This window comes from Lissotriton helveticus, chromosome 2_1, assembly GCF_964261635.1.
Source record: "Lissotriton helveticus chromosome 2_1, aLisHel1.1, whole genome shotgun sequence".
NCBI classification, from domain to species: Eukaryota; Metazoa; Chordata; class Amphibia; order Caudata; family Salamandridae; genus Lissotriton; species Lissotriton helveticus.
This window is the reverse complement of record NC_136059.1, coordinates 1,028,109,565-1,029,262,997: the sequence shown is the minus strand read 5'-3', so window position 1 is coordinate 1,029,262,997 and position 1,153,433 is coordinate 1,028,109,565. Positions and strand designations below refer to the sequence as shown.

The 1,153,433-nt window shown below is 44.4% G+C and overlaps 1 protein-coding gene across 5 annotated transcripts; it reads left to right on the top strand.

Annotated features, from left to right (window-relative positions):
- The first annotated feature begins 394,865 nt into the window (after positions 1-394,865).
- Positions 394,866-985,040, top strand: NTRK2 (neurotrophic receptor tyrosine kinase 2). Of its 5 annotated transcripts, XM_078675804.1 has the most exons (19): positions 394,866-395,147; positions 396,628-397,115; positions 424,714-424,788; positions 424,979-425,050; positions 467,778-467,846; positions 537,100-537,257; positions 577,139-577,207; positions 586,383-586,519; positions 588,790-588,922; positions 614,163-614,465; positions 633,044-633,076; positions 643,694-643,785; positions 645,068-645,167; positions 772,412-772,600; positions 834,641-834,771; positions 845,677-845,849; positions 879,113-879,347; positions 978,812-978,970; positions 982,386-985,040. In XM_078675804.1, the coding sequence occupies exons 2-19, from the start codon at positions 396,901-396,903 to the stop codon at positions 982,569-982,571; spliced, it is 2,529 nt and encodes an 842-aa protein (XP_078531930.1). In that variant the 5' UTR covers positions 394,866-395,147; positions 396,628-396,900; the 3' UTR covers positions 982,572-985,040. The 5 variants fall into 5 exon arrangements, with proteins under 5 accessions (XP_078531930.1, XP_078531929.1, XP_078531932.1 ...); XM_078675803.1 differs by lacking the exon at positions 394,866-395,147 and having other exon boundaries at positions 396,540-397,115; XM_078675806.1 differs by lacking the exons at positions 394,866-395,147; positions 577,139-577,207 and having other exon boundaries at positions 396,540-397,115.
- The last annotated feature ends 168,393 nt before the right edge of the window (positions 985,041-1,153,433 follow it).

Genomic DNA, 1,153,433 nt, shown 5'->3' with positions numbered 1-1,153,433 from the left:
ACCCCCCCCCCACCTAGCGCCTTGAGACCCTACGGGTGAGTAGTGCGCTCTATAAATGACCTGATTGATTGATTGATTGATAGAGGTGGAAGATAGCATGGGTAAAATGGAACAGGAGGCTGTAACAAACGATGACCAAAAGGGCCCACTGCAGGAAGCGAGAATAAAATATGCAGCACTTCTAGAGTCTCTGCGGGTCATAGATTATCAAACATATACGAGGAAAGCACATGCTGAAGCAGATAGATCTGGGGCTCTACTTGCCAAATTAATCTGAGATGCCCCCCCCACGGTGGTTATACATGAAATAGAAACAGTGGATGGGACAAAAGTTACCACACAGGCAGATATCAACACAGCATTATACAGTGCAACAGACTGCAACACGGAATCCCAAACAGAAGCCTTCCTTTCTCATCTGACATACCCAAGCCTCACAGCCGCAGCCCAGAAAGATCTAACAGGACCCATTACCCAATCCAAGATTAGAATAGCCCTGCAGTGACTCCCGCGGAATAAAACCCCTGGTATAGACGGGCTCCCCATAGAATTCTATAGTACGTACACAGAATCCCTAGTACTTCAATTGGAGGTGAAATATAACACAGCATGGGAGAAGGGCTCTTTACCAAGTACAATGGCACAAGCGTTGGTAATATCCCTTCCGAAGGCTGGGCGAGATCCCACAGATATGGCCAACTACCGACTGTTGTCCCTACTAAGCACAGAATATAAAATCCTAAGCAAGGTGCTGGCGAATAGGTTATTGCCCTCCCTGTCCAAATTAATCCACATTGACCAAACCAGGTTCTTGCCGTCACGTAGCACATTGTTAAATATTAGGCAGTTACACCACTTAATGACGGAAGCCCCGAGCCGATACCCACACGCAGGCTGTCTTTCCTTACATTTAAGACAAGCCTTTGATTCCATTAATTGGGAATATGTTTCAGGCACTGGCGAGATTTGAGATCCCAGAGGGGTATATCGCTTGGTTGCGTCTGCTATATAAGGCCCCTACGGCACGAGCCCGCACTGGTAGCCACATCTCAGAGGAATACTCCATACATAAAGGGACTAGGCAGGGTTGTCCCCTATCACCTCTTATTTTCATACTATCACTGGAACCATTACCCATAACGCTGCGAAAAGAATTCGCAGATCAGGGCATATCGTTGTGAAATACCTTATACTTGTTTTCGGCATATGCAGACAACATCATTTTGTATCTACAGGACCTCAATATGCCACTGGCCTCAATATACGACACGTTCTCTCGCTTTGAAACTATGCCTGGATTGGCTATCAATGTGGGGAAGTCACATGCTTTCTTCTTCGCAGAGCATGCAGAAACAGAAAGTATAGAATTTGGAGACGCTCAACTAGCGGTGGCTCGACTGCTTTTAAATACCTAGGCATAGAAATTTATAGGGCGCATGAAGATATGCTAGATGGTAACCTGCACAAAGCAATCCAGGCTCTGCGGTCCAGTATAGTTTTTTGGACGGCATTGCCACTATCTGTTATGAGGAGGGTGGCCCTTGCAAAAATGGTGGTGCTGCCGAGGCTCTTGTACTATTTCACTAATTTACCTTTAATTGTGCCGAAGGCCACGTTCAAACTGCTGAACACTATGCTTACTGACCTTATTTGGGGGAACGGTAGAAGATGGATAAGCTTGAAGAAGCTGCAAATAGGCACACGAATGGGAGGTCTGGGTGTCCTGGACATGCGAGCGTGCTACTATGCAAGCAAATTACAGTGGCTGTCATATTGGACGGCGGGACGCATATTTCAGGAATTAGGGTTCACAGAGACAGACATTGACAACGGTGCATTACACATGCTATTAATGCCTGGTAGCAGATCCCTGAGAGACCTTCCCCCACTGTTGGCCACGGCGCTCCGATGCTGGAAGGCGGCATTACAATACACACAAGCCTCCCCGGCATATGCAGGTAACATTCCTCTGTTGGGGATCCCACTACCGGGAGGCAAAATCACAAAAAGCAAGCTGAGGCCCTGGTTGGAAGCAGAGGTTAGCATGGTGTCAGATCTGTTTGGGGATGAATATTGCTAGACCATGATACCTTTGCCAATGAAACTAGAGTCCCGGCACACTTGTACATACTACACGCTGCACTGCTGAGATACATAAAAACGCACTGGGCCCTGCAAAGGCAAGAACCCCCTACCAATGACCTGGTCAAGATGGTATATTATATGGGAAGGGGTACCTTATAAGATGGCTCTATACAGGCATTAATTTGCATACGAAAACCGCTCTAGACACAACAAGGACTGCATGGGAGGTAGACATAGATAGGGACATAACGGATAAAGAATGGGCAAGGATACTGGAACACCCAAGGAAGACATCGAGGAACACGAAATTCAAATACATACATACAATGGTATTGCACCAAGCTTATCTTACTCCCCATAAATTAGATAGAATGTTCTCCTAAACTCAACATTACTGTCCAAAGGTTAGGGAATACTGGGACATTGTCAGGCAAAGAAAAAGGGGAAGCGGCAAACCGGGAAATACAGAACACAATAGAGGAATGCATTTTAGGACTCCACAAGCAAGTATCCAAACATAAAGTGCAATACCGCTTTATAGACCTAGCACTCATCTTAGCTATACGTAATATAACTATAAGATAGAAATCGCGGAAACCCGAAGAGGTATTGACCTGGCACAAGGAATTACTGCGGTGGGGCACTGCTGAGAGTGCGGCACTGCGTAGAGAAGAATTAAAGGGCCTGCGAAAAAAAACAATAGCACTGGAGTGGGATCTGATGCTGGAAGTCATCAAATCGGCAGATGAAGTTTACATAGTAAAGGAGATTGATCATTACAGTGCAGTCCGCAGCATTGTTGACAACAAATTTGATATTTGATATTTGAAGGGGTATTTATATAGCGCAACGTTCGCTCCGGAGGGAGCATCATGGCGCTGAAATTCCTGAAGCCCAGTGTAAGAGGTAGTCGGAGGCTAGATGGCAGCTTTAGTCCAGTCATCAGGTAGGGTAAAGATCCATGTTTTTAGGAGATGTCTGAAGGGTTTCTCCAGGGTTTGTTGTCTCAGGAGTTTGAGCATGTTGTTCCAGGCTTTGATGGCCAGGAAGCTTAACGTTTTTCCACCTTTCGTCTTCAAGTTGTACCTTGCAGGGGACATGAGGTTGTCATGTGCAGAACGGAGGAGACGAGTCGGAATGTAGTGGTGGAAACGTCTGATCAGATATTTCGGGCCAGAGGTGTTAAATGACCGGAAGGCGATAATAAGCATTTTAAAAAGTATTCTTTTATGCAGGGGGAGCCAATGCAGGGATCTGAGGGCTGCAGAGGCAGAAGATTTACGGGGTAATTTTAAAACCAGTCGGGCAGCAGTATGAAGGACGCTCTGAAGTTTGATCAGAGTGGATTTTTTCGTTCCTGCCAGGAGGCCGTTACAGTAGTCCAGGCGCGAGAGTATGAGGGCACTGTAACTGTTTTCCTGGCGGCCAGAGGTAAAAAGTCGAAAAACTTTTTTAGGGATTTTATTATCCCAAAGCATCTGCCGGCGACATTCCTGGCGTGCTGGTCAAATGAGAGATCCGAGTCAAACAGTACGCCAAGGTTTCTGGCTGTTGTTACGGTCTGGGGAGGGGCAACAGAGTTATCTGGCCACCACAGGGCTGGACAGAAGGAGGTGTTCTTTCCAATGGGGAGGATCTCTGTTTTGTCAGAGTTACATCTATGATGATTAGAGTCCATCCAGTGGAAGACAGCTGTTAAACAGTTTTTAAGATTGAGCTCAGCTGAGGTTGAGTTGTCCTGTAGGGGTACAATCAGCTGTGTATCATCGACATGCGAGGTTACCGGTATGCCGAATGATTCTATCAGGGATAGAAGAGGGATGAGGTAGACATTAAAAAGAAGGGGACTAAGGATGGAGCCCTGGGGTACTCCTGAGGAGACCTTTTTCTCTTTGGATTGAAAGGGGCCAAGAGCAACGGTTTGGCATCTGTCAGTAAGGAATGATTTAATCCATGCTAGGGCAGTGTCTGAGATCCCTATGTCCTTCAATCTGTTGATCAGGATGGAGTGGGATATGGTGTCGAAAGCTGCTGTGAGGTCAAGAAGAATGAGAATAGCCTTCTTCCTCTGATCCTGCAGCAGCTTAATTGTGTCTGATAATTCGATCAGAGCTGTTTCGGTCGAGTGTTTAGGACGAAAACCCGATTGTTGCGGGTGGAGTATATTGTGAGCGTCCAGATAGGTTTTAAGTTCTCTATGGACCAACTGTTCTGTTATTTTTCCCAAAGCCGGGAGAAGAGTGATCGGGCGGAGATTGGTCAGGTCCATCGGCGATTTATTAGCCTTCTTCATGAGGGGTTTCACTATTCCCATTTTCCAAATGCGGGGGACAGATCCGGTACTGAGAGATGAGTTGACTATGTCGTTAATGATGGGATTCACCACATCTATGAGCTGGTGGAGAATCTTGGGGGGGCAGGGGTCAGCGGGGGAACCGGATTTACAAGATAGAATTGCTTCTCTGGTTTGCACGAGGGTGACAGGGGTGAAGTTTTTGAGTCCGTCAACTGAGGAATCAAGTTGAACAGAACTAGAAGGCCCTGGAGACGTAAATGGGGGGGGGAAGTCATTTTGGATGGAGGCAATTTTTTTTCTCGAAAAAGTCTGATATCTTGTCACAGAAATCTTGGGAAGGGGGGATTTCAGGTTGAAGTACTTTTGGCTGGGTGAATGATTTGACTATTGAAAACAAGGTTTTTTGTTTATGACTAGCTTGGTAATGGCATTAACGTAAAAGATTTTTTTTGCTGATTTGATATCGGAAAAGTAGTTTTTTCTTTGTTGAATAAAAGAAAGGCGGTCGTCGGTGTCGTAAGTTCTGCGCCATTTACGCTCGGCTTTCCTGCAAAGTAGATGGGCGGTGGCTAAAGCAGGGGTAAACCAAGGGGCGTTGATTTTGGTTATTTTATGGCTTCTACAGGGGTGGTTGGTGGGGTCCCGAGTTTTGACTTCTTGTGAAATCCATTTATTAAAGAGTTTTGCGTCTAGTTCGGTGTTACCAGATAAGACGGGGGATTGGGTTTGAGTGATGGGATTAAGAGTAAGGTTTTTCTGTACTGTTTTCCAGTTGACGGAATTGACGCGAAGTGGCTTAATTCTGTTGGTGGTTTGGGGGTGTACCTTAGTGATATGGAAGGGGATTAAACTGTGGTCTGTCCATATCATGGGGAGAGGGGGTGAGGTGATGAGTGAAGGGAGATTGGAGCATACACCATCAAGGGTGTGTCCTAGTGAATGGGTTGGCAAGGTGACACTTTGTTGAAGATTGAAGACTTCAAGGGTCTGCAAGGGTCACGCACATAGTGGTTGTCGTGCAAAATGGTTACATATAACATTGTGAGTAGAAGATGCAATACGATTAAATGTCAAGGGTATACAGCCAGGAAGTGCAACATAAAGGTTCTGCAATATGGAGAGACAATAATCACAACAGTAATCGAACGTCATCGATAGGAACACATCGACGTCAGCAATATGCAAAGCAGCAGAACATTGGCCCAACACCCCTCCTTGAACTGATACCTAGCCAATACCTTCAGGAATAATGCCACTCGACGCTGGCGAGTCTCGCTCAGACCGCTTTTTGGCTATGTAGGCTCTGTATGGTCCCCAAATATCTACAGGGCGGGAGGCACTGGGAATCAGGGTGGAATATTCTTCGCTAATAACATTAAAAAAAGCTAAACTATTGAGCCATGCCTGCAGAGAAGGAGTTCTTTTGCTGCCCCATCATTGAGCAATTTCACGCTTGGCCAGCAGAAAGCCCAGAGCTGCCAGCTTCCTGATCTTCTTGGGGAAGTTTGCAACATAGCCCAACAGCGCGATCTCAGGGGTAGGCAGTATTTGCATGGACAGTATGTCTCCCAGTGTGGAGTGCACTAGGAACCAATACTGGTGTATCTTGGGGCAGGTCCAAGCGAGGTGTGCAAAATCGGCAAATGGAGCCAAGCATTTCGGACAATGATGAGGTCTATTGTGATCAATTCTATGAGAACGGGCGGGTGTGTGATACATCCTACGTAGGAATTTGAAATGAAGTAACTTGTGCCTACTGTTTAACGAGATCTCCTTGGTAGCGCTACATTGGTCATCAGTAATGGGCCCGCCCAAGTCCGCTTCCCAGGCCGCATGCACCTTAGCATCAGACACAGGTCTGGACGCCCCACATTGTTTATATAGTTTGGAGACCAAGTGTGCGCCAATAGGGCTCTGTATTAATAATGTCAGTGGACGAGTAAGTTCAGGGGCCGCAGGAAATGAAGGGAAAGTGGCACGAAGCATTGAGTGCATACGCTTCATGACAAAGGTGTCCATAAAGAAATGATCCCCGAATTGGGCCTCCTCAGACAGAGAGAAAATGTGACCATCAGGGAACAGATCGCCCACTGTACGAATGTCAAACTGATGGTCCCGGCGACTAAGGGCTGAAACATGTTGACCTACACCATTTTATTAGTGTGAAAGAGTCATAATAACTCCAAGTCACCTACATCAATTTTATTGCCTCTCGAAACCAGAATGAATAAATAACAGGGTCTGGAACCTAGAGACTTTTAATATACCTTCACTATTTCACGAGCACCATTACTGGTCACTACTGTTTTAACAAAGGGTATTTCCTCCTGGTGGAGGTTGCATAACCACTAAACCCGATGATTGTGCAAACACGTGTGAGGGAAAGCGGAGAAAAAGATATACCGCTTAACTTTACCAACATCCAACACGTGAATGAGGGTTTTTTATTGGGACTTGAAAGAACCGTTTCCTCATACCCAGAGTTATGCAGGACAAGTGATCCTTCTCTTTTGATTAGACAATACCTGAATATGGGGAATTGAATGGATCACGGATTCCTTCCCTCCCCCCCGATTAGGAGCAACATCAATGTACGCAATTGCGTAAAAAAAGTTTTAGTAAGGGGTATGGGGATGTTATTAAAAAGGTACAAAAACCAAGGGAGAACGACCATTTTAATTATGGCAACTCTACCAGCCATTGATAAAGGCAGACGCAGCCATTTCGTGATTTGTGATTCCAGGGATCCAACAGCCCTGCCGTAGTTCAGTCTGATCATGGTGTCAGTATCAAGATGAACATAGACCCCAAGATACTTAATTGCGTCATTACACCATTCAAGTGGAAACTCACAAGGCCAGGCGGTCGTGCCAGCCGTTAGCGGTGAGATGACCAACTTATGCCAGTTAATGCTGAGTACGGAAAATTTACCGAACCGTACAATTTCCAATATCAAGGGTTCCAAATTCAAGTGCGGCATTCTAACATATAAAATAGTATTGTCCGCATAAAGCGAAACCAGAAGGGGGCCTGTACGAAACTGGAGACCGTGATGTAAATGTTTTTCCTGGAAATGACGAACTAAAGGATCCATTCCTAGAATAAATAGCAATGGAGACAAAGGGCACCCCTGTCTAGTGCCGCGGGATAGGGTGAAGGGCTCGGAGAGGGCACAGTTGAGGCACAGCATGGCGGTGGGTTCAGTATATAAAAGCGCCGCCCTAGAGACAAAGCATTCTGGCATACCCATGCGCCGCATTACAGACAAAAACAAGCATTTACAATGCAATGGTCTCTGCAATATTATAGTTAGAGTTATTGGCATTGCTCTTTCTTAAAAAAAATTTTTTTATCCCTAAATAAATGGCATTGTCATTTCTATTGGCAATAGCTTAATTGTTTGCATATGTGAGACTTATTGCATTAGCAGAGAGAGAGTGAGGTATTGAAATAGAGAGAGAGTGAGGTAGTGAGAGAGAGAGTGAGGTTGTGAGATAGAGAGAGTTAGGTAGTGAAAGAGTGAGGTAGTGAGGGAGAGGGATGTTGTGAGGTAGTGAGATATAAGCAGAGAGTGATGTTGTGAGGTATTGAGATAGAGGAAGAGGTAGTGAAAGAGAGAGTGAAAGTGAGTTAGTGAGATAGAAAGAGAGAGAGTGAGGTAGTGAGATAAAGAGTGAGTGAGGTAGTGAGTTAGAGAGAGAGAGAGAGTGAAGTTGTTATGTAGTGAGATAGAGAGTGAGGTAGTGAGAGAGTGAGGTAGTGATGTTTTGGAGAGAGAAGTCGTGATATTATGAGGTAGTGAGATAGATAGTGTGGAGTAGTGAGGTAGAGAGAGTGATGTAGTGAGAGAGAGTGAGGTAGATAGAGAGTGAGGTAGTGAGAGACAGGTAGAGCTATTGGCATTGCTCATGACATTTTTTTTTTTTATTATAAATAAATGGCATTGTTATTTACATTGCCAACAGCTCTCACAGCCCACACAGCCCTCACAGCTCTCACAGCCCACACAGCTCACACAGCCCACACAGCCCACACAGCCCACACAGCTCTCACAGCTCTCACAGCCCACGCAGCTCTCACAGCCCACACAGCTCTCACAGCCCACACAGCTCTCACAGCTCTCACAGCCCACACAGCTCTCACAGCCCACACAGCTCTCACAGCCCTCACAGCCCACACAGCTCTCACAGCCCACACAGCTCTCACAGCCCACACAGCTCTCACAGCCCTCACAGTCCACACAGCTCTCACAGCCCACACAGCTCTCACAGCCCACACAGCCCACACAGCTCTCACAGCCAACACAGCTTCCACAGCCCACACAGCTTTCACAGCCCACACAGCTCTCACAGGCCACATAGCTCTGGCAAAGATAATACCAGCAGCCAACAAGCACTGACAAAGACAATAATGGCAGCAAACAAACACTGGCAAAGACAATAACGGCAGCAAAGAAGCAAAGGCAATACCAGCAGCAAAGATATTCAATTCAATTAACTTTATTTCGATAAAAGGTATCATAAAAGTTAATAAAAGGTACAGTAGATACAGTCATAAAATATGTATAATACCATTATATGCATAAGTACTACACTAAACACAGGTATTACATATGTCTTAGTTAATCGAATTTTCACAATATAGAATATAAACTGTGTTTGTTATTTAAAAGGATTTTTTTTTTAAATGTAAAAGTTCTTTTAAAAACACTGTGTAAACTTTTACAATAAACATAATCAAAGCCAGCTATAATCAGTGATCTTGGTACAATTCATATTTTTTCTCCCGCTTTTTTCCTTATATAATACACTGCAAGCAGATACCTGCTAATGCCAAATACAAGAACCTGATGCGTATCTGTTAATAAGATTCTTTCTGCATCTCTACACCTCCGTCCTCCCAAATTTATACAAAGAGGTTTAATCCACTTTATCCTTTGAGCCTTGTAGGCAGGACAGAAGAACAAAGCATGCGTGATGTCCTCCCTCCCACCTCCATTGCACATAGTGCAGTTATCATCACTGTTTTTGTTCCACCTTGCAGCACAACTTTTTAACAAGAGTATTCTATACCTAAATTTGAGGTATAGGGTTTTGGCTAGTGGAGGGTTCACTTCATTCAGGAAGGATTCATAATGAGGGTCTACTTTGAACAACAAAAATTCTTTGGTTAGAGAACCATTTGATATATCGTTAGTTCTGTGTTCGTTCATATAGGCCCAAAAAATGGCTTTAAATGTCCTTCTCGAGTTAGTGGTTAATGCATTAGGGCTATTCCAAAAATGTGACAGTCCTACCCTCTCAAACCATACTCTTATGTGTGAAAACCATGTGATACGGTTTGAGATATCCAGATCTTTTAACTCCTCTAACTCTTTTCTATAATGGAGGAGTGCCGGTGTAGTCCATAACCGTACCCAGAACATTAGTGGTCTAATTATTGCGTGATGATCAGTACGCCTCATCTTGAGGTCCAGCATCATCGGGATTGTGGGAGTACGCACAGGCATCTTTAGGAGAGATCTATAGAATATGTTTTCTTTCACCTCAAATGATTTTTTACATGCAGGGCCCCACAGTTCTGCCCCATATAGGGCCGCCGCTTGAGCTTTAGCACGGTACACCTCACGTGCATGAAGCACAGCTTTATTCTGGCTTTCCCCATGCCTTTTTAATATGAGGCGACTGTTCTGAATCAGGAGTAACTTGCTTTTATCAATTTGGGTTTTCCACTGCATTTTAGAATCAAGTGAGACTCCCAAATAGTTAAAATGTTGGACATATTCCATTTTTTCACTGCCTAGAACCAAATTCGCTCTAAAAGAGCTGTTGGGGTTTATGGCCATGTATTTGGTTTTACTAGCATTCATCTCTAATCCTATGTCACTACAATAAGAGGGAAAGGAGTTGAGAAGACACTATAAACCATTTGCAGTTTGGGATATTAGGATGGTGTCGTCTGCTAACAATAGGGACGACACCACCTCTCCCCCAGTTTAGGTGAATCATTTCTGCATTTGTTTAAATAAATGGGAACATCATTAACAAACAGAGAGAAGAGGGTAGGCGCCAGGACGCAGCCCTGGCGCGCTCCTCTTTTTATGGGGATGGGACTAGCTAATTCACCCCCGGGGCCCCACCTTACCCTAGCAAAGTTATCACGATGTAATCTTATCAACTGCTCTATAATGTTGACGGGTAATCCCTGTTTCTCAAGTACTTTCCACAGCAGATGCCTAGGTATGAGGTCGAAAGCAGCTCTTAAGTCAATAAAAGCCACATACAAATGGCACTTCTTTAGACTAATGTATTTCCAGGTCAAACAGCAAAACGTGAACACTTGATCTATTGTGCTGATTTTGGATCTAAATCCCGCTTGGAATTTGGAAAGTACATTCCCTTCTTCAATCCATAAATTGATTCTATTTAAAAGATGTCTGGCATATATTTTTTGGAGTATATCTATCAAACTGATAGGGCGGTAATTAGCTGGGTCTCTCCTATCCCCCTTTTTGTAGATGCAGATAATTACAGCCCCCCTCCATGAAACAGGTATTTCAGCTCCTGCAGCTATAAAATTAAACAAGTGGTTAAGATACGGCCCCCAGATACTCAGGTCATGTTTATATAAGTCTCCTGGAATGGATTCTAGACCGGGGGCTTTACTTTTTTTCACCATATTTATTGCTAAAATTGTTTCCTCTAGATTAAACTCCAGGATACTCTCTTCCTGGTTAGACACTGAGAGGCAAACCCACTCGACCTCAGAATCCGGGGCTGCGTATAAGGAAGTGAAGTGATCACTCCACGTCTTTTCCTCCAGATATACTTCTCCAGTACTCCTTTCTTTATGGTTTTTGTTTGCCACTAATTTCTAAAATAAACAGGAATCTTTGTTCCTAGCTGCCGTTAGCATGTCTGACCAGATTAGATCATCCCATGCTGATTTGGTATTCGCGAGAACTTTCTTGTAACTTTGTCTCGCTTCCCTTACCTTTGAGCTATTATCCTTAATTTTAATTGAGTTTATTAGTTCAGATTTAGCCCTTCGGCAAGCTTTATTGTACCATGGTTTCCCCATGGGCTTCCTACTTTCAGTTGCTGAATCTACTTTAGCTGGCTTAGTTAACATACGTGCTGTTGTACTGAAAAATCCCTTGTGTAATTCCAGGAACAAATCCCCATCTATTGGAGCTTCAGTATGTATAAGGGGGGAAAAAGTCGAAGCAAATAAATTGTAAATGTTTGCTAAATTATTTCCATTGTCCAATATCTGTGCCCATTTGACTGCTCGACGGTTATTGGAAACAATTACATTTTCGGTTGATGCAAGGTGAGGACTGGAATAATCTACAGTACTAGATATTATCGTACCTTTTAATATTACTTCGATTGGCCGATGGTCACTCTCCAGTTTTGGTTCTACCCTGCAATCAATCGCATATTTCCAAAGGTGGAGGGACAAAACTATATAGTCTAGCTTACTATGGGAATTGTTCCTGTAAAAAGTAGGAGCCATCATTTTATCAGAAGGAAGACGACCACTACATGATCTTAACCCATTGGTCATCATTAAACTCATTATTTGGAGTGAAAGAGATGTACATGGGACCATTTTTAAGCCTGATATTTTGGGTATCTCGTTTACCATGTCTTCTTCCTCGTAAATATGTTCCAATCCCTTTATTGGCTCATATTCACAATTAAAATCACCTCCTAGGATTACACCTGTGCCTGTCCTATTCCTACTAATAACCTGTTCCAATTTCATAAATACTAACGATTCTTTTGATGCCGAACAGGGTCGGCTATAGCTATTATATACATGCAGGGCCCTGCCATCGTTGGTCATTATTTTAATACCAAGAATGTCAGGAGAGTGCGTCTCTAACTGCTGCACTGTTCCATTGATGGTAATTTTGGTCCAGATAACTAAACCTCCAGATGGCCTGCCTCTAGGTGAAGGAGTGGCTGCAATAAAAAAACTTTTATAGCCCACACGATGTATGTCTTTAATGGCCCAGGTCTCTTGCAATAAACATATATCAAATTCCTCAATATATTTATTCCACCCCGGGTCTATCGTGTTCTTCCTCAGACCAGCTATATTCCATGACAGGATTTTTAAGTAAGTGTCAATTGGGTCAATAGATACTATAGGGCTGTTAATAGTACATGGGCTCATATCAATTGGAGTGGCTGCATCTTTGTCAAAGGTATTGTCCCGTTCACTTCTTCCATTATTTACACATATGGTGAATGTATTACCTACGTCTATTTTAGGTTCTACCCTTGCCTGGTTCCCCAGGATGTATGATGGATGCAGTCAATCCACTCCTTCCAACTGGGATAGCTCTTGGAACCTATTAGATAGAGCAATCAAACCTATGTTATTGGGAAAGGCTGCTGTTTTGGTGTGGTGAGTTTTATAGAAATAACCTAGTGGAAGAGCGTGAATGTTTGTTTGACTTAGGGAAGTCTCTTCATTGGATCTTAACAGAGATCGGACCAGATGTGGGTACCTAAAGTTGATGACTATACAGTCCCCAGAGATGTCTTTCGGTGAGACTCCCACCCACCCCACCCTTCGTACCATTAAAATATCATTAGCTCCTCTCTGATTGAAATTTTTATGATTGACTGGCCAATCGATAGTTTTATTTTTTAAATTACCCCATGATTCCAGTTGGTTTCTTTTTAGTACCGGCACACCTGTCAATACTATGACATAGGGGCATGAGGCGGGAGGGAGATCCAATACGTCCGTATGGGGGACCAGATCTGTCCCTTTAGGGCTGTATTGAATATCGTTACCTAATTTATGCGGGGCACCCTGTATATCCTTGCCTATAACTGGAGTTGGTGGTATCTTCCTCTTAGGCGGAGAAGGACCAACCGACTCCTTGGTAACATTAGGGCATGATCTATCTAAATTAGTCCCACCTGTATCCTTTATGATACCCACTGGTGCTTGTACATCAATGTGCCCCCCAATATTTATTAGTGGAGCTTTTAATGTAGCAATCAGCTCCTGACCTTTTGCTACTAATGTTTTCCCTTCATCTATACTCTTCCCCAAGTGAGTAACAGCGGTATTCAGTTGTACGCTTTCAGCATTCAACTCCCGAAGTTTACTGTTCAGAGTCTCATCTATTTGTTTGTGAATTGAAGATAAGGCTGTTTTTAAGAAGACTGTCATTGACTGTTCAAGACCTTCCAATACTCCTATGTCCCTCGGAAAATCATTAACATAAGTGCCTTCGGTTTGTGTACCCATGGACCTAAGTATGGGCCCTGGAGTTACAGTTTCCTTGCGTGTGACCCCCCCTTTCATAACAGGTTTTTTTTTCTGGGTGGTCTTCTTTTCCCTGATTGGATTGTCGCTCTTCTCGCTGTTAATTTTACCCCCAGCCCCTTGAGCCCTAGCAGTCCGTAATCTGCTTGAAATGCCCGGACTTGACGCTAAGTTGTCTGTAACCTGATTTATGCTCGAAGAGGAATCGGCAGAAGGACTCTCTTTATTTGAATTTTGCATGACTTGGACCGTTTGTGATAACGGGAATTCCAATGTTGACGTGTCCATATGAGTTACATCGGTCGGTAATTTAGAAGGGTCCAATGAAAATCTTGTCTGTACTAGGTCAATCTCACGTTTTACGATTGCCTCCGCTCTTGAAATAAAATTGTCCAAAGTACCGTTTCGTTTTGTCACAGATCTTTTACTCAGTGTTGGTCTAGACATAGTTGGTAGTTAATATCCACTTTGCGGAATATTAAGGAAAGAATGGGCAGGGCTTTGGTCAGCACACCAACACGATGACTATAAATGGGGAAACAGTACCTTAGTTCCGCTTAAATGGACCTCAAAGGGAATATGTCCAGCCCGGCCTCCTTCAGCCTGTGACGGCCTAGGACGGCCCGCCCTCTGCCCGGGCTCAGCCCGGCGACCGCCCATCCCGCGACGCAGGAGGGCAACGTTCTTTTCAAGCGCTTTCCGGGCGCGTCAGTGGGCGGAATCGTGCCCTGGATGTTCCTGGGGGATGTGGTCCCCCCCGCTCAGCGGCCGCGGTGTTCCTAGCGGCGGTGGGGGGGACCGTCAAAGATGTGACCGGCAAGGCTTCGGTCCTACACCAGGGCCCCAAACAGTCTCAGCGGCAACAACATATATCCAACAGCAGGTAGGATTTTCAAGGAGGCACCTCTCTGATGTGGATTTTCGGCTGGTTTTTATGGTTTATAAATGGTTTTTACGTTGCAATGTTCTTATGTCAGTCCTAAGCTGGAGTATGGTTCTGACTGGCAATATGGGGCGATATCACTGAGGTATCACTGAGGCTAATGCAGAGGCCGGGGCGGTAGATTGCTTAAGGGGGCTACTCAGCCTCTATTGCCTCCTTCCTGCGCTGCCTGCAATGCCTGTACCTGTGCAGCCGTGATTTTCTGCCTCCCGCTCCTGCTTGCACCAACTCCACACCAGCTCCACGTCGTGGTCTCTGACGCCTCTGACGTTTCTTGCGCCTTCCACAGCAGCTCCTTCCACGGCAGCAGTGCTGCACTCGTGAACCCCCGCTGCCACTGCTGAAATTTTGCAGTCGGCGGCGGCCAGCGACCCCCAGCACCCGTCACTCGAAGCCCGGCAATTCCAGGTAAGTCCGGTAACTCCGGTAACGCGGTCGCGGCTCCGCAGCGGCTCCTCTGGTCGCGTCTCACGTGATAGGGCGATTCATAATGGCCGCCGCAGTAAGTTAGGCGAGCCCGAGGGAGTCTGACACGAGAGGCAGATAGTACGTGGATAGAGACAGCTTAAATGATATTAATAGTGTGCACGTTTCGTTTACGATGCAGCACGTGACACTTCAAGCCAGGGATTGGAACGGCCCGAATTGGGTCCTTGGAATACACGGGGAAAACGAGCAGCCTGCTCAAGCACAGAACAGGTACCAGCAGCAAAGATATTACAATCAGGGGGGCAGGGGCACGAAAAACGGCACAATCAGGGGACAGAAGGCACGACAAACGGCACAATCAGAGGGCAGAAGGCCAGAAAAAATTGCACAATCAGTGGGCAGAAGGCAATAAAAACGAGTGCACAGCTCGCAAAGCTCACACAGCTTTCACAGCCCTCACAGCTCTCACAGTCACAGCCCACACAGCTCTCACAGCCCACACAGCCCACACATTTTTGGGTTTATAAAGATTTTTTTGTGATTGTTATATTTTTGGGGAAAGGAAAAATAGCCCTTGTTTCTGAAAAAAATTGGCAAGAAAGTACAAAATGGAAAGTAAGAACTAGGATTAAAAAAATATATATTTTTAAAGTTTCTGTGGATTTGCTCTATACCTTTAAATGTAAATATTTCATGGTCAATTATTTCTAGTTGCCTTCAACTACGCTTCATTCACAAGTGTGCTGCGGCAAAGAACATCAGACTGGGCTTACTTGCTGGACTCGAACTCCCCAGTACTCCAACTGTACTCTGTCTTGAGCGAGGCTCCAGCAGCGCCTTGGAAAGCTCCGTGAAAAATAAACAATAGAGGCAATGCAAGGCGAACAAAAGAAAAGAGCAGGAAAGGGTGAGCAGACTGAGCAAAGGAGGGAGAGTAAAAGCGAGAGAGAGTAAGTCAGAGAGGTAGGACCAGGGTAATTATTAGCTGAGGGAGAGAATAGAGATAAGAGGAGGGTATGGAAGGACGACGAAAGTAAGGGAGGGACACGTCTAGGGAAATAATAGACTGGCTGTGGGAGGGACAGGAAGCAGAGACTGCGAGGGGAGTAAACACAAGAGGCAGCCAGGGAGGGCGGTCGGTGAAGGCTCTGGCTGCTGCCATCCAGGCGAGGAGCTGTACCTGTGCCAGGTGTGTATGCATCAGGCTTGACAGCGGGCAGCGGGTGACTGCACAGGCTGACTCAGTGCCAAATGTCTGATATTAGAAGAAAACACGAGACATGCAGTGGGACTGGAAGGGGTGGGGCCATGATCCGGGTCACACGCTTTCCCAGGATGTGCACATTTCAAACGCAGTTTCTATGACACAACTTTAGAAGCTATGAAGAGGAGGGTGGAGGGTGTGAATTCTGAAATGGGTCAATTTTACAAAATGAAACCCCAAAAAAGATGCTTGCGCTCAGTAGCTGGCAATGTGTCTTCATTGGAGAGCAACAGCGTAGTGCAGTGATAGCGATCAGTGTCTCAGCTCGTGAGGTCTGGTAGTGCCATGCTCAATCAGCAGTGCGTGTTGGTGCGTCACTATCTGCACGTGCCCGTGAAAATGTATGCCAGTCTCTGTTGGTCTGTGGTTAGTGAGTATTGGAGTATGTATGTGTGCGTCTGTTTGTTCTGGTTGTCACACACAATCATTACATTCTTCAAAGATGGAAAGAAAAGGTCAGTGCAGAAGCGCAGGGTCTTCTTATAAACCACCCACGTAGAAGGGAACTTCTTTATTTCTTGTTAGGCCGTTAGGTTACAGCACAGCAGTAACCAGTAGCCAGTCAGGGCTCTATCCTCCCTCCAACTGTATCTCTTCTCTCCCCTACATACTCTGGTTCCAGTGCATGATTCATGTTAGCATGCCAGATACCGGCTCGGACATACATGGGATAGGGACAATCAGGATTCTACAGTCAGTTACATGTTACACGAAAACAGAGAACAGTACCGGCGGTGCTGGTCATAACGTCATCTCACCGAAGGCAGTGGGGATAGAGAGGAGCTGAACAGCAGAGGGATGGAAATATCAATGGGAGACAAGGCAGGGGGCAGAGATAGAGCGACGGGGAGTGAAAACAGAGAACAGTAACGGCAGTGCTGGTCATAACGTCATCTCACCGAAGGCAGTGGGGATATGGCACAATCCTCGCATTCGTCCTGCAGCTCTCCTGAGGGTGGTGATAGCACAGACCGAGCCGCGGATGATGTAATGCGCGCTATCCTTTGCCCCCCACCGGGTTTGTTTGCATTTCTTTGAAGTCAACCGTGGTGATCAGTGCGTGTTACAAACCTGCAGTGACCCGATAATACGTATTCCGCAATCCTACTTTTCATTAATCCAGACATATAATGCGATAGAATTCTAATCCGATGTTGAAGCAGACCTGGCGGGTGTTTAAGTTGCGGTGAGTGGCGGCCCGACCTGTCTCTGGCCCGCGGCTGCAGGCCTGGGCGGGGGGGTCGGTTCGCGGCCTGCAGCTCCGGCGATCGTGCGCTGGGGGGCAGCGGCCCTGGAGTGGTGAGACCCTCCCTACATACCAGTGGCTCTTGGTGCTGGCATGGGAGTGACGGTGCTGAATATCGCCTGAGTCACAGCTGTGGGCGATTCATCGCAGCTGAGGCCCCCGCTGCGTCTCTGCAACATGGCAGCCGCCACTGTATAGCAGCTGGTGCTGCCTGCTCTACTCCCGGGTCGCGAGCCTGGTCTGCCCACGGCATCTACCGTGCGCTGGACCACTTCTACTGGGGCCCGGAGGCTGCCCGTGCCTACATCGGACACCTGGCATCAGCAGAGGGCTGAGGTGGAGACTCAGCAGCCTGTATTATCGGCGGGCTCCTGTGGCGGAGTGCGAAGATGTGCTGGCGTACTGAGACTGCCTGGAGGGGCTCCGTACAGCACCTACGTTAACTGCCCCCGAAAAGAAGACACTGTGCTGCAACCGAGTTGCGGTGAGTGGCGGCACGACCTGTCTCTGGCTCGTGGCTGCAGGCCAGGGCGGGGAGGGGGTTCGCGGCCTGCAGCTCCGGCGATCGCGCGCTGGGGGGCAGCGGCCCTGGAGTGGTGAGACTCTCCCTACATATCGGTGGCTCTTGGTGCTGGTGCTGCGCCCCACAATAGGGTGCTGAGACCTGCGTGCTTCATCTGGCCATTCGAGAAGTGGATTGCGGGGCCCGGAGTGCCCGCGCCATTTTCACTCACAGCGAGCACGTGTGGGGAGCAGCGAGTCGGAGAGCAGCCATTGTAGCCCCTTTTCTATCTAAGCCTGTGGCCCTGCATGGGATTCAAAACAATCAGGGGGAAGAAGGCAAGAGGACAGCGAGGAACGGCTCACCTTCACTGCGAAGGAAACAAAATGGCGGCCCAAAGCTCCAAAAATGTTCGGAATCGGGGGCGTGGTTTTCGGCTCTCTCCTCCAATGGCTGGCCTCCGTTTAGGAAGCCAGCCAATGGAGGAGAGACGAAAAGAGAGGCGGGATAAAGCAGCCACTCTAAGAAACAATAATTCTCCGGACTTCCGGCTTGGCCTACGGCCAAGCCTACGGTCCCTCGACCTAAAAAGGGCCACTAAAGGGAGTCAAATGCTTTTTCAGCATCCAACAGGATAGCGGCAGCTGGCGTGGCAGAGTCAATCTTATGTAGTACCGTGAACAAGGTACGAAGATTTAGGGAGGTGGGCCTATGAGGGACAAAGCCAGATTGTGCCGGTGCAATAATGGATGCCATCAGTAATGACAATCGTATTGCAATGACCTTAGCCAATATTTTAAAATCGGAGTTTAACAATGATAACGGCCTGTAGGAGCTACACAGTGTGGGGTCTTTTCCGGGTTTGGGAAGGAGAATAATGACCGCTTCTCTAAACGTCGGGGGAAGTGTGCCTGCCTCAAGCGACTCAGCATATACTTCAACCAGTCTCGGGACTAAAATGTCCTTGTATGCCTTATAGAAATCGGCTGAAAAGCCATCTAGTCCAGGTGCAGAGGAGCCCCGAAGTGCATCGATGGCTTCAATTATGCTGTCCTGTGAAATGGGGACAGATAAAAAGTCCTGCATATATCTTTCTAGATATACCAGTGCAATTTTGGATAAATATTCCCCCTGTTCATGCAGATCTCCAGTGATCTTGGAAGAATATAACATTTTGTAGTAGGAAAGGAAATGATCGCTGATTTCTGGGGTAGAGTGTAGTAGGTCGTCCTGCGGCCCGGCAATTTCCGTGATGTAGGCAGAGTCACGTGGGGACGCAAGGTGTGAGTCAGTATCCTTGCAGGCCTCTCACCCTCACCATAGCGTCGCGTGGAGTATTGCATATTAAGGAATAGTAGCTCACGTTCAGCCGCTTCTCTAAATTCAAGCAGCAGGGCCAGGGGCTTTGCATCACCCGAATCGGAGGCCGAGATAAATAGTTCTCGGTCCAAGGCGGCAATGTCCCTCTCAATACGACTCAGCGTCGAGCGGAGATCCCGCAGAACCCCGGCATGCTTGGCAATGCATACTCCTCTGATATAGGACTTAAATCCCTCCCAGATTACCACCCAAGTGTCGACCGTCCCGGTGTTAAGTTCAAAATATTCTTCAATTGCAAACCGAACCTCCTCGCAAAAAACTTGATCTAGTAATGCGCTTCCAGGGAAGCGCCAATGTCGCTCGTAACCACCCGGTCTAGGGACGTTCAATCGAAGTACGACAGGAGAATGATCTGAGAGTGTACGGGGAAGGGTGAGTATACTGTCCAGCCAGCCCACCACCCCCGGGGATACCAACTAATAGTCTATCCTGGTCCACGTGTTGTGAAACCCTGAGTAGTGTGTGAAATTTGGAAGGGGAGAGTGGAGTCAACGCTCGACATCTATCAAAGAAAAGTGGGTGCATATGTCTCTGAGGGCCTGCCTGGCACGGGGCTTGGTGTCGGGAGAAAGGGAAGTACTGTCTCTGAATGGGTCTAATAAATTGAAATCCCCCCCGAGTATCAAGAGCCCGGGGTCAAGTGACAGGAGCCGGACCTGGAGGTCGTGAAAGGATGGGGAATCTGTGTTAGGGCCGTAAACCCCTACAAACAAAATCTTGTGCCCCATCAGTGAACCACTGACGATCAATGTACGTCCATCGGTATCAATCATAGTTTTGTGCAGTGAAAAAGGGACTCGCTTGTGTATTAAAATTGCCACCCCCCTGGCGTTACGACTAAAATTAGAAAAGTATCTATGGGATCCCCAGCTCAACGCCACAGGAGTGCTGTCTGGACCAGACCGGTGTGTTTCCTGAAGAAACACTATATCGATGCGTTGCCTGGCGACATAGTTGGGGACCTGTCTACGTTTCCTAGTGTTATTTAATCCCCTGACATTCCATGACATCAAAGAAAGCCCGGAAGGACCGGGCTGCTGTCCTAGCTTAACCATGGAGGAGTTGATACCTTAATTGCATCGTGATGCATGTCTATCACACGCTGCCAACTAGCACCTCGATCAACAATACAGCAAAAACCATGAAAACTAAATGAAAAATCCCCTCTCCACCCACCACCCAGCCTCCTATTAACACATAAGAGGCGGACCCTGTCCTTGTGAACTAAATGCTTGTGCAGCGAACATAATACACTCATTTTAGAAAACAAAGCAGCACATAGCAGAAAAAACATATTAGAAAAAAACGTTGTGGTATACACCATAGGGCGTGACAACGCTACGCCGGTCGGGCAATATAAAGAACCATAAATGCATGTAGGAGAGATAAAAAAAGGAACAAATTAACATGAATAGAGTGCAGCAGAATAAAGCAAACCACATATAGGATCAATTAACCAGTTCCGAGTTGGGAGGAAAGCTCAACACTGTCCTGTGAGCCACCCTGCGATGGAGAGGCCGGGCGCGGCACGACAGGAGACCCAGAGTGGTTTCTCTTATAGTTCCGGCAAAACTCCTGAGCTTCCGTCGGTGTGTCAATTATGCGAGGCCTTCCGTCCACGTCCACCCTCAATCTCGCCGGATATAGCATGCCGTACCTAAGTCCCAAATTCTTCAGGGTAGCCTTGACTCCCTGATATTTACGCCTCGCATCCCGGACCATGACGGTGAAATCAGGGAAGAAAGCCAACTTACTGCCCTGCCACTGGACGTCTCCAATGTCGTAGGCCGATCGCAGAGCAGCATCCCTGTCCCTAAAGTTCATAAGTCTTGCAATGATGGGTCACGGAGCGAGGCCCGGTCGAGGTCGGGGACCCAGCGACCTGTGAGCGCGTTCAACCATGAAGCTCTGCGTGAAGGTCTCCCTGCCAAACAGATCCGCATGCAGCTTTTCCACAAAGTTGTCCATACGCCCAGTGGCCGTCGTCTCCGGTACGCCGATAATACGGATGTTATTCCAGAGGCTACGAGCTTCCAAATCTTCGTTTTTGATAGCTAGTTCTTTGAGGATCTATTCCACTCTATCTAGTCTTTTCATGGAGGTTGATGCGCCGTCCTCAACGTCCGAGACCCTCGCCTCCACGACATCAAGCCGTCGGTCATGTGCTTGAATTTTGGTGCCCATGTCAGACAGTTTCTTATCCAGGTCATCAAAACGGCCATCCAATGCTTTAAATCCGGCCCTCATCTCAGCTAACATGGCTGTCGCAAGGGAGGCAGGGTCCACCAGGCAAGTCAGGAGGGACATCTGAAACATGACCGGCAGCCTTATCAAACTGTAGCTTACTCTGCTTAGGGTCCTTCTTCCCCATTGCAGGAGGAGCGGAAAGGGACGTGATTATGGACCAGCAAACCAATAGGCACAACAACTCCAGAAGGCAAGGAGGTGAAAGGCGAGTGCGTGGGTGGTGCACAGTGAAGGCGCTGGGTAGCAGACTCCATAAATGTCAGCCAGATCGAAACAGCGTCAGATCCAACACCAGACAGCAACCGGAGACCAGGCAAGCATCCACAGTAGAATGGGAAAAACAAGGGCTCACTGGGCCTATATCATGGGCCGGGTGGAGCACTAATGAGATCAAAGACCGTTGCCCCCTCAGAACGTCAGGCTGGGACACAGCTCAATGCAGGGAGTGCAGGGCGCATTATGACTGCATGTATTGTTATAGAAATGGTGCGCAAGTATCATGAACTCCTCTGCTGGATCCAAAGTCACCAATGAAAGCCAGGCAGCGGCGGTGCATCAAGGGCCCAGATCCCACCGCGCCATCGATACAGCACGTCAGTGATCGAGGAGGGCAAGGCAGGGCGATCACGCGCGTGTTTTTCCATCCCAGGGTGGGCCGCCTTCCATTCTGGCAGTTATGTATTCAGGAGGGGGCCGGGGGGGAGCCGGAGTGCCCGACGGGAACCAGCGCCACCGCAGCTCCAGGGTGTTAAGCAGGGGCCCTCCCACTAGCCCGCCACTCACCCCGCCGAGACCAAAAATCCAGGCCCCAGCACGGACATGCCCACAAGGCCCATCGAGGCCCGAGAGTTCTGCGCCAATAACGGGACCCAGACCAAGCTGCAGCAGGGGGGGCGGGGGAGAAGGACCTGCAGCAAGGAGCGTGAGGGGGAGTGCAGGGCAGCACCGGGAGCCCGCCGCGGCAAGTACTCACCGCACCCGCCAATGCCGTTTCTCCCACCAGGGAAGGCCGCCAGGCCGCGCCAGGTATATGCGCAGGTCCGTCAAGCGCAGGCCCCGGGATTCTCAGTCGACCGCGACCAGCATACGGATGGCCCCATGATCTCCGGGGGCTTTAGGTGGATGTCTGCTGACACGGTGCTGCTCCTACATAGAGCAAATGGAGGACTGACGCGCCCGGTCGGCGGAGCTTCAGTCAGATGCGGCCATCTTGGTCGTCTCCGTGGCCACGCCCCCAATCGGCAGTTGAAGTTTAAGACCCTAAGCAGAGTATACAACTTGAGGTTATGGGTAACTAGGTCTTGTTAACAGCGCATAGACAGGGAGATGTATTATACACACACAGAGATTTGATATGAGCATATACCGGAAGATGCAAAAGACACAAGATTCAGATGTACGCGTGAGACTGTGGAGGAGTGGGAGGGGGGAGTTGGGGATTGTTTATTGTCTTAACGTGATAATGCACTTTGCTATCCCAAAAGAAATGTGACTTGCTGCAATTATTATGTAGACAGATTATGTATAGTTGCGCTGCAGCAGGAATATGTCGTAAATATGTGCAATTGATATAAAGAAAAGACTACTGATGCTACAAATATGTAATGTGATGGTATGAGATATAAAAAGTTAAAAAAAACAATAAAGTATGTTTAAAAATAAAAAGTCCCCAATTACACCTAAGAATGTTTCAAAAAATTCTGCTGGCAGACAATCTGGCCCACAGGCTTTACAATTTGGAAGATTTTTAATAAAGGGTTCATCATATGCCCTTTATCCTCCTCAGATAGCCCTGGTACTTCTTATTCCTGCATAAATGCTGGCCACAGATCTTCCTCTAATGCTGGACCATTATCTCTCCTATTTCTTCCGAATCCTCCGTACGGGAGCCAGAGGTGGGCCAATATTTGATTACTTGTAGCCCGTTCCCTAGCCTGCCAAGCTAAAAATCTCCCAGTGTAGTTACTTTCTTCATAGGTCTTTTGCCTAGCCTGCTGGAAAAGGATGTCGCTTTTAGCATTATATACTTCAGTCAGGTCCCGCTTAGCCTAATTCCACTGACGTTTATTCAAGGCCGAGGGATTAGAGAGAAACCTTTCAAAAGATTCTTGCACATTTTGCTCTAATAGCTGTTTTTCTCCCTTCCTTTTTCTTGAATTCTCTGCATCTTTATCTATAACTAGGCCTCGTAAAAAGGCTTTAAATGAATCCCATAACACGTGGGATGGAGCACAGCCAAGATTTTTGCTAAAAAACCTCTAAAATGTGTGTTTTACTAGAAGACACCCAATCCTCTTCTACCAAATATTGTCGGTTTAAAGCCCACTTTTTACTAAATAAATTACCTTTGCCCAATGCTAACTCCAGAACCACCAGTGCATGGTCAGAAAATCCATTTTGAAGAATTTTCTGCTGTAAAAAGACCAATTTCCTGGAGATAAGCAAAAAATCGATGCGTGAAAAAGTGTGAAATCTCCCTGAGAAACAGGTGTAAGCAATTTCATTAGGAAATGCTGTTGGCCAGGGGTCAATAATATCAAGCATTGAACTATAGCTATGTATTATTTTAAGAGTTTTTCGTTTTGACTGACTTTTTAATTTAGATGAGGAATCGATCCTGGGATTCATTAGCAAATTAAAATCGCCTCCCACGATCAACTCTCCCGGGACTTGGATTAATGATTGAAAGAGTTCCTCATATGGGAGGGGATTATCCTCAACTGGGGCATATATACTAGCAAACATCAGAGGTTGATGGTCTACATTACAAGTGACCGAGCAACATCTACCACTTTGATCGCTTGCAGAATTAACCACCTCAGCCTGAAATTGTTCGTTAAGAAACATCGCCGTCCCCCTGTGTGCTACTGAGGATGAAGAGAAACCCCTATAAGCTGCCCAGGCTCTGAACATTGCAAACTCTGAGCTTTTCCCCGCTGGTATATGGGTTTCTTGTATTAAAATGACCAAGAGATTCTCTGTTTTAATCCAAGCCTCAATGGCCCGCATTTTCCTTTTATTATTAAGGCTGTTCACATTAAACGACACTACTTTCACTATTTCCTTATTACTCATTATGGAAAAAGAGTAGGGGCCAGATGTAGGTAATTCTAATTTACCGATTCATAAATACCGAATTTTACCGATTCGGTATTTATGAATCGGTAAATTAGAAGGAGGGAGATGTAGGTGAATTAATTTTTTTAAATACCGAATCTGAAAAACTCTGCATTTACCGAATCAGTAAATACCGATTCGGTATTGCCCATTGATTCCTATGGGCCTTGAAGCCCATAGGAATCAATGGGAAATACCGAATCGGTATTCACCGATTCGGTTAATACCGAATCCTGCAAGGGTGCAGGGGGTGTCACTTTGACACCCTCTAGCACCCCGAATACAGGCAGGTGTAACATGTGGCACACATACATGCCCTAAGGGCATGTCTGTGTGTCACATTGCACAGGTGTGCATGCACAGATGTGCATGCACACCTGTATTCGGTATTTTACCACCCAATAGGATTGGGTGGTAAAATACCGACTCTTAAGGGCCTGTGGCACTCTTTGAAGTGCCACCTACATCTCATTTACAGAATCGGTAAATTTACAGATTCGGTATTTTACCGATTCTGTATATTTACTGAATCGGTAAATTTACCGATTCTGTAAATGACATGCCCCCTACATGCTGAATCCAATATACCGGTCGGTAACGGCCGAATTCGGCCGTTACCACCCGGTATTTGCTCTCCTACATCTGGCCCTAGATTTCTGAGTGTCCTAATGTTCCAAGAATATTCCTTTTACTAACTCTGAAAGAAGCCTCCAACCCAGATCGAATGGAGGTGACAGGTTCTCCTTTCTTGCTCTCACATAACAATCAGCAAATGAGTATGAACTTAAAATATGGATTTCATTTTTCCCCCATGCTCCCAACCCAACCCTTGACCCATTGTCGCCCGAGCAGATGGCCGCCCCTGTTCAGTTACCGACAACATGACCCACCCACCCACCCTACTACAGGCACGCTGACTTGGTACCTAGTGCAGCTGAATGACGCCCTTCCTCTACCCTCACTTCCCCTTCCTACACTGCAAAACCTAAAATTAAACTGCCTTATACTGTCATTAACCTTCTATGCCTTATGCTAACACCTTTTCACCCGCTTTTCTAATTCGACGAAGACAACAAAAAAAAATACAGTGATACAGTCCTCAAGGGATGAATAGCCCATACCCAACCTAAAGATACATATCCCCCAGCAGGTCAACCAAATACTGGCTTCAGGCCACTGGGGTTTAGCCACTGAAATCTCTTGTAGTAAACCTTGTGCCTCTGCGACATCACAAAAGGTATGAAACTTGCCCTTAATTAAAACTTTGAGCTCACTCTGCTGAGCTATCATGAAGCATTTTTACGAATTCTTTCCGCCTTTTTGCAGCGGAGGCTGACATGTCTGAAAAAATACGACACACTGGCACTTCTGCCGAAGAAAACTGTCTTTGCCTGATTGCTGTAGACACAATCTGCTCCTTGACCCTAAAGTCTCAAAAGTTTACCAGAATCGTCCGGGGAAACTTTGCATTAGAAGGGAGATGCTCGGGGACCCGATGAGCTCTCATTATTGTCAGATCCCCCTTGAATTCTGGAAGGACATATTTCTTTATGAAAGAGTCAATCCATTGTAGCATCTGCTGGCCCTCCAAACCCTCTGGAATGCCCAGGATTTGAAGATTTGAACGTCTGGAATGGTTCTCCAACTCCTCCAGCTTCATTTCTAGTGAGGCTCTCTGGGACTGGAAGGTAATCACTTTACAGTTCAGAGATGACATTAGATCCTCCAATTGGGAGATCCGAGTTTTGGCCTCCAAGAGCCTTGCCGGGACCTGAGCCATGGATTCCTCGATCTTCGTCAAGCGAGTATTTATTTCAGCGATCTTAGTAGATTGGGAGGTTTTTAGGCCCCGAATTTCTTCCAGAATTAAATTAGGAGGCTTTTAGAGTCCCATTGCATAGAAAAGGACCCGCCGGCTTGCAGGGGATCAATCTGAATAACGGTCGACCTATCCTCCGCCAGGGAGCCCTCTGGACCCGTCAAATCAGGGACCACTGGTGAGGTTGCCATAGACACTTCTGTGACCCCCTGCATTAAAAGATGCATGGGCTCTCCTCCAACTGGGATGGCAACTAGTAAGTTATCTGCTACTGAAAGGTCGTCCCCTTCCATCTCCTGAATTGCATCTGCTTCAATCAAAGGCCCATCCTGTTTAGCTTTGATAAAAATAGTGTGCTTTTGGTTCTCGAGAGTTTCGCCCGCTGCCTTTCCGGAGGTCAAAGTCTCTTTAGTGGAAGCGACAGAAATCGGTAAATCCGCCCGGGAGGAAACCATCTCACTGGGGCTAATGGGGCAATCCAAGACCACCATCTCAGCCTCAAGCTGATCCTGCCGGATCAGCACTTGCCATCCCCACAAGCTCCGCTGAAAGAGGAAGGTCTTGTTGAAATGCGGCTGCATAGTTCAACCTCGCTGTGGCCTGAGCTGCACGCTTTTTAACCTTTTGACCTGGAGTCGGCGATGCGACCGGAGTTGTTCCTTTTGCCCCCTTGACAAGCTTTCGCATAATGTCTTCCTTACAGTGCCCCTCTGCCGGTAGTTGGTAAAAATGCTGCCCAGAACTTTGCCAGAGTCAATTAAATGGGATCTTCCCAGCGACCCTCAAACAAGACAGGTGAGTAAGAGAAATACCACTTACTCGCTCTTGGTGAGAAACCTGGGGCCCCTAATGATGCTCCCCACGCCACACCATGGCAGTCCTCCAGTGCCTCTAGCAAAACTTCTCCCTTTTTGTTTGAAGTCTTTCGCTCATTAGGCTCGCCGATGGAAAAGAGATTTGCTGCCTTTCCAGATTGCAACAGTTGCAAGAGCAGCTTACCTACTTTAGAGGAGTTATTAGAAGTGTTCATTTTCTATACTGTGGGCCCCTCCTCCAAAGTATCCATTTCAGCTTCCAGAGCTCCCACAGCGTTTGCAAGAACTTGACCAGCCCGTGTACTTCTCGGGCCGTTTTCGGTGGCGCCATGTCTCCCCTCAGAGCAAACACTGAAGCAGGAACTATGAGAAGTCTTGACCAGTAGACTGCTGAGCCGCAACCAAATTTCCAGTGTGCTAGCCGAGACGTAAACAGCAAGCGTCTGATAGCACCCGCATCCGCAAGCTTCCCTTAATGTATCTGAGCCTCTCTGAAGGTACGTTAGTATCGTAATAATTTCAAATCTTCCTCGTCCTCGCAGCAGTTTCCCTGAGTCAGAATCGCCGGATAAGCAGGTGTCGAGGAGCCTCTCCGCAAGGCTGTGCTCCGCGGCGGCGTCAATCTGCCATCTTGCTCCTCCAGGTCTTTGGTAACATTGATTGGTAACATTAATTGTAACATAAACAATAAAACAATGATGGCAATCTCCGTTCAGGTCTGATCCTCATAAGGGAGCCGATCTAAACTGTAAAGAGTCTATGGGACAATCAGTATATAGTCCTCAAGTGTGTTATAAGTACAATCATGTAGTCGAGTAGAGTGAAGGCCAAAATAGGTATATCTGGAAAAGAGAGCAAGCATGAAATCGGATAGTCGTGGTGGTGAGGGTCTATTAGGGATGAGTAGTGTCTGGCGAGGTGGTATGATGTGGGGGCTAGGAGGATCGGGGGGGACACCCATAACATTGGTATTTAGGGACTGCAACGTTTATGAGTTGGGGGGTCTCTCAATGGAAATTGGCACATTTGCCCGTAGCGATCTTGCATTTTTAGTTCCACATGAATATTCCCTCACCAAGCCCTGTGACTGGGAGCTGTTGGGGGCTATTATTGCCTGGTCGGGTTTCACGTGTGTGTGGTGGGGTGCGTCCAAAAGGAGGGGGAAGTGAAGGGGCAAGAAGGAAAAGGGCCATTTTGATCGATTGATTGGATGGTGGGAGTAATTCCAAAAGTGACTACTTCAGTCACCACCTGGGCCCTTTGTGAATATTAATGGAGCCCCTTGACAGTAGTTGCTGCAGAAAGTATTCATTGAGAGTGATGATACAAGAAGGTCAATAAACCCATAGACATACAAACATTTAGACATTTTGGCTTTTTATAACCTATGACGTTTGTGCTGGGATGTTGATGAAAGATGACAGATATGTGTAAAGGTTTCTGTGCTATCTTGCCATTTATAAATAAGTCCTTCAAAGGAGGCTGCTTTATACATTTCCAACAGTAGTCATCATGAGTAAGTTTCCTGAGCTGTCATAGAAGTGTCTAGTAGGTGTCTAATGTGTCAGGTTAGTGTTGGGAGATCAGCTATGTCATGCAGTAGGATTTATTTGGGAGAAAACGTTAGTGCAACTGGGGTCGGCGGTATTCTTCTTGCAGTCTGTCAAAGGATTTAAGTTCACCATGCAAGAGCAGGTGATTGAGTGTGAGGATTCCTGCTTTTTCCATGTCCCCCAGTGTGTGGGTCATCCCCCCACAAAAATGGTAGTGTTGCTCCAGATATGTTCCCAGGTATACATATGGGCATCAGTCTTATAATATTTATGTGAGTGGGTTCAAGTCTGTACCATAGATTGTATGGTGGAGTTCGAGGGCTGCAATGCTGAGGTATCGTGGCTATATAGTATTTGAAGGCCCAGGCCGCTGTGGGTAGCCTTCCATTCAATGTGGAAACAAAGGGGGAGGTAATTTTGCCTCGGCCAGTGATGGTGGCACCCATTACTGCTGCCTGCATTGCCATTCATCCCCTTTGTTGATGATGTCTGGTTGCGATGTGAAATAATTTGTGACATTATGCACTGGATAACCCCTTTAAAACAAGCTGTTAGTGTCCATGAATATTTGGTATTTGTGCTAAAGATTTGGGGTCAGCTGTACAACCATTTTTAGCAGTCGCAAACGGGGATTCTGGCAGTTTGCGACTGCTAAAATGGCTTTTGTAATATACTACCCTATTTTGCGAGTCACTAACCTATTAGTTGCTATTAGGAAGGGGCATGACAAGGGTGTCCATTCCTCATAGCAAGTCGCAGGGGGGTGTACAATTGTTTGGGACCGGACTGCGGTTGCAAAGAATTACGGTTTACCACCTACTTCAAGTAGGTGGTAAGCCAGTCACAAAAGTGGAGGGGTCCACAAGGGATCCTTCCCATCTGTGAATGGTAGAGAAAACATTTTTTAAGAGCAGGCAGTGGTCCAACAGACCCTTGTCTACCCATAGAAAATAAAACAGAAATGTTTCATATTTCTTTTTGAAATGCATCCCATTTTCCTTTCAGAAAAACAGGCTTCATTTAAAAAACAAAAGTTGGTTTATTTAAAAGCAAACACAGACATGGTTTTCTGCTGTTCCCAGCAGGCCACTGTCCCTTGTGTTATTGCCCATTCCCAATTGGCCGTAAATTGCGACCAGTCTCATGTATATTGATGAGGCAGGCCAATTGCTACCCCATTGGGAATTGCTAATATGTCTGAGACACATAAGTACATTTCATTTTGCCAGTCTCTAATTGCGAGTCACAAAAAAATCACAATTAGAGACTCGCGAAATGAAATGTTTGTACATTTGGCCCATAGTGCTGTTACAGTTGTGCACGTGTTACAACGTTTTATCAAGTTATTTAGTTAAGCTCTGAGGGCCTGATTCTCGATCTGCACTTTGTTGTGTGCCTTGTAGTGCTACAAAATGTACTAAAAAAGCAATGGGTGTTAGGGTGGATTGGCCACGGCAACACCCACTGCACGTCCTTTTGCCGCAGAGGACTGCTGCTGAAAGAGGCATATTTACAAGGTGGCATCAAGCCCTGCAAAGTGGCTTAACGCCAGCTTGTGAATATGGAAAATGGCGCTGCCCCACCGGAGCTTCAACAAATGTGATGCTGCAGTACAGTAAGGGCTTGTAAATATGCCACCTACATGTTTTCTTTATCAAGCAAATTCCCAGTGGAAGGAGTTCATTCAGGGTATACTGAAGGCCTGTAATTTTTAAGTTGTTTATTTTAATATTCTTCATAAATTTGGTAGAGGAATCTGAGCATTTTAGTTCCATGATTCAGTGTAAGCTTTGCACGAGGAAAAATGATCATTCTAATATTACAATATATTTAAAATATGTTTTCCATTCAAAAATAAAATGTACTAGGCTTTGATGTAATCCTGACCATAAATTTTGCAGCGCCGGGCTTGAAGGCTTCAATCCTGGATGATGTGTAATAAATGATGATTCTGCCCAACACATTTCTCAAAATGTAAGTGTTTTGCCCTACCCCAAAGGGAGTCACATCACTTCAATTTCATAATAGCAAACGCTAAGCTTAAAGCAGAGTTTCCATTAGTAAACTTCAGAGTTGTACTAAATGATATATTGAATCTTTTTCTAGTTCAAAATAAAGAAAATGTGATCTTTAAATGACATTCACTTTAATAAGTTAGACTATATTACTGGGTCCATGCTTTCAGAACCAAATATTTATTTAACAGAACACAGAAACATATACTGCTTCCAAAGGGAAGAAGAGTCTACATCCCATTTACAATTATTTAAAACAGAACTGTTTAGTGTAAAACGCAGCTTTGTAAGTGTAAGGCAGGTGGGTTATTATTAATTTCAGAGTGCTGTTTTATCTGGGGTAGAGAGAAATTAAATGCAAGTAAGGAAAGTGAGCTGAAGTTCCCCATGCCTTGTTGTAATTATTTTTTTTCACTTGTTTTTATTACGGGACACATATAGCAGCAATATACAGTACGATCACATACAGAATACATACTGTACATAGATCAAATTGCAGACGTGTGGCAAACACTTGCCGTAAAATGAGATGCAACCGAGATGCTAAAGGTGCTTAACATCCCTATTTAAGGTGAACAATAAACAGTGACACAATTATAAATGAAACATAACCATTAGAAACTGGGCAGCAGTTGGCAGAGCAGTACTTCTCATATATCCTCTACCAACAGGGACCGGTGTAGTATTACGGCTATGTCCATCCCATCTCCCCCTCTGAATGGATCCATAATGTACTCAGGAATCAGGTAACAAGCCTTGCCACCTTCTCTAGTCTGTAGCTAGGTGGTGTCCAGGGCGGCAGAGGCGACTAGCGCACCGTCAAAGTGCAACCATAAACCTCGTCCCTCATCTGTGCCTAGTCAGGCGCCCCCGCTGCCCAAAAACCCAACCACCCAAATCAGTCAGCGGCTTCCGGGCTGCCGGGGCGCCTACCATCAACCCCCGACCGCGTGTCAGAGGTCCCAGTCTGTAAGAGAGAGTTGGCCCTCTCATCAGCCCGCCTGAGAGTCTGCAGTTTCTCCAGCACCAAATCTCGGTCGCCATTCTCGTCTGTGTGAGCTATGTATAGACGTTGCTCCTCGCCTACTCCCAACTCTCTCATATCTGCTGTCCATCTGGGTAGTCCAGGGGGTGCGAGATGTGTCCAATGTATTTCTAGGCAGTGCCTAGCAAGCACCAGTCCCAAGTTCTCATATTTTTACTGCATTCTGGTCTTCGCCTTGGGGATCGATAGAACTCCAAGATGACAGTGCTTAATTGTTGCATCGACCAGAAGGCCCGTACTCTCCTGAAGTGTCTCCAGAACTCCCGACCAGTAGGGCCGAAGCCGAGGACAGTCCCATCATATGGATAAACATCGCCGGTTCGGCTCCACAACTCGGACATCGCGGGTCACCTTGTGTTGAAACGTGCTAATCTGAGGGTGGTCAAGTATGCGCTGTGTAGGTAATGAAATTGAATGAGTTTGAAGCGAGCATTGCTGGACACTTCCTGGACTAGTGCAAATGTTCGCTTCCATTCACCGTTTGTGAGAGGTATCGGTAGGTCTGTCGACCACCTTTCCCGAACGTGGGAAACATCAACACTACAATCGGCCTTAAGTGCTCCCTGAAGGTGCCTGGGTCGAAAATCACCAACAAGGTGTGAGACTCCATAGGCTCCTCAGGGAAGGAGGTCCAAAGCTCCCGTGTGCAAAAAGTGTCCCACATCGGGAAACATCCCGCACATCTGTTATGTTATGTTATGTTAATTTTATTTTTATAGCGCACTGCTGCCCCAGCAAAGGGGCGTCCAGGTGCTCAGACAGGTACTATAACATAACATGCACAGAAAATAGGAGGGAGCGGCTCTGCAAATGAGAGAAAGGTTTTATTGAGGTGCGGGTCATCCACCATGAGGCACCCTCCTCTAACCACCCCATCAAGTCCATCACAGATCGTATATGACACAAGTTGCGCGAGCATTGCAATGGCAGTGTTAATGCATATGGCACCTTATGCAGCACCAACAAAACTACCCGTTCCAAGGCCCCAGCGACCTGACGAATCACAGATGGATACTCCAGAGGGGTCCGAGATCCCATCATGAGAGATCCCGGTAGACTGGTCTCCGTCCCCAATCTGCCAGGAGGTCCTTCTCTTCATTAGGGCCCTCCGCACACAATAACGCCCATATTGAAAAAGAGCAACAAAATATTAAAGATGCAGGTCCGGAAGGCCCAACCCCCCCACGTTCCATATTTAGCTTCAGAATCTCCAATTTTACTCTGCTGCGCTTTTCAGCTGGAGACTATTAAGGGTTTCGAAGACAGATCTGCGGATAATGTAGAAGGAATTCTGAAGAACATACAGGCATCGCTGTAGGAGAACCATTCGGGCCAAGGCCACACGACCCATGATAGATTGAGGGTTGGCGATTTCAAAACCTAATAGATAACTGCAAACCTGTAATGACTGCTCCCATATTCAATGCATATCGTGTATTGACTGAATGTGTCACCTAAATTCCTAGGTAGTGAACATGAACGCATTCTCATCGAAACTCCATTGTTTGAGGCCAGCCACCCCCGCACCGACTAGTGCAGCGAATGGGAATAAAACTGACTTGTGATTATTGATCTTCAGTCCCGATACTGCACCAAGTTCCAATAAGATTTCCAGAAGAATCGGCATGGCCTCCTCTGGGCGAGCGAGATAAAGCAAGGCATCCTCCGCATATAATGACGCAATATGAACTCGGCCAACCACTGTGATGCCCCAACGAGTCATGTTCCATTGCAGTTGGATTGCCAAAGGTTGCGTTGAAAGGGTGACTAGGATTGGGGACAACAGGCAGTCTTACCTCGTGCTCCATTCAATGAAGAGAATTTCAGAAGTCACACTGCCATTATGTACCATTGCAGTTGGTAGATTATACTGGAGGTGCACTAAGGAGATGAATTCCTGCCGGAGGCCCATTCTTGTCAGTACCACCCAGAGGTATTCTCCCGCAAAGTATCAATGGCCTTTTCAATGTCTACAGCTAGAGCGACAGCACAGATGTCCATATTTTCCATGGCTTGGGATACGTTTGATAACCGCCGTAAGTTTGTATGTGTACCGCGGCCCGGCATGAAAGCACATTGATCGTGTGGAGCAGATGTGTTATAACCCATACTCGGACGCATTGCCAATGCTTTAGCCAGTATTTTAGTATCTACACCTTGCATTAATAAAGGGCGATATGAGCCCTGCATGCATGGATCTTCACCAGGTTTAGGGAACATTATGACTTGGGCCTCTATCATCGTCTGGTAGGAGTCACACCTTCCTGGCCTCCCACGGGGTATTCAGAAGGCTAGGAAGCAGGAGGTCTGTGTAGGTCTGTAAGTACTCCACAGGCAGACCATCAGGTCCCGGGGACCTACAGTGGGCCATGCCGAATCTCCACATTAAGACCCTCATGTTGGCAGTCAGTGAAACTGGGAAGTGGGAGGTCATCCAAAAAAAGCACTCCAGGGCCTCTCGGGCCACCTCACCTCTTCTTTGTATACGATAATAGGTGATCATGTAGGAGGGCAGTAATAGCATGCTGTGTGGACACATGGCTACCATCCGCCTGACAGAGCATGAGAATGATTGAGGGGGTGCTCACTCTTAAGCAGCCAAGCCAATATGCTGCCTGATTTGTCCGCCCCCAGTGAAGCAATTGGTGGTATTCAAATCGTACTATGCCATTTAGCCTGTGCGACATTTCTCCCACCCTACGTTGGGCATGTAGCAGTGTCTCTCCTTGCGCATCCCCATCAGGCTCCGCTTCATGTAATCTAGCCAGGGTGTTTTCTGCCTTGGACAGGTCCCTCTCCAATTTTCTTCTCAACCCACCCACTCTGGAACCACATGTGTCACAACCTTTAAGGCTTCCCATTCTGTCCCCCTTCTACTAGTGGATCTCCAGGTGTCATCAAAGTAGGTCCTCATCGCCTCCCTTATCTAACCTCTGAATACGTCTTCTCTTAGTGTAGTCGCCACAGAGAGACCTGGGGGCAGCGACACTGTGGCCCTCACTCCAGAAGCATGGGCACATGTTCTGAGAGGTATTGTCCCAGGACCGGTGTATGCAATGCCATCACTGCGACCTCACCCGAGAGGAGGAAGCGGTTCAATCTACTAAAAACCATATGTGTGGAGGTGTAACAGGTATATCCCCTGGGTGCATCGTGCGCAACACGTCCGTGTCTCCCAGTCGGTCCATGACCCCTCCGAGTATAGCCGTCATGTTTGGTTTAGATGGGACCCTAGCGGGATGTCTATCCAAGGAGCTATTCAAAACGCAATTGAAATCCCCAGCCCACACCACACATAGGGCAGGAGAAGGGCCTCAGAATGTAAAAAAAGTCACTGTCGTCAACATTGGGAGCATAAATATTCAACAGGCAGATTTCCTTACCATCTACCTCCACATGTATCAGAACATATCTCCCCTCTACATCAGTATCGCTACTAAAGACTGTGAAGGGTTCCTGCTGGTCCACCCAAATAACTACTCCTTTTGCATAGGTAATGTAGACCACGGAGAACATCTGGCCTGTCCATTTTTTATGGAGCTTAGAAAACAATTAATCTGATCAATATATTTCCTGCAGCATTGCCATACGTATGCTGTGTCAACAAAGGTAAGTGTGCACTCTGTATCTCTTAATGAAGGAGTTGAGGCCCTGCATGTTCCATGTCACAATTTTAAACTGCGCCATCAGTCAACCTGCAATGTTGTAAAGTTCCGTCGCCTATGCTCCAGCAAAAACATCCATAATAATAACCCATTCCTTCCACCCCCCGGGTAAACACTACCGGAACAAATCGTGCCTTCCCAAACATGTGTCCAACCCCGAACTCCTACCTAGAAGTCAAATTACGTATCCGCCAATCACACTACAGTCATCCAAAAATCAGTGTTGTGCCGGGTAGAGAAGGATGCCTAGTGCGTCACCAGGTGGCACCCCGCTCGAGCCCTTCTCCCCTTGCCACGCAATCACGCAAGCACTCACTTTAGGTACACAGTGAAGGAAAAATTAACAAGCATTTGCAATGCAATAGGTCTCGCAGTTACACAAGTTTGAGCTATTGACATTGTAAACGACAATGTCTTTTATTTATGTTTTTGAAAAAAAAATATAAGGCATTGTTATTTACAATGCCAATAGCTTAAACTCGCGTGCAATAATTTGCTAGAGTTTAAGCTATTGGTATTGTAAATGATACTGCCTTTTATTTATGATTTAAAACAAACATTTAAATAAAACGCATTGTCATTTACAATGCCAATAGCTGAAACTCTCAGAAATGCGAGACCTATTGCATTGCAAAGAACCCACTTGTCCCCAGTTATAAGTATTTACATTTGGCAAAAATAGTAACAGCAGATTTCAGTTAAGGCCCAGTGGTGAAATAAGCTGGTGATGCTTGCACACCTTACCCGATTCACAGGCTCCCTTCTGCGTCTAGAGGATGGCGGGCAGTCCTTGTTGCAGCACCTTGCGGGTCTCCACCTTCATTTGCCACACATTGTCATAGGTCCTTCCATTGCTGCCACACACCTTGGAAGTCAGCTTGCACTGGCACACGCCCATGGCCATGCGCTTCCCTGCTGGGTGCTTGCACTCAAGACTGTCCCCACACAGCGGGTCCTCTTTACGGCGCAGACGAGACAGCAGTTGGGCACGTAACTGCTGGGGCAGTTGGGACTTGGGCATCTGGAGACATCACATCACGAGGAGCACATGCTGAGGCCTAAAGGGTCCACCGCACACTGCCCTGTGATCGCGGCCACAAGTAGGCACACTAACATGTTGGCATGTGCTAATTTCTGCATCGACATTTTTTTAAACTAAATAAATAAACATAACATTTACAAAAATGATGACAAATGTGCAGTTCGGCTCAACTAATAACCCTCTATTGTGAGGTTTAGTCAAAATAGTAAAAAGTGTGCAGACAAGCTTACATGCACTCTGAGGCCTGCCACTCTCCCCTGCCAAGAAATACAACTGACTAAAAAACACAAGCCGGCATTGAGGAAGAGTCGGAGCAGAAGAGCGGCACCACAGTGAGCATGTTTTACAAAACAGGAAGGAACAAACGTGTGCCCTGCTGCAAAAGCAGCTGCCCGAATTACAGGGTATACACTTGTTAGGAGAAGAGGAAGTCTGTGGAAGATGAAACGAGGGGAGGGATTCAAGTGCAGGGCCACCGATGCATAGGAACGTAGAGCCTTTAAAGGGATAAAGATTGTGTGGGGGTCAGATCGGCGTGCAGAGCAGCCTGTGGGTGATAAGGAAGGAGCTGGTATCAGATCTACATCCACCGCTGCAGAGGAACCTGAGGCCTATAAGGGGGAGGAATTGGGGGGTATCTGGTTTATACCCAGCCCAGTGCAAAGGATCAAACTGATAAATGTGGGCGGTTTGGGTACAGATCAATCGATACAAAGGAACGTCTAGCCTTGAAAGGGAGAAAATGGAGGGGGGCAGTGGGGGTCGGAACCAGAAACTTACGGTCATTAAATGAAGAAAGGGGCGGGTTCTGACAACGCAATGTAAAGAAACCAGTGATTCATCACAGGAGGCTGTACCGGATTCACAGCCACCCATGCACCCATGTGATGGGAGGGGGCGAGTTTCGGGTTCAAAATCGAATGCAGAGGAGGGGTTTCGGGTCCACACACAGAAGCACCAGAACCCGCAGCTGGTGGTGCAAACTTTACTCTCCGGATGTTTGGCGGGAAGGTGTGGTTGAAGTATGTTCTATGTCTGAGGCGTTGCGTGAGATTCTGTCACACGGTATTGTTAAACCTTTTGCTGTGCTAATGAGCCAGAGCCGCGCGAGATGTGACAGAGTAGTAGGCATGTTGTTCCGTTCAATCGTCTCGGTGTGGAGAATCAGGTAGCTCAGAGGTCTCCTGGAAGAATCCTCTGCGAGTCCTTGCTGCTATAAGGCAATGGTGGCTGTTTGGTGCGGCTTGTGGACTGCATTCAGTAGATCTATCTACATGCTGACGGATTTGTCAGTGGTGTTTTTTTTAGAGAGTCCAGGATCATGTTAGAGTCTGCAGGTTGCTGAGCTATGTTTTATCGTCTTCCTGAATGAAGGCCAGGTGGGTTGGTATTCCTTACGCGAATCGGTCGGAGCTTCGAAAGTTTTCTTGCTTTGCCTCGGGAACGAACCGAGAAGGAACTATGTGTGCATTGCTAAGGAGGCGCCATTTCTGCTGGTGGAACAAATGCCGATCATTCTGCACCTACAATGAAGCGGAGTACGGTAACGTGATCCAAGGGTTTAAAATGGAGGAAAGGAGTACGATCTAGTGATTAGAAGGTCGGCTTCAGCAAAAAGTCTATCTCCGCCCCCCACCTCCAAAATAAGGTTTGCGTCTTAGACGTTAGGTGTGAGAGGGACAGGAGCTGCGAGAGGTAAGTTGGGAGAGAAAGACGGAGAGCTAAAATGGGATACAGAGTGTCAAGGGGAGAGATGTGCCCAGTGAAGGCAGATGGAACGTGAGATGGAGATGGGGTTAGTAACAAGTGGAGAAGAGGAGAAATAGAGATAACAAGACGGAGGGAAGAGAGGGGAGGGGGGAGGAGAAATGCGACACGGCGGGAAGGGGCAGGCAGGATGACTCAGGGGAGGGGGCGGAGCGGGGCAGAGCGGCATGTGGGTGTGAAGAAGCCGGGCCTTTGAAGTGAAGCTAAGCTTCACTTCAAAGGTGTCGGAGGAATGCGGGCGGCTGTGCACGCGCTTTTAAGCTCAATGCACATGCGCATTGAGCTTAAAAGTCACGGGCACTGCAAGGAATCGCCACGATTCCTTGCAGTGTGGATAAAGAGTGGATAACTCGCAATACTCTCGCCTTGCTCGATGCGCATGCGCATCGACAGGCGAGACCTAAAAATGGGGAAGGGATAGGAGGGTGGGCAGCCCGTCTGTGCAGGCGCTTTGTGCCACTCCTGCATCAGTACAGAAACAGCTAATCGCTCGCAATACAGATACTCCATACATGCCATCAGTCAGCCAACAGCACACACACCATCCAAACCACGAGCCTGCTACACCGCCGTCTGTGTCCGGCTGTCCGCACAAATGCACAGGATGAGACCACACCAGGTCAGGGAATCGCTGCCTGTTACGACGTCTCCGGTACTGGTGTCCGAATTTGAGGCAGTCAACACCTCCACCAGAGCCCTGGTTTCCTGTCGCTCAATTTGCAAATGTGTCGGATCGACCGTTGTGAGGCAACCGTCCATCCTCTCCGTATGAGGTAGCCGCCCCAGTTCCATGGAGCCATCCTGCCATACCACTACTCTCTGAGAGGAACAGGAGGACTGGTTATTGTATTGTCGACGCCTGCTAGACCTGTGTGAGTGCTGCATGCCCCAGGATGGAGTAGTTGCTTCTCTCAAAACCAGAGGTTGCCCGAGGTAGCTGCTCCAGTTCCTGGGAGCCATCCTGCCGTACCACTACTCTCTGAGAGGAACAGGAGGACTGGTTATTTTATTGTCGACGCCTGCTAGACTTGTGTAAGCGCTGCATGCCCTGGGGTGGAGTAGTTGCTTCTCTCAAAATCAGAGGATGCCCGAGGTAGCTGCTCCAGTTCCTGGGAGCCATCCTGCCGTACCACTACTCTCTGAGAGGAACAGGAGGACTGGTTATTTTATTGTCGACGCCTGCTAGACTTGTGTAAGCGCTGCATGCCCTGGGGTGGAGTAGTTGCTTCTCTCAAAATCAGAGGATGCCCTTTGCCTTGTATCTCCAGCCAATCCCACGCTGCCTTGGGTGTAGAAAAGAAATGAGAATGGCCATTGTGCATAACTTTCAGCTTAGTAGGGTAGGGCAGCATATCTTGCAACTTTATTGCTCTCAGCTTCTGTTTCACACTAGTGAAGGACATCCTCTGTTTTTGGACCAGCAGAGTGTAGTCAGGGAATATGCATATTGTATGATTTTCAAAGGTGGGATCTCCCACACGCTGCACCTCTCGTAGGATACAATTCAATTCAATTTCATTTTATTGTTTGATTAATTAAAATCGTTACAATATTTGACCAGAGTAAAAATTACAAATTCTAAAACGGTATAAAAATACAAGTGTTCTATCCCAAGTAAAAACAGCACTTGTCGTATTTCATCCATTATAATCCATTATTAAGTTCATTATCAAAGTTTACAGTATTGTCCACTCTACCGCCACAGATTTCCTTCCTTAAACCACTAATTTCGTTAGGCCAGGGATGCCTTTGTCGGTTCACTTTCTTGCATCAGTTTTGTTACCTTGGTCATAAATTTAACTCCCCGACATGCCAAGATAGATGATGTGCCTCCTAGCCAACTTGCCACTGCTTGCCGGCAAGTGCGGATTTTTAACGTATTAAAGATGGCCCTTAGATACAGTCTTCTAAGACCTAGTAGTGCTGGACATGCACATAGCAGATGCATCAAAGTTTCCTTCTGGTGTCCACACAGTCTACAGTTGGGACTTTCTACTATTTGTTTCCACGAGCGCCTTAAGTCCTTTGAATAATGCATGCCCATTCGGTATGCTAAAAGAGCCTTTTTTAAATGTTGGCTATAGTGTAAGGCTAAGTATCCCTGTGGTTTTTGTTAGGTGTAAGAGTTGGCTACTGTCCATGCGTGGCGCCATTTCATTAGTGATGTTTTGTCTTCTAACAGGGAGATCCTTTTTGCAGACCCATTAGCTGCCTTACAGAAGTGCACTTGGTCTATTTTTTTATTCCATAGTTCTTTTAATTCCAGTGTGTTCAAACATGTACTGAGGTAGCTTCCCCATAAGGTGATGTTAAGCTGGTTTTCGTGATAATTTATTTCCTTCCAGCAGATGTTATCCATTGACTCGCTTGGGGCAGAACGGATTTTATGACACAACTTTGCGAACGTGGACATTGACCGGAATTTTTGATTCTGTAGGCCAAATTCGAGACGGACTTGGGCAGGCGCGGCTGAGTGCGGCAAGTTAAAACCTACTTTGTAGATTTTGTTTTGTAGGTTGTTTAACATTTTTTTCCTCCCTTCCTAACCACGAGGATAACCCGTATGACAGGGTAGGTATGAATTGGGCAGCCATTACTTTTAGTAGATGTGTATAATTTGGGCCGGCCATTTTTTGTTGCAATTGCCTGTATGCATAGATTAATGATTGGGCCTTCCCTTTTAATACCAGGAGGTGCTTCTTTTTTAGGTTTCCTTGCTCAAGGGTCATCCCCAAGTACTTATATGAGTCCTGTTCTTCTAGGACCAAGTTGTTAGTTGTCCAAATGAAGTTCAATTTCTTCTTCCCCTCCACTAGCCGAACCACTTTTGTTTTTTCTTTATTCATCTCCAGATTTTCTTGTGCTAAATAAGTTGATAACCCGTTTACTAGGCGTTGCAGGCCTATTGGAGTATTGCTTAGTAGTACTATATCATCTGCATACTGCAGAATTGGCACTGAAACGTTACCAAGTTACGGGGCGTGGCTCTCTATTTTTTCTAGGTTGCATCCGATGTCTGCTAGGTATATGTTAAAAAGGATGGGGGCTAGGACACACCCTTGTTTTAGGCCATCCTGGGTCTCGATTTTTTCTGTTAGACTGGTACCTTTCCCTTGTTTTACCTTTGCCCATGTGTCACTGTACAGGCTGATTATTGCGTGTATTAATTTGACCGGCAGCCCCCGTTTTCTCAGCTTTCCCCAGAGTCTTGGCCTGCTTACGTGGTCGAAAGCTGCTTTTATGTCGACAAAACACCCATATAGTCGTTGGTTCTTTTTTTTGGCGTTCGCCGTTAACAGGCCCAAGGTGGTCAGGTTTGTGGTCGTCCCCATCCCTTGTCTAAATCCTATTTGGAAACTAGGGATTATGTTGATGGATTTTGCCCAGTCTTGAAGCTCTTCCAAGAGACACGAAGCGTAAAGCTTGGCTTCAACATCGATTAAGGAAATCAACCTATAGTTCGCAGGGTGTTTTCGGTCCCCTTTCTTATAGATTGGGTGAATGATGTTTCCTTTCCATAAAGCAGGTAGCGTTCTATTTGTAAAAATGTGATTGAATAACACTGTTAAGTGTTCGGCCCAAAATTCTTCATAGGTTTTAAATACTGCTGTTGGAAGACCATTTGGGCCGGGAGCCCCCTCTGCTTTCAGTTTTTGGATTAGCATTTTTACATGGGAACGCGTGGTCAAGGTCTCTCGATGAAAAACGTCTTTATCAGGGACGGCATTTTCGTGCTTACTCTTACTAGTGTCTATAACTTTTAATTTATCGTGGTCGTTATCTGATGATGAACCTTGGTTGTTTTCGTTTCTATGTGATTCCTTTCTTAAATAAAGGTTCTTCACGTAATCTCCCCAGGTCCTGTTCCCGGTCCCGGCGTCCTGTTGTAATGCTACACCTGAGTTTAGGTCGTTAATTATGGCTCAAAAGTCTCGGGACTTAGATTTTTCGCTTGTAAACAGTAGTTTTTCCCAAATCGATTCTTTGTAGTGTGCCTTTGCCGTCCATAGTTTTTTCCTGTATTTTTTTCTCATGCTTCCAATGACATTGTTTAATTTGTTTCCCTGTTTGGCCGATCTTTGCTGGATCTTTAATGCCCTAGCTAGTTTCCTCTTTTCAAATTTTATTCGGAGTTGAACCATGGAGCCAGTTTTACTTTTCCTACTCTTTTCACCCCTATCGGGACCGAATGTTTTTCCTTCAGGACCTCAATTAAATTTTCCCAGTTGTTTACTGGGTCTCCGTGTTCTAGGCTCCTGAGTTTAGTCACAAAGTTACTGGCTGGGGACTGGATGTTTTTTGTTTCTCCTCCCCTCCACTTTATTTTTCGGAGGTTACATTTTTCTGGCTGTTCCAGTAGCGAGCATATTTTTTCAGCTCTTGAAACTGCGATGTTCATCCGTATGATTTGGGGGAAGAGATCACTTTCCAGGCGCTGAACTATTGAGTATTCCACTATGGAGCTTGTTATACTGGCGCTTACGATTGTAAAGTCTATGGTAGATTTAACGTTTCCACTCATATAGGTAGGTAGTGGCAAAAGGTGGCCCTTTTTTTTGCTACTTAGAATTGTTAGGCCCATTGTTTTTATGATGCTCTGTGGAAGTTGTTTGTGCCCATGTGCTTTTCTTTTCTCCCTGTTTGATATGCCCTTCTCGACGCTCAATAGGTTGCAATTAAAGTCTCCAGATACTATCATCAAGCTTGCTTTGTTGGTTTTTTGAAGGGGTTTAATGAGTTTGGTTAACAGTGCCATTTTTTAGTCTGTATGTATGTAGATGTTTAACAGTAGTAACTGGTCCTGTGGCTTTATTGTGTATTTAGTGTCCTGAACCCAGTTTAACCCTACATCCAGTTCCTCCAGTTCCCAATTACATTTTTGTGACACAAAAGTTGATAACCCACCTTGTGGGTGTCCGTATTTTGACACCCTCTCAGCCTAATATGTGATGATCAGTGAATCCTGGCATTCCTAGGAGGGTAGAGTTCCAAGTCTCAAGTATTATGTCTTGCTCTTCAAAAAATGTTTGGGTTTGGTGGTCCTGCTCCATACCACCAAACCCGTGCACATTCCATGAACATATTCTGATCGTTGCCAGGTTTGTTTCTTCGGTGTGTGGAACTTGTATTTGTTCTCTATCTGTGGTGTCTGTGGCTTTTCTAGGAACTCTTTTTAGTTAACGCCAATGGAATCCATGACCAGTCCTGGTTGCTACCGTGGGATCCGCTTTTCAGTGTCTGGTTTTTGATGTTGGTATTAGATCTTAGTGTTGTTCCCTGGGACAATGACCGAGCTGCATGTAAGCACGTTCTTACCTTGGGGCTTTGCTGTTCCTCCTCGTTTAGTTGGGCTGGACTATTGAAAAGGGGGAGGGGGGTATCTGGGTCGCTTATGTTGCTGAAGGGTTATTCCCCAGCTCTCAAATATTGCTTTGTGGGCAAGGATTTTAGCTGCCAGCTCCTTTGATGTCCAGGTGATTACTGAATTTTCAGTGTCTGACTTAGTTTTATTTTGTTGGAACTCCACTGATTCTATATCTTTTGAGGCTATTCCATTTAATTCCGGGATTTCCTTAACTAATTTTATGATGTTTCCTCTGTTGAGGGTGTCCTGCCTTCCTTTTGTTGCAATTTCCGGAATAAAGGTAAGTACTGGTTCGATCTCATCCAGTTCTTTTATTTTAATTCTTTCCCGGTCCATATGGGTATCTTTTGCTCTTGTGATCCATGTATTTGTGGTTGTAACTTTTGCCTGACTTTTGATTACCACATTCCTTTTTTCAGATAGCTTCTCGTTTCCGAAATCAGTGTGTTCAGTTATGAGCTCGTGTTTGTGATTGGTATTCTTTAAAGTGACACTCCTACCCCTTCCGTTTGTGGTGATCTTAAGTGCCGCCTGGTCTATTCCAAAGTGTACGAGTTTAGGTTCCCTATTTTGTTTGCTTATATTATCATTCAGGGGCCCGTTACTTGTTTGTTGTATTCTCTCTCTTTTTTTCCTATGTAGTGGGACTGGACTGGCCTCTGTGTTGACTATTGTGGTTTGAAAAACTGATTCTTTTTCTTGTTCCTTGTGTTTATATTTTTCCGCTGGTATTCTTAAATGCGCTGTTTGTTTTTCTGTCCTTTTAGGACTGTGTGAGCATGCTACTTGTTGTATACCCTGACTTTTCTCCTCGGAGATTATTGATATCGATGGCTGACCCTTTCCGAGTATGGTTGGTCCTGTTTACTGGTGTGGGGTTTCGACACGATGGTTGTAGTTTCTTGCCCATGACTTACATTCTTTGTAAAGATGGGTAAGAGTTGTACTGTGGCTTTGTTTTTTTTTGTTTTTTTGTTTGGGTCGTGCCTTCCTGGCTCTATTCCTTTGTCTTTTTGTTAATTTGTCTTGGAGCTCAGGTAGAGGGGTAAGCGAGTGTTCGTTGGTTTGTACCTCGTGTATATCCGTTACCCCATCTTCTGGCTCTTTATTTATACGAGGGTTATCTTTACGGACCCCTTCGTTGTCAGTACTCCGTTTCGTTCGTGGGCTTGGAGTTTTTGGTATTACTTTGTTAGGACTAGGAGTTTTGTATGGGTTTTTCCGGTTTCCCTTTGGATCACATGAGTACTTTACTACTCCAAGGATGTCATTTAAAATGTCTGGGAGAGACGCAAGTTTTTCAATTATACTCCCACACTCGTAGTTGTTTTGTATAACGTTATTACTGGTTTGGTTTGCCTTTTCTTTGTTTTTTTTGCCTATGTTTGTATTTTTGTCCTTATTTCCCTGGTTAACCAATAGGGTCATTATTGTATCAGCCTTGGAGCTTATGTTCGCTATATGCTCTGCGATGAGGTTTATTAAATCTATTTGGACCTCCATTTTGTCTGATTGGTAATTGAGTGCTCTTATTGCCTGGTCCAATGTGCAGATTAGGGCATTCCCCCAATGTATATTGGGTTGTGAACTACCTCCATTACCTGGATGTCCCTCAGGTTGTTCAATCCTACTTGCTGTTGAGATTGTTATGTGTGCCGACTGGCGGTCCTTATTTACGTCACTTCCATCATTCGTGGAATCGTCTATCAAGATTCTCTGACTACTGCTGCAGGTCTCAGAGTTGCGCGGCGTTGATGGCACTGGCACTGGCACTGGCACTAGCCTGTGCTCCTTTGTATTAGGGAATTGCTTCAGAGTTTGCCCTAGTTGAAGTGTCCTCTTAGTTGTTGTTTTTGTATTTGTTTTTTCAATCGATTTTAGGACGCTTGATGCTAGGGGGGTTTACCCTGGTGTCCTCCTCTTCTCGTCTCTGGATTGTTGGACCACCTAATTCTCTCCTTTTATTCCCCTTGCACAACTTGCCTTGATCTTTATGACTTTTATTTAAAGATCCTGCTTCACCGAAGATGTTTTCAAGCGACTCCTGTCCCATTGATGTCAATAGGTATGATGGATTTTTATGTATGCCCTTTGTTTCTTGTGTGCTTAATGGGCTTGGAGTTTTGTTGTCCATGTCTGTTGTAGGGTCCAAGTTGTTGAGTTCCCCGCTTGGCTTGTGAACTTGGGCCTGTACGGTCGCCGTGTTTTTTTCCGGGGTGTTGGTTTTTTGCGCATTTAAAACGGACGATGTTGTTATTTTCTCGTGGTGGAGTGGATCCGTTAACTGATTGTCTTTGATGGGTTTCTCTGTCTGAACTAATGGATTAATCTTGTCAGGGTGTATTGGACTCAGGAGTTCATGGGCCTCCTTTGATAATGCAAAAATCGCGGAAACAGGGTCTTTTAAAAAAAAAGAATTTGTCAATTTTTTGCTGCTGTTTTCCGGGGGCTGGACTGGGATTGTCGGTTATTGGGACCAGACCTTCCTGGTCCAACCTCTCGCTTGTTCCCTGTGCCACATTCTCACCTTTAGTTGCTAGAGTGGGGACCCCTTTTGGGGACCGGTCGGATATTGAGTTGTTTTTTTTTCTGTCTTTTACTTGAGATTGTTTGTCGGTTGGTTCCAGATCTCATCCTGATGTGGTTATATCTGTGTTTTTTTGTTTTTGTTTTTTTCTGTGTTTTTTTTTCTCCTGTACAGAAACCTGTGGGCACCTACGGGCCCCTGCTGCCGCCTAGTCCTCTGTAGATGGTCACTTTTGGGTGTTCTTTACGTGGTCCTTACGTGGTCTTTGTCTGTGACTGTGATAGGGTTATCCAGGCGCTTACTGTCTTCCTGCTCCTCCTCAATTAACGCTAACCGCAAGCAAAAAGTGTTTTTCCTCACTGCACCGGCTAGTGATCGCCTTTTTGCGTTTGCGTTTTAATAAAGGCAAAAAAAAAAGAAAAAAACGGGGTGGAACGCTGGATGGTTCTCTTCCCTTCCCTTCCCCCACCTGGGTCCTGGGTCCTTGTTTGTAAAGTGCACCACCTGGTTAACCCTCTTTACTTGTGTGGTCTTGGATGTGGGATCTGAAGCGGGGTGCAAGGGCGTGAGCTGCTGATCACTGCTCACCTCTCTCAGACGGGACTCTGACGGGGGTCCGGCGCCGGCTGAACCCAACTCCTTAGCTCCCTCGCTCCTCCGCTCCGCCCTCCAAAACTTCCTCGTTGGCCTCTGCGGCAGCTTCAGGGCTGCGGCGGCGGCAGGGGCTTCAGAGTCACGGCTTCAGGCTTCATGTCACGGCTGCGGCGGCGACTTCAGGGCGGCTTCAGTGTCGCGATGCAGGGGGAGGACTCTGCCGACTCCACTCCATCTCCCCGCACCTCTCCGAAGGATTTTCCTGCACACCGCCACACGCTGTGCTCCACGCCACACGCTGTGCTCCACGCCTCGCCCTCTGCCTCGGACTGCAGCCTCGCAACTTGCTCCTCCTCTCTCCTTCCGGATCTCTCGTAGGATACAGTAGAGGTCCCTATAATTTAGGATTTTTGCTATAAGAGTACGGGGCGCAGCACCAGTTGAAGAAACTGGGGTCAGTGCCCGGTGTGCTCACTCGATTATGAACAAAGAGGTTAGGGTAAATGTGTCCTTAATCTACATTTCTAGGAACCGCTTTGGGGTTTCTCCCTCGACCCCCTCTGGGAAACCAACAAATCACAGATTACATCTTCAGGAGCGACTTTCTCCGCCATCGGCCCTACGTTCTAGGATCGCAGTCTTCTCTGAAAGGTCTGAGACTGCAGGTTTCAATGTCAAAACCTCAGCCTGCAATTTAGCTACAGTTTGCTCTGTAGCTATGGACAGCTCCGCCACTGCCCAGAGATCGACTCTCAAACAGGCCCACATCCAGAGATACAGCTTACACCTTTGCTTGCACTGCTGTGTTCGAGGCCTCAATGGCCGCAAGGATCTGAGCTCCAGTGAGGTCTGTTCGTGGTGTATCTGTGTTTAGCTGGGGGTCCTGTGGCAAGTTTGTCTGTCGTGGTGCACCCTGCGCTGATTGATCAATTTGGGCCCCTCTCTGTGGCCTGTCCATTCCCATTGTTCCACTCGTACAGACCTACAGCACTGCTTAGGGAGCGGCCACCTCTCCATGCAACCAACACTCCCTCCAATCACACTGTAAGGTGCTTACAGCTGCAGGGACCCACCTGGGAACAGAAGTCACACTCCACACACCTGATAGGATTTCCACCTGGTGACCTACCACGATTACTAAGTGTGAGACTGGGTAGGGGGACAAGTGAATCCAATTGAGTGAAGTGGGGCGGTTCCAGCCACACGTAAAGCCAGATAATCACCACGCCCCGCTAAGTGACCCCACGGCAGCCTGTGGGGGGGGGGTTTGTGCCCATCAGTGTGCAATTAATTGAAGTCAGAGAAGGCCTCTGGCTACAGCAACCTCCAGGTCCAGTATGGATCCGCAAACAGGACGCAGTAATTCCCTGCCACATCGTAGGGTCTGTAGCAGACCCTACAGCCGTGGCATAGTTGATATGGAGCAGGGCTCTCTGTGAAGGGGTACCGGGATAGCAAGGCTGCCGCTGTGCCCTCCCAGCGAGCAGCCCCATGGTTTGTCAGAATGTCTGGGATGCAACTGCAGGGATTCAATTCTGCTCGTCGACTGTGTCACCCACTGCGCATAGAGTCTGAGAGCATCCAGTTCCGGCAGGCTACCACCATTCGGGTCTGTTGTCGTAATAATAAGCGACCTTCATTTCCATGTATTCAGAGGTATCAGAATGGCCCCATGTGAGAGCCCAGCCCAGGGTCGTACCCATATCCTTAGGCCAGTGCAGGTCCCGTGACCGCGGCACTCCCAGTCCAGGCTGGGTGCCCACGAGGGGAGAGTACATGTACCAGGGGCTGCTGCTGTGCCCTCCTAGCAGGTTGCTCCATGGTGCATGTGCCGGGCTCAATGCAGGGGTGAAAAGCTCACCTTGTCTCCTTGGCGGTGCAAGCAGGGCTCCATCCCCGAACTCCGGTGGTGTCGAAGCCAATGCCGCAGTAGGCAGATCACGCAACGCTGGGGATCAGGCACCCCAGTAGGACGTCGTTGCGTAAGCCGCGACGGCAGCAAGGACCAAGCCTCTATCTATGCCATGCATTGGAGTGAAAAAAAAAAAAGACTAACAAAAAGGAGGGAGGGAGAGGAGGAAGTGAATTCAATCTCCCCTGGCAATTTACATAAACAAAATGGAATCCACTCTAGTGGTGGTAGTGATCCCTACAATGGTGGGGAGCACACGGTGTTGTTTTGAATACCCCTCACACACCAACAGGCCCCTTGGTGTCATGCTTCATCATCGGGGGCTTCGCACCGCTCTACGGGATGCGGCGTGCTGCGACTCACGATTACGTAGGAGCACTGAGAGTGAACTATGTGTTGGTGTGTGTAAGAGGAAAATGAGTGAGTGGTGAGGTGAAAAAGTGATAGTTAAAAGATACCTGGCTCGTAGGAGAAAAATAATAAAAAGTTTTTATTAGGCCCTCGGCTGGTATCATTAAAAGGGTGCAGGGTGAGGTTACCTGTTATATCTTAAGGAACAGCAACCTCAGAAGTGCGTCGACTTGTTTCGGAGTGTAGGAACTCCTTCTTCAGGACGAGGATATGCACAACTATCCTCACCTTACTCACATGTGGTGTAGATGTAAAAGTGTACTCTACAAAAATTGGAAATGGTGAAATGTACCTATTGGTGTTATTTAGCGAATTTACTGGCAGATGCATCAAAGTTATGTTTTGCGAGTTCTTAATAGCTAATTTTAAGGAATCGCTATTAAAGACTCGCAAAACGGGATGCATGTAGGAATTGCAATGTTATTAGCGATTCCTTAAGATTCCTTATTAGCGATTCGGTAATAGCTAATCGCTAATAAGGAATGGCTTTCCCATTCATTCCTATGGGCCTAAAGGCACATAGGAATGAATGGGAAAGCCATTCCTTATTAGCGATTAGCTATTACCGAATTGCTAATGTTCCGCTATTTCAAGGGTGCCAGGGTGTCCAAAGGACACCCTGTTGCACCCCTGAAATGGACCTGTGCACAAATGTTACACACCCACATGCCCTAAGGGCATTTTTCAAAGTTTTAGCAAATTACCACGAAGTTCAACTTCATGGTAAATTGCTCCCCCTATTAGCGAATTCGCTATTTTTTTGGGTTTCATGCATTGCATTTAAGGAATCTCATTTTGGGATTCGTTAAATGCAAGAGCAATTCAAGGAATCACTATTTAGAGATTCCTTAAATTGCCCTCCCTCCTTTTGTTAGTCTTTTGTTCTAGACAGCGCACAGCTGTGGGAGCCCCTCCCTATTCTTGGACACCTGTAGATATTCGACACACACTACATCCAACGCCTATTTTTTCCTAAACTCATACCATAATGGAGGATGAACACGACCTTACCTTCAGTGAGGACGACATTGACAGGATTCTTGCAGAAGTAAATCCCTTTGAAGGACTAAGCAACAATGACCTAGGCCCGGCAGTGGCTGACTGGGATGAATTAACAAACTTAAGGAAAGTCCAGATAAGGGCCGCCTTACATGGTCTCCTAATGAGGGAGTATTTGAGGAACAAAATAGCCCCTCAGGGACTCTTGGTCAAAAACGAACCCTTTATTTTTCGAGACGATCTCGTATTTAAGAAAGCCTGGTCCCTTATCTCCTGGCACTGTACCAGAGACTGGCTGGTACTGATAGTACAAACAGCCACGAGAATATCACTAGAACTTAAAGTAGAGAGTCAGAAACTTGAAATACAACTTAAAACATTCATTTCACCTGCAGCCCTAAAGAAAGGGCTGGAAGAACTTAATCAACAAATGACTGACTTTGAGAATACATTAAAGCAAAGTAAATTTAACAAACTGAAAAAAGATAAGGACCGTTTCACGCCTGAGAGGGCATACCCCTACACGAAAGCTGACTATGTGACAAATGGAAACACAAGTGATGCTGATAGTGTGAGCTCAGATGGTAGCTCCACCAGTACCAACTCTGGAGGTTTCCAACAAAAAAACAACAAAGGGGAGGTTACCGCCAGCAGACAACTCAATTTCCACGCCAAAGAGGCTGGAGAGGCTTCCAGGGGCCACCACAATTCAATCCTTACCAAGGCCAATACCAATTTCCCCAATATCAGTATGGCCCACCACAAATGGGACCAATGTACCCCCAATGGGGACCAGATCCAAATGCCACACCCCAAAATCCTCAGCCTTTTTTATCATGGGGCCAAGGACCCCGCAGAGGCAGGAACAGGAAAGGAAACAACGTCAGCTGGCAGCCCGTGGAATAGACAGATCCCAGGGTCCACACCAGGAGCATGACAGCGAACCAAGCCTCAACAAGCAAGAGGGGAACCTAGTTATTAACATATCTCCCTGGCCCTTAACAGATCTACAGAATGAGGTGCTTAATAAAGGCTTAGGGTATGTTCCTACTAACAAACCTGACTCTTTCCGCCCACACAAGGAGATCCAGGGTTTTGTCAGAAGTATTAAGCTGAAAGCATTTTTCAGAAACCAAGATCCTATCCCGGATCTTTCCGACACAGGTTTGAGACCAAAATCGACCTTCACGCCAATGGACAACCAACTCCCTATTGAAGTCCTAGCATTTAAGAAGGCTATCATGCTCGAGCTCAAAAAATTGAACACCAAACAGAACACTTTCCAGAATATGAGCAAACTTGAGAATGAGGCGATAAGAGAACTCACGCAGAACAAAGAACTCACCATAAAACCTGCAGATAAAGGCGGGGCAGTGGTGATTCAAACTACATCTGCATACGACCAAGTATGCAGGAGACTCCTATCTGATAGGAGGAACTACCAGGTTCTCTTAGATGACCCCACTGAATCCTTACGTGTACAGATAGGGGCAATGATTGAGGAAGCCTTGGCGCACAACTGGCTTACAAAGAAGGAGTCAGAATTTCTGATTCAAAAAAACCCTCGTACCCCTTATTTCTACACTATACCTAAGGTTCATAAAAGTTTGGAAAATCCACCTGGCTGTCCAATTGTGTCCGGCATTTCATCAATAAGAACCATTATCTAAATTCGCCGACGCCTTTTTGAGACCCTTGGTGCAGGCAACAGACACATACCTGAGGGACACAAAAGCGGTCCTTCAATTACTACAGAATCACCCATTTGACCCAGACTCACAGATGTTGCTAAGCCTTGACGTAGAAAGTCTCTACACCAGCCTTCCACATGATGAAACCCTCCTGATTATTGAGGAGGTGTTACATTCCGACCCATGGAGATACCAAACCCCCCGAGGAGTGGTAATGGAATGTATTTCCTTAGCATTGACCAAAAACTTTTTTGAGTATGAAAGCACTCTGTATCTGCAACGTCATGGAACAAGTATGGGGAGTACTTTTGCGCCGAGCCTGGCGGGATTGTACGTACACTATCTTGAGTCCACCAAGATTCTCCTTCCTAGTAACCCTTTCAGGGGAAGAATTCGCACCTGGCGACGTTACATAGATGACATCCTGGTGATCTGGGAGGGGGACAGCCAATCAATCACAGATTTTATGAACTGGCTGAACACACAAAACCGTTTTCTCAAGTTCACCCACCAAATGTCCAGTGAGTCAATGGTTTTCTTGGATTTGAACATTTACTATGAGGCGGGGTTTCTACTAACAGAGACTCATTTCAAACCAACGGCGAGGAACTGTCTTCTCAGGTTTGACAGTTTCCACCCACGTCACCTGAGAGAAAATCTTCCATAGGGACAGTTCCTACGCCTACGTCGCAACTGTAGCGACGTAGCTAGGTATAAATCCCAGGCCCAAGATCTGAGCAAAAAACTGAAACAGAGACGATATCCAGATAAAGTTATCAAAAGTGCAATGAAAAGGGCACGTAATAACAACTGAGAGGCTCTTCTTGAGGACAGACCTCCCAGAGAAGACACAACTAACAGAACAGTTTGCGTCACAACATACAGTTCAGTCTCTAACCAAGTCTCCAAACTGGTGAATAAACACTGGCGCATTCTGACGAGTGGTACCCTGGATTTAGAAAAACCTTTGTTTGCCCACAAGAGGGGCAAGAACCTCAAAGACATCCTTGTACACACGAGACCTCCAACCCCAGGGATCCAACAAACCAGGATACAGGGGTTACGAGGACACCATCCATGGTGGAACTGTAACAATTGCCATCTAACTCAAAAAAGTCTGACCCTTACTTTCATGAATGGCACTAAATGGGAACAACGAGCGTTCACAAACTGCAACAGTAGGAACGTAATTTACCTCGTAACGTGCCCATGCAAAAAGGAGTATGTAGGCATGACCACACGACCTGTGAGGATCAGGATAAATGAGCACAAGAGCAACATAAGATGTAAAAAATCAACAACAAAAATGGCAGCACATTTTTTGGAGTTACAACATTGTGTAAACGAACTACATTGGACAGTGATCGAACAGCTACCAACCGATGATGGTTTATTTGAGAAGGAGCAGAGATGGGTGTTCCGTCTGGGCGCGGACACCACTGGACTCAATGACTCCATTCCATGGAGCCAATTGCATTCATAACTGGGCTCCTCTCTGAAAAACACACTTTCCAAAGTCTGCATTTCGTTGATAAATCATTTTATTTTTCTCATATTTTTCTCATATTCTGTGGAAATTAATTTAATTTTCTTATATTCTGTGGTATTCCACAAAAACTCCTACCATGCCATTTGACAAACCACGAGCCACTCGACAGGTGCAATCAGCGTATATACACTGTGTACAGTCAAGATTGCCTGATCCCTGTCCAACCACCTTTGGCGATCTATTACCAAAACCTCTGTGTGTGTTTCTATCAGCTCTTAGAGTTTCACCGCATATACGCGGGTAACTAGTGTATTTCGCGCATGCGCATTTGATAGCAGAGACCAGAATTCAGAAACGCTTTCCACACGCGCATGCGCCGTTTGCAGAATGACACGCCCTCGTTCAGCGCGCAATATCGGACACCCTTCTCAAGGGATAAGTCCTTCTTTGGGCATAGTTCCGTTTCCAATTACACCCTGATTGAAGCGGTTTTGGCAATATTTAAGGAGGCTGGTCAGTACAACTCGACACATCGTCGGAGCCGTGTTGAGGGGAAGGCAGCCCACCAGGTCTTGCAGAATCCGTGAGTTTTGGTGATACTAGGTAGAGGCAGCAGCGTTACCTTCGTGTATTAACATCCTTGACCCTAAACCTAGCCTTTAATACCATGCAGGTTGCTACATTGAACAGGAAGAAAGAACCCCCAAAACCACGCTTTGGCTCATGAGGCCAGCTAGACTTTGTCCATAAGTAAGCAATATTTGTGTATATGTCTTTTTTCCTCCAGAATTCCAAACCTGGGGAAGAATGATGGCGTTTTTTTCCACCAGTGTGTGTCTTTGTCTATATGTGTGTCCTTGTCCCTTTTTCTTTACAGGTTTTTTGGACCTTTATTTTTGGTTCAGCACCACCCTCCTATGAATGGAATAGGTTTTTCTTGATCATCGACTGTGATGTTATCATTTACAATGTTTTTGTTTATCCCACAGGCTCTGTACCAATAACGCCAATTGGGCGCAACAGACCTTATTCGTTAAATAACACCAATAGGTACATTTCACCATTTCCAATTTTTGTAGAGTACACTTTTACATCTACACCACATGTGAGTAAGGTGCGGATAGTTGTGCATATCCTCGTCCTGAAGAAGGAGTTCCTACACTCCGAAAAATGTTGACGCACTTCTGAGGTTGCTGTTCCTTAACATATAACAGGTAACCTCACCCTGCACCCTTTTAATGATACCAGCCGAGGGCCTAATAAAAACTTTTTATTATTTTTCTCCTACGAGACAGGTATCTTTTAACTATCACTTTTTCACCTCACCACTCACTCATTTTCCTCTTACACACACCAACACATAGTTCACTCTCAGTGCTCCTACGTAATCGTGAGTCGCAGCGCGCCCCATCCCGTAGAGGGGTGCGAAGGCCCCGATGATGAAGCCTGACACCAAGGGGCCTGTTGGTGTGAGAGGGGTATTCAAAACAACACTGTGTGCTCCCCACCATTGTATGCATTGGAGTGACTCTGATGCCTCCCCGGAGTGCTAGGACTACTTGTCAAGCTAGATCAAGCAGGAGGCGTAGGATAATTGTAGGTGATCATGCGGGCTGGCGTGGAGCTCCCTAGAGTGTGTCCGCCATTGCCACCATCTTGGCCATGTCCCACTTGTTGTAACTATTAAAGTTAGAAATCACTTTCCTGCAGAAGATGCAAAATAAAAAGTGTTTTGCAAACCATGCACCTTCCTGGGTAAACCCACAGCCCTGCCCGATGCATTGCCTGGATTGCTGAAGCAGCATCCAGACTACAGCTTGCCTGGCATCCATGTTTGTTCCAGGCCCTGCCTGATTCACATTCCCATAGGTATACTTCTCCCTTTATGATAAAATGGAGATGTTCCCACCAAATCCCAATGCAGTAATGTGGTTTTGATTAATTGTAATTTATGTGCTTATAATTGATAACCCAACTCAGAACCGTGGTCACATTTGCGAGGTATGCAGGTCACATTGCTCTTGGTATACATGGCACAGTTGCAAACTTCACACATCTGGAATGAAGGATCACGTTGGAGGTGGATGCGGATGCCCAGTTCCAAGAAAGTGTAGGTGGCTCCGGGTAGAGGGCTGAATTCTCACATAGGATGAGTTAAAAGGTCATTCTATGTAAGGCTAGTGCATATATTTACTTGATATTTACTTGATTGTCAGCACTTAGGTTGTCGGATTGTATTCAGCGCTTCTTCATCAGGGGGCTGTTATATGCCAGCTGTGTTAATGTCAAAGTGAAGTTCTGTGTCCACAGGACAGTGTTCTTTACGCCAGTGGTCCAAAGTCTCAATACAACCTAATGAAGTCCCACACAAATTGTCACCATGACCTCTTAAAGCTAATAAATCAACCCAAACTACACAAGGCCCCCACCTTAGTAATTAAATAGACAGAGAACCCTAGAAAACAGTCTTATATTGAAATGAAATCAATCTTATCCTTAAGTCACTCTCCCTTATCAGATACCTTGAGATACAAAGAATTTGCGGTAGCCACCACAGAGCTCAATATATGCACATAACAAAGTGCCCGTATTAAAAACCTTCTGAGATTATACCACATACACAGGGCAAGGAAAAAGATGACTGCATTGAGTAATGCCATTTGTAGCTACGGCCATCTAATGCTATTAGACTCTAAGTATACCTTGGTGAATCTGATCCAGCCTATTCAGCAAAGACGTATGATCAATATCCAATTTACCATAAAAAAAGGCTTGCAGAAAGGAGCAGTCAAGGGAGTCTCAGTTTTGTGCTTTCACCAGACATATCTGTTATAGACCTCTCCACACATCCACTTGTCAATCATAATGCACAGGATACAAAATAAACTCTAATGAGATATTCCCGCGACTATTACCACAAAAATAAGTCAGTGACAAATCCGAGGCAGTCTGTGAATAGTGCCGACATTGTGACTAATGCTCCAATATTCTTACTACTATGTTAGCTGCTATAAGAAGTTCAGGAGATTGCAACAACTCAAACCAAAATCTTTTCGTTAATTTAAACTAAGATTGATAACATTAACAGTCAGATAGAAATGTTGTCCAGCTATGTTAAAGCTTTAGAGTCAAGGCTCTCTGAAATGGAAGATATTAATTTCCTTTCACAAACCCATACTTTTTCGCTTACATATGAGGTATCCAGTGTTAAATTAAAGCTAGAAGACCTCAAAAACACTCAGGCAGAAGCAAACATACAGATAAATGGAGTTTCAAAAGGGAAAAAATGGGCAGTATATGAGTCATTGTGTCACAAACCTCATTAAAAAACAATTGTGATTCCTAGTGTTCCTTGTGAATGAATTATCTCAATTATCTATTCTCTTTGATATAATATTGATATATTTTCCATTTAGGCATCCCCTTTAGCATTATACCTATTCATTTATTAAAGTGTACATTTTTAAATACAAATGCACGATTGTCAATGTTTTTTTTTTTATTGTCCTCATACGCCTCTCCTCACCCGATGTTGTCGCGGATCCACCCTGGGGTTGTTTCATCTCATATAGTGGGCGTAGTGTTATTAAGGAGTACAATGTGTCACGTTCGCCCCTACTCCTTACAGCAAAACTTCCACCGAGATTCTAGAGAAGCTTAATCATAGGACTATTATTTCATCTAAGTCTTTGTCTTTGTCCCCCCCACCATCACCCATAGTGCTGTAAGAACGGAGTCCAGAATTTGCATCTCTTCTTATTTCGACCAGCCATATCTAGCTTTGCTATAGCTCTCATAGCTCTTAACCAAGTCAACTCGGACGGAGGGTCCACAGATATCCACATTTTGCATATTTCCCTTCGAGCAACCAAGATACCATAAAACACCAACTTCACTTTATCATTATAGCCCTTACCTTGTAGGTCTCTCTTTCCCGTCATAACAAGTTCAGGGCTTACCTCCAATTGTTGGCCCGATGCAGTGGACAAGCATTTACTCACTGCTTTCCAGAAATCTTCTATCCCTGGGCATGTAACAAACATGTGTAGGTCGTCTTCGTTCGGGCTAATGCATTTGAAGCACCTCACTGTACCGCCATCTTTGAATTTCGCCAGTTTTTTTGATGTCCAGTACGCCCTGTGGAGAGTGAACAAGTGGTTTCTCCTTAAATTCGCAGGTTTAACCACCTTGTATAGAATCAACGTAGATACTTGCCATATATCCTCTGTCGCAATCCTCGGCAAGCACTCTCCCCACAGGGTCTCCGGCAGTTCGAAGGGTCCATCTTCTAGGTCTACTATCGACCAATACCACATCGCCACCTCTTTTTTAATCAGGGTTCCCAAAGCCAGTTTTTCTTCAAAAACGTTATAGTGCCCGAATAGATTTTCCTTCCCTGCAGCCCAACTTTGTATCTGCAGGTACTTAAATTTAGAGAGCTTATTGCCCCACTTCTGTTCGCAGTACCTCCACTGTGCTAAACTCCCTTCTAAAAACAAATCCCCCCATCTCTGAGGTCCTACTATTTTTAATGGTGCTGCCAGAGCATCTTCGGTCCAACTCGGAGCTCCTGGTGTATCCCAAATTGGTGCCATTGCACTAAAGTATGGTATCTTCGTTGCCCTCCTAACTCTATACCATAGCATTGCTAGATCTTTCAAAACCTTTAACCTTATTTTCTTAAAGTATTTCGGGTCGGCAAATTTGTACATAAAAGCGCTTTGATTAGTCTTCTCCGTTTTTAACAGCGCTGAGAGTAGTGTGCCAATGTCTGAACTCCCTGGGGTTCCCAAAAGCATTCTGCAGTTCTTTAACAAAAAAGCCCAAGAGTAAATCTGTATGTCCGGGGCTGCCAAACCTCCTTTCAAAAGTTTTCTCCTAATTTTTTTCCAGGATAAACGTGATCCCTTAGATGCCCAAATAAAAGACCCAATCTCACTTTGCAGCTTTCTAATCTCCTCCTTCTCGAACATAAGTGGGATAGAGTCAAAGAGAAAAGTTAACTTGGGTAGCACCATCATTTTCACGAGATTAACTCGGCCGTATAGTGTTAGCGGCAGATACGACCAGCCTCTCATAACCTGAGAAATTTCTTTCCTTACTTTAGCAAGGTTTACTTTAGTAAGATCTTTAATGTTTTGTGTTATTTGTACCCCTAAATATCTTATCTCTGTTTTGCATACAGTAACTCCTGCATTTAAGTTCCAGGACATAATTTCAGTTTTGTCCCTATTTAAGCGATATCCAGAAACCTCACCAAATTCCTTCGTTATGGTTTCTATACAGCTCAATGATTGATGTAGTTTAGGGGTTAAAATGACTATATCGTCCGCATACAGCCCGATCTTTCTGGCCCAGCCTTGAAACTCAAATGGAGGAATCAACTCTGCCTCTCTTATTCGACACGCTAAAGGTTCTATATAAAGATCGAACAAGAGAGGAGATAAAGGGGATCCCTGCCTTGTGCCCCTCATTACTTTTATTGGTGGAGTTAGATTCCCATTTACTAGTACCCTCGAAGTGGGTGACTGATATAACCGTGTCAAGACCGAGCCAAAATTGACCCCCATCTGTATATGAGCTATTAACTCTTTCAGGTACACCCAGTTAACACGATCAAATGCCTTGGCGGCGTCCAGGGCAACCACCGCCAAGGGAAGATTATATGTAGCTGCTGCATCTATACTGCATATAAGGGAATACGTTAGCTCCTTTAGATGCCTCCCTTTAATAAACCCCTTCTGATCTGTGTGTATTAGATATGGGACAACTCTAGCCAGCCTATCTGCCAGGATCTTAGCAAACAACTTATAATCGCTATTTAACAACGAAATCGGCCTATAGGAGTCCATATATTTTGGTGATTTCCCGGGTTTAGGAATAACAATGATGTTTGCCTCATTCCATGACGCTGGGAGGGCCGCATCACCTAAGAAAATATCATTAAAGAGCTTCGTTAATAGGGGTGCTACGCTCCCTGCCACTGCCTTGTAGACCTCGGCAGGAAGCCCGTCTGGTTCTGGCGCCTTCCCTTTTTTCACATTACTTATAGCCCTCTCAACTTCTCCCAACGTTATCTCTTGATCTAATAATTCCTGAAGCTCTTCCGTCAATGGTTTTAAAACCTTCACCCAATTATCTGTTGCATGTTTAGCCGGAACAAGGTCCTCCCTATACACCTCTTCAAAATATCTATAAAAAGCCTCCGTGATATCCTTTGTACCAGTAACAAATTGCCCTTGTTCACCATCTTTCACTTCTTTAATTATGCTACGTACCCGCTCACTCCTAGTTTTCCAGGCTAGTAATTTACTTGTAACCTCACCATATTCAAAATGCGCTAATTGACTAGCCTCGTATTTTCTCTAACCCTATTGGAAACCACTGCAACAATTTCTCTTTTTAATTCTTCCAAATCTTGAACAATCTTTTCTTTAGTTTCGCTGCTCACTGCCTCCACTAGCCCTCTCTCCTTTTGACGGACCTCTTTTTCCAAAGATTCTAGCTTACTAAAGTATGCTCTTCTTTTACTAGCCGCCAGAGCTCCCAATCTCCCTCGGAGAAAAGCTTTACAAGCCTCCCAGACAACATCAATTTCCGCTGACCCCACATTATGTTCTACAAATCCATCTAATTCCTGCCTGAGATTCTCTATCAACTCAGAGTCATACAGTATGGTTCGATCCAGCCTCCAGACCGAACCCAAACCGCTCACCCCTATCTTGACCACTAAAGTAACTGCTGAATGGTCTGAGAGATGTACCCCAACATGAAAGATCTGTTTCACTCTCTCCAACAGTCTTAAATCTATTAAGATATAATCAATCCGTGATCTATGACGGTATTTTTTATTGTAATAGGTGTAGCCTAGTGCTTGACCTGACCTGTGTCTCCACACATCGCATAAACCAAACTGATCTATTACCCCCTTAACCCTATTTGACATTTTACTGTTTACCTGCGCCCTGCTGTTGGAAGATCTGTCCAGTTTATGATCCAGTACAGTGTTAAAATCTCCAGCAAGAATAATATTACCTGTAAGACCTGCCATCTCTTTAGTTAATTCATCTATAGGCCCCACATCGTCCTGATTTGGACCATAATACCCTATGATGTTGTATGCAAGGCCACTAATTTTCATGGTAACAATCAGCCATCTTCCTTTAGTGTCCGCTACCTCCCCCTCAATAGTACAGTCTACCCCCTGTCTAACCAACAATGCAATCCCTTTTGTTACCGCCGATTGTGGAGTATAAAAGACATGCTTCAGCCATCGCTGTGATGCAAAGTATTTCTTGCTCTCCTCCCCGGTTAAATGAGTCTCCTGTAGAATCATAATGTGTACTGAAAGATCCCTTAGGTACTTCAGTATCGAGTCCCTCCTAGACTTTACTCTTAAACCATTTACATTCCAGGAAGTCAAGGTCAGCTCTGCAACACTACCCCCCCATCCTCACATACCCCCTCGGAACTCACTAACACCCAGGTGAGAAAATAGCCTATGAGAACATTTTTTAACTTTTTCTTCCCTACTCCCCTCTCCCCCTCCCCCTCCCCTACCTCCCTCCCGCTTCCCCCAAGTCCCCCCTCCCTGGAAAACCCAACCAGCTTCCTTAGGCCCTACCAAGGCCTTTCGAATACCCGTTACGGGAGGTATGGCGTTTTTCTTCGCTATCTTTCTTATGCACGAAAAAAAAATAAGCCTCTATGCGTCCAATCCTTTCTTCTAGAGCCTTTTCCAATTACACATTTCCGGCCTGACATTGATCCAAAAAGGCATCAACATCCTCGACAAACCTAAAAGTATGCATTCTATTCTTCCACATGACTTTTAAAAAAGCCGGAAATTTCAGTTGAACAGTGGCTCCCATACTTCTTAATGGCTCGATCCTTTTGCCCAGCTCCCATTGTCTGTTTGCTGTTACCACCGATAAGTCCGACCTGACCTCAACTCTAGAGTTATCTACCATCAAGGCTCCTTTCTTCAGAGCCGCGGCCAGAAGTTTTTCCTTTAAGCTATATGTCAGAAAGTTAATCAAAATCCTTCTGGGTTTTGAGCGGTTTGGATTTAATCTGAAGGGATCACGATGTATTCTCTGAATATCCAGAGAGATCTCCTCCTCCGTTTCTTCTACCTGCCGTTCTGTTTTCAATAAATGGACAATATAACCCTTTATATTTTCACCTTCTTTCCCTTCCGGCAATTTCAATTTTTTTTAATTGTTTCTCCGTTGCATGTTCTCCAATCTTTCCAGCCTATCTTCATGCGCCCTCTCCCTGGATCTAACCTCTTCCAGTTCTTTGCTGTTTTCCTCTACCTTGTCTCTAATCTCCTGAACCTCTAATTCAAGAGCTTCTGTACGCTTGCTCAAGTCATCAAACTTAGCTTCCAAAATTCCACATACCTCCCTGATTCCCTCCTGATTCGCCTTTGACTCTTCAAACCCCCTATGTACATCCAGATCGAGTTTTCTTAAAAGGGCTATAACCGTGCTATCTAGATTCTCAACCTCAGATAAACTCTCACTACCTCCTCCCTCATCCTCTACTACCTCTCTAGTGCCCGGTTCTTCTGTTGAAGGGGGTTCGCTTTCCCCTAGGCTAGTGGGTGCAGCATTAACCTCCTGTCCTAACTCCTGCTCGACATCTTTTGTATCTTGATTATCTTGAGCTACATCCTCCATCTCTAAGACCTGATATCTATTCGGGCTTAGTTGATCTGCCCAATCTGTCAAGCTATTTTCTATCCCAGGCGTTTTCAACCAAGTAGCAGCTTCAAGTCTCTCCCCCTTCGTCTGTTCCTCCTTCAAATACCTACTCTTATTCAATCTAACGCTGTCTGGGATAGAATCCTTTGATAATATTAGAGTTTTGGGCAGTGGTTTAAAGTATGCATTTAAAGAGGGGTTTATTGATAAGTTTTTACCTAATAATCCTGCTCTGTTGTTTTTCCTGAGATTTAAGCTTAGATCTTTTTTATAGATATTTTGTGTGTTGGCCTGTTTTACCTCTCCTCCCAGTCTCGTGCTCCTCAAAGCGTATCTTGTGACCTCTTTATTTTCCTCCTTCTTAGTGTGCACTGAGCCCTTTTTTCTCTCGCTGGAGTTATTTTGAGAGACCTTTGATCGTGCCCCCACTCCTTACCCCCTCTGCCTGTATTCTCAGCCCCCTCCCCGGAGGCGCTCACCTTAGGGCTGAAATGTGTCTGCAACACTAAGGCTTCTCCTACCTCGACTTTACTTTCTCCCTTCAAGCCCCCAGGTCCTCGACCAATAGCCCCTCCCGCACTATATTGAAGCCTGGCTGCTGCTTTCCTACCTCTCCCCAGCTCAGCAGCCGCTCTCCCCCAGCGTTCTCCTCCACCGGCAGACTGCTCCTCCAGTGATCCCGCCGGAGGCTCCTCCTCCCCTCCCCTCTGCCTGGGTAGTCGCTCCTTGTCTCCCGCCGCCATGCACTGCCTGCGGCTGCCGCCGCCCTTTACTCCCCTCCGCTTGCCGCTTTCAACACTGAGAAGAACCGAAAATATCGGAAAAGCCAACACCGTGAAGTCAGGTACGAAGGCTGGGCGCCTGCATGTTGGACGCGTAACAGGCTGTTTGATTGTCGGAAAAACGCTGCTCCTCCTCCCCGGGTACTCGCGACCGACTACCTAGCTGGCCGCCATGTTTTCCGCAACCCTGGCAATGTTGTTGAACCGGCCCAGGGAAGGGTTGTGAGGGAGTCCACGATTGTCAATGTTGTTAAAATTTGTTTCAATACAATGTAATAATTCAGCTTGCTTGAATATAGTGTTTAATGTTTGTTCTAGCATAGCATGATAGCTTGGCTTTCTAAATTATTATTTCTAAATATGCAACATGGTTTCTCAGAATCAGATGTCTTGATTTGTCAATTGATATTTCTAAAGAGTAAAATGTTCATGGAACATAAGTAAGTTACTTACCAAAGAGGCTTATATATTAAATGTTTATCCCAAAACATTCATTAATGTTCAAAGTGCACTAAATAAGCTTCACTGATGCATTGTTAGGTACATGAACTTCGATCCAGGAATTGCAGGCTGAGGGTCGGGCAGACCAGAGCTTAAGCTGGAAACACCTTTCCTTGCTGAAGGTTACAGAAAAGACACATTGAGTCTTCGACAGGCTTATCTGTCTGCCTGAGGACAGTACAGTCGCTGTGGTGCAAAGCCAGAAACAGCAGCTGTCTCTCTACTGAACAATGTTTCTGTAAGGGTTATGCAGATGTGAGCAAGGTGATCTACAAAATCACAGTAGACCCCTTTTGATGCTAAGATCAGCTTATTTGACCAAGGGAAGGAAGGGGCATAGAAATCCTAAATTGACATCATAATGTTACAGTATTTTCTGTTGTTCTGTATGTTGACAAATACCATTGCCACGATCTGATTTATTTTCATAGTAGCTATGTGGACTACTAACAACAACTACTCCTGTGAGTCTCACAGTACTGATTGTTATTCAATTTGCACCCTACTCATGCAATGCTCAGTGGGTTGCAGGAGGTTGCAGACCATCAGTTCTGTATCTCATGTTGACACATTTACTTAGGGCCTAATTACTCATGGGGCATGGCGGTGGCAGTCTCCCGACCCCCCTATTATGATTAGGGTGGTCGGACCACCATTCCCCCACCACAGCTGCCAGGGAACCGCCATTCCCTGGTAGTGTTGCAGCAGTCAGGAGGCATCAATATGCTTGGCAGGACTGCCCCAGTCTGGCCAAGCATATTTGGAGTTTCTTCTCCGCCATGGTTTTTATGGTTGTTCCTACTCCATGAAAACCCTGGCGGAGAGGAAACAAAGGGGTCCCCACAGGCCCCCCCTTATCTTATCTTATCTTATGCTGTATTTATAAAGCGCGCTGACACCGGAGGTTTCCTGTGCCTCTATGCCTTGGGGTGTAAGCTGGGGAGCACAGTTCCTGCACGCACTGTATCAACTGTACAGTTCATGCTGTCTAAGGACTAATTTTGCCGTTCTCATTGTGGTACCCATTTTCTGGGAACCACAGTGGGAACGTAAAAACAAATCCCGCCAGATACGAGTTATACTTGTAATATGGCGGGTGGCCCTACCACAGGTTTGGCAGTGCTGCTGCGGGGCGGACCCGGCACTGCACCGCAAAACTCATAATAAGGCTTTAAGCCTTTGGTTTCAGAGGGACTAGAGAATCCATTCTAGGGCTCTGTTCTGAAAATAATTCCTATGACGCATCCAGAAGAAGATCAAAGCACAACAAATGAATGAGAAATTTAAGAATCATGATGTACGGGCAAAACTTTTGCAAACAGCCAAACGCCAAACGTAAAGTACTGTGGGTAAATATCTTTTATGTGCTTTCAGAAACATCTTAAATCCAAGCCCTGCGACCCGAAGTTGCTGAACTATATCAATATGTATCTGTCACTGGTGAGGGCTTAGCTCCTTGTATTGGTGCGGATTCAAAGCACCACACCGCGCTATGATGGGGTGGTGTTCTGTTAGCTGAAAGGGTTCCACACTATACACACTACGGTGTTTTTTTCATTTTTCTTTTACTATTTTTTTAGAAAAGTTCTGGGCACACAAAGAGTGGGTAGAGTGGGTGGTAAAGGCACAGCCTGGGGAATCCTTTGTCTCGTACGCTTTTGGACAATGGTGTGAAAAAATTGTTAAGTAGAGTAAATTAGAATATGCTTTCTTTCATCACAATCAAAGGAATATTTAGATGATAAAATATTGTGCCTTCTTTATTAAGATGTTATGTTTATTGTTATGTTTCGTGGCTTACATGAAGAAATCCAGGAAAAGACATGAAGGCTCATTTAGCCCATGGTGCAGGCAGCCAAGCCACTGGGTTGGTAGATTCTTCTCTGTGCTTGCCTTGAGAGTACTTTCCTGCTATATCTATGTTTCCTCACCTCCTTGAAAAGAAGTATTTACTTAAAGTGCAACCACTGACATGGCGGCAGCTATTTCAGTGAAAATATGATGCTTGGTAGACTGCCATGTCATGGCGCCCGCTGTTCAACCTGCTGCGCATTGGGGTTGTTTCTGAAAAAGATAATAGCAATGGCTCTGATGTGCAGAGTTTCTGCAAGCAGGTGGTATGTATTATAAAATGTTCTGGCCTGGGACCCTCAAACCTCAATAGCAGAACCAGGCAGGAAAATTCAGCTCCTTGACACCTGTCCTACATAGACTGTGAACGCACCCAGAACATTCGATAAGGATTTCCTTTTTGAAGCAGAGACTGCTGTGTTGGTAATGTTGAAGCAGAAATCTAATTTTGTTTGTAGGGGTGCATCATAATCATGCGTAGTGTGCACCTGCATATAATCTTGCACAAATATGTAAACGTGAAGTGTTAGAATTTGGAATGTATTAACATAAAATGTGACTTATTTTATGCTATTGACAAGTAGCATGGAGGATTAGCGTGGAAAATGTATGTAATCAGCGGAAACATTAACATGGAGAAATCAAGTTGTGAACTGACGAATACCCATGTACTAAATGTGCTTATTAATTATGACATTTCACATGTAGGTAAATTAATTAGTTGAAATTTCATTAATACTTATGTGAATTTGTAAAGCTTACATGATGCATTCTTATGTTGACTTAAGTCGTAGGCCTGAAATGCAAGTATCTGAAAACTCTAGTGTAGAATTAATAGTTGAATTTCATGCGTGCTGTGGAATCTGTTCTTTCTCACGTTTTGCATTGCAGGTGAAGATGCGCTCTTTTAGGCAGAATAATGTCTTTTTGTATTAGCTCGGCATGGAGGGAAGGAGTTACAATTGTGTGATTAGAGTGGATAAAGGAAAGCTGCTACGATTCACACATGAGAAAGTCTGGGAACCAAGGACGAATTGTTGCAAGGAAGGTACACAGGCGACATATTGGATAAATACATTCAGGACCGTACCCAGGGTGGAAGGTGTTAGCCCAGTGCATTGTGAGAACTCTACTTGTGGATAATTGGTTGTTGGAATTAGGGAAAGTGCCCCACTTCTCCTATGCCTTTCAGACAGAGAGCATCTCAATTGAGCTCTATCTTTGTGATGATGGCTTTAAGCTACTCTACCCATTGATGGTGGAGAGACTTCTTAGGAAGACTTTACGTACTGACACCTTTTATCACTCCTCTTGACGCTGTCTATGTAGGGACGTCACCTCAGAGCTAGTGTAGGGATAGATTAATGCCTTTTACTCATCAATTCTCGATGCAGGGAAATTTGAACTCATGCTTCCTGATTTTCTGTATCTACTTCTTGAATTATTTGTTTTGCTTATGCTGCACCATCGAAATTAGATATGCCGATTTGGCTTCATGTTAATTCTGTTGTATTCCTATACCCTTGTGTTCAGGTGTCTCTATGTCCCGTTATTTTTTGCTTTGTAATAAACTGACTTACCTTAAGTAGTAGCCCGTGAGTTATTATGTATCAGGAGTTATTGGCTAATTGGCTGGTTTATAATGACTTTTCTCCCCTTTACGCTTACATGCTGCAAAAAAGAACCATCGGAGTGTGACTCTAGAGCAGGTCTAGAATCTATGGGCATGGCCCTTTCAGTCCTTACATAGGGCAAAGCCTTCCTTGCAACCCTGCTCAGTCATAATCTTTCTTACTCTTCTTAGTCCACAAACTCTGCTTACGACGACCCTGGGTTGCCACCACAGCCGCCATTGTCAATTAGAGAGGAGGTGGCCTAATGGCTAGAGCAATCAACCTTGAAGCTGGGGAACAGGGTTTGACTCTTGGCGGGACGCTGAACATCCTGTGATTCTGAGCAAATCACTTGATCTCGTTGTGCCTCTAAAAATTAATGTGTCCGTCTGTAACGCAACTGGTGCTCATGTAAAGTGCTCTGATACCTTCGGGTCGAGATTGTACTATATAAAGCCAGCTGCGGCCGGTAGTGGGAGCACCTGCCGGGCGGTGATGTGGGGAGGGGGAGGGGCAGGGGGGGTAGTAATGTATGGATTACGGACCTTAACAGGTAAGTAAACATATAAATAAATAAAACAAATTTCGTTGCGCGCACTGCATCGCATTTGGCGATGCAGTCCACGCAACGAAATTCGTTTTAAAGTAAAGTAAAGTAAAGTAAAGTAAATAAATAAAAGAGTACTATTGAGTAAGGGAAACAAGGAAAACAGTTATTTAAAGTGTTTTTAAACTAGAAGCACCTTGGGATTATTATAGTTATTCTTTGTCACTATATCGGATACAAAAAATAGATGTAAAGAAACCTGAGGAAAATAATATTCTCCCTTTTTGACTATAGACAAGATAAAGGCCATTACAAAATAACATGTTTTGAAAAAATCCCTGCGTATGCTGCGGATGTCCTTTTTGATGCATTTCACAAGCTCATACTCCTGTGGGTTCCTCGATTCAGCAAATGCAGTGAATGAAAACACAAGCGTCCCTGTTACACTGCCACAGCACCCCAATTCAGTATGACTGTCAAAGTATGAAATGTATCACTAAACGCACAAAATGTAAAGCAACATTGATGTATTAACTCTGTTGGCTCCTTGGTACGATTTAGAGAGCTTATCTTTTATCTTCGATATTTTTTCAAAAGCAAAATGATTTATTTATGAACTATTTACAGTGTTATTTTCTTCTTGCATTAATTATGCAAAACATTGATTCTTTTGTCTGCATTACCTCGGTTGCGAAATAAAACACAGCAATGAAGTACATTTTACATAGAAACTGATTTAATGTTTATTACCACTAATTAGATGTAGATATTAAAACATAAATTTTCTTTTCACCACATTAGAGCACTAAGCTTCCATAAGCCCACAATGTGGTGGGAAAGACGAGGTTATCAAAAGACAAGGCTTAGCAATGCAGCCTCAACCATAGCAGTGTTTTAGGGCACCACTTTTTATCCTATTGCACTGACTAACCTGAACAAATGTTACTTCTCCTTGTCTCTCAGTTCCCTGCATAGACCTGTGATGGAATGAAGGGCCTGATTACGATCTTGACGGATTGGATACTCCATAACAAACGTGACGGATATCCCATCCGCCGTATTACAAGTTCCATAGGCCATAATACAATTGTAATATGGCGTACGGGATATCCAGCACGTTTGTGACGGAGTATTCCATCCGCGAAATTCATTATTAGGCCCGTAGTTTGGTAAATGTAGTAACTTTTCGGCTTTGGATGGGTAGCCAGTAATGCTGGGCGTGGTGGGTTAGTGGACTACTGCATCGACTGTAGGGCCCTGTATTTGACCTCAGGTCTGCTCAGCCTTTCATCCTTCTGAGGTCAATAAAATGAGCAGAATTGAGGGCCATATTATCAAGCATGGATGATACATTATCGCCGCTTTTATCGGCAGGAAACTGCCGCTAAAGCGGCGATAATGGGCTTGATAATATGCCCTTGTGAATTCCCATAGAAGCCCAGGTTCTGGTGTTGTTATTCATTGCTATTCAAGTCAAGTCTAGAAAAACTTTATTTCGGTTGCGAGAATCATAAAAAGATTAGCAGCAAAATACAATACATCAAAAACCACAATACATTCTAAAACTAATCATAAAATTCCAGCTATAGCAAGTCATTCTTTTCATTAAAAAGTCAGTTTAGACAGCAAACTGTTATCCTAATGATCTTCATGCAATTTTACTCATAGTGCTTCCTGATCGCGATAGAAACCCTTATATAATTGACTAATGCAGAGCAAATTTCAGCAGTTGCCAATCACTGTAAAAAGTTACAACCATCAATATATGAACAAGAGTGAGTATTCCTTAATAATGGCAACAGAAATCTAATTCTCACAGATTTATACATTGTGCAAAATAATACAAAGTGCATGGTGCTTTGACTGGAGGAATTATCACACGGACAGAGCATAAGCCTGTCTGACCACCCTTCTTGGCGTGGGAATGCCAGCAGAAAGTGCACGGTGCATAAGCGAAACCTTGTTAAATAAAAACTGAACTGAGAGTTGATAGAAAAAGTAAAAAAAAACTGTTGAGGGCGGGTAACTGGCAAGGCTTTCCTAAATTGCCATGATGCTGACAATTGCACATGCTGCCTCTAGTGCGTTATTCTTCTTTAATAATGGTATTGGCATTTGGTGGAATACTTTCAGGGTTATCAAAAAAGTGTTCGAGACCTATCTCCTCATATTTTCTCCTCAGATAATGAAATCAGGGAATCTTTAAAACATTGTCTGATTTTAAACAGTCTTTGATGACATCTCTTGAAAACATTAAGGCATCTGAGAGCCAGATCCTGACCCATAGAAGCAAAGGGGCGCTGCCTATATGGTCTTCAATTAACTCTAAGTCAATTCTGTATGGCAAAATAGGGTAGGAACACTTTACGGTAGCATCAATAATCTTTTAATAAATGTATTTTCGATTATTACAAGCTGATGGTTTTTATCTTTGCCCCAAACAACCCCCCCCCCCATGAGTGGCAATAGGGAGACATTTAGCTCTGTCAAGGGTAATTAACTCCTTCACAGGCTTGTGCCCTAGTTTGCGGGCAAAACGAAATAATGCATCCACATCCCTACTTTTCTGCTGCGCTCTGGTGAGTAAGAGTGGTTCCTACTTCAACTGATTATTAAATAGATTGCCCGGGTATGAGAAGTTACTAACCTTGTCTATCTTCTTTCCCTGGACAATAAAAGTTTTAGATTTTGTGGTTTTAGGACCACCTACCCATATGTATGATTTGATCAAATTAACTTTTAAGCCGAGAGAGGTCATAAAATCAGTAAAAGCATCAAGAGATCTCTGCAAGCTCATGGCTGTCTTTGCTAATAAAACTGTATCATCTGCACAAGGACAGGAGTGTTGCCTATTTTGGGTAAATACAGTTCCCTATTTAATAAGAAAGCCTCCAGTTCATTTGTGAAAATAAAAAATAAAAAATGGACTAAAATACATCCTTGCCTAACTCCCTCCATTGAAATGATTGGTTGAGTTTTCTCCATTTTACTACCATATCTTATGGTGACAGTTGTACTGGAGTGAAGCCTACGGAGGAGGGTTACTAAGGCTTTTTCAGCACCCGTGTCTTCCATCAAGGCCCATAGTTTATCTCGGTTGACAGTATCGAAGGCGCTAGATAAGTCCATGAAGGCCAGATGAACAGAGCTCTTCATGGACCTCACGTGCTTATTAATGATTAAGGATAGGTTAAGGCACTGTTCAGTTGTACCCCATCTCCTTATAAAACCAAATTGTGTGTTGGACATAATCTCCTTAGTGTTTGCCCAGTCTTCCAAGAGTGGGAGAAGGACCCTGCCCAAAACCTTTACTAAGGCGTCAGTCAATAAAATGGGCCGGGTCACTTCTTTCGCCTTTTTTGACGACCGGGGCCATAATTTCTTCCATTTATGATATTGGCAAAGGGACAAGAATGGTTGCTCTAAAAACGTTTGTTGACAACGGTGCCCACAACTTTAAATTACTTTTAAAAAGGTCAAGGGGTACTCCATCTGGGCCAGGGGCTCTCAGGTATATACCCTGTGTTAAAGCCTCCTCCACCTCCTCAACTGTGATTGATAACCTGAGTTGTTTGGCTGAGGTTGGATCAATGGGTATTGCCTCTGTTTCCTCCTCTAGCCCCTTGTGTAAAGGATTAAAAATAAGTGGAAAATGGGCTTCCCATGTCTCACCTAGGATCAAATTATTTATTGTTATTTATTTGTAATTATTTTCAGTATTCTCGATCCCGAGAGAGCAGTGCATTCTGGACAATTTGGCCAGACCGAGTAGCGGAAGGTGCTTCCCCGCTGGAATCACTCGCTGCTTTTGAAGAGAGACTCGGAGTCTCATATTTCCTCGCATATTCCTGGGAGCTCGTAGCTTAAAACCTTTGACCTTTTACGAGGTGTTCACGTAACCGGCAGCGCTTTGTTTGGTGCACGCGTTGTCTGCCGGCGTTTGCTGTGTTATTTTGCCCGCACCTGGAAAACGTGCTTGGACGCCTCGCTACATTACCCGGTGCCGCTGACAGGTATTGAGCTTTCCCTTGGAGAGTGGAAGACTGCGCCTGGAGGTGCTCTTCTCTCGGAGATTAGCTTTCATTTCTATATTACGTACTCTCTGCAGTGGGTGCTGGTACTTGTATGCTATGGTGGCCCATGTTAGCATTTTTTAACTTTTTTAATCTAATCAGAAGCGTTTCGTTCTTGTAACAGGAGGTCTCCTTTTGAATGCCATCAATTCTATGGAGATGATAACGATATTCCGCTTCTGCTTTAGTGTGATTTAACAACACGACAAGAGATATTTTGGTCTCGAGACATTCGAGCCTAAGTACTGCATTTCTATACAAAGTTCTGGGGTATGACTATCTGCTAATAACCCTCCTGACTTTAGAGGCACAAGGATAATTGGTCTTCTCTAAGGTGGATCACAAACAGAGTCTGATTGAAGCGGCGGTGAAGCGGTGGCTGTAGTGGGAACCCAGGCGAACCGCGGAACTGCGAACGAGAGAAACCGCAAGCCGCACCAGGCGCTACAGTGCTGCAGCTATAGCGAAAGTCTAGGATCACAGCAGGAGTGGCGTAGGAGTTGCCCTGCTGCAGTGTTTCGGCAAGCCGCGGATCCCGCGAATCGTAGCAGGACTATTATACAGAGGCTGCACACAGAGGCTGTAGCGTGGAGTCGTGGGATTTGCAGGAGGCTGCGAGGGGGCTATAGCGGTCCTTGCCAGGAGAGCGGAGTTCCTGTCTCAAGCCTCCCGATCCATCGAGTGTAGAGCTGCAGGGGACAGAATCTAGAACACCGTGGTCTTACCCTAAGCGAAAGCCTCAGCCTCAGTGCCGGTTCTGATCTGGTTTGGTCACCAGGCACCAGGCACCAGTTAAGCCCAGCAAGTAACCTTTGCATCCCCAGGTGAAGCACAAACTGTACTGTATATTTCAAGAGCATTTCAGCGGCGTAAGTCTCTAACCTATGCGCAAGATGACTTCTAAAAAATTACGCTCTGGTCGCGTACTTACCTCATCTCCTAGCTGTGTAAGGAAATTGAGGAGATCATATAGTGGAACAAAAATTTTTCAACATCTTTGCTATAAATCTCAATCTCAATCAACTATCACGGGTTTCTTTCGGAAAGCTCCCCTGACCGTTCCTGCAGAGGCAATATTGGGACAAGATAGCATGCAATCCAAGTTTGCCTTAGTAACATCGCCCCCCCTGTCTACAGGGGAAGCTCAGGGAAACCTTTATGGTTCCACGGGGAGTTCAAAAATGTCCCAAGAAGGGGCAAGGGGCTAGATAAGATCAGGCACGGAAGATGAACCAATTAGCTCTTTATTAGATATATCTTCAAGGACAAACTTGGTTCCTGGCCCTTGTTGTAACGATCCAATCCAATGGTTTCAGCAGTCACAACATAGCCCATACACCCCTTCGAATCCATCAAAAATGGAGTTTCCTGCTGTTGGTATACCTGTCGCTTCGGACGCTGATCTGCATGCAGTCATGGGTTCGGATCATCCTCTTAACCAGTAGAATCAGGAATCCTCTTCATTGATCAGACAAAAATCATCCAGCAAGATCAAGGGTAAATATGTTGCCATTATGGAGGGGAAAATCGGCAAGGGACCCAGTGTAGAGGGTGTGTTTGGGGACGTTGTAGGAACTAGGGAGGGTGCTGGGAAGGATATTGTTGCAATTGTGTAAAAGGCTTCATTTAGTGGAGAACCCAACTTAAGGGAAGACTTTACACTCCCAGACATTGACACTGATGTTCAAATAAGGGGGTGGGGAGCCATTAACATACACCCTGCGAAGAACTCTGTGAAGAGCGGGTATCCAATGAGCAGTCCGATGGAGAAGAACATTTGCACCGTAAACTCCCCCCCCAGGCGCCTCTCAATGCCCCTATTATATTGTAGTACAAGTCCCCTGAATGGTAACTTTGTGGAGTCTGTCTATGATGCTCATGATGTTCATGATGTATTTTTGCCTTGTTCACAACCAAAGTTGAGCAACGAGAGGGATGGAGTGCCTTCGGAATTCTTTGTATGCATTGAAAGACTTTTAAGTTCTATTTTGTCTTTGTTGGAGAAATCTGTTTTTAGTTCAGATCATATGCTGGAAATGATCTCCGTAATGCTGTTTGAAATACAAAAAGTAAATAAATTAGGCACCATTATTCCCCCCTCCATTATACCTGCACGATTGGACGAACAAATCGATGTTAGTCCCCCTTCATCTGCACCCTGCGTAGAACACAGAGACGTGTCTGTTCAAGCAGGTACACCTCTCTTCTCACTGTCCCCAATAGAAGCTTCCTGCAACCTTGAAAATTAAGAGCTAGGTTTAAGTTTACTCTTTGAGGAAGCTGCAGTGGGCCCTCTCCTGGGACACGTCCCACTAAAACATTACCCTTTATTTATCAAGGGGAAAAGGGGGAGGGGGGCCGGCGAAGCCATTAAGGAAGCAGAGAATATTGAGTGTCATGCTGGGCAAAAAGGCGTGGGAGTGATAGAGGGGGAGGTCCAAAATCCATTTGCCCCTCAGGCCCAACCTCCAAACCCCCTGGTGGACTTGGGAATGAAAGTAGTAAAGAGGGGTGGGCTCTTAATAAACTGCAAAGGAGAAAACAGGAATAAGAAACAAAAAAGGAGAAGAGGATTACCTAAAAGAAAAATGTCAAAGTTACACTTCCCACAGATCCCAGATAGCCAGAGTGCTGCTCAGACTGCAACGGAGGAGGGAGGTTGTCAACTATTCACTGGAGAATGTGCACCCAGGAACCCAGTTGCAGTACTTCCGTCTCCTAATGGGAGAGTTGGGGCTACTGGAGCAGTAGCGGCATCATCAAGTTTTCCGCTGCAGTCTCCTTTAGTACCTCATTCTCTTCTGCTTAGTGAGGGGGGTGATTCCTTGGGGAGGAGAAATATATTGGGAGGTGGAGACCCTACATTCCAAATATAGTCCACTGTTCGGGGGGTTGAACTAGATGGTAAACTAGAGGTGGGGTTTCTCACACAGATCGAGTCCAACGCGAAGGAACAGGTGGTTAATAATGGCGATAAGGTGCCTCTATGGATCCCACAAAGAAATGCGGTAAAGAAAGTCAATACGGTGCAGACCGCTTCATCGCCCATAGTGGATTTCATCTGGCTATTTGAGTCCGAATTTGTTCCGATAAATAGAGGACTCCTTCTTAAAATCGTTTCTGAAATAGAAGCATTGCAGTTGTAAGAAAGCAGGGATATTTTAAATGTGAATATTATCCAGCACGAGAATGTTTCCTTTTCTAGAGTCACCTTTTGTTCCCTGTTAGTGGCCAACTTAGCCATACAGAACAGCGAGCAATAACGAGGGTTAGATATAACTTCTGTAGCAAATTTTGAGGATTGTTCTACTATGGGTAAGTACAATCCCACGCCCTCAAGATCTGTGGCCGGGTAATCCCGTGGTGTTGGACGCCATGGGCCCCGGCTTCGAGTCTCCTATGGGCAACACTAAAAATATTATGGTTTCATTAACTAAAAAGGGCCTTTCAATAAACTTGGTGCCTGATTCTGTAGTTGCATATCATCCCCCTAATAAAGAAGATGAGTTAGCCCAGTGGAGTTGGGTAGCAAAAACCCTGAATACCAACCATCCAGAGGTAGAAAGAAGTGCTCCTCTGAGGTAGCCAGGGGGGCTACTTCTGTCCTGGAACATGGCTGGTCTGGGGCACGATGAAGAAAAATTGAATTATTTAAAATATTTAAACCCTCTGATTATATGCCTACAAGAGACTTGGGCGTGCAAAGATCTCGATTGTAATGGGTTTTTTACTCTCTCTTGTTACGCTAAGCACTCTGAAAGGGGACATGCTAGTGGGGGGATTGCCATTTTGCTTAAGAACAGTATTAATTGGAATCAGAAAGTTTTTTATCATCCATCTAATCTCTGTATTTGCCTGAAGTTGGCATGCCTGGGAGAGTCTGATAGGCCTTCCTTCTCCCTGGTGGCAAATCTCTATATCTCCCCAGGGAAAAATTATGACCATCTGTTGAGTTCACTTTTTTTATATATCAATGAGATAGCCACCATGGAAGAATGCCCTCTAGTGATATTAGTGGGAGATCCAAATGCAAAAATTTCTAATTCGTCACAGGTATTATATGTTAACCCAGATAAGGAAGAAATTTGGCACATTCCCGAGTCGTTTTTACCGGATAAAATAAAAACGGACAAGCGGGATTCCTCCTGCTCGATAGCATTAGAAGTACAGACTTGGTTATTCTAAATGGGAGGATACCAGTTGATAAAACAGCCCAATTTACCTTTCAGTCCTCCAGTACACAAAGTCTATTGGACTACATAGCTATTTTGTATCAAATGTTTGGGGCTTGTGAAAATCTAGAGGTTATTCCATCAGTATGGAGTGATCACAGTTAATATGCCTGACTTTGGCCTTTAACCTATTCGCACTGAATCAAGGGCACTTGTGCCAGGGCTCGATTGTTTTTAATAAATCTAATGGTCGTTCATTTTGGACACATGAAAATATCGTCGAGGTAGGCGCGATATTGAAAAAAAGTCTTCCAGAACAGTATGGTTGCCTTTCCGCAAATACTATGCAATTCTTTGAGGCACAAATGAGGGAGATAAAAATTTAAGCTCAGTACCCTCTGGCCGACGTAGAATAAATCAGGATCCCTCTATCCTGAAGGCTTTAAATTATGAAATTAACAATTTAGTTCGGAAGCAATATAAACAATTTTCTATATGCGTGCAACGGGAAATTAATCGCCTAAAGCGAGTCAGAGGCGGTATAAATTAAGAGCCAAGAGAGATGAGATGGATGCAAAATGGATAGGGTTAAGAGAAGCAGCGAGAGCTAAAGATACAAAAAAGTATTGGCACCTGATCGCAGAGTATTGTGATTCTATACAGAGGGCACTCCCCATTCCGATCCCAGAAAGGGAGTGGGTGGACTCCATCTAACAGCTCAGTCCCTTTTCAGATGCCTGTAATAGAGGAGGCTGTCTGTGTTGAGTATGGTCCCCCGTCAAGGGTTGAAGTGATGGGTTATATAAAGAACGCTAGAACCTCCGGTGCTCAGGGACCGGATGGTATACCAATTATGCTAATTAAAAAGGATCCAGCTGCATGGGGAGCCCTCTTGGTGCCACTATTCAACTACTGCTTTCAATCGATTAGTATTCCCTCATCTTGGAAGGGGAGCATTATAGTCCCGCTGTATAAAAAGGGCTCAAAAAGGTCACCTACTAGTTTTAGACAGATCACGCTGCTGGACGCTGTGGGCAAATTATTCACAAAAAGCATACTTCAGCATGTGCAGCAATGGGCCCATGACCTGAACATCTTACCGCCAGAACAGGCTGGTTTTCGAAAGAACCACGGAACGCTGGATAATATCACGGTCGTCCAGACCATTGTGGAGAAATATGCTTTCTCAAAAAATATGTCAGTCTATACAGCTTTTATTGATTTCTCCACAGCATTTGACAAAGTGGATCGTCAGACGCTGTGGAGAAAGCTCTCTCTTCTTGGTATGCCATACCATCTTTTGGCCTTATAATTGAATTACGCCCAGACACTTGGTGTCAAGTGATGATGGGTAGCTCGCCATGGGCTTTCCTGTAGGATTAATACACATAACGGTCTCAAGCAGGGTTGCCTGTTGGCCCCCCTTTTGTTTTCTGTTTGTATTTTTGAACTCCCCGAGAAATTAAATTCAGTGAAGGGGGATGCCCCTAAAATTGGTACAATGTCCATTGGCTCCCTACTATATGCAGATGACGTTGCAATCTTTGATTTAACTCCCATTGGTTTACAGCGTCGTCTGGATGTTTTAACTAAATATGCGGAGGACCATTGTTTGAAAATCAATATCGCTAAATGCAAAATTTTAGTCTTTCGCAAGAAAAGTTCTCCAATAAAGAAAGGGTATAAGTGGCTGTTGGGGCACGAAGTTCTTGAATTGGTCAATACGTATCTGTATCTGGGGAAGGTTTTCTCAAAAAATGGGCGTGACTCAGAGCACATCAAAAGGTGCGTTGGCAAGGCCGCCTTCCAGGCCGGAGCTCTAAATAGATTTTATAAGAGCATCGGGAGACGTCATTTTAATCATGTTCTGTCAGTATTTAAGGTTAAAATCCCCCCAACATTAACTTATGCTGCAGAAGTTTTGGATAGAAATTACTGGCTCTCTTTCGATAAGGCTGAAGGCCGGTTTTTCCGTCAAATTTGTAATTTAAATTCCTTGGCTGTCCCACCTGTTCTTCGTCTGGAATTCCATTTAGATTCTTCTTATATTTTGTCCTTGGCAGCGGTTCTGAGGTTGGGGAACTCCCTTTTTTGGGGGGATGAGGGCACCTTAAGGGCCGCCCTGAAGTTGGAAATTTTTGCAAAATTAAAAGATAAATCTGCTTTTTTTAGATCATTTGCTAATGCAAACCATTTATTTGGGCTTAATTTAAACTGTGATTTACCCATGCCAAAGCCTGTATTGAAGTTATTTCAAAAGAAGTCAATAAGCACGATTAGTACGGCAAGAGATATGGGTTTAAGTCACCCTAAAGCCCGTAACGGGGTGATCTGTGCGAGTGCGATGGGGAGCAGACCCTAGCCCTATCTCTCATGGAATATCCCACGCGGAATTAGAAGGCTAATACTACTCTTAAGAACTAACTTGTTGCCCCTGAGAGAAGTAACGGGCATTTGGGAAAACACTCCTAGAGAGGAGAGAATTTGTGAACTTTGTTGTTCCCAAATACAGGATCTTAATCATGTGTTATTTGTGTGCCCAGAACTTCGAAGGGCAAGGCGAATGTTTTTGAGACCTTTATTCATTAAATGTAATATTTGTTCTGCTCAGGAGGCACAATCTTTCGTGTTGTCCCCTCCAAATGAAGTGACTTGTTATAGAATATTTCAATTTTTTAAAACATTCTTGGATATTTATTAGAACTGTATTTGTTATGAAGTATGTCTTTTTTTACTGTATTGGTGTATTTTTGTGGACCTCCGTTGGAGTTCCGTAACAAATAAACTAATTGAATTACATTTTTACGTTTAGTAATATATTTAAAAAGTGACATTTAAAAAAAAAATATATTTGTATTTATTGTTGCAGTTATAGAGGAATAGGATGGTATGTAGTTTATAATATTTATTTAATAATATTTTATATATTATATATTTATTACATTTTAGTTAGCTAGTTACATTATTATTTGTTAAGTTCATTTATATATGTAAATTGCTGTGTATTTTTAATGCATTGCTTAAATGTAATAGCATTTTATTAGCATAATTTGTAATGTATTGTTTGTGTGTATTTCATATATCAGCCATTTTTAGATTTGTGTTTAATCATATTGTGTATTGTTTTGGCAGACTGTTTGGTTTGTGGGAGAGTAGGATAGAAAGTAGCTAGTAGAAAGTACATTTATAGGGCCAAATGTATCATTCTTTCATACAGCACAACACAGCAAGCCCCCTGTTGCACTATGCAAAAACTAAAGGGCAGAAATGTGTCTTATTTATCATTACATGGTGCATTCCTGTTCTTTCCTAGTGCTGGCGCACTTTTGGCTGCCAAGCACCAACACAGGCACCCTTGCGCCATGGTGCAAGGGTGTCTTCGTTGTAGGCAGGATTGTTTTGTGCAGGAAGGAACACCTACCCACAAATAACACTTCTGAGAGGCATTTTCCTCTTTCTATGTGTGCTGCAGAATGCAGCAAACATAGAAAGAGGAAAAAACGAGGAGAAATAAAGGTATTTCTCCTTGTTGTGCTTCACCTGGGGAGGGATAGCATTTTGACACATTCCCAGGTCAATCACTAATGGTAAATCTGGGAATGCATCAAAATCCATTGGGGGATGCATGGGAGCAACCATGGAACCCCTACCCACAATAGAATAATGCAAGGCAGTGATTTGCACTACCTTGCGCTACTCCAGATTTATCTAGCAATGCAGGGCCAAGCACAGCGGCCTTGTGTGATTTGATAAATTTCACTTAGCCCACCGTCTTCCTCGCACCCCCTTCGTGGCATAAAGACAATTCCATCCATTTCATCTTTATTTCGACAAAAATGTCATAAAAGAGATCACATGGGTAAAACATTTGAAAATTATTGAAAATGCATTTAGATACACAGTAAAAGATTAAAATGTGGCACAGTCTAGCAGCTTATCAATACATCAACCTAATAGCGAGAAACAGGATAGGTAGATGCCCGAAAGGACCACCTTGCCCCACTCAAATTTAAGATCAAGCTCCAAAAGAATTATACAGATGTAACTGCTGAGGCCTAATTCGAAGAAAGGTCACATGCTTCCTTCTTGTGTTCCACATAGCTGCAAGAAAGTTGCTTACAGCAAACACAGTTACTGGAGAAAGATCCGCTTTAAGTATTCTGTAACCTTCAGAGCAATGTATAATACCCACATTTTTACAAAGAGGAATAATCCATCTCCCTCTATGTTTTTTGTAGGCAGGGCAAAAAAACACAACGTGCAATTCGGATTCCAGCTCCGAAGTACAACCTGGACAATTTTTAGGAAAGTTTACATGAAACTTGCTCGTGAAGGCTTTAATAGGTAGTGAGCCGTGTCTCCATTGGAGGTACAGTTTCCTAAGAATAGCAGGACTAACATCATCTAATACAGACTCAAAATGATAAAAATCTTTAGTCATTAAAAACCTGGACAACGTAGTACCAATTTGGGAGTTCGCAGTGAGAGCATTTAATTTGCTTTCATGGAATATATTAACCAAATACTTGCGAGAAATTTTAATGCAAGCGTGTTCCGGGTCAGACCACATTGACGGGAGACCTAGTCTCTCAAATTCCTCTCTTACGTACCTCAACCAAGGAAGTTTCCCCACATTCGGGAGCTTTAAGATATCCACAAGCTCATGCCTGTAGTCCTTAAGCTCTGGGGTGACCCATAGTCTCCGCCAGAAGATTAGAGGTTTGAGGCCCAATTCCTCATCTATAGGTCTTAGGCCCAAATTAAGCCTTAGCGGCACTAATGAGTACTAGGGGGCAGCATTACCAGCTGTCTTAGGAATTTATTCTCAATGGTGACGATCCCTGGGCCACACTTGTGACCCCACAGTTTGCCACCATAAATTACTTCCCCCCGTGCCTGCAGTTTGTATATTTCCAGGGGTGGGCCGATTGGTTTGATAGAGGATTTATTTAAGAGCTTGAGGATGCCCCCCGCCGTTTGAGACAACTTGAGTAGGCATTTTAGTTGGTGTTGAACCCAAGTCATATTCTCATTTAAGGTAAGCCCCAGGTACACAAAGGTCTGGACTCTTTCTAACCGGTCTTCGCCTATCACCGGGTTTGGGCGTGTTTTTGCCGGGGGGTTAAAAATCATAAATTTTGGCTTCAGGGTGTTTATTTCTAGCCCCCAGTCCCAGCAAAAAGACACGGAACCATCCAGCACTCGCTGGATACCCATAGGAGTCTTTGATACCAGTAAGGTATCATCTGCGAACATAATCGCAGAGATCCGACACCCAGCGAGTTTTGGCGCATCACTGTTGGGTACCGCATTCAGGTGTGTGATTACCCCGTTGACATAAAGGCAAAATAGGGTGGGCGCCAGAACGCACCCCTGCCTTACCCCCCTGCCAACGGGGAATCTAGCTGACAAAGAGCTGTTTTTCCACACCTGACCTGTGCGAAGTTGTCATTGTGAAGCCAGATTATCATGTTCAGAAGAGGGAGAGGAATGCCCAGTTCGAAAAGCACAGCCCAAAGTTTCCGGCGCGGCACTAAGTCGAAGGCCGCACGCAGGTCCACAAAGATGGTATAAAGTGAGCCGCCCTCTATCTTGACGGTTTTCCAAAAAAGCAGGGTTAAACGAAAGATCTGGTCCTTAGTGGATACGTTCTTTCTAAATCCTGCTTGATAAGGGCTTAGAATGGAGAACTCCTCCATCCATTCTAAGAGGCGATCTAGAATCAGCCTAGCAAAAAGCTTTTGGGTGACATCTATGAGGCTGATTGGCCTGTAGTTGGCTGGGAGCAGAGGTGAGCCTTTCTTGAAGATAGGGACTATCTCGGCTCCCAGCCAAGTACTAGGGACCGCCATGCCCCCCAGAATTGCATTAAAGATAGCCATCAAGTAAGGAGCCCAGACCACAGGTTCATGCTTTAAGAGGTCGCCAGGCAATTTATCCAACCCTGGCGCTTTACCCGATGGAAGTTTGAGGATGGCCGCGCAAACCTCCCCCTTAGAAAACTCCAGGTCAGGGGTTTCAGTAGGGGAGGTAGGAATCAATCCCCTTTGATCCAGGTCATTACTAGGGTTGTCGCCCTGGTACAAAGTGTGAAAGTGTTCTTCCCACACGTGCGTGGCAATGTTAGGCGCAACTGCCATTACCGGGTCTGCCGAGCCGGTATTGACAATTAGCCAGAACTTCCGGGCATCTCTTGTTGCCAGAGCGGATGTTAGATTGGACCAATTCTCGTTGCCCCACTCCACTTTAGCATGGTGGATTAACTGCCTATATGTTGCTCTCCTTTCTTTTATCAATGCTCTGTTATCATTTTGTTTCAGGGCCTGGAGGAGGTCTATTTTCGCCTTCCTACAGGCATTATTGAACCAAGTAGGTTTGTTGCCCGATCTGCTCCCTCTAGACCCAAATTTATCATTCTTTCCCACAGTGCAACACAGCAAGCCACCTTGCTGAGATGCGCTGCTTAAAAAGGGACATTGTGTGTACTATTATACTGCGCATTCCTGTCCTTTTCTAGTACTGGCACACTTTTGGCTGCCTAGCGCCAACATAGGCACCCTTGCATCATGGTACAAGGGTTCCTGCATTGTAGGCAGGATTGTTTTTGCAGGAAGGGACACCTTCCTGCACAAAAATAATCCTGAGAGGCATTTTCCTCTTTCTATGTGTGCTGCAAAATGAAGCTCATATAGAAAGAAGAAAGAAAGGTATATATCCTTGTTACACCTCACTTGGGAGGCATAGCATTTTGATGCATTTCTAGGTCTACCCCTAATGATAAATCCGGGAATGCTCCAAAATCCATGGGTGGATGCATGGGAACACCCATGCTCCTCCCATGAAACGCTACCCTACAACAGAGTAATGCAAGTCAGTGATTTGCGTTGCCATGTGTTAATCTAGATTTATCACTCCATGCAGGGCCATGCAAGGTGTCCTTGCATGACTTGATAAATCTCACTTAGGTTTTGCATTCCCTTGCTTGGCGCAAGGATGATGCAAAACCTTGATAAATCTGGCCCTTAGGGGCTCATTAGGATGTCGGTCGGAAAGGTTCCGACCGCAGACTGGAGACTTTTCGAATGACATCCTTGGTTTAAAGTTCGACCGCCTAATTACAATGTAGGTGGTCGGAGTTTAAACCGGGCAGTCAGACCGGCTGTCTTCCAACACCCTCAGGGTCTGACATAATTCCCTACGGAAAGCGTTTTCGCCATCGGCATAATGATGTTTGTTTCCGAAAGGCTTTTTATGTCGGGTTTTCTGACATGAAAAGCCTGTTGGAAAGCGACTTTGGGAGCCCCTAGCAAAGCCCCCATGCCTCTGTGGCCTCCGTTTGGAGGCCTGGGGGACACCTATAGTGTCCCCCTGTAAATCCCTGCACCGCATGGCAGGCACCGTTAGGGTTTTAGAGGAACTCCCATTTCTCTATGGGAGCTTGTCCTGTGGCCGGTTTCCGACCGATGCACAAGCTCCCATATGGAAATGGAAGTTTGAGACCGCACTGTGTGCCTAGGTTCGATCACTTCCCGCACCGAAATGACCATCATCGTAATTAGGGCCACAGTGTTTTAAATTAATCCCTTGATTTTTAATGCATCAATTTGTTTATTATTTATGTATATTAGTTAAAATAATTTTGAGAGTATTTTATGCGTATGTTGTCATTTCGTAAAATGGTCAAATATATAGTTTAATATTTGTTTTATTTGCTATTTTTAACTTTGCCTTTTCTACTGTTTAATCTATTTTGGTAAATATTTCTTTCATTTTGTTATTTTTGGTGGGTTCTTTAGGTTGTGGGGAGGCTGGCTGGAAATGTTTTTATATATATCATTATTCATTTTGAACTTCATTTATTACTTATATATTGGCACAATTTTTTAATTAACATATAAATTACACTTTTAAATAATTCACATCCATTTTATACTTCTCTACATTTATTAACATTTAAAATATATACATATGCGCATACATTTTTAAATGAGTTGCATTCTACTTATCAGACTTAATTTTATGTTTTATCAGTTTCTTGAGATTTTTTTCATTTTTTAATCAAATTTCTTTATTAATAAATTCATAATTTTGTGATTTTTACCTTTAAAGTTTATTTACATTGATTTAGAGTTATTTTAATTACTCAATGTATTTTGTTTGTTATATTTTAATGGGAATAATGTTTAATGTTGTGTGTGTGTGTGGGTGGGTTGGTGTCGTGCATGTGTGCATGTATTTTAATTTTTTTGTGGTCTAAATGTCTTCTACTGCTTGTCAGGTTGGATGGAGAAAAGTAAGTTTGATCGCTTCAAAGTCCAACACCTTTCTCTACTGTTTAGACTGGAGTTGGAATAGTAATTCAGACTACTCTAAAGTACAGCACTTCCTCTAGCATTGCTTACATTAGAGTGAGAATAGTAAATTCTACCCCTCCAAAGCTCAATACCTTTTCTGATATTGTTAAGTTTTTAGTGGGAATATTACATCTGACCCCTACAAGGTCCAACCTTTTCCAAACTGTTGATTAAATGTGATGGAGCAGGGTTTTCGCGCAATAAAACCTGCTCGGATTAAACCTCTCAGCGTGTTGAATACTAATCGAAAAACATTTTAAAACTAACAGAGCAAGACTAAAAGGGGAAAGATGAAAACTGCGCAAGCGCGTGCTAGGGGTGTTAGAGTAGGCCGCAAGTGCTCACAGCTAATGTACAAGAGAAATCAAAAGTCGAGAGTTTATTTTTGAAGAACAACTAGAAAATAATGAGCTGCATGTAAGAAAAAGAGGCAAATGAAAAACATTTAAAGAGCGTTTAACAGTACAACTTTATAAAAGGATGAATAACATGTATTTGTCTTTCCTGGAAGTATAGTCTGCTGCTCTGCCGAGAAGGCACGAGAGACATTTTAGAGTTAACATGAAAAATACTAGAAATGTAGAGAGGTGAAAATGAACGCTGTGAGCTGCCCTTCGCAAGCTCCTCATGAATGGCCAAGGTTGCGTAGAGAAGGAAGCAATAAGCAAAAAGATGGAACTTCCTTGCTGAAGCAGAGCATGAGGACATCCGCAATGATAAAATGTTACATGAGAGAGTTGATGAGACGTGCAAACACGGAATGCAAGAAGCAAACATTAGATACTAAACTATGAGCAAGAAAGAGAAAGAGAGAAGACAGAATTAGAAGATAGAAGATGAAATTACTATAAAAGACACAGATAGGGTTATGTTGAAACAAAAGAGAACTACTATTTTCTAATATAGTATAAATGATGACAATCAGATTTTTGGGTTGTGTTTTTATGATGGCTCAAGTCGCCATCAAAGGGGGGATTGATGGAGCAGGGTTTTCGCGAAATAAAACCTGACTAAAAGGGAAAAGATGAAAACTGCGCAAGCACATGCTAGGGGTATTAGGGTAGGCCACAAATGCTCACAGCTAATGTAGAAGAGAAATCAAAAGTTAAGAGTTTATTTTTCACTAACAACTAGAAAATAAGAAGCAGCGCGTAAGAAAAAGGTGCAAATGAAAAGCATTTAAAGAGTGTTTAACAGTAAAACTTTATAAAATGATGAGTAACACGTGTATTTGTCTTTCCTAGAAGTATAGTCTGCTGCTTTGCAAAAAAGGCCCAACATTTTAGAGTTAACATGAAAAATACTAAAAATGTAGAGAGGCAAAAATGAACACTGTGAGCTGGCCTTTGCAAGCTCCTGATGAATGGCCATGGTAGCGCAGAGAAGGAAGCGATGAGCAAAACGACGGAACTTCCTTGCTGAAGCGGAGCATGAGGACATTCGTAATGATAAAATGTTAAATGAGTGAGATGGAGAGACATGCAAACATGGAAGCTCGATACTTGAATTTCCTATGCTGGAATCGATTACAGTGTGCGAAGGGATATTATGGAATTGAACACATCCAGAGTCGTGTGATTGAATACCCCTTGTTTAAACCAATCACAAAATGAATAATGTGAGATGACACAATGTGGGTTGGCGCTTTAGTGAATTTGGGGTATACCAAACACTACTAAAGGGTCGGGTTAGGTGAGACGCATTTCTTACTTTGCGAGAGGAGAGAACAGTGTTGCTGTTTCCTAAATCTGAGGGCTGGCTGTTTGTTCTACTGATCCTGACTCTTTAACTTTGCTCCATGAATCTTCTTGAGGGGCCTAGCTTACTCTCATAGCCAGAGGGTAGCTTTTCAGGTTTTTAGAACAAACCTTGTTTGTTTGGTTAGTATGATATTCTAAATTTATATAATTATACTTTGCAAATGTTCTCTACTACCTTTTGTCTACACCTATCCACTCACTCATTGCACTGACATTTAAGATGTACTACTGTTGATTATTTGCTAATGTTTCTCTCATGTGGTGATCTATGATTTGATTTGATTTATTTATTTGTAAAGCACCTGAATCACCCCCAGGGGTATCTCTGTGCTAACAGATTGCTTCAGCCAGCTACATACATAGAACAGGTTAAAATAGTACTTTTTCAGAAGCCTTTTAAACTGTAGGTGATCTGAGCATTGTCGCAGTTTTACCGGGAGAGCATTCCAGCAAGATGGCGCCAGGTGGGAAAGGGCTTTGCCTCCTAGGCGTGCTTTTTAATAGTAGGCCGCCACTAGGAAAGATTTGGAGCCCGAACAGAGGGACCTAGACGCCAAGTCTTTTGTTAGTTTCTCTGCAAGGTAATTAGGGACTTTGCCATTCAAAGATTTGTGCGTCATGCAACAGATCTTAAACCTAATCTGCATCCGCACTGACAGCCAGTGAAGCTGTTGCAGTTGAGGGCAGAAGGCTGTTTGAGGATGGGCATTGGATACCATGCGAGCTGCGGTATTCTGGACTGCATGCAGCCTTTTTAAGGATGCTTCATTTGCTGTGATCAGCAGGGCATTGTAGTAGGCCAGGCGGCTTAACACTAATGCCTGGATCAGTGTTTTCCACATGGTTAGAGGCAAAAAGGGATATACCTTCCGAAGAAGACCAAGCACATGAAAACATGACCCAGTAATAGATGTGACGTGCTCCTTCATTGTCAGTTTCGGGTCCAGATGGACACCCAGCTTTTTTACCGATTTGAGTTGTATTGTACTTGATGAGCATTTCACATTTATTAGATAAAGCATTTTAACTCTCAAAAGGAGTATGTCTTTATTCAAGTCATTTATTTAGATATATGAATTGATTATTCTTTGGTGATATTTGAGGATTCCCATTATTAATTCACCAAACCCTGATTGGCTAATACAGATTACATCTCGAAGAAAGTGAATAATAAGATGAGCCAATTGGTAAGTTTGGTGGTTTAAACTCACCCAGTGTGAATGGGACTGTAGGGTATTTGAAGTGGGTCCAGATGCCACATTTATTTTATGTCCATTCTGTAATAGTGCCTCAGATACTGAAGCCCACATGTTATTTGTTTGCAAAGCTTATCAACTTTCTTGGAAAATGTGGATTGCTCCAATCTGCTTAAACCGGGGTATTTGGCAACATCATGTTGCATTGGGAATTTGTAAACCTGATACCAAAGGATTTATAGTCTTAGAGATATCAAACTTTTTATATTCAGCCTGGTGTATAAGACATAGGATCAGTGGATTGTGAGAGAGGATTTTCTCAGAAGCTAAGTTATCTATTTTATGTTGATGATTTATATCTAATAATTTGAACAATATGTATGTATTGCTTATGTACTTTCTATGCTTTGTATTTTTGCATGTTTGATGGGTTATATTACTTAAAATAAAATATTATGAACAATATATAGGTACAAATATATGGGTTTATGCTCTTTGTGAGGACCATAGAAACATTAGATGGGGAAGTTGAAGTTTACTTATTTCATAATAGAGAAGATAAAAAGGATAAGGCTGGCTGGTAGATTATATACAACTAGATAAAGGTGGTAAGCAAATCACAGTGTTGTTAGGGATCCATTACAATTGGAACAATTTATAATAGAGTTTTCAGACTTTTCTCAACCGTTAATTATAAGAGAAGATCTGAATCTGGCACTCGATAAACTGTATTGGAAGTCTACCAGAATGTAAGTGTTCAAATGAGAAACAGCAAAATGAGGGAAACTTTATTTCTGGTATGGAGAAAGTATGGCCTAATAAATATATAAAGATAGTTGCATGCAGAAGGCAGAATATGCATAATTTAGTAGCAAATATAAATTCAGTCTTGATCCGATTACTTTCTGTTGTCTTCAATTATTAAATGCAAAAAGGCAAGTATAACCCAGACTGTGCCCAAATATAAAAATTAACTGTATGATAAATGAAATCCCTGTTGGTTTGTGTAATAATCATTATTGGTGGATACATAAGGCTATGTTGCTAGAGAAGAGCGTGGTAGCACAATGCCATTTTAATTACATGATTTATTTCAGATTAATAATGCAACAGAATACAGCTAGCATTTGGAAAGCTTTGAAACCCTATGTACATGCTGTTCTGATCTGTAAGTGTGTAGGTGTTCAGGGACAGAAAATAGTGCTGAAATGAAAATGAAGGATAAATGGGTAAGGCATTGTGGGAACTGCCACTCATCCCTACTTCCAAGAATGTAGGTAATGTCACAAAACTGATGGAAGAGATAAAAGACATTTTAGGCAAGAGGGAAGCAGTAAGTTATCAGACTGTACACCAAAAGAAACCTTTGAAAATATAAGGAAATGTGGAAATTTTAAATGAGTTTAATTTCTAATGACATAGGAGAATCAAGAGTAAAGAGATAGGAGTGTTAGAGAAGGAGTCAAAGTCTGGATGGTTTTTTGAAATATTATCATGGGCAATATAAAGGAATTCCTAGGTCAGTTGGAAACAGAGAAGAGTTTTTGGAGATTAGAGAAATCAGAGTTAAATTGACTGACCTTTGAAGAACAAGTCAAATTTAGTAACTCATTTTCTGAAGAAGAGATCAGCATTGCAATTTGATTTTTACTTTCCACATTAACTCCAGGAGAACATGTGATACCTGGAGTATGGTACAACATGTTTGGGGGTTTCTTGGTCCCCTAGCTGCAGTTAGTATTCAATGCAATAATCTAAGGCAGACCTTTGCCCTCTTTTGAAAATGGGGCTTTAATAACTACCCCTAAACCTGGTATATATCCAGCAATCTGTGGGTTTTACAGGCCTATGACTTTGTTAAATGTAGACTATAAATTATTTATGAAAGCATCTGTGACACTTCTGGTAACAGGATCCACAGTGTGGTTAGCCCAAACCAAATGCACTTTGGGTCCAATTATGGTTTAACGGACACTGTATTATGTCACAAACGTGCCAGAGTATCCTTCTAATAAACCTTTGATTTGCCCGCCTCATTTAGAGATTGGTGAGCTCAGAATTTCTGTTGACGGAGCCTGTTTTGGCTGTGTCTACGGAAAACTTCCTCCAATGAAGTTGGGGCAGTAGGAAGAAGGACATTACAATACCTTCCCTATTTAGGGTATGCAGTGTAATGTTTGCAGTTAGGGACAGGAAAAGAAAATAATGACCCTAAATAAGTTAGGAGAAAAGCGTGGGAGGGCCATTCATTTTTTTACTTTTTCATACAAACTCCCATTTCGGAGTTTGTTTCTGAAAAACAAAAATATGTCAAAAGTGTGGTGGGCGACTACAAAACATTTTGTACATTAAAAGGAACCATCATGCCAGTAGTTCCTTTCAATGTACAGATATGATCACAGGGCTCACGGTCATTTTTAAACTTGATCGAGGGTAGTCCATAATGAAGGTGGTGATAATGTGCTCCCCACCCTGAAAAAGGGAGTACCAACAGTCAAATTTCTAAGTCAGGCCCAAAATTATTCCTAGGAGTTTACTGACCTCATATTTTCATTACTTTTCGGGAGGCAGAAGGATATGCTACTGTTAGTTAAGGATGTTTAGCTATTTCCTTACTAGATGAGGAGTAGGCTTTTGTCCCAGTGAACGGGATTTATTGGATCATCACCTAAAAAGGCAAATTGACACTGCCTGCATTTTGGAGGCATTTAAATTGCAACTTCACCTGTCTTTTGCTAGAGATTGCTCATTTCCCACCAATGGAGTTCCCTTTTCTCTGCTATACTGGATAAATTGATGGCAGAACATGTGGTATAGTAATTCAATGCAAACATTTATGGGCAGGAAGTATTTTAACAAATGGAATTTAAGATTTAAATGGCTCTTTGTGAGATATATGCTTTATGGACAAAAACTGTAAAGTAAAGGAAAAATGTCTGTGGTACTTTACGGAAATATGCCTCTCCTTGTAGAATTATTGAGGGTGCTTACAGATTGACGAGACAGGGGTATTTGAGAGTTGTCACTGTGTTTGGGGAATAAAGGCTGTATAGATCTTTTTAAAATTAGTAAAGAAATGTGGTATGGGCCTCCTTGCTAATAACTTTTTGTTGGATCTGAATAAAGGATGGGAATGGATAATTTAATATTGTGATTTATCATTCCCCCCCGCCCCCCGGGGCTTTATAGCACCAAACCCTACCCAATGTTACCACACCAGATAATGTTAAAATAAATTCAATCTGAAAACAAGAATTGCAAATACATTTTTCTGAAACCGAGAGCTGGGAATACAATTTAGATGCACAGCTCCTGCACAGCTCCTTCCAGTTAGCCCAGATCTATTTCATATACAATATATACACCACTTGATTAAAATGTCTGCCGATGTTGGTGATCAATGAGCTCACATTTATGTGGAGAAGGGCTCCTGGCTTCATAAAATGTGGGAGTATTCAATAATTAGAGTTTTCTAGAACCAAGTAGCTGATAATTTTAGCAAGGTTTAAGAAACAGATTTGAAATGAGATCCGTTTGCAGTCCCATGATAAGATTCTTTATTTTAATTTTCTAGTAGCACATCCAGTATTCAGATATGGAAGGTAGAAATACCACCATTGGTGCATGCAAAAAAACAAAGAAAATTATTGGCTTGGAAAAGACCTACTATGAGCATCTTGATTGGTTGTCTAAGTTTCATAAGGTTTGGGGAACATTTCATGTATGTTTATATAATTTATAAGCGAAAAGCCCCAAAAAAAATATATTTGATATATTTTGTATACCTTGACTGCCCTTGATAGGTTTATATGCATCAGATCTTTTTCCCATTACTTTCCAAATGATCCATCTAAGTGATTTCTTGATAATGATTTATTATGAATATAAATTGTGACATTTTTGCAATGTTCTGCCTATGCAAGTAGAATCTTTGCAATTCATTTTTTGCTGTACTAAACTTTTGTTATCTTTATGCAAGAATTTGATGAATGTGACACAATATTCCTGTGCTAATATCAGCCTTTATTAGGGATAAAATTAAGGTTCTTTGGATGACTTGCACTGAATGTCACTATTTAGAATTAGTCTGTCCTAGTTCCATACCACTATGCAAGATTTTAGGTAGACACACCTCACCAAGGAAGCTGTTTTGTTGTTGTCTATATACAACCCTACACAGTGTTTAGATTGATAATTCTATCATGTTGCAGGTCACATTTTACAGCATTGGGAACATTGTGCGTTCCACAAGAGCAATTTAGGAATATAATGCTGGAGTAGCTTCCACCTTTCTCCAGATCACAGATGATTGTAAATGACATGAAGTGGTTATGTTGCCATTGTTTAGCATGAACACATTACCCGATCTTCTGAAAAGTCAAACTGGTTTCTCTCAGGGGTGTCAGGATGGGGCAAATCATTTGAACTGATGTTCACTTTACCCCTCATCAAAGAAGATAATGAAAGAGTACATCTAAAGTGATAAATTGTCTAGCCACAAACTGCCTGTAGGACCCAGATTGGCTCTTCTAAACACACAATTTAGAGGCTTGTTTTCCATTTTGATAGACCTGAGTCTTATTCACAGATAAGGTTGACTTGGTTAGGAGAAGGTAACAATGATACAAGAGTAAATTAGTCAATACCAGTATTGAAAGGCTGACCAAAATCATATATCCAATATGTCTAAAATGTTCCCTCATCTCATTGTATGGCATTAGAAGATACTGTATTGTTTTCATACTCTTCCTTGTTAGTAAATAGCATTTGGTTAAATATGTATATTGCGAACTAAACAGTGAATATTAGCATTCTGCTAGTAGTGTCAAAATCCCAACAAACTTATGAGACCCTTCATGTTCTTGCGGCAAGACTGGGTCTGTAATGCTTGAAACATTGCAAGACACACATTATTTCCATGCACAGTAGAATGTTACCATTACATTTCGCACTTGCCTAGTAGAAATGGTATAGACCCAGTGACAGCGCCCATCCTTCTTCACACAGTCAATCAAGTGCAAAAAGTAACCTTTCCTTATGGTCCTCCAAAATCTTCTCAAGTACCATGATATCATCCAAGTATAACACACACAGTAAGAGAGGCACATATACAGAGATGTCTAGACACAAAACTTTGGTTCGTCCATAAGCCAGAGCGAGGTCACGATGTCACAGCCAAATCAATCTCAGAGCAGTCATGAATCCTTTTATTCATTTTTTTGGGTTTATACAAGCAGATTGTGCAACACAGCCAATGAGTTTCACCCATGCGGGCTTCTTCAGGACTTCTCTCCTCTCTCAATGTATTGAGACTGAACTATTTTGTCTGATGCCCGATGGAGCTACCTAGTTTAGCTGTAGGGGAGATGGGCCGTGGATTCCCTCCTTGGTCGTCACCTACCCAGTCGGTCTTTAGACAGACTTTCTTTCATCTCTCCTTGTTGTCTCTTCCCTTAACCTCCCTTTCTCACCTCCCCTGCCTCCTCCACTACTTTTCTCTCTCCTTTCTCTCCTCTCCTAATTGTATTGCCTATTTATTAATGTATTGTGTAATTGTTGATCTTTTTCTGTTACATTGTTGATTCTCATGTAAAGCGCTCTGATACCTTTGGGTCTAGCCAGCGCTATATAAACTCTTTAAATAAATAAATAAATATTCCTCACATAAAACGCATAATACAAACACATAAAACAATGTCTATTTGATGGACAGATCTCAAATCCATAAATGCTGAACACAAACAACAACATTTTGACTACAAAGTTTCTCAGGAGGCTGACAGATTACTTGCTAGTTCAGTGTTTGCTATCCAAATACCATCCCCTTCCCAACCTAATCCCGCACCGTCGGAGCCTGGTCTAGAGGTGGTGTGTAGGGTATATTGTAATTGTAGACCTAGTGTACGGAGGAACAACAGCTTCCCATCTGACTATTCTGGGGCAGGACCTTGTACTGGGACTAACCTGGAGGAACCTGCAAATTTAACCTTTGCTTCCTATTTGACCTCTGGTTCCCTTCTGTTTCCGCCCCCTTCGGGGCAAGTGTAAGTACAATCAATATTAAAAGCCAAATAGATAATGCTTGATTGAACATTCTAAATTGGAATATAGCAAGTATAGCCTCAAAGATTGCATTGGAATAACGGCGGTCTTTTATTATGACCTACGATATCATTTTTATGCAAGAAATGTGGGAGAGTAAGGATATTGTTTTTGATGGATTTATTTGTTTTAACCTGCCCGCTGTTCCTTCTACATCCGGCAGAGCTATGGGGGGCATGTTGGCCTGGTTTAAAGTAGATATTGCTGGCATGATTATTCAGCTATTCCAGGAGCAGGGGGAGGTGCATGTGTTTTGTTTTGCCTGGAAAGATACTTTCAAGCTGTACCTGGTACATTTTTATAATAATAACTTTACATCTAAAGGCAATTTTCGAAGGCTGTTTATGCTGATTGACAAGCTTGTGAAGTGAGAGGCTCGAGTGGATCGTCCTTTAAAGTTGTTGGTGGGGGATTTTAACGCAAAATTCGGTCTTCCCGTACCGGTTTACAAGTCCACTTTTGATCCAGCCGCTGCTGAGCTGGACCAAAATGTAATGGATGCTAGGGGATGGGTCCTACTCAGTCACTCAGAAAGAGGTTTGGTTAATATGGCGCCCAATTTGACTGACCACTATATTCCCACCTTTACTGGTCGAGGTGTAGGAAGTACTATTGATTATATAATCGCCTCCTCGGGCACGTTTCCTGTTATCAAGGATTGTGAGGTCCTTATTAAGCCTTATAGTGAACACAATCCTATGTCTGCTAAGTTAGTTTTACCGTTCAGCGGACCGAAGGCCAAGTCTTTATCCATTCAGCCATTATCCACTATAGACGCTGGGTGCAGGGTACTCTGGCGTTCAGTAAACATGAATAGTATTGTGTTGCAGATAATTTCCTTTAGTTCTGCCCTGGTGTCTAGCTGTAGTTGTATACGTGAGCCAGCTCACATCTTACATGGTTTTGCAATTCTGTTATACAAAGTTAAATATCTACTTTCTAAACCTACACCCCAGTCCTGTAATCAGGCGTATTCCTGGTTCGACAAGGCTTGCAGAGAGGCTAATAATACCGTATGTAGGGCTTTAAAACAAAACCCTAGAGACCCGTTAGTGATAAATGAAAGTAGGAAGCTGTATAAGCTTGCCATTAAGAAAGGCAACATTGAAGGAAGAAAAGTGTAATCTAGTGGTGTGCTCTTGCTTGTCAAGAGACCCTCAGGCCTTCTGGAAGGCTGTACAGTCTGTTCTATCTCTATATCGATAACGACCATAAAGTAAATACTTTTGTTTCTCTAGCCTTCGGCTGTTTAGTGCGACACCTTATGTGCCCCAGTTCCTGATTCTACTAATCATGAACCATACGTTTTTTTGTTTCATGTGACTTTTTGATGTATGTTGAGTCACTCTCTATGGTCGAACTTGGGTTTCGCTCATGGGTGTGGTATCAATATTTATTCTTTCGTTTAGATATGGCACAGGTTGCACATTAGTATGGTTTTGGATCATTCGGTTCTTCTCATGACGTCTATAACATGCGCACATGGAGGTGGTTGTATCACTGTGTAAATCTGTGGCACTATGTTTTTATGTTTGTTGTGTCTCTGACTTCTAGATAACCACTTGCATGCACCGCACAGACAAAGACTTTTTTAACTTCACAGGCATAGTTTGTCTGTTTTTATATTCACTATTTAATGCTTGGTGTTTTTTGTGATAGTGCTTGACTGGGGAGAATGAATATCCCGGGTTCATTTTTCTTAGAATTGAACCATATTCGCATACAGAGCTTCATCCTTTTTCCGGGCTAATACCCTACAGGATTACTTTGGATCACAATTTGGTGGGTATTTCTAAAAGGAATGACATTTCTCCTCTTCCTTATATAGATCACAAGTCGCTGTGTATGTGCACTAACTAGACCTTGACTGACGTGCTTTAGCATATTGGCAGGGCCTGTAGAGCTTAGTCGTGGTGGCCTGCACATGAGAGGTCTGCCTGTTGACTATTTGTTTTTTTAATTGTTTAGGAAGCAGGGTAGTATTTTGACTGTCCCCAATATATAGTCTTGCATCCAGTGACACAGTATTTTATCATTACTGTATAATTGTTATTACAGTTCTCCTTATGAAGTAGGGCATAATACTGATCATCTCCTGCTTTTTACATATATTTATTCACATCCGTGTGTATCTAGTGATGTAGGATTTTAACATCGCATTTGAATTATTAATACAGTCCATTTCTGTCTAACGCTGTGTTCGCATATTGCCAGGCCACGGCACCATGTAGTTGAAATGGCCCAAAAATGGGGGCTACTGGTTTTTGTCTGTGTGTATTTTTAACGAGTTCAGGTAGTAAGGAAGTACACTGACATCCCCCGATGCGTGTTTATGCATTAATAGATATGGAACTTCATTATCACCTTTTGAATCACTAGTATATTTTATCCTTTTTTTTCTCCTTCTCTTTTTCTTTTCCTTTTCTTCCCTTTCAGCCCTCATTCTGCTGGTATCGGTTTCTGTTGACATGGTTTAAATGCTTGTCACTTTTCCTTTCCTCGCTTTCTCCTTTTTGATTTGAGTGGTTTTCCATTTTAGTTTGGTATCTCGAATGTGTATTTGAAACGTTATGTCCTCTTTTGATACATGTAGTCAAAATGTTGTTTATGTTGAGCATTTATGGATTTGAGATCTGTCCATCAAATAGACATTTTTTATATGTTTGTATTATGCGTTTTATGTGATGAATATCTACCTATGTAATAACGTGATTATGTTTGTCATTTTATGGGCTCATGTTGTATAATGTAGTGACAGTGTGGTATTGTTATGTTTACTGCCCTGATGAAGCCCACATGGGCGAAACGCGTTGGCTGTGTTGCACAATCTCCTTGTATAAACCAAAAACATTCATGACTACTCTGATATTGATTTGCCTCTGACATCGTGACCTCCCTCTGGCTTATGGACTAACCAAAGTATTGTGTCTAGACGTCTCTGTATATGTGCCATTCTTTCTATGTGTGTAATTATTTTATTAAGGACCACCAACGGTGGTTGGTCTTGGGAAGTGGGCACATCTTATGAGACCAGTTAGGAAACATTATCTAAGTTCCATTACAGTGTATAGAACACAGGTATTCGTGCAGCATTCTATACCCTGCCACAGTAAATCAGTGTGTTAGAATCATCCGAGTATACCAATATGTTAAATCAGGTTACACGGATTAAGGTGCATTCCTTATACTTTGGGGAAATAGCTGGTGCTTCAGAGAGAATTGTTTGGGCCAGTATGTTGTGGAGCTCAAAGAAGCCCTTGGGACAGCTCAATGTAGTATTTTATCTATCTTCTGCTCTCATTGATGTTTGGTAGTTTTTACTTCCCAAGCAAATGCCAAGTACCAGAAATTCCAGGGCAAGACGTCTAAGGTAGTCATTACAGTTTGGTTGTTGAACTTGTGACAGTCAAAGGAGATTCTCAACTTGCAGTTAAGTTTAGGTTAAGCCTTCATGTCACTATACTAAGTCAAACTTAATTCTCATCCCTGTCAGTACTTGAGAATTCTTAAAATATGATGTTGTAAAATAAGTTTAGAGTGTTGTAAGGTTCAACTATGGTGTTATTAAGTTGTTGGATTAATAATGAAAAACGCTGATAAAGGGTGAATGTGTTATGGGTTGTGTGTTGCCTTATGAAGGTTGTTGTGTAGGAGTATGTCAGTGTGTGTGTGTGTGTGTGTGTGTGTATTTCATGGTTGATGCATAGTCGTTAGTGGAAGTTGATATATGATGATTACTGTATGGGGGTTTATGTGGGAGATATGAGAGTATTCTGGTACTTATGTGGACATGCAGTGCCTGGTGTGCGATTATATATGATGTTTGAATACCCTGTTGGTAATTGGTGTTACGTTATATATGCTTTATTTTATAAGGGTTTACGATGGTGTGCGGGCATTTGATGATGTATATTACTCTGTTGGTAGGTATAGGCATTTGAAAGTGGTTGTGCTATTGTAGGATCAGAAGTGTGGAGGTATATTGGTATCTATGTGGACATGTAATGGTTGTTGTGTATCTAAATCTGGTGTTGTAAAAAAATGCTCGTATGATGCGTGTTGAATTGTATTCTGATGGTGGGTGTGTTTTCATATTATGGAATTGTTTTGATGCATTATGGGGGTCGATTCCGATTCGGGAAAAACTACTCCGAATAGCCATATGGAGCGTTTTTCCCGTACGAATCGTACCCTGCAACGTCCCCCGTACGTACGACAAAGAACGATTCCGAATCGTACAGAGACCGTATGAATCTAATCCCCGTACGAAACTCCCTCAGAACCCGATGTACGCGACATCCGTACGGTTAGCGGCTGGTTTTTCCGACCCAGCAAGTACGATTCGTGTCGGGTACGCACCGTACGACAATTTTTCTACGGGAGTCGAAAACATCCGGAGAAGCAGAGTTTGCCTCAAAACAGGTACGGAGCGCCCCCACCCCGGTACGGTGCGTACACCCCATGATCGCAGGGGTACGGTGTGTACCCCTGCGATCATGTGTTGTACGCACCATACCCCGCGATCATGTGGTGTACACGCAGTACCTACCGCATGTTCACTGGGTGTACGGTACATACACCCTGCGATCGCGGGGTACAGTGCGTACACCCCATGTTGGCTGGGGTACGCACCGTACCCCTGCGATCATGGGGTGTACGGACCATACAGTGTGTATGTGATTGTGTGCTTTTCCGTATGAATCACCCTTACCTGACGTGGACCGTACAAATCGCGTCCTCATACCCCGATCCAAGTCGTACTCTTCGCGTCGTACGGCATGTTTACGATTCGTACGGAGAGGGCTCCGGATACGAATCGTACGGAGGTTTTTTTTCCAGGATTGGAATCGACCCAATGATATTGAATATGTTAGAGTATGGAGTTAGGGATGATGCTGTAGTATAATCTATGCTGGAGGTGAGAGTTAAGGCTAACCTAGTGCAGTGGGATGAAGACAGCACCTTACCTCATGAATTTCATGACTTTCATAGTTTTCATGGTATTGACAATGCTTAACCTCCTTTAAACTGTAATGTTCTGTGGGAATTGTTTGTATTTAAAAAGAGGAGTCAGGCATGTGTTTGGTATGAATATGCATGTGTATAGACTCGAGAGTGTGTGTTTTATAAGTGTCTATCATGAGTTAGTTGGGTAGGTCTTTGAAGAGTGTGTCGAGTCGGCAGTATAGAGTCAAGATCAATGTATTGGGCATGTATTTGTTTTGTAAGGGTTGTAAGGATTAGTTTTTTTATTGTGTATCTATTGGCCATGTGTATCATTCCCAGTTTATACAGAGTTAGAGTGTGTGTGGGTGTGTGCGTGGGTGTGTGTTTGTGAGTTAAATCAGTGTGTCACTAAAGAGTGTGTGTGTCTCAAGAGTGTATAGAGTGAAGAATATGTGCATCTGAAGTTTGTAATGAGTGAGAGGTATGTAGTAAGCAGTTTTGTTAGTTTTTACAGGAAGTACTATGGAGTCAAGTGTGTGTGTTATCTGTGCATTGGGCCGGCACCAGTATTGGACAGACTGTGTGTGCATGTGTGTGTATTGCATGAACTGTGTGTATCAACGTGGAATGTGTGCGTATATCCATCATGTGTTTTGTGTTTGAGCGTACTTGAAGCATGTATATGAGGAGAAGAACGTATATTCAATAAATTGATGGACTGAGGATTGTGTGTCTTTCAGGATTGGAGTCAGGAGTGTGTATTAACATTCTGAATGTACATAGACTCATGAGTGTGTGTTTTATGTATGCAACAGGTGTTGCGGAGTGTGTCTATTCATAATGTGTGGTTTCTAGGGACTCCCACTTCGGCACCACGTGGTACCATGGACACAGTCTCTGGAGTTCCTTTTTTGTGGAGGTTCTACTGCACCCCAGACAAGGTAATCCAGTGGATTAATATTGTGCCCATAAGATTTGGGGCCCAAGTTGTTGCATCCAGAACCCCCCATGTACAGCAAAGGCCCTATGGACAGGCAGCTCTATTTTGACCCCTAACACCGTGAGTGGCCAAATGTTCCCCAGGTAATCCCTGATATTGTTATTGTTATTGTTATTGTTATTGTTATTGTTATTGTTAATGTCAGTTTATATAGCGCCAAATCACCGGCAGGTCTCAGGGCGCTTTTGACCACAAAAACATAGCAACCTAATCAGCAACGGGGGAACAGGTGGAGACTATACTGGGCTCAGCGCTGCTCTGAAAAAGATAGTCTTTAGGGTCTTCCTAAAGTGGAGCCGGTTTCCATCTTTACGAAGAGCCTCAGGCAGTTTATTCCAGATCCTAGGCAGCAGAGCCGAAAAGGATCTTCCGCCTTTTGTGGCCAATTTAAACCGAGGGCACACGAGCAATTGAGCCTCGGAGGACCTTAGACTTCTTTCAGGCCGGTAAATCTCCAGCCTATCTTTGATATAGGCTGGGGCTTGCCCATAGATGGACTTATGGGCTATGCAGAGACTTTTAAAGACAGACCTTTGCGTCACTGGCAGCCAATGAAGGCTCTGCAGCAGCGGGGAGGCATGTGATTTCCTTGGAAGCTTGAAGATAAGTCTTGCTGCATCATTTTGGACCACCTGTAGTCTGTTAATTAATACCTTTGGTAGGCCCAAGTAAAGCGCATTTCCGTAGTCCAGCCTTGAAAGTATGGTGGCAGAAACTACAGTACGAAGCATGGACTGGGAAAGAAGCGGAACTAGTTTGCGCAATTGTCTTATAAGACCGTTACAGGTTCCTACAACGGTAGAGACCTGGCTCACCATTGAAAGAGCGCTATCTATCTTAATGCCAAGGCTTTTGACCAAATCGGCTGGCTTGGGAGTGGGGCCCAATTCCTGGGGCCAATACAGGTCGCTCCAGGGGGAGCAGGTGGATGAGACTATTAACACCTCGGTTTTTTCGGGGTTAATCTTCAGGAGGTTCCTGGACATCCATGTCAGTGGGGGACACACACCTCTAAATGATACTGGTGTGGGAGGCCCCCAGATTCCCTTCATTTGGAGATGTTTCCGCACACCAAGCAAGATAATCCTGGGGATTACTGTTGTGCTTGTGACTGTTGGCACCCATGTTGTCCCAACAGCTCAATGCACAGGCACCAGCCTAAGCCCTTGAGGGTAGACATGTTAGCATTACCACCAAGGGGCCATCACCCAACAAAGATATCTGGAAGGGTATTATTCTCTGAGTGAACCATAAACGGTAACCACTGTGATATCAAGCTCAGGCAAGGGGTTTCAAACACTCATCACTTGATAATATTTGGCAAAATCAGGAGAGAGCACAAAGGTTCTTGTCAAATGTGGCATATTAGGGTTTGGAGTATGGGAGGCCTTAGACTTAGTATTTGCAAATGAGCTAGCACCTAGTTAAATATTTTCAGTCTGTTGGGTCACATCCAGGTCATCAAGTACAGTGACAGTATGAAACAATGCAATTCGCTTTGGCCAGTGCCTGGTAGCTTTTCATGTTTGTATTGGCTTTTCTGCTGTTGCTGTAATTCACACCCAAGCCTTGTCTCCTCACTTTTTTATTTTCTCCTTTTGAGTTCACTAAGAATTCTTATTGTGCTTTACCCACATGCTCCTTTTCCTGAGCTTACTGTGCTTAACTGTAGACTATTCTCCTATTCTTCTGGGGTCAATGTTCATTCCTGGTATTCCTTGGGTTTGCCAGGACTTTCATCTATAAAGATGCAGAGGAGCTGTCTATGTATTTGAGCAACAATACCCTGAGACTGCTGTTTATTTGAGACATATGATTTCCAAACTCCGGCCCAGTGCCCTTGGCCCTGATTCTGGGCTGACACTGTGGATCCAAGCACTGTCTCAGATTTTAGCGAAGATAGGCATTTGCCTCACATCAATTGACATTGTAATTGTTTCCTGACACTTTGCTGGGCCTCCATTTTGTACGAATCCAGAGACCACTCGTTTACATGCTAAGGCTAGCAATTACTATAATTTAAGAAAAATTTGAAACAGGAAAGCATGAGAGACTTAGATAACTGTAGTCAGATTCAGAGCCGAGCCAGTGTATGCCATCTGCAAATGAGTATACTCGTACCACTGTTGGAGATAACAGCCAGGAAATTCCTGGTTGTGCTACAGCTCCAGTCTCTAGAATAAATCAGATGTATGTTCCCGTCATTTAAAAGTTTACTGCCAGGCCATAGACAGTCTATAATAAGGATTAGAAGGACTGTGTTAGGAAACTAAAAAATTAATTTCTATTCCAAATACTGTAATGCAACATGGTCCGACTGTGATTTCAACTAGAATTCATAAATTGTTCATTTAGTTTGTACTGTTGGCTAAGGGCCACATTTTTTATGTTGTAAGTATGTTATTGTTTTAACTGAAGAATGAATGTTGGCCAAAGTTTGGAGTGGATGAGTTGTAAATATGTATAGTGAGTGTTGGTTAATGTTTTTCATTGTATTTTACTGTAGATTCTGTTTATGCACAAAAATTGGTTCTGAGAAATGAGTCAAAAATAATCTGACGAAACAAAGAATAAAAATACAAAATTAACTAGTGAAGTTATAAGAAACAAACCAGTATATGTTTTATTCATATAAGTGGTAAGAATAAGGTTAGAGTGAAGTCCAGTATTGGCAATTGTGTTGTTTATTACAAGTTCACTACAGCAGAAGTGAATATTTCTGAACTTTATGACTAATTCCTTGTAGTGTACAGTGTAAAAGGAGGCAATACATTACCACCAAAACAGAGAATATGACTGTGCTATTGAACTTATCCTAGCAGCCAAGATCCAACACAGTTCCATTTATCAATACTGTTAACCAATAGAGAGGAGGAAGTATTACCACATTATACTTCTGAAAATGTAGAAAAAATTATTCATTTGTCATTCTACTTCTCTAGAAGGTGCCTCAATGTTCTTTGTATCAAAGCGCAATGGTGAATTCACATATTGTTTTGACTATTGGTCATTTAATGTTATCCGTAATTGCTATCCTCTTATGGTAATATCAATAAATACTCATGGAATCGGTCTAAACTACCAAAGGGTTTTCTAGACTCACTCTATGAACAGCATGTAATCTTTACAGAACAGGGTCAGGGACAAATGGAAGACTACCTTCAATACTTTAAGTCCTTTTTTGTGTATCTGGTCATGCCATTTGGACTTTCTAATTTCCCTGATTTCAGGATCTGGTGAATGATATTTCTTGTGACATAGTGGATGCTTAAATCATTATTACCTGGGTGACATCATCATTATCTTCTCTGAAACCATTCAACAACAATGCCAATGTATGAAAGTAGTTTTCTAACATCTCTGAACACATTCCTTATTCATTGGCACTGAGACATATCTATTTGAGGTATCCTCTGTTACCTTTTCTCTTTTCTTTCTTAGAGTAATCATACACCAAAACTACTGGATTCCATGAGCCATCACCCAACTCTATACCAGTGTTTCTCTCTCCCCCTTATATTCCCCTACTCCAGGTTCTGGGCTGATGTTTCAGCTCTCACACGGTAGTCTCAGAGTTTAGGGGAAGATAGCAATTGGCCTCTGATTAAGTAGGATTGAAACCGTTTTCGCACAAGGCAATACCATTTTGACCCCCCACTCACTGAGTTGTGCTGTTGTTACATAGACAAGGTAAACAATGTTAATATCTTACCTGTGGTGCAGAAGCACCCGACAAATTAATGTAATGCTGGGGATTCCCTCTCTGGCACCATTGCTACTAGAGAGGATGGTTCTTGGACTCCTTTCATGAAGCGCCCCCAAGCAAGATAATACCGGGATTAACATCACATCTTCAACAAGTGGGGCACATTTCAATACCCACATCAACATTCTGAACAGGCAGGCTTACTGGCATTTACCAGTAGTGTTAGATGTGATATTGGAGGAGGAAGTTACAATGGCAGGAAATGATACCGGCTGGAACAATGGATGAACAAACTTGCAGCTGTTTTTTTTAAGTTTGCGGTGTTCGTAAACTTTGCAAGTATTACTTTACCTTTAGTGCAGAATCAGCCCACAGATGAAAGGAGTTCTGGTGATTCCTTATATGTGTGGGTGTGCTTCCACACCACATGCATCATAATTCTAGAGGATCCCATTATAATCATGCGCGCAGTAGCTCATGGTGGTGCCATGAGCAGTTCCCTGCATGGAAGAAGGCCAAATGCCTTGTTGACAGGCAGTGATAAGTTGAACCCCTGCTTCCTGAGTGCCCAGCAGCATCCCATGCAAGGCAATCCATCTCACTGCCTTCCCTGGGTGCACATTTACTCTACAGAAAAAGAGAATCCAGGGGACTCCCTCACCAGAACTGAGCATTACTGGAGAGGGATTTTTAAGGACCGGATGCCATGAAGATCTTACTTGTTTACTTCCTGATTAAAATAGTGATTCTTCATAGTATCCACGGTGCCACTCTGAAACTAACATACATACATGTGAAAGTTGCTATGAAGCTACTTATGAGGGTCACAGTTAGAAGTCAAAAAGAAGGAAAAAGCAGGGAGAACGTTATCTAAGGAAGGTGATGAATTTGACAAAAAATAGGGGACTCAAAAGGATTGTGATGCCTGCTTCTGAGCTCTAAGCTTTCTTATATATGAATAGAACAGGAAACAACTTAACTTATTGTATTTCTACAAAATGGCCACACATACATCACAACCCTTCCTTCTTTGAAACGATCCCCCTGCCATCTAGCAATACATAATCTCCTCTAGTTTATGCTAATTCTTCCAATTAATTGCATGAAGTCACAAACTTCCCACTAATGCTCACATCTGACCCTGTCAATTAAATCTACCACAAAGAAACTGAAGCATATGCATGGGATTGCTTCATTGAGAGCAGAAGACTAATCCCAATAACAAACAATAACCAATAACCAATGGATGAAGCACTGATCTTGGGTTCTGGAGCAGTGTTCTGCGTAATGTAAAGGGGTAGAAAGCACTACATAAATGCAACTGCTTTACAATACTCATTAAATCACATCACGCATTGTGTCTATGAAGGTGTTTGCACATTACCAAAATATTAGTATTTTGTCGACGAGTCCCAAGTCCCATTTTGAACTGAACGCTGCCTTCTCAACAGGCACGGCCATGGTCGGACTGGGCCAATATATATGCCTGGGCATCAAAATAAAAGTGGCCCCAGTAGTGAACCAGATGACTAAAAAAAAGTGTCCGCCTTTGCAAATCAGGCCAGTTTTAAATTTGTGCCGACACTCTGTATGGGTATTTTGCAAGGTATGGGAGGCTGCATACATTCGTTTTTGCTGTAGTCAAAGTTTATGGTAATATCAAGGAAAACAACAGTACAAACCGACCCACCTGCCAAAAAACAGGCACACAAACTGCTAAAAAACCTGCCCACTCACTGATCTGTCAGGCCAGCCACTAGGGCAGAGCCTGATCGCAATATAGGCCAGTGCGTCCCTGGACGTGGCATATTCATTCACAAGATCATTCAGTGTGGCAGAAAAGACCCAGCCAGAAGCACTTCCTATCTCTTAACTAGTCAACAGAACCTGGATGAGGAAACAGGACAAATACACAATGAAACCCTAATAGTCTATTTAACTGTAGTAAATTGTAAAAGATAAACAAACGCATTAAAGTACTGTTGCATTTCGACAACACACAGATTGCTATCCAAAACAAAACTGGTTCTAAACCTTCTTAAGGATTTAATAATGCATCCCTGCTTTATTGGTATGGAAATCAGTGCTATCAGATAAGGACATGGCATAATGTTATAGCCTGATTTATTAGGGACATTAACCTGCCATTATATTTGGACAGCATCTAATGCATGGCTGTTATTTTTAAACCTAGTAAAACAAACCTTAAATTGTAAGTGCATTAAGCGATTAAGACACAGCTGCTTTGGCCTTTAATAGCATTTAATATTACGTTTCTCCAAGTGCACCCCTCTAGGCCTGACTTTGATCCAATCTCAAGCAACAGCAAAATAAGCTTTTTATTTTAGGGCACACTAATTGCGTAGCTGGGTTAGTTGCAGTCTTTTAACGGGAATGTCACTGGAAAACACGCGAGACAAAAAACACTGCTTCCTGTATTTGTCACACTAACAAGTTATGATATCTGTATTTCCTACTGCGAAAGGTTTCTCAAATTTTCGTGTAATTTAAGCCAAATGTCTGCATTGTTCAATCCTCTGGTGTAACATAATAATTTGCATTTCATCTAGATAAATTGCTTGCTATGTAACATAGCACTTTTTTGGCATGGCACGCTGAACTTAATCATGAACAGACGGTATGGTAAGTAAAATATAAAACTTTTTACAATGATGAGGACTTTTTTTCCACTTTGCTCCTGAATCTCATAATTTGTATGAATTAATGAAGCCTTTATGGGAGGTCGATTAAAGATTGATGAGAAATGGCATCAATAAATACATGACTGTAGCAACAACCATTTTCGCACTCTTCCTGTATGGGCAATAGGCTCATTCAAAGTCTCAAACATTGACCTAAACTCTATTTCTATCCATTATATACATTTATTAAAAAATGATGACATTGTGACAGATTTAGCATGGTGAAAACGAACAAGGTGAAAGCAAAGTGACACTGCTCTATCACTTTTTTGTTTTCCTCAGTGTCACGCCCTAAGTGCAACAGGTATGCTCAGATAAGTCTACCCTAGAGTACTCAAGCAGCAGTCTACTGGGTAAACAACCTTTACAACGCAACTTTTACCACGCAGTGCCTTTACAACGCAACTTTTACAACGCAAACCATTACAACGCATTGCGCTAGGGGGCGCTCTAGGATAGGGAATGGTTTTAATGTACTATCCAACACCTTCCCTACTATCCACGGGGACTGGAGTTGGAATAGTAAATTAAACAATTCACTATCCAGCGCCTAAAAGCATTATGCGTTGTAATGGTGTGCGTTGTAAAAACTGCGTTGTAAAGGCATGCGATGTAAAAGCATGCGTTGTAATGTCATACATCCGTCTACTGACGAGGCCCAGGTAGGCTGACACCGGTCTGGGGTTGTTTGTGTTGCCATTCAGAGGAAACCTGGCCTGGCACTTCGGATGAGTCTGTTCCCATTGGAGCAGGACCAGGGCTGGTTTTGCATATGGCTGGTTCCTTTCAGAGGTGGGACAGTGGGCAAAAAAATGATGGACTGGATTGCCGTCCAGATTAATTACCAGGGGCTAACATTTATTCGAATAGTACATGATCACGTTTTCCTCCTCTCAGTGCGACACCGTAGTTGGTGGCACTAATTCGTTATCCAGAGATAGAAAGATGGGAGACGTTGAATGTTGCACACAAAGAAACATGGAACACCACTAAAGAAGCAGATTTCATTGAGTGAATTTGAATCATTGGCACCATATTTATGCGCTGGAGAATGTGCACTGAATTGCCTTCCATTGATGCTTCCTACATAATTCAGCTTTCTCTTTATTTGGTGCTTGTTCTTTTGGTATGCACATTCATGGACTCTCCATTCCAGTTTGTCATTCCGTTTAAATGTACCTAATATGTAGGAAGTCTTGCCTGGGTGGTAGGGTCTTTACCTTTCAGGCAGTGACAGCATAGCGTTCCCTTCCCTTGTAGATGTGATGCTTATCAAAGTCTCTAGACCTCTGGAAGAAACAAAAACACACAACTCTTCAAGATTTGATTGGTGCATTCAGATATCAGTATATAATTCAGTGCCAGGGCAAAAGATTGAGTACATACATGCCTTTTAACCAGTTAAGGTGTTTACCACAAAAATGGCTCCAAAATACTTTCAATAAATAGGGAGGGCAGTGGAAAAAATGCAAAAGTGATGGGAGGAGCAGTTTACGAAACTATAGACTTTGCAACCTTTTGATTGCAAAGCGGAATCAACCCGAAGATCTGACATAAAAAGGTGCAGTTCTGCAAAAACCAGGGGAATTAATAAACAGACTTGTTGACATTAATTTAGTATTGCTTCCTTCCTGCACAGCAAGCCAGGTATTTCAGAGCCAGGATGCATGACAGATGCTGTAAGCTGATTAAGAAATATTTTTATAAATCCTGAATAGCTCATTTGTAAAATATGAAGTGCAGGTGCTCAAATGTGTGTCGAAGGCCACACCCACTTTTTCTGGCTCCACCCACTCCCTCCAATGGCTCCACCCACTTACTCTACTACAATGCTTAATTTGTAAAAACCTAAGTGCCAGGACCCTTTTCAGGATAAAATTGCAGCTTGCACCACGCATTTTCCCTCCCTGGCAGTACTGCTAATAGCAGTACCAACACAACTAGTATCATCACTCACCTAGAAGTGTGACAATTCAGACTATTTCAAGTCACTTACAGCTATAAAACTGGTGTGAGCAGTAGCTATTATTCATAAATAATGTATATTAAATTATTAAATATCTGTTGCTGTGCTTAACTCAAAATTAGACAGACAGAGCCGCCAGGTGCCAGACTTTCATAGGTACCGGAATACAGGTGTTGAGAATTAAGTACCGGTACCGCGCACCGGAAAACACCAGCTGAAATTAAGCGCTGGGTGCTGCCCTTACTGCACTGCTTAATTTGTGCTAGTTGTTGCAGTTGGTGGTAACAAGCCCTCGTTTTTGAAGACCTGGACTTATTGTTCAACATCAGACTAACTGAGTCAGAGCAGGAGAGAGAAAGGTGAAAAAGATTGAATGGCGGAAGAGAAGGGTAGGGAAACAGAGACACACGGAGAAAGCCGGCTTGAAAAAGAACACACGAGAGAGTAAAATGGTGCAGAGTAAAGAGAGAGCCATGATGAGGTGGTATTAAAGATCAGTCAGCCTCTGTAGTTTGCAACACTGGCATTCAAAAGTTCTCCCAATGGTCTCGAAAGACAATCTTTGGGCCCCTGCATTTCTGTTTTTTTCACACATTAAGCCCTAACTGGCAACAAGGCCTCATCCTCACACTTTCAGGTTCCCATCACCAGCTAAGCATGGAACCAGAATACAAGATGATTCAATAGATCAAGGGCATTGTGCTCAAGTTTTTAAGGTCACTAATGAGACACTTCTCCTGACATATATAAACAATATTTACAGTTCTTCTGAACCGGGAAAGAAATCTGGGCCTCGCAGGTCAGTCGGGCAAAGAGGGCTCCTGGCTGAAAGCATTCCTAGTGGACAACACTTCAGTGTGTTTCTGGAACTGATCGAAGTTTGGCTGAAGCCTGTAGTTTCAGCCGACTATGGCTAGAACTGGGCTGCTGGCCTTTACCTTCTGCCTCCACACCGCCTGCCAGAGCCCCCCAGTCTATCACCTGCCAGAGTCCTCCGTGTATTGCTGCCAAGGTTTTAGATGGCTAAGTGTGACTTTTCTATCATTTCAGAGCAATTCTGAGTGTCATTTCAAAGACAATGAGTGACAGTTTCTCGTTAGCAAAGTAAAGCAATGACGGCGAGGGAAACATATAAACATCAGAAATTGCACCCATTTGCGCAACAAGAAACTCTAGGAATCCGTTATTAGCATTACAGCAGTCACCCGTGATTGCCACTTTCCAGGCTCGCAAATGTAATCTTAGATGTCAGCCTTTCGATCTATAATGTTGGTATCTATTGCAATAGCTCTATCTATATCTGCTATCTACATTTCAATATCATTTTACTCCATCAAACTTGCATCCCATTCATTTTTAGGCTTTCGCTGTAAGGCCAAATAATTCATATGCAGTATTTAATTCCAGCCGCTAGCCTCCTCCCATTTTTCCGTCACTTTGGCCAATATGGCTGGAATAGCACGTCTGAGTCTATATAGACAGTGTAGGGACTCTGCAAAGCTGCGCAAGACACTTGCTGCGAATTGGGTGAAAATGACTGAGCTATGCTTAGCACGGCGCCCAGGGAATTGCTGCAGCAGTGCAGGATGAGGGCGTTTTGGGACAACTCTCGAAGAATAGAGGGGCGGGGGCTCGGGGTTCCCCCCATTTTCTACCCGTCCTTTTGTCCCATGACTCTGAGCACACGACGGTGGCAGATGCCCCGACAAAAAGCAGCCAGGGGGGTTGTTAAAGGTTTATTTAGCACTCAGTGTAGGGAATCATTGCGGTGGAGTTTTCATTCATTCAAGGGGTCACCCATTCCACCCTCCCCATGACAGATTGCTATTCACAAGCACCCTCGCCTACACCAGCTTTCCGTTTTCACCTGGTAGAAATTGACGATAAACCAGCAACCTGTAGTCATTTAATTCGGGCGTTACTTCCTTTTTGCTTCTTTTTATTCTGTACAATCCCCTATTTCTGAGGCAAATGGTTGACAGTTCTCCCTCTGAGAGGAGCCTGCCTGACCTGCTCGGCACAGCCATAATTCAATTTGCCTAGACCATAGTTACAGACACAGCGCGGACAGGCCAGTGCGAGCAGTGTCATGCCCCCCCAAATATGACAGGAGCCAGGAGTAGCATTCGACACATCTTTATTCTTCTGTGTCCTACTCATCACTGACTTCTCGGTCCTTGTCCCTCCTGTTCCTGTTCCTGCCTTTTCAGCTCCGCCCCCCAACCACTAGACTGCATCACGACACAACATCTCCCCCCTTTTTGACAAATAAAGTTGATTCTCAAGGCGTCTATAGTTCCTTTATCAGCTGCACAGGACTGCGGCCCGCCTGTTTGAGTCATGACCATCTCCATTACAAACTCAAACTCGGTCTGTTTCTCAGGTGTCAGCAGGGTGCAGTCTGTTGGAGATACTTCATTGTGTCTTTCCGGCTGTCTTGACAGGAGTGTCGCTTCTTGTGATGTGGCTGTTGATGGCTCCGCTAGATGTCGGCTGTCCGTTTTCTTTTGTAGTTCTTGTTTGAGTGGCAGTTGATCTCTTACACGTGTGTCCGTTGTTTTAGTTTTCTTCCGAGCGCCTGCATGCACTTCTATTCCTCGTTGTCTTATTCGGTCAGGGGCCTCCCTGTCCTCCTGTCCATGGACAGGCATACCAGATAACCCAGGTGCACGTTTCCCTTCTGACTGATGATAGTGACTTCTCTTTCCCAATGGGTTGGCTCCTCTGGGTAGGGTGATTGGATGGTCCCTTCCCACCCAGTGGGTACGGTCACCGGCATCTGTGCTTCTTTTGTGTCCCTTTTGTGTAAGCCTTGCTGACCCCTTCAGCGGTGACGGTCTATTCTTCACGTCATGATGTTCCTGGGGCTGGCATGGCATGTTGTCTTGTGGAGAGTTCAGGCATTGCAGGTTGTTGGCATGAGGTGTGTTGTTTCGGACAGGGACGACGGTCTTTGCTTCCTCTGTGTTTTCAAGTGGTGGACACCGTGACCGTTGTCGGTACCAGGATTCTGTTGATTTAAGTGATTGTCCGGACATGCTTTCTGAGTCGGTCGATGACGCACTCCTAGAGTCGATGCTGTCGAGGAGACACCAGGATTCTGTTGATTTAAGTGATTGTCCGGACATGCTTTCTGAATCGGTCGGTGACGCACTCCTAGAGTCGACGCTGTCGAGGAAATACTCCTCTGGGTGCATCTCTTGAGGCGATGACACACTCTTGGAGTCGATGCTATTGAGGAGACACTCCTCTGGGGGCATCTTTTGAAGTGTCTTTTGTGTTATTGCTGTGGCGGGTTTGTTTGTTAGCCCCGTATTTACTTCCTTGGTTTGGTCTTGGGATAATATTCGACTCTTCTCTGTTTTCTCCTGATCACAGATGGCTTGAGCGTATGCGTCTTGAGTTGTTCGAGTGTGTGTGTATATCGGTTTCTGGAGATGGCGTGGCTTGTTCCCTCGTTTGTGTTTGGTCCTTTCCTCATAACCATTGAGTCGACTGTCGTCGGTCTCCTCTGTGTGGTCTGTGTCTCTGCTTGATGTTTCTCCAGAATAGTATGTTAGTTTCCGGAGATAACGTGACTTGTCCCCTCGCCGGTGTTTGGTGTTTTCGTCATAACCGTTGAGTAGACTGTCTTCGGCCTCCTCTGTGTGGTCTGTGTCACTGCTTGATATTTCTCCAGAATAGTGTGTTGGGTGACTTCTCGACGTTATGTCAATCAGGCTGCCACAATTCCTGGTTGTCCCAGTCTTTCGTACACCCTTATCCATTGTCCTTTGTGTTGGTGACTTAGGGGGTTCCCTGTCACTTTGTCTCTCACGTAGTCCTTTATCTAGTCCGCCTTCTCTCTCCCTCTCTCGTGTTTTGATTGTCTCCTGGGCTTTCATCACGGACATGGGGGATATCTTTTTCCTTTCCTTTGCCCTTTGTATCGTTGACTCAGGGAGTTCCCTTTCACTTTGTATCTCTTGATATCTTGCTTCTAGTCCGCCTTCGCCCTCCCTCTCTCGGGTTTTGTTTGTCTCCTGGGCTTGCCTCGCGGACGTGGAGGATGTCTCCTTTCTTCTCTTTTTGTTTCCTGCGTCCTGGTGAAATTCTTTGGATGCTTTCCTCGCTGTGACCCGCTCTCCAACTTCGGCTCTCCTGATGATCTCTTTTAGTGAGAACCGCCCTTGAATGATCTTGCGCTTGGTGTCGGATTTTGAACAGCCTTCAATTACCCGCAGTCGGATTGCATCTTCGTTTGTGAAAGTGTCGAAGTGGCAACATTTCACTAGACGTTGCAGCCGGGTAATGAAGCTTGGTAAGGATTCTAATGGTTCCTGCCGTGCTGCGTTGAAAGCAATGCGTTCATGATCCACGTCTTCCTTTGTATAGAAATAGGCAAGCAGTGTCTCTCTGAGTTCCCTATATGTCTCTGTGTCTTTTGCTGAAAATGTTTTGATTAGGCGTCGGCCTTCGTGACCCACCAGCTGAAGCAATAGTAGTCGACGTTTGCTATCCCTTCGCTCGCCAGTCGTTGCGAGGAATTCGTCCAATGACTCCAGCCACCTTGACCACTCGGGACCTAAACAGTGGTCGCTGGTCTGTGCCACTGGAGGAGGTACTCCGATGCAGGGGTTGGGTTTATGCGTGTCTTTTTTCATTGGCATGATGGTGGAATGCGCAAGCTTCAGTTGGACGGGCTTGGTGTCTTGAGATCAGCTTGGTCGTCACTCATCCGCTGGCGGTATGTTTCTTTGTTCGTATATGCTTATGCTTATTGTTTGTACTCTTTTGTGGTTTCTCGTGCTTATTCTGTTTTGGTTGCCAAGACTTGTTCATCGTTGTTCATGCGCCGTTATCCACGCTTATTCATTTGCCTTACCAATACCTGTTTCTTGGCATTTACCAGTGCTTGTTTATCTGCACATACCAAGGCTTGCCGACGTGCAGGTACCAATGTTTGTTTATTTGCATGCACCAATGCTTGTTTATTTGCATGTATCAATGCTTGCTTGCTTGTCTGTGCCGATATTTGTTTGGTCTTCGCCAATGCTTGTTTCATTTGCATATACCAATGTTTGTTTCTTTGCATGTACCAATGCTTGTTTATTTGCATGTATCAATGCTTGCTTGCTTGTCTTTGCCAATGTTTGTTTGGTCTTCGCCAATGCTTGTTTTATTTGCATGTACCAATGTTTGTTTATTTGTTCTTGCCAATGCTTGTTTGTTTGCTTCAACCAATGCTTGCTTATCGCCTCTTGCCTGACTTCAAAATGGCCGTCTACAGTTCACACAGGGATGGTGTCCCAAGAGTTGCCTGACTCAAAGATGGCCGCTGTGGTTGTCTGCAGGCACTACTTTCTCTCTCTTCATTCAACCTGATTCTTCATACGGGACTCACCGGCAATTGCTTCCAGGGTCAGCATATTCCAGATTTGGCTCCCTCTGGTCACTGCTACAATCAGGTGAGGTTGGGGTGGGCTCCCGCCTTACTTTGCAGGGTCCTCGGCGGTGACTTGCCAAATCTCACACATCGGGAGTGAGGTGCCAAAGCTCACGCATCGGGGGTGAGGTTTTCCGACGTCGGACCTCACCCGGGCTCAAATTTCAGCGCGCTCAGCAGCGCTTAGCAGTAGACCTTCGTGGGGCGATCTTCACTACTTCTGCCGCCGGGTGGGCTCCGGTGGGCACTTTTGCTCGAGCCTCACACGTGGGGCGAGCTTGGCTTCTTCAGCCTCTGCACGGCCTTTCGCGCCGTTTCTTTTCTTCCGGCCGCTTCGTTTTGAAATGCTGACGCTCTGGACGGCCTTCCGAGCGTACGGGTAGCTTCACTTTACCCACTTGTCATGTCACGGGGCAGCATTCAGGCACAATGCGTAGCGCGTTTCGTTCTCGCGCTTCCGACGCGCGGCGCTGACACAGGCTGCAGGCTCTCTCGTCTCGGGCCGTTCACACACGGCAGGGGTTCGGGCAATGTGGGTTTTGCAATGATCCCACCCTCGTCGCCAGTGTCATGCCCCCCCAAATATGACAGGAGCCAGGAGTAGCATTCGACACATCTTTATTCTTCTGTGTCCTACTCATCACTGACTTCTCGGTCCTTGTCCCTCCTGTTCCTGTTCCTGCCTTTTCAGCTCTGCCCCTCAACCACTAGACTGCATCACGACACGACAAGCAGCAGACAGCACCTTAGTCCCTCTAACCAGTACCCAGAGTTAAGTTAATTGCCCTACCGCAAGACTCGTGGAGGGGTGCACTTTCAGGCCTCCTGTCCCAGATTTATGGCATCAGCATGTGTTCCTCTGCTCTGCCAGTTGCCGCCACCAGCCCAGACATTATGTGATTTTTGTTTTGCTGTGTGCCTCGTGAATATCATATGCCCCCATTTCTTCATATCTTTCCTCCGGCTCCTTCTCTCCTTGTCCCCAAACGCATCTAGTCCAGGGGGCCTGCTAGCTGCCTTCTTTGCAAACTTCCCGCTCAGACAACAGGACTGAAGGTGACATCCCCCCTCCCCCACCCCGGTGCCGCAGGCAGACTTTGAATTACATCCTGCCTCAGCGGCGCCGTGGGGCGGGCATCAGAATACATTGTAGCAGAAACCAGCTGCAATCACCACAAGCCTGCAGAAGCAGTGTGTGCAGGGCAGGCCATAGCCTTGATTGGAGCTACGTCTCTTTTATGTCGTCTACCACCACCTTCGCTTGCTCCCTCATACCTGCCCGTCTTTTTCCCCTCTACCTGCTGCCTTTACCCTCCTTGCCATCTCCATAGCTAGGGTTCATTCGCTCTCCTCTCTCCCCTCAAACCCCCAGACTCCCCCTCCTGCCTCCGTCCTCACTCCTCTCACCTGCTGCTCCCCGTAGCTTCTCCCTTCTCTCTCTCGTCCCACGTGTGCCCTGCCCATCTCTCCTCCTCGCCTTCCCTCCTCTCATCCATCCATGATTCTACCTCTCTGTAGTCTCTCCATCTCTACCTCGCTCTTTCACCTACTGTTTGTCTCCCTGTCCGTTTTTATGCCCTCACAGCCCCTCTCCCTCCATCTGCCTCCTCCTGCCTCCCCCACGCACACACACCCCGGCACATGCTTCGCTGTGACTGGGGAGGCTTAGAGAGTTAAGTAGAATGTGATTCAGCCTAGGGGGTGGGGGAGCTGCTCGCACTCGCCTGCCTCTGTGCACCACTGGACGGCACGGCATGAATGAGAGCGCAGAGCCTGCCGCCGCTTCCTTCCTTAGACCGAGGAGCCCCCCTGAGGGCCACCGAGTAACCAGTAATTTTACGACGTTGCAGGGGCCCTGGCAGTTTCAGTCAGAGTGTGACAGTACTGTGAATTTAGTGAACATCCGAGATCACGGGTAGACCCGGCCCTGACAATGAAGTGCCGGTGCTTAGCACCGGAAAGCTCCGGCACAAATTAAGCCCTGCTCTACTAGCTCCACCCACATCTTAAACTGGCACTGCTAAAAGTCAAATATATTACCTGATCTGAATTTCAGAAAGGGAGCCTTCCTCATAGTAAGGTTTTGATAGGTTGATTAGGGACCCTACCCCTGGTGTGTTGTTTGTTGCAGGCCACACTAGAGAAATATTTTTCTATGCAGCAAAATAGAGTCAATTTTCACCACAAACTTCTTGTCCTAAAAAAATTACAAACATCGCTCAAAGTTGTTGAACAATCACAGACGTGTAATGCCCTGTTTGGGAACATAATGTAGCAGAGTCTTCAGTATTCTTTCTCTCTCTTACTCGCTTCCGTTGTTCTCTCTAACCCCCACACACCCCTATCTACCTCTAACTCTGACTGTCTCTACTTTAACTCTACCTATCCCTCCCTTCAACTCCCTGGCTTTCTATATAGCTTTCCTTCTCTTCTCACCCATCTCATGCTCCGTCATCTCATCTCTCTCTCTTGCTATCTGACCTCATGGCTCACCCCTCTTTGCCTCAGTCTCTTTCTCTCTGCTGTCAAGTCAAGTCAAGTAAAAATTTGTATAGCGCACTACTCACCCACAGGGTCTCAAGGCGCTTGCGGGAGAGGGGGTTCGCTACTTATCAAACAGCCAAGTTTTGAGTTGTTTTCTGAAGGAGAGGTGGTTCTGTGTGAGACGGAGGTGAGTGGGGAGGGAGTTCCAGGTTTTGGCCGCTAAGTAGGAGAATGTTCTTCCTCCCATGGTGGTTCTTCGGATGCGTGGAATACCGGCGAGGGCTTGGTTGGACGATCGTAGTTGGCGGGTGGGGGTGTAAAAGGTCAGGCGAGTGTTGAGGTATTTGGGTCCTAGGTCATGGAGGGCCTTGTGTGCGTGAGTGAGAAGACAGAACGTTATTCTCTTGTTGACGGGGAGCCAGTGAAGGTCTCTCAGGTGGCCGGATATGTGATTGTGGCGGGGTATGTCTAGGATGAGTCGAGCGGAGGCGTTTCGAATGCGTTGAAGTCTCTTCTGCAATTTGGCTGTGGTTCCGGCGTAGAGGGTGTTTCCGTAGTCCAGTCGGCTTGTGACCAGTGCTTGGGTGACCATCTTCCTTGTTTCGGTTGGGATCCATCGGAAGATTTTTCGGAGCATACGTAGGATGTTAAAGCATGACGATGAGACGGCGTTGATCTGTCTGGTCATCGAGAGGGCGGAGTCTAGGATGAATCCCAGGTTGCGAGCATGGTCTGTTGGTTTGGGTGCGCTTCCTAGGGCCAGTGGCCACCATGAGTCGTCCCATGCAGAGGGGGATGATCCTAGGATGAGGACTTCCGTCTTGTCTGAATTCAGTTTTAGGCGGCTGTTCTTCATCCACTCGGCTACGTCCTTCATTCCTTAGTGTAGGTTGGTTTTGGCGGTGTCTGGGTCTTTAGTGAGGGAGAGGATCAGCTGTGTGTCGTCAGCGTATGAGATGATATTGAGGTTGTACTGGCGAGCGATGGTTGCGAGGGGGCTCATGTAGACGTTGAAGAGGGTGGGGCTGAGCGATGATCCTTGTGGTACGCCGCAGATGACTTCGGTGGCCTCTGATCTGAAAGGGGGGAGGCGGACTCTTTGGGTTCTTCCGGCGAGGAACGAGATGATCCAATCCAAAGCCTTATCTTGTATCTCGACGTTGATGAGGCGTTGTACCAGTGTGCGGTGGCAGACAGTGTCAAATGCTGCGGAGAGGTCCAGGAGAATGAGAGCAACTGTTTCCCCGTTGTCGAGTAGTGACCGGATGTCGTCTGTGGCTCCGATGAGGGCGGTCTCGGTGCTGTGGTTGGCTCGGAAGCCGGACTGTGAGGGGTCGAGGGAGCCTTTAGACTCAAGGAAGGCGGTGAGTTGACAGTTGACGGTCTTCTCTATGACTTTGGCGGGGAATGGGAGGAGTGAGATGGGGCGGTAGTTTTTAAGTTCGGTGGGGTCTGCAGTGGGTTTCTTCAGGAGGGCACTGAGTTCGGCCTGTTTCCAGCTTTCCGGGAAGGTAGCGGTGTTGAGGGAGCAGTTGATGATATCCCGGAGTTGGGGTGCGATGATGGAGTCGGCTTTGTTGAAGATGTGGTGGGGGCATGGGTCGGTTGGAGATCCGGAGTGGATTGAGTTCATCAAGCGGATGGTATCTTCGGTGCTAATCGGGTTTCAGGCGCGAAGGGTGGTGGAGGGGGGCTTCAGTTCGGTGGTGACGGGAGTGGTCTGGTCGCCGAAGCTGTTATGTATGTCAGCGATCTTGCTGTGGAAGAACGAGGCTAGAGAGTCGCAGAGGTCTTGAGAGGGAGTGATGTCATTAGTGTCGGCGTTGGGGTTAATGAGCTCTTTGACAATGCTAAAGAGTTCCTTGCTGTTGTGGGCGTTGTTGTCTAGTCGATCCTTGAACGCTGTTTTCTTGGTGGAGCGGATCAGTTGGTGGTGTTTGCGGGTTGCGTCCTTGAGGGTGGTCATGTTGTCTGTGGTTGGGTTTTTTCTCCAGGCTTTCTCGAGGGTGCGGCAGTTCTTTTTGGAGTTCTTGAGGTCGTCGTTGAACCAGGAGGCTTTTTTGTTCCCTGGTTTGTTGTGATGGTTTTTCAAGGGTGCTAATTCGTCGGCGCAGGGGGTGATCCACTGTGCGAGATTGATGGCTGCTTGATTTGGGTCCGTTGATATGGTGGGAAGGTTTTGTTTCAGAGATGTGGTGAGCTGGTCGGTGGTAACTTTGTTCCAGTTTCTGCGGGGAGCTTGTTGTGGTTGGTGGTGGGTCGTGGTCTTTTTGAAGCTGAAGTGGACGCAGCTGTGATCTGTCCAGTGGAGTCCTGTGGCGTGATTAAAGGAGATGTGCTTGCTGGAGGAGAAGATTGGGTCAAGCGTGTGATCGGCTAGGTGGGTGGGGGTACTCACCAGTTGTTTGAGTCCGAGATTGGTGAGATTGTCCAGCAGGGTGGTGGTGTTGTTGTCGTTGTTATTCTCTAGGTGGAATTTGAGGTCTCCAAGGAGAATGTAGTCTTTGGAGGGGAGGGCGTGTGGGCTGATAAAGTCAGCGATGTCTTCACTGAATTGTGTGCGGGGTCCAGGGGGTCTGTAAATGAGGGTGCCTCTGAGTGTGGTCTTGGGGTCGGTGTGTATTTGGAAGTGGAGGTGTTCGGTGGCTATGAGGGTATCTTCGGAGCTGGTCGAGATGCGAATGGTGTTCTTGTGGACGATGGCGATGCCTCCTCCTGTTTGGTTGATACGGTCTCTTCGGATGATCTTGTAACCGTCCGGGATGGCTATGGCGATGTCGGGCGCTGATGAGGCGTTCATCCAGGTTTCCGTAAGGAAGGCGACGTCCGGCGATGTGGTGTCGAGTAAGTTCCATAGTTCAATGGCGTGTCTGTGGACTGAGCTGGTGTTGAGCAGGATGCACTTTAGGTGGTTGTTGTCGGAGCTCTGTTTTGCGTTTGTGGGTGTAGTGTGGGTCTTTATGCAGGAGAACTTGCAGGATTGGCAGGTGAAGGGTCCATGGGTATGTCCTGGGGCGGCTTGGTGGCAGTCGTGGAGGCGGCCGGGGTTGAGTGTAGTGAGGGTTGCGGCGTCATAGGTACGGTGGGAGGGATGGTCTTTGCGGGATTCAGGGGTTCTGGTGCTGGGCGCGGGCCAGGCGTGGACGGGCGTAGACGGGCTTACCTTTGGCGCGCCTTCGGCGCGCATAGGGCGCGTCCGCTGCGCGTGAACGCTGCGCGTAAGTGCATCTGTCATAAGTGGAGAGTGGAGGGGGGCGGAGGGAGGGAGGAGCAGCTGGGAGGCGGGAGCGGGGTGGTGAGTGGGGAGGGGAGCGGTGAAGCTGGAGGGAGTGGGGGTGGGGCCGGAGCAGCAGGGATCGAGGAAGAATCCAAACACAAACAAATGGAGGCACAGTAAATAAATACAGGGGCACGGAGGCAGGGAGACAATCTAAATATGTGGCACAATCAGCACAGGGCACAGAGGCACAAATACGGGCTAAAAAGCAGGATAATCAACACAGGGGCACGGAGTCACGGTTAAAATCGATACAGGCTCAATCGATACAGGCTCAATATGCAGGCTCAAGGACTACTACAAATGCAGGGGCACGAAGGCACGATGTGCGTTCTCAGTACTTATCTGATGAATGCAGTGGCAGCGGGAGGAGCGACCAGTTCTGACCAGGTCAGTCTGCTGCCTACCCTTTCCTCCCTATCCTCTTCAATGTTATTCTTCGCCTCACCCCACCCTTGCTACTATGCTTCTGCGGTTGGCAGTAATAATGAAGTAAAGAAAGTAGAGGCATAAATAAACTTCATTAAGCCCACCTAGGTATTTGTATTTCCTTAGTAGACACATACTGCAGCTCTGCCAGCCTCCACCATAAATAAGAGCAAACAATTCTAAGGAAAAATAAATCCGCACAAGCTATTAAAAAAAAGCCAGTCGCACGAAGAGTCTACTGGGCGGGCCCTGGATGCCTGTTTTCATCAAACGCTTGTGATAATGCACGATATAGATCGCTTCGAAGTTCAAATTAAATGAATGGAGGACAACGCAAGGCTGATTCTGACCTACTCCTGTTGGTTGTTTTTGCACATAATCTTTAATACAAGCTAACAATTACATTACAAATTTAGAAGCACAAACCATGGGACACTACTGCACACTTAAAGAGCCTTTAAGACTGACTCATTAATTAGGTGTGCAACTACTTACTGGTAGGAAAAAACTAAGGCATCCAGTTTATTTAACATCCTGCTTTTCGTGGTATATTATAGATCAAGGAAACTGGAGCTAAAAGTCTTGCAAGGCAGTGCAAGCAGGAATCTCAATCCGTCGGTCTATAGGTTTGTAGAGCACGCCTTGGTTAAATGTGTGGTTTCTACAGACTGATGCTAGTCTGTTTGGAAGAAACTCAGGAGTACATATCAGCCAGAAGACAATTTCCTACTGGGAACATAGCTGCGTGCATTATGTTCAATCACTATCCTTGGTGGATATGTTTTAGGGAAGAGGTTGGCTTGGAGTCTTCATACACTTAAGTGATTACAATTTAGTGCAAATGTCTAGACTGGTGCTGCTAAAAATGATGAAGGTAATTTGTTACAAATGATAAATAAATAAATAAACACATGGATGGTCCGGCATGAGAAGAGTGAGGAAAGGGACCAGTAAGTATGCGGCTTCAGGCAGAGCGAGAAAGAAATTAAACTGAGAGGAGATGGTCTTTTGAGGATAGCATGGTCACAGACAGAGTACTTGCACACAGCAACATTATGGTAGAGGAGTTCTCATTGTATCTTTCGGATGGTGTGCAATTGTCTTTCATGGCAAATAAGCGTATCTGCTGAATTTGAGAGAAAAGGTGGTAAACATTTAGAGGAAGAACCTGTGGTGCTAGAAGGATCAGTGATGTTGGGTGATTTTCATGTTGTGGTGGGGGCGGGGCAGGAAAACACAGTACACCCAATCGGGGTTTCCTGGTTGTCTAACCATTGTGAAGGTCTAACCTGCCCAGCAGGCGTGAGGGGAGCAAACAAATAAGACACCTAAGAAGGTGCACGGGCAAGAGGTTGAAAGTTATGAAAACTGTGTGTGCCTGGTATAGGTGGCGACATGGATGAAGAGGAAGAAGGGCCGATAGATGGTATAAGTTGCAGTTGGGGGGGAGGCGGTTTGCAACACCACGAGTTTAAAGAGTCAGGTGGTTAATAAGAGCATTATTAAGAGCACAATTTGTGTAAGTGAAGTGGGGTATTTTGTTGTATTGGAGTTATTGTGTGAGCTTTGACTCACAATTAGCGTGGCTTGTTTTGCTCTGCCTCTCCCAGGAGACTTTACGTGGGCAAAGTATTTAGGAAATGTATTTGATAAAAGGCTGATAATACATTGTATGCTCTTTCAGGATAGAAACAGCACATGGGTCGCGGGTGCTGCAGCACAATATTCAATTAAACATGTTTGTAGATTGTGCAACTTGTCCATTGAATCCCACAGCACATGGTCTGCACACACACGCAGCTTCAATGGAGTGACGAGGGCTGCCCCTCACCCCCGCCCCAGGCAAAGGTCTCTTGGATATAACCTAACAGCAGTTAATACGGCTTTTCACTGTATTTTAGAGGATTATACATGCCTCCCATTGAGCTAGGATAGTTACATGTAAACAGTATTACCAATACATTAAATATCAAATGTAGAATTTCTTATAAAGAAAGTGTTTGTATGGTAGTGGTGTTTGACCCGATTTTTGTGTACTGATCTATTTTTTTATATTTTTATTTTTAATTTTGAAGGCCACCAACTTGATTGAACTTGACTTCAGTGAATGTTTTTGGGAATGGGTGTGATCTTTACTGTGCCTACTTTTTATTGAATTAATGACAGCAACAGTTTGCAATTTTCCACGGATTTCAGCTATTTGCAAAGTAAACGCTTGCTTGCACGACAGGGCTGGTTGTTTCCGTAGGTGAATTCAGTATTTATGAGTCCGTGAATCCACGAATCGTGCGGGGTGGGAGGGGGGGTGTCAGGGGCCGCACTCCTCTGCTCTCGTCGTCACCTCGGCCCTGCACAGAGGGGAGACAGGGCTTCCTGGCGCCTGGCAGCAGTGACTGCTATCTACCAGCAGATCTCGTCCTTAAGGGCCCAAGTAAGTGAGAATTTTCACATCTCCTTTACAAGAGATTTCCTCCCTAAAGAGTCACTCAAGGCAAGCCCTCCCCTGGAGACCCTCATCCCCAGGTCTGTTGTGCAGATTTACCGTCTCGATGCCTGATGTCCGCCACTCTGTGAGAAACTAGTAGCCCCCCCCTCCCCCCCCCCCCCCCCCCACACACACACACACATGGCCGAGCGCAGCCAGATGCAGAGAAACCAAAGAGAACGGTAACAAAAAACCACAAGCACTGACAAAATCCAATAGGTTTCACCTATGCGTCCGCCACCCATCTGCAGGACCCGACCACTCCCTCTATGAGAGCCAGCCAAATGCACCCCTCCCGAGGCCTGCTGATTGCTATCTTAAAGCGCTTAACTTTGAATTTTACCGTTACATGTGGTGAGCCATCAGGAATGACACTGCCTTGTGCCTTTGCTTAGTACGTACATACTACGATTGATTAGGACGCCATGGCGGCCTGGTGGTGCTGCCTGCTTGCTACCAGTACCAGACCACAGTCTGTCAGCAGTGCCAGACCGTCAGTACTGTCTGTAGTACTACTGGAGGCTGCCAGAGAGTTGATCGATGCCTGCACACAGACACAGGCTGCCCAGCTCTGCCCTTAATGTCGCCGTCCGGTGGGGGCCGGGCCGCCGGGCTGACTTAAGTTGAAGATCACTCGTGGGGAGCTGCGGACTGCGGTGGTTGTGCTGGGGCGTGGTGACTGATGGCAAAGTGTAAAAATCTGCGCGGGCCCCTACCCCATCAGAACCTCCAGCCCGGCCCCACGGCCCGCCCAACGGCCCAAATACATCAGTGTGTGTGTTCTAAACTTCCGTGGCCCGCCCCCACTGGCTAGTGGCATACAGTCAACACTGCGTCTGCACTAGAAGGGCTGCGCGGCCGCCATGATGACTTATATTATATTTTATTAATTTGAATATTCATTCTCTTGGACTTTAGCAGGGCTGCCTGCTGCAGGCTAAGTGATTAAGAACTGTGAGCAGTAACAACACTAAACGCCGTGACTCATACTCGGCGGACGGCGCGATACGTGAAAAACACGCCACAGGCCTGTTTCTGCACCGAGTACAATTAAGGTGCATTTTAAAAACATCAATGTGGGCGTGCGTAGGCAGCAGATGCGTAGACCCGGCCCTGATAATAAAGTGCCGGTGCTAAGCACCGGAAAGCACCGGCACAAATTAAGCTTTAATCCTAGTACATGGAGAAAAAACTGTGGGCCATATGTACAAGGACAGGCAAAACTACAGCTAACGCTAGTTAGCGGCAGTTTTCTCACCGCTGTGTACCACTGAAGACGATCACCTTGTTAGTGATATATGTACAAGACATCGCTACATAGCGATAGCTTCGGGGATCAGAGGTGAATACTGCCGCTAACATTAGCGTGATGGCAATATGAATTGCAGTGTTAGCGGGTGAAAACCATCGAAAAGCCCATTAGAGGCAAACAAAATGCATATTAGTTAGCCCAACATGAGTTTTTTTGCCTCTATTGGAAAAAATAGCCTATCAGTAGACCTCCAATAAAAAATAGGCAAAAAAAGCAATTAAATGTTGAATGGAGCAACCAGGGCCAAGTGCACCACACATCAACAATCCCCTCAAGCCACCCAACCTCCAGGATCAACAGAATGAGAGCCTGGATGCCTCACAGGACCTGCCCATGGAGCCTAGATGCCTCACTGGACCTGCATCTGGAGCCTGGATGCCTCGCTCGACCTGCATCTCGAGCCTGGATGCCTCACTGGACCTGCATCTGGAGCCTGGATGCCTCACTAGACCTGCGTCTGGAGCCTGGAGTGGGATGCGGAGGAGCTGGCGAATCCATGTGCTGTGGCAGTAGACATTAAGGCGCAGCGATCGCCCGTATCTGGTGGTGAAATCTGGCAGGACGCATGGAGACATGTTGCTGACCTGTGTGAGAAGACCTCCTTGAGCCCCTTGGAGCTGTGAATGGTAGAGGTGCTCCTGCGCACCAATGTAGGGAGGTCTGCATCGCATACTATTATCCACCACTACACCGGGGTGCACGGAGGGGATTACCAATAATGGAAGGCGCCTCTCTGCATCACAGGCCCGATGATGTTGCCCTGGCCGGATGCTGTGGAGGGTGATGCTCCTGAGCTGTGCCAAACTTGTGTGGCGGGAGCGCTGCAACTTCATGCCTAAGGGGGCCCTGTTGCATCAACTGCATCCGGAGGTTCACCAGCGGGCATGTCGGTGACTGCTGTACCCAAGCTTGTGAAATCCCACCTGGCTGAGGCTCCTGCTGGCTGATTCACAGATTTGGAGAAAGTGCAGCGGATTGCACCACAGTGTCAATGTCCAGGTAAAGAGAAGGTGGGAAGCGTAGCGGATGAGGCCCGGATATCGAGTTGTACAGGTCTAGCACCTGTAGATGATGCATCCCCAGTGGCGGCTCATCTGCTATGGCAGAATAGCATCGCCTCACTGCTTTCAAGCAGTGCAAGAAGAGGAAAATGTATCACATGATGAGAACTTTTAGGATGTAATTGCCCACTCAAGTGCATAATGACTGTTTAGTCGGCCCACTCAGGCCGCCCAAAGCAGTCATGTGCACTGTCCTGTTCACAAAGCAGGCTGCATGCATGCAGTGTTGTGATTGGATTAGGGGAGGGAGCCTGGCTGCCTACTTCCTGTTCCTTGAAGCAGACTCAGGAGAGCAGGAGCAACGAAGACACGGGACCCATTTAAATATTTACAACACCCGCTCACACCCCCCGCGTCCACGCCCCATCCAGTGTCCTTTCTGGCGTTTCCCACCTCCCAACTGTCCAGTCCCCCACGCAGCAGTTCACAATACCAGTCGCTGTACAACCATGAGCAGCGGGCGTACCACTGGTGTGTCAAAGGTATAAATGAAGTTACAACGGATGCATTACATCACATTTCATTACAATGCATACTAATAGTAGGCATATTGCAACAGTAGGGAAGGTGTTGGATAGTGGAGATGTAAATATTACTATTCCCACTGCAGCGAGTGCAACTTTAAAACTAACCCTGGCACCACAAAGCAAACCCTGAACCCTAAAATTCATCTTTGAGCCCCCAAAATACCCTAAAAATAATATTTGACCCAAATGCAAACCCCAATTTTAATTTTTGACCCAAATGCTCACCTGCATTTTCATGATTGATCCCAAAACCCACCCCAAATTTCAAATTTTACACCATGAGACACCCCAAATTTCATCTCCGACATCCAAGACCCATACCCACCCTAAAACCTAAAAATACCCCATTACTGACCTCACAATGTGCTGTAATTGAATGCGATGTAAAGGCACCTGCGTTGTTGGAGGTGCGTTGTAAATGCAATATGATTAGGCTTTCCTGTTTTCAGTTTCTATTTTTGGTAAAATCTGGTGGGGTTTTTTCAGTTTCTTCAATACCTTAAAAAAACAGCAGCTATCAGTTGTTATAAATGTAAGGGCTATTAAAAACAACACAAACAGTGTTTTTCCGGTCTTTATGGAATTTTAATTTAATTTTAATTATTGCTTGGTTTCTGCACTGATAGTGTATCTATATAGATAGCGTGTGCACAGGGTATATAAGGTCCAAATACATTTTATCTGCACCAGAATGGACTACAACGTCAATAGCCTTCTTCATTAACTCTGAAGATTGTAAAGATGCTAGCAAGTGACAAGGATCTCTTACCGGGAAGCACTTCCGCTCAGGTATCGATTTTGACAGACCATCATACAACTTTTTCACATACATAGCTGAATTACTGCAAATACAAACAATATCACTGCAATCTTTATTGTACTTGGTAGGAAGTTTTTTCAGCAGCATTCCAAGTGACACTGCATTCCATGTTTACCAAACGTCTGGTGTCAAATTTTCACCACTATCTCAGATGCTTGCTGACAACATTCGTTTCACAAATACCTGTCACTACATCTTGCATTGAATGTTTAAAGCTTGGGGTGTTTGGCAATTCACTTACAATCATTACTACCTCACTTGAAAAGGGGGCTGATGTATCAACGGTTTTCACCAATTCTCTGACTGTGGGTAAACGTGATGGTACATATTAGGAAAGATTCTTATGAAACCAGCCATTTTACCTATCAGTGAAATCAAATGTAGCCAAAATATCACATATGGTTTTAATATTTCCCGATTATCTACATTTTATAAAATAACTAAATAAGACCTAAAGCATGCTTCTTAGCACTGCATCCTTCAACCAAAAACCACTAAACTGAAAAAAGCAGAAGGAAGAAGAGACAATGTTTAGTGACATCCCTAAACAACAAAACTCAAGCAGAATAATGTTAGCCCAGTCTTTCTTGATGCTACCATGTATAACAAAGTTAGATTGTATTGGTCCCTACAGGAAGAAATAAAAATGGCTCTTTCGGGGGGCGTGTCCAAGATGGCGACGGAGTAGGACGTGTCTTCTGTCCCTCCGCCGCCGTGATCATCTTAGCTTTGCCCAGCGCCTTCCCTGGACCCTACCAACGGCTCCGGTTCTAGCGCGACGCTCCTGGAGTCACCGGGGTAGATTCGGCGCTTTCCGTGGCTCCAAGGGTAGAGGATTGCCCCCACGTCGGCACTGAGGCCTGTGGTGCGACGGAGCAGCGGGAGCCGGGGACTTGCGTGCGGCGGTGCTGGAGAGGGGCCATCCGGCCGCACAGCTGCGGTGACGCTCGCCGGAGGAGGAACCGGCTGCAGCTCCATCGCTCGGAGGCCCGGTCGCGCAGGGGGTGAGTGGCCTGGACGCCCGCAGTGGAGTCGGGGCGAGAGCAAGGTGGGCCGAGAGGTCGGGCGGGTCACCCGCCACACGCGAACCCGGGGATCAGAGGCCTAGGGCCGGGCCGTGATTGGAGCGGGCCGGCCTCCCGGAGTGCGGCCGATCCGAGCCGCAGTGGCGGTGGAGTGCGGCGCCCGCCTCTGTCCTGCACCGAGGACTGCGGAACTCTGCTGGTGGCTTCCCTGGGCCTAGAACCGCCAACAGCCTTGTCTGGGCCGGCCCCCGGTGGCGGCCTGCTGGCGGTGGGCCTCTGACTCCCTGACTGCAGCCACGCAAGCATGTGGGCCGGGACCTTTGAGTGAGGCCTGTGGAAGCAGTGACACTCTCCTGATAGTGATAGAAGTGGCGCAGGGCACACGGATCCACGGTTGGAGTGGCCTGGGATCTGCGTCCGAGAGCAGGATTTGAGGGCTGTGTCCGCGACTGGAGCGGCCTGTCGGAGTGGCCTTGCTCTGGTGGCGACAAGGAGAGGTGCAGCGTGGGCCCGCTGGGAGGCGGTTGAGATCTGCGCCGGGGCCTCGGACTCGCGGTGGCGCCTCTGGCACAGCAGGAGTGAGATTGACGTTATTGGAGTGGACGCGCCGGAGAGCTTCCCCCGGGTGGCCGTGGCCGAGCAACAGCAGCTGGGCAGGTCGAGATGGCTCAAAGGAATCGCAAGGACAAACCTGGCAAAGAGGGGCCTCTGAAGGGGTCGCAGGCGCCGTCCTCCCCAAGCACTAGCTCGTCTCCCCGGCTGCGGGATGATGAGGCACCGGCCACCAAAGCCTTCATGCTTGAACTTTTTTCAGCCATCAAGGAGGACATCTCGGAGCATCGTTCCCAGCTTGCTTCCGACCTCAGGGAGGTGAGGAGGGATGTGGATGGCATTGGCGAGAGGGTTGCCACGCTGGAGGAACACGATCTGGGGTTGGCGGAGGATGTACATCAGCTCCAGCAAGATGTGATCAGGCTGACGGAGCAAAACCTGGATCTCCAGGCACATGCAGAAGATCTGGAGAACCGTTCTCGCAGAAATAACATCCGCATATGCGTGGTGCCCTGGGGAGGAGAGGCGGGGTACTTGCGTGGCTATGTGGAGGCAGTCTTTTTGCAGATCCTGGATGATGGAGACCTGCACGAGGTCAAAATGGACAGAGTACATAGAGTTGGGCTACTGAGAAGTACGGGGGCCCCGCCTCTGGACATTTTGGTTTGCATTCACGATTTTCTGCTTAAGGAGCGCATTCTTCGGAAGGCGAGGGGGATCGCTGACTTGCAGTTTAGAGAGCACCGCCACCCAACTCTTCCAAGATTTGGCAGCTTCAACGCTACAAAAGAGGCACAACTTCAAGCCAGTGATGACCTATCTGAAGGAGCAAGGTGTGGCGTACTCTTGGGGGCATCCCTTTTGCCTCATCTTCCGATGGCAAAACAGACTGGTCCAGGTTCGTTCTCTGCAGGCGGACAAGGAGCTACTGGGCTTGGATGACGCTGCCCCCTCCCCAGGGGCTGGACAATCACCGGCGCGGCGGCGCTCTCCTTCCTGGCAGAGAGTGGGGCGCCCGGTGACGCACATCGGGCCAGATCCCTCGGCCAGCCAGCAAGAGAGAGTCAGAGCGGTGGCCTCTGTGGCGAGTGCAACGGAGTCGCCATCGCAGGGCAGCTCAGGGGCTGCATGATCCTGAAGGGAAGGCTGATAGGCGTCGGAGGGACCCCCCCTCCGCTCAGGTACCGTGGGTAAATATGTACTTTTGGAGAAGATACCCCGGTCCGTGAAATGAGTGGGACATTGACTGGTGTCTCATTATAAACAACTCTTTGGCCACAGGGGAAGTCCCTTGTTCCTTTAGACAGGCCGAGGTGGTTGCCATCCTAAAAAAACCTTCGTCAGACCCCTCCATCTTGAGCAATTACCGTCCCATATCCCTTCTCCCCTTTCTCAGTAAAGTCTTGGAATCGCACGTAACTCAAACACTCAGTACCTTTATTGAGGACTCATGTGTCTTAGACTCCAAGCAGGCAGGGTTCAGACCTGCGCACTCCACGGAGGCAGTTATTCTCTCCGTGATGGACGAACTGCGCAGAGGGGCTGATGTTAACACCCGACAAGCCCTAGTCCTTTTGGATTTATCGGCCGCCTTCGACACGGTCGACCATGGTATTCTGGTCGGCCGTGTCAGAGAGGCTGGCATCCATGGGACCGCCCTTGACTGGGTTCAGTCTTTTTTGACGGAACGTCAACAAGCCGTCAGGCTGTCCCAGTTTTCTGCCACTCAGGTAGAGCTGACCAGTGGTGTTCCCCAGGGTTCCTCCCTGTCCCCTCTCCTTTTTAATTTGTATTTAGCCCCTTTACTCCGTGCCCTTCGTGGGATGAGTGTCACCGCGTTCAACTACGCGGATGACATTCAGTTGATTTTCACCATTGACTCCTCTGATGACTCTACTTCCACTTTCCAAAATACACTCTGTTTCATCAGTAACTGGATGAGCTCAAACCACCTGAAGCTTAACCCCGACAAGACGGAGCTGGTTCTTGTCGGGGGAGCTTCCAATCCTTGGCAGCCTTCCATCTGGCCTACCAGCCTTGGAAGCCCTCCCTCTCCAGTTAACTCTGCCAAAAGTCTGGGTGTTGTCATTAGTAATGACCTCTCTATGACTCCCCAGATCAGCGCAGTGGTGTCCGCCAGCCACTTCCAACTCAGGAAAATTCGAAAAATCTCCCGCCTACTTACCACCGAAGCGCTCACGTTAGCGCTACTTGCGTTAGTGATCAGTAGACTTGATTACGCTAACGCATTGTATGTTGGCATTCCTGATTACCAACTGAAAAGACTCCAGCTGATCCAAAATCAAGCTGCCCGCTTGATCTACCACCAGCCGAGAGATCAGCACGTTCGTCCACTACTAAAGAGTCTTCACTGGCTCCCGGTATCCGCCCGCTGTAAATTCAAGCTAGGCTGTATCATTTCTAAGTCCCTCTCTGGCCATGGTCCCTCCTTTATTTCTTCCCTTCTTCATCTTTATACCCCGTCCCGCAATCTTCGTTCATCTCAAATGGCCTTATTATCTGTTCCCAGATTCAAGAGGAAAAAATACGGAGGCCTTAGGTTTTCTTTTTTGGCCCCATCCCTCTGGAACTCCCTCCCACTTTCTCTCAGGCTTGCACCCTCATACCCTGGTTTCAGATCACTGCTTAAAACTTTTCTTTTCTCTACCTCATACCTTTAGATCCCGTCTCACACTCTTTCCACCGCTCCCCCAGCACAGCGCCAAGAAACCTAATGGTGTTAGCCGCGCTTAAGAAATTTATTTAACATAACATAACATAACATCCGCAGCCCTCCGAGGGATGCTAAGACCACCCCTATGGTGGCTCTCTGTTTCTTGTTTTTTTTCCCTTTTCCTTTGCCCCTTCGGGGCTTTTGCAGTTACAGGCAGGGGAGGCACTCCTGTTGAGGCTTTCCGGGCCTGAAGAGGGGGAGGGGGGTAGGACTTTGGGGGGGGTTGGTGGGAGGGGACGGGGGGTGGTGGTAGTGTGAATGTGTGTAGAGGTGTGTTCCTGTTCTTGCAGTCCGTACTGGGAGAGTTCGCTATGCTCCAAGGAAGCTGGCTTACTGTTCTGGGGCCTGGACGGAGGGTTGGAGTCGAGGGGCTGGGCGGGAGGTGGCGCACTGAGGACAGCTGGCGAGGGTCCCAAAGCGTGGGGGGTCTGAGGAGGGGAGCTGGGGAAGGACTGGGACAGTTGGGGATCCAGAGGTGCTGGTTGAGGTGGTGTGTGTTGGGCGTGGGGAGGTGGGAAGCTGAGCTGAGTGCGAGTACTTATCTGTGATGCCGGTCCCTGTGGGTACATGGAACGTGAAGGGGCTGAATTCCCCTCAAAAGAGGCAAAAGGTGTGGAAATACATTCTTGATCATGACTTGGATGTGATAGGTCTCCAGGAAACGCATTTGGCGAGGAAGGACGAGACCCGCCTCAAGCATAGACAGTACCCGCTAATATATACATCCTCTGCCCTTACTAAGCACAGAGGGGTGGCTCTTATGTTCCGTTCAGCAGTGCGATTTCAGCCGTTAGGGGTTAGGAACGATAAAGAGGGTAGATGGATCTTGGTCAAGGGGGTGCTCCGCGGCAAGTTGTGTACCTTTCTGGTTCTATACGCTCCCAATGCAGGACAGAATAGGTTCCTCCAGGATCTGCTGACTACAGTGGAGGACTTTGTTGAGGGGGCATTCTTTGTGCTGAGGGATTTTAACCTGGTATGGGATCGTGAGCTAGACTGCTCTCGCCCCAGAGGGCTGACGAGGGGATCTGTTCGGCTGAGACACATAGGCGTTTTACAGATCGGGGGATGGTTGACGGGTGGCGGGCCCTTCATCCCCTTGCCCGGGACTACACCTACTATTCGCATGTCCACCAGTCCTATTCCCGCCTGGACTATGGGTTTCGGAGCCAGTCCCTTCGGGGAGCCCTGTGCGATGCTAAGATCGTCCCCCTTTTGGTCTCCGATCATAGCCTACTGGCCCTCTGTTTTCATTGGGCCCCGGATAGTGCGGGAACCCGCAAGTGGTATTTCCCAGCCTCCTTGGTCAGGGACGACCCCTCCTGTAGGGCACTGCGGACAGCGATCCGTGACTTTTTTTACCTTAACCCTGTCCAGGACACCTCGATCTTTGTCACTTGGGATGCCTTTAAGGCGTCGGTCAGGGGTAGTTGCTTAGCCCTCAACGCGGCTCTTAATAGGCAGCAGTGTGTGGAAAGGGAGGGATTGGAGGAAGAGTTGGCCAGGTTGGAATTGACCCACAAACAGAATCCCACCAGACAGACGCTCCGCTCGCTAACAGCGGTCCGGGGTAAACTCAGGTCCCATTATAATAACCGAGCGGAGTTCACTCTCCTGAAATTGCGCCGTCTGTCTTATTCACAGGGTAACAAGATTGGGAAGCACCTTGCACGCCAGTTGAGGGACAAGCGGGAGAAGGAGTATATCGGCGGTATTCAGGACCCCAGGGGAGACCTGAAGCATCGCGACGAGGACAAGGCGGAACTCTTTGGGGAGTTCTATGCTGCGCTATACTTGGAAGACTCTTTAGACCATGAGGCCCAACGTGACTATCTTACTGCACTTCCACTACCTCGCGTCTCTCCCGAGTGGAACGAGTTGCTTGCGGCCCCCTTCACTAGAGAGGAGGTTCTGATGGCGATTAAAGCCCTGAAACCCAACAAGGCACCCGGGGCGGACGGCTATATGGCACTCTTTTATCGGACCTTTGCGGCAGAGGTGTGTGATTTTCTGGTGCTCCTCTTTAACGCCATGGCGGAGTCTGGCACGGCCACGGGCTCCATGGCGGAGGCCGTTATATCGGTTATCCCCAAGTCAGGGAAGGACCCTACTAAATGTGCCTCCTATAGGCCTATAGCCCTGCTGAATATAGACGCCAAATTATACTCGTCCATATTGGCAGCTAGATTACAGGACCTCATGCCCGCTCTCATCCACCCCGACCAATCGGGATTCATTAAGGGGCGCCAAACCCACGATAACACCCGCCGTGTGGTCCACCTTATTGAAAAGGCTAATCGCTTCTGTATCCCGGCGGTCTTGGTGGGGTTGGACTCAGAAAAAGCCTTTGATCGGGTGGACTTGGGATTTCTATTCCAGACCCTAAGGGCTTTTGGCTTTTCATCCAAGTTTCTGTCCATGATGTGAGCGAATTATAGCTGCCCTCGTTCCAGGGTCTCGGTCAACGGCCACCTGTCGACCTTCTTTTCCCACTCCCGTGGCACGAGGCAGGGGTGCCCGCTTTCTCCTCTGCTCTTTGCCCTGAGTATAGAGCCGTTGGCGATAGCGGTGCGGGAACACCCAGACATCCGGGGACTGCCTTTCACGGGGGAGCAACATAAAATCTCTTTATTTGCAGGTGACGTCCTGCTGTCCCTCTGGGAACCCGCGCGCTCCCTCCCCCATGTTCAGACTGAACTGGCGCGCTTCGAGGCGGTGGCGGGCTTTAAAGTCAACTATGACAAGTCCTTTATTTTAAATCTTACGCTCTCCCTGGCGGAGGTGGACCGCCTTTGCCAGCTGTCTCCCCTGCCGTGGAACCTTTCTTCCCTTCTGTACCTGGGGGTCCACCTTACCCCCACGATGGGGAAACTGTACGCCGCCAATTTCCCCCCCCTGCTGGCGCGTATCCGCTCCGATCTGCGGCGATGGCTACCTCTGTACATCTCGTGGCTGGGACGGATACACGCAATTAAAATGACACTCCTCCCCAAGCTGCTGTACTTATTCCAAGCGCTCCCCATCGTCGTAGATACTGACTTATTTCGCTGTGTTAAAACTCTTATGCTCCGCTTTATTTGGCAAGGAGGGCGGGCTCGCTTTTCCTTTGCTGCTCTTAGGCGCCCGCGGGAGGACTGGGGGTCGGCCTTCCAGATATGCTTCTCTATTATAAAGCGGCGCAGCTTAGGGTCCTGGTAGAGTGGTCTCAGCCGATGTCAGAGAAACACTGGCTACATATGGACAGAAGTGTGGCGGGAAGGTCGATATGAGATCTGGCGTGGAAACCCAAAGGAGACCGACCTAAGAATGCGTATATCAGCACTCCCACTGGCACCACCCTGAAGGTGTGGGACTCGATCGCCAGGGACGAGAGGTGGACGACGTTCCCCTCCCCATTTACACCCATCCATTTCAATCCTGCCTTCCCGCCTGGCCTATGTGAGGGGCCCTTTGATGTCTGGAGGAGGGGGGGCTGTTTTGCCCTCACCCACCTGTTTCATGGAGATGCCCCGCTAACATTTGACAACTGCAGACGGGACTATGAGGTCCTGCCAGCGGAACGATACCATCATGCCCAGCTACTTCACTGGGCGCTCTCCCCTGCTGTTCGCGACGCAGCCACTAGAGCTCTTACCCCCTTTGAGGCCTTCATTGCCCGGACCTCGGGCATGCAGGGAGTTATCTCCTATCTCTACCGTCACCTCTTGACCACGGTGGTTTCCCCCAGACCGAGATACATGGGCCTCTGGGAAGAATTGTTGGACCGGGAGATATCAGATGTAGAGTGGTCGCAATTGTGGAGAGACTTAGCGAAACACAATCACTCCATTGAACTTCGTGAGGCCCATCTTAAAACGATGATGGACTGGTACCTCACCCCCGCTAAATTACACCGCATATTTCCTGGCACTTCCGACAGATGTTGGCGGGGCTGTGGCCTGTTAGGTGACTTTCGCCACGTTTGGTGGGACTGCCCCGCTATCCGCCCCTACTGGGAGGAAATCCTTTCCCATATTAAAGAGATCCTGGGATACCCCGTGGCGGATTCAATGGCACACGTGCTACTGGGCCTCCGAGATCCACTGCTGGAACATCAGACCCGGGTGGATAAGAAGATCCTATGGTTATGCATTGGGGCGGCTAAGACTACCCTGGCGGCGGCCTGGAAGAGGAAGGAGGCCCCAGCGATCTCTTTGTGGTATGCTAGAATGTGGAGATTGTTAAGCATGGAGCGCATGGCCGAGGTCTTCCTGTCGCAAGATTTTTTCTTCCTGTTTTTCTTTCAATAAAATACACCTTTGACAAAAAAAAATGGCTCTTTCACTCATCTTTTCCTTTCTTTGAATGGCACTTAGTTTGCGGTTGCAAAGGTGTTTTTTCAGTGTTTATATGTTTACACTGGTGATTGCTATTTTCCTTTTGGTGGGGTTTTATCAGTTATTATAGGTTTAAACCTAAAATCAGATAGCCTAATTATGATGTACCTGGACAACCCCTGTGACCAGAACACTAGCCCCTCCTGGGGAGCTCCCCAACATCAGACTTAAGCAGCTAGTCACTGCAGCAAGCCACATAGCAGGACACACGACTGAGCACGTCGCCTCCGCCAGCGGCACCACCAACTACAGCCACACAACCGTACTCTTCTGGACTGACCAACATTGTATACATCACGTCTTCACCATGCCCACCGTACACCATCCCATCATTGCCCCCCCTCGCAGCTGGATCTAGGCCAACGAAGAACGTCTCATCAACTCCCTCAGCACCACCACTCCGCCAACGCTTACAGACGAAGAAACCACAGTGCACAACCGCCGCAGATGGATCTCCAACTGCGTCAACACCTTGGCACTCCTCAAGAATGGATCAGGCAAAACTAGAACCATGTTGCACCGTATTTGCAAAGTGACCCATGTAGGCATATGCGTGACCTTGGGAAGCCCTGTGCCACATCATACCTTTATCAGGTATGATGTACCCAGGGTGTGCCTTTCCAAGCGGCAAGGCCTCATAGGAGTGGCACAGTGAAATCTCCCAGATTTCACTGTGACAATTGTAGGACACCACTGCGTCAGTACCTTACACCTGCCTAATGGCAGGCGTAAGGGTGATGCAGTACCACATGTATAGGCAGGCCCCATGCAATGCTGGAGTTGTGTCATGCTTGTGACACGACTGCAGCAATGCATGACTTTAACGCAGACAGATACGTTTCGATTCCAGACATATCTGTCATTACTTGCATCATGGAGCGCTGTCCAGTGAATATTGCACATCCATGGTGTCGCAAGAAGGGTGTCGTGGAAAGTGTTGCAATGCTGTCTTGTCGCAGCGCTGCAACATTTTTCATGACTGAGACCCAGGAATGCGCACTATCTTATTGATGGTGCGCATTCCTGGCCTATAGTTTTGTTGCAGGGCAGCACTGCAACATTGCTTGCAGCGCTGTCCAGCACCAAAACTTGCTGGAAAAAGTCCCCAAGTGTTATCTCCATTTTTAAGACCAGCTATTTTCTGGTCTTAAAAAAACTGCCTGTAACTGTAGTTAGAGGCAGTTTTTTTGTCCTCCAAACTACAGATATCCTCTTGTAAATATCGCAAAGTGAGGTTAGCGGCCGTTTTTGCACCGGAACGCCTCCCTTGCGTGTCATTACCGCTAACAGAAGTGTTAATCTTTAGAATGGACGTTTTAGCTGGAAATCTGCAGCTAACAGAGGTTAGCAACAGCTTGTACATATGGCGATAATAATATAGTTGCTGAACCATCGGAAAAGTGCTGTTAAGGTGGCGTTAGCCCCTTGTACATATGCCCATTTGTACTGGGAGGTAATGGGAATGAAACCACCCCAAAGGTGCAAAAGCATCAGAAGAGGTTTCTATATGATGAAAATAATTTTTTTGCGGCAAATGCACATATAAGAAGGATTTGATTTGTAATAAATTGTGATTGTACACTACTACCCTGTAAAACTGCCTCCGCATAATCGTATTTCACATTTCACCGATGATATCCTACAAAACGGCAACTGTTGCACATTTCCAGGTGTGCTCTAAGAAGCTTAAGTAAATTCATTGCTTGTATGGCTGTAATTATGTCTACGTGGGGGAAGAAGAGAGCATGAAGATTAGTCAGATATTTTCAACATGTTTGATGCTGTTAGTCTGATGCTAAAGAATATTGGTATTCTTCACAAAGGTAACATACACTTGTGATTAATTTAATTGTTAATATACTTTTACGATTTTGTATTCAACTTTACTACTTTTTGCCTATTCACAAAATCTGAGTGCAAAGTTACTCAAAAGTCTTGACTTGAACATCTCCACTCCCTGTAAATGAGGGGGGAGCCAAATTTACTAGTTTTGTTTACTGCAGAAAAAAAAAATAGTAGTATGTCCAGCTCCACACATGGTTAACCACTGATACTCCAAGAGTCCACAATAGAAAATAATGGAGTTAGGGACTTAAAATAAAAACCCCATGAAAAATAATGTTAATGTAAATTACATTATATAAAGTAGTTTGAAATTAAAAACAAATATTTACTAATAGAAAATCTAAAAATAGTACATAATTGTCAATTAATGAAAAAAGGCTAATAACTTTTTTAACTTAAAATGTATGTATCATTAAATTTACCGTAAATAATATTTAAATTACTTTTAATGAATTTTGTAATTTAAACCAGAAAAATATATCAGTTTAATAGTTAAGTCAACATTAACTTAGTAGTGCTGTAGTTTTTTTTTTGTTCTACATTTAAAATACATATGTAACATTTATTTACATTAATATTTATCCTAAAAATATTTGCAATTATTTGCTATAAAGTTAGTATAAAGTACTATAAACAGTTTTACATTTTACCTCCTCTTTCCCATAGAGTGATCTCCACTCCGACTGTGGAGTACCTAAAATCATCACAGAAGGTCCCAAGTCTGAAGATATCTTTTGGCAATTTTGGTATATTCATTTGTTTTTCGAACAGATAAACTGCCCATCATCTTTTGTATCCATCTTTCAGCTCCTGGGAACCAAGAGCTTCACAATGATACCTCACCACCCACAGGCAGAGCACAGCATGCAGTCCTAGAAGGAAAGCATTCATCCTCTAAGCTGTTATGTCTGTGGCCAAAACTGCTGAAGAATAGGAGGAGATTGTTAGCTCTTTCCAGAAAGACCTCTTCAAAGGAGGTCATTTTGGTCCCTTCCAGAAACACCTCTCCAAAAAAGACCTCTTGGTCGCCCAGCAGACTCCCTTTTGGGGAGCTCTTATGGATTTCAAATCTTATGACAACAGTAACTAAGTCACAGTTACTCATACCGCTCTGGAGGCCTCTTCTAGACCCACCCCTTTGCCCAGAAGTAAACCAGGGGACTGGCCTGCCCCATCTTGAAATGCAAGTGGCACTCCAGAATTCTCTCAATCTTCAGAGGAAAATAGACACCACTGGTGCAAAGTTCTCTCAACTCAACAGCCTCCCTGCCACAACCTTCCAGATGTCAACTTTCTTCATGATGGACAGCCGGCTAGCATGGATAGAAGATCACACATGTGGAAGATGAAACAGCCATGAGAAAATCCTGCCTTCAAGGAGGATGGGTATTTCAAGTTGCATTGCTCTGTGTAGAGAATATTTGTTAATTGGGGCAGACTCTCCTCAATATTGAATTCACCAGGAACAGCACCTAGGTTGATTGAGAGACAGACCCATGTCTTAAAAGATATTATAAAATCTGTCAAACACATGGTTAGGTTGCACTAGGAACATCTCAGCATGTCAGCAAGGTGATATGCCTTGACCGTGTTGATAATATAGGCTACATAGCCCAGGGACCAGTGCCAATCTGAATGACCAATCCATGCGTTTCAGACAATTGTAGCACACCGCAAACGGAAGGCCTACCCCTTTCTGCAAACCCTACTAACAATCCATATGCATCACTGACAAACCCACCGACTCCCACTCCAGTTCAACCACCTGGGGGTCCTGCATTGCATTGTGGCAACCCCCCACTGAGGGGTGGACAACAACCACCACCCCAGGACCACTCAATTGTCCATCCTTGCAAAACACAACCATTATTAAAAAAAAATACTTCCACAATCTTTTATGGATCACTTTTATTGTACAACTATTTCAATAAATAGCTATTGGACTTACCTTCAAAGTGTGTGCCATTTCTTTTGTATTTAGCCATAAACTGGTGTGTCTTATATTAACATAATGTAGAATGATAAAAAACAAGAAACATATAAAAATAACAGAGAACAATACCCTTACTACAAGTCAACCACACATATTTACACACATCTATAAGCATTCACCCTCACACACACCTACACATATTAAGGTAGGAACATAACAATGGAGCTTATTACGAAACAAATTTTTAGTTACATGTATATTAAATGTGGAAAAATAATCTTTAGCAACTATTTTAGAGAAAGGTGAACACGGAAGGTGTTGAATATCAAAAGTAGAACATGAGTTGATAGCGGTAGAATGACTTTGGAGGGGAGGTGCAACTTAAAAATATACTGAGAACATCAAGGGGAAAATGTTCATTAAAAAATCAAAAAGGTCAAAATATATAGCCCCCCAAAAAGTTCAAAAGTCCTAAATGAAGGTTCAAATGAAAAGTAAAAGTTCAAAGTCCAAGATAAATGTAAAGTCAATGCCCCAGCACAGATGGAGTGTCTGAGATGCTGGCCTGGGGTGAGAGGCAAAATCCTTGGTAATCTGTCTCTTCCTCTCCAGGGACAGGAATACCTTGACCTCCTTAACAGACGCAGGCACATAGGGGCAGGACCAGACACCACTTCGTGATTTTGACTCATTAGGGTAGTTTTTGGTACAGAGGGATAATAAATACTGTTTAACACAACACAGTGTAGGAGAGGGTTGGGAGACAGTACATATGAAAATGGATGCAGTCTAAATGGACTGTTGGCAGCAAAGCTCCCTGTGCAAGTCAGCAAGTGCATATCGGAGATCCTTTACCTCTGCTGCCACCTCATGAAGACCGGGAGAGAACGCCGATTCTTTTAGGCTTTCAAGAAGTGGTGGTACATTAAAACTAATATGTATATCTGACTTGAAAAACATCACCTAGAATATAAATGTTAGGCACATTTGATACAAAACAGTAAATTATTGTATAAAAAAATAAGGCCCTATATCAACAGTGGGGTACAGTTTTTTTTAAAACATTTGATAAAAAAAAGTAAAAGAAATATTCTCTATGTCACTAAAATATACTATAAAGTAAATGAAACACTTTAAAAAACTAAAGAATCTTTAGTAACAATCATTCAAAGTCACATTTTACTTGATAACCAGAATAAACATGAGACAGGAGAGTACAACACTTTCAAAGCACAAGTTCTTTTTTAAGTATTCAAGTGGGGCTCCAGCTGAGCATGGAGGGTCAGCTGTGCTGTTTTCTGGACCCTCCGCTGTATTGGGGAGCGATCTAGATGCTGCATTTGGGGCTAAAAGGACACCCTGAGCACCTCCTCAGTCTTTAGTTTTGACTTGCTCTAAAGACCCTCCCAGTGCTTGTGGCACTTCCTGGCTCTCCATGCTTGAAGACAAAGTGTACTGTAGCACATGGTGATGGCCTGCCATATTTCAAACTTCTCTGCATTGCTTAGCAGGGTGTCAGGTTCCCCATAGAGCTGAGTACTCCTTTCCCAATTCTAAACATTCCATCCTGAAAGAAAATGGGAGCACTCTCATCCTGTTTCTCCACCGTTTTAGGAATTACTGGACAAAGTGGACAAAGGAGCAGCAGGATGGATGTGGACTATTTGGGGTCTCCTTGGAGGTTTCAGTAACTGTTTATTTCCTGTTCCGATATGCAAATAACTCTACCCTTAATGTGGAGTTCTTCCCCAATGCTGTGGACTTCTTCACCTCCATAACAGAGGCGGAGAAATCCGGTACTAGGTAATAGGCGGATTAAATAGATACATAAAAAACAAAAAGGGAAACATGTCTGCGGTTCAGAAAGTATCCCCAGTGTTCTATAGCATTTGAAATAAATGCTGTAAACACAGTTAGAAGTACATGTATGTTATTATGAAGATATTTGTCTGTATTCCTACAATGTATATATTTTTAGTCAGTACAGTGCATGTGAGGTTTTAGGATGTGACTTGAAATTGTTAGTGTGTGTGAATGATTAATCTAGTCATAACAAGTAATGTATGAATAAATGAGTGAGTAATATGTTAATGGATGCATATTATATTAAGACTTACACGTTTCGATGGGGTACCTTAGTGTGGGTGAAAAAGTAGTTTCCCAGAACGTTATGTGGACAGTGTTATAGGGCATCATTCAACATTGACTTAACACTGTTCAAACATTATGATCCCACAACCATCGCAGCTCAGGTGAAAAATAAGGCCACTAGTCAGTCACACCTGCAAAACCTGACCTCTCTTCTGTTTCTCAAACTGGTAACCTAGGTGGGAATATAGTTCATGGGTTAAGTGTACTTGTAAGCCTCATCGAATGGTAATGTGGTGAAACATACAAAAGGCTACAATTATCGTGCACACAATTTCTGGGGACTACTGGAGAACCCATGTTGGGTTAAGTCAAATAAACCATGACTGACATATATTAACATGCGCTCAACAGTGGCTTATGTATATATTTGTGCCATTTGTACCTCTGTCGAGGCTGTTATTTGGACGTCAGAATGAGGTGAGAAAATGGAGAGAGAGCTCATACCCAGTGTATTTGGTAATTGCTTTTGTTTCCAGCCAGAAGTTGCTCTTTTACGTTCCAGGTATAGCTCTCGTTGTGGTGACTAAGTTAAAAAAAATGAAAATTATAAGACAGGTATTCAATATACGTTTATAGCCAAGCTGTATGGGGCCTTCTAATGAGGCTCATGCTCCTTGGTTTACTAGTCACTTATGTCCTTTTTCTGAAAACTAATGTTGGTTTTACTAGGTGAACTAACTGAATTCACTGAAAAATGTAATCCTGAAGTGTGGGCATGAGGTAATTCCCTGGCTTTGAGCCTCCCTGCTTGGATCTAGTGTGGCATGTAAAGGACTTAACCTTTCTTAACTTACACTGTATTCATGGAAGTTAAAAAATACCTATGGCCATATTTGCTGAACGTTTAAGCACTGCAAGGCAACAAGCAAAGTTCTTGCACTGCGTTGCATGAACGGGAAAGAGCTGACCAGCTACTGAACTGATTTACACCGAAACATTAAACACATGCTTCCTCGATCAAGATCTAGATTTCTGCCAAATTTGGTGTTTTTCTGTTCAGCCTTTTTGGCCATAGCTATGTCTAAATTTCTTATGAGAAATTGCATGGGGAAAACACATTTTGGGCCTCTCCCTTATTCTCAGCTCCCACTTTACTGATCACTCAAACACCTTCCAGGAAGGAGTTATGCTGGATTTAAGTGGCGCTACAGTTATTAGCAAACCCAAAAAATCAATTTCCTATAAAACCTTGTTCCTAACTATAACTACCAACTGGTGACTAGTACTGGGTGAGATATATATATCAGCCAACAGCCAACCCTCTGCTCCTTTGACACCTCTCTCTCAAATAACAAGTGTGCAGCATAGTGTGCGGGGAGGGACTGCCTTCTCTTTGGAGACATTGCTCTCAGATAACTGGTGTGCATAGTATGGTGTGTTGGGGCAACTGGCCCTTCCTTTGCGAACTCTCTCTCAAATGGAGGGTGTGCATAGTGGTGAGTGGGTAGGGACTGGCATCTCCTGTCAGACTTCTCTCTCAGATGATGAGTGGTCTCCACTGAGACCTCTGTCTTGAATGACGGGTATGCATAGCGTGCTCTGTCCAGAGACTGTCCTCCCTGATAACACCCCTCTCTCTGATAATGGGTATACATAGTAGGGTGTGGGAAGAGACGGTATTCTACTCACAGCTCTTACCAAGTCATTGTGCATAAATAGTAGACTCTGGTAAACACCATCTCCAGAAAAACTCCTCCCTACAGTAGCAAGTGTACAAACTAGTGTGTATTCAAAGATCACCCACTCCTTTCTACTTTTCATAAACCCATGAGAGTCTGGGAAGACCATAATATATAAAAAAAAAAATAGATCATCTACTTATCACAGTACTTATCTCTTAAACACTTTCTCTCAAAAATAAGGACCACAATTTGCATTCCTACTAATAGTGTATTGAGAACTCTTCTACTTCTTTTTACTATTCACAATAATAATTAGTTAATAACAATATACGTTTATGATCTTGACAGCAGTTCTCTCTTAGACATATCCTCTCTAAATCTAGGGGGAAAGCATGCCATTCTGCTGCTTTTTCATTTAATTTCTACACACCTCCAATTTTTCACAGCAAACAATAATGGTGTCCATTTCACTCCTAACATTCCAACAGCAGGCCAATCAGAGCATAGCCTTGAGACTCACAAGAGCCTCTCACTCCTTCAAGAGCATGAAGGCTCAAGGGAAAAAATAGGCCTCTCGACCAATCACAGGGCTGCATTTTTTATTCCATGCTCTCGCAGTTCAGCAGTTTTTGTCCTAAAGATGTCTATAGAAAATGCATAAACATTTTACGTTTTGGGACCCCCCCCTTTTTTTCATGGCCCCCGCTGGACAGATCACCCTGATACTTTTCAAGATGGAGCTGAGGTAAATTCATTTTTTGGGGGAAAGTTTCATGAAGATTTGTTAAACGGGTCAAAGTTATTAGCAAACCAAGAAAACGCTCTGTCCATGGAAAAACAAACCTAACTATAACTACCTACTGGTGACCACCAGTAGGTTTTATATATATGATGCCATTAGTGATGTAATTTGAGATGTCATTAGTAATGTCACTGACCATGTGATGAGTGATGTGACCTCCTCAGCAGTGCATTGTGGGGTGTGAGTTATAGTTAGCTCTATGACGGCTGAATTTCTATGGTTTTGTACAAGTGAAATGTCAGCCTAACTATAATGTCCCTGAAACCTGTGTTTTTTTCAGTGAATTTCTAAGCCTTTTTAAATGCTAATTTCTAACTGTAACATCCCTAAAACCTGTGTTTTTTCAGTGAATGTCTAAGGTATTTAAAATACTAATTTCTAACTATAACATCCTTGAAACCTGTGGTTAGTTCAGTGAATTCCCTAAGGTTTTTTTAATGCTATTTTCTAACTACACCTACGTAGGTAAGACAGGTGCAGAAAGAGGAAAAAGGTACAGAAAGTAGCAAAAGAAGTGCAGCAAGAAGCAAGAAAAGTGTAGAAATAGAGGTGAAGGAAGAGAGATGCAAAAAGAATCAAGAGAGGTGCAGAAAGAGGAAGAAAGGTACAGAAAGAAGCAAGAGAAGTGATGAAAGGGACAAGAGAGGTGCAGAAAGAAGCAAGAGAAGTACAGAAAGAGGCAAGGGAAGTGCAGAAAGAGGCAGACAAGTGCAGAAAGGAGAAGGGAAGTGCAGAAAGAGGCAAGAGAAGTGCAGAAAGAGAAAGAAAGGTGCAGAAAGAAGCAAGAGAAATGCAAAAAGAGGCAAGAGAGGTGCAGAAAGAAACAAGAGAGGTTTGGGCACCATTAGTATCAATTTAACATCCACATTTAGCAATAAGTAACAGGTGACCATTTCAGCTTTGCACAGGGCCTTCCACCATGCTGTAACACGTGTAGATGCATTTTTAGAAAAGTTTGAGCCTTTTGACCTGACCTTTTTTGTTCAAATCTGCAGATTATGCGGCAGATGAAGGATTATGTGGCAAATGTATAATTAAGCGAAAATTGGTGTGGCCAAAAAGTCGCATAATTCCAGTTGCCCTGCTCATAATTCTGACTAGGTCCAGAAATGCTCCTCTGTGGTTGCTTCTTTTTATGTGTCTCATTGAGTTTATAGTTTAGTGTCTATGGAAACAAGGAAGACTTAAACCCGAGGTTACCACTCCACAACACAGACTACTGTACCACATAATTACTCTCCATAACACATAATCCCACTCCACATAATTGCTTAACACTAAATACCATATCATTTCTATCCACATATTTTCACTGCACAACATACCACATAATTCTACTACACACAACGTACATCCACTTCAACACAAAAAACATCAGTAAAAAACGTTTACATTTACGACGCCAATAGCTCTAACTCTCACAAATGCAAGACCTATTGCATTGCAAATGCTTGTTTAACTAGTAGTCGCATTTGCAGACTGGTGGAGAAAGGGGCTGGGCCTCCAACCAGCACTCAAGAATTCCACTGCATAGGACGTACCGGAGGTACCAGGAGGGTCTCTTGGCCTCCAAAGTCCCTCAGGAGGAAAGTGGACTTCCTCCCCCAACCAGTAGTGAGCTAGGAGGAGCGTACGCAGAGTGGTGGAGAAAGGGGGGCTTGGCTTCCAAAGACCACCTAGAAATCCCACTGTGTGGGACATACAGGAGGTAACAGGAGGGGTAGTTGACCCCCTCCTATTACCTCCAGTAAGTCCCACACAGCAGGGCTGCTAAACTCTGATCCCCAATCACCGGGGCATGGCCACAATGTTGGGGACTTGGTGGGAGCGCCAAGGCCCCCGTGGTCCCTGCTGGCTCATTGCCTGCTGCGGGAGCTGGCATTGCTTTTGGACAAAGGATGCTGAAAACATGCAGCTCCCTTTATCCAAAAGCAATTCGGCTTTGGTTCATGGAAGTAAGAGCATTTTCCATGCTCTCGCTTCCATGAAGTGAAGCACTTTTTGCTATGGCATGGCTGCTCCTGCTGTGCCATAGCAAACTGCTGTGTCCCTGGGGTGTATTTTATGAATAGAGGGGTTCGACCCATGTGGTCAGAGGGACCTGGGTAATACGTTATGATATGTAAAGGGGTCCCTGACCAAACATACAACATTAAAAAGTTATTATTTAATTATTTAAACAGAACACAAATGATGGTGACCAGTGTTTTTATTATCACTGTACCAGAAAAAACATATATTATTTTTGCGATTGCTAGTAAGGTTTACAAAATTTCAGTGCGCCCACAAAAGGGGAGGGGAGGGGGGGTGCAAGGGAAGGGGTGTGTTTCAATTAGTTAACATCACTAATCAGAGAAATCATTAAGCACCAATACACAAGCTGAAAAACAATATCATTGATCCATACGTTGGAGATCAAGAAAACACACATGTTAAGCAGCAGAACATGTCACATAGAAAAGAAACTCCTGTGATGATTATTATTATCAATCTTGGGTTAAGGAGTTCTTGTAGGTAGATGGTGGTCTACGTTTCGACCCAAAGGTGTAGGATACTTGATCCTTACTCGCGGGTCTTCATCAGGACGTGGGGGGAGGTGAAGGAAGGGTGGGGCTGTGCCCTAAGTAAGAAAAACGAAATGCGCTGAATTATTTCAAACGGTCTCAGAAGAGTCCCGACATAGTTGGATAACAAAGGGCCAAGGGGCCAGCTAGGACAACCCTCCTCAACCACCAACTTGAGGCCACCGTCGACTTTTGTACCATCGACGTATGCCATGACCCAACGCATTTTGGCGTATGAAAGTTTAGTACTACGTGATGTGCAGATCATCCTGGAAGACAGCTCTTTTGCCAAATACAACACCAGTAAAGCGGAGAAACTTGCATTAAAGTCCTTGAGGGACAACATCGGAATAGTGGTTAAACCCGCGGACAAGGGTGGTGCAATTGTAATACAGGACCAAGACAACTATACCAATGAAATTCTACGACAGCTAAATGATGGGATCAGTTACAGACAATTGGGCGGTGATCCATCACAAAGTATAATGGCTGAAATCCTGAGGGTCACCCAAGATGGCCTACAACAAGGGTTCCTATCGGAACACGAATTTCAGTACCTGAATCAGAAGCACCCACGCCTTCCTACCATCTACACGTTACCCAAAGTCCACAAGGATCTCCAAAAGCCCCCTGGACGACCTATTGTATCTGGATGCGGCTCCCTGTTGGAACCTCTCTGTAGGTATATAGACTTTTTTCTAAAACCGCTGACGGAGGCTACAACCACATACCTAAGGGATACCACTCAAACTATCAACCTGATCGATGGACACCCTTTTGATTCCACACGAGACCTCCTGGTAACATGTGACATTGTGTCATTGTACACTAGCATACCCCAGGAGGAGGCCCTGGCCGCAATGTCGATTGCGCTTGACAAACGGGAGGCACCAGTTCAAGTTCCAACATCATTCATTATTCTATTGCTCAAGATTGCAATGATGAGGAATTTCTTCATCTTTCGAAATTGCTTTTATCTCCAGACAAAGGGTGTGGCGATGGGGGCGGCCTTCGCTCCTGATCTGGCCATAATCTTCATGGCAATGTACGAAGACACCTTTATACTTACCAACGCCAATCCATTCAGATCCCGAATAAACCTATGGATGAGATACATAGACGACGTGGTCTGTATCTGGTCAGGTTCTGAGGAAGATATCAATAATTTTTTCATCTGGCTCAATGGAAAATCCCCTGACATAAAGTTCACAACAAAATTTGACAAGAAATCTATCGATTTCTTGGACCTAACAATTTTTGTGGAGAATGAGACCCTGAAAACCAACCTTTTTAGGAAAGCCACGGAGAGGAATTCCCTTCTTCTGTACTCCAGCCACCACCCGAGGGGCCTTCGGGATAACCTCCCCTTTGGCCAGTTTCTGCGGGTTCGCCGTAATTGCAGCAGAAAGGAGGACTATATGGATCAATCTTCCATATTGATGGGCAGATTACTTGACCGGGGATACCCTAGACGCATGGTAAAGAAAGCCATGAAGAGAGCATGGTTCAACCCCAGAGAGACTCTACTGGAACCAGGAGAAAGACAGAATAAGAATGATGATCGCATGATCTGTGTAACAACTTTTTCCACAAAGAGCAACAGGATAAAAAAAACTGTTAACAAATATTGGAATCTGGTATCTGAGGATCTTAATATCGCTTCCCCGCCCCTTCATGCATTTAAAAAGGCAAGGAATATCAGAGACCATGTGGTGCGCTCTTTTCTCCCTAACCCAACCACATCAACAATCACAACCATGTGGAATCTGCCGCCAATTGTGGGACATTTCCGGTGTGGGTCCTGTAAAGCCTGCCCGTTGACAATTCAGACTAAGATATTCACCCATAAACAACAGCAAGTACTGCTCAAGTCACATACCAATTGTAACTCCACAAATGTGGTGTATTGTATAATATGCCCTTGTGACCAGATATATGTGGGGCAAACTCAACAGCGTGCGAAAGTTCGCTTTCTGCAACATTGCAGCCGGGTGAGATGCAAGGTCGTAGGAGCCCCGTTGGTTGAACACTGTAACACACACAATCACCTCCCTGAAAGCCTGAAGTGGACAATCTTGGAACAGGTCCGACTGGGCCCAAGGGGTGGCAACATCGCTCCCATCCTCAATGTAAGGGAGATTAAATGGATCCGTTTCTTTGACTCAGTGACCAGGGGTTTGAATGAATCTGAAAGCAGTTTTGCGCAAATGGCCACCTTGTGATTTGGTTGTCTACACTAAACTACACTAGCCTGTAATACACCTAACTGATTTCTCTTTGCATCCTCTTCTGAGTGTTTCCCACCGATCCAAAGGCGTCTGACTACCATGCTTGGTTGGTCCACGCTTTGGCAGTACAGCCTTTTCAGACAAGTGAATCATGCATTTTTTGAGGATACAGTTTTAATAATGACCCCTAGGCGTTTGACTACCCTGTGTGGTTGGTCCACGCCTTTGTAGGGCGTTTATGCGTCTCGAGGGCGTTTAACGGGGCACTACACTGCACTATACTATATTATGTTTTGCCTTCTGGACTTATATGCCAAATAATTGATTTTTCTATTGCTTTCCATGTATTAATTGATGTGAGTCAGGGACTCATTATTACAGACCTATAGTACATTTTTGAAATGTTTTGAAATGCTTTGATGACTCTGCATTTGGGAGTGATGTGCGTTTGACCGCCATGTGCGGCAGGTCCATGCCCTCAACGTTATTCATATTTGGTAATTTGTATAACTAAAATGTCAATTGAATCATGCAGTTTTTTGATGAAACATCTGTTAAATGCCCTTTATGGTTCGTCACATTTAGAAGCTATCTGCATCAACAACAATGCCCCCCTGTCGGCAAGAAAAACCTCCTGGGTCGGTATATCTTCCCTCAGGTTGTTTTTCTCGGTAACCTAGCAACGCCTTTGAGTCTTTCTTCTAGGAGTTTACATAAACGGGCTTGGTTACCAAGGTAACACTTCCCGGTTTGACACGCGCTGACGCTGGCTCATTCATTCTCTGACCGACCACGGGTAAGTCCGTTTGTTGGAACCGCCGTTATACTTCTGAGACCATTTGTCCTTAGTACTCCTAACTCTCGGTAATCCGCTTTTTCAGACGGCGGTCCACGGTGCGCGATCCACGTGTTGGACGCGCGAAAAAGCACACTATGATGCGAAGGTGATGTGCTGTGACTGCTCCTTCGTAGGGTTTGATGAATAAATCCCCTCGGGTGAGTCTTTGCACAAGAACAATGCGTGTGATACGTCTTGTCTGATCTCAATCTGCAATTTTTTGATGTTCGGTCTTTACTCGATTTTTTGTAGATAAACGCCCGTTGTCCCAGCAAAAAGCGGTTACATATCCATATATCCTGTCCTGGCATCAAGACCAGGTGATGAAATCCCCCCCCCCTCTTTTACTATGGTTACGTTTTTAATGTCACTCTATTTCAGCCCAAATAATGGGCCATTGTGTAACGGTACCGTTTTCTAATGAAATGTTTTGTAGACGCAATGTCTATCACCTGGCATTATCCTCCGTAACAAAAAAACCCACAGGGCGGCTGCCCGGGCTACCCAGTTTTTCATGTCCTCAGTATAATTTAACCTCCTTCTAAAGTTTTTTAATAATATTTTTAATGTCTTGTCCTAGCTGGCCCCTTGGCCCTTTGTTATCCAACTATGTCGGGACTCTTCTGAGACCGTTTGAAATAATTCAGCGCATTTCGTTTTTCTTACTTAGGGCACAGCCCCACCCTTCCTTCACCTCCCCCCACGTCCTGATGAAGACCCGCGAGTAAGGATCAAGTATCCTACACCTTTGGGTCGAAACGTAGACCACCATCTACCTACAAGAACTCCTTAACCCAAGATTGATAATAATAATCATCACAGGAGTTTCTTTTCTATGTGACATGTTCTGCTGCTTAACATGTGTGTTTTCTTGATCTCCAACGTATGGATCAATGATATTGTTTTTCAGCTTGTGTATTGGTGCTTAATGATTTCTCTGATTAGTGATGTTAACTAATTGAAACACACCCCTTCCCTTGCACCCCCCCTCCCCTCCCCTTTTGTGGGCGCACTGAAATTTTGTAAACCTTACTAGCAATCGCAAAAATAATATATGTTTTTTCTGGTACAGTGATAATAAAAACACTGGTCACCATCATTTGTGTTCTGTTTAAATAATTAAATAATAACTTTTTAATGTTGTATGTTTGGTCAGGGACCCCTTTACATATCATAGTGTCCCTGGGGTGGGCACCCTGGGACATTGCTGGAGCTGGCGCTGGAGGGTGGTGGTCCCCAGGGCATTAGATGGCTCCTGGAGGTGTGCCACGTGGCCCCCTCCCATCTTATGTATAGCCCTGGGCAGGTGGTGGTCACTGCAACGGACCCCCACATTGGATTAATCTGTACCCTGGGGAGGTGGTGGTACCGGGGCAGTGTGGAGGGCTCGAGCCCCCACAGTTCATTTTTAAAGTTAGCTCTGAGGAGGTGGCAGTCCCCAAGGCTGCAGGGGTGCTGCATGGCCTCCCCGCTTTTTATGAACATGGCCCCATGGCAGGTGACGATCCCCGGGGCTGCGTGCGGGTAGGATCCCCATACGCCTTTTTTTAACAAATAAAGCCCTGAGAGGTGGTGTCCCCGGGGCTGGGCGTGGTGCAGGGCCCCCCTATTTATTAAAATAAGCCCCAGGGAGGTGGCGGTCCCCTAGGCTGCATGGAGGGGCAGGAGCCCCCCACAACTTTTTTTAAAACAATAAAGCCCCGGGGGAAAAGAGTGCACTCTGGACAAAGAGCTACCTTTTTGCCAAATTTGGTGTAATTCCGTTCAGCAGTTCGGGCTGTAGCCCTGTCAACTGTTTGCTATGGAAATTAACATGGACAAAAAGCATTTTAGGACCCCTTTTTCTTTGCCCTTGCATGATGAATCACCCCAAAACTGTCAATACAGCAGTTGAAGTGAGAAGACCATTAGTTTTAGAAATTTCGCAAAGATTCGTCAAACAGTGCCAAAGATATAGGGAATAGAAAAAATGCTTTTTGGATAGAAACAAGGTCCTAACTATAACTACCTTCTGGCAACTGCCAGTAGTTAATATATATAATATATTCACTGAAAAAACCATAGGTTATAGACCATATATAGTTAGGAATTAGCATTTAGAAAACCTTATTTTACTCACACAAAACCATTGAAATTCCATATATAGTTAGTTGCACTAACTATATATCGCGCACCCGCAATCCACTGCTGATGATGTCACATATTACATCATTCATGACATGGTCAGTGACATCACTGATGACATCACTGATGACATCTCAAATGACATCACTGATGACATCACTGATGACATCTCAAATGACATCACTGATGACATCATGACACACCAATACCAGTTACTACATACGCACTCACTGATTCCTACGTCTACACACACATTCACTCATTCACCCATACAATCACTCATACATACAGTCACTCATTATTACAACACTATCATATGCACTCATACACCTATGCAGACAGTCACACACTGCCACTCATCCATGGAGTTACTCACACACCAAGTCAGTCCTGTAAAGAATCAATCACACTTCCATTTCTTCATCTATACAGTTAAACACAGAACACCATACTTCAGTGACATCACTGATGACATCACTAATGACATCTGAAATGACATCACTGATGACATCTCAAATGACATCACTGATGACATCATGACACACCAATACCAGTTACTACATACGCACTCACTGATTCGTACGTCTACACACACATTCACTCATTCACCCATACAATTACTCATACATACAGTCAGTTATTATTAGAACACTATCATATGCACTCATACACCTAGTCAGTCCTGTGAAGAATCAATCACACTTCGATTTCCTCATCTATAGTTAAACACAGAACACCATACTTTTCACACATATACTAACACATACTTACTCTCTTATACAATCACTGATACAAGTACACATTGATATGCACAGAGTCACACACCTCCCAGCCAGCCACACACACACTCAGTCTTCCATACATCCACTCATTCTTCAATATGTAAAACGTATTTAAACTTTACAAAAACACACAGACACTAGATGATGTCATCAGTGATGTCATTTGAGATGTCATCAGTGATGTCATCAGTGATGTCACTGACCATGTCATGAATGATGTAATATGTGACATCATCAGCAGTGGATTGCGGGTGCGCGATATATAGTTAGTGCAACTAACTATATATGGAATTTCAATGGTTTTGTGTGAGTAAAATAAGGTTTTCTAAATGCTAATTCCTAACTATATATGGTCTATAACCTATGGTTTTTTCAGTGAATTTTCAAGGTTTTGTAAATGCTAATTCCTAACTATATATGGTCTATAACCTATGGTTTTTTCTGTGAATTTCATTGGTTTTTTAACAGCTAATATCTGTAGCTGTAAAATGTATTCTTCTTTAAATCCAAAAATATATTTTATATGTTTATGAATAATTTTTTTTTAAAATATTTTTTTTTCTTCGTTCCCGCTTCGCGAATCGGGAAGCTTCCCGTTAGCTGACCTTGATGCCGCGAAATAGACCGTGAGCCGGTAAACGTTTCTTTACCGCAAGTGCCGCGTTAGAAAACAACATCGTGACGCCTCCCGTCCGCATGACGTTTCACGTTGTCGCGTGATACGTCATATGACGTGCTACGTTAGCGAACTGGTACGCGAAGCGAGTCGCAAAGCGCAGGTTTCTGGAAGCAAACCGGGAGGCCCTGCAAAGCGCTTAACGTAAACACAGCAAGTCATGTGACTTGGTAATAACACTTTTCATTGGTTCATTTCACTTTTGGTTTCCTAATGATGTAAGACTAGGTCATATAATCTAAAATGAACACTTTTGATTGGTTGAGAACTCTTGTTTTTCCCAAATGATGAAAATCCCTCCTTCTTTCCTCACTCTGACTTTCATCATTGTGAGAGAAAGACCCTTTGTGATCACTGAGCAATGGCTTCTTTAGTAGCTTCAGCTGGTGCTTCCCCACCACCTCCACCACATCCAAGGAAGAGTGGACCACCTGCTCAAGTTATAATTCAACAAGAAGAGGAAGAAGAGGAACAGGACGACGAGCACGAAGAGAGGCAGTTTTTGCCTGAGCAGCCCAGGACGTCTCACCGGAAAGAAAACTTCATTTGGCAATTTTTTAAAATTCCCAAAGGTAAGAAAAAAGTAAATGCAAGATACGTAACTTGCCTTATATGTCAAGATAGACTGTCCAGAGGAACCGAGAAATAATACAGTTTCGGAAACTACACAATGCATCGCCATATGACTAGGTGGCATCCTAACAACTACAGTGCTGCACAGTTTCGGAACGACCTAGATAATCTCCCTATTATGGCCAGAAGATCTGTTGTACCGGAAGTAACGGGACCAGAGGGCAGGGAGATGGTGCCAAATATACAAATGAAATTTGGTGAAGTAAAACACATCTGCGTATTTTGCGATGGATTCATTTCCTACGGAGAAAGAAGCATCACTCTGATCAACAGAGCTATTGACTATCATATGCAAGTTTGTACGAAACGCCCAAAATAATAAATACTTCTTTTTTTGTTTTGTTGCTCCTGTTGAGCCCTTTACAATGAATCGTTTTCATTGCCCCCTCCAAGAAAAACCCCAAAAAATATAAAACTGTTCAGAAAAATTCAAAAAAAGTAAAAAAATGTTCCGAAAAATAATAAAAAAAATATAAAACAACAAAAACAATAAAAAAAAAAGTTCTTTTCAGAACTACCTCCCCGTTATTAAAAAATTGGTACAATATTTGGAACTGTGCCAACCTCTATTTCTCTTAGTTCGCTTCCCAGTTCGCTCGCCGGTACGCGAACCGGAAGCGAACCAAAAACAGTAAGTATAAGGGAAGGAAACAGACACTTATGTTAAAAGAAAGACAGCTATAGGGGAGTAAACTAGAGATACTATTACCCGTAATCCACTGCTGATGATGTCACATATTACATCATTCATGACATGCTCAGTGACATCATCAGCAGAGGATTGCGGGTTTTTTGGCAACGTGCCTTATCCACGGTTTAATAACGCTGCCTTTTGCTTTATATAAGTTTTCAAATTGTATGAAATATATACCAATAGGTCGTTATGAACCTTTAGGTAGTGCTTTTCTTCATGAGGTCTGGTCGCTTCCATACACATACAGATGTTTCAAAGATGATCAAGAAGTTTATCTGAATGGAGAGGAATGCACTGAGACGCCAGATCATTCACTAATGTGTAGGCACATACAGTTACACGGTTCATGCAACAAACACCGACCAAATATGGCTTGCGTGTTGCAAGGCACGCCAGTTCCTGCTATCATCCCCACATTCAAGTTGTTGGAAAATGGTAGTTATTTGATGCTCAATAATGAAGATTGTTCTGAGTTAATTAAAAGTATTCCTTTTATCGTAACAGTAAGTGAACGGGTTATTTGCTGCAGAAATGTTCTATTTCCTCCCACACATGAACATAGGGAGTTTTCAATCTGGCCACAAATACCAACCTTGGGACAGATTTCAACGGCATGGCAAGAATAAGAGCTCTTTTGTCTCAGAGAGAGGTGGCCTTGAGTTCGGCCCGTGAAACTTTCGTGCTTCACATAGCGAACACCCGTACAGAGGTGCAGACCCTTTTCAATTCAGATTTGCCTTTCAATTTCAGCAAGATGGTTCCGACTATCTTTAACGCATCCTCCACAAAGGCCCTGGCGCACTTTTTTAAAGTTGTTACCAGTGGTCTCGTGACTTCATTTGAGAAAATCTTTGGAGTCATCCCTGCTTCCTTTCATTCTATTTTCTCCACTCTGGTTCGTGGATTGGCATTTTTACTTGCATTACCAGCGGACGCTCTTGTGCTTTTTTACATTTTTAAATATGGATGTCCCTCCTATGCAACCTCCCACCCTGCAGCTGCTGACACTGTTCCGCAATCGCATGCTAGAATATTATGGCACAATGCCGTTGGCGATATTAAGCACAGCATATGGATTATCTTTTCGATTCTCCTACTTCACCTGTGTCCAGCCTGTATTTCACTGCCTGACCTGTGATTTCGATTGGGCCATTGATTTGTGTCTCTGCGGACCGGTTTCTCCTGACGTCGACTTTAATCAGCTGATGACTCCTATCATTACTCACGAGTTGGTTTGTCCTGGCGAAAGGATTATGGCTGTGGCATTGATGCATGGACTACTTGGTCCCTGGAATTTACTGGCGGCAGCACAGTCTTTCTTGGAACAGAGCTTTCTTGAAAACCCACCGAGCTGTCCTCTGATGGTGATAGAGGATCCGGTGCTGGGAGAGCACGTATGTTCTTTTCCGCTTTTAAATTGGATGGCTGAACTGTTTTCGAATGAAGACGGTGACTTCCTATTGGAGGCTGTTGCAGCTTATTTTGCATACACAGTTATGTCATAGACCTTTTTCATGTTTGATATGCTGAGTACTAGCATTTCATTGACAATTCATTGACTTATTTGTCAAGTTTTTATTATTTACCTTGCCTATTGGCTTAAGACTCGATAAAGTACTTGGCTGTTTTATTTTTCTTTAGCATTAAATTTTCCTAGTTTTTAATGCTTTACCTTGCGGACCGTCCACATATAAACTTGCAATCTGCTCTCATGAGATGGCACTTCTATTATCTTATTCAGTTCGTTTCCGGATCATGGGGAGGTGTCATCTAGGTCCTGGATATCTTTACACCGTGTTAAGTTAGCATGGGCTCATTACCGGTTTAAACGCCATTTTTCCTTTTTTGCAACTTCTGCACACGACACTTAGTTGTTGCTTTAGCTTTCCACCTAGTAGTTCATCGTGGTTTACATGAGAATAATATGTTATTGCTCTACTATCTGCTTTGCTTGTTAAACTATATCTGTACAGCGAGTGCTAAAGTTTCAAGAACAACACGATACAGAATTGTTATGAGGTCTGATCTCCACGACTTCATACTCATAACATAAGTGCAACTTCTGCCAATTCTGGGCATGAGGCGGGTTTTATATTGCTTTGCCGAACACACATACACAACAGTTGATGCGGTTCACATGAAGAGAGAGCTGGTGTATGCTGATGTGATTCCTTCAAATCTAAGACACTAAAGTATGGGCACGCCCTAAACCAACACAAAGAGACCTTCTTAGCAAATAATATAATATGTGTATTAGGGAGGGTGAGATATAAGCAGCCGCGGGCCGTGGAGGGAGTTACGGTGAGGCAGGGAGGCGGGGAGGGGGAGAAGCAGGGTGGAGCCCTCTCTACCTTGCCCCTCCCCCTCCCCGCCTCCCTGCCCCACCGTAACTCCCTCCACGGCCCGCGGCTGCTTATAAGTGTTGCTAACTCTTATTCATTTACAGCATGTTAACATACTGTCACCATTCGCTTTTTATGTACTAGTAACTATGCTGGTAATTTTGCTACTGATAATATGTGTACTTGTATTCTCCACCCTGCTTCTCCCCCTCCCCGCCTCCCTGCCTCACCGTAACTCCCTCCACGGCCCACGGCTGCTTATAAGTGTTGCTAACTCTTATTCATTTACAGCATGTTAACATACTATCACCATTCGCTTTTTATGTACTAGTAACTATGCTGGTAATTTTGCTACTGATAATATGTGTACTTGTATTATCTAAGATACTACGCCTGAGAAGACGGCATTAGTAAATAAACATTTCAAATACACATGTGTTCTTCTTAACTCCATGTTCTGGTTTCTAAGAAATATATAACGACCGACTGTTCATGAGTTCCACGTATCCTGAGGTACTATAAGTTCATATTCTGGATTGTCTAAACATTGAGAGTTTGTTATATCCAATGTGACACTGTACCTAGCTTACTAAGGAGTTTTTGATTACTAACGTGAGTTTTGGGACACCCTAATTCGCCGAGGTTCCAATCCTCTGTCCACAGTTCTGTGTGAGAACAGAAACCCTGCGACAGGGGCACCCCCGACCCTTGCTGGAGCTTCATCACACTTGCGATACAACTCCAGCAATGCGCCACCTTTACGGCACAGATACATCACGCATCTGTGCTGTTTTTGCCCCATGATGCGCCGCATTGTAAATGCAGCACACCATAGGTGACGGAACAGCGGCACAGAATGACTAACACATCCCTGGTGATGCGCCAGTCATCATAAATGTATCCCTATGCTTCTTATCTTGTTAGAGATGAACCGCCATATGTATCATCAAAGTTTTTTGCATTTCCTAAATAGCGAACTTTAAGGAATAAATAGCGATTCTTTGCCATTCCTAGTTTGCGATTAGCTATTTGCTAATTACAAATTACCCATTCATTTCCTTCATTTCCATAGGGCGGTTGGACTCACTTTTAGCTCGAACGGCTGAATGGATTTCCACGAAACTTGGCAAAATTGTAGGGACTGGTAGCCCGATGTGCCTTTGCTATGTCTCAAGATATATGCTCCAGTGGTTTTTACGAAAATTAACTTTGAAAAATGTATATTGGGCTACATTGGCCTATATATATGTTGGAGCCCAAATGTAGCCCAATGTAGCCCAATGAAGCCCAATGTAGCCCAATGTAGCCCAAAGATGGCCGCCAGACACACAAAAAAACAAATGTAGCCCAAATATCAGCCAGATGTAGCCCAACTATAGCCCAGTGACAGAATGACCAATCAGCTTCGCAAACCTCCGTTACGCGAAGCGGAGCGCTGTTACAGATATATATCTTTTTTTGAACGTTAATTTCTCAAAATCCACTGGAGCACATATATTGAGACCTAGCAAAGGCACATCGGGCTACCAGTCCCTAATATTTTGCCAAGTTTCGTGCAAATCCATTCAGCCGTTCGATTATTATTATTACTATTTTTTTTTGCCCCGCGGGGCCCTTTTAAAACCTCCACATCAAACCTAGGGGGTCAGCGAGGATCTACTATGCCCCCTTATAGTTATTTCCCCCTTTGTTTTGACCTCCTCTTGTCTCTCGATCCTACCGAGAGACAAGATGGCGGCCGCTACGGACTTTTTGGAATGTTGACAGACGCCGGAGAACCAATCAGCTTCGCTTCACAAAGCTCCGTTGCGCGAAAAGTACGCGTCCTGGGACGCTGCCAGGTCCGCTGTAACAGATATATATCTTTTTTTAAACGTTAATTTCTCAAAATCCACTGGAGCACATATATTGAGACCTACAAAAGGCACATCGGGCTACCAGTCCCTACAATTTTGCCAAGTTTCATGCAAATCCATTCAGCCGTTCGGGCTAAAAGTGAGGCCAACCGCCCTATGGAAAACTCAATGTTAAAAACACGTTTTGGGACCCCCCTTTTTTCTCGGCCCCCCCTTGACGAACCCCCCCCAAATTTTCAAGGGCTGCTCAGAAACAAAATGTGCCATTTTCCTGAAAATTTCAGCCAATTCCGTCCACAAACGCCAAAGTTATTAGACATAGAATTTTCAAAAATCCCATAGAGAAAAAATCCTAACTATATATACCTACTGGCGACCGCCAGTAGGTAATATATATATATAGATATTCCCTCAAAGTTTCTCTATCGTGTGGGGCCCATGGCCTTGCAGGGCAGCCTTGACTTAACCTGGGGACTGTGATTCCCCAAGTACAAATTCAGCAAAGAAAGTTGCCAAAGCCCAGTTATGGAAACCAACAGCATTTTATTCACCTATAATATGGCTGCATGCAAGCTGTATTGAACCCTGATGCATTTCAACGTTGCCGTCTTGATCACTGGTAAGATTGTTAGTCACATGTTTTTCAGTCAACACTATGTGTCCCATAATGATATTTTAGTCCATATAACATAAAGTGGAGTGGTATACAGTGGAATAGCATAGAGTGGACTGGTGTGCAGTGGAGTGTCGTAGAATAAAATAGCGTATACTGGAGTAGTGTACAGTGCAGTGGCATATTGCAAAGGGTGTAGACTGCAGTAGCGTACACTGGAGTGGGGTACAATCTAACAACATACAGTGGAGTGGCCTCCAATGGAATAGCATAGAATGGAATGACATAGAGTGGAATGGCATACACTGGAGTAGCATACACTGTAGTGGAATGCAGTGAAATAGCATATAGCAGAATGTTGTACAGTGGATGGGCAGACATTGGAATAGCATAGAGTGATGTGGTGTACAGTGGAATGCTGTAGAGTGGAGTAGCATATAGTTGAGTAGTGTATATTGGAGTGGCATACAGCTGAGTGGTGTACACTGAAGTAATGTAGAGCTGCATTGCGTATAGTGTAATAGCGGAGAGTGGAGTTGTGTACAGTGTAATAGCATTGATTAGAGTGCCGTAGACTAGACTGATGTTCAGTGGCCTGCCGTATAGTGCAATAGCATATAGTAGGATAGAGTACAGTGGAGTGGCATACAGTGGACTGTTGTAGACTGGAGTGGTATAAAGTGGAGTGGCATCCAATGGATTAGCATAGAATAAAGTGGTATAGAGTGGAGTGCCGTACCTTGGAGTGGTGTATAGTGGAGTGCCATACAGTGGAATAGCGTAGGTTGGATAGTTGTAGAGTGGAGTGGCATACAGTGGAATGACATAGAGTGGAATAGTGTACAGTGGAGTAGCTTCCAGTGGAGTGGCATTGACACAAGTGGCATAGAGTGATGGCGCATACAGTGCAAGATCTGGGGTTGCAGTGGAGTACAATGGAGTAGCGTACAGTGTAGTAGGGTAGATTGGAGTGGCGTAGAGCCAAACCTCATACAGTGGAGAGGCGTAGAGTGGAGTGACATAGATTGAAATAGCGTTTGGTGGAGTATAGTACAGTGGTGTGCCATTGAGTAAAGTGGAGGAGAGTAGAGTAGTGTACACAGGGGTGGTGTATACTTAAATACCGTAGGGTGGGGTACAGTTATGTGGAGTGGTGTATAGTGTAGTGGTCTTCAGATGTATGTGAATTTTGGCAGCAATATAGATTATGGTGGCCAGAGTAATGCAAAACAGCAAATTGTGCTGCAGTGTGTTTCTCCAGATTTACCCATCAACGTAGGGTAACCCATGGTGGCCTTGCGTTGCCCTGTAAATCTGACTTAAGTATTGCATTGCCTATGTGACACCAAGAGTGAGGCAAGGGTACTGCAGTGCAATACTACAGCTAGGCCTTACTTATATTTTGGGCCACGGTATACCACAGTAACATTGCAGTGTACCATGGTACATGCCGATGACAAGACAGTATATAATTGGGTAATGTTTGTTTTTAGAAAATGAAAAGACAGCCATAATGTTCTTACTATCTGTGTTAGGGCCTTAGAAGTAGGTAAGCAGTGGTTTGATTTTAGTTCCCTACCTAGTACCACTTTATTAAACTGGTAATAGGTAGGTAATTGTATCTACATTTTTTTTTTATTAATACGTTTACGGTGGACTGTGGCAGCACCTAGAAAGTACCACATTTTTCAGTCTATTGTTTAGATATTTATGCAGTACTCTGCAAATAAACTGTAGCACGTATCTATATTTGTGAAATATAGTGTTTCACGGAGTTTTTTCAGTTTTTAAGAAATTTATTTTTTAAAACATTTTTTCAAGTTACGCTGTACTTCCTAGGTAGGACTGTAGTACTCCTCAGCATTTTTATAAAATATATACAAATTTATAATTATTTTTTCCTGCCTATTACGAATTTATTTAAGTGGCAATAGGTAGGGAAAAATTATAAAACCAATTAATTACCTATATCTAAGGCCCTAAGACAGAACACTGGCAAAGTGGGCTTAAAACAACATGACAGCCTAAAACTTATGTCAAGATTGTCATTATCCAATCAGATAATGACTTGTTATCAACATGTACCATAATAGTTTCAAAATATGTTGTGAAAGTCCACAAAACTATTGCGGTCAAAGATATAACTAAGTTTACATGTCGCATAACTTAAAAAATACTTACCCTACTTAGCTGCAGTACCCATTAAGGATCATCTGTGCACCATAATGTATCATCCTGCCAAATGTCATGTCAATCTGTTCAGCCATTTTTGCACTACGTCTAATACAATAGACTATGGAAAATGCATTGCTGGAAAAACGCATTTTGGGATCCCTTTTTATCTTTGCACACCCTTAACTATTCACCACAAACATTTTCATCATCACAAAATGAAGAAAATGTTGTAGGCCAGGAAGGTTTAATGGTGATTCTTCAAACGGGCAAATTGACATTAGGGAGCCAAAATCTGAAGAATTTCTATCTCTGGTAACTCTAACTAGAAGTACAGAGTGGGAATCAGAATTATTGTGATTTATTTCATTCTATCTATTGAACTTGTTTTGTAATTGTTTATTGATTTACATAATCATGTGACCATAAACGCATCTTTTAGTTGTTCATGTAGTTTTGTCCTTACAGGAAGGCCAAACCTGACTAGGATGGTCTCCTTAGGGTGGTTACTACTTTTAATACTGAGTATATACATGTAGCCTCCTGGTCGTCGACAGTAGGTAGTTATATTACGGACCCAGCTTCCATAGGAAATGCGTTTTTTGTTTTGCCAAGAACTTTGGCGCTGTTTGATAAATCCTCGCAAAATGTTTTCAGCTGGTTTGCTACTCACTTCAGCTGCTGGGTTGAAAATTTCGGGTGATCCCTCAAGCAGGGGCCCACAAAGAACGGGGCCCCAAAATATGTTATGCAAATTCCCACAGGAATTTTGAACTCGACTACAGCCCGCACCGCTGAACAGAATTTCACCAAATCTGGCAGAAAGCTAGCTCTTGGTCCAAAACCCATACTTTTTGTGATTTGGTGTAAATCTGTTCACTAGTTTTAGAGATATTATCTGAAAAACAAACCTGCATATCTAGGGACGTAGAACCTTTTTATATCTAGAAAAACTGTTCCCAGGGCTGAAAAGCATGTTTGTACACTAATTGAGGGGTCAAGGGAGAGTTTTCCTGACACCTTGTGTATGTTATAAATGAGGTTAAAGCATGTTTAATGGGCTGTGAAAAGCCAGAAAACTTTTTGGGTCACTTGTGAGATCTGCAGAGTCATCGAGTGGTGCAGCGTGGCCCTTCGTGTAAATCCGCAAATCGCGCTGTGAAGTTACCCTGAGGGCCGTGCAGAGCATTGTAGTGGATCTTCCGGTTTATGAAAAACCCACCCAAATTCATGTTCTTCGCAGGAAATATGGAAATGGTTAAAGAAATACTGACCATTGGGAAGTGGTTTAACAAAAAAGAAAGATGAAAGGAAGTATTTGATTTGTTTGCTAGAGCAGTGTATGTAAGAGCACATGGTAAGCCGTAGCAATTTCAGCAGCTTTTCTACAACGAGAGGAGGTGGTTTGCAGGAGTTGTAACTGGAGATTTGGAATGAGTTCTTTTAAGCATTGTCTGAAAGTTGTGTGTAAACCTTAAATTGAACTTTAGAACCAGCCACTAACCAGATTCTCATAACTGGTCACATTCAGCGCTCCCGTCAAACGCCCCCCACATACTCCCACCACGCAGTGTAATCTGTGAGTGTAAGAAATGTAGGTTTTAAATTTGATTACAGCCTGTCTTTTGAACCACCGGTTAAGGCTGTAGCTGCAAGCTGCCTTTTTACCTTGAATTCACACAGGCGTATGCTCCATCTAGTTCCTGAGGCAAATTGCAAGACCGTTGTACACTCCCTGGTTACGCCCAGGTTAGACTAAGCGAGCAGCTTATATCGGGCCTACCGTCTTACTTGCTGTATCGCCAGCAGATTATTCAAAATGCAACAGCTCGCCATTTACTGAAGGTTCCTGCTCATTTACCAGTTTCTGCCCACCTGATCAGCTACATTGGCTACCCATTACCAGCTGACTTAAATTCAAGGCATTCATTCATACCTACAGAACCTTTTCATCAGAAAGGCCCTCTGTACCTGAGGAAAAGGCATAAGAGCCTATTGCCAATGCAGATCTTTGCAATCTAAGGCTATAAAGCTTTTGCAAGTTCTGAGGGTGCATAGGGTAAGAAGAGGGGTGAGATCTTTTGCATTCCTGACTGGCAAAATGTTGAACTCCCTTTTGATTGCTCTGCGCACGCTCCATCTTAATCGGTTTTTCATGCACACTTGATGGCTTTTCTTTTCAATGCAGTGGCTATGAGTTATTGTGTTTCTTGTTAGGTCTAGGTCGTTATTGGATTCCTGCCACTAGAGCCGTGACGCCTCAGTGGAAGCAGCTGTGCACTTTTTAAATCCAATTGTATTGTATAAAAACAGGCCATAAAGAACTCTTTCTTACAGATGTGTCAATCATTGTATGTGCAGCCAAAATGTATGCACAAAACACACTGCTTAAAAAAATAAGAAGATGGAGAACATACACAATAAGAGTTTTTAAAATTGTATAAAATACTCACTTAGAATAAAAAACAAACATTTGGGGCCAGATGTAGGAGACCAAATACCGGTCGGTAACGGCCGATTTCGGCCATTACCGACCGGTATTTGAAGATGGAGATGTAGGGGCATGTAAAAATACAGAATCAGTCATTTTACCGAATCGGTAATTTTACCGATTCTGTAAAATACCGAATCGGTAAAATTACCGAATCTGTATTTTGACATGTAGGTAGCACTGTAATCAGTGCTACGGGGGTTTAAGAATTCGTTATTTACCACCAACTAGAAGTTGGTGGTAAATAATGAAAACCCTTTAAAAAGCATTTTTTTTGCTTTTTAAACAGTGTCATGTTGCAGAAATACATGCCCTAAGGGCATGTATTTCTGCAACATGTGCACCCATGTACAATTGAGGGGTGCAACAGGGTGTCAAAGTGACACCCTGCCACCCTTCAATGTTTCCTCCAATTACCGAATCGGTATTTACCGATTCGGTAATTGACATTCATTCCTATGGGCCTCCAGACCCATAGGAATGAATGGCAATTACCCAATCGGTAAATACCGATTCGGTATTTAACGATTCATACAGATTCGGTAATGAATCCGGTAAGATTACCTACATCCCGATTGGCAGTTCTTAAATACCGAATCGGTATGATTCGGTATTTAGGAATCGATAATCTGGGATTACCTACATCGGGCCCAAGATCCCTTTCTTGCGGTTGATTTGCCAGCCTACCTAATTTACAAACAATCACAGGAAAAAATAAAGTGCACTAGTAGTACATTTTATTTCGTGTTCATTCTTATGCTTTGGTTTTGAATAAATGTTAGTTATATATATTCGTTTCAGTTATCATTGTTTTGCTGTACAAGGGAAATGATGTGTTGTTTTCTCTCATGTAACTAGATATCATGCATGGCTAGGCTCTTACCCTAGAACATAGGTACTCACAAACTTCCTCTCGGGGGCCAAATTTACACTGTGGTTTGTGTCCGAGGGCCGCACCAGTGGGGGTAGGGTCAGTGGGGGAGGGGGCGGGGCTAGAGCAACAAAAAAAACTGACCATGAGGTTGATCACTGGTCCCTGCAGGGGACACCTTCCTCCACTGAGCCACTAGACCCGGCATACACACATCTCTCTCTCTCAGTCTCTTTCTCTCTCTGTCTCCCTTCCTCTCCCTCCCTCCCTCTCTCACTCTCCCTTACTCTGTCCCCCTCCCTCTGTCTCCCTCCCTCTGTCTACCTCCCTCTGTCTCCCTTTCCCTCTCTCATTCCCTCACTCTGTCTCCCTTTCCCTCCCTCACTCCCTCACTCCATTTCTCTCCCTCTCTTTCCCTCCATCCCTTTCCCTCCCTCCCTCCCTTTCCTTCCCTCCCTTTCCTTCATCCATTTCCCTCTCTAATTCCCTCACTCTGTCTCCCTTTACCTCCCTCGCTCTGTCTCCCTTTCCCTCCCTCGCTCTGTCTCCCTTTCCCTACCTCACTCCCTCACTGTCTCCCTTTCCCTCCCTTACTCCCTCACTCTGTCACTCCCTTTCCCGCCCTCACTCTGTCTCCCTTTCGCTCCCTCACTCTGTCTCCCTTTCCCTCCCTCACTGTCACTCCCTTTCCCTCCCTCCCCCTCCCTTTCCCTTCCTCCCTCCCTTTCCCTCCTACCCTTTCCCTCTCTCACTCCCTCACCTGGTCTCCCTTTCCCTCCCTCACTCCCTCACTGTCACTCCCTTTCCCTCCCTCCCCCTCCCTTCCTCCCTCCCTTTCCCTCCTTCCCTCTTTCACTCCCTCACCCGGTCTCCCTTTCCCTCCCTCACTTTCCCTCCCTTTCTTTCCCTCTCCCTCCTTTTCCCTCCCTCTCCCTCTGTCATCTCACCCTGCCTCTGTATTAGCCCGGGTTGAGACAGCTTAGGACCACACACACAGCCGCACCGAGCGCGTTAACAGGTCTTTAAAAGACCATTAGCATGTTAATGAGGCTGTGTTGTTCACCTCTTAGCGCCCCTGCAGCTCCATGCTAAATATGGTAGGTATCGCCCGGCCGGCCCCCACAGAGCAGCAGCGTCTCCGAGTCGCGCTACTGCAACTTGTGTTTGCAGACACTCTTTAAAAAAAATTAAAACACTGGTACGATGTGTGCAAGGTCCGCGGGCCGCCAGGGAAGACTTGCCGGGCCACTGGCGGGCCATACTATGAGTACACTTGCCCTAGAATGTGTAGCTTTGAAAATCAAGAGGCATGCCACTTCCATTACTACTTCAGCCTTGTTGTGGGCTGCATCTCATTAAACTGGACTCTGTATTCAACAACGATTTTGTGGTTGTTTTCTCTTCTATTTGTACGGAAAGGTTGACAAATTTTCAGTGATACCACAAATCGGTGATTGTGTTACTACACCTAGTATTCGTGGCTTAAAAAAGGCAATTACATGCTTATGTCTGTTTTCACATGTGAATGTGCAAATTTAACACCACCCCTGCTGACTTTTAACAGGCTTGATGGCCCCTGTCCCTCCCTTCCTTTCTCTCCCTCCCTTTCCCTCTCTCACTCCCTCACTCTGTCTCTCTTTCCCTTTCTCGCTCACTCACTCTGTCTCCCTTTCCCTCTCTCACTCCCTCACTCTGTCTCCCTTTCCCTCTCTCACTCCCTCACTCTGTCTCCCTTTCCCTCTCTCACTCCCTCAATCTGTCTCCCTTTCCTTCCCACACTCCCTCACTCCCTTTCTCTCCCTCTCTTTCCCTCCATCCCTTTCCCTCCCTCCCTCCCTCCCTTTCCCTCCGTCACTTTCCCTCCATCCATTTCCCTCTCTCACTCCCTCACTCTCTCTCCCTTTCCCTCCCTCGCTCTGTCTCCCTTTCCCTCTCTCGCTCTGTCTCCCTTTCCCTATCTCACTACCTCACTGTCTCCCTTTCCCTTCCTTACTCCTTCACTCTGTCACTTCCTTTCCCTCCCTCACTCTGTCTCCCTTTCCCTCCCTCACTGTCACTCCCTTTCCCTCCCTCCCCCTCCCTTTCCCTTCCTCCCTCCCTTTCCCTTCCTCCCTCCCTTTCCCTCCTACCCTTTCCCTCTCTCACTCCCTCACCTGGTCTCCCTTTCCCTCCCTCACTCCCTCACTGTCACTCCCTTTCCCTCCCTCCCTCCCCCAACCCCTCCCTTCCTCCCTCCCTTTCCCTCCTTCCCTCTTTCACTCCCTCACCCGGTCTCCCTTTCCCTCCCTCACTTTGTCTCCCTTTCTTTCCCTCTCCCTCCCTTTCCCTCCCTTTCCCTCCCTCTCCCTCTGTCATCTCACCCTGCCTCTCTGTGTTAGCCCGGGCTGAGACAGCTTAGGAGCACACACACACAGCCGTACGGAGCGCGTGAACAGGCCTTTAAAAGACCATTAGCATGTTAATGAGGCTGTGTTGTTCACCTCTTAGCGCCCCTGCAGCTCCACTCTAACTATGGCAGGAATCGCCCGAGCAGCAGTGTCTCCGAGGCGCGCTGCTGCAACTTGTGTTTGCGGACAATCTTTAAAAGAAAATTAAAACACTGGTACGATGTGTGCAAGATCCGCGGGCCGCCAGGGAAGGCTTGCCGGGCCACTGGCGGGCCGTACTATGAGTACCCTTGCCCTAGATGTGTAGCTTTGAAAATCAAGAGGCATTCCACTTCCATTACTACTTCAGCCTTGTCGAGGGCTGCATCTCGTTAAACTGGACTCTGTATTTAACAACGATTTTGTGGTTGTTTTCTCTTCTATTTGTATGGGAAGGTTGACAAATTTTCAGTGATACCACAAATCAGTGATTGTGTTACTACACCCAGTATTCGTGGCTTAAAAAAGGCAATTACATGCTTATGTCTGTTTTCACATGTGAATGTGCAAAATTAACACCACCCCTGCTGACTTTTAACAGGCTTGATGGCCCCATGCTGTGATACAGTGTACAGTAATTTCTAGTCCGGCAATACTGCGCTTATTTAAGAGGGAAAATAATGTTCCATTTGCAGTAATCTTTTACTGCATATTTAACACAGTTTCTGTTCTTAAACGAGGGCCTTGGTGAGTGCCAATGTTACCATGTTTTAAGGAGAGAGTACAAGCACTTTAGCACTAGTTTGGTATTCACAGAAGGCATTTAGTAGTAGTAAAGTTAGTAGTACTACTACAAAATGCCTTCTGTGAATACCAAAAGTAGTAAGTGTAGGATTTTGTCTCAAATTAGTAGTAGTAAAGTTAGTAGTCCTAACTTTAGTGCTACTAAATGCCTACTGTGAATACCAAAAGTATTAAGTTTAGAATTTTGTCTCAGATTAGTTCTGTGAATTGGCCCAGTTAAGGCTAAACATAGAAAGTGACAAAGCCGGGCCTGTAGCTTGAAAGAACGTTCATCCTAATGGACACAAATGCACCTCAGAGCTTACTCTTAACTATGTTAGCCCTCAGTATTCAGGGAAATGTTATAGAGTGCTCTGCTGTTTCCTCTCCAAGTGGTTTCAGGGATTTTCGTACCCCTGCTCATGTTAGCAAAGAAATCTAACTTTTTTGCTTCCTAGGGTCTTGCCCTGTTCATGCAGTTTAAAAAAAATACTTCGTTCTCAGCACATGAAACTGATTCATTCTCAGAGCATCTACAATTAGAATGACACTGTTAATGACACTTAGCTTCTTAATTTTCCTCCTCCGTCACGGAACACTAAAAATCCACTAATTATTAAATAGCTATTGATAACTTCTTGGCCTCAATGGTCCAAAATTGACCAAATAAGGACTGAGATTCTGGCAGTGTGAAACAGATTTAGGCTCCTTGTGAAGTACAGATGCAGAAAATAAGAGGGAAGGGGTAGCATTTTGCTATCCCTATAAAGTTGACTGGAATGAGTTGCAGTGAAGTCACTGGGTAGAAGAGAAATTGCTGTGTTAATATGATTCACTGCTCAGAAAGGACAAGTGGTGCTTCTGTATCAAACAGGCAGCAGGGAAAAAGCACCCGGGAATCTTACCTGGGTGTGTAGATTGCTGTATCAAGAGTAGTGAGTGAGGAGTGACAAGATAATGGCTCTATCTGATGAATGGATGCATCATATATTGATCATAAAGCACATTTTGAGCTCCTGAATTTGTTCTACCTGTAATCATTGAGTAGATCCGAGAAAGGCGGGCCGGCATCGGCCCCGCCGCAAGTATGGTGGGCGCACCAGGCCCCCACCCGCTCACGGTGGTGGGGCGCACCCCGTCACATCACAATGACACGGCGGGCACGCCTTAGCACTGATTGGACCCCGGGTCTTCTAGTGACGCAGAAGTGATTGAATCACTTCCGGATCACTGGGGAGCAAAGGCCAGGCTGGTTAGAGCTGGCTTGGCAAGTGAGGGGTTAAAAGGCCGGGGAGCGCGGGAGTCTGCCTCTTTGACTCCGCACTCCACTGCCTGACCCCCCCCCCCTCAGCCTCTAGGAGGCTGTAATTCTTTTTCCCCACCCACCATCCCCTGAAGCAAAGGATTGGTATTGTGTTTTATGAAGGTTGTTTCACAGGTTTGTTCCAAATGTTTATGGATGACAGGTGTGTTGTACTAATATGTTTTGTTCCTTAGAACTTTATCCCATATACAGGTCATCAATTGTCGTATTTATTGCTATTCCTTGGACAGGCGGTAAGGTCATGATTGGTGAGCAGTGAATTTAAGGCCCTTATAAGGCGGCGCCATTCTTGAATGGGGTCGCCCAAAGGAAGGGACAAGTGGTCGCTCCTAGAACTCCAGGGGCAGTTACAGCCTGTTGGCTAGATGGGTGCGGGGGAGGGTGGAGTCACGCTTTCTCTAGGTTGGTTGGCTACCCCGCACCTGCACAATGACGTCAGTAAACAGCGCAGAGACGCAAGGCCCCCTTTAATGGAGTTAAGAGAGCGTACGGGGGTAACCGGGGGGGTACCCTCACGGTAAACAGGCCCTGTGCACCTGCGCATTCCGACTGGAGGGCTTGGTTAAATGATAAGGATCTGACACCAGTTAGTGACCTTGCCATAGGCCCAAATAGGATACGCAGAAAAGTAATTACTGTATGATTATGGTTCATATGTTAGATTCGGATAGGAAATACCTTGTACTAGAATTATGTAAAGGTTAGCCAACTGATATCTGTATATATCAATTGTAATCAAATGTCATGGAATGTTTTTCTGCATAATTGTGTAAATATTGTTTATTTCAAATTTCGTTTTATTTTATGTTTTAATAAATACGGCCGGGGGTTGTACGACCGCCGCCTCCAAAGAAATCCCTCTCATGTCAATTTTAATAATGTGGGTTAAAGAAAGGGTGGGGGGGTTTCCTGTAGCCCCTGGCCATATAAGCAATTAATTCTTAATTTGTGACGGTGGTTGCAGTTGGGGCCACAGACACTCGTCTTTTGGGACTTATTTTTCATCATCATGTTTTGATACAGACTAGGGAGAGAAAAAAGGAGAAGCAAAAGACACAAAACCAGAGGCAATTGGAGAAGCTGAGATGAAAAAGAATATCAAGACTGAGATAAAGAGAAGAGGAAGTGTAGGGTGGTGGAAGAAACAGGTATGACATAGAATCAACCCTAGACAGACTTGGTATTCAGCAGTGCCAGTGGCAAGCTCCTAAAAAAGCTTGGGCACCTGCACATATATAGGTTTTTACCAATTACACCCTATACACTACAGTTCAATGTGGATAAGATTACTCATTCAACAGTATCAAGAGCATCTTCCAATAGAAGATGACCACATGTAAAAGGACTACGTTCCCTGTGAATAATGGTGTGGTTGTTAGGGCACGCAGGGGACCGGCGTATGGAGGCATCTAGGATCGGGCCAATCTCCCTTGCACGGCAGTGCAGTTTTAGCAGAATCATGCCTATGTAACATGTACACCGTTAAGTCTGAAATTCCTTGTGTTAAGTGTGCGCCTCGTTTGAAACGTGCAGTGTGGTTTTCTGTTGTCCCAATGTGTGTCTCGGTGACACACACCCCTTTTCATTGGTTTTCTGCTTGTTGGTAAAATCATGTCCCTCCAACCTGACGCTTGTCTCGGGGACAAGCACATCAGTACTGCTGCAACCCCTGCTGATAACTACGCACCACGTTTGTAAGGTTTGGTGAAGTTTTCATTTGAGCTTGATGCATGTCTCAGTGACATGCACACGTTTCCTCTGAATTTCTGCTTGTTTGGTGATCTTAGTGACACACACACCAATTCCACTCACACTTTATTTTTGTCTTGCTTATTGGAGGTTGTTTCATATGGTATTTCCAATGATGTGTATAGTTACATTTTTTGTTTTCTGTTTTTTGTTAATATGTAAAGTGATGGAGGTGATGTGGTATCTAGATCTGTGACTGTCACCTGATAAGGTTCTGTTGCCACGTGATGATGTGCTGGCCTGTATCCAGCACATCATCACTGGAATGTATGAGGGTTCTGTGAGAGGCATTTATAAGGCAAAAGCTGGGAGTCTTTCACTGCAGATGGGGTCTCTGTCCCTGGATACTTAATAAGGAAGTTGAAGCAGTCATCCTCGAGTTGCAATCCTTTTAATACATGCCCCAATGGAAGAGAGGCCAACACCTTACAAGGCATCTTCAGAGGAAATTAGATACATTTCACAAGTGAAGAGAATCCAAATTTGGGAGTGTAAATTACTAGAAAACATGCGGCAGTGGAGAAAACCAAATTAACCAAAAGAGCACAGGAACAACCTAAAGGGTCAATAAGGTTAATACTCACGAGCATGATAAACATATTCTGATCCGCAAAATGGTCATGATGAACAACTTAACATACTCTGAAAGGTCAACAATGGCTGTGGTTGTGCTTAGGTCCCTGCTTTTCATAACCCAGTGTCCCTGGGATGAGGTAATATACATTACAACGCAACTGTAAGAAATTATCAGGGTAGAGTAGCACAGTATCCTATCACGGATGAGCAGTAATCTCACAACTAGACTGTAATATGGAACTTGGTGCAGGCTTAGACCTGTTTTAGGCTTTCGCTAATATACAGGCTTCTATTCTGAGAAAAACAAATCATGACTTTCTTGTGTTGCAAAAATAATAAATAAAAGTCTATGATGATGTCATAACAGATTGTGCACCTTATGTCGCTTAGGCTAGCATGTGACAATCTTTAGACACTTTTGGCAGCTTTACTAAAAGCACTGGAAATCATATAGCTCTTAAAAGTCATCTATATTTATACAATGCAATGTAAGGGAATGTGTTGTCATAAGCATTGTGTAATTGCTTGGTTAGCAGCATGATAAAGTGCTTAGTGCAGGCAGTCTTTGTAAAAAGTACTTTCTAAAAGAATGCTTCACACTTCATTTTATGACCATTTTCTTCCTTTGATGACCAGGGAAGCTGATTCATTTGTGCTTGTTCACATTGAGGAACTCTGTACAAATTAGCACTCTAATAGCATCAGCCATTAAGACGTCAGTTGAGATCATTTCCGCCCACGGCAAATGCCGCGCTTCTATTTCCGGTAGAGAAGAGTTTAACGGGAATGTTGCAGGGCAGTGACAAGGCATCTGAGCAGAAAGGTAGATGACTCATTCTGTCCTGAATATTCTCATGCACCGTGCGTTCAGGCTCCAGGTTTATGTGAGGAGTATGACCGATTCACCCTGCGCCATAATGAACCTTGGCGTGCTCTGCAGATTAGACATTAGCTAGGAGGATGCAGGAAGTCAGAAACTTTTGCTGTATTTCCTTTGTCATATATTGACTTAGTTGAGGTTATTACAGGTGCAGCAACATTATTAAAAGTGCAATGCATGTTTTAATGCAAATAAACAGGTTAAATACAATCATAAGTGCCAGGCGCTGGGTCTTAGTAACAACCCGCTCCTCATTTTATCATTCTGGTAGACCTGCGTGTTTCCTGTGCAAGGGATGAGTCTGATGGGTCTCCTAACACATGCTTTACAGTGATTGTTGTATGTGGTACACAAACAGAGTGCCACTTTCTCTTAGGCGATAGGGTACATCCAAAGTAGTGGCTATCGCCACCATGACCATGTAGTACCGCTACTAATAGTTGGTTACAGCTAATTATAGTAGACTCGTAGAGATGTTATTCTTACTGTCTCATCCTTTTAAATCCATGTGGGAAGCGAGGAGTGTGTTCCCTGGTTGTCCCTGATTGCATGTAGAACGCATGTGAGTGCTTCGGAGCATGAGAGTTGGGGTACTCCTAGGCTAGGGTCCCCCTAGGGTGTATGTACCCCTGAGGTTGCATGGCATTCAATAGCGTTTAGTGTTGGCCATGGCAGCTCCCTCCCTCACCCTGCATGCCCTCCTGTTTTGCTCTTTTGATGCATTCTCCTGTAGGACTGAGTCCGGAGCCAAGTGCTGCTGTCGGGTTGTAATGCACATTAAGTGAGGGAATCAATAACGTTTTTTTGTTGTACTGGACCTGGAGCAAGCCAGTTCCAACAAGTCAGTTGGTGACCTGACAAGAGCATCTCCTGAACAATGCAGTCTCTATGAGGCATAGCTAAGGCCGCACATCTTCTACAAAAGTGATGAACAGTTTTCCGTCCCCTGTATCCAGTGCACCGTTCTGCTGCAGGAAAAAGTCCCCCACCAACAGCCCCTGATTGGTAAAAGAGTTGTCTGGAATCCAACGCACATACCAGAGCAACCATTCCCCTGTGGCTAGCTGCCATGAAGCCATGGCACATGGAAACAAGCAGTGGCAAGCCAATAGTTTTCTCCTATGAAAAAGTTGTTGGCTTTGTCAGTGTATTTTTACATGTTGCACAGCAGCGCGAGCTCCTGTGCAACAGGGTTAAAGTTATAAAAAAGCGCAAGGATCCCTTGCTTTGTGGGTCGTACAGGCCGTTATCCCTCTTGAACTTCGATTATAAAATTTTAGCGAAAACAATCTCGACGCACTTTACTTTGCTGATGGACAAAATCATATTCCCTGTTCAATTGGGGTTTGTCCCACGCATATCTACTTCGCTAAACCTCAGCAAGTTATTTGCGGTTCTGCAGAGAACAAACCCGGCCACTCCATCTGCAGCAGTATTACTTGACACTGAAAAGGCGTTTGATTCCCTTGAGTGGCCTTTTCTATGGACGGTCATGTGCAGGATAGGCATGCCCTTTGGGCTAATCAACCTTACGATGCTGCTCTATTCGGCCCCAACTGCCAGAATACGCTTAAATGGCACGATTTCCCGGTCCTTCACTCTATCTCGCGGGACTAGACAAGGCTGCCCCCACGACTCTTCATTCTAGCAATGGACCCCCTCATTCATCACTTCCAGGAGCGACACCTGCATATGGGGCTCCAGTTTAACACAGGGCCACTACTGGCTTCTTTATATGCGGACGATATTATCTTATATGTCCGGTATCCCCAAGAAAACTTAGATCCTCTCATCCGAGAGATCATCAGATTAGGTGGCTTCTCTGGCCTTGGGATAAATTGGCATAAGTCTGTAATCTTTCCTCTAACTGCGGGTATGATCCGATGGGAGTGTGAATACCCACTGACTTGGTGTTCGGACTCCGTTAGCTATTTGGTCATCAACATACATTTGAATTCTAATGAAATAATACTATCCAACTATGGTACAGAGATACATTCCCTGGAAAAGCAAGTGGACAGGTTGATTAAACTACCTCTTTCAATTGCTGTCCGTATCGCACTGATAAAAATGATTGTCCTGCCAAAATTTTTGTAGTTGTTCAATAATATTTCTATTCCATTACAGACTCGTTTATTTGAATCTATACACACACACCTTATTAGGCTGACTTGGGGGGGGTAAACGCCCCAGAGTCCGCTGGGAAATCATGACACTCCCATATCACAAGGGTGGTTTTGGCATTCCTAATTTTCAGATATATTATTTGGTCGCTCAATGCAGCTAAGCTCACACCGGTTCCATCCGGACTCCAGAATCCCCTACTTACGCCTGAGGCATATCTCGTCCTTCCGGACGCGCTATGTACAGTCTTGCCCCTGGGCTACCCGTGACACACTCGACATTCAGACGGTCTCAACAACAAGCTGGGGTTGGCTAAAACTGGTCAGGATGCAGGGATCACCACCACTATACACCCAAGCCTTCCACTCCCGAATCCACGATGGATCCCCATCACAGGATAGGGAATAGTGATGCGCACTCTATCACGATTTGACATGGCCTCCACTGGGGACCTGTTAGAAATGGGATTTCTGGTTGGCTAAGGCTTGCACCTATGCCAGGCAGAAACCATCATTCTAGTCAGGGCAAGGGAATTACATGCCAAAGATAACCCCTTCTTACCCCCTTGGTAGCTTGGCACGAGCAGTCAGGCTTATCCCGGAGGCCATGTGTAAAGCATTTGCGCACGCACACGGCAACAACATCCCAGGTACACTACAAAAGGAACTCCACATAAGGTTATCTAAAAAATAGCCTTTGTATTCTCATAACACATTAGAATGGCAATCACACAATATACACTGTGCCAACTGGCACTGGGCAATATTTACAAGGGAATATCTACACATGACAGGGCCACATGGACCACTGTCAGAACCATCACAAAGCGAACTTAGTAAAAGTAAAACAGATCATAAACGTACAACCAGTAACCACTGGTAATCACTGTACTTAGCATCAGTCTGTAACGGTAAATGGTCAAAATATCGATTCCAAAATATAGACTAACCTAAATATCGACTCCAAAATATAGAATGGACAAAATATCGAATGGACAGAATATAGACATCAAAAATATCGTTTTGAAGGTAAGTAATGTAATATCGATTTTAAAAATATAGACAGTCAAAATATCGAAGTATCTAATATAGTTTATTAAAAATATCGAATTTTTAATAATATAGAATTTTTTGAAGTGTTTTGTATGTTAGTATATGTGTGAAAAGTGTATATATTTTTGTAATTTATTTTAAGTAATTAATTTTATGTTATTTAATTTTTGCGTAATTTAATTCTGTAGCGGGTTGTGGGTTTATAGGGGAATAGGGTGGGAAGTAATTTAATTATAATTAATTAAATATGTTAATTAATTATTTTGTATTTATTTAGAATAAATTGTTAATTCATTTTTAATTGGTAATTAATTAATTCTTAATTGATGATTCATTTTTATTAATTGATTAATTGATAATTATGTGAATTAAATTAATTTATTTTCTGTAGCGGGTTGTGGGTTTATAGGGGAATAGGGTGGGAAGTAATTTAATTATAATTAATTAAATATGTTAATTAATGTATTGGTATTTATTTTGAATAAATTGTTAATTACTTTTTAATTGATAATTAATTAATTCTTAATTGATAATTAATTTTTATTAATTGATTCATTGATAATTATGTGAATTATATTAATTTATTTTCACTAGAGTGGGAATAGTAAAATTTACCCCTATGCTATCCAACGCTTTCCCTACTGTTGCACTCTCTGGAGAGGGAATAGTAATTTTTACCCCTACGCTATCCAACACTTACCCTACTGTTGCACTCTCTGGAGTGGGAATAGTAATTTTTACCCCTACGCTATCCAACGCTTTCCCTACTGTTGCACTCTCTGGAGTGGGAATAGTAATTTTTACCCCTACGCTATACAACGCTTTCCCTACTGTTGCACTCTCTGGAGTGGGAATAGTAATTTTTACCCCTACGCTATCCAATGCTTTCCCTACTGTTGCACTCTTTGGAGTGGGAAAAGTAATTTTTACCCCTACGCTACCCAACGCTTTCCCTACTGTTGCACTCTTTGGAGTGGGAATAGTAAATTTTACCCCTACGCTATCCAACGGGCTCCCGCGCAAGTTCCACCACCAAGGAGCGGTATAAGCGGGGTGAGCACCCGCATTTGGACACAAAAACAATCGGCCATAAGTGGGGCAGGCACCCGCATCTGCTTCCTACTAATCAAAAGTACAAAGCGGGGTGGGCACCCGCTTCGGCAGGCATCACGGGGGAATCCCTACGCTGAGGATTCCCCCTCAGAGGGCTGCAGCACCGCGCTGCAAAGCCCACGCTCTCCTGCAGCAACAAAGAGCCAGGTGCTCTTCAAAAGTAAAGCAAAGTGCTCACAGGGCGCTGGAGCCAACAACAAAAGGTCCTGGGTTCTGGAAAATAAAGCACCAGGTCTCAAAAAGTCCTTTAGGTATCCAGGGGCAAGGCAGGGTCCAGGGGCCAGCAGACATTGCCCTCCAGCAGGGAGGCAGACCCCATGGCGGTCCCTCCTGGGCCCCACCAGCAGCATGCCCCCCAGAAACAGCACACCAAGAGTGAACAATTTTATGGGGACACAGCCCCTATATTTATATTAGGAAAACCCTTTGTGACACAGAACAGTGCTTGGGGAAAAACCAGATACAACTGGTTTAGGGGAGCTGTTGAGCACTTTGTTTCACTTAGCTCCTCTCTCCCTTTCACAGGACAGGCCAGGTGCTCAGACACACCACAGGGGGCGGAGCCAGCATTGTGGAGGGAAGGCACAGCCCTATTCAGGTCCCAGGTGCAACTCCTCCCTCCCATCTACATGCAGATCTCCCTATTCACCACCGGGCAGAACCATCCTGGCTCCTGGAGCCACCCACATCATCCAGCACCTGTCAATCACAAGCCAGACATGCAATTCACATCAGGCAGGCAGACACACTGCACACAGAAATGCCAACTTCTAAAAGTGGCTCTTCTCCACTACACAAAAACTTTTAATAGAGGGTCCTAGGGAAATCTTTAAAGACCAGGTAGTGTTCAATCCCCAATCTACCACTGAACAACAACACAAGAAACAACATCTATCAAGTGCAAAAGAATCCCATCAGCCCACATGTGTAGCTACTCTTCGTCATCTGGGATTGATGGTATGTTGCCACCTTTGTGCAACCCACCAAGAGTAGTATCAAAACTCAGCTTGTTTTGCACCCCAGTGATCGGGACAGCCACTCGCTAGTCTTGATAAGTGGTGCTTAAAGTTTGCAGTGCAAGAAGTGAAAATCATACAGTGAAATTGAAGCCCGGTAGTTTCTTGTGTTGTTGTTCAGCACTTCTCCACTAGTCACAGTAAATCTGCGCACACCATCGCACAGCATTTATTCTCACGAGCTCGCACATACTAAACTCGCCCCTGCACTCCACTCATATCAGAAATCACCATGGACACACATATCCCCCATGCATTCCTATGGGAGGGCAGGTCAGTCTCACCACACATACACAGAGGGCGCATGCACTTTACACTGGACCACATTGCTAAAGTGTGCAGAGGTCTAAAATCACCAACACCAGGTTACAGAAAAAGGCTAGGAGAATGCAAAAAGTTTCAGGGTGAACCTGCCAAAAGGGCCAAGTCCAACAGGACCTCTATATAGATGGCCAAGTTTTTTCTGCCTCTGATGGAGACAAATTTGTGGGGGCGTCATTTATGGACAAATGTATACTTGCTTGACTTGGTGCCGCAGTTAAGGCCCAGCTTCCTGGTTACCCGGTCAAACCTGACCCATTTCCCCCTTAACCATAGTTCTAGACAGCGACAGTGGGGAACATTTGATTTCCAAACTATATAGATCTTGTAGGGAGATAATCCCAGTATACGATGCTAAAGTATGGGCCGCATGGGAGACAGATCTGGGTCACCCAATTACTGATGACCAATGGGCTGCATGCTGTCTGCAAACCAAGGCGATATCGCCAAATAGCCGCCACAAACTCAATCATTTCAAATTCCTGCGTCGTATTTACATTACTCCTGCAATGTCCCATAAACTAGACCCCGACAGATCACATTGCTGCCTGAAATGCAAATCCCTGCAAGCAGACTTTGCACATCTTACCTGGACCTACAGCAAAATCAGCACATATTGGTCAGACATACACCATATACTTGGGACGATGATGGGCTTAGTCCTATCCCCAACTCCGGAAGAGGCCCATTTGGGATATGTGAGAAATATCCCAAAGTCTGTTTGGAAATTCACCGCCGTTGGGCTACTCTTGGCGAAAAGGAAAATAGCTTTGAAATGGGGGAGGAGAGTGGCGCCAACGAGTAAAGCCTGGCTGAATAGTATTGCATATTGTAACCTAAATTATGACTTATATGCCTCCACATTGCCCAGCACATCCCGCCGTGCCATTTGGGGCCCTCTCACACAATATATAGCATTAAAACAGTCTCAACCAGATGCATGGATGGATGCCGACCTGGAACCTGTGGGTATTGGTTAATCCAGGACTACCTGCACAATGTAATTGGACACAAGCTTTATAACACACCAATTAAGATTGTTGCTCACAATAAGTATTGCTAGATATGCAGGTACAGGTGTTAGAGATGTGATGCGAGAGGTAGCACACCGTGCCAAAGTACTCTTGTCTGGGCACACTTTAAATCTTGCCAAGGTACTGCATCTTATGTGTTTAGCACCATATGTAACAGGAAAATGTTTGTATCCCTTGTCATGATACTGGAGCTGGAATGATATTTTGTTTTCAATTTGAAACGGATAAATAACGTTTTTTTTAAGTTATAAAAAAGCACTATGATGCAGCCAGCTTTGACCACCTTATAGTGCTTATTTTCTTTAACTCAAGTTGTATAGCAATCTGTGTTGGAAAGATGCTTAGTACAGGAAGCTGTACTTGATCCATCTCCACAGTACAGACGAAGAGGCTCAGGCCAGATCCACCCACTCCCAACAACCCCATCACTGTACTTGATCCATCCTCCACAGTACAGGCAACGAGGTTCAGGCCAGATCCTCCCACTCCCAACAAATCCAACAGTTCAGAGGTCAGACAAAGACTCAGAGTCTAGAAGGTGGCTGAAGGCGAAAAGAAGGCGCTGACCAATGGTAAATAAAGAAACGAGAACTACGTAAGATCCAACCAATGGCAAAATAATGGTCAGACTCCAAACCCCTTTTAAGACTTTGGGGCATGGTAGAAGAGTGGTTGGCCTGAACTTGTTACTTTCTCCCAATCTCGCACAACCAGTCACGCGTGGAGCTTTAGGCTTTTAGGCACCATTGTCACCAAAATCTTGGGGGTTGCTCTTACTTCACCTTGACAAGGATTGTGGTTGCTGCTTGAGTAGGGTTTCACAATCTGAAACCAACTAGAGCTTTAAATTCTCCTTGTTTGGCCATTTCCCTTTTTTCAAATTACTCCTTACTCTACCTGTGTGTGCCTGTGGCTTCGCCTGCAAGAATGGAATTTGAGCTCATCATTCTAGAGAGCTGCACTGTGGCCGAGCTCAAGGAATTTAGCAAGGAAAGTGGGCTGCCCGCCAGAGGTTGCACCAGGAAAGGCAGTACAACCAGTAACCCAGTTCCACACAATTAACAATGTATTTTTTTATCCCCACAAATATTTCATAAGAAATGTTTTGCAGTCATAAAAATTGACTTGAATGGTAGACACATTATACCCAGTTATGTATGCATTGTACTAATGTTTGCTGTAGTGGAACATAATAAAAAAAGTCTCTACATTTTTTTTGCAGTGATCTCACTCCAATCAGCATGGCCTTAGCATTTTGGTATTTATTTGTCTGGGACCAACACACTTACATCATACATCGGAAGTGTTGGTAGGTTTCTGGCTACAAGCAAATTGCTTAACCAGACTAAATAGTCTTACAATTATATCCTGCATCTGGCAATGATTTAGATACCAAACTTGCCTCGATTTTGCTTTTAATAGCATTATTTAATGAAGAAGATTAGATGTGAAACTCCTTACATCAGACTGGAGTTCTCATATCACAAGTAATAATAATAACAATACGGCATTTTCTAAAGCGCGAACAGCTACCTCACACGGAGGTGTCCCGGCGCTAGAAGAGCAGGCATGGCCACAAGGACCAGAATTGAGCGCCTAGCGCGGTTGGGTGAAGAGCCAGGTCTTCAGCATCTGCTTAAAGCAGGACTCGGAGGGGACCTGCTGAAGCGCTGGGGGCAGGGTAATCCATAGTGCCGCCACATTGGTACAGGTATCAACATACTCTGAGCCCAGATGCATCAGAACATCGGAATGCATCAGGAACCAATCATACTCATTCAGTATGAAATGTCAGACCGAAATCAAGCTTCATGTATCCAAAGTCGCAGTTACCGATACCAAAATAATCAGAACTGACAAGTCCAAAAGAAACAAGAATCTCCCTGAACTAAACCATTTTTACGACATGAATGGGTTCTAAAATCAAGGAAGAAATCGTAGTAGTCAAAATTACATAATAGGCACAACAATAAATGCATCACAAGTTAACGAAGCATTGGTATAGTCACCTTTGTGACCTATTAGCTTTGTCAATGGTGTTTAGCTCTGCTGTACAGCTTGGATAAATTAAAAAGTCTACTGCATCATTTTGTAGACAGGTGGCCTACGCATACGCACACCTACAAAATGACACACCTACTTTTGTTTTTTGTTGATCCAACTCTGATCAGCAAATAAAAAGAAGAAAAATGCAAACGCATGCATTTTTGTGAAAGAGTTTCACGAGATTGTACAAATAAACTCTCAGAACTCCTCCATCCTCAGTACTAGCCTACCGAGGGTCTGAAAGGAATTTGAGCCTGCAGATGCATTATATTACCGTTTCAACAAGTTCCTCTGTGCAAATGTCTGCAGCGTTGACAACAGAAGACCGACGAGTTGCTTTACATCAATACCTGGCAGGATAGCTCACCAAGGCTCTAGCTGCTGACAGTAGTGTGTGACATCATTATTTATTTATTTATTTATTTATGCATTTTTATATAGCGCGGACTTTACCCGAAGGTGTCAGAGCGCTTCACAAAAGGAACAGAAGTGAAACATAATGAGAAACATTACAAAAGAACCGATTACAAAAGCATGCATTACGTTACATAAGGTAATAGTGACATTTGTGAGCAAACAAAATACATGAGGTAGTCAAAATTGTGAGCAACCAAAAATACATGAGGTAGTAAAGGTAATAGTGACAATTGTGAGCAAAACAAAATACATGAGGTAGTAAAAATTGTGAGCAGCCAAAAATACATGAGGTAGTAAAAAGTGCACAGGAGGAAAAAGTGACAAGTGTGCAGTTATAAGAGAAAACCAAGTATCATTTGAGGTATAATACTGCAAAAGGTGCTAGACACTCAGGCACAAGAACAAGCGTTATGTAGGCAAAGGAGGCACTTGTGCCAGTATCTAAGGTAAAAACATGTGAGAGGTAGCAAACCGTGTGTTACAAGGGCAAAGTGGGGTGTGCATGTTATACAAGGGCACCGAACACAAGTACATGGAAAATACTGCAAAGATGGCACGGTAACAGTCACTTGCAGATCCCAGTTATCCCTTAAAGCCTTCAGTCACTTGTCTATTTCTTTGCTTGACCGTGTGCTTTGCTCCGCTACCTTTCGGCTAGGTTTATGCTAAATAAATGGCACACACATGCATAGTTGTAGGCCTTGTTTTTTATTTAATTCAGTAAGGTTCACTCATGCCTACACCCTTCGATAAATTGTGCTCCATTACATTGGGTAATAACATATGTTGACAAGCGCTTTAAAGGCTCGTCGGGGGTAGTAAGCGCTATATAAATGCAATTACAATACAGATGCAAAAAGGACTGAAGGTATAAGTTACTATATTCTATAATGTAAATATTTATTTGTTGCTGCTCATTGCCACACATGTCTCTTCAACACCACAACCCCCAGGAAAAAGACGTGTGAAGGTCGTTGGTAAATAGCGAAAGAGCGCTTAATCCCTCACTGATGTAGCGCCGCCAATAATTATTTAGACACTGCTTCTTGTTCCACGAAATTCACACTTTATTTCTATTCTGAGAGATTTCTTCTCAGCGAAGATCAAACAGTCGTTTTCAAAGCACCGTCAGGCAAAAGCAATTAACCTGAACTGCTCTGCGCGACAAAGTGAGACAAGCGACTTCCACACTGAGAAAAACTCAGGCAATGCACTGGAAAGTGTGTTCCTAGAAGTAATCACAGGCAGACAGTGTAAGGTTGGGCGGGCGGGGCCGACGACAAGGTGGAAATAACGAAAACAAATAAGATAAAGGCACGCAAGCAGCTTGCCAGCCCTGCTCGCCCCACGCACACACAGAGAGCCCCACACACACACATAGAGCCCCCCCCCACACACACACACAGAGCCACACACAGGGAACAGAGGCCAGAAAAAATGCTCACAACGAGGGAACAGGGGGCAGGAAAGCAAGCACAACAAGGGAACAGGGGGAAGGAAAGCAAGCACAACGAGGGAACAGGGGGCAGGAAAGCAAGCACAACGAGGGAACAGGGGCCAGGAAAGCCATCACAACGAGGGGGCAGGAAAGCAAGCACAACGAGGGAACAGAAAAGCAAGCACAACGAGGGAACAGGGGGCAGAAATGCAAGCACAACGAGGAAACAGGGCGCAGGAAAGCAAGCACAACGAGGGAACGGGGCAGGAAAGCAAGCACAACGAGGGAACAGGTGGCAGGAAAGCAAGCACAACGAGGGAACAGGGGGCAGAAAAGCGAGCACAATGAGGAAACAGGGCGCAGGAAAGCAAGCACAACGAGGGAACGGGGGCAGGAAAGCAAGCACAACGAGGGAACAGGGGGCAGGAAAGCAAGCACAATGAGGGAACAGAGACAAGAAAAGCGAGCACTCAACAAGGGGGCGCGGGGTGGAGGGAGAGCTTACCTGCGTTATCCAAGCTGCGGGCAACAAGCAACAAGCGAGCTCCGCCATGACTCCACCATGTCACCATCCACCTATGGAAGTCCATGAACCCCCGGAGGCGAGGTGAGGGGGAGCTATGATCCGTTGGCGAGACCATTGCTGCCGAGGGGCACCAACCCATTTATCTCGGCTAAACTTCGTATGCGGCCCGGCCACTGTCTGGCCCTGCCACTGTGAGACTGCTCCTGTGACAGGCCAGGACTACTGAACCCACGCATTCCAATAGCTGCGAGCCCCCACTGGACACTTGCCTGAGCTCAGTGGTCCAAGTCTATTGCTACCCAAGGAGAGACGCTGCACGCAGCGGGTGGTGCTGCAGTCGTGAGGCAGCCACTGCGGGGACCTATGGGTGGAGGGATGATCCCGCTGCAAAACCTGTGCCATATAGAGAGCCGTACAACCATCAGACATTAAGGCCACCTAAACGGAGAAAGGAGCGATTGAGCCGCGCGCACGCGGCCTGTACAAGATAGCGGCATAAAGCGCTGAGCACCACTCTGACATCACAGCGACTGTGGGTGTGCGGCTGCGGCTCCTTCGCCATTGACCTGTGGAAGCCCACGAAGCCCCAGAGGCGAAGTGAGGAGGAGCTACGATCCGTTGGCGAGACCGTTGCTGCGTGGGTCACTAACCCACTTATCCGGCCAAACATCGTATGCGGCCCGGCCACTGCCTGGCCCAGCTGCTGTGAACCTGCTCCGGTGTCAGGTCGGGGTTACTGAGCCTGTGCTTCCCAATAGCTGTGAGCCCCCACTGGACACTTGCCTGAGCTTGGCGGTCTGAGTCTACTGCTATCCCGGGAGAGATGCTGCATGCAGCGGGTGGTGCTGCGATTGCGAGGCGGCCGCTGCGGGAATCTATGCATGGAGAGACGCTCCCGCTGCAAGCCTGTGCCATCTAGAGAGCCGTGCAACCATTCGGGAATGCGCGTCAGTGGCTCTGATTAACGGTGCGCTGCTCCGAGTTCATTGTGGTGCGAGACACGCATGAGAGACAGAAGGAGAGGCCTAACTATGTGCATTCCCTCACTTGCTGGAGAGTCCGGCGGATCGTGACCTGGGCCTGGAGGCCTTGTGGTGAGCAATCCTGGCCCGTGGACTCTGCGCTGATGGGTGGCCCGAGGGATCGCACGCTGCCCTGTGTGCCCCCTGCCGGGCTTGGCGGAGCTGCTGAGGCTGCCCGACCCAGGAACTACTGAGCTACCCTGCCTGGCCTGGTAAGAACCTGCGCGGGGATTGCAGCCGGACGGCTGATATCCCGGGAGCTCTGCGGAGATAGGCCTGACGACTGGAAACCCCCGCTTACTTAATTGAGTACCCAATCTACCCCTTCCGAAGCAACAAGCGAGCTCCGCCATGACACCACCAAGTTTCTCCGAGGCAAAGCAAGAATGCCTCGGAGAAACGCAGCGTCATTTTTGGATTCGGGGCGTGTTTTCTTTCTCCCCTCTTCCCATTGGCTGGAATGTAAAATTCCAGCCAATGGGAAGAGGAGAGAAAGAAAAGAGAAAGAAAGCAGAAAACACCCCCCGAATCCCGGCTTAAACGGAGTGATGTCCCTCTCCTCCAATGGCTGGCCTCCGTTTAGGAAGCCAGCCAATGGAGAAGAGGGGCGGGTTCAAGCCCCACACTCTACGACATAAGATCTCCCCTGCGAGACTGCGCAAGCACAGCCTGCGCAGGCCGAGACCTAAAAACACCCATCAGTCATAACCAGACTCACATTTTTAAACGACATACAGATAAGCCAGTCCTAAGCAAAGGAGGAGTCACTCTCCACAAAGTAGATACAACAGATCGCCTATCAGCGCAAGCGCGGTTTAGGCTCAACCTAAAAAGCAGTCACATACATGGTGGTCTGCTGACCACAGCAGGCCACCATTCCTTTGATGGCTGTGATTCCTAATGGGTGACAAACTGCAAGCTAACTTATTGATATTCATGAGGTAGGTCGATTTAGGATCCACAAGGAATTCATAAATGAAACACATAGAGTTTCACACATTAGGAATACTGATTTCTTAATTGCAATTCAGAGAGAATCCCAATTAGTAAATCAGTATTCCTAATGTTTGTATATCTGGCCCAAAGTGAGGAAGAAGACAGGCACCCTTCTGTTTGTGCAGTAGGACAGCAGGAAGATGGGCAAAGGGAAGAGAGAAAATGTTTTTGTTGATGTGGAAACTCGACGTGCAAAGCAGTCGACACACAGGGCAGATTCAGGCAGTAGCTAAAACAAGCAATCCGTGGCTGACTGTAAGGCTTGGATGCACGTACCTCACATGCGGAACATCTCACGGGTGAACAAACCCAATGGCGCACAACTTTTTCAAGAAATGGCCGTCCGTCCATCCATCCATCCAGACCCGGATGAAAGGCATAGTTTGAACAAATGTCAATTAGTTTGATGGGACTGCTATCTCTGAAACAAGAATACAAATATTGTATTTCAGGTCACGCACAGCTAACAACGCCTAAAACTGCAGTTATCTAGGAGTAGAATACATGGTGATGTGTTACTTGGTTGAGGATACTTTGGCACTAAGATAAAGCAAATATGTTTTTGGACTTTTAGAATTATGTCTAAAAGGCTGTAGCCATGTATAGATGTGTGTCGGGAATTTGTATTCAATAAAGGTGGAGAAGTCTGGCTAAACACGCCCAACATTGTTCCTCATTTCTTCATGTGCATTTCTTAGCAGGGCTTCGGTATTTTACGTACATTTTCCAGTAGGACTACTGTACTTCAGACACATTTCTCATAAAGGCTGAAGCGGGTCACCTCTATTTTGAAGTACTGTACCTGCATTTATTTGCATGGCTGTAGCACCTGTATTTCTCTGCAAGGCTTAAACAATATATGATCATGTCAGGATTGCTGCAGTAACTTTATCTACCCGTATGGCTAATGCACTGTGCCTGAATTTCTGGCAGAGCTGCAACACTTTACCTATTTGTCTGTGCAGGGCAGAGGTACTATATCCGACTTTCTCAATAGGGGTTTATTATGTTTTTTTTCTGCAGAAGTGAAGTTCCTGAATTTTTCAATAAGGCTACAGTACTTTAAATCTTTATGCAGCAGGGCTGAAGTATTATAGGCCAAATGTACCTTTTTTAAGGTTACAAACGGCCCCATTCACAGAATCAGGTCGTTTGCGGCTGGAAAAAAGGCTTTCCCAATGTACCAAACCCTATTTTGCAATTCCAATGTAACAAACCCTATTTTGCAATTCCGTTCACCCATGTGAATGTTTGTAAAAGCATTTTTTAGGAGCAGGCACCACTGTCTACTCTTAAAAAATGAAAAGAACAGTTTTCATCTCTTTTTTTTTAAACGCATCCTGTTTGCCTTTGAGGAAAATAGGCTGCATTTAAAAAAAGTTTGTTTTATTTCAAAGCAATCACGAACATGGTGTTCTACTGAATGCAGCAGGCCTCCATCCCCATGATTTTAGCGATTCTTATAGGGTTGCAAATTGCAATCTACCTCATTAATATTAATGAGGTAGGTCGATTTGCGACCCCCTAGGAATCGCTAAATGGAACTCTTTGAGTTTCATACATTTGTAATAGTGATTACCTAATTGCGATTTGCAGAAAATCGCAATTAGGTACTCGCTATTACAAATTTTGATACATGTGGCCCTATATCTACAGCACATTACTATCTCTGCAATCCTCTGCAACTCCCAAGAGCCCCACCATCCAGATCATTTCCAAGATTGCAAATATGTGGAATGTCTTTAGACTGGTAACAGCTTTACAGTCGTCAAAATCCTAAAAACAACCTCCCGCAACAACCTCATACATGAATACCTCATCAAGGCTAACTTTGCCCTCTTTGACCAGGTTTGGTGCAAAATCATGAATGTTTCCCTTAACCGAGATTCTTTCCTAGACTCTTTAACTTGTGGTCAAAACAGCTCCTACAAAAAAAAAACAATCTTGATCCATATCTACCAGAACACTGCCGTCCAGTCTCTAACCTGCCTTGGCTAGTGAAGACAATAAAAACACGCACCTTCCTTCAGTTTCGTCGAGTATATCAGACAGAAATGTACTTACAGTCCACTAATCGGGGATCAGAGTGGGTCATGGAATCAAAACTGCATCATTAAAACAATTGCTCAAGATCCAACCCCACTCTTCAGCCCTTTCACCTTCTTCTAAAGACACATCTTTTTAATCTACATCTGATCTATTGACTGTTATAACATAGATGCAGATCTTCTTAGTCCTTCCCAGCGCTTTCAATCTTTAAACTGGTCATTTGGACGCTTCCGTCCTTTCTCTGCCTTCCTCTAAACTGCCTCACCCTACCCCATCACTCTTCTGCTTCTCTTTACACTTCTTCCCGTTATCATCCTCATCCTTCCCTCTCTGTCTTTCCCTCGTCCCTTACCCTTTACCTCTACCCCTTCCCTACTCTATTCCCCTCTCTCCTCCTACTTATCCAGCAACCTTCACTCTCCACCTCTTTCCCACCACACACCATCCCTCCCTATGAGTCCACCCCTCATTCTCTTCCTCTTCCGGCTCCCTTCCCAGTTACGTCCCTCTGCCGCTTCCTTGCCCTTCCTCCTTCTCCATCTCTCATTTCACCCTGCTCTCATCCTTGCCCCCTCCTCATTGTTCCTCTTGTCCCCCACTTGTAACCCCTCCTTTCCCTCCTTTGCACCTCTCCACACCTCTTCCTTGACTTCTCTCCTTTGTCTCACCACCTTCCTGCCCATCACCCCAGTCTCTCCTATTGCTCTCCCCTCTGCCATAAATGACTGTCTCTCCACTCTTTCCCTCACCTCCTCACACTTTTTGGGTGCTGCCCCATACTTTGTAAATATGTAGCAGCGTCAAAAAGCATAGGGTGTTGCAGCAGAGCTTTCTCTGCAACACCCATTGCCTGCCTCTTTCATGCTAAGTGCTGTGTGAATAGGGGCATTATTTAACGTGGCTTAGCGCCGCCTTGTAAATAAGGTGAAGGACTTAACGCCACCAGAACGTTGGATAAAGTGACATTCTAATGGTGTTAACTCCTTATAAATATGCCCCCCTGTGCCATAGTTAATATTCTTTGTAAAGCGCATACATACATTTTCGGCACCCGTGTGCTATAAAATTGCTAAATAAGTAAATAAATAAATCTGACCTTCTCAATATGGCTGAAGTATTTACCTGTATTTCTCAGTAAGGCTGACATACTGTATCGGTAATTGTTAAGCAGGGCTAAAGTACTGTACATGAGTAACTCAGCAAAACTACAGCACTTTGCCTACTTGAACAAACAGGACAGAAACTCTGTACCAACTTTCTCTGGAGGGCTGTGGTATTTTAGCTATATTTTGTTTTGATTAAATATGAAGTACAGTAGCTGGATTTTCAGCAGGGCTGCAGTTCTTTGCATTACAGGGCTAAAGCGCTTTAACAACCTTTTTGAGAAGAGCTGTAGTATTTTATTTGTGTTTCCCAGCAGAGATTCTGTGTTTTACCTGCGTTTCTCAACAGGGTTAGAGTACTTAACCTCTACTGCCCAGCAGGTCTCATGTATTTACCATCATTTCTCATCCAGTCTGAAGTGGTTGACATGTACTTCTTAGCAGAGGTGCAGGGATTTACAAGCATTTCCCAGCAAAGCGGAAGCACTTTAGTCATATTTCTTAACAGGGTCACAGTACTTTTAGCAACTTTTCAGTGCATGGCTAAATCTTTTTTATGTCTATTTCTCAACATGAGGTACTTTGCATGTATATTTCAACAGGGTACCATTACTTTACAGGCATTCCTCAGCAGAAGCAGTGTTGCAGTATGACATTACTCAGCAAGGTTAAAAAAGATTTGAAGGGAAAACGCTGCTTTAAAAGTGTTGGATACAAATACACCAGAACAAGTTTTATCAGAGCTAGGTGAAACCTCTTATAAACAGATCACGCCGAAATCATGTAAGAATGCTCTAAGGTAAGGTTTAGAATTAGCAATTATCATGCAGAGTTAAGTGCACCAACCAGCATTTGTAGCATTGTAATTACATCTCAGGTTGACAAGCATGCATTTATAAATGGGGTCCCATGAGAGCATGCACTAATTCAATACAGCTGTACAGTCTGCAGATACAGCTTGGTTGTGTGCCCATGAAGGCCTGGCTTGGATTCCAAAACAAAACAGTGAATTTGAGATAAAGAGCAAACCAACCCGAGGTCTGCTACCTGGTAGTTACAGAGATGAAAAAGAGAGGACAGAACAGACAAAAAAGCGGCCTTCTCTCGATATTTCTATAATTCCAAAGATGTGCTTATTCTACGGACATATAAGGGTGGATGAAGAAAGGAACGATGTGTATAACAGACTTATCTAACCTGGGAGGTTTTCAGCTTATTCCTCAATTGAAGAACATTCTGAGATTTAGAGGTATTGAATGGCATTACTGATATAGTTTGTTTGTGAGTGTCTTTTTCATGGCTGTTGGAAAACGAGGCTGTATCTGTGAGGCCTGCACAAATAACATGACTACATTTGTCCTTCACTGGGAACTAAACACCCCATTGTAGCGCTTGACTCTAAGAGGGTAGCGTTGCAGAGCAGTCTAAGGCTTACTCAAGGGAGGTGGTGTAGGCTAGTAATCGCCATTTACCAGTACACAGTAATAACACTCAATAATTGATTGATTGATTGCTTGATTGCTTTATAAAAGGAAGAGTACATTTATCACACACACACTACTTAATACTACGCAACAATTTACAAATATACATAAGCAGTTAAAATTACTTTGTGACATTGCATAACATTCCCACACCTCCCGCGGGGGGGGGGATTAGTACCACCACTCCCATGTATGCACATCATCTTGCCCCCAATGCAGTAGGTTGACCATAACCTGGAGTGAGGGCCTTGCCCACAGGCACCATCCCAGTGGCGACCCACCCCATTATCTCAACAAGCATTTAAAATGGGCACACCTGCCCTGGTGACACATAACCCTGACTGAGCATCTCATACTGACCATACAGTATACACCTCTACATCTTAGGGGCTAACAGTCTGGGTTGTTCTTCACCTAACGCAGCAGCAAGAATACATGTTTAAGCATCACTTAAAATGACAGTACTTATCATGGCTGATATCAGTTATAATGCATTGCAATAAAAGCCCCATAAAGGCATCACAGTTATAATCACAGGAATACCCTCATACAGCCAGACACCCTAGCAGAAATGTCCAGCAACATAACCCCACTCTTCTTATGACTTCACATTACACATGTGACTTTCAGTTCCTCAATAGAAATAACCTTGGTAAATGCACTTCTCGTGCAGTTGCACCTCTTCGCCTCTAGGGGTTGCCCATCTCCAGACATCCCTAGCTCAGCCCTCCATACCTTGGTGCAGACCCTAATGCACTCCCAGCTGTAGTACAAATGTTCCAGCCCCAGGATGCTGGTGACTGCTGGCGGAGCCCTTGAGGGTTTACTTCTATCGAGTCCCAGAGACTTAGGGAGGGGCTTGCCATTTTCGTGCTGGGGGAGACTGTGGTGCTCCTGCAGCTCCCCCTGCACCTTGGCACACATTTCTCAGTGACCCCATCCTCCTGGGGCCACCACAAACCGAGAAAAGCTGCTTTGCCTTGCAGACCGGTCTGGGCCGGCAAAACATTATGGGGCGCCCCTCCCCCATTGCGTGCATTCTTGATGAGTGTCTCTCCCGCTGCTCCAGGGAGAGCTGCGATGTCTGTGATGTAGCCCTGAGCTGCAGTAGCCCCTCATAGGGGGGCAAGGTCCCATTCGGACCCCTCCTGTGCCAGGTGAGATTCATACTGCTCGGGGAGGCTACCCCCGGCCGCTCTTCTTCTCTTGTCGGGGGCCAGGTCCCACACGGGTTCCCCACCTTTCTCCACATTGTAGAGCTTCTCGGGGACCCCACCCACGGCTGCTCCCGCTGGTTCCCCGACTGGCCAGCGTCCTCGCGTGCTGCCACAGAAGCCAGCACCTCTGTTCTGGTCTGCCCAGTCCTGCGGGCAGACATGGATACTCTTGCCGTTCCGGCTGAACCTCGGGGGAGTGCAACAGCACTCCCCCTGCCACGGGGGAGTGTGATGGCACTCCCCCTCCTGCATGGGGCACTCCGGGATCTGGAGCTGGGGTCCCCTCCCCCTTGGAGATTTTCACGGAGAGTGCGACGGCACTGCCCTGCTTTGGGGCCCAGAGATGGGATCCCGGGCCCCATGGCAATCTTCATGAGGAGCGTGATGGCGCTCCACGGCTTCCTCCATAGCTTCAGGCCCGGCGTTGAGGCCCCGGGCCCCAGGCCCCTGATACGTCTTCATGGGGAGTGCGACGGCACTCCCCGGCTTCCCTTCTTGGTATCAGGGCCCGGAGTTGGGATCCCGGGCCCAGTGTCATCTTCACGGGGGCGGGGGGCACAGAGGCAACGGCGCTCCTGGCACCCCTTTTGGGCCACTCCCCGGCGCTCCCTGACTTTGCTTCATTTGGGAGCAGCCCCGGGACCTGACCCATCCCGGGGGAACATCGTGGACCGGCGGCGGAGCCCCACGCACTTCGTCATTGGTCCTCTCTGAGGTCAAAGGCCGTCTGCCTTCTGGGGGACGTATCTCGGCCCCCAGGTGGCCGATTTGCTCCATTTAGGCCTCTTCTTGCTCCCGGTGACGCGTCCCAGCCACTGGGAGCACTTTCTTTCACCCTCCTGGTCTCAAAAAGGGTGAACTCAGCAGGGTGCTGTCTTCACTGGCTCCCTACCTCATCTTTCACCTGGCTCTTCCCCTGGGCTTCTCTCCTCCTTGCGTACAGGCCCAGGCTTTGGCTCCCTGGTCCTGGACTTCCCTCCTGGTGCAATTCAGGGACCTGGAACAGTCAGGGTTTTTTTCCTTCCAAATGCCCGTGGCGCCATGCTCCAGCACCAGTCTTCCTCAGCGGACCACACCCCAGAGAGAGCTCCTCTTCCTGTGCAAGACCTTTTAAAAGAATTTAGAGGGGGCGGGCAGGGGGCTTCGCTAACCGATCATGCAGCAACACATCACCTCTCTGCCCCTGCCCTCTCCTTCCTGCCCACGCCTCTGGGATAGTTCAAAATGGCGTCGTCCAGGGGTGTCATTCCACATGGTCTCGGAAAACCCCCTTTCCCTCCAGAGCAGCTAGGTGCCTGGTAACAGGTGACAGCTGCTGATGGATAACCTGCAGCTCCACCTACCTTCTCTCCCTTTTGGAGAGGAGACCTGCGCCCTCGGATTGCTTGACGTGAAGGGCTAGGCCTCTGATGCTTCAGTTTGGGGAGGAAGGTCATTAATTCATCCTGGCAGGATCACACCCAGCCAGGCTCTGGTTATGAGCTGAGTCAGAGGAATACGACATTTCTGGATGACCCAAAAGCAGTACAGAAATGGCTTTGGACTCAGCAGAATACTTCTTCTCACATAAGTTACAGTGGACTTTAGAGCGTGTCTGGAATTTGTAGGCCCTGGGGAAGTGAAAGTACCCCATGTGAACCCATTTCTCATAGGAGAATAATGGAGTGGTCATTCAGTGAAAACAGTAAAGCACACTGACTTTCCCTACATGTTTCTTCCAATAGCATAAAGCCTATTCCATGCCACCACCCAGCTCTGCATAATTCATGCCACACCATTCTATGTGTACCTGCATCTGGGCTGCGCACACCAGGAATCTCCCCTGTGCAGCCCCTAAAGGTGTGCACACACATGTACACATGTGTCTGCATGTAACCAGCCCGATACCCCTTACTTCAGCTGCAGGGCAGTGACCCACTCTCACCAGGGGGACACCAGTAAAATCCACATGCAGTCTCTTTCATCATGAGTTCACTGTGGGTGAGTCCCAACTTATGAGGTTCTCCCACAGTAAAAGCTCAACAATTAGGTGTTCAAAAGCAAAAAATCTGGGCGGCTCAGATGGTCAGAACCACCTTCTAACAATGGCATTTCTGGATTTCGACCCTGACAACTGCTTGGCATCTAGGGTCAGATATACGAAGGTTTACCAATTTGATCATCAATTGCAAACTGGCTATGCATCTCTAAACGTGGTATTTCTTATGTACGAAAGCACTTTCATTCTGTATCTGTAGAAAAGTCCGAGTCGCTAATTTTGCCATTACCAAATACCGATTTTTAAAGAATTCTGCTGTTTGGCAATCTCAAAATGCTACTTATGTAAGGGAATGCCAAAGATTTAGCGATTACTCAATGTTACCTTATAGTGATTCGGGATATAGTGAATCGCTATTAGGTAATATTACTCCATCCGTTCCTATAGGCCAAAAGGCCCATTGATGTGAATGGTTTTCCATTAGCTAATTTGTGATTACCTAATTGTTAATTGCAAATTATGTATTGCAAAGCCAAGGGTGCCCGGGGGCGTAAGGCCCCACTGAAGCACCCCCAAAAAATAAATGTGCACATGGCACTTTGAAAAATGCAGATTTGGCATTTTTCAATGGTTGCACATTGTTACCATCGACTTAAAGTTGATGGTAAGTGCATTTTCCTAAAAGTACAGTTTGCATTTGGAAAATTTTCATACATGTGCTTCTGGAATAGCAATTTGCGATTCCTTCTTCGTAGTCACAATTTTAGATAATCACAATTTTTGCGATTACCTAAAATTGCGACTACAAAGCCTTTCATACATGATGAAAGGCTATTTTGCATTCACAAATGACCAGTTTTACCAAATTGCACTGTTTGCGAATGCAAAATTTCTCATACATGTGGCCCTAAGTGACTTCAAATAGCAAATCGGTATTAGGAATTTCCTAATAGTGATTAGTTATTTCTACATATGAAGTATTTTCAATTTGCGAAGAGTGGCCGAATGTGGATTTTGCATATGCAATTTGCCACCAAATGGAATCTAGTGCTAATCAGGAGAAACCTATATAAACAACTTCAGAATGCACCAGCCCCTTTCACAACGGCTGCTTTGCATGTGATGGTGAAGAGGATGTGAATAGTGGCTGGTCTGCAAAGTAGAAAGAGGAAATGGGAAATTATTTTTAGGGCCAGCATTACTCTTTTAGAACAAACGGATGAAGAAATAGTTGATAAGTATATGCTTAGTAATCAGGATATTTTAGAGTTAATAGCTGAGCTTAACATAGTCACAGAGAAGTAATGCTATACCAACTCAGGTCCAAAGCACTCTCTTCCCTTCACCTGCTAGCTTCTGGAAGTTACCAGGGAGTAATTGTAGTAGCAGGTGGTGTTTCCCAAAGTACCTTATCTTGTTTCTTTAGGAGATTTTTGGATCTTATGTTTGGAAAAATAAATCAGCATATATATTTTCCAAACACATGACAGGACTTAGGGCAAACAAAACTTGTATTTAACTGCATTAATTCTCCATGTTATTAGTTGTGTTGATGGGACTCATAGTGATATGCCCACCATCTGCAAATTAGTATTTCTTTGGGAATTGGAAAATTACTCACTCCTTAAATATGAAGGTTTTGTGTGATGCATCATGTGTTATCACAGACCTAGTAGTACATTTTCCAAGCAGCACACCTGACTCATACGTGTTCCGTCATAGTGGGATTTGTAATTGTCTATCTCAATGAGACTTTGATGATGGGCATTTGCTTGGTAAGTGTGTTTAACAGTTTGCACACATATACAACCTGTGTGTATTTAGATTATATTTAATTTTAAATTGTTTGTTTATTGCAAACAGTGCTTATGCCTTACGGCTATGGATGTTGACACCATATCTTCACCCAAGAACCAGAAGTGAGCAAAGATACAAAGGTTAGTGTTGTAAAGTCATCACTACTTGTGAATTCTACATAACATATCAACATGAAGGAGACTCCCTACTGTAAACCCGGAATCAGAATCTGATACTGTTGATGAAGATCCTCTACCACATCTACACAAGATGCCTCTTGAGCTGCCAAAGGCAGAGCACTTCGTGCAAACACAAAGGCATTAAAGAAGTGTTAAAAACTGCAGTTGTACAGAAATACAAGACACCAGTGTTGGTACTCAATGTGAAAAATATACCTTTCAATCATATATCATAATAATAAAAGATGTTTTTGTTTCTGGCAAAAAAGAAACATTTGATCCAAATGTTCATACTTGAATGTTAAATTTAGTCATCAATTATTATAGGGGGGATGAGTCTTGGGGGCCAGATTTATGAACATATATAGTCTCTTTTTCTGCCTGGCCATCTTAGAAAGGAAAAGACCCTGAGTGGGCCCATTACTAAAATTGCAAAGCGGTTTTGCAGAGAACTTTTTAAACTTTTAAACTTTAACTTTGAATACATTGTTTTAATTGCTGCTCACCTTCTGGACATTGCTCAAGGCCATTTCTCCCCGGTCCACAGTGAGACTAGCTTGTTTGTGTGGAGGGAGTTCTGACCGACTTCCGGTTGCGAGGGAGGTTGGCGTTCTAGTGGCCCAACCCCCTCTACTTAACTGGATAATCCAGTCGCAGCGCAGCGGGCGCGTGCCAAAGGCAAGCCAGTCTGCGCCCGTCCGCGCCCTGGTCAATTGATTTTTGATTTTTAAGCAGGGCCCTACCCCCTTCTGTCATACTCTAGAAGGGAGCTCCTGGAGATGAGGACTGACCCCATACTTTTATGCCCGACTGAGACCTGGGCAACTCCAGAGGGCCCATTCTTCTGCCGTGTCTGCCGGTTTCAGGGTAATCTTGGTGAGACGGCCAGACTCATGAGGAACCTGGCTGCATCCCCCAATCTTTGTTCCCCTACTCCCCTACCCAACCCTTTTTCCAGCTATGATACAGGCAAACAACCCCATAATCTTCAGAGGGGGTGGAAAAGTTTGCTTTGTAATATTAGCTCCCTGTCTAAGCACTCTACTGAGGTCTGAGATCTCCTGTCCTCAGTGCAGCCTGAGCTTGGGTTTCTGACCGAAACATGGCTTAAGCCCCATTCTGTTCCTTCCATTACGTTAGCTCTACCTGAAGCTTACAGGCTTATTAGGATGGACAGGCAACTAAAGGTGGGGGTGGAATTGCTATTGTGCATAAAGATAGCATTAAAGTTACCGCATTGGAACAGCGCTGTAATGCCATCATGGAAGTCCTTGTTTTTCTAATAGATTTTTCTTCCCAATTTAGTTGGAAGGGCATCTTAGTTTATCGACCCCCAGGACCCTTAGCTGAATTCTCATTACAACTCGCCGAACTAATTGCCCCCCACGTGATTTCATGCAGTAATTTCTTATTACTGGGTGATTTTAACATCCATAGCGAATGCACCTCCAATGCTAACTCACAGGCACTTCTGGCTGACCTAGCCCTCTGAAGGCCTCACTCATACAGCAGGCCACACACTGGACATTATCTTCTCTAACTCTCTTAGTGTTCTGTGTGAGCCTCCTCAATAACTAACATGGTCTGATCATCCGTCAATTGAATTTTCCATTCAGGGCCCAAGGGAGTTGAAAGGATCTAACCTTGTCATTTACCACTCCCGCAGACAATGGCAGAAAGTCACCCCGGAGTGCTTTCAAGCCTCTTTCTTAGTGCCTCGGAACACTGCACCGGACAACATTGAGGAAGCTCTTGTCAAATACAATTCTGCTGTCTCCTGTGCTATTGATCAAGACCTTCGATACCATCCCGGCCAAAGTTGTTACCTCACTGGCCTATCAACGGTCTCCTTCCATCGAATATCTCCTCAATCTCTCATTGAGAGAGGGTCACGTTCCATCAGAATGGAATGAAGCACATATTATGTCTATCCGTAAGGACGCCATGGTTCCTTTGACGGACTTCTCCAATGTCCGTCCCTTCTCGCTCCTTCCCTTCCTGGGCAAATTATTGGAGAAGCATATCAATAAACATCTCTCCAACCATGTTGAACTTACTGGTAGCTTAGACTCCTCCCAGTCAGGCTTTAGGCCCAAATACAGCACAGAATCAGCTCTGCTAGTGGTCACAGATAACATCAGGATGACCCTAGACAGGGGCCATTCTACGATTCTGGTGAAGTTGGACCTATCTGCCGTGTTCGACACAATTTCACATCTGATATTGCTCAGGAGATTGGACTAAGAGAGTCTGCCTTCCAGTGGATGACAAGCATTTTATCTGCTCACCCTCAGACCGTCAATCTTGGCCTGTATTGTTTGGTCCAAGTGAGTGCCTCAGGGCTCATGCCTGAGCCTCACATTGTTTAATATCTATGTTGCTTCCTTGGCCAACCTGATGAGGGCGCATAGGTTCACCCCGTCTCTTATGCCAATGATACACAGCTGCTTTTTCCTTTTGATAACTTCACTTCATCAGTGCGGTCGGCCTTCTCCTCTGGCATGAGAGCTATTTCACACTGGATGAAGAGCAACTTCCTCAAATGTAATGTTTGAAAGACGGAGATTTTGCTCTTCGGAGATGCCCCCCTATTATGGACTCCTGAGTGGTGGCCTGCTGATCTTGGTGCTCCCTCTTCCCTAAATCCCTTGTTAAGAACTTAATAATTCGTCTGGATCAAGCCCTTACTCTGAAGGAGCATGCTGTTCAGACAGCTGGCTCCTGTTTCCATACACTGGGCTTACTCCACCGAGTTTTTCCTTTGCTTCCAGATTCAACTCGGAACACTCTGACCTAGGCATTTATATTAAGCTGTCTAGACTACTGCAATGGTCTGCTGGTCTCCGCTAATGAGGCCTGGGTTAGCAGACTGCAGGTAGCCCAGAAAACTGCTGCGCAATCAGTTCTCAACGCACCTTCCAGGACTGCCTCCCTCCCTCTTCTTTGTCAGCTTCACTGGCTTCCAATACACGAACGGGTAAAGTTCAAAGTTTGCTGTACCATCCATAAGGCTTTATTCAACCTCGGTCCCACCTATCTTTCGGAGAATTTCATACCTTACCTATCTTCCAGGTCTCGTCGCTCGGGATCTAAGTCTCTTCTTGTGGTTCACCGAGTCAGGAAAGCTAGATTGGGTGGGAAGGCCTTTTCCTATCTCGCCGCCTGCTACTGGAATACACTCCTCCTGCATTTGAGGCAATGCCCTGATCACCTACAATTCAGAAAGCAGCTTAAGACTGCTCTTATGTCTATGATTTTGCTGTAGTAGCTCTACTTCCCTGTTGCCCGTCCGAAGCGCAGAGATACTCCTTCGGGGGTCAATTCAGGTGCTACATAAATAAATAAATAAATGTGAAGTGAAAGGCACTAACTATACACCTGATGTTGAGCAAGGTGACGGATAGAAATTAGCCCTCGCGCACTGGCCTACGAGGCAGTGCAAGAATAAATGCCAATCAATCAAAACACAGTGAGACTGAAATGCTCCTTGGGCATCACAGACATGAAACTTGGGAGGAAAACCATTGATTCAAGAGCAGGGAAATGGGGTGGGCAAGAAAGCCACCCCATCATGCATAATGTGATGAGCCACAGCCAAGTCTATGTATTGTATTTTTATAAAGTTGCCTGCAGGTGAGAAATACAAATAATATCTGTTCTGGTAAATAGTTACTTTTGCAACACTGGTGACCAAATTCCAAAATCAAATGCAGAATCTAGTTACTATTAGGAAGTCCTTCTCAACTTTTCATTGTTTTCCAAGAAAAAGGATTCCTGCCCAGGTTGCACATATCTTCACATGCACTGTGTTGGGGGCTGAGAATTCAATGCCAGATAATGAAAATATAGTCTTGCTGTAAGTAGAGGGTTATAGATGTTTTCATAAAGGCCTGCTGAGACATATTCAATTGGGTGCTTGCTATATATAAAGTGTCTGCCAAGTTCTTTCTCAAAGCAAGCAGTTTTGGGCAGTAGCTGTGAAAATGATGACTGACCTGTGATTGGAGGAAGGTCTACAAGATCTCACAGAAAGTTGGAGAGAGGCCAAAAACCGCCTGCATGGCAACCGCTTGACCAGGAAGAGAAAATTGTGATAAGTTTCAGCTTTTCACTTGTAAGTCCACACAGTCTTACTGTGTACATCTGCCAATGTCATTTTTCAAAACTCGTTCCTAATATAATATTTTAGTAAATAAACAAAGAGATTCTTACATCTTTTGCTTCTCGAGGTCCCTACAGAGCCCCTTATACAGTCCTGGGGAAGGCTTTACTATTTTAGGGGCACTTTAATGACCTAGACGTGGCATCATTGTCATGGGCGACTTGCAAATCCCATGGACACAAACAGCTGATGTCCTTAAGTACTCGTCTGAGGTCATGTGCTGATGCACTTTTTTAGGTTTTGCCTAGCGAAAGCTGCGCTCTGCGCAGCTTTTCGCGCAGGCGAAATCCTGTTGAGAACTGTAGGGTGCTTTGGGTCGGCCCTCGTCATTGATTGGCTGGCTCCGTAAACGGAGCCTTGCCATTGGACGAGGGGCCTGTCCGTCAATGCCGGACCAGACACGGGGGCGTTCCTGACATTCTTTGCCTTTTGCCGACGTCACGGGACGCCGGGAACGCCCCCGAGTCTGGTCCGGCATTGCCGGCACCTCCCTTGCTCTACTGTCATCACCACAACACTGCGCCCATTTTATCCCAAGCTAAACACTCGGAGAGGCGCAGTGACCGGGTCTTTGAAGGCCGCTCTCCCAATGAAAACAAGTTTTCTCTCCGAGTCAGCACGAGCAGGAAGACGAGCAGCGCGCCTCCCAGCTGGCCTCTCGCATCAGCATCCAGAGCTGCCCTGCGCGGTGTGTAGCTTCAGTGGAGCTTCAGAGTGCAGAGTGGAGCTTCAGAGTGGAGCTTCAGAGTGGAGCTTCAGAGTGGAGCTTCAGAGTGGAGCTTCAGAGTGGAGCTTCAGAGTGGAGCTTCAGAGTGGAGCTTCAGAGTGCAGAGTGGAGCTTCAGAGTGGAGCTTCAGAGTGCAGAGTGGAGCTTCAGAGTGCAGAGTGGAGCTTCAGAGTGGAGCTTCAGAGTGCAGAGTGGAGCTTCAGAGTGCAGAGTGGAGCTTCAGAGTGGAGCTTCAGAGTGCAGAGTGGAGCTTCAGAGTGGAGCTTCAGAGTGCAGAGTGGAGCTTCAGAGTGGAGCTTCAGAGTGCAGAGTGGAGCTTCAGAGTGGAGCTTCAGAGTGCAGAGTGGAGCTTCAGAGTGCAGATTCAGAGTGGAGCTTCAGAGTGCAGAGTGGAGCTTCAGAGTGGAGCTTCAGAGTGCAGAGTGGAGCTTCAGAGTGCAGATTCAGAGTGGAGCTTCAGAGTGGAGCTTCAGAGTGCAGAGTGGAGCTTCAGAGTGGAGCTTCAGAGTGGAGCTTCAGAGTGGAGCTTCAGAGTGGAGCTTCAGAGTGGAGCTTCAGAGTGCAGCTTCAGAGTGGAGCTTCAGAGTGGAGCTTCAGAGTGCAGCTTCAGAGTGGAGCTTCAGAGTGGAGCTTCAGAGTGGAGCTTCAGAGTGCAGAGTGGAGCTTCAGAGTGCAGATTCAGAGTGGAGCTTCAGAGTGCAGAGTGGAGCTTCAGAGTGGAGCTTCAGAGTGCAGAGTGGAGCTTCAGAGTGGAGCTTCAGAGTGCAGAGTGGAGCTTCAGAGTGGAGCTTCAGAGTGGAGCTTCAGAGTGGAGCTTCAGAGTGGAGCTTCAGAGTGGAGCTTCAGAGTGGAGCTTCAGAGTGGAGCTTCAGAGTGCAGAGTGGAGCTTCAGAGTGGAGCTTCAGAGTGGAGCTTCAGAGTGGAGCTTCAGAGTGGAGCTTCAGAGTGGAGCTTCAGAGTGGAGCTTCAGAGTGGAGCTTCAGAGTGGAGATTCAGAGTGGAGCTTCAGAGTGCAGAGTGGAGCTGCAGATTCAGAGTGGAGCTGCAGAGTGCAGATTCAGAGTGCAGAGTGGAGCTTCAGAGTGCAGATTCAGAGTGGAGCTTCAGAGTGCAGAGTGGAGCTTCAGAGTGCAGATTCAGAGTGGAGCTTCAGAGTGCAGAGTGGAGCTTCAGAGTGCAGATTCAGAGTGGAGCTTCAGAGTGCAGAGTGGAGCTTCAGAGTGGAGCTTCAGAGTGCAGAGTGGAGCTTCAGAGTGCAGAGTGGAGCTTCAGAGTGGAGCTTCAGAGTGCAGAGTGGAGCTTCAGAGTGCAGAGTGGAGCTTCAGAGTGCAGAGTGGAGCTTCAGAGTGGAGCTTCAGAGTGGAGCTTCAGAGTGGAGCTTCAGAGTGGAGCATCAGAGTGGAGCTTCAGAGTGGAGCATCAGAGTGGAGCTTCAGAGTGGAGCATCAGAGTGGAGCTTCAGAGTGGAGCATCAGAGTGGAGCATCAGAGTGGAGCTTCAGAGTGGAGCTTCAGAGTGGAGCTTCAGAGTGGAGCTTCAGAGTGGAGCTTCAGAGTGGAGCTTCAGAGTGGAGCTTCAGAGTGGAGCTTCAGAGTGCAGAGTGGAGCTTCAGAGTGCAGATTCAGAGTGGAGCTTCAGAGTGCAGAGTGGAGCTTCAGAGTGCAGAGTGGAGCTTCAGAGTGCAGAGTGGAGCTTCAGAGTGCAGAGTGGAGCTTCAGAGTGCAGAGTGGAGGAGTGCAGATTCAGAGTGCAGAGTGGAGCTTCAGAGTGGAGCTTCAGAGTGGAGCTTCAGAGTGGAGCTTCAGAGTGGAGCTTCAGAGTGGAGCTTCAGAGTGGAGCTTCAGAGTGGAGCTTCAGAGTGGAGCTTCAGAGTGGAGCTTCAGAGTGCAGAGTGGAGCTTCAGAGTGCAGAGTGGAGCTTCAGAGTGCAGATTCAGAGTGGAGCTTCAGAGTGCAGAGTGGAGCTTCAGAGTGCAGATTCAGAGTGGAGCTTCAGAGTGCAGAGTGGAGCTTCAGAGTGGAGCTTCAGAGTGGAGCTTCAGAGTGCAGAGTGGAGCTTCAGAGTGGAGCTTCAGAGTGGAGCTTCAGAGTGCAGAGTGGAGCTTCAGAGTGGAGCTTCAGAGTGCAGAGTGGAGCTTCAGAGTGGAGCTTCAGAGTGGAGCTTCAGAGTGGAGCTTCAGAGTGGAGCTTCAGAGTGGAGCTTCAGAGTGGAGCTTCAGAGTGGAGCTTCAGAGTGGAGCTTCAGAGTGGAGCTTCAGAGTGGAGCTTCAGAGTGCAGATTCAGAGTGGAGCTTCAGAGTGCAGAGTGGAGCTTCAGAGTGGAGCTTCAGAGTGCAGAGTGGAGCTTCAGAGTGCAGAGTGGAGCTTCAGAGTGGAGCTTCAGAGTGCAGAGTGCAGCTTCAGAGTGGAGCTTCAGAGTGCAGAGTGGAGCTTCAGAGTGGAGCTTCAGAGTGGAGCTTCAGAGTGGAGCTTCAGAGTGGAGCTTCAGAGTGGAGCTTCAGAGTGGAGCTTCAGAGTGGAGCTTCAGAGTGGAGCTTCAGAGTGCAGAGTGGAGCTTCAGAGTGCAGAGTGGAGCTTCAGAGTGCAGATTCAGAGTGGAGCTTCAGAGTGCAGAGTGGAGCTTCAGAGTGGAGCTTCAGAGTGCAGAGTGGAGCTTCAGAGTGGAGCTTCAGAGTGCAGAGTGGAGCTTCAGAGTGGAGCTTCAGAGTGCAGAGTGGAGCTTCAGAGTGGAGCTTCAGAGTGCAGAGTGGAGCTTCAGAGTGGAGCTTCAGAGTGGAGCTTCAGAGTGGAGCTTCAGAGTGGAGCTTCAGAGTGGAGCTTCAGAGTGGAGCTTCAGAGTGGAGCTTCAGAGTGCAGAGTGGAGCTTCAGAGTGGAGCTTCAGAGTGCAGAGTGGAGCTTCAGAGTGGAGCTTCAGAGTGGAGCTGCAGAGTGCAGAGTGGAGCTTCAGAGTGGAGCTGCAGAGTGCAGAGTGGAGCTTCAGAGTGGAGCTTCAGAGTGGAGCTTCAGAGTGGAGCTGCAGAGTGCAGAGTGGAGCTTCAGAGTGCAGATTCAGAGTGGAGCTTCAGAGTGCAGAGTGGAGCTTCAGAGTGGAGCTTCAGAGTGCAGAGTGGAGCTTCAGAGTGGAGCTTCAGAGTGCAGAGTGGAGCTTCAGAGTGGAGCTTCAGAGTGCAGAGTGGAGCTTCAGAGTGGAGCTTCAGAGTGCAGAGTGGAGCTTCAGAGTGGAGCTTCAGAGTGGAGCTTCAGAGTGGAGCTTCAGAGTGGAGCTTCAGAGTGGAGCTTCAGAGTGGAGCTTCAGAGTGCAGAGTGGAGCTTCAGAGTGCAGAGTGGAGCTTCAGAGTGGAGCTTCAGAGTGCAGAGTGGAGCTTCAGAGTGGAGCTTCAGAGTGGAGCTTCAGAGTGGAGCTTCAGAGTGGAGCTTCAGAGTGGAGCTTCAGAGTGGAGCTTCAGAGTGGAGCTTCAGAGTGGAGCTTCAGAGTGCAGAGTGGAGCTTCAGAGTGCAGATTCAGAGTGGAGCTTCAGAGTGCAGAGTGGAGCTTCAGAGTGGAGCTTCAGAGTGCAGAGTGGAGCTTCAGAGTGGAGCTTCAGAGTGCAGAGTGGAGCTTCAGAGTGGAGCTTCAGAGTGCAGAGTGGAGCTGCAGATTCAGAGTGGAGCTGCAGAGTGCAGATTCAGAGTGCAGAGTGGAGCTTCAGAGTGCAGATTCAGAGTGCAGAGTGGAGCTTCAGAGTGCAGATTCAGAGTGGAGCATCAGAGTGCAGATTCAGAGTGGAGCTTCAGAGTGCAGAGTGGAGCTTCAGAGTGCAGATTCAGAGTGGAGCTTCAGAGTGCAGAGTGGAGCTTCAGAGTGCAGATTCAGAGTGGAGCTTCAGAGTGCAGAGTGGAGCTTCAGAGTGGAGCTTCAGAGTGCAGAGTGGAGCTTCAGAGTGCAGAGTGGAGCTTCAGAGTGGAGCTTCAGAGTGCAGAGTGGAGCTTCAGAGTGCAGAGTGGAGCTTCAGAGTGCAGAGTGGAGCTTCAGAGTGCAGAGTGGAGCTTCAGAGTGCAGAGTGGAGCTTCAGAGTGGAGCTTCAGAGTGGAGCTTCAGAGTGGAGCATCAGAGTGGAGCTTCAGAGTGGAGCTTCAGAGTGGAGCTTCAGAGTGGAGCTTCAGAGTGGAGCTTCAGAGTGGAGCTTCAGAGTGCAGAGTGGAGCTTCAGAGTGCAGATTCAGAGTGGAGCTTCAGAGTGCAGAGTGGAGCTTCAGAGTGCAGATTCAGAGTGGAGCTTCAGAGTGCAGAGTGGAGCTTCAGAGTGCAGATTCAGAGTGGAGCTTCAGAGTGCAGAGTGGAGCTTCAGAGTGCAGAGTGGAGCTTCAGAGTGCAGATTCAGAGTGCAGAGTGGAGCTTCAGAGTGGAGCTTCAGAGTGGAGCTTCAGAGTGGAGCTTCAGAGTGGAGCTTCAGAGTGGAGCTTCAGAGTGGAGCTTCAGAGTGGAGCTTCAGAGTGGAGCTTCAGAGTGGAGCTTCAGAGTGGAGATTCAGAGTGCAGATTCAGAGTGGAGCTTCAGAGTGGAGCTTCAGAGTGCAGAGTGGAGCTTCAGAGTGCAGATTCAGAGTGGAGCTTCAGAGTGCAGATTCAGAGTGGAGCTTCAGAGTGCAGATTCAGAGTGGAGCTTCAGAGTGCAGATTCAGAGTGGAGCTTCAGAGTGCAGATTCAGAGTGGAGCTTCAGAGTGCAGATTCAGAGTGGAGCTTCAGAGTGGAGCTTCAGAGTGGAGCTTCAGAGTGGAGCTTCAGAGTGGAGCTTCAGAGTGGAGCTTCAGAGTGGAGCTTCAGAGTGGAGCTTCAGAGTGGAGCTTCAGAGTGGAGCTTCAGAGTGGAGCTTCAGAGTGCAGAGTGGAGCTTCAGAGTGCAGATTCAGAGTGGAGCTTCAGAGTGGAGCTTCAGAGTGGAGCTTCAGAGTGCAGATTCAGAGTGGAGCTTCAGAGTGCAGATTCAGAGTGGAGCTTCAGAGTGCAGATTCAGAGTGCAGAGTGGAGCTGCAGATTCAGAGTGGAGCTGCAGAGTGCAGATTCAGAGTGCAGAGTGGAGCTTCAGAGTGCAGATTCAGAGTGCAGAGTGGAGCTTCAGAGTGCAGATTCAGAGTGGAGCATCAGAGTGCAGATTCAGAGTGGAGCTTCAGAGTGCAGAGTGGAGCTTCAGAGTGCAGATTCAGAGTGGAGCTTCAGAGTGCAGAGTGGAGCTTCAGAGTGCAGATTCAGAGTGGAGCTTCAGAGTGCAGAGTGGAGCTTCAGAGTGCAGATTCAGAGTGGAGCTTCAGAGTGCAGAGTGGAGCTTCAGAGTGCAGATTCAGAGTGGAGCTTCAGAGTGCAGAGTGGAGCTTCAGAGTGCAGATTCAGAGTGGAGCTTCAGAGTGCAGAGTGGAGCTTCAGAGTGGAGCTTCAGAGTGCAGAGTGGAGCTTCAGAGTGCAGAGTGGAGCTTCAGAGTGCAGAGTGGAGCTTCAGAGTGGAGCTTCAGAGTGCAGAGTGGAGCTTCAGAGTGGAGCTTCAGAGTGGAGCTTCAGAGTGGAGCTTCAGAGTGGAGCTTCAGAGTGGAGCTTCAGAGTGGAGCTTCAGAGTGGAGCTTCAGAGTGGAGCTTCAGAGTGGAGCTTCAGAGTGGAGCTTCAGAGTGGAGCTTCAGAGTGGAGCTTCAGAGTGGAGCATCAGAGTGGAGCTTCAGAGTGGAGCTTCAGAGTGGAGCTTCAGAGTGGAGCTTCAGAGTGGAGCTTCAGAGTGGAGCTTCAGAGTGGAGCTTCAGAGTGGAGCTTCAGAGTGGAGCTTCAGAGTGCAGAGTGGAGCTTCAGAGTGCAGATTCAGAGTGGAGCTTCAGAGTGCAGAGTGGAGCTTCAGAGTGCAGATTCAGAGTGGAGCTTCAGAGTGCAGAGTGGAGCTTCAGAGTGCAGAGTGGAGCTTCAGAGTGCAGATTCAGAGTGGAGCTTCAGAGTGCAGAGTGGAGCTTCAGAGTGCAGAGTGGAGCTTCAGAGTGCAGAGTGGAGCTTCAGAGTGCAGAGTGGAGCTTCAGAGTGCAGAGTGGAGCTTCAGAGTGCAGAGTGGAGCTTCAGAGTGCAGAGTGGAGCTTCAGAGTGCAGAGTGGAGCTTCAGAGTGGAGCTTCAGAGTGGAGCTTCAGAGTGGAGCTTCAGAGTGGAGCTTCAGAGTGGAGCTTCAGAGTGGAGCTTCAGAGTGCAGAGTGGAGCTTCAGAGTGCAGAGTGGAGCTTCAGAGTGCAGATTCAGAGTGGAGCTTCAGAGTGCAGAGTGGAGCTTCAGAGTGCAGAGTGGAGCTTCAGAGTGCAGAGTGGAGCTTCAGAGTGGAGCTTCAGAGTGTCAAGAGCAATGCCAATAGCTCTAACTTTAACAAAGGCAAAACCATTGCATTGTAAATGCTTGTTGTTCATAGTAGTTTTGAGGAGATCTGGGAGCAGAATCAAAACGTGGGAAGCAGCGTTTGGAAGAGATAAACTAGGATAATGTTTTCCCTCATATGGTTTCTTCCTTATCAATACTAATTTACCAACACACTTCACAAACTAGTGTTGAAAATGATTAGCATTACACTGAACCCAATTCATTCTCGTCACAGTCATTACGCTACGAGGGCGAGTTATTTCTAGAAACAGGTAACTTTGCTAGCCAGCTAAATGTGGGTTCTCCCTTGCATTGAGGACATGGGGGCTTATTTTTGAGCCCTTGCAACACTTTTGCGCCACAGTTGCGTCACTTTTCGTGATGCAGCAGTGGCGAAAACAATGCGCCATGTTGCGCCATAATTACAAAGAGACGCATCTGAGCAGTCACGTTGTAAAACACCTGCACCACATTCTAACTGCATCAGTTATAAAGTATGCAGGGTGGGCGTTCCCCCGCATCAAAGACTAGTAGAAGTGGCGCATTGAAATCTTCTTGATTTCAGTGTGCCACTTCTAGGACGCCATTACGTCAAAACCCTACGCCTGCCTCATGGCAGGTGTACGGGTGACGCAGCACATTAAGGATAGGCCTCCAGAAGCATTGCTGGAGTTGCGTCATGCTTGTGACACAACTCCAGCAATGCATGACTTTTGCGCTGACAGATACGGCATGTATCTGTTTTTCCTTGTGATATGGAGCAGCATACTTTTAATATGGTACATCCATTGAGGGAGCAGTGAAAACTGTCACATCTCTGTTTTGTCGCAATAATGTGACGGTTTTCATAAATGAGGCCCCTGATGTTTGACCCAGATCTCTTGTAAGTAGCACACAAGCAGTACCTCACTGGTCAAAAACAGATTGCTTCAGGGGAGTGAGGAACCTAGGACGTGACAAGGAAGAGTAGGTCTCAGCCTAATGAGGATTACTGGTAAATATTCACAGCATTACAACTTTGTTACACTTCCCTGTCAAAGACCCTACATTAACGGCGTACACCAATCAGTGCCGTACCATTGATTTACACTCCTCTTTATGACCCTTGAGGGACAACTGACTTCAAAATATTAACAGGAAAGTCTGTGACTTTCCAATGAACCATCATATCAATGGCTGAAATAGACTGTCAATATAATATATTTATTTATTATTTTATAGAGTCCACAATTACCCGAAGGTGTCCTGGCCAACCCTGGGCAGAGCTGGCGGAGTGGGACTACGCAGAGTTCCACGGAGTTGGGACCCAACTCCATGGAACTCCGCTCCGCTCTGCCGTCAGTCTCCACCCCCCTTGTATGAAATTAAATAAAAAGACATTAAAGGGAAAATAATAAAGACTTACCTTGACTAACAAATGCGCGCGCATGTGCAGATCACCATGAAACGCAAGGAAGAGTAGGACGGTAGCCCATGGATGCTGCAGTCAAGGTAAGTCTTTATTATTTTTACATTTAATGCCTTTTTATTTAATTCTTATTTGGGGGTGGAGGTGGGGGCTGGTCAACTCGGCTCCACCGCAGGGTGTGCGGAGAGTTGCCTACTCCACGTTCTCTGCAGAACGCAGAGTAGGCAAATCTCTGCATACTCCGCGTGCGGAGCTGAGCTCTCCGCCTGCGGTTAGTCCTGGCACTCTGAATAAAGCATCTCTGCACTGCATGTTATTGAAATAGGTAGGTTTTTGAGACTTGCAGCACTTTAGAAGATTGGGTTCAGAACGCATCTCAATGGGGAGGTTGTTCCATGCCTGAGCTGTTACTACTGAAAAAGCTTGTCCGCTAAGTCTTGCCCTTCAATATTTGGGCACAACTGCCAGAATGGAATAGGCTGAACATGGTAATGTGTGGGGAGTGTATCTTTTGAACATGGAGGAAATGTAGTTAGAGCAGTGTGCAAGATAGAAAGCCTTATGGCAGACGCAGAGGGCTTTAAACCAGCTTATTTTCTGTATTGGGAACCACTGAAGTTTTCAGAGATGAATGAAAAAGTCAAACGTACGAATGCCTAATACCAGTCTAGCTGCCTCGTTCTGAACCGGCTGCCATCTGTGTATGAAAAAAGCTGGAAAGCCGACATACAATGCATTGCAGTACGCAAGTCTGCTACTAATCAACGGCTGTATCAATAACTGCCTAGATGTTTATGGAATAAAAGGTTATGGGCCATATGTATCATCAACCTGATTTGCGATTCTCAAATAGCGATTTTTAAGAAATCGCTATTTGAGAATCGCAAATAGGTATGTATGTACAAAATCACATTTATTTAGCGATTTCTTAAAATTCCTTAATTGCGATTAGCAAATTGCGAATTGCAATTAAGGAATACTTTCCCATTCATTTCTATGGGCCAGGAGGCCCATAGGAATGAATGGGAAGTTATTCTCAATTTGCGATTCGCAATTTGCTAATCGCAAATTGAGAATAATTTCAAGGGTGCAGGGGTGTCCAAAGGACACCCTGTTGCACCCCTGAAATATGCATGGGTGCACATGTGGCGCACATACATGCCCTAAGGGCATGTATGTTCGTCACATGGCACTTTAAAAAATGCAAAAATTTGCATTTTTCAAAGAATTCGCAACTTACCACCAACTAGAAGTTGGTGGTAATTTGCGATTCCTTAAGGACATTTTGCTAAATTTTTTAGCTTCATACATTGCATTTAAGGAATTGCAAAATTTGCGATTCCTTAAATGCAATTGCAAAATAAGGAATCGCAAATTTTGCGATTCCTTGTGTTGCACCAGATTTTGCTTTACACATACCATGCGAATTTCGGCCTTTGCGAATGCGAATTTGCTTGATAAATATGGCCCAAGATCTTTTCTAATACCTTCATAATCAGAAAACAAGTGGTCATAAGTTTCCAGACATGAGGTCGAAACACATTTTAGCACTAAATATGACTTCAGAATTATTAACATTGATTGCCCGGATGGGACTGGTCCTAAGTGACTGAAGCCAACAAGAGGGAGACCAACAAACAGGGCTGGCAAACACCAAAATTTCAGTTTTTTCAGAATTTAAATGGAGGGAGTTTTCATTCATCCAGCTAGCTACGCCCACTAGACAGCATTTTGACTTGGTCATGTCGGGAGCAAGATTCTCTTCCCTCTGTATTATGATATGAGTATCTTCTGTATGGCCATAGAACTGAAAACCAAAAGAGGTAATCAGTTCGGCCAGTGGAGCAACATAAATGGTAAAAAGTGGTGGACTAAGAACACAGCAATGTGGGACCCCACAGACTAGGTCTTGAAAATCGGAACGGAACAGTGTCAATTGGACTGCCGGTGCCCTGTCACTCAGGAACAATCGCATATTTTGGGATCATGGCACAATCCATCCACAGTGGGCCATGTTACCAATAGGTAGAAATCACTGAAGTACCAGAAAATCTAAACCAACAAAGGTAGAACAGAAAACCTATAGTTATCTAAGCTAGATGAGAGAAAATGTTTAAAATAAGTCCACAGGCCAGTGAGGGGAATCCCAAGTGACAGGCACATTCATAAATACCTCCTTCGGGCAGGAAGCCAGAGAATGAGTCACAGGCCTACTTATTGAAATCCCATTGAAAACAATACGAAACCCACAGGAATCAAGAATACCTTTGCAACACTGATACAGATTACTAAAAATGAGCTACAAAATAAGTCATAAACCTTAGTCATGACATCACCATGCTATACTCTTGACCTGAGGTGAAAAAGTGAGGTTAAGAACTATGTTGCCACTTTCCAGCTAGGAGCCAATTCCTTAGGAAGGCCTACGAGGCAACTTCTGTCATTCTCATAGGCCATTCGAGACACCATGTGCAATGTAAAGGAGCGCGTATCTGACTTAATACCAAAATTCAAGTACAGAAAACTTCCAGTTTCCAAAACAAACTCTCTAAAAAGTAGGACCATGATGCTAGAAATGAACAAGCAAGAGCACTAATGCAGACTTACTAAGCAAAACTATGCCAGAAGTATGTGTACATACTTGAAACAAGATCAAAATTATACAGAAACATTAAAGCAATAGTCCGCTGGTTAACTTCAGAGACTTAAGTTGGAACAGAATGCCCAGACGTGGGTCCCTTGCTCACTTTGCCACTGGATTCAAGCCAGTCTGGCTGATGATGGGTACTACCCCAAAACGGGTCCCAGGATGCTTGTTTCCAGTCCAGGGAAGACCTGACTGGCATTTCGGGCTGGGCTGTTTCCACGAGCAACAGGGTCAAGACTGATTTGCATATGGCTAGGTCTGAACTGGGGTGGCGAAGTGTCTGAAAAGTTTCAGTGCTCCATCCATCATCTCCTTGTGTTTGCTTTGTTTGCCCTAAGTGGCAGAGTATTTCCAGATGTGGATCCCTTGCTCACTTTGCCACTGGATTCAAGCTAGCCAGTCTGATGAGGGGTGTAACCCCGAAACCGGTCTCAGGATGCTTGTTTCCGTTAAAAGGAAGACCTGGATTGGCAGTTAGGGCTGGACTGTTTCCATGAGGAACAGGGTCAAGACTGGTTTGCAAATGACTGGGTCTGAACTGGGGTAGCGAAGTGAACTAAAGAATGAAAATGGATTCAACCCAAATCGGTGACGGGGGTGAGTGTCTGAAAACTTTCAGTTCTCCATCGATCATCGACTTGTGTTTGCTTTGTTCGCCCTAAGTTGGCAGGGTATTCCATGATGTGGATCCTTTGCTCACTTTGCCACTGGATTCACGCTACCCTGGCTGATGAGGGGTGTTATCCCGAAACCGGTCCCAAGATGTTTGTTTCTTGTCCAGGGAAAACCTGGCTTGGCAGTTAGGGCTGGACTGTTCGTATGGCTGGGTGTGAACTGGGGTGGCGGCGTGAGCTAAAGAATGATGATGGATTCAACCCAGAACTGAAACTGGGGGTGAGTGTCTGAAAAGTTTCAGCGCTCCTTCTATCATCTCCTTGGATTTGCTTTGTTCACCCTAAGTTGGTAGGGTATGACCAGACTTGGGTCCCTTTCTCACTTTGCCACTGAATTCAAGCTAGGCTGGATGATGACGGGTGTTACACCAAAACCGATCCCAGGATGCTTGTTTCCAGTCCAGAGAAGACCTGGCTTGGCAGTTTAGACTGGACTGTTCCCATGAGGAACAGGATCAAGACTGGTTTGCATATGGCTGGGTCTGAACTGGGGTGGCAAAGTTAGCTAAACAATTAAGATGGATTCAACCCAGATCTGTGACTGGTGGTGAGTGTCTGAAAAGTATCAGCGCTCCATCCATCATCTCCTTGTATTTGCGTTGTTTGCTCTAAGTTGGCTGGGTATGTCCAGACGTGGGTCCCTTGCTTACTTTGCCACTGGATTCAAGCTAGCTTTGCTGATGAGGGGTGTTATCCTGAAACCGGTCTCAGGATGCTTGTTTCCGTTAAAAGGAAGACCTGGATTGGCAGTTAGGGCTGGACTGTTTCCATGAGGAACAGGGTCAAGACTGGTTTGCAAATGACTGGGTCTGAACTGGGGTAGCGAAGTGAACTAAAGAATGAAAATGGATTCAACCCAAATCTGTGACGGGAGTGAGTGTCTGAAAACTTTCAGATCTCCATCCATCATCGACTTGTGTTTGCTTTGTTTGCCCTAAGTTGGCAGGGTATTCCATGATGTGGATCCTTTGCTCACTTTGCCACTGGATTCACGCTAGCCTGGCTGATGAGGGGTGTTATCCCGAAACCGGTCCCAGGATGTTTGTTTCTTGTCCAGGGAAAACCTGGCTTGGCAGTTAGGGCTGGACTATTCGTATGGCTGGGTGTGAACTGGGGTGGTGAAGTGAGCTAAAGAATGATGATGGATTCAACCCAGAACTGAAACTGGGGGTGAGTGTCTGAAAAGTTTCAGCGCTCCTTCCATCATCTCCTTGGATTTGCTTTGTTCACCCTAAGTTGGTAGGGTATGACCAGACGTGGGTCCCTTTCTCACTTTGCCACTGAATTCAAGCTAGGCTGGATGATGACGGGTGTTACACCAAAACCGATCCCAGGATGCTTGTTTCCAGTCCAGAGAAGACCTGGCTTGGCAGTTTAGACTGGACTGTTCACCTGAGGAACAGGATCAAGACTGGTTTGCATATGGCTGGGTCTGAACTGGGGTGGCAAAGTTAGCTAAACAATTATGATGGATTCAACCCAGATCTGTGACTGGTGGTGAGTGTCTGAAAAGTATCAGCGCTCCATCCATCATCTCCTTGTATTTGCGTTGTTCGCCCTAAGTTGGCTGGATATGCCCAGACTTGGTTCCCTTGCTTACTTTGCCACTGGATTCAAGCTAGCTTTGCTGATGAGGGGTGTTATCCCAAAACCAGTCCCAGGATGCTTGTTTGCAGTTCAGGGAAGACCTGGCCTGTTCCCATGAGGAACAGGATCAAGACTGATTTGCAGATGGCTGGGTGTGAACTGGGGTGGTGAAGTGAGCTAAATAATGCTGATGGGTACAACCCAGATATCTGACTGGGGGTGAGTGTCTGAAAAGTTTTGGTGCTCCATCCATCATCTTCTTGTGTTTGCTTTGTGAGACCGGAATGTAATTTTTTTTTCAAAATTGTAAAAGTAATAAGATACATATAACTGAGGGTACACCAGTGACAACAACATGCCATAACCATCTCACTTGTCTACCTAGCAGGGGCGCAGCTACCAGTGGTGCTGCTGGTGCAATGCACCGAGGCCCAGAGGTGGCATGGGGCTCAGCTACAAGAGCCCCTTGAGCCCTGAGAGGTACCTAAATAACCATGCTGGAGTTCTGAAGCTGAGAGCATTAAAGATGTCTTTACATTTTGGTTTTATCTTGTAAAATTTGCTGTGTGTTCAAAGACAGAGGTTAACTGTAAGTCTAGTCTCCTGACACATTTCTGCTTATTCTTTTAACATAGAGATTGGTGTTTAGTTTGCTTTCGCTTACTTAAGTGTGTGTATTTTGTAAACGTGAACTGTGTGAAATTCTTGCTGGTGTAAAATGAAAGGCTGTAGGAGGTCTTTTTCTTCTTACACACTACAAAATTTAAATACCTAAAAATGAACTGTAAATATATTTTAAAACAAATAAACAGGAAAGCACAAATGAAATGTTTTTTTTCTAAATATGATGAAAAACACATTTTAATAAGGTCAAAACACTTAGTAATGCGCAAATGACAAATATTCGTTGACACTCATGATCATTTGTGCGCTACAGTTTCATCAGTAAAATTGTGTGTCTGTGCAAATTTAGTCGTCATTTCAATTGAAAATGTGCGGTCTGTATAAGACAGTGGCTACCACACCATGCTTTTGTAATATATTTGTGACAGTGTGCTCCTAAATGCAACACCAGCCTTATACAACAATCTTGCTACTCTCCTTCTGAATGGGCATGGTTCATTTGTGACTCTTGTTCTTTGTGTGCTGCTTTGATTTTTCAGAATCCCCATGAGCTCAGTGATGGTAGCACCACTAGTCTGAAATGTATTCCAGCCACACTGCCTTCTAGGGACACAGGAGCTCTCAAAGTACTGGGAGCTGGCTGTTAGCTCCGGCAGCTTCCCTCAGCTGCTGGAACTTCACCCCAAGCACCTGTGGGGGATCTGTTAAGGACTCATTGCAAGCACACTGAATGAGTGAGTAGTGCGCTTGCTTACTTTTGCAATTGCAGAGTGCATCATTCTGCCCTGGTTGCCTGACACCAGCAGAGGTCAAAGAAGAAGGTATTTCCATGCTGCTGGGTGTCTTCTGAAGACGAGACAGTCACAGTACTCAGTGCATTCAGCCTGATAGGTGTAGAACAGACAGTAACATTTAGTAAGAGAACATAGACTTACTTAGGACGGAGAGCTGGAACTGGGAAAATGAACTATTTGACCGTTGTTGTTTCCTTTTATGCTGAAACATGAACAGGTAACTTTAAACTATTTCTCGGAGTCGCTAATGGAAAATTCTTCCAGAATTATGAATAGTTATCCTTCTGAGACCCGTGGAAACTGACCAGAATCTCGGAAAACAAGATGTTGCTCTCCAGAGAGAGATACTTAGAAAAGTGGAACTTGAGTAACTGTTATACACAGTGCTGTAGTAGAGATTGGCGAGCCAACATGTTAACAAGGTTCAGCGGAGCCTTGAATGATGAGAGACGCAAATTTAGATCATCCGAACGGAAATGGAGGCAACATACTTCCCCCCACCATCTTAAACTTCTCCAGGAATCTAGAAACTCCTACAATAAAAACATTCTCCAATCAAAAAAAGACTTTTTCAAATCAGAACTAGACAAGGCTAAAAATAGACCAAAGAGACTCTTTGCAATTCTGAAACAACAATCCAACAAATTAGTCAAATCTTCACTCCCAACATCGAAATCACAGCTGAGTAGTTAAGAATTTTCCTCATTTTTCACAACTAAAACAAACTTCCTCCAGCTTGAGCTTAGTGTGGCGGCAAGTAACTCATTCACCCTAAAGAGCAAACAAGACAATAACTCTGCACTACATGAGCTACCACTACCCAAGAATAACTCGCACTGGTCTACTTTCAAACTATATGATCTTAATGACATCACTAATTTTCTAGCAACTACCAAGCTCAACAACCACTTCAATAAACCTGTCCCCTAAAATTGCCTACCCCACCTCTACCATACCATCGCACCTATCTGGGCCAAAATAATCAATGCCTTGCTAGCACAAGGTCACATACCGGATTGCTTTAAGACGGTACAAGTCACCCCTATCCTAAAAAAACCTACAGCTAACACCTCTGACCCCAACAACTTCCGACCAATAACCAACATTCCCATGCTATCTAAAGTCTTAGAAAAATGTGTTCATCAACAACTGAACCAACACTTCTCGAACTTCAATCTACTGAACATCCACCAATCGGGTTTCAGACCTGGTCATAGCACAGAAACAGCCATCCTGTACATAGTTGACAACGCCCTTCAAGCTCTTGGCCGCAACTAAACATGCCTGCTATTCCTACTCGACCTCTCATCGGCCTTTGATACGGCCAATCATGACAAACTTCTAAGAAGACTAGAATACAGGATGGGTTTATCTGGGAAAGTCCTACAATGGTTCAAATTCTTCCTGGAAAACAGAACACAATCGTACATGGTCAACAAAAATCTCTCCGCTGCCTCACCTAACCTACTAGGAGTTCCACAAGGCTCTAGCCTATCCCCCACGCTATTCAATCTTTATGTAGAGCCCCTTACCGATATACTACAACAGGCGAACATCTCCTTCCACGTGTACGCGGACGACACCCAACTGTACATCAAGATCTCCTCTATCGAAGAGATTAAAACAATGAATCTAGCTCTCGAAAAGACCGTCCAATGGCTAACAAACAACTTCCTAAAGCTAGCCTCACAAAAAACAGAATTTCATCGGATCTCCCCAGCGAATAACTCCATGCTGACAAATTAATGGATCAAAATGATCACTGCTCTGAACTGTACGCCGACTCTGGTGGACTCCACCATATCATTTGAAATCACACTGGATAAGAACCTTAACATGCAAAATCATATCAACTTTTTGGCTAAAAACGCCCACTTCCACCTCAGCTACCTCAGAAAAATGAAGCCATTCAACGTGAACCCGGACCTCAAATCTGCAGGTCAGTCCTTAGTTATCTCAAGGCTGGAATACGGATGTACCACCCTCTCAGGTCTTCCCAAAATATCAACCGCCCCTCTAAAAGTCTGTCTAAATGCTGCAGCAAGACTCTTAACAGGTTCCAGGAAATACGACCACATATCTCCACACCTGAAGGTACTCAACTGGCTACCCTATTAAGCGTGAATCCACCTAAAGATGGCCTGTATCACTCACAAGGCACTACACCACAACACCCCTCAGTACCTAGCCCAAAAATGTACTCTATCGGGAGGAAACAGAGACTCTAGGAGCGCAGAGAATCTAGTTCTGAAACCCTCACGTTTCAACAAGACCAAAACCTCCAACAGAGCTTTCTCCGGAGCAGCACCAATAATATGGAATTCGCTGCGCCATACATCAGAAAAATCTCCTCTACGCCTCTCTTCAAAAAGGAGGCAAAATCATTCTTGATGAGCAAATTCCTACCTTAAATCTGCACAATCACAACCCCAGCTATTCAACATCCCAACTACGTCTACTTTCGAGTAATGAAAGTAAGCTAAGACCTATATGAACTGGAACTTGTTTTTATTGCTCAGAACAATGCTCAATGCTGCGATCCACCCGAATCATTCTACTATATGCTGTTACTTTTTTGTTTTTCTTTGTTATACAATGTGTTTTCACTAAAGTGTGTATCACCTTGCCAGATATGTAAAGCGCTCTGATACCCTACCCTGGGTTTGGTTCACGCTATATAAAACTCTAAAAATAAAATAAAATAAAAAAGGGTCTGTCTTGGCCCTATGAGGTCGTCTTGGGTCTAAGAGCCTCGGCACAAACTTAGCCATGAGAACATTTGACATGGAAATCATGCAACAAATATTGTGCATAATTATTATAGAGTGTCCTCAAAATTCAAATAAGTATATTTCTTTGACAAACGTTTCACCTTAGTACATCAGATTACATTGCTGGAATCAGACGCATGTATTAAAAGGGATAGTTTTGAAATGTTAATGTCCTCACTATGAAAAATACCATTAGTGAACTCAGAGGCAAGTCTGTTTTTCATGTAAACCCTACATGTAGCAGCATAACAGTTCATAAGTCAAACACAAGAGAGATTTTTGTACAGCACACATACTCATTTATTTCAGAGATTTTTCACCTGCAATTATGAAAGAAATTGAAGGCACAATAAAATTAAATAATTGCCAAGGATCACACAGTATTGTCACGTGGCCAAACCTGGATTGATCCCAGGTTTTCTGGTCTCACATTGTATAATTCATCCACTAGACTGGTCTCCCTTTCTCACTCCTGTCAGATGTCAAAGTTTATTGCTTTGCCTTTCATTCTTGGTGCATGAGTTTAGAGCATAGGTAGCAGGCAAAAACCACAGGAAAGCTAAGCTCGTTTTAGGCTCTAGGACTCAAGAGTGCCTCAAGCTGTACCAGAGCCTAGCTTCTGGCTTGAACCTACAGTTGCTCACCCATTGTTATACTTTACTCTGGGTACAGGGTGCCTGACTAGGTTTAGATGCAGCTGCTGCCTGTGTGATATTTGTTTTGTACGTGAAGATATCTCAGCGTGTGAGGGGAACTTACAATGCTGCCAAATGTTGTACATTGTGTGTGTGTGCTGTCCACCCTCTGTGCATGAGAGAAGCTTGTATTGTTTCTGACTAGATTGGTATGTGCTCTATGGTTGTGAAGGAAGTGCGTACTCCTTCCAGATGTAGCTGTTTTGTGCTTGAAAGTTTGCTATGAGGGTGAGTCAAGCTTGCACTCATACATCTTGGTGCTGTTCCTTACACTTATACCAAATCTGGAAGGTTCCTTCTTCATTTCATCAAAGGAAGGTGATAAATGGGGCTGCCCAGTGCTATACTTTTTGCATGTCTTTGAAGGAAGCTTGCAGTGGCCCTGTAATATCACACTTGTTCCGTGTCTTTGAAGGAAGCTTGTACTGGCCCTGCTGCACCACAATTGTTTCATGTCTTTTGATTGAAGCTTGCACTGGCCCTAAAGCAACACATTTCTTCCATATTTTGGAAGGAAGCTTCCACTAACTAGCCCAGCAGTACCATACTTGTTCCATGACTATGAAGGAAGCTTGCACTGATTGGCAAAGCAGCACCTCACTTGGTCCATATCTTACTTTTTTTTTACTTTATTAGTCATAATTTTCATATAATCAGTACATCTTAAATCGAAACCGATGCATCAAGTGATAACATAATATAAAGAGAAGTTACTTCACAGTCTTTGCATTACATCTTACATTCAGTGCATGTTAGCATAGGTGTGTTACATTGTCATCATAAGGGAAAGGAGCAGATGAGAAATAAATATAAAGCATAAGCAACAACCTTGTTTGTTGAGCACATCTTGTTTATCTATGTAAAGGTCTACACTCTGTACTGTAGTTGTAGGTACATAATATCCCTGCGAGGCTACCTATAGCGAAGTCAAACAGCACCCCGCGTCCACTCTATCTACTATTGCAAAGGCCAAGCAGGACTCAACCTCTACAGTGGCCCTGCAGAGTTTTGGTCTGCCTGCACCCTTAGTTGTATCCCTTGCTGTCCTTCCATCTCCTGCCTCTCTGAAGTGTCCAATATGGTATCTGGAATAGAGAGAAGATAGGTTTTAAGGGGTTCCCATATGTCTTTGGGGGTTGACGTGGGTGGAAGCAATTCTGCATATATGAAGGTTTGTTCCTGCCATGTTGTCATGTCTGAAAGCCAATCTTTGAATTTAGAGGCTCTACCCCTACCCCACTTGCAGGCAACTGTGCTTTTCACGATCAGTAGACCTACTGTTAGAAGCTTCTTGTGCGGAGTATCAGCCTTGTCTGAATATCCCAGTATGGCCGTGATCGGGGAAGCCTGCAGGGGAGAGCCCACCATTTGTTCCAGGGCCCCAAACACCTGTTGCCAGTATTCATTGACAGGTGGACATTCCCAGGCCAGGTGTAGAAATCCAGCCCTTCCTGCCTACAACGTGAACACCTGAATCACCAAATAATCACTCTGTATCGCCTATGCTACGATCTGTCCAAACTCTGCTCCTTCTTATTGAGGAGCATACCTGTGTAGAACAGTTTGCTTGTGTGAGAGCAGGATAGCCACCATATTTTGTGAGAGCATTGTGAGGCCTATGCCTGTGTAAATGCAGCATGAGGGATGTACCTATGTGAGGGCAGGAGCATGATGTGGGGTGCTTGCATATATATTTGTGTGCATGCACTTTACAAGGGCCAAACCTATCAGATTTCTAAATGCTTTTTAGGGTTATGGCTTTGATTTGCTGAAATGCAGTACAGGGATTGAAAATACAATAGTGTGTGGATAAGACTGGCAGTGAGGTTTGATTTGGCTGATGCAGACACTGTCAAAGGAGTTTGAGGAGTGTTGGGGGCAGCTGACGGACTGACTTCACATCACAAGCCCTCATCTGCAGGATCCTCGAAAACGATGCAGGTCCTCGCATCCCAGCCTTGCTGGTCTTTGGAACCGATGCATCACCTCAGCTGCACAACACATCCTCGCTGCAGGACCTCTCAACGCTCGCAACCAGGATTTCGGGTTCTCTTGTTTAGCGGGCATAACTAGGTCCCAGTAGCTGGTCCACAGTCCATCACGATTGACCTGAGCTTGCAACTTTGCTCCGCTCTGGCACAAACAGATATCCACAGTTGGTGCTTTGTGCTTATTGGTGCTATGCAAGGGAGAAGGAATGATTAGCCCCGGGTGTGGATGGCGCTGACAAATATCACGGCACGTATGTGGTTGCTTAATGGATAAGTCCAAGTTATCCAAAAAAAACAGTAGGAACACCAGATTGGTTGACACAGAATTGTGTAGGTTTCTACAAATGTGGAGACTGTAAATTATGCCCCATGGCCATGAATAAGACAAAATCATTTCACAGCTACATGGGAAAGGAATTCAAAATCAAACAGATGATAAATTGCAATAGTCGCTTTGTAATTTATATGATTAAATGCAAATGTGGCAGCTTTTACATTGGCAGCACAATCAGAAGTCTCAAAGAGAGAATGTTTGAACATGTAAGGGCAATAAGACACAATGACTCAAGATACGTGACTGCCTCACATGTGAATTCCTGTCCTGCACAAAGCACCAATAAGTCAATCCAATTCTGTGGCATAGATCAGCTTAAGAGAGATCCCAGGGGCGGTAACCAGGAACTAAAATTAAGACGCAGAGAGGCCACATGGATACTTAAAATGCAGGCAGTAGAACGAGGGATGAACTCCGACCATGAGCTACACTATTTCTTGGGGGAATAATGTAGTGATCTGCATAAATGACTTATACGGACCGATACATGACCAGGACTTGGAGGCTGTAATATGCCATAGATCACACAGTAAGAATAGCACTGACCCACCTTCTGTGTATACTCTTACACTACAAATATGTTACCAGAGATATGTATTGTATATATTGATTGTTGTACTGTATTGTTGACTTACACAATGACTCAGTGGTATCACCCGGCATATATGATTATTAATGTTGAATAATCACTGTCCTAGATGTATGAATATGTATCTTACGAAAATTTCATATGTGGGAAAATGGATATCTTTTGCACTAATTGTACTGCCAGAAATACAAGTATAATCCTCTGCCCCTAGCGCATACATGTACTCCTCTACCTCCTTATTTCTATCGCTCTAAGCCCGATCAAGTGGAGAATAACTTAATATGCACGTAGGATATCGATCCCCTCATGAGCTTGAAGATGGAGAATACATAGTCTCCATAATGATTGAAGTAACTGTGAACATATTATTGTCATTGACATAGTAGGAAACCCATATATTGGCCTATACTATAATAGAACACACGCAATGGGGTAGCGTATACCTCACCCAAAATGGCGGAGATTCTGACCCGCGGTGGGATGCCGCATTCTCTTGGACGTGCAAGGAGATGCGGATATTTTGGTCTCCGTAACTAGAAAATTATTGGATAAATTGTATGAAATATGAGCAAATACACATTGTAGTATAGTTCTAAGTAGACACACAATCAGATAGTTCTACTTCACCCAAGATGGCGGAATATATCACCCACGGTTTCCGGTTTTGACGGTCTAGCGCAAATAGGATAATTATAGCTACGAAGGGGGCGTCCGGTATCCGCTGTACGTTTGAACTAGACGGAGCTGCTGGTTGATGCTGTTGACTCTCGAAGGATGCCGTACTCAGGTTAGGAACGCTTTGGGTACAGAAAGGGCGCTGTATAACATGCAGGCTCAATTTTAGCACGGATACTAATTGTATCCTTGTACTTTCCTCTCTCCCCCCCTTTTTCCCCGTATCTCCACCTTATATTACCGGCTTTGCAGCATCCATATTCGGACTATAATATTAGTCAAACATGAAGTACGGATTTGTTTAGAATTTGGAACAATACTGTCACGAGGATATCAGACGCATTATTTGGGGTAAGCCAGCTTAGATTGCACGAAGAATGGATACGGAGCGGCTATCTTGATTAATAGAATTTTTAATTCTGCTATATTGTATGAAGCACGTGAGAGGATACAATTATGAGTGATATAGAGGCACAATGGTGATGGTGTTGGGACAACACCAAGCTGCGCATCTGTCTGATAGCCAATTCAATAATTTTCTTTTCTACAGAATATCGATTTTTACTGACCCACAGAACAAGAGTGTATACCCAGCCAGTCATAGGTTGGGTCGGAATTATAACCAACCAGAAGGTATGTGTGAAGGCCTGATAGATTAACACTAGAGCTCTATTTAGGATTGGATTTGCACTGATAACTTAATCTGGCTACTTTCTTCAGGCATACAGAGATACAGAGCAACACTAGGTAGGTCTGAGTATGTTGCTCAGTATATGATTATTATCATGGAGAAGGACACTGGGTGTGTTTTGCGCTCTGATTTGTCATATTGGTCGGTGTTGGATGCTGTCACTAGATGTGGAATTGAGCCATATCTGCACTACGATAACTTTTTTTTGGGAAATTCTTTTGATATGTGGCTCTGACCTCAACCTGTGCTAACAATACTTTTACTCTTATGGGGAACTCTATCCCCGCCTTATGCTCACCCTTTATATCCATGGACACTACCTTCACTGGTGGTGGGACTTGAATAAGGGATATACTACAACAGAGGTTGTCACCTATGCATGGATATGACCTAATGCATTTAACTTGTCATAATACCCGATGTATTGCGGGATTACACGATGTCTTTTGTATGTTTTATTTCCCAGCCCTGAGGAAGTCGTGGGTTTTGACCCATACGACGAAACACGTGTTGGCTGGACCTGGAGAAAGATATTATAATTAAAAATATTCTTGTTGTAACTACTGTGCCTACTGTATGACATGATATGAACCTAACTGGATGTAATTATAGATGTTGGTGTGATAGGGCTAAACTTATCTTATTGGTGCTATATTCACTAAAGTCTTCAAAATTGCATATCTCCGGTTCTACTGATTGTATGTTTGCATTTTTGGTCTTGTTTTATTTTTTTAAATGTACTCTATTTTTCTAAACTGATGTGGGATTTTTCTTTTGTTTTGTTTTCACTTTATTACTGTTTGAAATGCTGCATAAACACTTTACACATTGCCTCTAAGTAAAATCTGACTGTTCTGACACTTTATCACATCTGTTTGCAATAAAAACTTTGTAAGACCTAGTGAAAACCTTTGCAAACTAAGTGTCAGGCCCAAAGAGAAGGTTGAAATGCACCAGCATAACAAAGTGTGTTTCGAGGGCACACCCCCACAAAGGCTAATAAAAGCCACAGGATTGTAAACAAGAGGACTTGTTAGACGGGGACCCTGAGGGTCGGCCGGGTACTGAGGGAGAGATCCCCGAGGGGGACCGTCTCCGGTGATCGTACAGACAAGTTACCTCCCTCCCCACAAACAGGCACCACACCAAGTCGAGTTCAATGCTTTATATAAGGTTCTTAAGGCAAGGATATCAGCGATACAGGATATCTCGGACCCGGGGGTCCTCTCACTTCTAGTCTCTGTAGGGAAAGGGGGTAGCGGGACAGTCTTGGTACCGGATCGGTACAGGTAGTGGTAAGGGGCGAGCTCACAATCCTCGAGCTGGAGGGTCTGTGGATCGGGCCGCGGCAGCGCCAGCAGGCCAAGATGGTAGTCTCACAAGGCAGAGGGCCGCGGCAGCGCCAGCAGGCCAAGTCGATGGTTTCACGAGGCAGAGGGCCGCGGCAGCGCCAGCAGGCCAAGATGGTAGTCTCACAAGGCAGAGGGCCGCGGCAGCGCCAGCAGGCCAAGTCGATGGTTTCACGAGGCAGAGGGCCGCGGCAGCGCCAGCAGGCCAAGATGGTTTCACTAGGCAGAGGGCCGCGGCAGCGCCAGCAGGCCAAGACGATGGTTTCACGAGGCAGAGGGCCGCGGCAGCGCCAGCAGGCCAGTCACGGATGAGTTCTTCTCGGGTCTCTCGACTCCAGGATACAACTGCCTTCCTGGTCTGGCACTGCCCCAGTTATAGGTCTGGTCCCCTTTGATGTCCGGACCCTCGCGCCTGGGGGCCGGGAGGTCCGGGATGAGGGAGTCCAGACACCCAGCAGGGGGGTGGAGCCAGCGCCCAGGGCGGCCGGGGGTGATCGACACCTGGCGGAGGGGAGCCGTTGACGATTCCTTCTCCCATTGATTTGCCAAGTGGTCACTCTGCCTCCTGGGGGGAGGTTGGTGCCCCGATGTCGGGGCCGGCCGGGCCCAGGGTTAGGGTCGAGTTGAGGCCACGCGGCCTCGTGCTGCAGTGCCCCAAGATGGCGGCCGGTTCGATGTCGTGGTGTGGATGGTGACCCGGGCCAGCTGGGTCCGGGGCTGGTGTCTTGTAGTGGAGGGATTGCAGGGTACTTCGGGTGGTCGTTTAGGGACTCTGGCTGGGGATGCAGGGAGAGCCAGGGTCCAGGTCCTACTGCGGGGAGGGGGGGCAGCCCGACCATGCGGCCTGTCCAACATGCGTCCCCCCCAGCTGAAGGCGGGGAGAGTCAGCCATCTTCCTGGGGACTCTCCTGGCTGAGGCGGAAAAAGCGTGACAGGCCGTCGGCGTTGGCGTGGTCCTGGCCTGGACGATGTTCCACCGTGAAGTCCATCCCCTGCAGGGAGATGGACCAGCGCAACAGCTTCGGGTTTTCCCCCCGCATTTGCATCAGCCATTGCAGGGGTCGGTGGTCTGTTTGCACCCGGAAGTGGGTGCCGAAGAGGTATGGCCGGAGCTTCTTGAGTGCCCAGACTACGGCGAAGGCCTCTCTCTCAATGGTGCTCCAGCGCTGTTCTCGGGGCAAGAGGCGTCTGCTGATGAAGACCACCGGATGGTCGACCCCTTCGGCGTTGAGTTGGGAGAGGACGGCCCCCACACCATGATCGGAGGCGTCCGTCTGCACAATGAATTCCCGGCTGTAGTCGGGAGCCTGGAGCACGGGGGCCGTGCACATGGCGGTCTTTAGTTTCTCGAAGGCCGATTGGCAGTCCAGGGTCCAGTTGACGGTTTTGGGGCCCTTTTTGGAGGTGAGCTCTGTGAGGGGCCCCACGATGCTGCCATAGTCCTTCACGAACCGCCGGTAGTATCCGGTGAGCCCCAGGAAGGCCCGGACCTCCGTTTGGGTCGTAGGGGGTTGCCAGGCCTGGATGGCAGCAATCTTGAGTTGGAGAGGAGCCACTAGCCCGCTTCCCACTTGGTGTCCCAGGTAGGTCACGGACCCTTGGCCAACCTGGCACTTGCTGGCCTTGATGGTGAGCCCGGCTTGCTGGAGGGCGTGTAGAACCTCCCGCAGGTGGCGGAGGTGGTCGGTCCACTGGTGGCTGTACACAGCAATGTCGTCCAGGTAGGCGGCGCTGAAGTCTTCCAGGCCCGCCAGTACCTGGTTTACCAGCCGTTGGAACGTGGCCGGGGCGTTTTTCATGCCGAAGGGCATGACTTTAAAGTGGTAGTGCCCGTCTGGGGTAGAGAAGGCGGATCGTTCTTGGGCCCGAGGGGTGAGGCCGATCTGCCAGTAGCCCGCTGTTAGGTCGAAGATGCTCAGGTAGCGGGCGGCCCCCATCCGGTCAATTAGCTCGTCGGCCCGGGGGATGGGATGAGCGTCGGTCCGGGTAACTGCATTCAGCCCCCGATAGTCCACGCAGAACCGGAGCTCCGGGGCAACGCCCGGGGCGGCCGCCTTGGGAACCAGGACGACTGGGCTTGCCCAGGGGCTGTCTGAGGGTTCGATCACTCCCAGGGTCAGCATTTTGGACACCTCGGTCTGGATGCAGGCTCGTACCCGGTCTGGTACGCGGTATGCCCGGTGTCGGATAGGAGGGCTGTCCCCGGTGTCCACATCGTGGAGGCACCAGGGGGTGACTCCGGGGGTGAGGGAGAACAGGGAGGCGAACCGCCTCAGGAGCGTTTGGCAGTCTTGGCGTTGCTCCGGGGACAGGGCCTCAGAGAGCTGGACCCCTTCCACTGAGCCATCCTGCTCGAAGGCCCTCAGTAAGTCCGGAAGGGGTTCGGAGTCTTCTTCTGTCCCATTATCGGTAGCCATCAGGAGGCTGAGCTCGGATCGCACAAAATGGGGTTTTAGCCTGTTGGCATGGAGGACCCGTAGGGGGTTCCGGGCAGTCTCCATGTCGATTAAATAGGTGACGGGCCCTTTGCGTTCGATTACCTTGAAGGGCCCGGACCATCGGTCTTGGAGTGCACAGGGTTCAACCGGGGACATCACCCAGACCTGTTGTCCCGGTTCGAACTCAATGGAGGACGCGTGCTGATCGTACCACCTCTTCATGTCCTCCTGACTGGCCTCGAGATTGGCTTTGGCGGTGTCTCGGAACTGCCGGGTCTGGTTGCGGAGAGCCAGGAGGTACCTGTAGATGTCCGGGGGAGTTTTCTGGGGAGGCTGCTCCCAACCTTCCTTGACTAGGCTGAGGGGGCCCCGGACGGGGTGCCCGTACAGGAGTTCAAATGGGCTGAAGCCGAGGGACTTCTGCGGGACCTCCCGATAGGCAAACAGGAGGCAGGGAAGTAGCACGTCCCACTGGCGTCGAAGGGGTTCTTCTAGGCCCATAATCATCCCCTTGAGGGTGCGGTTGAACCTCTCGACCAGTCCGTTTCCTTGCGGGTGATAGGGGGTCGTGAATTTGTAGGTGACCCCGCATTGTTGCCAAAGAGACTTCATATATCTGGAGATAAAGTTCGTGCCCCTGTCACTGACTACCTCCCGAGGGAACCCCACCCGGGAGAAGATCCCCATCAGGGCCCGGCCCACCACGGGGGCCGTCACCGTCCGAAGAGGGATGGCCTCGGGATAGCGAGTGGCGTGGTCTACGAGGACCAGGATGAACCGGTGTCCTTGGGCTGTTCGAGGGTCGAGGGGCCCCACAATGTCTATTCCCACTCGTTCAAACGGGGTGGTGACGACAGGAAAGGGTTGCAATGGTGCTTTGATTTTTCGGCCACTTTTTCCGCTGGCCTGGCAGGTGGGGCAGGCCTTGCAGTGGTTGGTGACATCCTTTCGCATGTGGGGCCAGAAAAAATGGGTCACCAGGCGGTCGTAGGTTTTATCCTGCCCCAGGTGTCCGGCAAGGGGGACATCGTGGGCTAAGTTCAGGAGGAAGTCTCGGGAGCGAAGGGGCACCACCAGCACCCGACTGGCCCCTAGTTCCGCCACTTTCTGCTCGCTGTAGAGCAGGTCTTGGTCCCAGTAGATCCAGTGGGCCCCCGAGGTATCCCCGGTGCTCTGGGCCAGGGCTTGCTGCCGGAGTCCTTCGAGAGAGGGACAGGTTTTCTGTTCGGCCCGGAATTGTTCCTGCGTGGGGCCTCCCTCCTGCCGCCATTGTGCCAGGTCAGGGACGTCCCGAAGCTGGTCGGATCCTTCTTCGGTTTGGGTCAATGGACTGGCTCCTGGGGCGGCCTCCTCTGGGATGAGCGCGGGAGGAGGTTCTGGCCACTCGGGCTCTTCTGGGCTGGGGACCGCGCGGGCGGTCATGGACCGGGTCGTGACGCAGACCCATTCGGGGAGGCCAAGCATCCCCAGGTGCTCCCTCCGTTCGACAGCTGCCCATGGAGAGCTTTCAAGGTCGTTTCCTAGGAGGCAGTCCACGGGGGCATCATCGCGGACAGTTACTTTTAACATCCCTGTTACTCCTCCCCACTCGAAGGGGACGCAGGCCATGTGGCATAGGCTTTCGGAGTTGTCGGCTGATCGGACAGGGCAAAGAATGTTCGGCAAGATTTGGTCGGGAGTGACGAGGTGGCGTCGGACCGCCGTTACACTGGCCCCGGTGTCGCGGAGGGCTTCCGCCCGGCGGCCATTAATGTTGACCCATTGACCGTACTTCTGGGTGTTGGCGGGAAGGGGGGCCCGCGGAATCATGTCTCTCTCCCCTAAGCAGACCAGTGCCATGGCGGCGGGCGCCCATTCAGAGGGATCGGTCTCGTACTCTTCTTGGTCTTCCGGGATTAGTTCTTCCCCTAGGGCCGCCGCTGCAACTTGGCGGGGGGTAGTGTTCGGAGTCTTTGGGCAGTTGGGATCACTGGCGTAGTGGCCGGGTCGCTGGCACCTGTGGCACGTAATGTTGGCCCGGAAACCGGCCCGGACGGCAGGGCTTCCTCGGCCAACCGGGGTCGAGGGGTTTCTGGGGGGTGACGAGGGGCCGGGGTCTCTCCCCCGACCCTGACTCCCTCCTCCCCCTCGGGGGCGATACGGTCTGGATAATTCGCTGGGTGCGTTCCGGCCAACTCGGGTGCTTTCCCACCGGTCGGCTTCGACAGCGAGTTGTCGAGGGTCGGTTAGCTTACTGTCCAGGAGGTGTTGCCGGAGCTCCACGAAGCAGTTGTTCGACAGGTGTTCCCATACGATAAGGTCAAAGAGTTGTTCGTAGGTGGTTACTTTGTTGCCCTTGATCCACCCCTCGAAGGCTCGGCTAAAAAGGTTCACGTACTCCACCCAAGTTGTACCCGGAATCCGTTTGCAGTCGCGGAACCGTTGGCGGTACATCTCAGGTGTGAGCCCGTATCGAGTGAGGAGGGCGGCCTTCATGTGGTCGTAGGAGGTCATCAGCTGGTCCGGGAGTTGCAGCAGGGCGTCCCGCCCTTCGTTGACAAACCTCCCCCATAATCCGGCTCCCCAATCGCTTCGGGGAATCCGGTGGGAGGTCATTGCCACCTCATAGGCTTTAAACCACTGCTGTATATCATCGTTCTTGTGGTATTCCCGGATGACATCTTTGGGGATGTGAACCTTGGGTTCGGTCGAGGCAGACGGGGTCGGTCGTTCGGGGAGCCCGAGGTCTTTATTCTGTTTCTGGATCTCCAGTGCTTTGAGATCGCGCTCATGTTCGTACTCTAGTTTCTTTTCCTCTAGCTCTCTCTGTCTTTGCTTGTCTTCTCGCTCTTCCTTGAGCCGTAAGTGTTCCAGGGTTATTTTTTGTTCGGCCAGCTTGAGTTCTCCATCCAAGCGAAGTCGGGCTAGTTCTAATTCGTGGAGTCTGGTTTTTTCTCTTTCTCGGATCTCTTCCAGGGAGAGACCCGCTCTTTCTTTAGTTGGTGCGGGGCTCGTTTCGGTCGTTTGTGTTCGGGGTACGGCCGTACCCGTTTCCGCCCAGGCTTCTAGGGCTCGTTTGAAGTCTTCCTTCGTACTCAGACCCGTGGTTGGGAGACCAAGTTCCATGGAATATTGCTTCAGTTCTCGGTGGTTGTAGTCTTCCAATTTTTCCATCTGGAATTTCTCCGTTGTTCCGCTCTCTGTTGTCATGGTGGTCGTGTGTCGTGGGTCGGGTGACTTTCTGTACGATTATGCGTAGGTTCGGATCCCGTCGCTGGCCACCAATGTTAGACGGGGACCCTGAGGGTCGGCCGGGTACTGAGGGAGAGATCCCCGAGGGGGACCGTCTCCGGTGATCGTACAGACAAGTTACCTCCCTCCCCACAAACAGGCACCACACCAAGTCGAGTTCAATGCTTTATATAAGGTTCTTAAGGCAAGGATATCAGCGATACAGGATATCTCGGACCCGGGGGTCCTCTCACTTCTAGTCTCTGTAGGGAAAGGGGGTAGCGGGACAGTCTTGGTACCGGATCGGTACAGGTAGTGGTAAGGGGCGAGCTCACAATCCTCGAGCTGGAGGGTCTGTGGATCGGGCCGCGGCAGCGCCAGCAGGCCAAGATGGTAGTCTCACAAGGCAGAGGGCCGCGGCAGCGCCAGCAGGCCAAGTCGATGGTTTCACGAGGCAGAGGGCCGCGGCAGCGCCAGCAGGCCAAGATGGTAGTCTCACAAGGCAGAGGGCCGCGGCAGCGCCAGCAGGCCAAGTCGATGGTTTCACGAGGCAGAGGGCCGCGGCAGCGCCAGCAGGCCAAGATGGTTTCACTAGGCAGAGGGCCGCGGCAGCGCCAGCAGGCCAAGACGATGGTTTCACGAGGCAGAGGGCCGCGGCAGCGCCAGCAGGCCAGTCACGGATGAGTTCTTCTCGGGTCTCTCGACTCCAGGATACAACTGCCTTCCTGGTCTGGCACTGCCCCAGTTATAGGTCTGGTCCCCTTTGATGTCCGGACCCTCGCGCCTGGGGGCCGGGAGGTCCGGGATGAGGGAGTCCAGACACCCAGCAGGGGGGTGGAGCCAGCGCCCAGGGCGGCCGGGGGTGATCGACACCTGGCGGAGGGGAGCCGTTGACGATTCCTTCTCCCATTGATTTGCCAAGTGGTCACTCTGCCTCCTGGGGGGAGGTTGGTGCCCCGATGTCGGGGCCGGCCGGGCCCAGGGTTAGGGTCGAGTTGAGGCCACGCGGCCTCGTGCTGCAGTGCCCCAAGATGGCGGCCGGTTCGATGTCGTGGTGTGGATGGTGACCCGGGCCAGCTGGGTCCGGGGCTGGTGTCTTGTAGTGGAGGGATTGCAGGGTACTTCGGGTGGTCGTTTAGGGACTCTGGCTGGGGATGCAGGGAGAGCCAGGGTCCAGGTCCTACTGCGGGGAGGGGGGGCAGCCCGACCATGCGGCCTGTCCAACATGACTGAAGCCTCAAACAAAATCAACTGTCTAACCATTATCCAGTCCTGATGAAGACCCGCCCTAGATGCGCATAAATCAGCACATCGCCCCCAGGGTCGAAATTTCGACGTTCTATGTCATATATCCATGTGCACAAAGTCCAACTGGACAAAAGGAACAATTTAAACCCCCTGTGACTATTGTTGGATATTCTGAAAAAGTTTTTACGTTTATGTATTTTTGTTTTGTCACTTGTAACACCCAGTCACCAGTCACGACCTAGACACCTTGTGTATTCGCATCCCATATTTGCTTTTAAATATTTTTGCCAGCATATCTGATTCATTACAGAAACAAAAACGTTTGAATATATCAAATTACTAAAGATATAAGTTTGTTGTGTTTTTTCCTATTCCTTTGTGGTCAGTTTACAATCATTGCACATATCCTTCGTGGGATATATGGTTAAGTCTATGTATTAAGTGCTTTTTCGGATTGACTGTTGTTGTCCGACAGAACCACTGTTTTTTGTTTAATTACCCGCCCAGGTTCTGAGGTTTACAGGGTCACCCCCTTACACTTAATGGTTATGAGCTTTTAGGGCCTTCCATAAGGGTGACTGTTATACCTGCTGCTCAGCCAGTGTGACTGTGGTGGTGGAATGTTGGTGGTGAGGATGCTGCAGAATGTTGGTGAGCGAGAGAGTCAGTTGGAGGTTGGACTGAGCAGCAGGAAGGCTGCTCCTGGTGGGGCTCTAGATGATTACATACATCTTAAATAAACCAACCTAAAATCTACATGGACCAAGCAACTTTTATTCAGAACATTTTGGCGATGATTCAAGTGAAGCCTACGTGTATGAACTGGAAGAAATTTAAAGAAAAGACTGCAGTTAATAAGTGTGGAAAGCCTCAAGAACACTGAAGAGGGAAAAGGGAAGATTCAACTGTAACGTAAGGAGACCAGAAGCTACAAATTGAGAAAAACACCCTGCCCTGCAGCTCCACCAGTGACCTCACCATCAGTCGGCCTCATCCAGGGCGTGTTTCTTTCACTCGCCTTGTATTTTTTGGCAACGTGATACTTTGACAAGCAGTCAGTCGTGAGGGCTTTGTGTTAATGCCAACACCTGTCTAGAGTGAAGGGACAGTGTAAGGGGCAAACAGAGTTGTGCTGGTGTCATCGACTGGAGGTTTCTGGATTGGCTCGTGCAGTAACCCTGGAGTGGGAATTGTATACATTGGTGATTTCCATGATCAGCCATTGCTGGACACTGTGTTACATTGGCATGAATGAAGGAAATTAGCTACGTCTTATTATTTTCTCACATTTTGTGTAAAACAAACCCTTCCCGGTATGGTGGTACGGCATTAGAATGACCGGTACCGGCATGTGGCATTTGAACGGGCCGCGTGGCATCTTCCTACCTCCAGCTTGAGCCATGGGGTGGTGCTGCGGGATGACAAGCAGCGCTCTGCCAATGTCATCCAGGGACCTAGGGCTGCTCTTGCATGTTTGGCGCACACACACGCGCCTAGAGCCTTCCTGCGCTTCTTAAGCCTGTGTGCCTCCATCTTGTTACTCGGTAGTCAAACCTGAGGTAGTTTTCCTGACTCGGTTCCCAGATGTTCCTGCTTCCTCCTCAGTGCAGAAAAAGAATTATTGAGTTTTTTACTTGGCGAAATCAGTGATATTTGGAAGAGCGCCTCCTCATCTTATTGAGCATCTGTGAGGGGAATGACATTCCAGTTTTTTGTATTCACAGTTATAACTAGCTCATATGGACTGCCTATGCTGACTGTGCCGGCGAGAGTTTGGAGAATGTAGGATTTCGTGGCACAGCTACACACACTCTGATGATGCCACGCAGAGGGCTCTGCATCAATATCGTACTCCTGCACTGCGCTGGGTACTCTGTGTGTAGGCTTTGGACTGCTATAAGTACTGGTAACTGTAAAGCACATTAAGAAGGTAGTTGTGAGGGCCTTCGGGTGAGGAGCTGCTCACCGGAGGGAAACACCTGTTTCCTCAATATTGTTCTAATATCTAATGTGCAATGCCTTATTGCTCAATATGTCTTGCATTGAGAGTGAATATTTTAATCTAATGTTCCATGCCTTACTACTTGCTGTGTCCTGCATTGATAGTGAATACTTTAATGGTTAACTGTTGGTTTTGCCATTTTGCTATGATTCTTCCCTGGCCTGTTTCGCATAGTGCTTTGTATGCTGTTTCTCTTCTGACCTGTCGGCACTTTGTTCTGTGTTATATCCATATATTCATGCAGTGCATGTGTACTAGTTTTAGCGCCTTTAGTGTTCACAGTACGGATGTAGTTGGGTGAATTGACGGTTGTGAGCAATCACCATGCGTAGTTTGAGTTTGGTCCGTTAGGTACGTATGGGTATATTGTGAATGGGAGATTTTGTTATTAAGAGTGTCTTTGCTACCGATATGGTATTGGCTGTTGGGCCAAGTAGGTATTTTCTTGAATTATGGGCCCTATGCTTCTTAGGTACACCGTTGATTTGGTCATGTATGGTGTTCGTTTTGTGTCTTGTTCCACTCTTCCTATGGGGAATGGGCGAAGGGTACAAAGGGAGCCAAATGAATGAAATGTTTTTCCACTCTTCCTACGGGGTAAAAGTGAGGGGCATGACTAAGCCAACTCATGAGTGGTTGAAGGTTTGACATATTATTAGTATTTGATTCCACCCTTACTACGGGGTTGGGTGAAGGGCAGGGTAATGTCAAATTACTAGAGTTGCAGCGTGGAGTCTTTTTTTCCCACCCTGCCTATGGGGTAAGGGTGAGTGGCAGAGTGAAGCCACAGTACAAGTGATTGCAGTGTTTTCCCACCCTTACTACGGGTTTGGTTGAAGGGCAGGGTAGATGCCGGATGACTGGTATTTGGAGTGTGGAATTGTTCCACCCTGCCTAAGGGGTAAGGGTGAAGGGCAGAGAGGAAGCCAGATTTTGAAGTTTGAGTGAAGCCGCATTACATGTTATTGCAGTTTCCACCCTTACTACGGGTTTGGGTGAAGGGTAGTGATTGCAGTTTCCACCCTTACTACAGGTTTGGGTGAAAGGAAGTGCACATGCCAAATGGTTGGCATGGAGTGGTGCTTTACACTTACTAAGGTGTTCCACCCCCCATTGATTTTTGCAATTGTTTGGATAGATCCCTGCCCTACGTGTTGCTTTGCATGTTAACCTGGCCAGCTGGCATGTTTTGTGGTATCAGGGTTAGGATTGAGGTTTGCGGTGTGGTAGAGTGTGTGTTTTATTTGGTTAGAAGGGGAGATGATGTATGTGAGTGTATTCTTATTAAGTTTTACTGCGGTTTTGTATGGAAGTATTATTTATTGACTTGTTGTGCAAATCTGCATTCAATATTTTCTATCTGTCTTTGTATGCACTTTTGCAATTATTGTGTTACGACATGTCATGCGTGAAATGTTTTCCACCTATTATTTTCATGCATTCGCATTAGTTCTCATTGCTACTTTGTATACATTCATGCAAGAGTTCTAATGTTATTCTTTCAAGAGTTCCAATGTTATTCTATGTAAAGAAAGGAGATGTGTTATACCTGCTGCAAAGTCAGTGTGACTGCGCTGTGGAATGCTGGTGAGTGAGAGAGTCAGATGGAGGAGCAGGAAGGCTGCTCCTGTTGGGGCTCTAGATGATTACATCCATTTTAAATAAACCAACATGAAATCTACATGGACCAGGTGTCTTTTATTCAGAACAGTGACTTACAAGTATTGAAAAGGAAGATTTAGGCCTGGCTAAAGGTTTATGTGGCCAGGTCGAAATAACAGTTTAAAACTGCACTACAGACGACAATGGCAGGCATGAGACAATGATTGAAAGGCTACTTTAGTGGGTGGCGCAATGAGTGCTCCAGCCCACTAGTAGCATTCAATTTATAAGCCCTTGGCAAATTTAGTACCATTTACTAGGAACTAATAAGTACATTAAATGTGCTAATGAGGTGGAGCCCAATTTGGTCATGTTTTCAAGGTCGAGCACAAGCACTGGACCACTAGTTAACAGAGAAAAGTGCACAAAGACCTAAAATTCAACAGAACCGGTTCAGCAAAGGAAGGCAAAAATATGGGTTGACCCTGCAGAGAGGGCCTGGTCCAATACTCCTGATAACTGTATTCCTACAACCAGGACTACAGAACTATATGATAGTAACAGTAAGCCGACTTTTAGTTAACTTAGCACAAACACTAACATTACAGGAAGGAGACTTCAGTTTCATTATGAACCCAAAGGGCTCAGGGCCAAACACATAATAGAAACTACACAAACTAGATTAGTCAAATTCACCCGTCATGGGTTTATATGACACACAAAGGACAGCATATACCACCGAGTGCTGTTTCTCTCATGTAGGAACCCACCTCTGCATTACAAATCCACTGATCGACAAATTTGAAACATTTAGCATGGGGCATTTCAGACCACCCCACTTGCAGTTATGCTATTTACACGTATAAAAAAAACAGCCAAAAGTATGGAGAATGGCATCATGGCACCTCTCAAGAAGTAGAAGAAGAATTAACCACAGCAACAGAAAACTAGTTCTCTGTTAATAAAACTTCAGGTTAAAGCCCACAAACACTTTGAGAGGTCTATAAAGCAGTAAAAAGAGGGAGGCTGGAATACGCTGAGGTGAGAGACAATAGTAAAATAGAAAGAGAGTCAATTTGGAGAAAGATATATTGCAACTAGAAGAGGAATATGTACATTGTCTCACCAACAGACAAATACAACAAATAATGAAAAAAAAAGATTAATATAAAACAATGATTACTAATTCTGGCAAGACATATTATTTAAATAAGCATGGCACACTATATGAAATGAGAGGCAAGGCAGGAAACTCCTTGTGTGGCTGAGCATCCATGAAGAGAGACTATGACATGTGAGTGAGATTAAAGTGTCCGACCATGAGGTCACCAGAGTCCCGAAGGTGTCTGAAGTATTTGCACACTACCTATAAAAACAAAATATCTGTACACCTGTAAAATTTACTATAATTTATCTCAGACTGCCATCAAATGATTAACTGATAAACACAGATTAATGCTAGAAGAGGAAATAACCGAAGAAGGGTTTTGGACAGAGCTAACGCAACTGCACATGGGTAAAACTTCACACACAAACAAGTTATTTGTAGAATGTCACAAAAAGATGGCCAGATAAACAATGAAACAATAGTGAGAAATGTTCCTATAAGCTTGTGAGAAGATGAATCTGTTAGCAGGCCTAAGAGCTGTGTCAACAGTTTATATATTCAGTAAAAAAACAGCGGTTAAAGGGTGTTAGACCTGTCTGGCTTTTTGGCGAAGTCCCTCCTAATTTTTATTTATTTTGTCCCCTTTTCGCCCCTCATACCCTTATTAATTTTTTGTGTCTACGGACTTTTTGTAGGTGTTGGCCAGGGGGATAGGTGTTCTCTCTCCCCCTCATAATCTTTTACCTCAGGCCCAGAGGCCTGTTCTGACAGGAAAGTTGGCACCACCTAAAATGGTGGCCACCAACTGCCCCAACTGTCACCAACAGAACTTGGCCATAGCCTAACATAGGGCATTCCAGAACCTTCTGGTCCATTCTGGACCACTGAAGGGCAGCCTATATAAGGCGGAATGCGGGGCAGCCATTTTGTCTACCTGTGGAAGTCAGCTGGAGGACAGGTGGTAGCTAAGGGTGGGAAAAGGTTGGACTTTGGATTGATCTCCTGGACTTGGAAGCTGTCTATTTGGTCCAGCCCACAACTCCCCTTTTAGTTATTTGTCTTGGCCCCGCTGTGGGAAGTTTCTGGAGACCCTGAGCGCCTAGCTTGCCCCTTGTTTAAAATTATACAGGGGAAGCCTGTAGGAGAAGGAGACTGTAGTGCTGCGGTGCACAGTCCTCTGCCCAGCAGAGAGAGAGGCTCTTCGTGAGCAGTGGTCAGTATAGGTAGGGGTAGATTCTGTGACCCCCCCCTCCCCCCAGTAGCAGTGGCCAATTGTAGTCTGCCGCAAGCTGCAGTGACTTTCCTCGCTGACAGAGCCTTGACCCCCCCCCCCTCTAAGTACTTCACTTACTGGCAGAAGCGGAGACTTGCTGCGAGGAGGAGCCCTCCCTTGAAGGGGCAGAAGTAGGGTGAGGCGACCCCCAGGCCAGCGCTGGTGAAGTGGCGCCGGTTCATTGCCTGGGTCGCTAGAACTTGTTGAAGACATAGTGAGGCTGACGCTGGACGCCGGAGCCGTCTTGTGGTGATTTCCCTGGCCCCAGTGTGAGGAGAGCGAGGGGAGGCGCTGTTACAAGTCCGCGATCGCTGGGCTGGAGACTCTGCTCCCTTGCGCATGCCCTGTGAGATCGCCGGTTTCTGGGAGGCGGCGCCGGCTGGAGCTGAGGAAAGGAGCGGAAGCACGGTCTCTGTCCGTGAGACGCTCGCTTCCCGCGCATGCTCGACGGAGCCCCAGGCTTCGTGAGGCGGAGCTGTCCGTGCCAGTGTTCTTGCCGCTCGGCGCTGAGAGGAGGCGCCGGCGACTTCTGCGAGTTGCGGTGAGAGCTGACCGTTCCTCCTGCCGGAGCGCCACACGGAGAAGCTGGCCCAGGCAGGGGGGAAAGATTCGAGACCCGGTAGGAGTCTGGGGCCTCGTGGTGTCTGCCCTGGTGGTTCTACCTTTGCGCGAGGGCAACAGCAAGGAGTCCTCCTGAGCTGGGGGAAGCCCCGAGGTGTCTATTGAGGCGTGAGAGCCTCTTCAGCCTCGGTTCCTCGAGCCGCCCTCCGCTATCGCTATTCCCTCTGCCACGGACCCAGGAAAGAACAGATCAACAGTGTGGTGACAAGTAAGGAGATAGTTAAATGGGGGAAGAGCCTTCTACATAAGAAACTGGGGTTCTGGCTAGATACCTCACCAGTGTGTTCACTGAGACACTGTCCCCAGGAGTACAGGGTCCACAAGGAAGCCCAGGCAGGGCTCATTTAACTGTTGGTTTAATTGGTGCTTAATCAATTGCTTCTACATAGGTTCAGTAGGAAAACTGTACTGTTATCCATGTAATGAAAAGTGTTGCTCTGATCGGATTCAAGTGCTGTTCTTGTTAAATTTTAAAAGTGATGACATAGAGTAACTAATTGATAACCTGTGCAGCAGTTTAGCGGTGTTATTGGAAGATATAGAACCAAGTGTAGAGTACAGGCTATATTTCAACTGGCCTTTGGAAGAGTAAGTGTTACCTACCAGTCAGGGTTATGGTGTGACTAAACATAAAGTACAATATATACTGTATGCAAAAGTGTAATAGAAGCTCAAGAATATAGTAACTGCTTTGAAGACAAAGTGATAATCTGCTAGTAATTTAAAAAGTGAAATTGCTGATCCTGCTGAAATTGCTGACTTGAAATGTTTTGAGCTATTTAAATGTGAGCTACTAATATTTGACAACAAAGAGAATATTATTTTTATATAAAAGCAGTACGTATTTTCATATAATTTTGGTGTAGTGTTTTCTTTTTGAGTGCTATTGCGTGGAATTACTTTTGGGTGGTCTGCAACCTTTACACTGTGCCTCTGATATGCTAGTCTTGCCCTAGGCCAGGCTACCTAATTCCAACATTTGGTGCCTAGCGGTGGGATTGCGGACTTGGTTGCAGCTACTTACTAGTAATTTGACGTAATACACCCAACCTACACCAGGAGTTTTCTCCTTGCGGCCCTCCCAATTAGTCTTTTTGTTTTTTCTAAATTTATTTCTGGTGGTGGGTGGAGGTTAACCTCAGATCACTTCGTGGTTTTCTCCTGCGAGTAATTACATTCCATGGCAAAGATGGAGGTGAATCTTAAGGAGCTGGAAGCCAATACTGTGGCCCAACTCAGGGATTGGTGTCAGCAGAAAGGGGTATTTTTTAACAAAGGTGCCAAGAAAGGAGAATTGCTGACAAGCATAAGGGCATGGGTGGAAGCTCGTTTGAGGGAAGAACCAGAAACTGAAGTGGGTGAAGGGGACACTGTTACTGAGGCTGCATCGCTGAACCAAGTGGGGAGAGGGAATCTTCTGACAGGTCCCAGGATACCTTCAAGGGCAAGCAGCAGCGTCTCAGACAGGGGTTTAACCGAAGCCGAGCTAGAAGATAGAAGGGAGGAGAGGAGAATGAGGCTGGAGTTAGCTAGGATGGATATGCAAAGGGAGGAAAGGAGGTTAGCTCATGAGCGAACCCTCAAGGAGATGGACCTACAGGTCCTAATACAAAGGCCTCCCACTCCAGATAATGGTGGCAGCGAAAAGAAAGTAGACACCAGGGAATTTAGACCCTACCTACCCAAAGATGTCATTGCTAGTTACACCCCAGGTGATGACATTGCCAAATGGTTGGCCGCTTATGAGGTTTCTTTAAGGGCTCACGGGATCCTGGAAACTCATTGGGGGGGTGGGCTGTATAAATACATGCCACCTGCTGGCAGAGACACCTTGTTGGCTCTGGAGCAGGATGAGCAAACCCACTACCCTGTCATGAAGTTGGCACTGGTGAAAAAGTTTGGACTTACCCCTGAACGGTACCGACAAAAATTCAGGGGAAGTCACAAAATGAGTAACCAGAATTGGGTAGACTTTCTAGACTACGCCAAGAAAGCTTTAGAGGGTTGGGTCAAGGGCAGCGAGGTAAAAGATTATGAGGGGCTGTACAATTTATTTTTGAAAGAACACCTCCTCGAGAAATGCTTTCCCGAGTTGCGCCAACACCTGGTGGACAGCAAGCTGACCGATCCCCGGAAGCTTGCAGAGGAGGCGGACACTTGGGCAAGTACCCGGGTGTCCTCCAAGGGGACTGGAGGGGATTCTCAAAAAGCCGGACAGGGCGCCCCCCAGAAGAAAGAGGGAGGAGATAAAAAGAAGGAGTTCTCCAAAGGTCCCCAAAATAATTTCCAAGGTAAGGGAGCAGGTTTCACCCCGAGGGCAAACCCGCCCAGAAACCCTAATCCTGGCCAAAGCCAGCAGCCAAGGGTTCTCCACTGTTTTGAATGCGGTGGTGTTGGACATTATAAAGGAGATGTCAAATGCCCAAAGAGACCACCCCCTCCCACCGGAGGAAAGTCACCGGGAGTAGCTAGTGTAGCGCTCGGGGAGGAGTTGCCCTTAGATAAGGGGGGTGAGTGGGCGGGTGTCACCTTAGTGTCCCTGGGAGAGCGGGAGATGGTACCAAAGATCCAGGTGCCCCCAAATACTACAAAGTATGGGCAATGGGTTACCATCAATGGCCAAAGAGGGGAGGCTCTGAGAGATACAGGAGCCAGTATGACTACGGTGAGAAGTCAACTGGTGTCTCCAGAGCAGGTTGTTCCTAATGTACTCCACCCCGCCGCGATGGCTGACGGCAGAATGGGCCACTATCCAGTGGCTGAGGTTCCCTTTGAGTGGGAAGGGGTTGCAGGTTCACTTTTAGTTGCCGTAAGCCCTGCCGTGCCAGTTGATTGTCTGTTGGGGAATGACATGGAGCACAACACTTGGAGAGAGGTGGAATACCGGACGCATTCTGCGATGCTGGGTACACCTGACTGGGCCTGTGTAAGCACACGGTCTGCGACTGCCCGGAGAGGGAGTTCGCCTGGGTTGGAGCCTGGAACAATGGCCCAACCCGCTGCCAAAAAGGGACAGAAGCGGAGACAGGGACAGCCTGCTTCGGCTTCCACGCCCCATGTGACAGATCGGCCACCTGCGGTGGTAGGCCAGGAGTCCGTGGAGGGGGGAGTAGACTCTCTGGAGGATTTACCCATTCCTGCTGAATGGCATGTGGAGGGAGGTCCTACCAGAGAGGAATTCTGTAGGGGGCAGAGGGAGTGCCCTACCCTTGAGGGACTGAGGCGTCAGGCTGAAGCCCAGGCAGCAGGTGATGTTACGGGACACTACCATCTTTACTGGGAGGATGGACTCCTCTACAGTGAACCCAAGGTACCTCTACCTGGCTCATCAAGGGCCTTGGTGGTCCCGCAGCAATACCGAGCCTTTCTGCTGGAATTGGCTCATGCGATACCACTGGCAGGACACTTAGGCCAGGACAAGACCTTTGCACGGCTTGTCCTCCACTTTTACTGGCCTCGGATGAAAGTGGCGTCCAACACATACTGTAGGACATGTGTATCCTGCCAGGCCAGTGGGAAGACAGGGGTGAAGCTAAAGGCTCCCCTGGAACCACTTCCTGTCGTTAGCACCCCCTTTGAAAGGGTGGGCATCGACATTGTAGGGCCATTGGATCCACCAACAACAGCTGGTCACAGGCCCGAGGTCATTTCAATGATGGTGACTGATGGGGAAGAGGAAGCAGAAAGCGAGCCTCTCCCAGACCTCTTTTCATGTCAAGAGAAGGATGGGTCGGTGGAGGGAGTGATTCTCTCCCCGTCTCTCACTCCTGAGCAACGAGAGGACTGCCGACAGGTATTGGGGCAGTACGCTTCACTGTTTTCCCTTGTCCCAGGAAGAACCCACCTGTGTACCCATGATGTGGACACAGGAGACAGCCCCCCAGTGAAATCCAAGACCTATAGGCTGTCGGACAAGGTGAAGGCTAGCATCCATGGCGAAGTTGCCAAGATGTTGGAGCTAGGAGTGATAGAACCGTCCAGCAGCCCTTGGTCCAGTCCGGTGGTGCTAGTCCCAAAAGCCGCCCCACCGGGCACCACACCAGAACTGAGGTTCTGTGTGGATTACCGAGGACTGAACTCAGTTACCAAAACCGATGCTCATCCAATCCCCAGGGCGGATGAGTTAATTGACCGGCTAGGAGCTGCCCAATACCTCAGTACCTTTGACCTCACCTCAGGGTACTGGCAGATCTCCTTGACAGATGGAGCAAGGGAAAGGTCAGCCTTTTCCACGCCCGAGGGACACTTCCAGTTCTGTGTGATGCCCTTTGGGCTCAAGAACGCCCCTGCCACATTTCAGCGACTGGTGAACCAGGTCCTCTCTGGAATGGAGGGTTTCTCGGCTGCTTACCTGGATGACATTGCTGTCTTCAGTAGCAGTTGGGAGGACCACTTGCAACATTTGCAAGCAGTTCTCCAGGCGCTGAAACAAGCTGGATTGACCATCAAAGCCAGTAAATGCCAGATTGGTCAGGGGTCGGTTGTGTACCTTGGACACTTGGTGGGTAGGGGGTCCGTGCAACCCCTACAGGCGAAGATTGAGGCAATCATGGCCTGGGAACCCCCCAAGACACAGACTGAGGTCCGAGCTTTCCTGGGCCTCACAGGTTACTACCGTCGCTTTGTGAAGGGGTATGGCACTATTGTAGCGCCCCTCACAGAGCTCACCTCTAGGAAACAACCTCGACGGGTAGTTTGGACAAAGGCTTGTCAGCAAGCCTTTGAAAAGTTGAAGCAGGCAATGTGCGAAGCACCGGTCCTGAAGGCTCCCAATTTCTCCAAGGAGTTTATTGTGCAAACAGATGCATCCGAACATGGCATTGGGGCAGTGTTATCGCAACTCAATGAAGAGGGCCTGGATCAACCTGTAGTCTTCTTATCCAGGAGACTGCTTCCCCGGGAACAGAAGTGGAGTGCCATTGAGAGGGAAGCTTTTGCGGTGGTGTGGGCTCTGAAGAAGCTGCGGCCATACCTCTTTGGCTCGCACTTCCTGGTTCAGACTGACCACCGACCCCTTCGTTGGCTGATGCAGATGAAGGGGGAAAATCCCAAGTTGTTGAGGTGGTCCATCTCCCTACAGGGAATGGACTTCCGGGTGGAACATCGGCCTGGAGTGGACCACGCCAATGCAGACGGTCTCTCCAGGTATTTCCGCCTTAGTGATGAGGACTCCCAAGGGGTTGGGTAGTTCTCCCCACTTTCAGCTGGGGGGGACGCGTGTTAGACCTGTCTGGCTTTTTGGCGAAGTCCCTCCTAATTTTTATTTATTTTGTCCCCTTTTCGCCCCTCATACCCTTATTAATTTTTTGTGTCTACTGACTTTTTGTAGGTGTTGGCCAGGGGGATAGGTGTTCTCTCTCCCCCTCATAATCTTTTACCTCAGGCCCAGAGGCCTGTTCTGACAGGAAAGTTGGCACCACCTAAAATGGTGGCCACCAACTGCCCCAACTGTCACCAACAGAACTTGGCCATAGCCTAACATAGGGCATTCCAGAACCTTCTGGTCCATTCTGGACCACTGAAGGGCAGCCTATATAAGGCGGAATGCGGGGCAGCCATTTTGTCTACCTGTGGAAGTCAGCTGGAGGACAGGTGGTAGCTAAGGGTGGGAAAAGGTTGGACTTTGGATTGATCTCCTGGACTTGGAAGCTGTCTATTTGGTCCAGCCCACAACTCCCCTTTTAGTTATTTGTCTTGGCCCCGCTGTGGGAAGTTTCTGGAGACCCTGGGCGCCTAGCTTGCCCCTTGTTTAAAATTATACAGGGGAAGCCTGTAGGAGAAGGAGACTGTAGTGCTGCGGTGCACAGTCCTCTGCCCAGCAGAGAGAGAGGCTCTTCGTGAGCAGTGGTCAGTATAGGTAGGGGTAGATTCTGTGACCCCCCCCTCCCCCCAGTAGCAGTGGCCAATTGTAGTCTGCCGCAAGCTGCAGTGACTTTCCTCGCTGACAGAGCCTTGACCCCCCCCCTTCTAAGTACTTCACTTACTGGCAGAAGCGGAGACTTGCTGCGAGGAGGAGCCCTCCCTTGAAGGGGCAGAAGTAGGGTGAGGCGACCCCCAGGCCAGCGCTGGTGAAGTGGCGCCGGTTCATTGCCTGGGTCGCTAGAACTTGTTGAAGACATAGTGAGGCTGACGCTGGACGCCGGAGCCGTCTTGTGGTGATTTCCCTGGCCCCAGTGTGAGGAGAGCGAGGGGAGGCGCTGTTACAAGTGCGCGATCGCTGGGCTGGAGACTCTGCTCCCTTGCGCATGCCCTGTGAGATCGCCGGTTTCTGGGAGGCGGCGCCGGCTGGAGCTGAGGAAAGGAGCGGAAGCACAGTCTCTGTCCGTGAGACGCTCGCTTCCCGCGCATGCTCGACGGAGCCCCAGGCTTCGTGAGGCGGAGCTGTCCGTGCCAGTGTTCTTGCCGCTCGGCGCTGAGAGGAGGCGCCGGCGACTTCTGCGAGTTGCGGTGAGAGCTGACCGTTCCTCCTGCCGGAGCGCCACACGGAGAAGCTGGCCCAGGCAGGGGGGAAAGATTCGAGACCCGGTAGGAGTCTGGGGCCTCGTGGTGTCTGCCCTGGTGGTTCTACCTTTGCGCGAGGGCAACAGCAAGGAGTCCTCCTGAGCTGGGGGAAGCCCCGAGGTGTCTATTGAGGCGTGAGAGCCTCTTCAGCCTCGGTTCCTCGAGCCGCCCTCCGCTATCGCTATTCCCTCTGCCACGGACCCAGGAAAGAACAGATCAACAGTGTGGTGACAAGTAAGGAGATAGTTAAATGGGGGAAGAGCCTTCTACATAAGAAACTGGGGTTCTGGCTAGATACCTCACCAGTGTGTTCACTGAGACACTGTCCCCAGGAGTACAGGGTCCACAAGGAAGCCCAGGCAGGGCTCATTTAACTGTTGGTTTAATTGGTGCTTAATCAATTGCTTCTACATAGGTTCAGTAGGAAAACTGTACTGTTATCCATGTAATGAAAAGTGTTGCTCTGATCGGATTCAAGTGCTGTTCTTGTTAAATTTTAAAAGTGATGACATAGAGTAACTAATTGATAACCTGTGCAGCAGTTTAGCGGTGTTATTGGAAGATATAGAACCAAGTGTAGAGTACAGGCTATATTTCAACTGGCCTTTGGAAGAGTAAGTGTTACCTACCAGTCAGGGTTATGGTGTGACTAAACATAAAGTACAATATATACTGTATGCAAAAGTGTAATAGAAGCTCAAGAATATAGTAACTGCTTTGAAGACAAAGTGATAATCTGCTAGTAATTTAAAAAGTGAAATTGCTGATCCTGCTGAAATTGCTGACTTGAAATGTTTTGAGCTATTTAAATGTGAGCTACTAATATTTGACAACAAAGAGAATATTATTTTTATATAAAGCAGTACGTATTTTCATATAATTTTGGTGTAGTGTTTTCTTTTTGAGTGCTATTGCGTGGAATTACTTTTGGGTGGTCTGCAACCTTTACACTGTGCCTCTGATATGCTAGTCTTGCCCTAGGCCAGGCTACCTAATTCCAACAAAGGGATGTTATGGTTAGGTGAAAATGTCAGCTATAACATGCCGTTTTAAACAAACAAAACCGTTGAAATTCACTAGTTATAGTTGTCACAAGTAACTATAACTCATGCCATAAAGAAACTATAACTCGGGCGCCTCAATGCACAGTGTTGCCATCAATGATCTCAGTTCAGATATTGAAGTGATATTATCAATGATCTCATAGAACATGTCATGAGTGATGAAAAATGTGAGGTAATTAGCAGTGCATTACACTGAGAGGCCTACGAATATTGACATTTCCCTCTCAAACATCCAGAATAATATAAAATATTAAAGGGGAACACTGCACTGCCACTGCCATTGTAGTAAGAACTTGCAACAACCTGAGTAAAGAAATGGGGCGGACAAGCAGATTTATCCCTACAGCACTTCTCCGGCTAGGTAAACGATTAACAGTGGTGATAGCATTTCTAGGATTTAAGAAATGGGACAACATTGACATCTCATTGCTCAATGTGGTGCGTGATACAAATGGAATGGTACCATTTGTCCATCTGCTGGCTGAATATGATATGGATAATTCCCGACCTTCAGAAATTTACAGCTTAAATATGCATGAACCACCGCTATTGGGGTGGATGAAGAAACTATATAAAAGTCTCCCTTAGAGAGATGACTGCTTCATGCACAAAACAAGCTATCTATTTCACCTAACACATTGATGATAAACACTCAAAAAAGAGTTGAACACCCAGAAAGAGAAATGGGAACAAGATATCAGTGAAATGGTAGACTATAGTTTGGAAGAAGCTATTAGATTACCAAGAGAATTAACAATGAAAACAAGTTTTTAGATCAGTGCAACAGAAAATGCAGCACATAATATATTACATGAGTACAACTTTACAAATTTGGTTTGATACCTGATGATAATTGCTTACACAGACGTGGGCAGAGGGGAGCATTCATACATACCCTAGGGGGATGTCCCAATATAAAACGATATGACTAGAAATAAAATACCGAATAGACATACTTATAGGGATTCCAATGCAGATTGTATCACCACCAGCATTGCTAGGAACTTGGGTGTAACATGATTAACAAGGTTTCCAAAAATACTAGTCAACCAAGCACTAGCAATCACCAAAAGGGACACTGTGAAAAAATGGGAGATGCGTAGAGCCTCCAAGTGTCTCAGAATGGGAACGGAATGTTCTTTGGTGTATTGCTGCAGAAAGAGTGGCCGATGGAGGAAAAGAATGCCTGCAGAAGAATGAAAAAATATGGGGGGATTGGAAAGTAAATGGTACCAAAAGCTAGTGGATACTCCTTCAGCCACTCCAAAAATGTATAAATAATGCATCAAGTGATACAGCAATGAACAGTATGCAGCGAACAAACTCCTGAAGGAAAGTACTATCAAGGTTGTGTGGCTCCTTTACAAGTAGGGAAAGGGACAATAGTGAAAACTCACACATATAGCTTTTGTCGCTCTTATGTATGTATTCTACAGAAATATGGCCTGAAATTTACCAGTTATGTATTATGGTTACTGTAAAGCTGATAAATCAAATAGAAAATATATATATTTTAAACTAAATGCAAGGCTAAGAATGGGGCTTCATGTTCAATGGATTAGAAAAATATAAGATCTTTTTGGTGGGTCATCAATTTTCTTTTAGAGGTCTGCTTACGTTGGGTGAAGGCAGGCTGACATCAGGGGAACTGAATATGCATACCTTCTAATCTTTTGTTGCGATGAGTTTCTTTGATAACTGGTGTATGCTCATTCTTTGTTTCCTCTTACCATTCCAACATCTGCTTTGATTGCAAAGACTGATGTCATGATCTTACAATGACGTGCACACATGGGGAGTAGATTGGAAACAGTTCTAATGATGACGGATCCAAGGAACTTTCTTTATTACCTGCTTTGCTTTTTGAAATACGGCTCCATTTGATAATTGCTTCAGAAGAGAGGAACACAGTCTGTTGTTAATTACTCGTTTTTTAAAAACCTTTGGAAATTGCTAGCCAAATTTAAGACAAATCTTCAACATCAACTGTGAAGTCTGACCTTTTTGCACTACTTGTTTAAGACTCTATCTGAGCTCTGTGAGAACATTCTTTCAGAAAACAGCAATCAGGCTAGATCTGAAATTATTAATGCATTTATTACCATGTTGTCTGATGAGATCAACAAGAGAGTTACGTGGTTGTCTAACATCTATTTGTCACTCGAAATTTACAACTTTGCACCCTGGCATGGCTGCCTTAGCTTTTCATTCTCCCACTGGTAATCAATTAAGTATCATTAAACGATTTAACAATACGAGCTCTATTACAGGGTTACTAAAAGGGAGGAGTCAAAGTCGCAAGAGCTATATCTAAAAAAGTGATTTTTTTTCAAGCAATGATCCGTTTAACTCTATGGGGTGCATTTTTACTATTATTTCTTGCAATGCAGCAACTAAGTTTGACTCACTGCATTGCGTGAAAGGGAGCAAGCAGGACAGTACCATATATTCAAAGTTGCTGAAGCTCTGAGTTCCAGCTCACAACCAGGCCGCGTAGTGCCACACACATATCTTCCCACCACAGTTCAAATGTATGTATCTGAGTCTTGCATATCTTTTGCACTGAAAGGGTACCTTTCCCGCACAAAATACTGAGAATATTAACTTTTTCCCCACTTTGCATGTGTGATGTACAGGGCAGCACAAATGCCATGTTTGGAGAAAAGATTGGAGAAATAAAAACTTTTATCGATTTGCGCCTGCCTCGAGAAGGCATACTTTTTGGTGCAAACCCTAACTACCAATGTTAGTAGATAGGGATTTACATAGGAAGTCCCCTCGATTAAAAGTAATACAAAATAGTGTAAAGTGCTGCTTTGCAACTTTTTAACAGCAAATAAACAAATCAACACTTTTTCCGACTTGCATCAGTTTTGTTGACTATCTGCCCCTCTGGTTTTAAGTGCTTTGTTGTGTATTCAATCAGAAATCATGTCTGGTTATTGACTCCTTCCTGTTTATTTGTTTTCACTTACTTCTAATATTTTCTTTAAAATATACATTGTAATGTTTATTGCAAATAAGTGCATTATTCTATCAGTACAGGCAATAAGGCATAACAAGCATTTGAAATGCAATAGGTTTCGCATTAATGAGAGTATAAGCTATTGGCAATGCAATAGCTTAAGCTCTTCCAAATGCGAGACCTATTGCCTTTCAAATATTTTTTTACTAGCGCCAATGCAGGATTTCACATTCATGAAGACCATGCCCCTTTCTTTAGTCAGGCCACTTTGAAAGAAAGTGGTGTGTCTGACAATAAAGTAAAACCGCGGCATAGGAGCTTTGACAAAAAAAAGCATCTGTTTGTCATGTTAACAAACTAATGTTTGTTTTGTTTTTTTGGTAAAAGCGCCCATGCCGCGCTTTCACTTTAATGTTGGCCGCATACCTTTCTTTAGACGCGGTTTGTGTAAAGAAAGGGGCGCAGCCTCTATGAATGTGAAAGCGCTAGTAAAAAAATAAACGCCGCTAAATGTGGACTGTGCTGATAAAATAACTAAATAAAATAACATGGCAGCTATAGTAAAAGTGGAATGCCATTAGCAAAAATTTTAATAAAAGAGGGCGGCGTGCTGCGAGGTAGTGGGTGGAATAGGGGAAAAGCATTAAATAAAATAGTGCTCAGCGACTTTTAAAGCAGACCATGTAACAACACCAGTAAATAGTCCAGTCTTATGGGAGGTAACAAATGCAGACAATACGGTACCAAGGAGGGAATAACAAGCCTGATAACGACTCGGAAGCCAGCGTTTAAGAAGGACAACAACACAAGTCAATTTAAAATATGGGCCGAGAGTGGGTGGGGCTTCAAAGCCATACTCCACTACTGCATGCCTCGCATCAGCGCATGCGCTGGCCAGGCTCGACCTAAAAAAATTATTGGTAGTTTTACCTGCAATTTTATGAAACAGGATTCTTTAGAAGGAAAAGTTATCCTAGACATTAATACATTGATTGACATACAAAGATTTGTCAAATAATAAATAAATACAGTGTGCTAATCATTTTTGATCAAGGTATGAATTCCAAAACTTTAGGCATTTGCCTAGATGCCCAGCATCTAAACAGTTTAATACCCACTGTCCATCACTCCAAAACGTAATGAACAGTCAGTGCAGTAGATTCACAGCAAAGATCTGCACCCTCATTTAGGGAAGTGTTGTATTATCTCTCATTTTATCCCATCTTTGGATGATGTAACCATTGGCAGGTTCAGACTAAGAACGTGTAGGTTTGAATTACCAGAGGAGGTCCACTTTCAGTGCTACTTTGTCGTTGTGATGGGCTGCACCACATTAAACGTGCTATATTGCATTTCGTTTTTTCCTTCAGTTTGTATACTGGCGACAAGCTTGTGCGCAGCCCACTTACAGAACGCACAGGGCAGCTCAGCCTCAGCGCAACACGCCACACTTCAAGGCTTCGCCTACCATGTGGAGCAATGAATCATGAGAAAAACTGAAGAGAACTATCAATTCATAGCAGTGCAGTAATACTTTTTAACAGAAGAAAGTAATGGTCTGATTATAAGTTTTATGGATGGTAGTCCATCTATCAGGGTGGAAAAGGACATTACCTCCAACATACTGACGGAATACCATCCATCAAATTTAGAGGTAACCACTGCCTCGGAAGTCATTGCTGTGTATTGAAGGGAAGCTCCATGATACTGGTTCCCTTCAAGGTACAAAACGTTTGGTGGATGGTCCCTGATGGGTTTGGCATCAGTACACCAAACATGTAACGTTTTCTTTATTTCAAAAGCACATTCCCAAAATGGGAGTTTGTTTGTGAGAAAAAAAGGATATTACACTGTCTACCATAAATAGGGAGACAATGTAATGCCCTTTCTCTGAAGGAACTCAATTTGTCTAGTTGTCAGAGGAAGCTTTCAGTCGGTGGAGCCAGTGCAGGTTGTGTTGATTGAAAGCTCTAGATGAGGAGGGTGGAACTACAGTTTGCTGGCCAAGGTACATTTGTGACGGAGTAGACTACGCCAAACTCTAAATCAGGCCATAAGTGAATTTTATTTGTTTGGCCTCCAGTGTACGGCACATGGCTCCATTATGGCTTCATCATCATGCCATGTGTGAGGAAAACTAGAGTACATGTAGATCTACTAGAGTGGCACTTACTACAAAGCAGATGTGGTGCATGAGTATTAAGCTTGCATGCAATGCACCTTCATACTAAGCAGCAGCCATCATAAGTCCCCAGTTGATTTGCACTCAAGTGTTTTGAGGCATATCACTAAATATATGTAAGGAGCTTATCAGTGATATGCACACACCTCTTTCTTACAATGTGTGATCGGGTGGTAGAGCCAGTACACTTTATCATGCGCATCGATGATGAGCACATCATACTCTCTAAGAAAAAGTGAATTGTGTATTGCATTCGTACTTTGTTTTTCTACACTAAGATGACACTAATGCCAGGAGTTTTACTTTAAAATGTGTGCACATATGCAAGAAGCATCAAAATGTCAGGCCCATTTGTGACATATACAGCATATTCTACACTAAGGAAACACACTCCTGGGTACTATATATGAAAAGTGAGTGCACATATTTGAAGAGTGTCAGCTTTTTGAGCACATGAGTGATACCCACAGCATATGCTGCAATAAAATGTACACCCAAGTAATGTGACAATATTACTTGGAGTTTCCTTTCTCTAGTGACATACGCCACTCGGATATTGCTATAAACAGTGTGTGCACAACGGTGACACGCACACCTTTCCAATGGTTAGAAAGCAGCAAAATGGGAACTATTAGTAAATACTCAAGCAATCTTCCCAGAATCTCTGAAGAAAGAAACTTATACTTCACTCTTGTGACCTTGCCAACTACTGGCTCATCACTCTTCTACCATTCATGCCCCAAAGTTCAGTCTGACCTCGATGGAGTTGAGGGCTGGCTACGGCATCGGTGAAGACCCGCAAACAGTACCTTGGAGTTGAAGAGGCCTTGAGTACCTTGTGATGAGGTGCAGCGGTGAGGCATCGCTCGAGTCACGAGGTAGTGCTGTGTGTCGGTGCACAAGTTCTTGGAGTAAGATGCCTTGCAGATCGAATTCCGTGAGATCGAAGTCAGGAGCACTGACATCAGCAGTACCAGGGCTGCGGAGTCTTCGCAGATGGTGTGTCGTGCACTTCACGATGCGATGTCTGTGGCTTCGGTGCAGGCAGCGATGTGGCGTCAGTGTGGAGCACTGATGTTGGAGTAGATGATATGGTTGTTGGCAGCACAAGGCTGCAGCGTCGCTGAAGGCGGTGCAGCGAGGTGACCACGGCGGCGGTGCAAGCAGTGGAGTCGGTGACTGCACTTAAGCGTTGTCGTCGGTGAGACCAACTTTGCGGTGCAGTTGAAGTCACTGCGACGAGGCGGTGCCCACGGCCATGGTGGAGGCAGCAGTGTCGATGTCAGCAAGAAGTGTCATTGTTGGTGAGACCAGGGCTGCGCTGTCATCGAGGTCGGTGCTGAGCTCACTCAGCGAGCAGTGACCAAGGCGTCAGTGCAGACAGTGGTGTTGGTGACAGTCTCAGGATCCCTTTTCTTGAAGTTACAGCCCAGCAAACACCTCCAGTGGCCAGAGCTGGAATTGGCGCCACTTGGCAGGTCAGAACTCCCTGCAGTGGAGTTCAGGTGCTATAGGGGAAGGCAGCTGTAGGTGTAGCTGAGACTTCCAACAGGAGGCAAGCACACACAAACCTGTGGAGAAACTTCACAAGCAGGATGCACAGCAAAGTCCAGTCCGTTTCCTCACTAAAGCAGAGGTAGCAGCTGCAGATCAAACCAGCAAAGCAACACATTGCCAAGGGGCAATACTCCTCCTTACAGCTCTTCAGCTCTTCTCCTTGGCAGAGACTCCTCTATTCTTTTTTTGTTGTCCTTGTGAGAAGTTGGCCTGGCATATGCTGTCCACTATTCTAGTGGGCACCTTGCACCAGTCCAAATGACCCTTATTGATGGTAGGTTTAAAGACAACCTATATAGAAAGCTATCCTAGTGGTAGCTGTGGAGAGCATATGCCAGGCCAACTTCTCACATTGGTGTGCAGCGTGTGGGATTCCAGCTTGCCATTGTTTTACCAGATAATCTCAAGTGATTGATCGTTTGAAAACCACTAAAGGTACCAGATGTACATATAATACAAGCTTAAATACAGTAAGTTCTACTGAACGTAGAGTTGTGTGTTAAGCATACCCTTTCTACAACTCAAGAGAGTTTAGTAGGTAAACAACTAAAGAGATAGTGCATACACAACACCTCACTAGTTATGTCTTCAGGGCCAGGAACCAGTGGGTCCCTGCCAGATGTCAGTATATTACAGGCATCCAAGTATGACACATTACCTTTTTTAGAATTAAGGGCTCTATGTACTATGAGGAAACTGAAGACAGGCAAAAATGCCACCACCCAACACCTCAGAGAAGTGTTATTGCGGTATACACCCGTTACAACGGATCTTTTACTCCGCAGACCCATTACAACGCGACCATTACTCCGCATACCATTACAACGCATTGCGCTGGGGGGCGCTCTAGGATAGGGGATAAGTATAATTTACTATCCAACACCTTCCCTAGGGTCCACGGAGACTGGAGTTAGAATAGTAAATTATACTTACCACTATCCAGCGCCCCAAGGCGCTATGCGTTGTAACGGTATGCGGAGTAAAAGTCGCGTTGTAATGGTCTGCGGAGTATGCGTTATAACGTCATACATCCGTTATTGCTGGATGACCATAGGAAGGCTACAGAGCCTGAAAGGGTAGGCAATGGGGTGGAAGCAACAGGAGGAGAAGAGGCCAGTAGTACAAACCACCAGGACTCAGATTCTGATGTTGAACGGGCAGGTGACAAGAACCTAGACCTGGACCAACCAGCTCCAACTGGAGATGAAGAAGGTCAAGGTGGCCCTGTCTTTGTCCCACCAGGAAGAGTTGGGGGTGTGCCCTAGAAGGCCAAGATCTCCTTCAGCGGAATCTAACCATCCTGACACATCTGTTGGGTCCTCTGTCTCTTTTAATAGGAGGGACACCTCCCAGGAGAAGAGAGAGAATCAGCTGAGGTTTGAAGAAGCCCAACTGGAAATAAGGAAACAAAGTATAGTCTTAGAGGGAGTCCATAGAGCTTGAAAGAGCAAGAAAGAAGATAGGACTAGAGTCCCATGGTGGCAGCAATGTCCCTAGTGGTAGGGATAGGTCTTATGACCATAGAAACTTGAGCAAGATTGTCCCTCTCTACCAGAGTGGGGATGATATCCACAAATGGATAACTGCACTGGAAAGGGCCTGCAAAGTACAGAAGGTCCCCCAGGAGCAGTGGGCAGCAATCTTGTGGCTCTCCTTTGCAGACAAGGGTAGAGACAAGCTCCTCACTGTAAGAGATGAGGATGCTGATGATTACAAAGTCTGAAGAGTGCTCTAATAGATGGGTTTGGCATAACCACTGCGCAGTATAGAATACAGTTTAGAGATACCCAAAAGACATAGATTCAGGACTTGGTTGACTTTGTAGATTGTGCTACTAAGGCTCTGGAGGGCTGGTTACTGGACAGTAAAGTGTGTGATTATACAGGATTATACAATTTGACTATGAGGGAGCAGATCCTTAATAACTGTAAGAATCGGCTGCTGCATCAGAACCTGGTAGACTCTGATCTGACCTCTCCCCAAGAATTGGGAAAGAAGGCAGACAAATGGGTCAGAACCAGTGTGAAGCAGAAGGTACAGAACCAAGGTGGTGACCAGAAGAAGCAAGAACCTAATAAGGGTGGGGAGAAGGGTAAAGACTAGAAGTCTTCACAATGCCCCCCAAAAAGCTTCTAATGGTGGGTATTCCCAATCTTCCAAGAAAAAAGGCCAAAAGAAACCATGGTGCAAAATCTGTAAGCAGAACAGCCATTGGACTAGTGATTGCACTAGAAATAAAGACTCAACTCCAGCCACCATTGCCCCTAAGGCAACTGTTCCCCCTAGTTCAGCTCCAAGTGGTGTTACCCAGCAGAAGGGTGTAGTAGGGTTAACCCTGGATACTGAGATGGACTCTTGCCTAGTCAGAGTACCAACTCAGGCTGTCCTGATCTGTGATGGAGGCATGGATATGTCTTCCTGTGTGAGTCCCAGTAACTTGGGCAAATACAGACAGCAGCCTTTGATCAATGGAAAAGAGGCTTTGGCCTACAGGGATACAGGAGCAAGTGTCACAATGGTGACACACGACCTTGTTGACCCTGGGCAAATCACACTTGGTGACCTTTGCCAAGAGACCAATGCTAGCAATGTCAGGACCAACCCTGCCCTGGCAGTTGTTAATTTATCCCGGGGAGGGGTAACTGGCCTTAAGAAAGTTGTGGTAAGTGCAGACCTCCCTGTTGAATGCTTGCTTGGTAATGATTTAGAGACTTCAGCCTGGTCTGAAGTGGAGGTAAGGACCCATGCAGAAATGTTAGGAATCTCTGCACATGTGTTTGCTGTGACTAGGTCACAGGCCAAAATGTCTAAAACTGAACAGGCCCTGGATTCTGGAATAATGTACCAGGCGCCTTCCAAGAAAAGGAGCAGTAGGGTTAAGGCAGTGCCTTCCCCCCTGACTCAGAGTGATGATCAGTCGCTTGAGGGATATTATTGTTCTCCTGAAGAAGGAACTGTCCCAGATGAGCTTGAGCCTGATCAGGTTGAGTTCTTGGGTACAGGGGGCCCTTCCAGGGCTGATCTGAGTCAGGAGCAGCTGAGCTGCCCTTCTCTTGAACACCTCAGACAGCAAGCTGCTGCTGAGGCTGCTGGGAATGCTAGTGGCACCCATAAGATTTATTGGGATGATGGACTCCTGTATTCAGAGAGTAGAGACCCCAAGTCTGGTGCAGCCAGGAGGTTGGTTATTGTTATATTCTATGTTACTGTAAAGCTATACCAAAAGCTCTGTGTTTGTAAGCAGCATTGCTGGAGTCTTCTTGCTGTGCTGTGTCTAATGGATCTGTGATGTCACTGTATATAGAATGTTATGTTTTCAATGCTGTGAGGTTAACCAGGACAGTTGAAGACTGCTGGCAGATGATGAGCTGTGTAGATCCAATGCACTTTATTAAACTCAGCTTAAACTCAACTTGCATCCAGGATTTATTGAGTTTATAACATAAATTTGTCGACGAGGACTCTACACAGCTGAACTCACGCATTTTCAACATAAGGATTCAAGAATTTCGAAATTTTATCTTTCTATATCATCTGCTGCATCTACATTCATACAACAGAGTTGCTGTGGATTTCGTTTTCTGGTGTCTTCTACTTCAATCTACAACTCTAATCCTTCAAGATAAGTCTATTCAACCTTATTATTTACATTTATCTCTGGAAAGACTGTGTGCTGTATATATTTTTTTTTAAAGATGGTGGCAAGCATGGTTGGTTAATTTTTTTTTGTATTTTAATTCGAGTTTGTGACACTTTATATTGCCATTTCTTTTTACTCGAATTTCGATTTTTGCGCTGTTATGGGCAAAGCGTTTTTGGATTCAAGTTATATCTAAAGACTCTGTTAGCTCTTATATTTAATTTGAGCCCATCTTATCGTGGTTGTTTGTTGTGCTGTGTTGCTCAACAATCTGGAGGAGAGGAGTATATTTGTGGACAAGTGGTTTTGAAGAAATATCAACGTTTCCAAGGATGTTTATGTTTAAAAAACGTATTACCTGACTGTTAGCACGCGCGCTTCTTCCTCGAGGGTCTTTGGTTAAAAAGCGCAACTGTTTGTCCTGTGCTCAGCCACAGCATCGCAACGCAATAGCGCCATTGTTTCTTTGACTTACGCGAGACCTACACTCGTAATCTCGCACATGCGCCTACGACGTGAGACTTTGACATGCTTAGTCTCGCGCATGCGTATATCTACCGTTTTCTCTTGCCAACCACATGGTTGGCAAACAAGCTGTTTTCACGAGCTTTCAAGAGTCTGCGCAGGCGCGTTTGTTTTAATCTTTCTACTGTTTAAAAACGCCAACCATTCTTTTTCTTTTTCTTGCCAACCATGATGTCACAGTCATATTCATAGAACATTCTTGGATTTTTTTTTATTTCAATACAAAGGAAGATGTAAGTTGTGAGTGGAACTTGTGGAAGGTTTTCATTTGTTCTTCCGGCGCAGACAGCATTCTTTTGACTTTATTCATAGTCCACAAATGATTTAGTTCCATTTATTCTTCAACAAAGTAAAGCCTTCAACAAAGTAAAGTTCAACATTCCTAAGTCTTTATCTTCAATTGTTCAAGAACCTATTGTGAATCGCCATTTAGCCATCAACAAAGTAAAGTGGAACATTTCAAAGGCTTTATCTTCAAGTACACAAGAACCTATGGTCTACCATCTATTTATGGCTACCTTTCCTCTGTGATTCACACACATTTCAAGTACACATGATGGTAGCGGATTACCTCCAGTGATTTGTGAATCATCTATTTACTACAGTGATTTTTGAATCATTTATTTATTACAATGATTTGTGAATCATCTATTTACTACTACTCTTCTTATGTGATTCACACACATCTCTTGAACGCATTAATCTGGCGAATTACCTGCTGTGATTCGCACACTGATATTACTCAAGAAAATTATCTTTTGGAGGTTTAAATTTTGTGTTAATTTTTAATTATTTTTTGTTTTGTTTTAGTGTTTACAAACTATGTCCTCCATGCAATCTATCAATGCACCTCCTTCATTTCTTGAAACTCCTGGTGAACCTACAGTGAAGTGGGATGTCTGGTTTGATGCATTCGAAACATATTTAGGTGCCATCGGTGCGTCTAGGTTCTGACCAGAGAGGAAAAGTGTTAACTACTACATTCGCTGGGGTTTGAAGGCAGATCTATCTTTAAACACTTACCTGATCTACCTGATGGAGATGTAATTTTAGATGATTATCTAAGCACTGTAGCTAAACTTAAGGTACGTTTTGATAAACAACCTAATTTGATTGTATTAAACACAAGTTTTTTAAGAGAAAGCAATCTGATAGTGAGGATGTTGATGATTACATTTCTGTTCTCAGGAAATTAGCATCTTTATGTCTGTTTGAAAATTTCACAGATCAATTAATCCATGATCAATTTGTAGGGAACTGTAAGGATAAACATATCAGACAAAAGTTACTATCTATGGTTAACCCTTCTGTCGATGAAACAATTAAAGTGGCCAAAAGCATTGAAACATCTAATATATCTCTAAAAGAACTGGAAGATAAGCCAAGTGAGTCTACTGCTATAAATTATATAGGTTCATCAAAAAAGTCTAAAACTCCTTTTGTTAAGAAAGGTGTGTCCCACTTCTCTAAGAAGAAACCTGATAACTCTATATCATCTAATATGTGTTTGCGCTGTGGTAATTCTCCCCATACTAAAGGTACTAAATGTCCTGCTCTTAATGTTACATGCAACTACTGTAGTAAGATAGGTCATTTGGCTGCTGTGTGTTTAAAAAAGAAATTTCAAAAGAAATCTGTGGCCTGTGTTTTGGAATCTGATGACTGTGGATCGGACGATGAGATTGTTTCTGTTGTCTGTGATCACAGTCATTCTGACGAATCTTCTATTCCACTTACAGGAGATCCCTCTACATGTGTTGATCCAGTTGTCGAAATCAGAGTTGGTGATAAAGTAGTTAATTTATTATTTGATTCTGGTGCTAGGATTACTATGATAACCCAAAAATTGTTTCAACATGGGGAGAGAGGGAACTTTTTCCTCCTGATCGATCTCCATTATCTTATGAAGGACGGAAGATCGATTTACTCGGTTTCATAGAGGATTTTCTTGTGTTCAGTGGCAGGAAGATCAGAGGAAAGATTTATGTGGCTGTTAAAGGCCTTAATATCTTAGGGTGGTTCCATCAGGGATTATTTGGAATGCAATTAAGACCGGGAACAAGCGAGCAAGTTACGCTAATCACTTGTAATGAAGCAAACACTAGGTGGATCAATGAATTTCCTACTGTTTTCAGTAACAAACTGGGAAGGATTTCTGGTTTCAAACACAAGATTATTGTTAAAAAGTACGCTACTCCTATCAAACACAAACTCAGGAGTGTTCCTTTTAGTGTCAGGGAGGATCTTGATAAAGAACCTACTTCATTATGCAAGATGGGAGTCATAGAACCTACTGATTCATCACTCTGGCTATCTCCCTTAGTGGTAGCCCAGAAACGGGATGGTAAATTGAGAGTATGTGTTGATCTTAGATCACTCAATAAAGAGATCTGGGTTGACTCACACCCACTGCCCAAAATTTCTGATCTATTTTCATGTATCAAAGGTGCGACCATTTTTTCTAAACTCGACTTGGCTAGCGCCTATCATCAGATAGAGCTGCACCTTGAATCGTGCTCCTTGACAGCATTTGTTTTCCCTCTTGGGAGTTTTTGTTATAAAAGGATGCCGTTCGGACTAGCTGCCGCGGCATCAGTCTTTCAGAGGGTAATGCAGAACATGTTGAGGGGTGTCAAAGGAGTGCTTGTATTTCCGGATGACGTCCTCATTTATGCCAAGAATAGCAAGATTCATGATGATATTATCAGAAAAGTGCTCGAAATTTTCAAACAAAAAGGTGTGGTTTTAAAAAATGAGAAATGTAAATTTGCATGCGAAGAGATAGAATACCTAGGCCATCTTTTGTCCAGGGATGGCATTAAGTCCAGGCAGGGGCTCATTGATGCAATAATGCTCCGGTTCCCAGTGATAAAACAGGAGTTAAGTCTCTATTGGGGTTATTGGAGTATTATTCCAGATTTGTCTCCAATTACGCGTCCATAGTTAGACCTATCAGTAATCTTCTTAAGAGCTCCTCAAAGTTCAATTGGTCCTCTAACTGTGACAGTGCGTTCAGGGAGGTTAAAAAAGCTCTTAAGGAGAGTAATGCATTGACACCTTTTGATCCAGAACTACCTTGTTATATTACTGTGGATGCATGCAAAAGTGGGCTAGGTGCTATTCTTACGCAGAGGTCAGTTGACAAAGAGTGTACAGTTGCAATTGCATCTAGAGTTTTGAGAGGCGCAGAAGAACATTATTCCGTTATTGAAAAGGAATTATTAGCCTGTTCATGGGCTATCGATAAGTTTCGCCCATATATTTGGGGAAGACACTTCAACCTGCTTACAGACCACAAACCTCTTGTGTCAATATTATCTTCTGGTCCTAGTAAATGTTGTACCCCTAGAATCATAAGAATGGTAAGCAAGCTACTACAGTATCAGTTCGACATTACACACATTGCTGGGGGTAAGAATGTCAGAGCTGACTATTTGTCGCCTTTTCCCCAATCTTCAGATCTTTGTGAAGGCACAGGGTTTCAAGATGTATGTGATGACGATGAGGAAGATTACTTTGTGGCATCTGTTGATATTCCCGTTGTAGCTATTGGGTCAGAAGGTGATTGGAGGGTAGCATTTTCTGAGGATGATGTTCTTCAAGATGTATGTAAGTTTGTGATGAATGGATGGCCGAGCAAAAAAACTCTCTCTTCTGAACTACAGCCATACTGGAAGGTTGAATCAGAAATATTGTTAGAGGATGGGTTACTGATGAGGTGTGATAAGTTGATTCCACCACATTCTCTCAGGTCAGTCATTGTTAAAGAAGCTCACGATGGACATCTGGGCATTTCTCTTACCACTCGACGTGTTCGAGAAAAGTTCTGGTGGCGGAGCATGGACAATGAGATCAGGTATTCTGTTGAAAATTGTTTATGGTGCTGTTCCTCGGATAAGATGCTTAAGGTCAATACTCCTCCATTGTCTCCTGTTGAGTGTCCTAATGGGCCATGGATTAAAGTAGGAGTGGATATAATGGGTCCATATGAACTTTTACCCCAGAACATGACATTTATAATTGTCATGAAAGATTATGCGTCAAAATGGCCTGAGATCAAGGTTGTCAGAGAAGCCAGTGCCACTTGTGTTATCAAATTTATGCAAGAGGTGAAATTGAGGGAAGGTTTCCTCGATTTCTTGTTTCAGACAATGGAAGTCAGTTTGTGAGCAATGAATTTCAGGTTTTCCTTAAATAATGTGGAATTAAACATCTCAGGAGTTCTCTTTATTACCCACAAGGTAATGGTCTTATGGAGAGGATGAACAGAGTGGTAGGGGAATGCATTAAGTGGGCTGTTGAAGGTAGGCATGATGTGTTGTCTTCTTTAAATAGTATGTTGTTGTCTTATAGGACCACTCCCCATTCCACTACTAAGTTTTGCCCCTTTGAGGTTTTAAGGGGAAGGAAAGCCAATACGAGTTTTTGTCCGGGTTGAATGAACAAATGGTTTAATTCTTTGGTTGATGTTGAGGTTATAATGGATAATGTCAAATCCAATGTACTTTTTATGCAAGGAAAGGAAAAGGAGTGGTTTGATAGGAAAAGAAATGTTAAAGTTGTACCGTTGTGTGTTGGTGATTTGGTGAGGATCAAGAAAGCTGTACATAGCAAGAAAGGTAGTGGTAAGTTTAGTTATCCTGTTGAGGTGATCAAGATTGGCAACAATTCTATTCAGGTAGCAGGAGGTAATTGGTGGAATTTGTCTAAGGTTGTTAAGGCTAAATCCAAATCCGGTTCAGGGAATTGTTCCATTAGCAATGGTTCTGAGTGTGATGATGGATGTGTTGCTGGTCGTTCTACCCTCTGTTACAGAATGGGAGAGTTGCCAAGCAATCTACCTCCCTGTTACAGAATAGAAGAAGCACAAGAGCCAGAGTCGTCCCACAAAGATTTAAAGATTAGTTAGCACTATGTTTTAATGTATAACTTTGCATTGTTGTATTATGTTTTTTTCTTTTGTTTATGTTTTAAGAAAAGGAGATGTTATATTCTATGTTACTGTAAAGCTATACCAAAAGCTCTGTGTTTGTGAGCAGCATTGCTGGAGTCTTCCTGCTGTGCTGTGTTTAATGGATCTGTGATTTCACTGTATATAGAATGTTATGTTTTCAATGCTGTGAGGTTAACCAGGACAGTTGAAGACTGCTGGCAGATGATGAGCTGTGTAGATCCAATACTCTTTATTAAACTCAGCTTAAACTCAACTTGCACCCAGGATTTATTGAGTTCATAACAGTTATACCTTTGAAGTTCAGGGGCTTCCTATTGACACTAGCCCATGAAATTCCTTTAGCAGGACACCTGGGCCAAAACAAGACTTGGGACAGCATTGTCCCTCACTTTCTTTGGCCCCACATGTCTGAAGACACAAAGGAGTTTTGTCGCTCCTGTGTCACCTGTCAAGCCAGTGGTAAGGCAGGCGGGACCACAAAGGACCCCTGATACCACTACCTGTGGTGGGGGTTCCCTTTGAGAGAGTGGGGATTGATATTGTTGGACCAATGGATCTTCAGACAGCATCTGGGCACAGGTTTATCCTAGTGGTGGAGAACCATGCCACTATATAACCAGAGGCAATTCCCCTTAGGACCACTACAGCACCTGTGGTGGCAAGAGCCCTCTTGGGAGTGTTCTCAAGAGTGGGTTTCCCTAAGGTGGTAGTATCTGACAGAGATGCAAACTTTATGTCTAGCTACTTGACTGCAATGTGGAAGGAGTGTGGAGTGAAATATAAATTCACCACGACCTATCGCCCACAATGCAATGGTTTAGTTGAAAGGTTCAGCAAAACCTTAAAGGGTATGATCAAGGGTCTCCCAGAAAAGCTTAGGCGGAGATAGGACATCCTACTACCCTGCCTTCTTTTACATACAGGGAGGTTCCTCAGAAGGGGGTTGGCTACAGCCTTTTTGAACTTCTGGACTTTCTCTAAATAGGAGCTTACCTTTTGCGACTTGTTTCGGTGCCGGTCCTGCTGTGGGGGTGACGCTCCAATCCTGACAGGTGAATCTACGCGCCAGTAGTCCAACGGAATGCCCGGTCTCTCCCTGCCGTCGCAGCTACCCTGTCATCAGCGCGACCGCAGTGGGGGGGAGACCGAGGGGCAGGGAGGAACCACATCTCCCAAGTGCCCTTGCGTTTCCCGGCCGCCTCCGGGGTATCGTGACGCGCCAGGAGGCGCTTTAAAGTGCAGAGCGCCCTTCGCGTCGCGGCAGCGCACGGGAGCAGCGCCGGGCTAAGCCAGGGCAAAGGGCGGGCCCTCTACGGCCCTCCTAGGCCAAACAAGGCCGGGCTGGGCATACCCTTTAACTTCTACGCCCCGACCCCCGATGTATGTATAACATTTTTTAATTACGAACTCATACCATCAGAAATGTCTACATCTGCGGCTGATGAACTCCCACCCAGGGTAGGAGTACCTATCCTCGGCCCCTTGGATAGATACTTCTCGAGAGCAATTGCCGACGTAGATAGAGATATAGCATTGGCAGAGCGACGTGCGGAACGTCGCCTCTCTATTGAACTATTAAAAAACACAGTCATTGCTCCAATTCTTAAGGAAACAAATATACCACACTTAGAAAATGTCACAATTGAAAACACAGACGCTGATCTGTTTAATACCGAGAGCATCCCTTTAATCTTTCAAGTCAGCTCTTCCCCAAAGCTGGCTAACATGTCGATATCTGTTGTCACCCAGTCAGACCCACCTCCCCCTACCAACCTTTTAATCGATCTTAACACCCCCATAGATCCAAAGGCTCCGGAACATCCTAGTCTAAATCTTTCAGTGGCTCAAATAGGCTCAGGGGTTGATCAACATGTGCAAACACAACCTCCCCCTCCTATGGAACTTAGATCATCAACTGATAATAATTCTTTAAAAAACAAACGCGGAATTATTCGCTCGCCTCCTAAAAAACGAAGGAAAAGAGGCGGGGGAAAAATAGCGAGCCCTGCTTGTAACTTGTTGCCATCTAAAGTCTCTTTGAGACAGGAATTAGCTGGAATTGTAGAAAGGGACCCAAGCTTAGCCTCGACTAGTCCATCTAATATCATCCCTTCTTATGTGCCTCCATCATTGAAAGACTTTACTGAGGTGATGGAACAGCTTTTGAAAGTCCTGCTGCTACCAATAGTAGAGAGACTCAAGAGACTAGGTGCCCAATTAGATACCCTTGTCGAAGGTGCTAAACAAACGATCCAAACAAAAAATTATGTAATAAAATCAACAAACTCGAAGGAGGCAGAAAAAGTGACAACTAAGGTTACAGCAACATCCGCTGTAAAAACAGCTACCATGCAAATACTGTTAGGAATACTTAGGGATAAGGATCAGAAACAGTACATGTATTTAATTTGGTTTTTACAGAACATTGTATTCAGTAAACATTGCTGTTGCATTTGGCAATGCTTGTTGTATTCAGTAAACATTACTGTTGCATTTAGCAATGCTTGTTGTTTGATTTGCAAACTGCTCCAAGGTATCTGCAGCGCTTATGAATATTCATGTTAATCCCACGTGGAAGCCTTGCTCAAACCGAACTTTCACAACATGTGAATATTTAAATGGACGTTTTGCACGCATTTCCAAACTCTATATAAATCCCTACCCTACTCGCAGAAGACGCTTTGCTTTGTGATTGCTGCTTCTTCCACGAGCGTTCCAGCCTTCAGAGTCCTTGCCCTTCTCTCTCCCTTCTCCTCTCACGCTCCCGCTTACCCGATTCGGCTCCTGATCCCTCATCTTCCCGAAGCTGCAGAGAGACTTTAACCGGCAGTGCTGAAAGGCTTCAATCGGCAATCCTGAACCCCGAGGGCTCTGTTTCCAGCATCTCGCAAACTTCCTGTTGCTGCCGGTACGATTTAAAGACCGGACCTATCCTTCAGAGATCCTGGCTTCGGAGCAGTTCCTCTTCCGGCTACCTGAAAAGAAAGTAAGAACAGTTAATGACTGAGCTAATCTAACAAACCTTGGCAAATTCAATTTCGAAGGCAATGAACATAATTGCAACTAAATGCATTTGAAAGACTTTAAAAAGACAGCGTTTGAAACAAATACTGACTTGGGATTTTAATTGAAAGATTGAGCACCAGCATTTGCCTAAAGTGTTTATTTTTAGTGAGTAATCTGCAGTGAATTGTAACTGCACCGTCAAGTACCTATTAATGTGACAATTGCTAAAGTCATTCATGTATAAGACATTACAGGCATAGTGTGCTGCCTTGTTTTTTCTTGTCTTCAGTTATTTTGCAGATCCCCAAGTCACTGCTTAGAAATTATTAAGCAAGGTAAGAAAGGTTAATTGAGTGATGTTGGTTAACCAAGTTTTACTAACATAATAACCAGTTTGAATCTGATGTTATCTTCGACCAAGCATTTACCCATTTAATATTTGCATTTGAAGGTGCAATTACTATTGTTTCAAGTCAAGTTGTGTCGTATCCTTGCACTTAAGAAGTATAGGACTGGGCTAATCTATCTCTGGTATGTATTAATATGAACGTGCAATATTATTGTGAAGAAACATTGATGGTAGATCTGTTTCAGTGACAAACCTGTTATAATTCATAGAAAAGCTATCAGAGTGTCGCAACAAACTGCAAGCAGCCCAGAATACTTCCAAGAGAAACAACGACAGACATCTCAAGAAGAGATCCTGTGTTTATTTGTCTGTTTCTCTCTCCACTTCCCCTTCCCTTTGGGGACTAACAAGTAGTGACTAAGTCTCATCCTTGTCACGCTGGTTAGTTCTTGAAGGTTTTGGGAGCAAGCATCTTCAAGACGGAAACAACGGAAACAACTGGAACCTAGTGGAGGTACGCTTGACAGAAAGCAAAGCCACAAAACTTTTCCTTTGTTTCCTCTTGAAGTTACTTTGGTCATGGATATTTCAGACATGGATGTTACTGAATTAACAGAGTTAGTGCGTAAGATTAATGATGAAGTACAGGATTTACGATTAGAAAATGTATCCCTTAGGCAGGAATTGGATAATTCTAAAAATGTTTTTACTACTTGGAGAGAAAAGAATGTTGATAGTCGACCTGTTTTAACGCCGCCTAAATTTGGGGTTCCAAGTTTTCAAAATCAAACTTCAGCTGGATTTAGTCAAAATCAACCAATCCAATTGACAGTAATATCACCTCATCCTGTTCCATTAGCGAATCCAGAAAGGTTCCTTGGAGATTGTAATTCTTTTAATACTTTCATGAGTCAGTGTCAATTACATTTCTTGTGTAAACCTCAAATTTTTACTACTGATACTAGCAAAGTAGCATTCATCATTTCCTATCTTGGAGGAGTAGCTGCTAACTGGGCTATGCCCTTGGTTGATAAGAATGATCCTTTAATTCATAATCTGACTAATTTTAAAACAGCCATGTCTAGTCTGTTTTCCAAACATGTGTTCTTACAGGCTTCAGATAATGAATTACTAAACTTGCGTCAGGGTTCTAAGGATTTAATCTCTTATGTCACTACCTTTAATAGGTTATTAGCTGAAACTCAGTGGCCTGAGAATAAAAGAGTGTCTTTATTTTACCGAGGACTTAGGGAAGAATTAAAAGATTCTCTGGCTCATATAGTCAACTTACCTGAAGACTTCACAGAGTTCCAAGATTTAGTAGTTAAATTAGATCATAGGTTAGGTGAAAGAAAAAATGAAAAGCCTAGAAATGATTTTAGAAATCTACATTTTAGAACTGAAAGAAAGATAAATGAAGATAAAAATTCTCAGGTAGAACCAATGCAGATAGGAGGAGTCAAGGGGCCTTTGACACAGGAAGAAAAGGATAGAAGGCGAAGAGGAAACCTGTGCTTATACTGTGGAAAACCAGGTCATTTTGCCAAAGACTGTCCAATTAGACCCATGAAAAAGAAGGTTATGGTTGTAACTCAAAGTTCTTCTCTAGAGTCGGAAAACTAAAGGTCTCGAGAAAAGAAGAGGTCGGTTTCTCGAGAGAAAAGCGTCAGGAGATCTCACAATATGCCACTTGTGTAAGAAATCACATACCTAGACATTTTACTATAAGAGTAATTTTGATTCTATCAAACCATCAGAGACATAGTATACCTGTGCTTATCGATTCGGGAGCTACAGGAAACTTTTTTGATTTAGAATTTGCTAAAAAATTAAATTTAACTCAAGTCCCTAAGAAAGAACCAGAACCTGTACGGGCAGTAGATGGCTCAGCTTTATCCTCAGGTTTAATCAGATTCCATACTACACCTTTGATTCTAGTGTCAGATAACGGACATACAGAACTCACCACATTTGATCTCATTGACACACCAACTTTTGGGGTCATTCTAGGAATACCGTGGCTAGAACTCCACAATCCAAAAATAGATTGGGTTAAGCGCACAGTGACCTTAGACTCAGTTTACTGTAAGGAACATTGTTATCAAGAAACTAAAGACGCGATCATGCCTCTTACTTGTGCCACTGTACAGTCTACTTCCTTAGATCTCCCTCAGGAATATAAAGATTTTTCTGATGTTTTTGATCCAGTGAAGGCTACTATATTACCTCCCCATAGGGTTTACGACTGTAGGATAGATTTAATACCAGGAGCTGTCCTACCCTGTAGTCGTATATATGCTTTAACCGAACCGGAAAATCAGTACTTAAGGACATACTTGGATGAACTGCTGGAAATAGGTTTTATTCGTCATTCTACCTCTCCTGTCTCGTCTCCTTTGTTTTTTGTAGCGAAGAAGACAGGAGATCTTAGAGCTTGCATCGACTACCGCGCAGTAAACAAAGCTACTATTAAAAATCGGTACCCTCTGCCCCTGATTCCGGTACTCCTAAATCAAGTAAAAGGGTCAAGTATTTATACTAAGTTAGATCTGCGCGGGGCATATAATTTAATTCGAATACAAGAGGGTGACGAATGGAAAACCGCTTTTCGTACAAAATTTGGCTTATTCGAATATACAGTAATGCCCTTTGGTCTATGCAATGCACCAGCTGCATTTCAATACTTCATTAATGAAGTGTTGCATGATCTATTGGATATCTGTGTCATCGTATATATCGATGACATTTTGATCTATTCAAAAAATCCTGAAGAACATGTAAATCATGTTAGATCTGTTTTACAAAAACTTAGGGACAATTCTTTGTTCGTTAAGTTAGAAAAGTGTGTGTTCAATACCTCAAAAGTTGAATTCCTCGGGTATTGGCTGTCACCTGAGGGAATTGTAATGGATCCAAAGAAGGTAGAAGCAATCCTAAATTGGCCAGCTCCAACGTCTATAAAAGAAGTACAAAGGATCTTGGGATTTGCAAACTTTTACAGGAGATTTATCTCAAAATGTTCTGAAATTGTTGTACCCATTACACAACTCTTACAAAAAGGAAAGAAATTTCATTGGAGTTCTGATGCTGACTCTGCTTTTAATACTCTTAAAAAAGCATTCACTTCAGCACCAATTCTAAAACACCCAGATCCTGACCGACCATTCTTTGTTGAAGCAGATGCTTCTCAATCGGCCATTGGTGGAGTCTTATTACAGAAGGATGTGGATACAGGGCACTATCATCCAATAGCTTTCTACTCCAGAAAGCTATTGCCTGCTGAGCAAAATTATACTATTGCTGAGCGAGAGCTTTTAGCAATAAAAGCGGTTTTCCAAGAATGGAGACATCATCTCCTGGGAGCTAAACATACTATCACAATCTTCTCAGATCATAAAAATTTGCAATTCTATTCCACAGTAAAAGCATTTACTCCAAGACAGATGCGTTGGCTACAATTCTTTAGTGAATTCGACTTTTTAATCACTTACCGTCCGGGAGTAAAGCAGTTATTATCAGACACACTTTCACGTCTAGTCTGTGATAAAGGCAAAGAGCAAAATACCGAATTACAAAGTATAATCCCAGTAGAAAAAGTTTGTGCAGAAATCACTAATACAGATTTTTTGACTGTATTACGAGAACAAATTAAAGACTTAAATTCAGACCACTGGCTTTCACAGAAAAATACTTCAATTTCTGATGGAATATTTTATCACAAAAATAAAATATTTGTTCCTACTGAAGTACTGAGAGACCAAGTTATAAAATGGAATCACGATCTAGCAATAGTTGCCCATCCTGGTGAAAGTAAAACCTTAGAGTTATGTCAAAGACATTTTTGGTGGAATGGAATGAAGTCTGATATACATAAATATATTCAGACTTGTCCAGTATGTGCAAGACAGAAATCATCTCATTCTCCTCCAATGGGGTTGTTACAACCTATGGAAATCCCTTCGACTCCTTGGCAGACCATTAGTTTAGATTTTGTCACAGATTTACCTAAATCACATGGTATGACTACCATATTGGTAGTAGTGGATCTATTATCTAAAATGGGGCATTTTATTCCCTTGCCGAAACTTCCATTAGCTACTGAGTTCAGTGAAATATTTTTAGCTAATATAGTCAAACTCCATGGATTGCCACAAAAAATTATTTCAGATAGGGGTCCTCAGTTTTTATCAAAATTCTGGAAACAACTTAGTAAACAATTAAGTGTAGATATAGCATTATCCTCAGCTTTCCATCCTCAAACTGATGGTCAGACTGAAAGACTGAATCAGTATCTAGAACAGAGTTTACGATGTTTGACAACCACTTTGACTTCTGATTGGATTGAAGTATTACCGTTAGCTGAGTTTACTTATAATAATACAAAACACTCAGCTTTAGGATGCTCTCCATTTTATTTTCTCACTGGTCACCATCCTCGAACTTTGCCGATCATATTTCCAGAAAAGACAAGCGACATGCCTGCAGTTTCAGAAAGATTAAGTAACTTGCGAAAATTTCAGGACAGTGTTAAGAAATCTTTGACTAAACAAAAAGATACTATGAAAAAATACGCCGATAAACACAGAATTCCAGCTCCTGTTTATAAATCTGGAGACCAGGTTTGGTTATCTACGAAAAAAATTCAGATTGAGGGACCAAGAAAGTTAAAACCCAGATTCATTGGCCCGTTCTCTATTGACAAAATCATTAATCCAGTCTCTGTTAGATTGATTTTACCTCCAGACTATAAAATTCATCCCGTGTTGCATGTGTCTCTAATTAAACCTGTGCAACCAAACACTCGTTCAGATGATCCTCCCCCTCCTATTATAGTTGGAGGTCATGAGGAGTATGAGGTTAAGAAAATTTTAGATGCAAAACGCATTCACGGGCGTTTGCATTACTTAATTGATTGGAAAGGCTATGATTTCTCAGAAAGGTCCTGGGAACCTGAGAACAACGTTCATGCACCCCGTTTGATTCGTTCATTTCATGCTCTTCATCCACATAAACCACGACCTGTGAGAAGACCTTTGAGGGGGGGAACTGTTAGGAATACTTAGGGATAAGGATCAGAAACAGTACATGTATTTAATTTGGTTTTTACAGAACATTGTATTCAGTAAACATTGCTGTTGCATTTGGCAATGCTTGTTGTATTCAGTAAACATTACTGTTGCATTTAGCAATGCTTGTTGTTTGATTTGCAAACTGCTCCAAGGTATCTGCAGCGCTTATGAATATTAATGTTAATCCCACGTGGAAGCCTTGCTCAAACCGAACTTTCACAACATGTGAATATTTAAATGGACGTTTTGCACGCATTTCCAAACTCTATATAAATCCCTACCCTACTCGCAGAAGACGCTTTGCTTTGTGATTGCTGCTTCTTCCACGAGCGTTCCAGCCTTCGGAGTCCTTGCCCTTCCCTCTCCCTTCTCCTCTCCCGCTCCCGCTTACCCGATTCGGCTCCTGATCCCTCATCTTCCCGGAGCTGCAGAGAGACTTTAACTGGCAGTGCTGAAAGGCTTCAATCGGCAATCCTGAACCCCGAGGGCTCTGTTTCCAGCATCTCGCAAACTTCCTGTTGCTGCCGGTACGATTTAAAGACCGGACCTATCCTTCAGAGATCCTGGCTTCGGAGCAGTTCCTCTTCCGGCTACCTGAAAAGAAAGTAAGAACAGTTAATGACTGAGCTAATCTAACAAACCTTGGCAAATTCAATTTCGAAGGCAATGAACATAATTGCAACTAAATGCATTTGAAAGACTTTAAAAAGACAGCGTTTGAAACAAATACTGACTTGGGATTTTAATTGAAAGATTGAGCACCAGCATTTGCCTAAAGTGTTTATTTTTAGTGAGTAATCTGCAGTGAATTGTAACTGCACCGTCAAGTACCTATTAATGTGACAATTGCTAAAGTCATTCATGTATAAGACATTACAGGCGTAGTGTGCTGCCTTGTTTTTTCTTGTCTTCAGTTATTTTGCAGATCCCCAAGTCACTGCTTAGAAATTATTAAGCAAGGTAAGAAAGGTTAATTGAGTGATGTTGGTTAACCAAGTTTTACTAACATAATAACCAGTTTGAATCTGATGTTATCTTTGACCAAGCATTTACCCATTTAATATTTGCATTTGAAGGTGCAATTACTATTGTTTCAAGTCAAGTTGTGTCGTATCCTTGCACTTAAGAAGTATAGGACTGGGCTAATCTATCTCTGGTATGTATTAATATGAACGTGCAATATTATTGTGAAGAAACATTGATGGTAGATCTGTTTCAGTGACAAACCTGTTATAATTCATAGAAAAGCTATCAGAGTGTCGCAACAAACTGCAAGCAGCCCAGAATACTTCCAAGAGAAACAACGACAGACATCTCAAGAAGAGATCCTGTGTTTATTTGTCTGTTTCTCTCTCCACTTCCCCTTCCCTTTGGGGACTAACAAGTAGTGACTAAGTCTCATCCTTGTCACACTGGTTAGTTCTTGAAGGTTTTGGGAGCAAGCATCTTCAAGACGGAAACAACGGAAACAACTGGAACCTAGTGGAGGTACGCTTGACAAATACCTTCTGCAAAAATAAAACTAGCGAATAATAAGGTCTCTTCCGTCACCAAGAAGATGCCCCAAGAGTCACAGTCTCTTCGAGTAAATCCACTTGTGGAATCAGCAAGATTGGGGCATGAAAAGACCTACTCCCAGCTGAACAAGGACAAAACCAAACCAACCCAGATTCTACGTGAAAGAAATGTGGATCTATCCCCAGACGCCTCCAACTATGTTATTATTCTAACAGGGGTTTCGCCTTTACCATCAGGATCTTTTGAAAATCACACCAGCCTAAAAAATAAGGTTATTTATTGGCTATGCAACAACAGACCACTGCCACCTCACCTAAATGGTGATATAATTTCTGTGCGACGAACAAACTGGGTGGGAGTGCGACCAAAGGACATTGAGGGCGATGTCGTGATTGTCACTTTTAGAGATCACAGAGTCATCTCGCACATCAGGGATTGGTTTACAGATACTAGTAGGGGGTCGATTATTTCTAAAAATTTGAGTTACTTCTATCCTGAAGCCTTGATGCCCCGCAAGAATTATTGTTCAACACAGCCCTGTGAAAACTATTCTTCTTCCCAGCAATATAGATATTCACATAACTCCTATCCCTTATGGCCAAGATATATGGAAAACACATTTCCTCGTCCCTTCCCACATGCTTTCTCTGGCTATGGCCACTGCCCGCCACCTACAACGCCTCAGTGGAATATTCCTTGTTTTAACCCCTATGCGCCTCTTTCCGGCCTGGATGATATTGAATGACTTTCCACCTTAGATGTATGCTCGATAAATCGCTTTGAGCACCTTCCTAAATATCAAAAGCCGAACACTGCACCTTCAAAAAATCCAACGTCAAAAACATTTTTGGGGAGTAAAAATGGCAGTGAGGGTGTAAGGTCTCCTTTTTGTAAAAACAGTGGCCCGAAGAAAGGACTTCTTCTTGAGTCTTTGGACTTACACAAAAATTTATACCTTTCTATAGTTGGATCACAGCCCGGTACAAAAGTTTCTGGTAGCGCATTGGTTTTATCAAGGTTGGAGAGCCCCGAGAGAGGGAATGTAACTGGTGCGAGCTCTGATGTAGTACCTTTAAATAGCGTTTCTCTGTGTACCAAGATAGATGCCAGTGGGTCAGCAAGTCGGGCAGTTCTTTCGGACCCCTTAACCAAACAATCTTGGGCAAATCAGGAGAATAACACAGAGGTATCTTATAATCATCCTATGAATCGTGCCTCACTTTCCCAAATTCAGATACTTAGTTGGAATGTGGCTGGCATTTCCACTAAAATAGGCTTATCATCTTGGCTTGATTTTGTTAGTTCTTTTTCAGTTTTATGCTTCCAGGAGACGTGGGTACAAACCCCGGTTAATCTTCTGGGCTTTCAGACCTTGCACTCACCGGCGTTATCGAGCAAGCAAGGAAGAAATAGGGGTGGGCTGTGTGTTTACGTTAATATTGCTAGGGGTCTGAGCGTACGGAAACATTCTCTCACGGAGTCTTATCAAATTATCTCCATTCAAACCGGTAAATCTTTGCATTTGTTAATAATAAATTGTTATAATAATATGCCATTACATGGTTTGGAGAGGGTGTTAAATGAATTGTTTCACGCCGTTGTTTCTGTTAAAGAGTTGCTTGGGGGGGAATGGGCCATTGCCTTTATGGGCGATTTTAACTGTTACACCTGCCAGTATGCTTCAAGGGGACTTTGTGACTTTACTTCTTCCCCGGAATATGATGATACTTCAAACCATTTCATGCATTCAAAAACAGGGGAGGCACTAAATAACTTTTTAGCACATTTTAACTTAGCTTTTGCAAATGAGCTATGCTTACCTCCGATACCCTTTAAACCCTCTTTTCACGGAAGAGGCTCAAACTCTACCATTGACTTTGTATTCTTTTCTAAGACGCACGCCTCTTTGATAGCCTCATGGGATACGCTAGATCAGATATATGGTGATCATTACCCCATAGCCTTCTCCATTTCTTTACCATCCCACATTATAAGTCACCATTCTCATCCGGTAAGGTATGACCAACCAATTTCAATAGGGGCGGTAAATGGCTACACTCTTAAATGGGAAAAAATTGACCCTGCTGGCCTTCTTAAGAACTTAATAGAGATGAGGCGGGAAGAGGTGCATATTTGTCTGTCTATGACAGAACGCCCTCAAAAAATCTTACAATCTTTCTTAAAAATACAAGAAACCCTAAAAATGTTACTTACCCACCAGTTTAAGCCAGGCCCCTCTATATCTAAAGGATGGTTCGATAACAATTGTACACGAGCACTCAAGATATTGAAAAAGGCTTTACATTCCATCCCGAAGTCCTTACCTGAGATACGTCAGGCTAGATATCGTTACCGCCATGCTATCAAGAGCAGGATAAAAACTTTGAAGGCGGAGGCTTGGCAGACATTGTTGGCAACCTCCGAAAGTCGCGATTCCTCGGCTTTCTGGAAGTTTGTCAACGCCCCACTTCCGTGGGTTAAAATGCCTGAGAAGAGGTGATGGAGATACTTGGGCTGCCTATTTTCAACAGCTGTATAGCAACCCAAGTCCTCTCGGTACACCTCCATCGGACTTTATTCCTTCCTGTCCTAGTATTACAGTGGGCTCGAGAGAGTGTGTTCCTGACATTGTTTTTTCATGTGATGAGGTCATCCTTGCTATTAAGGAGAGTCGATCTGGCAAGGCCCCCGGTCCAGATGCTATACCAGTGGATGTCTTCAAAGCTGAAATAGATTTTTGGGCCCCGTTATTAACTTCCGTTATGAATTGTGCAAACGTTTATGGTTTAATCCCAACCTGGTCAGAGGCCATTGTGGTACCTATATTCAAAAAAGGGGATAGGCATGTACCCTCTTGTTATCGTCCTATCTCTTTGCTTGATGCCCTAATGAAGGTTGCGGGACGCATTATCCTAAAACGTATGCATAACTGGACAGAGGAGGCAGATGTCCTCTCTAGATTTCAATACGGTTTTCGAACAGGTAGGGGCACGGTCGAACAGAGTTTAAATTTATATTTTTTAATTTCTAAATATGTCGAGGCTAAAAATGGGAACCTTTTCGTTACATTTATAGATTTAAGTTCAGCGTTCGACTGGTTCGACCATAACCAGTTATGGAGTGTTTTGGAGCACTTAGGATTGGAACTTATCTATTCTTAATTTTATCATTGCTTTGTATAGGGATGCAGGGGCCAGGGTGCGGTATGGACAGAGAGGGGAGTGCTCCTCAAGATTCACCATTGGCAGAGGTGTGAGACAGGGGTGGATCTTAGCCCCCCCTGCTTTTCTCGCTCTACTTAAATGCCGTTGGCGATTTCATGCGGAGCTTTGAATGTGATTGCCCTAAGGTAGAGGGCCATGCCGTCCCAATCCTGTTGTACGCAGACGATGCGGCTATCTAGTCTCAAATAAGGTTGGGGCTGCAAAGGGCGGTCACTAAATTTACTCTCTTTATGAAAGAAAAGGGTTTGAAGGTAAACATTGCTAAGACCTTTTCCTTGGCTTGTAGCAAGGGAATAAAGAAAACCCCATGCCCGATATTCATCGAGGGAAAAAAGATAGACACTGTAGAACAATTTCCATATTTGGGTATTTGCTTTCATAGAAAGGTGTCCTGGCAACCCGCTGTAAAAGCCAGGAAGCTGGCTTTTTCAAGAGCGATTGGCGCACTTCGAGATTTTGCTAGTAAAATTGGGGGGAGACCAGTCAAGCAGCTTATTACCATTTACAAAGCAAAATGCGTATCAACTGCAATCTATGGGGCAGGTCTCTGGGGGACCGATACAATAACATCAATCCAGAAGGATGAAAATAAGTTCCTCAGATACCTCCTAAGTTTGCCGAAGTCAACGTCCACCTATGTGACGCACATAGAGTTGGGGCTACCGTTTATTTCTGACACAATCAAGACTGAGCCCATTCTCTTATGGCATAAGCTTTGGACTACTCCAGAGATGGCCTTTAATCGTGAAGTAATAGCTGATTGCCAAAAATTGGAGAGCAAAACATATAAAATGGATGTCTTCCGTTGAAAGGATGTGTTTTGAAATTGGCCGCCCAGAGTTTTTTATTGACCCATCGAGTTTGGAGCAAATATCGAGGAAAGCCCTGAGAAGGCTCTTAATGGACCATTTAGAAGCCAAAAGATGGTCTACTCAAAAGGACAATAAAACTGTTTTGGCTTTCCAAAGGATCACTATGGTTCAGGGTCTTCAACTATACCTGGCAACTGATATTAATTGCTTTTCAAGAATGCTCCTCTCCAGATTTAGATTGGGTTTTTTTTTTCGGCTAATTACTTTCCCCTCTTGCAATGATTGGTCCCGAAACCTGCTCCCTTGCCCTTGTGATGATATTGCATCCCAATCTAATATACATTGCATACTTTTCTGTAAATACTATCAAGTACCTAGAAAATCTTTACTGAAACCTCTACTGAAGACCTGGGGATTGCGGTCTTGCAAGGATGCTTTTGTTCGCTTACAACAATTGGAGAATAGGGAAGTGATACTTATTGTGGAAAAGTTTTTAAAATTATTGCTAAGGTTCAGGAACTCGATATGATACATGAATTTTTATAACTATTTATTGTCTTATATTCTTTTTAATATTTCTTTTATTGTTAAAGTTAACTCCTTCGTTTCTTGTGAAGCTATGTTTTTCTGGCACTTTATAGACTTATATGTGGTTTTTTAATTGCAATTCAATTATTGTAATGTGTGCTTTTATGATATCCTTGTGATTATCGAATAAAGCTTATTGATTTGATTTGAACTTCTGTTTGGGCATCCTGTAAGAGGCCCATTGTGTCTGATGAAGAAGGATGGGAGTTACCTCTCAAACCCCCTAAACAGGACATAGTGGACTATGTACTTGGTCTCCACTCCAGGATTGCTGAGTATATGAAAAAGGCAACCAAAAACCTTGAGGCTAGCCAGGAATTACAGAAAGCCTGGCATGACCAAAAGGCTGTACTGACTGTTTACCGGCTAGGACAGAAAGTGTGGGTGTTGGATCAGGTGGCCCCAGCAGCTCTCCAAGACAAGTGGAGTGGACCCTACACTATTGTTGAACAGAAGGGAGAGGTTACCTATTTGGTGGACCTAGGAACTCCCAGGAGCCCCCATAGGGTGCTTCATGTCAAAAGACTGAAACCATATGTTGACAGGGCAGACATGGGCTTGCTCATGGCTACTGATGAGGGACAGGAGGAGGAGAGTGACCCTCTCCCTGACCTCCGCTCACAGAACCCTGATGATGGGTCAGTAGATGGTGTAGCCTTGGCAGGCAGCCTAACCAATCAGCAGCAAACTGATTGCAGACAAGTGCTCAGTCGTTCAGACATATGTTCTCTCTGATTCCAAGTCAGACAACCTGGTGCACTCATGAAGTGGACACTGGGGACAGCATGCCTGTTAAAAATAAGATTTACAGGCAACCTGATCATGTCAGGGACTGTGTCAGGACAGAAGTCCAGAAAATGTTGGATTTGGGAGTTATTAGTACTAAAGCCTCACACCCAGGGTGGTACGAGAGAAATGAGGGTTTTGTGTTGACTACAGAGGTCTCAATACAGTCACTAGGACTAATGCCCATCCAATCCCAAGAGCAGATGAGCATATAGATAATTTGGCCTCAGCCAAGTTTCTGAGCACATTTGATCTTACAGCTGGCTACTGGCAGATAAGATTAGCTGATGATGCAAAGCCAAAGACAGCATTTTCAACCCCTAGTGGGCACTATCAATTTGTGGTAATGCCCTTTGGTCTGAAGAATGCACCTGACACTTTTCAAAGGTTGGTGAACAAAGTCCTAACAGGCCTGGAAGACTACTGTGCAGCATATCTAGATGATATTGCTGCCTTTAGCTCCACCTGGGAGGAACTCTGAATTTCTCCTGAGGCACAGCCGGGAGCAGCGATTTCTGTCATTACTTTTAATTGTGTATAACTTGTGATTTTAATACTATTTACCTTCTGATTCTCTGGGCTTCTACACCTTTCCAGCTACAGACACCCCCGCACAGCGGATTTTTCGCTGCTGCGGGTGAGGTGTTTGGATATTCTTGCCGCCATTCCCGTGACCCGCAAGCCACGCCCTCTTGCGCTGGCCACGCCCCTTTTTACCAAGCCTACATAAAGCGCTGAGTGCTAGCGCCGCCTTGTACTCTGAATTTCTCCTGAGGCACAGCCGGGAGCAGCGATTTCTGTCATTACTTTTAATTGTGTATAACTTGTGATTTTAATACTATTTACCTTCTGATTCTCTGGGCTTCTACACCTTTCCAGCTACAGACACCCCCCCACAGAGGATTTTTCGCTGCTGCGGGTGAGGTGTTTGGATATTCTTGCCGCCATTCCCGTGACCCGCAAGCCACGCCCTCTTGCGCTGGCCACGCCCCTTTTTACCAAGCCTACATAAAGCGCTGAGTGCTAGCGCCGCCTTGTACTCTGAATTTCTCCTGAGGCACAGCCGGGAGCAGCGATTTCTGTCATTACTTTTAATTGTGTATAACTTGTGATTTTAATACTATTTACCTTCTGATTCTCTGGGCTTCTACACCTTTCCAGCTACAGACACCCCCGCACAGCGGATTTTTCGCTGCTGCGGGTGAGGTGTTTGGATATTCTTGCTGCCATTCCCGCGACCCGCAAGCCATGCCCTCTTGTGCTGGCCACGCCCCCCCAATCCCTTTCCCTACGTCTTATTTGTACAAGTTATGTGCCCCCACCGGAAGCGCATCGGACGAATGCAGCGGGCGCGACGTTTGCGCGCCGAAGGCGCGCCTAAGGCAAGCCCGTCTGCGCCCGTCCACGCCCAACCGGGCCTAGGGCCACCCCCCCTTGCCTTACCGAGACAATACTCGTCCGCCCAACTTTGTGGGCTTCAAGGCCCCTGGCCGATCACGGATTCTGTGATCTCCCACATTGATAGTTTGGGTCTCACTGCCTCCATCCCCCCTCCCTCTTTCACCTCCCCGTCTCACTCCCCCTTTTTCCCTCCTGCTCCCTGTACCGACCCCCCCGTTGTTCTCAAATCCGCTTCTCTCTCCATTTTCTATCTAAACACGCGCTCCGCGGTCAAGCACCATCATGAACTCTTTGTTCTACTAGACCTGCACAAACCTGATCTCTTATTTCTCACAGAGACCTGGTTTCGCGATAGCTCCCTTCCCTCCTTATTAGCAGCTCTCCCCGCTACTTATTATACCCTCCGCGCCGACCGCCCCGCGGATAAAGCGGGCGGGGGTGTCGCCTTGATCGTTCGCAAAGAACTTCCTTTCCAACCTCTTGCCTTCCCCTCTATCGGTACCTCCGACTTCCTAGTTGTCCGTTCTCTCTCCCTCAAAGTCCCTCTTACTTGCCTACTTCTGTATCGTCCCCCCCAACCTTCCCAAGCCTTTCTCCCTGGGTTTCAAGAGCTGGTGGCCACCCTAGCGGTTAACAACTCCTCCATCATGGTGCTAGGTGATTTCAACTTTTGGCCCTCTGACCCAGCAGAATGCTCCACTTCAAAAGAATTTTCAGACACCCTTCGATCTTTCAACTTTATTTCTTATGTCCACTCCCCCACTCACACTCAGGGCCACATCCTTGACCAGATTTAGTCCCTCAACTGCCCTATAATGTCCCTCACTATCTCCCCCTGTCTATGGTCCGACCACTTTTGGATTTCTTTCTCTTCACCTCTTGATCTAACCACTAAGCTTCCACTTTCCAAAAATATCTGGGCACGTTCTTGGGGCCGGATCGATGCGTCCTCAGTGGCATCCACACTTTCTCCCTCCTGCCCGGATTTATCTGGATTATCCCTTACAACACAAGCGGATTCCATCAACTAGTGGCTCCAGTCAGGCTGCGATTCAATCACCCCTTTCAGACGAGTCTCCTCAAAAAGGCCTAACGATTCCAACCGGTGGTTCAACGAGGAACTAAAGGCTCTAAAACTTTCTGTTCGCCACGCCGAACGAGCCTGGAGACGTCATTACTGCCCCACCCTTAAAGCCCAATACACCTCACTCTTGTTGCAATACAAAAAAACCATTCTAATCACTAAATCGGACTATTTCTCTTCGAAAATCTTAACCGCTGAGAACCAGCCTAGAGAAATTTTTTCGATAGTCCACAATCTAGCTTACTCTGACAGAACTACCCCCAAACCTCCCCCGTCACAGTCTTTATGTGACTCCCTGAACACTTACTTCTTGGACAAGATTGTTAAAATCAAAGCTAACATTCCTCCCCCCTCCTCCTCCTTTCTCAATCCCCCTAGTCCCCCTGCAAAGGCTTGCTTTGATTCATTCCCTCCCTTAACGGAAGAATCTTTCCTTTCCCTTCTATCCTTGGTTAATTCAGGATCCCCTCTAGACCCGTGCCCCGCACACATCCTCAGGCTCATTTTCACGACCTGTGTGTCACCCCCACTCTTTTTTCTTAACTGTTCCTTATCTCAGGGCATTGTCCCTCCAAATTTAAAAACTGCCATAATCCTTCCCATTCTTAAAAAACCTGGTGCTGACCCCTCTGTTCCTGTCAACTACCGGCCCATCTCTTTACTACCCTTTTCAGGGAAAGTACTGGAACGACATGTGACCAGAGCCCTCACCACCTACGTGGAAGAAAACCGAGTACTAATTCCCCGTCAGGCCGGATTTCGCCCCGCTCACTCCACCGAGTCGGTGGCGTTATCCGTCCTCGACAACCTTAGAGAAGGCATGGATACTAATCATCCTCAGGCCCTGGTCCTCCTTGACCTCTCCGCCGCCTTCGACACGGTGGATCATTCTATCTTACTTTCCCGTGTCAGGGCGGCCGGGGTCGGTGGGGTGGCCCTGGTCTGGCTGTCCTCCTTCCTAAGGGACCGCACCCAAGCGGTGCGGTTGGGTGACTTCTCGGCTGAACCCTGTAAGGTGCTCTGTGGGGTCCCCCAGGGTTCCTCCATCTCCCCACTACTCTTTAATCTTTACATTGCCCCTCTTATTTTTGCCCTTCAACAGATGGAGGTCTCCGTATTTAATTATGCGGATGACCTCCAGCTCATATTTTCCCTATCCTCATCCTCCGATTCCATGTCCAACTTCCAAACCACTATGACCTTTATCCGGGACTGGATGAATCACAACCACCTGAAATTAAACCCAGACAAAACCGAACTGGTTTTGACAGGTGGTTGTGTCAGTCCCTGGTCTCCTCTCTTTTGGCCCCCTTCCCTTGGTCCCCCGCCATCTCCCTCTCCCTCCGTCAAAACGCTTGGTTTCAAGTTTAATGATCAACTCACTCTGCACTCCCAGGTGAGCTCAGTGGTGTCCTTGTCTTTCCTATCTCTCCGCACCATTCGCAAGGTATCCCTCTTTTTCTCTTTCCCCGCCCTTAAACTCATCGTACTGGCGATGGTTATATCTCGATTAGACTATGGCAACGCCCTATACTGTGGTATGCCCGCCTACAATATCCGACGGTTACAGCTGGTGCAGAACCAGGCTGCTCGTTTAGTCTATAATCTGGCAAAATCCCATCATGTCTCCCCGCTCTTAAAATCCTTGCACTGGCTCCCCATTCGCGAACGCTCCCAGTTTAAAATGGTCTGCATTACTTTTCTGGCTCTGTCAGGATCTGCTCCTGCCTTTATCTCTTCTGAGATTAAAACCTATGCCCCCGCAAGGGAACTGCGTTCCTCTTCTCAAAACCTGTTGACTGTTCCCCGGTTTCGGCGAAAAAATGGGGAGGCTCTAAATTCTCCACACTCGCCCCCACTTTTTGGAATTCCCTTCCCCCCCACCTCAGATCCCTCACCCAATACTCTCTGTTTCGAAAGGCATTAAAAACCTTTCTTTTTTCACAGGCTTTTCCCCAATAACTCCTCTTTCTGCCCCCTGGTCTCCCCTGGTAATTGAGGTTCAGTGAACCATAGCGCCATGAAACCGTCAGGTGTACGTGCGCTTTAGAAATGATTTAAATTCAAATTCAAATTCAAATTCACCTGGTCCACCTGAGAAAGGTTTTGGAGGCCCTGCAGAAGGCAGGCCTAACTATCAAGGCTACAAAGTGCCAGATAGGGCAGAGTCAGGTTGTATACCTGGGGCACCTTGTAGGTGGAGGCCAGGTTCAACCATTGCAGAGCAAAATCCAGACCATAATGGACTGGGTTGCTCCAACCACCCAGACTCAGGTCAGAGTTTTCTTGGGCCTGACTGGGTACTACAGAAGATTTGTCAATGGGTATGGTTCCATTGTGACACCCCTGAATGACTAAACTTCTAAAATAATGCCAAAGAAAGTTCAGTGGACAGTTAGCTGTCAAAAGTCATTTGATGGCCTGAAGCAGGCCATGTGCACTGCACCAATTCTGCAAAGTCCAAACTACTCCATAGAATTCATTGTCCAAACAGATGCATCTGAGTTGGAGGTAGGGGATGTGCTATCACAATTTAATGATGAAGATCAGGACCAGCCAGTAGCTTGTATTAGCAGAAGGCTGACCCCTAGAGAGAAACGTTGGTCAGCTATTGAGAGGGAGGCCTTTGCTGTGGTTTGGTTTCTGAAGAAGCTGAGGCCATACTTGTTTGGCACTCACTTCACTGTTCAGACTGACCATAAGCCCCTCTTATGTCTAAAACAAATGAAGGGTGAAAACCCCAAACTTTTGAGGTGGTCCATTTCCCTACAGGGGATGGACTATACAGTGGAATACAGACCTGGGAGTAACCATGCCAATGCAGTTGGACTCTCCAGGTATTTCCACTTAGAACATGAAGACTCAACTGGTCAAGGTTAGTTTAATGTCCCAGTGTGTTTCACTGTTTCTCGACTTTGGTCTGGCTGGGGCCCTGCGAAACAGGACCCCAGCCTAGCTGCTTCCTCTCTAAAATGATTGCATGTATTCTAATTCTAATTCAAATGAGCTTTATTCGTTATCACAAGGATATCATAAAAGCATACATTACATTAGTTAAATGTAAAAAGGCAAATATAAGCCAAATAAAATACACAAGTACAGGAGATAAAATATATATCATAAAAACAATGTCTTAAAAAGTTTATAAAAAACATGGATAAGATCGCAAATATATGTAACCTATGCTATCGAATTCCTACATTTTAGCAGCAATTTTAAGAAATTTTCCATGACGGATATAACATTCCTATCCTCCAACTGTTGTAAGCGGTCAAAGGCATCTTTACAAGACCTCAATCCCCAAATCTTCAATAATGGCTTCAGTAAAAATGTTCTAGGAGCTACATAATATTTACAAAAAAGTATGGAATGAATGTTGGATTGGGGTGAGGTATCATCGCATGGACAGGGGGGCAAATTTTGGGACCAGTCATTGCAGGAAGGAAAAGTCACTAACCGAAAAAAGGAACCCAGTCTAAATCTGGAGAGGAGCATTCCTGAAAAACAAGGAATGTCAGTTAAAAGATACAGTTGTAGCCCCTGGATCAAAGTAATCCTCTGAAAGTCCAGAATTGATTTCTTAAGTTTTTGAATAGTCCACCTCTTTGCTTCTAGATGGTCCATTAGAAGCTTTCTCAGGGCTTTCCTTGTAATGTGCTCCATAGTCAGAGGGTCATTGAAAAACTCTGGGCGCCCAATTTCACAACAAACATTTTTAACATATGACATCCATTTTGTATGTTTTGCCCCCTCCAACTTTTGGTTATCCAAAATTATTTCTCGGTTTAGTGCAGTCTCAGTAGTGGTCTAAATCTTATGCCACAAAAGAAGGGGCTCAGTTTTAATTACATCTACGATGTAGGGTAGCCCCAATTCAATGTGGATCATATAGATTGATGTTGACTTTGGGACCCCTAATAGGTACCTAAGAAACTGGTTTTCCGCTATCTGGATGGGTGATATAGTGTCAATCCCCCAGAGACCAGCCCCGTAAATAGCGGTTGAGACACATTTAGCTCTATAGATGGTAATAAGCTGCTTAACTGGTCTCCCCCCTAATTTACTGGCAAAGTCTCGGAGCGCCCCAATAGCTCTAGTAAAAGCAAGTTTTCTTGCTTTAACAGCAGATTACCAGGTCACCTTTCTATGAAAGTGGATGCCCAAGTATGGAAAATGTTCAACTGTATCTATTTTTTGGCCTTCAATAAATATTGGACATGGGGTTTTCTTTGTTCCCTTACTACAAGCCAGGGAAAACGTCTTGCCAATATTAACTTTCAGGCCCCTTTCATGCATAAAAAGTGTAAAATTAGTGACTGCCCTTTGCAGCCCCAATCTTGTTTGAGACAGTATAGCCACATCATCGGCATACAACAGGATTGGAACGGCATGACCCCCCACCTTCGGATAATCACATTTGACACTCTGCAGATGATCACCAACAGCATTTATATAAAGAGAGAAAAGCAGGGGGGCCAATATGCACCCCTGCCTCACCCCTCTCATAATAGTAAATCTTGGGGAGCATTCCCCCCTCTGTCCATACCGCACCCTGGCCCCCGCATCCCTATACAAATTGATAATAAAATTAAGTATAGATAAATTCATCCCCTGCTGCTCAAGAATACTCCATAACTTATCATGGTCCACGCAGTCGAATGCTGAGCTTAAGTCTATGAACGTTACAAAAAGATTGCCCTTTTTTGCCTCCACATATTTCGACATTAACAGGTATAGATTCAAGCTCTGTTCAACTGTACCCCTACCCGTTCGGAAGCCATATTGAAGTCTGGAAAGTACGTCCTCCTCCTCTATCCATCTGTGGATGCGTTTTGAGATGATGCGCCCCGCTACCTTCATTAATGAATCAAGAAGGGAGATAGGCCGGTAACAAGAGGGCACATGCCTATCTCCCTTCTTGTATATGGGTACCACGATCGCCTCAGTCCAAGTTGGAATTTGCCCATGCGCGTTTGCAGAATTCAAGGCAGAGGTTAATAATGGGGCCCAAAAGTCTATTTCGGCCTTAAAGACATCCACTGGGATAGCATCTGGGCCGGGGGCCTTCCCAGAAGGGCTCTCTCTTATAGCAAGCATAACTTCCTCACATGAAAAAACAATACTAGAAAGACCCCTACCCAGGCCCAGAGTGGTGCTAGTGGTAAGGGAAGTTGGGGCCACTGGAGAAGTATTAGAGGGGCTTGGTTTGCTATATAGCTGTTGAAAGTATGCAGCCCATGTGTCTCCATCAATTGCCAAGTCCAACCTCCTCTCAGGCAATGTGACCCACGGAAGCGGAGCATTCACAAATTTCCAAAACGCTGAGGAATCGCGGCTCTCACAAGATAATAACATAGTCCGCCAAGCTTCCGCCTAATTGCATGTATATTAGGTACACTCCAGATTGGTTACTAGGTTACCCTTGTGAGTCCCTAGTATATGGTACCTTAGGTTCTAAGGGCATAGGTACCCTAGAGGCATACAAGAGGCTGAAGCATGTATTATGCCAACCCTGGGAAGCCTTCCAAAATGGCACCACAGGTCTGCTACTGCAGCCTGGGTAAGGCATGCACCCCTTACTAAGATATAGATTACCTATATCTACCTTTAATCACTGACACATATAAACCTGTAAGTCACTCCTATGGCAGGTCTTATCAATCATGAAGGCAGAGTGCTTGGTTTTGTGTGAGAGGGTGCCAATGCATGAGCAGGACCCCTCTGCAGCTTTCGGAATCTATTCTCTGAAGCTGTTCTGTGATGCAGCCAGACCATATATTCTTAAGTGCATTATGCCCTTGCGGTAAATGCTAACTTTGGAATGGCTGCATGGAAACATGTCATGTTTGGTGTCAAACACTTTGGAATCCTACCATCCCTGCCATTCCTGGCAGCGGGGGTAGAATTCCACCCTTCTAGAGGGAGAGACATGTACACACTGACCTAACCCGTAATAGTTTAAAAGAGCCCCAGCATCACAAAATAGATGCTGCAGCCACAGACACGGGTTTGACCTCCTGCTGCTGGACGAAACTCCAGCAGGGGAGGCCTGGACAATACGTTTCCTGTCACAGGGCGTAGTAACCACCTCCCAGACAGGCTTTAGTGTTTTGGGGCTGGGTGGGTGCATTCAGAGAATGCTTTTCAGACAGTGCAGGGGGCACACTTGGTGTCCCTGTGCACACCCCGGTTCAAACCGTTTGCAGGGGCCAAAACTGGACCTCCCATAGGTGGGTCCCCAGAGTATCCAACCCCTTAACTTAGTATAACTATGGGACCCAACTCCTTAGAACTTCAGATTACACCTGGATGAAACTCTGCAACATATATACAGGAACTTCGACATTCTACACGATTAGAAGATGGAAGAATCTCCCATGGGGTCAAGGAGTGACTCCCCTGCTCAAGCAGGCACCAAAGAAGCATCTTGCTGGTCTGCATTTCCGAGGCTCCTGCCGGACCCCAAAGTATTTGTGACTCATGACATAGACTTCCATACTTCTCAAAGGCCGACACAAGATCCCAGCAAAGCTGAGACCCACAGCCCTCATGAGTGATGTGGGACCGGAACTCCTGGACACCGTGCACATTTGCTATTGCATCCACTTCCCGAGCTTTCCCGAAGTTGTGCATTGGGCTACTTGTAGCCCAAGCCCCGAGCACCATCTGCACCGACGATTGTGGACCTATACTCCACGAGTGTACTGTGAGCCCACTTCTAGCATTTCTGCTCGAGGCCCCTTTGCGATTCCTGGCCCTTTGACTGGTGGGTCCCCACAAAGGTAACTCTTCTTTTCCTTGGGCTTCCCTGGTTGCTCCAGATGTGCCCTGACTCCCCTCCAAAGGGTGAGTCCCTCAGACCTTGCTGGTATGCACTGAAGCCAATCTCTGCTTTCTGCGCAGGTTGCTGTTGCCAAGGCTTGTTGGGTCCAATCCAGAAACCGACACCGCAGCACTCGACATCCTTTGTGGGACAGCTCAAACCTGGTTATCATCGACACCTCCTGGTCCTCGTGGCTGGAGAGTCAAGCTTCACCTTCTTCACCTGAAATCACCCGACATCGGTGGGCATCTGCTCATCATCTTCCTGGTCACTGGCTAGTGACCAAGACTCTGTCCCCTCTGCTTTCAGGTTCTTTACATCTCCGATCCACTCTTGGATCCACCCGGACACTTTCCACTTGATTGCCAGTAGCACTTTGCAGCAGCTCGCCATTGAAATCGACTACGAAACCCGACACGAAAAGGCACCTGTGCACCGGGCTTCCCTGGGTCCGGTAACTCGAGGACTCCGGTGCTCCTGTGGGGGTTGACTCTAGAACCTCCAAGTTCTAAAGGGGTTTGCTCCAAGTCCTCTTCTAAGTGTCCTTAATCTTTAAATTTCCAACTGCGACTTTCCCCATGGAAGTTAATGGTGATTCGCGGCTGTGTTTAGACACGTCACACGTCCCCCGTGGGTCCCCTGTGTCACTACCTTGGGTGGTTCCTGGTGGCCCCAGCTGTTCTAAAGGCTCTAGGTCCTGTATCTATGTCAGTCGTGGTTCTTATACCGCTTTCCTAATATATGGTTTGGTATGCCCCTAGGGCTCAACGTATATTGTGCTAATTTACTGTGTGCTACTTAAGTTTATTGAATGTACTTTTGCTTCTAGCCTCATTAAGAGACTAGTGGGATGTGTTTAGAATAAATACATATATTTTATATATATACCTGGTGTGGTTCTCCATTCATTTGGTCATTCGCGAGATTATAGACTGGTAAAACAAGCTGCTTTACATTCCTTCAAGACTTAGCCTGAAGGCTGCTCTCCACAGCTGCCTCTAGGATAGCTTTCTATATAGGTTATCTTTAAACCTACCATCAATAAGGGTTGTTTGGACTGGTGCAAGGTGCCCACTAGAATAGTGGACAGCATATGCCAGGCCAACTTCTCACAGTCCTCATATGCTATTTTGTTTCTGATTGAAACCTCCAAGTTTCCCTTCTGTCTTGGTAGTGTGCCCTGCAAGGGACCTTTGAGAAAACAGTAATTAGGAAAGAGTGTGTTGACTACCATGTCCTCTCCCCAAGTGGCTTTAATCATCAGACTCAATTCGATAATATACCAGCTCATTTCACTTCGTATTTAACCTTAAGTGTTTTTAAGTTCCATCATTCCTTTTCCCCCAGCTAGTCAAGGGTTCCCATAACGTGGCCACTTTTTTGAGGAGGAGCGATTTAAATTCATCCTGTAGACATAAAATACTGATTTGAGCCATTCAGATTTTGATGAGGGTGTCGAGTGAATCCAATATTTACAAATCTGCCTTCTTCCCAGTAAAAAATTTAATAAAGCGTCAATTTATTTCCGTACACTAACTGATCTCCAAATTTCAGTGGCAACCAAAAATAATTAATTCAAGGCTTACCTCAATCTGAGTGTGTAAGAGGTCATTCACAAACTTGCATGCATCCTTCCAGAAATCCTGAATATTGAGGCAGGATACAAACATTTGGATGTCATCGGCGTTTTTTAGGTTGCATTTCATGCAGTGTGCCTCATTGGACCCTTTCAGTTTTGCTAGCCTTTTGGTGTCCAATAGGATCTGTGGAGGGAAAAAAGATGGTTTTGTCTTAAATATATTGGTGTAACCACCCTATATAATAACTGAAAGGATACTTGCCAAAATTGGTCAAGACTTACTTTCGATGTTATTCCTCCCAATAGGTAGTTGGGTGCACTCTGCCTTTCTCTGAGATATCCATAATTAGCTCATACCAAGTTGCCACCACCTTCTTCCACTGCAGGCTTTTAATCAAGTGTTCTTCCAAATCCTTAGTACCACCTTTATCTTCTTCCACAGACCAATTCTGTAGTTTGAAATATTTAAACTTGAACACTGTCTTATTGTTTACTTGTTGGAACTGTTCCCAAGAACATAGCTGCCCCTCTCAAAATCTGGCCCCATTCAGTGGCACCTGCTTCTCCTAAATTCACCGCCAACATGTCTTTCAAGCATTCCAGGGAACACGTAGAGTCTCATATTGTCATGTAGCTACTATATTATGACAGGTTTGTTACATGTCAAATCTGTGCCCACAATTGAGCCGCCACCTGCAACACTTTAGCTGTCTTTTTTAAAAATACTTCTGGTCTTCAAATTTGAACTTAAATTTGGCCCCACCATTTTCCACTTCCTTTAGCAGAGTATCCCAAAGTTGGTCACTCCCTTATCCCCCCGCCCGCTGTCAGATAGCAAAAATTTGAACTTTTTTAACTGATAAGCTCATGCACGTAATTGAAAATCTGGCAGTGCAATGCCCCCTTTATCATACTTCTCCTGCAACTTCCTTCTTGCGATTCTTGTACCCTTAGATGCCCATATAAATTAATCTATTCTGCTATAAAGCTTTTGCAATCAAGTATTCTTAAAATGGAAGGGTATCATATTAAAAGGAAACATACATTTCGGAATTATTGTCATTTTAATTATATTACTCCTCCCAAATATCGTTAATGGAAGATGGGACCAACTGAGTAATCGCATGTTCGTTTCTGCCAATATTTTGTGAAAGTTTAATTCTGCCAATTTTTCTAGTGATCGCCCCACCCTTTTATCAAAGTATTTTATTTCCCTTTTGATCAGCTTATGCTTATTCATCTATATACCACACCATCACCTCTGTCTTGGAGGAGTTATCTTCATACCAAGCCACCTTCCCAAATTCTGCAGCCAGGAGATCTAGGCTTTCCAAAGTTAGAGCTAGATCTTGTCTGTATACTATTACATCATCAATGGTCCAAGACCTCTATGATTTATACACTGAATTCATCAGTAGATGATCCAACCGTTATGGACTGTAATGTTTTGCAGCTATGAACTATTATTAACTAGTGTAACTGTGGAGCAATGAATTAAAATATTGCTTTCCTTTGATACTGTTGTTGTCTATTCCATGCCCAGACTTTTGTTTCATATATACATGCATTTTTGGATAGAGCTGATTAATGTATACATGCTCCTTACTAAGTTGAGTTATTGATCACCTACTGATGAATTCAGTGTATAAATCATAGAGGTCTTGGACCATTGTTTTCTAATAACGTGCTATACCCAGGTCCTGTACCTTTTTGGGTTACCCCATTATTATAATGGTTACTATTACATCATCAGCATATAAGGAAACTTTCTTTACCCAAGTACCATACAAAAACAGAGCGATCTGCTGTTCCAGCCTGATCTTTTCAGAACAAGGTTCAATATACAAATTAAAAAGCAGTGGGGAGAGGGGACAGTCCTGTCTAGTCCCTCGTGTTATCTTGAAACTTGATGTGAGCTTCCTATTCAACAATAGATATTGCTGAAGTAGCCCTTAAATGTCCTGTATGGCCCCGCAGAATATATTACCCATATTATAATGATTCAACATGATGTAGAGCTATTGCCAATTCACTCAGAGTCTCGTCTTGTTCCAGAAGTGTTCGAACAGTCTGGGGCTCTAGGTCCAATACTTATACCCCTTTTGGACTTTGAAGTATGCATTCTTCAAAGGATTCTCTTTGTAGTGCACATGTTCTTGTCCTACCTGGTCTTGGCTCCAGACACACTACAGGGGGATGGAGCCATCATAGTGAGAGGACCGTCACAGCCCTCTTCAGATGTAGGTGACAACCGCTCCATCACTCTAGCTCAGGAAGGCCCATCAGGATATGCAGGGCACACCTCAACTCACTTTGTGTGACTGTCTAGAGTGAATGCACAAACAGGCCCCTGCCAGTCGAAACCAGATGTTGATTCCCAAGGCAGGCAGAAGCACAGGATGGTTAAACAAGAAAATGCCCACTTTCTAAAAGTGTCACTTTCAAACACACAATTTAAAAAACTGCTTTACTAAATGTTTTTTAAAATTCTGACTTCAGAGAGCCCAAACTCCAAATCTTTAGCTGTTCCCAATTGAAAGTTACACTAAAATTATAAGGCAACACCAATGATAGCCTATGGGAGAGCTAGTCCTTGCAATAGTGAAAAACTAAATCAAAAGTATTTCACTATCAGGACATGTAAAACACACCAGTACCTGTCCTACCTTTCACATACACTGCCCATGGGGAACATTGGGCCTACTTTGGGGGGGGCCTTACATTTAGTAAAAGGGAAGGCTTAGGCCTGGAAAGTGCGTGCACTTGCCAGGTCGATATGGCATTAAAAACTGCACTTGCACACACCCTAATGGCAGGTCTGAGACAAGTTTACAGGGCTACTCATGTGGGTGCATAACCAGTGCTGCATGCACACTATTAGCATTTAATTTACGGGTCCTTGGGCAAACATAGTACACTTTACTAGCGACTTACCAGTTAATCAAATATGCCAATTATGGATAACCAATCAGAATTACAATTTACATAGAAGACATATGCAATTTAGCACTAAGCAGCAGTGGTAAAGTGCCCAGAGTGCTAAAGCCAACAAAAACAAGTCAGAAAAATAGGAGGTTAAATTCATAATGTTTGGGGATAAACTGCAAAAGGGGCCAGGTCCAATATATAAAAAAAACCTCCTAAATCCATTTACACTGCTGCAAGGCCTACCTCTCCCATTGGATAACATTGGGTTAACGTATTACATTTAGGAAGTGCTAACTTTTGATTAGGAGCAGGTAGAAATACCATGTTTAGACTCAAATTAATTGTAATTTTAAATCCTCTTTAATGGTATAGTTGGATTTTAAGTCACATTTGTGAAAATGGCACTTAGAGAAAGCTGGCATTTTCCTGTTATAACCATTTGTGCCTTCTGCCAGTTTCCTGGGTCATATGAATGTGAATCGCTTTGGTTTTGGGCTTTGTGTGTGCCTCCCAGACAGTGAGGCGAACAGCAACTATGTGTTGGCAGAGTGGCCGTCCTGCCAGAATGGCTGGGGTGGAGCTGTTCCCTACCCTACTTACACTTCAAAGGGCTTGACTTCACCATATACAAAGGAACCTGACACTAGTCTTTTGTCACTGTAGACGTATTGGAGACTTGGCTGGGGATGGAAATAATTTTCCAGAACCAGATGTGGGTGTAGCATAGGGAATTCCCCTACTCTAAAGATGGCACCAGGTAAAAATATTGGGCCCTCAGAACAACTCTTCAGTACACTCCTGGGCATATGGACATTACAGAAATATAACTGCCTTGTTCCCCAAAGGGCTGTCCTACTGTTTGAGGTCTGCCTTGCTCCCCAGAACACTGCCCTGCTGCTACCAGGGGACTGCCCTGCTGCTTGAGGTCTGCCGCCCTGTGCTCTGAGAAGGAAGACTGAATCTGCTCCCTTCGTCCCAGGCTACAGGAGTTACTCCAAGGGTCCATTGGCTGACAACCTTTCTGAGCTACAGAGACACAATAAGCTCCATAGTCCTACCTGCAACTGCCCTGCTGACCTGCTGCACTCAACCTGCCTGGACCTGCAACAAACCAAGAGGTGCCTCCACATGTCCTGGGCCCTTAGCTGGCATATGGGAGAACTACTTCTTGCCTTCCTGAAGGTTCCAGCAAATCTGGTGTGAAGCAGCGCAGAGCCCTGCAAAGCGTGACTGCACAGCTGAAAGCTTCATTGGAACCACCGCCAAGCCACGCAAAGCCTAGTCGCACAGCTGAAATCTGCATCGGAACTGATGTCGAGTGATGCAAAGCACCAGAAAGCCCAGCAAAGCAATGCCATGCAGACCTTACACCAAGGACATGAGGTTCAAATCCCAGCTGGTCAAATTTGGTCCTGTGCCTGACCTGTGTTCAATTGTGGTCGCATGAGCTTGTTAATTTGTCCCAGTCCAGCATGACCAGATTCCCTCAGTTGATGCTTTCTGCCTTTAGGCGCTATATCTAACTAAAATTTAAAATTGCATATCTCCAGTTGTGCTGATTGGACTTTCTTTTTGCTCTAGTGTCATTTTATTTATTAAAATGTATTCTATTTTTCTAAATTGGTTTGGGAATTTGTTTGTGTTATGTTTTCATCTTAATCCTGTTTGTGTGCTGCATAACTACTTTAGGCTTTGCCTCTAAGTTAAGCAAGACTGCTTTTGTGCCAAGCTTCTAGAGGGTGAAGCACGTTTTAATTTAGTGACTTTGGGGTTTCACCCTGAGAAGGATTATGATTTAGTCTGAGAGGGGCTTCCGCTCCCCACAACAAATAACCCATTTTCTTACAGACAACACCAATGAAATAAATACATTATTCACTGTGCTTATAGTGTGACAGCCAAGTCAGACCTCCCCAAAGGGTCATAGGGGTGATAGAGAGATTAGATCAAATAAGCCCAGTCTCTGAGCGTTGCTAATCTTGGTGCAATCTCAAAATTCTGCTATCAGATGAGTCTTTGTCTTAAATTGAGGCTGAAATCACAACATTCTTTAGCATATTATCGATAGTGAAACACATTTTGCTCCACAGTAACGACAGAGACAAATGGATTGCAAACCATGAACGTTTATTAATCAAAGTAGTAAAATGACATCCCCAAATAATTTAATTGCGTAAAAATCAATATTTTCTTGGATAAGGTCAAACAAGAATATAATCCAAGCAATACAATAGGAAATGTGAAGATTTAGTATATCAGAGGCAACAAGAGCAATAAAAGACAAAGCTGGTTTCCATAAAGGAAATACCCTAATTCTGAACTAAAGTTGTGGATAGGTTGGAAAATTTCAAAAGCAGTTGTTATCAGCAAATATAACATCGAAAAAGAAACCCATTAAGGATCCAATTAGAATCAGAAGAAAGACACTTGCTCTTGAGAATATGTCTGTGAGCAGGACAATAAGGAGAATTGATCTCAGGAGATGAGAGAAGGCATCCGCTTGCAAAGGTGGTCAGGGGAAGTGATCTAACTAACAAGATTTGCACAGTTGAAATTCAACATTCCGATGCACATTTCAGGTTTCCCACCAGGAGATGGCCAATCATAGCCTAGTGCTCTCACTATGCCTAGAGTTGTCCCCCTTCTCATGAAATAATACAATGGCAACTCTTTCTCCCACCACTAACTTCACAATATTACACAGTGTTATCAACTCCTCAGCTTTCTCATACATTGCAGGTGTTGAAGTTTCGGTCCAAACCAACTAATCACTATACTACAACCTTCAAATGTAAGCTAGGAAATAATAATATTTTAAATGAACTTACAGTGACTTTGGTATCAAAAAATGTAAAATATTATGCTCAACAAGCAGAAATAAAATGTTCATTTCAAAAGGGTGTGGATAACCTAGGCCCACTTATGCTAACTTTAAATGCACACTGGCTACCTGAAGTTAATCAAATATAAGTATATGTTTCACTCTGCTAAATCTAAATGTGAATAACATGAAACTAATAAGTTATGTAAATCAAGTACATAATGAATAAATCGTGTAAATCATGTATGCTATTGTTAATACTGGTTACAGATTAACATGCTATTTAAACGCAAATAACAGATTGATTTTGCATCATGGGAAGTAGGACGGGGGGGTCACCTTCAACAAGACAACTTTGAATAAAAATGTGCAAACCGGTGCATTGCAGCACAGTTTTCCTAAAAATGTAAAAATGGTTATAGTGCTGTAGGTAACATAGGCAGCTCAAAAAAGGACATGAATCTCACAGGGGCTATCATTTATAAAAAAATATACAAAGCATCGTTCTTCACTTCTACATTCCACTAACATATTTCAACCCTGAGCTTTCCATGTGTAATCTTAGTCATATATACATGGCCAAGAATTGAATTGAAAGGGTCAGAGTAAAAAAAGCAAAAATATCTCACAGTCACGAGTCACAGACAGCAGATCCAGACACATATTACAGGGCCATACAGTAGTGCCACTGCTCGATAAACAGAGTCCTTGGAGCAGCCGCGGCCCGTGGAGTGAGTACCGGTGGGTTGGAAAGGCGCGACGGGGGAGGGGCAGGGTGAGGGGTGCTAAAAACCGGAATATGGATAATTGGAGGTAAGTAAACAATTTAATTTATAAAACGAATTTCGTAGCGCGCGTTGCATCGCATTTTGCGATGCACGGCGCGCTACGAAATTAGTGGAATCTCATGGGAGTTTTTATGAGTAAAACTCCACAAGTTATGCCCTCCCCTAAAAATCACCACTGCAAGATCCACATACAAAGCCACCCTCACCCTCCACTACCAACAACGACAAGATGCACAGAAAAAGACCCTCTCAGACTGGAAGCCTGCACCAACAATGGCAAAGAACTGTTCATCATATCCCAAGCACTCTGTAATGATCTCTTAAACTTTGTTGACCAGAAGATTGGCAAGATCTACAACACATTCGTCCCAAAGCATGTCGGTACTAACTCCCATGACCAGCCAGACACCTCCTTACTCGTCAAACAGCAGCTAGGCAACTGGAAGCCTCTCTCAAATGATGAAACCACCGACCTGATGAATACCATCTATTCAGGAGCCCCCTCAGAGCCATGTCCACACTTCATATACTAACTTGGAAGAACCATCATCTCCCCCACGCTTATCACGGTCATCATCACCTCCATAACCACCTCCATCTTCCCGTCTTGCTGGAAAAATGCAGTTGTCAACACCCTATTGAAGAAACCAACAGCGGACCCCAACACCCTAAGCAGCTACATACCTCTCTCACACCTGCATTTTCCAGCTTAAGTCATTGAGAAAACCATCAATACCCAGCTTGCCGGCCACCTAGAACTCCATCAACTCTTAGACAGCTGTCAATCAGGCTTTCACGTCAACCACAGTACAGAGAAAGCCCTCATTGTTGCCCCATATGACATCAGAAGCATCCTTGACCGAGAGAAAAATGGCCAAACTCATACTCCTCACCCTCTCCGCAACGTTCGATATGGTCTCCCATAAGTCACTCATCAGAAAATGTGATTACTTGGGTATCTGTCGACTGCACTGCAAGTGGATTTCCTCCTTCCTCACGGATAGAACTCAATGAGTTACTCTTCTACCATACACCTCAGAACCCAAAAAACTGATCTGCGGAGTCTCTCAAGGATTGCAGCTAAGTCCAACAATATTTAACGTCTACATGATGCCCCTCACTGACATTGTCATAGCTCACGGCATCACCATAGTATCCTACACTGATGACACATTGCGCATCCTCTCCTTGCCGACTCAACCAGTACTGCAAAAGCAAACTCAGCCAGCTGCATGAGAAACATCGCTGCTTGGATGAAAACCAACTTCCTCCAGCCCAGAACAGATAAAACTTAAAGTCCTAATCTTTGCCAAAACCTCTCCCCCTGGTACGCCTCTTGGTGGCCCTCTGAACTTCGTCCCCCACCCACCCCTGTAGATCATGCCAAGAACCTCTGGATCATCCTGGACACCAACCTCTCCATGAGCAGACAGATCAGTGCCTTCTTCTCATCATGCTTCCATATCCTGCGAATGCTACACAAGATTTTCAAGTGGATCCCACTGAACACCAGATGAATGGTCACTCAGGCTCTTATCATAAGTAGACTTGAAAACACTCTTACATTAGAATCACACCCATGTCCTACACCGACTCCAAACCACACAGAATGCCGCTGCCAGGCTCACCCTGAACATCCTGCGAAACAACCACATCTCTCCAGGGTAGAGACAAAATATCGAAATTAAAATATCGACATCCAATAATATCGATGTTTTAATTTCGATGGTATAGAATATCGATGTGCAAAATATTGATAGACAGAATATCGTTTTTTACGGTATGTATGTTACTAATATCGAAATTTACTAATATCGAAATTTAGTTTAGTGTTATGTATTTTATAATGTTGTTTATATGTTTGTTAAATATGTTTTATAATGTATGTTTGGAAATTAGTAATTTTGTTTACATTTTGCGTTTCAGTATCAGAGCAGGTTGTGGGTTTATAGGGGAATAGGGTGGGAAGTAACTTAATAATAATTAATTAATTAATATATTTTTAAAATATTTTTAATTAATAATTAATTGGTAATTGATCATTAATAATTAGTTAATTAAATTAATTTGAGTTAATGTGCTAATATATTTATTTTTTGATATTGTTAATTAATAATTAATTGGTAATTAATTATTATTAATTAGTTAATTAAATTAATTAGAGTTAATGTGCTAATATATTTAATTTTTTGTTATTGTTAATTAATAATTAATTGGTAATTAATTATTATTAAGTGATTACATTATGTTATTTATTTATGTGTAGTGGATTGTGTGTTTATAGGGGAATAGGGTGTGATATAATTAAATTTAATTAATTACAGAGATTGTATTTATTTATTGGTATTTATTGTTAATGAATTGGTAATTAATATGTGTTAATTAGTTCATTTATAATTACATCAATATAATAATATTAATTGTTATTAATCGATTAATTGATATTTATATTAATTGTGTTTTTTTGTATGTGTAGTGTGTTGTGTGTTAAAGGGGGAGTAGTGTGGGATGTAATTTTTACCCCCATGCTATCCAACGCTTTCCCTACTGTTGCACCCTCTGGAGTGGGAATAGTAATTTTTACCCCTACGCTATCCAATACTTTCCCTACTGTTGCACCCTCTGGAGTGGGCATAGTAATTTTTACCCCTATGCTATCCAACGCTTTCCCTACTGTTGCACCCTCTGGAGTGGGAATAGTAATTTTTTACCCTATGCTATCCAACGCTTTCCCTACTGTTGCACCCTTTGGAGTGGGAATAGTAATTTTTACCCCTACTCTATCCAACGCTTTCCCTACTGTTGCACCCTCTGGAGTGGGAATAGTAAGTTTTACCCTACGCTATCCAACGCTTTCCCTACTGTTGCACCCTCTGGAGTGGGAATAGTAATTTTTACCCCTACGCTATCCAACGCTTTCTCTACTGTTGCACCCTCTGTAGTGGTAATAGTCATTTTTACCCCTACGGTATCCAACGCTTTCCCTACTGTTGCACCCTCTGGAGTGGGAATAGTAATTGTTACCCCTACGCTATCCAACGCTTTCCCTACTGTTGCACCCTCTGGAGTGGGAATAGTAATTTTTACCCCTATACTATCCAACGCTTTCCCTACTGTTGCACCCTCTGGAGTGGGAATAGTAATTGTTACTCCTACGCTATCATACGCTTTCCCTACTGTTGCACCCTCTGGAGTGGGAATAGTAATTTTTACCCCTACGCTACCCAACGCTTTCCCTACTGTTGCAGCCTCTGGAGTGGGAATAGTAATTTTTACCCTTACACTATCCAACGTTTTCCCTACTGTTGCACGCTCTGGAGTGGGAATAGTAATTTTTACCCCTACGCTATCCAACGCTTTTCCTACTGTTGCAATATGTGGAGTAAGTATATATATTAATTCATATGTAGAGTTTTTAATTTTTTTAAATGTATATGTATTAGTTATTGTTTTGAAATATGTTTTAATGTTTTTATGTAATATTTGTAAAATTATATGTATTTTTTAACTATTTTTACATTATTATTAATACATTTAAAAAAACTATATTTTTAATTTCGATATTTTTGTACTACGATATTATTTTTTCGATATTTTTGTACCTACCTTTATGAAGATATAACTCCGATATTTTTGATGTCGATATTTTTGTGTCGATAATTTTGTATGTAGATATTCTGTCTGTTGATATTATGTCATAGATTCCTCTCCACACCTCAACAATCTCCACTGGCTGCCAGTCCAGGAAAGATGTAAGTTCAAACTACTCACCCACCCCACAAAGCTCTCCATAACACTGGCCAAGCTCAACCAATGTCCTAAACTTCTACCAACCCACCAAACACCTTCAATCTGCATCCCAAGTAAGGGCACACCTTCCTTGCATCAAGAAGACCAGAAGCTGAAGACGCTCCTTCTCATACCTCGCAGCCAAGCCTTGGAATGACCTCCTGAAACACCTCAGAACCCTCCCCACCCTCATGGAGTTCTGAAGGAACCTCTAGACATGGCTCTTCCAGACGAAACAGGCATCATCTACTGCCCTACTCAATGCCTGGATACCCTCACAGGTGATTAGCCGCATTCTACAAATTCACATAACGCAACTCACAAGAAGGCACACACATGCACACGCATGCAGAAAATCACCTGACACACACGAGACAACACCACTCATACGTGCTAACTCATACATACAGACACAATTATGTACATGTGAACCCATTTACACATGCACAAAGGTACGCAGATATTTGGATCTCTTGGGCCCCTGCAGCCAACTCTGTCCTTACTTACCTCTGGACAGCATTTCTGATACTGGTTCTAGGTTTGTTAGTCTGACAATAACACCCATTCCTGTAACTCAATGTCTAGTCCAGACGACAAAGGAGAAATGAGAAGGGAAATGTGGGCTCATGGTACAAACCAAATGGTGTTACTTAGGCCTGGAAATTTTTTTAATTAGGCCGGAGTAATCAGAGCAATTTTGCTTTGCTCTTGTGATGCGAAATTACTGACATTATGCATATACACGAGCTTGAGTAATTAAGAGTCATTTGGGGCAAAATTCTACCGCAGGAGCACATGAACAACAAAGGATTATGATGTCGGTCCGAAAAGCGTCCAACCAACACTATAGCGGGAATGGAACCACCCGACTATAAATGTAAATGTAAAATGTAAATGTAGGTGTTATTATATAGCGCAAACCTGTCACCCAAAGGGCATCCTGGCGCTTGCTTAGGGAACCCGTCCTAGTATTCCCCTGTGAGAAACCCCGGCAGGGTGTCCACAAGGTGAAAGCCAGGCATCCCGCCGCGAGGGGCCGTAGTGGAGATTAAGCAAGCTATTGCCCAGAGTTGCAGAGTGTAACCCCGTGATTCGAGTAGGCACCGGAGCGAGAATTGTCGAGTCCGTGGAATTTTGAGCCCGAGACCTGCCGAGGCGGGGAATCGAACCCTGGTCCACGGTCGATCTCAGCTTCCGGGTCTGCCGCCTCTAACCACTGAGCCACGCTTCTCCACTATAAGTCGGCAGTTACACCCGCAGTATTAGGATGTGATCGCCATCCAACCCTGGAGCTGCTCTCAGACACCAGGACTGGCAAACAACACAGCAAGCATGCATAGCAAGAGAGAACAATAGATCGCTAATAAACACAGACCAGTCCAATAAATTTACTCCGTTTATAACTAAGGCTCCCTGATTTCCGTTTTTACTGATTTTTACAGAATAATACTGACATAAAAATAGTCCTTTTTCTATCTGTGTTTATTTTGAAATGTGGAGAAAAACGAAAATTGAGTTGTATTTTTCAGTGATTCTAAGGGGCAGATGCATCATTGCTTTTTGTGGTCGCAAAGAGGCAGATATTCATGCATTGCCGAGCTTATGCTCTTAGCCATGTTATCCACCTACCATTGGATAACATGGCTAAGAACTGCTCAGGGGCAGGTGTTAGATTTTGGAGATATTCGCGCTTAGCGCGAATATCTCCAAAAGTTGGTAATAGGAGATAGCGATGTTAGCGACTGTTTCTAACATCTTTGCACGCCCACTTTGCATATCATTAGAGATAAATATCACTGACATGCAAAGCGGGGCCCAAGATGGTCGTTATCTCCTACTAGCTGTCGCTAACTGGTGTTAGCGACAGCTAGGTAATAGGGAGATAATTTCATCTCCGCTTTCTTGGCTTTTAAAGCCAAAAAAGCAGAGATAAACCCCCTTGATAATATGCCCCTGGGTTCTCCCCCGGTTCCTGTGAACAGGGTGAAAAATCGTGGTATCCTGGTAGATGTCAAACTTACTTACAAGGAACAGGTTAATAAGGTAATCTCTACGTCCTTCCTCATGCTGCGCATGATCAGGAAAATAGCACAGTTTCCTCCACCGAATCTATTAAATACAGTGGTCCTCTGCCTTGTTATCTCCAGGATTGACTATTGCAGTGGCCTTCATGTCAATTTAACCAAGGTCCAGCTGAAAAAATTGCATATTATACAAAACACAGCAACAAGACTGCCGATGAAAATCCCAAGATTCCAGTCGGCCTCACAGGCTTTGGTAAGACTGCGTAGGCTGCCTGTTCAGCAAAGAATTCTCTTTAAAGCGCTTTGTAAAACCTATAAAGTGCTCCATGTTCAAGGTCCAGCCTTCTTAAGGGGAAACCTCAACAAGTATGTGTCCAACAGGACCCTTAGGTCTAGTTCAGTGATGAATCTGGTGGTGCTTCCCTATAAGCTCTCTTCCTGGGGAGGCAGGAGTTTCTGGTCTGTACAACTCAAAATTGGAACAAGTTTCCTTTGGCAATCAAATCAGCCCCCTCTCTCTGGAGTTTCTGTAAGCTTTTGAAATCCTGGCTTTTCACTAAAATAATTTTTTTCCTCTTTGTCCCTCCTCCTTTTAGCGCTGAGACACATCTGGGTAATTATTTGCGCTTCATAAAATAAAATCACTTTTTCAAGGCTTAAAATTCAAGTACGGTATTTAGCAGATGCTGTCTTAATTAAGGGTGTTAATTGTTGTTGCCAGTATATGTGATATGGTATGGGGAAAACAACAGGAACAACTCTGGTAGTGCCTGACTGCAAATAAAAAGAATTCCAAGTTTTCAGACTTTTCAGTGGCACAGATACCTGGATTTATAAACTTAAAGGAATACGTGTGCCGTCCAGCAAAGGAGGGACATTCCATTCCCTTTCTGCCTCAGTGTACAATTGCACCAGGCGGCACACTACATAACAAATCATGAGTTTCAAGTGCTGTAGTAAAGGTGTTTGATACCACCAGGAGGCTGGCAAGAAGAGATTGAAGTCTCTGCATAGTGCTGTAAGCAACAAATAACAAAGCCCATGTAAAATGCATGTCTTCGCCTGTTGTACAACCTTGCCTTTCAAAACAATAGATAACATTATGAGTCTGGCAAGTCGTGAAATTGGACAGCCTCTGGCTTATGTTATTTACTATGAATTTCTCAGTATTCTCAGTGGTCCAACAGGTCCCACAGACAGTACAATGTGAACATCTAAAGTAGTCGGCCACTTTCTCCGAACCATAGCAAATAACACAGATCCTGCAACATCAGATACACATTAGGTGCCAGGTGATGAATGGACCGTTAGTGTAGCATTTCATTGAGAAAGGCCACACACCTACAGATGTGTTTTGGTTCTTGGTTGACACTGTTCTGCCTTTCAAAAGGCAGTGCTCTAGTGAACACTTTTAGCATCAAAAGTAAACAAGTGGATATAGAAACTGAACACAGTAAACTGTGGACTGAATTCCATAGTGGGATGGTACTACCTGTCCACTTTGAAACTTTTCTATGATATTGTTCCTGTTTTCTTCTTGATGTACATATGCCTAGTACTTTTTGATTTAGAGATGTCAGAAGGATACGAAAAACACTCATCTCATAAGGAGAAAGGAGAAGGTATTTTTTGTTCTTTACATTTGGCTACTGTGGCACACTTCTAACCATTAGCCACATTTTGACAAATAGGGATATCTGTTTATCTGGGGGTGCCTTCTTCTGTGCCGATTTATATTGTGATTTTTCTTAATCTTCAATGTATTTAGTAAAATAGTGATTGCTTCAATAGGGCTATGTGAGTTACTGTCCTGGTATTGATGATTGTATGTCTTAAATTAGTAATTGCATCACATTGATTTATCTGGCTACAAGAGGTTCTGTTTTCTGATTTTTCTGATTTCTGTTGTTGATGATAGCATGTGTGGAATCTCGTGGCATCTCCTAAGACCCAGGGTCCCAAACCGGTTCCTGGGATTCCCTTTGCCAGTATCAAATGATGGAAAACTAATACACGTGATCTACATTTAGGCATGTACTAATGTCTCACTTGAATGCAATTGCACTTCGTAAATTGCATTTCTCCGCAGGGAAAGTATTTGGCTTTGTGGCTAAACTTCTTCTCCTGCCATGCCTGCCCTTGACAGGAGTAAATCTCTGGCCATTACTAGGGGGATAGTGGGCTGAAAATGTTTATGAATGCCTGTAAACATGTCCTGCTGTATTCCCAAACTTTCAAAGCAGTCCCTTTGAAGTGTATGTTCCATTCCTGTGTAGAAACTTTCCAACATGAAAAAGTATGTGCAAATAAATCTTAATAGGTGAGTAAAACACATTTCGTGAATGGCAGAAATGGCTTTACGCTAGTGAACTACACTGTTTACATTTCTATGCTGAATTTTAGCTTGTAAATAGCTTTGTAAAGTGCATCATATCTGCATAATGTTTAGGATGCGTTACCAGTCATTTATCACTTCCTCCTTTAAGTGTGTCTCACAAACTGATACTTTCCCACGTTCTTTTCTCGTGTTCTTATTTACTGAATTTCTCTTTGAAACTTCCTGATTCTCACCGTTAACATGAAACAGTTGTCTTTGGACCTCACCAATAAATAGTAACCAACTTATTGTCATTTTAGCAACCTTGCAATCATGACTGGGTGAGTCAGTGTTATTGCGATACATACTAATAACTTTCATTTTGTACCTCATTAACTCATATTCACAAGGATAAGATACAAAGGCAGAACGTATGTCTTAGATCTTGCCTTTCTTGTGTGCATTCAAAATCACTTTAATTCATTATTGCAATGGATGTTTATAAAAATGTCATGTTATGATTTCATTTCGTAATTGAATTATAAACCATGCAAATTCAATTTAGTTCATTTTAAGGCAAGAAAGTGCTCATTCTGTTATCACTGGTAGTGAGTTTGCAAACTGCTTTTTTGCATAATCTGCGTTTACATGGTATGTTTAATTTTTATTAATAAATATGAATTCAGGTCTCAAACCCTACCACATTATCGCGCCTTCCTAGTCAATCAAATAAATATATACTCCCCTCTACAGTCCTATGACGTGGTACCCTGGGACCATTTTTATTCCTAGGAATTCTTTTAATGCACGAAACAATATTTATTGTTGATAGGTTTACAATCGAGGGCTTTAGAAGCTATTACAGGCGATTCTCCTGCACTCTGACATTTACAATATACTGCCTCCAGATAAGAGCATGACTTTTTGTATGATCCTCCTTTTCCATGTTCATATATAATTCAAGAGCACATGCACCATAAACATAAGTCATCAGAGATGTCAAATCATCGACGAATTGGCTATTCAAACGTGTTGTAATAATGGTTGCCCAATGCCACATGATGAGATGGATCTTGTGTCAGTACAATGGTCTACAAAGTGGTAGGAAGGTCAGTGGTATAGATATATCATAAAAACACAATAATCCATAAAATATAACTTGTGCTAGTCTTCAGTGCCTGCTTCACAGAGGTGCTCATAAAATTAACTACATCTCTAAATGCAGTGATTGATAAATAGAGCATAAAGGATAAATATACAAAACTAATAAAGACGTTAAGGTGAAAATGAAAATGTTGTCTGCCCTCTAGGTTCTTGCTCTGGTATGTGGTACCTGTTTTTTTTATGTTGACATTTTCAGAAAAGCCACAAATATCAGCATGCCTTCCATTGGTGGCTTCCTCTTCCTTGGTATGGATAAGGATTTGCTCAAACGGAAAAATTCGGGTTTGCTCAGCTTAACCTAGAGGAGTCAAACTCCGCACACAACCCTCCCCCAGTGTAAAGGGAAAGTAAGGTATATCCTAGATCAACACAGTGTCTGAAAAGTTGTGGTAAATGCTCCCACAGAGCTATGAGAAAGACAATTTGTAAGGACCATCATGTTGCTCTCCATATGTAATAAACCATCATAGGGAATATTAGGGAACTTATTAAAGGTCGGATGTAGGATAAATGGCAATCGCCGCACAAACTCTATTTGGGGATTGAGATTCCATGGCTTGCAATGCACACCACGCCCCTAAAATTTTCTCCTGATGAATTTTGGAAGATCAATTCCAAGACACGAAATGTAGTGCTGAACACATAATTCCTGTAGGTAATTCCTAGAGGCAAACCAGGAATAGGATGTATTTGCCACAACCGGTAAATTCCATACCCCTCAGAATTGATATTTACCATGTGCAGTAAATACCTCATGCTTTCCAACCCACTGGCAATCGGGGTGATGATGAAACCTTTGCCCTTTCCCACATTGTGAGCAACAGCCCAGAGAAATCAGAGGGAACAGACATATGGGTCTTCAGAAATGTCTACTTTGTGTTATATGTTCTAGACTTTAAGCTTAAAAATTCATGCAAACAATTAAGACACAGCATACTATAATCCCATGGATATGTTCATTGCATGTAAGGATTTAAGGTTTGCCCCCAAGGTTTTTGTAAATTGTGTACCAATTAACAAATAAGTGAACGTGTATGCATAAAAGTAAACATCAGCAATACATATTTGAGAACAAATTACACATTCTCAATTTAAATGCATCTTACCGAAGCTACTGCACTGTAGATCGTAAGTGAATACAAAGAAAACTGGCTAGTTAGAATAACTCTTTTAATGTCTGAAAGTAAAATCTCTGCCCAGGACATACTGTATACCCTAATCTAATTATCTCTCCATAGACAGTCAGCCAAAAGGGGTCCTATGTGCAAACGCTTCATACAACTTGATCACGGTGTACCTGCCGCCTCTACTCAACCACGATCCCTCGCTACTTAGTAATGGATGAGGCGCATGTTGTGGCGAACTACATCTCATTGACTTAAATAGACTAGTTTTTTGGGGTAGAAGATGGTTCAGGAGGCAGGATCCCAGCTTTCAATATTTATTAAAACGGCAAAACTCCCCAAAAACAAGATATAAAACACTCCAGGAGTATGGTTGGAGGCTCCAAGCATGCTATTAAAAAAATCAAGCAGAGGGATACAGGTACTTGCAGCTGAGTGAATGTAAACTACTGGGTCTTCACATACCAAATTGCCATATAAGGCATTGGATTACAAATGTATTTAAAGAATTGGGACATTTTTCAGGCTAAAGGGGGAATTATAACCTGGCAGCAACTCCAAGCTAGGTACAGATATCACTGCAAGCATCTGTATTGTGGATATCTTCAGATTGTACATTTTCTTAAAAAGATGCTGTGGGTACTTAAATAGCGACTCCTCCCCAATATTAAAAGCATCATTCAGAAGTAAAATGAGGGACATTGGTAATTGGTACAGGGTGCTACTGGGCCAGGGGAAGAGCCAGCCGGTAAAAAGGATTTTAGAAAAGATCACGTTGATGACACAGTGTACCTTTTCTGAGGGCGAGCGGTAGGCAATCTCAGAATTAGGATTTAAGCCAGTAAGAGCAGCCATTTCAAGAGAATGTCTTTCCTGGCACAGTGGATGGCATACTACACCCCCAAAGCTCTTCATAAAATGTATCCCGAAATAGAATATTGTTGTTTTCGTTGTAATCAACTAGAGGGAGGAGACTGCCTGCATACTTTTTTCACCTGTCCAAAGATAGTTGGGTTCTGGGAACATGTGTTTGAAGCCCTAAACAGCGGAGTGCACAGATGGAACAAACCTGAGGTTGGGGTGGCACTGTTTGGATTATCTAGACATAGGCAAGATCAAGTATTAGGAAAGGGGGTTGAGGAATTTATCACAGTTTGTTCTTTAGTTGCTTGATCATTGATTTTGCAAAATTGGAAAAACAATAGAGTGCCAATATATTTGGAATGGTATAGTAAGATGTGCCAAACAAAGAAGTTCAAGGAGGCATATGCTAAAAGGGTCAGGGGCATCAAATGATTTAATACCACTTGGCAATTTATGGAAAATATTGATGATAACACAGGGTAAATATGCTCCAGAAAAACATTGGAGTGACAGAATGATATTAGAAGATACAAGAATTTTCTATATAAGTGAGAATTTAATCTTGAATAGAAAGGTGCGGACTATTTAAATGTATCACTGTTGCACCTTATTGAAATAAGTCAGACATTGCGGTTTATAGTGCTAATGAAATATCTGACCTTAAGATGCAATAATAAAAGGAATGTACATATTGATTGGAAAAACTATGTCTGAGATATGACAAAATGAATGTTGAGGTAATTGCGGGCTGCTAAAGGTCGCATCGGTGCACTTTATTGAAAGTATTAAGTACTATTTCTTTAGATACGTAAAATTATTATTCATTTGCATATTATTAGTAGCTTTCTGTGGATATGATAAGAATGTTATATATCTGTGAATAATATTTATGTCTCCTATGGATCTGCTTTACAAAAATAATTTAAAAACATTTTTCTGTTTTTTTATATTTAAAAATAATATATATAAAGCCATATTACCTAAAATAATTTTTTTTATTTTGGTATTGTTTTAATCATTGAATAGTACTTCTGTTCAATACTTTGGAAAGAGAATGTAATTTAATTTTAATTATTGACTTTAAAGTTGTTTGGTGCTTCAAAAATACTTTACCCACATTTTCTTTGAGAGAAGCCTGTCACTTAGACCACAGTTTCCAAGAGTACGACCAGGACTCCTAAAAGAAACTTGCTTTTACTTATTAGGCACTGGGGGCCAGATGTAGGTAACTCATTTTTACCGATTCTAAAATACCGTATTTTACCGAATCAGTATTTTAGAAAAGGGAAATGAGATGTAGGTAAAAAATCGGTAAAAAATACCGGAAATTTGGAAACCCCGACCCGGTAATTACCGAATCGGTATTTACCGATTCAGCAAATACCGATTCGGCATTTCACATTCATTCCTATGGGCCTGGATGCCCATAGGAATGAATAGGATTTACCGAACCGGTAAATACCGAATTGGTAAATACCGAGTCAGGGATACAAAATAGCAGGCAGTTGATCTGTCAACCAATCACGTGCCTCCACCTCGCCCCTCAGCCAACCAACAGAGCAATCTACCAATCCTGTGCATCCACCCCACCCCACAACCAGGAAGTGGCCACACCCATACAGGTGCAGAGTACCTGATCACACAGGAGAGCAGTTACACAGTGACAGGCTGTTGTGAAGCTGAGCTGTGCAGGACTAACAAATGGATTCCCAAGACTCCCAGAGGGAAGGTGCAGAGAGGAAGAGGAAGATGAAGTTCAGCACAGGTGAACTTCAGGTGCTGGTGGAGGAGGTGGGTAAAGTACTACTCCAAGATATTTGGAAAGCAGTCTCTGCAGGTAGCAGAGGCTGTGAAGAGGAACACCTGGCTGGGGATCCAAACAAAAGTGAACGCAATAGGAATGACAACCAGGGAAGTGGACGATCTGAAGAAGAGATGGTATGATCTAAGGATCATTACCAAAAAGAAATTGGCAGCAAGAATGAAAGAGGCCAATGCTACAGGTGGAGGAAAGAACAGGGCACCTGATCTCACGGATCTGGAGGAGCTCGTGGAGTCCACACTGGAGCCAGAGTGCGTTGTAGGGATTGGTGATGCAGACAGCTCAGCCCGAGCTGCAGCAAAGAAAGGTAAGGGACATGTCCATCATTCCTCACCCCTTGCCTGTCTCCCTCCCCCAATGTGGCTGTGTGTTGAGGAACTCCAGTACAGGATTCAGTATCCACCTGCAATGCATATGGGAGTGGTAGTCATAAGAATACACATCAGAGCAGTCAACATGAAATAATGTCAGGCATGCCACACAATACTATTAGAGACAGGGGAGGAGCAGGAAATAGTGCAAATATAATGTGATTTAATAGTGAAATACACGGGGAAAGCACCACTAAGACACTGTCCATATCTGTCCACAGAAGAGACTTCGCGCAAGTCAATGCAGGAGAGGGAGAAGACACATCTCCAAAGGGAGAGGAGTGAGGAAGAAGGCAGGGATGCAGGGCCCAGCATCGCAACACCTACAGCACCCTGCACACAAGCAGCTGCCACACCAGAGGCAGCCCCCATGCAACTTGAAGCATCTCCTCTGCTCCTTGACTCACCACAACATGAGTCACAACAACTTGCCACACCAGCAGACTCAGATGTGTCAGACATCTGCAGGCCCAGGAGGCATGACGTTCCCCCGCTAAGGATCTTACAAACATCCTCCGATGAGGAAAGGGAGGGTGAGAACCCAATGGAGTCAATGGCAGGAAATGCAGCAGGTCTTCCATCCACTCCTGTCACTCTATCCGGAAGCACAAGACGTCGTAGGGTACGGGAGGCAAGCGTGAGTGGCCATGATGAGGGTGTCTTCTGTGGCCTTGAGACCACAATGGTCAAGGTGCAGCGCCTGCAGACAAAATCTATTAGTGCAGTGCATAGACAAATGCGCCATATGAACAAAAACTTCGATAACATGAACAAGGGGATAACATCAATGGCGGACAGCATGAGGGACATGGCCGATGGAGTCAGGGACATGTCACAGTGTGTGATGTCACTTTGTGATGAACTACATGAGGACCGCACCCAAAGGCGCAGGGAGAGGCAGTGCATGCAACAGCAGACAAGGGGCATGCACTGTCTTGCAACTGCGACTTCACTGCTGTGTCGCCGTTCAGTTGCGATGCTGGAGGGGCTGGTGCACTGCTGCACTGATCTCACAAGGGGGAAGGGGAGAGTCACTACAGCAATGGGAAGTGCTGCTGACAAACCAGTCAGCCACCACCGGAGCTGAAGGTTTAGGGGACACAGACAACACCAGTAGCAGGAGCAGCACCCCTATCCCTGAAATACGGAGGAGCAGCAGACGCCAGAGTACCAGCGCTGGCACAGCAGACATAGAACTAAGCCAACCTCAGGCATCACGCAGTGCAGTGCATGGGCGCAGGCAGTGAGGCGGCCAAATTCGGTCGCACATGTGAGGGTGAGGTAACCCCCGTCCACCCAGTTGTGCTAGGCTCACTTAGGATGTAACAATTGTGTCTTCATACATTTAACGTAGTGCCAAATAAACTACGTGCATTGCATTACAATACGTGCTTTGTCTCTATACTTAATCAAAAGTAGTTGTGTGTGATCTCTGCCCGTCTCTGTCTTTCGTCTTTGGGTGTTGGTACTCCTACTGTGTTGGCTGCTGGTAGTGCCTGCTCATCGTTATGGTCTTCATAGTCCTCCAATTCCACCTCTGTGCCCTTCTTAGTTGCGAGGTTGTGCAACATTGCACAGGTTGCAATGATCTTACAGAATATTACTGGTGAGTACTGCCGTGCCCCCCCACTTTTGTGGAGGCAGCGGAACCGGCTCTTCAGTAGGCCAAAGGTGCGCTCCACGATGTTCCGGGTGGATTTATGTGCCACATTGTATCGTCTCTGGCTGGGGGTCGTGGGGTTGAGGTAGGGTGTCAGGACGAAGGAACGAAGTGCATATGCACTATCCCCTAATGTGAAAGGAGAAAAACATTACTCACAGGCACACATTAACATACGTCTGCATCCTCTATCAAGGGAGTGTCACACAGTAATTTACCTAGCAGGTATCCTTCCCCAAATTCCCCCGCTGTCAGGCGGGTGTAGATCCCACTGTTTTGGAAGATGTAGAAGTCGTGGGTGCTTCCTGGGTACCTGGCCACTATATCTGTGATCATGTACTTGGCATCACAGATTACATGTACATTTATTGTGTGTGATGACTTCCTGTTCCTGTATATGTGCTCAGTGGCAGCAGGTGGGCATATTGGGATGTGGGTGCCATCAATGCAGCCAATCACATGTGGGAAATTTGCCATTAGGTAAAAGTCAGTCTTGGTCCTGAGCAGGTTTGCATCAGTGTCTGGGAAGTGGATGTAATGCTCCATTCTTTGCATCATGGCATCCAGGAACTTCCTGAAGAAACGGGACAGGCAGCTCTGGGACACCCCACCTACCGCAGCATCAACACTCTGGTAACTCCCAGATGCAAGCAGGTGTATGCTACAGAGCACCTGCACATGGGGTGGGATGGCGTGGGCCCTTGCTTTTGGGTGCTCCAGGAGTGGGTGCAGGTCCCTGATCAGGTTCATGATGGTTTGGGGGTGCAGTCTGTATCTTTGCAGTATCTCTGGCTCTGTCAGTTGGAAGAGCGTAATCCTCTGCCTGTACACCTGCTCCTCCCTTCTCCATTCCCTCTCTCCTGCTGCCTGTAGCCGTAGCCGCCTTGCTATGACGTAGAATGCCGCCATTCTAGTTACAGTGTTGCATTTTGGGGCCCTATTTTATAGGCTGCACCTGGTTACCACCTGCTTTCAATCCATGCTAAATACCGACTCTTAAATACCGATTTTGCAACAAAATCGGTATTTTATGGGTCACCTACATCTCAAGGGTGTTACTTTTTCCATTTCTTATTTTCCGATTCAGTATATTTACCGATTCGGAACATTTACCGACTCGGAATATTTTCCGATTCGGTAATTTTACCGATTCGGAACATTTACCGACTCAGTATATTTTCTGATTCGGTAAATTTTCTGATTCAGTACTTTTACCGATTCGGAATATTTTCCGATACGGTAAATCTACCGAATCGGAATTTTTACCGAATCGGGAATTTTTGGACGCCCTACATCTCAATGTCCAAATACCGGTTGGTAACGGCCGAAATTACCGAATTTCGGCTGTTACCGACCGGTATTTGGCTACCTACATCTGGCCCTAGGTTTTTTAATTTTGTGGGAGCTCTGCCACAGTTTACAATAAGCCTTCTGCTGTTCTCTTACCTAGTTATCCAGCGAGCGTTCTACAGCCAGATTATACATTGTCAAAGTTAATGGATATGTGGCAAGGGAGATTAGGAGTGGGTATTGAAAAAAGCTCACATTCTCCTTGTTTTGTATATTTATATTTGAACATTTTAGCCTTCACATGCTTCCTTTTTCTCTATGAAAATCATAACTTAGGAACCTTTTTTCACCGGTGCATTATGAAGGTATTGAAATTGTAAAAGGCGTTCCTTTTAAACATACCTATACTATACAGACATTAATTTGGGGGATTATTTTCTCCTCCTTTTTTGTACTACTCTCAGATCTTGGGTTCTAGCCATGCTTGGTCTGATTTAATCTTAATGACGGGCACAGACTTCACTTTTTAGAGTTCCTGCTTGTCCACTTGCCTTATGTTAATCCACTATGATCGTGTGCTCCTATCTCAGATCACATCCATAACCTTTTATTTTAATTTTTGACTGTTTACCCTCTGTTCCAGTAATCATCCCCTGCCTTTCTTGTTGGACTCCTCTCAATTTTATGGATTGTAGAGGTTCCTTATGGATATGTCTTATCTGTTGGCATTTAGCCCCACACGTCACATATTGGCAGCAATGCTGACCAAGTAGCTTGATTGTGTGATGTACTTTTGATAAGCTCTGAGCCACCCAGGAAGGGATAAGCTTTCCACCCTCATACACAGTATTTCCTTTTGCTAAAGACAGCTATTATTGTAGAGGCCATCTTTTTTTTAGCAAGTAAGTCTGTTTTTTTCTTATTTTGGCCGCGAACATGGCAAGTCTGTAAAGGAGTAAGCTAATTTGTTCTTATATGTGTTAGAGGTAGTATCAATGCAGCAGAAGTCCTTTACCAGGCTTGGTCTTTTGATTAAAGTTAGTGGTCTACATCTTCATTGGCGTGTCATGAGGTGATATGTGGGTCACAAGGACAGTTGGGGGAGACAGATAAACTGCAAAGAATAAACTTAACCAGCTACTTCTTTGTAAATGCCTGAGTGCCTCCAATATATTTTTTCATGCCCCATTCTCACTGGCAGGCTGTAATTTTGCCAGGGAGGGGGGCAGGCAGGCCACACACACCCACGTATACGCATACACTCAGCCCACCCATTCAAAGGACTTACAACAAATTCATTCATTTACACATACATTCAGGCATGCACCAATCATTCAAAAACATAAAACGTAACTGTCCTGCAGCTCCCGGAGCAGCAAGCTTCAGAGGTCCCAGGAGAGTTGGAACTGCTTCCTTCCCACACTGGCTGACCTTATGTCAGCCAATGAGGGAATATATTAGATCCAAATGGAGGAAGGACCTTTGCACTCTGCATTGTTCTGTGTATGCAAAGGTATAGATATAGTTGGTGCTAATTGGGTATCCCTCTGAGTTTGGGGAACGGAGTGAATAAGAATGATTTGCGCAGCTCCCAGCAGGGGAGAGCATTCCCAATTGCATTCTTTGGGTTTCTTCAATAAACTTTAAACCATTTGTAAATGTTTTCCAAGAGTTAAATTTTATTCATCTTCTTTCATTTATGACAAATACTTTCATCAGTGATTTTCACTATATTTTATGGTTTTGTGCCCAATGCATTTTGGGCCTAGCCCTTCATCAGGGACTTCATCTGAAAACATGAAAACATAAAGGCGGATATTCATCACAGCATAAAAAATGCTTCTAGGTCTTTAGCCCGGGAGGAGGCCGAACTAAAAAAAGACAGCGTCCGGAAACATGTGTTATTAAAAACCTGTTTACAAATGGAACCTTATCTATCATGGCCGCTGTCTGGCTACGATCGCTTTTTGCTTTCGAGGTTCCGCTTTGATCTATTCCACCTTTTACTGGCCACTCCGAGGGGGCCCATTGAGGCCAAGTGTTGCCACCTTGCGGCTGCGACGAAAAGTCTCCGCAAGACCTGGCACACTTTTTATTTATCTGCCCATTTTACCTTGCACCAAGGAAATTATATTTAAAACCAATCCTCAAACAATTGAATTTTGCACAAATCCGCCCAGCTCTTTATTACCTTCAATTACTAAGCCGTGCTTGCATTTTATTTGTATGTAGCTTTTTAAAACTTGCAATCAAATTTAGGGCAAGTATGGAGGGGTAAATGCGTTGTGTCGAGAGAATTACTTTTATACCAATCATATATATTTATACATTTTTACTGTATATTCTGCCTGTGATCTTTTCACTTTAAGTGATTCTTAGTAATATATGAATTTTATGTGTTAATTGTAAATTTACTGGAATGTACTTTTATGGATGTTACTATGAATATTCGAATAAAGTTCTTTTGACTTTGACTTTGATATAAATTGTTACTTTTAAGAAAAAACTGCATTTAAATTGGGGGTTTAAGGAAATACAATGCAGGTCAAATATGTGACTGGTGATCTAGTTGGATTTTTGGATAGGAACTAGGTGAGGCCCTAAGATGTTCAAGATCTAAATCAGGTGAGTGCTTGTCATGGTACATGCTTAGTCGTTAAAGTAAAAATAAAAACACTAAGAAACAAAGGATTCGTAATTTGAACAAGGTGCTTGTGCAAGTGAAGGAACCTGTGTGTTAAAGAGTGAGCGAAACCGTGAAATCGGAAAACGACGTTGAGTGTGGTGCTCATGGTAAGTAGTTTACAATGACTGTGAACATTAATTTTAGCCGAACAAGTGAGTTTAAAATCAAGACTGGGTGCTCGCAGGTACGCAGAAACTTACAATCCTTTTGACTTTCAGCATGGAAGTCTGAGTTTAACTTCCAACATTCTGCAAATGAGAAGCGACAAAGATACGTAAAGAACTGATGCTTGAACCCTGTGTTCAAGTCTAAGACAATCATGGTATAATCGGTCGGCACTGCTTTGAGTGCTCACTCACCCAACGTGTGTGGAGTGTGTCGCGTCAGTTTTTCTAACGAACGGCAACTTGCTTGATTCCCCGGACAGTGTTTGAAAGCTCCTACGGATGAGCTTATATGTTGACTCTGAAGTTTTTAGGTCACTTGTGTAATGACGTTGATGCAAAGTGCCCGGTGACCTAACTGGTCAGGCACTAGGACCGGCCCGAGTGAGGGACGAGGGCGGGCGGAAAGGGAGGAGCTGGGAGGCCAAAGAGTTAGTTAGCCGTTGGTCCTACATGAGGAAGGAAGTAAATAAAGGAGCTGAGACATTGATCTGTGTCTGCGTACTTTCTTTGGGAATAACTGACACTACAACTGGCGACGAAGGTATCCTGTCCCCACGCGGCTAACTAGGCACCCAGAGGTCATCGACCCGCCTGGAGCTCACCCCAGGTCAGGAGGTTCGAGCGCGTTGCCCAAAGCGCCCACCGAGTGCCCACCTCGGCGGCGGAAGCACGCTACTGAAAACGCCCACCGAGTGCCCACCTCAGCGGCGGAAGAGTGTTAACTAAAGCGCCTACCGAGTGCCCACCTCGGCGGCCAAAGCACGCTACCAAAAGCGCCCACCGAGTGCCCACCTCGGCGGTGGAAGCGTGTGGCGGAGGAAAACGCCCACCGAGTGCCCACCGAGTGCCCACCTCGGCGGCGGAAGAGAAAGAAAGCTGCCCTACCTGATCGTGACTCAAGCGGTGAATCCTGGCTGCGGTGAGTGAAAGCGCCGATTAACTGGGTCCCTGGTGAAGAAACGAAGAAAAACGGCCGAAATCTCGCTAGAAACGAGATTCCCGGGTGGCCATCTTGGAGTCAAGCAGCCTTGACCAATCCCCTGCGAGGAATCGTCGGCGGCCATTTTGAAGTCAGGCAAAGAGCCTGAAACAGCAAAAAAGCATTGCCGAGTGCAACAAAGACAGCAAACAAGCACTGGCGAGTGCAACAACTAACAAACAAGCACTGACGAGTGCAACAAAGACAGCAAACAAGCACTGGCGAGTGCAACAAAGACCACAAACAAGCACTGGCGAGTGCAACAAATAACAAACAAGCACTGGCGAGTGCAACAAAGACAGCAAACAAGCACTGGCGAGTGCAACAAAGACAGCAAACAAGCACTGGTGAGTGCAACAAATAACAAACAAGCACTGGCGAGTGCAACAAAGACAGCAAACAAGCACTGGCGAGTGCAACAAATAACAAACAAGCACTGGCGAGTGCAACAAAGACAGCAAACAAGCACTGGCGAGTGCAACAAAAACAGCAAACAAGCACTGGCGAGTGCATCAAATAACAAACAAGCACTGGCGAGTGCAACAAAGACAACAAACAGAGAGTGAACTAGGATTGCAACAGCCGTCAGTAACCACAAGCGTACAATGCCTGACTCAGCACCCGAAAACATGATGAGAGCATGTCTCCTGCGCCGCCCCGAGCCCCTTGTTCTTGAATCCGGCAGGAGCGTGGGCCCGCGATGGCAAGAATGGATAGAAGATTTTGAGGATTTCATGAACGCATCCAAGGTGACAGACCTCGGAGAGAAATTGCTCATTCTCAAGAACCTGATTGGCAGGGAAGGTGGAAGACTCATAAAAGAACTACCAGAAGAATCCTCTGACTCCTACGATAAAGTGCGTGAAGCATTAGACAGCAAGTTCCTACACAAAAGGAACATCGACTTTGAGCGGTACACTTTCAACCTGGCCGCGCAAGAAAAAGGTGAGCAAATGGGGGCGTTCGTAACACGTCTGAGACGATTGGCGAAGCACTGCGATTTTGACAAATTCTCAACTGAAGACGCCCTGCGACTAAGAGTCATAGAAGGTTGTCTCTCCGAGCCACTGAGACGCAAGTTACTCAAGAGAAGCTAATAGTTGGAAGAGATCGTAGAGATGACGAGAGTAGATGAACAAGCTGACGAACACGCGAAAAGAATGGAAACCGGGAAAAGTGAGAGACGGGAACAAGTCTTCAGGATGCAGTCTCGACAAGAACACAGACGGTCTCCACCACAAGCTCGCTCTTCCAGATCCAAGAGACATCACCACCAGTCAAGCAAAGGACACAAAGACACGAGTCAGACGAAGGGACGATCAGACAGACAACTCAAACACTACCGAGGCGGATACGACTATCCGCATGCAGATGCATGTCCAGCACTAGGACAACGATGCCGGAAATGTGGCAGAGACAACCATTTTGAAAGCATGTACGGGGCAGTACCGAAGAGTGACCACGGGGGAAGACACCGACGACACCAGCCGTCGAACAGTCGTCATCATGTCAGAGCAGTCCAGGATAGTCGAGACTCCTCCACTGGGTCGTCACAATCCAGCTGCCGCTCTTGCAGGACATGTCAATCTCGGCGAGAATCTCGATCCCCATCGCTCATCCCCCGAGATCGAAAAGAATACCTTTACCGTGTAGCTGACCTTGATCAGCTGAAAGAGTACCAGCGTCTCGACATCAAAGTTGGCTCCCACCCCACCCAGTTCGTCCTAGATAGTGGAGCAACGCTAAACTACTTACCAGTAACAGAATACCAACGCATGAAATCACCGCCAAAGCTAGTTGATGCCCACGTGCAAGTGTATACGTGGATGGCCAAGAAGCCACTAACATGTCTTGGGAAGTTTGAGACCGAACTGTCATATGAAGATCGGACAATACCAGCCTATATCCATGTCATCGAGGGGCCTGAAGCCGAATGCCTCCTGAGCCTAGCAACTGCTGAGCGATTGAAATTGGTGGACATCTTATTCAGAGTCACTGACAAACCAGCACTCATTCAGAAGTTCCCCAAGCTCTTTCAAGGTCTGGGAAAAATGAAGAACTGCCAAATAAAATTGCATATAAATGAACAAATCACACCGGTGGCACAACACCACCGAAAAATCCCGTTCCACCTGCAAGAAGCAGTGGAGAAGGAACTCCAAGACCTGCTGGAAGCCGACATCATCGAGAGAACAGATGGACCAACTCCATGGGTCTCCCCGGTCGTGGTGGTCCCAAAGAAAGGAGAAACTGGCCGAGTCCGTCTGTGTGTGGACATGAGGGCGCCCAACACGGCAATAGAGAGAGAGAGACATCCAGGCCCTCACATCAGTGACATGATCACTTCCCTCAGTGGAGCCAAGATCTTTTCAAAACTGGACCTCAACAAAGGATACCACCAACTAGAACTGCACGAAAGGTCGAGATACATTACAACATTCTCGACACACCTTGGATTATTCAGATATAAAAGACTAAGCTTCGGGGTGTCATCAGCAGCAGAGATATTCCAAGAGGCCATCAGGAGAACAATACACCACATCCCACAGGTCCTAAACTACAGCGATGACATCCTCGTCTATGGAGCAACGACTCAAGAACACAACAAAGCACTGGATCAGGTCTGTCAAGCACTGATGGACGCGAACCTCACACTCAACAAAGATAAGTGTGAACTTCACAAACCAACGCTAAAAAATTTCGGACACCTATTCTCTGGAAGTGGCATGAAACCAGACCCAGAAAAGGTAGCAGCGCTAAACGACACACCAAGCCCAGAGGACGTAGGCGATGTACGATCATTCCTAGGCATGGCCAGCTACTGCTCCAGATATATACCTGACTACGCCACGCTAAGCTACCCGCTAAGGATGCTCACGAAACAAGGGCAGACCTTTCAGTGGTCCACTCAGTGTGAAGGGGCATTTCGAGAGATCAAGAGAACTGTAGAATCAGCAAAGAACCTAGCGTACTTCGATCCAAAAAAGAAGACGGAGATAACAGTAGATGCCAGTCCTGTAGGATTAGGAGCCATCCTTGCGCAATATGATAGAGAAGGAGACCAACGGCACATAGTAGTATATGCCAGCAGAAGTCTGACGGACACAGAGAGAGCATATTCACAGCCAGAAAAAAAAAGCCTGGCTGTTGTCTGGGCGTGTGAACACTTCCACATTTTCATTTTTGGTAAACATTTTACACTGATAACTGACCACCAAGCCTTGATCACAATATTTGGAAACCCGCGAGCAAAAATGCCACCGAGAATAGAGCGATGGGGCCTACAGCTCCAAGAGTACACCTATACCATAATTCACAAGCCAGGAAAAGATGCAAACCCTGCAGACTACATGTCCCGACACCCCATCAGATCCAACAAATCAGAACAATCAATCGCAGATGAATACATTCACTTCGTAGTGAACCAAGCGAGGCCTCCGGCTGTTCCACTAGAGGCCATTTGTGAAGCAACGCAAACGGATGCCACCCTGCAAGAGGTGAAACGGCTGATCCAAACTAACAGCTGGAGACACACGCCAAGCAATGGACAAAACGACCAAGAGATGGCGGCATTCAAACATGTCCAGGAAGAATTGTCGATAGCAGCAAATGGTCTCATCTTATGAGACACGAGAATAGTGATCCCACGACAACTCAGACAAGGGGTCATCAACCTAGCACTTGAGGGACACCGAGGCATAGTAGCGACAAAAAGAGCGCTCCGTGAAAGAGTCTGGTTCCAACACTAGACCTGATGGTGGAGACAACCCTGAAGGACTGTCCGCAATGTCAACTGGTAAGCCGTCCGGATCCCCCTGCACCACTACAAATATCTCCACTACCGGAGGGCGTCTGGCAACACATTGCCATTGACTTCTTTGGGCCAATCAAATCTGGCCAATACGTCCTGGTCGTCATGGACGAATACTCCAGATTCCCCATCGCACAACTGTGCACATCCACGAAAGCATCGAGTGCCATACCAATCCTAGAGGAGATCTTTGCCGCATGGGGCATTCCCCTAGTGGTGAAGTCAGATAATGGGCCTCCATTCAACAGCCATGACTTTGCTGATTTTGCTCAGCACCTCAACTTCACACACCGCAAGATCATGCCACTATGGCCACAGGCTAACGGAATGATCGAACGTTTCATGGCCACGATCAAGAAGTCCATCCAGCAAGCCGAACTCACCGGAAAGAGCCTTCAAGCAGCACTCGACGAGGTATTGCGAGCATACTGAAATACACCTCATTCCACCACAGGCAAGTGTCCTGCCACTCTCATGCTAGGACGACCAGTGTGCACCAGAATACCAATGATGAACATTGCAGCGCACAAACTGTATCTCAACTCTGATCATGAGGAGATCGCAGCCAGAGACAAGATAAAGAAGGAAAGGATGAAGGACTATGCCGATGAGCGACGTCATGCTACTCCCCCTCAAATCCGAGAGGGAGACTGGGTGCTGGCACGACAAGAGCAGCACAGAAAGACTGATTGCCGATACCATGAGGTTCCGCTCAAAGTGACCCAACAAAAAGGAACCATGATCACTGCGGAGACCGATGGAAAAAGACTTACTAGGAATGTGACATACTTCAAAAAATGCGAACCCAATGTCAAAGAGCTACTGACCGAACCGAAACTGGAGCAGAGAGACCCAGAGACACTCCCAACTGAAAGTCAGGCATTGATGGAGACTGCCGATGAGAAGGAGCACGACAGTCCCAACCTCCAGTCACGCCCCAGGCGAGTGATCACGAAACCGTATCGCTTCATCGAAGAATTCTAAAGAAAGACAGTTTGCTGTTTTGCTGTGGTGTGTATTATTTTGTTTTCTTTTATTCACAGAGGGGGGAGATGTAATGACGTTGATGCAAAGTGCCCGGTGACCTAACTGGTCAGGCACTAGGGCCGGCCCGAGTGAGGGACGAGGGCGGGCAGAAAGGGAGGAGCTGGGAGGCCAAAGAGTTAGTTAGCCGTTGGTCCTACATGAGGAAGGAAGTAAATGAAGGAGCTGAGACATTGATCTGTGTCTGCGTACTTTCTTTGGGAATAAACAACACTACAAACTGGTGCCTAAGCGTGACTGAAAATTAACGACAGACTTCGCTGACGGGCGATCCCATTGTGTGGGTGAAAATAAACAACAAACTAAACAAGAAAAAAGAAGACATAAAAAATGGACAGTGAATGTAGAATACGGATGTATCCGCTTTGAATCCACATTTGTACATGTCGACTACGATGTTAGTGATTATGCTCTCGATGGCCATGTGAGCATTCACAAATATTTTAAACCCTCATTGCAAGAGAATAAATGTGAGGCCAAACAACAAAATAATGTGAATAATATACGATCTGAGCTCTACACAAAAAGATAATAAAAATCTATATGAAACAACTTAAATCCAGTCTTTATTTTTACCCTTTGGGGTTAACGGTGTTTAGGTGATTTATCCAGTACACCTCTCTTTGAAGGAGATACAAGGTATTATCTCTTCCTGGAAGAGTTAGTGCTTTTTCCAGTATTTTAAATCTCAGCTGACTTGTATTGTGTTTCATGGTATTGAAATGAACGGCTACTGTAGATTTTTGGTTGTTCATCCGGATGTTGCTCTTGTGTTCTGTCAATGAAGGAAGGCAGCAGTCCCTCACTCGTCACAGAGTGGGAAGGGGTCAGTGAGACTGCTGACCCCCCACTCTGTAACGAGATATCTTGATTGACACTTGGGCCTGGGCACTTCATGGCTTAAAACTTAAACACCCAAGTCTGAGGCAATCAGTTATGCTCCCCCTTGTCATGAAGGGAGGGCCTCAAGGCACTTTTGCCAGACTGAGAATGTCATGCCCACAGGACTTCGAAATCCTCAGTGGGGCAACGTTCTGCTCAGGCAGCCAGGAGCCTGCCTATTTATTGCATGTCGAGCGCTTGGCTGCCTGACCTGAACAAGAAGAGTGTCTGTTGGGCTAACCTTTGCTCTGCTTGACAGACACTCTTCTTATCTGAAAAAGTTGAGGCGTGTGGCCTATTTGCATGTATGGATGGGTCACAGCTGCCCATTCTATTAATAATTCCTGTTCTTAGAAGATATCTCCATTAATTTCTGGCGTCATTTTATTCTTTATTTTGTTTTTTTTAAACTTTTTATTGGCATTTATAATATTAAACAAAATAAAAAAGCATTGGTTCACAATCAAGAGTTTCCCATAAAACGGTACGTATCTAGCATTCATCCCACCCGCCCTCACAAAGTATCACTTACAAATGCCAAGGAACCTCCACCACCAGCCCCTGTCTGTCAGCAAATATCCTAAGTTTCAAAGGCCCGTGGTTTATTATCCACGGTCCATGGATATTGACACCATGGCTCCACCCAGATTCCCAGGTATCGGCCAAAATGCTTTCATCTCATACTATATTTCTGTGGACAACCCCTAGCAATAAAGATGGGTCTTTCCATACTTATACAGTGATCCATCCCCTTCCTCCAGCCATTTAGCGAAGGGGCAGCAGTGCCCTTCAGCCCTCGTATATGTGTTGTTATCAAAGTCATCCGTGATGTCTAATAGTGAAGGCTTAGGATCTCTGGGGAGGTTCCAGCCCAGCACGTTTTCTAAACATGCAAATACCCCCTCCCAAAATGAATACAGTCACTCACAAATCCATACTGTATGTATAAAGTCTCCTTTTTGTATAGTGCAGCATAGGCATTATTGCGAGCTAATCACCGCCATGTCCCAAAGTCGGTCCATTGTGAAGAAAGCCTGATGTAAGTATTTCAGCTGCATGGCTTGAAATTTGCTAGCGATAGGGAATGCCAGAGCCTCCTGCCAGTCATTGTCTATGGGAGTACCAAGGTCTCAAGCCCATGCACTGCGTGGATGGGAGAACATGTCTGGTGTGTTAATGACTAATGATTTGTAAAAGAGAGATAGTTGTGATCCATCGGGCCCTCAAGAGGCCCCTTGGCCTCTAAGGGATTATTATCAAGGATTTCAGCTATGTTGGAAATGTAGGGTGTGAGAGCATGTTTGTTGTGTAACCAATGGTAGAACTGGCTCCGGAGTAAATCGGATTCCTCCTGAAACTTCAGAAATGATTGAAGGGTGGTCCCTTTAGCTTTATATGATTAAATAAACTTGGGAAACAGTAGGAAATCTTCTTTTTTTTAGGTGGCCTATCTGGATTTTTTTGCCTTTTACTGCACCCTATGGGTCTGATTCACAAAGGTAAACTTAGACTAAAAGTCTAACTTTAGTAGTAGTAAAGTTAGACTTTAGGTCTAAACATAGACTTTTGGTTTTGTAAATCAGGCCCTATATTTTTGCTGTCTTTAGAAATCTTTACACATAATCTCTACTAATAAGTAGTACAATACTTGTGCTTCCTCTTTAAACACGATTGAATTGGCAAACTTCTAGTTGTTATGTTGTGTAGATGTGAAGAGTTCACTTGTCACCCGAGAGGGTATTCAGGCTGTGGGTGGGAGAGTAGGGTCGATCCTGCATACAGGCTGTGTTTGCCTGTAACAGAGGGTTAATGGAAGAGCCAGGTCTTCAGCTTCTAGCGGAGTTCAAGAACTAAGACAGAAGACCTGGTGTGTTGGGGAGGTTGTTCCAAATCTTGGGAGCAATGTTGGAAAACAAACATCCACCAGTGCTGCTTCTATGGATGCTAGGGTTGCATGCGAGTGAGAGTGTAACTGAGCACAGTTGTCTAGCAGGTTGATAGAAATGTAAACACAAGGAGATGATGGAAGGGGTGCTGAAACTTTTCAGACACTCACCCCCAGTCACAGATCTGGGTTTAATCCATCATTGTTATTTATCTCACTTCGCCACCCCAGTTCAGACCCAGCCATATGCAAATCAGTCTTGGCCCTGTTCCTCATGGGAACAGTCTAGCCCGAACTGCCAAGCAAGGCCTTCCCTGGACCGGAAACAAGCATCCTGGGACCGGTTTCGGGGTAACACCCCTCATCAGCTAGGCTAGCTTGAACCCAGTGGCAAAGTGAGCAAGGGACCCTGATCTGGGCATACCCTGCTAACTTAGGTCTCAGCAGTTAATGGATTCAACCCAGATCTAATAGTGTCTGGGGGTGAGTGTCTGAAAAGTTTCAGCGCTCTGTCCATCATCTCCTTGTGTTTGCTTCGAAAGAAATGCAGGCAGTGGTTGAGGCACGTGGGACAAGTATTGTGCAGTGCCTTGAATGTGTGGGTGAGGAGTTTGAAGTGGCAGCATTTATAGAGGGGGAGCCAGTGAATGTTGGTGTGGAGTGGGAGGTCGAGAATGAGTCTGACTCTGGTGTTCTGAAATGTCTGGAGTCTGTGGAAGAGTTGGGTAGAAATTCTTTCATAGACTGTGTTGTTCTAGACCAGTCGGCTCATAATGAGGGCTTGTGTGATGGTGTGTCTGGAGTTCTTGGGGAGCCACTTGAAGATCTTCCACAGCATTCATGGGATGTGGAAGCAGGAGGAGATAACACTGTTGACCTGTGATGCCATGGTGTTTTTTGTCCAAGGTGAGTCCAAGGATTCTGGCGTGGTCTGTTGGAATAGGTGTGGTATCTACCTCCATAGGTCGACAGAAGGAATCCCAAGGTGAGCTCTTGTTTTGAAGATCAACACTTCCATCTTGTCTGTCTTGAGCTTCAGGCACTTCTCTTTCATCCCGTTCACCACGCTAGTCATGCAGTTTGTGAAGTTATTCTTGGTGGTGTTGGTGTCATCTGAGCTGCATATCATCAGTGTAAGAGACAATGCTGATCCTGTGTGACCTGATGATATTCACAAGTGGTGACATGTATATGTTGAAGAGGGTTGGGCTGATTGACAATCCTTGCAGGACTCCGCAGATGAGTTTCTTGGGTTCTAAGTTGTATGTTGGAAGTCTTACTCTCTGGGTTCTGCCCGTGAGGTATTAGGTTATCCACTTCAGTGCTGGCGCTTGTATTCCTGTGTGATGTAGTCTTGTAACATGGGTGTGGTGAGAAACGGTGTCAAAGGTCACAGAGAAGACGATCAGGATGAGTGCTGCATTTTCTCTTTGTTCAAGATAATGTCTGTGCTGCAATGAGTGCTGTTTCAGTGCTGTGGTTGCTGCATAAGCCTGACTGCATGCTGTGCAGAGTTGGTGGAGATTGAGGTTGCTGGAGAGTTGCTTGTTAATTGCATTCTCCAAGACTTTGGCTGTAAAAGGAAGCAGTGAGGTGAGTCGAAAGTTGCTGAGTTCGCTTGGGTCGGCAGGTGAGAGAGAGAAAGTGCAACAGTAGGGGTCCTCTAGGCATGAATGCCGGTTCCAAAAGGGTTTAGACTGGTTGGGGGAGCTGTCCCAGGTAAGTGGAGGGGGAGCTGATAATTGGTATAGGTAACTTGAGTTTAATTCCCTATTATACAGTACAAAATGTATCCAAGGGTCTGGAAATGAAATGCTACTAGTGGATTACATTTACTATAGTGACAGTGCAAACATGGCATCAAGCCTACCACTGTAGCCTGACTGTAACACTGGCAAACATGCACTGTGATCTGTCAAAATAAACCCCTCTGATAAGTAAAAACTCCCTTTTAAATATTCATAATAATTTGCCCCTATGTAAGCCTTGTGCCCCACAAGGTAGGGCGCATTGTATTTAAAAGTGGGACATGTAGAATGTTAATTATACTGTGTCTTTACAGAGACAAAGCCCTGAAAGCAATATTCACCGTAGCAGGCCTAACAGTCCTATATTGAAAACGAGAGCACACATTAAAATACTAATACAGTATCTCAGGAATAGAACCAGCTAGAAACAGAATTAGCCTCTTTTGTGTTTTTACTTTATTACTGTTTGTGTGCTTGATAAATACTTTACACATTGCCTCTAAGTTAAGCCTGATGGCCTTTTGTGTCAAGTTACCCTAGGTGAAGCACAGGTTAATTTTGTGACTTTTTTTGGTGCACCCTGCCAGGGATTTTGGCTATTGCTTGCCCACGGCTAACACCCTCACATTGGTGTTCAGATGTTTTTATTGTTTATTATTTAATTGAGAATTATTTATGTACATATGAATATTGATTTATTTTAGTTCTATTTTAGTTGTGGATTGCTAGGTTTGTGGGGTATCGGGTGGGATGTTAATTAAGTGATACAAAATGAACAAATAATTATTAATTAATTCGTTATTTGATTATCAATTATGTAAATTGTGTTATACTTGTTTACTTTAGTTATATTTTAAGTGTGGGCTGCTAGGTTTGTGGGGGTATAGTGTGGGAAGTAAATTAAGTAATATATAAACAACCATTTTTTTAAATTGATTATATTAAATATTTAATTATCATGTCAATAGTTTAATCGTTTTGTAATTTTTCATACATATAACTTTTTGGGGATTAATTAATAAAATTCATATTAGGAGTTTTGTATTTGTTCTAAATTAATAGGGTTACTCAAATATATAATGTGTTTGAAGTGAAGTTCTTTCCCTTCTGTAGCACAGACTGGAGCGGGAATAGTAGATTTAACCCCTCCAAAGTCCGACGCTTTACTTACTGTTGCACAGACTTGAGTGGGAACAGTAAATCTTACCTCTCCAAAGTCCAATACTTTACCATTGCCCTGGCTGGAGTGGGAATAGTAAAAGTAACCCCTTCGAAGTAAAACGCTTTCCCTACTGTTGCTTAGACTGGAGTGGGAATAGTAAATGTAACCCCTTTGAAGTCCAACGCTTTCCCTACTGCTGCACAGACTAGAGCAAATTTTACCCCTCCAAAGTTCAACACTTTCTCTACTGTTGCATAGACTGGAGTAGGAATAGTAAACCTTGCTACTCCAAAGTTCAATGCTTTCCCACCTTTTGCACAGACTGGAATGGGAATAGTAAATATAACCCCTTTGAAGTACAATGCTTTCACTACCGTTGCACAGACTGGAGTTGGAATAGTAAATTTAACCCCTCTGAAGTCCAACATTATCCCTCCTGTTGATCAGAATGGAGTCGGAATAGTGCATTTAATCCCTTCAAAATACTGTTGTACAAACTGGAATGGGAATAGTAAATCTTAAATTTCCAAAGTCCAATGCTTTCCCTACTGTTGCACAGACTGGAGTGGGACTAGTAAATTTAACCCCTCCGCAGTTCAACGCTTTGCCTACAGTTGCAGACTAGCTTAAAAATAGTACATTTTACCGCTCCAAATTCAACGCTTTCCCTACTGTTGCACAGACTGCAGTGGAAAAAGTAAATCTTGCTCCTCCAAAATCCAACGTTTTCACTACCATTGCACAGATTGGAGTAGGTATAGTAAAAGTAACCCCTTCGAAGTCCAACGCTTTCCAGCTGTTTAACAGACTGGAGTGAGAATAGTAAATGTAACCCCTTCAAATTCCAATGCTTTCACTGCCGTTGCACAGACTGGAGTAGGAATAGTAAATGTTACACTTCCAAAATCCAATGCTTTCCCTACTGTTGCACAGACTGGAGTGGGAATAGTAAATTGAACCCCTCTGAAGTCCAATGTTTTCTATACCGTTGCACAGACTGGAGTGGGATCAGTAAATGTAATCCCTCCGTAGTCCAATGCTTTCTCTACTGTTGCACAGACTAGAGTAGGAATAGCTAATCTTACCTCTCCAAAGTTCCATGCTTTCCCTACTTTTCTACAGACTGCAGTGGGAATAGTAAATATTGCTAATCCGAAGTTCAATGCTTTCCCTACTGTTGCACAGAATAGAGTGGGAATAGTAAATGTAACCCCTTCAAAGTCCAATCCTTTCACTACCATTTCACAGACTGGAGTAGGATCAGTAAATTTAATCGCTCTGAAATCCCACACTTTCCCTACTATTGCACATACTAGAGTGGGAACAGCAAATCTTAGCTCTCCAAAGTTCCACGCTTTCCCTTTCTTCCACAGACTGGATTGGGAATAGTAAATTATGCTACTCCAAAGTAAACATGGGCGAATTTTGCGAATTCGCAATTCGCGAAATTGCGTATTTACGGATTCGCAATCCCCAAAATTCGCGAACTCTCGCGAATTTTGCGGATTTTTTTTTGTGTGTTTGCAAGTGTTTCTGCCATTTCGCGAGGGTTTTTTACCAGTTCGCAAATGCGAACTTACTTGTCGGGTAGCAACGGTCGCGACCATGTTGTTTCTACGTCTGGTTTATCACAGCACCCTCTGTTTCACCACTGCCACCCTCCGTTTTACCACTGCCACCCTCTGGCTCACCCATGCCACCCTCTGGTTCATCACTGTAGATTATGGGGGGAAAAGCACACCTGCCCTGCCTCAACTGACATGAATTAATTTGGGGCTGATGAATGTGTCCCTGAATTTGAGCTGGCACCTGCTTCCTTAGCTGTAAGTGCTTCCTCATTAATGATGAGCTTGAACTTTTGCACCTGCTAAGTGCTTTCAGTTTTATAAAATTCTTTAGCACACCTGCCCTGCCTCAACTGACATGAATGAATTAGGGGCTGATTAATGTGTCACTGAATTTGAACTTCCAGTCTGGCACCTGATTCCTTACCTGTAATTGCTTCCTGTTGCATTGTAAAAAATTTTAACAGGACCTTTGTGGCATACTTGTAGCTATTCTCTGAGCCTGCTGTGAGGGTCAGAGCAGGGTCATAGAATAGTTGCAAGTAGGCAACTGAACTCTGGAGGGGCCCCTCAGGAAGCACTGCAGGGAATGGTTACTAATGATGAGCTTGAACTTTTGCACCTGCTGAGTGCTTTCAGTTTTGCAAAAATCGTTTTTCTGCAATTTCGCGCGATTCGCGGGGCGCGAATTCGCGCGAGATCGATTTCGGAAGCCGCAAATTCGTGCGAATATACGATTTGCTTTTTCTGCGGCGTGTTAGTTCGCGTGATTTTTTGCGTTTTCGCAAGCCGCTTGTAGCGCAACGTTGCGAAGTTACCCTAGCGGTCGTACATGTGCGCGGCCATCTTGTTTGCATGACGTATTTCCGTTTCCGGGCGCTATGTGTAATCTCGCAAAGTGTGCGGCTTGCTAGTACAATTTCCCGTGTGATCGCGGGGGAAATCTCGCGCGAACTTACCCACGCGGTCGTGAACGGGCGCGGCCATCTTGTTTTTCATTCATTGCTATGGTTCTGGGCATCCTTTCTGTATCCTCTATCAATCTCTGCCATCCTTTGCTTGTTTGAAGTTTTTTTTTATCTATTTTACTTATTATCTATGCCTCTATTTTTCTAGCTCTATATTTTTGTGTTTTCTGCTACTTTTGGTTAATTTTAAACTACTTTTTTTTAACTCTTTTCTTTTCTTCTTCCCTATTCTATTTCTTCTTTATTATTTACCTTCCTTTCTGCCCAGACCATGGTAAAGGGAGCCGGGAAGCAGCCCGAGAAGGGGAAGGGTCCCGCACCCCGTGCCCGGCTCCCGTGCAGGCGTTTGAAAGGGGAACTAGTGATGCCACGGGAGATCTTTAGCTCGGAGGAGGTGGCTGCACTAGTGTTCTTTGTACAGCGCCGCCTCCCCAGGACCATCGCGGCAGGCGGCAAGACCGCAAGCAGCTACGGAAGCGGTGGGAGAAGGCGTGCCGGGCCATGTTTGAACACTCTCGGGTCCGGCGCACCTACAACCAGGCCACCCACCGTTGGACGGATCTCCTGGTTCGGGAACGCGACTTGCTCGACCTGCTCGGCGTCGAGATCCCCAGGCTTGGTGAGTATTAGTAGCTATTTCTTTACTACTCTGTTTTCTCCTGCTCTGTGTGTTATTATATTGCAATTTTTTTTTTTATCAAGAGCAATAATGCTGCCGATTACATTGTAGGTAAATTATATTTCAAAATATTCTGTGCATTTCAGGTGCACTCCTCTCCTTCTTAGTAGCGTTGCTACTATGCTTATTTGTTTTCGATTTTGTGTTCATTTCATTGGCCTGAGAAATTATGTATGAGTGTAGTTTACAGAACTGCGTAATGCTAGACACTAAGGGGCAGATTTGCAAAGTAGCAGGGATGCGCCAGTAATTCACCATGGGCCCAAAACGTCACCGAAGCGTTACGCATCTGTGCTGTAAAGGCGGCGCATTGCTGGAGTTGCGTCGCAACGATGGCGCAGCTCCATCAATGCTCTGGGGTGCCCTATCTCCCCAATGTTGCGTCAAGCCATACATCTGCTTCAAGCAGGCGCAGGGTTTGAGTGAAGAATCATTGTCCTAAAAGTGACTAATTGAAATCTTGTAGATTTCCCTCAGCCACTCTTAGGATGCGTTCCTGCGCAGGAACACCCTCCCTTGCGCCGGAACGCCCCCTGATGGCGCAGGGCTTTACAACGTGATGCATCTCCCATATGCGTCACTTTGTTAATATACGCCGCACCATGGCGCCTCTTTTGTTCTGCCGCTGCGTCACAAAAGTCATGCAACAACGGAGCAAAAGAGCCACAAGGGGCTTGTAAATCTGCCCCCACAGACTCAAGTCTAGTCCTTCCTTTGTACACCTGGCAATAAGAAGAAATAGTGGTGGTGGATTGATAGTTTGAGTATTTTAATGACTGGTTAATGTAGTAGGAAACTTTTTAGTGTTGTCACTGATCTGCAATCACGATGGAGCTTGTATGTCACTTCGCGTGCTGCGGACTGCTGCCTGCCAGTCCTAGGCGAACCTTTTTAGTACTTTGTTTAGTGAGTTACATAACTTTCCAAGTCGACGGTCCGCAAATCAAGCAATACTAATATCGTAGTAGACCACATGAGATAGGTCAATATATCCCGTGGAATAGTTGTCTATTTGCTATTTCGCCAAAATATTTTGTTATTGTTCTTTTGAAATGTTTGATTTGGTTGACAACAATCATCCATGTTTTCGGGTCTTTCTTTCTTTCATGTTGTACATCAGCTCCCCCCAGGGGCAAGAGGACAGAGGAGGAGGTGGTTGCTGCTGCTGTTGTGGATGGCCAGGATCGGTCAAAGCGAGGGCTCCTTTACTGGCCCCAGTAAGTTTTCATTTTAATATAGAGTTCCTATTTTTTCCTAGCGTTCCTCATTCGATTTTTTCTAAATCGTCTTTGATCTTCTTGTAGACTGTATCTAAATTCTTATCCTGCTTCTACTATGACTCCCTGTGGTATTACTAGATTATTCTTATTAGTCTATCTGTATAGCTAACTAAGATTGCACAGTTGGCAAAAGGTGTCAAACGAAACTCCCATTCTAGTCATCAATAGCTCTATGAACTGAGTGCAGTCCTCTGGGATTGTCCATAATGTCTTTTCAAGTCTTCAAAATGTTAATGCTTTGACAATTCCCAACAATAAAATGTGAATGACCACCAAGAAAGAATAAGATACTACTTTACTTTTGGTTTGGATAGGAGGACAATCCATACTACTACTGTTGCAGGGACAAATCTGCACAAACGGAACTATGGACACTAAATAGTGCATTGTTCATCAATTATAATAGGCGCAGGTAGACTTTCCACATACCTCAGTGATAACAGACTTTGAAGAACCCCCAATCTCCTTACTGACTAGATAGTGTGGCAGAGTCATTTAGCTCCCGAATTCATCGATGATTGATCCCCAATGATGATTATCCAACGCAGGACAAGAGTACGGAGTCAGAGTCCAGAAGTGTCAGAGGCACGGACTCATGCGTGCAAATTGCAAAACCTTTTGCTCAGTCACTCTTGACCAAAAACCACAGAGTCTATTTAAGTTTTAAAGCTTTATTAAAAGTAAAAACATTTATTAAAAATCAAGTTTGTCATAAAACATAAACGGTTGATTAAAAATGGAAAAGTGCTTAGTGATTTATTTCACACATTTATTGTGGGCGAGCCGAGCCCTCACCTGGTTTGAACTTTAATTTTTCTTTTTGGTGCTGAATCGTTGGTCACTCCGTCCTAGTGATGATGATCTGATCTTTCTCTTGTTCTTAGAAGTGAAGCTTTTTTTTTTTTTGCAGAGTTTTATATAGCGCGAACTAGAACCGAACCGAATCAGTTATCAGAGCGCTTTACATAGCACCAGTTACTTTCATTTTAGGCACATTTTAGCTTCTGTCTGTTATGAGAAAAATGGTGCGTGTTAAAAAGCAAGCATTCATCAGTTGTGCCAAAAAGTGCAGCAAGACAACACCCTTCCCTGGAAAAAGGGACATTTTTACTTTAGAGTAGACAGTCACAAATTATTAGATTGGTTTCTGTATTCACATTTCTTCATTCCTAGACAAAATACTAGTGAGTGGTGTATGTCTATGACATCTAACATTCTTAAATGTACTTTGTAGGTGGAACATCTGGTGCCGGGGCCAGCGTGGAGGTGGAGGAGGACACTTCTGGGGAGGTGGCGGTGCAAGTGCCGGAGGAAACTGCTGTGAGGGTTGCCACGGTAGTGGCGGGCAGTGGTAAGCTCTTATATTCCTTACTTATTCAGATTGCAGACTGCAGAGTGTCCTCTCTGCACGGGTGTGGTATATATGTTGTACAGTTAAGTTACTATACTGTTAAGAAGACTTTCAAATTTAGAACAAAGTTTTTATCAACCAGGTAGTAGCCTCCTCTAAATGTACTACAACTCAGCGGTAAATTTTATTATGAGAATTCAAATCAGATCTGAGATGAACTTGATGGATGGGATGAACGAAAAGCGAAAGAAGGGTGTAAGTAAATGTGGAAGGACGAGCAAGTTAAAAGTAATGATGACTGACAAAGAAGAATGATACGTGTTTGATTGGTGCCCGAGGTGGCTGGGAAAGAATATGATGCATGGCTGGGTGAAGGATGAAGCAAGGATGGGTGGAAGGAGAACAGCCTTGGTGGGTGAAACAGAAACTGTATGTGTGCGCAATATATCCTTTGGTTGAAATTCAAATGCAAGTCAAGCACGGATGTATGGCTTGCGGTTTCCCAAATAAATTGATAAGGTTGTTTTCCCGTGAGAAAACGTAAGGTTTGTCCAGATGAGAGACATGAAGAAGAATGATTGACATAAAGTTTGAATGGATGGATGCCTGGATCATGGTACTATCTGACTCTTAGATAGCATATGCGTATCTAGAGAGAGTAGACGGTCACTGGATGAACTAAGTGTTACTTTGAAGAGCATGTAACACCGCACCCGCACGTCCGTTCCAGTGTAGGAAAGGCAAGGAAAAGAAGTTTTAATTTTGTCCGAATACTACCATGAATAGTAGCAGTAGTTTGTATTGCAAGCACAGCATATATCCGGCTATTACGATGGCCACTCACTACCTCTGTTAATAAGTTTAGTAGAACTCGGTCATTCATGTGTGGATGTATCACTGTTCACTCAATAAAAAGCAAAGCACCTAAAGTCATCCCATATGTAAGCAAATACATACCATGTGCAGTGATAGATAATCAGATTATTTATCTTCTTCATTTTCCTTTTCTAGTATTCATTGGCACTGTAGGGTGAAAGTTAAATTAATTAAGCAGTTGCCCTTGTAACAGAGTATTCTCAGTGCCACCCGTAATAGAAAAGTAAGAGCATCACCACCTGCATGTACTGGACCGGTACAGTAACGCAAATCTGTCTCACTCATCATGGCGGGCGTCTGTTTTTCTCGGGTGCAAGTTGACTGCGCTGGCATTATGCCGGCTTGCAGAAGTGAACGTACCAATTTTGCTAAACAAGAGAGAAGAAGAAGAATAAGACTGGTGTACTGTCATAGTCGATTCTAATGGAGTGAGTCCATAGTGCTCGTAGAATTGATTCCTTAAACTCCCACTAAAGTTAGAGCAAGGATGAAGAAGTGGGTTAGATAGATACTGGCCACAATAGTTATGTACTGTGCTTGCAAGTTGCTAGTTCTACTGTGACACAACTTTCTGCTGAATCATTTTGTGTTAATCTTAAAGAGCATTGGTTACAGACTATGTCTTTCTTTCTTCATATAGATGCTCCTTCCAAACCAACACGGAAGGAGCTGGCTAAAAGGGCCGGGCAACGGAGGCTGGAGGCGACTGTCGCCGAATATCGGCGGCTGTTGGCCTAGGAGGAGGGGGACACGCAGTCGACCACAACATCGACCGGTACAGCTGCATCCTCCTCCACGCTCCCTGGGTCAGCCAGTCAGCGCAGATCTCCAGCGGTACGGAGCCGGGGTACCGCAGCCACCCGCCACCGCCGAGCAGCAAAAAAATCAGCTGCCCCCCACAGCAGTACCAAAAAAAGGTTGCACCGCCTTTCACTGAGGGTGTCCTACCTCGAGCAGGAGCCGCTCAACACCAAAACCCTGCTCGAGACCCTCCGCAAGGAGCATGCCGACCTGGCGCGAAAAGTCAACAGCAGCCAGCAGTAGGAGGAGACTGTCCCTTGCCCCTTTTTTAAAGACTTCTCGGGGGTGGGAATTGGGAGTTGGGTTTTCTACTTGTTTGGACTTAGTTTTCACGGACATTCGTTGGGGTTCAGGAGGGGGTGTGGGTTGGGTCTTGCAGGAGATTATTTATGTTAGGGATATAAATATACTTTAAACTTTATCTTAGCATACGTGTTTTTACTTTTTTACTGCTTTTGACTGGCTGGTGGGTGGGGGTTTAACAGTAAGTTTGTTTTCCTGAAACTTAAGTAGCATCTTGATTCAAGTTGTGTAAGTAATTGCCCAAATGTTTTCAAAACTAAGTGCCTCTCACAGAGTAAGTGAATTCAATAGTCCTAGAACCGTCAGTCTCTCGTCTCTCCTAATACTCCATTATACTACCTCCCCCCAAACGCTTATCTTACCTGTAATTTGTGTTTGGAAATAGGGCTAGGCACAGGGCTGGCTGCACGGGAAATGGCGATTAAGGTTGGCAATCCTGGGCGGATGAAATGTCATCATTGCGGTGGTACTAGTGGTGTTACACAGTGGCAGTTGCAGCATCTGAAAAAAAAAGAAAATGAAACCTTGTTTGTCCTTACCGTAGCATTAGAACGGTACGATAGAGAATATAGCAGGTGACAGTACACTAGAACAGTGCTACAATGTAGCATAACAAATGGTAAAGTATTGAAAGTATAACTACTACTTGCGTTGAATTTCTTTGACATTGGCTACTACTACAAGAAATAGTACTGAAGATGAAGGACACAGCAGCGTAATCATTTGCCACGCCTAGGAGGAGGATGTTCTTGAAGAGCAATCAAGTTGATGGCGCACATGAAAATCTGCTTTCATTTGCCAATAGTCATGGGTCTGTGTCAAGCTGAGTAAGATATATCCTCGGATTCCTTCACCAGCCTGTTGCTATGACCTTATCCTCCCCAGCAAGTATGTGGAATTATTGCTGTCATTTAGTCACACATCAATCAAAACCACACAGCCCGGGGGAAGAGGGTTAGGGTTTGGAAAATGGATGGGAAAGGGGTTTTTTGGGAATGTTTTGTTGAGAGAAGAAAATAAACACAGCATGGACAAACAATAATTGAAGCTAAACAAATCTTTGGGTACAAAGCTATCCATAAATCTTTTAAGTGACATAAAGGAAGTGCATGCACTAATGCATGCATGGTTACTAAAAAGTAAGTAGTACTTTAGACAACCGTGAATGAAAGAATGCGTCAGTACAGGGCTGCAGTAATTGTGCGTTTTCACTTGCCTATCTCTGCACTCACAGTAACACTTCGTACATTAAATTAGGTTTGAAAAATAGCAGAAGTAAAACCTATACAATGGCTGTAGCGATGAATTTAGAAGCAGAGATCAAAGAAATGCAGAGTCACATTCATAGAAGTTCACAGCAATAACATTACTTAAAATATAATTAGAAAAGAACGGATACTGTATCTGTATGTTGTTGTAGTTGTCCTGTTGAATTTGGGAAGTTGCATGCATCCAACCCTTCCTCTTATTAGCGGGACTCCTCCATTCCATCTGACGCTCCGTCCATCAATGTTGGTGACCAGAAGACACCCTGTCCACTGCCTGCCTGGCGGATGCTGAATTGCGGCTCGCTAATGTGAAGCCTGACTTCATTCTTTTTTTCCCATTGCACAGGCTGAAACCCGGCCTGTAATTATTGATGGAAAAACAGGAAGTTATATTAGAACACCACTGACAAATAAATATAAGGTATGTACGCTGTGTAGTGCAAAAAGTCACACTTTGAGTTTCCTAATAGACAGTACAATATTTTTGAAAGTGCGTACTCTGTCTGAGTCTCCTTTTGAAGGATAAATAAGTAAGGGCAAATTAATTTAGCGGATCTTTCCTCTCAAGCTAGGTGTACTGTAAACTGTGTTTTAGAACAAAATTAGACCTTCCCAGCAGTGCTCCCAGACCCTTACTAAACCCAGTCGCAAAAATGTAGAAGACCCCCAATCAGATCTCAAAAACGTGCGATACTGCTACCTGTCAGAGGCCTAGTAGAAAATGGTGACCAAACGTACTTTGAAAGTAAAGTAGGCCCAAATCCCCCCTTACCCACCATGGATTGTATTCAAACCATTTGCAAGCAAGCAAAAGTATCCATACCCAGCATTGCTCCAAGACTCGCAAACCCCCCCACAAACACCCACAAACACCCCAGGAACCCCCACAAACAGCCCACCGAATACGGTAGAGTCAGCGAAATCTCAGAAAATGCAAAAACTTTTTCCCCAGGGATTGTCTCCAAAACACTTTCTTTCGGGTATTAGACCTTCCCAGCAATGGCCCCAGAACTGTCAACCCGGGCGAAAACAAGTTTAACACACCCAACAAGCCAAAAGGCAAAACCCGGGAAAAGCCACACTTAGAAAACTTTGGGACTACCTGGAATTCAGGCCAAATGCGCTCTGCAGCTAGGCCCTAACTCCCCTTTTCCACCATGGATTTCCTGTAAAACAAATGCAATCAACGTTAGAATGTGCCAGCAGTGCTCACAGACCCCAAAACCCACCCCAACAACCTTAAAGCCACCCAAACAGCACCCCAAAGACAGGCAAGTGATCAAAAGCGCAAAACCTTTTTCTGCTCCGATTTTCTCCAAACCACTTTTAGCCGGTATTAAACCTTCACAGCAATGCCCCAGACCCGTCAACTCACCCGCAAAGAAGTAGAACACCCCCACAAGTGCAGAGTCTTTCTTCATTGGGCGTAATCCAGCCATCTGCTTTGAGGGAAATAGGAGTCTGGAGGAGGAGGATAGAGGAGGATAGAGGAGCATGTTCTTGTGAACTTGTGAACCTGAGGAATGCAGACTGTGGCACCTTCAAATCAATAAGCAAATAAGTGAAGACAGTTCTGCTGATGGGCTTGTTTTTGTGATTAGGTGATTAAAGTTTTTTTATATAGATTTTGCAAAACAAAGAAAGACAGACACACAGGAATAAATGTGAATAAGGACGAAAAAGAAAGTTAGTGATTCATTGACTCATTTTCAGGGCTCGGTGTCAGGGAAGAAGAGCTCGTCGTTCAAACTCTGCTAATTCAGACGGGAGTAGGTCAGTTAACAGGGAAGAACTTCCCTCATCTAAGTTGGTGTCCTCCTCGTCTTCTTCCTGCGTGCATTCTCGTATTTTGTAATCTGGTGGTATGAAGTGCTGATTCATCTTGATCATTGTTAACCTCTCCACATTTTTGGGTGAGAGGCGGGTCCTTTTGGAAGTTACAATGTCACCAGCAGCACTGAAAACACGTTCAGAAGACACATTTGCGAGTGGGCAAGACAAGCAATTTATAGCCAGGTTGGTGATCTCTGGCCACTCATCTCTTTTCCCATGCCAATACGCCAATGGGTCATGATGAACATAGACCTCTGTTGAGCCATTCAGATAGGCCTGCACCATCGACTCAAGGTTCTCCAGGGTTCCTCCACTTTGCTTACTTTTTCCTGGGACCATTTGAGAAGCAACCCCAAGCTCAGTTAGCCAATCCTCTTCTTCACACAATATTACTGTTGTGTCTGGTGCAGATGATACGGTTGCTGGTGTCGTTAACGGCTGAGAGGGAAAATCACTCACTTCTGCCACAGATGAAGAAGTGGATTTTTTGGACTGCGGATGGCCTGCTGATGTACTACCTTTTCCTTCAATTTCCTGCCGTTCTCTTTCAAACCGAGTGGCTGACACAGCTAGATAATGTTTGTACTTTGTAACATCTGCGTCATCAAAAGGAAAGAATACTCTGCCTGCCACTGCCTTTTTGTACCGTGGAATCAGAATAGTAGCAGAAATGTAATGCTGTTCTGTCTGGATCTTTTCAAGACGTTCATCGCGAAGTAGGCGCTGTAATGACTTCTCCGCCAACTCAAATGCTTCTTCCTTTCCATGTTTTTCAAACCTAGAAGACACCGCCTTCAGTTGGTGCTCTAGCATGCGCAACAATGGGATAGCTTTTCCCAAATTACAGTCCTCCCTGCTGACTGCACGCGTGAAGACCTCAAAAGGACGAAGCATGTCTGTCAGGCTTTTAACTATCTCCCATTGCTCCACCTGTATCCTCATGTCTATCATAGGTGTACCCAGTTTAAGGAAATACTGATCGACTACCGCATACTGCTCATAAAGACGCTCAAGCATGTAGAAGGTTGAGTTCCAACGTGTTGCCACCTCCTGGATGAGTGCTTTCACTGGCACTTTACGTTCATGTTGCAGGCACCTCAGCTGCTTCCGGGCCTTAAAAGAATGGTTGAAATGTGTGCACATTCTTCGGCAGGTGGTCAGTAACTCGGAGACTGGACTTTCTTCACTCAAGAATTTTTTAACAACCAGGTTAATACAGTTAAAACACGGCACTCTGAAATAGTTACCCTTATCCATGGCCTTAACTACATTGGCGCCATTATCCATGGACACATAAACAATCATGCGTTTTCTTGGGGACAGCCATTCAAAGACCTTTGTGTTAAACTCATGCAAAATGTTTTCTCCTGTATGAGTTTTCTCCATGGCAAACATGGCTATTGTTGCATGTTTCCAAGCAGCTTTATAAACTTTGTCCGTGTCAATACCTGCGTTTAGCTTTGCTTTAACCCCTGAAAAAGAGACCCAGTGTGCAGCGATGCACATGTAATCAGTGGCTGCGCAACTGGTCCACATGTCTGTTGCCAGATGTATAGTGTGAACAGCACTCTTCTGCAAAGCTGCCCCAATCATCTCCAGCACATCTTCATGTAGTGCTCTAACCGCAACTCTGGCAAAACAGAACCGGCTAGGAACTTTCCATTTAGCGTTGCCACCATTTCAAGAAAACCCAGGCCTTCCACAAAAGAAAAAGGGAGAAGGTCCAGCGCTAGCATTTTAGCCAGCTTAGTGTTATACAGACGCGCCATTGGGTGGTTGCGTTCAAATGGCGCATCTGGAAACAGCATGCTTCTAATGGTGGGCTGGACCATTTTACGGGATGATGATGACTTCTTCGACCCAGTTACGCTCAGTGATGATGAACTTTTTCGCATTGGTGTCTCGCTCTCTCCCACACTCTTAGTTTGGCTCATATATCTTCCAGGGGGTGTGCTGCTGACAGGGGTACTGGGTGTAACTGAAGAAATGTTTGACGCTTCTTCCTCCTCGTCATCAGCAGATGAAACATCAATGGATACAATTTGTTGACTTGCAATTCGGGCTGCCTTGATCTCCCTTAGGTGCGCATGCCATTTGACAGTGTGCTGTCTCTCAAGATGACCTCTCTGGCCTCCGGTACCATAGTTGGTACCAAAGCCCTAAATTCATCAACCAATTGATCACCAGATACGTTCCCTCCCGCAACCTTCGTTCACTCCACCTAGGCCTTCTCCAGACCCCCCCTTTCAAACTTAAACGCTCTGGCGGACGTAGGTTTGCAACACTTGCCCCCTGCTTATGGAACACCTTTCCACTGGAAATCCGGCTCTGCCAAGATTTTCTACACTTTCGGAAAGCACTGAAGACCTGGCTTTTCAGACAGGCGTTTTAATCTTCTTCTCTCACCTTCGTTGTGTCACTGTCAAACTTAGCGCCAAGAAACTAATCAGTGTTAGTGCGCTCAATAAATGACTTAATAACATAACATAACATAACATAACATAACATAACATAACATAACATAACAAGCTTACCACGACTAACTCGAACCTTACAAATGGTACAAATGGCTATGTTTTCCCTTGTTGGGCTAACACTAAAGAAGTCCTAAACTGCGGACTTCAAATGTCTGTGGGGGGCGGAGGAGGCGATACTGGGAATGCTGCTAATGCCAGATGAAGTGGAGGATGTGTGTTGCCGAAATTTAGTACGTTGTGCACTTACAGCACCACTAATTGAGGAAATGGAGGTCGAGGTGGATGGAGGTCCCTTCTGGCGAGAAAATATGGAAGCTGTAGGTGGTGGTGTACTAGTTAACTGCATTGGTGGTGGTCCCATTGACACGTCGCCAGCATCACGCTCAGCAGCATTTCGGGATAGGGTAAAAATGTCTGTTTGCTGCATGCCCGCTGAGGCTGGAGTGACATCTATGATGACTGCGTCGTCGTCGTGAGAGTCTTCATCAGCACATTCAGCAGGAGTATACGCCACTTCTTGTTCAGCGTCATCATCACACTCCATAACTCTGAGACTTTCGGGGACCTCCCTTTTACGCTTAGCTACCTTTGTCAGATCATGGTGTGCCTCACTCTCAGACAGCACTGGTGGTTCCCAATTTTCATCCATATCATCAGAAGGAAGGGGGCTGGAAGAAGATGTAGACACCATCCTTGATCTTTTCCTTGCTGGGGATCTGGAAGACAATGAATCATCAGGAGGAGTGGCTTCCTCATATGATACCTCGGCTTGAATGTCTATTTCCTGATGTGCCCCTACTTCGGGAGGAACAACTATTGTGGGCACTTGTGCTGCTCCATGCACCTCTGCTTGCGCCTCTCCTTGCGCCGCCTCTCCTTCCACATGTACTTGGGCTTGTACTTGCACATGTGGTTGTTGTTGCGGCTGTGGTTGTTGAACACTCGTCAGATGAGTTACTACAACCTGTGTTGATTGAGGGATGCTGCTACTTTCTTGCGATGAGCCAACATCACTCTTCAGATGTGAGAACAGCAGGCCGCAGTTGCACAAGTTGCAGAGTTGTCTGTGGCCACACGTGACGTTGTGCTGCACTCACCGCAGCAGGACTTCTTCCTGGCACTGATGAGGAACGATGAGGCTGATGATTCGTCTTTCTGCACCTAAAAGCAAACGAAGCCAGAGGAACATCAGTTAAATAAATGTTGCATATGTAGCGCTTCAATTAATATTTTGCAAGTAAGCATTTTTATTATACCCACCCTCCAAAATGGAAAGACCAATAAAATGCACTACTGACAGAGTACCCCTGGTCATAATGGATGAAAGCATGGCAGACTGGGTGCAGGCCTATGGCACAACAAAGCATACTGCCTGGCTTCACAATGGCCCCTAGACCCCCACCCACATGGCCAGGCCCTGCCTGTACCAGTCCTCAAAATGGCCCCCACCCACATGGCCATGCCCCATCAACACCCCAAAAATCGAAAAACTCACAAATATCACCACAATCCAATGCCATCCATGCCCTCCATGATGTTTACATTAAAGAGACACCACAGAAAGACTCAGTCCATGCACCACTGAGTACCCCTGGGCAAAAGGCCCCATCAACACCCCAAAAAATCAAAAAACACACAAAAATCACCACAATCCAATGCCATCCATGCCCTCCATGATGTTTACATTAAAGAGACCCCACAGAAAGACTCAGTCCATGCACCACTAAGTACCCCTGGGCAAAAGGCCCAACAACAGCCAAAAAATCGCAAAACACACAAAAATCAACACAATCCAATGCCATCCATGCCCTCAATCATGTTGAAATTCAAGACACCCCACAGAAAGACTCTGTCCATGCACCACTGAGTACCCCTGGGCATAATGGATGAAAGCATGGCAGACTGGGTGCAGGCCTATGGCACAACAAAGCACACTGCCTGGCTTCAAAATGGCCCCTAGACCCCCACCCACATGGCCAGGCCCTGCCTGTACCAGTCCTCAAAATGGCCCCCACCCACATGGCCATGCCCCATCAACACCCCCAAAAAATCAAAAAACACACAAAAATCACCACAATCCAATGCCATCCATGCCCTCAATGATGTTTACATTAAAGAGACCCCACAGAAAGACTCAGTCCATGCATTACTGAGTACCCCTGAGCAAAAGGCCCCATCAACACCCCAAAAAATTGAAAAACACACAAAAATCACCACAATCCAATGCCATCCATGCCCTCCATGATGTTTACATTAAAGAGACCCCACAGAAAGACTCATTCCATGCACCACTGAGTACCCCTGGGCAAAAGGCCCCAACAACAGCCCAAAAATCGAAAAACACACATAAATCACCACAATCCAATGCCATCCATGCCCTCAATGATTTTACATTCAAGAGACCCCACAGAAAGATTAGGCCCATGCACCACTGAGTACCCCTGGGCAAAAGGTCCCAACAACAGCTCAAAAATCGAAAAACACACAAAAATCACCACAATCCAATGCCATCCATGCCCTCAATGATGTTTACATTCAAGACACCCCACAGAAAGACTAGGCCCATGCACCACTGAGTAACCCTGGGCATAATGGATGAAAGCAAGGCACATTGGATGCACACCTATGGCACAAAGCACACTGCCTGGATTCAAAATGGCCCCTTGACCCCCACCATATGGCCAGGCCCTGCCTGTACCAGTCCTCAAAATGGCCCCCACCCACATGGCCATGCCCCATCAACACCATAAAAAATCGAAAAACACACAAACATCACCACAATCCAATGCCATCCATGCCCTCCATGATGTTTACATTCAAGACACCCCACAGAAAGACTAGGCCCATGCACCACTGAGTGAGTACCCCTGGGCAAAAGGCCCCAACAACAGCCAAAAAATCGAAAATCACATACAAATCACCACAATCCAATGCCATCCATGCCCTCCATGATGTTTACATTAACGAGACCCCACAGAAAGACTAGGCCCATGCACCACTGGGTACCCCTGGGCATAATGGATGAAAGCAAGGCACATTGGATGCAGACCTATGGCACAAAGCACACTGCCTGGATTCAAAATGGCCCCTTGACCCCCCCCCCACATGGCCAGGCCCTGCCTGTACCAGTCCTCAAAATGGCCCCCACCCACATGACCATGCCCCATCAACACCACAAAAAATCGAAAAACACACAAAAATCACCACAATCCAATGCCATCTATGCCCTCCATGATGTTTACATTAAAGAGACCCCACAGAAAGACTCGGTCCATGCACCACTGAGTACCCCTGGGCAAAAGGCCCAACAAAAGCCAAAAAATCGAAAAACACACAAAAATCACCACAATCCAATGCCATCCATGCCCTCAATCATGTTGAAATTCAAGACACCCCACAGAAAGACTCGGTCCATGCACCACTGAGTACCCCTGGGCATAATGGATGAAAGCATGGCAGACTGGGTGCAGGCCTATGGCACAACAAAGCACACTGCCTGGCTTCAAAATTGCCCCTAGACCCCCACCCACATGGCCAGGCCCTGCCTGGACCAGGCCTCAAAATGGCCCCGACCCACACGGACAGGCCCCAACACCACCCCAAAAAGTCAGAAAACACACAAAAATCACCACAATCCAATGCCATCCATGCCCTCCATGATGTTTACATTAAAGAGACCCCACAGAAAGACTCAGTCCATGCACCACTGAGTACCCCTGGGCAAAAGGCCCCAAAAACAGCCCAAAAATCGAAAAAAACATAAAAATCACCACAATCCAATGGCATCCATGCCCTCAATGATGTATACATTCAAGACACCCCACAGAAAGACTAGGCCATTGCACCACTGAGTACCCCTGGGCAAAAGGCCCCAACAACAGCCAAAAAATCGAAAAACACATAAAAATCACCACAATCCAATGCCATCCATGCCCTCCATGATGTTTACATTAAAGAGACCCCACAGAAAGACTCAGTCCATGCACCACTGAGTACCCCTGGGCAAAAGGCCCCATCAACAGCCAAAAAATTGAAAAACACACAAAAATCACCACAATCCAATGCCATCCATGCCCTAAATGATGTTTAAATTCAACAAAACAGTTGCATCATGCACCCATAACTAACCCTGGTCCTATTGGATACTGTGGCTACCCACAATATATTTTATTTAATGTTCTGAAAAGGTTCCAAAATTGTAGTTGCAGCAACTGTAATGCCCCAAACAAACAACATCAACTTACTTGTGAAATTTCTAATCTAAAAGTGATCCAAATGAAAGTCAAAAAGGCCTCAAATCCAAATATCCAGCAGCATTCACAAAAAGTAATCCTTCCAGGTCAAGATCCAAATCAAAGTGACCAGGATATGAACAAAGCACTGGGAGGAGCCTGCTGGACAGGAACAGGAAATTGGAGACTGTGGGGCACTTCCTTCCTCCCCCCCCCCCCCAAAATGGACTCCTTGCAAAAAAAAGTGCAGGCAAATGTCAACCTGAGGAGTTATTCTGATAAAAATCATCATTTTCAAGGTTTATGCTGCCTGCTGGTGGATTTCTTGTGCGAAATTGCAAATTTTGCAATCTCGCAATTGCGAGATTGTCGCTGCTCGCTGCATCTACGTATTCGCATGTGTTTACTCCCGCGATGCGTGATCACGGGCCTTTATGACGTACTCGCGTTGACAAACTCTCGCTGTGCAAGGTGGCAAGCCGCGATGACGTAATCGCGGTCGACAAACTCCCGCGGGATCCCGCAGCAAGATCCAAAATGGCGGGGCACATGCAAACATGGAGAAAAACAACTCTCCAAACGCTGAATGACGGTAAGTGAACGCCGCGCGCCGCAAAATTGTATAATAATGTATTTGTCAAGCGCGACCAAGCAAAAAAATCCGCTTCGCACGAATTTGCGAATTTTCGGCAAATTCGCGAGAGTTCGCGGATTGCGAATTTGCCAAAAATCCGCAAATTCCGCGAGCGGAACGGATTTTATGCCCACGCTTACTCCAAAGTTTAATGTTTTCCCTACTGTTGCACAGACTAGAGTGGGAATAGTAAATTTAACCCCTTCGAAGTCCAATCCTTTCACTACCATTGCACAGACTGGAGTAGGTATAGTAAATATAATCCCTCCGATGTCCAACGCTTTCCCTACTGTTGTACAGACTGAAGTGGGAAAAATATACACTGAACAAAACTAAAGGTTACAGGGGCGTTATATTTAGGCTCACATTTCACTTGTAAAAAAAAAATGAAATTCAGCAGTTATAGTGACCTGAGTTAATTATAACAAGTTCAAGTTCAAAAATACTTTATTCGGATACAGCCATATCCATAAAAGCACAGTAAATAAATCAATTTAAAATACACAAGTACATAATCACTGTAAGAATTCATTGGCAATAGGCATAAATACACCATTTTTAAAACATATGTAAGGGGGAAACTCATGTGAGAAAAATTGACCCAGGGGTTGAACATCGTATTGCGGGCTCGTACAGCAATTCTCAAGAAAGTGCCGACGCGGAAGGTCAGCTATTCATCTGGCAAGGTAAGTAACCTCCTGTAAGCCTCTACCAGGCTAATTGGTATCGGTTTTTTTTCAAACAGGATTAAAAGCCACTTAGCGCATTTTATGTAGTACCTGCAAAAGAACAAAAAGTGTAGAATAGTTTGGCCATTCTGTCCATCGCATGGGCAGGATTGGGAATCTAGATTTACGTGGTAACCGAGGAGAAAGCACAGCAAATATTTTACAGTACCTGCCCTTAGACGGAAGAGGAGACTCCTCTCCCAGTGACTCATGGCGAGGGTAAGGTATATGGCCAGGGGATATACAGTATGTTCAGTAATCATAAAATTAACAACAGAAGGTTTCTTAGATTCCCTCTCCTTCCTTTCTGGGCTATAAAGTGTATAGAGTGCATCCCTGAGGACATTTTTATGTATGGTCTCAGCTATGCTCGGGTTTAAAAAGAGGTTTCCTAAATTAAAGCTGCGTTCGCTCCTGTGCATTCCGGACAACCATTAATATTCTGCCCTTTCTCGCATCCAATGCAGTCACCTATGTGCTCTCTAGGGAGTGTTGCTGCCGGGTTTTTCCAAATGGAAAGCCAAAAGAGGGCAGGGCGGGTCCTTATCTAGTCCTGTATAATTTAAATTGAGTTCTTAATGACAGATGTACTGAGCTGTGGAGATTGGTGCACCAAATAATTTCCTGAAAAATTTGTTTTCTTCTAGTTACATACAGTGACTCTTGGCAATGTCCCCGACTTCTGCTGGCTGTCGATATACAGTGGGATTTAAAAAAAATTAAAGTAGCTAAAAGAGCGCCTGTTCTCTTAGGCCTTGGGAGACTAAGGATGAAATAAGAAGCTTTCGAGAACTTGCTCCTGCAATGAACCATATGTTCAGTCCAAGAGCCGTTCACAACAAAGACCAACTCAAGATAAGGAAAAGTGCTAGTGCTTTTCAGTTTCTGGCCTTCCACAGATATAAAATTTAGTTGGCTTTTTCTTGACCCGCAAACATAATAAAAGATCTTTTTTAAATGAGTGCTTGGGTACAGGTTGGCCATAAAATCAACAAAGCCCTGCACTAAGATGCATAGGGAGTTAGAAGTGTGGCCCATCGTCTGCATATAATAGCACAAGTAATATTGTGCCGTTAATTTTGGGGACATTATGAGTTAGTGTGATCAATGATTTGTACAGACCATTGATATAAATGATGAAGAGCAGGGGGCTAAAACGCACCCCTATCTAACCCCTCTGCTTACTTTAATCGCATCGGTAACTTCACCCCCGTTGCTGATCCTGAACGGGGCCTTTCGATCTTTATGTAAGTGCGCTAGAAAGTACACCATTGATTCATCCAAACCGTGGGCCAAGAGGATAGACCAAAGCTTTGACCTATTGACAAGATCAAAAGCAGAGGTAAAATCCATGAAGTCCAGTTATGTCGGCGAGACCCGGGCTATGGTATATTTGCCGATGATTACGTTAAGGTTTAGGCATTCTTCGTTAGGGCCTACTTTCCTCCTAAAACCCAGCTGGCAGTGCTCTAGGGTGTCGCTGCCCTCACCCCAATCTAGGATCTTATTAGATAGAACTGCCCAGGATTTTTGGGGTATTGTCTATTAAAGAAATAGGCCTGTAGCAGTTGGGCTGGGAGTGATCACCCTTTTTAAAAATCGGTACAATGATACTTGTTGACCATGAGTTGGGTAACGGGGCATGCGTTAGATTGTTAACAACGTTTAACAGAAGAGGTGCCCAAAAGTCTGGCTTTTGTTTAATGAGGTCAATTGGTAAGCCTTCACTTCAGTTTTTAGGAGGTGCACAGCACTTGCTGTTTAGTAAATGAAAGTTTGTTTTAAATGGATTGTTAGCAATTTAAGGTGCTCCCCAGGTAACGTATCCGACCTTTACGTTGATTGATATCCTTTGGTAAGTGCATACATACATTCAAAAACAAAATCAAATATAGCCATCAGCAGAATATATCAAGACTGCTGATGGCTATATTTGATTTTGTTTTTAAATAGATTGAGTTAAGCTCCTTGAGATAGGGCATGACAGCCCGAAATGCATCGGAGCTCGACAAAAATGTGTGATATAAAGTTGAAACCATGATGTTTAACCTATAAAGTGAAATACATTTGAAAATCAATTGAAAGTTCAATCAAAAAGCATGGAGTATTTGATTTAGAACCTAAAGTGTGCCCCAATCAGGGATGCATGCATGTAGTATGTATGCACTTGTCAATGGGTAAGCCGTCCGGTCCCGGAGCTTTGTTGGCCACACTCTGTTGGATGGGTTTCTCAACATCTGGCAGCGTTATCTGGATCCTAACTAGGGTCTTATGTTTAAAATAATCTTCCTCTTGTTTAGGGTCAGTATAAATCTTTGAAAAGTAGTTTTCCCAGGCCTCACTTGTTATAGTGCAGCTAATGGGAGTTGTAACTGCCCCATTACCCTCAGGTCCTTTACTGCTGCTCAAAAGGTGTTCCCCTTTTTAGAATTTGCAGCTTGGGCTAATGCTTCCCAATGGTCTTTTAATATTTCCCCATTCCTATTAGTTGTCGCTATCTTATACCTTTACCTAGCCAATTTCACATCAACAAAACACCTTGGATTACTTGACAGTGCTTGACACTCGTGGTCAAACTATCAAGGTCCACGTTGCACGGAGGGAATAGGCTTTGAGAGGAGGGATTCAAATTTAATTGCAGAGCAAAGTTTAACAAAATCATAAACCGCCTCAGGGTGCGGATCAAGAGCTGACAAACAAGAGTTTATAAGCTGCATGTTGGATTTAGTCAGTGTCTGAAACAATTTGGCGTTATTTGTACCCTGCCAAATCAATCTTAAATTATCAGTGGAGGGCAATAGGTTCCTGGTTCCACATTCCAGGGTGAACGTGGGCCGGGGAGATAGTCTAAGCACTGTCTTTATCGGGTTATGGTCACCATGGGTTGTGGGAATAACTTCTGCTTCCATTAGGTAGTCTTCGAGGAGAGGGGAAATAAAAACTTAATCTATGGTAGATGAACAGCCCATCCCTCTGAATGTTGGCTCAGATTGGTTACTATTGGGTGATACGGCCACGATTTCAATCTTAAATTATCAGTGGAGGGCAATAGGTTCCTGGTTCCACATTCCAGGGTGAACGTGGGCCGGGGAGATAGTCTAAGCACTGTCTTTATCGGGTTATGGTCACCATGGGTTGTGGGAATAACTTCTGCTTCCATTAGGTAGTCTTCGAGGAGAGGGGAAATAAAAACGTAATCTATGGTAGATGAACAGCCCATCCCTCTGAATGTTGGCTCAGATTGGTTACTATTGGGTGATACGGCCACAATTTCCATAACATTTTCTAAGATTGTGTGTGTTCAGATGTCCTACCAGCTCTGCGCCCCTACGGCAGGCTTGCCCGGTGCTGTGAGGCCCTGTGCTATGTGTAGTGTCCGGTAATTTTGTGTTGAAGTCACCTCCCAAACAAATGCCTATTGATTTGATAGATTCTTGCTGACAATCTAAGTTGGCAATTAAATCAAACAGTTTAATAAAATTCCCATTAGGGATAGAGTAAAAATCATTGTTATTTAAGTTGATCAAGTAAAAGGAGACACCTCTCTTATAAAGTAAGACTTGGAAATCATTACTTTTGGAGCATAGGGTCTTAATCCTGCTGCCATCTGCGGTATTTACCCAAATTGATAAGCCCCCCGAAGGTCGACCGGACTTGGGGATGGGACTACGGTGTTATAACATTGAAACCTGTCAATATGTAGTTTCTGGGTTACCCAAGTCTCTTGGAACTTAACTATATCCTGTTTCCTTACAAGATTTAGCCAATCAGGATCCCTCAGCTTAGACTGGAGGCCTGCTACGTTCCAACTCAGGATATTTAAATCTGTATTGGCCAGAGCCTTCGTTGGCGCTTGTTGATCGTCTAATTTAGATGTGGAGTGGGGGAGCACAAACCCATGAGGATTAACTTGATGTTCCAGTTGAGATACTAGTGGGGGAGGTAGTCAATCCTGAGTGTCGAGTTCATATAGGGTCTGAAACCTGTTATGTAAGATGAGGAGTGCGCGCACATTAACAGTGGCCCCAAGAGATGGTTTGTAAAAATAGCCCAACGGTAAGGAGCAGATATTGGTGCTTTGATTTGGTGTTAACTCACAAGTTCTCATTAAAGATCGCACCATGGATGATTTACGGAAATTAATCACAATACAATCCCCGTCCATGTTCTTGGGAGATGTACTGATCCACCCAACTCTACAGACCATAATGATCTTGTTCATATCTGATGGGTGGAACCTTTTAGACTTTATTACCCAGTCCACACATTTATTTTGTAGTTCGACCCAGGTCTCCCTGTGGTCCCTCTTGAGATTTGGTACACAAGCCAAGATTAGTACATATGGGCAGGAGGCTGGAGGCAGACTCAAGACATCTGGATTGGGCCTCAGGTGATTAATGCTAGGAGTGTCTCCGGTGTTCCTGCCTTAGTTACCTGGCATTATTCCAACAAGTGTAAGGTCAGGGTTGATCCAATGCCTTTGGCTAGGGTCAGGCAGTGAAGTTGTAACTAGTTGTCTATGGGTAATGAACTGCTCCTTAAAATGGGATTTAATACCGCCTCAATCCTGATTGAAAGGCATTCCCTAACTTGACTGCATGTAAGGCAGGCGCTGCTCCCAGGGAGCCTAGCGGATGGTGGAATAGCTGGAACAGGAGCGATAGCAGTGGTGATTGAGTTTGAATTAGCGCTTTTGCTGACAGTGGATCCGTTTCCCAGGTTAGCCATGGTTTGAGATCGCCAACTGAAGGCTGAGCTTTCCCACAGCTATATCAAGACGATCTAAGTGCTCATAAAGGGACCAAGTTTAGAATCTTACAGATCATTAAAACGTTTTAACACAGTATCCACATCAATAACAGAGTTAGTAAAAGTATGACCCCCCTCCCCCCATTGTCCAGCAGTGCCTCGGTCTGTGGGCTAATGGATCGATACAAGGCCCCATTATGAGGTTGTTTCCTTTTGGCACAAACAGGTTTCCAGCATTTTCTCTTATGCTTTGCGGCCAGATTTTCCACAGTTGTAGGAACATCATCAATAGATTGTGGCTCGATGGGAGGCCAGATGGACTCACGCTGGCATGCATAGTGTTAGTAGTGCCTGGGAGGTGGGGCTGCGGGGAGTCCTATGCAGTTGCTGAGACCAGTTCAGAATCAGTGTCAAGGTCAAGAGGTGCCCCTCTGGTGTGTAAGTTAATCGGTGCGCCCTCATTGCCCAGAGACAAACGACGTTCAGTGAGTTCAATTTCCCCTGACACAAGGTTTACCACCCTTTCGAGCATACTGTTGATGCTACTAGTAACAGTGTGTGTGTTTGTTAGCCCGATGTGCCTCCCTTGGTGTATTTTAAAGCAAATAAAACAATTTTCAGCTGTCAGGGTAAGCCAGAGATTTAAACTTAGGGGCACTCACCGCGTCGCAGTTGAAGGCCTCGAAGGGGGTTGGCCCTGCCCCGCCTATTCGTGTCGCAATGTGATTTTATGCACCTCTGGCCATGGTCACTGTGACGTCAGCGCCTCCTGGTGCTTGACTTTGTGGGGCTTGGAGTCCCCCTGGCTGCGGCTCCGATGCTGCTGGCCTCTCTGCTGGCGGCTCCCGGGTTTCAGGAGCCGCGATGTGCTTTTATGCGCCTCCGGGCGCTGTCACGGGGACGCCAGTACCTCCTGGCACTTGACTTTGTGGGGCTTGGAGTCCCCCTGGCTGCGGCTGTGGATCCGGTGCTGCTGGTCTCTCTGCTGGTTGCTCCCCATTAATTATAACTTGTGTCCCCTGCAATGCACTGCTTATGACCTCACATACGACATCACTCATGGCATGGTCAGTGACATCATTGATGACATCTCAAATGACATTATCCACAGAACCACTCACATAACCACACATACCCCATACAACCTCTTGTACGCCCACTCCCACACAACCACACACATACCCATTCACAGACCCATATCAGTACTGACAGACCAACTCACTCCTCCAAAAAGCCACTCACACACCCACTCACTCACTTGTACAGCCCCTTACACAACCATTCACCCACCAGTACAACCACTCATACAACCACTTTTGTACCTACACAGTCACTCACACACCCACTGATTCACCCATAGGGCCTCTCAACACAGCCACTCACTCACTCGTACACCCACAAAACCACTTGCATACCCATTCACACATCCATAGAAGCACTCACACATCCGGTCACTCACCCATACAGCCATTCACACAGACACTTACTCTCCAATACAGCCACTCACACACCAACTCACTTAATGAAACACACACTCAAACAGCCACTTACTTACCTGTACAGCCACTTACCCATCGAGTCACTCACTCATACAGCTATTCAGACACCCACTAACTCACCCATACAGTCACTACACATTCACTTATTCACCCATAGAGCCACTCGCCCCACCACTCACTCACCCATACAGTCACTGACACATCCACTCACTCACTAATACCCCCACTCACACAGCATTTCACTCATCCACACAGCTACTCACACACCCACTTATACACCCATACAGCCACATACACACTCATACATACTAAAATACTTACAGTCACATAGCCACTCATTTAATGTAGGCTAGAAATAGTATCACTCAGTCTAGTATACTAATTTACTTATGTAGTAGGTTAGTATGTATGTTTAACATCCATTAACCATTTTAAAAAAAACACTTACATCCACTTGATGATGTCATTGGTGATGCCATCTGTGATGTCATTTGAGATGTCATCAGTGATGTCACTGACCATGTCATCAGTGATGTAATATGTGAGGTCATAAGAAGTGCATTGCTGGGGCGTAAGTTATTGTAAATTACAATTTTAAAAATGACATTTTTAGAAAGTTGGCATTTTCCTGTCCTCTGACTTTTCTATTCTATTTTATTCATGTGGATTCCTAAAGGGCATGACTTCCCAAAGGGCTCCCAGCTCTGAGACAGAATTCAGGTTCATAGCAGCGGGCCAACATATTAGCTGAGAAGGACAGTTTTAGCAATTTTCTAAATTATTTGCAGTGGAAGAGCGGTCCAGAGCTTCGAGGCAAGGAAAGCCAAAGAGTGCCCTCCAACCATAGTTTTCTATATCCTGGAGACTATGAACAGTTTCTGGTAGGTGGAGCACAACTTTCTTGTTGGGTGGTAAGATGTTAGCAATCTTTGCATCAACCATGTCCTTTTTTGTACATAGCTCGATGAGCAAGGCAGAGTGCCTCAAAGTTAATTCTTTTAAACACTGGGAACCAATGCAAAGTTGCCATGGCCGCGGTTGCTGATTTATGTTTAGGAATTTTCCATAAAAATCTGTTTGTGGCATTTTTGATTATCTGGATTCTTTTTACAACAGATTTGGGGCACCCAAAATATAGAGAGTTCTTATAGTCAAGTCATGAGATAACTAAGCCTTGCACCACCATTCTATGTGAGGATCCAGGCAGCCATCTCAATAACTTTCTGAGAGTCCAGAGAAGGCTGAAACAGGTTGCAGCTAATTTCTTAGCTTGGATTTTCATCAAAAGCTTGCAGTCGAGCCAGAGGCCCAAACTCTTGAGCTCCGATTTAGGGTTGGGTTGAATGCCAAGAAAGTCTGGCTAATTCATCTCTATCCACCTGGAAGGGGTTGTTTGTCACCACTAGCACTTCTGTCTTTTCCTCATTGAATTTCAGACTGCTTGCAGCCACCCAGTCTACTACATTCTTAAGGCCGCAATAAGATGGGTGGACGTTCTTTCTGTTTGATGAGAGAGGAAGATGGCAATTGGCGTGCCATCCGCGTAGGATAAAGTGTAGAAACCTTGATGATCTCTGCCAAAGGAAGGACATACAAGTTGAACAGAGTGGGTCTTCATTAGGAACCCTGAGGCACCACGCAGTTTAGGACATGATTTTTGGACTTTGTTCCTTCTTCACACACACGGTGAGTTCCATTTTGGAGGAAGGAGGTAAGCCATTTTAATGCTGACCCGGCCTGCTTCTTCCAGCCTTCTAACCAGTACTGGGTGCAAGACAGTGTCAAAGCCGCCCTCAGATCCAAAAGGGCCAGGCCCATGGACCCGCCCCTCGATCTAAAATGACTTTTAGTTTCTCCGTAGCTACAAGCAAGGCAGTTTCTGTGCTACTACCTGGTCTAAATCCAGTCTGGAAAGGACGTAGGATTCTGTTTGTCTCAAGATATAGTGAGAGAATTTTATTCACGAACCTTTCCAGAATTTTACTCGGTCCTGGAAGAAGAGAAATCAGTCTGTAGTTTTCACACTGTAGGGGTTTGGCTTAACAATGGCGTGTTTCCACGCTAATGGAACAATCCCAGACTGCAGTGAATAGTTAAACATGTCTGTCAGAATGGATGTCACTGCCTTTCCACCTTAAAACCGGGGAAGCAGGGTCCCACGGAGAACCTGATTTTAAAGGTTTTAGAATTTCCTGTGTGTCTTCCTGAGTGATTTCTGGAAATATACTTAATTTTGTTTTAATTGTACTAATAACATCCAGCAACTGGGGAGGCTTAGTTACCCCATCATCCCCTTCAAGTGTGAGGAGAATGTTATTCACCTTCTCCAGGAAGAAGTTGCAAGCATGTTACACCGAGATTCCAACAGAGGAAGTCCAGATTGATTATTAGCAGATTTTATCAAACTGTTCACCAAATTGAACAGTTCTTTGGATGAGGTGGCATAATGGTATTTTTAACTGCCTCCTTTAGTAACCTTAACGGTTTCATCATAACTTTTGGTGCTTGCAGCCTCCCCTGGGTCACATGACTAGGTGTGGTTAGCAGTTAGGATTTTCTGATTTCCTCCAAGACAGTCACATAACAGAGGGATTAGGTGTGCCTGAACGGGCCATCTGCTGGCAGGATGGGGGCGGAGCTGGGGCCAGCCTCACTTGCAACTGAATAGGCTGTGCTCTGCCTTCACACAAAGGGCTTGTCACCACTGCATTGTCTCCAGCCGCTTTGAGCCAGTGCAGGAGAATCAGAAAATTCCAAGCACTTCAAAGAGAAACCTCTCGAAACTTCTCCCACATCACAGAAGGCACCAGGTATAAAAATATTAATTTAAAAAAATTATAAAATGACACCAAAATGACAACAATGCAATTGGTAGAACTGGTAATATGAGATTTAAAATGTTTAGCTGAAGAAATATGGCCGAGTAGCACAAAGCACCACTTGCGGTTATCTGGCTGTGCTGGGACAGGGGAAGGTCAGAAGTGAAGATAAAGGGACCAGGTTAGTCTCACTGAAGAGTTACTTTGTAAAGCGAGGTGTGAAGGGTGTGGTTCACATTGGTGGAGGGAGCGAGGAGGACACTGTTGGCACGTGGAGCAGTTCAAGCATTGCAGATGGTTGTTTCTGTAGAGTGAACAGCCAGTCATTGCTGAAGCTTCGCATTGGCGATTTTCATGGGCTGTCACTGTCGTCAAAAAGTACACGTCTCGCATTGCTGGTTTTGATGGATGGTCAATGTCAGCATGAAGAGCAAGTCCTGCTGGAGCTTCTAGTTGCTTGTCAACGCAGGCGGTCGATTCTCAACAGGAAGGTGTCACTTTGTGGTAAGGAGGAACCCAAAACTTCTGTATCTTCACCTTTTCTACAGGAAATTTCACACTGATGCCAGCCAAGGGTCAAGGATCTGGGGGGCACCTCTTGGGGATCAGGACTCACACAAGCAGAGGCTGGAAGCAGGGTTTCATGCAGGTTCTGGTATGCACGGTTGGTGCTGGTCAGTTTGGCAGTTGCAGGGAGGCCTTTTGGAATCCTTTGTTGTGTCCCTATAGCTCCCACAGGAGGTCAACTAACTAGCACCCTTAGAGTCACTCTCCTCTGGTAGCCTGGGATCAAGGCAAGCAGATCCAGTCTTCTTTCTTCAGTCAGCAGGGCAGTCCTTCCTCCTTAAACAGCAGGGCATTGCTACTTCTGAATCTTCCATAGATCCAGGAGTGTTCTGAGGAGAGATTCTGAAGATGCCACAATTACACCTGGTGCCAGCCTTTGTGTGGGGGAATACCCTGACCTGACTCTAAAACTGGTTCTGGCCAGTTCTTATACTTCCCCTGGGTTTAGCTCCAAACTGTTTAGGGTAGCAAAGGCAAGGGCATGCCTGGTGTCAGGTTCCTTTGTATGTGCTGCAGGCAGGGCCCTTTGAAGTGTAATTAGGGCTGTGCACAGTTTCTACCCAGTCATGCTGTCAGGAAGACCCTCCCCCTCAGACATAGACTTCCTTTGTCTCACTGTCTGGAAGCAATACAGAACCCAAAACAGCAGAGCCATTCATAGTCATGTGAACCATGACACTGGAAGGAAGGCACAGTTGTTTTGGGCAGAAAAAAAGTGAAATTTTCAGATTTGTAACAAATTGGGTTACTGGTTTGATGGGTGAAACCCTACTCAAGCAGCAACCACATACCTTGTCAGGGTGAAGTCACAAGCAAATACCAAATTAATTGTTAACCCTCAGGTACTTGGCGCAGAGCAGTCAGGGACAACTCAGAGGCAATGTGAACAGTATGTGTTCAACCCTTCAAACTGTAACACAGTGAAAACTAAATTCAAAAGGGTCCCATACCAGATTTAGTAAAATAAAGTGACTTTTAATAACTAAAAAATACCAAAATGACAAAAATCTGATTAGTAGAACCAGATATATGCAGATTTAAAGATTTCAGTTACAATAGCTCCAAAAAACACAAAGCACAAACTGTGGATATATGGTTGTGCCCTAACCGGGACAAAGTCACAAGTTCAGGCCAATTGCAATGGAGTAAGGGCCGGCTACAGGGACCCAGTTAGGTCTGCTGAACAAAGTACCTTAAATCCTCGCCTGCAGAGCGTTGCGAGGGTCCGCGTTGAAGATGCGTCATGAGCGAACGCACTGGGTCGGTACTGCTTGGGGTTGCACTGCACAGCAGAGGGGCTGCATTGGTTCTGCAGGTTCAACAGAGGCTAACAGAGCACTTCAGGCCCACTTCCAATGGTTCAGGACTGGGGTGGCACCACTTGGCAGGGTAGACTCACAGATGGCAGAGTACAGGTGCTGGAGTCAAGGTTGTTGGAGCCCTCTGTCCCTGAGGCTCAAGTCAAGAGCCCAGCCAACTAGCCCTTGGAGTCACTTTGGTGTCCTGGTTTCAACAGATGCAAGTCCAGTCCTTTCACCCAGGCAAGAAGGCAGCAGGCAGCAAGTAAACACAGCAAGGCAGCAGACCAGCAAGGCAGTGGATCAGCAGGACAGCAGTCCAGTAGAGTGGCTGGCCATTCAACACCACAGCAGTCCTTCTTCCTGACAGAATATCCACAGGTTGAGAAGTGTACTGAAGAGTTGGTGTCTGAGGTACAGTATTTATGCCCAGTTCTGCATTTGTAGTGGGAGAAGCTTCTAGAGGATGCCCTTTAAAGTCCCCAAGCATCGTGTCTTACATGTTCTGGCTCCAGACTAACTACCGGGTTATACATCCCTTTGTGTGGAAGTAGGACACAGTCTATTCAAGTGTAAGTAGGGCTGTGCCCAGCTCCGGCCACCCATACTGTCATTGTTGGCCCATCCAGGCATATCTAAGCTCTCTATTGTGTGTGACTGTCTAGGAGGAATACACAAAGCCCAACTGTCAGCAACACCCAGTCATGTGACCCAGAGACAGACTACAGGCACTAAAGGACTGAGGCAGGAAAATATCAACTTTCTAAAAGTGGCATTTTCAAAATTGTAATTTGAGAGGATCTTTCATCACAATTACAAAGATACCAAACATGATCTGGTGATTTTTTCCTACTTGGAAATTCAATTTTATTAGGTGTAATAAGGTACCTCGAATGTTATCCTATGGCAGAGGTAGGTCTTGTAGTAGTGAAAATCAAATTTGAGACTTTTACACTACTAGGATATGTATGTCTTAACATTACATATCTTACTTTTTAAATACTTTACATCATGCCATATAAGTTCTTTAGAGTCTTCGCTAGGTGTGACTAGTATAATAAGTATTAAAAAGGCAGGCATTGGGCCTGGCAAAAGTTTTATTTTGGCGGGTAGAAATGGCAGTTTAAAACTGCACACACAGAATGCACAGTCAGGCCTGAGGCATGTTTAAAGGGCTACTTAAGTGGGTGGCATAATAAGTGTTGTTGAACCACTTCAAGTATTTAATTTATAGGCACTGGGTATATGCAGTACCGCTTTAACAGGGGCTTAGAAGTAAATTGACCATGGCAATTGGGGACAAGCCAATGTAACCATGTTTTGAGTAGTGAGCACATGAACATTAGCACTGGTTAGCAGTGGTAAAGTGTACAGAGTCCTAAAACCAGCAAAAATTAGATCAGCAAAAATGGAGGAGGAAGACAAAAAGTAGATAACACTATTGCCTCTAATGCCCAATGTGAAATTCTGGCCACTAGTTTCATCAATAAATTGGCGGCCATCTATGACAGTTTTCAATCAAAGAGTGAGGCTAAATGCTTAATGAACGGAGCTCTCCCTGACAGTGAGACCCACTCTCTCTCTGCTTTCCTACCTATCCTGATGGATGGCTGGCCTCAAGGCCTTGTTCATCAAAATTAAGTCAGGGTCTCCGGATGATCCCCTCAAACCAGAACTTTTTGTCAAATTCCAGAAATGTCTACTTCCCAGATTCCCAGATGCCTGGAACTTATTAAACATTGCCTACGGACAGCAGAGTTGCTGCAAGCCTGGAAACATTCAAAAGTTATCCTTCTACTGAAGAAACCGTCACTAGATGCCTCTAGGCCGGAGAACTATTGCCTGATCTTCCTGCTTCGGTTCCTGGCTAAAACAACTGAATCATATTTGAATACCAAACTAACTCAATATCTGGAATCCCATTCTATATTGGATTCCACACAAAACGGTTTCAGGCCAAGACACAGCACTGAGTCAGCTATATTGACAGTTACGAAGCAACTCAGAACTTCTCTGGATGAGGTCAGTACGGCGGCACTTATTCTGCTGGACCTTAGTGCCACCTTTGACATGGTCTCGCATAACATCCTGCTTCATTGGTTGCAGGACATCGGCATCACTGGTAGTGCCCTCACCTGGTTCACTTCCTTTTTGTCTGACAGGTCCTTTCAGGTTATTGCCCTTCCCTTTCACTCTCAAAGACACTCACTATGTTGCGGTGTTCCTCAGGAATCTGCATTAAGTCAGACACTGTTTAATGTTTAAATTCGACCATTGGTTGTGCAGGACAAAAGCCGCAATATCTCTTTAGTGTTATACGCAGATGACACACAGTTTATTCTAGCTTTTAGTAAGGATCCCGGCCAGGATGCCGCCAAATTTCGAGATGATCTATCTGCTATAGCCATCTGGATGGAAATGAATTGTCTTCAGCTTAATTCATCCAAAACAGAGATCCTCCTATTTGGCAGAGACTCTCACCTTTGGGGAGACAAGTGGTGGCCTTCTAAGTGTTCGGTTCGACAATGCCCTCTCTTTTGAGGGAAAAAAGTGAAAAAAGTAAGAGGAGCACTCAGAGTTTAATCTCAAGAACAACTTTAAACTAACCTAATCCAAGGGTGCTCCACTACAGGACTGTGTTGGCTAGCACAAAGAATTAAAACAGATAATTAAGTAAGAAAAAGCCTACTTGTAGTGATGCCCTCTCTTTTGAGGACCACGCTAAATCCATGACAGGGACATGCTTTGGCCTACTGTGTGGTCTCAAACCCATACTGGGTCTGTTTGACCCCCATACTCATCAGTTAGTCGTCCAAGCTACGATTCTGGCCAGGCTGGATTACTGCAATAGTCTGCTGCTGGGATCCAGTCTTTTATCAACAGGCTACAGCTCACCATGAATGCCACAGCCCGCACTTTGTATGCTCTGCCTAGATATAGTTCTGTCTCAGGCCTGTTGTGTCACCTTCATTGGTTGCCCGTGGAGCAAAGAATCCAGTTCAAAACGCTCTCCATTACACACACATTCTTGCAGGTGTAGGCCCGTCAATTCTGAACAATCTTTGCCATTCCTACACCCCAACCCGCGTTCTTTGCCTCACTGATCTACAGCTTACTCTTGTGCCGTGATTCCGTAGGGCCAGAGGGCGTGGGCACTCATTTAAGGTGCGTGCACTCGCCCTTTGGAACTCTTTGCCACTCTCTATGATAGAGCGCGGGTTCACCTGCTCGTTTTACCATACTCACCTGGGCCCATAAAACATACACACTTTACACAGGTAAACCTACGCTTAATCAGGATTTAATTAACCTTTTAGGACTTACCAATCCTTGTCACCGGTACCTAGAGTCCTAAGGGATCAAAGGTGTTAGAATAATAGGCAGTAATAAACATTTGCATTCATAAAATAACCACAGACTCGGGAAAGATTTAAACACTTTATCTATGTAAATTCTTAAATGTCAAAGTCCATACCAATTCAATTATAGCTCGTTCGATTAAGAAGAAAATAATCAAAGCAAGATGATGTGAAAATATTATGAGACTTTCTTTAAGCATTGAAACAAAGGAAGGGTAAGAAAAGGGAAACAGTACAATGACATACCCCCTCTAATTTATATTTACCTAGAATGGTGTGAAGACCAACCCTGGACATGGGCTGGGATAAAGGACAGGACCCCGATAGTTCAGGTGCCAACAGGACAGGACAGGTGCAGACCAGAATCAGGAGAATTACGGACCAAATTGGATCAGGACAGGACCACCGCAGGTCAGGACCGGCAACCACAGCTAAAGTGCAACACCAGCGTCACACCCTCTCTGCAATTAACAGTCAGACCCCGATTGGGTTATCGAATGCCTTTCCCAGAACCCCGATTGGGTTATCGAATCTTCTGACAGAGTGCTCCGCCAGCACCTCTGCTCTCGATCGCCTATTGAGTACGTTGGGTCAGTGACAGGTCAGCTATTCGGATAAGTCAGACACTCTAACTAGCTTAAGCCTACCTTAGTTATACCATTTTCCAGGGCAGTGTACCACCCCCCAATGTTGCAAGTTCATGTATTCCCTCAATTTGATTGGTCAAAAGACGAGGCGAGGTCATCACACCATACCAGTTATGAGGTTACTTCATTCATATATTCAAATTAATGTTCCCTCCCATGAGTTTATTTTACCATACACTTTTATTCCACCCAACAATGGATGTTCTAATAGTGAATACAATGTTAAATAATTTATCAAATTGTCTTCCTCTTGGAGGTTCATACAGTCGGTTTCCCAGGCGCATTACAGGCAAGACTGTCACTGGCACAGATTCAATGCCATGGCTTGTAGACTCAAGGGAATTCAGGACATGCGCGTTGAGAATCTCAAAATGGAATTCAGCAATGACACATCAGGCCAAATACGCCCAAGTAACAAAGTCAAAGAGAAACAATTTTAGAACAAAGAATAAATGAATGCACTGTGTACCACTTATCTCTACTCTATTCCCCTTACTTTATTTTAACTATAGCGGTAAGGATTTGGGCAAAACGAACAGGATTTAGTATGAGCAGCAGTGTAAGCGTCAGCATGTGAAACATAGATCAGCCATCTTTAGTTCCAGTGTGCAGAAGCAAAGATTTCCCATCAAAGCAGAGAATACGTCATGTCACGTGAGTGCGACAGACGCATGCGCAGAAAGGTTTCCCGCATTGCGATGGCCATTTTAGGTCACTCGAGTTACTGTTAGTAAAAAGAACATTGTAAAGCTGCCCCTAGATACTAGAAATGTCGTGTGGTGCACTCTTAGTAATACAAAACATGTTTATTAGTGCATTATACGTTATTTCGAGAAGATTGAATCCGAGCAAGTCTCTTTACAAGCGAAACCTTGCTCCATCAATCTCCTCTTTGATGATATTTTATATCATCACAAATTACAGAAACAGATGCCAACTTTCAACATTTACTCAGCTCTATTTCTTCAAACACTCTTTTAGGCTTTTCCCCATTATTCATGTGAAAGTTTTTTATTTTCTTATACAAATCCCCATTAAATTCTTCAAGCTCAATTTCATTGAAGTTTCTTTTCTTTCCTTTCTTATTCACTGAATATGTCTTTTTATGCTTGCGGCATTTACAACAAATTATTGTCCTTAAAATCAGTAGGGCTACTCCCACCATTGGCATCAGTATTTTACCTACAAAACTCTTTCCTACGTTAGAAAACCAACTACCTATAGAAGAGAGACCACTAATTAGTCTCTTCCATGCACTGTCAACCTCCAGTGGTTTCAATTCTTCTCTCAAATGTGTAATGTTCCTGGCATATTTTCCAATTTCAACACTTGCGTCTGGAATGTAAGTGCAACAATGTTGCGTCTTCAGCATTCTACAGACTCCACCCTCTTTTGCCAATAATATATCAAAAGGAAGTCCATTTTGTAAGACCATTGATCTTACCGCAACTAGTTTGGTATTAATCATTAGAAATCCACTAGCAGTGTCAGTCGATAAGCGATCCACCACTGTTGATAATTTGCAAATTCTATGAGTGTTCAGACCCACTCCCACTGAAGGTATTATTGCACTAAATATATCAACTGCAATTTCAGCAAACGTTGCTCTTTTACTACGTGTTAGTCCATTAGTTTCTTCATTGCTTCCAGGGATTTTCTGTACATGGTACACCTTTGGGAATACTATTCCAAAATAGCAACTCCCATACCAGTGATCAGGTAACTTAAAATAGGCCTTGTTCCCGCAAATATAATAAATTCCAGGAAATACAGGTTCAGTTCCATCTTTGAAACCCCAAACCCCGATTACTTTGAAATTATGTTCACATTCACTGGAACCAATGAATATATTATTATAATAATCTGTTTTCTCCCTATGGAGACAGAGTTACCCTTTCTTTTCAAAATCCAGCAACATAGCAGTTTGAGTCTTGCCATTAAAGGTAAACTCTTTATTTTCAGCCCATTTAGGAATCTTTCGTATCTGATCAGAGGCTTTTCTATGGAAATCCTGTCTCCTTTTCTCCACTAAATCCAAAAACATCTTTTCTTTCTCATGTAATGTGCATGTTAGATTATCTTTGTGAGCCTTAGCTATATATATTGATCCTATTGTTAGAAAATAATCACCCATGAAGTGTGTAGAGTCTCTCATATTAGAAATACGATTTAAATTTCTACGTAAAGGAACTTCAGAAAAGATTACATCAAAATTGGAATAATAATATTGCAATTTTCCAGTTCTATAAAACAGACTAGCTAAAATGCTACATGAAATACCATATGTCAGGGGTAAATGATGGTATGTAACCCCCTCAGCTACTGATGTGGGCAACTTCATGCACACATAACAATCACTGATTTCCAGAGCTCCTACATAATGTACTAACAAATTAGCAAACACATTCAAATTAGTTCTATTTCTAGCATTTTTAAAATGTAAATTTCCTCATCTGATGCTTCTAAATCTACTCTAGGTTGCTTAAGACTAACTGCCTTTTCATGTGTATGTGTGTCTATCTTTTCGGGTGCATCTACTTGTTCAGGTATATTAGTGTTATTCTGCATATTTTTGCTCATCAAATAAGGTATAGCTAATGTCAGTCCAAACCATACTATAACTACTATCAATATAATACATGTTCATACTTTACAACATGTCCTCAGACAATTTCTTTTCAGTCTTCCATTAACAGTATAATCAGCCATTTCTGACTAAGGAGACTTTATCCCCTCTTTGTAACTTTTCCACAGCCTTTAACCTGTGATTTTCGTCTCAAGTTGGTCTCACTTCTTCGTCAGTCTGATCAACAATCAGTTCATCATCACTCAGTTCTAAATTCTCAAAATCTTCAAGTATGATGTAGGTCCACTCAGGTCCTTTGAGGTTGTTATTCAGTCTTTTCAAACGTGGACTTTTTCTTCTTGGTTGCTCTGTGGACGGTCCAGCTTGACTTGATATTTCATTTACTTGCTCTGGTTCTTCATTTATTGTTTTAAGGCGAAATTTCAGTCTTTTGACGAACCTAGGCCACTTGTCTCCCTTTCTGAGCCTTTTAGCTGGCACTGCACTTTGACTTTCTTCAAATGCTCTTTTATTTTCATTCAGTTGTGGCACATCTCTTTCAACATTGTCTTCTGTATCCCTCTCTATCTGACTTGGTACAGGTCTTATTTTTGATTCTTCTGCCTGGATACTAATCTGGCCTTGTTTAGGAGTTTGCTGTATTTGACTTTGACTTTGAGTTCAACTTTGATTTTGACTTTGTTCACCTTCTTCTTCCTGAACACGTTTTTCTACACACACCTATCTGGCCCTACTCAGGTCTTTGAATTTCTTGATTATCTTCTGCCTGAGTTTTCGCCCTATCTGTCCCTCCCCAGACTCAGGAGTTCTGGCTGGAGTTTCAAATGTCTGAGTACATCGATCTCTCCTTATCTGGTCCTCCTCAGAATTACTATTGGCTTGGATTTCTGTAATCTGAGTACATTCTTCTATTCCTGACTCATCCTCACCATCACTCTGTCTATCTAGATAGGTTTGACTTCTGGTTCTCACAAATTCTGCTGGTATTTCCACTACTGGAATCCATTCTTCCTGACTGGTGCTCGGTTGCTCTTCATCAACTACTTCGGGATGAACTTCTTGAGACCCCTCATCTGCACAACCTTCAGCTTCTACTTCATCAGGTTCTGTCACCCTCTTGATGTGACTGGCATGAATCCAATTCGGAATTCCTCTGCACTTCACAGCTGTGGTGGTAACCAATATCACTTGATGTGGCTCTCCCCAACTTTGTGCTAGGCAAGATTCTCGAGTATGTTCTTTTATCACTACCCAGTCACCTAGATTCAGGTCATGTGCTGGAGTTGATTATCTGGCGACAGCGTCTTCCCCAACCTGGTGAGAGATAGAACGCACTTGGTCAGCCAGTTCTTTGCAGTACTCGAGTACTAAATCATCAGATATATTTATCAGCTTGTGTCCTGGTACCCATGCTTGCCTCATTACTCAAGCCTGTTTTTCTGTCTGGGATGCTTCTGAGTCTCATCAGAACAAGAGGTAAAGCATCAGGCCACTCCAATCAGGTAGATTCATACATATTTCCCAATCGTGACTTTATTGTGCCATTCAGTTGTTCTACCAGTCCAGAATCCTCTGGGCGGTATGCACAGTGCAGCCTTTGCTTAATTTGGAATGCTTCACACATCAGACAAATTATTTCATTATTAAAATGAGACCCTCTGTCTGATTCAATTGTTACTGGAAAACTGAACCTAGGTATGAGCTCCCTAAGCAAAAGCTTGGCTACAGTGAGGCCATCATTCCTGCGAGTAGGGTAGGCTTCCACCCATTTTAAAAACAGGCAGACAATGCCAAGGACGTACTTCAGTCCACAGCAAGGGGGTAACTGGATGAAATCAATCTGGAGTCGTATTAAGGGACCTTCTGCCTTTCCAAGCCTTCCTGGCAACACTATAGTTCTCTTACCAGGATTCATTCTTTGGCAGGTTATGCACCTCTGGCAAAGATTCTCTGCTACATTACTGAACCTCACATTGAACCAACTCTGTCTTAACAATCGAATCATCGCATCCCAACCGATGTGTGAATCTCCATGATACATCCTAGCCATAGGAGCAAGCATACAATCTGGTAACACAGGCCTCCCATCAAGGTAAATATTAACACCATCCTCAACACTTCTTTTACATCCTATTTTCTCTCACTCTTCCTTTTCTTTCATTTCTGCCTCATTTTGCAAATCTCTCACTTCCTCCCATGTTTTCACTCTTTCAAGCAACATAAGTTGGCAGCTGTTTCCACATGCATCGATCTTCTTATTTATTGCCACCTTATGTTTGGCACAATGCTGGGCTAGTTGGTCAGCATATCGGTTACCTGCTGTCACTTTGTCATTTCCCAATTTGTGAGCAGCACACTTGACCACAGCCACTTTTTTTTAGCAAAAGAGAGAACGGGTAATGGGGTCACACACTATTGCACCTATCCTTAGTATTGTTCAAGTAAGAATTTTTTTAGGTGCAATGGACCGGAGATTCACTTGCCCCTAAATCTCCTAAGACAAAAGTCTTCCTCACAATTTATGGTACACCATGGTCCAGCACGCTATTTTTGGTAAGTACATTCAATATTTCAACAAAATTGACAATAAAACTTGTTATCATTCAGGTAGATGAAGACAGCAATTCAGTGGAGTTGTTTGTAGTTAACTCTTTATTTATCTTCAAATAAAAACTGTAGCTGTAGCCAACGCATTTCGTCCTTCACGGACTTCTTCAGGGCTACAAATAACATATATACATATCAATTATTATACAAAATGTTTTTTCTATTCACTATATACAAATAAAAACAAGTTTTAACAAAAATACTTTTTCCAGCAGCAATTTCATAAATCCTACAGAAATACAATGTATACATTATTTACAAATAATTCTACAAAGTAGAGTAACGTTTTTGCGAGATGAACATGTACACACTCCTCCACTGTTACTATTAGTATTATATCCATTACAGTTCACACTCCACAGCAAATTTAATAAAAAGGAGAATTGTGAAACTTCTCATGTCCTTTCTTTATATACGGTGGGTTAGCTAAAAGAAAGCCATTATAATAAAACCCCTGTAATAGAAAGTTAGCATTTCTTACCAGAAAAAATAATAATGATTGAATTAGATCTTTCACAGGTGTTATCAATCTCTCCCCAATGGCGTCCAACTTGAGTTCAGATTGCCTAATGTATGGAAATAGGGGTCAGTTATTTAACCACTTAAACCGATGTCATTAATTTCAGACAGTAGCCTTGCAAACAGTCATGATTTATACCTTACAAATTTTCTGTCTCCTCTTCTTTTTCATTTATTTAAATTCTCAGTAAGACTCCAGAAAAGGTGCTCCTGTATCAAGGGCGCCTCTATGTCCAATATTCAATCTTTTCCTGGAGTCCCTAATGCAGGTTGTGAGCAAAAGAGGGGGAATAATAAATATCTTCAAACAGGACATTACAATATTCCTAAGTAATATTGGTCAGTATCTGCATACACATGTAATTTCCAAAGTTCATATTTCTTTTACTATAAGAGATTTTTTAATGTAACCTGCCCCTCCATTCTTATTAATCACATCTGTATGACCCTATGTGAATCCCTCGCTTTTTAGGCTGTATTTAATATCAGGATGTCAATTTTTAAACAACCAGCACCATGTTAAACTAGCCATAATTGTATTAGCATTGTTTACCATTTCCCTTTCTATTGACATCTTCACGGCCCTATTGAATCCCTCTACTCTCTGAGTTGTATTCAGTCTCACAATGTTATTGTGGGCTGGTAACGTCATATTGAACTACCAACAATTGTACTAATTGCTATCATGCAGTCTATCCGGACATATTTTTTTATAGTGCCATGTTGAACTTGCCAAAACTGTATTAGCTAAAAGTTTAAACTGCCATCATGCAGTATATCCGCTATCATTTATCACATAATTTACCAACATCACCCGTATCCTCCTACCTAGAATAGCGCGAGCGACAGTCTGATCTAAATCAAAGTAAACCAACAAAAAACCCCACCTTGTTAGCACTTACTTAGTACACGATTTTGAGCCGGCTCCGTAGTGCGGCGTCCTCAGTGGTCGAGAGAAAGTTCTGTTTGGGAGCACTGTTTGAATAGCCTCTTAATTGTTTACAAATGCATTTCACCTGATTTTAGGCTACAAGTCATGGGTGCATGAATCTCTAGTGTATGGTGTCTGTCGCCGCCATTTTGAGGTGTCTGGACTCTGATTAGTTCCAATGCTGCTTTTCAAAGATACATAAATATTTACCCAAAAACGTCTTAAAACTCAATTTAGACCAAACTATAACCATCGTCATTTAAGATCATTGATGTGTCTAGCAGTGGCATTATTATTTAATGCCCATTGTTTTATTTGCAGATTTTATCGATCGGGGGCCCAAAATTGATAAGGACCATGTACCCTAAAAATCAACAATGCAAAAAAAATCCTTAATAAGTTCTGATATCTAAAACATTATATGCGCTATTCGTCTCTTGTAAAAAACGATGTAAAGGTTACGCAATCTTGGAACAGGAAAGATTATCATATTGCGCCCTTGATCTAGACATTGAACTATATTGTTTCCAAAGTGATTCATTGTGTATAATCCAAATTCCGGCTGGTAACCCGGGCATTTCTGTTCCGAAGTATTTATAGCACTATTTCAATAACTAAACTTTACTCGCACTATCGGTTTCATTTAAGCCACGCCCATAGTAGAGCCATCTTTAAACAGAAAAAAGGGGATTCTTTATTGTGAACATGAGATCGATCGGTACTTGTACTATCAATTTCTACACAACTATTCTTGTGATCACACTATCTTTAAATAACGCAAAATGTGCTTGTCCTGAAAAAATAACGCAAAATGTGCTCTTTCTGATGATATTTATGGCAATTAGATCTGTTTCAAATAATGTACATTATGTTGTCAAGTTCATCAAACAGATCACTTCATTTGTTAGCTTATGGCAATGAGGGATTCAACTGTGGAATAATTGTCACAGCCTTATAACTTAATATTACCACTATAGCCATTTGATCTTATTTAGACTGTAAATCACAACCCATGTTATTTTAAAGCGATCAGTCATGAGCTCCTTATAGATTTAATGACGATAATTATGTAACACCTAAAAATCACTCCATATGTTTTATTATTGTTATTCCATTGTGGCTTAAAAGGTAAGTTTGCTACTACCAGATTTATTTCAATTAGATACGGGGATCATTATAGTAGTTGTTAACATAATCTTACCTAAAAGCACTATCGCACATTAGAGCCACTGTGTTGTTTTTGTATATTATTAAAGTTGGGGTGTACAACTACACAGTAGTTGACAACAAAGAGGGTAATTTTATTAAGAGCAATGGATATGGAACTACAGCTTGTTCATGGACCCAAGGTGATTCGTCTCATGAGCACTTTACAGCAATATGTACTATAAAAAATGATGTAATTCAGTATTCGTGTTTAGTCCCTGGGTCATGGTTCTAAGGCGAAAGATCCAGCCTGCTTCCGCCTTCCTTAGTGCTAGTTCTCTATCTCCACCTCTAGCAGGTGCCTGAATATGTTCCACAGCAAGGAACCAGACATTTTTTTCTGAGGGACGTACTTCTTGTATATGTACTGCAGGGGATATCTTGCGTCATTATTTTTAATGACTCTAATGTGTTCTTGTATTCTTGTTTTCAAACATCTAATGCTGCTACCTATATAGATTTTGTTACAGGCACATCCCAATATATACACGGTATGTGTGGTGTTGCAATTTATAAATGTTCGAATTGTATATTCCCTGTTCGTGTTGTACCTGAACATCGTTTTTCTATTCAGGCCAAATTTACACGTTACACAGGTGCCACAGACGAAAAATCCAGCCAGTTTTTCGGGCAGCCAAGATGCAACATGTGTGTCATTTTTTGTTTCTTTGATGTAACTGGGACAGATAATTTTTTTCAGATTAACTCCCTTCCTATATACCATCTTGGGTTTGGATTAGATGGTACCTGTTGGCATCTCCCCAGATCCTATTAAATGCCAGTTCCTGTGTAGAATATTATAGAGAGGGTTGCTAAATACATTGTACTCTGTTATGAACAGAACTTCCTCCTTGTTATTCACTTTGCCCTGTTTTTTCACATTGGCCCTCAGAGTAGTTTCACGATCTCCTGATATAGCTCGCGATTCTGCCTTATCAAGGCAGTTTTTAGAATACCCTCGTTCTGTGAAGTCACGTTTTAGGGTTTTAACAGTTTTGTGGAAATTCTTATCCTCACTGCAGTTGCGGCGGGCTCTTATCATTTCCCCATAGGGCATTGCATTGATTGTATTCCTAGGGTGGGCACTTTCAGCATGTAAAATGCTGTTACAGGCTGTTACCTTTTTAAAGATATCACTCTGTATTCTGTCCATCATTACATACAGTCTCAGATCCAAAAAATCAATCGATTTATCAGAGTAATTTAGGGTCAGTTTAACATTAAACCTGTTTTGGTTTAAGAACTCATAATATTCAAGTAGTTCTTTGACACCTCCATTCCAAATCATTAGGACATCATCTATGTATCTACCATAGAATATGACCTTTTCTCTCCATCTCCTAGAGCCAGGTCCCCAGGCATGCTCCGCCTCATACAAACCCATAAAGGCGGAGCAAACCTGGATCCCATGGCCGTGCCCTGTTTCTGCAGGAACCAGTCCCCATTGTGCAAAAATGCATTCATCCCAAGGATCATCCGTGTCATTTCCATTAACATTAATGTATGCTCTAAATTGCTGGTATTTCATTTGTATAGAAAATACTTTAGAGCATCCATACCACAGTCACTCTTGATGCATGTATATAGGCTTTCGACATCAAGCGTTAAAAGAGCAAATCAGGACTGTCCCATGTGAAGTCATCTAGTTTACAGAGGCCATCCCTACTGTCCTTCAAGTAAGAGGGTAGGTTTTTGACAAATGGTTGAAGATACCCATCCACATGCTGGGAAAGATGTTCAGTAGGTCCCCCATTCCCAGATATTATGGGTCTTCCTGGTGGGAAACCCTCCCCTCCTTATGAATTTTGGGGAGGATATAAATACCGGGGTGATGGGAATCATGGGCTTGTAGGTATTTGTACTCGGTATCTGACAGTAAACCTGATTCATGCCAATATCGTAGACTAGAGTTTATGTTCAATTCTATTTGTCTAATTGGATTTTCATTCAATTTGGTGTAACAGTCAGTATTAGACAACTGTCTATCAATTTCATTTAAGTAATCCGACCGGTTCATCAAGACAATGTTCCCTCCTTTGTCTGCTTCACGTATGATTATTTTAGGATCATCTCTCAATGAGTTCAGGACATTTTTTCAGTTTTAGAGATGTTGTAGTTGTGTTTACAATAGGTTTTAGACATGTGCTTGTCCTCTATCTGGTGTAGTTGTTGTGTGACCCTTTCATAAAACTCATCAATGAATGTATCCTGTGGTCTAATGGGCAGGAACTTGGATTGAACCCTTAAGCCACTATCAATGGAGGTATCCTCTACAATTTCTAGAGACCTCGCAGTATCCGTAATGTCAACATTGCCATTTTCTACATTCAAAGTGGACAACAAATGGGTAACATGTAAATCAGCAATAGACAATTCCGAAATACTCGGCTTATTTGATGAAACATTCTGCACAGCTGGATGATGTTCAAAAAACTTTTTTAATCCCAATTTTTGCACAAACTTAAAGAGATCGACATGTAGGTCAACAAAGTTACAATCGTTTGTCACACAAAAATTCAATCCTTTTTGTAACACAGTTTCTTCACTCATGGTCAAATTTCTGTCAGATAGGTTAACAATACTTAGGACAGAGCTATTATTGTCAGCAGTATGTATTTCTTCACAAGTTTCTTGCTCTGTAGCCTTGTCTGCATTCCTGGCTTTGTGTTTCTTCCCTCCCCTTCTGATTCTGAATTTTGATTTTTCTTTCTGTTTCCCAGCCTGTAACGCTGTACCTCTTTTAAAAAAAGGGAAGATGTTGTTGTTTCTTGTTTACTAGTGCCCTCCCCTGGATCACTATCTACAGAGGACAATGAAGTGCTGCTAGAAGACACACTAATGGGCATTTCATTTTTTTCCTGACCCTGTGTTGGTTTTGGAAGTATATTATCGTATTTTCTCAAAAACGTAAAAATACGCCCACTGGCATAGTCCCTTTCATCTCTTAATGTTTTTTTCAGTTTTTTGTCTTTTAGATAGACCTGATATGCTGCCAATTCAATTTTCAGAACATCATAGTTTTTAGCAATTACATCTTTAAGACTCATTTCAGAGATTTCCTTTTCAAGTTTCATGATTTCTTCCTTTATTTTACTAACTTTCCTTTCTGAGTTGGTAATAAGTATACGCATCATGCGATATGATGCGTCATAGAGGCCTTCCTCCCAATCATCTAACAGATCCTGTTCTAAATCCTCATAGTTAGGAAAGATTAAAATTCTTAAACCCTGTGGGATTTTTTTGTTCTCAATGTATTTACGCAAGGTCGCCCCGTCCCACCATTTGCCGAGTTCTTGCTTTTTTAGCTTTTCCAATCTATAGAATTTCTCCTTAAGGCCTTCATTTTTTAGAATTGGAGTCTTTACGACCTTAGTGCTGGATTCTTTTGATTTAAATAAGTCTCCAAGCATCTCTTCTCGTTTGTCATCAAAATCCATAACAAGTGTAAATTAGGTTACAGTAGAAAGTGCCAATTCGACCCAAATATAATTAGCAAAAGAGAGAACGGGGAATGGGGTCACACACTATTGCACCTATCCTTAATACTGTTCAAGTAAGACATTTTGTAGGTGCCACAGACCGGAGATTCACTTGCCCCTAAATCTCCTAAGACAAAAGTCTTCCTCACAATTTATGGTACACCATGGTGCCGCATGCTATTTTTTGTAAGTACATTCAATATTTCAACAAAATTGACAATACAACTTGTTATCATTCAGGTAGATTAAGACAGCAATTCAGTGGAGTTGTTTGTAGTTCACTCTTTATTTATCTTCAAATAAAAACTGTAGCCGTAGCCAACACGTTTCATCCTTCACGGACGTCTTCAGGGCTACAAATAACATATATACATATCAATTATTATACAAAAACGTTTTTTCTCTTTACTATATACAAATAGAAACAAGTTTTTACAAAAAGCCTTTTTCAAGCAGCAATTTCATAAATCCTACACAAATACAATTTATACATTATTTACAAATCATTCTACAAAGTAGAGTAAAGTTTTTGCAAGATGAACATGTACACATTCCTCCACTGTTACTATTATTATTATATCCATTACAGTTCACACTGCACAGCAAATTTAATAAAAAGGAGAATTTCAAAACTTCTCATATCCTTTCTTTATATACGGTGGGTTAGCTAAAAGAAAGCCATTATAATAAAACCCCGGTAGGTACTTTTTTGATCAGAAAGTTAGCATTTCTTACCAGAAAAAATAAAAATGATTGAATTAGATCTTTCACAAGTGTTATCAATCTCTCCCCAATGGCATCCAACTTGAGTTCAGATTGCCTAATGTGTGGAAATAGGGGTCAATTATTTAACCACTTGAACCGATGTAATTAATTTCAAGCAGTAGCCATGTAAACAGTCATGATTTATACCTTACGAATTTTCTGTCTCTTCTTCTTTTTAATTTATTTAAATTCTCAGTAAGACTCCAGAAAAGGTGCTCCTCTATCAAGGGCGCCTCTATGTCCAATATTCAATCATATCTTGAAGTCCCTAAGGCAGGTTGTGAGCAAAAGAGGGGGAATAATAAAATATCTTCAAACAGGACATTATAATATTCCTAAGTAATATTGGTCAGTATCTGCATACACATGTAATTTCCAAAGATCATATTTCTTTTACTATAAGAGATTTTTTATTGTACCCTGCCCCTCCATTCTTATTATTCACATCTGTATGACCCTATGTGAATCCCTCGCATTTTAGGTTGTATTAAATATCAGGATGTCAATTTTTAAACAACCAGCACCATGTTGAACTAGCCATAATTGTATTAGCATTGTTTACCATTTCCTTTCTATTGACAGCTTCACGGCCCTATTGAATCCCTCTACTCTCTGAGTTGTATTCAGTCTCACGATGTTATTGTGAGCTGGTAACGCCATATTGAACTACCAACAATTGTACTAATTGCCGTCATGCAGTCTATCAGGCCATATTTTTTCATAGCGCAATGTTGAACTTGCCAAAACTGTATTAGCTAAAAGTGTAAACTGCAATTATGCAGTATATCCACTATCATTTATCACATAAATTACCAACATCACCTGGATCCTCCTACCTAGAATAGCGCGAGCGACAGTCTGATCTAAATCAAAGTAAACCAACAAAACCCCCCGCCTTGTTAGCACTTACTTAGTACACAATTTCGAGCCGGCTTCGTAGCGTGGCGTCCTCAGTGGTCGAGAGAAAGTTCTGTTTGGGAGCACTGTTTAAATAGCCCCTTAATTGTTTACAAATGCATTTCACCTGAGTTTAGGCTACAAGTCATGGGCGCATGTATCTATAGTGTATGGTGTCTGTCCCCGCCATTTTGAGATGTCTGGACTCTGGTTAGTTCCAATGCTGCTTTTCAAAGATACATAAATATTTACACAAAAACGTCTTCAAACTCGATTTAGACCAAACTATAACCAACGTCATTTAAGATCATTGATGTGACTAGCAGTGGCATTAATATTTAATGCTCGTCATTTTATTTGCAAATTTTATCGATCGGGGGCCCACAATTGATAAGGACCATGTACCCTAAAAATCAACATTGCAAAACAAATTCCTTAATAAATTCTGATATCTAAAACATTATATGCGCTATTCGTCTCTTGTAAAAAACGCTGTAAAGGTTACGCCATCTTGGAACAGGAAAGATTATCATATTGCACCCTTGATCTAGACATTAAACTACATTATTTCCAAAGTGATTCATTGTGTATAATCCAAATTCCAGCTGGTAATCCGGGCGTTTCTGATCCCAAGAATTTATAGCACTATTTGTATAACTAAACTTTACTCGCACTATCTCTTTCATTTAAGCCACGCCCATAGTAGCGCCGTCTTTAAACGCGCCATCTTTAAACAGAAAAAAGGGGATTCTTTATTGTGAAAATGAGATCGATCAGTACTTGTACTATCAATTTCTACACAACTATTCTTGTGATCACACTATCTTTAAATAACTCAAAATGTGCTCGTTCTGATGATATTTATGGCAATTAGATTTGTTTCAAATAATATACATTATGTTGTCATGTTCATCAAACAGATCACTTCACTTGTTAGCTTATGGCAATAAGAGATTCAACTGTGGAATAATAGTCACAGCCTTATAACTTAATATTACCACTATAGCCATTTGATCTTATTTAGACTGTAAACGGCAACCCATATTATTTCTAAAGCGATCAGTCATGAGCTCCTTATAGATTTAATGACGATAATTATGTAACACGCAAAAATCACTCCATATGTTTTATTATTGTTATTCCATTGTGGCTTAAAAGGTAAGTTTGCTACTACCAGACTTATTTCAATTAGATACGGGGATCATTATAGTAGTTGTTAACATAATCTGACCTAAAAGCACTACCGCACATTAGAGCCACTGTGTTGTTTTTGTATATTATTAAAGTTGGGAGTACACCTACACAGTAGTTGACAACAAAGAGTGTAATTTTATTATGAGCAATGGATATGGAACTACAGCTTGTTCATGGACCCAAGGCGATACGTCTCATGAGCACTTTACAGCAATATGTACAATAAAAAATTATGTAATTCAGTATTCGTGTTCAGTCCCTGGGTCATGGTCCTAAGGCAACAGATCCAGCCTGCTTCCGCCTTCCTTAGTGCTAGTTCTCTATCTCCACCTCTAGCAGGTGCCTAAATATGTTCCACAGCATGGAACCAGCCTTTTTTTTCTGGGGGATGTACTTCTGTATATGTACTGCAATGGGATATCTTGCGTTATTATTTTTAATGGCTCTAATGTGTTCTTGTATTCTTGTTTTCAAACATCTAATTTTGCTACCTATATAGATTTTGTTACAGGCACATCCCAATATATACATGGTATGTGTGGTGTTGCAATTTATAAATGTTCGATTTGTATATTCCCTGTTCGTGTTGTACCTGAACTTCGTTTTTCTATTCAGGCCAAATTTACACGTTACACAGGTGCCACAGACGAAAAATCCAGCCGGTTTTTCGGACAACCAAGATACAACATTTGTGTCATTTTTTGTTTCTTTAATGTAACTGGGACAGAGTTTTTTTTCAGATTAACTCCCTTCCTATATACCTTCTTGGGTTTGGATGAGATGGTACCTGTTGGCATCTCGCCAGATCCTATTAAATGCCAGTTCCTGTGTAGAATATTATAGAGATGGTTGCTAAATACATTGTACTCTGTTATGAACAGAACTTCCTCCTTGTTATTCACTTTGCCCTGTATTTTCACATTGGCCCTCAGAGTAGTTTCACGATCTACTGATATAGCTCGCGATTCTGCCTTATCAAGGCAGTTTTTAGAAAACCCTCGTTCTCTGAAGTCACGTTTTAGGGTTTTAACAGTTTTGTGGAAATTCTTATCCTCACTGCAGTTGCGGCGGGCTCTTATCATTTCCCCATATGGTATTGCATTGATTGTATTCCTAGGGTGGGCAATTTCAATGATGTTACAGGCTGTTACCTTTTTAAAGATATCACTCTGTATTCTGTCCTCCATTACGTACAGTCTCAGATCCAAAAATTCAATCGATTTATCAGAGTAATTTAGGGTCAGTTTGACATTAAACCTGTTTTGGTTTAAGAACTCATAATATTCAAGTAGTTCTTTGACACCTCCATTCCAAATCATTAGGACATCGTCTATGTATCTACCATAGAATATGATGTTGTCGCTCCATCTCCTAGAGCCAGGTCCCCAGGCATGCTCCGCCTCGTACAAACCCATAAAGAGATTTGCATACGACGGAGCAAACCTGGATCCCATGGCTGTGCCCTGTTTCTGCAGGAACCAGTCCCCCAATACAACTCAGAGAGTAGAGGGATTCAATAGGGCTGTGAAGATGTCAATAGAAAGGAAATGGTAAACAATGCTAATACAATTATGGCTAGTTCAACATGGTGCTGGCTGTTTAAAAATTTACATCCTGATATTTAATACAGCCTAAAAAGCGAGGGATTCATATAGGGCCATACAGATGTGAATAATAAGAATGGAGGGGCAGGTTACATTAAAAAATCTCTTATAGTAAAAGAAATATGAACTTTGGAAATTACATGTGTATACAGATACTGACCAATATTACTTAGGAATACTGTAATGTCCTGTTTGAAGATATTTATTATTCCCCCTCTTTTGCTCACAACCTGCATTAGGGACTTCAGAATAAGATTGAATATTGGACATAGAGGCGCCCTTGATACAGGAGCACCTTTTCTGTAGTCTTACTGAGAATTTAAATGAATTAAAAAGAAAAAGAGACAGAACATTTGCATGGTATAAATCATGACTGTTTACATGGCTACTGTCTGAAATGAATGACATCAGTTCAAGTGGTTAAATAACTGACCCCTATTCCCATACATTAGGCAATCTGAACTCAAGTTGGAAGCCATTGGGGAGAGATTGATAACACTTGTGAAAGATCTAATTCAATCATTATTATTTTTTCTGGTAAGAAATGCTAACTTTCTGATCAAAAAAGTACCTACTGGGGTTTTATTATAATGGCTTTCTTTTAGCTAACCCACCGTATATAAAGAAAGGATATGAGAAGTTTTAGAATTCTCCTTTTTATTAAATTTGCTGTGCAGTGTGAACTGTAATGGATATAATAATAATAGTAACAGTGGAGGAATGTGTACATGTTCATCTCGCAAAAACTTTACTCTACTTTGTAGAATGATTTGCAAATAATGTATAAATTGTATTTGTGTAGGATTTATGAAATTGCTGCTGGAAAAAGGCTTTTTGTAAAAACGTGTTTTTATTGGTATATAGTGAATAGGAAAAACTTTTTTGTATAATAATTGATATGTATATATGTTATTTGTAGCCCTGAAGAAGTCCATGAAGGACAAAACGCATTGGCTACAGCTACAGTTTTTATTTGAAGATAAATAAAGAGTGAACTACAAACAACTCCACTAAATTGCTGTCTTCATCTACCTGAATGATAACAAGTTGTATTGTCAATTTTGTTGAAATATTGAATGTACTTACAAAAAATAGCGTGCTGGACCATGGTGTACCATAAACAGCCACTTTTTTTGGCAATTGAATTGCTTCCAGCAAGTCTTTTACATAATGTCCATTCTTAATAGGAGTACCCGAAGAAGTCAGAAACTCCCTTTGCATCCAGAGTTGGCCAAAGTCATGTACAGCCCCTTAATCATACTGACTGTCAGTTTATATGGTTACTCTCCAATTTTTCCCAGATTTGCAGGCTCTGGTTAATGCAACTAAGTCGGCTATTTGTGCAGACTTGACTCCAGGTAAATAGGATGCTTCAACTGGACCCCATAACGTACACACAGCATAAGCAGCACTCAATCCTCCCTCTTCGTGTCTCATGCATGAGCCATCTACAAATAGCTCATATTCTGATCTTAACAATGGCTCTTCATTTATGTCTGGACGGGGCTTAGTACTGTATTCAGTGAGGTCAATGCAATCATGCTCGACTTCCTCTTTCACTTCTTAAAAGTGTGAATCAGGTAATAGCGTAGCTGAATTTAGGACAGTGCATCTAGCAATGGTCACATTTCCTGCACTGAGAAGGATTCGCTCATACTTAGTCAGCCGACTAGGAGTTAAGTACTGAGTTTGGGTTCTTGTTAATAGAATCACCACTGCATGTGGGACATACACAGTTACAGGGTGTCCCATAACAATGGATTCACTTTGCTCGAGACTCATGCAAGTTGCAGCTACTGCTTTCAGACATCCCGGCAATGCAGATGCCGCTGGATCCAGTGTAGCAGAAAAATATGCCACAGGACGTCTCATTAAACCATGAGTTTGGGTCAAAACGGACAATGCACAATTGTCACATGCATCACAGAACAGTGCAAATTCTTTTGAATAATCAGGCATCCCTAAGGCAAGAGCTGAGCACAGACAGTCTTGCAGCTTCAGAAAAGCACTCATGCTTTCGTCATCCCATTCTACTGGGTCTTTCGCTCTCTTTGTTGTCATCTGTATCAAGGGTTTAGCTAGGACTCGAAATCCCAAAATCCACTGCCTGCAGTAACTTACAACTCCAAGACACATTCTGATTTCTTTCTGTGTTTGAGGTAGATTCATGTTTCTGATCATTTTGATCCTTTCAGAGGTAACTCTGCTGACACCTCTCTCTATCTGGTGCCCCAGCTATTTTACTGATGTGGTGCAGAATTGTAACTTTTCAGGTGACACTTTATGCCCTCCTTCAGCCAAATGATTTAGCAATGCAATGGTATCAACAACACAGTAATTCCGAGTTTTAGACGCCACCAACAGGTCGTCTACATACTACACCAGGACAGACTGTCCGGGCAGGACCAGAGATTCAAGACACTTTTTCAATATCTGATTGAAAATCGATGGACTCTCTGTGTACCCCTGAGGGACACGATTCCAAGCGTAAACATGGTCGTCGAAATTGAACGAGAAAATAAATTTGCTATCTGGATGTAATGGTATGGAGAAAAATGCACGGCACAAATCAATTACTGTGAACCATCTGGCTCCCCGCAGTATCTGATACAGAATCACTGCAGGATTTGGCACGACTGGACAACATGGGACGACAATTTTATTAACATTGCGGAGGTCTTGTATGACCCTATATTTCCCGCTCGGTTTTTTTATGCCAATTATAGGTGAATTACATGGACTGCTCATAATTTCTTGTAAAATGCCTTGCTCAACCAAACGCTTTATTTCTGCTGCAACACCTGCTTTTATTTCTGGGCTCATTTTGTATTGTCGAATGTTGGGGTAAACTGCACCTTCTTTCACTGTCACTTTTATCAGGTCAACATTTGCCATTAATCCTACATCTTTTCCAGGGAAATCCCACACTTCAGGATTCACTGTATTCTGCAATTCTTTTGGGAGGTCTTTCACTAGCATATTTTCAGTCTCTACTTTGGCTAACATTAGTTTATAAACTCCATCTTCGTCTGGGGTTTGAATTTCAACACCACTTGGGGTACAAAAGATTGGGCAATTCATTTTACACAGTAAGTCCCTTCCTAATAAGTTCACTGGACTGGAGTCACACACTACAAATTTGTGCATTTCCTTAAAATTCCCTATTCTGATTTCCATAGGTTCTGTAACAGGGGTACTAATTTGCTTATTAGAAACGCCCACTACTTGGTTCGCTTCTCCTGAGAGGGGTAGGTTTACAACATCTGCTGTTCTCACAGTAGAACGGGTAGCGCCAGTATCCAACAAAAAGGTAACATCATTTCCCTCAACCTTTCCCTCAATGTATGGACCTGACTGATCTACCGGCAAGGATGCGCCAAGTACACACTCCTCGTCCTCCCCTCTCAGGCACCGTCAATAACTATCTTCCTCAAAAAATGCATCACTCAAAAGAAATTGTGATGTCACTGCGTCTCTCCTTCCACTTCCCTCCCAATTTGTGGTATCCACACTGTATTTAGCTTGGCTCCCAGAAAGTGGTAACTGGTTCTGTATTACCTGTTGCTGTTGCTTTCTTGACACCCCATTCTGCGTCTGTGAATTCAAATTGTCAGTTTGGACATTATTATTCAATACAGCCTTAAACTTGTTCCTCCGATGCCCCATTTCTCCGCACTCATGACAAGGAAACTTTTTCTTTGCCTCTTCTCTGTTCATTCTTCCTCTTGGTTTACCCCATTTCCATTTCCTTGATTCTGATTATTTTCAATTGATTTAACTGAAGTTCTTGCTGCTCTGCTAACTTTACTTGTGCCCACATTACCTTTTCTTCCAAATTCTTTCGTTTTTTGTCCATTTCATCCCCACAATATTTTGCATACTTAAGTATTTCATCAACAGGCTTAGCTTGCCAGCAGATTTTATGATCTTTAATCATTTGCGAAATTTCTGGCTTTAACCCCGACACAAACCGATATATAAAATGTGTTATGTCTTTCGTATCAATGCTTTCCAACCCTCTGTACTGCTTGAATACTTGTAAAAGACACTCATAATATGCATGTACAGATTCATCTTTATTTTGGGTAGTTCTGTCTATCCTTGTCCAATCTGTTTCCTTTGGGGGTACTTTACCTTTTAGGAAGGTTATGACTTGATGGTATTTTTTCATTACATCATCTGATAGTGATCCTGTTTTTGGGTCTTTTGGGTACTCGTCACTGGGCCAATCAATAGTAATTTTACATTCGGTCCATAAATCTGCGGCTACTACGATATTAAACAACACATCTAAATCTTTCAACAATACTTTTGAGACCTTTACAAATCTTTCGACTTGCCTGTACCATTCTACAGGTTTTCCTCTGAGTTTCGGGAAATCATTTGTAAATGATAAAATATCCTGTCGGGTCCATGGGACATGTACATACCCTCCTCCTGGCACTTCTCTCATTGGGCACAACCTTTCTACTTTTTCTGGTTCTTTTAATAAATATTCATTTGCAATATTTTTTGCTTGGGCTTCCTCCTCTTTCTTTGTCCATCTAGCTTTCCATTTATCTAAATCACCCCACTTTTGCAATAGTGACAGTAACTCCTTTATTTGCACTTTTTGTCCTGACACACTCATGTTTTCTAAATCTTTGTCAGAAAATTCATCCGATAAGGTTTCTGCAACACTTTAGATTTACCAATATCAATTCCCATTTCCAAAGAAAAATTCATTGATTTTTCATGGACATTTTTTGTATTTCGAGTAATACTTTGACATATAAACAACAATTCATCTTCACTGAATGTATTTAATCGATCTAACCCCACATTTCCAGCAAGCAATTCTTCCAATTCAACTCTAAATTTAAAAATATCCAATGCTTTTGTCTGTGATTTCGGCTTTTCTATCTCTCGAGACCACCTTTCTATTTCTTCTAGGGTTACTACAGCAGCATTTCTCGTACCTGAGGATGTTTCCATTCTTACTTCTCTATTGCTTCCGGGAGTGTTTTTCCTGCTTGAACTACCTCCGGGTTCTCTTATAGGTAAATCCATTAAGGATACTACTGACTCACACTCACTTGCTTGGTCATCAATGATCATGGTTTCTTTTCTAGCCTGTACTACAGGTGTGTTCGGAACAGGAGTTTTAGGACAGATTTGTTTATCTCCATACAAGGGAACAACAGGACCTATAGTTACAGGTATAGTCAAGGCTTCAGGACTTGTATTTAACTGGGAAATTTTCTGAATTAACTAATTTCTCTGTCTATTTATCACCTCTCTTTCCCGTTCCTGTAAGACTTTTTCTAGTGAAGGCTCAGGTACCACCTGTGGAACCAAAGGTGGTGTTAAAAACGGGGCACTAGGGTTAGCTCTACTTGCTTCCTCATGGTAAGGTGGCTGTTTTTTCATTAATAAATCCTCCAGGTAATCATCATCCGAGTCACCGCTAGTCAATACATTCTTCCTTTTCTCTGTACACTTGCTTCCTGGTGGTTCTTCTAGAGTCAGTACAGGATATAATCCTTCCACTAACATAGACTGTCTCCATTTCTTCATTTGCTTACCTCTGGTTTCTTTAGGAAATCTAGGATAGAATTTACTCCAATTTCTGTCACTTCTGGGTCTATCGCGCTTAAAAGTCTCAGTTTCCCACTCTTCTAATGCTTCATACTGGGTCAATCTAGGTCTAGGATCTAATACATTCATGCGTGTTCTTAAATTATACAAACTTCTACCATTAAAGGTACCATTTTCTGGAAATGCCAAAACACCATAATCTTTAGTGTACTCCATTCAATTCTCTAACCACACACAAGTGTGATAGCCCCTTTCTACCAACATGTATGATGCGGGTGTATTTGGTGGTGGAATAATAATGTACAACAAAAAGAGGGACTAAGGGCTAGTTTTACGAGGTCCAGCATATGAGGCCCGGAAGGCTGTATTGCAAAAGAAGGTACAAAGTTCCTCTGGTTGAGTGGGATCCAGGGGTACTGAGCGAGAACCAGTAGTGGAATCAATGAGGAACCACTAATATGTGTATAAAGGAAAGGGAGTTCTCCTTGTTGGAACTAGGGCTCTCACACACCCAGCAAGCTAGGTGTCATGCTTCATCATTTGAGCCTGCCCCTCGTCAGGTCGACGCTGCAATACCTGACGGGCACCCGAAACCGGGGCTCTTTATTGGGGATCTTTTGTTCCTGCCGGTGGGCCTACTGGGGGTGAGAGGCCAAGTCTGGGTAGTAGGAGGGGGTTAGGAATTAAAACAGGTCAGTTAGTCCTAACCAAACTTTATTATAAAGGTAAACTGCCTCATTAAAACTATGTAGAGAGGACCAAAACCTAGTAATGAGGTGTCTAATGGTAAGGGTTCTACTCTCCAATGATCAACATGTTTTGTGTCTCAAGAGTCAAGGGTGATCAGGACACTTCTTCAGGATCAATGCTATGCTATCTACACTAGTAGGTAAGTGTGAAACTACATACCCTGTCTTGTCATGGTAGACCTGTAAGTGGGGAGAAAAAAGAAAGAAGTACAAGGCTTGTTGTTTAAGAACACACATTAATGCCAAAATCCTTATTTGCTAAAGGACAATTGCTATCCAGCGTATCAGTAGTCATGGATGGATCGTGTCTAGTACTCAGTCATGCAGCATCATAGTGGAAATAAGGTATTACACATAGTATATATTATGCTACCTACTAGAATGGCGTCACTCATTCAGAAGTGAAGTCACTACATTGTTAGGAGATTCACTATAATATCAAAATTAAAAGTAAAAACCAGAAGGACCCAGTAATATAGGTGTAATAGGACTCACCTAAACTGTCCGCACAACATGTATGCTACAGCGGTCGGCGGTTCAAGGACACCGATTGGGTCCTAATCAGGGAAGAAAGAGGTGGAAAGGGGGAAGCAAGAGGTAATCTCAAATTAAATGCGTCACCAAAGGTGGGTAATAGGTGACGGTTAAAATGATTTGGTATGCAGTAAAATGAGTCAATCCAATTAGTGGCCCCCCAGCACCGGATTAGCGTTTAGGTATCAGGGTTTCAAGCAAAGTCAAAACCGCCGCTCCCAGGGCACACCCCCGGGACACCTCCAGCGTGGCCAGAGAGTCTCGCGGAGTGTAACAGCCTCAGAGCAGCACGGCCTGACTAAATCACGAATCCAACAGAACACCAATACAATCTCGGTGGGTAGGACCATGTTGGCGGAAGGTAGCTCAGGGATTCTGCACTTACCTCCACTAGGAAAAGGACCGGAGAAACTCACCAGCGTGCATTGCACGTCCGTCTTATTCACCTACCCAGCCGCCGACACCGGGATGGTAATGGTAGTGTCGGCGGCGGGCGTAGAAATCGAAGTGGGCTCGTGAGCTGCACTGTTACGTGTGGGTGCAGGATAAGTGAAATAAAAGAAGGTACATCCGAGGTGTCTGAGCCTGATACTCTTGCGGCGGCCATTTTATAGTAGGTTAGTTTGTCAAGGGAAGGAATAGGGCAATGGGCGCCAGTTGGCTATATATAATATATAATGCCCATATCAGTTATATCAAATCTCAGATAATAAGGAACAAAAGACATAGAGATAAAAGTAAAAATCGATGTAGTCACTTAGTATGTGTACAAGAGGCATATGATGTTCATCTAAGGAAGGCTATATTGTGTCTCACTACTAGGGATGGGCCCTACGAGTAAATCAAAACTTATAGGGATGTTGATGGTGGCATGAGTAGTCATATTGCTAAGTTAGTTAGGCAACGCCCACAAGCATATGGTTGGTTTAGATGCTGAGTCAATAATAGGTAATGATACAAAGTGGAAGTTGGTAATCAAGGTGTGACAGCCAATTGAGGTCATCATGTCTGGTGAATTAGGGTGTAAGTAAACCAGTAGTCTAGTCACTGGTGAGAAGAGGTGTCGTTGTATAAATCTCCAGGAGCGACACTATCATATGGTCAAAGATATGTTGAAGCAGGTTAACCAAGATTTAATCTAATGATCCCCACGGTATGTCATTGTTCAAGCCAGTTATGTGAGTGGATAATCTATGTATCCATCTTTGTTCGATCTTGAACAATGAAGCCTGAGTGATTGATTGGAAAGCTTCCAATATCGTCCAGCAAAGATCATCAGAGCTGTATGGAGTCTCTTTGTAGTGAGCGTACATTTTAGTAGTTACTCTTTGGCAGCGTATGTTGCTTCTATGTTCAGTAATTCTTGTCTTTATTGGTCGCATAATCATGCCTATGTATTTCATTCCACATGGGCATTTAAGCATGTAAATGCATTGTTTTGTGTTGCAATTAGTGTGCCTTTTTGCGTCCATATGAAATTAGGTTGGTGTGTTATCTCTTTAGTTGCAGTAGTGAGTGGGCATATGACGCATGACCCACAAGGGTAGTGTCCAGTCACCAGCGGAAGACTCCATAGAGTCCTCTGGGTGTCAAAGTTAGCTCTTTTTAGTCTGGTATGTACCAGAGCCTCCTTTAGGTTGGGTGTTTTTTTATGCAAACCTGGGTCTAGGCAGTTGTAAGTCCCCTGTGTTGAGAATCTGCCAATGTTTGAGAATTATCTTTTTGATCCGTGCGGAATCAGGGGTGAAAGACATTACGCACATGAGATTGTCAGTCGGTGGTTTAGGGTGAGTTACAAGTAAAGCTTCATTTGGATTGTTCTTAGCCCCCTTCAAGGAGTCTCTAATTTGTTTATCTGGGTACCCTCTAGCCCTGAGGTTAGATGCCAAAGTGTCTGCTTCTGTCTTGTAGTCTGCAATTCTGGTGCAATTATGCCTTTTTCATAAGAACTGGCCCACCATTAAGGGCTACTATAAGTGTTCAGGGGGGGAGAACCAGACTTTAGCTGAGTATGCTTAATAAAGTTTGTAATGCAGTGCGTCCAGTTAACGGTTGCATGCTAAAAAATAAAGATGTGCAAAACAGAGCTACGTGTGTGGCGTGGTCTATTACAAGCTCTTGGGTTGGGGAGGACGCTACAACTGGCCACGAGATAGGGAATAAGGACCCCAAGAATACACGACTGCGCTCCCTGAGAGTTTGCTGTGGTCCAGCGAACTGCTCGTGCATGCCACGTGTGCCCCTTGTTATGTTGTGTTAAATTTGTTGCATAAGGTGCACAGCTACCCAAAAAGGATTTCCCAGCGCCAGCCTGAAGAAGGGAGAAAAAGTAGCGGTATTATTGGTTGAACAGAGTTTTGCAAAAGTTTGCAAAGCTTGTTTCATTGTGAAGGGATGCAGGAAGAGTGTTCCACAGAGTGGGGCCAAGAAAAGCAAAGGAGCGGCCGCCCATCGTTAGAGTTTAACCCTGGGAACCAAGAATTTTCCCTGAGTCGTGGAATGCGGCAGGCGTGTAGGTTGGTAGGGCTGGGCTAAGGCTTGCAGGTATTGGGGAGCAGTGCCGGACTTGATCTTAAACAAAAGACTCAAGGCTTTCCAACTTGATCCAGTGGAGATCACGTAAATAGCTGGAGATAGAAGAAGTTTTGGGAATCTGACACAGTAGTCTGGCTGCAGCGTTCTGTACCACCTGCAGCCTCCGTAGCACATCCTTGTTAGCCCATAAATAGAGGCTGTTACCGTAGTACAGTCTTGAGGTCATGCCTGGACTACGGTTCTTGGGGTGGAGCAGGGGAGCAAATAAACACTTTTTTTAACCATTTCAGCACAGAAAAGCAGGTAGCCACCACTTTTACCGCTTGCTGTCTCATAGACAGCTGATCGTCAATAATACACTCCCAGATTACGGACTTGTTGGGTGGGCTGGGTTGGGGCTCCCATTTGGTAGGCAATGCTGGGGGCCCCATAGATCTTTATTTCTCCCCAAGACGAGGACCTCGGTCTTGTCGCCATTAAGTTTAGGCAGATTAGTTTGCATCCATGCTGCAATTTTTCTTAAGCCGTCCTGAAGAACTGATGGGCCAGATACCTTCTCTGTGGAAAGCGAGAAGATAATCTGGGTATCGTCTGCGTATGAGAAGAGGGACAGCCCGGCTTCCTCTGCAATGATCACCAGAGGTTTGACATAGATATTGAATAACAACGGGCTGCGAATAGAGCCTTGAGGAACCCCATAGGGAGAAAAGTGAGTTTTGGAAGTAGCAGCAGAAGAAAAGATTTGAAATGTACGATTGGTAAAAAAAGATGTCAACCAGTCCAGTGCTAAGCCAGAAATGCCAAGGGATTGAAGGTATTTTATTAGCGTGTGAGTAACCATGTCAAATGCGGTGCTTAAATCAAGTAATATGAGGGCTGTTGTGTCCCCCATATCCAAATGATGTGTGCAGTCTACAGTTGGTTATGTGGAATCAAAGCGCAACTCAAGCTTTTGAGAGGCCCTCAAAGAAGGTGAAGGCTCTACGGAGGAGCACTGTCAGTAAGCCCATCAGATGTCTACTGGCAAGGCCAAAAGAAGAGATACTGCATCACAGCATAACACAGAGCCAGCACCGAAACAAAGCAAAAACGCTAAAGACAGTGACAACCAAATACGAAGAAGCACTAAAGGTAGAGAAAGTCAGGTGCAGGAAAGTGGTAAAGGAAAAGACAACCAGGCACAAAGAAATGCTAAAGGCAGCGACAGCCAGCCATAATGCAAAAAGTCGAGAGTGGTTAAGAGCACGTGGAAGAAGCAAAACCATTACATGCCTCCATTCGATACTGCCAAAAATCAGAATATTGGAGCCAGGTGGACTTCCTGGATCGGAATGTTCAAAGTCTTCATAGATAATATAGAAGAAGTGGATGACAAAAAGATCAGCAAATACTTAAAGAACCTTGCAGGTGACAGAGTAAAAGAATTGATAAAGAATATATCATAAGCAGATTCATTATCATACTGTCAAATCAAGATGATGTTGGAAGCCAAGTTGAATCCAATGCCAAATGTCGACTACGAAAGGTACATCTTCAACCAAGTAAGACAGCAACTTGGTGAGATGATGGATGAGTTTTTTGAGAGGCTTGGTACGTTCATAAAGCACTGCAAGTTAAGTGAATTCAATGATGAAGAAGCCATGTGTCTTAGAGTTATTGATGGCTTACTCTCTGATTCATTTCGATGACACGTGCTGCGAGAAACGCACCGTTTGGAGAAAGTCCTTATGGTTGCAAGAGTGGAGCAATGTGCCAATCAACAGGCTGATGATAGGCAAGCTGGAACAATCCAAAATGAATTAACATTGAGTATGAAAAGTAAGCAGGCAGAAACACAAAGCAAAGGTCCACAGATTGATGTCTCAAAAGAAAAAGAAATTGAGTTTCTGCTGTCGATTCTCCTTATTCACATGAAGTTAAATGTCCCGCCATCATACAGATATGCAAATGCTGCGGGAGAGAAAACCATTTTATAATTATTTGCAATGTGAAAGAGAAACTAAGTGTGTCATGGAGCGTTGAGAAGATGGACTCCAGAAAGTTTAAGAAGCATTCAAGCCACTCCCACAAGGCCAAATAGCAACATTGAATAAAGCAAGTGGAAACAAAACAAAGTTGATCATTATCAAGTTCAACTTCTAAAGGTTCGTTGACGTCATCATCGAGTGATAGAGAGGAAGATGGATGTGTGATGATGGTGTCAGTCTCAGACTGACGTGCGCATGTAAGATTGGCTACTGGCAAAGAAAAACACACATCTAAAAATAATCGCCACACTAACCAACAAAGTTAATTTGGACATTGTCCTAAGATCTCGCTCAAGATTAATGGTTGCTCACAACTTTTATTATAGACAAGGGTGAATCGATAAACATCATGGCAGCAGAAAAGAACAAAGAACTTTCTTCGATACCACGTCTCACACTGTCGAGAGCAAAGGTATATACCTGGGCAGCTTCCACTCCTTTGCAGAGTCAAATATCCTTTGTAGCAACCATGCGGCACAAGAAAACGACAGTGCAAGCTACAATTCATGTCCTCCAAGGTAAGGCAACAAGTGCACGCTTATTACATTTTTATACTGCTGCTGACATGGAACTGATCTCTTTCAACTACAACTTGAATGCCCATTCTGAAATAGTGAGTCTATACCCGACATTGTTTCATGGACTTGGGAAACTTAAGGCAGTGAAAGTGCAGCTTCACATTAGTGAAGACATTCGCCCTCATGCACAGCGACACAGTCAAAATGCTTTTCACTTACAGGAAGCCTTTGAGAAAGAACTAGAAACTCTGTAAAAGCATGACACCATCGAACGTTCTACTGGTCCAACGCCATGGGTTTCACCCATTGTGGCAGTGCCAGAAAAGAACAGTGGAGGTTCACTGTGCATTTGTGTTCATATGCGACGGGACAACAAAGCAATCAGAAGAGAAAGACATCCAGGTCAATACATTGCTAACATGATCACACAGCTCTTTGGCGCCAAAGTTTTCTCCTGCTTTGATTTGAACAAAGGCTACCAACAACTTGAACTGGAAGAAAACTGTATGTACATAACTGATTGATTGATTAATGGCTTTATTCGATAAAACATATCTTATAGCAAATTACAACACAGATAAAAATGCATTTTTACAATACCCTAATAAAACATTGTTACTCAGTAAAAACAAACGTTAAAATTCAATTTAAAAACAGCCTTTTAAATAGATAACAAGAGCCTTTTAGTTCGGATGGACCATGCCCATTTTAAAAATTTGGATACACCACATAAAATCAAAGTCCGGGTATCCGACTTCAGAATACGTAGGGCCACAATATGGTGGCGAGTGCCTAGGACACGACAGATTGGTTTCAACCAACTATTTCTTGGCACTTCATATGCCGGGCATTAGAACATCAGGTGGGCAACAGACTCGACTTGTGACGTGCAAACTGGACAGTAAGGTGAGGTCTGAGGCGATGCCTTCCAGCGCGCGGTCAATTCATTTACTGGAAGGGTGCCCACTCTAAATTTAAAATACAGCGCCCAGTCAGATGGATTGGTAATAATGTCAAGGTATGGTTCATAGACGGGCATGTCCTTAAGCCTCAGAAACTCAGAAGTGGTTCTACCTTGCTTTGAGTTAGAATTCATACCACTGGTTATCCAGTTCCAATACAGGTTTTTAAGAGTGGCCTTCGGGGGAGCAGTTCTTGATTCCCAAGCATCTCCGAGGCCCAACCCACATAGTGAGAATTTGACGTCTTTTAACCACTTAATTTGTGACCATCCATGCATTGACATTACCTCCAAAAGACCTTCCGCATAAGAGGCCAATTCAGGGACACGCCAGAGCCGTGCCCAAAGAAGCAATGGCCGAATTTGGGCCTGATCTTTGATCGAGCGACACCCTATATCTAAAAGCAATGGTAAGGTAGGAGTACTCATTGGGAGAGCCATAAGATCCTTCAGAAATGTGTTCTCGGATCCGGCTAACAACACCGTATTGCATGTACCCCAGAGTTCTGCCCCATACAGTGCCGCACTCACCCCTCTGGCTTTATATATTTCAACAACCGAGGCAATAGGTTTGGTTGTGGAAGAGCGCTGCTCTTTAAGAAGGGACCCTACTATTCTCTTATGGTTGATAAGCATTTTTTGAATGTGCGCATTCCACTGCATAGAGTCAGTGAGACGAATGCCTAAATAGTCAAACTCCGAAACCCTTTCGAGGGGGACAGAGTTTAATAATGGAGGGTGACCTAATCGTTTGGGTGGGTTCAGCACCAAGAACTTGGTTTTTCCTGTGTTAATTATCAGGCCCCTTTGAGTACAAAAGGTATAGAAACTATCCAGGAGACTCTGCAAGCCTACAGGGGATTTGGAAATAAGGAAGGTGTCGTCAGCGAATGGGAGAGTTGGTATACGCTTGCCCGCCAGGGACGGTGCATCAGATGGAATTTTTAAAAGATGGTCAACCACTCCATTCACGTAAAGGGAGAATAGAGTGGGAGCGAGCATACATCCCTGGCGGACACCCCTATTCACTGGGATCCTGTCTGTTCTTTGCCCCTGCGTGCCCCACCGTACCTGGGCATAATTATCAGAATGTAACCTCACCAACAGGGACAAAATATACGAGGGCAACCCCATTTCAGACAGTACTAGGTCAAAGGCAGTCTTCAGATCTATGAATGCTAAATAGAGACTGCCTTTGCCCAGCACCACCACCTTCCAATAAAGGAGCATCAATCTAAACGCCTGCTCGATAGTCCCTGTGCCTGATCTGAATCCGGCTTGGTAGTTGGATAGGATGTTGTTTTCATCCACCCACTGAAGCACCCTCCCCAAAACCACTTTCCCAGCGACCTTCTGCGAACAGTCAATGAGGCTTATCGGATGATAGTTCGCAGGGTCATCCCGACAGCCCTTCTTAAAATTAGGGACTGCCTCTGCCCCCTTCCATGAATCAGGGACTGGCGCGCCATTGTTGACAGCATTAAGTAGTGATGTAATTATTCGCCCCCACTCAATCGGGTTATCACGTAGCAAATCACCCGGGATCCTATCGGGCCCAGCTGCTTTAAGAGGCACCAAGGATCCTATAACATGCTCAACTTCCTTTAGGGTGAAAGGGAGCCCTATTGAATCCTCTGGTCGATTGGTAGGAATAAAGTGAGTCGAGGGCTGCACCTGGCTATCTTCCGTGGTAAACGTGTATAAGGAGGAAAAGTGGTTAAACCAGCATTGGCCCGGGATGTTACACGTGATGAGGGTGTTATCTGGTCTGTCCCTGGTTCTCACTAAGTTCCAGAACATTCTAGAGTCTCTCCCTGCGCTGGCTTCTTTAAGGTCAGACCAAAACCGGTCTTCCCATTCTTTCTTTGCCTCGTTGATGGTCTGTTTATAATCTTTTCTCGCTACCCTAGTCCTAGCCGGGGAGTTGCTTTTGACAGCATCTATTAACGCAGATTTCATCCCCTGAACTTTTTAGTAAACCAGCCCGGAGTATTCTTACTTCTTTTGTTCTCCGCCACAGTAGGATCCCTGGTTGGGACTATGAACAGAGTACCCAATTCCTTGACAGTCTCACAAAAAAGAGCCGTCTCTTTGTTTTTTGTCAAGGAGGGAGATTCCAATCTGGCCTGCGCCATCCCCAACAGTGCCCCTATTGCTTGGAGTTTCCCCTCGTCGAGTGCAACCTTGCACCATTTTAGCCTTCTCCCACAGTTTGAGGGACAAACTTCCCTAACGGTAGCTATTTTGGTGGGCAAGGTCAAGCCAGAGACCCCTGGCCACAGATGGTGTAGGGCCAGGGATAACGGGTTATGGCCGCTGTCTACTGAGGGCAAAACTTCCATGTCGTCCATGAATCTCCAGAGCTTAAAATCGAGTAGGATATAATCTATCCTAGAGGTGCGATTCACCCTGTTAAAAGTGTGGGCACCCTTAATGTCCGAGGTATTTCTGCCGTTTACCGCCCTCAGCCCAAATTCAAGTGACAGAGAGTTCAACTGTATGGCCTGTTGGGACCACCTCCTTATCGGGTCAATTGATAAGGGGGGAATTCCTCTTCTAGAATCCTCATCGGCAATGTCCATGATGTCATTCGAGGCAAGGGGTTCATAGGTGCAATTAAGATCCCCCGCTACAAGTACATAGGTGCTAGTAGGACACTGGCCGAGTAAGCCCTCAAGGATTGCGACCGTGGGGGACAAGGATCCCCCCTTAGTACCCCTGGCATAGATGTTGAAGATGTCTAAAGTTAACCCTCTCTGAGGCCCCCTGACAGTGATTTTTAATATGTCAGGGGAATTCGTTGTACTCTGCACAATTCGGCACCCCAACGATATATCTACCCAAATAAGAAGACCACCTGAAGGGCGGCCTTTCCCAGAGACTGAGGAAACTGCTGGTATGTGATATGTACTGTAGCCGACCTTGTAACAGGGCTCCCTGCTCCAGGTCTCTTGGAAGATGCAGCTAGAGTAGGCCTCCACCAAGGTATTCCAATCGGGTAAAGCCAGATTCCGGGATATACCGGCAATGCTCCAGCCGAGAATCCTAAGAACTGGATCCGTCACAGCTGGTTCAACAACAGGCTTGTCCACCGGGGTTCCGGCTCACCGTGGAGACACTTCCGGAATTCCTTCACCTGCATCCCTACCTTTGTCATTATGTATGGAGCAAATCGCATGGGGTATCTTCAGCCCAGAACTAGGGGATGTGGGCTCAAGTTCACTACAGGAGTTAGGCAGGGGACCAGAGAGTGAGCTGACCTCACCCGATTGGCTACGCTCGGGTGTTGATAATAGGGTCGAGGAAGGGACCGTATCATGGTTAAGGGAACCGCGTCAATAGCTACAGCCCCTCCCAAAACTACCAAAACCTATACTTGAGGGGTAATCCCGATAGGAAACATAGCTACTGGGAAGAAGGATATTCGGTTCTATACCCCGGGGCTGGGAGGGGACATTCTGTTGTCCTACAGCGCTGATGTAGAAGTAGCTTAAATCAACTGCGCTCATACCTGACCAGCCGCCCTCACCCTGCCAGTTGCAAATGAACTGTTCAACCCTGACATCTTTAAAATTCACAACAATACAGTCCCCCTGGCAGTCCTTGTACCTATTACCCACCCACCCCACCCTTCTGACATGGAGAATCTGACCATCCAGCTCGCTTGGTAGCGGTCTGTTCTCCCTTAGCCAGTGCATGGTTTTGTTTTTAAGCTCCTGATAAGTTTCCAATTGAACTCCCTTCAGCCGCGGAACTCCAATTAGCACCGCAACATAAGGCCGACAAGCTGGCGGGAGATCAATCGTAGGGAGTCTTGGGGCACCACTAGATTCTAGAAGGGGACGTTGGGGATTCGCTGCGGGATTACGATTGTTACTACCCTCGGCGACCCGTTTGGGAGTGTTATTCTACCTTGGTGGCCTCTGGTGAGTGGTATTCTTCGATACACTGTGGAGGCGGCTAGCTGGATGTGGCCCGATCCCATTGAGCAACTTGGGGCTAGCCGCCTGTACGCTGGTAGGAGATCCGGCTGAAACTACTCCTGGCATCCCTGTCTTAGCTGGCAGGGTTACGTCAGGAATTACTGATGCCCGCACTGTAGCTATATCCTGGCCCATGTCCGAGTTTCTACTCTGCTCAAGGACTGCCTGGGAACTCTTAGCATGTAGCTTAATTAGGGATTTTAGGGAAAAGAAGTTGTCCAGAGAGGCCTGCTCAAATCTTTCCAGCCTCTTAGACACAGACTTCACCCTTTCCAAAACTGGGAGAATCAAAGATTTTACCAATCTCTCAATTTGGGCTACAAGTGGGCTCGGGGGTGGAATGCCTAAAACAGGAATAGGCTCAAGACTACCAATCTGATTCTGTGTTAAACAGGTATGCTCTGAATGGGTTGGGTTCGTGAGCTGGGCACTTCCTGAAAATAGGTTTGGTGTCAGTGTCGTTGCTTTCTTTCTCTCCTCACTCCGAGAGTTCCCTATGTCCATAGTAGCTTTAAATGTAAGCTTTTTGGCCAAATGACTTCGCCCCCCTTTTTTATAGCTTGTTACTCTCTTCCTTTTAGCGGGAGGCAGTCTCAAGCCCGCTACTGCAGCTGGCGGCTGGTTACCTGGGAGACCCTTAGATAAGTTCAAATTACCTTGTTGTACTATAGTTTCAGGGGGGGGGGCACTGGTGTTTCCGGAGTGGTGCAGATGGCTGGCCTGATGGGCATTAGCCCATTTAGCCTATCCAAATTGCCCTAATGGCACCTACGTTGTTTTGGATTTGGTTCGACAATACCCCGTCTGCATGCACTATCACATTAGGAGGGGAAACTGCCAGGGCTAATGGCCCTAGGGAGGAACGCTTATGGTGAGGAAGGTTGAGTGAGACACGCCGTTCCGTGAGGGCAATCTCTTTTTCTAACACAGAATATGCTTGTGTGATGAACTGATCCATCGTTCCACTTACATAGCCACCCCCCACCCTCCCAATTTTCCCAGACCTGGTTGTCATTGGCATGGGAATATAGCTGTAGAGAAGGGGCCAATACCCCAAGAGAGAATAGTACAATTTAAGGAGAAAATTCAGTACTAAAATGTCCGAGGGTTAACAACAAGAGGTTAGGGAGATGGCCCTACCCGGCCTCCTTCGGCCTGTGACGGCCTTGGACGGTCCCGCCCTTGACCCGGGCTTCTCCCGGGACGCTCCCGCACGCTCCCGCACAGCAGAAGAGCCGGTCCAAGATGTAGAGCTCACTGCGTCCTGTGGGCGGGGCTGGCAGCAAAGGCGGGACCAGAAGGTATGGGTCAGGCAGGGACTCCTGGGATAGTGAGTCCCTGCTCGCGCCTGTCACAGCCCACACGAAGGTTGAAGAGCGCCCCACAGTCCGCGGCTCCTGCACACCCAGATGAGGTGAGATTATGCTCCCACTGACGCTGGTAGGGAAGCGGCACCCGCGGAGCGGGTGCTGCGAGTTGTGGATGTGGTCCGCTGTCCGTAGTTCTCTGCACCCGGCGAGCAAACAAAGTAGTGGTGTACATAACTAGTTTTTCAATCCATTTTGATTGTTCAGGAATAAAAGACTCTGTTTTGGTGTGTCGGAAGCTGCAGAAATCTTTTAAAATGTAATTCGTAGAATAATTCAGCCTGTCACACATGCTTTTAACTACAGTGATGGTATATTGGTGTTTGGGGCTACACAAATGGAACGTGATAAAGCACTCACACAAGTATGCCATCTGCTTGCTGAAGCAGATCTCGCACTAAATGCAGAGCAGTGTGAGTTTCACAAAAACAGACTTACATTATTTGGGCAAATTTTCTCTGAAAATTGAATAACTCCTGACCCTGAAAAGGTACAAGCAGTGTCCCTCAACTTTTCTTCCATAAGATGTGACCATACTACAATCCTTCTTAGGCATGGCCAGCTACTGCCCCAGGTATAGTGGTGATTTTGCCACTGTGAGTGCCCCTCTAAGAGAACTAACAATATGAGATGTTCCGTTTGAATGGTCATCAGAATGTCACAAAAGTTTCAAGAAAATAAAACACACAATTGAAAATGCCACTGAAATGGCTTACTTTGATATGAAATTGCATACAGAGATTGCGGTAGATGCAAGCCTGGTGGGTTTGAGCGTGATCCTTGCTCAACACAATGGACAGCCCAATGCTCAGAGACACATTGTGTCCTGTGTTAGCAGGAGTCCATCTCAGACAGAATGTCTTTATTCTCAACCTTAGAAAGAAAGCTTAGCAGTAGTATGGATGTGTGAACACTTCCATGTGTTCTGTACGGAAAGCATTTCCCCCTTATCACATATCATCAGGCATTGATCATTATTTTTGGAAATATGTAACACAAGATGCCCCCTCACATCAAGAGGTGGGGGTTGCATTTGCAGGACTATGATTACACTATTGTGCATAAATGGGGGAAGGACCAAAATCCCTCAGGCTATTTTTACAAGTGCCGCTACAGCATCATACTATAATGTCCAAAGCGGCTGAGGCCTATATACATTTTATAATAAAGTCAAGTGTGCCTGCAGCTCTTTCTATTGAACACATTCTGACAGCTTTTAGTACTGACAAAGACATGCTCAAGCTTAAAGAAATCATTGCACCACAATCATAGAGGAAACATACTCAATCTCTTACAGATTATGTTGCATACTAGAAATTCAAGAATGTTCATGAAAACCTTTCTGTTACACATGATAGTGTCATACTAAGACAGTCGAGAATAGCTATTCTTGAAAGCCTGAGGCAACAAGTTTTGAAATGGCACACGAAGGACATTGTAGCATTGCTACCACTAAAAGACCCTCAGGGATCGGCTGTGGTTCCCGCACCTTGATGAACAAGTTGAAAGGGAACTGAAAGCATGTCATCTGTGCAACTGTCTGTCTCCCAAAATGACCCAGCCTCATCTGAATATGTCTGATCTCCCTAAAAAAGCCTAGGAGAGGATTGCGGTTGACTACTTTTGATCCCTCATTAATGGACATCATCTCATGGTAGTTGTCAATGAGTAATCACGTTTTCCACTAGTGCAAGACTCATCATCGACCACACATGACAAAGTCATCAAGAGGCTGGGTGATCTTTTCAGCAGCATGGGGTGTTCCTTCCACTCTCAAATCTGACAATGGTCCACCTTTCAATATTAGAGAGCTCAAAGATTTTCTCACTCATTTGAACATAAAACATCAGGAAAGTACACCTCTCTGTCCACAGGCACATGGCGTTGCTGAACGATGTATGAGTACTTTGAAACGGGTGGTTCAGCATGCTGCGCTGTAAGAAATAGACCTCAAGTCAGCTTTATGCCCGGCTCTCTGCGCCTAACATTTCACTCCTCACTCCACAACAGGAGAATGCCCTTGCTGTTCAGGAGAGCACTTGGAACGAAGATTCACAATGGACTACCAGTTTGTAAATAGACTCTAGTGAGATTTGTGCCAATGACACCTCTCACAAATGCAAAATGAAAGCTTAGGCTGAAAAGCTCTGAGGCGCTCGAAACACGGTCTTCAAGAAAGAAGACTGAGTTCTTGTCATGCAAAAGCAGACATGCAAGACTGGCGCTGAACCGCTAAGAGTTGTGGCAAACAAAGGACATATGGTAACTGTGCAACGACCTGGAAACTACAAAACCACAGACTTGTCACACTTTAACCATTTGCCTCAATGTTCATCGGTTCCAGACCTCATGAGTGAGGCAAGTCCACCTGAGTGCCCAAGTCAAGCATCTGACTCTTCTCAGAGATGCCAGATGAAGGCGCCCCTCATCTACCTCATGCAACTAGGTCTGGAAGCTGGTGCAAGCACCTCAACGACTCATCAAGGTGTTATAATGTGTATATGTGTATATGTGTATATATTTGTTCATACTTTTTATATAACAAAGAGGGAGATGTTGTGTCCTGTGTTTGTGCATACGAGGCCTCTAGTGATCCTCTGCAGACTCCTTACAAGTATTATGTAATCCGTTGGGTGTGGCTGGGTGTGGTTAATTAAGTTTGTGATGCAGTGCGTTCAGTTTATGGTTGAATGCTGAAGAATAAAGAGATGCAATCCAGAGCTCAGTGTGTGGCGTGGTCTGTTTAGGAGCGGTCCGTGCAGGTATGGGCAGGGGATTTGACAGACGACCACGAGGGGAAATTATTTAATTAATTAATTTTCCCTCATCATCATCTGTCGAAATCCTCCCCCACCCCGCCCTCACCCAGCCCCACTGCTCTGGGGAGGACTCTACACTTAATAACACTGAAATTGGTCTGAGGTTGCGAGTGTGCCCTTCTGGAAGAGTTCTCGCCCGACAGTTTGGGATGGATTCTCTCATGAGGAGCTGAGTTTGAACTGATTTGCATAAGTCAGGCTCCTGTCTAGAGTGCCATGGTGGGCAAATACTGATGGGTTGGAGTGCTACTGCGAGTGACTGTCTGTGGCTAGACTATTTGCAAGCCTTCCTCACATCACCTTTGTGTGTGGAATGTCTCTTTCTCCTAAAGTTTTAGAACACTTAATTGTGTGTACAGTTGTAGTTCTCCTCCAAAGACTGATGATCATTAAACAGATTCAAGAAGGGAGATGGCTTTGTATGAGTGCCAAAATGTAAAGAAATGCTGAGTGCATGTGTCATTGCAAAAGCCTCTGAGGGGAAGAAGTAACACCATGTGGAGGGTTCTTGGGGTGTAATTGGCAGTGGGGGCAGTGTAGTTTCAGATACTGTGACTAGACTAGAGAATTGCGGTGCGAATATTGTTGTCGAAAATGGGGGCAGAGTTGCACCATGACTTCCTTTTGTTACCTTATTGAGACTGGTGTTAAATAAAGAAACGCAACGCAAACGAGTGATCTAACTTACAAGTCATTAGAAGAATATAGAGGGTGAGTAGGGGGTAAGACAGGTGGATTTTCTCTTCAACCTCAAAGCTGAAATCTTCACTATTGTTTCCTTGGAGGAAATCGCACAACAAGACCCAGATTTTTGCGTGTGCTAAAACTTGACCGCCGGTGACAACAGCTCACGTGGCTTTTCCGACTATTTCCTTCGGGTCATGTTCATACCCCTCCCCGGCTCTCACCTACCTCCTTGCTGCACTAGGCTCTGGCTGTGCACATTTTATCCACGTGATGGCGCCAGAGTCCTCCTCAGCCTACTACACTGCAGTGGGTTTATCTTCCCCTTTCAAATTACTGCGGAAAAAAATCCAGGCTCGCAAATGAAAAGACAAATTTCCAGACAAGGCATTTTAATGTCACTCATTCATCACTTACCTGCGTTCTGAAAACGATTACATTTTATTATGGCACTCAAAAAGATCAGCATTATATAGTACCAGTTAACGTACTGAGGATGCAGTTCATATGCGTAGAGAAAAAAAAAGATAGGTAGTAAGCTGGTAAACTCTAACACAAATCACAAATAAAAATAAATAGAAAAAATAGTATATATATTATATATAGATATATGTCTGTGTGCGAATATATTTCCCCAGCAAAATCCATGGCTGGTTTACTCGTCTTTAAATGATATAATAATACTTAGCTGAAAATAGTTCGAGTTAGGATTAACTCTGAGACACAGGAAGGACACCTTAAATAAATACACACAGGCACATTTTTAACAAAAAATGCCAAATAAAAGGAATAAAATCTGCTCGTTCGCTTTTGATGCTGGTATGGCTGATGCTGGTGAGCGAGCATCCATTGCTGATTCAAATCACGTATAGCTTTTCTATATGGCTCTTGGATGGGGGCGGGTGCATCTGGCTGTGCGTGGGGTGCTTTACAGTAGACGGGGTCCGGTGGCTCTCGCCGGGCGTGTGTTCATACAGGCAGGTGTCCTGCCCCCGACTGCAGCCTGCTGTGGCTGGTTTATTTTGGTCGATGGTCCGCGCTGCCTCCAGTGGCAGGTCCCTGGTTTCTGCCCCTGCTCTGCGTCACGGCCGCGCACGTCACTCCAGCCAGAGGAGCGAGGCTGGGAGAGGGGGAGAGGGCGTCTGGGTATTATTAGCCGAAGAGACAGTGTGCACAGGCAATATCGCACCTCTGTGCCCTCCGGCAGCAACGCAGCAGCACCGCAGCCCCTGCGCATCTGTCTGCAGCCCCGGGAGGAGGACGCGTCGGAGACAGGAGGCTGCCGGTGGGTACCGGCCTCTGGGGATGCTGTGTGGAGAGTGTATGTGGCTGTCATTTTTTATTTGTTTGCTTCAGTGACCGTCCCCTCGCCCTCCCTCCACCCCTCATGCCCCCGGTGCCCCCACCCCCCTCCTACACACACCTTCCCTTAGTGATGCGTCCCTCCCGAAAAGATGGGAGCAGACGCCCCCGCAGAGAGCGTTAGGGGAGGATGCTGGAGGCCGGAGCTGCTGCAGAGGGAGTCTCGCGTCTCTGCTGACAGCGCCTCCATCCCTCGGTACCCGCAGCCTCCAGCTCTCCCGGTGTGTGCCCCTGGCGTGTCACCGGCTTCGTGGCCCTGGTAGCAGGGGGTGTCACCGGCTCAGATGCCCTGGTAGCAGGGGGTGTCACGGGCTCCGCGGCCCTGGTAGCAGGGGGTGCCACCGGCTCCGCGCCCTGGTAGCTGGGGGTGTCACGGGCTCCGCGCCCTGGTAGCAGGGGGTGTCACGGGCATGCAAGGCTGACGCCGAAGCAGGTACCTTCACACATTGTGCGGCCCTTAGCCCAGCTCTTCCCACACGCTGAAGGGTGCATGTTGTTGGTTAAGATGCCCCCCTGTTCGTCCTCGAAAAGGAAATCTGCGGCTCTGCCCCCCTTTCCTGCTCTGTGCGGAGGTGAAGCTGCACCTGTGGTGCTAGTGCTGGTAGTGGCGTGGTTGCAGGTGGTGAAGGTGGTAGTGGTGGTGGGGTGGAAGCGAGGCTGGAAGTGTAAGAGGTTGTGTGGTGTTTTTTTGGAGATGTAAGAGGCTGTGTGATGGGGGTTGTTGGATGTGTAAGAGGTTGTGTGATTTTTTTGGGGGTGTGAGGGGTTGTTGGAGGGGTTGTTGGAGGTGTAGGAGAGTTTGTAGTGGAAGTGGTGGGTGGCTGGAAGGACTGCTGCAGGTGTCAACGTTTTTTCTCCTGAAAGGGCGATGGTAAAATGATGCAAAGGTGGCACTGGCGGAGGCAACTGTGGTGAGCTAGTGGAGTGGAAGGTACTGGCGTGGGAGCTGACATAGATGTGACGGTCCAGGAACAGGAGGTGATAAAGATAGTAGTGAAGCTGTCCGTAAAGGTGGTGGTGGCAGCTCTTGGTGGCAGTAGTGGTGCTGGTGAAGATGCCACCAGTGAAGTTAGCAGCAAAGGTAGTGTAGCTGTGAAGATGGCAGTGAAGCTGGCGATGGCTGTAAAGGTGATGGTGCTGAAGCTGCCATTAAAGATGGTGAAGCTGGCAGTGTTGCAGATGACACGGTGGTGGCGGTGACGAAGGCAGCGAGGCTGGCAGTGGCAGCGCAGGTGGCGGTGATGCAGATGGCAGTGAGGCTGGCAGTGGCGGCGGGGGCGGCGCTGGCGTCCACGGCAGTGATGCTCTCGCCAGTCCGCGCGCTGGATTCGCTGCTGCGCGTGGGCTCGGGTGTCTCGCTCCCGGATGCTGCAGGGATGGCATGTCAGTAGCGCTCACGCACGCACACACGCTCACCGCACCTCTCTGTCTCTCCACAGCACCTGCAGCAGACAGACAGACGGCAGCCTCCACCGGCCCCTGGACCACCCCGGAGGAGAGGAGAGGCGTGGACGGTGACCCCGTGAACCCCCTGTGACTCCTGCCATGCGCTGGATGGGAAACCCCTAGGCTGCACGCGCCGCTTCCCGCCCTCGGCCTGGGATATGCCTGGCTCCGCGCGCGCCTCGCTCTCGCGCTAGAGGCCGCCGCCGCCGCCGGCGGAGCGCGCGCCTGGGGGCCTCGCGGACGGGCCGGAGCAGCCGAGCGGGCCCATGGGCAGCTCCTGGAGGGGCGGGCGCGGCCCGGCGCGGCGCTGCTGGCCGGCCTGGCTGCTGCCGCTGCTGCTCGGCCTCCTGCGGAGGGGGCTGGCCTGCCCCGCGTCCTGCAAGTGCAGCGCCAGCAGGATCTGGTGCAAGGAGCAGATCGCGGGCATCGCCGCCTTCCCGGTGCTGGAGAGCAGCGCGGAGCGCGAGAACATCACGGAGATGTGAGTACCGGGGGCGCGTGACAAGCGCGTGACAAGCGGGGCAGCCTCAGAGGCGGGGGTGGTGGAGCGGCCATAATGTGCATGTTAATGACAGTGGAAATGGTGATAAGGACAGTGACCATCGCAATCGTGATACTGAAAACATTGTTATTAATATTATTATAAATATTATTTTATTACTATTACCAGTTACACCCGACCGTGCCCGCAAAGGCGGGGCGTGTGGGCTGGGGCAGGCAGCAGAGCCCCGCACCTGATCTGATCCAGCGTTTCTGTGCCAGTATTAATGCTAGATACAAAATCGAATAGTCGTGAAATGGCAAGATACCAGCGCCGTTGCAAACAAGAGAAAAATAGGAATAAATCTGAGCATAACAAAAATGTGATGTGAAGGAAAATAGGAGCAAGAAATGGGTCCTAACAGGTGCTGCTGGTGAGACGGTGGCAGAGAAGAGCCACCGGTGGGCAGTAGAGGGAGGCGGAACCCGTGTGCAGGAGGGCTGAGGGCAGGAGCCGCGGGGCCGCATCCCTGGGAAGGGAGCAGCATACGATCGGGGAAGCATGTGTGTGGGAGGGAGCAGGCATAAATCAGGGTAGCATCTGTGTGGAAGGGAGAAGGCATACTATTGGAGAAGCATCCTCATGAAGGGAGCAGGAATAAGAGAGGGGTAGAATCCGTGTGATAGGAATCTGGCATAAAGGCGGAGTAGCGTGCATGTGGAAGGGAACAGGCATAAGAGCGGGGTAGCATCGGTGTGGACGGGAGCAGGCGTAGGACGGAGCGGGGGTAGCATCCTTGTGGAAGAGAGCAGCATACGATCGGGGAAGCATGTGTATGGGAGGCAGCAAGCATAAATCAGGGTAGCATCGGTGTGGAAGGGAGCAGGCATAAGATTGGAGAAGCATCTTCATGAGGGGAGCAGAAATAAGAGCGGGGGTAGGACCCGTGTGGAAGGAATCTAGCATAAAGGCAGAGTAGCATGCATGTGCCAAGCGCGAATATCATGAAGCGCGCCCTTAGGACCCGGGCACCCCCAGCGTGGCCCCGCCCCCGGTCACGTGATCTGGGGCGACCGGTCGCCCAATCGGCACTCGGTCGCCCAAGTACTTCCGGGTCAGGCACACGTATGTCCGGCTGGGGGGGCAGGGGGCGGAGACCTTTGCCCTATTTAGGGTCAGGAACCCTGGCTTCTGTCTCTCTTTGCCCTCTGCCACCCCAGCTGACGACCTCGCCGGGCGACTCCTTTTTCCACCCCCTACCTTTTTACTTGTAATTTAAATTTAAATTGTCCCTTCGTCCCTTCGGCGCTCGCACCCCCCGTTGGATTGTCGAGGGAGTGCGAGGAGCGGCTTGGAGGCGGCGCTGGTGTTCCGGAGCCCGGCGGCGAGGCTCGGCGGCTGTGGAGAAAGTCGGCGGGAGATCGGCGCGCTGCGACGGAGAGACGCCCATTATTGCCAGGTAAGGGGCCGGGAGTTCTGGGGGGCCTGCTTGCAGCCGCTGATTGCGGGAGGGGGTTCGCGGGTTTTTTGGTGGGCTTACTTCCGGTGGTTGGTGGCTGCCGGTGGGGCTCCTGGGGTCCGGGTACCTTGTGGCAACGTGGGCGGCTCGGCTGGGGAGCGGGGGTTGGTATTTGCACGGGAGCTGGGTCAGGTGCGCAGGGCAGCAGTGGGGGACTTAATTGGAGCGCCCACTTCAAGGAGTCAGTTTCCCGCGCAATTTGCGTTGTTTTGAAAGCGGCTGTGTGGGGAAATTAGTTATCTAAGGCATCTCGGAAGCACAGTTTCCCGCGCAATCCCGCATTGTGATAAGCAGAGAGCGATGCCTCCCAAGAAGGTCAGCCATAAACGAAAGGGGAAGGACCCCGAAATTGCACAACTATTGAAGCTAATGCTGGCGAAGCTAGGTGAGGATCAGGAGAGCGCAAGCGATAGCGATGTCTCCCAGGAGGAGCCTGAGCAGGAGGTCATTAGCGAGCGACCGCGTAGGGAGGGGGTGCCACCAAGGGCTGCTTTTCCCCCCTTAGTGAAGAAGCCCAGGGCTCAGCAGAAGCGTAAGGGGAGTGCATCACGTAAGAAGACCCGTGTGGAAGGAATCTAGCATAAAGGCAGAGTAGCATGCATGTGGATGGGAACAGGCATAAGAGTGGGCAGGTGCTGCAGGCTGAAGCCGAGTGACCGACCGGTGCTGCTGGCCTGAAGCTTGGTGACAGGAGTTGTGGACAGGTGATCTGCTTGACAGTTAGGTGTGGCCCAACAGCTACAGCGGTCCACCTCGAACCTGGTTCTCGGCAGGGACGCCCAATATCCCGAGATTCTGGGCAAATCACGTTATCTCCATGTGCCTAGCAAAGTGGATGTGTCCGTCAGTGACGCAACTGGTGCTTATGTAAAGCGCTTTGATACCTATAAGTCGAGTTTGCACTATATAAACCCCCCCCCCAAAATAAAAACAGGACAGAAGCTGTGGAAAGAACATGTGTGGTGACGCTTGACAGGAGCTGCGGACCAGATGTGTGTGTGTGGATAGTGGGGCCGGAGCAATAGGACATTACTATAGGGATCTGATACGCACAGCTGTGGGGCATGGACAGGTGACAGAGGTGTGGGTGGAAGGTGTGGGCAGGAGGGCCGGCTCATGAACAGTGGGACTGGACTGGGGAACAAGCAAGCGTGGCAGGTGCGAAGGGACAAGAACTGCCGGAGGTAGCGGTTGAGAGTTATAGGAAAGGCGATGTGGGCAGTGTAAAGTCGGATACTACATGCAGAAGATGCGAGGCAGGGACATGTTTATCAGGCGTCACCGTGGGGCAGGAGCCGTGGGACAGGAGCTGTAGTACCGCAGCTTTCGATACGAGCTGATGGGGGACGAGAGCTTTGGGTGTGGGGCTGGGGCCGTGGGTCAGGGCTCTCCGCGTAGCTGTGAGAAAGTAACTTTGGGACAGGCGGAGTGGGGCGGGAGACGTGGAGCGGGGACTGAGTTCCAGGAGTCGTGCAGCAGGTGTCAAGAGACGAGATATGTTGCATAAGTTGTGGCCCATGAGATGTGTGCAGGTGCCGTGGGGCGGTGACTGCATGACAGGAGTCATGCGACAGGAACTGTGGGCACATACTTTTGGGGCAGGAACAGTAGCACGGGAATCTGGGCACGAGACGGTGAGGGACAGTGTCTGCACGACAGGATCAGGAGCAATGGGGCTGGACTTGTGACAGGTAGCGCATTGTATTGTAACATTTATATAGCGCTTAAAACGCCTCTGCAGGTGCTGAAGCGCATGCCTGGGCGGGTAACACGCAACACCGTATAGGGTGCGATTGGTACTGGGAGTAGGAGCCGTGAAGCACGACGAACTGGGAGACAGGAGGTATGTGACAAAAGCTGGGAATACATTACCAACGATGTGTTGGAGCTACATGAAAAGTGTGTTGGCGCTACATGAGAAGCGCCTGGAATTGGCGCCGGGCGGCTAGAGCTGCGTGTTGGCCGCAATAACTGGAGCTGTGTGTAGGCGCTAGGCAACGCTAGCTGTGTGTTGCTGCTGGGTGTCAAGAGTTGCGTGTCAGCGACGCTCGGTGTCAAGAGTTGTGTGTCGGCGACGCATGACAAGAGGTGTGTGATGCCGCGCGGTGACGAGAGCTGTGTGTTGGCGCTAGGTGACAAGGGCTTTCTGTAGGCGCTGGGTGAGAGAAGCTACTACGGGGCAGAAGTGCCTTTGCTCGGCGGAGAGCACGAACCCTGCCGAGATGTGATTACGGCTTGACTCGCCGATAATAGGATTTCGAAGGCATTTAGATGATAAATGGTCATTGCCGGGTGCAGGCCTTCCGAGGCAGTCCGATGGGGACGTTAAGCGGCGCGAATTATTGCGCTGCTGCGCGTGTGAGAATGCTGAGGCAGAGCTGTCCCTACAAATGTAGGGGGGGCAAACAGTGTGACACAACGCTAGGGGGGCGGGGGCCTGTTCTAGGACTGATAGAATGTTACTTGAAGACATACATAGGCGCTATCTGTGCTGAGAGAACGCAAGGTGTCAGCTAGGTAGAAACCAAAATGACAGCTATGGCCTACCTCCTCTGAAGATGCACCCACAGTGGTACGCATTTCCTTCCTATGGAAATGTGCAGCAACATGAGCATACACACACACACACTGACATAAAGTAACATGTGTGCGGACACACAAATGCGCACAGGTGCACACACCCACATATGCACTCGCAGACCAAGGCGTACACAGACACTCGTAGACATTCGCAAAAAATGCAAATATACAATATACATGTAGCCTCCGAGCTCACTCACACGTTCACAGGCACACACGCACAAATACTCACAAACGCACACAATTCTGCAAGACTTTGGAGCCGGGGAACCAAATTTGAGTCTCGGCGTCGGCTCAACATCCTGCGATTCTGGGCAAATCACTTAACACCCCCTGCCTACAAAAGAATGAATGTATCCTTGTGTAATATGTTACTTCTGCTCATGTAAAGCACTCCAATACAATTTACAATTAACAACACTCCAATACCTTCGTGTCGAAAACGCGCTACACAAAGCTGCAAAACACAATAATAATTTTGCACGAGGATTGTCTCACACATAGAGGCACACCCCGCACGTTTGGGTTGCGGGGGAGCTGGCCGGGGAAGTCCCGAGTACGCTCCTCACTGAACCGCCAGAGGGCGCTGCCTTTGGCTGAAGGAGACAGAATCACACCCAGAGGCAGGTGAGAGCCGCCGCATCATAGGAAGAGGGGCGGGTAACACAACAGTTGTCGGTGTAAGGGGATTTCCCGTTATCACCGCGCGTGCCTCGACGCAGGAGGCCTCAGAGAGAGGCGCCTCTGGGATGAGGGAGGGGTTTCAGAGAGGTGCGCCTCACTACGGGGCTTTCAGAGAGAGGTACCTCACTAAAGGGGGGTTCAGGCTGTCTCTCACTGCTGGGGCAGGGCCAGGGGCAGTTAGAGAGATGCGCCCCCCTGTAAATGTGTTTCAGGGAAATGTGCCTCACCACAGAAGGTTTCAGAATCTCACTGCAGGGTGTATCAGAGAGCCTCACTGCTGGGGGAGCGGGGGTTGTCAAAGAGAGTTTCGCCCCACTGAAGGAGTGTTCCGGGAGCTGGGTCTCCGAGTAGCAGGCTTCAGAGGGAAGGGGATCTCAGCAGGAGCTTTCAGAATGATGTGACTCACTTCTTGGTAGGGTGGGGGATTAGCAGTGCTTAATCTGAGCCGGTGGTTTCCATGCTCGGCACTAGCATTTGATTGTAAACACCGGTGCTTGTGCCAATCTGCCACATGGTGGCGCTGTCTGGCTAATTTGGAGATGATCACAACAGTTACCTATTAATGCAATCTGTATCAAAAATTACGGTTCCTTGTCACCTAAGCCATTCTTATAGCATTGGGGTCATGAAATAGTTCGAATTGTCACATTTGTAGGAGTGTGATGTTTAGTAGTAGTGTTGTTACTCAAATTGGCAGTATAGCAGCTGCAATGTGTGGTGCAAGCTGCAATTTATTTATTATTATTTATTTATTTTTTGGTTTTCTAAAGCGCGACAGCTACCCAAGAAGGGTTTCCCGGCGCTGAGAGACACTATGTTTGAAAGCAGATTTTGAAACTCTGAGAGAAAGCTGGAGCAACTTACTGATTAAAGAGCCAAGTTTTGATGGCTCTGCGGAAGTGGTTGTAGCGAGTTTCCAGACGTACGCTTAGTGGGAGAGCATTCCATAGTTTAGGGCCTAGCAGTGAAAAAGACCTTCCTCCAATCCTTACTCTACGCACTTTTGGCACACAAAAAAGGCATTGGGATGCCGACCTAAGACAGCGAGCCGGCATATAAGCCTGCACAAGGGATTGTAGATATCTTGGGGCATGCAATGGCCTTCTGAATGAGAGAACTGGCACTTATTTTTTTTGTTTTACAAATTAAGCAATGGTGCCCCCCATTAGAGAGATGGGGCCAGTGTTTAAGGGGGTGGGGGGCATTTCAGAGAGAAGGCTCTCTCAACTGGAGGTGTCAGAGAGATGTCCCTCACTGCTGGGATATTCAGAGGTCGAACCCAACGAGCACTACTAGAAGGCAGCGAGGACTTAAGAGAAACAGAAAAGGGTGGAAGAGTCCATTGCGAGGGAGGGGGAGCGCCCTTTTCAGAAGGTGTCTCCTCAAAAAAGTCTTCAGTGGTGTGTTGGTTTAGCAAGGAGAACAGAGAGCGGGGGCCTCGCGGATCCAGTCACCCAGCCTTGTAGCCTTCGAGTGCCTGAAAACAACACATCCCAGTCACTACACCGAAACATCCACGGACACAAAAAAAGTACATCAGCCTGCAGTTCATGAAAGTCAGTTCGGCCTGCCGTGTTTCATGAACATTCAAATAAATCACTGTAACTTCGATTACTTCAGTTGATGACGGTACTCACAGTCACAGTAAAGCACTGAAATATCTGATACATGTTGTCGCTTCCAGGATAAAATCAGGGCCGATTGCAGGGCCACTTACTCGGCCACCTACTCCCAGCTATAAAATAGGCAGGTGTAGGTGGCAAAAGATCAAAATGTCACTCGGCCTGTACTGGGCCCTGTGAAGATATGCGCGTTGTGTCACTTGTTTCATCTGGGTCAAAAGCCACAATTTGGCCTGTCTATCATACTATGCAACGGGCTCCTCCCATAGTCTATGGGAGGAGCCCGTTGCATAGTTTCCCAGACCACTCCCCAGAATCCCTGGGAGCCTGTAGATCGGTTACCAGGAGATATAACGTGCTATAAATGACGTGTCAGAGGCTGCTGCTGGTATATGTCGGGCGGCTCAGTGCATTCAACGCTTGTCACAGGAAAATGTGGGGATCACACGTTTTATTATTATTACCACTAATAAAGCGCACGGCTACCCCCAACGGGGGTGTCCCGAAGTTTCAATCTGTCAAGACTGAGTCAGCCGTCTATCCTCCAGGGGTCGGTAAAATATGGACCCTTAAAATCGGTGCATGTTATGTATAGCCCTGAGCATCGTCTGCATGTTATGTACAGCGCTTACAATCACAGAAGTGCGCTACATAAACATGTATTGTTATGGCGTAGCTGCTGCTGCCTAGGCCCTGTCCACAACCCTTCGGATTAAGAAAGTGGCCTCGTGTGCCAGGGTCTCTGCGGACTTGGCCCTCCTTTTAGATTCCCTTAAGGCGGCCTCGGCCATACTACTTTCTCACCTCGAGCATCCATAGGCCTTTCTGGCGCATATCAATGAAACAAACAGTGCAGCATCATTAACCACTCTATAGGAAGATGCTAGGACCTTGCAATCATCCCCCATACTGTTTTGGGAAATTCGTTTTTATTTACATGTCAGATTTACCTAGAACCATATTTTCAATGTGTTTTTCTTTTCCTTTATATGCCTTCTTGCTTCTTTGCTTTGGAAAATGTACCTTTGTGTATATCCACTGTCTACGTCACCTCACCGTAGGGAGATTGTTTTCTACTTTTTCGCTCCTTACCCTCATCCCTGTTGTGTTTTGTACAACGCTCTGCCACCTTCATTTCTGGGCCTATCTCACATGTTAGGAAACTTTCAAGGAATAAAATAAAATAAATTAAAACAAAATAAAATAAACAGCATGCTGCACTGACTTGTTTGATACAGAAACAAAAGCTTGTTATGATTTGGGGCGGCATCATACAAGGCCTCTTGAATTGGAGGGTTAAGTGTAAACATGTGTTTGTTGCATGGATGTAATTTAGAGGCAAGGTGAAAGGGCCACAATATTACCTACATTCGGGTGGGAGGAGTCAGGGCACGAGTTGTCTTTCAAAAGGGGCTAAACAGTAAGAATATGTTGAATATGGAAGGCGTAAGTTGCATGGTATGTTATGGAATGGCGGTATACAACAAAATATTGCTAGTATCATATATGTTTTTACAGGAGTAATACACGTTTGTGTTTTGAACACCCTGTTCTATAGGTAAAAATATATCCACATCTCTCTATAGCACTTGAAGATACCTTACCTTACTCTGAAGCTGTTGGACAACAGGGTAGTGTGTGTAGCATAGGTAGTTATGAATCCCAGAGGTGTCTGTATTTAGAGGCCATAAATGCTGTGTCTATGGGCCAAAGGTGCCCTATGTAAAGTATATCAGGCCTGGGCCAAGAGAATGAAGGGGAGGGAGGGAGGGTGTACAAGCAAGCTGTGTAGAGGCAAGCATTGTCGGAAAAGTTATTTCTTGAATTGTTGGATGGAGGAGCCAGTCTTCGAACCCAGGGGACCGGTTCCAAATTGTTGGGCATCACTGGAGATCTCTTGCCTCGTTGTCTTTTTCTGAAGTATTTTCTAGATGTGCAAACATTTGTGGACTGGATTTAGGATATGGAGTTTAGCCAATGAAATTCTCACAGTGTTATAGTTATGCAATCATGTTTCCTGTGGTCCGTAACAAGGTGGGTTGGAGTTGCGGGCAGAGAAGTGGAGCTCTGGGGAGCAGCGGCTTATTTCTATTGTGAATGTGTGTTGGCACCAGAGTTCAGATAGTGAATCGGAGGTTGGTGGCTTCGGAGATTGGTGGCTGACTGACAGTTTTTGGTCTTTCTCTGAAGGTTTATTTGCTCCTTTGTGGTTTGAGATGTTTCCTGCACATGGTCTTTGAAGGAAAGGCAGAAATCCATGTTGAAGCTGATTGACAATGTACAGTCTGTAAGGGAAGAAACAATTCTCAATGGCCATTTCATTTAGCCAGATTTGGATTTGGGGCCGGTGCAAGCAGATAAGGACGCTCTTAGTTTTTGTGGGCTTCACTCCAGCTACTCATCAGACATCTATATCTGAATGGCATTGGAAATGTTGCTAGTATATGAACGTTGTCGGACATAGACACTTTGAGAGAAAGCTCAGGGTCCTCAGAATACTGGTGTATGGAGTTGTTGTGATTGGCAAGCAGGATCCCTAGAGGTAGCATTTGAAGAGTCAATATCATTGGTGACTTTGTTGAAACCTTGGTGGAAACCACAGGTTACCAAAGATGGCTTCCTCGATATGAGCACATATTTCGGTCTGGGCCAAATGTGTTTTTTAAACTGTGAGATAATTCGTATCTTTGTGTGAGTTTCAAATGATTAGACGGATCATACAGATTAGGAGTGTAATAGCTTTTTCCACCTATATCACTTTGATTACCTCAAAACATCCTGAGATTTCGATTTAAGGTTGGGTGAGTTGGTGTCAACACACTGAGTTGAATGGATGCTTGGAAAGTTGCTTTTTCAAGAGTTTTTTTTAGCTCCGAGTTTATCCTCTTAAACACATGATTTTTTTTTCGGAAGGCCAATACAGGGTTGAATCACCACACATTCGAAACACCAAAATAATTGAGGAATCTTCTAAACTTGAATTGTCCCAATATTCTTGTGATTGGAGTCTTTTTGAGTCAAATGGCGAGAGCGACATGGCATTCCAACATGATTTGTGATATATTGATTATAATTATGTTTGAGAATAGTTCATCATATATGTGTATTGTGTTTTTTTTACATAGTTGTTTTTCAATTTGCCTATAATGCATCTTTAAATAGTCACTACGTTTGCTTACCCGTTTAGGTCTTTTTATTTTTTGTTTTATGTCTTTTTCAGCCTTGCAGTCTAATTTTCTTCTTTCCTGTCGTTCCTTTATTGATTGACACTTTATTTTACTTCCTTTTTGATTACTTTTGCTCTGACTCTTCAGTAGTGTTTCCATTATGTGTTTCTTACTTTTTTCTGCTTTCTCTCTTCCATTACCCTCCTTCCCTCTCCGATTGTAAAAATATTTCTGTAGCGCAGAAATCAGGAACAAAGGCACACACATTAAAGGTGCATGTTCATCTTAAAAGCACAGCTACTTAACAAAAGCAATCCAGAACGCACCAACTCTCTTCTAGAGACAGTACTGGAACCAGCCCTAGTTTTACCATGACAAATCACACGTATGTGCCACAAGGTGACTGAAAACCTCTTCTCTACGCCACCGAGCCAGGCTCAGATGTGTGCTGTTGGAGATGTGAGAACTGATCTGTTGGCTCTAAAGACAGGCTGTATTTCGTACAGCGCTTGAAGTCAGCCCCGTGGTTGACAACTTGAAACATTGCTGTCTCAAATCTGTTTGTTTTACACAACCAATACTTCCTAGGTTAATTTGAGTTGACCAAACGGGGCTGTCACACCTGAAAAGAAAGAACTATTAAAATAAAGCTTTTCTTTCTTTCTTTTTCTTTCTTTCTTTCTTTCTTTCTTTCTTTCTTTCTTTCTTTCTTTCTTTCTTTCTTTCTTTCTTTCTTTCTTTCTTTCTTTCTTTTCTTTCTTTTCTTTCTTTCTTCCTTTCTTTCTTTCTTTCTTTCTTTCTTTCTTTCTTTCTTTCTTTCTTTCTTTCTTCCACATTATCCTGTTTACATAGACAAGGACACATGGCAGTATTAGCTAGAGTCACAAATTATTTTTAAATGCCATATATATCAGAATGCAATGCAGCACACTAAAAACCAGACCTTAATAGAGCATTCATCCACATGCTATAAGTAGCGCCATATTTTTTTACAGTCTGCTGCTATTCAAAACGTGCATCAATTATGGACCAAATGGCGAAGATAACTCTTATATTATAATATATACTTGATTGATTAAAGTCATAAAGACCACTGTTTCCCAGGAATAGGATGTCCTGGCTCTGGCATGACTGTGCTGCACAGTCTGTACGGAAAGAAACACATTAACACAACTTTCAGAATGGCTTTATGCAGAAACTTAATAAGAGTAAACCAACATATGATCTGTTGACTGTGGTATCCACATTTACTTGAAATACGCCACAAAGGATAGTAATGGTCTTAAAATAATTGCAAGGCAAGTGCAGGACCCACACGTTTTAGTTCCTGATTCAAAAAGGCTTGTGTGAATTTAAAGTTAATGTAGGTGAGACAGACGATAAGCTGAGAGCAGAGTGCATATTGCAAACCCTAAATCACATGCTCAAAATGTGCATATTTTTATGACTGAAATTTCTAATTCGAATGTGGAAAATCCACTGGAATGGCAGACTTTCCAGAGTAAGAGAATTAGGATTGAAGTGGAAAGAGTGGTGTTCCCAGTGGAGCAGCAGGTTGGAGGCACACACAAAGATGACGGACAACCACAAGGTGACACTTTTGTGGGAATTCACAATTCTCTCTGTTTTAAACACCCAATTTGGGACATACTGTAGTGCCACAAGGACACGGGTAACTGCAAACTGAGTGAGAAAAACACACCTTAATGAAGTAATGCTTAGTGAAATGGTGGGGTATATATTAATGCCTGCTATAGTTCAGGATTAGGAGCAAGTGTGTCCATCTCACAGAAGGCTCCTTCATCGTGATGTTTGTAGATCACAAGCGAGCTTTTCTATCCGATTTATAGGCACCTACGGGAAATCTTGTTATCATGGGAAACACTATATACAAAAATATCATAGCACTCAATAGATGTCCAAAAAAGCTAATTAATCCATAAATTAGGAATTCTTGTAGATGTTTCAAATCTGTTGTTTTTGGTAGGCAGAAATCAGGTATCTGTGATCATCTGTACATGCGTATTGAAAACGCCCCCACTTGGAGGGCGTGATTGGCTGTCTCTATCCAGCTAATTAATCAAGAGTGCGTTCTGAAGTGTGTGGGGGGTGAGTAGAGAGGAAAGAGAGAGCAGTGGGCATAGCTCTGTAGAATTGAGCAGGTGATCAGGCATCCGTGCATGTTGGCCCTCGTGAGTATTGAATGCAGTGACAACTATTAGTGTAAAACCTGGAGAGGTGGAAAATATAACAAGCTTCGGAATATTAGTATTTTTGTCATAAAAATATTTAACATGTTATATAACCCATGTCTGTTTTATCTAAGGCTAACTTGTTGGACGTTGAAGGCCCCAAAGTATTTTAAGTAATTTCTCCAATGAGCTTGATGCGGTCCTCACTGACTTATAGTATCTGGTGTTGGCAGTGACAATAGCTTGCCCATTGATATTATTTGCTTAGGAGCAAGCAGTTATTTACTTTTAAGGAGTTTATTCTCCAGCAATAATTCCGAGATTTCATTAGATCAAATTTTGCTCTCTCTGGCCTGCCATTAATTAAATGTATTGAGTCATTCTAAGCCTAACATTGCACTATTCAACAGCAATGTGCCTCTCATTTTCAGATATCAACATTGACTGAAGTTGGTTTATTATAGACCGTGAAGCACCTATTGTCATGCAGGTGGCAGGGAAAACCAGGATTGAACAGTTGTGTTACCTCCACCCTGATATGAAATGAAAGCTGGGCTACTTAACAAATTTGGTGGTGTCGCATTTGTTGATTGTCTGAAAGGACGTGAGATCAATTGTGAGACTAGGGCTTCGGAAGTTTTTTAGATTGAACATTTTGTTGTTCTTACTTTCCGACAATGCCCTTAAATTATCAGGTGTGGCCACTAGGAGGAATGCTGATTGTATCAAGACAAACTTGAGTGTTGGCAGATTTGTTGTATACTTCCTCAAAGTAAGTGGTGGGGAAAACTCAGCTATTGAGAAATGTCGCCTTTACAGAAGTGTTCGTTATTATTTTTATATCCAGAGATTTTCTTGTAGGCTGCAGACGCCTTGAACACAGAGAAAAAATAAAAGAATTGAAAATCAGTAAATCAATTATTGCACTGAAATGCTTGAATGAATTTTTACCCTTTAAAATTCCTGGAATAGGTAATTACTTACGTGCTATAAATTAACTATGTGCATTGTGGCTAATATAAACCTTAATACAAATGTGTCCAATTATTTGAAAAGGGTATTCTGCATGCAATGTAATTACAGATTGGTAGATTCCTAAAAACTAACAGGGATATGAATCCCTTTGTTAAAGGAGAAAATAAATATGTGATTAATAGATGTGTAATCTCTTAGTAGGAGTTAGAATGCTATTCTTGATTTTTATCTGATCAGTCAAATCAGTATTAATCATTATCCACTAGTAATATTTGAAGCTTTCAAACAGAAGACTACGTTTATGCTGTTCCTGGCAAGTGCTATGACCTTAGAAAGAAAAATGGCACTAGGACCAAAAGGAATTGAGGAGTGTATTCTTGAGTATTCTGACTCTACAGAGTCAATTATTAAGACAGTGAACATTGCCAATGATAAGGGGGTACAAAGAAAAATAAACATCTTCATTCTAATCAGTTTCATGCAAAAAAAAGCTAATCAATGCCAAAGCATTGAAGTGTCTCAATTATAAAATAGCTAAAATCTCTATGAGGCACATCCTGCATGGTAGGGTACTTAAGGACAACAAGACAATAACAAAACACAGTAACAGACCTCTTTGTGGTTTGTCTTACAAGACGCTTCAGTACAGAGGAACTAATCATGACTTTTGACACTGATTTGTATATGGTGTTAAACACACAAATATGGTGCCAGAAAATGGCTGGAAAAGCATGATTTTAAATCATTTTGGAGCAGAGCCTAAGAATTATGTGTTGAGTCACAGTCAATCAATTAACTTCTGTTTCCGAAGCATATCTAGGAGCATTCTCTCAAACTTAGGTGTTCCAAACTCATCTTTATAATTTGATGTAAAGTGTGACCCTGCTGTAAAAATATTTAATGAGCCTGACGATAAGAGATCAGTAAAGAGAATGCACAAACTTCCCAATATACACAAAAATTAGGATAAAATGGCATCATGCCGGCTGACTTTCCTAATAAACTGCAATGCAGAAATTATTTTAACTTCACTATTAATATGGGTTACACAAGAAGGCCTACCTCATTCCATACAGGTGCATTTAGCGATGGTTTCTTTACTGTTGAACAATGTGTAATTCTAGGATATTTAGTAAGGTGGGCCAAAGGGAATACTGTAAGGGTTATTGTTGCTTTGCAAATTGAAAAGCGCTTTACTAAGGATAACCAAACTATCTTGTAGGAAATACCTGATAGATTGGGAAGAGATCATGCTTGTTAGAGAGTGTTATTTGTCTTGGCGCTGCCCCAGAGCTTAGACGAGGAGCACAAGAGGTGGGTCTTTGACTGTTGGTTTCTACCTGTAATGGCATGATATAGGGCTGCTTGTTAATCCAGTTATTACTTTCTCTTTTCTTTGGCTGATCTCCAATGTGTCTCAAGGTGACTGGATGGAAATACCACGCTACGTTTGTTGTTTGTTGGTTTTGGCTCTCAGACACCCATATTTGCTACTGGTGTTAAAATGAAGCACATCATAATTAACTTTTCAAAAACTCAAGTAATCTGCCTAAGTCTGTAGAACCAAAACTTGAAATGAGATTTGGATCCTTTGGAATCCATAAATGAATATTGTTCTTTTGGTGAAATTGTCTACAGGTAACGTAGTGGGGGATTTTCCTATTGACATTCAGATCAAGAACATTACAAATGCTTTGAATCGACCTTGAAGGGTCCATGAGTCATGTGTGTGGGGACCTGGGGGAGGGGCTTACCATGGCCTGTTGGTTCACACGGGCTTCCACTTCGGATATGTCCTTCTGGAGCTGAGAAAAAAAGGACACCATGGGAGACACATTATATTGCATAGTGTTAACATTGTAAAACACAACCCCAGTCACCTTGTTAATGTATGAACTCGGACAGGAGGGCTCATATCGCCATTCTAAATACATTAGTATTTCAAATTAGGTTATGGCTGCTTATAAATTTGAGCAGCGTTAAATTAACACTCTTGCTGGAAAGTAAGTACCTATAGACTAAATGATATTGGAATTTGCGTACTGCCCGTAAGAGATTCTCATTCTTTGCTGATATAAAGCCATGCTCCCGTCAATGTGTGAGGAACTTGTGACTGGTTTAGCATGAAGTTGCTGTAGAAAACTGTGAGTATAGTTGCAGGCATGCAATGTGAGTATCTAACGCCTTGTTTAGCAGTACACCATATGATCAAATTAAATGAATGAATATAACAATGTTTTAAGACTCATCTTAATTTAAGGTTGTTGTCAATTATTCAAATTGCAGAGCTTGACACTCTCAACTGAGAAAGACCTTCTGGCAGGGAAGGATATTTTGAAGGAAGGATTGGTCAAGAGTGGGCCAAACCTAGAATTTAGTATTATGCTTTAGCAGTAGGTGCACAGTTTATGTTGAAGGAAAACCCGCCCAGTCCTGTGTTTGGTTCGATCTGCAATTAACTTTGCTTTAAAGGTGAAACATCTAACCACAGGCAACTAGTGTAAAGGTTGGAGCTGGTGAGATGTGGTTCTTGAAATGTATATTAAGGAGTTGCCTGACAGCTGTTTTCTAGATTTTCTGGAGCCTGCACAGCAGATAGAGTGGGGCTCCAAGTTATAGCCCATTGGCTTAGTTAAGTCAGAAAAGCGCTAAAGTGATTGTGGCCTGTTCTCTTTCGTTTTTTTTTTAGGTACATGAATATTCAACATAGGGATCACATGATATAGAAAATTCCCTTTCCTTTGACAATTTGAATCATTTGTGCTACAGGGAAGATATGATGTGAAGTCCAGAATCACTCTCAAATGCCTTACTTGTGTTGGAGGGATTGGGGGTGGACCTAGCTCTTATGGTCAGATGGCAGTGGGGAAATAGTTTTTGATTAGTTTAGTTGGATGTTGTTAGTTAGCATCCAATGGTCAACCATTTTAAGGCATTGGCTGATGGGAGAGGAGTTGACATCTGCTGGATTTTGGAGGTTTATGTGTTTCATATCATTAGTGCACTAATAGCAGTTGTGGTCGGAGGACGAGATTAGGCTTAAGTATAGGTTTGAGATTAGATAGAAGATGGAGAAACCTTGAGGCACACCTCATGAGGAGGTGAACAGCAACGAAAGGGAATGGAGGAAGTGATATGATGAAGGAACTGCCACAGAGGAAAGATGCAATCCAGTGCAGAACAGAGAATAGGACTAGTAACAAAATTACCACTTTATTTGAGTCAGGACGGTTTTAATGTTGTCCCGTTTGTCAGTCATGGTGGAATTTATATCATGATCAGGATAATATAGCAGGTTCACTCAGTAATAATCCAGATGACAAGAAGTAGCAACTTATGGCTCTGGTTGGCATGGCTGCTATTAAGGAGAATGTTCTTCAATATGTGGACTGGGCATTAGACTGCAGGAGAAGCCGCAGAGCAGGAAGCCATGATGAAGTTGGAAAAATCATTAGAAGAGAGGGGATGTAGACATCAACCTAAACTGTTGAGTGGGTGAGAGGGCATACATGAGGCTGCATTTATCAGATTATCCTTCTTAGTTTTGTGTCAAAAAATGTTTAAATTTCTTTGCCTTTCAAGATTAATTGGGTTGCCCAGGAACTGCTGAGTTCTTCAGAGTGAGTAACTCCGGTGGCAGTGCACTCCTAGATTTCAAAGTTTCACTAATATTTAGTAAGGTTCCTTTGACTGGGAGACGGCTTCTGAGATACCAGAAGAGTAATGGGGTCTTTTGCCTTTTTGACAGTGTCTTTATTTATTCTTGAGAGACTCTAGATTGAAAGCGTGCTGTTGTGTTTGCATTTTGTCTCCCAGTGGCTTTCCAGGAATCTTTTTGTTTGTTTTTAGTGAATTTAAGTCAGTGTCAACTTGCATTTGACTATGTTGGGTGGTTAAGAAGATCTTTCATTGTATAAGATTGTCAAGGCAAATGTCTGCACTCAGTGTACTTTCTGGACTCTGGGTTATTATTGTTGGGTTCTTACGTAATTGAGTAATACATTCAACTATAAATTGAGATTGAAAGATGGATAGTCCAAATTGTTACTTTCAAGGTCTAACACACTTTTGGGGTTTATGGTGAATATATTCAGCAGTGACAGCAGAGCGGTGAGGTTGGAATAAATGACACGATGACCAGTCCAGGTGATTGGATGGTTTCTGGTTATGCTAAATCTATGAAAAGCGACCAAGTGCATTCCCAACTGTATGAGTAAGTCTGGAGATAAGTTAATCTAGTTAAGCCATTCAAGGTTAGAGAGAAGAGTTTAGTCTGATGAAGTTCATATTTTTTTTAATCTACGGAAGGCTGCCAGAACGCAGCATGTTTTAATGTCATTTGTAGAGAGAGAGTCCAGTAAGGCATCAGAAAGCATAAGATAGTGTATGGGCGATCTGTAAATCAGAACGAGCGAAGATTTTAAAGTTAGTGATGAGGAGAATTGGGCAAGTGGATGTTTGTGTTGTGAAGCAGGGAAATCTTTTATGCTTTTGATAGGTAGAGACAGGGCTTGAGACAAGGGCAGACGCGGGTAGACGATGTCTACCCACTATTTTCAGAGGGTAGACAGCGTCTACCCTGCCAATGTCGTGTCGTGACTCACAGATGACAGACAAATATGTTATCTTCATAAGAGCTTTATTAACTGCTTCCTTCTGTGTCTCTGTCCCTACTCTAACTGCCCCTTTCCTGTGTCCGCTCCTCCCCTTCCTCTGGCCCCCTAGCTCCGCCCACTCCCAACTACTAGAATGCATCCCAACATTACATCTCCCCACTTGTTAACGAAATGAACTTAGCGTCCAACATATTTAGAGTTCCTAGATCAGCCATACGAGTCCGCGGGCTGTTCGTTTGAGCTATGGAGACGCATCTCAGCTTGCGTTGTGTGGCTTTCTGTCTCCTTGACGAGAGAATCCTTTATTACAAGAGTGCATCTTTGCACTTGCACAAATTCTCGCGTGATGTGCGTATGTTCAGATTCATGGTGATTTTCACTCAACTTCTGAGTGATCCACTCACTTTCGGTGTCTGAGGTGTCTGTGAAGGGCTCAGCTTGATATCGGCAGTCTGTCCTCCTTTGTGACTCTTGTTCAAGTGATGCTCGACCTCTTTTCTGAGGGGATGTTGTTCTGGTTCTCTTCCGAGCGCCCGCATGTATTTTTACTTCCTTTTGTCTTGTCCGGTCGAAAACAACACTGTCGTCCTGTTCCGAGTCCTGTATACCAGACGGTAGGGTAATATCTGCAGAGATCATCTTGGTATGGCTTGGGGACTGATTTGCTGTCTCTGGTTGTCTCATCCACTCCCGCTCGCGTCTGGAACTGGTGAACCCTGGGACCGGCTGGGTATTTGTATGTTTCTTTCTCATCCGATGATGACCTGTCTCTATTGACGCGTCTGGCTTCCCTTGCAGATCGACTGGCTGGTCCGTTTCTATCTGGGTGCTAATGGCCACTATATCTGTTTTCCTTTTGTAGGACCTTCGAGTCAACCTCGCTGCCCCCATCCGGGGTGACGGTGTAGTATTTATGCCTTGATACACCTGTGACTGACATGACAGGTTGTCTGGCGGAGTGATTGAGTGTTCATGGACATTGGTGTGAGACGTGTTGCTCTGGACGGGAAGAATGTCCCTTGGTTGTCTGGTGTGTTCGGGTGATTGACGCCATGTCCGTTGTCGGGACCACGACTCTGTCGACTCGAAGGATCGGACCGACATGCTTTCTGAATCAGAGGAGTTCTCTGTCAATTTCCTTTGAGAACGTTCCTTTGAGAATGTCTTAATGGGTGGACTTCTGAACTGGGTAGTCCGTGACGAGTTGCTTTTCACGTCAGAGTTGTCTTTGAGGTGTTTCTCCGGGTATCTTTCTCGAGGTGTCTTTGTTGTCAATTCACTGGAGAGGTTGTTCGATAACCACGTACCTGTGTCTTGAGTTTGATCCCAAGGTATTTCATTTCTGTCTCTCTCGCATGATGGTAATGACCTCCTCTCCATTTCTTCATTATTTTGGATGTCATGAACGCGTTTGTCTTCCCCCTTTCGTTGTCTGGGTGAATCAGTCCATCTTGTGCAGTTCACTTCCTCTTCACACTTGTTTGGTGTACTGTTACCGGTGTAGTGTGTTCTCCTGTTTGACGTCTCCTCGGACTCGTCTCTCGAACAGTGAGGTGCTTGTGTGTGGTCGTGTACCGATTTCCAGTGTTGACTTGATTGGTTCAGTCTTCTATATTTTGCCTTTCTTGCGCGTTTGTTGGGCAGACTGTCATCTGGTCCATTGGTGTGATCTGTCCCACTTGACACTTCATCGGCTTCAGAACCGTTTGCACCATCTGTTGACTGACTCCTTGAGGTTGAATAACTCCTTGAGGTTGAATAACTCCTTAAGGTTGTATCAGTGCCGCTATCGCAATCCTGACTTATCCTGGTCTTTTGTGTTGTGGACTCGGAGTATTTCATGACGCTTTATCCCTTGTTTTGTCTTGACTCTGATCTGCCTTCACCCTCCCTCTTTCTGGTTTTGTTTGTTTCCTGGGCCTTTCCCCCAGACATGAGGGATGTCTCTTTCCAGACATCTTTGTGTCTTGCATTCGAGTGCACGTCTTTTGATATGTCTCGTACTTTGACCCGCACTGCAACCTCGGCCCCTCTGATGATTCTCTTTAGCGACCACTGCCCCTGAAGAATCTTGCGCTTCGTGTCTGCATTTGAACAGCTTTCGATTATCCGGAGCCGAACTGCTTCTTCATTTGTAAATGTATTGAAGTAGCAGCATGGTACCAAGCTTTGCAACCGGGCGATGAATTTTGGCAATGGTTCTCCTGGTTCCTGCCGTGCTGTGGTGAAGGCGATGCGAGCATGATCCACGTCTGCCTGTGCATGGAAATGGGCATGTAGCTTCTTTTGGAGTTTCTCATAGGTCTCTGTGTCCTTTTCAGGAAATGTTCTGACTAAGCGTCGGCCCTCATGACCTACTAGCTGGAGGAGTAGTATCAGACATTTTCTATCTCTTCGTTCACCGATTGCGTCAAGAAAATCGTCCAGCGATTCCAGCCACCGGTTCCACTTGGCACCCAAACTCTGACTGTCAGTCTGTGTCACTGGGGGTTGTACTTCAATGCAGGGATTGGACCGATGGGTTGCTTTTACCACCGCCATGAGGGAGGAAAGTTTTCGTCTGCTACCGTCGCAGGATTGTTCACTTTGCTTCCCGTCTTATTTGCTGACCACCTTCGGCCGAGATCCTGTGCCTAGTCGTCTCCTTTGATTTTGGGAAGGTTCGCCACTTCTGGGTGACTACTGTATTCTGTCTGCCCTTAGCACGACTGTCTCGGTAGGCTTCAATGAGTTAGGGTTGGATTTCCTGATTTCGAAATGGCCACCACTCAGCTGCTCCGTACGTGATGCGTGGCTCAGCAACTTCCCACTTTCGTTAGGGTGGCCTGCTAGCTGCAGGTACTTTGGGGCTCTTCCGCGATGATATGTGACGCCATTGACATCTCGTTCTTGCGTTTCTTTTCGGCCTAGCACAAGTTATCCAGTGGTTTCAATGATGAGAGAAGGCTTCCTTGATGTTCGTTTACTCATGCTTCTGGATCATTTGATTTCTTAGTTCTTCCTACTGTGGCTCATTTATCTTTGCGTGGTGCTGGAAGTTTACTTCGGTACTTGCCTTTGCTCATGTTTGTTACGTTCAAGATCTGTATTTGCTTGTGTTAGCTTCATTCGAGATTTGTGTGGGCTTGTGCTTGTTTACGTCGAGGCTTGCATTTGCTCGGGCTTGTTTATACTTGAAGCATGTGCTTATGCTTGTTCTATTGCATTTGCTTGTGCTTGTGTACTCGTTTCATCTATTGCCTTAGCTTGTGCTTGTTTTCTTCTTTCCCTTTTGCATTTACTCGGGTTTGTTGATTTTGCTCTCTTGCAGTCGCTCGTGTTTGTTTACTTTACTGTTGTTCGTACTCGTGCTTGTTTGTCCTTATTCACCCTTGTTTTTATTTGTGCTTGGTGCTTTTCCTTGCACTGACTGACTTCAAAATGGCCGCTCCGGCATCTCACAGGGGATGTCTCCTGGGTTGCCTGACTCTAAGATGGCCGCCAGTCTCGAAATCTCGTCCCCCACGAGATTTGGTCTCATTCATTCAGGCTCTCTGCAAAAGCTCACAGAACTCCACTCGGCACTCACCGATAGCCGATTTTCGAACCGCCAGGCTTCCTCAGCGCCTCACACGATTGTTGACCACCGGGACATCCAGGTAGGATCGGGGTAATCCTTCAACTTTGCTTCTCCTTTTCCCCACGTGCCGACTTGCACGCATCGGGGTGAGTGCGTCTTTTGGCGCGTACCAGCGCTCTTCTTTGGGACGTTTCCGCCAGTCCCGGGCAGCACCTCAGACGCTCCCTGGTCTCCGGAGCAGTCAACGGAGTCGGGGTGGGCACCCGACTTCTATTCATGAGCTGCGTGCCGACTCGCACGCATTGGGGTGAGCCGCGGTTTTGGCGCAAACCAGCACACCGCCTTACAACACCCAGCGCTCAATGGCGCGTTCTCCCTCGGGGCTCTACGCGACTGACAGATCGCGGAGCAGGGGCAACAGCCGCTGGCCTCGTTCTGGGCGGCGGGCTCACTTCAGCCACACGTGGCTCGACAGCGTCTTTCCTTTCTTTGCGCTGCCGGGGACAGAGACGCTTCTTCTAAGGGTTCTGTGGGTGGCTGACTGCACCATCCCATCCTCGTCGCCAGTTGTCGTGTCGTGACTCACAGATGACAGACAAATATGTTATCTTCATAAGAGCTTTATTAACTGCTTCCTTCTGTGTCTCTGTCCCTACTCTAACTGCCCCTTTCCTGTGTCCGCTCCTCCCCTTCCTCTGGCCCCCTAGCTCCGCCCACTCCCAACTACTAGAATGCATCCCAACATTACAGCCAAGAGATTGGGCCCCATAGAAGTATGCTGAACTCGTCGCTTATGTGTAATTTTCTGACACCGGGGCACTTTCAGCAGCACCAGCACGCTGACTGCTTTTGTTCAGAGCAGCAAAGTGCAGGCGGGGACAGGGTTTATCAGATTACAGATTCGCCCATAACAGAGCAGAATTTAAGGGGCCATCAGGCCTCTTTTTGTTGGCGTATCCTGGCTTGGAGCTATGGGGAGCCTCACACCAAGATGCAATGAAGGGGAAACAAAGGCTCACATATTATAACTTCACTTAATAGGGGAACCAACTATTAGAAATCAGGCATTACATTGTAGTGCCTTTACAACGCAGTCAGTACCACTACTGCAACATTATCACGAGTTCCATTACAATGCAAGTCATTCCAACACTTTCTTTAGGGAATGCAATGTTGGACTGGTTTTGGTTCGTAAGTACAACACCTTCCCTACTGATACACCGACTGGAGTTGGAATAGTAATTTAAACTATTCCAAAGTCTAGTGCATCCCTAAAGCAAGTCATTGTAATGACTTGCATTGTAATGGAAATCGTGGTAAAAACACATTCGTGGTATTGACTGCTTTAAGCCAAGCGCAGTTTTGGTATGCGTGGTAACAGATGCTTTTCTTTAAGAGAGAAATGCTTTTGACTTTGATCAGTCCCTGTGTATAAGAAATATGCAAACACTGTAAGAATGTCAGATGTGTTGACCCTGTATTTACACAAATAACAGTTTAAATATCACTACTTTGTTTTTAATTCTTTTTGAGTGCTTTAGCACTACTCATCCCAATGCAGGGTGTCAGAGCACTTTACATCCCACGTACAGATTATACATTGACAAAAAATTCATGTGGCTTATTTACAAGCCCATTGCGCTGCCGGTGTGTCACTTTTATTGATGCACCACAGCGCAGTGGGTTACCCCATATTTACAAGACCACGGAAAGTCACCATGCGTGACTTTTCATGGCCTTCAAAATATGTCTCCCTTTCATGCATAACTGTGTGTGAAAGGGGCGTTCCATGGATGCTGTTGTGGGTGTTTCCACGCAACATCCAATCAACTTGACGCATTCCCAGACTTACAACATTTTGTAAAAATGGAAATGCATTTAAATCATACGCCTCCCAGGGGAGGCATTAGGTGATGCAACAGGGAGCAATACTTTTATTTGTCCTCGTTTTTCCCTCTTTTATGCTATTGATTGTTTTTGAGCAGGAAGGTGGCCCTTCCTTCAAATAAACAATCATCCCCCGCAGCGTAGGCACACATGCAAAATGAAGTAAGGGTGTCTGCGCAGGCGCACAGCTGCTGTTTGTGCGCTGGCGTAGGGGACTGGAATGTGCCGTAACTTGAAGATACAGTGCATTCCTGCCCTTTTATTTTGACGCACGGAAGCACAGCAAGAAGACTTGCTGCACTGCCGTCCGTCAAAATATAAATGAGGCCCCATATGTGTGTACATCAATATACAGGATGTGTTACATAAGACAATGAGGGTAACAAGTTGTAGGATATCCTTCATAGCTCTCTGTGCTGTATTAGAAGAATTACAGTTTATGAACTGCAAGTAACAATAAGATCTCTTTCTTAAAAGCAGTAACTCACTTGCCCATTTACATAAAATAAAAATCTGTCAAGTGTGTTTCATAATGTACTTTGAAGGAGACATATTAACCCTCTATGCTACTTTGATTCAAAACTAGGACTAGGCAAAACACAGATCGTTGCAGCAAATATGTTATCTTCCAGTTTTTTTACCATTATTATTATTCCCTGAGATTTAGCTGGCACAGAAAGATCTCTGAAGCAGGCGCCTTAAGCCCATAAAATAGATTAAAATACAGACAATTCAACCAATTAGGCAGGACAATTTTCCTTCCACATTTTCCCTTTGTTGCCAATTTCTTTTTAACTCATTAAATAAGGAACATAAGAGGGATACAGGACCAGGCCGCCCTCCACTCACACAGTTACTCAACAAAAGGGCCTGTATCTGAATAAGACACAAACAGCCTTTTATATTCTTGGTTCACTGTCTATCAACTATACCTCCTTGGTAGGCTATGCTTATACTATTTCAGTCATACCCCCACGTGTATGTTTATTTGGATAAAACAATCAACCCCAGCCATGTCACAATATTCCCAAACAAATTAAGGATGACAAAAAGATAAAAATAAGTGACCTAACTCAACTAAACGTGAACAATGAGAAAAGTGTTGAAAATGATGGTTCTAACTACTATCCCTCCCCTGTAATGTGTAACAAAGAGTCAACTGAACTCCCCATTAAAATAGATTGTGAACATCTATCATATGTATTTAATATATGTCCAATGTTCACAACTAGTTAAAACAATGGCATGTTTGGATCATTTTAAGTTGAACAGTCGACATGTTTCATTGCCTTACAATTTTGCAGCAATTTCATCAGGGCACGGGGATACATCTCCACCTCAATTATACTGGACCGGATGGCTGCCAGATAGACGCCTACCAGCAGTTCACCTGGGAGGGCCTCACCTCATATGACTTTAAACGGCTGCACCGACGGGACCAGGCGCGGATGCTTCGCTACTCCCGGCGGTCCGCCTGGTCATCCTTAATCTTTGGGGAATATTGGGACATGGCAAGGGGTTGATTGTTTTATCCAAATAAACATACACATATGGGGGTATGACTGAAATAGTATAAACATAGCCTACTTAGGTTGTATAGTTGATATCCAGTGAACCAAGAATATAAAAGGCTATTTGTGTATCATTTAGATCCAGGCCCTTTTGTTGAGTAGCCAATTTCTTTGTCACAGGGTTGAAAAAAATAAATGTATCAGTTGAGGCCCAGATTCTGAGTCAGGGTTGCATCAATATTTTGGCACAACCCCACTGCAAAATTTAATTTGCTAAATATGGTAATGTGCTCAAATATACTCATGATAGACCTGCTAAAAATATGTGAGGTCTTAAGATCTGATGCCACTTCTTGTGATGCCACATGCAATGTCACGCACCATTATGTCACTTCCTGTGATGTAATGCGCAGTGATGTCACACCCATTCTGCCTAGCTTGGCGAGTTTCGCGATGTTTTTTTTTAGGACGTGAGCCGCGGGTAGAGTTTTTTTAAGACAATGGCTAATCCTCCTCCGACCTTATTGGACGATTTCTGATCAGTGGTTTACAGCTGTTGCGCCTTTGAGTGCCATGAGGTAAGAGTGTGAGGAGGATGATTTAAGCTTTGCATGAGGGTGCACTTATGCTGGTGCACAGATGAGAGCAGGAAAGGGCGAGGACCATATTTCAGAAGGAAAAGGCGAGTAGGAAGCCATGGGTGGGGAGTAGGCTGGGACGGAAGGCCGTTTGTGCCTTTAAGTCAGACTAGGAGTTTAACACAGACCCCTGCAAGGCAAGTGGGCCCCAATCCTCAAGGTCCCCACAATCCTTCAAGTACCTTCCCTTCCCCCAGCCCAAGGCCAAGAAATATCTGAAAGATATGGGGTGCCCCACATCACATTTTGCAAAGGGGGGGCTCATTTTGCGTCACGCCACCGAGTCAGACTTACATAAAAACATGACATTATAATCAGAATATTGCTCTATAGCTTTTCAACTGCTGTTTCTTCCTAGTTTGAATGTAACCCCTTCTCCTACGATGTTGGTTGTGTGTTGCACACATAGGGCCACATTTGCAAAGCCATTTGTGTAAGTCTGGTTGTCATGTGTAAATAATTTACAACCCCAAGAAATCCCCCCAAATCCTTAACCAGGGACACACTTGCAGTGTTCCCCCACACTCGCTGCCTGTCCTCAGGCCGACCCGTGAGGAGTGCCGGTGAGGAGGGGGTAGAGGGGCGCTCTTTTGGAACGAGTGATCCGAAGGCGAGGCCTGGGGTCCCCGGGATTCGGCTGCGCGCGCCGTCAGAACAGAGGCGCGCCGAGCAGAGCAGGCCGGGATAGGAATCCATATTTCATCCTGACAGGAAGGCGTTCCGTTATCGGCTCGGAAGCCCTCGCGAGACGTCTGTGGCTAGAAATCTGATAAAATCCCTTATTCAGGGAAAACACGAACTTGCACTCTTTGTCCCCGCACAGGAAACAGCTGACCTGGGCAGAGGGTTCAAAGGCAAGTAAAAAAGCAGGCACAGATGCCGGGCCTTGTATCGCGATAGAGCCCGTTTTACAAATGTCTGTAATTAATGTCTGAAATGTTTTCTTGGCTTTAGATGTTTACAGCGCCATAATAAAATTCAGTCCTTTCTCCCTCAGGCCCACAGAATATATAATAAATGCACAAGTGTGATAATGGCAGTTGTATAATTATTTTCTAATAATATGTATGACATTGCATACCAATTTATACATAAGAAGTATGTGAAAAATACAAGGAAGCATTCCATGAACGCTCAGTGTGGGAGTGGGCGGGGGAAGGGGCTGAAATATTTTATTGTGCTATTGTCCTTCCTGTAGCCTTCCACAGTACTTGGTGGGTAATCCTGTTTGGTGCAAAATACTAAAACAGCTCAGTTTTCAACCACTCCATTTTCTTTGCTGCCTTCTCCATTGTCTTCCACAATGTGGTGCAGTTTTTATTATTGTTTAGCGCAGCAATCACAATTGCTTCAGTGCTTTGCGCAAAGAGGAGAAGGCAGAGCAGAGCCATATTTAATAACGAGAAAAAACACATGCACTGGGTCCTTGCTCCAGAGAGGAGCTAACACAAGAAAGGAATGGAAGCCTGTGGGAGCTAAGCAATCGAAAGATTGCAAATGAGAGTGACAATGAAAAGAACTAATGGTGTGCTGTAGGCGGGTTCTAAGCCTACTGCATTGTAAACAATACGTCTCGCAGCTCTGATTAGATAAGACGCAAAAATGACCTGCCGCTGCTCTCTACCCCTATGCTGGCGCAAAGCAGGCTTCTAAATGTCATGCACAGCTTTGCACCCTGGTGCTGCAGTGTGTGCTTGCTCTCTAACAAAGCATTTATACAGGAAGCATGCCCTTCGGTACAAAGTCGTAGGCATACACAAATTCTTAAACATTCCACGCACTGTATGTGTGCTGTACAGTGCAGCACATAAGCAATGTGAGGAATGTTTGGAGAAATTAACAGATTTCTCCTTCTTAGTCCCTGCTTCAAGGTGGTATTTTTTTTTTAATGCAAATACCAGTCTAGATTTCTTAGCAGATAAGGCTTTGTGTGAAAAACTATGGAGGCTTGTGCTGATCCGTTCAAATACACCCAAGTAACACCCTCTTGACGCAAAATGACACTAAGTAGCACATTTGCCCTGAAAAAAGGGCATCTTTTCAGAGCGAACTAACTTTTGAGCTGGAAAGTAAATTTCCCTGCAAGAGTTTGTGCTGTTTTGCATGACTTTGCGTGACATTGCCCCGGTGCAAACCCATAGTAAACTGGCCCTCTTCATTTTGTCATTAGTTTGTCTTGATTTTGAACTTAACAAAGGCTATTCCTTATTTTACTGGAAATAAAAGTGCATTCAAGGTACCATATTTGTTAATATTTATGAACACAATCTTCTGGGTTGCACAATTAATGTTGTTATTGTTCTCCTCTTATATCACCATAGCACGTAAGAAAAACATGGTTCCGTGAAAACCATATGTATAAAATAGCCCAATGAGTAAATGAATTTGCAGAAGTTCACCTCGGCATTCCATTTTCTTGAACAGGGCTAGTGATTTGTCCTTCCGCTGGATATAAATTCCCCTCGGTAAATTTTCATAGCCAAATTTTGTTCAATTCATTAGGCATCTATTGTTAACTGAGATATTGCCCTTGGAAGCAATAGTATAGAATACATAGTTATTGTGTTTTTAATTGTGTTTTTATTAGCTTTGGAGCAAAAATTTGTAGAGACTGTCATCATCTTGTTTTTTTGTCTCCTTTATTTTAGATACATTGCAAACCAGCGGCGATTGGCCAGTATTAATGATAATGACGTTGGATATTACACCTCACTGAAAAACTTGTGAGTAGATTTAAAAATGCGAAGTTTGTCTAGTATATTGTATGTAGCGTATGTAGCGTATGTTTGCTGGCCACTGAAGGAGGGCGGACATGTGCAGGGACATTAGAATGTGTTCTTTTTTGTTAAGTCTTGCTGTTCTCTTGCACTGTACAGCTCAGTGATAAGTGGAAATGTTTGTCTTTTTTTCCAGAACGGTGGTGGACTCAGGTCTGAAGTTTGTATCTCGTGGAGCATTCCAGAAATCTCCCAAACTGCATTACATGTGAGTCAAACGATTTTTCTATCTATCTATCTATCTATCTATCTATCTATCTATCTATCTATCTATCTATCTATCTATCTATCTATCTATCTATCTATCTATCTATCTATCTATCTATCTATCTATCTATCTATCTATCTATCTATCTATCTATCTATCTATCTATCTATCTATCTATCTATCTATCTATCTATCTATCTATCTATCTATCTATCTATCTATCTGTCTGTCTGTCTGTCTGTCCGTCCGTCCGTCCGTCCATCCATCCATCCATCCATCCATCCATCCATCCATCCATCCACCCACCCACCCACCCACCCCATAGAGGTAATTATACAGGTACTTCACTACTTTGGCCGAGGAACTTCTGGCTTTGATAGAAAAGGTCACCTGGCAGCCTCGATATTCCAAGGCCCGTCAGTGCCCTATAGGACAGTGGATCATAATATCTTAATCAAATATCCTGAAGCTTACGTGTGGATTTCAAACAATGCTCTAGAATGGGTTGTGTTCTGCCTTCAAGAAATTCAACAATGTCATTTTCACCCCAATACCTTGAGATTACCTAATGCACATCCTTACCTTCATAACTGAAGGTGTGGACCATTTTTATCGAGCAATGCAGACTTCAAATATATGCAGGCAGTTCATAGATCATAATCAACTTTGAAAAACAGAAACCAACCCGAACAGCCCATTGGTTCACCCGTATTCATAAATGCAGTTTTGAGTGCTGGTTAGTACTACCTCCACATCCATTGCTTAACTTGTAAAGAATAATTGCAAGAGTCCAAGGTTTTGCTCAGAAGCCTGTGCTTGGCACTCCTGAAAGTCATGGTGCCAAATACCAAGACTGTATAATCTTGATTCCACCTCATCCCTTTTTAATCCACCTCCAGAAACTCCCTTTCCCATTATGTCTCTCCTACATGTTCTTTTCACCCGTCCTTCCTCATTTTGTCACTGTTTCTTTCTGCTTTCTTTTCCTCCTTTCCTCCTTTCCTTCTTTTTTGCTTATCTCTCTCTTGCTCTGGGTTAAAGTCTGATGAAGGAAAATAAGTGACTGTCCCCAAAAATGAGTGCAGATGGGCCCCACTCTCAACAACCATTTTAAATTAAGCAATGTCCACATCTTTAGTAAAGTTGTGCCCATGCTCTCATTGCAATTAATCTAGATTATACAATGATTCTGGGCCATCTCGATTACTGGAATAAAATGTACGTAGGTATCTAGAAGATATCTAAAAAATCCAGGTGCTTCAAAACAAAACAGTAATACCAGTGCTCTATTGCAAATATAGGAACACCTAAAACATAAAGACCTAGACAAATTCAGACTTTAGCAGCTAGAGAAAAAATAATACTGAGGAAATTCAAATGGAGACACAATGGGCGCAGAATCATCAGTGTTCGGCCTACAAAGGCAAGGGGCTAACTGGATCTTTCCATTATTTAAAACAAAGATAACTAAACCCTTATCTGAAGTGTTCTGTTATTAGGTCTCGCCTAGAAAGTGCTTGCTCTGTCTCTCCCAGACATGCAGTACTCAGGTTATGGGCATGAAGCTCCACCCACTTTCTGCCCACTTTTCTAATTTGCTCCTGTTACTGTCCTTTGTACATTGTGGCTTTTCATTGATGAAAAGGCCTAGTAGTCCCTCCTTAGTACCGCCTTTTCTCTTGTTGTAACCTCCCATGAGGACTGACCCTGTTGCACGTGTTATTACTCTAGATGTTTTAGTTACAGCCTCGGAGCACTATTTTGTTAAATCACTTACTCCTGCCTGCAACAGCAATATAGCGGCAGCGCCTTTCTTTTGTTATTTGCTGCTTGATGAACTCTGTAACATGCCTTTTTTCCATTTCTTTACTTTTCCTATAGTGGTGGCACCCGCGCTTCAGCTTTAAACATCTTAAGCTAAACAGAGTGCCGCAATTACTTGAAAAAGAAAAAAAAAATACGTTCCCATACTTTTTCCTGTTTCTTTACTTGTAAAGCAGTCGCGGCACCCGCACTTTGGCTTAAGATGTTTAAAGCTAAAGCGCGGGTGCCACCATTGTAATAAAAGTAAATAAAGAGGAAAAAAAGTACAGTATTCCTTTTCCATTTGTTTACTTTTGTAACAATAGCGGCACCAGCGCTTTGGCTTTACTCATCTTAAGCTAAAGTGTTGGTGCCCCAATTGATTCAAAATGAAGAAATGGGAAAAAATACATCTGCATGACTTTTTTTTCAATTTCTTTACTTTTAAAGCAATCGCGGCACCCGCACTTTAGCTTAAGATGTTTAAAGCTAAAGCACGGGTGCCGCCATTGTAACAAAAGTGAATAAATAGACACAAAATGCAGCTACACATCTTTTTTTCAATTTCTTTACTTTTCTTACAATCAAGGCACCCACACTTTAGCTTTAAACATCTTAAGCTAAAGCGTGGGTGTCGTGACTCCTTAAAAAATAAATGAATAGAAAAAACCATTTGCAGTGCAATAGCTCTCGCATTACTGAAAGTTTGAGTTATTGGCTTTGCATTATTATTAGCAACACCAACAGCTCAAACTTTCAATTATGCAAGACCTATTGCATTGCAAATGCTGTATTTACTCTGTTATATATTTGGAAAGAGTGAAGGTTAGAGTTCTCCCAATCCTAAGAATTTTAAGAAAAGCAAAGTCCTACAGCCTGCAACAGTTGCCTGGAAGAGGTACAGACCATCAAAAAGTGTATCACCTTATCATCCATGGTATAACTGTGAATCGATTTATGGGGGTGTGTGGCATTGTGCAGAGAAAAGAGACACACAAAGCAGATCTGGTGGTTTTGTTCCTGAATGGTAGGTGTGGCCGTTCCATCTGCTTTTATTGACTCTCGTAATACATTTACAATACACACCTTCCTCTTTACAATGAGCCATTTTACATATTTGGTGAAGGATGAGGCATACTTTGATGAGACACAATACTCCCTTCTGTGTCTACTGATAGCACCATTCCCACTTTTCTTGTACCTGTTGCTCTTATGTCCTCAAACTTTGGCACGACACAGATAACAGTGCATCAATTGCACAGTGTGTTATGGATGCCCAGATGTGCCAAGGTTTGCCACCATATTTACAGGACTGGCATTATACCAGAGGTAGCCCAAAGAGGCCCATAATATGACACACACATGCACACACAAATGCACACACATGCACACACACACCTACATGTACACATGCATCCTCTCACACACAGACACCCACACACATGTAGGTAGAGTCAGTTTGTGTAGTTTCTGCTCTGGTTGAAAACCTTAATTGCTCTTCCACACCCTTGCTTCTTAATGGCGAGTATCTTTTCATCAGCAGACATTATAAAACAAAAATTAAAAAGCTACTGCTTTTATCATCAATTCCTATTCTTGTCCTTTTGGTATCCTTTTACTCATTCGACAGTTCCTCTGCCTATCGCATTTTACTGTATGGATTACTGGGCCTTATTTCACTACCCCACTTTTTGCTGTGCAGGCACAAGGAATCCCACTACCCCTGTAGCTAGGCTGGTTAGTCCTTATTTTAATTTTAATTTGTGGGTGTATCTTTCACATACCCTCACTCATTACATCGCCAGGCACTGTTTCCCATAACACAATAACCACACATCATGCAGAACAAGAAAACACTTCCCATAGAGGCTCAAAATAAAAACACCAGCCTCCTAACCACATACCCTACACGGTGTAGCATGCTATTTGTGATGGTATGCACTTCAACACCCCGCATAGGGTAGTAAGTGTTCTACAAATGCTACAAGACAGCACTACGAGAGAGCGGAGACTCTTCTTATTAGCAGACTTGAATGGCAAAGTCCATATGACTACACCAACTGAGAGTGGCTGCCACCAAGATATTTGTGGTCAAAGTTAGGGGTGTGTAAAGTAACTAGAGGGCAAGGTTAAATGTACTACACATTCTGATGGAAGGAAAACTATTGAGCCATCAGATTTCACTGTCCATTCATTATTGTTTAAAAAAACAGTTTCAAACTCGTCAAACCATAGAAATTTGTCAGTTAAGCAATTGACAACAAAGCCATAATTCGTGCCTGGTGGCTCCCAGGTGTAGAATGCTTTTGCAATTTGTGGCAGGGACATCCAAGGGTATGTTTCTTCAGGTATATCTCTTCCCCCATACAGAGATTCCTAAAACAAGACTTTTTGCACTATCCTAGTGGTTGATATTTTCTGTCGACACACATAATCACTAAAAAAGAGGCACCATGATTCATGGTATGCCCACATCGGCCGCACTGGATATATATACTGCAAAAGCTTTAGATGGCACCATTGTGTTGCATACCCACTTGGGCTAGATGTCCTTGTTTTACCACAACTTGATGAATTTGGTTTGATTGTAACCAACAGCACTCTCTCTAATTGTCTAATGATTTGAAAAAGACAGATTTTATTTGGTGTTACAAGGATGTTAAAAACTGACGGATGAAATTGAATTGAACATGAGCAATATGAATCTGTAAGAATAATCAGTACTGTCATCATTTAGGTTTAGTATAGTATAATTGAATAATGTATGTATAAGCTGATGGATTGATGGCAATACATATCAATTCATGAATAAAAATAATTTATATGTAAGCAATACTAATCTGAAAGGCCAGAATATATACTTGAATGTTGCAATGAATATTCTAAGTGGATGGATGTCACGGTCATCTGATGCAGAGGAAAGCCTTTTATAGGTGCATGTTAAGATAAGCCAACCTACATGAACAATGCTGCAAGCACAGTCGAAATGCATCGTCTTCGCATTGTTATTTGTAATTTGTGAATAAACTAACTGCACACAACGTTTGGTGTGTGGGTGCTTGTCCTTGCTGCATGATTTGTAGTGGAACACTGAATAATTTTGCTGAATGCAGACAAAGTACACCTGCATATTTCGGTGGTGGTGAGGCTGCAATGTTGACAGGTTTTGGTGGACACTCCAGTCGACAACACTCTACTGCACGACACTCAGCTCTACTGTTCTACACTGTACAACACACTGTTCTACTCTACGATACTCTACTCCATGATACGACACACCATACCACTCCACTGTATAACACTGTACCCACTGTAAGCTATGTCACTCCACTCTATTCCACTCTACAGTACTCCACTGTACGACACTAGACTCTACAACACTCTCCTTCACTGTATTGCACTTCACTCCATTTTACAACACTCCAATGAATAACACTCCACACTGTGATTTGAAACACATTTTTATTAAAATGTAAAAACCTTTAACATACAAGCAACAACACTAAGGTTAAGGATAATGTATAATTAGAAATACTTTATGTATTTTTACTATACAATCCCAACTTAAAATATACAAACATTAAAAATTATGAAGTTATATTTATAACTTCAATTTATAATTTATGAACCTCCTTCAAAATACTATGAGTCACCCATCTCCGAACACCGTCTTGTCACCTCACTCACTACATCACTTAAACATATGCTTTTTCCTTGCACTTGTTATACTCTTGCGTACTACATTCCATCACTTATAGCATGGGAAATCATACTATTCATAACAACTCTTATAGCTTCTCAAATGGCAGCATTTGTCACAACACAGAGCATGATAGAGTGTTTACGAGCTGAAGAGAGTGTCTAAGAGGTGTGCTAGTTATAATAATTTGAAGGGGGTGGCTAAGTTGTAAATGAAAGTTATAACTATAACATAAAAATGTTAAAAGTTTGTGTAGTTTAAACTTGGTTTGTATAGGGAAAACAGTTTTCCTACCTGTAACTAAGCTTTAACATTTGTTTTTTTCATAAAATGTCAATTTTTTTCGTTTAAACTTTTGAAAAAAAATGTTTCAAATTGTAGAGTCCAGTGTCGCGAGTGGAGGGTTGTTATGTTGAGTGTCGTACAGTGGAGGAGAGTGTTGTAAGGTCTATTGTCATAAAGTGGGGTATTGTAGATTGGAATAGAGTCAGGTGGGGTGGAGTAGAGTGTAGTGGAGTAGCATCCAGTGTAGTACAGTGTTATATAGTGTAGTGGCATGGTGTCATATATAGTGAGTTGTACAGTGGACTGGCATGTTGAACAGTAGAGTAGGGTGTTGTAGACTGTCATAGAATAGAGTAGAGTATTTTAGAGTGGAGTAGAGTGAAGTGGATTGCCGTAGAGTGGAGTATCGTCAAGTGGAGTGTCGTAGAGTATTGTGGAGGAGAGTGTTATGAAGTGCTGTGTCATGTAGTGGAATGGCGTCTCGTAGAGAGAAGTTGAGTGGCATGTCATTGAGTGTCATACAGTCTAGTACAGAGGCATAGAGGGGAGTGGAGTGTCATAGAGTGTAGTACAGTGTTATGGAGTGGAGTTGCATACAGTGGAGTAGAGTGTCGGACAGTGGAGCGGCGTTGAGCGGAGTATGGTACATTGGCTTAGAGTGGGATATAGTGTAGTAGAGTGTAGTATAGTGAAGTGGAGTACACTGAGTGGGATAGTGTAAAGTGGAGTGAATTGTTGGAGTGGGGTGGTGTGTCATAGGTTATAGTGTCATGGAGTGTAGTAGAGTGGTATGGTGTAGCATTCTGTCAAGAAAAGTGTGATAAATTGGAGTACCGTGTTGTATTGTAGAGTGTTGTGGTGTGTCGTATAGTATTTGAAAGTGATGTAGACTACAGCAGAGTAGAGTGGCATACCGTCTAGTTGAGTGTGGTGGTGTACAGTAGAGCATAGTGTTGTAGAGTGTATTTGAGTGGATTGGCTTACAGTGTTATATAGTACAATGGCATAGAGTGGCATTGAGTGGAGTAGACTTGCGCACCGTGGCATACAATATAGTACAGTGTTGTACAGGGGAGTGTAGGGGTATAGACAGGTGTATACAGTGCCACAGAGGGTTGTAGTGTGGAGTTGCATAGAGGACACTAGTGTGTCAAACAGTGGAGCTGAATAGAGTGGATCGTTGTATAATAGCGCAGAGTGAGGTAAAGTATTGTGCAGTGGATTTGAGTGGAGTGGCGAAACATAGTGTGGAGTAAAGTACATTAGAGTGTATTGGTGTGTCATAGAGTAGCATGGAGTGGAGTGGAGTGGTGTAGCATAGGTGGTAGTCTGTTATAAATTGGAGTGGGGTCTTATACAGTAGAGTGGAGCACTGTGTTGTATAGAAAAGTGTCGAGTAGTGGAAGAAAGATATGTACAATGGAGTTCACGGGTATAGAGTGGAGTATAGAATTAGACCTTGGCGTATATGGTGATATAGTGGATTAGAAGGTTGTAGAATGCCATTAAATCTGGTAGACTTTTATAGAGGGGAGTGATATAGAGTGGAGGAGAAAGTCATACAGTGGAGCGACTTACAGTGGAGTGGCATTCATTGTAGGGGTGTAGAGTGGATTTCCGAAAAGTAGAGTTGTATATAATGGAATACTGTACAGTGTGGAGTGTGGTAGACTGGAATGGCGTACAGTGGAGTGGGGTGGAGTTTAATAGCATGCAGTAGAGTGGCATACATTGGAGTGGCATCCAATGGAATAGCATAGAATGAAGTGTCATAGAGTGGAGTGCCATACACTGGAGTGGTGTAGAGTAGAGTGGCGTAATTTATAGTGCTGTAGAGTAGAGTGGCATACTGTGTAACAGTGTAGAGTGTAGAGTGGAGTACAGTGGAATGGCATAGAGTGGAATAGCGTATAGTGCAGTAACGCCCAGTGGAGTGGCGTATAGTGGAATGATGTAGGCTGGAGTGGCGTAGAGTGGAGTGACGTAGAATGAAGAGATGTAGAGTGGAATAGCATATAGTGGAGTGGCATACAGTGGCATGGAGTACAGATGTATGTGAAATTTAGCAGCAATGTAGATTATGGTGTGCAGAGCAACGCTAAACAGCAAATTGAGCCGACTGATATCACTAAGTTTAAAGGCCTTAGAACTTAAAAAATACTTACCCTATTTACCTAGAGCACCCAGAAGCATCATATGTGTACCATAATGTATAATCCTGCCAAATTTTATGTAAATACTTTCAACCATTTTCAATCTATATCAAATACAATAGTGTATGGAAAATGCACTAGTGGAGAAACCCATTTTGGGACCCCTCCTTTTAACGTTAATTGGTTTGTTACTTGAGTTTCAAATCTCTTAAAAAAACAGAAGATAAGAGGCGTTTGGCAAAACAGGAAAAGTTTGTTTAATGAAACATTACGGCAGTGAGAACAGTTACAGGGACAAGGTCTGAGGACTGTTGGTCTGTGTCCTTCTTTTATACAAAACATGATGGGTTATAAAAGTTTCTGGCGTACCATATATGGTAAGGAATATTGCTTTGTAGTCAAAGTCAAAAATAACTTTATTTGGTGCAGATTGGACCATAAAACTTTTACATACCAAAATAATACTTAAAAATTGATGTGTCCAATTTATACAATAATATAGCTCTTATCCCTATAGCTCAGCACTTAAAAATAAAACATTATTTCTTAAAAAACATCTTAAATTTAAGAAACATCATTGTCATTTACAATTCATACCGTTTTCTTATAAAAAATGAAATTTGGATACAATTTAAAACAGCAGTACAAATAGCAGCAGTAGATAAAGAACATAAGAAATTAAAACCCTCTTGATAGGTGCAAGTGCGAATTTCTTTCAGGATAGGAATGAGGAACCGTGTCCTCGGTTCTTTATAGAGTGTGCAAAACAACATAAAGTGCATGGTGCTTTGTTGGGCTAAATTATTGCAGGGGCAGGGAATGAGATTCTCACACCAGCCAGCCTGTTTAGGGAAGACCACAAGAAAGTGCAAAGTCGAAACCTGGTCATATAAAATCGGAACTGTACATTCATAGTAAAAGATAGGTAAAATTCTTGTCGTAAAGGGGACCAATCAGAATAATATTGCAATCCTCGTTGCTGGCGACGATTGGTCAAAACGGCAAAATATGCCTCTTTTATGATTAATGTCATGTTTTTGTGGATACTGGCCAGGTTATAGTGCCCCAGACCAATTTCATGAAATTTTTCTTTAACAAATCGAAGCTATGGAATAGTAAAGGCGTTATCGAGGGTCATACAATCCTCGATAATTTTCCTTGCAAACTTTAGGTCGTCAGACAGCCAGATTTTGGCCCAGAGGACTAATGGGGCAATGTTAATTCAGTCCTCTATGAAATCCAGCCCTACCTCAGAGTGGCAGAAGTCTGTCGGGCACTTTTTGGGTTCATCAGCAATCTTTTCATGAACCTCTTTTCTAAAACTTGTAATTGACTACTTTTATGGTGACCCCACACTCCTGCCCCACAGGTTGAGACAGACAGGCATTTTGATTTGTATAATGTGATTAATTCCGCTACCGGCTTATGGCCGAGCTTACAAGCAAAGCGGAATAGGCCCTCTACTACGTGGCTAGTATGCTGTACTAAGTTGTTACAAGGTGGTCCCAGTTCAATTTGTTATTAAAAACATTCTCGAGGAGGAGCTTGGCGGGCATCCGTGATGGCCGCTTGAGCACAGCGCTCTCCGGACCCGCGCCGCTCCCGGCGATTTATCCTGACTAGATCCTGATTTCTTGTAAGAATTCAAGTAGAGGACGCTTGGCTGATTACCCTGGCACTTTTCGGAATTTGCTTTGGATCTTGTACTCCTGAGTTATGGTGGTCTGAACTTTTGGGCTCCGCCCTTGAGGTGCGCCCGGGACGGGGTGCAGATCTGTGGCCGTCCTGGAATTGAACAACAACGGCAGGAGATCTGGCCTTGTGAGACCCCCTTCCTGAGTTTCGGTTTCGATTCTGTCTCGACCTGTGCCACGAGTGTGCGTATCGCGCTTGGCTGAGACTTGGAGGCAGTTCGGACACTGGGCTTTCCTCTTGACTATTTGCTGGTTTGGTGGACTCCTCCCGAGTGGAGCCCTTCTTTTTGGTTCACTTTTGATCCTGAGTTTTGGGTGTTTGGCCCGTCGACCCTGGTGGCTTGTCCCGTGACGCATCTTCAAAATGGCGGGCAGAGGGGACAGAGAAACGCGCAAGACGAAAACACCTCTGCGCGGAGCGCCGGTTCAGACGAATGTCATGGACCGTTATACTCAATCTAAGGGGTCCCCCGGAGCTGCCCTGCCTGGCCACAGTACGGCGTCTGAACGAATCTTGGAAGAGTCGGCGGAGCCCTCCCTACAGGATATCATGGGCGCCATCTCGGGAGTGAGGGAATCCACCGGCCTTCAGTACGAGGCCTTGGCCCGCAAACTTGACACCGTGGCCATTGAGGTGAATCTGATTCGTGCTGATCTCGGCAAGACGAATGAGAGGGTGCAGTCATTGGATATTAAATCATCTAGCCTCACGAACGACGTCTCGGAGATCCAGACAGAGGTTGGGAATCTTCGTCGGGTGAACGACTTCATGACCCGGCGCCTGGAGGATTTTGAAAACAGGGCACGTCGCTGCAATGTTCGCCTGGTTGGTGTACCGGAAAACCCTGAACCCCACTCTGTTGATCTCCTGGTTGAGGGTCTGATTCTAAACCATCTTGCCCCCTCCGGGCTTACCAAATTTTTCACGGTTGAACGAGCACATCGTGTCCCGGGGGGCAAAGTTAAGCCGGGTGCTCCGCCAAGGCCTATTGTGGCGAAACTGTTTCATTATAGGGATCGGGACGCTATCCTGCAGGCCTCACGGGTGAAGGGCCCGGTGGCCTTCGAGAATGCCACAGTGAACTTCTACCCGGACTTCTCCCAACAGGTTCAAAGACAACGGATGGAGTTTCGTGGTGCTAAGAAACGTCTTCGAGATCGGGGTTTACGCTATGCTATGCTTTTCCCCACCAGACTTCGTGTCGAGTATAATGAGCGTACTCTGTTCTTTGATAAACCGGATGCTGTTAATGACTGGCTGGACTCCTTGCCTGACCGTCCTCCTGAGAGTGAGTCTGCCGCTCACCCTGGTGGTGCCGAAGGTGGTGTGGAGATCTGATTGTTTGACTCTGATGTCTTGTTTTGAATACGTTCCCAGGAGTGTTGGCCGGCGTACCTCTGCAATGTGATTATTTATTTTTTGTGTGTTGATTCTTGCTCTTACTGTAGTCTGGGGGCGGGTGGAACGGAGACCTTTCCTCCTCCGGGGTCTTTGTGTAGACTAGGGGTTATGGGGCGACAGGCACACTGCAGGTTGGGGTGGCTTTTTGGCTTTTTGCAGGGGTGCAGGGTGGGGGGTGTTTCCTTTCAGTTTGGGGGAGGGGGGATGGGAAGTTCTTATTTTTTTGTGTGTTGTTTTCAAGGCGAATTACTTCTGTCTTTACTGATGTTTCTGGTGTCTAGCTCTTGGATGGGGGGTCCTGGCTCGGGTGGGTGGGATGGGGGGTAGGGGGTTGAAATTTGTTTCCTGGAACGTTAATGGCCTGGGAGATCGCATCAAGCGCAGTGTGGTGTTGAAATATATAAGACGTTTGTCACCGGACATTGTTTTCCTGCAAGAGACCCATTTGATTGGGAATGTATGTAATGCGATGAATAGATGGGGCTACAGCCTTGTGGCACACTCGGGGTTTACTTCAGGATCCAGGGGTGTGGGTATCCTTGTTCGTAACTCCCTCCCTCTGGCGATAGATGAGGTGATTCGGGATGATCGTGGGAGATATATTGTTCTGGTGGGTAGGTATGAGGGCCGCACCCTGTCTCTCTTTAATGTTTATGTCCCCCCAGGCTTGCAAACTGCTACCTTCACTGATTTAGGCCGTGTCTTGTTGGACCTTCCTGATAGTGTACTCTTTCTTGCCGGTGACTTTAATTCCGTGCTTTCTGGCCTTCACGATCGCCATCCCCCCAGGGATACTCCGCATGCCCAGCGTTGGTTGGGTGGGTTTTTGGATACTTTTGGCCTTGTGGACTGCTGGCGATTGTTACATCCTACTCAGCTTCAATACACTTTTCATTCTGGTGCCCATGGTAGCCTATCTCGGCTAGATTATTTCCTGATGCCCGCTGCTCAGTCGTCGGCGGTCCGTGAGATTATACATTTGCCAAGGGGCATCTCTGACCACTCGCCGCTCTGGCTTCGTTTTGAGGTTGGGATAGAGGCAGTGGGCCGAGTGGCTCCCATTAACCCATGGTATCTCTCCTCCCCTGAGACTCGTGCCCTCTTGCTCAAGTCCATAGATGCTTATTTCCTGGAAAACGAGGGGTCGGTCCCTTCGGCGGTGTCCCTGTGGGAAGCCTTCAAAACTGTGATTCGTGGACAGGCCCTCTCTTTGATTGTTGAAGCTAAGAAAGCCGGGAGGAGGGAGGTAGTGGACCTCGAGGGGGAAATTTCTGCCTTGGAGGACGAGTTGGGATCTGGTGTCACGTCTGAGAAACTTCATGCCCTGGGTCTAAAACAGTTTGCATATAAATCCCTAGTTACTGACGCTGCAAGAGTGATGTTTCGTGAGCAACAAGGCAGATTGTATGACGTTGGTGATAAGGCGGGTAAACTCCTGGCGTGGTTGGACAAGAAAGAAAGAGCTAATCGTGTGGTGCCTGTGATTCAGTCTCCGAGTGGTGAGAATGTGATTGATCCGATCGCCATTGTAGATCGTTTTGCGGAACATTTCCGTGTTGTGTAGGCTCCTGTGTCTGTGAGGGATGTGGCTGACTCTCGTCTCCTTTTGCGTGATATTGCATTGCCCTGTGTCTCTGATTTGGACCGTATCGCGTTGGACTCCCCCTTTACGGTTGATGAAATAGCTACTGCCATTCGTTCGCTCCGTTCGGGCAAGGCGTTGGGTCCAAATGGTTTGCCTATTGAGTTGTACAAGTTGCGACCCGATAAAATGGCGCCATATCTCCGCGATATGTTTTTGGAATCACGTGAGCGTAACCTCCTTCCCTATGATCAGCGTTTGGCGACAATAGTCGTCATCCCTAAAGACGGTAAACCTCGGGACCTTTGTTCCTCATATAGACCCATCTCCCTGTTAAATGTTGAACCCAAGGTTCTGGCGAAACTTTTGGCGACCCGACTCCTATCGGTTCTTGGGGACTTAGTTCATCCGGATCAATCTGGTTTTCTCCCGCATCGCAACACTGCTTTGAATCTACGTCGTCTTCACGGCGTGATAGCGAGGGCGGGGCTACTGACTGAGCCGGCCATTTTGGCGTCCTTGGATGCCTCCATGGCCTTTGATACTGTGGAGTGGCCTTATTTATGGGCGACTCTTGAGAAATTCGGATTCGGGTGCGAGTTTATTAGCTGGATTAAGTTATTGTATGCGGAACCTTTGGCGCAGGTTGTTGTGAATGGTAGGGTGTCTGCTCCCTTCCCCCTGGGCAGGGGCACCCGCCAGGGTTGCCCCTTGTCCCCGCTACTGTTTGCGCTCGCCCTTGAGCCGTTGGCGGCCTGGCTTCGCTGGGAACCGTCCCTTAAAGGGATCCGTTGGGCCCCGGACTTCGAGGACCGAGTCTCGCTCTATGCGGACGATATCCTCTTGTATCTTACCTCCCCTCGTAAGTCTTTATCTGTTTTATTTGACGTTCTTGTGTCCTTTGGTGCTAACTCGGGCCTCGTAATCAATTGGACCAAGTCCTGTGTGTATGTTTTGTCTGGTGTCTTGCCTCCTTTGCCGAGCAGGCTTCCTCTTCAGGTGGCCCGGGATGGTTTCAAATACTTGGGAGTTTTCGTTACTCTGGACTCGTCTCTTCGCTTTGATCGTAATCTCCTTCCCCCGTTGCTTCGACTGCGTTTGGACGTTGCTCGTTGGCGCAAGCTTCCCTTGTCTCCCCTTGGTCGGGCAGCCCTGTTTAAGATGATGTCGTTGCCGCGGTTTCTTTACGCTCTCCAGAATTATTATGATCCTGTCCCTCAGTCCTATTTTCGGGAGATTGAGACCCTTCAGAGACAACTTGTCTGGGATGGATGCCCGCGTATTGCTCTTGCTAAGCTTTCCATTCCTTGGTATGACGGAGGCATTGCACTCCCCGATATTAAGAGGTATTATTGGGCATCACACTTGTCCGCTATCAACCACATCATGTTCTCGCCGGGTAGTAATCCGGCGTTTGAGATGGATAGACTTCAGCTTCCGGGAGGTGATTTTAACAGAGTACTTTACTCTCGCCCTGCTGGGCGCCATCTTGTGGGTCCTACGTCGATTGCTTTGGCGGTGTGGCGGGCCGCGACTCGGAGCCTGGGCTGGGAGGATCGCTTGACGTTAGCCACGCCGCTTTATGCTTCCGAACGTCTGGGCGGTCTTTGGTCTACCAAGGGTTTCGATCGCTGGGACGTGATTGGAATTTCTAAAGTGGGAGATGTGTATTCCAAGGGCTCTGTGCGAACATTTCAGGCCCTCCAGGCTGAATATGGCCTGAGTGGTCGGGAATTCTTTCGATACCTACAGGTTAGGCACGCCTTGACCGCGGTATTTGCTCCTGGTGAGATTCCGCCTGATTCTTCCCCCCTTGAGGACCGTGTCCTTGACGGACATCTTTCTGACAGCACTATCTCCCTGATTTATAAGAAACTGATTAATAATCGGACTGATCTGTTGGTCCGACTTCGGGAGGCGTGGGTTCGTGATGGTTTGGAGCTTGATGACGAGGATTGGCAGTCGGCCCTCTCTTCTCCTAAGGAGGTGGCTATCCCGGCTCGTCTCCGTTTGGTCCAATTGAAGATCCTTCATCGGGTGTATGTTACGGGACCTCGTTTGCTTGTGATGGGTTTTTCTTCCGATGGGTTGTGTAAGCGTGGATGTGGTTTGAGTGCGACTTTCCTACATATTCTTTGGGAATGCCCGATGGTGGTTGCTTACTGGACGGCTGTGCTTGAGGTTATGGCTGTGGTGACAGGGGTGTCCTTGTGTCCGGAACCTCGTCGTTGTCTTTTGAATGTTTGGGAGCCCACTGACTGCTCGGTGGCCCAGACTAGGTGGGCCACCCTGGGTTATATGGTTGCGAAGCGAGATATTGCTCAACTTTGGGGGGCCTCCAAGCCCCCTGAACTATCAAAATGGGAAGACAACATGGATTGGTCTATGTTCCGTGAGAAGACTGTCTACGTGGCTAGGGGCAGACCCAGGGCATGGACTAGGGTGTGGGGTCAATGGAATGAATATCGTGGTGCCATCTGTACTCCTCCCCTTGTGGATGACATTGAGCTTTCCCGGTCTCCTTAGGCGAGCGTTCTTGGAACCTTGCATATAGGGGTTGTGCTGGTTTTTCCGGCTCCCCCCCCCCTTCTTTTTCTCCTTCGTGCCCCGTCCCCCCCCCCATCCGGGCTCTTTGGAGCTTATAGCTTTGATTCCATTTTTGTTGCTGTCCCCTCCCGTCCTTTGGGCTGACCTTCAGTAATACACTTTCGCCTTTTTTGTGTGTCTGTTCTTTTCTATAAAACAAAATCTGTTTTTGTTCTGTATATTATATGGAGTATTGCATTGACGATTGATCGTTACCGCTACGGAAGTGTATATTGTGTATTTTCTCCTCTTTAGCGGCTGGCCCGTGTGGTTGTAGGCCCATCCTTGTATTTTATTGCATACTCAAATAAAGGTTTTTAAAAAAAAAAAAAAAAAAAAAAAAAAAAACATTCTCTAAATACGTAAAATTGGACACCTTGTCGATGGTCTTGCCCTTAACAATAAATATTCTTATTTTAGTTTGCTTCGCGCCACACACCATGATATAAGATTTACTAAAATGTACTTTTAGATCCAATAATGCTATAAAATCTGTCAAAATATTCAAAGATTTCTGTAGACTATTAGTGGTTAAAGCCATTAAAACCATGTCATCCGCATACGCCAACAACGGAACCGGGTTGCCTCCGATTCTCGAGAAATCTAATGTGTGTTCTATTAGGGCTGACTCTAGGCCATTTGTATTCAGAAGGAAAAGAAAAGGGGCCAGTATACACCCCTTTCGAACTCCCTCCGTGGAGACAATAGACCCGGTCTTCTCTACCCCAGGACCAAATCGTATGGTAACAGTAGTGGACGCAAGCAGCCTGCGCAGAAGGGTAATTAATGGTTTCTCAAATCCCATTTTCCGCATATGGTCCCATAATTTCTCTCTATTAACAGTGTCAAAGGCACTGGTCACGTCCATGAAGGCGAGGTGAGTTGACCCCTTCCTTGACCTCATGTACTCGCCCATGACCAATGACAGGTTGAGGCACTGTTCGTTCGTCCCCATGCCCATTCTGAAGCCATATTGTGTTTGGAACATGAACCCAGAGGCTTCTGCCCAGGTCTTGAGGCGCTCTAAAATGACCCTCCCCAATATCTTGGCTGTGGCGTCGATTAGAGAGATGGGCCTGTAACAGGCTGGATCATCCCTATTTCCTTTTTTTATACACGGATACCACTATTGCCTCTTTCCAAGAAAATGCGATGGGGCCTATTATTACTACTCTAAAAACATTAGTCAGGAGGGGTGCCCAGAGTTGAGGGTTGCTTTTAAACAGATCCGGGCCTGGGGCTTTCAAGCATATCCCTTCGCAAGCGCATCCTCAGTCTCGCTCACTGTGAGGGAGGAGCTCAATTGATGTGCGGTGATTGGATCTATTGGAACATCTAAGGAAGTCTCCTGGGATGTAATTCCATTTGGGTTAAATGTACTACAAAAATGAGATTTCCAAACTTTCCCCGGTATCATTGAGTCCACACCCCTTGCATTCTTCGAGAATAGGGGGCGGTTTATTACCTCCCAGAAACATCTGGAGTCTTTAAGTGCGCTTGCTTTCTCTAAGTCCTCCCAGGCTAACCTTCTCAGTTCTTCTTTCCTCTTATTGACTATGTTTTTATAAGCCTGCCTTGCATTTTTAATTAAGGTTTTATCTCGGAGAATTACATGCAACACCTTCTTGAGGTCCTTTGGTGCCATTGAGCATTCGGCATTAAACCATTTTGTTTCCTGAGCTTCCCCTCTTCCTATTGTCGTTACTAGATTTGTGGATACATCCCTACAAATTGTCTGGAAGCTTTTTATTAGCATATCTGGGGAAGAGTCTTGGTCCAGGCATTCAAGAATGGAGCTTAAATTGGTTTTAACTATATTCTCCTCGAATTGGGATGGGTTCATTCTGTTCCATTCCAATCTCACCCCTTGATTTGAGTTATGCTGGAGAGGGCGGCCATCCCATTTCTCCTTCTGGGCTATACATGTAAGGAGGCGATAAGGGGGTTATTATCGTTAGCGCTATTGGGCTCTATCTCATAGCTGTTAACCCAGAGAGAGAATTTCCTGGATATCCACATAAAATCAATGACATTTTCCCTTCCTCTGCCCAAATTAGTAGGATGCCGTATTTGGGGGCTGCTAACCAGGTTGTCAACCAAAAGCAAATCATATACAATAATAATAGCGTTTAAGGCGTCACCCTGTGGAGTGTGTATAAAATGCATCAGCGATTGCCCCTCCGTGTCCAATAACCCTCACACTCATTGTGAACTGTGCTGGCATAAAGAACAATTAAAATCCCCCACCCAATAAATACACAGAGTCTGCCACTTCCCCGCGATCTTATCAATTTCATCCTTAAGGGTATCGATGATGTCACAACTGTTCTGATCAAATATATTATAATACCAATTTATCAGTAACAACTTGGACTGAAATACATTTGAAATCAGAATAAGTTGATACCAAGGGGAATCAGAAATAGTCTCTGTCTCAATGAGCCCATATTTGACGGAGATCAGGGTCTCCAACCCTCCTTTTGCCCTCCCTACCGGTGAGGCTATTGCATGGATATTGAAAGAGTAGTAACCATCTAGCTCAATGTTCTCCCTGTACCATATTTCCGGAACACAAATAATATCAAAAGCCTTGACATACACTAACCTCCTCTAATTTCGTACGGAGGCCTGCAATGTTCCAGGAAACAATTCTGATTGAGCCAACTCTATGGCTCCTTATCACTGGAGCTTCCTGGTTACTGGTAATAGCAATCTGGCAGGCGTCAGATCCAGATCATGCACCCCTACTCCAGAATTAAATATGAATTGCGGAGTGGATAAATTAACTCTGGTCTCTATTTCATGTGTGTCGCTATGAATAATAAATATCTTATTTGGGGGATGATGCACACACTTTTTGACCACGCCATTCCCTGTTGTTCTTACCTCTACATTAGGGTCTCTCCCTAATGGCCCACCTGGTATTACCAGTCAGTCAGTCATAAGCTTTTATTCGATATGCAAGATATCTTATAAGCACACTTACAATACAATCATTTTCATTTACAAAAAGCATCACTTAAAGAAGTCCGATTAAACAAGACATTTAAAAAGGATAAAAGAACAAAGGTGTTCAATAATAAATGATCTAAAATAGAATTAAATCGCTACTGACAATCTCTTACAACGAATAAGCCAAAACTGTTTTAAAAATTTTGCTGTTCCACATACAATTGGGGGGGATGTGTCCGTGGTTAGGATGCGTAAGGCTGCTAAATGGCTACGTGTACCCATGTTTCGGCAAAGAGGCTTCAACCAGATACTCCTAGGCCTTGCATAGTCCGGGCATTCGAACAGGACATGTGCGACGGACTCTGTCTTGCTCGGGCAACAAGCACAATAGGGGGACATACGGGCCGCTAGACTCCAGTTTGATACCAGAGCACCAAGAGGAAGGGAACCAACTCTAAATTTAAAATAAAGCGCTCGGTCAAAGGGAAGGGTAATTAAATCCAAATAAGGCTCAAAAACCACAATGTCTTTAACTAGTAAAAATGCGGCAGTAGACTTGCAGTGGTTCGAGTTTGTAATTAGGTGCTCCGCAGCCCATTTCCAGAAAAGGGCCTTTACAACCTCTTTCGGGGGGGGCTGAACGTGATAACCAGTAGTCCCCCAAACCAATTTTCTCCATTAGTTTTTTAGTGTCTCTTAGCCATCTTATTTTTGCCAAGCCCCCCAGGCTCATTATTTCCCCCAGGCCATCAGCGTAGGATTTTAACTCCTCACCCCTCCAAATTACCATCTTGTCTGGGCTACTAGGGTCGGAAGGTAGTCAATCTATGTCAGTCAGGCCAGAAAGTGCCTCAAAGCTATTAGTATGGAACCATGTGCGGTTTTGAGGGAGGGGAGGTCTTTTCAGAATTTGAGGGCGTGACTGTTGGCTCTTAACAGCCCCCTGCTGTTAAGGATAAAAATAACCCAAGGGGCGTGCCTGTATCTGCTCCGCAGGGGAATCCCTGAGGTGCCATAGGGTAAGGCCAGCACACGACCTATCATTAAAATTCAACACCACACAATCACCCTCTCTAATTTTAGTTGTTTTTCCCAGCCATCTCACCCGCCTTGCCATGATGATATGTCTGTGCTAATCTATCTGGCCCTGGATTTTATTAGAACACCAATGGGCAGATTTATTGATAAGGCTCTGGCAGCTTTCATGATGTCCTTGTGATAGATAAGGGACCCCTGTCAGGACCCAGGTATAAGGTGAGCATCCCGGGGATAAGTTTAAAATGGTGTTATCACCCTGCCTGCTTGGCAGGTCAGGCACGGAATAAGTTATGGCCCTTTTCCCTTTCAATAAGCTCACCCCACTATTCCTATCAGATGTTAAACATTTAATGGTCCCTTGCTGACCGTTAGGGTCAACACTGTGACTGGATACCATCGCTGCCGGCGCTCTTAGGTGGTCCATGCTATTAACCCTATCATGGGCAAGATCTGATGGGTTGTTCGCATTACATCTAACTATGGGGCCATTTATTTGGGCCCACCCACCCACCCTCGGGAGCACTAAGAGGAACATTAACTCCTCTCTCACCAATGCCATTAGCCAGTCAAAATTTTCTCTTTGCTTGCTTTGTACAGGTGTGGTCCCTGGGGTCAGTAATAATTGATCAAGCTGTTCCTCAATACGACCCAGGACGGGACAGAATAGGATCTAAGGAGTCCAGAACAATGTTACCAATTCGGTCTACCATCGTGTCCATTTCAGTCTGGGACCTGGTGAGCTCCCCCCCTCCCCCACACAGATCTCCGACTGGTCCTGGGGGATTTTGCCTTGTTCTCTTAACTTTTGGCAAATGGCCCATTGCACGTTGGTCAGTTCCCATTGGGTCAATACGCTTCCTTTTTGCCCCAACCGTGCTCTGATTCCCGTAGATGTATGTATTGCAACTTCTATTATTTAATTAAAGGAAATGACAACAGCAAGCTTTGGCGCTTTATTAACAGTCTGACGCCCAGAGGAGCGCAAAAGGAAAACAGTGTCGCAGGGAAAGTGTGGGAACAGTATGCCAAGGGGCTGTACACCTGTGAGTCAAATTGGCCCACTGCAGGAAGCCTTGCGTGGTCCAAGGTGGCGGTGGAAATTACCGAACCCGAAAGTTCCACGACAGAAGGCCTAAATTCGACCTGCCCCGGAACGTTCACAGAGGTGGAGGTACTAAAGTGCATCAAGGTTATTAGAACCGATGGCGCTCCAGGCCCAAATGGGATTCCGGCCCAGGTTCTGAAAACTGCCTCAGCCTTTTTTGCATCTAGACTTACCCCTTTATTCAACCATTCTTTTGCCACTGCAATTTTGCCATCCTCTTGGAAAAGGGGACCACACGAACCCGGCCAATTACAGGCTTATAGCTCTCCTCGACGTAGAAGCAAAGATATATGCCCGCCTTCTTCTCAGGGATCTGGAGGACTGGGTGGACAAGAACGACATTCTTCCGCCCACACAGACCGGCTTTAGGGCTCATAGCTCCACCCTCGACAACATCTTAGCGCTTTCCTACCTTGCGAAGAAGGCCAATACAAGGAACAAGCCGCCCCTGTTCTGCTGTTTCATAGACTACTCCACAGCCTTTGACCGAGTGAACAGAGGCTGGCTCTGGGAAAAACTTGATTCCTGGGGGCTACCACAGACTCTGCTAAAAGCCATAAAAGCGCTCTATGAGGGTACCTGGGTCAAGGTGAAGCTAAGTCCTACAATAACAACTGGTAGAATTGACACCAATTCTGGACTTAAGCAGGGGTGCGTCTTGGCCCCCATGCTTTTTAACTTGTATACTGCGGACATGGGGACAGTTCTGAAAGATGCCAACTTAGCACCCCCAAAATTGGGGAAGCTCGTCTTGGGAACGCTCCAGTATGCAGATGACACGGTGATCATGGACCATACTAGGGTGGGGCTCCAAAGAGCCTTAAGTAGCTTGGCCTCATATAATAAGGCAAATGACTTACGGATCAACGTGTGCAAGACTAAAATCGTCATTTTTGGCAAATACCCCCACAAAAAAGAAGCTTCATGGACTCTGGGGGAGCACCGTATTCTCACTGCCCATCCTACAACTATCTGGGCACCTGGGTCTCTGAGAGTGCCACTGCAGTTAAACACCTGAAGGAGCTTAAACCTCAAAACTAACAAAACCATTCTGTCGTTAAGACGCCTAAGTCATCGCTTGGACAGTCCCTCAGCAGAACCAATGTTGACAGTGCTCAGGGCAAAACTGATCCCTGCGATCTCGTATGGGCAAATAGCCCACCCGGGTGCATTTGACAAAGTGGTCAACGCGGCCCAGGCGAAAGCCTATAAGATGGTGTTACAGGCCCCCAGACACGCAAGGAACAACAGATTAAGGCTAGAAATAGGCCTTAAGCGACCAGAGCTGGCATTACTGGGGGACCTGTTAAAATTCTATATTAGAGTATTGAAAGCGCCAGAACATATCCTAAAGCACTTCCTAAAATCAATCTTTGATGAGGTGGGCTCTCCCTGGCACTCAAAGGTAGAACAAGCTATTGAAGCATTGAAAATCGAGAGAAGGAGTTTGCCCCTGCACGAAATTCCATTTTCAGCCTGGGCTCAAGCTGTTAAGCGCCAAGTCCAGACCATTTCCTTTGGGCTTGACCTTGCATCTCTGCGGCAAAATCCACTAACTCAGGCCCTGGACAAATCATATATTCCAGGTAAACCCCAACCTTACCTGCAAGACCCAGAATCCACTTATGCAAGAAAGAAAATTCTGCACTTTCGCCTTTTGGCCCTCAGGATCGTGGACTTCAACCCCAAATGGGCCCGTACGGATGGCACCATAGCCTGTCGTCTGTGCAACTACCGCAGAGAATCCTGGCTACACTTGTTGTGTTGCTGCACAAAGTTGGCCAATGACCGCCATCGTTTGTTGCTTCCGATTTTACGGAACACGGACTTTAGAACTTGTAGAGAGGCTTCGGACTGGTGCCTCTCAGTCTCCACGACCTGTTTGATAGCCAGAGTTGGGAAATTCATACACCAGGTAAAAATGGCACTCGACTCCCACTTAACGGTAGTGTCTGCAAAGTAACTGGAATCCTGCGGCCCCAGTTATTTAACCTGGGCTGGTTTTAAGCTCCACGAGGAATCCATCTATCGTCAACCGCCCTTGGTGCACAAATTGACTTTACCGAACTTTCATGTGCTTCCCCTAATCAGTTGGGAAACATTGGTGCAACCTACACTCTACTCCTTTTAAAAGAACTCTGTTTTGGTCAACTAAACAGTACTAATATGTTAGTAATTTAATTGAAAGTGATATTTACTCTTATGAGTGGATGGGACACGTGGGGGGGGACGGGACGTTCATCAAGTTTTTTATCTTATACTGTAAAGATTTTAAGTAATCATGCAGTTCATTAATAAATTGTTAATTGTAACTTCTATTCCCCTTGGCGCTCCCTCTGTGGCGCCCTGGCTCTGGATGATGATAGTAGGTGAAAGAGGGAGTGGAAGCTGGGACAGAGGGTAAGGGGGCGTGACAGATGAAATAAAAGTGGGGACCTTTAAGGTAGAGGAAGTAACAGACTGGGCAGACTGAGTATTCAAAACGTCAGATGGAGGTAGTGGAGCTAGTGAAAGTCTGCGCTCGGCAAGTTCAATTTCCTTATTAATAGCCCCCAGAGTCTTCTGTAAAAACCATCTAGAGTAGCGTCTGTACTTTTCGCAACGGGAGTGGGTTTCTTTCTCCAATGATGGAACAGTACTTAGATCCAAACACAAATCAGAGTTTGATAGCAATTGGAGATATTACTACTTTAAGAAGCCCCCACACCTCCATACTTGTGGTTGTGCTGACACATTGCTGGTGGAGCCAAGAGGGGTGGCCAGGCCCGGCCTCTTTCGGCCGCTGATGGGCGCAGACGAGCCAGCCCTTGGTTCGGGCTTCGCCAGTGCACGTCCTGCGCTGCGGGTGCCCTGAACAGTTTTTAGCAAAAAACACAGTTGATGGACAGAATGTAGAACAATGTCATACATTCACCCCAGTACAGAGATCTGGGCCTAAATTCATCGTTTTTTTGCACTCCACACCACCCTGGGTTAGACACTGGCTATATGCAAATCAGCTCTGACCCTGTGCCTCATGGGAACAGTCCAGTCCGAACTACCAAGCCATGTCTTTCCCAGACCGGAATCAAGCATCCAAGGACCGGTTTCTGGCTATCAGCCTTCATCAGCCTGGATAGCTTGACTCCAGTGGTGTGGAGAGCCTGGGACTCACGTCTGAGCATACCCAGCCCACTCGGGGTGAAAATTGCAAAAAAACACAGTTGATGGACAGAATGTAGAACAATGTCATACATTCACCCCAGTACAGAGATCTGGGCCTAAATCCATCGTTTTTTTGCACTCCACACCACCCTGGGTTAGACACTGGCTATATGCAAATCAGCTCTGACCCTGTGCCTCATGGGAACAGTCCAGTCCGATCTACCAAGCCATGTCTTTCCCAGACCGGAATCAAGCATCCAAGGACCGGTTTCTGGCTATCAGCCTTCATCAGCCTGGATAGCTTGACTCCAGTGGTGTGGAGAGCCTGGGACTCACGTCTGAGCATACCCAGCCCACTCGGGGTGAAAATTGCAAAAAACACAGTTGATGGACAGAATGTAGAACAATGTCATACATTCACCCCAGTACAGAGATCTGGGCCTAAATCCATTGTTTTTTTGCACTCCACACCACCCTGGGTTAGACACTGGCTATATGCAAATCAGCTCTGACCCTGTGCCTCATGGGAACAGTCCAGTCCGAACTACCAAGCCATGTCTTTCCCAGACCGGAATCAAGCATCCAAGGACCGGTTTCTGGCTATCAGCCTTCATCAGCCTGGATAGCTTGACTCCAGTGGTGTGGAGAGCCTGGGACTCACGTCTGAGCATACCCAGCCCACTCGGGGTGAAAATTGCAAAAAACACAGTTGATGGACAGAATGTAGAACAATGTCATACATTCACCCCAGTACAGAGATCTGGGCCTAAAACCATCGTTTTTTTGCACTCCACACCACCCTGGGTTAGACACTGGCTATATGCAAATCAGCTCTGACCCTGTGCCTCATGGGAACAGTCCAGTCCGAACTACCAAGCCATGTCTTTCCCAGACCGGAATCAAGCATCCAAGGACCGGTTTCTGGCTATCAGCCTTCATCAGCCTGGATAGCTTGACTCCAGTGGTGTGGAGAGCCTGGGACTCACGTCTGAGCATACCCAGCGAACTCGGGGTGAAAATTTTCAAAAAACACAGTTGATGGACAGAATGTAGAACAATGTCATACAGTCACCCCAGTACAGAGATCTGGGCCTAAATCCATCATTTGTTTGCACTCCACACCACCCTGGGTTAGGCACTGGCTATATGCAAATCAGCTCTGACCCTGTGCCTCATGGGAACAGTTGGAATTGGAATTGGAATTGGAAGGTTCTTATATAGCGCATGGCTACTCGGAAGCATCCCAGCGCTTAAAGAAAGATGAAAGTTGATGCAGAGACTAGGAAAAAGAGAAGGATGGTTTATGGCCTGGGAAACAATGATGTTTTTAGTTGTTTCCGGAACATCAGAAGGCTGGGTTCTAGACGGAGTGATAATGGTAGGGCGTTCCATAGTTTTGCTGCATTTCGGGAGAAAAGGCGGTCCCCAGACCGGACCTTATTGGTCCTGGGCATTATGGGGAGATTTTGATGGTTGGACCGAAGGTGCCTGGTAGGAATATATGGTCTAATCATATCCTTCAAAATGGGAGGGCCGTTCCCCTGAAGTGTTTTGTGGACCAGACAAAGGGTCTTGAAATGGATTCGCTCTTTTATTGGGAGCCAGTGTAAGGCCCTTAATGCAGGGGCTGCGGTGATACGACGGCTGGTTCCGGTAAGTAGCCTTGCTGCAGAGTTTTGAGCTATCTGCAGTTGACGGATAACTGAGGTGGGGGCTCCTAAGTAGAGAGCATTCCCATAGTCCAGCCTAGATAGAATGAGGGACTGGACTATGGTTTTCTTCGCAGTTTCCGGCAACTGGGGGAGAATTTTCCGGATTGTTTTTATTAGACCGAAGCACGTAGCCACTGTCTTTTTCGCCTGAGTTTTGAAGGAGAGCTCTGTGTCGAGCCAGAACCCTAGGCTTTTTATCTCCGTTTTGGGGGTGGGCCCGGGTCCCATGCAGGGAGGCCACATGGAGGGGGTGTTAAAGGAGGCCTTTCTTCCGAGCAACATCAGCTCCGTTTTTCCTCCATTCAGTTTTAATTGGGAGGCATCCATCCATCCTGCGACTTCAACCAGGCAGCTACAGAGATTGTTTTGAGGGGAGTCTGCCTGGGTGAGTGAGACTACTAGCTGGGTATCGTCAGCGTAGCTCACCAATTGGATTCCGAAAGGGGCTACTACCTCTGCCAAGGGTGCCATGTACACATTAAACAGTGTGGGGCTAAGGGAAGAACCCTGTGGCACCCCACACTGTAATGGTATTGGGAGGGAGCAGTTGGTGTCTGAGAAGACTTTAAAGAATCTGTTACTGAGAAAAGATTCAAGCCATGCGAGAGCTTTGCCTGTAACTCCAATTCTCTCTAGGCGGGCGAGTAGGACACGGTGATTAACCGTGTCGAAGGCGGCGCTGAGGTCCAGGAGGATAATGGCCGCACTGCCACCTGCGTCCAGAATCCTCCTGGATACCTCAACCACCCTCAGCAAGGCTGTTTCCGTTCCCTGTCCCTTTCGGAAGCCTGTTTGTGTAGGATGGAGCAGGTTTTGAGACTCCAAGTATGATGCCAGTTGTTTGTTGACCCACTTTTCAGCCAGCTTGCTAATGCCGGGAGGAGGGAAATGGGACGGTAATTAGAAAAATCTTCAGGGTTGAGGTTTTTTTTTTTTAACAAGGCCTTTACCATGGCTAGTTTCCAATCTTGAGGGACTATCCCAGAGTCCAAGGAGATGTTAACAGTCCAGTCCGAACTACCAAGCCATGTCTTTCCCAGACCGGAATCAAGCATCCAAGGACCGGTTTCTGGCTATCAGCCTTCATCAGCCTGGATAGCTTGACTCCAGTGGTGTCGAGAGCCTGGGACTCACGTCTGAGCATACCCAGCCCACTCGGTGTGAAAATTGCAAAAAACACAGTTGATGGACAGAATGTAGAACAATGTCATACATTATTATTATTATTATTATGTTTCTTATATAGCGCCTGAATCGACCCCCGAAGGGGTATCTCCGCGCTTGCCTTGGGAACCCGTCCTGGCTTTTCCCTGTGAGATAGCCCCTACAGGGCATCCCCAAGGTGAAAGCCAGGCATCCCGCCGCAGGGGGGCCGTTGTGGAGATTAAGCAAGCTTAATGCCCAGAGTTGCAGAGTGTGAACCCATGATTAGGTCAGGCACCGAAGCGAGAATTATCGAGTCCATGGACATTTGAGCTCAAGACCCTGCCGCGTCGGGAATTGAACCCTGGTCCCGGGTCTGACCTCTGCTTCAGGGTCTGCCTGCTCTAACCAGTGAGCCACACTTCTCCACTCACCCCAGTACAGAGATCTGGGCCTAAATCCATCGTTTTTTTGCACTCCACACCACCCTGGGTTAGACATTGGCTATATGCAAATCAGCTCTGACCCTGTGCCTCATGGGAACAGTCCAGTCCGAACTACCAAGCCATGTCTTTTCCAGACCGGGATCAAGCATTTAAGGACCGGTTTCTGGCTATCAGCCTTCATGAGCCTGGATAGCTTGACTCCAGTGGTGTGGAGAGCCTGGGACTCACGTCTGAGCATACCCAGCCCACTCATGGGTGAAAATTGCAAAAAACACAGTTGATGGACAGAATGTAGAACAATGTCCTAGGCTCTCCACACCCCAGTACAAGGATCTGGGCCTAAATCCATCATTTTTTTGCACTCCACACCACCCTGGGTTAGACACTGGCTATATGCAAATCAGTCTTGACCCTGCGCCCAGTGGGAACAGTCCAGCCCGAACTGCCAGGCCAGGTCCTCCCTGGACTGGAAACCAGCATCCTAGGACCGGTTTCGGGCTTTCAGCTCTCATCAGCAACGATAGCTTGACTCCAGTGGCATGGAGAGCACAGGACTCACGTCTGAGCGAGTGGATAATGTGTCCAGATGTCCGGCATGGGGAATGTGTGATCACTGTGTGTGTGCTAGGTCCTAATTGGCTATGTCCCTAACTAAAGTGGCATCTGGCTCTTTTTATGGTATTTTTAGCAGCATGCATACCCTCTCTGGCCATGTGTGCTTTATTTGACCATTATAATGTCGCTGCGCCTATCTGTGGGATTTATTAAGAGGTTCCTGCCCGAGTGTTTGCCTGCCAGCTATGCACCCTCCCATCTGTGACCTATCAATCAAAAAAATACTGGGTCTAGGTCTCAGGGCCTGCTTGACTACATATTTATGAGTCGGCGTTGGTGTGGAGTTCACTTTTATTGATGAATGCATCAATTTCCATTTTAACATTCCCCCCTCTAGCTGATTGTTCAACTACACTACCTAATTTATGAATTTTGATAGTTACTTTATTTAGGTCCGGTTGTTTCTCATGCTCACTTTTGACAACAACTACTTCCTAATTACCAGCATTTTTAACAGTTTGAGGACTGCATTTTTAAGCATGTGATTCCCAAATTGTATAACCCCATATACCAATAGCAATATAATAATAACTGGTAGAAGTGATTTACATTATTCAGACATCCCTTGTGGGAGCCAGGACAACCAATTCGAAAACCACTCCTACCCCGGGGCACCTCCCTCTTTGTGCATGTCTCTTTGTAGATTGTGCAGTGCTTGAATGGCATGAGTCATTGTCCCATTGTCCATGTCATTCTCTGGGATGAACGTGCAGCAGGCTACTATGATCTAGGCACAGACCCCACCCTCCAGTGAGGTAATTAAGTCAAGTACATATTGGTGCTGCGTTACAATGAGGTGGATTGCGTGCATTTCGTCTTTGATAGAATTGAGACCGAGCTCAGTGCTGTTCATCATTTTGAGCAGCTCCCACCTGGTTACTTGTATCCAGCGAGCATTAGCTTTTGCTTGAAGGGTTAAGGGCATTGAAACCTCTGCCCCTAGCAGTAACATAACATAAGTGGGATTTTCCTCTCGGACAGTATGGCGCTAGAACAGGGGGTACCTCAGGGCTCTGCCCTGAGTCCCACCCTGTTTAACTTATACATGGCACCTCTGGCAGAAGTAGTACAATCGTTCGGCGTAGAGCTTGTCTCTTACGCCGACGACACTCAACTTCTAATCTCCCTGTCCCAAGCTCCCTCCTCTGAGGCCAATAATTTCAAATCCTGCATGTGCAAGCTTGCCGCATGGATGACTGAACATTGCCTTAAATTAAATGGCACTAAAACGGAGGTACTAATAATAGGTGGAAAGGACACAAAATGGACGAAAGAGTGGTGGCCCACTTGTCTGGGCCCCTTACCGACTCCCAACCAGGAAGCAAAAAACTTAGGTGTCTGGATAGACAACAAGCTCTCCTTTGACAGTCATGTCAAAAAAACAGTAGGTAAGTGCTTCGGAGTCATGAAAACCCTCAATCGTACCCTGGATTTGCTCCCACTAAATTCCAGGCGTACCATGACTCAGGCACTTATCACCTCCCGTATAGATTATGGAAACGTGCTGCTGCTGGGCATGTCCATAAAAAACATCAGAAGATTACAAGTCTTGCAGAACTCAGCAGCTCGCCTAGTACTAAGACTTCCTCGTAGAGCTCCCTCCAAACCTTCCCTGACTACCCTCCACTGGCTGCCCATTAGCAAGAGGATACTATTTAAGGCACTGCTCTGGTGCCACAGAATCATTCACCAAAAAGCCCCCTCCTACCTATCCGATCTGGCATTACTGTATGAGCCCAACAGATCTCTTAGATCGAAAGGTATGGGCTTGCTCAAAACATCTCTCCCAAAAAAAGCTAGAATGGGAGGTAAGTCCTTCCGCACTCTGGCAGCTAAGGAGTGGAACATCCTCCCTACGAACATCAGATTAGAAACGAATGAGGCAGCTTTTAGAAAATTGCTGAAAACCCGTTTATTTACTCTCTAGTGGTATCTATCTCTGCCTCTCCCTCTATAACTCTCTCTCCACAGCGCAGGGACACGCCGGGAGGCGTCACCAGGCGCTTTACAAACCCCTTTAATAATAATAATAATAATAATAAGTATTTGTAAAGTGCACGTTCACCCGGAGGCATCTTGGCGCTGAATAACAGATGTTTAGTGTTACCCAACTCATTGGTACTCATTTTATCGACCTCAAATGGATGAAAGGCTGAGTGGACCCGCCGGGATTTGAAACTGTGACCATGAGGTCGAACACAGGCCCCTGCAGTGGACGCATTAGTCCACTGAGCCACCAGACCCGGCTGCAGTGTTAATGTGAACTATCTAAATTCTTCTGGAATATCCTTGAATTGTGCCGAGCCAAAATAGTCCACTGGTCTCCTTTCATGAGCTTTGTGCAGCAAGGTTGTCTTTTTCTTTAATGGGTGCTGGTACAAGTCTGATAGCTCTACTCCAGGAATGACCAGGGTTGGGGAACACAGTCCCCTCCATCCGGGAATAAGCTGTTTGTAGGCACGCTCGCTGCATTGCCAGTAGTAATCTATCAGCGTGTAGGTGCCCCATTGCATATACGGAATATATAATATCACTCCGTAGTTAGCATTCATGCCATTGAAAGTGTTCCTTTTCCTCTGAAACTTAAGGAATACAGTGTAAGTCTCCATACAATCAGGGGTTGTCCTTTCCCTTCTAACCAAGCGTATCCACCCACATCGGTGTCCCAAATTTTCTGACACTGGGTAGTCCTGTTTTCGTTCAACCCTTCCCCATGCGATCCATTCCACTTTTTATCACTAAGCTGGGTGGCCCTACATAGAAATTCCATGTTGGGAGATCATTTGTTGTTTAACAAGATAGCCCCGGTTACACTAAGGGCCACTCTCAGTCCACTGCTGGAGCAGACGTGTTTGTGCATAAAGTTGGGCTTTTGCTACCTCAAAAAGTCCCTTCGCCTGAAATTCTTGGGCCTTGTGATATTTCCTCTATGTGGCAATTCCTACGCATGCTGTCCAGTTCAGTTTGGAAATCAGTGGGTTCAGTTAGGATGTATAGCTCTGTGGGTTTGGTGTCATATTGGGTTATGTTTACAACTACCCTGTGTGGCTCTATCTTGTTGGGTTGGATCTTGGCCCTTACTCAACATAGCTAGAGGTGCATAAGGCATTTTGCTTTCTCTGAGGCTACTTCTTGCTACAAGTGAAGTCTATCCGTGACTACTGCATGCGGCATCAATGAACAGACATAACATGACTTGACTGATGCTTGGGAGACGACTCTGGTCATATGTTGGTACCATGTGTTATGTAAAAGGGCGCTGCGCAATGCATGTGGGATGCTGGTGTTCTGTTTGGTGTAATTGTAGGTAATGTATGAGAGATCCCTACGCAGGTGCTGTTGTTCCCTATAGGTGAATTTCTTAGCAGTTCCTCGGTAGTACTCATGTGTGGGACTATCCATAGTAGGCAGATAATACATAGCCATATAAATATACATAACCTTTGTTGCGACACTGCAGTTCTAGGTATGGGTCTCCTGGGAGTCGTCTGTGATCCTCTGGTGGCTGTGTTCCTTTTGACCACTTCATAAATGTTCACATGTTTTGGTTCTAGGGTTATAACACCGTAGAAAGGCTCAACTGCACATTGGAACAGCACACCCATGCACTTTTCCCCTCCTCTTGGAGGGGCGTGGGTGTTAAGCAGACCCTTCACTGAGGGCCCGTGTTTTTTTCCTCTGTCCATTTGGACAAGTTTGTTAACATTCTTTTTTCTTTTGGGTTGTGGGGGTTGATGACAAGTTGGCATTGGTGCACTTTGTTGTCCTTCTCAGATTAGATACAGTTGTTAATTGCCTAACAACATTGATGTTCATATGGTTGCTCCCCAGAAGGGTGAATGGTTGAGTGATCCCCCAACTTGAATCTCAAACTCATCATCACACAGAGGTAGGGTAACCAGATTTTTTCAGCCAATAACCGGAACATTTAACAAAAATAGAAATAGGACTCATCAATTGAGCAAGCACAGACTCGAGGCAGTGAGGGGTATAAATTAACTGAAGCTATTACACAGACTATCATAGATGCTAATTAACTGCATTCTGAAAAGACAGGCACCTATTCCTGCACTGTACCTCTTAACAGCTAGTTCAGTGAAGCCTCTCTAACAACCCGGGGCAAGTGCTTCATTTACTGAAATCAGCCAGGACCCATAACCATAAAGCGGGACTGACCGGGTAAATCCGGGACCTCTGTTCACCATACGCTGAGGCCTCTTAGCTTTTTGACTCTCACGTGTGGGGTGTTGTGGAGTTTTATGGTCTTATCAGCTCAGGCGCAAAAAGAACATTGTTCCCGTCACCAAGGATTGCTACGATTATAACTAAAATGGAGGTGTCCATTGATTCAGAGGCTTCAAGAGCATTTGGGAACACTATTGGGACTGCACATCATGAAGGAAACATTTAGCATGGACATGATGCCTGAAAATGGGGTCCTTCTGGATTGGTATTTGGAAAGTGTCCCATTAAACTTTGGCTGTGATAGCTGGGTGTCTGCTTTTTATACAATTTTGTAGGTGTTGTCCCGCCACCTCGTTAGACTGCCTTGCCCCTGGGATGTGGCTAGTGCACCCACCCTGGGGGATCAGCAGCAGAGTGGGGCCTTAGTTTTTGTAGGCGCTTTAGGCTACCTAATTATTCTGTGCTCCCACAGAATCACCATTGATGCTGACTGATTATTCTGTGCTCCCACAGAATCACCATTGGTGCTGAACTTAGTGTGGACACTTGAACAACACAGCCCACAGCAGCTCTAAATTCATGGATGCAAGTAAAAGAATTTTTGGCCTCCAATGCTGTTCGTTAGTTCTTTTCTGATCTGATATCATTTTTAGGGAAAGAGAGTAGGAGGATTGTGGTCACCACTCTCATCGGAGGTGAACTACTGGGGTTTAAGTCACTGGAATTATTTTTACCTGTTTCGTTTACTGGGGAGGTCTACTTTACTGTGAAGTTTGGCTCTATGGTTGCGTGAAGGCGCTACCTCCCCACACTGTCACCCCTCCTTGCCATGGTTGTCCCGGTTGTGCTGGGTTCCCTATCTGTGGGGTCTGCTGTAACATGTCGCCCATTTACTTAATCCCGGCTGCAGTTGTGTGGCGAGTGGTGGACCTCCCTGTGAATGAGTCTATGATGTGTTCTGATTGCTCTGTGCTTGGTACTGGGGGGGGCAATATCACATCCTGTTGCATGGGGTTCTGTGGCGACTAGCCTGTATTCTCTAACCTCTGCTGCTTTTGCTGCTCATGCTATGCCTTTGGGGGTCTCAGGAGGTGATAGGGGCGCCGAAAACTCACCGGGGGTCAGGCTGCTCTCACGCTGTTGTTGGTCTCCGGCTGCCGCTTCCTCCACCACGCGGCAGCCGTGCAAGAGACTACATCCCCCAGCATCCTTGGCGGTGACACGCCCACCGGGAATCGCGCACGGAGGCGCACAAAAGGCAGAGGTCCCTGCGGTCGAGCGGGGGTCTCAGGAGGTGAAAGGGGCGCCGAAAACTCACCGGGGGTCAGGCTGCTCTCACGCTGTTGTTGGTCTCCGGCTGCCGCTTCCTCCACCACGCGGCAGCCGTGCAAGAGACTACATCCCCCAGCATCCTTGGCGGTGACACGCCCACCGGGAATCGCGCACGGAGGCGCACAAAAGGCAGAGGTCCCTCCCGCCTCGCGGGACGCGCGCGGGAGCGCCGGGCTAAGCCCTCTACGGCCCTCAGCGGCACGAGAAGGACGGGGACGGGCCAGACCCCTTGGCATTTCAGCTAAATAAGGTACAACGCCCATTCTCGTTCGTGGAAGAATCAAGGCCATCTTGTCTTATCAATGTAACCACTCTACATACAGTATGACTTCCAAGGGGGCCTATCCTATCTTCTTCCAAAAAAGTCGCCCGGGCCAGGATTTGGACATGTCCACTCAGAGCCATCTGACTCTCCTCACCATTAGTGACACAAATTCTGATGACTGCCGTCAACTCCTAGACCCAATTCAAACCCTCCCACAATCCTCTGTTAGGACAGAAAAAGTGTCTTATTGGGAGGAATTAAATGCCTTATGCGGGACAAATTTTGTTCCAGTTATAGCCCCTTCCCCGTAAAAGACTCTACTATCGATCCCTGTGTGGATAAACATTGTGAGACATCCTGATCACCTAAGGAGGATAACTGCCAAATTATCGAACTTACACAGGGCCATTGTGCAAAAGGGAAGCACAACGAAACAGACTGTACTGAATCCCCATCGCCCGTCATTATCCCATCCAAGGCGCTCACTGGAACATTGGAGCACGAAGTAGCATCCTCTCACCTACCACTATTGCCCCACTTTGAATTGATGTTAAGATCTGTGCTATCACCCCTGATTGACCAAATTAACATCCTAGGGGATAGGTTGACAAGCCTAGAGGCTATTATTATTAAAGCCAATTCTTTTCCACCTCCTACACCTATTTGTTCCACTTCTCCTACTGTCCCCAAAGTACCTCTCATCACAAAAACTGTCCCAATTGTAAGTACTAAAATCGCCCATTAGTGCGACCTCCTAAGAGAAAATCTTCAATTACTCCCAAAATTCCTTGTAAACCTGGGTTATCTAATTCTTCTGCTACTAGAGCAGAACCTAATAGAGCAGCTTGCATAAATTTACCTCCAGAAGCAGCACCCTTTGTGCTTGTTCTTGCAGGAGTACCTCCACTTACCCACGGGAAACCTGAAAGCCATCAGGACCTTTATCTCAAAGTCCGGTTTTGGCTATCAAAAAATAGACCCCTCCCACCCAATAAAAACGGTGGCATCCTGAGCGTCAGAAGGGTGGGCTGGTTGGGGTCATCAGCTAAAGAAATTCCCGGGGACCTAATTCTAGTAAAATTTAAGGACAGGCAGACAGTCCCCTATTTACGATCCTGCAAACCCCATGAAAAAGATGGCTCCATTTCCGTCTGGGATCTGCATGATTTCTACCCAAGTACCCCACCCATCCCCTCACCAAGATCAATAGCCCCACGCAATTATCTGTTAGGAAGGGATTCTATCAAGTATCAACTCTCCTACCCCTATTAGAACAGCTCTAGTTATGAGAAACCGGTAGTAAAATGCTTATGGAAATCAGTATCATGTGAATAAGTACCGTGGTTTTTATTGTAGTTTGTATTTATTTTCTATATATGGATGTATACTTTTATGATTTCTTTGTGGAATCGAATAAAGTTTGATTTGGTTGGTTTGGTTTGGTCTATGCCTTTGACCGGGATGCCTCTACCAGGTGACTGTGCCTACTCCAAAAGAAATATTCTCTAATGTCTGGTTGCAGCCAGCTTCCCTGGCATCTACTTCCATAACCTGTTCATGTTACTGTGCTACCTGTTAGGAAACTTCTAAAATGTTGCATTGGAGCCCCCAACGCCTACGAGACACTGACTTTTCAAGCAGCCTAAGCTTTGGAATTCATTTCAAGCATTGTTGAGGAGTGTCCCAACAATTTTGGATCTGCCTCCCCCATCTGAGATTAACCCTCCAGGGATCTACAGATTATTCTACATTGACCAAATACTCTGGCCCCTCCGCAAGGAATTGGATTCAACGCGGACCTTACAGCTCCTAGGGGGGTTATTCGAAGCTCCATCACAACCTCTGAGGTTTGCCAGTCTGTCAGTTTGATGAAGACTCGCACGGCCAAGGTCTAACCTACCTACATGGCCTTAAGAGGAGTGGAAACGGCGACGCCCTTTTAAATACATGGCCTGGGCCCTGACCCTTCATACCCTACATTCCACATGGGAATGTATATCCCTATTGTTTGAATATTTGTGTGTAAATCGTGCCTAGAACTGCAACTGTGGCCAGGTCATAAAGGACGGTGACTTTAAACCAGTCCGCTCTCCTTAATATTGTACTATCTTTTTATGTCACTATCTTAAATTACCTTTCTTCTCTTCACCACTGAATCACAAAACACACTCAAGCACTCTACCCCTTCGCACGTTCCTTCCTTGGGGCAACAATTAAACCCGTAATTATTTTTGTGAAGTATATTAACTTTTACCATTTGCAATGAAAATAAATTGCCTGTGGTCCTAGAATTTGGTTTGTTGCTTTATCCATTTTATGCTTTAGTTAACGTATTAGATACCATGATCAGACTTCTGTTCCCTTAGCATGCTCGCAAACTGTTTCACCTTATCAACTGAGTATTCAGAATTAAATCTGACATTGAAATAAGGTTTAGAACCATTGTAGTGTCTCAGCACCTATTAGTGGGATTGATCAACAGTTTCCTGCCCAAGTGTTTGCATGTGAGCTAGGCACACTCCCTCCTGTGACCTATCAATCAGCAATACCGGGCCTAGATTACAGAGCTTACTTGATTACATATTTGCGAGTCGAGGTTGATGTGAAGGTCACAATGGGCAATTCTGTTAATAAGATTGAGATGATAAATGCATTGAATTCCATATTAACAGGTTTACATATAAATGTGACCATAAATGTGTCTTTTACTTGTCCATGTAGTAAATCGGAAGCTTTACATATGCAGACTAGCTTATTTTTTAGGCTTCCTTGCTACTTTTAGTAGGAATGTGCCACATAGATAGCAATAAATTGCTGGCTCTTATAACTTCATAAGCACTTCATAACATCAGTTGCAATAGCAAAAGGAATCATCTACGTAGTCTAATATACATTGCTTTGAAATTTCATTTTGATCCATTCAGCTGTTTTGCCGCTATGGTAAATACAAAAGTCTATGTAAAATGCCCTGGAGCGGAAGTGTGTTTTGGGACCCCCTCTTTTTTCTTTGTACCCCCTTGATAAACACCGCCAAACTTTCAATCCTCCACCAATGTGATGGGTGCACTAGGTCCGCAAAATTTAGCAACAATAGTTCAAGCAAGTGCAAAGTTATTAAAGGGCGGAAATCTGAGGAACTCCAACTTCTGGTAACTCTAACTATGACTACAGAGTGTCTACCACCACATGTATAAATATTTTTTTAATTTACCATTCTAAAATGGCTACTAGTCAGGTTGAAATGGAGGATTAAGAATGGAAAAATGTCCGCCTGTGCATTATGATGGATATGTGTATGTAGTGTTCATCTTGGCATTGTGAATTTTTTTTACCATGTCCAAGATGCCCATTGTATCTGCACGTGCATAAGCATATGTTGTGACACACTAGTGCTCATTTAGCCATTTTTAATTTACTGTTCCAACATGACCAATGATCATTTTAGCATTTTCAAACCAAATATATATATATATATAAATCGGCACAGTTGGTTTTTAATTGTGGAACAGCAACATTAATCTGAGGCCCACTGGAGGGTTTACGAGCAGTCCTTGTTGTTGATTGAATCACACACAACCCACTGGAGGGATGAAATGGCATAAATAAAACCACAAGTTCCAGTGTGTACCGTAATAACCAGGGCAGGACTTGGAACCACAACCGGCCCTGGCAAAGTGCTCGGCCGGACCCCCTCCCCACTCGGGGCGGGTTGGAGGTGCAGCCGTGACCTTTTTGGTATAGGGCCGATTTGGCAGCTATGCTGCAAAAACGGCCCTGTAACAAAAACGGCCCCCAGGGGCCCAAAACCGGCCCCCATCCGTGTGGCGCACCGAGGGATTGCCCGGTGCCCGCTATGGCCAGTCCGGCCCTGGTAATAACTTTCATTAAGAAAGGCACACCGGAGGCCTACAAATTGGGAAAGCGCGCAGGGAACTGTGGGAGCCTCAACAATGTGTGTCTTCAAATGCCTCTGAGGAAAGAGCACAGTGCTCTGAAATGCGTCAGGCAGAAGGACTTTTAATGATCAGATTATGATGCCTGTTTCTTTTGAATAAATGGATTGTAAAATTACCGCCTGCTTTAGAGTGCGTCCTTAATGCAGGGGATATATATATGTGAACAAGAAGTCGCTAGACTTCGAAACGCGTTGGGTTATTTTCTTGTGCCTAATAAACCCTTCTGCACAACATTGGGGCTTCGACTCTGGTTTCTGTCTATATGGATTTCCAGGAGGTGATTTAATATATATGTATATATCCACACACAAAGTTTCTCCAACTGGACCTCTTGGGACCCACGAAGAGTGGCGCGCATGCAGGAGGAGATAACCGGCTCTCAAATGTTCCAAACTTAGCACAATATCCAGCGCGCTCTCAGAACAACTGACACACACAGTCCAAGGAATAGTCGATGGAAGTTTTAATCACAACGCGTTTCGCCACACGAAGTGGCTTGGTCACGTGATTGTAAGTCAAAACACACCTCATATTTGTAGTTCCCAATGTCAGGACAAAGCATGGAAAGAAAAATAGGACTGACTTGCTGTGTTATAAAGTAATAATAATACGGCCACAATGCAAAGGTACATATTATAAATGAAACATGTAACATCATTCTATCACTTTTATCGGCACAAACTGGCTAGCTGGGATAAAGTTTATGGCGGCAAACCCAAATGTGTGCGATCATGCGAAAATAATAATAATGCAAATATACAATATCGGCACACACGAACCATTCCTCGCCTTATAATTAACTAACCTGTTGGTAAAAATTGCAATGAAAAGCATAAATGCCCCAATAATCTTAGAAAATTCTTTGGACTCGTCTAACGCCGGAAACCACAACGCTGGCTAACATTGAACAGCGTAAGTCACGTGATCGTAAGTCAAATTGTTCCCGCCCCCAGTGAAACTCCTCGCATCAGGAGTAAACTGTCTGATTCAAAGTATCAATAAAGTTGCAAGTGCTACGTTAAGACTGTGCTTGTGTCGATAGGCTATGAAACCCTCGGACAACATGAACCGGTAATGGCAAGTGCCTGTAAGAACAAAAATGTATCTGGAAGTCCTCCCATCATACATGTATTTAACCAATATCATGTTAATGCTATTCCAGGCATGACAAAGTGAACATACCTGATTGTGAGCTTGATAATGTGGCCAAAACACAGCATAAATAAATCTCATTACTGCATAGTCCAGGTGAACGTACGTTATCCACAAAATGAAGAGGTGAGAATAAGTGCAAAGATAACATCCTGGTGCTCGTGAACTATAGAAGAGGAGAAGAAGGTGAAACTGCCCGTGATGGGTGAGTGCAGTTGAAATGGGCCCCTATCTTCCCTCCTGAAAAAAAGAGAATATAAGATACAATTAAAAGTTAAAAACTAGACTGATCATACTGAAATCTTCAGTCAAACTGTGAAAACATTGCAATAAATAGCAGGGCATGTAGTTAATAATAAAGTACTAACTGTAATGTACCTAACACAGAGGAGGCGATTACAACGCATGTACACTGCTGCTTGAATAAGTCAAAACTGATCAACATTTCTATTCTTTAAGATGGACTGACAACTCTTCTTCTTGGTTGAGACCCCCCGGTGCCTTAGTCTGGAAATCTATTATCAGTTTGGATTCCCTTTGTCTCAAAATCAGAACCCTGTGCCCCCCCTGGGTTTCTTGATGATTTGTTCCAAGATGATGTAACTTAAGTCTTTGATGTTGGAAAAATGGTTCTCTCTAAAGTGCCGTGCAACAGGGTACTTGGGATCAAAATTAGTGATGGCCCGAGTGTGTTCCAATATCCGTTTTTTGGCCATACACGTAGTGCTCCCAATGTACCATTTGTTGCATGTGCACACAATGGCATATACCACGAATGTCGTACGGCACGTCAGAAATTGCGATATGTTCTTAGTCACGCCATTGTAACACACCTGTTTGTGACTTTTACTTTGGGCACATGCTTTGCAATGGCCACAAGGGAAAAACCCCTCGAGACCATGCATGTTGGAGGGAGGATATGACGTAATATCACTGTGGACCAGCATGTCCCTGATGTTACAACTACGTCTATAAGTGATGCTGGGTCTCTCCGGAAGATTTTTGCCAATGACATTGTCCGCTTTGAGAATGCCCCAGTTTCTTGCAATGATCTTTTTGATAGCTTGAGCATCAGAGCTGTAAGTGAGTACCAATCTGGTGGTTTCTCCAACCTCCTCTGTATCACTACTGGGTTCTTTGAGGGTCTGTTCCCTTTCAATGGCGTTAGCTTTAGTGAGGGCAGTTTTTAACACCCAATTGGGGTATCCCCGTTCCCTGAACCTTTCCGTGATGATCTTACTTTCAGTGGTGTAGGCTTGTTGTGTGTTACAATTGCGTCTGGCCCTCAGTAGCTCCCCATATGGTTTTGACCATTTTAGATTGTCTGGGTGGCTACTGAGGGCATGCAGAATACTGTTGCCAGTGGTGACCTTACGATGTAATGATGTCCTACCTTTGTTGTTTTTAATTTCCACCTTAGCATCAAGATATTCAATATCAGAGTTGCTCATAGTGCCACTAAGGATAATGTTGCGATCATTGTTATTGAGTTTTTTGATGAAGTTGTCAGCTTCCTCAGATGTCCCCTTCCATACCATGAACAAATCATCAATGTAACGAAGCCACATCGATACTTTCTCAAAATCCTGTTGGAACATGGGATCTGCTCGTATGTCCTCCTCCCAGCTCCCCATGAACAAATTTACTTTATAACACAGCAAGTCAGATCTATTTTTCTTTCCATGCTTTTTCCTGACATTGGGAACTACAAATATGAGGTGTGTTTTGACTTACAATCACGTGACCAAGCCACTTTGTGTGGCGAAACGCGTTGATTAAAACTTCCATCGACTATTCCTTGGACTGTGTGTGTCGTTTGTTCTGAGAGCGCGCTGGATATTGTGCTAAGTTTGGAACATATATATATATCTATATTTTTTATATATATATATATATATATATATATATATATATATATATATATATATATATATATATTTCCAGTCTCTGTTTCACTGGTATATCGCCACCACCACAGATACACGGACCACCACGCAGCAGATAGTATTTAGTAGGTAGGTTTATTATCTTCCAAAGGTCTTATTTCGGCATGACGCGTTTCGGGCACAGAATGCCCTTGATCACATCATATATATATATATATAGAGAGAGAGATAGATATAGAAATATAGATAGATATAGATATATAGATATATATAGAGAGAGATATATACATACCTAAAACCTATGCAAAATATATATTTGTCAAAAAAACTATGAAAAAAAGCATTAGCAAAGCCAACTGTGCAGTACTTATCTTTTAAAGCCTAAAGGCCCAAGCTCAAAACTTTTGCCTTTGCCAATGCTTATTTTAGTAACTTTCAGCAACGTTTGGTCCATTTGAGCTATACACGTTTTTGCTGACTTTCATATGATGTAGCAGATTGTGGACTATTTGACAGGGGCAGTAAATTGATACTGTTTGGGAAAATGCCACAGAAGTGGAAATTGCAACAGATGCGGAACCGCATAGTTCCAGTAGCCCTGGAAGCAGATCATCGAATGTAGAACTGCCCGACACAGCTGCACAGACAGATTTTAATTAACAAACACTGGCATAGCGTCTGCTGTAGTGGTAGCTTAGGCTCTCAATGTTACCAAATCGACTGCGGCATCCTCACAGTCAAGCGTTAATGGGTGAATTTAGGGGCATATTATCAAGAAGGGCGTTAAAATTATCGCGGCTTTAGCGGCAGGAAGCTGCTGCTAAAGCGGCGATATTGGGCTTGATAATATACCCTTGATAATCCCCATAGAAGCCCATGTTCACACCAGAACATGGGCTTCTATGGGAATACACAAGGGCATATTATCAAGCCCATTATCTACGCTTTAGCTGCAGTTTCCTGTCGCTAAAGCAGCAATAATTTTAATACCGTTTCTTGATGATATGCCCCTTAGTTCTAAGTTTGTGTTCTTCATAAATGGCACCCACTTATAAAAGAACCTTCAGAGAGGAAAGCGGTGCCTACTGTTATTTTACAGCTTGACACTTGAAAGACTGCCCTGCTGCCTTCCACCTCATTAAGCTTTCTGAAAACATCTTCCCTGCCGCCGGTCTACCATGTACTGCGGCTACTGGGGAGTTGTTCAGCGCACTGGTATGACTATGTGTGGGGAAAGGGCATGTTTTGGGTAATTGAATTAACGCTGCTTCGCTGGCCTCCCTCTGTTTGGCGCTGAGCTCCAGGGTTCAGTCGAGGGCAGGGCGAGCAGACCAAGGCGTGCTCTTCACGCTGCCCTCTCCTGCTGGAGTGAGTGACTGTCTCCCCTGAGGCTGGGGAATCAGCTCGGTGACTGCAGGCTACACATGCAGACAGCAGTAAAGCTTTGTGTCTGCAAATAAGCACACGCCTTGTGCGTTTTTCACATCTAGAAGTACAGTCAGGTGTTATCTCTGTTCCTCATCCTTCACACTGCTAAGAGCCGTGTCTCATAGCAGAATAACTGCGCCTCAGTGGTCCTCATGCACAACATGGAACATTTCCCAAACAGGATCAAAACAAATGCAAAACAGCCTTCCAAGCACACACCCGACACAATGTAGCGCGCCATCCATGTCGGCAAGCGCTTCAGAACCGCTCATAGCAGTAGTAAGCGCTATATAAATGGTGCAATACAATACAATTTAATTTACCCGTAACAAAATCCCATATTGTGGGGCATAATTATTAAAAGGTTGTGTAGCCCTTGCGCCACGCACTGGGCGCAAGAGCGACACAGCTCTTAAATTTGATTTATCAAGCTACTCAATGCCACCTTGCGTGGCCATGCGTGGCTTGATAAATCTAGAGTAACGCAACGCAGTGCAAATTGCTTCGTTGCAGTACTCTGCCTCAGGAAGGCATCCCATGGGTAAAGCATGGGTGTTTCCACGCATCCACCCATGGATTTTGGTGAATTCCCAGATTTACCATTACTGGTACGCCTGGAAATGCATCAAAATGCTACACCTCTCCTGGTGAGGCGTAACAAGGAGAAATATCTTTATTTCTCCTTGTTACTTCCTCTTTCAATATGTGCAGCATTCAGCAGCACAAATAGAAAGAGGATAATACCTCAGAGGATTGTTTTTGTGTAGGAAGGTGTCCCTTCCTGCACAAAACAATCTTGCTTACAACACAGGCACTGTCACACCATGTGCAAGGGTGCCTGTGTTGGACCTAGGCAGCACATTGTGCGCCACTGCCGGGAAAAAGACAGGAATACGCCCTCTTTTGTTAAATATGGTGCATTTCTGCCCTTTCCCTATCATGCAGCACAGTGCAGCAAGGTGATTTGCTGCTCCGGGTGATTATTTCATAAACAGGCCCCTGCCTCTGTTGGACTGGTTTGTGCCTCGGCCGTTCAGGGACATCGAAGAATCCTATATCCAGAGATCTCACTTGAACATTATGCCCAAATGCTAAACTGCATCCCTGACCTCTGTACATTTTCTTTTCAGTTCAATTTTTGACTCGTGTCTTTTCCCTTACAGTAATTTCTCCAGGAACAAGCTAGCAAGTTTATTTAAGAAGTCATTTCGTCATCTCAACCTAACACACCTGTAAGTATTCCCAAATTTTTCTGTTTAAAATGATGGTCAACTGTGGGCCACTGGAGTGGCGACTGGGGATATTTGTTGGTTGGTGGGAGCTTGTTGGTTGTAGTGGACGTTCTATTGTTCTATGACTTTATGATGTTCTATTTGAAGATTTTAAGTGTGCTGCTCAGAAGTGGTAAATAAAACACTATGCATAATGCTAGTCTCCTGTCTTGACATAAAATTATTGAGACGTGATACCCTCTTAGTGCACTGAACTCTGTAGAGATGCCTCTGATGGTTTGCCTACTAGCAGCAGGAGATGCAGAGTCGCCGAATGTTACTATTTGTCTGAGTCAGAAGATTTTCACTAGATTTGCATTGAAGACGGCAAATATGTATTTTGATGGCTAGTGAATGTATGTAGATTTTTGTTCAACATTGTTAGGCACTACCTTCTGCTTTTAATAAAATGTACATGCATGTACACACTTATATGGGGTTTCAGTCAGCCCTTCCCATCCAATGGTCTTTTGTAGTTTCATTCACATTTCACCCACTTTAGCCACTGGTTTACCCATCTGTGAGCCACTGCATTCTGTTCTTGCACAATTTGCCCATCAGCACAACAAATAATCCCCTTCAGGGCCAAAAACTACTCAGGCAGTGTGTGCCTACACATAAAATAATATACATATTTTGGCATTGTGACAATGATAGTTTTCCTACAGTACATGTTTTCATACAAAACGGTTCAGATTTAAAATAAGGAATGGCAAAGTCAGCAGCCAATGCAAGATCTGTTGACTTTGCTAAAGTTTTTTTTATTTGTGGAGAATCTTTTGGTGCCCTGTGTATTGTTCACAGCCATCAAATAAGGTATTACGAGCAGTGATAGGAGAAAAAATAAATAAAGGCACAGAACACTGGCTTCATTCAGATTATCAGCACTGCCAGTCCCAAAAGTTGGGAAGAACAGAATAGCCTCAGAGTCCAGGCGCCTGCGGGAAAATGTCATGGTTCACAGAGGCCATTTCACAGAGTGCAGGAGAATAATACCATCACTTTTCTGTCAATTTATGACTCTGATGGAACCCCATGGTATATGTTAGGCAATTTTGTCTCTCATAAAGATACACATAGCTTCAGATTGCAATAATATGCCCCCTACTGGAAAATTTGCTGAAATATGTAAATTTTACTTTCCATCAGAGGGCACTTGCCGACGTATTATCTGAGCATTTTAATGGCTCTTTCAATAGCAGTTTATTTGCTCAAAATGGAGCAAATATTGCACCTTCAAATGACAATCATCAGCCTAATGCGGTCAGCTCCACGACTCGTACAAGCAGTTTTAGAGCACCTCCCACATAATGACGACAGAAGAGCTGAATAAACCATGCATCATTAGTTAATAATGCCACTGTGGTTTAGAAGGGAACCGACAGAGCTGGGTAAATCTTTTTCAATATGGTGCCTTGCAACGTAAAGCCTAGTAGAAATCTCATGATTGAGGAAGACATACTGAGGGACATCATGGCTTCAATCGGCCTAAATTTTAGTAGCAAATCCATGATGCGTTTGAAGATAATTTCCTGGGTGGGGTAAGGGGAACTTCATGTTCACATGAGAACAATTTAATAAATAACATAGTAATGCTAAGGGATACGCCTGCACTGATGCTTAGAAATTTGCACTGATGTGAACAGCCCATTTCGCACCTGTCGCAAATGCGTCTTTTGATGCTATGGGCAACATTGCATTGTTTTATGCCGCCATGCTATACTAATGTATGGCCCTTTCAGTTGCCCATGTCTGGGTACATAAATGCTGATGTGAGAGCACTTCATATCTATCATGGGTTCTTTACTATATACTCCTTACTTTACTGAGCAAAAAGTTCCTTTAGAAGGCACATTTGTTCTTGGCTGCAAAATGTAACTAAAGTGTAGCTCTCACAGAGGAACTTTGAAATTCTTTCTCAAGAGTGATCCTTCTTTTATGTATTTAATTTTTTTTTTTTTTTAATTTTACAGAGTTTTATATAGCGCGAACTTGACCCGAAGGTGTCGGGTATCAAAGCGCTTTACATAGCACCAGTTGCGTTACACAAAGACACATTTTTAAAAACAAAATAATTTTTGTTAGGCACGGGGAGATTAAGTGATTTGCCCAGAATCACAGGTCGTTCAGCGTTGTTGCAGAGACTCGAAACCAGTTCCCCGGATTCGAGGTTGAACGCCCTAGCCGTTAGGTCAACTCCTCTCCCCAATGAAATGAAATGCAGTCCTTGTTTATTGCAATTGGTTTTTGCAAAACCTACACCCATCCTTGTCTGAGCCACTCCTGTGCGGATCCCCATTGAATGCCTCGATAGAGTGTAGGGTTTTCATTTTTTCATCTAACTTATAGACTGTTTGGTTCCAATATTGAACAATTGAGTGCACTATTTTCTCAATCATCAAAACTATAATTTCCCTTCTGTTAATGGGATTTCTCTGATCTATCCAGTTTAGTGATTCTGTTGACTCCATGTTTTGTTGTTTAACTGCCTCTAAGCAGGACATTGTTCGTGGAGACAGGCGATACTAAAATGTTACTTGAGTATTTCTTGCATTTTCTCATCAATTATTAACATGATTTCTACTAGTTGTAAGATGGAATATATTATCTTTATTATTGGCAAGTCTTTAGATAACAGCAGAATATCCTTTCTACTCATGATATTACTCGTATATGATAAAACTGTTAGCTTAATTGGTAGCATATTTAGTGCTATTTGTTGAGGCGTTCTGGAGGATATGAGTTGGTATTAACATAACATAATGTGTATTTGTTAGGCGCTTGTTCGCCCATGGGCATTTTGGTGCTTAAAAACAGGTAGTTATTGTTACCTAACTCAATGGTACTCATTTTATCAACCTCAAAAGGATGAAAGGCTGAATGGACCTGCTGGATTTGAGCCTGTGACCACGAGGTTGAACACAGGCCCCTACAGTGGACACATTAGTCTGCTAAGCCACCAGACCCGGCTAGAATACAAGAGTGCATCTACTGATATTCTTAATAAAGCCCCAGTATTGGTACAGAAGTTGTCACTCCCACTCCACTCCCCCAATGGCTTTACAGGCATGCACCCCTCCCTACCCCAAGTAAATACAACTGTAGTTTTCACTGATAACTTGATTTTTTTGTGTGCCCAGTGCACATGACAGTTATGCACACACACAAAGGAATACACCTTTTGGATAGTTCTGAGACCAAAGGTGTGTATCAGTGGTCTGTAGAGGTGCGCCCAGAGTGCATTCCTAGCACACAGAACTGCGGTCTGTATTGCAGGACTTAATTATGGAATGGTGGTGGCAACTTGCCATTTTTCTGATTTGTAGAACAGAACGTGCCTTTTTCTTGTTCCTGCAGTGTGAGATGCCTACTAGTTCTCAATATGGTAAATCTACCCTACCATGATGTGCCTGGACCTTGTACTGACATCCGCGAGTGAGCGGTGAACCCTCTGGGAGCATATATGGTGATGGGGAGTGCAATTCTATGTTTAATGCAAATATGTGACCGTGAAGCCAGTGGGATCTATTTTATAATGCCCCTGGAAAAGCATCAAACAAAATGGAGGCTAAGAACAGCCTCCCTAGACTGGCACAGTATATTGCTGGCATTCTTGAGGTTTGGGTTTATAAAGAAACACTAAGCTGGAGGAGGAAGAAGACAGGGCTGCTTAAGTTGTGCAGCAGGGAGCCTTTTAGAAAAGGCCTATTCATTGTCTCTTCCTGAGCACTACCATTGGTTTGATGGAAGCTGTGAGGAGGTGGAGACAGCGTTCTCCTTTGTTGTATAAGTGATCATGAAGGCTCTCTCCCAGAGTTGCTGCTCCCAAAGGCTGACAGCTGCTAAGCACAAGGTTATCACATATAATTCTGCTCATGTTTTGTCTGCTCCAGTTTGAGAAATCACTCATTACTACCTGATGTGGAAACCATCACCAAAAGCATAAACGGTGTCTGTTTTGCCGAGGAGAGATACGATAGGCAAAAGAACCGCTTTGTACATGATCCAGGATTCTGACAGTGGAAACATCATTCCCTGTCTTTATTATGACTATAAAAGTGGGACCAAAAGTTCCACACTGGGTTCCAGATTTCTTGCTGACCAATGGGGTAGGAATTCATGAGGTCAAGGGCCTGTGTCACTAACAGCCAGTCACTCAGAGATGACGGGCCATTATTTGGGAAGTCAGTAAGGAATGGCTGAAGAAGCTATGGAAATGTCTCAGTTCTGGAGCCTGCCTGGCCTGCGTTGAGAGAGGAGTGGAAGATAACCCTCCTGCATGAGGCTGCCCAGAGAAGCCTAGGCACTGTGCCCCCGGGGAAGGGGCATGTCAGAAGTGAGGACTATTGTGGAGCGGTGCTGGAGCTGATCTAAGTGATGGAGGGGGTTTTCTGCCTCTCCGATAGCTGCTAAATCACCATTGCTGCACTGTGCTCAAGAAGAAAGAGAGGGATCGCCAAAGGAGCTAGCCTGACTGCTACAATGGTCTCTCATTCCCCCCAATCGATGCTTAAGCCATAACTGAGCAAACACAAGGAGGTGATGGACGGAGTGCTGAAAGTTTTCAAACTCTCACCCCCAGTCACAGATCTGGGTTGAATCCATCATCGTTCTTAAGCTCACTACGCCACCACAGTTCAGACCCAACTATATGCAAATTAGTCTTGACCCTGTGCCTCATGGGAACAGTCCAGCCCGAACTGCCAAATCAGGTCTTCCCTGAACCAGAAACAAGCATCCCGGAAAAGGTTTCTGGGTAACACCCTTCATCAGCCAGGCTAGCTTGATTCCAGTGCCAAACTGAGCAAGGGACCCACGTCTGGGCATACCCTGCCAACTTAGGGCACACAAAGCAAACACAAGGAGATGATGGACAGAGTGCTGAAACTTTTCTGACAGTCACCCCCAGTCACAGATCTGGGTTGAATCCATCATCATTCTTTAGCTCACTTCGCCACCTCAGTTCAGACCCAACTATATGCAAATCAATAACTTATGCACTGCAAGAGATCATGGCCATGTCAACAGCCTCCAGAGACTGTACTGGAGGTACCAGGTCTTGTGCTGACTCTTCCAGCCAGTATAGCCTCACTTAAAACTGTAGTTTCATCGACAAGAGAGGTTTGTCTCTTCATTTGATTGAGAAAGGGGCTTTTGCTTTGGGAATGCACTACACCCACTTGGCCAGTCGTTGTCTGTACAGAGCTTCCGCACAATGTCAGAGGAAATAGGGCCATCACATACATACCTGGGTGTGAAGGGAGTGAGGGCCTCATGCTGGGGTCCTCGGTACTGCTACTCTCAGGTAACTCCAGCACCTATGAACTTGTGCAGACCAGGTACTGGGACTCTTTTGGATTTATGAAAAGCAACCGGGTGTTGCCAGTGACCGTGGTATTGAAGGACTGTCCTGTGGGACAACAAAATAGATGTCCGACTAACCTATTCTCAATGAGCCTGCACCTACAAGATTGTTCTAAATCTGGTACATTTTGACCTAGTTTCCCTGTTGTACCTGTTATAGAACCCTGTGCACATGGGCATATACATTTGTGTGGTATTTTGTTTTGGTGTATTAAAGTGCTCCTTCTTTAGTAGTGAAGTGCCATTCACTGTGGAAAACACTCAAACCCTCCCTGTAGTCCAAACCTAACTACTTACTTTCTTTCTAACAGCTCTCATTGGGTAAGGACCACCTTTGTGCAATGCCCATCTGACTGCCCTCTTACTTCCCTTTCTTGTCTCCTCGTGTAACTGTATTTTGTCAGTTCTTCTAGTGCTGTGAAGTAACCAAGAGTTAACACTAAGCACTATACAAAACTTACAAAAATAGAGCATTTCCTGGAACAGGAGTGAGCATGGGGCAATTCATGAGCTACTTTAATCCTACAGAATCAGGCAGAAAAGCTGAAGCTAACTAAGGGGATTAAACACAAATTCAGCATTACATTACTATTTTTCTAATTTTAGAGCCATATAACGTATACAAATATTGTATTGATTGTAGGGCTGATGTGTATCAGTTCAGTGTTTGAAGAGACATCTCATTTAAGTTAGTCTTCCGATTCTCTGTGTATCCGAAAAGAGTTTGGCCTTTTTGGCAAGTGCGGTCGGTGAAATATCGATTTCCCTGGGCAACTGAAAATCTCAGGTAATAGATTAGTGTATGAGTGTATAACTATTGTATGATGGACTAATAACATTGCAGAACAAACACTGACAAAGACAATATTTGTCACCTTTAAAAAGAGACTGCCAACCCATTGACTTTGCCAATGCTATTTTTTAATTTTTGCATTGGCTTTCCAAATACACACACACATACATATATAGGTATGATACGAGACATGTAAGTGTTTGTATTCCTTCTTGGAATGGTGATGTATGTTTTCACCATCCCACGATGTGCACGTGTGCTCATGCTTATGTTGTAATACACTAGCGGCCATTTTGCCTATTTTAATTAACCTTTGCAGCATGATCAAAGGCCATACTAGAGTGGTGGCAGTGCACAGATGCCAGGCCATTGGAGGAAAAATAAATAGACAGGAGGAGTGCAGATCAATGGGTGATTAATCAAGAGACTTGGCACCCGAATGCTACGGCCAGACCCTCACAGAACCATTATATAATGTGTGTAATAATGTAGCAGGAGGTGGGGAGCAATTGAAGGATGGGGTGGCAACGAGCGAATAGGAGAAAAAAGAGAGTGACGTAGGAGAGAGAGAGAGACAGAGAGAGAAAGAGAGAGAGAGAACGAGATAGGTGATGGTGATGCACTGCCATTAACTGCTAAAACTGACCTAAAATATTCCCCTCATGTCAGCTGTGGGCAGATACAAGCCTTTCAAAAAGAATTCATGTGCCGAAGCTATGCTTCAGTGGCGCGGAAACAGAAGATAGGGTAGAAAGAAATTGAATAGGGAGCAGGGAACTGGGATAAACAAGAAAGCCATCAATCGTGAGCATGGAGCTGAATTAAAGGCCACTCTGTCAGAATTTAGAAAAATCGCACAGAAAAAGATCCACTATCTCTCAGTCCATGTGGATATCCCCATTTGGTGGAGAAAGCCCATGACTGCTGGAATTTGATGCAGATGTATTGGCCGGCATGCTCATAATGAGGGACTAAGAGGCTGGTTTAGAGTTTTGTGGACAGGTTACTCCGCCAGTTTTGTGGTCCTCCCATTGTATGTAGATTTGGGTAGACTGACAAAATTTGGGGCATCTAAGTAAGTACATCAGATCAGTTAACAGGAAGAATGCACTCTGTAGCGTCTGACCAGAGCGGATCAAGGGTATTCTCTACATCAAGAGTGTACTTTTTTCCCTCTATTTTCAGAGTAACTGGAATCTAGTGGTCTTGTTTAGAATTTGGCGGGTAGGTACCCCAACACAAACATGACGGATACCCCATCCTCCTAATAATAAGTACAATCGGATAGAATGCACATGTAATCAGGCAGACGGGTTAGCCTCACCTTTGTGACAGAGTACCCATTCGCCAAGCCCAAAGGAAGGCCCTACGCCATTCTTGCGGCTGCCAGCTTGACAAATTAATAGCTGTGAAACACTCTGCGTGGGCTTTATAGAACCCTTGTGTGGATTCAGCGAACATTTTCACATTCTCTACCTCATAAGGTGGACACTATGCAAATGGTTTTTAGTATTACCTGCATTCTGCCCTGCATTTTTCCTGCTCAAGTCCTGCTTTCTTTACTGTAGGGATGATTTGAATTTTTGTAAGGCTGTTTATGGATTTTAAGTTTGTTTTTGTAGTGGGATCAGGTTTACCAGAACAGCAAAGCACTTTACATGGGTACAGAAACCCCAATGGCATAAATATAAAAAAGAACAATACACAGTTTTGAAGTTGAGCTCTCGGAGATAGACAGCCTCCATCTCAGTCGCGTGTTTTACATGTTATGTGTAGACACCTGGTGTAAGCAATGAGTATCTAAAATCAAAAGGAGTGGAAGACTTGTGTTGAGACGGGGGAGGACAACACCAAAATTGATGTGAGACCCACAACAGTGTTGTTCAGCAGCCAAAAGCTTGTCTCCCGTTGGCGTATGGTATGATTAAAAAATGCAAAATGTGAAAAGAGAGGTATTAGGTGCCTTTCACATCTATCTCTGGAAGAACAAGGTCAACATGTTTCAGCCAACTTTGCGCCCTGTGGGTTGATGGCTGTCGCCAGGACCGAAAGGTTGTTTTTTCGGATCCCTTCCTGAAGTCAAATGAATTCAAATGGGACACTTTCCCTCCAATCTTCCGGTCATATGGGAGTCTTTGTCCAGTCCTAGAAGGAGACATGGAGAACAATGTGTTATGTATTAGAACCTAGTACTGATGTTGTCCAATATTTCTATTAATGCATGCACCCAATGATTTCTATAAATGTGTATTTTTGCTCCATTAAATGTGACCATCTTCAACCCTTTTGGGGTTGTTCGTCTATGTGAGCAAATGTAATAATTGCTCATGTATTCCATACTAGGATGGATCTTAATTTGGGGGGGCTCTATCATCAAAGTCACCTCTTTGCGAATTTTGAACTTATGCTGTGTATATCTCATTGTATTTAGAAATGATAAGGAGTTTGAGTCTAGGCAGATGTAAACATAGACATTGCTTTAAAAATTAACAGTAAGGGTAAAATATTCTGTAACCGCAATGTTATGTAAATTGTTGTTTAAGGGAGAGAAGTAGTAAAGAATTTCTAATCAGTGCCACTTTGGAAACTGGTAGAAAACTGTCTTGTAAGGCTTCTGCGGTCCACCTTAGTTTCTGTTTTAGAAGGTCCTCATAGGTTTGGGCAGAGGCACAGTATTACTATTCCTTCCATTAGAGAGAAGAAGCTATCAAAAATGGAGTAGATAAAGGAGTGAAAGGGGTTTCAAAATGACTCCACCTATTGTGGAGATGTTTAGAGAGTCACCCTACAGTTGTAGTTTCCCCCTTACCTCAGTCTTTCAGTGTGCGCTCCGCGACGCACCCTCTCCAGTCTGCATCTTAAAGCAAGTGGGGGAAGCTGCCAGGTTTTATAGCAGGGTTTCTCACCACATGTTCCCAATGGTAAAGCAGGAAGACAGGAATGTTTTTTAATCATGACCCCGGGGGACTTAGAGTGGTTTTGTCTCAACACAATCTTCCACTCCTTTTGATTTTGCATGTTTATTTAAGGGAAGTTGAGTGGAACTTTAACTTCTCCCTCTTTTGAATCTTGAGGTAAGCAATGAGTATACAATGTACAAAATTGCAATTCTCCTAATGATTTGCATAATGTTTAGAGCCACCAATGTCTGTTTGTCTTTTATGCTTTGATTTATAGGATACGTATTTTGCTGAAAGAATTGTATGTTCAGCCTTTTCAGCTGTGGTGCTTATATAGTTATGCCTTCCCATTATTTCTGAATGAACGCTTTCTTCTTTTTTTTTTTGTAAAAGTTTTATTTTATTTTAAGGTGCACAGGAAAATAAACAGAGGGCTGCGGGGGAACCGCACATAACTCAAAGTCATGGTAAAATCTTTGTACGCACAGCAACAGTGACTCAAGCCATTCCATATGCATATCCAGCCCAGGCGCGAGACCACATAGCAATTAGGACCATTGTACACAGTGTTCTAACAGTTTGTCATTAGGTCAGTCCAGCTGAGACACCCAGCGCCGCACTGCGCCGGGCCCTAGCCCTCCAGGAACCATACAAGCGGTGCAGATAAGCAGTTCGTGGATCCTCCACAGCCCAAAGACAGAAACAACCAACATCCCCACCCCACCCCCTCCCTCCCCCCAGTGGTGACGCCATTCACTCAACACTCAATCATACCTACATTACACTTGAAAGAGGTGCATCGACCTCAAAGAGGCCGGACAGACGGCCGAGGGCAACCCCTTAGACAGAAACGTAACCAGAGGACCCCACCGATACCGGAAATTCTTATACTGGCCCAGGAAGATGTCCGCCACTCTCTCCAGACTGAGCAACCTCCACAGCCGCGCGTGCCACAAGGAGACCGCCGGGGCCTCCTTCTTCTTCCAGGCCGCAGCCAGTGTGAGCTTCGCTGCACCGAGGCACAGCCACATAATCTTTTTATCCGCCCTGGTCTGATAGATGAGGCCAGGGTCCCGCAGCCCAAGCAGGACACAGGCCATAGAGTCATCAATGGGATAAGGCAATATGTCCTTCATGTGGGAGAGGATTTCCTCCCAGTACGGACGGATCACCGGGCAGTCCCACCAGATATGGCGGAAGTCCCCCAAAAGCCCGCAACCCCTCCAGCACTTATCCGAGGTCCTCGGGAAAATGCGGTGAAGCCTAGTCGGGCACATATACCACTGCATGACCGTTTTGAGATGGGCTTCCCTCAGGTGCAAGGAATGGTTAAAGGACGACAAGTCGCGCCACAGCGCCGACCATTCCGCGTCTGAGACATCTCGCCCCAGCATTTCCTCCCATTGCCCCATATAACGAGGTCGAGGAGCTATAGCCGATTGAAGCAGCAGTTGGTAAAGGAAGGAAATGGCCCCCTTCATGGCAGACGTCCGCAAAATAAAGGCTTCGAACGGCGTCGGTGGTCTCGTAGCCGCCTCCACCACTCCAGGCGACGTAGCCCAGTGAAGCAGCTGCACATGCCGGAATTGCTCAGTCTGGGCAACCCCATAATCCCTCATGCAGTTAGCGAAAGTGAGGGTGTCCGGGCCGTGGAACAAATGGGTCAACGCCCGACACCCCCCCTCCCTCCACACCGCAAACGGCCCCTCATGTAGCGCCGGCGGGAAAGCCGGGTTGAAATGCAAGGGCGTGAACGGCGAAGGGAACGTGGTCCAACGGTCATCTCCCGCCAGTGAGTCCCACACCTCCAACACCGTGCCGGTGGGAGTGCTGATATATGCATTGAGGGGGCGGTCCTTCTTCGGTTTCCAGGCCAGGTCCCAGATTGACCTGCCGGCAACGCATCGGTCCATATGGAGCCAGTGTTTCTCGGAGGTCTGTTGCGACCATTCTACCAAAACTCTTAGTTGCGCTGCTTTGTAATACAACTGCAGGTCCGGGAGCCCAACCCCACCCTCCGATCTCGGCCGACGGAGAACCGCATAGGAGACCCGTGCCTGACCCCCCTGCCACACAAAACGCAATAAAGAAGTCTTGAGGCGCCGAAAGAAATCGCTGCCCACGGGGATAGGCAAGGCTTGGAACAAATATAAGAATTTGGGGAGGAGGACCATCTTCACGGCATGGATTCTGCCCAGCCACGACAGAAACTTCGGCTTCCACCTATCCAATTCCGCCTGGGATTTCGCCAGCAAGGATGGGAAATTAGCCTGGAACAGCCCGCCCACCGTCGGAGTCAGGTGGACCCCCAGGTAGACAATCGAACCCGTGGCCCAGGACAACGGAGTCAGCGGCAGCACCCTGTCCCTCTCGACCTGCGACAGGGTAAGATTCAGGATGTGCGACTTGCTATAGTTGACCTTAAAGCCCGCCACTCCCTCAAACTCCAACAGGGCCTCCCGGACGCAAGGAAGCGAGCTCTCCGGATCAGTAACAGAGAGTAAGACATCGTCCGCGAAGAGCGAAATCTTATGCTGTTCCCCCGCGAATGGTAAACCTCGGATCCCCTCATGCTCCCGCACCGCCACCGCCAGCGGCTCAATGCTCAGCGCGAATAGCAGGGGGGACAGAGGGCAACCCTGCCTGGTGCCGCGAGTGTGAGCAAAAAATGCCGACACATGACCATTCACCGCAACCCGGGACCGGGGGCAGCAGTAGTTGGCCCTCACCATAGTGATGAAGGTCTCCGAAAAACCAAAGGCAGTCATGGTATTGAAAAGGAACCCCCAATCCACCCGATCGAAGGCCTTCTCGGCGTCCAGGCCCACTAGAACCGCCGGTATACGAAACCGTTCCGCTTTTTCTATAAGATGTACCACCCGACGCGTGTTATCATGCGTCTGGCGCCCCTTGATGAAGCCAGACTGATCCGGATGGATCAGCGCCGGCATAAGGTCTTGGAGCCTACGCGCCAGGATCGCCGAGTATAGTTTGGCGTCCAGATTAAGAAGCGCTATCGGGCGAAAGGAGGCGCAGTGTGCCGGATCCTTCCCCGGCTTTGGCAACACCGTAATCATCGCCTCTGCCAGGGAGCCAGTGGAGGAACCAGAGGAGGCCACATCATTAAAAAGGGCGACCAAGAAATCACAAAGCTCGGAGGCGTAAGATTTATAAAACACAGCCGTGTAACCGTCCGGGCCAGGCGCCTTGTGAAGCTTCAAGTTCGTAATAGCCGCTAGCACCTCCTCCCTGGTAATCGGTGCCCCTAAGAGCTCATTCCATTCCTTAGACACCTGCGGAAGGGTTAGACGCCCCAGGTATGCCTTCTGGGCAGCCGTTCCTAGTTGTTCCCCCCTGTATAGGTCCGAGTAAAAGCGACCGAAGAGGGCCGCCTTCGTCTCGTCCCGATGCTGCAGTTGTCCAGCAGAGTCGCGAATCCCTCCAATGTACTCACGTTCCCGCCTGTCACGAAGCTGTCGGGCCAAGTGCCTCCCCACCTTATTACCACAAGAGTAGGACTGTCGGCCCAACCGCAGTAGGGTAAACTCCGCCCTGTTATTGTAATGGGCCCTCAGTTTCCCCCGTACCGCCGTGAGAGGCCGGAGGGTCACCCTCGAGGGGTTGAGTTTATGTACCTGCTCGAGAGAGGCCAGTTCAGCCTCCAGGGCCTCCCTCTCCCTGCGTCGCATCCTATTGAGTTGTGCGTTAAGGCCCAAACAAGTGCCCCTGATGGACGCCTTAAAGGCATCCCACGTGTTGGTTACCGAGGTATCCGACGGTGGGTTGAGGGCAAAGAACTCCCTAATGGCCACCCGCAGCGCCTTGTTAGAAGCCTCGTCTCGAAGCACCGAGGCCGGGAAATACCATTTCCGTTGCCCGGAGCCTGTCGACGACCAGCGCAGAATAAGTACCAGCATGCTGTGGTCCGAGACCGAGAGGGGCAGTATGGTGGAGTCAAGGACATCTCCTCTAAGAGCCTGGCTAAGAAATATATGGTCCAGTCGGGAATATGAGCGGTGCACATTAGAAAAAAACGTGTAATCCCTGGACGTTGGATGTAGAGATCGCCACCCATCAATCAACCCCATGTCCACCACTTTTTGCCGCGACACCTCTGAGAACACACCAGTATCCGCCCTGCGAGCGCCAGAGCAATCCAGCGCCCCGTCCCACACCAAATTACAGTCCCCCATGATAAACAACTGCCCTTCAACAAAATCACCCACTTTCTGCAGTAAACTTTGTAAAAACTTATTCTGGCCAGTATTAGGAGCATACAGCACAACAAAGGTACAGAGCCTCCCCTGAACTAATCCCCGCACCATCAACCAGCGACCCTCCCTGTCCGTGCGCACCGCCACAGGCTGGAAACGCAGCGAGGCATGGAAGAGGAGGGCCACCCCCCTGTGCTTTGTGGAAGCGGAGGATCTGTATATCATGGGATATGCCTTATGCTTAAGCCGCAGCTCATCCGTGCGGGTAAGGTGAGTTTCCTGCAGACCCACTATATCCAAGTGGTGGTCCGTTATGTATTTCCACACCTTATGCCTTTTCTGCGGAGAGTTCAGTCCCTTAACATTCCAGGTCCCTATGCTAACAGGCATCGGGAGACAAAAAACAAGAATCCTCTATACCTCGGGGGCAGGCCCTCCACCCCAGCCGGTAGATGCCCTGTTTACAACACATGGCAAGATCAAGCCCCCGCCAACCCTCCGCCCCACAGTCCCAACCTCGAGTCCCACGCCCATCCGCCTCGCATCCCCCACACCAACAGCACCTCTCAGTCTCCCAATCATCACCACACAGCACCATCCACAGCACAGCCGCGTCACCACCAACACCCCCCCTCGCCCCCAACCCCAACACCCCAAACAACCCCACCAAGACCCTCCCCCCCCCAGAAACCCCCCCACAAACCATCAGAAGTCCAAAAGAGTCCTCCATGGGACGGCAAGGAGACATCGGCCGATGTCCCCCACGAGTCTCGTATCTGGGCGTCTTCTCCCAAAGTACATAGGAACCCACGATACCTGTAGGGGTGCGCCCCTCCGGCGCCAGCCAGATCCCTCTTCAGAAATCACGCCGCCCCGGAACCAAGCTGAGAGGCAGATAGCGTGGCGGTGGCAACCGAGGCCACCGCGTCGACCCGTTCTTGCAAGCTGGTGGGCCTGTCAGGCACCCTCCTCCCCCCCTCCCCGCCCACCCTGTGCCAGGAGGGGGACCGCCGCCGGCCCCTTGCGGAGGGACTCCTGTCGCCAGGTGAAGCATCCGGTCTGTCGATCCCCAGTAGATCCATGGCCGCTTGAAGAGACCTGATCTGTTCAAGCCTGTTGTTCCAACGAAATATGATGCGGAACGGGTGGCCCCAGGAGTAAGCAACGCCGCGGTCCCGCAGGAAGGCAGTCACAGGCCTGAATTCACGCCGCTTCTGAAGAGTAGAAGCTGCCAAATCCTGATACAGCTGTGGGTGGTGTCCACGAAACTGGATAGACGTAGCCTCCCGGGCCTTCTTCAGAATGCGCTCTTTCAACTGAAAATCGTGGATGCAGACTAGAATGTCCGGCGGAGGGCCCCCCCCGCGCCTAGGAAGACCAACCCTATGGGCTCTGTCCATCTTGACATCCGTAAGTTCTTCGTCGCCCAAGATCTGCCGGAACAGCTCCAGGATATAGCCTCTCAAATCGCCGGACTCCCCGTCCCATGGTACCGACTTAATACGGATGTTGTTCCGCCTGGAGCGGTTCTCTAGATCCTCCGCGTGGGACTGCAGATCCAGATTCTGGTCCCTAAGACGCAGCACATCCTGTTGCAGCTGATGGACATCATTAGCCAGGGTAAGATCATGGTCCTCCAGGGTGGCTACCCTCTCGCCAACCCCATCCAGGTCTCTCCTCACCTCCCGAAGGTCCGACGCGAGCTGGGACCGCAGCTCTGAGATGTCATCTTTAATGGAAGCAAATAGCTCAGTCATAAATGCTTTTGTGACCGGCGCCTCACCGTCCCCGGACATGGAGGAGGAGCCCGCCCCAGGCGATGGCGGAAGATTGGAGCCCCTGGCCAGGCCATCCTTGTTAGGCTTCCCCCTCCTCTGGTTGTTCGCCATCACAAGGTCCGCCGTGTGCGTCCCCTCAAGTTGATCCCAAGTCGCCGTCGACCACAAATCACAGTGGCAATCGCCGGCCACGAGGGCCTCCCGGCGTCCTTCTTCGAGGTGTTAGGGCCGCTATATCCGGACCTCTCCACTGATCGGCCCGCCCTGTAGATCTTGCGACAGCCCCCCCCAGGTCACAGTTCAATGGTGTGCGTGCCCCCACAGACCAGAGAGCGCTTCACATGTCCGGGCCACCGCTCCCAGATTCAATGGTGCCCAGGTCACTGCAGGGCACAGGCCCTCCGAGCCGAGCCTCACGCAGGTCGTAGATCACAGCCAAGACTCCAGGCGTTACGCCTCCTCCTCCACTATAGGCCGCCGCCGTCCAGTGTGCCCCGCAAGCAAGCGTAGGCCGCACTCGGCCGCAATCTGCAGGCGACTCGCCCCGGGGGGGCCGCCCAACCCGCCCAATGCCGCTTCTTCACAGCTCCCGCCCAGCAGTCCGGCACAGCCGTCGCCCTTCGCGGGCCAGATCGCGGTCCCGAGCCCCCCGGCTGCCTCCAGGCGCTCACCTCAGTCCGCGCTGCAGGGCCCCCGCTCCGCCGATCTGCATACAGCCCCCAGCTCAGCCGCCGTGCCCCCAGTGCGGTACACGGGAAGGGGGCAGCGGAGCAACGCCGACCTCCGGAGGTCCCGTCGGCCACTGAGGCTAAGGAGGCGCCGCTCCAGGTATCGGGCCGACCTCCACCACCTCACGGCAACCGCTCAGCCTGCACTTCCTGTCGGCTTCCTTTCTACGCCAGTCCGGCGTCGGACAGGCCCTTCACCGCATCCGCACCAAGAGCGCGCTTCTCCTCGCGGGACGCTCCGAGGGGCCAACGCCGCCGCCAGTACTCAGCCGCTATGCTCCGGTGCCCTTAGGCTACAAAACCACCGGTCCAAGCACGGTCCCGGGGGTGCTATTCGGTGCGTTGTAGAATTCGGCGCCGGAGGGAACGCAGAGAGCGTCTTACTCCGTCGCCATCTTGGCCACGCCCCCCAACGCTTTCTTCTTATTCTTTAGCTGAAACGCCAGTAAGCGTTACTATAAGAAGTCATTGTTCTTCCTGTGAATAGACTGTCAGTCCTGGTTTTGATGCGAAATCAGATTTTTTGGGCATCAAGTTCACACTATCTTCCTGCCGGCAAAGATTTTCAACAGTCTCACAACTATTGATGGAACTGTTGGCCTATCATAAATAGATTCACCCTTTAACATGTCATAAATAGATTCACCTTCTCTATCTTTAGCAAGCTTCCCATTAGCACATCACACATAAATGAGCGAGGTGACAGGAATTAAATATAAAAGGAGCAACGTGAACCCACATTGTAAGTGCTCATGGTTATTCAAAATGGTTCACACAGGGCAAACCGCAACTCGTGCACACTTCATTAGCGTTAATGCTGTTGGCAGCAGGACTGGTGTCCATAAAAGTGGATCGACTTTAGATGATAGAATTGAAAAGAAACATTGCTTAGAAAAAAACCTTTTGCTATAGGGAAGGAAAAATGGAGTGGTCACTTGAGATCAGTATCTGACTTTTAAACTGGAAGAATAAACACTAAAAGTAGCTGTGTCCACGGAACTGAATGTAGAGATTAAGGAGCAGATATATTAATACTTGGCGCAATGCAACGCAGCAAGACAACTTTCCGCGCTGCGTCAAATGGAGAGGGTAGGAATGCACCATATCGAGTAAGATATGGCACATTCCTGCTCTCCTTCCACATTGGGGCACTTCTGGCTACCAACGCATGCCCTCTTACACCATGGTGCATGGGTGCCTGTGTTACAGGCAGTAATGCGGGCAAAGCAAGCCCTTGATAAACCTGGCCCCCTGTGCAGAGCAGCACCCACATGGATCCAACTTAACACGATTAGCACTCCTATGTATGTGTAGAGTATTTATATAGCACACTTCTACCCGGAGGCCTCGTAGCACTATATTCATACCGCTGTGGAACCCATCCTGGCTTTCCTGTGAAATGTCCACTCCTGGGCACCCCCAAGGTGAAGCCAGGCATCCACAGCGCTGCTGGGGCCATTGTGGAGATTAAGTAAGCTATTGCCCAGAGTCACAGAGTGGGACCCATGATTAGACTAGGCTCCGAGGCGAGAATTATCAGGTCCGGGGAAATTGAGTCCAAGAGCCGCCGAGGCGGGAATTGAACCCTGGTCCCAGGCTAGACCTCTGCATCAGGGTCTGCCACTCTAACCATTGAGCCACGCTTCTCCACTACAGCATATTTGGCTCACAGTACTTATCGAGCAAAGTTTTATCATTGTGTTCCTTTTAAATTCTAAGGGGCATATGCACAAGCCCCTAGCGCTCCGGTGTTGGTATGCTATGCACCATAGTTTTTGTGGCTTAACGCCACAATGTAAATATGCTACCCTTTCATGCAGGTATCTGTATGAAAAGAGACGTCCAATGATTGTTAGTGTGGGTGTTTCACCACAACCCCCATTGCTTTTTGACGCTGCCCCAGATTTACAAGGAGGTGTATATCTGTGGCAGCGCCAAAAACTAACAGCATGCAAGAGCAGGCATTAGAGTGGAGCACGAGAAGAAATGTGTGCGCCATTCTAATTTCTCCTTGTTTTTGATTTTTCTATTTGTGCTGCATTCTGCAGCACACAAAGAAAGAGCAAAAAGCCATTAATTATTGGTTTTGTGTAGGAAGGTGTCCCTTACTGTACATAGACAATCATTAAATAATGACGATTTGCTACTTCTATGTGTGCTGCAAAATGCAACACACATAGAAGTAGCAAATAGCCATTATGGATTGTTTACGTGCAGTAAGGGACACCTTCCTGCACATAAACAATAATTCACTGCAGTGCAGGCACCCTTGCACTATGCTGCTTAGGTGAACAAAATGGACGGCATCATTGTTGTACTCAATATGCACAGGCAGGGTGAAAATGTTTGCTTAGAAGTGTATCTGTAAAAATAAGTCATTAGTGAGGCAAAGTAGAAAATGTAAATAAAATGAGGGAATTGCAGGGCTTTTAATTTGGCACTGATCCACCTTTGAAGAAAGGTTGATACGACCAATTCAACTCTATTAATGTTGGCCAAAGCTTTATTGATGGTGGGAAGGCAATATCTGGCAGAACAGTGCTCTCTAGTAATGAAACCTAGAAGACACAAACTACAGTCTTGACCTGTTTTCAAGAAACATCTTAGAATTAGGGCAGTATGAAATTTGAGTAATTTGCTTTCATATAATTATGCAAAATTTTGGGAAAATTAGGCAAAATTAGATGTAATTATATGAAATACTAAACCATCATTTCGTGCCATATTTTAAACTGAAATGCATCCTCATCTGCACTAAAAAAATATACCACCAAGGGCCAGATGTAGGTCGGTCGGTAACGGCCGAAAATCGGTATTTTCGGCCGTTACCGACCGGTATTCCAGAAATGGTATGTAGGGCCCTTAATTTTACAGAATCGGTAAATTTACCAATCGGTAAATTTACCGATTCTGTAAAATACCGAATCGGTATTTTTACAGATTCGGTAAATTTGAGATGTAGGTGGGACTCTTCTGAGTCCCACAAGCCTTACCAAATCGGTATTTTACCATCAAATCCAATTTGATGGTAAAATACCGATTCCGGTGTGCATGCACATGTGTGCATGCACACCTCTGCCATATGACAGGCAGACCAGCCCTTGGGGCATGTATGCCTGCCACATGGCACCCGAGCCTGTTTTTGGGGGGCCAGAGGGTGTCAAAGTGACACCCCCTGCACCCTTGCTAAAATCGGTAATCATTGATTCCTATGGGCTTCACAGCCCATAGGAATCAATAGGAAATACCGATTCGGTATTTCCAGATTCGGTAAATACCGAATCTTAAAGATTCGGTATTTACACATCTGGAAATACCTACATCTCCCCCCTTCATATTTACCACTTCTTAAATACCGAATCGGTAAAATTCGGTATTTAAGAAGTGGTAAATAAGAATTACCTACATCGGGCCCCAAATACCCACGTGCCTTGAATAACAGTCACTAGTGTTCTGGATGTTCACATTGTTCCCACACTCCCATAGGGCATAATTCTGTGATGTGGTATAATGGATGAATTTTGAGAAACACGCGTAATGTGAAATTGCTGAAATGACAAACATTTTTTATTTTGTCTGGGCCTACTTAGAGCAGGGAGTTTGTCCTCTGCTGAAGGGATCGTTGTGTTTTGTTCGGTGTGAGAGTCACAAATAGTCTGCCTGTGCCCAAACTCTACCAAAGATAATATATTGTTTTTTCTTCTCTTGGATTACTGTTTGCACACTCCTGTTTTTGAGTAAGGCACGTCTAACTGAGCTGTGATGAACGAGCCTCGCACATATTGAACAAACGCTTGTTCAGGATTGTTTCATGGAAAATCATTTATTATTTCTGGATGTACATGAATGTGAGGCTTAACTAGTATTGCCGCGTCTCCTTGAAACTATTTCCACATTATTCTCGGACAGTCCTTGCTGCTGATTGATTGGGGGAGGCATCTGTGCAGGGAGACACTTTCGCCAGATGAGTGATGGCTCCCTGGGACCTAGAATCAATCTTGATTTGTGCACATAACATAAAACATATTTCTCCGAGAAGTTTACATACTGTTTTGTTTAACTGGTTATTAGTGATTCTAGCCTCTAGCAGCACATTAGGAGCTAAAGAAGGTGATGAAGATGTTGCAGTGAAAACAGTGCGCTTTTCTGTACCATTTACTGTTACTTTACTGTTACAATTGACATTACAGTGGCGTATTGCTCTTTGGTGGTGCAGATGTGCATGTATGGATTGTCCATTTTGAAGAAAAAGATCACTCGGGAACTCCATTAAACCATTCATCCTTTCACCTTACTTTCGATATTCCTGCTGATTTTGCAAGGCAAAGACAGGGACACGAACCACTGGGGAGTGAGTTCAGTAAAATGCAAATCTCACAAAAAATGTAAAGGAGCTGATTGGTTTATGAAATATTGTCCCTCTTATTGCAACGAATTGCAGCGGTTCTGGTTCTTCAAAGCATGTGCTACCCTATACAGAGCAGTGTACACCCCTTTTCTTTGGATATATAGAGAGAGTTTGCAGATATACTTTTCTAAGATGGGTATCATTTGTGGAAAAGATGTCTACAAACACACACCAGATAATTGTGTGAGACAGCAGAGTAGCCACCTTTTATCGAACACCATTGCCCTTCAAGTAATTATACTCAGCTTGTTGGTGTTAAATTACATTTTTGATTTCCTGGGAAATGGGAAGATGCTTTGAATGAATTGTGGTTTCTGCAGTAGAGGCACTATGGCAGAACACTATGGCAGAAGGATGTTCTTAATTTGGGAAGAGGGAATCCCTACCAGATTAATAAACACACTTTGGTTAGGTGTTTACACAGGTCTCAGTGAAACTCTAGTCATGTGATGGTGTGGCACAAGCAGCAGGCAACTGCTCAGAGAAATACATGTTACTTTCAAGCAGTACAAGTAATGTTAACTTCAAGAATACAGCTCTAAGAAAGTCCCAAGCAAATTTAGAAAAATAGAAACAATTTCAATGAGCAAAACGACACCAACATGATTACATTCAGATAAGAGGAACGAGAGTTGGAATTTACAGTTTGAAGGCGAAAAACACCTAGAAAGGTAAACACCATTGAACAAATATAAGTTTTCTGTTGACTGGGGCCAACCTGCGATTTCAAGCTGATTGTGCTGAAACAAGAGGTCAGATACACCAAGTGGGTGGTCCCAGTCACCAAGAAGACCTTATTATTAAATGTGGCTGTTCAGCACTTAGGAACTGTTAGTAGAAGTCCATGTGACAAATCAAGGGCTTGGTTCACAATATATGAGGAATACGTTGTTGGACTAGGACCATTGCTTTAAAAATAAAGCATGTTTTATTGATACACTTGACACAGAACAGGAGTGTGGTTCACTGGCAAAATATCGAAACCACAAGTATCATGGGACAACAATATAGTGTCAAAAATATTGAGGACAAAAATCTCCTTATCCTATACTTATAATGCAAATAACAAAAATATCGAAAAAAATATCACTAAAATATCATTTTTAAAATATAAACATTAAATATATGTTAGGTTGTCTTGTAAAGCACATGGCTACCCCAGCAATGGGGCGTCCCAGGGCTGTAGACCACTGGGGAACCCGTCCTGGCTTTCCCTGTGAGATGATCCCTGCTGGGTATCTGCAAGGTGAAACCAGGCATCCCCGGTGTATGTGGGAGGCCGTTGTGGAGATGAGGCAAGCTAATGCCCAGAGTTGCCGAGTGTGATCCCTGGTTAGAGTAGGCACGGAAGCGAGAATTATCGAGTACGCTGATCATGGTCCACGACCCTGCCGCGTCGGGAATTGAACCCTGGTCCCAGGCCGTCCTTTGCTTCCGGGTCTACCGCCTCTAACCAGTGAGCCACACCACTCCACCATATAAATATTCAACATTAATATAATGTAAATACATATATCTTAATCATTTCACATGTATACATAAATGTTATACTTATTACGAAACGCATATGTAGGTGTATGTTTATTTAAACATATATAATGTAAAATTATTATTAAATTAATAATTATAATTTAGGTTAAAATGTATACATTTTTTGTAAACTTTAGAAATAACAAATGAATATATATACATATACACACACATATATATATATATATATATATATATATATATATATATATATATATATATATATATATATATATATATATATACACACACACACGCACACAATAAATTACAAACTGTAAAAAATACACTGGCAAAATTCTAATAAACATACTGATGTAATTACACATAAAAAAGTAAACACACTTAAAAATTACATTTAACTAAAAATAAATTACATATTACAAACATTCACAAATAAAAATAATATAATGTTAACTACACAGAAACATCATAATAATATAAATCTAAACAATATAAACAAAACTATAAAATTGTAGGAATAATACATATACTATTCCCACTCTAATCTCTGCTACAGTAGGGAAATCGTTGGTCTCAGGAGGGGTACAAATTACTATTCTCACTCCAGTCACTGAAACAGTAAGGAAAGTGTTGGATTGCGGCGATGTAAAATGTACTATTCCCACTCTAGTCGGTGCAACTGTAGGGAAAGCTGGAGGGGTACAAAATATACTATTCCCACTTCAGTCTCTGCAATAGTAGTGAAAGTATTGGATTCTGGAGGGGTAAAATATACGATTCCCACTCAAGGTGGTGCAACAGTAGGAAAAAGGTTTGACTCAAGAGGTTTAACAATTTACTATTCACACTCCAGTTGGTGCAACAGTAGAAAAAGTTTTGGATTGCGAAGGGGTAGAAATTACTATTCCCACTGCGCAACAGTTGGGAAATGGTTGGACTCAGAAGGGGTAACATTTACTATTCCCTCTCTAATCTGTGCAACAGTAGGGAAAACGTTGAACTCAGGAGGGGTAAAATGTACTATTCCCACTCCAGCCTGTGCAACAGTAGGGAAAGTGTTGAATTATGGAGGGTGAAGATTAACCAGTTCCACTCCAGTCAGTGCAACAGTAGGTCAAGGGTTGGACTCAGGAGCGGTAGCAATGTACTATGCCCACTTCAGTCGGTGCAGCAGTAGGGAAAGTGTTGGATTGCGGAGGGGGAAAATGTACTTTTTCCACTCCAGTCTGTACAACAGTAGGGAGAGGGTTCGACTCAGGTGGGGTGAAATTTACTATTCCCAAACCAGTCTGTGCAACAGTAGAGAAAGCTTTGGACTCAAAAGGGGCAACATTTATGATTCCCACTCTAGTCTGTGCAACAGTAGAGAGAGAGAGTAGTTCACTTCAAGCAATATTTTGACAACAACATTAAATAACAACAAATATAAATATTTAAATATAAAATATATGTTTTTTAATTAAAACAATTACATATTTATTACAATTGTTGATAAATATTTTAAATGGAAACAAATAATAATAATATTAAAATACCACACTATAGTTTCACAATTATAATAACCAAACAAATATAATGTTATTTACAATAAAAATGCATAAAATAATTAACACATAACATTATAAATAACACATTGTTTATACAATAAATACAATTTTTACATGTATTATTACTTAAATAACTTCCTACCTTATGCTTCTGCAATGCAAACAACACACACCTATAATCAATCATAAACTTATAATAATTACACATTTTACATAGTTATCAATTAAACAATTTACATTAATTAACTAATAATAAAAGAAGTAAATTTAATTAACTTCCCACACTTTATCCCTACAATCCCAACAGTGCACACCTAATATATATTTAGAAAACAATCTGATTTACATATTTTACATAATTCATTATCAATTAATAATAATTAAGTAATAATACATTAATTATATTTAATTAACTTCACACCCTTTCCCCTACAAACACAACAACCCACACCTCATACATACCTTTAAAAGAAAATAATTAATTACACAATGTATATAAGTAATTATCTATTAAATAATAATTATTAATTAACATTAATTATTACTTATTGTAAATAGTTTCCTTCGCACCCTTTAACCCAACAAAAACAACAACCCACACCAACAAATATTATTAAAAAATGTAATTAATTACCCAATTCACATAATTAATCAATAATTAAATATTTAATAATATTTTAACTTAATTATTAAATATATAATTAAATTACTTCCCTCTATACCCTACAAAACCCACAATCCACACCTAAAACTTAACATAATTAAAACAAATAATTACACAATTAATTAATTAAATATTTAACATTAATTCATAATTAATTATTCATCATAATTAATTTACTTCCCCACAATCCACTACAGCACTAAAATAATCTATGAAATTAAATTTCATAATAACTAAAAATGTACAGCTATAATAAAAACATTAACAATAATTATAGAAACAATTTGTAACATATACAATTGAAATACATACTAAAACACATATAAATAATTTAAAAACTATATTATTACCAACAATATTTATGTCAACAACATTAACAACATTGATATTTTTTAATATTGATTTTAACAACATAGATATTTTAAACAACAATATTATTTGCCTTAAAATCGATATTCTTGTCAACTGTATTTTTGCACACGATATTTGTGCATCATGATATTTAAAACTCTATATTTCTGCTCGTCAGCATTTTTTTACAATATTTTGTCTGAATACCCATGCATGTTGAGTTTTAGAGTGCAACTGCATTTTGCACCAGTTGAAGCAGGTGGAGGATTATATCTGGAGCAGCTTAATACATTGAGTTCCTGTAGTCTAATATTGATTCACAAGAGCATTTAAAATCGGAATCTGGAACTTATTATAAAAGAAAGGCAGTAAAGTTCTTAAGTTCTTCAACTGGTAAAAACATGTCTCAGAAACATTATCTGTTTTGGCTTTCAGGGACAGATCAGAATTAATTTGAATGTCGAGAATGTAGACCGTCTTAGCTGAAAATGGGTATTTGACCCATTATATGAGGTCAATCTAAAGATTTTATGATTGAATTAATGATAGTGGTCAACGAGAGTATGCTTTTGGAGAGTTTCACTGTCAAAACGTTGTTGGCTATCCACCACCAAATAATTGAAAGGCAGTTCTCTGAGGCATCCCTGATGAAATTTGTTTGAGAGTGTTTCTTGGGCAGACTAAAACTCAGTTGTGAGTCATCTGCATACATATAGAAATGGGCCCCCATTGTCCAGGCGCTGCATATATATATATATGAAAGCGACAATAAAGAAAATATATCCTCACCACATTGGCGTCGTCTAATCTGCGTATCCAGTGTTGAGGTTGAGTTGGAATATATATATATATATATATATATATATATATATATATATATATATGCAAAAAAAAACAGAGTGCTGTCGAGCACTAGGTTCGCCGAAAATAACACAGGGTACCAGATTCCTTAAGCCAAAATAACGAGGTTTATTGCAGTCATAAACCTTGTGACGCGTTTCGCGCTCCACAGAGCGCTTGTTCACGCAACGTTCGTGTATAAAGTTCGTGCTTTTCAAAGAAACATAACAATCGTGTTGAATTCATGTTCAGAGAAAGAGAACTGTGTTGGTAACCGCCATCTTTTAGAAGTTCACATATAACTGAACAACAATAAATTCACATTTCATGTTATTTCATTCATTGTCACAATAAATATGTGCATAAATTGTCATATATACATAAATAGTTGTTCTATGTCGTCAAAAATAGCCTGTCAATCATTGTAGTGCTAACGCTGTATAACAGATGTATAGGGGGCATTATGGGATTTGTGGTCCACATTTAGGGTCATTGGGCACGTTTGTATCTAAAATACAATCTATTCACAGACCTGTATTTTCGGTAAATGCGAAGGGGTGGACACTTACTTTAAAATTTGTTCCTATACCCCTCCGTATTAAATTGTTAGTGTGTAAATTCTCCCCAGTTACCCAGATATAATCTGGATAAAACACGTGTTGACTTAGTCACTAGGTCACGGGCACTAACCAGCCATCTATGTGACCGACAATGCCTTACACAACTCAGCCCACAGACCATTTCTATGTGAGGCTTTAGATACATATACACATATATACATATATATATATATAGGTTAAACAGGAGGGGTGACAGTATAGACTGCTGAGGGACACCACCGTTGAGAGATTTCAATTCAGAACGGTAAGGAGGAAGTTACACAATTTATTGAGTGTAGTGATCGATCAATGTTTGTTGAAGGCAGCTAACAGATTGAGAAAGATGAGCGCCCAATAGCACTACCATCCATTATACTGCTTAGGTCATCATGAACTTATATGACTCATTCGTTCCTCTACTGGGTCATAGGCTAGCCTTGTAGTTATCCAGAATGACACAGGACCTGAGTATGATGTCGGGATATCGCTGCGGCCTCTGGACCAACGACTACCTGTCTGCGGTCCCGATACCACCATTACAATGCGACCGCACATGGTGTGGTTGCATATTCCCATCTCGCTATGGGAGCTTGTTCTGCGTCCGTAAACCGGGAAATGGGAGATTCTGGTAATCCCTGCACTGCATGACAGGCACCTCAAGGTGCCTGCCACACGTTGCAGGGATGAACAGGGGGCACCATAGCTGCCCCCTCGGCCCCCAACTAGAGGCCGTAGAGGAATGGGGGCCCTGCCAAGCGCCCCCAAAGTTGCTTTCCGATAGGCTTTCCATGTCGGAAAAACCGACATGGAAAGCCTGTCAGAAAACAACATCTTAATCCCGAAGGCGGAAATACCATCCTCAAGGATTACGGTGGGGCCTCCAACTGGCCAAAGGGCTCCTTGAGCCCATCGGAATCCAAGCCGGAATGACCGGCTGGTTTCACTTTTGACCGCCGACATTGTTATGCGGTGGTCGAAAGTGAAATCACAGATATCCCTCGGAAAGCCTCAGAGGCTTTCCGACTAACATCAAAATAGGGCCCACAGTTTTCAAGTAAGTGAGTGGTTCTCTTAATTTGCTTTTTACTCCCGGGAGTAGAGATGTTTTTATAATGGCTTAACAATGGTCTGTTTCCATTTTGTGGGCACAATGCTGGTAATGGGGAGAGCTCTTAAAGATAGTAGCAAGATGGGTAAAAGATTGATCACTGCTTTCTTCCCTTTAGCAGGACAGATATTGTCTGGGGACACAGATGGGCATGTGGCTTTTGTAGAGCTTGGGAGACATTAGGTCATTTATAATTCTAAAAACACTCTGTGGCTACGCCAGGTGCTTTAAAAATTAAAAATTCAATTTGAAAAAGTAGACCTTTTTAGCAACTTTACTCTTATCCTTAGATTTTGTGTTGCGTAATGTATTACTTTTTTTACAAGAGAGTCATAACAGTTGTGGTTTTGTGTTCTAGTTGCTGAGCTTATAATGTGTGTTTACCCAATTTGGAGGTGAATGAAGGATTCTGTCTAAATGATAGTTTTACTTTGGTATTTCTTAACAGGATAAAAGGATTAAGACTCTTAAACAGCTATTGAAATGGGCTACCAAGTGTCAAGGCCCTCACATAACATGTGGTTACTGTTTTTATTCCCTTCCCTGCGGGGCTAATTCCCCCACGGTTGGGGGTTTGGGGGGGTCAGCGCCGCGCCGCGTAGCTCGTGACGAGACCAGGCCGTCATGAGTCGTGGTGGAGCTGTGCTCATGACGGCCTGGTCTCTTCCCGACCCCGCCCACTCATTAATTCTCCCGCACAGGCGGGGAATTAACGGCACATGGGTGAAACGGCAGCGATATGACGAGACCTGGCTGTCATGAGCACAGCTCAACTGTGACTCATGACGGCCTGGTCTTGTCATGAGCACTCAAGGGGTTAAAACACCAGAGGAGTTATGAGCTCAGGTGCACACTTTTCCTGGGTAGTTATGATTTACTACCTACAGATGCTTTTATTGAAACAATAACTGGAATACAAATGTGATAAAAAATATGATTAATCCAACTGAGCTTTATTGGGTTTTCAATGTCTATAGTGTTGTTGTTGAAGAAAAAAAGTGGATCTAGCTGATGGTGTGCTATGTGTGTAGGGTAGAAGTTCACTAGTCTGGGATTACAAGTCTCTAAACTGTGTTTGGATTGAAGAGTTGCCCCTCTATGCTGTTCTAGCTATAGGTCAATGTCACAGAATAGGGTTATTTGTTATCTTTTTATGATATGTAAACACAATTCGTTGAGTAGTTTGGTCCCCTTAGGGGTCATCATTTCCTCTAGCTAGCAAGGTGCAAGGCAGAAGCCATCAAAGGTTAGATATGTTGTCATAGAGCTATCTCTGAAGCCATTGGTTTTGGTTCCAAAAGGTCTGAATGGGGCAAAGTTGCATTTTGTAGTCACCCATGTCCTTCACCACTGGGGCTGATATACTGCCTTGCCCAGTCTAAAGGTTTACCTTCAGATCTCCTCACTTCTTTGAACCCAAAATGATCCAATCAGGCACGTCTGGAATCTGCAGCAAGTCTGTGATCACTGAGGTTGAATACCTTTACTGCAAGGTCCAGCTGAAAAAGCTCTAGCTGGATCAACCTGGTTTTATTGCTCTCCTTTTCTGTACCCCCATGCCTCAGCACCATGTCATGGTCCGAGAGTGGAAAGAAATGGCTAAGTACCACTTCTCTCCTGTTGCTGGGAAAGTTCTTACTGGTCACTCCTGCAACACATAGGTTCACAAGGCAGACCTCTAGGTACCAGGCCTCTCTCCAGCCAGGGCTTCTGCAGGGTTCAATCCTTTGTGGTCAGTTGTAGCCTCTTAGAGTCATGAGTCCTTTAACTTTTTGTCCCTAGAGCAGGCAAAATGGAGGTCAGCCATTTGAGTGTTGAAAAGCAGTTCCCATCCCTGGGTGCCCGCCGGAGTCAGACGTCCATCAGTCCTTTTCTTTCAGCAAGGCCTTCTTCATGTGTGGTTTTTCTAGGTCAGAGATGTTATGAGGTAGTGGGAGTAAAGTGATAACTAGTGCATTAACAGGTGACTGGCAGATTTTTGCCACCCAGTCCTATAAATTATTTTGCCCTATGTCCATCTGCCCATTGCTCTCCCTAAACGCCTCCCCAATTTAGATGAGGTCTTCTCTCATGATCGGGGCAAATAACAATTCTTTTCCTGCAGTTAAGCAAGCCAGACAGTATAGGAGGGCCTTGTGAATAAATGAGAAAAGAGGCTGTCAGCCCCATTTGGCACCTCCATGTCAAAAGAGATAGTCTTATGGCTGTCCTTTGTTCTGCCAGCTGCTCCTTTCCCTTCCCTCTCCCAGATGGTTAATCTCTATTAATTGGCAACACTTCTGCATTCCTGGACCGAACCGAGAGGGAAAACTATTGTGTTCTGGAGATCAATGTCGTTAACTCCCACCAAGAATGGTTTTGGGGCCTTTGAAGGTCAGATAAACAGCAAAACTAGATCTCAGTCAATTTTGACCTAAGGAGCACAAAGTATTTTTTTAAAGTGATTTTCCCACTAACATGATCAGAAATATGCTTTCCCTCTGAAATTAGGTTTTTAGGCCTAAGTGGAACATAAACTGGACTCATTTTACAAGTATTTTCCCAGGTTAAGATAGAGAGTCAGGACTTTAATTTAATCAAGGCCTGTTCACGGAGAATCTAGCTGCGCCTCCACAGTGAATACAAGTTTTGGACATTTAATCACTGTGAGGTACATTATGACAAATATTTAATGTGTTACTTTTTTCTATACTATTGCCCATTCCACTGGGCTTACATATCGCACTTTATAAAAATAGATTTTCTCTCATTATAAAGACACTGTTCCTTTCCATATGTCACTGTAATTCTTTTAAACTGCAGCCATATATTTTGGCTGCATATGCATTTTCATACATATATATATGCGGTGTAACTACACACTGCAGGCCACATTTGTCATGTTAACTTTAACGTCACTGGTCCAATTTGTTTGCTCTCTATCATGGCTCACATGATAGTTATACATTGTCAAACTGAATTATACCAAGTTTAAAAGTAACATTTTAGGGCTAGAGCCCATGCATGTGGACACTAAATAGCAATGTCACAGCGCACAGAATCATATTACCAGCAATAATAGGGTCCGGATAAAGGTGAAAAAACTTGAGTGACTGTGCAGAAAAGGCGACTCTGCCACAGATGTGTAGTAAGCTTTGCACAAAGTTTCAGAAATGAATAGTAGTTTTAATTTCAGTTGGCATTTCCCTTCTGACCTCTCAAAAACTCAAATATTCATATTTACTAAAGTTTAGACACTAGGGTTCAACATAATCACATGCATTAGCAGGGAATTTACACTACTTCTTGTGAATGTTTTACAAGAAAGAGGAAGTGGCAAAAATTCCCCTAGTGTGTGCCCTAAAATTATACAGCAAAGACTTCCTTGTGCATTGGTAAAATAATACTGACGACCTCTCCCCATTTGACACTTTCAATAGCACACAACACAATATGTTAAATGTGTAAAATGCTGTGACGTGTTTCGACGTGACATGACCTTCCGACTTAGTAATTGTTTGGTACAATGCTCCACTCTGGCATTCGGCAATGATCCACTTATTCTCAGTGAAGGCAGTGTGCTAAGTAATATGAAAGTATGCTGATGCCCCTCACAATCACAGTGATTTGGGTTGGCTTAGCAGTCAGTGTGAATTTGCTGCAGTTGTAATTGCCTCTTAATAAAAGTCCATGATGTCCACGTGCATGGCCAGGCATATAACCCATATGCTGGGATAAATAAGTGAGTTAGAGCCCTGCTGAAAGATAGAAACATTGCCATAAGGATTTTTTAAAATATTTAAAATACACGCTAGCCAGTGAGCTTTAATGGGTTTCAGCTCTCAGTCAGCGGCTCTGCTTTACAACATACACTATAAAAATCTCAAGCAAAGCTCCTAAAAACATTTTAAAGAATTTAGAGAGATGGGCAATTATTTATTGATCCTCTGTATTTAAGGTGATTTGGGATAGTAGGAGCTTTGTAATTGTGGGATCAGTGCATCACATGAGCGCACACTGACTGCATATGTCCAGTGGCGTAGCAAGGTCAGGTGGTACCCAATGCGGAAAATTTCTTGTCACCCCCAGCTTGACTAAATGGCATATTTTTGCCATTTTGTCGATTCGATTCGATTCAAAAATCTTTATTCGGATTTTAGCGAATCCATAAAAGCAGTACATTTAAAATATAGAAATTAAAATACATTTCAAGGACTATATACTACAAAAAGTTCATACAAACACAGGTGCAAAGATTCCATATGAAGCCAATTATAAAAGTGCAAAAATACTTGGGCAACTGTAGTACAAATAAATCATGGGCATTTCATGGTTTTACGTGTATAAGAGATAACTCTCAGAAAAGTACTTACACGAAATATCAATTCATCATTCTCTAATTTTAGGAGCATAGAATAGGATTGATTCAGGGAGAGTGGTCTGTGTTTTTTAAAATATGGGGCTAAAAACCATTTAATATATTTCATATAAAATTTGCAGTTAAAAATGAAGTGTAAATCATTTTGCCTGCTAACTCCATCGCATGGGCAAGGCATATTTCCAGAATTCGTCATACTATGGCCCAAAGGAAAACAGAGTGAGAATTTTATAATCCCTGCTCTCATGCGAAATAATAACGATCTTTCCCAATTAGTCATTGGCAATGTCAAGTATAATGGGATTTGTTGTAAAAATAGATCATTATTTACGTTATTCACATAGGACTCAACAGTTTGTTTCCGCATTTCTTCTTCCAACCTCTTTTTCCTATAGAGGGCATATAGTCCAGATTGTACTTCCTTTTTGTCAGTGTTCTTAATCTGAAAAGGATCATCAAAAAGGTGGCCTTTGCCTACACTGGTCAAACTTTCCTGCGTTGCTCGGAGCCATGGAATACTCATCCCTTTGTCGCAGACCAAGCACTCCTTCAGGATATCCTGTGTTAGAGTAGCACAGTCATTGGCCCAAATAGCCAGCCAGAACAAAGCAGGCCTTGCTGCGATGAAATCAGTTATGTAGGGCAAATTTAATTCAGCATGGCAAATGTACCCAGATGAGGAAATTGGGGCTCCCAGTAGTTTCCTGCACAACCGATTTTCTTCTATTTGCAGACTGGGAGTTTTCACTACCCCCCAAATCTCGGCGCCGTAGGTTGCTACCGGGGCACACTGCAATCTGTATATTTTTTAAAATTTACTTTAAGATCAAGGTTCCCCATATAGTGTGCAAAGTTCTTAACTAGGGCGCGTAGGGCGTTTGGTGTTAATCCCATAAGCACCGCATCGTCGGCGTACAAAAGCGCGGGTAACAGCCCCCCTTTAATTTTGGGGACATCAATGGTCGCCCTCTTCAGGGAATCACTCAATCCATTTATGTAAATAATGAACAACAGGGGTGCTAAAACGCACCCCTGCCTCACACCTCTTTCAACCTTAATTGCCCCAGAGATTGCACCCTCCATGCAAATCCGTACCTGCGCTTTTGTGTCTGTGTGTAAATAGGCCAAGAAGTGTACTAGGGGCTCATCAAGACCATAAGACAGGAGGATCGACCACAGTTTGGACCTATTTACCAAGTCAAATGCGGACGATAAGTCCATAAATGCTAAGTAAATAGGCGATGCCCTAGCTATATTATATTTGCTGATTATAAGATTTAAGTTCAGGCATTGTTCAGTGGTCCCAACCCTACTTCTAAAGCCCATTTGGCAACGGTCCAGCACCCCCATTTCCTCAGCCCAGTCGTTCACTCTATTGTACAGTACCCGGCCCAGGATTTTCAAGGTGTTGTCCAGGAGCGAGATAGGCCTATAATTCGCGGGGTCAGATCTTTCGCCCTTTTTATAAATAGGTACTATTATGCTTGTTGACCAGGTATCAGGGATTGGCACCAGCGGAAGACTATTAAAAACATTTACAAAGATTGGTCCCCAAAGTTCCGGCTTATATTTAATTATATCTATTGGGAAGCCATCAGGCCCAGGCGCCTTGTTGCCAAGGCTCTGGTTAATAGCCGCGGTGACCTCCCCCAGGGTAATTTCTAGTGGTTGCAGATTGCCGGGGCTATAATCTTCTATGGCAGTGCCCGGATTTGCATATATTTTAGAGAAATGTTGTTCCCACTGTTGGCTTGAAATGGTGCAGCTTATTGGGGATAACTGGTTACCCATATCCCGCATCTTTCTTACAGCAGGCCAAAAGGTAGCACCATTCCCCACAGCAGCGGAAACAGTTAATTCCTCCCAATGCTCTGCCAATATAGCAGCCTTCCTTGCCCCCATAGCTGTTTTATAATTTTGTCTAGCAGCCCGTACCTCTATTTGACATCTAGGTTTAGAGTTTAGAGCCCTACGGAGAGCCTTGTTTGCTGCTGAACAGCGACTATCAAACCACCTTGGCTCATAATTAATCCTTTTGTTGGGGGCACTTAAAAGGGTCTTTATAATTTTGCAAAGATTAGCAAAATCTTTAACTATCCTCTGATGGTTCCCATCAGAAAGTGAACAAGAATCAACTATGGGTCGGTGGTTACTTGTAATTGCATTCACAATACAGCCACTATCCACCCCCCTCCATTTCAGCCTTAAATTATTGGTTGAGGGCATGATATCCCTGGCTCCAGGGGTACAAACAGAAGCATTGGAGGATCCTAATCTAATGTTCACCTCCAATGCATTATGGACCCCAAAGGCGGTCTCCAGGACTCTAGCCATAGTGACTCTATCTATTAATTCTGCTGACATAAAAATATAGTCCACTGTGCTAGAAAAATCTCTGCCTCTAAAGGTTGGGATTTAGGTAGATACATTGGTCTTACTTACATCCATTATGTCCACTAAGATATGTTCATTTATAAAACTTTCTAGTTCCCTACCCCGTTTAGTGGCCCTATCAATTTGTGTGTTGCCCTCTTTAGAGTTAGGAAACTTCGCATTAAAATCCCCGGCTAAAATAATCCTATTGCTCGCACAATTATAAGATAATTCAGCTATTTTTGATAGGTTTCCGAATAATTCTATATAATTCTTATTCGGAGTGGAATGGAAATCATTATTGTAGAAATTAGTCAAGTAATAAGGAAACCTACGTGTGAACTCAATTATCTGAATATTTGCACTTTTAGTTGGTATTAATTTAATAGATCCCCCTATAGTTATCCTAAACCCGATCAGTAAAGCTCCAATCGGGCGACCAAAGACAGGCTTTTGAGCATTAATACTATAACAATGGAAGCCCTCTATATCTACAGCAGAAGTAGCCCACTTCTCTTGCAACAATATTATATCTTTTTCCGATAGAATGTTTAACCATTCCAAATCCGACACCCGCTGTTGGAGTCCTGCGACATTCCAACTAAGGATCCTGAGCTCATTTTTGGGTTGCTTTTTTAGGTGTTGTTTCCCAGGGTTCGTGTACATGTCCAAAACTTTTTGGGGACTGCTTGGGTCTTGAGGCCCAAATACCACGGCCTCCTTAGTGGTGCCACCTACTAACTCTTCCCTTGTAAATGCCATCCTGTGGCTAGTTGGGCCTGAGACTACACTGAGAACCTCCTCATCACAGGCGTCTTTAGTCTTCATCACCTTACTCTCACTGCCCCATTTATCTCCCTCCAGCGTGATGTTTTGCAGCCCAGTCGGTGGTAGAAGTCAATCAACCATCTCTAGGCTGCTAAATCTATTAAAGGTTGGGATCCCCCAGTGGGCATCCCTACCTGTTATACTTCTTTGGGGATTTCTATGAGGATTTCTCCCCCACTCTCCCCAATTGTTCCCTGGGTCCCTCTGCCCCACCCGGCACCAACCTCCATCAGAGCCATGGTCATGATAATCTGACCTAGCGTGACTCCTGGGTGGATAGAAAAAGGAGAGGTGCCTTGTCTCAATACCTTCACTATACCCCTCACTTCTCCAGGAGCAGATGTAGTCTACCATGCGTGGGTCTTCGAAATTAATAATCACACAGTCACCCTGTGTTTTCTTTCTCTCATGGCCCACCCACGGTACTCTCCGGACTGTTAAGATTTTACTTGTGCAATATGGGGGTAGGGGCCTGTTGTTATTTAGCCAATGGTTAACCTTATTTAGTAGGGACCAGGTGGGTTCATCTATGTTATCTAATGTCTCTGGGACCCCTGTCATCACAACTACAAAGGGACCTGAACCTGGGGGCAAATTAGCAGCGAATCTCTCCTTATTTCCTTTGTTCCCGTCCTTATCAGAACTCACGCCCTGCGACTTTGGTAGATTCCCTTGCGATTTTATGTTTACAGTGGGAAGGGTTGGTTTATTTACCACATCCTTGGTCACCAGTGATGGCTTGGGTTTGATGTTTGAGGCTGCCACGGCTCTCTTTACAGGTTGGCCCAGTAGTTGGGGGGTACAAGAATTTGCTGCCTCTACTATAGGTGCTACTTTTGTAAGGGGGATTCTGACTAAGGTGCTTAATTCTATTAATTGTTTTTCTATGTTCCCCAGTCTTGCATCTATAGTTGCCAAATGGGCGGTTATAAGTTCCCCAACTTTCATTATTAATTGGCTGTTTGAGGAACAGTCTTTACATGTTATCCCCAAAGTGGGCAAATCCCCTGTGTATTCCAAGCCTGTATTTACTTTCTTATTGCCCTTCTTTGGATTGTTAAGTGGACCTTTCCCCTGCTTTCTCTGTGGCAGAGGATTCCCTTTGGGTATGGATGTACTTAAGCCTTTAATCTGTTTCTGTATGGCTCCCTCCCTTAGTCCTCTCAGCGCTCTCGGGCTTGGGGTTGGCTCCTCCAATATGTGAGTAATAACTGGATCTACTACAAGAATGGGATTCGCAGCCACCAGTTCCGAGTCTACAGTCAGGATCGGGTCGGTAGCAGAGGCACGTGTGGTGTCCGTCATAAGAGTAGGTAATAACTCTGACTCCAGAATAGGGTTCGAAACCTGAACCGGGCTCACAGCAGGGATCGAATCGGTTACCAAATCCAGTTCCGTATTAAAGTTATCAGTCAAATATAAGTTTGGGGATTTTTCCAAGCTTAGCTGCGAATCAGAAAGTGACTGTGTTGCTGACAGATCAACTATATTTGGCATGCTATGAATTTCCACTCTAACTCCGGGCATAGCACCAGTGTCAATATCCCGGTTTGGAGTTTTGGCTGAGGAAATTAGGCCCAGTGATGAGCGTTTTGCCTGTGCCAAATCTAAAGAAACTCTACGTTCCAAAAGGGAAATTCCATGGTCTATGGCCTCATTCGCCCTTGTAATAAAGTTATCGATTGGTCCGGTGACCTTAGCTCCTCCTGCCGCAGTCTTACTCCGACTGCCCCTTGTTGACATGATGGCAAATATCAAGAGCAATCACCCACTAGTAATGGATTGTACAAGGCAGATACTTATCTTGAGGGTCCTGTTTTGAGTACCAGGAATTTGGAGTTTTCAGGTAAAAGGGGGGTGGGCCGTCCCGTCCTCCGTCGTCCCCGGACTGCCACAGACGGTCCGCCCTTTGCCCGGGCTTAGCCCCGGGCGGCCCGCGTGCGTCCCACGACGCGGGGGGCACAGTTCTTTTAACGCCCCTCCTGTCGCTGCAAGCGAGTCAGGGTAGGCGCCGCAGCAAGGGACGGCGGGATCTGTAGTCCCGAGGCGGCTGGTGTAGGCGGCGTGCACGGTCGTTGGCGCTCCTGCGCTTCTCTGGTCCCGGCAAGGCAGGGTCTCTCCCAGGTCAGTGTCAGTGTCACTTGAAAAGCGTTCATTTTGTCAAGCCAGGGGTGACATGGTTCATCACTGAGGGGGGTGACAAAATGGAAACATATGTGTTTGAAACATATTTTTGCCATTTAATCACCCCCTCAGTGATGACACCCAAGGCAGCGCGCACACACCGCACCCCCCCTTCCTACGCCCCTGCATGTATCTCTCCCAGGTTGTTGCGCTACTCTAGCTAGCATCATCATGTGGACATACTATTATGGAGCAACAAGCGGCTAAGTATAACTTCTCTAGCATTACAGAGTAATTGGGAATATACTTGATCAACATTTAGGGGGTAAATCAACATCATTTTGGATTTGGTTTGAGAGCAATGTCATGGTAACATAAAGGTGATTGCTTGATTAATTGGAGGAGAAAATCAGGACAGACTGAATGAGTGCTAATCTCTCATAACAGCTTTGTCTGGCCTCTTTAGAAGTATTCCATGGGTCACTTTAATGTAATCTGAAGTTTTTTTCGGAAACCATTAATGTGTACCCCAGGAATAACTTGCAGGACCATTTCTGAATGGTTTTGAGAACAACTGAACATGTCTCAGCTATGAATCTAGTGCCTTGTTTGTTGGTTGTAGTGGCTTTCAGGTAGACTTTTTGGGGACACATGAGCAGGCATTCAGGATTGTTGACCATTTTGAAAAGCAATGATGTTGCTCATTGATGTGTTGTGTGGGATAAAATTAAGCTTGTAGAGTGTGAGGATAAGAGGCATGAGTGCACAAATTTGACTTTATCACTACAACAATCTGTGACTCCTATTTTGTTTACCTTGTCCATGGGAATTTGGGGGAATATGTTAGTGGGTGTTAGCGTTGCCTCACCAGCTTGATACCCACAGTTATTTAGATCTCCTAGCATTGAGACCTCTGTCATGAGTGAGAAAAAAAAGGAAGTCTCTTCCACTGTAAGTTTCTGCTAAAATGGTTTTGAACAGTGGTGACCACCAGTGCCCACCTTTTAAAATAAGGTCCTGTGTGGTGCTCTTCACTGGCTACATGGGAATATGAGCACATATCTAAAGACAGTCTGGGCATATTAAATAGCCATCGGACTCAGCCTGATATCGCTGCACAAATAGCCTATTACAGATAGAACCCTGAATGAAATGGCCTGGCATTATAACTTGATAAGCCATCAAGGTAACAAGATATGTCCCTATTTCTTTTTGACTAAAGTATAATTCTGTAGTGCTTCATTGTATTCATACTAAGGGTGAAACTGGAAAAATACTAATTTTGGATTGGCTCAACATAGAAAAATGATTGACCTGACTTTTTCTATGCCTACAAAGGTACTGACCACAAATAAAATATTTATTTGGCCATATATGTGTCTCTTTATTCCTCTTGGGTTTTGCAATATTTCCTTGAGCCAGCTCTAATGACATTTGGGTTTTTAACTACCCTGCTAAGCGAGGTTACCTACTATGTTGGCCTGCTTGTAGTTCAAAGTCACCCATAGATAATTTCCTGTGAGAGGAAAGACTGGGTGTGAAATTTGCATTGGGTGATTAGCTGACACTAACGGAAAAGCCTGAGCACGCCCTTCTCACAGGAACAAAAAGGGAACAGTCTGAATTCTGGCACCAACCAACCCAGAGGGTTCTCTTTAAAGTCCTGGAGGGAAGGAAACAGTTCACACTGTTAGCTAGGGGTGAAACTAGAGCTTTAGTGACCACTTGGTTCTGCCACTTAGAAAGTACCCAAGAAGCTGTGATGTGGGGTCAGTCTGTTGGCTGCTTCTAGGAAGTGTCTCTTATGTGTAGAGTGGCGATCTCTTAACCCCTTTGCCGCGATTTCGCGGCAGTGCGGCACTTCCGCAAAATGGGCGGGCCCCGTTGGCCGACGGCAGCACTAGCGAGGTAGGCCGACAGGAGCACGCAAGGGGTTAACCGGACGGAGACTCCTTCTTTCTAATATTCTCAACCTCCATTTTTAAACTAGTGCACAATGGAGAAAGTTTGAGAAAAGAGGGAACAACAGAACAGGAAGGAAGGATACACCATGTGGATGAATCACTGCCTGGACATGTCTCCATGCTTTTACTTCTTGGGACACTGTTGGACACTGTCTACAGGGCTGGTGGCATTGGCATCCCCTCTAAGAGACAGGACAAGTTAGATCGGTTCTGGCTGAAGGTGTCCTGGAAAGGAATTCTCCAGACTCAGGATATACCGATGCCCTTCAAGTGGCCAGGAGGTGTGGGATCTGGTGAGGTAATGTAGTATGGGTTGAGAGCTACAGTGTGTTGCTGTTGGAAGAATGTGGACCAAGGAGCTACTAGTTGCTGGGGCAGGAGGGCAAGCCCCTGATGTTCTTCCTCAATGGAGGAACACAAGTAAGGAAGTCCTAATTAAACACTTCTGGTAGCTAGCAGGCACTACCAGTAGCACAGCAAACTAACACTGGAAAGATGAGTCTATCTGGACCAGAGATATTGCCATTTACGTATACCTCTTGCATGCAGCATTTCTAGATGGGTTTCAAGGGCTGTGGGCCAGGAAAAGACACTATTGTATGCTGTGCTTGATTAATTCATTACTTAATTATTCCCCTGAAGAGGTTCAGTGTCCACAGGGGATGAATTAAGGACAATTGTGGCATAATACACATTTCTGTACTCAGATAATACCACTGGGGAGCTCATGGTCCACAAGGGATCAGCTCACAAGAAGTGCTGTTTTGCATTATTCTCATTTCCTTCTCTCTAGGTGTAGAGGATGATGACATCTGCCCGGTACACGATGAAATATCAAGGCTTATAAGGAGGGGCTTATGCCAGAGGGGCTCCCTGAGCAGATCAGAGCAGTCACGCCATTCCACATGTCTATGTCTGGAAGAAAAGGAGTGCCCAGTCCCAAAGCCTTCCCTGCCTGCATTAGTAGAGGTGGGTGGGAGTGAGAAGTAGCAACAGTTTGATCCACTGCTGGTATCATGAGCCGTGCACTGACTGTGGGGTCTCATCAGCCAGCACACATGTGCCTCAGAGCAGGGGCTTGGACATACAAAGGGAAAAAAGTAATAACATGCCAGCAAGCACTTAAACTAAAAAAGCTAAAAGAAACAGAAAAAGTCCAGTGGGCCCAGCCACATTAATAGTAGAGCCATGGCCAACACAAAGGAAACATCTTCAGGGAAAGGTCACGTTCAATAGTGCCTTTGGATGCCATTTTGCATATGTTTGTGGTGGTCCCAGATGGAGCATGGGCATGATTACATTCAGTTTCGGTGTCAACCAGGAGCAAGGTGTGCCCCAGGAGGATTGTCAAGCCAGTTTCAATGTTCTCACACTAAGGGTCTGGTTTAGATCTTGGTGGATGGGATATTCGTCACAAATGTGACGGATATCCTGTCCGCTGTATTACAAGTGCATTATATCCTATGTCATTTTTAATACAGCAGACGGAATATCGGTCACGTTTGTGATGGAGTATCCCATCCGCCAAGATCTAAATCATGCCTAAGGCTCCTAGAGGACAGACATGTGACCCAAGAAGTCGACTTTCTTTCAGGAAGCACCCCCGAAGCGGTGTAATTCGCATAACTTCCATGTCAAATAATTACATGGCATTTAGGACAACATTTTACTGCAAGTACCTGGGAATAATGCATTCAGCCAGAACGTGAATGACTGTTACTCATCTCATAGGTGTGCATGCAATTTACACTCCATACAAAGTGCACAACTCATTGACCTCTAGGGTTCCAACAATATTAAACAGGCTTAATACAATTAAACAATCACATGTAATTCTTTGTTCTCTTTTATAATTCACTCTTTATGTTTCTTCAAGTATGTAAGCATAACCAACCATGTACTAATTCATCTATCTCTCTCGAGATACGTATGTATTAACAATGTTACATCTAAAACAATGTTACACCACATTGCTTATGATCAATGTCCATATTTTCACTCTGTGAAAACTTCATTGCCCTTGCTTCTTTTGCACGATGAGTGGTTGTGTTGAGCTTTAAATATGTTTTGGACATCTCGATTTGGAGCAGGCTCTAAAATGATGGACCTTGTTGCAATTTTGATATATGCTGGCATACCCATCAGGGATGAACTTGATGAAGACAGGATTGGAGAAGGGGAAAGCTTAATTTTTTTATGAGCACAGAGCCTAATAGACAAAGCCATTTTCAGCTGAAAACACAAATTTGAGGCCAAAAAAGTGTTACTTACTCTTGTAGGAATTGTGGGGAGTTTGCCTGAAATGGATAAATGGTTTTACTACTGTGGATTCTCTTTCACAAATGATGAGAATTCTGCGGTAGTAGACCCCATCCGTAGGGTGGATGTAGGTGTATCAAGGTGCGGTTAGCATTGGAATTGTGTGAACACACACAAACTTGTGATTATGTTGCCTTTCATAACCTTTGTTACAACATTTCTCCACCATGTGCATGGTTGGAGATTTATTCCAGCAAAGGGATGTAAAACGGACTGGATCACCTCAAACCATGGAGGAGTGATGGAGAAAAAAAAGAAAAAAATGTACAATTGAATATCAGGGTAAATTTACCCACTGTGTAAATAAACAGTATATGCCAGACCGTGGGATATATTAAAAATTCCCAGAAGATCTCTTAGAAACCTGAGTCTGGCGTAGCTTTCTACTGGGAATGTTTGTGAATTCCTAAAAGTAGTAAATCTGCATCTGTATATAGGAGTACTTCCACGGGAATTGATTGACTACTTTTCCTTTTCAATCACGCCATTAGCGTCTAGGTTGTTGTGTGTGATGAGGTTTGCAACACGCGCTAAGTGACTAACGATAGAGTGGGAGTTCATGAGGAGAACTGTGAGGGATGTTGTGGAAATGTGCGTTGTGTAGGATGATCCACCGCACATTATGACATCATTAGCTTGTGCTCCTACATTTAAGCTAACTCAATCCATCAAAGTAAACCCTAAAACGTGATCGGATCAGCATTTTCCCTGGAGTTTGCTTCCGGTAGATATCTGGCTGCAGTTGGCTCTTTGAAATACTGTTTTCAAAGTTATGAAGCCTGGCCGCCTATGTATGGATGAATCTCTCATCTTTCTTCTTATCTAATTTCTCTGTCTCTCTTATTCTCTCATCGCACTTATCTATTATTAGTGGGATAATGCTTCAATAGCTTTCACGCTAGGGCGAGGGCGGCCATTTCTTAAAGTCTAATTGGTTAAGCTTAATGGAATGTCAGAAGTAGTCGCACAGACAAAAAATGAACAAATTATCCTCTGGCCTTCTGCCAGCATTGCTGACGCTCTGCAATAATTTTAGTGTTTCGGACATCTGGAGGAGCTCAGAATAATTAGGCAATCCACCCTAACATACACAGTTAATTAATAGAGAATGTTACTTGTTGGAGTTCTGCCATGGAATTTCATCTCCCAAAACAAACTTCAATTCAGCTTCAGGGGCAGTGGGTTTCCGAAGCACACAGGACTCTTGGGTTCCTTCTAATTTTAAGCGGGCCAGCGATATATGTGCCTTTGAAAAGAAAGCAGGAGACATATGTGCACCATGCTAGGGCACGCTGTCCTTTTTTTGTGTTCACAACCACCCCCCAGTTCAATGCCACCTGCAGATCTTCTTCGAGCCTGTGGACTATGTGTTCAACTGCCAGAATTCTGAACATTGGTTCCTTTTTCACTCTGACCTATCCAAGAGATTCTTCCAGGGGCTCAATGCAATCTTTCATCATCTCGACACCTACCCTAAGACACCCTGTGGTCACTTCACGAGTGTACTAACTTGTTTGTGGCAGGATTACTATCAGTATCAAACCAGGTATGTTCAACCCTGATTTATATTCAAAACCTAAATCGGCAACTTATTGATAGTTTGTATTTTTTAATGCCTCTATTACATTCCTTTATTATTTATGGCTGATCCTATTCTTTCTCTTCGTTCCTTTAACTTTGGAGTTTTATTTGTTATTGTCATGCCTATTGTGTCAATAAGGTGGGCGTTCTCTACAGCACACATGAAAACAAACATATTGACAAAATCTACTTTGATATCTTTCCAAGTGGATCACATTTCTGAGTGGTGAAAGGTTCCTTTCTTCCTGTAGCTTTTTGAGAGATTAAGTTATTTCTTCAGTTTGCTCTTGCGATCTACGCACTTGTAGATTATTTTATTTTCATCTTTGCCTTGTTCACTAGAGATAAGATAGTGGTCCTTCCAGCACTGCAGGTAATGCCCTTAAATCGTGCACTATATCAATATATTGCCTCTTATCCATGTCATGTTTGCTACATTAGGAATGTAGTTCTCTTTTTTTTTAATTAAAAATTGTATTAAAGCATTAGTCAGACAACCATGGTCTCACTTCCATTCTGTTCCTTTCTGAGTGTAATAGTTGTGATGGTTTGATTGTGTTAATGTCAACTGTCTTGAGTGTTTCCTGTCTTAGGGTGCTACCTTTTTTACTATCTCTAGTAGTGGTGCATGTAAGATATTAGTTGCTTTGTTCTTGTGAACATGACATCAGTACAATCCCCTTGAGGAATATTTGCTACCTTCTGATGTATGAAACTGACATCTGCACAGCCTGCATTTCATTATGTGTGTGTCCGCAAAATGAATGAAGTCCCCTATGGTTACTCCAGGCTTTGTTTTCCTATTAAGGGGCTTTGGATGAAGACGGATTGAGCTACACTCTCTCTGCGGTTTAGTAGTTTATAGCACACCCCTTTTGGTACCTTGCAGTTGTTATTAGATCATCCCTTGGATTCTCATCCCCAGGAGATCATTAAGGGCGGTAGGTGAGCATCTCTCATTCAACCTAGCCTTAGAATTGCATATCCATGAGGCTTGCAATGCAGTAACCTGAAATATATGTGGGTTTTGTGAGTACCTTCAAATTTGCTCTTATGCTTTTTTCCCTAAGATATTTAAGAAGACTAACAGAAAGAGGAGGTACTCAAAGGCTTCACCTGATTCGCTCTAGAGAAAATCATTTTTAGTCAGACTCATAATTTCTGAATAGATTCCCCACCTCTGTAATGCTTAATCTTTTCTGTGACCCTCCACAGCTACTTTTCTATCATGTAAATGTACTGTTAGTTCTAGTATTGCCCCTGTAGTTCTACCCATTTCTGTTTCTTTATCCGCGTCACTACGTTTTCTTTTACGTTAAAGTTCAAATGCTAAGTCTTACCAATCTGTCAAGCTTTACCCAAAATACACTTCAATTGTTTATAAAAATGTGTTAATCACTAATTGATTCCGAGTGCTTAGGAATCTGAATCGCTCTGCGTTAGGTCTAGGAGATGGAGAACAGGACAGCAGAAACTACAAATATGCAGGGCAAATACTTCCTGGACCTAATATTTAGTTCCACCATGCCATCAGCTAGAGAGCTGAACATAGCAAAGAACCCATTCAGGCCAAGCTCGGCACTGTATTATAAAAACCCGTCACAAGCTTAAGCAGGTTGTTATGGCTCTTTTGCTTACGTTTCGGTTCACATCTGGCCTTCTGTCCCATCACCTTCATCTTTGTTTTCCTCCTTCGGTCCCTATTCTCTTTGAACTTTGACATTTGTTTTACTTTTACCGCTTTGTTTCCTTTCTTAGAGAATTCTCCTTACCAGTGATGCAGAGTCCTCTAATTCTAATTAGGATATTGGGCGGGATTCCTATATGCCTGGGGGTCAGTCACAGTCCACATGCACTCGGCATTGGGGAAATCAGATCCCTACTTTGCTTACCATATTCAATTTCCATGTGTACCAGATTTCCGTGTTTCCTTTCGGCAGAGAAGCTTGACTACTGCTCAAGATTCTGTGCCGTTAGTGTTGGTCCAGCTACTCCTATCCGTATTATACAAAGTGCCGCGGGATGAAATGGCCAGTTGCACCCGTTTTGCGTGCCCCCAGGGCAGACGCTTCATCAGAGGGCATGCCCTCATTTGCATGGGGGAGTGGACCCATGCAAATTAGGGAATCTCTTTGCCTTTGTGTCCTCAAAATATTACAGGCACAGGTGCAAAGGCGAAGAAGCCATCAGGAGGTGCCCCCTTGTGGCAGCCCTCGGGAGAGGGTGAGGGGGTCCATGAAGCCCCAGATATCCCCTTGCAGGCGGATACAGTCACTCACTGTGCCTGCCTGCACGGGGATCTCACACCCCTCTAAAAAGTGCAGGCGGGTTACCTCCTGCTCAGTGAAACACAGAGCGGCTGCTTCAAAGCTGCTCTATATGTCACTTGAAAGCACTGCCCCCAAGGTAGCTCAAGTTTGAGTCTGCCCTGTGGGCAGTGCATTCAGTCTAATATGGTGCATTCTCCTTGTTTGCAAAGGGTGCAACTTTTGAAAGGAGCGCCCTGCGCAAACAAGCAAAATGTGCTGCATTGTATAATAAGGCCACTGATCTTCCAACCAATTACATGCTGGAACAAGTGTCTTTCTCTCTCTTTTTCCCAACCCTCTTTTAACCTTGGCCACAGGTCCCCATCAATATCCAGGAGTCTCTTACAGGAACTTGGTGGACCCACATGGAAAGAAGAAGGGATTGATCTTGATATCCTGCATTTGCTAGGTCAAGGGTCGTGACACACAGTCCATCTCACAGAAAAGTGTCTCTGTTCTTTATAAACTGTTTATATCACCTGGGGCAAGGCGTGACTTGTGCTCATGACAGGCTCAGATTGTAGAGTCCTGGAACACGGCCTAGCACACCATGGACACGGACACACTGTCATGTAGTTGGTGGCCAGATTAACACTGAACCACGCCCAGGTCCCTGGGCTCTTTATTCATTGCTCTGCGTGCTGGCCGAGCCTACGCTGGGCCGACCTATTGTGGTGACGCTGTCGGGGTCTGCAGAGACCCCCCCCTCCTAAGAGTTGTGAGGTGGGTCGGTCCATTCAAGGCAACACTACATTCCTCCTTTACCCAAAGAACAAAACAAACAACATTGGGAGAACATTTCAAACTACAAAACAGTGGACATTCTGTGGACATTAGTCTTTGACAACTAAGGCACTTATGGAACAGTCTTACTTGGTTCGCTGAAATTCTTCTGCTCCCAGCTCACAGGTGTCGGCAGCGGTATACAAAGTCCTGGTACTTCTGGGATGGCCAAGGATGGCGCCGCAGGCTGTACTGGTTCTGACTGCTCCGGGCAGGAGGGGTCAGAGGCACTACCGCTGAGTCTTCAGTATCTGGAGCCGACTGGCTACTTCGGTGTTCTTGGCTTTGGAGTCTTTCTGGAGCAGGGGTAACTCGGCTATCTTCTCCACTGGTAGCCGGGTAGCAGTCACAGTCTCCACCTAGTCCCTATGGGCTGTTCGGCTCCGTGGTATCAGGCTCGTCGGGCATTGGGAACTCTTCAAATTCATAGGCGGGGATCCTCTTGAAAAATGACACATTCCTGGTAACCTTCTCGTTACCTCGGGAGGCCGTTACCATGGTGCCTTTGACTTCCGCCACAGTCCATGGGTCCACCTCGTGCGGCATCCTGAACTTTCCACCCGGGTGGCGATCCCATACGAGTACTCTGTCGCCAATAGCGATGGGGCTGTCTTTAGCACGTCTTCTCCGGGATGCATCTGGGTTGGTCTTTGTCCGCCGTGCTAGCGACTGATTTGGAGGGTTTGGGGACTCTGTCCACACCGGATGGTGTGGGATGGGGTCAGTCACCGTTCTGCCAAAACAGAGTTGGCTCGGGGAGATGCCGGTGGTGCAGTGGGGTGTGAGGTGATATTCCCGAAGGAACTGGTACAGGGCTTGTTCCAGGATGAGGCAGTCGGCAAGAGCTATTTGGATAGTCTTGTTTAGTGTCCGATTAGCCGCTCTACTTCCCCGTTCACCTGGGACTACCTGGGGGTCACCCGGCGATGCTTGATCCAGTGGTACAAAAGATACTCTCAGAGTTCAGGGCTGGTGAAGGGCAGACCGTTGTCCGTGCGGAGTTCCCCGATCGGGCCGTGGGTTGCCATAACCTTTTCCAGTTTGGGCATGACGTCACACGCTGCTGTGGAAGAGAGAATTTCAACTTCTGGGTGCCGTGAAAAGTTATCTATGACAACCAACATGTACTTCCCTCCCGGGAGACTGCCGAAATCCACACTGGTTCTTTCCCATGGGGCTGTGGGACCCGCTTTGGTGATCACGGGTGCTGGTCGGTTGGGAAGGCTGGTCACTGAAACACACCGGGCAGCGTCGGATGACGGACTCAACTTGTTGGCCTAGGCACAGAAACCTGACTTTGCTCCTGAGGCGGTTCTTAGATTTCACTATCCCTTTGTGCACTCCATGTGCGAGCAGGGCGGCTTGGTGAGTCAGGTGCCCTGGCAGCCATCCGCGGAGACTGACAGCTCGTTGCGCACCTGGTGGAGAGCCTTCAGCGTGGACTGCGCTTCTGTGGTGCGAAATGGCGTCTGGTTTTGGAGTAGCTTCCAGTCACCCAAGGAAAGTGCTTGGATGGCGATCTGGAGGCAGTCGTCGTCCTTAGTAGCCTGGATCACTTCCTCCAGTGATATAGGGAGGGGCCTGGACCGCTCAATGATCATCCGTACATACTCTTCCGTGGCCATGGCTTTCGCCGCTTCTGGCTCCGTGACTGGTCGAGCGTGCCGAGACAGGAAGTCGGCTGGGTTGCGGGTACCTGGTCTGTACTCCACCGTAAATTGGAACTCCTGAAGTTGTAACACCCACTTCTCTATTCTCGGGGGTTGCCGTGATGAAGATCCGTTGAAGAGTGGGAGTAGGGGTTTGTGGTCAGTTATTACCACAAACGGATGTCCATACAGATAGATGTGGAAGTGACGACAACCCCACAAGATTGCAATGGCCTCCTTCTCGATTTGAGAGTATCGTTGCTCCATGGGTGTAAGGGTCCTGCTGGCGTAGGTGACAGGAGCCCACTCTCCACAGGTCTGCTGCTGGGCCAGCACTGCTCCGAGACCTGCGGGGCTAGCATCTACCACTAGCTGGGACTCATTCCCGGGGTCAAAGTATGCCAAAGTCGTGTCGGCTGAAAGGGCAGCCTTGGTTCTCTGGAATGCCTCCTCTTGCTCTGCTTCCCATGCCCAGTGGCTGCTGGACTTGGTGAGGTCTCGCAGAGGACCAGTCAGATCCGACAGGTTTTTGATGAAGCGTCCACAATATGTAACCATTCCCAGGAAACTGCGGACTCCGGATACTGATGTCGGGGCGGGAGCATTCTGGATGTCTTTTACTTTGTCCGGATCGGGGCCAATGCCTTTGTCGGAGAAGCGGTATCCGAAGAAACTGATGTCTCTCCTCAGGAACTCGCATTTTTCGCGGTGGAGGGTGAGTCTGCTGTCTCGGAGTCGGGTGAACACGGCATGGAGGCGTTGGAGGTGCTCTTCCAGGGTGGGTGCATGTACAAGGATGTTGTCACTGATGTTTAGGAGACCGGCCAGCTCCTGGAGGACATTCTTGACTATGTTCTGGAACACCTCTGCGGCACTGGAGATGCCGAAGTTGAGACGAGTGTAGCGCCACAGTCCTGCGTGGGTGGTGAAGGTCGTGATGGGGAAAAAATCCGGATGGAGCGGGATTTGGTGGTAACCTGAGCGGAGGTCCATTTTTGAGAACTATTTGGAGCCCGACAATTCCCCAATGATATCGTCCCCCGTTGGGGTCAGGTGGCGTTCGCGCTTGATGGCGAGATTGGGGACTCTCATGTCCACACAGATGCGGATAGCATCTGGTTTCTTTGGTTTTTTCGCAACCTCGATGGGTGACACCCAGGGGGTAGGGCAACGCACCCGTTCGATGATTCCGGCTCTCTCCAAAAGGCGCAGTTCTGCTTCTACTTTGGGGCGAAGATGGAAGGCGATTCTGCGGTGACGGAGGGCGACTGGGGCAACTGACTTGTCCGTGTGTAGACGAATTGCAGGGCCTCTTAGACATCCAATCCCTTTGAACAGATTCTCGAACCTGTGTAGCAGATTATCCAGGTCATGGGCATTGACGGTGAAGGCGAAGCGAATCAGGATGAGGTCTTGTGCAGTCTTGCAACCGAGCAGGAATCCGGAACCTTGCCGAGAGACATACACTTTGGCTTGCTGGTGGGCGGCTTCATGGGAGAGATCGGCCTGGAACACTCCGCACAGCCTGAGTGGAGACCTGGGGCCGTAGGCATAGACCTGTATGGTGGTGGGGCGAAGCACTGGGGGATTCGGCAAACCCCTGTAGACGCTGGCTGCCATGAGGTTAATGGTGGCCCCGGTGTCGCTGATGGCTGCCACTGTCTGGTCTTGTATCTTGACGTTACACATGGGCGAGGCAGGCTGGGCAGCCGAGAGGGAGTGCAACATTCTGAGCACGTGGACGGTGGTTGCGTCGGCCTCATCATCAACCATGTCACTGCTGGGTGGACTTTCGGGGGACGGTTCGATCGCACGCACTCTCCGAGGTGGGCCACTCTGTCTCCTTCTCGGTGTTGACCGACATACTTTTGAAAAGTTGTTTACTTTCCCGCAGCACTGCAGGTTTTACCTTGCGCAGGGCAGACTCCGTCGTGAGGTGATGGGCCTCCGCACCAGCCGCATGGGCGGTTGCCTGAGGTCTGTGCGGGCGCGGTGGACTTCGTTCGGGTGGCCCTGGGCCGTGACTCCTGGGTATCAGTACGCAGGGTGCACACTGGTTCCTCCTTGACTGTGGCGGCTGGTTTCGGGTCCATGTGCACCGCCCTGGCCTTCAACAGTTCTTTGTAGCAGCCAAGCCTCAGAATGTCCCTCATCGGCATGTTGTCCTCCTGCAGGACCCTTTCGCGTAGTTTGGACGACACTCAATCCTGGATGAATTGGGCACGGACCTCATCGTCTTCGTCTGGGAGGGTGCAGGTGCTCGCTAGCTCCTTCAGCCTGGCATAGAACACATTTACAGATTCTTCTGGGAGTTGGCGGGCCTGGCGGAGCAGGAACTGCTTGTAGTCGGGGCTGGCAAATGCCTCGAAGTACGCAGAGATGCCGTTGCGCATTGTGGCATAGTTTCTGGGTGGGCCGGCTTCCCTGATACGCTTAGATATTTTGTGGATGTGTGCCCTGCCTAGATGGAGCAACATGGAATGACGTTGTGGAGCCGCGATCTCAGCGGCCTCGAAAAAATTCTCCAGGCGCTTCACCCATTCTTTCCAGTGAGCTGCCTGGGAGGGCGGGGGCCCAGTGACAGTGAAGGGCTCAAGCGGGAGCACTGTAGCCATGTTGGCACAGGCAGGGGCGTGGTCGGACTGGGCAACCAGCGTAGGCAACACAAACTGTGGCAAGTTCAGTGGCCAGGCTCAACCTTGACTTGGCATGAGGCGGTGGCAGACGGGGGCTGCAGTAGGCAGGTGTGGACCAGGCGTGACCCAGGGCGCGCTTGAAGCACAGTGTGATAGTGCTGCGTGGGCGGTGGCCTAAAAATGCAGGGTAGAACCAGGATGTGTGGTGGACGGCGTGGGAAGGTGGGCTTGCAGTGTCCAGGCACCACGTGGCTCAGGCAGCAGGCAGCAGACTCTTGTGACACTGAGGCTAAGGAATGGGCCACACATGTCTTCCCCGGGCGTGTGCAACACAGTGGGGGCACCTGGAGGCTCTGTGGCAGCACTCGCGCTCAGATGCACTCACCCGCATAGTCTGCAGGCGGGCCGAGGAGACGTTGGGGTCTTCGACGTGTACGCGCACGCGCAGCCGGCCTTCACCGTCGCGGGAGCAGCTGCGGCCCGCACCCGGTGGAGAGCTTCCCAGAAGATGACTGCTGCGCCTCTTAAGCGGCAGCCTCGGGAGGCACCAGGGGCAATGTGCGGATCTTCGCCGCACCAGTGGGCTGAAGGCGGGACTCGCCGCAGAGCCGCGTACGCGGGAGCACGCACACCGGGGTAAGGTAGGCCGTGTAGGAGGCGCGGCAGGTGAGAGTGCCGGCAGTGGGCACGAGTGTGATGGCGAGGTATGGCGGGGTGGTCAGACCACCTCGTAGCCAGTGTAGAGTCCTGGAACACGGGCCTAGCACACCATGGACACGGGCACACTGTCATGTAGTTGGTGGACAGATTAACACTGAACCACGCCCAGGTCCCTGGGCTCTTTATTCATTGCTCCGCGTGCTGGCCGAGCCTACGCTGGGCCAGCCTATTGTGGTGACGCTGTCAGGGTCTGCAGAGACCACCCCCTCCTAACAGTCGCGAGGTGGGTCGGTCCATTCAAGGCAACAATACACAGATGTGGCTTGTTTATGTCATTTTATGGTGCCTCTCCGACTCCGGCTCCTATAATTACATATCAAAATACGTACAGCACTGGGTGCATTATTCTCTGCTTTTTACACAGTGACCAAAATCCTCCCTTCCTAGGTCATGCCTCACTGAGGAAACCACTTCTCATTATTTTTTCTGTACTGCACTGTCAGATGCTCTCATTAGGAACTAGTCACAAGACTTGCTCAGGGTTAAGTCACACTAATGCAGACAAAATGTGATATCTGCAACTGGAGCTTGGTCGGCACTGTTTTCGAGCGTGCTGCTCCTGATGCTCCCTTCCTGTGGGTCCTCCGAAGCTGGGGGCTGTGCTCGTCAGCGACGCAGACCGGGAAGGGGTCTGTCACCCCCCCCACCCCACTTACACTTGCACTCTCGCTCTCTGATGCCACGGTCTGATACCATTGAACACAGCTTGGGAGCCGACTGGCCGAGACGCCCCCGCCGCTTGACGCTGTTCAGTGCCTCCCGCCCCTGATGCACAGTGCGGGCAGCTTCGCCCCTGATGTCCTGGACTGCCTCATAGTTACAGGTAGGATCGGTGGGGCTCAGCTGCTCCAGTGTATTTTTCCTACAAACGATCCCTACTGAGAACAGATCATGGCTTTGATCTGATGCCCTGGGAAACCACATTGCTTCTGATTTGAACAGCGGGGGCACTGCTGCTCGTCGCCAACCTACGCAGGACACATGCAAATTGGAAACTGTGGGGATCCAGCCTTCATCACTCACATACAGGCAAAATTGGTCACTCATTGCCCTTGTCCATTTTGTTTTCCTCAATCATCAACTAGTTTATCTGTCCTCCATTTTGTCGATCTCTACCCACTCAACAATATACTCCTCCTCCTATTGATGACCTAGACACTAAGAAAGGACTACTTTCTCCTATCAGTAACACTGACACAAAAAAAGGACTGCTTACTCCTCTACAAAACTGGCGTCCATCTTTGAAAACTGACCTGATCTTTAATCTCAATTACAAGCCTATGCCCTCTTTCTCTGCTCTTTATCCCATTTACTGTCACCTCACAACCAGTTCCCCTATATCTCCTCCTATCATTTTCCTCCTTCTCACCCCATTTTCTTCTCTCTTTTTTTCTTTTCTTTAACCTCACTATACCCCCTTAATACATTTAGCCTCACTAAATGCTATTTCATACTATTTTATTCTCACTTCGCTTACTTCTCCTCTACTTCCTCTATGCCTGCACTTTATAACTTTCTAATAATATACATAAATATAATTCTATTTATTCTGATTTGCGACTTATTTAATGTACATTCCAGCTGACTTTGTATACTTTCCGTTTCTTATTTCTTTATCTACTGATTGTGTATTAAGTTATGTCCCTCTTCCTCATGGCATTTTATTTTCTTCATATAGTTGTAATCTATTTGTCATACATTTCAACTTTAATTTTAATTCATCTATTTTAGATTGCCTATGTCATTGTACCATCCCTCACTTTGCACCTTATCCTTATGTATAATTTGTTGTTATATATTCTGCTTTAGTGTAGATTTGATGCTCCTTTTACATTTTGTTACATTATTTACTTTGAAGCTCCTTTTACATTTTGTTACATTGTTTACCCCTTTTACATTTTGTTACATTGTTTACTTTGAAGCTCCGTTTATCTCACCTTCATGTCATATCACTGTATTCTGCTTCAAGTTCTCGTTCGAATTATTCTCTATGATTTATTTCCACCTCCCGGCTGCGCTTCTTTGACCAGTACGATCCATTCTACTATCTATCCCCTTCCTCCCCCCCTTCTCCAAAACATGCCTCCACTCTCTCTTCCACCCTCTAGCTCAACCCCTCCCATCTCCAAACTCGGCCCAAACTCTTGGTCCATCATCTACCCCCCCCCATCTCTCCAAACATGGTAAGAAGAATTTCAAACAGAAAATGCTCCGTCTATACCCAGAAACCTTATTTGCAGATCAACATAACAACCTTAATTCCTCACTCACCACCAACTTAGTCTTCTTCACTAAACGTCCATCCAAATGGAAAAGCATATTCTTACGCTACCTCACTATCTCTAATTCTCATATTATCCCTTACGGCTTTAAACTCTCCACCACATCATCCTCATCCTTCCCAGGCGAAGTAGTGATCTCCATCTTCAAATCCGGAACCATACTCATCCAAGCGTCTGAGAAGCATCTTGACTCCTTTGAACAACACTTTTGTAAGTTTTCCCAAACACTCACTCAATCCCTAAACCCCCCATCTCACCCCCGCTGCCCTCTTCACCTCCTCCCATCACATCGCAGACCCCCTCACTTCTTCTCCCTGATTTATCCCAACTCATTTCGCCTTCTTCACCTTTAATTTCTCCCTCCCCCCTATCTCCTCTTCCAGACCATCCCTCTCCCTCTCTTACTCTCAACACCGTTACTCCCTCACATCCTCAAATGACTTCCCCCACTGTCATCTCCAGTATGAGCTCTGATCCACCACTCCCCCACCCCATTCAATCCCCTCTCTCTATCTCCCCCCACCCACCCTAAATGACAATTTACACCCCATTATATCCCCTCTCGGTTTTCCCCCCTCCTCCCCCTCCCTCAACCAAACAGACTACTCTCAATCTCTACTCACCTCTCTCGCTCTCAACATTATAACGTGCTACGACTCCCTTATCTCACAATCTTCTTATGTTCATGCCCCACCCCCCTTCTCTACCTCCGATGCTCCTTCCCCCCTCCTTGAATCCTTCACCCCCTCTAATTCCCTGGCTACCCACACACCTCCCCTTGCTCCCCTATCAATACCTAATGCTCTTAGCTCTATCTCACTTGTCTCTCCTCTTACCCCCCTCTCCCACATCCCTCCCCCATACACCTCACCACTCACTCCTTCTATGACGCCTCCTACATCCCCCACTCACCCCCTGGCCCCCCGCTTCTAACTACAAGCTCTCTCCCACACTCCTCCCACCCCTCAACTCTCTTACCAACTCTCCCTCTGCCCCTTACCTCCTGGTTCCCCCACGCTCCCTTAATTACCCCCCTCCCATGCACCTCCCCCCCCTTAACTCTCTCCTCACCTCTCCCACCACCATGTACCCCCCGATTCTACCCCCCTCTTTACACACTCCAGCTCCCTCACTCCTCCCTCCCTACGACTCTCATACCTTCCGTCCCTCTGGCTCACATCCCCACACCCCCTTAGCAGCCACCTGTTACCCTCCACAACCACCTCCTCTCACTTCCCTACTATCTCCGATTACCCTCAATCCAACTGGTTCACCTCTTCCTACTTCCCCGATGCCACCTTCTCCTAACTGTCAGCCTGAAGAGTTCAAGTTCTCCACATTCTCATCATGTCCACTTCTGCCCCACAAAAATGATATCCCCCCACATTTTAATACCACCCCCTCCCCCCTCCAGGTTTTCCCCCCCATCCTCCTCACCGTCCCCCTCCACCACCCAACCCCAGCATTGTCATCCTCCCAATAAATACAGACCCACCTCTCATATCTAACCTCACATCGGCACCCCCCAATATTGAACTGGTCATCACATCCCTAGTTTTAGAACTCTCCTCCCTCAGAAACGAGATCTCCCTCCTTACCAAAACCATCTCCTCACACATTGACACTCTCTACAACACTTCCACTTTCTGTCCTCTTAACACGCTTACCTACAGCCAGGCGCGGTGCGTCCATTGGGGCGTAGGGGCGAAGCCCCACTAAGCCCCATTGACCCACCACGTCGTCACTATTATTTTAAAAAATCGCGCTATCTGCCGACCGGGAAACCGGGAGACACCCGACCTTCCCGGAGTGCGCAAGGGGGGGGGGGGAAGGATCGGGCTGCTGCAGCTGCGCAAGTGTATTTTTGGGCACAAACATGCCAGCGCATGCGCAGATCGTTTTCTTGTGAATTCCCCCTTAGAGAGAGGACCAGGGGGCGGGCCGCAGCCCCCGGGGTTACACAGGGCGACTGGGCGAGGAGTCATGGTGCCCCCCCAGCCAATCCTGGCGCAGGATTGGCTGGTCAATACATAGCCCGGTTACATAACCCCTGTCGGATAGCACGGCCGACTTTGGTGCTGGGAAACCAGGTTCGAGCCTCTTATCGAACCATAAAAATGTATACATGACTTACTTTGGTGTTAAATAAATAGATATTTTAAAAAACAAATAAAAATGATGTTCCGACTAAGGTGTGAAATTGGTGTCGAATAAATACATGTTTTTAAAAACAATTAATATTAATCATGTATCATTGGTGCTGGAGTACAAGGTTTGAGACTGGTATTAAACACTGACAAGCTGTGTGCAAGTTATATGGTCATAAAAATACATGAATGATGGATGCAGGATGGGTGGATGCATGAATGGATGCAGGATGAATGATGGGTGGATGAATGGATGGGTGGATGCATGAATGAATGATGGATGCAGGATGGATGCAGGATGGGTGGATGGGTAGATGAATGAATGATGGATGCAGGATGGATGCAGGGTGGATGGATGGGTGCATGAATGAATGATGGATGCAGGATGGGTGGATGGATGGATGGATGATGGATGAATGATGGGTGGATGAATGGATGGGTGGATGCATGAATGAATGATGGATGCAGGATGGGTGAAAGAATGAATGATGGATACAGGATGGATGCAGGGTGGATGGATGGGTGCATGAATGAATGATGGATGGATGGATGGGTGGATACAGGAATGGATGGATGGATGGATGCATGAATGATGGATGCTGGATGGGTGAATGAATGGCTGGATGAATGAATGATGGATGCAGGATGGGTGGATGGATGGATGGGTGCATGAATGAATGATGGATGCAGGATGGGTGGATGGATGGGTGGATGGGTGGACACATGAATGGATGCAGGATGAATGATGGGTGGATGAATGGATGGGTGGATGCATGAATGAATGATGGATGCAGGATGGGTGGATGCATGAATGATGGATGCAGGATGGATGCAGGGTGGATGGATGGGTGCATGAATGAATGATGGATGCAGGATGGATGGATGGATGGGTGGATGCATGAATGGATGCAGGAATGGATGCAGGAATGGATGATGGATGGGTGTATGGATGGGTGGGTGGATGGATGGATGCATGAATGAATGATGGATGGATGCTGGATGGGTGGATGGATGGATGGGTGGATGAATGAATGATGGGTGCAGGATGGATGGGTGGATGGATGGGTGCATGAATGAATGATGGATGCAGGATGGGTGGATGGATGGGTAGACACATGAATGGATGCAGGAATGAATGCGGGATGGATGATGGATGGGTGGATGGATGGGTGAATGGATGGATGCATGAATGAATGATGGATGGATGCAGGATGGATGGATGGGTGGATGCATGAATGAATGATGGATGCAGGATGGATGGGTGGATGGTTGGATGGATGGGTGGATGCATGAATGAATGATGGATGCAGGATGGATGGATGGGTGAATGCATGAATGAATGATGGATGCTGGATGGATGGGTGGATGCATGAATGAATGATGGATGCAGGATGGATGCAGAATTGGTGGATGGATGGGTGGGTGGATGGATGGATGGATGGATGCATGAATGATGTATGGATGGATGCAAGGTGATTCGAGCTCGCTCGCTGCGCTCGCTGCGGTGCAATATGCAAATTAGTTTACGCCTCACCACTTTCAAATGTCACCAGCCGCCCCTGCCTACAGCAACACGCCCCCCCACTCCATTATTGACACAACCAGTCCCATTCACACCCATCCTTCCCAAATTATCCCGCCCGACTTGGACATAAGGCCCTCACCGCAGCATCCTGGTACTCACCCACCATCCGTAGAAAGTAACTTATCTACTAACGCTCCCATCTCGCTCTCCCCACCCTTGCCCACCACTCCACTGATTCATCAATCTAATATCCCAGTACTCTTAGTAACTAGCAGATTCCCCCCTCCTTTGACCTCCCCGAGACCGCCCCAACAACTTAGACCTATCCCCCCCTGTCCTCCCTCACAATCACCCGAACCAACTCCCCTATGTTGCATGCTGATCAACTGCCGCTCCGCCTCATGCCATGCCACTGAGATTGCTGAAACCATTCTCAGCGAAGACATTGACATCGCTTTCTTAACTGAAACCTGGCTCACCGCCCTCTCTACCCCCATCCTTGACTTACTTATTCCCCCTGGCTATTCTATCATTAGGAAAGATAGAATTGAACAAACAGGAGGTGGACTTGCCCTAATTTTCAAAACTGAACTTATCATCTCACTTGTCCCCCTTCAAGATCCTTCATCCTTTGAATACCTCCGCGCCGATCTCACGATACCTGACTCCCCCACCATCCGGCTGCACTCGATCTACCACCCCCCTGGTAATAACATCCCCTTTACGGAAGAGATGACTGATCTTATTATCCAAGCGTCACTCTCACACTCTAACAATCTCTTTCTCGGTGACTACAACATCTATTGGAACAAAAAGGATGACCCTGCGGTCATCATATTCAATGACACCATGGATGTCACCAATTTGACCCAAATCTGCCATTCTCCTTCCCATAACAAAGGTGCCACCCTTGATGCTATCATGACCAGCAATGATCTGGCCTCCCTATCTAACATACTTCCGGTTGACTGGTCTGACCACTACCTAATCCTTTTTACCATGCATAGACCCGTTTCTCGCAGCACCCCCACCATTATTATACCTAAAAAACCCACACGCAACCTTCACCTCATTCCCCTGGACAATTGAAATCGACAATTAAGAACCACTTACTTCTTCCTCCACTCTCTGATAGCACCAACGATCTAACCAACCACTATAAATACTCTATTCGTGAAGCCCTCGACCAAATTGCTCCAATCAAATTCAAACAACAAAAAAATATCCCTCCTAAGTCTTGGTTCAATACCGATCTAAATAATCAAAGACGATCCCTTAGACATTCTGAAAGGGGCTGGAGGAAGCATCCGACCGTTGAAAATCTGGCTCTACTTAGAGCCGCTAGAGCCCAATACAAAAAACATATCTTCAATGAAAAAGCCTCCTTTCTCCGGACTCAGCTTGATCAGGCGAGAAACCGCCCGAGAGAACTCTTTAACATTGTAAAAAAACAAACTTCCACTGGCCCTCCCAAAATTTTAGCCTCTACCGACAGATGTGAAGAAATCGCTAGAATCTTTACTGACAAAATCAACTTGATCGAACTATCATTCTCCTCTCTCCCGCTCTCACTCCAACCTCCCTCCACCCAACACACCCTCGCCCCATCCTCTAACTCGCCCTTGTTCTCTATATCAACTCCTCTCAACCCCTCTCAAGCCCTCCCGGCTCTCTCCCAACCTGGCCCCGTTCTGGAACTCATCACCCCAGCTAAAAACAATGCCTTGTGGAGTGACTTTAGTCCAGTTTCTGAATCTACGATCACTAATATCATTACCAAACTCAAACCTTCCTCCCACTCCAAAGATCCTCTTCCCGCACACCTGGTTCAAGAACTTAATTCTATCATCGCACCTATATGGACCAAAATCATCAACTCCTCTCTTTCCACTGGCTGCGTTCCCGCCTCTCTTCAACTTGGTCAAATCACACCTATTCTAAAAAATCCCACGACTGATCCTAATGACCGCAGCAACCTTTGCCCTATCTCTAACCTTCCATTCCTCTCTAAAGCCCTAGAGAAATGTGTCCTACTACAATTAGATAAACACATCATCACCTACAATCTACTTGATGTTTTCCAATCTGGCTTCAGAAAAGGATGTAGTACCGAAACTGCTATGCTAAACATTACTGACGACATCCATCGTTCACTAGATAGTGGGGAATCCTCAATACTAATCCTCCTTGACCTCTCTTCTGCTTTTGATACTGTACACCACCCCACCCTTCTCAACATTCTTAAAGCTCGATTTGGCCTTACAGGTAATGTTCTAAATTGGTTCTCCTCATTCCTTCATAACAGATCACAACAAATCAAGCTCAATCACTTCCTCTCTAAACCCCAACCCGTCTCACTAGGCATTCCCAAGGATCCATCCTCTCCCCAACCCTATTCAATCTGTTCATGGAACCACTCACTCTCATCCTCAAACAAGCCAATATCAGTTACCACCTCTATGCCGATGACACCCAACTATACTACAAGATCAAATCCCACAAAGACATACTTCACCTCAATAACACCTTGACTAAAGTTCAAACCTGGTTCCATCAAAACCATCTCAAACTTAACCCGAAAAAAACGGAAATAATACTGTTCTCCCCCAAAAACAACTCCCTTCCCATCCAACTCTGGATCAATGACATCAAAGCTCTTAACTGTTCACTCTCCACCTCTAATTCCGTTAAATCCCTAGGCATCAGTATTGACCAGAACCTCAATCTCATACCCCACATTAAAAATACAGCAAAAAGTGCCCTTTTCACCCTTCTACAACTCAAGAAAATTAAACCATTTATACCAGCAGCCGACTTCAAGCTTGTTGTCCAATCGCTTGTCCTTTCTAGGATCGACTATGGTAACGCAACTCTGGCCGGCACACCTAAAATCCATCTCGCGCCGATCAAATCTGTCCTAAATCTAGCTGCAAGACTCATCTCCGACTGTAAAAAATTTGACCACATCTCCCCTACCCTCAAGATCCTCAATTGGCTCCCAATTGAAGGAAGATCAACCTATAAGATTGCTTGCATCACACACAAGGCTCTCCACCAAAACACACCTTCTTACCTTTCAAACAAACTACACAAAGCAGGATGCTCCAGGTCCCTGAGAAGCACAAACTCCCTTGTCCTTATCCCTCCTAGACTCAAATGTCAAAAGACCCAATCCCGTGCTTTCTCTGGCAATGCTCCTACAATTTGGAACTCTCTCCCCAAAGATCTTCGCTGCAACCCCTCTTACTCTCTCTTCAAAAAAGAACTCAAAGTACTACTTCTCAACAAATACTGGGGTAAATAACGCAAGCTCTACAGATTTCACTTTCATTATGTAATTATGCTATATTATGTATATTGCTTCCATTACGTTTTTGCTTTTCGTTTCTTCCATTACGTATATTTTGCTTTTTGTTTCTCTATTTTTCGCACAAACATTTGTTGATTCTCACCTCCATGTAAAGCGCTCTGATACTCTTGGGTCCAGCAGCGCTATATAAAACCTTGAAAATAAATAAATAAATAAATATACCCTTATCCACTTAAGAGTATCAGCTTACTTTTCTATACAGTAGCTGGCGCTCACACATATTCTGCTGGGTTTCAAGATTTTATGCATGCGCAAGTTTTAGGTGGTGGGGGGATATGCAAGTGATATTGAGTTAACATTGCAAAGGTGGGGAACACAAACACAGTCATTGCTTAGTGGATAGCCACAAACATTAGCAGTACTTTTTCCGATACTCCCTGTACTCCCAAAAGTATACCTCCTTAACCCTTTCCATGCTGATGACGAGCTCAGCTCGTCATCAGCTTTACCTGCCCTGTGCGGATGACAAGGTGAACTCGTCATGGAACAAAGAGATTTGAGAAATCTCAGGACGGGAAAAGCCATAGCATTGAAGGTGTTAAAGTAGGCGTATGTAGTGAGATGAGTCAGATAATTAACTAAATAAAGGTTGTTGGACTAGGTGTATATCTTTTAAAACGAAGACAGCGTTACAAGATGATTAGATATTATTTGTCGAGTATGTTGCATGGTTAAAGTATGACAAGAAGATTTTTTTAATGGAATCTAATAATATGAACAAAGGATGCAATTGTTTTCAATATTATTTGTAAAGTTGACTTTGGAGAACCTTGCATCTTTGGTATCTGAGAGATTGTTAATGGCCTATGAGACTTCGAATGTATTCTGATGTAGATGTTCTAATTCACAGATCCAGTCTACTGATGTCCTCTAACTATGCATGAGTATCACCAACTATAGTATCTTCGCTAAATCCTCAATAAACTATTGCCTGATGAGCGGTGTGTGTGTGAGGTATTAGATTCCTGGCATCCCTTCTATTAGATCGGAGGGCAAGAACCCTCCCTGTGAATGTATTTTTCGCGTAGTGTTGCGAATACTATATTTCTAGAGCAACCTTTTTATTCCATCCTGTAGAAAGCAACGCATTCTTTGTAATGTACGTTTCCAATACAGTTTTCTTATTTACGAAGTTGCTTTATTTCAGGGTAAAAAAGTAATACATCATATTGTTTCAACTAAATTCCTCAGAATGTTTACAGTAAATCGGAAATAAATGTACCTAGTTGTTCTGTTCAGCTGATGTCAATATTACAGGATGATTTCTATCCAATTTGTGGGTATCCAGTTGTTAAGTCTACAAATGAAGGATTTCCCAATGAATTATATTTTTAATGGGAGAGATGCAAAGTTTACTATATTTTTAGGTAAATAAAGGCTTAGAACTAAGAGAATGAGGGAATCTTAGTTAACTTTTTCTAATGTCAGCTTATTGACATATTGGCCTTTCTGACCTTCTAGAATGCAGGTTTCCCGTTATCAGTAGATTGCTATATCTATAAAAGCTGTAGAATAGGAAGTCTTCAATGGAAAACTTTGTCGCTGACTCTTTTGGTGGGGTAGCTGTTCGGTGGGGTTATTAGGTGCAAGCTAAAAAGAGGGTATTGACAGTCAAATTTATGTTTCTAGTGAGCTCCGTAGTTATATACGAATCGCACAAAGTGTAGAGAGGTGAATTTAGTTCAGCCACATCTCATGTCTTATATAGGAGTGGGCGGAACTTGCGGAGTTTCACACCACGGAATTCCATGGAGTTACATATAAACTCCACGAGCTTCCACAGAGTTCCGTCAATGGGCGTGAGGAGCGCTGGAAAATCAGCTTGAAAAGCACAATGTGGTGCACAAAAGCACACTGCCATTTGAATTGATTTTGCTGCCACTCAAGTAAAAAATCTACCCGAGCTACAACAAAACTACTCGAGAGGCAGTCCTCTGACCACGACCATTCGCGACTGCCAGCGTTATTAAATGGCGCTAGGGGATGCCAAATCTCTCTTGCACGCTCATTTCTGGAGTCTTGCAGAAAAAAGTTCTGCCACGTAGCGATTGACGGTATTCGGCCAGAGCTCCGCGTTACAAGAGTAATGTGGAGTTGCCAAATTCCACCAATTCCACCCCTAGTCTTACTACAGAGGCCAAATCACAAACAGTTTTCCAATCTATTTGAGGCAGTTGAAGTAGTGAGAATCAATATTTATTATCAAAGAAGGTGGAGGCTTAGCAATATATCATCGTACATACAACTTTCACCTATATAGATATACAGCACTGGGCTGCCTATTGTGCCTTAAACATATAGAATTAAAGATGGGTAAATGTGAATAATGGGTATATTTTTCACTGAGGGGGATCTGTGTGACATCAACGAAACAATGAGAGCGAAGCTTGAGTTCTTCATGATGTTAATCAACTCTTATATAAAAATTCAAGAAACAACTGAATTAGGCGGCTGGGAAAGAAAGCACACACACTCCAGTTTTATAGTAGTTCTACTTGATAGTGTCCAAGAATTCTCAAAAGTGTCTGGTGCTCAAGGAGGAGGGAGGGCCACCTAGTCTCCCTCTGCTGTAACAGGTCCTAATGAAACAAAACAAGATCTCTGAGCACTCCAAATAAATCAATGCAGTGTACGAAGTAGTAATAGTCTTTATTTTCGCAGAAGTTTCCTATGGGTTTCGTCTCTCGCTGCATAAATTGCAGCTGACTTCTTCAGGGCTTGGCTGGTGTACCTTTTAAATAAGCAATATCCTTGTTGTAAAGCGTGCTCATATATAGTCACTTATTATGTCCAGTCGTTATATAAGTTAAGTTGGTATTCTTTAGGAGAGTACTGCCGCCTCTTTCATCATACTGTCGAGGAGAAGTCTTGACAGTACGATGTGACGGGTCGGGAGCACTCTCCTAAGGAATACCAGATACTGGAAGAATGACTTGACATATATGATGAGTGGACATACTACGGACCTATATATGAGCGCATATTACACCAAGAATATTGTTTATAAAAGAAATGCCAGCAAAGCCCAGAAGTAGTCAGCTGCCTTATATAAAAACTGTCCCTTTATTGTCAGTTAACCATGTACAGTTTTACGATGTGTATGAGTCCCATACCCATCCAATAGTAATTAAATAGTACAATGGCTGTGGGTAGACAATGATCATCAATATGTCGCAGCAGAGGAAATTACATTTTCTTTCTCACAGCTGTCATATAATTGCAGTGAATACAGGCATTTAGAGTTGTCTGTTCCTGATTGTGAATGGGTATGAGACCTATACATAATTTGGAGAATTATAGATGGGTAACATAAACATACCAGGGGCCGTATTACGGTATGGGTGCATTTTCTTGGTTTGCGCTGGGTGCACCTTTCAAAAGGTGTGCCTCGCACTAACCAGGAAACTGTGTCGTGTTATAGTGAATGCGCTGCCACAAACTCATGCTGCCCTGAGGGCAGCGCATTGAGATGAAAACCGGAGCGGCTGTTTTGAAGCCACTCTGTGTTTCGCAGTGCAGGTGGCAATCCACCTGCACTTTGAAGGGGGATTAGAGATCCCCTTGCAGGCCGGTGCAGTGAGTAACTGCACACACGTGCAAGGGTATGTCTGGGGGTCCATGGGACCCCTTTGCCCCCTCCAGAGGGCTGCTATCATTTGCCCCCTCCAGAGGGCTGCTATCAGGTGGAGCACTGAAAGTGTGCTACCTTTTAGGTAGGGCACTGTCAGTGCGCTTCCTGACAGCTTCTTTGCCTCTGTGCCCTTGTCTGTAATACAGCGCAGGCTCAGAGGCAAAGAGATTGCCTCATTTGCATAGGGCCGCGTTCCAATGTATATGATAATGATAGCAATGGCGCTTTATGAGCGCCAGAGCTAAAGGTATTACAGAAGGGGGCGCTCAAGCATCTGCGGCCCCTTCTGTAATACCAAAGTGCCCTAAGAGACGCACAAAGCGGGCGCAAGTACCTACTGCACCTAATTCAGCCCCAGGCCTCCTAGCACCCACATGGCTCCTCCATTGACAGGGAATAGGACACATGACTGTTGCCGGCATTTTCCTCCTCCCTCAGGTCTATGGAGACCGTTGAGAGGTGGAGGCAGGGAGGGGAGACCGCCAATGGCCATTCCACTGCCACGCTCAGGTCTCTGGAGATCGCGCGAGGCCAGAGAATTAAGAAGGAGCAATCACATCCTCTTGTAAGGTCACAACAGTGGGATACCAGTTTTGTTACCCACTGTTGTAACATCACTGCAGTCAATAACTGAATGTCCATCTGGTTATGCACAATAGAGGCTTCTTATGGAAGCCCTCTGTAAGAAAACACTCGGTAGCCTAGACTATTTTTAACAAACAAATCTTTCTAAGAACTTTCATTCACAAAAGTGGAAGTGGTCAAGCGGTGGAATGTATCCACATTTTGTGAATGTTGCCCGTAACTATGTTTGCGAACTTTCAAACAAAGAGCACAATAATTTCCTGTTTTATTACCTGTGCTATATCATATTTCTTTTAGGGTTTCCTTTCGATGGATGTCTCTAATTTCATATAATTTGCTAGAGCTAATATGCACTTGCATATTATTTGCTATTGATATGTTATTTCTGGCAGCAGTTCAATGTTAACAAAATGATACTTCTGAACAGATTCAATCAGAAGCAGCTTCCAGAAGGTTGTATAGATGTATTCCAGATTCACGGTGACTACCGGGCCTGTAGTATGCATTAATGGTAAGCTGAACCTTTGAGAAAATACTGGATGTGGTGATGGGCTACGGGAGCCAGCTGTAGCTATAGACAACGTTTTATGGCCATTAGATACGCAAATATTGTTGGTTTTCCAGAATTCTTGGCTATTACGTCAGCAGTTCTTATTCCAAGTGACTGCTTGTGATGATGCTCCAATGTAGCACTACGTACACTGGCAATTTAGTAACTTATTTGTTTACCTTTTGATCTATCAGATGTTTGTTTTCCTTGTTGCCTGTAGTTAGGTGGTGTACTCTGTGTGATTGGTTATGCAAATGCCGATGAACCGGCCCTGATCGTAAGGCACCCAACAGGCACTTTGTGAACATGGATTCCCATTATCATTAATTCACGGGGAAGTGAAATGAGTGCAGTTGGCCTGCTTAGAAACCTGTAGCACATAGCCAGTTCAGAAGTTAGATATCCTCACAGGGGCGGCTACTCCGTTTGAGTGGAGCAGTGTCACCGCACATGCCAGAGACGAAAGAAAAAGGTAATAAAGAGTATGTATTACCATTTTATTTTTCAGCAATCGGCCCCTCCTGAACTGAGTGATGGGGCGGGGCCAGTACTGCCGTGCTGAGTGGCTGCAGCAGGGAGCTGTGTGCTTTAGCCCCTTCGCAGCGGGGGTAATTCCCCCACGGCACGGGGGGAGTGCGGCGCCGCGGTGCTCGTAACGTGCCCAGCTCGTCATGAGACACAGTGGAGCTGTGCTCATGGCGAGCTGGGCTCGTCACGACTCCGCCCACTGATTGATTCTGCCGCACAGGCGGGGAAATCAATTGCGCGCGGGCGGACCGCGGCCTTTACGAAGAGCCCAGCTCGTCATGAGCTCAGCTCTACTGTGCCTCATGACAAGCTGGGCTCGTCATAAGCATAGAAGGGGTTAAAATGTGCATGTCTCTTTGGCTGGCCGTCTTGGGCCGACCAGCCAGACATGCACATTTTAAAGTTCTCTAACCCAGCTGTCTTAGACAGCTGAGTTACAGAAAGAGCGTGTCTCCAGTGCTCTTAGGAGCTCTGAGAGAGGCCGCTCTAGCCAATCCTGGTGCTGCTCTTATGCTGTGAGAGCAGTGCCAGGATTGGTTAGTGCAGTTTCCTGGTACTGCTGGAAGAGGGACAACTCTGCCTCCGTTGTGGATGTCAATCGTGTAACACGCCACGGATTCAGTGTAGTCCGGCTCTGTGAGTTATATCAAATGGTTAGTGTACAGTCTGGACCACTTTAAGCAGCTGTTTTATTCTTCTTTCACTGTAGCAATATTTCATCATGTTCTAAATAGGAGGCGAGGGGGTTTCTAAGTTCACCTTTAAAAGTTGGCTCTTTGAGGAGGTTACCAAGTTTACCAACTTTGTTTAGCAGGCTTTGCGGCAGAATTTTTTCTTTAAAAAAAGAGGGTTTTTTCAGGAGCGTTTTCTTGCAAAACTTCTTTAGTGAGAATTGTCTTTCTGCGAGATTTGTTTCGCACCTTTCTTTTCTCTCAAAACCCACTTTCAATAGACACCCTCTCCTAGTATTTGCTTTTTAAAAACTTTGCAAATATCATAATTTTTATGAAGATTAAAAGGATACAAAAAATCTTCAGAATGTTGTAAATGAAAACCTTTCTTGCGTCTTGCCAGTTATGACGTGTAATAAGGTTGCTACACATGAATGATCTGAGGCGTAGTTGGAAGTCGTTTAATCATGGTACATTATGTTGCAATGGTACATTAAGTTCCCAACAGTATGTTTCAATTCCACATTTTGTGCATGTAGATCATAGCAATCTAATAATTGGAAAAGGTGTTGACAACTCTCAGAATTCTATCCTGTTTCGTTATTTAGAAACCGAAGCCCGTGCAATGAGGAGCAAATATTCAATTAAGCATTCTCTTATGAAATAGCTCTTCACCTTCAAGTTAGAAGCGCACTCTTTTTTAGGTTAAACTGAAAAGACATTATTAACGTGTTTGTTTTGATGAAAAAAATGAATCCTGCACAACAATATAGATCTTCATGCAATAGTTTTGTTTTGCTGTTGCAAGATGGCTTCGCTCATGAGAGGGAAATTACATGGTTTTCAAAAAAAGACTAGAATCAAAAGAAAAGGATATCTTATTAAATATGCATTTGGCCGGATCAAACGTTTTCGTTTCCTGCATGGGCAGATGACATCGCAGCCAACTCTAGACAAGCCTGCATCCAGTTGTCAGAACAGGACTTCGCTGCCTCTTATTATAGCGCCAACTGCTCTGGGCGCTTTGCAAATATTCTAGGCCTAGTGACTATACATGTTATCAGGACCTAGAGAGCAGGACCTGAATTCGCTGGGGGAGGGGGCATATTTGAGAGCGTGTTTAACCTGTGCTCCCACGGAGCACAGGATAAAACTGTTGAAAGAAATGGGAGGCAATTCCTATTGGCCTCTTTTGATATATTTGTGTCTGTAGTGCCAATATGGTATGGTACTTGACAGTTTGCCAAACTGAATTACATTTTGTACAAAGTTGAGCAAGATTTAACAAGCAGAGAGCATGTTTTATATCATCGCAAAACAATCTTTTCCAAACCTAAGAAATAGATTGAGACCTATATCTGACGTGATGAGGGTCGTGTTTTGTAGAGGGCAGCGCGACCGGTGCGACTGCACCTGGTGCCAGGCTGGGGTCGGAGGAGGGGGGTGCTGGCTGGTTGTCCTTTGTGTTGAAATATCTTCAGCGATTAAAAGCACTTGTTGGAGAGTTCCTTGTATGTCCATCAATTTTCAGGCAACAAATAAAATGCCAAGATAACTCTGGTGTTTTGGCTGGTGGCATTTTGAACTCATTATAAAGTAGGGCAGTGGGATATTATGCCTACCGTGCAGTTGTACCATGTACATCACAGAACTATATGATATATAAACAGTGTGGTGGGTTACTGATTTTGTCAGAGAGATCCTTTTGTTACTTGCACTTCATAAAGTACAATCCTAATATAGCGCAGTGAGCTATGCACTGTTATCAAAGAGACACATGCAAGCTGGAGAGTATAGGCTACAATGTTATCTTGTTTTCCCCAGTATTTTATTATCCTAATGGTGCTAAACAGGATTTGTTTGAGTAGAAATACATTCTTATTGGCAAGTCAATCCAACCACAGTGTTATGTTTTAAATCCTGAGTTTGTCCTTACCCAGACCAAGTACTCTTAAAATATACTGCCTACGAGTATGGATAACAAGTGATTTTATGCACCTTGTAGTCAGTCCTGTTTGTCATGTGTAACATTTCCTACATGCTGATTTGCACATGTATAATTCATTGTCTCTGTATAAAGTGTGAATGGTGTAAAGTGATTTGAAACCCTACACTGGTATGGGTAGTGCTATAAAGAATGAAACACCTGTGATAGAAGGGCTCTATAGAGATGAGGGACACTGTTGGAAAGTGGTAGTGAGGGAGATGAAGGTCACTGGGGGGGGGGTGCAAATTAAGATTGATGCACTAGGCGCCACCGGTGATAAAGCCAGCCTTAGTGCTAACAATGTCAGTTCTTCGTCGCTTACTGTTGCTAGGGACTGTAATCACCTCACTCTTGCCTTTTTTTACTGGAGCTCATAGTCGGTTAGTGTCTCTACATTAGTCCTTCCTTTATGCTTATTGTGAGAGCATGCAGGCTCAGACACCCGAGTCCTGCCTTCAGTAACCTCAGGTAGGTTCATCCCTTTCTTCTTTGGCATCATCGGTGGTTGTGTCGAAGGCCAAGTCAAAGTAATGCAGGTTCCCATTGCTTCTGCTGAGGAATGTTGTCTACTTGTACTGTTCCGCTACTCAAACGATGCTTCCTTTGTCTTCATCAAGAGCTAGTGCCTGAATTATGCCCTTGGCTCCCTCTCTCTTCTTTGATTGATGAGGATATAGTTATGTTACATTACAATTCAATGAGAGTCTGCCTTATCATTCAATCCCTCTTTAGGCTTCAAACAACATAAGGAGGGGGTAAAGAGGTACAGGTAGAGGGATCCTTGGGACAAGCGGTATCATCGCTAGCAAGGGTCAGGGGCACCTTCAGCACTACCTTATAAAAATGAATGTGCAAAGTACATTCTGCAACAGCACACAGTGACTTAGCAAGTGCAGAGTTGCACAATGTTCTCGCCAGAGCCGCGCTGAGACCAGGGGCCCTGTGCTTGTGCTCTGTATTTGTGGGCTGCGAAGATCGATGGCTTCCCATAACTTAACCTGCAGGTAGAACCTCATACAAAGCAAAAATGTTTGTGGTGAACGTTTTTACAGAATTTGGCCCCCTTCCAGACTCTTGCTCACTGTTCAAGGGGATTATCGGAAGGAGACCCTGGGACCTAGGGGTATCCATCATAGGATTATGGAGCCCTCACACACCAAAGTTTCATGCTTCATCATTGGGCCTGCTCCTTGTTGGGCTGGCCCTGGACAAGAAGCTCTTTATCGGAGATCTTTGTCCTATGTAAGCCAGCTGGGTTCGCATTTTCCTGCGGGGACCTGGGTACATTGATGAGAGTACCTTGAGGCACATTGTTTTTAGTCCTGATGAAATACTGTGGATCCCTTCTGTATTTTCAGTGGTCTGGAATATAGAATCTAAAGCCTCGGCAGCACTTTACGCTCCTAGGATGTTGGATATAACGTATGCGAGGTCAGACGTAAAGAATGAGCTTGTTTGACTTTGCTTGTTGAATTGATATATTAATGGTGCTTCATCTCTCCTGCAGAATCCTAGCGGACAATCCATTCCAGTGCTCCTGTGACATCATGTGGATCAAAATATTTCAGGAAACTAACTTCCTGAACTCAGAAGTTCAGGATTTGTACTGCTATGACGACAACAGGAGGAAGATCCCTCTCTCGGAGATGGACATTCCCAACTGCAGTAAGTCAAATACGACAAAAGTTTACAAGTGGTTACATTGCAAAGATGTCGCTTTTGAAATCTGTTTTACAGTATTAAACTGATGAGAAAACACAGGAAGTTGTCAGTCAGTCAGTCAGTCAGTCAGTCAAAAAACTTTATTCGGTTAATTAAAACCATAAAAGCAATACATAATACAAAAAATTATTATTTTTTTTATAAAAAACAATTAAATCAGTAGTAAGGGTTGATTGCATTCCTACTTAAAAACAAAGGGTAGGGAGTGTTAATAAAAAACGATTTGATAGATACAGGGAACACCTAAAGATAACAGTATATGAATTTCACCATAGTATATATTAACGATCAGTTTTCATGGGTTAATAGTACAGCATTTCTTACTCTTTTCTGTCTGGCGGCAGCTACTAAAAAACAGGCTACGCCATAAGCGACTGGCACTGAGTTCAACATCTGTAAATATAGTAATGCTGGCCGTACCTGAACGAAGTTTAAAGGTTTTAAAATGGGCACAAGAAATTTTTTCCGCAGGACCAAATAGTGCTCACACAGCATAACCAGATGCAAAGTGTCCTGTGTTGAAAAACAGTCGCATGTGCAAGGGGGAGAATTTTCTGGAGTACCCCAATCTGTATACGTACCAAGGATAAAATGGATCAAATTAAATCTAAACCTAATGAGCAGAAATCGATGGTAGGGCTTTGTGACATATTTTAAATAGGGTTCCATCTCTGTAGTAGTGGAAAGTTGAAAAAGTAATCTCACTGTGGGTTTACTGATTTCGGCCGATTCTCTTTCGCCTTCCAACAGAGATCGAAAATGTTGCTTCACCCACTTTGCATCCTCTTTTTTAAGATGTTGCGGAAGAGAGTACATTTCCGGACGCCCTAGGCTAGCACATGCCGCTCTAACATATGCTAGCCATGGAATGGTAAGAGCTTTATCTAGAGATGTACAATCCTTAAGGATGGAGTGATTCAAACCGATTTCTTCATTGGTCCAGGTTTTGATCCAGCAAAGTACTGGGGACATTTTTAGAAGATCGGTAACATACCCCATACCTAGTTCATTATGCAATGAATGTATGGGGGAAGATTTCGGGAGAGTCAACAAGGCCCGTAAGAAATTATTTTCAGCAATTTGTATGCCTGGGACCGAGACATAGCCCCAAATATCTGCCCCGTAGGAAGCAATTGCCAAGCATTTGGCTCTATAAATCCTGGTCATCGCTTCCATAGGTTTCGAGCCCAATTTTTTCGAAAAGCTCAAAAGTGCTGCTGTTGACCTAATTACTCCATTTTCCTTGAGTTTCATTTGTGGCTTCCAGGTTCCTCTCTCGTCAAAGGTGACGCCCAGATAACAAAAGGAGGGCACCCTTGAAATTGGTGAATTATTGGAACTGAAAGATCTGATCTTCATGTTTTTCTTTCGCGAACCAACAACCATAACATGGGACTTGACGGTGTTAATTTTTAAATCAAGGGCTTCCATGAACTGGCCAAAATGGTCCAAAAGTTTTTGGAGCCCTATACCAGTCCGCGCTATGAGAGCAGCGTCGTCCGCGTATAGGAGGACCGGAATAGGTAGGCCCCCCATGCGCGGAGTATCCAAGGTGGCTGTGTTCAGGAATTTCCCCAAGGCGTTGATGTACAGTGTAAAGAGTAGAGGGGCCAGGATGCACCCTTGTCTGACCCCTCTCCCTGATCTAAACTTTGCTGTACACCTACCGTCCCTTGATGCCCTAACCGTTGCAAACAAATTAGAGTGGAGGTCATGTAAAAAATTAACCAAAGTAGTGTCCAATCCAGAGTTGTGTAAGATGGTCCATAATTTTTGACGATTCACCAAGTCAAACGCTGAAGATAGGTCCATAAATCCCAAGTAAAGAAGCCCCCCCTTCACCACAGTGTATTTGCTAATAATTAAATGGAGGTTCAAGCATTGGTCAATTGTCCCTCTATGTGCCCTGAACCCGTACTGCAAGTCTGAAAGGATCCCGCTCTCCTCCAGCCAATCCTCCATTCTGTGTAAAATGACTCTGCCTAAGATTTTAACGGCAGAGTCCAGCAAGGAGATTGGTCTGTAGCAGGCCGGGTCCGCCCTATTTCCTTTCTTAAATATAGGCACAATTATGGAGGTGGACCAGGAGGATGGGAAGCCAGCTGTAGGGATAGCATTAAAAACGTTAGATAAAATTTTGGACCAAAATTGTGGGTACTGTATATAGAAATCTGCTGGTACCCCATCAGGGCCCGGGGCCTTATGTTTGTTAGTCTCTCTAATCGCCCTTTCAACTTCCGTGATGTTAAAGTCCATGACCAGATTAGTATGGTCATGGATTTTGTCAGTTAAGGCAGGGGATGTAGACTCGTAGATTTTGCCAAAATGGGCTAGCCATCTGTTATCTTCAATGACACAGTCTAAATCCGTTTGCCCATTGTCGGAGAAAAAGGGCTGATTTACGATGGCCCAAAACTTTTTGCTGTCTTTCAGGGCTTCCTTTGAGAGTAAGCTATTCCACGCTTCCTCCTTGATTTCATTTTTGCGTTTTTGGGTTATAGTTTTATATTCTTTTCTTAGTTTTGCCACTAAGGATTTATCTCTAGGTCTCTGCTTGATGGCTTTCATCGGAGCACTGTGGGCCCTCGAACATTCCTTATTAAACCATTTATGGGTATTTATATTCCCTTGCCTAACCGACCTTCGTTCCAAGTTCTTACTAATCCTCGAACAGATGTCTTCGAAGGCTATCAGGACCTTAGGGCCCTCTGCAGTTGAGTCCAGACATACTGCCATGCTGTCCTCGGACTCTTGGGCAATTGCATGGAAGAAATCTTCTGGGACAATCATCTCCCATTTCAGGCGCCTTCCCTGCTCTGTAGATTTCAGATCCTTTATGGCTGCCATACTTGGCGGACTGACAGTGCGGAAGCAGTCTAAATCCAAGGACAAGAGAACTGGATGGTGATCCGATGAAATATGGTCAACTACACTGTACTCGTATACCTTTGCCAAGACCCCATTTGAAACGAATATATAGTCTATAACTGTATTGGCGTCTCTTCCAACAAAAGTTGGGGCTCTCGGCTCACTAATACCTTGGTCGAATTCAAAAAGATTTAAATTCGCTAGAAAAAACTCTAGATACTCACCCTCTGAGGTGTGTTCAAAATGGGGAATAGCTTCGGGTGATATCCCCCCATATCTATCATTAAAACAACCCCCCTCACAGGGGTGTATGTTAAAATCCCCCAGAATAACCAATTCCGAATGGGAGGTGCAATCACTCCTATAGACTGACAAAAAATTCGATAAGGAAATTAAATGTTCATTTGCAATGACGGACTCCTTTGAGTTATAAAAATTAATCAGGAGAACCGTCTTTGAATTGGAGAGAGTCCATTCTACCGCAAGAACATTTGTTAAAGCGGTATCCACTTTTTTGAAAACCCCCACTAAATCCAACGAACACAAAATAAGTAAACCACCCTTTGCCCTTCCTCTTATACCTGGAACTGCCGGGGTGGAAAAGCTGCAAAAACCATCCAGGGAAAAAGATTGTGTTGTAACCCACGTTTCTTGAAGCCATATGATATGATATTGTTCAATAAAACTTTGCCATACTGGGTCCAAGGCCTTTGCATTTAAGCCTGCCACATTCCAAGTAAGGACATTACAGAGTACTGGGACTGTGTTAGGAGCGGTCGTTGTACCTGCACCCCGGCTCTCTTTGGTCGTCAGGCTAGTTTCGGGTATGGGACATAAAATAGCTGCTATGGGAGCCAATGTGGAAACAACCTTACAAGGACTTGCTTGGTTTCGACAAGCACCATATTCCCCTGGCAAACCCTGAGTATGTCAATCCACCCAGTCTGTATTTGAGAGGCATTCAAAGCGGTTTGCAATAGGAAAGTACAAGGGATTAGAAGGGCCATTTTGGGGTTGTTGATAGAAAACGGGATGGATGAGTTGAGGGCCATGCGGGGGACCACCTTGTCGTGGTCTGCCTCCCCTAGTCCCCACCAAATTCCACCCCCCATCCCAGCCCTCCTCCCTCATTGACGGTTGAATATCCCAAGGGAAATTAGACCTTTGTCTTGGAAACCTGTCGTGAGAGCCTTTAAACCAACTCCAGCGATTATCCACTTGATTGTGGGGGAGATAAAAATACGAGAGGGGTCTGGCAGTAACCCTACTCGCCTGATATCTTGGGGCCCTATGATTACAAATAAAATCTACTGCCTCTGGTTTTTCAAAAGTTACCACCACACAATCCCCCTGCAGATTTTTCTTGTTTCGTCCTACCCAGGGAGCCCTCTCTATCATTAAGATATCTGCTGATATGTTTGGTGGGAGAGGATAATTGTTCGCTAGCCAGTGGCAGACTTTATTTTTGAGTGCCTGGTATGATTCTTCATCTGGCGACCGGAGTTCTGTAACTCCGGTAAGAACGACCACATAAGGTGCGGCATCTGGGGGAAGATGAATATTTCTACGATTCCTATCCTTACCCTTATCCTCTGTATCGAGTTTTGGCGCCTGGGATAAACTGACGCTGGGTATGGACTGGGAGGTCGTAATGTTTTTAGATGAAGTGGAGTTACTATCTGTTTTTTTTTCTGCTCAACAACAGGGGGTTTAGTTATAAGTCCTACTTGGTTTGACGCAGTGCTTGGTTTCTTAGTCGTCGTGTTGTTTATCTCCGACGCTTTATTAGGAGCCATTGTGGGTTTAGATAAGTTAGTGGGCTGGATAGACTTGTTATTTAGGTTAAAGCTGGGAGCGCTTATGTCCTTATGTATATTTTTTAAAACCGTTTCAAGACAGCGAAGTCTTACCTCTATAGGTTCTAGTAAAGTTTTTAGCATATTCCAAATTACTGTATTATTTAGAGTGGAACCCGGCTCCTCCACTGGGGATGTTGTTAATGAATTACCCGGAGAGCCGCTGAGTTCCAAAATTTCTTCCATACTTTGATCAATTACAGTATCATCTGGAAGGCTCAGCAATAGGCCAGGTTTATTAGGTGGTGGGCCTTCTATAGAGATTGGTAGACTGCCTGAGGGTTTTTCAGGAATGCGCGGATTAGGTAGAGTAATGGCCTTCTTCCCTTTCACAGCTATTAGAGTATTAGTTTTGTATTTTTGTTTAGGGATTGCCCCTTCTATCCGCGCTCTTTCTGTTGAAGTGTCTGTAGGGTTACTAACATTTATTCCGCTGCTTTGTGTTCCACCCTCGGTCAATATGAGTAGATTAGGTGAAGCCTCCAAATCCTGGGCAAGATTAGGGGCATCCAAATCCGTGTTAGGTCCAGAATGATGTACTAGAACCTGTGCTTCTCGCCGGGAATCCATTTTCGGAGTCCGAGCCTCAGCAATATGGCCAAGGGAGGAACGCTTGGCTATAGCCAAGTCTTGGGAGACTCTCCTATCCATGAGAATTATCCCCTCGTCAATGAGTGCATGTGTGCGGGTAATAAAATCATCCAGTGTCCCAGTAAGTTTTTTAGCTCCTGCGGCAGCCATACTTCTTGTCTCCCGGCAGGACATAACACGGAAATACCAAATGAAATGGCGAGGGGAAGCTCGGAACGCCTAGCCAAGATCTGTGGCCCAGCCCAGTCTCCTCGGGCCTCTGAGGGCCACAGAGGGCCCGCCCTTTGCCCGGGCTTAGCCCCGGGCGCTCCCGCGCTCTCCCGCGCAGCGTTATTCACAGCTATATATGTTGACACCAGGTGATGGGTGGGCGGGGCGGTCAGGGAGAGCGGGCCAGGTGACTCGGCCTGAGGATTACCGGGACTCCTGGGAAAGCGAGTCCCGGGTCCTACGCTCGCAGCCCTGTCTCACGCTCACACACCCAGCAGCTACCTGTGTGTCCGGTGGTGGCAGCAGCGAAGCGGGACCCGCGGAGCGGGTTCCGCGAGTGGTAGCGTTCCTTCCTTCCTCCTCCTCAAACGAAACACGGAAAACGGCAAAGTCAGGTGGTTTTTTGGCGTCCCCACACGCTATGGGAGGCAGAGTCTTTTAAGGTACTGCAGCTGGGCGGGGCGGTCAGGGAGAGCGGGCCAGGTGACTCGGCCTGAGGATTACCGGGACTCCTGGGAAAGCGAGTCCCGGGTCCTACGCTCGCAGCCCTGTCTCACGCTCACACACCCAGCAGCTACCTGTGTGTCCGGTGGTGGCAGCAGCGAAGCGGGACCCGCGGAGCGGGTTCCGCGAGTGGTAGCGTTCCTTCCTTCCTCCTCCTCAAACGAAACACGGAAAACGGCAAAGTCAGGTGGTTTTTTGGCGTCCCCACACGCTATGGGAGGCAGAGTCTTTTAAGGTACTGCAGCTGGGCGGGGCGGTCAGGGAGAGCGGGCCAGGTGACTCGGCCTGAGGATTACCGGGACTCCTGGGAAAGCGAGTCCCGGGTCCTACGCTCGCAGCCCTGTCTCACGCTCACACACCCAGCAGCTACCTGTGTGTCCGGTGGTGGCAGCAGCGAAGCGGGACCCGCGGAGCGGGTTCCGCGAGAGGTAGCGTTCCTTCCTTCCTCCTCCTCAAACGAAACACGGAAAACGGCAAAGTCAGGTGGTTTTTTGGCGTCCCCACACGCTATGGGAGGCAGAGTCTTTTAAGGTACTGCAGCTGGGCGGGGCGGTCAGGGAGAGCGGGCCAGGTGACTCGGCCTGAGGATTACCGGGACTCCTGGGAAAGCGAGTCCCGGGTCCTACGCTCGCAGCCCTGTCTCACGCTCACACACCCAGCAGCTACCTGTGTGTCCGGTGGTGGCAGCAGCGAAGCGGGACCCGCGGAGCGGGTTCCGCGAGTGGTAGCGTTCCTTCCTTCCTCCTCCTCAAACGAAACACGGAAAACGGCAAAGTCAGGTGGTTTTTTGGCGTTCCAGGAAGTTGTCAAGACACGTTTCTTTGACTTGCATTGGGAACGGTTTATAAAGCTCATATTGACTCACTGGGCGGTGATTGGCCCTGATCGGAAAGCGTACTGCTCTTGTAATTGCAAATGTAAAGCTAATGTGATTATATATTTGTGATGTGTCCATCTTTCAAGACTAGTGCTGGCTTTTTTACATCAGCTGTGCATTATTTCTTTTGAAGTAACTTCAACAGCTCCCACTGCGTGTAAAGGCACAAACGTGGGCAACACCGCCTAATTTTCACTTATGTATCATACATGCTCAGCAATTTGTGCCCATGGGCTGAGAACTCAAAAATATTTTCTGCTATTCTATCACGTCAGTGGATAACTGCTGCTTCTTGCCATAACAAAGACTTCACTGAGGTAGGCCCGGCTGGCACAGGTAAGAGCAGCGGGGCGGGGCTGGGTGGGGGGTAAGTCGACAGGTGACGGGACAGGTAAAATTAAATAAAAAATCAATCAAACCACTTAATTTGCAATCAGTGCATCGCCGACTCGGCAATGCGGCGGGCGCAAAGTAAGTGGTTTTATTTATTTTTATATTTAATTTTACCTATCCAAACATCTGTGACTTACCCCCACCACCACCCCACCACTCTTAGCTATCCCAGCCGCACATGCACTAAGGGCATGAACATCTGCAGACATCTTATAAGGGTGTCAACTGACATTAAAGTTAGGTCAAATTAGAGTGTGGCAATTGCAAAGTGAGAAAAATCCTTGAAGCCCAGATCCATTGAAGAATCTTGAAGTTTAGTATTATTAGTGCCTACTAAACTTCCAGCCTTTTCAATGGATCTGGGCTTCAAGATTGAGGGTAGGTACCCTCAGCACCCTTTCATTGGCAGGGTCACCGGACTGGTGATGCCTGAGAGATATGGGTGGGGGGAAAGTGTAAGGGTAGCCCTGTAGGAGAGATAGTTGCCCTGCGACATGTCCCAAAGTCACTAGAGAGGTCACCTATCACACATATATGTGCACATATTCACAACCAGACCGAGAGTGATTGGTCCTTCACTAAAGAAGGGGGTGAGGATGATGTGGTGACTGGTGCGTTGGCGACCAGTCCTGGGCTGACTGTCAACACTTCTGCTGCCTGGTATTTGTCTTTCAGTTCCTCCGCGGACGTTTTGTTGATTGTGGTGACATTAATAATGGCATGTTGTAGCACCCATCAGGCGATGCATCTGCTCTGTAATCAGGTCCGGGGAGTGTGGGTGCAAGGGTGAAATGTGGAGAAACTCTGAGAGGAGCAACATATGGAGTACTTAAAATGAAGCACCCCGAGTTTGCTTTATTTCTGATCTCCACCGTTACACACACACACACACACACACACACACACGCACACACACATACACACACACAAAGCTAAACAAGATTGAGGATGAGGTTCTGGAAGTTTTGTCAACCAAAATAATTCCAGACGTGTGTGTGTGTGTGTGTGTGTGTGTACATTAATCTATCATTGTAGAGTCCTATATATGGGTTCTCAGGCTTGTTTAGGAGCAGAGGATTATCCACTAAACTACAACGACCTCTAAAGGAGCAGATCATTCTAGCTAAGAGAATTAGGTACATCATTTGCGTTTCTCGTATAGCATTCTTTAGACAATATCAAAAAGATTACATAGCAACAAAGTACAAACACCTGTACGAACAGCAAAAATCTGAAACATGACATGTGTACACATAAATTACCATTATTTTCAAAGCTGAGCAGGCATGCATAGATGTGTATGGGGGTCCATAGAGCTTTAAGTTTAGTGATGGAGTGAAACCACCTTGAATAAACACAAAGACCAAATAGCTTTGGGGGGTTCCAAGGACACAACATATATTACACATTTTCATAGATGTGATTACAAGCTTTGCAAGCATCTTACCATTAGCTCAAACACCAACATAACACAAACAAAGAAATAACAAGAGTTACTCATATGCCATCCTTTTCGTGTTTTGAGTCGTTTTTTGAAGTATTTCTTTATTGAATGTTAATAACAAAGAAAAAAACATGGACCCATTGTGGTGACAATCACGGTTACAAAAATGAATCATTTTATCTCATTACCCCATATTATCAATTAAGCAAAAGACCTGTGCACACATTTAAACAATAAATAATCCGGTAGATAAATGTTTAGAGCAAAATAGGACAGTCCAATGATGGAGTCTTTGTTCTTCAACTTGTCTTTTAATCGTGCATCCGGTACAGTTTACAAACTTGCCCCCATATTATCAAGCATAGAAAGCATGCTGTACGTATATAGGTCTTCGTCATACTCGGCATGGCAGTCGTTGGACATTACAGGATTATGCGGACATGCGTAACCTTCCACGTCAACATAGTAATGCGTTATATTGTTGTTACATACACCAGCATGGCTAAAGCCAAGGTGGGAGGGGATTAAAGCGAAGAAAAATAAAAACAAGATATAAGGAAAGCGCAAGATATACTCAGGGACGTGTTTTGAGTTCTGAGCACCCAGTCCAAAGTGCTGAGCCAGCTTTGCTCCAAAGTACAAATCCTAGCAGTGGTTTCATTCATATAAAAAAGAACAGTTAGCCGCATAAATTCACATTAAAACTGCAACCACCCTAATGCAACGATTTTAGCTGGCAAAACCATTTTAAACGTTGATAGATGCCCACCAAACCACTGGGGCGGTCTGCGAACAAATCTGTCAGTCCAATTCTCTTTCTGTGCAAATATGTGACTGCATATTGTACGGCCAAATAAATCCTAAAAGATTGCAGTTCTTCAGGTGGGAATGGATCATTTGAAAATAAAAATCAGTAGGGAAAGGAGAGGTGGGCAAACAACACACCAAAGTTGCGCTTTCATTTGCCAATGACTCCTTCAAAGTTCACTGTAAAAATATTTCAGCAATAAAGCAGAAAACATTAAGTGCAGTGGACTTTGAAGTCCGAGCAGCCATCCCTCCTTCTCAAGTGATTACATTTATTTTAGATCTTCTCGTTCTCCATAGAGCACAGACTGTTCCCAGTTTATTTTACTTTTAAGCAAAAATGTCAGTCTAGTCGTGTGTGAGGTTTGGCCCCAGACTTCCCCTTTTCATAAGAATTAATTGGCTTGGAAGCAGCGATCAAATTGAAAATGGTGAAGGCACGTTTCTCTGGAAACCTCATCATGCAGGAAACCCGATAACCCAACATGCATTTTAGTTTTAATGATAAATGGCTGTGTATTTCCTAAAACCCAACCTGCCAGTTCTGTAGACCTATATGTCCAGTCCTTGGTGCTGAGCTGCCAGAGGCTCATGGGTAATTCTCTCACCTGCACTACCCGCTGCAAAGGCGAAGGGATCAAACGCACCTGATGCGTGGTGGGTGATGATCATTCTTGTTCTCCATTTGTAGCGAGTTGTCAAGCTCCCCGCCTCCTATCCCTTTGGGATTGCTAAATTATGGAGGAAATTATCTTACAGCTATGAAGTCACTTCACTTAAAATACCATTTTCTTTTTTTTCTCCATCTGAAAATTGCACGGCTGCAACACGAATGGCAGTTGCAGGAAACCAGCCGGTTCCCGTATGTGGTTGAACATGAAACGGTTAGGCCGGTCTGTTTTGTGAGAAAACACTGTGCTTGCCAATGCACTGTCACAGATTTTGTTTTGTGACCAGTGTAGGATATAAGTGTAAAATAACTTAAATGAAGTCATTAAAGAGGCTTTCAAGAATCACCATAGCAACCCAGAATTCAGCAGAGCATACATGTGTTTCCTAAAATAGAGATTTTGACTTAGGTAGAGCTTTAACATTCCCCAAATCATGACTGTATCGTTAGCACTTGAAGTAGAACCAAGGGAGGGGTGTCCTATACATAAAGGAATTAAGTGAAAAATGATTAGTGACCCAGATTGAGTTTAACAAGCTGAGATCTAGACCCAGGGTCTTTGAAGAACTGCAGCTTTACCTATCCCCTACATCTAATTTATCAAATCCCATCTCATATTACTAAATGTGAACATTTTCTTTGGTGAAGATTTTTGCTTCACCTCTAGGAACATGATCGATCCTGTCCTTTGGAAAATATAGTTTATGGTTTGGCGAGAAGAAAACGTGTCTTTGGTACAGTAGCTAACCTTCAATGCAGCCTGATGAAGGCCATGCTGCACACGTTTTCTGTTCCACAAGCTGAAACCATTGTGACTCTTGTCACACCTCCAGATTGTTCAGTTGTACCTGAAAATCATGTTTATAACAATCAGCAACAGAATAGCCCTTGCCTTTCCACCAAACCTTTTGGAGAAAGCCAGTAGGCTGGCGAAGAAGACGCTCATCTGGGCTTTGTGCAGTTTGGGAACTTTATTTTGGAGTTGAGGGAGCCTTGGGTTCACGTTCCGGCTGTGGTGCCACCCAAGCTGGGGCCCATGCATTGCCCTTATCTGTTGCAAATTAGAGAGTGTTTTCTGTCCTTGAGGGAAGGACCCATCGATCTGTATGTCAGAAAACTCCTGTGAAGTGAATTGTCCATGCTGATCTTTGAGTAAGATCTCAACTTTGAGGCAGTGAGCTAGGGGAACACTCTAGGGGTGATGCCTTGATTCAGTTTGACTCCTGCTACTCCTCAGTCTGTTGACACTCACCTCTAACTGCACGTGTACTGTTTTCTCAAGGAACCATAAGCCGACACAGAGTGCTCCATAAAAATCTGTACTCATAGAACATTTCCCCCACTGGCAGACCAATCTTAGTGCAACTGGATTGCAACAGCGCATATATCAGTTTCTTCCCAATGAAAATCATCATGTTTGCTCTGTTGACTTCAATAGGTCTTGTGAAATTTTAGTAGGGTCTAAAACACATGTTCTGACAGGCATTAGCCAACACCTACCCTACGGCTGTTCTCTGCCCACATCTGATCTGCTGGCAAACCACTGTTATTGCAATGGGCGACATCTTCGATTTTTTCCACTGTGTTTTGCATTACCACATTATGAAGTACCCTAAAGCCGCATCCGGTTTGTCTGAGCGCTAGGCAAAAGTCAAATAGAATTCCTATTACAAATCGTGAAATTCCTCCCGGCAGCTCTAATTTCTGAAGTGTGGGCAATGGTTCCTACATTTTGATGTGCAGTTTCACAAGGTCATAGAAATCTCATCAGCAGCATGTCACAGATTAACTGAAGAACGTTGTTGTGATTGGTAATGCATCTAATGAGAAGGTGTTGAATTCTTGAGCAATAAATATGATACAGTACTCGCTACCACAATGCTGCAGCACTGCCAACAAAGATAAACATTTGCATCAATAGACGAAAGATATATGTTTTTGTCAACTGTAGCGCGCTTTTATTTCAGGTGGTACATTAAAGCACAGCTTTATCAGCATTGATGACTGCGTATACGATGTTTTGGCTTCTAACGTTTAAATCTGACCTGCATTATAAATATAACTTAAATATGTGTTTCTGACTATCATGGTAAAGATGAACATCACAATTTCATCTATGTTAGTCATCATTTGCTTCCATTTCTGGCTTTAAATGTCCTATTCGTCGGGAGTGCGGCGTGACCATACCTGGTATCTAATGATTATATTTTAGAATCAGATTCATGTGTTGGTCTTGAGACTGATCCTCGCAATGATGGTGATCAACAGAGATCTATTCCAGCCAATCTGCGCCCGCCTTCAGTTGATAGCGTTGTTGGTGCTCGTGGCAGCTTCAGAAGACTAGCCTTCTTGCACGAGCTCTCTACGGAAGTCAGGCCAATGCAGTCAAGCTGTGGAAAAATTATCGTGTTAAGACTTCTCAAAATATACAGTGCAATATGAAATCCATGCCTCTCAGCAGATCCCTGCCATAATGAGGCATCTGTTTGGTCTTGCTTCTATCTATTTAAAAGACATAGTTCTGATATCTCTTCAGTGTATTACTAAATATATAAAACCCATACTGTAATAACACAACACACTTTCATTTTCATTTCAATGCCTGATCAAAGAATTAAGGGTACCGTGTAACAATATCTTATTCACAAACCTGTATCTGCAAATTACGCGCCAACTGATTTGCGAACGGGTATGAGATTGGCAATGTGGCAGCTGTACAAAGAGGGTGCATCGCAGACTGGCCATTTGTGGGTGGCCAGTAACGCACATGCCTAATGAATGTTAAACATGCATGCCACAATTTCCAACCTCCGCGAATGGCTATCAGTGCAGGGATATTGCGCTGCTACATGCCCTGTTATCATATGGAGGCATGCAGCATGCCATTACTGTCTTCTACAAGGCACTGCAGTCCACAGCACATGGGAAGACTGGGGGAGCCGGTACAGGTCCAACATAGCTCTATCGCTATCACTAACAGACATACAATGGGGTCAGGCACTACAGCACGTCATGGGGATGTCTCGCAACCCGAGATTCGGATTCACACCGTCTAACTTTGTACACCAAACATACCTCACCCCACACTGCATTCAGCTATTTTATCCTGGGGCATCCGCGGAATGCCCCAGATGCAGGACCAATACGCTGTCGGGAAACCTACATTCAGAAGAGACAAGCAAAGAAATATGACCGCCCTCTCTGAACCCAGTGTACACCCTATTGACTGCCCACATGTGACATGGTCAGTAACCCGGGGGCTGTCTGGGCTGTGAGACCCCTCATGTCCAGGGGGATTCACAGGAGGGCGGTGGGGATGGTTAGGCGATAGATGACGGCACGTATGCCTATGTGAACCCTGTCAGCTGTGCCCGTTCCACTCCAGGCTCAACTGGCTCCCTTATCACTAAAAACAGGATGGCCCCGGGGAAGAGGCACCATGAGAACGGGCATACAGCATCAGCCATTACTGTATGTGTTGGTATAATATCTGAGCATAGAGCTGACTTACTGTTTATACATTGCCGGACCAATGGACACCCACTAATTCCTCCTTGTCTAGGTCGTCCATTGACACTAGAAATACACAATGTGATAATTCCACAGTACATTTCTTGGTCCTGTTTGACATAGTAGCTATAGAAGTACAGTTTGCAACTAGGAGTGGGCTTACTCTTTTGTGGGTGCGTTCATGAACTTTCCTATACCTGTTCCTAATCCTCTCTTAATCTCTCCTTACTCCTCCTCTTTCGAAGTAAGTATTCCCACTTTCCAGCAACTCTGCACAGTCCTTCTCACATACACTACAATAACATTATACCTACATGTGCAGAGTCTCCGCAGTTGGGTTGGAGAATTCCAGACAGAAAATGATAGGACAGGTGGAGGCGTAAGCCACCCCACGCACTTTGTGAATAGTATTTTGTCTTACATTGTCAGTACTATTGTAGTAGTACTACACATGTTCTACAAAATGGAGTTTATGAAAAGGTCCGACCCAAGTATTCCACTCCATAGAAGCATCAACAGAGAAGGCTCTGTCTCCAAATCCAGGAGTAATGACTAATGATGTTTTTCAGGCCATTCTTGCTGGATTGTTGATTTGGTAGCATAATAATACGTTAAAAAGAGTTTTTTGTGGGTTTAAAGGTTCTCTTTCATGCCAAAGATAAAGCTTCTGGAGTGGCATTCACTTTGTATCTAGAAACCGCTTTGCCTATTAAAACCACTAGCAGCAGTGATATCCTCTTCACTTTCAAATATTATTCATCTATATTTTATTTTAATACACATATTTTGGATGCTTGAGTAGTGTTGCTCCTCTGGCTATTTCTTACATTGTATAAACCTATAAAAAGCTGGCTTTCTTTCTTACAGTGTGATAGCCAGGCGAATTTGCCTGTAAACCTAGAAATGCCTACAGCTAGATTTCAACCTTCTTATGCACTCATGCACACAACTAGCTTCAAAGCCATCGAGCTGATAAAGCAGGGCCCGATTCACAGAACTAACTTAAGACAAAATCCTAAACTTACTACCATTTTGCTATTCACAGAAGGCACTTACTCATTTTGGTATTCACAGAAGGCACTTACTCATTTCGGTATTCACAGAAGTTAGGAGTCCTAACTTTAGGACTCCTAAATGCCTTCTGTGAATACCGAAAGTCTTAAAATTAAGATTTTTCTCAGTTTAGGAGTAGTAAAGTTAGGACTCCTAACTTTAGGACTCCTAAACTGCGAAAAATCCTAACTTTAACCCCCAGATTCATCAAAGTCCTGTTTTGTGAGTCCTTAATAGCGATTTTTAAGGAATCGCTATTAAAGACTCGCAAAACGGGATGCATGTAGAAATCGCAATATTTTTTGCGATTTCTACTGCTTCCTTATTTGCGATTGGCTAATTGCTAATCGCAAATAAGGAATGGCTTTCCCATTCATTCCTATGGGCCTGGCCCATAGGAATGAATGGGAAAGCCATTCCTTATTTGCGATTAGCAATTAGCCAATCGCAAATAAGGAAGCGATTTCAAGGGTGCCAGGGTGTCCAAAGGACACCCTGTAGCACCCCTGAAATGGTAATGTACACTGGTGTTGCGCACACACATGTCCAAAGGACATGTGTGTGTGTAACATACAACTTAGAAAAATGCACTAAAGTGCATTTTTCTAAGTTTTCGCTATTTACCATGTAGTTAGACTTCGCGGTACATAGCGGCCCCAGATTGCGAATTCGCAATTTGAAAATGGTTCATGAATTACATTTAAGGAATCTCAAATTGAGATTCCTTAAATGCAATTATTCGCAATTTAGCGATTTCTAAAATTGCGATTTTTGCATTTGAGATGATGAATCCCAAATGCAAAAATAGCGCTCGCAAAGCCGATTTTGGCTTGATGAATCAGGCTGTAAGACTTTTGGTATTCACAGAAGGCATTTAGGAATCCTAAAGTTAGGAGTCCTAACTTTACTACTCCTAAACTGCGAAAAATCCTAACTTTAAGACTTTCGATATTCACAGAAGGCATTTAGGAGTCCTAAAGTTTGGACACCTAACTTCTGTCAATATCAAAATGAGTAAGTGTCTTCTGTGAATACCAAAATGAGTAAGTGCCTTCTGTGAATACCAAAATGGTAGTAAGTTTAGGATTTTGTCTTAAGTTAGTTCTGTGAATCGGGCCCGCAGTGTTTTCCTATGGTGTACAATACCCTCCTTTTTCAATACAGGCAATTGCCCCAGAAACAACAGAACATGTTGGTACTTGCTGCACCCTCATAGGCAGAAAACGGAATCAAAGGCATATCAATTAAAATGAGATGCTCCCATAAGTACAACTTCCCGTACACATACCAACACTCGCAGATGCTAGAGACAGTTCATCTACGCAATCATGACCACAACACGGCACCAGAGATATTTAGGGACCTAAGGATACTTACTAATAAATCAACACACCTCACGTAGCTCAATCCTCAAAATTACCACAGAATTGTTTCGATAGCCCCCTTGCATCGCCTCCCATACCACACAGCACCAAACCAAATTGTTTGTTACCTAACACCACAGCCCAACAGAGTCTTCCCATTAGTGGTCAACCATTGAAGTTTGGGAAATGATAAAAGCAGCAACGTCCTCAACTCACTCACGTACACAGAAACAATAGACCCACATACAGCATCATCATTAATCACTACCAAAGAGCACGTATACACTCGCGTAGCTAGGGGGGTGTGGTGGGGGCGGTCCGCCCCAGGCGGCACCATTTATGGGGCGGCGGCTGCGCGGCACTGCTTGCAACTGCCTTTATAATTTATTTGGGGACACTCACTGACACTACTGTCAGTCATTACAGTAGTGTCAGTCCGTGTCCCCAAATAAATTATAAAGTCCGCCGCAACCACCTGTCACCAGCGCCCCACGACTTTTAAATTTGCTGCAGCTTCCATCTTTCTGCAGACCAGACAAACGCGCTGCAAATATCAGAGGCGTAAGGGTAGGCGGGGGCGGGTCGGGCTGAGAGTAGAGAAATTGCGCACGCGGCTAAAAGAACGACGACGTGCTTCTCACGTGACTGTTAGCAGTATCCTGTGCCGGTTGCTGGACGCGGTCTGATACCTGGCTTGGACCTACAGCACTGCTTGCAAATATGGTGAGAATATCCTCAAATGGGCAGAAGTGCAGTTCGGGCTAACCGTCTGTTCCTTTTCGAACAGACGCCCTTCCTTAGCCCTGCCCAGAGCCATGGTGTGTGCTTTCGTTAGAAAGCAAATCTAGGCAATTGACTGCCCTCAGTTTTTGTCGCAGTGGGATGGTATCGATGCCATGGGAAAACCGCTAGAAAGCTGTTTGATCATTTCTGATAGTAACAGAGCAGCATTCTGATAATGTGTATTTGACGCTAACGGGTTATGAGCTTATTTGCAATCTTTTTCTCCAAACTGTGCTGCTGAACCATCTACAGAACTAACACTGAACACTGGGGAGCTGCGGCCTGCTGCTGTTCGCTTGCGGTGAGTCTAGTTTATGGCTCGGGAAATGAGGGGCTATGGCAGTGTGACAGCTGCAGGACCCTCTCACCCCATGTTCCTATACCTCCTTCTTCGGGGAGGGGAAAGATCGTTAAAGTACAACTCCCCTCTTTTAAATTATTCTTCACATCATACAACAATACCCTACTACCGTAAAGAGTGATCTGGGAATCTGAGTTATTTACAGCGTCTACAGACGTCATATTCTTTATTTAGAGCTGTATAGAAAAGTAAGTTATCACTTCTGACCCATCTCGCACATACTGCCCAGCTCCACCCATTGCTATCCTTCCTACCCCATGTCTGCTCATACTTCCCATCTCCATTTGCCCCCCATTACATCTCAGATCACACGCCCGCTCTGCCCACCAGCCTGGCTCATAAGGTGTACTTCTCAGGGCACAACTCTACCTCTCACAGCTCTACTCCTACAGTCATCGGCAACTGTGCACTACATTTATGCAACTCTGCCAGCTCAGCTTCTACTGCCCAGATCTACCCGGCTCTTTGACATCCCAGCTTCCTCTCCAGCTCGCCTAATAATAGTTCATACCACAGAGTTTACGTTGCCCACCTCTATTCCAGCTCCACTTTCAAATGAATATTCATGCTCTACCCAAATCTGAAATAAGTTCTCAGAGTTTACGCCCCGCCCACCCCAGCTCAGGTAATACCAGCTCTACTCCTCAATGTATACTGCCCAGCACTACCCCATCTGAGTTAATATTGCAGAGGTCTTTCCCAGCACAGGAATTACCAGTTCTTACCAGCTCTGCTCCCTTTATGTTGCGCAGCTCTTCCGCAAATTCATGCTGATGCTCACAAGGCCTATTCAGTGTGCCTGCATTTCACTGTACAGATTTAATCCACTATCTCCTCTTAAATTTTCATTATATATAAATGTATTTGTTTATAACTAGTAAACAAGCCATACATAGAGTAACATATTATGAATTACCCATTCTGAGTAAGGGAATAGTCCTCATGACACACTTGAGGCTTTGCTTCTTGTATATAACTTCCCCTCCCATCCCGAACATTGCTGACAAATAATAGATTACACTTTGCCCAGAGATAGGTAGATAGATTGTGTTTACTCTTTGTTTTCTTTCCTGCAATTGAAAAGCTTTTGATTAACTAATAGATACAGAAGCTAAAATAATGCCAGTTAATTGGAGGTACCATGATGTATGGTCATTTAATGTCAGCTGTAGATTATGGATCCCCGAACTGTTTCATGTATGTGCATGTTTGCATTGTGCTGAGGGAATTGCCAGGTATTTGTACACGCAGCTCTCTGAATGATGTCACATGCGGTTTTTCTGAGTCCCCAGATAAATTATGCAGTCTTTGTGTTCTCCATTGTACTGCCGGTCACCGGTGTATTCAACTGTGTAGCCGTGGACCATGTCATGTATGTGCATGTAACTTGCATGATCGGCAAAACTATGTGTCTCTCGGACCTCTTTCAAGTGCTCGCCGTCCTTCCCCCCCAGGGGCGGCAATCTGAGGGATAGCCCCGGGCGCCACAAGCTCTAGCTACACCCCTGCACGTATACGATTTCTAAAATACTTGACTACCTCGTGAAAGCCTAGAACCACATTGACATGCACATCCGGATTTCTGGCAGTGCTAAAATGCTGCTTTAATGGCAGAAAGGTGCTATAAAGCACACTATAGCAGAGCGTAGCCTCAGAGTGCTGAAGGAATAGGGTGCTGTTATTCAAAGGCGTTTGTTTTGCTAAATACCAGTTTTACAAATTACATTACCTTCTCGTAAAGAGATCTTGGAATGTACATTATTCCTTGACCAAGAGTCAATGTTGACCATCAAAATTGGGTACATGAGATCAACTGGATGAGTGTAGAACAGTAGCGGTTGGTGGTGGGAGGGAGGGGTAGGGTGGGGGGTAGTAAACTACGGAATACGGCCAAATGCAGGTAAGTAAACATATAAATAAATAAAATGAATTTTGTTGCGCGCACCACATCGCTAAATTTGATGCAGTGCGAGCAAAGAAATGTATTTTATTTATTTATATGTTTACTTACCTGCATTTGGCCAAATTCCGTAGTTTACTACCCCCCGCCCCACGTTACCGCCCGGCAGCACTCCCACCACCGACTGCTACTGGTGTAGATGCAGATCTTTTTTTCATCACCTGAATATTTTTTATAGAGGTAGGGGATTTAAACCATCCGGAAACACATTGTGGTGAATGGCTTTTGGCATAGTGAGTGATTGACTAATAATTCTATGAGGAGCATCAAGTGGGAGATCGTCCCAACTAAGGGCTCGATTACGATGTTGTTTGGATAGCAGTCGGTTTGGGAATGCTTTCCGAATGACTCAGGTTCGGGGAGTCCAACTGACCGATTACTGTGTGTCCAAACACAGTTCGGTCGGACTCGCATTGACTTCAACGGGAGCCTGTGTTCCAAATGAGAAGACAAGCTCCCATTGGGAAAAGGGGTGGTTGGGGAAAACCTTGCACCCCATGGTGCCTTCCATACTGTACATGCAGGGAAAGAGGGGACCCATGGTACTCCCACGGGACCTATTCGGAGGGCCAAGAGTGAAGGGGGGCCTGCTATGGGCCCCCAAAGTAAAATTCTGGCATCCGATCCGTGTTTGAACAACCGACTCGGAAAAGGCTGTCCGAATACTACATCCTAATTGCTCATCTAGAAACGCGGTCTGTAGACCTTTACGAGTCAGCTCCGAACAACACCGTTACTCCGAATGCTGTTCGGAAACGAGTCGGACAGTTTGGACGCTTTCGGGACATCATGATCGGTTGTCCGGAAATGTGTCCAAGTCGGTTGGAAACAAGGCTTCCAAATTAGATTTGACCGAATCAGATGTTGTTCGGAGTATTTCTGGACGGCATCATAATCAACCCCTTAGAGAATGCTGAAGGGTGTAGTTCTGAATTCATATTCTTTCACAGACACCTTAGAAGCAGTCCTTGGTTCAGTGGGTTATTGTCCAAATCGAGAAGCCGTTGAGAAAAAAATATTAGGTAGAACAGAAATTGAGGGGATGGAACAGAAGGAACGAAGCTAGAGAGAGAAATACAGACAATAGGAGGCACAACTTTGAAAGCTTCTTCTCCAAGTATGTTAGACTAAGAGTGTGACTACGTAAATGAACAAGAGATACTGAAAATTCAAGGTGAAACCAGGTTCGCTTCCAGATTACCATCTACACCTCTTGCCAGTATATGAAGATTAAACTAGCAAACCAGCTCTGAAGGTCTTGTAAATATTTTATGCATACACTGAAAATATATGCAGCATAGTGCTTTAACCATGATGCGGAGGCTCTCTTGAGTCATTTTCTCCTTATCTTCAGTGTTCGTCTTTCCTTACCACCGGGGCAACATTTGCCTTTGTGTTCACAAGTCTTGCACACCTTGCTACACATTAGACTGGAATAGATCACAAAGTGATATCAAAAGGAGGAGAAATATAATTTACTATTCAATATTTGCTGTAGAAGAGGCTGAAGAATACTAATGCACAAGATTGGTGTCATGGTTTTTCATTATGTCAGCCCCACTCAGGATGAAGTCATGGTTGGAGGTTGGTTTCCACCAAAGCTGCCCAGTGGTGTGTGACTTGTTTTTCAGTCTGGTGCCAGAGGGAGTGTGGTGTCTCTGACCAGCACAGATCAGAGCTGTGCTCCTTAAGGGTTTTGGATGAAACGGAGGGTGATGGTTCTGATATCCAAGGACGTGAACTTCACTGTGTTCAATGAGTGTGCCGTGCTTGTCCCTACCAAGGTTGTTCGTCTCTACTTTCAGACGTAGCCCAGAATTTCATGCTGCTGTGCGAATGTCTGATTTTGTCTAGCCAATGCCTATCGAGTGATTTGTTCAGCTCAGTGTTAAGTGCCCAACACTCTTAAGCAGATTAGACTTCTCTTGGCGGGATTCCAGCTTTAGGAGAAAGCTCTGGTAATTGTTTGTGATCTTGCATGCGAATGCATAATAGGAGTCCTGTGCCAGTGACTTAGGCTGGGAGCAGCGAGGGTCGGTGTGGATTTCAGATGTCGGATACAAATTAAGTTAGGTGGATAGATTGCATGTTTATAGTGCCATGCCCAATAGGCACTGAAGGTCACAATGTGGTTTGATGTTTATTAGGTGGTGATCAACGCACAGAGGAAGTCTTGAAAATACGACTTCACTAATGTCAAACACAAAAATTACTCTGCGACCTTGTCTTGTCAGCTGATGGAAGGGGTTTGCTATAAAAACCCAAGCATTGTTGTGTTCCACTGTCCTGTGAGCCTGGTCATCAAGACATTGGATCTGCTTAGGGAACAAGTCCTTACAGCTATCAGTGGTCATGCAGATGAGGCCCACCACACCAGGTTACCCCTGCTCCTTTACAGCTACAGAGTGGTTGTAGTTCTGCCCAGAACATTGTCTGTACACAGGGGCGGCTCTAGGCTCATGGTGGCCCTGGGCAGTGAGCGTAGGTATCGGGCCCCCGAAGAGGGGGTCCGGGCGGGGCAGAGCGCAGAGGCCAGTTAAGAGGGGGGGAGTCAGGGTGTTTGGAAGTGGAACAGAGCCGGAGGCCCCCAAATCCCTGCCAGGGGCGGCCACGCAAATATGTATCCATCCTCAGAGGATTATTATATTAAGGATATATATTGGTGTGGGGGCCCCTGGGGTTTAGTGGCCCTGTGTAGGTGCACAGCTTGCACATGCCTAAGGACGCCCCTGCTGTACAGTGCTTTGTTAATGGTGCACGGACCTTCTTGACACATCCGTGCATGCACTCAGAGGGCATCGAGAATAGTCCAGGCCTTATGTGTGGATCACTGGGATAAACATGCAGGGGACATCCCTCAACACATCAGTCCATGGATTCAGAACACACCGGGAATAGGGTGGGCTTCACATGTTGGTGCACTATGATGAAGAAGCCGGGAGCATTCCACAGGCACAACATATCCAGAGCACATCGGGCACAGATAGATAGGGTGGCCGTCATGTTGGAGCACCTTTAATTGTTAGTAGGGAGTATCCCACTAACACATTGGTGCATGTGTCCGTAACACATTGGGACTAATTCACAAAGGAAAAATTACAATTTGGAGTAAGCTTACACTTACTGTGTTACCTTTGCTGCTTTTTGGTATTCCCAAATTATGAGTGTAATTTACTACAAGTAATTTTACTAGCAGTAAATTACACTTGTAGGGCCTGATTCACAATGGTAAATGTACACTTTTGTGTAAGTGTAAGTTTGCTGTTTTTTTGCTATTCACAAACTTCGATTTTTATGGTAAGTTTACAACTGCAGAGACTCCACAGTCAGGGCGGAGAAAAACTTTTACCTTTGTGAATCTTGCCCATTGGGTAAAGTGCGACTCTCACGTGTCGGTGCACTATGATGAAGCAGGAAACATCCCACAGACACATCAGTGCATGTATCCATAACACTGAAAAGAAACTGATCTTATCTCTCAAAGTGACTGAAGGTGAGCTGGTACAGGGGTTTAAGGGCAGACCAGTGAATCTACTCAGAAAGAATTGGGAGTTGGTATGGTGCGAGCTTTCTGTCTAGGTGCAATCTGAAGAAAAAGTGGAGAACACTGAATACATCTAAAGCAAAGGTGAAAAAAGATTGAGAGGACGGAAGCGAGGAGTCATTGCAAACTATCTGTACTTGCTGTGACTATGAGAGTACTGTTTTTATCTACATTGCTTCATACAGTGGGTAAGTGTGCCCCTGATATTTATTTAAATTATCTCTAGCATGAAAATTATCACAGTGGATGTTACTTAAGCAGCTTTAGAGAGAAAGGAGGAGGGTAAACAATCTTGCAATATGTAGGCTACAGGTTAGTACAGCGGCGGCGGCACATAACGCACAGTGGGGCAAGGCGGGGGCAAGGTGGGGTGGGAGTAGGGGGAGGTCGACAGACGACGGAATAGGTATAATTAAATTCATAAATAATACCTATTCTGTGTCTTTCGACTTCAAGCCCCTTCCGCGCCCTGCCTCACCTCGCTTACCTGTGCAGGCCGTGGCTGGGTTAGTCATATAACCAGGACCACTGGAATTATGTGGCAGGGGAGCACCAAATTATGTGGCAGGAAAAGGCAAATTATGCAGCATAATGTGCCACTTTTTTGATATTACTTCTTTATTTTGTCATTGTTATTCATGGGAATACCATCCGAACAAATATTTCACCTCATTAGTAGCAGTTTAACAACCAAATACAGGAATAAGCAACTGAAAGATGACCAGTTAACCTTTGCAAAAGGCCTTCCACTGCACACAAATACATATTGCCACAATTTTAGTAACTTTTGATCCGTTTGAACTAGAAACATTTTTTTCTTGCTAAAAACTGCAGATTATGTAGCAGATGAAATATTATGTGGCAAGTCCATAACCATGCGGGGGGGGGGGAAGCCCTGGCTGCGGAATCACATAATTCCAGTGGCCCTGCATGGAACATATTTACATTACAGAACAAACCAAGCACACATTGGTTTCAATTCTATATCACAGATAAAGAACAGTCACCACCAGCTAAGGGAACATGTCTATATTTATGGCCTCATTTGTTTAAAAGACATTAATCTATGCACTGCACTTTGGCCTATGCCTCCATCTTTAACTGTAATGGTATGTTCCAGTCATCTGACTGTCAGTGGGTACATTCAGACCTGTCCCTCAGCACACTGCTCAAGGGTCATCTTTCATTGGAAAGGAATGCCCTGATGAAGCAGCTACGTTTTCTTCTTGTCAGCCTTAAAAAATAGCCCAGTGCATCAGGAAAGATCTGGCTGCTCCTGCTCACCAGGGAGGTGGCGGGGTTTGGACCTTCATGCGTCTCTCAACAGCACAGCAGGAGAGCGCCGCCGCGACGTCTGAAGCTGTGACCTTGAGGGGCCCGAACATTATTTGAAAAAAGTACAGTTGAAGCTGTGTCTTGCCAAGGAGTGCACCTCCTGGGCCTTCACAGCGGAACGTGCGCGTCCCTGCCGCCATTTTCAATTTTCAGCATTCTGCTGCCATGTCTATGAGCAGGCGCGCAACACCCATTGGGCTCACGGGGCTTCAGCCCCCCCCCGTCGTGTGTGTCAGCCCGGCGGAGACAGCTTCGCGGGCTGGCGAGCATCTCATTGCAACCGCACTCGAGTACTTAACAGGTCTTTAAAAGACCATTTACTTGCAAATTAGGCTTTTGTTGTGTGTTAACCCCTTCTGACAGCCACTCTGTCCGTGGTTGGAAGAATTAGCCCCCCCCTGAAATATTTTTCAGCCCCCCCTGAAATTTGGCTCTAGTTGCCCGCCTGTCTATGAGCCTTGGTGGTTAGACATTCAGGCTGGTAACTCGTACCTACTGCATCCAGGAATGCTGCCAGCAGAGCTTTAAGTGGGATGAAAAAACTGGGGAGACTCTCAAAGGGGCGTGGTGAATGTAATTAAGGGAGTGGCTTAAAACACGTAAACTAAAAATCTGTGCTAAGCATAGTGTGCCGCCCGACTTGTATTTTGCTGTTTCTGTCATTGCATCCAGATATATGATACAACAAGTAACATCATACCTACAAGAAGTCAGGACTATTGGCTTTGCCATTGGTTGTTAGTTGCATAAGATATATAAGCAGCAACTATGGCTAGTATATAATAGTGAAAAAAAAGCTTCCATTGAAAGCCTGGGTGACACCATGACAATATTGCTACTCCTGAGTTTCAAAAAGAGAAGGGAAATACAGAGAGAAAATGACTCTCTTTAAAGGATTTCCCTTTCTCTACAATGCTCACCTGGCATGACGTCATGCCGTAACTTCTCCACTAGTGAGAAGTGAGCACACGCACACGCACATCTATGTGCCTACTGTCACTGCAGCCCAGAAAAAAACGGACCACCTGTGCCAGGCTACAAAACAGAGCCTGAAAGAGACCCGTTTTGATGCCACCTTTAGAAAAAACGGCCGGCGTTCAGCACCGGTGAGACCCGGCCCACTTAAAGCCCTGACTGCCAGGATATTTTAGCTCTGAAATGTGCTTGTTGAAGGACTGGCTCAAAGAAATTCCCCTACTGTCCTGTTTTTCCTCTATGGCGGTGCATTTGATTTATCCCCCCTTTTAAGTCATCGTTCATGCTACATAAAAAGGGAAAGCCTCATCAAGAACCGTGTCAATCACTTTATAATAGCATAATGGCCTGACCTTTCGCCCGCGTTCCATTAAAAAGTGAGGTCAGGTCAGTCTATTGTATTAAGTACACTATCCCGTGACAGAACTTTGATTTATATACCAGTTAATAGGAAACCACATGCCCTAAGCATCTTTGTGCCACAGAAGTGCCTCACACGCTGACTTCATGTCTCCTCCGCCTCTCTGCGGCTGGCAGTTCGTCTTGTCCGTTTGAGGTCCCACGCTGTGCAGCCGGCTTCCAAGCAGGCACAATAACAGCGCAGAGAATGAGAGTGAATGGGGGGAACGGGTCCCGCGGAGAAGCTGTGCACAGTCTGCAGGCGTAACAACGCGCAGTTTGTTGTCCCGCCACATGGGGGCGCAGTTTGTAAACTTGATTGTACTGCGTGAGCGAGGTCATTGAAATGATATTACAACATGGTAAGAGAAAAAACACAATACAAAAATAACTCTAATAGACAGCGGGCGTTGCCTTAATGTGCTCAACGCAGTCTTTGAGTTTCACGCAGGGACATTATACACGCACCATCTGCTACACAATAGTCTTTGCACACTAAAAAAATAACTGTCACAGTAGATGCTAGGAGATATACATTAAGACAACTTAACAATTGTGTGTTTTTTTGGGTTGGTTGGAAGGCTTGAATGTCCTTATCCCGCGAGGATGCTCAAAAACAGGAAACGCCTGCCGTGGAAGACATTAACGCTATGACAACCTTTAAGAAAACAAAATAACATGAATGAAGCATCGTTTTGGGATGCTCTTTTGCTTTTAGGCCATGGTCCTGCATGTAGGGTGACGGGGGTGGAGGGCGCGGGGTAAGGGGGCATTTGTGGATAGCCTGGCAGTCCACGCAGAACATGCACACCTGTTAGTTTCTGTCATGTACATGGGTTCATAAACATCTAATCACATACAGAATGCGCCAAAATTACTTTCTAGTAGCAAAGGAGTCTAACGTTTAAACAACGTAATATGAGGTCAGAAGTGTACGTTGTGAACATTTATAAAATGTACTTCATGTGATCCACTGAGGTCTCCTCCATCCAGTTCACCACTGTCACTTCCGGCATGATATACCCATCTACCACAAGATGCTTACTTAGACTCACTATTTCTTCATTGCTCATTGAACTCAGCATTTAGAAGCCAGCCACCTATGTTAACTGCATTGTAATAGCAGACCTGGTTTTTAAACACGAACTTTTTATTTTGAAATAAGTGAAGCGATTTGACTAATTTACCAAGCAAGGAGCCAAACCTGTATGATATATTTATTTTTATAATATATATTTTTTTCAGCAAAAAATGCATCTGAGATAATCTTGTTATAATATTAAGTGACTATACAAATCTCAGCACACGCTGGGTGTACACTTTAAATCAAACAGTTAATAAATACAGAAACACGAAATGCGTAAACAAGAGACGAACAAGAATAAAGAAAAGAAAAAATTCCCGAGAACGGACAAATTACTTGGCTCTATATGCATTTATTGACTGCTTGATTTAAAGTGTATACTCGAATCAGTGTGTGCTGAGAGATTTGTGCAGTCATTGTCCGATTTGCATAATCAGTTTCGGGGGATTAGGGTGAATCAATTCCCCCTCCTACAGCACCACACGTAAGGATTGTACACCAGAACACCGGATACTTTTAGTGCATTGGTCCCTGAGCACCATTGCTCGTCTAATCACCCATTATAATATTGAGTGCTCACATTTATCATCCACGTGGTCATAAACAACATTTCCCTCTTGCTTCCAGTGAAGCCACTCATATGATGATCATGATGATGATGATGATGATGATGATGAGGATGACCTTTGACTTTGAGAGCACATCATCAGATGTGCGGTGTTGAAGCAGAGGTGCAGGGCAGTCTGTTTACAATTGGACCTGTGACTGAGAAGGTGATGGTTGACGCAAAGGCGGAGCGCATGACCTGTGACGTAATCGCAGCTGTGCGTGGAGCTCACGTTTCTTACAGCAGCACCTACACCAGCAGAAAACTCACATTACCTCCTAATAAGCCTTCCTCACCACCTGAGTTGCACAGTGAGCTTCAGCTCCACAACAGAATCCTCCAAGCAATTTTAGGCTCCAGTCCTCCCATCCCTCCCCAACATGGCCGACCACCTTCACCCTTAACCCTGTAAAAGAGGAGGCATGACTCACACCACCCCACTTCCTGCTTATTTTGTTCTGCACTGCAGACTCTTTTGTCTGACATTTCCTTTAATAACTTGGGGGCCGCGGCTACTTCAGGGGGGCGTTGCTATTCTGGCATGGTGCCAGGTCTGGCTGCTTCATTGGAAGGCCGAATCAGTAGAGAAGTCCCTTCTGATGAAGATCCCTTTTTCAGGGGCTAAACTGTTTGGCTCTCCCCTGGAGGAGATGGTGAAGAAATCGCCAGAGGATAGGAAGCTGTTGGCTCCAATCCATCCTTCGAGGGGGAGGTTCTTTGGCACCAAGAGGGCCTTCTACCCTTCTTCTGCTCCTAGTGGGAGCTTTCCTGTTCGGGGGAGTGCCCCTTTCTCCCATAAGGCCCGGTCTCAGCAGTTGGATGGTGGTTCTGTCCCCTCGTCAAAGTCCTGATTTTTCTTGGGGCCCTGCGGGTCGGCCTCCTGTGAGGGGTTGATTGTTGACTTTCGTGGAGACTTGGGAAGGGCCAGTCTCTAACCCGTAGGTCCTGCGAATTGTCAGGGAGGGTTACTCGATTGTCTTCTACTCTCCACCCCCAAAATCTTTTGGTCACAATCCTTTGCCATCAGCTGCGCTAAAGAGGGAGGCACTTTTGGCGGGTGTTCAGGATCTTCTTGAGAAAGGGACCATACGCCCTTTTCCGGCCTGTCAAAGGGGTCAAGGGGTACACTCCATTCTTTTTCTGGTACGGAAGTTTTCCTGGGACGTCCGTCCTGTGCTAGATTTGAAAAGGGTGAACACTTTTGTCCCTCATGTTAAGTTTAAGATGCTGTCTTTGCAAGATATGCTTCCCTTACTGGTTCAGGGGGACAGGGTGGCTTCCTTGGATCTACTTGATGCCTACCTCTATATGCCCATTCACCCTGCATACGAGTGGTTCCTCAGGTTTTGTGTGGGGCCCGAGTATTTCCAATTCCAGGTACTGCCATTTGGTTTGTCTTCTGCCCAGATGGTCTTCACTAACGTACTGACTCCCTTGGTTGGGCTCATCCATAGGGAGGGAATCAGGTATTCCCGTACCTTCATGACTGGCTGATTTCTGCCTCTTCTTTTTCCAAGGGGACTCTTCATGTCCAGAGGGTCTGCGAGATTCTGGAGTGGTACAGTTTCTTGATCCACCACAAATAGTCTCATCTGATTCCCAACCAGGACTTGGTGTTTATCATGGGTCACCTGTACATGGTCATGGGGCTGGTGTTTTTGCTGGCCATCAGGAGGGCAACCTTGAGGAGGGACCTGGCTTGTCTGCTGGCATTGGATACTTGGTGCATCAGTGGTTGAGGTGCAGACTTTGATATCGGGGGCAATACATTTCCTGCTGTATGCTCATTTACATCTGCACCCATTGGTGAACTATCTTCCGCCGTCCCATTGGTCCCCTTGGTCCCCTTGGTCCCCTTGTTCCGCTGCTTACAATCTGCCAGTGGTAGTGTCCCCTCAAATTCGGATCATCCTGGATTGGTGGATGGTGGAGTCCAATCTGACCAGGGGTCTTCCTTTTCAGGTGTCCCTCTCCCGGGTGGTAATGACGGATGCCAGCCAGTTGGGCTTGGAAGCGATGGATTTCTGGTCTGAGGAGGGTCTCTGGGGTCGCCTGCAGGCTGGTTGCTCGTCCAACATCCGGGAGCTGAAGGCAGTTCAGATGGCTTGTCTGGAGTTTGTGTCGGTCCTTCGGGGGCATCATGTTCGGTCCGGACAGACAATAAGGTTGTGATGTTCATGGACCACTATTGTGTAGTGTTGGATGGTCCTGCTGCTGGGGAGTTTGCTGAGGGTATTCTATAGGCTGGTTCTGCCAGCACTTGATTGACACTCCGTCTGTTGGGAGTCTGTTTTTCCCTCTGTTTTGTTTGGATTAAAAACTTGGTGTTTGCCTCAACCTTTGGTCTGTGTTTTTTTGTTGGTGACCGTTAAGCCGCTTGGCTTTGGTATATGCTCACTGTGTAACTCAGGTGGCGAGGAAGACTTACGAGGAGGTAACGTCCCGGTTACTTAACGGTAATATTCATCACTCCGAGTATAGTCTTCCTTGTCACATGAGTTCCCATCCCGCCCTCCCTGTTTGACTATTGGCTTCATGTGGTTGCTTACAGGGCTTGGTAGTTGTACAGGAAGTGGGGTGGGTCGTGCCTCCTCTTGTTCTGTGTCACGGGTGAAGGTGGTCAGCCATATTGGGAAGGGATGGGAGGACTGGAGCGTAAAATTGCTTGGAGGGTTCTGTTGTGGAGCTGAAGCTCACTATGTTACTCATGTGGCGAGGATACTATACTCGGAGTAATGAAGATTACCGGTAAGTAACCGGGGCAGGACTGGTTTAGGTGAAAAAGGTGAAACTGTGCCTTTAAATATACGCACCCGCATGTGGTTTTACCCTTTGGGGTTAAAAGGGGAGGAAAGACTGAGGTTATTGACGTTTCTCTTCACGCACTTTCTTTCATTCGAACACCGTTGAATACCAAGGTTGTGGCAACAGGGCTGCATGCCAGGGGCCTCTGCTGAATGACTTTACAACTCCCATCACGGCATGAGGATTTCACATTTCTTTCAGCCTGGCAACGGAATATAAACCCGGAGGACCGCATTACCCAGTGTTAGTACAACTGGGATGTTGCTCACGTTCAGGAAATGATTCTCTTCAACAGTAAGTTTCGGAACTAAGAGAAAGAAGGTGTGTTTGACACATCTTCGAGGACATTTGCAGTCTAAGGATTTTCGACAGGCCTTCTGCATGTACGTGTACCGTGAACAGAAGGAGTCCGAGCCTCAGAGGCGAGGTACAATGCTCAAGGTGGAGCATGCGCAGTTTGTACATGTTCTTGATTGAGACTTACACATTTTCGTTAAATCATAATCGTGTTATTGGACATGGTGCGCAACTTACGCCTTGCACAGAATGAACGTGGACTTGTATGCAAATTGTTAATGTGCAGGTGGTGCAACCGTCGGCTACTAATGGGTGATATTCAAAGACGAAACGCACACAGCTATCATGCACTTAAGAAAGTCCCTACTTTATTTAAACGCTCTCCTGTTTTGGCAACAAAAAAAAAGAATGAAAGCCTTCTGCACGTAGGACACCATTACATCTGTCTGTGAAATACAAGGTTTGTGTCTGCTTGGAAAAGTAGTATTTTGTGAGAAGCCAAACACGTAGCAAGCTATATTGATCCTTTTCGTGAATATCCTAATTACACGTGGGCCTGTGTGGTTTTTTGTTTTTTTTTAGTGTGGGGTTTCCTAAACTTCTTTGCTATTCCTTGCATCTCATTGGAGTGCTGCAATTTTGTATAAGTCAATAGGGGTTTTATGCTCTGCTTTTCTCTGAACCTAATGTGCCAGGGCAGGTAGTGCACATGTGCAACATACAAACATACCTTGCAAACTTATTCTTACTTTGTGAATCTGTCGCGTTGTGTGAGTTTGCAAAAAAAGAAAACAAAACATTGTCTTGGCAAGCCCATCTAACAACATTGAAAAGTTTTGTGAATCGGTCTAATGTTTTTGTAGTATTCTCTTTACTAGGTCTGGAATACTTGGACTATGTATTGTGTAATAGCATTCCATTTGCTGCGCAGCACCTGCTTATAATTAATAAACTACAACATCAAATCTTTATTGTGTGTGATATTGCTTACTACCGTTTTCATATCAGAACTACAGTATGGGTGGCGGGGCAGAGTACGGATGAAAACTCAGGACATGGCTTTGCATCTGGGCACCATTGGCTTTATTACTTCTGATATGTCCTGACTACTAGTGGTCTTGGCCCTGTGCTCACTCCAACTTACATTCAAAATCCGGTTCTGGTGTGCAGTGCTTAATTAGTAATGGCCAGGGCCCAAAGTTTTTCTCAGAGTACCGTGACCAGAGCTTTTGATGTCGGGGTGCCGAATACAGGGCTCATACCTCTTTAATTCACCACCAGATATTTCCTATCCCTTGAGCTCACTCTTTCGTTCGTTTTTATCCCTGCTTTCCATCTTTGTCACTGTTTTTCCATCTTTTTCTTCCTACTCATTTCCTCCTTCTGTGTTTTTCTCTCTCCTGGTCTGTGTCAAAGTCTCATGAGGAAAAATAAGTGTCAGTCCTCAAAAATAAGTGTCTGTGAGAGTGTGAGTCCCACCTACAACAGCTCAAATTATGCACTGACGGTGCGGTAAGCAGGGTCGTCAATGCATCTTTCATACAGTGCTGCACTAAGGCACGAATGTGTCAAGGCACCACCAGAATTTACTATATTCATGGATGACGTCAGAATAACTTTATCAGGATATGTGATAAGTTGGAAGCTATCAATCCCCATCGCCGCTGTTAGTTTGTTATTCTTGTCATCACACCAAGGGTGTTGCAGCATCTGGTGGGTTCATGTCCAGATGATGAATAATTAATAAACATTTCCAAAACAGAAATGATTTCTTTTGGCCAGTACAGAACATGATAAAGAACACTTAAATGAGCCGAAAAGTGGTGGATAAAGGACATAATTATGACCATCTTAATGTGAGGGTTGCAGCAAGAAAGAAATGAAGACATAGCAAAATAAATAGCCTCCAGCCTGGCGTGACTGTACCCCATTCTAGTCACTATGTGCATTGGCGCCTCAGGGAAGAAAACATGCCCAATTACAGGACATAACTGTAATATGGACACACAGAGCGGGGTGAGTTCAAAACGCTTATTCCAGTAAAGAAGAGCGGCTTAACATCCACCTCGTGGCTCTTCTCTCCACAGCCAACAGTCACCACTAGAATCTTATCCTCCCAACACTCTACACATAGCAAACACTACAATAACCCATTAGGAAATGTTGGGTTTCTCCATGACCTGTTTAACTCATTGGAGGATAAGGTCATTGGAGAGTGGGGGCCCTATTTACAGTGGTACATTTCTAGAATCGCAGGTTTATGAATTGTGTAGGTTTACAATTGCCTGATTCAGAGAACTCTCAGGCATTAATGTAAGGTCCCTGCAAGGTGAAAAAATATATGCAGTTCACCTCAGTTTTTGGCGTGCGCCTGCTTTTCCTAACCTTATGTGCATGGGGTCTCCACATTGCGCAGGGTAGGGAAATTAGACAACATGTAAAAATATACACATATCTACATACTGTTTTTCGTCCAACATAATTGTCACATCTTGCCCCATGTACCTTGTATATCAATGGAGAACATTGGTGCACTGTCTCACGTTTACTGCACCCGGACATCCAGATGTAAGTTTGAAAGGGCAGGTATGAGTGTAAAAGGGGTTGCAAATATTTGTGGTGTTCCAAATGGTTCTGCTTGTAAAAAATTACTCACCTCATTTGCTCTGGATTTCCCCTTGAGATGCCCACTAATCTTATTCTAGATTCCACTTACAAATGCAGAAAATTATTATAGATATATCTAATTTTATATCTATATTTTTATCTTTTTAAATCTATATCAAAATACCTGTGTGTGTGTGTGTATATATATATATATATGAAGTAATCGCCTCCTCTCAATGAAAGAAGCAGGAGCCTCAGCGGGGAATTCAGTGGCAGAGCCTTTAATGACAAATGAATGGCGAATGCATTTCGGTCGGTGTGGCCTCATCAGCGCCTACGGTGGTGGAAACGGAAGTCCTGGCGCTCTGCAGTTCAAGTGCACCCACTCGCGCTGGATAAATGCGAATGTAAGCTCCGCCCCTCAGCCAAAGGATCCTCAGGTGATGATGCGTAGGGTCCGATTGAATCTTTGGACTCCATTGCCCAGGATGCAGCAGTGGCTCCCAGGTGAGTAGTGCTGGGGGACGGTATTGGTGAAATCCAATAAAATAGCTGTGGTAGAGGTGCTCTGCACAGCGTTCATCCCGTAAAATGAAATGAAAGGTCCCGCCTAGAGTCCCCAAGACCCCATCAACCATAAGTCCGAGCAAAAATAATAGCGTGAGCAGGAGGTGCATACAACCCGCCCTGGCTGAGAACAATGTCTCGCTGTAACGCTGCAAATCCTTGGACTGCCGGCGAGTCTGGAGAGATTCAGAAAATGAAGAAACACGCAGTGCCAAGGCAAAAATCCAGAATCTCCAGGCCACTTGTGATGGGGGGGTTCCTGAAATGCGCCTCTGGAAAGCGCGCGGTTATATGAAGTAATCGCCTCCTCTCAATGAAAGAAGCAGGAGCCTCAGCGGGGAATTCAGTGGCAGAGCCTTTAATGACAAATGAATGGCGAATGCATTTCGGCTGGTGTGGCCTCATCAGCGCCTACGGTGGTGGAAACAGAAGTCCTGGCGCTCTGCAGTTCAAGTGCACCCACTCGCGCTGGATAAATGCGAATGTAAGCTCCGCCCCTCAGCCAAAGGATCCTCAGGTGATGATGCGTAGGGTCCGATTGAATCTTTGGACTCCATTGCCCAGGATGCAGCAGTGGCTCCCAGGTGAGTAGTGCTGGGGGACTGTATTGGTGAAATCCAATAAAATAGCTGTGGTAGAGGTGCTCTGCACAGCGTTCATCCCGTAAAATGAAATGAAAGGTCCCGCCTAGAGTCCCCAAGACCCCATCAACCATAAGTCCGAGCAAAAATAATAGCGTGAGCAGGAGGTGCATACAACCCGCCCTGGCTGAGAACAATGTCTCGCTGTAACGCTGCAAATCCTTGGACTGCCGGCGAGTCTGGAGAGATTCAGAAAATGAAGAAACACGCAGTGCCAAGGCAAAAATCCAGAATCTCCAGGCCACTTGTGATGGGGGGGTTCCTGAAACGCGCCTCTGGAAAGCGCGCGGTTATATGAAGTAATCGCCTCCTCTCAATGAAAGAAGCAGGAGCCTCAGCGGGGAATTCAGTGGCAGAGCCCTTAATGACAAATGAATGGCGAATGCATTTCGGCCGGTGTGGCCTCATCAGCGCCTACGGTGGTGGAAACGGAAGTCCTGGCGCTCTGCAGTTCAAGTGCACCCACTCGCGCTGGATAAATGCGAATGTAAGCTCCGCCCCTCAGCCAAAGGATCCTCAGGTGATGATGCGTAGGGTCCGATTGAATCTTTGGACTCCATTGCCCAGGATGCAGCAGTGGCTCCCAGGTGAGTAGTGCTGGGGGACGGTATTGGTGAAATCCAATAAAATAGCTGTGGTAGAGGTGCTCTGCACAGCGTTCATCCCGTAAAATGAAATGAAAGGTCCCGCCTAGAGTCCCCAAGACCCCATCAACCATAAGTCCAAGCAAAAATAATAGCGTGAGCAGGAGGTGCATACAACCCGCCCTGGCTGAGAACAATGTCTCGCTGTAACGCTGCAAATCCTTGGACTGCCGGCGAGTCTGGAGAGATTCAGAAAATGAAGAAACACGCAGTGCCAAGGCAAAAATCCAGAATCTCCAGGCCACTTGTGATGGGGGGGTTCCTGAAACGTGCCTCTGGAAAGCGCGCGGTTATATGAAGTAATCGCCTCCTCTCAATGAAAGAAGCAGGAGCCTCAGCGGGGAATTCAGTGGCAGAGCCTTTAATGACAAATGAATGGCGAATGCATTTCGGCCGGTGTGGCCTCATCAGCGCCTACGGTGGTGGAAACGGAAGTCCTAGCGCTCTGCAGTTCAAGTGCACCCACTCGTGCTGGATAAATGCGAATGTAAGCTCCGCCCCTCAGCCAAAGGATCCTCAGGTGATGATGCGTAGGGTCCGATTGAATCTTTGGACTCCATTGCCCAGGATGCAGCAGTGGCTCCCAGGTGAGTAGTGCTGGGGGACGGTATTGGTGAAATCCAATAAAATAGCTGTGGTAGAGGTGCTCTGCACAGCGTTCATCCCGTAAAATGAAATGAAAGGTCCCGCCTAGAGTCCCCAAGACCCCATCAACCATAAGTCCGAGCAAAAATAATAGCGTGAGCAGGAGGTGCATACAACCCGCCCTGGCTGAGAACAATGTCTCGCTGTAACGCTGCAAATCCTTGGACTGCCGGCGAGTCTGGAGAGATTCAGAAAATGAAGAAACACGCAGTGCCAAGGCAAAAATCCAGAATCTCCAGGCCACTTGTGATGGGGGGGTTCCTGAAACGCGCCTCTGGAAAGCGCACGGTTATATGAAGTAATCGCCTCCTCTCAATGAAAGAAGCAGGAGCCTCAGCGGGGAATTCAGTGGCAGAGCCTTTAATGACAAATGAATGGCGAATGCATTTCGGCCGGTGTGGCCTCATCAGCGCCTACGGTGGTGGAAACGGAAGTCCTGGCGCTCTGCAGTTCAAGTGCACCCACTCGCGCTGGATAAATGCGAATGTAAGCTCCGCCCCTCAGCCAAAGGATCCTCAGGTGATGATGCGTAGGGTCCGATTGAATCTTTGGACTCCATTGCCCAGGATGCAGCAGTGGCTCCCAGGTGAGTAGTGCTGGGGGACGGTATTGGTGAAATCCAATAAAATAGCTGTGGTAGAGGTGCTCTGCACAGCGTTCATCCCGTAAAATGAAATGAAAGGTCCCGCCTAGAGTCCCCAAGACCCCATCAACCATAAGTCCGAGCAAAAAAATATATATATATATACACACACACATATACATATATATATATATACATATATATATATATATCTTCAACGTGTAGCATCTTCACATGGCACAAGCAGGGTTCGAGAGAGTTTTTATATATGGGTAAAAACTTTGTCAATAAAGCTTTTCAAATTAGACTTTTACATGTGTGATGAAGATTTCCAGGGGTCATATGCACAAGCTAATGTGACATTTTCAAAAGACACTCCATCCAATTCACCTGGCTTTGCAAATGCAGTATAATTTCAGAGAGTACCAAAGTACATCATGGTTCGCAATTGGCTACGTGTGATCTGTTAACAATAGGTGTGATCCTGACAATTCAGCAGCAACTATTAGAAACAGGCGGCTTTGGTATTCAGTTTCTTCAGAAATAATTTACTATAAACCTAAGGGTATATGAGTAAAGTAATTTACATATGTGACTCAGTAAATATGCGATGGTCCTTATATTTTGCGTTCATAGACATTGGACTACATCAACAGATTTAAGGTCTGTCTATTGGAGAGTCAACTTAAGTGGAACCAGCCGCAAGTGACTATTTGTGTGTTTTGTTTCGCAATCTACAGCCAGAGTTAGAATCAGACCTAGAGAGAGTGCACTGAGAGTTTCAAAATGGTCAGAGGTGTTCTACAGGATTGTGCCTGGGATCCCCTCTTATTATCCAGTATACAATCAGTTAGAGGCTTTGTTGAGGGATAGGAGAAAGAGCACCCTCATAGTGGACAGAAAGTCAATGCTTGTATTATGACATGCAAGCAATGCAGTTCTAAGGTCTTGGGCAACTAATGGTTATTAATAACTTGAAAAATAGCTAGTGCTACTTATGGATTGCCTCAAATTAAATACCAACTATTCATAAACTCATTCTTACACTTGTGTATTGATAAAACTAGCAGATGAACTCAGTTGCTACAGGGTAGGAGACTTCAGCTTAACCAACCTTTGGGAAGATTAATTAATTGTGCAATTCAATTAGGAAAACATGATGATCGTACAGAAATGTAAGTGTTTTTCTGTTGTCACCTGAAGAGCAGTAGTTTGAGGGTTCCCAGATATATTATAACTAGTAAGGGGCGACCCCCTCTAAGGAGCTAAGGTCAGGGAGAAGAGGGGAACACCAACGAGAGATATGTAACAAGCTCCCTCACGACCTATATTCCTTTAATCTGTGCAAATAAAATCAATTTATGTGCCACACATAATGACACTTTAATCATGGAATTGTCATCATTTTTTATTCAAAGGTACATGTAATTTTTTTTGTTGCCATTTTCCTATGTTTTATACATACAATACCTTAAAAATATCCATTTACATTTGTATACAGTGTTTTTGTGCATGATTATGTGTAATTCAGCATCATAGAATCAATTGTGATCTATAGTTTTAGAACCCTGTACAGTAATGAGTACTCAACTTTCATCACTTGTCATACTTACTCACTCATACCTAAACCACATTCTCACATCATCCACTATCAACCATTCTTCATATTTGGATCACGGGGAGGCCTAGAACTCGTATGTCTCCAATCCCTACTAGAGATCTAAATCAATAGGGTTTATCAGAAGGTCGATGTGCGTTTCAGTGGGTAGGAAACGAACATTGGACCACCTTCCTCAGGACCATGCCAAATAAGCTGACCGACATACAGGCGGTACGATAGGTATGTTGATGTACCTTCAAATTCAAAGAAGCCACATTGTAAATATGCCACTTTATTTGTGGGTCTAGTTATTCTTCCAGTCTCTATCCTCTGTGTTTGAATTTGGAGCTCCTTATCAATCAATCAATCAATCATGCCATTTGTATAGCGCACTACTCACCCGGGAGGGTCTCAAGGCGCTTGGGGGGAGGGGTATGCTACTGCTCGAACAGCCAGGTCTTGAGTTGTTTCCTGAAGGCGAGATGGTCCTGGGTCAGCCGAAGGTGGATGGGGAGGGAGTTCCAAGTCTTGGCAGCCAGGTAAGAGAAGGATCTTCCTCCGGCGGTGGCTCTTCGGATGCGTGGTACGGCTGCGAGGGCGAGGCTGGTGGACCGTAGCTGGCGGGTGGGCGTGTAGAAGGTCAGGCGGTTGTTAAGGTACTTGGGGCCCAGGTCGTGGAGAGACTTGTGTGCGTGGGTTATATGTTACTTATGTGCTCCTGGGGTGTCTACCTCGGTGGTATAATCTCCACAGTATGGTGACTCTGTTGTATAATAGCTCCGTAATTAAGTGTAAATAAGATCCAGTATAGGTGATAGGGTCTTATCTTCCTCTCTATCGTGGCCTCGCCACGCCAGAAAAAATGCATATGTTTCGTGCCTCTTGTAATGGTCGATGGGTTGCCAGATATAACCAACTCACAAATGGAAGAAAATAGATTCTGCAGACATTTCTTGGGATTATGTCAAAGGTATCCACATTTTCTGTATCTTGAGGAATTTGGCCCTAGTCATTTAGAAAATTACATTAAAAACTGGCACTATTACCTCTATGGATTTCTTTACTTTCTAGATCGGCGGCTCAACTAATTCACAAAGTGATCCTAGAATATATGCATCTGGAGTTTTCTCATTAGTTTCTCTTGTTAAAACATTTCAAGGATGTGTGCAGTGACCATGGTGAACTAAACCCCATATGTCAACATAGAATACACTGGTGTCTGATGACATTTGGGTCAAAAATACCTTCTTACAACGTAGGCACTTATTGAGAGAGTCTAATGAGAATAAAAATCAACTACATGGCCTTTTTTAAATTCTTATCTCAACTTAGGGCTTACAACTATCTCATCTTAATTTCCAGTACATACAATTAAACTTAATTAACAAGATTTAGGAAAGATATTGTGCATTATTCACTGGCCTTTAACTGCATGCGTGAGGCGGCTTTTCCCTCTGTATGCGGCATTTTAAAAATTACCGCGTTACATGACGAGCTGAGCTCGTCATCAGCGTAGGGCAGGTAACGCTGATGACGAGCTGAGCTCGTCATCAGCATGGAAGGGGTTAAAAAAGAGTGGGCTTTTGCTGAACCGGATATGTTATTCTAATGCCGTAACAGTTTGGCACAAATTATAATACGCTATATTTTTGTGAGTTTTATAAATCTACACGAGTCACATATCTTGTGGCTTGCTGCAACAAGAGAACTTTAACTAAGCTAGACATCTTTTCTTAAATTTCTAAATGTTATTCACTCTTCTGATTTGTTATGCTGCTGGTGTTTTTTAATCAAAGCTGTGATCTACCATTAATGATCAGCCGACTTGAGTCAGATTCCTTCTATGTAATGTTTGTGTTTGAAGAATTTTTTAGGTATCATTTTCATTATTTGTTATGAATATTGTTTGTTTTTATATATGTAGGTGTGTGTTTATATGGTTATCTATCATTTTCGTCAAAATTAACTTTTATTTTAGTGAGTATGTATTTAAGAAAGCCTATGCTGCCTTCAGCAAATCAAATTTTGTTTACGTACTGAATAATGTGATTCCTATGTTTTCACGGACACATGATCTTGTTCATATAGTTTGCTATATATTCGTAGATCTTAGGCATTTGATGTTGAATTTGGTGAAAGCTCCTAGATTGTTAAATGATCAAGAATGCTATATTAGAAACATAATATAAGACTAAAACATATGTGTACACTAATTCACTTTTCTAATTGTTATTATGCAGGTGCCAATGCATATCCACTGAGACCTTATCTGCTCACCCCAATAGCCATCCAGAGCACTAGGGCACAAAGTAGGTATAACAATGCTTAGAGTTCAATAAGACCTGCCAATGAGAGTACCTTAAGATGTATGAATCCCAGCATCTGGCTGATCTTATAGACTATCCTTGGGAGACTACACTGTGTCTTTATCCCATTGTCTCTTGTTGCAAATGATTCGCTGTTCGCTAGAGGCAGGATTTTATTATGACTCTTATGTTCTGCTTGTAGCTCCCTTATAGTAGAAGTTCATAGGCATCTCTTCCTTTTTTTTTGCAATACTTTCTATCCCTTTGGATCTTACTTGCATGTTTTTTTCCTTAGTTTACCCTTTCCGCTTGATTTATTTCCTCTTCGGTCCCAAGCCTGCACTTTCTGTAAGACGAATATTGGGGGTTGCACACTTTGCATCTCTTGCTTGCCCTTAATGGCTATGATCACTTTGCACTGCTTCACTTTTAAGAATGCTTATAGCAAGACCTACTCCTTTCCATGAAGCTGTATGATCTTTCCTTAATCTCACCTATGGACGTTGTGTGGTTTATTTAAATTCTATTGATTGCATAAATGCATTGACTGCAAAAATCATTTAGGTGACAGCTATGATGTTACAAATACCCAATTCGTAGATATGAGATGCTTCTTTTCAGACAGTTGTAAATAACACCTTGCACTTTTGCTTTTCACAATTTTACATCTGATTTCTGTGGATTTAGGGGCACATATGTGCTTCAGTTTTAGGCATGGTCACCTCAACAGGATCCTCAACAGCTAAGGATTCTTTTTTTTGGCTGTTGGCGCATCCTTATTAATTATCTGAGCATTCACTCCTGAAGGGGGAGAAATCATGGGGTCATTCTTTCTCTGTTCTAGCTATTATTGCTTTAAATTCTATAGTTGCAATTTTAATTTAATGAATCTAGGGATACAGTTTTGAAAAACGTGTCTAAGCCATGCTAAGTAGAACTGATGCTGGAGCTATGGATTGGAGAAAGCTGCTGAAATATTCTTTTTTTATTCCTAGAGCAAATGTTGAATTGATCTGTGCTTTCTAGTCTGCAAATCTGCCCAATTTCTAGGGACAGGAGGAATTTCCCATTATTGTGGCTTATTCCTTTAGGAAGGCTTAAGTGGAATCTTCCCATTCTGGGCACCACTACAGCCTCCCTTGAATATCTCTTTGTGCTTTCTCTTAGTGTTTAATTTCAGATTGATCATTTTGAAGATTTTTCCAATTTTCATCCAATTTATATCCACTCCTGCCTGTTGTATTACAGGTTTTGTTTTCTGCCAAATGTGTGATATTTTAAATACCTCTCCTTATCTTCAAGATATGGCAAGGTTCTTTGTGGGTCAATATCACATTCAAAATAACTTCTAAACTATCTACATCCTATATTACTCATCTTCAAGGATTCTCGTTTGAAGACTCCACACCTTGTTCTTCGCTCACTCGTTTTATCAGGTATATTCCTCTTCTATCAGCAACAATGTGCAATATCAGGCTTAGCTCTTGATATTTCTTTCCAACTTTCCCAGCCAATTCCAAGATTTCTTGCCTCATCTCCCAATCCTTTGCTGCAGCACTATTACTTCACATATGCTTCCCTGGCTCTGCTGCCTTTTCGGATGCAAGCTACAGGCTGCAGCATTTATTGCCCATGCTGTCACATCCCAGAGGCATGTGGAAGATAAGTTCAACTGTGTTTGTTGATCAAATGTGATGAGATACAATAATAGGATGAGGAGTATTAGAAAACGTATTCTAATGAATGACAACATCGCTATATAGAAATTATCACAGGTTGAAGATTAATTAAAGCCTAAACTGATAAAAAGATCTACAATGTCTTGCTATATAATGCTTGATGAATGGGCATTTGGCTGCTCTCAGGCATAGTTTGGGATTATTAGAGGAGGCAAGGGCACATGTAGATATAAAAATTTCAATATAGTGGATAGACCTCTTAGGCAACGAATACTAATAATGATTTGAGACTTTCATAGGACTAGTTCCGAAAGGGATTTTTAAACCAATATTACAACCTAATCCATTGAAGCATTGTTTAAGTTGCCCAAAACTTTCAATATGTTTTCTTGTTTGATTTCATATTTGTCTATTTTGCCTTCTGCAATAACCCATATAGGTTGTCTATACCAGTTTAATTTCTTTCTGAGACGATTGGTTTGGCAGTCAATATATGAACAGTGCTTTTGACACCTCATGCCTATGTCAACATACCCATAAGTTTTCCAGATAATGTTTGAAGGAAACAAACCAAAGTCTACTTTACTTTTTCTGAGATGTGCACGACTAAGGTCCCTGCTTGGTGGGGATGGATGAGAAAGGCAGACGCATAACATCAAGACCTCTTCCTCACTGAAGCTGAACTTGGCAGACCACACAAAACAGGTTCAAGTACAGGTTGATTTTGAAAAATGCAAAGAGTGAGACAATGAATACTTACATGCGGTAAAGCTAGAATAACAGAGTCTTTGATAGTTAAAATGCTGAGGCAAAAAGGGACAGATGAAATATGCAAAATTTCTTGTCTGAGTCTACATTGCCAAGAGTAGGACATAGCTGAACATTGGCAATGTGTAATGACATAATTTTTGGGTCTGCAAAATTAGTTCTTACCTTGACTAGTACAGTTGACATATATGACTCTTTTTCATACCCCTCGAGTCCGAGCGGATGGAGCTTTAAGCAGATTTGTTTGAGTGTCTTGTTTGTGTAATAGTGTATATATTAGTGACTTGTGTTGCTGCTTCAGTATAGATGACTTCTCCAATGTGCAGGTGATGATTGTTGCATCTTTCAGATGAATGGAGGTGGTCACTTGCAACATTCCCTTAAAGGAACATACCTATTCACAGACTCCAGCCAGAGATGAGGTGCTCGGAGTGGTTTATAAAGTCCTCTCGTGCCGCTGTGCCATTCCAGTGGCAGACTGTGCACAATACAAATGCAAATAACACAACATAACATGGGGGATTTCATCCATTTTTACAGCGGGAGGTTCACAAGTGACAAGTCCTGGTAGCACAAGCAGTGAAAACACTTTCTGCATGAGACAGACAGAAAGTGTTGATAAAGTCACTGGTACAGATTCAGAAGTTGTGAGATTTGGATACTGCTCAGCCATGGAACTGGCGGTGTGATCATGGGTTTATTGTTTTCCTTTCCCTGTGGTTGAGTTCCTTCACTGTGAGTGAGTAAAACAGCAGAGCCTGAATTACTTGGCATTAGACAGTTAATAAAATGTGTCAATTCAGACAAGATATCCATTGAAATCATTCTGAATTATTGAGATAGATTTTATGATTCATATGCTTGTAATAAGCCTGTGTGTGTTCTTGAGTGAACAAAAACTGGCCAACTCGACCGGCCATGGGATCCAAGCTTCACCTCACTGATGAGCCACACCAAGGGTAAAACCAGTCTGAGCTTGCTTGTGTTCCCGCTCAAAAAGAGCGTAGCCTGATAACTTGACCTTAGCGGTTCCTATTGGAAAAGGCCAGGGGCTGATTTACATTTGGTTGCTTCTCTTCTGGGGTTGTACAGTGAAAGAAAAAATGATGTATTGGAATGCAGCCTGGGCAGTTGCCATTAAATGTGACTTTTGTAATAATTCCACTCCACACATTTTGTAGGTTCCATCTCCATTATTAACAGTGACATCAAGCGTTTCTCCACATAAATATTGTATTTAGTTATTTCGCAAATCTTTCAATGACCTCTTTGGTCTTATTTTTAGACGATGGGGTTAGTAAGATGAATCCTCGTGTTACCTACGGTTCAACAAACTGTACCAATGCTGTGCACCTGATGAACTCAGCTATTTGGATGATGGTTAGAACTAAAGGAAAATCCTTTATGAGTAAAAGACCAAAAGAATAAACAAGTCACCTACGTCTCTGATCTAGTTTCCACGGCTAAAACCGAGTTTCCATAATTCTTAGATGTTTTCTGGTGATTTCTTCTTTAATTAATGCTTCTATTACTTTACTTTGTGAATTGCTGAAAGCTTTGACCCCGTTATAGGTCACAGCTTTGGAGTATATAACTATCAAAGGTCTTTTTACTAAAAACAATACGAAATTAAACATTATAAGACCGGTATTTGCTCAAATCAGTAGGCACTTAGGGAAGGAACTACAGGGGGTAAACAACCTTTGCAACGCAACTTTTACCACGCAGTGCCTTTACAACGCAACTTTTACAACGCAAACCATTACAACGCACTAGGATAGGGAATAGGTTTAATGTACTATCCAACACCTTCCCTACTATCCACGGGGACTGGAGTTGGAATAGTAAATTAAACAATTCACTATCCAGCACCCCAAAGCACTATGCATTGTAATGGTATGCATTGTAAAAACCGCGTTGTAAAAGCATGCGATGTAAAAGCATGCGTTGTAATGTCATACATCCCTACAGGGGCAGAAATAGCCATTATTTTGCCAGTGAATCGAAGAAGGTGCTACTGTTTTTAAAGAGTAAAAGTTCAATAAAGGCCCCAAAAATGTGTGTAAACATTCACCGGGCAGAATTGCCTGTTAAACATTAGCCAGGTAAAGCTCTCGTATAGGTCTGCAGTTCCAGTTATGTTGATGGTGTTTATCTTACAGAAAAAGAAAATGTCAATACAAAAAATATATGTGTTTTCTGTCCCCCCAACCACCAGTGCTAATATTTACCCTTTAAAACTGTTACCTAGCAGAAAAGCATCACACTGCAAGCCAATAAAAAATAAAGCAGAAAAGCAACATGCAAATGCACAATGCACATTATAACATAGACATGCATTTTACACCACTTAAATGCACAAAATAGATTAAACATGCGTTTTACATCACCAATTAATATGCTATTCAAACCTGTTCGTGCAAAGCATTTCCCACATGTAATGTGTGTGTTTTGGTTAATACACAACAATCAAAATTAATATATTACTTTATTATGGAGGTGATTGATCTGAATGAGGTACAAACAAAATCTTCTGTATCTCGCTTCATCAACGTCGCTATTCTTTGTTCTCTTGCCTTGAACGTAATTAGGGTTAGTAACACCGAACAGGTGATTACCTCTCTTCTACTAACGAACACGTCTATGATGGTCATAATTTAGTGTTGACTCAGCAGGCTCCCTTTCAATTCTGTGGTCCACATGCAAGACCATGGTTTGAAACCCAGTGCTCTTCTAACTCTTGTTTACCTCTTTCTATGCAGTCCACAACCTCAAGCTCTCTGCATTGACTTATCCAGTGGTACTTGGGCTTATTGGATGGAAAATTTTAGCCCAAAGTTGGGGGCTGCAATGGTTGTTAAAGACTCTCCCTCTGAGATGTAGTCAGAGGCATGAGAGTGACTATTACAAGGGAGAGGGATTTTAACAACTGCTATAGCCTGAGGCAAAATGGCTATAATGCTATTAGATCAATGTTCTAAAAGAAACCGGGATAAACAGAAAGACGAGCATTGGAATGTTGAAGTAGAAGGTGTATACCAACCATTGTAGCCCAGAGGCACTTCATTACCTCTAAACATTCCATTGTTCTAATATATATTAACATCAAGCTTCCTCTCGTAACTGATGACCCGTAACCACTGATAACCCGCAATCACCATCATGTGCTACACTTCAAGGTTTCTGCAGACTGACGCATTAACCATATGGCATTTCATCGTCATTTTCATCTCAAAAGGAGCTCCATTCATGAAGGTGGACTGCCTCCTTTTACTTCACAAGTTTCCTAAATCAGTGTATTCACACGTGCAGCTACACCAAATCTTCCTTATTTGCTATTAAACTGCTTTTGGTGAGCATCAATAGAGAGGTTGCTGCCAAGAAACAGATTGCTTTCATTTCCTGTTCCTAGCTCAATTTCATAGTCATACAGTCAAAATGTTTGCTCACATTTTCTGGCATAACATCTCTTTGTTAAAAATATGTTACCTTGACTCTAGTTAATTAGCTAATTGGTCTTCCATATATTTTGCATGCATTACCTTAAATCACAAGCCCATGTTACAGACCTGTAAATGTGAGTCTTCTACTTCTATTCCCTTTTTTGCATTAGGACCTCATGAGCTCTTACCAACTTCCCTTTCACCACCAGTTTCTATAGTGAATCCTGGAACTGCACCAATAAGGTCCTGTCAGTTGCATTCCAGGCTCCTTCAACAGCACAGACTGAGTCCCATATTGCCCCATGTGTATATATATCTTACATTTTCTAGTGATAACCCTGCTCTTTCTTCCAACTTTCCAAGTTAGCCCAGTCCTATAACTTTCATAACTTTGCATCTCGTATTCTCCAGTGCGCAATTGGCAATTATGTATATCTGGAAGAGGTCCAAGACGTGTTTTGCTTGTCTGCAACGGCTTTGAGCTTGCGAAGCCTGCATTTCCCCTGTAAAAATATGTTTGTGATAGTCTTAAATATTGTTAGTTCAGAGTTGGTAAAGGAGAATCAACTTCTAAGTGCATTCATTTTATAATTCCTGATTCCTCATTTATCCATATTGATGCTACTGCAGTCGGTACAATGAACGAATAGCGACTTGTTGGTGGCTAAAGATGTGTTCGAAAAGACTATGATTAGGCTCTACTTTTTAGATCTGCCTTTGAAGTGCAGCTGTCTGCCTGACCTTTTGTAAACATTTCTTCAAAATATACTTAGAGATGGCGTTGGCTCTGTCAGAAAGAGTTTTTCTGTTCCAACTCGTGGTACTGGCTGTTCGGTGAATCATACCATGTCTTGTGAACTGCTTGCATTAAATGCTGGAGGGGCTATTTTGCATTTCAAAAGCACACTGAATCTCCACACCTGAAAACTTTTTCAACTAGAATCATTGAATGGAGAAAGCAGTCTTGTTTTTTACATTTTTTCACTGTGGGAATTTATAATGGTTTAGTCAAGACTCAAGTTGCAAGACAGTCCTACTGGATTTTTCCTCTTATGTCTCTTTTCTGGCAGATGATGTGTTTGACAGGACTAGTTGTGCTAGGCAAGATCCTGGTTAGACTTTCCAATTGTCTTTTATTATTTTGTTTTTAATGTTTTCTGAGAACACCCAAAAAGAGTGAATTGGCATCGAAAACCATGCCCTTGTTTGAATATTTGCATCTACATGATATGTATGCAACTACCAATGCATATCTACTGACAAAGGACGCCATTGGTGGAACCATTCCCAGATTCCCCTTACAGCCCGGCTACCAGTGGGCCTTAAACCTGAGACTTGATGTGACTCCAAAAAACCGAACATTTATAGAAGTAATAGAGCAGCAGGACCTACACCATCCGAAGGACCTTATTTTGGCCGAACGCGTGGCTGGGATTCTGAGGTGTTGGGGCCTGTTTCCCAAGAAGGCTGTGTCGACTGTGACAGAAAGGTGCTGCCACCTCTGTTTGAGAGCTGGTTTGCCGGCTTTTAGCACACGAAGGCGACAAGCAAAATCTATGCTAGCGATAATCAGGATCGCATTACCGCAGCGCTTAGAACACTAGAAGCCCGCCGCGCGCATTTATCCTCTGCTTCCAAATCATATTAGGCAACTGAGCAGAGCCTGGGAAATGATTTGTCCTGCATTTGCTATTAATGCCTCTCAATTCATTTTTATTGAGCTAATTAAACTGGGAGCAATATTTCAAGTGCGGATTGTTTCTTACATTATTGAATTGGCTAGCATATTATTGCATTAGGAATTACGATGAATAAGACTCTTACTCATAGCCAGAGATGGAGAATGACAGAGAAGGCGGAATATGGAAGAGTGTTTTGATTCAAAATATTGCTTCCGACACGGTGCCGGGCTCACGCGAAAGAAATCCAGCACACCTGCTCATGACGAACTAGTTCTAGATGTTGGGAGAAAGAAAACATTGTTGCAAGGGTGCCTATTATTACCACCATTCCATAGAGAGACAGATAGCACAAGGAGCGGGAAGGTGTTGTAGGTGTGTAGCCAATGGGCCTACTAGCCTTCCTCTCTCGGCCATTTCAGATGCAAAAGAGCCGGAAGTAGCATAACAAATACATAGGTATGAAAGCATGCGCACTAGTGTGAAAAGACCGATGCAGCCACGCTCATTGTTAGGAGTGAAAAATCTCTGGCTAATGACACCCTGTTCACCATGGAGTGTGCTATAGCCGATATTATATCAGTTTACTATAAGATATGATACAAATTTGATCAGTTATGTGATGGGGTGGATGGTTGAGGAGAACTTTTTTTTGTACCATAGAAGCCCACGTTCTGGGATTGACCAACACACATTGGCTAGCAGATGTGACATAAAGCAGACCTTGCCCTTACTTGCAGACCCCAATCAACTTAAAATTGTGTCCCCTTGTTGCATCCTTCACCATTCCACAGTTTGGAATGTACTAATGAGGGGCTTAAGAAATGCAAAGAAGCAGCTGCAGAAAACAAGCCGAGTCTGTAATCCTCTCGTACTTCCGGTTCATGCCGCTGGCTTCCTGGCGGCCAGGAACAGGAGCAGCAAGAGCAGAGCCACGGGTTGCAGATGCTAACTCTGTCTACCTGAAATCGACATGTATGAAGGAGTCTTAACCCCTTGCATGCTGATGACAGCCCCCGGCCGTCATGCATCACGGTGGGTGTGTGCTCATGACGGCTGGGGGCCGTCATGAACCCGCCCACTCTTCAAAACGGCCGCACAGCGTGAAAATTCGCGCCGCATGCAAGGGGTTAAAATGTTGGCTGTTCAGTTTGTGAAAACTAGTGTCCAGTCCTCACGTAAGGACTGTCAGAATTTTTACCAGCCAGTATTATAGCCTGGTCATGCTCAGGGCTGGAGGTGGGTTGAATGGAGTCTAAAATGCATGCGTGCTTATATTCTTATACCCCAGACCCCTTCTTTTCAGTGCTGAGGGATCAACACCACCCTTTTGAGGCCAACGAATGCAACACCAGACTATACTCCTAAAGATTTCCTGTATAACTGCGCTATTAATGGATTAAATTATAATATTATTTTTTGCTATACTTTTGGGAAATTATCTAAGTGTCTACAATGCTGACCTCCCTAGCCGTTTTTCCTATGCATGAAGGATGGAGCTAGGTTTCCAGCTCTTTACGCATCAGCAAATCTCAGTTATGCATCTACATGTGCCCAGCATTCCCTGTCCATTGTCAGGAATTGACCATTGCACTGTTTTCTCCCACAGGCCCACCCACGACAAACCTGAGCACCACCAACCTCACAGTAATGGAATACAGCAATGCCACCATATTCTGTGACACATCTGGGCTTCCCCTTCCAAATGTGTCCTGGTCTATTTCTCATCTTGTTTCCAAAACTGTGGTAAGTTTCTCTCGGATTATATGATTTAAATATTTTTGCATACTTTCTCTAATGATAAAACGATTGCAATTAGCATATTTACTCCTTGTAAGCAGCTACAGCAATTGCTAAAATTATGTTACCGTGTTGGCCTCAAGTCATGTAATACTGTTCCCTGATGATATTTCATGCACAAGCACCTCATCATCTGGGACCCCTATCGCCACTGAGATTGGTAGTTGCCGTACAGTTTCTGGTTAGCAGAAGTTTAGAATCTGTGAGAAACTCTACATGGCTTTGCACCAGCCCTGCCATTTGTGTTCTGAAAGCAGAAGTGAAGTAGAAATTCGGTCACTGAATGCGTTCCTATGGGACGCAATAGATAAGAATCACGATAAAGACTAGTGGATGAACAATCATTAGAAAGGAGATTTGTATTCATTCATACATAGGCTCTTGAAGTAATGGCAAACCTCCAAGAGGCCAGAATTTGAAGATGAGGTGGTACGCAATTAAGGTCGCCACCAGTCGTGGCTGCTGCCGGTAAGAGCGGTGGGGCAGTGGAGCCGGCTGGGGGGGAGGGGGGATTTCAAGAGGCGACCACGAGGAAAAATTGATTATTTATTTAATTTCCCCTTGTTGTTGTCCCTCAAAATCCCCCTCCCCTCCCCCCTCAACCCACCTCACCGTTCTTACCTGCAGCGGCCAGTGTCATCAATTTGAACGTAGAACAGATTTACATCTGGTGGAAAATTTTGAGATGGTACAGTATGCCAGGTTATAAACAGTTAAATATGACAACACCTGGCCCTGAAATCTGACAAAATGTATATGGTGGGTTAGGTGACCAGAAATTGCTTTGGTAATTACAACAAGTAATAGTGGATTGTTAGTCATGGTTACACAGAAGGCATTGCTCCGTCCAGGATGCTCAATGCCACTCGCATGTGAGTATGCACAGTTTTCGAGGCAGGAAGGCATGTGACACAGGTGCATCAGGTTAGCATTAATGGGTGGCCCATTAAGGACAATTGTCTGCTATGGGTACTACTGTGCAGTGGTATATTCTAGTGGAGTACCCGTGTCTGATTCAAAACACAACATGGTAAATAACAAACACTCCTCTCTTTGGCAAAGATGATCAGAGTTTTTTTAATAGGCAATGTAGGATTTGGATTCATACTTATCTTACCTTAAGTGTTATGCATTGCTAGAGGGAAACCTGTCAACAGCCTGGTCCTCACCATGTAATCAAGTTTAAGTTTAAGTTTAATAGTTTATAAAGCGCTCACCTCACCCTGGGGCATCGCGGCGCTATCCAGACAAGACAACCTGCCTAAAGGGGAAGATACAAAAATAATCCAAGTTTAAAATAAACAAGCTTTCAACTGTTTCCTAAAACCGTTGTTGATCGTTGTAGTACGAAGTCCCAGTGGAAGTTGGTTCCAGTACTTGGGTGCCAGGTACGAGAAGGCTTTTTCTCCCGTCCTGACCAGTCGAATACGCGGGGACTGTAGCAAATGCTGAGTTGTAGATCTCAGATGCCTACTTGGGGTATATTTCCGTATTTTGTTCCGTAGGTACACTGGGCCAATCACATTGACTGCCTTGAAGGTCAGGCAACAGATCTTAAAGAATTACCTCGTTTTTTACTGTCAGCCAATGAAGTTTCCTCAACAGTGGCGCTGAAGGAGAACCCGCCGGTTGTTTGAGAATCATTCTGGCGGCGGTGTTCTGCACCACCTGTAGCTTAGCCAGAAGCGTCTCCCCGACTTCTGCAAGTAGGGCATTCCCATAGTCCAATCGTGAGGTGACCATTGCTTGAACTAGGGTTCTCCGATGATGGAGCGAAATGTAAGGAAATATTTTCCTCACAAGTCGGAAACCTGGAAGGAGACTTCATAACAGGAAGAGTAGACATTTTGAATGTAAATCTTTGCAATGTGTGGTCCTAAACAGAGAAGGTTCAGAGAACAAGATGGTATCATAAGGGAATAGGAATGACTGTCGTTGATTTTGCTATTGGCAAAGTGTGAGGCAAGGAATTTTCACTTGCTTTAACCAGACATCTGAGAAGATATCTCTGCAAAGGCTGTGCTTCCTTAGCTACACTTAGCACTGGATGAGTAAATTATTGTTTTCGTGCATGCTGAATCATTGCACCACCAAACCACTTGTTCAGATGTGGCAATAAGGGTGGTGGGATAAACACCTGAAATTTATTGAGATTTAGGCTGATTTGTTTGCATTGTGGACCATTCAAATGTTTGCATCCCTCTTGCACTCTGCAGGTAGATACAAATAAGCGCCCTGCCTCTTTGCAACTGAAGAACATCTCATCTCAGGATAATTCAAAGAGGATCTCATGTATGGCAGAAAACATCGTGGGCGAGGACCAAAGCTCGGTGGAGCTGGTGGTGCACTGTAAGTAAACATCTGAGTAATCAATTTATCAATCTCCAAGCGAGTGCTATTTCCTAAGACTACCAAAGTAAGGTTCCTATTTAGAAGAAATATAATTTGTGAACCTTTACCAATGTTTTAGGCTTCATAATAAGGCTTCCTATAGTGTTTCTGCATCACGCAAGTAAGCAAGATACTTAGTTTAAGTGGCTTAGATTGTACTTGTAGTTTGCTTATTGACTAAAACTAGGTGGCTGGGTCATCTAATGAAGTTATTTTATGTTAGTTTGCATAGTGCAAACTACTAAGGCCTTGTGGTGCTTGGGGCTCTGTCAAGGGTGCAGTTTTGAGTGGAAACAGTGTTCCCTGCAGAACAGAGTCTGATTTGTTGGATGGTTTACTTTGTCCCAATGTCTGTTTCTCCCCATCCTTGGCTTGGTGTCTTCCTAAACCAAATATAGGTACTCTGTCCCTGTCCCGTATGTTTCCCAGTCCCATGCCAGTCTGCAGATATAGGTTGGCCTAACAACTTTTCTCTTATTTACTAGCCTTGGCTAACTAGGAAACATTATTGGTTCCATATAAGGATTCGGAAACTGGTACCTGAAGTATCTTATATGATACTCGTATTTTTCAACTTAGTTCATGAAAAAAAAACTCTTTTCAAAAAGAAAAGATGCAGACTCTCTTGGGACTGTAAGTGCAGATTCTGTGAGGCTTTCCAGATGAAATTCCTTCTATCTAGAATGCATTTAATTGGAGGTAGCTGTGAACTCTTTCCATTTATTCTTCTTGTTATTTTTATTTTTCATTTCATTTTTAGTACCATGATTGTTATCATAATTTCACAATTATTATTATGTTTGCAATTCTTTTAGAGTTGTTTAGTGTTTTAATATTGCTATTTGTTTGTGTTTTATGATGATTGCTTTAGAATTGGTAGTTATTTGTTTCAGTGTTGTACTATTAGTGTTGTTGTACTACTGTTATTATTGTAATGCTGTTGTTATGATTTTGTTGTAGTCTTGTTGTTTTCATTACCTTTTTAGACCACTACTCCTGCAGTGATAGTGATAATGCTGTTTGGTGTATTATTCGGCTTTCCAGGAAGTGCTTCTGTGGAATGCATGATTAGTTTACACCTGGAAAGTACACGCAATCATTACACTGTTTGTCAAATTCAATTCTTTATCCATATATGCATTCTATACAAAAGCAATTTGTTTACCGCTTGTTCCATACCATTGTCTTAGCTAGTAGGGCATGCTCTAATATGATATACACAGGTTTCCAATGCTTGTTCTTTAATTGAAAATAATTAATTATTATTATTATTATCATTTATTATTCATATGGCTCACGAATCATCCCCGGGGGGATCTCTCGGCGCCCGGGATGCCGACAGTACTGTTAAAAGTCGATACACTAGGATAACCAAGTTTTTAATTTTCTCTTCAAGGTCATAAATGCAGGACAGAGCCGCAGATCTTCTGGTAGTGCGTTCCAGTATGGCCTTTTTAATTCTAGGAATCTGGAGGATCTTATGGCCACTAGATCTCAACCGGCGGGTCGGGGTGTACCATAATAATTTTCTCCTCCGGTATTCTGGTCCTAGACCAGCCAGAGCTTTGAAAACAAGACAAAGGAGCTTGAAAACAGCTCTTTTCCTCATTGGCAGCCAATGCAGCTCGTTCAACAATGGGGCAGAGGGGGTACGTGGAGGTTTATTGAGAGCAAGGCAGGCAGCCGTATTTTGTATGACTTGTAATTGACTACAAAAAGTAATTTATTGTATTTCTCAATTATTTAATTTAATTTATTAAAGGATAAAGACAAGCATTAGGATAGGAACACATTTATCACCTTTTAACATTTAGGGCCCGATTTCTATTTTGGTGGGCGGAGGATAAGTCCGTCAGGGCAATGGAGTGTCCTCCGGCCAAAAATAAATGCCCCCTCTCCATGGCGAGAAGGGCAGCCGCGGCCGCTAGTGGGAATACCTGCCTGGCGGTGATGTGGGGACGGGGAAGGGCAGGGTGGGGGGTAGTAATGTATGGATTATGGACCGTTTATTATAAAAATAACTTATCCTAGGCAACTAAAAGGTCCTATATGGATGACAGGTGCTATAGTGACAAAAATACTTGTAGCCTAACACAAATAACCCTCATGTAGTGCACATTAGATACATGTATTAACAATAGACATCAAAGTGATATTCATGGTTCATTTATTAAAAACACAGAGATTATTCAATCACAGTACTAACATAATAAAAAAGATTGTGTTAAAAAATATTTTTCCAAATAATCATATTCCAAATAACAGTCATGTCAATTTATACACATGATAATAAAAAGATTTTTAACAATACAGCAAATCAAACAAGTGGTGTTAGCGATATGTCTCTACGCGCGTTTCGGCGTATTCACGCCTTCTTATGGAGAACCACTCGACTTTTCTAAAAAAGAATAAAATGTATTTATATCTATGTTACATATATATATTTACAGTTGTTTGTGCACTACATTTACAATCTATCGGCTACATTTCTAAAGGTTCTGAGGTTCTAAGGCATTTTGCTAAGATAGCTGGCTGTTATCGATCAAAATTCAGTTTCTTTTCCATGTATATACATTGAAATTATTAAACATCTCTATCACATTAGGTATCTGATATTATAACCAGTCAGTTATTATTTTAAAATAGCTAATATGTTAACAGATCCATTATAAGATATTACCTTCCGATTAAGCAGTTTTATGCTCCCAGTGCTGGTCGACGGAAAGGGGAATCGCGATGCATTAAATTATTTAAATCATGCATCGCTTAGAATGCCCAAATCATCGAGTGGGGCGTTCCAACTCATTACGTGTGCATCTTGGTTTTCCCTGTCTCATGTAGATATATATCGAGGATTAGGAGGTTATCCATGCCCCTTTCCGTCGACCAGCACTGGGAGCATAAAACTGCTTAATCGGAAGGTAATATCTTATAATGGATCTGTTAACATATTAGCTATTTCTAATAAAATGAACTGAACTTCATTAGTAAGACTGTTTAAAACTTAAATGATCCGAACACTTTAGCGTCATTTTATCTTGTTTCCTTAGGATCCACCCTACCCATTGCTAAGAAGTATTCGCTTAATCCTTATGAAAATTGAATGCAGATGCGATATCGCTATTTATGCGGTATCCTCTAGAAGATGGTTAGTACTTAATATAGATTCTCTAAGTATAAACATGAGGCAGCGCCAATTTTTACTTTACTCTCGAAGAAGTAACTAGAAAATACACTAAACATAAATATATTTTTCTTTGCAGTGTATATTTTACTAGATAATACCGCACAACGCTATCTAATAGATCAATCGCACCATATTTGGTGAATCTACGAATATCAGGAAATAAAACTCAGAGTGGCGCGATTGTTAAAATTAAGGTAACCATATGGGGTTAAAGAAAAATATACTAACCCTAATATTAGAAGTGGATATATATATTTGTTGAACATCGTACCTTATCCCCTATTTTTCTGTAATTATTCCCACTAAAGGATCCAACAGTTTCATTATATACCTGTGCAAAGAACTAGAACCTAAAACCAACTTGATCCATCGACAGAATCTTTTGGGGTAAGAAGCTTGAATAGAATAATAATATCCATAGGTATATATACCTACTAGACGCTTGAGATTAGCTTTATCTGGTTGAAAAACTCTCACAGCTATTTTAAAATAATAACTGACTGGTTATAATATCAGATACCTAATGTGATAGAGATGTTTAATAATTTCAATGTATATACATGGAAAAGAAACTGAATTTTGATCGATAACAGCCAGCTATCTTAGCAAAATGCCTTAGAACCTCAGAACCTTTAGAAATGTAGCCGATAGATTGTAAATGTAGTGCACAAACAACTGTAAATATATATATGTAACATAGATATAAATACATTTTATTCTTTTTTAGAAAAGTCGAGTGGTTCTCCAGAAGAAGGCGTGAATACGCCGAAACGCGCGTAGAGACATATCGCTAACACCACTTGTTTGATTTGCTGTATTGTTAAAAATCTTTTTATTATCATGTGTATAAATTGACATGACTGTTATTTGGAATATGATTATTTGGAAAAATATTTTTTAACACAATCTTTTTTATTATGTTAGTACTGTGATTGAATAATCTCTGTGTTTTTAATAAATGAACCACGAATATCACTTTGATGTCTATTGTTAATACATGTATCTAATGTGCACTACATGAGGGTTATTTGTGTTAGGCTACAAGTATTTTTGTCACTATAGCACCTGTCATCCATATAGGACCTTTTAGTTGCCTAGGATAAGTTATTTTTATAATATTTGTGCCCTGACCTAGGAACTATCTAGTATTATCAGGGGGTCCCTTTTGTTACATGTTGGATTATGGACCGTAACAGGTAAGTAAACATATAAATAAATAAAACAAATTTCGTTGCGCGCACTGCATCGCATTTGGTAATGCAGTGCACGCAACAAAATTTGTTTTATTTATTTATATGTTTACTTACGTGCTAAGGGTCGTAATCCATACATTACTATCACCCACTCTGCCCCTCCCCCTCCCTACGTCACTGCCCGGCAGATACTCCCACTACCGGCCGCAGCTGGAGAAGGGATATCTTTAATATTTTCCTACCTCTTACCCCCAGGGTTTTCATGGAGGCGACGGGCGTAAAAAAAAAGGCTATATATCTGCCCATCTAAATTAGGCAGGTGGGCATATAGCCATTTCTCCGTTTGCCCTTACTCCATCGGGCCGTTGGAGAAGTTAGGGCACGGCGGGGACGGAGTAGTCTCTGCCATTTCCAAACTATGGTCCTCCTGCATCTAAATTTGGCGGGCGGACCAATTTTTTTGGTGGTATGGATACTTATGCACCGTTCCATTGGAGTATCCTTACTACCAATATATAAATCAGGCTGTTAATTTCAATAGAGTTGACGCTATCATTACCTTATAGTGATACAATATAATTTAAATTTCCTATAATTTTAGTTAGAGATGGGTTTCAGGCTAGTGTTATAAAGAAGTAACCTATTATTTCAATCAATTCAAAAAGCAATTAATCTCCATTTAGGATTAGCGTAACTGCTAGTAGTAATGAATATTGTAATTCCATTAGATCAATAATATGATTAGGGAAAAGGTTACCATTATGGTTCAAGTTTAGGGTCAAAGGTAGGGTACGGAAGGAAGTAGGGCAAAAGTAAAGAGGACTAGACAAAAAGCCATTTCAGTTTTATTGTTATGTGGGAAAACTTAAGGAAAGTTGAGGCAAAAATAAAAGTGAATATATGGGGAAGTAAAAGTACTATAACTAAAGACATGCAGCCTTAATGCATGTGCTAACTCGCAGATAGTGTGTTAGGGAATTTGCTGCATAGCAATTTCATTTGAATGAGTGAATTAGTCGGAGAGTGAGGAGGCAAGAATGTAATTCAGTCAGTGTAGTAGTGAGTAGGTTAGCAGGTAAATGAATAAATGAAAAATTTCGTGATTTAGTGAGTAAGTGAGTAAATAAGTGATAGAGAAGAGAGTGAATGAGTAAGGGGTTGAACAAGTGAATGAGCGAGTGAACGTGTGAGTGGGTTTACCAATACAACACAAATTATGGAATTAGCTATTTATGATAGATGCCCCCATTCAGGAAATCACTAATTAACAGTAGTAACAAACCTAGGGCTAGATGTAGGTAAATAGGTTTTACCGATTCTAAAATACCGAATTTTACCAATTCGGTATTTTAGAATCGGTAAATCCTATGTAGGTAATTATTCGGTAAAAATTACCGAATCGTTAAGATTCGGTAATTACCGAATCTGTATTTACCGATTCGGTAATTGCCATTCATTCCTGTGGGTCTGGAGGCCCATAGGAATGAATGTCAATTACCGAATAGGTAAATACCGATTCGGTAAAATAGGGAAATAGTCAAGGGTGACAGGGTGTCACTTTGACACCCTGTTGCACCCCTGAATAGTGCTGGTGTGCACATGTGGCATACATACATGCCCTAAGGGTATGTATGTCTGTCACATGGCACAGGTGTAAATGCACACATTTGCATTTACAGAGGAATTCCTTATTTACCACCAACCAATAGTTGGTGGTAAATAATGAATCCTGTAAGCACAGAAGCTCTGTTTACAGTGCTACCTACATTTCATTTACCAATTCGGTAAATACCGAATCGGTAAATGATGATTCGGTAAATACCGATTCGTTATTTACCGAATCGGTAAAAAAGCCTCCTACATAGGAAAAGTCTATTACCGGTCGGTAACGGCCGAATTCGGCCGTTACCGACCGGTAATAGCCTACCTACATCTAGCCCCTAATGATTTACAAAATAAGCAGAAGTGAATTTTTTTTATTCTAGAACCACAAATCAAAAATAGTTGTTGAATTTGCATACAGTAGGAATTTGAAATCCATAACATATTCAAGTCACATAGAGTGGTATCGGATAATGCACGCTGCCATTGAACAAGATGGGAGGGGAACTGAATGGCAGAATGGAAAAAGTGTGAGTAAAACTGAGGCAGACAGACATCAACATGCATTGACATTGACAATGTGTGTGTCTGTTGCATAGTGCATACACACAGAGGCACACAGGATATAGACACAAATACATGCACATATGAATACTCAGGTTAGTACACATACACACATTGATTCACACAGAGCAGCATAGCTGTAGGAACTCATGGCATGCAGACCACACTTCAGTTTCAGACTAAGAGACACACAGAAAGACAAACTCAGAGGCGTACAAGTATAGGTGCGCGCGCACACACCCACATATCTCAAAGAAATCTACTCATACTGTGACTGACAGGATGCATACAGATTTTCATGAAGCTGGATTGATGGACATATACGTGTATATATAGGTGAATCATTGAAAGCATGAGTGTCAGTTGACCTATGGAGAGATGGGTGGGTGTATGAATGAAGGGGAAAATGGGGTGGATGCAATGGTAGATGGATGAACTGATGTTGGCTGATTGGCTTCAAATATGGTTAAAAAAACATGATGTATTTGTGATGTTGTTATTTGATTTGTTTGTATTTTTAGTGTGCTTAGGGCTTTGATATGTTTCAAACGTTCACATTTTGTTACAGTTTGCATTGCAACAGTGAAGATGAAATAACAAATGATCAACCTTTTCTTCTGGCTAGATTTTTCACAAAAGGTGTGTCTGAATAGCTACACAGGTTGTCATCTTCAGTATCCGTGAGAAAACCCTGTAATAATATGAAATACATCATGTTTAGGTGACTGTGTCAGAAAAAAACCATATAGTGTACATGAAGAAAGTAAAAGACTACATTGTATTTTTAAGGCAAGTTTATGTGAAAGGCAGTCATGCCAATGCAACTGATGCGAGCCCTCATCGTGGCGATTATGGCAGCGCCACTTCTTTAGTATCATGCCCCAGTGAAGTGAAGAAGTCACTACTCCTACAACTTAACTCCACAAATTATACATTCCTCTCGAATAACCAACCACAAAGCCTAGAATTGTGCATGCTTTCTAAATAGATTTGGCATTTAAAACGCTGAAACAAAGGTGAAGGCAAACCTTAAAAGCAAGATCTGGGGGCATATGTAGGTAGCCGTTTGCGATTTGCAAATGCCGAAATTCGCCGAATTTCAGCGTTTGCGAATCGCAAACGGCGTTTTGATATGTAGGTGCCAATTAGCAAAATAAGGAATCGCAAAAATAGCGATTCCTTATTCTGCTTATAGCATTTAAGGAATCGCAATTTTGCGATTCCTTAAATGCTATGTAGGGGTGCTTTAAAAATTGCGATTTTTGCATAAGGAATCGCGAAATACCACCTACTTCAAGTAGGTGGTATTTTGCGATTTCCTTCAAAAATAATTTTTTTTTTTAAATTCAAAGTGCCATGTGGCGCACAGACATGCCTTTATGGCATGTATGTGCACCACATGTACTTACAGGCACATTCCAGGGGTGCAACAGGTGTCCTTTGGACACCCTGGCACCCTTGGAATTGCGATTCTCAAATTGCGATTTTCACACAGTGTATCGCAATTTGAGAATGTATCACCATTCATTCCAATGGGCCTTTTGGCCCATAGGAATGAATGGGACACTCATTCCTTAATTGTGATTCGCAATTTGCTAATCGCAAATAAGGAATGTTAGGGATTCGCAAAAAAATTGCGAATTTTTACCTACATTCCATTTTGCTATTCTCAAATAGCGATTCCTTAAAAATCGCTATTTGGGAATCGCAAAATGGAAATTACCTACATATGCCCCTTGGTCCGAGCCCCACAGGGTGGATGCCAAGATTATCTGTGATAGGCCGAGTGCAGGCAGCATGGTTAGATCATGTCCATATTTCGACCCCAGTGCTGAGGATGTTTCTGTTTTAAGAGCGTTAAGCATAAAGGAAGCTTTATGAATGTCAGGTGTTTCTCCTAAATATGCTGACTCAGCTTAAGCGTTGTGTGCAGTGGTCTCAGGTTCACGTGCAGAAACACTTTCAGATCAAACACCTGTGTAAAATCACCAGCATGTCAGCAGGTGAGTTAGAGCTGCCGGCTCGCGGGCTTTCATTCTGAAAGAAACACACCACTGTTCTCCCCAGGCCCAAACATTGATGTTGGCACACAGCACTTCCCATATTAGCAGGCATGATGGAGGGTAAACCAGGCCTCCCCTTCACCTAAGTACACCATTGCCCACGGAATTACACACTAATATATATCCTTTAAAAATAGACTTTGGAAAAATATAGCTGTATGTTTTTGTCTGAATGCCTGTTCTTTGCTTGATTGAGGCAGTAGTTGGGTTGCATTCGGTACCACAGTTGACTATTTTCTGAAAGTCAAGAATTCCTCTCATGTCCATCTTTTGGAAATGTCTGCCTGATTTAAACAACATTTAGTGTCATAGAGGGTGAGGGCGAATGAAAAGAGAATACTGGAAAGGATCAGGTCGCCCCAGCAGATGGGTTAATGCAAGAAATGGCTCATTTATCAGGTGTCCTGTAACACCTGTGCACTAGCAAAGATAGGGCCAACATTTAGCATTATTTGACTCCGCGCAAAACAGCTAGACAACTTGCTGCAGCTGCGTCAATTGGAGAGAGCAGGAATGCGCCATATATATCAAGAGATGGTGCATTCCTGCTCTCACCATGTGCGGGTGGGTGCACTATGTGCTGCCATGCGCCAATGCAGGCATCCTTGCACATGCAAGGATGAAGTCGACTGACGACGGGTAGGTACAATTAAATAAAAAATAAATAAACCCACTTACCTTGCACTCGCCGACTCGGCGATGGGGTGAGTGCAAGGTAAGTGGTTTTATTTTTTCAAATTTCATTTTACCTACCCCGTCAGGTGCTGACTTCTCCCCCCGCCCCGCAGCTCTTACCAGCTGCCACTGCTACAGGTGACTATATATGAGCCCCCCCTCTCCAGACAGAGAGCGAGAAGTATTTTGTTCATTTCTAATGTCCTAACTCTTCAGCCAGAGTTTCCCTGGGAGAGTAAGCTTGTTATTTTATTGAATGTGCTTTGCTGTTCCATACATCCCGAGCATGTGAAGTATAATACTCCTGCCTGTGTTTTATGCTAACCAGCCCCACACCTTGATGCGCATGGTTGCAGAATCCCCTCTTTCAAGCATGGTCAGCGACTAGCTGCCGCCTCCCCCCCAATCCGGCACCCAACACCCAGGAACGTGGACACGAGACGTGTTTTACTTTTTGGAAGGCGGGCGCTAGTCGCCCGGCCGTATTTATTAAAGTATGAAATTAAAAAAGGTTTTAATTGCATAATCAACAATGAATACAAAAATCAGCAGGACATTCAGTTATACAATTGTTATCAACAAGTTTGAGAGCCTGACCTTAACAAAACTCTAATACATGTTGTTCCTAGCTTAAACTAAACATCCTACACTTGATTTTTGTACATTTCTGGCCATATGGCAGGGTCACTACCGGTGTCAGGTCCTACAAGCTGCGCCTCTCCCCTAGAAGTGCGCATGCGCAGTGTTACCCCGGGAGTTGCCCGGTCTACGCCCTAAACTCCATTTACCCACTAAAGGAGGGCCCTTACTCTGCGCCGGTGGCGTCATGAGTCCACGCGCGCGGGGTGGCTACCAGCCTAAGGAAAGCGTGAACTACTCCTACCCGCGCTCCTTTGCATATTACCTTGCCCCTGGAGTACTGGGAGTGGCCCGCAGGCCCCTCCCCCCGGGCGGGAACCTCCATAGGATGATGCCCGCCCCCTCAGACCTCAAATATGTGCTCACCGATAATGACCTTACCGCATGCCCCATACCTAATAAATACGACGACCTATGGAAAAATTCTAAAGGACAACTACACTGGCTAATAAATAACAGTATCCACGCATAGCTAAAAGGGAAAAAAGGCCTAACGACACATGGCATAAAATTACAATTCGGTTCACTCATGTTACTCAAAATCACAATATCAACGTATAGCTATAAAGGGAAAAAAGGCCTAAAGACACATATCTTCAAATACAGTTCACTTCACACATCACTTTTCTACAAAGGGGAAAAAGTCCTAACAACAGATCACAAAATACAACAACAGCCTACTCTCTCCCGCGGTCCATACCTTTGAAACTTATCATTAAACCGGACATAACGCAGCTTAAACTTTGTACCAAGGGATGGTGGGTGGGAAACAAAGAAGCCCCGAACGCGGGGCACAACGTTCAGCGAGGGAGCGTCCAGGGACAAGGGGGTCTCCTGGGCGCTCCCTATCTCTTATTCCCGAGGGGCCGGGTGGCCCCTCCTATCGCCCGCCCCCCCCGACCCGGAACCACTCCATTGAATCCGGGTCAGGAGGGGCGCCGGCCAATCGGCGGTGGGCCGCGCCCCCAGGGCACGCCCCCACCGTCGAAGGACACGAGGGGAAAGGGGGGGGAGACGGTCGCCGCGCCGCCATGCGTGCGGGGGGGCCGAGGGCCCCCCCTTTTCACATGGTCAGCGACTAGCTGCCGCCTCCCCCCCAATCCGGCACCCAACACCCAGGAACGTGGACACGAGACGTGTTTTACTTTTTGGAAGGCGGGCGCTAGTCGCCCGGCCGTATTTATTAAAGTATGAAATTAAAAAAGGTTTTAATTGCATAATCAACAATGAATACAAAAATCAGCAGGACATTCAGTTATACAATTGTTATCAACAAGTTTGAGAGCCTGACCTTAACAAAACTCTAATACATGTTGTTCCTAGCTTAAACTAAACATCCTACACTTGATTTTTGTACATTTCTGGCCATATGGCAGGGTCACTACCGGTGTCAGGTCCTACAAGCTGCGCCTCTCCCCTAGAAGTGCGCATGCGCAGTGTTACCCCGGGAGTTGCCCGGTCTACGCCCTAAACTCCATTTACCCACTAAAGGAGGGCCCTTACTCTGCGCCGGTGGCGTCATGAGTCCACGCGCGCGGGGTGGCTACCAGCCTAAGGAAAGCGTGAACTACTCCTACCCGCGCTCCTTTGCATATTACCTTGCCCCTGGAGTACTGGGAGTGGCCCGCAGGCCCCTCCCCCCGGGCGGGAACCTCCATAGGATGATGCCCGCCCCCTCAGACCTCAAATATGTGCTCACCGATAATGACCTTACCGCCACAGGCCAGTATTGTTAACCGACGATCTGGCCTCCCCCTCTAGCCCCTGCCTAAGGACACACTCCTCCTTTCAAAGCCCTCTAGCCAAGCCCAGATATTGTCAGACCATAGGACATTACCCTCTTCTGTCAAATGAACCCCGTCCTTCAAGTAATACTTGTGACCCCAGATGCACCCATGAGGTATTGACTGTAACACGGGGGTTCGAAACAACCTATCCAACCGTGTGTTGATCCTCTTTACCGAGTGATTCAACGCCCTGACCGAATGACCCCCCCGCCACTGAAGTCGAGGTATGAGTTGTGACCATACTAGTGTGCACCCGGGGCAGGTCCTAGCTATCCAACCCGCTGTTGAGATAATCTCCTCAATCAAGATGCGCCTGCCCAGTGTTGCCAAGTCGTTCTCCCCAAGGTGAAGTATCACCACTGACGGTGGAGACTGCTGGCGTGCTAACAGCCCTTGGAAGAATCCCCTAAACTCGTGAAGACACAACCCTCCTCTGCCAAAGAACGTGATATTCAACCCTAGTTGTGCCTCCCTTTCCTTCTTGTCACCTGACAGGAAGACACATTCCGCTCGCTTCACATATGAATGACCGACAATCCAGACATTGTTCTTTGTAGTTTCCTGTTCGCCGCTCCGTGCCGATGAATATTGGCGGTGCCCGACGACAAATTCCTCCCCTGCGTAACAGGTCTGAGAAACTGTAAGAGAGCGGAAAGAGACCAAGCGTGAGTGACAAGTAATCATAGCATGTCAATCCGAACATAACGTTTATAGCAGTCTGAAGACCACCTCCCAATTGTCTTCACTCTTTCCACCGGGAGGCCCCCCGCCACCGCCTCAGTTGCTGCCCCAATCCTCTAGGATCAAGACCCGCTTTTGTAACCCCTATTTCGAACACTCTCCTGAATTGATACCTGGTCAAGGGGCTCCCGTCGGCGTGACAGAGCAACGCCCCGCCTGCTGAACCGACCAATAGTCCCATGAGTGATTCTACGTGCCTCACCGGGCAGCACGGGTTGGCGGGGGCCCGTTGCAGGACTATGGTGTGACCCCTAGCTTCTTGATCGGTCTTTGATTTCTGGATAATCACCCACATGGTGTCACCCCTTATCGTCACCCCAGCCTTCTGCAAGCCACCTAGTAGGTCAGACTTGGACCCTGCCACAAGTTCACTAATTCTCAGCGCCCCATAAAATGCCAGGGAGAATGCCGCCTTAAAAAGAAGCACTTCCCACTCCGAGTTACAAACCATCTCCAGCATGCCCAGTAAGGCTGTTAGCCGGGCCAACCCCATGGGCTTCCTCTTATCCTTCTGGTGTCCCTGAATACGGCGCCATCCCCTTAAAGCCTTGCGTATCATAAAGGTATTAGTGGGATCCCGGAAGCCCCTAGCTTGAGCAAAGAATGACACTGCTGCCCTATGTCTGGTCGCCGCCGCCACTGAGCGCCCCTCTTTGTGCATCCATTCTAAATAGGCTGCAAACCCATCCTCCTTCGCCCAAAGCACTTCCCACTGTGGCCCCAAGAAAGAACAATAAGACAGAAACGCCCCTTCGTAAGCCGCCTTGGTCCTGGGGGCTAGGCTAGCGACCACGAGGTCCTGTAATCTGGGGCACCAATCTGCCAAAGTACTGCTGGGAAGTGTGCTGGCGAGGGGTCTGCTGTGGGGAGATGTTCCCTGAAAACCTGCATTTTGAAGCGAGAAAGGGAGTCAGCCGCATTGTTTAAAACACCAGGGACATGTTTGGCTCTAAAATTAGCATTCAGTTTAAGGCACCGCAGAACAATTTCTTTGATCAGACGAAGTATGAAAGGACACCGCGCCCCCTGCTGATTGATACATTCCACCACTGTCATGTTATCTGACCAAAACACCACTGATTGGTTACATAAGTGTTCGGGCCAAACCATCAGTGCCACCCATATTGGGAAAAGTTCCAGGAAGCCAATGTTGCTGAGCAGACCCCATGTTTTCCATTCTTCTGGCCATTGTTGAGCGACCCACCTATTCCCTAGGATGGCACCAAAGCCCACACTACCGGCCGCATCAGTCCATAGTCCCAACTCCGCCGATGTCGTGAGCGGGCCGGGCCAGACCACCCTACCGTTAAAATCCTCCAGGAATGCCATCCAAATAAGCATATCCTGGCGAATTTCAGACGATAGGCGCGTGCGGTGGTGCTTTTCCCTCAGCCCCCTCATCGCGTGCGCGATGGAGCGAGAGAAGGGGCGAGCCATTGGGATGATTCTTAGTGCGAAATTCAATTGCCCTACCACCTCCTGTAATTGCTGCAAAGTGACCTTCTCCTTCCGGAGGCATAACTGTAGCGATGTCTTGAATTTGCACACCTTGTCCTTAGGTAGTCTAAAACATCTCTCCATTGAGTCAATCTCGATGCCCAGAAATTCCAAGCAGGTGGTCGGGCCCACCGTCTTCCCAGGCGCAAGCGGGACCCCAAAAGCCCGCATGAGCACGCAAAATTCCTGCAATGCCAGTGCGCACTCCTGAGAACCCGCTGTACCGAGGAAGAGGAAATCATCTAAGTAATGCATGACCCTTTGATGGCCCGTCACTTGTCTCATGGCCCATTCAAGAAATGAACTAAACATCTCAAAGTAGGCGCAAGAAATAGAACAACCCATAGGCATGCATTTGTCCATGTAGAACCTATCCCTAAAGGTGAAACCTAAAAGATGCTGGTCCGCCGGGTGGACTGGGAGGAGGCGGAAGGCGGATTCTATGTCTGATTTCGCCATCAGCGCCCCGGGTCCAGCGGCCTGCAATAAGGTAACAGCCTGATCAAAAGAGGCGTACTTAACACTACAGATACCTTCGTCAATGGCATCATTCAGTGACGCCCCCTTTGGCGCTGACAGGTTATGAATCAGTCTGAATTGCCCTTTCTCTTTCTTGGGGACAACTCCCAGTGGGGAACACACAAAATTGTGTACTGGCACTGCAGGAAAAGGGCCAGTTATCCTGCCTAATGAAAGCTCCTTGTCAATTTTGGCGGCCACAACAGCCGGATTGTGTTTGACTGATAATTGATTTCTACAGTGCGCACTGCCTGTGTATCCCCCGGCCGGGATCCTAAAACCTTTAGAAAAACCTTCCTGGAGTAGGGTGGCCGCTTTGTGGTCAGGGTATCTGTTCAACAATGGGATCATTGCCACAACATCCACTGGAGTGGGGGGGCGTAACCTGTCTGACTTATAGTGGCTTTCCCCTACCCCTCTGTCCTGTGTTACCTTGCTTGGACCTACAGGTAGTTTCTGGATGAGAGGGGTGCCCACAGGAGGAACATGCATGCCTAAACTTACACGCGGCCCTTGTGCAGGTGCGCCTATTAAAATCCCAGCACACCCCTTTTTTCTCTGGCCCACCTGCCCTAAATTTCCCAGGTACCTCACTCGTTTGGGGGGGCCGAAAGGGCTGCTGCGGTCTAGTGAACACCTTGACCGCACCGAACTGAGGGGGAGGTGCAGTGTCAGAGAACTGTTTGTGCCAAGCCATGGAATCTACCGAGTCCCAAGGCAACGATCTATTGAATTCCAATGCCTTCCTAAAATTGACATCATAACCCTTCCATGCTTCCCCAGAATACTGTTGACTCCACCCCACAATCCTGCTCGAGTAGCAAGCCAATGCAGCCTGCAGATCTGGAGGACGCTCAGCCTTAATTGCAGTGAAAATAGCCCATGCTTGCATCCAATTATTGAGATTTTCCTCAACCCTGAATCTAGTACACTGCGCCCTCCATTCACTTGGGAGCATCCACTCTTTTAGTGCTTTTGCCTGCTCCATTTCCCTATTATCCAACAATAAAGAATAAATGTACACATATTTATCAGCCCAAATCATTTCTTTCACAGCTAATGACACATGCTGAGCCAGATTTTCGCTCCTGGAAGGTATCACACCGTCCCCCAAGAGCGGCAATGCCACTTCCTTACCAGGTGTGGGCACCGAGGGCGGCTGCCCCTTAACTCCGTCCTGCTGGGGAACACTTGGACCTGCAAGGGGAGAAGATATTGGCAATGCAACACTGTCGGTGACCGTTGCCGACCTGATTTTTTCCACAAATCTTGCCGCCTCTGCTGCATGGTCTGCAGAATTCGGGAAGGCTCCCCCTTTTTGGAGCCATGGCATCATGGCCGTTAACTGAGATACCAGTTCGGGTGGCATCGAATCTACATTACCCCCCGGGACAACAGGTACCACTGGGGTTAAGCCCGGTGGTCCTGGCACAGGTGGCAGGGCGGGCGCCGGGTGAGGCCAGCCTGTCCCCGGGGTTGTGGGCACCGGTGCGGGAGCAGACCCAGCGTCTACTGGTTGACCTGCCGGCACCGGCACCACAGGGGCCATGGGCGTAGGTACATGCGGGGGTGGGACCACCGCGGGCGGTGCGGCGGGTAACGGATCCACTGGGCCTGGGGTGGGGACCGCCTCCTTGGGTCTTTTGGACCTAGGTTTCCCTTGCGGGGTGACAAATTCCCCTCTTGGCACTGGTGCCACCCTCTTGCGGGTCGGTCTCCCAGACGGGCCCGGTGCCACAACCTCTCTGTCATCCAACTGAGCTTCCCGCTCTTAATTTTTCCCAGCTGTTGCTTAATATCGCTCATCTCCCGCATCATAGCCCGCATCATAGCCTCCATGTTGGACCCCCTTTTTCCACCCCTTGGACCTGGCATGACGCTTACCCCAAAAAACACCCGCTGCCTACTTAGTTCCCAACAGGTCAACTGTGTGTACCTTTCAGATGGAGGGTCACCAGGGGGCTTTCAGCACCATGCAACGGCGACCGCAACACTAGCGGCTTGTCCGCTTATGTAAGGGGTGAGTAAACCTAATGTAGACCCACCCGGCGGCCACCAGGAGCGATGAGTGCTAGCCCCCCGTACCCCTCTTACCGACCAGTCCCTTGTCCTCGCCTGCGATAGCAGTCTGCGGCTCTGGTCAACACCCCTTTGCGTGCTGGATGCTCTTACGTCCTGTCCGCTAGTGAGTGGCCCCAATAATGTCGTTAAATTGCCTGGAATTAAAAAAGTATGTTATCACCGTGTACATGCGACATTCAAAATAACACTCCTTCGAAGGCCAGGACAATTCTGAACCCGTACCTGCACTTATTCATGAGGACTGTAAGCATATGCCCGATAACGCACCTACTAAGTAGAATCACAACAATACATTGGAGAAAAGATTTTCTAAATTGTCACCTCTCCTTCAAAAAATTGCACACTTTGTGTCACACCCAGTACCATGAATTATAAAGAAAACACCGCAGTGTAGCGTGAACAATTAGCTAGATGCTCTTTTATGCAATGACATTAATACTAGATCACTTAATAATTAAACCAATAACCCTGTAAGAAATGGCTCTTCGTTTAAGCCTACAATTGTACACTTTGTGTCACTTCATGCACACCAATCACCCAATCATTAATGTATTGCGGCCGTGAAAACAATTCTTTTCCTACAATTATCAACTTTTACCAGGGGTCTCCCATCCAGGTGCTGCCCTGGTCGACCCTGCTTCGCTTCGCCCAAGCTAGATCAAGCCTAACGTCCCTGTTTTGTCTTTCTTAAACTTCGCGCCAAAATTCACCCGCTCCTGATGCCATAAACCGTTGCTTCTTTGGCAACAATCCTTAAATGCCGGCGCTTACCTCGTTTCCCCCCGGCCACCTCCTAAACCTTGCAACAAATACGTGAAACACGAAGAACACCACAGATACGGGCAAAGACCAGGTGGGTCCTTGAACACCTACAGGAGGTCAGCGAGGCAGACGGCAGGGTACAGCACAGAGGAGCTACTGGGGAGAGAGCTCTTTACCTGTTGCCGGATACTCCCGCCCCCACACGATACCTCGCGGGCCTCGGAAACGGACCGCCGCACCAGATCTCCTCGGCAGGTCTTCACCCGGTAACTGCAAACCGGCGAGGCCCCGTGCTTGGCTCCCACGAGGCCGATAGAAGAAGCCGATTTATTAAACGGCCACAGACGCTCTCCGCCCTCACGAAGCCGCTCTCCGCCCTCACGAAGCCGCTCTCTGCCTTCACGACGCGGCTGATCCTTCGCGGGGCTCCGATGGTTCCCGAGACAAAAAACCTGCAAAATAAAGCAAAAGATTATAAAACAAAGAAGCCCCGAACGCGGGGCACAACGTTCAGCGAGGGAGCGTCCAGGGACAAGGGGGTCTCCTGGGCGCTCCCTACCTCTTATTCCCGAGGGGCCGGGTGGCCCCTCCTATCGCCCGCCCCCCCCGACCCGGAACCACTCCATTGAATCCGGGTCAGGAGGGGCGCCGGCCAATCGGCGGTGGGCCGCGCCCCCAGGGCACGCCCCCACCGTCGAAGGACACGAGGGGAAAGGGGGGGGAGACGGTCGCCGCGCCGCCATGCGTGCGGGGGGGCCGAGGGCCCCCCCTTTTCATTAGCTGCACTTCACGACCGCCTGCTTTCCGTGCTGGGAACCGTGCAGGGTGTTGAAAAGCCTTTTGTGGTTTGGCACCCTGCCAATCCGACTTTTCATTCAAAGACCATATTCATAATAATCTGCTGAGGAGGCAGGAAAGTAAGCGCTGCATTTTTTTCATAATGTCTGCTTGCACTGTCCTTTTCTAACAAAATGAGAACATGGTTTTGTAAACCAACTTGGTTTCACGGGGATTTTTTTAAACGCCTCTCTATCGACAGTTTCAATCCCCACGCTACAACAAGACTACCAATCAATTTTTATATTTTGCAATTATAGTTTAACTCATTACATCGTTGGCAACAATCCTGACATAACTTTTGTTATATTGTCATAACAATATGCATGGGCGGTGAGCAGATAAATCAATATCCAACAACAGGCCAGTTCCCTGTCAGCCTGTCTTACAGCCCACATGTTCCTCTCTGTCATTTGAAAAAACAATTTCTTCATGGGGGGGGGGGTCTCACATCAGATTTCTTAGTGAATGACTTCAGGGTACTAAACATTTTTCTTAGTTGAAAATGTATGTTTTCAAATATGATTTGAGTTATGTGTGTATATGAACTGCTTGTCTGGTCTCTTCAGGCATGACATTAAACTGTTAATAAACTGGAACTGAAACTGAAGCCTTCAGCGTGGCATCACCCACCTCCAATCCAGCTCGCGCAGTTGTTTTCATTGTTATGGCGTCCTAAATTGCTATCTTAGCTGCTATCCAGCAGACAGCGACTTACCTGTCTACTAAATTTCGACACCAACAATATTGTGCTACAAGAAATATATCAGGGGACAGACTGTTGCTTTATTTGCAGAAAGTTCAGCTGGGGAAGTGTAAGCAAGGTTTACCCCTTTCTATTTCTGAGCTGTGCTGTGTGAAAATAAGTGTCAATGCGCAAATGTCCCTCCCTAACCATACATTCAGTTACAACTATGTAAGTAATCAACTTGTGAATTCATCATGTTTTTGTTATTACTTATTATGGCTTTAGATGTGTATCTATGTCACAGTATAGGTAAACCCATTTATTAAAAAAAGCTGGTGCAACATTCTTGTACATAGCAAATGTATAGACATTTTCCGAATGACAAATGGACATAAAGAATATGATAACATTGCATTAACATGTACTATGTACTTATGAGTTCATATGGTACTTAGGAATTCCTCAAGTAAAATAGGGCACTTGAGGAGTTAGTAAGTGCCGTATGTACTCATAAGTACGGCTTTCTCAAAGTATAGCATGTGACTGCCATAGCATATTGTGGCACGACCATAGTGCCCTCAGTTTGGATTTCATTAAGTGAAGCAACACTGCAGGTGTCCACAAAGCATGCAGGACTGGCTTACCAATTCATTTGAGACACAAATTACGGTCTTCAAGAAACGTATTTGTTTGACTATGTGGATTAAATTTGTTTGTGTTTGATCATGGTAATGTAATGTTAATGTATTATTTAAGTATCTTTTGTGGTACAAAAATGTCTATACATTTGCATTGTGTGTGAATATTGCACTCGATTTGTATAGGGTTCACCAATACCCTGGCTCAGATAAAAATCTAAATCCATATTAAATAATAGTATCAACGTCATGAATAAAGTCCCTGTAGGAAAGTAGGATCTTTCTTTTATGGTTACCCCCACTTTTTAAATAGTGTCCATATATTTTGACTGTAGTTTGCTGGAATCCTGCTAACCAGGACCCCAGCATCTGTGCTCTCTCTCCCAAATTGGCTTTTGTAAGTACTTTGGTACCTCCACAATTGGCTACCTTTTAAGTCCCTAGTATATGGTACTAAGTTACCCAGGGCATAGGTATACCAGGGCTCTCCCATGGACTGCAGCATGTATTGTGCCACCCATGGACGTCCACTCAACCTCTGACTACAGGGCTGCCTTTGCAGCCTGTGTGAGATGATGCTTGCACCTCTCACGACAGATATAAGTTTCCTTTATCTGAGGCCACTGCACTTAAAACCTATAAGTCACCCCTTTAGTCCTGAGGGCAGGGTGCTTGGTTATAAGTGTGAGGGTGCCCTTGCATGAGCAAGACACCCCTACAAACCCCAGAATCAATTCTCCAGGCTTTATAAGTGTGGTCACTAATTTTAAGACCTATAGTGGACATCAGTTATTACGAGATGTCTGACTATATAACGGCTGCACCAAACATGGTCATGTTTGGTATCAAACATGTTGCAATCATACTCCAACACCGATTCCGGTGTTGGAGTTATGATCCTATGTACTGGGAAACTCCTTAGAGGAACCCCCTGTACTCCCAGTTACAGCCTTTCTTGGTCTGCCAGCAAACTAGTGCTATCGCCAACCACAGACACTGTTCTGCCCTCCTGCTGCTGAGCTGAGCTCAAGCAGGGGAAGGTAGAACAATGGGTTTCCTTTTTAAAAAAAAATATTTTTAAATATTTGTATTCAGAGTTTCCCCCCGCTTTATATTTGTACAGGGCACACGTATACATTCAGGGTAAAAAAGAATAACACATAAAATAATACAACATAGATTGATATTCCAGATCATATGATCCTACAGTATATCTTAACCAGTACGGCATAAAAAGGTATATCCAATCACAAAAAGTCCTAATATAACTTAATCAAATATAATCAAAGCATAGAGAATCATATATCAAAACAAATAAATGATGTCCCTAAAGCACTACTTTTAGTACCTCCTACCCTGGATCTATCTCTCTCCATCTTTGAATAGGATCCCATATTTCCTTTCCTAATTTCTTACCATTTGTACCTTTCCTAGCATAGATTGCTTTTTCAAGATTATACGTGGCTAATAGCTTCATTAACCATTGATGGAATGTGGGTGGTATACGGTCCAGCCAGGCTGTCGCAATACATAGTCTCAGAACAGCCATGGCCAAGAATACAAAATATTCATAGTGTACTTGGCTATCATTATGATTTATCCCAAGAAGCACCACTGCTGGCGTAAGTGTGATCTCTATCCTTAATGAGTTTTTCAGAAATAGTTCAATTTCATCACAGGTGGGTTTCCTGTCACAGGGAGGTGTGACCACCTCCCAGACAGAACTTGGTACATTGGGCTGGGGTGGGGGTGCTTTGCAGCAGCAGCAGAATGTATTGAAGGGCACATATGGTGCCCTCCTTGCATACACCGATTTTAGCCAATTCAAAAATGCTTGCTTCCCGCTCTGGCACGGATCTGGACAAAGGACAGGGGAATTTCCTCCCCTCTGTCCAGCCCCTCCTCCGGGAGGAACCCTTGAGCCGTTCCAACCCTTTTATTGGGTATTTAAGGGCTCCCTTGTGGGTGGGTCGGCAGATTCATCGTGGAACAAAACTCACCTCCGAAACCAAGATACTCTTTGGCCGCCAGGCCACTTGGACTTCACTGGACTCTGCCTGGAACCAAGATTGCATCAAGGAAGACTCCTGCTGCTCCTGGGCTCGCATTTCTGCAAAGTATTCTGCATCATCTGTGTCTGTGCTTTTCTCAGGATCTCCAGGGACCTGTGGGCATCAAGGACATCCGAAGTAATCTCCCTTTCAGGGCTCGAAAAATCATAAAAATGTTACTAGACCTGCAGGTCTAGTAACTTAAATACACTACTCAACCTAACTGTAATGTACTTCACCCATGAACAGGTTTCATCCTGATTGTTAGACAGTTCACTTTACAAAATCCTCTAACTTCAGTCACAGAAAGAAAAGTAAATTTAGGAGGACAAACTGACTTTTGAACTCTGTCTCTGAAAGTGGAGAAATGTGACAAGAAAACAAGATTTAAAGGCATCTTTATTGTTCATTCACTTTGTGAGCAAGCAGTACACCTGTGGTCAGCTTGCCAGAACGGGTCAAGTAGGAGATAAAAATAGTTCACCCTGAATAAATCAGGATCACTATAGCGAGTGGGCGAGTGGATTTTTCGAGCCCTGACTTGGATTGAAGGAGTCACTCCCCTGCATCTCCAGGCACTGCATCAAAGCTGACCAGTCTGCTGCTCCTGTCGTCCTACGGACTTCCCGAGGCCCAGCAACACAGGTAGTGGGTCTGTGGCTCTCCAGAGACCTGACCTATCTTACCTGCAATTTGGACAACAGTATCCCTTGTCTGAGCTGTAGGTCCAAACCTTTGTGCACCACCTCGACTTGCTGTTGCAAAGGCTTGTTGGCTCTGTACTCCAGAGATCTTCAGGCTACAGGAAGCTCCAGCTTCCAGCACCTCATCACTCGAAGATCAGCATTCTCCCTGCATCCCTTCCATTATGGGCCTCCATCTTTGGTGAGCTGCCTGAGGTCCTCTCGCGACTCATGTGCCTTTGGCCTGTGGGTCCTCTTGAGGGTCTTCTTCTGCTTTGGTGAGCTCACTTGTTTGCTCCAGGCCTGCTCTGACTCCCCTGCATGTGGTGAGTCTCTTGCACCAGCAAGGTCTGAACGATTGTATTTTTTTGTCTTCCACACCAGTTGCGGCTACCAAGGCTTGTTGGTGCTCCCGCAGGTCACTGACCACCTGGACACCGACATCCATCATGGGACAGCTTGTGAATTACTCCTGGTCTTCCACAGCATCACTAGGTCGCCATAGCTTCAGTGACAAGGTCCTTGTCAACCCTTCCGAATCTCCTGCCAAGGGTGGGCATCATGCTTCTGTGCCTCCTGGTCACCGCCAAGTGGTGTGGGCTCTGTACCCACTGCTTGCAGGTTCTTCTCTTCAAGAATTCACCCTTGGCTTTCACCGGACATCTTCACAGACTTCTCCAGAGACCTTTTTTCCTGAGCTGCCTATTGCCGTCTGTGAGAGATTCCAACGTCACTTCACCACTATGCACCGGCTTCCCTGGTGCAGGTAACCTAGTTCCTGGGGCATCCATGGGTGGGGTTGCTCGCAAACCTTCCGTCCTCCAAAGGATTTCTTTGGGGTTCTGAGGGAAGGGTTCTTTTTCTTTAAAACTGCAACTGCAACTTCTCCATTGACTTCTATTGGACAACCAGATGTGTTTCCACTCTACACACAGTCTCCTTGGGGTTCCTGTGTACTTACTTGTGCGGTTTCTGGTTCTCCAAGCTCTCCTAAGTTATTTGGTCCAAGTCCCTTTGGTTTGCAGTTCGCAGTCCACTTATTTAGTATATGGTTTGGTCTCCCCCTGAAGACCAGTGTATACTTACCTGTTTTTTAAAAATAATTCTTATGTGTATTATTGATATATCTGGCTAGGAGATATACCAAGAGATAGTGATTGTGTTGTGTTAATAAATAGACTTATTTTTCATAAACACTGTGTTATTATTTCTCATCTAAGCTACACTGTTGATTAAATGTGGTAAAACAAGCTGCTTTACACTCCTTCAAGATAGGCCTGATGGCTGCTCTCTACAGCTATCCCATTGAGAGCTTTTAATGTTATCAAAGACCACTAAAATCACCATAAGGGTTGCCTGGATTAGTGCAAGATGCATCACTCCTTTAAATGTGTACCCATAATAAGCCAGACTCCTACAGTCCCCATATTGATAACTTAAATAGTTGTCATTGAATTTATGGTTAGTGAAGGAAACTTGGATCCCTACCCTCACTATACTTAATAGTATCCACCCCTGGTTGTCGTCTGAATATAAAACACTAACTCAGAGAAATATCCAGTTTAATGAATTCAGTTTACGTGCTGCAGGCGCATAAAGCAGGCACTCAGCTCTGCTCTGTGACAGCAAAGGCCAATATGATACAGCACCTGTGGACAGATCTACGTAGGGAAAGGTTGGCGATTACCTACTAGCCCATTTTTGTGATTCTCTACTGGGTAATCACAAACTCCAATGCACGAAAGTGTGCTTTACACTTTCTGTGATTCCCAGTGAGTCCCAAATAGACCTACCTCATTACTATTCATGAGTTAGGTCTCAGTGTACGACCCTTTGGGAATCGCAAAATTCACAGGGATGATGGCCTAATGGGGTCAGCAGACCACCATGTCTGTGATTTATTTTCAATAAAGCAATGTTTCTTTTTTAATGCAGCCTGTGTTCTTTAAAAAAAATGAATAGTTGTTGTTTTATTTTTTTAAGAGTAGCGGGACCACTGCCTGCTCTGAAAAAATGTTTTCACAAATATTCACAAAAACCCTTCCTATTTGCGACTGGGTTACCACGTATTTGAAGTAGGTGGTAAAATGAGAATTTTTTGTGACCGCAGTTCGGTTGTAAAACATTCACACATAACAATGCGATTCGGTATTAGTAAGAAATGCCCTAAATATGCCCCTTCTTAATACTGAATTGTAAACTTAATTTGTGATTCTGTAGTAGGTTGCCAAATCACAAATTGGGCTTTTGTACATTCAATTATTGGGCCATTTGCAACCTCAAAAAAAGCTTTACACATCTGTCCCTTAATATTTTAAAGGCTGCCTGCTAGCTTCAAAAGAATAGTGTTTTTGTTTACACTTTTCCTAACACAAAATACATTCTTTTGTAAAATACCTTATTGAGAAAAGAACCTCAGTAGTCGGGAACATTTGCTATGCAAAAGAGGAAGTCACCTATTTAAGGTGCCATGTCAGGTAAACCATTTGTTTGTCCGAACTCTCTAAAAACTTGACTTTGAAGTTGGATGTGAATCGAGGCAGGACGGTTCCATCATCTTCTTTCCAGCCATTGACACAGCGGGTCTAAATAGGTGCTCAGCCGTTTCCCAAAATGGAAAAGTTGCTCTATTCCAACTTAGATGCACAACCTGTAATGACCTTCAGGAGGCCCCATTAGGACCAGCGTCATGTCAAAAGAGAGGAAGGTACAGATGCTCAGGGGAGGAGATAGTGGCAATTCCCTGCCCATTTCATAGGTAAGAATCCCACCACCAGAAACACCAGAATCCAAGAAAGTGAGGTTAGGATGCGGGGAGGAATGGAGTGGATTGAGTTATTCAATGAAATTTCCTTTATTAAATTTTAATCACTAATACTGTGATTGTTTCTCTCTCTATTTCTTAAGTCCAAAGCAGGATATTGCTTCTTTATTCTAGACAGCATTGAGGATATCTGATCTTTTTTTTTTCTTCTTTTTGTTAAATTTAGTTCCGCCACTGATCACGTTCCTGGACATCCCAGCGCTGGACCACCATTGGTGCATTCCTTTCAGCGTCCGAGGGAATCCAACACCGACACTACAGTGGTTCTATGAAGGCGAGCTTCTGAATTACACTCAGTTCATCTGGAGTAAAATCCATGAGACCAGTAATAAGAGTGAACACCATGGCTGCCTTCAGCTGGACAGTCCCACCCACATTAATAATGGTCTGTACACGCTGCGTGCACAGAACGACTATGGGGCTGACGAGCGGCAAATTCACGCAGAGTTCATGAAGGATCCTGATCCGGGTGAGTGTTCTTCGAAAGTCCTCTGCATGGCACCATGAGACGGGTTGGCGATTGTGGTGATCACAAGTGGGCTTGTTGCTGGCAAATGAGCATTTTAACAATACCATGAGAAAGCGATCAGTTTGATTTTAATGGAACAAAGAGGAAAGGGAAGAGTGTTTTTTTCACATAAGTACGCCTAGGAAGGAGGTACCCATCCGTGCTCTGGGTTTTCACTTATGTGATTGACATTGCATTTGTATGGGAACAAGCAAACGTCCCCAGCCCCAGGAAGTTCCTTCCACTCACTCCCCTGTTTGGTATAAATATCTCTGTTGCATTCTCTAGCTGCAAATTTGAAGATGTCAAATTTAAAATAACCTTTGAAAAAATACTGAACGGCTGCATTCGCACTCACTGTCATTTTGCAATTTCACCGGGGATCTTGTTTTTGAAGTCAAAGAGTAAAATGACCTAATGGTGAGTGCTGTGGGTGCATTTATGTAAGACATGTCAATCATTGCAGAATATGTTTAACTTCCTGAATACCACCAGTAACATTTTCCATTTAAAGTACAGTTTGGTTAAAGCTGTATGTTGAGCACTGAAGAGGGGCTGAAACTTTGGCAAAAGTACTGCCGGCTCCCCTGGACCCTTGCACACAACCATGGCTCATGGTTGGATCAATTGTTATTCTAGACAGTCTTGTAGGTGAATCTGTAAACTAAGCCTGGCACAATGACATGCAACACATGACAATAGCAGTTCTGTAAAATTAGTAATAAGAACAGAATTGGTAAATTTTTGATGGTCACGAGTGGAACCATCAGAGCAGTTTGCAGTGGAGGCACACTTGCAAAGCTTTAGGGTACGCATAGAACTCCACTATCAAGGCGGGCACTCAAGAATGGGGCACAGTGGGGCTTAGGCTTACTTTGTGACTTGCAGTGTATACTGTGCAGTATTATCCTTTAGATGGTTTGGTTGATCCTTTAAAGAGACCATGCTTGAGATTGGTAGTGGTTGAGGGCTAGTGACTGATGAATATTTTGCAAAGGGACATGGTAAGGCTATAATGAATGTGACAAGCTGCAATCTGGCACTATTGCTAGTGATTTGAAATTTGGAATGTGATGGAATAAGGTTTATTTTAAAGTGGTGCCTGGTGAGGGAACAAAGCTTCAAAGATCGACTCATAATATCGCCGGGTAAACAAGATTCACTTACTCTCCATCAGTGAACGGATTTTGTTTATACTCCTTTACCTAGCACTCAGATACCTTGTTACACTACTTATGAAAAAAGCAACAACTCCCCTCCAGGCTATTCGAGTGAAAATCCGTAAAGCCACCACCATATAGTCAGGGCCAGACTGGGAATGCAAACCGAAGCCCTGGAAAGGAAGTCTGACCGGCTGCGCAGGGGGCGGCTGGGTTTTGGAGGGGGTTGTGCTGGTAGGAAGCACTGCTGGTACTTTTGGTACAGGGGGCCAATATTGTAGCACTGCTTCAAAACCGCCCCCTGTACCAAAAACGGCCCCCACCGTTCTCAAACTGTCCCCACACTTCTGGTCCACCGGGGAAACGCCTGGTGCCTGCTACTGCCAGTCCGGCCCTGCATGCAGTTGAAACTTGTGGGCAGAGAAGTTGGAGTCCACATGTTTGGTCTCCTCCCAAAATCATATTCATAGTTTACATGATTTTGAATAAACTGTGCACACTGGTAACCATGAACGGAATAAGAATAAATGCACACAGAAAAAATCAATGGGGGTGTTCGCACCCCACCATCCACTAGAGTTCACATTGAGCCACACCTCCAGCATAAGGTTTGGGTTTTCCGCAGCAGACTGATAGTTGGGGTTTTGTTTGCACTTCAAGCTATTCATAGAGGAGATGCATGCTTCTCTGTCCAAGTCCCAAAACTCCGGAACCAGTTCTCCTTACACGTGCCTCAGGCTCTCATCCTCCTGCAAATCCCTAAAAGAAACTTCTGCAACCAACCCTTACAGCGATCAATTCCTTCTAATACAAAGTAGTCTCCTGCTCCTCGAGGCATTGTAGTTGGTAGTGTGTGCTCTAGAAACAGCCTGACAAAACATATCATAACGGCCGTTGTTGCGTAAATTGTGTTGTTAGTGCACGTGAAGCAATGTTAGGACTTTGATCAAAGTGCACCACTTTTAGTGTCTGTTATGCTTGCTGGCATTACAGAATGAATGGTCACTACTTTATTATGCAGCACCCAAACAAGATAAGCCACTGGCTCATTAAACCAGGTGCGTACACACCACACATGTATATGCAGACATTACATAAGTAGGTGAGTGAAAAGCACTTCCTCCAGGATATTTTCCATGAATCACATCTTTCTGCGGTGGTGCAGAAAATAGACCAGTGTAGGGATGACCTACAAATCATTGTTTGCATTTGTTGTCACCACAAGGCTCTATTGACTGTAGCATGCAACTCAAGGGCCTTGCATCTGCAATGCGTCAAAGTTATAATGACTGCGTCATGCAACTCAAGTTTCCCAGATCTTCTGCCACCCACTAGGTTCTATTGGCAGTAGTGTGCAACTCATTGCCTCACATCTGCTGCTGCATAGCTCCAGTATGCAAAGTTCTCAGCTCTACTGTTCACCACAAGCTTCCATTGGCTGCAGCATGCTACATGCTACTCAAGGCCGTTGCATCTGCCGCTGCATCAAAGTTCTAAGGATTGCAGTGTGCAGCAGAAGATTCTCAGTTCAGTTTCTGCCACCATGGTCTATTGGCTTCAGTATTCATCTCAGAGCCTTTCTCTCTGCATCAGTGTTCTCGTGACTGCTGTATGCAACTCAAGGATCTGATTTCCAGTGCTCCCCACAACTCAAGGTTTTGATTTCCAGTGCTCCCTGCAACCAGGGCTGGACTGGCCATAGCTGGCACCAGGCAATCCCGCGGCGTGCCGCACTTGTGGGGGCCGGTTTTGGGCCCCCGGGGGCCGTTTTTGTTACAGGTCCGTTTTTGCAGCATAGCTACAAAATAGGCCCTGTACCAAAATCAGCCGAAAACCGGGCCCGGCAAAGAGGTCGGCGGCACCTCCAACCCCCCCCCTGAGTGGTGAGGGGGGCAGGCTGAGCACTTTGCCTGGGCCGGTTGTGGTTCCCAGTCCGGCCCTGCCCGCAACTCAAGGTTCTGATTTCCAGTGCGCCCCGCAACTCAAGATCCTGGTTTCCAGGGAACTCAAGGTTCTGATTTCCAGTGTTGCCGGCAAAGTTCTAAGGCTTTGGCATATGAGCCCCGACTCTAATGTCTGTAGTATGCCTTCTGATGCCTCCAGGGTTCTAAAGACTTTGAGACGTTTTTATACCCTTGAAGGCTCCCACTTCTGCTATTGCCCACAGGGTTCAAAACACTGTTCTGAAACTCATGGCTCTTGCTTCCGCAATGACCCTCCTTTCTAAGTGATATAGTAGGCAATTTAAGGCATTAACTACACCTGCTGCCCCCACTGTTCTAGTGACTATGGCATGCCAATTAGGACTCTTGCTTCCTCTGCTGGCCCTAGGGTTCTAAAAACTGTGGTACTCAATGTAATATTTTCACCGCCATTACTTCCCCACATTCTAATGACGGTGCTATGCCATTTACGGTTCTCGCTTCTTCTGCACCCATAGGGTTGTAAAGACTGGCAGGCAACTCAAAGTGTTTGCTTCTGTCGCTGCCCATCGGCTGATGATGACTGTGGTATGAAGTTTAATACTCGCAATTCTGCCACTCCCAAAAGGGATCTAAAGACAGTTCTGCAGCTCAGGTTTGTTGCATCTGCCATCACCCTGTTTTTGATGACTTGGGCATCTGATTTACGATTTTTGCTTCCACTGCTGCCACCAGAGTTGTAAAGATTCTGGCTTGCAGCTCAAGGTTCTAGTTTCCACGCCTGGGCCCTGCTATAATGGCTGTGGTATGCATTAACTTTAAGGCTGGCTGTTCCGCTTCTTCTCCAGGGTTCTCGAGACCATGGTAAGCAACTTTAGGATTACGCTTGCTCCTCTGAACAGGGGTTGCTAATGACTGTGGTATGCATTTTAAGACTGTCTGTTTATGTTCTGCTTTTTCTCCAGGGTTCCCGAGGCCGTGGTAAGCAATTGTAGGTTCTTGCTCGCTCCTCTGATTGAGGCTGCTAGTGACAGTGGGTTGCGATTTAAGACTCTAAGGGGCATATTATCAAGAACGTCGATAAAATTATCGACGCTTTAGCAGCAGGAAACTGCCGCTAAAGCCAGGGGCGTAACACAGGCCCCCGCAGCCCACGCGGTGCGGGGGGGCCCTAGCTCTAAGGGGCCCCCTCGGCACTGAACTCTGGCCGGGAGAGCTCCTGATTGAGCCCGGAGGCAGCCCCCCTAAGTACCGTGCAGGGAGGCCCCCTCACTTTTCGTTACGCCAGTGGCTAAAGCGGCGATAATCTTGTGAATTCCCATAGCAGCCCAGGTTCTGGTGTTAATGTGGGCTGCTTTGAGAATTTTCAAGGGTATATTATCAAGCCCATTATCGCCGCTTTAGCGGCAGTTTCCTGCCGCTAAAGCGGCGATAATTTTATCGACGCTCTTGATAATATGCCCCTAACCTTTGGTGCTGGTTCTAAAGACTGATATAAAACAAGGCTCCGTTCCAGCCACCGCCCCCAGGGACCTAGGTCTGTACACGGTCTAACGGTACTCCTTCCAAAAAAACGCTTCCTGGTACTAAACTGCGCAGGGATCAAGCAGCACTTAACAATCAATTGCCAGTCCCTGGAAGGAGGGGACGGGAGCGGGGCGGACTGGCAGCAAGCGAGATTAGGAGCGTGAAGCTGAGAAACAGATGTGCTCTCTGTCAAGCCGTTTGTCTTCATTTGGGATGAGGAATGATCATGAGCAGATATTTATAGAGCAGCCTGAGAGCGAAGTGCTGGTCTGTCTGTCACAGGTTTCCTCATTCAGCGCTAATCAAATGTTGTTTTAATGCTGCAGATAGGGATGCCCTGTCGATCCAGTCTTGCGCTACGCTTGGAGTTCCTAGATGCACCCTGTGAAACCCAGTTGCGTCGTACTCTTGGGATGAAACGACTGTTTGCGGCATAAAAAAACTCATACATTGCGCTATTCAGTTCTGAACATACAACTGTTCTCTCCAGAGGGCGGTAGGTCAGTTTCAAATGCCAAAAAACAGTCATACCAAAGGTTAGTAGGACTGGTCATCACATACTGCCTGCTACCACCACACTTCCAAGCACAGGCCTGTAAGGTTGGCTTTTTCAACCTAGAACCAATTATTTATGTGTCATCATCACCAAACCAGGTACTATGAGGTCATAGATGTTACCGTCTGAGATTTGGAGCGGGTCGGAGCCTCTAGGAGTTGTCGTGGTCGCCTAGCACTCCTGGACTATACATGCCTGCAAACAGAGCGTTTCGGGCTGCATGAAAGGGCTATAGCTCATCAAACACAGAGAAGGACATCTGATTCTTAGGTTTTGGCTACATGTGGCTTTAGTTGTCTCTTCTCAAGGCCTGTTGTCTCCAGTACATTACATATTCTTAGAGCACGTATTGGGTCAACCTCTTGCTCATTATTGGCTAGATGTGGTGTCTATCGCACTTCCTTGCCTCTAGTGCTTTAAATGGTCAGGTACTTGCTGGTACTGAGTACCTGTACTTCATTCCTTTGAATAGGAGAGTATCTGCACTTCTTAGTACTTCTACAATACACTTAAAGGGGAGTACCAGCACGTTTCAGGAGTAAAAAGGTACTCTAAATTGTGAGTACCTGCACTTTTATATTTTCCTTATTCTGGTGTTTCGTAAGCCTTTCAGTCTCACAATGCTCTGATTGGATGATGTATCCTTCCACTGCTGACAGTGGCTAGGAGGGACTGTCTCTGCTCTCTCATGCTCCCTCTTTTCCTGCTCATCCCCTCTACCCAATACATAGCAGTCTCTCTTGTTCCTACCAGTCCTCTTGTTTAAAAAAAAGTGTATCTGCTTTTTTAGGCCACCATATGCATTGTTACACATTTTAGGATTTTAAAAAGTCCACTTGCGTGAATGTTTCGTTGCTTTCACTGGCTGGAAAATGGAGCATCGTTTTTACCATCTCTAATCAGCTAGAAACAGCGTGTTCTTTGCCGACTTCACCAGCTGGCTCACAGGCTGCTTCTCAAAGAAAAAAAATCAAAATGCAGCGCACCAGCCGTAGCATTATTTAGCGGCAGAACTCGTGTGTGCTTATTCCTCAGTTAGGACTTGCGCCATTTGCAGGCATTACACTGGCGAGATGTGTTTGTGTGTGTGGGGGGGGGGGCGGGGGGGGGGGGGGGTCTATGCAGGACCGGGCAGGCCTTTTATTCCCCAGTGGGCGGGATGCCTTGCAGGCTGGTTTCAAAAGCCCCGAGCTGCTCCTGGGGCCTTTGTCACCAGCCACAGGTCCGCCAGGTTAATTGTAGCAGGTACCAAGAGGCTTGAAGAGAGAGAGAGAAAGGAAGGGAGGAAGGGGGGAAGCTAGACAAAAAGCCATCAGAGAGAAGGAAGAGAGAGGGGTGAAAGAGGATGGATGGACAGAAAGAAAGAGATAGCGCACAACAGATGAGTGAGCTGGGCTAGTCAGAACCTTTTTGCCTGCTTTTGGTTCCAGAATCCCGCCCATGGTGTATGTGTTTTACACGACGTCCCCCCCCCCCCCCCCCCCCCCCAATTTCCCTCTGTCTACACATATCAGTTCAACCTCCGTTCAGCAGAAAATCATAAAACAATCTTATGACATAAACAACATGGTTAAACAAGTATTAATTTCCATCGTGGGATAGGGTTTGTGGGGGTGACGTCATAACAAAAGCCACGGTGCGTTGTTCAGTGAAACTACGACAACACAGGGCGGTTGTGAATATCATATGGGGGGTTCTCGTGCTGCATTCGTGAGTTTGTGGAAGTTCCCCGCCTTGTTTCTAGAGTTCTCTGAATTTGATAAAGCATCCTCAAAAAAAGGTCTTATGCATTGCAAAAGTGATATGCATTGTATAGATTATATGTAAACCGAAAGCAAATGTTTTCTGTCTTGGGGCCTGAAGGTATATTTTGTATTTTTCTGCAAGTTGAGTGGCTCGGGGTTTGGTGTGAACTGTGTTTAGGGGCATCGCACCTGGACCCGTATTATGTAATCGGTGCGCCGTCCCTTTTTGCACCAGGGTGCACCTGTTATAAGGTACATCTTATTTCAATCAATGTCTGCTCCCAAGGCAGCCGCGAGCCCGTGCCTGCCCTGTGGGCCCTAGGGGCAGCAGATTAGGGAAAGACAGACCAGCTGCTTGAAGCACTATGCAGGCAGCGCCTGTCTGCACTTTAAAAGGGAACAGGGATGTCCTTCCAGGCCGGTGGAATGCCTGACTGAACCCACCTGCAGGAGGATGTCTGGGACGTCCATAGGACCCTCTTCCCCCGTTCCAAAGGGCTACCTTTGGAGGGGCACACTGACAATGCACACCCTCTTTGTGGCATACTGACAGTGCGCCTCCTGCAGGCCTCTGCGCCTGCATCCATAATAGTGTGCCGCTGCAGAGACAAAGGGCCTCATTAGGATGACAGGCGGACTTTGCCCGCCCGTCATCCCATCGTAAATCGCGACCGCCAGTCATAAGGGTGGGGGTCCCGGGGGTGCTCTTAGGATGTGCCCGCCACAGTGGCGGGCACATCCTGTATTTTCAGCATTGTGGCGGGCGGTGCTCTCTGCACCGCCCGCCACAATGCTGAAAATGCACTTTCACATTGTCATTTACAAAGCGGCAGGCACCGCGCGGTGCCTGCCGCTTTGTAAATGACAATGAAGGGGGCACCACAGGTACCCCCCATGTGAACCCCCCACCTGTACTTCACTCTGGGGGCCCGCAGGGGGCCCCCAGAGTGAAGACCGCATGCCTTTCCGTGACGGCATCGCCGCCGCGGAAAGGCACTTAAAACCAGACATCATAATATGGCTGGCGGTGTCCGTTAGACACCGCCACCATATTATTCCTTTTCCGCCCCGGCCGCAAGGCGACCGGGGCGGAAAAGCGGCGGACGGTCTTTCCGTCCGCCGTGTCCCCTCCCACCATCCTAATATGGCGGGGGGGAAATCTGGTGATGATATCGGGCGGATTGCCTCCGCCAGGCTACCGCCAGCCTGGCGGAGGCAATCCGCCCGATATCATAATGGACCCCAAAGTATTCATTTTCATGGAAACATCCCCTTGAAAATGAGAGACTAAAGTAGCACTGGTGCTGTATGTATACCTGCACTAGCTATATTGCAGAAGAGACATACAAGCCTCTGTAGCCCCTTTGTATCACTACAGTGCTTTGGGGGAGCAGTGAACGGGCGCATATGCCCCTTGTCTCCCAGGTCACTGTACATAATGCAGCCCATGGATGGCGGGGGGATTTTAAAATGTGCTAAATTGAACTGTTTTTAATGTTATCAAACACACACACCCCCCATGGCACTCTTACAAATATGGACTATTAATATCCCGCAGATACCAAGTGTCATCTTGGTGCTATAATACTTGAGACTGAATGGTACCCATTTTAATCTACCTGTTGAAGATAAAAGGCTGATGGAATTACCTGTGCCCTGCTAGCTGCACACAGATATCTGCAGTGACCTGTTCATACACTGGCCATAGACAACGACTGTGTGATACACCTGCCTAGTAAGCGAAAGTGACGTAGCACACTACAGAATATCAGTGAACTCTGGAAGAGCATTGTTTTTTAGACCAAAAATGAAAACATTTAAATATTGATATTTCGATAAATCAACTGACGTGAAATGTAGTTCTTCATACAACACTACTGCCATTTCTAAGCACATTTAGTAACTGAGACCATATTACAATCAGTTTCATAGGGACGCATTCGGCATAAGTGTACACATGATCTGTACCCCTCGGGGCACTGTAGTATTACAGAAGGAACCGCAGACCCTTGTGTGGCATCTTCTTTGATACTGCTAGCGCCTGTGCACAGATAGTGCTTGAGCTACCTTAATGGGGTGTTGCCTCATTTGCATGGACGTTCAGCTCCTGCAGATGAGAGAAACACTTAGCATTTGCGCTTGCACCAAATAATGGCGACAGTCACAAATGCAAGGACATCATTTGGTGGCGCACCGACTGTGCACCACGGAGAGGTGGTGTAAAGTCAGTGTGCTACTCGAGGGTGCCTTGTGAAAGGAAGGAAAGGGAGTCCCATCAACCCCCGCAGACAATCACCCTGCAGGTGGACCCAGCCACTCACTGCACCCACCTGCAGGGGGATATCTAGCTGGCTGTTGAAGTGCGGGCCTAAAGCCGCCTTCACTGTGAAAGTTGGTGCGGCTGCTTCAGACAGCCTCTCGGCCTTTCACTCATTCACGGAACTCAGGCCAGTTGCAAGTTCTCAGATCCTCTAAAGACAGCTGATTATCCATAACAGGGCACGTTGTCCCTGTATGCGCCTCGTGCACCTTGTTAAAGGTGCACTATGTGACAGACAGGGACATTACGACCTTAGATTAATACGGGGTCGTAGTATATAAAGTGCCCTAGGAGCCCAACTGGCATGTATGTCTGCTTTCTGCCTTTTATGAATCACTTTGGTATGGGAGAAGAGGCTGCAGATGCTTGCTCTCCCCTTCTGATTCCACAGATCCTAAGAGGGTGTTCCTTCATTTGCATTGGTTTGTTGCCCCATGAAAATAAGAGCAACACATTGGATTCCTGTACCTATGAGTATACAATGCTGTTTTTGTGGCTAGCAATACTTGTTTATACTCTGTAATGATCAGCTCTAATTTGCAGCTGGAGGTAGCAGTGAACAAAACAGTGGCCACATGCATGGCTCTGCTCTGTTCGCTGCGGAAGATTCTACCTTTGCTCCCTTCTCATGCCAGACTAGAGGTAGTGCGAAGCATAATACTAAGCCGTCTTGATTACTGCAACGCACTGCTTCTGGGGGCGCCTGTTAGTCTATTGGCGAAGCTGCAACGTGTGCAGAATTTTGCTGCAAAACTAGCATTGTCACGCCGCCGTCTGGACTCCTCTGCGGAGGCTCTTAAGGACTTGCATTGGCTGCCAGTTCTGCAGCGTATTGATTTTAAGGCCCTATGTTTGGTGTTTCGGGCTCTTCATGGGCAAGGCCCACTTCCATTACAGAATCTTTTTACCTGGTACATCCCAGGCAGACCGCTTCGGTCAGCCTCTGCCTATCTGGTATCAGTTCCAAAGTTTAAACGCTCCAGGATGGGCGGCCGTGCCTTCAGGGTCACCGCAGCAAATCTGTGGAACTCTCTTCCTCTGGACCTGCGGAGTATGGCTGATCTTTCCTCTTTTAAGAAAAATCTGAAAACCTACCTATTTCCCAGAACACTGCACTAGACCATTTCGGATGCTGGTAACATCGTGTATGTCATGATTATCTAAGCGCCAGGATGCCCGTTGGGTGACAGAAAGCGCTATATAAAAATATCTATACATACATACATACAATTACTGATTTAAATTTTTCTCTTTTATCGCTCTCATTGTTCATGGACCATTGGTTCTCTAACCATTGTAGTTTGGTTTTGGCAGCCACTAACACTGGAGTGAACCATGGCACAGGCTTCTCTGTGTTCTTAAAATGGTGACTAATAGGTGAGACCTGTTCCCTGAGTGCCTTATTCAGCCAATGAATAAATGCTAAGATAAAGTTCTAATCAGGGTTAGGCATTTCAAATGCTGAATCCTGTAAAGTTTTTGCAATCCATTCTTTGTGCGTAGGGTGACAGCATGGACGTTGTGCAAGTATAATGTGTCCCGCATCTTATGGACCACATTCATAGTTGTATTATCCTCTTGAACTCTCCATGACATTTCTGCCCAAGATGGGGTGGAACAATCCAGATACCACCCTGTTTATGCTTGGGGGTGTGATTGTAATTTGTGTTGTAATGTACATCATACGCCATTTGCTATAGTCGGCAATGTAGTAATATGTGAGTTCGAATTGGGCCACGGTCTGGTTGGGTGGATTAAGAGCCATTCCCCGGGCTGACGGGATGCTGGGCCCTAAGTTTTATGCACTTTCTTTAGTTGAGGTGGTTGCCTCCATGGGGGGATGGGGCAGTGGGACCTAGGGGTTGGCCAAGTTGGGATCAGCCATCGTAGTTTGGACTCACAGCCTGTGGGTGGAGAGAGTTACTTGTTGCTATGGCCTCAAGAGTTAGAATGTGGGACCAAGGGAAACTGGCTTTGTGGTGGTATTTATGCATATGTGTCACAGTGCGTGTTTCAACTTGATATGGCTACCGAATGGAAATGTAGGACCTAGAATGTTCAGGGACTAGGCCAGCCTAGCAAACAACAAACGGTTTACTCTTACCTCCATCTGTATGGAGTTTCCGTGGCCTTCCTTCGGGAGACACATACATGGGGAACATGTATCAAACATCTATGACGTAAGTAGTGGGGTCAAATCTTTTCAACATCATATTCAAGCTATGCTAGAGGAGCTTTGACCTGGATAGCGCCTTGTGGTCCCTAATGGCGAAAGGGCTGATGTTTGTTTGGTGAATGTGTATGCTCCCAATGTTGATGATTAGGAATCTTTTGGAACAGTTCTGAGTGCGGCCACAGACCACGTGGGCCCAGAAATAATTCTGGTGGGGAATCTCAATTGTGTACTTAAATGGTGCAATGGATTGTCTCCCCTCCCAGAGTCGACATCAAACCCACAATGACGAGTGCTCTTTGAGAATTGATGAGGGGAATGCGACTGCAGAATATATATAGGACACGCTACCCACAAACTAGGACTTACTCCTGCCTTGTCCAGGCTACTGGTAGCATGGACACATTGACTATTGTCTAGTATCGGGTGCCTTGCTGCCGTGTGTTGAAAGTGTTTGTTATCTGGCGCACTATCTATCTAATAATTCACTACTCCTAGTATCGTTTCGAGTACATAGAGAGACACCCAGGTTGCCGTTATGGAGGATGACGGTGGATGGCGGCTCCATGGCGTGGCGTCCTTCGTAGTCACTCTTGACTACGAAGGACACCATGCCGTGGAGCCAGCCTAAACCTGCTCTTGAATGCATTAGGAATTATAACGATAAATCAGGACAGATTTTCCGATGCAAGAGTCTTTTTACCACAGCTATCTTGAATATAAAAGAAAGAAATACTCGTAAGGCAATCTGAAATCAAGCTGGATCCCATTGGGGAGATACTGAAAATATTTGTGAAAGAATAAAAACAACTACATTTTCTGCCCTGAAGAAGTCCGTGTAGGACGAAACCCGTTGGCTACGGCTACAGTCTTTTATTTGAAGAAAAAATAAAGAAATAAAGAATGCACTGCAAACAACTCCAATTGTTATCGTCGATTTGAAATAAACACTGTTCATAACTGTTATTACTGTTAGAAAATTGAGGTATAATTACAATTAGTGTGCTGGGCCATTGTGTGCTGTATTTTGAGAGGAAGACAACCTTTGTCTTAGGAGATTTAGGGGCTTTTGAATCTCCGGTCCATGGCACCTAAAATTCATACAAAGTAGTACTAAGGATAGGTGCAATTGTGCCTGACCCCATTCCCAACTCTTCTTTTGCAACAACTTACTAGGTCTTTCGATGGGCTTCAGCAGCAGCTGGGTATCCTGGAACGGGAGGTGGTTGAGTGGCCTCTTTAATTGCCTGAATGAAAGGAGTGCAAGCGGGAACTATTGGAAACCTGGGACAGGTTAGACAAATGTGTCTATTCCTATTACAGATAGCATCTCCATGTGGAAGGGGACAAAGCTAGTAGAATGCTTATCATTCTTATCTGCGGCAAGACCCATCACTCGCCCATAGTAGGGATACGGGACTCACAGGGACATATGGGGAACTCACAGCAGCGCATCTCAGAGGTATTTGCGACACATTTGTCGGAGGTGTAAAGGGTGCCACACTAGACAGTAACAAGCAGGTGAGAACCACTTACTTAGCGGCTATTCGAATGGCCTCCCTGTCCCGAGAGGAAAGGGACGGGTTAGACACCCCCAGTGCTAGGGAGGCACTAATGGCTGCGATAAGAGACTTGAAGACAGCCAAGGCCCCTGGGGGGGGGGACGGCCTGCCTGCAGAAGTTTTTCAAAGCAGAGCTGGGGAAATGGCTGACCAGCTGATGGAGATATACAATGAAGCATATGGTAGGAGGGTACTCCCTGCCTCCATGAGGGAGGCACTCATAGTTATGCTCCCCGAGCCTGACAGAGATGGCACAGAGGTGAAGTCATACCGCCCCTTATCAATGGTCAATGTAGATGTAAAAATACTTAGTAAAGTATTGGCTTCTAAACTGCTGGAGTACATGCCTCAACTGATCGCAGAAGATCAGTGCAGGTTCAACCCTCGCAGGAACATCCTTTGTAATTTGAGGAGACTGCCTCTGGTGATACATTCCCCAATTTTAGAGGATGACCGGTGCACACTGGTACTGCTACATATTGAACAAGCTTTTGATTCCCTGTCATGGGAGTTTCTGTAGGAGGGGCATTGCACGGGTGGCGTTGGGGGGACCTATATTACATGGGTTCAATTAATATACTTCGCCCCCTCGATAGGGGTGATTGTTGGGGTCGGTGTCGAAATGATTCACTCTTAATCGGGGGACACGACAGGGGTGCCCATTATCACCCCTACTCTTTGCCCTGGCAATGGAGTCCCTGGCTTGACGGTTACGGACCATGTTACAGCGGTGGTGGACAAATATTGGGGAGACCACACACTAGGTCTCCTTATGCGCCAATAATGTTTTTGCTGTACTTGTCTGCCCGGCGTACTCTGTCCTATTATGTTGGTGGTTCCTGGCCGAATTTGGCGAATTAACTAGACCACATGTAAATCACACTAAATCAAAAACTATTTCCATCAGGGATGCTGACTGGTTTACCAGGGCAAGGTTTACCTCCAACTAGAACTTCCATCGGAGACAGAGGCAGTGAGATATCTGGGAATCAGAGTCACATGTGGGGCCTGGGAGTTTGAAACTGTAAACATGGGAAGAGTGATAGATAGATTGAATTCCTCAATCAAATTCTGGAACTTGCTTCACCTTTCCTTGATGCGGAAGCTGGCATTACTGATGATGATAATACTCCCTTGTTGTCGGTATATTTTCCAAGGGACGCCCTTCGAAATCCCCAGGACATTCTTTGCAGACCTGCAAAGGTTGATAGTGGAAATACTATGGGCTAATGGGAGGAAGAGGGTTGGCTGGACCACTTTGAAGTGCCCATGGAGTAGGCGTGGTCTTGAGTTACCCTGCCTGGAACTTTACTATCTCGCTGTGCAATTGCAGAATGCGGTCCACTGGTTGGATGACCTGGAGAGTTGAGAATACAGGTTACTGTAAGGTACCTGCAGTTGAGTTCCATTGGACAAGTTATTGTTGATGGGGGCGAGAGCCACCATGCCCTATGTAGTCCCACAGGTGTGTGGGGCTTGGGAGCGAGCAGTCAGGATAGTGCAGAGGAGGGCTGCCTTTGCACCCAAAATGAACATCTGGGTGCTTCGCCCATTTGAGCTTACTGAACAAACTATGGCTGTATATAAATGAAGAGTGGGAGATTGTGCTACTCTGCGGGATCTCTACCCAGTTGATATGTTCATTACCCAAGCAGCCTCCATAGATACACTTCGGCTTCGATCAGGACAATTCCTTCAGTTCGCTCAAATCGCAGCAACTGATTTTCCACACACTGGATACACTGTTGACCATGGCGGGTGGAAGGAGACTGATTTCCCATACTTCCCGGGCCCTGAGGTAGGACGCTCCCCTGATTGAGCTCTCAATACAATACAAATGGCAGGAGATTTTAGAGACTTCCCTCTCCCCGAAAGACTGGGAGGGTAAACATGAAGGGGTAAAGTCCATGTCTACTAATGCGCGGTTTAAACTACTGCAATATAATGTGATACATCAAGTTTATCTCACACCTAAGAGGCTCTACGCAATGTACCCGGAGCGCTCCCCTAGGTGCCCCCGTTGCATAGAAATAAATGCGGACTTCATACATATGTATTGAGGGTGTTCGCCCTTGGATGAATATTGAAGAATGGTTGTAGCTGCACTGGAAATGCCAGGGGATGGAAGATCCCTAGGGAGGTGGTCTTCTGTTTACTGGGGTGTATACCCACTAACAAAAAGAAAAAAAACTAAGGAGAACATTTCTCATCCTGGGCCTAGTGCTGGAGAAGCGCATGATCGCTATATGATGGCTCTTGCCGAATGTGCTTACATTAACTATAGAAAGACCCTAGTGCAGACTATGGTGATAAGTAAAATCGACTACTGCAACGGACTCCTCATACAAGCCAACGAGAGCGCTATTAATCGCCTCCAGGTAGTCCAAAATACAGCAGCAAGAATGGTCTTGAATGCCCCCCCCAGAACCCCCTCCAAACCCCTGTTGCGAGAACTGCATTGGTTGCCAATACGACAACGCACCAAGTTTAAGATCTGTTGCATTGTTCACAAATGCCTGTTCGGGAAAGGCCCTAACTATCTGTCCCAAAAGCTACCCTTCTATAAACCTGACAGAGCCTTACGGTCAAGCAACCAACTGCTACTTAAAACCCCACTTGTCAAAAAAACCAGACAAGGTGGCAGAGCCTTTTCCCTGGTAGGGCCCAAGCTCTGGAATAACCTTCCTATTGGCCTAAGACAAACCCTTAACCATTCCTCTTTCAGGAAGAATCTAAAAACCGTCCTATTCCAGGAAGAATAAACATTCTATACATCAGTCTATAACATCAATTTCTGGTTTACAGCAGCCATTCCATCTTGTGAGCAAAAGCGCGGAGATACCTCGTAAGGGGTCGATTCTTGCGCTATATAAGAATATAAAATAAATAAAATAAATAAATAAATAAATTAACAGACTGGCTGAGAGACATGACGGAGGAAAGACACATGTGCAAAACACGCAGACACAATAAACTGGTTGACGATTTCCTGGCCTGGGCGGCAATACGCTGAGCTATTGGCCCACCCGGATGAATCTCCACCATAGATACATGAAAGGCTGAGAATGCCGAAATAGCAGGGTCACAAAAGAGATGGTGCGAAGACCCATAGCCTATGTTAAGTAAACGCTATCAGCGAATCATTTTTATCGCACCTGCCCAGGGATACCGACGTCAATGCCCTGTACAAATGGGCTAAGATTATCAGGGGGAATTTACGAGTTGTTTCTCCTTGAAATACTGTGACTTTCATACCTATGTCAGCATTGTTACTTTGATTATGAAAATAGCAACAAAAAACTACACATTAAAAAATCAATTTTTGTGCGTTTTATGCCATTGATGTGTCATTTTGATCTGAAATATATTTGGTTTCGACGACTCCTAAGATTGGTAAGGAGAAACGGATAAATGAGTGATCGGACCAAGTACAGGGAAGAAATAGCAGCTCTGCTACTTTGGCCCATAAGCTAGGAGGCGTCCCTTTTCGTGCTTGGGTTTAGGAATATACCACTGACATGATTTCAAGTTTGGCTGGGATTGACAAATGATGTACATGGAACTCAGCCAATTGTATCCTTTGAATTCAGGTGAACAAGATGAGGCTAGTTACCTTCACTCAGCAGGCCAACGAGAATATGACAAACATCTGCATGTCACTACCACAAAGAGGAGAATTATCCTTTAAGCAGCTTATCAGATGACAAGAACTCCTGATACATATCTGGAATCCATTGATGTCAGCAGAATTCTTTAGATATTCTTGGTTTATGGTGGATTTATGAACAGGTTGTGGCAGTTTGGGGCAGTGTTTATAGTATTTTAAAAGAACATCAGTGTTTAGCCTATTATTGAAAATTTGCAGTAGGACCAGGTATGAATGATGGAGACTGCGAGCTTGATATTTACAAGTACAATTTGCCTATACGATTGATTCACACTGTCCTCTAATGACTACAGTTGTTATACAGCTGCAGCAGAATCTTGGTGTTTAAACCTGCCCTCTGGGCTTTTCCCCAAACATATTTGCATTCAAGTCAAATAAAGTACATATACTGTAGCTTAAATATATGGCACCTGGCAGGAGTAGCATCAAATGTTATTTATGCATAATGCTAGCCTCCAATCTTAAAATGAAATGACACCGAATTTGGCAGAAAGCTACATCTTGGTGCAGAAAGCATGCTTTTTTTGAGTTGGTGTAAATCTATTCAGTAGTTTTTGAGAAATTACGGCTCAAAATGTTTGTATATATAGGGATGAGAATCCACCGCAGATCCAACAGAACTCAAGATAAGATCTAATTGGCTGCCACCACATCAATAGCCATTTTTGGACTTGGGGACTCAGTCCCCAGCCTGTAAAAAAGTATTTAAAAAGCAGATAGGGGGCATGGTAGGGATACCCTACCACCTAAGCCTGGCGGAGGGGGGATTCCTTGGGGCCTAAGACTATATAAAAAAAATTAAAATTTGGGGGTGGGGGGTGGGGGGGATTGCAGGCCTATTCTCATCCCCTGAGGCTGATACATTAATTATGGAGCTATGGGCATGCAGCCCACAGCCTCTGTAAGGCCTAGGGAACCCATCCATTGGGGCTGACTAATTTGTTAGGTGGAGGGAAGCATGTGGCCCGCTCTCCCAGCCCTGTGAAGCCCCAGGAACCCAATCTCCCAGGGCCAAAGTCATTGTTTGCCTTAGAGAGGTCCCGGAGGCACCATCCCCTGGGACTAGCAGCTTTTAATTTGGGGGGGTCCACCCCCTACTAAGCAGTAAACTGACTTTGGCACCCCATTCACAGGGGCACAAACAAATCAGTGTATCGAGGATACTATCCCCTAGGGCGCTGCTGTTCCCTGCTCAGAAGAGTGTAGGCAGGGAATACAAAATGAATTGCTGGGCAGAAGCGGAGAAAATGTCTGCCGGGTGGAAGCAAGGCAGCCCAGGATAGATGGACGGATGGATGGATGGATGGATGGATGGATGGATAGATAGATAGATAGATAGATAGATAGATAGATAGATAGATAGATAGATAGATAGATAGATAGATAGATAGATAGATAGATACTTGACAACAACCCAAACGCCATCATTGCTGTATGCTTTGAACAACTGCGTTCATAGTGATTATCTAAAGATCTTGGGGCATATTTCACCTCAGTCATCAACGATCACTGGGTGGCAAAGGCAGCAGAAGTGTTAAAGGCAAAACCTGGACCGCACCAGACACTCACTGAAGGCCATTCAATATCAATGAAGTCAAAATCAAATTTAAATAGCAGCAAACGTGCACCTGCCTCATATTGTTCTGTGTGATTAATTATGTGCCCCTTGTTCGTATTATTGAGTATTTGTGCATGTTTAAAGGGAACGTGAATGATCAACAATTATCCTTTTTCCTGTGTTTTGTTTTTGGTTTGCTGTTTTTTCACTCTAACGTAGCCTGCGCACAAATGGGATAGAGATGTAACTGGCTAGTTTTTTTCAACTTTCAAAACCTATCTGCATTGTAAGTGGTAGCTATTAATTTCATGCCACATTTACCGATTCTTACATTTTGTTTTCTATTCAGGTAAAGAAGGATTTACCGACCCTGCCTTTTATGGTATACATTCCAATATTTATTTTTTCAAATTGAAAAAAGGCATGATTGAATGATCTAACATAGTTTGAAAAAGTTGCTGAAAAATGAGTGGCTACACTCAGTTGTATTCTGGTGATTTTTTAAGCTCTAACCAAATATGACCTTATGTCACAGCAGCACTTGTATCCGTGCTTTATTATAAAATACACTTGTTAAAGGTGATAGACTAACATTCACTACCGAATATGCGTTATGATTCACATAGAACCAACGAGAAATGGCAGACACATCTTTCTGTCCCCTAGCCCAGTTGTGGGCCTTTTGACTGAGTGTGGCTATTCAGCTTTCGGCATGTCTTAAATCACAATTCTTCATGGTCCAGGTGGCATATTGTTTCTCTTTCTATCTATATAGTGATAACCCCAAAAGAATCCTGATGTCTTTGACCTCCTGTAGTGTCTTTGAGGAAAAACAAGCCGCATATTCCAATTGGGCATAGTGATTGCTGGGCTAAACTTACCTAATCACACTATTCATATGTGATGTTGTTCTATCTAATTTACAAAATATGAGGAAAGGCAAAATTGAGAAATAAAACTAAGGAAAAAATAAATTAGGTACTTACATTTGCTAATGTTGCAAGTCACTAGCCCACCTGTTCCACTGAATGCTTTGTGATGCTGATTCTTTTAAGGTTGGTGGGTGCACTTTGAGTTATTATTTGCTTGACTCTGTACTGGCCGATAATCACTTGCATGCCCAGGTGCTCTAGTTTAATATTTTGTTAGCCAGTGCTATGATGTCACCTGCATACTCCTACCTTCTGATTTCATTGTTTCCATACCCATCGTCTCATCACTTGCATGACAGTGTTGTTATCTCAACGCTTGCATGTTCTGATGTCACTATTTACATATGCTTGTGTTCTGATGTCACCAATTACATATGCATGTGTTCTGGTGTCATCACTTGTCTGACCATGTGCATAGATGTAATTGCTTGCATTTCCATGTACCTTGACTTCATCACTTACATACCAACATGATTTGATCTCATCACCCGCATAATCATAGGGCCATACCCCAACACTTAGATACACCGATTATTAAATGTTATCACGTGCTTGGTCATCACATTTGAGACAACAAATTACCATGCACTCCAATGTTCGCGCGTGCATAACCATTTGCTCTTAAGTCATCGCTTGTCCAGACGGGTGTTCGGAAGAATCATTAATTTGCTGAGGCACGCTGTTGTGTCACTTAAGTGCTCATGTTCTCCAATGCAACTCTTGCACTTCCCAGAATTAATTGGTATATAGCATGCATGCCCATTGGTTCCGCCGCCATCACTTGCACGTCCCTGCTTCTGATGCCATCAAGTGCATGGTCATGCATGCACCTACAAAGCCTTGCACTGCTATGACGTCAAAGCTTATCAACTCCTAAGTATGCTGCAAGTGACGTTTTTCCAATGAATAAGTCAAGAAATAGTGTATCCTACTGACTAACATACTCGTAGCATTACATGTCAATGTTTATTAATTTTCAACAAAATACATGTTCCAGTGTCCATTTATAGAGTGGTTCACTTGTTTAACGTGGCCATGAGTTGGAGAGAAAAACAGTTCTGCTTACCCATTCCAACCTCACTCACAATTACAAACAATATGCACTCTAGAATGTTCTTTTGTTAGATGATGACTGTGTGGGGTTTGAGACATATTATAGCCTTATAACCCGCCGTAGAGGGCTATACCGGCTATTAAAGGCCCTCTCCAGCGTTCGGCGAGGGCCTTTAACAAGGGAGAGGGACTTTAATAGCTGGTATAGCCTAGCTACGAAGGGCTATAAGGCTATTAGAACATTCTGCCACTAGAGGGCAGAATGTTTTAACAAAAAATAACAAAACCTTATGGGAGCGTGAGGGGATTGGAATCCACTCAGGCTCCCTGAAGCCTTTGTTCACAGCCAGAGCTGTTAACAAAGAAACATTGGAATGTTGGAGCTCCAGGCTTATACCAGCCATTATAAGCCCGGAGCACTCCATTGTTTTCAATGGAGCTCCCAACATTCCAATGTTCTATGTGGCATCATTCACTCGATAGCCCCTTTAATTCCGTAGTAATGTGGGGATTAAATACATAATGGTCACTCATTTAACTGTATTCCCTAGGACCCCATAATTGTCACCCTCACTTCAGAGTCATCTTGTCAAAATGTTTCACACCAATTCCATAAGCGTGGATTCGGAACTGATAGCTAATACTGGACAACTGTAATAATGAATCATGTCAAATAAAACATTTCAGGAAACGCTCTCCTCACATAATTAAATATACGATGATAAAATGTTGGATATATGGCAAACTCCAGAGTAGAAACTTGGCAATGAATTCGTAAAAAACACAGAAAACACGCCCGATGGAATGACCGGGATCTGTGTCCATGTGCTATTTGGTTGTGCAAAATATTGTACGATTTGCTGAAATACTCTGGCAGGTGACAGTCATTTTCTTCATCCCTGATCGAAAGAGTTTGTCCACTGACAGTCTATGCCTCTAAAACGCCTGTGAGGATTAGTGGTGATGGGTTGAAGGGTGTAATGTGTGTAGAGAGAGCTCCAGTCAACTTGCTGCCTGCAGGGTGGAATTCGTAGCTGTATTATTTTGTTGATACCTACTACAAATACCAAGGCAAATAAACACCACCTTTTGCTTCAAGACTCTTGACAGTAGTATCTTTGTCTATATTTTAACTGAGGCAATACACAGGAAATGTGTATAAAATAACATTAAGAGGGCTAATCAAGAGTAAGAACTTAAATCTCAGCAAGGAATGCTGATAAATGTTCTCCTAATATCAGTTTGAACGATAGCCCCTCGTTGTATGTCCTTGATATACAATTATAATGGTTGTGCACTAATTTTCTATAAAAGATATCTAAGTATATAGAAATCCAGAATGCTTTGGGTACTGGGGGTGAATGTTTGACATTGTTTCAGCATTCCGTCCATCAATTGTTCTTTTTGCCGTGGATGCAGAGCACCTCTCCCTCCAGGAAATGATTTGCAAATAGTTTTGCCCATCAGTACACTCAGGGCTGGACTGGCCATAGCGGGCACTGGGTGTTTTCCTGGAGGGCCAGAAGCTTGGGGGCCACTTTGAGAGCAGTAGGGTTCGGACCGGTTTTGTTACTGAGGGCCAGTTTTGCAGCAGTGCTGCACTGTCCGCCCCCTGTAACAAAAGCGCCAGCAGGGATGCTAATGCGGCCGGTGGGCTGGTTTGTCTTCCCAGAGGCTATCATACGGTACTACTGCAGGTGCACTTGCTGTGTCATTTTTTAGTTATGCACATTTTTCTTCACAACTCTCATCCCACACAAAATTCATGTTCTTTATATGAGATGTCTCACTTGCACTGTCTTTTGTGCAAATCCGGGAATGAACCTTGAATAATACAAAGGCAGTCCCAGGAAGGACCTTAACAGGTCTTTGGCTTTAGGACTGGGAGCATTGACAAGGGCAGAAACAATCATTTGTTTAAGTGCCGCCCCATCATACATGTTCTAGTGCCCCAAATATTCTACACAATTCCTTGCAAATGTATGGTGAGATCATTCTCCTCCAGACTAGTTAACGGTTGGAGCAACGTCTTTTCATGAGGTCCCTGAAAGACTCTTTTGACCAAAAAGTCATCTTGGCACTATGACACATTGGTTACATTCTTAAAAGGTTGGTGATTAGCTCATTATAAAACTGCAAAAGCAGATTCTAAGTCTAAAGGCATTTGTCTGTACCTGATAGGTCCTTCTGGTGCTGTGAAGCACGCCAATGCTTTTGAGTCTTTGTGGAGAGAAATTTAGTGATATGCCAACAACAGAATGAGGGTGGTCCGCACCATCACTCCATTAGCTGTCATCAGCTTTTCTCCAATGTTGGATAAGGGTACCGATCCACTCAAACACTGCTATTCAAGTCCCTTAATTCAACATGCAATCTTATATAGTAAATCGCCTAGTGAACTACAACCATTCAAATGATTATGTCTCCTCAATCACTCCCTGCAGTGCCGACTGCTCAAGCTCCCTCTTTAAGTCTTTCCTCACACACTAAAGCATATTTCTTCCTTTGTACGTTCTACGCTCTGCATTGTCTACACAGTGAATGAAACCCTTCAGTAAACCTAGTGAATCTGAAAAATAATTAAAAAAAGATGTGCCTATTTTAATGTTTCGTCCTGATCCTTTCCAGACACTGCCAAGATATAATTGTATCCCATAACCACATTGGTATGATTTGGGTACCATTTATCTAAATTCTCTTTTGGGGACAAACTAATTAACATGACCCATCTTTCACAGCATACACGTTTGAGGGAATTCTCATGCCATTGAATTCCAACGTAGTATTGACATATCCCACAATGTCAATCAGCTTGTTGCCGTACCCAGCCATTTTAATAGCAGGCGATTCAATTCTGTGTCTCCAACAGTTGCGACAAGTTGTTCCCTACTAAGGTGCACCTAGCACCGGCCTCAGCCGACACCTTAACATTCTTACTCCAATAAGAATCTTACAAAAGGCCCATCTCTCCTCACCTTGGTAAACTCCCCGGATCTGTTGGCATCACACACGTCTCTAATTTGAATTTTCTGTTACTCTTGGTAGACACACTTTTACCATTACAAACTCAATCAAAGTTCCCTTTACTTTTATGGTATACCTGACCAATGCCTGGATACTTTTTTGCTTGAAGCGACAGGACCATCCAACCCAAACTGGAAACAAACTTTCACATCCTCTATAACTTGGTTGTGGCCCAGGATTTAAATATTCTGAAATTCATGTTAACATCTGCCTGACCATTCATACTTGGTACTCATTCAAGATTTTCACAATAATGAGTTAACTGTCTCATTCCTTGGCAAATAGATTCAAATCATTTAACAATTTTGACTGCTTTGTCAAGGTCAACTTATCTGTCAATAAATGTTTTTCTTGTGTAATAGTTGATCTCTTATCTTTTCCATCATGAAATAGTTTATAAGTATACAAGGCTGCTACAGTTCTTAGACCTGAAACAAATGCTCATTGAGGCTCACGAGGTAGATGCCTTCTTACCAAAAACTTGTGTGTAGCCAGAACCTTGTACATCTTCTTTTTGTAGATTAGATGGAGCTGCAAATTTACCCATTGTAATTCATCAAGATCCTCTTCATCTTGGTCTTTCTCCAATGTGGTTAGAGGTATTTGTTTGTGTTCAATTCCTAGGCAATGTTTCAATAATCCAGGTGCCTTTACCCATAAACATATCACCTCCAATAGCCTCAACACAGGCTTCCAGACCTTCCTTTCATTGCCCCCTCTCAAGTTCTGGCTCCTCTAGAACTTCCAGGAATGCAGTAGGTGTTGCTACCCCTTCCACTGTGGTGAGATAGCATAGTGGGTCCTTGAAGCAACTAATATAAATAGCTACAATGTATCAAGGTTAAAAGCTCTCTCTGATTCAAAGTCATAAAAACCTTGCTTTTCAATAACCGTAATTTCATATACCCTCATTTATATACCACAGCTGTCCTTTTCAAATCCTGAGTAGCTTTTACTGAAATGTGCACTGCTCTGCATCACAGGCTCATAGTGCATTGTTAATTCTGTACCACGCCTCGTGTACAGGAAGTAGCGCAGTGCACACATTTGTGCGTGACTGCAGAGGATTACTGTTTTCAATGGTAACTATGAGGCATGGTTGTGGCCTGACAACGCTTCCCTGACTTCACGTGCATTGACGAAATACCGTGACGTTGTGACGTAATGAGGTTAAGGCACTTTATTTCAGGCGCATGTTGCAGCATCATCTTAACCTAAGAGCCAAATTCTGCTATTCGCACATTGATTTGGGAGAAGCAGGGTTTTATTAACATTTGGCGAAAGCTATCTCATTTGACATTGACTTAAAAAGTAAAAGATATGTTTGGGTGACCCCGTTTTCAGAGACATCAAGAAATGATAAGAAAATATTGCCAGTTTGTGTGGAAATAGTCCACCAGAGAAAAAAAGAAAAACCATGAGCTTTGCAAACTAGGGGTAGGCAAGTATTCAAGATCTAAATGATATTTTAGCTTTATAATAAAAACCGTAGACACCCTCTTGAAGAATCCTGTGCATATAGAGAATGGGAGTGTTTTAGTGAGTACCATCCATCAACAAAAATCCAGGAGGGTAAATGTATAGATGTCACTTGTGAAAACTTCAAAAACGAATAAAACCCTGCTGTTCTTCGGAGCCCATTATAAACCCTTATGGAGGTGCTACAGCAAAGCCAGAAAAAAATTCCAAAGTTGGAACTACAACAAGGATGGCATACCTGCTCTGGATTGTAAGGTTGAAACGGAATGGTGTGTCGTTGCTTAGAGTGCATACCATTATCCCGGCATGCTCTAACTCTGGAATTAAGTTCATTCACATTATCCCATATTTGAAAAAAATGACCCAGATTGAAGATTCCAATTGGTTTGATCCACAGACTTTGAGAGATTGGTACTCTTCCGAGAGCAGCAACGAATGATGCACAATGACACTGTAGAGCCCCTCAACATTGTCCGCACCCCAGCAATCGAACCAGAGTGGCTTTTTATTCTATTAGGCCTTTCCTGGGTTGGCTGCAGCAATTGGAGGGCGGTTTTGACAGCCCAGGCCCACTGCTGGTGCCTCAGTCACTTTCCCCGGCTCCCTGGGATTCATTTCGGCAGCCACTGTGGGTTTTAATAGAGAAAGCGGGGGAGAGAGGGATGGCGAGACAACGAGTGACCAAAGAGAGACATGAGAGCAAGAAAGGAAGGAGAGAAAATGGATGGATGGAAAGAGAGATAGAGTGAAAAGCGGAAGGGGAGCCTTTTTTCAGGGGCTGGCTTTATTTAGTTCCCCAGTACAGCTCTGCCCACCATTGTTTAATTAATTAAATATCCTATTTCAGAGTATTTCAATTCAGTTAAAGGGGGCCTTTGTGAACATGGGTATGGCGGGGACAGGTAATGACGCCGGCCGCAAACTCTCTGGGATGTTCTTCTCTATTGCCTTTGTGTAGTGCGTGTGCTTTCTTCTCGGTGATGTTCCATTATTCACAGAACTGCATCTTAATTCGTCATACTCTTAGTCAATGGTAAGCAATTGAGCAGGACTAGATAAGGAAAGAGTGGACCTGTCATCAACTGATTAGTTGAGCCACCAATGAACTCTTTGATTGGAAGTCGTTCTGTATATGCACTTATAATGCTCTTCTTAAACATTAGTGCAGAATGAAAACTTCAACTCGTCCACTGGTCCCAGGATAGTAAGATACTCCCCTGTGAGAGTGAGCACTTGACAGCAACCAATATGACAAGAACAGTAGACGAGGTGTCCCAGGGTGCATGGCTGCCTATGGAGACCAAGGGTTTGCTACAAAACTGTGGTGACTGAATGCAAAATATTCAGGTTGACTGACTAGACATTTTAGCAACAACCAGAAGTAGCAGGAAGTCAGAAGCGGCAGTCTATGATATAATGAGGATACATTTAATCTAGGACCCACAGAAGCAACGTACTGGTCAGAAATAGGATACCACCACTAACCATCTTTCTGATGTAGCCAATGCTTGTGCATCAGAGTTGTGTTATTCCACAGAGTAAGTGCAGACATTCTAATGCGTTTTAAAATTTAATAGTAAAACTCAATTTGTTCACTAGCACTGCAGACGCAACCCGGCCCGCTTACAATTCTGGGGTATAGCAAGCATTAGCAGTTATACTGAAACCCTGAATACAGCTACGGAAAATACAGAAACCTAAATATTGGGACCTGTGTTTGATGATGGCTTAAAAAGGGAGCAGCTCAATTTCACTTGATCCTCTTTTTTTTTAATACTTTGTTTATTGAGTAAGATCACAGTAGTACATTACATGTTTGAACGACATATTGCATACTTTCATCAAACCATTTCAGTTGTAACATTTAAGCAAGAATTGCTCATTACACATTCCTTATCAGTCTCCCTTGCCTACGCATTTCTATTTCAGTTGTGGGTGACACACAAATATCCCCCCTGTGTTCGTTCCATCGTAACCACTTCTTATCCCATTTCTTGGGTCATCCCCGAGCCTAACACCTCAGTTTCCGCTATCATACATCTATCCATTTCTTTGGCCCATAAGGTGACACGAGGTGGGCGTATGTCTACCCTTCCCCATGCCACTTCTCTCTTAGCCAAGATGTAGCCTAGCGTGGCGAACTGCCGCTCTACTTCTGTTAGGTCAGTGAACTCCCATATGTTCAAGAGTCCAAGTTGTGGTGTAAGTGTTATAGATTTCCCTAGGGCTGTGTGCATATGAGTCGTAGCTCCCTCCCAAAGGGGGCATATCTTGGGGAGGGACCATATCATATGGTAAAATGTGGCCTGCTGCCCACATCCCCTCACACATCTGTCATCAGGTTTGGATCCTATCCTAGCCAATACTGTCCCTTTGATATATGATCGATGGAGTATTCTCAACTGAATGAGGCGGAACCTCTGAGTGATAGCTGCTTCGAGTGTGGACATCAGAGCCGACTGCCAGTCATCGTCCTCTATAGGGCCCACGTCCTCCTGCCATTGTTCCCTGAGCTTCGGGAAGGTGTCTGGAAGGTTGTTATACAATTCCTTGTAAGTCAAGGATATTGCCTTCGAATTGAGAGGGCCATCAAGTAAGCGATCTTCTAGGGGCGACGAGTCCGGTATGTCTTTAAAAGACAGAAAGGCCGTCTGCAGCGCGTGTCTGATCTGTAGGTACCTGTGTATTTCTCCCTGTGCCATCTGATATTTTGCGCAAACCATAACAGCGTGGCCAATGAAAGAGTACCCGCCCAGCCCAGTCGAGAGGTAACCAGACACCAAATTTCTAGTGTGTGTTTGGTCGGTCCGAAGAACTTCCCCTTGTTTTTCTTGTCCGTGGTATCCAAAGCCCCCAGATATCCAGAGCGATCAGTTTGGCATCTCTGATCCTCTTTTTTAATGAGCGGTATCAACAACAATTATGTTTTGATAAGTTTTAAACTTAAAATTTTAGATACAGGACTCCTGTTTAAAATAAATGTTCTTTGTCTCCTCATAAGCATTAGGCAGAAGTGTATGTATCTACTAACTGAGATCTAAGCACTAGTATGACTAAGGTTCTTAGTTGTAAATATTAATATATAAGGCCTTTGCATCTAGGCAGCGCTCACACTGCCATTTTAGCAAATACAATTTTCTGTGATGTCGTCCTTACAGCACAAGAAGAATGCATCTGCTTTTAAGCAGAAATAGTAAGCTGTACAAAAACTGCATATCTCTTAAGAGATGTGATGTTTTTCCACCTGTTAACTCACACACGCAACATGTTCACACACATTCACACATCTATACACACAAACACACACAAATACATATTTCATGTAGATTGCATGTGTCTTTTTTAAATGTTCCCCATAGAAAAATTCATTATTTTTTAGTTGCGGAAACCTACACGGAATTATTTTGAGCTTGTTCTAACTATGAAATTCACCCATTTAGGACCATTTTTAATTTAAACATCAAGGGCCAGATGTAGGAGAGCAAATACCGGTCACCGGTATTTGGATTTTCAGATGTAGGGGCCATTATTTTACAGAATCGGTAAATTTACCGATTCTGTAAAATACCGAATCGGTAATTTTACTGATTCGGTAAATCCAAATGTAGGTGACACTCCTGAGAGTGCCACAGGCCCTTAAGAGTCGGTATTTTACCACACAATCCTATTGTGTGGTAAAATACCGAATCCAGGTGTGCATGCACATCTGTGCATGCACACTGTGCAATGTGACACACAGACATGCCCTTAGGGCATGTATGTGTGCCACATGTCACACATGCCTTTACTTGGGGTGCTAGAGGGTGTCAAAGTGACACCCCCTGCACCCTTGCAACATTCGGTATTTACCGATTCGGTAAATACCGATTCGGTATTTCCCATTGATTCCTATGGGCTTCACAGCCCATAGGAATCAATGGGAAATACCGATTCGGTATTTACCGAATCGGTAAATACCGAATGTTACCGATTCGGTTATTCAATTTAAAAAAATTACCTACATCTCCCTCCTTCATTTTTACCGATTCATAAATACCAAATCGGTAAAATTCGGTATTTATGAGTCGGTAAATTGAAGTTACCTAAATCTGGCCCCAAGCGTCTTCATTGGAGGTAAACGTCCTCCGTGTGATATTTGTATATAAATATTAATACTTGCACTTGATAAAAACAAATGGATTTGTTCATTAAAAAGTTACATACCAAATTCTTCTAATGCAACTTTGATCAGTGTACAGACTTTGCATGCTCAGTTATAAAATAACTTTAATAGGTTAAATAGGAAATAAGAATACTTTTGAAGGGGGTATATTTATAGAAGTGAGGCTGAGGAATACAAATAGCATGTTGTTCCCTCTTTGGTGGCAAAGATGAATCAGGGATAGTCAGTTCATGATTAGACACTGTCATTCAAAGTGTCTTTTAAATTCCCTAGGTTGCTCCCAACATGTGGTATGCTTATTGTGTTGCTGAAAATATTAAAATGCATATTGTTTATTTCCTCTTCTAAGATTACTACGAAACCACCTCCAAGGATTATATTGAGACCACAGATAACAGAATCACCAATGTGTCCACAGAGGATAAGGAAGACAGCATTACGGTGAGTTTGGGAACCTTCTGTCAGTCTGATGCTCTTGTGGCCTGTGTGGTTGTGTCTTACTCCAGACTTTCCAAGGCTAAGATATGCTTATTCACAGACCCGATTCACAAAGCTGCTTTCCCATGAGTCATCACATCTTTACTCCTGGAAATTGCACCCAGGAAATGAATATGAAACTCCTCCTGCAAATGAAAGAAGCAGGTACCTTGGAATGGACTGGAAGGATATGCCCAAAACTTAATGGATATCTAGCAGCAGTGGTTGCTCTACAGGGAAAGATGTTTTCCTTGTGGCAAAACTAGTATATCATAGAAAAGGTTACATGCAGACACTCCTGTGCATTATAAGCACAGAATATTAGGATTGTACATGGAAATGAATGACTTCGGAATCTTGGTGAATTCCTGAATCTCTGGAAATTTGCATTGATTGCGGGTGTAAATTTATAGGCATACATTTTCAAATAGTTGAAATAGGTCTATTACTTCAAGGGCAGGCAATGAAACATGGCTCCTCAAAGCATACCCTACAGAAACACTAAGTGAAATAATTTCCGGAAGTAATGTTTCTTCCGAAGAGGCCTATCTCTGGACTTCATCAGAACCGGCAATTACCAAGGTAATCTTGCAGAAACATCTGCACTGGTAACAGAAGAAATCTTCAAAGTTGGTCACCATAGTCCGAAGCTCCACCCTTAGAATGCTGTCCTCTGCAAAACATATGTCCCTAATATTGCGTCTTTAAAGAACCAGATAATTTAAAATGGGGCTGTGTTCCCAGACACTATGCACTGGAAGTAATAGCAGGCTGCACCATGAATGTCCTGTCCGGTTATACAGATGTATATTAACGTACACCGCTGTGCCACTCACTCTTTCTACCAGTAGTCAACACTATAGCCAATGACACAAGCCTTCTTATTGATGCCAACAATCAGATTCAGTGCTACATCTTCCACCATCTAAAATTTCTCTGGCAAACCACCAACCAGGCCCCCGAATTCCCATGTCCTTCTGTGCATTAAGAGTAATGGGTTTCTGCCTCTAGCCACATATTTTGGCTAGAGGCAGGAAGCACCACTAATAGCTATTTTAGTTTGGAGTAGTTTATCTAAAAGGGTTGATTCAAGTATGGGGAGATAAGAGGCCATATGTCTTAAAGTTTGTATAGTATCGTTTAAGAATGGAAATAAAACCTAAGTGCGGCCTGATCTCCATTAAATTTGCAAATAGGAACTTGTTAACAAGATAAAAATCTTACCAATGCAAATCATTTCTTTCAGGTATATGTTGTTGTGGGAATTGCAGTGCTGGTGTGTACAGGTCTGGTGATTATGCTAATTATCCTGAAGTTTGGCAGGCATTCTAAATTCGGATTAAAAGGTAAGATGTGCAGCCTGCATGCACCTTGCTGCACACATAGATTCCTAACGTGATACACATACACACTGAAACATGCACATTTACATATATTTACAACTGTTCTATTAGAACACAAACTCACTTACACACATGCACGTAGACCACAATGCTCCAAGACAGGGACCTCTATGCTTCGAAGACCTCACCACTCACTGGACCCCACTCTAATGCATACAACCACTGAATGGACTCTACCCAACCCCGTCCAATCCTCTCCTCCAGCTTGAACTGCAACCTGTTACAATCAATGATAGGTTCGCCCTATATAAAGAGCCATTACGCTACAATACGTTGCATTATTACACAAAAATATATACACATACAAACACATATATACACACATTTACCAACAATACCTGTTTCTAGGGTAACAGTTTACTTCATGTACACATTAACAGCTATAAACTGAACATGGTGCTATCAGGTATGAGCAAAATACTCTGGGTGCATTATGTAATTTAAACATGTGTGCATATTGATAATGTTACTAGAACAAGCAGGAGTTGCAAAACTCTCCCACTTCAAAATGAATTTAACATACAAATGTATTATGCTAAAATGTATCTGTATACTAATTGTCAATGGTTTGGTAAGTCTGTCTTCTATGTTTACTTTCCTTCTCCTCTTTTAAGTATCCACTGTACCTTGCTATCTAGCCTTCTAACCCCTTGCCTCTTTCGCGCATGACTGAAGTTGTACTGGCTGTGACACTTGCAAAGGAATTATGACATACGATTTACTAAAGAAGACCAACCTACTATGACAGAGGGTGTTTTCTACAGATACCTTTCCTGTTTGATCTGGTTGCATTATTTGTAGAGCCAAGCCTTCCAAAATGATACTTAAGGTCTATTGCTACTTTTTTTTTTAGCATCAGACTAAGCGTTTGTGTTTAGGTTAAAAAAGTAGATTTGGAAATTTGCCTTCTAGATTTTACTATATCTGCCACAGTCTTTCTGTGCCCCCTGCAAAGGTGCATGTCAGAGTGTAAATAGCCTATTTAGAAATATTAAAATCAGTCTACTAAATCTGCACTGAACCAATCAGCATTCAAAAGAAGTAGAACATGAACCTATTTTTCTCAGCCACTCATTTTAGGACAGCGCACGTACATATGGAATTTAGAATCTTATTGTATAACTTAGACATTAGCTCCTTAAAAGACCAGTTACAAAGCAATACATTTCATAAAACTGTTACTGTACCGAGATATCTGCACCGTAGATGCATTACCACATATCCTGTTCTGTGCTCTGCTACTCTACCCTACTTGCAAGTGAGCCGACCTCGCCTCTCCCTACTCCCTCTCTGTCCTAATAAAATGGAGAACTACAAAGCAACCTGTCCCTGGATCATCAAGCTTGTGAAGGCCCAACTCTCCACTGCTTCCTCTATGTGTACTACCTTTGCCCTTCTCATACTAGCGCCCTGAAGCTTCCACCTGGGGATTTAGTGTGCTATATAATCCCCCAATAAATGAAGATTTCAATGAAAGAGACTGACACTTCTTCCTCAGAGTTCGTTATGGTTTGCTTTTAACAGATGTTTTAGACAGTAATCCCACTATATTCACCCATATTCCTCAAAAACCATGGGGCCTTTTAATAAATGTTTTCGAGTACCTGGAGCTGACGACGTTCATTTTTTCAAACATTTGCAACTTTGCAAGGCCAAAAAAACAGTACTTGATTTTACACTCTCTTGTTTACCAGGCCTGGATTGGAAACACGTTTCCTCTTAATTATATACTCTCCGTCTATCATGGGACAGAATCTGTTTTTTGCAAGCCAAAACTGCTCAAATTATTCCACAAATGTATTGTGCAGAACTGTACACTCCGGGGCAGGAGTTCTCAGAGAAGGCCGGGGGGAAGGCGGGCGCATGCGGCACTTCTGAATCTGACCTTTACATTCGGTCCCCTGATCAACAGCAGCACTGGACTGCTGTTCACTGACTCAGCCAGAACATCACAAAAATGTTAAATAAACAGGCACGCCTTTACTTAAAGGTTAATTGAAATTAAGAACAGGAAGTAACTAGGTTGTCCTACACCACGTAACTTTAGGGACAACTTCATTTTCAATGCCATTTTGCAACAAAAGTGTGAAAATATGATAAAGTCTCTTCAAAATTCAAAAAGTGTATTTCATTAACATTCAGAACCATTTCAGCTTAGTATATCTGATTATATTAGTGCATTGAGAAGTGCTGTTTTAAAGTGATAGTTTTAAAATATGAATTTACAAACATTCTTTCTTTCCCCAACAATGACAATAGTAACCTAGGTCCTAGGAGCCAAGTCAGCTGTTATGTGTACTCTTAGGATATTACACATGAACAGCATTTTTATTTATTAAAGCAAACACAGAAGAAGGTGGTTTTGTACAGCACACACCCTGAAGTAATGTATTTCGAGGTGGTCTTATATGTGACAATGAAGAAAATGGAGGGCAAGTGAAATAAATCAACTGCCTAGGATCACACAGTTTGGTAAAGTGGGGGAAGCTGGGATTAATCCTAGATTTTCTGGTTTCACATTGTGCAATTCAGCCACTAGATGTATATGCTTTGTTTCCCTTATACCAACCTTACCACCCCCTCCCCCACCAAACCACCACCCTTTTGGCATCAATGCGGCCCTTGTTCACATCGCAGACCAAACTTTGTGGCCCTTGGGAAAATATTTGCGAGTTCCTATGCTCCAGAGTCTGGCCATAAATCATTTGTGGTGATACCCCGGCAACCAGTGGTAAATTTGTAAAAAAATAAGTGCCGGGGCTCTCTTCAGGAGGCAACTTGCACCAGCCCATTTCTCCTTTTAGCACACCTAAAACAGAACCAACCACTAACTATGAAAGTAGGGAGAGGATGTGGCACAACGGCCAGAGCTGTCGACTTTGGAGCTGGGGAACCAGGCTCAAGGCTCGGCGTCGACTCAACATCCTGTGGTTCTGAGCAAATCACTTAATCTCCCGCTGCCTGTGAATGTGTCCTTAACTGGTGCTCATGAAAAGCACCGGTGTTGACGATGAACTGCTGGTGCTGACTGAGCATCATAAACCGCTGGATACCACAGGCTCAAATTGAGCTCTGATTCACAGCCAGGCTGGCATTTGCAATTCCACGCAAACCCTTTCCTGTCCTATGTACTGAATTAAAATAATTCCTAAAATATATTTCTGATCAAAATGTTATACACACCGTTAAATATAAAAAATAAATACAGAAAATAATTCTTTCCATATTTGGGATTAGCAGTAACACAGTGATTGTTGTATGTGCTTAAACAAACCTAACCAAGCAGGCACAAGAAATCTGGCTGATAACGCTAGGTGGTCGTTTAAGAATAATAACAGTGTTTGCCTCCTTTGGGAACACCAATGATGAAGTCTGGGTGGCTTATGAAATAAATGTAACCCCGCCAAAGTCCAGCACTTTCACTACTGTTGCAACCGCTCCTCAGGCCTGCTGCACTTGCTTAGGTATCTTCTCAACCAATTGACTTCATCAGTGGCGCAACGTCAAGCACCCGCGGTGGGGGGGCTGATTTCCAGGGGGGCCCCTCCGCCCCTGGCCTGAGAGCTCCTGGCCAGGCCCGTAGCATGAGGGCCACCTTTATGTACTTCACAGGGGTCCCCTTAAGTTTTGTTACGCCACTGAACTTCATCACACTGTTTCATGGTCAGGCACGGATAATCAATCGAGGCCTTACTCAGTACAGGCAGATGCTGTTTGTAAACAGAAGGTGCCAGATGTATGCGCGGTGTAAGAACCTGTCCTGCTAGGCTCACTATTGCAGCAGGGCCTGCAAAGATCATATCCGAGCCAATGCTTGATGTTGACATCAGACTCATGCATAATTTTGTTCTGGAATTGCAACATCAGTATGAAAAGGTGCACGTAGACCCTGCACGCAGCAACCTGCACATTAATGCTGCCACGGGCGTTTGTTGACTGCTGAGAACAGAAATAGGAAACCGTGAGGAAGTATCACATCTGGGCTCATAATCAGTTTCCTGAACGCGCCTGACCTCCTTCCTTGCACTCTGTTCAAGGGATGTTCTGAACCTGTGAATAAATCCTTATTGCACAGAGGTTGTTAGGTGTGTAATTCGTGTTTATGGGCATTGCTCTACGGAGTTATGGATTTATGGGGCCTTCTTACAAAGGCATCTTGGACTATCTTAAGAAAAAAAGGAGAAAATTCAGGGAATAGTCACAAACATTAGGACACATAGAGAGGACTGTGTTTTCTGTGCATGCATTACATCACAGGAAATGCCATGAGCCGCTGTGACATCGCTACAGGTTCCGTTACAGGTTGCCATGTGTAAGACACTGGTCACCTCAATGGGCCACACTGAGTTTGTCATTTTCTATTGAGTGACCACAGCTTCTAATCATTTGTTCATTCTTGAATGGCACCCAGTTGCTACTAACTTGTGCATATTGCAACACCTGGTATCCCACTAGATTTATAGTTGTGACCATTGATATTTCGCAACAGCAAAATTCAATGCCCGTAATTTGTTTACATTGACAAAGAAAGAACATGGTTTTTGTTGCCGTAAAACAATACCGTCCATCACAGAAACAAATTAACCTCAATAGCATAGGTGGATGCCAAATCGCTGATACAGAATGAGGGTGAAGGTGCATTGTGGGAGCTTGTGAGCGTTTAGTCTTGGAGTCGATTTCAGGTACAAATCAGGGTACAGGTGCACCATGTAAGATCTGTAGAGATCTCACCCCGCCTTGCACAGTGCTGTATGACAGAATTGCATATATTTTTATTTTGCAGCCTATACCAGAAGGAAAGGAATGTCCACCTTAAACCAACACTAAAGAAAATGAATTTTAAGCACTGCTGGGTAGCATTATATTTTTTTAAAACACTCCCTGGCCCTCTGGTTTGTTATTCAGTTGAGTCATTCCTGTGGGCTTGCATGAGAAAGAGGAAAGGGATAGTCTGTAGGATACCGAGTCAGTAAAAATAATAATTTAAGCACACCAAGCATGTACATGAAATATAATTTTTTCCTTTTAATATTTCTTATGTATTTTCATCTTTAACCTAGAATTGTGATGAAATATTTGTTTTTTTTAAAGGTAGAAATGTGAAATAATTTTAATGACTTATTTATATGTGCTTTTATGATCTTTTAACATGATCGAATAAAGACGAATTGATTGATTGATTGACAGGGGAAGAGAGAGATACCCCTTGGGAGTTCTGTAGACACTTAGGGGTATCCCTGTATGACATGTTAGGAAGCAGGTGGATTGGGAACGCTCTTTTATGTGTTAATACTGGTACACAAGTAGAAACTGCAGCTCAGCACAGGAGTGTACTGTCAGAGCTCTGGAGATCTTTCAGTACTGTGATAACGGTGCATGGAAAGGGCACTGCACATGGCGCGTTGGAACCACGCACAAGCACTGCACTTTCAGGACAAGGGAAAACAGGTCAGACAACACAAAATAACATTCTAACCAGGATTTAGGCAATCTTTTTACAACCTTCAACATTTACTACACTCACAGTTCTCAACCGAGGTAAGGAATACATAACACATTCACTCTTCACTAGGGTATCCCAAGCAGACAGAAAGGGTCTCCTCCAACCTTTGCCCATCCCTTGGTAACGGCGGCATGGACCCTCAGAAATGGTGCCCCCACTACCCACAATCACCCATTTAGGAGGATCTCTCGTGCTCTTCGGATCCTTTCCTCACAACCTGCAGGTATCTCTATTTTAGGGCATCACCAGCACTCTGGAATGGGCCATTAACAATCCGCCATCACTGTCTAATGTGGCACTTATTTAATGGGTGTTTACCATATCTCCCTCTTCTTATCGCAAGCATATCAGAGTAATTCATAACCTTTGCACAATAAATGCAAAGTACATATGGTCATGAAGCATACTAAAAAAAACAGGGTCAAGCATTCCCACAAATGGAAGTAAAACTCAGTAGACTACATGCTGCACTCCTCACTAGTGTAAGACAGAATCTAAAATTGACCCCATCATGGCGTACATTTTACGGGCACTCCAAAAACCTAAACAGTATACTAAATAAGCAATAATGTTGACTTCATCGTCAACCACATGGTGCTCACAGTGTTTCAGATCAATTGTTTTCCTCATTGGGCAGCAGGTGGCATTCTCTTTTTTAATGTTCTCCTAATAAAATACGGAATTACTAGAATATCATAAGACTTGACCCACTTCAGCAGCACTCACATTGACCATGTCATAGTAACCTGCCGTCTCATGCTATAATACTGTCCTTGTTCACCTCCGGTGCATGTCACATTTCATGCAGACCTTTCATTCCATCACAGTCTCGGTGCAAACATGAGACGAGGCAGTGGGCTGAAGGAATGAAAACACTAGACATTCGTCTCTCTGGCTGCCCACTGAACCAATATCAGAAGGACGACCACCTGCCCAAGAGATGTAGAAAACAAAACAACCACTGAGGAAAAAGCTGAGAATAAACATCACAGCTACTACACGGTGGACGCCGTGCTAGCACAGCCAGACCCGCGTATGTGGGTGTGAGTACTTCTGCTGCTCTTCATCAGGTCTTCGTAGATGCCCAAGTCAAATACCACAGTTTTTTACACATTGCAGACTCAAATACTAAATGCATATATAACCTCAAACATACTCTGTCTGTTATGGTGCTCTTTTGTCGCTGTCTACCTCACACACACACTCAGTTCCCTCAAAGACGCTCTAGGTGTGTCCACATTGCTTGTGCAATTTGACCAAATGAACCTACTCGTGAGCCTCACATAACAGCGTTTATGTTTTAGGAGATCAGGCTCTGTTTCTAGAAAAAAGATGGTGCTACAATTTCTTTTACAAAAAATACAAGCTACACTTTGTGGGTGTTAGAGATATCCTTAACAGCAGCTACATGAACACTAAAGTAATCTCGAAAACAAAGTTCAGAAAATAAGGCAACTATGAAAAGCAGCCATTGCCCAAAAGGCAGAAAAGGTCTCCAGACACAGGAGCCACCCCCAACCAATGAGAAGTTAAGCGACTTACACTGCATTACCTATTGTGAAACACGTATAACAGCCGGCTTGGGGTTTCTATGGTCAAAATAATTTACTTGCAAAAATATATTGAAAGACACATTGGTAGGAACATAGAATTGCCCCGCCCAGTGAATCACATTTCTAGATCTCCACGCAGAATGTGTTGCCTGTTGAGCTTGTTCCAAATTCCTGATCCTGTTACCTCTTAACACTAGGAAAGAAATTGTTCCATTGCACCTTCTCACCTCGTGGGACCCTTTAAGCATTAAGAAAGGATTCCAGATTAAGCCTGCAGCATCATAAATATAAAGTTCTGTTGGATTTTTGCAGCTGCGGCAACAGCCCAGCAGATCCAGTGTCAGTCGCAACGGGACTCACAAGGAACACTCTGTAAACTGCATTCTTCAAGTGCTTCTTAGCACATGGGGCTTGGCGAGGAGTCAGAAGGAAGCATTTCTTCCTGTTTTAGGCGGTTATATATTGTTCTCATTTGTAATCTGAGGCAAGTAGTACATCTGGTGCTGCATAGCATACATCGAAGATGATTCAACGTTCACGGAGGTGAGCGGAAGCCAAGGTGCCGGAACTTCTCAGCTCATGAAAGCGACATGGGTTAGTGAGAAACAGGTCCATAACTGCACCCAGGGAACCACGCACGCGATGAGGCCGATTCATCATGCTTTCCTCTTGAGTAACTGGATTTACTATTTATTTATTTGGCTTACTTTCCTCAAGGTATCTTGACTCACACAACATAAACCTGAACTATAAAACAGCGACACCTAAAAAATAACTTAGACAAGAACCAAAAACCCAGTTTGATACCCTACCGCCTGCCACAGTACATGAGTAGCTGGCGGATATGAGTGCGGGCATAAATGCCATCTGACTCTGCTTTACAGGCTGAGAAATCAGAGACCCTCCGCAGTACCAGAAGCATGGTTCCACAGCATGGGTCCTGTGGCACTTGACCACTTAACCTGAAGAACTCTCCCAAGGAGAGCAGCACTTGACTTTAAATGTCTAACCAGGAAGTAGTCAGCACACTTCAGAGGCTGGAGTAATAAAAGGGTCTTTGGGCAAGGCAGGGTGTCTGCAGCAAACACTCTTTGTCTTATTGCCGTCTAGAGAGACATGATCAAACTTCCTAAGCCCCATCGTCTTTTATAAGGCGACATTCTGCTACAGCTTAGATGTATTGAGTAGGATGGTACACAGTGTCTAATATGTAACATTACAAGTCCCAGTAGCCAAATCAGTTTTGAGAAGGGCCCTGCCCATGGCTACCACTAGCTCGGCCCACTTAACCGCTTCTGGCACGCTCCTCTCCAATGTGTATCTGTTTTGCTCTCTGTGTGTGGGGGCAACAGCACTGCAGTTCCACCCGCAGTTGAGTACTGATGGTGGAGTGCTACAGGTGGGTCAGTAATGGAGTGGACAGAAGAAGAAGAAGGCTTCTTTACTGAGATCTCTCTAGCACAATACTCAGGCAGACACAGGGTTGCTCTCACTAGCATGCTTGACACATCAGATTGTGCAAAGGAGGGTTTCTTCCTAGTTTTAGAAACTGACAGCCTAGACAGAGGAGGAAGATGAGTGGCAGTGGTTCACTTCCCCTAAATGCATGCGCGTGGATTCAAACTGGTATGTCAGGGCAGCATGCTGACACGGACAATGCAACACAAGACAATACCAAGCGGCTCTCGGTGTGTACTCTGACCTGCTCCATTACATATGTTTTGAGTCTTTGGGAAATTATGTTATTTCTAAAAGTGGGCAATCCCAAAAGGACAAGACAGGGAGGTTGCAAGCATTATGGCATATTCTTTTTTTTTCCTCACCGGGCAGAGTGGCGTGAAGAGTGCTGATTGGCAGAAACAAGTGCTGATGGTGCCTATCAGCAATCACTGGCACAATTGCATACAGCTGGTAAATCAAAATAAATGGTATTGCACTCATCCAAGTTGGCTAGAACACAGGTGACCATCACCAAAAGATCAGATTTTATTCAATGTCTTTAAGAGCCCAACCCATGTGGACCATACCTTTTGTGTTTGGAGGAAAAGGATAGCTTTACATCTAACACAATTCCCTGGTTTGGTACTGTTGTTACCTGCTCATGAGACCCTCCAAGCCAATCAGCAGAGCTCCAGAGGCCATAGCTTTGAATTTCCTACTATGACAAACTCTTCTGTCTAGTCTCACTTAACTTTAAAAAAAATTCCAAGACATCCATTTCTGAATGTCTAACAGGCACTCTTTCAGCTGTGCGATGGACTGGAGGAGTGTTGGTCAAATTTGAGAAGCAATTGGCAGTCACCTGCATAGGAAAGAGTCCTGACAAGGACTGAATCGGGCGACAGATTCCCTCTAGTGAGTTTTTCACAGAGGAGAAGAATTCGTACAGGTTAGTATTCAAAGTGGGAGATGGTGGATAACCCGTTTCTATTGCAGAAGGATAGCAGAAGCCACTGACTATCTGGAATATATCCAGAGAGATGTTGAAAGCAGTCTGCAGTTCTAAATTGACCTTGGCTGCATGTAGAAAGGCTTTATAGTGTTTCTGGGAGTTCAAAAACTTAGCTCTCTATTCTTAGAACACTTAGGTTGGGCTGTAACCTGCGTAATCCTGTGTACCATAATGATGTGGAATTACCCAAAAATTCAGTGAGATCATGCAGAATTGAATGAGAAGAGTAATTCTGCATTGAACGCTATTTTATGTAAAGTCTAGGGACCTCACCTTAAAAGGTAGGCACAGACGCTAGGTGCTGATCAGAACGTGATTTATTGGATGAGTCAGATTCGCAGGAAGAGCGCCGGGCGTCTTACTGCAATCGCGCTCGGTCGGCTCTGACGCGCCAAACGCCACTCGCGCATGCGCATAACACTCGCGCCCTAGTTCCAACGTGCCGCGTCACACGCTGCTCGTAGAACTAGAGCGCAACACTACATATCTCCCCTTTTTATACACACACCAATTAACTCAAAGTTCAGGGGTTTAATAGTCCTCTAATTCAAAATCTCTCAGGTGTGCAGGTCTGACCACCACTCTTCCAGCACGTGTACGTCTTACCGGTGTGGAGGCTTCTCGGATGTCTTCATGTGCAGGGCTCACCACTCCCTCTCCCTGTTGACTGGGTCCATTTCTCATTGGCGTGGCGCCCCTTTCTGTTAGAGCCTCCTCCACACTCGGTTCATCCAGATCTTCTCTCTCTACGTGCATTCCTTCTTCCTCTTGGCAGTCCCCTCATGCAGTCATTCTTTCTACGCCACTTCTCTGTCTTTGATCTCGTTGATCCATTCCTTCCTCCGCGGGCCACTGTATTATTTTATTTATCTTCGCCATTCGATCTTGGGACCACACTTTTCCGTCACTGAGTAGTGTAGCTCTATCATATACTTCTTCCACTTGCAGGGGTGGGCTGTACTTGCTTTCTCCCTTCTTTCTTAGTACGGCTAGCTTGATTCTCACCCATTCCCCTCTCTCCAGAGTTGTGTCTTTCACATTTCTCCTCCTGTTGTAGTGTTCAGTGTATACTTTCTGGGCCTTCTCCAGATTGTGCTGGACTACGGCAGGTGAAAATTTGCTAGTGACAGTCTTTTCTCTCCAAATTACATTGTCCTTCGTGAAGGGGTGCCTGCCTCTCAAGACCTGGAAGGGGCTGTACCCTGTTGAGGTGGGGGTGATACGGTACGCCCACATCTTACTCTGGACTTCTACCTCCCAGTCCTTGCCTTTCATTATGGCAGCTTGTATGGATCCCATAAGGACACGGTTAAATCTTTCCACTTGTCTGTTGCTCACTGGATGGTACACCGACGTGTGTTTTGCTTTTATACCAATCCTCTCAGTATATCTGTACCACTTTTCAGATGTAAATTGCGGGCCATTGTCGCTTAGGATTGATCTCGGGATCCCTTCCCTTAGAAACACAGAGGTGAGAAATGTTATCACCGTGTCCAAGCCCATTTCTCCTTGCACATGAACTTCTGGCCATTTGGAGTATTTGTCCACTAAAACACACAGGTATTTTGCTACTCCTTGGTTATCCAACACCGGCCCCAGAATATCAACTGAGACGTCTTCCCAGGGGTTGCGCGGCTGGTCGAATCTACCCAACGCTGGTCTTAGGGGTTTCAATATCTTGTCCGCCCTTTGGCACTGGTCACAGTCTCTCACATGCCGTTCCACTTGAATATCCATTCCCGGCCACCAGTACGTTTGTTTCACCTGCAGTTTGGTTTTCACGATGCAGAGGTGACCTTCATATAGCTGGCTCAGCAGGCGCGGGATCAATTTCGTGGGGGGCACCACCTTGTCACTGCGATACAAAAAGATTCCAGAGTCTCTTATCGACAGCTCCTCCCACACCTCGTAACATTTCCTGAGCGCCTCTTTTAGTCTCTTTTTCTCAGGCCAACCCTTGATCAGGCAGTGTTTGACTTTGTTTACGTCTTCGTCCTCCTCATACGCTTGCACCCATTCTTGTTTGCTGATTACTCTTTCAGAGTCCTCCATTACAGCTACCATCTCCTCGCTCTCTGATGAAGCATCGGGTGCTTCCTCCATGGCTGAGGCCCGACTGAGATAGTCAGCCACTTTATTGCGCTTCCTGGTATGTACTCCACATCATACCTGTACTCCAACAGTTTTAGGGTCATCTTGGCTATGCGTGGGGTGGCGGTGGCATGCCCGCTCGAGGTGAGCACCTTGACCAGTGGCTTGTGGTCGGTTTGTAACCAAAATCTCGTGCCCCACAGGAATTGTCGGAACTTCCCCATGGCCCATGTCACTGCTAACATTTCTTTCTCAATCACGCTGAATTTCTGTTCCGTGGGAGATAACGCTCTGGACGCAAAGCTGAGGGTCTCTGCTGTGTTGTCTTCCCTCTCTTGTGCAAGGACCGCTCCTAGACCCTTTTCACTGGCATCTGTGGTCAGGATGGTCTGTCCCAAGGGATCATGTCCGTGCAACGCCACCGCCTGGCTTATGTTCCTCTTCAATTCCTCAAATTCTTTTTGTGCTGCATCATCCCACTGGAACGCGGTCTTGTCCCTTATGAGTTGTCTTAACTTGTAAGTCTTCATGGCAAAGTGTTGGACGAACTTGCTATAATATTCGGCCATACCCAGGAAAGACCTCACTTCTTCTTTACTGACCGGCGCTCTGGCTTCGCAGATTGCCTTCACATTCTCTCTTTTTGGGGTGATCCCCTGTCCTCCTATTTCATGTCCCAGGTAGGTGACAGATGCCATGCCGAGCTTACACTTTTCCCATTCGGCCGTCAGACCTTTCTCTTGTAGTACGCTCAGTACCTTGTTCAACTTCCTGTCGTGGTCTTCTCGGTCCATCCCCATCACTAAGATGTCATCCTGGAAGTATTGGATGCCCTCAACGTCCTTGAATAGGCGGTGCATTAGCTTTTGGAACACCGCTGCGGCAGACGCTAGCCCGAAGGGCATCCTGCAGAACTGGTAACATCCGAATGGTGTTATGAAGGACGTGAGTTTCCTGCTTGATGGGTGTAAGTCTATTTGATGGTAGGCGGATGCGAGGTCGACAGTGGAGAACCATTTCACTCCTCTTGTTTTGGCAAGCATTTCCTCAATCCTGGGCAACGGGAATTTCTCCACAATCAGGCATTTGTTTAGCTTGCGAAGATCCACACACAAACGCACCTTGCCATTTGGTTTTCTGGCCACCACCAGGGGCGCTAGCCATTCTGAGCTGTCTATGGGCTCAATTATTCCTTGTTCTTCCAGCCTGCGCAATTCTTGTTGCACCGCATCCTTCACCGCTATGGGTATATTCCGGACCTTGTGGGACACAGGAAGGGAGTTCTCTTTGAGTAGAATCTTGTGCATGAATTTCTCCAGTTTGCCAACTGTTCCACTGAACACTTTGGGGAAATCCCTTTTCACTTTCTCCAGGTCCGGCCAACTGTCCCCGTCTGTCAGCAGCACTTGTTCCTTGCCTCCCAGGTCTAGTTTGATTCCAAGGTCCCCTTAATCTCTCCATCCTAACACTGAGGGGCCCTTCTCTGCCACATACAGTTTGCATACTGCCGACCTTCCTCTGAATTCAAACTTCAAGATCCTGTAACCCACCATGGGGATCGGGTTGCTCGTGTACAATTTTGGTCTTATGTCTGGAGGTTCCAATTTGGGGCCTAGACTTGGCTTGAACTCTTCTTCCCACACCGATCTTTGAACTATGGTGTACGGGGATCCTGAGTCAATCGCTATCCTGATCTTTATTCCTCCTATTAGCATGTCCGCACATGGTTTATCGGAGCGCTTGCTTACTATTCCCAACACTTGCTCCTCAACACACAGCACCTGGTCATCGTCATCCAGCTCCTCCTCTTCTTGCTCTCCTGTTTGGGATTGTGCTATGTATTTCACTACCGATCTTTTCCCTTTCCTGCGACATACTTTTTCGTAATGTCCTATCAAGCCACAGAACATGCATTTCGTGCGGAATGCCAGGCATCTTTTGTCCTGGGCGGAGTGTGTCGTACTCCCACATCTGTAGCACGTGGACTTGCTCTCCATGGGCTGCTTCCCAGATTGTCCTGGCTTTCCTGCCCATTTGTTTGTTCCTCTCCCGTCTCCGGGCGTCATTCTATGTCTGCCTGAGGGCTCAGCATCATCCACTTTGTTGACCATGATCCTCTGAGCATTCTCCCTGTTTGCTGCTTCAGCACAACGCTTTGAGAGCTCTGCTTTCTTCACCATCGCTATTACCTCCTTTAGCGTTGCTTCTCCGTGTGCCCACAACTTGTCCTGTACCGTCTTGTTGGTGGTGTGCATTACTATTGGATCTTTAATGAAGTCGTCTTGGAGTTGCCCATACTTGCAAGTAATCGCCAGTCTTCTTAAGGCCGCGAAGTAGTCATCCATGGATTCTCCCTCTTCTTGCTTCCTCTGTTGGAAGTTGAAGCGATCAATGGAAACACACACCGCCGGGCGGTAGTGATTGTCGAGATCTTCTAACGCATGCTTGAAGACGTCATCGTCGGCTGCCTGCCGGGTTGCGGGTACTATGTTTGTGAACACTCTTATCCCTTCAGGGCCTAGATTATGTAGAAGTATCCGCTTTCTCCTCGCGCTGGTAAACGCCTCCCCACTTTCATCTTCTAAGGCTTCGAGGTAATTTTTGAAATATTCCCTCCAGTCCTCCCATTTCATCTGGGGATCTGGGGTTCACCTGGTTTGGGCAGAAACGGAATTGGCGCAGTGAGCGAGGATGGTTGGGTGCTCATTCTGGCCTGTTCTTCCGGTTCTCCTCCCTGGTTCCTGGGGCTGCCTGGCGCGCTGGCGTTCCTGCCTTGTGACGTGTTGGGTCGGGGTTCTCTTCCTACCCCTTCACCGCGGTCCCTCTCTTCCGCCAGGGCCTTGACAGGGGCGCTGCCACCCTCCTACCGTGCTTTTCCACCGATCGCCTTGTTTCCTGGCTCCGGAGCACGTGGTGGGCGTGATCTGTTCTTGTGCACCTCTGCCGCGCTCTTCCTGTGACTTCCGCCGCTGACCTTTCCTCCTGGTAGCCAGCCTGTGCCTTACACTGTTCCCCGGTGACTGCTGATCTTTGGTGAGAGTATCCTCGTGTAATTCTGTCTTTTGTTTTTTTTTCGTTTTTTTGATGGGGATTGTGCTTGTGAGAAATCCCACTCCTCGTCGCCACTGTAAAGTCTAGGGACTTCACCTTAAAAGGAAGGCACAGACTCTAGGTGCTGATCAGAACGTGATTTATTGGATGAGTCAGATTCGCAGGAAGAGCGCCGGGCGTCTTACTGCAATCGGTTACAGCCTCTATGACGCGCCAAATGCCACTCGCGCATGCGCACAACACTCGCGCTCTAGTTCCAACGTGCCGCGCCACACACTGCTCATGTGGCGTGCCCCCTCTTTTTTTAAAAGGTCGCAAAGATGCATTTTGCACTTAGAAGTAGCACTAAGTGCAACAGAACTTAAAATAGAGAGCATGTAGTATTTTCTCCCAACTTACTTCCAGCATTTATGGCTAGATGCTTTTTTTATCATCTTTTTATTAGTGGTATGCGAATCAGAATCAGTATACAGACAATATGTTACAAACATCCATGCAATATTCTGTCCCCCGGACATAACAGTAGCTTGGTACAGTTCTCAGATCGTAGATCGCATCAATAAAGAAGTGCCATACAGGAGTTAGTCTTACATTGTAATCCCAGCCCTATTGTGGGTACAACATTCTGGGATCATTTATGCACCGGCCATAAGTTGGTCCATTTGCGATCGCATCCTGTAATCACACTACTATTTTAGTTTTACTTATTTTCTAAATGAAACCAAACGTACAAACTCATTAATTTATGGCTAGTTTCTTAGTGCGACAATACAAGTTGGGGCTTGGCGCACAGCCAGTTGTGTCGCGTTTAAACACGTGTTGAAGTGGTTTGTGGAGTTTTAAGGTGCTCCTACAGGTGTCGCAACTGTTCAAGTGCGACCTGAATTGGAACGAGGTTGAGTGTGCTACTGGAGCGTAGGCACATCCCTGTGGTGGGCACACTTGTCTGGTTCAGGGCACCGGGGACAGTGCGATGAATTCCAAATAAAGTTCAATTCAAAAACGGTATGTAAGGTTCCAAAATTTATTCAATGATTTCCCTTGGGATGAGTATTCATATTTTCATCATATGAATCATCAGAACGGTGATTTTTAATAACATCATAACGCTAGATGAGCTCCAATGCATTTCGGACAGGAAGTCCTTTTTCAAGGAGCGCTGCAACGAAAGAATAAACGAAATCTAAATCAATGGGGGTCCTAAACAGCAGAGTGCGAAATGTTACAAAACCGTGCGGGTGAGTCAACCTCATGCAGCCCTGGTGCGGTCGAATGTGAAAGGGAAAGGATCCCGGTGTTAAAAATGATCAATGGTGTGTGGGAAGACAGGTTGGGTGTGCTGGAAAACGAAGGTAGAAAATAAGGTGCCAAAATGGTGAAACAGTGCGTTTTAACAAAGGAATGGACTGCTCACGGTGCGTGAGACTTATGTCCTCGTTTGAGGGAGTGCAGACGAATTGCGGGCAGTCTAACATAGTGAGTTGGGGTGAAACTTACTTTGGTAGGAAATCGTCTAGCGTGCAGCATACGGGTGTCGGCTTCAGTAACTCCGCGGAGTTAATGCGGAGTTTGAACGGAAGGGTGATAGTGAGAGTAGAAGAAGGACTACTACGGGTGAGAAGGAGGCTGGAAAGTGGTGGGATACGTGCGGCCATCTTGGAAAGGAGTGAGGGCTAACAGTGAAAGTCACAGTGAAAGGTCGGTAATCAGCAGGACATAGATACAATGCAACAATAAACGTCCGTTATAAATAACAGCTCAATTCAGTGCGGTCGTTAAGACCGAACGGTTTCTGTGACTGAAGTCTGTACATCCATGATGTTTCGCGTTGCAAAAGAGTCTTGTTGTTATCTCTCCCTTCGGTTTTTGGGACCAGTTCAAGGACCAAGTATTTGATCTGAGCCACGTTGTGGTTTGCCTCGTTGAAGTGGGTGGCTACATTAGATTTTGGATTTCTAGTGCGAATGTTTGACTTATGTTCATTAAGTCGGGTCTTGATCTTCCGGCTGGTCTTGCCCACATAGATCTTGCCACAAGGGCACTTTAAAAGATAAATCAGGTTAGAGGAGTCACAAGTGGCATCCACATTTAATTTGATGTTGAAGCCTCGCATGGGATGGTTAAGGTTGTTGCCTTTAATAATGTTGTTGCAATTGTTGCAATGGTGACAAGGACGTGTGCCAGTATGTTGAATGGATGCAGCGGTGGTAGTGGTTTTGGATAGAATTTCCTTAAGGTTCATCGGTCGGGTGTATGCAAAGATAGGCGGATCCTTGAAGAGGTTCTTGAAGTCTGGTTCTGATGATAGAATACGCCAATGTTTCAATATGATGTTCTTGTAACATTTGCTTGAGGTAGAGTACCTGGAGACAAGGACCATTCTTTGATCATCAGTTTTAGGCGTGCGTCGTAGAGCTTCTGCTCTGGAAATGGCAGAAGTCCGCTTGGCTGCTTCTTTCAGGATATCTTCAGGGTATCCTCTATTCCGAAATCTTGCTGTCATAGATTCAATTTGGGTCGTCCTTGTGTCAGAATCAGAAACGATGCGTGTTATTCTTAACATCTGACTGTAAGGCAGGTGTCGTTTCAGTGAGTTCTGGTGAAAACTGCTGAAGAGCAGAGAATTATTACGATCAGTAGGCTTACGGAACAAATCAGTCTCAATGCCACGAGGGGTAAGTTTAATGAGGACATCCAGAAAAGTTATTTCCTGGTGGCTAATGTTCCAAGTAAACTCAATTCGGTCGTCTTTCGTGTTGAGGTCTGTAAGGGCCAATTCTAAATTCTCTTTCGAGTCTTTCCAAATGAAGAACAAGTCGTCGATGTAACGTACATAGAGTTTTAAGTTATCCGTCCAGTTTGCGTCCTTGTAAATGTGGTTAAGTTCAAAATTGCCCATGTACAAATTCGCATACGTCGGTGCCGCACAATTGCCCATGGTCATGCCGGACATCTGAAGGTACCATTTCTCTTCAGGTGTATAAGCTTTTCACGTCAGCTGTGCATAAGTATACTTTTTCGTTTTCAAAGATTTGTACGGTGGAAAGCTTATTCAAGAATTCGGTAGTGTCTTTTATGTAGCTTTGTAGATTTAGAACCATAGGTTGAAGGTAGCGGTCTATCAATTTTCCTGTGGGTTCGTGAATTGAACCTCTGGTGGAGACGATAGCTGACGTGAAAAGCTTATACACCTCCATTCCTCATGAAGGAGGAATTAATGCTGTAGAGCAAGCCTTACTTTCATCCGACATGAACGATTCTTTAAAACCTTTCATCTTGGAACTGATGATATATACCTTATATCACAGTTACTTCAAACATGAAGAGAAATGGTACCTTCAGATGTCCGGCATGGCCATGGGCAATTGTGCGGCACCGACGTACGCGAATTTGTACATGGGCAATTTTGAACTTAACCACATTTACAAGGACGCAAACTGGACGGATAACTTAAAACTCTATGTACGTTACATCGACGACTTGTTCTTCATTTGGAAAGACTCGAAAGAGAATTTAGAATTGGCCCTTACAGACCTCAACACGAAAGACGACCGAATTGAGTTTACTTGGAACATTAGCCACCAGGAAATAACTTTTCTGGATGTCCTCATTAAACTTACCCCTCGTGGCATTGAGACTGATTTGTTCCGTAAGCCTACTGATCGTAATAATTCTCTGCTCTTCAGCAGTTTTCACCAGAACTCACTGAAACAACACCTGCCTTACAGTCAGATGTTAAGAATAACACGCATCGTTTCTGATTCTGACACAAGGACGACCCAAATTGAATCTATGACAGCAAGATTTCGGAATAGAGGATACCCTGAAGATATCCTGAAAGAAGCAGCCAAGCGGACTTCTGCCATTTCCAGAGTAGAAGCTCTACGACGCACGCCTAAAACTGATGATCAAAGAATGGTCCTTGTCTCCAGGTACTCTACCTCAAGCAAATGTTACAAGAACATCATATTGAAACATTGGCGTATTCTATCATCAGAACCAGACTTCAAGAACCTCTTCAAGGATCCGCCTATCTTTGCATACACCCGACCGATGAACCTTAAGGAAATTCTATCCAAAACCACTACCACCGCTGCATCCATTCAACATACTGGCACACGTCCTTGTCACCATTGCAACAATTGCAACAACATTATTAAAGGCAACAACCTTAACCATCCCATGCGAGGCTTCAACATCAAATTAAATGTGGATGCCACTTGTGACTCCTCTAACCTGATTTATCTTTTAAAGTGCCCTTGTGGCAAGATCTATGTGGGCAAGACCAGCCGGAAGATCAAGACCCGACTTAATGAACATAAGTCAAACATTCGCACTAGAAATCCAAAATCTAATGTAGCCACCCACTTCAACGAGGCAAACCACAACGTGGCTCAGCTCAAATACTTGGTCCTTGAACTGGTCCCAAAAACCGAAGGGAGAGATAACAACAAGACTCTTTTGCAACGCGAAACATCATGGATGTACAGACTCCAGTCACAGAAACCGTTCGGTCTTAACGACCGCACTGAACTGAGCTGTTATTTATAACGGACGTTTATTGTTGCATTGTATCTATGTCCTGCTGATTACCGACCTTTCACTGTGACTTTCACTGTTAGCCCTCACTCCTTTCCAAGATGGCCGCACGTATCCCACCACTTTCCAGCCTCCTTCTCACCCGTAGTAGTCCTTCTTCTACTCTCACTATCACCCTTCCGTTCAAACTCCGCATTAACTCCGCGGAGTTACTGAAGCCGACACCCGTATGCTGCACGCTAGACGATTTCCTACCAAAGTAAGTTTCACCCCAACTCACTATGTTAGACTGCCCGCAATTCATCTGCACTCCCTCAAACGAGGACATAAGTCTCACGCACCGTTGAGCAGTCCATTCCTTTGTTAAAACGCACTGTTTCACCATTTTGGCACCTTATTTTCTACCTTCGTTTTCCAGCACACCCAACCTGTCTTCCCACACACCATTGATCATTTTTAACACCGGGATCCTTTCCCTTTCACATTCGACCGCACCAGGGCTGCATGAGGTTGACTCACCCGCACGGTTTTGTAACATTTCGCACTCTGCTGTTTAGGACCCCCATTGATTTAGATTTCGTTTATTCTTTCGTTGCAGCGCTCCTTGAAAAAGGACTTCCTGTCCGAAATGCATTGGAGCTCATCTAGCGTTATGATGTTATTAAAAATCACCGTTCTGATGATTCATATGATGAAAATATGAATACTCATCCCAAGGGAAATCATTGAATACATTTTGGAACCTTACATACCGTTTTTGAATTGAACTTTATTTGGAATTCATCGCACTGTCCCCGGTGCCCTGAACCAGACAAGTGTGCCCACCACAGGGATGTGCCTACGCTCCAGTAGCACACTCAACCTCGTAGTTTCTTAGTGCAAAATGCACCCTTGCATCCAAAATGGGCATGACAATGTATTAAGCGGCAAGATAATAACACTAAATTAAACAAAATATAAAGAGCAGCAGAAGTAACCACTCATGCTCACTAACCATGCTCTCACAGAGTTATTCCCCCCAAGTTACTCATAATTATGCGAACTGTCATAATTGCATTATCATAGGTAATTCTGTGTTAAGGAGCAATGTGGGATTACCAAAATTACTACGATTACTCTGGCATAATAGAAATTCTTCCCAGGTCTAAGGGTAGTCTCTTCACCATTTTCACTTGTGCTGTATTGCTATTAGACTTTCTGCTGTAAATTCTGCCTAAACCCATTTGTTTTGTAGTTTAGTAGCCTCTCCCATTGTTGTCACAATTGAGGCTAGTTTGTCTACCACCCCTTCACAAAAGTGGTACAAAAAACTATGTTAAGTGGAGCAATGTAGAGGTTCCTGAAAAGATCACAGTGTCCACATCAAACAACCCCATCTCCTGAGTATCCATCCAAACCTCCACAGGCACATTACTGGAGTGGTTAATCAAAAAGTGGTTAGACCGTCAGACAGACAGAGGTGTGACTCTAAGCTTATAGAGGATTGGAGTTGGCTTACTGAAAGTAAGATCCAGTTTCTGTCCTTGTTTACGTTTCAATAACTTAACTTTTATTCAAAGCCAGCCCTCTTTAGTATATCAGAGAGCTTTCAAAAGACTCAACCATTCCTATTCTACTGGGGTAGTTCAGGCCACCTATTGCTCTCACATTAACATTACTGAGGTATATCAGTCCACAGGTCTCCAAAAATGTCTACAAGGAGTCATCACCAAGTTCGAAAGGTAGTATGTCAAAATAAATACTATGGAGACTGAAGGTATCGGCCTCCAGAGACAGACCGGAGACTTGGGGATAGCCAGGGAGAAGTCAATGATTACATTTCAGTACAAAACATCCTTGCCAGTAATTCCCCATTCGCCTAGACATACTCGATCGCAGCACAGGTTTAGAGATGTGTGAAATTTGGGTAATTTGCTATAGGGCGATTACACAAAATTTGATGAAAATTAAGCATAATTACATGTAATTATGCAAAATTCGAATCCATCAGTTAGTGCTATACTTTATTGTGAAATGTGTCTTTGCATCAGTTTTTGACGTGAGGACGCAATTTACGGTAAAAAGAAATTGTGGAAAAAAATACAAGTGAAGCAAGCAGTAGCTGCCTGCATTATGGACATTTGAGCTATTTCTATGCACTTGCTGTAAAAATTGACGAGAGAATGCACATATTTGTGTGACGCGGTGTAGTTGCATACAGCCTGATTCATGAAAAACGGGATTTGCGAGTCTCAAATAGCGATAAAATGCAAATCGCTATTGAGAACTCGCAAATCAGAATTCATGTACATTTCCGGAAAAAAAAAGCGACTCGCACGCGGGCGCTAAATCCGTTAGCGACTACCGATAATCGCAGAATAATCGCTATTTCCGGCTACCAGCATCGGGAATGCGAGTCGCAATCTCGTGCGATCGGGAATGCGAGTCGCAATCCCGTGCGATCGGGAATGCGAGTCGCAATCTCACGCGATCGGGAAAATGGGAAGTCGCTTTACGAGCACAGTGATGACATCACAACCAGGAAGCAGGCAGTTCCCACCCCCCAAACACCACAGTGAGGCAAACCTCGAGGGAGCAAGTCGGAAAGCAGCAGCTAATCTTGTGATAGCGAAATTACTACCAAACTGCTGCCATGTCTGAGGAACCTGTTCCTGGCCCCAGCAACAGCGCAGGGCGGAAGAGGAAACTGAAGTTCTCAGAGCAGGAGCTCGAGTACCTGATAGAAGGGGTGGTGGCCAACCACAACAGACTCTTTGGGATCAACTCCAGGAAGGTCCCAGAGCAAGACAAAAGGAGGATCTGGCTGGGAATAGCCTCCAGTGTGAACTCCGTGGGTGTGGCCGATAGGTCATTGGAGGAGCTCAAGAAGCGATGGTATGACCTCCGAGGCCGTGCCAAGGAGAGGGTGGCGGAGCGCCTTGGAGAGGCATCGGGCACTGGAGGTGGCGGACCTACAGTCCCTCCCAACACACCCTTGGAGGACCAGGTGGAGAACACCCTTGAGAGGGAGGTGTGCGTTGGCGTCACACTCCTGGACTCCTCCCGCCCCAGCCAAGACACCCAAGGTAAGTGGCATGCGACTGCGACCCTGTCCCCTATGACTGTCCCTGACCAAATAGGCTCACATAATGGCCCTTAGTCATGCCTATGTTGCACATCAGGAAATGCCCTGAAGCATTGTGGGAGATGTAGTATGTCCACAATGTAGTAGTACCACAATGCAGCCAGACAGGTTCCAAAGTACGCAAATCCACAGCCATCCAGGGAATGTCACCCAGCATGCATGTAACATCAGCACGTCTGAGAGTCACATGCAACTAATGAGTATCCACTTACCCTCACAGGTGGCGCAGATAGCAGCGACAGTGAGAGGCTGCAGATAGATGAGGAGGCCCAGGAGGAGGATTCTCAACCGGAAACCCAGGCACCAGCCCCTGCCGCTGCAACAACACCAGCAGCCAGGCCCCCCACCGTTGTGGCCCCTGCATCTGCCGTTCCACCCGCAGCCAAGGCCAGGCCCCCCACCGTTGTGGCCCCTGCATCTGCCGTTCCACCCGCAGCCAAGGCCAGGCCCCCCACCGTTGTGGCCCCTGCATCTGCCGTTCCACCCGCAGCCAAGGCCAGGCACCCCACTAATGTGCCTCCAGTCCCTGCCGCACCAGCAACGCCTGCTGTGACACCACCTGCAGCTGGTGCTACGACATCTGGGCCTGCGACAGCGCCAACACAGCGGCCAGCCACTGTGACAGGCCAGCAGAGCAGGCGTGGGAGTACTCGCCATCACACCACAGCTCCAATCAGCAGGAGGGGCAATGGACAGCGCCAGGCCTGTTTGAGCGTAGAAAGACGCATGCTGAGGATCCATCAGCGCCAGTCACAGCAGCAAGGTGCCATCCAGCTCCAGCTGCACAAAATTGGGCGCAATGTGGCCGGAGTGGGAGACCGCATGGACCGCATGACGGCGGCCATGGGCCGCATGACTGCAGCCATGGAGGCAAACACTGCTGCGATGATCAAGCAGCGCAGTGCAGCAAGCCGGCGCCACCACCAGCTCATGAGCCGGCTGGCCTCCTACAGCAGGTCTAATTATGTGGCTGCAAATGCCACCTCACAGTTGTCGCGGCCGTCACTCACACAGCAGCACCAACTAGTACAGTGCTGTGAGGACATCACCAGGGTCCTGGAGCACCTCACCACGGCGGTAACGGCACTACACCCTCCTGCTCTACCTGCCACTGTAGGGGGTGACGATGGCAGTGAGGGGGCTTCCAGCGTCAGAAGCCAATCTGCCACACTAGTCCCGCCACTTAGGCGCAGCACCAGGGCAACACCAGGGACAGGTGCCCCGGATGAGGAAGAGCCTCAGAGGCGCTTGGGCATAACGCGCAGGAGGCGCAATTGACTCTGTCAGAAAAACAATGGCACAGGCTGACTATAAGCCTGGCATGTACTTTCACACTGCAGTATGAAGGAATACTGTTAGTTGTAAATAGTTGTACTGATTACCTTTTTTTGTGAATGAAACAAATATATTTATTTTGCAGCACACATTAGCCTTGTGTAATCATTACATTTTGCATGCAATTGTGATTTGTGGGGTGGGGGAAGAGGGTGGGCTAGAAATTGTTCTCTGTGATGTGGTTGCGACGTCTGTGGCCTTCAGCTGGGTTCTCCCCGCGTGCATGGTGCGCATGTGCTGGTGGCCGGTCGTCCCCTTCTGATTCACTGCCTGAGATCTCAACAGGTATCCGGCGCTTGGTTGCAATGTTATGTAGCATTGCACAGACAGCCACAATGCGGCAGCACACAGCAGGACTGTAATACATGGCCCCACCTGTCTTGTGCAGTATACGGAACCTGCTCTTGAGCAGCCCAAATGTCCTTTCTATACAGTTCCTTGTCCGGATGTGCGCAACATTGTAGCGCCGTTGCTGAGGTGTGGCAGGGTTGAGGTAAGGGGTCAGGAGGTATTCCCGTAGGGCGTAGCCACTGTCACCTGAATGAGAGGAGCAGATGTTGATTGCCTGTGCAGCGCAGTGACTTCATAGCAATGTGACATTGTCGACAAAGTGTACTTACCAAGTAGGTGCCCTTCCCCAAACTCTCCCCTGAGCAGTCGTGTGTGGAGTCCGCTGTGCCTGAAGATAAAGGAATCATGGGTACTCCCTGGGTACTGGGCGACAATGTCAGTGATGATGGTCTTGGCATTGCAGACCATCTGTATGTTGAGGGAGTGGTAGGACTTCCTGTTGCGGTACATATACTCCGTGGCAGCTGGTGGGCAGATGGCGACGTGGGTACAGTCTATGCAGCCGAGGACATGGGGAAAATGGGCTACATTGTAAAATTGTAGTTTTGTCAGGTCCAATTCCTGTTGGCTCGTGGGAAATGTGATGTGACGGTGGAGCTGGGTGAGCATGGCATCAACGAAAGTGTGGAGGCAGCGTTACATGGTGGGCTGGGATATCCCCCCAGCAGCCGCTACTATGCCCTGGAAACTCCCGGAGGCCAGGAGGGGCAGGCTACACAATACCTGCACATGTGTAGGCACCGAATTGTTTCGCCTTGTTGGGTGCTGCATGAGGGGGTCAAGTTCATGTATCAGCCAGATGATCATTTCCCCATTCAGCCTGTATTTAGCATATATCTGTTCTCTTGTTTGGCCCAGCAAGGTGACCCGCTGCCGGTAAATCCTTTCCTGCCTCATGCGTCTCCTCCGTGCTGCTCGCTGTAGCCTTCGCCGCCTCACCACCATGTACATTCCTGGCATTGTGGAACGCCTAATGCTGCTGCTGAATGTCCTTATGTGTGATTGGTCAGGCCTGGACCTGTTGGTGATTGGCCAACGGTTTTTCAAAATTTTCTTAATCATGGCTTTTATGGTTACCACCTGCTTTGAGTTGTCCTTAATTTGCGCCGCGCAAACTGCAATTTTGGGGTTTTTCGCAATTGTATATTTTTTCATGAATGCCGATAGAGAATATATTGCGTTTCGCTATTTATTTCGCAGATTCCGTGGTTGGTCGCTATTTCCGTATCGCTAATGCTCGACTACCGGGAATCTGCGACTATTATAGCGTAATCGCTATTATAATCGCTATTATGTGTTAGCGAATTCGCTATTTTGTTCATGAATGCCAATTCCGTCATTTGCACCCGCAATTGCATTTTCGCTGCGATTGCGGGCGCTATTTCGCTTCATGAATCAGGCTGATAGTTTCTTCAATTTCACAGATTAAGCGTAACGCTAAATTTCGAAACTGTGCAAATTACACCAGAGTTATTTAAATTTAGCCCAGGCAGAGACAGGATCTTAAAACCCGTTGGGATGGTAGACCTCAGATCAGGATTGGAGGAGTCATACACCCATGTTTCACATAAAAATAGAACATCTAACTAAGCTTCGTTTAGTGATGTAAAAGGTCCCCCAGGGAAAGACTGTGATGTATGCACACGTTCATTAAGCATGACTGTCAAAGGTGGACTGTACACATGTATGTTTATTTCGGATGTATGACGTTACAACGCATACTTTTTCCATGCATACCTTTACAACGCGGTTTTTACTACGCATACCATTACAACGCATAGCGCTTAGAGGTGCTGGATAGTGGTAAGTATAATTTTCTATTCCAACTCCAGTCCCCGTGGACACTAGGGAAGGTGTTGGATAGAAAATTAAACTTATTCCCTATCCTAGAGCGCCCCCCAGCGCAATGCGTTGTAATGGTATGCGTGGTAATACCTGCGTTGTAATGGTAGTGCGTTGTAAAAATTTCGTTGTAAACGTTACACACCGTTTATTTCATGTGTGTGCAATGTAGACAGCCCATACATAAATTATGCACATGCAATTTCGGTGTTGTCTTTGGAAGATAAGGTTGACATTTTGTTGCTGTAGAGGTATTTCTGGAAAAGGTAGTCCATACAAGTCAACAGGCAACAAACTGCAAGTTTTTCTGCTCTAAGATCTAAGTGAGAACCATTAAACTCTTAGAAGTTTTTGCTAATTCAGTTGCCACCATTAATAGCCTTTCACACTGTTAAAGGATTGAGCCATCACCGAGGGGCTCGAAATGGGGAGGAATTTCTCCAAGTCCACTGGAATCTGAGCCCACCTCCTGAGCATTCTGATCCTTGGCACGAGTGTTAATCGCAGAGTTCAAGGTGAAAATGTGCAGAGATGTGAAATCCAATCCTGAATGCTTTTACGCCGCCATAACAAAAAGGCCACTTCACTCCAATAAGATTGCAGCACTCCGCTGAAGGAATTGATAAGTGGCTGGTACTGACATGCATTTGGAAAGAAAAAACATTTGATGAGCTGCTGTAATCTGATTTCGCGAGATCCAGATTTAGCTCAAGAGATTCAACGCTCAGCAAGCAACGGTGTGAGGAAGCACTTAGCCGCCAGTGGGAAATATATCCCTCCCCTCTAGGCCCTGATTATAAGTCAAGTGGAGTGGGACTCCTCTATGGAAGCCAGCACCGCCTGATCATGATCGACCCACTGCTCCCACACCCGGGTTTCCTGAATGCGGAGGCACTGGATTCGGTTTAACTGAGATGTAATTCTGGGCTTAAAAATTGGATAGGTCTTTGACTCCAACAGCATCCAAGTGCAGTCCTCACCTGCCCCTCACGCAGGATTTCTTTCGCAATAGGGAGCATGCAAAACTAAACTTTCTTTTTTATTCCCTAGCCCCTCAGGCCCACAGGGAAGACACTGCTCCCATTTACCACCTCTTTAGAGCAACAAGTAAATGTGAGCATTAAATCCCGGCCTCAGAACAAGGATTTCCGTATGAAAGTCCACACTGTAATTCTGTGACCATTGAGTTATTCCCCATTCCAGGGAGTCTAACTCGTAATAGTTGGAATTATATGTGGACGTATCAGCCAGTAACAATAAATCTGCCCACTGGGAATGCCTGGATGTTCTGTCTAACTCCTAATCAGGGCACTAGAAGTCCAGGACAACCACTGGGGTTGTGCATCATTTTACCAGATTCAGATGTGAGATCACAAGAATCGGCCTCTTATTATTTGAACTGTTTGTGGTATAATGAGTTAACCTCTTTAAATTCAGGTGCAACCTTGGTCACATCGACTATTAAAGTAAAGTTAGCAGTTTTACTGCGTCTTGTTTCTAAATGAGCGAAACTTTAAAGCAGCTATACACAAACTGGTTCAAATATCAATTTTTAAGGGCACTCAAGTCTCCAAAATGTGATTTCTGAACATTACTGTTCATGAGTTTTAACAATGGGTCGCAGAAATCTTAACCAAGGCATCTCAAAAATAAAGCCATTTTGTTTTTTTTATACCTTAGAAAACTCTCTTCCTCGCCATAAGGACAAGAGTCTAGCGAGACTTACCTAAACATCACTCATACACTGCTTTGAATGTATGTGTAACACTAGAGGGGGTGTTGAGAAGCAGCATTAGAAAAGGAGCAGACAGTATGGACAGGCTGTGGGACCGACCCTGCGATCGCCTTGTTCTGGCATGAGCGGTTAGTGATTGTGCATGCCTGTAACGCGTGATCCACAGCTTGTGCACGCAGGAGCATGCACAAAGGTAATTCATAGTCCTGTAGCACAAGTCACGCCTGTAGTAGTCTGGCCATCTCTATCTGAATGGGCCATTATAGCTCCACCAGCCTCCTTTACACTAATTCAAAGAAGTGACAGAAACATCATTATTGATCTAACTTTCACAGCCTTGTACCGTGTGTTACTTTATCTCGATGTAATGGTTCTCAGATCTATCGCCCTTGGAAGGTTGACAGGGTTTCTTTCACTCAATGAAACGGTACCATGGACCACAGAAGTATAGAGGGCTCTGTATTCAAACTTGTGCCCTGAAAGTTGCACACACATGACAGAAGCAAGTGTTTAACTCACACTCAACAGATGTTTCTCCTGTCCTACTCACGACAACCCACTTATGTATTAATGGGGTTTTCTTAAATGCTACCAATAGAACTAGGACTAGTAATTTCACACATGTCAATGTCCAACAGACAGTCCCACGTATCTGACCTCACAAAGCACCATTCAGGGCTTACTTCGTGCCTTTTGCAAGTGACCCCTCCTTTCATTATTCCAGAAGAATTTTGTAAAGCCCCATACACCACCTACTGCAGCCTAAGAGTGCTCATAGGGGAGATGCCAGGCAGGAGAAAGTGCAGAACAAGTTAGTTATTAGGCCGGATGAAACATGCTGATGGGAGTCTGCCTTCTTGTAAGTTGATAAACTATGGGAAAGCCTTGGAATCTGAAAACCACAAAGGCATGTACTTGTCCTTGGATGACGGATGTATGACGGTACAACGCGCACCGTTTCAACGCGTGCTTTTACAACGCGTCTTTAACAACGCAAGTCGTTACCACGACTTGCGTTGGGGGGGCGCGGATAGTGAATAGTATAATTTACTATTCTAACACCAGTCCCCGTGGATAGTAGGGAAGGTGTTGGAATAGTAAATATACTATTCTTTATCCTTTAGCGCCCTCCAGCGAAAGTCGTGGTTACGACTTGCGTTGTAAAGGACGCGTTGTAAAAGCACTGTGGGGTAACATCCACGTTGTAAAGGATGTTCCCCTTGGATGACGAGGTACAAGCCAGTCTTCGGGGACTGACCAACAGAAATACGAGAACTAGAAACAATTCTTCAAACATATCCATGCCCAGATTTGATGTTTCAGGGGCTAATCATGTTTATACATTTCAGTCAAAGCTGTAAATGTATGTCATGGGTGACCATGTGGTTGACTGTATGTCTGAATAGGGTGGCACTGTGAAACTGCTAGAATGCAGCAAGAGATGTGTGTACGTGTTAAAACGGAGCATGTCCATTTTCTACAGTAAAAGTCATAATTTATTCTATTTATGGCTTTCTGAACCCTTACAGTAATCCTTCAAAGTTTTACTCCTTTAGTTTGGCTTGTAATTCTGGGAGCAGGATGTGAGAGAAGATTAGATAAATGAAGAGGAGGTGCAGCGCTTTGAGCTTTGGAGTTCCAAGAAGGCTCTCTGTTTTAAATTTGCATGACCACGCCTTCCTCTGGTGTCCTGATTCTGGGATAACAAAGATCTGCCTGCATGTAGGCAACGATAGGGGACATTTGCTTTCTGTCTCGCTCTGACTGTACAGCTTGTCCACATCAATAAATAATATTGGAATTTTTTGTTGCTGTTCTTTGAGGATCCGACTGGGCACTCTGGGGAAATTGTGCCTATCCACACCTTCTGGTGTTTTTATTCTGGAGTGATAAAGAGCTAACGTAGGAGAAGCATCTGTGAAGGCATTGATGCAGAATGTTTGTTTTGCAGCTCACTGTGACTGTATGATTTGCTCCACGCTGATGGGTATTACTGTTTGGGTCTGCCTACAGTACAGCCTGCTGTCTCCAGCATGACAGAGTTGTCCCATACACCGGTTCTTCAAGGAGCATGTCACTCGTTGTCGAGCGCAGAAGTTCTGAGAACAATGCAAGGCCAGTGTAAGGTGCACAAACAAGAGCTTTAAGCCCATATTCCCAGCACGTAAATCGGCCCAATGAACTACTTGGAACATAGTGGGTAATTTAGATATTTTAGATGCTAAACTTGAGATCATACATTCATGAGGGCATTTGGAATTCTAAGTTTTCCAAAAAAGACAAATCACCGAGGAGGACCAGTCATCTTGGGTTCCTGTCATTTTTCTTCTGTAAACGACGAGCATGCTCCTTCCGATTTACTCGCCAATAGTGTAAGCCAGCAATTGTAAAGCATTGCTTGGCCAGGATCACCTGTTCGTGTGGAGGTACTAACACCCTTATTTCCTGGCCAGGCAAGATTTACTGAAGTTAATTGGCAGTTTGTAAGAACCTGCCAAGGTGGGATCGAACTACAGCGCCACAACATTTTTAGAAACCCAAGAAATCCCGCCGGCGTCCCTCCCGCTTAAGAGTAATGGAGAACGTGGTGGAAGCAGAGGGTTGGGGCTAAGAGCTTTTCTGGCACCGTCCACCTGTGATGGGAATTTCAAGGACAATACGTTCTCTTCTGTTTACTTCCAAGAACAATTTTATGCACTTGCTGTCTTTTTCATTTTCTATCTCGGAACAATGGAAATGGCCAATTCCTGCAATCTGTTTTAGGATCTCAAGCTGCTGGTACAGTCTTAGAAGAAATGAGAGAGTGCAACAATCCAGAAGTTTGTGTACTTCCGGGGCGTGCCAGGTGAGTCAATGGAAGGGAAATAGTCATCCTGCAGTGTTACTGAGGAAAATTCATGGAAGCTGTCCAAGGATTGCATGTTCTAACCTTAGCGGTTTTATGCATTTTCTCATATCTTATCCTAAATGGCAAAACCCCAAATGGGATTTAAGTAGTTTCCAAACATCTGAAATGCATTTTATAATGTGGACTACAGGACTACTGCAGACCACTATCGCAATCTGGCTGTGATTAATTCAGTGCCTCTACTATTTATGTTAATGAGGTTGTGGCTATTGAGTCAGTGTATATGCCTATACATTTGCCAGGGGGAAAGTTCAGCATGATCTCGAAGATCTGGGTGATTTAACAGAAGGCAACAATTAGGAGAGATTTAAGTCAACAGATAATTCAGTTCCTTCCTTCCATAACCACAAAACAGTGCTGTGCCAAGTTAACAAGAGAATCATGGAGCACTTTTTACCAGCGTCACTTATGCAGTTCTTAATTTGTGAAAGAAAGAGTGCTGGTTCCCGAAGCTCTGCTCGGAAGCCGGCAGCCGGTGCAGTTAAATGTTGGGGTGCCGAATACCGAGACTGGCTGGCAGTCGTTAATCCACTATCAGACACTTCCTGACTCTTTTTCTGACTCTTGCAGGTTCCTTCTTTCTCCCTTTGTGATAGTTTTGCCGTTTTTTCCCCCCTTCGTCTTTCCGAACTCTGTTTTCCGCTCTCTGGCACACCCAAGTATCTAATGCGGTTAAATAAGTGCCGGTCCCCAAAAATAAGTGCCTTCATGCACCGGTTCTTATTAAGCAGTGCACTTCTATCGCCACTGCAACGCAGAGCGTGAGCAGAACAAAGAGCTTGTGATTTCTGATCAATCACAGAGCATTTCACAGTGTCCAATGGGAGCAGATCTTAATAGGAGTCAATTCTTAACCTTATTGAGGTTCTCAAAAAAGCAAACGTTGCATGAGCCAAATGGAACAAGAGGGGAAGAACCAGAAATACTTCAATAATTTCGTTATTTCTTGTTGATTGCTAGCCGATCATACATTGGCATATTATTAGATTGTAACAAGGTATGGAACTTGTCAGCTGTCTGTGCTGCTAATGCTGCCAAAACCTTTTCTCTGCAAATCAACACTGACGTAGATGTGCAGGGATTTGGGGGGTTGCCAGCAGTGCTTAATTTGTAAAATAATGAGTGCCGGTGCCCAGAGAGCTGCTCAGAAGCTGGCTGCTGACACTATTAAATGTCAGCGCAGTGAACACCAAGTCTGCAAAGCCTGGAAACCACCTCAGGCATCTTTAATTGACTACCAGACACTTTCTGAACCTTTATCTCACTTTTGCAGGTTGTTGCTTTCTCCTTCTATGTATACTTTCTATCTTTCTCTTCTTCGTTCTTCCCCATTCGTGTGTCTTCCCTCTCTTGCACTCGGGAAATGTCTCATAAGGTCGAATACGTGCCGGTCCCTTAAAATGAATGCCGGTGGCCCCCTCCGGCAACCACCAGCTCAAATTAAGCACTGTTTTTAATTATAGAGTTTATTATTCTTAACTCTGCATCTTCAATTCTGTATTTGCAACTATTCTGTAGATTTGTTTGGCCACATGATATGTATGGGTAGTAAGCTGAATAAGCAGTCCAAACAGTTCATATGTATTGTTCATATTATTGCATTGTAGGCTATGCAACTAAGGGTAGATTTCCAAAGGTAAACTTACACTTTTGTGTAAGTTTACAATCGTTTGCTATTCACAAAGGTATTTTACTAGTAGTATCTTTACGATATGGAGTCTCTGGACATAAAAAGATAGGACATCTTTTTATGTGTGGAGACTCTGCAGTTGTAAAGATATTATAAGTAAAATACCTTTGTGAATGGCAAACAATCGTAAACTTGCACAAAAGTGTACATTTACGTTTGTGAATCAGGCCCTGAGTTTTTTAGTTGCAGTAGGGCCTATATCAGGTTATGGTGTCAGAGAAGTAACCAGTGGCATTAGAGGTTTGGCCCTGTTTTTGGCCGAAAGCATGTAAGCCTGATACTGGTAAATTGGGTTGGTTCTAAGCAATGCTTAATTTGATCTGGTGGTTTCTGGTGCTCAGCACCGGCACTTAATTGCCAGCACCAGGGCCTATGACAGTAATGACACATGGAGGTGCTGGCAGGCTAATTTAGAGATGACCACAAAAACAGTTAATTATTAACTCAATATACATTAAAAATGAATATTACCTGCCACTCAAGCCATTCTTATAGCTGTCGGGCCTGATATAGTCTGGATTGTCACACTTATAGGAGTGTTATTGTTAGTACTTGTGTTGTTACTATCATTGGCAGCATGGCAGGGGCAATGTGTGGTACAAGGTGAAGTGGCCTCCTGACGAGAGGCCTGACACTTATCTTTTTTTGCAAATTAAGCACTGGTTCTAAGGATATTATATAATATCTATTGGCAAGTTTAAGACTTCATCAAGAGGAGAGAAAATGTATAGTGGATGACCCCAGGAAGACAATTACAATGGTCTATGTAACCCCCTGGCTGCAGCCGGAATTCTGCGCCTGTGCGGCACATTCCGATCGCGGGCGTGGTCATGACGGCTCCCAGTCATCATCAGCACAGGCCCACCGAAGGGGTTAATGAATAACTAATTAATTAATCAGTATCTCGGCTATGGTAAAGAGGTATCAGGGTGGATTTTTACATATGTTTAGAACATGATACCTTGGGGTGGTGGCTGTGGTAATGACGAAAGATTTCAACCCCATGGTGAGGGTGAAAATAACACTGCCCGGGCTCTTGTAGAAGAGAAAAAAGTCAGAGCGTCAGGAGGAAAATAGAGTCAGGAGTAGAGGTAGTAGCAAAAGAGGAGGAAAGTAATGGATCAGTGTGGATGAGTTCCGCACGAAAAAGCCTAGTATTATCCAATATCAAATGGCAGAAAGGCAGTTGGATATACTTGCTTGGACTCAAAGGGCAGGAAAGCTGAGAATTAGGAAAGGAGAGTGTCATTAATTGTTATAAAATGTGGGGAGTTACATTATCTTGCTTTATTTTAATCACACCAACTAAACCGAAAGTAAAAAGTACATGTGATGCCCTATTTTATGACTCAGAATATCAATGTATCATCTAGGTTTGAAACTGTTCTACACAATCTCCATTTCGAACGCAGCACTGCTGCAAACATTGGGGCATATTTTCAAGCCCCTATCGCCTCCTGAGCGTCACTTTTTGTGACACACAGTAGCATAGCAGCATTCCCCATATTTACAATGTGGCGCTAAGCCACTTAACGTGGCTTAACGCCACCTTGTAAATATGCCCCTTTCCGCCGCAGTCCTCTGCTACAAATGGGCATGCAATGGGTGTTGCAGTAGGAGTTCCACCGAAACACCCATTGCTTTTTTACGCTACCCCAGATTTACAAGGCTGGGGCAGCTCCAAAAAGTAAGGCCAGGGAATACCTGACCTTAGAATGGATATATGAGGAAAAATGATCAATTTTTCCTCGTTCTTTTCTCTTTCTATGTGTGCTGCAGGAAATCGCCATTATTGATTGTTTATGTGCAGGAAGATGTTCCTTCCTGCACATAAACAATCGCCCACAGCAAAAGTACCCTTGCAACATGGCAGCGGGGTTCCTGCAGTGGTGCTAGGCAGGTTTTTAATGGCTAGAACTAGGGAATACACAGGAGTGCCCCATATTCTTATGAATATGGCGCATCCCTGCGTTTTAAAAATGTCAGAGCACGGCATTGCCACATTTGGCCTAACACCGCACTCCGAAATATTTTTGTAAATATACCGCAATTTTTTTTACCTTCCAATAAGAAGTTCCTGCTTTAAACAGAGCACCGGATTTTTTAAAGCACCTTGCATAGCTATTTGTATTTGCTACCTGATATGATCACTAATGAACCACATTTTAGAGTTGAGAAGAAAATTCTGCGAGGAAAAAAAAGATTGAAAGCAGCGATCTTCAAATGTCAAATTCATAGTAAGGGCATGTAGTGAGTCATTTAAGATGTGAATCTGTTGCCCTTGTTCTTGAAGGTCTGGTGCACACTGAGCACAGTGTCTGTGCCGCAGCCTCTCTGGCTCCGGCTACTGAGCTGCTGGTTGATCAGATTGTCTACTAACACAGGCAATTCACTTTACTTATTCTGTGGAAGGTCCAGTTGACCAGTTACAAGTGTGATCAGTCATTAGGAGCATTGGTACTTCCTGAGGGCCATGTTGGCATTGGCTTGCTCACCGCCCGCTCACTAAGGCCACCTGACCCATCTCAAATTCATATGCGGGCTCCCTCGCCCTGGGAAGACTGAAAACCCACACCCGAGCTGGATGGCTGTCCTGTGCAAGTGTTTCCACTTCACCGTAGTGTCACCCTGTAGAAATATCGCTTCACAGGGTAACCATATGAAAAGTGTTAGTGTTAGGTAAGGCGTCAGGCATGGAAACCACGTCCTTTGCCTGACTTCCCACCAAAAGTAGCTTCTCTGGGACTTTTAACAAGGCTCCCACATGCGGATTTACTCAACGAGCATTACATCCTGCAAAAAAGTGCTTAAATCAATGCATCGAGGTAGCACTGCAATGCACCATTGTGTCACTGGCCTCGCTGCACTGCCTGTGCCTGCCCGGTCTGGAGGAAGCCCTCCAGGATTCTTCCCAGGGAGCGCCAGGAGCAGTCAAAGATGCACACAGGACCATTAATGATTCAGGACGGATGGTTTCAGTTCCCCTGTCCAAAGCAGGAGGATCGATCCTTTAGTTTCAAGGTCGCCAGCAATGTCTGCCATGTCAGCGTGTCCCCTGCTTTACACAAAAACACAGCTGGCTCCATTGCACAGGGTCAGGAATTCGATCGTATTCGTGGGCTTTTACATTGAGGAGACCAGGCCATTAATACTTCATATAGGTAATGTGCACAAAAACTCATCGCTCAGAGCGTTTCCAACAGTAAGACCACTCAGCAGTGCACATATGTTCACACTGGGATCCCTACGCCACCCCTCCTTAAAACTGATTATAAACATTATTCTGGGTTGTAGAATCTTTTATGTTGTGGCATTTTCCTCCTCATCCCCGCATGTCTTAGCCACAGTGGATGACATGACCAAAAGAAGAGGTTTCATCCTCATTTCGAACAGCAGTGTCTGCCTGAGCATACACCTGCCAGTTGTCCCTTGCATAGACCATGTCTGGAAGAACACCCACCCCAGCTGGCTCAGTTAGTGGCCTTGTCTGGAACTTCCCATGTCACATTAGTATGCTCAAGGCTGGGCCTGAAACTTTGCTCTCTCTTATCTTCACTTTTTTTGGGTAGTCTATACGACAAACAAGTTCCAAGAACTGACCAGGGAGTCGCCGTTTGATCGAAGAAGTGACTTTGAGCATTATTTGCACACAGGCCACATGGCTATCAGGAACTAAAAAGTGTTGCCTTGTAGAATTACATTCCTCGTCTTATTGCTGCCTCATAAACATCTTGTCCCAAAAACTTGTTTGGGCAGCAAAAGTCCTATGCATAATGCTATGTTTCTTATTCATTGCATCATTCCACTGTGTGACTCACGAAATTTTATTTATGAATTATCACTTGCATTTCACCTTTTTCCATTCTTGTTTTGGTCAACATAGCTTTATAGGATTTGCCCCTTTTAAACAATGGGCATCTCTTAATCAAGGATGCTTTATAAATGCATGCTAATAAACACATTCAACAGTTCTCTATTGGTACGCGTGGACATGGCTCCCATAATCCCACTTATCATGTCTGACGGAGATCAAGACCTGATCTAGGTGTGTGTGCTGTGGCAGGTCCATATATCCAGCGGCAGCCCCTCCGTTAGGGCAGACGAGCGCCGCCTCCCCTGCCACCACCCGCAAATAAAACGATAATAAAACAGGGTTTAAACCCGTTTTATTATCATTTTATTTTAATCCCCCTGGACCCATCTCCAGGATTCTGACAAGTCTTGAGGGGCGGATCCAGGGGGATGATCAGTGGTGGGGGAGTGGTAGTGCACTCCCTTCCCTGTGCATGAGGGTTTGGCCGCCGGCCATCTCAGGCCAGCTAAACCCTCATGAGAAGTGAAGCTTTCTTAAGCCCCAGTTGGGTTGCTGGGGCTGTAGAAAGCAGGCACAGGCTCCCAGTCTGCCTGGGAGCGGAAAGTTGCAGCGCTCAGGCCAATCCTGCCGCTTCTTTCATGCAGCGTCAGGATTGGCCACACTGCTGCCTGGGTGCCTGCCCCAGAAGCAGGAAGAGCGTGATTGAGTGGACGGCGGAGGCGGAGCTCCCTCCACCGGCCCGCCCTGCCACTTTGGCAGGCGACGGGCCTCTTCTGCCTATATCTTGTATTTTAACAATGTAAGAGTCCACAGTGAGCCGCTCTGGTCAGTTAATCACCAAAGAGGACAACACAGTCCCAGGCACTGTGGGATAAAATCGCAGCTAGATTGTGAAAATGGATCCAAAAGAAATTATTTTTATAGATAAACTTGAGTAAAAAAGCACAAACATACTTTAGAGGGAACCACATAAAAAATGTAAGAGAATATGTTTAATAATCCTTGCCATCATCCAAAAATTAAATGACCACCATCTATACAGGGAATGGACTGCCTAATCTGAAGAGTGGTTATTTGTCTAGATCGCAGGCTGTCTCAAAAACATACTGTCCATCGAGATTTTCTGAATAATTATCTTGCTTTTGTTTATTTTTATGTGTGTTTTGATCCTCCCATTTTTTCCATGTATATTGTATTATTGATATATTCCGTGCAAAGTTGATCTCCCAAGTGCCTAATGATATCTTCGTCTATATAATATATGTTAATGTGGTTATGTCTGACGCGTGTTTGTCCTTTGAGGCCTTCTATACTTAAATAATGTATAATTTCATTTAGAAGCATTTTCACACTATGTCTCTGGTTTGGTATCTAGCATGACCACATCACAGGAAATCTTCTGTGAATCCTGCTACTATGTGTCATCACCTTACCTATTTGTGTCCCTGGCCCCTTTTGGTGTAGATGACGTACTGCATGTCTGATTTTTTTCCTGCTCACACACTCTATTTGCCTCCATTACCTTGTCTGCAACAAATGTGCAACCCCCACAAACCCCACTTTCACTTTAAATGTCACCTCCTGTCCCATTGGCACATTGCACCCGCTATGTCCTGTCTCCATTGAGCCCCCTCCTCTCCCTACACCTCCTGACAACCTCTCTGGCATGGCAGATTTCGCCCAGCATATAAGTGTAAAATGGATACTGCTACATAACAATGATAGATGTTGACAATACCAGAGTGTTTCTCTGGCATTTCTCTAGTCCTGTGACCCAAAGATATGGCTTATATCTTCTTCTCGGCCTTTTTTTTCTAACTGAAATCCTGTACAATTCTGCTGACTGCTGGATGAGATGTTTCTTGGACTCCAACTTTAAAGATAGAGGCTGCCAAAGAACTTTAAAACAAAAGGGTCTGTTCATATCTTTACTGGGTGAGTGGCAGGTGCTCCGTTGTGGGAGGAGGTAACGCTAAAGCGACTCTGATGCTGTGTGTATGTGGTAGTAACAGTTGCTCCCTCTATGCATATTCTCTTGGTTCGACATTACTGCCCCAGGACTCATTCAAACTACTCCTTTATTCTCACGTTCACACACAATTGACTTATTATGGGAACTTTTGGACCTCTCTGTTGTAATTTCATCAGGACAGCGCATGCACTTTTCCTACGATCCTCTGTGGTGGGTTGCTCCCCCGCGTTAGGTAGGAAGAAGAGGAGGAACGGAGTGAAGACTATTGTTCCTTCCTTGAATGAGATTGTGATAAGGCAATCTTTTAATATAAGATCAGTGTTTACCTTGTTATTTTTCATCTATCAATGCTCCCCACTACATACATCATGTCTCTTTATGAAAATGTTTCTATACAGTTGATCTAAGGAGCACTTTGCAGATTGTCCGTCACTTGATCAGTTTGCATGTACACTTATACCGAAGTCATTTCAGAACAGGAGCTGAAGTAAGCTTTAAGGCCAATGCACTAGAGAGGACACCAATGCTTTGAGGTTGAGTGATCATAGACCTCTTATTAGCAGTTCAGCCGTGGAGATCTGGAGTACCCAAGGGAAGGACTCCATATCTAATTACTGCTCTTAGAAGTGATCATCAATGTCTTATGTCTTGGATCTCAATTACACTCCAGCAGCTGCACATGGTCTTTGTGTCGTGGATGAACCATGTTTAGATCACAGCCAATGTTCAGTGGATCCCTCCACTCTGATGGTTGGTTTACATGCTGGTGCCTGCAGCACCTGCTGCTGTTCTTTCTTTGTTTGAGACCTCTGCTCTCATCAACAACTTGCCTCATGATCCAAGTTTAGACGTTCCTGCATGGATGTGTGGCCAATTCATGGCTATTTTACAGACTTAGGTAGTATTCTGTGAGCAGCTCCCAACTTTAGTTACCAGTGTGGCTTTTTCTTTGTCTTCAACTCCAGCCTACAGATTTTTACTGCTTAACATCTGCTTCACACCTGACCTTGAGTCCTTTGGCACGCCTGTCTCTCGCTCCATCTTGGTGCCATGCCCTTAACTTTAACTTATCTCATTGTTGAGGTAATAGGACCTGCACAAGCCACAATTTCTATATTTTGGGATTGCAACTAGACTTCTCACTCAACAATTGACCAGTGTAAGACTCTACTTTGCCAACATGAAATATTTTTTGGTTGCTTTTTATGTGTTTACTTTTATTTCCAAAGCTTCTCTCACCAGTAACGGGTTAAATCTTGGCAAATAATTTGACCTCTGCTAATTCTGATCCCACCCAGTGGGAATGGACGAATCTGATTACGAAATGAGTTAGGGCTGTGATTGATGGGGCTATTTTTACTTCTGAATGGAGAATTTTAAGCATGTTGTTAAAAAAGTGCTAGAGCGTGTTCAATCACGGCGTTGTTAGTGTCTAAAAAGAGAGAAGCAAAGAACAATAACGTTAAAGATGGGATGCAGGGAAAAGTACAGGCATGGCAAGAAAACAATCTAAAAATAATTTTAAAAAAATACCCAGAGAAGCCAAAAATAGCACAAAAGCAGAACAATACACAGAAACATACAGAGCGTAGAATACATGAAAAAATAATGCCAAGAAAAAGCATGCATTCATTTTGTGGTGCGAGAACTCGGAAAATGAAATTTTATATTACTGGCAAATAGCAAGGAACAGGGCAGAAACACTAGAATCTTTTGGCCTAGATGAGGGACTAAAATGGATTCCCGGAAGAGAAGAGTTCAGTACCGTACCATAAAAGCATCTAATGTTGGAGGGAAGGGTAGCTGGTGGCAAACTCCAATTATGCTTATATTTCCCATCTTTAAATAAAATAACCTGGCTCAGACAGCAGCCTGTTGGACATTGCACAAGGGTCTTTTCAGGTATGGCTTGCCCCAGAAGGTGGTGAGATGGACTCGTGGTCCTGTGTCTGTGAAACAGCATCTGCTGCAGGCAGGTGAGCAGTGGGATCCTGAAGCACAGCCAGGAGTGTGAAGCAATGGGCCGCTGTTGCTACAGAGACCAAATATTTGGTCTGTGTGGGGATTCACATAGATTAACTGATCCCACAAATCTTTAACTGCTGCTTGTACCTTACAGTATGAGAAGCTGAATTAGCCTTGGCTAGAACATGCCCAGGTTTTATTGGAATACAAATGTATATAAATGTAGACTCTTTCCACTTCTTTTCAATACCGTAATTAGCCCGTCTTTCTTCTTTCTGAATATTAAGTACATCCTTAGGATGTTTGGATGTAATCAGCTTCTCTTAACATGAAATCACTAAGGTTGCATTCAGCTAATTCCATATTAAAAGATCTTTATTCAGTCATTTTTCTGTTCTTGTTTCCAACGAATGTTGGGTTTATTCTCTTCTAGTTTTCACAATGTTCTTTTAGTTCTGCAGACCTTTCCCCATGCTGTTGTTTTCTAAACATGGTCTAGTCATCAGGTTAAAACCAACCCTGGAAACTCTTAATGTAAGGCCCATGTTTCATGAAGTGAAACACATATCAGCATTTACTGTCCTTATAGAGCAGGGTTTGGGCAATGTGCCCACAATATTGTTTTCTCATGTCTGAATAAGTCTTTTTTCAGACATTAACTAAAAGAACACAAGTCAACCAAACAAAGCGTAAAATACCAAAAATGCAACGTCACAGTTAGCATGTAGGACAAAGCCACAAAATCGACATCAAAAACAATGGGAGAACTAGTTCGGCATTTACCATCATACATGCGTGGTCACACACACCTTGGAAAATGAACACTTTAAATGAGCAAATAAAAACTGAATAACAATGCATTGGAACCTGAATCAAATTTACAAACACAAACACTGATTGATGCACAATGTATTACAAATTTTAAAAAGTATTTTAAGTAGTAGCCCACCAAAAAAACATACCCACAGTGAAATTTACAAAGAAACTGTTGCACCAAATATAATATGGTACAAAAATAACTTTATTCCAAGAAATGGTAACAAAGAAAAGTAAGCCACGGTTCAAATATACGTTCCAAATTTGCAGAACTCAAATCAAAAAGGAACCCGAACTTGAATTGGTGACATTTGCCACAATACCATAAATGAACAACAGGTCAAAGGATAACTTGAACCGGTGACACTCACTTACACCAATTACAATAGCAAACCTGATACCCTCATTCCCACCCCAAGATATAGATGAAGCTGTGTGGTGTGGAATATGCTGATGTAGAGAACATGTGAGAAGACCTCAACTTCAATGGACTTCAGCCCTACTTGAAACATGCAGTTGTGAACATAGAATAAAGATGTTGAAGCAAGGACTATACACCAACACTACATTGACCACAAATTCATTCAGAAATTCACCATGAAAAGCCTCCCACGCCTAAATAAGCCCCACTCGCCACTTGACATACCGGAAAAACGTTTTAAGCATTGATAATGGAATCCAAGCTTCTACATTCACTGGGATCCTTAATGAGAGGGTTACCAAAGACGCAATGTGGGTCTCTCAACCATACGTCTGTAATGCTGCAATGCAAGTCTCCCGGCCAATCCTGATATGCCATGTGACCCACGATGCACCTTTCCAGTAGAGGCAGTTCTGAACTCCATGGGTGACTGCACAACAATCAGGTGTCTTCAATCTCACTATTGCTGGTATATGTGATTAATTTAAAACACAGTGTGTCTATGAAGTGCACCTGTTGGCATTGTGTAGTGGTAAAAGGAATGTTAATGATAATACTGTAGTGTTGTCTGTCCACAGATTTTGATTCATCCAAGTTTTGTGAGATCTCCTGCCTAGTCTTAAATGATGTTTAGCTTGTTGAGTCTGTTATCTAATGGACATTTCCTTGATGTGTTAACCCCTACCGCGTTTTCCCGCTGTGTGCTGAAAATAAAAAAATGGCTTGTTTATGACAAAGCCAGCTCGTCATCCGCGTAGCGCAGGTAACGCCCATGACGAGCTGGCTTTGTCATCAACACTGAAGGGGTTAAACACTGATAACCTGAAGGATCTTTCTCAAGGAAACCTAATTTTAAAAATGAAAAAAAAAATCTTAAGCTTTTAAATTGTACACAAATACATGAGTAGTCGAAGCACATTTTTGGACCTTTGGCAACAAAACCTAATGGATAAGGGCTGGGAAATTATCAGAAATAAACATTATTCTGGTTCTGCTAAAAATATAACCACAAACGTTATGGTGTCTCCTTCTCTCCCTTTCGTTGTGAAGTAAGCCTTGTGTGGTCTCTTTCACTGCACAAAATATGAAAATGGCCCTCCAGATTAGACATGTTGGTTGGGTACTGCATGGCACACATGGTAAACATCTGAATGGCTCAAAGTTACTATTGTCTTGCAGATGTTGCAATACTTTTCTTTTTCAAGTCGTTGCTTTATGAAAATTAAATCTGCATTCGTGGATACATCTTTTTAAATGTATTAGTTTATTTATAGTTTAAAAATATATACACTCCAAATTTTTTTTTTTTAATAAGGCTGTAAAAATGCGATATTGTGATCTTGATGATAATCTATTAAAATATTCAACATAACAGAAAACCTTTATGTGCACATTAGCTTTCTCTGTACTTCGCTGTCTACCATTGTAGAATTGTCACCCAACAACTTGAGATGGCTCACGCCACACTGTAGATGGAAAAAGAAATATGCTCCATGGTATCAAGACCTCTACAAAACAATCTACAGACCATCACCGACTTACAAATAGATATCTCTTCTTTCGTCGCACACAAAGTGTTAATGGGCAGAGTTCTTAGTTGTACTGTTTCTTCTCTGGGTTTTTTCCCATCAAAGGGGTAGCAAGAAAGTAAAATAGACCCCCACTTTGAACCATGCCTTTAATCCCACTGTGCGGGTAACGCACGCCTGTCCAAACCGCCTTAGTAGTGTTATCTTCACCCCTTCACTCTTTACCCTCTTATACTTTGATCCATCCATCCTTTAAATTTTCCATTCATCCAGATACTTTTTCCTCATCCGTCCATTCCGTCCAACTTTTGACCATTACATATATCAATATTTTCATCCATACATCCGTTGTTCACTCTTCTACCCTGGCATCTTTCTTTCCATCCACCATTATATATTTCTATTCTTAGTCTTCAGGCCACCGACCCATTCACTTTTCCATCCAAGCTTTCACTTTTCCTTTCTTTTCTTCACCCTTCCTTGTTAATACCCTTCCTTCTTCTCACCCTTTTTTTAACTATTGTTTCCCCACTTTCTATCTTCCATTCACATTTGCTACCTTCATTTCGGCTTTATTTTTTCTTGTCTTATTTATCCCCCTTTTACCTACTCATCTTTCTTTGTTCTTCCCTCTTTACATAAACTTTTTACCTGTCACTTTAACGTAAACACTGATTGCCTCTCTTGTTCTTTCCTCTTTCCCTGTTTTCACCATTTTGATCATTCATCTTTATCCTCCACTACACTTAGCCCATTTAACAGTGCGCCTCCCACACCCCTTTCTCCATGACTGTGTTATTTGTGAGCTGCAGACCCAGGAGGGCCATAGAAAGCTAAGCAATGTTCTGGTGGGTCAGCGGCAACCCTCGTTGTAGCTGCTACAGTGGGGGGGGGGGTTGATTGCACTACAGTCATCACCGGTAAAAATCTCCAAGTAGTGAGATTTTTATCGGAGGCAACAAGTAGTGAGGTGGTCCTCTGTTCCTATCGTCATTGAACTAGTGCACATATATATATATATATATATCGGATTGGCATACAGGGATGGCAGGTCTGTTTCTTGCAATATCTCCCTAATAATAGATTTTGTGGTACTCATAAAGACCTATGTTGTAACTAACCGATCGAGGAACTCGCCTTCCAATATCAGTAGGTCTAGTCAAACATCGGAAACGACCCCAGCTCTCAAACCCCTTTTGCCTGTTTTTCTAGCTCTTCGAAGATTGAAAAGAGATAGGATAGCACAAAACACAGTAAAATACCAAGAGTTTGTTAAAAAAAACATTGGCAAAGCAGGAGGTGGGTCCGAACTCCACATGCAAGAGTTCCACCATTTTAGATCTCTTGTGACCCAAGGAACTTCTTCCATAGGTAACTATCAAGTCCCTTAATGGTGTTCTGCAACAGTAGCCATGCAGGGGAACCACGGGTGATTAATAGACTACAGAATGAATACATCCCATATGGCCTGTTGAATCTGATTGTCTATTATCGCAACAGATTTTGCCTTGTCTTCTTTTTCTTTGAATCTGGACACATGGTTATTGAATATTAGGCCCAGGTGTCTACAGGAAGCTGTGCGTGTTAGCTGTCTAGTATCTATATCCATTTACCCTTGAATTTGGATTTTGTCATCGCTAAATTGTTCAGTCCGGCGGAGTAAATTTTGGTTTATCTTTCTACCTTAATCCATTTATATGATCTTGAGCTAGAATCAGGATATGTTCAAAAAGAGATTAACTGCTTATTGTAAGCACTATAAGAAAACCTTTATATTCGTATTTTGCATGCCAAGAACCCTCCTTTACGCTGACTCCTTGACCTTCTTATTCTTTCCATTGTGCTGCCCCACCCTTTACCACCAAGTTTTGAACAGCCTCTGCTTGTTGGTGGCTGGCACACTTCCATTTTTTAGCTGGTCACTGAAAGTCACACATTCTTAGTACAACTTGAAGCTAGCATGCCCGTCTGTTATAGTTTTTTCGATGAATAATTGAAATGCTAAAAACATTGGGCACATCTGCGTCAATCTACTTTAATTTCTTCTCCATTTACCTCCCATTTTGCCCCAGTGGCTGATAGTTCTATCGGTTGTGGGATCCAGCACTGAACTGGCAAAAGCCGGTTTACAGCAGATCATGAGAATTGAGTAATCTTTCAAGAGAAGCATCTAATGCCCGGCTCGGAATCTGCAACAACAGCAAAGTGATTGATGAAAGGATTGAATGAATCTCAGCCACTGGCAGTTGCTTGGGGTTGCATCCCGGTCTATCTTTTTTCACCCACCATGCCACCTCAGTTTGGACCCAGCCATATGCAAATCAGTCTTTACCCTGCTCCTCATGGGAATAGTCCAGCCCGTACTGGCAAGCCTGGTCCTCCCTGAACCAAAATACATCCTGATAAGGGCTCATCAGCCAGGTAGAGCTTGATTCCAGTGGCACAGTGAGCACGAGACCCATGTCTGGGCATACCCTTTGCACATAGGACATCAATTGCAACAACAACAACAAGGTGATAGATGGAATGCTTGAATTAATCTCGGTCACTGACGATCACTCAGGCCGCATCCCAATACATTGCCTTCGGCCCACCATGCCACCTCTGTTTGGACCGCGCCATATGAAAGTCAGTCTTAACCTTGTCCAGTGGGAACAGTCTAGCCAGAACTGCCGAGCCAGACTCTCCCTGAACTGCAATAGAAAGAACCTAGGACTGGTTTCGCCACTATAAGGGCTCATCAGACAGTTACAGCTTGATTCCAGTGATACAGTGAGCACCGTACCCACGTTTGGGCATACCTTTCGCACTTAGAGCGTCAACACCAGCCCAGAATCTGGGAAGGATGTGGTTTGCCCTACAGTTTGCATCGTCCTCGATTTCAACTAATCAATAGAATGCAGGAAAAGAACAGCAGCAGTGCCACACACAGTCAAACTGCAGTGAGGCATAGATTTTAAAAACATGAGGTAAAATACTCCTTAATGCGCATGTGCTGACTGCAGTATTTAACTATGGCAGCCACACTAATAGGCACATAATTCCTTTTCATTGCTAGAACTCCAGTGCAGATCCTTCCTCTATCATACACCATGCCCCTGTAAACCAGATAAAGAGAATCATTGCTCACTGTAAGCATGGCATAGTTATCCCTTCGCTTTGTGTGGTATGCCTTGCATGGCCACATTGATGGGTTACATTTTACTACAGCATTACTTGCTTCCAGCTCACTGTTATTGCAATCATTTTTATGAGTACTTTTATGAAAGTCTATATAACTTTGTTTGACCCTGCCTGGGTTTATCCCATGAAGATAAATGGAACTGGCATATTTAAAGTCTGTTAATAGCATTTTATAGCCCATGGGATTTTGCCCACAGTGTACAGAAATTGGCACTCGTTAAAAAGGAGCAAAGTGAGAAAAAAAATCCTCCCTAGAATGAGTACTGTGAGCAAAAGTGGGATGAAACATAGCAGCAAAAGACACAGGCCTGCAAATAGCGATGCATAGATGTTAATGTACTGATTGAACTGGAACATCCATTACTATTATGGCAGTTCTTTTTAGGCCCAAGTGAAACATTACGTGCATTCCTTAACCTCTTCACTGCCCTACTGATGTATACATACAGCATAGAAGGTATGCATAGGACGCCCTTTATATGTGTGTGTTTGTGTGCATAAATATTTAAAATATATATATATATATATATATTATATCACTGAAAAAAACAAAAGTTAAACTAACGTTATAATAAAGTGAGAATTTTAGTTACAACTTAATTTTTGAAACGTACAAAACCACTGAAATTCATCAGGTACAGTTAGCTCTGGTAACTATAACTGGTGCCCCAAGGTAACTATCACTCACACCCCATCATGCACAGTTTTCTCATCAATAATTTTACAGCAAATGTTGCACTGATATCAATGATGTCATAGAAGATGTTATGACTGATGTAATATGTAGAGAAATATAGCAGTGCATGTCAAGGGCGAAAGTTATATATAGTTACCTTAGGGCACGTGTTATAGTTACCAGAGCTCCTGAGATAAGTATAACTATAACTGCTGAATTTCTATGGTTTTTGTGAGTGTAAAATCTGCACCTAAGTATAACCTCCCTGTAACCTTTGTTTTTTTTAAGTGAATGTGTAAGGTTTTTAATTCTATTTTCTAACTATATTGTCCTTGTAACTTTAGTTTTTTTTCAGTGAATTTCTACAGTTTTTTCATAGTAATTCCTAACTATAACGATGTCCCTGTAACCATTGTTTTTTTCAGAGAATTTCTATTTTTTTAATTTAAAGTAATATTTAATTACCGAGCATTAATCCAACCGCTACTGCACACAGCCAACTCCCCGCATGCAGCCAACCCCACGCCATGCATGGCATTTACTCGTGTGCAGCGAGAGGTTGGCTGCAGGGCCCTGCCTTGATAGATAGATAGATAGATAGATAGATAGATAGATAGATAGATAGATAGATAGATAGATAGATAGATAGATAGATAAATAGATAGATAGATAGACAGACCCTATGAATATGTTTAAAAAGCCTCTGCACAGGAGGATGCAAACTCTCTGCAATCAAGGCAAGGGGTTAAAATACCTGGGGGTAGAGTATAATAACTGTACGTATAGTTCAAAATTCCACCAAGGCGCTGTTTACCTATCTATTACAGATTGTAACTTTGTGCTATTTTCCTGCATCCAATTTGCAAATACATAGTGGTTTCCAAGGACACTTTGGTAACTCCTATGAGACGGGGATTTTGAACTAGTTTTTCCATCAACAGGTGTTGATGGAGTACTCTTCCTCGAACCTTTCACTAGGTTCTGGATGGTTGGACTAGATTGATCATTTTAGGGTTCATTAGCTGCACCCATGGGTGATGCAAACTCACCACCATTATTAATTATTTCCAATGACATCTGGTAAAAAAAACTCCTTTCTTTTTTTCTCATGTTTAATGAATGAGAATGTTTGCAATCATAATTATGATTTATATTGAAAGACTGATCTCGAATATGAGAATGATTGTGCATGGGAAAATAATTACAATCACCTCTTGTAGGCCTTTCGTTAGAGTTACCATAGCTGAGCATGAACATAATTTTGTATAACTGTTCACTATAAGATGGAGGATGGGGTCTGCCAAATCCAAAAAACAAATTCATCCCATTACCCATGTCTTCTTCCCCTGCAGCTGTCTGTGGTGGGAGAATACATCATTTTTCCCTCTAAAGGAGTCCACCTGAGGTTATCCGATGTGTGGCTGCTCGTAGCTACCCACCACCAGTGCCAGAAATGTCTGCTGGGAGCAGGACGAGCCTACATTTCCCCTGCAACATCTAAACCTTATCAGAGGGAAAAAACCTGACCTGAACTGAAAGGTTGGGCCAGACCTTTAGAGATGTTTCTGAACTAATCTGCAGGACCACTGCAGAAATATAAAGAACATTACCTTCACCTGACCTGTGTATATCACATTCCACCACCTTCCAAGATATTGGAGAACATTTTGCAGCTTTGTTCCTTTAAGCTGAGACTAAGCTGTAGCATTGATGGTCTGCTATTCTGACCTGTTTCTGTTGGGTGGTTGAAAGTCCTCAACCAGCCAAACCAAGTCAGAATTTAAAGTTTTCAAACCTGATAAATGCCGCACCCCTTTGTATATGATATTTTCGGGTGTGATAGTTATCTCAAACCCATCTAAGTAACTTGTAATCACCTAGGTTTGATTTCTATACTGTTTCTGTTCAAGATAGAACATGCAATTAAGTGCTATGTAAAAAGCTAATTTCCTTCGGGGTCAGACAGACTGTGGTGCTTAACACATCAGCCATTGAAGCCTACCTTGACCATCATAAATGTTTCTGCTTTAGCAGAAAAGACAAGGGCGAGAGGGTGCACAAGTAGTCCATTGCTGCTAAGACATACATAAATCTAGGCTGAGCATCATGTTCACTTGTCACCTCATCAGTTCCACCAAACTTGTTGCTTGGGTGCTGAGAGGAAGTATTTCTGTTCAGTATATTTGAGCCACGAGGTGCAAATCTAAACTCTATGGCCCGTGCTTTGAGGGCATAGGCATCCATCATGTCAGAGGGAGATGCAGCAGCCAGCACAAAAACTTTTAAGAATATCACAGCACAGGAAATGTATTTATCCAAGACTTCAAGATACATCAGAAAATAAGTCAACATCATATGTGGCGTGATGGAAGATAGTGAATGAACCTTAAGATGTGTTCATAATTATTTTCCTGCAAGTTTGTTATAATGTCACAGTACACCTCTTAACATCGTGTACCTTGACTACATGATCAACTTTTTGGGGCTGGTATACATGGCTGGATAACACATTTTGCCTGGTGCTCGTTCATGCCCTTGGTGGTAAGCTGTAGCAATGCTCAGTGCAAACACCTTTTAACCACTGTCTTATGAAAACAGGATTCTCGCGATGGTAATGTGTGACAAGAACTTTTGTGCATGTTTGTTGTGTGGCATATTGTTATGATGGTAATGCATTCTGTTTTGACAATGTTGTTGGGCTTTCCCCTGTTGTGTTGCAAATGTGGTGTTGTATTGCTTTGTGTATGCTGTGGTGTTACGTTTTGTTGTTTACTTTAAGTACATCAACAATTGCTGCTGCATTTTAAGCCAAAAACAGCACATGGCTAGAAAATTCCAGTGACAAGCAACTATTTACCACTATCTAAGCTGTTAATAAAGTATTGATCCAGCCCTCCATCTACTTGAGACACCGGACAACCCAAAACTATGGAAGAAACTGAGTGTAAACTTATCACTTACAGTGCTTAGATCAGGGATACTCAAAGGATGGAGCGGGGGCCACCTGTGGCCCGCCTGACCTTTACATGTAGCCCCTGGGCTGCTGTTTACTTGACTTACTTAGCACTGACCTTCAGAATTCAGTGAAACAGGCAAGTATTTAGTTACATGTTAACTAAATTAAAGGGAACACCAAAAAAGGTGTCCAGCACCACTTATAGAAGCATCTGCATTTATAAATACTGTGCAACATTCATGTAAAAATATGATACTCTTCAAAATTCTAAAAAGTGTATTTAATTAACCTGAGCCAGTGTTTCTTTTTAGTGCAGCAGATAATAATGCATAGAGAGGTATTTATTAAAAGTGATAATTCTCAAACATAAACTTAGAAACATTGATGCCTTCCCTGCTCTAACAACAATGCGATTAGTTAACCAAGAGACAAGTTAGTTGTCTTGGGCACCCGCTTTGTGGCTTAGTTGTTTATTGTACATCGAACAACATGATAGTTAATTAAATCAAACACAAGACGTTTTGTACAGGGCACATCCTGATTCCTGTATTTCACGGTGCTCTCATATATGATAATGAACAAAAAGGTGACAAAGTGAAAGAAAAACATCTCCTAGCATCACACAGCTTGGTCAAGTGGGGATGCCGGGATGTATTCCCTTCTGAAGGCTAGGGCCTTAATTTTGAGGGCAGTATTGACTGAAACCCTCAAATTAGTATCCCAATTTACTGTGCACACCATGCACATGCTTCGCATCCCCTACAGCCACCTTCCAATCCCCCCAAGCCCTGCTGGCATCAATGTGGCCCTCTGCTACACCACAGACCGTACTTTTTAGCCCCTGAGGAAATGTTAGTGAATACCCCTGGCTCAGATTATGTGATACGACCCTTACACTTTTATCCTGCCTCTGCTGATATAATTGAGAAATTTGGCAACTGCTTTGATGTAGCCCAGCAACAGGGAGCAGGTCCTTCCGCCTGCACGAGCAGCCAAGACAAATGTGGTGTTTGCTTTGTCAGCTCAGCGAACTATACTCACTTCAGAAGTGAAGCCACATGTCTCACGCGTTATTTCATTTCAAACAATCTGTCGCGCGGCTCCCTTCAAACACTTCCTGTGATCCGGCGTGGCTCGCGCGGCTCTTCGGCTTCCAGCACATTCGGCGGACGCTGCCTACCGCCCAGCGCGCGCGCGCATCTCCTCAGAACAGGAGCCCGGCAGCTCCGGGCCTGCAGTGTAAACACTTGGACCGGAACGCTATTCGTAACCACCTTGATTAGCTGCGCATTTTTCTCTGTTGTTGTTGGCTTCGAGATATGGGATCCTCTGATTGTTTCAGAGCAAAATAATTTAGTATCCACCCTCGTGAAAAAAAAAAGAAAAGTAGCACAGTGCAAAATGTCTTCGCGTGGAACTGGGGGGCGCCACTCAGTCGGTGATTTAAATGGAAATATAGAAGTGCAGGTACTCTGTATTTAGAGTACCTGTTTGCGCTTGGGAAGTGCCGGTACTCATTCATTGTGATGTACTGCAGCAGTGCTGAGAAGTGCAGGAAATCTCCCCTTCAGATTATAGTGCAGGTACTCAGTGCTGGAAAGTACTTGTCCATTTAATGCACTGCACTCAGTGCCCTGGGGAGGAGGCTGCACTCACATTAGACCGAGGACATTAAAATGTATTCATCGTGTTCTCCGGATTTCTTCATTCGTTCTGCTTTCAATTTAGAAATTAATATCTCCGTATATATGCTAACATTTTGATGACTTGTGGTAGGTTACCCACACAGGAATCTATGTAACACTTCCATTTGTATGTTTAAAGAGGCTATTTCTTGAGCTATAACTTAGCCAAAGACGGCAGCAAACTGATCTAAGCAATCACAAAAAAAGAGAAGTTAACAGGGAACAGGTGATATCCAGACCTACGTCCTTTCCATTGTGACGGACAGTGCGGTTGAACATTTGCAGCGACAGTGAGTCGAAGCTGAGCGAGTTGGTAGAGTCCTGAACTCGTCTCCAGATGCTGTATGTGTGAGGAGGCTCTGAAACTAGTAGAGCAGAGCAGTAGTTGTAATGATGCACTCTGTAAATAAACCACTGACCCAGTGTGGCTTGTTAACAACTATTTATTTGCTTTACACAGCTTCCCTGAAGAGCGCCGAGCCAGCGCTCCGATTCCTTCGCTCCCGCGCTCGCTAATGCGCTGCGCGCGCAGGCTCCCAAAATGGCCGCCGCACGTCACGTAGCAACGTGACGTGCATAGACTAGAGCGCGCCACTACATATCTCCCCTTTTTCCAAACAGTTCAAGAGTCACTTACAGTTCAATTGTCCATTTCAAAATCTTGGAACCTTGCTGGTCTCACCACAGGTCTTCCACTCCTGGTTACCTGGGCGTAGCCTCCCTGGGACCTTTGACTCGGTACTTCCTCGCTTCTTTCCTCTCTCGGTTCCGCCATGTTCTCCTCTACGCTCTCTCTACCCTCTCTGGGTTCGTCTCCACCACTGCCTTCTCCACCTTGCTCGCCGGTTCCTTGCTCTTCTTCTGCATTCGGCTCTTCTCCGTCGTCCCACTCAGTTCCATGTTGATTCCATTGCACTACTTTGTTACATCTGGCCATGCGATCTTGGGACCACACGTTGCCGTCACTCAGCAAGGCCGCACGATCATACACCTCCTTTACTTGCATGGGCCTGCTGTATTTACTGTCTCCCTTCTTCTGTAGTGTTGCCAACTTTACTCTTACCCACTCGTCCTTTTCCAACTGTGTCCCCTTTACATTTCTCCGTTTGTTGTAGTGGTTGGTGTATATCGATTGTGCCTTTTCTAGGTTAGCCCGTACCACCGCCGGGGACCATTCGCTGGTGATTACTTTCTCCTTCCAAACCCGATTGTCATGGGTGAAGGGTTCTCGTCCTCTCAGGATCTGAAATGGACTGTATCCTGTTCCGGTTGGTGTGATCCTGTAAGCCCATACCATGTTCTCTATGGCCCTTTCCCAATCCTTATTACAGGAGATCGCTGCTTGTACGGCACCCATCACCACTCGGTTAAACCTTTCCACCAAGCCGTTCCCTGCGGGATGGTAGATTGCTGTGTGTTTGATGGCTATGCCGTTCCTTTGCATGAAGTTGTTCCACCTTTCTGACGTGAACTGGGGGCCATTATCGCTCAAGATAGATTTGGGTATGCCCTCCCTCACGAAGGTGTCTGACAGAAACTTCAGGATGTTCTCTGTATCCATGGTCTCCTCCACTTTCAACTCAGGCCATTTAGAGTATCTATCTATGAGGACACAAACATACTTCTGCGTGCCCTGGCTATCCAGGATGGGCCCTAAGATGTCTATAGACAATTTCTCCCACGGGTTCTGTGGGGTTTCGAACTGTCCCAGCGCGGGGCGCAGGGGTTTGAGTGATTTGTCCGCTCCCTGGCACTGTGGGCACTCTCTGACATGCCTCTCCGCTCTTATGTCCATGCCTGGCCACCAGTAATTTTGTTTGGCTCTTAACTTCAATTTCCCAATGCCTAGATGGCCCTCATGTAGTATGTCCAGTAACTGGGTTGCGAGTGCCCTGGGGGGGATTACCTTGTCCCCTCTGTAAGTGAACACCCCTCTATCCCCCACTGATAATTCTTCTCTGACTTCATAGTAGGGTTTGACATCTTCACTCACGTGCCTCTTTTCTGGCCATCCCGTTACGATGTACTTCTTCACTTCCTCCAACACTCTGTCTGCCTTATATTCTTCAACCCACTCTTTATAGTCGATGACTTTGCCTTGATCCCCCACCAAAGCCACCAGCTCTGTGTGGTCCGTGGGGTCTTCTTCTCCAGGCTCCATTGCTGCTGCCCTGCTCAGGTAGTCTGCCACTCGATTTCGGTTCCCTGGGAGGTACTCCACGTCGTACCTGAATTCAAGTAGTTTTAGGGACATCTTCGAAATCCTGGGCGTGGCATTGGCATGCCCACCCGATGTTAACACTTTAACTAGTGGCTTATGATCTGTTCTGAGTAAGAATCTGGTGCCCCATAGGAACTGCCTAAATCTCGCTGTAGCCCACACTACCGCCAGCATCTCCTTTTCGATGACGCTGTACTTGCTTTCGGTGGCCGTCAGTGCCCTAGATGCAAAACTAAGTGTTTCCATCTGACCTTGTCCTCGTACTTGCATGAGCACAGCTCCCAAGCCTTTGTCGCTGGCATCAGTGGTGAGGACCGTGGCACCTTGTGGGTCATAACCTTTCAGTGGCACAGCTCCCGTGACGTTTCTCTTAATGGTGTCAAACTCCTGTTGTGCCTCTGGCGTCCATTCAAAAGTGGTGTTTTCTCTAGTCAGCATCCTCATATTGTGCGTTTTGGAGGCAAAGTGAACCACGAACTTACTGTAATACTCCGCCATGCCCAAAAACGACCTGACTTCCTCCTTGTTGGTGGGGGGCGGAGCTTCAGCAATTGCCTTCACATTGTCTGCTTTGGGTGTAATGCCATGCACCCCTATCTCGTGACCTAGGTAAGTCACCGATTCTAGTCCCAAGCGGCATTTGGTCCATTCTGCCGTTAGGCCTTTGCTTTCCAGGGTCTTCAACACTTTCTCTAGTTTCTGGTCGTGGTCCATTCTGTCTCGCCCCATTATCAGAATGTCATCTTGGAAATACTGGATGCCAGTTAAGTCCTTAAACAGTTGGTGCATTAACCTTTGGAATACCGCAGCCGCCGAGGCCAGTCCAAACGGCATGCGGCGGAACTGGTAGCATCCGAATGGGGTTATGAAAGACGTGAGTTTCCTGCTGTCTGGGTGCAATACTACCTGGTGGTACGCGGAGGTCAAATCGATGGTGGAGTACCATTTGACTCCTCTGGTCTTTGCTAGCATCTCGTCGATCCTTGGGAGGGGAAATTTCTCAACGACAATGTTCTTATTTAACTCTCTTAGGTCGACGCAGAGCCTGACCTTTCCATTTGGCTTCATGACTACCACCAAGGGTGCGAGCCACTCTGCGCAGGTAATAGGCTCAATTATCCCCTTACTCTCCAATTCCTGAAGCTCCTTCTGGACCGCCTCTCTTACCGCTATGGGTATATTCCTCACCCTGTGGGCAACTGGAACAGCGTCTTCTTTGAGTATGATCTTATGTTGAAACTTTTCTAGCTTTCCTACTGTGCCTCCAAACACTCTTGGGTATTCCTCTTTCCATTTTTCGAGATTGGGCCAGGTTTCTGGTTCTGTGAGCAAAATCTGTTCTTTGCCTCCCGGGTCTAATTTGATTCCCAGGTCGCCCTGGTCCAGCCACCCTAAAACGGACGGTCCTCTCTCTGAGATGTACAACTTGCATTCCGCCGATCTGCCTCTGAACTCAAACTTCAAGAGTCTATATCCTACCATTGGGATACGATCGCCATTATATGTGACTGGTCTGATGTCCAATCTCTCCAGCTCCGGTCCGATCTTTGGTCTGAATGTTTTCTCCCATACTGCTCTTGGTATTATCGTGAAAGGAGAGCCTGTGTCTGCCACTACGCTGATGGTTATTCCTCCCATCTTCATTTCCAGCACGGGTTTGGTCGTCCTTCTCCCTTCTACACTCATGACCTGGTCGTATATGCATAACACGGTGACGACCTCTTCTTCTCCCGTCTCTTCCTGGTTCTCTCCATCCTGGTCTATGTGTTTCACCACGCCCTTGGACATTTTCTTCCGGCACACCTTCTCGTAGTGGCCGATGATGCCGCAGTGCAGACACTTGGCCCTGAACGCAGGGCATCTTCTGTCGTGTGCCTCATGGGACCAGCTTCCGCACCTGTAACACGTTTTCTTGTTGCCACTTCCTTCCAGTTTCTTTTGCCCTCCAGAGTTGCCCTGCCATTTGTTGGAACCCTTCCATGTAGCGCCTCTGTAACTCTGATCCTTGCGGGGTTCCTCATCCTGTATCCTGTTCACGATGGCGGCAGTTGGCGGTTCTTTCTTGGTTGCGTCAGCGCACCTCCGTGCTAGTTCAGCCCTCTTGACAATGACCATCACGTCCTTGAGTGTGGTATCCCCACTTGCCCATAGCTTGTCCTGGACATTCGTGCTGGTCGTGTGCATAACAATTTGGTCTTTGATAAACTCTTCCTCCCACAGGGCATACCTGCACGTGGCCGCCAGTTTCTTCAGGGCCGCTACATACTCCTCAATCGACTCTCCGGCGCGTTGTCTCCTCTGCTGGAAGTTGAATCTATCAACTGATACACATACTGTGGGCCGATAGTGTTCATTCAAATCGTCGATCGCATGGGCGTATACATCATCGTCCGAGTCATCTCTCGGTTTGGGTACCAGGCTTTTGTATATTCTAAGTCCCTCAGGCCCTAGGTTGAGTAATAGGATCCGTTTTTTTCTGTTGGGTTTGAAGGACTCTTCATTTTCGTCCTCTAGGACCTCCATGAAGTTGTTTATGTAGTCGCGCCAGTCCTCCCACTTCATCAGTGGTTCTCCTGGCTTCGGGAGGAACTGGACCGGTGCAATGGCATATCCCGCAGGGGCGCTCATTTTCTCTTCCTTGACCGTTGTCGTTCTGTTTCCTTTTCCTGTGGGGCTCCCTGGGGTGTTGTCCGTCTCCTCCTCCTTAACCTGTACTGGGGGGCCTTCTGCGTCAGCCCCCTCCCCCTCCTTAATGGTAGCCAGGTCTGGCTCCTCCGTGGATACGTGGGCCAACTGCGACGCTCTACCTGGCTGCTATGGGGTCACACCGCTCCCGTCTGCTCGTGTGCCCTGCGATGGCCCTGCCGCGCTCTTCAGGGTACAGTACCTCCTGTGGTGACCACAGTCCTGGTGGTTCTCCAGGGACACTGCGCTGGGTTGCTGTTCAGCTGTCCGGTCCCCTTCTCCCTTGGCGACACAGGTTGCCTGGGGTTCCACTGGTTCCACGTGCTTGCGTGGATGTGGGTCTGCTGTGATCCCCTTGCCACGTGGTGGGTGTGATGCCTTTCGTCGTTTCTTTTCTTCTTTTTTTTCCGTTTGGAAGGTTTTGGTCGAATCCCGACCTCGTCGCCACTGTAATGATGCACTCTGTAAATAAACCACTGACCCAGTGTGGCTTGTTAACAACTATTTATTTGCTTTACACAGCTTCCCTGAAGAGCGCCGAGCCAGCGCTCCGATTCCTTCGCTCCCGCGCTCGCTAATGCGCTGCGCGCGCAGGCTCCTAAAATGGCCGCCGCACGTCACGTAGCAACGTGACGTGCATAGACTAGAGCGCGCCACTACAGTAGTTAAGAAGGTTAGAGGTGATGCAACGACCAGAGAAGATACAATTCTCATACTCAGTAGTAAATTGTCTTCTGGTGCTCGGTTGAGTATAGTTAAAGGAAAAGTAATTCCATTCTTCCACATCTATTAAAAAAAAAATACAGAGCATTAAACGGTGGGTGCCTCCATCAACTCTTTCTTTAGCTACTGTAATGCCGTTTACGGCAGGTTCTGCAGTCTTGCCTGTGTCAGGTTCAAACAGCCAAAACACCACTAATAAGGCAATCTCTTGTCTTCAGAAAATATACTGTGACTCTGGTTCCCAGTGGCAGACTGCTTCAGGTTTAAATTGCCTTTCATGACATTAACTGCCTTAACAACTAAACTCTATCCTACCTTGCCTCTAGATCACAGCACTACCCACCTAGCTGCTATGTGCGTAGAAGGGACAAGAATTGGTTGTCAGTAATAAAATTCCATCTAAAATCCCTCAGGGAAAGCTTCTTCTTTAAACAGTACACTACAATCTGGAATTCACTTTTTATGGACTTTAGGCTCTGTCCGTCACTGTCATCTAAAAAACAAACTGAAAACACATTGTTCGGCTAAACAGGTTATGTAACCCAGCACCAAGCTACCAAGTAAGATATTGCGAGTTCTATAAATGCTGTCCATCAGCCATTCATGAAGCTCATTGGCTACATGGCCAGAGGGTTGTGTCCCAAGAATCTATTACTCAAATATTAATTATTCTCAGGTTCATAAAATAGTCAATAGCATTTACAACTTTTGTGGATAGATGCAATATAAATGGCCTACACATAACAATGCAATATTTGGCATAAAAAGGAAGGCTTTAAAATGTGTAGATATATATATATCATTACAAAAGAAAGTCTGCGCATGACATCACTTTCACCTATACAGTTAGGACACTGAAGCTAATCATGGGGTGTTAAGCTTATGATTGAATGGGGTCTAGTGCGTAAAGGTTACACTATGTAATTGTGCTTTTTAGTTTAGTATTTATCTATTCAGCTCAAGTTTAGGCAAACCATGGGTCCTTGGAGTATAGTACTGTGGGGTGCATAGATAAGCATATTTACCTCAGATCTTCACTGAAATCCACTCATCACTGGCTAAGACACAGGAACAACAACACCTGCAGGCCAATAAGTATAAAAGCTGCCTGCAGCCACATCTTCAGTTGGTTTCTGGAAATGAAATATTATGAGGGGCCTGATCAGAAGTGCGAAATTTTATGAGCTATGTGGTCAACGGGCTATAACGGGGTTGGTGTGTTTGTGGAGCACTTCGTAAAGATACACATAGTGTGTGTGGTGGGTGTACTATCTCCAGATGCGCACTGTTTTACAGCAGGAAGTGAATAATGACCTCTCTTTTTGTGTGGTATGTTTTAAGCTTATAGAATGGAGTAACGTTGTGAACAAATAGAAAATGGCAGCAACCCGATTGGTATTGGCAACACTTTCATAGCACACATTTTCCTTTAGCTATTCCATCCCTTAGTTATTTCATCACAGTGCGTCTTTCACTCGTTTCACGTGTTCGTTTGTTATTTGTTGGTGGTGTGAATTCATGTTAGTGCTTGGTCTGTTTATGATGGAGGCATGTTGGTTGATTCGGGTAAGCATGCGTTTCCAGGTGTGTGTGATGGAGGCATTCTGAGTACAGTCCGTTTATCAAATCCTGCCTGATTGGTTGGGAGACCAGGGGCAGAATTACAATAAGTGCCCCGGGGGCGCAACAGGCGTTTGTACCCGTTTTGCGCACCCTGTGGAACTTTGTTATTACAGAAGGGGGCGCAGACGCTTGAGCGTCCCCTTCTATCTGCTGTAATACTGATAGTGCTGGTGCGCTGAAAGCACCAGCGCTACCTTCAGAGGGTGTTCCCTTATTTGCATAGGGGTGTTCTCTGTGCAAATGAGGGAATTCCTTTGACTCTGCGCCCGCACCATATTACAAATGCGGCACAGAGTCAAGGAAGCCCTCAGGAGGTGCACTGACAGTGCGCCATTTAAAAGGTGGCGCCTCCTGACAGCAGCCTTCTGCAGTGGGTAAAGGGGGTCAATCCCCTTGCAGGCGGGTGCAGTCACTGACTGCATTCACCTGCAAGAGGATTTCTAAACCCCTTTGAATGTGCAGGCGGGTGCCACCTGCACTGTGAAAACACAGAGCGGCTACTCCGCTTTTTGACATGAATGTGCTGACTTGGGGGCAGCGTGAGGTTGCGGCTGCCCTGGGGGCAGCGCATACATCATAATAGGGCTCATTGTAATTGTTTGCGCCCGGCGCTCCTTTTTAAAGGTGCGCCGGGCACAAAAAAATCACAATGCATAATACAGCCCCAGATCTCCTGTTGTCTGAAGGGCTTTCCCGAGGCACGGGTCTCTCGGGGAATCTCTGTCTCCACTCAGGTCATTCCATCTATGATACAAGATCAAACACTGGCTACACCCGACCAGACGCTGACTGGATTATACTGGAATCAGGTGCATTTGTCAAGATGTTTGTGTCTTTGAAAGGGCTGATGCAGTGATCTGCTAAGCTCTGACTGTGGGTGGGGGGGGAGTGGTGCATGTACTTCATCACCAACAGGCTAATTAATAGCACATGTGCACACTGACCTGACAGCCTTTTGTTACCCTCTGTATCAATTTAGGGAAGAAGTGTGTTTTAGCTCCCACCCACGCCCTCTGGTTAGCACAGACCACTTTCTTGCAGTGGACACTTTGCCTCATCGCTCTGGACATCTGTGCTAAAACACTATATGATATTTTCATATTATAATACAGAGGATTTCACGACTTTCCAGTAACTTAAGAGCCTCCAGAGCCGTGGTTGGTGCAGGTAAACGCGTGCGGTTGGGCGCTGCGAGGGGGTGGATGTCGACAGACGAGGGAATAGAAGTAATTTATTTATTTAATTTGCCCTATTCCATGGTCTGTCGCCATCTCCCCCCCCCCGCCCCCTCTCTGCACTTACCTGCACCGGCCACTGCTGCCTCCTAATGACCATGTTAATTGGCATTCTGGATGTCTACTGTGTAAGAGGAATCTGGATACCCCATTGGTCAGGAATCTTGAAGACAGACTCCACTTTTCATTCACTGTAGTAGAGATAAAAGAATTTACAAAAATCCCCACTATGCCAGTCTCTGCCCACTCTATAATGCACGTGATGCAAATGCTACTGTGCCTAAAACAGCTCTGTACTTTCTGTAGTAGATATTTAAGATCTAGTTTAATACTTTTTCTGCACATTTTCACCTTCTTCTGGTAATCCACCTGTAAAACCTAAGGTCGGGGACAATAGATATTTGCCCGGCGGTATCGCTTCTTTAACCCACGAAACATTAATCAATGAAGAGGCAGGCGCTGGAGACTGGAAGGCAGGAAACAAGGTTTTATTTTCTCCGGAGGAGAAACACATCAGTTGGACAGCAGGTATCGTTCTGAGGTGCTCTACCCGCATCTCTGAGGCCTGGCCTCTTATACACAAGTTTGTCACTTTATTGCATGTAACACATTCCCGTTAATACTTTGATGTACGGAAAGACATCCCCGGGATCTCCCCCTCGGGCCCGTTCCCACACACATTTACAGTAGAAGTCCCCACCCCGGTCACAACAGGTGATGGTTATCGCGCAGCTGGATATTCCGCCGATTCATGGAATGTGGGAGGTTCGATTGGATCTCGAGGGGTGGGGGCTTTGATCAACTCGGGGGTCCTTTGATGAGGGAAGCTTCCTACTGTACAGAGAGGGGCGAGGAATAGTATCGGCAGAGCCAGGTGTTGGCCTGGGAGCAAGGAAGACAAACGGGCACAGGAAAAGGGGGTTTTTGTATCAAAGGGCCGGGGACTATAAAAAGAATGAAGGGAGGGGTCGCGCTGGGAACAGGATGGGGCTTTGAGGCAGAGCTGCGCCGAAGAGGGGTTTATGACTCAAAAGCATGTGCGAGCGAGGGGGGGGTTGGTCAGCGTGCAGGCTTGGTGAGGGCGAAGGGCTATGTCGGGGGCCAGTGGCATGCAAAAGGGATGGTCCTGATCGAGGCACCTAAAATGGCGGGCGCGCACGACAAAAGTGTGGCATCAGGGGAAAAGGCAAGATGGCGCAGATAATGTTCACCAAAACCGTACTAATTTTCCACAGTCCTCCCTTTAACATATTCAAGACATCTTGCTGATCTATTTCCTATTCAAGTCTATTATGGTGGGCATAAGAAAAAGCAGTAGGAACCCAGGTGAAGGAGTCGTAAACATTACATTTAAGATCTCTAGTTTTAGGAGGCGGGTCTATTGATAAACTTTGATAAACTTGTTAGCAGGAAAGTCATAGTAATGTAATACAAAAAAATGATTCTGTAGCGGGCAGTGAGTACATTGCATACAGGTTATTATATACGGGCTCTATATATATTTGGTTGGAGCATAATCAATACAATGGTGGCTGGGAGAGAAACGAGACGTAGCAAAAACGATGATTGAGGATGTCAATGTTCGAAGTTAATGAGTTCTCAGTACTGTTTGTCGTCCTTTGTTGGCGCTGTGGAGCACCGGCGGTGGAGCTAAGGGTCCAGCTCTATTCTAGGTCCCGTGTTGCAGGGCACGACCTTTTCCTCACGTTTCTGGTCAAAAAGGTCCTTTTCGCCCTGTGTCCTTTGGAGTCGATAGTCAAAAAGTTCAGATGGAAGAAGAGTGTAAAAATAGTCCATAGGGTAGGTCGGAGAAAAAGGGGGATGGAGCAAAGGCCAGACCGAGAACAGACTAGGGGAACAGAAAATTTCAGGTTGGCGGGCTCATGACCGAGTTTAGGGAGCGGGGACCTTTCGGCACACATTTGAACATTAGGCAGGGGCATCAGGTTAGCCCTTTTCTCTCACTTTGTCGGAAATAGTGCCTCGTCCTGCAGCTCCTTTCGGTCGCGGTCTCGCCTCGGCCAACGTCGCAGGTGTTCCAAGATCTGTAGTCAGGCCACGTGCTCCCACATCCGGTCCTTCTTTCCTCCGACAGTCGTACCCTTAAATGAGTTCGAAAAGACAGTCTTTAGAGAATTGGCAGAGGAAGGTAATCACATAAGTCTATTTCTCTCCCAGCTCCAGGTAAATGAGAATAGAAACGTCCGTTATATTAGGGTTCACAACTGACATATAAATGATCGATGGTGGGCCTGCTGGATTTACTACGACTTTCCTTCACAACTATTTATTATAGTCACAACAGTTCATCTGATGGAGACCCACCTTCGTAATACAAGCCTGACAAAGCTATACCATTCTCTAGGGGTTTATATTTACAAAGGGTGTTGCGAGCTATCAACATGGTACTAATAGGTATCTCGCTGAGGGACGAACATAGGCTAAACATCTTTCATCTTATCAATGCATCCTGCCTTTTAACTAAACATTTTCGCTTTTCGACAAGGTTCATTGTAATGGTTTTCTTCGCTTAGGTCTAGTCTTTAACTTTGTAAAACATCATTCTGGTTCCTATGCAGCCTCTCACGGCCTGATTACTAAATTAGAAAAGACAGGGGTCTCATGGGAAGAACAACTAGGGGCATAGAAAACTGCAGTGAGGGACTATCATCTTGCTTTGTGTTATGAGGGCATTATTTAGCAGAAGGCCACAGTTCGGTTGGTAAGCGTTCAGTGATATTTTTCGAATTCCCAACTCTGTAGTTCGCTCATCAACAAATTATTCCTAGGAACAATGGCTGGCCTGCGTTAGTCGTAAATTGACCCATCTCTTACAACCGGGGGTGAGGGACAGTAAAAATCTCATCTAGGGCAGCTGATACGAAACTGGGTGCGTCCTGGGAAGATGGGAAGGTTTCGATTACCTTTACGGTTTGGGGATTGCGACAATTCAGAACGTGGAAGGTCGCGTTATCTGGGGCACTCTATTCCATCAGGGGAGCCGCTGACATGTAGTTCCCTTATTACGGGTCAGATTAGGGAACCTCAGTCGTCTTACCTGTCCTTTCCCTTATGGTCAATTCTCGGTTTCATCAAAATATTTTTTCGGAAAGGAGAGGTAGTGACACAGCGTTAGGGTGATTGCATTAAAGACAAGTTTTGTGCAAATACTGGTGGTATTTGAAGCCAATTGGGTGGTGTGCTAGGGGTGGCGGTTTGCCAATTTAGGAGCTGGTCGTTCGGGAGAGTGAGGGTGGAGGAGAGGGAAAGCGAGAGAGAGAGAGAGAGAGAGAGAGAGAGAGAGAGAGAGGGAGAGAGAGAGAGAGAGAGAGAGAGAGAGAGAGAGAGAGTGAGAGAGAGAGAGAGAGAGAGAGAGAGAGAGAGAGATGTGCAACAATAGGCTAGATAGCACACGCGCAAAATAGGGAGCGGCCGTGTGTTTAAAGTAGCTTATTTCGGCGCTTTACTTGATACAAGACATCGCAGGTCTGTGTTAGTATTTTGAAAGCATGCGGTTCAGGACGGGCGAGCATTAGGTCGGGTACGGGGGACATGCGTTTGAGAAAAAGGAAAAGGGTACCACTGTGTCGCACTTTCTTGCATTCTTGGTCCTTCGACCAGTTGAGTCAACGCTTCCGTCACACACACACATTCTCTCATAGTTTCGAACATACGTGACATGGGTTCATTCATGCAGCATGGGTTAAGGGTGATCATTTTTCATCAGATCATACTAAATTTATGGGCTCGTTTGCTACGTGAGTAGTTTGTGGGCGTGCTTAGGCGCCACCTTGCAGCGTTGGTCCACTTCGCGCATCAGACGGGGCGAGGCTTCAGATCCTCGCCATACCTCGGTTGCGGCCCCTGATGTAACCTGTAGAGGGAGGGAAAAGAGGGGAAGGGAGGGGGACAACATTCGCGCATATCAAATACATGTATTCGAGAGTCCTTTACTTACCTCATACTCGTCTTTCCTCCTCGGGGTAGAATCCCTGGGGTATGGTTTCTGGAGTCGGGGGGGGGGCCAGTGTGTCCTTATAGGTCGTGTGCAGGGAAACGTAAAAAGGAAACCAGAGGTACCTAGTGCGAGGTATCTAGTTCGTAGATGTATCTCACTATCGGGGTCCTTAGATCTCCTTCGACGCTGTGACGTTCTAAGGTTCTTCAGTTCTTTGGTCAGCTCTGTTCCCTAATACCTTTGAGCGTCGTACTTTATAACATTTACATCGTTTTATTTTACCCTTCTTTTACATTCCATCATTTATACCGTTTCGTTTTACCCATCCTCAGAAGTCGAGGTCTTTCTCCACGCGCGAATCCCTGAGTCAGTCGCATTTTTGACGGTGGAGTGTCGTGTCTCAGATTCGATCCTCCATCCGGGGCTGGGCAACCATCTTCTTTTAACCTTAAAGAGAGAGCAGAGTAGGGTGCACAGAAAAGAACTCTCCCGCCGATCCCACATTTTTAAATAAAGCATGCAGTACCCGTTCATAATTTCGAAAACCTTTATTTTGCAAAATCATTTCAGTACGTGGATTTATGAGGGTGCAATCGTATTTGGCCGGACACGGCAATGGCTAAAGTGCGTACAGTGGGGGGTGTTGCTTTGCAGCAATAAAAACATTAGAAAGTTTTATCAATTCATGTGTAGCAAACTAAAACGTCTATCAATTGGCTGGGGGGTTCGGGGGCATTTATTTCATAATTTAGAAGCATAGTCAGACTAATTGCAATCGGATTTCCTATATGCATACCGTGTGCGTGCGTCATAAGCGAGGTTATACATCAGCTATATATATATAAAAAATATAATACATTGTACATTTGTAATCATCATTTTTAACGGGATCCTTTTTACATGTTCGTCGAGTGAGCTCTCCTTTCTTCCTGTCAAGTGTACAAAGGATCATATATGTCTCAGAACATCAAGTTTTGTATTAGTAAAAAGGAACACCACGAGGTGTTCGTAAGTTCCTATCGATACCGGCGCCATTTTGGGCGGGGCCGGGTTAGTCCGGAAGTAGCATCAGGAAAAAGTTTCCTACAACCGGCCGTTGGACCAGAGTCCTTTTCGGCAGTTCTAGAATTCATGCTAACAGAAGGAGTGGCAATGTCATGTTTATTTCGCTGGTGATCAAGGCAGTTGTCCCTTACCGGAAGCCTGCAGGGGCCGAGGGCTCCTCCGGGTACCTTTGCAGACTCTTCAAGGCTGTGGAGACGTTGTCGGAGGTGGGGGCTCGTGCTCCGGTGGGCGAGCGACCGAGTTACATTGCTGTTCAAAGTTACTCTAGCGCCCGAGAGCCGCCTTCCAGCGGGCCCAGACGCCAATTTGAGGCCCTGCAGCAGTCCCCTCTCGTCGAGTCTGCAAGAGTGGAAGAGACCTTTCCGAGGACAAGTAGGGAATGGAACTCTGTGTTGTGGAAGTACGGCCACCTGCGGCGCACGTTTCGGTGCTGCACAAGTATCGGTGCAGCCATTGCATATTCGGTGTTCCGAAAATATGGGCACCGTTGCATGTTCGGTGCTGCGCAAGTACTGGGGCGCCACCATGGTATGTTCGGTGCTACGCAGGTATTGGCACCGCCGTCTGGCTGGGGAGTTCGGCGTTGGGCCGGGGGCTGGGAGACCTCCTATCTATGGAGGTGGGAGAGGCTCGTCCCTGTCGCCTCTCCCTCCCAGCCCAACTTGGACTAAATTCCATGGAGGTACGAACAGGACATCCCGCTGTCCAGAGTTGCCGCGGCCATGGTTCATAACAGAAGTGGCGCCCGGCGTGTTGCTGCTGCCACAACGGAGGAGAAAAGGAAGAGGTGTCTCGTCCTTCTCTGGGCCGGGCTTCCTTAGGTTATCGGCTGCAGCCGGATCCAGCTGGCCCCGGTCCCTGGCCATGGGTGGTCGGACCGGGGGGGGGACATGTGGCGGGACTGCCTGCAACTATCCAGGGCCGCTGTGGCTGGGCCGGGGAGGCATGTGGTGGGACTGCCTGCAGCTACCCAGGGCCGCTGCGGCCGGACTCCGCTGGCCCCTGCCTCTCCTCCGGCTCCCCCATATGTTAAGATTTCCTGACCGAGTGTTGGCAGCGGGGCCCGCCTTATATGGGTTGCCGCCGGTTGGGCGTAGCCGTAACCCTGCCCTACTTTGGAAGGTTCCAGAATGTGGGGGGGGCGAATGTTCTGTTGACTTTCATTTTCTACAGTTTACCGTTCTTGTTTCTAGCGTTATTGTTTCTTGCTTGTTATATTAAAATAAAAGTTCGTGTTCATCAGTGGCTTACTGATTTCGTTTCCCATTCCTTTCTTTCCAGGTTGTTTCAGGCTAAAATTTCTGTTAACAGAGTTTATGTAACACGGAAGCACGTGCAGAGGGATGACGCAGATTCATACATTACGTACACACAAACTCAGACGGGGAGACAGTAAAAGTATGACACACAAGATCCAAAGACAAACATAAAAACAGTTATTGGCCATAATTATCTTTTTCCGTCTGTTAATTTAGAGCTAGGCTGGGTTCCCGTCTTTACATTGTCCGACCTAGGAAAACTCGAACATGTCGCTGAAATTGTTCTGGCGAAATCTGTGCCATCGGGCATAATCAAACGTGGTGGTTCTATCTGGTCTGTCCATGTGAGTCTGATTCTTCTTTGTCTCGCGCCTTTTCCCTTTCTGTCGGCCTGTTATTCCTGTCAGCCCTCTATTCCCACTCTTGCTCAGCAGAGTCGGGCATTGTGCTTTCCAGTGTCCGACACATCTACAAAAAGCGCATTGGTCTTGCCCTAAGTCTGGCCGTCCTGCGCGTAGTGTCGGGGGATAACTTTCGGGTCGTGGTGTCCAGGGGTTGTCCTGTCGATATATTTCTCTACCTGCTCTGTCCTCGTCTTTTTTCTGTCGTTGCATTGCCTCTTTGCGCCACATACCGAGACTGTCGAGCATAATAGGCGTTGTCTTATTATTGCGAAGAGCTATTTCTAACGTTTCTATTTTATCAAGCTCAAAGGATCCTACCAGTGGCCACTGTTTGTCTTGACTTTCTTTGGTATACCTGTGCCACAATTTATTATAGGCTATGGTAACTAATCCATAGTTTATGAACATGTCCTTATTAGGGGTGCCTTCCAGCGGAGCTAGATGATCCACCTCTAATAAACGGTCCGGGCTGAACCAATTATCAATCAGTGGGGAGAAGACAGACATGACGGCTCGCAACGAGGGACAAAAAGTCAGCACTGCCTATCTTATCACTGTGTGCAAAGACTAGACAGAATATTTCTATTCTACGTTGTTTGCAGGCAGTGAATACCTCATGAACCAATAATAAAGAATAACCAATAACAAGGAACAGCCAATAATAAATAAAAATAAAATAAAATCAGTGGGGAGAGTAAGTAGGGCGCAAAAGTCTGCGTCCTCTACCCTTTCACTATCCGTAAAGAGGAATCTGTTATTTCCTGTTTGCAGACAGAGAATCTCCAGAAGACAATCCGTGAACAGTAGTTCGGGGTCAAAGAACCCAGTTAATCAGTGTGGGAGAGGGAATCTCCCGAAAACCGTTAATAAATAATAGGATTCAGTGGGGGAGAAAAATAGGCACGACGGCTGCGTTACCTATCCTTCACTGTTTGCAAAAGGGAAAGAGCCTACTGTTTCTCCGCGTGCAGACAGTGAATCTCCAAATAAGTTAACAAAGAGTAATACTAGTATTTTCTTGAACAATCAGTCAATTATTTTGCAGTTTGTCGTGTTTACACGACCTTACCCGGACCGCATGGACAGTTTCTTGTCTTCCGAATCCAGCGCCCGATCGTCCTCTTTTTCTCGTATTCCTCACAGCACTCCTAATGGTTCCCAGTCAGGACCGTAGATCACTCGAGAGAGGTCTGTTCGGAACTAGTGAAGTTCGGATGATCGGCTGCCAGACGAGGGTCTATTGGGCAAGAGCTCTCCCGATCGTTGCAGTCGTTCACTCTGTCGTCAGGACCTCTCCCACTGGATCCACGAGTCGCTGATGGGCCCCACGCTTGGGACGCCAATTGTAAAACCTAAGGTCGGGGACAATAGATATTTGCCCGGCGGTATCGCCTCTTTAACCCACGAAACATTAATCAATGAAGAGGCAGGCGCTGGAGACTGGAAGGCAGGAAACAAGGTTTTATTTTCTCCGGAGGAGAAACACATCAGTTGGACAGCAGGTATCGTTCTGAGGTGCTCTACCCGCATCTCTGAGGCCTGGCCTCTTATACACAAGTTTGTCACTTTATTGCATGTAACACATTCCCGTTAATACTTTGGCCCGTTCCCACACACATTTACAGTAGAAGTCCCCACCCCGGTCACAACAGGTGATGGTTATCGCGCAGCTGGATATTCCGCCGATTCATGGAATGTGGGAGGTTCGATTGGATCTCGAGGGGTGGGGGCTTTGATCAACTCGGGGGTCCTTTGATGAGGGAAGCTTCCTACTGTACAGAGAGGGGCGAGGAATAGTATCGGCAGAGCCAGGTGTTGGCCTGGGAGCAAGGAAGACAAACGGGCACAGGAAAAGGGGGTTTTTGTATCAAAGGGCCGGGGACTATAAAAAGAATGAAGGGAGGGGTCGCGCTGGGAACAGGATGGGGCTTTGAGGCAGAGCTGCGCCGAAGAGGGGTTTATGACTCAAAAGCATGTGCGAGCGAGGGGGGGGTTGGTCAGCGTGCAGGCTTGGTGAGGGCGAAGGGCTATGTCGGGGGCCAGTGGCATGCAAAAGGGATGGTCCTGATCGAGGCACCTAAAATGGCGGGCGCGCACGACAAAAGTGTGGCATCAGGGGAAAAGGCAAGATGGCGCAGATAATGTTCACCAAAACCGTACTAATTTTCCACACACCCTCAAAATTAATGAAGGAATCCTGTCAGGACGGCTCAGTTATGGGTATGATTCTTCAAAAGGATCTGTTTCATGGCTATTTCTCCTTTGGGTGGCAATAGATTAGCTTCAGGTAGGGAGACGTTTTCGAAGCATTACTGCATCCTGCTGCTAATCCTATTTAGCTTATAAACAGTGCCACTAGAATTATGCGTCAGTGGTTGGCCAAATTATGCGGCAGTGTTGAGTAAATTATGTGGCAAGAAAAGACAAATTATGCGGCATTATGTGTCACATTTTTTGATAGTTTGACTTAGTTATTTTGGCAATTTTAAACGTATTAACACATTTTGGGCATTAGTTATACATATTTAGCGCCAGTTTAACATCCAAATATAGCAATAAACAACAGAAAGGTGACCTTTCCAACTTTGCAAAGGGCCTTCCCCTGCACGGCAACATGTGTTGTTGCGTTTTTAGTAACTTTAAACCATTTTAGCTAGAAACAAAAACATTTTTGGGTTAAAATCTGCAGATTTTGCAGCCGGTGATGGAGTATGTGGCAAATGCGTCAAATCTATAAATATGCTAAAATTGCAGTGGCCTCACAGTCACATAAATCCAGTGGCACTGCTTATAATAGGCAAAAGCAATGCAATTTTCTCCCATTTGAGAGAGAGGCCTGGCTGTGGTCTCCTGTTTGCACTATATGCATTATTCCTTCGCTGCAACGACAGCAGGAAAGTCCTCGTTACTGACAATATAATTATTGCAACTTGCCAAACTTTGACTGCATAGCATTTATACAAGGAGAAGGGGGCAAAAGAATACTGCGTCCACGCTCCTTTAACAGGTGTTCAGTCAGTTCGCTCAAGACGACTCGCCAGCAGCCTGCCCCCAACCATATCACTAAGGAGATGCAGTGTCCAAAGGCTTCTGCTCCTTTAAGGGCCTGCAGAGGTAAGCTGTCGTATGTGTCAGTGCTGTCTTGTTAGCGCAGTTGAGGAAGTGTAGCTGTGGACACGGAGTACCTCAACATTTCTGTACTCCCCAAAATTCTTTCTCAACCAAATTGGCCACATTCACTGGATCGGAGACGGTGTTTCACCTTAATTTCATGAAGCAATGTGCCTCCTCCGTAAGGCATCTCCCCGTGCATCAACATTCAGAAATACACATTGTTATGTAAATGGGCCCACTCAACAACTGAGTTCTAGAGCAATAGGAATTTAAAGGGGTTTGGTTTATTATACATTTCAAAACTAAAGCAGTACAGAGTAAATGCCATGAAGGCTCTCAAGGAAAGAGTCAATACATACAAATGCAAAATTTGAAATTATTTTACGTCCCAAGTGGGCAGCAAAATAATGGGCTGGATCCCTAGTAGAACAGGAAAGTATTCTGACTCACCCAAGAACCAAGGGGTTTTATATATTATTTTCACATAGAAAATTAGAGAAACTGCAGAATCACTGTGGTGTGAGCAAATATATCATTAATTCAGCAAATCAGAGCACACGAAAAATAAATATACGTCATATTGCCTTAACACCTAAGCATTATCCCACTGCATGAATAATTATTCAGCACCCTTTATGCTCAGGGCCAGACTGGCTACCGGGCAGTTTGGAATGCTGCTGAGCTGGTGGCTGATTTTGTTGATGGGGACCTGCGTGTACTAAACGAAATTTGTTTTGCTTTCATTATTTTGAAGCACACGCAGGTCTCCATGAACGAAATCAGCCCCCACTGGAGTGAAACCAGCCCCCAGCTCAGCAGCATTCTAAACTGCCCGGTAGTCAGTGCGGCCCTGTTTATGCTAATGTCATCTGAAGATGCTAGAACAAACTAGAACCATTAACAAATATGTGTTAAATGAATGAATAAAACACAGTGAACCAGCAGAAGGACCATGAAATTAAAGTTGCGGTAGTGACTTAGCAAGGTAAAGTTTATTGAGAGTAAAATAAACAATAACAATGGAAATTAACCAATTCTTCTCAGCTTCACTCTGTGCTACATAATTTTGTGAGGAGAGATGTGGGCAGGGAGAAGCATGAGTGACAGGAGTGACTTCCATTTTTGAAAAAGATGGTGTTTATACCTAAATTGAGGCCTAGTTAACATATATCAGGAAACTTCTTTTCTACACATCATAGAAAACGTGTTTCAAAAGCAATAGTACTATAGTATATCAGTGTATACATGTGTAATCTTGTGTGAAAATGCATTCTTTACATTGTTAATTGTGTTAATGTATTCCAAAAATATAAACACATATACATTTTTGGCACAGCCAATTCTAGTATGGCAGGAGACCCCCTGCTGTTCTTTGCATAGCCAGGGTCAGCGAGATCCCCCAGCACTAAGATGAATAGTCCAGAGAGCCAAGACAGCCACCTCTTCCCTATAACAAAATGCCTGAGGTTTGAAGTGCCTCTGCGGGCTCCTGCTCTCAGGACGCTACACGTCCTTCTTGGCATGGAGCTGATTACATGGTCACAAAGGGGGTGGATCTCCCTTCCTGGGCTCAAATTCTAAATTCCACTAGATTCAAGAGGCTGCAGTTTTAGGGTTAGGTCTGGAGTTTTTTTTACTATGAGTCCCATTGCTTATCTCAGATTATTATCAGAAGTGTTCTGTCAGGTCTGTAGGTAAAACAATCATGGCTCCAGTTCCAACAATCATAGCTCAATCTCCAACAACCATAGCTCCAACTTCCAGTATCTAATCTATTTTTCAAGCTCATGTGACCAGTTAATGAAACATTCCTATTCTTGCCTGTTTATGGGGCAGCATGTATTAGTCACACTGTACTCGAGAGTGTGGTGCTGAGATTCTTATTTAGCAGCAAGTTTTAAGTGTTGCAAGGTATATCACCTACTTAGAGGCAGCATCGTGAGAATAGCTTGCAATTCACTTGGGCAGGCATAAAGTTCCTTAACTCTTCATAACCAAAGCAGACTTTTGTTCTTCTACATTCACCAACACCTGAGTACTGCAAGGATGACTAATTGAAAGTGCACTCTGGTCATCGTATGCTGACTATATGGCATTATCTGAACTGCAAATAGTGCACTGTATCCGTGCCTGCACGTGTAGACAACCTCTTGCTGGCAAACACAGTGCCCTTTGTCTGGCATTTAACAGCAGGTCTTCACTTCAAGCTTAGAAATTCTCGAGGAGTTTGCAAATGTCTTACTGTTCTGATTCTCGGAATTGATATGAAATTTAGGAGAGTAGACATACAGATGACACAGTGCATTTACAAAGGCATTCCTTGCTTAATCTTTTTCAAAATTGATTCCAAAATGCATAACAAGTAGCTGCATGCTCTAACAAACCCTCTCTTTCATTCCTAATTGAACGCCAGCAGATCCAGGAACTGATATGTAAAGGTGTCCAGAGACCAATGGGAAGTCAGCCCATCTGCCCAACCTCCCATCTCCCTCACATTCTTTTTTCACTTGGACTGCCAGTCAGCCAATTAGAAGTAAGCCCTGGGTCAATGCCTATGGGTTACTAGTTTTGAGGAGTCTACTGATGGCTGTTGCCTCTTTCATCCTATCGCTATCAGCCCAAATTGCAAGAGGAACATCTCACTCTCATTTGGGTCATTATTCAAACTCCCCCAACCTCTCTTGGTGCTTTTTCAGCCCAGTTTACGATGGTGTTCATGGTTTACTGGATGACTTGCAGCAATCACTTCAAATCCTCAACATCTGCTTATCCTTTCCATCATGGAACTGGACCAGAATGTAAGGCCCCTTTACACCCCCAGACTGTGTCCTGTCACATGATGTGCTACATACCATATAGGCTCATGCATGCATTAGAAAGCGTGTTCACAGTGCACCAGTTCAAAGTGCGAGTAGGAAAATGTTCTCTAAGTGACACCTGCTGTAGTAATTATGTGTTCATACGTGAATGTTTACACACCCATCAAGCTTACCTCTGTCTCTACATTGCCTCATCCATCCTGCCCTCACTTTCACCTTGTGGCGCTTCACACTAGTTTTGTGTAAAAACCTCAAGCAGCTTCAAACACCAAAATAACCTCAAGCAGCCTCAAACACCAAAATAACCTCAGGCAGCGTCAAACACCAAAATTACCTCAAGCAGCCTCAAACACCAAAATAACCTCAGGCAGGCTCAAACACTAAAATAATCTCAAGCAGACTCAAACACCAAAATAACCTCAAGCAGCCTCAAACACCAAAATAACCTCAAGCAGACTCAAACACCAAAATAACCTCAAGCAGGCTCAAACACAAAAATAACCTCATGCTGGCTCAAACACCAAAATAACCTCAAGCAGTGTCAAACACCAAAATAATCTCAGGCAGGCTCAAACAACAAAATAACCTCAAGCAGCCTCAAACACCAAAATAACCTCAGGCAGGCTCAAACACAAAAATAACCTCATGCTGGCTCAAACACCAAAATAACCTCAAGCAGTGTCAAACACCAAAATAACCTCAGGCAGGCTCAAACACCAAAATAACCTCAAGCAGCCTCAAACACCAAAATAACCTCAGGTAAGCTTAAACACCAAAAAATAACCTCAGGTAGGCTCAAACACCAAAATAATCTCAGACAGGCTAAATCACCAAAACAACCTGAAGCAGGCTCAAACACCAAAATATCCTCAGGCAGACTCAAACACCAAAATATCCTCAGGCAGACTCAAACACCAAATTACAGCTACGCAGACTGATGACTCGCAGTGCCATGCTACAGTACAAGACCCTTTGTGCACAAACCCAAGGTGTCTTGTAACACTGCACATGAACTAAAGCCCACAGCAATAACACAACTAGACCAGTGTTAAAAATGTGCCACAGAACTGAAGTGGGAAGTGTCGTCCATGGAACAGGAAGTGGTGTCCAGTGTCCTGTGAGAGTCAAGTCCCACAGAGTCCTAGTATCTTCATCATGTGATGACATTGTATGTTAAAACATAGACTGCAAAACAGACACCAAAACAAACCGCACCTAAATGCACGAACTAGCGCTTGAGCTCAATTATAGCAGGACAGATGTTGGAGTGGTACATTTACCCAGTACCAAAGCATACAGGAAATAAATTTGGCTGGATTTAAGGATTAAAGTCAGGTCGATATTTTTGGGAGGTAAGCATATAAGATCAGAATTCAGGCAGTCTATATTTTGGAGCCTACATTTTTTTTTTTACAAATCTGTGTTTTGACAAGACACCATGAAGTGTGCTTTACGCATTGCTATGAAAGTAATGATGGATTTTGGCGTAAAATACTTGATGCAGAGTTTCAGAGGGCAAAGGCCTTGTTCAAAGGGAAGAATGTGTCTCCTTTGATGGTGTTGTGAAAGAGGTGTTTTTTCCTATTTATTTTATTCACTGTAACACTGAAATGTTTGGTGTCCTGTCATCCTACAGAGTCCAATTCGTGTTCCAAGTAAGGCAACACCCGCTGCGCATCTTTCCATAACCATGGACAGCTGATTTGCTTTATTGTGTTTCTGTTTTGTTATGCTTTGAAATGCATTCCTCTCTTTTCATTTTCCATCTCAACTTTTCTTCACCTCTTTTTGTTGTTGCCCCTGATTTACTTTCACGCATTGATTTCATTTGAGTTTTGTCTTTGTTACCTGCATGAATTCTTATGTTTTATTTTGTGTTTCTTTTAGGTTTTGTTTTGTTTCATAAGGTGCCACTGGATGGGTAGAGGAGCTATTTGGAAAAAAAGGGACAGGGGCTGTTTGGCTGGCATGGCGGAGCTGTGCCTTACGCTGTGCTCTAGGCAGCAGAGATGGCGCGTGTCCTGTGAAATATTCCATGCCTTGGACATCTCTTTCACTCCTGGGTAGTGTCTCGTGGACTAGCAGTAGAATCTTAGCACTAAGTGTTAGCTTCCACAGACCGAAGACTTCAATGCATTCTGTATCCATTATGCAATATTTTCCTACTCTTTTGTTTGAAAATGGCCTTCACATGCAGAATGGAAATACACTGCTGCAAGAGATGCCCCCTGGTCCTTTAATTCCAGGCTTGGGCATTTATTGAATGTATTTATTGAAATGGTATGTTTCATGTATTGTCAGTCTATTCTCCGTGCAACATCGGTCAGAATCTCGCGAGACTTCCTTCTCTAGCTCTCACTGCCATGCTGAGTTGTTTCCATTGGTGCTCTGTGGAAATCTCACTCTGGGCCTTATTTCACACACCCCTGGATAGATTTCCATATGGTAGATTCCTGACCACACAGGAATAACTTTTAACCAGCACAATCATTCATCCAGAACGGGGTAATCCAACCTTATTTAAAGGGGTCAATCCGTGAATGATGTCACAACAGAATTCAAAACCCAAGCAGATGTATTCAAACTAACAAAATGCCTCTTGTTGGTGCTTGTTAGCGATTCAGTGATTGGGAAAGAAACTGTTGTTTTCTATTATGGATGTCCCCTTTAACTCTATGCTCTTGATTTGGAAACAATAGTTTAAAGGCTTGAAAAATAGCCATTGATCCAGAATTTTTCGATTAGTTATGATTAATGGGAAAACTGAAGACTTTGGATCACCCCAGTCTGACTGCATGCATAAACATATACTAACAGTGCACCACCTTTTTTTTTAAAAGTAAACAATTATGGAGTTTTTCATACCTCAACCCAAAGGTAGCAGGTATCAGAGCGCTTTACACGAGCACCAGTTGCGTTACATGAGGACACCTTAATTTGTGTTAGGCAGGGGGAGATTACATGATTTGCCCAGAATCACAGGATGTTGCGCGTCCTTGCCGAGACTGGAACCTGGTTCCCCAGATATGAGGTTGACCGCCCTAGCCGTTAGGCCACATCCTCTCGCCCACCATACAGCAACAACGTTCATAGAAGACTGCCTTTTGCATCAGTGCATGAAACACAGCAACATGATTCAACAGCAGTGATAGGGAAAAGGAAGCAAAAGCCTCCACCGCTACTCTGTCGGTAGCTCCCAAGACGTGTCTATGCGGTGACACAATGGAGGGAGTGGGGCATTTTCAGAGAGGCGCTACCATCACATCTCACGGTGTTTTTGCATTTCTCTAGGTGCGCTATTATTTTTTCACAGTGATAACCACTAATGCCGGAATGGGAAGGTGATCTAACCATCCAAGCTCCTCCGTCTGTCCATGCCTCCCCGGCCTCTACACAGACGGTGGCATCGAAAAACCACAAACCCTAATGTGCGAAGCCTCACCCTGAGGTAACCACCGTGCGAACAGTGCAAGGAGGGCTTTGATGTCATTTCATCACCGTATACAACATCAGTCAAGAGCAGTCAAGCGAAGGTCGAGCCGAGCGTTGTTTTTCAAGCAAAACTATAAAAAAATGGAGGGGGAACTTTGTTTCTTTTCAGACTTTTAATCTGGAACGGTGCGCAAATCAGTTAGTTGTTAGGGCGCAGTAATCACGGAACAATGAAGAGCTATTACCTTGTCAACAGCAGAGTAAAAAAAAACAGTCATGTCTGCACAGTTGTGACGCATTATGGGGGATCCAGTATCTTGTGGCAGACGGGGGTAATAAGGACTCCCACAAACTAACCCGGAACTAGATGACGTAACGGTGTTACCCTCCGTCTCGGCCAACATTTCATCCTGTCACTTAGTTTCCCGCCATATTGTCCTCCAGGGCCTGCCACACTCTTTCATCCCTAAGAGAAAGACAGAGCAGGAGGCTAGTTTCTCCTGTGGTGGTCCCCTGGGGTGGCGCCTGGTGTGGGTGAGACCAGCCAGCCCAAGAAGCAGAACGGCGCCTCTCTTATCCATGGGTTTACTTTTTGCACCGCTGCACACACACAAGCAAATAGCACATGCAATTAAAAGATTTTAGACAGAAAGTACAAGTAAAGTGCAAGGAAAAATGAGAAGGTGACCATGAGAGAGGTTCATTCAACTTGTACACTCATAAGCAAGACTAGGAAACAGCATTTGAACACAGTTCAGTGTCCAATCACACGCGACCTCGGATAGGCTACTGTATGTCAGGAGATAACCTGGAGTCAGTACCAGAAAGTTGCAAAAGATCAGTGAGTAAATGAGATGTAGAGGAGAGGAGGTTCAGAATCAAGAAGCAGAACCCCTTGAAACATTACGCATGCCAAGGCAGTACAGAACTTTTGGCCTGAATAGGATGTCAGGCATTCAGATCACTGACAGGCCGTCGGTGGCCTTCTGACTGCCGACATCTCTTTGGTCCGTCCTCCGCATTTTGATACTGGCAGTCGGATCCACGGCTGTCGGACGCAAGACTGCCACCTCCACCAGGATCAGAGATCCTGACAGGGCTGCAGTCGGAGCAGCGTCCTAGTATGGTGCAGTGCTGATTACAATATCCCTTTCCAGCAGCCATTTTGTGGTGGGAATCCTGCCATGAAAAGGTTGTCAGAAAGGGATATCGGGGCCCCCAAACAAGGCCCCCGTCTGTTGTGGGCTACTATAAAGTAGTCCTTTGGGTACATGTAGTGCCCCCACTCACCTCTGTGCACCGTGTGCCATGCACGACAGGGTGCATGGCACATGGTGCATGAATGTGCAGAAGGCGCTGCTTCTGCTGCAGCTCTTTTTATATACCGTGAGCCTTGCCGCGGCGGTCGAACCCCCGACTTTCTGACTGCCAGCCCGGCGCTCATATCCAAATATGGTGGTCAGACCGCTGCATGCTTGTCAGGTGGTCTCCCGACCACCGCAGTAGTGGCCGACGGTCCGACCGCTCGGCATCATAATGATGCCCTATGTTTGGAAGGAGGCTGTACTTCACTGTTTACTTAATATAAGTTTTGTCAGTCATCACCTGATGCGAGTGACTTTATTGATCAATCTCGCCCTTTCCAAGTTTTAGCTGACAACAATCAATAGATCTATTATCATCTCTTACGCGGCTGCATGTTTCCTGAATCCACATCCACAAAACATACCTGCTTTACTCAGACTCAGCACAGAAGATATCAGTATTACACATCACAACCATCAACCTTTATGTACGGCCAAGCTGAAGCATGAGAAGTAACACTGATTTTTAGATGAGAACTAGATGTGCATGTTTAACAAGCTGTCCTGCTGTGTGTTTCTGTGTCATCTGTATGAGTGTGCCTTTGTGTATGTGTGTGCTTATGATAACAAACTTTCAGTTAAGTTCTGTGGACAACAAAATCCCATCATCGCACCAATACCAAGCAACAAGCTGCTGAGGCAAGGTTCTCCGTCATCTGGACGCTTTTCATTTCTGGTTTGTTCCTCTCTTCCTTATTACCTGAATCCATGATACACCACTGACTTGCAAATGTGGTTCGGCCTTGAGTCTACTCCTGAAGTGATCCGCTTACTGGATAATACATTCGCATGAGTGTAGATAGACATGAGATGGGTCCACCAAACCGGTGTATTTATTTACCGGGAGCTTGAAATACATTTTCCTTGCATTGTTGGAGGTGGTGGATGATCTTTGGTACTTGAACAAAACTGTGCAAATGTCAGTTCAAATGCACACTGGATCCTTGAGTTAGATTCATCTCTAAGCAAAGCTCTCCAATTGTTTTTATGTTACAGCATTAAGCTATCAGTAAGAGAATACACAATCATCCAAATAAACTGTACATAAGACTACAGCTAGAGCAGTCCACAAAAGTTGCCCCTGAATGCGTGTGTGTATAGACACGCTTCACATTATCCCACCCTGCAGCGTGCACATGAATGCCATCTTGTATGGCCCCCACATCTCTTTTGTGGGTTAAACATGCTTGGGCCTCACAGTGTGTGCAGTTCTACCTCTGGATAGGGGCCTTTTAAGAGAAGTGGACTAAGAGGATCAAGAGCCTGATGCTGAGGTACCTTGAGTAGTTGTTGGGTGTGCCACAAACATCTCTGCATACAGTGAACATTAACTGTGTACATGTGCCTGCGAGGGCCAGCATTTGTTGACAGGTAAATGTGAAAGAGGATTACAGTAGAGAAAGTGTTCTGCTAAATGCAGTTTCAGAAACTATAAGAGATGCTAATAAGGAATGTGAAGGACTGGAGAAAGGTGGTCCTGAAGCAGCAAGAGATGAGCCCTAAAGACTTTCATGCAGCCTGGGCCATCTGGAAATTCCCAATTGAGTTAATGATCTGTCTGCTCATGCTGTTACCCTTTCTTTGTCAATCTGCCTCCATAAAAAGTTTCAATCACCATCTTTTTCACAGCCAACTGGAGATGCGGTATAGCTTGGAAAGAGCAGGCAACAGTGTTACATTCCTCTTAGTACTTTTTACATTGACCCATGACCCAAAATTTGAGTGGTCATCAACCATCCATGCAGTGGTCAGTCAGACAAAACAAGACATAATGAGCATGGCCTCTAGTGTCATGGGGCTTAGTTTCAAATGTAAGTATTGCCCAGATGGAAAACAATTAGTTGTCTCTTTGAGAGGTCTTTAGATGACCAGCTTCTGTTGCCCATGTGAGATCCTGATCAGAAACCAAAGCTTGCTGAATCTAGCAAGGAGCGACTCTCAACACTTAGTAACCCCGACCTCGCAGATGTTGAAAAGTTGATAGATGATTGATTTTGAACTTTGGTACATTGTTCTCAGGGATTACTCTCCATGAGACTCGTTTACTCCTAGAGGGAAGAGTCACCTCCCTTTTTGAAGAAAGGAAGGATGGTTCTGAGCTAGATACCATCTGTGAGATGCATTCTGTTCATTTCCAATGGTAAACTGCTTCGTGAGGTTAGGCCTGGAGGGCTCTTGGAAGCTCCCTCCCGCAAGAGAGCCTGAAAAAGGGCAGCCAAGGCAGCTACATTTTTAGCGTGGGCTTTTCAAGACAAGACTGAAAGCACGGATACTAGGAAGAACTTGCTCTGCAGGGCATCTAGTACTACTCTTTACTCCCGTATGGCTGCAACAGTAGAGAAAGTTGATGAGTTGGTATTGACAGCGGAGAAAGACTATGAAGGAAGCACTGATCCTGTTGGCTGCGGGGCGATGAGAAGAGAGATTAACAAGGAAGATGCTCATCCTTCCCAAGGGTAGGAGCCTCAACACTATGGGCTTGTTGCCCTTAACCTTCAGCACATGTAAACAAAGCTTCTCACAATTACTCCTCTGTGACAATTCTCTCAATATTTGCCCTTACTCTACAGAATTAACTCAGTTACTGGTTTGGTGTCTTTCCATCTTTTTTTTCTTCCAGTTTTATATAGCGCTAACGTGACCCAAACTATGAAGCACTTTACATTAGCACCAGTTATGTTACACAAGGGCACATTCATTTTTGGTAAGCACAGGGTGATTAACAGCCTGATTCATCAAGCTAAATTGCACTCGCAAAGGGCAAGATTCTCAGAATCTTGCCTTTTGCGAGTGCAATTTTTGCATTTGGGATTCATCATCCCAAATGCAAAAATCGCTATTTAAGAATTCGCATATTTGCGAGCAATTGGATTTAAGGAATCTCTAATAGAGATTCCTTAAATGCAATTCATCAACCAATTAGAAATTGCGAAATTGCAATATTTGGTCGCAATTTACCACCAAGTCTGACTTGGTGGTAAATTGAGAAAATAGTGTAAAAAGCACTTAAGTGCATTTTTTTCTTTTGCATGTTACACACACACATGTCCTTTGGACATGTGTGTGCGCAACACCTGTTCAAATGTGCATTTAAGGGGTGCTACAGGGTGTCCTTTGGACACCCCTGGCACCCTTAAAATCGCTATCTTATTTGCGAGTAGCAAATTGCTACTCGCAAATAAGGGATACTCCCCATTCATTCCTATTGGCCTTTTGGCCCATAGGAATGAATGGGGAGTTATTCCTTATTTGCGAGTAGCAAATTGCTACTCGCAAATAAGGAATATGTAGGAATCGCTATTTATTTAGCAATTCCTACATGAATACCGTTTTGCAAGTCCTTAATAGCGATTTGCTATGAATCGTTATTAGGGGCTCGCAAAACGGCCCCTTGATGAATCAGGCTGTAAGTGATTTGTCCAGAATCACAGGATGTTGAGCCAACTCCAAGGCTCGAACTAAGTTCCCCAGCTCCAAAGTCAACTGCTCTTGCCATTACGCCACCCCCCCCCCTTGGTTACAAGAATAGTAATTGTCTTCACCCTTTACAAACACTTGTCTACATGCAGTGCATCCAAAATTCAGCTGCATGTGTCTGCCAGTCACCGGTCCTAAACTGACTCTGTGTAGGGCATACATACAATTTGTTACTTTGTTGGTATCGCCATGGCCAGTATAAATGGGACCATGTCTTTCTAACTTCCTGTCTACTTGCGATCTACAAGGACGTCAGACCTGTGGTTACTTGGTTCAATTGGGGCACTTTGAGGAGCAGCTCTTCATAGTCATTCAGCAGTGACGTGGAACTTGCTCCCAAATACTATATGACTGGAGGTTTACAAGAGCATCCTCCCTAGTTTTTTCGTGGTGGCCAGAATCTGTAGCCTCCTCTACTCACCCATAGCCTTCTCTATAGGGCCATGAAACCTTCAGGTGTTAAAATAATCTATTATTATTTCTACAAATACAAAAAGCAAGGGCATAAAATAGTAATGAAGTACCCAAAGACAAAATTATAATTTCCAGGCATTTCAGTATTTACAATGTATTCCAGACCAAATAACATAATGCCTTAAAACATTGGCATTATACTTTTCTGAGACTTGACTGACGTCACGCAGGGTCTTGCCGAAGCAGGCGTGCGTACCAACATTGAGGTAAATCTTGGAGCAAGCGTGTCTATTGCTTTTGTCTTCCTTTTGTGATATCAAAATATTCCAGCCTACACATTTTGTGGCCTGACGACCACGCATCTGTCGCCAGACAATTATGTGACCATCAGTAAAGAAGGGTTTGGCTCCGCCCACATGTTGGGAGCCAGGAGTACATGTTTTAATTGTGCAAAAGTTGTGGGCTTCCACGAAATAGTGCTTGCCCCCCGCACAGCTGTGATCATTATATTTTCCACCTACCTGAGGTTGAGCTTCAAGGGGCACTTACTTGCAATTGTAATGCTATTAAACTGTCTTAGATAACTAGATAATGTATGGTGTTTTTCTCTGGCAACAGCACAGATGAGAGGAGGGTAGTCATTAACTTACATAGATTTTTAGGTCCGGCTTTACAGTGTATTCATAAGGCAGACCATTAACATTGTCAGTGATAGCTGGATAGGATGCTGCGAATGTTGAAAACAAATGTTAGGCTGCAGCATGTATGTGTATGTCTAGGAATTTTGACAGACGAAAAAGCAAACCATCTAATTTATACCAAATGCTTGTCGAAGTGAAACATCTCTAAAACAATCGGCTAACAATGGTGCTTTTTAGCAGGAGCAGTAAGTCCTTTTTGTGGTACACACAAACCTGCATCGCGGTGGCCTGCAAACGGACCAATCCATGAGTATGTAATAAACCAGGAAATTGAGGAATGGATGGAGTTGACTCCAAGTGGGAGGCCAGTGGGCACCTTTTAATTAATCTTCAGTGCAGAGGGACCTTCAATATAGATTTTTCTTCTGAAGAAGATAGGAAAGTCAGTTCTGAAGCACACTCCTCGCTGTACGGCCTTCAGATGCGACATTGCCATATTCACACCTTTGGTTAGGCTCGGGCTATTCGACATAATTTAGCCAACACAAGTATTCGTGGAAAGTAAGAAGGCTGATAGTATTTCTTTATAACTAGTACAGTTAAAAATAAATCTCTTTTTCATTCAATCTTTATTCGAACAAATCACATTTCATTATCGGGTCAAAGATTGATTATCTTTTCAGCCCACTCCTGAGGCTAACTTCGCAGTTGTTCACTGTATATCAATTGGCTTTCTTGTAAAAGGTTCAAAACAAATAAAAAGCCATCCTCCTTCCATACCTGTCATGATGTTCCTTATCCCTGTTGATACGGTTTTATATACCTTTGGCCTGTCATCTACTCTCCATGAGGCTTGGCAATTTTTGGTCTCCTGTTGAAACTACCTTATGAATCATCATGTGGCAGCTGCTTCTTCAAGTTCCTACCACGTTATTTACAGACTACACTGCTCAGTGAGCTAACCTCTAGCTGCTAACATCTGTATGTGTGACCATCTGCTTAATTTCAGCAGGGCCCACTCGGTCCTTCATCTTTCTGAGGTATATAAACAGAGTACCATTAACCTGAGTAAAAGTAACACATATTTTCGTGCTTTTCATTCTTGATGACATCAACCAGTGCACCGCATCAGTAATTTTCCTAACACTTTCACTATAATCCCAAACCCTCTGTGAACCATGCCACATTTTACTAACATTGGAAAGTATGAGGAGTGTGAGGTTATTTTTGTATTCTTGTAAATACTTCATTGACAATCAGTGTTTTATTATTTGTTTTATTTTGTAATACAAGCTGAACGCAATGTTGATAGATTTCGAGTGTACATAAATATGGATGTTCTTTTTTTATAACAAACTAATAAAGTTGTATAACTCAATATGCGTGTGACTCTCACTTTTTGTAAATATTTGGACCCTGTCTGAAACAGGGAAGCCGCTCTATGCCAGTATTCAGTGCTTTCATGCAACTCTCGAGAAACAGTTTAATATAAATGCTTAGAGGCTGCTGTTACTGGTCGTAAGACTATTGCTATCTGTTCAATTATAACTTTTCTAAAGTTTCCCGTTGGAGACACACAATCTAATCATGACAAGAACCAGTATGCAATAAAACGGTGTTTAGACAGAATATCGGAAACAGAAACATCGTACCACAAAATATTGTGTCCAGAATATCAAGGACAAAAAATATAATGAAGGGAAGTTTCTACAGGTAAGCAAAGTTTTACTATACATAATTCCACATATATGTACCTTGACAATATATATATTTTCAAGGTATGTAGATGTGGAGTTAAGAATAATAAATCTATAATTACCTATTTGCACTTACCTTTCGATATTTTGTTCCTCTGCATTTTTTACACAATTTTCTGTCCACGCAATATTTTTGTTTACAATATTCTGTCAGTGATCCTAATAAAGCACAAGCAACCACCATTCCCTCTCCACACTGTTAGACAGTACATAGACATGGATATTTAACTTTTTATTTGTATTTTCAACCAGCAGTATTCTGATGAACGGAGTACATTGTTCTTCCCCTTTTTTTACAGGGAAGATCTCTTCTAACAACTGTGCCAAGTGCGAGGACATGGTAGGATGGTTCTAATGACCGCTCATCAGTTCCTGATAATGGTCTGATAGATTTTTTATTTCTTATCAAGCACGATTGATAGTGTAATTGCAGTAGCATACATAAGAGCTTGGCCCTGATGAATGCCGGTGAACTTCCACCTTACGGCAGAAACATGTTGGCCTTATATATAATTTTTACCAAGCAATCCAGACAGTGATTTTGTCACACTGTCCCTTCACTATCTTTTAGTCTGACGTTCAGGTGAACACTAATAAAGTTCTTTGTTTGCCTTGACAGCCATTTTAAAACACCTCACTCTATTCATTTTTTTGCACTGCACACATCAGCTCCACCTTCTGTAAGAACAATTGCGGTGACCAGACTATGGCCTAGTGACACGAAGCCAAAATACACCAGGGCTTTCGTACACAGACCTAGTTTTTGGGGGTCCTACATGATGAGGCTCCGCCACTTGGGTGGGCTGATAGGACTCAAACAGCTTTTGTTGGAAGCCAGTTTGACTTTTGATCACTGATGTATTGAAAGTCTTGATGTGCAATCTCTCCAGTGTTAGTTCAAGCATCTCAGCTATATTCGACCTTCAGGTTTCTTGTTATTTACGTAGTTCCACTGGGGGTATCTACCTGTTTGGTCGTTAAACATTTCTCTCTGACCCTCCACGATTCGTTGTTGTTTCACACAACTGCCAGCTATACCTGGTCATGTAACCCACAATGCAGGCTTCAGGCACCAATAGTTGGGGGAAAAAGTGGCAACTTTCAAATAGGGGCTTTTACAGAATGTGACTTCAAGTTCAACTTTACCATGAAAGAAGGTATTAAATTATAATTCATTAGAGAACAAACTCAACATTCTTACTTGCTCCCAATTGAAAGTTATTACTTATTAAATGTAATAAGGTAACCCAATGTTAACTTATGGGAGAGGTCGGCCATGCAGTATTGAAAAACTAATGTAAGCGTTTTTCACTACCAGGACATGTAAAAGTAAAAGTACTTGTCCAGATTTTTAAATACAATGCATCCTGCCCTATGGGCTGTTTAGGACCTACCCTAGGGGTGACTTATGTGCATTAAAAAGGAGGGCTTGGGCCTGGCAAAAGGTTTATTTTGCCTGATTGAAATGGCAGTTTAAAACTTCAGTAGCAGGCCTAAGACTTGTTTAAAAGGGCTAATTGGGTGGCACAGTCAGTGCTGCAGGTGAACTAGTAGCATTTCATTAACAGGACCTAAGTATTTGTAGTATAATTTTGCAATGGGCTTAAAATTAAATTAAATGTGCTAATTAGATGAAAGCCAATTTTGTAAGTTTAAGGGAGAGAGCACTTTAACACTGGTTAGCAGTGGTAAAGTGTGCAGAGTCTTATGGCCAACAAAAGCAAATTCAGCAAAAACAAGAGAATTGAAGCCAAAACGTTAGGGAAAGGCACACCAAGGATGCCAGGTCCAACAATAGTATTCCGATTTCTAGGTTGCCTCATCTCAGGAATAAACAAAAGTTCTCGAAGGCCACCTTCCTGATACCCTGTTGTAGAGTCAACGCAACAGACATTGTGTTCACAAGACTTGAATGCCAAGGAGAGATCCCGGGTGGGATGAATGAGATTGTGTCTGAACATCATTTAGTCTTAATAATACAAGGATCTGGGTATGATTGTCTCAGGGTCTAAGCTATTAGATTAGCAACACACCAAACTAGCGATGGTGAACTGACTAAGTCCAGTGACTGCTGCTTCTCAACCAGCAAATATAAATATGTGACAACATTATTTAAAAAAAAATCATTGCATTGAAATCTGACTAAAAGGCAACTGAATGCTATGACATATCGGTGGCATTAGTCAATTTGCATTTAAGCATGCTTTAGGTGAACAAAGATTTTTCTTAATGGTATTTTATTCTTAAATGCCTAAGAGAAAAAGTTAGACCTAATGAAAGGTTTCTCAGCTTGAACAAAATGGAAAAGGCCTGCAGGAAAAATACTTCTTGCAAATTTCTGTAAGCGTACCTGAAACATATGGAAGGGGCTTGTCTGGGGATGGGCCTGAATGACTAAAAGGGTGTCCATAACAAACAAGCGAGACACAAAGCAACAACAAACCTTGGAAAGTAAGTACATTTTTATAGAATGTCTTTTCGCACTTATTGAATGTCTTGTGGAAAATGCTTTCTCTTTTTTATAAATTGCCTCTGTATTTATTGCGCTTTAATTAATTTATAAGTATTATGACTGTTCTTTCATTGCATGAGAGTGCGTCTAAAGATGTTCCTTATTATTAAATGCTATAGTGTGCACTCCAGAAAGACTCACGTCACTTTCTCACCAATCGTATAATTTCTAATAATGGAGCAGAGAAAACTGGTAGAACTACCCTGGCAGTACTTAAAAAACATAAAAAATGAGTCCCGGGGCCTAACGTTTTGCTCACAACACCGAAGCTGGTGCTATGAATATCACGGGAGCCGAGTACCAAGGCTGCATAGTCTTGATTCCACCTCATGTCTCCTTTATCCACCATCAGGCATCCCCTGCCCCTTTATTTCACTTTTGCACGTTGTTTTCATCTCTATTTTCTCCTTTTGTCACAGGTTTTCCGTTTTAGTCTTCCTCCTTCTTTCCCCGCGTTTGTTCTCCCCTCTCTTGCTCTGGGCCAAAGTCTCATGAGGACAAATAAGGGCCTGTCCTCAAAAATGAGTGCCGGTGGGCCCCATCTGGAGCCACTGGTTCCAGCTAAGCACTGCATCCCGGTTGCAATCCTGGCTTGGAATATTGATTTCTATGCTCTGATTAAAATGTACTCTCATTTAATGAAGTGAGAATTGTGGACATTACGCACAATGATAAACATTCAACTTCTTGGCCAAGTCTACAAATGTATAAAGAGGTATTTAAAATAACATGTCACTCCAAAGCAATTTAAGTATGTGCCACAACAAAACGAAAACAAGCGTTTGCCAAAGCCAATAAGTCTCACCATTTTTAGCCACGATGTACAGCATTAAGTTTTTTTAAAAGCCTTCGACACAACTGCCTGCACCATTTTATAGGCACATGCAGCACACATTTGTGTGCCTACAAACTGACTCGGCCATATTTTTTACCTTTTAGTTACTGAGTTGAATCAGTAACTAAAAATAAAATAAAAAGCACAAAACCATTTTTTTAAAGCACGGAGACGAGTGGAGCAGGATCAAAATGCGGAGGGTGAGGAAACAGCAAAGCAACATGGGGAGGATGGGAGGAATGGTAAAGCAAAATGGGGGAGTGTATAGGGTGAATTGAAAAGCAACACTGGGGAGGGTGGGGTAATGATAAAGCAATATTAGAGGGGACACAAAGTAATATGGGAGTGGAGGCTGGAGGAGACGCAAAATCAACAAGGTTGAATGGCGGGAGCGAAAGCGACATGGGGGGGAAGTAACTAGGAGGGAGTGGGTGAGAGAAGCAATGTGATAAAGCATGCAAGTGAGCCCCAGGAGGGAGGAGGGTGAAGAGAATAAGTCTGCAAAAGATAGCCAGATGGAGGGGAGGGGAAGAGACACACGAGGGAGACAGCTCAAAAACACATACACTCTAATGGAGTGCTTCACAAGAAAGAAAAAAGTAGTGCTTGAAAAGTAAGCACTTGAAGCAGCAGTACCAGCAAATCAGAGATTGTAAAGAGGCAATGCTCCATAGGAGTGACAAACACAGGATTGACAAGCTGGGGCACGAATAAGAAGCAGGCAAATGAGATTGCCAACTAAATAACGGACTATTCTCTGAGTGATGTCGCCCCTCCGGTCCAAGTATTTTACATTTCCGTCCTCTATTGTTCTATTGTTTTTCCTCACTTAAGGTGTGGGCTCGTTCTATTATTTGAAGTTCTGAAGAAGTTTGTATTTTTATTGCGTATGCAACTGTATGCTCTTTTTGCTCTGTCGCATTAGTATGCACATTCTTGTTATCCGATGATCTGCATGATTAAGTACTATTTGACCTGACTTACATGGCTGTTCATTGAGAAGTGGCGCGGATAACCCTCTGATAAGTCTACTGACTGCATGCCCAGTTGTACATGGGAAAAGTAAAATGTAAAGTACGCTCAATAAAAAGATTTTATTTTTTTAAATGAGAGTACCAAGTAAAACAAACCAATGTTAAGCAATGGACCAGCTACAAAACCCTGTATGTTCTTAGTAAGCCACAATATGGCTCGCAACAGACAGCACATGCACCGTCTAGTAGACTCGACAAGGAAAGAGGAGGAAGGTCTGGCACATTTATATTCTTTTCAGCTGCAGAGTTAGTGTCTCCAATAATCCTTACATTTTCAAATATTTATATGGCAGTTTTGGTGACAGTATTTGGATTGGTCATAATTGACATAAAAGGTCAAACTCTTGGCCTCAGTCTGCAAGAGGATTACATAATTTAATATGTGCATTTTTTTATTATCATTTAACTGGTACAAGTTTGAACAAATCACCCCTTTATTGCAAGGAAAGAATAACATTTCCTAAGCTGCTTAGGACCTCATTATGAGGTGTCTCTTAATTCCGATGGGGTCCTTAAGAGCAGTTAACAGTCCCACTGAAATTATGGGATCCACAAGAACCCAGTGCATGTTTTAACTTTAACTCAGAGAGTGAAAGTCCAGTCCTAAATAAGGAATTAATGGGAAATGGGACCCAGAATTACCAATTTCCCTGGTAATTCCTCATGTATTAGTTGACCTCATAATGGGCTGGAGTTACTTGTGTCCCTGGCATTGATAACTCAGGGTTTGGATAAAATCCTGGCTATTTACCAAGTGGTTTGAGAGGAGAAAAAAGTAATTCACATGCAGTGGCACAAATTGTGTTTTTGAAAACTGCCCTCACTCACACACAAATGTGTGTGACATGCTTCATCATCGGGTCTGCTTACAAAACACCCTGGCGTAGCCACGCACAGGATGAAGCATAGTGAGGGGGAAAGAAAAACAACATAAAAATAAATCAAAATGGTGACTGTGTGTGCTACAACCAGCGACTAGAGACAGTGATAGAAAAGGTGCAGTGAAGAAAGTGATTAAAACTGGCTTGTGAGTACCCTATCAGACACCTTTATTCCAGGGTCCCAAGGCCAGGATTAAAATAGTGAAGGATGGGCGTGTTATAGAGATGACTAGGTCCTCACAACACCCCTTCTTAAACTGCCAATGTGAACATGTTTCGACCGTCTTCATGTGCCCACAGGGGAGGGTCACGTTGGTCTTCCTCAGGACTTCTACCAGTACCAGTCAGGCTCCCCAGATTACCTTAATCTGGTCAATTGCCAAAGTTCAAGGTATAAAAAGATCCAAGCGTGTGGAGGCAGTTTCCATAAAACGGGTTACAAATAGTGAAAAGATAAAACATAAATATGTCTGTCACGAGGAGTAGGATAGCTACTGGTGATTTGCATCTTATCCATAAAATTACTTGTCAACAGAGCACTCCCCCTATATTTTTAGGGCATCAAACTGATGGCTCTATATGTATGACAGACCTCCCATTCTTTCCAAGGTCCGGGTCATCTATATAATTATTTTAACCCCTCCTTGTATACCTCCTATGGTATGTCCCTGTAAGTACCAGGGATTCATATCAGCTGCTGTCATGCACCAAACAAAACTCTACATCTACTCATTGTCGAAAAAAGCGGCCTCGTAATCGTTTTACAGGGGGACGACTCAGTCCCTACCATCCCGCCAATTGACCAGATTATGGTAATGTGGGGAGCCTGACTGGGACTGGTAGAAGTCCTGAGGAAGGCCGGCGTGACCCTCTCCTGTGGGCACATGAAGACGGTCGAAACATGTTGACATTGGCAGTTTAAGGAGGGGTGTTGTGAGGACCTAGTCATCTCTATAACACGCCCACCCTTCACTATTTTAATCGTGGCCTTGGGACCCTGGAATAAAGGTGTTTGATCGGGTACCCACAAGCCAGTTTTCATCACTTTCTTCACTGCACTTTTTCTATCACTGTCTCCAGTCGCTGGTTGTAGCACACACAGTCACAATTTTGATTTATTTTTATGTTGTTTGTCTTTCCCCCTCCCAATTCTCCATCCTGTGCGTGGCTACGCAAGGGTGTTTTGTAAGCAGACCCGATGTTGAAGCATGTCACACACATTTGTGTGTGAGTTAGGGCAGTTTTCAAAAACACAATTTGTGCCACTTCATGTGAACCCCTTTTTTCTCCTCTCTACCCCTCTTGGTATTAGCATGTTGAATGAGGGGGTTTGGGGTAGGTGAGTAGTTGACCCTCTCCCCTCTACTTGTGTTAAGTATTTACCAAGTGGCTCATAAAAAGTAAAAAGTAAATTAGATAGCATTGGATACCACAGCAGCCTTTTTGCTTGACAGCTGAAAAGAGAGAGTTCACCTGCAAAACTACAAATCCCTTGTGCAAATATGAAATAAGTCATAGAAGCCTAAGACCACCAATCAATTAAACAAACCACAGATAGTCAATAATACACATATGTCATATGTGCCCTTTTTCTTCTAAACTTCTTGTAACTCTGGTAAAAATATGGGATTATTAATTGATGTGAAGAATTGTCACAATCCTAACCACTGCTAGTCATGTCTGTGACTAAGAGGATTAGCAAGAAAAGCAGAATGTGGTCGAGAAGCAGGGAGAGTGAGAGAGAGAGAAAGAAAGAGTAAAGAGAGAGGGATGAAGATGAAGACTTCTATTTTTCTTTTTGTCTTAGAATTGAATATTCTTCCATGCTAAATGGGCAAAACTGTATTTCATATTACAGCTACAACTAAGCTGGAGTTTATCTAAACCATTTAATTTCCTAAAGAATCCATGCATGCTCCAGAGGTTTGAAGTAAAATGCCACAGAGGTGGAAATGTGCGAGTGGTATGCAGATCTCTGGATGACGTGGGAAGTGCCTATACTCAACTTATGAAGTGTTAAATGATCAGCAGTAGGCAAAACAATACAGAAATATTTGACAATACATTGTAAATAACTCCCCTCTGTTTGTGCCATATGCAACACTACAGAGAAAATTGGTTGGAATTGTTCATAGATCCATTTGTCAAAGATAACTTTAGCGTTAACGTGCTGAGGCTGCAGCAGGATTTCGGAAACTGGAAGTACTGGCTGGAGAATTTTTCTTGAATGAGAGTAGCCTCAAGGTGTCTCCTAGTAAGCCTGCATGACCCAGCATGGTTCCTGCTGATATATTCCTCTCCCACCTGGACTGGTGAGTCTACCTTCTGATACACTGCTTCTGTTTTGTTTTTTTGGCTTCAACAACCACATGTTCCACCACCTGCAAAGTCAGCACAACCAATCAGAAGCATCTACAAGCGCGGCCACACTGAAGAACTCCAAACAAACAGACCCATTATCCTGGTGGACACTGAAAGAGGGAAACATCCTTTACAACGGAACCATTACAACGCGGTACCGTTACAATGCAGGATTTACAACGAAAGTCGTTACAACGACTTATACTGGAGGGCGCTCTAGGATAGGGGATAGTTTAATTTACTATCCAACACCTTCCCTACTACCCACGGGGACTGGAGTTGAAATAGTAAATTAAACTATTCACTATCCAGCGCCCCCCAACGCAAGTCGTTTTAATGACTGGGGTTGTTAAACCTGCGACGTAAAGGTACGCATTGTAACGGTACGCGTTGTACCGTCATACATCCCTAAAAGATGTTCATGGATATAATAATCAGGAAGCGGCTTGAGCAGAAAAGCAGGGATACTGAACCAAGTACAGGGCCTGGTGAGGACCAGCCTGGGCACAGCCCCCCAAACTTAACCTTCTCCAGGTCTAAAAGCTTTTTTTTTTTATCTATCAACAAAATAATTTCTTTCCTCTTTAAAGAGACAACCTTATGAATTAAATACAACTTAACAAAATAGGACCCTCTTCCTATTGACACCTCTCGCCCACCTTACCTCCTCCTGCTCCACTTAAGTGCCCTTTTGTTGAATGCACCGTGCTAAGAGCACAGTTACTCTGATGGAAATCAGATCTGGACAGGCTGCTGCGAGTCATCAAGAGACAGGCCTAACCTATTCACCTTTGCCACGTGGGTCGTGAAACCGACCGCCCTCAACAGCTGTGTTTCAGAAAGCATTGATTTCTCTGGTGGATTTCGTGTCAGCACACAGTGCAGCAGGTAAGGGGAGAAGACGACTGACAAGTCCATAGTTTACTGAATTCAGCACAGATTCATATTGGGGCTACCCGTATGTCTTCAGCAGCTGTCTCAAGGCCTCCATCTCCGTGCTCTGGGGGCAAGAGGGGGAGGCCAAGTGGAATACCATTTGAACACTATTGTTCCTGTGTAAAGCCGCTTTTACTTGTGTATTACATAAGGCACATAGGCCCAGATGCATCAAACAAAAATCCGCTCGCAAAGGGGCAGATTCTCAGAATCTGCCCCTTTGTGACCGGTATTTTTGTATTTGGGATGCATCATCCCAAATGCAAAAATCGCAAATTGAGAATTCGCTAAATTGCGATTATTTGCATTTAAGGAATCTCAAATTGAGATTCCTTAAATGCAATGCATGAAAGTTTAAAAAATAGCGAATTCGCTAATAGGGCACGCAAATTACCATGAAGTACAACTTCATGGTAATTTGCAAAAGCTTTGAAAAATGCAATAAAGTGCATTTTTCAAAGTTTCATGTTGCGCACACACATGCCCTAAGGGCATGTGTGTGCGCAACATATGTGCACAGATCAATTTCAGGGGTGCAACAGGGTGTCCTTTGGACACCCCTGCACCCTTGAAATTGCAATCTCAATTTGCGATTCACTAATTGCGATTCGCAAATTGAGATTGTCTTCCCATTCATTCCTATGGGCCTCTAGGCCCATAGGAATGAATGGGGAGGTATTCCTTAATTGCGACTCGCAATTTGCGACTCGCAATTAAGGAGTTCTAAGAAATCGCTATTTTTTTAGTGATTTCTTGATGCATTCCATTTTGCTATTCCTTAATAGCGAATCGGTATTTTTCGCTATTAAGGATTCGCAAAATGGGTTCTTGATGCATCTGGGGGATAGTTTTGCACAGCCAGATTCCACTAGGTAGTAACTGAAGAAGCTTCAGACGAAAAACTCGAATGTGCATTAAACGTATAATGGACATAAAGTGTATAAACGGGCACAAACGTATGTACCCCCATTTTCTACTTAAGAAATGTCTTCTGTTGTTGTGAATTCCCTGGCCTTTGTTCTTTCATATTTGGAAATATAGCTCTGCTCTGCGATAGGACACGGTCATCTTCATAGCTGAGGCACGGCACAGACCCCACCCCTCTGTTGCTAGATTCATTTCTCAGGCTGAGGCACGGATCTAATATTTTTACAGTTAATATTGGATAAAAGGGAAGGTGTCACACTGAATGGAGCCTCGATAAGATCGCCTGTAATAATTTCTTTCAGACCCTATTAGGGGTGATATTATCCACGAGAAATGTGAAATGGTGATGTCTCGAGGAACAATGAATGATGTGAATTTTGCACTCACGTGCCATGTCAGCCTCTTGATTGCTGAGACATTTATTCAGTTGGACATTGAAAGTAACACTGCAACACGGATGCCCGGACAAAAGAGCCACCATGTATTGTTTTTTTTTATTATTACGAGATTTATGGGCTGGTTGGTGTGAAAATCTATGGCAGATTTGTGTTAGTAATTTATGGGTTTTTTCTATTTACTCATTTTTTGCACTTTGTGAGATTAGTAGCTACAGCTCCTAGGGACACATATGCTATCCTTCTTACACTAAAAATCGGATGCCTATAGACATGGCCATTATTTTGATTAAACACAGTTTTATGTCATCCTTGACAAAGTGACTGAATAAACATTGTGTTTACCTCTAAGCATCCATTGCAGTGTGATACTGCGTTTAATGACTCTTCTTACATAGATCAGCAGTATAAAAGAAGCTGGGGCAATCCCAAACCTCTTTATTATGGACCTCGTTGCTTCAGTGCAGCAGGGATTCATGTATAGCTTTATCTCATTTACCTGAGAAGGCTTGAGGTCTCACGGGCAGTCTGAAGACATTTAGGTACATGGACAATTTGTGAAAGTAATGTGGGACATATGGTATCAGTGTGCTAAAACTCAGGGCACATGGACCGACTATGCAAAATGCTTATGTGATGGGGCAAACTGTACAAGGAGATGGGGAACTTTACTTAGTATTTTTAAAACATTGCCAGCTTTGCAAAGTGGGAATCTGCCAAAGGTTTAAAAAAAGGAATTTAGAAAGAGGCCATGCAAGATAAGAAGGATAACACTCCCTCTAAGCCAGTGGTCTTCAAACTTCTTAATGCTGCGCCCCCATGTAAAAAAAATTAAAGTCCGCGGGCCCCACTCATGTTGAGTTGTAATTTCGCCTCTTTCAGCGTCTCTGATTCTTTCACAAAATGTCATGTTCTCAACACATGCCATTGTTCATTAAACAAAAATGCACAAAACAGTGGTCAGAAATCAGATGAGGTCGACCCCATTCAAGGCATTAAAAGTGGAGCAACCCAATGAAGGAGTAATGTCTGCGCCCCTGGAATCTTGACCGCTGGGTTATGTTAATTAGCTGTTTCCTCATGGGAACCATGAGAGATTTGAAAGTGATCTGTTGGTACTCCTGATCACGTAACATAGCCGCATCCCAATGACAGGGACCGTAGAGTCACAAATACAGAGAACAAGTGTCCACTGCCCTCCTCAAAAATCTGGTAATTTTTCCATTGGGTCAGGAACCTTACTAGCGTGGTAAGTAAGTGTGATTTCAGCTACGAGGCACAACAATGTCCTTGTTAAAAAAAAACTCATATATCATAGAGAAACTTGAGAAGGAAATACAGAGGACTGACTAGGACACAATGCAGAAATGATGAGCCATGTACTTATTTGTCTCCCTATAGACAGTGCATCTCACTTAAGACTACATAATATATATATTTCCTCAACAATGCTCCAAAACATTTTCACAAAACCTAGATTTGGTCAACTATCGATATAAATAGGTTGATTGGTATGATAACACATGGGAGCAAAACTGATAACGTAGACGCTACAGACCTCTCCTTAATGTTCAACGTATAGTCCAATTCCTTGTGTTATTAGACCCATCAGCAACTACATTTGCAGTAATAATTGTCACCCACGCATCAACTACCCTGCTAAAACGTTGGGCCCCACAGAAATATACTGATCGTGTCCCTGTGTCATTTCCAGACACTGGGACACATTCAGCAGGGCCTGTACATTGTCTGCTTTCGATTCCCTGCAGGAACGTGCAGGCAGCGAGGGAGCTTTTTTTCAACTCCAGCTGGAACGAAGTTAAGGAGAATCAGGCCTCCTTTTGTTTGAACATCCTTACAGGAGGTGGCCTGGAACCTCACACTTAAATGTAAATGCCAAGGAGGAGAACCAAAGGCACACAGCTTGTTATCTCTTCACAAGTACTTGAGAGAGGCAGCTTTTGCCTTTGTTCAGTCCCTGTATATAATAGATGCATGCACTGTAAGAATGTTAGGTGTGTTTGTCTGTCCCAGTATTTACACAAATTATTTCAACAGCACTATTTTATTTCTTTTATAGTGCTTTGCAACCGAATGCAGGGTGTCAGAGCTCTTTACGTAACATACACATTATACATTGACAATAAATCATGTACATGTGTAAATCAATGTACAAGATGAGTTACATGAGACAGTGAGGGTTACAAGGTGTAGGAGTCATATGTCCTTCATTCCTTACTGTGGTCTTTTAAAAGGATTACAATGTACGAACTACAGATAACAAAAGGATCTCTGTGTTAAAAGCAGTAACCCACTTTACTATTTACATTAAATAAAAAATCTGTCATCCGTGTGTTAGATGATGTGCTTTGCCGGAGACACATTTACCTTCACTACTACTTTGATTCAAATCTGGGACTTTACCAAACACAGATCTCTCCAGCAAGTGCATTAACCACCAGAGTTAATACACCATTAATACTATTTCCTGCGATTTACTGGGCACCTTCACAGCAGATGCCTTAACCCAATCAAATATTTTAAACTGTAGACTTTGCAACCAATTAAGCATAACAGATCTACTACCATGCTTCTCCTTGTTGCCAATTTCTTTGTGGCAGGGTTTTAAAAAATTAATATATTTGTCGAGGCCCAGATTTTGCGCCTGGATTGCATCACTTTTATGGCACAACCCCAACGCCAAATCTCATTTGTTAAATCTCATAATGCGCTTAAATGTACTCATGATATGCCTGATAAACATATTTGTGTGGTCTTAATATCTGATATCACTTCTTGCGATGTCACTTCCTGTGATGTCACGTGCATTGTCACACATAATGATATCATGCGCTGTGATGGCACGCATCATGATTTCACTTGCATAATGCCTAACCTGGTTAGTCCCCCCACTTCTTTTTTAGGTCGAGCCTGAGTCAGCGCACAAGCGCTGCTCTGGCGATCTGCTGTAGTGGAGTATGGAAGTGAAGCCCTGCCCACTCCCCACTCATATTTTTAATTGGCTTGTGTCTTTGTCCTTTATAAATGCTGGCTTCTGATTCCTTAAAAGGCTTCTTAGTCCCTCCTTATTACCGCCTTGTCTTCATTTGTAACCTCCCGTGGCTACTGTCCCTTTACTTCGGTTGTTACACGGTACGTGTTATTTAGATTTGTAAGCACTATGGCTCTCAAACTGAATACAGGGGCAGCCGTGCATCACAGGGCGTACAGACCTCCCCGCTCATTTCCACCAGGTTTCCTTTTTAACTCTCCCACATCCAATCATCCAGTTGCAAAGAAGATGGCGGTCATGTGATTTGCCGCGTCGGAAAGCTGTTCGCCTAAAGGGTCACAACCAGGTTTGTCTATACTTGGCTTGAGCAATCCAGGAAATAAACTTCCTTCAGCGCTGCTCTGCCCATACTCATTCTTTAAATTCTACAATTGCATAATCCCCACACCTCCAGGGAGAGCTTTGCTCTCTCACCTTGGGTGCATCCCTATTCCTGCAAGAGAGTTTGATGCGCTCTGAAGAACCACATGTGTTTAAATGCCCAACTCTCCCCCCTTGTCCCGCCCACATGCAGAGGGTCTCGGCTGCAGCACTAGCGCAATGAGAAGTCCTGCAGGTGTATCAGAATGGGACTAGTATGGTGACCAATGGCAGCGTCCGGGAGCCGCAGGCACGCACTCGTTGTCTGGTGACCCGGGTATTCCAGCTCAGCGCACCCCAGGAGGTGTTCAAAGGTGACAGTCCCTGTGGGAACTAGAGGAGGGCAAGCCTGTGCCCCCACCCTTTGATTCTGGAAAAGCTGGACGGTCTGGTTGGGTCACTTCTAGCTCAGCCTCGCTCTTGTCTGTGACTGCCCCGGAACTCTCTGCCTCCTCCGGAACCTCTCCCTCGGGACGCCACCTTACACCGTACTCCCTGCCTGTATACCTGGCAATCATGCATCCCTGGCTGACTCCCAGCTCCACCAGTCCCTCAGCAAGGGGTACTGTTGCCCTGTCGGGAAGCTTGCCGACAGCCCAAGGAACGGAATCTGCAAGAAGAACGGCGTGGCCAAAGTACTGAAGGTGAGAATGCCTACAAACTAGAGCACCGTACAGGTCGATCAGTATGCTAAGGGGCTGTCTACTGGCAGAGCAAGAGAGGCACAGGGTCCCACACAGGCAGGTGACGGTGAGGGGACCAGTGTGCCTGCCTGACCTCTTCTAACTTTTGCACACTATGAAGGACTTCGTTGCAATCAGTGTGTTAATTCGCATGTTTAATGTATGTTGTCTAAATGATTATGCTTTATTTTGAGGTAAGTTTTCCAGAAATTTGCTGGATGCTTTTTGCTTAGCTACATTATGTAAGGGTTACTCGAATTGCACAGCTGGTTGATTATATAAATTGGTGCACACGTTTTATTGTCATACGCAAGAACATCTGTGAAGTGCACTGATACACTACGTTAGCTCTAGGCACCTGACATTGCTGAGGTTTGAGGGTTTGCACATCATTTTTTTATTTCAGTCTTGAAATCTTAAAAGTGAGAACATTAATATATGTTTTACATTGTATTCTCTAAAGTAATCATATTAAGTAGTTTAAAACCACATTTCCCTTATTGGATTAAGACTCAGGGAACGCTTTGGATTCAGGGCTGACATCCCTCTCATAACCGTGCTTGACTGCTCCTCCTTAGACATTGCAGGTTGTAATATTTATAACTATGACAGCCCCTGCTAGCATCTACCCTCTGTAGAGCTCATCCAAACATGCTCAGGTGTAACCATGGTGTCCTGACATGTCCAATAACTACCAAGCTCGGGCAACATATGTCTTTTGTTGCTAACCTGTATAAGTCCACATACTGCCCACTGTGCAACGCGCTATTCCGTTACATAAACCATTATCATACATGGACATTCCTAAATCGTCTACCCTGTTCACCAAGGTCCAAGAAACTCTGCATGTGAGTCTCAAGCTAGTGCGACAAAATACAAACTCAATGGGATGGGTGCCATTCTCTGGAAGTTTATCTATAAAATCTCAGGGGGTGTTGAATTATATGAAATATATTTAATCCCCCAAGGGGCTAGATGTTTCAGAAATCTGCTTGTTTATTTAATTATAATGTCTTTGCCCGGCTTCCCTCACCCTAGCTTAACTGTAGCACAACCTCTGAGAGGAGGAAATTGGAGGCTATTCACTTGTGCTTGTTGCCTAGCATCTTCAAGCAGGTCAATTGTTTGAATGCCACATGCATAATCGTACTCCCCACTCCTGTTCTGGTTTCTTCCACCCCCAATCACCCTCCCCGCTGTTCCTTGCCTCTCCCCCACCTTGCTCTTCCCCTTACCCCTACTGCTTTCCAGACTGTTCCCAAATAGCCTCCCATCGTTTCTTACAATCCTCTCAATTCACTAGAAAAACAACATTGGCAATGCTTTTATAACATACTGCTAATAGCTTTTAAATTAAGTATGTTTTTTTATAACATAACAAACACATTGGCAGAGCCAATAGCTCTGGCTAAACTCTTACAAGGTCCAAAAGGCGAGACCGATTGCATTGCAAATGCTTGTTTATGACTTGTGCCCTGAATGGAAACAACGTTCACTTCCTGCCTGTTTCTACTGCAGTCTCTGAGCTGCAAAAGAGATTGATGGTAAAGGAGCAGATAATGTTTTATCTCTTGCCCTTACTTTGCACGTGCATAGTACAAAACTCCCCAAAGTCAGGGTACTTTTATATTTGTCGAACATGGGTTTTCTGCATAAAGGCGCCAATTTCATTCTTGCTTCCTGTAAATCCTGTGTTTCTTGCATTCTACGGTTAAACGTTGTGTATCTAAAAACTTGCATTGCAAATGTTCCGTCACATTGTTGTACTTTTGGTAAAATCTCACACAAATATGTAGCTGTTTTTCAGTGTTGAGTGGTGGATCTGATATCAACTACTTTCTGATGCAGGTTATTTGTGCTTCCTGTCTCTTTTATTCACATGCGTATGATAAACCGCACACATGTGAAATGGTTACCAGGGATACGCAAAATAGTCAGGGCTTTAAGTGGGCCGGGTCTCACCGGTGCTGAGCACCGGTAGTGTTTTTAAAGGCAGCCTTGAAACAGGACTCTTTTGGGCTCTGTTTTGTGCCCTGGCACAGGCGGTCTGTTTTCCGTATTGCTGTGACAGCAGACGCATTGATGTGCGCATGCTCACACTGCTCACTAGTGGAGAAGTTACGGTATGACGTCATGCCTGGTGAGCATTGTAGGGGAAGGGAAATCCTATAAAGAGAGTCATTTTCTCTCTAAATTACCCTTATCTATTTGAAACTCAGGAGAAGCAACATTGTCGTAGTGTCACCAGGGCTTTAAGTGGAAGCTTTTTCAATATTATAAACAACCTATAGCTGTTGCTTATTTATTTTATGCAACTAACTACCATTGACAAAGCCAATAGTCCCGACTTGTTATAGTATGATGTTACTTGTTTTATCGTATATCTGGATGCAATGACAGAAACCGCAAAATACAAGTCTGGAGGCACATCATGCTAAGCACAGATTTCTAGCTCAGTATTTTTAAGCCACACCCGTAATTACATTGGCCACGCCCCTTTGTGCCCCCCCTCCCCAGTTTTTTCATCCCACTTAAAGCCCTGATAACAATAAAGAACGAATTATTTTTTCGAGGCTTATGAATCTCCAGGATCACTTGGCTGAGCTCTTTTTTTAAAAGACTTTCCAAGAAAGACTATTAAATTAATTTCCCCTTCAACCTCTCAGCCTTGCGTGTAAACATCAATAAATAGAGAAAATTAAACGTTCTGTGCTCACAGCGCTTTTCAAAAAGGTGTAATATCGTTCTGCTGCGTTTCTTTGCTTTAGGTAAATCCCTTCACTGAAGACCCTTTATTCTTGTCGCCAAAATCTTTTCCAGCACTATTTAGGTTAACATTTTATAACCAAATGTTTCTTGGCACAGAAGGCAAAGAACAGTTACATAGCGCCCGCAATTTATATTGAAAAGGACAACAGTTGCTTCTTTATCTGCGGGGTTTGGCGTCACCCCGAAGCTCCCCGACTTCTGGCTCAGGCACGTGAAACGCCAACTCTTCAGTTCCCCTCACCCCCAACTCCCGACAGCCAATGGTGGCTGCCGATACATTCATCATCTCCCAGAACAAGTCATGCCTTCAGATGCGCTGTACGTAGAGACGTGCCTGTCAAGCGCGTGGCAGCTTCATGGCAGCATGTAGGACTATGTCATCGCGGTGATGCTGTGAAAACCAATTAAACTCATCACCCCGGTGAAATGAATGTTAATTCTTCAATGAGGTTTCTTCCATTAATATATACTAACTACAATCATGTGGCTCAAGGAAATCCCTACGACTGTGCTGCAATTCCAAAGCACTCACGGGTCACTTACGGAAAATCAGCCGATAATGTATTAAGACCAGTGGTCGAAGTGGGGGAAAAAAAGAGGGGAACTGTGGGTGGAGAATCAGGGGGTGGGAATAATCGAAGATTGGATCAGTGGGCGGAGTCAGGGGTGTGGCTAGAAATAGCAAAACATACCAATTTTTTGTACGTTTAGCATTTCACTGACCAGTTACAGCTTATAATGTTATTTAATTAAAACAATGGATAAACATGTTTATTTGAGGTTTGATTTAGAAAAAAGCAAACACTCATAGGGAATACAGGTTTATGTAAAGCGTGCAAAATATAAGCAGGAACAACATGTTACCTTAATGCTTTTACTCTCATTGTTCACAAATCCATGAGTATTTTTTGTCTCAAACATTGAGGACATGAATACAAGGCACCTCCTGCACACATGTGTTAAGCAGGGCTCAGAAGAGAAAGGGACTCTTCAGGAGAATCCTGACTCACAGAAACCCACAAAGGCTCCTTCATATTCATTTCAGCCAACTAGCTGCTCAATCATAATATAGCAAAAAGAATAACTGGTGGACAGAATGCAGAACAATGTCATACATTCACCGCAGTACAAAGATCTGGGCCTAAATCCATTGTTTTTTGCTCACCATGTAATTCCAGTTTGGACCCAACCATATGCAAACCAGTCTTGATGCTGCGCCCAATGGGAACATTCCAGCCCGAACTGCCAGGCCAGGTCCTCCCTGGACTGGAAACAAGCATCCTAGGACCAGTTTCGGGCTTTCAGCCCTCATCAGCCAGGATAGCTTGATTCCAGTGGCATGGAGAGCACGGGACCCACGTCTGGCATACCCGTCCTACTCGGGGTGACAAAAGCAAAAAGAATAACTGATGGGCAGAATGCAGAAAAATGTCATATATTTACCCCAGTACAGAGATCTGGACCTAAATTTATTGTTTTTTTGCACACTATGCCTTTACAGATTGGGCCCAGCCATATGCAAATCAGTCTTGATCCTGCGCCCAATGGGAACAGTCCAGCCCGAACTGCCAGGCCAGGTACTCCCTGGACTGGAAACAAGCATCCTAGGACCGGTTTCGGGCTTTCAGCTCTCATCAGCCAGGATAGCTTGATTCCAGTGGCATGGAGAGCGCAGGACCCACGTCTGGGTATACCCGACCAGTTACAGCTTATGTTATTTAATTCAAACAATGACAAAAGCAAAAAGAACAACTAATGTACAGAATGCAAACCAATGTCATACATTCACCCCAGTACAGAGATCTGGCCCTAAATTCATTGTTTTTTTGTTCACCGCTCCAGCCCGTTCACAGCTCCTGTACGTTCACCGCTCCTGTCGGTCCACTGCTCCTGCCCGGTCACTTCTCCTGCTCATGCCTAATCACTGCTTCTGCCCCGTCACCTCTCCTGCCCCGTCACTTCTCCTGCCCCGTCACTTCTCCTGCCCCATCATTTCTCCTGCCTCGTCACTTCTCCTGCCCGTCACTTCTCCTGCCCGGTGACTACTCCTGCCCAGTCACTTCTCCTGCCCAGTCACCTCTCCTGCCCAGTCACCTCTCCTGCCCAGTCACCTCTCCTGCCCAGTTACCTCTCCTTCCTGTTGCCTCTCCTGCCCCGTCACTGCTCGTGCCCCTGCCCCATCACTTTTCCTGCCCCGTCACTTTTCCTACCCCATCACCGCTCCTGCCCATTCACTTCTCCTGCCCGTTCACTGCTCCTGTCTGGTCAGCACTCCTGCTCGATCACCCCTCCTGCCCCATCACTTCTCCTGTCCCATCAGTTCTCCAGCCCCGTTCACTGCTCCTATCCATTCACTGTCCCTATCCGTTCACTGCACCTGCCCGGTTACTGCTCCTGCTCATGCCTAATCCCCGCTCCTGCCCCGTCACCGCTCCTGCCCCGTCACTTTTCCTGCCCCATCACTTCTCCTGCCCTGTCACCTCTACTTTTCTATCACCTCTCCTGTCCTGTCACCGCTCTGGCCCTGTCACTTCACCTGCCCCATCACTTCTTCTGCCCGTTACTTCTCCTGCCTGGTCACCTCTCCTGCCCCATCACCTCTCCTTTCCTGTCGCCTCTCCTGTCTCATCACTGCTCCTGTCCCGTCACTGCTCCTGCCCCGTCGCCTCTCCTGCCCCGTCATCTCTCCGACCCTCTCACTTTTCCTGCCCCATCACATCTCCTGCCTGTTACTTCTCTTGCCCGGTCACCTCTCCAGCCCTATCACCTCTCCTTTCCTGTCACCTCTTCTGCCCCATCACCTTTCCTGCCCCATCACTTCTCCTGCCCCATCACTTCTCCTGCCCCGTCACTTCTCCTGCCGGTCACTACTCCTGCCCGGTCACCACTTCTGCCCAGTCACCACTCCTATCCGTTCACTGCCCCTATCCGTTCACTGCACCTGCCCGGTTACTGCTCCTGCTCATGCCTATTCACCGCTCCTGCCCCGTCACCGCTCCTGCCCCGTCACTTCTCCTGCCCCATCACTTCTCCTGCCCTGTCACCTCTACTTTTCTGTCACTTCTCCTGTCCTGTTACCGCTCCGGCCCCGTCACTTTACCTGCCCCATCACTTCATCTGCCCGTTACTTCTCCTGCCCCATCACCTCTCCTTTCCTGTCGCCTCTCCTTTCCTGTCGCCTCTCCTGTCTCGTCACTGCTCCTGTCCCGTCACTGCTCCTGCCCCGTTGCCTCTCCTGCCCCGTCATCTCTCCGACCCTCTCACTTTTCCTGCCCCATCACATCTCCTGCCTGTTACTTCTCTTGCCCGGTCACCTCTCCAGCCCCATCACCTCTCCTTTCCTGTCACCTCTTCTGCCCCGTCACCTCTCCTGCCCCATCACTTCTCCTGCCCCATCACTTCTCCTGCCCCGTCACTTCTCCTGCCGGTCACTACTCCTGCCCGGTCACCACTCCTGCCCAGTCACCACTCCTGCCCAGTCTCCTCTCGTGCCCAGTTACCTCTCCTTTCCTGTTGCTTCTCCTGTCCCGTCACTGCTCCTGCCCCTGCCTCATCACTTTTCCTGCCCCGTCACTTTTCCTGCCCCATCACCGCTCCTGCCCATTCACTGCTCCTTTCTGGTCAGCACTCCTGCAAGATCCCCCCTCCTGCCTCATCACTTCTCCTGTCCCATCAGTTCTCCTGCCCCGTTCACTGCTCCTATCCATTTCCTGCCCCTATACGTTCACTGCACCTGCCCGGTTACCGCTCCTGCTCATGCCTAATCACAGCTCCTGCCCCGTCACCGCTCCTGCCCCGTCACTGCTCCTGCCCCCTCACTTCTCCTACCCCATCACTTCTCCTGCCCCATCACCTCTCCTTTCCTGTCGCCTCTCTTGTCCCGTCACCGCTTCTGCCCCATCACTTCTCCTGCCCCGTCACTCCTTCTATTTATTTATTTATTTTAAAGTTTTATAGAGCGCGAACTTGACCCGTGAGGGTATCAGAGCGCTTTACAGATTCAATAGAGTAATACAAGGTTACGGCAGGACATAAAAAACCAAAAACAGGTAAAAAAGAAGGAAAATCAGTACGTCGGAGAAGCTACAGAAACAGGGGGTCGTAGGTGGGACGGGGTAGCATACAAGTACTGTACATTGAGGAATAGAATAAGCTATAACAGCAGGAACAGAGATAATACAATAAACAAAGGAGAAATGTACAAGGACGCAGGACAAGGCAATAGTCTCTTAGGTGGCTGCGGGAACGAGTTTAGCCAAGGAATTTACCCATGAGAAAGGCCTTGGCCTCTTTTTTGAAGCGTGCAAAGGAAGTGATTTTTCTGATGTCGGGAGGGAGGGAGTTCCATATTCTTGGTGCAGTCCCGGTGAAAGCTCGATTGTAGGTTTTTATTTTCCTAAAGCGTGCAGGCCGGAGTAGGAGGGTCTTGGTCGATCTCGAGTTTCTGTTTCCTCCAGATAACACCAGCTTCTGTGCAAGATACGCAGGGGAGTTCGAGTGAAGGGCTTTGTGCGTGATGCATGCCAGCTTGAGGTGAATCCTAGCCTCAAAGGGGAGCCAGTTTAACGCTTTCAGGTGAGGAGTGATGTGATCGAATTTTTTTGAACCTGTAAGTAGTCTGGCGGCTGCGTTGAGGCAGGCTTTCAAGGGTGCCAGCGAGATCTTGGGTAAGCCAGAGAGGGTGGAGCAACCATATTCCAGTCGAGAGATGACTAATGATTGGACTGCGAGTTTTAGGTCCGGAGCGTCTAGAAAGGGTTTCAATTTCCATAAGTAGCTCAGGTGGAATCTGGCCGATTTCGCCATTGTGTTGATGTGGTCTCGCATGTTTAGGTTATAGTCTAAGGTAATTCCCAGCGATTTGGCTGAATTCACAATGGTCGGGGAGCAGTTCAAGGCTGTGATGGCTTTGATCCAAGTCTGGATATCAGGGTTGTTCTTGGGCGGGGAGATTAGAAGGAACTCAGTTTTCTTAGCATTGAGTTTAAGTTGATTGGAGGAGAGCCATCTGACGGTCAGTTTTAGGGCCTCATTCAGGGTGAGGATCTCTGCAAGAGATGAGATTTTTATGTAGATCTGAGTGTCATCAGCGTACATATGGAAGGAGATATTTGCAGTGCGCAGGACTTCGGCAAGAGGTTCCAGATATAGATTGAAAAGGGTGGGGGACAATGTCGAACCCTGAGGGACTCCCACTGTGACCACGGAGGGAGCGGACAGTTCGCCATTGACTAGGAATCTCCGGGATCCGTTTTGGAGGTAAGAACTAAACCAGTCGAGGACTGTGCCATCTAAACCCATCCTGAGATTGAGGCGTTCGAGTAGCATCTCATGGTTGACCGTGTCGAAGGCCGATGATAGATCAAGGAGGATCAGGAGACAGGTTTTGTCTTGGTCAAGGGCTTGAAGAGCGTCATCAACCATGTGGAGCATGGTGGTTTTGGTGCTGTGCCCCGGTCGGAAGCCTGATTGGCAGTTATCGAGTAGATAGAAGTTGTTAATGTGGTGACTTAGCTGTATTTGTACACACTTTTCCAGCACTTTTGCCAGGAGCGGAATGTTGGAAATTGGTCTAAAGTTGTCTGGGGAGGCTGGGTCCAGCGACGGCTTTTTCAGAATGGGTAGGACTTGGCCTGTTTTCAGCGAGGTCGGTATTGATCCCTGTCGAAGGGAGGCATTGATGATTGCAGTCCAGCTGGGAATGATGGATTTGGAAACGGTCGCGAGACAGTTTGAAGGGAGCAGGTCATTGAAGTGGTTGTTGGGGTTCAGGGAGGCAAGGATTTTCGCGACAGTGACTTCATCATAGGGTGCAAATTCGGACCAGTGTGCTAAATTCTTCGGTGGGGACCATGGCGGCAGGGAGGGAGGAGGCAGGGGGTCAAAGTTCGGCGGGGGGAAGAAGGCGGCCTTGAGTTCAGTATCTAAGGTTTTGATTTTGTTTGCGAAGAATGAAGAGAAACCTCAGAGGAGATGAGAGACTTGGGGTTTTCTTTCGCTGTTTTGGACAGTTTGTTCGACTGGAGTTTGATCATCTCAAAGAGTTTGCGAGGTCTGTTCTGGGCATTTCCTAGTTCCGCTCTGAAGAATTCTTTTTTTGATTTGACGATGTTCTTGTTATAGATATTTCTGGCCTGTCGAAGATGTTTTAGGTGATCTGTCGAGGGGTGCTGTCTCCAGATTCTTTCATATTGCCGGAGGGATCTTCTCTCATCATTGAGGGAGCCAGTGAACCATGGGTTTCTATCTCTGACTTGAGTTCTTTTTAGTTTAAGAGGGGCTAGGTCATCCAAGATGTTTGACATTGTAGCAGAGTAGTGATCATTGAGGTCACTGACCGAGGTGATGTGGGGTGGCGGGGGTAGGTCGGTTTTGCAGCGGATCTCAAGTTTGTTGATGTAAAGGTTTTTGGTGTCTCTGACCCAGCGTTTTGGGAGTACCTGTTGAGGTGACCATGTCTTTCGTGTGCTAGGTAACAGAAAGGCGATGGCATGGTGGTCGGACCAGTCGCAGGGCTCTATCGAGGTGAGCTTGACGGTGGTTTCCTTGGAGATGATCCAGTCTAGGGTTGCTCCTTTCGAGTGGGTTGGGAGAAGGCAAGCTTGGGTCAGGGCTAGATCGGCCAATAGGTCTTTAATGGCGTTGACATGGGGATCCTTAAGGTAATTCCAGTGCAGGTTGAAGTCGCCGAGGAAAATGTCCTTGGTGTTTGGGGAGTTCTTAGCTGTAATAACTTCCATGAGGTAGTCCGTGAAAGGTTCATTTGTGCCTGGGGGATGGTAAAAGATGTGTAGGTTACATAGGTGGATGGTCCTACTGTAAACTGAGAGGGCTAGATATTCGCAGGAGTCAGTGGCATCCGTTAACAGCTCAGTGACAAGGTGGTTAGAGCGATGGATGCAGGCAATTCCGCCTCCTTTTTTGTTGTGTGGTCTGTCGAGCCTGGCAATGTTGAAGTTGGGGGGGATTAAGAGGTCGAGGCATGGGGATGAAGATTCGTTAAGCCATGATTCTGTTAGAATGGCTATGTCGGTGTTGTTGTTCAGTATGAGTGCGGCGACATCGGCCGCATGCTTCACTGCAGAACGGCAGTTGAGTAAGAGACCGGTCTTAACGGGGGGAGGGGTGGTGGCGGGGGTCGGGACGGCCAGGGGCACTGGAGTAAGGTTGCTTCTGAGCATTCTTCTATTACTGGGGGGGGCTAATCTGTGTGGGTCGATGGCTACCATGCCGATGGGGTGTGCGGCACTCACGTTACTCACGTCAGGTAGACAAGGAGAAGTAGGGGGTGTGTTACGGTCCAGAAGGATGTCTTGGATCTCCTTTTCAGTGAGATCTAGTGGATTAGTTGTGGTGAGGGAGAGGTTATAGGAGAGGGCAAGGTCAAAGGTTTCCTCCTCAGACAGGCAGCTAGTGTGCTTGTGAGGGCGTAGATGCCTTGAGGATGTCGGTAATGGGAGTTTGGGGAGCTCTGGGATTAGAAAGGGGGCAGGCTGGGGCTTGAGCTTAGCGAAGGAGAGTTCGGCGAGGTGGAGGAGGTTAGTAAGATCGAGGATGGAGGAGTGGAGGTTCTGAATTATTTTGGAGGCTCTGGAGTGCAAGGAATGGATGTCTGTGGAGGGGGGTGTTGGAGGGTATGGGTGGACTGAACTGGGAGTCGTGTGAGAGGAGGCTTGAGTGTTAGCAGTGCTGGCAAGACCTGCTACAGCAGGAGTCACTGAGGGGGGTGGGACTTGGTGGCTAGGGTGGATTGTGTATGGGGTCATAGAGGGGGTGGCTTGAGTGCTAGAGGAGCTGGTTTGACCGGTCATAGCCCCGGTCGCTGGTGATGTAGTGGTCCTGGAGATTGAGGGGGGAGCCAGCAGGGAGGGGATCAAAGGTTCAGTGTTCGGTTCGCTCTGGGTAGTTGAAGGCGGTCGGATAGGGTTAAGGTGCACTGTGATGGGAGCCATGGATTCCGAGTGGGAAGCGAGTGGGGGTGGACTCACGTTGAGGGGTGGTCTCAGGTCCATAGCGTTAGGGAGGTATGTAGGCGTAGTGATGGGATTCGGGTGTTCTGTATTGGGCGAGGGAGTAGGTGTATGGTTAGGCTGGGAGTTGGTCGGCGACCATGTGTCGTGCACATGGTTTCGGAGAGTGGTGAAAAACTCTGAGAATTTGTCAATGTTTTTGGGTGAGGCTTGGATCAGTACAATGCCACTTTTGTAGAGGGTGATGGTGAGGTCAGCTCGAAACGTTGATGAATGCGCTATTGTGAGCTTAGTGCCGTAGGGAATGTTCCTGGATGAGTGAACATTAAGGAATAGTGAGAGGGTGTTACGCCAAGCAGGGATTCTTCTGGAGTAAAAAACCAAGTCATTTGTGACTGTGCCTATGTCCGCACAGAAGCGTAGGTCCGCGATCAGTGTCTCGGGATGGTTTTTCAGGGTGAGGTGTTTTAAGGCTTTTGTGGCGGATTTAGGGAGGTTTGGAGGGTAGGTCAGTGTGTAAGCGTTTGACCCGTAGGCGGTTAAAGCAGGGCCAACCATGATGGCTTGGGATGGGTACGCACATAGCGAGGTGGATCAGTGAGCATCCAACATTGAGGTCAACATCAAAAAATATGTGTTTAAGAAGTTGTCCAACGGTTTATTATGAGTGACTAGTCCACTTCCAGATTGAAGAGAGGTAGAGAGCGGTCATTTTCCTATTATCGAGGAATAGTGAGTAGTGATTATGCCTATCATTAAATTGATTCTGCAGGTTGGGTTAGTACCACTACAAGATGGCCGCCACAAGATAGAAGAGAGAAAGTAGTCCTCTTTCAGTTGCAGTTGGAAGTGATTTGCAGTCCTCTTTCTGTTGCTGCAGTCAGGGTTAGAGCAAGCTTATTTCTGTTGAGACTGTTTGCCTCCTTACTTGTCTAAACAGCGCAGTCCTCATTCTATGGGCGCTGTTTGGGAGCAACCATTTTGTCTTCAATTGAGCTTAACAGCAACACCGGTGATGTAGAGCAAAACGTTTTCCCCTACTTTCTCCTGGCTGAAATGTTAGAAATGTATTAATCACATTTTTCCCTAAGCCTGACAAATGGTCAAATATCGAGCGCACACATCACTCGAAAACGCACCGTGCTGGAGTGATTGCGCCTCGCACCCACTCCACTTGCAGACTGCCCCAGAAATAGTCCTTCTGCCCGTTACTTCTCCTGCCTGGTCACCTCTCCTGCCCCATCACCTCTCCTTTCCTGTCGCCTCTCCTGTCCCGTCACTGCTCCTGCCCCATCACCTCTCCTACCCCGTCATCTCTCCGACCCTCTCACATTTCCTGCCCCATCACATCTCCTGCCTATTACTTGTCTTGCCCGGTCACCTCTCCAGCCCCTTCACCTCTCCTTTCCTGTTGCCTTTTCTGCCCCGTCACTGCTCCTGCCCCGTCACTTCTCCTGCCCCATCACTTCTCCTGCCCCATCACTTCTCCTTTCCTGTCACCTCTTCAACCCCGTCATTGCTCCTGTCCCGTCAGTTCTCCTGCCCCGTCACTTCTCCTGCCCGTTACTTCTCCTGCCCGGTCACCTCTCCTGCCCCATCACCTCTCCTTTCCTGTCGTCTCTTTTGTCCTGTCACTGCTCCTGCCCTGTTCACTCTGTGTACAACATTGACAAATAACACAAGGGGGCAAGTTCCCCACAGTACTCTGTTTGGGGAAAGCTCCTCTGTAATCACTAACTTAGATCTCATTGGCACATGACATGCTAAAGGCAGAGGGCGGGTGCATTGTCATTCGAAAGGGGGTAATCAGCCTCAACCGGAATGACAATGGGCCAGCCCACAGCCTGTGCGAGCTCAGGGAGGGGCTGCTGCAGCCTCTGGAGTTCAAGAGAAGTGCGAGCCGCCCCTGGAAGCTGAATGAAAAAGTCATCGTTTTAAAGTAGAACTATTCTTGCCGTCCCAGGGTGCTTTTTTGAAAGACAGAAGTAGGGGAACGGACTCAAATATTTTTTTTAAGTAGGGACACGCCGTTCCCTTCCTATACCGCCCACTTCTACCACTGGTTAAGACACATATTTTCAGCAGTAAGTGCTGCTGTGAAGTCTATGCACACATGGATCAATGACATTCAAAGCATGCCCACCTTACAGACACTATGCCCTCACTTACCTTTGCAGATTGCTGCAGTGTTGATGTCCTGGCAGCAGTGCTTAATTTGAGCCAGTAGTTTCGGGTGCTCAGCACCCGCACTGATCATCAATACCAGCACTTTTCATGCGCACCAGTTAAAGACACTTTCATTTATGGTAGGCACCGGGGGATTAAGTGTATTGCCCAGACTCACAGGATGTTGAGCTGACACTGAGACTCGAACCTGATTCCCCAGATTCAAACTCTGCAGCCCTGGCCATTAAGTCACATTCTCTCAACGATTTCATGGCTAATAGTTGGTTCTGTTTTAGGTGGCGCTAATTGGAGATGAGAGCCTCGGCACTTATATTTTTAATAGTTAACCACTGCCTGGGAGATGCTGCATTGCCAACTGTGACTGCAATTAGGTGGCTGTAGGGGTGCTTTGGGGTCTCAATGGTCTGGTATCTTGGCGTTCAGCCACGTGACTTCCTCTTTCCACTTGGTGGGCACGGTTCACAGGTAGGACCCACTTTCTGTGATGACAGGAGGAGTAGGAGAGCTTGGGCAGAATCCTTGGGGACTAAGCATGAGCACTAGGTTCAGAGCAGTCTCTTCCATCTTGGCCAACATGGAGGCTGGATTCATGATGTCACTTCATGCTCATGGTCTCGTCCAAGATCACAGATGGATTATTCAAAGCCCATTGTGAAATCCCAAGGCAAGATGGCATCTGCATTTCCTGTTTTGTGTTTCTTATTCCTGAAACCTTCATCTCCTGTGCATATCCTCTATATATAAACCTAAGAATACAATACAATCAAATGTATAAAGCGCACAGCTGCTGCCAACAGGGCCGGACTGGCTACCGGGCGTTTTGGCATGCTGCCGAGCTGGGGGCTGATGTCACTGCGGTGAGGGGCTAATTTCGTTGATGGAGACCTGCGTGTGCTTCGAAATCAACAAAGCAAAACGAATTTCGTTCAGCACACACAGGTCCCCATCAACGAAATCAGCCCCCAACTCGGCAGCATGCCAAAACGCCCGGTAGCCAGTCCGTCCCTGGCTGCCAAGGAAGCGTCCCGGCACTAGCAGCAGAAAAACTAGAAAGACCAATACCCACGAGAATCAGAAAGCCTAGAGCCCAGCAGCAAAGAGGAAAGTCTCCAGCTGTTTATGAAAAATTGATATAGAGGGGAGCGAGCGTAGGGAGTTCTATAGTTTAGTAGTCAAAAATTCAAAAGAACCTCCCCTTTTTGCCATGTGCACCCTTAGAACTTGTTACTGCATCAGAGCATTGGAACGCAAGGTTCTGCCCTGAAAGCACATGTTCAGCCTCAGATACATAGGGCCATTCAAGTGAAAGGCTCTGTATGCATAAATTAATGCTTTAAATTTGATGCAGCAACTGATGGGCAGCAAGTGCAGTTTGCGTAGGGAGGCACCTTCAGTATGAGACATGTTGCTGCATTTTGGATGATTTGCAGATGATGCAGCAGATGGCAAGCCTAGGTAAGACAGTTCGCACAATACAATTTAAATGTCACCAAAGCATTTACGATGGTCATCTGATTGGTTTTTGGCCCTAGGCGAAGCATTTTCCTGAGTGATTTCAGAGAGAAGAAGCAACTGGCAGATACAGCCTTAACCTGTGGTTCGAAGGACGGATTAAAATCGATTTTAAAACCGGATTTCTAACCCACAAAGAGGGTGGGGTCAAAGCCCAGAATGTCACCAGTTATGAGAATCTGGGTGAATGCTAGTGCCCCAAAACAGAATTTTATTTTTGTCAGATTTCAGTTTAAGGCAATTATCATTCATCCAACCACAGACTGCCTTCCAACAACGCTTGAAGGCATGCAGAGTCGCCACCTCATTATTCTGGAAGGTCGGCATCAGCTGAGTATTCTCAGCATAAGAAATTACGTGTGTACCCCAAGCTTCCACCAGGTTAGCAAGAGGCGTCAGATAGACATTAAAAAAAGGTTGGACTCAAGGCCGAAAAACTGGGGCACCCCACAGTCAAATGGTTTGAAGGTTGATGTAAAAGGGGCAAGACAAACTACCTGTGACCTGCCTTCCTTGTATTATTTAAACCTAGCCCATGCCTGTCCTTGGACTCTGACATTCCACAACTTGTTAAGAGGGATTGCGTGCGATACAGTGCCGAACGCTGAAGAGAGATCCCATGGTATCTTGCATTGCAATGCAGTTGTGGTATTGTTTTGCAGAATCATCCTCCCTTTGCATATTTTTTTTGTCCATTAAGTCTTTCCTCCAGTCAGTCTTCAGGATTGTGTCTGTTTGGATTCTCCAACCCTTCCAATGTCTCGATTCCTGGTCCCTCTCAGCTCTTCTAGGTTGTTTAGTGACCGACATCCTCAACAACGTGTACCTCCTTTGTCATTGACCTCGAGGTTTTTTAAATGTTGTGTTCTGTTACCGTTTGCGATCATTCCACCTATCTTCTCACGCTTTACATTATTGAGTACCAGGCAAATGAGCTACCGAAGTGAGTCTCTTTCCTTGAGAAGGCAAGGTAAAGTTCTACGGAGCGTCCATTAAGTCCAGCCTTCAACACCGACCTACAGTAATTCATAATAGTCACTGCTAGCTATGTGTAAGGACTGTTTTCGAATTTTTCCAAATTGTGATATTGTACGTAGAAGTCCATTCTTTTTGGTTGCTAAATTTTGCCAAGTTCCTGATTTCACCCTTTGCAAAGAATACAAATGTATCCATTTTACCATTGCCTGTGCATATTTTTTTCTGCACAAGATAATTTCCACATTAACAGAACCATACTTACTTAACTACAACCCGCAGTGCGATTCTTGCTGCCTACTTATTTGCCACAATTAAATAAAAATCCTCAGAATACAGATTAGGAGCCCTTTTTGTGATATTCATAATTGTGACTAGTAATGCAGATTTTTCTATGTATGGTAGGGAATAAAAGCCCTGCTTTTATGAGGCATGGAAATGAATATTGTGCATTCTCGAATCGTGTTTTTATTTTCACAGCAGCCACATCAACAACAAAAGAATACTACATTTCCATGGTTACTATTGTTGTACACTGATTGTAGTAACCAATCAAATCTACCCATAATTCATAATAGGCAGTTCCGGCACATTCACAGCCTCTTTTCTTGATGCTAAAGCAAAATAAAGTCATGTAGAAAACAGAACAATACTGATGATAAAAGAAACCCCAACAGAAAGAAAACATATCTGTCTAAACTAGATGATTCTCCAATGCCTTTTATCAAATATATATCTGAGAAAACACTCATTCATCTCTTGTGGATTCCTTATGATACGCTTGGGTTCTGGAAACAGGCACTAGAAGAAACAAAATAAGATATTCACTAATGCACTCATAAAATTTGGGGGTGGTAGGAATAAAAAATTCTGAAAGTTGTATCCTCGTGAAGTCAGCTGATCTGTGAATGTTTTCCAACGTTGCCCCAGCCCAAAAGGCTTTAGACGCCATTGTATTCCTGACTGATTGAGCTCCAATCCCTTAGCAGATCCCTGCTAAGGCTATCACCCATTTAGCTCATCCAGCTAACGTGATGGCAGAAACTGGAGCATAAAGGTTAATTAAGATATCAAAAGTTGAGGAACAGGTGTTCTTAGGTTTGCTGACAAAGCTATGACATCAGACAATCTCTTTAAAGAAGCAAGACATTTTAAGATAAAGGGAACTATTATATGGCCATATTTGGAATAACAGGAGTACTAGATTGACATCCCATAAAAAGGAATATCTTGGTTAGGATACTTAGAATATCAAATAGCTTTTTAACAATTTCCTCACTAAAGAGCGTTCTCCGGTAGATTTTTTATCAATGTGTGCATGTTCTATTGAATTTGCAGACCTACGGCCATTAATGGTTCAAGATGCCAGAGAAGGTAAGAAATTAAAAACTGCGATGAGATGCGCAGAGACAGAAGCAAGATATTTTTCCACCACCAACTAGACCGACTTCCCCAAGCTTACTTGTACGTTTTGGTAGTTCCTTTGGTCTATGGCAACTGAATGAGTTCTGAGGTCAGCCCTGAAATCCCAGGAAAGATCATCTAGCCTTGAAATTTTCCAAGCCGTAAACTGGAAATTACTGACAGAATCAGCAGGTGGCGACCTCCCGATGGTTCATCAACCAGTGATGATGGCAGGGAAGAAGCATAGAATAGTTCCAGGAGGGAAGGGACCAAGACTGAGCTTTCCAGAAGGGAATAACAAGAACGGAACCATGACTGTGCTCTCTATAAGGGATTAACAAGGACCACGTTTCCATTTGAGTCTTCTTATTTGTGCTACGCAGCTGGATATTACAGCAAAAGGAGGAACACCTTAAAGATGACTTATAGGCTTATCTTGAGGACAAGTGCCTGGTGCTATCACTTGCAGTTCTGGGGCTAGATGTACAAAGCATTATGCTGCCACAAACAGCCTGATTAAGAGAATTGGACGTTTTGCCACTGTAAAAATGCATTTGGTTATGTATTAAGACCTTGAATGTTACAGCAATTCATCCCTGGTGCTGAAGATCTTTGAATCCCTTTGTTCATGACGAGCTCAGCTCGCCATGAGCACACGAGCAGTGTACTGCATGACGAGCTGAGCTCGTCATGAGCATGGAAGGGGTTAATCCCAAATTGGGATTCGATAACATGTTAGTGAATTGCATTTTGGCATTGCAAAAACATACCAATTCGGAAGTTTGGAAGGGGACTGTTTAGGGCATTCCCTCCATATACCGAATCAGAATGGGATTAACCCCTTCGACGCTCATGACGAGCTGGGCTCGTCATGCAGTAGCCTCCCAGCACGCTCATGACGAGCCCAGCTCGTCATGAATAATGGGTTTTTGTAAATCCCAGCGCAGCAGCAGAATATGATGAGCTTCCAAGTGGTTAATGAATGTTTTGCAACCAAAATGCAGTTGCAAAACATTTGCACTTTACCACCAACTCAAAGTTTGTGGTAAACCAATTGCAAAGACATTTTAGGAACAGGCAGTGGTCCGTTGGACCACTGCCTGCTCTTAAAAAATTATTTTGAAACATTACATTTTTTTCTTTTTAAACCCATCTAATTTTCCTTTAAGGGAAACAGGATCTATTAAAAATGTTTTTATTAAAAAGCAATCATTGACATGGTAGTGTGCTGACCCCAGCAAGCCACCATCCCTGTGATGGCAGTAATACACAATAGGTTGCAAAATGTGGCCTACCTCATTAATATTCATGAGGTAAGTCGATTTGAGACCCACTAGGAACTGCTAAGTGAAGCTCAATTAATTTCATACATTAGGAATAGGTATTACCGAATTACGATTCACAGATTATCGCAATTAGGTAATCACTATTCCTAGTATTGATACTTCTAGCCCCTGGTCTCCAGCTATAGAACTGATCTAGCTGAATATTTATTTGAGAAGCAAACATTCTATTGATAAAGGATCTCACCAGCAGTTACATTCTAGAAAGGTTCCCAGATGAAACCTCAGCACCCCTCAGGTTCCAGGAGAACCAATCCATTACTGAATTGTGTACACCAGGGTATGTACTTTGGCCTCAGCCCTATCTTAGACTTCAGATGAAACTGCAAAAATGCATGTGCGATATCTACCAAAGGTTTGGATTCCATGACGCCTAAGTGATTTTCATATATGTGGTAAAATTGACTCTTGATAATTGCACCGCACAACTTGCCCCGTGCTTTAAGAAACTCCAAATTGCAAAGGAGCCTGAAAGAATCTCTAAACAATTTATGCACAATGATAACTCTTTCCTTGACCATGCTCAGCTACTTTTAAAGAGGTCACACTGAGTCCCCTTTCCACTATTCACTGGCATCCAAGTCTAAGGCACCTGGAGATATAGGGGAAATGGCGTTTCCATTCCAAGATTTTAGTTGGTCTAGCCACCTGACATTTCCTCCTTGGTGTCAGGCTCTAAAGGGATCTGATCTGCATAAGATAGATCTCTTCTCAGATGTTTTATTTTCAATCATTGCAACTATTGCAAAGCCCAATAATGCAGTGGGCCTCGAAAGAGTGCTTCAATTGAAGAGGCAAACAAGCCATTAGCCTAGCTAACCTGCAAAGGGTCATAAGTCAAACAGACTGTACCTGTATGATTTATTTTAGATCAATCATATCTTTGTCTATAGGAGTTGTAATATTTCTCTTTTGGAATCCATTAGAGACCAGAAAACTTCCATTTGTTTCAACGTTTCCAATTTTATGACAAGCCTTAAATTTAGCATAAGTCCGAGTGCAGTTGTGCCTCCATAGCTATGCGATCATGAGGAAGAAAAAACATAATGTCCAAATAAACCATCATATCAAGTCTCCAAGTACGAAGTGCTGTCACTACTGATTTGAGAAGTCTGGTGAACACCAAAGAGTGGCAGATCGGCAAAATGAAGACAAGTGAATTTGTTTGGCTGACGATTCTAATGAAACTAAAGGAATCTCCTGCAATCAGGATCTACTGTAACCAAAAAATTAAACTCTTTCAGATCCTATAGCACCATCCAAGCCCCTGGAAAGAGGATATACCTGAGATAAATAATCATTTACATTGTGAAGTGATAATAAAGTGATTGAAATCTCTCTACATTTATCACTGGATGATACTTTTTGTTTTTCTCCCTGCCTGAAAGTATGTTGCTCAAAAATCCTTTGGGAAATGTGGTTCTATGGCACCCTTTTATAGAAATCTGACGACTTCATTTGAGATGAGATTCGCTCTTCCACCAAAAAGTGGAATAGATGCAGAAGAGAACTCTGAAAGTGGGTAGACCAGAACTCTAACTGCAATCCCTATGCAGTAAGAAGGATCCAAAGATCTGATGTTTTCCTCAATTTGTGAAGTAATTCTTCAACTCTGCTTGCTGATTCTAAGAGGATAACACTGACATATGCTCGCCTCAGTCACCATCTCCTTTTCGTTGTCATCTATTGAACGAGAACCCACCTGGTGCAAAGTGAACTGGCCCAAGTGCTAAAACCTGCTGTTGAAGGTGTCTTGGCCAATAGAATATTTCTGGACTCTACAGGCCCTGGCAAGAACACACTTGCCAAAGACACAAGGCTGCAAAAAAATGCACTTTCATAGAAAGAGGTGAATGTTTTCATCTTTCTTAAACGTCTTTTCCCCAAAGAAAAGTCACTGAACTTCCTAGTCAGTCTCAGAACTCGCAGGATCACCCAGTTTTGGGTCAATCTTAATCAATAAGCATTTTCTTATGTTCAAAGATATGACCATGTGAGCATTTCCGATTAAGCGAAAGGATCTTTGTGCCCAATTAGAAAGGGTGTCAGCATCAACTGTAGTCCTCGACTTCATGGCTTTGGCAATTGTCTTAGCCTGAAATATGTAGGCGACATAACATTTGGCTGTAGAAAGCATTGTGTTCATTACACATCCAGACTTGATTTTTAATATAACATGAGCACCATTACATAAAGAGAAATTCTTGGTTCACCCATAGTCATTTTTAATTGGAACCCTGCACTTGTTCAGAAGAACATCCTATTATGAGCTTCCAGATTTCTTGTTGAGCCCATCAACTTGTTGGTACTCACCTACCCGAATGAGAGGAGGCACCTATGATGAAGCATGCCATCCTCTGACAGATGAGGTGTCTCCTCTGATATCTAAAGATACTCCTGTAGGATGTTATGTTAGACCATAAATAGAGGACTGACTGAATTTACGGCCATCGCATTCTTGTTTTGTGAATCATTCGTGATTGAAAGAACGGGCGAAGGCAAACCATTTCTTTCATTCTTCCCTGGTGTGAAAGAAATGTGTATGAATCACAATTTGTTCTAGCACTTATATTTAGCACTTATCAATAATAAGCCATCGTTGCTAAAGAACAGTTATATATTTAAGGTTTCTGCTAGTGCTTGTGTGACTTACATTCTGTGCAACAGTGGACAGAGTCTAAAGAATCCCTCTGGATCGTTTTCTAACTCACCTATACACACAATTGGTGCAATGTTTTCTCTTCTCCTTTGTTAGAGAGACAACAATCAACCTAGGGCTGGATGTATATCCTCTTTACACGGCCACTGAGGGTAACATCCAGTTCTTCATTTGGGCTGGTGTTTTCCGGTGCTCTGCACCAGCACTTAATTGTCAACACCGGCACCTATGACAGATGCCACATGGTTGTGCTGTTTGTGCAATTAAAAGATGAGCAGAACAACTGTTGTTTATGAACTCTAAATATATATTAAAAACAATGGAAGAGGTGTGACGCCGCGGCTAGGGTGACTGACTCCGGAATCTGGGGATCATGATTCGATCCCAGGCTCCGGCGGCAGGTTAGCCCAGCACCATGTGACTCTGGGCAATAGCTCGCTTAATCTTCCCGACGGCCCCCAGCGCCTAGAGACCCTTACGGGTGATTGTGCGCTTTACAAATGTGGATTATTATTATTATTATTATTAATACCAGCCGCCCAAGACATTCTTATAGCTTTGGGGTCTCGAACAGTCTGAAATGTCACACTTGCAGCAGTGTGACGGTTAGTAGTTGTTTAGGTACTGTCATTGGCTGCCCTGACAGTGGCCCTGGCACTTATGTTTTTTTACAAATTACACACTGGTAACATCCCCTCTGAATATGCAGCATTGCAGCAGTTGGACAGCAAGACATGGAAACAAAGCAGAAGCAGCAAGCTGTGGCACATGAAAGTGATCCATTAAACAAGCTTCAAGAAATCAAGGCAGCAGAGGGAAACTGTTAATTGTATTCTCTGGAGAAAAAAAAATGACTTTCATATAGATGGCTTGTTTCCCACTATTGACGTTGAAAGCAGAACTGGGAAATGTGAAACAATTGTTTCTATAGGTTCTCCGTGTTTTCAGATTTCTAAGAAGCGAGAGGTGCCTTTCAGCAGAACAAAATCACTAACAGTTAACAGCAAATGTTTCCAAGCTCATTGTGTCTCTGACAAGTAATTAGGTGACCCCATTTAATCAGGATAAAGTGGTACTTAGCCACTCTTACAGAAATTAGTCTTTGATTCAGGCTCTGACTGCGTGATTCATGCAACAGTGCTCGCTGGAGTCCGACCAGCATAGAGAGATCGGCTTTCCATCAGCAATTTGTGTTTTTTTCAGTTCAAGCCAGACAACCAGCGCCATGTTGTGTGCAACAGCTGTGGTCCCTCCTGGTGGGTACTGGTCAGTGCCTCGAGGCTATGGGCTGGACTCAATCCAAATGTATGTATAGCAGCAGGTCTGCCAAGCCACCAAGAGCTTCCAAAGGCTTCAGCTCTGATGTACATTTATCCGGAAACAGGCACATTCGTAAAAATGTTCGCCTTTTCTTGAGCTGTCATACGCATGCTGCATGGAGAATCCTGCAATAGCGACATTGTTGGCGCGAGGATCTGGACGAAGAATCCTGAACGTCAATTCTTTAACCCCTTCGGCGCTGATGACGAGCTCAGCTCGTCATCAGTTGCGCCGCTCGCACGCTGATGACGAGCTGAGCTCGTCATGTAACGCGGCTTTTTGAAAAAAGCCGCGTAGCGCAAAAATAGCCGCAGCGCGCATGCGGTTAAAACACCAGGGGTAGTGGAAGTGACATCACACGTCATTTGACCTTTACGTTCACTTAGGCACACATGCTTACACATACATTTTAGTACCCGAATTTTTAAGGTAATAATAAAATGACAAAAAAACTAGGAGAATGGAGCCCCAACCAATGTCTGCAAGGACAGGCTGCTCCTGTGTGCTTGGCTCTGTAGTGCCCCCGGGGTCGCAAAGGGCACGTTAGGGGTCGCAGGAGCGACCCCTGGTGATCCCTAAATGATCCTGGTGTCCTTGGGTTGATGGTAGCTTTAATTTTCATCGGCCTGATTGTAGATGTAACTAATAATTGATTTACCAATAGAAAACTAACCCTTTGCTTCAATCGGAACACCTCTTCTGGGAAGGTACCAGGTAACGCCCACTGAGCACCGGCGCACTTTTAATGATCACTCTCAAACCGGTTGCATATTATCGACACCCTAAATTTCAATTTATCATAATATTGATTTGTGGAATGTTGGGTTTTGATACCATGGTCTTGCTGTACTCGTGCACAGCAGTATTTCGAGAAGTGATAATGTGGAGGATCACCTCCCAAACATACAAACGTATGACATGTCAGAAGGGCGTGGCACTGTGCTCACCTACCCCTACTGAACATGGAGCTGGTGGTGATAAAGAGGGGAGTAGACTGAAAAACGCCAAGAGATAGAGGCACAACAAACAGGAGTGCAAAAGAGGATGGGGGGAAAGAAAATTGTGATTAAAAGAATGGTGGGCGTGGGGAAAAGAACAAGGGATAGAAAGGGCACAGGGGAAATGACAGATGACTGAACTAGTGGAGAAAGATGAGAACGTGGGAGGAAGGTGGGGAGAGAACATGAAGCAAAAAAGAAGAAAGGAGTGACAGAGGGATGAAACCGATGTGCACGGAAACATTGTATTGTGCCTGTTGCTTGCCATGCATATCACTTGTTATGACGTGGACAGTAAGAACAATGAAAATACTGTTCTTCCGAGAGACGCGTTAAGGCATGGGCCAAGTGGGCTCTGGCCTAGGGACCCAGCCTTTCAGGGGGCCACTTTAGAGCCAGCTGTGTTCTACAGAGAGTTTTGCCCTGATAACCTATAATCATTCTTAAACAGATTGTTTTAAATACCGTTTACATTTAATTTATTTAGGTGGGTGATGTGTGAGAGTGACTTAAAGAAATTTTATAGAGAAATGTTGTGTTTAAGTTTCATGCAACAGCCATAAAAAAATTCATTTAGATCGCAACAGCACTTCACATACGAGAAAAGAGAGGGTATTACAGAGATTATTTGCTGTAGCATTAGTGGCTGCTGCTGTGTTAAAACATTACAATCATGTCGATATCCCTGAATATTAGATGTAAACACATTTAGAATTTGGAACTGTGTGCCTGTGTACTATCAGTGACCTGGCAAAAGAGGGCCATAAATTTAAAGCTGTTCCCAACAGGGGCCCCTAAAATATGTTTGGCCCAGTGCCCCCAAAATCCTTAAGATGTCCCTGGTTCTTCTGGCTATCCTGTGGCTATCTCTCTCAGTGCTAAAAACAAAAGTACTTCTGGTACTGTCACTTCATGTGATGTCACACGTGTGAAAGGTCATACCTTACGGCTCCACCCGCCAGATCAAATTTGAAAGCTTGTCCCCCTATGCATTTTGATTATGAATGATTGATGTTGTAGTAATGGCTGACAATAGCATATTCAAAGCCTTTCACTTCCACCTACTGGTAATCCTAATTCAGTGCTGAGTGACCAGAGGTTGGCTCAGAGGAGCTTCCTCAGCTAGGCCTGGAATCTAGACACGTTTTGTAATGATTTATAGATGCGCGGCCCTGGGAGAGCCAATCACACCCACCTGCACAGGAATGCGCCTGCCCGAGGCCACCCGGTGGCCATCAGGAGGGCGGGCCCTTAGTCACGTAGGGCTGCCCCCGACCCCCAGCTAATGGTTGCCACCCCTCAGGGCAGGTTGCCCGGTGGAGGTGGGCGGAACTATGACGCACGTCCGGGGCTGGCAGGGAGAGGGTATATCTCCCCCTCTGGCCGTTGTGGTGGCCTCTTTGCCGCTCCGGACGTTGCGTCGAACACGTCGGGACACTCTTTCCCTCCCTACCTCTAACCCTGAGTGTCAGCTATGGGGGGGCTCCTGAGGGAGTTTTAATGTGTTTCCTTTTTCGTTGCAGGCGGAGTTACAGGGCAATCCGGTAACAGAGAGGTGCAACACAGTACTTCAGCGGGCACATAGGGGTGCCAGAGCCTAACCTAGAACCTCATGGGAGGCTAGGAATCCGAGACGGCGCCCCAGTAGTCCTTCGGGCGGTTGTGGGCCTGTGCAACCGGGGGTTGCTTAGATACGCCCCGCAAGGGGCGTGAGTAGTTTATTACCATAATGATCAGCAGCGGGGTGGTTCGCCACTGTGCTGATTGGCTCATCAGGCGGGCAGGTGGCGAGAATGCGGCCTGCCCTTGGATTGCCCGTAAGATAACCCAACGTGATTACATAATGTTGTATGTAACAATAAACCTGCAGCAATTTTTCCCAATCTTAACACTTGTGTCTGTGTGTTATTTGCGGGATGTTGTTATATGGGGGCGGGGGGTTCCTGTGGCCCTGAAGTGACTATGACTTTGGAGGAGCATAACAGACTTGCGCCATGATGACGTGTTGAGTGAGTTTGGGGCTGGGGTGGGAAATAGCATCTAAAAGCACTTTGGGAAGGTGAGGTCACGGGAAGGGGAGGGCGGCGCGCGCAGCCAGGCGCAGGCTGATGAAGAGCAGGGCCTCGGCCTTGGCTGCAGCGGGGCGCGCGCCGGAGCCGACCGACCGTGCAGGCCTCTAGGCCTTTCCAAAGCAAACACTGCACGAACTCCAAAACAGCATTCTGCTTTAGAAAAGGACAGATACGTGCTGTCTCGTATTTTAAGTACCCACAGGCATTGTTGCGCATTTATGTTATTATCTGTAAATAGGTTGCTAAATCACGTGATCACAAGCTACTCTAATTTGGGCTCGAGAAGACTAAGGGGCAGATTTATGTTGGGAATGCGCCACGTTTGCGTCACGCAACTGCGGCGTAAACGTGGCGCATCCCTACGACCCATTTACAACGTGACGCATCTAGGCAGATGCGTCACGTTGTAAAGCCCTGCGCCACTTGTGGGCGTTCCGGCGCAGGGTGGGCGTTCCGGGTCAGGTGCGCCTCGCAAAAGTGGCTGAGTGAAATCTATAAGATTTCACTCAGTCACTTTCAGGCCAATGCTGCGTCAAAACCCTGCGCCTGCTTGAAGCAGGCGTAGGTCTTGAGGCAGCATTGTAAAGATGGGGCACCCCCGAGCCTTGCTGGAGCTGCGTCGCGCTTGCGACGCAACTCCAGCAATGCGCCACCTTTACGGCACAGATGCGTCACGCATCTGTGCCGTTTTTGCCCCATGGTGCGCCGCATTGTAAATGCGGCGCACCATGGGTGGCGGAGCAGCGGCGCAAAATAACTGGCGCATCCCTGGGGATGCGCCAGTTATCATAAATCTGCCCCTAAATTTGAAACCTCAATGTCACTCAATTTAGCAACACAAAATGTACCTATTTTTGTGATGTTTTCAGCCCTTTGATTACGTTCTGATTTCAGCTGCACCAAATACCTACCCTACTTCATCTTTTGTTGTATCTCAATACTTAATTAAAGTTTTTGTCAAAATTACATGAACAGCAATTAACTTACAGAGTTCTGTGATTAAACGTTGTACACTGTGTATTGTTTATCCAGTTTAACATATTTACGCCCTCCCGGAGATGTCACTTCGACGGATTATGATGTTTTCCTTCTCGAAAAGCATCTGGTCAATGACAATGAAGCTAGGTCAGAATATTTAGCAATCCAAAGGCAAGGGGCAGGAATACCTCTATAGGAATAAGATATGTGTCCATGTCTCTGTGTGTCTTGACTTTCCTTCTCACAATAGGACTGACTTGTGCCATGAGGTGACTCAAATGAGAATCTGTAAAGTAAGAATTTATGTGGGGGGGGGGTGAAATTATTTTCTGGGAAGGAGAGGTGCTTTCTTGATTTTACTATGGCTGTAGTGCGTTCATCTTTTATAGGAAGAGTTGCTGTTTCACTAGTGTCTCCTGGTTCGTAGAGTAAGAAGTATGGCGCTTTTAGTAGAGTCTTGAGCATCTCTACAAATACATGCATTCAATGTAGGCTACTCTGTAGGGAACCAATGGGAATGGTGGTCCACAATGAGGCAAAGTAAGAGTTTGATGGCACCAGGACAGTACTGTACTAATGTATTGAAAGGTCCACTGCACTCAAATTATTATTAATTGAGCAAGCTTGAGCACGCTGGTCTCCTAGTCCAAGCCAGCTCACCTCCTGAGATTGGCAGTGGGCTAAAACGCCTTTGCAGCAACATTCACCAAAAAATGCAAAACACTCCGGGTAGAAAGGTAAAACCCTAGAGGCACTGACACATAAAACACGCTGAGCCCTGCTATGAAGCAACAGCCACACCACAAGAGACTCCCAAGAGAACTGAAGACCACACTCTACTATCAAGTCCTCTTGGTCCAGGAAACAAGAATCAGCTGGCAAGCCAAGAGAGTACCTGGTTGACGTGTCCCCTGCATCCAAACTCTTAAACTCAAAGAAAGGAAAGGCGACGGGCCTCATAATGCTCCAGGCAGGCAATTAACATAGCTCTGGACATCTCCACCTAACAATCTTCTTAAAATTCTCTGTTTACTCCCCTATGCAGTTCTGTCCTCTCCAACCTCGTTGGAGCCATGAAGCGGCTTCCAAAAAGCAGACGCTGCCCATGGTATTCTAGACAAAATGCTACTTGGAGCATTCTAGAACATTCCACTGTTGTTGTGGAGTAGAGTGAATCTCAGCAGCATCACCAGTTCACCACCCTTCATGGACCACCTCCCATTATTTCATATGTAGTATCTTCATAGCACTACTGGACGGTATCCTTTTGGCAGAGACATCTGCACCACCGCACAACCCCTGTGGCTTCAATGCACCATAGAGAGTGAGAACAGAGAAGTGTACACACAAAGTCCAGAATCAGAAATAGAAAAAAAGTAGAATTATCCTCATAACTGCTTCTTGGTATAACTGATGCTAGAAAAGCCTCAGCCAGTGTTACTTGTTCACCTGATCTGGCACACGATTTCAGATCTGATTACAGCGGAGAATTATTTTAAGAAAAAATGAAAACATAAGAAACAGTAGTGACGTAAAATGTCTTGAGGCTACGGCTTCAACTTTGGAACAGGTTGAACTCTCAACCCCTTTGCAGGGCTGCACCACCGTGCCTGATGCTTTCCACCTGCTTCAACCCTCACAACCTAACAGCTATGGCCTCACTAGGATCTTTGATGGGACAGATGTGATGCTCGGGGCTACAATGATGCATGGACAGTAAACCGTTACGAATGTCCAGATGTCCCACTGATTGTGACAGACCCAACCTTACGCAAGCGGCTCTCATGCCGTAGCACATCTGTAGCAATTTATGGAGCTTGTCATGGCACCTGTGTTCCCATTGGTCTCTCAACATACCTTCTAACAAAAATTGCACCAATTATTTCCCAGCTCCAGTTTGAATAGTCCCAGAGGGTATTTACTTGCTCAAAAACCAGAAGGACGTGTGTCTGTAAAAATGTGAGCGTAATGACTGAAAAATGCTATTATACAGTCAACTTTGAGCTCAGCCTGAATTGCCCTATAACGTTTAAAAAATGTATTGCGTCTGTCAGTAAAATGATGAAGCAATTTGCAACAGGAGGCAAACGCGGGAGAGCATGGCTTCATCAGGTGAGTAGGCGGAAGCGAAAACTGCCCAAGAAGTGAAAGGTTCCCAGTTAAGGAGGAAAGGAAAGGAAAGGAAAATCCAGCTGGTAGAAAGAGATTCATAATTTACACCTAGGTTGGTGTAAGTAGTTCATAGGGTTGATCTTTCTGTTTAGGTTTTGCTGCTGACAGTCTCAATGATCTACAGGTCGCAAGTTTGAATCCCAGCAAGGCAAAATGAAGTGATAGTTACACGCCCTACTTTTAGTGCTATGAAATGGCGGAAGTGAGGTCTGGAGTGCTACATAATAAAAAACAATGCATATTTATTGCCATGTTTTTTGCATAAATGATAGACTTTGGCTATGTCTCTGTACTATACCTGTGAAACAGCACTGAATATTCAGTTTCATAATTGTACTAAAATGATAAAGTTAGCAAACGTGAAATCACAGGCCTCAAGCTCCAGATGCATCAAAGAATGTTATTAAATCAGTGACTGATAATGGGCTCAAATAACAAGCTACTAAAACTAGTAAATCTAAAGTCACGTTTGCATTTGAAAGATGAGTAGTCAGAGTGGTTAAATCGCAGAGGTTGAAAAGCAGGGCTTGTGTGCCTACACAAAAGGTTATCAAATACAACCACAGGCTTTTATGTGCTGGCAGAAGGAATATTTAAACTGAATACAGACAACTAAATGAGGCGTGGATACGGCAATTTGTTTACCACAGTTAAGGTGGAATTTATTTTCCAGTATTTGAAGAGGATCATTGGATGTGTTCCCGGGCTCATTGGCTCGCGACCCTGGCCTACTGTATACCCACCATAATGAGAACATTTTCCTTGTTTGAAAAATGACATACCCAATCATGTTAGTGCCAGTGGCTAACGATTACATGTGCCACTTTCCCTATGTTATTAGTCAAGGAGCAGCATATTTTTGAGTGACTAGCAGGCGAACCTGAAATTCAAAAGAGATGGGCAGCTTCTGCCATTATTCCCCGGGATATCAGTAGCTTTCCAAGCAAACTGGGGGGAGATTTCTATCTGATTACACAAAGAAGTAGAAACTTTTCTTATCCAAGGAACATTCATCTCTACCATCTAAAACAAAGAGTGGACTACAGAAAGGGAGAGAGGTCTCCCACCAACATTTTTTAGAGAATGCATTAAAAGATGCAAGCCTATATCAACCCCATTGAATACTTCCTTATGCTCATTGATCTTCCAAGCAACCAATCAGATTGCACCATTCTGGCACAACATCATAAGTGGCTTACGTTAGATTGAACTATATGTTATTTATTGCAAACGCAATTATGCTTGTTTTATCAACCACAGAAAGAAGAAAGACTGAGTCAAGTAATACCAGATCAATGTCTGTGCCTACCTCTCCTCTCAATGAGCTAACTTGCATGATATTATCTTGCTAGAAATTACTTGAAGGATTGTTCGTTTGGATTGCATCAGTCATAGGAACACATACCTATGGGCATGCATATTAACATGTGAGTTTTCATTCTTTTCCAGGGCCTTCATCAGTGATTAGCAATGACGATGATTCTGCCAGCCCGCTCCACCATATCTCCAATGGGAGTAACACGCCGTCCTCTTCCGAGGGGGGTCCTGATGCGGTAATCATCGGAATGACAAAGATTCCAGTCATCGAAAATCCTCAGTACTTCGGGATCACCAATAGTCACATGAAACCAGACACCTGTGAGTAGAGATGATTTTCTATTAATGTCTTAACCCAAGACCCAGCTTCATAGAGAATTAGTCTGATTTTGGGACCATGCACACTAGAAGAACACTTAGGGGTTAAGAATAGGAGATTATACCTCGATGTAGTCTACTACAAATCTTGTATTGTGATTCTGATTCGCACAGTTTTAGTTTCTCTTGTGACCATAATGTGCTTGCGATTATTTATACATTGATAGTATTACTAAATCCAAGTGCTGAACCACGGTTGGTAAAGGCGCTCTTCCCATGTTATGAAAGAGAGGGACTTTACCAGACAGCATAGACCAAAGCAGAAAGGCTATAATACTCTTAGAACATTCAACCCAATAGGATCGAATTTTCTGATTAAAAGGAGAAACAGAAAGACAAGCATTGAAATGTTGTAGCAGAAGAACCGTACCAACCATTGTGGGCCCTAATCCACTTTATCGTCCTCAATGGAGCTCTCAACATTCTATTGTTCTAATAAAATTAGTATTAAAGGCACTCTGAGAGCAGTCAGGCATCATGATTGTCATTTTATTCCATAGAGAAGTGATTTATTACTCTCAAAATCAGAGCAGCTAGTATTCTTTCCCTTCCAATGAACATGGGCACTGGATGCAAATATTGTTTCAATGACATTGTTTTCCATGGCTTCAGGAGCACATGGGTTGGAACCATTTGCCTGAAAATAAGCATTAGAGATTAGAGGAGGCTTTCATACACTGTACATTTCCTACACCTTTGTAAATTACTGGAATTAGGTGCACAGTGTGGAGGCGAAGAGACACTGGGGATGTTTTTGAATAACCACAAAGTTCTGACAGTGCCAATAGCACCCACTGGCCAATAGGACAAACTGGCGTTGAAGCACTTTTTTGGCGAGTAGCACGCTACTACGGAACCCATAAAGGATTAGTGTTGAATTAGTATAGTGAAATATGATAGTAATTTGAGTGATGGATAGCTTAGTCAGTTATTTGGATTCAGAAGGATAGCGGAGGGATAGAAGAGGGAAAAAAGTTAGCATTTATAGAGCGCCTGTTACTCCTGATGGGGTGTTGAAGTGATTTTTCGGTGAGTAGCACGCTACTCCAGAACCCATAAAGGATTATTGGTGAATTAGAATAGTGAAATATGAAAGTAATTTGAGTGATGGATATTAGTCAGTTATTTGGATTGAAAAGGATAGTGGAGGGATAGAAGAGGGGAAAATGTTGAGTGGCTGTGTGACTGTATCCATGTGTGAGTGGTTGTATGGTATGTGAGTGGGTGTGTGATTGCCTGTTTTGTTCTATAAGTGGGTGTATGAGTAACTGTCTAGTTGAATAAGGAGGCTGTGTGAGTAACCATACGGGCAAATAAGTGGGTATGAGTATCTGTATGGGTGACTAAGTGACTGTGTGAGTGGCAGTATTGGTGTGTGAGTGGGTACATTGATTGGTGAATGGGTGCATGAGTGGTATATGAGTGAATAAGTGGGTGTGTGAGCGGCTGTATGGGTGAGCGAGTGCCTGTGTGAGTGTGGTTGTATTGATGAGTGAGTGGGTGTGTGAGTAGCTGGAGAAATTGGGGAGTGGCGTGTGAGTGGCTGTATGGGTCAGTGAGTGGGTGTGTGGATGGCTGTATCAGTGACTCAGTGGCTGTGTGAGTGGCTCTATGGGTGAGTGACTGGATGTGTAAGTGGGTGTATGGTTGAGTGAGTGGCTGTTTGAGTGGGTGTGTGGGTAAGTGAGTGGGTGTGCAAGTAGGTGTATTGCACAGTCAGTATCTGTATTAGTGGCTGTATCGGTGAGTGAGTAGGCATGTGAGTACTTGTATGGATGTGTTAACGAGTATGTAAGTGTTTGTGTGGGTGTGTGAGTGGCTCTGTTGAGAGGCTGAATGGGTGAGTGAGTGGGTGCGTGAGTGGCTGCATTGGTAAAAAAGTGGGAGTGGGAGTAGCCGTATAGGTGAATGAGTGGCTTTGTGACTGAGTCTAGGGGTGAGTGGGTAGCTGTGTGAATAAGTGTATGGGTAAGTGAGAGGCTGTGTAAGTGGCTGTGCGCGTGAGTGGCTCTGGATGAATAAGTGGGATTGTTAGTGGTTGTATAGGTATGTCACTGGGTGTGAGTGGGTGTGTGAGTGGCGCTGTGGTTGATGTCATCAGAATTGTCATTTGAGATGAGTGATGTAATATGAGGGGTCATAAATAGTACCTTGTGGGGGGTAAGTTATAGTTAGCTTAGGTAACTAAATCTGCTGAATTTCACTGGTTTTGTACAAGTGAAATCTGAGCCTAATTATAACACACCTGTCCCTTTTGTTTTTTTCAGTGAATTTCTAAGGTTATTGAAAATTCTATTTCTTCACAATAATGTCCCTGTAACTTTTTTTGTGAATTTCTAAGGCTTTTTAATTTTATTTCCTAAGTGTAACCTGTAATCTCTGAGAGTGAGTGTTTAAGTGAGTGCATGTGTGTGTTAGTGGGTGTGTGAGTGAATGTGTGGGTTTCTCAATGGGTGTGAGAGTGTCTGAATGAGTCCTGGAGTGGCTGCATAAGTGTCTCACTGGGTGTGTGAGTGTGTGTGTGAGTGTCTGATTAGGTCTGTGGGTGGATGCATGAGTATCTGAGTAGGTATTGAAGTGAGTGCATGAGTCTCGAAGTGGGTGCATGAGTGTCTGAGTGGGTCTGTGAGTGGGCGTGTGATTGTCAAAGTGATCTGTGAGTGGGTGTGTGAGTGTTTGAGTGGGACTGTGAGTGGGTGCATGAGTCTCTGAGTGGGTTTGTGAGTGGTGTATGGTTGTCTCATTGGGTCTGTGAAAGGGTGCATGAGTGTCTGAGTGCCCTCTTCTGCTCTGTTTTGCCTGTTCTACTTGTTTTTCTGCCCTCTGTTTTGCCTTTCTTATTCATTTTCTCCCATCTGTTTTGCCCTTTTCTGCTCTGTTTTGCCTTACCTGCTTGTTTTTCTACCCTCAGATTTGCTTTTTCTGCTCGTTTTTCCGCTGTCTGTTTTTGCCTTTTCGGTTAGTTTTCTGCCCTCTGTTTAGCCTTTGCTGCTAATGTTATTCAGCCCTCTGTTTTGTCTTCCCTGCTCTTTTTTCTGTCCTCTTTGCTCACTTTAAAACCATAGGAACAACCGCCTCCCTGGGGCTTTACTGATATTAAGGAGGTGGCAGCAGGGACCCTCTCCATTTAGCTCCAAGAGCCCGGAGGCCTTCACCACCTGGGGCTTTATTTTTACCAAGGATAGGGAGTTGCATGGACCCACCTCCTGGGCTTCTAAGAAGCCCTGGGGACCACCACCTCCACAGTGAAATAAAATGATTTGTCGGGGGCCACACGGACAACCAGGGAACTACCACCTTACTGGGGCCAAAAACTTTCATTTAAGTGGGAAGGGTGCTGTACGACCCACCATCCCCTGGGGCCAGGACCCTTGATTGTGAGGTGCCCACCCAGGCCACTTAGTAACCACCTTTGGTGAATGCAGGGGGAAACTCAATGCCCTGTTAATTAATAAAAAAGAAGGTTTTTTATATTGAACATTATCCTCTCCTGTTTGTTAATAGAGTTTTAAACGATTATTGACAATTTTGCCTTTCTTAACTATATTGACGTGTTGTGGCCTGTGCATTTAGGTTCAACTTAAAAAAATGAATACACCACACCAAAATTGTCTATAATCGTTCAAAACTTTATTAACAATGTGGACCAACAGCAGCATAGAAGGTTATTTAAATGTAAATCAGGAGAGGATAAAGTATATATATATATATATACACACACACAAGGGTTCAAGGTATGAAGATGCAGATGTAAGAAAAGTACATCTATGCTTACTTATATTTGCTAACCTTCATAATATTATGATAGTCAATACTTTAGTCACAATATTTTAGCGGAATAATCTTTTTTTCATCGATATTCTGACATGCAACTCTTTGTATGATGGCAAGTAACTGTGTGATGCATTTCATTTGAGTTTAAAACAATACCTAAGTATGAAGCAATACCGAACATTTTGTTCGCTATCTGAGTAGTCGTGTCACATATGTGAGAAGGAAAGACTTCTGGGCAGAGGCGTGCACATGACAGACGGACTTCAGCTACAGTACAGTACCTCCTTTGCGCAGAAAATGGCAAGCAGACATTCACCCACGCTCGCCCACACAACAGTTGGATATTCACACACGAAAGTGACTGTTACAAAGCGGAGTTCATACGAACATTGTTGTAACTATTCTGAATTTCCCTGAATACTGAAATACAGTATTTGGTAAATTTGTAATCGGCGTATTGATACAAGTATCAATAACTACCTGTATTTCAAGAACTGGCAACAAGCACACATGTGATCACCAAACGCCCAAGGGTGGTTTTAAATTATCAGTTTTAGGATCAGTTTAGTTAGAAAATTGTGAAACTTGCTTCTCAAGCCATCTGTGCTTATAACATTAGTGTAAACTCAAAGCCAGGATGCGGCAGGATTGTGACTAGATCACTGTTTAATAAAGCATCTTTCACTACCATAACCCACAATTTCATTAAAATATAGGCAATGTCTCCTGAGTAGGGACATGCCTGTGGGCATTCAACTTTAAGCAAGACCTGGACCTAAGGGCCCACGTAACTGGAGTGCCCAACAGTAAGTGAGACGTAGACCCCGAGGGCTCACAGAACTGTAGGCACGCAACAGTAAGTGGGACATGAACCCCGAGAACCCACATGACTGTAGCTGCTCAACAGTAAGTGGGACATGAACAACCGCGGCCACACATGACTATAGCGTACAACAAGTATGTGGATCTGGACCCCGGAGGGCTCACAGGACTGCAGAAATACACCAGTAAGTGGGACATGAACCCCAAGGGCCCATATGACTGTACCCCGAGGGCCCACATGACCGTGGCGTACAACAAGTTAAGTGGCACCTGGCATCTACTCCAACAAGGAGATTACTGCTTCTTGGGACAGAGGCCATGAGTCTGAACCCAGTGTTGGGTCCTCTTACCTCGCATATATGAACTAAAAGAAACACTGCTGTCCACTGGCTGTTAATAAATCAGTACTTAAGTATGCAATATGAGGAATGGCAAAATGGCCGGAAAAATCTATCTCAAGATATGTGTTCCTAGACAAATTATGCATCATACACTGAAACTAGTGTGCCGTTTCAGAAATCCAATTTCTTGTAGGCTTGCTAAATGTTTCAGATAGGGACAAATACAGTACATTGAGCCACAGAGACAAACATGGATTTAACTTTTAAGAAAACAGAATGATCTGTGATCAGACAACGCAGGCTATGGTTCAAGTAGTGCCATGTTAGTATTTTCTGCTGCCAAAAAGTAGAAATAACATAAAAGGCACATTTGGGATTGCACATTCATACCTAATATGGTACCTTGGCATTACTGACCAATAACAGATGGTTATTGTTACCCAGCTCAAGTGTCCTTGTTTGATCCACCTCCGAAGGGTGGAATACTGAGTGGACCGACCAAAGTTTAAACTTGAGTCCATTAAGTCAAAAAGAGGTTCTTAGAGTGAATGCATTAGTTCACTCAGCCACCAGACCCTACAGTTTATACCAATTGCTTCTGGAATGTCCCAAACCAAATTGGGTGACGTATAAACTATTTGTGACAGGTAGGAATCACTAAAATTGTTGGTGTGGGAAAGGTCATGGGACACATTCACATTGTGGGAACTTGATTTGTAAAATTGAAAAATATTACAAAATAAAATTAAAAAGTTGTCATTCATCGGTGCTTTCCTCTCTGCAGAAAATGTGCATTAATAGGATTTGGGCTGAATACACCTGTCAGCTTTCTGAATCTAAAAAAAGGAGCAACTCTACACAGATTAAAGCCTGTAATTTTGAGCTAATCCCGATATTTTGTGAGTCTCACCTACAATATAATTGCCTACTTGTAAAAATCAAAGTATTACGTTTGAGAGCAATTTCATGAATGGTCAACACCGAGAAAGACGTTCTTCAAATTCGTGCCTAACTTCTGTCATAGCAGCATTTCCAATACCTGCCCCATAATACTGCTGCTTTTCCCCATTGCCATCGTTGATTTAGCCCAGCCCAAAAACTGTATCAGCAGAATAGTTCATTGTTTAGGTTCAATGCCTTTATTGCCACTCCTGTCACTCACCTCCATAAAACAGGGCGTTACTAATCCCTTCCTAAGTGATTATTTCATCACCATCATCTGTGGATTTCAGAGCACTTTACTTTCAGGTTTGCACATGTTAGGGTTGCCCCAAAACAATTGGCGCCTGTTTCACCCAACCCTGAAGAATTGAGGTTGATTTGTTATTCTCAGGGATTATTAGGTCATAAGACAAAGCGAGGGCAGCAGCCATTTTAATGCTGAGACTTTAGCAGGGCACTCTCAGCCACACTAGAAAGTCTACTACTGCACAGGGATATGAGATCAGGACTTACCATTTCTACATAAATCACCAGACTTCAGAAAGCGTTGCAATGGGAAACACACACTACCGTTGCTACTCACCTGCCTCTTCATTACAACCTGCACCAGCTGCCTCCAATCCATCACATAAATATCCTGATCAAAAGACGCACTAATGTTGAATATTTGTATTTTACTTACTCCAGGTTCATTACAGCTTTGCAGCATTCTTATAGCTAGGCCCATTTTGCTGCAATTATCCTTGCAAGTACAAGTTAGAGAGAGTTGCAATCAAATATTATAAACATTTTTGGAAACGAACCAATTGTATCTTACTATCAAAATCGCAGAGCACAACCTCTTTCCACTTGGTAGAAGTAAGCCTCCCATTTCAATTGCAAACACAGCACTGGATGGAGTCAGGCGGGTCTTCCAACCTTGACCACCCCCTGCAGGCAGCCAACCCAACGCCGAGCAAGGTATTCAGCCGTCTGCGGTAGCGGGGGGGGGGATGAGCATGTGCCTCGCAGTGTAAAATTGGCCTTTGGGACCCAAGGATCTATCCCAGGGTAGAATACAATTAAACAGGGAGAGGCGGATGCAGCTCCCCTTTCATAGCCTTCTTAGTCACTGGGGACCCCATCTCCCGGGCGCAAATATAACAAAAAGGGGAGAGGGGCCATGCGCCCCCCTCCTTGAAGCTTAATAGGACCCAGGCCCCCATCCCTAGGGTCTTTTCTCCTTAAAGGGGGAGGGGGGCAAGTGGCCTCCCTTCCCGAGCCTCATTAGGCCCTGGGGACCTCATCGACCAGGGCCCTATGTACTTTAAAGGGGAGGAAGGCCATGTGCCCCCCCTCCCCAAGTCTTACATGGCCCTGGGGACCCTATCCTCCATGGCTGTTTTTTTTAAGGGGAGGGGGCCCCCATTCCTGAGCCTCATCAGTCCCTGGAGACTTCATCCCCCAGGGCTGTATCGATTTTGAAGGGAAGGAGGACCACGTGGCATATCTCCCCGAGCCTTATTAGGCCCTGGGGACCCCAACCGCTAGGGCCAATTTGTATGTTTAAAGGTGAGGGGACCAAATAGCCCCCTCCCCAAGCCTCATCAGTCCCTGGGGACCCCATCCCCCAGGACCGTGTGTCTTTTAAAGGGGAGGGGAGTCATATGGCCCCCTTCCCAAGCTTATTATGGCCCTGGGGACTACATCCCTATAGGCCCTCATTATTTCAAGGTGCATGCCCTGGTGCCCACCCATCACCCCCACTATACCCCTGCTGCCACAGCTAGCTCTCTACATGCTGCAGAAGCCAGTATTGCCCCCTCTCTCAGTGAGCAGGTATTTATGCTGCTACCTCCAGGCAGGAGCAATATCTTGATCTGTTAATGGCTCAGGGAGGGGGGCTGACTGCCCCCTCAAATTTTATAATAGTAGAGGCCCAGGGGGATGGAGTCCCCAGGTCTTTTTAAAGTCTCAGGGAGGAGGGCTGTGTGCTCCCTTCCCATAAATAATACAGGATACCTGGGGCATAGTGCCCCGAGCCCAAAGGTGTGTCCCCTTAAAAATACTTTGTTGCCCCAGGGATGCGGTCTAGGGAGGGGGGCAGCACAACCCACTCCCCATTCAAAACACTTCGAGCCATGGGGATGGCCCTAGGTTATGGGCGCCACCACCAGGCCTGGGGGCTAGGGTATGCCTACCCTGTTTTCTTAGAACTTTTTTTTACATTTGTTTAGGACTCTGACTTAGTCTCAAGTCCTTAGATGCCTGCCACCACTTCCTGGTTGAGATGGTGGCAGTCAATCAGATGTTAGTTTGAAATCTGTCTGCTCCGTGGATCCTCCTCAGCATGATATATATATAATTTTTTTAACCATTATTTCTCCAAAATTACTGAAGGGATTTACACCAAAACACAAAAAGCACTCTGTTGGGACCAAGGTCTAGCTTTCTGCCTAATTTGGTGTAAATCCGTTCAGCGGTTTGAGCTGTTGTGGTCTCTAAGTTTCCCATGGAAAAATGAATGGGGAAAATGTGTTTTGTCCAAAATGTATCCTCATACATCCAGGATTCTGAGGATTATTTAAGAAGGATCTATGCATTGCATGGGAGGAGAGTTATGTACTCATTGCTATGGACGTAACTGCCCTCTATACAAGTATTGCACATAAAGACAGCTTAAAAGCTGTAGAGTACTTCTTAAGCACTAGATCGATATCCTTATACAGGCACCCACAAATGCTATTAACAATGGTGCACTGGTGTCTTTACAATAATTGTTTGGACATCTACAAACAAGTAAGAGGAACAGCTATGGGCACCTGCTTCACCCACAGCAATGCAAATCTGCATATGGGCTGGTGGGAGGAGCAGGTGCTTGTGCTGAAGTATGCGCAAGAATGCACAGAAAACGTAATTCTGTGTATGTGCTTTATTGACAACTTATTCGTCACCTACAACAGAACGGAGCTCTCTTCGCGGTCCTTCACTGAGAAATTGAATAGCAATGATTTTAATCTACATTGCATCACCACCATTAGTAAACAGCAAATGCAATTTTGGGATTTAACAGTGCATGTCCAGCAAGGCAGAACTCATATTAAAACCTTTTGAAACCGACAGCTGGCAGCACCACACTTCATGCGTGCAATATCCACCACAGTAAACTCAATCCTAGTATCCCCTATGTAGAGAATCTGCACATGCATCCAAATTGAAGTGACCAGCAACAACTGGTGGAGGTGCAAAATGAGTTAAACAGCAGGTTCCTAGAAAGGGGATATAGTCATGAGGTGGTACAGGCGAGTAGTAGTAAGGCCAATAGTAGCAATCAAGATTACTTACTACTCTCTAAAAAAGACATGCGGCAATCTGGGGAACATGACATAAGGATAATTACAGGCTTCTGTTAACAACATCAAGAGATTAGAAGTATATTAAACAAGCAATGGCACATTTGAAAGAGTGATCCTACCATTGGTTACATGATCCAGAGTAAGCCCCTTACGTCATTTAGAAGAGCTAGATCCCTGAGGCAATATTTGGTGGACAGCAGTCCAGAAATGGTCACAACAGAAGGCTGGCTGCTTGGCAGCCTAGGTTTTAGAAAATGCTTACAAGTGTAAGGCCTGCTGCAATGGAGTTAATTCAATGGAGGTGATGCCACCCTTATCCAATACTCCGCAGAAAATTTGTAAACCCCTACATTGCAAGACAGGTTTTGACGTATATAGGCACCTTGCACTGTTATGTGAAAATGAGATAGTCCTTCTACAAGGATCAGAGTTGATAAGTTTTAATGTTTAGCACTGGTACAAGATATAGAAGGTGAAACACACTTTTTGGTTAAATTCAGCATTAAGATTTTCCATTTCAATCAATATTCAACAGCGTTAGTTCTTGTATGATATCACACAGTGACAACACATGAGAGGGCAAGAAGTTTGACCACATTTACTGGTGTTTAACATTAAGCATATTATGTTAGTATTTCAGTGCACTTGGGTTTTATTATTTTTATTTTATTTTATTATTAGAGTTTTATATAGCACAAACTTAACCCAAAGGTATCAAAGTGCTTTACATAGATTGTAGACGTCACAAGAGTTACATATGGAAAATACTGTTACATGGGTCCATATTATGCTCTGGTTGGCATACTAGTTGTCACCAGAACAGTGTATGCTACCAGCAATTTTTTGATCAGGTAGGATCTATGGTGAACTGTCATCACTAACTGTTTATTTATATGCATCATAATTTGAGTGTTTGATGGGATTGCAATACATCTTATCAGCATTGTTCAAAGTAATATGTATTTTATTAGGCTCCTTATGGATTCCTTGCAATGAGATGTGTTTGCACAGGCATTGAAATTCATTAAATATATTGCGTGATTTTGATAATTTGGTTGATTGATGTATCCTTTCTTTTGTTTACTAACATGGAGTATTCTCCTTAACGAAAAGATAGGGGTTGTTTGCTTACTTGAAAAACATGAGTATTGCATGGTGCTGTAGTGTAGATAGCTAATCATGTATTTCATTCGTACGGTGTGTCTATTTTCTGTTTTCATTGCACACGTCACTTTTGAATTAGTGTCATGATGTAAACACTGTGTGTGCACCTTATTTTGTTCATTGTTGTGAGAAAATTCAGTGTTTACGGCCGAAACAGGTTACCGAGATGTCACGCTCTACCAATCAACTGTTTTTGCACCTGTGATCCCGAGCTATCCTAGAGCCTGTTTCTGGAGGAGTGTGATGGGTAGTCATTGACATAATTGCACTGTGAATGACACACGTGTACATCTGTCTTTCAATTTTCCATTTCTCCTTGTTTAGGTCTCTTTTTATTTATTTCCTTCTCTTTTTTGGGGGTTAGTCTACAGCACCCCAGAGAGTGCTACCGGGACGCTTGCTTGCCACTTCAGATGCTGTTCATCGTATTCCATGAGGTCACTGTTTTAAACTAGGCCGCATTCTTGAAATGTAGTGTCCACAATGTATCACTTTTTTACCCCGTCAAGTTGGGTGCTAGTTTTAGAAACATTAAGTTAGCCATCTTGGATCTGTACACTAGTGACTTACAATGCAAAATACTATTCCAAGCTGGCCACTCAGTGTCATGTTTACTGAGTGGTCATCTTGAATTGGTATAGTGCATAGTGTATCATTTGCTTTACTGATCCCAATTGGCCAATGCATTGCTTCTAAACTTGGCTGCCATGTGGGAACTTTAATACATCAACTCTCTATGTACAATACCGTTGCGAGACAGCCACCCGCTACTATATTAAGTTTTGTTTTTTATCGCAGGCGTATACTGCCAGGTTTAGGCAGCGGCATGTTTTCTTTTTTATACACCTATTCTTTTAATTTATCTGGCATATGCTTGTTGACTTTGTGTGTGTGCTTTATTGTGGATGAATAAGTGGGTAAATGCAAGAATGAGTCAGTAAATGATGAATGGATGCATGAGTGCAAGTGTGATTGACATAGTACATGTGTGATGATGACTTATTGAGTGCCTAAGCTACTAATCATTTAAGAAGCAGTTTCAGTTATAAGTTAGATCTGCTGGCATTGTCAATGATTGTTTTGGGCTGCTAGCTGAATATTCTCTTTAGCGTTGACGTTTTCCATCTAAGTCCAACCTTCTGAACCAAAGTGACATCTAGGTTTTATCTAAAACAGCAAGAACTCTTCCTATTTTATCATTTTCCCAGATCAACATGCTTGGGTTAGGATAGGTTTAGGAGAGGGCGAATGAAGAACATATTCGTAAATGAACGTGTTTAGCCGCTTCATTTTCAACTCATTCCCAGATGATTCTCTATAGTGGTTTCATTCTGAAGGATCAGTCTATCGCAGTATTTGTCTGCAGTGGTAATTCTCTGTCAATATATTCTTTTTAACTGTACGGATCTGCAGGGGCTCCACTCCATAAGACTCACTCAAAACCTACTAAAATATCTAAGCAATATCTTCAGTTGAAGAAACTGCAGTCAAGATTTTCAGAAAGCCTGAGCAAAATGATGGGCAGCAACAGATGAACTCTCCTGCTGCTGCACTGCCACAATCTCTTTGCCATGAGTGGGAGTGCCATTTTCCCGGAAAATCATATTTTTGGTCGCCAAGAAATGTCAATCATGCTAGTCAGACAGAACCCTGCAACCCCTGTGTACTTATCACCATTTCTCCATAGCACATCACAGTCTTAGCTTGCAAGTTGTTCTAAGGGGTGTTTTTAGTACATTGGACGTTTGGCTGAAGAAAAAAATTATATTTTATGTTTGTTTATCTTTATGTTTGTTTTACTTTTTTTCGATTCACACGTAATGTAAAACAGAACTGATTCTAAGTGCCATAAAAATGATACACATAGTGAGAGAGGTCACGCCATGTGTTTAATTATTGTGATCTGGTTGGTAGTAGGTTGACTGTGTACAGCCGCCATTAGTGAGGTGAAGGTATAGATGTTGACGTGCCAGACCGTTGTTAGAGTGGTCAGGACTCTGAGCATCTGGTCCTACCGCTGGAGGTCCTGGTTACATGGATCTATTTCAGTAGGGGTTTGTGAAGGAAATCCAACATTACATAGGCCACTATGGTGCTGCTCTTCCCATGGGATTGGTTGATTGCTCCTTAGATCAACTTGAACGTTTTTATTAGAACAACAAATTCATTCATTGTTGAGAACTACTCTCATTTAGATCATAATTTCATCTCTAGTCCTGATCGATGTGTTATTGAGAGATAATTCTGCTCCACAAACAAAAAGTAGGGCTCCCACTTACTAGGCCTGCAGACGGATACTGCTATACTGGAGAAAGCAAGGGTGTCCCAGCCACTTCTCCGTGAATACATTGAATTAAATCAGTTTAGAGCCTTTGGAATAAGGGTTGGAGCATTCCTGAAAAAGAAAATTCTGAGACTTTTTAAGAAAAATAATCTAGCAACAGTAAACATTCACTCTGGTTCCAAGTAAACAGTACCTAAAAGGAGTGTTACCTGTCATCGGCCAGAGATCACTTAGTGACTCAGTGACTCTGAGCACAAAATCCCCTGTTTGAAAGGAGCTGTCAAACAACAAAGGTCACGACCTCTTGTCAGAGACTTATCTTTGGCTGTCTAACTCATCCAAACATCGTCTTCCATAGGACACTGGAGAACTTTACCAATTTGTAGAGAAAACTCTCCACGCAGGCACCCACCTAATGTAACTGCTCCTTGTCCTGCTGACATTTTTCAATAAACTAAGCATTTACTGTTACCTATGAAATTGTGACGCTCCGAGTGTTTCGCCACGTGTGCCGCCTCTAGGAGTCACAACGTTGACAATCACAATATAAAAATTTGGTTGCAGTGGATTTCATAGTATTGCGATGGGAATCCCCTCTGTGGGAAACGCTGTGTGGTGTGTGTTGGAGACTATTTACTGCATGGCATTGCCTGTCTTTATCTCACACCATGGAACAGTCATTGGAGCACGATTACATGTCAATAATTTGATTAATTGCCTGAGTACTTCCAATATATGTTTGTCTTAAATCTACAGAATATCTATTAATTAGATGTAATGTCCCACACTCACCTCTGGCATTAAAAGACCTTCCTGTGTGGAAAATGTACAAGTTTAGTAAAAAAATGTTTGTTAAAAACAGACTTTTAAGCTATGTTTGAAACCAAAATGTATCCTTTGTGATCGTTGTTTCAAAAGTTTTGCCCAAAAGCAAATATTTTACTAGCTGCAAATATTTCGGCTGAAAAACTGCAGAAAGTGGAAATTGAACAAGCCTCTAATGCCAACCTTTTTATTATCAATTCAAAACTAATATCACAACTCACTGCAACTGTGCTGCTGTCTTGTACACAAGTAGTGGTGATGAAAGTGAACAGTCTTTGCACGCAGTCCTAGAGCAGTTTCGTTTTTTTCATTGTTTTTTTTTATAAACCTAGTCACAGAAAAATCATATCAAAATTAGAGGAAAACAGTGAAAAACAAAGGGCCGAGATATCTGGATGAAAGTAAATAGGGCTCGGGTATTTCAGAGGACCTCATGGTAATTTTGATGTGGCCGCAAACTGCCATAAAATTAGACTGACACATTCTGGTCAAGGACCAGAGGCAAAAACGAAGACAATGCTTATGAGTTTAAAAGACTCATATTAACTTCTTTACCTGGCACGCCGCTACTGAATGTAATACCCTTTAAAGATAAGTTAGGGTATATTTACAGGTAAATTGGGGAAGCGTGTCTTAAAGCTAGAAGACTAACGCCACGCTCCGTCATTTTAGAAACAAAGGGCTGCACCCTTATTTACAAGAATATGGTGCTGCCCTGCTTTCCCCCTGCATTGGTGCTACATTTCGCTGCCTAGCGCCAATGCAGGCACCCTTGCACCATGGTGCAAGGGTGCATGCGTTGAGGGTGGTGATTGTTTACCTGCAGGAAGGAGTCCCCTCCTGCACATAAACAATACTTAAATGGCATTTTGTAACTTCTTTGTGTGAAGCGGCACACAAAGAAGTGGAAAAACGTAATTTAAAAAAAAATGATTATTTATATGGCGGAAGGGACACCTTCCTGCACATAAACAATCATTGACGTTTTGCTCTTTTCATGTGTGCTGCACAACCCAGCACACATGGAAACAGCAAAAACGAGTAGAAATTAAACATTTCTCCTTGATGCGCCAGGGTAAGACCAGGTTTTCCCTGGTCTTAATTTTGGCACTGCCCCATATTTATGCCACCCTTGTAAATAAGGGGCGGCATCAAATTCTATGGGTGTTGTCGTGGGACGCCCACAGCAAAACCCATTGCCATCTCCTTTCAAAGGGGGCCTTATTTACAAGGCAGCGTTAAGCCACGTTAGGTGGCTTAACGCTACCTTGTTAATAAGGCGAAGCCCATATGGCCACAGGAAGGTCACTAAAAGTGACGTTCCTGTGGCGATAGGGGCTTGTACATAAGCCCCAGAATGTTTCAAAGTTTGTGAACTCCCAGAGCACAGAATGTGTCGCCACCTCCCCTATGATAACAACCACTAAATAGTTCCTCATCTAAAATGGCGGTAAATAAATCCCATTCGGGGGCCATGAGTGATTGGTGTAAACAGGAAACCTGCGAGCAGGTGTCTCTTTGAAGGGGCGAGCTTTGAGGTCAGCAGCGTGGCAGTCGAAGGCCTGGCTGTGAGGAGTTAAACGCTGGAATGAACAGAGAGGTGATGAAGGAAGGGGAGCTGATAAGAGGCTTTGACGACGGCTCCTGAAAGACGCCGGGAGTCAGGTGCCGCTGCAATAACATCTCTTGCCGACCATTAAGACAGCCTAATGATTATTGTCTTGGAGTTTGACAAGCAAAACATTCCTGCTGTGGGCTGCTTTGAAAACACGCAGGATTCTTGCCCTGGAAAGGCATGCGAGGCCCAGCCAACCTCTAAAGCTGTTGTTTTACTTGTGGAGTCTGTCTCCTGTCTGAGGACCTTATATATACATATTTTTCTGAGGAACCGTGGGCCACCACAGGGGGAAACAGGTTTTGCATTCGTGCTGTTTGCTTCTGTACAGGGTGCAAGAAACTATGTTATAGAACTCAGACTTTTGGTCTTTCACTGTGCGAAAAAGGAAAATAAACGTTTTCTGTACTCTCAAATTTGTAAGAAAAGTGGTGTAAATCATTTTTCCTGAGTTTATTGCTGTGAACAAAGGCTTCTTTAAGTACACCCTCTATTTCTTATCTAGCTTTTATTACTTCTACTATGCATGGCAGCATATTAGTAATGGTAATATGAAGAACTTGCTGCAACAGCACTGTCAATAAATGGCACCCCATTTGCAAATGCTTTCGTGGTTTAGATGAACTAAGGGAGTGGTGAGAATTCAGGATTTGGAGACATTCACATGCACATACAGAATAGCAGTGTGGACAGTCTCCCAGTACACTTGATTGATGTACAACTAAGTTTACAGATAAAGGTGATAAAAGGGTCATTATAGGGTACGGTCATGCAAAATGCAGGTAACACCCTTAATCCCATAAGTTTGTGAGCGATCAAATACATCTTGCAAGTCGTTTCCATACTGAAAATGCATGTAATTACTCCTGAAAAATGCAGTGCCTTTCTATGTTGAGGATGGGATGAGAAGGCACCATATCCCATGGGGGACTCAGGAAGGGCTTTCTATAGATGGAAATGTATTTCCTTAGTGGAAGAAAACATTTAAAGAAACAAATGTTTAAATGCACATTTCTGCCAGGCATACATAAGAGGATTGTCCACCATACAATCAATCCATAGTAGTACCAGTAGTAGCGAGTGCCAGGAGTACATGTGGAAGTCTATGACTTGCGTGTATTTCCAAATACACGCAGGGGAACTCGACTGAAGGCTATTCATCCTGGATTCAGTACAGAGGTTCAAGACCCGGGAACTGTCCTGTGACCAACCCCTGCCACAAAGCTTCCACTTGGCATAGGGTATGGCCTTAAGCCATGGCCCATGCACTGTACTGCTGCCAATAGTACAGGATATAATCTTCAGATGCTATGCAGGTAGCAAAAACCTGAAGGATGGCAATACTTTCATTAACCTGAACAGCTGGCTATTACTTTGGGGGCATTCCATTCCATCATTTTTCGGTCATCTATGGGAAGAAGCAAACATTTAGGGGATCTTCCACTAAGGAGGTACAAACAAACAGAAATAAAAACATCTTTTCACTCCCCAAGTTCATGTGGCATTATTTTATGGGTATGTTCAGCTTCAACAAAGGCTCGTCTCTGGACTTCTGAGTTCAGCTCACACCAGGCAATCACAATTGGTCTTGACACATGAATTGCACCTCACACCATCTCCACATGAATGACAGTAGTAGTCAGTTAGATGCAAAAGCAGATTCACATTTGATCTTTATAGGTAAAAGCTCAATGCGATGCATGCCTTATGCTCTTGTTGGACCATTTAAGTCTGCATTTGGAAGTAACGTTTACAAGGATATCTCACTGTTAGCAATGCTAGTATTATAAGATCTCTCTGCAGCATTTAACACCATCTCACAATCAGTCTTAATCCAAAGACTGGGGGGGATAGGTGTCGGTGGAAAAACCTTGAGGTGGTTGAATAACTTTCTGAGTGAGTGCACCCATTTGGTGCAATTAGAGTTCTTCTGCTCTTGACCCATAGCCTTGGACAGGTGGGGGGAGGGGCTGGGGCCACAGGGATCCTCTTTGAGCCCCATCCTTTAAAATATCTGGGTGGCCCCCAATTAGCGAAGTTATAAAATCCTTTGGTTTCGATCTCATCGCATATGTAGTCGACACTCAACTTGTCACCACAATGGGGCCTAACCTGAACTGTACTAAAGAAAGATTCCATGATTGTATGAAAAAGATCGCCTTTTGGGTGCAGCTCAATTGTTTTCAACTAAATACGGGTAAAACAGAGATTGTGTTCTTTGAGAAGGCCCAATATCTGTGGTCTGAGTATTGGTGGCCCCAGGGTTTGGGTTCAGTTCCTACCCTGAAAGCGTAAGTGAGAAACCTGGGAATCATGGTAGATGAAAGCCTCTCCATGAAGGAACATCTGAATGTCATTTCGGGTTCCTGTTTTGGAATTATGTGCCTCTTTAGGAAAGCATTCAAGTGGCTACTTCTTCAGTCAAGAAAATTCCTAATCCAGGCTCTCATAGTCAGCCACCGGGACTATGGCAGTGTACCAATGGTTGCCATGAATAAAGTCCTGTTTTCCAAACTCCAGCTGGTTCAAAATACTATGACACGTTTAATTTGCCATCTCCCACCTCGATCGCCCTCAAAACTCATTCTCAGAACTCTTCATTAGCGGACCATAAAAATGCACTCCTTGTTTAAATTCCTTTGTCTGGTACATAAATTCCTGCGTGGAAGTGGCCCTCTCTATCTGCAGAGAAAACTGCAGCTGTATGCCCCCTCCCAGAGTCTTAGATCTAGTGGGAAGCTTCTGTTACATCCTCTGTGCATTCACTCTGCCAGGTATGGGGCCGTTCATTTTCATACGTGGTCCCCCAGCACTGTAATCAGCTTCCGCTACATCTACGTGCATGCACTGACTTTGAATGGTTTAAAGCATCTTTCAAAACATGACTTTTGGTTTTAATCTCTACTAAATTAATTTAATTATTTCAATGTTCCTGCTCCAGGTCCTGTAGAGCTGCAATTGCGCTGAGAGACCCCACTCAGGGGGATTTTCTCCGCTTCATATGCAACTTTAACATAACATAACTGTTTACTTACAGTCTTTGCTTTGAACAGATTACAGGGTAATACACCATTGTCATTACTTCTAATAGAACACTCAGCTCAATCACTCTAGTTAAACGTTTCAGCCTGTTGTAAAACTCAAGGGAATATGCATCTGTTTTTCCTGCCTAATTTCAATTCCCAAGTCTTTCCTTGTTATGTGGTTGTAGGTTTGCACTTATTGTACTATGTTTTTCTTGGCTACCGTTCCACGGTAAAGGTTTTTTAAATATTACTGCGAACGGTTGCTTTTTTTTAACTGCACAAGACTAGTGTATAGAGAATGTACAGTATTAAACCAAATTGGAAAGTTCTTCAAAATTACATTCTGTCATTAAACCCGTTTGTAGTACAACACAAAAACACGTTGTTTGACCTACAATAGCATTTCCTTGTTTGCCAGCCTGGACAGTGTTGCCAGTACAATGATTTCAAAGAAAAGGTGGTTTTTATGGAACACAATATTGCCTCCAATGATTTCACATTTTTGAGAAATTAACATGATCCTAAGAAATCAAACCTAATGAGAATGCTGCAAATTTCTGAAGACAGCTGTAAAGGGGAAATGATTCTCTGTGGTCCCTGTCTGATGTGATTGATAACAAACAATCCCCCTGATAGCAGCCTTTTATAGTATGCCAATATCTGCTACCCCAGGGTAAATTATGAGGGTCTTCGTTCACCAGGGCCTTCTTTATAGCATAGGAACATTACTCAACCAAGAGCTCTTTCTAATGTCTTAACTGCAATGCTGAAGGACGCTCCAGTGACACTGCAAGGGTTTCTTCAATTCAATCAATGCTTTTAATTAGTGAAAGATGCTGTCAGAATCCCTTTAGAGAGAAGAAGGAATGTTTTTACATATAATGGAAGAAGACAGGCGCATTCTCTAAGACTTTTCCCCAGTCTTCAGCTTTCTAACTAACCAGAGAATGTAGCATATTATGTAAAATGTGGTATATTGGTTGATCCAAGTACCCAACCCAGTTGTGTAAGTGACTCTTAAAGTGGATTCTATGAATCGTCATCATTTCCTTGGATAAGTGCAAGAATCTGAACATGTGTAGAGTAGGCTTCGGATGCTGAAATATGACTACTGCTTTAGCGCAGATCATTTCTGTCTTTCAACATCTGAACTCTATCCGGGGTTGTACAAATACTACCTGAGATGAATATAGCTCTACTGGCCAACACTTTTGGCAAAGTTAGCTTCTGTCGCCGGATGCCATTGTATGGTTTTGAATGCCAATACATTATCTAGTGATGCCCTTATCACGTGTTGGCCTTTTCTCATGGTCTTATTTGCAGTATATTTTTTATGTCTTCTTTTCCCATGTTAGCCTTTAAATATGGAAACAGTCCCTCCCCTTTCAAAACATAGAAGATCACTCTCACAGGCGTGGCTTAGGATGTCTCTCAAGAAAAGAAATGACCCGCAAATTTGTTGTGAATGCAATATATGTGTAAGAGTGTGTGTGGGCACTCCAATTCATAATGAATCTGCTGGGCTCAAAAAAAGGCAAATATTTTTCTCTAACTGAATTCAAAAATTGCTATTTTGCAACAGTATATCTATAGGTAGATGAGTGAGGTACACAAAGAGTAAATTACCCACACTCATGAATAGTTTATGGCTTTTCTGCATTTCATGAATGTTCCCTTAGTTTTCACTTGGGTATAATGTATTAATGTTTTGATTTATGCACATACGGATATATTGTTCAAGTATGACAGTGACTCGTATCCATTTCCAATATACCTGCATTAGGGTAGTATATGCAGTCTATATAATATACATATTACATTGTTGAAAATATTGCAGCTTTTTAGATTTTTTTTCACTGTACTAGTAATTCTTGTTAAAAAATGCATTTCCATTCATAGATCCCCTAGAATATATATACAAACACACACACAAACACACACACACACTGATTTGTGTTTTCCTCAGAACTTTTACCCCACTTACTTCAAATATCTTTGTGCGTAAATTAGGTAATCGGATGTGTGTGGGAAACATTTCTAGATATTTTCAAATGCAGAGACATACAATGCTTTGTGGGTTTTAATAGAATTTACCCTGCACTTCCCTTCCCACTTCTCGAACACTTGCCTTGCCACATTTCAATCGCCATGAAAATGTTTGTGTATGTCAGGTATTCAACATGTAGGTCTACATACTTGCATAGATTACTTATATCTTCACATTTGTTAATAAAGCCTAACGTTGTCACTCATGCTTTGCAATCCTGGCGTAATGCTAATTTATGACAGAGGAAAGCTTTGTTAATTAGGTGCAAGGAGCATTGAACCCGATAACAATGTCAAAACCAGCACTAAGAGATTGTTCTAGAGACACAAAAACATTGAAATTATGTGTTTCTTGAGTCAGGTAAAAACGTGTGCAGCACTTGCATTTCTACCAAGTTCAGAGCACTAGACCACATCAATGGAAATTGTAAACAGAACAACAATTAATTAGATAGTAGATCTCTAAGGAACTGTGGGTAGTTTGTAGCTGAAACATTCATGCAATAAATACAGCTGCCAATACACAATCCCATTGTGGTGTTAGTTCATTCATACACGACATGTGTGATCTTTCAGGAGTCCTGAATTGACACATGAATTCATTATGTAGTGTACAAAATACACTACATAATGGATGATCCTATGTAGAAGAGAAAAAGTATAGCCATATAAGACTTAGAGTAGCCAAAATTGAAAATATTTCCGTGAAGATATTAATGTGTTGGTTGGTGAAAGGATATTGAGCACCTCTATTAATGCATTCAGAAAAATCAATGCCACGTCAGCTGTGTCTGCACTTGGGAATTTGGGGGCATTGCACTTAGGAGGCTTATTTGATCTCATCACCTCCACCTTCCCAAGGAGGTGGGACATTCTGCACTTGCTATTCTGGAACACTCTCTGTGTCCTACGGCCAGCCTAACTCAGACTACACCGTCCAGCGCAGGGGGAAGGGACAGAGCAAGCCACATGGATCACTGGGTGACACTGCTGGCAGCTTAATGCTACTCTTCACCACAAGAGACACCCCACTGGAACCAGTTTACCACAAAGAGCATATATTATTGATAACGAATACAGCAAACCATACTGAGGCACACAATCCCTCCAGGAACCGATAAGGATGAAACCTTGATCTCTTCCAATGTTCCCTGAAGCACAGTCAGGTCACGCTTTAGGCTTGACACAGTGGAGGGGCGCCAGGGGTCAGTTCAGGGTGGGCCTCTTCCATGTCAAAAGGGCACAGGAATTATACAGGCTAAACCCTCTGCGTGCTTGAATGCAACTCATCCACCCAAGATAGGTTTTCTATAGTTGGGGTGCAAGTTATCATGCACATTCCCCTCCCAGAAAAGATGTTGACCCTGAGATAACTGAACTCCTCCTCAAACGGTCTGTAGTCTTATCTACATCATTGCAGTCCTGGTAGTTTGAGGTGCACAGAGGCTTGAACGCATTGACCAAGTGATGGCCCAACTCTGGGTGGCAGGGCAAGCAGTGCATTGACATAGTCACTTGGGCACCCGTCAGACAAGTGAGAGAAGGCCACATATTACTGAGCACAAGCATAGTCTTATTAATGAAACCACAGTGGATTTCCAGGTGTAACACATACCACTGAGATCCCGTTACCTTTAAGGTTCAGGATGTGCAAAGGTTGTTGTCTTGGAATATGAACCCCAGAAAGACAGAACCCTGTCCCCCAGAGGAGGTCTTTGTAGACACAATTATGTGGCTAAGTGTCCAGCAGGGTGCAGTGGATTGGGCCAATCGGCTCATGAATATTCATTAAACCACATTCTTAGCACCACCAGTTTCCTGAGCGCTGAATAAGTGCATTCTTCACACGTTGAACTTCATCGCACCTACAGTACAGCACTGCACGTTAGTATACATGCGTCCAACACACATACATGTTTTGCCTTCCCTTGGCTTTTCTCTTCTACCCTTTCATATTTGTGAGTGAGCCCGCCCGCCTGCAGTACGCTTAGCATCTGAGACAACTTGAACTGTGTTGTCTTAACACGGCAACGCTCCTGGTAGAGAAGACGACAGCCATCCCTTCAGGTGATGTGAGATCACCGATAAATGCCTGGTTAAGTAATGTGCGGATTAAGAGCTTCTTCCCAAACTAAAGCAACATGCTCTTTTGTACTGATTAAATGACAGATGGGCAGCCCTAAATCGTTTCGTATCTTCGCAGATTTCCATCTGTCACTGGGTAGAATCGAGTATAAATTGTGTTTACCTCCCTAAAACCCCTAGACTTATGAAAGTGTTTTCAGCCTTTGTCTGTGTAACCTTTCTCACACCTGCATGTTAACGTAAACAGGCAGCACTACCCCGACACTCGCGCGCACGCACATGCCCCCATACTCGCTCATGGGACTGGGAGAGACCTCTGTTTCGGGATATCTTCATTTTCATCACTTCAAGTAGAAACCAATAAGCTGAGCTTAACTCTCGACTTGGAGTATGCGTTTCGAATTTCTAAGTAAGGAAAACAGGGCCTAGGTCACAACCGACTGCCGTGTTTAGATCTTGGCGGACGGGTTACTCCGTCACTATGGTGACGGATATCCTGTCCGCCGCAATATAAATCCCGTAGGATATAATGGGATTTACCGTCATAACGGTGACGGATATCCTGTGCGCCGAAATATAAATCCCATATGATGTAATGGGAATTATATTTCAGCTGACGGGATATGCGTCACCGTTGTGACGGAGTAACCTGTCCGTCGAGTTCTAAACAGGCCCAGAGACAGGGCAAGTGCAGAGGATGCAATATGCTCATGTCTATGACCAATTTAGGTGTGCAAATGAATGTATCTGTGAGAGGAAGATCCTAGTGATCAGAGGAATGCGGCCTATGCCAGAATGATTTTTGTATATGGCATTGCGCCAGCATAGTTAATTTCCATTGTAGCAAATTTTGGGGGAAGGTGGGTTCACTGGCATTTCTGCAACATCCTACAGCAGAAGTAGGTAAACACGTAGAAACTCATGTAACTGGGCAATCACGTATTCCTTGTAGATGCTTTTGTCCCCTAGAAACCCTAGATGGCAGGAGTAAGTGTATTTCCTGGTATAAGTGGTGAAAGATAATTTCCATATCTAATCGAGTGTTAAATTGTTTAATTGTTTAACAATTGAGAAACTCAGAAACAAAGCTAGATGTGCTACACACGCCACACATACACAGACACCCACACCCAACACACACAAAATGCAAGACAAACAAACCCACACACATACACAAACGTTCAGTATGAGAACATCAAAATATGGTTTTGACCTTTGAGGATCTGGTCAGATATCATGGAATTTATTCATAGTGTAAAGAGAAGAATGTTAAATATTTATTTTACTTCTCTATAGATCAATTTATAAATGCGCCTATAGTAAGGAAATGATGCATCACCAGTTTAGCCGCCAAACAGTAATTTGTTTTAAAGTAAGAGGTTTCTTCAAAATGTGTAAAGTGATAGAATGTTACTACTAGAAGGAAACGGGGCTTATGTTTAAAAAAATATTCGTTCATTCTGTTGTTCCTGTTTCAATCCATTTACACACATTGTAATTTCAACGTAAAAGTTTTAGCTCATAAAAAAGTCCTGTCATCTCTTTTTAATACCATAGCAAACAAGCATATTGTCTCAACGTAGCACAAAAGGATTTATTATGATTGTTGTTATTACTCCTGTTCCTTTTGATGGAATTAAAGAAGAGCCAGCCAAGGATTTCCTCTTTGGCAGGTGTAGGTTTTGTACCATCTGTATTTTTCTAGTAGGAGTGTATGTCAATGCAAATGAAAAGTCATGCAGGTAATTTTAAGCAATATCTCTGCTCTGACGCTGAGAGGTAAATTCTTGTGGGGAAAACTGTTTGTTTCCGGGACAAGAAGGCGGCTGCTTAGAAGAATCCTTTTGTTTGGAGCTTCAAATGGAAAGAAATCTGTGTTGGAGTAAAATGTACAGACATTGTAGTTTAAATAGTACTCAGACCCCTTGTACTCTTTGTATTCACACTTCTAAGAGACAGGGGCTCCTATTTAGAGTCTGGTAGATGTGGAACATCTGCCAAGAAGTGGAAGAATTCCCATCCAACCTATTAATAGCCCGTAATGCATTCAGGCACTCTAAGTAGGATGGAAGAGACATCCACCACTTTTAGCTGAACTATAAATAATTCCATAGGTTATTAATTTATGCAATCAGAATGGTGGGAGATGAAGTGAAATTTAAATCTTCTTGCTTGAAGTGTCTCTGAGTAACACATCCAACCATGAAAGGATCAAAATAATGCAACACTACCTTTGCCAGGCCATAAAGCCTTGATAAAACAAGCATTGGCCAAGTCTAATGGATCTGGCCTTGGCGTCAGAGCTATTGGCTTTGACAACGCTTTCTTCCTTTGCTCAAGTTTATCATACTTTGTCATTTCAAGATGGCTGAAGAGTTTAGAAGCAACATATCAGCCATCTTATAATGTTAAATAATGATTAAAAAAAGTAGCAAAAGGTTTCCAGAATGGTTGTCCCTGAATACATTGGATGTTCCTGTGCATGCATCTGGACGCATTGTCCATGATTTTTTTTTACAATTAGGCAAAATCATTCAAAGATGGCTGCCCGTGTGGTCGTAGCACAGGCAGCCATCTTGAAATGCTTTTTGCTTAAAGTATTTTTAATAAACAGAGTACACCGTGGGACTCTTTTCAGGAAATAAGCAATCCACCTACATCTGCTTGAGGAAGCCACCATTCAACTTTGGTAGTGTGTATGTACCAATTGGTTATTTAAATTACAATTGACCCTGGTCCCCGTGGGCATACAAGGGGTTGTCCTTGTGATAAAAAACTCATTTTGCATAAAGTATAGCAAAGAATTAAAAAAGGTTTTGGCTAACATCAGACTTAAATAAATGCGATATTTCTGTGATAAATGAATAATAACATAATATTTGCGTTTTTAGAAAGTTTCAGGCCATCAGACTTGGAATGTGTTAACACTAATTAGAGGTTCTGGCTTGGACAAATGACTGAATATCTGTTCCTTTCCGTCTGTTCCAGCATAGATTGGCTTGTATTCATTAATAATGGTGCTAAGCCGAATTTTTGAAAAAGTCACAACCGTGTGTACATGGAACTTGTTGGACTGGTGTGTGCTGTATTTATTTCTGTGATGTACTGAGCTATTGTTTCATGCAATGCACAAATTTGAGTTGCTTGTTCACGATTTCTCCACTTGTTCGCTTTAGTGAATATTAGGAGTAAATACAAATATGTATCCTGACATTAAAATATATATATCTTTAATGATGTTTGTAATTTTTAATGTACATATGTCAAAGTATGGGAAATAATGTATGCTCAAATAAGTTGCAAGGACTGGCTGACAATTGCGGTTGTCCTCATTGCCTTTTGTAATTCATTACACAAATGAGCGGCTGAGGCATTTTGTTCGTGATTCTCTTGCTTAACATTTTGTTCAGCTCAGAGAGCAACCCCAGATAGCTTAGTACCATATGCCTTATGTGTGTAGGACACCATAATCAAGCTAGAAATATTCCTATGTAACGTTATAACTTTTTGCATTCCCTTCCAAGAATTCTGGACCCGATTTATTTAGAGTTTGGCAGATGGGGTACTCCTAGTGCTTAGTACTAAGTGCCGGTACCCAAGGTTTTTCTCAGAAGCCGGCAGCCGGCGATGACAAATGTTGCAACTTCTGAATACCATTGTTGTGTAGTTTTGCTTAGAACTCATGCCACTATTTTCCGCCACCATACACTCCCTCTACTTTATTTCACTGTGCATATTCTTTTTTATCTCTTCTTTCTGCATTTTCCACTGGGTTTTCATCTCCCTCTTCCTCCAGATTTCCACCTTTTCAGTTTTTCTCTCTCTTGCTGTGGGCAAAGTTTAGTGCTAAACGTTTAGTTTGGTGCGTCTCCCCAAAAAATGAGTGCTGGTGGTCCCCACCTGCAACCACTGGCATAAATTAAGAACTAGGTACTCTGTCACAAACATGATGGATATCCTGTCCACCTTATTAGTGCATTATGTCCTAAGCCACTTGTTATACAGGGAATGGGATATCCATCACATTTGTGACAAGTATCCCATCCACTGAACTCTAAATCAAGCCCTGTATATGGATGTCTGGAAATAATGTATACTATCAATGGGATTACAATAGATCATATTATTACTGCTTCTATGCTTTCACTGATTCTGTATGGGTCATAATCCCAAAGCGCAGAGTTGCCAATGCCCACAACATATCTTGCCAGGGGTGTCCTTGTGCTACCATGAAAATGTATCAGCTAGTAGTTTATCATCTTCATTTGTCAAGAACACATAGAGGGGCAGTGTCTGTTGCTCAAAGTTTATTTGAAAATTAAAACAACACTACTATCGGAGTATATATCAGTAGTGGCTCCTGGTGGGAGTGCTGCGGGCGGTGGGTGGGGGAGGGCAGGGTGGGGGGTAGTAAACCACAGAATACGGCCGAACGGTGGTAAGTACATAAATAAATAAACAAAAAGAATTACATTGTGCACGATGCATCACCATTTGGCTTGACATTGGTATCTATTCTCTGAGTCCTCAAATGCAAGTAGTGATGTAAATCTCAACCCATGTGCAATAGGAATTTGCACACACATCAGAATTCCGAATTGGTCGATCATGACCGCACCCCATAAGTTTCTCCAGACAGATTTCTCCAATAAAAAACCTGGCAAACTTTATAGTGGGAAAATGGCCAGAAAAAGGTGAAACCTGCAGTAATCGGTGGAATGAAAACAGATTCTGTATGTAATGCCTCATTATGGGACAGAACATTGAAAAGGTGCTGTTAGAAATTGGCTTTCTGATTGATAGAAGTCCAACCAGGAGCCACAATCCTAGTCAGGACAAGATCATTAACACACTCTATATTAACCTGTGTTCACCCCCTGGCAGCTTGGCCTAGCGCAGTCAGACTTAACTAAGGGGCAATGTGTAAAGTATTTGTGCACAGACACACACAGTAACACAGCGAAATCACCACAAAAGGAATCCACACCAGTTAAAAAAATAGCCAATATTTTCATGTGTAAAACAAGACCAAAATTATAAAACTTCAATAAGCAGAAGTCAAGATATGCATTTTTAAAGACTAAACTGATTTGTAAAGCTTAGAAACAAATAGCGCCAACCTGAGCTATCTGGTCGCACTTGACCGGGACAAATCCAAAAGTTCAGGCTGATACACATCGCAGTGTGGGCTGGACATAGGAACCGCGCAGGCCCACTGAACAGTAGCTTGGATGTGTCTACGCCGAAGATGATGCGTGAAGCACAGGAGGTAATGAGTCGCTGCCGATCGTAGAGATGTAGGTGAAACGTCGGCTCCGAATTGCACAGAGTCGAAGATGCATTGAGAGTCAAGATGCGATTGACATCGAGGCGATGTATCATCATAAAACTGCTGTGCTGTAGGTGATGCAAGCAGCACAAAGCGATGCATTGGTGCTGAGTTGCGCTTATCAGAGATGTGTCGGAATACGGGGATGATGCTTTGCGCATTTGGTGTCTGTGGTTCGTGCATCAGCTGCAATGCATCAGTTGTTGAAGGAAACACCCCGGTTCTGATCGGGGGCAACTTCGTCGATGCATGGATTTTCTTGGTTTGCAGCACATATACTCAGTTCCAAGGGCCCTGGACTGGATTAGCACCACCTGGCGGACCTAAACTCTCAGCAGACAGAGTCCAGGTGTTGGTTGAAAGTTGCGGGGTGAAGTCTTTGATATCCCTGGAACTTCAGAAACAGGATGCAAGCCAACAAGCCCTTGGAGATACTTAGATTTTGCAATGCAGAGACTCAGGTCCAGTCCTTCTCACTCCTAGGCAAGAAGCAGTAGGTAGCAGGCCAACACAGCAAAGCAGTTCAGCAGAGTGGCAGTCCCTTCTGGCAGCACAGCACTCCCTCTGCCTGGTAGAATGTCATCACTTCCAGAAGTGTTCTGATCTCATGGTGTCAGAGGTACAGTACTTATACCTATTTGGGCCTTTGAAGCAGGGAGACTTCAAAGAGATGCTTTGGAATGCACAAGACCCTTCCTTTCCTGTCCTGTCTCCAGACTCTCTACAGGGGGTATGCAACTCTATGTGTGGGGACAGGACACAGCCTTTTCAGGTATAAAGTATCAGAACCTCTCTTCCATCCTGCTCAAGATGACCCATCAACATGCAGATGGCAAAACAGTCACACCTACCCTTCCTTTATGTGTGGTTGTCTCGAGGGAATGCAAGAAGCCAGGTGTCACCCACCCCAGAAGTGTATTTGAGAGACCAGCAGAAGGCACCAAATGGTTTAAGCAAGAAAATGCTCTTTTTATAAAAGTGACATTTTCAGAACTGCAATTTAAAAACCAACTTCACTATAAGTTGGATTTTTTAATTGTGTGTCCGGAGACACCAAATTTGTTTTTTCTATCTTTTCCCAATTAGAAACTACACTTATAAAATGCAATATGGCAGTCCTAATGTTATCCTATAAGAAAGATAGGCCTTGAAGAAGTGTGAAAACCGAATTTAAGAGTATTTCACTACCAGGACATGTAAAACTCAAAAGTATATTTCCTACTTTTTAAATACATTGCACCCTGCCCGTGGGCGGTCCAGGGCTACCCTTAGGGGTCACCTTTATGTAATAAAAAGGAAGGTTTGGGACTGGCTAGTAGGTTAACTGGCCAGCTCGACATTGCAGTTTAAAACTGCACATACAGGCTCTGCAGTGGCAGGCCTGAAACAAATGTTACAGTGCTACTTACGTGGGTGGCACAATCGGTGTTGCAGATCCACTAGTGGCGTTTCATTTACAGGCCGTGGGCCCATGTAGTGCCCTTTACTAGGAACTTATAAGTAAATTAAATAAGCCAATTGTAAGTAAGCCAATGTCACAACATTTTAGGTAAAAAGCACAAGCACTTTAGCACTAGTTAGCAGTGAAAAAGTGCACAGATTCCTAAAGCCAGCATAAAAAAACAAGAAGGCAAAAGGCTTGGGGTGAACTTGTAGTAAGGGTCATTTTCAACAGCTGCTATTTATCACATGGAGTAAATGCCATACTCCAGGATATTGGCACTTATCAAGTAATTTGGTATTTAACACTCTAAAATATTTACAACTACTATGCTGCTCTACTTATAATCAAGGCCTTAGTGTCAGCAGCAATAACCACTTCCCTGGTGCATCGAACTACAGATGGATATGGCCCAGATTCCGAAGACTGTTCTCTAGAGCTAGATGAGAGCGTGCATACCAAAACGATAAACAGGCAGAAGACAGTGGAACTCATGTTGAGAGCACTTACTTTCACAACACAGAAAGGTTTGCAGTTCATTTTTAATAACAATCCCTTACAATATGGCAACGTATTTTCCTTACGAAGTGTATATGATTTTAAGGCGCATTATTATCACTGCGACCCTTGGTCCAGCTGCAATAAATTGATGATCCAAGAAGTATTAAAACAGAAAAGCCAAGCTAATTTTGAGCACTCTAAAGAGTGATTTTTCTGGCCGACGACTTTCCTGAAGAAATAATAATCCTTTTGCAATTTGCAACTTATAGTCAGGTCCATTTGAATTATGTGGCAATGGAAGACCACATTATGTGACAAACCTGGTTAAATTACGTTGCAAAGAATGATACATCATGCAGTGTTATGCCGCAAACATTATCAGGGAGTAATATTTTATTGCAACACAATGCAAAATGTAAAGGTTTCTTTAGCAAGAAAAGGACACCACAATACTAGATCCTACTGAAGCTAGCATTCCCCAATACAATTTGTTTGCCTAAATGCACCGGAAAACCAATTACCATTGGCCCTTCTCGTTAAGATAGTTAGAGCAAAACATACAATTTAACACTCAGATAGAAGCAATACTCGTGTCATAAAAGGTGTGCTTATTTTAATTCTACATATTTTAGTCATGTTTTGGAACTTGACTTTAGTTTTAGATGTAATCAGTATTTACATTAACACTAACTGGAAACGTTTCTTTTCATGAAGAAACAGCTCTGCAGAACAGTATTGTGCATTGTGTAGCATTTCATATGCCTGTACTTTGAGGGTCCCCTTGAAATAACTGTTTCTTAGAGAGGAGTACCTGTGGTGTAACATGAATTTACAGAATTATTGAGACAATATATTTTCACGACAAAAAAAGAATCATTATCCAGGGGTGTAGCTAGAGCTTGTGGCGCCCGGGGCTATCCTTCAGATTGCCGCCCCCCTGGGGGGTGCTGGCGAAAAAGTCAGCGAGCACCTGAAAGAGGTCCGAGAGACACTTAGTATCAACGCTAATAGTTACCTGGATCATGCAAGTTACATGCACATACATGACTCGGTCCAGGGCTAGACAGACCCCGTGCACAAAATAAGAAGGAAACCCAAAACTTACATCAGTTCTACCTACCCTGTCTGTGACATCTCACTCATAACATCACAGTTTGTGCAGGACCCTAGTCCCCTGTCCCCTATCTGCCCCGTCCATGACCTCAGCAATGGAGAAGCACCAGTGCATGAGTTTTATCCGCGTGACCCGTAAATTAATTACAAACGACCTCCAACAGAGTGCGTTGGAGCCAAGAGTCTACAGTGAGATCCATGACTTTAGGAGAAGAAAAGGAAATGGCTTTTGGCCTTTACCTGGCTAGCAAGCATTAGAGAATACAATGTGGTGTCCGGGTGTCAGGGGCAGTGACCTGAAGTGGCTGCTGTGGTGCTTCAGGCCCGGGAAGTGAGTCCCAAATTGATCAGGTGCTGCATGCCAAGATTTCATTTTTTTAAATAATTCCAGTGGTGTGAGGCGCACTCATTGCCCCTGGAGCCTCCCCAACTTAATTCTCACAGAGGGGACTGGCAGATAGAGATTACAAAGTCGGGTTTACGTTCAAGTAGGGAGATGGTCTTCGGCTTCATCATTGCTCCCTTGTTGCTAGCCTTATCGACTAGTCCAGCTTGCCCACTGCCCTCGCGCTCCTTTCACACGCTCCTGAGAATGAGTACACTTTCAGGCCATTTGGATTAGTTGATGGTCCCTAAGGCAGCAGCCTCGCCTTGCCTTATGCAAGCAGAATCCAATCAACAGTCAGAGTGTGCTCCCAGCTTCAAGCAGGTGTGCAGCTATCAATGGTGCAGCCAATGCAGTTGCACCGGGGCCCAGATATATGAGGGTCCCACTGAACCCTGATTATTGCTGTATTTTAGTTCCCAAACACCAGTCAGGAAGCCTATTTTCTTTGCTTGCCCTAGGGCCCATGGCACCCTTGCTGCTCACTGCCTACAACTGCAGGGTCACATTAATTGTGCATCACAACTCCATATAATGCCTCAGTCGTAAAGTCCTTGCAAGGGATGGAGAGTGGATTGATGAAGGAGTGATTCTCTTGTTGAGTGTGTATTGTGAGTTTGTGAACCACCATGATCTTGCACGTTTGTAGACAGTTACAAAACCCCTCTCTGACCGTTTACCACCCTGCACATTTTCGGGCATATGCTCTAAGAAAGGGCTGGGCTACATCTTCTCCCAGGATGGGGCAGGGAATATAACGCACTCACACTTCGTGATGGTGTAAGGAAAACAGGTTCTGCCTGGGAAAAAAAAGATTTCCCCTAAGAGAAAACAAGGAAGAAAGAATCGTGCAGTTGCACAATTATGCAGAATTACCCTGTCGTGCAATTCCACCATAGTAGTAAGCCTGAAAACATGTGACTAGTGCAGCTTCCTATGTGTATTCCTCCCAATATTGTGAAAGCATAGAGGTGGGCTGGCACACAGACAAGCATGGATAAACAGAAAGGGAGGGAAAGCAAGAAAGATAGGTGATGACTTTTGTCCTGTAAGGCCTACTAATTCCATGCAGGCTGTCAGTTGTATTGTACGTGTTTTAAATATCGCAGCACAAACATATTTTTGTAGGAGATAATCTTATAACATCAATTTACCTCTTCATCATTGCTCGCTTTTTGCTAGCCTTATCGAACAATCCAACTTGCCCCTGCCCTCGCGCTCCTTTCACACACACCCTAAATGGTCCCCAGCTTTGACCTCGCGGTTTCTGCTTCCTGCAGTGATCCCACCCCCTCAGGGCAATGATTCAGAAGGAAGGGATGTGCGTCCAAGCAGGCTTGTACTCAAAACGGCGGCCGTGCTGCATTGGCCTGCTGCGGCGGCCTTTATAATTTATTTGGGTACACTGACTGAGTAGTGTCAGCCAGTGTCCTCAAATAAATTATAGAGGCCGCTGCAACATGCCAGTGCAGCGCGGCCCCCGCCCTCGCAATAGTGCCGCCTGGGGCGGACCGCCCCCCTCGCCCCCCCCTAGCCACGCCGGTGTCATTATCTCACCCTAGTTACGTTATATTTAATCATGTAAGGATTTATTTCATGCTGCAGACAAGAGGGTTTCATCGGTCTGTCAACCTGGGACGTGAATAAAGTATGGGGAAAAGTCTTACCTCATTAGTATATGTTTAATAACTGAATACATCAATCAACACCTTAAAAACAACCACGAAATAGTTGCATGATGTTTGCCACGGTGTTGCTCCACATGCATCAAGCTAATTTTATTATCTGTTAATCCGTCGGAGCTAGAAACATTTTGTGTTCAAATCTGTAAAATATGTAGCATATAGTATATAGTCCAATAGTCCATATAGTCCAATAGACAACTAATGCAGTAATCCTATTTATATGGGGAAATGCATGGCTAAAGAATTGCCTAATTCCACAGGCCCTGTTTATGGCACATTCAAGAAGTGTGTCGGCACTCTATTGCATTGCATGTATTAGAAAATAATAATATAGCATAGCATTTTTAGCTTTTAAAGCAAATTATGGAAATCCAACATTGACACTCTTGAAACTTGATTGTAGCCCTTGCAGGTTTTGTTAATGATCTCAATTATAGATGGCTTATGAAGCCTACCTGCTGTGTGAGCGGGTTACAAAATGCTTATTAATAGACGTATAAACAATTCTAAGAAGGTTTTTTTTAGCAGATAATGAGATTCTAAGATATATTTGCCAGAATTTGAACTGCCAACCAATTTTCTTGTATTTTGTGTTGTATTGTATTCTATTGTATTTAGGTTGCATTTATACTCAGCTTCATGCCTCTTATAAAGGTGCCAATGCACATTAGCAGATCTGCAGCTCGCTACACCGTAGAGTGGGCCTGGATAAAGGGATGCTGGATATTAGCGTTGCCTCCATGAGAAGCATTTTGGTGCCATACATGACAAACAAAATGGCGCTCTTATCTTGTTGATGTGCTTTAATGAGTAGCAGAGTGAACAGGCATGAGCGATACAGCGTTTGAGCTTTATTGCTGTCTTTGATGGGACGACTGCAGTGTGAGAGTGGCCTATGTGAGAAGTGATTTGGTCCATGACGAGTAGCCAATTGCTTTTCTTGTGTCAAAGTGATCATGTTACTCCATGTACGCCTGTAGTAAAATGAAGTAGAGTATGAGGGAGTTGCTCGTGTGCTACAGCCTTGACTCCATGTGGAGGGGGGATAGGTTTTGGTTTTTCACTGGGATTGCTTCCAGGCATCTATCTGTAATATCCTTGTTTGGTCAGTTGATCAGTGTGAGCCGGCGTCATCTGCTTGGGTAGAGACACTTGTTCACCTCCTTTCTGAATTACAAGTCAAGATAATGTTTTTGAAAACATTAGCCAGGGATGGCAGTTCTTACGTGGGTGCATATGATGGTCTATTTACACAATCCGGGCAGCTAGATTTGTTTGTTGGGATGTATGACGTTACAACGCATGCTTTTACAACGCATGCCATTATGACGCAGGTTTTACAATGCAAGTTGTTACAACGACTTGCGTTGGGGGGGCGCTGGATAGTGAATAGTTTAATTTACTATTCCAGCTCCAGTCCCCATGGATAGTAGGGAAGGTGTTGGATAGTAATTAAACTATTCCCTATCCTAGAGCGCCCTCCAGCGCAATTCGTTGTAATGACTTGCGTTGTAAAAGTTGCGTCGTAATGGTAATGCGTTGCAAAAGTTGCGTTGTAAAGGATGTTTCCCGTTTGTTGTGCAAAACAGGCAGTGTTGTTTACCTTTGTGAAACTATGGGATTCTAATGAGTTCAAATGTTTAGGACAGTCCCAGTTGTGTAGTCTGAGCTATGGAAAAACCTTTGGTACCTCGGCTATTTTATAGACTGCAACCTTTTCATTGAGCTTGAAATTCCAACGCAGCAATTATGTGTATTTGGTAAAGATCCTTCAAGATTCTAGCACTAGTACTTTTCATGCACGACCTTGCCCTGATAAATAGTCTTTCCACTTCCAGGCTTACCGAAATTTGCAATCCAGAACTATATTTTACCATTTCTAGACCTGCATCCTTGGTGTGGTTTTTCCCCAAAACTTTTTACCTTCATCTCTCCTATTTGTCTGACTTCGTTTTTGCTGGCTTTAGGACTCTGTGCACGTTACCAATGCTAACCAGTGAGTGTGCTCTCTCCTTAAAAATTATAGAATTGGTTTATACCCAATTGGAATATTTAGTTTACTTGTAAGTCCCTTGTAAAGTGGCAGTGCCTGTTCCCAAGGTCTGTAAATTGAATTCTACTAATGGTCCTACAGCACTGATTGTGCCACCCACTCAAGTAGCACTTTTATCATGTTTCAGATCGGCCATTGCAGCCTGTCTGTGCAGTTTTTGCCAGCCCCAAGCTTTAGTTTTGAATTCATTTAAGTCACCCACAGGGTAGGCCAGGGACATAACGTGGGACATGTGCTTTTTAGTTGTACATGTCCTGCAAGTGAAAAACTCTTAAATTAGTTTTTCATTAGTGCAAGGCCTACTTCTCCCATTGGAGTTACCTTATTACAAAGAATAGGCCGTAATCTCCAAATCGGAGGAGTCAACCAGTCCATGTGTGGTGTCTTTGGAATTGTAATGAAAAATCCTAACTTATGGTGAAATCAGATTTTAAATTACCATTTTTTATAATGCCACTTTGAGAAAATTTGTAGCTTTCTGACTTAGCCTTTTAGTGCCCGCAGCCTGTCTATGGGTCACATGATTGGGTGTAGTAGGCGGTTGGGCTCTATGTTTTCCACCTAAACAGCCACACACAATAGAGCGCTTAGGTGTGCCTGGATGGGCCATCACTAGCAGGATTGGAGGGGGAGCCGGGTGCAACCCTACTTACACTTGAATAGGCTCTGTCCTCCCTCCACACCAAGGTCTGCACAGCCTGGGGACTTCAAAAGGAAACCACTTGAAGCTTCTCTCCACTTCAGAGGCACAACTGGGCATAAATATTGGACTCCAGATGGCAACTCTTCAGCACACTTATAGACCTGTGGATACTCTGCCAGGAAGAAGAACTTCTGTGCTGCTGACAGGCCTGCGACTCTGCTAGACTCCTGCTGACCTGCATCGGTTGAACCCAGGCCCCAGAGTGACTCTAAGGGCTAGTTGGCTGACCTCTTGACTTCAGGGACAGAAGGCCCTAATAACCTCGACCCCAGCACTTGGACTCTGCCACCTGTGAGTCTACCATGCCAAGTGTTGCCACTCCAGTCCTGGACCCTTGGAAGTGGGCCTCAGAATCTCTGCCAGCCTCTGTGGAACCAACGGAATCAATGCATCTTGTCTGCTGCTGGACGCAATCCCAAGCAAAACCCAGATCACCCCGGTGCAAAGGCCGGCATCGATTCACAGCCTGCACCCTCATCAGAATCGCTGTTGTGTGACGCATCCTTGGCACCGGCCCTCTCAATGATGTCAGACTCCGCATCGCAGCCTCTAAGCTCCTTGGAACTGACGCATTTGTTGGACTGCATAATGCATCCTCTAAGCCGGACTTTGCATTGCAAGCCCTCCTCGCCGTGTCCTTCATGACAGTGCAGGAGTTTCATTGCAGCCTCGCTGAAACTCAGAACCAACGCATCACTTCGGCTGCGCGATGCATCTTTGATGCGGACCCTCACAATGCCCTTAAACCAGGATTTAAGGTACTTTGTTCAACTGGCCTAACTGGGCCCCAGTAGCAGTCCACCTTCCATTGCGGTTGGCCTGACTTTGCCCCGTTCCGGTGCAACCAGATATCCAAAGTTGGCGCTTTGCGCTTTCTGGCACTCTTTTCACTTAAATCTTAAAAATTGCATAGCTCCAGTTCTACTGATTGGATTTTTGTTGTTTTGGTCTTGTTTTATTTATTAAAAAATAACTCTATACTTCTAACCTGGTGTCAGATCTATTTATCTTTCAATGTATTACTCTTCGAATTGTTGCACAAATACTTTGCACGTTGCCTCTAAGTTAAGCCGAACTGCTCTGTGCCAACTGCCAGAGGACTGAGCACAGGTTAATTTGATTGGCTTGTGCATGACCCTAACAAGGATTGTAGATGATGCTTTACCAGGGCTCACACCCCAGTCAACCAACAACCCAATTTCTCACAACCATGTGTATTGTTTTTGTTTATCTGATCATACTGACTGGTGTCCTCTACTTTATGATGCCTAGAGGGTACCAGTGATGCAATAAATGGGCCTTTGTTGAAGAAGAATGTATGACAGGTCCATGATGAACATGTGATTCAATTGCTAACCATATATAGATATTGTCTGCATCTGTGAGACAGAATAACTGCAAAGGATGAGGGATGAAATACCAAAACCATGCATATTCAGGATACAGAAACATAGAATTCATTGAACCTGTGAGGGATGATGCTGATAACGGTTTGACTTTTCTAAGAATTCTAAAGGGAAATGCTACAAAGGTTAAAGGTACATCAATTAATAGATAGTACCTGGCCCCAACTTGTTTCTTATTTTCCTCTTTTTATTTTATTTTCATTTACAATGCAATTCAGTACAAATATATTGGAATATTAAAAATGATAACAATGGCTCCCTCACAGGTGTATAGCTATATAATATAAACATAAATATTTTATTTTACCTTAATAAACTCTATATACAATTTGGGACATCTTAAAAGGCCAACAATTAACAGTAAGTGAGAAAGTTAGGAGGTCTGAAGCAATATAGCAGGACGTTTAATACAGCCATTCCCTTTTCTTGCCTAGAACCATTTTAAGACCATATTAAAGAAAGATGCTTCAATGTCTGTACATGCTACATGAGTTAACCTAATTCATTATGCTGAGAGCTGCATAGGCGGGAACAAACAGTTCTCTTCATTGCCAACACTGTAGTAGTGGGATTTATGTAATAGATCAAGATTTAGTCACAATGTTTGTTTGAGATATGCTAACTCACACCGTGCCACTGTGTGACACACAATATTGGCTCCCATCAAAGGGTCACCCCGTGAGGAGCCTTATCACACAGTGGCAGGGAAAATTAGCGGAAAAACCACTGTAAATAGTGGATTTCTAGCTCGTTTTAAGAGATTTAGAACTGCCCTTACAATTAAGGGATGTGAAAACACTCCAGAACATCAGCAGCAGCCTCAGCAAGCTTTTCTTTTTTGGGAGTAGAGGGCATGACACCCTGTCCCCTCCAATGTCCCGCCCCTTCCTCACACTGTGGGATTTTTGTACAAGTTGGCAGGTCTATTGGTTGTGTCCTTCTGCCTAAAAAGTATCCTCTTCGATCATTAGTTTTCGTCATTTTTTCCTGAGGCAAAGCATACTATATCTCTAATATTTCCTTTTTTTTGTTTAACCCGTTCTGTGCTCGCGTTGGCCAACGGTCGTCACAAGCGCTACCTCGCTAGTGCTGTAAACGTCCGTTGGCTGACGCAGCACGGCCCACTGATTAGAACTCCCGCACCGCGGCGGAATTCGTGCCGCGGTTAAGGAGTTATTGCCGTTGAAAAAAATATTATTTTGGTTAGGGGTGTAACTGATCCCAGTGGACAAATACATTCTGTGGTTTATGTAGTTCCTAATAACAAAAATATTTTTGCAATGTCCCAACATATTTGTAAAGTGATATGGTCCATTCCCAAATTCCAGCATTTCCCTGACTGCTGAGGGGCATGCACGTACACCCATAGTGTAGTACAGTGTGCATCCTCCATTATCTCCCAGTTCACTTAGACACACAGGAGATCATAGAAGCATTGGCTGACCTCAATAATATGACGCAATAGACCAGAGTCTTCAACAATATTCCGTTTCCATTCGTTGATTATATTTTCTAGGCATTCCAGGCATTGATTGCAATAGCTTTTACTTTTAGCATTGTTATTACATCCTGTCTCCAATGGAAGGCAGACAAGTTGTCCTAGTCCCCCCCACCCCCACACAATTTAAGCCATGCCTAGTGTTTTGCCAGTGCTCTTCAAATGCACAGTCTAGAGGTCATACTAAAGGTGTTTTTTGGTTTTAAAACGTTGCTAAGAGGTTCTCATGAGGCTGATTTAAAAAAAGTAGATTTAAAACAATTGTTGCATCCTTAAGTATGTGTTCACATATAATAAACAAGTTGGCATGGTTAGATTCAAGCTTCTACGTCAAGCTCTGATGTAGAAGCTTTAACTTGTTATTTGCATGGCAGGAGCTGAGGTGGTGGGGCCGTGCAACATTAATTTTTATTTACAGTGATATCTGATTCCCTGTGGGATGTCATCATAATTAGACAGCATAACTGTATGTATGTTTGTGTGCCTCTAAGAAGAATATTCCCCATCAAAAGGGTCAGAAATGTCAACCAGTATTAAGGATTGTATGCCACATCACTGTGTTACCTACTTGCGAAAGGATGACGTCTTCCAGACACCCACAAATTCCTGTCACACACTGTGGAGCTACCTGCTGTTGTATAGGGAGATTATGGCATATGGAGATTTCCTACACTGGTATTATGCAGTGAACCTAGAATGTGTGACAGTGCTTCTACCCCTATGTAAATTTACGTGGCCCACACGCGTGCACACATGCACACAGATTTTTACACGCCTAATACATCGTTGCAAGAATTATCATTTCCACATTTCACTCCACTCTCGGTTTTTCCATGTTTCCTTCTGTTTTCATTTTTTGTGTTTTCTCTTTTTCTGTTGCTCAACGATCAGCCCCGCACTCTCACATTATTCTGGTTTTTTCTAGTAATGTCAGATCTCCTTTTATAATCAAAGCATGTGCGGCACTGCAGTGCAGCTGACTTCCGGGTGCTGAATCCTGAAGGATTTCATGCAGTCTAAATCTGTTACCAGCCAGCATCCCCCTGCAATTCTAGCATTAACAATACGTGACCTAAACGTTGTACAGCAGTAAATGACAGTGGCTTAATGCTAAAGCACAGTGCTTACTGTCGAGCACCTATGTAATATTTTCTGTGAAGTGTGCACCTCTGCTTTCTCTGGGAGCGGCTTTTCCTCTCACAGCTGGCTGTTCCCTAGTCCACAGCGCCCTGTTTTGTTTCTTCCTTAATATATATTTCCTCCCCACGTTCAGTTCTCGTGCGTGCTGAACACTGATTTCTTTCAGGATCCACCCAATAAAAAATGTTGCCAGGGAAAAGGTTTGGAAGGCGGGATGGGTCACCTCACCTGCAAAGAATATGTGTCAGAAGAAAATGCAGCCACAGAACGAGAGACACCATCTTCCCAATTTCCATGGCAACAGGGAGGTTTTCACGCGCAGATACCATAGCGAACGCCTTTTGCAGCGAAGCGTGCCTCAGCCCATTGTTTGCAGTCGCTTTTACTATTATGATGTTTTTGCGGGGAGGACTATAAGTTCCCACGCGCTATGGGAGGAACACTACCCCCACTCTGCCGCATGGCGTACTCAGTCTCTGCATGCAAAGCCGCCTGATTCTACGGCATTGTGGGAGGTACCCGCCTGTCAATCAGTCTCTAGAGGGAAATGCGCCATGCCGTCCTTCGAGGTGTGGATGTGTGTGGGATTGTTTCCATTAGATTATCTGTGACAAAGACCAGTTGGTGAAAGAGGGTCGTGTCTATGTGTGTGTGACCTATTGAGACTGAGTTGTGATTTAAATGTGTACAGATATGCGTCAGAAATCAATGTAGTCCAATCAGTGTCTCATTATTTAACAAATTAGCGAGCACAGTAGACTGGTAGGGCAAGTAAAGGCAGTGACCAGATTACTACAGCATATCCACTTTGAGATTCAACCATTTGCAGCATATCTTTCTTAGATTAATATCCATTTGTATTCAGCAATATTAGTAAAATACACATCAGGCTAACATGACTGTCAGTAAAGACAAAACTAGCATGAGTACTGCCAGTAGGCCCGGTTTATAAGTTAAAAGATAAAAGTAGACAAAAGAAAACATGCTGGCACCTAAACATATTGGCCATATACTTGCAATAACAGATAAAACTAATCATGGCAGGACGAGGTCGTCTTGTAGTGGCATTGTACATAGTGTATTGTTTTTAGGTCCAGGTTGGAAATCTTGGAATTTCACATGAACCTCGATAGCCAATACCATTCCACAATGATTGCCTGCAAATCTTCTAACCTCATGGTTTGTCAAAGGCGGTAATCAATACTAGAATCTATACCTAAAAAGAGAGATTTCATGTAACAAAATAGATGTTTGCAGGCTTCAACACGGTACAATAACATTCCACTAATAAAGCCCTATTTGCTTTAAAAATGTTTTTTCGAATACATAAGCGACCCTACTGCCTTCGTCATAACCTTTCATAATAAATAGATCAGAACGTATGGCATAAGGTTTTACATTAAACCAATCACGCATGTAGCCTTTATCATTGGCTTGAAACTCTAGCCAACTCAGGCCTACTGTATTGAGCACAGGCTTTCCCAGAAGGCAACCATCAGGCATTCATCATAAAATTACAAATGGATTCAAAATTATAGCTGTCAAAGCAAAATACTAACTCTACTAAGAAGGCCTAACAATGATTATCCCAGTGCAAATCTTCTATCCCCATGACATGTGAGGGGGATAACCAGCACCAAAACATGTGCCTGCTATGGAACTCTGTGTGATTCCATGTAACTAAGTACCTATCTGCAGGCTTTAATGCAGAGCAATAACAAATAAACCATCATTAAAGGTCTAGTGACTTTAACAAATGTTTCTCTTAATAAAAATGTCAGACCTACGGTCTTTATCACAACTTTACATAATCGACTGATCAGGCCTGTGCCCTAGATCTTTGACTTTTATTTATTTATTTATTTATTTTGTGTTTTATAGAGCGCGAACTTATTCTGTGAGGGTATCAGAGCGCTTTACACGGTATACAGTGCTACAAACAAGAAAAAGTTTAAAGTGCAGAAATATACAAGATCAACCTGTAAGGTTACAATCACAAAGAAAGTTTGTATACACGCAGGACCCATAAGATCTCGGTGTAAGGAGTTGGTGATCTGGGAAAGCGGTAGTCTTGGATTAGTCAGGCAATGCGGTGGTTGCGAGTAGGCCTTAGACGAGGAATTTACCCATGAGAAAGGTTTTGGCCTCGTTTTTGAAACGTGCTAGAGAAGGGATTCTTCTGATGGCAGGTGGGAGAGAGTTCCAAATTCCTGGTGCTGCTCCGGTGAATGCCCTGTTGTAGGTCCTATTTTTCTGAAAGGAGGCGGGTTGGAGTAGGAGGTTTCTTGCGGACCGGGAGTTCCTGCTTCCTCCAGATATCACTAGTTTCTGTGCCAGATAGGCGGGGGAGTTTGTGTATAGGGCCACAATAGTCTTCTCAGGCCTGATGTATTGAGCATAAGCATGCACAAAATAATCTCTCTCTGCTGTGAGGGCAGAACAAATGGCAGGGCAGCTTTTAGTGTTGAAATGTCAGCCCAGTTGTGTACAAAAACTTTGGTAGTAAATGTATTTGCTGCACAAATGGTAACCATGTGCTGTCCTCCTCCCTAGGAGGCAGCCTCTGTGGTCTTCATCTGGGCCCCCACATGCTAGCAGAATTCAAGAACATCCACCATTGCCCATGCACATTGATAAGAACTATACTAGCAAAATGATGCTCCACTTTACAGTGCAGTGAGGCCACTCTGTACTTTTATAGACAATATGTTGTTACTGAATGATCTCTCCAGATTTATCCCCTATTTCAGACCCTAGTTTTGCTTGTATTATGATTCTATGCATTGTGGTGCTGCTATTAGTTGTTATCGTTGAATGATTTCCGCTCGATTTTACTCTAAAACTAGACTGTAAAGTTAATTATAATTGATATATTTAACTTTCCAGTAAGGCGTATGTAAATTGGGGCAGAAATTGCACTTGGTGGGTGGAAGTTGAATGTCATATTTGGACTACAGTGTGTATTTACATCACCCACATATATGTCAAAAGTATATGGCTTCAAAGAGCACTACTGCACTCTGGCTGGGCTGCAGTTTAAAATCAGTAGTGCTATATGTTAGTGAAAAGTCTCTTTGCCCCACAGGAAAGCATACTTTTATTTATTAGCTAAGCGATCCCTAAAATTAGCTTTTGGAAAACCACTCGGCTGGGTGACAAATGAGGCATATTAAACATTGGGAATAGAAAGCCATTACAATGAACAAGTGCCCAAAAGTTGTTTCACTGTGTAGATAAAGCGGTATTATCCAGAAATAGGCCTAGCTATGAATCAAATCATTATTTCAAATTTCTGCCTGTGGAAATGCTAGAGCGATGTTCATACATTATTTTCACTTAGGTTAAAAAAATCCAATTCAATCCACATCCTTGGCTCGCTTGTTGACAACCCTGCTCCTGGAAGACAAAACTTTAGCCTTTGGGCTCAGGAAGGCTTGGGTGTGGTCAGAAGTGGCCACGTAGCAGGGATTAGCCATCTGGAAGTGAGAAAGGAACAGTTGGCAGAACAAAGGCAGCTTTCATAGTTCTACCTTTAACGTCGAACTGCTATAAGTGACTATCAGGAACCTCTATAATTCTTTCCCAGGGCCACCCTAGACTTTCTGGCTCCATCCCCAACATGAGAAAAAAACAGTTCTGGCTCTGACGGAGGGGCTACATCTAATTTCCCATCGTGTTTTAAGGTTTCTGTGAAGGTTGGCAGTAAACCACTAAGACAGGAATTGATGAAAAAAGATGTGGGGATAATGCAAGAATGAAGTCAGGATTGGGCATAGAAACAATCCAATCACTGGCTAGTGGACAGGTAAGAGGTGCACCACCCCACCACCTCCTCGGAGCATTCCTAGACGGAAAAATCTTGAAGAAAGAAGATTCTGCCTGACTGCTGGAAAAAGACGATCCATGTACTCCTGACTCATGTTGTCACCCAGGGACTGGAACTGCTCTAGACACCTGTCATGAGGAGTGACCAAGAATAACTTTTACAGCACTTTGAAAAGTGGGACTTAGTTATTTTCAATATCTATAGGGTACCTCGACAAATAACTTTTAAGTCTTTAAGCAATGTAAAAGATTTAAGAGATAAAAACATAATATTGGCTCTCGTTGAAAGTTTTTGCCTTTCTTAATATGCCTTTGTTTTATGTAAACTACGCATAATAGCATCTGCACTTATATATGACATACAAGTGCTTCACCACTGATGTATCTAGGTTATGCCATTTTGAAATGGTGGCTCAAGCTGGCTATGTGTAGTTGTTAAACGAATATTGGACTGAAAAATGTGGCTATAGTTGTTAGAGAGTTCTCAAGGTTTCTAGGTCCGTGTGCAACTATTTTATTCGGTCCATGTGTCTGCTTTGCATTCTGGCATATGTAGTCCTATTTAACCATTATAAATTCAGGACTACAGTTCCCAGAGCGGAAAACAAAAACCTGGACGAACAGCTCTTGCATGACCCTAGGAAATATCAGCCCTCTAGATCAGGGTTTCCGATATTTTAATCTGCCTTTCAAAAAAGTGCAGTATTATTAACTTTAAATGTTCTTATATAAACTGATAATAGACACAAATGTGAATAAAACATTGCACAGCTCTAGTCTTACATTGTTTGCTTTCTTTAGCTAAGGAGGGCGACTCAATAGAGCAACAGACCTCTTTTATATGAAGCATGCAAAGAAGTGACAAAAAGACAATGCAGCAATATTTGTACAGACTCCTTCACTGCTCAGTACACTTGGCTTTCTTAAGAATACCCAAGTGCCACATTTGTATTGAGTTCAGACCACATTTATGACACTAAAGATTCGGGTGCAGCCATTATCTAAGATGAATAGTATGGAAGACAGAGGTAAGTGTGATATACAGTGACATCTATTAAGCTTTTATAGAACCTAATACATGTGCTCCAGCCATCACCATACAATGAATTGCTATTAATTAGTAAGTTCTGCCAATTCTACCTCCTTATGAGCTCTAGGTCATAATCCTCATCTGTGTCAAGCCCTTACAGTGGCAATGCCATTCTCCCCCACTCCTGGAAAGAGATATTCAGTGTTTTCCTTTGTGCTGTCTCGATGCTGTACAGCTTGGGGCTTCAAACTGGGGACAGGCTCCCCTGAGAGGCCTACATTGATCTTATGGGGCGTTCTAGGCTTTGCCCAAGAGGAGTATTTATTATGACCTAATAAACAGAGACCATGCTTAAAAAAGTGCCGTGTTTTTAGTAAATAAAAAAACAAGTGGCAGTGGGCCAATCTCAAATGAACCATCAATAACGTCTCTTTACACTCATGTCCTGGATGGAAATAGGTGCGAAATTGTCAGAGGGCAGCGGAAGTGCTCCATATAGCCTCCAAAATCCCTCCACCATTTCTAATAACACTGTGGTTATTTGTAATAATTTAGGGAGTCCGCGTTATAACTGGTACATTGGCAAGCTTGTATTTGCTTGGATTATTAAAAGGGATAACTGATCATAACTGCAGTGTTTTAAATGTTATTTTTTTCAGAGCTGCCAACTTTATAGAATAATTATAAGAAAATGCGTTTGTCATTCTGGGGGACCCGATGATTCTTTGTACACGGGGACGGTGCAGCAATAAAAACTATTAGCCCCACTGTTTTTTAAGATAAAGGATATCATTCAGTGTCTTGGAACATTTAATGTGTTGAGAGCTTCTATTATGTACAGTTCTGATGTTTGTCAATCTAGAAAAAAGCTAAAATGCCTATAAAAATGTGAGACAGAAAGTAAAAGACTTCCATAAAATGCAGTGTGCACATATTGGGACTTCCATTTTGGAGCGTAACAGTATTCTTAAACCAGCTAGTGTCCATTTTATTCTTCTACACATCCAAGCCTTTTCCTCCCCACCCAGAAACCAGGCACGGCCGGCACAGGTAAGAACAGTGGGGCGGGCGGTGGTGGGATAACAAAATAAATACAACAACTTACCTTGAGCTCGCTGAATGGCTGTGTCGGCGATGCAGCAAGTGCAAGTTTATTTGAATGTTACCTATCCCGTCATCTGTCAACTCCACCCCCACTGCACCGCCACAAAGCTCTTACCTGTGCCGGCCGATATAAATCAAGACTTTAAGCATATTGGTATTTTGATTTTAAAAATACTGCACTTCTAGGCATTGACGTTTATGAATGCTTCTTCAAAATATAAATAAATGTAAATAAAGTAGTATACCCAAACTTTACCTAAAACAAATCAAGTTACAAGAACACTGTGAGAAAAAGCATCCACTGATATAATTAGTTAAGGAAATTTTAAAAAGTCGATATGTAGCAGTGCGACCACGAAATAGTTAGTTTACTCTAGACGTGAGTTATTATTTTTGTTCATTATTATTAAGTATTGTTGTTGTTATCTTTTGTTCGGTGCACAGTTATTCGGTGGTGGTTTTTTCTATGAATTCCCAGTCTTTGTGATATAAAGAGAATCCCTAAAGAAGCATTTGCACCATGTGCAGACAGAAAATTAAGCTAGTCTTTGCGTAACTGATCGCGTACCTACGTCAGCATCCTTCGCTGACGTCCCTAGGTCGAGTCAATGATGCAGTGTACTTAGTAAATGTGACAGCAAAATGAACCACAGTATCATTGGCAGAAGCTACGAATAAAACAAGCATTTGCAATGCATCGGTTTCACCTTTGGGACGTTATATGTATTTAGGAATGCAGCATATTAGCCTGGGTGCTGAAACATCTACCGTTTTTCAATATGGAGGGAAGTAAGCATCAAACTACGTGACACACCAGGTATGGGAACACATGTGGGTGAGATCAGGCATTTAAGAGTGAAGTTAACGGAGAATGCACACTTTGTTTGGAAGGTGGTGTAGTTATTCAACAGGGCTATCACTGATTAAAGTTTGAGCTATGCCGTTTCTGTATTAAGACATAATCTGGAGGTTATGGCCAAAGTGCGCACACACCACCGTTTTACATATTCAGTCAAAAGGTGAAAGAAAATATAGAGCCGGTTCTTACTACTTAAGCAATATTCATAGTAGGTCTGAAAACGCATGAATAAAGAAGATGTGATATTGAGAACTTGAGTGCCTCCTGTTACTGAGCGGGGAGGTACCGGGGCTTCTCGTCTTAAGAAAGAGGGGTGGCAATCAATCAGAAGTGAGGTGGCAGAGACGGGAGAGTTTACAGAGCAGAGACGGGGGGCGACAGATTGAGCAAAGCGAGATAGAGAGTAAAGAGGGGGGCAGCAGTGAGCTGGGAGGGTCCAGGGAAGCTAGGGGGCACCTGCTGAAGGGAGAGGGGCAATTAATCAGGCATAGCGAGGCAGGGCGTCTGGAGAAAGGAGTCCCACAGAGGGACGTCATGCTCTGAGCTGACAGACACGAAGAGACCGACCACAGGGCAGTTCAGTTGAACTGGCAAAGAGCTCCGATAGAGAGGCCAGGAAAGGATAGGGCCAGTCAAGAGAGACCGAGAGGCATTGCAGGACTGGACACGGGGAGGAGGTGGGCGTTGAGACACTGCGGCTTGTGCGGGAGAGAGTCAGGGGCCGGTAGAGAAGGAATGTGACGGCCCCCACACTGCAGACGCCACAGAGCTGTCCACAGACCGTCCAGGCCGCCTCAGTCCCACCTGTGGAGCCCGGTGAAGATGAGACCCGGCAGGAAGGGAGCGGGGGCGGCGGCCCTGGCCGTGCAGAGCAGCCTCCAGCAGGACGCGGGTCCGAAGCAGGGGAAACCTTTCTTCGAGAGGTTCAGGCGCCTGGAGGAGCAGGTGAGGCCCGCAGCGCTGCGTGAAGAGTGTCCCGTTGTGCGCAGGCCTTGGTAGTTCAATGCAGTAGAACGAGTGTCATGGGCACTAAAATAGGCCAGTGGCCCTGGCTGTGCTGTAGTGGCCCCCCAGACGCAGGTGCCACCGGTTCAGGTGCACCAACGATAGTTAGGATCCCGACAGCATGGCTGACTGGGCCCTTCTGGACCGAAATATTCCAAAGCACGTTGTTTCGAAACGGCGGGGCAGTTAAATGCGATTTCTTGTTCTATGGGTGCAGCGGGGTCTGGCTTTGGCTATTTTTCTTTGAAACGATATATTGTTCTGTTAGTGGCGGCTGGGTGGCGGTAAAACCAATCTGTGGTGCTCCACGCCTTTTATAGTTCTAGATTGTATTACAGGCCAGTGGCTCTCAGGTAGATGGGACTGCTTTGGGAGTTTATCTGGAGCCACTTTCTAACATATTATAAAAACATTTCAAGGGTGCAGTCCAATTTCACAAAATGACTTTTGCACCGACAGATCAAGCAGGAGGTATCTTTGTTCAGTACAGTGGCATTTGTGTCACATAGTCCTAAGGTACAAAGGCCGTTTTTCGCACGGGTTGGTTCCTGTGGGAATGCGTGGGAGTTGGAGTGAAGGTTAATGACGTTATGTCTTTGAATAAATTGATTTTGCCACCCCTCCCCCGCCCACCCCTCGACAGAGCCACCCGTGCAGCCGGCAGAGCGGCGACTCACCCTCAAGCAGAGCTCTTACCACTGCACGTGCAAGTGCTCGACCTGCTCCTTCAGCACCAGCACGTCCTCGCCCACCAAGCACTGGCTCAGGTCCGTCTTCATGTCGCCCACGTCCCCCAGGCTCTGCGTCCAGCCCGCCAGCGACTGCCCCAGGTCCTGCATCAAAGAGGAGGAAGGACGTGCAACACGTTCAGCTCCGAGCTCTTTCCAGACCGGTGGCTTAATCCCTTTACAATGGGGGAGGGTGAAGGGGAGAGGGAAGGAGAGGGCCGGCCGGGGGGCGGGCAGAGTATGCACACTCACACACGCACGCAACTTAAAGGATAACACGAGGGAAACAACTTAACAGTATTTAACACGCTTATTTTAGGCCTTTTCCGTGTTATTCTTAATCTGTCTCAATTAACTTGTACGGCAGGTTTAAAGCAGACAGGTCAGCAACGGGTGCAGAGTTTTCGGTACACGGGGGGCGGGAGAGGACACGGACGGCGGGAGGGGGTGGGAGAGGACACGGACGGCGGGAAACGTGCACAGGACAGCGAGGGGGGGGCGGAAAGGCACACGGAGGGGGCGGGAATGGACAGACGGCAAAAAACGTAACTCCGCCCTGGGAAAAAATCTCGGGAACGCCCCCGAATCTGGTCCGGCCTTGACGGACAGATCCGGCACTCAATGGCTAGCCTCCATTTATGGAGCTAGCCAATGAGAGCCGGGGGACGTTCCCGAAGTCCTTAGGGTCAACATAGGATTTCACCTGCGCCGAAAACCTGCGCAGAGCGCAGCCTTCGGCAGGTGAAACCCAAAAAGTGCATATAATTCTTCCCCTCTCTCATAAAGAAGGACTCAAGGATAATTGTTTGCCTAGCAGTGAGGAATGCTCTACTGCGCTCCTGAGACCTCAGCATGAGAAAGAATGAGCTACGGTATACTCAGCGTTAAAGAAGAGCCTTTCATAAAGTTTACCGGAAGTTTTGGTGAACAGCCTTGGTGATGTGGGCCTCACTTGAAGCCATAGATTCATGACTAGATCATTATTTTTATTACAACACTCTTTGTAATCACCTTGTTATTTCATGGGATAACTTCCAGATGTTTACCTTTGTTTCAGGATTGCAAGAAGGGATGGAGCCCACAGTTTGCCACTTGATGTTGTCTCATGTCTTCAGTAGAATATTTACATCGCTCCCCTTTACATGGATAAAGCCATTTTCTGGGAATTGGAAATGGAGAACACTTGTAGGTCATATTTGGAGGTGCTCTCCCTGTGCAACCTTTATCAGGTTATCCTCTCTCCATCTTGACTGATGAATGTGTAAGGATGGAGAGAGGTGGGCAGGAGACTGCTGTGGCATGTGTGTGGCTATGTAGCAATAAGAGCACCGTTTTTTGAGAATAGTATTCATTCCCAGTGTCTTGTCAGCATCAAGTTTGAGTGGTGTGAAAATTAAGCCGTTTTTTTCTCAAAATGACCTAGTTTGCAAATAATCAACCATAGCTAATTTGGCTTTTCTGTTTTTTGGAATAGAAGGGCATAGCCCCAGCAATCGTCACTATGCACATTTAACACTGAACAGCCTTTGCACCTTGCTCCACTATTAATAGTATTGCTCAGAAGGAGTTTCATTTTTCCAGGAAGCATAGGGACACAGTTTCATTTCCAAGATTCAGAAAATCTCGAGAGAGCTTGGCAGGAAGATATCATATTGACACCTGCAAGTCCCTTCTCAGGGGATATCCAGTAGTGAAGGGTGGCAGTATTTATATAATGCAATATTGCCCCTTTGGGTTAGAGCTGGACTAGGATTGCGAATATGTGTGTGATGTACACGTAATGAGATTGTACCTAAGATGTAGAAGTTAAAGAAAGATAAAAAGCCCTTATGTATTTGAATTATGGAGATACCATGTTAATGATTGACAGCCATTAAGTCTTAGCCGAGCACTTATGGCCAGGAAATGCAAATTCAGTGACAACCTGCTCTTGGTCCTCTCTTCAATGCGTATATATTGGGACTGCAGATCCTGCACGTGCAATCCCATGTTCTCATTGCAAGTGCACCTACCTCTTTGATGCTAAGCAGGCACCCCATATTAAATTGCTTGCAACACAAGGGTGTGCCATCAGGAAGGGGGCGTGGTTTAGGCGCCGACCGGGATGGCTGCGTGAGCGAGTTGCTCCGCGCCGAGTCCCGTCTTTCTCCTGGAATAGCTGGCCCCGCGCTACCTGGCAGCTGGAACTGTGCTTCGGCGGGGTCCCTGAACTAACGGGGAGCGTCTGACCCCCGTCGGCACCCCGGGCGCAGCAGGCGGACGGACCTGGCATCCTGATCGGTGCGGCCGGAGGACAAAGCCAAGATGGCGGCGCCAAGTGAGCGAGCGCTCGGAGAGCGGCGCGCTGTGGGGTGCTGAGCGATCTGAGGCGCCTGGGGGCCTTTGAGTAGCAGTGCGCTGGTGGGGGATCCCAGGAAGCGGGACCGGAGCACCGGAGAAGGACGGCGGCGCTGCCTTGGCGCGAGCGGCGCCCCTCCCCCACCTGCTCGCCCGGACGGCAGGAGAGTGAAGCCCTCACTCGCGCTGCACCGGTGGCGGCGCTGCTGACGACTGTGGCCGACCCACCCCTGGGGATATTGACGCAGAGGCCGCCGGGACACGGAGGAGGACGGCGAGTTGGCCGTGTGCTGAGGGGGCAGCTGCCCAGAGCGGGTGGACGCCCTGCTGGCCGCAGGAGGGGGTGAGGCAGGTGAAGCAGTGTGTGGACCCCGCAGTGCGCTGACGCAGCGCGGATTGGTGCCGCCGGGGGCGGGGGGCTCAAATTGCCCGGTGGGGCGACCCCTGACTATCGGTCTTCCGTGGGGGCTCACACCCCTGGCCCCTGCACTTTGGTGACGCACTGAGGATGTCGGTGGGGCTGCGTGGAGTCCGTTCTTGAGCTGGTGGTTGGCGACGGAGCGCAGAGGAAGGACCATTGGCGCCGTCTGGAGACCGGGGAGCTACGCACCTTGTGCTCTGCCATTGGACTGTGCCAGGTGGCCCTGGGAGCGGAAAGGACGGAGGGACGGCAGCAGCCGACCGTCTTCGAAAGAGGCTTGGGTGGCACGTTTCCCGTCGTCAAGATGGCCGCGCAGGGGGCTGGCCTCGCTGCGCCTCATGAGCGGGGTGACGGGACGACCGGGGCCGCGGATGGCGATGTCCCAACGGAACCCTCGCCGCAGGAGCTGCGGCTGAACCTCCGTCTTGATGCCATTCTGGCCGCGATCACTACCACCAAGGATGAGCTGCACTAGGATATTGCGCAGGTGGCGTCCGGGCTTGGCTTGCTGAGAGCGGACCACGCCAAGCTCTCTGACCGTGTGAAATCCAATGAACAACTGCTCCAGGAGCTGAAACCGGCGGTGGTCACGGCGGAGCACAAACTTGATGACGTTATCCACCGACTGGCGATTCTGGAGCCTCGAGCAGAGGACGCGGAAGGACGCAACCGCCGGAACAACGTGAGGGTGGTGGGGCTTCCGGAGAAAATTGAGAAGGAAGATGCGGTGGCCTACTTGGAGGACTGGTTCCGCACGGTGGTGGCGCCGGAGGGCCTCTCCCCCTTCTTCTCCCTGGAGAGAGCGCACAGGGTGCCCGCGAAGCCTCCCCTGGAGGGCCGACCGCCTCGACCGATGGTGGCCAGACTGCTGCACTACAAGGATCGGGATCTGCTGATCCAAAGGTCGAGAGATCATGGGCCCTTCCAAGTGGGCAACAGCAAGGTGACGATATTTCCGGACTATACGCAGGAGGTGCAGCGGAGCAGGGCGTCTTTTCTGTCGGTAAAGAAAGAACTGAGAGAGGAAGGGATTCAATACTCCTTGCTTTTTCCAGCCAAGCTGCGGATCATTGTTGATGACAGAGCTCACTTTTTCCAAACACCCGATGAAGCATGGTCCTGGCTGGAACTGTATCGTGCAGGGACGGATCGAGCGCACAGGCCCGCCAGGGATCGCGAGCAGCCGGTCAGGGTCAGGAAGTCGCAGCGCATCCGCTCCCGGAATAGGCGCCAACGGGCCGAGCGAGAGGCGCAAATACTGGCCGATAGACAGAGTGCGCTGGAGGCCACGGCGTCCATCATGGGCTCGCAGCGGGATGACGCCTCCAGAGGTTCGGCTTCAGAGGGTGAAGGTGTGAAGTCCGGTGATGAAGGCTCGGAGGTGGGGGGAGCTCAGGGGCCGGAGGTTACCCCACAAACATCAGATGGTATCTTTAATGGCTGAAGCTCGTGGCTGCTGAACTTTTGTCAGGTCTGGACGCTCCTGACTTCTATTGGACTGCCAGGTATGGGGCGGCACTAGCAGTATGGGGCTGTGGGCGCGGGGTGGTTGCTCTGTCGTCCTGGTTCGGAGCTCCATTGTCCTCATCAGACCCTTAAGGTCTTCTGTGGTGTCGACCACAGATTAGTGTGATGTGTTGGGTGTTTGAGGTTTGGAACGGGGCTGAAGCTGGGTTATTAGGCCCTGTCCTGGGGAGGGGGGGGATGGGAGTTACGGGGTTTGTGTTGGAGGGATTGTACAATTGCTGCGATGCGGGTCACATTTATTGGCGTGCGCCACTGTTGGGATTGATGCTCTATGGGGACGTTACCTAATTTGAAATGTGTCACATGGAATGTCCGGGGTATTCGAACTATGGTTAAGCGCCACAAGGTACATGCATACTTGGTGAGGCGGGGCGTTCAGATAGCGATGCTTCAGGAGACTCACTTGACACAGCAGGAATGTGGGGCTTTACAGAGGAGGTGGCGGGGTCAGGTGTTTGGCACGACTTACTCAGCGTTTGCCAGAGGGGTATTAATATGGATCAGAGCGGGCACGCCATTCCAGGTCACGAGTCAGAGGATAGATCCGGAGGGTCGCTATGTGGTGGTGGAAGGACGGCTGTGTGGTAGGGAAGTGGTGCTGTGTAACATCTATGCCCCCAACGCTGATCAAGCACATTTCTTTGAGGGTTTGTCGCGCTCACTGGCGTATTATTTGGCGGGCCCTGTATTGCTGGCGGGGGATTTTAACTCCATTTCAGATGTGCTGCTGGACAGGTCACACCCGCCTTTGGTAGACTCCCCGGTGCGCAGACTCGCGACCCACAGGCGGGACTGGCAGGAGAGGTGGGGCTTGGTGGATGTATGGAGGGCGCAGCACCCCGAAACTCGAGATTATTCCTACTTCTCAGCACTGCATGATCTGCATGTTAGACTGGATTCGGTGCTGTGTTGCGAATCTCTAGCGCAGGTGGTGGTTCACTCTGAATATTTGTCTAGAACCATTTCGGACCATAACCCACTGCTGATTTCTGTGCAATGGCAGCTGGCGAGATCGGCGGTCCCTACGTGGAGACTTCGTCCGGAGACGCTGGAGGATCCGGCGTTCTGTGACACGGTCCGACGGGGGTATAGACGAATACTTCACGGTCAATGCTGGGTCGACAGCGACTAGAGCGAATGAATGGGATGCGATGAAAGTGGTGGTGAGGGGGGTGTGTATGGGGCGGTTTCTAACTGTGAGAGGAACAGTGCTGAATGACCTCGCGAAGGCGGAGGAAGTGCTGAGAGGGGTGGAACGGCTGCGACCCGAGCAATCAGAGCTGCAGGACAGCTTGTTGCGTGCTAAAGAGGCGGTGGCAACTGAAACGGAGAGACTGCTATGATTACAAGTTGTATGCGGTGAAAGTGCATTAGGAGCGAGATAAAGTGGGCACGCTCCTTGCAAAGTTGGCTGATCCGAACCCTAGAGGTTGTCCGCCTATGAGTGTGCGACAGGAGGATGGGGAAGTGGTTTATTCGCAGTCGGCGGTCCTGGGGCGCTTTCAGTCCTACTACGCGGGTCTGTACACCAGCCACCTCGAAGTGGACGCCGCGGACATTGGCGATTATTTAGATCAGACCCCTTTGCCGGTACTGGATGAGGAGGATGCCCGGGATCTGGGGGGCCCTGTCACCCTAGCGGAAATCAGAGGGGCGATTTGTCATATGGCGCGGAACAAAACCCCTGGGGTGGATGGGTTGCCGATCGAGTTCTACGTCAAATTTATGGAAGTGCTGGCACCCAGACTGCAGGTTGTATATGCGGAGGCGAAACAATTGGGGCGGTTGCCTGACTCTATGACGGAGGCGCTGGTTGTGCCCCTGCTGAAGCCGGGCAGGGATGCTTTAGATGTTTCTTCTTTTCGTCCGTTGTCTATGCTGACTGTAGATTATAAGATTTTGAGCCGAATCCTAGCCACCCGGCTCCTACCACTGATGACCACTTTGGTGCATAGGGATCAAGCGGGATTCATCCCCTCTAGGAGCACTTCGATGAATATCCGTCGGCTGATTGGGGTCATTGATAGTGCTGCCATGGCGGATCCAGGCCCGGTAGTGTTGACGGTTGATATTGAAAAGGCGTTTGATAGCTTGGAATGGGATTTTTTAGATGGCGTGCTGTTGAAGTTCGGGGTTGGGGAGGGGTTCCGGGGCTGGACGAAAGTGCTCTACTCCTCGGCTAAGGCGCGGGTGCGGCTAGGGACCTTGGTCTCCTCGGTTTATCCGGTCTGCAGGGGCACGAGGCAAGGCTGCTCGCTATCTCCTCTGCTCTTTGCTCTAGCGGTGGAACCACTGGCGACGCAGGCGAGAACGGGAGTGGTTTTCGACGGGATTGCGCAGGGACTTGACTCGCATTATATTTCTTTGTATGCCGACGATTTGTTACTGTACCTGGCGGACTCTGGAAGGGCTCTTGAAGGCGCGGTGGACATGTTGGGCAGGTTCGGGAGGCTCTCAGGCCTCAGGGTGAACTGGACTAAGACATGTGTGTTTCCGCTGCGGAAGACCACGCTCTGCCCGCAGCTCACGAGGCCGGTAGTGTGGGAACCCTCTTGTTTTGTTTACTTAGGAGTGCGCGTCTACCATGACGCGGCGGACCTCCTTGAGGGGAATGTGGGGCGCTGTATTAGGGCGCTGAGAGGCAGTATGGACTTCTGGGCCTCTCTCCCGCTGTCTGTACTGGGCCGTGTGGCGCTGTTGAAAATGGTGGCACTCCCGAGGCTCCTCTACTATTTTAGAACGCTGCCGGTGTGGATCCCGCAGGGTATCTTTCGGGAGCTGAAGACGTTGGTGACTGGCTTTCTCTGGGGCCACGGTCGCAGGCGGGTGGCATTGACCACCCTGATGAGACCCAAGTGTGAGGGAGGGATGGCAGTCCCCGACTATGAGTTATACTATCTGGCAGCGCAGCTCCAGGTCCTGACGCAGAATGTGGCCAGAGAGTTCAGGGGGCCTGAAGATGGCCGGGGGGTCGGCATTCAGAGGCATGTCTTGTCGTCTATCGTGATGCAACAGAGACTGGCCAGTAGGGACCTCACGATGGAGGAATGGACGCTCAGATTGTGTTGGAACAGGCACCTGAAGAGGGCTGGGAAGCGCCGGCCATACGCACCGGAGATTCCGCTGGGAATGCTCACTGCCTTACCGCATGGAGGTGATTGGTCCCAATTGTTAGAATGGGAGGACCTGGGTTTGCAGATGGTAGGAGACCTTTATGTGGACGGGAAGCTGGCCCCGTTCCAAACCTTACAAGAGCAATTCGGACTACCGACTGGTACCTTCCTGTTGCATGCGGCGGTTGTCGCGGCCCTGCAGAGGCATTGGGGGGGGTGGATTGACTGAGCCGGAGGTGACGACGGTGTGCCAATATGTAGTGATGGCAGCGGGCACCGTTAAGGCGGTGACCTGCCTCCACAATAGGATGTTAAATGAAGGTCTGGCCCCGTTGATTGAGCTGAAGTCGCGTTGGGAGACCAGCGTCGGTAGACAGATCCCGGACTCTGTGTGGGGTCAGGTCCTACACAGGACCTGGAAAGGGACGAGGAATGCGAGATTCCAACAGGTGCATTATTTTGTGCTCCATAGGGCATATTTGACCCGGGAGAGGTTACGGCGACACTTCCAGGCGCTTGATGCCATGTGCCCGCGATGTCTAGAACCTGAGGTGGATCTTGACCACATGCTGTGGGGTTGCCCGTCATTGGGGGACTACTGGTCTGAGGTGGGGGACCTCTTGAATGCTGTTACGGATCGGGAGGTAGACTTTGACAAGGCCGCATGCCTGCTTCTTTGGTTCCCGCATACCAAACGGACCAAGGTTACGAGCAAATTCATTGGGTTGGGACTGATACTGGCACAGCGTGAAATCACTTGGCACTGGAAGTCTAAAGAGGGGCCGTCTGTACGGAGGTGGAGGAATGAATTGGTGAAGTGGTCGAGCTGTGAGAGTGTGTTACGAATGCGCCAGGCGACTAGAACTGGCAACGAGAAGGGCTTGGAACTGGCACGGTCCTGGGAGCTGGTGGTGCAGGCATTAAGGGACTACATAACCGAAGGCGAGGACACTGATCAGTAATGTCCAGGGATTCCGTGTGGCTACTTGCTTGTCAAAGCTTCCTGATATTTGTCACCCGAGAGCAGGAGGGGGATGGTGGAACCCGCATTAGCAGCAGTTGAGGGGGGGGTACTGGAGAGGAGTCGTTGGAGGGGGTGGTTTGCCGGCTAGCGGCAACCTCCCGGAACCGGATGGCCCGGGATGGTACTCGTGATGCTTTAGTGACATGACATTGGAGTGGCCTAGGATCAGATGGAGAGAGTGGGTTGGTTGTTCTGGGATAAAAGCAGGAACGAAGTGTTACACTTGCCCTGTGTCCCGCATAGGGCATGCACCGAGGTACCTCCAGTGAACTGACTCGTTGAAGCGCCGCCCATCCTCCGGGATGTGGGCCAATCGGCTGTGTATTGTATTATTATTGCACTGTATGATGGGTGCCATTGGTGTATGGGTTGGTTTGTTGGATGTTTTTATTCCTGATTCTGCAATAAAAATATATTTCAACAAAAAAAAAAGGGTGTGCCATCAGGAAGTGCAGGAAGGTGTTTGTGGGCAGCCGAGGGATGGCTCCACCACACAAGGTTGCTGTCTTCGATCTCTATGGGCGATACTGTTCCGGGATCAGAATGTAAATGTATACTTGTAAAGCGCACTGTTACTCCATCACGCAGTGTCCTGGCGCTGTATACCGCTGGGGAACCCGTCCTGGCTTTCCCTGTGAGATGGTCCCTCCTGGGGACCCCCAAGGTGAAGCCAGGCATCCCCAGCGCTGATAGGGCCGTTGTGGAGATTAAGCAAGCTATTGCCCAGAGTTGCAGAGTGGGACCCATGGTTAGCTTAGGCACCTAGGTGAGAATTATCGAGTCCGCGGACATTGACCCAAGACCCTGCCACGACGGGAATTGAACCCTGGTCCCGGGCCGACCTCTGCTTCGGGTCTGCCGCTTCTAACCAGTGAGCCACACTTCTCCAGAATGCATATATCAGAATGCAGATATATGTTTTATCGCAGCGCTATTTTGCCCACGTTTTTTTTCACAAGCCTGCAAGTACTGGAATTAATTTTAATCAAAAGCCAATGCATTGCACGATAATGTTCTGCACAGTAAGCAGCAGGACATTAGATGGCTTTGTCTTACAATGTCCAAAATGTATTCTGTGGTCTGTCAGCTGTCGTGTCTTCGGGCTTTGATCTCTTGCCTTGGGCATCTTAATGTTCATGTTGTTATTCCCACTGCTGGAATATTATTGGTTTTCAATGGTTTGACACTGTTTTCACCACCTCGGCTAAACTCCCAAGGCCAGGACTGGCGGAGGACACTTTTTGATGCTGGGAGTCCTTTCCAAGATTTGGTAAGCGTCGTGTTGAATGAATTGGCCCTCTTGAAGGTACTCAGCTCAGACTTGAGAGTGGAAGCATTATTCATCCCCTGTTTTATGCATTCTGTGGTTAGCTTACTTTGCTGACAGTGCTCCCTTTTGTTCTGGCGGTTAAGATGACAGTAACTTTTTTCCTGGTGGTGAAAAGCTTGTCATTTGTGCCAAACCACATGTATACATTTCTTGAAACAATGTATAGACTGCAGACTTGAATGACTGGTGCTCTGCTAGATGTGATATACATGTGACGTGTTTTTGTTTTAGTTTGCCCAAATGTAAACCATATTGTGAGGGCGTAATACCAGCTGTATCCACGTGCCAGACTAAACTACAATTCAGACATGGGCAGAACAACAAAGAGTTTCTTGTATGGAGAACCACAACCCTCGTGTACTCTGAAATGCACAATCCCACTGCATTCTTACGCATTCTGTGCTTTAAAGGAATAGGAGCATGACATATCTTTAGACAGATTAAAAAAAAAATTTAAATCATGAATGGGCAAAGCTACTATTCTGAGTTTATTGTAGTTCCGCCAGCTCTACTGAAACATGTTTTCTTCTATGTTGCTTTTAAGGACTTTAAGGCCGAGACGCGTGGGAAATAAGCCACCATACTCAAGCTATTGATGTCTACCTAGAGTGTAGGCCTGTGTGATGAAATTGAGTACTTCTGGCAGCATGTAGGACTGTGCGGTGAGGTTCGGTATGTACAAAAGCATGTATATCTTATGTGGTGAGATTGAGTATTTACAGCATCACGCAGACCAATGTGATGAGATTGAGTTCTTATGGCAGCATGTAGTACTGTTTGGTGAGACTGGTATGGCAGCAAGTCGGATTGTGTGGTGAGACTTAATAGGTACAGCATCAGTAAGGACTGAATGGTGTCATTGAGTAGGTACGGCAGCATATATGTCTGTGTAATGTGATTGAGTACTTACGGCATCATGTATCAATGTGTAGTGAGATTGATTACTTACAACATCATGTAGGACTGTGTGGTGAGACTGAGTAGGTAAGACAGCACATAGACTGTATGGTGACATTGAATAGGGACTGCATCATGTAGTACTGTGTGGTGAGATTGAGTATTTACTGCATCATGTAGGACTGTGTAGAAAGCTTGAGTAGGTATGATAGCATGTAGACTGTATGGTGAGATTGAGTAGGTACAGCATCATGTAGGTCTGTGTGGTGAGATGTAGTAACAGTCGCAACCGGTAGTGGGAGTACCGGCCGGGCGGTGATGTGGGGAGGGGGAGGGGGAGGGGTAGTAATGTATGGAATCCGGACCTTAACAGGTAAGTAAACATAAAAATAAATAAAACGAATATTGTTGCGCGCACTGCATCGCATTTGGTGATGCAGTGCGCGCAGCGAAATTTGTTTGATTTATTTTTATGTTTACTTACCTGTTAAGGTCCGGATTCCATACATTACTATCCCCCACCCTGCCCCTTCCCCTCCCCACGTTACCGCCTGGCCGGTACTCCCACTACCGGTCGCGGCTGAGTAGTAGGTATCTGTGGGGGGAGATCACTGCATGCAGATGGCAGGTTACAATGCTGGTGCCTCAATATAACATTTTCCAGGATATAAAACACATGGCTGTCCTAGATACAATTTTGCATTACGCACATAGTTTAGAACTATAGAGATAATGTACAAGACAATGTGTAGTTACGTCCAATGGAATGTACATGGTTCATATATTTTGATGAAATAGCATATTGGCAATGTTATATTTGCATTTTGAAGAAGGCAGCACATTTGATAACAATGTATGCCCGTTTCCCAGAGTAATCTGACAGTGCCAAACATAAGAACAACAGAAATATCTGCTGCATAAGTAACATTTTATGAGCACCTACGTCCAAACTGGTTGGACAAAAAAAGTATGTGGGTGCAAATGGCAGACCATAAGTAACAGAACCTGTAACTGTGAAATATGAAAAGTAGTTAATCGCAAAATCTATCAATACAGCTGATTTTCAGAAGTACTAAGTTTATGGTGGGGTTGGAAGTATGGGTGTTCCAAAGGGAGGGGAGAAGATTGGTAAACAAGAAGGAAGAGAACAATTACCCTGTCGTAAGTTTGTGGATATTCAGATAACTTTTCCATTTTCCTTCCCATTTATATACCGCATAAGGTTGGAGTCGGTGTATGAATGAGGTGGAATAGTTACTCAATAACCCATTACTCCGTTCGGATATTGCCAATGAAGGAGAGGGAGAATTGTTTCTTGACTTGCCTAGAATTCGAAGGGTACACCTGAGGATGTTCACGAATGTCTAAAAAGTTAAAAATCTACCCAAATAATTTGAGAATAACTATGATAAGTAAATATCTGACTCTTTCAAATTAAAAAGAATGTTCTTAATATTTTTCTAACCTGTCTAACATGTGACCTTATTCATGCAAAGTGGAGTGGTTTATCGTGGGCAACTTTACAATGATAATTTCACTGTACATCGATTAATTTATTTAAAATGTTATTGTATTGATAATATTGTTTAAAATAATGTAGCAAGTGTGTAAAAGAAATTATAAATCAAAGAAAGAATAAAAAAAGAAAATCGGCCAAATAAGCCAGATATTACAAAATCCAAAATCTAAAAAGCATTTCAATCACACCTTTGTATTTGAATATAAATCTAAAACATCAGCTACTATGATAGTTGTAAGTAAGGTATGTTTATTCTGTTTATTAAACGTAATGCTAGCTGCAATAATTTCATAATACAAGCAATTTTCAAAATTCATTGGCGCAGTTTAGTGGCTGAAATATTTGTTTGGCAGCCAGCTTTACAAATTATATTTTTGGCAATATAATTATTACTTAATCTAAAGTTTTTGCCCATATACTTTTTAGTACAGCATCTTCCTTCATAATGTTAAAATGATATGTACATAAAGCAAAAACGTAAATAGTCTTTTTTGAGATAAAGTTTTAGAGTACTATACAGATAAGATGAACAAGTAATCGAATAAGAGTCCTTAGTGTACTGAGAATCATGGCACTTCTTACACTCATGCAGGTTTTGTATAAAACTAAATTCCATTAGCATGTTTTTGAGGTAATCCGATTCTGCATTTTCATCCAAAATGTCCATTATTTCCCAAAATGCATTTGATATTGCTCTAAGTACTTACCATATCTTTATAAATGAATCTTTACTAATTACATAAAAATAAAATGTTTTAATAAATATGTATCTGTCCTTGTCTGCACTGCTAGAAATATTATAAATCTCAGTTCTGCAGTTGCAGATTTACCTCTTATACCTAACGTGAATTAGAGTGTGTAGGTTTGTATGCATTATACTAAGTAATTTACGCATTCAGAGTATACTAATATTATCTATAGATTTGATTTGAACTTTCAAAAAAGCAAGCGAGCCATAAAACAGTGTTGGAATTATTTAGTATTGAGTGCAACAAGAGCACGGCTTATAGCAACTACAATAGTCATACATAAATCTTGCAAATTCTCCAAAATCGATAAACAATGTTGCAAAACTGATTCTAAATGAGTGGTCAAAAGATGTTTTCCCTCACTATGCACTCTAACATAAGGATACTCATTAACCCTTTCATTGATAAGTACAATTAACTCTCATATTTGAGAAGGTAATACTCTTGGTCTTGGCGGGAATGATGGATAATAATTGTCCTTGTTATTATATTCCTACAACTAATGCAGCAGTGAATGGACACCTATGGATATAGTGACCAAATTATCTTCATATGCAGGATTGTTTTGGGGCGTGTACATCTGCTGAGTAAAAAAGCCTTCAGTAGATCGCCCATGTGTAAGGAAAAGAGGGCGAAGTGTGCGAGTATGCACCCCTGCTTAAAATTATTCTCTGTATATATTTCGGGTAAAAGTTAATTAAAATTCAATAATTTACTGCTCACAATTGTTGAGAGTTCAGTTCAACCATCAGAAACAACAATGTGGGCCCAATACCCCAGCTTTTTAACTTTACTCATGGCCTAGATGTGCATACAGTATCACATGCAGTAAGTAGTGATGCATAGCTTGTCCAGAGTATTGCACGCATTTAGAGTGAGCGGCATGCACTCATTCAGTAATGTAGAGCAGCACAGTAGCCTGTTTGTTGCTGTTTCCTGCCTTTGTTGCATGCAAATAGTCCTCTCTGCAAACCACTAACCCTCTTTGCTTTTACTTTCTAGTTGTGCAACACATCAAGAGACACAACATTGTGCTGAAGCGGGAGCTGGGAGAGGGGGCCTTTGGAAAGGTGTTCTTGGCTGAGTGCTACAACCTCTACCTGGAGCAAGACAAAATACTGGTGGCAGTAAAGGTAACGGGCGAAACGTTTTACTACCTAACAGGCACAATCTAATACGGCTCATTTCTAGTGATGAATGTTTCTCTTTTACAGAATGAGTAGGTAAATGGACAGACAAATGGCCTTATTTAGAGTTTGGCGGACAGAGTACTCCTTCAAAAAGTGACGGATGTCCTGTCTTGCCATATTTTGACTGCCATGACTATAATTCCCTTGCAGTATGATTATCCTGTGCCCAAAATTCTAAAATAAGGGCCTACATGTGTTTCCTGTGCAGGCCGGGGTAGAAGGCATTATGTCATTAGAACTCAACTCTAATATTTGTCAGTCATTATCAACAATTGTAGCTTAAGAATTCCATTGGAATCAGTTATTAGAGGTCACTTGTGGTATCACAAAAATAATTACATTACGCAATTAGAGTGAGGATATTATAAGAAATTATTATGCCTGTCTTACTATACAAAAATGGATTACTTGAGAAGTACTCATCGTATAGTTGTTGTGGTGACTGAGAAGCATGGACAGCTAACTAATCTAAATAATAAAAGCAATAATATGCTTCAAATACTGATACATCCTTGTTGAAAAGCTGTTAGCAAAGCATTCATTTTTATGTGTGTATGTACGTGTGTGTGTGTGTATAACCAACACTGTGGGGACCGGATCAGTTCTCATACTTTGGGTTAATCGTGACAGAACCAGACAAACACTATATTTGTGATGACTGGTGTATTATAAGGACTGGTCCTCATAGTGCATTTAAGCAATTTCGAGCGAGTGTATAAAAAAAAAAGTGAAGTTATATTTGCCTTGGTCTGCTTTATAACCTACCCAACAATCAAAGCTCGTGTGAAGTTAGAATTGTAATTACACTAAGCATGGGCCAAAAATCCGTTCCGCTCGCGAAGTTTGCAGATTTTTGGCAATTTCGTGATCCGCAAATCTCGCAAAATTGTCGCAAAATTCGCAAATTCGCTCGCGGGCAGAATTTTTTTTTTTTGATGGCCAGCTCACTCAAGGGACCAAAGTTACAGGCACACACGGTCACTGGAGGCAAATCTTCTGGCCCTTTACGCAGCTGCAGTGTAGGAAAAGCACTATACATTTACCCAACGAGGTAGCACTTACTGATTAGCCAGTAGAAAGTACTCCAGTTGAGTAGAGGTATTGCACATGACAAAACGGTGGCATCTTCGTGGATAACTATGCAGGGAAGGATTCATTCTGGCACGGGGCTTCTGTCACAAAAATTAAACCTCAACAGGAAGCACTTACAGATATAAATAAAGCAGGTGCCCGGGTTGAAACTCAAATTCAGTAACGTTTTAATCAGCCCAAAACATTAGTGAGCACGGTCGAGGCTGGGCAAGTGTGCTTTAACCCCATATCTGCCGTCGAAAATTAGGTGTAATACTCGAGGGAGGTCTTTAAATCCATGAGTTTCTCGAGCGCAATTCCCGTGTAGTTCCTGTGACCAGGAGGCTGCTTTCTCCTCACCTGCTGCCCTGCTCGCTCTCTGACCCTTTATACACAAGAGGCATGTTGACACGCTTAGAAGCCCCGCCCGTTTGGCCCCGCACCACACAGTAGAGGTATCAAACGTCTTCTCGCACTTTCCCAACAATGATGGACAGCTCACTCAAGGGACCTCGGCGCCCTTTGCTGCGGTGGCAAAGTTACAGGCACACATGGTCAGTGGAGACAAATCATCTGGCCCTTTACGCAGCTGCAGTGTAGGAAAAGCATTATACATTTACCCAACGAGGTAGCACTTACTGGATTAGCCAGTAGAAAGTACTCCAGTGCAAATCGCAAAAAAATCCACGAGTTTGCGGGAAAAAATCAGCGAATTCGCAGATTTTTTTGCAAACTCGCGGACCGCAGATCCGCAAAATTCGCCCATACTTAAGTTAAATTACACACTTCGTTATGGTCAATGGCCGGTCGCAGTGAAGAGCAAAACCATTCAAAAAGATGTTGCGTGCATGGTTCAGCATACCAATACACAAACCATGGATTCTGCATGTATTTTACTTTTTACACAGATAAATGTAGGGATAGACAGGAAACAAATATTTTTTTCTGTCCACTCTATTGATTTTGGGAGTGTTTTTAAATGCCAGACGGTGCAAAACTAGTGCACACACCAGTCTTGCTTTCTTCTGTCTGCCCTGCTCTCTGTTATGAGAGGTTTTTCACAGTGGAAATGTTTGAATCATTTGGGAAGTGAATCATCAGGAGAACAGTGAAATCATGGGGGCTAAGGAAACATGAACATACTGAACATACTGTACTCTGGCACTGAACACATATGGCCCACGACGATTAGATGTATCCGTGGAGAAACAGAATTTTCCCATGCCTCATGTGTTGACAGATCTCAACCGGTCTTTGCTTTCTTTTCTTGCACAATACAAATGTGATTTCAGGTACGCTATTGGTTTGCATTTCCAAGCTGGCTTTGATGAGTATTTTTCAAATCCGGTTAGTGATTTACTGAATATTAAAATATTATAATATTGTTCTGCGTACTTTATTGGAGAGCTTTATGATCGTTTGAAAATAAAACTTTGCTCATGTCAGGTTGACCCAGCTTTCATTTTTGTGGCTACTTTGGCCCTCTTTTGCAAAAAAAAAATATAATTAATAGCTTCTTGGGATTCATAAAAATCATACAGCCAATTCACGAATGCTTACACATTTGTATGTGTATAACTTTTACAGCGCCCCAGGAGCCACAAAAAGTGAAATATATTCAGCACTTTAGCTTCTTAGAAATATCTTCAAAATCAAAATGAAGTTTACTGATGCCTTCATCTAAATACTAACTTGTTTTTACTTGCATGTTGGCTGCAGTTTAAAAATGCATTTGTAATAGACGGTTCTAGTTAGATCAACTGCCGCTCCAGATTTCTTTGAACACATATGTTTTAGCGGCCTGTGACCCTGTTCCGTTCACCGCCAGACCCAATGGTGTCGATTGATAAAAGCACTTATGAGGAAGGGAAGCAGTGCTCTTTTACACACTCCTGTGCACATGCATTTGTGGTTCAGCTCTGACACATCCACCTCATTATTAGTAAAAGTGCAAACAGATCATCGCCCTTTCCGTGTGTCCTTATTCTACAGGAATATTCCCTGATTATTACCAGGTCACGGGTTTTGAGGCCAGTTGACAAAGGCATGACTGGCCATAGCAGGCATCAGGCGTTTTCCCAGGAGGCTGGAAGGTTGGGCCCGTTTTGGAGCAGTGGGGGGCGGTTTTGCAGCGGTGTTGCAATATTAAGCCCCAGTAACAAAAGCAGCAGTGCTTCACACTTGAAAACCAGCCCCCCCACTCCCACCCCGGGGGTAATTGGTCCTGCAAAATTGCCAGGGCTGCGTTGGGCTCTCAGTTCGGCCCTGATGAAAGGTTATGTTAAAGAGTAATATGACAGTACTGCTTGCTTACTCCAAAATGTCTCTGTTGGAATAGGCTTCCAAATTAAGACCTGTCAGATGTGTTTTTTTTATGTTTTCAGCTGAACATTCTGACAATGGTACGTGTTGTTATGCTGGCAAGTAACAGCCCGCCACTCAACAAACTGTTCTATTGCTCTGGCACAGCTCCTGGCTGTCACAGCCTTATTAATCTCTGTAAAGTATTGCTAATTGAAAGAGATGATAAAAGAGATCACTTGTGGTGAGGAGAGAGCAGTGTGGTTTCCTGAATGCATTCCTACGAGTCCTGGCTGTTTACCAGCACCGCCCTGAAATGGCGTCCATGCATAAGTGATGATGCTCAGAGGACCACAGACAGGGACCGAGGCAGTGCACTTTACATTTAGCCTATAAAGACAGCCAATGCAGCCGAATTTAAACAGAAAGATTCACAGAGGATTTGCACCTCTTCCTGGACTGAGGAAACTCCCCCTAAAGCAATCCAGTTATGTTTACTTCACCTACCAATTCTTCAGATTAATGTAGACAATATAGCTGCTGCCACAGCTACATGCTTCATCACATTAAGTGATCTGTCTCTGTGGTACAGGGTTCTACTCATACTGCCGTTCAGTACATTGGCACATGGTACGAATGGCACAAGGACAAATATACATTTTATGAAAGAAAGAAAGAATACTCATATGACCAGTTTTTCTTATAGTGCCTATAAAATGAGTTTTAAACATTTTTTACGACTTTATTTCACTTTTTCCTGATCTTGAAAAATAAATCCTTGGATATAGGCTTACCTTGGAGTACATAAACATAAACAAACAAGCTGGTGTGCAATTGGAACTATCAGCTGCTGTTGAAAAATGGCAGACCACGGATGTTTTTTATTCCAAATTTAAATCCTTACGTTATTAATATTTTGGTTATCTACCATTATATGTAAACAAGCCTCAGAGCCAAGATACAATGCTGTTTCAAAAAGTTCTCGGATTTATCTGTTTTAGAAAGCGGCCCGTATACTTTCAAGCCTGATTTGTATTTTGTGGAAGGGGCTGCCTTTTGGCCAGGACGACCGCCAATCTCACCCACAAGGCAGTGGGTCGCTTTCACAAAACATAACACCAGAGAATGTCACGCCACAAATCTCTAAAGAAGTCAGGCCAAAAATTATACCTAGAGGCCAGTTAACAAAAAATAAGGGGGGAGGGAGTAAGGCCCCACAGGCAAGAAAAAAAAAGGGGCAGGTAGTAACTAAACATCTTAAATCGATCGATGCACTACCTAGGCTAGAGATCGATCAATGTGAGCTTGTAGATAATGACCATAATTTGGAAGCCAATAGGCCCATACCGCAAGTAGAGGTGACCCCAACCACAAACACACCATTAGTAGAAGGTGGGCCTTTTTGGGACAAACTGCAAGCGGTATTAATAGCACACTTTCCTATCCTCCAAAAATTGACCGATATTGGGATTAGGCTAGATTCACTTGAGGAGAAAATCAAGGTACTCCCACCTCCCCTAGCTCACATGCATAAGCTAAAAGAAAATGCGGTTGGGGCGGTTGGGGAGGAAATATGGATCTTGATTCCCCCAGCAAGTACAGAAAGGCCAGGGGAGCATCGATCCACCTGGCTTTCATGGACTTGTCCAGTGCTTTCGACACGGTGTGTAGGAGCAAGTTGTGGGGGCTGATGAAAGACTTGGGCTTCGAGAAACCACTTGTCACTCAACTGCGCAGACTACATGCTTCCACTTCTGTAGTTATCGGTATGGCCCAAGGGGAGAGAAGACAAAGCCCATCGCGTCGACCGAGGGGGTTTGGCAAGGCTGCATCCTAGCCTCGTTTTTATTTCTGGTTTATAGAAAGGGGCTGGAGCAGTTTTTGTTAAACAAACATTTGGACTTCCCAAAAATAGCAGGTGCCCAAGTACCTTTATTGTCGTATGCTGATGATACGGTCCTTATGGCCTTGACTGCCAACAACCTTCAGGGATGTTTGGATGCTTTCACTGAATACATGACCTCATTAGATCTGAAGGTGAATTATAAGAAATCCTTTGTAGTGGTATGCGGGCCCAAATTAACGAAAACACGAAAATACACAGTGAATGGGACAGCTATTGAGAAGGTAAAATTTTTTAGTTATCTGGGGAATGTTTTTAATTCTAACCTAAATTGGGACCAACTTTTAGTATCCCGGGTGCAACAAGCTTCAAGAGTTATTGAGGGGCTGTTTTGATTTGCGGCCAAACTTGGTCATAAGCCTGTTGCAGAGCTGATAACCCGGTACAAATCAAACTGTCTGCCAGGAGCAACTTATGGTGCAGGAGTGTGGGGATATCAAAAGAGTACCCAGATCCAAATAATTGAGAACACATTTTTTAAGAGACTCTTATTTATCCCGTCTAGTTCGCCTACCTCATTTTGTCACTCGGAGGTGGGTATGGATTATATTACAGACAGAATACACATGGCACCCTTGTTTTTATGGGGGGAAATCTGGTCTTCAGAGGAACTTAAATTCTCCTGACTTGTCTGAAAAGATTGCTGAATTTAGACACTGCAATGGCGGTACCCTGGTTACGCTATGTCAAACAAATTTTTTACACGGTAGGATTAGAAGATTTTTATGATAAGCCTGAGTGTTTACCGCCAAACATGAAAATGTCCATAAAAGAAGCTTTTGGATCTGAGCTGAGTATATCTTCTAGGTCCACAGACAGACCAGACCCCCCTTTTTAGGTCTCGCCCTGGAATTCGCATCCAAAGGATGCGTCCAGGGTCGGAGACTTATAGCGAGCTGACACGGGGGAATGACGGACAAAAAACTGTCACGCGCTTCTCCCCGGCTGGATTCAGCTGCTTGCACGCGCACCAACATTCACGCATGCGCACATCACAGGCACACGCATACACAGCACTCACGCATGCGCACATACACACGCGCTGCTTACTTTCACTTTGCAACCCCCCCACCAGTCATCGGATTTTTTTACACACGCACGCATGCATGCATGCATACACACACACAGACACACGCGCACGCACAGGCACACACGCACACACAGGCACACACACAGACACACACGCGCGCACGCGCACATGTCCCCTCCCCCCCTCACACCCCACTCCCCGAGTTCTTTTCGTGTGTCCCTCTCTCCTTCCCTCTCTCCTTCGGCAGGCAGCGGCAGGCAGCGGGTCATCCTCAGCAGCAGGCGGGGCTCTCCACGAGCACAGGAGCCCCGCTAGCTGACACGCAAATCTTCCGGCAATCTTCCGGCTGACGGGCACAGGAGCGCGGGGTAGGCTCCCGTCTGCTTCCTGTCTTTTTGCGGCCCCGCCCCCGTCCCAACACAGGTTGCCTGGCTTCCTGTTCGAGCCGGGCTGCGGCGGTGAGTTTTTGCACAGGGCACACACTAACCCATATACCCGGCTGTAGCTACGCCCTCTATGCACACCTCATCAATCATTGAAAATGTACTTAGTTGGATATGGTTGTTGAAAAGATTATGCAGAACGGTGCAGTAAAGTGTTCGGTAGAATGTCGCCTTCAGTAAATTGAATGGAAACGAGTGACGAATCTCTGTGGGTAAGTGCGCATTATTTTGTGCCAACGTTTTTTTGTCTTCAAATAGCCTTTTTAAAAATGCGCTCATCTGCAAGATTGGGAATTTTAAAAAGCTGCTCTTTGTAATGTTTATCTATTAGTCGACAACTGCTTTTATTGGTGGACTTTGGAATGTCGCTAGAATTATGTAATATCAATCAAATATCCAAGAAACAAATCAAGGATTTAAAGTGAAAGTAACCGCAAGTAAAACATTGCGCCTAGAATCCTGAATGTCTAATCTATGAGCATCGAGGTCTCGGTTTGCATAGATCGTGTTATAGCCATGTGTGTTCCATCACTTGGCTTAACATAGAATGAATATTCTTATGCTGCGCATTCGGAAATGGACTGACAGAGATGTCTGTTTTTGCAAAGTAACGGGTGTGCCGCATTTGCCACATAATCCAACATCTGCTGCATGCTTTGCAGATTTTAACAAAAAAAGAATGTGTCACTCTTGCGCTCTCCCCGTCTCCAGACCCAGGGTTGGCCCAGTGCCATGCGTGCAGTGTCGTTCCAGCCCCCCCCTCCCCCCAGGGTTGACCCAGTGCCAGTAGCCCCCAGAGCCACAGAGATTACTCTTTGTATGAATGGGATGTCCCTCTTTCGGCCCAAAGGATATACCCAGTACCAGTTTTTCGAGGTCCCTCTCTTCAGCTGCTTTAGGGAACCACTTTCCAGGCTTGCATTTCCATTCCCTGTGCCCTGGATGAACACAGTGACGAGTTTGTAGCACCCACCCCTGCAGCCTGGAGAGTGGGTCACCAGTCACTCATTTGTGCCCCCCCCCCCCAACTCACAGTGTAGGACCTATGCTACTTGCACTGTCCTCTCTACCCCCAAGCTCGCCCCAGTGACAGACTTGCAGCGCCCCCAGAAGTCAGGGCCTGGCACTCTCGCCCCCAACGTAGACGCCCCCCCCCCGCTAGTATGCAAAGATAACAGTGAATCGAGAACCCAAGTGTGTTTGTTTTCTCTGTTTGCAACCTGTCTCCCCTGCTCTCGCTAGCTGGCAGAGTTGTTGCTACTATTCTCAAATACAAAATACCGGCCCTCTGTTCATATTTTAAAGAGTCTACAAAGACATTACGATTAAATTGAATTTATAGCAGAAAAAGTCTGTATTGATTTTTAACTTGACCTTTCTGTCTTTGTTTACTTGAATTATCAGTAAGGTATAACTTTGGGAATCACTGGGTGTTGAGCGTGATTGCCAGACTTGAACCTCCTTCAGTTTTCAGACCCCCCCCCCCCCCACTCCATCCGTTTGCAAATAGAATGTACATATAAAAATTATTAGGGCACATCATTAAAATGTTTAACTTTTCTACAAGAAATATTGTATATGTACTTTTTTATGCAAAGAAAATGTAAATACTGCATAAATGACTTTTCTACAACACATATTTTATATGTACTTTTTTATGCAAAGAAAATTAAAATAGCGCATAAATAAAAATAAAAACATTGCCATTTACAGTACTAGTAGCTTAAACTTAAATAATGCGAGACCTATTGCATTGCAAATGCTTGTTTAAAACAGCAACAATTGTATTTGTCTTTTAGATAACAGGGAAATGCATGTTTTTAATGACTAGATTTCGTTTAGGCACACTGCACTTTCTTGTGGCTTTTCCAAAACAGGTGGGGTGGTGTGAGAGGCTACCCCCCTGTCCTTGTAACAATACAGCCCAACAAAATACTATGTACCTTATGTTATTTTGCACATTATATAAAGACCCCAGGTCGCGTTTTCTTAAACCAATTTGAAAGGAAAATTGTTTCCGCTCCCATAAAGAGGGTTTTAATTATTTACATTCCTTAGCAAATGTTTCCATTTGTACCTCTGTGCTTAATTTTATAAAAATTGTTTTTATAATAAGGAAACGATATGCAATGTAAAAGTATGTAGGTGTTTTATTGTCTGCGAAAGATATTATTTATGCTTTTTTGTAAATATTGTCTTATTTTATGATTGTATGTCTTCCTTGTGAACTGTTATGATTCATCTGGAATCGAATAAAGGTTTCTGACTGACTGACTACTTATAATTTTCATTGTAATAGCAAAGATATTTTGAAACTTGGATTTTAACCCGAACACCACACAATTTGCCACAGGAGTGGTTCAAGAAGTTAAGGCATGGCCACCAAGACTCGTAACCCTCCATGTAACTCTCCTGCAAAAGAGGGGTATGGAAACTAATGGGGGTAGAGTTGTGAGATAGAGCAACTCACAGGAGGCTGGAGTAGCAATGGAAAAGGATGTGTACAAGGAAACACGCGCATGTGTATCTCCTCTCTATACACCATCAAGAATCACACAAACCTGCAGGTGGGCTTCTGATGAAAGCTACTGCCAGAAGGTTTTGGTAACCGTCCCAAAATAAGTAATTACATAGAAGATGGTGTTTAATCTCTACATGAAACTTTTGAGGATCCTCGTGGAAGTCTTTATAAATATAAATAACTGTCAAATTATCTCACTACTTGACTGTCTTAGATTCTTAATGTTACTCCCCAATTTAATTAAGCAGTGTTCCATACACTTGAATCTTGATTCATACTCGATAAATATATAAAATAAACATAAAAACATAAGAAGAAAAGAGGAACGCATAGGATTCTGGATATGGCAAAGACAAGGAGAGATGACAGGATTTCATGTATGTGGGAAGGCAAGGTGCAGAATAAGGTGCCACTTCACAGTTACTGTTGTAGTGAGGAAAAAAGACTTGTCAAAATAACTGCAGAATAACAAGCATTTGCAAGATACCTTCTCATTGTAGCTATCCTATATGTAACCAGCCTGAGACCATATTGCTCAGTGCAAGGTCACCATCTCCGTGTGGTAATTGCCTGTTGGTTGCCTTGATGGTTGATTTTTGTGATTAGATGATTGCCACCTTGGAATGGGAAGGAAGTGCCATGCGAGCTATGCATGAGGACTCAAGTGTCCATCTTACCTACCTGTCACTGTGAAGAAGGCTCACTCACCAGTGCTGCAGTTTCACTCACCCAACAATAGGATCCAAGGAGGTTGCTCCTGTTATCCTGGCAGTGCTCTTGGCTCAGACTCGTCAAGCAGACAGTGGAATGTCCCATTCTGAGACACAAATTGTTATCATGAAATTAAGATAATGCAAGAGAAGTGGGGTCAAGCCGCTGAAGGCTGCAGGATAGAGACTTAGGAGCCTGATGGCCTGTGGAGAATGAAGCAGAATAACTCACAGAGAAAGAAGAACTTAGGGGCCAAGCTGTGGTCTTCGCAGGAGATATATCACTGCTTGGGTCTGAATCCTTACAGCGAATGTCTATGCATTTGCTTGACATATAGACAGCAGAGTAGAACTCTGGCTAGTGGGCAATGTTACACTCTATTATATTTGTCTAACTTTGGGATGGGCCCAGGCATTCAATGTGCTTCATCAACATTTTGAGACTTTATGTTCTTACAAATGTGACGAGAATCTTGGAATGAATACAGTCACACTGGACAGTGAGTGATTAGAAACTGGGGCGGGGGGGATCCCTCCCATCTCTGCTCTTAAAGTATTCCATAATATTCAGGCTTTTTGCTGAAGGACTTAGTAGTGTATTCGATGAGGTTACATCGAGATGCTAATAGTAATCATATGAAAAGAGAGCGTGTTTTTACGTGAAAGAGGAAAAGCATTGTGATGTGGTCAGACACTGAAAAACATGCTACACACAACTGATTCAACTTTAGGGTTCTTGCCCATGATGAAAGCTGTAGATTCTTTGGAGACAAATTATATTATGATACTTACTTATTATGTTGTATTCTGATGTCTCTCGGTCTAGAACCTTCCCATGCTAATCCCTTGTTTTCCCTTTTGCTTTACAGACATTGAAAGAAGCCAGTGATAACGCAAGGAAGGATTTCCACAGAGAGGCCGAGCTCCTCACCAACCTTCAACATGACCATATTGTGAAGTTCTATGGCGTCTGTGTGGAGGGAGATCCACTCATCATGGTCTTTGAGTATATGAAGCATGGAGACCTCAACAAATTCCTCAGGTATGTTGCAAAGCAGAAGGGTACGCCTATATAAGTGAATACCACTTTCAACATTCTCATCACAGAAAATGAGTGAAATGACAAACTTCAAAAATTGCCTTCATCGTGTGCCCCTCCCCCTCAACCTTAAAAGAAAATTGATGTGCGCAACAAAGTAGAAGCAGGGAACCTGCCACAGTATATTAAACAATTCCCTCTATATGTTTTTAAATGCATTGGCAATGTATTTAATAAATACGACAGGTAATATGCAGCAGTGTCACTCTGACATGAGAAGTCATTCACTACAACTGGTTTATCCCATCATGGCTAGGGTCATGACCAATGTTCCCTCTAATTTTGTGCCTCTGTGTGCGGAAATCAATGATCTCTGTACACCACAGCCAAAGTAGCCTGAGCCAAAGTCATGCATAAAATCACCATGCAAGCAAGTCGTGGATAAGCTATCAAATAAAAAAATGAGTGCTTTTTGATTCACACTGACATCTCAGGGCCTGATACACAAATCGGAGGCTCAGCAGTTAGTGCGGTGAACTCCCCACATATAAAGTTAGGCCTGTCCTATCTTTTTATGTGCAGAGTTTTCTGCCCCAACTGTGAAGTCTCCGCACTCATAAACTTACTATTAAAATGCAGTTTTGTGAATACTGAAAAAGCGCAAACTTACACAAACATGTAAGTTTACCTTTGTGAATCAGGCCCTCATTTTCCATAAGAATGCTATATACGCTTGACAGTTGCTCTGTCTTCCCTAGGGGTCTCTAGATGGGTACAGTGGAATATTTAGGATCCAGCAGTGTAGAAACCATGGAAGAAGGACTCTAACCACACTACTTCAGTAATTTCAGAAATTCCCACATTGGCGTAAGCTTTCTCTCTCCAGAAACCAAAGCTCTGGTACTCCCACCTGGAATGAATAAGCTGCTTCCAGATAGTTTTTGAGCCTGCCCAGCTATGGAGTAAACTCCTGCCTGTGGCTGTGGTGTCTGCCTGCAGTAAAAAGATAAGGAGAACTGTGACATTGATAACGGCTAGAGCGGTCGACCTCGAAGCTGAGGAATCAGTTTCGAGTCTCGGCAGGGCCGCTCAACATCCTGTGATTCTGGGCAAATCATTTAATCTTCCCATGCCTAACAAAATGAATGTGTCCGTCTGTAACTGGTGCTCATGTAAAGCGCTCTGATACCTTCTGGTCAAGTTCACACTATATATAACCCCTCCCCACCTCCCAAAAAAAGTGGCACATTGGGATTGCTGACAATCCCATCTAGTCTCTATCATAAAAAGATAATCAACAACCATGTAGACCCTAAGCACAATGAAATATGGCTGCTACATAACATGTGATTCGCCAGGAGCAGCTTGTAAAATGTAAAGGGCCATATATGCAAACTGAGATCCTATGTCCTCTGCATGCACTTTCCTGCATAAAGGTTACTGCAAGATAACTGCAACACGGTTGGAGCACACTTTTAAATCTCATGCACAACACTACACACACTAGAAATAGGGTACAGTATAGACTAACACTCTACAAATTATACATCACTAGAAAGTAATCAGCCAAGCACCAATAAAGCTTAACCTGTTTGCGGCAGCCGCGATTACGCGGCAGTGCAGCACTTCCGCAAAATGGGCAGGGCTGCGTTGGCCGTTGGACGTGCGCAGCACTACGAGAGGTAGTGCTTGCGACGTCCAACGGCCGACGGCAGCACTTAAGGGGTTAAAGGGGGCGTCATAAAAGTTATGACTCAGTATAGAAATACTACAATACAATACTATATAATGCAGTACCTATTCTGTTAAAGTCACATGCTTTGCTATACAGAAGGCATTGGTGTGGTTATTCAATTATCCCTATTTAAGTAAATCACTTGAAATGAAGGGTAATTTCTGAGGTCTAAATGGGGTACGGAACTTAACATTCTTAGCTGCCTAGCTTAAGGAGACACAGTTTCAGGCTTTGAACATGGGTGTTACCCTTAACTGGAGACAGTGAATGGCTCTAGATGCTTTTGAAACATGGTCTAACTTTATCAGTCGTCGATTGATGTTCATTCTGCATTATGTTCCAAATGAAGACATAAGATTATAAAAACAATACACCTGTTACTTGGTTAGAATGAAATAGTGTCTTAGACCATCAGACATTAATGGAATGGTAAACAATAGTAAAAACGCATTTTTTTTTATCCCTTGGGTATTCCACACCAAATTGTGGTCTTGTGGCCAGGTCTGAATTTGCTGCATGGTTTTAATCGTTTCCAGCCATGCCATCAGGTTTGCCCATAATATGATTGTGACCTTGTGGGCAAGTTTGAATATGTGGCATGGTTTTAATCCTGACCACCCCCTTTTGCTAAATGTTGTGCTCATGGGCAAACATGATTTGCACATATTTCTTTGATCCCATTTTCGTCTAAGTTAGGAATCAGACTAAAAGCTTAGAGTGTGTGTATGATGAATACTGTACCTAACAGAAATTGAATATTACCCCGAGGAGCAAACAATACTCTTTTGCAGCATCAATTCTCTTACCTTATCCAACTGTTTGACCTTGGTTAAATCCTACTCTCTGTATGCTTAGAATATTCACTGCTGATTCTTATTTGCTGTGTTGCCTGCACAGAAATCTATGGTGATGGTAATCTGCATCCCCAATGTGTGCTCCCAAATTTGACTCTGTAAATAGATAATACAATTACTGCCAGAAAGTGGACTCTAGATTCCCTTGAATGTGTGCATCGTAATGGTGCTTGGTCTCAAATCTCTGTAACATACATTTTCCAGACTGCACATTTCTGAACAAGAGATCTCTTGCAGACTATTTTAAAACGGTGGTAAGGTGTGGATTTCAAAGTGATAATGTTGATTCGTCACATTGAGTTATGGTACAGCGCACCAAAGCCTGAAATGGCACCATAAATGCTAAACATAAAAACGTTACTAAATAAATATAATCCATGACAACCCATTCTACACTGGTGTTCCTATACCCTAAACACAGAATGTTCTTAATGTCTGACAATCTGTATTAGTACCTTACAGTCTGCACTATTTCAAAGCTTCTTAACGCTGCAGCATGGCACCGTGCAATGCCATAAAATACAGTCAAGAAAAATATCCAAATTCAGCATTTCTTCCTCCCAGTGCCAATCAAAGAAGTACCAACTTTTGCTCAGTAACAGCCCCTATCCTATCATTGATCAAAAAGGAGACAATCGCGCTTGTGGTATTCACCATACAGCTGTGAAACGTTTTAAATATACTGACTAAAAGCCAATAAGGATACTATTTATGGCAGGATGATGCTTCTGAAAGGCCAGTAGTCAGTCGCATGCAAGGTTATGTCTCAATTATAGGTGACTCCTTATATTATGTGCCGTGCGTTAACCCATGTTTACGCACTGGATGGAATTATGGGTTTGGTTTTCATTAATGCATCTGATAATTATCGGATGTTTAAAATAACCCACCATTTGTTACATTTCGGCAGGTCAAACCTGCTGAAATTTAAACAGGGAAAACGTAAGGTATTTACTGTATCATGCAGGTTTTGATGCATTAAACACCAGCATCTGACTGTTATTCCCCAAATGCTCATAATAGGTGTTATTTATTGCTCCCAATAAGTAATGTACCCATGGAATCGTTATTTATCAGGGGTGATAAATAATGCATCAACTTATTATCAGGCCCATAGTATGTCTGACCTGTGACTGGTGTAGCCCAGCCATAACTCCTCGTTTTATGTAAGGCACCAGGCTATTTCTAGGTCCAACAAACCACCCTACAGCAGAGAGTATGGGCATAGGCATCTCTTGGTCATTTCACTCAATAGCCTGACTCCCCTCTGGGAACGTTGGTAGGCTAGCACTACCCAATCTGTTATAGAGGTGGCGAGCCACTAAGAGCTTCAACCAGTTGCAAACTCGATCCTCTTCGATGCTTGAGCCCAAATGAGCTGAACTTTCATGTGGCTTTGAACTGCCAATACACTCTAATCGGGAAACAACCTTTACAACGCAACTTTTACAACGCACTACCATTACAACGAAACTTTTACAACGCAACATCCACTACAACGCATGCATTTACAACGCAACCATTACAACGCATGACACTACAATACACACCAGTACAACGCATGTCATTACAACGCAGTCATTACAACGCATACCATTACAACGCATAGCATTACAACACATAGTACCCTTACACTATCCTACACTTACCCTACTGTTGCACCCCCTGGAGTTAGAATAGTAATGTTTACCCCTACACTATCCAACACTTACCCTACTGTTGCACCCACTGGAGTTAGAATAGTCATTTTTACCCCTACACTATCCAACACTTACCCTACTGTTGCACCCCCTGGAGTTAGAATAGTAATTTTTACCCCTACACTATCCAACACTTACCCTACTGTTGCACCCCCTGGAGTTAGAATAGTAATTTTTACCCCTACACTATCCAATACTTACCTTACATGCAAAGTAATGTTATGCGTTGTAATGGTATGCGTTGTAAAGGTAGTATGCGATGTAATGGAATGCGTTGCAAAGGTAGTTTTTAAAAATTCGTTGTAAATGCATGCGTTGTAATGGAATGCATTGTAATGGATGTTGCATTGTAAAAAATGCGTTGTAAAGGTAGGCGTTGTAAAAGTATGCGTTGTAACGTCATACATCCCTCTAATTCCATGCACCAAGATTTAAAAACAACTCAGTAATCATTCATGTAAAATGGGTGAGAGAAAGAGACATCCAATATGTGGTTGAACTGCACAATGTGGATCCAACAGCCTGGGCCATTTCCAGCTTCCCAGTTTCACCAAACAGTGTGACCTTATGCAAATATTTTATTTCACTAAGTCTCAATTTTAGGTCTCTGCTGAAGCAGCGCATGCACCGTTGCTTGTGAGAGATTTTGTTTATCTACTTACAGTGGGCATAGAGCCTGCCCATTGCTTACCGTTGGTTGGCTTCATCATCCCTCTCATTTCCTTGCTTTCTTTGGTCAGTGTGTGTAGGCATAACTTTATTGTGTGTTTGTCCCTCTCTGGTGCATGACCAAATTACTGATTCCCTTCACAGAGTTGTTCCTCCGCTCATGATTTTGGAGCTACTTTTTCGTTAGTTGAAGCACTCCATAAAAACGCTTATGTTTGCAGGCTGCATCCCTCATGTACTTCTATCTTTGTTCCCTCTCCATGTTGTTGCTTGCCATCTCTCTCCATGTTGTTGCTTTCCCTATCTATGTTGTTTCTTTCACGATCCCAGTCTCCTGTGTTGTTGCTTTCCCTCTCTGTGTTGTTGCTTGCCCCCTCCCACCCTCTTGTTCCTGTCCATGTTGTTGCTTGACCCCTCCCAACCAACCCAATGTTCTTGCTTGTCCTTTCCCATTACCTCCTCGTCAGCCCTCCCCGTCCCAGTCCTTACCAATGAGCATAGCTCCTCCCACCAGAAACTCCCAAGCAACTAAAAACCCCATCCCTTCCCTCCAGGCCACACCCATACCCTAAGGCATATAACCATGTGACCCGCCCATCCACATCCTGTTTGTTTTTTCTGCGGAATTCATTTCCTGGCAACTTCGTCGTGGGGAGGTGCTGGACCGGTGCCTCCTTTCGGGTGAGTGTGAAACGGCCTGCTGGGCGGCCGTTTGTTCCCCTGATGTACCTGAAATATTTTCTTTACATGTACTTTCGAGTCCCTGCTTTAGCGGAACCGTGGGGTTGGGGGGCCTTGACTGCCTGGTGTGGGGTGGTGTCTCCCTGCTGCGGCCTCCCCTCTTCCGGGTATGTTCCCTGCCCAAGCGGGTTCACCCGGGGTTGGTGGGGGGGGGGGGTGTGTTGGGCGCGGCTGGCCTCTCTGCTCGCCTGTGGCGTGGTGGTTTGGCTCCTCCTTGGTAGTGTGTTTGGGGGCTGGGTGCTCGTAACGGGCCCGTGTTTCTCACTGTTTGCTGCCATTGGTTTGTCCGGGTGTTCGGGGGCAAGGGGGTGGTGTCCCGTGCACTGCTTCCGGCTTTGGACTCGGTTTTCGGGTGTTGGCATTGCTTCAGCCTCGTATGGTTCTGGGCGTGTCGCATTTCCTCCCCCGCCTACAACACGTGACATGTGTCCTTCTTTGACGCAACTGGTGCTCGTAGAAAGCGCGTCGTTGCGTTTTCCAATGATCCCATGTCTGTTTGGATCTTTGGGCTGCCTGTTCTTTCTCCTGTGCATCCCTTTGTCCTTCCGTCTGGGGGGGGGCCTGGTGTTCTGCTTATGTTGGGCTGCGCCTCGGCTGCTTCTGTTTACCATTGTGACATATTCCTCTATGTACTTTGGAGCGTGTTGGGTGTTTGAGCCTGCCCTTTACGGAAATAAGGTGCTTTATTATCTTTACAAAACGCATGCCTGGGGCCGGTTCTTTGGGGGGTCGGGACTCTGTGTGCTGTAGGTCCTTGGTTTCTCCCCTGGCCTCTTTCTCCTGCCATGGGTCGCTCTCTGCCCCTTTTGAGGGGCTATGCTTTTGTTTCTGGAGGGGACCCGTGGTGGTGGCACGACTTGTCTTCCTGCTGGGGCCTCCCCTCTTCCAGGTTGATTCCCTGCCCTAGCGGGTTCGCCCGGGGTGGGAGGGGGGTGTGTTGTGCATGGCTGGCTTCTCCGCACGTCTGTCCTCCTTTCAGGTGGGTGTGTGACGGTCTGCTTGGCGGCTGTGTTTTGTTCCCCTTGGATACCTGTGGTTTCATGTGCGTTTGAGTCCCTGCTTTAGTGGGATCATGGTGTTTGGGGGGGTCTGGGACTCCCTCTTTATGTCTTGTTTGGGCTGGCCTACTATCCTGTTGGAGTGTGGCGTTCCCTGATTGGCCCTTGTGGATCTTGCATTGCTTGGTCTGGGCACTACTTTCTCTATTCTGTTCCCCTACTGGAGATGTGTGGTTTGGGCTCCGCTGTGACTGGGGGGTGGTGGTCGCTGGGTCTTCCGCTGCTCCTTCACTGTTGTCATGTGCTGGATGCTTTGCTGTCGTGGCCCCGGACATGGTTTCGGGTGAGTCCTGTGGGCTGGCTTCACGGTGTTCTGCTACGTGTTTGGGACGGTTTGGGGTTCCCTTGGCCCTTGGGAGGTGGGAAGTCTGTAGACTTTTTCCCCTTTTTCCTGTTGTTGGGGCTTGTAGGCCTCCATCTTTCTGTACTCTGTGAGCGGTGTGCTTGATGGGGGGTGGAAGGAGGTTGTCACACTTGTTTTTCCCCTGGCTCTGGCGGTGGGGTGTCCTTTACAGTGGTTCGCTGTGGTGTCCTGGCTGTGGTGATGGTCGATCCCTGCTGGCTGGTGTGCCTTCTCGGTGCCTGTTGGTATCTGTGGGTGCCGTTCCTTCTTCTTCTGTGGTCCTGCTTGTTGCGAGGCCTTGGATCCATCTTTTTCTGCCTCTGGTCCTACAGTTCTGTCTGTGCCTTGCCCCTGCTTTGGGTTCGGTTGCTTCTGTGTGGCTGTCGAGGTTTTCTCTGCGGCCTACGGCCTTGCCTCCCTGGTTTCGCCTGCTCTGGTCTGCTCTCGGGAGTTCGGCATGGTCGGGCCTGGTTGGTGCCTGGTTGGGAGGCCACCTTGGACTACCGGGTGCTGTGGGCTAAGTTCCCTCTGATTCTTTTTCCATGTTGGGACTGCTGTTGCGTTTCCTGACGGATTTGTCCTTCGGTTCCCTTGGTACGGCAGCGGCTTGGTCCTCTGTGGCTGTTCGATGGCTATTGTGCTTCGGGCCTGGGGAGGCGGTGCTGCTTGTGGGGCTGCTGTGATGGGGCTTTCCTTCGGGGGCTCTATCCAGTTTGGGGTTCCGTTGGTGCCCTTGTTCGGTTTGGCGGCTGAGGTCGTTCTTGTTGGCTTCTGTCCGATTTCTCGGTGTGGGTAGTTTACGGGTTGTGTGCGGGCTTTTGGTCTGCCTTTCGTTAACTTTGCTTGCCCGACCCTTTTGTGGTGTGGTGCGCGGCCGGTGGGTCCCTTCCTTCCACATGTCCCGGGGTTTTCTGAGTGCTTCCCCTTCTTCTGGTCCCTCCTTGTTGGGCTGGGCTACTGGATGGGTTCTGCGCTGCCCCTGTTCCGGGTTCTCTGGCGATGTGTCGGGCTTTCTTTCTCGGTTTTCGGGGCTTCGTTTCTGTTGGGCCTGTGTGGTACCCTCTTCATTCCTTCATGATGGTGTCTCTTCGGTTGTTTCTTCCCTTCCTGTTTTCCTGGATTCTCTGGTTCTGTGGGACGCCTGCTTTCATATGACAGTTCACGCGGCTTCGTGGTGGTTCCTACGTTCTGTGGGGGTGTTGTTCATTTCCGCTTTTTGGGGCTGCCTTTTGTATGGTCTGCGTCTCCTGGTGTGTTTGCTGACCTTTGGCTCCCTGGGTGGTTTTGTTGAGCTACTCTGTTTGGCCTGCTCTGGGGTTCCGGGTGTTCCCATCCTTAGACGGTTGGTTGATTCTTCCTCTTCTTTCCTTCCGGCTCCGGCCCTTTCACTGGGTGTTTGCTGGCTCCTGAGTCGGTTTGGGTGGGTTCTGATCTTGGAGTCTTCCATTCTTTGCGCCACTCGGGTGCTCCTGGTCGTTGGGTGTTTCGGCGCCTCGGTTGGTGGGGTCTTCCTGCCGGTGCCCTGCGGGCTGGCTCTGTTGCGAGGACTGCGGTGGTTGTTGGGGGCTCAGTCTTCCGCTTCTCCCCGGTGGCTCCATGTTCCGCGGCTGTTGTCTGCTGCTGTGGGGTTTGTTCCTTGGGCCCGTTGGCACTTGTTCCCCCCAGGTGTGTCTTGCTCTGGGGCTTTGGGTTCTGGCTTCTTTGGGCTGTCTGCTGTTGTTTCCGGGGGGTGTGGCCTTTGGCCGCGGGTGGTCCTGTTGGCTGGTGGTTCGCTCCTCTTGCGTGGCTGCCCTTTTATGTCCCGTGAGCGGTTGCCTCTGTGACTGTCTTGGGCTTGTTGGGCGTTGATTGTCCTTGGACCTGTTTCTCTATGGTATGTCTTGTGCCTCTGCTGCCGCGGGCTCACACGGGAGATGGGTTCATATCCTGCCTCTGCTTTCGTGGTGTCCCTTGGTGGTTTTTGGTTCTTATGGTGCTTTTGTTTTGACCGGAGAGCTTTAGCTCGATGGTTTGTCTTGTGCCTCTGGTGGCGCAGGCTCGCACTGGTGTGGGTTTGGGTCCTTCCTCTGCTTTCTTTGTCTCCTGTGGTAGGTTCGGTTGGCCTGGCCTCTTTCTGCCTTGGGTCCTCCTGGGGTCCGTATCAGTCTGGTCGGACTGTGTGGTGGTTCCATGGAGCTTTGGCGGGTGGTTGTATCTTGTACCTTTGGTGGTGCCCGCCCTCGGAGGCCTGGGTTCGGATCCTGCCTATGCTGTGACTGTGTCCCCTGGTGGTACTTTTTGGAATTCCCTTTGGGCTTTCTGTCTGCCGGGGGGCTTTGTTCTTGTGGCGAATCACCTGCGTGGGGTGTTTCCCTCCCTGTCTGTGTTGAGCCTCTTGCTGGCCTGGTTCGGGGTTCCGTTGTTGGTCCTGTTTTGCATCTCCGAGGATCGCCTTGGGTTGAGGTTGTTCTCTGGTTTGGTCCGGCGCTGTCTGGGGGGTGGTTGCCCTGTCCTTCTGTTGGGCGGGGGCCTGCTGTGTGCCTTTCCTCAGTTCGGTGGCCCTTCGCCTCTCCTGTCCTGTGCCGGTCGTGGGGTTTTCCTTCCTGGATTACTGTCCGGCACGGGGTGTGTCTGCATTGGATTCCGGTGCGTGTCTTGGGTTTCTGGGCGGTTGGCTTCGACTTGAGTCGGGCTGTGTCCTCCCTGCGAGCTCTGTGGGTGGATGTGTTGGCCTTTCGGGGTTCGGGCGTTGGGCCGGTGCGCCCCTTGGTGTCCGGGTGGTTTTGGATGGTTCCGCCTGGCGCCGTTCTTTCGTTCCTTTGCTCCTTGTTGGAGTTTCTGGTTCTGCCTGTTTTCTATCCTGTTCCTCTTTCTGGGGTTTAGGTGCAGCTACTCTGTTTGACGGCTGTGCGGGCTCTGGTGGTGTTCCTCCTTCCTGCGGTGCCTTTTTTACGGGGTGGTTTTCCCTTTTTGTTGCCTTTGGGCTGGCTGGTCCTGTTTTGGGGCCTTTTGTGGCTGCTCTCCGTCGGTGGCTGTGTTCGCTGTGCGGCCTGCTGTTGGGCTTGTGGTGTGTTGGCGCCTGGGTCGGTTCGAGGTTCCTAGCCTCAGGGGTGGCTGCTTCTAGGGCTTGCTTCCGGGGGGCCTCCCTGGCTGTGTTCTGCGTGTATGCTGCTGGGTGTTCTCCTCGAGCTTTTATGTCCTCTATTCGTTGGTTGATGTGTGGGACTGTGTCTCCTGGGTTTGGGGATGCTGGGTTGCGTTCTGCTCGGGTTGTGTGCCTTCCTGCCTGTGCGGCTTGTGTCTGTTTTACTACTGTATGAAGCCGATTCTTGCTTTGGTATCTGCTCATTGGTATGGACTGGGACGGGGAGGGCTGACGAGGAGGTAATGACCGGTTACTCACCGGTAATATTCATTACTCCGAGTCGTAGCCCTCCCCGTCCCAGTCCTGGTTCCCATCCCTCCCTCCCTGTTCGGCTTCTTGTGCTTGGTAGTACAGGATGTGGATGGGCGGGTCACATGGTTATATGCCTTAGGGTATGGGTGTGGCCTGGAAGGAAGGGATGGGGTGTTTAGTTGCTTGGGAGTTTCTGGTGGGAGGAGCTATGCTCATTGGTAAGGACTGGGACGGGGAGGGCTACGACTCGGAGTAATGAATATTACCGTGAGTAACCGGTCATTTCACTCCATCCCATTAATCAACCCCCTCCCATCCCTCTCTGTCCTGCTGTTAGCCCCTCCTACCCCATCCCACATTCTTGTGTTCCCCTTTCCATCCCATCCTATGTTGTTTCTTACCCCTTCCTGCCCTGCACTGTTGATTGTTCCTTCCCGTCCTGCCTTGTTGCTTTCCCCCCTCACCTGGTCTTGCCTTATTGCTTGAACCTTCCCACACTACAGCCCCATCCCACGTTGCTGCCTGCCACATCCAACTCCATCATGTGTTGTTGCTTGCGTGCTTCCACACTTAAGTCCTGCTAGAAAAAACAAGCATTGACAAAGCCAATATGTCTTACCAACACAACCTGTTGGCTTTGTCTAGCTGAGCACCATGGCTGAAAGTTTTACAAAAAATTTTTTATGACGCAGGCAGCCCTTGGTGCAACATAGCACTCTTGTTTTTTTACTTGCGGGAGGTCGGGGCACCCACACCATCTGTGTTGCATGCTCTATCTCCCTCTGATGTGCCTCACACCCGCCAATGGCAATTAAAAAATAAAGTGCTATGACGCTGCCAGCGATGGCTGGGTCATGTTTTTTTTAACTTTCAGACATACAGCATAGCAGCCGCGCTGCTGTGAAACTTGGCAAAAAGCCAGGCGTGACTGGCAGAGGTAACAGCTGTGGGACGTGCAGACGGGGAAGGTAAGGTGGAAGTGGACAGACGATGGGCCACTTACCTTGCACTCGCCGCAATAAAGCCACTTACCTTACGCCATGAGGATATATAACTCTAAGCTCTGCCTATTGCTTTGTGAGTTTCTCGCAATAGTTCAGAAGTACAACTTCATCCCTTGCATCTTGCCTTCTTACACATTATCATTCTATATCATGCCTCCTGTAACTGACTAAAGTAACTGAGAACACGGTCCATCTGCAGATCTCATCTCAGGACACACAACCTACGTCTCTACTGAAGGCTGAGTTTTGACCCGGTCACTTCACTGAAATAGATCTCTTAAGTGTTAGTTTCTGGAGAGTAAGTAAGTAAGTACATTTATTGTACAGTTAATTAAAACCATTACAAACATACATCACATAACACATTTTCGTAATGACAGTTTAAATCGAGTAAGAAGCCGCTATTAAAAGAAAAAAAAAGAAAGGCTTTAAAATAAAAACATGCATAAAACTGGCCCCCTGAGCACATCCTAAATAAAAAATGCAAACTGGCACTTTATGAAGGTGAGATTAGCGGCAGGGCAGACCTACTTGACGTCTTTAGATGCATGCTTCACAACAGTGTGTTTTCAACCTGCAGGAAACAGGTGCAGGTATGTGCCGGGAAGAGCGCCGAGTGCTAGGGTGACTTAATGACCAAGTGTAGGGCAGCCAGGGAAAACCCACTGAAGGTGAGTCTTCTTTGTTAGTTAAAACCTATGTACTGGAGTAAAGCACATACATTCTCATCTAAACCTTAGAAGAAAGTTTCTGGAGAGGACAATTGGCAAGGGAAATCTGTAGAAAGTCTGGTGGTATGGCCCCTGGAAAGAAAGATCTAAACTAGATCATTGAACCTCTCATGGGATTGCTGCCTCTTTGAGCAGTTAAAGATCAGTTTCACTGTTTACTACATATAATGCCCCGCTTTATCCGTGTCGATATTCTGAAATGCCATACAAATATAGCTTCCCCGCTATGCTAGTGTCAGTGTCTTCTTATATCTTTTGATGAATACTTTTCCTAGTACTGAGAATCCTTTCCGTTGTACAATTGTATGGGCTTCCTCGGGCATCGATCCAGGATTAAACCACACCCAGCATTCACTACTATCACCCCAATACTAAGAAGTAGATTATATTACTCCGCTTCCTCCAGTATCACGTTAGTGAGAAATGCCACCAAAGGGAGTAAGTAGCATATCTGCTTGTAGCTGCAGAATGCCGCTATGGGGCTCTAGGATAGATAGGGCATAGCAACGTTATAGACAAACATCGACTCTATCCCTAATCCCTGATGATCTGTTTCCCTACTAAGGTGTACAGATCACAAATGAGTCTATCCCTAGGACTCCTTCTCTTTAGTATTATTATCATCAATTTCTCTTCACAGTGACAGGATTGCATGGCCCTGATCTCACATGCACCAATTCACTTACATCATTATAGGGATATCATCAACGTAGGAGTGGACTGGGCAATGGTGTCTTGTAAGATGTTCATCAGCGGCCTAACATAAAGAGTAAATACGGCTGGTGCTGGTGAAGACCACTGAGATGTCCTGAAGCTTTTGGCTGAAGCCAAATGATCCAGTTGTCCGCATTGCTCTCTGTTTCCTAGAAAGGATGAAAATGAATCCAGGCAGGTGCAGTCAATCTACATATGGGGAATACATAGCTTATGTGACACTTTATTTAATGAGGCTGAGCAGTCTAAGAGAATCACAATACTAACCTCCTCCTCCCCCGAATTATGGAGTAGCTCATTTATCACATGCATCAATGCAGGATCCAGGCTATGGCCTAAAAAAGACAATGTTCATTGAGTAAGAATATTGTAAAGAATCAATGTTCATTCTTCATGCATTTTGTTCTACGAGTTCAACCTTTCCATAGGTATAGTGGAGGGCGCGCTGTGGGCCTGGCTTTGTTGGTGACATCAGAACTGTAGGCAATTGTAGGCTCCCCACGTCTCTCACTTTCTGTGGGTAATTCACAGTGTAGTGCTCTCTGGAGGATGGTGAAGGTAGGTTATGTCTACAGGATGAAAGCAAACCCCCCCCCCTAAGTTAGTGTATGCTCTAGTGATTGAATCATCCGTCTTGGACTCCGCTCTGTCTTTCCTACGTCACACACTGCACGCCTGAGGGATACTCCATTTAACTCCCCTTTGCTGTAAGAATGGGAACATCAGCTATGGGGAGCGCGAAAGTCACGCTCCACTCCAAAATGCACTGCAGCTATAGGATACTCGATCCAAACTCATATTACTCCATTTGTCCATCTTAAGTATTAATCCGTGCTTTAATCAGAATTGTTTTATCTTGTTTTTCAATTTTTCTTTCGCTTATTATCCACATATGCAACCAATTGCGTTTTTAGGAAACTTTACGTATCAACATGCGCCAATCCAGGCTTCTTTGTAAATACGAATCCAACACAACAAGTAGTTCCAAGCAGCTTCTTTATTCATAACCCAATGCATTTCGGGCAATTTTTTGCCCTTCGTCTGGGGTAGCTGAAAATTACAAAAGAGTCCATTAATATTAATAACCTCCCCTCAATTTAAATTAATACATGTATCATAGCTCGACAACAACAGATTGTTTACAAATGCATTGCATTATTTAAGTTTCCAAGTTCACAACCTTCACTGACTAAGGTTACTTCTTTGCGTCAAGAAACACAATTAAAACCAGGGTGAGTTTAAATGCCAATGTACCATACAAAGCTCTGTTATTCGATTATATATTCATGCTTGAACAAAAGATATTACCAGGTGCTTCACGAAGATTGTTAAACTCTCTCTACTTTTTGCTGTTAACATATTCATATTTTCAGTAAAAGCCAAATGCTTTTTTCATCATTGCGCGCTTAATATTTATCTATCCCACTTCTATCATTGCGCCAAGCGTACCTGCTCTCGTGTTCTTATCCTCCCAAGGCAGGAATGAATCCAAGCTTCAAAAACGAGCTCTCACACTAGCAACTTAACCGTTCGCCTAATGAATGCTCCACCCCTCACGTGCTACCAATAAAAAGTGTGTTTAAAACACCCTGTGCTTCTTATGAACTACTAATCCCAAACTGCATTTCTTCCTCTCAGTTACAATATATGCATTCAAGTCATAAGCCAATTTTAATTTAATGTATACGATCTTCTGAACTCCATGTGTTTGTCCTTTCAAGCGACCTCCTTTATTCCACACTGCCAGGAACTAGCTGTTAATTTATATGTGGCTTTTACTCGCGGTCAGTTCTTTAGAATATTTCAGCATTTTAGTCCTCGGGTGCAAAACCAACATATGGCGATATATTTATAAACAATGAATGAATGAATGGCAGTTCGGGCTGGACTGTTCCCATGAGGCACAGGGTCAGACTGATTTGCATATAGCCATGTCTGAACTGGGGTGGCAGAGTGGGCTAAATAACGGTGATGGATTAAACCCAGATCTTTTGACTGGGTGTGAGTGTTTGATTGATTCAGATGCTCCGTCCATCACCACCCCCTTTTGTACCGCTTTTGGCCGCCATAAGTGTGGCAGGGTATGCTCAGACGCGAGTCCCTTGCTCACTTTGCCACTGGATTCAAGCAAGTCGGGCTGAAGACGGCTGGAATGCCAGAAACCGGTCCTCGGAAGCTTGTTTCCGGTCCAGGGAAGACATGGCTTGGCGGTTCGGGCTGGACTGTTCCCATGAGGCACAGGGTCAGACTGATTTGCATATAGCCATGTCTGAACTGGGGTGGCAGAGTGGGCTAAAGAACGGTGATGGATTAAACCCAGATGTTTTGACTGGGTGTGAGTGTTTGATTGATTCAGATGCTCCGTCCAGCACCACCCCCTTTTGTACCGCTAACTTGTAAAGTTAGGCGTGATCCGGATACAGAGACCATATTTGCAGAACCAAACACCACAATGGCAACAGACATAGAAGTAGGACTAACTGTTGACAATATCATTGGCACTGAAGGCCTACAATACAGCACTCACCGTCAAATATTAAGGTCTACACTGCAACATCTGACAAACCTATAAAAAAGACTACATATACAAGAGACCAGCATTTCAGATGCTGTGGACTTCTAGTTCATAAATAATGGACATCCCATAAACAGAGCGATGAGTTCAAGCTGCCTAGTATCACACACGAACAGCATAGTCCACTTTGCTTTGGCATTCTGGACCTTGTGATCTTTATTTATAAAGGCACAGCAAGATTACAAGTACAAGAAGGCAAATAAATTAAAAAAGTAATGAAAACATTTAAATGAGGGTTTACACTGGGAAATAAAAAAAAGCATTTGGAGCCCATTTTCCGAGTTCTGTGCTAACCTCTGAAACCTAGTACACCCAGGGTATGCATGGCCTTGGGTCATATCTATGGGGTGATGAAAAGCCACCCTGGGTGGCGTTGCTTGGCCTCATAGATATTGGGTAAGTCAAGGCAGTGCAAAGCGCTCCGTTTCTTTACTCTGAGTCAAGAAGACATTCCATGGGCATTGTTGTGTGTGTTCCCATGCGACACCCATGGATTTAGACGCTGCCCGAGGTTTACAAAATAACGTAAACCTTGGGCAGCACCAAAACCTTACACCTCCCCAGAGCAGGCGTATCAAGGAGAAATATTCTCCTCTTTCTTTCCTCTTTCCACATAGGAGGACAATACCTCCATTGATTGTTTTTGGGAAGGAAAGTGTGCCTTCCTGCACAAAAACAATAATTCCTACAGCACAGGCACCCTTGCACCATGGTAAAAAGGGTGCATGCGTTGCCGCAAAGCAACCAAAACACCACCAGTGCAGTGGGAAATGACAGGCATGCGCTGTATATCATAAATACAATGAATTCCTGCCCTTGACTTTTGAAAGGGCAGCGAAGTACGGTGACTTACTGCACTGACCTCAGTAAAAAAAATTGTAAATGAGGCCCTACAAGTGTAAGGACACTGGTACAGTCTCTGAAAAACCAGGACTGTCCAGGCAAATCCAGGACCTCGGTTCACCCTCTATCTGGAGCCATGTTTTGGGGCTAAAAAAGGCACTAAAACAGGGGTTGGTAGTCACTTGGTGTGAGAGCGCAAGATTTGCCCTGTAGCTTGAGGGCAGGTAGAGTGTGGCTAAAATTCAAGGTGGGCTCTCTATCTGGCATTTCTGTGCACTGAGTCTCGCAATACCGCTCATCTGTCAAAGGCCCATTGAACAGTTGATTGACAGTCAGCCTGTCCCCAAAAGTGCTTCACTTAGCTTGAGGCAGTCCAGTATCCTAATTCTGTTGAGCAGAGGGTGTTGCAAGCTAATCACCCCTATATGGATTAACCATTGTTGAACCAATCCAAATCGAAACATCTGCAAGGTGTACTTTGCTGTTAGCAACTCTGGCCCTAGGCACCAGCCATCTCTTGCCTAAATCTGTCTGAATAAGGCACCCTGAGTCAATATAACACTGGCAGCATTATCATTTTAAATAAGCTGTCTCCCAATCAAATCTTAGCTCTTAATTAGGCTATAAGAGGTTTAATTTTCAAAGCAGCGCATCCTTTTCCTCAAATAGGAATTCCTGAACCCATCCGGAAGATGGACTTTGAACCCCCCACGTGGCTGCGTGCAGGCAGAGACGGTGCCCACTCGTTAACGGACCGTCAGGTGCCTCCCTAAAGCCACAAGCCCCTCCTTGGCATGCCAGCTCAGAGCAGCGGGCACGACGGCTTCTCTCTGAGGGCGCGCAGAGGGCATTGCTCTGCAGGCACGCAGTAATGCAGCGAGTGTCCGAGGACGGAGGCGAACAGGCACTGTCCCTGTACGACACCCCCGGGCTGATAAGCAACAGGGTCCCAGCGCCTGCCGCCACTATTAGCTGGCGGATTTAATATATCTGTGAAAACGGGTCCTGTTCAAAGCGGCAGATATGCTCTGCTCATTTTCTGGTGGCATAAACACTGGAAATCAAGTATCAGCTGATTCAACCATCATTAGCTCCCTAGACAACCCCAATCTGTTTTATGGTGACTGTCCAGTGCACAATTGGAGTTGTGCTTTCCTGTATCTCCCGTTTGCCGCATCTTGTGCGCGAGCTGCCCGCTGACGGTTGTGGTGAAACATCTGCAGAGCGCAACCGTTCCTTACCCTGCAGCGCCACCGGTGGCCGCCGGGGGGACAGCACACCCGCGCGTAATTAATCCTCGCGCATTCCGAGCCCGGCTTCCTGCCGCACAGACTCGGGTTTCAGAGGCTGGGCACAGGTTGAAGGTCGAAGCGGTCTCTGCGCGCAGCCTCTGCTCGGAGGGAAGCGCGTGCGTGCGTGCGTGCGTGCTTCAAGCGGCGGCGCCCGCGCGCCTGCCGCAGCTGCGTTGCCAGAGGATATTATTCTTTCAATTGGTGGGCAGAATTGGCAGATATGAAATCTGCGCTCAGCATTAAAATACAATGAAATCATGTTTAATTAGCTGGGAATAATCTCTTGAAGGATGTTGTTTGAGCCCTGCCAGTGTTCTCAATTAAAAAGAGCCTCTGAGCTACATCTGCGGTTGTCTTCAAGAAATGTGCACAGCGAATGGCCAGTGTTCACATTCCATTGGCTTCTGATGAGGCACACGTACCTCTCCATGTCCAAAAGGATTATAAACAACGGCATCGCCATTTCTCCCTAAACGTAATACTGCTTTTCTGACTAACACGGGGCTATGAAATCATGCTTAATTTTAGGAAAAATAGAGTAACGTTTTGATTCGTATAGCAGAGCAAGCAACACAGAACAGACATGTGGAGAGGATGTGGTCTCACGGCTAGAGCTGCTGACTTTGGAGCTGAGAAAACAAGGATCGAGCCTCGGGGATGACTCCACGTCCTGTGATTCTGGGCAAATCACATAATCTCCCTGCGCCTACCCAGAAAAATATGAACGTGTCCTTGTGTAACGTAACTGGTGCTAGTGTAAAGCGCTCCAATACCTTCGGGTCGAGATTGTGCTATGTCAATCTGCAAAAAAATATAGTCGCACCAGTGCTTTCATACTGAGAATCTAGATGAATGTTCCAAGACAATGTCCACATATCATAGTCGTTTTTAAATCACGCTGTATAAATTGTCCCTCGGTGCTGGCTGAACTGGTTTCGGTTAGTGTGAGACAGATTAATCCAGTGTTTTTGAGAGAAGTAGAATGGATGATGGATAAATGGATGGATTTCTGAGGGTTTGGGTGGCATGTTGGCAGAGCCGATCACAAAAAAATGTAAATTAACTAGTAGACGAGTCTATCTGTGTGTATGTATACATGTGTGAGACCTCGTAAATCTAGAGAAAGAGTGCGATGGAGACAGAGAGAGGAGAGGGCGTACGTGCGATAGACAGAAAGAGAGAGAGAGAGAGAGAGAATAACCAGGCCTTTGTGGCCTCCTTGTTGATGATGTCCACCTGGCAGATTAGATAAGGAGGGGCCTGTTCTGTAAAAATTTACAGCCAACAAGATTTGAGGAATCAGCTTTGGATGTTGCTCAGACCAGAATATATATGTTATTTTATCATGGTCAAAGGTTGTGTGACGTCGCTTTTTGTGATATTATTGATAAAGATCATGCACTGTTTCACCCTGTAGTGCTTCAAGCTCAAGCGGCATGTGAATCTTGTAAAACTATCCCCATGATTTTCGTGACATGACACAAAATTTTAGTTTGAACTTAGATATTGAGAAGGTGAACCAGAATACAGATCACTGGGGAACTCCAAGAAGCTGATCCCTCACAATTAAGCTATTTGGTTTTATTAGATGTGTTTTCATATCAATGATGCTGCCACAGATGCTTCAAAGCACTTTTCAGGTTTAGGAGGAACATTACAGGAAGTTGGGTGTTAGAAAGCTCTTCCTCACAGGTAACCTGCCAGCAGACAGTCCAGAGTTGTAGGCAGTAATTTTTCAAATAATCCAAAGGCTTGCATTAAAAGATGTTAATTCAGGAAAATCTGTTTTGAAGCTGTGGGGATTGGAGTGAGAGCACTCCGCCATATTGAGCCGTGTGCATACAATGTTCATTTTGGGATGTCCACCTTAGATGTCTGATTAGCCGGTACAGTATCATTACATTTGAAAGGTAAGAAAGAGCACAGTTGTTGAGAGCCTTATTGTTGGAAAACGAGGCATTATCTCTGAGGCCTGCACAAATAACATATCTACATTTGTCCTTCACTGGGAACCAAACACCCCATTGTAGCTCTTGACTCTCAGAGGATAGCATTGCAGAGTAGTCCAAGGCTTACTCAAGGGAGGTGGCGTAGGCTAGTAATCGCCATTTACCAGAACACAGAAATAACACTCAATAATTGAATGTCCAGTCTGTACCTTGCTTTATAAAAGGAAGAGTACATTTATTAAACACACACACTACTGGATACTATGCAACAATTTACAAATATGCATAAGCTGTTGGAATTACTTTGTGACATTGCATAACACTTACACTCCTCCCGCGGGGCGGGTGGGGCTTAGTACCACCACTCCCATGTATGCACATCATCTTGCCCCCTAATGCAGTAGGTTGAGAATATCCTGAAGTGAGGGCCTTGCCCACTGGCACCATCTCAGTGGCGACACGATCCGCCCCATTATCTCAACAAGCATTTAAAATGGGCACACCTGCCCTGGTGACACATAACCCTGACTGAGCGTTTCATACTGACCATACAGTATGCACCTCTACATCTTAGTGGCTAACAGTCTGGGTTGTTCTTCACCTAAAGCAGCAGCAAGAATACATGTTTAGGCATCACTTAAAATGACAATACTTTTACAGTTATAATGGATTGCAATTCAAGCCCCTAAAAGGCATCACAATTGTAAACACAGGATTAAGTATATACAGCCAGACACCCTAGCAGGAATGTCCAGAAACATAATCCCACTTTGCTTATGACTTCACCTTATAAATGTGACTTTCTGTCCCTCAAAAAAATACAACACTAGGAAACAGAAACATGCTTCTCTTGTGCAATTGCACCTCTTCACCTCCAGGGGATGCCCTTCTCTAGACATCTCCAGTTCAGCCCTTCACACCTTCGTACAGTCCCAAACACACCCCAGCTGAAGAACAAAAGTTCCAGCCACAGAATTCTGTTGGCACATGGCTAAGCCCTTGAGGGGTTGTTTCTTTCAAGTCCCCAAGAGACTTAAGGACGTACTTTCTTCACGTCGTGCTGGGGGAGTCTGCATGCTCCTTCCGCTCCCCCCTGCAACTTTTTACCCACTTTGCCGTGAGCTCGTCCTCCTGGGGTTACCACACACAGAGCACAAGATGACTGTCCTCGCAGGCCGATCCAGGCCTGCAAGGCATTAGAGGGCGCTTTCCCCAGGCCCACGAATAATAGAACAGTGGCTCACCCGCTGCTCAGGGAGAACCGCGCTGCCCTTGTGGGCGGCCACACGCCGCTTCTGCTATCGTTGGGGTCCGGCTCCCACCCAGACCCTTTGCTGCCAGGTGAGCTTCTAGCAGCTCACGGAGCCCACCCCCGGCCGCTCCTGCCACTTCTCGGGGGCCCGGTCCCACCCGGGCACCCCTCTTGTCTGGATCATTGGGGAGCTGATCGTGGAGGTCACCCCAGGCAGCTCCCGCCGGCTCCCCGACTAGCCAGCACCCTCATGTGCTGCGGTGGGCGCCGGCACTTCTGTTCTGGTCTTCCTGCTCCTGCGGGCAGACACAAGGCTGCCTCTGGTCTGGCGGGACCTTGGGGGAGTGCGACGGCACTCCCTCTCCTTTCTCCTGCCACGGGGAGTGTGGCAGCACTCCCCCGTCCTCACGCTCCACATCGGGGCCCTGAGCTGGGATTCCGGGCCCCAGGGCATCTTTGCGGGAAGCGCGATGGCGCTCCCCGACTTGGCTTCTTGGATTTGGGGCCCGGAGTTGGGATCCCAGGCCCCTGAGCATCTTTGCGGGGAGCACACCTGGCACTCCCTGACTTCCTTCTTTGTGGAGGGGCATGATGGCGCTCCCCGACTTCGGCGGGCCCGGAGTTGAGGGTTCCGGGCCCCTCTCACCATTCCCTGGGGTGGGCACAGTTTCTCTATTTTAGTTGGGGGCCAGGGTGGGCTCCTGGCACCCCTCTCGGGCAGTTTCATGGGGAGCGTACTGGTGCTCCCCGACTTTATTTCTTCTGGTGGGAAGCCCCCGGACCTGACCCACCCGGGGGCCCATTCAAGACCAGCAGTGGTGCCCCACACATTTCGTCGTCGGTCAGGTCAGAGGTCAAAGGTCGCCTACTTTCTGGGGGGCGTATCTCAGCCCCCAGGGGACGATCTGCACCATTTTGGCCTCTTCTTGCGCCTGAAGGCCACCCCTAGGCATCTGGGGCATTTTCTTCACCCTCCTGGCCTCCAAGAGGGTGAACTCAGCAGGGAGCTGTCTTCACTGGCTCCTTGTGCCAGCCTTTAACCTGGCTGTCCTCTTGGGCCTCTCTTCTCCCTGCACAGAGGCCCAGGCTTCTCTTCACTGGTCCTGGACTGCCCTGCAGGTGCAATCTAGGGTCCTGGGACAGTCAGGGGGTTCCTCCTTCCAACTGCTCATGGCTCTAGCCTCCAGCACCAGTTTTCCTCAGCAGACCACACCCCAGAGAGATCTCCTCTTCCTGTCCAAGACCGTTTAAAAGAATTTGGAGGGGGCTGGCAGGAAGGCTCTTCTGCCCTATCCTGAAGCGACACGCCACCTCTATGCCCCTCCTCCCTCCTTCCTGCACAGGCCTCTGGGATAGTTCAAAATGGCATTGTCCAGGGGTCTCATGCCACACGGTCTCTGAAAAGCCCCCTTGCTGCCTTTATGGCCAAAAGTAGCTTGGTGTCTGGCACCAGGTGACAGCTGCTGATGGATAACCTGCAGCCCCAACCCCCATCTCTATCTCTTGGAGAGGAGACCTTCGCCCTTGGAATGCTTGCTGTGAAGGGCTATGTCTCTGATGCTACGGCTTGGGGAGGGCAGTCATTAACTCAGCCTGGCAGGGTCACACCCAGCCAGGCTCTGGTTATGAGCTCAGTCAGAGGAATATAAAATTTTTGGATGACCCATAAGCAGTACAGATATGGCTTTGGACCCAGCAGAATACTTCTTTTTACACAACTTACAGTGTACTTTGATGCATGTCTGGAATTGGTAGGCCCTAGGGAAGTGAAACTACCCCATATAGTCTCCATCTTCATAAGAGAGTACTGGAGTGTTTCTATAGCAAAAACAGTAAAGCACACTGACTTTCCCTCACATGTGTCTTCCCATACTATAAAGCTTATTCCATGTCACCACCCAATTCTGCATCCTTCCTGCTACACCATTCTATCTGTACCTGCTCCTGGGCTGCGCACAACAGGAATCTCCCTGTGCAGCCGCTACACATGTGCACACGCATGTACACACGTCTCTACATGTAACCAGTCCGGTGCCCCTTACCCTGGCTGCAGCGCAGCAGCCTTCTCTCACAAGGGAACACCGGTGCAATTTGCATGCAGTCTGATTCCTCATGAGTTCACTGCGGGTTAGTCCCAACTTATGAGGCTCTCCCACGGCAAAAGCAAAAAAATTAGGTGTTTAAAAGCAAAACATCCAGGCGCCTCAGATGATCAGAACCACCTTCTAACATTTATGAATAAGGATAGTGTTTGTAATTCAAGAGTCACACTGCTGGACGTTATACTGGAGTTGGCCTGTTGTTTTCTGCAATTGCACTTTGCCTGTGCAAAGGACAAATGTAAGCATGGAAGGTTGCCAGTGGGCACTGGCGGAAATTCTGCAAACTAGTTGATTCATCTACTGCATTGAGCACTGTGCAGATTGCCCACTTCCACTAGAAACATTTGCTTGCTAACGCTGAGCTTTTTCAAGAGAATTGCACTTCTACACTTCATACAGGGGTCTGGGAAGTCTGACAGGAGTCTGATAAAGCAATTCCACTTTCCTCTTTTCCCGTTTTAACATAACTAAATTCTGCATGGAGGATGGCCAGTGTTGACGTTAGTTTATCAGATAATCTAAAGTTAAAGCGCCTACACCAGTTTGAGGAAGTATTTGTCCTCAGTAACAAATATGTCCCTAAATAGATTTGATTGTCAGCAAATAAAATAGCATAATCAATTAAATAATCTATTTCGAGACAAGGTATCAACCACGAAGGCTTATTAAATGACTAAAGTTAGTTACAGAAGGCTACATATGATTATTCTCAAAAGCAGCCGAAATTCATATTAAATCATATAGAGGGGATTAGAATAATGCCCAATAAAATTGCAGCAGGTCTGACATAATTCAAGACTCACAAAAAATATAAAAAGTATTCGAAGTCCTAACCATGAGGCAAACTAGCATGGGTCTGCTCTCTAAGAGTCAGAGCAAGCAACTCTGGTTTGCCTCAAAATGAGCTCTCTTTTATTGGAAAATACACAGCAAAAATCACACAGCAGCATGACATCAACAAAATGTTGCAGAAGATCGGAAACTCACATCACAGAATAACATACATCAATACCTAACACCATCCTAACACTATTTCCTAAATGAATAATGATAATTCCCCTATTACCCCAATTTCATCAGATTGCAGAGTAAAAATCTAGTTAGATATAATACAATGACAGACTTATGAAATGAATAGGTATACTGAGCCTGGGCTGGAAGAACGGAAGAAGCAGCAACATTTAAGAGGAACACTCCCTAATGAGCTTACAAAGAACAACATTTTAATTCATGGAGAGCAGGCAGGGTTATACAACTTATTGCATTCAATAATGCTTTCAGTGCACATTTTGCTGCGTTTGGATTCAGAGAGTAATGAAAATACAGTCACCTTTGAAATACAAGATGGAGCCTGGGCCTGGTTTGGCCAAGCCACGGAAACACACTTCTGCAAAGGGGAACACATTTGTTTTGGTTGCAAAACATTCATATAATTAAATAATCTTTATTAATTAAAAATCTGCTCTAGCTGTACACACTTGCACAAGCACTGAGAGCACGTTGATTAATCTACTGCACTAAGCCCCTCTATTCGAACTATAGTATATCCTTTAGTGGCAGTCTATTTTTTAATTCTAGATCCAAAAACACTGAGGAGCATTTATTAAATGAAGCACAGAGGAGTATAAGAAGCAACCATTTAGATAATTTTAGTTCAGATATTGAACCGCCTTCTTGTAATGAAGACCATGCTCTCAAATATTTTAGAGACATTAATATCTACATTTAAAACCCAGGCACGGCATGCCTTAGTTTAATTAGGGACAGCAAATTAGTTCCAATAATTCAATCATTGATAATCTTATGAAAGTTAAATTCACGCATGTGGAGTATGTTTCACAACTGATGTATAGATGCTGATGGCTGCTCGTCTAAAAAAGTCAGAAATTGAAGACTAAATTGAAGAAATAAATATAGGTTACTCATAAACTTAAAAAAAGAAGTTAATTGACTAGTTAAAAGTTGAACTAGGGAGTGAGGTTAGCTTTCTGTACAGCCCACCTTTTGTCCATGCCTTGAAGCTACCCAAGCTGAGACTAAACTTGAGGCAGCAAAGAAACTTTTCACCTGCATTCATGAATCTAGAGTGTGGAATGGTGCAGCACACATGTTTAATGTGGGGTGTGCAAAGATGACATAGCTGCCAGTAATGGCGCTTCTAATATTTCTAGTAATTTGCGATCACAGACTATAGATGATGGCGTGGTTCAACCAGTGGAGTTAAAACAAGACACAAGGGTAAGATTGATGCAAATTTTAATATCTAAAATTAGGGTTTTAATTTTTTATTCCTTGCTACAGTACCAGGCATATTGATCTGAATGTGATCTTGTCATCGATTTGGTGGTAAGCAGTTAAGAATGACGGAAGTCAGGAGGGCTGGATGAAATTTACGGAGAAGAGATGTGATGATATCTGATATGTGTGTATATATGCAGCACTGTAGAAATTATAATTTTAACATTACGTTCGTTCTGTTTGGGATTCCTACACCTGGGGGACTAATTCTCTACCAGGGACAGGAACCAAGAGGGTGTAGTATCATACCTGTGACCACAGTGGGAACATGAACAGATGTTTTTAGACACGTTGATGGGATAAGAGATCACCGGGATGTGTAGCACAACTATACTATTTCTGTTTATTTGTGTTCCTTATTTAGTTTATGTTCTCCTATAATATTGGGAGTACTTTCCACATGTGACGAGAGGGGCCAGGATCTAGTCAGACCGGCTCGTGTTTTTTGTGGCATACCGACCGAAATACGGTGGGGCCAGAGGTGGTACTGGGAGCGACATCATTCCTGAAGAAGACCGGGGTGACCTTTTCAGGCACAGTAAGTCGGTCGAAACATGTTGACACTAGCAGTACCTGGAGGGGTGTCTTGAGAAACCTCACCTTTTCTTCTAGACACTACCCATCCTTCTTTTTTAAATCCTGGTGGGGGAACCTTGGAATAAAGTTTAGGTTGGTATCCTCAAACCAGTTTTAAATCACATCCTTATTAACTGCACTTTCTGTCGCATCACTAGTTCCAGTCACTTGGTGATATGCACTGTTCTATCACTCTGTATGTTACGTGTATTAAGTGTTGAGTTTTGTGGCCTTACGTTTTGTTGTGTTTGATTTATTATTTTACCCCTCCCTTATGCTCCGCCCTGAGTGTGGCTACACCAGGGCGTATTGTAGGCAGGCCCAATGATGAAGCATGTCACATACTTCGGTATGTGAGTGAGGCCAGTTTTTCTAAACAGATGAGTTTTTCTGTTTCGTTATATGTGTTGTTTTGTGCTCTCCAACCCTCATTGTGTGTTCAAATGAGAATTAATGAGGGTTCGGGGTGGTAGAGTGAAGTCTTAGATCCTCTCCCCTTCTACGTGTAAAGTGAAGCAGTTAAGAATAGCATATTTTAAAAAAACATTAATAATTGTAGCAACATTTTCCGCAGCCTTTGCATTGATTCCAGTGCTAAAGGATATTGAGAGGAGAGACAGTAGGTTTTCTTTCTGCTTTGAATGGAATGGAGTTACCAGATTGAAGTTATTTTCCCATCTTCTTAGTCAAATATTTTTAGCTGCTGAGCCTGAGTTTAAAATGGCAGGATTGTTGGTGTCTTTTTTCCCCACTAACAGGTAATCAATTCACACAACATAAATTAGTTATTACAAATGTTAGTTTCTTAAAGGTTCAGTTTGATAACAGGGATGTTACTTTACCAGGGGACAAACTTTAATCATAGTCTTAGATAATGAACGTACAGCTAGCCCCCCATGTCAGGAAAGTTAAGCTCAAAGCACCTTAAATCAGGAGTCTTCAAACTGGGCGGGCGGTCCCCTTTGAGGAGCCAAAAGTGATGCAGGCTCTGGCCAAAAGAAGCATTATGCTGATAACCCTGCTTTCTTTTTCCGGGGGTGGGGGGAGGGAACATGAGCGTCAGTAAGCCGCTCTGTAATGGGCCATCACTAACATCTTTTGTCATGTATATCCCAGCTGGGAGTTTGTATCAAAAAGGAAGGAACTCCAAATATTCTTCAAAATTCCCACATCCATTTCTAATAATCGCTGTGGATACTTTTGCCCATTAGTAAGGCCTGCTTGACCAAAATAGTATGTTTGACAATCATGTATTTGATTGTATTTTTAAAATGGTAACAGAACTTCACTGCAATGTTTAAATACGTATAGACATATTTAATCATTACCAATTTAATAGAATAATCAATCAAAATTCTGAGGTGGAGCCACCGAAAACCTAGAAGCATTGAAGGGCAGGTTGACTTTAAAATCTTTTATTGAAACATCTTTGATTTTGCTAGATGGCGTCCTTGTTGCCCCTATTTAGAAGCTGTTGACCAAGTATCAAATATTTGCCCCGAGAAACTGGTCACTGCCCCAATATCTCTACCAGGTTTTACTGTGATTTTTAATCAGCAAAAGTTCCAGAACACGTGATCGACAGGGGACCCAGCCATTTTAATAAAGGATAATACTAAACTCAGAAGTGACCTTATTCAATTGTATACTAATACTATAAAGATGGTGAACTATGACTGGCATGATCAGTCTATATTTAAAAGTCTAGTTGTTTTTAATCTTTAATTTTGGACAAAGTGTTTAATTCATAAGGATCTAGAAATACTGGAATTCTCAATTTCAAATGTATGTGTACATTCTAAAGCTATACACATTTTTATTGGTGTTGACTTCAATGCTAGGACTTACAGCGGTCCATCCTTGACTAATGCATATTTACCTGACTCTGAATTTGCTGATGGAGGAGTTATACCAGGTGGTTGTTAAAGAGGTGAAAAACTATTTTGTAGAATGAGTAATATCAGCGTTGTGATACTAAATTGGAGACATGCACCAGTTCTGCCCCCAATGTGAATTTGTATCAAAGGTCTTCACAGCCACCCTATAGATGATATGTTGGTGGATGCTAAATTTGGCTATAATGTGGTTACGGACTTTCATGTGTGTGGATGACCACTTAGTGATCATTTCCTATTAAAGCCGTCCTATCTCTGCTGTCTGAATCTCTACAGTGTAATAAAGGGGATTTTATATTAAACAATAATACCAAAAAGGGGAATAGGAGTAGAGTATGAGGTGTATTTTGAAATAAGTCTATTGTTGAGAAAGAATGAAGGTTGCTTCCTGCTGAGGCAGACATTGGTGTCCTATTGTGATTGGACCATGGAATATGTTTTGAAAAAGAGTGCTTCTATTGATGATATAAAGTGTACAAAACCAAAGAAAAACTGTGGTATAGCAAAGAGTATATTTTTACCACAAATCTTTTAAAAGGACACAATGGAATTCCTTCTGATTGCATATAAGAATAAGCCAGCAACTTACAACGTTCAAGTGAAAGTGTAAAAAAAAGAGGGAGCACTGAAAGCCTGACAGCGCACGGAGGTAGTTGTGAATAGAAATGCTATGGTTCCGTTGTGGAAGTTGGTGGAACTGAGATCTTGCCAAGAACAAACAAACATGGTCTTCAAGATTGCAAAAGATCAATGGAGGGAATGTATTGTACAGCATTATAGCCACTCTGAAGATGTTGGGAACTCAGTGACCCCATTTATAATATGTGATGAAATTGTATCAAAGATTTGTTTAAATAACATGATGGAAATTATAGGAGGCATCACCCAGAGTAAGGCAGCAGTCCCAGATAGCATACCTAATATTATTTTTAAATTATATCTCCCCTTGTGGGCTAGAGTACTATGTTCAGTTTGTATGTATGTTGTGACAGCAGAGAACATCCCAATTTCATGGAATGGGATTTCTGTTAAAAGTATATACCAAACAAAGGTAGTCTGGTTGATCCATCAGCTGGTGAACTTAATTCTCTGTTGGAATGTTTATCTAGGATATTTTTTAGAATATTTCTGGAGGGATTTGAAAAATGGGTAAAAACTGAGAATTTAAATTGGCAGGGTTTAGATTTCCCAGCGGAATAACTCATGAATGTTTTTGCATTAAATAATATCACATGCGAATATATCAATGAGTGAATCCTTTTTGCCTGTTTGTCCATTTTGTGGTCAGCTTTTGACTGTGTAGACCTTGGAATATCATGAGAAAATAGACCAGGGATACCCCCCGGCCTTTCATCCATTATAATGAGCCTCCTTGATAAAATAAAACCCAGGCATGGGTACAGCTGTCCTCGATAGAGAAAATGGCTAGAATGACTGAGACCAGAAATGGCTGAAGCCAGGCTGAGCGCCAATACTATTCATTTTTTTATGGTTTACAGTCTTCCTTTAGTGGTGTCAAATATAATCTTTCTAAAGTTGATGGCCAAGCTGTCAATGTTTTATTATACAATGAAGATTCAACTTTATTTGTCTACATGCCTATTGGATTACCACATCAACTTAATGCTTCAGCGGAATACTGATTTACTCACTAATTGATTATTTAGGTGAGCAAGACCAAGATTACGTAATTTGGTAAGGTAGAAAGTGCTTTTGGGGGGACATTAGGTAATAAAAAGATTGTGATTATTAATAATTACATATATTTGGGAGTTACTTTTGTTAAGAATCTCAATTGGTTAGACCATTATGCAGTAATAACACAAAAAGCATTAACCCCTTCGCTGCGTGCATCGGCCAACGGCCGTCGCGATCACTACCTAGGTAGTGCTGCGCACGTCCGTTGGCTGACGCGGCCCCGCCCACTCTTCTGAAACCGCTGCACCGTGGCGGAATTCGCGCCCCGGTTAAGTGGTTAAGAGCACTCAATGCCTTTGCAGAAGTAATCAGCAGTTTACAAGCTACACTTTGCAATCATTCATTAAGATTTATGCTGATAAAATAGTTCCTACATTCCTTTATTCTCTAAGTGCATTTACTCTGGAACCACAGTTTAATGCTGAAAAATGTAAAGTAAAATACTTGAATAGGTAGTAGGTATCCCACCTGCTGTCTCAGTGGAGGTCTTGCACATTGAGCTTGTGCTTACGTATTTTAAATGCATACATTACAATGTTTAAAGATTGTTTATTAATAAGTTAGCAAACTCAGAAGAAGTATATGTTATTTGTAGAATGCATCATGGCAATAAACGGCTCCAGACTGAATCTGCAGATTGTTGGTAGCAGTGTTGTTTCTAAAAATAGCATATTCGTTGGTGCATAAGTGCAACATCAGGTTGTTACAGAGGTATAGGGGTGGGATCACCACAGTTGCAGAAGAAGTGTTAGCATGAAATCTCGAAAGGTTTTTTGCTACAATTTGTTGCTTCAGATATGCAACCTTGGAAAGATTTTTTTGTGTGGACGGAAGGCTTTCCAATGAATGCGACAGGCTGTACTCTTGACAGAAATATCTGACTGCGACCACTTTCTCTCCAAAGCTCTGGAATTTCAGGAGAAAGAGCTTTTTGGGGAACTATTTGTTTTTCGGTAACTTGGCCTTGCAATGCAGCAGGAGTGCACATAATCCCGTTGCAGTGATCATGTTCTAATACAATAAACTGGGAGAGGATGTGGCCTAACGGCTAGAGCTGTCGACATCGAAGATGGGAAGCCGGATTCGAATCTCAACAGGGTCGCTCAACATCCAGTGATTTTGGGCAAATCACTTAATCTCCCCATGCCTAACAAATTGAATGTGCCCGTCTGTAATGCAACTGGTGGTCATGAAAAGTGCTCTGATACCTTCGGGTCGAGATCGCGCTATACAAAACTCCCCCCCCAAAAAAGCCAGATTCGCTGATATGGAAATTATGAAATGAGTTCTGTTGAGTGACAGTGACACTAGCTTTTCATTATGTTAATAGTTCTATATGAAACATTGCACAGAACTAGAGGGTTCTTTGCTTACATGGAGGAAAAATTAAAAGTCTCTGAACAAAATGACTAGACACTCTGAAAAATACACTGATTCTGCAAAACACTCCACGAGATTCAGTGCTTAATTTGAGCAGGAGCTTTCAGGTGCTCAGCTCCTGCACTTCTTTCACAGGGCCGGGCTACAATTTCTGACCCTGCAGGTGGTGGTCTCAATATTAATTGTTCAAATTAAAAATAAAAAGAATAACATACATTGCATGGTTTCTGGCTGGTATATGTTCATGGACAGGCCAGCATACGCCTGTCCAGGCAGGCATGATTGTGTATCACCACGTTAGTGATGATGTCATCTCGCCAATCACAAATCCAAGAAGTCATCGACAAACTAGGTCTTGCATTCTATTCCCAGAGTCTGCTGCACCATGCCACTGCCTGAGCCTAAGCCTCCCATTGGATAATTGTAGCTGGGGGCTGGCTCAAGACGGAGTTGAGGCAAGGAAGCTTCAAGAGCGCATTTGGAGCTTGGGAGTGAGGGCTCTTGAGGAAGAATAAAGAAAAGTAAGTGTGGACTTTCCACTTGCTGTGTAGCCAGAGTAGCATATCCTGCAGCCCTGCATTGCTGTTATCCTCAACAAGCTTGATGCGGCTGTGGCCCAACACAACTTTATACTGCACTGATTAATATATGCAAAAAAAGAATTTTTATTTGGTGTACATTTTGTTTTTGCACTCTGTGTAGGTAAGAAAGTAAAACACGTCATCTTCCTCTTCTTTAGGAAAGACAACAGGAAAACGCAGAGTTCAAAATAGCAGGGACATGTACAGGCTGACGACAGGGGTCAAAGGCAGCAGCAGTGTTATAGAAGAGAGAGAGAGCAGGAGTAAAGAGGAGAAAGAAACAACAGGAGAGGAGAGAGATAAGACAGAGCTAAGTAGAAGAAAAAGAGAGCAAATCAGATTCAAAGAGAAAGCAGCCATGATGTGAAGAAGAGAGCATTAAGAAGAGAGAAGATAGAAGGAAAGGATGTAGAGGACAGGACAGAGGAAAAAAAACAGACAAATGATAAAACGGAGGCACAGCTAATCACTGCTAGAGAGTGATAGTAAAGAGCCAAGATCGAGGGGAGAGAGAGCAGAGCATGGATACAAGTGAAGAGGAAAAAGGGCAGGGTTAGAATGAATAGAGGGAAATCAGAAATGCAGGGAATAACGTAACACACCAGGTGTGACAAAGATGATAGAAAACAATTAGAGAGGTTAGAAGATAGACTCTTAGAGCAAAGACGTAGGGGACAGACAACAGATCAAGGTTAGAAGATAGAGACTGAGGCAGTGAGAGTGTTGAAAGTAGGGCTCACCGGAGGAAGAAGTGAGCTGTGGCCTCCCTGGCAAAATTTTCAGCACCTGCACTTCTTTTTTACAAATTAAGCACTGACGAGATTAAATGAATGCAAGTGTTGAAACGTTCAGTGATTTGCACCCTATAAGCAGACATGCCAATGCTTCAAAGAGCAAAAGGGACAGTTTTTGCCCCAAATATGCATATTCCGCCCGACTCTATTACCAGAGGTTGAACCTGATTTTCTGGACATGTATTTGGCACAGTATGCGTGGGCCATGTCCCAGATGCCGTCATTGTGTGCTCTATTGTTAAGCAAAACATTGTTCGCGCTAAAAGTACAGAGTCTTGAACTGTGGAGTTCAGTGCATTATTATAGGTTTATTTTGACTCTAGTGATCTTGTTTCACTAATCCTTTTTGTAAAATCCTTAGTACATCAGGCTATTAAAATATGCAAACAAGAGGAGGCAGGGCGGCAATATCTCAAGCGCAGATCAGTTATGAGTACTATAAATTAGCATGTCATATTTGGCAGCGCTAGCAAATGACAGTTGGTGAAAGCATGTTACCTTTCGAAGTTTCATGTTTTTGTATATATCACATTTACTGTGTGTATAAATACATGCAAAGGAAGCCTCAGGACTTTTATAGAACTTTTCACAATTTCAAACACGGAGCAATTCAAATTATTGAGAAATTTTGCAGTGAATGTAACATTAAGGTATCCGTCTAAAGTCATAAATAGCGCTAGTCAGGAATCATTAAACCTTAACATTTCCACCACTCATTGTATACAAATTTATACTCATTTATCGATGCGCTATTCAACGTTTAACAGCAATGCATACATTTATTTGTATAATTAAACATTTTACATTTTTCAAGACAAATCAGGAAAATTATATATTTGAGTCATTTATGTGAACATCAGTTGTATTTTGTAGGGAGTAAAAATGCATATTAACGTGAATCTATTGCATTGTACCCGATGGAACAATATTTGTGAACCGAAAGAAATCCTGGAACAAATTTGAAATTTTAAAATGTATCTAATTCTGCTACACTATGTAGTTTAAATAAATATTTTGTCAGGATACATGCCACTAATGCCAACAGTAAATGATGCCCATAGGTTCCAGACTTATGATTAGTTTCACCACTCCTTTCTTAAATACAGATCCCATGGACCCGATGCTGTGCTTATGGCAGAAGGAAATCTGCTTGCAGAACTGACCCAGTCGCAGATGCTGCACATTGCCCAGCAGATTGCGGCTGGCATGGTGTACCTGGCATCGCAGCACTTTGTCCACCGTGATCTTGCTACCAGGAATTGCTTGGTGGGAGAAAATCTTCTTGTGAAGATAGGAGACTTTGGGATGTCCAGAGATGTCTACAGCACGGATTACTACAGGGTAAGTGGAGATTTCCTATTTTTGTCCTTTATGCAACATCAGAATGCTGCATGCTGATTGGCTGATGGCATTACAATGTCTATCATGGATATTTACACCAACCAGTGGCGGCTGCTAGGGAACAGGAGTGGGGGGGACGGCAGAGGGAGGTTAGAAAAAAAACAAACAAGAAAAGAAAAAAAAACGTACCTACAGAAAGCCGGCCGCCTCCTCTCCTCCACTCTCCCTCGTCTACTGGCTCCCGGAAGCATGCAGGCTCTCAAGTTTCCCATACCAATCACAAACCTGCCTTACAGCAGCATTGTGATTGGTCTGAGCACTGTGGTTTGGTGCTCAGAGAGGGCCTGGGCATGTTCTCCACCCTGAGTGGAGAACATGCCCACCACCCTCCCATTGCTGGCTGTGACGACAGCCTAGCCCCGCCCGCACTGTAAAACTGCTGCATTATGGAAAAATAAAATGATAACATAGAGTTATTATCATTTTATTTTTTATTTTTTAGTGGGGTGGTGCTCCTCCACCTTAGCTGAGGAGCCGCCGCTGTCACCAATTCAAAGTTATTCCCTCATGCTGCCGCACTGTCAATATCACCAAGCACAGTTTTTCTAGAGATGTTTAAAATATGTCAGAAATATTTCCATTCAGTATGATGAGCGAATGGGCTCATTTCAGAATTGCTTGAGAAAGCACAGCATCTGGACAGGTTAACATAAGCAGATGTAGACAGGTTAGCTCAAAAGTGTGCTGCCATTCCTTTCCCTGATAGGGGGCTATTTTGTCTAGTAAACTAGGACAATTGTTTCCGAAAGGTACAATGAGTTTATTATAGTTTTTATTTTGTATTTGTGGCAATGTTGGTAAAATGTCGTTACAATGTAAGTTTTCATTGCACTTGACTTATTTATGACTGTTTTGGAGACTACTGCCCCCGTTTGCTTATCAGGTGCCCTTGTGCCAACTGCTCCAGTATGAGAAATGCCATTCACATTGAATTGATGCTTTCTGCCTTTTCAATGGTTGTTGTCATGTATCAGCTCAAGGAAAGTAGGAATGCAGAGAATGTTTAAGAGCAAGTGCCCACCTCAAACGCTAGAATATCTTCTAACATTCTAGGGTTTTTTAGTTGTGATTTTAAATAACAGTTTGGTATAGCACAGAGGCACAGACTAGTATTAGTGCGCTTTACATGAAAACAGCAATTACAATTCTTCAACTAAAACATAAGTTACTCATTTGGAGGTGAAAATGGAGAAACATGAAACGAATCATGTATTGCATGGTAGTTTCGAAATAGCTATGTTGTTCAATTTATTTGAAAGTATTGTCTCCTTTTTTGCCTAAAGCTGATCTCTGTTAAAATAGAGTAAGCAATTACGTAGAAGGATGAAAATAGGGCACAGTACAGAATAAAAAATAACAATACATTTGTTACTGCACGTGAACCAGTGAGTGATGGGTGATTGCTGGTAGTTCAGTGTGGGTAATCCTGCAGACGGTCAATGTTAAGTACTTCAGCACTAATTATGTAGTTTTGTACACAGCCCATAATCAAAATTAGAGATATATACTGTTCAGAGCTGTATTATTTCCAACATTTGATTTCTTTTTGCTGACAGCGTTTAGATTTGGATTCTTTGATTGGGCATGGCAATGTATACATTGAATTTATGTAACGTCTTAAGAACTGTGAATCTGAACCAACACACTTGTGACTTTTGAATGGTTAGTTGTCGGGATGTTGTTTAATTGCCGTTTGCATACCCGTTGCTGTTGTGGGCATGTTTTCACAGACTCTGGTAGTTAAAAAAATGACATAGTGACGCTGTTGATGTTTTTTCAACTGTGGAACTGAAAGGGCGAGATTTTGATCGATACCTTATCTCTATTGATCCAAACCTCGATCTGGTCGACTGAACCTTTATTGCCTGTCTTGGAAGGAAACAGTACACCTATCTGCAAATTAGTTCACCCAAGAAAGGACTCTACTCTTAAAGATCACGGACAACTTCTAGGTTTCAAAAGTTTATTGTAAAGATATAATGAGCTGCAAATACAAGCATCTCAGAATGAGATTCACGAGATACACAGGTCCAATTACATACATGTGCTCTCGAAAAGCCCTCAGACGAGCAACAGAAATCACTAACACAAGTTCTAAAAATAGCAAAGCTATCAGCATAGACGCATATCTCTCCTTCATTTAGGTTGGAGGAAAACAAACACAGGTTAGGCGTCCCTACCCTGTTCTAGATGGTATCCCTACTTAACCAAATCCCAACCTAACAAAGGTGTCAGCAATGAATGACCCCCAAGGGAAGTCACCCACTCTAAGTCTCTTGGTGAAAACCTAAAGTTCTCCAGTCATGACCCCTCACTGCCTACCCATCCGCTCTCTAAAGGGTCCTCAGGTCTCTGCTCTAACTCCACCCAGGGGTGCTGTCCCTAATACAAAACAGTCAACAACATTTGAGACGCCCCTTGCGAAACGCCTCTCACGTGGTGCAACTTCAGGCTTTTTCCATGATGCTTTGTATTGGGCCTCAGACGTTAGAGTTGACCTTGCTTCTCAGTCTCTTCTCCGGCCCGCTGATACCCCTTAAACATTCCAGAACCCTCCTCCATGTCTGGGCCGTCTACTGAACAGGCCTCTATTCATTCACTTATAATTGGATCCCCCCTTTCCTGTTGCAGACAGATATCTGCCGCCAAGAACCCAACTCTCATAGACTTCTAAAAAAGGCTTGCAACATTTCTCAGCCCAGACATGTACGTGTAAATCAATGCTAAAACATTTCAGGCCTACAATATTTCACATTATGATTATAGCATTCTATTTCTTCATTTAATTAAAGCATGTTAAAACTCTTATTCTATTATTTAGAAAACATTACTCTAAATCATGGCCCATTAATGCAATGACCAAAACGTTAAACAATCTGTGTCGTGAAAAGAAACACCTTCCCTTTTAGCTCCAGCTCTGGCCCTGAGGCCTACCCTGTTCTGCGTTTTACCACAGACCATCTTATATGTTAACAGCTACACGACATAGATTCAAAATAATCACGTCTAATAAAATCATATAATGTCACACATTTCTGTATTAATTCCACTTCTACTTAAATCTCTATATTAGCTATACATTTAGAATATAATTTCAAATACTATTAGCACTCATGGCATTTCTCTTCATGAATTATGCTCTCTATAGGTAAGTGTGATGTACTCATATATTTATCTCAGTTTGCGCTCTCTCAGTTCCCCCCTTTGATGACCTCTCGGGGTCATCACTAACATTTAAACTGCAGTTATTGCTGGCATTCTCTGCGCTTCCAGAGCTCTCAGGCTCCTGTACTGATTATCTTGTATGGCAGCCAATCTCTGCAACTGTTCTCTTTGGGCCCTTTCTGACCTTCTTGCTCTGTACCATTTGAATACCCTCACCAATCCCCACAATATTATCCCACAGATCAATATTATGATGATAGGCTTTAGGATATACCAAATAAAGCTTTTGCCCAAGGTGGAAAACCACCCTCCAACTGTACTCATTCCGTGGCCCACCTTTTCCCAGACATTTTCTCTACTCAAGTCTTCGATCTCTTTGTGTATATTAGTTATGTTCTTAATAACTTTCTCAAGGGGTTTTGAAAGGTCTGGAATGTAAGTGCAACATTCCTGAACCTTCAAAGCCTTACAGACTCCGCCCTCTTTTGCTAATAAGACATCTAATGCAAGCCGATTTTGAAGAACCATAGCCCTTATCGATTGCATCTCTCCTTCTACCAGCATTAAGGACTGAGCAGTGCTGGCAGACAACCTGTCGACAACTGTTGCCAATCGTCTAATTTTAACATCATTAAGGATTATTCCCAAAAGAGGGAACATAGCTCCAAAGACATCTCCAACCATTTCTGCATCGCCTAAATCTCTCCTTCCCCTCGATGATGTCTGGCCCTCAATGATCAATAAGTCTTGTGCATGATATATTTTGGGGAAGACAATTGCCAAGTAACATGATCCATACCAGTTGTCAGGTAGTCTCACGTAAGCATTTCTTCCACATACAAAATACACATTTGGAATCACTTGCATTCCCTTCAGGAAATCCTTAGTGTAGTACTCTAAATTAAAAGCATGTTCACAGTCAACTTCACCCACGTATACATTTTCATAATACGTTTTGGCTCGGTGAAGACATAACTTTCCTCTCTGCGCTTTATCTAAAGCTATTGGACCACTACTACCCTTTCTCTTGTGTGACTTCTCTTCCTCGGTCCAATCTAATTTCCCTTGTCCTGATTTTTTCAAAATCTTTTGTCTCCTGTAACGATCATCCACCTGCCCTATGAACTTTTTCTCGACTTCTGACACCTTGCATGTCAGATTATTTCTACGGGCATGTGAAGTATCTAAGGTAATCCAAGGAATGAAGAACTTGGCCAATCTGTCTTCACTCTTCCAGTAATCCCATTTATTCATCTGCTTATAATTCGGGACTTCTGGCAACACAGAATCATAATTGGAGAAATAGTATTCAAAACTATCTCTCTCATAAAATATACTAAGCAATAAGCTACATGTAATGCCATATGTCAGAGGGAGGTGATGATATCGAATTCCTTCATCTACAGACGCAGGCAACTGCATGCAGACGTAGCAATCCTTAACCTCCATGGCATCCACGTATTCATACAAAAGTTTAGCATAAGCATTTGACCTAAAGTCTCCTTGGGACTCGTCTACATGTAACCTGCGGGCTTCTGCAGCCAATAACGCTTTCTCTTGAGTGTTTTCCCTTTTCTCACCTGCAACAGTGGGTGTAAGTGTTACTACAGAATTCGCATCAGTTACCTTTACCTCTTCCTCATGTCCCTTTACATAAGAAATTGTTACCACTAAAGCTATTAATATTATCACTCCTACTATTAGTGTACCTATTATACATTTAGCTCTGCGGTTCGGGGTGCCGGCCTCCATTTCGTCAGACAATCTAGCTTTTCCCTTTCTCTTTGCAAAAAAAGTTCTTTTCCTCTCGTTCCTTTACAGTCTCTTTCAATCCTTTTTTGTCTTTAGAATCCACACAGCTGGAGGCTGACAGCCTTTTTCGCAAAAAGTCCTTTCACAGTTCAAAAAGACAACCCTAGCCCTTCTCCATCCACTCAAGGGGTTCCCTAAAATTCTCTGCTTCCTGGGCGCTAGGTAATCTTCTTTCCTTCTGCTTGCTTTATTTACAAAGTCCTTTAACAATCGACTATTAGATTTGTGGTTGCAGCTTCAATAGCATAGTTCAATATTTCCATGCGAAGAGTATGCTCTTCATGTGCTGTTATCGTGGTACCAAAGTCGGGGAATTTCAATTCTGTAAGAAACATGTGTTTTAACTTGCTGAGGCGGGGAGGTCTGGGGAGCACGAATGTTAGTGACCCTTCTTGTTCGACACCGGGTACCAACAGTTGTATTTCCACGGTGATAATGGGCTCAGAACTGGACACCACCACCGCTCGGATCCTCCCTGTCTCCGGTTTCACAGACATTTGTCGCCAGATATGTCCACTCAGGTGTGGAGTATCTTCTGTTAGGCACACGCACTCTTCTTGACCTTCTTCGGTCTGGTGCTTCAGCGCCCTGAGCACCTTCTTCTGGGTCTGAGTCTTCTGATATCGGAGGAAGGGTTGCTTCTGGAGTTGACCTCAGGCTAGAACTTCTTCTTTGCGGCCAATTTGCTTCTCCACGTGCCCTTCTACTCCTTCTCCTTCTGGTCTGTTCTCGCTCTCTTTCAGACCTGTCAGGGTCAGACTCGTACTCCCAGCTGTCTTCTCCTTCTGTAGCGTCTTCTGTTTCGCTGTTGTACTGACCGTCCTCAGCTTGGTCAGACTCGTTCCCTGCTTCCACTGGCACCTCTACAGCTTGGCTAGCCCCCTCTATGGCTTCTTGGTCCTCAGCTGGACGTCCATCCGAGAGAGGAGCTGTTTCCAGAGGTGCTGGAACCCTTTTCGTATGCGACGCGTGTATCCAGTTGGGCAGGCCTCCCACCTTTACAGCTGTACTTGTGATCAGGATGACCTGGTAGGGCCCACGCCAACGAATATCCAAGCAGCTTCTTCTCACATGTTTCTTCACCAGGACCCAGTCCCCAGGATACAGGTCATGGCAAGGGCCCTGGCACGCTGGAACCTCTGCAGCCTGCACCTGAAGGGACACAGAACGCATGGCGTCAGACAGCCCCTTACAATAGTCCAGGATCATATCATCTGTGATATTTAACAGTGCAGTAGCTGGAATAGATGGCAGTCTCATTGCTCTCCCCATTAACACCTCATGTGGTGACAACCCTGTTCTTCTGTCTGGGGTACTACGAAGGCTCATGAGTACCAATGGCAGGGCGTCAGGCCAATTCAGGGTCGTTGAGGAGCAAACTTTCGCTATTCTGGACTTGATCGTGCCATTAATTTGTTCCACGATTCCTGAGGCTTCTGGTCGGTAACTGCAATGGAGCTTTTGGTCTATATTCAGTGCAACACAAATCATCTTCACAAGTTCGCTGTTAAAATGTGTTCCCCTATCTGATTCCAAAAAGGCCGGCACCCCGAACCGAGGGATAAGTTCTCTAAGCAGTAACTTAGCCACTGTGAGGGTGTCGCACCTACGTGTAGGGTATGCCTCAACCCATCTGGAGAACACACAAACAACCACCAGGACATAGCGGAGGCGGTTGCATCTTGGCATTTCAATGAAATCTATCTGCATTCTGTTGAATGGACCTCCAGACTTTCCTATGTGACTTAGTGCAACTGGTGTTCTTTTCCCTACATTCAGCTGCTGGCAGGTCACACAACGCTGGCACACTGCTTCTGCTGCTATTCTAAACTTAGGATTGTACCAAGTCTGTCTAAACACTCTCAGCATAGCATCTCTCCCTAAGTGTACTGGACCATGTATGAGTCTAGCCATTGGACTCACCATCTCATTGGGCAACACTGCTCTGCCGTCTGCTGAGACCCAAAAATGAGTCTCACCCATTACACATCCTGCCTTTTCCCATGTTTCTTTCTCAGAATCAGGAGCATTTTCTTGCATGGTTGACAATTCATCCCAAGTATCAACAGTTTCCAGTATCATGGTTAATTCAGTTCTTACATTTATTCCACCCACATCCACCTCTGTGAAAGAGTAACCTTGTTCTGCGCAATACCGCGCAACTTCATCAGCATATCTATTGCCTTTCGAAACAAAGTCCTCATTTTTGGTATGTGCGATGCACTTTACAACTGCGATACTTGCTGGACATTGCAATGCTTCTAACAACAAGCGCACAAACTCTCCATTGCGAATGGGAGAGCCTGAAGAAGTCATGAACCCTCTTTGAGACCATAACTGCCCGTAATCATGAACTACCCCAAACCCGTATTGGCTGTCGGTGTAAATGGTGACTCGAATTTGATTGCCTGCTAAGCAAGCACGTGTTAGGGCAATAATCTCGGCTACCTGAGCGGAGTGTACTCCTTCCAGGCACCCTGCTTCCACAACTCCTTCAATTGTACAAACAGCATAAGCTGCTCTCAACTGCCCAACTTCGTCTCTTACACATGAGCCATCGACAAAGAAAACTTCATCTGGGTCGGTCAGTGGCTCATCTACGATGTCGGGTCTGGGTTTGGTGCATAGTTCAGTCACATCGAGACAGTCATGGTCTGTATATTCATCATCATCATCAATATCATTTGGAAGTGGCATTAAGGTAGCAGGGTTCAAAACAGAGCATCTCTTGAGGGTCACGTTCTCTGCAGCAAGAATAACTTGCTCATAGCGCGTGAGCCTGCTATTGGTCAGATGCTGTGTTTTGGTCCTGGTCATCAACAGTTCAACAGAATGTGGCACGCACACCTCTAACGGGTGCCCCATGACGATATTTTCACATCTCTCAATGCTGACACCCGTTGCAGCAACGGATTTGAGACATCCGGGCAACGCTGCGGCTACTGGGTCTAAAGTAGCCGAGAAATAAGCAACTGGTCTACGGGCATTCCCATGGATTTGGACCAACACAGACAACGCACAACCTTCTCTCTCACAACAGTAAAGAAAGAATTGTTTATTGTAATCAGGCATTCCCAATGCCGGAGCACGACACAGGTCCTCTCTCAGCTGTAAGAATGCCATCAAACAGTCTTTGTCCCATGGTACCGGATCACTCACCTCTTTGTGCGTCAGTTTTTGCAAAGGTTTTGCTTTCAGTGAAAAGTTCACGATCCACTGTCGGCAATAACCCACCATCCCTAGGAACATCCTGACCTCTCTCTGGGTCTGAGGCGCATTCATTTTCATGATCGCCTCTATCCTATCTGGTGACACTTTTCGTTTGCCTTTCTCAATTCTGTGTCCCAAGTACTGCACTTCTGTCAGGCAGTACTGCAATTTTCCCGGGGATACCTTATGCCCATTGGCAGCTAGGTGATTTAACAAAGCAATGGAGTCTTCCCTGCAAGCTTCTTCTGTTTCTGACGCCACAAGGAGGTCGTCTATGTACTGGACCAGAACTGACTTCTGGGGCAGCACTAGACTTTCAAGATTTTTCTTCAGAAGCTGGTTAAAGATCGATGGACTCTCTGTATACCCCTGAGGGATACGACACCATGTTAGGACGCGATTTTCCAGCTTAAATGCGAAAAGAAAATGGCTATCTTCGTCCAAAGGGATCGAAAAGAAAGCCTGACAAAGATCTATCACAGTGAACCACTCAGCTTGGAATGGAATCTGAAACAGTATCACTGATGGATTCGGTACCACTGGACAACATGAAACGACTATGTTATTAATCTTTCGAAGGTCCTGCACTATCCGGAATTTCCCATTTGGTTTCTGCAGACCCATAATCGGGGAGTTACATGGACTACCCACGATTTCTTTCAGTATTCCCTGTTTAATCATGGACTCGATCACGGGTTTTATGCCTGCAATCGTTTCTGGAGTCAATTTATACTGGGGTGTTCTTGGGAACTCAGCATGCGGTTTCACTACAATTTTCACTGGGTCCACCCCTTTGACTAATCCAATCTCTTCCCCAGTGAAATCCCATACCTCTGATGCCACTGTCTCTCTCAAATCCCAGGGAAGCTCGTCTACTGTCAAAGTAGGGTACAGCTCCACACATATTCTTGAGTTTGCAACTTTGAAATCTGCATCATCATCATTAGTCAATACCTCCACTCCCTGGGGTGTACAATATATAGTACAATTCAATTTGCACAACAGGTCTCTTCCTAGCAGACACACAGGGCTTGAATCGCAAACCACAAATTGGTGCTCATCGCTGTACTTCCCTATTTTCACCTGTACCGGTTCTGTCAATTGGCTGGTTATTCTCCTGTTTGCGACCCCTACCACCTGTATGGTCTCTCCAGACATGGGCAGGTCTGGAACTGCAGCTGATCTGATCGTGGATCTAGTGGCTCCTGTGTCCACCAGAAATGTCGTAGGGCACCCTGCTACTTCTGCTTCCACATAGGGTCCCCTCTGATCTACCTCTAAGGCTGCCCCGAGGGTGCAGTCTTCTCTTTCCACTCTCTGTCCGGTTAATGGGTCCACATAATAGCATTCTTCACCTTCCACAAACAGGGGCATTTGTCTATAGGTCTTACCCATACTCCCTACTCGAGGAGGTTGCGGGAACTGGGCTCGGGGAGGAGCCCCCCCCCCTTTGAGCACCTTTCCTTGGTATGGCGTCGCCCCTCTCATAGGTGCGCTCTGAACCTCTTCCTCCTCTATCTCTTGCTCTCCGATCTCCACATTGTAAGGGCACTCGCGTTTCCAATGCCCCAACTCGTTGCACTGGTGACACCTAGTCGTTTTCTTCAAGGTAGCTATGTCTACTCTGGGTCTAAAGGTAGTACTCTCCTCATTACCCTTGTTCTGACTGTACTGCTTCTTACCTCCTGTACCTGTCCCTTGCTGCTGTTGTTGCGGTCCCCCCTTTCCTGCTGCCTGCAATTGTACCACCATCAGCTTCTCTTTTAGTTTCTTAGCCTTGGAGTCTACCTCATCACAGCAGTACCTGGCATATCTCAGTATTTCATCTAGGGGTCTACTTTGCCAACAAATCGAGTGTTGCTGAATCATCAAACTAATATCCGGTCTCAGTCCCAGGACGAACTTGGACACGAATTGCCCTATGTCCTTTGGATCCATTACATCCAAGCCGCTATACTGTTTAAACGCCTTCAGCAATCTCTCGTAATATTCATGGACTGTCTCTTTGGGTTCCTGTCTCGTTCTGTCTATTCTGACCCAATCTATGTCTTGCATAGGCACTTTTTCTTTCAGCCAAGTCATCACTCTCTCGAATTTTGCCATCACGATCTCGGACGGCCCATTAGTCCTAGCATCTCTCTCTGGCTCCGTTGTGGGCCACTCAGCGCTAACCTTGCATGCTGTCCACAGATCTCCTGGTACTACAATGTCAAACAGCGTGTTCAGATCTATCCATAGGACTTTTGAGATCTTTACAAACCTCTCGACTTGCTTGTACCACTCCACGGGGCTCTCTCGTAACTTGGGGAAAGATGTGGTAAAAGCAGCTAAATCTCCCCTACTCCAAGGGACATGTACATAGCTCCCATTGGCAACTTCACGCAAAGGGTAAGCTTCTATTCCCTGCTGTCCTGGTGTTATACCAATCATGCTTCTTCTGCCGGTCCCTTTCTTGGACCACCTCTCTTCCCACTTATCTAGTGCCCTCCATGTCCTTATTCCAGTAATCAGTTCCCTTATGTGTGTTTTCAGCCCAATCGTTCTCCTCTCATCTAGGTCCCGATCTGAGTAATGTAGCCTGTGGTTACCCTGTAATGCTTTGGTTCTTGACAAGTCCACCATATATTTGCCTGCTAGTTCGACTAACTTCTCATGGACTGCTCTCGCCTTTCGTGTGATGTCCTTTGCCATATACAGTATTTCATCCTGTTCATACATTTCCATTCTTTCTAAAGGCAGGGTACCATCTACCATGTCATCCAGATCTGACCTTAAGCTGGAGACATCAAGTCTCTTGGCTTTTATCTCAGCTCGCAATATGTCTTTCGAAGGAGGCTCACTGGTCTCCCTCCCATCCCAACTTCGAGCTCTGCGTTTGGGCTCGGGAGAGTTAATGGGTGGCCTCCCTCGCTCCCATCTCTCCAGGTCCCATGCTCGGCCATCCGATCTTGGAAGGTGATGGAACACGGGCCTTTTATCCCTACTCTCTCTCTGCCCACTCTCGTCTTCTTCTCTCCTCTCACCGCTCATCTCTCTGTTATTTTCCCTCCGGTCGCTACACTCCCTTTGCCTCGTATCGCTCAGTATCCGATACGATCCTTCCTGGTTCCCCATATTCCCTGGGCTGCGCTCATTTCTGTCATCACAGGGACTATGGTGCGACCTCTCACAACTCCCATTCTGTTCTCTGGTGGCAGGCACACAGTGTGGACACTTAAAGCTGTTTCTGTACTCTTGCGCTCTCCTCTCCTCTTCACTGAGTATTGGGCACGCCACCCCTCCACTCCCGGGGCCCCCGTTTTCCAGGTCTGTTCTACCTCCATTCCGGGCCCAATGGGTGACTCCCCTACTCCCTCTACAGTCCCACTCCGGGCTACTCTCCCCAGCCCCGCAGTGAGTTCGTGCTCTGCTGTCCTGACTTTCCCTTTCTGCTTCTGCAGCATTGATGCACTTTTGAGCCTTCACTGCCTCATCCCACTGCTTCATGTACTCATTTAGCTCTTGAAAGGATTTTCGTCCAGATCCCCTCAGATCCATTGGCCATCTAGGGCCCCCAGGATCTCCTCCTGGGTCCCCTGCTGTGTGCATCGGGGTGCTCCATTCTCTGGGTATCGGCATCTGACTTGGGGAATTAGTGGTATCGTTCCTCCTTGCCTGCTCTGCTCTTTCTCTGTCTTTCCGCTTCCGTTCTTCCCCTTTTGCTCTCTCTTGGTCATATATCGATATTATAGGACCTATGGTAACAGGTACCTGTAGTGCATCTGGTAATGGGTAGGATGTGGCGCTTTCCGTTTCCGGCGCTCTTTGTACCACAAACCTACCGACTACCTGTTGCACCTGACTAGGCTGGAGCAACTCTTTCTTTGGCTCAGGATCCCACTGTGAACTGGGAAGCGGTCTATGCTCTCCTGCATTGCCCCCCTTTTCTCCTTCAGTATTCTCGACCTCTCCCCCTGCTCTATTATACGGGGGTGGCCTGTCTGTCAGTAATCTGTTTATCAGGCTGTCCTCTGTTTCGCTCTCATCATCTTCTTCTAGGGGGCTTTTATTTACTGGCGCCTCTAACACTGGGTACAGTTTATTTATTTCCAAATTATGCACTCTCCATCTTTTAGCATCCGCATCCCACCTGGCATCCTGTACTGCCCTTACCGAGCGTTTCACCCTTTCTTGTCGTCTATTCATATTCCTTTCATGCGCTGCCCTAAGCCATGCTTCAAGGGCTTCAAACTGGGTTGGTCTAGGCAAGGGTCTCTTTGAGGTCATGACTGATTTCAATCGATGTAACACCTCTAATCTGAACGTCCCGTACTTCGGGAACGTCAGTTCCTCGTTTCCTTCAGTAATCTTACTCCACTCTGATATCCAAAGGATCGTATGCAACCCAACATTTACTGCCATATAACGAGCTGGCGTACCCTCCGGCGGGGCTTCTTCCCCTTCATACGATCCTCTCCTCTCTTTCTTAAACAGCGCTTTCAACCATTTAAAACACTTCATAATTATGCGCACAAAATCCAGCCTCGCTACTCTGTTTACTTCCTGGTGACACTCCACCAATCCTGTCGCGGCTTTTCTAGCTTGGCCTATCACAGCGCGGTCTTTCTCCTGTTGGCCAATCACGTCGCGACCCTGTATGACGTGTTCGCTAGCTGGCCTATCACAGCGCGGTCTTTCTCCGGTCAGCCAATCACTGCGCGACACCACCTGACGTCTCTTTTCTCCGCTTCGCAGCAGCACCCCTCCTTTCTCAACTCGTCTCCCGGTTATGCATGCGTCCCATTCATACACTGAAAAAAATGACTACTTCCGACCAAGCGGTCACTTCTCTCGACTGTACGTCCACAGTCTATCTGTAATTGTCAACACAACTGACGAGATGTCTATCGTCTCTCTGATAGGTTACTTACACACACAGTAACTTCCGACCAGCGTCCGTTACTCACGCACTCACTCTTACGTTCCCCCTATCTCGGTCTCTCGGGTGATCAATGGTACCTCATGACCCCCTTCACACTAGTTGACAATTACTCTGGGTGTCCGATACACCCGAACCACTTAAGCTCTCCTTGAACTTAAGATTTCCACCGGTTGCGCGCGCTCACAACCTGTTCCACAGTCACTCTACAAACATTCAACTCCGCCAGACATTACAACATAGATACAATACAAAAACACCGCAATCTAACACGCATAACCCTTTATACTCACTCTCAACCGATACTGCTGCTTTTTCTGTCTCACGTCATCCGGATCTTCATCTGCGGGCTGTTCTTCCGATCATCGATTTCTAGGGGCCTTGGGGTAAGCTAACCTGGCCTAGGTCACCGTCCTCAAGAAGGCAACCATCCTCTATAGCTACCAACTGAAAGGGCGAGATTTTGATCGATACCTTATCTCTATTGATCCAAACCTCGATCTGGTCGACTGAACCTTTATTGCCTGTCTTGGAAGGAAACAGTACACCTATCTGCAAATTAGTTCACCCAAGAAAGGACTCTACTCTTAAAGATCACGGACAACTTCTAGGTTTCAAAAGTTTATTGTAAAGATATAATGAGCTGCAAATACAAGCATCTCAGAATGAGATTCACGAGATACACAGGTCCAATTACATACATGTGCTCTCGAAAAGCCCTCAGACGAGCAACAGAAATCACTAACACAAGTTCTAAAAATAGCAAAGCTATCAGCATAGACGCATATCTCTCCTTCATTTAGGTTGGAGGAAAACAAACACAGGTTAGGCGTCCCTACCCTGTTCTAGATGGTATCCCTACTTAACCAAATCCCAACCTAACAAAGGTGTCAGCAATGAATGACCCCCAAGGGAAGTCACCCACTCTAAGTCTCTTGGTGAAAACCTAAAGTTCTCCAGTCATGACCCCTCACTGCCTACCCATCCGCTCTCTAAAGGGTCCTCAGGTCTCTGCTCTAACTCCACCCAGGGGTGCTGTCCCTAATACAAAACAGTCAACAACATTTGAGACGCCCCTTGCGAAACGCCTCTCACGTGGTGCAACTTCAGGCTTTTTCCATGATGCTTTGTATTGGGCCTCAGACGTTAGAGTTGACCTTGCTTCTCAGTCTCTTCTCCGGCCCGCTGATACCCCTTAAACATTCCAGAACCCTCCTCCATGTCTGGGCCGTCTACTGAACAGGCCTCTATTCATTCACTTATAATTGGATCCCCCCTTTCCTGTTGCAGACAGATATCTGCCGCCAAGAACCCAACTCTCATAGACTTCTAAAAAAGGCTTGCAACATTTCTCAGCCCAGACATGTACGTGTAAATCAATGCTAAAACATTTCAGGCCTACAATATTTCACATTATGATTATAGCATTCTATTTCTTCATTTAATTAAAGCATGTTAAAACTCTTATTCTATTATTTAGAAAACATTACTCTAAATCATGGCCCATTAATGCAATGACCAAAACGTTAAACAATCTGTGTCGTGAAAAGAAACACCTTCCCTTTTAGCTCCAGCTCTGGCCCTGAGGCCTACCCTGTTCTGCGTTTTACCACAGACCATCTTATATGTTAACAGCTACACGACATAGATTCAAAATAATCACGTCTAATAAAATCATATAATGTCACACATTTCTGTATTAATTCCACTTCTACTTAAATCTCTATATTAGCTATACATTTAGAATATAATTTCAAATACTATTAGCACTCATGGCATTTCTCTTCATGAATTATGCTCTCTATAGGTAAGTGTGATGTACTCATATATTTATCTCAGTTTGCGCTCTCTCAGAACTTTAAAGGAATGCATCTGAAACTACATTCATTATATCAAAGCAATTACTTTAAATGGACAGTATTGTGGCCTCTTACAAATTCTACAGAAGATAATCTAATCATGTTAAATGACGTTCTGATATTTGAAATTATGGCCTTGTGGTATTTTAAATGCACCTCACAGAGAAGAAAAAACATAAAAGTATACATTCCCATCAAATTTCCGGCAGCCGAAGTTTCCACCTTGTAAAATATTACCCACATGTAAGTACTCCTCGAAAGCTATAACTAGCATAGCTTTCCAGGAGTACTTCAGGGCCTCGTTGTAAGTCTCACAAAATGTAAACATTTGTTTCAACCATAGAAGCCCAAAGGAGCAAAACTTTGACATTATGCCCCCTGCCAGAGAATGTGATTGATTCTGTGATTCCTTCATTCCACACTTCTTGGTTTTTGAGGTAAACATTAAATATGCACTTTCTCTGTCATGACAGAGCACACAACTGCACCTACAGTATATCTATGGTATTCATGTATGCATGAATGTATGTCACATACATAGGGCATATCTGGAAAAAATGGATCAGATGGCTTTATTAAAGATTTGTAGTAGAAGTAGGTAGGGGCATCAAATACAATGGAGATAGAAGAGGGAGATCTTAATAGGTGGGGCCAGGGATTGACAACATGACTAAGAATGAGACAGAGTGGACACGCACGGGGCTGGGAGATCTGAGGAGACGGACGCTCCTCAGAAAGTGCAGCATCAGAGCAGCAGTACTGCAGTCAGGTGTAATTTGAAGAGATGAGCATTAAACTCCTTCTAGCAGTCAAGAGGGCATGGACCCTGCCAGATTTTAACTGGGGCAGTGCATAGCGGGAGAATGCGTCTTCCTTTTATATTTTACCGAGTATAGTCAGGCTGCAAGTTGTGCATGTTCTGCGATAGCTCTTGCTCTTGGTCGTGATGCAAGGCGAGGTGTTAGAATTGACATTTCTAGTAGTTGATGTGAAACAAGTCTTGATTGTAATGCATGCATAGAGTAGGAGCCTATAATAAGACAACACAAAACGTAGATCTTTATCAAACAGACGCAAAATCTATGTCCACTATATATATTATGTGAAATGATGAATTATAGTTGTACTCATTTGGATCATGATGGTCTTTCTCCAGCACAACACCCCCCCACTACTGGCAATTCCTTTGCCCAGTGAGGAGGGGCACACTGTTTCCCTGAGTTTTGTGTTCCCTCTATGCATTTTTTTCAGCAGACAAAAATGATTGACTTCTTGGGAGAGTCCAATTTAGCCTCGAAATCTCAGATATGCTTACTAGACCAGGTGCTGCCTTTAATTTCACCAGAGCACCACCAGACTCTGGTGGGGTCACTTGCCGCATTTAAATCGATAATGGGGATGTCTTCTTTGTTGCCTTCCCAGCATTCTAGTAGTTGTAGTTTGTGCAAAACAGGCTGGTGAGTGGGTTGAAATGAATAAACTAATGTTAGTAGCGAGAAAACCCTTGGACTATCTCTCTTTTGAATGCAGAATTACCATGACAGACATTTGATTTACAAGTGCATTTATGAACTGAACCCTAGCTACATAAAGGCTAAGATTCACCCTTAAAAATCTAATTGACAATTACAGTTGGAATAACTAAAAAATGTTGATTGTCTCTGTGGTCCACTACAAAATCAGAGGCATAGTCTCCATCTTGGAATATAGACCTATATACTTGAATATTCTGTTTCAATATTCATGTTCAGATCTAATCTTTCAATGTAGAGGAAATATTGAGCAACTAATAAGTTCTTTTTTTCTATTTTTAATACGTGCTCTCAGAACTAATGTAGCTAACAGACATAGGCCTTTTTTCGATACAAAAATGAATTATTCATGATGCCTTTGAGTGCAGCTGGTGCATTCTTTTCTGGTTTTAAAACGTTTCTGGTAAAAATATGGTTTATAGGAGATGCTTGTGGTGAATTGAGAAAGTCTATGTTGTATCCGTTGACTGTAAGAAGTATCCACACTTCTGACGTAACTCTTAGCAAATAATAGACAAAAAATGTAGTCTCCCATCTAGTTGATCCTGGTAAAGAGTGAGAAAATGTATTTGCTACCTGAAGATAATCTCAAATAATATTGGAATGTAATAGTTATTTTTCTCCCCCTCTTCATCTCTCATGTGCAAGAGCTAATCTTTTAGGACAAACCTTTTTGGCAAATGGGTTCTGAAAGCGATAATTTCTTCTGTACCTGGCTGGGGCCTATCCTTCTCATCAAGGCAGTATGGTTTGGGTCCAGCTGTAAGGCTCTTCCATCTATGAAGCATAGAGAAATTTTCCTAGATATCTAGTAGTAAGTAGTAGTAGTAAATGTTATTGTTTAGTTAATGGAAACCATAACAACTGGATTTAAGGCAGTTAAATATTCAAAGTCCAATGAGCAATATACTAGTGTGGCGTTACAAAGAACAATCAGAGCATTATTAAGTCAGTTAAAAGCTAAAAGTAGTGGTCCTGCTGCTAGGGACCAAGTTCACAAGGTTAAGTCCTTTCCTTAATCACTGAATGGCTATCAGAGCATATTTAAAGTGCCCCTCGGCCTTCCCACCCGTAGTCGAGAGTATCCGACATATGCAGCAATGTTTCCCACAGGGCACACTTTTAGATCGTGATATCTGAGCTCATAGATCACCTTTATTTTTTACTTTATGTGTTCTTTCACCGAGTAGGAGGGTAAAATTGCGGGCATCCTCCATAGAAATTGAATGAGAGGAAACCAAACTCTTTGTTGGGGAGTTTGGGAACATACAATTTTTACAGCTCTCCATATTTTCTCCTTTTTTTCGTAACATGAAAAACATTTTTCTGAGAAAAACGTTCTTCTTAGGTACCTTTATGTTGTTATAATTTGGACACCTTTGTCCTATTTTAATTTTTTGGGATGATTAGACAACAATTTTCTAGAGTGATCAACATTCACCTCCCACTTTCCTCCATCATGATACAGAAGGAAACTAAACTAACATTTCCAACTGGATAGGTATAACAAGCGCACAAAATCAGTATCTTATATCAGGTGGTTGGTAGTGTGGAGAGATGCCCCAAAGAATATTAGTGGGGCACAGCCCGGTTTATCTGCCATGGTGGATTTCATCTGGCTATTTGATACTGAATCCACCCCGGAAATTTATTTTCGGAACTAGAGTCACTAAAGCTGATAGCTAGCAAGGATATCTTAAATGTGAAGATTCATGTACATGACATTGTTCCGTACTCTAGGGTGACCTTTTGTTCCCTGATAGTGGCCAACCTGGTTTTGAAGCACTGTGAGTTTTTTCTGAAACAGGGACCTGTTAATGAATGTGAGGAAAATCAAATTGCGGGCCCTAAAAGTCAAAATCTGAAAGTTTATAAGGCTACTAATTCAGTGGCACTAGACGCATTGGGCCCCGAAATAGAGTATTCTGCGGTCAATCCTAAAGATAAGCTATTGGAATGATGAACGGCCAAGGGATAGGCCGGTATCATACCTTCCCTCTGGAGAGTCGAGAGATGTTTCTGTACAGGCAGGAACTCCACTCTTCCTGGTGCCCCCCATGGCTCCTGTATGTAATCTTGAAAAGGAAGAGCTATGCTTAAGTACATTATTTGAGGAGGTTGAACTGAGTCCCCCTTTGGAAAAATCCATCCTGAAAATCTTCCCCTGTTTTAAAAGTGTAGACTGGGGGGCACAGGAGAAAATTAGAAGATCAGGGGCTTTGCTAAGCAATCCAAACAGGTGGGGAGGGCAGGGGTGGAGGAGGAGCGCTAACCCCTCCGTCTGCCTCTCAAGTGTACTCTCCCACATTGTCAGGGACGGGAGGACAGAAGGTAGGCAAGAGGGATAGCCTAGTATCAAAATATAAGGGGGAAAACATGAACAAGAAACACACAAAAATGAGACGATTCTCCAAATGGAAAGTGTTAAAACTGCACTTTTACTGGATTTTGGAAAGCCAGAGCGATGCCCATTTAATAACAGAGAAGGGAGGCCCTAGAACTCTACCAGTAGATGGCAACCAAAGGGAATCTATTATAGCACCCACAGCATTGACTGGGAGTTTGGGGGACTCAGGACCGGAAGTACCTACTCTAACCCAGTCGCTGCAGTCCCTCCAAGGAATTCATCCCTACACTAAGGAGTTAGAAGACCCATCGGATGGGGAAATGCACATGGGTTACGGGGTCCCCTCGCTGCACATAGGGACTGGGGTCATTGACTCCATTTATTCCAGGGGGGTTGGTACCCAAGAGGGAGGGCCCCAAGCCCCAATTACATCGCCGGTTGGGCCAAATAGAACCCTCATAGGGACCTCATTTCCACCTGATGGAAATATTGAGGTTCTATCTCCCGATACGGTCTTATACTCGAATATCCAACATCAAGGTGGGACGCAAGTTGTCAGCTTTACGGATAGGGTCCCTTTATGGATCCCATGGAGAGATGCCCCAAAGAATATTAGTGGGGCACAGCCCAGTTTATCTGCCATGGTGAATTTCATCTGGCTATTTGATACTGAATCCACCCCGGAAATTTATTTTCGGAACTAGAGTCACTAAAGCTGATAGCTAGCAAGGATATCTTAAATGTGAAGATTCATGTACATGACATTGTTCCGTACTCTAGGGTGACCTTTTGTTCCCTGATAGTGGCCAACCTGGTTTTGAAGCACTGTGAGTTTTTTCTGAAACAGGGACCTGTTAATGAATGTGAGGAAAATCAAATTGCGGGCCCTAAAAGTCAAAATCTGAAAGTTTCTAAGGCTACTAATTCAGTGGCACTAGACGCATTGGGCCCCGAAATAGAGTATTCTGCGGTCAATCCTAAAGATATAGTGATTTCCGTAGACTGGATGGGGCGTTTAATAAATGTTGTACCCAGCATAGCAGTTTCCCCTTAGACTCCAGACATAGAAGATGAATTCGCCCAGTGGAGTTGGGTTGCAAGAGGCCTGAATAACACCCATGTGGGTGCAGTAAGGAGTGCTCCATTGAGGTAGCCTGGGTGGGCTACTCTTGTCCTGGAATATGGCTGTTCTGGGACCCAATGAAACAAAATTAAATTCCTTAAAAATTATGAATCCCATAATTATATGTCTACAAGAAACGTGGTCTTGCAAAGAGTTTGAATGTGATGGCTATTTTGTAAACTTGTGCTATGCGAAGCGATCGGAAAGGGGACATGCTAGTGGGGGGTATCTATCTTACTTAAAAACTCCATCAATTCGAATCAGAAGGTTTTCTCCCACCCCTCAAACCTCTCTATATGCTTGAAGTTGGCATGCTTGGGAGATTCTGACACGTCCACCTCCTTCCTTGTAGCAAACTTGTATATCCCTCCTGGGAATTTTTTTATCATCTTTTGCCCGTATTTTCTTCTTTTATTCAAGATATAGCTACTAGGGAAGATTGCCCCCTAGTGATATTAGCTGGGGACTTAAATGCTAAAATGTCAAATTCTGCCTCTGAGATTTATGCCAATACTGACAAAGAGGAAATTTGGCATATTCCTGAGATTTTATTACCAAATAAAGTAAAAACTGATAAGCGGGGGTTCCTTTTGCTTGATAGCGTTAGAAGTCTAGATCTTTTTATCTTAAACGGGAGAGTGCCCGCTGATAAAACAGCCCATTTTACTTTCCATTCTCAACGTACTCAGAGTCTTTTAGATGATGTGATTGTTTCCTACCAAATGTTTAGGGCTTGTGATAATTTCTTTGTTAGCCCGTCGATATGGAGCGACCACAGTATTGTGGGTTTGACAGTGGCATTTGATCTACCCACATTGGACTCGGGGAATGCTGGTCAGGACTCGGCCACTTTTAACAAAGGAAATGGACTGTCCTTTTGAACGCAAAAAATCATTGCTGAAGTAGGCTCCATTGTGAAGACGGTTTATGTAGAAAAGCAAGGTATTACTTATTCAAACATTATATCCTTCTTTGAGGCTCAAATGAAGAAGATTTGTAATTTAAGCTCCACATCTTCTGAACCTTGCACCTATAAGCAAGATATGTCCCGTATGATATTCTTAAAACAGGCAATTAACCGTCTTGTTCGAAAACAGCGCATACATTTCCTCCTTGGTCGACAGCAGGAAATCAATTGCCTCAAGCGAGTGAGAAGACGCCTCATGCTCAGTGAAAAAAGAAGGGAGCTTGATGCGAAGTGGATAGGGCTGAGGGAAGCTGCAAGGGCCAAGGATTCAAGAAAATACTGGCACTTGATCGCTGAATATTGCGATTCAAGGCAGAGAGCTACACCGATACCGATTCCCGAAAAGGAATGGGTGGATTACATCTCTCTATTATATGGAAATAATAGCCCAGCTTCTCCTGTGTTGACTGATGGGGTTAAATTCGCGTCTGTTGAATTTATTGAATTCGGCCCCCGCCAGGAAAGGAATTGGTAAAGTACATAAAGATTGCTAGAACCTCCGGCGCACAAGGGCCGGATGGTATCCCAATTTCACTAATTAAAAAGGAGCCAGAAGTATGGGGTGATTTTCTAGAGCCACTTTTTAAATATTGTTTCTTTATGAATAAAATCTCCCCTTCTTGGAAGGGGAGCATTATAGTCCCCCTGTATAAAACAGGACTAAAAACGGTGCCGACTTGTTTTAGACAGATTGCCCTCCTGTATGCCTCAGGCAAATTATTTGCAAAAAGCATACTATGCCATTTACAACAATGGGTTTATGATCAGGAAATCCTTCCACCGGAACAAGCCGGCTTTAAAAAGAACCATGGCACCCTAGATAATATAGCGGTTGTTCAGACAATTGTGGAGAAATATGTTTTCACCCGAGGGATGCCAGTTTATACAGCCTTTATTGATTTCTCCACGGCGTTTGACAAGGTGGACCGCCAGGCCCTGTGGAAAAAACTTGTCTCCCTTGGCATTCCAAATCATCTTCTGGGTCTGATTATGGAATTGCATACTGACACCTGGTGCCAGGTTCTGATGGGAGGTTCGCGGGGGTTAACATGTAAAATTAAAATGCATAATGGGCTTAAGCAGGGTTGTCTATTAGCACCACTTTTATTTTCTTTGTATATCGCTGATCTCCCTGGCTCTCTGAACTCCGTAAGAGGAGATGCCCCCAAAATTGGTAGAATGACCATTGGGTCTCTATTGTATGTAGACGATGTTGCAATATTTGATCTAACACCTATCGGCCTGCAACGCCGTCTGGACGTTTTAAACAAATATGCAGAGCTTCACTTTTTGAAAATTTATATTGCAAAAAGCAAGATTTTGGTATTCCGTAAGTAGGGGCTCAGAATAAAGAGATGTTTAAGATGGATGCTTGGTTTTGAAAAACTGGAACTGGTTGACTCGTATGTATATTTAGGGAAAGTTTTTTCCAAAACAGTATGAGTCTTGGAGCATACTAAACATTGTGTTAGTAAAGCTGTCTCCCAGGCAAGTGCATTAAACAGATTTTATAAACCTTGCGGGAGACGCCATTTTAACCATGTCTTATCTGTTTTCAAGGTAAAAATCCCACCCTCGTTAATATATGCTGCCGAGGTGTTGGACATTAATCATTGGCTCTCGTTTGATAAGGCGGAAGGACGAATTTTGAGCCAAATTTGCAATTTAAACTCTCTGGCTGCCCCACATGTTCTGCGCCTTGATTTTGGATTAGTCTCGTCCTTCATCTTAGCCCAGGCAGCAGTTCTTTACTGGGGTAACTCTCTCTTCTTGGCGGAAGAGGGTACTCTTAGGGCAGCCCTGAGAACAGAAATCTTTTGCACTCTAAAAAAACAATCAGCGTTTTTTAGGTCTTTTTTATGTGCAAATGATATTTTCGGTCTTAGTTTAACTCCCGCTTCTCCTATGACCAAATCTGGTTTGAAACAGTTCTTAGTTTGGCGAGAGACACTGCTTTAAGCAAATCCAGGCCCAGTAACGTGGTGGTCAGTGGGAGCGCTTTGGGGAATAAACCACAGCCTTATTTAACTTGAATTATCCCTCACGGCATTAGATGGCTGATACTCCTACTGAGACTCAATCTGCTGCCCTTAAGAGACGTTACTGGCATCTGTGATAAAACACCTAGAGAGAAAAGAATTTGTGAATTGTGCCAGTTGCAAATCCAAGATCTAAATCATGTCCTATTTGTATGTTCAAAGCTGCAAAGTGCCAGGCGAGTGTTTTTAAAACCAGTATTTATCAGATTTAATATTCACTCCGCTCAGGACGCCCGTTCTCTGGTCTTGTCCCCTCCGAATGAAATGTTTTGTTTTAAGATATACCAATTTTTTAGAACATTTTTGCCTATTTATTAGAACATTGTCCAACAGTAGTACTCTGGTTACGATTTACTACCGATTGGCTGGCTATCTAATTGTTTCATGTATTCATAGCATTATTTGCACATTTCTTAGTATGTTTGATATAAGAATTTTTATTGGTCGGTTATGTGATTGTTTTATGTATTATAGCATTATTTGCAAATTTTTCAGTAAGTCTGATATAATTTTATAGTAATGTATAAGGAAGGAATTTTGTATGTAATGTTTGTCCTTTTAACTCCATGCGTGCGGCGCATTTTCCCGCTGTGCGCTGAAGTTTTAAAAACCAGCGGTTCATGACGAGCTCAGCTCGTCATGAGCGTACGAGAAGTGTACCTCATGACGAGCTGAGCTCGTCATGAGCGTCGAAGGGGTTAAATTGATGACGTGTTTTTGTGGACCTCCGTAGGAGTTCCAAAACAAAATAAATAAATACATTGATTGAAATTAAATTGAATTGGAATGATCAGTTTAACATGCATCAATTTCACATTTCACTAATAGGTTAGAAAGTTATGCTAATGCTATATTAACATAGTATGATTTGCTTGTAATGTTCTATCCTTCAGGAAGATTGAGTGCAGGGCCTTGTGAATCTCGCATCAGACTTGTAGCTGAGGGTGGGAGGTGACCAACCAATGGATATACACATTTCCTTGTTGTTCTTTGTATGACAGCAGTTTATTTCAAGGTATTCCAGTAGTTCTAAGGATTTGAGAAAACAAGAATTGTAAAAAAGAATCTCCTACAATGTCCAGTTCTCTCTGTTTGATTGAAGCAAATGGTGAACAGGAACGTGTCAACAAAGAGGGCACCATACGTGTTGGGCCTCGTCTCAATTTCAAGTAGGCTCGAAATTATTGACAGAGTTAGAGATATGTGCGTCACCAATGCAAAACACCAAAAATAACTAGTAACCCAGTATAAGTAACTTCCTTGCAAAATGGCTTTTCTTAACGCTTCCTAGCTACACGTAAATCAGGTTTATTACAGTGGTACATCTTATACCTCTTTGCATTAACATGCAGGATTGATGATATTAGTAGGAAAACGTTTCTTTATTGGTTTTACTCTGATTATTTTCAGAATGGGAAATAAGTTGTATGAGGCGAGTCAGTGTAAAGCGAGTGCACACTGATGGCTACCACAAACTACTGACTCCTTTAAAGACAGTGCGAACCTACCTGCCACAATATTCTCCAATTATAGTTGTCCAATATTATACAAAAACATGGAACTAGATGATTCACAACAAAGTTAATCTTTCCCTAGCTCTAAAATGAATCCTATTACAGGTCGAGTCACTGAATTAGCCCGCCTACTCACTTTTATGCCTTCCTTACTCATTTTTATGAATGGTTTAATGATTTTGAATTTATGACATGGAATGTTCTGTCTGTCAGACCATCCTGCTCTAGTGCTTTTATTGTGTATAGTGAGCTGATTACCACAGTGACTTCGGTGGTAGTAAATTACATGGCTAGCTGTTTGTAGTAGTCTCTTGTTAGCGTTTTACAGTGCATCCTTTCTGTGCCAAGCAGACACAACCATTTAAACATAATTTCTGCTCATCTTCCTGTAATTATCTTTTGAATTATAAAATAAAAAATCAATACTTACTTGATTTTTCCATAAGTAATTCAGTTAATATATTCTAATTGTTTTCTTTCTTAACTGCTAAGCTAATAATTTCCTTTTTTATCACTTGCTTGATGTTTTAGCAAGTCAAAAACTGGCAGTATAAGACTCTGGCCCTGGTTTATAGAAAAAGGTCACAACATGCAGATTTCACCAATTTCTTTAAATTGTTTCCAATCAGCGAAATATAATTATGCTTCTTTTTCGCTATCACTCTACTATATGAGTTTAAGTGAATGTAGTTGGTAACGGATCCAGCAGGATCGCCCTGATAAATGACTAGATCCGACATCATGGTTGGTAAGGAACCAGCTTCACATTTCTCATAATTTAAGTTTTGGACTGTGCACATTTTATTCCACGTTTAGGCACATGCAATTGCAGGTTTGTATTCATACCTTGATACAAAGTAATATCTTAAATCCCCTTTGATCTGGAGTAGTTGCTTATGTCATTCTATAAAACTAAATGTCTCCCTTTGGCCTTGACGCTTAGGACAAGAGAACTTGAAAGAGTATCGGTTGTACTCAAGAAAACAGTAAAAAATCTAAATTTGATAGTCTCTTCTTAAAACGTTACTATCATGACAATCTATCAACGTGAGATTCATTGCTTAATGCTAATTGTCTGGTACAGATTTTGTGTATATAGTGTTATCCCCATAGCATTTGTGGATGAAGTATCAGCCATGCATAGAGAACCAAAAACGCACACACTGGTTATGCAGGGTAAGGTCCAGTGCTATATCAAGGCCAGTGTGGTAAGCTTCCTTAATATGCTACATGCCTGCCAACTCACACAGTGCCCCATGTGACACATGATATTGGCTCCCATCACACGGTCTCCCGGTAAGGAGTCAATATCACACAGTGGCAGGGTAAACAAGCTAAAACCCACTGTAAATCGTGGTTTTCAAGCTGGGTGTCTGAGGCTTTTATCTGCCAATGTCCATTAGTGGTGTGAAAACCCACCAGGAAATGGGCACCAGCCTCAGCTGCTTTATTTTTGGTGGGGTGGGGGCTTGGGGGCAGGGGGGGTGTTCAAAAGTAACTGGTAGGTACATCTCAGCACGAGACCCCGCCCCCTTCTCACATGGTGAGATTGTTCTTCAAGTTGGCAGGTATGATGCTACTACTTAATACTGAAGGGAATGCAAGATTGCAAAACTTCCCTGAAGAAGGGTCTTGGTATTAGAGGTAAGGGAGAGTCGAAATTTTCCTAAGATGGGTAGACAGATTTAGAATGTATTTGTTCTAGTCCTTTAGCTGCAAGTTTACACAACAGACCACAGCGTTTTCTGCATTTTTACTGCTCTTGTGCATGTTGCTTACAAATATGACTGCACCGACTGGTCAACTAAATGTGGCATTTGGCACACAATAGCAATAAGCCCCAACCCATTCATATTTAATGTAAGTAGCTCATCTGACTCGGCATTGTGGCAAGCTCTAGCTAGGGTGTAGTGCCTCACCACTGAGATGTGTCACGCATCAGACCTGCCCGTCAGGCTTGAGTGTGTCACCACACAGCTGTGCGCTTGTATGTGGGAGGGTTTGTCAGGAGCGCGGCAGAAGAAAAACAAGAAAAGATTTGCAAAGCGCCAAGCCGCCTTGTCAAGATATCCTGTGGGTGTGAGCATAGAACTGGCACAGTTTGAAGGCTTTTATTAGAATCTCTTTTTAGAACCTGCAGTTGAAATTAAACTTCATCTCAATGTCTAGAACTAACATTTTATTTCTCACCTTATTGTGAAAGTTAATGCTCTATCTTTGCAGCATAGCTACAGTTATACCCTGTTGTTAGGTTTCAAATATGACATCTTATTTCTAGAAAGACATAAGGTGGGATTGGCATACTTTTAATTATGTCAGTGTAGTTGTGCAAATCCAGTGAATTTTGTACTTCATAAAAAAGTTCAAAGTTTTGCGATTTTCTCAAGGTTGGTATTGTTTAACTTCGCCCATTCCTATAGATAGAGTCCTGCCAAAGAGGATGGCACATCAGACTGTACTTATTTGCTTCCCGGCTGTCACACCGTGTGGCCCTGAGAAACTCAGTGGTCAGTGTTCGGCACCCTGTTTCTTGTCTCTACTACCAGAAGTTCTATCATAGGACCACCGACAGTGGGTGAGGTGTGATAACTGAATATTGTTGTAAGAATATCACGTGACATAAATATTGTGTGTTAACTATAGCTGCAAAAATACCGCCCATTGGGGATAACAACAGAACATGTATACCCAGTGGGATAATATTTTTGTAAACAATAGTTAAAATACAATGTTTTTACCAGACCATATTTCTGTATATGATATTCTGACATGCAGCCATTTCGAAAGGAAAAAGAGCACACCTTTACAACCAGAAAAAGGCAAATGACTGCCGCTCTGTGCAGGAATGTTCTTGCTGCTTGGAGGGTCCCTTTTTTTAGACCCAGTTTATTAAAGATGTGACAGCTTTATTTTTTAATCTGATGCATTGCACTACCAAATGAAGCTGCTATATTTGTTTTTATCTCAAATTCCTCATTATGCGAGGCAGCGGAAGATCGCACATTTCTTGCTTGTGTTAAATGGACTCAAAAAGGCCATATACTATTGTCTTATCTGCAAGTTCAGGGGTGTGTGTGAGGATGGCCTAAGTCCTCCTGGTTATGATGTAAGAAGGGTGCAAAGATGTCTGAAGTAGAGGAGCTAGAGGATATGCCATGGCACTGTAAACATGGTGCATTAGAGATCATTGGTCTGGACCAATGCAAATAAGTGCACTTGGTCAAATAATAAAGAGTTTAACATTGCTCACAGCATGGTTAATTCTTATAAGCAAGTCCACGGTTCATGCTTTATCAATTTATACTCCCACATTTGGTGTCCGCTTAGCAGCCGCTAATATGTAAATGCGTACACTTTCAAAATCTAACCACAACACATCCCACTCACATTTGACTTATAAAAGGTTTTACTCCCTTAGCATGTGCCAGTGACCATTGCTTTGAAGCAGTTGTGGTAGATCAAGGCTGTGGTGTGAGATAAGCGATGTTCTGCAAACATTTTTATTTCACATTCTTTACTGACATACCTCTTCAGACTGAACCGGCTATCTTCTGCTCCCCCATCCACTGCTCCCCCATCCACTGCTCCCCCTATCATTGCGTTTTATTCTACACTTTCCACCCATGCAGAAGCATACAGACCACAGCACCTCCTCCACAGTGATTTGAGTATATGTCATGTTCCCCTGCCTCACATAAATAAGAGTGTGGGCTTGATGAACAAACGCATGTGTCTCAAACAGTCTACTGGACCTTTGCACAGCACATCAGATCCCAGGTCAAGACCCCTGTCATCTGCATGTTGAAAAGTACCATTCATAAACTAAAATGGTTGCTGTGTCAAAGGAAAGATTGATGCATCGAATTAAAGCATGGACTCTAATGATGTGGCACACTTACTAAATGATACACTATAGATATTGCTCACATCTCCATTTGGTAACATTTACCAGGACCTTTTTGCCATCTTACTTTTGTGTCTATAATATTTTAATAGAATGCTTTTTATAAATTGTGTTTTAGGTATTGTCCTATGTTGCTTTTAGTTATCATAACCCCTTCACTGCAACGATAATTTCGCTGCAGTGATGTATTTAGGGGTGTAACCCCTTGCGTGCTCAGGACGGCCCCGGGCCATCCTACGTCACGCTGGGCGTGTGGGCAGGACGGCCGGGGGGCGTCTGAACTCCGCCCACTAATTAATTCCCCAGCGCAGATGTGAAATTCACACCAAGCTGGGGAATCGGCGGTATTGGGATGGCCCCCGGCCGGCCTGAGCACACGCCCAGCGTGACCTAGAATGACCGGGGGCCGTCCTGAGCACGTAAGGAGTTAAATACTGTTTTTTTTACAAAACCTCTCATGAACTTTTAAATCTCTTTTCTCTATTGTGTTGCTTGACAATCTGCACTATGCACTTTAATTCTCTGGCGATAAAAAACATATTTGAGTCCCCTCTTATTGGTTTTATTCTAGTTTGCTGGCTGGAACAACTGTCCCATCTGGAACTACTTAGGGATTTTTTTGAGATGTTTCCTTTCTGGAACTCTCTGTTGTTGTGCCACTATATTATTGGGGTATTCTGTGAGATTCATCAACCATTTGTGCTAAAGGATGTAATCTGGTTTGGAATTGACACTAGTCTATTTAACTGTATTGAAGAAAATTGAGCTGGTCAGATCATTGTGCTTTTTTGTAATTATTGTATTTGTTCTTATCTGTTTTTATGGTTCTTTGAACTGAAATAAAGATGATGATGATGATGAGAATAATGTGATTTATCATAGTAGGTTAATAAAACTGCAGGTAGAGAAGTGACAGTGAGTGTGTATTAGCAATTTTCTGAAGCCCCTCTGATATTCTTTGTTGATTCTTGGCTAAGCTTTTAATGGGATATAATCATTTTATGAAACAGAGACTTTTGCAAATGCTGGTTGTTTCTAAATGAGAAAACATTTAGGACAGTCGTTACATTCTGATCCCTGCCAAACTCCTGTTTGCACAGGAATCTGAGTACTGTGGTAATTACCACACTCCTGTTCCCTTCTGAATTTCAGCAGGTCAGCACTGCAAAAATCTACTAAAATAGGTGAAAAGCACCAAATTCCACATGCAATTCCACCTTGTCTGAAGAAAAAGTTTCTATAGACGGTATTTACCGCACCCAGTAAGTTTCGCACCCACTGTGTCAGTGTTTTCCAGATGCAGTTAATATCTGATCCTCTTCGGGCCCACCTGTAACCCAGACCTTAGTCCTGGTTTACTATAAACTATATTTTCTGATGACGGAATCTTTCAAAGATATGGTAAAAACAAACACTACTAAAACTAAAATACAGAAAAACATACATGTTATCATGAGGTTCGAGGAAATGATGTAGTCAGTAGATGTTTTTTCTTAGATTTGATTGCAAATTAAATACTTGTAGTCATGATAATTAGAAATACATCCAGTGCTTAATTTGAGCTGGTGGTTGCCGGTGGGAGCTTTCAGCATTTTTTTGGGGGGGACCAGCACTTATTTTCCCTTATCATTCATTTCTCTAATGCAAGAGAGGGAAAAACACAAATGGAAAAGGAGGAAGAGGAAGAAGGAAAACACATCACAAAGGGAGAAAGTAGGAAACTGCAAGAGTAAGATAAAGGGCCGGGTTGTGTCTGGCAATGGATTAAAGAGGCCCATGGGGGATTTAGGACTTCGCAATCTTCATAGTCATACGAACATTTAATAGCACCGGCCGAGCTTCTGAGTAGAGCTTTGGCAACCAGCACTTTTCATTTTCCAAATTAAGCACTGGATACATCCTCACTGAGTAATAAAGAAGGAAGCCCGTGCTGTGGAGAGCGTTCACAAAAACATTAGAATAATGGTTCCCGAGCATGCTTTCAGAGAACATAACTGATTATTTAGTGGAACATGGTAACAAGGCTATATAAAATGGTTAATCATAAATAAAAATCCAAGCACCAGTGAATCTATATACATCTTTCATCAACTTAATCATAGGGACCAAGCAAGAGACACCAAGTGTTTTCAATTCACTGGTTATTATTTTGTATGTACAACATGCATATTTACAAAGATAACACAACTAAAAGTAGTCCTGAGGGTACAATGCATAGAGCAGAGAAGTATGGAAGTGCAAAGAGTATCAATGAAGTGTGCTGCAGACTAGGGGCCTAATTTAGAGTCGAGCAGGTGGGTTACTCCGTCACAGTGACAGATGTCCTGTCCACTATATTACAAGTATCATTGGATATAATGCACTTATAATACATGGAATTCTGCAATCCCTGTATAAACGCCTGTCTCTAATTTGCTTATAATCAGCAACTTGTGATGCACCCATTTGCCATAATAGAGAAGGAGGTCAGAACTCAACTACAATACCTTATTACAGTTTAGGTGAAAGACAGGTCAGGCCACAGAGCAGTTGCTTAAAGCAACACAAAATAAATGGTGCTCTTCTTTCTTCTGCTCTATTTTTCTAGCTTACATTGAAAAGCAGAAAGAACATGTTTGTTCTTTGCACTCCTTAGATAATTATAGAAAAGTGAGATTCTTTCTGCATTGTTTCTACACATTCCAAGCTACTGCATTTTTTAATAAGTTGTTTTGAACTGTTACTAACAATATTTTGCAACAAGTATCTATCAGATTTTTGGTGTTTAATTTTGCACTAAAGGTTTTATTTGTATTCTTTATGTTTGCAAATGTATTCATATGAAAGAGCTATGCACCAAGGTTTTAAGTGGTTTGTGAGAAAGGTGATGGTGTGACCATAAATTATATTGGATAAAATGCCCTCTGGTGTACATGATAAGGATATTGCAAGTCAGCTCAGAGTTCCATAACTTTCTAAAAGTACCCAGCCTTCGGCCTCGTTCCTCTATATGGTCACAGAACTCCTCAATGACTTTCAATATACTTATAATGTATGGCAGAGGATACTTTATCTCTTTTATAATACTGGGATATCCTTCACAGTTGTGACAGTATAACCCGCCTACCCAGCTCCAAATCAGGCCAAAGATCTCAATGTATTGTAGGAGGCCAAAGGGATAAATCAGAGAAACTCCTTTGCTATTTATAAGAATGTTCGAGTCCTGTCAGTGGCTGTTTAAATTTTGGGCCTTTGAGGCACGAGTCAATCGGTCTCCTCAGGACGCTGCACATCAAACGTCTACAAGTTGGATCTTTTTGACAGATCACTGATAAGTAGGTCATTAGAAGGAATGGAAATATAAATTATCCAAATTATTCCAATCCTGCAGTTCCTCAATATATATGAAGTTAGTAGCGTCACAGCAAGAAGCTCTTCATTGTCCACCATTATCTCAAGAAATTGAGGTCCTTTACTACATTACATTTTCTTCTAACACATTTTAAAAGACGGAATTTCAAAGACTGATATAGGAATCTTATATAAAAATTACTATTTATATACAAACTAGAGGCCATATTCTTTTTCAAAGCTACTCTTGTGTGGGTTTAGGTATCAATAGCTTGCAAAGACAAGTCTTCAGTATATAAAGAGGAAATCAGTGTGGTAATATTGGGCAGTTAGAGTAAATTGTCAAAGTACATATCTCCACTGGGCAATTTGGCAGAGGTGCCTGATTTACAAAGTGAACCTGCGCATTGTGAATGGCCTGTCGTTGTCCACAAGTCTGCAGGTTTTTGATTCAACTGCCCCCTCCACACATAGGTACATTTGGGTTGGCGAATGATAAAATTAAAAATTGAAAATACACAGTGTCCTAGTGAAAATGCCAGTTGCTTAGTTGCAATGGTTTCTACTGGATCCTATTGTTGAAGGGATTTTTTTAACAATTGACTTCACAAGCTCACTATTAAAATAATTGAGGTTCAGCTGGTAAAAAATACAAACTGAAAACAATAGGTAACATTAGATAGGAACAATCCGTTCCAAGATAGAATTAGAATAGAATGCAATGTACTTCATAGCACATACGACCCGACTCACAACATTTTTCCAGGGTCGTGATTCACAGACCCAGGATTTGTAAAATTGAAGGGGCACAAATTCTCTGTACAAATGATTTTTTTTACAGTTGTAAGTCAGGTAAAGATGTGGGGTAATGGGTACTCCAGTGTGAGTGGACTTTGGGAATGTTTGGGAAAAAACAGAAAGTAATAGCATTCGCAAACATTCCCACTTATAATTTCTGCAATATTTGCACACAACTTTAGATCTGCAAAAGAATTAAGTGTGCAAATAGGGCGCAAAACTGCCTACAAGTGCAATATTTTGTGTGGGTGTAGAGGGATGCTTTCTCCACGTGGAAACATACTTCCATGTTGAGAAAACAGTGGGAAAGAGTGAAATGCATAATGTACTTTGTCAGCATCATAACAGCTGCAAATCATCATCATTGGAGAAAATTCAGGTTCAGGGACTGGGGGGTTCCACCTGGAAATCTTCGATTAGCAAATACTTCTGACGCCAAATCCTCAGAATTGTGAGAATCTGAAAACATAGCAAATCAGGGCAAAACGTAAATGTAGGAAATTCCTACTTTTTTTTATCCATTGGCACTTTATATCTAAAAACCCTCTTGATACAAACGGAAGTAGTAAAAACTATTTGCAAATAGCCAGTTGTCTTGCTTTCATGTAACCCATAGTTCTAAGTATGATCCCTTTTAAAAAGAACTCTAGACTTTGTAAATATTCCAAAAAAGGGAAAATACACTTACGCACTGAGGGATTAGAATGCAAAACACATGCCTAGGAACAGCAGGACGATACTGTGAGGCCATGTTCTGGCATGGTACCAATGTGCATGGGGAACAGGCCGTACCCCCCTTTGTAGGAAACACAGTGGAACGCGCTTTACTGAAAGGGATACAAGTGGGCATTGGTAAGAGGGTTCCTGGAAAGGAGGGTGGGGAATGAGATTTCTTTCTGTAATGGCGGGGGCCCGGGGAGCTCTCAGCAGAATCCTTGTAAAGCCCCCGCCAAGAGGCCTCTTATTATGCAAATAATTGATGTCCTTGAAATGAAGGGACCTGGTTGCTAGGCAGCAGAATGAAGCATTTTTTTCTAGTTTATTTCCAAGGACAGCACAGCCTTTGCTTCACACGGACAGAGCCAGATAATAAGAAAGCGCAAAGACTATAAGTGTTGTGAAGGAAAAACCATTGGAGACTTAAACATGGTGGAAGCACACGTATATGTATATGTACCTGCTGAATGTGATGAAATGGAAGCAATCCATGAGAAGGCATTTGTGTGAATTAAAAACTACACAGCCTCACATAGATGAGGGCTAGTTAAAGGAATTTTAATATCAATAAAGCTTAATCGTCTCCCACTCAGATAGCTCTCCAATACTTACTTACTACCTAAACATTCACATCGCAAATCACGTGATCTCATCTTAGCTTCATTCGCCATAGCATTGATACCACCTTATAACTCAATAATGCACATCTATTAACTTTCTTACATTGTAATCCCCATTCCAAAAAGGAAAGGCCCTTCTAACAGGATTCCTGACTATTTGAACTAAACACAAAATGTTCTTCTCCACCTTTCGGATAATGTCATTTGACATCCGCAATACCCCACTCTCAATGGTCTTCAACTCCCGCCACTCCATAGAGATCAATGCAAAAACAACAGTTGATGGACAGAATGCAGAACAATGTCATACGTTCACCCCAGTACAGAGATCTGGGCCTAAATCCATACTTTATTTTGCTCACCATGCCATTCCAGTTTGAGCCAAGCCATATGCAAATCAGTCTTGACCGTGTGCCCCATGGGAACAGTCCATCCCGAACTGCCAAGCCAGGTCCTCCCTGGACTGGAAACAAGCATCCTAGGACCGGTTTCGGGCTTTCAGCCCTCATCAGCCAGGATAGCTTGATTCCAGTGGCATGGAGAGCACGGGACTCACGTCTGAGCATACCCGTCCCACTCGGGGTGACAAATGCAAAAACAACAGTTAATGGACAGAATGCAGAACAATGTCTTACGTTCACCCCAAGTACAGAGATCTGGGCCTAAATCCATTGTTTTTTTGCTCACCATGCCATTCCAGTTTGAACCCAGTCATATGCAAATCAGTCTTGACCCTGTGCCCCATGGGAACATTCCAGCCCGAAATGCCAAGCCGGGTCCTCCCTGGACTGGAAACAAGCATCCTAGGACTGGTTTCTGGCTTTCAGCCCTCATCAGCCAGGATAGCATGATTCCAGTGGCATGGAGAGCACGGGACTCACGTCTGAGCATACCCGTCCCACTCGGGGTGACAAATGCCGGATCTATGACTTTGGGTGAATGTTTTGCTAATGTGCAACATTCCGTCCATCACCTTGTATGTTTTGCTGTTCGTCCTATGTGGGAAGATTATGCCCAGACGTGGGTCCCGTGCACACTACGCCACTGGAGTCAAGCTATCCTGGCTGATGATGGCTGACAGCCAAAAACCGGTCCTAGGATGCTTGATTCCGGTCCAGGGAAGACATGGATTGGCAGTTCGGGCTGGACTGTTCCCATGAGGCACAGGGTCAAGACTGATTTGCATATGGCCATGTCTGAACTGGGATGGCGTGGTGAGCAAAATATTGATGGATTAAACCCAGATCTGTGACTGGGGGTGAATGTTTTGCCAATGTGCAACATTCTGTCCATCACCTTGTGTGTTTTGCTGTTTGCCCTATGTGGGAAGGGTATGCCCAGACGTGGGTCCAGTGCTCACTACGCCACTGGAGTCAAGCTATCCTGGCTGATGACGGCTGATAGCCAGAAATCAGACCTAGGATGCTTGATTCCGGTCCAGGGAAGACATAGCGTGGCAGTTCGGGCTGGACTGTTCCCATGAGGCACAGGGTCAAGAATGATTTGCATATGGCCATGTCTGAACAGGGGTGGCGTGGTGAGCAAAATAACGATGGATTAAACCCAGATCTATGACTGGGGGTGAATGTTTTGCCAATGTGCAACATTCCGTCCATCACCTTGTGTGTTTTACTGTTCGCCCTATGTGGGAAGGGTATGCCCAGACGTGGGTCCCGTGCTCACTACGCCACTGGAGTCAAGCTATCCTGGCTGATGATGGCCGATAGCCAGAAACCGGTCCTAGGATGCTTGATTCTGGTTCAAGGAAGACATGACTTGGCAGTTCGGGCTGTACTGTTCCCATGAGGCACAGGATCAAGACTGATTTGCATATGGCCATGTCTGAACTGGGGTGACGTGGTGAGCAAAATAACAATGGATTAAACCCAGATCTGTGACTGGGGGTGAATGTTTCGCCAATGTGCAACATTCCGTCCATCACCTTGTGTGTTTTGCCACTCCATAGAAACCTTCAGAGTGACTCTGTCCTCACTCGCAGAGTGTCTAAGCATCTTTCATCTGCCTGTTACTCTGCCACAGCTTACTTGCTTGATCTCATCTGTTCAACTCCACTCAAGGAATTCTATTGAACTGTGGTCCAATATAAAGTTACTCCTAGACCCTCCACAGTGTACTCTCTTCAAAATTCATAAAAAAGGCAAACACTCCATACGCTCCTGACTGGCACTCTCCTTCCACGACTCCTCTCCTCGCATAACCCCCAGTTACATTGTCACTTACACAAAAACCAAAGGAATATAATTCAACTCTGGAATTCGCCTGGAAAAAACTAATGTGCACCATCGCCACTGCTGCTGGCCTTCAACTCCACAATGTCAGAAAACATTTTTTTTGTGACCATGTCCCTGATCAATCACATAGTCATGTGTGTATTTGTTTATTGTAACACCTTCCAGCTCCAGGATGCCATATCTATCCTGGATACAATTAACTGTGCCTGCCTGACATTCACTGATGTTATCCTACCAACATCAACCAGCATGGCTCTCCACCAAAGATTAGGTTCCTGCAAATGATTTTATCTTGTGCCCTGTGCAATTAATGGCAATGCTCCTGGCTACTTGTTAGGTCTGATTCAATGCCCCTCTTATTCTTGGCCATAACAAAAATCGTAGCCAGCTAGTTGTATCCAGATGCCCCATGCTGCTTTACATTTTTGATCTTTTGAAGTACTTGATCTACAGCTCTGGAACACACTCCCCAGCCAGCTCAGAGAGCTCTATTTCTGTGATCAAAAGAGCCCCGAAAGCTTAAATTAGCCATCTAATTTTTTTCTATTTCGCCCCACATTCTCATTTCTCCACCCCCACCCACAACTACCAAAATCATTAGCCTTATTAATGGCTTGCACTATCATTAAGTTATAACTATAGAATCTTTGTAAATATCAGGTAGCTCCTACGTAGCATGTTCAATTCCCTATATAATTGTAATTACATTTATATAGTGCTTACTATCCCTGATGAGGCATTAAAGTGCTTTTTTGCAAATAGCATGCTACTCTGGTACCCAAAGAGGAATACTGGTGAATTAGTGTAGGGAAATATGAAATTAATTTAAGTGGTGGACTTGTTAGTCTGTTATTTGGATTGAAAATTATAGTGGAGGGATAGAAGAGGGAAGCGTTTGCATTTATATAGCACTTGCTACCCCTGATGAGGTCCTGAAGCGCTTTTCGGCAAGTAGCACGCTACACAGGATCCAGAAAGGATTAGTGGTGAATTAGTCAAGGGAAATATGAAATTAATTTGAGTGGTGGACATGTTAGTCTGTTATTTGGATTGAAAAGGATAGTGGAGGGATAGAAGAGGGAAGGGTTTGCATTTATATAGAGCTTACTACCCCTGATGAGGTGTTAATCACTTTTTGGTGAGTAGCACGCTACTCTGGAACCCAAAAAAGGATTAGTGGTGAATTAGTATAGGGAAATATAAAATAATTTGAGCGGTGAACATGTTTTTCTGTTATATGGATTGAAAAGGATAGTGGAGTGATAGAAGAGGGAAGGGTTTGCATTTGTATAGCACTTGCTACCCCTGATGAGGTGTTGAAGAGATTTTCAGCAGGTAGCATGCTACTCTGAAGCCCAAACATGCACTACTTCTGCATTTTGGACCTCTGATGCTGATCTGGTGACTCAGTGGACTAATGAGTCAATTTCAGGGGCCTGTGCTTGACCTCATGGTCACAGGTGTACGTCCCGGCAGGTCCAGTCAGCCTTTCATCCATCTGAGGTTGATAAAATGAGTTCCATTGAGTGGGGTAACAATAAACATCTGTTATTCAGTGCAAAGATGTCTGCGAATGAACGTGCACTTTTCAAATACACGTTATGTTATGTTATGATGGAGGAACTTCCAGACAGGGCTAAGACGTACTCCAGGCTTTGGGAAAGGCATCTGAAACTGCAAGGATCCAATTGCAAAAACATTAAGTCTCAAAGTTGATAGAAACTAACTAGGGTGTTATTGGGCAAGCTAGGTGTGGATTGAATAAAACAATCAGTATTGGTTAAGGATGGCTAATCACCCAGTGGGGAATCCAGGCGCTGGGGTACGGTGAACCTCAGTCAAAGAGCCAGGTCTTGAGTCCTCTCCTGAAGCCAGCGAGTGAAGGGGGGGTTCGGAGGTGGAGTGGGAGCCCATTTTCAGACTTGACGGAGAGATAGGAAAACGAGCGGCCTCCACTGCGGCTCCATCGGATGTAGGGGACTCGTGCAAGGGAGGCGGATCGGAGTTGTCTGCTCAGCTGGTGAAAGGTCAGGTGGTGGTTGATGTAGGAGGGGTAGGCGGCGTAGAGGGCCTAGTAGGCGATGGTCAGCAGCTTGAACTGGCATCTCTTCAGGACTGGGAGCTTGTAGAGGTTTCTTAGGTGGGGGAGATGCTGGTCTGTTTGGGGAGGTCCAGATTGAGTCTGGCTGCTGTGCTCTTGATCGTCTGTAAGTGTTTAAGGAGGTGGGTATCACTGCACTTCTGTAGTCTAGTCGGCTGGTGATGAGCGCTTGGTTTACTGTTTTCCTGGTGTGATAGGGATCCATCCGAAAATCTTGCAAAGCATGTATTGTGGAGAAACAGGAAGAGGGACTTTGTTGACCTGGTGCTTCATGGAGACACCACTGTCCATGATGATGCCAAGGTTGCGGGCGTGGTTGGTGGGAGTAGGTGAGAGTACAAGTGCCGAGGGCCACCATGTGTCGTCCCATGGGGGAGGTGTTATTTCCAAAGATGAGAATTTAGATCTTGTCTGAGTTCCGTTTCAGGCAGTTGGATCTCATCCAATCAGTGCTGTTGTTCATGGCAGTCTGCAAGTTACGCCTGGTGGTGGCGGTGTCCTTTGTGAGGGAGAGGATGAGTTTGGTGTTGTCTACATATGAGATGATGTATAGTATATTGGTACAGACTATGTCGGCCAATGGGGTCTTGTAGGTATTAAAGATGGTGGGGCTGAGGGACGATCCCTGGGAAATCCGCAGATAATGTTCTTGAGTTCAGAGTTGAAAGGGGGGAGGTGGATTCTTTGCATGCGCCCTGTGAGGAAGGCAGAGATCCACTGGAGGTTGTTTCCTCTGATGCCAATGTGGTGGAATCTGGTGATGAGGGTGTGGTGGGATACGATGTCTAAGGCCGCTGAGAAATCGAGGAAGATCAGGACTGCAGACTTACCACAGTTGATGATGGCTCTGATGTCATCGGTTGCAGCTATCTAGACCGTCTCAGTGCTGTGGTTGGAGGGGAAGCCTTACTGGGTGGTGTTGAGTAAGTTATTTTATTCCAGGTGATCGGTCAGCTGACGATTGATGGCTTTCTCCAGGACCATGGCTGGGAAGGGGAGCAGCGAGAAAGGGCAGTAGTTCTTGAGCTCGCTGAGGATGGCGGAGTGTATGGGCAAAGGTAGGAGTTGCCGGTAAAAATGAAGGTTCATTTTCTGACGAGGCAACATTAACAAAAAATCTACCCAGGTAGCTCTAATTGCCAAACAAAAATGCAGCACAAGACATAAGATATTCATAGTTAGCTGCGTGAAAGTAACAGGTAAACGTCTCAAAGAGGGTTCTGCTTCATGTGGGATCTGCACAAAAACCTTTCATAGAGAGATTTAACCCTCATGCAAGCGGATGTGAGCTGTTTTATTTAGCCACAGAGAAGAGGTCTGTACCTGTCCAGAGCTTTTTTAGGAGGGTAAGAAACAACTAACCTACTCCAGTACTTTTCACAAGCTAGGCTTTTACTGTGATATTTGGTTTTGGGACTTGTAAAGCTTGTGCAACAAAATTAAATGCTTTCTTCAATCCTTCCACAGAGGGATTGAAGCCTTTTACTGTGCTACTTCCTATAGTGGGCATCTACGAAGTGTTCCATAGAAAGACTAACAAAGGTTTACTCACACGAGGGACTTTGGGTATATTACCCCTCCCCAAACTCAGTACGGCTGGCCATGCAGTTCTATAAAAGTACCTCTACTCAACTCCTCCAGTCAAACTGGATCTCAAAACAATCAGCATAAATAGATGAACAGAAAAGGTTCTCATTGGTTTAAAGATGGCTTCGTAGGACTCATCATCAATACCATCTCGATGAGGAAAATTCACAGCATAGTACTTGCCCTTCCTAGCTCCGATGTCCCACAGGTTCCCCCGTATAATGCAATGTCTCCATCTTTGAATGACCATTACTGCACCCAAACTATAAATAAAGTTATGTACCACCTTCTGTTTGATGGGTTCAAACCGCACTTCATATTTGCACACTAATTTTTTTAATGACCACCATTGTTTTAAGACCAAGATCTAAATGCTTACAACAGATTTAGCAGCAATGTTAAACACATTAAAAAAATCTTCAACTTTCGATAACTCTTCTTGGCTAATTTGCTAATCCATATCTATTGTCAACTGCTGCCCTATAGAAATGAAGACAATACCAGTGCCTACATAGAACACAAGCGCTGTTCAACTTACACCAGAAGCAGTAAATGAGGAATTGACTAAGGGCCAGATGTAGGTAGCCCTTTACCGGTCGGAATCGGACAAAAATACCGATTTCCGGCCGTTTCCGACCGGTAAAGGGCTATGGAGATGTAGGGGCACAAAAAACTGACATATTGGGTAATTTTACCGAATCGGTAATTTTACCGAATCGTTAAAATTACAGAATCGGTAAATTTACCGATTCTGTAAAGTTTACCGATTCGGTAAAATTACCATTCGGTAAAATTACCGAGTATGTATATAGAGATGTAGGTAGCACTTCTAACAGTGCTACAGGGCCTTAAGAATTCGGTATTTACCATGCAATACAATTGCATGGTAAATTACGAATTCTTGTGTACATGCACATCTGTGCATGTACACCTGTGCCATGTGGCACACAGACATTCCCTAAGGGCATGTATGTGTGCCACATGGCGCAAAAGCCAGTTACAGGGGTGCAACAGGGTGTCAAAGTGACACCCTGTCCCCCTTAGCAATTCGGTATTTTTACTGATTCGGTAAATACCGAATCAGTATTTGCTATTGAATCCTATGGGCTTCAAGGCCCATAGGATTCAATAGCAAATACCGATTCGGTATTTACCGAATCGGTAAATACCGAATCTTACCGATTCGGTAAAAAATACCGAATTTTTACCTACATCTCATTTACAGATTCATAAATACCGAATCGGTAAAATTCGGTATTTATGAATCTGTAAATGAGATTTACCTACATCTGGCCCTAAGTGCTGTAAACAGGTCTAATTAACTCAGGGGTGACTTTTGATTGACTGTGAATACGTTTTTTTGTCTGAATTGGCTAGATTCCTGTGAGGTCGCAGTCATGGACAATTGGACATCACTTTGTGGTCCTATGTGACTTGTGCACCTTAAGCCCAGCAGAAGCCTCTCATTTCTAAGTATGAGAAACTGATGACAGAGGTGTAACCATGGACCAGAAATGGTTTCTTTAAGCGTGTAAAGCTTGGCTGTGAAAACTGAGGAGATTGGTAGTGATGTGAAACAATATGACATAATTCCTGATTGATTGAATACTGTGACATGAATCTGTATCCAATCGACTTTTGAATGATGCTTGTGTTCCAGAGCGGCTATTGGTCTGGTTCGTGACACAACGTGGCTTGTGACTGGACAGGGTGCTGATGCCAGTTGGGTGAGTGAAGTATATAAGCCTTAGAGACTATTTATTCCAGAGTCCAACCCTCAGTTGTCATATTTAAATGCAGGATAAGACATGTTCCCAGTCCGATCATTTATCTTGACTTGCAGAAGTTTGCATTTCAAGCCTGATCATGTAAGATGCTTTCACTCAACAGTGCCAAACTCATCTTCAGTCTACACGTTGAATTTCAACGTAGCCTTTCGCCAGTAAGGCTGCAGCGAGTAGCCCCATAGTTAAGTCGTGACTCGGGTCATTAAGAATCCCCGGTGCCAAGGATCCCGTAGTGGGAGGCTAAGGGCTACCATGTTCTTGGAAGCGCATCAAATGCTAGAGGTCTGTATTTATTGCTCAAAAGAGCTTAAAGAGATATTTTTAGCATATTGGAACACAAAACACTGACACAATCAAAATAAATCATGTCAATTAATATAAAAAAGTGATGATGGTCATGTTGCAATAAATCATTTGTAAAGGCCAAGTACTAAGAAAACAGAGATGCTGGCCAGGAAAGGAAATTGCACAAGTTGCTCATCTAAAATGTTTCATTAGTATTCCGTCCTGTGACTAAGCAGATTAGTCAGACAATTTTGTATTTGTGTTTTGTGTGTATTTGCATATCACATGAAGAAAAAGCACCCTGAACAGAAAGGGTGTGCATAGATTGTGTAGGTGTGCATAACAAAGTCAGAACATCTATGGTACTACATTTCAAGGACAAAATTAAAAATAGTGATAGGTTAGTCTAGAATTTCTATACCTAACTCCACATCTATGTACCTACGCCCTACATATATCTTCAATATACGTAGATGTGGACTTTTGCACAGTAAATCTATAGTTCCCTGCATGCACTTACCTTTCGATATTTTGTCTCTCGGTATTTTGTTCTTCATGTACATATTCAGTATTATAATTGATTGTGTATGTATGTTACTTGTTGAACTCATCTTTCATCTCAAATGCCCTATTGACACTGTGCCTCTGAAGTAGTTATGATACGTACATGTACAGAGCCATGGTTTTAATAGTTTCTTAATTTAAGGAAGTTTTCAGTTTGCATGAGGCATAGTGCCATACTGTGTGATAGTCTGTCTTCCCAGAATAAGACCAAGCAGTCACCTTGCCTCTTAGTGCATACAAAATTGCAAAATCGGTTTAGAAATAGAATTTAAAATTCTTAGGGCATCACTTCTAAATTACAATTTAGAATGCTGTGTATCAGTGATTTGTACCCTCAATGTTTTTTAAGGAAAACGGGCTGCATGACAGGGTGGTCTGCTGGCCTCAGCAAGCTACTATCTCTGTGATGGTGTTCTGTCGGAGTGAGCTTCAATTCACGACTTACCACATCAATATTGATGAGGTAGGTTGAAATGCGACAAACTTAGAATGTTGGTGATTTTGCAAACCAACCTATCACAAAATCAGAATTGATTCACAAAAAGTCAGTGCGCAGTTTGCGACCACTTTTTACAAACGGATTCTCTATTCTTTTGCTCCACAGAACCCTAATTTCTGTTCAACTGTAGACCCTGCGACCTAGTGAAAAGTTGTGAGTGCTGAGTTCTGAAGTCTCTGCCATTGTTGATCAGATGAACTCGTAGCCCCAGATACATATTTCCATAACTCATATAACAGCCTAGACTATTTGGTTGGGGGAGAGCAGTGGAATTTCAGAATTTCCTTTGAAAATATCCTTTCCTAATCACTGCAGCAAGTTCTGGACTCATAATCAATTGTTGTCATCAAGAAAGTCCTGCGTTATTCACCATCTAAATGTGCTTAGACCATTGGCCAGTGCAGTTAGCGGGAACGTTGTTTTAGATGGATTCCTCTTTGCACCGATGGTGGTCATCTTTTCAGATGTATAACACAGGTACTTAGTTAATGATTAAGTGGATGCCATCATCAAGGTTAGGTATGTTGCAGTGCAGGTGCAGTGCTGATCTGCATAAAAAGAGGTAGTATATAGATATAAGGAAATATCATAGAAAGGGCATCTCATCACAGTGACACTATCTAAGTTCTCGAGGAAAGGAGTGAAGAGATTTACCTCAGAGCAGTCCCAGGGTTTTCAATGCCCTGAAGACAACAAGTATAGTATGATTAATTACATCAAATGACATGACTGTTCCAGTAAAGTAAATGCTCAGACACTGTTCATGTCTCACTCAGGCCTAATGTCACCCAATCTGGCCATTGGCACTGATTGAGTACCTAATAATGTAAATGTAAATGTAGTTGAGCTTATATAGCGCACAGCTACCCGCAGTGGGTTTCCCGGCGCTTGCTTAGGGAACCCTTCCTGGTATTCCCCTGTGAGATAGCAGGGTATCCACAAGGTGAACGTCAGGCATCCCGCCGCGAGGGGCCGTTGTGGAGATTAAGCAAGCTATTGCCCAGAGTCGAAGAGTGTGAACCCGTGAGTCGAGGAGGCACCGGGGCGAGAATTATCGAGTCCGTGGAATTTTTAGCCCAAGACCCCGCCGAGGCGGGGAATTGAACCGTGGTCCAGGACCGATCTCAGCTTCCGGGTCTGCTGCCTCTAACCCCTGAGCCACACTTCTCCACATAATAGTGGGCAGACTCCTTGTTGGACTTGCTGCGATCAAACATTGAAGTTCACGTATGATTGGGGACATTCCACAACTGGTCATTCCATACTCTGTGGTACCCAGCAGTCATGGAGACCATCGAAATGCAAATTGTGTAAGGGTGGAATGGTGCAAGGGTGCCAAGTGTTGAAAAGTACCAGCAATACAAAAACAACAGCCGTTCAGTGTCCCTGCAGTCTTTCACAGTTAAAACAGTGGAGCTTACTTCCTGTATGGATCGCCATCAGAAGGTGATCGAAGGTGGCTTTCGTTGAAGGCCTTGAAGGAGATACCAGTGGTCCAGTGGCACTGCATTCCTGTGAAGGGGCAGTGAAAGGATGTAACCATACTATTGGTGTCTGATGTTCATCAAAAAGACAAATATTGAAGGATAGCATTTCTACTGAGCAATTGGCAAGACACCCTTTAAAGATACATGCCTAAAGAAAGCATAAATAATTTGCCTCCCATTGCCATGTCTCTAAATACTGCGCTGTTTATAGAAGGGAAATGATAGAAAATGTAACCAAATGGCTCTAAAGACAACATAACAATTATTTACTTTCCAAGTGCGGCTGTTCAAAATGGCAAAGCAATGTTAGAAACTGTTCCAGCAATAGAGAGGCAAATATTGAAAAAACTATTTTTTGTACTTCTTGGAATGCTCAGGCAGCTTTCCTGGAATCATGACTGTCATTGAATATTAAAAGAGCATTTTTTGTTCAATCTGCATTTTTTTGGTTTATATGATGGGCTATAGCGCACCCGACGATGGAGACCTGCAAAAAGTGCTACATCTGAGGTATAGGCCATTTGTCCATCTATGGTCAATTTATAATGTATCCTTTATAGTCCTGGTTCTCTGACAGCCTCAGCTGTCTGCTGCCATAGGACCTATTGTATCCAATATAGACTTAGACTTAGGACCTGAGGTCCGCTCCTTGCTCATGATTGGATGGATTTGTTTTTCTCTGACCTTAGTATGGGTGTGGATATGGGTACAGCATAAGCTATGAGCAGCATTTGTGCAGAAAGTTACATTTTGAGCATGTGAAATGGTATGGAAATGGTTTGGAATTCCTACAGGATTGTGAATATAGACCCAAATGCAGCCACTGCGGAGTTAGCAAGATTGGCAGGTATGTAGATAGATAGATAGATAGATAGATGGATAGATAGATGGATGGATGGATAGATGGATGGATGGATGGATGGATAGATAGATAGATAGATAGATAGATAGATAGATAGATAGATAGATAGATAGATAGATAGATAGATAGATAGATAGATAGATAGATAGATAGATAGATAGATAGATAGATAGATAGATAGATAGATAGATAGATAGATAGATAGATAGATAGATAGATAGATAGATAGATAGATCGATCGATCATGGGGCAAAATTACAGTGTTCAGTAATTATTGTAAATTATGCATTAAGTGTTTTTTAGGAATATCCTGATGGAACATATTGAACAGTGTAGTCAATTTAGTCTTGAAAAGATGAACATTTTTTTTATTGGTAATCCTGTTTTGGCCACGCTTGAGATTCATTCTGCCAAATACATCACAGAGTCAATCAGAAGTATTACGTTTTTAACAATGGTCACCAGTGCTGGAGATGGCACTCATTATTTGGGCCAAGTATCCTTTGCCATAGTGGGGTTGTATCACCCGGTATAATACTCTCCATTTGACTTCAGTTCATTTTTACATAATTCACACTGATCCATTGCTCAGTGGCAGGAAGGCAAAAAAAAAATTGGTAGGGGTATTCAGCAGACGGTTGTAGCCAAATATGAGGGCTATCTGTATAATGGAGAAAATGTGTACTCCGAAAGATTCTTGCTTTCACTTTGATAGAATTGTGTGGATGTTAAAATACATGTGGCACAATGCAGAACTTTGCGGCACATTGTAGGTGGAGATGATAATTGAAAGTGGGGAGAAACCCCATGTGATCTACCTGGTAAAAGAGAACTAAAGAGTGATGCTGTCCAAACTACACTCCTCCAGCCTGAGAAATAGGGTAGCATGGTTGATGTTCTTGAGTCATGGACAGATCAAGGAAAATCAATGCTCCACCACTGCCACCATCAAACTTTATTCTTGAGTCACCGAAGATGGCAATAATGACGGACTCTGTACCTTGGACTCGATGAAATCCTTCATGGATTGAATCCAAGAGACTATTTCCCTCAATTAATTCTTGTCATTTTGGTAACTAGTCCTTACAGGATATTAACTGGGTAGGGTGAATTCATAATTGTTGCGAAGTTTGTCATATCAGTGGTGTGAGCTTGTCTTTTTAAGCAAAGGCATCACTGTTGCTTTCTACCATCTGCAAATATTATGGCACATATTATAGATGTACTACAATTGTTTCTAAAGCCTGAAGCCACACATGGTGTGAGCGGGTGTTTTAAAGAAATATCTAATGTGGAGGACCTGAAGCTGAGCTACTCTTAACTAGTGTCATAAATGTATGACATATAAGAGATCCTGACGCAACCTCACTTTAGTAATTTTTCAAACTGACTGCCCAATAAGAAAGAGACTGCCAGGTGATCCATATAAAAATATTGAAATATCCAGACCACATATTCCATATTGACCTCATCAATGGCTTTAGCTAGTGCCTTGAAAAAGCTCATGGGCTGATTTACTGGCGCAAAGAACGTGTTGGCTTTTAATGTGCATAATAAATACACAAACTATAACTACTCAAAACACGAGAATTACATTCAAAATTACAAAAGTTGAGTTCTATCGGTTTCGTACATCCCAATGAAGTGAGTCAAAAGTACAAGGGTTATAATAAAAAAAATTAAAAAAAGAAGCTGAACAGGACAGGGAAGGAGGGAGAAGCAACAGGTGAGTGGAGGTGGGAGCACAACATGGAGAGAGTGCAAGGGATTAGTGTCTAAATTGGGAAGCAGCATATAGGGGGCTGCACACCCATGTGGAGCTAAAAGTGAAAGATAAAAGTAATTCCGTGAGCTCACGTCGGGAAAGGATGCAAGTCAACCTGTCAAAAGGGTAGTAAAAAACGTATGCTCTAGGGGAGGGACAAACGCAAGACAGGAAGGGAAGCCATTGAATAAGAAGCAAGCAAATAAATTAATGAGAGTGAGGCAATGATACACAATCTAGAGTTCCAAAACCTCACTGTAAATGGTATTGTCCACTATAGGTCTTTCAACATAAGGCAGCTAAAGGTTGGCATTAAGTGAGACCTAGATTTTGAAAATTAGGTGACTCTGGTAGTCAGGGTGCCCCAGTCTCCCTCTACATGGGAGTCCTAGCGCCTTAAAAGGTGTATGTGAAGTACATGCAGCAGCCGACATCTTTGCCTTTCTACAGGGTCCCCCCTCATCCCTCCAACCTCTCCCTTTTATGAATTCCACCAACGGAATTTGCTGTGAACGCTGATGCAGGATTGGGTTCTAAGCATTCAGGGACTTGGTTTCCATGGCAGCAAGCTCTTCTGCTTAGAGAAGGCGTTTCGAAAGAAAGGGAGAGGAGAGAAAAAAGCCATTCCAGTCTTGTCAATTAGTATGCAGCAGCAGGCCTGCCTTTACCATGTGCTCACACATCGAGCAGGCATTGCGCGGTGCGCGTCCACTATCACGAAACTGACTCGCCAAGATGGCGTGCCTGCTTCTCTTTAAGCCAAGGCCTCGCGGTTAGAATTCTATCAAAGATTGAGAACAAAATGGAGTCAATCAATCAAAGACCCGTGTGTTAGACCGCTCCATACATCGACCCCATATTGTGGTTAATTACAAAACAAAGGTGTCTGCAGCCAATACAAATAACGACACATCAAACATGCAAATAATTTAAAAAGCCATATTCAGATAAATAATATGACCAGGGTTAACTTTGATGCCTTGTAACTGTGGAAATGATGTATGTATTTTTATGAGCTTTTTTGGTCATATTTTGACCGACTAAAGAATGTTGACTGACTGACCAGGAAAATGTTTTCAATAAACTTCTGACCACATTTTATTAGAATTGTTTTATTTGTGCACTCTAGAATGCCACTCAGGTGTGAGCAATGATTATTCCGTAGCATACTTGAACCACAGACTAATAGGTGAACAGAATCCTTCTAAATTGGTGCAGGAGGAAACCAGTGCCAATGTGCAATTTACTTCATATGGAATACATGTGGGGCTGATCAGGATTTGGGGTTGAGACATGATTATGAATGGAAGCAAAAGGAGTATCTTTTTGTTCCAAATGTTAGTATTAAAGCGTTTATCAGGTTTTATAGGAATGAGGTAAACATCACCATGAACCTAGTAGTGTTCATTAACACCTTAACCAAAGATGTGTAGTAACACAACTGGGCCTGTTATCCTAGATGAAACAGACAAGGGAACAGGAAAATGTGAGGGAAATATTTGGCCTTTTCTGTACTGCGAAAGAGTTATTTTTCTGGTCATATGCATTCTCCGGTAAACAACAGGTACATTTGATCATGTGTGTAGCCTGGCCCAGGGGCATAACACAGGTCCTGCAACGCATGTTGACCCCCAACTCTTATGTTAAATACAATACAAATTTGAAATTAAAACGAAATCCTTGCATGTAATTGATGAGAAAATTGATGGGGACTGAGAACAGGCAGATAGGTTCTTTTTAGTTTTAATCCATATCACGGTGTGCCAAGGTCAGGCCTAAAAATAATAGAGTGTTTTACACCAGTTCTTCTTTACCACTTCATAGCCTGTTGCGTGTCTCCGGAAATGAACACACCAATGGCATTTTTATCAGAGAAAGTGGTAACTCTAACCGGGAGTTGCAGTGCTACCTTGGAATGTAGAGGTTTTGCCACAAATGGGGAACACACTGTGTTAAAATGTTTTGAACATTTTCAAAAATTTTCTACACATTTGCTATCAGGTTGGTCTGATGATCTGTCATGTTCCTATATTCTGTAATACGATATTAACAACAGTTTAAAAAAGCACAACATTCAAAAACACATTAAAAACGCAATGGAAAAAGTATGTGTTGAGGTGTTTTGAAAGAAATGTATGGCAGACAAATGTATGACATCCATGTGATGTGGAAATTAGAAGTGAAAGTCATGTTTGGCTGCATCTCCCAGGGTCCAGATGATTCTAATGGTATGCCGTTTAAGAGATAAAGACATCAAGAAAGATCAGAAAGTAACAGCTGATTTCCACATTCTGTTCATCCAATTTTCACCTTTCAATTGCTTTGAAAAAATAAACCTCACTTGTAGTTTTTGACCTGGAGAAGAAGTATTTAGCAGTTATTTGTTGTGCAGTAGCTTTGTATGTGGCAAGTTAAGTTTAAAATTATGATCCCATTGTAAATAGTGGGATCTGGATCTTTATGAAAATATGAGTGTTCAAAAGAAAAAGTTATATTCCAGACTGAAATGCAGATCCGGTGTACAGTCATGTTATTGACCAGGTGAGGGGCTCTGCTTGAATACATGTAATATCTTTCATCTGTTTTGTGGCAAAATGTCTGAATGTGAATTGGTGCCTGCGGTAATCGCGAGCAACAGTTGACTTACAGTCCTAAGAGGCTATCCACATGTGCAGCTCAATGGACCTCAATAGAGAGTGTTACTGTGCACTATAGCATTGCTAGAGATGTTAGATTTAGATTCTAAATACAAATTTCTATTGTCTGGGGTTTGGCTTTTATGCATTTTTACTAGTATTTCTATACAGAGTAAGCATTTGTATTTGTTGTGTATAGGGATAAGAGAAAGTATAGGTATGGAGATACTTTTGACGTAGTGACATCACCCTGTCAGGCAGGTCCCTTGGATGACACATTAGAATGTTCAGTAAAGTTGGCTGTGCTGGAGTCAGACTAGCAAGTAGAAAGACATTTGGAAACCAGCATGAAATTCAGGAGTCCGAAGTCCAGCAAGACATCCTGTGAGGATCTTAAAAAGACCGCAGGGAAAGGTTTGACAAATCATTATCCAGTGTCCTCTCTGTGCTACTCACAGAGGCTACTTTTTTCACAGCCCCAAGTGGTTGAGACTACCAATCCTTTCGGAAGAAGGATATTTGAGGAGGAGGATCTGTAAATACAGAATCACAGAACTGTCAAGATTCCTAATGTTACCACTAGTGCTCCATTAGACTGGGATAGAGAGGACTTAGAATGTGTGCAGAGGGATGTTCTACTTTAGGAGTATTTTATTTACTGATCATCACATTGACGACAAGGTAGTTCTATAATGTTGTATACAAGAGCTGTGTATTTTTCAAAGAGACAACCTGGCTCATTGAACCATATTTTATTTAGAAAATTAATAAGGGACAATAGGTGTTTTAGAAGCCAACATGGTTAATGGGAAGGTTTCCCCTGACATATAGTAAATGTAATTGTCCAAGGTTGATGTAATACAGGACATAAACACATATAACTACGGGCATCCAATACTTGAGAGTGTAGACCTATTCATGCTCTGCCGGTTATCAATGAAGAAAATACTTCAATTCCAAAAATATGTCTTATAGAAATTGAAATTGACATTTTAAACTTAACTTGGCACATACAAAGCAACTGCACAACAAATAACTGCTAAATACTTCTTACAGATAAAAATGCCAGCTAACCAACGCCCTTCAACAGTCAATGAAACAATCTATTCAGGCAAAATACATAAGGTTCTCCGTCATACAAATTAGAAATGAACAGTTGGCAATATTAAGAGCCTATTCCTTGCTCTGCCAGTTATCAATATGATACATGGGTCATCCTTGCCTTACCCACAAATGAAGACAGGCAAGTGGAAGGCACTTATGAAGATGTACAGAGAATCAGCTATGGGTCACACTTAATAGCACCGTTGTGTATCCCAGTGCTGGGAAGATTAATTGTCAACAAGAATTTAGGAGATTTACCCTCACTGGGTTAGAGCATTATATCCCATCACTTGTTTACCACACAGCACTTTACAGGGAATATAGAGGTTAGTGATCAGTCAGCTACAGCAATAGCTATGACAAAATGCAAGGGAAGGTCCATTTTCAAGCACACACAAACACACACATCCACACTTACACAGACCTCATGTATTTGGCTTTTTTAATTACAGAAACACCTGACTTTCATTGACTTTAGTTGAACAAAATCATAGCAATCGTGTAAGCAGAATTTCATCAGGCCCACTAATTAGCAAAGTAAAATTGAAATAGAAACTGGGACCACTCAATTATAGAGTTCTAGGTTGAGAATTTGGTTAAAAGATTTTGAGCAGAATTGTTAATATAAATAATACAAATAAATCCATGAAGGCCAAGATACAGAATACAGAATCATAAAATCTTAGCAAAAATCCCCATTTAAACAGTTAAATCTCTCCAGATTCAAAGTATAAAACTAGTAAAGAATACTAAATTCATTCTAAGGGATGAGGAGAAAGTCTCAAAATAATTGGACAGACTCTCATATGGAAAATGAACAGTCGTCCTTGAACCTCCAAAACTAGGGGGTTTTATACACATTTTATGTATAAAAAATTAGCAAAACTGCAGATTCAGCATGACATCATCATAGTTAAGTCACATTGGCAAATCAAAAGCAACTTTGTAATAATTAAAACTCCTAGCACTAACCCATTTCTCATGGTAAAATAACTCTTCTTGCCTCCTCAGCAATTGCACTGCAGAGATGTACAATACAATATGAATCATTTCTCAAACAAAAGCTCATAGAATTATATTCTTCTACCGGCCTACATAGGAACTTCTAGTGGAAATCTTTCAAAATGATACATAGGGCACACAGTGGAAAGTGTAATTCACGATACAAGCTTTCTAAGGACAATCAGCATTTATATTATAGCACCCTGTGCTCTGCAGAAACTGCAAGGAGAGAAGACTTGCAGCGATTCTCTGATTGGGAGGGAGGATGAACAGGAGCAAGATGAGCAGAACATTGAAATTTCACCAATTCTATTAAAATGGAGTCTAAGACATTTCATTTGCAAGAGAGGGGGTTGTTACGGGTTGCATATGCGGCCCTTGTCGACCACTACATAATGTTCTATCATCAGTAACTCTGCCACTTAGCCAACAATTTCTTGTTGGTTCCTGTGGGTGGTGGCGGTGGACAAAAACACTCAGATCTCCACTTCTGTGGAAGCAAGACATTGAAGAGATGGCTCGCCTTAATGCTTGAAGAGGGTAATTAGGAACATCATGGGGGTCACAAAAGCAGCCATTAATGACCCCTAAATGGCAATATTTATGACCACCACATTGAGATTCAGCTGTGTGTCCACTACAGGGAACAGACATCTCATGCAACATGCCATCACTTGGCAGAATGACTCCTACTTTTCTCAACGCTACCTACTTCTCAAAATGTATCTAAATGTATCTGCTCAAATTCTTCTTAGAGCACTTAGAAGGCGCAGAAATCTGTTTATCTGAGAGGAGACAGACTTCTTTGATCCATGATTCCTGCAAACTCCAGTATAAGATGTAATACAATAGCTGATTAATGCAGGTGTTGCTCTATCAAGTCCGGACAAAGAGAGCTCAACCGGTAAAACATGATTATTAATCTTACAACATAATTTGCTCAACTCTTAATGTACTCCGGAGTGAATTATCCCAATATAGCCCATGATTGTTCTTTTATTGATTATGCCGCTTGGCATGGTGAGAACAAAGCTTGTGCGGCTTTATCAGTGGTGCTGGAGCACTGATGTAAAATGTGGTTCCCTTAGCATGATTTAAAGTATGTAAATAATAAGGCTGTGTCATGATTAAATAAATTATCTGAAGCCTGCTAAGTTCCACCCTTATCTCTTTATCTGTTAGAAAGGATTGCCTCTATTTTTCAGCAGACTAATGCGGTCCTGCTTGTGCTGGTTTATTGCACTGAATTTTACATGCAATAACAGGATGCTGTTCCCCTCTGAAACAAAGGTGAATGCCTTATAATTCTATTAAAAAATAAAAAAAAAATAAGCGCATAAGCCTTGCTTTTAATACCTCTGTATGAATACTCTTTAAGGATGGAGCCTGTTTATAGGCACCATCAGTATGGGCGGATCCGCTGGTGGGGCTCCCTGATGCCACTTTAAACATGTTTAGTGATAACATGTGGTCGGGATTAGCATCAGACTGTGACTAATTAGGTTTGTAGCCCACAAAGGGTCATCTAATGACACTAATGTCTTTCTTTGCCTTTGTGGGCTGTAGGTGTTGTCATCCAATCCTCGCTGCTAAACAAAGAAATAAGGACCACCCAATGAAGCTAATAATAGTCTCGACTTGACTTCCTGTTTTAGCCTCTCCATCTTGCCCTCTAAGCTTCGAAAAATTCAGACAGCGCGAGCCTACTTTGAGAGTTCGGCATTGGTGCAGGAGCTGCCAGTGCTGCTTGCTTTTTTCAGTTTTTACCCCGGCTCTGTAGAGACCCTGAAACATTCAAACAGAGTCTTCAATTCCCTAAACTTTTACATTTTTATTTTTTATTATTTACAGTTTGCCTTTTTTTATTCCTCACAATCAATGGGTTACAATGCTTTAAAAAATTAAAGCAGGTTTTGATATAAATTCATTAAAAACAAAGCCCCTTTACAAAACATAAACAATTAAAGGGGACAGCAGATAGCTATCTCGAGAAGGGCATTTTGGGCCTGAATCACAAAAGAAAGGGAATTCCCAAAGAGTTTCAGAATTATGCTTAGAAACACTTTGATAATCATCAATTCAAATAGGAAGGCGCACGTCCTCAAGTGAAATTGTACAGTGTACAACTGCACATCAGGGAGAAACTGTGGCATTTTTGCAATGGCACTTCTTTTTTTAGCTTTTTTTTTTAAAGGATCTTTCCCTGTAGAGAAACCTCTCTCCGTACACTCCATCTATTTTGGAAGTGTGCCCATCTCTTTTTCACATTAATAAGGTATTTACTGCTGCAACTAGCAAGAGTAAATCTCTGTTTTTTCCAGTGTGTGAATAGGTCTGAAAACAAATTGTGAAATCCCACCCACACTCAAGTTCATTAGTATTACCAGAATTTCCCTGGAACACTCGCTCTCTGCCCCTGCAATATTACCCCATCCTGTACATGAGTAGACTGACCCCTGAGTTGAAAGTCAGCTTTTGTGATATCATGCACGCATAAATCAAAAGTTTTGTGCATGTAAGTTCAATTTACCCATGCAAATGGTTAGCTGAATTGGGTCTTAGATTTCGACATTGTGAAGGGGAACCGTGAGAAAAGCGAGCTTTGCAGATGTTAAATGTGATGTTTTGGTCAGGTGATATGCCGCTGAACCTGTGGGTCATGCAAATCTCTGCTGATACTCAAATCTCCACCATCAGTTTTCCTTAGTTCATACAGCCGATGTAGCTGTCCAACCCGACACCCTGAACTTCCCTTGCTCAGATTAGCGACCATTACCATTGACACTGAGGCCTCCCTGTCGCAAGCATCATTTTACCTATAGGGCATTGTTGCGGAATGTGGTTGTGGGAAGCTAGTGGTAAAATCATCATCCGGAAATAGATGCAGTCATTCCACCGGATTCAACATCTATCTACCAAATTAGCATGTATCCTCCCTTATTATGAGCTACAATTGTTGGCTTAGACACTTCCTTGAGTGCCCTACAATTTTTTTATTATTTAATATTTCATCCAGCTAGTTCCCAAGATTATGTTTTACAGAATAATGTGTATAAGACCAACACACAGAGGCAAGCTCTGTCTCTGAGGGTTTTAACAAACAACCACATACCACGAGATAGTACATTGGAAATAGCTAATAATAATAAAGTTATCGAGGAAAATCCTGAATTGAGATCAAGATAGTAACTGAAGGGGCTTAAATTGGGATGTATGTTGTTACAACGCATGCTTTTACCACGCATGCTGTTACAACGCAAGTTTTACAACGCAAGCCTTTACAACGCATTGCTTTGGGGGGTGCTGGTTAGTGAATAGTTTAATTTACTATTCCAACTCCAGTCCCCGTGGATAGTAGGGAAGGTGTTGGATAGTAAATTAAAACTATTCCCTATCCTAGAGCGCCCCCCAGTGCAATGCTTTGTAATGGTTTTCGTTGTAAAACCTGCGTTGTAAAAGCAGTGCGTGGTAAAAGTTGCGTGGTAAAGGATGTTTCTCCTTAAATTGCCCCAGCAGATACTAGTCATTTTGACTTCTGGTGTCTCAGAATAGCCAATTTCTGTTGATGGGGAGCTGGCCTATTGAACTTTTATAAAACAGTGTTGGTAGGCTCTGGGGCACTTCAAAGACCCTAGCCAGAACTTTGTTAGACAACCTGTGAAGTTCAAGCAAAGGTGTCATGGTCTTTTGGATTTCTGATTTTCTCTTATCTACGCTCTTGCGTATACTTTTCTTGTAAGCGTGCAACACTTCTATGCAAGTGCCAGTGCTAGATAGTGCTGAAAATGGATTGGCTTCTTCTTGCAACTTACCTGTAAATCCATCTTCCTCTCTGCTTTGAAACTGGATGGTTGTGGTTGTCTTTTTCCCTGGGAATAACTTAAAGGGGGCACAGACATCCACATTTCAAATTTAGAGGTTTGTGAAATTTTCATAATTTCGATTGTGGAAATTGTATAACATTCCTGAAACATTTTACGACATTAATGTAAAAATGTTTAGAACAAAATGTGTCCTTGAATTCATTTTTGGATTCACAGCTACATTTTGCAATTAAAAAGGCACAGCACAACCATGCGATTACTCATCTCTATCTCCACTTCTTTTTCCCTTTCACCCTCTTCTCTTCATCTCTCACTCACTTTCTTTTTGAACAAGGGTGCAACAAGATTCAACAATGTGCCTATACTATCGATCTTGTGATATACGCTCCACAATGAAGCCCGCCAAGCCCATTGTAACCCTTACGGAGTCCGCGAGGCAATGCTATCACTGTACTAAATGTATATATGAAAACTTGCTAATAATAAAAAAAAATTGTTGAAATAAAATAAAAAATAAAAAACATAAAATCAAGCGTGACAAGAAAACTGTAACTCCCGTTCAGTTCGTTTGCATTGTTCCCGTGCTCTCACAACAGGATGTATGCCCTTACTGTAGCTCAATTACACAATGTTGCGTATTGTAGTAATTTTTGACATTTCACATTCCAAGCATAGGACACTATTACAGAAATAACGAAAGATTAGGCCAGTTTTGCCAACATTTAGCTTGGCTTAATTTTGATGGGCAAACCCACATGAAGGAAGGAAACTGCATGAACGACTGGTAGTACTTGTAGAGTTCTCGAGAATTATGGGAAGTTAGGAAGAGAAAATAATGCGCTTTTTCTTTGTGTTGCAATATAGTGTCTTGCAGTAAAAGTTACAATAATATAACATTTTTATGGTGTTGATAGTTTGCAACATCCACACATTTACATATTGCATTCAAATTTTGGATAGCCCTGCATCATACAAATAACGAAATCCTCTTGAATTGTTTCCTAGATGGAGAATGTGTTTGCAAGAGGGTGTGTGCTTTTAGTGATCTGTATAGTAAAATGGTTAAGTTGAACTTGGCCTCAAGTGTTTGTCTTATCTCACCAGTTACATTTACACATAAAAGTTACATCGTATAGATGCTGCAATGAAAGCTTGTCTAAAAAAAGTGCAGATTTTTCATGTCCTGCTACAATGTGTGGTGGTCCCTTCTGTTGTCATTAATGACATTTATTCTGATGTTATCTAGCTCAGCTTGGGCGAAAGAGTAAGAAGGAATGGGAAATGTGGAAGGGGAAAACTTCCCTTCAGTTCCTTGTCCAGTGTTAGTGCAGGGTACATATCCCTGCTGTTGTTTTTCAATGGCATTAATGTTATGTGCTGTGTAATGAACAAGCCAAACCAATAACTCACATGTCCACTTTGCATGGAAGTAGTTTCACTGTTGTTATATGGGTCTAGCCATCTGCTCACATGTTTGTTTGAGTGGTCTTATTTGATGGGTGTTTTGCATTTAAAGGACAGATAATCATTCCAGACCCTCTTCTCTAGCAAATTCTATGCTACCTGGTGGACTACTTCTAGCTGTACTCTAGATCACAATATCCATTGTGCGCTGGGGTGAAGAGAGTTGGGTGCTCACAGATTTTTGTCCATGGGTTTTCTGAGGCTGACAGACACTGGGTATTCTTCTGATTTTATGAAGACAGTTGTGTCTAGGAAGGTGGTTGCCCAGATGAAGTGTTTATCAGCTGGCAGAAGGTAGTAAAATCTGCATGAAACTACTCTAGTGGGCAATACCTGTCAAAATAATGAACATTGCAGTTATTTAATGCAAATACAGCAGAGCTGGTTGCTGTTTTTGCTTCAGGGTCGCATCTTCAGTGCAGCTGTATAAAAGGGTGAGTGCGATGTTGATCCAATACCTGCTCCCTTTCTCTGCAGAGATGACTTATATGCGACAGCTCAGTAGTATGCGAGTGATTCAATGAGCTATGTCACTGTGCTATATACAGTAGTCTTAGTGGCCATCATTTATGGCAAAACCTGCCCAGCTTTACAAGTCACTGATTTCACATGAAAGATTGTAATTGTCTATCTAATGAATATTTGCAATTTGTGAAGAAAAACCTGGAAAGTGGGTGAACTAAGGTTGCATAATGTTCTTCTCTAAAGCTCTTGGAAATTGAACCGTGACACGCTTTTGCACTCCACTTTCAAGGGGCATTGTACTGTGACTGTTTTTCTCCATTGTCGGCTTAATTGTGGCTGTCTGGTAGACATATAAATTGTTAATCATTATTGCAACTTGCAAGGATACATTTTGTACTGAATGTGAATTGACCTACATGTGAGTGAGTATTTTTGTTTAAATTAGCACAAGCTTGTTTGTTTCAGTTTTGGCTTGGCTGTGACCTGGCTTTTTAAGCAAGCTTACATTTGCTAAATACCCCTTCTCGATAACTGCCCTTCTGCCTTTCGGGTATCTATTAAGCACCAAAAAACCTTTGGTGAACAAGTGCTCTGCCTGCACTCTACTAAGTAGGTTTAACATAACAACTAGTTCTTATTAATGCCTGCAAGATGATGCACTGGGATTGAGCACCCCTGGACAAAGACAGATGGATAGGCTCAGACCTCACATTCTTCAAGCCAGATTTTCATACTTTCAACATTGTTAAAAGGAGTGCCACCGAGTTTATTACTGATAAGATAATTCAGTCTGTGTATGGTCAAAGTGAAAGCTTGTAATTCATCAGTATTCTTGTCACAGAGACCTTTCAGAGAAAAATGATTCCTGTAATATGAAATGTGAAGGGCTGGATATCTAAGTATTCTCTCGATGACGTATATAGCAATATGTGGTTTACTCTCAAAGGTCTGATCACAAATGTAATGACGCCTCTTAATTCTGAAGCTTGGTTCTCGCTAGTAAGTGAAGGTTTTGCACAAGAAGAAAGGGTATGTAAAACATAATTCTACAGCAGTTATTGGGATTTTACAAAATGCATTCGTTTTCCACTGAAATGTGTTTCAGTGCAGTGGAAACCTGACTGACAAAAGATTCGGATCACACTCTTAGTCGTATTTTTCTGCTTTTCATCATTTATTTATTTTTAAAATTGTCGTTTATAGAGAAACCACAATTTAAAAAAGTTCCAATCGAGCGTTTGATCGTACATTAAAAATACGTTCACTATGATAAATCCACTCGCCCTGCAGCTCCATGCAGGTCAATGTTTGTGATTTGTCCTCATCATCAAGGCATAGTTTGAAGCTACGAGTATGGACATTGTCTGTTGGAAATGTGTTTTTTTTAGCTTCAATGGTATCAAGCAAACTCTCAGATTATTGCCACAATCTACAGATAATGTCAGTTTTTAATCAAAAGCAGACATATATCAAGGATTTAACTTTGTTGGAATCTCATGCATTTGGCTTGATTTAAAAGAAATTAATCTTGATGGGGGCCCTCATTGGACACCTCAATGATACTGTGGGTTAAACAAACAGGCGAAGTGATCCAGTGTACTGTTGTGTTTTTATGTGGCATTTCTGTAGCACATAACGTTGTGGCACTCTGTCTGGAACTATTCCATCTGGATCAGTATGCTTGGTTGAAGAACTCTGCTATTGTAATATGACCTATGTGGGGAGATGTGTGTGAGGTATGTGAGGCCCTGTCAGGTGATCTAGTTAGGTTGTGGTAAACCTAGAGCTGCTCAAATGCACACACGTGCTTAAAGGGCATGCGAAAGAAACAAACTGCATTTTGTGTAGCTTTACTTTACCTGAAAATGTTATAGAGTTCTTACATGGAAGATGTATTATCCTGTTTTGCATTGTGGGTCTCTAATTTCACTGTTTATTGGAGTACTTGGAGTTGCTTCTGTGAAGTAAACAGTTCTATTCCACATGACACTATACATACCATACCATATAGCCGTCTCCTGAATACCTCCACCCAAGAATCATATCTTCGATGGGAGCGACCAGTTTGCAGATTTTCCATTGCAGATTTAATTTTATAGCTCCACATAATCCAAGCAAAGTCTTACGTACTACCTTACTGGCAAAGGCCTCTTATACAGGCGTGGGGATTGTTGGGCAGGAGCAGGAAGTGCAGGCTGAGGTGGAAAACAAGCTGGCAAAGGCCTCTTATGCATGCGTGGGGATTGTTCGGCAGGAGCAGGACGTGCAGGCTGGGGTGGATCAGCGATATGTTTCCACCTCTCACACTGGTGTGGCTGCCTCCAAGATGCTGCACCCACCAGAGACCCATTTTGAGATAGCCAGTGACTAGATGAAAACATATCGATTCTGACCAGTATCTCCTCTGCCCCCATCAGCTACTGCCCATCTTGAGTTTTCAAGGAGTAATATCCTGGAGCCAGAATGACCAGGCCTTTTAAACATGTGATTCCCCAATTCTAGGCTCTTTTCAGCAGATGTTCTTCACCTGCACTAACCAATTCCTATATATGCGCGGAAGAGCATTTCATTTTCTGGGTGCATTGCCACACCTGGTAAACCTCAGACTCAGGTGAGGTGATACCACTCCGAAAAGCTCAAAAGGTCAGAATTACAAGAAAATGGTCTAACCTACTGAGTTTTGTTTCTAATGCTATAGTGCGCTGAACATGTTAACACACATGGCGCATTGTAATATACATGGCTCAATAGCTTTGTATTGCATTGTATTCTTGCTTCATACATCTGTATGGCGCGCCAAAGGACATTTTCGGACGGGTAGTGCACTACACTCTGTGAGAGGGTCCATTAATAGGAATTGCTCCATTTTATGTCATTCAGCCCGTTATATTCCGAGACAAGGCTTCTACGTTCATCAATAAACATACTCGGACGAAAATACTACAAGAAATGTACAATCCAGACTTTGCATTACCCTGAAACAGAACCAAGCACGGACCAAAGGAAGCGTGGCATCGATTGGCCAGCCCGGCATGATAATGGAGCAGTCAGAACACTGCTCCTACAGCTCGCCAACATGGCCGATCCGATCAGATCTGTATTAACAGCTCTGTTAAAAGCTGCCGCTCCATCTCGGGAGAGGGCCAGAAAGGAGTTTACAGCCTTGAAGGGTTTCAAGATGGCTATAAAGATAAACAGCTTCCCCTCCTTCCTCCCCCCGGGCCCCCCGCCATCATGCACTCAGGAGCGTCCTCCACAGACTGCAGTCTGAGGCGGCGGGCTCATTACAGGAGGAAGGAGAGCAATTACACGTGCGGAGCATTCCCCTACATCTGGGTATCGATCGCCTCGATGGGAGTGTTCCACCGGCGAGGGCAGTGCATCTCATGGCAAGTGCTACACGGAAGCATTGGGCCTCCGCGCAGAAGTGCGCAGAAGATCCATTCAAAATGGCCGCGTTGCCTGCTTGCAGGAAGAAGCAGCAGGTGTCATACCCATCTCTGTGTTGGCTCCTCGGAACACCTCTGTGGTGGAAACCTATGCAGGTGGCAAAGGGCAGTGTACACCAGTGCACAGTAAGAGTTATGCAAGATGGCCACGCTCTGCCATCTTGTAGGAAGAAACCGCAGGTGTCATACCCAGCTCAGTGTTGGCTCCTCGGAACACCTTAGTGTAGGAAGCCTATGGGTGACAAATGGCAATCTGCACCAGTGCACAGCAAGAGTTATGCAAGATGGCACGCGCGACCATCTTGTAGGAAGAAGCCGCAGTAAAGCTTCAGGTGTTCTACCCATCTCAGTGTTGGCTCCTCGGAACACCTCTGTGGTGGAAACCTATGCAGGTGGCAAAGGGCAGTTTGCACCACTGCACAGCATGATATGCAAGATGGCCACGCTCTGCCATCTTGTAGGAAGAAGCCGCAGTACAGCAGCAGGTGATCCACCCATCTCAGTGTTGGCTCCCTGGAACACCTTAGTGTAGGAAGCCTATGGGTGGCAAAGGGCAATCTGGACCAGTGCACAGCAAGAGTTATGCAAGATGTCCACGCTCTGCCATCTTGTAGGAAGAAACTGCAGGTGTCATACCTATCTCAGTATTGGCTCCTCGGAACACCTCAGTGTAGGAAGCCGATGTGTGACAAACGGCAGTCTGCACCAGTGCACAGCAAGAGTTATGCAAGATGGCACACTCGGCCATCTTGTAGAAAGAAGCCGCAGTAAAACTTCAGGTGTTCTACCCATCTCAGTGTTGGCTCCTCGGAACACCTCTGTGGTGGAAACCTATGCAGGTGGCAAAGGGCAGTTTGCACCACTGCACAGCATGATATGCAAGATGGCCACACTCTGCCATCTTGTAGGAAGAAGCCGCAGTACAGCAGCAGGTGATCCACCCATCTCAGTGTTGGCTCCCTGGAACACCTTAGTGTAGGAAGCCTATGGGTGGCAAAGGGCAATCTGGACCAGTGCACAGCAAGAGTTATGCAAGATGTCCACGCTCTGCCATCTTGTAGGAAGAAACTGCAGGTGTCATACCTATCTCAGTATTGGCTCCTCGGAACACCTCAGTGTAGGAAGCCGATGTGTGACAAACGGCAGTCTGCACCAGTGCACAGCAAGAGTTATGCAAGATGGCACACTCGGCCATCTTGTAGAAAGAAGCCGCAGTAAAACTTCAGGTGTTCTACCCATCTCAGTGTTGGCTCCTCGGAACACCTCTGTGGTGGAAACCTATGCAGGTGGCAAAGGGCAGTGTACACCAGTGCACAGTAAGAGTTATGCAAGATGGCCACGCTCTGCCATCTTGTAGGAAGAAACCGCAGGTGTCATACCCAGCTCAGTGTTGGCTCCTCGGAACACCTTAGTGTAGGAAGCCTATGGGTGACAAATGGCAATCTGCACCAGTGCACAGCAAGAGTTATGCGAGATGGCACGCGCGACCATCTTGTAGGAAGAAGCCGCAGTAAAGCTTCAGGTGTTCTACCCATCTCAGTGTTGGCTCCTCGGAACACCTCTGTGGTGGAAACCTATGCAGGTGGCAAAGGGCAGTTTGCACCAGTGCACAGCATGATATGCAAGATGGCCACGCTCTGCCATCTTGTAGGAAGAAGCCGCAGTACAGCAGCAGGTGATCCACCCATCTCAGTGTTGGCTCCTTGGAACACCTTAGTGTAGGAAGCCTATGGGTGGCAAAGGGCAATCTGGACCAGTGCACAGCAAGAGTTATGCAAGATGTCCACGCTCTGCCATCTTGTAGGAAGAAACCGCAGGTGTCATACCCATCTCAGTGTATTGGCTCCTCGGAACACCTCAGTGTAGGAAGCCTATGCAGGTGACAAAGGGCAGTGTGCACCAGTGCACAGCAAATGTTATGCAAGATGTCCAGACTCTGCAAACTTATGGGAAGGAGGCCGCAATAGGACTGGATGCGTTCTACCCATCTCAGTGCCGTCACCTCCATGCAGCTCAGCATGGGGAACGTATCTTAAAGTCCAATATGCACCCAATTAAAAAAAATAAAGCTGGAATCAATTGGTGCATTTTACACCTCGATTTTTCAGCAAAGTTGGATAAAGAGCCACTGGTGTTACAGACAGTTCAGAAAGAGCACTAATGCATTTTAATACTTCTTAATCGGTGAATGAGGGTTCACGTTTGCAAGGGTAGTGTGGGGGGTTGGTGGATTCTCCCGCAAGGACATTTTGATTGAGATTATCTCAAACTGTCCATTTCATATCATAGCTTTCCAAATGAATTGGCAGAAGCAACACTGATTAAAAAAATAAATAATTATATATATATATATATATATATATGTATGTATGTGTGTATATATATATATATATATATTACCTACTGGCGATAGCCAGTAGGTATATATAGTTAGGATTTTTTCTCTATGGGATTTCTGAACATTCTATGTCTAATAACTTTGGCGTTTGTGGACGGAATTGGCTGAAATTTTCAGGAAAATGGCACATTTTGTTTCTGAGCAGCCCCTGAAAATTTGGGGGGGTTTCGTCAAGGGGGGCCGAGAAAAAAGGAGGGTCCCAAAACGTGTTTTTCCCGTTCATTTTTCCATAGGGCGGTTGGACTCACTTTGAATTTGAATTTGAATTTAAAAGTACTTTTAGAGCGCACGTATACCAGCGGTTTCTTGGCGCTATAACTAACGGGCTCTGAGGTTACAAACAAGGAGGGCAGAGGGAGAATTTATTCAAAGGACTTTGTGAATAGGTGGGTTTTAAGACATTTACGGAATTGTGGGTAGAGGGTAAGGGAACGAAGTTCAAGGGGAAGGGAATTCCAGAGGGTGGGGGCAAGGACAGCGAATTTAGAGCCTCCCCATTTCTTTCTCCGGAAGCGTGGGATGGTAAGGAGGGACTGGGAAGAGGAGCGGAGATCCCTGGTGGGAACGTATAGGACGATCTCAGACTTTTAGCTCGAACGGCTGAATGGATTTACATGAAACTTGGCAAAATTGTAGATATGGTTTGCCCGACGTGCCTTTGCTATGTCTCAATATATGTGCTCCAGTGGATTTTGAGAAATTAACGTTTAAAAAAATATATATATCTGTAACAGCGCTCCGGTTAGCGCCCCGGTTCGCGTACCTGACGCGTAACGGAACTTCGCGAAGCGAAGCTGATTGGCTCTCCGGTGTCTGTCAACATTCTAAGCAGTCCGGAGCGGCCGCCATCTTGTCTCTCGGTAGGATCGAGAGACAAGATGTGGTGAAAAACGAAGGGGGAAATGAAGGAAAGGGGGCAAGGTAGACCCCTCCTGACCCCCTAGGATTGATGAGGGGGATATTAAAGTGCCCCGCGGGGCAAAAAATCAAAAAAAAAATCAGTGAATATATATATATATATCACTGAAAAAACCATAGGTTATAGACCATATATAGTTAGGAATTTGCATTTACAAAACCTTGAAAATTCACTGAAAAGACCATAGGTTATAGACCATATATAGTTAGGAATTTGCATTTACAAAACCTTGAAAATTCACTGAAAAAACCATAGGTTAGCGACCATATATAGTTAGCTGGACATTTTATTGACATAAAACCAATGAAATTCCATATATAGTTAGTTGCACTAACTATATATCGCGCACCCGCAATCCACTGCTGATGATGTCACATATTACATCATTCATGACATGGTCAGTGACATCACTGATGACATCACTGATGACATCTCAAATGACATCACTGATGACATCATCTAGTGTCTGTGTGTTTTTGTAAAGTTTAAATATGTTTTACATATTGAAGAATGAGTGGATGTATGGAAGACTGAGTGTGTGTGTGGCTGGCTGGGAGGTGTGTGACTCTGTGCATATCAATGTGTACTTGTATCAGTGATTGTATAAGAGAGTAAGTATGTGTTAGTATATGTGTGAAAAAGTATGGTGTTCTGTGTTTAACTGTATAGATGAGGAAATCGAAGTGTGATTGATTCTTTACAGGACTGACTAGGTGTGTGAGTAACTCCATGGATGAGTGGCAGTGTGTGAGTGTCTGCATAGGTGTATGAGTGCATATGATAGTGTTGTAATAATGAGTGACTGTATGTATGAGTGATTGTATGGGTGAATGAGTGAATGTGTGTGTAGACGTAGGAATCAGTGAGTGCGTATGTAGTAACTGGTATTGGTGTGTCATGATGTCATCAGTGATGTCATTTGAGATGTCATCAGTGATGTCATCAGTGATGTCATTTGAGATGTCATCAGTGATGTCATCAGTGATGTCACTGAAGTATGGTGTTCTGTGTTTAACTGTATAGATGAGGAAATCGAAGTGTAATTGATTCTTTACAGGACTGACTAGGTGTGTGAGTAACTCCATGGATGAATGGCAGTGTGTGAGTGTCTGAATAGGTGTATGAGTGCATATGATAGTGTTGTAATAATGAGTGACTGTATGTATGAGTGATTGTATGGGTGAATGAGTGAATGTGTGTGTAGACGTAGGAATCAGTGAGTGCGTATGTAGTAACTGGTATTGGTGTGTCATGATGTCATCAGTGATGTCATTTGAGATGTCATCAGTGATGTCATCAGTGATGTCATTTGAGATGTCATCAATGATGTCATCAGTGATGTCACTGACCATGTCATGAATGATGTAATATGTGACATCATCAGCAGTGGATTGCGGGTGCGCGATATATAGTTAGTGCAACTAACTATATATGGAATTTCATTGGTTTTATGTCAATAAAATGTCCAGCTAACTATATATGGTCTCTAACCTATGGTTTTTTCAGTGAATTTTCAAGGTTTTGTAAATGCAAATTCCTAACTATATATGGTCTATAACGTATGGTTTTTTCAGTGAATTTCATTGGTTTTTTAAAAGCTAATATCTATATCTGTAAAATATATTCTTTATTACGTGACGTATCACGTAGCCACGTGAGACGCCTCATGACGCGTCGCATAACCGTGACGTATCGGCTCTGCAGCGCAAACAAAACCCGTAACGTAAGCGCGCCGGAGCACGCTTACAGATATATATATTTTTTTTAACCTTAATTAGACAAAATCCACACGTGCACATATCTTGAGGCCTTGCAAAGGCACATCAAACAAACAGTCCCTACAATTTTTCAAAGTTTGCTGGAAATCTATTCCCTTAATTTTTTTTTTACTGTTTCTCTTGGTTTTCCCCTTGTTACGCTTACCGGGACGCTACCCGGTACGCGAACTGGACGCTCCAAAAACACAAGATGGCGGACTCCCGTTACGCTGCCGGTTAGCTACCCGGTTCGCGTACCGGGAAGCGCTTCTACGGTGAAAAATCCGGGGTTTTTTTGCCCCGCGGGGGACTTTAATATCCCCCTCATCAATCCTAGGGGGTCAGGAGGGGTTTACCTTGCCCCCTTTCCTTCATTTCCCCCTTCGTTTTTCACCACATCTTGTCTCTCGATCCTACCGAGAGACAAGATGGCGGCCGCTCCGGACTGCTTAGAATGTTGACAGACACCGGAGAGCCAATCAGCTTAGCTTCGCAAAGTTCCGTTACGCGTCAGGTACGCGAACCGGGGCGCTAACCGGAGCGCTGTTACAGATATATATATTTTTTTAAACGTTAATTTCTCAAAATCCACTGGAGCACATATATTGAGACATAGCAAAGGCACGTCGGGCAAACCATATCTACAATTTTGCCAAGTTTCATGTAAATCCATTCAGCCGTTCGAGCTAAAAGTGAGTCCAACCGCCCTATGGAAAAATGAATGGGAAAAACGCGTTTTGGGACCCCCTTTTTTCTCGGCCCCATCTTGACGAAACCCCCCCAAATTTTCAGGGGCTGCTCAGAAACAAAATGTGCCATTTTCCTGAAAATTTCAGCCAATTCCGTCCACAAACGCCAAAGTTATTAGACATAGAATTTTCAGAAATCCCATAGAGAAAAAATCCTAACTATATATACCTACTGGCTATCGCCAGTAGGAAATATATATATATATATATATATATATATATATATATATATATATATATATATATATATTTGTATAAACACTACCTTCCAGCACTTCCTTTCGGCGAACTTGGAGAATAAACAAACCACAAGACAACTTCCAATGGCAGATGTATTTTATTCCTTATGTCTCACTCCTCGCATGACGCGTTTCGGGCATCAGATGCCCTTGATCACACAGTGGAACAGCAGTATGCCATCCTATTTTATACACTCTTTTTTCTTGCTACACCACGTGCTGCTAAACAGTGACGAAACACTACATTGTGGTCTTTCTTTTGTCAGCTCTTATATGCATTGATTGTCACAGCATAGTATAAACATGATGTTGTTGCATGTAATTAATATCAATCATATATGGGTTTATCTTTTTTTGATATTACCGATTTAATTCATAATTTAAATCTAAAAGATGTTGATGAGTTCTATACATAAAAACACATAAAACTGATTTTTGTGATTTTAAAAAATTGAACCCACATTGTGTATAATTTATTTAAAATATATACACATTATATTACAGTACAAACTGATCTTAAAAGGCATTTTTCTCATAAAAAGGACTCCTTTTACCCGACTGTTATCTGCAAATTACGCAAAATATGTGCAAATTACCGCCTAAATGCGGAAAATAGCCACAAACTGAAATGGTCATTATGTAAATGTGAAATGTTGAGCTTGGAAATCCCACTAAATTATATAAACGCCTTAATGCTTATAATTCGGATCCAAACAATGCGCTAGTTATTAGTCCATGCATAAACTCTCGCTGAACAATATAGACATATGAGTGTTTCCATAATTACTGTGTAATTAATTCTGTGTATTATTTACAAATATAAAGTGCCTAGTGCAAAAAATATAAATAGTAAATCACCAGAAAATACAAACATTAAGCTGTTACCTAAAAATTGTGTGATAAGTGTAACAATCAATAATAAGCTAAAAATGTATTTTAAAAGTTAGGCAAAGTGGAAGAATACCATAGTACTTCCCCATTAGCAGCAGACAAATTCTAAATTAGAAAGTGCTCATTGACCCCACAAGCCTATGGGGTTAAATGTTTCTTCTCCAATACGACAACAAATGGACATACCATATGGACCATTGTCACAGTGATCATGTTGATGTTAAAGATCTAACCAGCTAACCTAATGTAGGTTAGAAGAAAATCCTTAAAAGCCCATAAAAATAAACAGATATCATTTATAAAAAGGTATGCATATCCTCTGTGTTATTGAGGCCATTTGGGAATTTACTATCAAGTTCTAAGATATATTTTGTTCCCCATTGTCTTAATGCTCTCTCTCTATTACCACCTCTGCTTGGAGCTGGAACGGAATCAATGACAAAGTAAGACAGGCAATTGATGTCTTTGTTATGGGCCTCTTTAAAATGTTGTGCGACCGGATAAGCCGGATCGCTATTTATAATTGCCCGAAGATGTTGCAATATCCTCACGTGCACCTGGAGCTTGGTACTTCCCACATACCAAAGCCCACAGGTGCACGTGAGAACATAGACTGCGTGATCAGTGCAGCAGTTAAAATTGACTTTGATATCTAACTCATTTTCTCTAAATGGAGTGCTGTATTTGGTTGTGTTAACTCCAAATTTACATGCACGACAAGTTGTGCATTTGAAAAAGCCTTGTTTCGGTTTTAACCAAGTTTCCATGCTTCCTAACTCAGGACTGTTTCTGGAAAGTTTGGCTCCCATAGATTGGGTTTTTCTGAATGTGATAGTAGGTTTGGTCAGAATTCTGCTGCTGAGGACATTGTCAGTCGAGATGATAGGCCAATTCTTATTAATTATTGACCTATTTTTCTCTCTTGATGCCTACATGTTGGGATGAGCCTTGGTGAATCTTCAGATGCATTGTCAGATTTTGTCTCTTCTGTCTCAGTGGAAGAAGTGATGCCCTAGATCTCTTACTGGCTTTCTACACTGCCTCAGCTAGTACTTTGCTTATGTAACCTCCTTTCCTCAGTCTTAAGCTTAAGATAGCTTTTCACCCTCTGAGGCGGAAGCCGGAGGTTCTTCTCTGCTATTCTTTGTTATCTCGATCTAAGAATCATTTATAGAGGGTTTTCGTGTATTTTTATCGCGTCCCGAGTGACGCGTGTATTTTACTCGCTCTCGCTTTTTTAAAAGCGGACTTTTACCAGCATCTGTGTTCATACCTCCTCTACCTCCTGGGCCGCTCTCAGCTGAGTATTGACGCTGAGAGCTGGTCCCGGGGAGGCGAGGGCTGTTTGGCGGCCATCTTTAGTGTAGGCGCGCCCTCGCGCTCTAGCTTCTATAAAGGGGGCTCAGGCAGGGATTGCCAAACGATAGCTTTTCACCCTCTGAGGCGGAAGCCGGAGGTTCTTCTCTGCTATTCTTTGTTATCTCGATCTAAGAATCATTTATAGAGGGTTTTCGTGTATTTTTATCGCGTCCCGAGTGACGCGTGTATTTTACTCGCTCTCGCTTTTTTAAAAGCGGACTTTTACCAGCATCTGTGTTCATACCTCCTCTACCTCCTGGGCCGCTCTCAGCTGAGTATTGACGCTGAGAGCTGGTCCCGGGGAGGCGAGGGCTGTTTGGCGGCCATCTTTAGTGTAGGCGCGCCCTCGCGCTCTAGCTTCTATAAAGGGGGCTCAGGCAGGGATTGCCAAACGATAGCTTTTCACCCTCTGAGGCGGAAGCCGGAGGTTCTTCTCTGCTATTCCTTGTTATCTCGATCTAAGAATCATTTATAGAGGGTTTTCGTGTATTTTTATCGCGTCCCGAGTGACGCGTGTATTTTACTCGCTCTCGCTTTTTTAAAAGCGGACTTTTACCAGCATCTGTGTTCATACCTCCTCTACCTCCTGGGCCGCTCTCAGCTGAGTATTGACGCTGAGAGCTGGTCCCGGGGAGGCGAGGGCTGTTTGGCGGCCATCTTTAGTGTAGGCGCGCCCTCGCGCTCTAGCTTCTATAAAGGGGGCTCAGGCAGGGATTGCCAAACGATAGCTTTTCACCCTCTGAGGCGGAAGCCGGAGGTTCTTCTCTGCTATTCTTTGTTATCTCGATCTAAGAATCATTTATAGAGGGTTTTCGTGTATTTTTATCGCGTCCCGAGTGACGCGTGTATTTTACTCGCTCTCGCTTTTTTAAAAGCGGACTTTTACCAGCATCTGTGTTCATACCTCCTCTACCTCCTGGGCCGCTCTCAGCTGAGTATTGACGCTGAGAGCTGGTCCCGGGGAGGCGAGGGCTGTTTGGCGGCCATCTTTAGTGTAGGCGCGCCCTCGCGCTCTAGCTTCTATAAAGGGGGCTCAGGCAGGGATTGCCAAACGATAGCTTTTCACCCTCTGAGGCGGAAGCCGGAGGTTCTTCTCTGCTATTCTTTGTTATCTCGATCTAAGAATCATTTATAGAGGGTTTTCGTGTATTTTTATCGCGTCCCGAGTGACGCGTGTATTTTACTCGCTCTCGCTTTTTTAAAAGCGGACTTTTACCAGCATCTGTGTTCATACCTCCTCTACCTCCTGGGCCGCTCTCAGCTGAGTATTGACGCTGAGAGCTGGTCCCGGGGAGGCGAGGGCTGTTTGGCGGCCATCTTTAGTGTAGGCGCGCCCTCGCGCTCTAGCTTCTATAAAAGAGTACTCAGCGGCTCCGCGCAGCGGACGCGGCAGCGGATGCGCCGGATGCCCGCCGGAGTCGCGCCAGAGTCCAGCCCGTCTGCGCCCGTCCGCGCTAAGGACGCGCTGGACGGCTGGGCTCTGGACTCGGACAAAATGTCATCCCCCGCCTGTAGCTATTCTCTGCGTGAAATGTTGGCCCTTAAACCTAGGAATAAACGCTGTCATCATACCTACGATCCGGACGCCTTCCTGTTCCCCCCCCCGCTGCGGCTGCTACCCTTCTCCAAGACCTTCCAATCCCGTTCCCATCCACCCTACCTCTGAACCCTCTACTTCTCCCACCTCCAATCTAGTAGAAGTAGAGGGCATCTTAATTAATGCCCGTTCGCTGATCAAGAACAGGGTTATGTTCAAGGAGATGGTATTGGACAGAACGCCTACTGTAGTGTTTGTGACAGAAACTTGGGCCAAGGACTCCTCTGACCCCGATCTAATAGAGGCTGTTCCGGAAGGTTACTGCCTGGCCAGACTCGATAGGCAGAGACGAGTGGGAGGGGGGATAGCGATCCTTTATAAGGATCACCTTCAATGCCACACCGTACCTCTGACTGATTTCCCTGATAGTTTTCAAGCTTTTCACTTCTCAATAAAGGAAGAACAACGCCCCTTCTTTAACGGCATTCTCATCTACCGTCCCCCCGGCTCGAGAACTCATTTCACGCATCACCTTCTCCAATATCTTGAACCCTACTTTGGTCTAGATAATTTTTCCATCATGGGTGACTTTAACTACCACCTAGAACGACACGACCTCTCTGACACCTCCTGTCTTACTGAGGCTTTACAATCTTGCGGGCTTATGCAACGTGTCATGGGAGCTACTCACCGTGCAGGACACACCCTAGATGGCATCTTCTCTAATGATCCTCGTCTGACTACCAAGGATCCGATCCACCTTTCCTGGTCTGACCATCTGGCGGTCCCTTTTCTCTTGAATCATCACAGGGTAAAGTCCCCTATACCAGCAAACCACACTATAGAGACGACGAGGAATTATAGGAATATCAACAGCAATTCCTTTGTGCCCTGGGTTGCAAACCTTGCCATCCCTGGCCCGTGCAGCGTTCAGACTGCAGCCGCCCATTTTGACCAGGTCACGACTGAGGCCTTGAATCAACTGGCCCCAGAACAATCCCGACGCCGCGCTAGAAAGAGACCCTCTGCCCCCTGGTTTTCTAACTCCCTTAGGCTTCTTAGGCAAGAAGTGAGGAGAATGGAGAGACTATGGCATGCCAGTTGGGATTTTAAAAACAAGGATGCGCACCGACTTCTGGTTAAAAAATACAAGGCGGAAATCTTGCAGGCTAAACAACAATACTTCGTGACAGTGACCTCCTCGCTTTCTTCTCCGAAGGAACTTTTTAAAACTGTTGACTCCCTGGTTAGACTGCAAGTCCCTGACCCCGTCATCCCCTCACAGGACCTCTGTGAGAAGATCGCCTCCTTTTTTCACTCTAAGATCCAGGACATTTACTTAGCCCTGGAGGAACAAAGAGCTGCCCTCAGTGCACCTACACCTGGTGTGGAGATGAGTCTAACCATCACTGAAATCTCCACTCCTTGCACTCTGGACACCTTCCCCTCGCTGACCGTACAAGATCTTGAGCTCCTGTTAGCCAAGACTAAGTCCGGATCTCCTTTGGATTCCTGTCCGCTGAAGGTCATTAAACAATGTAGGGAGTCCCTCCTGCCTCCTTTGGTGGAGATAATGAATCTTGCCATTAGAGATGGTGTCTTCCCTGCAGAGTGGAAGAAGGCGGTAGTGAAACCCCTGCTGAAAAAGGCTTCCCTGGATCCGGGGGTTCTAAAAAACTTCCGGCCTATCTCCCTGCTCCCCGCTCCTGCCAAGATGCTTGAGACTCATCTCAACAAACATCTCGCCGCCTTTGTCGAAAGCTCTGGATGCTTAGACTCCTCTCAGCATGGATTCAGGAAGGAATTTAGTACTGAGTCAGCCCTCACCATCGTACTTGACAAGATCCGTACATCAGTAGATGAGGGCCAGACATCTCTCCTGGTCCTGCTAGATCTAACGGCGGCTTTCGACACCCTCTCCCCCTCGGTACTTACATCCCGGCTGAGGGAGGTGGGGGTGAAGAACGCAGCTCTTGATCTCTTGACCTCCTTTCTTACAGGGAGGGAACAAAGAGTCAAACTTGGGGAGTTTCTATCTCCATCCCGTCCGGTGCTATGTGGGGTTCCTCAAGGGTCGGCCCTCAGCCCGACCCTTTTTAATATCTATGTTACCCCACTGGCCAAACTTATAAGATCTTTCGGGATGGAGGTAGTCTCGTATGCAGACGACACTCAAATCCTCGTTTCTCTACCCCATTCAGATGAACCAATCGCCTCCAAATTTAGATCTTGTATGGAGGCGGTCGGTAGGTGGATGGTTCTGAACTCTCTGAAACTGAATGGGGAGAAAACTGAGGTGATGGTGTTTGGGGGAAAAGAAAACATCTGGTCAGCCAACTGGTGGCCTGACCCCCTTGGTACTTGTCCCTCCCCCACCTCCTCTGCTAAAAATCTCGGGGTGATAATAGATCCTGCCCTTGACCTAGGCAACCAGGTGAGCAGAACTGTCTCCACTTGCTGGGGCTTGATTCATACTCTCCGTAGGGTTAGGAAATTTCTTTCCCTCCAGGCAAGAAAACAAATAGCTGTCGCTCTCATCGGCTCGCGTTTGGACTATTGCAATGCGCTGTATGCAGGACTCAATAAAGGACAGCTACAGCGCTTGCAGGTGGTCCAAAATGCCGTAGCCAGATTTGTTCTGGATATCCCTAGACGCTCCTCAGCCACGGCAGCCAGGAAAACTCTGCACTGGTTGCCGGTGGAACTGCGTATTCGGTTTAAGGTCCTGAGTATGACCTACAGAGCCATTGCTAAAAAGAGCGACACGGGAATTGGATCCATTATCTCCCACTATGTTCCCCCTAGAAACCTGCGTTCCTCCGGGAAGCTGCTTCTTGCAGCTCCCCGTGTACGGAAAGCCAGGTGGGGTGGTAGGGCCTTTTCCACTCTGGCTCCTAAGTGGTGGAATGAACTTCCTTTGGATCTGAGATCCCTCCCATCCCTACAGATTTTTCGCAGTGCCTTAAAGACCTTTCTTTTCAAGCAAGCTTATGTTTAAGATCTATGTTTCCCCTCTTGGTCTTTCCTGACCTTTTGCTAGGCGCCTTGATACCTTCGGGTTATTGTTCTGCGCAATACAAATTATTTTCAATTCAATTCAATTCAATTAATAGAGCCTCGTTTTGACAACTTTCAAAATCATCTGGTGTACTGCAGATACGTTTCAATCTAAAATTTCCCCATAGGGGATGCTACTAATTAGGTGCTTAGGGTGTTTACTGGTCGCGTGGAGTGTTGCATTCCCTGCTGTAGGTTTTCTATAGGCAGTGGTAGCTAACTTTCCGTCCTTAGTGTAAATGCATACATCTAAAAATTCTATTTTGGTTGGACTGATATGAGAAGTAAAATGTAAATTAAAACAGTTGTCATTAATTGTCTTAATAAAATCCTCTGCACTCTCAATATCTCCATTCCAAACAATAAAAACATCATCGATGTAACGCAGCCAATGCATAATCTTGTTATCAAAAGCTTCCTTGTGGTGTGCTTTGAGTACCTGCTTCTCCCAATAGCCCACGTGTAGACACGCGTAGCTAGGGGAGAAGCAGGCCCCCATCGCAACACCCTGTATTTGCCTGTAAACATCCTTACCGAATGAGAAGTAGTTATTATCTAGACACCACATGATCAGGGATATCAACATCTTGTTGTGCATAAAATATTCACAAGGCCTAGAATTAAAAAAATGTTCTACTGCATTAATACCACAAGAATGTTCAATACTGGTATAGAGCGACTCTATATCCAGGGTCATAAGAATCATGTTATCTGTCCATACAATGTTTTGTAGTTTGTTTAAGAAATCACCAGTATCTTTCACAAAAGAGGGTAATGTTTTCACTGACTCTTGTTAATAAAAATCCACATATTCACTCACATGTTCGGTCATGCTCTTGATTGCCGAAATTATATATATATATATATGTTTGAAAGTGAACGCATTAAATATTCCTTTTCTTATGGCCTGCCTTTTCCCCATTGCATCTCTTCCGAATCCCATGGCATCTCTTCCGAATCCCATGGCATTTTCCCATTAAGTTGCAATAGAGATCTCAAGAGACAGAGACGCTGATGAAAAAGGCCTTGGCAAAAGTCACTAGGTTGCGGCGTTCTGACCTATTGGGGGAACAACCTTTACAACGAAGGTTTTACAACGCGGTACTGTTACCACGCAACTTTTACAACGCAAGTCGTTACAACGACTTGTGCTGGGGGGCGCTCCAGGATAGTAAATAGTTTGATTTACTATCCAACTCCTTCCCTACTATCCACGGGGACTGGAGTTGGAATAGTAAATTAAAATATTTACTATCCAGCGCCCCCCAACGCAAGTCGTTGTGACGACTTGCATTGTAAAAGTTGCGTAGTAACGGCACGCGTTGTAAAAGTACGCATTGTAATGTCGTACATCCGACCTATTGCCATTACCAATGGTTTTTAGCCGTGCTGCAGTGCATTCCTGATGCCTACCTGGCTGGCTGTGTCATTTTGTAGGCTTGTGTACCAAACATGCGTGACCCTACAGAGTGAAGCAAACGTTTTCTTTTTGTTTACAGGTCCGAGTGGGATCAGTAAACAAACAAAAAAAAAGAAGAACTGCAAGTGGGCGGGGGAAGATCGCAGGTGGGGGAAGCAACATCGAGAGAGGAATCATGGAAATGGAATGTGGGGAAGCACCAGGAGGGTGTTGGGAAGCAACACAGAGGGGAGGTGGAAGCAACTTGGGAGTGCAAGGGGAAGCAAAGCAGAGGGCCCAGGTGGGGTAAGGAACATGAAAGGCATGAGGAGGGAAGCAAAAACAGGCAGAGCAACATGGAAGGGTGGAAGTGAACAAACAAGAGAGCCCACCTTAGCGTTAAAGTGCATGAGAGAGCGACTCGAAAGGCAAAGCTGTACAAAAATAAAAGTGAACGTAAGAGTGGCTCAAAGGACAAAGCTGTAGAAAAGAAACATTTTATATTATGAAAAGAAATGTGCCGGAAGAAGTGGGAAGATTCAGAGAAGTGGAGAATCACACACACTCTCATGGAGTGTTTTTAGAACAAGAAATAGAACGTTTTTGAAAAGAAGACACTTGTGGAAGGGTAAAAGGAGCCAATCAGAGAGATGGCAAACAGGGCTATGTTCCGTGGGAAGGTCTGTCTTCACTAAAGCAAATTAAACCTTGTCATATAAAGCAAAACAAAAAGCCAATGGAAAGAAATGGTCAGAGTAGCTTTCCAGGTTAGCTATTGACATCCCCCGAATACGTCGTTTGCTACCAGACAGCTGTACTGTCTGGCAGGTGTGACCTAAAAAGTCCCCTGGTCCCCCAATGCTTCCTGCTTTTAGCCTCTCAGGCAGGGAGAGTTCGTGTATATAGGCTCCGCTCTGTAACTGGGAGCATTAAATGCAGTGGCCACAAACCCAGGCTTCTCCTCATGCTAGATCAGTTTTCGTTGGTATATAGAAAACATCTAGGAGAGTAGTGCACAACTTGAATGTGCATTGAAAAGCACTTGTTTCGGTAATAAAAGTTGTTTGTTTTTATTGAATTAAGTATCCATGCTCATAAAGGCTTCATCATAAGGCAATCTCAAAGATCAAGATTTTTGTGTAATGACCCGTGTGGTGAAACCATGCTCTCATCTCTTGACGAGAAAGCAAAAGACACACAATTGATGGACGGAATGCAGAACAAATCAAAACATTCACCCCCAGTCAAAGATCTGGGTTAAATCCATCATTCTTTTGCTCACCATGCCACCCCAGTTTAGACCTGGTCATATGCAAATCAGTCTTGACCCTGTGCCTCTTGGGAACAGTCCAGCCCGAACTGCCAAGCCAGGTCCTCCCTGGACCTGAAACAAGCATCCTAGGAACTGTTTCGAGGTTTCACCCCTCTTCAGCCAGGATAGCTTGAATCCAGTGGCACAGTGAGCCCGGGACCCATGTCTGGGCATGCCCGGCGCACTTAGGGCGAGAAAGCAAAATACACACAATTGATGGACGGAATGCAGACCAAATCAAAACATTCACTCCCAGTCAAGAGATCTGGGTTAAATCCATCATTCTTGTGCTCACCATACCACCCCAATTTAAACCTGGCCATAGGAAAATCAGTCTTGACCCTGTGCCTCATGGGAACAGTCAAGCCCAAACTGCCAAGCCAGGTCCTTCCTGGACCAGAAACAAGCATCCTAGGACCGGTTTCGGGGTTTCACCCCTCTTCAGCCAGGATAGCTTGAATCCAGTGGCACAGTGAACCCCGGACCCATGTCTGGGCATACCCGGCGCACTTAGGGCGAGAAAGCAAAAGACATACAATGGATGGACGGAATGCAGAGCAAATCAAAACATTCACCCCCAGTCAAGAGACCTGGGTTAAATCCATCATTCTTTTTCCCCCATGCCACCCCAGTTTAGACCTGACCATATGCAAATCATTCTTTACCCTGTGCCTCATGGGAACAGTCCAGCAGCTAAATACGTGCTCACGCTTAACATGAAATTTGCCACTTAAAGACAAGGTTATTGCTACCTGTTCATTACACAGAGATCTGGCAGTGGCCCAATCTCTTCCCTCTCTGAAGTAAAAACTGTTATGATGATCTGTAATGCAGAATAAATATGAAAACAATAATATATATGTGCAGTAAGTCTGCTAACCCAATCTCCCACAACAGGGATAACACTTTGCAAGATCCCAAAATTGGGGTTATACTTTCCTGCCAATAAACGAAAATGTCACATGATCAACACCATTCCTAGATAGTGTCTGAAAACTAGACCCTAATACTGAGAACTGATATAAGGTGCAATTCCCGTTTTTGCCAAATCATAAAGTCCAGTGAGAAGAGGAGCTTGTTATTCAATATATGTATCCATCTGTTTCCATGTCCAGTGAATAATTCTGCTAGATAAACCTCGGGGGGGGGGGGGGGTGTTACCTAATATTTTAGGCCACTGGCTCTTTCCAGCACCAAGGCTTAATCTGTTGAAATAGAAAAATGGCAAAATATTCTTAGCAACTCAACAATGTATGTGCAAATCAGATCTTTACTATAGGGCATGGCCAACGTGTACCTCTGATATGACTTTCTTTTTATCTCTAAGTTGTTGCGACTTGTATGTCCCCCTCAGAAATATTTTCTCCATAGAGAGCAACACTGACATGTAAGTACAGAAACAAGAGTTTAGGTAAGACAATAATGTTGATGATATATGTTCCGCCTACCATTGAAATGAGAAAAACATTCCATTGATCCATTTTCCTTTCAAACAACATCGTTCAGTTTGTCCAGGCACCCGCTATATATCGGATCCTGACATATCCGTAATATACTATGAACCTGATACAGAGAGGCCGATTAGGATGGCGGTTAATCCGCATCCCCCGGGCTGGCAGAAGCCACCGCCGGCCTGGAGGATGCGGATTAACCGCCGCAGCCACATACCACACCCACCGCCAGATTAGGATGGCGGTGGGATTACGGTTAGAACAGCGGCGGACGGCAGGTCCGTCCGCCGCTGATCCGCGGCGTGGGGAGGGCTATTTGGTGACCGTGTCTACAAGACACCGTCAGCCAAATTAGGATGTTCACGGAGACATGCTTTTCCGCGGCGCCTTTTCTGCCGTGGAAGAGCATGTGGACTTTGGCGTTTGGGGGCCCGTTGCGGGCCCCCAGGGTGTCAGGGGGTGGGGGCTGCACATGGGGGGTACCTATGGTACCCCCCAACATTTACATGCACAAAGCGGCAGGCACCGCGCGGTGCCTGCCGCTTTGTGCATGTAAATGTAATACATGCATTTTTAACATTGCGGCGGGCGCTGCTTCAAGCAGCACCCGCCGCAATGATAAAAATACAGGATGTGACCACCAGGGTGGCGGTCACATCCTAATTTGCACGGAGGGACCGCCGCTGCCCCTGCGGACGGTCCCTCCACCTCTGGGGTGGCGGACGGACGCAGGTCCGTCCGCCATCCTAATCGGCCCCAGAGTTTGGTGGACTGAGTACTCCAACAGGAACATAACCAAGTACCCTGGCTGCAAAACCCTCGCCCTGCCCATTCAGTTTTGAACCATTTGGATCATCAGGTATCTGACAACAGTGCCCTTTTTGACTCTGCCATGAGAAAATTTACCAAGACACTCTGATGGAGTAAGTGTCATTGGAGTAAGGATATCAGACCGCCCATCCTATTTAGAAAGGATGTACTTTTTCCCTGACCGAACATTAAAAAAAAAAAATGACTCTAACACCCTGAGAGGAAACTCCCGGGGAATGGGGGCCATTATATCTTTTGTCAGAAAAGAAAAAATTATCTCAGCCACCTTGATGGAGGACAGCCCACCTGCCATACATCAAACTCAATTTATGTACAATCCTTAGACATATTCGATTACATCTGGGACTATATTTGGGACATTAACATCACGCTCCCTGATTTAATTAGAATGCTGTTGTGTACAATGAGTCTAATGTCTTGTGACTCTTCCTCCACATCCATCTTTCTGTCATGTTAGTGCAGCTGCCTTGGTACCCAGGGAACATGATGTTGCTAATAAAGGAGTTTGTGACTCTACCATGCTATATGGCCGGTTTCTGCCGCCATTTTCGTACTCTTTGAGCTTAAGAAGGAGAATGGCTTTCAGTTGGTCTAGGCATCTTTGACTGTTTTTTCAGCTAGATTATGACTGTTAGTTGCAACAGAAACTTGTGTTCTGTAGCGTGGTGTCTATTACTTATATATCAGCATATCAATAAAATATGACAATGTACGTGGTACCAGGGCCAAGAACTTCATCTCACTGAACTTCGATGTACTGGAACTTTGACTAAATTACTTTATCAAACTATGACTTGATTAATAACAAGGCAAAAAGTATTCAATTTAAAAATATTAAAAAGGCATAATTTTGTCATTTTTTGACAGGCTGAGCTCAGGGAAATTGTTGTGCATATATGAGACAATGGTAGTGACTATAGCAGAGAGGCCTGAAATTGAGTTTGAGGGGGTCTCCTTTTAGCTGATGACGATTTGGGTGTCATCTGCGTACAGATATGTTTTGACTGTGAATTGTTTGAGTAAGGTGGCATCAGGTTGAATATAAATATTAAATTGTAATGGAGAGAGTTCAGACCCTTGGGGTACACCCTCCAGTAACTGTGTGAAATGGGAGCAGAATTGATCGAATTGGATTTGATGAGACCTGTCTGAGATAAAGGCTTTCAACCAGTAAAAGGTTGTCTTTATCTTTAAACCTTTAATGTGACTTAACAGAATGTGATGGCTACTGGTGTCAACCTCAGTGGATAAGTCCTGGAGTATTACTACTCCTGAATTTCCACCTTCAACAATCCCTTTTAGTTAATTGATGCTAAAGCTAATAGCATGTTCAATGCAATAGCTAGGCTGGAAACCAGCTAAGGAGATATCCAGGATATTGGTATGCGCTATAAACCGTTGCAGTTGTTTGAAGACTATTTTTCCATTTACTTGCTATATAAGGGAGGAGAAAGATGGTTCTTAAGTTTGCCAGCTCTCAGGCGCACAAGTTCTTGTCAAGATATATTTTATTATGGTTTTTTTTTATAATAGTGCAATCAATGATGAATCTGAGACAGTGGCACTGAGGCGCAGGCCTCTAAGGGGTCCTGTGCAAACCAATTAATGGTCTTTTTTTACTACATACCATGGGAATAAAGGGCCATTTTCCATACTTCCTCTTTGCCCCATAACACCCTACCTACATTGTTGCTAAGTTTGTATTATATAATTCACATGCATGCAACATATGGCATTAAGGAGTTCGCCGAGACACTCTTCTAAGTAGCCATGCACTTTATACATCTCCTCCATTCATCATCATTCATGACAATAAACATGAGACTACATATTTGTTTCTAGTTAACTAGTTACTCATGTTGAAGTAGCTCCAGTTTATAGGAGTCACATTCACAAAGCTGGTTCTGACAGGTAAACATTCTGAAGGCGAGTCGTAAAGGTAGTACACGTATTGGAGACTTTTGCATGCCTTATGTAGTGCTAATGGTAGGCCTTGGCAAACTTTGACTGCGCAGGAGCGATTGGGTTAATTTCTGAATTCACTGTCAATTGCGCCATTACTCCAAATCACATACTTTTGGGGAGACATTTTTACGCGAGACGTACCGTTCAGGTAATTTTAACCATGAGCCACATTTCAACTAGATTTTTTACCCGAGCAGACCATTCAGAGAATTTTTTAGCACACAGCTTCAAATCTGAATGCGAATGGCAGTGCTTTGAACACGAGTGGTTGTTTCTTCAGCGTGAGTGGTCAACAAACATTTCAGGTAGATATTTTACCTGAGCGGATCATTTGAATAATTTATCAATTCAAAACTGCAAAACCGAACGTGAGCAACTGGAAATCAACTCAAAGTTACATTTTTTTTAAAATATTTTTATTGTATTTTTCTTACATGGAACATACAAAAAAAAGACATATGAGAATATTTGGCTGTTAGTCTCTTGTTTTTTCTTTTGGCACATAAAACGTGGGCAAATTGTGTCTTTTTGGCTGTTGGTAGCAATACCCTCTTGGCTGGCCGTAAGTTGAATTTTACCCAAACAGTCCTTTCGGATAATTTTTTCAGTGCAAGATGCAGTTCTCATAATTATGCAGAATTGTGCCTAATTTGTCAGTCAGTTTGTGGAATTAATCTATCCGAAATGACAAGAGCTACCCCCACATATATTTAATATTCTCACTATGTTTACCATGCAGACCAATGCATTAGAGGATGTCGCTCTAGATAAAACACCTAACATAATGTGAACCCCCAGCTAAATATCTCTCGTTTGTCTTGTCCGTATTAATATAAAACTGCTGTATAGCTGGTTTATGTTATCAATATAGTAAACCTTTGGGTCTGTTTGTTTAATAACCAATAGTTAAGAGAAGTTAACATGTATGTTTGCTTTCACTTATGGATTCTCCGCTAGGGAGTCTATGTAAAAAACGACTTTCTAGCGGATCAAATGTTTTCAAATATGGATGGCTCCTAGGTAACTGTACCAGTACTTCTATTTCCATATTCCTGGAGTTCTTAAAAATATATATTTACCACAATAAAGTGGTTCAGAATTGGATTGCATGTTTGAGTCACAAGTGTAATGCTACAAGTGTAAAAGAGCAAACCTAGATGAAAAATTAATTGTTTTGGGTAGCAAAGACTTTCATTATTAGACTTCTTTTGATGTAGCCGTCTAAATATCTTGTCACCCTGAGTGCCATGGATTTCTACAAAGTGTCCAGTTCTTTCCTTACATTAGTTAGACATAGTGCACAACGATTGTGGTGGCAGTGTGAATTAAAAATAAATCTTAAAATAATATTCTAGCAAATAATAGTCAAACTTCCATTGCAAAATCGAAATAAAGAAGGTGTCACAATTAAAAGAAAATCTCTTTATATTGTCACCTCTGCTAGTTTGTTCAAATTTTAAATGTGGGTAGTTTGCGGACCATCAGCACACACCTATAGGAAGTGTAAATAGATTTTACAACCTAAGTATCAATCAGATATTTATAATCTGTATAAGCTAGCATGAACAGAGGACAGTTATACCCATGCTGTCCAAATTGGAACTCCATGCTCTGATAAGTAATACAAACTGGCGCCTGCACACCATTCTGTAAGTCTTATAGTCCTTAAATGAAAAAAAAATCAAGAACCCTTTAGTCAATTCTTCTTTTATTCGTTTATTCCAGAATTCTTTTGCCATAAATCATATTAGTGCCCTACCAACATATGTTTCGTAATATGGGTATAACCCAGAGACTTCATCAGGGCTAGGGAAAATATACATGTTATACAATGAGTCTTGTGTTGATATATGTATGCACACACATACACTATTGTGACTTCCATCACAAAAAAAGCACAGGAATTCCAATACTTATAAATTAATTATGGTAGTGCTCAATTGCGTGCTGCATGGTTTAGAGGTGTCACCTAATGTCATAATTGATTGGAAGGAAGCACATTCACCTTTATTGTTTATTCGAAGGTCACAATGCATATGTCAAATTCCAAATAGTGCGACACTTACTAAAAATGTCACATGTTGGCCAGTCAATCCGCTGTTTGCAGGAGTCACAGACCTTTTGTGACCACGCTTATCCACGTGGAAAGGTAAACGGAAAGGCTTGTTGTGCACGCAATAATCTATTTGCTAAACTAGGAAATAGCCAGAACAAAATGTAACTTGACTGCTGAACGTTTAAACTGGGAGGCCTAAATATTATAGCTTCGCCCACTTGACCAAAATGATGTGGTATTGAGGAATCGCGATATTGTTGTGTGAGTTGTTAGTTCTCTTGTGCCAGAATCTGCGGGCGCATAGAAACCGATAGAACGCTGATATTAAGCACTGTATAGAAACACTGGGGATACAGAACTAAGAAATTGTTGAAAGGTTCAGTTTAGTGGGATTCGCTGCGCTATACAATTGTCCTGCATGGCAAAATGGAACTAGCGCTGAGAAGCAAAATTATTGGGGGGAAAGTATCTTGCTACCAATGTACATAGTGTGACAGAAGCATAACTCGTACATGCCTGCCGTGTGTTCCAAGCCTATGTCGACTAATACTTTTTAAATATGTCTTCTAAAGAAGGAAAGAGAAAAGGGCAACTAATTGCCCAGGAGGCTTTAATTTTCATACAAAACAGAAAATAAGCTTCCCAAGATAAGAGATATGGAGACGTTTGCTGCAGTGTTGATTCTTATCAAGGCTCTGCATCGCCATCTAGGGCCTTTTGTGAGTACTGCATCTCTTGGTACTGAAAAAGACGAAATGACATTTGATTTCACAATGCTTCGCGCCAACAAACACGTTCAAGGCTGGATTGAGTGAGTGTGCGTTGAGTTTTGAAGGAACGGTGACGTTCAGATCTGCAATTTACATCAACTCACCGTTTAAAACTTTAAATGCACATTTGTCTCAGATCTCGGTTTGTGTGAGCTGAGAAATTACACACTTCAGCTATCCCCTTCACTCATATACATACCGAGCAAGGGCTGCTGCACCTGCACGATTCACAGCTCGAGCGCGCTTGAAAAGGAACTGCTTTACATCCCAAAGGGCTCCTATTTATTATTGAATTTCCAGAATTTCACGAGGTGTCATGAAGCACCAGGGTGCTTTACAGTAAAGTAAATACACATTAATTGCGAATCAGTGCATACATCTCCGCGGCAAATCCCCCCGCAACGCTGCAGCGTTTGCTTTACTAACCTCTTAAAAACATCCCGCCTTCATCAACATTACAGATTCACAGCAGAGTGGTGTCACCTATGAAACACACAACACCCAATGCTAACAGAGTACCCGAGTCATAAAAATGGCAAAACATGAATGGCAGTACGACACTCAGAAGTTCTTTGTCTATTGACATATCTGACAGAGGACACAGCTTGAGGTATACAATCTGAACTAATTTCGAAGAAAGCGTGGTTCAACTTTAGGATCAGACCTTGTTGTTGCCAGTTCATAATGCAGGCGCCAGTTTAATACGTTATGGGTCACGTCTGCTGATTGGCCTGAAGTGCCTCGTCAATAATGGGCAAGTTTCTTTTATTTACTTTTTTTTTTTACCAGTGTCGTTATCATAGTGCTACAGAAAAGTTCAGCAACATAATGTACACCGCTAGAAATAGTGTGGAAGCGATGTCTCTGCTGTAAATGGATGTTGCTTCCAGTGGGGTTGCAGGGGTGGGGCCACAGTGGCGGTAGCCCCAGATGCAAAATTCTAAGGTGCGCACATATTTAACCGGAAAACAACATTTTAAAACACAATTGGGGGGATACTTGCCATGCCCCGAGCGCTGGCAAACCAGGCTACTTGCTGAATTCTTGGCAACTACCAAAAGTAAAACATCCAGGGCTGTATTAGGCACCCTTGCATACTATATCTCAGTGCAGAGTGAATCCTCCTCTTGCCAACACACTAATATTCAGTGAGCAATAATGGCAACCTCTGTAGTGCGTCCGCACTTGCAGCTGCATTGCAGGGTGCCCTACAAGCACTCACAGAAATTATTTAACTTTCTTAAGGCCTACAATGGTATTTTTTGGGACATAATGCAGGCGTCCATAGCATGATGGTGGCCACCCATGGCACAATTCCAGCCGTGGCATAATAGTCGTAATTCTTAGCATAATATTGGTATCCCTCTCATGACGTTGCCAATCCATGGCATAATTGTTACAAATCCTAATATATTGTGGGCATCAATGGCAGAACATTGTTCACTTCCGGCTAATGTTAGTCCTGGCATAAAGGTGATCATTCTTGGAATATTGTGGGCATTAATTCATTCTCCACTCCATCTGCTGTCAGTCACTTGCCACAGCTACGGTTCCAGATAGTTGGAAGCTGGCAGTGGTTTCACCCCTGCTAAAAAAAAAGCCACCTTGGACCCTTCGAATCCGGCCAATTATAGGCCAATTTGGCTTTTGCCATTTTCTATAAAAATCTTGGAGAAATTGGTTACAAGGGCCCTGTCTAACCTTCTGGAAACCAATGCCTGCCTGGACGCGGCCCAGTTTGGCTTCAGGCCGGCCCATGGTATGGAGTCTGCCCTGGTGGCCGTGTTGGATGACCTGCGCTCGCGTGTCGACATGGGCAGAGCGGCATTTTTGGTGCTGCTCGAGATGTCGGCCGCGTTCGACACGGTTGACCACGCGGTGTTACTGGGCAGGCTTCAGAAGGCCGGGGTGACTGGTCTGGCCTTGGACTGGCTGACTTCTTATCTTTGCAATAGGCTGTGGCACTTCCTCCTTTTCGGTCAGCAGTGAAGAATGTAAAGCAGGGCGTGCCTCAGGGATCGGCAATTAGCCCGATCCTTTTCAATCTATATCTTCGTCCACTAATAAGTTTGATTAGGTCATTCGGCATATCTATTATTAACTATGCCGATGACACTCAACTTATTTTTTCATTTGAAGGAGGTGATGCGGTTTCGAGGGAAACCTTTCACCGCTGCATGACTGCAACGGCAGATTGGTTATGCCACAACTCACTCCAATTCAATGGAGCGAAGACCGAGGTGCTCCACTGCTCCCTGGACCGGTTGCCTCGCCCTCTACCTGATGGGTTCTGGCCTTCTTCAATCTCGGGCACAGTGACTGCTGCTGACTCGGCCCGTAATCTTGGCGTCATGTTCGGGCCTAGCCTGCAGCTTGACGCTTTTGTTAATAAAACCACGGCGACCTGTATGCTCCTGCTCCGCACTTTACGGAAGATTCTTCTGTTACTTCCAACTGCGGCCAGGACAGAAGTGGTGCGTAGTACCATTCTCAGTAGGTTAGACTACTGCAACGCACTGCTTCTAGGAGCCCCTAGCATCTTGGTTTCTAAGCTGCAGAGGATTCAGAACATGGCTGCCAAGCTGGCCCTCTCTCGTCCGCGCTCAGCGTCATCGTCTTTGGCGCTTTCGGACCTTCACTGGCTGCCTGTTCAGCAACGAATTCATTTCAAGGCCTCTTGCCTTGTTTTTAGGGCTTTACATAGGCTGGGGCCAGTGATGCTACAAGATCTCTTCTCCTGGTACTCAGCCGCAAGACCGCTGAGGTCTTCCTCAGCCTTCCTGGTAGTTGTCCCCAGGATTAAAAGGGTGAGGATGGGCGGCCGGTCGTTCAGTTTTGCAGCTGCAAAACTTTGGAACTCCTTATCTCTGCCCCTGCGGAGTTGCCAGGACTTGGCGGCTTTTAAAAAGGGTTTAAAAAGCTATCTCTTCCCAAGAGTAGTGTAATGCGTAACATCTGTCGGTAATGTTTTGGTCACAGCGCCAGGATACCCTTTTGGGTGACAGCTGCGCTTAATAAATACGTATTACATTACATTAATCAATTACACATAAGCAGGAATGTGGCTAGCGAATTGTCATTTTGAGGAACACGTGCCTCTTGAATCATGATTGGTTGGTGATAAGGGAAGCCCCCAGGCTACATACATGCTTTTTACAACCTTAGTTCGGTAATCCACCTATGCACTCATTTATTCAACATTCCGCAAACTCACTCACCCATTCAGTGACTCATCCATAAGTGCAGCCATCAATGAATGCTCTTGCCTGCCATGGATGAACTTGTCGAACCCCCATGTGCTCAATGTCTTATCCATCCATTTACTCAGTCACCCAACCACTCTTCCAACCATGACTCATCTCAAATAGGACCAACTCATTCATCTACACAAATACACAAACACTTTCCAATCAAGTAAGATGCACATTCATTTGCAAATATTGCAGACCTTTGGATTTGGTCAACACATGCTTATATGTATGGGATACTGTAGAGCACCTAAAAGGAAAATATAGAAAAGTCACTAAAGATCTGAAGACAAAAAAAACAGATAAAAACCCAGACCTATACCAGACTCGCAATGGAGGCAGAGAGTTCACTACACTTAGCGACTCCCATCACTGTGCACTTGGGCTACTTTCCCTCAGAAAGCAGAACAAGATGATGAATAATGCAAAGCCACTCACACTTGAGGAAACCGGTCGACTGCTTTAACGAGTCCTTAATATGTTAGTAAGGCAGTGGCGTAACGCAAAATGAAGGGGCCCCGAGCACAAAGTGAAGAGGTGCCCCGAGTCTCTCTTATCTCGCAGATATTCATTGGCCTCGAAGGTACTTGATTTACAGACCTAGGTAGGGCGAGAAGCTGAGGCCGAATGCAAGCATGTGACTTGAAATAGGGAGCAATCCTACCTATTAATGAAGTGTGGTTTTTTAAACCGGCAAAATAAAATATAAGTCCAGGCATAATAAGGCATTCTCCAAAATTCTGCGTGACAACATATTTGGGAGAGAATATCACAGAACAAGCACTGGCAAAGCCAATAGATCTCGCCTTTGGACCTATTGGCTTGGAGAATGGTTTTTAGCCAAACTGCACAGCATCCCTACTGATTTTATCAATGTTGTACAGCATCCATGAAGTATAAGAATAAAAAGAAAACTTTGACACAGCCACCCACGTAATTTTGTAGGTGCATTCACGAAGCATATGTGCATATATAAATGATGAAGGCACTTTTTTTCTTTTCAGTTACTGGTCCAAGTTGGAGCAGTAACTGAAAATGTTAAAAAAGCACCAAAGTGTTTTTTTTTAAATAAAGCTGGTGAGGGGTGGTAGCAAAGGGCGGAGTGGAAGCAACACAGAAGGGTGAAAGCAACACAGGGAGGCAGAAGCAATGGGGGCAGAAGCAAATGAAGGGCATGGGAGAGGAAAGGGAAGCAATGGGCAAAAGTGCAAGGTGGAGCGAGTGGAGGAAGCACAGAGGTGAGCAGGTGATGGGGAAGTGGAGGGTGGGGAGGAGAAGCACCGGGTGAGAGAGGAGAGTATGAGTGAGGAAAGCAGCACAGAGGGGAGAGGCCAAGATGAGAAGCAATGAGCAAAAGAGTAACATGGAGGGGCCAGAGGAGGAGCCCATGTATGAGAAACCAATGGGGAAGCTACATGAGGGTGAATGCAGCACGGAGTGCAGGGGGAGTGAACTACCCAAGGGAGACAGCTCGAAAAAAAACATGCACTCTTATGGAGTGCTCAATCGAAAAGAAAAAAAAGTAGTGCTTTTCAAGCTGGCAGAGGAAGCATAGAGGCCAGCCAATCAAAAATGATGTAAAACAGGCAATGCTCCATGAGTTGGACAAACGCAAGATTGACAAGCTGGAACACGAATAAGCAACAGGCAAATGAGAGTGACAGGAAAGCCAACCAATGGTAAGCAATGGTCAGGCTCCCAGCTCCTGTATGTGATTGTTAAGCCCACAATATGTCTCACAGCAGGCAGGTCATGCACTGTCTAGCAGGCGAAATCTAAAATGATATATATTTAACTTGGTTTCTTCAAATTGGTAAAATGATACTTATTTCGCAGTAGAAGGATTGGCCTCTGTTTAAAGAGTTGTGTTCATTATACTGAGAATAGAAGAAACAATCGTGCCTGATTCAGTATTTTCCTGTTGATGAAACCTCTCAGTGGTTCTTTATTAAATGATTCGTTGCTTTTAATAAAATGCCTTACCAGGCATTTACACCACAAATTGCAACATCATGAAATCTTAATGTAAAAAAAAAAGGAAGTAGTTTGTGGGAAGATGTTAATGGCTGTCGATTAGCCGTGCGCGTTTCCACGATTCCTGCTCTTCGTGCGCCTAGCTGTGAAGAATGCGGTTTCCGCTCTGTCGTGGGCAGCCGCCAGTTGGTTTACGGTCAGTGTGGGTCTTTCTGCAGGTCTGTTTGTCACTATGAATTCTGGATGAGCTACGTTCAATGCTGTACATTATGCAAGCATAAAAGTCCCATTAGAGGGCAGGATGAAGATAAACGATGGAGCCTGAGCACACATTGAATGCTGGGTGCTCGGAGGAACCTGCTTCTGAGTGCCTTTCTAAGTAAGGCCTTTATTCACCTCTTTTTCACTGTGGCTGTAAGAGCAGTGCCAGGCATTCGGCACTTAAATTTCCACTTACAGGGTAAACGATCCATGTAGATGTACATCGGTGTACTTCTGTGTACGCATGTGTGTACGCATATGTGCGGCGCATGTTGACAGGTGTCATCGGTGGCATGCATGCATGTGTGGGTCTGTGCACATAGATAGGCCTGGTTCAGGGACAGGAAAGCCAATTGCCTCATGGATAGGATGGAGGACAGATCCTTTTTGCATAGCATTGGTGTCCCATACGATGGTCGCTTAAACGAGGCCGATAGGGGACACCAATCGATAAACATTCCGCCTTTATCCAATGAAATTTGCAGTATATCCGATAATTCCATTATCTGCCATTACACAGAACACAGCCTGTGGCTAGCTTTGCCAGCTTCCACAAAAAGGGGACATTAACACATAAGAGAAGAGAAGAGCAGCTGAGAAGATGACAACTTCCTGCAGTAACTTGGGATTGCTGATGTTTATTACTATTATTGTTATTCTTTTTAGGTCGAGCTGGTAAACTGCATCCGAAGGATGCAGGTGTCCAGCTGGAGACCTAATGTTGCCTGTCACGGGGGAAGGAGGACAAGAGGGTGTTCCGAGCTTTTTTCCTGGATTTGGGTGCGCGAACGCGCATGTTCCGTCCCGCGCCGTGCCGTGCCAGCAAGTCAGCCTAACGCGCATGCATGCACACAGACACACACACGCGCACACGCACTTACACTTACACAGACACGCAGGCACCCAGACAGGCAACCCCCTCCCCCCCACAGTCACACACACACACGCATACACACAGACTCCAAGACACATACACACACACACGCACGCACGCTCACACACAGCCCGCCGCCGCACGCGCGCGCACACACACATGCCTCCCGCCCTCGCAGCCCAGCAACAAGGCGAAGCCCCACTCACCGGCTTCCTTGGTGCAGCGGCTCTCACCGGCAGCAGGACTCTTCCTCCCTTCTTCGGCACCGGGGCGCAGGGTAGGCTCCTGCCTGCTCCGGTGCTCCAAACAATCGCGGCTCTTCCGTGGGAGGCGGGGTAGGCTCCCGCCCTCCTACTTCCTGTTTCCGGTTGTCCCGCCCGGCCTGCCTGACTTCCTGGTCGCAGGCCGGCGGCGCGAGCTCTGGACGGACTGCAGCACGCAGTAAGTATCCTTTTGCCTCACTTGAGTGATTGTTTTCAAATGCATAAGTAACTATTTTACAACTATAGCCCTCTCTGTCAGCACCTGCTAACTCACTGTAGCATTCAGATACGCCAAAACAGAGTTGTATTCAGACAGTTGCAGTAAACTAAATGAGCAACAAATATGTGCTGGCAGGTGATTCTCTCACCTCAGTGGCCCTTAAAACACACATGGTGACTATACATTGTCCTTAATAACCACACGCGGTACATAGGGGAGCTGCATGGGCTAGAGATACATTCAAAAGAGCGTGAGCTTCGATCTTGGGGTCCTAAGAGTGTAAATGTCCTGATCTCCTTTTTGGCAGTGTGTATTCCTGCATGCAGCTGTGGACATAGTAGGAGAGGTAAAGTGTAAATGGGGTTACATCAAGACCTCACATAGGGATACTCCATTCACTGTGTAGATTAGATTTTATAGGTCCCGAAGACTGGCCACTAGATCATTCCTTGACTGACAAAGGCTTGAAACATGTGGACTTAGATGATTATTTCTAGTGGACAGCGTCGTTATTTTTAATATAAGTAAGTGTCATTAAAATTATTTTTTGAGAGGACACCTTGTGCTATTTTTAGATTACGCAAACACTTTTGCACTAGCTCACACCAATCTACACCACTAGCCACATGCCCAGCCTTCACAGATGGCAAGAATAAAGATCTCCGGTAAAGTGCCCCCTTGATGGTGCCCTTCGGGCATTGCAGCGCTGGCCCAATCTAAGTCATGTAAATACAAAACATATTGCATTACAAATGCTATAGGTATCACATTTGCGAAAGTTATAACTATTGGCATTGTTAATGACAAAGCTATTAATTTAGCTATTTAAAAAAAAAAAACATAAATAAAAACTTTGCCATTTACAATACCAATAGCTCAAACTTTCCTAATGCGAGACCTATTGCATTACAAATGCTTGTTATTATTAGTAGTAGTAGTAATAGTATTGTTCTTATTATTCTTATTATTATTGTTGTTGTTATTATTAGTATAGCAAACTATTAGACAAAGCCAAAAAATGGCTGCATCACTCTTTTGCAAATTTTTAAACCCAATCTCAAAACAGTTGTCCTTGAGACCCTGTGCAGAGCAAATATTGCACCATGTTGTTGCGAAGCAAGGCTCGTTGCAGACCAGGTTTCAGGAGCTGCTCTGATGCAAAACACCTCAGAGTGCACACAAGTAGACATGCAACAAAAAAAGCACTGGAACGGGGACCAGAAAGATTGGGTTGGGAGTGGATAGTGGACAGTGGAGTATGGTGGGGAGGAGTGGAGGTGAAGGGAGGGGGGTCACAAGCAAAACAAATTATAGTTTAGAATCTTCCTAGCTCATCAGAAGCACAAGATACCAATTGCTTTCAAAGAGAGTATTGAGTACAGTGGTAAAATAGACATTTGTCTAGCTGCAAAAAGAACAGATCTAATCTCTGAGAATTGTTCTAAAAAGTGGTGGAAATATTTATCACTACATATTACAGTAGGGGAAATCTGATACCATCAATCTATCAATCAGGATTTGTAAAGCACGGCTGCTTCACCCTTGAGGGCCTCGAGGCGCTGTGGGAACATGCTGCTGCCTGTACCTATTGGTTGAACATCGAGGGCTTGAGGTTCTTCCTGAACGTGTGGAGCGATGGTGAGACTCTGAGGTGCAGGGGAGGGTTTTCCAGGTCTTAGCCACCAGGTGGGAGAAGGAGCAGCCTCCGCTGTTTGCTCAGCAGATGCGTTGGGTGGTTGCCAGGGAGAGGGATCCAGAACGAAGATCCCCTGTGGGTTAGTGAACGTTCACTCGTTTGTTGAGGTACGCCGGTCCTTCGTTGGTTTGTTCACCTCTCACCTTGACCACTGACAGTGCAGGGCAGTGGTGGCTAACTAATGGACATAAGACTGTGAAGGCAGCAATGTGACCTCTAAGTGTCACTATGTATGGGTCAAGCGCCCTAAACGTATCAGTCTACAAGCAGAGCGAGAGGAGTGCACTCCATTCTCGTTGTGGCTCCTGCTATACAAGGGAGCCACAAAGAAGGTAGACTGGGGTCTTGCTAGAGACGGACAGTGAATGACCTTGGCAACAAACTTGCACTTAGGGGCAGGTCCTGACCAACTGTTTATAACCGTGACCTGGTCTAATGCTGTGAGAATATCGATCATCCAGTCATGGTTTGCCAGCCAACAGCACTAATAATACTGCACCTTTTAGGCCCATACAGTACTTACCATCAGAAATGTGAAAATACACGGCCTGCATGCTTAGTGCTCGAGTGGAAAACAGCTGAAAATCACTCTTGTGAAATCTAGCCAGTTACAGCATTGCAATGCAGATGGGTTCTGACAACACTTCTTTATGTCCTTTACGTCTGGTTCCCCTACTCTGTGCACGCAGAAGCCATATACATGTGTGCTACCACTACAGACTATCCATGTATGCTACTCCTTTACAAGCAAAACGTAAGCACTCATAATCTTACTCAAAGTGATGCCAGGACGGTAGAATTCACACGAGTGACGTAGTTACTCACGGTGAGGTCAGGACGGTAGAATACACACGAGTGACGCAGTTACTCACGGTGAGGTCAGGACGGTAGAATACACACAAGTGACGCAGTTACTCACAGTGAGGTCAGGACGGTAGAATACACACGAGTGATACAGTTACTCATAGTGAGGTCATGACGGTAGAATACACACGAGTGACGCAGTTACTCACGGTGAGGTCAGGAAGGTAGAATACACACGAGTGACGCAGTTACTCACGGTGAGGTCAGGACGGTAGAATACACACGAGTGACGCAGTTACTCACGGTGAGGTCAGGACGGTAGAATACACACGAGTGACACAGTTACTCACGGTGAGGTCAGGACGGTAGAATACACATGAGTGACGCAGTTACTCACAGTGAGGTCAGGACGTAGACTACACACCAGTGCTGCAGTTACTCACAGTGATGTCAGGACGGTAGAATACACACGAGTGACGCAGTTACTCACGGTGAGGTCAGGACGGTAGAATACACACGAGTGACGCAGTTACTCACAGTGAGGTCAGGACGGAAGGCTACACAGCAGCGATGCAGTTACTCACGGTGAGGTCAGGACGGTAGAATACACACGAGTGACGCAGTTACTCACGGTGAGGTCAGGACGGTAGAATACACACGAGTGACACAGTTACTCACGGTGAGGTCAGGACGGTAGAATACACATGAGTGACGCAGTTACTCACAGTGAGGTCAGGACGTAGACTACACACCAGTGCTGCAGTTACTCACAGTGATGTCAGGACGGTAGGCCACACACCAGTCGCACAGTTTGCTGTTGGAGAGAAGCACTGATTAATTATGATGTGGCTTTTCGCTAGGGAGACTGGGCAGTGGCTTTGGCAGAGCAAAAATGCTTCATAAATCTTGCATTAAGATGTGTCAGAAACTAAACAAACGTGAAAACCTAAAAGTGGACAGCAAAAGCACTAAATAAGAAGTTGATAGCCAATCCGATAGTAATGTTGACTCTGTTATGAACCCCACCCGCCGCTATCCACAGGTTCCCCTGAGGAAATCCCAACCATACAGATTGGCTAAGCAAGGAATACAACTTGTTGCTAGAGTAAAGACAGGAAGCCATTCTTCAGTGAGACACAGGACTTCTGGTGTGCAGAACAGAAGACTCTGCTCTATACAATCTCAGAAAAAGCATTGGCAAAGCCAATAGGTCTTGCCTTTTGGCTGCTAGTAAAATACTGGTTTTGCTGATGCTTCCAATGGGTATTTAAAACTGTAGCTGGTTGTCTTCGTGGGCCCGAGTATTTTCTTTGACGTTTTTCTTCTGTATTTGTGTGCCAGCTCATACTACTGTCCATGTGTGTCTCTGTAAATCTGTCCGATTATTTATATGTGTCTGAGTGTATCTGTCTTGATCTCTATGTGTATCTGTCTTGGTTTCTTTCTGACTGTGTCCACATGTGTCTGTATGTACTTGAATCTGTCTGTTTGGGTGTAGGCGCTGTTATATGTGCGTGCTTTGTGTATGCTTGTGAGTGTCTCCATGTATCTGTCAGTAATTAGGTGTGTGTTCGTGTTTATGAGAAGACAGAGGAAAGTGAAGCGTGGCGGGGAGGAAAAAACGCACCATGGAGACAACGGCTAGGAAACACGTGCACTCTCATGGACTGCCTCACAAGAAAGAAAAAAAAAGTTTGTGTTCAAAGCTTAGAAGCAGCCACCCATAACAGTGGTAAACAGGCTATGCTCAATGAGAGGGACAACCAGGAGATGAACAGTCTAAACCAAAAAAAACATCAAACCGAAAGCAAGAAAATAAAAGTGACAAAAAAAATCGAAAGTAATGGGCGGAGTTGCTTTCTAGATCAACTAGCAACAAGTCCCCAATGAGTCTTTCGAAATCAGACAGCTGTGCTGTCTGGCAGACTTCGACCCAAAAAGGGACAACATAAACAATGAATGGGTGAAGCCCGGGCACTCTTCCACCTGTATTTGATGCTGACTAAATTAATGTATTGTAGCTGAATCGGCTTAAAAAAAGCATGACAAAGGGTACAAGTACAGCCATCCCTAACTTCAGTAGGGTGTTAAAACCCTAATCTGCAGTTGGTGAATCTAGTGCGTTCATGAATGTTTAACAACCATCAGAGGAAACTGCTGAAACCACAGTCACCACCCTGGAGAGGCAGACTAAGAGCCCCTCTTTAATATTTAATGCGACCAATGGCTTCTGGCAATTAATCACCTCCTAATGGCACTTGCCCTTTGGCCAGCTTTCCTGTGCCTGAGTGAGTAAACTTTTAGCTCTGGGGTGAGTTATTGTCATACACCCCTAAGTAAAGGCAGCATAGTGGGTGTTTTTACTGTTTTGTTCGTTTCATTCAACACAACACCACATTGGACAATAATTTCTCCCTTGAACATTGAACAAAACAGGAAAAGGCAAGCACTGTATTTGTCACTCACATGACTGCTGAGCGGGTTCACCCTACCAGCTTACTGTACACTTATAGCAGTATGCCCATTTTAAAAAACATATGCCCAACATGCCTTCAAATGTGATCTACACAAGGATTCCAACATGAATCACTATGACCTCACTGGCTACACTGTTTTATAGAGTACACAAAGCCAAACCTCTTTTTCCTGTACAGAGATCCTGATTAGTCACAGACCCCAACCTCCTTTTCCTATACACAGATCATTAGGTCTGCTAATTGTACACTTAGCCCAGTCTCACTTTTCCCATACAGGGATCCTGAGATCTGCTTATTGGACACTGAGCTCAAATGCCCTTTCCCATAAAGGTATTCTCAGATCTCTTAATTGTATATTGAACCCACCCTCGTTTAACTACACAGGGATCCTGGGATCTGCTAACTGTACACGGAAAAGAGATCAGCAGATCTACTTGAGCTCTGCATCCATAAAATGGTGAACGTCCTTTTATGGAACATAGAGGCATATTATCAAGACAATTATCTCCGCTTTAGCGTCCGTTCTCAGGCGAAAAGCGGCGATTATTTTATCACACTATCAGCAAGGACACGCTAGCGCATGATTCCATGCCTCAGCGTCCATTTCCTTAACGCCCAGCTTTGCAACACTAATAATATGCAAAGTGGGCATACCTAACTTAAATAAAGTGGATAATGTTGCTAACAAACCTTTCTCCTATTATCAATCTGCTCGCTAACCTGCGTAGCAATGATAGAAGTAGCGCTAACCGCGCTTATCTCGGGTTTCATTAGGCCTGCTTTGAATCTTACTTAGCCATTATATCCTATGGGAGGTGGATTGTAAGGATAAGCCCACCCTGCCCTATTTACAAGGATTTTCCTATAGCTGGATTTTCAGCGATAATCGCACATTTTGCTGCTATCGCTGGATTATTTATCGCATTGGAGCGAAGCGTTGATGATAACGCGTTATCTCTGCGATATAATCCAGCGATAGCCGGCGATAATTATACTCGCGCTAAGAGCGGCCTGCGATAATTATCACTGCCGTTTGATAATGTGCCCCGTAGTTTTTAGTGGGAGGAGGTTGTTCGACAGGCAGGTCCACAGCACACCACTGTTTGTGTTTTTTTTGTGTAGGACTTTTACATTCTAAAAGGAGTCTGCCATAAAATATCTCATTGGTATTTGAAATGCTTGCTTTCTGCTTGCAGCGTTCGAACAAAAAGGTCTTGTTTTTTTCCAATGTGTTATTTTTAAAGTAATTTCTTAGGGTCGAGATGATGTAAACTGTACTAGTATGTATCATGAAACTTACTCTTGGTGTTGTGCACCTTTGCAGTGCTGCAGGACAATTGTCTTAATTAAACAATTGCACCAACCCACTAGTCCAAAATGTGGTTTTGCACTGGCTCCTATACAAACATCACTAACAAACTGTTCTGACACACTGTGAACATTCCTGGCACCTCTGCAATTTATTTTATCAGGCTTAATGTGTTTAATAAACTCCATCCTTAGGATGAAGTTCTGTAATTTGCAGGCAAGGTACTATGCTTTCGTTTTGTAAATTAACGACCCAAGAGTTACCCGACGTCCTACTTGCATTCAATTTACCATCAGAAAATCTTGGTTTTATATCGAGCTATGAGTAAAGTCAGAAAGATATAATTTCATAGATTGCATGCTATGGTCAAGAACATTCAGCCGTTTTTCATGCAGCTGTCCGGCATCTAATTGTTTACGTCATTATCTGAGGACATCTTTGGTATACAATTCGATCCACTGGTACTTCGAATGCAGGCAAACTTTGCTTGGAAGTTTCTACCAACTAGATTTGTACAACTTTAGTTGAATTCCTACTCATGCTATATAAAGTGACTTAGCTATTTCGAAGTATTAGTGGTTGGGTAGCATATAATTGTTGTACTTGTAATTAGATATGGACGGAATTATTGTCTGAATCTTGGTCTGAATATATTACAAGCAAATTTAAAAATTATTATAAATTGTACTAATTGGGAATAAAGATATGTCTGGAAAGAGAAAGCTCAAGATATAAAATAACGTGCATGTATTCCATTATTACCTAATACTTTAAAATTATGTACTTTTTATAACTTTAAGCTCTATATATTTGTATATGAGAATGATGAATACATATGTAATCAAACATAAAGTTGAGATACAGTAGGCAACACTTTAGAAGAAACGATCCCTACTAACACCCATTAATGGGTGTATCTCCAAAGAAGTAGCAAGTAATTTTACATTGAAGTTCTAGTCTCCCATACAGCTATCGAAGAGGAAGCCTCAGCTTTGATAGGGCAAAGTGAGTATCATCTGAGCCAGAATGACCAATACACACAGCCCCAATTCTGGGCAGTCCTTGGCATATCAAGTGAGGGGATGAAGAGTAGCTGAAGATTACTGTGAATTCTGGGTTCTGCACACCCTGCTTTAGTCTAATCTTGCTCAGAGAAATAACACAGATTTGAGGCAAGATATGGTTATAGTGTAATATCTTGGGTGTCAACTCTAACAGTCTTAAAGTGCAGTCAATATGATTGTAATTTCCTACCCTCTAACAAATATGTCTTTAGCACCCAAAGTTGAAGGAGTGCATAGTTAAGTATTTAAAAGGGTTACAATGTGCTTACTGTACAAATTACCTTTTAAAGATTCATAGTAAATAATTTTCAAAATGCAGTTTATTAAAATTAACTTTTTTTAAGCCATTTGAGATGCATACAACATGTTCACTCTCTATGATATATTTCAATAAAGTGACCATCTAACCCCCGTCAGGAGCAACAATGCAGCATCATGTCAGCAGATTAGAGAACCATATGATTGTGGCATCAAAAACATTTACCAGTTAACACTAAGGGGCCGATAACGATGTTGGGCGGACGACACAATTGCGGTCTCGGGAGTGACTGACCTCTGGTCGGCAGTCCCAATACCGCTATTACAATGCGACCGCACATGGTGCGGTCACATACTCCCATTTCTCTATGGGAGTTTGTGCTGCAGCACAAGCTCCCATAGCGAAATTGGAGTTTCTGTTAATCTCTGCACCACGTGGCAGGCACCACATGGTGGGGCATACCAGAGGCCGCAGGGGGAAGGAGGCCATGCTAGGGCCCCTCAAAATCGCTTTCCGACAGGATTTCCAAGTCAGAAAGCCCAAGACAGAAAGCCTGGGGGAAACCGGCATTGTAATCACGACGGCGGAAACTCTGTCATTAAGGGATTACGTGCCAGTTCCAACTGGCTAACGGGCACCTTGGGCCCGTCGGAATCCAGTCGCGATGAACAGCCGGTTTCATTTTCGACTGCCGGCATTGTAATGTGGTGGTCGAAAGTGAAACCGGCAATGTGACTCACATCTTAATCAAGCCCTTAATGGGACATACTATGAGAGATGGAAGTGTTCCTCCAGTGTTGTAGTACTCTTCAAGATCTAACTAAACAATTAAAATGCTTTTCCAACCTGGAATTGGATGTATCCTTTCTGATGAGCCAATGGGTTGCCATGGCCTATATGACAGGGATTCTCTTAGCGTAGGACCCTATGGTTTTATGTGGCATCAAGCACCTCATTGTGTTTAGCCATCAAGCACTCCCATATTGTTACCACAGAGAGCAGAAAGGAGTGACACCATCTCTTCTTACTGCACCTGTGTAGATTTACTCATACCATTACCATCACTTTTGCTCTCTCCATTAGTCTATATTTTTAAGGACCTGTAATTCTGACAAGCCTTTCCCCTTTTATGTTTCCCCAATGTTAAACTTAGTTAATGGTCTGTGAGCAGTTTCTGACATAGGTGTATTTGTTAGTTTACAGAAGTGGTGCTTGGGGTTGGACATGGATGTTCACTGGGGGGTACACTACATAAATTATTTTTCTCTTTGTTTCAGGTGGGAGGCCACACCATGCTTCCAATACGCTGGATGCCGCCGGAAAGCATCATGTACAGAAAGTTCACCACAGAAAGCGATGTGTGGAGCCTGGGCGTTGTGCTATGGGAAATCTTTACCTATGGAAAACAGCCGTGGTACCAACTTTCAAACAATGAGGTGTGTACCGAACATGACAATGTGTGTCTGCCTGTAAAATGATCCCAACTACTCAATCTATTCAATGCAGGAAAATAATTAAAAATACATACAGGTAAAATCAGGCAGTCGGTGTTGGCTACTGAATGTTGTGTTGTATGCTCAGCAGAAAATTGACTCTCCCACCCCGAAGAAATTACCACACTTGCACCCTAAAAATGTTTGAATGTTTTTCAAGGATTTTGTGTGATACCGCATTCTAGGTCTAAGTAGAGTTACTTGAGTTCTAGAGAAGAAATTGCAAAAGGGGGGGTCTACTTTTGAAGAAATGCTCAATTGGGGCATCTCGGGGCACAGCAAAAGCTGCCTAAGTCAAAGAGTGAGTGAGTGAGTGAGTGAGTGAGTGAGTGAGTGATTGAGTGAGTGAGTCTCTGAATTCATTATTCACCGTAGGCTTTTGTTGAGGAAGAAGCTGTATCACAAAGATGTGTGTTTTGGCTCCTTCATATAGTCCTGGTGAAGCTCATCAAAGGCAATGTAAGCAGGAAGCATGTTCCATAAAATCATAAAATGGCTTTCTGACATAATGCCACTCTGTGTTCTGGAGACAGCATGTTTACAGAGGGGTATGTGTGTTTGTGTGCACTTGTGTGCGTGGGTGTGTGTGTGTGTGTGTGTGTGTGTAGACTTTAGGTGGTGAAAGAGAGTGAGATTCGAGAGGACTAGTGTTTCATTTTACAGCTGAAGCAGTTGAGTGTTTTTCCCATAGATTGGTTTGTTGTGCAGGCAGAAATCGTCAATGCCTCAGGCATTCAGGTTTTGTGATTAAGGGTTTTAAGGATGCTATTGATGGGATATCGACCTGTCCTGGTGTTTTTCAACTTACCAATTTGGCTGCAATATTCTGTATTACGCAAAGACTTAGGAAGTGGTTTTTCAAACAGCTGGTCTAGAAGAAATGTGAGTACATGAGTCAAAGGTTTATTGTGGCCCCCATCTACAACTGATTTCGCTCCAGAGGGGGAGCTAGAAGAATATTATGTGCCATAAAAATGCATAGAATTGTGTAAATTTTTATATGGGATCGCTGAACAGATGCCTCAGTCATCACAGTGCAGTACACTGTTCACTAACTGTGCTTAGAACTGCAGCAATCCAGTGGTGAGAACGTATACTGTGTTGCCAGTAACTCTGCTTGGCTAAATTTGACGTTTGTTTTCTCAGAAAGGGAGAAAAACAAATCAACTCTGTTGTCATCCACCCACAAATCACATTGGGCCAGCGTAATGCTCATGCAAGCTGCTTTCAATATGCAAAACTGTTATTGACTGTCCATAACTATCAGAATACGGGCAGAAAATGAAGACGCAGCTTCACTTGGCATCTCAAAGACTGAGTCCTTTGGCCGCTGATGGGGCTTCGCCTTACTGGGATCAAAAGAGGATGGACAAATTTCAGCTCAGAATTGGGAATGGATTACCAATTTGTAAAGAATCTCCACTAGCAGGAAATGAGCTGTAGCACCATCTCAGAAGGGAAAAATACTTGCAAGGCATCAGAAAGGACTCATGACATTTAGAGCGCACCAGAGGGCATGTGAAGCAACTTACACTTGCTTTAAATCAGCAATAAAAAACTAGCCACAAGGATCTGAGGAGTGGATCTAGTAGTAGTCTATAAGAATCCATGACTCATTGGACCAAAATGTCAAGTGGCCAAAGCTCTTGTCTTCTTTATAAGATGGGTAAAACATTGTTTGTTGTATCATCTGCGCTCATTATAGATGAATTTCCAAAAACATTATGATCCTTGTCAGGTGTCTGTTGGATGAGCGACTCATAGCACCTGAGGCTATATGAAACCCTACATGGGTGATGGGTGTGGGGAAGGGCCGTATGGGGTTTATCAGAGCTTACAAAACCTGCATGTAGATATTCACTTGCCACTCCTCGAGGAACTATTTGTGTTAGAGGGCTGTGAAGGGAGGTATAGTGGTCAGACAACCAATGGGGACTGCGCTTCTTGGTACAGGGGTCGGACAGTTGTTGAGGGGAGTGGGGATAGGACACCCCAGACTGTTTGTTGGCTGGGTCCCTCTACTGTGACAATTCCAGGCACCTCCCTTCCCAAAACTCACAGCCTTTAAATTTGCTGGGGCCCTCTTACCTCCATTCTCACAATGCAGGGGTTTGGACAGGGATGCACACATGAGATCTCTCAAATTGTTAACTTCTCGATGCGAGTGAAAGGTAACATGGTGCACTGTTGAGGTTCCACACTATTCCCTAACACTCTGGGGCATATCTACAAGGAAATGGCGCAGTGGTGTGGCAAATTTTGCAACATCAAAACGCTGGGATACACCATATTTACAACAATACGGTGCCCCCCTGTGTTTTCCATAGTGCTGGTGCTAAAAATAGCTGCCTGGTGCCAATAGAGACACCCTTGCGCCATAGTGCAAGGGTGCCTGCATTGCAGGGAATGATTGTTTATGTGCAGGAAAGGATACCTTTCTCCCCATAAACAACCATTAAAGGTGTTTTGCTCTTTCTATGTGTGCCACAGAATGCAGCACACATAGAAAAAGCAAAAACGAGGCGAAATAAAAGTATTTGTCCTCGCTGCGCCAATCTAACACCTGCTTTTTCATGGCGTTAGTTTTTGGTGCTGTCTCAGATTTACAGATCCTTGTAAATCAGGGGCAGCGTTAAAAAGCAATGTGTGTTGTGGTGGAACGCCCACAGCAACACCCACTGCATGCCCCTTTCATGCACAATACTCTTGTAAATATGCACCTGTACATGAGGCTGAGGAAGATAGACTTGGGCAGTGTGGGCAGCTGCAGTTTGTTTGTCGAAGCAGCATAATTTCTACCAATTTCTCACCACTGATATGCAAACTCCCCCTCCAGATCTATTTTGTGATTTTGCCTTATTCTACTAACATTGAGCACTGAGCAGGACCGGACTGGCCATAGCGGGCACCGGGTGTTTCCCCGGTGGGCCGCTAGGCTGGGGGCCGGTTTTGGGACCCTGGGGGGCCATTTTTGTAACTGGGGGTCGGCAATATCAGCCCCCTGCAACAAAATTGGCCAAAACAGGCCCTCGCAAACTGCTCAGCTGCAGTCCCCCTCACCCCAGGGGGTGCGGCTGAGCAGTGTGCCCGGGCCGGTTTCTGTTCCCAGTCTGGCCCTGGCACTGAGCTGTACCCAGTGTCAGGAAGGTGGTAGGGATTGGTGAAAGAGCATATGCTGGAGGAAATGGGGAGGGCACTTTCTGTCTTGTAGTTTGAGATCTGTTTTCGCTGAGTTCTAGGGCTTCTGTGCTGGGTGGACCAATCCAGCTGTTGAATATGGATAGACAGGAGAGAATTTCAGTGCTTTAATATGTGTTCTAGTCTTGTTAATTTACACTCTTTCTCTCCCCCACTACAGGTGATCGAGTGCATCACTCAGGGCAGAGTCCTGCAGCGACCGCGCACCTGTCCCAAGGAAGTGTATGACCTGATGTTAGGCTGCTGGCAACGGGAGCCTCACATGAGGCTGAACATCAAAGACATCCATAGCCGCCTTCAGAACTTGGCCAAGGCTTCTCCAGTCTACCTGGATATTCTTGGCTAGCGGCCCCAAGCATTTCCTCCATTGGCTGCTTGAGCGAGTGCGTTCAGTAGCCCTTGAACTCCATAGTGTGTGTCCTTGGTTCTGACAGTATTAATTACAAAGAGGAGGAGAAAACGCGTTCAAAGGGCAAGCAACATGCACTTGTCCATCTATAGACACAGTATTGACTTTTTTTGATACAACCAAGTCGTATCTCCTCTCTCTCGTGCTCTCTTGCTCCTTTCCTCCCACCCCCTCTTCTATTTCACCTCCTGTCTGTTCTCTACCTCGTTCCACTCCTTCTTTTCCTCCATTCATCATCACCCTCCAAACCCCTACGAGTCTCTCCTTCCCTTGTGGTTTTTAATTCAACCTTGCTATATTTACTGTAACTCTGCATAGATAAAGGCCTTAAAACCCAGTCTGTATAACCGGCAGGGGCACGCGCCAGGCCACCACATCCCACAATGCCTTTGTGGGCTCCTGCCTTCGATGTGGATAAAAAGGGAAACAAACATTTGACGTCGAACGTTGCGACTTCCGCTGTGCGTCCCCTGGAGTTACGGCGGATTCCACTGCGCTGGGACTTTCTGCGTGAGCGCGTGGGAAGACAGACGCTGCGCTGTGCGTGGGACGCACTGATCTCTGGGAGTGACGGAAAGCAAGCGTGAAGCGCGGCCTTGTACCCGGCTGTGCTGTGTGCGAAGACTGTCAGTTTGCCTTCAGACTCGGAGGCCATTTGTGAGAAGGATTTGGCACGCCCCAGGGTGGACATTTTCTGTGGGGAGTGCCAGGTTCGGACAGTGAGAGTCGGGGCAGCCCCAGCCTGGGGGTGAACTATTCTGTGAGCAGTGCAAGCAGAGAGCAGTGCACCTATGCCCCTCGTCGGTGCTGCTCATGCCACGCGCAGTATTATAAAGCAGAGGGAGTAGAAATAGAGAGTCAGAGAGGGAGAGCGAACAGAGAAAGGGATAGAAAGCGGGAGGAGACGGGAAGAGAGAGGGAGAGAGTTGCTACCTAGTTATCATCCATTACAGCACTATAGGCTCAGCCCTGCTCCCCAGCCGGCCCCCTGTCTTTATATGATATAGTGATTCCAGTGGTGAAAGGTGTGCCACAGACCGGAGCTGGGCCCACCTGTGTACAGTGTTCAATGCAGTGCAAAGCGTTCCCGCGCGGACTTCTCCGCCAATAGGGGAGGCGCGGGTGGCAGCCAGGTGTAACCATGCTACTCAAGCAGCACCCCCCTCTTACAACTGTGCAGTCAGTTGCTGTGCATGGTCTCTTTGTTGGCAACCCCCAGTGTCAGGCTCAAACCCCCACCGTGTAAGGCCTCTCTGCTCATGCTGTTGTGTAACCTAAGAGACACTGTATTCATCCAGTATAGAGTGCGACATGTCTTACTGCGAGTAGCTGAGGGTGGCCCCAGGCTGTCTGTACCTTCATGGCATCGCTAAGATGAACCGATGAGCCAAAACAACAAACAACACACAAAAAACAACTAAAAAGGCCACACTCAGCCGAAACATGGACGGTGGGAGGGGGTGTCAAGCTTGTCCTTTGTACATTAAACTGTATACGTCCCTTGAAAAAGTTTAAAGTTATACTGTGGCTAGCGCTTGATATTTTCCCCCAATTTTAGCACCATATATTTCATGTTGGTGTTTTTGTGCCATTCTCAGCATAAACTGTGGGGTGATGTTTTTTCCGACAGGCACCCCATGCATGCATTCTCGGACACGCCGAAGGTGAACGGGCAGGTTGCTGGAGGCAGACCGCTGCAAAGCTCGAAGTTCAACACACGGAACGCACATTTCAGGAAGTTTTTTTTTCCTCATGGGACGCGCGCACAAACACACGAGCAAGCAACCACCTACCTATTACGCAAACATTTGGCTCCCTCTGTGAGGGGATGTTGCTGCAAAAATCAGAAATGAATGTGTATTTATTTATTTAATTTATGCTAAGAGACAGATCAAATCTAACGCTCCTCGTGATTTTATTTCTGTGAAAGTTTTAATTGTTTTTTCCTTCGAGTCCTTCATGTTTGTAAATACGCGCTATTTCTGTGTCTTACTTTGCTGCCATGAAGAACGATGTTGATTTTGGCATGATTTTGCATTAATGCAGATGGAAGATGGAGGCCGGTTAAAATGTTCCGAGGGCATAATATTTAAAAAAAAATGCCAGCCAACCCAGGTGCTGTTTGTCCAGCTGATATGAGAAGACCCTACGATCAAACTAGCCTACCAGTGGGCTTTACAAACAAATATGGCACAATCTTTCAACCTTCTACCCCTACTTTCAGGATGTCTTTTTTGAAAGAAAAAAAAATGTTAATGCACGCTGTGAAATGAGAATGGACAGACCGAGGGAAATCCACTGAGCCCTACCTCGCGCGCATTAACCTCCAACAGACCATTCTCAAAATAATATTATATAAACCTCCTTAAATTGTGTCTCTTGAAATAAAATCATCATTCTAATCTGTATGGTTCACTGAGCAGTCATTTCCACCCAGACAATGCCTCTTCGAGTGAGTTTGGAACACAACAGATTACACAGACACATTTGGATTTATTAGTGGTATTTAAAGAGGAACCTTGTTGCTGACTGGTTCATGGGACAGTAAATAAAAATTAGGCCAGACCATTACGGAATATACTAGCACCTAAATGTTACTGAATTGTCTGGAGGGGAGAGTACTGTGTGGAGTTTTCATGGCTTGCCATTGTGAACTTAAATCAAGAGCTTACCGGTGCAGTGGCAAGCGCATTACTATTACATATGGAATTCGGGCAGCCACCTTTTAGCCTATGACAGTTGACTGTTTTTCCTGGAAGAGTGTTTAGTATTCCTAGAAAAGAAGGTAGGTGGTGCAGGTTCCTTTTCTAGATACCCTTTACCGCTGGACCACTGTTTGGTGCCTTTTCTAAGCATTTCTTACAGTCTGCTGACTATGAAGAACATAAATCAATCAGTGTGAGTCAAGGTTTCAGGCAAATGACAGAATGGCGGTACGTGGGACCCATGCACATATTTCCACCAGCTGCGTATGTAGGTCACAAGAGGCTTTGAGGCCAATCATTATGTCCTCATTACCGTTTGTCAGGGAAAGCCATGACCACAGATATTTGAATAGGTCTGTTTTGCACTGCTCTAGAGTTCAGTGATGCATTCTGTGACACCGAAAGTGTGCCAAAGGCAAGCTCGTCTGCGCCCGGTCGGAGCTAAGGGCTAATTATGCCCAAAATATTGCCTATCCTTCCAATGAACTCAAACACACTCAGTAGGATATCAACTCGAGCCCACCATTTTGTTACATCTATCTATTCTAGGGTTACTAAACAAAAATAGCTCAACCATTGAACTAAGTAATCCTATCAGTCCCCTGTCAGTACTCCAACTGGGATGGATATTTCAGCTAACCAATTTAAGGTTATCTACCTGAATATCAGATCTATTGTTAAACAACAAATATAAATGTATCAGTTGCTGGACTCTGAAAAGCCAGATATCTCATTTTTAAGAGAAACCTGGCTAACAACTGAATCTTCCCCAGACAACTTGGCTGCTCTCCAGGGGAAATTTTACCTACTCTACGCTAATCTTCCTACAGGTAAAATCGGTGGTGGTATAGCAGCTATAATTCTGAAAAAATAGAAGTTTACCAGTTTTGCATCATTCGACAGTCCAGCGGTTGATAGTCTTTTAATTAAACTGGACTCTAACTTCTTCTTTAACTTGTACTTTGGCATTTTGACTCAGGGTCATATGCGCCACTTCCCACATTCCCTTGCTAAACATATTTCTCCTTTAGTAATTGACTATGCAAAACCTTGGTAATTGGGGATTTCAACTACTGGGCTAATGAGGAAACAGGTAGGCAATCATCTATGGAGTTAACCTACCTGCTAAGTAGTCTGAATTTTGAACATGTTATCTCTTCTACTCATACTAAAGGCCATACATTAGATCAGGTGCGGTCTATCAATCTATCAGTTCCAACCTCATGGTTATGCCCTGCGCTTTGTCAGACCATTACTTATTCAAATTTTCACTCGTCCATCTGGTTCTTCCTAAAACTCCTCCTAGCTCAGGAATGCTAACTAGAAACTGGGCCGGTGCCAATATTGACCTTTTTTGTTGTTCATTGGTAACCCCCTTACACAATAAAAATGCCAATATTAACCAACACGAGGGAAGAATCACTGCTTGGTTATAGGAAGCCAGCAATACATATGCCCCCTTCGGAAAGCCAGACGGGCTAGGCAACATGATGCATTAACATGGTTCTCTGAAGAATTAAAACTAGCAAAACTCGAACTCCACTGGGCCAAACGCAACTGGTCCAGGGATTATTCACCTGGAAAAAAAAAAGTTTATCTCATTTTAAAAAATATAAAAAATCAATCATCGAAGCTAAATCTTTTTTCTCATACAAAACCATAAATTTAACAAATAAGTCTAAGGACCTTTTTGGAATTGTGTCTGAATTATCAAATCCCGACAGTGACCACAATGATTTTGCCCACCGAAACCTTATGTGATGCACTTAATTCCTTTTTTATTGATAAAATGAAAATAATAAAAGACAGTATTTCTTCAAGTTTCATTTGTGCGACAACACCAATCAATGATAGGATCACAATCATAATGTCTGAGTTTCCCGCCATCAGCAAGGTGCGTTTCATAGACCTGCTGACTAAAGTGAAATCGGGCTCCGCACTGACACCTGTCCTCCGAAGGTAGACAATAAAGTCTTCTCCTGCTTCCCTGACCCAGTCTTATCTCTCCTTAATGACTCCCTTAGCCAAGGTCTGCCTCCTAGCTCTTTTGAGAAGGCAATATTAGTTCCATCATTAAAGAAAGCTGGTAATGACCCATGCACTCTAAAGAACTATCACCCTATAGCTTTGCTTCCTTATTTGTAATGTAATGTAATGTAAAGGACATTTCTACCGCGCAACTTTCACTCCAAGGAGTATCTTGGCGCATAGACAACTCAGATGGAGGAGTTGTGGGGAAAAAAAAGGAAAGTGTCACTAACTTTTACATCACACACTACACTAGGGTCCTGCAGATGGCGTCCGACAAAGAAAAAATCCAAGTTTTCAATGCCTTCCTGAAATGGGTTTCCTGGGGGATTGATCTCAGATGTAATGGAAGTTAGCAAAGGTTTTAGAGCCACATGTTGCTAGATGATTCTGCTCTTTCCCAGAGGAAACCCACTTTCTTGACCCCTACAAAGCAGGCTTTCAGCCAACCTATTCTACTACAACAGTCATCCTCTCAGTCGTAGATGACGTACAAGAAGAAGCTGATTGGGGAACCACTCAGTTGCTGGTACTTCTTGATCTCTTGGCGGCCGTTTCGCCTTCAAAATTGTCAACCATACATTTCTGGTTCTGTGTTGGATATGCAGGTTTACAGTGCAGATCACTTGATTGGATTGTCTCCTTGAAAGACCACTTTCAGTCGGTCCGCCTATCCCCTTTTAGCTCTTCTAAGGTACAACTCACTTGTGGAGTACCTCAGGGTTCCTCTTTGTCCCCCCACTTCTTCAATTTGTACATATCGGCCCTTGTGTACATAAAAAAAAAATGAAGATGAGAATCTACAGTTATGGGAACAATATGCAATTGCTTTTTGCTATCAACAACTCACCTGAATCCAAAGTGATTTTCTAAAATAAGATGTTATTCATCCTCGTTTTGATGAATAGTAATCAATTCAAATCAAACTCTGACAAGATGGAGATCGTCATAACCAGCAGCAGGCAATACTTGTGGAACCCCATATTCTGGCCAGCTGCAATGGGTACCACCCACCGTAAGCGTTCAGTTAAGAGCCTCAGCGTTCTTATTGATAACCTGTATATGAAGCCCCAGTTAGGGGCAGTGATCTTGTCTTGGTTCATAAAGCTTTGTGAAATTAGATAGGTAAATTTCCTACCTTCGAAGCTCTTATTCAGGTTATCATCGCAAGGACAGATTATGTCTTAACCGCAGACTACAAGTGGCACAAAATCAAGCAGCCAGACTAATCTACCAACAGCCAAGAAAGTGCCATATCACCCCCTGATAAAGAAACTGCACTGGCTGCCGGTAAAACAGCAAACTGTATTTGAGACTGTAAGCATCACTTTTAGTTCTAAACATTTGAGTAATTTTCATAAAAATCTCTCTATGGTAGCAGCTCTGCTTTTATCTCAGCCCACATCCAAAAATACATACCAACCCTTAACATGAGATCCACTCAACTGAATCTTCTTACTATTCCCTCCTATAAAAAGAAACTTGGCACCTCTAGATTTTCTGTATCCGCCCCTGTTTTGGAGCTTCCTACCACTTGATATTAAAGTGACCTCATTACATTAGATTTAGACTTCTAAATACATGGCTCTTTAGGCAAGCATATGACTGAAAGTGTTAGCAGCATGTAATGTTTCAGTTACTCTAGTGCCAGGAAACTGATTGGTGTACGCGCACTCTAGAAATGCTAGTAACATAACATAACAAAAGTAGCTTTGGGTATACTGCAAAGTGAGTACAGCTGTGGGTATGCTGGCGAGTTGCAAATGAGCTTTACATGTCCCTGCCCATCTACATTTTCCAAGGAAGAAATCTATATTCTGAAAGCAACCAGTTCCACCAATAGCAGCAGTAAGAACGGTTCATCACAAGGACAGTATGTGACATAAACATGTTATGTTCTAACATTAAAAACATGAAATGTGAGTTATTGTTACCTTAGGGCATGAGTTATAGTTACTTGAGATAACTATAACTGGTGAATTTCAGTGGTGTTGAACATTTAAAATGTTACATAGCTACTGTAATTTTTATAGAACTGTAATGTTAATTTAAATTTTGTTTTTTCAGTGAATGTATATAGTTAGAACTTCTCAGATGTATGCTGTAAACCGGTGAATTCCAAATCGTGTGGGAGTATCGGCAAAAATGGAGACGGTTTGCTCAGTATTCCAGACTGTGTAACTCCACTTCAGAATAAACACACGCTGACACTCATGAGTTTCTGTATCAGACTCTCATTTATTTGAGAGTAGCTGCTTGACATGTTTCGGCCGCTTGCGTATGTGACCAAGGTCGATGCAAGTGGCTGAAACATGGTAAGCGGCTACTCTCAAATAAACAAGCCTATTACAGAAGCTCATGAGTGTTGGCATGTGTTTCTTGTGAATTGCAGTTACATAGTCTGGAATACGGAGCAAACCGCCTTAGTTTTTGCCGATACTCCTAAATACATAAATAGATACACAGCACCCACCACCATCCTTACACCATATTCACAAAGATTTGAGAGCTTGAAATGCGTTCCCTTTGCATACATGTATCTCAAATGTTCACCAGACATCTCAAGATCTGCTGTGATGCAAAACTTTGAAAATATGGAAAAAGAGAGGTAGTACTTTCCTGAGATGTTTGGACTTGTCCCGATCTGATTTGGAGCAGAAATCTGTGAATGTGGACCACTGTAGTTTTTAACTTCCCATCTCCCGTTTCTGTGTAAATATTTACCCTTATGGGGAAGTTAGTAAGACTCTGCCAGATTGTAAAAAACAAAACGTATTGAAGGAACAGCGTCCAAATATATATTGTGGCACACGTGTTAAATATTGTGTTAACACATGTGGCATCTAATTATCTTTCCTTTTATCAAAACCTTGTACAAGGGCTGTATGTGAAGGGATGTCAGCTATTAGATGCATAAGTTTTACTATTAAGCGCTCTTTTTCAGCGTAATGTGCAAGCTGACTGTGTCTTACACTGGGATAACCTAGAATGCATTGCATTATATTGTGATGCATTGTGATCCTGTCTGTATTAAGGGGCGGGTGAGAGGAGCATGCTTTCTAGACCTACACAGAATATGCTTCCCATGCGGGCTGTTGTTAGCACTGCCCTTTGGAGACATGATGCACACTAACTGTGAGAGGTATATTCTAAGAAGATGGGGTCACTCAACAGCCAGCTCGAAGCGGAAGCTTAAGTATAACTGTGAAGAGTCACACTTGCATAACTTTTGCCCATCAAGACTGCTGCCTTTGTGAAAGTGTGCTCTGCACACTCAGCATATAAGACAATCATATTTTTTCAGCAATCATTTCTGGACTACTGGCAGCCCAGCCATTACAAAGAATGTCCGCTACATAAATATAGATTTGTATGTGTGTAAACATATATGGATGTATAGAAGAGCATATCGATAAATGTAGTTATATATTTTGTATATAGATTTGAGTATGTATATCTCTATGTGTGTTTGTATGTCTGCATGTGTGACATATACTTTTTTATATTCCAGATCAGGGAATGTATTACAGGGTCAGAATTCCACATTTAACCTATTCCGAATCTCTGCAGGAGGCAATGGTATCATGAAAGAACCCACTAGTTGCTATTTTATGCTTTAATATGCACCATTCAAATTTTTATTTTAACCAGGATTATAATTCATAAATTACTATGGGCCAGATGTATCCTTCAGATTCCCAAACCATGGATGTGCAATTGGCACATGGACTGGTTAGCGACTTGGAATACAGTTGCAATTCAACCTATGGACATCGAAAATGGACAAGGGGTGCAGCTCAAATTGGCCATTATATAATACATATTAATTAGGCAGGTTAAAGTTTGCAACCCTGTTTAATTGGCTGCCAATATAGGGATGGAGGCTTGCACGGCAAACCTTCATTCCTGCATTTGTTTCCAAAGTGGGATACATTTTGTTTAAAGCAGCCCACGTCCATTACATTACAGGTATCGGTGCTACTATTTTGGAAGTCATCAGGAGGGGGGAGCAGCACATGTCCACTAGACCGCTGCCTGATCCCCCCAAGGTCACCGATATGATTCACAAAGGGGAGTGAGCTCCAAGGGAACACCTTCAACTATGCAAACCAGTAACCGACTAGGGGGTCTGTAGCACATCAATACTTTGAGGCAGCAATTGTGGTCATAAACCATTGATACATTCTTTTCCCCTTCAGACATAGGAGAGGGTTGTCTCCTGCTTGCTATTCTGAAAAGATAGCAAAAGCCGTTTACAATTTTCATAAATCGGCGTTTGTACATAACGAAACGCTCTTTTGCACCACAGGCCCTGTGATTTTGGGATTTTCAAGGTTTGCGACTACAAAAGAGCTTTGTACATCTGGCCTTCTGTGTCTTTACTGACTGTGCATAGTGCTCTGTAGTACTGTGAACACAATACCAGACTAAATCTTCTCCGGACCCTGCACTTGCAGAACCACAGAAGCCACATATACACAAGAGGGCTACTACCAATACGCATATGCATATTTGTACATTTGTTCTTACAGACAGCTATATTTGCACTGCTATCATCATGTAAGCAGGTGGGGCTATTTTAGTGGATTAACATATGGAACTTTACCTTTTATTACTGTAGTGGACATTTTATTTGCAAAATGTCTTTCTATTTTGCACACAAATAAGGTTATGATCTTACCCAAAAATGGCAGAGGTATTTTGCGAAATTAGAGGTTGTCAGATAATTATTGAGAAGCAGATTTCAATATCTTAATCGAATGACAGTACTAGATTATTCTATGTTAATCACAGGACCCAAGTGAAGAGGTTTTTAAGATTTAGCAACTGGATGGATGCTTATTTCTCATTTAGTTTACTTAAACTTCAAAGCAATTGAAAACAAAACATGCTACCTACATGGGCACATTGTGAAAATGGTGTCAACGTCTTTACATTGGTACTTATTGATGCAGTAATGATATTTAGTATTGTTGATTAAAACTCAAGCAATGGAAATGTCACCATTGCACAGGACAGAGTCCTTTATGTGGGCCAGAAAGGCCAAACCGACTCTGAAGCTCATCCATGCGACCTTATCCACAGCATTGGTCGTATCTCTCCCTTATCTTCTATGATCTCTCTTGCCCTCCATCCTCCATCTACTAATCCTTACTCATCAGTGGCTCCTGACTTGTCTGTCCTCAAATCCATCAGTTTGCCAATAGGCCAAATTTCACCCAACCCTTGTCCGTCCAAGCCCTTATCCCTTCCATCATACCGACTCCAAACTCTCCTTTCACCTTCATTATTCTCATGCCAACATCTCCGCTCTCTCATCTCTGCCAGCAAGAAGTTCCGCCTTCCATTACTCTAACTCAAAATCATTTTCTTCACCTCCGAGTTCTTCTTTCCCCTGCCATGCTAACTATACGCTCTGCTGCCACCTCCGTTTATCTAACACAGTGGTCGACTTCCTTCATAACACTCTAGTTTCAAGCTCTTTATGCCTTGCTCCTCCCTCCCTTTTTCTGCATCACGCACAGGTCATGGGTGCACCCTTCACAACCCCTTCCACCCTACCAACTGCATTAAAAAGAACATTATTCTACTGCAAGTGTACATTTGTCAGGGTGATCACATTTTCAGGCAGAGAGTCATTAGAAATACTGTGCATTCTGAAGGGCTTTACTTCCAGTTACCATTGGTTTACATTTCATAGATGCTAGTTTCTAGAAAGAGCAGCTGTTTTATTTGGGATTTTATATTTTTTTGCTACTTTTCTTTTGTTCCGCCCCACTTTATGCTTTCTTGTTCACGTGTAATATTTAGTGCTGTCAGATGGTTCTTGCAATACAGTGTCCCCAATTGATCACTTTACAATAGAAGAGCCTATTGTCCACTTTGGAATTGATAACTGAGCCCTATTCACATCAGTTGTGCTGTAAGTAATAATTATTTCTGTCATTTAAGCGGTTGTCACAATCCGTATCTATGTAATTTTCAGATTTTCATGAACTGTAAGAACCACCGTGCTTGCATTGCAGTCATTCAGAATTCTCACTTATTAGTCGAGTCCTTATTTGGTTCCTCTTTGACGGGCAGAAACGTATTGAGTGGCTTGTTACCTGTTCTTTAAAAGGTATTCAACTCTTTTTCAAGGGTACAAAGTCCTAGATAAGTGCAATTACGAATCGATGCAAATCAGTATGAGGGCTTTGCGAAGCGTCAGTGCCATTCTCACTGCTCTCAACGCTCAACCTATATCCAGTGTTGTCTTAAGGATTTTTTGGGGCCCCGGGAGAGGTATATTTTCAGCCCCTGTTCGTAATTTTACTGCCCATTTTCTGCTACTTGAAGCCTGTATGATACCAAACAAACTTTCAGAAACAAGGTTCACAAAAAAACAAATAAAATATGTCTTTCCATGGCCCCAAACATCCTTAATATGCCACTGGGCAAAGAGAGAGAAGCTCAAGGGAGCCCCTTGGGAGGTGGTGGCCCTGGGCAACTGCCCACATTGTCTATGCCTTAAAACGTCTCTGCCTACATCATCTTGACCCAGGCTGCTGTGTATAGTATAATTCTACCTTACTTGTACGCTGTCGCCAATTCTGCACTACGCCGTAGAGAACTCCAGGTAGATGAATCTAGAACTCCAGGCCCATTTTTACTTTGTGACACTTTTAAAAAAACACAAACCTAGTACACCAGTTTGCTTTTGTAAAAGAAAATAAATTACTGTTGCGGGACTGTCAGAAACTAATGTTAGTCATGGCAAGAGTGTTGCTAAACCAGGGAAATACATTTCTGTTTTGCCGGGCTCAAGTGGATTTTGTATCAACACTAATGCTTTCCACACAGCCGCTCTGGCGACGAGGAAAGGGGTGAATGTTCGAATGATTGTTGTTGAGCGGTCTTCATCTGGCTTTTCAGCTTTCAAATGTTGATACACCGAGGAAACAAACAAGACAGGGCAGGAAAACCACAGAATTTCACACAGCACCTTTGAGGTTACTATTTTGCCATTCTACAAATCTCAGGAGAAAAGTTACCAATGACAGAAATCATTATTTCACTGTCCATGTTTCCGTTTGTCTAAAAGCATGAACCAAATACATAAAAGCTGCACATGCATCATAAGCATTGGGAATGCTCTATGCCGTCCAGCTCAGATGAAACACTTTCCCGCAGTGTCACTGGAGAACACCGATAAAGACTGTCACAAACAGCTCTTCTGGGGCAGCCATCTTGCAAATGTACTTCTTGCAGGTTTTGCTGAATCTTACAACGCCAGAACATGATAACGTGTGGGGATGTTTTCTAAACGTTCAACTCAAATTCACTACAAACTGCCCATGTCAAAAGATGTTGAAAGCATTTATGAATTGAAAATGTAACATCTTGTAACAGCCCTGCAATCTCTCTTCCCTAAAATTGTGACCTGGTTGATTTTTTATGATTGGTTCCTTTTATTTTTCATTAATGTGATGTCTCTGTGCAGACATCTCGTGGTTCTTGCACTGAGATGTGGGATAGAAGTTAATTGCATCTTGGCTGATTCTGAAAGTTGACACCTAAATATAAGTGTTATAGTTTTGTTTGTGAACCCTGTCACAGCTTCTCAGCCTGACATTGAAAGTCTCTTGTACTAAAGTGTATTTAAAAATAAAAAAGAAGCGTCTAACAATAAACAATGTTCTAAAATAAGAGAATGTAATGCATTACTGATTGGCATAGAGAGGTGTGCAGTCTTTGTGTGTCAGATTATGATGTGCAGCTAACGCATCCTGGGCAACTCTACAACTTGTAGATGAAAACTGTCTTGGTGGATTTAGTCTTTGTGGTGTCCACAGCAATAACAAAACACACAATTGAATAGGTAAAACATTGAACAAATGAAAGCGTGAAGGAATGAATAACTGAAAAAAGAGATTATGGGATTCATTATAAGTGGTCCTATAGTCCTGATGTGGCCGGCAAAGGGAGTTAGTATGAGATATGCGATATATCTGCAAAGCTGTGGTGTTTCACTTGGATGCTCTACCTGCTGAAAACATCTATATCGTTACAATTATACTCAGTGACTTGAAATATCATTAGAACATTGGAATGTTGGGAGCTCCGTTGCAGACAATGGAGTGCTCCCTGCTTCTACGGGCCGGTAAAGGCCCGCAGAGCAACATTCCAATGTTCTACAGAGGCTTCTCGAAGTTCGAGGGGATTTATATCCCCTCGAGCTTCGAGAACCCTTTGTTTAATTTGTTAGAACATTCTGCCCTCTAGTGGCAGAATATTCTAATAGCCTTATAGCCCTTCGTAGCAGGGCTATACCGGCTATTAAAGTCCCGCTGTTTCGTTAAAGTCCCTCGCCTTCGGCTCGGATCTTTATTGATTCAGCGGGCCTTTAATAGCCGGTATAGCCCGCTACGGCGGGCTATAAGGCTATATTATAACCTGCTCTGGAGGTACTTTATCCTGTGCATCTTCCATAATTTGATGCAGTGGCATAATGTTCTTTTGATCCAATCTCTCGTCCATGTTGTAGAACCGTTGAGGACCCATAGTTAAACATATTTGGCAGCATTTATCAAACTTTCATGCAGCGCAAGCAGCCACCTTGCTGCGCTGCATCAAAGGGAAAGTGAAGGTGATAGGGTTATATTTGACATTATATTGTGCATGCCTGTCCTTTCTTTGTGCTGGCGACTTTTTGGCTGCCTAGAGCTAATGCAGGCAACCTTTCGCCGTGGTGCAAGGGTGCCTGCATTGTAGACAGGATTGTTTTTGTGTAGGAAGGGGCCCCTTCCTGCACAAAAACAATCTTCAGAGGCATTATCTCCTTTCTAAGTGTGCTGCAAAAAGCAGTACACTGAGAATGAGGTAACGACGAGGAGAAATAAAGATAGTTCTTCTTGTTGTGCCTCCCCTGGGAAGAAGTAGCATTTTGACATATTCCCAGGTTTACCAGTGTTGGTAAATCTGGGAATGGGCCAAAATCAATGGGTGGATGTGTGGGATCACCCACACTCAATCCATGGAATGCTTTCCTAGGGCAGAGTAACATAAGGCAGCGATTTTCGCTGCCTTGTGTTATTCCAGATTTATCAAGCTACTCAGGGCCACAGAAGGTGGCCTTGTGTGACTTGATAAATCTCAAATAAGTTTTGCCCCACCATTGCACCTCCTTGTTATGGAGCAAGGGTGACGCTAACCATTGCTAAATATGCAGCATTATTTTTAATATCTTTGAAACATGTAGTTTCGCTTTCCAGAGCATCAGTGAAATACAGTGGGTCATTTAGAGTTTAGTGGCCTGGGAGCACCAAAACAATTGTATTTTTCCCACTGAATTTAGAGTGCCAGAGTCCTAGCTGGCTCGATTGTTGGAATTCTCTCATCTTATGGCCTATTACCCACAGGGCCTTCAGGTCAATGTAACTATTGCCCTGCCCTATTTAGGGTTTGTTTTCCTTATCTGGTACATTCATGCCTTGCTGCGCATCAGGGGTGTTGTTTTCTTTCTTTTCTAAAAACAGACTCCCTCCATCGGAGTTTGTCTTTCGAAAACAAAAATTTGCCTAGCAGACGCATCAAACATGTGCCTGCCCAGAAAAGCTTATGTGCCTGAACTGCAACCGTCGAGAAGACTAAGTTCCGCCTTTCCCTTAACTTGCCCATATTTCCCGCATCTACCGAAGCAGAAGTGGAGGATGCTTCTTCTCCCACATCGCGGCAAAGACCTGGAACAGCCTCCCCATGGAACTTCGGACCATCACCTCACTTCTGGAATGCCGAATGGCCCTCAAGACCTGGCTGTTCCAATAAGTCTTCTGGACCTGCAAGCACCTGAATACCCTACCGGATGATTAGCCGCGCCTTAGAAATCCTGAGTGATTGATTGAGCAGCCACTATAATGGAAGCTCCATTTAAGGCACAGAGATCTTGTGTGCCTGACAGGGATCTTAAGTATGCCGGTCAGTCATCTTGCCAGAAGAGTTGGGGCCATAGCGTCAGCTGGCTGGCAGGCCACCTGTCATTCTCTCAATCAGTCTCATCATCTTCTACTTTAAAGCAGTAGCGGCCGGTAACAATAAAATATGGTAGGGCGCGATGCCAAAAAAACTCCCCATATATATATTGCCGGCCACAGGGTCTGAGCACTCTCTCTCTCGTCTTCTCCGCGTGTAGGAGCCCGAGCCTGCCACACATAACAAAATGGTATTTATTACCATTTTATGAATGTGTGCGGGCGACGCTCCTCCGCCCTAACGGTAGAGCCGCCGCTGTTTTAAATTAAAGGCATCAATGAATTGAGGGATGTTAGGGAAATTCACTTAACCTTTGGTTTCCAAAATTTGGCTAAGCTTATACACAATATTTTAGCTTCAAAAACTCTGTGTCTTTTTACTTCAATTTTGTCCACAAACAACATGGCAACAATGATAATAAAGATTACCAATAATGCATTCTGTAAAGAAAAGGGGTTTCATGACAACACCCCACAAAAGCAGCCATTCTAGGAACTTCCCCAGTAATTGGTGTGCCTTAGTCTTTGGAACTGCTTCTGATTTTTAATTCTAGCAAAGTCCCTGGGGTAAAATAAAGAGGACTAGTGGTTGTGTGTATGTGTACTTGGGACCTTTTTAGTTTACAACCAGAGTCACCAGTGTGGCTAACAATGACATGACCTAATCAAGCTATATTTCAACCTGAACCAGGGCTAAAATAAATTGCCACAGTGCGATTCTAAATCTAACTTGGGCAACTCTAGTATGTGTCGAGCATTTACACGCCTTCCAGCTCAGTAATTTCCATTGTTATCCACACCTGCCTCCAAAGTGTAAATCTAAGCGGACTCCAGAAAACTCATAGTAACAGCGAGTATCATAGTATTAACACCAAACGCTTCATTATAAGTCCTCAATATCAATGGATGTAATACTGCATCAGGTAAATATCGATACTGCAGAGGTCAGTGTTTACTGAGTTGGGCATTGAATTGCACTTTTAGTTCTGTATGTTGGAATAGGAAAAGCACCCTAATAATGCATGTTTTTTCCTATTTGAGCTACAAAACTCAAAATGTTATGCAGAATTTTAGGTATGTCAGAGTGATCAGATAAATCTAGGTAATTTTACAATACTCTTTTGAGGTAAAATTTGCGGAAATTATGCTATTATGCTGACCTGAGTAATTTGGGGTAAAATGCCTGCAGCAAGAGCACAGTAACACAGCGTGATAGACTGCTGGCTGCTGCTGTTTGTGTTCTGTTGCATTTAGCTCTACTTTCTTTGCCCCAAATGCAGGTGCATTTTGTACACACAGCTGCAACTCTATGCAACTGTTGGGCTACAGTTCTCGTGTAATTCCGCGTAATCTTGAGTAATTTTGCTGTAATTTCATGTAATTTTGATACAGAAATTTACACGAGTTACACACACCATACTTACCTCCCACAATCCCTTTTTGATGGAAAAAAGGACCCACTCTTGTTTTCCGGCTGGGCTTTATCAGACCGAGAATTACTAATATTCCTCAATAGACCTTAATTTCAACATATCTATTTGAAATCAAAGGATATCTGGAACTCAGTCTTCGTAGTTCCTAAACATTTTTTAGCGTGCACTTTCATTCGTGATGATACTCTTTTACCCTCAACTTGAATAAATGTCTCCATCAATGGACAAGTTTAATCTCAAAAAGAGAGCTGCTTGCTAAGGATGGGTGAAAAATGTGTTTGAAAATCTTATTTCATCATACCAGCATCCAGGATGGGACTGAAGTGATTTCATACTAGGGTCCTATTTAGAGTTTGGAAGATAGGGTACTCCACCACAAACATGTCATAGTACTCTGTTCATGTAACCCTCGGTCCGCCCGCTCTATAGTCAAGCAGACCTTCATCTTTAAGACGGTGGTGTCCCCATTGGCTCTGCCATTGAAAAGCTTGCTTTGACAGCTCTACAATAAGGGTCCGTCAGAGTAGGGACATCAGACTGGCCATCCTATTTAGAATGGACGCTATCGAAGAGGGTTGTTTTCTGCCCATCTCCACCTGGCATACTGAACAGCTGCCTGCTCCTCCCGATGTGGAGGTCATTAGTGTTATGTTTTTCAATAACAAGCTCCTGCTTTGGCAGTTTGTTTTTGAAAAACATAAAAGTTGGGTGAACGGTCACCTGAAAGATGGTGGCCACACACCAAACTTTAAGTGCCATCAGAGGAACCATTATGACAGGGGTTCCTCTGAAATTACAGTAATTCCCCCTGGGTCAATGGTGATCTCCTAATATGGAACACAGTCTTTCAATGTGAAAGAGGTTAATATCACTTCTAGCGAAGTGGCGGGCCACACGCCAACCTCAAATCCAGCCCAAAATCTCCATCATATCGATTGACCAACGCCCAAACTCTGTGGTGCCAGTAGCCTGCAGCCTCCTATGGCAACAAAGCTACTCTAGGAAAGCAACATGCATTGAAGGTAAGATGGTTGGCTGTACTGTGACAAATCAGCCTGACCTTTGCTTTCAGGCCAGTCAGAAACTGAAGCACATTATGGTCTTCCTGGACATCTGTGGTATCTTCAATGGGTGTGGGCATCCAGCATTGCAGAGCAGGGAGCATGGTGTCTCATGACTGTCATTACTTAGAAGTAGGACTCAATCCCCTAAAGAGCAGCATTATGCTTCCCATGGAACATACATAGGAGGCACAAAATGTTTTGGTTTTTGATATACCAGAGAGCTTTAGGCAGCCATTCAAGTCACACACCTTCTACCACTCAAATATGTTAAAGAAAAGACCAATTTAATCTTGGGTAAGGCACATCACCCAATTTCGCCTCTGCCTCACAATGGGTGCACATAGTGGTAAATCCAAATTTAGGTGACAATCATCCCATAGAGGGGAAGGGGAAGGTTTCATCATAGTTGTAGAGCTACTGCTATTCGGATCATGCTTGGAGTGGCCTCACAGGGATCTGGCGATTCCCCGGTAGGCCGCTACCCTGCTCAAGCCCAACCCCTCTCAGCCCTCCTTCCTTTTCCACCCTGTTATCCTGAGGGTCCGACTTTGGAGTTTAGCAGGGCCCAACCACAGTCCCCCAGAATAACAGATTGGAACACAAATATAAACTGAACATGTTCACTTGGCCGACATGGGCAGTTTGTTTATGTGGAGCGCATGTAGCACCAGTGAGAGCTCTGTTTGAATTAGGTGGTCCTGCTGCAAAAAGGCCTTTATTCTCTCTAACAGGGCTATTCACCAAATGGCAGAGGGCTACGTCACACGTACAGTGTGACTGAGCTGTCAATCACTCACAGCGTATGTGTGACATTAGCTGTGATCATTAGGTTACTGTTGCCTTTGAGTGACCCCTAAATATTTCCCTGCATATGCTGTCAACCATTATTTTAAGCTTCCAATCCTTAAGCTGATCTGCTGTTCTTGCTGAAGTGGTGGTCTAGTGCATATCAAAAGAATGCAATTCAGCACTGTCTCACATGTAAATAATGTTGTTACTTTTACAAATTTCGCATCCACTGATTGCATACAAACAAAAAAGCCTCTTCTGTAGTTACAGGAAAATTGACCCTGCAATAAAACTTCAAATTGTTACCTGTCTTTTTCTTTCAAATGACCCTGAACTTACTTTCCGTTCTCCGCATACCTTCTTTCTCTGAGCACAGCTTACTCTAAATTACAAGCTTGTCTGCCTTAATCCCTATTACTGCACTTCTGCAAAGGGCCCACACCTCATTTCAAAGATCACAACCTCTGTTTAAAAAAGTCATACCCCTGCAACCTAACAATAACTAATCCCTGTAATACTGTGAATGAATTAACATCACTCTCTCCCACTAAAGATAATGCCTCACTCTTATTAATTTAATTAACCACATAGAAACTGAATTACATGCAAGAAATAGATTCCTTAAGAGAACAAGACTAATCGAAATAACCAACAGTAATGAATGAATATAAAATAACCTTGGGTTCTGGAGCAGCGTGCTGCCCGGTGTAAAGCACTTTAATGCCTCATCAAGGGTAGTAAGCGCTATATAAATGCAACTGCACTACAAGACAATATTTAACCCTCCTGGCCCGTACTAATACCGTAACCCTCAGCATTCAGGCATACAGGCTTCATAATATTTACTACATAATTCTTGAGAGCCTTACACTCACAAAAGAAGAAATTGCTATGTGTCCTGTCCATGGCCCAGTAGTGTACCAGTCTAAAGCACAAACCCTCCGATCACCATCTGAACAGGCATGGAATAACTGAAGAGATCTGCCACCTGCTGCTGGCTAATAGAGTATTTTAATTTAGTCCACCAATGCCGGTTTTGACAAATTACACCCTACGGCCTCTTTGTGACACCTCACAATGGCAATCAGATTTGGGACGATATTAACAAAGTCTATCCCAGCAGATCTCTCCAGCATTTCTTCCTACAACCTATGCCTTCTCAGGGCCATAAACTTTAAACAAAATAGCAGAATAGCCAGCCTTGTGAAGTAAACATCTAGGTTGACTATGACAATAAGAAATCCAATAAAGGGGCCTGCAGAGCTGCTAAAGACTGCCAGCCTACTGAAAACCATCAACTCTCACACCTCTTTATTAATCAAACTGCTAAGCACTGCTTCCTTTAAAATGCTAACCACACCTCGGTGGTCATCATGCCCAAAATGATAACACTTCCTACATAAGTTGGAAACAAAGACAGCACACTTACAACCACACACGCAATCACAGTGTAGCAAGCTACCCATGGAGGCAAGTGCTTCAACGCCCCACATAGGGGTAGTAACTGCTATATAAATGTAACAATACAATAGAATTGAATCAGCCCAAAGCCAATCACAGTAAACGTAAACTGTTGCTGACAGGACTGGGAGCAAGTCCGGGCATGCAGGTGGCAAATAAGCTAAAGTCAAAATAAAAAACCTCTAGTATGTGTGTGTGTGCCCCACCTGCTCCTCCCACCTTAGTGCTAATACTCTGGCATTTCTCAGCTCAAACTGGCCAGCCTTGCAGTATTCGCTCTGCACTATATGGTGGCTGGTATTCAAAATTTGTCAGGGCTGCTCTTAATTCCAAGTATGGCCCTGATTTGTGATACCCAGTACTTCCACATGCCTTTGTGTATGAGGTAGATCCACAGATAAAAGGTTTCCTGAGACCAGGTGAGGAGGGGCAAGAGTTTGGAGTTTTTGGAATCCACTACTGTCCCTTTTTCACTTTCCCTCGCAGTGACTGTCAAAATCATGTGCTCAGTCAATCCAGTGGGTGACATACTGTTGGTCTACTGGTAGAGATTCGTTCAGTACATGCTATGGAACATCCTCCATCTCTCTCCAAATAAGGCTAGATCTAGGTATCCCATTTGGTGGGAGAAGTCTAATGGCCCTACTCTAAGTCGGGACTTTGGTGCACCGAGGCTATGTGCTATGCTCCTGTATCTAACCAGTACCACATGTACATGTACATGAACATATTAGAGAATATCTAGATGATGGTGGCACCGCCGCACTCATTGTATTGAATTTGAGTGTGGCTTTTGATAGAGTGTCCTATTCAATCCTATTAGCTAGATTGGAGGCATTGGGTCTGGACGATTCAGTACTGGGATAGCTTGCTTCCTTCTTAAAAGACCAAGTGTTTCCGGTTTTTTCGGCCAATGTGTACTGTAAGCCACAGGCTTGTTGCAGGGATTCTGCACAAAACAGAACTATGTGCAGGATTATAGGACCTTGGTGTATGGGGACTGAGTCATCCCACCACCTTAGTGCCCATGAGCACAGGACCGACTAGCTATAGTGTCTCACTTGCTTTCTCACTCACTCACAGAGAAGCACATGATTAGACATCCCAGAATCCAACACTCCCAGATCTCTCAGGAATCGCGGTAACAAGACACATCCTTTCACTCGTACTCTTGTGCTCGTCCACTATAAGATTTGACTGAGTCACAAAATAGTTTACAATATATTTATTTTAACTAATGTGCCCTAACATGCAGTATACGTCCCACAATAAGCAGGAAAATGCATAGTACAAATATAGCCAGCATTTCAGATAGTCCATAAATCATGAAGTTAGATATCATCATAAAAAGACAGTGGAGCCTATCCTCCCTCCCCTTGCTAAGAAGCAATATTATTATATGGGAAACAACCTTTACAACGCAACCATTACATCGCACTACACTTACAACATAGGCATTACATCACAACATCCTTTACAACGCATGACACTACAACGCAGGCATTACAACGCATACCATTACAACACATGACACTACATCACATGTCACTACAACGCAGGCATTACAATGCATACCATTGCAACGCATACCATTGGAGTTAGAACAGTCATTTTTAACCCTTACACTATCCAACACTTACCCTACTGTTGCACCCCCTGGAGTTAGAATAGTAATTTTACCCCTACACTATCCAACACTTACCCTACTGTTACACCCCCTGGAGTTAGAATAGTAATTTTACCCCTACACTATCCAATACTTACCTTAAATGCAATGTAATGGTATGCGTTGTAATGGTATGCGTTGTAAAGGTAGTATACGATGTAATGGAATGCGTTGTAAAGGTAGTTTTTTAAAATGCGATATAGTGTCATGCGATGTAATGGAATGCTTTGTAGTGGATGTTGCGATTTAAAAACTGCGCTGTTAGTGCATGCGTGTAAATGTATGCGTTGTAACGTCATACATTCTTATTATATATCAGAAGACCTCTGGGCTTTGTCAGCGGCCCCATACATCAGCCTATAGATGGTAGATCTACATCATAGGTGCTGTCTCGCTCTTCTCCCTGGAAAGGCCCCTCTCCAAGTGTATGTCACCTAATTTGAGTACCCCACTAAGAAGCAAAGCACATTCTCCAAATAACAGCTGCATCAGTATGTTTTGTCTAAGGCTAAGGTCAGGCCAGAACAAAATAACAAGGGGGCATTGTTGTTCGACTTTGCACATAATGTTCAGTCAAAATCCCAGGAACATGCAGAGTGCAAACCTAGTGCTGAGTTCTCATGTGAAAGCAGTCTTTTAAATGTTGCAAAAACAAAGACGTGTAGTAACGTATGCAAAAGCAGAAGGCAAGCTGCAGCGTGCTCATGCTAAGTTAACAAAATACGACAATGTTCTCACCGGCCACGTGACAGGCCCTGACCTCAGGAGTTCCACCATTGGCAGACCTAGTTGAGAGTTGCAGATTTACCCTTTTTTCATATGCCGACAATACTCAGATTATTTTCTCTTTATCGTCGGCACAGAACCATGACTCTTCGATTCTGAACCTGGGAATTAGTAAAATTTTGACTTGGATGAACAAGAACTCCCTCAAGCTTAATGGGGAGAAGCCAGAGGGCACGATTGTGGGTAAGAATGCCTCTCTGTGGGGTTCTAGACACTGGCCGGAGTCTCTAGAGACCCTGCCTACCCGGTCTCCTCTGGGGAAAAACTTGGGCGTTCTCATGGATGACAAACTCTCCATGAAACCACAAGTGGCTAGACTCACTGATACTTGCTTTGCAGTTCTCACATGGCTGTTAAAGATTCTTTGGCTGATCCACTCACCAGTGCAAAGAACAGTCATTCAGGCCGTGATCGTACCCAGACTGGATTATGGTAACATGCTGTACCCAGGTGCTGATAAGGCCCTGGTTCAGCGCCTTCAGCTTGTGCAAAAAGCTGCTGCTAGACTGATTTTTTGTTTACCGAAATGTGCCTCAGTTTCCCATTTACTTCAGCAATTGCATTGGTTAAGGATCATCAAGCGCATTGAGTTTAAAGCACTGTGTTTTATGTTTAAACCCAAACAGGGCTTAGGACCTTGTTACATTCAGTAACTAGTGGTTCCTTACCAGCTGACTTGCACCCTGAGATCTTCAAATCAAACCCTGTTCTCTGTACCAAGGTTTCCTTTAACCGCATGAAAGGCTGTTCTTTTACATATCTTGGCCCAAAACTGTGGAACTCTCTTCCCTCCGTTTTAAGGAATTGTAATTCACTCCTGAGTTTTCACAAAGGTCTAAAAACCTTGCTATTTTAGCTTACTGCATTGGACCTGTACCCTAACCTGCGCCGGGAGACCCATTGGGATATCTGTGCGAATTCCAAATGGCATAATAATAGTGGTCAAACTGCTGTACTATGTCACTTTCAGCAGGTTCACAGTACAGTAGTATCACAAACCTCTAGCGATTTTCACCGTTGATGCAATAAAGAATTCAACTTCATTTAATGTAGACAATTAAGAGGTAGTCCCCGCTTGACTCCCTCTGATGTGTCCAGGTGGGACCTATTAGGACCTTAACACAGACTGTATGGATTCGGAATGGTGCAGAATAGGGGAACTTCTGTACATTCTAAGACTGTGGCAAATTATACTGCCTCTTCCTGGTGGGATGGTTAACCTCTTCCATGCTCATGACGGCTCCCGGCCGTCATGAGTCACGGTGGGCGTGTGCTGATGACGGCCGGGAGCCATCATGACCACGCCCGCGATCGGAATGTTCAGCACTGCGGCGGAATTTGCGCCGCAGTGATGAGGTTAATGTTCTGGGCTACAATCACACAATGATGCACTGTGTCAGTACCTCACCGTGTGTCTGTGCCCCAGATAGCAATGCAGAGTGTGTGTGTGAGTGTGTGTGCACGTGTGTGCACGAGTGTGTGTGATGGGAGGCCAGCCCTTTCTCTTTCCCTGTGTCCCCGGCACAAATTCTCATGCTTGCTTTTCACATAACCAGGCCATCAATGTTAAAGGCTTAGCTTTATTAAACTTTAATCTAATTGAAACTACAAATGGAACTAAATGGAGCTTGCTTATTTTAGAGCCTAAATCCGAAGCCATTGCAGGGGCCTTTCAGTAAAGGTTGTACACAGTTGGCTTTGAGGCAGCACAGCCACATTAGAAACTGATACCCTTTTAGAGTGCTTCTAAGAAGCGTGTAATTGACATTTTGCAAATTATGTATTGCTGCACAAGTCAGTTAAACTGTGTTAATAGAATCCTAATGTGAACAGACTTCGGCTCCACAAAGCTGCCAGATGTAGTTGTTGTTATATGTGTAAATATATATATATATATATATATATATATATATATATATATATATATATACACAAGTCCTCTACCTCCGTTTCACCGGGACCTTTTTACTGCGGTGCAAGCCAGGGGCGGAGGTCGCCCTGTAATCAATTTCTCTCACCAAACACAGCGGCCGCTGTGTCGATGCACTCCGAGCCAGCTCCTCTCAGACAAATTAACAACGAGATAGCGTGAATATTCAGACGTGGTTTATTCCTTCATTTTAGGTCCAGCATGGAAACATAGAACAAAAACCCAACGCGTTTCGGCGATTTAGTCTCGCCTTGCTCACGGGTAACTTGTAAACAAAAATTGAAGCTTTTAAATAAAGTTGTAAAGTGCACATGTGATAGGTGAAATAAAATAGACAAAGGACTGGTGGCTTGTGAACGTGGCGGCCATCTTAGGCTAGTCTTTGCACTATTGGTAGTAAGGGTGAATAGGTAAACGTTCTCATTACATAAGAGTATGTGATATATATATACAGTCAGGTTGTTAATAATTCCACTCCCAAATCACCATATAATTTTCAAAGTCAAGTGACTTGCAGCAAAGACTCCATAGTTCTGGCATGTTCGAATCCTACCAATTATGGTACATATCTGACATATCCTGTCTGAATATTATTGTCATATTCAATCATCATGGGCGGTCCATATAACTACATGGCGTCTAATAGCCCTGTTTGGTTGACGCATTTGGACCACGTGGCCCCCACATTTCATTGCATATCAACATTTCACATTTAAACTTAATTTTTATCACATGCAAATTTGTAATTCGTCCAGTGACTAGTCCATATATCCAATTGTCATGATGGCTATTTTTGGGCCCCACATATCGTATTCCATACATATCGATACAAAGGATTTCTCTAATTCTCTCTTCAGGTGGCATATCTTCTTAACCTGTATAGTAGCAGGAAAAATAAGAAAAGAAACATGGCCTGTCAGGTATGGTTGTTATATCCATGCGACAAATTCGCAATTAGCCACTACCATAGCATCTAACACCCCATCCTCTGCCTCGCTAATACTAGTGTGATTAAAAACCAAAAAACAGTAATTTCTCGCAGAAAAAAGGCATCAAAGTAATTGCTCCAGTTCAATCATTTCAACATATCCAAAAACAGCATTTTCAAAACAGCATTACAGAATTCTCAAAATAGATCCAGCATATCTTTGGCTTAATGAGTCTCATTGGGAATTTGAGTGTAAGGATTCAGACTTTGTAGAATAAGATTATTATGTAAGTACGTCTAGAGAAATTTGGTGGTGTCTTATTACTCTCCCAAATGCCAAGCCATTTCTTCCTCGGAGTTAAGGCCTCTCGGAATCAGGGTATCGAGATTTATAATGTACCTGTTCTCTAACTGCCGTAGTTTCCGAATCTTGTCCCCCCCTCTTTTCATTTGTGGTAGCTTGTCCACCACAAAGAATTTAAGGAGATTGCGGTTCCCTCCGTGTAGTTCCTCGAAATGTCGAGCTACAGGTGAATTTTGTTCCTTGTTTTGTATTGCCCTCATATGTTGCAAGACTCTCATCTTCGCAGGGAACATAGTGCTCCCCACATATTTCTTAGGGCAGGGACATGTTAGTACATATACACAATACTCCGATAGGCATGTCAGGTGTTTTTCTATTGTTTTGTCTTTCTCTTCTACCGGGAAGTGTACCTTCTTGACATTTGTGCTAAACTTGCACGCTTTACACTTCATACAGGTGAAGAAACCTTGAATTTTAGAAGTTGGTGACCTGACCATGCTGACCTCATTTCGGCTTACCTTACTCCTCAATGTTTCTGCTCTACGGTAGGTAGTGCTTGGCCTCTCTTTAAGAATATCATCGAGGGTGGGTTCTGTTCTCAGTACTTTCCAATGTTTTTGTAGACTTTTCTGTACCCTCCAACATGTTGTATCGCAGCCATGTGAAAATATGGTTGCGATACATAGATGATTTATTTATCATCTGGGAAGGTCCAAGCAACGTGGCAGAACTCTTCATTAGGGAACTCAATAGGAATGACCTCAACTTAAACCTGGAAGGCAAGATCAGTGATTCGAAGGCAGTCTTCCTTGATCTCTCCGTAGAGGCCTCAGCAGGGAAACTTTCCATGAAACTATTCCGCAAGGAAACTGCTGGGAATACTCTGCTTCACGCAGAAAGTAGCCACCCCAAAACATTGATTGAAAGTATCCCGTTTGGAGAATTCCTCCGGGCTCGGAGGAATTGTAGTATGGATTCAGATTTTGCAAAAGAGAGTGAGTGCATGAAAGCGCGCTTTATGGAGAGAGGTTACAAACAAAGCGTTGTTGATTGCGCATTTGAAAAAGTAAGTAAGATCAGTCATCAATCCCTACTCACTCCTAAAGAGAAAAGTGTAGAAGAAAATAAGGAGACTATAAGATTTATCTCTACCTTCCATTCTAAGTCATGGAGGGTACAGAAAAGTCTACAAAAACATTGGAAAGTACTGAGAACAGAACCAACCCTCGATGATATTCTTAAAGAGAGGCCAAGCACTACCTACCGTAGAGCAGAAACATTGAGGAGTAAGGTAAGCCGAAATGAGGTCAGCATGGTCAGGTCACCAACTTCTAAAATTCAAGGTTTCTTCACCTGTATGAAGTGTAAAGCGTGCAAGTTTAGCACAAATGTCAAGAAGGTACACTTCCCGGTAGAAGAGAAAGACAAAACAATAGAAAAACACCTGACATGCCTATCGGAGTATTGTGTATATGTACTAACATGTCCCTGCCCTAAGAAATATGTGGGGAGCACTATGTTCCCTGCGAAGATGAGAGTCTTGCAACATATGAGGGCAATACAAAACAAGGAACAAAATTCACCTGTAGCTCGACATTTCGAGGAACTACACGGAGGGAACCGCAATCTCCTTAAATTCTTTGTGGTGGACAAGCTACCACAAATGAAAAGAGGGGGGGACAAGATTCGGAAACTACGGCAGTTAGAGAACAGGTACATTATAAATCTCGATACCCTGATTCCGAGAGGCCTTAACTCCGAGGAAGAAATGGCTTGGCATTTGGGAGAGTAATAAGACACCACCAAATTTCTCTAGACGTACTTACATAATAATCTTATTCTACAAAGTCTGAATCCTTACACTCAAATTCCCAATGAGACTCATTAAGCCAAAGATATGCTGGATCTATTTTGAGAATTCTGTAATGCTGTTTTGAAAATGCTGTTTTTGGATATGTTGAAATGATTGAACTGGAGCAATTACTTTGATGCCTTTTTTCTGCGAGAAATTACTGTTTTTTGGTTTTTAATCACACTAGTATTAGCGAGGCAGAGGATGGGGTGTTAGATGCTATGGTAGTGGCTAATTGCGAATTTGTCGCATGGATATAACAACCATACCTGACAGGCCATGTTTCTTTTCTTATTTTTCCTGCTACTATACAGGTTAAGAAGATATGCCACCTGAAGAGAGAATTAGAGAAATCCTTTGTATCGATATGTATGGAATACGATATGTGGGGCCCAAAAATAGCCATCATGACAATTGGATATATGGACTAGTCACTGGACGAATTACAAATTTGCATGTGATAAAAATTAAGTTTAAATGTGAAATGTTGATATGCAATGAAATGTGGGGGCCACGTGGTCCAAATGCGTCAACCAAACAGGGCTATTAGACGCCATGTAGTTATATGGACCGCCCATGATGATTGAATATGACAATAATATTCAGACAGGATATGTCAGATATGTACCATAATTGGTAGGATTCGAACATGCCAGAACTATGGAGTCTTTGCTGCAAGTCACTTGACTTTGAAAATTATATGGTGATTTGGGAGTGGAATTATTAACAACCTGACTGTATATATATATCACATACTCTTATGTAATGAGAACGTTTACCTATTCACCCTTACTACCAATAGTGCAAAGACTAGCCTAAGATGGCCGCCACGTTCACAAGCCACCAGTCCTTTGTCTATTTTATTTCACCTATCACATGTGCACTTTACAACTTTATTTAAAAGCTTCAATTTTTGTTTACAAGTTACCCGTGAGCAAGGCGAGACTAAATCGCCGAAACGCGTTGGGTTTTTGTTCTATGTTTCCATGCTGGACCTAAAATGAAGGAATAAACCACGTCTGAATATTCACGCTATCTCGTTGTTAATTTGTCTGAGAGGAGCTGGCTCGGAGTGCATCGACACAGCGGCCGCTGTGTTTGGTGAGAGAAATATATATATATATATATATATATATATATATATATATATATATATATATATATATATATATATATATATATATATATATATATATATATATATATATATATGTATAATGTATATGTATATGAATATATATATATATATATATATATATATAAATATATATATATAGAGTTGGTATTAATATATTTGCATATTTCCACTGTGCAGGGCACACATGTTTCCGAGTGTTACAGCTAACTTTTTAATGTATATGTATACTTGAGATATAGGCAATTAAATATTGTATTTCAATCATGCAATGTCATATTAGTTCAATTCTAATTCTTATTATTTAGGGCGTTTTACATGTATATTTCAATCAACATAATTATAGCCAGCTACGAAGCATTTACAGCTGAATTGCCACCTTAGTGCTATATAACCAATACATTATGTAATTCTGTAAATAAAAAGATTAGAAAGTTATGATTTTGTTTGCTTCATAAATGAACTCTGGGTGTCTGATCACAGTAGGTGTCATAGAGTACAGTGAATATTTGCACCACTACTCGTGATCTTGGGGCACATTAGTTTTACGACTCAAGCAGCTGTGAATTACTTCTCTAAAACCAGGAAAGTTTGTGCCCTCAAAATGTCACAAGCATTGGCAAAGCCAATAGGTCTCGCCTATGCAAGAGATTTTGGCCCAGTCAATGAGGAACAGGGTCAAGACTGGTTTGCATATGCCTGGATTCAAACCGAGGAGGCATCGTGAGCAAAAAACGAAGGATTGGGATGCGGACCGAGCGGTTGCCAGTGGCTGTAATTAATTCGAGTATTTCATCCATCACCTGTTGCTTTTGCATTAGATTTGTCAGACATGCAGTTTTACTCATAAAACTATGCAGCGCGCAAACGATAATGTGTGGAAATAGCATCACCCACTGTCAGAGAAAGAAAACAAAACACCACGCTGCCTCGGAAGACAAAGTCTGAGATTTGACCTATGTCTTTGATTGATTTCCACACAATATCATTTGTGCGCTATATCGTTTTATCAGGAAAACTGCATGTTTGTTCAAATTTTGTCACTATTTCAATGGAAACCGTGCTGTCTGTAAATGACACAGCATGGCTACAACATGCTTTAGTAATATATTTGTGACAGGGTGCTCCAAAATGCACCACCGGCTACACACTACACCCTTATCACTCTCTTGCCGAATACATTTGATCCACCTGTTCTTTGGGTGACACTTGGATTTTTCACGGTTCCTATGACTTCAATGATGTAAAATTGATGACAGCACCCCCACATTGAAAATTGTTCTAGCACCACAGTGAGGTGCAATAAGCAAGAGTTATAGTTGTGAAAGCAACTGTTGGTATGGATGTAATATATTGCATGCAAGGGATTCCCTCTCTGTTGTTTTGTGGGTTCCTTCTTATTCCCCCGCATCCCTTTAAATATGAAAACAGTTTAGAATGGACAGGCTCAATTGGCACACTCTGCTTCCCTAGGACTTTCAATACAAATGTATACATATGCTGACTAAGCGGAACAAGGAGTTATATGGGCTGCTTTTGGATCTGTAGTTGAGCATGTAACTGGAAACCCTATTGAGATACTACTGCACATTAGCATTTACATCAACATGACATGGGCTCAAAACAGTAATATCCTGAGTAGCGCGCGCTACAAATGCTTTGATTAATTGATTTATTGATGTAGTGAGTCTTAAATTCTTTTATCTTCCCGCTGCGAGCCCAGCCTAGTGGGTGCGGTTCCTATCAGGTAAGGCTGCAGAGGTGTTCAGCAAGACATCAGAAATGTCAATAACCGTGACTGAAACACATTCTTTGAAAGGTGAGTTGGGGTCATCTTGACATTCGATGTCGAATAAGCAGCAGCCTCAAAGGGCTGACCGCTGTATTGTATAGCTACATTTCCTGGCAATGAAATGCAGTGGGTTGTCTACTACCTCTTGCCAAAAAGAGATAGTATGCCTGAGAAAGTGTGGTTTGTGATTTTCTTAAAAGAAGGGCGAGTCCAGGACTTTCCTAGATTCTCCTGAGGCTGAGTAAAAGTTGTTGGTTAGGTGAAATGTTGTTTAATGGAGTTTACCAAACTCTTTAACTGTAACCAGATTCCATTAAAATCATAAAAATGAATTTTATTGGCTTTGGTGATGAACATTTGAAAGGAGATGATATGGTGGTCAGTGCAAGGCACTCTTTGCATACACTGATAAGACCAGCTAGGCCAGGGAAGAAAAGCATGCATCTAGGGTCATGACTTCTTGCTATGTTAAGTAAACCCAAACTTGTCTATTGAGCCCTTTATTTCTGAACTAGTGTTACAGCTTTTGGCTTCCCATTAAATGCTGAGATCTCTAAAGACAACGATGTATTTGGGTTCTTTGGGATGAATGTGGGGAGGTGAGCTTGTTGATGGAGGACTAGTATTGAGTTGCAGTTACTAATGAGGAATGAGCTAATCAACTGAGTTTAATTTTAAAGTATTGGAAAGAAGGGTGATACATCATAGTTAGATTTGTCGCATAAAAGTGCTCTTAATGGGTAAGCAAAGCTTCACCAGTTTTTTTCCCTGCAACTGTTGCTGAAGGTTATATGGTTGTTGGGTACGAAGTCATGTAAGATTCCAGGGATGTCCGTAGAGAGTTTCTGTGATGTCAATGATGTTGAAAATCGTTATTTGAATTTTATTTTTTATTAAGGAAGTATACATGATGTACATATAAAATGAAATATGTTCAAACGCAGTCCCAAAAAGAACATGCACATAAATGGTGAGTAGACACACAAAGAAAATAAAGGGTGGATAGCAAATAAGGAGAAGTTGAGAGATTGAAAGTTATATATATAACTCGCATTTGCAATGCAATAGGTCTCACATTTGCGAGAGTTTAAGCTATTGGCATTGTAAATGACAATGCCTTTTAACATAAATAAAAGGCATTGTCATTTATAGTGTCAATAGCACAAACTCTCGCAAATGTGAGACCTCACACGAAATACATTGAAAGGGAGAGGGTGGGGGAGGGAAAGCTGCGTTTGGGGAGGCCCATGTGTTAAAGGGCGATGCTCAGCTGGGCAAGTGGTGCCGACAAAGTAAATATGACGAGCTGCATCTAAAAAAAGGGGCGCAATCGCCATTAAAGGTGAAGCGTGGCATGGGGTGCTTTCAGAAAAAAAACACTTGTTTATGAACTTCAAAAACAAATGTTTTTGTTTTGTAAAAGCGCCTCCATGCCATGTTTTCACTTTAATGGCGGATGCACCCCTTTCTTTAGATGTGGCTCGCTGTAAGCTGAATACCGCGAGCAGCATCTAAAGAAAAGGACGCAGCCGCCATTAAAGTGAAAGCCCTACATGGGGCGCTTTCACCCAAAAAAACACAGCTAATTTAAATGAATGCTTCTGAGTGTGGCCGCTATAGTTAAAGCAGACCATGATGGCAAATAAAATAAAGAAAGAAGTGCAGCTGCTATAGTTAAGTGGAACACGCTGGCAAAGAAAATAAAGTAAGGAGCGCATCCGCTAAAGTTAAAGCGGACTGCGCTGGCAAAAATAAATAAATAATGTTGATGAAAAGTTGCAGGTGGGTGAACTGCGCATTTTGAAAATATGACGCGGCCGCCATTATTAATAAACATATAAAAGCGGGCAGCGTGCTGGGTTGTAGGAAATCATGTTGTGAGATGAATCATCCAAGCAAATAGAGCTCTCAGATTAAATAAAACATATCGAGTAACAACAAAAATAAAAGGGAAAGTACTACTGGGAGGTTGCTAATGTAGACAAGGCGGTACTAAGAAGGGACTACTAAGCTTATTCATGAACTAAAAGCAACCATTTAGAAATAACAGCAACAGGAGCCAATTGAAAAGATGGGTGTAAAATGGGCGGAGCTTCAAGTTCATACCTGAATACAGCATGCCTCACAGAGCTGCGCATGCGCTGCCCAGGATCAACCTAAAAATGGGACTGATTAAAGTTTGCTGAAAAGAAGCAGTTGTGGATGATGTAAGTACAAATCATCACATAATGAGACCGGTAACAATCTAATGAAGAAATGTTCATAGAGATCCACATAAAAATGGTAACAGAAAGCATGCTAAAGGTTGATATAGGGCCTCATGTAGGTAAATAGTATTTACCGATTCGTAAATACCGAATTTTACAGATTCGGTATTTACGAATCGGTAAATGCTATGTAGCTAAAAAATCAGTAACAATTACCGAATCGTTAAGATTTGGTATTTACCGAATCGGTATTTACCGATTCGGTAATTGCCATTCATTCCTATGGGCCTACAGGCCCATAGGAATGAATGTCAATTACCGAATCGGTAAATACCGATTCGGTAAAAGGGGGAAAACATTGAAGGGTGGCAGGGTGTCACTTTGACACCCTGTTGCACCCCTCAATTGTTTATGGGTGCACATGTTGCAGACATACATGCTCAATGGGCATTGGGCATTTGGATTATATCTCATTTCTACTCTTTCTGGTATATCTCTAAAATTTGAAAATGCCCAATGACAGAAACAAGACTTACCGGTACTCCTAAGCAAAATAACGAAAGAAGTGTAAATAGAGTAGAAAAACAAGTTGAAGAACAACCAAATACTTCTGAATATATACGATCTACAAATGAATTGACAGAAAAGATACAAGAGTTTACCAAAAACATAGAAGCAGTAACAGTCCCAGTAACGATAGGGCCCGTAATCCCAGTGTTTGAAAACCAAAGAATAAAAGAGCCAAGTTTGACAATCCCTTTACAACAAAGTTTGAAAAAGGTAAAAGAAAATATTTATCCAGATTTGTCAGAACTTATGCGAACTAGTAATGTAAATCCGCCTGACTTAACTTTTAATCAGAGTTTACCCTATGAGTATGCAACTGGAGCAGAATCTGATTCTGCTACACCTGAAAAGGGCATAGAAAAAATAGATTTAACACAGACTCCTGTAGGACCATCGGAACAAGAATTAAGTGATTGGCTTAAAACTCTGAAATTGAAAGAACATGAACCTAAAGTACTAGGTGTGACAAGATTAAAAGTCGACATGTAAGAATTCATTATTGGAACAATTGGAACGGACAGATTTAAAATGTACCAAGACGATGAACTTATGTTCATGTGTAAAAGTATAGCATGGAAAGCAAAGTCTATACATGATCAATTAGAAGGATTAGCGAGTGGATTCGAAATAGAATTCGCAAAGAATAAAACATTGCAGAAATCCTACAGAGTAGACATTTCAGAAAAAGACATTGAAAATATGAATACTGCAGGAAGGTTGTCTCAAATAAAAGAATTAATTGTAATACTAAGGAGATGGGGAGATGTGAATAAGTGGAGAATAAAATGGGCAAAGAAGAAAGAAGAGGCCAGTGATAAATCTACATTAGCGTTCCCTGTGAGAGAAAAGGAGACGGTAGCAAATGAATTCCCTATGAGAGAAATACCTGAAGGAGGATATGTACATGTTCCTTGGAGTAGACATGATATATTATCATTTACAAATGATTTCCCCAGGTTGAGAGAAAAACCAGTAGAATGGTATCGACAGGTAGATCGATTTGTGAAAGTTTCAAAAGTACTATGGGTTCATCTGGATGGATTGTTTGACATAGTTGTACCAGCAGATCTGTGGACTGAGTGCAAGATAACTGTAAATTGGCCGAAGGAGGAATATCCTCGAGACAAAGTAGCAGGTGCTCCGTCGCCTGAAGTGATGCGTAAATATGAACAAGTAATAGTGTTTTTGAAGAATAAAATTCCACCAAAAGAAACAGATTGGGTTAAAATAGACAGAACTATACAGGAATCGAAAGAATCTGTGCATGCATTTTATGAAAGACTGTTGTTGGTGTTTAAACAATACAGTGGATATGAAGAACTGAGCGAAAAAGACATGAGTCATTTTGTGTATCGATTTGTATATGGTTTAAGACCAGAAATTGGAGACATGATTAGACATAGTTTAATAGGATGGCAATCGAGTACAGTAGATTAAGTGTTGAGACAGGCTAAATATTGTAGTGATGAAATTGAAGCTAAACCAAAAGAAACTAAAGGAAAAAGCCATATGGGCACAAGTGAAGGTAGCAGAACACCAAGTAGCACAATCGGAGAATAAAAATACCAATGCAAGTCAAGGCAAATTGAAAGGAAATTTCAACAAAACAAAATTGGTAGGAAATATAGAAGAGCTCAAGAAAAAGTTCCCTTGTCATAATTGCGGCAGAATAGGACATTGCAGAAAAGAGTGTAAGTATCCACCAAGAGTTAATCCCGACAATACATAATTGAATCCACAGGTGCAGCATGAGGTAATTCAGCAACCACCGCAACAGCAGCAGATAGTTACTCAGCAAAGTCAGGTGCCACAACCGCCACTTCCACACAGTATAAATCTACAGAGATACAGTGCAGAGACAGGATTCAGCGGAGGCGAGCAGGTAAATCGATCGCCCAGAGGGAATGTGAGTCCCCAGTATTGGTTACAAGAGGAAGGCGTGAGTGAGTCGGATGAAAGCTTCTGACGGTGCCTGAGAGAGGGAGAAGAGTGTGTGCTTGGAGCCACTCTTGAGGTAGATCAGTCTGGTCCATTTGTGAATGGAAAGGTGAATATAGTAGAGGTAACTTTCCTAGTGGACACTGGTGCTACCCGTTCTACTGTTACATCAGTGGAAGTCCAAAATCTTCCTCTCTAGGGAGAGCATATCCAAGTTGTAGGTGTAGCTAATAGACAGATTAAAACCTCCTTAACACAAGCAGTTGAAATAGAAATTGGAAATTTCAAAGACATGCATCGATTTGTGGTGTCTGATAGTAGCCCCGTAAATTTGTTAGGCCGAGACATTTTGTGTAAGATGAACTGTGCCATATATTGTTCACCAGATGGCATAGAACTGCAAAACCCAGATGAAGATAGTTTGTATAAAATGACCATGCTAATGATTGAGGCAGAGAAAAATAAGTTGTTTCCTGTGTTTGATCGCGAAAAGATACCTGCTGAATTGGAAAAGGTAGTGAAAGATTGGATTATTGAAAGACGTGGATCCTGTAAAAGTTTCTATAAAAGAAGGTGTGAATTACCCGAACATTCCCCAAAATAAAATGACAGCAGAAATAATTGAAGAAATAACTCCAGTAATAAACAAAATGATTGATCAAGGCATACTGAGAGAGATAGAAAGTAGTCCTTGTAATTCACTGATAATGGATTGAAAAAAGCCAAATGAAACCTTTTGAATCGTACAAGATTTGAGAAATTAATAAGATCGTTGTCCCATGTTGTCTAATTGTACCAAATCCAGCAGTGATTGTATATCAAATTCTACATGATGCAGAATGGTACGCTGTGATTGATCTGTGTAATGCGTTCTTTACTGTTCCATTGCACCCAGAAAGCCAGCCAATATTTGCGTTCCGGTTCGGAGATCGCATTTTGGCATGGTGCCGAATTCTTCAGGGGTATACTGAGAGTCCTTCTATCTTTAATCAGTTGCTAAAGAAATCACTGGAAAGTTTGAGCATGCCTGGAGAGTCTGTATTGATTCAGTACATTGACGATCTCGTGGCATCGAGGACAAAAGATGCGTGTATAACAAATACCGTTGCATTGTTGAATCATTTGGCAGAGGAGGGACATAAAGTGTCCCCATCAAAATTACAATTTTGTCAGAAAGAAGTGCAATACTTAGGTCATAAAATTGCCAAAGGAATCAGACAAGTCACTGCAGAAAGAATCAAAATGATTCAGGGAATGCAGCCACCAAAAACCCAAAGGCAAGTAAGGATGTTTCTGGGAATGGTAGGTTACTGTAGACAATGGATTAGTGGATTTTCACTGATAGCAAACCCATTACAGAGATTAACCAAAGCAGATATCAGAGACCCTATAGTATTGACCAAAACTGAGATGGAAGCATTTGAACAGCTAAACACAAGCTTGTGTGAAGCACCAGCTTTAGTGATGCCTGACTATGAAAACGAGTTTGAACTGTATTGCAGTGGACGAGAAGGATGTGCATTGTCAGTGTTAATTCAAAGACATGGAAAACTGAGAAAGCCAATAGCATATTTCAGCTGTTTTGGACGCAGTTACAAAGGCGTTGCCAGGTTGTCTGAAAGCAGTAGCAGCTACAAGCGTAAGTCTAGAACAAAGTGAAGGAATAGTGATGGGATTTCCTGTGAGGGTGTATGTGCCTCATTCTGTGGAGATTCTCCTCACTAGGACAAAGACCCAGTATCTCACCAACAATAGGATGACCAAATACGAGAAGGTAATTCTGGGAGCAGAAAATGTGACAATCTCTAGATGTGTCAACATAAATCCTTCTACGTTGTTGCCTGATACCATGGAAACTGAAGTAAGAAATGAGGTTTATCATAAATGCCTAGATGTTCTTGAATACTGTACCACACCAAGACCAGACATCAGAGATGAGCCATTGCCTGAATCAGATTACGTAATGTTTGTTGATGGTTCATGTCTGAGAACAAATTAAGGTGTTTTGAGTGCTGCTTTTGCAGTTTGCACAGTGGCAGATGTACTGGAAGCATCTTGTCTGAAAGGAATTAGTCCTGCTCAAATAGCAGAATTGATTGCTTTGATTTGAACTGGGAAAAGAAATCAAGGTTACCATAGTGACTGACAGTCAGTATGGATTTGGGGTTGTCCATGACTACGGACAACTGTGGTCCCAAAGAGGTTATTTAACTTCTGCAGGATCCCCCATCTGTAATGCCGAATTTGTGAAGATGTTGATCGATGCCATACAATTGCCTGATAAAATAGCAGTTGTTAAATGCGCTGCCCACAAGGAGGGGGATGATTATATCACCCGAGGTAACAGGTATGTAGATTCAATAGCAAAATACTGTGCCAGAAATCTTGAATCCATAAATCGGGACAGAAATAAAGAACATGTTTCAAGTCCTCTAATGCTAACAACAGTAGTTGAGACATGGCAGGAAGTAAGACAAATGCAGGAAGAAGCTGATATAGGAAGAGAAAAACGTCTGGTTAAAAGCAGGATGTAGGCAAAGAGAAGAAGATGAAATTTGGGTTTACAAAGATGAAAGACCAGTAATGCCTGATAGGATGATCTCAAATATGGCCCGAATGTATCATGGTCAAGCTCATGTTGGAAGGGATGCAATGCTTCGCCTATTTAGACAGACGTAATACAACCCTAAGCTCAGGATGATTGCTGAAAGTCTGTGTCAAAGATGCCTTGTGTTAGCAGTTTAATCCAAACAGAAAAACAATTGTGAGTCTGGGAACATAGGACGGGAGGGAGGTCCATTTACAAGAATGCAGTTAGATTTCAGAGAGCTTCCACCGTGTAATAGACTCAGATATGTTTTGGTGATCATTTATCTGCTCTCTCCTAGTGGGTAGAGGCTTTCCCCACTAGGAGAAATGACGGACTAACTGTTGCAAAATTGTTTTTACATGAAATCATACCAAGGTACAGATTTCCAGTAACGATCAAAACTGATCGAGGAACACACTTTCAAAATGAACTACTGCAGATGATATGTGAAGCACTGGACATTCGTCAGAAATTGCATTGTGCTTACAAACCTGAGGCTTCAGGGGTAGTTGAACAAGTGAATGGGACAATAAAAAACAGAATTGCAAAAATGTGTTTGGCAACAGGAGTAAAGTGGCCAGATGCCTTACCACTTGTTTTGATGACCCTAAGGAGTATCCCTGACAGAAAGACTGGATTGAGTCCACATGAGATTTTGATGGGCAGAGTGATGAGACAAGCATTTGTACCAGTTGATAAACTGCTAACTATTAATGATGACATCATACTGGATTACTGCAAAAATCTGTCTGACGTGGGGACTTCTGTGTTCCATCAGGTGGGAACTGAATCAAACACAAAAGAGAAACATCCAGCTCACGATCTAGTTTCTGGAGATTGGGTTCGGATGAAGGTACACCGCAGAAGAAACTGTTTGGTGCCTCGTTGGCAGAGACCAAGACAAGTTATATTGGTCAGCACCACTGCAGTTACATGTGCTGGAGTAAAGAGATGGGTGCATGCAAGTCACACAATCCGTGTGCCTGAACCTGAGAATCCAAACGAGGAAGGTGAAAGCACAACTGATTCTGATTCTGATGGTGAACCAGAGAAAAATCCAGATACTGAAGCTCGACAAGAACGTCGACATCTGGAAGTATCAGATGCTAGTTCTGCGTCTGAAGGAGAAGGAGAAATTGTTGAAATACCAAATTCTGAAGATCAATCTGAAAATCGAGATTTGGTAGAGACTGACACCAGTAAGGGCACTGAGCAATGTGGAGATAAAACTGGTGATCAAGAAAATACTGAAGAACAGTCTGAAAGCTTTGAAAGCAGGAACCAAAATCCTAACACTGGAAAAGAAGAAATAACTCACGATAAGGATGAGCTTCCAAGTACCAGATATGGAGATGTTCCTAACAGAGTGAAAGAACTGTCGAAAGAGAAAGACATTATAAAGTTTGTCATAAATGAAACTGTCGAAGAGACTGAAAGTGAAACTGACTGCAGATGAAACTCCATTGAGAAAGAGTTCAAGAAAAAGGGCTTGGAGAGTGGAACATAACACCACGGAGCCTAAAGCAAAAAGAGTTTGTAAAGGAGATAATTGGCCTAAAGGAAGTGATGGACTGAAATTCAAACTGGTTAACAAAGCAAGAAAACCAGAAGATCAAGTAAATGAAATAACCAGTCAAAGGAGTCGTTGGGAGAAAAAATAGAAGTTGTTCATAGGCCAAAAAGAGTGAAAAGACCAAATCAAAATTACAAATCACCTGAATGGTCGTACATTATTTTACCTCCTATTGAAGAAGTAAACAGTAGCCAAAGAACTTATACTGCCCAAAGTCAATTGGGAAAAGTGAGTAAAGAACTGAATTACAGAGAAAAGTGATAATTGATCAAAGGTACAATGTAAAGACGAAACCTGAAATCGTGACATAAAGAGAACATTGTAAGTGAAAGGTGAAAGCTTATAGATGACAAAGGTCTAAGAGAATCATAAGGCAGATCGCTGTGAAAAAAAGGGCTGCTAATGAGCATAAAACCAAATGTTCTATGTTTGGAAAATGGTGTAGAATGTGTTTAACATGTACTGGATTATTAATTTTGATATGGATAATTTTAGCTATTATCATTCCTTTCCATGACAATCTAGTAAAGCTTAAACCAAATGTAACTTTGAATGGACAGAATGTTTAATCAAAGTCTGATAAACCACCTGTATATAAACCAGAAATTCACCCAGATTGATCCATAAGTGATTACACAAGAAATACATTTTCAAGACTGTTATCTGAGTATGATAGGACAATGGATGCCAGTAATTGTTATGTGTGTGTGAAACTGCCAGCATCACTCTCAGAAGGGGTGACATATCATCACCTTCCACTTACATATGGTGTTATATGTAGTGTAATTGTAAGCTTGTTTCATCAACCAGGGAAATTAGAATATTACTATTCAAATTCTGATGATATATTTGCAAAATTGAAAGTCATTAATGCAATGAACAAAGTAAAGCCTGCTAAAGTAATGGGAGATCTTTTCTTAGAAATGGATGAATTGAATCAGGAATATGCATTCAGAAATAATTTGACTTGTAATATGAGAAATGAGGAAAAAGCATTTTTAGATATGGTTTAAGAGCGAACAAATGCTTATAAACGTAGTGAAAGAATGAACCATGCTAAATCCAAATTTTGGGCATTTGAAGATGAAAAACTTGATGATAGAAATGTGAATGTGGCCATAAGTATAGACACTCCATTATTAGGGACATTTTGTATAAGAAGAGACAATACTGTGTATGACAATAATTTTGTGGGAGCAAGTCAATGTAAAGACACTTATCGAATAATAGGGGGTTGGGGATTTAAAGGAGGTAAAGATTCAGTTTTCCCTGGCATATACTTTTTATGCGGGAACAAAGCTTATTATAAATTATCGGACCATTGGTACGCGACATGTTATGTAGGTCTGGTCTTTCCTAAAATCTTTCATGTAGATAGAGGTACTAATGGAATACATGAGATAGGTAAACCTTTAAGTCGTAGAAAAAGAGAGAGTGTAATTGAAATAATAGGTGATATTTTTGGAGCACTGTTACCAGCAGTGGGAATTTCATTCAATGCAAACCGAATTCAAAAATTATCCACGATAGCAGATCGTTTGTCAACAGACACAGCAGGTGGATTTTTAATGGTAAATACTGAAATGGTTGCTATGAGAGCTATGGTGATGCAAAATCGTCTTGCTCTTGATATAATTTTTGGCAAAAGAAGGAGGAGTTTGTGGAATTTTGAAGGTGCAACACTGTTTTACCTACATTCCAGACAAAAGTAAAAATATTGAAAAGTACATTACAAACATTACAGAATTACGTAAGGAAATTGAACCACTGGAGGTTGATGGTGGTCTTGAACGACTTGGTAAAAGTCTTTTAGCAGTTAAACATTGGTTTCTTGAAATAGGTAGTTCAATTATAGGTAAGATACTAATCCCAGTAACAATAATAGTATTAGTGATTTTGATGGTAAGATTATGCTGTATATATAGAAAAAGAAGGAATGTTAGAAAATCAGTAAAGAAAGCAATTCAAGAAAAACGAGAAAGGGAAAGAGAAAACTATGATATAGAAATGGAGGAATTTCAAGAAAAGGTCTTTAAAGAAACCAGAGAAGAAGATACTAGAGTATAAACTGTACTAATCTAAAGAACTTGAAACATGTTTGGATAACATTTTTCAAAATTTTGGGAGATATTTGTGATAAGATCACCAAAGGAGGGAGTTGATGGAGCAAGGTGAAGAAACAAAATTTTGTATACCCCTCGTGAAGTCATTTCCTCATAACTGAAACCTTTATTAATTGTGTGGTTTGATATACTAATCAACGTAGTATAGAATACACACATAAATACACGTGGGAATATTAATCTGCTTGCATGGAAAACTCTAACTGACTAATTTAGTAATGTTGTTATGGTGTTTACTAATGCAAAAGCTTTAACTTAATCAAAAGCGGCATAAATGTGCTTTCCGTTTATGTATTTCATGGCAAAAATATGAAGATAGGTAAGCATACCATGCATATGTGTTGCTTATTTGATAGGTAACAACTAACAGGGAAAACCTTAGTATGGGGGAGGTAAACAGAAGGGTTATATTTCAATAATTAACATTTATTTGTGTTTCTATGATAGTTCCCATTCTGGGTCGTGAGGCCTACTTAAAAAATGGAGGCTTACGATTACTGTGACAGTGAAAGATACTGCGCATGTGCAGCCAGAGCCGAGACTGAATGTGAGCTGCCTGTGCCTGAGCGAGAACAGTTCAAGGCCAACATGACCTGAAAGTCCAGATGACTGCCAACAAAATATAGACGTTTGAATTATAAACAATGGGAAAGGAACTTGATATTACCAGTTGAGGACGTGACTGGGCCGGACATTTTTTAAAACAAAGAACTCTTTAATTTCAGCTCATGCTACAGAAAATGAATATTAGAATGAAGAGGTGATGCTCATCCACCCTCAATTTGTCCAATCAGGACTTGAGTTTGTACTGACAGTTACTTTTGTAGATAGACAAAGTTAGTGAAATAGGGTATAAAAAGAAGTGACTTTTCTTAAGAAAAAAAATCTCTTTTCGATTTCCTCATGAGATGCTGTCGGAATGCTGATTTTTCCTGAGATATAAGACTTTGAATACATTTTCTATTTTCTGTGAATGAGAAATTAGTTTTAGATGAGGTTGTAAGTTAGGGAGCTAGGAGAAAATGAACTTTGGGAACTATTTGTCTTTTGCTAATACTTGTGTCCTGAAACCTAAATAATAATGTCTATTTCTGAATCCTTGAAATAAATGAAAATAACTGTTTGAGATAAAACTTTTACTCTTTTACGGTTATTTTCGAATAAAGAAATAAATGAAGCGAATTAACTGTTAGACATGCTAAACTTTGCTTTGAATAAAAATTAGATAAATGGAGAATTAAGCTGGTCTTGTATTTTCCTTAGCTTAATGTTTACTAGCAGATCCATTGACCATAATGGTGGTGTGTCTGAATAAAATGTCTCATTAATAAAAACCATGGTAAAATTCCTTTAAACTGCAGGTGTATATAGTATAAATATTTAATTTTGATTTAGACACTCCGCTATGATCCAGCAGATCTCCTTTGAATGACATCGATCCATGAAGTAGGATGAAAGTGTTTGTGAGTAACTCGCAGTGTCATGGGCTCCACTGATGAGTAATGTATGATTTGGTACTTCAAGGAAAGGTGATATGGTTTTATAAAACATTTCCGGAGTAGCGCTGCATCAATGGTACATGTGAAAAAGGTATCAGAGTTTGCATTAAAGGTGGTTGTACACAATCAATCATAAGATTTGCATGTGTCCATGACCTGGACACTTTCAAATAAGGTGATAGTGGAGTTGGTGTAGCTCAAAGTTTCAACAAGTGTAGCTATAACCAGTCCTGTGGCGAACAATATGAAGCAGATTGTGTGATGAGCAACTGCTGGGTACCACAGTATAAATGTTGTAGCATGATTGATCGAACCAGCTCCCAACTATTAACATTAAGCACAGCCTGTTGTTCCAAATGAATATCCAATATAATTGTTTGATAGCAAGTAAGGCATTGGAAGAGAAGTCTCACTGCAAGTGCAAGTGGTTGAAGTTGGCAAAAGCTCAAACTCCAGTGCTTTTTATAAGCTCGAGGGCAAGTGTACTCCCAAGTACAAATCTGTAGCTTGGTTACATTGTTATCAGATGGATGGCTATACAATGTTCATATTAAGCCCTTCTGAAGCAGTATGAACAAGCAATGACACCTAAAAAGATTACAAGTTTAGAAGTTCCACTAAGTTCAAAAACAGCATACCTAAAAAATGAGGGAATAGCTCTAAGCACAGTTTTAGATCATGTCAATAATACAGAGTCAATTGTATCAAACACATTGGTAACTGGTTTTATTGGAGTCATGAATTACAACACCAAGCAAATCAGCAAAGTGTGTAGGAACTGTTCAAAAGTCACTGTATTTCTGCTGCAGAACGTGATCTGAAGGATAAAAGTTTCTTCTACAGAGGAACCTGTTTTGTATTAAAATTGGCAACAACATATTCAGTTTATTGAAATGCATATTTTTGACATTCATTCTTGGCCACTGATTAACATCAGAGGCTCTCACTGGAGGATAGGACATAACAATGCAATATTCTACTATTTTCTGCAGACTAGGAAGATAAACCTGTTCTTGAATCAGCCCACATCATGAAATATTTGTACTAATGACATAGCTACCTCTGTTTGAAAGAGTAAAGAATGAAAGATTCAGATGCACCAAGTAACCTGCAAGTAAGGTCAGGCAAAAAAGGGTTACAACAGCTGCGTACATTATTGTTGCAAAGATTTGAGGGTCTCAAAGGATTAGTGCTCGGAAATGTGATAATGTAGACAGGTTTCCTATTGGAAAGGCAATAGAATTAAATGAAAAATTACAAGTATTTTGTATCGGTTTGTATCAGCCTAAATTGTTTTGGACAGCCTTAAAAATCTATAACAAATATAGTTCAAGAAATAATCCTGTGTAATAGCCATATTAAATACAAATCATCTGTGTGAGAAAAAGTTGTACTCTCAATTTGTTGACTTCACAGAAGACAGCAGGATGTTTCATTCGTATAGAGAAGTTACTGTTATGCAGTGAGTTTATTTGGCAGAAAACAGAAATACCTTTAATAAGGGGCCAGGGCACATTTTGAGATTCATTTACTGATGGTGGTACAGATGAAGTCATATAATGGCTTTACTCACTCAACATAGCATGGGAAGTAAGCTCTTCCAACATTCAGGAACCCCATAAAGGCTTGCAATTTTCTTACAGTATTCGCAGAAAGATTTGTTTAGGAAATATTATGCCAATCCTTTGCCTTTACTGCATAGTTCATATCCTAAGAACATCACATTTTTTATTGGCCAACATTTATTTTATATCCATTGTTGAGTTAAAATATCCACTATTTCTCCCCCTTATCTAGGTGCTCATTCAAGTCATGTCAGTTATGTAAATGTCATCAATTTACCACAACACTTCAGGGTCATCGTATAAGTAGGGCTCATATTTGAGTCTGTACTTACTGTAAAAAAATATAATATTCTTTAAGTACATTTAAAGCAGGAGAAGTGATATAAGAGATCGTGTAGTTGTGTTTATTTAGAGTTTGAAAACCATTATTTATGACCTTAAAACTACTCTGTCATATTCCCGTCTGTCTCTCTTATTTGTTCAGCAGCTTCTGCTGATGAACAGGCTCTACCTTCTTGAACAGTTGAGTGTATTAATGCAGGAATAAATACATCCTTTTTCTTTTGAAATATTCAGACGTAATAAAAAATTTGCTTAATCTGTAGCATCACTTATTTTCAATACATTTGTTCACAGCAGTAAGGTTTAATTGTGACATCCATCTCTAGCTCAATTTACCTACACTATTTGTAGCTGTCGCTATAGCAGAATAATTATAATGTTTATGGTATGGTCTATTTGTTAAAAGACCTGTAGCTTGAGACAAGAACTAATGTATTCGTACAGTATTATCTATTGGCCACATGGTTATTCCATTCGAATAATGCAATATAATATTAAAAGTATAATTTTGAATTGAGTCATTCACATCATTATTATATATTTGTTTTTCAAATTCCCAATTTAATAAATGTGTAGATTTGGCTTTAGCATGCAGAAGAACCTTTACATCTATTAGAGAAGCAAATCCCAGACATGTAGTTTGCTTAACAGTTTCATCCAGAAAGATAAAGGGTTTAGGACAAAAACATGCATGAAACAATATATCAGTTCCTTTCATTTGCCATGACTTTGTGCTTCAAACACATTTGTTTCTTTAATAGTGTGTTAGCAATATGGGTATATGGGAAATACTAAAGGAACTCTCCTAAATAATTTCCTTAGTGCCTGATAACTAAAACCTTGTTTAGTATCATGCAAAACACAATACGCTGATGGATCATATCTGTTATCAATATTGAAATAGCCTAACATAGCCTAAAATGTTCTTTATATTTCCTTGGGCTCTCAGACGAAAGCGTTTGACTGTGCTCTCAGGGTATAAAATTATATATTTCACTTTGATCAGTTGATCAATGAGTATATCGATGACTATAGTGATGAAAACAAAAGGGTTCTTGGTAATTATCCGATTTTAGATAGGGATCTTCATTGTCCAATGAAACATAAGAATGGAGATTATCATACGCAGGGATTTTGACAGCATGATAATCTTTTTAACTCTAAAGGAAAAGCAATGATGTTGCAATGTTTGTATCACAGGTGATCGTAAAGAATTGTAATCCACAAAGGAATGACTTGGACTCATCTTCTGAATACTCAATTGATTGCACAGGAACAACCTCTGTAGTTTATTTAGATTCATTTATTAGTGGTGGTACAGATGTAGTTACAAATGTGGTTGGTGTTGCAGGCCTGCTTGTTTGAGATGTACCACATCAGTCCTCAAAGATAATAGTAAAGCTAGAGTCCCAGCAGGCCCTTGAATTGAACTAGTGATTTCAATTTGGCTGATCTCTACTAGTGGCAGGAATTGAATTTACTAATCTAATCTAGAGGACCCTTGGCAACGGGGGTGGGCAACTGAACAGAATTGGCCATGTTCTTTTTGACATGATCAAGACACACCTCCCTTTGTTTCATGGTACTAGGCAATAGCAGCAGGATTAAAATGTGAGTGCCTTCTACCCCAAGAAGTGGTACAGGTGGTCTGTAGGAAAGCTCAATACACTTTTCATGGATCCATTCCTGACTAGATCTCCCTCTTTTGAGTCACTTGTCAACACCAGCTTATTTTTAGTAACAGAAACAGAAATGCTCTTCTTATTGGTGAGTTTCTCTCTCTCTCGTGTCTTAAATGTTATGCAAAACATGGACACATGACATGTAATCAAATGTATGAATCTGTCAATTCCACACCTGCAAGCCAATCACCAGCGACACACACTGACATACTGACACTGACAGCCACACACCAGTCCACCCACATACCACCAGCCAAATGCCAGCTCACACACATCTCCAGCCAAACGCCAGTTCACACACATCACCAGCCAATAAATCAAAATTCCCTAATATCTAGTGAAAGTCCACTTGACCTAAAAAATTACCAATCTGCAGCGGAAAACAAGGACATGCTATTTTCAAAATGGGGAGTTACCCTTTCCTAAGAGGTTACTCTCCACCATACATAAATAATCACCCTGTTGTCTAGTGGTTTTCCCCTCCCTTATGGGGCCGATCAGCCTAAAAATGGGCAATCTGCCACTGGGGGGAGGGAGAGCTCATAAAACAGCCAAAACATCTGTCAGTATATTCAGGGAGCAACCCTTGCCCAAGGGGCCACTCCCTAAAATGCATCAAAATAAATTCCTAGTGTCTAGTGGTTTTCGCCCCTAATTCGGGGCAGATCGGCCCAAAAAATGGCTGATCTGCTCCTGGGGGTGAGGGAGGAAGAAACAGCCAAAACATGTAGTAATTTATTTTGGGAGTAACCCTTCCCCAAGGGGCCACTCCCCACACCAAAAAGACATCCCTGGTGCGTCGTTGGTGCATTGCTGTTTCTCGATCACTGTCCTATCCCACAGCAGGATACACTGAAGGAGGGAAAGGCCACAAGGTACACAGGGGAAAAGGGAAAACTCTTCCCTTTCCCCAGTGCCTCTCTTACCACCCTATCACTCCAGGAGAGGAATTAGCCAGCAAGACGTTCTTTTCCACAAAAAGCAAATAGTTTCCAGCACAGCTGCAGCGACTCTTGATGATGTTGGTGCGCTGTGCATGTGCTGATGTTATCAGGTCACCACAGAAGGGGACTACAGCGGAAATGCTTCAGTTGGCTTCCCCTTGAAATGGGTGTTGAGGGGAGGTCTGTGGAGGCGGTACCAGCATTTTCAAATTGTATGGGTGCTAGGATATGCCGGGCACATCCTCAGCAGCCGAGCATCAGTGTTGAGGACATGTCCAGCACGTCCTTACCACCCAAGTGGTTAAAACACATTTTCTAGGAACAGTAATAGAGGAAGTCCATGACATATTTGTTAATTTTTTTTATTTTTTCTTGATATATTTATTTGTGCTTGTGCCTGATTGTAGGGCAGTGTTGTTGTTTTTGATTCAGGTATTTGATGTTTGGCTGCCCCCAGCCTCCTAAGGACCCTGAAGGGAAACCAGCAAATATTGTATTAATGTATTCAGCATTTTGCCTTCCCCAGTACCTCCCATTGGCTCCCCCAATTGGCCCTAGAGGGGTTCAAACAATTATTTAATTAATTTTTTACCTGCCCCCTGCCTCCCACATGGTCCCCATTTACCTTAGAGGATAACAGCAATTATTGTATTCATTTATCCATATGTTTCCCTGCCCCCTGCCTCCCATAGGGTCCCCATTGGCCCTGAAGGGACACCAGAAATTATTGTATTAATTTATTTAATTTTTTCATTGCCCCCTTGCCAGCCATAGGGCCCCCAAGGGCCCTGAAGGTACACCAGCAAATGTTTTATATATTTTTTACCATTTTTGCATGCCCTCCATCTCCCATTGGCTCGTAAGGTACACTAGAAAATATTTTATTCATGTATTCAAATGTGTGTCCCCCCCGCCTCCCATAGGGTCCACTGGGCCCTTGAGCGACACCAGCAAATCTTTAATTTATGTGTTGGATTTTTGTGAGTACCCCCTAATCTTCCATAGAGTCCCCATCGGCCCTAGATGGGCACCAGCAATTAGTTAACACATTTTGGGGTTATGCCTGCCCTCACGCCTTCCATAGGGTCCCAATGGACCATGAAGGGAAATCAGCAATTATTTCTTTCTTTTATTAAATTTTTGCAAGCCCGACTGCCTCCTATATTGTTCCGATGGGCCCTGGAGGGGCATCAAGTTAGGTTTTCCTCTATAGTTTCTAGCAAAAACAGTTCGTTTTTGCATGGGTACAAGACTATTAAGTATTGATGATGATGATGACTTGTATTACTGTGCAATATTGCCCAGGCCTTACTGGCTTCCTGCTTCATTTTCATTACCTGCAGGTGCACAAGACGTCATGTCACGCACAATACAGAGATGGAAAGACATCTACAAATGAGCTGACAGCAACACCTTCTACTTGTGCTAGACACTAACCCATATAATATGTAAAGAAGGTAGCCTTAGAGAAGGAGGTTCCTGCCAAGAAACTGGCCAGTAAGGAGAAGAGCAAGTTTGTTGCTTGTGCCACCAACAACATCAAACCCTCCTTATTTTTCAAGAAACTGAACATACCTGTTGGGCTTTCTTCTGGGCAGGAAGAGACTAGGAAGAGGAACACCCCTAAATCAAAGGTACCACCAACAAAACTAAAGGCCATTTCTCTCAGCACAATAGTGACTGCAGTGATGGTGAGCAGTGAGTCTGAAATTAAATGGTCCCAGCAACAAACAGAATCTTCACAGGGAAGTCAACAACATGAACCACAATCTGCAGCACCTGCTGTGCAAGATCTAGGAGCAGAGCAAGAAGTTGAGCTTTCTGCAGAGGAGGATATTGCTTGAGACTGCTTTCCTACTGGACACAACAAATGTGTGATCTCTGGAAAGGAAAAGGGATAGCACTCCCTCATCTTCTCCAAGCTCCATTTCCAATGATCTGTGTATAGATTGAAACCCAACCACCGTGTGAGATGAGTGAAAAGAAAGCTTCCCGAAATTCTTGGAAGTGAGAAAATTGATGATTAGTTTGTGATTGTTAGTCTGGAGAGTGACACATGGGAAGTACAATTCAACTCTATCCATCCAACTCTTAATAATGCAGTTCCACCTCACCACCATATTCCATCTTTTCCAACCCTCAAAAACCTTCAGCCAGCAACCACCACTCCTACAGCAGTCACAGCCAACACAATTACCTAGCTTCACCTTAACAAGTTCTTCAGGCGTTTAGCACCACAAGAAAACTCTCCTCCCAGTTTGGGACTTCTTTATAATCAGGCCACAGTAGGAGTATTTCGCAGAATGTTCAATTTGAAAAAAAGTTTCTCATGGTATGCTGTGTTGACCTTATGGTATTGGGGGTAAACTGGTCCATCTGAAAAATCAACACAAAATAAAGAGGATGTCAGCGTCATGTATATCAGGCCTGTGACTGTTGCTTGCATTGTGCAGTCACTTGCAGCAACTTCAGAATGGCAAAAGATCCAGAGAGATGCAGTCACTCCAAAGTGCGCATGCCACCCAACTTCGCCCTGTATGTCACTAGTGGCGGTATCAACAAGAAACAGTCACAACAACCAACTATCAAGACTATGTTCACCAAGGAGTTGCTGTACAACCTAGCCCATGAGAAAAATAATATACAAGAGGAAGCGAGTCAGAATGTTAGTGCTTGACCTCCTCCCTTTTCTTTCATAAAGGGAGATGATTTGTGGAGACTCTCTGCCTAATTCCCACTATCTATCCATTCATAAAACCCCTATCCCTCTTACCCAAGGTTACCGGATCTGTTGGCTATATCTATCTATAGCTATGTATCTATATAAAGATATATTTTTGCATGTGTACGTATATATTATATTCACTGAAAAAAACAGCTATAGCTTATGACCCTACAATGCACGTCTTATGACCTCACATATTTCATCACTCATGACATGGTCAGTGACATCACTCATGACATCTCAAAAGACATCACTGATGACATCATCTAGTGAGTGTGTTTTCTAAATTAGTATAACAGCTTTACTACTAATGAGTGATACTACATCTGTGCATCTGTGTGTGACTGGGTGTCTGGGTGGCTGTATGGGTGTGTGAGTGGGTGTTTAAGTGGATGTATGGGTGTATAAGTGGGTGAGTGAGTAGCTGTGTGGGTGAGTGAGTGACTGTGTGTGTGGCTGTATTGGTGAGGTTTTTTTTATAAACAATTTCATTGGTTTTTAAACAGAAGATACCAGCAATAGTCAAATACAGTGTATCACAGCATTCGTTTGACATTACCATTTTACATATACAGGGAGATGAATTTGCAGTACATGGTCCCCCCAGATCCCACACAGCGCGCAGAGTTTCCGAAGGAAATATGTTTACTCTATCTGCCCCAGCCAGTAGCCCCAAACCTTAAAATATTTAGCTGGACACCCTCTAGATTCAAACAACGGTTTCTCTTGTGCAGTGCACAAGTCTACCCCTCTGCACCATTTTGCTATGCCAGGGGATTTCGGATTTATCCAGTTGGCCACAATGTATCGCTTGGCCACCATCATGGCAATAGTAAGAAATTGCTTGTCGGCTCGGGAGCCATCTAACACGTCCGTAATTCCCATATTTAAGGGGTTATGCGGGACCTCCCAGCCCAGGACCTCTGTGAGTTCTTTTTCTATGGAATCCCAGAAGCGTGCAATGGCAGGGCACACCCATACCATGTGAAAGAAGTCTGCTTGGTCGTGAGCACATCTCGCACAAGATGCATTTGGCTTCATACCTTCACTAAAGAGGCGTTTGGGTGTTAGGTAGGTGGCATGTAAATAGTATAGTTGGGTCTGACGGAGCCTGGCGGAGGTGGTGACTGTCTTGGGTGCCATTAGAGCCTCTCTCCAGTCTTCCTCCAAAAGCGGTCCCACCCATTGCGCCCATAGGTTTCCTAGCCTGTCCAGTGTATTTGGAGGGTTATTAGTGAGGGAGTGGTAGATATGAGAGACTCCCCCTTTCCAGAGAGATGCAGTCACTCCAAAGTGCGAAAGCCACCCAACTTCGCCCCATATGTCATCAGTGGAGGTATCAACAAGAAACAGACACAACAACCAACTATCAAGACTATGTTCACCAAGGAGTTGCTGTACAACCTAGCCCATGAGAAAAATAATATACAATAGGAAGCGAGTCAGAATGTTAGTGCTTGACCTCCTCCCTTTTCTTTCATAAAGGGAGAGGATTTGTGGAGACTCTCTGCCTAATTCCCACTACCTATCCATTCATAAAACCCCTATCCCTCTTCCCCAAGGTTACCGGCTCTGTTGGCTATATCTATCTATAGCTATGTATCTATATAAAGATACATTTCTGCATGTGTACATATATATTATATTCACTGAAAAAAACAGCTATAGCTTATGCCCCCGACAATGCACTTCTTATGACCTCACATATTACATCACTCATGACATGGTCAGTGACATCACTCATGACATCTCAAAAGACATCACTGATGACATCATCTAGTGAGTGTGTTTTCTAAATTAGTATACCAGCTGTACTACTAATGAGTGATACTACATCTGTGCATCTGTGTGTGACTGGGTGGCTGGGTGGCTGTATGGGTGTGTGAGTGGGTGTTTAAGTGGATGTATGGGTGTATAAGTGGGTGAGTGAGTAGCTGTGTGGGTGAGTGAGTGACTGTGTGTGCGGCTGTATTGGTGAGTTTTTTTTATAAACAATTTCATTGTTTTTTAAACAGAAGATACCAGCAATAGTCAAATACAGTGTATCACAGCATTCGTTTGACATTACCATTTTACATATACAGGGAGATGAATTTGCAGTACATGGTCCCCCCAGATCCCACACAGCGCGCCGAGTTTCAGAAGGAAATATGTTTCCTCTATCTGCCCCAGCCATTTGCCCCAAACCTTAAAATATTTAGTTGGACACCCTCTAGATTCAAACAACGGTTTCTCTTGTGCAGTGCACAAGTCTACACCTCTGCACCATTTTGCTATGCCAGGGGATTTCGGATTTATCCAGTTGGCCACAATGTTTCGCTTGGCCACTATCATGGCAATAGTAAGAAATTGCCTGTCGGCTTGGGAGCCATCTAACACGTCCGTAATTCCCAGGAGTATATTTAAGGGGTTATGCGGGACCTCCCAGCCCAGGACCTCTGTGAGTTCTTTTTCTATGGAATCCCAGAAGCGTGCAAGGGCAGGCCCATACCATGTGAAAGAAGTCTGCTTGGTCATGAGCACATCTCGCACAAGATGCGTTTGGCTTCATACCTTCACTAAAGAGGCGTTTGGGTGTTAGGTAGGTGGCATGTAAATAGTATAGTTGGATCTGACGGAGCCTGGCGGAGGTGGTGACTGTCTTGGGTGCCATTAGAGCCTCTCTCCAGTCTTCTTCCTCAAGCGGTCCCACCCATTGCGCCCATAGGTTTCGTAGCCTGTGCCGTGTATTTGGAGGGTTATTAGTGAGGGAGCAGTAGATATGAGAGACTTCCCCCTTTCCCAGGTTATCTGTCATAATCTGCACCTCAGGGGTACTATACTCTGGGAGGGATGTGCCTTGAGGTACGTGTATGGAGATGGCATGACACAGCTGCAGATATCTGTAAAACTGTGAGGAGTGCAGGGAATAACATGTTTTCAGGTCTTGGAAAGTACGCATATGGTCACTCACTCGTCCACACGTCCTCAAGCTGCGAGATACCAATAAGGTCCCATGGTCGGAATCCCTCCTGATCACTAACCTCCAAAAGGCAGGTTCCCTGCCAAAGTGGGGTGTAGTGGGTCAGTTTGCTCGTCCATTGGGTGTGGCGCAGAGAGGCGCGCCAGGCTAGGAAAACTGCCTTTGTCACCATTGGCATCGTCCGGGGAACAGTTGCTCGGTACATCATCGCTTGGATCTTGGGTAAACCCAGCTCACCCAGTTCGAGCCTGAAAGCTGGGTCCGACCAACCATCATTGAACCAGTCATGCAGCGTGAGCAAGCGAGTTGCCAAATAGTGTAGATATAGGTTAGTCATGCCCATGCCACCATCAAAGGATGGGATCCGGCACTGGGTTAGGGCTAAGCGAGGTCTCCGCCCATCCCAGAGGAATTTGGTAGTCAGGCTGTCGAGCTCTTTAAACCAAGTTCGTGGGAATTGAAGAGGGGTGTTTTGTATCATGTAGAGGAACCAGCGGAGTATCATCATTTTGAAGAGGGCGACTCTTCCCAGGGGATTAAGCGGTAGCCTCTGCCACTTATGTAGGTCAGCACAGACTTTCTTCACCAGCGGGGTGACGTTTAGCGACCAGGCGAGATCGGGGAGCAGGTTCACCCAGTTTCCCAGGTATTTGAAGGACTGATGTCCGATAGGTATCGTGGATTGCCAGTCAAAACAGTCACTTGATAATGAAGAGGAACCAGGACAGATTTGCTGGAGTTTAGCCTTAGGCCAGAGACCTGTCCACAGAGATGCCAAGCCCGGAGGCAGTGAGGGCCAGCTCAGCCAAGAAAAGCAAGACATCGCCCACGTACAATGTGATTTTGTCCTCCACAGTATTTGGCCATCTCCAGGTTTTTTTTAATTTTTTAATTTTTATTTTATTTATATATTCACAGCCACGAGATTACAAAAATCCTTATATAATTCATAATAGCAATGATACAAACATACAAACAAAAATACATACAAAAATTCATACAAAAAAATAAGAAAAGAAAAGGCAGCTTAGATCATTAAACATTAGTCACAAAAACAGAGGGGAAGAGAGAAAGAAAAATAAATAAATAAATAAATAAATAAAAGTAGCGAATATACAGCTAAGACACAATTCATTCAATTTTTAAGATCAGACCTCATAATAATCGCGAAAAGCTCCCTAAATATTTATACCCATCTGTCGCTTCCTATGACCTTTAACCGAAAATAAACCCCATTCCAATTTATATAAATTATAAATTTTTGCTCGCCAAAATTCAAAGGCCTGTGGCTTTTCCTGCAGCCATTCCGCTGCGATGCACAGGCGAGCAACAGTCATTGAGAAAAAAAACAGATGTCGATATTGATACAATTCGTTCGTAGAACTATTTACAGAAATCATCCCCAATAACATCATAGCAGGGGTAATGGTCAGAGGTAGGTTTATAACCATGGACAAAAACTTTTCTATATCTACAATGAATCTATACAGTTTATCACATCTAAAAAAAAATATGAACACTATCCGCGTTGTCTTCCCCACATTGAAAGCATTTCCCGTCATACCCACCCCCCCATTTAGCCATCCGCGCAGGGGTATAATATAAATCAAATAAGGTCTTAAAGAATTGAACTTTCAAATTTGCTGACATTAATGATTCTCTAGACATCACAATGAGATCTTCAATCACAATATCTGTTTCTCCCAACACTTCGGACCATTTACACCTATGTTTTTCAAGATCATCTGGTCTGTCCGAAAGCAATAGTTGATATAAAACTCCAATTTTAACCTGCCGTCTGACCCCTTCTACCACAGCATTAGATCGCACATCGACGTTTGTCCGAAATAAAAAATCTCTTATTTGTAAAAATTTTAAAAAGTGTGTTTTGGGTAAACTATATTGTAAATTAACTCATCAAAAGACTTATATAACCCAGTAACAGAATACAAATCGTCTAGATATCTAACGCCCTTCCTTTTCCAGCTTTGCACGATATTGTCCCCAAATATCCTGGCAAAAGCTTGAACGAATTAAAGGGAGTGTAATATGAGATCTTCCCCATTAAATTCAATTTACAGATCAGTTTCCACCCTTTAAATGCACTAATCAGCACTTTAAATCGTGTTCGTTTATAGTAACTGCCATCCAGTTCTATAAATAAACACTGTTTGGCAATAGGGCCTAATAAAATTTCAAAAATAGTTGGGGCCGTGGCGCTATCGACACCTCCCTCTCCAGTAATTAGCACCCGCATTTTCAGGAGAAAACAAGTAACAAAATAAAGTGTAAAATCGTGTACCGCTAGGCCCCCTCTGTCAAGTGGCAAAGTCATGAATCTCATCGCCCGCCTATCTCCAGGTTTGAATGCGAGCGTCAGATCGCATCAGGGACACCAGAGGTTCCATCACTAGGGCGAAAAGGAGTGGTGAGATGGGGCATCCCTGTCTCGTCTCGCCCCCCTTTCGATGGGCAATAACTCTGAGAGTGCCCCATTTGCTAGGACTCAAGCTTGTGGTTGCGAGTATAACACTTTTACCAAGTTCCGGAAGTGATGGCCCATGCCCATCTCAATGAGGACATCATTTAAGTATTGCCAAACTACAGAATCAAAGGCCTTCTAAAATTCAAGAAGAAGGAGCGCTAAATAAGGGGTCAATGATTGGAAATGCGCTCAGGCTACATGGAGACATCTGAGGCAGTGTCTAGTTCCACAGGAAGGCATGAATCCACATTGGTCAGGGTGGACCAATTTGGGAAGATATGGTTTGAGTCGGTGGGCAAGAATCGAGGCGAAGATTTTGACTTCTGTATTTATGAGGGAGATGGGGCGATATTCGGCGCAATGCTGTGAAGGAGGCTGCGTTTTAGGGATTACCACAATAGTGACAGCTTCTGTTTAGGGTAGGAACGAGCCGTTTCTGGTCGCTTCAGCATAGATGTCCAACAAATGTGGGACAAGTGTCTCTCGGTAGGCGGTGTAGTACTCCTGAGGGAGAGCATCGGGACCTGGGGTTTTACCAAAAGCGGAACGCGATATGGCATCGCTGATCTCCTCCCGGGTAATAGGAAGGTCCAGGTCTAATGTGTCAGCCTGGCTTAGGTGAGGGAGTTGGAGATGTCTTTGGGTGATCAAGCTTGAGAGAGAGAGAGCTCGGATTGATGTTTTAAATAAAGTTTGGAACAGTAGGCGGCAAAGGTCTGGGCTTTCGTCGAAGGAATGCGGTGAGTGGTACCTTCTGGGTCTATGACCTCTGGGATGATCGACTGGCCATTGGATATGTGGCCAAACGGTGCAGGAGTTTCCCATATTTGTCCCCCATCCATATACTCTGGCTACAGAAGATCTCCAAAGTAGCTTGGCGGCCTCCATGGAGATTTGCTTGATTTCATCTTGCAAATGTCTGAGTTGCCTCTCATGTATACCATCTTGTTGGGCAGCTGGCCGCCTTTTAAGGAGAGTCGCTTGGGCCTCCAAAAGAGTAACCTGAGCATCTTGGGATAAGCCTTTGAATTTAAGCTGGCCCTTTGCAAAGTCGCAGATAGTGGCTTTACTCGCTTCCCACAAAATATTTGGGGAGGGGACCGAACCGCGATTAGTAAGAAAGTATTGTTGGAGTTCTCCCACAGCCCTTTTAAGGTTTTTGTCCAGGAGGAACCACGCATTGAATCTCCAGATTCCCCTACCCTCAGGAGTATAGGTGAGAGGTCAGAAATGCCCCTGTGAAGGATAGTGATGTGCCTGACATTTTGGCAGTCCAGTGCTGGCATAAAGATGTGGTCAATGCGTGCGTGGGTGTGATGCGCTGCAGATGTGTGAGTATACTGTTTGGTCTGGGGTGCCAAATTCTCCAAGCATCACACACAGTGAGTGTGTCTGTTGTGCAGTTAGCGAGGAGTCAAGCTTGGGCGGACCTCCTGTTGGATGGTGGGCTCGTAGTGTTGATGCTCGTTTGCATAACTGCATTGAAATCCCTACCAATGACCGTCAGCCCAGGGGGCAGTGAGGCGATAAGGTCTGTGGTGCGCTGCAGGGTCGAAGTGAGCAATGATGGGGGGAGTATATGGAAAGCAGGTTGAGGGGAGTTCCTCCTATGGACCCACTTAGGGCTATGAAGCATCCCTGGGGTCAGTAGTGGTCATTGTTGGTTTAAAGGGTAGACTGTGGAGCATGAGAATTGTTACACCCCGTGAACCTTGCGTGAACCCAGAGCGCCAGGCTCTATCATAGCCACAGCACGCTAGAAAGAGGCAGTTGGTGCACATCAGATTTGTTTCCTGGAGTAATAATATGTTGGCTGCCTGGCGTTGGGCATATCGCAGGACTGCCGCCCGTGTATTGGTGAGTTAGTAGGTGTGGCAGTGACTGTATGGGCAAGTGAGTGGCTGTATATGTGGGTGAGTAGGTGTGTGAGTGAATGACTGTATGGGTGAGTGAGTGGGTATCTGAAGGGCTGCATGAGTGAGTGACTGGATGTGTAAGTGGTTGTATGAGTGATTGAGTGGGTGTTTGAGTGGGTTTTGGTTAAGTGAGTTGGTGTGTGAGTGGCTATATTGGAGAGTGAGTGTCTGTATGAATAGCTGTATGGGTGAGTGAGTGGCTTTGTGAGTGGCTGTATGAGTGAGATAGTAGCTGTGTGAGTGGCTGTATAGATAAATAAGTGGGTGCGTGAGTAGCTGTATGGGTGACTGTGTGGCTATGTGAGCATCTGTATGGGTGGGTGACTGGTTGTGTGAATAGCTGTATAGGTGAGGGAGTGGTTGTGTGAATGGTTGTATGATACAGTGAGTGGATGAGTGAGTTGCTCTATGGATAAGTGAGTGGTTGTGTGAGTACTTGGCTGAGTCTGTGAGTGGGTATGTGAGTGGTTGTGTAGATGTGTGAGTGGGTGTATGAGAAGTTGTACAAGGGTGTGTGAGTGGTTCTGTGGATGATGTCATCAGTGATGTCATTTGAGATGTCATAATTCATGTCATCAGTGATGTCACTTACCATGTTGTGAGTAATGGAATATGCGAAGTAATAAGTAGTACATTACAGGGGCATAAGTTATAGTTAGCTCAGGTAACTATAACTGCTGAATTTCTCTGGTTTTGTACGAGTGAAATGTGAGCCTAACTATAACGTCCCTGTAACCTTTGTTTTTTTTAGTGAATTTCTAAGTTTTGTTTTCTGTATTTTCTAACTATAATGTCCTTGTAACCTTTGCTTGTTTCAGTGAATTTCCAAGGTTTGTTTAATGTTGTTTCCTAACTATAAATTCCCTGTAAACTTTGGTATTTTAAGTAAATTTCTAAGGTTATTTACATTTTATTTCCTAACTGTAACCTGTAACCTTTGAGAGTGAGTGTGTGAGTGAGTGATGCATGTCTCAGTGGGTGTGTGAGGGAGTGAGTGAGTGTCTCAATGGGTGGGTGAGTGGGTGTGTGAGTGTTTGTATGGGTCTGGGAGTGGCTGCATAAGTGTCTCACTGGGTGTTTGAGTGGGTGCGTGAGTGTTTGAGTGAGTCTGTGAGTGTGTGCATGATTCTCTTAGTTGGTCTGTGAGTGGGTGTGTGACTCACTGAGTGGGATTCTGAGTGGGTGTATGACTGAATGGGTCTGTGACTGGATGTGTAAGTTTCTGAGTGGTGTTTGTAAGTGGCTGCATGAGTCTCTGAATGAGTCTGTAAGTGGCTGTGAGTAGGTACATGAGTGTCTCAGTGGGTCTAGAACTGAGTACACAAGTCTCTGAGTGGGTCTGTGTGTGGGTATGCAATCCTGAGTCAGTCTGTAATTGGGTGCATGAATGTCACAGTGGCTCTGTCAGTGGGTGTGTGAATGTCTGAGTGGGTCTGTGAGAGGATGTGTGAGTCTTTAAATGTCACTGTCTAAGTGGGTCTATGATTGTGTGTGTGATTGTGTCAGAGTGGATCTGTGACTGGGCTTATGACTCCCTGAGGGTCCACATTAGTGTGCAAGTGAGTGTGTGAATGCATATTTTTTCACTGCAAGTTTTGTGACTCCGCTACAATGCTACATTGGTGCCGTGCTGAGCATTGCAACAAGTCCGCAACTCCCTGCACATGCAAATAAAATCCCCCATGGGGCTAGGGTACCTCTACCCTGACCCCTTCTATAACAATACATTTCAAAATTCATCCCCCAGGGCCATGTACCGGTTCATAAAATGGCAGCCGCAACTTTCTACACAGGTTGCACCCAGCCAATCAGAGCACTGCTCCTAGCGTGTGGGGTCGCGGACCTCTGCGTAGGCATTGTGAAGGATCCGCGTCCCTATATATCCAAATTTGGATTTCTTTTAATATCTCAAAAACTACTGAGTGGATTTACACCAATTCACAAAAAGGTCGCTCCCTGAATCAATAGTGACCTTTCTGCTGAATCTGGTGTAATTTCGTTCAGCAGTTGAAGCTGTAGTCGTGTCTAAAATCCCTATGGGAATTTGCGCGAGAAAAATGCGTTTTGGGACCCCCACTTTTTCTCTGCCCCAGCTTAACGAATCACCTTGACACTGTTCAAGACAGCAGCTGAAGTGAGCATCATACTTATTTTGAAAGTTTTACAAGACTTCGTCAAACGGTGCCAAAGTTATTGGCAAAAGAAAAAACGCTCTTCCTAGGTCCTAACTATTACTACCTACTAGCGACCGCAAGTAGGTAATCCACATTTTTTAAACAATACACACATTTATTCAAATACACAACATATATTTAGATGTATAGTGCACTTAATAATATATACAACATTTTTCTATGTTATGCATTTTTATTTATACATACATGTATATACCTGTGTGTGTGTGAATATATATAATAAGCAAATAAAATATAGGTATATTATATATAATCATGTAAATGCACCAGTAATATAATGCCTCCTGAAAATTGATAAAAATAAAACAGAAAAATGTAAACAACATAATTTACCTAACCCTAGCACTTTTACACTAAGCAGTTCGAGCAGGTTCTCCTCCCTGACAAAAATGTTAGCCTAGCAGTGCATCACCTGTCGCTGGGTGCAAGAGATCCCAGTTTGGGGGAGCAAGGTGTGCTGCTCACTCCTCCACCGCTACCTACTGCCAGCATGAGGGGGATCTCAAGCTGTGTAAAAAAATAGTACTGCCTCACTGAAAATGTGGCAGGGCATTAGCACTTTGTGGCACCTTTACCAACAGGGGATGCAAGACTCTGAGACAGTGGTGCTGCCTGTCTCTGCCATAGCTGGGAACCGTAAAATGAGGATAACTACGAAACAGAGAGAAAAAAAATTTAAATACACAGAGGGGGCAGTGACAAACTTACAGAAAGTGAAAATATAGTTGAAAAAGGAGAGAGGTGAACTAGAAGGTCGTACTGGAGAAGGATGGGCCTAGGGGTCCTGAAACACACAGGATAGCTAGGCTGGAGCATTCTGGAGTAAAACAAAATTACTTTATACTTATGCTATACTGTCTGCCATTTTGTGATTTTTTGGATGTGAAATGCATCATCAGTGTTATTTGTCCGATGCAAGGTGCTGGAGGTGCATTTCACATAAGTTTGCACTCCCCTACTTGCTGCAAATAACACTGAACTATTTTCATACCCCTGTGGAAGTATTATATGCACATAGTGATTGCCACCAAATGTAAAGGAAGTTAGATATTGTGATTCAGGTGCTATATTTTGGCTAAAGAATCTTTTAGAAATGTCCAGAGTCATCTTATACTTTTTCCGAGCTAACTTAGGGCCGGATTTAGATCTTGGCCGACGGGTTACTCCATCACAATGGTGACGGATATCCCATCCGCTAAGATATAAATCCCATTATATCTTTTGGGATTTATATTTCGGCGGACGAGATATCCGTCACCGTTGTGATGTAGTAGCCTGCCCACCGAGATCTTAATCAGGTCAATAGTCCTTAACAAGGCCACTGGCCTGTTCCAGGTGGAAGAAAGGACCTTTTGCTGGTTCACTGCACTGCAGCAGCAAAATGGCTTCATCAGATTTATTTGCTGTTACAAGCCACATTCGCTAACTGAAAATATGATTCAAGGCAAAGACACTAGAGACTACACCTTTTACTCCAACCCACACAACTCATACAGCAGGATAGATTACATATTGATCACAGGTATACACACATGCACTTAATAGAAGACACAGCCATAGCACCAAGACTAGACTCAGACCACTCATGCATCAGCTTGAAGCTCAGTGGTTCCCACAACGAGGACATCCCTCGTAGATGGAGGTTCAACAGTGATATCCTGAAAGACCAAGGTAATAAAGCCAGAATAGAGGAAGCAATAAAGGACTACCTTCTGCATAATGATACCGATGACCTAGATCCTAGGATCGTTTCGGACCACTAAAGGCAACAGTAAGGGGACAATAAGAAATATCAAAGCCAAAATCAACAAAAACACAAACCTACATCTAACCCAACTCGAGCTCGACATCAAAAGACTAGTGGGGACACATGCAGGCGACACAAAAGACACAGCAACACTACAAGAGCTCACTAAGAAGAAGTATGAATACAATAGAATACTGAGCGAAAGGGCTGGGCTGTGGGTAAATAAATACAAGTCAATTAACTTATGCGAGGCTAACAGAGCGGGGAAACAACTAGCTTCATACCTAAAATATAAACAAAGACAATTCACAATCTCACCTATCATGGACACACACAGCAAAACCCACACGAGGCACAAACAAATCCTGCATACTTTCCAAGAATACTACCAAGACCTCTATAAGGAAGACCAAACCCTAGATTGTGAAGGATGTGCAGGGTATCCAGACAAACTGCGCCTCCCTAAAATTACCAATGACGAGGCACAGGCGCTGGGGCAAGACATAAATGCAACGGAAATAGAGATGGCGGTAAGATCCATGAAGGACAATAAGGCGCCAGGCCCTGATAGGTACACAGCCGCCTTTTACAAGGCACTGCTACCATCCCTGGTACCGACCATGAAAAAGGTATTCAATCACTGCGCTAATGAGGGGCTAGTATCACAATCAATGTCAGAGGCTAACATAATCGTGATACCGAAGGAAGACAAAGACCCGCTACTCCCCAAAACTACAGGCCCATATCCCTAATTAATGTGGACTGCAAGATTATGCAAAAATTCTCGCAACAAGATAGGAAACATTCTACCAAAACTGATATCGAACTCACAGGTAGGCTTTCTAAAGTTCTGTATGTCGCACGACAACACTAGACTACTATGCCACATACTAGAACATACCTCCAAATTAGACGAACCTGCTGTGGCCATCACACTTGATGCCGAGAAAGCATTTGACAGAGTGTCCTGGGACTGTCTGGAAGAACGTATGCGGACATTTAATCTAGGTGAGGCATACACTAGGAAGGAAATGGCACTATACAGAGACCTCAAGGCTCACATTGTAATCAATGGGGCTACCTCGGAGGCCTTCGCCCTGCAGAGGGGCACAAGACAGGGCTGCCCCCTCTTCCCCTCGCTCTTCCTGCTATCCATGGAACCCCTAATCAGGGACATCAAGGTAAATGAGGTAGTGAAAGGGGTCTGCATCAACAAGGTGGAGGTCAAATTAGCAGTGCAGATGACATCCTCATTGTGACTGAACAACCAAAGAACTCGATAGCGGCACTGATTGAATCGATTGAAAAATACTCAACCTACTCAGGGTATAAACTAAACAAAGACAAATCAGAGTGCAAGCCCCTTAACATACATACATATAAGGAAACATTGGGAGGATCAGGGCTGGCCTGGCAAACAGGGTTCATCAAATATCTAGGGATTCATTTCGGCAACTACCTGAAATCGACACCAGACATTAACGAATCCCGCCTATTAGCAAAGACAAAGACCCTCCTAGAGTTCTGGTCGCCCAAATTCATAACATGGTGGGGCAGAGTTGAAACATTCAAGATGATCGTCACACCAATGGTTAACTACTTACTAAGCATGCTACCGCTCATCCTTACAGATGACTTGCACCGCAAACTAGACAAATTAATTAATACATTTATATGGAGAGACAAAAGACCCAGGATTAGCCTGAAAAACTAAGATTAGATAAAAAACTAGGGGGACTGAACCTAGCAGACATCAGAGCATTCCAAGCAGCATTCATAGCGAAACAAGGCGCTTACTGGCTGTCACCCCCTCAAGAATACACACCGGTATGGTTACAAGTAGAACGAGCCATCTTAGACAACCTCAAACCAATGGCTCTACTCACAGCCAATAAACACGCACACATCACCCTATATTCAAGAACACAAAAGCGGCCCTGCTCAAAGTTGATAAGAAAATGGAACACAGTATAATGGGCTCGAAGTGGGAGTCCCTATGGGCGAATAACAAGATCAGTTACAAAGGGAAGCCGCTAGCCATAGAGGCTAGGAGGAAGATGGGGATCTTATTCCCAGCCCAATTAGAAGATGGGGATAACCCCACACCATTCAGCACACTAAAAGAGAGACACAACCTTGCAGACATTGAACTATAGAGCTTCCTAAAAATTAAAACAGCTCTAACGAAGGTGAACCTAGCCAGGCACAAACCATCAATCTTACCAAACATGTCCAGGATCAATAGAGTAGAACACCAAGTATCGCACCTGTATAAAATGTTGCGCCCCACAACTACCAAAATAAATGACAAGCTAGCAGAGTACTGGACAAAAGAGCACAAAACCACACTGAGCGAACAAGAACTGGAACTCCTATGGCCTCCCCATCAAGGAACAAGATAACACCAATTCTGGCCCAGACAAAATTCTGGCTACTGCACAAAACATACTGGACCCTGGAGCGTCTAGCTTCACTAGGTCTTAGAGGAAACAACTTATGCTGGAACTGGGAGAGCGAAAAAGGGGACCTGGAGCACCTCATCTACCGCTGCCCTAAAGCTCCTAGGAAGGAGTATTTACGTGCATAAAAAAATTGCTGGGATGCACACTAAAACCAAATTTCTCCTCTCTCACCACGGCGTTTATAACCACTAACCTGAGCTCACAACAGGACAGGGATCTTCTAGACCTCTTGTTAATCTCGGCAGTTAAAATGGTGCTCTCCAAATGGAAGGAGACAGAGAGGGCGTAATTCAAGGGGTGGCTCAACTGGATAATGCACCTGAGATGAGCAGATAACACCGCACTTTGCAACTCGCCCTGGAAGCCGTCCCCCAGGGGAATGTGGGCAACATTGGAGGAGTTCCTGGGCCACTACGAGCCCCCGTGAACACCAGCCAAGCAGAGCGATTGCCCACAAGGGTCCCTCCCGCAGACCAGGATAGGGGCGCAAGAGAGTACCCCCACGCGCATCTCCCCTGTTCCCTCTCCCTCCCTTCTCTGTCATTTCTTTTCCTCCATCTGCCCACTTACTTTCACTCCTATAGTAGGACAAAACAAGGGGTGCATCCGGACATGTAAACTCTAACTTGAACCGCCGTCATGTATGTCCAGTCAGGGTTGTTACCCCACTAAGAGAAAGCGATGTTAAGTGTATGTGGATGTATGTGAAAATTCTTAATAAAATACTTTGAAATGATAAAAAGAAATGCTTGTCTCTTGCATGTCGCCTGCCGGCGAATGCTATGAAGATATTTCAAAGGTTAGCGCCAGACGTATGCATGCACTCCCAATGTACAAAATGGACGCACGAGAACCAATGACACATCACATGCTCCCAATTTGCGAGATCCCACAGCACCACACTTCCAAAATACAACTTTCACCAGCAGACACTCACCACACTAGTGAACGCGGTAAGATTTTGTTTCTTGAAAAAACTAATTTAGAATCTCGCTGCAGAATCTTCTGTCTGCGTTTCAGCTTTCCACCACTGTGGCATTAATTAACGAGGTCTGCTAGGTCTGTTCTTCTACAGAGAAGCTTGCCACCACTTTGTTAAGATGAGTACACACTTCCAAGGTGGTAAAATCATCTTTATTCTTCTGTCTTGCTTGAAGGTACACAGTGATTAATGAAAGCGACTGCCACCACTTCTAACCATTACTTCACTCCCGATCTCAGCACTTCAATCCTCTAGCATCCCCCATTCGATCACCCAAACCCGAATTACATGACCTCAGATTCCATACATGGGACCTGATGTCATTACATCGACCTCAACAAGCACACAAGCAGTAATAAAGTCCAAACACAACACAAGAAAAATCCCTCACCAATTTTGAAAAACAGTAAATTGTAATAAATTATTTGACACCAAAACAGCAAAAATCCAATCAGCCGAGCTCGAGTTATACATTTTTAAAGCTTGTAGTAAAAACTAGCTCCTAAATGATCAAAGCACCACCCGCAGACATCAAGTATCACGTGACTGGGTCAAAGTCAGAATATATGGCCCTCTGCAATGGAGCATGGTTCAGATAGAAGACGTGGAAGGGGCCTAGTCAGCGCTTACCTTTGGACTTAGAAGAAATTTTGAGAAACCTTTTCGGAGAAGGTAAAGTTCAGCAGTGCAAGGCTGCAGGAGGTGTAAGAGGAGGGAGTGTCATCATCAGTGAGCCTTGGCTTGAAGCCATATTGAAGATTTCTACATTCAGACTTAGTCTCTTTTTTGGAAATTGAAAATCTTCAGCGGTAAGAGGCAGAGGTCTGTAGCCGATGACAGTTTTACAAGGCCAGATACTCCTTTGATGAATAACTTATTTATCAAACACTGGCCCAAATCCGGGGGGCTTTGTACATAGAAAATTCCTATTCCATTTCAAACAATTGACTGCAGCTGAGATCAATATGAGTTTGTAAGCAAAATAATTTTTCAATATGCTGGACGCTAATTTTTACTTTAAGACACCTGGTTAGTTCGGTATATATGGATAATATTCTATCCTTGGGCATCATTTCTTACTTTATTCAGGCCCTAATGGGGAAATGGTCTCTTCCTCTAAACAAGAATGATTGGAAGACCCACACTAAGGGGAAATACCATGCCTGAATAGATACATAATCAATGTGACCGTTTAGGCTCCCAAGTTTGAAAGTCTGAGTAGCAGTAGAGTCTATTTAAGAATGGCCATTCAGACAGAAGAAATTATTTTTCTCTAAAAAAATTTGCAATTACATATCCATCCCTGAATATGTCCACCAGGGAAAGAATGCAATTGGGATAGAACTGGGATACTCAAAGTCAGACACAGCCCATGCAGGTAAGAGCATTGGGGGGATTAGACAGTCGTAGACAAGGGAAACTTAAATTTAAAAAAAAGAAAACCACTTACTTTGCACTTGCCGCATCACCGTTTTGGCGATGCAGTGAGTGCATGGTAGGTGGTTTTCTTTTTATTTATTTAAGTTCCCCTCGTCGTCGACGGCCAAATTCCCCCCCACCAAGCCCCACCGCTTTTACCGGCACGGGCCAAGCATTTTCAAAGTACACCCAGGTGCTGCATGCAGCCCTACTGACTTTCATATGCTCATTGGGCTGCTGTTTAGTTGACAGAGCACAAACATTTAGAAAACAGGCGAGCATTTATTTAAACTTTAACTAAAGTGATGGAAAGGAAGCAAAGCATGTGTCCTGCACAACTCAAGAGGCAAGTCATTTATCAGAAGCACCCTCTCTGTGGCCTAGTTTGTTATTATAACTGGAACAACATTATAGTTTGTTAAATCAAACGCAAGAGAAGGTTTTTTAAAGCACTCATTCTGAACTTCTATTTTTAAAGGTGTTCTCATATGAGGTAATGAAGAAAAGGAAGGCACAGTGGCGGCCCCTCCACTATGGTGGAGGAGCATTGCCCCATTACTTTCGAGCAGTGGAAAGTAAATATGTTAGATTTGGGGGTCTTTAGTTGGCAGAGGGGGAAACCTTTGCCCAAATAGGGACCCTTGTGTCTAGTCAGAGTAAGGGGGTCCACTCCCAAAATAACCCCAGCACACCCCCTTGGTAGCTTGGCACGAGCAGACAGGCTTATCTCAAAGGCAGTGTGTAAAGCATTTGTGAATACATACCGTAACCCTGTGACAACACTACAGATGGACACCACACAAGTTGTAGTATAAATATAAGTATTTTTATATAGACTTAACACAAGACCATAAACGACAAAAATCCACAATACTGTACTTTAAAAATGGTCGAAATAGCTTAGTTCTCTTTAGATGTAAAATGCAACACTTTAAGTTCAATGTACCTTTGGATCCGTAACGCTATACAACAAAAGTGTCGCAAGGAAGGTGATGCGTCGGTTCCTTACACGCAAGAACGGTGATGCGTCAGGTCCCTACTGCTGCGTAGGGGATGCATCAGTTTTTCTGGGCGTGGGGAGGTGATGCGTCGGTTTCTTATTGCGCTTCCGTGGTGAAGCGACCAGCAGCGCCGTGATGCGATGAAGATTCGGTGCAATGAGAAAAAAATGGCGGTCTTCTTCTTGATGCGACACGATGTGTGCACGCCCGAGGGCCATGCGGCGACTCAACGATTCATCTGAGCCGCGACAGGCCCTGAGACACGCTTCTCCAGTGATGAGACGGCGTCTGATGCGACGGCGACACTCTCCTCCGGTGATGCGAGACTCTTTGGCGATGCAATGCGACAGCGACGGCAGCGACACCCTTCTTCAGTGTTGCGACAACAGCAGCTGCAGCGGTGACACGCTTCTCCGATGATGCGACGGCATCTGATACAATGGCGACACTCTTCTCCGGCGATGCGAGGCACTTCTGCGAGGCGAAGTGCCAGCGACGACATCCTTCTTTAGTGCAATACGCTTCTTCTTTGTGAGTCGCGCTTCCAGCTCGTTGCATCACGCAGTCCCTCAGAAGGCCCAACACAACAGCAGGCACTTCCAAAGAACTCTTGGGGAGCTGGTTGGTGAAGTCTGTTGTCCCTGAGACTTCAGCAGGAGGCAAGCTCTATCTCAAGCCCTTGGAGATCCTTTACAAGTTGATGTGAAAGTAGCACAAAGTCATTTCTCCTTTCTTTGGCAGTCAGGCAACCACTGCAGGCCAATCCCCCAAACAGCACTCAGCTTAGGAATAGTCTCCTCCTCAGTTCCTCTGGTTCCTCTCCTCAGCAAAGGTTCTTCTTGTTTCCCAAAGTGATCTAAAGTTCTGGGGTTTGTGTCCCCTCTTTTATACTAATTTCCCTTTGTTCTCTGAAGGGGCAGAGAGGCCTGTGCCTAATCCCAACCTGTTCTGATCAGTCCTCGAGCACTTTGTTGAAAAGACTCCTTCTTTCCTTTCACAGTGTATGCCAGGGACATCAGACGTACCCCACGAGGTGGAGCCAGCATTGTGGAGGGAAGACACAGCCATATTCAGGTCCCAGGTGCAACTCCTCCCACCCATCTACATGCAGATCTTTCTATTTAGCCATGTGCTGACTCACCATATCTCATGGAATCCCCCAGCCTCTGTCACTCAAACTCCAGACAAGGAATACACAACCTAGCAGAGGCAGGCTTGGATAGTTAGGCAAGAAAATACCTACTTTCTAAAAGTGGTATTTTCAAACACAGAATGTTAAAACCAACTTCACTAAAAGATGTATTTTATCATTCTGAGTTCAGGCATACTAAACTCGAATTTCTACCTAGTTCCCTGAGTCAGTTAGGATAATAAGACGTAATAATCAAATTGCCCATTCTGGCCTATGGGGAACAGGTAGCCTTGCAATAGTGAAACATGAAAATAGCTGTAATTCACTATTAGGACATGCCACACACATCAGGGCTTGTCCTACCTTTTACCTACAATGCACCCTGCCCTTGGGCCTATCATAGGGGTGACTAATATGCAGAAAAGGGAAGGTTTAAGGACTGGCAAGTGGGTGCACTTGCCCAGTCACATGGCAGTACCAGACTGCACGCAGGCTCTGAAATGGCAGACCTGAGACACACATTTACAGCCTGCTTCTGTGGGTGGCACAACCAGTGCTGCAAGCCCACCAGCAGCATTTGGTTTACAAGCCCTGGGCACACTCAGTGTACTAGGGTCTGACAAGTAAACCAAACCACCCAATCATGGAATCGCTAATCCCTACATCAATTTACCATAGGGAGCACTTGCACTGTGGCACTGAATAGCAGTGGCCCAATACCCAAAGCATCTATAACCAGCAAAAACACATGAGACAACAGCAAAAAATGGAAGGGAGACCCACGCCATGACAATAACTTTAAGTTATTATCATGTTATGTTTCCTTTGCATTCAGGTGCAATGCCAACTCCCAAGTGCGCAATGACTGTTTGGTCGGCCCTCTCCAACCGCCCAACCCAGTCATACGTGCTTTCTCCTTCTCTATGCAGGCTGCATTACAGCCTGCATGGAGAAAATGGCCTCCCCTACAACCCACACGGAGCTCAGACCAATCACAAAGCTGCATGCAGCATTGCGATTGGCTTAGGGGAGGGAGCCTGCGTGCCTGCTTCCTGTTCCTGAAGTCAGAAGCAGGAGAGCAGGAGCAGGACCAGAGACGCGGGACCTGGGGCCCGGGACCTGGGACCCAGCGGAAAGGTAAGTTATTTATTTTTGTATTTTTAAACTTTCTCGCTACCCCCGAACAATACCCCCACACAACAGCCCCCCCCCCCACCTGCGAGCCATGCCGGATGCCCTTGGAAAGGCAACGTGAAATAAAATAACTGCCTAGGACCACACAATTTGTTCAAGTGGGGAAGTCGGGATTGATCCCAGAATTTCTGCTTTCACATTGTGCAATTATATCACTGGATGAGTATCTCACGTTTTACATCAAAAGGTTAATGCTTTGTCTTTCATACTTAGTGCATGAGGTTAGAACGTATGTGGCAGACAGTAGCCACTAAAAGCTCAATTGTCCATATGCCTCTCTTCCTTCTCTGCCCATCTTACCCCACCCCAACCCCCACAAAGCGCACCTCAGGCATGCGATAGACCATACATCTTGGCCCCCTTGGAAATGTTTGCGAGTACCCATGCTCTAGACCGAAGTCCCACATTCTTTGTTTGCTACAATAATAGCCTCTGCAAGTGGCACACCATTAGACAAATAAAAAAGATCTAGCACCAAAGAACTTGTCCTGGTTGCTGGGATCAAAAAAATAGGTTCACTACCTGGCTAGTACCTATCTAGGACCTTATGTGCCTTTCTTGCCCCCACCACCCTGCCTCCCTGCCTCCAACCTCAACATCATCATTAGCGCCCCACTTTAGATGTTGATGTCTACTGAGGGTTTTCCCTTAATGCTTCCACAAATTCACTGTTTGAGCCTCCTTACTGAACCATCCACGTCCCTTTTTTGCTCTCTGCTAGTAGATTCTATGTGAAACTATTTCTTCCTGGATGAAAAGAAGCTGAATTCAACCAGCACACCACTTGGGCTCACATCATTGGAGATGCCTATACGATGAGCTGTATGTCTAGATGGTGCATTTCAAGACAGTAAGTAAAAGGTAAGCCCTGAAAAACAAAATCAAATCCAACAACAAAACTTCCAAATAAAAATAAAACAAGTAAACAATTTCAAATTGAAAGAAGTTTAGTTTAAAAATAAACATCCATCTAAGAAACATCCATAAAATCTTTACACCAAATACCTTATGCAACCTATCACTGATGAACAGCTTACACAGTCGCAGTTTTCAGTTTAAGGCACATATTTAAATCAGGTAGTCCGAAGAGTGTCCAGGGGATTACAAATAATGGGAGCGCCCTCGACGTCCTCTTACTCTGATCTTAAAGGTGAGTCACAAACATTTGTAAAGGTAATTTATTTCCACACTGTTAAGTACATCAAATGTACGCCTAACGAATTAGTGCTGCTGAATGCATACTAATTATCCCGGTATTTACAGGGGTTGTGTGGAAAGTGGTAAGAAAAATATCTAAAGTTAAATTAAATATCCCTCACATTTTCTAATGCTGAATCTGAAAACTCTTCGCAGTGTGTACAGTGCAGTGATGCTGCTTTCTGAAAATAGGTGTTGGTGATATTTTTAGTGAGAAAATCTGTTTGTTCTGAAATGCATACCTTATGAATGTGTAAGTCAGAAAGCTTCTGGAATCAGGTGTACATTATGACCATAAATAGGCATAAATTACAAATATCATATTGTGAATCCGATGCTCGGGTAAATGTTGTATTCCGCTGCGAAATTGGTGGGAATTGACACCCCTGCCTTACTCTTGTAACGGGGAGTTCCGGCCAAATTCTGACAATTGCACAATTGCCGCATGCCAGAATTTTTTCCTATGAGGCCCTGAAGCCTTATAGGAAAACATACCGGCACACTGCAAATGCGAGCGCGATTTGGCATCCCTTAGCGCCATTGTCGAACACAGGCGGTTACGGTCAGAGGGCTGCTCCTTGAATAGATTTACTGCTGCTTGAGTAGATTTTCTATTTTAGTGGCAGCAACATCAACCTTAAATGGTCGCGCGTTCTTGCGCAATGCATGATGCTGTTCGTGCTGATCTTTCAGCGCTGCTTGCGCTACTTGCGCTAAATTGCAATGTGGACAGCGCAACATGCATATTTTCCACCCATTGGCAGAGCTCCATGGAATCTTGCTGAGTTTTTATGTAATTCTGTTGAATTCCACGAAGTGGAACTCCGTGAGTTCAGCCCACCCCTAATCCCAGGAAGAGCTGAACATTCTCCAGCTCTTGGCATTCGTTAGCATTCTCTTGCAGCTTAAGGTCTGTACTCTAGAATTTAAGCAGGTCTGGATTATAAACCTCAAGTGGCAAGAGAAGACTATTCAGCCTATTAAATAGGTCTAGATTCAGAGTAAGGACTACATTTCAAGAAGCGGAAAGGAAGAGAGCATGCACTAATTTTTATGGCTTTATTGATGCCTTATGGACGGCTGAAACTGTGGGTGTCATGGACAGTGCTGAGGATACCAGTGTTCGAAGTGGGGGATTTGCCTAATTGATTTCAATGCCTTGCAGCCTAACTAGAACTACAAAGGAAGAAGGAAGTCAGAATGCTTCTCTTAGAAACTTTCAATTCTCAGTAGCGGATTCACGCAGTTTGAGTGTTAATTTAGCCTAAATTCCTGTGCATAGACACCTGTACATTTCCAATGTCATCCCAACTGGGCATTGATTGTGGGGAGTCTGATTAGTGCATGATGTTTTTAAGTCCCTGTTAAATGTTTGGCAATGTAGGCACTCGGTCAGGCCAGGCCACAAGGGCCCTTAGTCTCCCTCTCAGATTATTCGATAATTAACAATCACTGATTGAAGGATTTGTCCACCACCGTTGGCAGGAGTTGACTTTTTCACTTTATGATTTGCACCCATGTCATTTGTTATTTTATTGTCTTTTTCTGTCACTGTAAGACAATGAACATCACAATGATAACAATGTCAACAAGTGCAGTATTCAATTTACCTTCTTCAGATCGCATCCATGTTCCTTTTTAGGGCTCGCACCTGTGTTGCAGTGCGCAGCACTGTCGCGTAGTGTGAGCCCTTATGTAGGGGGTTTCAAAATGTACCTAGAAATGGCACGCGCTTGTGCGTGTGCTTTTTCTTTTGTGTTACGGGATTGGCTTGTGTGTGCGTGTATTTCACAAACAGAGCACGTAATAGGCCAAAGGCAGATGCATTGCTCGGCCCATGGCTTATTGGTGTCTGTTCCGCGCACCGGCCGTCATGTGGTTTCAATTAACCGTGCCCAGACATGGGCGCGATAATTGAAGCCACCTGTCTCGCTGTGGCGCGCGTGCGTACACCACTCCCAGGCTTATTCTTTTTTGGATCCATTTCACGGGGAAGCAAGTAAATGAAAGAACCGCTGACGTCATGTTCTGTGTTGGAGTTGCATTATTATAGCTCTTATTACTCGCTATGAGGCACTGGAGAGCTCGCTGAATGGGTAGCATACTACAGCAAGGAGCGTGCTCTGAAAAAATGTGGGATGTGGCAATTGTTTTGGTGGTATGCGTGATGAGTAGTCTAATGTACTAATCGTGTCGCTCTGGTAGTGTAACTGTTATGTCCATAGTGGAATGAAGTAGGGTGAAGAGAGTTTCACATGTTTGTTCTTGTGTACCATGGGATACCAGTTGTGGCACTTTTTCAAGTGTGGCTGCTGGAATAGCCTTTTGTTACATTTTGGAAACATTCTAAGAAGGACGCTTTCTTTAAAAATATTTGACCTTCGAGGAGCTGCGGGGAGTGAGCCCGTTAGTAACCGACCAACTGGAATTTTCACTTGGCTGAGAGAATAGGTCTCCTACTGTGCTTCAACAGCAGCAAGAAGCAAGTGTTCGCAGACTGCTTGTACCTTTCCCGGCTCTCACAGATGGAGGAGACTGACATGGGTTCGACTGATCAGAATGGTTCAGCCCTTGTTGAGGGCGCGGACCCTTCCAATTTGACAATCGGCGCAATATCTCACCTGGTCAATATCCTACTAGCTTGGGGAGTGCCCAAGGCAACGTTTTGGCATTCTACAAACATCTAGATAAATAAAGCTTTAAAGAAAGCATTGGTCTCTGTGGATGCCATGTATTTTAAAATTACTGTGTTCTTCTGGGACCATGGGCTCTTCCGGAACCTTCCACAAGTACTGGAATAGCGCTCCTGTTTCAGTCATCACACGGCGGTGCGGAGCAGGCTTCGAGGGAACAAAGGTGCTCTGTGAGGAGCCGATACTCGGAAGGTGCTCTCCGTACCAGCAGCAGGAATGCTGTCATGCTGCGAGGAATGCGAGCCAGGCCTGGCGGGGACAGATAAGAGAGGAGGGCAATCTGTGAGGGCCACATGTGCGCCACAGGCAGAAAATCGATTACGAAAACTTGACCTAACTCTGTCTTAGTAGATCGGGGAAGGCATTACATAGGAGGGTGAGCTGGGTAGCAGGGCACTGTGCATTACAAATGTTGCCAGACTTTCTTTGTTGTCTCTTTTGACTTATACATTCTAACATGCATTAGCGCACCATGGGACGAGTGAAAAACCTTCAGGAGTATTTTTTTTTAAACATGTTTTAGCGCTAACGGAGAAGTATAATTATGTGTAGTGTATTTTGAAATGCATACATTGTGTGCTCTGACAAGCGGGGATTGGGGGAGGGGTTGCGTCTCTGCCTGTTGGACCCGTTGGGACTTAGGTACTACAATATCTACACTCATTTCGGGTCTGCAGAAATACAAACCCTTTAGGTTTCCGTGCTATGCAGAACCTTTCAAGGGTATTGTTTTTGTGCACTGAAAAATACAATTTTTAGTTATTTATTAAAAATAAATAAACAAGCGCAAAATATTCAGATAACAACCTGCCCTTGGTACTTTGATCAAGCACAACCTTTTCGGAGCAAAGGGTTTGTGGCTGCATGACAGGGCTCCGTTACAGGCGCTTGCTAAGATTTGGGGGTACAGCTGGGGCTGGAGTAGAACACGTGTAGAGCCCTTTGCCAACCAAAAACCCTGTACAGATCTTCTCTAAACCATTCTCATCCGGTTTTAATCTCTTAGTGGGCTCTGTTTTCTACTCAGATGAGATGTCCTTTCTGGCTCTGGAACGTTCTATGACTGCCAGACCATTCAGTAAGTGTATTGCAAAAGGTTTTATTTCCAGTTTCAATTCCCTGTGCATGCTGTGCAAGGTCATGCATTGCGTGCAGTGGAGGCTCCTCTGGGCACCAGGTGCCACAGAGCACACCGCTTGGGGAGGGAGGGAATGCCTGCGGCGAGGGCACCACTCTAGTATTCTTAGTGGAAGGCCTCGGTCTCCCGTAACTTTAACAGTGGGACACGTGCATGTAAATGTAGTATACTTGTAGTATACTTGTAAAGCGCACAGCTGCCCCAGCAACGGGGCGTCCCGGCGCTGTATAACTCTGGGGAACCCGTCCTGGCTTTCCCTGTGGGATGGTCCCTGCTGGGAGTCCCCAAGGTGGAGCCAGGCATCCCCGGAATTGGTGGGGCCGTTGTGGAGATTAGGCAAGCTAATGCCCAGAGTTGCCGAGTGTGATCCCTGATTAGAGTAAGCACCGAAGCGAGAATTATCGAGTCCGCTGACCAAGGTCCACGACCATGTAACAGATGGGGGCAGTAGTGCGAACCCCCAATGACTTTAGTCCTCATGCAGCTACCAATGCGGGGCAGTTGTCTCCTGTTCTATACCTTGGGAGATGCTGTTAACCAACGCCCGGCTAACTCCAGGACCTTGGCGTTGAGGACCAAAATGGATGCCGGTCCTGTCCAAATTAAGTTAAAGACAAATTATGCAGCACATTTTGTGGTAGTATTATTTAATTACTGTCATTTTTAAAATGATTAACACTGTTTGGATGCAGGTTTCGCCTCATTAGTACCAGTATACCATCCAGATGCAGTAATAATAAACAGAAAGGTGACCAATCAAACTTTGCGGAGGTACTACCACTGCACAACAAAACGTGTTGCTGCATATTTGGTAACTTTTGCAGATTATGCAGCAGATGTTGATTGATATGGCAAATGCGGTAAATTACTATGTATGTGCGGAAAACGCAGCAGCTGCGTATTCACATAATTCCTGTGGCCATTCTTATATTTGTATCTTTCACTTCTGTGTTAGTGAAAGTATGGCATAGTTTGTTCTAAATCTCGCTAGAAACTCTATTTCTTCCTATTGCCCTGCATTGGCAGTTCCGACCGAACCGTCGCATTATTAAAGTTTGAGCTATTGGTGTTGCATTATTTAGCAATGCCAATAGCTCAAACTTTAATAATGCGAGCCCTATTGCATTGCAAATGCTTGTCTTTTCGGCATTCACCACCTCTTCTTTTCAATTAACTGTTTCAAACTTACTGTAATCTAAAAAAGGAGACTTTGTCAGCATATGTTATTAACAATCAGTGGTAGTTTGTCTTGTCAAACTCCCAAACTCCTATTTCACGTTCTTCTGTACTTGCTGGTTGATTACTGTAATTCATTACTGCTAGGTTTGCCAGCATATGCAATCATTCCTCTTCAGCAAGCTTGTAACACAGCTGTCTACTCTCTTTCAGAAGCCATTGATCTATCAAGCTGCTAAAGACTTTAGTAACTCTTGCTTGTTCCTGGTAAACTATAGCATTCTGTCAACTGTTTAGACTTTGTTTCTTGAATACCTTTTTTTCTGTGCCCATGAGTATATCGCAAAGCGTCTAATTTGTCAAACTCACTTTTACTTATTTAGATCTCAGCCTCTACCCTTTAGTTTTCCTGCTCTTCCGTCTTCAGACTTGCATCCTATGTTTTATTTTCTGTGGAATGTGCAGTCATATTAAGAAGGCTTAACTGCAACAGTTTGAATGCAAACAGTGAGGAAGACAGCCAGGCTCATACATTTTGTTCCCTAAACCAAACTTTTGACTAAATTAGAGACCCGGCCTGGCCAGCACAGGTAAGAGTGATGGGACAGGAAGTGGGCAGGGAGGCTGGGTTCAAGTCGACCGATGACGGGATAGGTAAAACGTTAAAAAATTTATTAAAACCACTTACCATGCGTTCGCCGCATTGCCGAAACGCGATGCGGCACAAGGTAAGTGGTTTTATTAATTTTTTTATTTCATTTTACCTCACCCATCGCCTGTCTACATGAGAAGAATGAGTGCCATACTTATGTGTAATAATGTACCAACATATGCCAAGTTAATGTTAACAGATTTGTACAGCACTCATATACCCGGAGGTGTCTTGCCTCTAGCTCAGCATGAACAGGACAGAAAGGGATTAATTGTTGAAAAGCCAGGTCTTCAAAAGTTTTTTAACACAGCAGTGAGGGGTCGACTTTAATATTAGGAGTCAAAAGATTCCAGAGTTTGGCATCTCCTTAGGTGAAGCTCCTGTCACCCAATTTTGTTCTTTTGAATCTGGGATGGGGAATTGTCATTGATCCTTTTGAACAAAGCTTTCTACCAGGCTTGTAGCAGGCTAAAGCGTGCTTCACAAATTCAGGGCTGGAACTACGAAGAGCCTAGTAGGTGATGCGAAGAGTCTTAAACTTAATGCAATTTCTAACGGTCAGCCAGTGGAGACCCCTGAAGGCCTGAGAAACAGAGTGATATCTGGGGAGATTTAAAAGTATCTGGCTGCAGCATTTTGTAAGACCTGTAATTTGTTACGAAATTGTTTTTGAAGGCCTGTATAGAGGGCATTGCATTAATCGATTTTGGATAGAATCAAGTCAAGTCAATAAAAACTTTATTCAGCCAAGTTCTCGCCATAAAAGTAAATTTTACATAAAAACACATACATTTTAGATTCAAATACACAAGGTTAAAATCATTTCATGATAAAAGACATGTTCTAACAACCTGGGTCATAATTATTAGCCCCATATTGTTCCTTTTCAGAATTGCCCCTGATAACTAACGTGCAACCCCATTACAAACAAGTGGGGAGGAAAGTATTTGTAAGTAAATCAATGCTGGCCTAACTTGTGCAAATTGGCAATCTCTTAAAAGTGGTAGGATATATTTAACTCGCAGCTTGGTATAAAAACCATAAAAAAAAATAAAGTGCAATAGGTCTTGTTCAGAAAAGTTGTCACATGCACATGGTTGCAAGGAACCGAACTTAGAAAAACCTTTAGGTACAGTTAGGAGCCAATGAATACAATTAAACCTAAATCTAGGTAAAATAAAATGATGATGCAGATTATTAACAAAAGACCAGAACAGTTGAAATAAAATACCAGGACTTAAAATCATAAAATGTCTACAGGTAGATTTCATAAGTTCATTACCTTCTCTATCCAACTGTCTCCTCTGTAAAATTTGAGTTTTTAAAGTTTTTCACAGTTTCTACATGCAGCTTTCTGGGTTGATTAAAAAGCTCTGGTTGCCCAAGAGCTGAAAGCTGTTGTGAAATATAATTTAACCAAGGACTTTCTACAGCTTTATCCAAACTCATGCAGTCAGCTAAACTAATCTGATTTAAGTTTGGCTTTTCTCTTGACCACATCCACCATATCAGGGGTGCTGCAGCGATATTATCTGATATGTAACCCTGCCTTAGTTCCTCATCTATAATAAAGGCTGGAATGTTGGAGGGGCAGCTAGGAGTTTCAGTAAATGTTTATTTTGTACCCCTTGAAGTTCACAACAATCCTTGTAGCCCCAAACCACACTACCATACACTGTCAACGCTACACATTTCTCATTGTAGATTTTCAACAGTGGTTGTATGGGTTTACTCCTAAGTCTTCTAGTGAAATCCAATGATGCCCCAGCTGCTCTTGACAAAGTATTTTTCTTTAAAGCACGCTGTGCTACCCAAGTGCCCCTATCATCAAATAATACACCCAAATATGGATAGATGGGCACACTGGTTAGCACTCCTCCTTTACAAGGAAAGGATTTATTCCGCCGTTTTAGGCAACCAATTGACATTATGTGGGATTTATTAAAAGTGACTGCATGGTCAAGAGCTACCATAAAATCAATAAAAGCATTAACTAGAGATTTCAATGCATTTGGGGTCCTGGCAATTAAAACTGCGTCATCCGCATATACAAGTGCTGGGATTGATTTAGAACCAACTCTAAGAATATCTAGACAAGAGTTAGACAGCACTGCCCCCAAATTATTTATATACAATGTAAATAACATTGGAGCAAGAATGCACCCCTGCCATACCCTCTTTTTACCTTCCACGCATTGGATAAGGAGCCATCCAAATGATACCTTGCGGAGGCAGTTAAATTAAGACTGAACCAGTGCAAAAAACGTACTAAATTCTTGTCCATTCCTATTTCTATTAGCAAGTACCATAACGTAGACCTATTTACCCTATCGAAAGCGAACGTTAAGTCCATAAAAGCCAATGAAATGCGTCCTTTTTTAGCTAGGGTATATTTACTGGTAATCATAAGTAAGTTCATACATTGTTCTATTGTACCCCTGCCTTTGCGAAAACCAAATTGCAATTCTGATAACACTTCCTTTTCTTCCAACCAGGTTGCTAGGCGATCTAGAATTACTTTACTGATGGAATCAGTAAGGAGATCACTGTCTTCCTAGAGTTGATGGGGACATAGGGCAGAACTTTTCTGATGATTCTAAGTGTGATATAAGCAGAGGAGATGACTGAATTAATTTGCCTGCCTAGGTTAAGTTCATCATCTACACTGACCCCCAGGCTTTTGGCTTTGGAGACTGGTTGTGGGAGAGATGCCATTTCTGAGGGCCAGCTGGCAGGGACCCAGACATGAGGACTATTGCTGAATAGAAGAACTTCTGTTTTGTCCAAGTTTAATTTAAGACAATGTTTGCTCATCCAGATTCCTATGGCTCTCATGCAGTTGGGTAAATTAGAACTTATATTGTCTGTATTATTGGATGCTGACACCACAATTTATGTGCCATCTGCATAGGAGGTGGGAGAGTACCCGAATGATCTTATGAGAGAGGTTAGTTTTAAGATGTACAAGTTGAATTGTAGAGGACTAAGGGCCATATGTATCAAGCTAATTAGCATTCGCAAAGGCCGAAATTCTGCGAATTTCGGCCTTTGCGAATGCTAATTTGACAAATGGTATGTATCAAACATGTTTGATGCAAAATAAGGAATAGCAAAATTTGCAATTCCTTATTTTGCGATTGCACTTAAGGAATCGCAAATTTTGCGATTCCTTAAATGCAATGTATCAAACTAAAAATATTCAAAAAATGCCATTAAGGATTCGCAAATTACCACCAACTTCTAGTTGGTGGTAATTTGCGAATTCTTTTCAAAAAGCTTTTTTCCAAAAAACCAAAGGTGCCATATGACGCTCATACATGCCCCTAGGGCATGTATGTGCGCCATATGCCCCCAAATGTCTTTTTCAGGGGTGCAGCAGGGTGTTCTTGAGACACCCCTGCACCCTTGAAGAAATTCCTAATTTGCGATTAGCTAATTGCTAATCGCAAATTGCACCTTCATTCCTATGGTCCTCCTGGCCCATAGAAATGAATGGGTAATTTGCGATTAGCAATTTGCTAATCGCAAATTAGGAATGGTAAAGAATCGCTATTTAATAGCGATTGCTATTTGGAATTCGCAAAACGGTATGTATGTACAAAATCGCTATTAAATAGCGATTCTTTACCATTCCTAATTTGCGATTAGCAAATTGCTAATCGCAAATTACCCATTCATTTCTATGGGCCAGGTGCAATCACAAAATAAGGAATTGCAAATTTTGCTATTCCTTATTTTGCATCAAACATGTTTGATACATACCATTTGTCAAATTAGCATTCTCAAAGGCCGAAATTCGCAGAATTTCGGCCTTTGCGAATGCTAATTAGCTTGATACATATGGCCCTAAGTGAGGACACTTGCGTGACCCCGTAAGGAAGGGCAAAGGGATTGGAGGTGTAGTTATCCAGCATCACTACATGTTCCCTATTCCATAAAAAGGATTCTGGGAGGGTTAGAGCATTACTTTTAATACCAAGTATTCCAGTTGGTGGATTAAGATGGTATGGGCCACCATATCGAAAGCCGCTGATAGATCTAATAGGATGAGGGCTGCAGTGTCTTCCTCATCAGAGCAGCTCCTAACTCATCAGTGGCTTTAATCAGTGTGGTCTCTTGACTGTGTCCAGGTGTGAACCCAAACTGAGAGGGGTCTAGTAGTTGTTTTGACTGGACAAATTGGGTAATTTGAGCATTCATAATTTTCTCAACGACCTTTGCTGGATAAGAAAGTCTGGATATCAGATGACAGATACCCCTATTTCAGACCATACTTTTGCCTCAATTTGATCCAATTTGTACTGTAGGATGTGCTTCGTCTACAAATGCCAGGCAACACACTTTTTGTACTATGGCACTAAAACAGCATTTTTAGCATGACATGGCTGATAACATTGGCAGTGCATTCTTCTTAGTAAACATGACAATAATCATTTATTCTAATTCGTGCAACTGATTACTATATAATTTCATGAAGTAATGATCTGACACAATTTTGCTAAATCTATGTCTTAAAATCTAACAAAATATAGGGAAGACACTTTTCCACCACGGTTCACTTGCTGCAACAGTGCCTTGCATGATGATTTGAAAGCTAATAGTTCTGTTTCATGCACATTATTCCATCATGCTGGAGTTTAGGCCATGCCACAGCCTTTGACGCTTTAGGGATTTCACAAAATCCAGGGCGATTTCGCCAAAAGATTTTGATCAAAAGTCATTGGAGTTAAGAGCAAGACTGCAGTCGATAATGTGTTTTCTACATATGATGATAGGTTGAGATACAATAGGTAATTAAATCAAGAGCATTGTCATTATTTGTCCCTGGATCTATAAGATGGTGATTCTTTTACAAATTGTCCTATGTCCAACTCATTTCTCTAGATTTCTTTCTCCATATTCCCCTCAGGGTGGTCTGGAGCAGCTGCAAGTACTTTATAGGAACTATGAATCCATACATACAGTGATATAAACTATTTCATTGCTGCACCTCACTTTGTTACCTTGACAAATTTATAAACGCAATCTATTACCCTTGTCATGAGGCTGCAGAGTGATTAGTTCATCAGGAAATTGAAGAGCATACTGTATAAAAACAGGTTTTTAAAGACTTAAGAACATTTAGATGCTCATATATTCAGAGGGAGAGGGAGTTCAGTTCACAGCCTTCTTGTTACTTGTTAATCATTAAGACACCCCTGTTGTAAATTTCAGTTTACAAATTCATTATTAAAAGTCACAAATGCCTTTGGAAAAATGAGTGGTGTGGTCTAGCCTCTGTCTAAGATTATTCTTATATTTTTTACAGTCACAGTGTGCACCGTATAATAACCTCTAGGGTCGTAATGAGTAAAGAGACAGTAAGAAAATCTAAAGTTGTCCCTAAGACCGGAATCTCCAAAGAGGTCAGCTTGAAAAGAGGTAACACAATGCTTGAAGCACCAGTGGAAAGGATGTAAATTATATGTACAGGTTCTAAATATCATCACAGGAGACCGAAAAAGGCAACTATGTAAAAAGTGTCTGACGGTCAACGAGCGCACCTTCATGGATATAATGAAAAGATCTTTTGTGTCATTATGTTGGGTCAAACTGCGCAGGCCACATTGCTATAACTGGTTGACTCATGCAAACAAGGACAAGGAAACGTTTCTTTTCAATGTACTGGCAACTCAGTAATTTTGCAGTTCTGCTCACTTACCTTTCAATTATTGCAGCAGTCAAGTATTTGCTCTGTCTTTACTGTGTATCTCCTGATTCATGTTTCATAGCTTTTTCATTCACCCATGTGGGTGTGCTTTCAAGCTACATTTATATTACTGCAGTGAAATACCAAACAAAACATAACCTACCAGCTCAGACAAGCACTCTTCTGTCCTGTCCCATTGAGAAAAGAACTGCTATTTCCTTTTCACAGGGTGTTGTTTACTCTCAATTCTATTGTACCAATTATGCCACAATACATTATGGGTGATAAAGTTCAATTTACTCACTTTAAAAAAAATAAACTTCCTCACAGTTCAATTATTTTAATAGCCAAATACTTGCCTGGTCAATTCTAAAAATCCCCTGCTAATTGTTTTAGGTTGTATCCCAAAGAGTATTCCTACCATTCTGGGGTGGTTTAATGTGACTTACATATTACTACGTTAGATTAGCAAACGATGCAAAATGCATCCCACTGGCTCAGCCAACACAATTTTGCTTCATACATAGAAAGAAATGTGATAGGCTATTGTTTGTATTTTCTGATGTGTGGTTATTCCTCCCAGAAAGCATTATGGCTGAGACAGTTAAATGAACTAACAGAGCTGTTATTTTTCAATTATTTTAGCAATCCAATACCTGTTGAGCCAAAACTGGAAATCTCTTGAAGGGTAGGTATATTGCCTCAATCATAACTAGTGCACTCTTAATAAATGGTGATTTAAAAACACAAAGAGGCCCACATAGATCATTATTTGACATCTTGGTGCATCACATGGTGGTGGCAGGAATGCACCATATCTATCAAGATATATTGCATCTTGCTCTCTCCCTGCACTAGCGCATTGTGTGCTGCCTAGCACAAATGCATGCACCCTGGAGCCATGGTGCACACGTACCTACACTGCAGGTAGGATTGTTTCTGTGCAGGAAGGAACGCCTTCCTGCATAAAAACAATCTTAGGAGGTATTTTTGTTTTCCTAAGTGTGCTGCAGAATGCTGCAAGAGGTAACTATGAGGAAATCTACTCATTGTGAACTATTTCCTAGGTTTCCGTGTCTTGGTAAATCTGAGAATGCGGCAAAATACACGGGTGGATGCGTGGGAACACCGAATTTCCACCCATGTAACGCCTTCCCGGTGCAGAGTAATGCAAGGCAGTGACTTGCACTGCCTTAGCAACAAACACAGGACCAACGCAACGTAGCCTTGTGTGGCTTGGTAAATCTGACTTAAGGATCGTGTCCCCCCTGTGTCACTCTGCATGACGCAAGGGCAACACAATCCAATGATAAATCTGGCCCACAATGTATTTCTTTCATAGTAAAAGGTGACATGGGCTGGACCAACTCTGCTTTTCTTTCATTTATGTTCACCGCCAACGAACCACTGAACTCTTTAAGCCTTTAATCAAATCTTACTCAGAGAAGGTATTTTACAACCAGATGTGTTCTTATCTGTAGACTTATGTTGGGAACTCCAGATGTCTGGGTAGAAGCAGAGCGGTGTTTCACTTATGTAGTGTCACTGAGAAGAAAATTATGCAAAGTAGCTTTGCTATAGGGACATTAATCCTTTCATGATTGTATGATAATATCGATGTACGGTTTGCTTTTTTGTGTTTTTAATTGATCAATGTATTCGTTGGTATGATTTTAGCAATGATTTTTAAGTCCAAACTAACATATCTGACTGGTTTACCTCAGCGCTGTAACAAGTGTTTCAACACCTGTAAGATAAAAATAAAATGTCCCCCTCACACAGACCACATAGCTGTCTAACAGAGATGAGAAGTCTGTTCAGTGACGGAATGGCATAAGACACAGATCATGCATACCGCAGCCCACTAGCTCCAGAATTAAAATAATTTCAGATGCATACAAAATGACACAGATATATTGGTGCAAAATAAGAGGTAAAACGTTTTTATACATTGGGCTACATTGCATGCCAGAAACACATATAAATATTACGATTCGAAGGGTCACCAATCAGAACCATTGAACTGAGTTCAAAGGCTCTGAGGGCTCAGCATGAACATCTTCGAACCACAAAGAGCAAACTGGCATACAAGGGCCAGAGGAAAAAGTGCAGTCCCAGTCTTCCAGCCGCAATGAAGATCTGAGCACCTACCAGATTCCCGATGAAGATCTCCTAGAATGAAGTATCCGAGATCTCTGGCAGCCATCTGAGGAAGAAGGCTTTTCGTCAGACCAAGTAGATGGAAAAAAGAAGTCGACAAACTGGTACATGCTCTCCACTGCACTAAACGCTATGATCTCTGCCATTTCCTGGCAAACTCAAATCCTTTAAAAATAATTGAACTCAACACTAAAAGAAGATATTACACTAAGTGCCATAGACACCAGTCTGCAAAAACTGAATTCTCATATAAAACGCACAAAAAGGGGACAGTGGGGCTCGTGCTCATCAATACTTGCAGATGTCTCAGCTATCCTATAATGAATGATGAATCAATGGTTTCAAAAACAATACTTTTACCAATTCTGTTGTAGCAGATACTGGGCCCTTTCTTTTAATTTAAATCGCTGGGTTCTTATTTTGAATTATCCTTTCATATGACTGTCCTGTTACTCTCTTAATACTCCGATAGACCTTGTATTGTGCCACTGAGGGACTGGATATAAGAGATCTAACATCTGGTGTACCTAATTAGGATCAGGAATTGGACAACCGATTCACAAATTTGCGATAAAATTCATGTATGTAACTCTCAATACCAGACTATATAAGTAAAGCATTATTATTCTTAGTCTGAACCTTCTGAGGAAATTTAAATGGACTAAAATCATGCAAACTAGTAAATCTGTTAAGGCAATACAAAAAATAACATTAGTATCTGATGTTCAGGAATTCCCCTAAGCTGACCTCTTTCTGTCATTAATATATCTATATGAATACACAATCAACTTAAGGAGACAAGTCATGATAAACAGAGTTTATTGTTTAGGCTAAGGTAAATTTATCAAAGATATCTAAAGGGCAATACAACATTATTAAACATTTTGGATCTAAAGAGTGCAGGACGGTCTAGTTACTTTAAACTTACCATAAAACGGAAAAGGGATTTGGAGAGTTCAGCAAGGGCATTAGCTACGACAGCTCATGTGCAGTGTCCCATCGAGAAAGAGTCAATGAGTTGCTCACACAGCATATGCGTCAACCGGGAAAGAGTAAGTAAGGTCAGCAAAGGTTCCCAAAGAGCAGTGTCCAGGATTTTTCACAGCAGGGAAAACACCCTTCCCTCCATCCATCAACCCAAAGTATAATATCCTCCAGTTCCGGGGTGACTCCTCCTTGGTCACCTCATTGTGTCAGACCACTCAGTCAGTTGATCAGCTCGTATAAAATGATTGTTACACAGCATAAAAGAAGATACAAGTTCTAGAAAGAGGTGCTACTGATCACGAAAGTTGTCAGATCATTTGGTATATGTAAACCTCCAATCAATGATCCTTTTGCAACAAGCACATAAGTGAGTTCAAGAGGACAGTTTCCCATAGCAGGTGTCCTCAAAGTATCAACTTTGGTTGCAATAGTCTTCATAAGCAAGTAAGAACTCTTCTAGTAAGACACGGTTTCAGAGTGTAAGACAAAGCAAAAAAATGCAAGTCTATAATGAAGTTAATAAAAAATATATATGCAGAATATAAATTAATGGAAATATACATTTCATAAGGGAAATCAATATTCCCAAAAATCCTTTCTATTTATAAGCCCTCAGAATGTGTTATTTGTCGAATTAGAAAAGATCACATTTAACTATGGCACATTGCTACATTTTCAAAATAGTAACGTATAATGGTTACATGAGTATGTATATGAGAATTCTTTTCTGATGGTTTCAAGATACCAACATTCAATATGACTGTGTAGCACCACTTTCTGCTCTTCTCAATTGGCGCACAATTTCACATATGCGACTGATGAACTTTAAACTGAAACCCTTTAATATAACATGAAAAATCATCTAAATTGTGTTCGATTTCATTAATTCTCACACACATTGTTATTCCAATGAGGATGGTTAGGAATCTTATAACACGCGAGTACATCATATCAACCTTTTAATATACATTGAATAACAAATTAAAGCTGGTTAATAAAATATGAACCTATATTATTCAAATGGATATAATTTAATCTGTTCTACAGTTATCCATATGCTTTTACGATGCCGTAACTAAGTTCTCTTACATTTGTTTCTCATGTTTCTTTAAGGTGTGGTTAGTGCAAGTTTATTCATAAGTTTCTCAAAGCGTCTCATAATCGGTTTATGTGTCAAGCAAGGGTTTTGACAGCTTTTCAGCTGCATCAAGTTCAACCACTGAAATCTCTTAAAACGCCAGTGGTGAAGTCAACACAGGCTACAGAGGTTGTAGTTTGAGCAGAGATACATCAGTAGCCTGTACAGCTAGCTGACCATTAGGAAACTTTACTTCTTCCTAAAAAATACAGTACAATAACTAAAAAGTTAAAATGCCCCTATCATGTGCACTCATCTTTACCTCAGATTGTAGGGTGGACTTAACTACTCCAATATCTTGTATTTCGCCACACAGCCTATCTCCAAATGTCTGTATATCTATGGCCAGCAGTCATGGTTTACTCCAGCAGGAAATAAAAACGAAGGTGTCACCTCAAGAACAGAACTTTGAAAGTACTGGAATCAAACAGAACGCTGAAAGAGTTCTTCCCTAGGACGATCACACAAACTTGGAGACCTCGACAATTCAAGACAATATTGACAACTTGGTACCATTAATTTTAAAGAAGAATTGTAAAAAAGACTAAGAAAACTGAACAAAAAAGAGAAAGATATGGCTCCCACTGAAGATCATATATGTCTCACTCTGATGCCAAACGGATGCTGGTGATCCCGAGAAGTGGGACGAGGAGACGCGTTATGTAGTGGTGGAATCAGCTGCAGGTGCTGGGAGTTCCAGGTACCATCTCTTGGGGCCCTGAGAAGGCTTGGACTCACAGTCCCCCACGCTAATGCCAAAAAGATGCCGGTTATCCCACATGGTGGAATGAGGAGAAGCCCCATATAGTGCTTGAGTCAGCCGCAGATGGTGGGTGATCCAGGGACTGCCTCCTGGAACCCTGAGCAGGCTGGGACACATAGAAGCAGATGTATCAACCGTTTTTTTAGTCGCAAATACTGCAATTCGCAAAAAAGCAGCATTTGCGACTAAAAAAGTGGAAAAAGGTATGTATGACACAAATCGTATCGCAAAATAAGAAATCACAAAAATTGCGTTTCTTACGTTGCGAGAACATGAAATCTGCAAATTATATTGCGATTTCTTAATTTGTGATGTTCTCTGTTTGCAAAATTCGCAAACTGGATATCGCAAATTAAGAAATCGCAATGATATGTAACACAAATTCGCAAATTGCAAATTTGTGAAAATCGCTATTTAAGAAATCGCTATTACCACCAAGTGCATGCAGGTGGTAACCAGGTGGAAGGTATAAAAAGCAGCCCACAATGCAACTGAAACTCCCACAATGGCAGCACTATATGTGATAGCCAGGAGGCTGCGTATCCGTGCCCTTGCACAGAGGAGACTTAGACAGGAGCATATATTCAGACTGCGCATCACACTGTTCCAGCAGACTGAAGAGGACATTCATGATAAGTACAGGCTGCACCCACACACCATCTTGGACCTCATTGATGAGCTGAATCCCTTTTTGGAACACCCAACAGGCAGGATGCAATCAATTCCCACCCATGTGCAGGTACTGTGCTCACTGCACCTTCTGGCCTCAGGGAGTTTTTTTAAGGAGTCATAGCAGAGGTTGGTGGGGTGTCACAGAGTGCTCTTTCTTGCTTTTTTCATGCCTTTTTTGGATCCAATGCTGAACAGGCTAGTACATCACATATACTTCCCAAGCACCCAACAGGCATTACAATAAACCAAACTTGACTTCTATCAAATTGCACGTTTCCCCCATGTCATTGGCTGCATTGATGGGACCCATATCGCCATTACACCGCCAGCAGCAACAGAATATAAGTTCAGGAACCGGAAATGCTACCATTCCCTGAATATCCAGATTGTGTGCAATGCCAAATACATCATCAATGACATTGTGGCTAAATACCCTGGCAGCACACATGACTCTTTCATCTTCCGACATAGTGGGATACATGGACGTCTGAGTGCTGGAGAGTTTGGAGAGGGATACCTGCTAGGTAAATAAACAACACACATCCATCCATCCATCCATTACTCATTTTGGGGGGGAACATTGACTTACCTTTCCTTTTCATCCATGCAGGTGATAGTGCCTACGCAGTGCGAGACTTCATCCTAACACCATATCTGAATCCCGCAAATGCAAGTGAGAGTAGGTATAACAGGGCACATAGGTCAACGCGCAGCGTCATATAACGCACATTTGGCATCTTGAAGAGAGTGGAGGGGCACTGCAGTACAGCCCTGAGACATGTTGTAAAATAGTGACAAGCTGCGCAATGCTCCACGGCAATGAGGAAAGGGACCGAAATTGATGTGAGCGACTCAGACACATCGGATAATGACTGGACACCTCCCCCTGGCAGGGCAGCAGCAGGAGTAGGGACAGCAGCTGGATGCCAGGGACGGTCTGAGATCACACAGAACTACTTTTAGGTAAGAAATCAATGTATTGTACAACAACAATCTGTGTAACAGGTGATGTGTTTATTCACACTTCCCACACATTTATGTTTTCAGAACCCATGACATGTTACAACATAGTGATGGCACCGATAAGTGATGTAATGAAAACACTTTAGGTTGGTTGCTTCACCAGTTTAAACATGAGTGTCCTTATCCACGTCACCTCCTACGGTGACGGCTGGGTGCAGGGTGGTGTTCTGCCTGTGTGCCCTCCGTTGCATGGCTAGCTGCAGAACCATGTCTGGCACTGCGACGTTGTGTAAGTGGCAATGTAGGAGTGTTGCTGCTCCTACTGGAGGTCTCTTCACTCTCCACAGAGACCATTAGGGTGCTGCCACCAGAGTTAGCAGTTTGCAACAGTTCCACAGCATTAGTAACTTGCTCTAGCCCTCTGGCAATGTCTTGGCTGCAGTGAGTCATCTGCATCTGCATGGTGATGCTGCGACGTGTTAGGTTGCTGTTTGTTGTGCAGAGGTGGTTCACAGCCTTAGTATAACTGTGCATACGTGCATGGGCACGTTGTGCAGCCCTGTTCCTGGCACTTTCCGTGCGCTCTAATGTAGCACATAGTTTTTCAATGGCACCTGCCATGGCCATCATGTCCTCACCAGTGTTACGCTGATTTTTATTTAATGTGGTCAGCTGCCTGTTTATTGAACACTGCCTTCAATAAACAGGCAGCTGACCACATTAAATAAAAATCAGCGTCGCAAGGGTGAGGGCATGATGGTCATGGCCTTATGTTGCAGGCGCTGTTCTGCTCCAGTCCTGTGGAAACAGTGCTCTCCTCTACATTGCCACTACTGCTCCTGGACAAGGACCTACTTGCTCCATTTGTGTGAGACCTTTTCTGTGGTTGTTGTTGTCCACGACTCTCACATACTTCCTGATTTTCCTGACTATTGTCTCTTGCATCCCCAGTGTCGTCTATGTCATCCTCCAAAGGAGTAAGTGGGGGCACATATGTACACTTCCTGCGCATTATGGGTGTGTGGTTTGATTCTTCATTGCTTTCCCCTTCATTGGAGTAGTCCACATTCATTTGGGAGTCCTCTCCCTCAGCAATGCCCCCTGGTGCCCTTGATTGTGCTGTGGATGTAAAGGGGGACATATGAGTTTGTGTTTTGTCATGCATTTTGGACTAAACAAAGTTTTCAAATTTGAAGTTGTATCAATCCTGACACTCTCATTTTGCCTTCACTGCAACCCACAATCTAAGCATGTGTTTTATTGGTCTCATTTGCAAACTATCCTTCATCCAACTACAACTTCCATGATGCATTTCTACGTGTTTTGTAAGGAGTGGAACAGAGTCAAATGTGTTTACTTCATGTCCCTCATTCCACACAGTGTGCATGCTATGTGTAGCTGTTTAAAGACTATTTGCCATGCATCTTACCTTGACTACTGGATGCAAGGTCGGAGCTGTCAATCTCAACCCTCCACACACACTCTCAGGCAGGAGAGTGGCCTCCACAAGCTCCACATGGGGTGTTGGTTGTTCAGCAGTTGAAGTTCCTCCACCGGTCTTCTGTGCCTCCTTCCACCTGGCTGCCACCCTCTCCTTCGACCTTTGGTGCATGTCGTACCACCTTTTTCGCAGCTCATCAATGGTACAATTGGTGACTCCCACTGCATTTTCCTTTTCCTGGATTTCCAGCCATATATTTCTTTTCCTTGACTCCTGTACCTTCAAGGCTTTTTTCCCAAACAGGAGTTCATGGCTGCAGACCGTTTTTTCAATTAGAACCTCCTGTTCTTTTTCAGAAAACTTGCAGATTCCCAGATTTGCGATTTCTTAATTTGCAAATTTGGCTATTAAGGAATCGCAAAACAGGATTCTGCGATTTTTTGCGATATTTAAGAAATCACAAAGATTTTGCGATTTATTACATACCGTATTGCGAATCTGAAACTGTGAATCGCAAATTTTCGCAATTTGAGATTCGCAAAACGGAATCTTGATACATCTGACCCATAGTCCCCACACTGATGCCACACGGTAGGACAAGCAGACTCACTATTTAGTGCTCGAGTCAGCTGCAGGTGGTGGGAGTTCCAGGAACAGGCTGGGACACATAGTACCCCAAACTGACTACATTGCAATAGTTAGTGGCTTTTGTGCATTCTCCGTTGCCCTCATTTGGCTGGGTGGCTATTGCCAAGATGTTAGTTCTCTCACATTTATTATATTTGTTCTCTGCTATTCATATGGTGCTCTTCTTTGTGGAACTGCATTCCATGCTTTAAGTCTTTATTTAGGATAGGGGTCGAAAAAAAGAGTAGCACTTTGCAAGATGCACCTCCCTCTGCTGGAGGGCGGCATGGGTGGAGAACTTTGGACTAAGACCTGGGCAATTATTGGCGAAGGCTACCGTTGAACAACTTTATTAAACACCTCCGCGGCGGACACTGTTGAAGCAGGTTCGGATTAACAGGCTTCATCCCGATATTTTTACGAGCACAAACAAGCATGTGTTTATTTAAATGCACTTTTCACTCGTCTGCGGTCAATCCACCCGTACACACGATTTCTTTTACCAGTAACTTACAAGCATGAGACCATTCGAACCACGTACCACGTTATGTAGGAGTATACTGACCTGGTTACTATACAGTATATTTATTTTATTCTTCACATATCTAATGCAATTCCCCTGATGAAGGGCGTTTGTCCCGAAATGCATAGGGACAAGATCTTGTGAATAGATCAATGCACACGAAGGAGTCACAAATTGTGCATATACATGAACAAATTCCCAACATTGTGAAGAAACAATGGAATGAATGAAATAAAAAAATTAAAGATTAATACTTGAACTAGAAAAGGACTAAAACTCGCTTTTTTGCATTTACTTCACTATTACAAATGAACTTAAACACGTGAGACTAAGTCTCTTTCAAGGAGTACCAAGTGGGCACAGTGTCATTCAGGTGACACTGCCTTTTGTGCAGATCTGATCTCGCCATGTGCTAGCACACGTTGGGCTGCCTAGCTGCAATGCAGGCACCCTTCTACCATAGAGTAATAGTGTCTGCGTAATGGTCAAAATAGTTTTTGTGCACAAAAACTATCTTTGGAGGCTTTTCCCTCTTTGCATGTGTGCTGAAGAATAAAGATATACATATATTTCTCCTCACTATACTATCTTTAGGCAGGCACCCCATTTTGGCACAATTCCATGTCTACAACTCTTTCTAAATATGAGTTTGCATCAAATTTCTTCAGTGGATGCCCAGAAAACTATCATGCACAACCCACTGAATGACTACGACACAAAGTAACATAAGGCATAGCAATGCGCTGTGTTGCATTGCTTTTTCTTACTAACTCATGCAAATTGATATTTCCATGGCTTTGTAAATATCAAAAAGGATTTTGCATCAGGGCTACATCAAAAAAGTGATACAACACCAACACAAAATCTTTGTAAATCTGGGTCTATATGTATTTACAATTCTGGCAGTTAAAACCTTGTAGTGAAATTAGGTTGACAAGAAAAACTGACAGACAGCAAATCTGACTCAGTGACACCAGGCCCAACTACAAAGTCAATAATACATTAATTTGGGGGGTGTCACACTGTAACCCCCTCCAAAGCTATGCCCTTGATGGGCACCTAGGATGAAGATTGAGATCAGTGAATTTCTACCGAGAAAATTGTGCACCAGAGTTAATTTATTCATCTTATTGCTTATTTTTCTAACCGTTTTGGTCCGAATGTGATGGGTCTTAGGGACATGTGAGTATCCATATCATTAACAATCCATGCCTTATCACATACAGGTCAGATGGTCTGTAGTGCATTGCCATAGCACTATAATTACTCCTTTTTTAATAGTTAGGGCTGGATTTTGAAGGAAAAGTGGACCACTATTTTATTTGAGTAAATAGATGTTTTACAAAATGAATGTGTTTTTCTCCTTCACACAGGTAAAATGTTGATTATAATCACTTGGGCTTGGTGACATTGTGTGACAGCTTTTATTACATCCACTTTTACATTATCTGCTAAAGAATTAATCAGCAAATGAGGGCCAAACAATCCATTTTCAGGCATATTGGTCTTGTAATATTGGCAAAAAAACATACAAACATTAACAAACTACAATTAGACAAACCATTCTTTTCTAAATATATTATGGGAAAAAGCCTGTCAAAGATCGCATTTCACAGCCTATTGGACATTTCCCAGTACTCCAAACGTGATAATACATAACTCTTCAGAGGAAAGACTTTGAGAAGAGGCTCTTCCCAAGGAGGGGGGCAAGATGGCCGCCGATAGCCCGTGAGAGTGGCTGCACTTTCCTCCTCTCCGGTGCATGAAGGTATTATGGAGAATACTGCTGAGCCAATAGCCGTATTTTCAAAGAAATGAGTTTTACTCCCAGATTCCTATTACAAGTTTGTGCTGAGCTTATAACTGACACCTCTGAATTATACTCTGCTCTAAATGAACTTCATCTTCCTGTCCCAGAGAGCCCGGGCTTTCGTGATGGCGAAGGGAGCAAGAGTGCTGAAGCCAAAGGACAAGGACAAAGAGAAGGAAAGGGACAATGCAAACCAGAGCGACCCCGGGATGCCCTCCTCCAATTCGAAGGGAGTAGTACACCATCGCAGAAATGTTACGAAAAACAAAGAGGACGACAATACGGGCAGAGATGAGGCGCCCCTAAGGGAAAGAAAGAAGCGAGGAAATCTGGGGAAGAAAGCAGTAAAAATTCGGGACAACGAGGAGGGTTGTCTCCGTCAGCCTACCTTGTTAGAAGCATTTTCGACTTTGAATGCGTCGAGCTCCATAACCGCCGCTACTGTGGTAAGCCCAGCGCCAAATACTGAAGCACTCACACCGGTGCTGGATGCGCAAAGAGATGAACGGCAGGATGCTGAATTGCCGCAGGCAGCGCTATCGGCTCCCGAGCCACGGGACGACGTGATCGAAGGGAAAGAGCTCGGCGGTCAATTGGAATCGCTAACCGAGACAGTGATTCAGACCCCGGAGCTTCAGCAACAGCAACCGCAAATGCGACTGCAACTGCAAGGAGACCAGAATGGTGTTCACCTCATCGAGGAGAGCGAGGTACTTTCTGATTTGACATTTAGCGAAGTCGGGGCACTTAATCTAAATGAAGGGGGCGATAGCGAGGATCTGCAAACTATTGAGGTAATTGAGACCAAGGGTAATGGTAATGACAACAGGGTTAGTTCTCACCCCGAGACTCACTCGCGCAATCTGGATAATCTGGATATAGAAGTGACTTTGGGCAATCCTGGAAAACAGAATGAAGGGAGCTCTAGCTTTGAGGCGAATGCAAAACAGATACAGCCAGTTGTACGCCCAAAAAACTATGCTGAGATTGATGCACGAGTAAAGAGAAGAGGGGGGAAAAATACACCCATAACTCTTACTAATCCCCATACTAATCCTCCCCCAGGCTCTCCTAGTGACGAATGTTTTTTCTCATTGAATGACGCCGAAAGTGGTGAAGACGTGTCAGGATTGACATCAACACCAGAGGAAAGCAGTTCTGATCTATCTGAGTTAGAGACCACTGATGGGGCAGAAGGAAAAACATTACATAGGGGGAATCCCTCTCGAAACTCACGAACAGTTAATACTAGATCAGTAGCTAAGTCAAGAAGACCGGCAAGCCCAATGCTGGTGTCCAAAAGGCTGGACTGGGACTACTCCGCTACCTCGCAGATTTATTTGGAGGGAGAGACAAATAATCCCTCACACCTATATCATCAACCCTCGGCCCAAACAGGTAACACAAATCAACCTGGCACTACTATGGATTTGCTATATAATATGTTGAAACAGATGCAAATTGAAGCCAGAGCTGAAAGTCGAAGGGCCAAGCAGGCTAATAAGAAAATTCAAGGCTCTATGAGAAAAGTGAATCAGCTTTACGTGGACATGGCAACAAGAGTCAATGAGGTAGAGGAAAGAACAGGGCATTTAGAAGATGAAGTAAATGCATGGCAAAAATTTAAGCAGGAACAGGAGGAGATGGCTGCAGATGTGAAATGGAAGCTAGAGGATTTTGAGAATCGCCAGAGGAGAAATAACATAAGACTTCTTGGAATAGCTGAGGGATTGGAAGGGCAAGATCCTCGCACTTTTGTAATTAATTTGTTTAAGAGCGCTTTTCCGGAAAACTTGACCTGGAACTGGGAGGCGGAGATACAGCGCGCACATCGCTTCCCACTTACTCAGAACAGAGTGCAAGAAACCGACAAATCTAGAGCTATTTTCATATTTGTGGGAAACTATCTGGCAAGACAAGAGATTCTTGAAAAGGCTAAACCAGAGGCAAAACACACAGGTGAAGGAGTAACTTTCTTCGCCAGACCAGATTTTTGCCACACTACCGTGGAGAGGAGATGGCGAATGAGACAATTAATAACTCCTTTTCAAAATATCGGTGCAGAAGCGTATCTGTTGTTTCCATGTAAACTGAAGGTGGTTATGAAGGGATCTGCCAGATTTTTCCTCTCAGAGATTAAGGCCCAGGAGTATCTGTCAGAGCTAAAGGACAATGGCAAGGGAGGGCAAAACAACATGGCGGTGGCAGTGCGACAGGGGGCCTCGAAGCAATATAAGAGATAAAAAAAAAAGATAAAAAAGAGGACATACTGGATCTAACTTGTAAATATATTATAATTGCTGATTGTTAAACGTTAAATGATAAATAGACAATGTGAATTAATAGTAAGTAGTAAAAAGTAAGAAGCAAGCAGTAATCTGAGAGTACTTGATGGTTTGTTTGTTAAAGATTAGATTATAAGTGTAGGTAAAGTCTATAATACATCGGAGTGGGGGGATGGCGGGCATTGGGGTTAGGAGCAGTCACATATAGGTCAGGATTGACCTAATTGCCTGTACAGGGGGGGAGGAAGGGAGGTCGGGGGGGGGTGATTCTGGTGCAGGACATGGATCAAGGATAAAACATGGGGTGAAAAGAATGACCAAGGGGGGGGGGAAGAAAAGAAATATGGATGAAATGTATAAACAACACAGTGGTAACATTTGGACATTTGATAAAAAAAGCGAATGGAAACTAGAGTAGTCACTTGGAACGTCTGCGGATTAAATGATAGGCAAAAAAGGCAGTGGGTTGGAATACTATTAAAGACCACGAGACCCGATTTTATTTTTCTTCAGGAGACTCACATAGATGGCTCTAAAGCAGGTCTGTTAGATCAGTTGGGGTTTACTCTGTTAGCTTATTCCAAACAAGGGTCTACGAATCGAGGGGTAGCCATATTATCAAGGAATAAAAGAGTCATAATAAAAAGAAAGCTTGAAGATCAGTGGGGGAGATGGGCCCTGGTAGAGTGTATGATTGGACAGGAGTGGGTCACTTTGGCTACTATGTATGGATCAACAGAAGATAACCCAGAGGTGCTGGAATTCTTGGACGTGGAACTAGCGACATGGCCCTCTCGAATTATCCTCGCTGGGGATTTTAATATAAATGGGGCAGGTGGGCTTTGGGCTAAGGGAAGGAATCTATATCATGGGAGGAAACAGAGAGTATACCGGGCACTGACCAATCTGGTAAATAACAATGCTCTGATTGATGTTTGGGGACTTTTAAAATATAAAGACCCAGGATTTACCTACTACTCGGCTCCACATAAGGTGTGTGTCAGATTAGATTACTGCTTTATTTCAAATTCCTTAATGACGGGAGTAAAGATTCAAAGATTGCCCAGGATACTATCTGATCACAATCCGTTGATATTAACAGTTAGCATGGCCAGCGGGGGGAAGACAGAGAGGATTTGGACGTTTGAAAGGGGGCCTTTGAAAGATGATCAGTATATTCAGCATATGAAGCATTGGATCAAAACATTCTTTGAGATTAACAGAGGAAGTGCTAATACGGGCACTGTCTGGGATGCTTTCAAAGCTGCGGCCTGCGGTGAAACTTTGAGTTATAGTATCTTTACTCAAAAACAGGAGAAGGCCAAAATTGCTAAACTGTTTCGGGCAGTGGAGGAAGCAGAAGATGCCCTAGCTAGAGCAGCCACTGTAGGTGACACACTGGACCAAGCAATTATCAAGGTGGCTAAGGCTAAAATGGAAGCACAGGAGAACATAGCAGAGAAGGCTGCAAAAACATATCTTATAAATAGGGAAAAATGCTATGAGTGTAGCGAGACGGTAGGCCGCACATTGGCAGCTAGGACAAGGCAGAAGGTAGCCTCTGGCGAGATTAGAGAAATCAAGGATATGGCGGGGAATACTTTTACAGATTCAGAGGGGATACGCAAGGTTTTTAGACAATACTATGCTGTAATATACAGTGAGGAGCAATCAAAGGATACGAATAAAATAGCGGAATATTTGCAGGAGATTCCGATAACGAGTTTATCGGAAGAGGAAAAGCAAAACCTAGAGCTTCCTTTTGAACAGGATGAGATAGAGTCAGCTCTGATGAGCCTACCTATAGGTAAAGCAGCAGGTCCAGACCAACTACCTGCAGAATTTTATAACATTTTTTGGGAAGTACTCAAACAAGATTTATGTACTACGATGAAGCAGGCTCAACTAGGAATTTCTATACCGCCGTCTTGGGCCGGAGCTGACATCGTGGTTATATTAAAAAAAGATAAGCCATCTCATATGCCAGGGTCATACAGGCCAATAACTCTCATGAACGCTGACACGAAGGTATTCTCTAAAATTTTGGCCCTTAGATTTGCAAATACTATTGAGACCTTAGTAAGTATCAACCAGCATGGATTTGTACCTGGGAGGGGAACTACCCATCACACAAGGAAGGTTGTAACTCTATTCGATGCCGCAGAAGTTTCAGGAGACCCGATGGCAGCAATGATGCTGGATGCGGAGAAGGCTTTTGATCGGGTCTCCTGGGACTATCTGTGGTTTATTTTGGAAAGAGCTGGGTTTGGTCCAGGGTTTCTTAAGTCAATTAAAGCACTATATACATCCCCCACAGCGCATATACGAGTGAATGCTGGCTTCACCTCTCCATTAAAAATCAATAGAGGAACACAGCAGGGCTGTCCCTGCTCACCACTATTGTTTGCTCTGTATATGGACCCATACATACGCAAGATTGAGGCAAACAACAGTATCTCCCCGATTAAGACCTGTAGGGGGGACTGCAAAATACTGGCTTATGCGGATGATGTGGTGATAATTACATCGGATCCCACAGTGGCCATAAGCGAGGTGGAAAGGGAGGCTATATGCTTTGGCAAAATATCTGGATATGCCCTAAACGTTACTAAGACCCAAATTACCCAGAATAGGAATTTGACATGTAATGATTCACGGGTAGTACAGTCAGGGACATATTTAGGGGTAAATATCACAGCAGATTTAGACGAATTAGTTGAATTAAATATAGCCCCAATAATAGCCAAGATGAAAAAAGACCTGGATAGATTTGATAATCTGCATCTCTCTATAGTTGGGCGCTCGAATATAATTAAAATGATTTTTCTACCGAAATTTTTATATATATTTCGGGCAATACCGTTATTATTTGAAACAAAATGGTTTAAAATTCTAGAACACATAACAAATAGATTTATTTGGGCAAAACAAGGAGGGCGATGAGATTCATGACGTTACCAAGGGAAAGAGGAGGGTGGGCTTTACCGGATTTTAAATTATATTATTGGACAGCCGCCTTGCAGTATATGTCTGGTTTGATAGGAGGGGCTGAAATAGAATGTCAGAACAGTCTCGGGACAGTTGATATCTACGCACTGGTATTAGGAACGGAAGCAGAAAATTTATTTTTGAAGTGTACTGATTCTTTCTATTTTAAAAGGACGAAATTTAAGACGGTGACAGCCGCCCATAATATATGGAAGGCCTTCACGAAAAAATTTGGTTTAGGTAAATTTAATAGATACACTAGACTACTACATAATAATACGTTACCTTCTGAGATTTTTTCAGACTCAATATTTGTTAAATGGGACAAGCAAGGAATCCAAAAATTAGGAGATATAATGGGAATGAGGGGAATTATGCAATTTTCCGAAATTTGCGAAAAATATGATTTAGAATACAGGGATTTTTTTAAGTTTCTACAAATTAGAAGTTATATGTCAGCAAAAAAAGGTGGACCAGCAGGATTCAATACAAATCCAATTTTGGATGTGATTGAGAGGGGTGTAGGATGTACGATTAAAATTTTTATGCAGAATTGATTAAGGCGAAACCTGATGACCTAGAAAAACAGAAGCGGAAGTGGGTTACCAAGATGGGCATAGACAAAGAAATATTTTATTGGTCATTAAAAAAGGGGCAGGAAATTCTATGCTCAGCATCACTTCAGGCGCAACACTACAAAACGTTATACTCGTTATATTATACTCCGGCTAGGATTGCGCAATGGGGAGGCGATAATGGTATTACATGCCCAAGATGCTCTGCAGATCAGGCGGATATAATACATATGTTCGAAACATGCACTCACCTCCAAACAACCAAGGAAGAATTAGAGTTGTTCTTAAAAAGGTCACTGGGGATAGAAATCGAATTAACCCCATCAATAATCATTTTTGGAGTAGGGTAGCGTCAAACACAGCTGGACAATGCTAACTTTATTTTTGTGGCAATGGCAATTTTTCGATTAATGATTGCGTCAGCATGGCTTGAAAAAATCCCACCTACACAACATGACTGGTTGGGAAGGTTGTTGTCAGCTTATAATTTAGAAAAATCTATTTATGCAAGAAGAGGGAAAAGAGGGAAAAAGATAGGACTTCAGGTTTGGGGTCCAGTAAAAAGATGGAGGGAAGAGGAAACTGATTAATTTGAGGTGAAGAGGGTAGTATAGGGTGAGATATATTTATTGCTTTGAAATTTATGCATAAGGTTTTTGTTTTTCGCCTCTTCTTATTGTTTTAGGCAAAAATGGTTATTGTAATGGATATTGTCTTTTTTCTTTTAATCCCGATTTATGAATCATTCTGTTCTACCTCTTTCTCTTTCTCTTGACCAATGATTCTTTGTGTATCATGTTTAATTTGTTCATTTTTGAAGAAATGTAAAAAGAAACACAAAAATGTAGATTGTGAAATGACATTTACCAAAAAAAAAAAAAAAGGGGGTGGGGGGAAAGGGGGGCAAAAACTCAATAAAAATATTTAAAAAAAAAAAAAGAGAAGAGGCTCTTCCCTTTGCCCCAGTAAAGTTGATAATGCCAGTTGATACATAGATTCATATTGCCATGCCATTTTTTACATTTAATCTGTAAAGCATATATTATCATACAGAACTCAGTGCTCAGCCAGAGACATATAGATCAAAGATGGCAACTTATGTAAGGCCAACTCTACCTTTAATTCTTCCAAGGTTGATAAAGTGAGGACTGCTATATTCTGTATTATTTACACATATTGGTTAAGTGCCTAATTCAAGGTGTGTGCTGTATTATGGTTATGATTATTTAATGCCCCTTTTCTGAGTACTGATATTTTGGGCCTAGAGGGCAGCTGTACTCTTTCTCATAACCTTCAGAAGGGCATACTGATGGATGTATGGTGATCGATTTAAAGACCACGGGGTACAGATAGTGTTATACCTGACATTCTTGGTGTGGTATTCCTCCAGTTCTTTTGCTTTCACCACCTGATTTTTGCTGAACTTGCTTTGGTTGGCATTAGGGCTCTGTGTACTTTCCCCCTGCTAACCGGTGGCAAAGTGGCTGTGATCTCTCCTGTAAACATGGTCAAATTAACATACACTCAATTGCCACAATTAGTTTGCTTCTAAGTCCCTATAAAATGGTAATACATGTACCTGGAGCCTATAAATGAAATTATACTAGTGGTTAGCAGCACTCATTGTGCCTCCCACTAAATTAGGAAGGACAATTTAATGGTCCTAATAGAGTTTAGTTCAGTCACAACATATATATTAAATTCACAATGTCAATTCATACAAAAATACATTAAACATAAACGAATGAACAAAACAATAGGAAACAAGAACAAGAAGGTGTATATGCAAAATATTAATTTTTATCAAAAAGTCATAAGGGATTAAAATACAAATATAGACAAAACAGGTATACAGGAAGAAATTAGACAATCTTAATTAACTCCTCTGTAAAGCCTGAGCACTCCTATCCGATATAACAGTATTATTAATCTATAGGATTGTTTGCTTGAATCCAGTGGCAAAGTGAGCAAGGGACTCACGTCTGAGCATACCCTACCAACCTATGGGGAACAAAGCGGTACAAAAGGGGGTGGTGATGGACGGAGCATCTGAACCAATCAAACACTCACACCCAGTCAACAGATCTGGGTTAAATCATCACCGTTCTTTAGCCCACTCTGCCACCCCAGTACAGACAGTCATTGACTGGGTGTGAGTTATTGATTGGTTCAGATGCTCCGTCCATCACCACCCCCTTTTGTACCGCTTTGTTCGCCATAAGTTGGCAGGGTATGCTCAGACGTGAGTCCCTTGCTCACTTTGCCACTGGAATCAAGCAAGCCTGGCTGAAGACGGCTGTAATGCCAGAAACCGGTCCTAGGAAGCTTTGTTTCCGGTCCAGGGAAGGCATGGCTTGGCAGTTCGGGCTGGACTGCTCCCATAAGGCACAGGGTCCGACTGATCTGCATATGGCCATGTCTGAACTGGGGTGGCTGAGTGGGCTAAAGAAAGGTGATGGATTTAACCCAGATCTGTTGACTGGGTGTGAGTGTTTGAATGGTTCAGATGCTCCGTCCATCACCCCCCCCCCCCTTTGTACCGCTTTGTTCGCCATAAGTTGGCAGGGTATGCTCAGACGTGAGTCCCTTGCTCACTTTGCCGCTGGATTCAAGCAAGCCTGGCTGAAGACGGCTTTAATGCCAGAAACCGGTCCTAGGAAGCTTATTTCCAGTCCAGGGAAGGCATGGCTTGGCAGTTCGGGCTGGACTGTTCCCATGAGGCACAGGGTCAAACTGATTTGCATATGGCCATATCTGAACTGGGGTGCAGAGTGGGCTAAAGATCGGTGATGGATTAAACCCCGATCTGTTGACTGGGTGTAAGTGTTTGATTGGTTCATATGCTCCGTCCATCACCACCCCCTTTTGTACCGCTTTGTTCGCCATAAGTTGGCAGGGTATGCTCAGACGTGAGTCCCTTGCTCACTTTGCCACTGGATTCAAGCAAGCCTGGATGAAGACGGCTGTAATGTCAGAAACCGGTCCTAGGAAGCTTGTTTCCGGTCCAGGGAAGGCATGGCTTGGCAGTTCGTGCTGGACTGTTCCCATGAGGCACAGGGTCAGACTGATTTGCATATGACCATGTCTGAGCTGGGGTGGCAGAGTGGGCTAACGAACGGTGATGGATTACACCCAGATCTGTTGACTGGGTGTGAGTATTTGATTGGTTCAGATGCTCTGTCCATCACCACCCCCTTTTGTACCACTTTGTTCGCCATAAGTTGGCAGGGTATGCTCAGACGTGAGTCCCTTGCTCACTTTGCCACTGGATTCAAGCAAGCCTGGCTGAGGACGGCTGTAATGCCAGAAACCGGTCCTAGGAAGCTTGTTTCCGGTCTAGGGAAGGCATGGCTTGGCAGTTCGGGCTGGACTGTTCCCATGAGGCACAGGGTCAGACTGATTTGCATATGGCCATGTCTGAACTGGGGTGGCGGAGTGGGCTAAAGAACGGTGATGGATTAAACCCAGATCTGTTGACTGGGTGTGAGTGTTTGATTGGTTCAGATGCTCAGTCCATCACCACCCCCTTTTGTACCGCTTTGCTCGCCATAAGTTGTCAGGGTATGCTCAGACATGAGTCCCTTGCTCACTTTGCCATTGGATTCAAGCAAGCCTGGCTGAAGACGGCTGTAATGACAGAAACCGGTCCTAGGAAGCTTGTTTCCGGTCCAGGGAAGGCATGGCTTGGCAGTTCGGGTTGGACTGTTCCCATGCGACACAGGGTCAGACTGATTTGCATATGGCCATGTCTGAACTGAGGTGGCAGAGTGGGCTAAAGAACGGTGATGGATTAAACCCAGATCTGTTGACTGGATGTGAGTGTTTGATTGGTTCAGATGCTCCGTCCATCACCACCCCTTTTTGTACCGCTTTGTTCGCCATAAGTTGGCAGGGTATGCTCAGATGTGAGTCCCTTGCTCACTTTGCCACTGGATTCAAGCAAGCCTGGATGAAGACGGCTGTAATGCCAGAAACTGATCCTAGGAAGCTTTTTTCCGGTCCAGGGAAGGCATGGCTTGGCAGTTTGGGCTGGACTGTTCCCATGAGGCACAGGGTCAGACTGATTTGCTTATGGCCATGTCTGAACTGGGGTGACAGAGTGGGCAAAAGAACGGTGATGGATTAAACCAAGATCTGTTGACTGGGTGTGAGTGTTTGATTGGTTCAGATGCTCCGTCCATCACTACCCCCTTTTGTACTTCTTATAATTTCGAGCATACACTCAAGGAGTTCATTTTGTATTGTTTTAGACGTGCCCTTAAAGACTGTAGCACTTGCTAAATGTGTTTCCAAATCCTTGTCTATGCTTGCTATTAAATCCACTAGGCCTATGAAGATCCCAGGTTTTGAGGAACTTTCTGATTCATCATGGCCTCGCAATGCCAGTTCGAAAGCACCACAGAAACGAATGCAATCAATTATCTTGGATAGAAATTGTCTGTTCTAATCAACGGCTTCATTGTGTTTTTGTATGGTTTTGCGATATGCATCATTTATCTGCTGCTCAATTGGTGCGTCTTCCCCCAACATACCCAGTCTCGTCAGGTTTTCCATATGATTTCTTGTGTGTGCATGCTTCTTTATTTTTTCCGACAAATGCTTCAAGTCATTGATTCCTTAACTGTCCGAGAAAAGTCACCACCAAACAGCAAGCAGGGGAAGCAGAACAGAGAATTTCTTATAGGGCACCCTGTAAGCCAATCAGCTTTTGTGTACCAGGCATTTGAGAATGTACGTTTTGACATTTTTCCCTGTCCTGGGAAGTTTTTTGTAGGTTTATGTCAGGCTGATGAGGTCCTAATTGCTTTAAATATAGTTTTTCTTCAAGTGGCCGTGCCTGGAATGACCTTGTAATCAGCTCTTGTACTGTATTCATGATGGTGTTGCTGGCCTTACCAATATATATATTAAAGAAACCTGTCAATAATCAAAGTACAATATATAAGGTGCAGTGCAATAATATCAAATTTCAGTATAAATACATATATCTTGTGCAGTATCGTAATACATCTCCAACAGCTCCCCTTTCCACAAAATGACTGCAAAAAATACAGCCTTACTGCCTCCTGCCTCTCTGTGCCATAGTGGTTGCTGGACGCACTGAAACAGACACTGCTTGAGGGCCTTGAGAGTGACCACATACATAGCCCTAACTCCCATGTAAAAAAATATAGCATCAGTTTCCTTACCTTTAACACTGGTGTTTGCTGGGTCGTAGCCGGGGTGAAAGAGCAGCAAAGGAGGTTGGGGTCCTCTTGTTGTTTGCCGAAAAATTGCCCCAAAATGTGGTAATGTTTCAGGTTGTCAGGCTTTACCAGGTGCCGAAAATATAAAGATAACAATTTATTTTTGAAACACTAGGGTAATCAAACAAAGACTGTGCGGAAAAAAACATAACGCTCCAATTTTTTCCTTGCTGTTTGCATGCAGCTCTTAGATGACAGTTAATAGCTCGCTGGTGTATGTTTCAATTTTAACTTACAAACTGCAAGTAACACAAGTATCTCTCTGACAAAAGCAATGCCTCACTGACCTATTTACATCATATGCATTTTGTGATCTGCATCAGGTACATGTTCTTTGCAGCAGGCACATTGACCTTCTGCACTACCTTTCCATGAGCCAAAACTTCCACTAGACAAAGCTATGATCTCTTTCTAGGAAGAACATTAACCATCAGCGTTATCATAACATTTTTTATTGTCTCTCATTACTGCGCCTGTCAGCGGGGCCTTTAGGTCTCTGTGTCCCGGTGCCACTGCTATGTCGGTAATGGAGGGCCTCGTGCTCAGAAATGTGGTGCCTGACCTTAGAAGCAACTCAAGTTGTCTGCAAAAGTGTAGGTCCTTTAGCTTCAGCAGTTGTAGTGGACAACGAATAACAGAGGTGAGTGTTATGTGGAGGGCAGTGCGTAATTTGTGCTGGGTTTGCAAGTGCAGGGCACAACGCTAATTTTTGCAGACAGGGACTTCATTTTCATCATCAGGTTTCAACCCAGAAAAGAGACAGAAAAAAAGAAACGGTAGAAAGTAGGATGAAGAGAAATATGTTAAAGCAGTGACAAGGAGAGAAGGCATGGAAGAGTGGATATAAGAATTGAAAGACAACTTATCACATCTCAGTGCAATTTGATTGCATTAAAATTCTGAATGTCCCCAAGATGTCTTTAGCAAGCCAGGCTTCGAACTAAAAAGGAGGCTTCCTCTTCATTTTAATGGCTAATTGGAGTAGCATGCTGTATAGGGCAGTGGCCATTTTGTTTTGAAACTGTAAGGTCATTGTTAGTTCACAATAAATGCAACCATTTTAATAGAACAGATTCTGGCTACATGTTTTACAGGCTGTGCTGCGTAATAACTATGAATATTTAGAGGCCTGCACCTGCCAGCAGTAAAAGTAAAATGTAGCACGTGGGCAGCAATACCTGTGTTTCTCCCTCCTCCCGCCACTTGCTCTCTCTGTATTGTGATGCTTTTCTGGTTCAAAACACTGCCCACACTTTTACTCTTGCTGTCCCCACCTCTTGCAGTCCTTTAAATAATATATTTTTAAGATTGTAGGTGGATCAAAGAGCTGCTGTTTGCTACAGGCCACTCCACTTAAAAAAATATATATGTAATGCAAAAACAAAATTGGGGTGGGGGAATGGGAAATAAAAATGTGTAAAATGGTGCAGATGCCACTTCTATGTGCATACTTTATGATGCAGATATGCACATACATTATCGGAATGATGTGGCCGCTAAGAGTCATAACTTCAACCTGCTCGTGTGTGTGTCTGTGTCATCTAATCATTTTTCTTTTCTTTCTTCTTGTTTTGCTGTTCCTGCACAGCATTGGCAAAAGCACTGGCAAACCCAATACATTAAAAAGTCACATTTTTGGTTTTCTCTATATCTTCGGCTGCCAGGACAGTAGGGACACAACTGTCATATGATGTACAGCAGATGGTAGCCTTGCTACTATGCTCACAGGCACAGCCCTATCGACATAGTAAAAAACAAGGACTATCTGATATCGGATGTTAAAATATACCTTTTATCTGAGAGACTGCAGCCACAATCTACCAGGGAACAACATAACTTCTTTCAGTATACATAACTTTCAAATCAGGGTCGTGACACTTATTATTTATGAGCCTGTTATGTCTACAGCTCTACAGAAAAATGCTCTTAAAAACAGAGGAAGTGAAAACGGTATCAGAGGTCAGGGATGGGAACCCAATCACAGTAAAAGAGACCCAAAAGGAGAATTGAAGAAAGAAAGAGCAGGAAATAGTGTGCCAGTGAAGTCATACTCTACTTTGTAGACACAATTGCAGATGCAGGGTTTCACAGGACACTTTCATCAAGTTGGAGGTAGGTCAAGAGACAAAAAATGTTGGAGGATACGAGCTGCAGTGCCAGCAGACACATCTTTGTGGTTCATAAACACCAATGAATACATGAAAAATGTCCTCAGAGTCCCCTAGTCTCGCCTCGACTATTGCATAATTACCAGCATTGCCATTTCACCTTTCCACCCCAATGCATGCGTGTCCAACATCTCCCCAAAGGGATCTCAGTCACTGACCAAAGAGCTGAATAACACATCCAGCAAATAAGTGAACCATTAATACTCAGTGAAAGTTGAATTGTTCTGCAGGAGTTCTGCGCCCCAGGAGGTAAGTCACCCTGAAGTCTGGCACAGGATTAGTTGCCTTCAGAGCACTGAAGTAATGGATACTGAGCTGTTCTATAATAATGTCCATGATGTCCAGAGAGGTTTTGCAATGATGGCAACGAGTAAAGTAAATTGCAAGCTCTGCCTACCTGATATGGTCTTAAAATATCGTGCTAGGCGAGGGTTTCGCTCGCATGTGCAAAGAACTGTCAAAAACCCCACTTGACAAACCTTGCCTTTGTGTTGAGAACAGTACCTTCCACTGTCAGACAGGGGATCTCACTTCATGGGTCACAGACAGTCTCTTCCCTTTTCCTCACAAGCACCCTTGCCTCATAAGTTGTTGATAACTGTTCCCCCTGCTCGATACAGACCAATGTTTGGTATACCTAGAATAGTCCATCGAATGGCGAGATAAAGGCGCTTGCTTCAACTGTGAAGGACAGCAGTTTGCCCCTGCCTGACAAAGACCCTTATCTGTTGGGTGAAGGAGGGTTTTTCCATTGGCTGACTAGTGTTCTTGTATGTTAATCTGCAAATGGTGCCCATCATGTGATGCTAAACCCTGACTACCTTGTAAGGAGCCTCATCTCACGTGTAGAGAAGTGCCATTGTCTCTGTCTGAAGAGGATCCTTGCCTATCTCCTTGTCAGAAGGAAGTCCTTTTCTACTATTATATTGCTGACCATTCAGTGGCTGATATGTATAAATCTAGTCCACACACTATTCATATGCAAACTGTTGTGCTTGTGCATGCCTGAGGATCTAACCTCTAACTAGGACAGGGTCTTCAGACAAGCCCTATTATCCAAAGTCAGGTGATGTAGCCACACCCAAGGACCTTGGAAGCTAGAGGAGGGAGAGAAAAAGGGGGCTTTTTCAGCCACTCACTGACCATGCCCACAGATTACTGCTCTTTATCAGTTGTTAGTTAATCACAGTGAGTTGTGATGACGTGGGCACAGACCATCTTCTTGACGGTGCCATAGTGCCTGTCCGAGAAACCGCTCAGCTTCCACATGTCGGAAGAATGCCCTCATGGAGAAGATCATAGTCCTGCCATCCAATGGGCTCAGAAATGCCAGCCAACAAGACACACAGACAAACCTGTACATTAGCACACACTCAAATATGTACTTCATACAATACAGTGCCACATGAATTCCACACACACAAGATATAGCTACTTAAACAACCACTAAATCTAATCTCTGTTGAGCCCAGTCACTTAAATTTCCTCCAAGATGGCTCATCTCTACTTGCCTTGTGCTCTCCTTTCAATTTACTCTCATAGCTTGCCCAGTATTTTCCTCTTCCTCTCATTTTCACCTTCCCTTTCATTATCTGGTATACATGCTCAATTTCCACCACTATCCTGGATCACTTACTCCATACCACTTCCTTTGTCTCCAACACCCCACTTTTTATTTTCACATTTTACATGTCCATGTGTATTGATCTCTGTCGGTCACAAGCCCAAAATCTTTCCTCTCACTAGAAAGCAGTGTGTTTATGAATTCTTTCCCATGCACGCTGCTTTCACTGCACATTGTATCACTGTGAAGGTGTGGAAATGAACATGCAATGAGCCATAAAGGGACATGCAAAGAAAAGAAACACTTGTCAATCATTCACACACCTTTCCCACAGAGCTTTCTCCAGGGGGGTTTCACTTCAGAATCAAGGCACATTTCTTGAAAAAGGTCCTTTCTGTTCATGCCTTCTTCTCAATGCTCACACTCGTCCGCTGTATGCCATTGAACAGTCTTGTGTCCAATGGTGTCTCACACTTTTGTACATGCACTATCGCATGTCCTCTCACACATGACCTAATATGCCTACTCTTCTTCTGCATGCTCTCTTCCTCTCACACATCCCTCTCATCCTGCCACACTTACACATGCTCACAGTTTTATGCCACACGCCCTCACAGGGTCTGCATCACTCCCTCACTCTGCCAGTCTCTGTACTGTTGCAATGAAACTCCCAGAGGTCACATGACCAGTGGTAAGGCTGTGTTAGTCCAGGAGCATATCCTCTAAATGTAAAAAAAGGATGCAGTGACTCTTCCTCAAGATGAAAACCTGGGATTTTAAGTGCATGAATAAATTAGAAATAGGTTCGATGACGACGTTCTGCCAGACCTCGTGGTGTTTCGTGTCCGATATGTCTACAGATCGGCTCACGATTTAGATATAGTACGGCGAGTGGCGTAAAATTGTCTACTGTTTAGCGCGGTGGCCGGTTCAGCAGAGACTCTACAGAAGCCGATTTTCAGCCTTGTGAGAAAGCACGCTGCATTCCTAAATACTCCGAGTCCTCACATTTTATTTTGAACGCAAGCTACTGCCCTGAGGAGTTTTCATCAACAGTCCGGCGGCCTCTCTGGCTTTAATGCCCAGTGCTACGCTGCCCAGGCCGGCTCCGGCCCCGCTAACACCTAACGGGCTGCTAAGAACCGGGGTTCTCACTTCTCAACCCTTTTTTGCAGTCACACGAAGGGGTGCACTGCAGGCAGGGGGTAAAGGCAGCGACAGGCCCGGGTCTGCATATCCTGCATGTGGGGACGGGGAGGGGCTGGGAAGCAGGGACCAGGCAGGAAATAGAGGCCTAGCCTTTCATCCAATTCACACACCCGGGCTGCTGCCTGCACTGACTAGTAACTGTAACAGACATCAACACACACAGAGAGAGCGAGATCGCTTACTTTTAATTTTTTTGCAGGAATGGACCGGATCTCTCCACAGTTCAGAGTCTCTACCCTTCTACACTGACTACAACTACTGTAGTGACTGTGACTACACGCACGATGAGTCGAGTCCTTAGTGAAGTCGACGACGAGCAGCAGGCACAGGCAGCAGACTGTCTGGTGTCAGGACTCCAGTCTGACGGACTAGGTGGGAGTGAGCTACGAGCAGCCAGACAGACAGCGTGGGTCCCGAATGGCCAATCACTGCATGGCTTCACATGAAGACACACAGTGATTGGCCATACCAGTGTGGCACCACCCACGCGCCCGGTACCCAATAATGAAGGTGGACCATTGTGACCAACCAATCCTGGCGCTGCATGCAGCACCAGTATTGGCTAGAGGGGCATAGATTACAATCCCCCCTTTCAACCCTGGGGGCTTTGTGCCCTGGGGTGCTGTATGAAACAGCACCCCTTGGGTCCCGCTAAGGGGGAAGAAGTAAGCGCGCATGTGCGGGCTGAATAAAGCCCAAAAATTCACATGCGCAGTTTGCGCACTACTGCTGCAGCTGAGTGAACTGTCACTCAAGCTGCAGCAGCTCAGCCCCACCCTGGCGCCACGCAGACCGATGATATTCGGGCGTGACTCGAGGTGAGAACAACAACAGAACAGACTCTGTGCTGCTTTGCAGGCGCGGTGCATGCACAACACGAGGCTTAGTGGGGTTACGCCCCTATGCCCAATGGACGCACCGCGCCTGCAGCTAGACCTACTCTTCACTCAAACAAAAACCCTCAGCGACCTCTCTTCACACTGACAGCAACATCCCACCTTGACCGCCATTGCGAATCTTCAGGATAACTACCTCTAGGAGCTACAGCAGCGACCGTCTGCAACGCCTGACCTCCTCCTAACACTGATAGACTTTTCCTTGTGGCCCGTCAATAAACGGCACCCTTCACACAGGATTTTAGAAGGTAACTCTTCAGTGGGACTAACCTAGTCCCTGTTCCTGACCCACGTTCCATCATGGTCGGCCTGAACTTGTAACTTATCCCTGGTTCAGCGCCACCAGAAATTCGTAAGTAACGCTTTGTTCCTTTTGTTGCTTTTTTCACCTAAATCTTTCAAAAGTCATAGCTCCAGTTCTGCTGATTGCATTTCTGATGTTTTGATGTCATTTTATTTGTTCATTTTTTTACTGTATTTTTCTAAATTAGTGTGGGAATTTCTTTTATTTTCACTTTATTATTCTTTGAGTCCTGTATAAATAATTTACACATTGATTTTGAGCCAAGCAAGCAGAGGGTTAAGCACACAGTACTTTTTTTGCTTTTGCGGATTACCCTGTGTTTAAAATTTGAGTGAAGCTTCCACCCCTCTTATCTAATATCCCAGTTTCTTACAGTTTGCTGCAGCAGTCTTTAGATGGCACAGTGCGAAAGGACTTTTAACTCCAAAAGATAACTTTTTAAGCATAAAACCCTCTGCTTTTATAGGAATTATGGGCCTAATTTATAGTTTGGTAGATGGGTTACTATGGCACAACAGCGACGGATATTCAGTCCCCTTGAGTATAATTCCCATATGATAGAAAGGAGTTACTATTTCGGCAAACAGGGTTGCGTCACCATTATGACATTTGCTGAAATATTAATCATGCCCAATATCAGTTGCTATATGAATGTTACTCAATGATAGCTATAAAATAAGAAGGACACACGACATCATGTACTAAGCATTTTAAAAGCCACAAACGCTACCATTAAAATTATTTTTCTTATATACTAATCCCCAACTCATAAAATGGGACAGTGAATGGATACCGTGTTGTGTAGTTCCTAGGAATCCCCAGGACCTGCGCATTTTGGATGACCTAAACTGAGGGCTTGGTGTCCCAGCCGGTTCCGGATACCCCACACGATATGTCATCCATTACACCAGCTAGCTCTACAGTGTCATTACCACCCCACTGTATTCTACAGTAGTGTAGGTAGTTTCTAGCAACCACTGAACATGGCAACCCTGATTCCTCAGGAATCGTGGAAAACAGAACAGTATGTTTCGCTCAGACACTCATGCTTGCTTGCTCTCATAAAATACACAGGATGGAGATTAGGATGTTTCAATAAGTATTTATTGGTCCAGCAACAGCCTTGTGTAAAACATATGTGCTGCGACAATCAGGAGACAGAAGCATACGAAAGAGATTGCTAGTGCCAATATAGTAAATAGTAGATATAGTTCTACCATAGTGCTAATAAGATGAGCATAAGCAATTCAGATAAACACAGTAGCACTTGCATATTCCTAAAATGCACATCCTAAGTAATTTGCCTAAATGTACATAGCCTAGATCTGTATATGTAGCATGTATATGCATATCTGTGTGCAGCCAAGAAAGCCCTAAGGAAGAACCAGCCCCCTGACCTGATGGTTGAGAACGAAGGTCCTCGTCTCTGCTTTGAGGATGACTCCCCTCAAGGGATGTCAGACCGCTGCGTGTTGAAGATTCAGCATGCAGGACCCTGTGTCAACTTGGAAGGAATTCTCCTCTAATTTGTAGGGGGGGAATGAGGGTCTTTTATACTAAAGTGGTCACTCCAGGGTTTCTTCTACAATAAATATGTTTTGAAAACAACCATAAATGTTTTGGAAGCAATCATGAATGTTTTTCCAAACAAATGCGATCATGCACAGCTGGGTGTTGGCCAAGGATGAAAAAGTGGTGACCCATATACAGAATAATTATACAGTGCCTGAGGACATGTTTATTTACGTCAGGTTCAGAGATTATGATAGAGTACCGAAGGCCTGTTGTCAAAAGGCAGGAGCAAGCTACTAGGTAAAAGGTCACCTGTTTAGAAACGTTATTGTCGTTTGGATGGGACAATGTATGTAAAATGGGGTATACATACCACCGCGTATAGTGAGCTCACCCCGGTCCATCCTGGCTGAGTGCGGTTGTGTGGAGGGCGGGGCAGAATGTGTCACAGGGCATTAGCACATCACTTATGGTCTAGTGGGCAGAGGAGGAGCTTCCTGCCTGCTCCCCTACAAGAGACCAATGTGTATGCGGCCGCACAGAGACACTCTAGTGAGACTGCTGAGTGTGCGTGTTGGATACTATGATTTCTGTGTGTTTTTTTTAATCTTTTAAAAAATACAAACTGTACTGCTGTCTCAAGATAAAGATCAGGCAACAATCTGCTTCTCCAAATGTTTAGAAGAGGTGGCAGATTGGATGTCAAACCATTGCCTCAAGTTAAACGGGAATAAGACAGAGGTAATGGTGGAAGGCAAGACGCCAACCATATGGTCCTCCGCATGGTGGCCAGAATCACTGGGCCAATTTCCCACCCCAAAAACAGAAGTAAAAAACCTCGGAATCAGGTTTGACTCCGATTTGACATTTGACAATCAGATTCGGAAGGTAGGAGGGCAATGCTACGGGGCCATGAAACCCCTGAGGAAAGTCATTGTACTGTTGCCATCTAATGCCAGGAAAACCATAGTACATGCAGTAATTACCTCCCAACTGGACTATGGGAATGTACTATATCTGGGTGCCTCAAAAAAAGGTCTATCCTAATACAGAGGGTACAAAATGCGGCAGCAGGTTTGGTACTGAACCTTCCAAGAAGAGCCAACGCGAAGAAAGCCTTAACAGCATTACACTGGCTGCCAGTGGAAAAGAGAGTTGTGTTTAAGACAATGTGCACTGTTACTGTATTCTACTAAAGAATGGCCCAAAATACCTTCAACCACTACTAACCCAATACGTCCCAGGACGCAGCTTAAGATCTATGATGGAAGACACTGATGACAGTTCCAAGAATATTCAGAGCAAGAATGAGGGTACGTTCCTTCAGGTACCTAGCAGCAAAAATCTGGAACACACTACCAATTGCCCTAAGAACTGAACCAAGCAAAATCAGATTTCGTAGACTGCTGAAGACCTGGCTATTTTCAAAAAAATTAATAAATTGTAACTCGACAGGTCTTGCATCGTGCAGCATCGTCTTCCAAAGGTTATGTCTCTGCGCGGGGACACACCGGTTGGTGTAACAATGCGCGTTACAAATTAATAAATGAAAGGACTATCCTAAAGGACATGCCAACGGGCATGTGTGCCCCTGGGGCACTTTGGTATTACAGAAGGGGCCGCAGACTCTTGTGCAGCTCCTTCTGTAATACTGATAGTACTGGTGCATATGTGGCGCTAGCACTATCTCAAGCGTGTGTTCCCTTATGTGCATGGGGGCTTGGTCTCCAGCAAATGAGGGAATCACTTTGCCTCTGCGCCTGTGCCATACATAGAATCTTTCTTGAAAGCGCAGGCAGGTACCGCCTGCAGTTTGAAACACCGAGTGGCTTTGAAGCAGTCACTTCATATTTCACTCGAATGTGCTGCCCCCATGGCAACGCAAGTTCACGGCTGCCCTCAGGGCAGCACATTCACGATAATAGTGTGCACTTTCACTGTCTGTGCTCGGCACACCTATTTTAAGGTGCGCCTTGGCGCAAACAGGGAAAGTGCGCCCTAATCCTAATACAAACCCAAGGATGTAGGCATTTCTCCTCTAAAGTGATGGCGTCCACCATGACAGAAGCCACTATTTCGAGGAAACACTGCAACTGGAAATGCACCTGTGTCTGTCAAAGTTGGCCAATTTAGCGGGTGACATAACATGCTGGGGGCTAACAATCTATGTTGCGCGCGCTACAAGAATTCATTCACCTCTATATGCACAGTTCTCAATTACTCACTCACTCGGTCATTCACTCATTCATTCTATAAATCTGTAACTGTTTTGCTTTTTCCAGGGCACACACCAAATGCTGTCTGGGCCCCCTCCGTCGATCATACGTTTGAATATCGGACTATATAAGTTCCCTATGATCCACTGGCGATGCAAATCTATTTTTTGGCTAGAATAGATCTATTACACCCCCCTCCTTTCCTCGAAGATGAGGACTAGGCCATAAGGAGGATGCCTGATCCCCTCCGCCCAGCATGTGAAAGACCTGTTGCCTTCCTTCTGCCTGCAAAGAGTCTTTGATTTGCATTGAGATCCGCCAGTATTTTCAAGCAGGCAAATGGACAATATATTTTTTTAAGCTGAGTAGCTAAATAAATTAAATGATACCGTATGTATTAGTCTGTGCAAAGTCAGATAAGAGGCTTTCTTTCCAAATTTTAAAGACCCCTGGCACACATCATATTCAGAGCCGTTTTGCTTCTTTGTTTTACAGTGAAATAGAAACAGATGCTTGCATCTCAAACCTAAACCTTTTGACCCTCCTCCCTCCTTCCGTCTTGCCCCTCCCTCTCCTCCCCTGTACTGTACACAAAGTTCTCCATCATCCTGTTCAATTTGATCCCAATCCATTGCATACTTTCTGAGATATTTTGGGGATACATACGCACACAAGCCAATTACTTGATCCCCAGCACATGCGAGGAGAATAGAAATATAGTCCTCCGGTATCCTAGCAACTGGCCGGGAAAATGAAACTCACAGGGCTGCAGTGCTTTGCATCCAAGGCATTTACGCATTTTGCTTTTGTTGCCTCTGGTTGCCAAGAGTAAAGAAGAGCTTTACCCAGCAAGCAACTTTCATTCACTTAAGCTATTCATTAGAAAGAACCACGCTCGTGCCTGAATGCTGCATAATTATGGATGAACCTAAAGTAACCAACACCACGATTCTGAGATTTTTGTGCAAAAAAAACGAAATTTCAAGAAACATTATAGTGTGTTGCTCATCACTGGAAACCAGAATTCTTTTTCCCAGACTTTTAACACACGCCTCAAAATACTTACGAATATTCAGTTATATGGTGTTGTCAGTTATGGGGTGAGTAGTGTGAATGGGTAGTTTATTGTGCATGCCTAATTAAAACCATTGCATCAAAAAGAAGAACAATGTGCAGCAAAAGCAGTACATAAAATACAATACGATAAAAAAGTTACTTGGTTTTCTGGTCTATCCTTAATAAATGCTTATTAAAACGACAAGGAGAGAATGTGGTCTCACTGCTAGACTGCCGACTTTTGAGTTGGGAAACCAAGGTTCGAGCCTCAGGGTCGACTCCACATCCTGCGATGCTGGGCAAATCATCTCCTCATGCCTACCAAAAAAGAATGCATGTGTAATGTAACTGGTGCACATGTAAAGCGCTCCAATACTTTCGTGTCGAATTCGCGCTATATAAATCTGTAAACAAAAAAAAAACTATTTAATTTTAATATATGGTCAGTGGGTTTAAAACTAGCTAAAAAATCCGCCCTCAAGAGCTCTCTTCCGTCTGGTAAGAGCTGGACATAATCAAACCAAATGACCCATATCCTGCTTGCAGTCTCCTCATAAACGACAGCAACTTTGTTCTCGGGTCCTTAAACAAAGGAGTCTGTGTGGGAAGAATAGTAATTGGCTAAACGAAAAAGCATAAACTTCTGTTTTAGGAACAATGAGTAACCAGAATCAAAGTAGGACTGACTGAGATTTTAGGGGCTTGTAATCCTGTAACACCATCCAAGCTTGAGATCTTTTGGACAGTGTTGCCTTATCTGCCAATACTGGCAACTTCCTTGTCATGCAGTTGATTCGTTTTTTAGGGCGGTGTATGGCATACTCATGTCCCAAAAGGAGTACAAATCAAAAGTGTGAGTCCAGATAAACGATGCCAGGCTTTGAGGGGCAGTTAGCCAAAGTAGACCATAATATTATGTTGATTGAATAACTGTCTGCACTCTTTAGCCTGCAACAAGTCTTAATATAGGCTCCTTGTCTGGCTAGAGACTGTTTAGAAACACCAATTTCTCCGCAGATTTGAGGCGGTGAAGCACTTTTTGGCAGATTGAAGGTGCGCCTGTAAAGCCTTGTGATTATGGAGTTCAGCTGTACTGCCTCAGGGCCACAGAGTGCCTCACTGCTGTAGGTCAACGTCGAGAACTGTTTAGCATTAATGAGCTTTAGAATGGGGCCAAGAGATGAGGCCTTCAGCACGAGGTACAGGGAGCAGAATGCCTGAGCCAGAACGTTGTTTTTCTGAAGGATTTGTTCCTTTTGAAGTTGGAAAGAGTCTTTTTCATCAAAGACCACCCCATGATATTTATATTCTGACACAATGTCCAGGGGCTGTCCTTGAAGATACCAGCAATAATAGCTTTTGATTTGTTTACTAATTACCATAACCTTAGATTTGGACCGGTTTATTGACATTCCATTGGCGATGGAGTATACATTATGGGCCTCATTTATGAGAAATGACTTATCGCTGCGTGAAAGCAGCGATGCGTCACTTCTCAGCGCGCACTTCTTGCGTAATGATTGATGCGTGATATTTATTATATGAAGCATCATGTCGCAAGGAGTTACTGATACGTCAGTATTTCTGACGTATCTGTAGGCGCAAAAGTAACGCATTGCTGGAGTGTGTCATAAAAGTGACACAACTCCAGCAATGTGTACTTTCACATGGGCAAGTCCCATGTTGTTAGTGCCTGCGCAGTCTTAGGCCTGCCATGAAGCAGGCGTAAGATTTTGACGCATTAGCGGCCAAGAAACGGTGCAGTGAAATCTTATAGATTTCACTGCTTCACTTCCAATACCTTTTTTTTGCTTCAAAACGCCCCCCTTGCATACAGGTATAATGTGGTGCAGGGGTTAACAAAGTGACGCATCTACATAGATGCGTCACTTTGTAAATATGGCGCAACAAGGCGCATTTTTTATGCCACTGGTGCGTCACAAAAAATGACGCACTAGCTGCGTAAAAGTGACGCACAGCCTTATAAATGAGGCCCTTAGTTTATCTATTAGACGTTGAATGTCGATTTTAGTTTGGCTCAGAAGCATCACATCATTGGCATATAGCAGATGAGAAAGATGAAACTCTCTGAGCTTAGGCAGATGAGAGTTATTCGGGTTAAAGTTATAGACAGACCAGGCAGGAAAAGATTTTAAGGCATTGATGCATGAAGATTTTTCTTAACAGACCGGTGCCATTGTCTATCTTAATCCTCAATCAAGTGTCCGTGTATAGCTCGCAATGAATAATACTGTATGTTCCAGGTCATTAATTTGATCAAGAGATGATTACATGGGACACAGTGTAATACGAGTAAGTGCAAGCAAACCTATAGCACGTGTTCAAAAATACTTATGAATATTCAGATATATAGTGTTGTCAGTTGACTATTGAGAAGAAGCCATGATATATTGCAGATTCAATGCACAGACATGTGGAAGTGTTTCTTCCAAGTTTGTATTTGTGTGCAATATTTTTTATGAATTGAATACACAAATGATGAATTAATATGATTATAGTTAAAGCAAGTTTATTATGATGTCTGGAATTGTGCTTATTAATAATATAATTGTGCCACATTTGTATGAAAATACCATCTCGGATTATATGGATTCTGTTTCTGTCATTCACCTATGTATGCACCCACTCCCATCATGTGCCCCTGCGCAGGTTCTCTCCTCACAATCACCACAGAGCAAAGACAGCTGATGTAATTGTTTATTCCCACAGCTCTGAATACAAAGCTTTAAATAAATTTTCTAGTGTTCCTGATGTGTTGCAACATCTAATATCTATCTCTGTAGTTCTGCTGTGTAGACAGATCCTATTAATTTGTGTGAAATCATATTGTTGAAATGTTTTATATTTTGCTCGAACATTTCCAGATGGGAGAAGCACATACTATGATGGATGCTGTCTTAAAATGGGATAGTGAATATGTGTTAAGGTAATGACGTTCATGTTTCTGATTTGCTAAATAATTGTAATTTACAATCATTTCTTGATGATTTCGCTGTTTTAACTAATTTGTTATGCAAGAATTGTGTATAAGGACCCCTAGTTTTTGGGAGCAGCCAGAAGAATTTAGAAGCTTTTTGAAGACTTTCCTGTTCTAATAGGGATCATGTCCAACTATTTTCTCATTTTGTTGCTAATTTAGGACTTAAAATGAGTTCTGATTTTTTAACTTATCTGAATGACTCTGAAATTGAGCCTTTAAGGCATTTATCCTGTATCACTTATAATTGAGATTTTTGTAATAAATCTCTTTAACTTCTGATGTAGAACCCAATTATTCAGTGGTCCCAGTTACTTGTTTTGCTACTCTGCTAAATAATGACGTGGAAGAAGGTGACTTTTTACGCAATTATTTTCCAGTGGCAGAATTTTGTGAGGTACAATTTTAGGACTCCTGATATTTTGAGGTGTCCTCAAATTGGTAGCAGAGGATGGTTGCAGCATAAAGAACACCTCCTTTTCATAAGGCATCCTCAAAGTGTTTTCTCTGTTCCTAATTCCTATTCCAAGAGATTATTGGATTTTCTGAAATTCACTGGTGCCAGAGTTTCCCCAGGATGTCTGGCATTCAGTGCATTCCTAAACAATTTGGAGTGTAAACAGCAATAGGGTGAATTGATTAATATATCTGATGTGTATGTAAGAAATTGGGTAGTTGGCTGATTGGGGTGTAAGCTTTGGTCAAGTAGCAACCACAATCCTTTTCAGGGTAAGGCACAAGTAAACCCCAAATTAACCTCTGCTCACCCCCTTGGTAGCTTGGCCCAGAGAAGTCAGACTTAACTTAGAGGCAATGTATCAAGTATTTCTGCAACACTTCAAACATTAAAATAGTGAAAACACACCACAAAAGGAGCCCACAACAGATTTAGAAAAATACAGTAATTTTTAATTAATAAAACAAAACTAAAACACAAACATCTAATTAGTAGAACCAGAGATATCGAATTTTAGATTTTTAAGTGAAAATTGCGCCAAAACGCACAAAGTGCTAACTGGTAATGCCAGGCAGTGAAAAAGTCACAAGTTCAGGCGTACCACGATGGAGCGTGGACCACCTACAGCAGAGGTCTTCAAACTGTGGGGTGCGCTCCCCTCGGGGGGGGGGGGGGTGGATGTGTTCCCGGGGGAGGCAAATGGGTCTGCAATTACATGTAAATGAAGATAGCCTGGAAGCGCGAAAGGCGTGTTTCCATGTTGTCTTCATTTACATGCAGCAGTTAAAGCCCATAAAAAAGTGTGATGATGGTACTGCTGATTGGTATGGGGTAGGGGCAGTGATTGTGAAGTCGGGGCCAAAGACATGGCTCAAAACAAGAACAAGAAAATACTCTGCATTCAATTGTTTTTTTTCACCTTCAGGTAACTTCATATAAAAACACGCACACATCTCAAATGAAAAATAAAAGCCAGTTAAACTAATTGAAGGGAAATACACTCTTTTACCTTATGAAAGCTCAATTGGCTAATGTAATCACTGCATATGTCTTCATTTGCGACCAGATTGATGCAGTGAGGAATAGTGACTTGTTTATAGTGCTATGAGTTTCCAATCTGTGACAGAAAGCACTGTGGGTGTCATTAATTTAAATTGTATTATACTGTATGAAATAGTCTGCTGTACAATACTGTTTAAGATAAAGTAAGTGCTTCAAAAATATACATTTTAGTGATAAGCATTCGGACTAAAGTGTAAACATGTTTTATGCGTGTCCATTAAAAGAGTGCACTCCTTTTAATGGACACATATAATTTCTCTCAAAAATAATAAATATTTGTCACCATGAAGCTGAGTGACTTCATTAATTAAAGCCTACCATGGCTCCAAACCAACCTTTATATTTGGTGATTAACCGTTGCACACATTTACATTTCTTTTAGGTAGCAGGCACCTTGGTTAGAAGGCATGTTTCTTCTTTAGTGCTCTGTTGTTTCACAGCACGAGAGCGCCTCCCCCACCCTTTGAGAGTGGGCATGCACCCCAATTATATAATCTCACTATGAAAAAGAACATGGGGTGCATTTTCCTTACTAGTATTGAGGCCCTGGTCACCATTGTTGCGTCGGAACAGAACCCAAGCAACAGGGAAGGAACTAAGGGCCAGATGTAGGTAAATCATATTTACTGACTCTTAAATACCGAATTTTACCGATTCGGTATTTAAGAGTCGGTAAATATGAAGTACCGAGATGTAGGTAAATCCAGATGTGGATTTACCGATTCTTTAAAAGTCGGTATTTACCGATTCGGTAAATACCGACCGGTAATGCTCCATTCATTCCTATGGGCTTTGAAGCCCTTAGGAATGAATGGGGCATTACCGGTCGGTATTTACCGATCGGTAAATACCGATTTTTGGCAAGGGTGCAGGGGGTGTCACTTTGACACCCTCTAGCACCCCCAAAAAAGGTTCGGGGGCCATATGGCAGGCAGACCTGCCCTAAGGGCAGGTCTGCCTGTCATATGGCACAGGTGTGCATGCACACATGTGCATGCACACCTGAATCGGTATTTCACCATCAAATTGAATTTGATGGTAAAATACCGATTTCTTAGGCCTTGTGGGACTCATAAGAGTCCCACCTACATATCGATTTTACAGAATCTGGAAATATACCGGTCGGTAAATTTACCGATCGGTATATTTACAGATTCGGTAAAATTACAGATCGGTAAATTTACCGAACGGTAAATTTACCGATTCTGCCCCCTACATCTCAAATCCCTTTTACCGGTCGGTAACGGCCGAATTCGGCCGTTACCGACCGGTAAAACCCTACCTACATCTGGCCCTAAATGTGCTTTTTTGTTGGTTTTTTAATGAAAGTGGCAGAAACCTTGTTTTGGGCATCTGTCCTAGAAGTAATGGCCCCATTGTGTGGGCAGAGTAGACCGCCTGCTTCGCAGAGCTGTAGGTATCATTGGTGCTGCAGCTCCATTAGGTCCCAGGGCATACTTGCTGTGCTAGTGATTGTTGTAGCAATAGCCCAAGGGGGGGAGAAGCATGGGGGACACCTTGATTTGGACATCAGAGAGATGAGAGGGAGAGGGGCACTGAGAGATGAGAGGGACGCGGAGAGATGGGAGGGAGAGGAATGTTGAGAGATGGGTGGGAGAGGGACGTTAAGAGATGAGAAGGAGGTGGATGCTGAGAGATGGGAGGGAGAGAGACGTGATAAGCGTGGCTCAAATCCACCCGAGTGACTTACTGCACTCACCTATAGTTACCCAATAATAAGTCAGCCGGACAGTGGAGAAGAATGAATAAAGCAATTTTATTAGGCCACAAACCCCCATATGAGAGGGCCCTGTCCGACCTCACCCATAAGAGTGCGCCGAGAGGACTGACCCATCCCAACACAACAGTACATTATATCAGGATACAGTAGAGTAAAACACGCCCAGTGTGGAAAAATACTGGACCCCTGAAAGAGCAAACAATGGCCTCACACAAGAGGCATTTGCACCTGTGATGGCAACATTTCTTTATCTCTGCCCAAGGCCGCGAAGCCGGGCCTCAGCGTCTCCAGCACATGAGAACACCACTGATAATGAATTTGTTATAGTTTCGGCCACAGTTAGCTGAGAAGGGAAAACTACTGCGTTAGCATTTCTTTTCTCTATTCCTACGGGAGGGGTGAGCGAGTGCGACTCGCACGCAGAAAGAAACACTTCCAAAATGGTGGCACACAAGCTAAGCTAAGAAAACATGATAGTATAACACGCATAAATGAATATTAGATGAGGAATATGAGCAAGAATGCATAAATGAATATACCATATTAGACACATCCTGCTAACTCATAAATGAAAACGTAAATGTAAATGTGAATGGGCGGGGCATCGAGAAATGAAACCTATCAGACCCTCCTTTTAGCAGGATTGTGGCTAACATATGCGCTGCCTTTATTAACCAAAGGAAGGGTCTTCACAGCAATACTAGGGGCAGGGAATCAATTACTCAAAAATATCATCATCAATTAGCGTTAACCAACGAATATCATGAGGTTCCACATCATTAGAAACGGGATATTGTCGTGTTGGTCGTTTAGAAGCACGGATATTGCTGGCACACATGGAGCAACAAGGGGAGAGGCAATAAACACAGAGGCAGCAAGTGAGTAGTACACCAACGACCCCTACAATCCCCATCAAAATCTTCCAACCCCAGGAGGAGAAGACACTCCACAACCATGTCTTTAAGGACCAAGTACCTGTATCCTGGTGAAGGTCAGTTGCCAACCTATGAAGCTTTTGCACCGCTAAATTAACTGTCGGTGCCGAGTCTGGAATGTAAACACAACAAGAGGTCCCGATGACGCGACAAGCTCCACCCCTATCGGCGAGGATAACGTCGAGCACCATCCTGTTCTGGATCGTAAATAATCTCATCGCCTGCATCTCAACGGACATATTGGCAGCAATATCAGCCTCCGTATTCACTACCTTATCCATGACCCTCGAGAGACGTCTAATGGCTCTACTGTTAAAGATAGGACCCCAGAATGGCAATAAACCCTTGGAAAAGTCTGTGAATTGCTGTCCAGCGGTGTCAGTCTGATCAACATCCTCAACCTGGAGTGCCCTCCTTTTACGCTGACTGGGCATGATGGCAAACCTCCGATGAGTCTTATGATAATCTGAAGGCGCCACATAGACAGGGGGAAGTAAGTAGGCTAGGTAACAGACCCCACCCCAACCCTCAGGCAACCACAGGTAGCCATTACTCCCGCAGACAAAATAGATATTCGGGGGAGTAACTAATGAAGGACTAAGGGGCAGGCAAATTGAAGCAGTCACATTGCAGGAGCTGTCTCCCACCTTAATGGGACCCCTCCCCAAAAAACAGAAATAAGGTGAGGGCCCAACAACCGCCAGGGGCACCAGAGAACGACCACTACTGTTTGTCGCGGGGGGTGTCTATAGGCCAAGGAGGAGTTTAACTGTAGAAAACTTTCCCTCACTTTGTCAGTGTTGTTGGGTGTCACGAATCGTTCTACCTTCTTCGAGCACGTCTCTAAGAATGTCTGATCAAAACGTCCGTCAGTGAACAACCGTCCAAGGGAGGAAGTAGGCATAGGGCGTACTCGCATTGTCAACGTTGACCCAGTACCAGGCAATCGGGGAGTCCGAAAATCAGGCTGCTGAAAGAATTTCACCATACCAATCAAAGTGTACCAGCCTACACAACTGTTCACAGGTGTCAAGGGAAGTGCCAGCAATCTATCCTTCTTGTATGCAGCGGAAGGGAGCAACCCACAGACCCATCAATCTGTCACATTATACACAGCATGAGCATGATGTAGAGTTTTAATAAAAACATTATCACGATAGCCCTTCCTGATGCATTGTTCACCATAATCAACAGTAATCATATTATGCTCCGGCAACGTTGAAGGAGTGGGAACTAACTTATGAACAGGGTAAGCTTCATCCAGAAAAAACAGTATCCCAAGAATTATTAGAAATATAATGATGAAGATCACAATAACCACTATTTTCCCTTTTCGGGGCAGAGCACGCCATGGTGAATCTGGTTCTGGTCTACGGGGAGCTGCAAAAGGCTGTTCCTCCTCGGGAATAGGACGGCCAAAAGGATACATATTACCTAGCTAAAAAGTCCATAACTAGTCTAAAACGGTACTATAAAAATTGTCCCAGACACTCAAAAGCCGGCCAGAGGGGTTCTTCACCCTTGAAAGGGATCTTCTCCCTGTGTCCATGAAAGCCTCACAGGTAGGCTTTTATTGTTCAATCCCTAATCCCTCGACGGAGTCGCATTACTGTTGCAACTCAGGAGCACTAAACCTGGGCCCAGACACGGTCCTAGTGTTCCATGCAACAATGTCTCGAAGCGCACCAGGGCTCTTACCAGAAGTCCATCCCTACCATTGAGCTAACCTATTCAGCAGTGTTCACACCTGTTCCCTAACTCAGCCCTTCTTCCAGTGCTCACTTTTCCTTTCTCTCTTTTCTGGGCCGCAGGTTATAGCGGGTGCTCCCTCGCACTTCAGGATCTGTGAACAGAATGGGGGGTCAACAGCAGAGGACGTAATTTTCGGTGTTTGCTCGCCACAATCAGGGGAGGCCTCACTACTCGCACTCCGAGCTGGCGTCCTTTGACTCTCCCTTTGCGCATCTCCCTTCAGTAAGGCATCCGAAAAGGGGACGTAACGAGGAACTGCCTCTGTCTCGTGATCAGCAACGCCGCCTCTCACCCATTCATCATTAGGTAGCGGGAGTGGAACTTTCTTGACATGCGAAGCATGGGTCCACGCCTTCCGGCCCTCAACTCGAAGTGCGGTACGCGTGGTGAGGAGCACTTGCCTTGGCTCCGACCACCTGGGCTCCAAGCAGGACTTCCGTTGGTATCGTCGTATTACTACCCAGTCACCGGGTTTGATGCTGTGTCCAGGCCCCTCCGGCTGCGGCTTCAGGGTGTCTGCTACCTGCTGATGAATAGAACGGAGATCTTTAGTCAAGGCATACAGGTAATCTATCAACAAAGGATATTCAATTTCCGAAAAACATTTAGGTCTAGAGACACCCCAGACATTGGCGGGCCTGCCAAATATGACTTCGTGGGGGGAAACGCCTGTCTTGGAGTTAACTGTCACTCTGGTGGAAAGCAAAGCAAGAGGCAGTGCGTCTGGCCAGCGCAGCCCTGTACTCCCCTGTATCTTGGCCATTTTAAGTTTTAAGGTACCATTGAATCGTTCCACCAACCCCGCTGGGGATGTTGGGCTGCATGAAATTTTTGAGATATTTGTAACCCTTTACAGATCTTTTTCATCAGTTCAGCATTAAAGAACGTGCCATTGTCGCTCCAGATCACCCGGGGCAAGCCATATCTCGAAAAGTATTCTTTAATCAGCATTTTTGCTGTCGAGATGGCTGTACAAACTTTTGTTGGAAAAGCCTCCACCCACCTACTAAATGAACATACCACCACTAGAACATATTTCAAGTTGTTTACCATCTCCATCTCAATATAATCCATTTGGATAACTTCGAAGGGGAAAGAAGGGGGGGCAAAATTTCCCACCGGGACAGGTGTTCCTTTGCCAGGATTGTGTCTTAGACAAACCATGCATTGCTGCACTAAATGTGTTGCCACTTTGGAAATGTTCTTATTGCTCCATACTGGGTCTAACAATTTTCAGATCCCCTTCGCACTAATGTGTGCTGGCCCGTGGGCCATTGTCACCACTGGGAGGACATATGCATCTGGGAGTAGCCATCGTCTTTTGTCTGACACATCCATCCAACATTCATCCGAGTCCAACCTCCCCCCACCATCCTTCCATGTCCTCAACTCGTCGTCAGTTGCTTTTCCCTGTATGTTCCACACACTCTGTACAGTGTTCGCGAACATATTAACATCCGGTACCCACCTAGCTGGTCCTGCCACAAACATTCGTGGGAGTTTTGTCCGAGCCGTTTCTTTAGCTGTTTGGTCTGCAAATGCATTTCCCCGTCCTACATTTGATCACAGCCAGTCTTTTGGGAAGTGTCACAGCTGTCAATAGCCGTAATATCAATGGGCCATTCTGAATCTTCTGTCCGTGTGATGTCAAAAATCCCCGTTCTGCCCACAGTCGCCCATAGCTGGCTGTCAGTGTAAATATTCACATTCAATCCTTCACTCAGCTCACACGCACGCATCAATGCTATTATTTCTGCAGCCTGAGCTGAATGATATGGAATCCTAGAAGTCTCTACCACTGTTTTCAAGGTCGTGACTGCATACGCTGCAGTTGAGGTACCATCTGCAAGTTTGAAACAGGAACCATCAACATACAGTTCCCCATCGGGGTCATCTAGGGGTTTGTCCGTCAAATCTATCCTTCCCTTTGTCTCCTCCTCTGTTCTAAACAAACAGTCATGTATTTCATCGTCCTTTTCGTCTGAAGGGATAGGTATCAATGTGGCCGGGTTCAACGTAGCACATCGTTTAATCGTCACATGGGGTGCAAATAACGTCATCTCATAACCTGTAAGACGAGCACTGGTTAAATGCTGCGTCTGTGTTCTGTTCAATAAAATGTCCACAGCATGCGGTACCATTACTGTGAGAGCTGATCCCAGGACGAGCCCTGCCGATTGTCTAATTGAAACTGCAGCAGCCGCTGTAGCCCTCAAACAACTCGGTAATGCTCTCGCCACATTATCAAGCATTGCAGAAAAGTAGGCACACGGTCTCTGTTTCCCACCAAAACATTAAGTTAGGACAGACAACGCGCAACCTTCCGCCTCGTGTACGTAAAGCACAAAAGGCTTCTGGTAATCAGGTGTTCCCAAAACAGGTGCAGAGCATAAAGCAGTTTTTAGTAACTCAAACGCTTCTTGGCATGCTGGAGTCCAGGGTAGGGGTTCTTCTTTAGTAGTCAGATACAGAAGGGGTTTTGTTAGTGGGGTGTAATTAGGTATCCACTAGCGACAATACGAAGTTATGCCCAAAAATGCGCGCACCTCTCGCTGCGTGTTAGGTACAGCCATGTTAGTTATCGCCTTAATGCGCTCCGGCGTCAGCCTCCTCCCCTCCTTCAATAGGAGATGACCTAAGTAGGTAACCTCCTGTCGGCAGTATTGGAATTTAGGAAGAGACACCTTGTGTCCTTTGCAAGCCAAATGGTGTAACAATTTAACAGTGGACTCTCGACACCCTTCCTCAGTGTCCGATGCGATGAGGAGATCATCCACATATTGTAATAATACATTACCGTGCGTGAGTTCCAAATCATCCAACTGCGCCTTTAAAGCTTGACTATAAATGCTGGGACTTTCCGCATAACCCTGGGGAATTCTAGAAAATCTAAAACTTCGGCCAGCCAATGAGAATCCGAATAGGTAACGGCTATCCGGGTGCACTGGAATACTGAAGAATGCATTCTTCAGATCCAGGACAGAAAAATATTTAGCAGAGGGAGGAATCAGTGTCAGAATCGTTGTAATGTCAGAGACCACCGGATACTGGGGCTCAACCACCTTGTTAATGTGGCGTAAATCAATCACAAAGCGATAAACATCAGGTGTACCATCACTGGAATCTGCAGAGGGCCTCTTAAGGGTCGGGAGAATAGGACTATTACAACTGTTAGAGTCCGTCTCCTCCACTACTCCTGAACGAATCAAGTCTTGTATTATTTGTAACAAAGCCTTTTCTCCATCCCTGGATATCTTGTACTGAGGTATCCGAGGCAATCGGGCTCCCATCTTAACCTTTATCGACACAGGGGCAATATCCATTTTACCCACATCAGTGTCGCTGCTAGCCCATAAGCTCTCGGGAATCCCCGCAAACTCGGCTGGGAGGGGCTCATCTTTTGAAAAACACTGCTGTGCACGCGCGACATTAGGACCCAACGTGAGGTACACACCATCTGGGGAACAGTAAATGGTAGCATTCAATCTTTTCAGCAAATCCAAACCCAACAAGTTCTCACCACACTGTGATGTTAGGAGGAAAGGGGAATCAATAGTAAAAGGACCAATCGTAAGAGCGAGTGGTTTAGAGATGGGGCTAATCACCGGAGTACCTGAGAACCCTACGGAGATCTTATTCTTGCCAGACAGAGCCGCCCCTGGGACCTGAGAACGGGCCACCGAACTCTTTGTAGCGCCCGTATCCACTAAACATTTCTGGGGTGACCCTAACAAATCTGCTGTCACGTAGGGTCCTCGTTGATCAATATCCACAGAAACCGGTCCCATGCCCTGTCCTACGCTGTCCTAGTTATGAGAAAATCCAGTCAAATCGTCCATAGCATAATCATCATTGTAGTACTGTCTGTCCCTACCACTGTCGCCCTGGCTCTGGAAGTGCTGTCGGTCCCTACCTCCATCAAAATAATTTCCACCCGGTCTCCTCCCTTCGTCCGACTGTCTATCATTCCTGTGAAATTCACCCCGACCACGTCCCCTGCCTTGTCCGGCAGTAGTCTGGAGCTCTGGGCAATCTCTCCAGCAGTGCCCCTCCTTTTTGCAGTTGGCACATTGATTTTGCCCCAGACGCTGTCTCTTCTCTCCCCTTCCATAACCACTTCCTCCTCGACCAGCCGCCATGGGCGGGGCTCCCCGTCCCCGACCCTTCGCTACTTGCTGCAATAACACTCTTGTCTTCAGATCCTTCGCCTTCTTCTCTTGTCTGTCTTTATTCTCATTCTCCCTATGTTCATAGTACTGAGCCATACTCAAAATACCAGAGGGGGTGGACGTCGTCCACGTACTCTCCGACGCCTGAAATCGACCCGATATTTCCGGTAACAAATTCGTTACGAATCTATTAACGAAAAGGCGCAGGCCGCCATCTTGGGAAATATCCTGACCGCTAAAATCCATGAAAGTCTCTTCAAAGCGAGTGAAAAAATCAGAAACCGCCTCATCCTTCTTCTGTCTGCATGCAGTCAACTTATCCCAATCCACTTTCTTAGGAGGAATAAGGGAGTGCATATATTTTATTATGCGTCCCGGTAACGCTAGAATGTCAGCCTTCGGCTTCTCCCCTGGCTTTCGTTCCTTGTCCCAATCCTTAAGTTCCTCCCAGGTGCCACCCAGCTCTTCTACATGATCCGTACCCTTCACCTGCCTCCACACATCCACCAGAACCAACAGTCCAAAAAACAACTCTATGTCGGCTAAAGTCATGACCGTGGAGGACGCTGCTTCTGTCAGCTCTTTGTAATAGGCAGTCGGATTCTTTCTCGAGTCCGGCAACTGGGCCTTCAGTGCTAATACCTCACTCCTTTTCCAAGGCGTATACACCCATTGTTCTTGGAAATGAGCATCGACCCGAGCTCGAGTGACAATATTAGTGTGTGGGTCTACCACCTCAGGTATTTCAGGGTGGAAAATAGGGTGTACCTCCCGCATCGGATGTACCCCAGGGAAATGAGGCTCTCCCGCCGACGGCAACTCATTTCGATACTCCAACAAGGACCTCAAACTACGTAACACATCCTTCATACCAGTATTAGCTCTGTATGCATTATTCTTAATGTCATGAAGAATCGCCGGTGCTTCCCCACCATATCCCTGTTCCCACAACGCTATCAATGTCATCGACATATGCCATAAAGCATGCTGTTGCATCAGCGGTTCATAATCTTTCATCGTGGACCAAATATCTTCAATCGAATAAATATTATTCATAGCCCACTGGCAAGCCTGATTAGCCACCACCGTCTTCTCATCCAACCCGACAGTAGAGCGCGTGAGCAACTTCCGTACCTGAGTAAGCAGCCCACTTCCCGCACCCCGAGCCGGGGTCACCAACCCACCTTGAGGAGTAGCGCTAGCAGAAACAGTAGGGAACGCCGAGGGGGCCCCCGAGAGGGCAGGTGAGCTCGCCGCCAAGAGGGAGACCAAGGGAGGGAGACCAAGGTCAATGAAGAAGTAACAGAAGACAAAGCTTGCTCAATATCACTCAACAATTTTGGGGCAGAAACGGAGGAGGTGGTGGGGACGCCAGATAGAGGAGAAGCACCTGCCTGCGGAACCGAAACCGTCGCGGAGGAAGCAGAACCAGCCAGCACGGGGTACAAGGGTTGCGGGGCATATGGGGGAGGGGGGCGAGCGTTCAAAATATCCTCCATCTCATCTTGTTCTTCCTCTCTAGCCACATAGCACTTACTATCCTGTAACCTGAAAAGCCTGTCTGCGCGTTCAATCCGCTGCTCATTCTCTCTCTTAGTGTGCCCTCTCGCCTTCTGCGCCATTGTGTGTGCCGCCCTCTTTTGAGCTACCTTCTCTTCCCTCAACTGACGCTCCTTTACTTCCTTCTGCCACATCCTCAGAGAATCGAACATACTCTGCGACTGCGACTGCGCCTAGCAAACAATCGATCTTGTAAATAATCTAATTTTGCCACGTCAAAAGAACCAGTCAAAGGCCACTGCAAATCCACATTCTCTTTCGTATATCTGTGCCACAAAGTGTTAAACAAAATCGGAGGCAGTCCATGTTTAACGTACATCTCAAAATTAGGGGAGCCCTCCACCGGGGCGGGTTGGCTCTCAGCCAACCTAGTGTCCGAAGGGCCACAGCAGCACCCAAGGCACGCAGTTTACTAAAACACGGCATCACAACTCACTCAACCTCACACCAACACAAAACTTTCGCTTCCCCGGGTCACACAATCACAACGAGAAATTAACACTCACACGCAGTTGCACTTCCTAGGTCGCCAACACAATCCCTGCCAAACACGTGTTATCGAACATGAGACGAGGTCCGTCGACCAAGTCCTGGGGAACCTGGACCCTTTCCGCAGACTGAACAGTATACACACCGTTCCAAAATTGAGGAACACATCTGCCTCCCGGGCGGCACTACAGATCGCTGCGCACTATACTACGTGAGAACCGGGACCCGCACCTAGCGAACCACACACCCTAGGTGTTCGGGTACGTTACAAAATTCATCCGCAGCAAGCCACGCCTCAACAGCAGTACCATCCGGTCGGATGACAAACAAACGTTCACTCAATCTCCAGTAAGTCTGTCAGGGCGTCACTCGCACCCTGAGTTCCCCGGAGCACACTAGCTCCAGGAGCACACCAGCTCCTCCAATCACCAGAGACACACCGGTCTCAGAGACACACCGGCCTCATGGAGCATATCCGCTCCCTCAATCAACAGTCGGATCACTCACCTTCTATGCGCAGTACCGACTTCTACCGTTCTCCACCACCGGCTGCCAGGACCAACACGGTCAGCTCCAAAGTTCCGCCTTCTGGACTCCGGCGCAGGATCGTGAACCGGGACCTCTCCCGATCAGCAGGGCGGGGCAGCGCTGCGAGAACCAAGCTCGGCATCAAAGTGGGTACCCAGACCCACCGTGCCGACCAGCGGGCCCCCGGTCTTCTGCTACCCACTTACGGGTGAGAAAGATCCTTATCGCGGAGTCCCTGTTCGGGCGCCATCTGATAAGCGTGGCTCAAATCCACCCGAGTGACTTACCGCACTCACCTATAGTTACCCAATAATAAGTCAGCCGGACAGTGGAGAAGAATGAATAAAGCACTTTTATTAGGCCACAAACTCCCATATGAGAGGGCCCTGTCCGACCTCACCCATAAGAGTGCGCCGAGAGGACTGACCCATCCCAACACAAAAGTACATTATATTAGGATACAGTAGAGTAAAACATGCCCAGTGTGGAAAAATACTGGACCCCTGAAAAAGCAAACAATGGCCTCACACAAGAGGCATTTGCACCTATGATGGCAACATTTCTTTATCTCTGCCCAAGGCCACGGAGCCGGGCCTCAGCGCCTCCAGCACATGAGAACAGCACTGATAATGAATTTGTTATAGATTGAAGTAATGGTCAGACATGGTGGAGAAGGAGTGAAAGGAGGAGACTTCCTGCTTCTCAGGGTTACAGCCATCATTAGTGCAGCAGGAAGAGGGCATTTTTACCCTCAGCACCCCAATTATGGGTAGTAGTCGTTTTGAAAATTTCTGGTCTTGATTGATGTGGTTTCTTTTTTACAAGTTCCGCATTTAGTGTGGACCATGAGTGGCAGAAAAGCACTCCTGAAATGATCTCATGATCACTGCCCCTGTGATCATCCCTCACCTCCCACTCACCAAATCCTTGCCATATTGTGTTTGAGGGGGGCCCAACTTCAAAACATTTTGCTTAGGGGGGGCTCAGAGCAAACAGGTTTGAAGGCCTCGACCTACAGGGAGCCAGTTAGATCCACTGAACAGTGTCCCTTAAATTCCCAGTTACAGAGCATTGTGTGGATCCGTGCCAAGGAGTTACCGTGCAGCCGAAGCGATGCGTCAATTCCGAGATGCAGCAAGGCTATGGTGCAAGGTCCTTTTGTGTCCTCATGGAGGATCTTGTTGATGGGGTTTGTGATGTGGAGTCTGGTGTCAGGGATGCGGTACGCAGTGGGCAATGAATTGCTTATGAGCATCTGCAAAGCTGCGATGCATAGTCCGTCTTCGTTGTCGAGGCTGATGCCGACGAAAGATCCAGAATCTGGGATGTGTAGGCACTGTTAAGTCAGGGATGATGCATCAGTTCCGAGGTCTATGGATGTGATGAGGGTCTTTGCGATGGGTCCAATCCTATCAGCATCGGTGATGTGCTGGTTCAGCTGATGCGCTGCTCAGCAGAAGAGATGCGTCGGTGGAAGCGTCACTCAGCAGAGAAAATGCGTCAGTTACGCTGGCAAGCCTTCTTCCAAGGATCCATGGCTGGCGTTGCACCACTTGGCAGGGTAGACTCACAGAGTACAGCTGCAGTTGCAAGTTTGTTGGAAGCCTGTTATGTCCCTGAGGCTACAGATCATAAGGCCAGTGAACTAGCCCTTGGAGTCACTCTGGGTTCTGGTTCAAGAGAAGCAGGTCCAGTCCTTCTCACCCAGTCAAGAGGGCAGCAGGTCAACACAGCAAAGCAGGAGTGCAGCAGAGTACAGTCCAGCAAAGTGGCAGTCCTTGAGCAGCACAACACTCCTTCCTGGCAGAGTATCCACAAGTCCAGAAGTGGGGAGAAGCTTCTAGAGGCATGCCTTTGAAGTGCACAGATGCGTTGCTTTCCCTTCCCTGGCTCCAGACTAACTACAGGGTGTTTATGCAGTCCTTTGTGTGGAGATAGGGCACAGCCTATTCAGGTGTAGGTTAGGTTGGATTAAGCTCCTCTTTCCCATTATGCCAGTGACGCCCACTCAGTCACACCTATGCTCCCATTGTATGTGGCTGTCTGAGAGGAATACAAAGAGCCCAAATGCCAACTACACCCAGTCATGTGAGCAGAGACAGGCTGCAGGCACCAAATGGCTCAAGCAAGAAAATGGCAACTGTCTAAAAGTGGCATTTACAGAATTGTAATTTAAAATCCGACTTCACCATAAGTTTGAATTTTAAATTAGAATTCCAGAGACACCAAACTTGAGTTACTTGTATCTTTAAAGGTAATCCCAATGTTATCCTATGGGAGATATAGGCCTTGAAGTAGTGGAAAACAAATTTAAGAGTTGTTCACCATCAAGACAAGTGCAACTTTAAAGTACATGTCCTGCTTTTTAAATGCATTGCACCCTGTCCTCTGAACTGTCTGGGGCCTACCCTAGGAGTGGCATATGCATGGAAAAGGAAGGTTTCGGCCTGGCAAAATGTTTATTTTCTCAGGTCGAAATGGCAGTTTAAACTGCACACACAGGCTCTGCAATGGTAGGCCTAAGGCATGTTTAATGGGCTACTCAAGTGGGTGGCACAAGCAGTGCTGCAGGCCAATTAGTCGTATTTAGTTCACAGGCCCTGGGCTTATGTAGTGCACTGTAATATGGACGTATAAGTAAAGTAAATATGCCAATTGGGTATGAGCCAATGTTACCATATTCAGAGAAGCGAACACATGCAGTTTAGCACTGGTTAGGAGTGGTAAAGCGCTCAGAGTCCTTGGTCCAAAAAAATGAAGTCGAAAAAATGGAGGAGGAAGGCAAAACATTGGGTGGAGACCAACTTAAGGCTGATAGGTCTAACTGTGCATTTGTGTAGTGAATTAAAATATGAGTTTGTGAAACTGATTGCTAGGCATTTAATGAAATGTTTGGATATGAAAAATTGATCAGGATTTCATTTGGGGGAGTGACCACTGTATTGTTGATTAATCAATCAGGGTTTATGCGGCTACCCATTCGTGAGGGTCTCAAGGCGCTGAGAGGAGGGTTGGGGCTGCTGGTCGGTCTGCGCTTAGGTGTTCAGTCGAAGAGCCTGGTCTTGAGGTCCTTCCAGAATTGGGTCAGCAACAGGGATTGTCTGAGGTGGGTAGGCAGGGTGCTCCAGGTCTTGGCAGCGGGGTAGGCGAAGGATCTTCCTCTAGTTCTTGTCTTGTGGATCCAAAGGACGGTGGCTTGAGCCAGCTGGGTGGAGCGGAGGAGTCTGGTGGAGACGTGGAATAAGAGGCGGTGGTTCAAGTATGTGGGTCCTGTATAGTGGAGGGCTTTGTAGGTGTGAGTGGAGAGCTGGAAGGTGATTCTTTTGTTGACTGGGAGCCAGTGGAGTTCTCTGAGGTGTTCGGAGATGTGGCAATGGCGAGGGATGTCGAGGATCAGTCTGGCTGTGGTGTTTTGAACGTTCTGAAGTTTCCTGAGGAGTTTGTGGTTGATGCCGGCATAGAGTGTGTTGCCGTAGTTGAGTCTGCTGCTGATAAGGATGTGGGTGACTGACTGTTTTTCTAGATTCAGTGGGGATCCATCTGAATGTATTTTGAAGCAGGTGGAGCGCGTGGAAGCATGATGAAGCAACAGCGCTGACCTGATGGTTCATTGTGAGTGAGGAGTCCAGTATGATGTTGAGGTTACATACGTGGTCTGTGGGGGTGGGTGGAGTGCCCAGTGTGGAAGGCCACCAGGAGTCATTCCATGCTAGGGGTGAGGGTCTTAGGATGAGAACTTTGGTCTTGTCCGAATTCAGTTTGAGGCAGCTGCTCTTCATCCAGGTGGCAATGGCCTTCATTCCACTGTGGAAGTTGTTTCTGCCAGTTGTTGGTTTGTTAGTAAGGGAGAGAATCAGTTGGGTTTCATCGGCGTAGGAGGCAATGTTGAGTCTGTGGTTCTTGAAGATGGTCGCAAGAGGGGCCATGTAGACGTTGAAGAGGGTGGGGCTCAGGAAGGAACCCTGGGGAACTCCGTAGCTGATCTCTGTGCGTTCGGAGAGGAACAGAGGTAATCTGACTCGCTGTGTTCGCCAGGTGGGGAAGGAGTGGATCCAGTCCAGGGCCCTGTTGCAGATGCCGGCGTCGTGGGGTCTCGGTGCAGTCATAGAGCCACCTGATCTTGTGGTAGAAGAAGGTGTTGAGTTTGTTGCAGAGGTCTTGGGAGGGTCATACGGCCGTGGTCGCGCAGTTGGGCCAAGAGAACATCTTGACGATGGCGAAAAGTTCTTTACTGTTGTGAGCATTGGCATTTATTCTGTCCTAGAGGGCCGTTTTCTTAGAGCTTTTGAGGAGGAGGTAGTGTTCGGAGATTGTGGCTCTGAAAGTTGTGTGGGTTTCTGGCATTTTGTTGTTCCTGCATATCTTCTCTAGTCATCTGTAGGTGCGTCTGGACTCATGAAGGGCGAGGATGAACCAGTTGGCTTTCTTGGAGTGTTGCTTTCCAGGTGCCTTCTTGAGGGGTGCCAGAGTGTCGGTGCAGTTGGATATCCATTGGTGGAGAATGAGTGCTGGGGTAATGGTGTCAGTGTTTTCGGTGGTGTGGTAGTGCTGAGGGAGGCTGTGAGCTGTTATTCTGTGCCCTTTTTCCAGCTACGACCAGCGGGCGGTGAGCGCATTGGTGTGCAGTGGGATGGGTGAAGGCAAAGTGCACTCAGTGGTGGTCAGTCAAGAGGAGTTTGGTGGTGTGGATGTAGGTGATGTTTCCACTGGCGGAGATGATGGAGTCGAGTGTGTGTCTTGCTGCGTGGGTTGGAGCTGTTATTAGCTGCTTGAGTCCTATGTTGGTGAGGTTCTCAAGGAGGAATGCAGTGTTCTGGTTGTTGAGGTTGTCCAGGTGGAAATTGAGGTAGCTGAGTAGGATGTCATCGGTGGATGCGAGAGCCTGGGGGGATGAGGTTGATGATGGCTTTAGTTAAGGGCGGTCAAAGGCCAGGTCGTTGTAGGTGATGGGGGCAGTGGAGGGCGGTGTTGGTCTGGATCCGGAAGTGGAGGTATTCCATAGTTGTTGTTGGGTCGTCCGAGTGGGTGGTCAGGCAAAGGGTGTTTTTGTGCAGAATGGCGATGCCTCCTCTCCTCCTGGTTGTTTGGCGCGGTCCTTGCGGGTGATCTTGTAACCATCAGGGATGGAGGTGGCGATGTCCGGGCAGCTGCTGGGGTTCATCCAGGTTTCTGTGAGGAAGGTGACGTCAGGAGAGATGGAATCTAGGAGGTCCCAGAGTTCAGTGGCATGTTTGTGGAGGGAGTGCACATTAAGGAGAATGCAGCTGAGCAGGTCTGGTCCACTGTTGGTCAATTGGGAGGTGGGGGTGCTGGAGTGCTGAGGTGGGTCAGGGGGTAGATGAAGTTGTGGCAGGAAAAGAGTTCTTGGGTGTCCTTCGGTGATGCGAGTTGGCAGGCCGCATGGTGTCCTGTGTTGAAGGTGAGGAGGGTGCTGACATTGTGTTGATGGAGGTCCGAGAACCATTTCCCATTGCATTGGGCACAGTCCAGGTGCGGACGGGCGCAGACAGGCTTGCCATTGGCACACCTTTGGTGTGCTCGCCATTAAGTAGTGTGCTGGGGGGGGCTGGACAGCTTGGAGGCAGGATACATGGGGAACGGGAAGGGTCACTGGAGGAGGGCGGGGTTGCGGGGGCTCAGAGGGATGAGAGGCAAAAAAGGCAAAAAGGAAAAAGAACAAAAAAGAAGAGTGCAGAAAAAGGCAGGAAAAAAAGACAGAGACAAAAGGCAGAATCAAGGTTGAAAAAAGCAGGCACAGAGAGAAGAGAAAGAGGGCAGCCCAGCAGCAGAGCAGTGAGGCTCTACCACTCGACCACCAGTGATGAGGCGCAGGCGGGAGCCAGAGGGTGGAGGAGGGCCTCGAACTCCTGACCAGAGGGTCAGCAGCTGCAACGGGGCAGCAGCTACCTGGCAGAGCTGTGCCGGGAGAGGGAGCAGTCCACTAGTAGGTCAGTGGACTGCACTTTCACTGCTCAGTAGCTGCCATTTAGTAGTGTGCGGCGGGACCGCAGGGTCTCGCAGGGGCAAGAGGCCAAAAACAAGAAAAAGAAGAGTGCGGAAAAAGGCAGGAAAAAAAACAGAGACAAAAGGCAGAATCAAGGCAGAAAAAACAGGCACAGAGAGACAGAGGGCAGCCTTGCAGCAGAGCTGTGATGCTCTACCACTAGACCACCAGGGATGAGGTGCAAACGGGAGCCTGCAGGTGGAGGAGGGCCTCAAACTCCTGACTAGAGGGTCAGCAGCAGCAATATGAGGAGCAGCTACCTGGGGGAGATGTGCAGGGAATGGGAGCAGTCCACTACTAGGTCAGTGGACTGCATATGCATAGTTGTGATTTTAATTTGTTCATTTTTGGTTCGTTTGGTTATTGGATTTATCAAAATCCAAGGTCACACAATATTTGGGTCTTACTTTTTGCATAAGGTAGTGTGTAGTGCGAGGCACCACATTTACACAGATAGAGGTTCCTAAACGAATTAGTTTTTTTTATTTTTCAGGATTGTGTGTTTCATATAGGTTGGCGTATCTTTACTCCTACATACAGATTAGTAAAAGTATTGACCAGGGTAGAAAACCACTGGAAAGGGAGTCTACCTAGTGTGAATTGCATTTTTGATGGTACAGTGAAGGGTGCTGTTTTGCTGCTCATTTTACTATTAATTGTGAAAATTTGACTTGTCTTACTTTCACTTATTGTCTTTCTTCCAATTTGGTTTGAGCAGACAAGGGTTTATCTATTTTAAATTAATTTAGAAAGGTTTTTCAATTGTCTTCCTTATTCACAAGTAAATTGTGATTGGTTAGTCAGCCAGGGAGCCATGCTAGGATTGGTGAGACTTCACCACACAGCTGCACTGTCATTGTTTGGTTGCTGACTGACCCACCCTTTGACAGGTTGACCTTTGACAAAGCTGTGAATTGTTATTGTTCACTAGTTAATTTGTTGTGATTTTAAGATTGACTTAAGTGAGAATACTGGGAAATGTAATGAAACAGCCTGAGATTTCTGTCGTACCTGCTACAGAAGACCAGAGAATACCTGCAGATTGGACACCTGTGGGCGTTGGGTTCTGTACTTGTACCTGAATATCTGAATCGCATTAATATACAGCATTCGATAAAGTCTTACAAATTGCTCTGGAGTGTACCCTTAACATTAGACTTTGGAAAGCTGGTTTTTATTAGACAAACATTGAATGACTAGAAACCAATGCCCAGACCTACACAGTTTGAGCCACTAAATGAAGGGTTACAGAGAAGGAGAGGAAGAAAATGTCAAATCAAGCGAAGCGTTCATTTAGACAGTGACTAGAGAGCGGGAGCAACAAGGAAAATGCTGGAGGGAGGTTTGGAAAGAAGCGAGTACGAGCGTGTCCTGCTATGGTCAAAGAAACAAATAACCAAAACAAGGTAAACGAAGAGAAGAAGCAGGGCAGTGCTTCCGATGCTTTTGAATTCCAGACCTCCATCGTTTACAGCTTGAGCAGCGGGAATGAATGGCTCTACTGGTGCTGGTCCCAATATGGGAGTAGGAGGAGATGGCACTATGTTGTTGCAAACTCCTACAATTGTGGTACCAAGTGCACTAATTGATACAGCAATGACAGTGTTGCCTACCTAGTGTGAATTGCATTTTTGATGGTACAGTGAAGGGTGCTGTTTTGCTGCTCATTTTACTATTAATTGTGAAAATTTGACTTGTCTTACTTTCACTTATTGTCTTTCTTCCAATTTGGTTTGAGCAGACAAGGGTTTATCTATTTTAAATTAATTTAGAAAGGTTTTTCAATTGTCTTCCTTATTCACAAGTAAATTGTGATTGGTTAGTCAGCCAGGGAGCCATGCTAGGATTGGTGAGACTTCACCACACAGCTGCACTGTCATTGTTTGGTTGCTGACTGACCCACCCTTTGACAGGTTGACCTTTGACAAAGCTGTGAATTGTTATTGTTCACTAGTTAATTTGTTGTGATTTTAAGATTGACTTAAGTGAGAATACTGGGAAATGTAATGAAACAGCCTGAGATTTCTGTCGTACCTGCTACAGAAGACCAGAGAATACCTGCAGATTGGACACCTGTGGGCGTTGGGTTCTGTACTTGTACCTGAATATCTGAATCGCATTAATATACAGCATTCGATAAAGTCTTACAAATTGCTCTGGAGTGTACCCTTAACATTAGACTTTGGAAAGCTGGTTTTTATTAGACAAACATTGAATGACTAGAAACCAATGCCCAGACCTACACAGTTTGAGCCACTAAATGAAGGGTTACAGAGAAGGAGAGGAAGAAAATGTCAAATCAAGCGAAGCGTTCATTTAGACAGTGAATAGAGAGCGGGAGCAACAAGGAAAATGCTGGAGGGAGGTTTGGAAAGAAGCGAGTACGAGCGTGTCCTGCTATGGTCAAAGAAACAAATAACCAAAACAAGGTAAACGAAGAGAAGAAGCAGGGCAGTGCTTCCGATGCTTTTGAATTCCAGACCTCCATCGTTTACAGCTTGAGCAGCGGGAATGAATGGCTCTACTGGTGCTGGTCCCAATATGGGAGTAGGAGGAGATGGCACTATGTTGTTGCAAACTCCTACAATTGTGGTACCAAGTGCACTAATTGATACAGCAATGACAGTGTTGCCTAGAATCAGTAGGGATACTCAATCTGATACTCTGGTTTAATTCAATCGGCCTGTTAGAACAGTAGTAATCGAAGAACCTCCTAAAGTTATAAACACTGGCATTTTAGAATTCGATTTGATTTGTAGAAATGATACAGGGTAGCATTTATTTAAACAGGTTATTGACATATAAAGATGATAAAATGAGATATTTGATCAAAGAAGCAGCTGGGTGTGCAAATGAAGTACAAGATAAAATGGAAGCGTCAGCTGATGAGTGGGAGGTGGACATCAGTAGAATGAAAAACATAATGCGAAATTATAAAATAGATAAGACCCATGATGACATTAAAGAAATTGGCTCGATTGTTCTGAGAGCTCATATTGAAGATTTAATTGAAAAAATGAAGGAATGGAGTGAACTGAAGAAAAGGAATACAAGGAAAGATAGAAGAAAGGGACAGCACATAACAAAGATGGTGAAGGGAATTGAAGGCAAAGCAAGGGTTACTGCAAGTGATTTGGAAGCAGAGACAGGAACAGTTTTAGGATTTCATTTAAGGGAAGTTCATGGAGGGAATCTTGTGTGTGTGCCATGGACAAGGGCTGACCTTTCTGCTTTTCCTACAAATTTTCCAAAATTACGAGAGGAACCAGAGAAGTGGTACAAAGAAGTGCACCGGTAGACACATTTTTAAAGATTTTAGATTCTAGTGATTTGTGGGCAGAGAGTGAGGCAGTGGTTGCATGGCCAACTGTAGAACCGGGTAGAATTGCTCCTAATATTGCTCCTTCTGAGCAAGTAAGAAGGATATCAATTGGGCAAAAATATTGAGAACTTAACAGGAACTGGAAGAGTCAGTAAATGCTTTTTATGAGAGGCTCATGCAGTTCTTCAAGAAACACAGTAGAGTCGGTGATCCTGTGGAAGATGATGCCAGTAGCTATGTTTCTGCTTTTGTTATAGATTTGAAGACAAAAGCGCATCGTCAGCCTAGCGCCACTCCACACACACCGCCAGCCAAGTGCCACTCCACACACACCACCAGCCAAGCGCCAGTTCACGCACACCGCCAGCCAAGCACCAGTCAACGCACACTGCCAGCCAAGCACCAGTCAACACACACCGCCATCCAAACGCCAGTCAATGCATTCTGCCAGCCAAATGCCAATCCACGCACACCGCCAGCCAAGTGCCAGTCCATGCACACCGCCTGCCAAGCACCAGTCCACGCACACCGCCTGCCAAGCACCAGCCCACGCACACCGCCAGCCAAGCGCCAGTCCACACACACCGCCAGCCAAGCGCACGTCCACATACACCGCCAGCCAAGTGCCAGTCCATGCACGTCGCCAGCCAAACACCAGTCCATGCACGCCGCCAGCCAAACACCAGTCCATGCACGCCGCCAGCCAAACACCAGTCCACGCACATTGCCAATTTACTTTTTGGAAAACAAAGAAAATAATTACAAACCATTTGAAAGGGTAATACCTAGCCACATTATCAGAGCAAGAAAAAAATCAGAGGTGGAAAGTTACGATTCAGTGAATCATTGTCAGTGCACATTTTTAAATGCATCTGAGAGTGAAACAAAGGCAGAAGAAGAGCCAAAATGAAATATTAACAAGACTATTAAGACAAACTTGAATAGAGAAATGGTGGTTGAACAAGATAAGATAAATCACAGACTGAAATGAACTTTTGAGAAAAGTAAAAGAATAGAAGAACATTTTTGAATTTTTGTTTTGATTGTTGTTTTAAAGAAATTTGATAAAAAAATAAGACATCTATTATTGTTCTAAAGAACACTTTTATTATTTTTGAGCCTCACAATAATTTATGTCTCAAATAGAAGGTGGATAACAGCAAATGCTGTAACATTTTATTGTTAGTAATAATATTGGGACCGATTCACAAAAGTAATCTGAGACAAAATCCTAACTTTACGACTTTTGGTATTGACAGAAGGCATTTAGGAGTACTAAAGTTAGGATTCCTAACTTTACTATTGCTAAACTGAGAAACATCCTAACTTTACGACTTTTGGTATTCACAGAGGCATTTAGGAGTACTAAAGTTAGATTTCCTAACTTTAGTACTACTAAATGCCGTTTGTGAATACCGAAAGTCGTAAAGTAAGGACTTTTTTCAGTTTAGGAGTAGTAAAGTTACGAATCCTAATCTTACTACTCCTAAATGCTTTATGTGAATACCAAAAATCATAAAGTTAGGATTTTGTCTCAGATTACTTTTGTGAATCCGGCCCCCTATTACTACTATTACCAGACTTAGTTAAGCTGTTTTTCTGCTTATTGACTCTGGTGGAATAAGCTTCTGTGGACGTTGAATTAACTAATGTTAGGAGTGAATTGAAGCACGCTGCTGGTGCATAAGAAACTTGTTTAGTGGGTTTCAAGATAACATCTATACTAAAATGAATTATGAATACATAAATATTATGAAGATTAAAGGGTGCTTCCTTTGTACTTTTCTTCCTACTCCTGCTGGCGAGGTATCAATGTGTTTTCACCATCCAATTTCCTATGTGTTGTAATGTGCATGTTGGTATATTTAATAATGATGAATTTCATACTCCGTATCTAGCAGATTTCAACATGTCTGTAGAAGATTTACATACAAAAGAAGATAATAAAGCTGCTAAATGTGATAAATTGTTTCAGGGTAAATGCACAAAACAGACATGAAACTAAAATTACTAAACATGATTATGTTTGTGTTTTGAGTAGTGAAGAAAATAATTTAATTAATGAATATAATAAAAGAGAAGTAAAGACTGCGAGAGATTGGGAAGAAGACAATGATATAATGGATTGGATAAAGGACCGTGGAAGAATTCAGATTGTTGAATTTGCATCCTAGGTTGAGGATGGAGCAAAAATTAAAGGGTGAATTGGACATGTTATGGCTCAGTCCTTTAAAGTATGGTAGAGCTGAATTTGTGGAGAAAGTGTGTGTAAAAGAAGTTATGAAGTGAGTGGGAAATATTTGTTGGGAGGAGAGCTAATATTCAGAGGAGTTTCTTATGTTGTATGTTGAAGACTGCTTATTTCAATTTGTCGCCCACTTGTATTGGATCTTGTTACCGGGCTTTAGTGTTGCCTAGCGTTTAACATATAAGTGAAATAGATCATGACAGACAGTTTCACATGTATTAGGTGCTATGACTCCTTCTATAGATGTGGCAATGAATGATGTGAAAATTAGACATTTATCTACTTTAGTGAGTAAGCTTGCTGTAGATACAGCAGGTGCATTGAAAGAGGTAAATAAAGAAATGATGGATATGAAGGCTATGGTTATGTAGATTCACTTAGCATTAGCTATTCTCCTATTCTCCTGGTGAAGGAAGGTGGATCTTATATTACTAATATCACCAATAACTCACACAAACATCAATCTTTTGAAGAGTATGGCTTATGAGAAACTGTAGGATCCTGGTTTAGCGAGTTAGAAAAGGGTTTTTAGTAAGGTTGGAGAATGGTTTGATAATTTGGGTGGGAGTTCATTAAGACTAATCTTAACATTAATAATAATTATAATGATTTGTGCACTTGTCCTATTTCTTTCCTAACATTTTCTGGGAGTGTGTTTAAAAAGTGTGAAAACACAACAAATAAGAGTGATCTACAGAGGGAAAAGATCTGAGGAGCACGAGAGGGAGTATATTAAGGATCATGTTAAAAGCCAGCTAAAGATGGCAGAGGAGAATTCCAGAGAGAAGCAGAAAGTGGTGCTGGCTGAATTATCTCCTGGTTTATAAAGCTAAATTTAATCACGGGTTTTAGTGATTATAAAATAACAGAAGTGGGAACTGTGGAAGAATTTTCCAAGCTTATATTTTTGTGCAAAAAATAATAGTGACTATTAATAATGACAGCTCTAAAGTTATACTAAGTAACACAGATGAAGGGTCATAGTCATTCTCAGAATTCTCCACATATAAATCAAGGCTATAGTGGCAGCATTACCTATGCAGTTTAGCCCATGTGCTGTGTCTGACCTGTCTAAGCAGGGAAGGGTATTCAACACAAAGTTTGACACCTGCTTACTCGTGTGTCAAAATCTGTTGGCAACACTGTGACAAATGGTGAGTCAAAGATGGGGTACGGAGAAACTCTGTTCCTGCTCACAGTGCACAGCCGGTGTCCCTAAGGTCCCTAACACTTCAATTGAGTACTTTTTAAGTTTTTTAAACAAAAAATCTAAATGTACTCACAAAATAGTAAATCAAACGATATTTTAATTTCAGTTTGAGACAAAAGAGCATCCAACCTATTTCAAATCATATGGTATGCTTAAACAATGCAAATAACAGAATTCATGAAAAATAAATGCATTGCATTTAACAAAACTCACAGTGTTTTATGTTCATCAAAAAACGCTAATGCATTTAGAGTACAATACCCTTCTTCAGGGGAATAACAGTATTATTCAACAATCATTGATGTAAAACAATTCATTCGCAACCTCCTCGAGTAGTCGATAGACACAATACTCCAGGTTAAGAAATAGAAAAGATCCCTTTAGTGTACGCTGCAATGAATAATCTAGGTGGAGATCGGAGTTTAGTGTCCGTCCGAAACCACATGTCCACAAATGGTGAGTCACCAGGTCATTATGTTAGCAGAAGCATGTAGCAGAATGTGGCTGCAGCTGTAGCACAACGGACTCAGTGAGTCCTAACTGGGAAGGCTGCACTCTGTGGTGCCCAACAAAAGAGGAATAAGGTAATTCACAGGAAGACATAAGAGTGCCTCAGGAAGTCTGTGTCTCCCATTGAACACCCCTTGGGTTGATTTTACCGCGGTCATTTGGCATGTTATCGTGAGACTATTGCATGATACCGCCGTGTTGAGAGTACGTTAACACAGTGTTCTTTTCCCGCGATAGACTGCGATGTGAAGAGTTGCGTTAAGCTAATTTTGTGATAATTATTGCACGTTTTTGAGAATAGCCCCCCTAGTAGTTTTTTTATGCATATAATATAGTAGCTATTATTCAGACTACAGTTCTATGTGTATTGTTTATGGTTTGTTAGTTGGCTTTGATTCCTTAGGATCTTCTGTTTTCAGAATGGCATGTCTTGGTTATTTTGTATTGGGATGTAAAGGGAGAAGTGTTCTCTCCTGTCTTTCATGTTTATGTGAATTGTTCAAGTGAGAGTGGTCAGTTACTAACTCTCAATGAAGAGGGTGGATGTACATTGCAAGCATATTGCAAATCACAGAGGTGTTCCGTGACCATAGAGAGGAACGAGGCCGATGGTAGGTTCCTTTATAGGGTTACAGACTCCGAGGTGATTTGCAATATCTTTATTATGTATGGCAAGGGGTCTTTATTCCTAATAATGCTTTAAAAAACAACTACGTATTTAAACAAATGTTTATAGTTTTTTTGCGTTAGGTATACAGACACATCAGGTACCGCATGGCAACAGAAGAAGAGGAGGAGGAACATGTCATCAGACTGATGGTAGGTCAGATAAAAAACAAACATCTAAAATAAATAAAATAAAATAAATAAATGAATGTTGCTGTAATGTGTTAATGTTTTCATATGCAGGTATATGGCATTCTGTCGTCTGTAATATGGATATAACAGGAGCGATGGTGAAGAAAGAAGATCAATTAGAATAGCATTTATAATGTCCAGTTGTGGCAAAATGATGAAGTGATAGGCTTCATGCACAACATCCATTACAATAAAAAAGGATTTTCTTTTTTCAGAAAAGACAGTGAAAAAAGAAAAGACCTGAACATAGCTGAAATGTGTAATTTTACATAAAGGTCTAAATCAACAAAAAACAGAGCAATTGGAGAAATCCAAGGTAGGGGGTTACAAAAAAGTAGGCACACAAGGGCAGTCAAGAACCCCACTGGAGGAAAAGGAAAAATAATTACATTTAGCAATAAGCAGTAGGGTTTGGGCACAGGGTTTAGCATTTTATCACTGTAAGAAATTGGGATATTACTTAAGGATGCTGATGACTCGCCTGAAATAATAATCACAATCTTCCCATGTTTCTCAGGATGGTTTGACACAGAATTGGGTTCCAGGACAGCACTTGGGGGCAGCACCCATTCCAGCAGGGTCCAAGGCTGGTCCAGTTGGAAATGGAAAGCTGGGCAGTTGCTGGAAAGGCATCTTGTAGCTTATTGTGTCCCTGCATCTTGAACAGAAAGTCACCCTTCAGATCCTTCAGATCATTGGAGTTCACTTATTTGCCCTGGGTACCACAGGAAGAGCAAGGTAAAGCAAGTACAGTACTAATTTGGTTATTGGTTGAGGGGTGTGGAAACTCCACTGAGGCAACATCCACAATCCTAGCCAGTGTGAAGCACAAAGGTCACTAAATCAACCTGTACTTAACCCTCTGGTAGCTTGGCAAAAAGCACTCAACATAATGTAGGCAACGCATAAAGTATTTTTGCAGCACACCACTAGTAATAAAGTGAAAACACAACTCAAGAAAAATCTCAAACCTATTTAGTAAAATAGAGTACATTGAAATAAATAAAATGATACCAGAACAGCAAAACTCCAATCAGTAAAACCAGAGATAATCAATTTCAAAGGTTTAAATGAAAATAGCAGCTAAAAGCACAAAGCGCCACTCACAAACATCTGGTCATGCTAGATTGGGGAAAGACACAAGTTAAGACTAACTGCGAGGGAGCGCCGGTCGCATACAAGGATTAGGTTAATCCTGCTGAAAAAGCTACTTTCTTGAAGTCCATCACAAAAAGTTCCATTCATGGTGGAGGAGGCTGCGAAGAGCACGGAGAGAGTCATTATAGCCTGGCTGACTAAGGTCTAGTGTAAGAGCTATCTAAAATCTGATTTGACAGGGAGGGCTTTTGGAAGACAATTAAGTTCCTAGGTGTTGCCCGGATGGCCTTCCACAGAAACAGAAACACCTCTCCACACTCAAGCCTTTTGTGCCTGCTCTGGTAGCACTTTTCACACCTCATTCAGTGTTGAACCCTGGTAGGAAACCCTGAAGGCAGGAAAAAGGTAACTTTCTAGAAGTAGCTTTTCTTTAATATGTATTAAAAATCTGACTTCACCTGTAAATTGGGCTTTTCATAAATATTTAAAAGTTTACAAGAATTAAATGTCCATTGTAATTGTAATTGTAAAGGTTTTTCTATAGCGCATGGCTACTCGGAAGCATCCCAGCGCTTGATATTTGAACAGAAGAAAAAGGGAAAAGGAGCCTGAAGTACAGAGGACCAACTTATCTAAATCTTAGGGAACAGTGCTGTTTTTAACTTTTTGCGAAATGCAAGCAGGTTGGACTCTTGACGGAGTGGTAAGGGAACGGCATTCCACAACTTAGCCGTATTTCGCGAAAAGAGACGGACCCCTGTTCGGGCCCTGTTGGTCCTGGGGATTATTAGAAGGTTTTGCTGGTTTGAGCGAAGATCCCTAGATGGTTTATATGGTCTGACCATATCATTTAGAATGGGAGGGCCCTTCCCATAAAGAGTTTTATGGACCAGACAAAGGGTCTTGAAATGGACCCGTTCCTGTATTGGAAGCCAATGCAGGGTCCTTAACGAAGGTGCTGCTGATGTACGACGGCTAGTGCCATCTGTTTCCTAGCTGAAGTTAGCATTATTAAAATTAATAATTCATTTGTTTTCCTGTAAAACAGCCAGCCATGCTACAGTGAAAATAGCTTTTGGTGCATATTCATTGTAAGGGCATATGTACAATACATTTCTACATTTCCTTTTTTTTTTAAAAATAGAGTGCACCCTACCTTATGGGCAGGACAGCCTACTTAGGGGTGACTTATTAATACTTAAAAGGAAGGTTTAGAACTGTCAAAAGGGGTTATTTGGACAGTTTGAATTGTAGTTTAAAAGCTGCTTTAGTCAGGCTGTAATGGTAGACCTGAAGCCATGTTTTCCACTAAAACTGTAGTGGATGGCACAATGGCTGCAGTCCACCAATGACATCTAACTTAAAGGCCTTGGCTACATTCTGTGCCATATACTGAAACTTATAGCGAAGTTAAATATGCCAATTAGGTTTAGGCCAATTCGACCATGTTGAAAAGAGAATAGCACATGTGCTTTACTCCTGGTAAGAAGGAGTAAAGTGCACATGGTTATATACCAGCAAATTAGGGTTTGACCAAAAGTGAAAAATCCAGGGTGACCATAGAAGAAAGACAAATTTCCTATAGTCACATACTGTGCCCCGCTTCGATACTCTTCAAGCCCATGACACATATCTTTTAGCCATGACAAGTTTTCTCAAAGCTGTGCCTCAATGCCCAATACAAAGGCCCACAAACGTTATGAAAATATCAACATCATGTTCAAAACTTTTTCAAATGAAAACCCCCAAAATTCATCATTATTTTGACATCAGAGTAAAATATTTAATTCGCAAGAGTTTGGAGAAAAACTGTCCTTCAAAATCTTCCATATATATATTGACTACACTGCTCCACATTTTAATGTTCTTTAATTGGTAACAGGAATTATTTTCAAATGAAAAGTTGTGTTGTTGAAGATATTTCTGCACAACACATGATGAATGAGCTGCTGTTGGTTTTCTTTTCAATTCAATGTCTTTTTAAGGTCTCCATTCAAGGACTCTTTGGGAATATTTTTATTTAGGGGGGTCATTGAGAGTTTGGCAGAGTGGGAGCACTGTAGTAAATCAGTGGTGCTCCCAGCCCAGCAAACACGAAGTTCCTTGAATCTGGTTAGAGTTGGGGGAATCGCTTATTTTATGTCAGCAAAGCTTCAGCTGGTTCCACCATTGTAAAATTTTACCCTGGAAGCTTTCCATCACTGGACTGCCAGGTCACAGTGGCACTCATCTTGCCCTATTTAAGGTGGGCAACCATCAAAAACAATGTCCCCCATGTCTTAGGGGCAATGCATTTGTTGCCTTCAAGAAACGATCCTCCGCTTTGAGATTTGTTTGGTCACCTAAACCCTACTGGACGGCAACCAGGGGCAGGAACAGAGAAAGCCATGACCTCTGCTCACATTTCCGTACTCAGAAGACAGGAAGGCTTCAACTAATTTGGAGAATGGCTCAAATTTAACTTCTTGGCTACTGAATATTTGTAGTTATTATCTGTACTGTATGTGTTGCAGAAAGTTGGGGTTATCCTTTAGTAAGAAACGTTTCTCCTCACTAATCTGTTCTCTGTCATCTGCTTCATGTTCTAGCAGGATGATTGAATTCAAAATTAAAAGTACAGCATTACTGCAATTATCAACATCAAATACAACATTCCCTTGCCCCTAGATTAAGTACTTGCACCACAATAATCATTTTGAGTTAAATGTTCCAAAGCTATTTTATATGAATATCTAAGATTATTCGCATATTGCTATTTTTAATTAACTTTCTCAAGACCATCTTATTTTTCTCAAATGTATGAATTCGGTTGAATAATAGAGGAAGTAAAATGAGATTTCTAAATTTCTATTGTTTGGTTACACGAACAGTGGATTGAGTGTATGAAATGTAGGCCCTTATTACCACAGTATATGACAGTCAACAATTGATGACTGCTTGGCCCTGGCATTTCTTGTTGCTACTACCCTTTATTCTAATTCGGATTATTGCTGCTGCCCTGGAATCTAATTCTAATTCTGCTTAAGACCCCTGGGAAGTCATCCTCCACACCTTTAACGCAGGTAGAGATGCCAGCTACAGGCAGCCAACATATGTTACTAAAATCGAATGCATGAGCAGTGGCCACAAAGTACTGCATGCTTTTTGCAAACTTGAAATATAATTTTACCCTCTTCAAAAAGTCGAAATAAATAGTCGAAATAAATAAATAAGTGTGAGGCGCTACTCATGAACTTCGGATCCGGAGTTGCTGTAAATCAATCCAGTGTCCTGGAGTGCCTCAATGCTGCCTTCCATAGTAAATAAGAGATGTGCAGTCAGTGAACGGACCACCCCCACGAAGAGGAACAAGAGTGGTTACCCATGAAATGGGTGCTATTATGTAAAAAAGCCATTTTTAACTTATAGGATTTAACCATTTAACCGTTTGTAGCTATTTGTTTGAGCCTCTTCTCAATCACTGTAAGTTAACATGCTTTCAATCTGATTCAAATGGTCTGTGATGTCACTTCCACTTCCACTATCACTCTTCCATGCCCACATACACTTTGATATCATACTTTAATCCCAGATCTGCATTTAAACCCAATTTACAGGCCACTGAATGCTTGATTGGAGTAATGAATACTCCTTTCAAAACCAGCGGGTCATCACTTTCAGCAACGGCAGGTTCCAAAGCCGTCACCAGAAGCAAGAACACCTCCAACTTCTGATTTGCAGCCAAATTTCGGCAGTTTCACGCCAGTTTGCGCAACAAAGCTTTCAATGGCCAAGATTGCCTCAAAAGATTCAACTTGGCTGCTTTAGCCAACAAGCACGCAAATTGTGAAATTATTTCCAACAATTCATCCAGCACAGAAAAAGCTTATTAGCTCTTTACCACAAGAATGCAGACAGCGTCGGTCTCTTTAATCACTCAGCAACTTGGCTCCTCTGTGATCCCAGCAGAGTGCATTTCCTCTTTGAGGAACAGCTTTCCCATAATTAAACGAGAAAGAGTTATTTGCAGCCCCCTGCACAAATTGCTACCCAGTGAGCTCAGAATAATATATTATAAGTAGTACTTTATTCTATTTATTCTCCAGGTATTGATGCGCACTGGATTCGTTATATTTTCGAGGCAGTGCCATGGTAACTGGTCTCGTGACAAAGGCCCTACGTCAGAGCAGAGCAGGCATAATTTGAACTGCCCACTGGTAGATCAAGGCTGCTGGCAGCAGTTACCCCCTCAGCACCCCGGAGCTCTCCAATTGTCTTTTCAGAATACAAGGGCTTGTCACTTAAAAATCCCAGGCCTTCTGAGGTTCATGGCGCAGGTCTATGCTGGGAATAAACAATGAATCAAAATGGCGGGACAGTGAACACCATTTCAATAGCGAACAACCTCTGAATACTGTTTTTGATTTCTTTTCTTGTAAGTGCTCTGCAGATACCGTTGAGATATCCTTCACTCCTCATTCTCAGAGAAATGTTTTTAAGGCTGTGGATAAGATGCCACCTGTGGTTAACATAGCCAAAAACCCTTTTTTTGTGGCACTGTTCACGGGGGCACCGGCACACATATCACATACCCATTAGCAGTATGAGAAAAGTACTATCGAAATAAGATGGCTGTGTTATGGTACTGTATGGAAATTGCATTATATAGTAATGAAACTTGTATAGGACATTTCTGCCAACGCCCTGGTATTACAGCACTGTTTTAGGCATATCACATGCAACATGTTGCATCTAAATAGAGGTGCATGTACAAAATGTCCAAATTCGTGCTTAAGTTAGAAAAAAAAGTTTGGGTGCCAAGGTTTGCTCAGAAGCATGCGGGCGGCACTAATGAATATCAGTGTTGAAGTGGAACCCCGTAACCTAATAATTAGGGCGTTTGTAAGCGACAGGCAAGGTTTATTTCTGAATCAAGCAAAGCCAGTGAGGCCTATTTATGAGGCTGTTTCCATCGCTCTTGCATTATGCAACGCAGTGCAAGAGTGGCACAACCCTTAAGAGAGATTTTTGAAACCAAGCAAAGCCACTTCACGTGGCTCTGAGTGGCTCCAAAGGAACGCAATGCAAATGGCTGTGTTGCATTACTCTGCCCTAGGAAGGTGTTCCATGGGCGCTGTATGGGTGTTCCCATAAACCAGGGAAGGACGCTTTCCTCGCTTCTCCACTGACTCACCACAAACAGCTTTGTCTAATCAGCGCACCGGAGATTCATTACTGCCCCTCACTGAGTGGCACTCTTGCCAGACGATCTCCGAAGGAGGGACAACGGCTGCTATTCCCATGAGGAACATTTCCATTTGCCTTCAATGGATGGCGTGAAGATTGGGCTGGGTGCCGCGGTCCTTAAGAAGGCAGCCACCGCCTTGAATGGAAGGGTCTGAGCCCCACGAATGAGAGGACCATTCAAGACTTTTCCCCGTAGCACCAGAGACCCTTCAACATCAGACAGTGAATGCGCTGCTGTCCTGCCTTTACCCACATTGCGCTCAGCATACTGTGTTGGGCTGTGGTGTGCTACCGCATCATGGTCCCACCACAGAGGATTCACCCTGACAGCAGGATGACCTTAAGGACATTTTTAACTGTCACACCAGCATGGCTGCCAGCGACAGCCGTCGCCTGTCCACCAGGATTGGCATAGGCGATGAGGTGTCCCTATCATGGTTGTTCCTGGAATCCATCTTTCCTCCTTCCAAGAGAACCTCCAGGCAGTGAACCAAGACCTTTTGCAACACACAGGCAAGAGCTGCAGGTGTTTAAGGGATAGGCTCCATGCTGGAGGATAACACATCTGCCCAAGAGTATGAGTGCAAACATCTGCAGCAGCAGGTCCTCTGCCTTCAGGAGCAACAGGCATCTCTCCTAGCCCACACAGAAGATCTGGAGGAAGGCTTCCGCAGAAACAATATCTGCATCAGAAGTGCTCCCACAGGGACTAAAAGCATGGACATAACAAACTTCATGCAAGCATTGTTTCACCAAATCCTGGGCATGAACGCCAAGACCTCTTTAAAACTCATTTGCAAACAAAGAATAGGTCATGATAGCAGAGAAAGCATGCCCCGCGGACATTTTAACATGCGTCCATGATTTCCAGCTAATGGAATAAATTCTACACCTGGTGCGAGATGCGCAGCCTGTTCAGTTCAGGGGTCACAAGCTTGCACTCTTCCAGGACCTCTCTGCACTAATGCTTCTGAAGCGCAGGGGTTTTCAGCCAGTCATGAAAATTCTCAGCAGCAAAGGCATGCCATATAGTTAGAGCCACCTATTTCGCATTGTTTTCCTCTGAGACAAAAAACTCCATCAGGTCCGGACACTTGAAGAGGGGTGATTCCTCTTGAACCTTCCTAATGAAAACCCCAACGTGGAGGCCAGGAATGCCCATGTTCCTGCTGGTGGACCTGAACAGCGTTGGCACCGCACCCATAACACTCAACAAGGCCTGCGTCCAGACCCCACTACCATGGCCCTGGAGGGCCAATCGGTCATCAGCAGCTTTACGGGTTACTCGGATCACACTGAAGCGGACTGACCTGAGCCGGACTTGCCATTGGACCTTTCTGCTTCCTTTTAGCCATTCCCTGAACCCGCAAATGCTCTGGCAGGGGCGGGGTAGCAAAGGACTTTAGATGTCACTTTTGATGTGAATAGATCCACCTGAAAACCCTGACCTACTAACAAGACATTTTTCCTTATTTCTGCTGTTTATTGGTTTTCCAGACTGTTCTAGGTGTATGTTTTACTTAAAGAGTAAGATGGGGTCACACTTACTCTATATACTGAGCCATTCAGACACCTTAACACACTACAGATTCCTCCCAATAGTCCCCCACAGTCCTGCAGGTTGGCCAGATCCCTCCCTTTGCCTCACCTCAACGTGACGCCCTGACAAATGCTTATCAATTGCTACACGACCATGACCATTAAAATATCAACCTCAATGTCTGACCGATTCATAACACTACTAAAATGAAGGCAGTGCTGTCTTTGCTGGAGCAGGCTGTAGAGGACATCTGCCTTAATTAAGAAACCCACCTGATGCCCCAAGACTGGCACAAGATGCAATCATGCTACTTCCCGCAACAATACTCCTCCAGCCAAGGCAAGAAATGAGGGTGACCATCCTGTTCTCTTACTCCTTCAAGGTGACGATCTGGACTTAGGTGGCTGAAATTCGGGGTAGATTACTGACCCTTCATGTCCAAGTGGGGGCCACCATATATGCACCAAATGATAACCAGCAGGCAGCCCAAGATGTCCTCGATTCTCACAACCAATCTATCCTCATAGGAGAAGGGAGGCCTTAAATTAGTCATGAATAATTGGCCTAAACCGTTCAGGACATCGCTTCGGACACAAAGGGGCCCTTTCAATAGAAGGAAGAGGCTGGCTTCAAGGATAGGGCTTGGTGACCTGTGGAGACAGGCACACCTGAATGGCAGAGACTACATATATTACTCTTCTGCCCATAAACCCTACACTCGCATTGATAATTTTCTTGGTTCTCCAACACTACAATAATCCATAGTCCAAGAGATAATCATTGAACCCATGGTGCTATATGGCCATGCCCCACTGACCTCACTCTTCACACCAGGGCCGCTACGGCCCCACTGCCCCATGGAGATTACAGCACACTCTCCTCCAGCGCCCCTATACAGTTATAAATCGAACGCACTGCATGACAGACTTTCGGGCCATCAATGATACAGGAGACATGGCTGTGGATGCCCAATGGGATACACTGAAAGTGGTGATGAGGGGGGAACTCATTGTGACCTCTGTGGCCAACAATAAAACCCACAAGGCAAAGGCAATAGACCTACAAAGATGGGTCAAAGAATTAGAAACTATTTACCACAGGACTGGGCCCCCAAGGAGCTGGAGACAGCTAGAGGCTATGCCGGCGCAACTGCGTCAACTTGACAGGGATGGAGCAGAAAATGTTCAGTTATGACTTTAAACTGAATTTTACACAGGGGGAGGGAGATGCAGTAGACTTCTTGTCCACAGACTGCGAGCTAAATTACAGATTGAGAGGGTCAAGGCCCTTCATTGGCTGGATGGCACAAAGGCAACAGGTGACTCCGATATAGCAGCCTACTTTTGGGATTTTTATGAAATCGCTACAGCGCCCAGAACCTCAGTGAGGCAGACAGTCTCACATATCGCAGGTGCAACACATGATGCCACTACCACAGGGAGATATATGTAACCTTGCCTTTTTCATCCAATCAGGGTCACACCCACTTTTGCCCTTGCATAATCACAAATGAGTACAGGGATAAGGGGATCAGTTGGGTTTTTTCTGTTCGTTACTTTCCTCTCTCATGCCAGTAGTACATCCTCCATTTCAAATACGGGCCGTTTTTCCCCAAAAAAATCAGCTGTGACCATGATTGATGTTTGGTCTATGTGTTGATTTTTGTTATGATTTCAAAAAACAGATTTGAAACACAAAGAAGGGGACTGTCTAGAACAAGCTTGAATGGTACTTCTTCTATGTCTATAAGTGTGTTTCCTGTCAAAGAGAAGACCTTTGCTGATTTAGTTGATTTTTGATCAGAGGATGTCTACTTGGAAGAGGAACGGCATGAGTTTGGACTTCTATGAGGTGCTGTCTAGAATGTTAACAAAATATATTATTTCCATGGGTGTTAGTGAGGAGGAAGGCTTTTGAGTGAATTTGGCATGATTAAAACTCCTGAACACAGACTGATAATGGCTGATTTTGCCTAAGCCATGGCACAGGCCCAATGGTGCTCAGTAGCACTGGGTATGGCTAGAGTGTGCATGCAGTCACTGCACTGATTGCACGTACGGATGGATGTACATTCATTAATGTGCTTAACGTTTACGTAATTTACTGAGTCATCCATAGTTTGGGTATTGTGATGACATCAGCTTAATTTTCAATGAAACATGACATTCTAGCCAGGGTGAGCATTTTATTAAACGTGTACAGCAGCTTTTGCTGAAACGTTATGAACTTCCTGCAGGGCGTAATTAGACCTGAACTTCGGGGGTGGGGAGGGCTAAGACTCCTAGCCAGGGCTGGCCCTAGCACAGGTCGCGCACAGTGCAACCGTCTTTCTTGGCACCCCTCCCCCATTTCCTCCTTCTCCATGAATTCCCTCACTACCACTCACCAACAATGCACCTCATCTCTCTATAGTCCCTTTTTGAGAAACATTTCATTTTTTTATAGAGCTACTCATAGTTTACTCACACTCAGTTCTGTGATTTGCTTGGTACACGTTCTTTGTGTCAGGCACATTAATCCTCTGCGCTGTGTGGGTGAAAGGAGTGCCCATGTGAGTGCACGGTGAGTAATGCAACAGTGTGAGAGTAGGGTGAGGAGAGTGACTGCAGGGTGAGTGAGGTGACCATATGAATTTGGATGGGGATGTAAGTGCAGAGTGGGACGAATGAATGTAGGGTTAGTGATGGGCTTGTTTGAGTGAGCACTGAGGGGGACAGGTGAGTGAAGTGTCCCATGAGTGCAGGTGAGTAAGTGTGCTTGTGTGACTGCAGGGTGAGGTACAGGGTGAACAGAGGAAGTGCCTTCTGAGTGTGGAGTGATTACTGTGAGTGCAGAGTGAGTGGTGTGCTCATGTGACCGCAGGGTAAATGGAGGGAGAAAGGTGTGAGTTCATAGCGAGTGGCATAAGTGCTGTGTGGTCATTGTGAGAGCAGAGGGAAAAGTGTGAGTGCATGGTGATCAGTGTGAGTGCATTGTTATCAATGTGAGTGCAGGGTGAGTGTGAAAGTGAAGGGCGAGAATGAGGAGTGAGTAGTCTAAATGCAGGGTGCATTCCCTGACACTTGAACTAACTAAGCATGTTATTGAGGGTTGGCGTAGGGTTTCAGAAATAAGTTAAACTATTGCTGTTATGACATTATTCAGAGACAGAGCTGGACAGGCCGTAGCTGGCACCGGACGTTTTTTCAGTGGGCTGGAAGGGTGGAGCCTACTATTGGTATAGGGAGCCGGTTTTGCAGCAGTGCTGCAATATCAGCCTCCTGTACAAAAAGCAGCTGCAGTGTTTTCCACGTACACCCTCCTTTCCCCCCACAAGTCCCACTTCCTCCCCCATGGCCGGTCAGACTCAATTGCCAAGACCGGTTTGCGTTCCCTGTCCAGCCCTGTTCAAGGATCGAGGGTGGAGGAAATAAATATTGTGCTCATCCTGCAACAAACTTTCAGTCTTGTGATTAGGGTTGCCAGCTCATCATATTGATGCCCCAGACTTTATAAAAATACGCAGTCACCTACTGCCTATTTTCAGCACTTATGTGTGCATACTTGGAACAGGAACTATAAATAGAAAGCATTTTTAATTGTGTTCTAGGGCTGCCTGAATGATCCATGACTGATAATTAAAGGGAACAAAGACAGAAAAGTCACATTACAAATGAATACATATGATTTTATTTATAACCTTATTTAGTGTCAAGACGAGGCCTTTGCAGGCTCTTTAAACAACACATGGCTGGCATTTTGCTTTTGGCAACCCTACTTTATATTCCTTTTCAAGAAATGCATCCCCACACTATGGCAGAAAATGTAAAATGCAAATGTAAGGAATAGGCAGAGTGGGGGCCCAGGGGGTACTGAAACCAGAAAAAAAACGAAGCCACGGTAACCAGTTTACAAAGGTATGTAAATATGCAAATGACCTTTAAAGACCTGTGAAAAACTTGGGCGTACCGGAGGTAAGACTCCAGACACTGCCCAGCCCGGCCCACATCTGCCCAACCTGCAGCAGTCTGGGCTGAGACACATGTTGAGCGGGTGGGGGGATGGCTGAAGCCCTTTCAGCCCTATGGGCATTGCGAGCCTGGCTTGCATTTATTTAAAACTTGTAAGTGAATAGCTTCTTCAGTTGCATTGCTATTGAAATCACTGAACTAAACGCATCAGTGAAAAACTTATCACTTGTAGTCAACTATTTTCTTGGGCAGGATGTAAGCCATGTAACCTCTTTGAGGTTAGTGTAGGATTATTTCTCATGCTTGTTAGTTAAATTGAAGGATGACGTCTGTAGCCCCTGAACTAATGCAATATATCAGTATGTACTGCAGGTTCTCATTAGTGATGCCAAGGATGCAGACCTAAATCTCAAACTCCTTAAATCGGTCCAAGTTGTCAGGCTCTGAGAAGTTAATGTATGAGGCACCCGACAGCAGTGCTTCCTGAGGCACGTGCACAACAGGAACATGAGTGAGTTAACTGGACATGAGTGATGCACTTGCTTCCATTTTGGTGATTGGCTTGTCATCACCAGAGGACAGCATTTTTCACCACTGGACCAAGCAGTAACTCAGAGCACTGGTCAGTTGAAACAACAGGGAAGCTTGCATGAGCCATGCATGAGCCAGCGACCACCACCTTATGATCGAACCTTTGTCCTACGTGTCACCAAGAAACAAGCTAGCACCCAGCTGTACCTTTGTGATGCTTTATTTCTCAACAGATATCTTCGTATTTTCATCTACAAAATCATTCTCTGTGAGCAGGCCCCACACATGGATGGCAGGACAGATCTACGCTGCTGCTTCTTGCTTCAGCATGTATATCTCTGACCTGCCCCAGATTCTCCTGCCCACATGTCCCTCCCCAAGAGCAGGGGTGCTACAAAGCTTTGCTATGAAAATGGCATGCAGACCAGGCTCATTTTGGGATACCACATCCATTTCAGATAATGACTGTGAGATTGATCTAGCTTTCAAAGGGGATGGCTGTTTTCTGTTTGCTTGAAACTTGTGCCATTCTAGATACTTGTGTTCACTTTTATAAGTTGATGGTTGGAGGTTCCTTCTCTGTTTTGTTTTTTTTGCATATTGATATAGAGCGAACTCGACCCAAAGGTATTTGAGCGCTTTACATGAGCACCGTATTTACATTACACATTCAGACAATGGGATATTAAGTAGTTTGCCCAGAATCACAGGATGTGGACGCGACCCCGAGGCTCGAACCCTGGTTTCCAGCATCAAAGTCGTCAGTCTAGCCGACGGACCGCATCCTCTCCCCTCTTTTGATGGTAATGCGCTTAGTCAGTGGTGTAGCTGAATTGCTATGGGCCCCAGTGCAAGCAAAGTAATGGTGCCCCATCACTAGGATGATATCTCAGTATCACAGCTACCCCGATACGCCTCAACCACCATCGACAGAATCTGTATTTTCCATATCAAAACTCACTACCACTCTCACACACGCTACTGCATTTCTGCAAGTCAAATCCACAACTTTAAAAAAGCATTAATAAAAGCCAATTGTTTTGGCCCTTGAAAGGTTCATGCAAACAAAGACATATGCAGACACTCCACACTCACACTGCTACCCTCATGTAGGCACATGCTGCATTCACACAGGCATAAGCCTAACTCTGCAGTCACACAGGCACAACTTTTAACCTATTGACCACTTATCCTGCACTCACAAAAGACAATGTTAATCTTGCGTTCACACAGGCACATCCCTCACAATGCACTCACAACACATGATGACTAGCCTGCTCTCACACAAGCACACTGCTCACACACACGCCAGCCGTGGCCCGTGGAGGGTGTTTCAGTGGGGCAGAGAGGCGGGGTGGGGGAGGGGCAGGGTGGGGCGTGCTAAAAACCGGAGTATGGATAATTGAAGGTAAGTAAACAATGTAATTAATAAAACAAATTTCGTAGCGCACCCTGGATCGCAAAATGTGATACAGGGCGCGCTACGAAATTCGTTTTATTTATTAAATTGTTTACTTACCTTCAATTATCCATACTCCAGTTTTTAGCACCCCCCCCCAACCTGCCCCTCCCCCGTCCCGCCTCTCCGCCCCACCAATACTCCCTCCACGGGCCGTGGCTGACACACACACACAGCTCAATAGGAAGTAGCACAGTTTGGACAGCATAGGAGACACAGGTTGATCTTCTGGTGCATCGGTCCACCAGTGTTATTCAAAGTTCCTCTTGAAGTAGGCTACACTGGAGCTAGAATATCCACAGAGGTTATCTAATCTACCATCAGTCACACTTGAATCAGCACTGTAGTCTATGTGAGTCTGATATTTGTGGACCTTTGTGAGGAAGTGTCTTGGCATAAAATAAGTCTCACTTGCCTTTTAAAAAACAAGGAGGTGGTTTTTTTTGTAGTGTAATCATATGCGTAAATAAAAAAGATAGAAAGAAAGAAAAACAAAACAAAGAAAAAAAAGGAAAAAGAAAATATGCTATCTAAATGGGTGGGGGCAAGTGCCTCAGTATAAAAATTAAAAAGTACAGCTTCACACTGGTATATCATCTTGGAACAGTTAGAAATGACAAAATACCATTTCAACATGGTGGCGTGGTTTTGAAGCTTGAAGCAATGATGTCTAATGCTCTGCTGGCCCTGTGGCAGCAGAGATGCTCGTACTCTCATTACTCAATTAGCACTAGTCTGCATTTGTATTTGAACTGCTGGGAGAGGAATTAAAGCAAGTATCCCCTCAGGTCCACTGTAACACAGAGCAGGCAAACTAATGTTACTCAGTCTACCTGGCAGATCAGATAATATCTACTAGGATCAGAGAGGATCAGAGAATATCTACTAAGCAAAGCCAAACATTGGCAACAAGTCGATGGCTGAAGAGGGCTGATCCAATGCCCAGTTGTAAGTATGATGTTCTGGGGGCTGAACTAATATATGAATGACACTCTGTCTTATGAATAACTGAAATGGACTTACCTAGAGCTCATTTTTTCTAAGCAGGATTATGTATTACGAGAAAACATGAGGCTGGAGAGACCACTAAACCAGTCTAAGGTCAAAAACACAGAAATAGGTAGCGCACAGGGAGCAAGAGTGCAGGGGGTCCTTGATTCATAATGCACTTGCCAAGAGCATCACAATCTTCCCTAAAAGACATGGAACAAGGATGGTACTGCAGGACCAGTGCAAGTTCCCTTTAAAGACATGGAACAAGTGGGGTGCTGAAGTGCCAACCAGTGCAAGCTTCCTTCAAAGTTCTGGAATAAGTATGCTACTTCAGGGCCAGCCAGTGCAAGCTTCATTCAAAGACAAGGAGCAATTGTGGTACTAAGGGCCAGTGCAGGCTTCCTTCAAATTTGTTGAAAAAGGGTGCTACTGCACGGCCAACCATTCCAAGATCCCCTCAAAGACATGGAACAAGTGCGGTATTGCAAAGCCACTGAAAACATTCTTCAAAGACATGAAAAAAGTATGGCACTTGTCAGTATCATTTAACGACTCATGGATTTATTGAAGAAGCAGCATTTCAGATTTTGAGGGGTATCAGTGAAATCTTGACTCACACGCATTCCAAGAGTTTCTTACACAAAACAGGTACAGCACCAGAAAGGAGTACACACTTTTCTCACACCCATAGCACGCACACTGATCTGGTCAGAAACAATGCAAGTTTCCCTCACATGCACAGGACATAGACAGCATCCCAAACACACACAGACTGACTCACAAAGATAAACTTACACTTTTGTGTAAGTTTACACTTGCTGTAGTAATTTTACTACTTTTTGGTATTCCCAAACAATGGGCCTAATTCATGAAGGTAAACTTACACTTTTGTGTAAGTTTAAGGGTGTTTGCTAGTCACAAAGGTATTTTACTAGTAGTATCAATACGACTGGCAGTCTCCACACATATAAATGATAGGACTGTAAGTTTAACTTTGGTTTAACTTTGTGAATCAGGCCATTTGAGTGTCATTTTAATACTTATAAAATTAATAGTAGTAAAATTAAATGTGTCATTTCTGAATACCAAAACAGTAGTAAACTCACTACAACGTGTATATTTACCTGCAGGAATCAGACCCTGTGGGCTTGATTCACAAGGGTAAACGTACACTTTTGTGTAAGTTTACGCTTGTTTACTAAGGACTATCCTATCTTTTTATGTGGGGAGACTCTGCAGTTGTAAAGATAATACTAGTAAAATACCCTTGTGAATAGCACAGAAATAAATACAGGTAAACTTACCCAAAAGTGTAAGTTAACCTCTATGGATCAGGCCCACAGGTAGCGAATAAAAAAATAAGTAAAGTTTCTACAGAAAGTGTAAACTTCCAGCAAAGTGTAAGTTTAACTTTGTGAATCAGGATCCATATATGCAACATTTGGCGGCATTGTGTAAGAAGCTCCCCTCACATGCAGAACAGGTACAAGATGGTTGTTCAAAATGCCCAAAAGAGAAGGAACAAACTAAAGCTACTGGCTAAAGCCATGGAAACAAATCCAAACCTAAAAGAGTTGCTGCATAAAAAAAAACATATTGCAACCGCCTCAAACTATCATACGATATCAGGTGGATTTAAATACCCAAGAACAAGGGGGCGGCACAAAAAAGCTTGCCGGCAAACAACGCCAGGCGACGAATCCGAAGATTTTTCAAATCAAAATTCAGGAGTGCTGTGTAGCAAAACCTGCACTCTCCACTCACACATAAATAAGATTCCAACAGGATTCAGGATAACTTCCACCTCAAACTTAGAAACCGGCAATGCAGACAATCCACCAATTACAGAGGTCATATTAATGCCACCCCTTATCGAGGGTGTTCACCATCCAAAAAGTGACCCTCTGCAGGAGACTCAAGAAAGTATGCCTAACCAAGTAGAACAACTGAGCATCACTAAACAATTAGCCAAACTGCAAACTCCCATCAGTGCTACAGCCAGTGAAAGCCTCGGGTGTCCAGAGTCATAGACTAGAAACTACTGTCCAAGTCCACGACCCTCAAATGAAGGAATTTGCCAACAGATTGAATCCACGATGGAACAAATAGAAACAAGTATTAGAAAAGCTATCCACAGAACCTTCCAAGGTTTGCCCCCACTAGACCCAATTCAGTTGCCCAGCCCAGCTCAAATTGATCCTGTGTGCTTCTGGGCAAGCCCAATAATTTTGATGAAAGATAGCTTCCAACCATCAATATTAGATCCCAGGAGAAAAGCTACAAAGGTCCCTAGACAAGGCTACATGGGAAGTATGACGTTACAACGCAGGCTATTACAACGCCTGCCTTTACAATGCGGTTTTTACATTGCAATCCATTACAACGCATAGTGCTTTTGGGTGTTGGATAGTGAATAGTTTAATTTACTATTCCAACTCCAGTCCCCATGGACACTAGGGAAGGTGTTGGATAGTAAATTAAACTTATTCCCTATCCTAGAGCGCCCCCCAGCGCAATGCGTTGTAATGGTTTGCGTTGTAATGACCGCGTTGTAATGGTAGTGCGTTGTAAAAGTTTAGTTGTAAATGTTGTTTACCGGCTACATGCTGCTAAGCACTCTGTATGATGAACCTCATCATACAAAGAGCATCATTAAAGACCAGGCAATGATCATTTTTAGCCCAGAATATGCATCAAGATGGAGCCACGACATAATTAATCGAAGCAACATCTTGAGACTTATAAACTCATTGCCAGGCTTGTAAAATGAAGGAACAAACAATCTGTTGGTAAGAGTCATTCAATTAAATAAACTAGGTGGCAGTGAATATGCACACAGTACAGTCTAGCACAAGGATAGCAAGCTAAATTTTCAACCATGTTAATCGAATGAATGCTTGGGGCATCGGAATACCACTGAAAAACAAACTGTACCCACTCGTTTTCTAGAGCAACCAAGAGCAAATACTCCTGAAACAACTGCTTAAGTCTGTCCGAAACTTCAACTCAGTTCCACAAGATGCAACCTGCTCCCACCAACCACTTCCTCAGACCAAATTTGACCTATACGGAGCTCTGTCTGGAAAATACCATAAAACAAAATATTCAAGATCTAATTCCCTGCCTTCTTCAAGACCATCGTTGGTTGACCATGGAAGGAATTACCTGTAGGATAAACCCAAAACTACTAATACAGAATTCATCCCGAAAACACATTTAAAAATCATGAGCTGGAACATTGCAGGCTTAAAGTCAAAATTGAAGGATAATGATTGGCCGTCCTTAAACCAACAGGACATTTGTTGTCAACAGGAAACATGGTCCATTGATACTATCGACCTAGATGGTTACTCAACACATCACCTACCTACAATTAAACAGCAAAAGAGCTGACCTACTGGGGGCCTGACCACCTAGATAAGAACATCATTACTAGCAAATACAGAAATAACCCATTCTATAATAAATAAGAATATGCAAATCATCAACTTAAGAAATCAGATATGGTCTCAAAAATAACTGCATCTTGGTCTGCAGCGACTTTAATAAAAAAATGCACCATTTAGTCCTTGATCAGTCAATTACTGGTGGATATAGCACTTGGAACATACCCATACCACCCAATGATCACTGTGCGAGCACAAAGAAGGGTGAATTAATCTTTGAAGCTCTAGTTGAGGCAGGCATGAGTCCACTGAATGACCGAACACCATCAGATAACCCCTCTAAAATCCACCTTTAGAGCTGGCTGCAGGCAAAGTGTCCTCAACTATATGGCGATAAACATTGAAGCATGGCATCTTATTGTCAATATATGAGTGCTTGTCAGAATCGAAAGTGACCATGATCCACTATTCCTGGTCCTGGAGCATCCGAAGCTGAGTTTCTTCGCACCAAGTTGGAGCCGACATGCATGCGACTTTAAAATTGATTTGAAACCAAATAGGAAAAATATTATCAACATCAACGATAAACACAATATAAAGCCTTACATCATGAGTTGTAAATTGACAAAATTGCATACAGCAATCCTAACGTTGCCTACACAGGAGGTGGAGCTGCAGCAGTGGAAAAAATGTGAAGAGCCACTGGGACAGACAGCTGTGGCAAGGAAAAGTAAATCCCACACTGCCTTCAAACTTACTCCCCTTGATTTCCTGGACTGGTTTGACATGGAATGTGTAAAGCTAAGGAGGTCACTTGTTATAGCTATAAAGAACCAACATCTGTCTGACACAAATGAGCATATATTCCTTAATAGCAGAAAGCAGTACAAACAGTTGATAAGGTTCAAGAAGACGCATCACTCGCATAAGCCTTGGCAAGCTTTGCTGGATGCAATATTAACCCTGAGCGTAGTTCACGTAGTAGCACTACGCGTAGTTACGCGAAGTGCACTTCGCAAGCTACGCGTAGCTACGCGAACTGCATAGTGTACTGTGCAAAATGCTGTACGCACTGATTGCACAGTGCCGGATGCTTGTCCGCACTGTACAATCATTGCAAACCATATCTTGCACAGTGCAAGCAGTCATTTTCTGCCACTCGAGTAGATTTGTACTCGAGCTGCAGTTTTCTCAACGTGGACTGGTTGTTTATCATCGCGAGCAGCCACGAGCATATGTGACCATTTGCAATGAGAAACCTGACTTCGCCGCATTGAGAATCCCGTCGGGAGGTTTATTTTCCATGCTCGCTATCGGCCACTTGATGTTGCTGATTGCGAACGTGGAAAGTCTTGCCGGGATGTTACTATGCTCGCTCGCGGTCGCCAACTTGACGTTGAGGGCTGCGAGCAAGCGAAAAATGCCTACTATGCTACGCGTTTTTGCACTGTGCTACATTCAATTCGGGTTTTTAAAGAAAACAAGGGGGACCCAAAAGGTAGCCAAGGACCATGGGTGTAGGTTATTTCAAGAGACAAGGGTCCTGAGCAAATTGAGGAATATAAACAGATATAATATAGAACACGATAGTTGCTATATAGTTCTCCTGTCCAGCCGGACCAGGGATTTATTTAATTAGAATGACACAATAAAAATTGGATACAAAGGCAACAATTACTGATAGTAGGGCACAGTCCTGTACCGTACTTGTGAAGAGGACAGAGTGGTAGAGAGAATTGAAGGAAAGAGTTTCACAGGCAAAGAAACTGAGCAACCTGGACACTTTTTAAATCAGTGTAGGTAGTGTTCTCCAGCGTAGACTATACATAATAATAAACAATGGTTACATGTATGTCCACTTACAAAAGTTGACGACGTTTCGATCCATTGCTCTAATTAAAACGGATCATCATCAGGACTAGAAATAAGATTATTTTGCCTGGTTTGAATAGTACGCCTGTTAAGAAAGTGAACAGGGAAAAAAGAACAAAAAGGTTTTCTTAGAGGGTCAGAGTAAGAAAAGTCCGCATTTCAAACGGTATTAACACATTTGCATTATTCGGAAGCGCAGTGAGCCTACTGGTGTTGTGCCCCTAGTGAGGACATGTGCGAGGGTGAGCAACCGGCATCGAGTCACGAGATGAGATTTGTGTTGTGAAGTGGGTGCCGGTCGGAAATACCCGCGTAGCGAAGTGAGTGCTGGCCGCGGTGTCAATTTAAGCATCTAAAATCCTTTCCTGGTGTATATAACTGGCTGCAGTCATACATTGTGCATAACGGTCTACAGTGATGTGGGAGGGGTGCTACGGAGGAGCTGGTGTTAGGGCTTACCTCGGGTGGGTGTCGTGCCACTATTGAGTATAACGGCGTGCAAACTGCATCGAGTCATAAATCGAGACCGCGCGTTGCAGAGGGAGTGCCGGTCGGAAGTAACCCCGTGGAGGCGAGAGTGCTAATCGCGGTGTCAAGTACATGGAGAGTACGTTCTAAGCATCGTCCTGCCTGGCGTGTTTAAACATGCTTTACAAAGGGCTGCAGACAAGGGTAGTGCATATCGATCTATAACGATGTGGGGAGGGGCCACGAAGGAGTAGGGATTAAGGCTTACCTCGGGTGGGAGGGAACATATTGCTAGAGTAGCATACGCAGCTTCGAACCAAAGATTGGGTTACGAGGTGCAAGTTATTAACTTGCGCTAAGGAGTCAAGGGATGGAAAGTCAATTAACATGAGTGAAAAATCACATGCGTTGGTAGTTAGCGATAATAGTGCCAGAAACCTACCGGGACCCAGTCGGTCTGCAGCAAGTTGGTAGATCAGTTAATGTGTAAGATTACACGTCCTTCCGGGCAGTCTTAATTAAGAAGATCCGCTGTGGGAAAAGAAGGACCTGAGTTACGGGGAGTGGTGGAAAGTGAGGGGCGGGCAGCCAAGGGAATGATAGACTTACCACGTTGCCGAACAGTGTCAGGTTGTGCAGGCAAGGGCAGCGAGATTCCGCCGAGGTGCTCTTGCCGTTCGAATCGCCTGGGATTCAGTTCGCGTCCATTTTAAGAAGCCGAAGGCTCTAGGTCAGGTGATCGGGAGCCTATGTCACGTGCCCGTAAGTTTGAGAGGCGTAACTACCAGGGCATGTAACCATAGCAGACATCTTGTAAGGGTGAGTGATGGCTTGGTGAAAGGGCGTGAGTAACTAATTAAGTGAGTTTAAAGACGGCGCGGGTGAGGGGCCACCTTCAGTGATAGTGAAGTAAAAATCGTGACTTATACACAGATTAAAAAGTTTTTCACATTCATATTTCAGAGGGCAATGCTGTAGTTGATACAATATAATGCCCATCTAAATAGACGTTTGAGGTAATTCAACAGGGTACACAGTGCAGTTCATGAGGTCAAGTACATTTGTGGATTTCAAGCTACAGTAGGGTAGTCCAGTCCTCACTCCTGTTGAGACCAGTCCGTATAGTGTTGAACTGGATGATACTCTTGAGTTCTTCGCGGTTCATGAGCTGAGCTAAGTTGCTGCCTCTTGGTGATAATTTGACAACCTTGAGGATTGTCCATCGAATATCATCCTCAGTGTGGTTCTTTTCTGAGAAATGTTCCACCAGTGGTGCGTTGGGGGTCCTGTACCTAATCCGACTCCTATGTTGACAAATGCGGGTCTTTGCTTTCTGAGTAGTCTGTCCCACATACATTTTAGGGCAAGGGCACAATATCGTGTAAACAACATTATTAGAATTACAATTGGAAAAAGATTTCAATTCAACATTGACGCCATTGTGGCTGAAATTGCGTGTCTCAATTGTATATCCACAAACGTTACATGCACCACAGTTAACATGTCCTAGCAGTGGGGGGAGATTCCAATTTGATTCAATAGTTGATCTAGAGGCAGGGGCAGGTAGTGCTGCTCTAACCAGGTGGTCCTTAAGGTTCTTGCTTTTGCGGAAGGCAAATAGGGGTCTCTCTAAGTTAATTGGGCCAGCATTAATCGTGGGCCAATGCTTGAGGATAGACTTCCTGATTTTATGTGACACAGGGGAAAAGGTAGAGACACAAGCTATCCTTTCTGATTTGTCACGTACTTTCGGTGTCAATAAAACCTCTCTTGGGCAGTACCATGCCCTTTTGGATGCAGTTTTAACTAACCTTCTCGGGTAACCGCGATGTTTGAGTCTTTTAATGACAGCAACCACCCCAGGGAAATTAAAAGACTCTCTGCCTTATTCCCAGTTTTTACGGATAAGACGAAATTGTTCATGCAAATCAGATTACTTTAGGGAGGCCAACATTCTATCCAACAAGCTCAAACACCGCGGTTACCCGAGAAGGTTAGTTAAAACTGCATCCAAAAGGGCATGGTACTGCCCAAGAGAGGTTTTATTGACACCAAAAGTACATGACAAATCAGAAAGGATAGCTTGTGTCACTACCTTTTCACCTGTGTCGCATAAAATCAGGAAGTCTATCCTCAAGCATTGGCCCACGATTAATGCTGGCCCAATTAACTTAGAGAGACCCCTTTTTGCCTTCCGCAAAAGCAAGAACCTTAAGGACCACCTGGTTAGAGCAGCACTACCTGCCCCTGCCTCTAGATCAACTATTGAATCAAATTGGAATCTCCCCCCACTGCTAGGACATGTTAAGTGTGGTGTATGTAACGTTGGTGGATATACAATTGAGACACGCAATTTCAGCCACAATGGCGTCAATGTTGAATTGAAATCTTTTTCCAATTGTAATTCTAATAATGTTGTTTACACGATATTGTGCCCTTGCCCTACAATGTATGTGGGACAGACTACTCAGAAAGCAAAGACCCGCATTTGTCAACATAGGAGTCGGATTAGGTGCAGGACCCCCAACGCACCACTGGTGGAACATTTCTCAGAAAAGAACCACACTGAGGATGATATTCGATGGACAATCCTCAAGGTTGTCAAATTACCACCAAGAGGCGGCAACTTAGTTCAGCTCATGAACCGCAAAGAACTCAAGAGTATCATCCAGTTCGACACTATACGGACTGGCCTCAACAGGAGTGAGGACTGGACTACCCTACTGTAGCTTGAAATCCACAAATGTACTTGACCTCATGAACTGCACTGTGTTCCCTGTTGAATGACCTCGAACGTCTATTTAGATGGGCATTATATTGTATCAACTACAGCATTGCCCTCTGAAATATGAATGTGAAAAACTTTTTAATCTGTGTATAATTCACGATTTTTACTTTACTATCACTGAAGGTGGCCCCTCACCTGCGCCGTCTTTAAACGCACTTAATTAGTTACTCACGCCCTTTCACCAAGCCATCACTCACCCTTACAAGATGTCTGCTATGGTTACATGCCCTGGTAGTTACGCCTCTCAAACTTACGGGCACGTGACATAGGCTCCCGATCACCTGACCTAGAGCCTTCGGCTTCTTAACATGGACGCGAACTGAATCCCAGGCGATTCGAACGGCAAGAGCACCTCGGCGGAATCTCGCTGCCCTTGCCTGCACAACCTGACACTGTTCAGCAACGCGGTAAGTCTATCATTCCCTTGGCTGCCCGCCCCTCACTTTCCACCACTCCCCGTAACTTAGGTCCTTCTTTTCCCACAGCGGATCTTCTTAATTAAGACTGCCCGGAAGGACGTGTAATCTTACACATTAACTGATCTCCCAACTTGCTGCAGACCGACTGGGTCCCGGTAGGTTTCTGGCACTATTATCGCTAACTACCAACGCATGTGATTTTTCACTCATGTTAATTGACTTTCCATCCCTTGACTCCTTAGCGCAAGTTAATAACTTGCACCTTGTAACCCAATCTTTGGTTCGAAGCTGCATATGCTACTCTAGCAATACGTTCCCTCCCACCCGAGGTAAGCCTTAATCCCTACTCCTTCGTGGCCCCTCCCCACATTGTTATAGATCGATATGCACTACCCTTGTCTGCAGCCCTTTGTAAAGCATGGTTAAATACACCAGGCAGGATGATGCTTAGAACATACTCTCCATGTACTTGACACCGCGATTAGCACACTCGCCGCCACGGGGTTACTTCCAACCGGCACTCCCTCTGCAACGCGGGTCTCGATTTATGACTCGATGCACTTTGCACGCTGTTATAATCAATAGTGGCACGAAACCCACCCGAGGTAAGCCCTAACACAAGCTCCTCCGTAGCCCCCCACCCACATCACTATAGACCGTTATGCACAATGTATGACTGCAGCCAGTTATATACGCCAGGAAAGGATTTTAGATGCTTAAATTGACACCGTGGCCAGCACCCACTTCGCTACGCGGGTATTTCCGACCGGCACCCCCTTCACAACACGATTCTTATCTCGTGACTCGATGCAGGTTGTTCACCGTCGCACATGTCCTCACTAGGGGCACACCACCAGTAGGCTCACTGCGCTTCTGAATAATGCAAATGTGTTAATACCGTTTGAAATGCTGACTTTTCTTACTCTGACCCTCTAAGAAAACCTTTTTGTTCTTTTTTCCCTGTTCACTTTCTTAGCAGGCGTACTATTCAAACCAGGCAAAATAATCTTATTTCTAGTCCTGATGATGATCCGTTTTAATTAGAGCAATGGATCGAAACGCCGTCGACTTTTTTAAGTGGACATACATGTAACCATTGTTTATTATTAGTATAGTCTACGCTGGAGAACACTACCTACACTGATTTAAAAAGTGTCCAGGTTGCTCAGTTTCTTTGCCTGTGAAACTCTTTCCTTCAATTCTCTCTACCACTCTGTCCTCTTCACAAGTACGGTACAGGACTGTGCCCTACTTTCAGTAATTGTTGCCTTTGTATCCAATTTTTATTGTGTCATTCTAATTAAATAAATCCCAGGTCCGGCTGGACAGGAGAACTATATAGCAACTATCGTGTTCTATATCGTATCTGTTTATATTCCTCAATTTGCTCAGGACCCTTGTCACAGGCAATTCGGGTAGCGCGTAGTTGCGCAAACTACGCAAGCGTAGCGTAGTCCTATACCCAGGGTTACGCAATATCTTCAGGAAAATTGCATACATTCTGGGAGATTATGAGATGGGGTTGCGAAGCTCCTCTGAAGGCACTGGAGTTGAACATTAGTCCACAACTAGATAGACCACTTTACAACTTTGTACCAGAAAGGTGGTAAAAAAGTATTATGTGGAATGAATGACTAAGGGGTATATGTAACAAGCAGTGCAATGTATGAAGCACAGAAAAAGTGCGATTTGGCCTCAAGAAATTGCAAATTACCACCAACTTCAAGTTGGTGGTAATTTGCGATATCTTTGAAAATTCACTTTTTTGCATTTTTCAAAGTGCCATGTGGCGCACATGTGGCGCACATGCGCTATGGCATACATGCCCGTAGGGCATGTATTTGCACCAAATGTGTACACATACATATTTCAGGGGTGCAGCAGGGTGTCCTTTTGACACCCTGGCACCCTTGAAATTGCATTCTCAATTTGCGATTCTCTAATTGCGAATCGAAAATTGAGAATGTCTTCCAATTCATTCCATGGGCCTCCTAGCCCATAGGAATGAATGGGAAGGTATTCCTTAATTGCAATTTTTATTGAGATTCCTACATACATAGCATTTTGCGATTCCTTAATAGAAATTCACTAAAAATCGCTATTAAGGAATGGCAAAAGGGCTTGTTCATACATATGCCCCTAAGTCACACAACACCAGGCTGGGACAGGAGGTAATCTCACCCCAAACGAAACTCCATCACAACAGGAAAGCTGATTCGGATTCCAACGTGAACAAAAACAACAGCTCAGAACAACATCTCCCAGACCACCATCACACACCCACAAAGGTCATTTCAAACTCCTGTGATCCTTTAATTGCCTGCGCTATCACTCCTCCCCATTATTTCATCCTGGGGCCAGTGGACGAATTTAGTGAAACGGAAGTTGCTCAAGCAATTCAAACCCAAAAGCCACATAAGGCTGCAGGCTTGGAAAACATCCCAT

Coding starts and splice junctions, on each gene's coding strand:
- NTRK2 (XM_078675804.1), top strand. CDS start 396,901: ATGGGCAGCTCCTGGAGGGGCGGGCGCGGCCCGGCGCGGCGCTGCTGG. Junction 834,772..845,676: donor AAATACTGGTGGCAGTAAAG/GTAACGGGCGAA, acceptor TTTGCTTTACAG/ACATTGAAAGAAGCCAGTGA. Junction 879,348..978,811: donor ACAGCACGGATTACTACAGG/GTAAGTGGAGAT, acceptor TCTTTGTTTCAG/GTGGGAGGCCACACCATGCT.